This window comes from Camelus bactrianus, chromosome 3 (genome assembly GCF_048773025.1).
Source record: "Camelus bactrianus isolate YW-2024 breed Bactrian camel chromosome 3, ASM4877302v1, whole genome shotgun sequence".
Taxonomy (NCBI): domain Eukaryota; kingdom Metazoa; phylum Chordata; class Mammalia; order Artiodactyla; family Camelidae; genus Camelus; species Camelus bactrianus.
This window is the reverse complement of record NC_133541.1, coordinates 9,356,495-10,509,927: the sequence shown is the minus strand read 5'-3', so window position 1 is coordinate 10,509,927 and position 1,153,433 is coordinate 9,356,495. Positions and strand designations below refer to the sequence as shown.

General features: G+C 40.7%; 1 protein-coding gene, 5 non-coding genes and 1 pseudogene across 7 annotated transcripts; 5 read left to right on the top strand and 2 right to left on the bottom strand.

Moving 5' to 3' along the window:
- The first annotated feature begins 187,337 nt into the window (after positions 1–187,337).
- Positions 187,338–1,073,608, top strand: CTNND2 (catenin delta 2). Of its 2 annotated transcripts, XM_074356299.1 has the most exons (23): positions 187,338–187,515; positions 331,684–331,820; positions 499,521–499,633; positions 644,992–645,026; positions 645,403–645,519; positions 661,205–661,380; positions 675,978–676,548; positions 698,617–698,811; positions 709,458–709,713; positions 820,105–820,237; positions 854,318–854,531; positions 903,171–903,354; positions 935,422–935,539; positions 940,693–940,878; positions 954,938–955,111; positions 967,286–967,360; positions 968,387–968,537; positions 1,018,083–1,018,293; positions 1,032,239–1,032,323; positions 1,055,041–1,055,167; positions 1,059,258–1,059,389; positions 1,064,865–1,064,938; positions 1,072,212–1,073,608. In XM_074356299.1, the coding sequence occupies exons 1-23, from the start codon at positions 187,479–187,481 to the stop codon at positions 1,072,470–1,072,472; spliced, it is 3,762 nt and encodes a 1,253-aa protein (XP_074212400.1). In that variant the 5' UTR covers positions 187,338–187,478; the 3' UTR covers positions 1,072,473–1,073,608. The 2 variants fall into 2 exon arrangements, with proteins under 2 accessions (XP_074212400.1, XP_074212409.1); XM_074356308.1 differs by lacking the exon at positions 967,286–967,360.
- Positions 236,214–236,286, bottom strand: TRNAD-AUC (transfer RNA aspartic acid (anticodon AUC)). The gene has a single exon. It is a non-coding gene; the product is annotated as a tRNA-Asp (tRNA).
- Positions 410,886–411,333, bottom strand: LOC123617464 (large ribosomal subunit protein eL21-like; annotated as a pseudogene).
- On the top strand, positions 769,026–769,132 carry LOC123617473 (U6 spliceosomal RNA). Its single transcript, XR_006725627.1, has one exon. It is a non-coding gene; the product is annotated as a U6 spliceosomal RNA (small nuclear RNA).
- Positions 911,304–911,377, top strand: TRNAA-GGC (transfer RNA alanine (anticodon GGC)). Its single transcript has one exon. It is a non-coding gene; the product is annotated as a tRNA-Ala (tRNA).
- Positions 1,023,908–1,024,033, top strand: LOC123617476 (small nucleolar RNA SNORA77). Its single transcript, XR_006725630.1, has one exon. It is a non-coding gene; the product is annotated as a small nucleolar RNA SNORA77 (small nucleolar RNA).
- Positions 1,073,609–1,114,494: 40,886 nt separating the features above from the next.
- LOC123617472 (U6 spliceosomal RNA) lies at positions 1,114,495–1,114,597 on the top strand. The gene has a single exon (XR_006725626.1). It is a non-coding gene; the product is annotated as a U6 spliceosomal RNA (small nuclear RNA).
- The last annotated feature ends 38,836 nt before the right edge of the window (positions 1,114,598–1,153,433 follow it).

Genomic DNA, 1,153,433 nt, shown 5'->3' with positions numbered 1-1,153,433 from the left:
AGAAGAGGAGCTCTTAGCAAACAGAGATCAAAGTCAGCACTGTTCCAAGGTCCCAGCTTGCTTAGTATGTTTTCTTGCTCACCACACTAAGATTATCTTAAGAACCCACTCTTCGATGTGAAGTGAATCCTTAATGTTGACTAGGAGTAGGCAAAAGAAAATTTACGACTATAATCAGTTCTGTATAGATAAATAATATGAAAGAAAACAAAGGTTCTAATCATACTGCCCATTATTTCACTTCCAAAAATTTACTATGTGGTTATGATGTGCTATTATTTCATCAATATTTCTATCAATTGGTTTAAACAATAGAACACTTCATGGGTTCAGCATAGTGCTGCAATTTGAAAGCTGTGTTGAGATATTTAAAAGAGTACTCTGACTATGCTTTCATTCTAAGAAAACTTTCACATGATGAGCCTAGTCAGATTTTCAGAGGTTGCAATCAATTTAGACGTCAATTTTCCCTCCCTTATCCTATCCCTAGTTGTAATACGTCTTCCTATTGAAAATCAATGCAACTGTATTTCTATCACGAAGAAACCCTTCATTAAATCTAGTTATTATAGATTTGACAGAAATATTATAATACTGATTCTTTCAAATGGCAGTGTGAGTCTTCAAGAATTTCCGATTCATTTGGAGATAGAAATATCGAAAGAAAGACAAGTCACTCCTTTTCTTAAAAGAAATATCTTTATCAACTGTTTGAACTTGATTAAAAAAAAATAGCAGAATAACAGCAAAAACTATTCTACTTGGCTGATTTGAGCAAATAGCAAGCTAAAATGCATCTAAAAGGGGGGGAAAAAAAACCCCAATACTTTGTTTAAAATAAAGCCCAAAAGAGAAGTAGACAAGTGAAGACATTTTTATCAGGAATAAGTATGCATCTGATGGCTCAAAAAGGTGAAAATGAAAACGCAATCAGTTCTCTAATGAATTAATAGTTACAGCAGGGACTCTCATGTTACTTTATGTGAAGTTGCTAATGAGCAGAAGAGAAGTTGGCAAAAATGGTAGTCAGCACATTCCAGGAACTCACTTGCCTTTTAAAAGGCATTATAAATAGAAGATGGCTGTTTATTCAAAATCAACATATTTTCCTTTCCTTCTGCATTTAGAAGAAATCATTAGATTTTTTTTCCTGTCCAGAAAAATAACACAGAAAAGCTTAAAGCTACATGTTTTATACATCATATTTGCACTTTTTTAAAAACTTTTTAAAATTTGCATTGCTCTTGAAATTTACAGCTAGTTTCTCTTAGAGAGCTCCTTTGTCCACCGCACACTCAGATGCTGGCAGGATCGGGTAGGTAACTTAAGAGACTGGAGTTCATTCTCTATAGGGAGTAGGTGCCCCAACTAAAGGGCAATTCCTCTCCAGCTTTAGCCTTTTGTGAACATGTGGAAATAGACTCAACGTTGCTTGCTTATTGCCTTTACAAAGTGGTAACCAGCTGTTTACCTGGAACCTTCTGATTTTTAAATATTGACACCCAAGTCAATTTAAAACATTGGGAAGGGTTAGTAAAATATGTCTAGTTGCAGGCGACCTAGATCAGTTATAAGGCAATAAACACTATAATACTTCTCCAGTGGCCCATCTGAGGTATCCCATTGCCCGGCTCCTGAGCTGGAAGATTCCTGAGTGAGAGACTCATAACCTGAACTGCACCAATCACACTCTGCTAGGGGTTTGAAATATGATAAGAAATACTCAGGTACCCAGTTTGTTGGGGACTTATAAGGTAGCAACAAAATTATCAGAAATACTACTTAAGTCACTTAAAAATGAAGGAGGGTTATGAATCAATCTTCCCCTAGAGTTTTTAGATCTTCTTACTAATTTTTTGTTACCTTATAAGATGTAATTGCAAGTGATCTCCAGTCAAGAGAGAGACTGGGATTCTAGAGATGTTTTAATGTGGGGCGGGTAATATTTTGGCTGTCAAGGTAATTATGGGATGTAGATGCCTTCAATATTTAGTGTTTCAGGGATGGAGTTTGCAGAAGTCCCAGGAAAAATCATCTTCCTGCAATGAGAAGTGCAGTTCTATACAAAAAGTTTGTGCCATTCAAACACCAAAAGAAATTTTGCTTTAATTGTTTCTAAAACCTGGAGGGGTGCCATTATATCCCTAAAGTCAATAATCTATTACTCCAAATCCAAGATGTCAACTTGAGTCTTTTCATCTGTCTTCACAAACTTCATCTTTGTTCTTGAATGTTTACGATAATCAAGAAGACATGCTAAGTAACCTGGAATACTTTTCTTAAAAAAAGAAGAAAAAAAGAAAACATACATAGCCTCAAAAATCTTATACCCAGAGCTTATACTTTATTTCTCACTTATTTGTCTGCCAGCTCGTACAGAACAGCATCCTTCATATCACATGTCTTTCTCTCATATGTTATCACTAGAGAGAAATGTGAAATTTTCTCCACTTATCACCACCATTTATTTTTGGAATCTCCCCTAAAAGAAAATCAGTGTTCCCCCAAATGGCTTCCATTTGTTACTTAAATAGGAAATTAACCATTGTATAGTTACAGTTGCGCAAGTACATTTAACAAAGTGTTGAACACATGTACCTGGAGAAGTTAATACATACGCGTTTTTTGGTTCAGTCTCTTTAGAAGCCTCGGTAAGTGGACAGTGGTTATGAGAGCCATGTCAGAGGTGCTTGGCAGGTTGCATTGCGGGAACTCACTAGAAAGCTGAGAGCAAGAATTATCTGTATTTCCGTTAACTTCATTTGCTTCTTCTTTCTTATTCAAATTAAATTACTTTCGATGTGAGGGCGGGCGGTCTGGCTGCGACATCTGTCACCCCACTGATCACCTGGGTGGATTCAGCTGATCTGGCTGGCTAGGCGGGTGTCCCCTTCCTCCCTCACGGCTCCACGTGCATCCCTCCCGAAGCTGCGCGCTCCTTCGAAGAGGACGACCATCCCCGATAGAGGAGGACTGTTCTTCTCGGTCAAGGGTGTATGAGCAGCTGCGCTCCCCTGCTGGACCCTCCAAACAAGCTCTCAGATTAAATTACTTTCGCCAAATCTAAAAATCCCCTCAAAGCCAATCTGTCAATAGCAGGCCTGGTGCTCATATGTTTATTGAATACCTGCCACATTCCAGAAAACACCTCTGAATTGTAAGAGCTATTGGTCATCAATCGAAGCATAGTGAAATGACAGTCGCAGAAGCACTGATGCGGGAGTATTTTTAGTGTGGTGGGGGATGCGGTGATTATTATAGGCAAGGAAAGCTTGATGTTGTTAGATATTCTGTAATCATTCTGTTCTTCTTTGTTACCATTAAATGGTAAACACTTGTTTATTTCCACAGTTGTAACTTTACTAGGTTGTGAATGCAGTCAGTATCTCTCAGTATGTATCTCTATGTCTAAGCAGTAGGTACTTAATAAGTGCTTATGAATGAACATATGGAACACAATTCTAAACTATTTTAATCAAGTCTCCCTCTAATTCACTGACTTCTCAAGATTTCCTGTTCCATTTGGAGTAATAGGTGACTGACTCTGGCTAGCAGTTGTATCTTTCATAGATAGAGAGGAAAAGAAAAAAGGAGAGAGAGGAAGGAAGGAAGAAGGAAGGACAGTAGAGGAGGAGAGAGGAGGGGAGGAAAGAAGGGATAGAGAAAGAAAGAATTTAGCTTTCCATTGTTATTTAGTGAATTAGCCAGTTGGAGTCATTCGCTAAGGTTGTGCCAAGGGCACTCACAGCATCTCATTCTTTAGCCCAGCAAAATTGAGAGCCAGAACTGGGTTGTGGTGAATACATGAAAGGAAATTCATTTCTTAAAGACAGGATGATTTGTTGCTTAACTTAGTGTGAAATTCTAAAAACAATTCTCAAAATCCTAAATAGCAACCCAAGTCAAGACCAGAATTGCCTGAACATGGTTTACATGAGATTCCTATGCTTCTAGCCCGAGTCACAAACATGGTGCTCCCACTTGGAATACGGATTCCCATTTGTTGCCGAAGGATGTCGCTAACGGAAGGCTCTAGGAGGGAGAGGAAGGCAGCAGGTACTTGGAGACAGATAAGCCTGGACTCTTTCCTGACTGTGTCACTTATAATCGACAGAAAACCTTAATGCTGCAGAGCCTCAGTTTACTCATCTTTGAATGTACTAATGATTATAATAACTATTTTATGTGACTTCTGTCCTAAGAAGTTGAAAAGCAGTTTGCCAAGTGCCTGACACACAATGTGTGTTTAAATACATTATTTCCCTTCCCCCATTGAAATCAGGGCAGACCCTGCCTATCCACCTTCTATATATATTCTTTTTTAGTTTTTTTTAAATTATTATTGACATATAGTCAGTTTACAATGTTGTGTCAATTTCTGGTGTACAGCACAATGCTTCAGTCACACGGGGGTATACATATATTCCTTTTCAGATTCTTTTTCACCGTGAGCTACTACAAGATATTGAATATATTTTCCTGTGCTATACAGTATAAACTTGTTAGCAGACACTGACTGGTATATATATTTTTAATTCAACACACAAACTTGTTGACGACCACTCTGATAGGTATGGGGTGATACAGGGAAGAAATAGATAATGTCTTGACCTTCTGGAACCTTAATAATTTGAGTTCAGAACCAATCACAGCATATGTAACTTAGAGAAGAGGTGCGCCGTGATGAATGTAATATCAAAGTTCAAATAATATGCTGCAGCAGGAGGGTGGAGGGTGAGATTAATCTGAGTTAGATGAAGTCCAAAGTTCTCTTTGAGAATATGTAAGGTATACACAGCCTGAAGCTTTGAATCTTACATTAAGGCTTCTCTGATCAGTGCAATTACTAAGGAGATTGCTCCTTTTTATTTTGTTTCATGTGTTGTAGACTCAACTCACTTATTGGATTAAAAAAAATTTTAAGTTAGTGACTTTTGCCACAGTGGGAAGACTAGTGACAAGTTACACCATGGAGTAATATGTAGGGGGGAATCGCAGGTGGTTTGGAATGAAAAGATCGGAGAGATGTCACCGTGTTCATTCTCAGGCTGTTTTTAGGTACTCAGCTCACCCTGTGAAAGCAGACATCTCACTAATTCCAAGAGTTGATATGATGACTTAACAAGGAAGTGTCTATAGGAAATCACCTTAACTGCCAAATATTATAGAAATGGAGGCTATGTTTAGTGTAAGTGGAGCTCAACTAGTAACTCCTGATTGATTATAACTGGTAGTTACATGGCTTAGGATAAGATATTTCCATTCGCTAAGTGAATCACTGAGATGTTTCACTGAAAACAGCTAGATGAATTTTTTGGTTTCCTGTTTAAAGTCAGTCAACTGTGCAAGCGATACCTCCAGACAGGTCACTGAGTGTATAAGAAACATTAACATTTTCATTATGTTAGTGTTGATAATATCCCAACTTTTGCTGTAGTAAAATTATGCAAAGCTTTGGTAGAAGAAGAAGGACAATCATATCTTAAATTCCATAGGAAAAACTAAAATGAAAATTTTGAGAATGCAAATTTTTATACTGTGTAGGTAAACAGTGATCCTGGTTTTAGTGCTATGACCTTGTAATTCCATATTAATGGAATTACAGTTTTCTCCATTGTTCCATCATTTCCCTTAAAAGGTATCAACCATTTAGTTCTTTCAGCTGAAAAATTTAGACTGCACGCATTTGGAAACCAGTCTAGTTTATCCAATGATTTGACATTTGTACTTTATTTAGAAGAAGACAAGCTGAACTTCAATATTGATCTACAGAAGCAAAAGATAAGATTTAATTTCACAATGTGAGGAGAGGAAATATTAATGAGGACATACTCACCTGAGATCCACAACAGGTGGATTTAGAATCCAGTTCTGTCATTACTGGACTATTTTATCTTCATAATTTACATGATTACTCTGGCTTCAATTGCTTTATCTTGAAGATGAAGCTTAATAATGCCTTTCTGTAGGAAAATTTCAAGGTCAAAGAGACTCTATTTTAAAAGTACATTTTAAGCATTTATTGAAAGATATTATTTGAAAGATGCCAAACTTTCCAGCTTTTTACAAAAACTTCCATTCAATAAAACTTATATTAATAGTGGCCGAGAAGATTACTTAGGCTTGGGCTGCATTTTGCCAATAACAAAATACTGCCTGGTCAAAATCAGACCTACCAGAAAGACACATTTAAAAGCAGTAAAATTAGGCTTCAAAGTCTATTTTTGAATGCCAGCCTTCTGCCAAATACGAACTCTGCTAACTCACAGCTATTAGTTTAAAAATAATTCATGGTTTTTGCACTGTTCAGACTTCTTTCACAGTTACGTTCAGTTTTTAAAATCTGAGAGGAATTACCAAGCATCTGTCTAAACGGATGACTGGGCGAGAAGGAAGGAAGAGGGCCCTAAGAATTCACAGCCGTGGTCGTCCGCTATCCTCAGCTCTTACTCAATAAACTGGGTATTTCAGGCTGAGCCACCACACTCTTCTAGAAATTTCCTTTCCTCTGTAAACCTGAGTGGGATGAGCAAGATGATCTCTACGTTTTGACAGACCTCAAAAACTTATTTCTTTAATTCATGGAGAAGGAATGATAATAAAAAGATGAGCCTTTATACATAAAATACAGTACAGTAACAACAGGTCTCAAGCATTTAAAATAAATTAATATAAAAATAAGCACTTAATTTTTTGGTGCCCAACGTTACGCAGATAATGAAAAATTCTAGATCAGTAATAGCCCCTTGGAAATGGGATCCTTACTAGCATTTTAATTTAACATGAATCTTCCTCTTTTTGGAATACCTTATGCACATTCTGAACTAAAGGACTGAAATACACTTGATCTTAACCCTGCCAAATTTTTCACACCTTTCAAGACACAATGTAACTGCCTCACTCCCATAAATCCAATGGGATCCCACTTAAAATTCTACTATACTTTTCATCATTTGACAATTCATAGCATACTTTCTTGCATTTGTCTCTAATTGCATTCTTTAAAGATTTTGATGATAGTGGAAACCACTGAGATGATGAGAAACTTGAAGTCTAAATTAGGTACATTGTTCATAATCAAAGGAAAATAAGAGAATTTGTCTGGTGGAGAGTGACAACATGCTAACTCTTGTAAGGATGGTTTTAAAATGTAAATATATGAAGCTGCATATGCGATTTCTTTATTTCTTCTCATTAAACACAGGAGGTGGGAAATAACACTGTACAGATGCTAGGGGAGAAAAATCATGTCACACAGTCTGTACCCCTGAGTATTTTTTCTCACATATTGTAAATTTTGTTTTTTGCACATCTGAATGCAAGAAGTTCTATTTGTTTGTTTTTTTTAGTTAAAAGAGCTTCTTTTATATGTTGTTTCTGCACCTTTTAAACTATACAAATAAAAAGTCTAACACATTTGGTTTCAATATTAGGAAATTCAAAAATATTAAAAAAAACAAGAAAATATTAACAGAAAAAAAAAAAACGTTATCTTAGACCAGACTCCAGTAATAGAGAAGATGGAAGTCATAAAGTAAACTCTCTATTACTTCATATTCTATTAATCTCTAGAATTGTGAAATAATTTTTTGTAGCCAATAACATTGATCCCTTGTTAGTGCAAGATCTTCAAAGATTTTGAAATAAAATCAGAACAGTAAATGTTATTTGGGTTATTTTTTCTAACTGCAAATTAAGTACTGTATTTATCAAAGGCCTACTTTGAGTTCAGTGTTCAATTCACACGTCATTGCCCACAGATCTCCACTGTTCTTGATGGCACCAACCTATCTGCCTCCTTTCCTCTACTACACACGTGGAGAACAGTCATCTTTACAAAAGCTAAAATTAATCAGATCTCCTGCTGACCACAATTTATAATTTCCCAATGCCGTCAAGATGAAATAAAATGTTCTCTACACACCCTTTTTCACTTCTCTAACCTCCTTTCCTCACATTCACATCTTAAGCTCCAGCTATATTAGCTACAGACTATTTCCTGGCACAAATTCATTCTCACCCATCGGCCTCTATACGTGAACTTGGTATTAAGCGTCTATGATTTTATGTATTATTAAGCTGTGTTCGTTGTTGTTGTTTTTAAATCTGAAAGCCTGTTGGATTTTGTCTCACACTTTTTCTCATCTGTGGAGAGGACCCTTTATTCTTTTCTCCTCAGATCAATCAATATAGGGGATCAGACTTTTGAATTTCCTAATATTGAAACCATCCTTGCATCCTCGGAATAAATCCCACTTCGTCATGATGTCTTCTATTTTAAACCGACTGTCTGTTAGTATTTTACACAAGATTTCTACATGAATATTCATAATTAAGACCAGCCTGTAGCTTTTCTGTTTAGTACGATCTTTGTTGGGTTTAAAATTCCAAGCTTTTCTAGCTTCATAAATCAACTTTATGTATGTTTCTTTTTAGTCTCTGGGACAACTTATACTGCATTATGATTCTTTGGTCTTTGCTAGATTTCTTCATGAACTGTTTGGGTCTGGAATTTTTGGGGGCAAGCTCTGTAGCTACTTCCTCTCTTTATGTGTTAACTTATTTCTCTATTTCTTCTATGGAAGTAGTCTGTTTCTTTTTGAGATTTAGTTTTTAAATTTTCTTTACTTAACTGCTGTTTTGCCTAGTTGTTGATTTTCTTCAAACAACTTGCTTATGGGTTTATTAGTTTCTTTTTTTTTTTTTTTCTTTTTTCCAATTTGTTAAATGATTGAAATTTTTTTTAAATTAAAGCACAGGTTTTTGGCTTGTAATGTTTTTGGGGTTTTTTTGTTTGTTTGTTTGTTTTGTTTTTTTGTTTTTTTTTTTTTTTGAGAGGGAGGTAATTAGGTTTCTTCATTGATTTCTGCTTGGAGGAGGTACTGGGATTTGAACCCCTGACCTCTTGGGTGCTGAGCATGCGCTCTGCCACTTGAGCTCTACCCTTCCCCCAAATGATTGAAATTCGCTGAGATTACAACTTAAATGTTCCTTTCTTACCCTAAAAAAAGGTAAATACGTGAGGTGATGAGTATTTTAATTAACTCAGTGGAGGAAACCTTTCACAATGTTAAAATATCTTAAATCATCACTTTGTACTCTTTAAATATCTTAAAATTTTGTCAATTATACCTCAGTAAAGCCAGAAAAAACTATTTTGTTTTTATTAATTTCTTTTATCTGCTCTCTTTTTGTTTACTTCAGTATTTCAGCATTTTGAGTTGAGCATGTTAATTCAGTAGTTTTCATGCTTAAAATTTGTATTAATATAGACATCTCTTGCTGTAACTTTTCTCTGGGAAGTGTTTTAACTGTGCACCACACTTGTAGGGGTGTCATTCCACCACTTATTTTGGAAAAAAAAATTGATTTTTGTGTTTTGTTTCCTCTTCAATCCAAGCTTGTTTTTACATTACTTTTATTTCTTAAAAGATTTTGCATGAATGTGTGTGCATGCACTCACGTACATGAGTTCTATGGTAAATTATTATAAATGTTCCATGTACAATTTTTTAAAATATATTCTATTTTACTGGGATTCAAATTATATATGGATGGAAGTATATATACATATAAAACACAATATGTATATAATATACAATATCATATATATTATACATATATATAGTATATATATTTCTTTTCCCATTTCCAATGGTACCACTGTGGTTCATGCCACATCAGTCAACATCTGGATTATTGTAATTGTCTCTTTAAAGTTCTTACTCCTCTCTCCATATCTCCATACCTCTTGGTCTCTTCTTAATATATCAGCTGGAATAATGCCTTTAAGTCATTAGTGAGACGTGACCTTGGGTTTCCCTCAAGGTAAGATCTTGCCCTCTGGGGATGTCTCTGACTTCCTCCCTGAGTGACCTTCCTCTGATTCACGCTACGCCATCCACGCTGGTCACCTGGCTGTTCATTAAAAACTCCTACCATGTTCTTATCCTAAGACTATTTCTTTCGCCTGAATTATTCTGCACCCAAATAGCCACATGATTAAGTAACATACCAGACTGTTTGCATATTTATTATGATTATTATTCTTTGTTGCTTCTGTTTACTCCAAATTGTGAAAGTTCAAGATCCTTAAGAGCTGGGATCTGTCTGCTTGATTCACTGATATATCATGACCCTCAGAACAGTGCTGGTACCTAATTAACACTCAGGAAAAATGTGTTGCACAATCGCTATGCAATGAATTTTATACACATGTGCACTGTATAAAAAGGCAAATATTTATTTAAAAGGAAGTCAATGATATTCACTGTCAGCTATAAATATAATGATATCACTTGACCTTCTTGAATGAAGAGGAGAAGCAGTGTTTCCTTTGAATTTCCTACTTGATAAAACAGGAAATTTTATCTCCACCTCCTCCATTGAATAGCAGATTATTGGAATATAATCAGTGTCCAATTTGCCTTTTCTAAGCTTCTACCAAGCATAAAATTAAAGTCATAAATGATCATCCTTTCATAAGCACAGGAGTTTTGCAGGTTTGAAAGTTGTCCTAGGTTTGAAAATTCTATTGTCTGTCTGAGACGTTAGCCAGTTTCCACTGTCTGGTGAATGATAGTACATTATATGTTTTTAAAGAAAAAAATTGTAGACAACTTTTGAGCACTGAGTGAAAGTTTTCCAGTGAAAGGAAATCATGTGCAAGGGAGTCTAACTTTCAAAACAACTGGCTACCTGAATAAAGGCTGAGAGGAGTATTTATAGCTTAAATTATTGGATAGTCAACAATAATTCCATGTGAATAAACTTGAGTCAAATTTAACGAAAAAGAGGTTTTTGTCTTAAAAGGCCAATCTCAAAATTCAGAGCTTTGGAAATGCTCTAATTTTCATGGCCTTAAAGAATTTCCTACAGTTGATCATTCGTCTTAGATTCTGAGGAATGTGAGCTTTTTAGGGCCTATTTTTTGTTCTCCTGCAACCCAATTGTGCAGCGAGGCTAAGAAGACAGAACTGCCTTCCCAGGACCTTGTTGTGGCCCTTTACTAAGACATAAAGTTGACTGGTGGTTTTTCTTATTCAGAGCTATTGATTTCTCCTGTTTTTGACTATTTTATTTATACAGAGACAACCAACGATGTTAATTAACATCTAAGAATATCCTTGTGGTATGGTTAACAAAACTAAAACTATAAATACTAAACCTGGAGGCTTTTTAAAGCACATAGAGCTATTTACAAACCATGTTTCTCATGTGAAACATAACTTCATTGTCCTTTTCTAGTCATGCATTCCAAGCTTGGAAACCAGAATCTCCAAGTTCACCAAGGTACCTTCCAAGAAATAGCGTTCTATATTTACCTGTAAGCCCTGGTTCAGTAAGCCCTAGAAAAGAACCAGAGCTTTCATAGGAGGAATTTGGATCATAATCTCCATGTATGAAACACAGCCTTTATTTCCTTAATTGCATGATGTAATGGAACGGGTTTTTGAAATGCCTTTTTCCTTTAAATATTACATCTCTGACACGTCTGTGATTGAAAATTTGGGGTTTGGTTTTATTTTGTTTTGGTTTTTTTATCTATCCAAATAACCATTTACCATAAAATTAAAGGACTCAAAAAGATCACTTGGATCAATGGTTAACCACTTCTCAGATAAGAATTATAAATATACATCATATTTTCAAAAAAAGCATCTTGTTAGGTATACTTAATTATTCATTTATAATGCGTATACAATTTCCCATAAGGTATTTTTTATGAATTCTGAGAGATCAGTTAGAAGAAGCCACCATTCAAAAGTTGTATTATTCCATTTTTCCCAAGTAAGTCCTTTTAAATTGGTAGCTAGATTAAAAAAGAAAGGTTTTCACACAGTCCCACCAGAAAATAAAACAATAAAATAATAGCAACAATATTTTAAGTCAAATAATTGAAGTTAAACTTTCCTCTTCAGCGCCAATCAGACGTACACAACTAATTCTTACTCTTCTGATCTTGAGTCAGCAGCTCACCCCATGGAATTACCTGCTTCCGCAGTAAACCTGGAAATCCTGACTCGGGTCCGCGCTGTGAGACATCCACTCTGGAATCAGGGTCATGAGGTGCTGGGAGCCTGTGAGCGGGGTCCTACTTCTTATATCAACCATCATGAGTACTTGCTACAACCCCTTCTCCCAACGTTCTGAGAAATTGGTCTCATTTGTTCTCCCAAGACATTTAACTTCTTCTTTGTAACTTGTAGCAGAAGCCTTTAAGCAATAACAAAGGAGTAACGCCAACCACCTATTGAAATAAGACAAGGTCAGAATGGAGGAAAACGGAATTCCTGATCAGGGTATGAAATACAACTATACACGTGCAGTCAGTTCATGGTTACCGGGAGAGTTAGAAGACCTTAAGACCAGTGAGGGCATTTGCAAATTTCCCAGACTTTATAATCTATCTTACAAGGCATATATTAAGATTTTCAACATTAGCAAGTGTGTTTTATTCCTAGAAACAATATTTTCTTAACAATCAGTTTGCTAACAAATAAGGTGCTAGAGTTTCTATGTGAATTATGATTAGAATAGATTTATATCAGTTGTAAAATATAATATAGCTGAAACTTATTTATGTTACAAGTATGCTCTTGATAAAAAGACCTTTCATTGCCTTGTTGAGCTAATTAAAAATAGACAACATACATTTTTTTATACCAACTTACTTTAGCCTTCTTCCTTACTCATGACTTTCTAGAGTAAGCTTTGGTGCTATGCAGCAGCCACCTTTAACTCAGGGCCTGATTTTAGGAAGATAATATCAAAAACAGTTATCAGAAGAGACAATGTTACAGCAATAAATGAATATGTCTTCCTTGGGTACCTCAGGACAAGAAATAGTTGCCATCTTGTTACATAATTAATCTGTTACACAATATTTCTTCAAATGAAGAAAATCAACAGTTACTCCAATTTTTCCCTTTTGAAGAAGTTGGGAAATTTTATTAAAAACAATTCTAGAACCTGACAAAATTCATATCAAAATCTCAGAAGTTAACAGGTTCTCAGGAAATGAACGTGTTCTGCTGAGAACATCTGTTTTGTAGGCAGGACACACTGATATGTTCTGTTTCTGTTTGAGAACAATTTTCTTCCAAGTTAATTTCATTTCTCTTTATTATTTACAAGTTACTTTGATGAATAATGACAGTATGCACATATGCATGTTCTTAAAATACATAAACAAACATGTAATAAAATATACTGAATGGCACAGGGAACTATATTCAATATCTTGTAATAACCTATAACGAAAATGAAAAAAAAGAAAAAAAATATATATATACTAATTTTAAGCATATTATAAGTAACTCATATCACTCTTATTTATAATTTGCAATGTTTTTATACAGAAAAAGAAAAGAAAAGAAAACCACTGCTTTGGGACCAAGTACTTTGGCTTTTTCTTTTTATGGATTTGAATCGCTCTAAATCTCTCTTAGAAAGTGTCCAAATACTCAAAAAGCTTATTTATTAATCAATTTAAAATAGTCCAAAGTGTTGGAAGTTATATTTCGGTTTGTTATCACAGAATAACACAATCACTGTTGATAAAACAATTGTAACAAAAATGACATTTATCAATTTTGCATTGCGACTGAATTACTCCAAAGGCAGATGCCCTGACAAAGCTGGAAGGTCAAGCAGTTTATCGGGGATGGAAAAGAAACATGAGCAGGGGGTTGAAAAGTGATACAGATTGGAAGAGATCATAAGAGGACCTGCTAGCAACCAAAGGCTCCCCATCCAAGCCTTCCCTGTCCTTGGAATGTAACTTCTGCCCACAGTTCCCATAGCCTGAGCCCTTTTCAAGGACGCAGCCTTGAGAGGGCAGCATGTTGTTGAGACCACCTGAATGTGTCTGCGACTGAACCCACTTAAGGCCTCTCTATAAACTGTGCAGATGCTGGTGGGCAAGTGTGGTCTACTAATCTTGTGATGCCCAAGCCTGGCAGGTAAATTCCCATGCTTGTTAATATTGTTGTCAAGCAATCTGGAGTGATCTGCCTTTTTCTCCACTCTCTCTTTGCCCTCCATGTGTGAAAGCCAGTTTCAGATTCCACCTGGGGGACTCCCAAAGTTTGGAACCAACATTACAGGGAAGAAAAGGCAATTAATAAACTTTGCTTTGTCAAGCCTGTCGAGCCAGGCACCACTCTGGATCAGTGCAGCTTAGTTCTGCACACTAATTTCTTGTACTCAGTGAAAAGCACACACCTCTTTGTTATCACATCCAAAGAGTACTTTAGTCAGATTTGGTGGGTGAATTCCATGTGAGTGATTCTGTTGGGATCTCCACGTATTCTATTAAGAGAAACACATAATTTAATAACGATAAGTGAAATTTTTCCTTGGAATAATAAGGCATATGCAAGGAAGCCCAAATTAAAGAGCTGCCAGCTTCCATAATAGAAAAAGAAGACATTTTCTAAGAGCCAGATTTTTCTATGACAAGTGAAATTTTTGATTGGATAATGTTAGTTTTGTTAAAAAGCCAGTTCTTGCCATACCTAATAGATTATGGCGTATTTCAAAATGTACATCTTTCCGGGTGCTCCTGTGATTCAGACTTTCAGAAAGCTCTTGACATTTGTGACATTTCTGAATGCAAGGCTTTTTATGTGTTTTCTGGATCACACGTTATGCTAATACAGCCCAAATGCGTGCATCAAAGGAAAAGACACTAATTTTACTTTATCATTTTCTTAATGAGGACACTATTTTCAAATGAAGAAGTATACAAACCGACAGGTGATATGAATATTTACATGCTCTAATCCCATGTCACGGTATAGCACTTTAAAATATTTCAAGTAAGAAGAAAGATTAACATTTAGGTCACTATTTAATGCTGAATTAAATCTATCCCTGAAAATAACTCATTTGAGTGATTATAGGATAAACAAATAATCCTAATAAAAGATCTTGTTTGCTTATGACTAAATTAGCTTATACACGAACACTGAGAAGTATTGGTAAATAACTGTTCTTCTGTCTGTTGGATACTACACTTGTTTTGCAACTACAATAGTACTGGATACAAGATAAGTTAAACTGTTAAAGAAACAGAAAAATAAAACAAAACTGTACTTACTAAGAAAAAAATCTAGAAAACAAGCATCCTAAAGCACTGAGAAGATTTCAATTCTGGGATTCCTGAGGTCTTGTATCATATGCCAAGCCTTCATATGGTCTCAAGAATTTGTCGACATTTAGGTTTCTTAACAATAATCAGTGAAAAAGAGATTAACTTCAATGTCAGGGATTGGCACACTAAGACCGGGGCTTGTTTTGCTAAATTGAATTCTTGGGGGGAGGGGACATAATTAGGTTTATTTATTCACTTATTTACTTAAGCTTTTTAAATGGAGGTACTGGGGATTGAACCCAGGACCTTCTGCATGCTAAGCACACGCTCTACCACTGAGCTATACCCTCCCTCTGATAAACTGATTTTCACTGAAACACATCCATACCCATTCAGTTATGTTTTCCAGGACTGCTTTTGAACTACAAGGACAGACTCAAGTAGTGGACACAGAAGATGTATGGCTGAAGAGTCTAGAATATTTACCATGTGACCTGTTATAGAAAAGCTTTCTGTTCCCTTTTCTACATTCCTGATCATTTTTAAAACTGGTTATAAACATAGTAGGGCTATGGAAAATTGGAGAATTTTTAATCTACTACAGATGTCACAAATTACAGCCAAATAATTTTTACATCATTTTATTTTGGAGTAAGAAAATTTTTACTTTTCTTCATGAATTTTTTTGCTTGAAATATTATGGTATTTTAGGAAATCTTATAACAAAATGTTCAGATTATTTGATAATAGTTTTGATTTGTGGATTTTTTTTCTTCTGTGATTTGAAAGGTGAGGTTTTATGCCACAGGTGAAATCTTTTTAGAAATTTAAGATGTATATCTGATTTGTCAAGAGCAGAGTTGTCTAGACCTTCCAGCAGAATCCGTCTCTTCAGTGTGCTCAGGAGGCCGGAGGACTTCTGAAATGTGCAGATTGTTGGGTTCCAGCCTTAGGGATATTGATTTATTAGGTCTGAAATACAATCCTGCTTTTGCTTAAGAACCAGGACTACAGAAGTCTGATGTGTTCGGGTAACTCACTTAGTTTAAAGTGAAACAGTACACAGTATACAGGAAACATAACATTCGTATTGATGGCGAACTTGTCTGCTATACTCTGCTTCATATAAAATATTTAAAATCAGGGTCAATAGAGTCAACCAAAATACATCTACCATAAAAAACATGGGAGTATGTAGAAAAACTATCGCCATTTATTTTTGAGCCCTACATCTTTAATAAATAAAGTACTGATGACACATGTCAAGCAATCAGGCATTGCTAGGTGCAGTGCAGAAAGCAGTATTTTCTATTCATGAAAGCTAACGCAGAAGGCCAGAGCTCAGTGGGCACTGGGTGAGCAAAAATGGCATTTTGCCTAAATAGTATGATAATGGAATGTGATGACATTAGCAACTCAAGTTTGCATAGCACTTGATAACTGATACACCATTACGTTCTCATTTGATCCCCAAAGCAACACAAATGACAGGGTTGACACTGTATCCCCGCAACGTAGATAAGGACTTTCAGGCTCAGAGGGGCTCAGCTAACTGCCTTTCCAAGGTTAACACGGAAGTGAGGATATGCTCCACATGGCACTCATCCTCAGATCTGATTAAATGAATGCTATGCCTGTAGTAAAACATGAAATGACTACATGAACCAAGTCAGGCTTATTGACTCGTACAGCAAGGGTGAACACAGGCCAGAGCAGCTGCGGGGCATCTCAGTAAGGGGGACTTGGAAAGGGATTCACAGGATATTTGAATAATTCTAAGGCCAGTGTTTAAGGAAGCAGGGGGCCAGTCCTGCATTCAGGCTGTCAAGCAAGAGGGGCAATTTTATGATAATAACACAAATAATGATAATGTTCTTAATTATTTTATATTTAATTATAAGAATAGATAGAAGTATAATTATGTCATATAAATATATCGTATAAATATGTAAGTAATTATATAAATAAACTTATGCATTTATTATATGATATATTATTTTATATAATGTATATGATATACAAAAGTTTATATAATTATATATTATGTATATTACAATATACAATATAAAATTAGTAGTATATGATTATTATTAACATAATAGTAATATTAACATACATACATTTCAATAATATTTCTCTAAGATACTGAAGGAAGGAAGAGTCAAGGCTAGAAAACAAACACTGTGCATGTCAGACAGAAGAGGGAGATGTCTGGGGTTTCTGTGGCCATGGGATCGCCTTGTTCCTGTCTCATTCCACACACACTCAATGTGTCCTCTTTGTCTGGTTGATATTCTTTTAAACTCACTTGGAAATATAAAGGTTTAGCTGCCACATAATGCAAGCTGAGTTCTTCCAGATTCTTGATGGGCAGACACTATTTAAAGACCTTTGTAATAATAAATGAATGCGAGAATAAAACCACGTTTAGATGGTAACAAAATATATTGTTGGCAGAACTTACCCAGATAAAAATCATTTGGGGGGAAAAAAACTGTGTACTACCTATCTTTAATTAAAGTGTAGTATTGTGTATATTCAGATCAAAACTTAATTTATTCTAGTTGTAACAAAGAGTTTTATTTTTTTTTAATTGAAACATATAGTCAAAGGAGAAGCAAAGAAGATAGAGACTGGTTACAAGAAGTAAGTAAATAAATCATTCATTCATTAGTTAGCCCATGACTCTGTGGGGCAGCAATGCATCGTGAAATCAAGAGTTATGGAAGAAGTTGTGAATGCCTATTTGATCCTCAATGACATAGCAATATGAAAGATAAAATTCAGAAAATCAGGGGCTTAAAATGGTTGGATATTAACCTAAGGCAAACAACATATGAGGAGATGTTTTTAAACACTCTAAAATCAAACAGATACATTTCTTAACATAAGGCTTCATGCAGAGAAACAATATCTCAGCGAATATGATCAAAAAATACTATTGTGTATATTACTGAATCATTATATTGTACACCAAAAGTTAACACAACATTAAAAACTGACTATACTTCAATTTTAAAAAAAATGTTATTTACAAGGCTGAACAAGAAAGATGACAGACTTACAAAAAAATTCAGTTTATAAAGAATAACTTAATTTAATTAAAAATACCCATAAACACAGTCCTCATTCTTTATTTTATGCAGTTCAACGTACTAGAAAGTTTGGGAAATTATAATGTTAATTTCAACATTTTTCATGTTAATATCCAGACGTAAGACAGTCTACATTTCCGTGGCCCTAAAGCTACGCCTTACTTTTGATATCCTCGTCTTGTTACGGTTTCACCCCAACTTTTTGATTTCTCCAAATAAAAACATTAGAATGCATCAAATTAATCAAATCAAATAATTGAATCACTCAGCGTTCTAATTACCTTGATTAAACCCTTAAATTATAAAGTAGCTTTTTCGTTTTCTAATCAATTAATGTCACCTGTCTACAAAAACAAATAAATACGAACGGACATTTGAGTAAGTTTATTTCACTAAATATATTGTCATATGTTCATTAAATGAAAATTAGAAGTTTTTCTAAGACAACATAATCATAATTGTAGTGCAAATTTTTGAGGAAAATAACTCCTTCCTTTTGGCTTAAGACCATTTTTGTTGACATTTGGAGAATCCACATTTAAAAACAGTAACATTTTAAGATGAAAACAAATTCTCAGAAGGACAGTATTTGCACAATATTTCTTTCCTTTAAGGAAAGGAATATTGAAACACACTGAAACAAGGTTTTGAGATTTATGTTGCAGGATATTTGATTTACATACAAGAGTAAAATTCAGTAATTTTTTATTTTGTAAGATGTGCTCTGTAGTGAATAGAATAACCCAATGTTATAGACCATTACAATGGGAAATGCTTTTCAATTAAAAAAATTCGGTCTCTACACTTTGTACCAAAGAAAATATGAAAGATGCAGCAAATAAGAGTGACTCACAGCCCTGGCTTCACATAGGATCCACCTGTATCAATACCAGCCCTCTTTCCTCTCGCCCAAAATTATTCCAGATGAGGTGGGGTTTGCATCACTGGACCTGCTATTCATCCTCCCCACCTTGCCTACCTTCTATATGAACTAAGTGTTGTCATTCAAACATTATTTTTTCTCCTCTTCTTGTTGGGGTGTTATATATTCTTTCTGCTTCTTTATACTGACTTCACCTATTTAATTAATAGATTTAAATCTATTATGCACAATTTTTTTTAATTTAACTAACATCAGATTATGGCTTTATCCATCATTTGCTTCTATGCCATCTGTATTTACTAAATTTTGCTCTCTTTTTTACAAATATCTTTATGCACCCTTCCTTCTTCTGTTGGAAACTATCCATTTTCCCCTGTCGGAGGAAGGTAGTTAGTAGTAAACCGTTTTTGTATCTAAAGATGTCCTTATTCACCTTCTTTCCTAAAAGATCATTTGTCGGGTTAGCATCCTAGGTTAACAGACGTTTTCCTCGAATTCAGCGCAGCCGTAACTCCATCAAGCTCTGCCTTCTTTGTTGCAATAGAGAGGCTGCTAGTCTACCCACTTTAAAGAGGCTCACCCATCCAAACTTATCCACCACTTTTTAAGATCTTCTCTTTTGCCTTGGGGTCCTACAACTTCTCTGGAATGTGTCTAGGCTGGGATACGCTTCACATTCGAATTGTTCTGAAGTCTCAGCTACTTCATTATCTCGATCATCCATCTGGTTCTGGATTTGGAAGGATCCAGATCACCCTGCTGGGTGGCAAGTCTCATTCTTATTCATCCTATCAGCTTCCTCACATTAAGGAAACCCTAAATGTTTTCAGCTGTCATATCTGGTATAACTGGCTATTAAAATCAAAATTCGAGGTTTCCAGAAACACTCTGAGTGAAAGTTAATTCCAGCCCTCACTTTTCTCCCAGAGATTCTGCTTTCACTATATTTGGGGGATCCAAAGATTCCTTATTTTATGTCCGTTCATAAATATATTCTTCTTCTTAAATGTATCTTATGTAGCATTTTACTTGTTTGAATTTGCAGGATCACTCAAAATATCTAACACAATGCACAGGAAGTTGAGAAACAGATGTCCCAACTCTTTGATGAAGAGGGTTGTGAAGGCAGGCGGGAGGTAGGGACTCACTTATTTTGAGAATCAGAGTCTGCAGTGTACTTAGCCTCCCTTCCCCTTTTCTCCTGTTCCACTGCGTGGTTGGTGTAAGGTAGGGTAGGGAGCTGAGTTAGATAAGTTCACTTTTATTTCAAAGTCCTGACTTGAGATTTCATATGTAGGATAACAATGATTCAGAACACGAACAGCAAGAGCGGACTATTCAATTCACACCATGAGTAGAGCTCACTGTTTTCCATTCTTTTTTTAAAAACTACAACCCTAGGGAAACCCTAGAAAGAGGAAAGCATTTGTGTGAGACAGATGTTCACACCCCCATCTCTACTCCAATCCCAACCCAGCCAGTAAAGTCACAACCGCCTTGAAGCCATAAGCCACAGAGGCACCTCTCAATTAAAAATGAGATTGAAGGCAAATGCATTAAAATTGCATCAGAAATGAAGTAAAGTCTCCAAATAATTGACAGTGAATAAAACACTGTGGGGCCACTGAGCTGCTGCTTTCTGCCATTTTGTTTCTCAAAGTTCATTTCAAATTCCTGTTTGCAAATCATTAGCCTGGCTTGGGTTAGATGCCTACCCATTGGTCACAGGGCAGTGAGCATCTGTGTTGATTCTCCCACCAGGAGTACATGACGTTGGGAAGACGTGTTTCTGTAAGGGCATCGCCAGATAGCCAAAAAAGTCAAAGAGAAAGATGTAGTGGGCAGACAAGAGCAGCACATGACTGCCATGTCTCACATTGACATTAAGATGTTATTGGAACAAGAAAAAGTATAGTCAAGCTTGTAAGAAATACATGCCTAGAAAGATATTATGGGGGAATAGCATTTCTATACACAAGAAGGAAACCCAGAATATAAGGGATTCATATTTAAAACTGAATGAAACCTGGACAAAATTGTGAATAGACTAGTTTGAAAAGAAAAGTCAATCAAAGAAGCAGGTTTTACATGAGATGTTAAACTTGTGATGAGCGTCTTAAGCCGAAGAAACAAATACACTTTTTGAAAAATGTGAGAATGAATTATTCACCATGATCATGTGCTTTTCCTTAAAGTCATACTAAACAATACTCATAGTTTAAAGAACTCTTTTATATTATACACAAGCTTGTATACAGGCATGTGTTTGGTATTTCCAGGTTAGGTGTATATATTTCCTATAATAAAATATATTTCTTAAAAGCAAAGAAATTAAGTTATCTTGAAGAAATAAAGAAATATTTCAATGTTATATATTCCTCTTCATAAGTAAGTGAATACATTGATTAATGAAAGAAAGTGTGTAGGAGCTCAGATTTTGCTTTTTCAAGTAACTTTGATCAGTGTTTTAGAAAACCAGTCACTGGCAAACAACAGACAGTAGAATTTTGAAGTCCATTGTACTCCGGTTTTCTTTATTTGATTTTCTCCTTCCCTTTCTTCCAAGACAGAATTGAAAAGCTCTTTTCCACTGTCAGCCAATATCAGGCGCTTTGCCAGAGAGGCAAAGAAGTGGAGGTAATATCATAAAGGGTAATGACTAAATTTATTTTAGAGCCTCTGCTTCTATAGCTTTGGAAAGAAAATGGTTCAGAGCTGAGAAATCAGGATAATGCAATCAGAAATCCCTGTGGTACCATTCTTGACCTTTAAAGCCAACATGCATTTGCAGAATAGAAAACTGAGCAAGAATCCTGCTTTCAAATACTCTCCTAGTGATGCATGGGGGGTTTACTGGCTAGACACTGCTTCTTATCAATATTTCAAAGTCTGATGGAACAGGTGCCCTTTGGAACCAACGATCATAGTAAGAACTGGAAAACACAGTGGCTTGAAGAAAGTCATCTCCAGTGGTACTAATCTCAGCTACAAAAGAGAATAGAAGAAAGTTAGAAGAAAATATTTTTGGAACACATTTCAGAAAAGGTATCTCTAATAGTGGACTTGAAGCTTCAAAAGTTATAATGCGTTTGTTATTATTTAATTGCAGTAACAGAAAGACATTCATGCTGATATAGGTATAGGAGTTTATTTTGTTAAGGCACATAGATGACCTTCTAAATATTTGTGGAAATAGAAAAAATGCACACCCAAGGTACCTGGATCTGGTGTTTGAAAGTTAGAAACTGAAACTCTTTCTCTCTTCGTCTCTGCCTCTTGCTGTGCCGTCTAATGCACTCCCCTACGTCTCCGTAAACACAAATTTCCTAATGAGTTACGTCTTTTCTGTCCCCCAGTGGCTTAGTATACCCTATCGTTCACGCTGGCTTTTCATCCAAACGATCACTCAAGTTCAACACCAAGCATAAATTAATTAGCCTAGACTGTAAGCTTTCTAGTTCAAATTCTTAGAAAGTTAGACTCAGCATAGCATATAAATTAGGTTTCTTAAGGCCAAACTTCAGTCCTGTTAACAGCATTAAAGGAGTAACATGTTACCAAAAAATAATGATAACAAATCAATAAAGGCAGAAGCAGACGGTTGGAACTTCAAGGGGCTACAGATTATCTACAAAAAGAATACAGGAAGGGGAGTGATTACTAGCTTCGCTACAAAAATTAGTAGAGTCAGGGTAGGAAAGGGATCATTGGTCCACCAACTCAGACCAATTGAGCTGATTTATTTTACTTAATGAGGGACTGTATTGTGATCTCCAAAATAAACAGCCTAATTCTGAGAATATCTATGAATAAACTGTGCTATATCACCTTATGTATTAAGGATTACCAAAAGCTTTGGAAAATCGTGAGACATAAATGATACCACTGACCAGCATTAGAACATCAGACTATTTGTGATAGTAGAGGACAGAGGTATAAAGTCACAAGTAAACTTGGGAAAAAATATCTGGGAAAAAAACATAGTAATTAATCCTCAACAGATGACATTATGGGAAAACAGTGACCTTTACATTAAGTGACGTTTCCCTTTTGACAACATAGGAGAGTTGAACTATATTCATGTGATAGTCATTTTTTGAGCACTAACTGTGGACTGGACAATAAACCAAGAACTAAAATAATAATTCCAGTAACAACAACAATAATAAACAAGACTCCACCCCTGCTACCAAGGAGCTGACAATCTAGAAATTTTATCTCTTCTCGCTCTAAAATTCTGCTGACTCACGTGTGTTTGGGGCAATGGTGGTGTGGAAGGAGAGAGTAGATGTAATATCTCAGAAGCAAGTGGGCTCAGATCTGCCCTAGTGCCAGTATGCTTCCATCAAAAGACTCTGAAAGCTATTTGCACTAAAGAAATTTCAAATTGGAAGCAAATTAACACTATCTATTAATGGAACTAACACTGAATTATGGACTGTGGACTACATTTATAGGCCCAAAATGGCCTCTGATTAATTTCTGAAACCCAAATTCAGATAGGCTCTTAACTGCCTTCTGGCCAGCAGCATGACACAAGAGACTGAAGCAGTGGAGGTCACAGGTCATGAGTGAGTTCACTGACCTATCTTGCACAGCTTGACTGGTGGTTGTGGCAGATGGGAGAGAGGAGCCACAGGTTATTAGCCAAAATTGTACTATTACTCAAAAGACAAAGGAAGGAAAGGGGGAAAAATGAAAAAAAAGAAAAAATGACTCAATCCCCTTCTTAGAGTTCAAAGTCAAATTAGCAAACACTTGGGAGAATAAAAGCTTGGTGGAGGTATGTTGGGGTAGGAAAATATACGCTTTCTGGGTATAAATAGGAACCTGGGACTCCACAAAACATTAAAAAAAATCAGAGTTTGAATGTCTTGTGGATTCACAGATTTTACAGATTCTCATAAAATATGCTCATATTTGTGACGAGAGCCTACAAAGCCCTTCACCTTTCTGACTTCAGCCTCAGCTCCCTCCTCCTGACTGCTGGGTGTACCGACTTATCTTCTGTATGTCACATGCCTGTCCCACCTTCACCTTCTAGGTAATGAACTCCTGTTCATCTCTTCAGCTGGAGATCAACCCTTTCCATCTAAAGAAAACATCCCCAGACTCCCACAGAAAGGCTTAGCTGTTCCTTCTCTGTAATTTCCATAGTGAATGTTTCAGTTTTCAGGAAACCATGATGTTTTATTTTCTTGTATCTTTACTGTCTCCCTCATAAAGCGAACTCACTGAATGTAACGCAGATGGTACTTCCTCTTTGTGCTGTAAAATATGTTACTTCACAGGTGCTCAAAAAAAATAGAATATCAACATATAAAAATAAAAATTAATAAAAAATAGTTAAAAGACATTGTAGAGTTTGCAACCAGCCACAGGAATCAACAATAAAGAAAATACTAAAACAATGGCTTATTGTCTTCTTTAATACCAATGGCAACTGTCTTAAAAAAATCTCGTCTCAATTCCTGAATGATCTGTAATCAAATAAATAAAGCATATGATATGTGTCAGGACTGATGTCAAAAAATGGCCCCTATTCTCCAGCTTTTTTGTACCCTCTCATTCTTTGAAACATGACTTTGCAATATTTCTTACCGAATCTAGACTGACCCTGTGACTTGTCTTAGCTTTTAGATGTTCACTTCTGCTGTCCCTTCTGGAGACCTGTCCACAATGAGAAACCTGTCCTGGGATGAACTTCCGGACTACTGGGGACCATGTAAAGCTGAGCAGAGTCAAGTAGGTCCAACCCAGGTCTCCCCAGATCAGCCAGCTCCCAGAAATCTGACCACGATGCCTGACAAGTCCAGCCCAGTCAGTGGAACCATCAAATCAATGTAGACATATGTGAAAGAGTAACTTTTTATGGTTTGATGCCACTATATTTGGGGGTGATTTATTATTCAGTGATAGTTAACTTACACAAAACGTTACAGAATTTTGGAAGGAGAAGAAATGTATCTCCTTACCATAGAATAAGGACCAGACAAATGCAGCTAAGATCAAAATTATAAGTATTTAAACACTTTACACAGACTGGCAGATAAAAGAATCAGTAAAAACCAGGACATAAACGAGGTTGAAAATCATATAATAAGATTATTCTTTTTCATGGGAACGTTTTTGTCAGATTATTTCATGAAAAATAGTTATCACTACCTCAGGGTTTTATATTCACATAAAAATAATTAAGTGTCGTAATAAAAGAACTTTATTCATAAGAACATAAACACTTATATCAATATCTTTTTTATATTCTTTTCTGGCATCTAATTTTATTGTAAAGTTATATTTAGACTCACAAATGTGTTTGAAAATGTATCTCTTTGTTTGATTGCCTGGCTTTTCCATCACTAAAAATGAAAAACTGAATCATTAGTTTTGTTCTACGATTCATTCAATTTTTTCTTTTTAATCTCTTGGAAGAGTGACTTATTCAGATCAATATCCATGATTTATAAAGCTATTTCATTGTCTGTAGTATTAAGCTATTTGAAAATTAATAATCCTTCTATTAAAATATGACTGCCTATAGTCTATAAATAAGTGTGGAAAATTCTGTTTATCTTATACATAAAGGTTACCATGCATATAACTGAAAACATAGTACTATTCGGATTATGCTTTTTATCTTACAGACTGAAAAACATCACGTTTACCTGGTATGATGCCACGACTTTAACATTAATTTAATTAATTTCCTGCATGAGACTTTTTGTTTTTAAAATGAACCATGACGCACCTTTTCTTTGTTCTCCTAAAGATTCAGGACAGAGATTCAAGGGCCATTAGCAAAATTTTTAAGATTGAAAGTTTTAAAATATAAGGATTTCACACTTGATATTTCTGTTTAACGATATAAGCAGTAGCTGGAATTTGGAAAATTCAGAACCACGTGTGAAAGAAAAAAAATGTATAACTGTAGAAAATTTTACTCTGAATTTAAGATATTCTCAAGGCTTCATCTCCTGGATCATAGAGCACAAAGCTAGAGTCTGCAGTGATATCACTTGTACATGGAAACTAAACAAGCCAAACTGGTGGAAACTGAGGAATGGAATGGGGTTACCAGGGCCTGGGAGGTGCGGAACTGGGGAGATGTTGCTTACCGTGCAAACTTTCAACTGTAGTTAAATGAGTTCTGGAGATCTAATGCTCGCATGGTGATTATGATGAACAATTCTATTTTGGACAACTTCAAAGTTGCTAAGAGACGGGATCTCAATTGTTGGCACCATCGAAAAAAAAAAAAAGATAATTATGGGCTATGAGAGAGGTGTTAGCTCACACTATGGTGGTAATCACATTGCCACTTATGAATGTATCAAATCAACACATTGTACCCCTTAAACCTACACAATGTTGAATGTCAATTATATCTCAATAAAAAGAAAGACTGAAATCATCAATCCAGCTTTATGAGCTTTAAACCCAAGCATCTAATATTCCCTAGACCTGTCAACTCAAATACACAACGGATCAAACAAACTAAACCCTCACCTTCCCCAACAAGCCTTAATTCTATTAGTAACATCATGATCTAGCCCTTGGATAAACCAGAAACCTGAGCAGTGGCTTTGGTTTTCATTCTTCACCAGAGCCTTCCCTCTTCTTCAGTCTCCTCTGTTTTAAGTCCTACTATACTGAGCTCATAAATAACTTCTTGAATTTGTTTGCTTCACAATTTCATTCATCTAATTTAAGTTAATATCATATTACACATAGAGTCAAGCCACAAGTCTCAAAATGATCACTGGGATTTTATTACAACCAAAGCTTCATCTTGTCTTTTCCAGATGAAGTGTTTTAAGATGAACTACCAGGGGCAGTGTGTTCCAAATTCTGGTCAACGCTTAACTCCCTGGTCCTGATGTGCTGAGTTACATGTGAGTTTCATAGTCTGTTTCTCCTTGGGGATCTTGTAAATTCAGTCCCCTCTTCTCTGAACACGCACACATATGCCTCCTTTCAGTGGATAGATCCCACTTGTTTTCAGACATCATTTCCTCTAGGAAGCCTCCCACAAAATTGGGAAAAGACCCTCGTGTTATTCTGAAAGCGCATCTATTACATCATATCTCCCAGTCTATTGCTTCAATCTTCAGTTAAACTATGTTGCCAACTAAACTATATATCCTGTATCTCCAATTAAATTATAAGGTCAGAGAGACTACAGCCTATTCTCATTCCATTTAGTAATATTCTGATGTCGAGCAGGGCTCCTGGCTCATAATGAAAGAAATATTTGTTGAGTAAATCAAATAATGAATAGATAATTATGTAATAACTTTAAATGGATAACCCTGACTTGTCTATGGATTATATACATTCCCAATGCAGATTTGTTAAATTGAATATTTTTCTTAATAAACTTTATATGATTGTTTACTGAGTGAACCAAGGAGGCAGACAGTTACAGTAGAAAGAAGACTAAATCAGATCAGACTAGAAGAGATCCAGTTTTGAACAACAGTTACACCTGTAAAATCATCACCACCATCCAGAGTCAACATACCTCAAACTTATCAAATTGTAAGCTTAAAACAGTAGTTTATTGTATGTCATTTACACTTCGATAAAGCTGTTTTTTAAGAAAGGCTAAATTGGTCAAAGGAAAACACTGAAAATACGATCGTTTTAAACATATAATATTAATATGTAATATGTGCACTCATTCCTAGGTGGTAGCTTTTGCTGGAAGGCGAAGGAGAGATAATCAGATGCAGCAACATAGCAGGAGAGTTGAATTATTACAAATACCACTCACATGGACTGGTTATACGGTACACTTCTTTCTACCCCATACTCTTCTATCCAGCCTCTCCTTTAAAACGTCACATGAACAGAGAGAGAAAACACTCCACGTTTTCTCTGCTGTCGAAGAATATGGTGTAAGCCATGCCATGTGGTCAATGACGCATTCCGTTAAAACGGATTAAAAATAAGAAAAAAATGAAATGGCATCTTAGACTTTTGGAAATAGAGAGAACATTGTAGACAATTTGGTCCACACTCTTGTTAATTTCACAGGTGAGCCACCTGAGGTGTGGAAAATGGTCTGAGCTCTAAAGGGCCACACAGCTGGCAGCTGGGATTGGCATTCACATCATCCAGATAGAAACTGACCAGTAAAGACTGGACTTCAATTTAAGTAATTAATTAAAAATACACAGGACTGAAAAAATTATTGTTATCAATTTAGGGTGTTTTTACACATATAAACAAATTGATGTTTTTATGTGATTAAATTCTTATACAAAAAAAATTGACAAGTAGAATACACTGCCTGAATTCTTTTTATTTAAGTAGCTTTTTTGATATAATTTATTATTTAATCAAATTCTGTATCAGCCATTTTCCCTCAAAAAAGAATATAAATGATATCACATGAGGAATTTATTCTATCCATTTGGGTAAAAATTAAGGGTACTCTCAGCTATATACATCCATTTTTTACCACTGCCTTACAGTTTCTCTCAACAAATATTATTATTACTCTCTCAAATTTCACTAATAAAATTAACCGGCTGAACTTCTATTCTCTAAATGCCTAAATCATTACATTCACATGCTAGGCAACTGGCCAATAGAAATCTAAGTAATGAAATTTTGGATTAGGAAAAGTCTTTCTGAGAAATTTATTTTTATTTAAAGTTTTAGAGAAAAGCAGTCACTGAGGGTAATCTCACTGTTATATTTTCTGTCGGCACTCTGAAAGCTTATTTATGGCCAACTACTTACTTTAGGCTTGGGGGTTGAGATTAAGGTCCATTGAAAGATAAAAAAATTTACAGTGGTTCCCTATAAAGTTGCAATATATATGTTTTCAATCATTAGGCAATATTCTTCTATGGTAACAGAATAACTGCCTGGAAAAAATTTTTGTATTAGTCATTGCTTTGAATCTTTCATTTTCATGAGCACTAAGCCACATTTTCTAAAACTGAAAGGCGTTTCAAGGAACAGAAGTGTTGTTGGGTGCTATGCTGACTGATTTTTGTATAAAATCATAAAAGTAAAGTTTTTTTAAGAGACATTTTCCTTTTGTCTTTCTCTCTCTCTCTCTTTTTTTTTTTTTTTTTGCGGTTACCACTTTTGACAGGTAGGGAGAAAAGACATAAAGAAAGAGGAATAATTGTTTTTCTTTTTCCCAATAATCCAAAGAGACACATGAGGCATTCTATAAATAGTATTTATGCCATGATTCTAATGTAATTACAGCTCTAGGTAGGTAATTAAGTGTCAAAGTTGTTTTTTACACAAAGCAGCTACTCTATGTGTGGCCTTTAATTATAACATTATGGTTATTATCTTTCAATTAAGTTATGGGGAAAAATATGGCACAGCAAGGTAAGCAGTGTTTGAGAAACACAAATGTGGTTTCTGTTAACCTCAAATGACTGCTTGTGACACTATTCCAATCCCCGGCCTCCCACTCAAAACAAGAAGACATTTATGACTATCACAAGGTTGTTTGTATTCGCTGAAGATAATTCACTCAGCTTCGACAATGATTCATGAATTCAGACAAATCTGCTTGCTTCCAATAAGCACAAAACCAGCCTGTTTTGGTTCTAATAGAGCTTAAAACAGTAACTCACATAAACCCTAATTATTTGGTATACCCTTATCAAAACACACACTTCCCATTAATCAGGATTCAGCTTGAAAACCATAAGCAAAATGAGCTAGACATCTAGTAGGACATCTGTGTATAAGTTACATGAGCTTAATAAACTTTCACAAAATAAGTGCACCAAGGAAACCTGCAACCAGATCAAGGAACAGAATATTACCATAATTCCAGGCATTACTCTCCCCCCATAGGGCAACCACTATCCTAACCTCTAGGACCCTGGGTACGTTTTGTGTGCGTTTGACCTTCTCATTAGTGGAATAGCACAGTATGTTCACTTTTGAGTTCAGCTTCTTTTGTTCAACATTAAGTTGACAATATTTATCTACCTTAGTGTGTGCAGTTCCAGTACATTCTCATTGCTCATTAGTGCTTGTAATTATGCAAACTTTTTAAGAGTTAAAAATCAATATACTATATATATATAAAATAAATACATTTTGTTCTATAAGAGTATGTTCTGTAACAATGTAAATGTATCTGCCAATTGGCAAGTTGTTAAATAAAAAATACAAATTGATTGCATTTTCTACTAGGTACCACTATTTTTCTACAAAGTTTTCCCCTTGTCTTTTGATTAACTAGTGAGAATTACAGATTAAAATGAAGCATAAAGGAAAAACCAGAAAATATTGGTTAATCATCCTCCATAGTAAATATTAAAATTGCTATATCCAAAATAATTACATTTCATGTTTGTTACATTCCTTGGTTTGTATTACATCTGTGTGGTTCAGCATAGGAAGGTTTTATATTTTACATTTGCCTGGTGCTTGAGAGATAATAAAGCATGTTTATGTTTTTTTCATTTATATGCCATAGAACTCAGTTAGAAAGGGCAGTTACTTCTCAAGTGCCTCTTATGTGTCTTGTGCAATACTAACTATGGTGTGATATTTTAAAAAGCAAAGATCAGCAACCAGAAAATAATACTATCACAGTTACTGTGCTTAAGGAAAATAGTTTTGGGAGCTGAATATGACTAAGGCACTCCTGGAAGTAAAAGAGTAAGAGAAGGCAGTTAATGGAATCAGGAGAATACAATTGTCCTTTTTCAAACAATTGCTTTAATTGTCTTTCTCCATTTGAAAGTGTTACTTTCACATACCGGATTTTCTCATGCCCAGCTCCTCCCTCGCAATCCCCAAAATAGAAATTTGAGATTGAATTTGACCGGGATGGTCAGAAGGGGACCTGTTAAGCTAGACAGGATAGAAAACACCTTTTAGATAGATATCTAAACCCAAGGATAGATTTCTCAAAGATTAGTGTCCCCAGACTGTAAGATATTCGTGGAATTCCCTTAGCTACATCCCCATCCAAGAGGGCAGTCCCGGCCCCATACAGGTCCACAGAGGTGGAAAGACTTTCTGGGAAGAAGCTCTCAGAGTAGTTAGGTTGTCAACACCCAGGAGTCCGGGGACAAGCAGTATGTTTCATCCAAAGGAGATGAGAATTATGGGTCCTTCACAGGCCATAGGGAGTTCGTGAGAAGAGCAAGACCAAAAGTGAGAAAGACAGGACCAAAATCTGAAGGACCTCATAGAGGGAAACAAAGGAAAGATTCCGGTAGCAGGGGAGAAAGTCACCAGGTCACTAACTATTGCAATGCACAAAGCAGGGACCTGGCAATAGGGTAAAACCCCAACACTCAGTGGCTGGTAGACGGATACACAAAACTTCAGCATTAGAAATTCTAATTTGAATTTGAATTTGAATTGTTCAGCGCTTGTTCTAGGATCTCTGATACTTCCACCCATTTGGGGATATCGATGACCTTGGGTCTGCAGTTCTGCTGAAGCAAGGCGTAGAGGATTTGACAGCCAACACTGGAGGGATACAAGCCCAACATAATATCATTCATCTGTTCTTTCACCAGCTTCCCCTTTGTAAAGTTAGAAAGTTGAGTAAAGCCATCCATAAGGTATTTTCTTGGTCTGTAAGTCTCTTTTTTTTTTTTTTTACCATTTTTTCACATAATCTTTTTGGAGGTTAGCACTTTTTAAGGTCATCCCCACCATATGATTCTGCACATTCAGACTCATTGAAACAGCAGAATTAATCCAGCCATAAAAATAGACAGAGGTCAACAGAGTGTCTAAGGCCAAAACGAAAAAGCGAAGGGAGGCTGTGATGAGAAAATTATACTCGACCTCACCTTTCTCTCTCCTTTGGCTTTGGTTTTTATTGGAGGCTATATTTCTGGGGGAACCATTCACATTTGCTGCAGGTAAATGCTGGTGTTCTGAATTTATTGAGACAGGCAGCAGAAGGTCAAGGTATATAGGCCAAGGGTAACTAAAACAGGGAAAGGTAGCATTTGAGAAAGATGACGAATGTCAACGTTGTGGATGAGACATGTGTTGGGGTGGAGAGGCATAAGCACTTACAGAGAAAGGTAACAGACGTGCTTTAATACAGACAAAATGAAAGAAAGCACTGGGCCAGTTAATTTTTTTCATTTCCTTCACTTCTAAAGTTGTCCTGTGTTGTGACAAATAATTCTGAAGAAAGAAGGTCTTTAAAATTATAATGCATTGCATGTAGAACTGTTGTTGAGTTATACACTTAACTTGCTTTTAAGGATCAAGAGAGCATCATTTTTACATAGTATAAATTCAGTCCCTGAACTGGGCTCGTAAGAGACAGGTAGGTGACTAACACATCCTTAGGATATAATTTTTTTTCCCAAATGTAGACAGTCAATCATATTTTCCATTTGAAAACCACTCTAGTGAGTTTAACTGAGCACAGACGTTCTTATGAAAAATATACAAATAAAAGAAAATTAAAAGCTAGAAACTAAACATATCTGATACAACTTCCTTTATAGACGGTAAAACTTGTTAGCACTGATCAAACAGCTTAGCAATGCTTTCCTTCTTAATAAATATTAAAAGCACTAAATGAGAATGCCCTTTCAATTTAATTTAATCCTATATATAAAATACGTAACTATTCCTATTAGATTCTAGGTTGTTCAAAGCACAGAAGTTAACAGATGGCTTTTAATTAAAAGCTGAATAGGCTTTTGAATATGACTTCATTATTTAAATGAGATACTCTTACAAATGTATATATAAGTATTTAACCTGGTTATTAACCTGCTAAAAGAATGCAGTTCATAGGGGTGTGTAAATTGAGTGGCTATAGTTAAAGAAAAGCAAGATTTTTTTTTCTTTAATTAAGTGTTTATTGAGATAATTGTAGGTTCACATGAAGTTGTAAGTAACTATACAGGGAAATCCCCTGTGTCTTTTACCAGTTTACTCCAAAGGTAACATCTTGCAGAGCTATAAAATAAAATCACAACCATTATATTGACACTGAAGCAATCCACAGATCTTATTTGGATTTTACTTGCATTGATATTTGTGTGCATTTAGTTCTGCTCAATTTTATAAACTGTATCTGCATATTCACCACCACAGTCAAGATATGGAACATTTCCATCATCATAAGTTTCTCTTGTGATGCCCCCTTATAAATGCAAATTATTTTTATCTCCCAAAAGATAGGATGTCAAATGAAAATGAAAGAAAAACATTTTAAGAAGATTGGAGAAATTGAGAAAATATGAAAAAAATTCATATGACACAAAAGAAAACAGCAGGAAAGAAACATACAATGACAGTCTCAGCTTGGTTTTCTCCCAGAAAGAAGGGCTTGGGCTTGTAGATGAGTAATTTATTTGGGGACTTGATACCAAGGAATCGAAGCAGGAAATTGGGAAGACTAAGACATGGAAAGTTGGAAAACCAATTCAATGGTTTGTCTTTCAAGCTGATCACTACTGAGAGCAAGTGGGGCTTGACCCTACTGGGATGATGCCACGAGGAGCCATGGAGAATACATCACAGAATCCACTAGCGATGAGACAGAGAGGTGAGTATTTATTCACTGGTACCCACTACAGTTTCCCAGTGGTCGAGGGCTGGCTCATGGGCTCACAGACATCTCTGGATACCTGTGTGGGTCAGTGAAGAGCTGGATCCCAGTGACCCCAGGCCCCAGCAGCAGAGAAGATCCCGGACTGGCAGCCTTAGACACGTGATGCGGCTGAGACAAGGTGCTGCTGGGTTATCTCTGTGAAGTTAGTTGATACAGCAGAGTGAGGACATGGGAGACTGATCGGAAGTGAGGTGTCGCACAGGAAGTGTCTGATAGCCTGAGTTTCATAGATGAGACAAGAGAAACACTGCTTATATTCTCAGATGAAGTGACTGATCAAACTTCTATTACTTAGATAAAATAATTCCAGAAGCATCCCATAAATCATAAGTTCTTTAAACTGTCTTCCTTAAACAATTCTTCCTTAAAGAATTGTTCAAGTTGACTTTACTATAGATTCTCCTTTCCGGAAGCAAATAAAAATGAAACAGAAGTAAGTAGACATGAAGCTCTGGTGTTGTTGTTGTTCTTGTTGTTGTTGTTGTTGTTGTTGTTGTTGTTGTTGTTGTTGTTGTTGTTGTTGTTTGAACATTGTAGTTTGTAAAATGCTTCTTGAAAGGACCAGTGGATTTGTTTTAAGAGGAAGAAGGCAATAGATTTTATTCCAAAATCCTCACTGAAGTTAAATCAAACTACTGGGGAGTCCAGTCACTGAATAATTTAAATTATTTGGTGTTATGGTTTATCTAACAAATAATTATTGTAAGACCAAGATATACCATTAGCAAACCAAATCAAATTTTAAATTATCAACAGGTTGGTTGGAAATGAATTTTAAGGCTTTCTAGATAAGTACCATACGGTCTAAATTTAAATCATGCTCAATTAATTACTTTGATAGGTTGGGTGGAGGTGTTTGTGCAAAGGTCAAAACAGAAGGAACTGATTGAGGATTTAGCTTGAAATATTGGTTGATAGAAAATTTAGTCAGTTCTAGGCTTTGAAGGCAGTTAAAGAATAAGATCATTCTTAAACATAATAATATAAAGAATTTCAAAGACTGAAGAGTGAAAATGCATGTTCATGTATAACTGAAAAATTGTGCTCTACACTGGAATCTGACACAGCATTGTAAACTGACTATAACTCAATAAAAAATGTTAAAACAATAAAAATACATAAAAAATAAAAATAAATAAATAAAATAATTAAAAAAAAAAAGACCCAACCAATCTCAGATGAAACATTTCCCCCGTGAAACTTAGCAGGAATTTCAGGGTACACAGTACATTGTTCTAAGTACACTTTTTGTAGGTGTGCAATTCTCCATGTAAGCCTTCTAAAACTGTACAAGTTGTACGGGTACACTTAATCTGAAAAAATGAAGTAATGTTTTTTGCCACCAAAAGAGGCCTGTAAATAACGGTATAATTATTTAATATTCTCTTACATTTGCATACTGTGACAATAATTTTTACTGGCAATAGAAACCTCTCACATTCCAGAGTTTGAGAAATAATTATAATAACTGCAATCAAATGTTAGCGTTATACCTTGACATTTACAAAGCACTCCTTAGTGTATTGCTGCATTCAGGTTTTATGGGAGAAATTGACTGGGAATTACAAGTGAACCAATTTTAAAGCAATAAATCATCTTACTTTTTTCCTAAAACAAAGGATATACATGGGATTACCATCGATTGCCCCAGCGCTCACTGCAGTAGTGACTTTATAGCAACTAAACTGTTATGGTAATTTCCAAAACTAAAGGAAATTACCCTTCGCCTTGCAAGGCATATTTGATATACTAGTCTCAAATCCTGTCTCAATTCTACCCCAGCAGTGGCTATATTACAACCTGAGGACTGTCTTAGCAGTCCCTAGTGGACTACACACATGATCTGGAGGGTTGTTGATTGCATATAAAATATTCATTTTTTAGCAGTTTCCATTATGATTGGTTTCCCTAGTAATTATTTCATATCTTTCTCTATATCCGTTTTGTAATAGCAGCATCACTTACTTTATATTCAAGAAGACATTCCATTTTCCCAAGGCTTTCTACCTTTCCTCCTACTTACATTGCAACCATATTCACATTTAAACAATTCATCAAAACTCGGACACCTTGTCAATCTAAGTCAGGAAAGGCAGCCATGTTTTACTCAACCAATTTTAATGAGAAAGAGAGAGAGAAGGAAAGATAGAGAGAAAGAGGGGATTTTTTTAAGATTTGTTGGATACCTACTTTTTTAAACATACCTTCCTTCAGACACTCTAGCACTACAGGTTATATAAGAAATGGATCAGTCCAATAACTACAATGAATGTATTTTTAAAAATGGAGTTGCAATTTGTACACTAAATGTCTTCAGTGCTAATATCAATGAAAGGAATTAATTTTGTGTCCCTGAACGTGAAATATGACTTTGCAAAATGTGTATTTATGGCATAATTGTTTCTCTAACATTGAAAAGTTATCTAGCTCATTAAATCTAATGAATTGGTATAATGGATATTCACATGTATGTTGTAATTATAATGGAGAGGACAAAAAGAGATTAGAAGAAAGAAAGATAGTATTTCACTTTCTTCCACATCTATCTTTCTTTCCTTTCCCTAGATTATTTTACTATTTTGTATTATTTCCTTTTTTATAGTGTTCACTGTAATGCTAGATTTACTTAATTAAAGTTTCTTGTGATTCTCTCTCTCTCTCTGTATGCATATGTCTGTCCGTGTTTATGTGTTCCTGGGTTAGAGGTGGTAGTAAGAGAGAAACAGAAAGACAGACAAACACAGAGAGACAGAGAGAAACAGAGAGATTTGACCTAGATATTGAATGGTCGTTCTAAAATAATGAAGCCAGTGCAGTGAAGGAATGCTCTCCTGTCTCATGATTTGAGAGCAGATTTGAAAGTGACAGGGTTGCCAGGAAGTTTCATGGTACACAAATTGACTATTTTTATTAATCGCCTGAAAATTCCAAGTTATATAACTTTATTCAAATTTATAACCATACTATATATTATATGGACATCATATGCAGTGGTATGGGTCCCATTAGAGTCTCAAAAAAAACATAATTTGGTGAGGGCAGCACGTGCACAAAATAATTGTGGTCCCGAGAACAACTTGACATCGGCCATGAGAATGGAGGATAATACAATCCCCGCAGTGTGAGTGAGGAGGAAGCAGCAATGCTGATCCGCCTAAGAGATCACTTGGCATGGAACTGGGCTGGGTATTGATGAGAATATTAATTTGATGCTAAGCTTGTTCAGTTTATTCACATTTTGCTGAATGACCGAGTAGAATTATCAGACCGACAAGTGCATGCATGTGCATGGGAATCAGATAAAAGCTTCCCCTGGGACTCCACCTACTCACAGTCTTAGAAGTAACAAAAGTGGATGATCTCTCAGGGGGACAGCTTTCCATGGAATTTCTTTTTCTCATTTTGACATCTTCAAAATTATGCCATAAGATTTTCACATATACGCCTACATGCATTTATGCGTATATGCACACCGTATATCTTACTTTCCCTGTCACTATAAAATCAAAGAGATATAGTTATTTATTTTATATTTCATGTTGATGTAAGTTGAAATCCTCATTAAAAGGATCACATTTCCCCATATGTTGGGAGATAAGGTTTTAACTTGACAAAGGCATTCCCGCTATGCATATTTTTGCGTGCAGATTTCAAATACTGCAAGTAAATGGGTGGGAACGTTCTAGGAAGTGAACAGGTTGAGACTCATATCCCTTTTCTTCAGAGCCTCACTCAAAGCTATTATGACAGCTCCCTGATTGAGATAACTCCAAGTGAGATCAGTAGGCTGAAGAGTCGTTAGAAATGGTTTTGAGGGAGTGACGAGGCTGGAGGTAAAAAGAAGTATTTGTTGTTGCACTCAAGTTTCTAGCTTTGGGTACTGGGTGAATGACGCTGTTAAATGATACAGAGAATGTGATAGGAGCCAGATGAGAAATTGGGAGGGGAGAATAATTCAGCCTGAAAATATTGAATTCAAATGGAAGATGAAAGTTGATATTTCTCGTAAACTGCTGTAGATTTAGATCTAGAATGTTACATGTAATTGTTCATACTCTGTACTTTTGGAGAAAGTGTACAGTGGAAGTTCACCTAATGCTTTTTGGGCAAATTTTAGAAATATGTGGGTCCATGTCCTTTAGTTAGTGCTCTGAGGAGATTTATGTCAGTGCAATCCTGTTAATGTCTCGATCTGTGCTGTTTGGTATTTTCAAATGTCTTACTCTCTACATTCTAGATGCACGCCTCCAAGCTGATAAGATTGTCCTTTAGGACAATTAGGGCATCTGGTCCATTTGTATTTAACTAACTTCTTATTTGGAAATAAATTCACCTCCCTTTCTCTTAGTCCTGCGTTCCTTATTCGGTTCTCTGTTCTTTGACTTCTCTTGGTTTGATTGTTTTTCGTCATTCTATTTTACTCTCCTGTTGGCTTGGTGGATTTATAAAGTGTATGAGGTTACAAGACTCATTTACTATGCTTTTAAGTGACTACTCAGAAATTATAACAGACATCCTTGCCTTGTCAGTTTAGTACTTTGACTACTTCCCACCGCAGGCCATTGCCTGATCACTATCGTCAACCAGTTTAATTTCATTTGTCCTCTTGACTCACAACTGACTTTTGTCATGCAATTTAATTCTCTTTACTTTAACTCCACAAGTCATTATCAACATCGTTTCTAACAGAAAATATTCACTTGTTATTGATACCTTTGCCATCTCCCATGCTCTTCTTTCAAATATGCATCTTCAACTTCCCATCCAGTATTATTACCTTTCTCCATTAAAAACATATTTATTTAATAAAGCTCTGCTAATAACAAATTCTCTTCAATTTTATCTTCCTGAAAATGTCTTTTTTTATCTTTCCTATTTGAATGATATTTTGATGCCTTTGGAATTTGAAGTTGACAGATGCCTGGTTTTCACCCTTTGTAGATGGCATTCTGCATTCTTTAGCTTCCCGGACTTCTGTACGGGCATCAGTTGTCTCCTTCCTGTTGTTTCTTCGAAGATACCATGTCTTTCTCTCTGCAGCTTCTTTTCAGATTTCTTACAGCAAACATGTTGACTAATCTAGCATATGTGCTTTCTAGTTAATATTACTTTGGGGTAGAGTAAAACAAAGCCTTTTACTTATAATTCATAACAAGAATCTATCCTGTTTTCAATAAATTAGCGAGATCAACCTACATCACCATAAACTGCAGGTTTAAAAGATGCCCTTGACCCACCAGGCTGACTTCTAGCAGCCCTTTGGTTCACTGTTCTTCCTTGGCCACTAGATCGTGTTTGTTTTCTACTCTTCTTTATCTTATTTATGAAAGAAATTTAAGCAGAACCTTGTATTATTTATGTCAACACTTTTATCCCTATTCAAGTCTTCTTCCAAATGAAAGGTACTGACATTTCTTCAAATAAAATGAAATAAATTAAAATGTATGCTTTTTTAGCTTGTTTATTACAAATTCTAGTCATTTTTGATAATTTAATTATTTTAATTAAATATGAGTCATCCACCTGTGCCTTCCAGCTAATTATAACCGAAGTCCCCAGTGACAGAACAATTAACCTAGGAAAATATCCAAGTTATTGAAGGGTGTCTGACAAGGAAGGAATGGGGTTTGAGCATGTTGATGATCTGACTTTCCTCTGGCTCCTCAGTGTGCCTGTGCTGTGTAGCGAGCACGCACATGCGTGTGGTTGTGTGTTAGTTTCATCTAAACATTTTAAAGTTTTATCTGAGAATTTCACTGTCAGCTGTAGCTTCCCTGGTATAAAGGACATGTAACAACCAAACTGTCAATGCATAGGATAGTCACTTCAGCATGTATTTGACTTAAATGGAGAGAGATATTAAATATAATTTATTGACATTTATATAACATGTATGTTGTCCAAATATAAAGAAAATGATTAGATGTACAGAGCACAGGACTGCAGAGTTAGCTCAAATGTAAATTTTAAAGATCCATTACTTACTCCACCTAAATTTAATGGTAGACTTTCTTCTATAATGAATAACAGGTCCAATAAGCAAATATTGAGCTAATGTATAATAACAGTATTACCATATACTTAATACCTACATCTAAATATTTTTTGCTTCTAAATTCTCAGCAACTACTGTCTGGTAGTCTCAGACTCTTGAGGTCCGCCATTATCAGCTTTATGATAGATTCCAGAATTTCCCCAAGCATGACTTTTCTAACCATTGATCTCATTACAGTAACCAGAATGATCATATCTGACACATCAACCTCCAGCTGAGTGGTCCACACTAACTTTTTTATACCTTTCCTTTTTTAAATGACAATCTCTCTTACTACTTCTGCCACGTTGGGGTTGTATTCAAAACTGATGTAACTGAAATGGTTTTTCTGATCTATTCTAGTTTACCATATACACTGCAGGCTTTTTCCTAGATAATCAACTTATCATTTGGGTTAAAATAAAGTTTTACCAAAATTTTGGGGGTGCAATGCTTGGCAGAGTAAGGATTCAGGCCCAAGAGACTAGGAGAACTCTTTCTAGATCTAGAGATCGTTCCCCTTACGCCATAAATATTCCTTGAAAATGACCTTAACCTTCATTCCCAAAATTGTTCCCCTGACAAGAGACATTCTTAATCCAAAATAAATGTAAACTTTTAGAGTACAATTTATTCATTATTTTAAAATAACCTAATTTGTTTTTCTATCTATGCTCAGTTTTAGATCTGTGTGCCTGGCTCAACTAATTAATTAAATTGTATTAATCACAATAACTTTTGGGGGCTTTGGCATCAGTTTAGAAGCATAAACTACCTGGTGGACTTGAGTTTAGTCACCAGGAATTGGCAGCAATATTACAGAGAGGCAAAGAGATCACTGGCATGCACATTTTTCAAAGCCCAGAGGTGTATTATTGGTTAACACTGAAATCAGAGGAATGTTTGTACTTCAATTATATATAAAAAAAAAATCGATCAGGAGATGATGAATCAGAGTCAAAAACAGAAGTATGTGTGTAGTCACCATTAAGCAGTTACTGAATATCTTATCTAAATGTTAAGGGCTTTTTGCATAATGATTACAAATTCAGGAAAGTTACAAGTAATCTCTAGGAGCTGAAGAACAGTTCCTTTAAAAGAATAAGACATCACAGAACTCATGGAAACATCTCACCAGGATTTTGCTAAATTAAGGAAACAGGATCATCCTCAGCCTCTACCCAGTAGATGCCAAGAGTGTCCCTTCTCCAGTTGTGACAAACAACATGTCTCCAGTCATTTGCAAATGTCTCCTGGAGGGTAATGTCACACAGGGTTGAGAAGAATTGCTTTTAGATAGAAGTCAAGAAAACTTTCCTAAATTCCTACCATGTGCTTGAGTTTCATTTAGCTTATCTGCTATTAAGAAATCTGACTTATTGTGTGCTTAACTAGTGCCTACCTTTGCATTTTAAAAGAGGGAATTTATCTACTATAATGAATGTCTAACTGTAAAATTTACCCAGTCCCTGCCTAGAGCCGATCTTGCTCCAACAATTACCACCTACCAGGAGCACCAATCAGTCTTTCTCCAGTGGACATCAGCCCTCTGCTTACCCAGACCCAGGTTTGACTCTTTCTGCACATTTCAAAAGACCTCTCCCTTAATGCTGTATCTTATATCTCTCAACACTCCTGTTCCATGTGCCGCCTTCTGGTATTTCTGCAGCTTTCAGAGGGTTTTCTTCCTGCTGTGTACTCCCCAAGCCCTGAGTTTATACCTTCACAGGCAACATTCACTGAAACTGAAAAAAATAATCTGCTATCTTAGCTGGACTGTCATTTATTTGAGGAGAGAGACCATTCAGTATTCAATAATATGTCCCTCAATGCATATCATATATTTTAGGACATTGTTTCTTTAATAAACAAATTAAAGGGAAGTATTTTAGAGAGTATAATAAAAAAACCTTCTGATGCCTCCCATTACTCCTTAAATTATAGTAATAAACTCACTTCCTGCTCTAATTCATCATCAATCACCCATTGATGGGCTAGCTAATACTCACCCTTGGTGCCACTTCTACAATTTCCAGGCTGATGCAACCTTGAACTAAGCTCCCTGGTCTGCTCTGCAGATTGTGCCACGACTTTTAGCCCCACTGACCACCTGGGCTTAGTCTGAGACCTTCTACACCCTGTGTAGTAGCCAAGGAAACCGTATCTTGTAATTATCATCATTATCATCACTTTGTGGAAACTGTGCTAATTGAATGTGGCCACATATCATTTACATTCTTCTAAATATCCCACTTTAGTGAGAGAAAGCCCCAGTTATAAGCATTACATAGTCATAATGACTTATATTTTAACTTTGCATTAATTATTACATTTTTTTTCATTATTCTAAGAATTACATGCAAGAGTTTATCAAAACATCTTTATATTCAGGTTATGGATGCCTGTGAGCTCGAGCTCTGATCTGCAAGGAGATTCAAAACAACACGAAGCTCATTTTTACTGTTGCCTTATTTGTTTTGCAATAAGTCAAAAGATGTCACAGTCTTCCAGAAATTCAATCAGATTAGAAAGAACAAAATGCATAATGTGTAATATCCATGAAGACTTAACACCTAGGTTTTAAAACAGTTTTGAAAATCCAAATGACAGAAATTTTGAATAAATATGACATCACCGTCTAGTTTTAGAAGTTCCCAGTTAGTAATTCAAAGGAATATGCTGAATTTTATGATGCTCAACACACAACAATCTTACAGGTGTTAAGGTGTTTCTCCTGATATATTTTGTTAGCTAATTGGAATTGTCAGCTCTACCGATAATCACTATTTTAGTTGTGATAAACTATGCTCCAACAGGAGGCCCACTGTGACTGCCTGTTTCTGTGTTGGTTTATATTTACTTCATCTGTGTAATAGCTGCTGAAATCTGGGACTTCCGAATGACTCCTGTGAACACGTACAAGTCTGGATGAGTATCTGCTAAAGATAACACTGTGTGACTCTAGGAAGTAATGGCCCTTTAATGCAGAAATGTTCCTCTTAGCAGAAAAAAATATTTGGATCGGTTGGTAATTTAAGAACTTATAATTTCCCACACTTGAATAATTTAATGATTTGAAAGTTCACGTCTAATTGCCATGACTTGTCAGGTGACTGGCACGTCACACGAATGATTCAAAGCTTCAGGGCCGCTCCTCTGAGTCAGTGGCTCTGACCAAGAATTCTTAGTCTTGCTCAGGTCACGAGGCTGTTGGTAAAAAAAAAAACACCTCCAGGAAGGGAGAGTTTTATTAGCAAGCAGCCTAGGCATCTCGTTAATCAATAGCCTGGACCATGTGTGAGCATCAAATGCCTTCTCTTCGTTTTAATTTAAGAGCTAAGCAGGCTGTCTTTGCCTCCTTTTGGGACAGACTACTCTCCCAATCCCCATGCCATCATGCGTTCAGGGCTTCCGAAGAATAGGAAAGCCTCATCAAGCCCCGCTTCCATACCAGCAAAGTGACAGCACGTGAGCAAAAGGAGAGTCACGAGGGGACGTCAGTGCCCTTCTCCAAGTGAATCTATACAAACCCTCCCCTGCTTTCAAGGAAAGGTCTACCCTCGACACAACAATCCCTTAAGATTCTTAAGACGTTTATGTTGTCCGTGAACTTCATCAGTTTTTGATTTTTCAGGGTGAAATGAATGCGGGTACAGCACAAGCTCTTAGATTTCTTGGACATGTTCAAGAAAGGGACTGTCTAAAATGCGTGTAAAACAACGCTGCTTCTGTCTAGCACCGGGAACCATATTCAGTATCTTGTAATAATCTGCAAGTAATGAAAAAGAATATGAAAATGAATACGTGTATGTATGTGTATGACTGAAACATTATGCTGTACACCTGAAACTGACACAACAGTATACACTGACTATAGTTCAATAAAAAAATAAAATAAAATAAAATAAAATAAAACACGTGTATACTTTGCATATAGAAGCCTATTAATGGGCTGCTAATATGAGCCTCCGATCCAGAAAATAGGGCTTTTGATTAGTGAATTACCAAAAAGACCACTGAAATAATACCTGTGAATGAAAAACGTTGCCTGCCATTTCAGTAAACAAAGGATACTAGGGCCATGAAGTCATCAGCCACTACATTTGCCCCCGGGAGGACGGGAGGGAATTCAGCATGGAGATAAGCAGGAAGCCTGGCCTCTGCAGCCACCCCCAGCGGTGTCCCCTGAGGGGACTCGGCACCAGAAAGAACAGGACACTGGCCCCAGACACCCAGGTGCACGTGAAAGGAATGATTCCAACGAGCATAGACTTTTGCTCCTTCCCATACAGAGGAGAGCACTAAATTCCTTAACTTGAGATGTCTGGTATTACTTAATTAACAGGAATCTTTTGATATTCTGACTACCTGGTCTTTGTTGCAAAACTCCTATACATCCTGGCTCCTCCCCTACGTCTTCAGAGCAGCCCCTCAGAATCATCTGAGAGGCTGTCTCCCAGGCTCAAGTAAGTCCCCAGGAAGTCCACCAAATAAAACATAAACCTCAACTTTTAGGCTGTGTCTTTTTTTCATGTGACATATCCATATAGACACATATATAAACTTATACCTTGATTTATCTCTGTGTGTAGGAGTAGGTGGATGGGCATCTTGAAGTTAACATTATTAGACTTACTGCGGCAGGAAGAACATCACAGAGACAGATAGCAGTAGTGTCCAAGAAGGACAGTGTGGATGGAGAGCTATTTGTACATTCAGGGGGTTGGGTTTCAAGAAGTTTAAGGCAGCATTATCTATTTGAAATCCATTCTTCCTTTTCTTTTTTTTTTTTTTTTTTTTTTTTTTGCTACTAATATCCTCCTTTTATTTTAGAGGGCAGCAAATTATTCAACTAAAACCCTACTCCAGAAAACCCCAAAATGTACCTTCCCAATCAATACCCACTTCCTGCTCCCAGAGGTGACAAATGTCCTGACTTCTGACAGTATAAATTAGTATTCTATGGTTTTGAAATTTATATAACAAAATCACACAATTCATTCTTTTGTATCCAGGTTCTTTTGTTCAACATTATATTTGTGAGCTTCATTCATATTGTGGCATTATTACTGCTGTACGATGTCCCACTGCATGAACGTAAAACACAATATCTATTTATTATATTGTTTGTTTAATGTCTTTCTTCAGTTTAGGAAAATTCTCAGCCTTAATTTTATCAAAGAATTCTGCTTCCTCATTCTCTCTCCCTGTTCTTCTGAGATTTCAAGTTTATAAACATCAGATCTTTGACTAGTTCCCCCTCCCACGTCTCTGAAGCTCTGCTGTGTTCTGTCTATTATCTATCACGTTTTTCTTTCTGTCTCTTCGCCTGTCTAGTAAATTATTATTTTATGCTGAACATTGTTATGAAATAAAAATGAAACTCTAGATACACTTCTCCAGAGAGTTCCTCTCTCCTCTCAGGTAGAAAACGTAAAGAGAGGATCACTTCAACTCAACCAAGTACTGGGGCCAAAGAGAACTGAACTTCTCTTAGGATTCAGCCCACATCTGTATCAGCTCACCCTTGATCTTCATGCACGGCTCTCTCGGGCTTTTGATGAATTTCTCAAGAATCTCTGTTCCTTAAGTTCTGACATTTAGAAGCTTCGCACTTCAGTCTTTAGCCCCTTGCCTGATGAAGGTTCAAACTCTAGTAAGTGGCTTAAGAAGGGATGGGCTGTGGGTCTACGGCCGCCCTTCCTACAGCACATCTTTGATTTGTAAGCAATGCAAGTATGAGTAAGGAACAGAATTTCTTATTAAATTTCAGTTAAAAATGAATAGACACTATGACCAATGGCCATAGAGATTACAAAGTGAACTCCTGATGTGTCGATGTCTAATATTTATATTCCTCTTCTTTACTACTTCCTGAACAAAGGGAGAATTTAACTCATCCACTGCCATCTCACATCATAACATTGAGGCATATTTTAATTCCATAAATATTTTAACCAAACTGGACATTCTGGGTTTTGCTTTCTGCAGTTATATTCAGTTAGAATCCCATATATTTACCTATTGCCACTGTATTTTCTACACTGTATGTGTCAAGATTATCTTTTTCTATTTTGCTTTTGTAGTGACCAATTGTATCAGAGTTTGCTTTTGTGAAGAATCTTCATTAGACCTTCATATTTAAAATACATTTTTGGCTAGGTATAGAAGGTTGGCACTTGTATTTCTTCAGTGGTTTTTTTTCCAAGTGTAGAACATGATTTTTTTTATTGAAATATAGTTAATCTACAGTATTACATTAGTTTCAGGTGTACAGCAGAGTGATTCAATATTTTATAGATTATACTCCATTAAAAGTTGTTATAAAATATTGGCTATATTTCCCACGTTGTGCAAAATATTTTATAGCCTATTTACCTTATGTAATAGTTTGTACCACTTAGTCCCTTACCCCTGTCTTGCCGCTCCCCTCTTCCCTCTCTCCACTGGTAACGACTAGTTCGTTCTCTTTATCTGTGAGTCTGTTTCTGTTCTGTTATATTCATTTATTTATCTTTTAGATTCCACATATAACGGCAGTATCTGTCTTTCTCTCTCTGACTTAAGTCACTAAGCTTAATACCTTCCAGGTCCATCCATGTTACTGCAAATGGCAAAATTTCACTCTTTGATGGCTGATCAACATCCCATTGTGTGTGTGTGTGTGTGTGTGTGTGTGTGTGTGTGTGTGTGTGTGTTTGTGTATGTGTATACAGCTAAAACATCTTTATCCAGTCATCTGCTGTTGGACACTTTTAGGTTGCCTCCACATCTTGGCTATTGTAAATAATGCCACTATGAACACTGGGGTGTATATGTCTTTTCAAATTTGTGTTTTTAAGATACCATTCCACTGTCTTTGGATTTCTTTGTTTCAGTTAAGATGTCAGTGTTCAATTTTATTATTGCTCATTTAAGGAGCCTTTTTTTCTCTTTATATTCTGGCTGCTTTAAGTTTACATCCCATATGGCAGTTTCTGACAGTTACATTTTGATGTGCCCCAGAGTGGCTTTAAAGCATCATTTACATTTGGGTTCTAACTGGCTTGATTTTGTGACTTTTGTCTCTTGTTTTCAAAAAAATGTTACTAATCATTTCATCAAGTATTCCCTCTCTCTTCTATTTTTTGTCACTTCAACTACATATAGGTTAGCACTTTCCCTGTATTCCATGTGTCTCTTACAGTCTTTTCCACGTTTTGCAATTATTTTTCCTCTCTGCACTTCCATCTCAAACTTTTTTTGAAACTAACTTTCAGGCACTAATTCTGTCTTAATAGGTCTAAACTGTTGTGAAACTCACCCAATGAATTCTTAATTTCAGAAACTGTAGGTATTAGTTATGTATTTTAAATTTTATGTTTTGTATGACTTCCAGTTCTCTGCTGATTTTTTTCAATTTCTTGAACAAATTAATTATACTGTTTAAAAGTCTATGTCTGGGAAAAGATGAATGAATAAGCAGAGCACAGAAGATTTTTTGAACAGCAAAAATACTCTGTATAAATACTACAGTGGTAGATACGTGTCATTTATACATTTGTCCCAACCCATAGAACATACAACACCAAGAGTGAATTCGAACATAAGCAATGGAGGTGAGTAGGATGTGCTATTAACGGTCATCAGTTGCAACAAATGTACCACCTTGATGGGGGACGTAGACTATACATCAGAGAAAGAGAAGAGTTAGCTCAGTAGAAAAAACCAGTGACGTGTTTAACCAGGAAATTCAGAGAAGAAGCAATGCAATGACTAAAGTAGAAAGTGATTCCTAACTTCATTAGAGTAATTTAAAATAAAAATAATATGGCAGTACATCCTGACATAAAATTGTCAAATATTAAAATGTTGAGAATATGAAGCATCTCTGAGAATATTTGGAAATGAATATTAGCAGGCACCGCAAAGACATCAGACCATAAAGATAAATAACTATTTTAGAGGCAATTTAACAGAGTCTGCAAAATTAAAAGCCGTATAATTTGTAACCCAGAAAAATTTGCTTCTAGACATTTACCACAGTAAAAATGTGTACCTGTGCCTGAAGAGACACACACAGAGATTCTTACAGCAGATTTATGTGTAAGAGTGGAAGCCACCCATATACCTGTCAGTAAGAGAATGCCAAATACAATGTTAATTCCATGTTGTGGACTCTAATTTCCAAAATTTTAGAATGTAAAGTCATGGAAAGTTTTCCAATTTCAATAATAAATGAATAAAGGTATTACTGCATTCATTAAACTATGCTGTATATTTACAAAAGATACGGAACAGACAGGATGCAAAAACCTGGAAGCTCTCCAAGCTAACATCCATCCCAACTGGGGCAGCCGGAATGGCACTGGCTGAAAGGCATGTAAGTTGGAGCTAAATTGTTCTAGGTCTCCTTTTATGAATAATTAATTATGCTTTATTCCTCTAAAAGGTAGTAATTATTTCATATATTAAATAAGGATTGGATGTTTCAACAATAACCACAATAGAAAATATTTATTAAGAAATTTCTTATTTGTCAGACTCTTTTTTACATAATTTAGAAGATGGGCCTTATTTTAAAACAATCTTATCAAGGAGCTATCCTTCTTGTACAGTTAAAGACAAGGAGGGAGAGAGATGATAGACAAATGGCCCAAGGTCGTATTCCTGGTAAGTGGCAGAGCCCGGATTCCAGATTATTCAGTCTGTCTCCAGAGTTCTGTTTTTGCCCTCGAGAGTATTCCATAAGGCACATGAAAATAATGCTGTGATACAGATAGTCATTGAGTTTATTTCATTTTAACAAATTAAGGAACACAAAAACAACACATTAGTAAAGAATAAAAGTTAACTGACCATTGGGCGATGATAATTTTATAGGTGAATTTTCCTGAGTTGATGAATACGATGGAGCAGTTTTACCTGCAAACTGTGCAGAGCACACCGTTATCCAGTTACCCTGAGCACACACTTTCACACGTTATGAATTTCTAGTTTACAAAAATAAACAATTTATTTCCACTCTTGTGAAACTTGCATGGTAACAGAAGCTCCATCCGCATATACCCAGCAGTTAGCAATCATTATTTAATATTTTTAGATAGTCATTAATTATCGCTTATTTATGTCCCCTCCCCCAAAGGATATCTTAAAATTCTAACCCCAAGTACCTCAGAATGAAACCTTGTTTGAGGAAGGGGTCCTAGCAGATATAATCAGCTAAATTAACATGGGTTCATACTGGTTAGAGTGGGCCCTTTATCCAATATGGTGCCCTTACAAGAGGGAAATTTAGAGAATGCTTTGTGAGGGCACACACACACACAGGAGAGGAGCCTGTGAAGACGGAAGCAGTGATTTGAGTCATGCTGCCGAGATCAAGGAATGCAGATTACCGAAAGCTGGAAGATGCAAGAAACAATCTTCCCCTAAAAGCTACGGATGCAGCCTGGACCAGCCAACACCTTGAGTAGAACTTGCATCCTCCGGAGCTTTGAAAGAATAAATTTGTGTTGTTTTTAAGCCACCCAGTTTGTGACACTTTTGGACAGCCCTAGGAAAGTAATATTCGATATGAAATAATTCATCACTGAATTATTATAACTAGAACATTCTTTCTTTAAAAATCAGATTTCCAGAATCATATTGGAAAGTGTCATTTCTTGACTGAATCAACAGATTATAACTTGTTAAAGGAATTTTCTTTGCAGGATGGAATCAACACATACACCACAACCCTCTTAATTGTAGAGACATTATATCAGGCAGTTTATAGTCTGATGTCTGAACCACTGGCAAGCAAGTTCATAAAGCTTCGTGCAAAGTGGTCAAAGATGATACACAGTGTATTTCTCTCCATCAGAAATAGTAAGTGGCTGACCATGTACTGGTCCTCCTGTTTCCTCCAAGCATTAAGGTGGTTTTCTAGTGAACCTGTGAACCTGTAAAGACACAAACAAGGAATAGCAGAAAACTGATGGCTTGTTGCCTCTCCATAGAAAGGACGAATAGAGTTATTCGGTGTACTTTGAAGAACTAATCAAAAAAAATGAAATAATTTGGTGTATATTTGGGCTGCCACCATGGTGATAATTATAAGAACAATTATTCTCTTTGTCCAATTATTGCAATTAAAATATCAGAGCCTTCAACATCTTCTCCCTTGGAAATATGTAGTAGAGATATGAAAAACAGTAACAAGTTGTTTCTAAGGGCAGTAACCACATGAAAAATTCAAAACTTCCTTTATATAGACCATTCCTAAGCCTAAACCAAAACATTTCACTTAGATTTCAAGCTAGTGGCTTGGCATCCCCAGTCCACAGCATCTCTTAAATAATGCACTGGTATAGATAAAACTCTTCAACAGATGACTCAGTATATTTAAAAGCCCAACAATAATTTGTTATCTGTGATATATATGAAAGCTTTACATTCTTGTATTACTGTCTGCACAAAAGCAGTGTCACCTTGCAATACATTAACTTGGACATAGGAAATGACATTCTAGCCTTTTTTTAGAAGATTTTAAAAAAAACACTCTAAATATACACAAAAAGATTTTTAAAAGGTTTAAAAAAAACACTCTAAATATACACAAAAAGAATTAAATTGTCTAACATATAACCCTTGTAATAAGCAACTATCCAAATAGCTCTGACCGAAATTGATTGAAATGCACTATCTAGCCTTGCATTTTTATGAGAATACATGTAATGGGCTCATGATCAGAGATTTATAAGTAAGAAAATACTGTCTGACCAAAGATCTGACTTACCACTGTCCCGTGAAAAGATGAACTGTACTCTGTAATTTTAGATAATGATGATCTGAGAAAAAATACTAAGATAAATGGAATACTTTAAATGGATGATCATTACAATATCATTTTACAACCTTCAATTGTGAGGACATGTTTGATGTTTAGATTCCTGGTTAGCTCATCTTGGACTTTAATTTATTGGCAGTCAAATGGCTGGTAGATAATAAGTAAGGACTAGAGAAAGATCTCCAGGCTTTTAAGTGACTGTGTTTAATTTTACAGAAAAAAATCTCATTTTAGATAAAGAAATATTATAGCAAAAAGCACCAAGCCTTATGTTAATAATTTATTGATGTGTAGAAATATTGCTAGATTTTGAACAAGAGGATTAATTAAACTGAGGCTTAGAAAACCAAATTATTTCTTTAGGTCTGCTGGCAAATATCTGTGTGTGCGTGTGTGACAGACAGAATTCCATTGTCTGCTCATTTTAACTACTCAACTAAAAAATTAATGTAGGTTTACAATTTCCTCTAAAAGTGATTACCCTAGTTGATGTGGGGCTGGATAACGAAATCTAACAACTGGGTGCTGGGAGACTAATTAGGAGCTAGCTATCATTATATATTGACCAAGAGCGATGGGTTGGACCAGGATGCTGGTGGTGATATCAGTAAGTGAGAAGAAGTGAAACACACTGGGAGGAAGAATCAAAAGAGACTGATGGTCAATGGGGGAGACAGAAGAGCCAAGAAGGACGTCTAGGTTTCTGGCTAGTGCAAGCAGATGGACAGTGATGTCATTCTCTGAAATGAAGGGCACTGCAAGTGCGAATCACAACTATTACATGTACAGTTCTTGACCTTCGCTTATAACAAGAGAAATGCAAATTAACAGGAAAATGAGTTACCCCATCAATACCAGTATCCGACACTTAACCACGCAGTGAGGGCGAGGAAGAGGAAACGCTAATCTACAGACAGTGAAAATATTAACTGATAAAACTTTCCCAAGGAGCAATCTGATGACATCCAGTAAAGTTGAAGATGCAAGTAAATACACCCCTCTAGACGAAGCGACCCAACAGTGCGTCCCAGAGAAACACATCTGCCCGAGCAGACACATCCAAGCATCTTCACTACCGCTCTGCTTGTTATGGCAAAGCAGGGAACGTGCATAATTCCTTCTCAGGAATTACAGTCACTACAATTTTTTGGAACAGTGGAATATTCTATAGTAGCAAATAGGAATAAACTTGACCTATATGTACTAGCAAGGAAAAATAACTAAAATGTGATGGTACATTTAAAAATTGCAAAAGGATATATACCTTAACTTCCTGTACATGTAAGCTTTAAAAGAAAAAACAGTACTATAAAGCATAAATAGTAATACACTGACAGGCATATGTAGAATAGAGAAAGAAGATTATACTGTGTAGCACAGGGAAATATATACAAGATCTTGTGGTAGCTCATAGCGAAAAAAAAGTGACAATGAATAATATGTATGTTCATGTACAACTGAAAAATTGTGCTGTACACTGGAATTTGACACAACATTGTAAAATCGCTGTAACTCAATAAAAAATGTTTAAAAAACAAAAAAAATAGTAATACAAATTACAAAATGGTAGCTAGGAAAAAATAGCACCATTTTATGGCAGTAATCACCATTAGGGAAGAAAGACACGGGGAGCTTATATATACAAAACACATTAATGCAAAGCATAGCAAAGAGTTGAAAATAATAACTTCTGGATGGCGAAATTATAAGTGAATTTCATTTCTTTGATTATATTTTCTATATTTTTTATGTTTTAATGAGAAATAATTTTAATAACTAGTTAATACATTCACTAAAAAATTAAAACTATTTTTATTAGACCATGACTATTGCTGTCCCTTACTACACTTAAATTATTTAAATATGGTGTTTTCAAAAATGAGGTAGAGTTTCAAGAAATACACTTACTTCAGCATCAGTGTAAACAATGCCACGAATGCTCGTACTCCCCACTAAGCATCCAGAAGCCCTGCAGTGACGCGGAGATCGGTGATGTATTGCTGACATATTGTTGTCACAGCCTCACTTGTTTCTGTCCGCCTCCCACCAGCTCTACACAAATAAACATGAACAATAGTTACTCAGCTTTGGTCAATTCCAAAATTGAATTCCAAACCTACAATGTATCATTATAACACAGTTTAGAAAATCTAAGGCAGGAAACTGTGACTTATCTAAAGTCAGAATAAAAGGTCAAGTTTTGTAATGCCTTATGTTTTTAGGAAAGTGTTGCCATGGGTAAGACAAACCTGGTTTTTCACTCCGACTCTGATCCTCCTCCAAGGTGCAACTCTGCAAAAGCCACTTAAGTTTAACAAGGTGCAATTTTCTCAGCTTGGATACTGGCTGCATCTCTGCACTGTCTGTATGTTCCATGTACCTTTTTGGTCTCATTTAATTCCTAAGCAACTCTTAGAGGAGATATTTTTGCCACCATGTGGTACACAGGGAAACGTACATTTACCAGCCAATACTTCAACCCAGGTTTTCTGACCACCTGCTTCCCTTTCTTATGATCAAGACAAAGCACTTAGTCTGTTGAATGCATTAGCATTGGCATATGTAAGCTCTGCGTAAAGAAAATAAAAGGCATTTTCAAAAACGAGAACTTGAAAGCATACTAAAGTTATTAGCTTGTCAATATTAACAAGCTATTAAATCAGACATAATCTACTGAAAGCCAGAGAAAGTCAGCCAAATCATAGCCAAAACATTCTGCAATGAGCCAGGAGTCTTCACTAGCCTTTCATGGGAGCTCTGGAAATAAAAACAGTGTTTTGGGGTCATAATTATTCCTTTAGTACCATCCAATTTGGCTCAATTCTTCATCGTTTTCCCTTCTTTAATCTTTTTCCTCTATAAATGTTTGGACATGTGGCTGGTAGAAGAATTACACTTAGGAAATAAAAGACTCAATAACTGTAAATCCTTTTGCCCTAGAATAAGCCTAGAATCATAAGACTTGCTCTGGGTCACACTTACAAATAAGATCAAAGTGTACATGTGCGTAAGTGCTGAGGTGTGAGTACTGAAGTTGAATCAAGGACGCGATGTGTAATTATGCTGAACAGCAAACACTAAGGGAAAACCCAAATGACTCGGTGTGTTCTATTCTCACTGATTATGTTATTGTAAGGTTGTCTTTGTAAGCATATGCCCTTAGCACCTGTAAAATTACATACCTTCCAAAATCACCATAGCTTAATTCATATTTGTATTTTGATTACCTTTTTACCTTACATTTTCCCTCCAAGAATCTTTGAATTTTTGAAAATAAGATCAATATTGGTCTCTGTGAAATGGATCTTCATAATTTATGGGTTGTTTTGATAATTCCTAAGCAAACAAATTCTGCTCTAGGGTAGCCATAGTGATAAATTTCATTGTCTCAGAAAATATTGGTAATTTAAGTTCTCTGCACTCTGAAGTTCCTTATTGATTTTACTTAACCCTCAGGATCCAATTTCAAATAAAACTTTCTTTGCTTATAACTGCGACACAGAATTTGGAAGTAGAGGAATCATGGTAGCAGGTACCCAAATATTATTTCATTTTCTATTTGTCATTTCTTTCTTAATTCTCTTATCTAGTCTTTCCTTGGGGCAAGAATGGGGCTCCAGGTGCTGTTTTAAGGATCTTTGGGAAATTAGAACTAAACTAGGTCATCCATCCTGACCCTGAGTTGCAATTCTGATTTCTCTGGGCTTCGGTAGCTCTCAAGAAGATTGAAAGTCTAAGAAAAGTGAGCACATATGGGGGCTCTCGGGACTGAAGTTATTACTAGGTGAGGGGAGTCCTTAGAGGTTCCTCTTTATACTGAAATTTATTCTTTGAATTAAGAATCGCGCTTTTCCCGTGGTGCATTTTATTCCTGTTTATTTAAGAAACACTATGTAGGCACTGTTCTAAGTGCTTTATGTATAAGAACAAACTTGGTTATCACACTATTAGGGTAAATACTATTCTATCCCCATTATACAGATTAAAACGGTAAGGCGCAGAGAGCTTGGGTAATTGCCTCCCCATTTGTACAATGAGTTAGAACAAAGTCCAGGCAGTTCACCTTTAGAACTGGTGCCCATGACTGTTTTTGATGCTAAAATAAGGTAGGAACTTCCTTGAGCTTTTGGTGCACAATATTGTCTACTGTATTGGAATGACCTAAACGAAAATTACTTTCCATGTTTTAAGAATTTTAAAACTTCAGTTAATGCTGTCCCATTTACAAAAGGCATCCCTTCTTGTCCACTGAAATGATGGTCATCCACCGCCCCATCTTTCGGTACCATAACACTGGCAGCCTAGGCTGCGATCAGGACATGGGAAACAATGATGCGACGAGAATGAATCACTTTCTATTTATGTCTGCTGCCCAGGATTAGTTCTGTCCTACCCATCACAGCTCACTCTTGTTTAAAGACAATTTTAAATGCCAGTGCTGTGTTCCTTCTCAATTCAGAAAAGTGGTTGATTTTTCCTAACAAGAGCCAGTAGCACATCTAGCCTTGCCTTTCATTGCTATTCTTAGCCCTGGTCCTGGCGAAGACCATGAGCTGTACAGAGGAGGCTCTTCTTTGAAACCCTTTCACCCTGACCCACAACCCCTCAGGAAATGCAATACTCTAAACATGGTCCTCTTTTTCCTCGCCATCCCATCTGACCTTTCTGCCAAGACCTCTCTTTTACGAGCATGATCTCAAACTAATCCAAGAAACTAATGTCACGAATGTGTCAACAGTCATGAAACGTACACCCCTTCCGATCCAAACAGCGCCTTCCTTCTGACCTTCTCGTGTCTCATAAGGTTATTACCACCCAAAGGCAGAGCATCCTGAACCCCTTTGAGGAACTGGTCCTTCCTCTTGACATATACTAAGTTGCTAATTCATGAAGAATGTTCGTTTAAAATCTCTCTCAACCGTATTTCCAGATTTTACTAGGTCTCTCCTGCACTATTAATTTTCACTGACTTGTTTCAAGGCCTTCTATCCTTATCCAGTTATTTAATTTTTTAACAAATATTTTTGAGGCCTACTCTGTGCTTACAGCTCAACAAAGTTCTGGTAAAACAGTCATACAATACATTGTGTCTCTCAATAGTTTGATTGCTTAATTGTGTGTGTGTGTGTGTGTGTGTGTGTGCCCATCCTTCACACTGCTGCCACACTAACCTGCCTGAAACATAGGTTTGATTATTATATCCCCCTGCTTGAAATGTTAACCCACACATACACAGTCAAATAATCTTTGACAATAGGTGCCAGGAATACACAATGGGGGAAGGATGTTGGGAAAACTGGACACCCTCAGACAAAAGAACGGAAGTGGACCCCTAGCTAACACCGCACACAATAATCAACTCAAAACGGATTAAAGACGTCAACTTGAAAGCATAAAACTCCTCAAAGAAACCAAAGGGGGAAAATTCCTTGACATTGGAGTTAGCAAAAGCACCAGCAAGGAAAACCAAAATAGACAAAGTTGACTGTATTAAACTTGAAACTTCCTGCACAACAAAGGAAATAATGAACAGAGTGACAAGCAATCTACAAAACTGGAGAAAACATTAACCAGCACTGCACCCCGATCAGGGGTGATTACTAAAATACACAAGGAACTCACATTACAGCTCAATCGCAAAAACAACCTGATGTAAAAATGGACAAAATGATACGAATAGACATTTTTTTTCCAAAAAAAAACGTACAAATGGTCAACAGGTACATGAAAAAATGCTCAAAACCACTAACCAACAGGGAAATGCAAATCAAAACAAAGTCATATCACCTCATCCCTGTTAGAACAGCCATTATCAGAAAGTCAGAAGGTGAAATTGTGGGTGAGGGTGTGGAGAAAAGGTAATGCTTGTGCGCTGCTGGTGGGAAGGTAAACTGATGCAGCCAGTATGGAAAACAGCATGGAGGTTCCTCAAAAGACTAAAGGTAGAAGCCCTGTGTGATTCAGCAGCCCCACTTCTGGGCATATATTCAAAGAACATAAAACCATTAGGTCAGAGAGGTAACTGCGCCCCATGTCCACCGCCGCGTTAGTCACGGTAGCCAACATATGGAAACAACCTGAGCTTGAATGATTGCATTAAATGAATGGATTAAAATGAATGATTAAGTGAATCACTCAATGAATGTATTAAAAATTCGATACATATCAGTTATATATATATATATATGTATATATATATAATGTAATATTATTAAGCCATAAAGAAGAATGAAGTCCTGCCGTTTACAGCGACATGGATGGGGACATTGTGTTGTGTGAAATAAGCAAGACACAGAAAGATAAACACCGCATGCTCACTTACATGTAGAATATAAAAAAAAAAGTCTAACTCATCGTAATGGAGAGTAGAATGTTGATTACCAGAGGCTGGGGAGTGGGGAAAATGAGCGGGTGGTGGTGAGAGTGTACAGACTCTCAACTGTAAGATGACTAAGTTCTGGAGACCTAACGTACAGAATGGTGACTGTGGTTAATCTGACTCTATTGTATACTTGAAATTTGCTGAGTGAATAGGTTTCAAGTGTCCTCGCCACCCCCCCCACACACACACACAAAGGGTAGCTGTGTGAGGTAATAGATTTGTTAATTAGCTTGACTGTGGTCATCATTTCATAACATATACATATATTAAAACATCACGCAGTACAACCTAAATATACACAATTTTTGTTTATCAATCATACTTCAATAAAGCTGGTAGGAAAAGGCATCATGACAAATGGTCCTCACACCCAAGGCTTTTCTTGTTCCACGATGCCCCTCAGCTTCCCTGCTTCCTTGCATGTGAGTCTATAATTGTTCCCCCCTTTTTTTAAGGCTAAACATTCTCCTCCTTCCTGCCCCCACCGACTTCTCCGTCCCCATGCCGGGCTCCTGCGTCTGCATCCTTCAGACACCATCTCGCTACAACAAAGACTGCCCAGCCTTCATCCTTCCGACTGAAGTGAGCTCCGTTCTCTTCACTGTGCTCATAGTACTTGATCTCTTTCTTAAGCTCGTCCCTGACTACAGCTTGCATTTTCCACATTTAAGGAAAATGGAAAACTGAACACTCAGCAGAAAAGTGTTGGTTAAAACCTTAGGAGTTTCCCAGGTGAAACCTGCAACCAGCCTTGGTACACAGAGGACAAGGAGAGACTAAAGAAGGGGGCAGATGGCTCCAGATAGGTAAGCGGCGGGTTTAAGAAGCAAGGGAACGTCCACACCAAGCTTGTCTTGGGCTCTGCAAGCTGTGCGGGTCTTCACAGCCCACCACCAGAATCTCAAGACATTATAAAGAGGCCTTAACTGAGTTAAGTCACTTATGCTGCCCAGATGGTCTCAACAACACCTTACTCTCTCAAGGTTGTGTCCTTGGAACAGCCCCACTACAGGACAGAGGAGGGGTGAGGAGCCCCCACAATTGCCTGGGTCCAGCTTGTGGTCCAACTGCTGGTCATCCTCCCAATGGGCTCCTCCAACAAAAGGGAAGGGGGTGTGGGGCAGGCTCAGAAAGGCTCAAGAAACCTGGCTCTGCCTCTTCTGCCCCTGTAATCTGGGCAATTATTCAACCTCTTGATATTTTCCTCATCTGTACAATGAGCACAATAAAGAAAACCCCACCTGCAATTGTTGTACAGAAAGTGGCGGCGACTGGGTTCTCAGTGAAAGGTCCCTTTCTCTCTGTGCAGCTGCCTGATTTTGTCACCTGAATTATATGCTTCTTAAAACTCAGCCACCGCTTCACTGAAGTTGGAATGCCCTGGAGTTCTTCACAAGGTCCTTTGAATATATTGATAATTCGATACCATGTTATTGATTTGAACTGAACTTAATATTAACCTGAAGAATACGTGCATGAAACCAGGGTCATTTCTTTAGTAGCACAGATTTCACACATCTTAACACAGCAAGGTGAGAGACATTTTAGGGGGAAGGAATCCAGTTTTTAAAGTTTTCACATTATACCTAAAGGATTCCCAGCCTGTAAAGTCACTGCAACGTGAAGTCGTGACAACTGGCTCAGACCTCTGCGTTTATGTCCTTGCCTTTGTAGCCCCTCTCCTCCTGCTTCCAGAAGGGGTAGGTCTCTTTGGGATCGCTCAGAGTAAAGCTTGGATTGGTACTTCCTGCACTTGGGAAATGCAGGGGACCTGTAGACTGCTACGCGAAGTGGCAAGAGAAAGCGAAAATCGTCTGAGAAGCAGGTGTGATGCTGTGGAAGAGACAGCTGGCTTGGCTTCTGTTCCACAGGATACAAGAAGCTGGAGGTGAATGTTGAGTCCTAGAGACTTGGAATAACTGGCAAGCCGACATCCAGAACAAGGAAGCATCTCTCCAGGTAAAATGAGCGGCAGCCGAGAGGCAGAGACATGGAAAACAGCACAGAGTTCACTAAGGGGCCAGAAGACAGTGAATTCCTAAATCTGCCTGTTCAAGAAGGACCTGCCACTCTGCTCATCCCTGCCTGGTTCCTGGGAAAAGTCAGAAATGGACCTGCAGTCTTGCGGGGTGCGGGGTAAAGGACACTGGCAGGCAAAAGGGCAAAGACCCACAGTGCTGGAGCCCACTCTCAGGGGGCTGGAGCTGGCAAAGCTGTAACAAAATGTGGGGTCAAGTTCCTGATCGTTAACACCTTGGAGTGAACATTCTAAGTGTGACATGTGACTGTATTTGTGATGTAAAGTGACCGTTGAACTTTTTCTTACCAAAGAGAAAGCGCATAGGCGAGGGGCTCTCCAAGAGTTTCCATTCTCTGATGGGGGAAGGTTTCACCACTAAATAAAAAAGCAATTGATTGTATCTCTGATCACAATTGTTCAGGTTGCTTCTTACATTCATATCAAGGGGCTCAGCGTACCTGAGAGCTGCTATTAGTCATCACTTATGCCATGCCCAGATTGTCCCATTGAATGGACCACATACTCAAATGATAGGCGCTGGAGGAGGTGACCTACATCAACTCTTCCAGACTGGAAGGGCACATTTGTCTTAGGCCACTTTGTGTCTCTTCTCGGCCCCCCAAGAGCTCCATGCAGTATCAAAGGTGGTTGAATTGGAACGATTTACCTTGTCCCTCCCCCCCATTTCAGTAAAAGGCTTTTTATGTTGGAACAACTCAAAAGGGAAAACGCAGGGACCCACAATTTAATGACACCATTTTAAGCATCCTGATGTAAAATGATGCCAAGGTCATTGCTATGTGGTCTGGGGTCTGAGGGAGGAAATGTTCAGTTTAGAGAGGAAGGAAATGGAGGGGAGGGTCCGGGAGACCCTTTTAACTTTCCAGAGGACCCAATTCCACCAGGGACGAGGAACCTGCAGGGACAGAGCCACTAGCTGCCGTGGTGAAGGACCCACTTAAACCGCCCCCTGTCTAGTGTTCCTGCAGGACATTTCCTAAAAAAGTCAGCAGCAGCTTATCTTTTGGGGTCTCCTTAATCACTGAAATCCAGTTCCCTGCAAAGGCTCCATTCTCTTTTCTTCCAGACTCTTTGGCCCTCTGCCCAAACCACCTCTTAAAATTCTGTGAGAGTGTGGACTTGCATTAGGTGTATAAAATCCCACGAAAAAATCATGCTTTAATTTGAAATGCCCATGTAATCAGAAATAAAATCCAATGCATAATTCTAAGAGAAAATAGGTCAGAGTTCCTGGCGTAGATTTGTGGATATGAGATCAGTTTCCTATCCCCACGTCTACCTCCCACATCCTGCAGGTACTCACACTCCCACAAACGCACACGCACACACGCACACACAGGACATTTGCTTGGCTTCTCCCTGGGGGATGAAAGCATTAAGGATTACATGACACATGCCAGGTAACTTACCATTGATCTTCCATTTCTGGAGTGGACGTGGGGAAGTCACAGGGGTCTCCGTGACCCCGTGAGGACACGCATGGGTCATTAAAAGGTGTGTGCATTTTTCTTAACAATCGTAATTGCAAGTCATTTACATAGGCATGTCTACTTAGAAGGATTTGCTTCTAGTTTCTGTGTAATTTTTAAAAATATATGTTAACCCTCTTTGAAAATAACCAACTAAATGTCTCATTAAAAGGAAAGACACTATTAGCCATGTGTCTGAGAATAACAGGCCAGCTGTATTTTTGGTTATAGAACCCAGATGAGTAGTTCCTTGCTGGTATAAACCATCCTTCCGTGACCAGCACCAGGATTTGGAGCTAATAGTCACAAGAAGAGGTTTTAGCATTTTTTTTAATTAATTTGACCATAAATCTCCAGAATCCTTACAGCCAAGAGGAGAAATATAGCTCAATCTCCCCACTTATGGGGAAAAGCTGAGACTCAGAAACTGAGGTGACTTAGTTCAACTGAAATTAATTCCAGGCTCTCCGACCCTCTTCTCCGTGACTAGTTGGTAATGTTCATAAAACAAGATTAGGCACACATTTAGACTGATTCACACACGTTGCTACGCTCGGCATAATTGTTAAATTGCTTTATGAATGTTTCTGATATGCATACATTTTAGTCTGTGAATCTGGGGAGTAGATTGTTAAAACAATAGTTTTCTACAAGTGTGATCAGAGATTTCTTGTGCAATCTGCTACCAAGATGGTACTCTGCATTTTATAAGGCTCGTATCTTTTTTTTTTCAACTTACTGAAATTCACCCAATCGAATATGGATAGTGAAATGTCAAGCTGATTTTAAAATGGAGACATCCCTTCTCTGAATTTTTAAACATTCCAACTGCAAAGCAGAAGAGATTTTATTGTTATAGAGCCAAATGTCTTAGTTACAAACACATTTCTAAAAGAATTTTAACTTGTGTATAGTGTCGCGTAGAAAATGAATTATGTTTAAGAACCAGGTGAGCTGTTTGCATTGCAGGTAAATAGAAAAGTGTCGGTGATTGCTTTGTGAAAACTGCAAAAAAGAAAAAAAACCCAAGTGAAAAAATATATAAGCATATTAAAGGAACACTAAAACAAAAATTGTCACTATATCTAAAGAATAGCCATGTGAACAGAGACACGTGTTCCATACCTGTTTGATCAATTATGCACTGGCTTAGAGTGACTTGCAGAAACTTCGAACAGCAAAGGGTTTTAAACGATATTGTGCTAGTTTCCTTACAGATGCTGTAACAGAACCACGACCTGTGGCTTAAAACCACACAAATTTGCTCTTGTACAGTTCTTGGGGCCGGAAGTCTGCAATCAGTTTCACTGGGATAAAGTTAAGGTTTCAGGAAGGCCGGTTCTGTCTAGAAGCTCCAGCGGAGAATCTATTTTGAACTGCTTCTTCTGTTTCCAAAGGCCACCCCCATGCCCTGGCTCCTGTCTGCATCACTGTAATTTGTCTCCGTAATCACATCGCCTCCTTCTCCACTGTAGTCAAGTCTCCCTCTGGTTCTCTCTTTTTAGGACACTTGGGATGGCAGTTGCCCACTCAAATAAATCCCCATCTCAGAGCACTTAATTGCACCTACAAAGCCCCCTTTATTATAGGAGGCTGTTTACAGGTTCCAGGGATTAGCATGTGGGTCTTGGGGGGTTATTATTTATCCACCACAGAAATGTTAGAATTATTCCTACTGTGCAGGCTGGGACGTGCAGTTAGAATTCCCTAAAGTCTCTAAACTAGAAGGAAGTCGAACCCTCTATGTCCCCATCAGTCCTCAATAGCATTGGTGATGCTAGAAAATTTGTCCTTAGGTTTATGCCAATAATTTATTGAACCTGTAACATCACTTGAAACAGTGATTTTATCCAGGAAAGAGCAGATTATTTATCTGTGAATCTTTTCCTAGACAAGCCCTTGAGAGGGATTTTTAAACTGCACCAAGAGAAGGCTAACATTGATCTTTGAAGCTATTCATCAGTGAACTCATTATTGGCAGGTAACGATCCCCTGATTGAAACAATAAGCCCTAAATGCTGGGCCAGAGTAGCCAAATGATGACAAAGACTGAGAGAGAAACTCGGCTTTTGGATAACTTGATCAGTGGCAGAAAAGCATAATTATTCTATTTTTTTAAATTAAAGCACCAACTAATTAAAAGATTTGACTGTGTAGATGGGTGTGAGATCCAAGACGTTTATTTTGTAGACCTGTATACTTTATAGTGAAGTATTTGAACAGTTGGTAAATTATGCACCAGATTAAGATTTATGATAACTATAACTGATTTTTCCAAGAGAAAGATAACTTTTTTCAATGATAGTTATTTTGCCTAAATTTCCTTTACCTCTTTACTCTCTCCTGCAGGCAGAGCTTTAGCAAGACACATGGAATTTTTCCCCAGTAAGAAAGAAGTTTCATATCTACAGCTGCAGATTCTGTATAAAATACTTTCCAAAGGTATCTGTGCGGAGTCCTATTAGAGCACCTGCAAAACAGCTGCGTTGGTGGAAATGGGGACTGATCAAGCCAACACTCACAACTGTTTTTGAAAAGGGGCAGAGGAAAAGAGAAAGGAGCAGAAGGAAGAGGGGAGGTGGGAAGGATGGAAGGAAAGGAGGGAGGGACAGAGGGAGGGAAGGAGGGGAGAGAAAAAGAGGCTCCTTATGACATTAACTAAATTGGAACCTTCGTCTGACTCTTTCTAGAAATGATGGCAACTTTATTGACTTTAGGCAGCCAAATCCCCAAAGAAGAAAGGCTTTTTACTCTAAAAATGGTAGACAACTCTCTCTACTGATTAAGGAGAGAGGTATGTTTCTCATATTCTCATATTATCCATATGCCAAGTTATTTTTGGAGGTGAATCCAATTAAAATGCTCAGGTGAATCATTTCTGTGCATTTACTGTATGAAATGTGGCTCTATTATTACTGATAAAGCAGAAATATAAAATCAAAGTTAAAAATGAGGACTCTTTCAGATTACTTAAAAGTTAAAAAAATAATAGATAGTTTTTCATAATTAAATTTCCCCCAAGCACACCAACTTATTCAAATTTTGTAGGCATGACATTAATTTGGAGAGAAAGTTTGCAGAGTCATTTTTTGCCCACATCTGTATTATTAAATGTTTAGTTTTAATTGACTGCAAATAACCAGAAAGTTCTAGGTTACAATAAAATAATGTGATATTAACATCATAGCAAAAGTACCACAGTGGCCTCAGTGCTCAAAACAACCATTACCCAAAAAATGGTCATAATATAAAAGTTGTACTTTAAAAGAAATAAAGTATGGAATAGTCTTGAAATAAAATGTATGTAACAGCTCAACAAATAAAATATGGAAAACGCTTGAAATAAAATGTACATATCAGAAATAATTATGAACTCCTACAGTGATGTAAGTTGACTTATAGCCTACTTACAGCTTTCCTTCAATGAATCACAACAAGCAATTAAATTCCACACTTAATTAAAGTTGAATTTGTTGCATTTTAATTTAGGAAATGAAAAGTAGGGCATATTTTTTTCTAGAAATCAACAACTTCACAATGAAGATAAGCTGAATTATATGTGTTTTTCCCTTTTATTTCCCCTAATTATGTTGATGAATATTGCAAATGTATGTGAAGACATATACTGATCGAATTTCTTCCCAAAGAGCCTAATGTAACCATCCTTGTATCCTACAGAAATTAGGGTCCCCATGGTTCTTGAGAGCACTAAATTAATTGTTGGTAAAGCACTTAGAAGATAGAAAGCCTGTAAGTGCTAACTATCAATTAGTATTTCTATTATAAGCATGACCTTGAAAGACGAAAATTGTAGCTCACACAATTAAACATTGGCTATGCTTAGGAGCTATAACCACGTCAGCGCAGCATCAGATTGTAGACTGAACAAGGAGAAAGTGTTTTCTACATACATTCCATCTTCAGAATGAGAAGACGCAAACTGTCCTACGTGCATGATTTACCTATGATATCCTACCTGTATAAATACACACATACAATTTCAGTTATGGTCATTAATATTCTGATTGTCTAAGGATGAGATAAATTAACCAAGCTGTAGCTACCCAACTAGTAATAAAAGTTGGCAAGAAAAGGATATATGTTGCATTTGAAATAAGTAACAGTTTAAACACCTCCACAAAAATGTTATTTCATGATTTTCTGAAATGGAAGTAAGTTCTGTTTTGACCTTTATAGGGTGGAAGAGACAATTTTAGTCAATTTGGATTCTTCCCATTCTACCAAAATCCTGGAAAACCGAACGAACAACTTGAGAAGCAGCATGCTACGTGTGTGGCAGGTGCATTTTTCTGTTTCTAATCCATCAGTTTTGGCACTGTTTGTATCTGATCTATGAGGGTTTCTTTGAGCATGCTTGTTGCTGCTGAAAATGTCTTATTCTTGAGAAGAGGGCACAGAGCTTTCCTGCCCTAGGAATCACAACACTTCTTTTATTCAACCGTTGTTTCTAGCAATCGTATGAGGTTTTGTTTTGAGAAAACAGAGAAAAATACTACAAAACACAAAAACAGTATAAACATTCCACTTGCCAACGATCCCCGATTTCTGTTTGTTCACATTTTTTACTTTATCTTCCTTTAAGTGTTTAATATGAAGCATCATAGATGAAGTCATTTAATCCCCACTCACCAGTTTCATTTTGCTTCCCACTTTGCAGACGCAAACTTCCCAGTCCAAGTTCCTATTCTCACATCTAGAAATTTAAAGGTCAACAATTTTATCATTGTTTTTGTTTGTACACAGTATAAATGCTACCTGTCTATTCACATCATTCTGCAACTTATCTGTTTTTACTAAATATATTTCTGCAGTTTACTCCAGATTAGAGTTGACCCTTGAGCAGCACAGGTTTGAATCGTGTAGGTCCACTTACATGTAGTTTTTTTTCAATAGGAAATACCATAATACTACAGACTTTGTGGTTGGCTGAATCCATGGATGCCAAATAATGGATTCAGAGGGCAGACTATAAATTATGTGAAGATTTTGAGCTACACAAAGGGTTGTCACCCATAAACCCCCTGCCATGTTGTTCAAGTGTCAACTACACATATTCATTTATGGTGACTACTGTGCAGTCTTTCCCCGTATTAACAAGGTAGCATTTGAATATCTGTAGCCTTCTGCATATTAATGGTCATTTTTTGGTATTGTCATTACAAATAATCTTTATAATCAGTGGCACACACCGAAGTTCTATTTGGTTTAACTCAAATATAGCAAACTTTTCCTTTAAAGTTTACACTTTGTATTCTGCCTTTAGGAAGTCTTTTTCAACCTTGAGATAAAACACATATCTTCCTATATTTTCTTGTATTTTAATAATATTTTAAACGTTAGCTATTGTTTCAGTTTGGACTTTTTTTGTGGGTACATGGGTAAAGTAGAAATCTAGTTCACTTTTTCCCATGTACAAAGCAATTTGTTCCAATACCAGTTGTTGAATAGGGGATTTTTTTTAACCACTGTTTTGTAAAACTAACGTCTGTCATATGTGAAGTTCACATATATCCATGGATTGCTTTCTCATTTATATTTGACTGATATATTTGTCTATGTCTTTTTTGAATCCACTGTATTTCAGTCATTACAGCTTCCAATGAGCCTTGAAATTTGAATTAACAACTGCACATCCCCCACATACCTACATCCTTGATGATTTCTAACTAATTTTAGAATAAATTTTTTTCTCCTTTTCCAGTTTTATTAGGTAGAATTATTACAGTTAGACTGCACAAACACAAACATCACACATACAGAGAACAAACTGGTGGTTGCCAGAGGGGAGGGGGGTTGGGAGTGGGCAAAATGGTTGAACGGGATCGAGAGGTAAAACTTGCAGTTGTAAGTACAGCATGGAGACAGTAGTCAACGACACTGTTGGCAGATTTGGAAGTTGCTAAGAAAGTAAATCTTAAAAGTCCCCATCACAAGAAAAAAAAAGTGTAACTTTGCGTGCTGACAAGTGGTAATTAGACTCGTCGTGGTGATCAATCGCAATGTAAGCACATGTCAAATCATTAGGCGGCCTGCCTGAAACTAATAAAATGCTGTACGTCAATTATGCCTAAATAAGAAATAGGAAAAATTACATTAAATTAAATGTTAACGCTACTCAAATTGCATGTCAGTGTCCATTTAATACATTTCACTCATTTAGTTCAAATGCATGTATTCCCAGAAGTGTTGTGCCTTAGGCTTTGTTCCAGATCATGTAAGATTTAAAGTACAAATAAATAGACTGCCTGTCTAAAATTTGGGGCTAAAATGACACACTTTTTTAGATGGCCTAGTTTTAGGACTACAGTGATAACAAATAGATAAAAAGAGACTTTCGAGTCAAAACCTTAGGCTATCAAGCCTCTCCATTTAGCGCTTGAAGAATGGAAATGTGACACCTTTTGAATTCTGATTTCTCTTCCCATCAGTATGCAAGCAATTTATTAAAATATGCTCACATAGGATTGCATTTTTAAAACACAATGTAAGAAATTACTAAAAGTGATGCATTTCAATGTTGAATACTCCGCCACTATCCAAGCCGCATGTTATTCCATGTTGTGAAACATCAGTGTCTTCACTCTCCTAAATTGCTTTTGAGATGTTTACATGATCTCGAGACTATCATCTTCCATGCTAAACCAATCGATCTCTCGGGAAAAAGAATTCTTAACTCTCCTTTGAGTATAAACATGATGATATTGGTCCAAATGAGATTTCTATGCAAGTGAATTTAGATTATTATTCACTTCCAAGACTTTTAAATAGTGGTATTGACATGGAAATGAATACCGTGCTAAAAGGGTTTTTCTGCTCCTACATGCGAGGCGATGGTTAAATTAATTACCATGACAAGTTTTACAATTTTCTGAAAATATAATATATAGCAAAAAATATTGTTCAATTAGTGTCTAAATAGCATAGGTTCAAATTCCATTGGTTTGTCCAAAAGTGTTTTTCCATCTTTATCTTCCTTTCCTTTTTATGTTTTCTAGCAAACCTCCAATCAATCAAAATACGAATTATGCTAGGACAACTCCCTGTAACTTCATGCCTGTATTGATTTATTGCCACTTTTCCCTCCACCAGAAACAATTTTCTCTTTCCCAGTGTTTCCCAGACAGACTCTGCCCAAATGTCATATCATCCTCTGAAAATTCATTACATTTGTTAATATGTATAAAGCAAATCTTTCCTAAACTACATGAGGGCAGATTTTAATGAATAGGACATTTTGTTTAATTTTACTTTAGCAAATAATAATATCAAATAAGATCTTTTTCCCTCCAAGATATTCAGGCTTCCTTCAGTTCCATCATTAGAGCCGTCTGTTTTCCTGCTGCAGGCTCCCTGGATTTTAACTGAACCCCTGATTCTCCATCTCCAAGTCACCCCTGACGTTTCCCAAGATCCCCAGGTCCACATCCGTGCCTGGTTGTTGCCGAGTTCCATGTTAATGTTCCACGAGCAACACAAAGTTTTTACTTTTTAATTGAAGTTGATTTACAGTGTTTCGGGTGCATAGCAAAGTGATTCAGCTTTATACATATATTCTTTTTCAGATTCTCTTTCATTGTAGGTTATTACAAGCTACCGAATATATATCCCTGTGCTATATAGTAGGTCCTTGTTGTTTATCTATTTTATATACAGTAGTGTGTATCTGTTAATCCCAAATCCTTAATTTATTCCTCCCCTCTTTCCCCTTTGGTAATCATAAATTTGTTTTCTATGTCTGTGAGTCTCTGTTTTGTAAATAAGTTCCTTTGTATCATTTTTTTATTCCACATGTAAATGATATCATATGATATTTGTTTTTATCTGACTTACTTCGCTTAGCATGATAACCGCTAGGTCCATCCATGTTGCTATAAATGTCATTATTTCATTCTTTTTTATGGCTGATTCCATTATATACATTCCAGTAGTATTCCATTATATATATTCTTTATCCATTCATCTGTCAATGGACATTTAGATTCCTTCCATGTCTCAACTATTGTAAAAAGTGCTGCTATGAACATTGGGGTGCAGGTATCTTTTTGGTTTAGAGTTTTCATCTTTTCTGGATGGATGCCCATGAGTGGGGTTGCTGCATCCTATGGTAACTCTAGTGTTAGTTTTTTAAGGACTCTTCATACTCTTCACTACAGTGGCTGCACCAGTTTATAGACACACAGATCAATGGAACAGGATAGAAAGCCCAGAAATAAACCCACACACTTATGGTCAGTTAATCTACAACAAAGGAGACAAGAACATACACTGGAGAAAAGATAGTCTCTTCAATAAGTGGTGCTGGGAAAACTGGACAGCTACCTGTAAAAGACTGAAATTAGAACACTCTCCAACACCATATACAAAAATAAACTCAAAATGGCTTAAAGACCTAAACATAAGACCTGATATGATAAAACTCCCAGAGGAAAACATAGGCAGAACACTCGGACATAAATTGTAGCAATATTTTTTTTGATCTGTCTCCTAGGCTAATAGAAACAAAAGCAAAAACAAATGGAACCTAATTAAGCTTATAAACTATTGTACAGCAAAGAAACCATAAACAAAACAAAAAGACAACCTACAGACTGGGAGAAAATATTTGCAAACTATGCAGCTGACAATGGATTAATTTCTAAAATATACAAACAGCTTATACAGCTCAATATAAAAAAAAAAAAATCAAAAAATGGGCAGAAGACCTAAATAGACATCTCTCTAAAGAAGACATTGAGATGGCCAACAGGCACATGAAAAGATGCTCAATATTGTTTATTATTAGAGAAATGCAAATCAAAAACTACAATGAGGTGTCACCTCACATTAGTCAGAATGGCCATATCAAAAAGTCTACAGATAATAAATGCTGGAGAGGGTATGGAGAAAAGGGGACCCTCCTACCTTGTCAGTGGGAAAGCAACACAAACGTAACCAGCTTAAATCTGAGTCCACTATCCTTTACCCATAAAATTACTACTGTTGGTGGTACTGCCATGGTTTCAGTAACCAAAGCCCAAAACTTGTAAGTCATTCTAAAGTCTTCACCTTCCCAACCTCCCCTATTCACCACCAAAATCTCTGGATTTTCCTTCATACCTAATCACCTTGTATCTATTCTCTTTGTCATCATTATTGCCCCTCCTTAGCTCAGGACCACCGTGTGGTTTTATTAAAGTGACTGCAGTAACTCTTTCCTTCATTTTCACCATCACTTCACTCTACTCCAGTCCATCCTGCAAACTGTTTTCACCCCAAACCATTTCTAAGACGCCCATCTGTTATTGAAGAGACCTGCTTTAAACTCTCCATTAACTTTCTGTTGCCCTCAGAAAATATTTAACCTCCAACTATTATGAATAACTCTCCAAAATCAGGCTTTTTGTTTTTGCTGAACATTTTCTCAAAAATACTCCCATAAAAACAGTGATTTCTCAAAAATGTTTAATATGCTTTGACAGAATTTAGAATATAGTATAAAAATCATGTTCTCTTTCAAAGGTGTGGCATGAAGATCATCAGTGTGGTTGATTAGGGACAATCCCTCATTTATTAAATGTCACAAAGTAGAGTTAATAAGGTTGACATTATTTCTCCAATATTTAACAACAGTAACCATGATTTTTAGATAATTGGATGGTCCTCTACCTTCCTCAAGTCAGCTCATACCAACGGAACAAATGACTGAAATCTCTAAGGCTTCACACCTGACACCACTACTCAGCGCATTGGGCATAGAAAACTTTCAAGCAAGTGTTACCTATCAAGAGACCTGGCACCAGAAAAATCTCATTAATGATCTCACTTAAGTTTTTATTTTGTTCACTGTAGCTCCAGGAGGAAGTCACCAGTGTAATTTACTTGACAGCTATACAGATGTACTTAGACGAGACGTAAGGTAAGAAATTGTGGGGCAGTATTTACAATATTGTTTGTTGGGGGTTAATTTTAATTTATTCTTGCAGAAAATATTTAGATAAAGTCATTTATTTAATGAAGACACTCCTCTTTCCTCAGTTTATACGATAACATTTATCTTTCTAATCCCAGTAAAACTGGGGTGTACAACCATGTGACCTCAAGCCATTTCAGATGACAAAGATGCATGCCAACAACAATGTAGAGGAGAGGAGGCATTATAACTCTGAGATGATAAAGGCATATATCTTTGCACCTTCTCCTGTCTGCAGACAATGAAAACTTTGAGGGAATGAGAAAGAGGGACATTTATAACCAAATTTACAGTATCTATGTAGAAGGACTGACAAGGTCACTAAAGTTATGGGTGAGAGATAGAGGACCGAAGGGAGGACCTCTGGCTTGAGGAATCCTATAGAATCTCAAAGAAAAGAGCTCTCCAATAGGTGGCCCCATCTGAATGACAAAAGTAAAGACCTTTTGTTTGAAACAAGTTGCAGATACAGAGAATGCCAGGGGAGCTACCCAGAACCCAGTTGGATGGTATGGCATGTTTAGGGAGGTAGCTAAGAGGACAGAAATCTCTAGGCAACCCACTATGCTAGACACAGAGCAAGAAGGCCCCCTGGTGGTGGTGCATAGCATTGCACTTCTAATCTTGGTCAGCTGAGATTTATCAAAGATAACTCATCTCCCTTTTGCACTCAGTACATGCTTATTCAACTGTGTCTTATGTGCCAAGCATTAGTCTTTGGGGTAACATGAATAAGCTCCACAGACAACTCTGCCTCTCTGATCTCCCTCCCTTACACATAAACACATATACACATACACACATATACACACATAGAGTCACAATGGGTTTTAATGAAAGGCTTGGAATCTTCCTGAAGGCATTTCTGTACATTATTATTATTTACATGTATGTCCCACAGAACAGAGAACCCATAAATAAACCTGCACACCTACAGTCAACTAACCTCCAACAAAGGAGGCAAGAATATGCAATGGAGAAAAGACAGTATCTTCAGAAAGCTCTGTTCAGAAAGTTGGGACAGCCACATGTAAAGTGAGAACACTCCCTCACACCTTACACAAAAATAAACTCACAATGGCTTAAAGACTTAAACATAAGTCACTATAAACCTCTGAGAAGAAAACATAGGCAAAATATTTTCTGACATAAATCTTAGCAATGTTCTCCTCAGGCAGTCTACCCAGGCAATAGAAATAAAAGCAAAAATAAACAAATTGGACCTAATTAAACTTATAAGCTTCTGCACAGCAAATGAAACCATATACAAAACAAAAAGACAACCTATGGAATGGGAGAAAATAATTGCAAATGATGTGACTGACAAGGACTTAATTGCCTTTGTCAGGATATACAAACAGCTCATGTAGCTTAATAACAAAAAAGCAAAAAACCCAGTCCAAAAATGGGCAGAAGACGTAAACAAGCAGTTCTCCAACGAAGACATACAAATGGCCAAGAGGCACATGAAAAAATGGTCAACATCACTAATTATCAGAGAAATGCAAATCAAAACTACAGTGAGGTGCCACCTCACACCAGTCAGAATGTCCATCATTCAAAAGTCCACAAACGATAAATGCTGAAGAGGCTGTGGAGAAAAGGGGGCCCTCCTACGCTGTGGGTGAGGATGTAGTTTGGTGCAGCCACCGGGGAAAACAGTATGAAGGTTCCTCAAAAATTAAAAGTAGACGTACCCTATAATCCAGCAATCCCACTCTTGGGCGTGTGCCTGGAGGGAGCCCTAATTCAAAAAAGATGCCTGCACCCCACTGTTCACAGCAGCACCATTTACAATAGTCAAAACATGTAAACACCCTAAGTGTCCATCCACAGATGACTGGATAAAGAAGTTGTGGTGTATTTATTCAATGGAATACTACTCTGCCATAGAAAGTGAAATAACGCCATTTGCAGCAACATGGATGGACCTAGAGATCATCATACTAAGTGAAGTAAGCCAGACAAAGACAAATCTCATATGATATCACTTCTATGTGGAATCTAAAAAATGATAATGAACTTATTTACAAAACAAAAGGAGACTCAGACATAGAAAACAAACTTATGTTTACCAGAGGGATAGGAAGGGGGAGGGATAAATTAGGAGTTTGGGATTAACAGATACAAACTATCACATATAAAATAGATAAACAACAAGGTCCTAATGTATAGCATAGGGAACTACATTCAATATCTTGTAATAAACTATAATGAAAAAGGATATGAAAAAGAGTATATATATATGTATAACTGAATCTCTATGCTGTACAGCAGAAACTAACACAACATTGTAAATCAACTGAACTTCAGTTTAAAAAAAAATCTGTTCCAGTAAGGACTCCTCTCATTCAGATACAAATCATGAAACAGGAAACAGAACTAGATCTCTAGAAGTATGCTGTAAGGAAAAAAATGATAATGAACAGAAAAAATAAAAATCAAGCACAATTAGGGAAAAAAACAAAACGCACTTTGTCATGGAGCAAAAAAGAGTGATTAATCAATTCCTCTTGGAGTCAAAAAATGTAATAAAAATGGCCTCTGTAAGTGGAGCTCAACACAAATGCTTAAGGAGGAAATTATAAAACAACACAAAGGGATTTAAAAATAAGCAGACAGAGCTCAGGAAAGAAGTCTAACCAAAACGTGAAACCATCAGAAAGCTCCTGGCCACTTTGGAAGCCCTGACAAGGAGGACGGATGCACCACTTGTAAACAGACCTGTCAGAGGAGCTAGGAAGGTGAGCGTGGTGCAAAGGAGCTCACAGCTTAAGGAAGATGAGGTATCTGCTCAACTGATATCCTAATGAATACAAAATAAATGAGACCAAAGAAGATACATTTCAGAGAAATTTTTCTTTTAATTAAAGAAGTCACCTCTACAGATCGAAAGGTGCTACAACATCCCTCATGGAACTGACGCACAGTTATCTTGTCTTATGATACTTAACAGATTTTTCAAAAGTAAAATAAAAGTCATTATGAATCTCAAGGCAGTAAAACAAAAAACAAATAAAATTTTAAAACCTGCAAAAGATAAAGATCAGACTGACTTCAGTACAAAACAGTGGAATATTTACAATGACTATAGTGGGGGGGGGAGTGTGTTTTATTAATTTTCTATATTGCTAAATTAGGGCTAGAAATCTTAAAGTGTTTGGCAAAAGAAAAATATTTCCAGGCAGAAATTAACTCAGAAACTATGGTTACCAGGAGTAATTTTGTAAAAAAAAACAATTAAGGACAGTATTCCCCAAGCAAGGAGTCAGTAGGAATATGTTTTCAAGAACTGACAGTAAATTCAGATTTACTTGAATATAGTAATTAGGCATCACTGGGGAATTATGAATGTAAGACAGAAAGTAGATGTCAAACACAACAATGTAAATGTAATAATGTAACTAAAAGAGTTTTAGGAGGAGGGAGAAAAAGGTGTGGGAGAGGAAGCATTCAAGATTGCGACTTTCCAGCGTGAAAACAAAACAACCCAATTAAGAGGAATCTGCACTGAGTTCACGCAGCCCTCCGAATGGAATCATTTTAAACCCTGAGCCTGTATTCTAGAAATGTCCAGATACTTTTTGTCATTAATAAGAGGAGGACAAGCTTTGCTCTTTAATGTTTCTGTAATTTTACAACTATAGGAAACCCCATTGACTGGAATATCGAATCCACAATTATTTGGCTCACGTCTGCTTCATTATTCCTTTGAAATCTTGCTCTGCATTGTCTGTCGTGTGAGACTTTTCCTTACTCTCGTTAAAGATAGCGGTGGTCACGTTTTCCACTCTAAATGTACGTATAATTCTATTGTTTTACTTATTGTACTATATTTTAAAATACACTTGGACATTTTCCCTTATTAAAGGTATTAATTGTATTCCATACCAGACACTCAGATGCTGCAGATAGAGCAGTGAACAGCCCCCCCCCCAACATGCTGAAACTCACATGCCACTGAGCATGAGAACCTCTCAGTGGCATCCTGTGATGCTCCTCTCGGCGTCTGCAACACCAGCTCATGCACGTGAAAAAGGCAGGATGAACAAAGCAGATCTTATCACTTGGTGACATAAATGTCAATTCCTGTTCATCATACTGTGTTTATGAAACAGAAGGTGTCTGTTTATTTAGTGCTTTATCTGTTAATATAATTATCTCTTATTTAGTATCTATTTAGTGTTTATTATTCACCTTATTATATCATATATTAAATTCCGTTAGCAAATATATCCTATAGCAAAGTAGACAGGAGGAGATATATATGTATATACGTATTCCCTGTCTTTTTATATTTTTTATATTCTTTTTCCAAAGAACTTATAATCTGAGCAGAAAATAAACAATGAGTATGAAAACATTAAATGGTAAGAGAAGCTAAGTTCTGCAGCAAACAGCTGGAAATACAATGCAGTTGAAAACACAGTCTTTGACAACAATACTTTTCACTCAAAATTGCAGATGTAATTATTTAGGGATTTTCTGTGGATCAGCAATGCCCTCATTACACCTCCTTCTCCTGCTCGCCATTTAGACGTTTCGTACTTTCTCGGCTCCTGGAGGAGAGAGGTGCTTGGAGAGGTGGGGACACTTCTTTGCCTGCCAGCAGCTCTAGTTAAAGGTTGGGAGGTAGAGACATTTAATATACTGACCAAAATGCGACTAGGGAATTACTTGTGAGTTTCAGTTCATTCCACTCTCGTATCTCATTATCTTGGATAATTAGAGTTAGCTGTGTTTTTGTGGTCAAGGAGAGCTGGTTTGGTTGTGTTGTTGATAAAGCTATGACAGTGCACAAGACAGATATTAATAGAATTTGAAATGTATTATGTAATACTACATTTATTAATTTCTGGAAACATTGCGTTGACATTAACATGTATTTTTAAAATATACCAATAGCGTTTAACTATCCATATTATGTAGAAAATCATGTTTCACAAAATGAAGGTTGGAAATAACATATTGTTCATTGAGATGAAAGGTAAAGAAAAGTGAGCTACTGTTTATTCAACATCCACTTAGATTGTATTCAGCTCTTCCTGGAAAACAAGCACTCACTCCTGCCGGAGATACGGACACAGCCATGGACAAGAAACAAGGGCTCTTCAGTTATCAAGCTGACATCCTGGTGGAAACACTACATATATATTTGACACATATAGTGAAGCGTCTTCCAGAAGGAAGCAATTGATTGGAGAAGCAATTCTGGGTGAGATGAGGAAAAACACAGTGTTACTGTTATCTGCATCATAACCCCAACTGCAGTAGTTAAAAAATTACAGACATCTAAAATATTAACAAATATTAAAGGAACATGTGGTGGTGGTAACTGACCAGATATTTAATAAGTCATAATGTACAGAATTGGCTCTCTACACCATGAAATGTTTCCGACAGCTATATAAAAATAATACACAAAGCCAGAAAACACCTGTTAGTGAGAGACGTCCTTTTAGAAAATGTTAATTAGGGAACAGAATGTAGAAGTGATCAAATTATGTAGGTTTTATTCAGTTCTTATAGGGATGATAAAAAAAACAAACATTTTAAAGAAGGACAAATGAATGTGTATCAGTTATGCCTATAGCACAGGTTCATGTGTGTCAGGGCAAAACAAAAAAACAAAAAAACAAAACTATTGCTTGTGAGTAAAACTATGATTTATACGTATAGCTAACAATCATGGAATGCTTAACGTATCCATCCTATGTATGGTTCCGTGTTACATACACCGTCTCCTTCGATCTTCACAAAATGTAAGACTGTATCAGCTTAATCCCATTTTATATACAAAACTGAGGGTTAGTTAGCATTTATAGCTCTGATGGGAAAACAGCTACCAAGGAGTGGACCAGAGAAAGTAACCAAGGCAGTCCGATCCAAGACTCACTCACCCATCATGAAATACTGCCCACAGGTGACGCAGCTTTATATCCCACTGAACACCAGCTACCCTGTTATTAATAGCGCCTCACTCAACGCTCAGAATGGCACCAGTCTGGACAATATACAATATGTTTACTATAACAGAGGTCTGTCTCCAAGCACCTGGATTAATAAAGAGCAGGTGCCCAATGCCACTGGGACTTGGTCTTGATCACTGAGGAACACCACGTGCTCAGAACCGTGCCTCCCGTACAGTAAGGGCAGCAACAAAATGGATTTAATTAGCAAGCGCTGTCCTTAAACAGATTCTCAAACCAGAGTCAATTATAAAGTGCACCAAAATGTAACATAAACGTATGGCTTTACACTCAACATTAACTCAGTAAAAATATTTCAGGGTAAGTGCACTTGTGTGTGTGGGTGTGTGTTTATACAGGACAGAAGAAATTCAATATGAAATTGCTCCATTAGTCTTTTTTTTAAATCTGGTTTAATAGACAATTATACTTTAAATCATCTGGAGGATTAGATGTATTTCAGCCCAATCATCTCAATTATTTTTCTCTCAACTGATTGGCAGTGACTAATACTGATTGGCAGTGACTTTGAGAATCAAGAGTACTGCCCTTCTGTGTGACAGACTGAGTTTAAATGTCTTAACATGTGATGAATTTTGAATAATAATGAAATAAGCACTAAACACTCTTCATAAGATTTATTTTAGACAATAGAGGAATTCTTTACATTCAGGATCAATACTCTGTGTCCACTTTATAAAACTAAAAGGATTGGCGATTATTTGTTTCTTTGTTCATTTATGTACGTCACAGTGATGAAAGAATTTGGAAGACTGGTGTAATTAGAAAAAGTAGCAGAATGCTAAATGCAAAAATGATTAATCAAAATTCAGAGTCAAACTGAATTTTAAGAATTACGTTTTCTTAAAACTGGTAGTGTTGCTTATATCCAACAAGTCTGTTCTTCATTGAATAGCATACTCTGAAATTGTCACACATAGAAATACTAATATGTATATACGTATACGTAATATGTATATACATTTATGATAGTATTGACAATTGACAGTCACAATAGTATTGTGATCCATCCATCTTTCCATTTGGCTGTTTACATTTACTTGCCACCTTCTAGGTACCAGGCACTGTGTTTGTTGCTGAAATTTAAAAAAATGAATTAAGTTAAATTAAATTAAATTAAATTAAGATCAGTCTTTCTCTTAAATAATTCACAATGTAGTTGTGGAGGAAAACAGCCAAACCGATCATCAAAATTTGGTAGAAAAAGGTTCTTTATTTTAAATTACATATCATGTAATACGAGAGCACAAAGGAAAATGCTCCTTACAGGGGAGCCGACACTTGAACAATCTGAGTTTCTTCCAGGTATGTGTGAGCGGTAGCTCTTTTCTGGACATTTCAGTGTGTCGCTATGCATGATAAAGACAGCTACATTAGTGTGCAGTAGAGCTGTTTTATCCCTGCTATAATCCGATTTTCTGACATTATGAAGATTGATGGATTGCCTTAAATTCTTGTTCAGACACAAACACACTTATCCAATTACATCATTCTTTAAAAAACGTCTTAATGTGCCTATAACCGCATAGCATAGCTAATTAGCATGATGTGAAGTAATTCCAAATGTAGTTTCTCTCTTTAGGCTAGGATCCTCTGACTAAATTGATACCCATCAGAGGTACCACTCAGGCAGAACAGAACTCTGATTTAGTTACTGGAGAACTGTAATCTTGTAAATTTGCCAATGTAATGACCACCTCCAGAACTTGCATTTCCAAAGGGTAGTATAGATGTTCTCACCAAGTAGCAGAAAGCTTCTAGATACCACTGTATGTTATCAAATAAATGAAATAATGAGTGAAAAAGTCTCTCCTGCAATTAATAAAAGACAATACAACCTGATTTCCATATTGAGAATTCAAGAGAGACTGTGTCCACCTTCTCATGTGGGTTTAGATTCACGTTTAAGCAACTGCAGAGGTATATTGCAAGTTTCATAGCTTGAAAAAAAAATCTGATGGCTATCATGTTGAGAATTTGTGCCTGTCTACAGGTAGTTATAAACTAGACAGTAATATAATGAGACTGTCGCCCAAAATGCATCCATCACCTGTCTCATCATTAAGATAGCATAATTTCCATAATCGCTAAATTGCATAATCACTACTCAATGCAGAAATATTAAGTGGAGTTAAGCATTGCATAGGCAGTGTCTGGAACACCAGTTCCAGGCAGTTCAATGCCTTAAAAATGAGGTCGATGGCTTGTGTCACACAGGCCGCAGTACGTTTCTGGAAAGAATTAGCAAATTGAATGGAAAACATGCTATGTACTATAGATTGCATGGGCTTTTGTAAGCTCCAAATTGCTACATTTTGGTTATCTTACACATCACTTCCTCCTGAGCTAATCATTCTGCAAATCTCTGGAAATCCGTAGCTCTCATCTGGATGAAAATTTATGTAAACTCATCTTTCAGAAGTTAAAGGTAGTAATGAAATATGAAACCTATGCATCTTTGAAATTTTAGGGAGTATATGAATATGATTATTTCAATAGATTCATGACATTACTATGCCCAAGATATCTCCGGCATCATAAAATAAGTGATTTACCTAAAAGTAATATGGCCCATTTCCTTTTATCATGGGATCACAGAAGTTCCTAAGACTTTAAAAATACGACGTTAAAACATGGCAGTTTACAGCCATTACTTTGCAGGACATCGCTAGGTTCTTACATTTCTAATCAACACTGTCATTTCCCACTGACTTTTGAGGCTTTCTGAGGAAGAAAAAATTATTTTTCCTCTTGATTTATTCTGCCTGTCTAATATGCAACCCTAACTCTGAATTTTTATGAGGCTTCTTTCAAATACACATTGGTGCAGTGGATGGTAAGCTGATGTTTAAACTAATAATTTTTTTTCCTCTGGGTTTATACAAAATTATTGGGTTCTAGAGATTTCTGTTTGGTAAAATAGTGAAACATAAAGTTCCGTATAACAATTTGAGGGCAGGGGGAGATATCACGGGAGGTGGTTTAAATTAAATGCATCAGCTAAGGGATGCTGGAAAATTCATGTTCTTGTTCAGTGACCTGTGAAACTTCTTACTACACCCATAGATAACATCTGGATGGACCACCCTAATTAAGCAAACACAGCAGGAAAACATCTCCTTATTCCTAACCCATCTGACACCTGCAAATTCCTCATTAAACCATACATACCAATGAGAAGAAGGTTTTAGACATTAGCAAAGCTTACCCCCACCCTTCACTGCCACACCTAACAAAACTCAGTGACATGAGAAATCTACTCTGTGTTAAAATGTAGTCTCTCATCTGCCTGGCTTTAGTTTTAAAAGTTAGTGGTAACTTAAGTTTCTAGTCTTTTAATATACAAAAATACACCACATTTAGCATACTAATTTGATCATGTAGCTGTTCAATCTGTGTGTAACTTTTTATTTGAATGTACACTATTTTAAGTTTTGAGTTCTAATAAAATCAGAGATAAGGCCAATTATTTTTTCTCTTTAGGAATGTGTTACCTCTTCCTCAAGAAAAATAGTCTAAAAAGAGCCCCACATAAGTCTATACTTGAGAATATTCTGTAGGAAAAAAAAGTTGTTTGATGGACAAATAAGGTTTGGTAAATACTACATTCTTGATCTATCTTGAATGGTCACGTTTCATACAAGCATATTAATGTCTCTTAGAATTCCTGCAGGAAAGATTCTCACTTTCGTTGATGATAGAACATTTTTCCCACTGAAATACCCGTTAAAAGAATAAACTCTGGTACAACCTGTCCTAGGATATTCACCTATCTTAATTTCATTTAGTGTTTGCAAAGAAGCATTTCATATAATAAAGCTAGATAGCCCCGTATGGGACACCGAGGTCCTGTCCACTTGAAGGATTGGCATGGCCAGGACAGTATCCTGAGAAATCATGAAATGCCCACCATTTGGCAGCTGGAAAACTGGTATGAAAGGTATTGATCAATTCAGGCCATATCTTTCAACTTCTAACCCCTCTTATCTCCAACCTTAAAAAAAGAAAAGAAAAGAAAAGAAATTGAAAATGCCCTTTATTCAAACATAATACAAAGTAGGTGCCTTTTTGAATAACAATCCAGCCAAATGGAACAGTCTATCAGGACTACTAAGATGCTATCATTTCCATGACTTTGTGGGGTTGAAAACCTGCAGAGGTCTTTTCCAGAGCTGCTAACTTGATTCAACAGATGATGCCATAATCGGTCTTTGTGATTCTCGCACTGCCGTTTTTTCCTGCCTTCACAGCACTTCCTCTGACGGAGCGTCATGGAATTAAAGATGAACATCTAACTTAATATTTTTTAATTTTTACTGATTATTCTCTCTTTTACACAGGTTTTACACATAATATATAAACTTATGTATACTATATATAAATATATGTATATAGAGAGAGTATAGGAAATATATACAGAGTATATTACAGATTACAGTATATATTGCAGGGTATAATATACAGATTTTAAGTCTACCATTCAGTTTTGACAAATTAATATACTCATCTGAACCACACTCATCAAAAGTTCTTTTTTGCCTTGCCAGGGGTCCCCAAGACTGCCCCCCAAGTTTAGTGATTTGCTAGGATCCCAGGACTCAGCCTATGGTCATACTCACAGCGGTGATTTATTCCAGCAAAGGACACAAAGCAAAATCAGCAAGGGGAAGAGGTGCACACGGCGATGGCTAGAGGAGGGCAGGTGCAAGCTCTCAAGAGCCCTCAGTCGGTGGAGTCACACGGGACGGGCTTCATCCCCCAGCAGCACGCTGTGACGACGCATGTGTAACGCTACCAACCAAGGAGGCTCACTGGAGACCCAGTGTCCAGGGTTTTTACTGGGGCTGAGCACTTAGACACACGTGCAAAGTATGAGCATTTCAGAAAGAAAGCAGATATTCAAGCATAAACCAATTATTTGCAAAACCAGTTTAGGCCCGTGAACCATTCTTATCAGAGAGTGGCAGGAACCCTCCTGAAACACAGATTCCTAGATGTCAGTCGAGGGCCAACCTTGCAAGCAGGCCTGGTGAAGACCGGAGGCTGGGGCCTGCCACGCTAACTCTTGTTTGCCCGTGTGTCCATTGGCCATCAACCCTTCACAAAATCACAGATCCACTTTCCATCAAAATAAATTAGTTTGACCTAGTCTAGAAATTCACATCGGCAGAATCATGTGGAATAACAAAATGTCATTTAACCATTTAATTTTGAAATATTGCATGCATAATTCACAGTCCTAAAAGTTTTGGGGGCTTGACTTAGTCTGCATTTTAAATTACAACATTTTTATATCTCAGGAAACGGGGCTTTTAGAAGCTTCCAGCTCACCTTTGCACAGCTTGGCCACTAGAAAGGAAACTGAAGTCTCCTGCCACATGCCCATTTGGAAATCTCAGGTCTCTTAGTCCACTTGAGCTACTACAACAAAATATCATAGACCAGGTGGCTTATAAACAACAGAACTTTATTTCTTACAGTTCTGGAGGCTGGAAACCCAAGACCCAGGCCTCGGTATGGTCACATGCTGGTGAAAACCCTCTTCAGGGTTGTGACTTCCCCATGTGTCCTCACGTGGTGGGAGGGGCTACAGAGCTCTGTCAGGTCTCTTTTATAAGACCACTAATCTCATTCATGAGCTCTACTCTCATGACCTAATTATATCCCAAAGCCCCTTTCTCACCTCTAATTCCATCATCATCAAGATTATGATTTCAACATATTAATTTCACCAAGTATTCAGATGATAGCACCAGTGAAGAATCCTGATTGGCTGGGTTGAGTGATGGCTCACTTCTGACCAATGCCTGGAGCAAAGAAGGCTGGTTCAACTAGCAGTTAGAGCCAGTGGAGAGGTTACCAGAGGAGAGTGGTTTTCAGGAACAGCAGAATCCAGTGGCTGGAAGAAAGGACATATTAAGGGAGACCACCATCCCAATGTGATGATACGATATTAACTTTTTAAGATGCCTGTAAATTTTCAATTCCAAACCAAAGAGTTTTAATTTATTCAACAAGGTTATCACACTGGTAGGCACCTGGGACAACACAAAAATGAATTAGAAGGAAGATTCTGCTCTCACATTGTTCTAGACAATGGCAGTTACAACCAGCCATGTGAACATTCAGTAGAGCTTGTAAAGGGGGCAAAAGGCATTCCACTGGAAACCACTACATCTTCCACCTTAGGATCAAAAATGTTTTCTCCATTGCATTTGCACCTTCTTTGACTTCTTGATAAAGAAACTTATCTGCCAGTTATTTAGCCAGAAATCTAAATGCCAAGATTCAAACCCAGATCCACCATCACTTTGCCTTTCCAGGCAGCCAAGGGACTGAATGGATGGTACTTAGTAATCAAAACAGAAAGTAGACTTCAAAAGTTATTTGTTATCATTTTAAAAATAATGTTCATAATAGTAATATTTATTCTAATTGAACTGCACCCTGGATTAGAAGATGACATATTAAGATGTGAATATTTTCCCAGACTGACCTGTATATTTATTTCAATTCCTATAAATATTCCAGCAACATCTATATATATATATTTTTTAAATAATTACAAGCTTGTTCTGAATTTTATTTTGAAAGTCACATGAACCAGAGGCGCCCTGCCAAGTTTGAAAAAAATAAGATAAAACTATCCCTGATTTCAAAACTAACAAAAAAGATACAGTAATAAATAAGAGTATGCTAATGAGGAAAAGATACACATGTTGATCAATATAACAAAATAATGTGTCCAAAAATAGACCTGCACATTGATTTTTGGCCAGGGCCAAAACCAATTTAACAGAGAAAGAATAGTGTTCAAGAAATGGTGCTCACACAATTAAATATCCATGTGACAAAAACATGAGCATTGATTCTTACCTCATCTCTTAACAAAAATCAACACACGCTGCTCTGTAGACCTATATGTAAAATCTAAAACTATAAAACTTCTCACATAAACTATGAAAAACATCTACTGTAAGTAGGTGGAGATTTCTTAGCTTTATAAAAACCACAATCCATAAGAATGAAATTGATAAATTTATTTTAAAATGATGACACTATAAAGAATCTGTACAGAGAAGCCAGCCACAAATTAGAGAAAATATTGGCAAATCACAAATCTGGAGAGGGACTTATAAAGAGCTCTCAAAATTCAATAATCAGAAAACAAGCTATCCAATTTTTTAAAAAAGGGTAAAAGCACATGAAAATTTGTTCAACATCATCAGTTACTAAAGAAATGCAAATTAAAACCACAAGGCAGAACCAAATACATCCAGTAGAACGACTGAAAAAAATCACCAGAGAAATTTTGGGTGTAATGGAAATATTCCATATCTTGATTATGGTATGGTTTTTTGACTGTCAAAATTCTGTCAAAACACAAAAATGAAACTAAAAAATCTGAATTTTACTTTATCTCAATTATACCTTGATTTTTTTTAAAAAAGAAAGCCCATGACTGACAAACAGTATTCATACACAGATGGAAATTGTAAAGTGAACATTTTATTTGGCTTTTGGAGGTATGTTCTCCAATTATAGGCCAGAAATTATAACTGTTAAGTAAACTCAGAAAACACAGTAAAGCTATCACATGTGAGTAAAAATTACCTTATTCATGTCTATGGATGGAGAGATGATTGATGGATAGATACAAGATAGACATGGAGAGGTATATTCATCTTCAATATGTTTTTTTGCACAAAATCTTCTTTTAAAATGGTGATTGTTAAGCCAAGATCATTGCTGGCAAGTTAGTCATCTAAACTAGGCCAAGTAACAGAAACTATAATAAAAGACGCAACATCTCTAATTTGAAACAAAACAAAATGAGTATAATCCAATCCTCTTTCCCTGAGACGTCTAAGGAAATGAGTGATTTCCCAGTACTCTGGACTTAAAGAAAATGCTTTCGCATGTCATGAAAAATATATGTATTAAACGCAGGAGTTCCTATCGGTAACTCCTGATCTGACCTCCGTTTACCACCCTTGTAAAGTTCCTCTTTACAGTTCAGGTTGTGTAAGTTTTTCTGCTTCTACTTTTAAGAGAATCGTTGATTTTGTGTTTAACATCTGATCTTTACCTTTTACAAAAGAGCACAATGGATTAGAGAGAGTTTTCCAAGACTGAACAGTAATCATGAGGAATGGAGCCAGACAGTCTGAATCTTGAGTCTTCCCTCTCAAAGACTGTTGAGTATCCCTAAGGAACATGCACTGTGAATTTTGATGTAGATGTATTTATACATCAATGTGTGGATGCTGTTTGAAATTTGACCTGCTGGGGCTAGAGCCAGATCACACTATCAAATCACACTCATTAAGGATACATTGGGGATAGGTAATGAAAAAGCACCCCAGCCCAAGGAAGGTTAATTTACCAAGTGGTCCAAGAATGTGGAGGAGACAATTCAAACATCAGCAGACATCTCCATGTGGGGAAAGAGTCAGTCTCGGAGTCTGACCCAAAACACAAAGAAAGCCAGCTGTATGGGTCAAGCAAGACTCTGCAAAGGGAGAAATGAGACTGAGCCAGGTCTCTCTGAGGTGTCCTCCTTCTAATTGGTTCGGGGATGCATCATAGAATGACATATATATGAAGTGTCTTTATAAATATATATGAAGAATCACTTTATCACATCTACTGTTACAACTATTTCACACTGAGCAAAATAATGCAGATATTCTTACCACAAATCAGTGATGAAGAAACTGAGGTCCCCTTGCTTGCCAGGGTCACGCATCCCAGAAAAAGAGGTCAGACTCAGTTCTTTGAACTTCAAATGAAGTGTCCTTTCCCCTTTACCAAATTGCTTCTTGTTTGATAAATTCTGGAAACGTAGACAGCTAATCCTTAATGTAGAATTAATTCATTATTGAGGTGTCTGGGCTGCCTCATTTAATTAACTTTGTGTATGAGAAGGAAGGAGTAGTAAAATCTTAGAGTGCTGATGCTTTTAAATCTTAACTTGGCTGGTGCTTTTTAGGGTCCTAGACTGATGGCCTGCAGGAGGCAATATCTTGGAGTCAAGGGTTAACACTGAGATTGCGACGAAACCAAAACAGTTTATATAATCCAAAATCCAGGATATTTGCTTTTATTTTTTATTTGCTAGGACATCCAGTATAACCTCTGTAGTTCATCCCTCAATTATGCATATGTATGTATTTATAATTAATCAAAAGTATTAAATTAAAAATGCATATTTTATATATGAGTTTATGTGTACGGGGACACACACTGTGTTCCCAGCCATGTCCACCAAACCTGCTCCCCAGCCTTCAGCCTCTTGTCAAGTGGAACCAATTAGGTTATTGCCATAACTTGACTTTTTCATTCCTCATCTCCAACATCCAAAACATCAGAATGCTCTGCCTTCAAAATATATCTTCATCTAATCACTTGTCACTTTACCAAGCTGGTCCACACTGGGCCAAGGCCATCGTCTCTCATGCGGTCTCCTCTAGAAGCCCCCTTCCTTTTCCTCGTCTCTCCACTCTTTGCTCACTATAGTCCAACTCTATACAGTCACTAAAGGGAACATTCTAAATTGTAAATTATCTTGTATATGCAATCCTCTTGCTTGAAATTCTTTAATGGCTTTCCATTATATGCAACATTACATTTGGAAAAAAACCCAAACACACATCCATGACCAACAAAGGCCCACATCATCGACCCTGTGAACCCCTCAGTTCTTCTAGCACTGTTGAGCCCTCTCAGGATAAATCAGTAGGCATGCCCATCTCCACCTCAAGGCCTTTACATTTGCTGAAGGTCTGTAACTCATCCTCTCCCCAACATGTCCCCAGAACTGGAGTCATTCTCATCCTTCCGGTCTTTGCTCAAATGTTCCATTTAGAGATAGATTATCCAGAAACAACTTCTGTGGGAAAAAAAATGCTCTGCCAACTTCCATGTGATCACTGCTATCCTATTGCTCTCCTTCATTTTCTTACAGCAATTATCATTGCCCAAAAGTACACAATTTCTGCATTTATTTACCGTCTTAGCCCAAGAGAGCAGGCTCCGGGATGGCAGTGACTCGTTTGTCTGGCTTCTTATGAAATACCCAGTGCCTTGACTAACAGCTGGTTTCTCCGAGGGGTTCACAGTGGATGCTGGTGTCAGCGGCCCCATCCTCTCCACCGGCAAGTGCACCCATCTCCCAGCTGAAAGGAAAGCTTGCTGATCTCTGGGGAGTCCCGTCACTCTCACCTGAGAGGCTCCACGCTCCCTAGCAAATGTGGGGCTTGGCCAATGTTGACTGGCACAGTACAGAAGTCTGCCCAGCTTGCACCAGCCAACCAGGATGAAGAAAATTCTGTCCAATTTGTGCTCCAGTGTTTCTCTGAAGGGTTAGCATCAAACCGGTATCCAGCTGACTCCCTACATCAGTTCTTGCCTTGCTTCTTCTCTGCCATGCTACACGCTACTCCTCTCCCCTTTTCCCCCTCAAAGATCCCGCCCTCAGTAAATCACTTAAAGTAGAATCAGCATCTCAAGCTCTGCTTCTGGGGAAACTGGAGGAAAACAGCATTCAATAAATATCTTATGCATGAATGACTATTGCCCAGCAAGCCCAGTTAATGAAAGCAGCAGACTTCGAGCCTCAAGATGTAATTCCTTTGAACCAGAAGAAAGACTTGAACGTGGAATGCTTTTTATATTAGTTTAACTCAACTTTTCTGAAAGTCTCACCTAATTTTTTTAAAAAAGAAAATAAGAAAGAAAGAAATCATTAGCTTTTGTATTAAGATATTCTTAAGAAACATTACATAATTTAATCCTCCCACAAAAAAATGCTTTGAGATTGATATCAGCATATTAAAAGACCTAAACGAATGTAAACCCCTATAAAATATTCACACACTAATCCTGGAACCTGTGAATCTGCTGTTTCAGACAGCAAGGGTGCAGATGGAATTAAGGTTGCTAATCCGATGATCATAAAATAAAGAGAGTATCCTGGGTTATCCAGGTGGGACCAGCATAATCATAAGGGCTCTTTAAATTCAAAGAGGAAGGCAGAAGAGGAGGTCAAAGTCAGAAAATGATTCTGTGTCTTTTATCCTACTGGATTTGAAGTTGGAGGAAGAGGCCAAGAGTCCTGGAAAGAAGGTGGCCTCTAGCAGCTTGAAAAGGCAACAAGTAGACCCTCCCCTAGAGCATCCAGAAGGAACATAGACCTGCGGACACCTAGATTTCAGCCCAGAGAGATCCACTCTGGACTTCTGACCTCCAGAAATGTAAGATAATAAATGTGTGTAGTTTAAAACCACTTTTGCAGTAACTTGTTGCAGCAACAATATGAAACTAATAGATGCAGTAAATAAGCTGGTTTGCTGTTGTTGAATTCAAGTTCATCAAATATATTGGAGGAAGGACCACATTTTCTTTAAATGCCTGTTAACATTTTTTTGTTACATTTAGCCATCTTCATTATTAAATAACTCTAACCACCATTATTATTATACCTAAATTAACCTGATTTTCTGAAATGTAGAAAAGTCTTTTTTTTTTTTTACAATGTACTGCTTCTGTTTCTGTAAACTGTCTACAAATTGTAGCAGAGGGAGAAAAAATAACATGATTAAATATTTAAAGGTACAAGGCACAAACCATGGCTTGGTGTAAATAATGGAAAAATGTTGTTTGTATAATTTTTGTAGCATGTGGAACCGGATTCACTCTTTTAAAATAAATATTTATTCAAAATGATAGAAGATAATCTTGCTCCCGTATATAAAATACAGAGAAGATCTTTAAATGAGCAGCAGCAGTGCTATTAGCTTTCGAAGCCTTAAACGTGAAAAAAAAATCTAAGTAGCATCTTTCAAAGTACCCAATACTTTGCCACACACACAAATTCAACAAATGATGAATAAAGTCAATTTATCTTCTGTGTCCTGTGGGTTTACCATTCCAGAGATTCATTATTCTCATCCTCTAGCCTGGGAAATACATTGAAATACATCGTCCTTGATCTTCAAACTACCCCCCTTTCTCTACCACCACTGACATTCTTGACAAAGTGTTTTATGTTCATTAACCACCTTCCATGCACTGCGATCTGATTTTTTTAAAGTATAGTCAGTTTACAATGTGTCAATTTCTGGTGCACAGCGTAATGTTTGTCATACATGTACATACATATATTCATTTTCATATACTTTTTCATTGTAGATTACTACAAGATACTGAATATAGTTCCTTGTGCTATACAGAAAATTGGTGTTTATCTACTTTAGATATACCAGTTAATATTTGCAAATCTCCAACTCCCAATTTATCCCTTACCACCCACCTTTCCCCCCATAAAAATAAAATTGTTTACTATGTCTATGAGTTTGTTTCTGTTTTGTAGATAAGTTCATTATTGTCTTCTTTTTTCTTTTCTAAAGACTTAAATATAAAACAAGACACTATAAACCTCCTAGAAGAAAACATAGACAAAACATTTTCTGACATAAAATCTTACCAATGTTCCCCTAGGGCAGTCTACCCAGGCAACAGAAATAAAAGCAAAAACAGACAAATGGGGCCTAATTAAACTTATAAGCTTTTGCACAGCAAAGGAAACCATAAGCAAAACAAAATGACAACTTATGAAATGAGAGAAGATATTTTCAAATGACGCTACTGACAAAGGTTTAATTTCCAGAATGTATAGACTGCTCATACAACTTAATGACAAAAGCAAACAACCCAATCCAAAGATGGGCAGAGGAACTAAACAGGCAATTCTCCAGTGTTTTCTGATTTTTATTGACCCTCCCCACTTCCTACCAGCATCACCAGTGCTTGAGATTTCAGATTAATAGATATCCATGTAGCACCTGCATCAGCATAGCTTCAGGGGGACTTAGAAACGTGTTAGGTATAGCCCGTTCTGTGTATCTAGAGGTCCTGAGTGGCATGAAGCCATGCAAAGATTAAAATGTTCAAGACAACAGAGCCACTGTGGTGGAGCTGCCTTGGAACTGGAAACCACTTCAACTGACTCTGTATCTAGAGGTTCACAGAATGTTTGTGGACAGGTTTCTAATCTTGGAATGTTTTCAGGCAAACATCTATACATAGGGAATTCTCTCCCTTATATAATTAAATGTTTAAAAATTACTCTATTTTTTAAATGACAGGATTCTCTTTTAAGTAATTGCTTTGTTTTGAATATGAGCTTAATTAACTTTGTGGCTCTCAGTTTGTGCTGGACATTTGTACAGTAAAATGTATAATTCATCATCAAATTCTTTACAAAGTTTAGCAACATATATCATTGTGTAAGTTATTCCTTAAGACTAAACCAAGTACTTGGGTTCTCACTAAGATTATTCAATGTATTAACTAATACATTAAGTAGGAAGGTGTGTTAATTCAAAAACAGTACTACGATGGTATAAAATCCGCTGATATCTGGATTTTGTAATTCTATGTCCTCTAAATAAATGTGAATTTGCAGAATGCCCTAAATTAGAACACATGCATACTTGTCTGATTCCAAAAAAAATTTAAGTGAAACTGTCTTTATTCCATATATTGTTCTTTTCATCAATGTTTCTTTATGAAATAACCAAACACTAACTTGCATGAAATTCATACTTTAGAAAACTTTAAATATACTTCCAATTTCATGAGAAAAGCTAAATGTTCAAAGGTGTTAAAATTATTGATGTCATATAAAGGATGATCTTCCAAAAGACTAAGGCACAACCACTCATGTAATTTGTCACATCCTTACTCAAAATTAAAAGCCACATCTTTGGCACGTTGTACCTTTTCCACACTGACATTTACAAAACAAGCTGCAAAGTTAGGTGCCTTCTTATTTTTTTTTATCTGAGTTCTTATTTTTCAGATAAAGGAGACTGTTCAGTGTAAAATATTTAATACTAGTTAATAACATTACTGAGTGCATTTTATTATCAGGGAAAAAAGAACAGATCCCATTTTTGCATATAGAAGTTTTAACTTTTATGGGCACGCTAATTTTATACATGGACATGCAAAATTCTCTATCTTTCAAACATCCTGAAATATATTTCCTTCTTTTTGTGTGAAAATATGATAAACTGGAATAATGACTTCATTTTCTATGGTTTGAATGATAAAATACATTTTGAGAAGTAGCTGACTGAATATGTGAGACATCTAAATGAATAAAAGGGATTTAATAATAATGAAGTTGTAAATATTGGTATTTTTCCTACTTTACATTTGTGTTTTCTTATTACTTTTGTAAGAAGCAGCTACTTGATTAGACATCCTTAGAACTGGTAGTATTATTTACAAAAATGTGTATAACTTTCATTTCCAAAAAAATATTTGAGAAAGGATATAGTACGCCAGACAAAATATTTCAACCATACCAAAAAACATTGAGATTCTGACCACAAATTAGAAAATGTAGAGTTTATAACCTAGAGACTCCTAAAGGAAATGTGAGGGTGTTTTTGTTCTGCCTGTTACTGAACTCCGCAGTTGTATTCCTGCTGAGCACAAGGAAAATTGACCTACATTTTATAGGCTCTCCATTTTCTGTGTAGTAGAGAATGGCTTGGAAAAATAGAGTCAGAAAATTGTCATTCAATTGCTTGGGGAGCATGGCTTCAACTGGTAGATTTGATTTATTAATATTGATTTTTGTACCAACTTCGCAAAGCCGCATGTTTATTTTCCAGTCAAAATCAAGTATCCTTTTATTTTGCCAATCAGGGACACATACTTTTACTTTAAGTTTTGCTGATGGACTGGTATGAAGAGAATATTGAGCTAATATTTTATGAAATCTACAATGTTAGGCCCTGAAGTGAAGAAAATGGAAGAAAAGTCTAATTTCCTATCAACAAGCATGAACTCTCATGAGGCAGGCAGACACAATGACTAGTATGATGGCTCTAAGTAGAAGTGAGTGTCAGGAAACTTGCTGGGCAGCACAAAGGACAGTTTTAGTTGTGACAGTTGGGATCAGAAATGACTTAACCGTGAAAGGAGAGCTTCCCTTGCTGTCAAGATGGAGATGGAGTGGCAGAACATTCTGAGATGACAAAATAGCAGGAAAAAAATGGCAAAGTGGCTGGGCATGGTAGGGCCAGAGTTAGTAAATAGTCCAGTGTGGCTGGAATTGTTGGAAAAGATACAGAAAGAGAAGAGTAGAAAGACCGTGCAGGTGATTAGAGAAAAGAATGTAAAGTAAGACAGTGTGACTGGTGAGAACAGGAAACAGTCTCGACACCACTATCCAGAGCTAGAACCTGCTAGACTTTTCCAACTAGATGTAGATACTAGCGTAGGGGCATGTTGGGGAATTACACCCACCAGCCCGCATCTTTATGTCTCCTCCAGCTGCTCACAAGTTCTTTGGTCTCTTTTTTATCATGTCCCATATATCAAATCTACTTTCCTCCAAAAGTCCCATGTGTGGGGTCTAGAACCCAAACACACCTGCAATATCTATTCTTCAGAACAGTGTATAAAAGTAAACCATGTAAAGATCAAAAGGAGGAAAAATAAATTCTTTATTCCTTGACATATGAATTCACAATGAGATTGTGAGGTAGGCAGTATGAGGATCCCTGTTTTTCAGATGAGAAATTGTGCCTACACTATTTCTATTCCAAAAAATAAAACCAAAGCAGAATGACCTCTGCTATCCTTTCTTTTATAACAAATTAGAATACAAATTAAGATTTTGGGAGAGATTATTTTGATGGTAATTCTCAACAATAATGATATTTTCCTTTTGAGAAGAATTGATATGATTAATTTTAACAGTTTTGGATAATAATTATTCACATAAATATAATTCAAATTTAGAGAGCTAAATCTCATAGATTAAAAGTTTATTCATGAGATTTCTTGTTAATGCTGAATCCATATTTCATTTTCTCATCTAAATCAGCACATTATAATGGCATACTCAAGAGTATTACTGAATATTTCTTTTGTACTAAGATAATTTCTAGGAATATCCAGCCTGATATGAACAATGGATATTTAAATATAGATGGAGAGTAAAGAACTTACTAAAAACTTAAGGGAAATGTAACCTTTAATGAAAAAGAATATGAAAACGAATATATGCATGTATATGCAGGACTGGGACACTGTGCTGTACACCAGAAATTGACACATTGTAACTGACTGTACTTCACTTAAAAAATAGTTAAAAAATTAGGGGAAAATATAAGTACATCAATACATTGCAATTCATGTATTGCTTGCCATAAACTTTACAAAAATATATTTGAGCTTGGAGTCACTTTCATTTCTCAGTGACAACAGAAAGCCATAGGGTGAGAATTCAAAATGTAGGAGTTTAAAGCAGCATCTCGTTGTCCCCACTGAGTGATAATTCTTTCATGTCTTATTATAAGACAATATAACTGTAATTGTTTAAAAAGATGCTCCTGAGGGAGTGACATCACCAAGAGGGTGACATAGGTCAAACCTGCCTTCCCTCCCCTTCACAAGAACTGAGAACAGGACACCACTGAGAGAATTCTAGAACAAAAGAGTGAGGTTGAAGCACCCCCTGCACCTCAGACACCGGGACAGATTGCATTAGAAAGTAACAGAAGTGCTACATGTGGATGGCGATGTCCTCCCCCAGATCCACACAGCACCACAGGGAGACACCTCCCCAGAGCCTCCTGTTCCTTCAGTGAGAAAAGAGAACCTGGAGGGAAAAAGAGCACCCTGCTTGTGGGTCACTTTGTGGGAGCCCTCATTCTGATCTTGCACCATCGAGGTTGCAAGGAAATCTGCGAGGTGCAATCACTGGGACATTTGAAGAGAGAGTGCAGCCTGTGGCTTCCCCACCAGAGGATCCAGGCAATCAGGGAGCCCATCCTACAGCCTCACTTGGGTAGGGAACCCGGCCAGCAGTCCTATCCAACTGTTCTCAGCCAGTGGCACACACCCGATCCCTGTCCTCAGATCGCTAATAGTTGTCTCACCAAAAAATGGACCATAATATCAGATCCCACCTGCCCAAGAAAGTTACCAGCAGATGCAGAAACCCAAACTGAGCTGACTGCTGAAGTCTAGAAGAAGAGTCCCATTATACAAATGCACAGATACCAACATAAGAAATCAAGGATCACAAAAAGAAAGGTACATATGACACCACCAAGGGAAACTAATAAAGATCCAACAACTGACCCTAAAGAACTGGAAATCTGTGAACTGTCAGAAATAGAATTCAGAATAATTCTCTTAAGCAAGTTTAGTGAACTACAAAAAAACACAGACAGATAACTAAAAAAAATTAGCAAAATAATGCACAAACAAAATGAGTAGTTTTACAAAGAAATAGTTTTTCTGCATAAAAAATGCAGAAAGCATAGAGTCAAAACAAAGAATTCAGTAGTTTTAAAAGTGGATTCCACCATATGGAAGAAAGAATCATTGATGTGGAGGTTAGGACACTGGGAGTTACCCAGTCAGAGCTGCAAAAAGGAAAAAGAAGAATGAAAAAGGAGTGAAGAGAGCCTTCAGGAATTATAAGGTATGACGAAAATAAACAATGCTTGCTTCATGGGAATTCCAGAAGGAGAAGACAAAGAGAAAGGGACAGAAAGTATATTTAAAGCAATAATGGCTGAAAACTTCCCAAACCTGGAGAGAGAAATGGACATCCAGATCCGTGAGGCCCAAAGGACCCCAAATAGGTTAACCTGAAAGGGCCACAATGAAACACATTATAATTAAATTGTCAAAAGTCAGAGACAAAAAAAAAATTTAAGAAACAAGAGAAAAGAGAGAAGTAATGCACCAGGGAGGCCCCATAAGACTAGGACAGATGTCTCAACAAAAGCAGAAGGGAATAGAATGACATATTCAAAGTATGGAAAGAAAACAACTGTCAACCAAGAATTCTACAGCCAGCAAACTGTCCTTCAGAAATAAATGAGGGGTAAAGACTTTCCCAAGCAAACAAAAGCTGAGGGAGTTCATTACTAGCAGGACTGCCTTCCAAGAAATGCTAAAGGGAGAACTTTGAGTGGGAGTAAAAGAACACTAATTAATATCATAAAAACACAAAAAGACAGCATCACTCTCACTAGCAACGGTAAACACATATTGATCGATTCTGCAATATGGTCATGAGAGTGGAGAAGTTACTTACAACCCTAGCTTAAAAGTTTGAAAATGGAATGGGAACATTTTCCATATTCATGGATTGGAACTATTAATGTGAAAATGTCAATACCACCAAAAGTCATCCATAGATTGAATACAATCTTCATCAGGATTCCAATGGCGTTTTTAACAGAAGTAGAAAAGCACTTTTAAATTTATATGGAACCACAAAAGGACCCCAGATAGCCAAAGTTATCTTGAAAAAGCAGAACAAACAGGAGTCATCACATTTTCTGATTTCAAGCTATGCTACAAAGCTACAGTCATCAAAACCTTATGGGTACTGGCATGAAAACAGACAAATACACCAAGGGAACAGAACTGAGAGCCCAGAAATAAACCTATGCATATACAGTCAACTAATTTTCAACAAGAGAGCCAAGAATATTCAGTGGAGAAAAGACAGTCTTCAGTAAGTGGTGCTGGGATAACTGAATATTCATATGTAAAAGAATGAAACTGGAGGGGTACCTTACACTACTCACAAAATTAACTCAAAATGCATGAAAGATCTAAATGTAAGACCTAAAGCCATAAAACTCCTAGAAAACAATATAAGAATAAAGCTCCTTGACGTGGATCTTGATGATAATTTTTTTTAGACATGACACCTAAATCACAAGTAACAAAATCAAAAATAAACAATTGAGACTACATCAACTAAACAGCTTCTGCACAGCAAAAGAAACAATCAACAAAGTGAAAAGACAACCTACAAAATGGGTGGGGAAAATATTTGCAAATTATCTATCTGATCAAGGGTTAATATTCAAAATATATACAAGATTCATACAATTCAATAGCAAAAAGCAAATAACTCAATTTTAAAATGGACAAAGGAACTGAATTTCTCCAAAGAAGATACTTAAAAGGCCAACAGGTACATGAAAAGTTAGTCAACATCACTAGTCATTAGGGAAATGCAAATTAAAACCACAGGGAGATATCACCTCACCCCTGTTACAATGGCCATCATCAAAAGGAAAAGAGATAACAAATGCTGGTGTGGATGTGAAGAAAAGGGAACCCACTTTTGGTGGGATGGTAAACTGGTGCAGCCACTATGGAAAACTGTATGGAGGACCCTCAAAAATATTAAAAATGGAACCACCAAATGACCCAGTAATTCCTCTTCTGGAAACACCCAAAGGAAAAGAAAATGCTAATCAAAACGATAATCTGCACTCTCATATTCATAGCAGCATTATTTATAACAGCCAAAGCATGAAAGCAACCTAATTATCCATTGAAGGATGAATGGATAAAAAATTTGTGAGATAGATAGATTAGATAGATAGATAGATAGATAGATAGATAGATAGATAGATAGATATACATACAATGGAATATTACTCAGCCATAATAAATGAAGAGATCCTACCATCTGGACAACACAGATGGACCTTGAAGGCATTATATTAAGTGAAATAAGTTAGAGAAATACAAATACTGTATGACTCACTTGTATGTTAGATCCAGAAAAAAAATGAGAACAAACACCAAACTCATAGAAAGAGATCAGACTACTTGTGGTTATCACAGGCAGAGAGTAGGGGAGGGAGAAATGGAGGAAACTGGTCAAAAGATTCATAATTCCACTTATAAGTACTAGGGATGTAATATGGTTAACACTGCTGTACAATACATAGGAAAATTAAGAGAGTAAATCCTAAGAGTTCTCATGACAAGGACAATATTCTTTTCTTCTTTCTTTTCTTTTTATTGTATCTTTATGAGAAGATGGATGTTAGCTGAACCTTCTGTGGTTATCATTTTGCATTATATGTAGCAACAAACAGTCACGCTGTACACCTTAAACTTAAACAGTGATGTATATCAATTATGTTTCAATAAAACTGGGAAAACAAAGATGCACCTCAGTCTGTTTATAACATGTACATTGTACAATTCAGAAATTCTTTCAATAATTGAAAGATGAATATTTTCATCAAATAGTTATTGTAAAGCATATAAATCTCTAACATAAAGTAACTATATTCTGTGATTTCCCTCGTGGCATTTTCTTTACTTGTTTATTAGTTGGTTATTTTTCTTACTACTACTATAATTCATTCCAACAAGAATTTGAACTAAACAACAGACAAAAAAGAAAAAGGAAGTTACAACGTGTGGCTTAAGTAACTTCTACAGTTAACTCTGTGTTAAAAATAAATAATATTTGTTTTAATCTTCTGTGCTTGTGATTTTTCATCATGTGCCCAACTATGAAAATCAGGCAGCATGGACTACAGGAATTGCTCTTAAACTGGAACAAAATAACTTTTGTCCTGGTTATATGTCCAAGTCCTTTCTCTTGAATAATTTACTTTTCTTCTAAATTAAGCATAACATATCAATATTTCTTCCTCTTCCTTTTTTTCTTGAGTACACCCATTCCTAGAGTTACTACCAATATTTGTGAAAACAAAAAGTAGGAAAATAAATCACTGGAGAAATACTGTGAAAAACTATAAAACGTATCAGTGATTTGACAATGTTAATATACAAGGCGAATCTCTCAATGAGACTTCTCATATTCGTGAGCTTATTTTATAGGGAGTCAGAAAAAAGCAGTAAAATGATCACCCAAATGAATAAAAAATTGCATGTTGTAGCTACCAGGAAGGAAGCATGCCTGGAGTCATAAATGTTCGTAAAAGCGGCCACGCCTTTTCTGGGATGTTCAGGGACTCCCCTCTGAAAGAGATATCAGTTCGGAGAGGGGGGAAATGAGACTCCTGTTTTCTCACCCTGTCACTAACAGTGATTCTGTGAACGTGTTGCACACATTTCCCTGCGGGTGTCATAGCACCGCTGCAGGTAATGCACCTGGGGGTGTAATTTCAGGGTTGCATATTTCCACACTTGTTAGGTTTTGCCAAAGGGTGTATTTCAATTTATATTTACATTTCTACAATCATTCCCATGGTTCCACATCCTCACTGATACTTGACATTATCTAACTAAAATTTTTACCAGTCTGATAAATATGAAATGGTATTTCATTGTGTCGTATCTCCCTGACTACCTATGCACTGGAAAATTCCTTGCAGGTTCATTGGCCGCTCTTATATTCGCTCCTTTAAATTGCCTATTTTCCTCTGAGTTACTTATATATTTTTATTCAGATTTAGATTTTTTCTATCTTATGAATATCACACATTGCATTGATGTTTTGCAAATATTTTCCTAACTCTGGCCTATCATCTCACTTTTTACACTTTTCCTTTTTTTGATGAATAGCAAATTTCCTTCATTTTTTGGTTTTAGAGTTTTTCTTCATTTTAATGTGGTTGACAATAGTAATCATTTCTTTTGTTGTTTTGCTTTGTGTTACTGGCTCAAGAAATTTTCCCATAAAGTCAAGTCATGAATGGATTCTCCTATTTTATCTAAAATTGTGTATGTTTTGTTTTTTATATTTGAATTACCCAAAATGTATTTTTTTGCATACATAAAGAAGGCATTCAATTTTATTCTTTACATGTGGACAACTAATTGCCCCAGAACTCTTTATTAAATAATCCATTCTTTCCCATCCGATCTATATGGACAAAGCTGTCATGTATCAGATTTGTGTGCACCTGTGCCACTTCCAGTCTATTATATTTCTTTGATCAGTTTGCTCATTGCTGGGTCGGCAATAAGGTGTCTTAATTATGGCACTTTACATCCTTGTATCTAGATGAAAACTCCCTTCAACCTGTTCTTCTTCCCTTGAAGGGGTGTAAAAAAGAGGTGCAGATTTAATATGTCACTGTGACTCCCTAGGAAAAGCCAAGAGTGAATTGAAGGACACCATTGGGGAAATTGGCCGCTAGACGGGTGAAGGTGATAACCACTAAGGAGGTGGTGATGAAGACTGAGAGAAATGAATGAACACCATCAAGATTTAGGCGGTGAGACAGACACAGTGGTTTGTGGATGTGCTGGTGAGGGAAAGAAATGGATGGTGGATGACTTCAATGCTCTTGCTTGAAGAAATACAGGAATGATGGTGCCGAGCTTGGTGACAGAGAACACAAAGGAGGGTAAAGATGATCGGTTACTTATTCAGGAACTAGCAAATCTGTGACTCAGCCAGCATTAGATCAGAGTTTAACCTACCAAAACAGAACGAAACAGAGCAAAACAAAACATGGCTTTTTTAGATCCATGATCCATTTAGATTTTCTATTTGTCCCTGGACTTGATGTGTCTGCTGTTGAAAAGGAGAGAATGTCGGCAGATGACTATTACTTGAATACGTGAGATTGAGGGATAAACTGTGGGACTGTAGATGCTGGTACTATTTCTCAATGAATAAATCAGTTTTTATTTTGAACAATGTACTGTCTCCACAAGATAATCATTTCAGACTGGCCCCAGATAGGTTTCCTGCTTTTTAAGAAGTTTATCTCCCAGAGATTTCACTTTCCATCCATTTTTCTACCTATTGGCACTCAAGGAAATGAAGAATTATTGCCATGTTAGAACAGGAAGGAGCTAAAGACTGTGTGGGTCTGTCACCCACCCTACACTTCAAGGGAAGCAGCTGTGACATAAAGGCTAAGAGTTTAGACCCTAAGCTAGACCGCCTGGGTTCAATTCTCCCTGAAAGCTTGTATGATTTAGGAAGTTACTTAACTCTCTCTGTCTCAGGTTTCTCTTATGGTAGCGACAATATTACTACTACAGTCATGTAACTGTAATCGCAGGGCTTACACAGTGACGGTCTGAGTGGTGGCTGGCGCACAGTAAATGGTCAATAACACCATCTACTTTGTTATCAAATTTTACTTCCATGGAGGAGGTACTTGAAATCCCGAATTACCGCCAATTGCCCTTCATCATGCAGTCAGCCTCTCGGGTGTAGGATAAGGGCCAGAATCTATTTCTTTTCATTCTGATTTAATATTCTTTCCAGAAGTCTGATTTATAGTTTCCCTCCACCAAACATATATATAAAAGTAAAATGCATATCCTACACTACAGTATCTTCATTCACTTATGAATTATATCTTGATGTTCATCTTCGTGCCAGGAGGAAAAGGCAAATGACACACTGATACACTGTGTATGTGTGTCATATACACACATGTCATCAGTATAATGATAAACTACACAAGTGATGCTTTATCACCTAATGGATGAAGTGATGTTAGAGAGCCATTCTTCTCACGGGTGCTCCCTTCTGAGGAGTAGAAAGGCCAACTACAACTGTTCCAGAATGAGCCAGGGGCGAGGAGCACACCCAGACAGAACGAGAGAGCTCCTGAGCGTGCCAGTGAGGGTGGAGACGATGGATCTGAGACCCCAAAGGGAAAAAAATGTGAAAGAAAAAATGGAGAAATAGGGGAAAAGTTTTAAAACATTTTGAGGTTCCCTTCTTTCTTTAAAAAAAATTTTATTGACGTGTAGTTGATTTATGTTAGTTTCAGGTGTACGGCAAAGTGATTCAATTATATATATTCATACATACATACATTTTCTTTTCAGATTCTTTTCCATTATATGTTACTGCAAGATATTGAACATAGTTCTCTGTGCTCTACAGCAGGTCCTTGGTTTTTCATCTATTTTATACACAGTAATGTGTGACTATTAACCCCCAACCCCTAATTTATCCCTTCCCGCCCCTTCCCCTGTGGTAACCATAGTTTGTTTTCTATGTCTGTGGGTCTGTTTTTGGTTTGTAAATCGAATTTGAATCTTTTTTTAAGATTCCATAAAAGTGATATGATATAGTATTTGTCTTTCTCTGTCTGACTTACTTCACTCAGTATGATAATCTTGAGGTTCCCTTTTATCCAACTTTGAATGGATTCATATCTGTCTGGAGATGAAAGAACACAAAAGTTTTGAATGATTATGACCATCTATGAGTAAGCTAAGGGAAATTTTGGCAATGCATACTACCTGAATGCTTTCCCAGATTCTGCAAGGCATAAAAATAACTACGAATCTATTACACTATTGCATCATAAGTAGGGGCATATATTTTCAATAAGGTTAACATACTTTAAAAAAATAACCATCTTCTGTACATAAGAGTTTAAAGTCCAATCCATGAGGGTGGATTTAAGAGTATGCATAAATTGTTAATCAGAAGGACATAGCAGAATTTCAAAGGCTTGGCTGCAAAATGCATGATAGGTGCAAAGGGACGGTTTGTCGCAAAGACTACAATTTGGGTTAGTATTAAACCCAAAATGTTAAAACAAAATTTTTTTAATACCCACTATTTTTTTTCAATGGCATAGAAAGAAGAGTGGATAAAACCAAGAGGCAAAAACATTAATCTTCTACCAGCTTTAATGTGGTAAAGCAAGACGCTTTCTCTTCCATAAGGAAAATTTTATTGGAGATTTATTTTTAAGAGGATTTCTGTTATTAGGAAAGTAAGATTAAAAAGCATAACTCCATTACCACCCCATTATAAAAGTTCTGGCTGTTCTCTGAACCCAGTTGTAGTTCAAGAGAAGTCACATGGCACACGTGCACTCTCACACCCAGAAAACTCCCGCTAACCTCACAGAAAGCAGTCACGGCACAGATGCTGTGAAAGGTGCGATTCTTGAATCTCTTTAAAGGAGCATCCTGTGGCTGTAGACCTCGGAATTTAGCAAGACACCTACTTGGGATTTAATACTGACTCTTCTACTCTCTGCTACCTTTGACAATTAAATTTTTTTTTGTTCATAAGACAAGAAAAATAGATAGCCACATCACAACATTGTTTCAAGGATTGAATGATAATAATGTCTGTAAAGCCCCTTACAAAATTCTTGCACTTATATCAATGAGTAAATATTAAGTATTACTAGTAGTATTATTATATTCTATTGCCTCTATTAAAATAAAAATATAATTCTACCATGTTCAAGTCAAATACTTGGAGAAGGCCGTGTAATATTTTTTTCTTGTCCACTATCCAAATCTGATACTTTAAAGACTAGTCTACCCCCAGTTCTCCCAGGAAACCTGTCATCAGTGCTCTGGCAGTCCCTCAGCTCGCTCTCTGAGAACGCTAATATATAACATATTGTCATTTCTTTGTAGATAACCTGGCTTTTCTGCTTAACAATTTTTTTCATTTGTAAAATCTTTTCATTGAAGCATAACACAGACATGAAAAGTGCACAAATCTAACGTGTACAGCTCAGTGAATTTTCTTATTACAAGAAATTGAATATAGTCCCCTGTGCTATACAATAGGTCCTTGTTGTTTATTTATTTTGTGTATAGTAGTGTGTATCTGTTAATCCCAAACTCTTAATTTACCCCTCCCCCCTTCCCCCTTCGTAACCATAGTTTGTTTTCTATGTCAATGAGTCTATTTCTGGTTTGTAAATAAAATTTGTATCATTTTTTTAGATTCCATGTATAAGTGATATCATATGGTATTTGTCTTTCTCTGTCTGACTTACTTCACTTAATATGATAATCTCTAGGTCCATCCATGTTGCTGCAAATGACATTTTTTCATTCTTTTTATGGCTGAGTAATATTCCAGTGTGTGTGTGTGTGTGTGTATATATAAATGTGTGTGTGTGTGTGTGTATATATATAACACATCTTTTTTATCCACTCAGCTGTCGATGGACATTTATGTTGTTTCCATGTCTTGGCTATTGTAAATAATGCTGCAATGAATGCCTAATAAATTTTTTAATGTCTCACATTGTCTGTGATATGTTACAGTTTTACCACAATGTGTCTCTGTATGAATTTTTAATTTATCTCACTTAACGTTCAGAGCACACCTTGGATGAGGAGAATCAAGTTCTTTTTCCCACCTGAAGAAAACCAGAGCTTTAGTTTTTGAGTACTGTCTCTACTGAAGTTTTCACATTTTCTCTTTCTGAAATTCCCGATTGATGTAAGGGAATACCGCTCCCTTGTCTCCCCTCAATTCCTCTTTAATATTTTAGGTTTCATAGTTTCCAACTCTTTATATGCTTACGCTACACACACTTTGCTAGCTCTCTCTTCTCCTGTTGTTTTCCAAAGTCCAAAGACAACCCTGTAGGAATCTCCCCACCATGTACCTGATGACCATGGAGGAGCCTGCAAGATGAGACACAGTACCATGAAGGGAGAGGCTGTGCGGGAAGTGGGTCTGAGATAAATATTGTCCATCTTAACTTCATCCCAAATGTCCAACCCTTAAAATGTGAACAGAACAAAATGGTTGTCTTGAGACATTAATTTAGAAGAGGGCACTATTTTTACTTAGCAATGAATATAAGTGAAATAGCTATTCCTCCTTTTACCCCTTCCCCCACCTTCGTACTACTTTAGGACTTCCTTTGAAGGCGTCTATGATTCCCAATTCTTGTTTGACTGATGCCCCTCCTTCACGTTAATCTGTTTCTTTCTGTGGTGTTTTTGGCTTTGAGTTCATTTTCAACGGAGGATGATTTGATTGACTGATTGGCATATACGTGTCCCTGTAGAGCGGCTTTTCCAGCTTTGAAAGCCACATGGTTTCTTTGGTCTCTTCAGTTATTTTTATGTTGATCTGACATGCAGAAACTCACACCTAGAGTTTTCCATTTCTTGCAGTTGCCTTTTCCCTCTATTCCAACCAAGGATTTGTTTGGTGGCAGCCATCCCAGCCCCTCCCTATGCCAGTGTATAGAGTGTCTCCTGTCTCTTTTGTGAACAGGGCAGCACCTAGAGAGCTCTAGCTTTAGGTGAGGGTCTTATTTTAAGCTCCCTCCCTGTGAAGGACCAAGCATTTTCCCTTCCCTCTTACTTGAATAATAACCTAACAGTCACCGGCACCAGGACTTTATTTAGGTAACAAAGCAATATGGTGGCCATGGTGTCATTTTCCCACTTCCTGTTCTGCTTCTCTCTGCATTTCTGCCTATAATGACTTTTTCTTCACACTTGACAACAACATCTTTAAAATAAGCCCTTTGGGAAACTTCTTCCATGTAAGATGCACAAATCTAGGATGAGTGTCACTGCATCTTAACAATCAGAAAAACCAGTTAAACAACTAAACCTCAAACGTATATATGAATGTATCTAATTCCAATACAGGGCAACACATACAGTCAGTCCATGTACATGAACTCCTTCCCCTCCACCCCACTGAGAACTCTGGTTCTCAAACATTTGTATAGTTACCCATGTATTTAATTCTACTCCACAGTTATGTTGTTTAAGAATTTCTACTTCTATCTCATTAATAATAAAAATTTACTGAATAAGTTCCAAAGTTTTCTATTTTTTTCTCTTTCTTTAGAATACATTTCCCCCAGAGTATATATGACTGAAGGCAGAGACTATTCAAAAGTAATGTGGATTAGTTCTGTATTTCTTTTTTGAGATGTTATTGTCAAATGTGACATGCTGTTAGATTTGGGGTTTTTTCCCATATCCTTGTTGATAACAATATATACATAATTTTTTTGTTCATGTGTTTTTAGACCCCTAAGCTCATCTCTTTTGTAAACAGCTTTATTGAGGGGTAATTTACATACCACAAAATTCCCTCATTGTATATGTACAACTCAATAATTTTTATCAAATTACAGAATTGTACAACCATCACCGCAATCTAACATGAAACATTTCCATCATTCCAAAAAGAAATCTCATGCTATGTGTGGCCATCTTGTTCCCACCATCAACTTCAGGCAGCCATAAATCTTTTCTCTATCTCATCTCTTATTCTGGACTGGAATAAAGGCCAACTCAATTTTTAAAGAATTAAAATATTAATTAAATTAATTAAATACTAACATTTTTAATGCATGACATAAAAAATTTGACAGCAAATAAAATCTGTCATAAATCCAATTGTCAAATAATTTAAAGACTATGATATGGTGAAGTATGTGCTTTATTACTAACACTTTAAACAGCAAGATCAAGTATTGGCTTTAACAACAACTGTAATTTTAAAGTAATGATGAGTATTAGTGATGACTTGAGTATCTGCAGCAAGCATGATAAGAAAAAAAAATGATTCCTATTGCTGATAAATTCTCATTATTCATGTGGTTTTCCACTTAGATTTATAAATAAATAAAATGTTAAATTTCAGAAAATAAGATATACATATGTTCTATCATGTATGTATACATATGTTCTATCATCTTAAGTTCTCTTCACGGCCCCCATGAAGAATTCCTGCTCTAGAGAAATAGAAAACAGTTTGATATGGTTCAATCATTGGATGTGAGTGACTGTGTGTGTGTAATGTCATGATGGATTCTTTATTTTTAGAAAGGTCTCTGAAGATACAATAAATGATCAATAGTCCCAGGAAAGCACAGTAGATGGGATTTTCTCCAAATAAAAATTTAAAACATTTCCACTACACCCCTACCAGTCATATGACTTTAAAAAAAAACTGATACAATTAGTAGTCCAATCTCTTTGGAAGTTTTATGAACATAGCTCCTCTTATGATACAATTTTACTGGATTGACATTATTTGAAATTTTTTTTCAGTAAAATATTCTTGCAGCAAAAAATTCCTCACTGAAAGCTATCTGTGAGGCTTTCCAGCTTCAGGTTAGAACATTTATTTAGTCAAAGAGAAAGTCAACAAAAACTATTTTCAGAAAAGAATCTTGGCCCTGATTTCAGATCCCCCTTTGTTCCTAGGTGGCAAATACTTTTGTTACAGCCTCAGTTTCCATAGAGGGGTGTCAATTCCACCTTAGTTCAACTAATTTTTAAAAATTTGTTCAGTGCTTAACAATTACCATGAAATATTATTATAAGTAACTGTAAGGGAATATGGGATGATACTGGTAGCCAGTTCTGTATCCAATAAAAACATATTAATATTAATATGATATGTGAGATTAATAAAGACATGAACTTTATAAGATTTTAGATCATGTACATAGAAAAATATTTTTCTTATGATACTGGACATTTGTCTGTTGGGTTAAGGGATAATTAACATAATCTTGCATGGTGTTAATTTCTAAAACCCCTTCCCTACATTGTAACAGGGTGAGGAGAGAAAGAAAAAATGTACTTCACATTTCCTCCTTGATATCGTACAGAAAAGATACCTAAAAGCAAACAATATTGTGTCACCATCCAAATATAAACTGAACATAAATATAGCTAAAGTTATCAACAAAATAAAGTTATAAATACAATAGAAGATAATATCACTATCTTCCTCAAGTACCAGCTCATATTAAAAAAATCCTTGAAATCAATGCCATTCTGACTCTAATTTCCTCATCACTTAGCTTGTCTATATTACGATATACCAGTTATCTCTCATATATGTAAGCCCCCAGAGGATCTAAGTTCACATCAAAAGCTTCTTATATTCAAGTCAAAGAATGTATATTCAAATCAAAGAATACATTTATTCAAAACAAGAACATAGAGAAGTAAAAATGTCTACATGGAGAAGTCAAAGATTTTTATATTCCACGATCATATTCCTCAGCCCCTTCAGTTTAAAAAAATACCAAGGTAGTTAGATTTGAATTAGCTTTTCATATAGTCTCTGGTCTTAAGTAATTAGAAATCCATTAATAATATCAGATTTTTCTTTACCCAGTAGAGGGCAGTGCTACAATTGGAAACCAATACATTGCTAGGTTCTTCTGGAGTTTGTGAATGAATGACCCCATTAACTCCCACGCCTGGAATTACTTAATTGTGTTTCTCAAAACAGAGAATCAAATCTAAAGGAAATAAGTGGCAAGAGACAGAGAAGTAAAAGGTACACATAGCTAAGCAGTAACTGCAGAGCTGGGAAGCATTGCTAACACTGGTTTTATTGTTTAAAGTGAATTATAGAGGTGTTTTCTCATAATGGGTCAAATAGATACTAACATGAGAGTCAGAAATTAGACAGTGTTCAGAATTAACTTTCAAGGGTATTAGAAATATATAAATTATCTTCCATATTCCTCTTGCTTAGTAGAACTAAACTCACAAAAGTCATTGAAGACTAACGTTCTGGATGATGTCATAATTTGGCATGATGTAAATTCTGGCTATTGAAGTTTTTTGCTCTATTTGGACCCCCACAGTGAGTGATTCATTCTTTTGAATCAAAAATCCCAAATTCATAATCCAGTTTTACTTCACTACGTATCTTACGATGACATCAACATCCTAGCACCAAAAATTGAAGTAATATTTCCTAATATACCTTCTTTTCAAAGATACTGAAATAATACAAAATGATTTTTTTTTCAGCATTTGAGCACCTTGCTTTAAAAAACCAGGAGGTGTTATGCGTGTTTGATCCTTAGGGGAAAACAACACCTACTCCTTCCTACTGTATATAGTTTAGTTTATTTTTACTCACTGTACGTATCAAACCAGCTCCTAAAAATTGCTATGCTAGTTCTTCAGTTTACAGCGTTGTACATATCACCCTGGGTAGAATTTTTGCCTTCAAACATTTCCACATTTTTTCATTTGAATCATTCCTTTAAAACTGATGTGATTTTTTTAAATGTAGATGTTATTAATTATTGAAAACGACTTCACTCTGGATGTTTATCCTTAGATTGCCTTCATTTCAGGTTTTAGTTTTAGGAAGAAAGAACTGTGTCTTCTTTATTTTGTAAAGTGCTTAGAAATAAATGTTTGATGAGGATGAGGATGATGATGGTGGGAGGGGCAGGGGGGTGATGCAGCTTCCATGGGATTTCTCCGCTAGTCCATTATTTAAATCTTGAGTAAGAGGAATGTCTGAAAAGAGATTTAAATAAGCAGGAGTATGACTTAGACATTTCCAGCTAGCTTGTGTGGCAGCGTCTAAATCAACAGTGCCATGTGCTGACTCTACTATTAAAGCACTCTGCACGGAGGAGAAGAAATTGGTAATTTGACAGAAAATTACTATTCAAAATAGTTACTTAAAAAAAAAAAAGACACTGGCTACAGAAACTTCCAAGAAACAACTATAAATTATTCTATAGTTAATCATTTGACCTGAAAAGTGTGGACCCAAATTATTCTGCTATCGTAAAAAATTCATTGATAGGAGCTATTAAAAGAAGCTAATATAAATGAGGGAAAACCATTTTATGACTCACAGTGAAATGCTCTTAGTTTAGTTCCAGACTCTGCCACTTCCTTCGCTGGGTTAACCTCAGTTTTCCTATCAGTTAATTGGTAGCAACGTTGCCTCCTTGGAAGGTTGATGCTGGCACTACAGGAAGATGCATATAGGGCACGTATCTTCATGACCAGGCTCTTTGGTGCTTAGTAAATGCTGATGACTCTTATTAGCTCCGCAAATCACGTTTTATCTGATGGTGGGCAAATGATTAACTTCTTTGAATCTCTTCTTCATCCCTCAAATTGAAATTATAATGCCCACCTAGCTTGCCAAGGAGTGTTGTTAATTTGAAATGAGGTAATAATTGTGCAAGTGTGAAAACACTTTGCAAGTGATGAAGGGCTGTGTAAATATTAGGATATGTAATTAATTGGGAATATATACAGGAATTAAGGCTGGCATAAGAAAAGCTCTTTTGCTTACACCATCTTCTGGAAAAATTGTTAGAAAGATCATTTTGAAGGAACGTTATTTACAGCACCATTATAATTTGTGTTTGTTTTGTGGAAATTATGTTTACATGTTTCAGAGTTTTGCCTGAACACGGATGGATTGGTTTAGTGGGTTGGAACTAACAGTGCTGACAATATACGTATAAAGTAGAAGACTCCCAAAAGACATTTGCGTCTACCCTTCTAAGATAAATTTTATTTTGTAAATAAGTGAGTTTCGCATTGTCACTCAAGGGAAATTTTGTTTCTTCAAATCTACTGATAAGAAAAATCTGTCCAATATTACGAGGATTTATATTCAGAATTACTGCCTACATCTCTTACTGGGGAGTTCCTTAAGAAGCTGAGGACATGGATGCCTTAAATCTAGAGTCTCTGAGCAAAGCAGCGCAAACGTGGAGCACCAGTCTTACATCCCTCTCTTCCAGGACAAGCGTCATCAAGAACTAAGTCCATCCTGAGGACCGCTGTAGAAAAGCAGAGTTGAATAGCCTTTAACTCATTTCAGTACCTCTTGCCCCAGACGACCATAGCTCCCCTGTGACCTCTGAGCACCTACCTCAGAGATAGGAAAAGACTGTTTCTGTGCTTAAACAAACACTATTAGTAGTTGTGAGGATATTGGCAAGACCTAATATATCTACTTATTTAATCCAGGATTCCTTAACCTCCTACACACACACATCACATCACACTAAAATTTAGATAGATAGATAGATAGATAGATAGATAGATAGATAGATAGATAGAGAGACAGACAGACAGACAATAGATAGATATTTGAAACTTGTGGAATTGCCAAGCCAAAGGCTTTATCTCAGTAAGTGGTGGCGGCTTACTCCTCTAATGGTCCATATTCATAAGAACGAATGAGGAACCAGAGAGATTCGTTGTCTAACCTGATGAGGAAGTGCCCCAGCTAAGGGTAACGTTAGAGACATGCTTGAATTGTTGTCTCAATAGACACACAACTAGACATCAGATCCCACAGTACCTCCAGCTGCCTAATGAATCACTCAGAGCATCATACTTTCATACACACATATCTTGTAGTTCCTCCTTTTCCATACCTACAAATTCTCTTTTTTTTTCCAGTTCCTAGAATGCACTGTGCTACTTTCAGCCACAGGACTGCTTGCTCAGCCTGGAATGAAACCTCCCTGAGTCAAAATCAAGCTCTTTTTGGATGGGCAGTCATAGAACTGAGACACTTCCCTTAGGTTACCTATCTGTAAACACACATCGTATGACAATGTCTATCAGTGTGCCTTTCCCACTCAACTAGAAGCCACATAAAAAGCAGGGCTGGTGTCTACTTTCTCATTATTGCACCTAGAGACTCTTGCACAGTGTACGCCTGTCGTAGATGCCCAGTAAATATTGCTGGATAATGTTGGGAGGAATGTGCATTTTAAGGAGAGAAGCAGAAATTCACTTTGGCAAGCGTTTCAGGTTATAGTGTCTCATTTTAAAAAGGAAAAGGTAGTGTGGGGCTGTTTTAGGGCTAGTAAGTAGAAAAGAGGGGAAGAGCTGAGAAATAGTGAGATTCTCAACAGCAGCTAGTGGACGCTGCATGGAACAGCATCCGATCCACGCAGACGTAGGAGAGTCTGGCAACGGTGGGGAAATGATATGGAAAAAACTACATTCTGCCGAGAATTTTTAAAACAGTGTTGGGAAGCGTAAGGACATTGAAAGTTGCTCACTGGAAAAGGAGACGTGACTTGGGAGTTTCAAATGGTCTGTATACATGAGAGGAGGTGGTAACAGAGGATGATTATAAAAAAAAAAGATGCAGAAATAATACTGCCTGGAAGATTCTTCCCACTGTGAAATCATACACATTTTCTCATACAGCTAATTAGGTGCTCATTTAGTTATCTTAATGTTTATTTAACCAACTGAAAATAATGTCACGATGACACCTGAAAAAGATAGAATAAAAATATCTTAGGATATAATCCATGGAAAGTCAGCTCATTCAACTCTACTTATTGCAATAAGAAAACTCAGAGCCCGAGGGCTCAGTGCTTTGTTTCAGGTGACCAAGCAATTTAAGGATCCGAGTGGGACTGGTCAACTTCTTTTTCACCAAATTTCATGCCAAATATTACAAAGGCTTATTAGCATCTGTTATGTATTTTTTTCAGGATATTTTAAACGAGGTGAAGTAGAAATCCTTGTTCTACAAAAACTGCTTCTGCTAATTAAATCATAAGTCTTTAAAACAATGTAATTCTATTTAATGTTGATGCCATGAATTTATTCTTCAGAAGCAGAAAGTGTTTCTATAGTCATGCTTACATTTTTGGTTTGGTAGCTATCCAAGTACAGCTCTTTGCAAGTTATGTAGCATAAAAGCTAAAAATAATGTCTGGGTATTTGTTTCAGAATAGAAGGAATTCTAGACTAATGTGATAAATGGCATTCCCCCAACTGCGCCCATAACGATTCCATTTTGGTCATAGAGTTAGCTCCAGGACGAGCTAGAGTCTAAAATGTCTATCTGTCTTGATGTACTTTAAATCGGCAGCATTCAGAATTTCTGGGATGGGAATACCTTCGCTTTTGTGAGCTTTAATCCATAGGTATAATGGTGAATTCTATCTCAATTATTTTATTTTATTTTATTTTATTTTAGTAATATTTGATTGGCCAACATTCAGGTGAAAAGCATTAAAATAGAAGCATTAGGAGGAAGAAAAACAACTATATATATATATATATATATAAAACACAGTCCTGATGCTTAAGTCATCCTACAATCTAGTAAGGAGAACGCCATGGTATATATATTTTTCTTATTTTTAAAAATTCATTTATACCCCCTTGAAGCCCATATGGTTGCTATGCCAAGTAAGAGCAGAAAATCATTATTACTTAGACAGCTAAGAATTCAATAACATTACGATTGCATTATAATGGTCAGAATTAAATTATTTTCTTTCAATACGTTCCCTCTAGTACAACCATGTCTTCAGTTGGAACCACAGAAATAATTTCTAAATGGTGAGGATTAGATTCTAAAGAATATCAAAAAGAGAAACAAAAAAAATTCCAGAATTCCATTCTCTGATCTATCCTTTAAAGCATTCGTTTTCAAACATGTATTTCCCATAATTTCAAATGAATCCTTCCGACCAGCCGAGAAATAATTCATTGTCTGCAGAGGGATGGGCATCATGGCTTCCTGAAATATACATAGCATCCTGTGTGTCAAATCTATGACCAAGAAATGGTTACTGTACGTCTTTGCACCTATTCCACGGGATAACAGTGGGGAACAGTGGGACGGTGTTGAGTAATCACTGGCAATGGGGAAAAGCTCTATAATCATTTGCTGGTATGACAGACACTTTGTCCAAAGGAAGAAAATTTTACTTTTGGTTAGAGATGGGTTGGCAAGAACTCAACTCTGAACTAGCAGCTTCATAGATACTCATTAATTTTAATTGGATGAATTGAATGTCCAGTCTAGATACAGTTTTTCAAACCCAATTAATAAGGTACTTAAGATATTGACAAAAGTCACTGCAAGGCTTCAAGTTATAATTTTAAGAATTGGAAAGGTGGGCAAGGTACCTAGAAATTGTAGAAGAGTCAATACAGTAATTCTAGTTGAAAGGAGGGAGGGGGGTTGATGCTGTATGCACTAGAAAGCTCAACTAATTTATATACTTGTACACAAGAAATCTGAATTTAAAACGTCAGTTTTAAAACACCTGGCTGAGAGCAGAGTCCTAGGGAACAAACAGCACTGCCTAAGAAAGAAAAAGATATGTCAGATTCATTTTATTTCTCACTGTGCACAGGAACCAAAATTAACATCTTGTGCTGGGAATACCTTTTATCTTTTCAAATATTATCTGACTTGTTAAGAATATTCATATTTTTTCTCCCTTTGGCAAAATTCTTAATATTTTCTCGTCTAAACTGGCCCATTACTTATGCTTCGCCATCACTCTCCAGGCTAAATTTTACTGAAGGATTGATTTGTACACCCTAGCCTATATTTTTAAAACTTGCATCACAATATATGCCAACATTACATGTTATGTTTTCTAAAATAAATACATTCACATCCAATTACTTGTTCAGTTTGATCTTCACAAATGTCTTGCATGCAGAGTACTGTTGCTTTTGCTAAGACAGTTCTACATAAGAACTTATTTTGAGAAATGGTCCGATCTGTGACTTCAATTTTGGATCTTGAAAAACCAGCCCTTTCAAACCCACTATGAAGAATGACAACACGGGGACAAGTAGCAGGGATACATCAGCTGACCATGATGTGGGGAGGAGTTCCTAAGAGCTTTAGAAATGTGAGTGTACTGCATCTCTCACAGAGTTTGGGGTGAATTGTAAAAATGAAGAACTATAATTTATGTAGTAAAACACCCCAATAGAAGACGATTTGGGGGGGGACTTCAATATGAAGACAACCAAGAATGTTGTGTTGGGCTGTGTTGAGCATCCTTTTGTAAGCAAATGTTGCAGAAAGGAGGACTTGGTTGACCCCACATGGACTTTCTTCGTCACTGAAGCATCTCTCTGACTACCCATGTGATGATGTAACAAATGAGATTTTCTCATTTAATAACAAAAAAGTGTGTAAAGTTAAAAAAAAAAAAAAAAAAAAAGGAAGGTAAGTTTCTCTGGGCCTTAACGGTGGGGCTGAGATAAAGCTGGCAGTAATCTAGGGGGAGGAGGAGGGGCAGGGGCTCCGGCTGTGTTCTGGAAGATTCAGAGCTAAGTCCTGCAGTGTGAGGTGTCGACCCAGAGCTGGTGATGGGGCTCTGGCCAGAGAGAAGCCTGAGTGACAGGGAGAGCCGATGCGGGAGGAGGGGCAGATGCCCTGCGTCTGGTACAGTAGCAGTAGGAAGGGCAGAACCGGCCCAGCTGCAGAGACCGGCGGCAGGTCGGGGTGTTACCTGTGGAACAGGTCCACGTGGGACTCAGGTGGAGAGGCGGTGTGGGACCAAGGCTGCAGACAACGTGAGGATGGAGAACCATTTCACGTGGCCGGGCTCCAGGAGTTAGGGGACAGTTAATGATTTATGAGACCCTTGGGATGTGGACAGAAACCAAGGCCACAAGAATGAATACGTTAATTCTTAATTTATGGAATTATATATATTATGTTAAGAGAGAGAGAACCCACTGTGTACATAGTAATGTGCAAGATTCTGATCATTTTAAAATAAAAACCTACATTCTGGGTGTGTATGTCTGAGATTGAATCTAATTATAATCCAATTAAAATCAAAGCAAGGCAACAAGTATGCAGTGATCCCAGGCCCCCCTGGACCACAGGAAGGGGGTGGGGAGCAGACCAAGGGGAGACTGGGGGCTCCTGGACCAGCAGGAGGGAGGCAGGCCCGGCTTCCGGAAGGGACAGGAGGCGGGCATTGGGTGCCCTTCTGATTTTCTTCCTCCTCACCCAGCTCATCTCACTTCTGTTTACCGAATCTCCTCCCTCATCAGGCCAGCGTCCTTTTTTTCCGTGCCGTATGTATGAAAGAGAGAAACCAATGTTCTCTCCATTGCCACACTCACTGATGTCGACAAGCCGACTGCCTGAGGGAAATGCTTGGTGGATCCGGGCTCAGTCCCCTCTGTGAAGGGCTGGGCTCAGGGCAGAGAATGGCCCCCTGTGGCCCCAGCGGTCCTGGACAGGAGAGGTTTAGCACAGACGGGAAGCGTCAAGTTTATTTAATGATGTTGTTTTTTTTATAAAAGTCTCACATGTGGTAAATTTCACTCAGATGTCTGATGTGTCTGGATTCTGAAGTCACATATGTGAAGGAAGAGCTAGATGTGGCTTAGACACTTGTGGTAACAGCATGGGCTTTATCACACGTGAACTGACCGGGAGACAGGTGCAAAGTCGCAGGGTCACTGCACCTCAGGGTGTCTCTGCCTGGAGGTGCTCTTTCTCTTTCTTTCTTTCTTTTTCTTTCTTTTTCTTTTTTTTTTAATTTTTAAAAAACTTTTTTCCTTTTCTTCTTTTTACCTTTTTCTTTTCTTCTTTTCCTTTTTTTTTTTTTTCTTTTTTTTTCTTCTGAGGGGAGGCACCTGATGTCCAGTGTGTATGATAGGGCTGGGCTGGAGGAAGGAGAACCTGAGAAAAGTCCAGATTTTGGTTGGGAGTTTCCTGACTGCACTTCCTTCTTTGATTAACAGAGCTGCAGATGGTTACCCATTTAATTCTCATTGTCACGGAAGAAAAAATATCATCTTCAAGCAGCAGAACTCCCCCCGGATATTAACTGTAGTAACTGCTCTCAGTGGGTCTCACAGAGGACATCTGGGCGGGAGGGGTGGGGAGCACAGGACACACTGATATGCTTCCCTGCGGGTCATTCAGTCTTCCTGCTGTTTCCTGCCGCAGCCTTTCTTGGGTGTCAGCGGGAAACCGCCCCAATGCAACTGCAATTCTGCACGTTTTCAGAACCAGGTGGTCCCCGGATGCAATGCTCAGGTGATCTGCCTTAATTAACGATGGAATCTGACGGCTAGAGACTCAGCTTGGTCTTCCACAGCCATCCATAACTACAAGGTCTCTCAAATCATCCGAGGATTATGCTGGACAGAGACACTTCGGGGCTGTGTTCTTTGGTGACAAATGGGACAGTTAAATTCCACAATGTGGAAACCCAGCTTCATAATTTGCTCCCCTTCTACCCCTTATTGGCGAGTGGGAGGAAGCAAAACACTAATGATGGAAGAAGCCAGGAAGTGGGGCCACAGACCTCATAAAGTGAACGGGGATTTGGCGAGTGGGGGGAAAGGGTTGAAAAATAGATTTTCAGGGTGGCGATTTTGGCTCTCCAGTGCTGCCTTTTCTAAAAGGAAATAAGAGGAGATAATAAACAAGAGAAGGAAATGGAACCTTACGCCTGTGTTTATGCCTTTCCAGCACTGTTCTCTGTTTTATCTATGATCTATGCTTCTGCTTCAGTGGTCCCGTTAGAGGGAGACTTTCTTTAAAGACCAGAACTATTTTAGGCCGGCTCACTTAATCACATATTCCTAATGAAAAGAATTGCTCCACGATTTAGGGATTCACAGTTATTTCTTCTATGTGCCAAAATAAACACAAAACCTCTTGGCAGTGGCTCAAAAAAAATTTTTTTTGCCCACTGATAGTTAACTCTATTTTACATCATTTCAAAAGATTTTCATGTTTTAATATTTTTGAAGAATTTATCCAAGGTAGTGTGATGACTTTCCTTGGAAATTAGGATCCACACTTTCTTCTACCTGGCGTACCAGTCACTCCTTACCCTTCTCACGTCTTCCTCTAGGTGTATCCCTTGCTTGCTCTGGGACTCTGCCCACAGAATGGCCGGTGCAGTACTCTGTGAACCACCGAGGCTCAGTGAATCAGCTGGGCCAAGAACTGCCCATCAGCAATGGATGCTTTCACAGAGTTAAGCTGACATCTTTCCTTATAGTCTCTCTCTCTCAGGAATCTGCATCCACGGAGAAGACAATCTGAGGATGAAGTCTTGGGAAGACAGGTCATGGGGCTCTGAGACTGGACCAAGCTCCATGGAGCAAAGGACCCAGGGAAGTGGGTAGAACTGTAAATATCCAGATACAGTCGGTAAGAGACAGACAAAAAGCAGCAGACACACAGAGAAAAGAAGTCATGAGTAAAAGACACGCAGAGAAAAACTGCAAATGTCTCAGCTGCCTGGAGCCCTGTCTTCATAGGTACTTCTTCATTCACCTTTTCCCAGAGTCAGAGAGGTGCCTCTGTACTCTTTGAGCATCAGAGAAATCTGGGCCTACCAACAACAACAACACAATGAGCATCACACACAAGAAAAATTAAAAGAGATCATCATCGGTGTGTTCATGGTCAGAGAAAGCTGCCTTAAGCCCAGGATCCCAGGTCTTCTCAGGCCCGGCAACATTCTCCTTCCTTTCTTGACATCTATGACCCAGGTTGCTATGGAATCCTTGGAGTAAGCCTCCTCCTCATTTTTCTTGATTTAGCTCAAGAGGGTCTCTCTTCCTGTGGAAAAAGAAATTCAACATTAATTAGCATCTGTTCTTTCTTCTGAAGATAAATAACTTAATGCACAACTATATATTGTTTCCTTGTGAAAATATATTCTGTAAATAATCCTAGCTGTTATTTATCTGTTGTTTTCTATATCAAATGCTATGTCACAATTAAACCTCACAAAGTGTCTTTTTTTGCAATGAGGAAATTGAGACATTGGTTGTTATTATTACTATAATAAAAATTCAGACCCTCTTGAGGAGTTCAACGAGATGGCAGGAAGTTTAAGGTAAAATACCTAGAGGAGTAAAGTGGGAAACTATTTATAATTTAATCCCCAGTATAAATTGAATTAGTTTAAATTAAAGCTTAATAAAAGGTGATTGATTGAGTTCAGCTTTATGTTGTGAAATTTAAAGATAGAAAGTGAAATCAAAACATATTTCATGTTATGACTTGCTTATGTATAAAGTTCAAAGCACAAATCTTTATTTTTTCCCCGATGAAAGCATATTTAACTGGTTAGTTCTTTGATTGTAACATGTACCCATATTAAAGTACTTGGAAATGCACAAAATAAATTAGAGCAACAGATGAAGTCGCTTAGGCATGTTAACCTACAGTAAGCATGTTAGTTTTAGTCATTCAGAAATATCTGTTTATTCCTTGTTGTGTACCAGGCTTTTGTGCAATGTAATATCACGGGTTTTGTGAGTCCATTTTATTTGCGTGAGTTGTAACAACAGCAACAACAACAACAATAACAACAAAATCAGAAAGAGGAGAATTTGTGACTAGATAAGGGTTAGGAAATTTATAAACCAGTTTGCAAAGTCCCAACAGGGCATGTATTTTTGAAATTGCAATTTTTCTACTCAGTGGGTTGTTCTCATGTAGACAGCGAAATGGGAAAAACATAGAGCGTCTATGGGATAGAAAGATGTTGCCATTACCCATAGAAACAGAAATGTTAGGAGAGGAGATTAGAAGGGAAGGGCACTCTACAAAAATGGGAAACTAAAATCCAAGGACTGTTGGAGGCCAAGGAGGAGACTGACCAGTATTTACCCTACATGAGATGTATCTTGCATGCCTGGGCTGTGTCAGATTCCATCTTGCATTGGCTCACAGGCTTGGTTCATATCTTTGCTCTTTCTCTAGTCTTTTCAGAATTTCTCTATTTAATCACAAAAGGGTCTGATGGTATTCTCAGCTGCTAACCCAAAGAGAATTTTTCCAGGGTGGTTTCTAAATGTCTAACATGTTAACTAGATCTAGAAGATCTAAGGGAACTTTGGGAGCCAGGAAAGAACCAGAGGGTTATTTTTCTTCCTTTTTTTCCCACTGAAAATTTAAAGCATTAATATGAAATCAGAGATAATAAAAACCCAGAGATACTCATGAGGTCTCATTTAAGCCAGTATTTTAAATTTCTTTCATTTTGAAAGTGAGGCCAGCTCTAAAACGGAGCACTGAAATTAGTGGTTTGACCTCCATGGTCTCTCTTGCCACTTGTCACTGCCTGGTATGACACTCAAGATTATTGAAAGGGCACAGTTTGTGGGCAAGGGAGGAGAGTGAAAGGAAGCAGCAGTTCTTTTAAATTCTTTAAGCTTTTAAATTAGATCAAAAATATAATGACTGTGCTCAAGAATGTTTAATTAGCAAAGTAAATTTGGCAGCTAAATATGTATCATTCAAATATGCTTTTCACAAATAAAATTTTGTAAATTCGTATATAACGCGTTCAACTGGTCACTGGGAACATATTAAATTACAAATAGTTCAATATGATTAGGACATGTCAAAAATTAAAGAGGAATTAAAATACACCCCATCTCTTCTCTTCTGGAACGATATTTGAATGTTGATCAAATCAAGTAGTCTGGTATCATAAAGGAATTTGCAGCAATTTCTGCCACAGAGAAGGGGGTAGAAAAGAAGCTAAAAAATAAAAAGACTTAAAGTTTTCTGAGTGCCTACTATGGACCAGAAACCCCAGGAGGAACCTTTCCACATGTGGTCTAACTTAATTTTTATAAATATTTTATCGAGTAAAATTATTCCTATTTAAAGGTGAGTAAAGTGAGGCTCAGAAGAAATCAAGACTTGCTCTAGACCACCCAGGTAGAAAGTGGCTACAGTATTCTGAAATCAATGTTTGGGTATGTCTTGGACAACAGATTATTTTAATTAAGGCAAAGGGCAGTTGTTCTTTAAACTCTGCGTTATCAGAGAAACAAGTTTGACATCTGTGATTCTTTGAGGTCAATTTCTGTTATAAAAAAAATTGTTGGAAAAGTGGAAATCAAGAGCTGCAAGATCCTATCTACAACTTCAACTAATAAAAAATTGGGCTCTTTAGGTACAGATGCATTTAATATGTTTAAATCCATGAGTTTGTAATGATAGGGGAGAAATGCATTGCATATCTTTAAAGTGTATTAAGAAACCAAGTAATTAATTTCAAAACTGGTAGATAAAGGGATGGAATTAATTTAGTTTTCTGTATTTTTTTCCCTAAATGAACTGTACCTTAAGGTAACAATATAGTTGATGTAGGAAAGTTCCTTATTATAGAAGTATTGCAGATTGTAAGAAAGCACTGATAGAATTAGAATATCACCATTTCATAATCTGGAATTAATTAAAAGATTGTATCAGTTATCCATTAATCTGTAATAAATCTTCCCAAAAATAGTCATTTAAAAGAACAGTCATGTGTTAGCTTACAATTCTTTGGAGGAGCAATTCTGGGAATGTAAGGACTTAACCAGACAGGTCTCCTGCTTATCTCTCCCGAATCGTGTACATGGAACTAGTCAGACATGCCAACAGAGAGAGTTTCACTCACACATCTGTCAGTTGGAACTACCAGCTCGGCCTCTATCTCTACCCACTATTTTTCATATTTAAGAGGCTATCTTAAATTTCTTCAACTAATAGTTATGGGGCAGCAAGAAGGCAAAAAGGTCTCTCTTGGGTCCTAGGCTTCAAACCCTCAAATTTACATCCACTAAATTATGTCAATCACAGTAAGTCACAATGTCAGCCCAGAGTCAAGAGAGTGGGAAGTGAATCCTTTATCTTAATGGTAAGAGTGGGAAAGTCCGTTGCAGAGAGAGCAGGGATAATGGAGTGAGAAGAATTTGTGACCATATTTTGAAATCTATCAGTTAGTTCTAAGCAATGATCATGAAGTACGGCTAACAGCTTAAAAAATGAAACAAATACACATTTACAGGTCTCCTGTTGGAAGTACACAAAACCACCTAATAAATATGCAAAAGGAAGGAAGGAAGGAAGAGGGAGAGAGAGAGAGAGAGAGAGAGAGAGAAAGAAAGAAAGAAAGAAAGAAAGAAAGAAAGAAAGAAAGAAAGAAAGAAAGAAAGAAAGGAAGGAAGGAAGGAAGGAAGGAAGGAAGGAAGGAAGGAAGGAAGGAAGGAAGGAAGGAAGAAAGAAAGAAAGAAAGAAAGAAAGAAAGAAAGAAAGAAAGAAAGAAAGGAAGGAAGGAAGGAAGGAAGGAAGAAAGAAAGAAAGAAAGGAAGAAAGAAAGAAAGAAAGAAAGAAAGAAAGAAAGAAAGAAAGAAAGAAAGAAAGAAAGAAAGAAAGGAAGAAAGAAAGAAAGAAAGAAAGAAAGAGAAGAAGAAAGAAAGAGAAGAAGAAAGAAAGAGAAGAAGAAAGAAAGAAGAAAGGTAGGTCTGATCAAGTCTCTAGATTTAACTAGTAATCTAGAGATAGGAAATTCAGGAGACAGAAGAGCAAGCTATACAAAATCACAGGCAAATCCCGATTATGGTAGTTCATCGTACAAACAACCTGACTTCTTCCAACTAATAAACTGCAGGAAAAATAAAAATGAAAGTAAAAAGGAAAAGCCTGGAAAAACAAAACTGTTTTATATGCAGATAAAAATGACTCCTTACATAGAAAATCCAAGAGAATCTGCCCATAAAGTATTATAAATAAGGGTGGCTGAATAGACTATCAATAGAAAAATGGTATTAACAAAGTAATAAACAGAGAATCTAATTAAGAAGGCCCTTTTACTCTAGCAACAAACAAACAGTATTCTTAAGAGAAATCAGATGGAAGTCGGCCAAGAATTCCATACAATGAATTTTAAAAGACTGAAAAAAAAAAGGGGGTCTTTAAGATCAGAGGTTAGATTGAGATCTTTAAAATAAGGCTCAAAATGTGTTAACCATTATGATCTGCGGATTGAAAGCAATTTCAACTCAAGTCTGAACTGAAACATGAATAGAAAGTTCTAAAAATGAGTATAAATATTTAAAAGCCCCTCAAATGGTCTAGTTACTCTTAAGGAAAGCAAGATAGCTGGATGTGTCTGCCAGCCACTAAGACAGGCCGTAGATTTGTAGCACAGGGATAAACACATAATAACATAGAGGACAGAAAGAAAACATGAACTGGGGCAACTTGATGTAAGAGAGATCCAGTCTTGCAAATACATGAGACAGTGAAGGAATATGCAGTGAACAGTGCTAGGACCATTTCCACAAATAAAAATAAAGCTCCATTGGATTAGACTTAAACGCTCAAAGGTGAAATGAGATTTTATAGAAAAGACTGTAGGAAGGTATTTATGTTCATAGGTTAGGCTAAGATTTTTTTAAATAATACTGAAAATCATTAACCATAAAGTAAAATGATAATATATTTTGACTACATTATTTTAAAAAATGTTTTTTCCACTTGGAACACTGTAAAAAAGAAAGGAAAAAGATAAGCTTCACTGTAGGAGATGATATTTTCAACACAGATAACTGATTAAGATTAGCATCCAGAATATATTAAAAATCATATAAATTATTAAGAAAAATACAAATAATGGGAAAAAATGAGTGAAAGACATAAACATGCTACGATCAGAAGCAAAAAAAAATTCCCAATTAGCAATTAGAAAAATAGAGATAAGACATCAATTATATAGCATTTTATTTGAGCCAGATTGAAAAAAAAAGAGGGAGGAATGTTACTAGTATATTACAGGTTGAAATGTAAATTGTTCAACTACTTGGAAAACAGTTTGGCATTCTCTTTTAAAGATAAAGGAATGTATATAAAAACTTATAACTCAAAGATTTTATTCCTAACTCTATATTAGTAAAAAGGGAGGAACAGAGGAAGGAAGGAAGGAAGAGAGGGAGGGAGGGAGGAACCAACAGTTATAGAATGAAAGACCTATACAAAAATGTCCAATGTAGCATTTTTGTCATGTTAAAAGTGTTGAAAAACCCACATTCCATCAACAAGGAAAACTAAATAGCTGTATTTTCAATACAACAGTGAAAATAAATTCCACTACATATATTAATATGGATGAATTGCAAAAATCCATGCAGAATTCTAAAAAAAGTTACCAAAAACTCTTCAAAAATTCGTGAAGGATGACACGTATATTTTAAGAAAAAAGCAAAATACACACATATATACATAGAGAGAGACAGACAGACAGACACAGAGGAGATACCTGTGGAATCCATACACACACACACGCACGCACACACACACACGCACATACATGTTATTAGGACCAATAATCAAGTTCAGTAAGGCTGCAGGAAACAAGACCAATACATGAAAGCCAGTTGTGCTTCGATGCACTCCCAATGAACAATTCAAAAATAAATTTTTTTAAAAATCCATTTAAAAAATTAAAAAGCATTAAAAAGAATAAACTATTAGGGCTAAATTTAACCAAAAAACTGCAAAACTTCTACACTAAAAATCTATAAAATACTATTGAAAGAAATAAACGAACAATGCCTAAATAAGTGGGAAAATGCCTGCAGTGTTAACCCTGACTGCTTTTTTCTTTCTGTAACGCCAGCGCCTGACTTAAGCTTTAATTGCTGAAGCATCCACTTCAAAGAGGCACCTGCTTTCAGAACAAACACAGGACCAACCACAGGACTGGATAAAGGGCCAGGCCGCAGACAGTGTTCTTTGTCTTAGAGATCTTGTTGGATTTCAATAACTGACAATTTGGGACCTTCTGTTTTTTCTTCCCATGCTTTAAATTCCAGCTCTAGTGTTTTAAATTCACCAACACAGAGTGTGCCTGTGAAGCTCTAGGCCCCCATCCTCTACCCAAATAAAAGCAGAACCCCAGGCCTGCCTGTCCTCTCTCTCTACTGGCACCCTCGCAGTATAGCCCGAGGTGTGCTGTGTAATTTCCAGGTCCTGTACGTAATAAGCCTTTATTGTTTTCAAAGTTTCTGGACGGTTATTGCTGAAGGGCATCTCGCAATTACAGTAAGGACCACAAGGGCTGGTCCGACCACAACATTGGTTGTCGATAGGCTGAGGCCAGCACGAAACTATATACCATATTCATGGATTGGGAAATAGAATATTAAGATGGCAATACTTATCAAACTGACCTACAGTTTAAAACAGACCTACAGTTTAAAACAATATGTATCAAAAACCTGGCTTTCTTTTTTATGTAAATGGACAAGGTGATCATAAAATTCATACAGAAATGCAAGGGACCAGAATAACCAACACAATCTTGAAAACGAAGAACAAAGTTGAAAAACTCACAACTCCCAATTTGAAAACCTACCACAAAGCTACAGTAAATCAAGAGATTATGATACCAGCATAAGTCTAGACTTAAGAATAGAATTGAGAACCCAAAAATAAAACCTTTTGTATTTGACCAAGTGATTTTTGACAAGGATGCCAAGACCTTCCAATTGGGAAGGAATAGTTGTTCAACAAATAGTCTTGGGCAACTGAATACTCACATGAGAAAGAATGAAGCTGAACCCCTTTTTATGTCATACACAAATTAACACAAATGGATCATCAAATAAAAGAGCTAAAATGACAAAATTGTTAAAAGAAATCATAAAAACATTTGGTTCTCCAAAGCATGTTATCCAGAACGAAAAGCAACCACTTAATGGCAAGATATACTTGCAAGTCATATATCGTATTAGGAACTTAGATCCAGAATATATGAAGGGCTCCTACAATTCAACAATAAAAAACCAAATAAGCCATTTATAATTGGGCAGAAGATTTGAATAGACTTTTTTCCATATAAGATCTAGAAACACTAATAACCACAGAAAATTTGCTCAATATCTTTAGTCACTAGAGAAATGCCAATCAAAACAACAATGAGAAATCAGTTAACACCCTCTAGGGTGGCTAAAATAAAAAGATAGAAAATAATAAGTGTTGCCAAGTTGAGGAGAAATTATAATGCTTGTATATTACTGATGTGAATGTAAGCTGGTGAAGGCGCTTGGGGAAACATTTGGTAGTTTCTCAAAGTGCTAAACATAGAGTTACCACATGACCCAGCAATCCTACTCCCAGATATGTATATACCCAAGAGAATTTAATAAATATGTCCATGCAAAAAATATATGTATAATTATTCACAGCAACATTCATAATAACCAAAAATTATGAAATGGTCCAAATGTCCATCAGCTGATAAATTGTTAAACAAAACGTACTATATCCATACATTGGATTATTATTTGGCAATGAAAAAAAATAAAGTACTGTTACATGCTACAACAAAGGAGCCTGAAGAACACCGTGCTATGCGAATGAAGCCAATCACAGAAGACCACACACTGTATGACTCCTTTTGGATGAAATGTCCAGAGAAAGCAAATCTTTAGAGAGAGTATAGTTAGTGGTTCTCCCAGACTGGGTATAGTGGGAAATGAAGTGACTGTTATTTAATGAATATGAATTTCCTTTTTCGGTGTTGAAAATGTTCTGAAATCAGAGACTAGTAATCATTACATATCTGTGATTATACTAAAAAAATTTTAAAAACTCACCAGGTTGTACATTTTATAGGCTGAAATTTATAATACATGTAGCTAACATTTTAAAAAATAGTAAAATATACTTGTGGCATCAGGGTTACTGTCAATTTAAAATCTTTTTTAGGAATAAATAAAAAATTCCAAGATGTAGCATAAATTTTTCAGGGGCAATTTGAAGACATACCAATTTCTTATAAAGTAGAATAAAAAGTGTATTATCACTGCTGAAATTTTAGACCCAGAGTGGGGCTTCCTTATCTTTTCATTTCTTAAATTGTCCATTTTAGAATTAGCATTCATTGAACTGAGATAAATTGTCTATTTTTGCAGATGAATGAACCAAAGTCAAGTGAAAGAAATTTGAACTTTTAAATGATGTCCAAACTTTAAATTATAAAATGATGATATTACCCATTTTAAAGAAATATCATTTCATTTTCCTCTCATGTTATTTCACATCCAGACTACTGATAAGCCTAACACATTGATGAAAAATAATTACAGTATACATTTCAACAGAAAGAAAAAGGAGAGGATTTTTCAATGGTGACTGTAAAATGCTAATTGTAGCCCAGTCATCCTTTATAATCATGCACACTTCTAGTTTTTGTTTATTATTTTGGGCAGATTCTGTTCACTTTGATTTATTAAGCTGTTTTACACAAGGATGATTTGTTCATTGCCTATTTTTTTAGCTACCGTAAGATGTAGGTTTAAAACAGATTTTCACTTTGTCCTTTTAAGTTCTAAATAAAACTCAACCCAGGCTAGCAGTATAGTTGGAGCTAAACAAATAGAGGATTAAATACATTGGAATTGTCTTTGGAATGACTTATCAATATGCCTAGAAATAATTAAGTTGTTTTAAACATGTGTGTGCATTGTGTAAAAATCATGAGACACACAGCTGTATACAATGATATCACTGTCAAAGTTTACTACATTTAAATTCTCTCCTGAAGCCATAATTTTCATAGTTGTTTAATTTGCGTATTTAAATAAATTTAGTGCTCTCCCACCATGTTTTATTGACTCTAAATTTTTTAAAAAATAACTTCTAACTGGTGGATGTTACAATCAATAGAATTTTTTGTTATTGTGGTTAACATTGCTTTGTGGGGGGGCTCTTTGTGGTGCCATGGAGAGCCCATTGATAGTCTGTCTCATGTTTCAAAACATCTGCTTAATGCATACATTATGTCTGACTAACACCTTGCCTTGAAAAAGATAAAAATTTCCATCTTTACTTTGTCTTGGCTGGATAGAATACTTTGGTAGTCATACTTTCTTCTGTTCAGAATTTTAAATCCTCCTCCATTATTTTTTCACACCCGAAGTTGCTGAGCAGAAATTCTTTTATAATGACAAACAAAACAAAATGAAACATTTTTTAAAAATCTTCCAGAAAAATAGAAACAAAGAAATTTCCCTACTGATTAAAAAGAAGCTACGGTATTTACTTAATAATAACAAAGAAAGGACACTAGGGGTAAACTTAATAAAAGGTGCCGAAGAACTTTGTCGAGAAGATAAAATTTTATTGAATGACATTAAAGAAAGCCCAAATAAGTAGAAAGCTAATTTCTCAGCTCGCTCCATTCTTTGCATAAGACGAGGAGTGATTTGGGATCCCAAATGCTCAGGTTGATTCTTATGCTAAGACATTTTGCTCAGCTGGTGCTGAAGAGCTGTTTATTCTGAGGATGAAGAAGATTAACACAAGGAGTTTGAAAGATGGTACAGACCCAGTGAAGCCTGCATAGAACGATTTTCTTAAATTAACTATAAAGTTAATTCCCAAAACTCAAGCCCGCCCCTGTTCTGGATGATTTAGAGCCACTGTGTCTGATCCCCCCACCTGCTCCAGCAGGCTGGCTGAGGGCCCGGCACCTAGTAAATACATCAACACGTGCAGTAACGATCCCGTCTCTGTCTCTGCTCCACCAGGACGGGGTCCACTAAGACCACGAGCCCTTTTGCATGTGTTTGTCTTTTTTTGCTGGGGCTAGCAAGGAATAGTTGCTAATTAGATGTATAAAAATGTCCTGGATTTGAACCCTGACTTCACAACTACACATGTGAATTAATTATCAAATATGCAAATTTGAATTTTCTCATTTGTGAGGTGAGAGCCGTGATCCTGCCCTTTCTCCTCCCCAGTGCGGTTTAGAAAATCAAATGAGATCATGTGTGAAGGTGAGCTATAGATTGGCAGTCAATTTTATTAGTATCGATTTTACTGTGATTAGTCATAGACCTTCCAGCAATTAAAACTTATGAAAACAGATGGCTAGTGTTTTATAAGTAGTTCTTTTTAGCATGACTCTCCTCTAAACATTTTTAAATGCCACATGTGTTCTAATGCCTTCATATCCCACGTGTGACACTTACATTTAAAAAGTCATAGTCATGTATTCAATAAAAATTTACAGAAATGAATTATGAAAAGATAGAACAGCAGGAGTGAAGAGCCGTTGATGAGACGGTAAGTAGGTTGAGCTTTGCCTTCTGTATTTAGTAATTTGTAAATTATTATATAAAGAGAATCAGATGTTTGTGTTGGTTACAAGTCGTGAAATTTCACTGCAGGGAAGGAACTTGGATCGCCTGCTTAGAAGAAATTAACATATTAATTTTCACTAAGCACTAAGTAAAATATGCCTTTTCCTTCAATTATGTAAGTGGGCAATAAACCTCAGTGGCCTCAGCAGTACTCATGATTGTCACAAATAGCAATCACAAATACTGCCTAACCCTGCTATGGACTTCAAACGTTTCAAAATATTTCGAATTTATAGAAGTTATCAGATCCAATGTCAGGCCTTGGTATTTAATGTGTTAATAACGAGGCACATATATTACTGTATAGCAAGCTGTTTTAAAATAGCTTGAAACTAGTGTTTATAATTGCTCCTTTTCTAACTTTATTTACTTTATGAATTTTATTACATTATTTTGAGAAAGGTCCATAGGCTTCATTAACCTGTCAGAGGAGCCCATGATTCATTTTTTTAATAACCAAGAACCCCTCTCTTAGAGGATACCTGGTCCCACTCCCCATTTTCTGTGGCCTTGCTCCTCAAAGCACCTGCGTCATCTGGGGACTTAGTGGAAATGCAGACCCGCCAGCCCTACTCCAAAATCACTAAATCAGACTCTTCCTTTCAACAGTATCTTTTGGGGATCTGGACATTCTTCAGTGTAGTATTCCACAATTGTCACGTACTTCCTACAGCGAAACCCTCTTCTCACCTGTATACTTTGCACAACATTCCCCAAACATTAGTCAACTTGCCAAGATCAAAACAAAATAGAGAGAGAGAGGAAGGAAGGAAAAAAACCAAAAGAATAGTGATACCCTCTCTATTGCCAGTAAACAGTGCATCTTTTGGGTCTAATTAGACCCAGACTACTACCTACTTATCATAAGTCATTATTTATTATATTAAACCCATGAAGGAAGTCTCTCTAGGTTCCAAGAGATGTGATTCTGGAATTGCCAAAACAAAACAAAACACGTCTTGTTTCTTTTTAGTTCCATTTTGTAATTTAAATATCCATGAAAATATGTGTTTATCTTGGGGGCAGGGAAGAAAGTAGAAGCAGCAGGTCACGAGGGAACACGGACTGCATGTTATTAATTAGCAATAGCATCTCGGTTAGACTCCTGAAATGAGAAACGAGAGAGGAAGAGATGGCAAGAGGAAAACTGATGTTGGCAAAGTACTTCAGTTCATCACCCAATTTTGCAACTTAAATGGATATTGTAATATATTTATTAACTTAAAAGGTACTTAGAAATAGTAGAAGTGTTTGTATGATCTTCAAAGAAATCCAAAATGATCCTGAACTTTGGAATGCAAAGTTCGTAAAGTAAATGATGCAATACCGTTCTACGAAAATTTTGACTCCGTGATTTCCTGCCAAAAACGTTTTTAGCAGTACTGCTTTCCAGGAATATGAATAAAATGATTAAATATAGAATACCTTCGGATACGAGATAAGGCAACATGCTTATATGGTGACACTTTCTGAAACAAAATTAGATGTACATTTGTATTATTCCTTTGTAGCAATATTTATTGACTATGATGTCAAAGTTCTGAGCAGCTCATGAAGAAATGAGTGGATAAGCAAACCCTGAAGCAGTAACTTCCACTTTTTTAATTCCATTGATTAAAGTTTAAAAGCCATACTCAGCAAGTTATTAAAAAATAAGATGTATGCACATGCGCACATACACACAGACACACACCCCTATTATTTAACCAGGAAACCTAAAATGAGGATTTTTTTCCTCTAGATGCAAATGTAGCACTAGGAAAAAGTATATTTTTTAAAAGAATATTTTTCTTGAAGGAACAATGATTCATCAGATCAGAAACAAACACTAGCTTTTTCATCGTAAGAAAAAAACTGAAAAATGCAGGTGAAAATGGTGAAAGACATGTATTTGAAAACAGAATTGAATCTGTATTGTCCACTGTAACTGCTGTCAGAACAGATGCACGTAAACAGTGAGTGGATTTAACTGTGCTTCTTCCTGGGGAACAGGATTCAAGATTCAGGGTCAAAGGAAATAGACTCTTATTGAACATGAGCCACTTGGAAACTGGACGATAACACAAAATCCACTAATGTTTGAGAAGAAATAGCCCAGTTGCACAGAATAACTACATTCGTGGCCTCCTTCCCGTCTCACAGTGAGGTGTTACCGTTGTGCCTTCCGGGCGTGGAAAGTTCCCAGTGTAGCTGGCCACCTTGGATTTCTCTCTGGATCCCTGACCCAGTCTTCCAAGAACATTCATTTATACCTCATTTCCTTCAGCAATCAACCATTTTGCCATACTTTTTTTTCCCCTTAACAGAGGTACTTGAACCCAGGACCTCGTGCATGGCAAGCACACGCTCCACCACTGAGCGATCCCCCCGACCCCTGCAATAATTTTTGAATATTTACTGTGTTTTCAAGATTTTGAAACTTATCAGGACACAAGGAAAGTAACTTCTGTGCTTGTGGTAGGACATGCTGAGGTGCCATCCAGACTTCCCAACAAGGAAGGACACTGATTTGGCAAAGCTGAGAGACGCCCCAAGGACTGCCTCAGCAGCAGGGCTGCCCATCCCAAGGTTTTGGCCTTTGTGGGCGGATCTGTATCCAGAGACTTATGAGGTGGGGCTATAAAGGCTCGATCATTTCATCCAGGGTGGACAACTCCTCAGGCCGCTGCAGCCCCAAAGGGGCCTGTGCCGGGGGTAAAGCTTCTGCCAGTCTCCTTTGCACCTGTACGTCTCCCTCTGCCCAGCCCTGCTTCCTTTCCCTGCCACCGGGGATGCTGAAGCTGAAGTCACTCCCTAACAAGCCCCTTGCTCTCTTGCCAGCTAGTACTTTATCTCAGAACCTGCTTTCCCGGGAAAGCCACCGGACACACTGCTACTTCAGAAAACCGAAGCAAGCAAGGATGCTCTTTGTTCTTTCTTTTTTTTTTTTTTTTTTTCATCTTGTTCCTTCCTCTTAATAGACTTTTCTCTGCCTAGCAGTCTATTTTTTTAAGTATTCCAGTTAGCTAACTGCCAATTTAGTTGACAGTTAAGCACCTCCCAAGAGTGTATTTTAATGAGGAGATTTTTGAAGATGGTTTAGCCTTGACAACCCAAAGGAATGAAGCAACAATAATAGAAAAAGAGGTAAGGGTTAGTCTTTTGACAAGGCAACTTCTTAGCATCAACTCAGTTATACCATGAAGGAGCATGTTAATGCCAGGAAAACCAATGCTCGGCAGATGTCTGACCTCAAAATTAACCCCTACAGAACCAATCAAGAGCAACATAATGGAGCACATAGCAACCCAGCAAATGAATCTCTACATTCAAGGACCCACATGTCTTACTCCTTAAGTATTTGGGGGGGAATTATACCTAAAACCGGTCATTCTCTGAAGACTTCACCCTTACCTCTCCCAAAAACACACTTACAAGGATGTTCTATTGTTTGTTTGGAAATTTTAATGAATCACAGATGCTAGAATGCTTACTGATGTCAATCATTCCCATCCACAGCCTTCCCAGAATTATCCTTGTCAAAGATCAGGAATCCAGACCAAGGGGACAAGTGACAACAGTATCACAATTTGGCCTGGACCAAATGCCATTTATATACTTTACATAAAAATTATTTATGGAAATGATTTTGGATTCATTTAGGAGCTTTGTAAATATTTCCAATATGTCTAAATTCTCCTTAAATTCATGAGCATATGAACAGATCTGTTTAACATCCAATACTGGGTAACCTTGAATCAACCATAAAAAGCAAACTAACCCAAAACTACTATTTTGTTTGCTTTTTAATTTATGACTTCAAGGCAGTAGGTGTGGAGAGAAATCTAAATTACTTCTGGCAAATTTTGCTCCTCCCCTGAACAAGAACAGTCTTCTCTTGAACATGTTCCTTTTTTTTCATCTGTTTTCTTTTCCTTCTGGTCTCTGCTCCTTGTTCTCTTTGCCTCCATCTTATGAGGCCACAGATGCTGGGGAGTTTGTGGTGGAGCAAAGCCAGCCGTTCAAAAATATTTTCATAGCTCAAGATTTACTTACACAGGTTGCAGACAAAAAGACATGCCTCTCTTTCCATGCCCCAATTAACTACATACATTTCTAAGTTCCTGATTCAATTAAGCAGAGCGCAGCTGGGTCCTAAGCCCAGCAAGACTCCCCCAGGATTTGCGTCTCTGACAATGACTTCACAAACAAGGTCTACTGCGTATTGCTTCAAAAAGACGATGGAAGAATAGAAAGCACTGTAACCGGCAAATATATTTGAAGTTACTTGTAAGCAATGGTGTCACAACAGTAGAAAAGAAAAAATCACTCTTTACTGAGGTTCACTTACAGTCAGTGAAGTGGGTGGTGGTTGCAGCCTTGCATAACCTATTATAAAATTCTCCCAGGACCTCCACTAAAAATAAATAAACTTAATTACCTACCTCCAAAATAAAAATAAAATTCAATTATGGCAAGTTCATAGAAGCTTTTCTACCATCTGACACCAAACCTGTGTATATTTATTTTTCCAGTGGTGTGATTGGTTTTATGTCTTGCTAATATAAAGAGAAAAAAAATAAAATTTTATTTTTTATTATTTGAAAATGTATAAATAGTATTTATTAATAAAGCTAAATAGTTGTTGGTATTTTAATAATGGATGTAAAAGCAGTAGTGAAATATTTTATCACACATGTGTTTACACACTTATGTCCACTTTATGTATTTTTAAAGTAGCATAGCTTGAATATTATAGATATGTAGACCTTGTTCTGTTATTTCAGATTGGTATCTAGCCAAGTACTTTCACTAAGAGTAGATCATATACTTTCATGGAGAGTCAGCCCCAGTGTGTTATAAACTGACAATGGAACACATACCCTTTAAAAAATATATACTATTGGGAATAATTAGTACGTTAGGAATGACTGAAGAGTGTGATGAAAAGAGACAAAGGCTAGAAGGCCACGTATTTTACACATATAAACTCTCGACACGACTTTAAACATCTCTTCCATTTCATCTCCTTTTTTCTTGCAGGCTCAGATACCCTCATTAGTACAGTTTACAATTTTTAAGTAAACTAAACGAGCCCTAAGTTTCTTTGGCCACTTTTTTAAAATATCATGATTCTAGTGCATCACTTTAATCTATTTTACAACATCTTAAATATCTATCGTTTCTCAGATCTATAAATGAAGTGTGTAAAATTGGACAGTTTGTATTCAATGTGCTAAATGATATGTGTGCCTACATACAACTCTTCAGCAAAAAGCACTCTAGTTATATGGAATAAAATGTTTTTTCTTATTACAAAATTAGTTATGCATCTTTTATTCTTATATTGAAAAGAGCATGTGACCAAGCAATAGAAATTCATAAGCACTCATTACATTTAACCACATAACTTTCTATTCAGTATTTGTTAAAGCGCTGAGCTTTTTATACCCGGCTCACATGTGAGTCAGTAGATTTTCTTCTGAGTCATCTAATATCCTTGAAAAGAATAAAGTAAGTGGCATATATATAACTGACTGAAGCCACTTAACTTTCAAAAATATATCCAACAGATGTTTTTAAAGAAAGCACACTATGAGTATTTTTCAATGTAAAAATAAAAAAAGAGGTCTGCTTTGGTGTAGCTAAAGAAATGAACTAATTTATTGAGTTATTCCAACATGATATGATTTTTACTTGAAATGTGAAATCTCCCCTTGCTCTGTCACAGACATAAGATAGATTTTTCCACAGTGATTTTGTTTGGGAATGATAGACTAAAAATAATCAGTTGGACATACAGAATTGCATAGGAAAATCTGTTATATCCTTGCTTAAAATTTTTTAATTTATTTTCTTAAAGTACAGTCAGTTACAATGTGTCAATTGCTGGTGTACAGCACAACGTCCCAGTCCTGCATATACACACATATACCCGTTTTCACATTTTTTCCATTTGTTATATGCTTTTAAACTATTATTCATAGTGAATTTAAAGATAGAATTATCTTAATTTTGCTTGGTTACTAAAGTAATTTTCACTACTAATAGAATATTTGATGTAGGAAAAAAGTGACATATATTAAAACCATCACAATAATGAATAAATATTTTGTGGAAGCTCCTCTGAGTCTATACAAACATTCTGTTTCTCACTAAAATTTAGCCTAGTAATCTTTGCATTCATCAGGAGGTCCTCCCTGCCACAACTATCGTGATATTCTCATGATATTCTGTTTCCCTTATTCTTTCTACATTTATTGAATGGATTCTCTGGTGATGGAAGAGCTATTCCTTTTCTACTATTTATTTCCTTATTTATTCATTCAATCATTAATTTATATCATAATACACTCAGGAATATTTATTTTATTTTGAGGGCTAAAATCCAAATACTATCATTATTTTGCTTCCAGGCTTAGCCCTTGGTTTTTCCTTCCAGGCATTTTCTTACATTCTTTGGACATGCCCATCTTTATTGTCTCCTTTCTCACTCCCCTCCCCCCCTTTTTTGAAAGCACATTCTTACTTTCTGGTACCACAAGACACTCTAAATTATATTTTCCTTCCCTCATCCCTGTCTCTCCAAGAAGCTCTTCCCTCTTGTATTAGAAAAGGGTCTTTAGAAACCAAGATCTGGACACTAGGTGCACACATCGCTGAACATGATTAATTTCACACAAGCCGATCCTTTTCATAAAGTCATTGTGTTTTACTAGCTTTATAGTCTTTTTATTCATTTCTTTCTCCTTTCTTTCTGTGCTACTCATTCTTCAATTTTTTCCCTTATTGTGTGATACCAGAACACACTAATATACCTTGTTAAAATAAAACAAAATATAGACCAGGTTTGAAGATCCCCAAGCAGACAAAACCATTTAAGCCACGTGAGCGAAACTATATCTAACTTATTTCATGAACACAAGCAAAACTTAACATAGGTTGTTTATTGTACATGCCTCTGATAACCACAACAGAACTTACGTCATCTTCCTAAAATGGTATAATTACTTTTAACTAATCCCCTGCTATCTGGAAGTTCCTGTCATCAGATCATAATAAAGTTTCAGCAACTTCCTTACTTTCACTTTATAAGCCATCCTGCAATGTCATGCCCTGAGCTTCATCTCAGTTTTGAATCTGAAAACTCCCAGTTCTTGAGCTGTTCTTTCATGCACAATAAACTCTTACTAAATACTATTTTACTGGCCTCGTTTTAATTTTTACTGAATTTTTGACAACCTCTTACTTCTGGATTTACTTTTCTTTTTTCTTCTGTCTAAAAATTCAGCACAGTCTGAAGGTCTCACTCCTCCATGTGCTCTTCTCTCCTTGGTATCTGCTTAGAAAGCTCAGCCCATCCCAGGGATTTGCAGTCCACCTACAATGTGGACCTCCTACTTCCTGTATGCCTATCCACTGAGCCCTCCTTTCATGTTCATGTTGGCTCAGATTTACATTTGCCACATCCATCTTCAAGTGTCTTCAATAATATTCCATTTATTTTCACTGGAATTTCCATGGTGATACAAAACAGGGCTACCAAAGAGTAGCTGGATGAGGGAGTTGAATTTTTGAAGGATTTTGGTCTTTCCCTGGCCTTTTTTTTTTAACCTTCTTGCATGATGTCAGCTAGCGATAAGAGAACAATAAAGCTGCCAACAGCTGGATAAAAGCCTTCTCTCTATAACCTGGGTCCTCAGGAAAGCTATAAATTTAGAAAAAGACAGAATCTTGGAATTGTTTAAGAGATAAATGCCACATTAGTTAAGACATAAGTTCAGATGCTACTATAACAAGAACCGAAATTAGCAATTGTTTAAACTAGGTAGAACCATATGTACCTGTCTCAGACTTTAATCTTGAGGTCCAGTGTGACACAGCAGTTCTGCTTTATCAGGCCATCAAAGGATCCTGGTCTCTTCTGACCCAGAAGAGTGTTTGGCAGTCTTTAGAGTCATCCCCATGATTCAAGGTTGACCAATGCCATGTCACTTCAGCACACAGGAGGGGACAAAGGAGGAAAGGAGCGGGCAATTTCTTCTTCCCTTTAAATGCACAGCCATGTCTCTTCCTCCTCACATGCACCGTTCAGAAATACCAACACCTGTATTTCCCTTAGATACATTTCATCTCTATTCTCACACAGGTTCCTGTCTTCTTAACTCTCAAAACCTCACTGGTGCATAATTTTAATATGCTATTATTCCCACTCCCCGAATGTAGGAATTTGTAAACTTGTTCACTTAGCTTCTGTAGGACACATGACATGCAATGTCAACCTATACTACACACTTCCATGGATACAAACCTTGCAAAATTACACACAAACTCCACATTTGTGTTGCCCCTTCCACAAATATCACCAAAACTCTGGAACTCTCTTGATTCCACTGATTTATTAAAATATTACTTGTTAAAATTATGGCTTCATATATTATTAATAACAAATTACTTGTGACATGATATCAGGTCATTGTTATCATTTTGAGAACCCCCCTCTTGTGAATTAATATTCTGAAACATATTAAAAATAAATAATTTCTCTGTAGAAAAAAACATCAGTTGTTTCTCATTGTCTGGAGCCTGGACTAAACTCTTTTTTCTCTGATTTTCATACTTTATGGATTTAGAAATTGGCTATTTGCTCAAATTCTATAGAGGTATTCCCTCAACTGCTCCTTCCATCCTGCAGCTGTGACTTTCCATGTCTGAGCTTCTCCTGGGGCTGCTTGTTGCTCACTGCACAGGGACATGCAGAATTGGCCCCATGGAACATCATACTTGTTTTTAGCAGCCACCTTACTTCTGATTCCCCAAGTCAGCCCACCAAGTACAAGAAAACGCATGTTTTCCTACAGAGGCAAGAATACATCATCCTTTGATAAATCTGATCTGAGAAATTGTCTTATTTTATTTTTCCTGTGTCCTGAATTGCCCGTGGCCTTACCTTCCTCTCCTGAGGAAGTCCTGCTACTTAAAGCAGCAGATGAAATACATAGATAATGATCATTTTTCTTCCAATGATTCATTGGTCACCATCCTCTTCATATTAATAATGAGAAGGATTTTCCCCTTAAAATACTTTCTACTTTTCCATACTTTGATGTACATTATGAGTCAAGGTATCCCATGATGATTAGAGTTTATAATGTAGTGGAAATCATGCTTTATTTCTAAATTATTACCCACAGTGGAACTTTAATCACACAGCATCCATCAGCTCCTAATTTCACTAAACTGGGAATCCTCTTCAGTTTGTCCCAAAACAGAACCATTTATTTATATCTTTACTGTAGAGTTTTCTTTTTAAGTCTTAACTTTTCATATTATTTTTTCCATAAGAATCACTGTGTTCTAAAAAACTGACATACACATCACTTTGATTTTCCTTTCTTGTGTAAATAAAAGGTCTGCACCACAAGGTATGTATACACGTAGATGGCTCTCTCTGCCTGTCACCTCTCTGCTCCTTCCCAAAGCTGATCAGGAGCTGCTCCGCTACAGCTGCACTAGGAAGCTTGTCATGTGTCATTTTTCAGTTGCCTTTCATAATATGGCCTTGTATTAACACTTAACTGTCAAGATAATATGCAATATGAGCAGGTTCCTTCAGGGCAAAGCTCTCACTTCTCGCTCCAGTTTAAATCAGCAGTGTGGTCAGGTGTGGGTCCCGCTGCTTGGTCTGTAGAAAAAGAAGGAATGAGGGAAATAAACATGAAAATCAATCATTCTGCATTAAGCCATAGCTTCAATCAATCATAAGAATTAAAATAGTTACATTCCAAAGAACACCTGGCAAAACATAATTACCTGTTAGTCTTTCCAGGATCCCTCTTTCCAAAGTTACAGTCGGGAGAGTTCTGAATTATCTGCAAAATGGAAGACTTCAGATCAATGGCCTGACAGTAACTTAAAGATGTTATTTTGCTCATTTGGAGGCCCCAAACTTATCTAATCAGTGCATGTAATTAAATACATCTACAATCATCATCAACTTATCCTCCTTTTCAAGCCATAAACACCTAGAAATCATTATTCTTGGGTGAGAGATGCAGTGTCATTTGGAACAGAGTTATGAGAGAGAGAATCAATCTGCTTGCCTCCACAATATCTGTCTGTCGTGATGGAAATTTCTCTCCAAACTTCTTGTCATCTCCTAGCATTTAATGACCTTCACTACAAGAATCAAGGTCTTTCCAGATATGTTGCACCAAATAGTTTGGATCATCCCTATAGCTAAAACTTTCAGACCCAATGAGTATTAAGGTTGCATAGATCCCATATGAAACCCTGGGGCGAGTACCAACATTATAAGAAAATAAGACGACAGGGAAAGCAGTCATCGCACAGACATTAGAGAAGGAAATACAAAATGGTGCCCAACTCTAACGGTGTACTTCTAAGTCTAAACTTCTGAAGCTAACAAAGGGTCTCATGAGATAGCCACAATCTAATTAAACCATCAAATACTGAGTGTTATCAGAAAAAGCATGTCAGGGATCTCACTGTCCAGGTGACAATGAGTGGATGGTTTTCAGAGATTAGTAAAGTGAATTGGCAACACTTTAAAATATACATTAAAGTTCCATCTTCCTCCTGATGGGTAAAAAGACAGAATGTGCTTTTTTTTTTTTTTTCCCCAAAATAAAAACTCAGTGCAAGATATAAGAAAGAGAGAAAGTATCCTCTGGAGAAAAAAGTATAAAAAATATAAAAAGGGGCAGGTTTGGCAGGAGCTTGTGAAAATGAACAGAGCAATGAAGCTAAGCAGTAACACAGAAAGACGGTAAGTTTTGATGGATCATATTTTGGCCAGCAATGGAAGTTGGCTTACTGGGGAAGAGAAAAAGATCACCCTGGGGAGTAATAGAAGCAAAGAAGCGGAGAAAGAAAATTTGCTGTGTATAGTTTCGTAGTCTGGAATCTGAGTTTAATTTTTAAAAAGTCAGGTTTCATAAGATACAGCTATACACAAGCGAATAAAATAAAAAATTTTAACACACATTTGAGTCTATCTGAAACACTGCTACTCTTTTTTTTTATTAAATCCAATCTCAAGTTAGACATTTAATTCTACATTTCACTACACAATACAAATTTTTAAAGAAAAAAGAAAAAAAGAAAAAAAACTCCCCTCAGCATTTTCAGGAAGAAAGACGTAGGGAATATATACAAGGCACCGTGTAGCCATGCTTATTAATTTTGTGCTGATGAATCTGAAGAGAAATTTATGACTGTATTATCCAATTATGTGAGTTCAGCATGTCAGGAAATAAAACTTGTATGTATTCATAATAGAGAATACCATCCCTAATGTTCAGGTTGCCAATTGTCAGCAACTAAAGCATAAGTACACTTACCTTTGCTTTTACAATTCCTCCATGCCTACACATTCCTCATCCCCACCTCCACACTAAGTATATTTTCTCATCTTTTCTTCCATGCTGACAGTGACATTTCCACTCCAGGTGCATTGCCTGTTTCAGATTTGGGGCAACCTGTCCTTTCCTGATGCTCTGCATTGACAATAGTGGTCACCCATTGTGTAGGTGAGTACATGATAAATATTTGGTCCAGTTTAGACAGTGGAACACAAACCAGTATTCCTATACCTTCTGTCATCATATAACCGGAATTTCTTTACAAAATTATGGAGTTTTTTGTGTTGTTTTAATTGTTTTTTTTTCAGTTGTAATATATTCTTATTGAAGTATAGTTGATATATGATATTATATAGGTTACCAAGGTATAAGATACTGATTCACAATTTTAAAGATTATACTCCATTTATAGTTATTACAAAATATAGGCTTTATTCCCTGTGTTATGCAATATATTCTCATTGCTTATTTTATACCCAACACAATTATGTATTATAAATGTTCATTGTCCAGGTGAACTTTGAGTCATTGCACAAATTTGTATTCATTGTTCCACAATATTGTCAGTTACATGGCATAATCTACATTCATACTTAATTATACACCATGATTATTGTTCCATTTTACAGTAATTTTGTGTTCTTATCACCTGTGATAGTTAGCTATTGCTGCATAACAAATTATCATAAAAACTTAGCAGCCTAAAGCAATGAATACTTCTTGTATCACTGCTTCTGTGGCTCAGGAATCTGCACAAGCCATCTGGGTACCACTGACTTAGGTTCTGAGACAAGACTGCCGTGGAGCTGTTAGCCAGGGCTGCAGTCCCATCTGAAAGTTCAGCTGGGGGAGGATCCACTTTTAAACTCAGTCACATAACTGAAGGAGATAATGTTTTGGATTTTCTTTTGAGTTTTAGACTAAGTGTCTTAGTTTGTCACTAGCTGCTGACTGAAGGTCTCCTCATCTGTGGAACACCACATCAGTAAACTCACAAGATGGGAACTGACTCCATCAGAGTAAGTAAGCAAGAGATTATTGATGTACATATAAATATACACATGAACACATGTATACATATATATGGCAATGCACTCTATAAATTATATAAATAAATATATGTATTTAATTGATTTTAAATGTATCTCTAAGAATCATTTCCTCATTTTTTGCAGCCTGGTCATTCCCCCATGTTCATAGCTAATACTCTAAGTCCTTAGTTCTCTAAGTTTTGTGAGTAATTGACAGCAAGGTCAAAAATATTTTCATCCTAACACTGAGGCTTTAGTTGCTTTTTATACTCTCATTCTCTCACAAGTACACAGTGCAGTTTTCCTGAAGCTATGTAAGTTTTGCTATCACAACAGACTGAATATAGAGGCCGCTAAGGCAACCCAGGCATCTTCTATTAAGGCAGGCATGAAAAAGATGTTCAAAATGAAACCAATACCACTCTTCTTGCTATTATTTTTCATTTTAGAAGACATAGTTGTTTTCAGTGAAAATATGATTTATCTTAATGTAATGAATTAACTATCATCATTTTAAAATAAATTAAAACATACTGATTTTGATGTATCTTCAATATTGATTGCTTCCATGGTAAACATTGATAGGTAGAATCCATTTAAATAAAAGCTCTTGGGGTTCTCCATACTTTCTAAAACTATAAGGCAATCATGGGACAAAACATTTGAGAACTCCTAACCTAAATCTTTGCTTTTCGTAGGAGCTTTAATTGTTCACTAAGTGAATGAATCACATTTTGTACAAGGGTGTTTGTTTGTGTGACTGTGAATCCCTGTACCTTTTGTTTCAAAGCATCCTAGCAAAATGTCGGACCTAAAATATACAGCAGCCCTATTTTTGGCTGTCTAGTCTAGGGAAAGCAAGTCATGATAGCAGAGAGGAGAAAAAATGTAGTAGCTGTGTTAATTAGGAAAGTCTAAGCTGAGCCTCTTGTAACAAAGAAACCCAAAATAGTCCATTAACACATGAAAGGCTTAAGTCTCATTCGTGCTGCATTTCTGTAATGAGGCAAGTGGACTTGGCTCCACAGGGACCAAGAAAAAATTAAGAACTATTCCAAATACTAGATTATTTATAGAGGTGTCAGGTCAATTGTGCAAAAAATAAAACACTAACACACTTCTTATTTTAATAGAATACTCAAATATGCCACATTAAAGTTGTGATTAAAAGCTAGATTACTTTATGTGGAAGGATTGGAAAGAAGTCATAGAAAATTATTTAAGGTTTTTTTTCTAAGACAATTTAAGGTCTATATGATTGTTAATTGCTTATTCTTTTATTTCATCAGTCTAAATATCTCATTTTCTTTCTCTTTGCATAATATTCTACAAAATGTACCCATACTTGTCTTTTATATCAGTTAAATTTTAAGAGAAATGTATTCTAGACAGAAGATTTTGGATGCTGTTCAAAAAATAACATTTTTGCAAAGTTGCTTTGACAGATAATTAGATTTGAAATGTGTATTTAAGTTTCAGACTGGCAACTGCTGCCTACCAGATTTTTTTAAGCCAATAAAGCACAAGTAAATTGTACAGATGACAGATATAAAAGTTCATAACTTTTTTCATCTGCCTATTGTAGATACAGGGAAGAGTGGTTGGCATATTTTTGAACAGTGGTAAGTTTTTCAGAACATGAGATTCTCAATTATTTTTCAATCTAAAAACCACTTCTAAGGTGGAAGAAAGAGATCACCAAGGTTCTACCTGAAAATTTGAATATAGGAATTAGATGCTGAAATGTGAGAGCAATGCACTAGCCACGTGTACATAAATGGAAAAAGATATTTAACTCCCAAATAATTCCAGATTTCCAAATCAGTTTTTATATCAAACTACTCTTATCAAGGGTGATTTATTGCCAAAAAAATAAAATGGTCTTTTGAAGATGTCATTGACATAATCCTACAAGCCTATTGAGATTTTTTATATATATTATTCATGCAATCTGAAATCCAACTGCTTCTGGCATAGATTTGCCAGCAAACAAAATTGCAGCACAAACAATATTCCCAGATTCTGTTCTTTTCTTCATCACTGTTGTTGTATGAGAAGATCAAAATATAAAAAGACAACGATGCACACTGAGAACATCTCTGCATTGTGTCACTCAGTGATCTAAACCTGTGCAAACTGACTGAGCTGCACATGATAAGAGGCATAATCAAAGAGCTCAGGGTTTAACATCCAAAAATATAAGGAACTCATAAAACTCAAAAGCAAAAAACAAAAAAACAAAAACCCAAAAAACAAAAAAACCAAATAACCCAATTAAACCATGGACAAAGAGCTTGAATATTTTTCCATTGCCAACAAGTATATGAAAAAGTCCTCAACATCATGAATCATCAGGGAATGTGTGTCAAAACGACAATGAGATATCATCTCCTACCTGTTAGGATGCCATTATCAAAAAAGAAGACAAGTGCTGTCAATGATATGGAGAAATCGGAATCCCTGTGCACTGTTGGTGGGTATAAAATAATTAGAAATGGTGCAACTACTATGGAAAACGATATGGAGTTCCCCCAAGTAATAAATATGAAACTACCATATGATCCAACAATCCCACATTTGAGTATTTATCCAAAAGAATTTAAATCAGAATCCCAAAGAGGTATCTGTACTCTGTGTCCATTGCAGCATTATTCACGTAGCCGAGATGTGGAAACAAGCTAAATGTCTGTGGATGGATAAATGGATAAAGATAATGTGACATATACATACAATGGAATATTATTCAGTCACAAGAAAGAAGGAAATCCTGTCTTATGAGACAACAGGGATGTACTCTGAGGCCATTGTGCTAAGTGAAATAGGTCAGTTACAGAAGGACAAATACTGCACAACTGCACTTACATGAGGTATGTAAAATAGCCCTTGACAGGACTCTGGACCAGGGAAGCTACACAAGTGGGACAATGTCAGAACTTAAAGTATACAGATTAGTTAGAAGGATTGTGTCAATGTCGGTTTCCTGGCTTTATTAATTGTACTATGGTTAGATTAAGATTTTAACATTTGAGAAAGCTAGGTGAAGAGTATAAGGAAGGCTTTGTATTATTTTTGTAATTTTCTTGTGAGTCTGGAATTAAGATAAAGAAACTTGAAAACAACTAATTTTGAAAACAATGTTGGGAGAAAAAAAATATGCATACAAATACTATGAGGCTACAATGTATTTACATTTTGAACTAGGTAAGAAGCAGCAGAGAGAACAATGAAATGGAAACAAACTCAAACACAAATGGAAACTGAGACTAAGATGAAAATTCCTATTCAGATCGGTGAGAGAAATGATTATTTCATGGTGTTTAGAAGATGCACTTGCTATTTATTAAGGGAAAAAAGGATTAATTACCACAGGATTTAAACTTATAAAAATAACTGTAATTATAAGAAGTATTTATAAGCATGAAATGGAGAAGGCCTTTCTGAGCAGGACAGAAATTAAAAACAGAAAATGTGGAAAATAAATAAGTCTAATGACAGACTATTAGGGAAAAAAAAAGAAGAAGAATAGCCCAATAAAATATAAATATAAGGCCAGAGGCTATGAGTAGGACCATCACAGAACTACATGGCAAATAAGTTCATGAAATAGTGTCTAAATTCACTCATAATTAAGTGCAAATTAAAATAATGTTAGTTTTAGGAATGAAATTGGCCAGATTTTAAAAAGGTGTTAAATTGGCACTCCATACCCTCAGGTTTCACATACACGAATTCAACCAACTATAGATCAAAAGAATTCAAAAAGAAGACATTCCAGAAAGTTCCAAAAAAGCAAAACTTGAACTTGATGTGCTCTGGCAACTGCTTACAGAGCATTTACATTGTCCTAGGTACTATAAGTAGTTTAGAGATGATTTAAAGTATATGGGAGGATGTGTGCAGGTTATATGCAAATTTTATCCATTTTATATGAGACTTGAACTTCAAAGATTTTGGTATCAGAGCGGATCCTGGAACCAATGCCTCATGGCTACTGAGGGACGATTGTGTAAATCACAGCGTGAATGAGGTGCTGGGAACAGGCAATCCCTTGCATGACTGATGGGTTTTTCAACAGAAATGACCATTTGGGAGATTTGTTTAATGGTATTTGGCTGCATTTTTAAGGCAGGCACTCGGTCTTTCAACAATTTCCTTGCTAGGAATTTACAATATTTTCTACTTTAAGCAGTGCTCTTTGGATGTTTATTTCCTGACAGCATAAATTCCATGAGCAAAAGGATTATCTGTCTATTCTCTGTTGAGATTCTAGAAGAATCTGGCACATATTCAGTGTTCAGTGTTTTTATGGAATCAATTTATCAATGAACAAAGCGATTAATCATTTTTTGAATAGCAGTGTTCATGTAGCAAAAGTTAACAACAAATGTCCATTAAATAATCGGTGGTACCTTATATAGTAGAACGCAGAAGTTTTGTTTTGTTTTACTATTTTAATGAAAAAGATCTGTACGTCTGATCGCCTAGACCTACAAGGCAAATGTAGAGCAGTCTATTAACCATTTATTGAAAAAGCTTAACTCAGTAGTGTGCCTCAATAGCATTTTTTGTTTTCTTTGTATTGTCCCTTCAACCTGTAATGGGGGCTATTTCATCCTCAATATTTGAATAAAAACTTGAACAGGTCTTCATAACTTTCCTGGCCACTCACAGTTAATAAAAAGGCTTCAGGTCATGTTCAGACCAGTGACACTGTTGTTTCTGAATTAAAATCCCCAGACCAAAGTCATACTGAGCTGATTCCACACCCTTCACCCATTTGCAACTCCCTCTCTCTCCCAGCCTCGGGAGTCTGCAGCGGGGAGTGCCTGGAGGGGCCAGGGCGGCCAGCCTTCCTCTGTCCAAGCCCTACTCATGTCCTTTCCTGGTCACTTCCCTAAAGTGTCTGTGACTACCTTGTGGGGAGGATGGAGGGAGGGAGTGAGGACGGGTGAGGGTCAGACGCAGGTGCAAATCAAGCTGTGCCTCATGAATGTAGCAGATGCCACTGCTGATTTCCTTCTCCCTTGTCTTCTTGGAGGCCCGCCTGTGGTTGGACTGGATGTGGTCCAGGACCAGCTCTTCCTCAGAAGCATCCATGGCGGCCGCTCCACCAGTCAGTGGTCCAGTCCTGGGAAGACATGCCTCCCACTCCCAGCCCCCACCCTGAAACATCTCATTCCATTCCCCACCTCCACCCACCTGCATGTTCAGAAGACCCAACTGCTCGATTCTTTTTGTCAAAGAAAAAAACACTAAAGCACATCTCATAGAAGTGAATCTTCATATCTACAGTAAAATGCAAGAATGAAGTTTATTTGGGGACATTTTAAATGATCTGACATTAAAAGTGACGGAAGACTTGATGTGCGCTGCTGAAATACAGGGAGTCTCATTCAGATAAATTTCTTTTAAACTACTCTTTTATTATTCCAGACTCAGTCAAGTCAAGTTAAAACAATAATTAAATATAACATATTTAGCCAATGCTGGCAGTTGTAATCCAGGCATTCGGGGTAATAATCCATATAATAATAATTTAAAAAAACTGAATAAACACTCTACTTTTAACTGTCAATTTACATTAATTCTAAAGTACAGATTTTGCTTTTTAAGCTAATAATAAGTACCATGTTCTATATAACTTTAGATTTCTATATATGGTATTTTTGATGAGGATTTTATAAAAATAAACACACCCACATTTTAGAATGCCAAACACTGAAATCTGGCATCATATCTACAGGATACAGTTACAGAAGGAAGTGTAGGATGGTATATGTTTTAAAAAATCTGTTTTCAGCAGCACTACAATAACAAACAAACAAATAAAAAAAATAAAAAACTGTGTCTGAAACTCTTCTTGTGGACAGTCCCAGCCTGGACATCAGTTCTCTGCTCGATTGTGTGGGTTCACCCGGCTACAGCACATACTATTAAGTAGAGGTTTTTAGTTACATTTAAAATTGTTTCATTTATAGAATATTCTTAGTGACTAAGGGATACAGATTCAATTAATTAATAAGGGGACTGACTGAACTTAACAGTATAAAAATGCACATACTTAAGGTAATATACACACCTAAGGTAAAATATTTAGCTAGAGTCAAAATAGAAAGCCACATAAAGTTAAGCAATTTACAGATACTTCTAAAATTTACACAATTTTTCTGTAATTCCCAAAATGTATGCCGTAATCATCTTACTTTCTTCTACAGATAACATTTTCAAAGATTTATTTGGTAGCTAAAATATAATGAAAAATGGGGTAGGCATAAAACCAACACTCCTGATTTTAAGAAAAAATATTACTAGATGAAAACAGGGAAGCCCTTTGAAAGTATTTTCCTCATATTACATTGACATTAATTTAAAATGAACTTTAATTGCAAGAAGCTCTAGGGTTCCTACAGATGAAACCCCACTGAACCTACAATCACACACACAAAATTACAAAAGCAAAATAAAATAAGCTGTTAAGGAAAATCAGGAGAAACAATAAAGAATAGAATCAGACATCCCTCCACCAACACTATAGATGATGAAATTTGTGGATATTCAAGGTCAAGTAAATATGGAAAGTATTTTTGGAATAAAAAGCAGAAATGAAAGAAGGTAAAAAGAAAAGCATCTTGTTGGATTTGTGAAAAATTGAGCAAATATTTGCTATGGTGTTTAACTCATTCTAGCATCAGCTAGAAAGTCCAAAGTCCAAAACTGCATCTCAATAGCATCTAAATCAGGTAGGGGTGGGACTTGAGGTAGGATACACCCTGAGGCAAAATTTCTCTCCAGCTGTGAACCTGTGGGAAAAAAGCAAGTCATGTGCTTCCAATGTGCAACAATGGGTCAGACATCAGACAGATAATCCCATTCCAAAAGGGAGATGTATGAAAGGAAGAGGGTGATGGGTTCCAAGCAAGTTCAAAACCTAGCAAGGCAAATTCTATTAGAACTTAATGTTCAAGGATAAGCCTCTTCGGTTCAATGCCCTGTCCTCCAGGCCCACTGGAGGAGCAGCATGTCTGCCACAGCTCTGCAGGACTGCCCAGCCCCTTCAGCTCACCAAGATGCAACTCCTGGGTCTTTCTGTGGTGACCTTGCTCCTGACGCAGCACTAGGCAAGGAGGGCCTCACCCAAGTCCCAGAACCAGAGGAGAAGCCCCACCCTTTGAAATCAACAAAGAGCCAGCCCTGCCCTGGGCCTGCGCTGGGAATGTCAGACCTAATGGTCTGGGAATCACCTTAGCATCTTTCTTCCCTTTTCTTGAGGAGCGGAGATCATAGCCCAACGGATCAATGACCCCATCTTGTAGAATCCGAGATGTTCAACAATTTTCCTTCATTTTGTTCCACTTCCTCTGTCCCTTAAATTTCCAACTGGCAGTGTCTCTGCATGTATAACCACATCTCTATTCTTGGCTTCTGCTGAGAATAACATAAAAGTTGAGTGGTAAAAGCTATTCTATGTTTGCTTCAACAAGTAATTATTTCTCAAATTTTGAAAGTGCCCATTATCACAACTCAATTCAGCTCTGTTTTTAAGTTCTTAGAAGTGTAAATTAAAAGGTAAAAGAAATGAAATTAAAGTTAGAAAAATAAAACTAAAGCAGCATAAACTGACTCGACATCAATTTAAAGAAAAACTAAAGCAACGAATTACCATTATTTGCACGTTTGACAATAAGACTGTCTCCACAGAAAATAAAATCATTTCCCAAAATAATTAAAATCAACAAGATAATTGAGCAAGGTTGTTGGTTATAAGACAAATATGCTAAAAGTAGTGGCAGATCCATAACCTGGAATAAAAATTAGAAAAACATAAAAATAATATAACTGTTTAGAAGAAATGCAAAACCAAGTGTTAGAACACCACTTACAACAGCAATGAAAAAATATCCAGAAATAAACATAACAAAAGATTTACATGAATTTCACAGAGAAAAGTCACATATTTTTAAAGTACTAAGTAAACTGAAAGATCTCTGGGTACACAGATTGGAACATTAGCGTTTGTTAAGATGTCAGTCAAGAAAAAATTGACTCATAATTATAGCCAAATTTCTGATAAACTTACATAGATACAGATAATATTTTTAGTTAGGAAATGATTTTTTTAAAGAAGACACAGGCAAAACATGAACAATACCAATAAAATTAAAGCAGCTTTGGCTAAAAAAAAATAATTTTTTTAATGTGAAAAAGGAGCTTCTTGAAAAATGTGGAAAAGGTACTTTCAGATTAAGATATTTATGTTTGCGTCAACAAATAATTATTTCTGAAAAGAGTAAAGAACTCCAACACAAAAAATGAAACAGTAGAGACAGTCCAGTAGAAGAAGAAATAGACAAAATATATAATCGGGTAATTTGCAGAAGAGGCAATCCAGATGGCCAATAAACATTTGAAAAATCATTGTTCCACCTCTTAGTAACCAAAGACAAGCAAATTAAAACTGGAGAGCGTTACAAATTAATGCTTTGTATCTGCTGTTGGAAGGGGTAATTGGTACATGATCATTGAGGACCATTTGATAATAGTAGAAATTTGGGGGAAAAAATACATGATAACTCTGAAATTCCAGACATTGTTAGGTCCTAAAGAATCTCTCAGCAACCAATCTCTCAGGTTGTCTTAGGAAAATATCAGAAGCAATGTTAAAGCTCATCAGCGGGGAAATAGGTAATAAATAGTGGTGTAATCTTGCAAAATAATAGCATACACAGAAAATTAATATTTACAGCTATATGCATTCACACAAATGTAATTTGGGAGGAAGAAAAGGTAGAGCACAGAAAAAAAAACTTTAAAGTTTAAAATGTGCAAAAAAACAAACATTTTGTATACATGTAAAATAAATACCAAATATAGGAACTGGTTCTCTGTAGGCGAGAAGGGCTTTGACTGTGCTTTAGTGTTTACTTCTCAAGTTGAGCCTGAATTATTTCAAACATAAGTAAATATGATAAAATCTATATAAAATTAAAGTTGAACAGACTTCCCCCTTCCTCCCAAATGTTTAGAATATATGCAAGAATTACAATTATTTGAAATAGATAACCCTGAATTGTCACTTTATCTTCAAATACAAAAATGTTTCAGAAGTCATCATAAATTTATTATCATTATTGTTTTCTTCTAATAAAAAGAAATGATCTCCTGTCCTTTTTCCATGAATATTCAGATATTAAAATAGTACAATGGGTTCACTGTGCTTTAGTATCAAACTTTACTAAATTCAAGCTCTATTCCAGCTACCTGGAAAATAAATAAAAGATACTGTGATTTCAACAATTGTCAATTAAGAAGTTACGCATTCCTGGAAACAAATAAGTGATTATAAATTAGTGCCATTTTTGTGTGCAAAATGATATAAGTGGGTATAATTTTTATTAAATTGATATTAACATCTATAAAGTGTATAAATATTGATTACTTACACATTGGCTAAATTTGAAGTTTAACGTAAATTACAAAAGAAAAATCTGAAAGATATTATTGAAATGATGTAATATTCAGCTGAAAGTGCATTTGTGGTTTTTCAGTCAAACGTGGTAAATATAAGACTGTGTCTGTGAAATCAATACAATACGAATAAAAATGTAAGACATATTCCTAATTAGTAATTCGGTAATATATTTCATCAGTATGCAAATTAGTAAATCATTGACTTCATTTATAAATATGTATGTGACATTTTCTTAGATTGATAGAGAAAGAGAGATGAGAATCAATTTACAGTATAGATTATAAACTGTTATGGATTTACTATTACAGTCTATTGTATTACATTTTATTCTCAATTTCAAACAATTGTGAAAATACCTAAGTATGTTGGCAATATATGTTCAGTTTTATCTTTCATAATAAAATATTTATTATTCTAAATTTATTCTTGTGATATTTACAATCCCCTATTTTAAGACATTTTATTAATTCAAAATTTTGAATTGTCTTTAAATCATGGAGCACATAATATTCAACAGAATATTCCCTCATCACTGAATATTTAGTAAGCACGTTACTTAATTTTTGTATGAGGAAAGAATTTTGTGCTAATGACTCTGTAGACTGTTCATTTTTAGACCCATTTATATCCATCATTGTGACCTCTTCATAAAATGTTGGAAATTCCTCTCTGAAACAAAGGAAAGCAACAAAGAGCTTGCTGAGTAGAGAAGGAGAAACTAGAGGTAACTAGGAAACACTGTTAATTTTTAATTTTGAAGTCTTCCCAGCATCCAATCATAATAAGGTGAGTATATGAATAAACCACGCTAGGCTCTTAGTCTCTTAATTTCTATGTCACTTAAAACTATGGAACTAAGCCCTTGGACAAGTATTCTCTGCAGTTGCTCACAGACTCTAACCATGAATTGTGGACGTGGATGTGAATGAGAAACAGGCAAATATTGCACTTAAAAATTTTTTTTTGATGTAGCCACGTGGAGAGGGAGGCTGGGTTCTTGTGGCTGATACGTTGGGTTAGCTTAAGAGGGCTCCATTGCCACACACACACACACACACACAGAAGGAGGATTAACATATTCCACAGTGAGCCAAGAAGACCTCTCCTTTTTCTGGACTACACTGATATACTTGGAAGTGAAGTGTTGATTAAAGTAACTGTAGAGAATGAAGACTGTCATATTCTTGGGATAACTTCTTCTTTTCCTAAGAAAGTGGGGAGTGGGGGCATATTAATATTAGCTGAGCTTATATACAGCACAAAGGTGCTGAACAGCATGGAAATAAATCTTACACTGATAAATATGAAGCTGTATAATGAAAATCTAACAGAAATGACTATTATTTATTAAGTTGGATATTATTTTCCATTATTTTTCATGAAGTAGAAATTTTAGGAATTATAAAGAGATAAGAAACTTTGTATCATTTCTTTTTTCTTTTTTCTTTTTTATTACAGTATAGTTGATTTACAATGTTAGGCTATATTATTTTTATTAGCACAGATTCAATGGGAAAAATCAAATAAGCCATGTGAAAAAATTAGGCAAATCTAATTGCTGTATTTATATTAACTACTCTATTTGTATTTATCTGTGCAACTTCTTAGCAATTACCCATGAAACATTTGAAATCAATTCCATTTCAAGATTGAAAATAGGAGTAGTATTCTCAGGGTAACAAATTAGATAACATAGGTGTAAAATGTATTTAATGTATAGATTTAAATATGAAATGTGTTACTTAATTGACAGGTGGCATGGCTCAAAGACTCCGCAAACTGTCTTTTTCACTAACAGGCAACCCTCCCCTCCCGGCCCCCGGCACTAATTTCACTTGCCTTTCAGGCTCGAACTCCTGAATTTTCTGGACCAGACTGGTCATGCTGACATCTCTTATGATGTTGGGTTTAATTCCAGCATATAATTGGAGTGTCCACAATTCTGTCCTTCTTCTTTTAAAATATTTTTTCTTTGTGTTGCTTTTCTTTTTTCTTTCTTTTTTTGTTTAAAACAAAACTCAAGAACTATAGATTTGCCCAGGGTGTGGCGGTTGGCAGATTGGCTACTGCTCTGTGGGACTTCACAACCTTCTCTCTGAAGGACTACTATCTCCAAACTGAATTTCACATTTAATGAGCAAAATCTCACCAGTCCTAAGTATTTAGGCTTTAGAGACAATTTGCAAGGAAAACGTACCCAAAGAGGTTTTAACTGTTGGATTAAAAGCACAAGTTCAGAGGAGGCCACTTTAAAAAGGACAATACTTTGGATAAGTAATGTCACTTCAGATCAACAAATATTTTTGGAGTGCTTCCTGCTGAAAGCAAGAAAGAAATTCTCCACTTCTGCTGAGCATAACTTTTAAAATACATTATTTTAGAGTTATCATTGATTTTTAAATTTAATAATTTGCTTAAATCTTTGTTTGTATTTCATTGAAACCAAGGTTTATTTGTAAAATGATACTTTGCTGCAGGAAGAACTCAGGCATCCATACAGAACTGCCATATTGTTAGGTCAGAAGTCAACTTGAACTAAAATAGTTTATTGAAGAATTAAAATATCTAAAGTGAAGTCCATCCCAAGATTGACACCCATATTCATTTTCTCCCCCTTCTGGACGATTGAAATATTCAGAGCACCGGCTTCAGCTACAGGAAGTTTTGGAGGAGATGAAGGACAGATAACACCCCTTGAGGCACGTTCACTACCAGGACTTGCTGAGGTCTGCAACCATTTATCTAGGGGAAGTCTCCCAAGAAAACAGTTCCTCAGCCTCTGTTTCTGCTCCCTTGCAACATTCCTCATTCAAATTAACTAAAGAGAAACGGATACCCTATTTGACTGGCTAATCATAAACAGTACGGAACAATAGAAACGGACACAAAAGAACTCTAAAGAAAAAAATAATATATGTGCATTTTTAGACCACTGACGTCCCCAGTTTTCAACAGTTCATTCAACACTTTAATAAAAATCCAGGAACTCTTTCATTGGAATGGGGGTTTTCACAGATTTACATACTCGTAATTCTATCAAATGCAAAGGTAATGAATGCAGACTAAAATATAATGTAAAATAGAAAACAAGGATTGGGTTTAGATACATTTATTCACTCACGTGAACATTAACGCAGCCCTTGGCACTAAGGGAGCATGAAAATTTAACGAGGTGAGGCAGGACACTTTGAAATTGTTTCAAACCAGTTCTGAATGTCTTTGAAAAGAACAGGCATTTATAGTGAGAGTGATTTTCTTGTTGTTTCTAGAGGAGAACAAACTCACTCTTTATCATTACTACATCCAAATTTTTTGAAGAAAGAAGTCTCTCAAAAAATGAGGTCTCAAAAAAAAAAGTGTTCATGGTGGTGAATGTTCAAGAAAGAGTTCTGATGATGTACTTTTATGTTTACATAAATTTCTTTTTAAGACTCTTTGATTATCTTCCTCTGGTGGAGGAATAAATGATGCTAAATAACATATTTGATGCTAATTTGAACCAGAGTTCATTAGTCTCAAATGCCCTCGCTCAAAACTTTACAAATGATATAATGGCATGACTAATTATTTTTATGTTCAGTCTTCTTAATGTTGTGAATATTATTTTTGAAGCCATGGAAACAAATAATTTCTTCTTAAATGATTTATTTTTTCCTCCAAAGAAAACCTGAAATAATAGAACAAAATGTACGTAAAAGATTCATACTTTACAATTTTAGTCAGTTTATATTTACTTTATTGGTTTTATCATCCTCTGATATTTTTAGTTTCTTAAAACTTAAAAAAGGAAATAATTCTTAAAAAAGGAAATAAATGAAAATATTCTTTTGAGATAAGATGATACTTATGTTATATTCTATTCTGTTTGTTACATGTGACTTTTTTATGACAGTGAAAAGAAAATATTCTAAGATATTTTTATGAACCATAAATCTTAAAATTCAGAACATTCATATCTCAGAAATCTCAAAATGGTAACACACACCCCCGCTCCCCATTGTGTAATGCAATCCACTGGAGTTGGCCATGGTGTGCAAACATCGAAACGACATGGAACTCATTCAAAGGGAAGCATGCAGGTTTCTAGAATATTCATTCAAAACAATTACAATGAGGTGAAAGATATATTAAAAGGTGGTGGAGTATTATATACATAGGTGATTTCGAAGAAAATAAATCTTGTGAAGTTTTTTCAGTCTTCGATCTCCAAGAATCTTGTGAAGAATCTTTCATGAATCTTCATATGAGGAATATGAAGAAAAATCTTTATTTGCCTGTCTTAAAAAATGGTGGTTTGTCTCAGTGATCTAATTATTTTATGGACCGTTCATTAATCTTCTCATGTCTGTGCAGAATTATGTTCAAATAGCTCTGGAAATTTTCAAAAATAAAATATTCAATCCATAACGTTATTTACACAGACATGAACAATTTTGATTGTAAAACACAATATTCTATTCCTTGGTCCCACTAAATGGTACAATAAAGCTAAGGATGGGTATTATTTTCTTAATGACAGTATTTTTGCATAACAACAGTATAGAAATAAATACATATAGGATTCTCATAAATGAGCTGAGAGATTATAAAATAAAGAGAAAGACGAGCTCTGGGGAGAGAAGCTGACTCACATTTTTTAAATCATGGAGTATGTTATGTTTTGATGATATTACAGAACTTAACAAATTACCATCTCTAGAATACCACGGTAAAAAGTTATCAAGCAGAATACCTATAAATCATGCTAAAATGAGAACTACAATTTTACTTGGGTTAGCTTTCCGGAACAAAGTGACATGGCGCCCCCAGGTCTTAATACATGATGCTGTGTTCAGATTCAGATTCAAATTCACCGTCTGTACTGGCTGATTGTTTGGGATGGGCAATCTCTTCGTGACCTGCGGGCATCTCTGAAAGTCAAGAGTTCCTTTGTTACAACTCAAAAAGAGGAATCAATTTTTTGACACACAGAAAGGAGTGCCTCCTTTTGCTTTCCAAAACTTATGCTGCTTCAGTGATTATGAGTTAATTGATCTATTCTCCTCTGTGAAAAAGCAGTCTAAATTCTTGGATTTCTTGAAGGATGCTATCACGAGAAATGTTCTGGTCTCTTTGGAAGTGATGTATTTGAAGCCAGTCTGAGCAAGAATTTGAGTGTAAAAGCCTCCCTCATTTCAAGTATACAGTTAATTTTCTCAATAATTGTATTCAAATCCAATCTTAGAAAATCTTCTTCTCACGAGGTATTTTTAATGTGAAGCATCAAAAAAAAAAAAGGCATTGGAGGGGGGAAAAAAGGACAACGTGTAAGAGTATGAGGCTCAGATTTTTAGTGTTTTCCCTCCTGCTTTTTTTGTGAAATGAAATGAAATGGAGGTGGTGAAGCATCTTTCTATTGAGAGCTTGGGTGTGAGATTTATATATTTGTTTCCTTCCTGTGAGCAGCGGCAATAGAAGGAAGCTATCAAAAAAACTTCTTGTACAGGCTTTCCTGTGAGAGAATTTAATCTGAGAACCAAATAGCGTTAGGCTTGCAAGTGTATGACATTTCTGTCCCAAGGCAGTTTTTCAGCAATTTTCCCCTTTCCCTTCAATGAAATTTGGCCTACGCTCTACACTCTTCTTTATTAAGAAAGGAAGAAGCATAAGTAAAGGCCGTTTTGTCACCGAATTAGATGCCAAAGGTGAAATCACTAAAATAAAGCAAACTCTGACTCCCGTGTGGAAAAGCATGACATATTTCACATGTAAATTTTGTATTATTTGGACTCCGTTCTTCATAAAATTAACACTATTCACACAAATAATGGATTATGATTAGTGAATTATCTAAGTACTGATCTTTTCCTTTGTAAGAAAGTGTGAATTTTAGCAGTATTAAAATTTCATCTTTAATAATATTTGCAGGGAAATTTTTTTTTTAATTCTGTTAAGAGGAAATAACATAATGGGAAAAGTTCCAGAACCATATGCAAAATACATGAATTACTTTTCAGAAATTACTTTTCTAACATTTTTCATTATAATCCCTAAACAGAAAATGCTCTTCACTTCTAAAGACAAAAATTCTCTGATAGTTGTTTAGGGTATTTTTTACTTGTTTATTTTAATTGCAGGATGACTTTTTTTTTTAAAGAAATGTCCTTTCAGCAAATGACATAACCAAGCAAATTATTTGCTATCAGCTTTGATTTTTTTTATTAAACATACACGTTTGCATACAAACGCCATACTTAAAGTTTCATGGATCTAAGTTTTGCCCTCAAAATAATCTAAAACCATTATTTTAGTGATAAGACAACTAAAGCACAGAGATACTAAATGACTTGAACTTGCACCCAGAGAGCTACTTACGGAGACTAAAATGTAATAAATTTCTAATACAAGGTTTGCTTTATTGTTCAATGATCAAATGTATCCTACCAGTGAAACATTTGCTATTTTGTTATTGGTTTATATGTATGAGTGAGAATAGTCTTAATAATTTGTTTGATTCTATTTCCCTTTTGTATTGGTTTTGCTTCAAGGCACTTCACAATCATCTTTGAAATGAAATGTAGATTATCTAATGTCAGAGATGGAGAAAAAAAAATAAGACGGGGAGAAACTGAAGGAAAGATTCAAGCCAGAATTACAACTTATCTCTCTTGAAAAGAAATTCAGTTCTAAGCTACCTGTAAGACAGTGTTACTGTCTGTAAAATTATTTCTTTGTTTAACATCTCCACTGTGCAAGAAGCTCATTTCCCAAATTTGCTGTCCATGGGTTGCATGGTTGTTTTATTAAGGTTGAGTATAATAGTAGATGCAAAGACCGTTAGAGTAAACTTCTGTCTCAATTTATTTGAGAACTCCTTTTTATGCTTTCCAAACTGTGTAACCTTTCTTTAAAATAAAAATTTTAAGTGCACCAAACACACTGACCCCTTTCTCGAACACTGGCACAACATTAATAGAATTAATGGGATTGTTTCACGGCATTATCAGAGTATTCATAGAGTAGCACATTAAGACTGGAGGTTACAGAGATCTAAAAATAATAATCAGCAATCAGCCCAAAGCTGTATTTAGATTCCCAGGTGTAACACTGCACTATCTTCTGAATCCAGTTCCCGAAGGGATAGGACACATTTACAGCAATTAAACAACACTCTCTTTTATCTCAGGAAATGGTGAAAATCTATTTTCGCAATCAGCAGCAATTATCGGTGCATTATCCCATTTTCCCCCTGAGGACTGTTCATGATCTTGGACCTCCTTAAACACATGTGCTCCCAACACTTCAACTGCAAGGGAATAGCCATCACATAGTAAAGACAGCTTAGTTACAGCCAATCATGAAATAGGAAGCACACATGGCAGGTTGCCTCAGAATGTTCAAGTAAATATGTAAAATTAATAACATTCTGTATATGTAAAATTTCCATTCTGAAAATACACACCATGAAATATAACCAAAGATGTACTGATGATGTCAGTATAAATGGTATTCTCTAGAGCTGCGAGAGAAATGGCAAGAACTAAGATTTGGTGATCCAGGCATAAAAACCACAACGACTGCTTACCGTATGCAAAGCTCTCCTGGGGGCTGGCGCTGCAGAAGAACCCTACCTACCATGAGATTTAGTGAGAAGGTCTGACAGGTAAAGGCTTCAAGGTGAAATGTGATTAACATCCTATAAGCAGGGCAAACCATGCTGGACAGTTATAGACACTTAAATCACTCCTGGATGGAGTAGCCAGGGAACATTTAATTTAAAAAAGGAGCACTTCATCTGACATTTATCCTTTCTGGGGTAATCTCAAAGATATCTGGACGAGTTAAGCTCACGCCACTGCATTTTCTGATCCAGGGCAAGGTGGAAAGGCATCCCTAAGACCAGTACACCCCCCCATCCCAGGCTATTTGGGAAGAGTATGGGGACATTAATCCTAAGAGGGATGTACCCCAAGCCAGAATGTGAACGGTGGTAAATAGCATGGTATCCTTCAGTTGGCAAAGGCAAAAAGATCATGCTGTTAGTTGATCCTCCTTGAGACAAAGGTGAGAATGATTTGATGATTTGAAGTTCCCTGGCTTAGAATCACTTCTGACCTCTAGGAAAAGAGAAAACATTCTCATAAAACAAATGGAGTCACCTGGGTCAATGCTGTCTGGATTCACGTGAGTCTTAGCCATTTCCACATTTCCTGGAATGTGATTCCACTGGTTAAAAATTCCCAAGATGGAAAAGCAATCCGAGATCTCACAGCTATGCATTTTGTTTTTACCCAAGAGCTTCCTCTCCAGATTATTGATCCAATGGGCTCTCATCCCTCCCCAGGCTACCCGTGCGCAAAATCTTTACAGGGGGAGGTAATGATGGTTCCCAGCATTCGAGAGAAAGCGAGCTTTGTTAAGAAGGCTGAAAATTCTCTCATCTTCATAGTGATAGCAAGCTTTCCCATTTGCTTTACAAAGGAATATTCTGGTTAATCAAGGTTTAGTTCAAGAACCCTTTGGAAGATTTCCTTCTTAACTAAATTAAAGAAGAAAAAAGAAGGAACCAATCTTGCACATGTATTTTGTTTATGCTGAGGTAAAACACAGATCTCATCAGAAAGTCTCTAACGTGATAACTTCAAAGCTCTTCCTTACGATACTTTCCACCATAAACCAGTGTTTCTTCTTGAAATCAGGTCGAGAAGAAATGTGTGTCTTAGATCCTGTTTTGTTCTCTTTCTGCCACGGCAGAGTTAAAGCTATTTTTTACAACTTTAATTACTAATGTTTATCATAGTGCAAAATATTTCAATTTAAATCACGTGTTCAACTTATTGTGCCACTTAATTTATAATTTATTATCCACACCATTTTTTTCCCATACCCATTTCAATATTTTAGAAGGAAACAAATGCAGGGGTGGGGGTGGAGGAATAGATATTTATACAATGATACTCAAGGTTCCCTATTTTCAAACTAGATTAAGATGCTCACTGTAACTGATGTCAAAACCTTTCCTGAAGATATTCCCAGTTGTTAGCATGGTGTTTGCTCTTATCCCTGTGGAGAAAATCCTATAATTCATTCCAGATTCATCTCAAATCCAAACTGTTCACTGTAAAAATTAACTACTATGACACTAGAGCATCTAATTTTGCCACAATCATAGCATTTATCAAAGTTTACATTTGGCCACTATCATTGCATTTTTTGTGATTTCAACATATATATTTGTTTGTTGACTCAATTATTCAATTTGTTATTTAATAAATGCTGTCATTATTCTAAACTCTGTAAAAAAAAAAAAAAAAAGAAAGAAAAATGTGTCAGACTTGAATATGCTATCTCCAAACTTTCTGTTAAAGTGAAATTTTAGACACGTATATAGATTTGTTTTTTGGTTTTTATTTTTTCTATTTTGCAGTTTTGTTAGGTATAATTGTTACAATTTGACTGCACATATGCAATATATTGCATGTAAATACATCTATATAACATACTGCATGTATTTTTAAAAATTTCCATCTATGTACTGTTCATTGTTTCTAAGAACTGTTTAGAGCTTTAGCTTTTTAAACTTACATAGTTATCAAAGGAATAAGGCCAACTACAAAATAAGAATCAACAGAATGCAGTAATCCTGTCATAAAGGACAGTCACCTGTGCTCACACATATTCAAGAAATCAATCGTGTACATAGATGTTTTTGATGCAAAGCTGAGAATATGAAGTAATTAACATGAGAGGCTCCGATTAAGTTATAGGAACTCATAAACAGGGAAAAGGGTAGTATCAGAGGATGGTGATGGAGAGCGCAGAGAACCCCATGGCTAAGCTGTTTGGGATCTGAAGTTTTTCAACAGCAGAATTCAATGGTCCGGTACAACTTTCAGGAAAATTAAGCTGGCAGCAATGGTTATGTTGAATCAGACTGAGAATGGCTAGAATGTGACAGAGCACTACGCTACATGAAATTTAATGAGAACCTAAATTAGGGAGGTGTCAGTGAAAGAAAAGAGAGAGAGAAATAGAGCCAAGATCAATTTTAAAGGTAGATTTAGCTCCATGCAGACACAGGGGATGAGATATCGGAGGCAGGGGTAGGAATCAACGTTTTGGGGAACTGCAGAACTGGAAGGTTTGTGAGAAAAGGAATCAAACATACATGAAGTGAAACCTAGCCTGGAAAAGAAGGCAATTTCAGATGGGACACTCAAGAATGAAGGTTAGTAAGATACGCATCCACATTTTAGGAGACATGCACACAATTCTGTTACAAAACATGAGCAGGAATTTTAAAATCCCCCTAGAAGTATGTGAAATCATGGTCTAATGAAACTTCTGGGAAGATATATAGAAAGACAGACAAACTGGCCTGAAGACACCCTTCCCTTAGGAGGGTGAGTCTTACAAGGAAATTGATAGTAGGTTATGATTACCCCTGGGCTGCCCTGATGGATGGCAGGGACATACTGTATTGACTTTCAAGAAAATTTAAAGGCAGACTTTCACAATATGTTTGTGATATTTAACCATTCCAGAATCTCTGCCAAGGATTTTATGTACATTTTTATAAGGCAAATTAAGAGGAGTAGATTAAGTGCTTAAGTAGATTAAGTAGATTAATTTTCTGCTCTAATATTTGCTTGTTTCTTTGCAACAACATTTCTTTCTTTGCAATATAATATCTTATTGATAATATTACTCCTAATGATGAACTGAGAGGCTAAATATACAAATAAGCTTTGATCAGGCTGTGGGTGACAAGAGAATTCTGACTCACAACCTCTCAGCAAGCAGCTCAGGAAGCCACTCACCAGCCTCTGCAGGTTTGAGACCCAGAGAGATCAGGACATGGCCAAGGACTGCCAGCTTTTTTCATTTTTGCCCCTGCTAAGAAGCAGGACCAACTAAAGAAAGTCGCATACGTTCTTCAAACCAATCACAGGAGATGCCCCACTTCCAGTTCCCTGCCTCCAGCTTCCCCATGTCAACCGTCTCCACTACAAGCACATCTGAAGCCTTCTCCTTTCGCATGACAAACCTCCCCCACTCCTGTTTGAGTCTCCACAGTTCAGAGCGCACATCCTTACTGACAGCAGGTGTACTTTTGAAGGAGTGCATGACTTTGGGGTGCTTGGGAAACAAAACATTTTCTCATTAACTGGAACACCCACCGAAAAGAAAATAAGACCACAAGTTAAGAAACCTTTAGGTGTACCCTTGCTTCTAGAGAGATGGCTATTATGAAGCTTTAAGCCCATGTGAAAAGATAGTATGGAAACTAAAAGAAATTCTCCAGCCAAACAGGTAGTCTTCCTGACCAGTTACAAGTCTATCTAAAGCCTCAAAGGATAAATCTCCAGAGGGATTCAAAAAGGCCATTATAAAACACAGTGTTTAGTTTCTGATTATGAAAAAAGAGTGAAACCATTTGGTTATGCCCTGCATTCAGATCATCTCTGGCTCTCCCAAGATAGACCCTTGGTGGTACCAGATGATTTTAACTGGAGGCTAGCTAAATACTCCATGAAAATACTCACGATGACACAGACAGACTGACTGCTTATCTTAAATCAACCTTCATGGAGAAAATTTAAAAAGACAGCTGACGTATTTTCATGGCATATGTCAACAACATAACTGTATAGGTCACCCACAGCCGAAGATTCTAAAGTCCCTTTGAACACAGTGAGATGGATTTTTATTCAGGGTCCATTCTTCATGGGATTTGAATATGTTTAGTAATTATGTATCTATTTTCAGGATGGGGCTGAAAGTTTTCGTTTCTGAAGATCTACAGCAATTACAGTTGCTAAAAAGCTGCTTGATTTTGCTTCCAACTTTTTTATGAAGGGACCGAGACACGCACTTTACAGGACCTGTTATTTTTTAAAACTCTTAACGTTTTTAATGAACACTTACTCAAATACTACAGTGCTGTTATTACCTACAATCTTATGGGAAGGTTGAAGGAACCAAGGACATCCTTACATTAGAATTAGCAAAGCTTTCAGAAACCCTTGAGCTCCCTCTTCCGGGAATGCCCCCTGGCCTTCACAGCCATGTGGTTCACTCCCTTAGCGCCGCATCTGTTATCTTCTTGTGAACCAGTAGCTGGAAGACTGATGCCTTTAGGAATCTCACCTTCTTACTTCCCTGCTGCATGAAGACTTCTTAAAATGATCCAAGGGACTCACATGCTCTATCCAGCCCTATCACCAACAGGTTAGGGTCACCTTCCCATGACATCTTCCTGAACAGTCTCTCCATAATATTCAACCAGAAGATTCTGTGTATCAGAAGGCACAACTTGAACTACATTGAAAGGGACCTTTAAACACCATCAGGCGGATTTTATTCACCTTCTACTCTCCAGGGGATTTGAATGTGTTTTTCTGACTGTATCTTATCGGGTACTGTCCACAACATATACAGCAGTGAAATTCTAAAGAGTCGATCCTTAGGTTCACATTTCACAGTGAAAGAATCAATTCAGATTTCCACACAATTTGAAGACGATTCCAAGGGGGATCCCATGCCAAGGATTCTCAGAGACCCACTGCCTTCAGTCTCACAGACTGCTGGGGAGCCACCCGTCACCAGACTCCCACGGTACCTCCCCTCTGGGCAGTTCTGGTCTCATCAAACGAAACCTTACAAAACTACAGCTGATGGTATTTCCACCTGCAGCTCCAGGGGCAAATGACCTTACTTAAACAAATCCACCCATAACCAGAAAAAGAGCCAATTATTACAATCTGTTTGTTAGACCTTAGGTAATTCTAAATTTGAATTCAGCAACCTTTGTAGGACAATAAGCTAACTCCTTGCTACCGAGAAGATACTGCTAGGGATCCAAATATGTAACCCAGATTATTTAAAGTCATGGTTTGAACCTGCTGTAATAAACATCTGTTCTCCCAGATCACCATGTGCTGCTACCAGATATGACTTCCTTTGTGGTCAAGATACCTGGACCTGCTTGTCTCACACCGAAGCCTCCCTCACTTTAAGGTGGTATTTCAAAACTTCTCTGTACACAGAGACACTAATCCCATAAATAATCAAGGCAGGCGATTCCAAACCAGACATGAGCTTCAAAACAAGGGCATTCTTGATTACGCAGGCAATCTACCGGGGAGAAATACTGACTCATTGTTTACGTGAACAATCAGGGCGGTGTTCCCAGTGGAGGGGAATTATACAAACAGAAAAGACTGTAATAAACTCTTCACTACCTTTGACAAATATTATTAATGATAACCCTTTTGTCATAAATGGAATCTAGATCAGTCTCAACTTGGCAAAAGTCATGATAGATAATTGCTCTAGATTTCTTGTTGGCGAGTCAGGGTGGTGTCTGTGCCATCGCTAAGACTTTGTGTTGTATTTGGATCAGTGAAATGGATGAGGTATGATGGGCTACACAATGCCTTAAGGGAAAAAAAATTACCTGGCTCTCTGAGGCTGATCCTCATGCTGTATGGGATTTGCTCTCTTGGCCTGAATTGGGCGACTGGGGTTGATGGTTCCAAAGCATCTCACAGGGAATGTTGTTTATTCTCCTGCTTTTGTCATGATGGTCCTGATGGTGGTCTGATGCATTCTATTCCAGAATCTTTGATTCTTTTATGAAGTTGCTCTCTTGCCAGACGATCTCCATGACGACACAACAACAAAAAGGTCAAGAAGATCTCAAAGTACAGTTGACTAAGGAGAATTATCACAACCCCCAAGCAGTACAGAGCTAGATCTTGTGGCTCCCTGACCTAGTCAACTTCCCACAGACAAGAGGGCAACCAAAATGGGGATTAGATTTGAATATACAAATGGGTGTATGCATATACAAAGAGACAACGACTAGGCCATATGTAACAGTGGAGCTCTGACCCACAGGTTCTGTAGCTGCCAGCCCAGGAAGCCAAACCACAGCATCTGAAGCAGTCAGCCCAGAGCAGTAAGGACTTGTTCAGCCCCTGCCAGCTTCCCTGTGTTCTCTCAGCACCTTCAAGTCAGGCCAGGTCCTTCTAGCCGGCTCACCTCCAGCCTCTCCGTGCCTATGTCTCCAATCAGAGCTCACCCAAAGACTTCCATTCCCTCTCCCCACCACTGACTTTGAGTCTCTCCAACATGCAGAGTGTGTACCACAGGCCTGGCATTATTTTATGCCCTGAGTTGATCCAGGTCCTCTGAGAAGCAAAATGGATTCAGACATGAAAGAGATTTACTAGAGGTGGAATCCATACAGGAACATGGGAAGGGAGCTGGGGAGGGTTGGGAGAGCTCTCAGTGATGCTGGGCTGGCCCCTGGGAAGAAAGGAAGGAAGGGATGGAGGAGGAGACAGAGAACTGAGAATGCGGCCGGGAGTGCAGTTCTAAGAAAATTTCTATAAAGCCAAGGGGAGTGCTCAAGTCTTGAAGCCACAGCCTTCGGTATTTCTTTCAGGCTTGGCCAATGGCCAGGAGAAGCTGCTGGTGAGGGGTGTGGCCTCAGAGTAAGGGCATTGTGGATCTCAGAGAGCAGCTGATGGGCCTTTGGCCAGTTACATTCCACAAGGTAGAAGGTTCCAGAGGCTGGTTATGGGCTGAATTGTGTCTACCCTCAATTCCTGTTGAAGTCGCAACCCCCAGGACCTTAGAATGTAATATTTGGAGATAGGGCCATTAAAGGGGTGACTGAGTCAGGGTGAGGCCATTAGGATAGAGCCCTCTTCCCATGCAACCAGTGTCTTTATAAAAAGAAGACACACCATGGATGCACGTGCCCAGAGGAAAAGTCATGTGAGGACTCAGCAAGAAGGTGGGAGAAACCAAAGTTGAGGACACTTTTGTTGCAGCCAAGTGTGTTACAGCTCAGTGTTATAGCTCAGTGTTACAGCAACCTGGATTCGGGCGAGAGACCTAGCAGCACTTGGAGGGTTGGAGAACTCAGGTTTATTACATCAGCAGGCCCAGAGGAGTTAACATTCCAAGCTCTGGACCCCGTCTGTAGGTTTACACAGGCTTTTATAGGCTACCAGTCTAGACTTTGCAACATTTTGCAACATCATTTGCAAATAAGGTATAACAAAGGTGACTAATTAGGAATAAGCTTTGTAGAAATGGACCAATCAGGAGTGAGCTCCATGCAAATGAAGCATTATAAATGGACCAATGAAGAGTTAGCTCAGGGAACCAATAGAATCTTAGGGGTAAGTTTTGCTTTCCTAGAAGTAAGCAGTTCCAGAGTTTAAAAAGTGAGATAATGCCACTGGGCCAGGGAACTGGATGGTGCTGGCAGGAAAGTAGTGGCCCTGCCTGGGCTTCCCACCTCACCTTGATGGTGGAATTCCAGGTATCAAAACTGTGAGAAATAAATTTCTGTTGTTTAAGTCACCCAGTCTGTGGTGTTTCTTGTTGGGGCAGTGAGAGCAATGGTTTCAGGATTGCCACAGCACTATAGAGTGTGTGTGTGTGTGTGTGTGTGTGTGTGTGTGTGTGTGTGTGTGTGTGTCTGTGTGTGTGTGTGTCTGTGTGTGTGTAAACTGATTCATCTTCACAAAACCCTGAGAGACAGGTAAAATTATAATCCTCCTTTTCTGAGACAAAGAGAGCTTAACTATATCCAAGTTCATGCTACTAGTAACCAATGAGGTCAAGATTTGCACCTACATGGTCTGGCTCTAGAATCCACTTAAGTATATGGCATCATGTTTAGTGTCATTGCTGTGGAACTCGAGTCACAGCCTTCTCCATTTTTACATTTTGTGCTTCTGTATAGCTAACTGCAGGTGTCTCTCATTTCATCACCATTTTTTTTTGAGGAATTTAAGATATAAAAAATGAATGATAATTTTTTTTAATATTGTTAACTTTTCAGGAAAGTGAAAAACTTGCCATTTAAAAAAATAAAAACTCTTTGATTTAGCAGTCTCATTTGGTTTAATTACATGCTGATCGCTATAGCCAGGAAGAGGTAATGTCTTGCATGATCAATGTATATTGGTTCTCTGTATCATGGTGCATGCCACACAAGAAGTCTTTATTCCATAAAATAGATTCAACAACAAGGTTCTACTGTTCAGCACAAGGAACTATATTCAATACCTTGTAATAACCTATAAGGAAAAATAATATGAACAGCTATATATATATATGTACAAATGAATCACTATGCTGTACACTAGAAATTAACACAATGTTGTAAATCGACTATACTTCAATTAAAAAAGTCTTTATTCTGCTTGAGTTCCTCACAATATACAAATAAGATAAAAATTATAATTATATAATAGAACGTTTAGACATAATATATAAATATATTTATATGCAGTTAAATTTATTAGATTTAGAGAATATATAATACATCAATTGTATATTCTATGTAATTTACAATACACATTATAGTACATATATAATATAAAATTTAATGTCACATTAATTTTCTATACTTCAATAATGTTTCTCCTTTTAGGAGACAAAACAGCTGGTGGCTTGACCTCTGTGCTCTTCTCCACAGCGTTTCCTATCTAGACTGTGGGCTTTCATAAGATGGAGGGCAGAAAGGCAATTCACTTGAGTCCAGGACCTCAGAGTTGTCCCACTAACTACCTCCTTGTCTTTAAGACAGTTCCTTCCCTCCCTGGCCTCTGTGCTTTTTTTTTTTTTTTTTAATGTAAAATCAAGAACTCTCAAAAAATTGCCTAAGACAACACAGATGCACCTAAATGGCACATGTTCTTAGGAACTTTCTGTCCCGATAATTCTTACTGCTGATACATCAGTCAGGCCTTTGCAGTTCACACAAACTTCTTGGTTTAAACAGGAAAAAGCGAAGCTCTACACTGAGGATTTCAAAAGAGCCAGGGCTTCAATCAGCACAGGAAGTTCGAATAAAGGAAAATGACTCTCTGGTGAATATTTCCTAGTGAGATGTAAAAGATAAGCTGGAATCAGACACATTTTTGCCAAAAAAAAAAAAAAACAAACCCAAAACCCTAGCATTACAATATTTAAAAACTATTATCTTTATACTAACAAAAGAACTTTAAATATGGGTTTATAACATAAGTATCCTGTTGACCTTGGCAGCTTATTTAGTAAAAAGCCTGTGGCTTGGTAGTTATCCAGTGGACATTATGTAAGTGTGAATTTTTATCATTTACTGTTCACTGTAGTAAAGATTGCACAAATCTCTTATGGAAGGTACTGCATCACCAAGCACTTTATTGCGACTACTTTTATCAATGTATATTAGAACCATAAAACTGAAAAGAATTTTACGTGAAAAAAAAATCCATTTAAAAACTGTTGGAGAATGGAAGGTGATTAGATCACAGAGGAGGAATTAGTAGGATGAGTTAATAAGTCAGTAAATTTACTATATCAGATAGCACATCAAAAAATAAACTATATAACAGCACCATCCAATGTGAATTTCCAGCATCAAAGGCAGGTTTTTCAACGATAAGCTCCTCTTTTCTCTCCCTTCACTACCTGTTAGTTGAAAATGCGACTCCAAGTCTCTGACGATTTTAACCAAACTTCTTCTCTCCTACACTGTGCTGCAAAACCCTATTTCTGTTCACCATTGACTTTTTATCTTCCTGTTTCAACCACCCATATTTTCCAGTTATTGTTACATAATATATGAATGGGATTCATAAACTCTAAGCATGAAAAATTGTACTTAAAGAAGACTGATATTTCCCTCATAATTGAGAAATTATTGGTGCGATAACACATTTATTCTGACTGATGAGAGAGCCGTGTTAGTTTCCTTGGGCTGACATAACACAATACCACACGCTGGGTGCCTTAAAAAACAGAAATTCATTTTGTCACAGTTCAGGTGGCTGGAAGTCCCAGGTCACGGTTCAGAGGAGTCGGTTTCCAGTGAGAACTCTCTTCCTGGCTTACAGATGGACACTTTCTTGCTATGTGTTCTCATGACTTTTTTGGGTTCAGATGCAGGTGTGCATAGACACAAGAGAAGCAAGAAGGGGAGAGAGAGAGAGAGAAAGAGAGAGCTCTCTGATATCTCCTCCATTTACACCAGTCTCATCAGATCAAGGCCCCACCCTTATGACCTCATTTAACCATAACCTCCCTAAAACTCTACCATCCAAATACATCACAAGGGGCTTAGGGCTTCAATATATGAATTGAAGTGGTGGGGGGCACAGTCCACAACAAAACCCAGGAAGTTCTAGGTAATTAGACATGAACATAGTGTGAGTTTTCAACTTTATTGGTTATATAATATCAGGGCTAAACACTGTAGTTATGCTAACGACACATTCTACACTTTCTAACTATGTGCTGGCTATCTAACTGAGACGTCCGTTTATGCTGCTACATTAATATTCATAAGCCAATATCAGCATTCCCTGGTAATCCATTCTAATTTTTAAAACCAGGATTTTATTCATAGTTCAATTAAAATAATATAAACTGATTTTTAACAAATCATGAGATAGAATTGAAAAAAATCTTTTACATCTTTTGTGTTCCACATCAGATATGGTTGAATAGGTTTACGAGAGAGAGTTCCGGGACATTATCAAACTAAAATTTCTGCACAGCAAAGGAAACAATCAACAGAATTAAAAGGCAACCTATGAAATAGGAAAAAAATGTTTGCAAGCCATACATCTGAGAAGAGATTAATAGCCAGAATATACAAGAAACTCATACAACTCAACGGCCAAAAGAAAAGGTATCCTGATTGAAAAATGAGTAAAGGACATGAATAGATATTTTCCAAAAACAGTCAGATGAAAAGGTGCTCAGCATTAATAACCATAAAGAAAAAGCAAATCAAACACACCTTGAGACGTCACTTCATACCCGTTAAGATGTCTGTTACCAAAAAGATAAGGGATGACAAGTGGAGGTAGGCGTGTAGAGAAAAGGGAAATGTCATGCACTGTTGCAGGAATGTAAACTGGTGCAGTCACCATGGAACACAACACAGAGATTCCTCAAAAAACTAAGAATAGGAAGCATTATGAAGTTTCCTCAAGAAATGGAAAATAGATCTACCATATGATGTAGCAATCCCACTGCTGTGTATACATCCAAAGGAAATGAAATCAGTATCTCAAAGAGGTATTTGCACTCCCATGTTCATTGTAACATTATTCACTATAGCCAAGATATGGAAACAACCTAAGTGTCCATCAGCAGATGAATGGATAAACAAAATGTGATACATACACACAAAATGGAATCAGTGGAATATTATTCAGCCACAAAAAGGAAATCCTGTCATGTTTGAAAAACACAGATGAGCCTGAAGAACATTATGCTCAGTGAAATCAGCCAGACACAGAAAGACAAATACTGAATAATATCACTTATACATGAAATCTAGGAAAACCAAACTCAGAACCACAGAGTAGAACAGTGGTTGGCAGGGGCTGAGGCATTGAGGAAATGGGGAAATATGGGTTAAAGGGCACGAATTTTCATTTGTCAGATGAATAGGTCCTGTGGATCTAATGTACAACATGGCGAATATAGTTAATGTTATAGGATTGTGTACTTGGAATGTGCTGGGGCAGTAGACGTCAAGTCTGTTCACCACACACAGAAAAAGGTACCTGTGTGAGGTGATGGATATGTTAATTAACTTGAGTGTGGTAATCATTTTACAACATGTGCATATATTGAATCATCACATTAAATATACAGAATTTTTATTTGTCAATTATACAAAATAAATAAATAAGACAAATAAAGAGTATTTCCATCACTAGTATTAATTTTGAATTTTTTAAATAACATGCCAGTCTTGCAAGGCTGTTCTTTCATGCAGTTGTGTGTCCCAATAAAATCCCCTGGTGTCTGATATTTTTTTCTTGTGTGTGAAGTGTATACATATTTGACTGTTTTTATACTGCTTGTTGTTCAGAACTTCAATCAATGTGTAGTTATTTTACTTTTTTTTTTGCTATGGGTAATAAAAATGACCACTAGAAGCTTCCTTGCCTTGTGGAAAAAAATTATGTTTGCAAAGATAAATCGTGTCTGATATGCAGAAAATGTCCATTCAACTGTGGCTTAATAATCAAAGATGAAAAGAAGAACTAGCTCTGGAAAGCTGCCACCAATATTTAGAATCTGTGTACGTATGTACTTCCCTTTTTCCAGCAAAATTGGATGACTTGGTAGATACAGAACTTCCAGTGGCATCCTGGTTTTAAGTACAATGTTGATACATCAAATTTCAGGCTGAAATTTATAGTATTAAAGCAAATACTATTTTCATAGTAACCTGCTGCCATTATCACATTTTAAAATTTTGCATAATCATTTCTACTGGTGTGGGATAATGTTATTCAACAAGTGTCCTCCATCATTCAATGATGAATCCAGAAAGTGATAGGAGGCATGTCAATATCCACATTCTATTTTTAAAGCACACTTCCAGTCATCGAACATTTTTAAATTAAAAATAAGTTATAATTAAAACATAACCTTGGGTCTGATGTTTCATCCTCACACTTGTGACCTTGGACAAATAACTTATCTTCTTCAGGCTTCAGATGTGAGATGAGGGAGTTTACTCAAATGATTAATAATATCCTCTTAAGATGAGACATTCTAGGATAATCGTGTGAAAGAAAAAAACTAATTTCCTTCAGGCAACAAACATTTTAATCAGACTCAGATTAAAAAGACTTCCATCTAGTAGCATCCCTGAAATAAATGTGATTTTTAATTCAACCCCTGTATTCTTTACCCCCCAAAAATCGTGAACACAATCACTTAACATGTACACAAATATTGAAGTTAATAAAATTGGCACTGTCACACAGAAAAGTAACGGTTGGTCAGGAACACACTTGCACTGTGTCTTCCTCCTTGTGATGTGAACGGGGATTGGGGCAGGATGAGGCTCTTAGCGGCCCCCTTATTACCAGCCTTAGGTAAAAGACTTAGAGGGTAAAATATTCAGCGATATTAGATATTTTTATGCAACTATACCCTTACATGTGATTTTGCCTAAATACAGGGGGGGAAAGTGACTTAGTGTTTGTCTCATGGAGAGGCTGGCAGGATTCCATGACAAATGTGGGTAAAATACTCATACAGTATCAGGCAGACCAAGTGCACACTGATGTGGGTTCCTTCATCCTGGTGACAGTTTATTTTCCAAAATGGCCACACACATCCTTCATCCTATCCCACAGTTCTTCTTAAACTGGGACAGGCACTCTTCCCACAGACAGTGAAACTGGAAGGGGGGAGGGGAGGACCGATGCTGGTTCACACTGACCAATGGAGTCAGTTGAAGTGATGCCATCAACCTTCCGTGGCAAGGTCATTCAAAGAACACAGACCTTCCTGGCTCTCTGACTCTTCCCCGCTCACTGGCTCGGGTTCCCACTCTCACGTTCACAGGGAAGCAGCTGCTATCTTGTGAGGAAGCTCAGTCCACCCGGGGAGACCACATGGAGGTGTCCCCACTGAAGGTGCCAGCTAGGGTTTCAGCCAACAGCCAGCATCAAACCCAGATTCACAGGCAGGCTGGACTCAAATGGTCCGAGCTCACGGCCTTCACACCTTCCAGCAGAGGCTCCGTGCATGGAGCACAGGATGGCTGTCCTCACCGTGTCCCCTTCAATTCCTCACCTGCAGAAACCAGCAGGTCAATAAAGAATTACCATTGTGGCAATTTGTTAAACAGAAAAAAGATAACTAACTCAACTTTTAAAATTCTTCAGTGATAGAATATTTTAGAAGGACACCCCCTCGATACCATTGTTACTTAATAACTGTTGACTGATTTGCGGTACAACAAATTGCGTGTCACAAGCACAGACTAGGGAACCCCCCACATACCATAATCAGATAAAAGTGTTGAATAATGATCATGACAATAAAGATGATATTTCTAATATTGGGCCCTTATTAAGGGGGGAGAGTAAACATAGACGCAACATAATGACAGCTAAAGTCATAACATACACGCTTTGTACCTGCTGTTCAATGTTAGTGAGCACATACGTTTTATAAAAATAGTATTGTTTCATTTAAATTATTAGTAATTAAAAATAATATTTCCATAGAAATGCTTCACTTCTTCGATCGCACTGCATTGCTAGTGCTGTGATGGCAGCCTGCGATCCCACACGACGTAGCTTCCCACTAGGGGTCCGCTTTACAGCAGAAAGAGGTGTAGGAAGAGGTCCATTTCCATGGGATCAACTAGTCTCCTCACATTCATCACCACCCGGAGGTGGCTGGTCAGAGATAGTCCTGGAATGGTCTGCTAGGGACATAGCCGGGGTGCCAGCTCAGGGGTGACAGGCCCGGAGAACGGGTGCTGCTCTCTCTGCACAAAGCATGCACCTTGATTCAGAGGCCTTTGTATATTGTTGTGTCTCTGAGAAGAAGAATATATGGGTCAGGAATCAAGGGGTAAAAACAGGATAGTCTCATTTTAGGACTTGTGCTTTCTGTCCCTGTGATGCTGGGCTCTGGGGCCTTAGAGGTCCTGGTCCTCAAAGAAGGGACACTTCCACCAAGGACACAGGCATGGGTCACCAGGTCACAGCGTGTCCTCCAGGTCCTTTGGGCAAGAAAAGAGAAATGTATTCATCTCCTGGGTTTGCCATGACAGATGACCACACATTGGGTGGGGGCAGGGGCTTAAACACATCAGAAACATATCCTCTCACTGTTCTGGAGTCCAGAAGTCTGAAAACAAGGTGTCAGCAGGGCTCTGCTCCTTTAGAAGGTTCCAGGGAAGAATCTCACTTCGCCCGCTCCTAGCTTCCTGTGCCTCCGTGCCATCCTGAGATCGTGGCTGCATCTCTAATCTCTTCCTCTGTCTCCCCAAGGTCTTATTCCTTGCGTCTGTGTCTGTGTGTCCTTTGCTCTTATAAAGACCCCAGGATTGGGTTTAGTGGCCACTCTAACCCAATCTGACTTCATCTTAAGAGCATTGTTTACCTCTGCCAAGACACCGTTTCCAAATAAAGTCACGTTCTGAACGTCCAGGGGGACATGACAATCTGGGAAAACTATTCACCACCCACTACAAGGAGTCACATCCTAGCAGAGGCCGCTGACTCTGATCATTAGAAGAGTAAGAAAGTATTTCACACAAGAGGGATAGAGAGGAAGGCAACAAATATGAGGAAATCTCTAAATACATAATGTATGGTTTTATTAATATGTTGTTAATATTGACATTTTCTCAGATATATTTGACTGTATTTTTTCTATTAAGGTATAGTTTACATTCAGTAAACTTAATTTTGGGGAGACTGATCTACAGGTTGTCACAAGTTCATTGGAAAAATCTGTTAGCTCAAAGGAAAAGCCAACACCCAGGATCATATAAGGGAAACACAACTCTGTCCTAAATCATCTCTGTAACCCATGTGCTGTTTACTATAGCAGCACACAGCATTTCAAGGCAGGAGCCTCAGATTTCATACTGGTGAAACCTGCAAAAGTGATTCTCCAAATTACAGAGAATTGGTGTTAAAAACACATCCGCACGTGAGGTCAGTCCTCTGGATCGTATTTCTTACCAAGATAAGGGATAACGTTAGACGCGCATCCTCGTACATCGGCACAGCTACGTGTCTGGATGTCACAGACACACTCCCCTTTGCTCGCAAACAGAAGCGCTGTCAACGAGTTGCCTGACCCCAATGTCTTCAAAAAAGTGGGAGTCTACTCCGGCACTGGTCATGTTAGTGATGTGACGGTCTTCAATGTCTGCTTGAGACAAAACCCCTCCCAGTGCCGAGCCCTGGAACCAGTTTCCCTACAAGTCATAAGCAGTCACTCTTATGGGCTGTCCAAGCAGTATCACCCCCCTCTGTGTCACTCACCAGGACCCGGTAGGACCAAGGTTTGAAGAGCGAAGTTTCTTTAAAACAATTTTGTAGAAAAAGTGTAAGAGAGTTAGTGGTTAGCAGAGAATGCACAGGCTTTTTTTTTCCTCTTTCAACTCTGAAAATCCATAGTTCTTTTTTTCACATACAAAAGAGAAATGCAAATAAACAAAAACCAAATAAGACCCCCAAACCAAGGTCATATCTCAAAATCCTGTTCACTTTGAAGTGGAAAATCCAGCAACTACGTGAAATAATTGCCCTGAGTATCGTAACCCTCACTGCCAAGACTCAATGCTGTGTGCAAGTTCCTCATTACCTGCGCTCAACAGGGAAAGGCAGGCTGTTTATTGATTGCTGGGACATGCTGAGATGTCATGGACACAAATATAAGTACGTGGAGCATATTGCTAAAAATCCTAAATGATTATATGAAAAATTAATTAAAATTTCTGATTTGTTAAATGTAGGATTTTTTCCAAAGAGTCAAGAAACACATTGATGAAAGAAAAAAATAAAAATAAAATATAACTTTGGCTTGGATCCTAAAGAATCAGAGGTGTTGGTCCAGGCAACGAAACTGGATGAAAGAGAGAATGAGTTGAGAAGAGGCATTCTACACTAAGAGAAATTATGGGGAAAAGACTCAGAAAATGTGGACCCCATAATGCAGAATCTAATAGGAAAATATTTTTGTGTAAATGTTTATTGTTTTATTTATTATTATAAAAATGTCCAATGCATTCAGTCCAACTTGTCCATTTTGATAGGAAAATCTTATATGGAACATCGTACTTCATCATAAAAATTTAGACTGATTAAAACTTAGTGTAATGAAATAAAGAAAAAATGCATAAAATTTCAAAAAGCAAGACACCACATTGTGATGATTTGTTAGCAATGCAACTATCTACTTAGAAAATCAAAAGTAGTGCTATTTAAAATTGGGAGTTTGAGATTTGCAGATACTAACTAATATATATATAAAATAGATAAACAAGAAGTTTATACTGTATAGCACGGGGAACTATATTCAATATCTTGTGGTAACTTATGGTGAAAAAGAATATGAAAACAAATATATGTATGTTCATGTATGACTGAAGCATTGTGCTGTACACCAGAAATTGACACAACATTGTAAACTGACTATGCTTCAATAAAATATATATATATATATATATATATATATATTTATATATAAGAAACAGTGGCATAATTGACAGATACAGTCCCCTTTGCTGTTGTTACAAACAAATAAATCTCCAGGGAAGAGGAAAAAAAAAAAAAGCAGTGCTCTTTAAATCCCTAACACCATTTCGTTCTCTATTTTTCCTCAGAGAAAGACCACTTACAATCTGATGAAATAATATGGAAAAATAAATTTCTGTGTTTGCTGTCTTTCTCCCACCCCAAAATAGCAGTCCTACAAGAGAAGAAATATTGTTGTTTCCTTGGTACCCAGAACGTGGACTGTCACTGAATTGGCATTTAGTAAGTATTTGATGAACTGATGAATGAATGAATGAATGGTCGGTCCCAGAGAGTGAAGCTAAAGGGGTGACTGAGTAAGAGAGAACTAAACCCTCAACTACCATTACAAGCAGTCAATAAATGGTAGCTAAATTGGATGAGCCAGAATCAGTAGTGGAGAAACTTATTTAGAAACACAGAGGTGAACACAGTAAAAATAGAGGAAGGAAAATGAAGATTGTATATTAAGCCAATGGATTCAAAATGTTAAGTCTAGCCTGAAAAACTTTTTAACAAGTTAGGAAAATCAACCTTCTGACAAAATTTTTATCAAGAAATACGTGTAAAATAAGTTTCTAAGTAAAAGGCATATGGATTACCTATTGTTGAATTTTGCTGGGAACAAGAACAGATTTTAGCTTTAAATAAAGTAAACTGAGGTAAGTAAGCACAATTTGGTTGATTATTCCTGATTTAGAGCAACAGCTGCTGTAAATTTATCTATTAAAGGTGAAATTTAGTTCTTCCTAAGACTTTGGTATATTGATAGTTAATGCAAATAAGTGAGAGTGATTTATGCTTAATGAAAGACAATGTCAAATCACATGGAAAGATTGAGAATTATGACACTTGAACTTAATGGATACAGGTCATTCTGAAAAGAGGTCTCTTACAAATTGGTACAAATTACCGAATTTTAATAATAAATTTAAAACTAATGAATTGTGTTAAGCCAAACATTCCAAAGGAGTACACAGAATTGTGAGCAGGTGACAATTAATGAGAAGCAAAGTGACAAGAGGGGTTGAATTTATGTGGCAGCTGGCGATGGCAATGCTGACAGTCACAACTAAGTGACCCTAGGATCCAGGTGGTGTCAGAGGGCTGATAGGTACAGTGGACTGTAACCGGTGCTCAATTTTCACGTCCATACTAGGATGAAGACTGCTTTCCGGGCACGTGGGGAATTGGGTTAGCTGGCGTCATTGACGCTCACCTCTGAATGGAATTAGCAGCAGTTTGTAATAGTTAGGAAATTCAATCCCTTGAAGGCACTGGAAAGAGATTTCCCTGAACAGATCAAATGGAGTCGGTGTCAGTTGGTTCTGTGAACACTCATGTTTCCAAGAACTGGGAGCAGCCAGTGCAAGTCCGGCACTGGAGGTGACTGTCCAGAATCTATGACCTCCCAAGCTGGATTTGTTCATACTACTGTTTTAACCTAAGGGAAAAAGACTTTATGTTTCTCTGCAGTGAGTTTCATTTTGTTAATTTCAGACAGCTATGTTCATCTCCTGAAATATGTTCTGAAACTTTAGGCTGTCTTTCAATCCTTTGACTTTCTTTTCTGCATGGCCAACCTGATACTATGCTTTCTGTGCCTTCATTTACATTTATCAGCTGACACTACGAAACAAGGCGAGGTCACTTGCAAATCACTAAGAGATTGCTTTTCAGATTGACATCTGCCCACTGAACAACCCTAGAAATCCATTTCACGGTGAAATCACCCTGCTAGGTACTTTTCCATTCTTTTTTGTCTGGAAGGGTTTTGCACAATGTTTTATTCTATGTCCTGTAAAAGAAAGAAAAGTCTTAAGGAAGACTCCTGATCTCTACTAGTGTAGGGACTCTGTGGCAATAGGAGGTAGGTATCTTGATTTTGCATGCTTGCGTGAGTGTGTCTGTGTGTGTGTGTGTAGCATGAAAGATGAACTCAAGTAACCTATATAGATAAGTTCTTGCTTGGTTATGGCTAACTGTTCAGGATCATTTAGCTGGGGCAGGAGGCACAATGACACTTGAGACTATCATGGTATCTTACTGCATTAACATTTAAATGATTGCTCTCAGGAGTCACAGAGAGGTTTCACTGTTTACCGTACTCTGCTTTATAAAAAGAAAATATGTTATTCTAAAACATTTCACATGACACAGACTAAGCCTGAAATGTTTTTCAGAATCTTGTCACATATTGCAAAATAACCACTAAAACCGTTACGGCAGTGTGCATTTTATTAGCCTTTCTCCATTCTAACCAACACTGAATATTATCAGTGAAGAACACTTGGCAAATTTCATAGGGGTATGTTGGCACTGTAAAGCTGGTTTAATTGTTATCTCTATTATTACTAAATTCATTTCAATGATTACATTTTCATATTTTTATGTATTTTACATAGCTATATGTGGGTATTAGAAATATTCCATAACCACGTGCACAATCAATAGTGCTAAGATTACATCCAGGTACTTTTACTTCTAGTGGTACACACTGATTTTCCTAGGGCACCATTCAGTTTAAGGAAGTCAATCAATTTCTATCTGTTCTTTAACCATGTTTATAACCCCACAGTGTGATTGTTGTATAAAGGAAAACTTTCTTTCCTACTCCCTTTTCCAAATTTCCCTCTTTGCCAATCATACAAAAGAAAGGCGTATCACTCACTTAATCCTAATCTTTTTTATCTTTATGAATGTTTCTCTTTATCTCAGTAAATCTTCTTTGCCTTAAAGTTTATTTTATCTGATATAAATATAGACACTCTAGCATTCTTTTGCTTCCTACTATGTGGTAGATGTTTTTTTTTCATCCTTTACTTTCAATATATTGCTGCCTTTGTATTTAGCCTCTAGTGGGCATCAGACAGTAGGAGCTTCCTTGTTACTCACTGTCAATCTCTGCCTTTTAAATGGAGTGTTTGAACCATTAACATTTAACATAATTATTAATATGGCTGAATTTAGATATACCATTTTTTTTTCTTTTTCTACTTGTTTCTTCTTTTTTGGTTCCATTGTTTCCCTTTGCCTATCTTGCTTTGCTTACTTGAATATTTTTAATATTGTATTTTAATATGTCTACTATTTTCCTAGATATATCTCCTTATATCATTTTTATTATTGGTTGCAAGAGGAAATAAAGCATCACTTTCATACACTCATAGAAGCCTTGCAACTGTAAAAGTAAATCTTTTTACCTTACTGCCACCTGACATTAATGTTATAGTTGCTAAATGTGTTCCATTTATGTAAAATCAAAAGACACATCAGAAAACGTTAAAATTTTTGTTTTGAATAGTCATATGTATCTAACCAAACTTAAGAGAATAGTCTTTTATATTTACCGAGACATTACCATTTCTTCCACTATTTCTGCTGCTTTTCCTTACTGCCTAAAGTGCAAGATTTTCCTCTGGGATCATTTCCTAACAGCCTGAAGAATTTTCTTTAGCCTTTCTATTACAGCAAGACTGCTAGCAATAAATTTTATTTGTTTCCTTTTATTTGAGGATGCCTTTATTTTGCCATCAAGCCTGAAGAATATTTGCAATGAATTTCAAATTCTGGGTTGATATTCTTTTCTTCCTGTTTTTAAAAAGATTTTGTTCCATTATTTTCTGTTTCCAAACCTCTTCTGAGAAATCTATGGTTTTCCCCAATGGTTAGTTTCCTATATGAATGCATTGTTTTTTTTTTTCTAACTGCAGTTAGTGTTTTTACATTTTATTCGTTTTCAACAGATTTATTATAATGAGTTCTTTCCCTTCTTTATTTTCCCTTTTTCTTTCCATATCTAATATATTTTCATTATAGTCTGAAAATTTCAAAGACTATCTTGAAGAGGCACTGGTTTACATTATTTTTCCTCAGAAAGTACTGCGTTTATGTTGGCAGGCAGTAAACACCAAAGGAATATTTTAGTGTTAGGCACTGGTTTTAGGCTTTCTTCAAGGAGGTCTCTTACAGTTCTTTTTTCCCCATACTGCTAGATTGTAGCCCTCAATCCTGAGGTGTAGACAGCCTTACTTTTTATACTAGTTTGCTAGTGTGGCCAAAACAAAATCTCACAGATTGGGTGACTTAGACAACAGAAATTAATTTTCTCGCAGTTCTGAAAGCTGGAAGTCCAAGATCGAGGTGTCCGCAGGATGGGTTTCTCTGAGATCCCTCTCCTTGGCTTGCAGATGGCCACCTTCTCGTTACATCCTCACGTGGCCTCTTCTCTGTGTGGACACACCTCTAGTCTCTCTTTCTCTGCTTATAAGGACACCAGACCTATTGGATTACAGCCCAATCCCTATAAACTCATTTAACGTTAATTACTTCTTTAAAGGTCACATCTTTGCATACAGCCACAGCAGGGGTTAGAGTTTCAACATATGAATTTTGGAGGAACAGAATTCAGTCCACACACTCTTATCAGATGGCCTTTCTAATACCTCAGCTCAATCTTTGACTTGCTCATAAAGATTTTCCACTCTCGCTGGGCCTGACTGTCCGAGTCTCCAGAATACAGAACAACTGCCAGCCTCCTTGCTTGGCTTGCTGCCCCCAGTGGTTGCTCCCTGCCTGGCCTCTAGGAGTCTTGTTCTACTGTTATGAGTCCAAGATTTGATCAAGACACCCAAGAGGGATCCCTATGGAAACTTCTGGATTTTCCTCTCCATGGTTCCCCCTTTTGCAGTACATTCTCTCCTAAATCACAGCCTCTGCAGTGACCCCCCTGCCCCACTCTAATCTCTCCATTCTCTGTCTAGTGAAACCACTGTTCTGGCTCGCATTCTATATAAATGCATCACACTCCAGAAAATTTTTCCAGGAAGACAACGTGCATAAAAGCCGGGCATCCTTCGCCTGCCTCCTCTGTTTCAAGGATATCAGCCTCACGTTGGCTGCTGTCAAACACCTACAACTTGCTGCAGTGCATACATTTTGTACATGACATAATAGGTTTTAGAGATGCTATAAAGATGTTCTGGTTGCATCTCACAGGTTATGACACACATATGCTGTTTATCGTTTATGTGAATATAACTTTCTTAAGCAAATTGATTTTGAAGGAGTATAAAGTTCCTACCAGGGAGAAAGGTCTCCCTTCTATTTCTTTTTTAAGTAGAATTATAATTAACGTACAATGTTATATTAGTTTCACCTGTACAATATAGTGATTTGATATTTGTATACATTATGAAATGATCACCACAACAGTTACTGATTTCTGACTTAATGTCTCTCTTGTCTGAGAATATACTCTGGATGGTTCCAAATATTTCAAACTTGTGACTTGCATATGGTTGATTTTGTCAAATGTTACATGTGCATTTGATAATAATATTTTGTATATAATGGGTTAAATAAAATTTATTATTAAAATGAATGTCAGTTATTTTATTTTTAAGTTTTAGAATTCCCATTGGATTCTTTCTCATGGATTCCAATTCTCAGTGAATTTATCCATCTTTCCATTTTTTTCTCCATTTTTTCCTACATTCCTATATTTTCTTGAACATATTGATCATTATTCTTTTAAATATTTTGCCTGCTAATGCCAATATCTGAGTCACCTATGGTTATATTTCTATTATATATTTGTTAATTTGTTAGTGATCATTTACTCCTGTCTTGTATAATAAATTTTAGGAATGCTGGACATTGTATAATAAAAATTGTGAAATTTTGCTTGAAAGTTCATTCTTTTCTCTGTTAGTCAGATAGATGAACTGGCCACCTCTAATCTAATCAGGGACTTTGCTGAATTGAGTGGGGTCAGAATATTGGTAAGTGTCCACCTACCTCTGTTATTCTCAGATCTCAGAAAGCAAACCTCTAGGGATTTTAACTGAGAACTTGAGTTTCCCAAGGCCGCTGTCTCAGGAAGGCCTTGAATGTAAATCTTTTCTTTTCTACACAGCAAGACTGTGAAATTTACATTCCAATTTTCAGAGGCTTTTTTTTTTTTTTGCTTTTTGGCCCTATGTAGTTTCAGAAATTAGCAAAAGTTTTGAAGGGAAAATCAGTCATGTTTCAGCCTCAGTACTTTGTTCCCCCTTCTCACTGGAATCTTTATTAATTTTAATTTGAAGCCCTATGAGACCAGCAAAACCTCTGTTTGCATCTGTGTCTCAAACAGAGGCCCTCTGCCCTGGAAAAGACTCAAAGCTCAGCCTCTTTCACTGCATCCAGAATTGGCAAAAGTTTCAGGCAAGAAGCAAACACAGCATCCATTCCACCCTCCACATCCTCTCCTGCCTGAAATCTTGGATCATCTGGTCATTTTGCTTCAGCAGATTTCTGATGCTTTAGAGAAATAGTTTTTGGTTTTTATTCAAGAATTATAATTATTTTCAGTAGAAGCACGGTACTACCACAAATGATTCTACCTTATCCAGAAATTGAAGTTTGGTCTCTTTCTCAGTTGGGATGTTTATCATTTCCAACAGTTTAAGAAAACAGTCTTAGGTGAAACTTTATTATCATGGGAGAAATCATGTAATAACAGCCAAAATGTATAAACCAGACAATTGGCTATATAAAGAATGATCAAACCTTATAACAGGAAAGTGCAGCCATACAAAATGAAATGGGAAAAGTACAGGAATTTAATTTTGACTGAATAAGAAGATATAACTTTGTGGACAATAATTAAACCGAACTGCCTTAGTTCTGGGTCATGAGATAATGATTTTTTCCTTTTTCATAATTTAAAAAATTTTCTAATTTATTTATGATGAGAATTTGTTACCTTCAGAATAAGCTAAATTTTACACAAACTTCATGTTCAATTATTTGGCAAAATCATCCCCAGCAATTCTGCAAGGATGGTGGTTAAGACTACAAAAAATACAACATATAACCAGCCATGTACTTCCATGTACACAGATAAAATCTTAGAGAATACGGGAACTATTTGATAACATTATTATTAACAGATACACTAAAGTGATAAATTGTATGGAAGAGCCAATTAGAGCATATGATATATATACTATCATGAAATATAATAAATGGGAAAGATACTTGACTCTGGTCTGAGCATTATGCATTTGTGGATTCCTGAAAATTCTGTGAAAGCAGTAAACCAGCCAGTTTACAAAATGAAGATCACTGTAAGCTCTCATCATTAATCTGCAGGATGTAATTCTCTGCATGTGGAAGAAATGCAGTTAATGCTTATTAGGTAAAATGAATTTATGAAAAGCATTCATTGACAAGGTGGTATCGCCTCTGTGTCTTCATGAGTGAATAAGATGTGCAATCAGATAATAAGTGTGCTCTGGTACAGCAGCTAAAACAGCGCGAGTAAAAGGGCATTTTAATGTCATCACTAATATTAGCCATAATTTACTAGTTGCTTACTATGTACCAGGCATAGTGCCATTTGTTTACCATGGACTGGTTCATTCATGTAATTCTCACCATATTCTAAGAAGCAAGATTCTGCTTATTTTATAGGTAGTAAAATGGGACCGTCAAAGATTTTAGTGAGTACGTTGATTTCAGAATGTGCACTCTACACAACCTGGAGAGTAACACTGGAATGGTGACAACCATTAAGGAGACCCAGGAATGAAAAATGAGTTACTTCTTTTGGGAGATAGTGTAAAAATCACTGGGTTATTTAGAGTGGACTCATTGTGCAAAACTTTGAATATGGCTTCATTCATTGGTCAGTGACAAAAAATCTCATGTCATTCATTGACTTAGCTTCTAAACATACAATTTCAGACCATATTCATGTACTCATTTCATCAAAAAATTTTTTAATTTCATAGAAAATATATTGCAAGGGAAATACTTAGAGTGATAACAGCTGTAGTGAGCAGAGGGCAGAGATTACAGAACATATACATAGGAGACTGCATTTGGCTATGCATGACAGAAACCAATCACCATGGCTTAAGGAAAGAAAGGTTAATTTCTCTCCCATAATTGGAAGCCCAGGGGCACAAGCGCATGCTGGTACAGCAGCTTCAGGAAACTTTCAGTATCCTTCCATCTTAGGCTCTACCACCTTTGGTCTCTGACTCTCACTGTCAAGGACAATTCCTAGATGCAGTGTGGCAGGTCCAAATCCAGCCTGCAGTCTGCATGACAAACTTTAGGAAGAAGGAAGAAGAGGCAGAATCGGGGAGGTTCCCTTTCCACAGAAGCACACTGCTCTCTGAACGCTCCCTCAGACTCTCCTGCTCGTCTCCCTGCCAGATTACACGCAGCAGCAATCGAAACTGAGAAGCGTTATTTTATAGGTGGTCACGTGTCGCTCCAAACAAAATCTGGGTCCTATGCAAAAGGAAGATGGGGAGGGTAGACACTGGGAAAGCCACCAGCAGTGATTTGGACTGAATTAGACTATTTTCGTTTAATTAGAGGAGTGAATTGAGAAAGTAGAGGATAGATAAATCTGAAAGGCCAAATCAAAGTTCTAAAACAAGACAACACAGTAAATGGGGATGTGGACAAATATTCAGGATCAAGGAAAAAAGCTGAATCTGAGGCTGTAAGACTAAAGAGAGATCAGGATTAATTTGTAGATTCTTCCTATGCATGCAGGCCACTTTTGAGACCTGTGTATGTGATTAATCAGTAATTATTATTAGTTTATATGATAAAAATCATATAATAATAATTAACACGTTGATGGGGTCCAAACTTGCTAACAAACCCAGCTTCCCTTCCTGGGGCTGCAGTATACATGATCCTAATACATGCTGTTGGTTTTCTTAAGTGAATCATTTTGATATTTCATTCTCAAACCTATGAAATCCAATGCCCTATTTTTAACAAATGTTTACAAATTTTAACATATTGTTAATAAATATTGTGTAATGGTTACGTTGCTATTTTGAAAAGAAATTCACAGATATTAATTGATTTTTAAGGACATACACAGTAGTCTCATATAAAGAAGAAACAAAAGGAAAGTTATTCAAAATAAAATATTACTGTTTCCTTTATGTAGATGCTTGGTTACAACTAGGCTAGAAGAGCTAATCGGACACTCAGGTACCTGTCCGTGTAGCATCACTGTAATGATGATGGCTATAAAAATAGACTGGTCCAGGAGCCTTCTTTTGATGAGATATATACTACCGGTGATGCTGTTCTTAATCTTATGAACAGACGTTGGTCAATTTCTGAACAAAACAATGTTAACTATTTTCATCATTTATATCTTAGTAGCATTCTTGCAAAATTCAATGCATCTTAAAACCATGCAAAAGTGCTTCTTGCTTCTGTATAATATGGAGAAATGTGGTAGGCTTAGAAAGGTGTGAACAGGTTCTTAACAATCACAGATGAAAAGTCGTGAAGGATACAGGCTACTCTTCCTCCTGTGGGATTGTCACATATATCACATAATGTTTAAAATGTGTGGCTTGTGACCACTAAAAACTAGTAACAATAAGAAAATACCCTCTTACACATTTCTAAAATACCTCCTGGGGAGGCGGTAATTCTTCCAGTAAGAACCATTGACCTAGATTCTTGGTATAAAACCTGCAATTTTGTTGATGAAATTTTTATACTCAATCAACTCTGCCTTAAAATTTATCAAGAAAGCCTGGATGAAACTTGATGAGAGCTTCCCTGTTCCACCCTTTGGATCTTATTTTATAGGTTGCTCCTTCTCATTCTTGTCCGTAGGTGTCAAGCCAGCCAGTCTGGGGAGTCAATTCCTTCATCCTCTAGAAGCCCATCAAATCTATAAGCATTGCTGATAAATCATAGCGTAACACTTATTTCTCCTTGCTGCCAATATCTGTTATTAAGATTCTGTACCCAGCTTCATATTCCATAACTTGATGTCTTCTTTCTGTATATGCAATTCACCCATGCCTGTTGACCTAGGCTTTTGACCCACTGTCCACTTCTGACCAATAATGCCTGACATCCTCGATGCCTTGACTAGCCTACATTGGATTTAGACATTCAAGCCTAAAAGGTTGTGACTTCTGACACATGTAGGAGCCTTCACTAGACACCTCACTGCTCTGATTCCTTCCTTGAGTCCACTCCTGGGTCCACTGTGCCTTGGAGAACCGCAGCCATTTTATTGAGCACACTCTCTGTACCCCTTTCCTTGCTTTGCTTCAGTACTTTCGATACTGTTTCCTCTCCATGTTACCCATGTTCGGGCATGAAAAACAAAACCCCCGGAAGAGGCAAAAACAATGAGAAAATGTGGAAGGAAAGGCGTTGAATAAAAGAATCAACACCACAAGCATAGTGACAATTAGAAAGAAATAAGGATATTAGAGTGTGGTTACTTCCTCAGCATGTTTTTCTTTCTTCTATTGCCTAATAGCCCCAATTTAGGATTAAATTCCATGAGGACAGGGATTTTGTTTTCTTGTCTATTGTGTGCTATTGATTCACCAAATTTTGTCCAGTGTCTGAACCACAGCAGATACCCAATAACATTCGCTGGTGAATGAATGAATGAATGAATGATACCATCATGAGTCATGGCAGTAGTAAAAGGTGGTTTGTGTGAAAGTGTGAAGTTTCAAATCAAATAGTGAAATGACCCGCACACTGATCTTAATTATAATGGTTAATTCAAATTAGGTAAATTACTTTAAACATCTTTAAAAACAGAGTAGTATTTTCCAGCGTATTTTTATGACTGGTAACAGTGTTTAAATATATATCTATCTATTAAATATATAAATATAAATATATACATAATTATATTCCTATTCTAGAGAATTTGACTTAAAATTTAAATTGTACATTTTAAAGAACTGTCATTACTTTCCCTGATTAAGTGCCAGACAGCAACAACAATCACTCAATTGTTTAATTTTCCAATTTGAGAAATTTCCATTTGTTTATGCATGGGTAATTCACTTTAAAAATTACAGTAATATTATCTTCTACTTGAACCTGAATGGTAAGATACAATGCTATATTTAAATTGCTTCAAATCAAACAAGGGTGTCACTCTTCTAAAACTGGCATATTTTGAACTATAAAATATGATGCATTAATTGATAAAAATATTTTAACTATTAGGTCTTATTCCTAGAAAAAAATTAGTAAAATTCCCATAAAAATACATTTTCTTCAACTTTGGAAAAGTGATCTGAAAAGTCAAGAGGTAGAACACATAGTATTTAGGTGTGATTTCTGTATCACATGACTCTTTGGGTATACAAACAGAAGAAAATAATGATTTCTCTTTTAGCATTGAGTAGTATAATTTGAAAATAATAAGTCATCAATTTTCTGGTCTTCTAGTGACCTAGGGAATTCACAATATGCCTTTTTATAGGAACTATCAGAAGCAGGAGGCAAAAGATGGCAGCAGTGAGTCGTTCCAAGATCTAACACCACCCATGATCATTTTATTTTATTCTTCAACATTATCAAATTTTGCTTTTAATAATATCCTAAGTTATAAGTTATTTTACAAGAACAGAAATCATCTTCCCTCTAAAGACGTCTATAGGGGACTGCCTGCGGGGGGTCTTTCCAAGGCATATAGTTAATCAGTAGGGTTTGCTATGGCTTTTCTCAAAAATAACCCTAAAAAACTTTGAAAATTATTTTCTTAACTTACATTTATATAGGCATAAAAGACACATCTATTTGCTGTGGATATTATTTTAACCTGCTTTAAAGTTAATCCAAAGTGTAGCCGACCTACCCTCAAAGTCTGCATTCCCACCTCCCCAACCCCCCAATGAGCGGCCCATGACTTCCTGAGTTAAAGGCTGCAAACAGGAGTACATGTTAAACATCGTTTTTCAAAAATCTAACCAAAGCTACAGTGAAAACAGAGAACATCCTTTAAAATATAATGTGGCCTAATGGATACAGCACTGCTAATTCGTCTTGTACCAAATACTCCACAGTAATTGAACTGTCTTTCTGAGAATTAAAAAAAAAGAAAAAATACAGTTCACAGCTGCTGAAAAATGGCCCTGAAGTGTCTTCCTTCAGAGGAATCTGAAGTATTTTAAGAAGAAGCCAGCTTCAAAACTGGGAGCCAGGCTGGCAAACTACTCTTCGAGGTGCGACCAAGCCTATCACGGCAGGAGCAGCCCCAACGGAGGAGGATGAATAATGAACATTTGCACCGTTGTGAAAAGTCCTTGCTTAATCTGCTGCTTTTTGCATTTATTTCTACGTGTTTAACCTGTCTAAACTTTCCTCCTTTGCTCTTCCTTCAAATTATATTTTAACTTCCTCCGAAGTATAATAGAGGATAGCCCCGGATAAATATTCAAGGCATTTAACTTTGCTGGATAATCTCTTCTGACATAAAAGAGAAGCACTTGGTTACTGAGAATCACCAGCCCCTCGAATCCCTCTGATTACAATTTCCTCACGCTGTCATGCTTATTGTGTCTCAGACACCAGCTCTGGGGAGGGGAGAAGTGGGGAAAATACCACCTTAGTCTGGGATCTGCAGGGTCAGGGATGGTGAGCCGTGGCATCATTAGGAAGGGCATTGCCCTGGTCCCCGGGCACGCCCCGCTCTGCCCGCCCAAGGCTTGTAATTGCGGTAGGGTCGAGACCCGTCACGACTTCCCAAACAGAGGGACACGGGTGAAGGCCCAGAGGACTTCTCTGGCACAAGACAAGGGTCTTGTTTTCTAACAAGACTTTTCACTGTTCCCTGCTGTATTTCACAGCAAGGGAGGCATAGAGAGGTCCCCATGGAGTCAGTGAGCTGTCAAACCAGGAGGTGACACAGAAAACTCATCTGAAAATGACGAGAACAATGCAGGGGGTATAGGAAGACTATGGGGGAAGGAACAAGTGAGGGTTTTCATCTTAGCCTGGGAGAGGAGGAAGGGGAGGAGGAAGGGGAGGAGGAAGAGAAGGTGACAGAGGTGCAGCAGTTGGAAAAGAGAAGAGGGGGCGCTGGAGGAGGAGGGGAACTTAGCGTTGTGCTCAAGTTCCAGACTAGACAAGGGTCTTTCTTGCAGGAAGTTTACATACATTTCAGATACAAAACCAGGGGCATTCCGTTTAAGGAGAAAGTCTCTCCACCCGCGAAAAGCACGTTAAATCTAAGCACTGGGAGTGACGGTGAGAATGGACAGACGCTGTTTGGGAAGACCAGAGATGGATGTCCTGCCTTCTTTGCTCTAGAACCACAGGATTTGAGAGGCCCCACCTGTACCCAGCAGCAGGTACATTTAGCCTGCCGCCTGCCCCAAAGCGCACACACGCTAGCTTAGAAGCCCCTCCACCCCTGCCCTTTGTTTGCAGGCTGACATCTGCCCGACCACAATAAACTGCCAGCATCTTGCAAGTAAATGAAGGAACCAGCCCTTTGAGGGCCGGTCCAGCCCAGGGTTCCAGGCTTTCCTCCGGTCCTTTCCAGCTTTCTCCTGGTTCGCGAGCATCCACCCATCTGAGGGCCGGGGTGTGCGTTCCCCAGGATGCTCGGCCCTCTCCCAGCCCGCGGCCTCCTCCCCTCTCTCCTGCTGCTGCCGCTGCTGCCGCGAAAACCAGGAGAAGTGGAATGCGCACGGCGAAGCGCGGCGCTCTGGCGGCGGCACTGGGCATGCTCGGCACCCAGGGCAGGTTTGGGCGGCGGGGCGGACGCTCCCTCACTAGCCGGGCGCCCGAGCCGGCCGCCGAGGCATAGGTGGAGGCTGAGGCAGCCGCGCGCCGCGGGAGGAGCCTCGCCCTCGGCGGCGGCGGCGGCGGCGGCACAGGTGGCGCGGGCCGCGCGCGGGGCGCAGCACGGGAGCGCTCGGCGCCGGGAGCCGCGGCGGCCCCAGGCTCGCGCCCGCGGCGGCACCCGGCCGAGCGGAGCGGCGGGCGCGGCGGCGGCGGCGGCCCCCGGAGCCCGCAGGAGCCCGCAAGAGCCCCGAGCCCGCGGAGCCCGCGGAGCCCGCGGAAGCCGGGCAGGGGGCGCTGCGCTCGCTGCGCTCGGCGGGGCCGCCGGGCCGGGCGCCGCGCACTCGCGTCGGGAGCCGCCTCTCCCCCGCGGCGCTCGCCCCTGCTCCCCGCCGGCATCACTTGTCCCGCGGCCGCGCTCAGACAACAAAAGCGGAAGATGCTGCAGTTGGGCAAGGTCAGGACCTTGCCCTGAAGCAGGGCGGCGGCGCGCACGCCTTTCGCTGGACTGAGGAGCTGTCGCTGGTGGCGGGTGCATGTTCACGAGGAGGCAATCGGGCGCCGCGCCGTTCGGTGAGTTGCCTGCGCCGGGCTGCTGGGGCCAGGCGCATCCTCCTCAGCGTCGTCCTCCTCCTCGCCCTCCTCCTCGCCGCCAGTGGGGGTTGGTCCTCGGCTCCCGGCCGGCGGGCGGCGGTGGCGGTGGCGGTGGCGGCGGCGGCTGCTGCGCGGTCCTGCCAGTCCGGGGGAGGACCGCGGACGCGCCGGGTCCCCTCTCGGAAGACGGCTCTGCCTGGAACGTGGGCCGGGGTTAGTGCCTTTCTTGGAGAGGTTACCAAGTGTCTTCTCTGCGTTCTCCCCCTCCCTGCCACCCATCTCCCCCGGAGGAGGCGTATATAGGGCAACACCAACAATACTGCTCCCCGCCACCCTCCAGAACATACCCGTTGCATTCATGACGTCCCTAATGTACGGGAGAAGGCGGATGGGGGTGGGGAGGACTTCCCTCCAGTCTTTTGCCCTTATGTTCAATGTCATTACGATGTTTGGCTAGAACAAAATGGAAATACTTAGTCATATGCGTCCATGGCTGTTTCTTCACTCTCCCGCGGCTCGCCAGACCCGGGGCCCCTTTGGTCTATATTTAGCTGTTTCAGAGGAAGCGTTTTCAGCTTGATTCACAGGTTTCGGGGGCTTCTGAGTCCTGACAATAGATAGCGAGGCTCCGGAAAGCGCCGCCTGAAACCCAGGTTTGGAACCCGGTGCATGTGCGTGGGAGGTTGCGATGCGATTATTTGGGTGATCCGTAATTAATGGCCGAAAGCAAAGCTGCTTTTCTTTTTTGCCGACCTTCCTCTTATTCTGGTGTGTAATGTGTTTGCATCGATTGCTGCTCAGCTGGCTCCAGCCACCACGTTCAGAATTAAGTCACTAGAGAGATGGTGCAGCTTCCCTTGTCTGTGTGGTAGGAAAACAGTCTGAGAGATTTTGGGATGTGTGTGTGGTTCCCACAATGAGCAGTTAGTTCTAAAAATGCCTAAAGTTGTGCTTCGCTGTAAATGTTGGGGTGGTGCAGAGTGTGGAAAAAGAAAAAGGAGGGCAGGTTGTGGTTCCAAGGTGTTTTTTTCCCTCTTGCGTGCGTCAGTTGAACCGATCTGATTTGCTTTGGCTCTGAAAGGTGTTTTTAACATGCTTGCCTAACGTTTCCAAGCAAATATGTTGGTTTAGAAAATGGATATGTTATAACCACAGTATCAGGCTTGATACACATCTATTTTCACTTTTAGGAACTATGTGGCAGGTATTTAAGATGCTTGGAATTTTCTGCAGCGACTTGCGTGAAAAGAGGGAGGTGCTGAAACTACCTAAGAGTTATCTCATTGTGCATCCTTCCATCAGCAGCTTTAAAGTCTCATCAGCTACTGACGGTGGTTCAGTTCATCTCTTTGCTGTTAGTAGTTCACCTACAGGATTAAAAGGCTTTGGAGCTGCACCACTTTTAAATTCCCTTGGGAAAGTGCTGTGACTCATAAAATTACAGGGCTGAACCTGTGCATGGTTCTGGGGGCTCTCTCAAGGGGAAGTATGACAGATCGGGGGACGGGCGTCCTCAGATACGGACTCGGTGCTTTAGTCTGCCGTAAAATCTCTTTGCCACACGCAGAATCCATTTTTAATGTTTTGGGGAAAGTGTTAAGCGGCATCGTCACCGGTCTGTGCGGGCCACAGGGCTTGGATGAAGATGATTGCGTTTGGAGTTAGATGCAGAAATTTGGGAGGCCTGTGATTATGCAGCTAACAAGTCGGCGTCACGGAGAGACTAGCGAGGGCTGTGTGGCTCGAGTTAACTGAAGAGTGTGGTCAGTTTTACCAATATTGCTATGCTTTCCCCTTATTCACATTCAGAGAACTTTCTAACAGCACTTGGAATATACTCTTGTGCTTGTTGCATTGTTCTAATGTCAGATTTCTTGCAAAAAGAGGCAATAGGAGAAGTAGACATTCATTTGCTTCTTTTGACTTTTTCTTTTGAATCTACTCTTTCCATTATAAACAGAATTCTTAAAGGACTTGTAGATGCTACTTGGTGCCTGTGTGTGTACGTCAGGGCAGACGGTGGGTGTGGGCAAAGCTACGTGTATTGGATGTGTGAGTTTTATGTTATATTATGGCTTGAAAGTGATAGCACTTGATTGAATGGCAATTGCAGTGAGCACCGGAGGTTGCTGCTCTAATAAAATTGTCATCGTCTTGTGGAAAGGAGTTACTTCATTTGGTGTCTGTTTGTGTAGTTCTATGACCTAATCATTATAGATGTCACTAATGTTTTCATTGTTCGTAATAAAAGTCACGCACTGTCACATTACAGTATTTCCATCAACTTCGCATCTTTCGAGATAGAACACGAGCCAATTCTTTCTCCACTGAAATAGTTCATCAAAGAGAAGCATGGAATTCAAATGATAGTAGCTGGAAAGTGCAATTTAGAATTTTGTTAAATAACTTAAAAGGATAATATCACATTCATAGTGACCCCTAAAATTACAAATGAAGTTATGGTATTCTGTACTTTTGACAGATAAGTGAATATGCAGTCCTCTCCCTGACAGTGCTATGGAACTTGCTAGTTTCTGCTGTGCTTTTCCACGGTTCTCTTTTATATGGTATGCTTTTATGTGGAATTGTTGAAGAGTTCTCCTGAGTAATTTCATCACGGTGTCCTTATGTAAGAAATTAAAGTTACATTTAAAATAACTTACTGTAATTTGTTCATAAAGTCAGATATAGTTTATATAGGCCAGTGTATCTGGTTGTAACAAGGCAATTGAACTAAAATAGGAATTACTGGCATTTTGAGCTGCCAAGAGTATTCTTTTTTTTTTCTTTCTTGCTTTTCCTGATGATTATCCTCAGAAGATATGAATACTCATTATGGTTGTTTCTCTGTGTGAACTTTAATTTAGCTAGTGGAGAATTGGTTATGCTGGGATTACTATTCCTAAAAGCTTTTATTTTTCATAAAGGTTTTTATTTTTAAAAGATGCTACATTCTTGAGAGTGCTTAAACTTGAACACCATAATTCAGAAGTTGACCAAATACCGAGAGAAGATGAGCAGGTATTTTTAAATCCAGTACTTCCATTGAAGCTGTGGTACAGTGGCTCTTTGCTTGCGGAAATACACCTGTAGGTCAAATTCTTCAGTTGGCTTCCATGATGGTTTACATCAACCATATTCTAAAGGTGTTCTCAGAGCTTTGGTACCTTGATGACTTTGTGATAAATGTTACGTGGCTGTGGATGAAAAGTTTTTTGGGGCTAAAACAGTTCATGATACTTGTTGCTGACTTTAAGTTTATCTGATTATATGCCAAAGCAACAGCTTTTTATATTAATGGAAAATATTAAACATGTCATAGATAAATAATTTCTTTCACATTCTCTGCCAATCTAGCCTACTGATTAATAAACTGCCTGGTTGGCTTTAATGAATGCAATTATATTCACAAACAGTTCTTCAACACAGGAGACTCATGGAAATATTTTATCATACTGTTCTTCTAGGCCATTAAAAATGTTAAAACTCATAACAAACGTGTGTAGTTATGACACCCCCAGTTGTTTATCTTTTGATCACATAGCAGCTGAGCGTAATTTCAAGCTCAGGATCATGGTTAATTGATTTGTAGGAAATGTCTTAGCTGTATTAGGATATTGAAGTTAGACTCTGTATCAATTAGTTTTTGACAAATTGCAAATAATGACTGAATAAGTGAAATAGTGCTTCCTAGAATGCCTCTCCTGTGTCCCTTGGTAAGATTCCTGAAAAGTTATCTGTGAAATGAATGACATATATTGAAACCTATTATTCCATTAACTGTCATTTCAGGGCAGAAATATATCTGTAGAGGAAAAACTTGGGTTTTGCCCAAGAATGAATATATATGCATATTTCATATTTTTAAATATTTAATACATTTATATGTAATGTTAGGATATATATCCCAGTGTAATGCTGTTTTGGATTCTGCTTTGGATGGATGCAGAGATGAGAGAAGCACCGGCTTTGAATGGATCCCAGCTTTGTCTCTGTTAAGCCTGTGTGTCCTTGGCCATTTATATGAGCCTGTTTTGACCTCAGTTTTTTCAGCTGTAAAATGGGTATGACAAATAAAGATGTACTCTAAAATAAATTTAAAAAATAAGCTGAATGAGTCACAAGGATGAAATGTATATAGTCAATAATAATGAAGTATCTTTGCATGGTTTATCTTATTTTATTTTATTTTTTGTGTGTGGGGGAGGTAATTAACTTTATTTATTTATTTATTTATTTATTGGAGGAGGTACGGGGGATTGAACCCAGGACCTTGTGCATGCTAACCCATGCACTCTACCACTTGAGCTGTACCCAACCCCCAGCTTGGTTTACTTTAAAAGAATGAGTACAGTAAGAAAGTCTGAAAAGATTGGTTTCAGGAAAAAGGAAGGAAGTGCATAAGTGCCTTGTAATGATAAATATTTGTACAAACACGAGAGATTTATATCTACATATTAAGAGGAGTACTTCGGCTTCACTTATGTCTTACTAAATATGTTATAAAAGCCACCACTATCTCTAACAAAGGCTATTAAATAGATACATTCTCCCCCACTCCTACTGTATTATTACTTTATTATGTAGATTTCCATATAAAATGTTTTCTACTCTGCAACATGCCACTCATTTACATATTAAAATATATAATGGTTGAGATAAAAGAGAAGCCCTTTGTATCTCCCAGCAGCATTATTAAAAAAACAGATTCGAATCTAACAGTCAGAAATTGCAAACCTTTGATACTCCCTATTAGTGTTACATTATTCACCTAAGATCACGTTTTCTACGAAGCTGAATAATGTAGAAAGAATATTATAGACAGTTTTATAAGCATCACTCTCTGTGAAGTCAAATATTAAACAGCTGCTCTTTTTAGAACCACAGAGCCCTGAACCACAATATTGTTGTGCCAAAGAAAACAGAAACTGAAACAGCTAAATTTATTACTTAAAGAGAAGACCCACCCCACCCCCAATTAAATTCAAGTTCTTGGGAAAAAAACATGTGCGTTCATTGGTACCTTTTCAAAAATAAACGGTCATCTTCACTTGCCCTTTCACTCTTAGTTGCTTCAGTGAAGTGCCCAGCCCCTACAAGGTAACACTCAGATCTTCAACATAATTATAACAATAATAACGCTTGGATGCATCTTAGAAATTGTTACAGATTGTGACCTATAGAACAGGAGACTAACTTATCTTCAGTCAGGAAAACATTTTGGCAATAAATGTGGGCATTTATATTTAAATTTATATGTTATTGTGGGAACTTCTAATTATAAGTTACCAGAGTAAAACACATGTTATAATAAAAGAACTTTCTGGTTTGGGGACCAAAGTAAGCAGGTGAGCCCATTATGTTTGGTTAAATAACTGTCAGTGTCAAAATTTCTCTAAGTTTGAAATAATATAAAATGTATTTGTAAATAGGGTATTTAGTTTATAGCATTCGATGATGGGGAACAGTTAATTCTATCATTGACATTTGTTATTATATTTATCCTGCATAGGTGAAGACTGGAGTTTTTTCATTAGTGACCTTTTTTTGTGTGATGTCATTATCACAACTGTCATTAAATGATTGATTTGATGTACATGTATTAAGGAAAATGCATTTTGTACACGTTTTAAATAATTTATTCTTTTGGTTTAGAAGCATCTTCATAATCGTATAGTGCTTATTGTAATCTTTTCTTATTTAAATATGCCACGACATAAATCACAGGCAGGTATATGTTTACCTTCAGTCAAAAAATGTGCAGAAATTTGGATTGATGGTGCCTTTAAGGAACTGGATAGATATCAATCCTCCTTTCCAACCCTCCCTGACAAAAGGTGGGATGTCGGAAGGAAAAAAAGATAAAGAAGTGGCCACCATGGGGGGAAATGTCCATTTTGATTAGCTGCTGTGATGTCAGAGGACGTCCCAGGACCTCAGCCTCCCTCCCTTCCTATCCCCCCTCCCCTCACCCCCCCCCCCCAAGGGACAGAGCTGCCTCTGAGCCCCAGAGCCCAAGCCTTGCCCTCTGCAGGCAGCAGGGTCTCCAGAGGAAGGAAGGAGCTGGCCACGCTGCCGCCTTTATTCTTCAAAGGCAGAGGAAGCAAAGGGCAGGGAGAGGCCAGAGTGTTACATTAATTAGGTTCCCTTCACCTGGAAGGAAATAGTGCAAGTAGGGAAGAAGCGTTCCTCATTGACAGAATTATAAAGAATTCTGGTTGTAGAATTCCGGATATAGTAGCTTTAAAGGAGTTTGCTTTGCTGAGCTCTTCAAATATTTTATGGTATTTTGACACGATATCAGGAATTACCAGGGGAGTATCTAAAGCCCTGTCTGATTTATAGAGAATATGGTCCATGAGATTCAGCTGATTTATATATTGCCAACTTAAAAATAACTCATTTCTTCCCAACTCCCCACGTTAGACTTTGACTGCCAGTAATTAAATGGCCCCGTAAGCGGTGACAACTGAGCATAAAAAAGACAGTGTCAAAATCTGACTTCCCTAACTACATAAAAATGATGATCTATGCTGGCTATTATCCATGGAACTTTCTACCTCAGTGTGGATAATTAGAGTTTGGCTGTTGTTAATGTTTTAACTTTGAGTAAGAGCAGTAGTGGACACCATCAAAACAAAACTGAATTACCAAATAGATGTGATGTTTGCTTTGACTCCGAGCATGACTACTCAACCTAAAAAAAAAAAAAAAAAAAAAAGGCTCACTTCTTAAAATCTATTTTATTCTTCTCTCTCAAATATTTTATTTGGACTTTCAAACATCAGAGTAACATAGCGGTCATTACCTTCAGTAACACAGAATAATTTAATTTCCAGGAAGAGCAGTTTCTTTGGCAGCAAACCAAGTCTTCCAAATATAAAAGAGCCACAATCCAGTCTCTTGTCTCTAGTACTTTCTTCACTGAACATGGCATTTTTGGAATCTCCAGTTGAGGAGGTGGAGGAGTTCTCCAGAAAGGCAGACACGTGAAATGGGCATCGTGTAGATGGTCTCAGAGACAGTAGGGTTCATGTCACATTTACCCAGGACGTGAAGGGTGGTCCAGGAAGCCTGGGGCTTGTAGTGTTCAGATCAAACTGTTTGGCTTGAGTCAGGTTGGAACAGGTAACACTGAAAAGGTCCTCAGGTAGCACATTTTCTTTACTAAACACCTACGGATTCATCCAGAGAGAGCCTCTTTCAAGCTAAATCGCTTTCCATATTGATTGTAATACCCAGTTCTTGTTCATCAGGATTCATACTACATGAAAAATCTTAGAATAAAACTAGTATATAGTTAAATGCGTGTACTTGTATAGACATACAATGGCACCTCTGTCCAAGAGAATATTGTGTAGCTGTGAGTTATCTTTTTAAAGAATAGTTGATTATATAGGAAGTATTCATGGCACTGAAGTTAAGAAGAAAATAAAGCAAAAAACTGTACTGAATATGACACCCAGCATACACACCCACTCACGTTGCCATGCAAACACAAGAACATAGTATTTATGGCAGAGTTTCAAGTGTTTTGTTCTTTGTATATTATCTTTCCACTAAATAGATCATAGTTTGATATAGAATATATCACCACACAGGGAAAAAAATCATGCCTTTACATTTTTGAAAAGGGTATGATCTATTTGCTTTGGAATACGTTTCATTCATTAGCTGAACACCTCACTGAAAGTTAACAGGCTTCGTTCTTCGTGGAGTGTATCTTGTGTATATTCTGATCATTGCCACACCTATATTTTCTCTGCTTTTAAATTTGAGAGATGTATTGAGTAGTTTTATCAAGTTGCTGTCTTCTTGAGAACTCTGTAGCACAGTAGTGAAATATTTTTCTCTTTTTCAAATAAACCTTTGTAATTTTTTCTGGTTTCAAAAATAACGCACTATCATTAAAAATTTGGACAGTGGAGAATTGACTCAAAGAAGCTAAGGTTCATGCATGATCGGAAGCCCCTGAAATGAGTGAGTATGTTTGCAGCAGAAATGCGAATCTGTACCCATCTTCAAGTTTAGAAGAGTCCTCTGTTTTGTTACCTTTTAGCATGTAAGACAGCTTTTCTCATAGAGTTAGTTTTCATTTTTAGTGTCTGTTTTCCATAACTTTCTATAACATCAGTCACTTAAACAACTTGCTGTTTTGGGAGCTGGGTGGCATTTTCATTTGGGGGTGGTATAATATGATGCTGTGATTAAAGCTAAATCGTTTTCTTCAGGTTATTTTCTCTGGATTACTTCCTAGAACTGGATGTTTTCAAGGCTGTAGATACATGCTGTCAAATTGTCCTCCAGAAAGTTTCTATAATTTATATTTCTTCAGGGAAGGCAGGAGTGTGCCGGTTTCCCCATGATCTTGGTAACACTGGGTGTTATAGTTAAAAACAAAACAAAACAACAAATTCCAATTAAATAGGAGAAATACTGTGTTTTCCTTCATTTAATTCGCTTCTCACTGAATATGGCTGAGGTTGAATACCATGTAAGTTTTCGACGAACTCCTAATTCTTTGGTGAATGATGTTTTTGTATCTCCTGCACGTTTCTCAGTTGGTCCGTTTGCCGTGCTCTTGATTGGTATTATTTGTCTGTGGCAGTTACCTTACCCTTTGCCATGTTTTACCAGTTTATCCCTCATTTGATCAATTCTTATTTGTAAAGCAGAATTCTAAAGCTTGTAGTTCAGTATGTCCCCATTTCTCGGTGGGATTTCTTCTTTAAGGAGACACTCTGTTGCTCCCTGATTCCGTGTGTCCCGGTAGTAAAGGCGCCGGTGGACCACACAGAGGGATGGCTTCGTGGTTGTATCTCAACAGGACGGCGTTCACAGCTCAGCGTTTTCTTTTTTTTTTTTTTTTTTTCAGCATGTGGATAAGCTACTTCTGAGTGTCATAGTTGATGGAGGGGAGGTAATGATCCTTGTGTCTTCAGGTGGTTATATGGACAAACTCAGAGAGTACAGACCTAAAATACATAGCAGAGAACCTGGTCTACCGGTGCCCCTCTTTAATAGCTTTAGCTATTTCAACTGTTAAATGCTAACCAGGACACATCTTCTTGAATTCTGACCTCTGCTGCCCCCACGTGCAGCTTAATTACTGACGTGCCTGCACAGGCTCGGGGACGTCTGTGCGAGAGGCAGGGTGTTTGCGACAATCTGGGGCTCACGGGTGGGAGCTCTGCTGGGTGTGCAGCCTTCACTTCTCTGTGTGGTTCAGGTGCGTTGGGAAGAGTAAGTCAGGATGCCCCTCTCAGGAAATCATGGCTTTCTACGTCACACATACGGGTGCGTAGATATCTACGTGCATCATCTTCACGGTCATAGAGGACCATGCTTCTCCTCGCCCCTGCCCCATACTGGTAGTCTGTCCCTTTTTATCATTGATCCTAAAATCCTCAGACAGTAGTTGGCACATGGTGAACACTCAGTTAATCATTGTGAGCTATACGTACACTTTTATTTTCATTGTCAGAAGTGATTCGTGAACTCAGAATTGTTTGCTTTGGTTGGTGTTGGCTACTGGGCACTGCGGCTCTGGAAGGAGGACTGGATGCAAGTTCTGAGTCCCGGCATCCAGATGATGCTTGGTGCCAGCTTTCTCTTGTGACCTTGTGGCTGGGCCTATTTTGATTTTTTCCCTCATAGTGATCAAAACTCACGGAGATTTTGTGAATGTGATATGATAATTCGTATGAAAATGCTTTAGAAGGCCTAACCATAACAAGCATTTACGTATAAAATATACTTCCTAGAACTTTTGACATGCTTCAAAAAAATAGGGCAATTTTTTTTTTTTTTTTTTTTTTTTTTGCGTGAGTTGGAATCAAAAGATTTTCCTGTCTGTAAGACTAAGTCTCCAACCTCCATCACTCATAGGGTTAAAAATGCCATTTCTCTAATGGTCTTAGTTTCCATGCCATTCATTGGATGTTGCCTAAAGGAAGCGTTCTCCTTCATCCATCAGTGGAAGTAATTTCTGTTATTTCTTTATACGACTTCAAAAATTGTATGTTAGACCAAATTGGCTCCAAAAAAAAAAGTTCCCTCTGTTTTTTTTCTGTTTTGCACAGATATTTGCTGCTCAAAAGGGAAGCTGGAAGAAGCCCTATGTTCCGCAGAGATTGAAGTCTGTAGACATGTCCCCAGAATATTATTTTCTCTCCTGGTGGGCTGCCGAGTCTGGCGCCTGGAAGGCTTCATCAGAACAGTTTTAGAAGTGTGAACCGTAGCTGGCTTCCATTTTTTGAGCATGTTTCCTTAAATACTTGGAACACAATTTCAGAGAATTCTTATCACTGTAACTGTAGGCTGCCAATAGGAAGACATCATGTGTAAGTTACAGGGGGGAATAAACCTTTCGTATGTTCCCTGTTCTAATAACTTTTGAAGGAAGAGGAGTTAATATGCCTCACTGAGAATGTGTATTAGTGAGTATCAAAGTTTTAGGCACTCAGGAGGAGATGCTAATTACGGTTTTACTCGCTGTTTATAGCAGTTTCACATATGGCTCTTTTTTCTTATAAATCTAAAACCTTCTTTCTGCAACTGAGGGCAAGTGGCATGACAAATTGTATAGGGATTTCATATTTCCTGTGTCAGCAATTGAGAGGATTCTTGGAATCCTTTTAGCTTGTACATAGGAAGCCTAGAAAGACGTAAAGTGTCCGGGGGAGGGGCCAGAGGATGGTAGGGGGAAATTGACCCTTGGTGACATCCCATCTTCCTCCACAAATACAGCTTGTGGACCCTTAGGATTGAGTATGTTCTGGAGAGCTTCAATAGATGGGATGCGAGTTTGGTCAACACCTGGGAAGAAGTGTGGACATTTTAAGCAAGAAGGAGCAGGCAGCTAAATTAGTTTTAACGGGCTGGTCAATGGTCATTGATTAATCCATTCAGTCAGCAGACTGGGCTGAATATGAGTTTTGAAGAAGCAGTAAGTTATAAAATACTGGCAAACAGCATGTTATTCCAGAGCCAGAGAATCTGCCCCTCTTTGAGTAGTTTAGCCATTTTCTCTAGTTGAAGAGTGGCTACTACTGTCCTTTTCAAACTTGGATTTCAGATTCAGGTGGCCATGCTGCCCGGTTTCCCATCACATCTCTGAAATCCCTCCCTTGCTCGTGTGTGCCTGTTCTGTTTAAAATGCATCCATTGCTACTCGGCCTCAAGATCTTTCAGTGCTCAACAGAAATACTTTCCATTTACACAGTGTAATAATATGAGTTAATGTGGCTTCCCGGCGGCCCAGACAATTATGCAGTTTATAATAGCGGTGATACCTGCAGACTGGCAGGGGATACAGACCTGCCAGTGGGACAGCTGGGGGACAGCCTGATCAAGTGCTCTCTTGGGTTGAACAGGGTGTGGGAGGAAATGTAAGCAATTATTCCTTTGAGTTTTACAGCATGTTAGTCTTTACAAGTGCTTTCCCATATTTTATCTTTTGAAAGTGAGGATAAGAATTTCGAAAGCAACGTAACAGATTTTGGAACCAAGAGTAGATTTTTCTCATTTTCGCTTAGTCTCAGAAGATCCTTAGGTGACTTGTATCTGAGTTTAAATACACATGCTGTTCTTGCAGCTGTGCGTCATTTTAGCTCTTCGGGATGTGGCGGGTTCAAGGTTCAGTGGCTTGAAGAAATTTTTAGCTCTGACTCAGAGAAGATGCTCTTAAACTCAGAGTTGGTGTCACAGTTTCTCTCAGTGTCTTAACGTTATGCTTACCCAGCTCTGTTTGGTGCCTATTGTTTTTTCTTCTTAACTTTTTAGAACAAATTGCTTTGTGGGCTGTCAGGGAAAATTATATTTCTTATTTGTCGTACCTTATTAGTTTTCAATATATATGCCCGTGATTTACTTAAAAAAGCTACTCGTGTGCTACAGGAGTAATTTCAGTCTTTCTGCTGTGTGTTTTTCATGTAAGTAGATCATTGTTACCTACACATTTGCTGCTAATGTATCTTTGAAGATAGGTCTCACTGGGCATCTGGCAAAAGGTAAGGCTGCTTCTACATTCATTTTGAGGCATTGAGCAGGACGGTCAAGGCAGGCAGTTCAGCCCAGTATATCCACGTGGTACTCAACCCTTCACAGTGATATCCTTGGCACGTGGGAAAGTTTGCCGTGATCATAGCAAGAAGCTAAGCTGCACATACATATTAAGCTAAAAATATAGATGCAAAGTAAGATTTCAAGTACTGGGATGTGCGGATGTGCAGTGTTATAGAGGATATCATGACGTCAGAGGAGTCTGTGAAGTTGTTTGCAGATCACCAGGAGAAGACGGTAGAACATTGTGACAGCTGATCAATAGACTCTCCTGTAATGTTAAGTGGGTAATTGAGTACCTTTTGCTAAGTGGCAAAAATTCTGCCTCATCCAAAAGTGAGAACACGCCTGTCCCCACAGCCATGGAAGTTGGGGACCACATGTCTGGGGGCATGCTTGTTGTGATGGTGCAGCCTGGCTCTGGGAGGACTTCACTAAATGAAAACATTGTAAGAGACCGTCTTAGTCTGCTTTGGCTGCCACTGGGTGGCTTAAACAACAGACATTTATTTCACAGTTCTGATGACTGTGAAGTCCAAGGTCAAGGTGCAGCCAACTCAGTTCCTGGTGAGGGCTGTCTTCCTGCCTTGAAGACAGCTGCCCTCTTTCCGTGTCTTCACGTGGCCTTTCCTTGGTGCAAGCATCTCTCTCTCTCTCTCTCTTTCTTATAAAGCCACTAATCCCTTTGTGAGAACCTCATCCTCATGACCTCACCTGACCCCAGTTACCTTCCAAAGGCCCCACCTCTGTTTAGCATCATGTTAGCAGTTAGGGCAGCAATGTGTGCATTTTGGGGAGACACAAACATTCATCCCTAATAGAAGCTGCAAGGCAAAATCAGCAACGTCCCAGTGCTGAGGAAGGCAGATTTGGGGTGTTCGGTATTGAATTAATCCCTAAATGAGTAAGAATTACTGATGGATAATATGGGTCACTCTTTAAGGTATTTTAAATTATTCTTTGGTAAACATACAATGTTTTGCCTTGATTTAGAAAATGTATAGAATGTGACATGCAGAATGATGCTCTAGGTGGAAGGCCTGGAGACACGTTTCTGTATAACCAACTTCGGGTATTCCAGATTCTTTTTATAGACGTTTTTTCAAAATTGCATGGCTGCTTCTCACCTTGGTTGAACTCTCGCTTCTTATCACGCTGATCCCAGGCCACCATCCTCTCTCACCAGGAATTCGGCAGTTGGCCGCTGGGCAGCCACCCTCCCTTCGCTCTGCTTCCCTGCAGCTGGTGACCCCCTCACTGCCTGAGGGGGTCCCTATACATCCACTCGCATCTTGTCTTTGCATAGAACCCAGGCAGTGACAAACAGGAAGAAATCCAGCCTCTTCCTGTCTTGTCCCAGCTCCCTCTCTCTCCCTACTCCTGGTTGTTTAGGCTGTAGTCTCTCTGGCCATCTTTCTGCCTCTCCTGATCTTCTTGCTAAAGCTGATCCCCTCTCAGTTTCCCTCCTCACAATTAACCTGTCTGATCTTCTTTACAACATGTATGAGAACCAGAAATCATCTCACTTATTTATTGGTTTGCAAGTTTATTTTCATGTCTGGTCCCATTTGAATGCAACCTTCTTGAAGGTTGGTCGTTAAAATGACTTTGAAATTCATCCTGGAGGGAGGGTATAGTTCAGTGGTAGAGTGTGTGCTTAGCATGCCTGAGGTCCTGGCTTCAATTCCCAGCACCTCCATTATAAAAAAAAGTTCATCCTGTACTGATGTAGTGCAAATAGGAACTCACAATTATTAATGCACACCTGGCTTCAATGCAGATGTCTTATGGAGGATAAATTTTTAATGCATAATAATCATTGAATCCTATCACAGATATGTGTTGAAAGAGGAAGATGAGATAGAAGACAGATAGTCTATCCCTGAAAGGATGTCAGTGATCAATATGACAATTAGTAAGAGCTTCTGTGTTTCCACGTGCAAGTCTAATGTAATGCTTTCGCCTGTCAAGTCAGCTGTTGTGTGATTTCCTGGCATCTTCATGCATACCAGGGTGTTTTTTAAAGGCAGGTTATCTCATAGTAAATGGAACACCAATATGTCAGGAATTTTACAGCAGGAGGATGTTAAACTTACTTTCAGAACAAAAAACAATAGTTGTCATCTCAAAGACAAGTAGTGAACTATGAAACAGGGAAATGTTGATTTAGATGAGAACTTTCAGGATATTCTTTTATCAAGACATTGTTAAGTACAGCTGCATCATGGCAGAGTTGGGAATAATTATCATGTGCAGTGATCAGGAGAAGATTTATCTTTTTAAGGTGAACTTATTACATTTCCTATTATAATTAAATTGAAGATATACCATCTATGATTTGAAATATTGTCAACTGAAAGGAAAATCAAGTATTTTAAATGACAATAAAATTATCCAAATGCTAATCTTGGCATAAGACCTTGAATGATGTATGTTGGAAATTTTGTGATTTGTTTTATTATAGAGAATAAATGTTAATGTGTCAGGGATGTGGAGTTTTTTTTTTAATGCTAAATAATAAAATATCAGAAGCCAGTTTATGTGACTTCAAGAGTGGTATTTTAGTGGCTTCCTGTTGGCTTTTATTTCATCTCATACAAGAAGTGCCTATATCTCAATGTTACTATTAACAGAAAAAGAAATATTTGCTTTTATAAACTTTCATATCTCATGTTCGGACTCTGCCATCAAAAAATCCCCTTTTTATTTAAATTAGCTATGCCTTTTGTCAAATTATGACTTTAAAATGTAACACCTGCAAATAGAAAATGCTTTAAGTTATAAAACCAGTATCCCTGGGTTGAGGAGGGTCCTCGTATGTGACGAGAGTGTTTTAAGGTGGTTTCCTTTGATGTTTAAATTGTTGCTAATTCACTCAAATAATAATGTGAATTAAGTTGTTTCTTTCTTAGAGCATTGTATTGGCTTTACATTTCTTGAGTCTTTAGCTTTTGAATATGTCTGTAAATCCTGTGTTAAAAGCACTGACACAGTCGAGTCTTGGAGAGCATTTTGAGGGTTTGTAACTGGAGGTGCGTCATCAGTGTGCATGCCCAGATGCCAGGCACCTCGTGAGCCTGGCGGAGGGCTGTCCTGGCCCTTCTCACAGTATTAATTGCACCGTTGACGTTTGAATGCTGTCTCTTAATTTCAGTACTTGGCGTCCAGTTTTACACAAAGAGGGAAGTGGGACCTTCAGCTGGTTGTTTACCAAGGGTAGTATGTGGTTTGAAAAGGTGTTTATTTAAGAGTCATTCTGAGATTTTGAAAAATACAGATCGTGGCCTACATCACTATATTGTTGCAGGTATAAAGTAGGACTACGTGAAATCACTGACAGGCAACTCAATTTGACCTGTGAAAATGGCAGTTGAAACGTAATCGTTAATTTCATTAATTGAGGAGCTAATTAGTAACTGCAAAATAACGTTTATGCATTTTTCCCCTTGAAATTCACCATTTGGTGAATTAATAACAAAGAAGAGATTCAAATTCTCTTGTGTTTTAAAGTACTGAGGGAGATATGCCAAGTCTTGGGTCATGGGGGAACCATTGATTGGATTAAGGTTGGCAGGGCTGGAAAGAATTAAGTCCCTGAGAAACTTCCAGAGCTGTCAGCTGGTATGTTTGGCCCTGGGGAGGTGGGCTGTAGCTGTCACTCTGCTACAGCTACTCTTATCCCCATCGCCATTCTGGTTTTTTTTTTTTTAGCCTAGCTATATAAGTTTGTGCCTTTGGTCTTTAAGCTATATAGGATTTATTTGATGGATAAATAAATGTAATGTTCTAATAGTTTCATGAGACCTTTCTAAGTTTCAGAGATTTCTTGCTTTTGCTCTTTAAAATGTCATGTGATCATTTCATATGATGTTAAAATCCGTATTAAAATACCATTCATGTATATAATTGAAGCGTCTGAGTCTTGTCCAAACGTTCAGGCTGGATATGTTGATAATGCTAAGCTGGGGATATAGATTGGCCGATACAAACTGCTATGTACAGAATAGATAAACAACAAGGTCCTGCTGTATATAGTACAGGGAGCTAGATTCAATGGCTTGTAACCTGTAAGGAAAAAGAACATGAATCACTACTCTGTATACCAGAAATGAATACAGTGTGAATCAAAAAATATGTATATGTATTTTGTAGTAACCTATACTGAAAAAGAATATGAAAAGGAATATATGTATGTATATGTGTGGCTAAAACATTATGCTGTATGTCAGAAATTGATGCAACATTGTAAACTGACTATACTTCAATACAACAATAAAATAAAATAACAGCCAAAAAAAAAAAGCCTTCTCAAAGTTTTTAAAGATCTCGGTAAAGGAAAGAACATTTAAGGACATTTTGTTTGATTTCAATAGGCTTGGACTGTGTCCTGATATTTTAGAACTGTTATTCAAATGGATTTATTAATTATTAAATAGTATATCAGCATAAACTATGTTTTTATCATCCACCTCCTGGATTTATGGTTAATATGATGGAAGGGAATATAATTTCTTTTTTTATAAACATTTTTTATTGAGTTATAGTCATTTTACAATGTTGTGTCAAATTCCAGTGTAGAGCACAATTTTTCAGTTATACATGAACATACATATATGTCCCTTTTTTTTTTTTTTTGCTGTGAGTTACCACAAGATCTTGTAACTATTTCCCTGTGCTATATAGTATAATCTTGTTTATCTATTCTATACATGCCTGTCAGTATCTACAGATTTTGAACTCCCAGTCTATTCCTTCCTACCCTCCTCCCCCTTGGCAACCAGAAGTTTGTATTCTATGTCTATGAGTCTGTTTCTGTTTTGTATTTATGTTCTTTTTTTTTTTTTTTTTTTTTAGATTCCACATACGAGTGATCTCATATGGTATTTTTCTTTCTCTTTCTGGCTTACTTCACTTAATTCTCCAGGGACATCCATGTTGCTGCAAATGGCATTATGTTGTTGGTTTTTATGGCTGAATAGTATTCCATTGTATAAATATACCACATCTTCTTTATCCAGTCATCTGTTGATGGATATTTAGGCTGTTTCCATGTCTTGGCTATTGTAAATAGTGCTGCTATGAACATTGGGGTGCAGGTGTCTTTTTGAAGTAGGGTTCCTTCTGGATATATGCCCAGGAGCGGGATTCCTGGGTCACATGGTAAGTCTATTCCTAGTCTTTTGAGGAATCTCCATATTGTTTTCCACAGTGGCTGCACCAAACTGCATTCCCACCAACAGTGTAGGAGGGTTCCCTTTTCTCCACAGCATCTCCAGCATTTGTCATTTGTGGACTTTTGAATGATGGCCATTCTGACTCGTGTGAGGTGATACCTCATCGTAGTTTTGATTTGCATTTCTCTGATAATTAGTGATATTGAGCATTTTTTCATGTGCCTATTGATCATTTGTATTTCTTCCTCGGAGAATTGCTTGTTTAGGTCTTCTGCCCATTTTTGGATTGGATTGTTTGTTTTTTTCTTATTAAGTCGTATGAGCTGCTTATATATTCTGGAGATCAAGCCTTTGTTGGTTTCATTTGCAAAAATTTTCTCCCATTCCTTAGGTTGTCATTTTGTTTTGCTTATGGTTTCCTTTGGTGTGCAGAAGCTTGTAAGTTTAAGGGAATATAATTTCTTAAAATTACCAAAAAATAAAAAGAAAACCCTCCTTTTTTAAATGATGGCTTACAATCATAAGATGTGGATAACTCAAAATTTATAAAATTTTGTCTCACTTAATATATTTTGTTTGATGTGTACCTTTTATAGAAGCCAAGGGCATTGCCATTATTTGTTTTGAAAACATTTTAGCAAATAAGAGTGGGAATCTTCACTTCCTTCCATTTACAAAACAAAATAATCTAATTAGTCTTTATGAATTTCTTTACTGGTAACTTTTAATGTCTTACTGGCCCTCTTAGGCAATCTGTGAAATTCCTAGGATGTACTAATAGTGAGGTTTCTAGATTTAGCAAGTGGAAACACAGGACTCCTAGTTAAATTTGAATTACAGATAAACAGTAGGTTTTTTTTTTTCCCCTCAGCATATTATGTCCCAGATATTGCATGGGGCACATTTATACTAAAAAAAAAAAAATTGTTGTTTTTCTGTAATTGAAATTCAGCTGGACCTACCACGCATAGTCTTTTCAACACAAGAAGGACCTGCAGTTCTCTGGCTTTAATAATAATAATGATGATGATGATGATGATGATGATGATGATGATGATGATGATGATGATGATGATGATGGTTGTTGAGCCATTATTGTGTGTCACAGACAGCCATGTCTCACTTGTGGTAAAAGGCCTTCTCAGGTTTATTCGTTGTTCAACATCATTACCTTAAATGCCACTTTCTTGTGCTAAGGCTTTTAGTCTTTTTTTTTACAAAGTTACTCATTACTTTTATTAATTTTTTATAGATATTTTTATTGAACTTAGTCAGTTTACAAGGCTTTTTAGTCTTAACTTCAGCCCAAAGTGAACTGCTATAGAAATTTTATTTTCTGTTTACTATAGAGTACTTCATATATTGTCTTTTGTATCAGTCACCTGCTAACTTGCCAGACCTTGATGTCTGAGAAAGAATCTAGTATAATTCTCTGGGCATCTCATACAAATGAACATAATGTCTTAATTACAATATTTTCCAGTTGAACAAAGAGGTTGTGTACCCACTAGGATAAGCTAGATTATGCTGCTTTAACAAACAGCCCCCCAAATTCAGCAGCTTAAAAGGGTAAAAGTTGGTGCATTTTCAGCCTCGGTCAGTAAAAAGTGGAAATGGAGACTTGGATAATCTTCTTTGTCACGCTGGGACTCCCGCCAGCGGCTCCTACATCTTTGTGGCTTCTTCCACAGTCATTGAGGTAGGGAAAGGGAGCTGGAGGACTGAGTCATGTATCAGAAGGAAGCCCAGTCCTACCATACGCTTGGAGGATGAGGAGAACTGGGATACTGGTGAACAGTCTTAAACGTATCACAGGAAGAAAAAAATGTTGGTGGAATCCTTGAATGAGAGTTGGACAGCTTCCATATGCTTTATTAGGAGTTAGCCTTTGTAAGCCTACAGTTTTTATTAGGGAAGCAAATTTTGCTTCTGAATTCTTGTACATAAAATAAAAACTGAGGATTTTAGAAAAGTAGGAGAAGATAAATGTCAAAGTCTCATTAATGGCACAGACTAGGGCGTGAATCAAGATCGGAAATAAATATTATGAACACGTGCTCACATAAAATGATAGCGTACTCCAAAGCCCTCTGGCTGCTTCTTGATGTTTCCATGAAAATGAACTTTCAGGCGTGCTGCTCCCAGATGTTGAGAAAAGGCAGATCAGACTTCTCCTATATATATACACACATGCATATGCATGCATATATAGCTTTTTTAAAATAAACTCGAAGACCTGATTTTTGCGTTTTATTTTGGTAGAAGCAGTGTATCATGTCCAGAGACGCTGGCCAATTCTAAACGTCTCTCTTTCTCATCTGGGTTTGTCTCCTGCCTTGTCATCTCTCCCCGACCTCCCTGTCCCTGTTGCTAACGTGTCTGTCCCGAGGACCTCGGGAGTCGTCGGGGCGGCGGTCCGGTTCTGCTGCTCCAATTGGCATCTGCCTCGCGGTCCCGCTCCGTGCGGGCACCGTCTCCATGGCAACCGCAGGCTGCTCGGCGGGCCGCTCTGCGGCGCGGGGCGGCTGGAGCTGGCAGAGGCAATCAGAGAGCGGGGAGGCCTTGAGGAGCCCTGGAAAAAGCTTCCAGTGTAATTGTGGAGACAGGAACGAAAAACGTTATTAATTTGAGACAGCCAGACGAAGCTCCCAGGAGGCTCCGGCTCTCCTCGCACCTTGTGGATGTGAGGCTGCCATGTCCATGCGCTTCCCGCTCCCCTGAGCCAGTGGTCTCTCAGGAAGTCTGGGGAGGGCAGAGTCCAGGCTGAGCAGCTGCTCACAGGCACGGCTCTTACGAAATGATAAACCGAACAAGATGTAGACACAGGTCTTTTGTGGTCTGTGGATCTGAAGTTACTTCGGCTCAGGGTTCTGCAAATAAATAACTTCTAGCTACTTTCGCAGCTCTTCAAGCTTTAGAGGAGTTTCCTGATGTAGTTGTACCCAGTTCGAGTTCTAGCTGATAGGACACTGCCCGACATGTGCTTCCCTTGTTTTCTCTGTTATGTATCATGAAGATGGAAGTGAAGAGCAGTAAAAACACCATTTGTTTTTTGGGTTCCCTTGAACCCTGCCTCACTTGGCCTTGACTTTTACTCTGGGGAGCTCATCCTGGCGACAAGCGAGCAGACTTTGACAAGACATGACACAGAATGGTGAGCAGAGAGAGCGAAGAAAACAGAGAAGAAATTCTTCAGGGAACAGACTGAAGAAAATGTGCAGCCTCTATAATAGAGGTTTTAAAATATATATATAACTTGGTTACGTGTTACACCATGTTTGTTATTACACACTAGGTAGTTTTTCAGTGATCTATGAAGTGAGAAACAATTCAGAAAAAAGATAATCGCACTTTTGACGAGGTCTCTTGATTGCTTGCAAATCTTCCCTTCCTTTGTGTGTGCCTCTGTGTGTACGCCATCGTTAAGCCATTCTGTAAAGCACTTTCAAAAAAGGCAATCTTGAATAGAAGGTAATTGTCTTCTGCATTTCTTTTCTCATATGCAAGTTTCATTTATTTGATTCTGTCGCACAGAAAGTTCCAAAATTTTGCATGCTGCTCTCTGGTGCTTACGTGTTATTACTTACTAGGTGGATTTATAAATAGTTTTATAGAATTCGATGTTTATAACTTGAAATCGTCTTTTTGCTTCTATTTGTACTGTAGCACTTCTTCCTCTGTGCAATAAAGCATTTGTCTTTCGCGTTTGCTTCCCTTATGTCTTTGTACTAAAGATCAGTGGTACCTCAAACAGAAGAGGATGATGACGATGGGGATGATATTGAAATTGTGAGAACTTTTTCCCCCAAACCTCTTATTTTCCAGCTGTGGATTGGGCAATAATATGAAATAAAAACTTCTCAAGAATAGATACCTTAAACCTTGGGGATTATCTCCAGACATACTCAAATATTGGTGATGCACTTTAAAAAGTATTTCCTTTTGAAAAATGCCTCTTTTATAAATTAAATATGGTCTGTTTCTTATATGCTTGATTTATAATGATACTTCAGAATTATTTTTGAAAGTTAACTTTGAGACATCATGATGAATTTTAGGAAATGTAACCAAATGCCAGTTATAACAGCAAATAGCAAAATTCAAAGAATGTACCTAGTGTAGCACAAACAGACTGACTTTTAGCATTCACTACATATATCAGAAGAGGAATCGATAATGAGCTGAGTGTTTGTCTCAAAAAATAAATAAATAAATCAAAGGCAACAGAGTAAAATGAAAGAAAGCAAGTAAAAGTCAACTATTACAAAATATATAAGCCTACAGTTTTCCCTGAATTTCCAGGTATGCTTTAGTAAGTGAAATTTGTTTTCTCAGTCACAGACCACTTCAGTATTTACAGCAGAGGGAATTTAATGCAGGAGATTGGTTACATTAGTTAAGAGAAAAGCTGAGAAGTCAAACAAGGAGGCAGAGAAGTAGCTCAGAGACTGGCCTCAGGAGGCATGATGCCCATTAGCCAGGAGCAGGGTTTCCCAACCAGGGACTGTGGCTTCCTCTCCCCACCAAGAGCAACTTTGGACACATTTTGATTGTCATGACCGGGAGGGTATGCTACTGGTATCTAGTGTATAGAGGCCAAGGAAGGATGCCGCTGAACATTCTATAATGCACAGGACTGCCCTGACAATGGAGAATTATCTGGCCCCAAAATGTCGTTAGTGCTCAGATTGATAAACCATCGCCTTGAGAGATAGGCAGAGGTAGTGCCGCCAGAATGTTAAGGCTTGGATTTCTCAGAGGGGCAGGCTTCTCTAGCAGGACCTAGAGCCATAGTGGGGATGCAGCCACTGTCAGAGAGGCCGTGGGAAGCTAGAGGAAGGGAGAGTGATGTTCTGCCTCCTCCCTACTCCCATCCAGGCTCCTGCCAGGACCTCCTGTTGGCTGAACTCAGCTGGAAGCCTGCTGTTACAGAAGCACAGAAAACTGCAGGGTGGCGCTAGGAGGCAGGGCACAGCCAGCAAGGTGGAGGGGTGGATCTGAGGACACAAGCAGGGGACGGCCAACAATGAGTAATTCACTGCACTAACAGATGGAGAGAAATCAATGAGCATTCCAATCAGTGTCTTAAAAATGATACATTTCACACGAGGTCATAGTTAACAAACCTTAGTAAACTAGGAAATAAAGAGAGTATTCTTAACCTAAGTCATCTAAATAATACTGAAATTGTTAGTTTATAGGACCATTTTAATCACAGAAACAAAGTATCTGCTCTCACCACTTCTTTGACCTCAGACATCACAATAAGACAAGAAAAGACAAGAGGCAAAGGACTAGAAAAGAAGAAACACATTTAAAACTGATTTGCAGATAATATGAATGTTTATATACAAATCCCAAAGGAATCTTCGAAGGATTAACTTGCAAAACTGCAAAGAGAATTCAGCAAGTTTAAAATGTCAACATGTTAAATTTAGCTTATTTCTTCCACGCTTGATTAATAGTGATAATTCAGATAATTTTACTTTTAAAAGTTAACTTTGAGACATAATAAACTTTAGAAAATATTTACAGCTCAGTGCCAATTAAAATGGCAAAAGTACAGAGCAAAACAGTACTAGCTTTGAACACTTATTTCAATTCATAGCATTATTAAATGCTCAGGAATAGGGGGTATGTTTTTAAGATAATTCAGATTAGGCTCTTGGACTGTTTCTCTCAGCTTCACTTTCCATGAGAAGTTATCTTTCTATTTTGTTTAAATACTTATATGCATTTTCATAAGTATGTGTGTGTATACACACATGCAAACAGTTTGTTGGAAGAATATGATTATATTGATTTTAGCTCTGCGATTAAGTGTTGCCCAAGTCACCTTGTTGAAAGATTTTCTATCTATAAATAGGTATAAATGTATAATCATACACATGACATAGTATTTTCCTTCTTTCAAGGGAGTAGGGATAGGAGTGGACCTTGTCTTCTGCTTCTTCATGGGAGTAGCACCAGGTTAAATGTCTTATATAATCTGATTCCATCATGATACAGTTGGTGTAAAAATGGAGAATTTGTATACTTTCTTCATGATTTAGTCTATTTAATTCCTTATCAAGGATGCTCCGTTAAGCCTGTTGTGGAAACAGTAACATTCCTGATGGAGAGCCAGCATTTGGCTTTCATTACTTTCTTTCCGCTGTTCATGGATTGGGAACTCCCTGTACTAGTAGCAGATCTTTCTAGTAAAACCCAGATTCTAGTCCCAAGTGCTAAGGTGCTTTGGGCAGCATTTTGTCTTTGCCAGGGTGTGAAGATTTTTGGTTGAGTTATGTATCTGAGAGTAACAACCATAGAAGCCGTGTACTTGCGTCAGCGCAATGGTGGATTTAGGGTGCTAGGAGGCAAAAAGTGAGGCTGTGGGAAGTGACTACATGCAGCTGGCGAACAGGATAGCCCAGTAGGCTAATAACTAGTGTTTGAAACTCAGTAGAACACGGGTTTCTACCAGAATGATGTAATAGTTTAGAAACAAACCTTTGTTCCTAAATGAATAAAGACTTGGCAGTTCTATAAGAAAGTTATTTCTGAATTACTCCCCAAAATGGAGGATGTGGCCGTGAATCATCTAAGAGGTTAAAGGTTTATTTGTTTTCCATTTGTACACACCAATTTGGGATTAGATAATTTAATTTTTTCAAAATGGAAAATAACAACTTAATCACCAGGACATACGCGTTCCTTGATATCTGTCATGAAGGGTGTCTGGGTTGTGTTCCCCTCTGAAGATCAGTGATGAGGTTTACATTGACTGAGTACAAGTTGTCTGGGTGAGGGCTGGGTAACTCTTGTTTGTGCTCGTTTCCCGACGTAAATGTTGTTACACATCAGTGATTCAATGACATTTGATTTTAATACCATGTTTTGTGCAGTGTGGAGGTTATGATAAGTTTTTCACAAGAATGAATTCATAAGAATGAGAGAATTTTATCATTAAAGTTGCTGTTTTAATATAGAACCAGGATAGGGCTTAAGAGCTTGCTTTCCCCTCTTTTCCTTTAAAGCAAGCCTGCAACAAGAGTGATCAACATTTCTGTCCCCCATAGACTAGTAGGGCTTGAAAGTCTCTAATAGTCATGACACGGCCGTTAAGAAAATGGAAAATTTATTCATTTATGCATCAACATGGCAGTGTAACCAAACTTACAATACATGTCCCACAGTTGTTCTCTTTGAGTCACAGATGTCATCAGCAGAAATGAAAATGTAGGTAGCCTATTTGTTGTACGAACTGACCACTCCATAGTTGTAATTCTAGGTGTATTGGTGGGGGAGGACGAGCTATGTGTCCTTCTACTCCGCCATGTTGGCAATCTCCCCCCATCTTTCACAGTTAGAAGAAAATTGCAATGCCAAATGAAATGAGAAACGTGGAATCTTTTCTGTGTCCTTACACATGAGCTATGAAAATGCTTCCTGTAAAGGGACAAGTCTTGTTGCATGGTCACAAAATGATGGGGTGTGCAGACGGAAGGTGAGATGGGAGGTAATTAACCTGAGTAACAAACAGTATGCACCTTGGGTGTTAGCAGACGTGAAGCTGTGAAGTTATGAACACATGTGTGAAATATAGATAATAAAAGTGATTTCATATACATCTTAATTTAAAATACTGCCATCAAATCTCTAATGTAAGATTTTAACCCAAATCTCCAATTTTAGAGTCCAGACATGTTACCATGGTGCTTCCCCACATGTCACACACACTCCGTAAAAAATAATTTAAAACCCTTCATATTCTTGAAACTAAATCAGTGAGGTATTTCTCTAGAAATCTTCCAAATAAGCTTTAATAAAGCAAGAATATCTTATGCTAGTTTTCCTATCCCCTGCACTCCCTGGGGATGGTAACATTAGGTGATCTCTTCTGGGCTCTTTCTTGCTTGTCGTCTTTGTTACCCCAATTGGTCCTTCTGTTGGTGGAATGAGTGTGTTGAAGGTCAGCGCAAGGCTGCTCTCCAAGTGCACATACTCTCCTTCTCGGGCCGGTGGCTTGGGCGTAGCCTCAGTTGCAACTCCTTGCCCAGCTGGGAAGATTCCACTCAGAAAGGGACATTGTGGAGTGGCTGCTTTGGGCTCCAGTCCAAGCTGACAATTCAGCTCTGCTAGCAAAAAAGTAGATGCTATGTTTAAAATTCCATGCACTCCTTTCTAGTTGGTTCAGGATGGAGAGGCAACTTACAGGCAACATGTTAATATTGATTTTAACTTTATGATAAAGCGGTAAACTCACAGACAGTCAATAAAATCTCCTTGTGACCCGATTTCCCTTGAAAGATAAATATATAGGGGTTAGTGGGATAAATCCTCATCTGTGTCCATACCCTGGTCGTGGAAACAGACGCACCGTCATTCACCTGCCACTGGCTGCCTTGCATGGTTTGGAAAAGTAACTTTTGGAGTGACTGTTTCCATGTTAGGTGTCAATTCAGGTCATTTCAGGTGGCATCATGACAGTGGTTAACTTTTAAATACTTGTCCATGAGTGTGCTCTACCTTAAGCACTGTAAACATCTTGAAACTACCTTTTGCATTTTTTTGTTAAGGTGTAGGAGTTTTGGACAGATGTGCAAGAGACTATTAAATAACTATTCAGGAGTGAATAGGTTTTCTGCAGGAAATATCCAGAGGTCATCACAACAGATCATATTACTTCTTTACACACCCTCCCTCTAAATGGTTAATCATTTCTTCTTCCCAATAACAAAATAGTAAATTGGCCAGCGGAAACTCTTACTGCCTCAGTTGTCTCTTATTTTCCTCCAGACTCAGGTCTCAAAATGAATTGTGCAGAGTTGCTTCACTTTAAATTACTGAAGTGTTACCAACAACACAAGGAGGAACTACATACTCAGTGGAGGTCATTTAGAGACACAAGTAAAGCCTCTAGAGGGTGCCAGAAAGTCTGTCTTCGGTACAGCTTCTGAGAACTTGGTAAACTGAAAGTCTGGCTTCAGAAGATTTCACCATGTTTTTCTTTTTAAAAAGATTTTGGATTATTATAAATCTGATAGCTCTGAAGGAAATGAAACAGTAAAGAGAAAGGAGGGAGTCTATGAGATAAGCCAGCATTCTGTAGGTTTGCTTCAAAGCAATTTAGGAAACGAGCTGTTTCGATGTTTTGAATGAAAATGTCACCAGTCATGAAGCCAACAGCACAACTGAATGACTGACCTGGCCCTATTACTTTATAATGCCACACCCACTCTTCTTGTGAATTTGAGAATAAAAACTATTATTTGGCCATAAACTTGAGAGAGATTTGCCTGACACTGTTTAGTTAATTATTTCAGATTACCGTGGGCTTACCTCTGCTTGTATATTACATGCAACATTAATATTTTTGATGCAAAGTGAAGAACATTTTTAATGTTAAAATATTTCCTACCCCCAGATATCCAAATATTATCTTTCTTCTTGGCAAGAGCACTTTGAAAGTGGTATCAAGTATTCAGTTTCTAACTACCAACATTTCCGTTTTAATATCGGCTGTGAATGATCTGTGGGAATTTAGGCATCACATTTGAAGTCCCTGGGCCTCCAATTCCTTCTCTCAAAAAATGGTGCAGTTGGCCTCTAACATTACGTGGTATTTGCAGTTTTTATTTTATCAATATAGGTGTAGCACTTTTGATGTACCAGGTATTATTCTGACACATAATTAACTCCCTGAATCCCTGTAACAACCTATGAAGTAGGTAGTAATTTTGTCCATTTTACAGATGAGGAAACTGAGGCACGGAGAGGTTAAGCAGTGTGTCTGCCTCTGTGTGATGTCTGCTACAGACCAAGCTATATACACACGGGAGGTGGTGGCTCAGTGTTCAGGCTGCTGTAGCAAATTACCATCAACAGGGTGGCTTAAGGAACAGACATTTGTTCCTCACAGTTCTGGAGGTTGGCAAGTTTAAGATCAAGGTGCTAGCAGATCCTGTGTCTGATGATAGCTAGTTTCCTGATTCACAGACGGCCACCTTTTTGCTCTGTTCTCACATGGCCAAAGCGGTGAGGGGGCTCTCTGGGGTGTCTTTTATAAGCCCCGTTCATGACATCTCCACCCTCAGTTGCCCTAATTATCTCCTAAAGGTCCCACCTCCAAATACCATCACATTAGAAGTCAGGATTTCAACATGTGCATTTTGGGGGGACGCAAACTTTCCGTCCATTGTAGGTGGCTTAGATGGAAACCTCATTCCTGCGTCTAGACCAAAGGTTGGTTTTCCACAAGTCGATGGCTTGATATGGCAGTTGTAAATGTGACCTCTGTCCCTGATATGGAATTTTTGCGAGTTCCCCCCCTGGCCCCAGCTTCCATTTTCCTGCCTGGTCTTTCCCCAGCATGTCCTGGGCCCGGCTCTCCATGACCAAATGGAATCAGGGGAGGGGTAGGGGCGCACAGGCAGGGAAGCGTCCCCTGCTCCTCAGAGAGGCAGGGATGGCCGGGTTTCTTGGTCTGTCCTGCCAGAGCCAGCCTCGCACTTGAGGTGGTTTCAGCACCTCCTTTTTTACAAGGAATTGAGCTCAGGCAGCTTTCTTTGTCATGAGTTTACGGAAGTCAGGGAACTTTGCAAAAGCATGTTTGCGCTTAGCAGACCTGGGTCTGCAGTGCCTCTGCCTCCACATCTCCAGTGTCACTGTCTTTCCACTGTAACGGCTGGACTGGTCACTGAGCGGGGCCAGCTTTCTCACGGAGCAGCATGTCCGCGCTCAGCCCCAGTGGCGTTCCGGGCCGGATAGCTCTCGGGTGCCAAGAGCCGTCCTGTGCGCGGTGGGATGTTTAGCGCCGTCCCTGGCCTCTGCGCACCAGATGCCAGTAGTGCCCACCCCCCGGTGGTCACAGCCGTGCCCCTCGAGTTTGCCAAGTGTCCCCCCGGGGGTCGGGCTGAGGGGTCACCCGTGGATGAGAACCGCGATGTGGATCAAAGGAGGCTTTTACTGGACCCCCCCCACACCCCCACCCCAGCAGCTCCACATTTTCCTCTCTGACTTTCTCACCGGGGCCGTCATGATAGTTGTGGTGAACTCGACCGTGACCTCTTTTCCACTCACAGTCATTCTGCCTGTGAGCACCTGCCAGGTGGTCTCAGGCCCCGGCAAGGTCTCCCCAGCGATCCCCAAGTCCTGGCATCCTGAGATACTTAATGCCGATTAAGGGCTGTGTCAAAGGAATTCGACTATGTAGCCTATTTCCTTATTTTTTTCCTCGTTTTGTTTCTAATACCTCTGTATCTCTATTTCAGCACTAGAAAAAGGTATATGCTTGCAGCTGGCCCAGATTGCTTTGTCTCGTCACCCTGTGGCGCACCTCTTGAGCAAAAGCCTTTTAAAAAATACTTTTCTATTGTGGCCACACATACATAATATAAAAATCTACCTTTTAAACTATTTTAAAATCTGCAGTTAAAATGGCATTCTGTCCATTCGCAGTGCTGTAGGACTATGAGTGCTATCTGTTTTCAGAACTTTTTCTTCCTTCCGAAGAGAAGTTCAGTACCAGTGAAACAATGACCCTCATCCCCTGCCTCCCCGCCGGCCCCGCCACCAGCAGCCATCCTACTTCCTGTCTCTGTGAACTTGGCTATTCTAGGCACAGTCAGTCTGCAAGTGGAATCATACAGTGTCCGTCCGTTTGTGTCTGCCTTGTCTCATGTAGCATGATGTGCATTGCTGAATATTCCTTTACATGTGTAGACTGTATTTTGTTTATTCATTTGTCTGTTGGTGGACACTTGGGCTGTTGGCACCTTTTGGCTGTTGTGAATAATGTTGCGGTGACACAGGGGTAAATCTCTACGAGGAAGTCCTTTCATTCGGGCCCTTTGGGTCTGTACTAGGTGTGGAATTGCTGGATCATTTGGCAGTTCTGTTTCTTTTGGAGGAACTGCTCTGTGTTTTCCATGGTAGTCACACCGTTTTACGTTCCCACCAGTGTTGCATGAGGAGTAACATTTCTTGACGTTCTCTCCAACACTTACTTTCCATTAAAAAAAAAATTGTAGCCATCCTAATGGGCGTGAAGCTGTGTCTCTCTGTGGCTTTAATTTGCATTTCCCTGATGACTTACGGTGTTTGAGCATTTTTTTCTTGTGCTTATTGGCCATTTGCATGTCTTCTTTGGAGAAATGCCTATTCATATCTTTTCCCCATTTTTGTAGTTGTCATTCTTGAATTGGATGCTTTCAAAGAACAGATGGATTCCATGGACTTCTTGACTCTGACTATCCAGTTATTTAACATCAAAGGCCCTATTAGTTTGATTTTTTCAGTTTATATGGGTTTCATCCCTCACTTGAACTGGTCCTCTGTCCTAATGTTAACGGTTCCCGTGTGTGACTACCCTGAGGTGGGAATTCACACCAAAATCAGATCACACAGGAACACACGAAGGCTGTCCTGATGCGGAGTCCAGCCCCACATCTTAGTTGTGGTCAGTGTGGTAGAACAGCAGCCCCGCAGGGAGAGTGGCTGTGAGGGGGCCCAGGAGCACCTGCCACGCAGGCATCCCATCTCACTGTGGCTGTGCCTGCACTTGGCGTCGAGCCTTTGTTTATTTGTTAGGGTTTATACCAGCATCGTCTCTCTGCCTGGAACCCAGTTCTCTGTGATGGTGCACGGAACAGCATGGCAGGTCTTGACATGAATCATAGGATACACTTTCCATTTTACGGTGAAAACTGACTAAAATGGAGGTTCATCCTAGTCATTGCTCATAAATGTGAAGCTATCAGAGTTTGAAACTATAAAAACCCAGTGAAACTATCCAGGGACCCTGTGAGCATGGAGAATCTATCTATAATGTCAGCGAGAAGGATGAGGATAAGAATGGGGGAGCGACTTGCCAGAGGTCACACGTGGTCATCCGTGTCACAGCCAGTCCGCACACTGGGACTCTGTGCCTGCTGTCCCTCCTTCTGCACGGCTAGTTTCTCTTGGATGATCAAAAGTGACACTGAGGCCCTGCCTGTGGCATGAAAAAAGAAGAAAGTTTGTATCTCCAGCTCTGTGTAGATTCTACTTCTGTTTTTAATATATTCTTACAGGTTGTGAATAGCAGAGTATTTTCCTTGGTTACAGTGTAAGCTGGCATTTTAATAGGCATATTGATTGTTCCGGCTTAGGGTCATGACTCTGCCACTGACTTGCTGAGCGATGCAGGGGTCCGAGTTTGACCATCCGAGACCTGTACAGGCCTTCTAGAGCATAGATATTATTGTTAAATGAGTGAGTAAATGAGGACTCTCCCCGTCTGACCGAGGGCAAAAGTGATCGGTCTTTCAAGTTACTCTCAGCTCTGATACACGATAATTCTAAAAGTGATGACTGTTCATCTCTCTAACAGTAACCTCTAAGTTTCCTGCTGGCGCGACAGAGCATCCCGTTGCTGGAACAGAACTGCCACCTCTATGGAGGAGGAGAGAGAAAATCTTAAACAATCATTAAAGTTCCGATTGGCTGATTATAGTAATCTGAGATGTTCCTCTTCGTCTGTAATGTCTTCTGTGATTCTGTATTTTCTCCTCCCAAATAAAAACAGAAACAGCAATTATTTCTTGCCTCAAATAATTAGTGGACGTTTCTTTCTGAGATCAGTACAGAGTCTGAGCGAAGGGGCAGTTCTCCTGGCTAGAATCAGCATGACGTAAAATTATCACTGCAGCCTCTCACAAGTGCTTGCTTCTCTGGGGTAACTTCATTTGCTGAAACGATCCCTGGCTTCACCGGATATTTGGCATCAGTTAACCAGCTGGGCATTCTCGGCAAGGTCATTATGCCTTGACAGTCTAGAAGGCGTTCAGATGCGAGCTTGAATCTCAATGACGTGCAAGCTTGTGATATTAAAGCGAGGCTGGGCAGGGAAAATAGAATGCCACGTCAAGCGTCTGTCACAATGATAGAGGTGCTCGCAGATAGCCAGGAAAATGGTTACTGCTTATCTGCTGCTCCTGATAAGGTGTCAGGGAGGCAACGACTTGGAGTGAGTTCATGATGACTGGAATCGTGTATGGATCGGGACTGCACAGAGCAGCACGCAGTTATTGATCATTCTGAGGAATCGGAGAGAGGCCTAATGGCACGTGGTCTCTCTCTCTCCCTGCGCATTTCGCATGAGCAGAAGTGTAGCTTAGTACCAGGCTGGCCCAGGAAATATGATCCCTTTGTGGCCAAAGCATTTCCATCTGTCCACAGGGCAAGTGCAGTCGAATATCCATGGTAAACATTTACTTAGCACTTGAGCGTGCCAGGCACTGTACAGCACACCTTATGTACAAAATGTCCCTAAATCCTCCCCATGCATCTCTGAGACGGGCTTTTTTTTTCTCGTTTCCCGTATCCCAGACATCAGCTCGGGCCTCCTGGTTGTCACAGGTGATCAACTGTGGCCCATGCTGTTGAGATGTGGTCACCTTCCACCGAACATTCCTGCTGGTTGACTTGCTAAGGCTTCCCCGGAGCCAAGGGCTGCGTCCCCGCAGGCTCAGTGGGTTAGGGCTGACTGTAGCAGCTTGCTGTCTATGCTGTAACAGGTTGCCGGAACTTGAGTGGCTTAAAGCAACACATCTCTTCTCTGGCAGTTCTTGGCTTAGAAGTGTGGTCTGGATCTCCTGGGCTAAACTAAGATCAAGGTGTCAGTAGGGCTGTGTTCCTCTTGGAGGCTCTAGGGGAGACCGTTTCTTGCCCCTCTGGCTTCTGGGGGCCGCCTGCATTCTCTGGCTTGTAGCCCCTTCCTCCAGCTTCAAATCCAGCAATGGGAGGGGGAGTCCTTCTCATGTGACATCCCCTCAGCCTCCTCTTCTGCCTCCTTGGTTCACTTTTTAGGACCCTTATGAGTTCACTGGGATAGTCCAGGATACTCTCCCTATTTTAAGGTCAGCTGATTAGCAACCGCAGTCCTACCTGCAACCTTAACTGCATTTTGCATGAGACAGAAAACACACCGGTGGCGGGGATCAGGGCACAGACATCTCCGAGCGCTGGCGCCTTGCCTCCCGTGGTGCTTGCATCTGGAAGTGGACATCTGCCTCGACTCTTGTCCCTGTTAGTAGCCGTTTATCTCAATCATAGCAGGAGTTTGTTCACTTTATCAGAGGCTGAAGAAGTGGATGAGTATAATACCCCTCTGTCTCCCTTTCTCTCTGAAGTTATTGGTAAATTTCCCTTGTCATCTGGGGATGATTTTGCCCCCAGTTGACACTTGGCACTGACTGGAGATGTTTGTCACAACTAGGGCAGGTGGGGTGGAGCCACTGGCATCTAGTTTATAAAGTCAAGGGATGCTGTTAACATTCTTCAGTGCACAGGAGGGCCCCCAACCCCACAGCAAGGCGTTATCTGACCAAGAGGTTAGTAGTCCCGTAGTTGAGAAACTGCTGAAGACTGTGTGGGTGCATGGCGGATCTAGGAGAGGGCCCGAGTGCCAGTGCCAGGTCTGCCAGACGGCCAAGAAGGGGCTGAGTCCCGTAAGCTGAGCTCTCATTGCAGGGAAGAAAAAATGCACTTTTAGATAAACTTTCAACTTTTCCTGGTTATAAGATTGACATATTTGTTTCCCATGAATCATATTTAGAGGATTTGTAATATCCAAAAGTGCAGTGCTCTGCCTGTGTTCGCCATGGCTGCACTCCATTTCTTGGTAGCGCAGTGATGGTTTCTACCATATGACTACGGTAGACATTGTGAAGAAGGGCAGCATCACTTGTCTGACTTTAAAATTAAATGACTGTTTGCTTCTGTGGACTAAATCTTTTTTTCCTGAGCTGAATGTCATCAAAGGCCCTTGGTGGTGGTGTCAGCTCTTGGGGCCATACCCTTCATTTGGGAGGAATGTCTTCCTGTGATTCATGAAGGCAAATCAAGTCAAGGAATAACTAAGAGGTGGAAATGCTGACCTAAGCAGTGCAATAAAAAATAGCCAGCATTTATGATCCAGTTATGGTGAACCAATGCAGAAGACGCAAACTATGGAAAAAAATCAGAGTTCTGATCTATGTGGACCACACGTTAGACGTTAGATAAGTGGATGTTAGCCCTCGGTGTACTTCTGTGATCTCAGATAATCATCATTCCTGTTTCTTAGAGAATGTTGGAGGCAATTCTAGAATTTGGAAATGTAAAACCATCTTTTGTCCCAGACAACTGTAAATAAGACTATCATTCATTGTGTGTTATCGTCTATGTAATATGTTGCCGTCAGAGATGTGATTATAATATTCTCAGATTTAGTTTGGACGGAAGTGGTGCTTTGATGGAAGAAGCGAAGTATGGATGGTGATTACAATTTTATGCTGACAATGTACTTCTAGCTCTTTGATGTTCAATTTAGTATCAGCCTTGTTTGTATCACCTTCTAAGTTTTAAAAAATGGACTGACGGTATTTATAAAGGAGTTTCAGAACCATTAAGGAGGCTAAAAATCGGAGCAGTTGTTAAGTTGAGCTTCCAGTGCTCAGATTTTATTATTTTCATAAAAAATCAGCGCTAGAAAGAAAGAGCTTCCCTCCCTCCTGCTTCGCCCTGTGACACATTCACAAGCGCCTATTGTCCTTATAATTGAATTTACTGCTGGAAGTTTTTAATAATTCCATTGTCCATGGTAGTATCCTTCCATGTAATGCTTTTACCGGTGAAAAATAATTGGTTTGGAAGCTAGGAAGGCCATTGTGCTTGGGATCCTGCTGTGATAGGTCTGGCTCCATAATTTGATTTATTCCCATTGAGTAAAATCCTTTGAGATCGACAGCTCTCAGTCTCTGAAAGAGAATATTTTCCAGGATATACCATTTAGGCTAAGAAACATCAAGTGTTTGGCAATCAACAGTTTTATTATTGAATATTTATTTGCCTAACAGTGTGCTGGGTACCATGAAGAATGTGCCTGGACATCAATATATAATCTATTCTTTTTAAGATAAACTGTTCAACTTCATTAGAAAGATACATTTTAAACATGTGAACTTTTTTTTTTGTCAGTTTCAGGGTTAAAGAAGAAATGTGAAAATAGATAGAATTAGGTTGCATTGCTAAAATCGGGAGTGATGGACAATACAGAGCTTCCGTATCATGTCTGAGTTGCACAACTGAGCCTTGACGTCTAACTAGTCTTCATATTTTAGCCCGAATTTTTCTTTTGAATGGGATAGAGAAGACTTTTTTTTTTTTTTTGGCCTGTGTCTTCAAATGATATTCGCTCTACTTCATTTGTATTCAATTTTGATATTCAATTTAACATCAGCCTTGTTTGTATCACCTTCTGTGTATTAGAAAATGGACTGATAATAAATATAAAGGAGTTTCAGAACCATTAAGGAGACTAAAAATTGGAGAGTTGGCCTTGTCAAAGGGAATGGATTGAAGTGTAACCAAGGAACACTGTTCCGATAATTATGATAAAATGAAGTCTCCTTTTGGGCAGAAGGGTGGGGAGTGAGAAAGAACAGGAAGTAGCAGGAATATGATTCTTATATTTTTAGTAACTCTTCAGAATGTCGCCTTTTAGGATTAGAAGGTAATTCATTAAAACTTTTTTTTAAACACCTTTATTGTGGTGTGATACCTGTAAACTACACAGATTTCAGATGCACACTTTGATGAATTTTGATTCATGTAGACACCAGTGAAACCACTACCACGATCAAGATAGCTAACGTTTCCATCCCTTCCCAAGAGGTACAAATTTCGAACTCCCAGTTTATCCTTTTCCACCCCCTTTACCCCCTGGTAACTATAAATTTGTTCTCTATATCTGTGAGTCTGTTTCTGTTTTGTAGATAAGTTCATTTGTGTCCTTTTTTTTTTTTAAAGATTCTACTTATAATTGATATGATATGATAATATGGTATTTTTCTTTCTCTTTCTGGCTTACTTCACTTAGAATGACAATCTCCAGGTCCATCTATGTTGCTGCAAATGGCCTTATTAGATTATTTTTTATGGCTGAGTAGTATTTCAAACAATGCTATTTAGATTGTGATTTGCAGTGGAGAGATTTCTGAAGACACTGTCTTTAAACTTTATCAGTAAAAAAAAAACTTACGTTTTGTTGAGAGAGAAATTCTACTCTTACAGGAAAATTTAGGCAGACTTTGTGCTGTGCTCCATATTTACAATACTTACGGGGATGTAATGTTTTACATGAGATCTTGGATTAATGGGATTTGCCAGTCTTCTTCAAGAACTATTATATTTAAATGTCACGTCACCGTAGGTGAGGTTACTGCTTGAACTAAACCAAATTAAAAATTTAATTGATACCTAAATTACCTGGTTAGCTTCTTTATAAATGTGTTATAAGGTAAACCATAGCACTTGTTAAAAAAAATAAAAAACAACCTACTGACCTCTGGCTTCCATAGGATGTAATTGTTACAAGCAGTAAAGTTATGTATGTTTTCTACTTTTTCGTATTGTGTAAACGGAGCGCACCTTATATGCATCATAGAATTTTATATATAGTTACCAGAAATCCAATTTAAATTCTAAAACAGTAAAATTTACAGATGACCTTAAAAGTACTTAGTTCTGAAAAAGAATTGGTTATACACCTCTTGTTAAACTGATTACTGATCATGTGTCTTTTGAAATGCTGCGGAATGTTATTTTTAAAACAATAGCATTCACAGCCGTTCTCTAAAATTCGCTGAGAATGGAATTGCCCAGTAAAGGTAATTACATGATTGATGAGTGGTTGAAACATTAGTAAATCTGCAGAAAGCAGTTGCAGAGAAGGAAGTGTGAGTGCTGTTTTGTTTAGAATATATAATGCTTCTCAACAGAAGAATCGAACATTAGATGAAAACATTTTTATAGCCAGTAAATCTTGGTTACAAAACATCCCTGTGTAAAAAAAAATTGTGTATTATTACGAATACACCATCTATGCATTCATATTCTGTAAGGATTCAGAAGAACCCCAGTACTGTAGAATACTTAATGAAATCACTTGCTGGTTAATGCCAGTGTGAGTGAGCAAATACAGTAGAGGAAGAACACTGCTTAAAAAGTAAGCTTTACAGCCAGAATTGGTTGCAAGAAGTAGCAATTTTTTTCATTCTCAGTACTTCTGCAGTTTCTATTTTCGTGGGAAATTGAAGTGGAGGTGCTGAAATACTGAGAGAACCACTGTTCCTCGGGCATTTCCTAGCAGATTAGAAACCCAGGATGTATAAAGCGGAGTCCAGCTTCTGAATGAAGCTGCACCTCAAATTTACTGTCCAACAAAGTTGTTGAGTTTTTACATTTTTTATCATAGCATAAACCAGTTGAGTTAGAAAAAGTTTCGAGATTTAACCTGATTGATTTTGATTCATAAGATGAACCAATGCATGATTGACTTCTGCATAAATATAGAGGTACAATTTAAACTACACTAATTTTTTTTTTCTTATTGTGATAATTCCTTGCATAGATGGCAAATAAAAGACTTGGGGAGAATCTGCCTGTCTGTTTCTGGTAGTAACTACATTGTGCTTATACTGTGGTAAGGGAAGATATTGAGGACAGAGTATTTAATACAAAATAGTTATACCATCTGCCCTCATGGTGCTTGGTCTTAAGGGGAGGCAGGTTTGCTGCTGAGATAAAGGCAAAGTGGGGAAAAAAGCAGGATGCTGGGAAAGAGAATATTGGACAAAGGCTGGTGTTGTATGAGGCGCACTTAAGGAACAGACATATAGGTGCGTCTACAGAATGAGCAGTAGTTATCAAGGGTAAGAGTGGGAGATAGAGACTTCTGGGAGGAGAGCATGTGCAAAGACCCTGGGGCAAGAAAATGCATGGACCTTTCTGTGAATTGAAAGAAGGCCAGTGATGGGAACCAGTGGACACCTTCCAGGTCTATGTAGAGATGTGGAGGGGGCCAGGTCGTGTGAGAACTTGATTTCTTCTGGGAACTGGTAATTTATTCTTCCTGTAATAATTCCATGAATGGTCACTGGATCTGATGACTGATAGGAAGACGTATTGATTATTATTGTCATTGTTGTTTGGTACATCTTTTTCTCTTTTGTTTTTCCGGACTTGTAGCTGTAGGAAGATATACATGTGGGACTTAACTCATGCAGAGATAGCATGAACTACAGTACCCCGCCCCGTGGGTCAAGTATAATACCTATGGCACAGAAATGAACTGCTTCAGTTACTTGTCGGGAGGAGACTTCCGTGCTAAAGGAATGTGAAGATTCCATACCGGCGTGGAGCTTGGGCTGCGTCTGAGCAGACAGTCCTAAGGGAGATACTCTTGCAGGGGTCCAGAGTGTGGGTCTGGGGTCAGGCTGGATTCCAACACCGATTAGCTTTGTAACCTTGGAGACACTCAAGTCTTAACTGTGAAACGGAGACCATCACTGAGTCTGCTTCATTAAGTGTTTCAAATAAACAAGGCAGGGCTTGTAAAGCATTTAACCCAGAGGGCAGCGTATGCAACTAAGCTTGCTGGAGTATCAGCCATTGTTACTGTTGCTGCTCTGCTGTTTTTCTTTTATTGTTATTTGATCAAGCTGGCAGCAAGAAGGGTGGACAGGCACAGCGAAATTAATGCTTTGAAGCTAAGAACAGGCATCCATGCTAAATAGATCAAGAAACTGGATACAGAATTCCTGTAGAGGCCTGCTAGTAGGTAAGATGAGAAAAATAGGACACATTTTGATATTTTATTTTTTGTATTGAAACCTTACACTTGCAACTCTGGGTTTATTCTCTCTACAAACACTTCAGGTTTTCACTGTCACACAAGTGTCAGTCCCCTCACTCCATTCTGTCAACTGTGTATTTAACTACCTGTAGGATTGTGGGGATTGCTTTGTGGGCATCTGCGTTGACGTCACCGTGTTACTGAGTCCAAGATAGTACTGCTCACTGCACGACAGTCCAATAAATTGAGAAACAAGCTGTTGGGGCAAGGAATAGTGACTTTATTCAGAAAGCCAGCAAATCAAGAAGATGGTGGACTAGTGTCTCAAAGAATCACCTTGCCTGGGTTGGGATGCTAGTGTGTTTTATAGAGCAAAGAGCAGGAGGTGAGGAGGTAAAGTGAAAAAAGTGTGAAGTTGTTGCAAATATGTCCTGGTTCTGGCCAGACTCCAGAGGGGATGTGTTAATTTTTTCTTTCCTGCAGTCATTTACAGGTGTCCCTGGTCAAGATGTGTCCTGTGAACTGAAGTAAAGATATTTTGGCTTAACACTCAGGCTTGGGAGACAGGGTTCCTGGAGATGGGCGATTACATACACTTCAAGCTATAGGCAACCCAACCCCCCTTTAGTGATTAACTTGTAGCAAAAGCCATAGAATGCAAAGGTTAAAGTAAAAGAAACAGATCCAGTACAGAGTCAGATTTGTTCTTCCCTGTTACAATTGTAGGGAAGTATTCAGTAAAACCAACCATGTCACCTGTTTATGTCATTATTATATAGTATCCAGGCTTGTTCTAGAAAATGTTTAAGAAGGCTTTTATGGATAAATTAGTAATAAGGAAGATCTAATTAAAATTGAAGGGAGACAAATGAACTTATTTGCAAAACAGAGACAGATACACAGACATAGAAAAGAAACTTATGGTTACCAGGGAGCAAAGGGTGGATGGGGAGAGATAAATTGGGAGTTCGGGATTTGTAGATACACACTACTACGTATGAAATAGGTAAACAACAAGGTCCTTCTGTGTAGCACAGGGAACTGTATTCAATACCTTGTAATGGCCTATAATGAAAAGGAATATGAAAAAAAAATTGAGGGAGACATGAGTGGGCAACAAGCAGGAGCACATCTTGTATAAAGTTGCTTTAGACAAGGGTGCATAGCTGGGTTTGAGCCACAGTGTCTGTAATTTCATTGTCACATTGTTTTGAGGCTGTAAGTCCAGCCACCCAGAGCAAGCCACAGGGAGTCCCAGACTTGGTGTGGGCCCCAAGCAAACACGTGTTCCTCAGGAATCCACGTGTGTCCCATCAGAAAGTTCTGTGCCCTCCAGCCTTGTGCTGGCCATGAGTAGAAGGGCCTTGGCAGCCTTCTATGGAGCCCACGTGGAAGGTTTATGTTGAAGCTGTAATCCGTTACAGTGTGTCTTCTTCCTTTTCCTACGCGCTTATGTACTATGTCAAAACACGTAAGAGAGCTGACTGGCGTCATTTCCCTTGAATGGAGATGATGTTCTTTCTTGAACAGCATAGGTAGTCAGTGATTAAATACGCACATATGTGGCTTAGCTCGGATTTACTGAATATGACACTAAGTGTGTTAACCTATACTTACGTGTATATTAGTTCTTATGTTTATTGACTCTAAAGATACTCTTATGAGTCAAGAGCTTTTATTATATGTTATTCTGGGTCCGGTTGACAAGATTTGCATTACTCATTAGAACATAAGTATAAACTCACTGGCAAAGGGTAATCGGATCATAGGATTCTTCTTTGCACCATCCTCCCCGGCAATTCCACGCACCAGGAAGAGTCCCTTTTCTGTGGCAGGCAAGGACATGCTTCCCTGACTGCTGCCCCCCATGTACACATGCATCTCCGTTTCCCTCACAGATCAAGTATGTTGCTGCCCCTGTGCCTTTGCATCTGCTGCACGTGCCTTCACAAACGTCTTGACGGAACGTCACACCTTGATATGGCTGGCTTGTCCTTATCTTGGGCTCTTCAGAAATCTCCTCCATAGGGGAGCTCATTTCTGTATCTGTTTTCTTATAGACAATTTAAATGAATCATACGAGAGTAGAGAACATTGAAATACGAACACATATGTTTTTAATGTTTAGAGTGAACTTTAGAATTTAGGAGTCCAACCCTGCTGTTGGTAGGGCTTAGACATCATGGGGGTGATGTTTAAGTACAGATATCTAAAAAAGGATGTGGACATTTTAAAACGCACATTCTCAAATCAACTAACTGGACGTGGCTTTATCACTGTAATTTCAACTGTATAAATGGATTGTTTGGGAATTTGATAAATTTGAGAATAAACCATCTTACATAATATTAAAGGGGTTCCCATAATCGTGTTTCCACTTTGGTTTGACTCTAAAGAGCAGAGATTTTGGTTTTGTTTCTTGTGCAAGTAACTCATATAGAGCTCAGGTTTATTCCAGTCTGAGTGTACATTTTAGATGCTTTATACATAGCTCAGTTTCAGCTACATTGTCAGTAAACCTGGGACCATATTTGACTCACACAGTAATTCACCCTGTGGATCCAGTCACTGACGCCCTCATATCCTCTGTCCTAACTGTGCTTTGTGGTTTTTACTTCCATTTCATCCTCATCTCTTCCCTTTTTCTTCACAGTAGTCTATTCGTCAAATCTCTGTCCAGCCCCTTTCCTCTCTGCACCTCAGATTGCTCCTAAACTATCATCCTGAGCTGAGTTTGATGGATATAGAGAAACACAGCCTTTCCTGAAAGCCTTCAACAACTTGGTACTGAAAAAACTAAAGACCAGACCCCTCAGGATGACACTCAAGTCCCATGTCCAGCGGCATGCCCAGCCTCCTCTCCAAGAACATCCTTGCTCCCTCTGCCCTCCTGCCACGCCTGACCAACTGTGCTTGTCATCATTCCTTGCATGTTTAATCTTCCAGAACCTTCTTCAGCCCCTTCTTAGTTGAGACAGCAGGAGCTTCTTTGGCTTTTGTATTTTTGTTAGTCTTTTTGCATCTGTAGCTCATAATGTTATAACCCCCCAGGGGACAGGCCCACATTTTATTCTTCTCGTCTTTCCTGGTTTACAGGGTGACACGTAGCTTTGGCCTGGTGGATATCGGTGAGTTGAAGAGTTTGTGTGCTGCCAAGCCACATGCAATTTTCCCATGAATACTACTTACACGCAGTGTTTTCTAAAGACATTTGCTTGCAACCAAGCACTATAAACTAGTCACCTAGATAAAGCAGTGGAAAGTCAAGTTCGATCCTCCATCAGTATCTTTTCTTCTCTTTTGGGAGTTGCTGGCTTAGGGCAGTGGCTGTCAGACTTTGGCGCATGTCCCTATCATCTGGGGGCTCATTATAACTCAGATTGCTGAGTCCCAGACCCACAGTTTCTGATTCATTAGATCTGGGCTGAGGCCCAAGAATGTGCACGTCCTCCAGGCTGCCAGCTGATGTGAATGCTGCTGTCCCAGAACCTCCCTGAGAGGACCTCAGGGTCGGGGTGACCAGGAACCGCTGTCACTCTGTCCTGAAGTTACTGAGTCAGAGAATGCTCACTCTGTGGATAATCTTAACAGCAGAGTGTCAAGTCATGTATATTGCATGCATATTTCAACATACCCCCTGGCTTTAGATTTTCTTTGTTTCTCCTCCTGATGAGAAGCTGCTTCCCCACCTCCTCTCCTCTGGCCTTTACTTAATTGGCAGGAAAATGCTTTCCCTCGTTGGATGCATACATTGAACTTTGTTCTGTTTGTTTCCCCACGCATGGTTGCCCAGGAGAATTCCTTGGTCGAGCACAGGTCTTCTCAGAGCTCCATGGGTGGTGGCTCATTTAATCCTCACGATAAACCAAGGGATTGTCTCCATTTTTCAGATGAGGGCAGGTCAGGCAATTGGTCCAAGGCCGTGTACACAGTGAAGGTAGGTGAACCAGGGGTTGAACCCAGGATGTCTCGCTCCGGAGCCTGGGCACCTCTGGCCTCTTTCCAGGTGAAACACGATGCCGTTGTCCTTGTCTCAGCCTGGGGCTTGATGCCTTCTCCTCAGATCCTTTTGGCATCTCTAGTTAATCCCTCGTTTAAGGCTGCCTTCTGGGCACCATAGGATTTCTATGCTCGAATGGGAAAACCCAAGTAACCATCACTCTTTAAGGAACTGTGTCTTAATCAGATTCATTTGGTTTGTGAGTGCAGCTGCACATTACAATCACAGTGCATTTTTATCACGTGGTTTATGAAAAATGACCGCACACGGCAAACGGCCCAGTGCAGAGGGAATAGTGGGTCTTCTTATCGTGTGATCTTGCACTTTTGAATTTATTGTGTTTTACATGCATCATTGTATTTGGTCTTAAACATTAAAACAAACAAACAAACAAACTGTGAAACATTATCCTGATTTGACAAAGAAGGAACTGAGTCTCTGGGAAGTTGAAGACATTCTTCAAGGGATCCAGGCTGGAGATGGTGATAACCGACATGTACATGATATTTCAAGCCACCAGACTGGATAAGATTCCCCCCAGAAGTGGGTGTAAATGGAGAAGAGGACGTAGGACCGGCGAGCCCGGGGGCAGGTGCTATTGGGAGGTCAGGGAGAGGAGGGAACAGCAGAAGGGTGACAGGCAGTGGCCAGTGAGGTGGGAGGAGAGCCAGTGGAGTCTGATGTCCCTGAACAAGATCAGTCAAGACCTTAGTTGTGATGAAAGCTGAAGACACTGTTGGCAGATGAAAGAAAGCAGGCATGAGCATTGACTGTGAGCTTAGCAAAGGGATGGTCACTGGGGCCCCTGGCCAAGGTGGTTTTGATGGAGTGATGCGAGCAAAGCTGAATGTGGTGTTTCCCATAGAACGGGAGACGGAGCGGAGGTGCGGGCGCAGGTGGATGCTCCTCAGAAGCTTGTTTTCTCAGTTTCCAATTTGGAGATGCCTTGAATCGGGTTCCCAGATTGGAGTGTGATTTGATTATCTGGGGGGAGATTCACAAAGAACACAAAAGACATTGAAAGATAGATATAGAGAAACAGACAAGAAACAGAGAAAGAAAAGAAGAAAGTAACAGAAAGATCACGGGAGCAGGGTGGGATTTTCAGCTGTGAAAGTGCACAAGGGCAGACACATTATCAAATCAGTTTCCTCTTGTTCATCTCCAGCCCCCCTGTTTCTTCCTGATGAATAGCAGTTGGGGCTTCTGTGAACAGGTAATTCAGATACAGGTTTGTAGCCTTCCATTACTTTTGTCACCTGCTTCAGCTTCAGATGTATACCAGAAGCCATTTCCAAAGGGTCAGTGGAATTCCAAGATCTAGGAAAGACTGTTGGCAAACCCCATTTAAATACAAGTTTTGAGGTTTAAAAATTTAAGTGTCGTATCTTCTCACTAGATATGTATGTTTAACTTGGAACTATCTGGGTCACCTCGGTGGTGCGTGGAGCATCTAATGTTAGTTTCTCTGACTCGTGAAATTGCCACGGTCTCTGTTCAGAAAAGGGGGCCGTCAGCGGTTTCCTTGGTGTGATGCGCTACACACGGAGGTGCCCCATGTTTACTCAAGCGAGTTTCCTAACAATATCTCCCTCAGTTTTCTATTGATTCTTGTTATTATCTGTTTAGCTACTGTCGAGGGAAGAAAATAATGGTTTAGAGTTGTACAGATCAACTTTTATCTGTCACTATTGAACAGGGACACCATTATTATTTTTTTTCTAATTTGAAGAAATGTCCTTTTCTCTTTAACTGCTTTTAGGCTTTTAAATACCACCTTTGATTATAACAAATGGCTTTGCAGGGAGCATTTTGAGGTTAGTTGCTGGGCGATGTTCTTGGGGCTGGGCACAGGACCGTTCGTTGCCCACGGTGGGCACTGAAAAATGTGAAGTTAATAACTGAAAGCTAATGAAGGAAAAGGGCAGAGGAAAGGAAGAACAGACAATGAATAACCCTGGACACAGTGAGGGAGGGAGCAAGGCAAAGATCTGTAAGCTAATTCTCAATGTGTGGAGGGGGAAAAGATGGAGATGGAGAGGGAAAAGTTTGTGGCTGACTTGAGGTAGAAGGAGAAAATGTACCATGACTGTCTGACTAGAAAATCATACTCAGAAGCTTTTACTTACCTTTTCTGGAAAGCAAACACTGCATTCAACTGCCCTCCGACCTAACCAATTTATCTACCACTGACAAAAAGTATAAATAGCTTGTTCTGGCTAGGTTTTTGGATATTGAGACTTCGATTTTTTTCTTTTTTTTTTTGAGATTACTTTTACCATCAGCACCGTCTGAAACATACTGTGTTTACCAAAATCACAAATGGAATTGTTCATTGCCAAAATGGAGAGCTGGCAGCAACACAGAGGCCAAGCGAACTCCCAGAAATACACACACTCTGGCAGGTTGATTCAGAACTGCAGGAGGAATTCAGTCATGTGAAGATGTCCTGGTTAGACTCTGTTGAATGACTTTAACAGTAGGATCACACAACAGGCTCTGTGTTGATGAACAAGGCGGCAGAGAGCCAGCTGCTCCTGCTGACTGTGGACGGATGGGACCAGCTACCATCAGGCTCCAGAGCAGACTCAGGAAATTCCCTTGAGGAAGAACTACAGCTGAGAAAACAGAGGACCAGCTCTTTCAAATATGCAGAGTAAAGACTTTTCTTCTCCAGAAAGGTAGAGTTTAGGCCAAGATCTTTTTGATGACATTTAAGTGTCATTCTAATAAAAGGAATCAACTCCATGATGAGCCATGTGTACAGATAATCTGTTACAGTTTATCCTTGAAGATTTCATTTTCATTGGGAACTGTATTCATGAGGATTCTGTTTATACACATCTATCTATAGAAACATATATATTTACACATCTCTAGAGAGCTTTATCTGTCTATCTATCTCTAGAGATACATGTCTATCTGTCTCTATGGAGAAATTTAATTTAAGGCATTGGCTCATGTGAGCAAGTTTGCAGCTTGAAAATTTAGGTGAGACTTGATGTCGCTGTCTTAGACCACTTGGTCTGCTCTGACAGAACACCACCAACTGGGTAAACAAATTGATTTCTCTCAGTTCTGGAGGCTGGAAGTCCAAGGTAAGAGTGCCAGCCGGGTCAGGCTGGACCCTCTTCCCCATCTGTCTTCAGACTGTTTACTTCATGTAAACAGGGAAGCTTGAGGTATTTATTTACTTTATAAATAAGCAGTATCTTTCAACTATATTTAAGAAAATCTATCTCGGATAGTACAAAGGATTATACCTTTCAAAGAGAAACTTTTATTCTTCTGAAATGCGAGGCAAATGTATGAGTGAAATACTGTAATCTTAGATTTGTACCCACGTGCTGTTCTTCATCAGTGCTCAGTAGCAGAACAGATTTGAACAAAAGAACTACCATTATTTTTAGAAAAAAATTACATTTTTACATTAATAATGTTGGCCTCCTTTCTCATTCCCCAGCCCCGTTTCTTCTGTCAATTTAATTACTTAAAATGTACAGCGGGATAACACTAGTATTCATAAAGTTCATAGAGTTGGATATTTGGTAGAAATAATGCAGGTGAAACTGTGCTTTCTGCATGAATGAGAAGCTGATTGTCAGTAGCTGTCTTACTGCCAATCTACTACCTTAGAATTTCATATCTAGGAAATATGTTTGTCTTTACAAAACAAAATATGTTCATCATTTTTAATTTGACATAAAATTGAAGCCTACATTTTCCACTTTATGTTTCTCATTTCCTTGGAGTTTTCGGCAAAGTGAAGTGAAACATTCTCCGTGTTAATGATCTCTTGTCTTTGAATGTAGAATGTGAGTGAAAATTCTTAGCTAATCTTTGTACCTATATCCTCCCCCTGAGCAGCTCGGTGTATTTTATAGCTTATATCTTATCACCAGACTTCTGGAGAGAGAGACGTGACAGTCTGTTCCAACCCCGCAGGGTCTTGGTTTTCTGCCTTGGCCATCCTGGGTTGCTGGCCATGGATGGAAAGTGGTCCTGGGGTCATAGTTTATTTTCTTCTCTATTTCCTGATGCACCAGTCTGGACATATTATTGCCTCTTCCTTGAAGGACTTTACTAAAGGCTACAAGAAGCATCTGGCACCCCCTGCCCCGCTGCCCTACCTGACCAAGTCATCTGAACCGCCAGCCCGAGGTCTGAAGCACACAGACAGGAGTTTGATAGCTGTCTTGCTACAAAGAGTGAGTACCTTCCTTTCTAGTCAAAGGCAAAGCATCCTCAATACATACACTGTCCCCGCAGATCACCCAGGTCTGTTTCTAGGCATCCCTGACGACTGGAAGCAGGTTTCTGATTAGTTGGGACTCCCTTTGCAAATCACAGCAAGCCGACTTAAATTGGCTTAATGGGGGAATTGATGGGGTTTATTGACTCTCACAAGTAAGAATGCTACGGTTTTGACTCATCCAGGCACTCTGCTGCTCATGACACGTCTCTCTCTGTCCACCGCTTAATTCTGCTCTCTCCTTTATTGTCTCCAGCAGGCTCTTCACACGTAGGGTCAGTATGCCAGTGGGGGGTCCCAACTTCACACTCTGGCAGGTGAGCACTCCAGGAAGAGTGTGCGCTTCTTCCTAGTGGTTGCTGAAGACTCTGTAAGAATCGAGCTGCTCGGTTCAGCTCAGGTCTCCTGGGAGCAATCCTGGCCAAGAGGATGAAATATTCTGAGCGAGCAGACTTGGTTCAGGATTCAGTCACACGACAGGCCCACTGCGTGTACCAGAGGTCCCTCACAGCGCCCGGAACCTCTACAGTAGAGACACAGATGTGGAAGCTGTTCACAGTAGCAGCTTTGGGTGTAGAAGAGATGGCTGAGCAGAGAGCATGGAGCATGCAGGCAATAGGACTGAGGTGGTTCAGTGCTCAAGGATCAGGTGGGGAAGGATAAGCTCACAAAGAATAAGACAGTAAGACCAGACAGGAAGGGGAGGGAAACCAGTAGGATGGGGTGGGGTGTGCCCTTGAAGCTGAGAGTTTCAAATTGAGCATTTTAGGGGCATCTTTTGCTGCCGGTGGGACATGGAGCGGGTTAACGTGTGCACAGTGGGTTTAGCGGCATGGTGCTGACCCGTGTCATCAGCAGAAGCCGTGCTGGTGGAGTGGGGGGGGGGGGCCCAGGTAGAAGGGGGCCAAGCAGGAATTCACGCCCTCTGTCTGTATCAGGGTTTGTAATCACTGCTGCAGTTACATTCATTCTAGGAAGGAATGAGGATGAGCTTAGCAAGTCCTCAGAGAGTTTCTGCCGGGTGAAGGCTGTCCTGTCTGTAGGAGGTCAGTTTGGCCATCGGTAAACAAAGTTGGAGGGAGATGGAGTCATCCTGTGGCACAGAAAACTCAGAAAGTGTCACACCCCACCAGTCACTTCCAAGTTCATTTGTTTTTCTAACCAAGATCATCACACAGTCTATATTAATGCTGTTAATTTGAATTTTATTTATTTTATAATTTTTATTTATTTTATCACTTTAAAATGTCTGTGTGTAATTGCTGTCAATTTAAGAACCTCGTTGCATATTGATTGGTATGTCTGTTCTTAGGTGACTTTTCAAAAATGTACTAGAAAACTGGATGCTCTTTTTTTTTTTTCTTGGAAGACATACCATTTCAGACCAGGTTAGGTTTTTTTCTCTCCTGCAGAACCTAACAGTGTTTGAACATTAGGAAGCAATTTGGTAAATAGTTTACTGTTCAAGTAGAAGGAACAGAAGGCAAAATTTTGCCTTGCACAGGGTGAAATCTGTGGAAGTTCTGTGTAGAAGCAAGGAAAAGTTTTCATCACTGTGATAATCTTGATTCTCATTGATATCTTAAAATACAGTAAACATAAGCACTGACTCACTTTTTTTTGCCATGTTTTTGTTTTTATTTACTTTTCAGTCAGCAGGGTGGCCTGGAGTAAGTGAGGAATAATTACAGCAGTTTTTTTTTTTTTAATTGTTGTTGGCCTTAACTCACTTTTTAAAAAAAATATTTTTTATTGAAGTGTAGATGATTTTCAATGTTAGTTTCAGGCGCATAGCAAAGTGATTCAGTTAGACAAATATGTACTTTGGTTTTTAGATTCTTTTCCATTATATGTTATTACAAGAAATTGAATATAGTTCCCTGTGCTATACAGTAGGTCCTTGTTGTTTATCTGTTTTATATATAGTAATGTGTATCTGTTAGCATTAACTCACTTTTTTTTTTTACAGAATTCTAAACAATGGCCAGCTTTTTGCATAATCACTACTGTGGTGGAAAGATTTTTTTAATCTACTACTTGACAGTGTAATCCACAAGTAATTCATTAAGGGACGTGTCTGTGTATACATTGCCACATACATATACACTATTCATTAAAATTTTCAGAATCTATTTCCAGATTGTTTATTTCTAATCACCCTTTCAAACCACAGCGACTTTGCCATCTGCACAGCAAGAGGCAAACATTTGATAAATAGTTCTTTGAAATGTGGAAAATGTCACTGTACTTGTGTTTTCTTCAGGCTGACGACATATGGCATATTTCTAATTTTTCCACTGGGATTTCTTTCTCAATGACTGACAGACACTTGATTTTAAAACACAGCAAAATTCTTCTGGTAGAAATGATAAACACTTTTTATATAGCCTATTCCTGTTTTGAATTTTTAGTTTTTAATGTTTGATTAAGCATGTTCACCAGTTTGCTCTTGCATTTTGTTAAGTTAGCCTTATTTAAGCATTTGCTTTTTAAAAAAATTTTTTTGGGGGGAATAGTAATTAGGTTATTTATTTATTTACCTTTTAATGGAGGTACTGGGGATTGAAACCAGGACCTTGTGCATGATAGGCACACACTCTACCACTGAGCTATACCCTCCCCCATGCTCCTGCATTTTGAATTACACATCTCTCTGTTGGCCATTCATTCATTCTTTCAACAAACCATGGTGGTTTATGGCCATACTGTGCTACACTGTATTTTAGGTACTAGGGGTGAATCAGTGTATAAAATCAAAGTCTCTTTTTTCAAAGGGCTTATTTTTAAGATGCTCTGATTGCATTTAGTTTTTCTGTTTATGCTTTTGTAGACCAGGTGCAATTTTAAGGGATCTAAACATTAAACATAGTGATAAACACCCCCTTGAAAATCTTTTTTTCTTAGCTTTTATATACTATTGATTTTACTCAGATTTAAACTTTCCACTTTTGTTTATAAATATCAAGTCATAGTTTGTCTTACTTACCATATTAGTTTTCTAGGGCTGTTGTAAGAAACTACTGCACACCAGGTAGCTTAAATAATAGAAATTTATTATCCCAGACTTTTGGAAACAGAAGTCCATGATCGAGGGTATCCTGCTCAGGGCTTCACGGGAGAATCTGTCCTGCATCTCTCCTATTTACCAGTGGTTCCTGGCAACCTTGGCATTCCTTGGCTTCTACTGTGTCACCCCAATCTCTGTCTTCATCTTCACTTGGTGTTCTCCCTGTGTGTTTGCCACCTCTTCAAATGGTGCTCCTTTGCAAAGGACACCAGTCACATTGGATTAGAGGCTCACCCTACTCCAGGGTGATCTCATCTTGATTAATTACATCTTGCAACAACTGTATTTTCAAATAAGGTCACATTTTGAGGCACTAAGGGTTAGGACTCAACAAGTGGATTTCATTTGAGATTTACAGATGTTAGCCACTATATATAAAAATAGACTAAAAAAACAAGTTTCTGCTGTATAGCACTGGGAACTATGGTCAATATCTTGTAATAACGTTTAATGAAAAAAACATGAGGAGGAATATGTGTATGCATGTGCATGACTGGGACGTTGTGCTGTACACAAGAAATTGACACATTGTAACTGATGGTACTTCAGTAAAAAACACACAGAAAAAACAAACAAAAAGAAGTGATTTTCTGGGGAGACAATTCAATCTCTAACAGGTACCATATAGTGGATGAGATTGATTTATTCACTGAACACATGTTTATTATGTTCTTACTAAATGGTGGCACTGTGCTAGGGAAAAGTAGTTCAGAATTATTAAGCAAAAATTAACATGTTAAGGTCCTGATTTTGTGAAACCGACGAATCAGTCGTGCTCATGATATCCCTGGCTATTCCACGCCCTTAAAGTTAAGAACAAAAAAAAAAAAAGCTGCTTTCCACTTTGGAACTAGCTGTGGCTCCCTGCTTAGTCCTTGGTCATCAAGCCACTGGACAGTCAGGTCCTGTGCTGTGTCACATTAGGTGACCCTGTTCTGGCCACACTTCAGCCCCTGTACGTGAGGACAGTGGCACCCAGGCAGTTACAGGATAATTCCCTGACCTTCACCTTCCCGCTTCACTTACAGCAAGTCTGTGACGTGCAGATTCATCTTAGTCACTTCCCATGAAGCTTGATAAAGACACTAGCCAGACTTACAGCATTCATGAGGTTTAGTAGTAAAAGAGCGATCTTCCAGCTGAATATAGTGATTACAAGGACTCAGGTATTGAGATTTTTGAAAAACCATCAATGCATCAAAAAGCTGGCGACAGGGTAAACCTGGCATCTCTAAAATTAGAGTGGAGGTTAAAGTAAACAACAGGTGCTCCATGAATCCAGCAGCTCGGCAATTAAGAACAGAGTGACATAGACGTTCTGGGCTACGCTGCTTTACGCTGTTAACAGCTTTCTCCATTTGCAGAATCTGTGGAATAATTATAGCTGGGAGATGGCTTTCATTTTACGGGAATCTGCGAACACATATCCTAATTTGCTTCAGGAGTTGCAACGTTAGACTTCAGAATCTGGCAAGGAATGTTTTTGTGTCTCTGTGTGTGTGTGTATTTTAGTCTCTCCATCCCTTACTTAGGAGTATTCATAATGCATTCGAGAGAGTTGGCTTTATAAATTTTAAAAAGTCTTTGGGGAGCTATTATACATCCTTCTTAGAAATATGTATTAAATTATTTCTGTAAGGTTATTCATTCTTAAAGATCACATAAGCTTTATTTGGATAAATATGGGTTTTCTGGGGTTATAAAGGAAGCCGTGTTTTCCTTCCGTTACACAGAAATATGGACTGTGGAGAGTGGAGCTGGGAGAAACGGTAGGGCAGCCGCCAATGCTGTCATCAAGCGCCAAGCGAATGAAACTCTCGTAATTTCACCAGGATAAGAACTAGGACTCGTACCAAATTCCCTTGAATCTAAATCCGAATCAGACAGCAGTGTTTGAACTACTTTGGGCTACTGATACTTGATAATTCAAAAATAGGTCCAACTAATCTTCAGATTCTCTGGACCAGATCAAATAATATAATACTTTATATTCTTTTTAAAAGCATGGTCCGTTAAAACCAAACACGTGGCCCTTGAAAACATTTACTTCTTGAGATTTCATTGATCCAGACAGGGTCAGAGTCAGTCTCGTGGGACCAGAAATAGTCACTTAGCATTTTGAATAGGCAGCCAGAAGATGAATTACTTAAATCTGAAATATGAGCCAGAATTGTGTAGCTTTGTCTCGGGCTCAAGCTCAGAGAGTTATTTTTTTATTTTTTTGACATTATCTTGAGCATCATAGCAGTGAGGTAGATACTTCTTGCTAAACTGTTGTCAGTCTTCATCACATATTGTTGATCAGGTTTATGGAAACAGGGAGGCTGTGTTCCTTTATTTATTTTCTCCTCCTGCAGTAGTGACGCAGGCTGGCTGGGACGCTTGACGCTCTCAGCACAGCAATATTTGTTCTAATAGATGAAGTGTAATTTATCCACCAAGACATTTAGCGAGGGTCCGTGGCATCTTCAGGAAAATGTCGGCCTGCAAGCGTGGATGTCAGTTCCTCTGATAATGCTCCAGCCTGCCTCTGTCTCCAGTGGTCCTTCGCTAAGGAGAAAATAAAACGAGTTTCTGTAAGTCTTCTCTGGAGGAAAAGAGAGTGTGTATTAGCAATTGCTCAAGAGGCAGTGTTTGTTGATAGGTAGTTAGGTTTTCTTGTTTCTTTTTCATTGCTGTCTTTTCAGGTTATTTTGTAAGACAAGAAATGCAACCTTTTCCTGACTCTCAGATTCAGTAATCAGTCTCTGGGAATGATGACATTACCTCCCGGGCATTTTTGGAAAATAAGGGAAGGTTCTTTACCTGCTCCGGATCGTATCACAACATGAAGTCCTGGTTCTAATCCTTGGTTCAGACTGAGCCAGGTTAACCTTTCTTACATACAGTGGTGCTCCACGTGTTTGAGAAGAACTCCCATGCCTGGTCCTGGTTGTCTGTAAAGCAGCACTGTCCAGCAGAAATCAAATGGGAACCACACAGGGAGTTTAAAATTTCTAGGAAGCCATTTTAAAAAATGCAAATAGAAATAGCTGAAATTAATTTTAGTGATACATTTGCATTAACCCAACACATCCAACGTATTATTTTAACATATTCAATATAGAAATTATTACAGAGATATTTCACATTCTTTTCTCACCAAGTCTTTGTAGTTAGGTTGTATTTTATGCTTACAGAACATCTTAATTTGGACTAGCTTCATTTTAAGTGCTAACTACTCACATGCCATTAGCTAGTCGATACTGTGTATTGTACTGTGTATTGTGCACATTCAGAATTGAATATCCCCGGTGCCTTTGAATAATCCTGGTAGTTATAGAGGTTTGAGCTTGTCCTCTGTCGTGGTCTAACTGATTTATAGCTCATTAATATGTGGTTACAGGTGCTTTTGTATTGCAGGTGTGTTTTCTTGAGGCTAGACTGGAGTTGCATCTTGTCTGACCTGGTTAAGAGCCTGGGGTGGTGCCTCCCAAAGTTTGATGTGCATACAAAATCACCTGGGGATCTTTCCAATCTGCGAAGTCTGATTATGTATGTCTGGAGCGGATCCCAAGATTCTGCATTTCTAATTAGCTCCCAGGTAATAGTGACATAGCTGGTCCAGAGACCACACTTTAGGTAGCAAGAGCCTAGGGCGTCTGTTTGCCAGAACCTCTTATTATAGGTCGTTCCAACTTACACTTACTACTGCTACAACCCCTAAGGAGATTTTCTTCATATATGTTTCTACCTCGCTTTTCCATGCTGTTCTTGTTCATGTGGTCTTCTAATCCCTAGTGTAGAGGTTTGCATTTGTTACTGGTACAGCTTATGGAATTCAGCCTGTCAAACTGGACTTAAGAGGTCATTGTGGATCCAAATTTTTCAGTGTATTCACAGTTGCCTCCTCCCTTTGTGTAAGCCCTACTTCTGATACCATGTACTAAGCATCATCTTTCATATCATGAAAAAAAGTCAGGATTTCTGCACTGAAGTTGATTTCATTAATTAGTATTTTTCAGGTGATAGGAATTTGGGCAGTAAATACGTGAACAAGTTAGATGCCTGGTGAACAAGATAGACAATGTGGAGTCCTGAAAATTCTTTGCTAATGTTCAGAGATACTATGCCTGTTGTGTCTCTTCAATAAATGATGTCGGGAAGCTAGACAGCCACATGCAAAAGAATGAAACTGGACCACTATCTTACATCATACACAGAACTTAACTGATTTGATTAAAGACTTGAATGCAAGACCTGAAACCATAAACTTCCTAGAAGAAAACTTTGGCAGTAAGCTCCTTGACATTGGCGTTGGTGAGAATTTTTTGGATCTGACTCCAAAAGCAAAGGCAACAAAGCAAGAAATAAACAAGTGGGACTACATGAAGCTAAAAAGCTTTGCAAAGCAGAGGAAATCACTAACAAAAATAAAAAGGCAGCCTATGGACTGGGGGAAAATATTTGCAAATTGTATATTCAATAAGGGGTTAATATCTAAAATATATAAATAACTCATACTACTCAATTGCAAAAAAAAAAAAAAAAACAAAAGAACTATCTGATTATAGAATGGGCAGAAGATCTTAATAGGTATTTTCCAGAGAAGACATAAAGATGGCCAATAAGTACACAAAAAGATGCTCAACGTCACTAATTATCAGGAAATGCAAATCAAAACAGCAATGAGATATCAGCTCACACCTGTTAGAATGGGCACCACCAAAAAGACAAGAGATAAATGCTGGTGTGGATATGGAGAAAAGGGAACCCTTGTGCACTGTTGGTGGGATGGTAAATTGGTGTACCCACCGTGGAAAACAGTATGGAGTTTCTTCAAAAAATTTAAAATAGAACTATCATATAATTCACCAATTTCATTTCTGGGTATTTACTTGAAGAAAATAAAAACACTAATTCAAAAAGATATCTGTACTCCCATGTTCATTGCAGCATTATTTACAGTTGCCAAGATATAGAAGCAGCCTAAGTGTCCATCAGTGGATGAATGAATAAAGAAAAATGTGGGATATATATATATATATATGACATATATAACCTTGCCTCTTGTCAGGAAGGGTTCATAAGGAAATGCAGTTTGGCGGTAGATTGATGAAGTTGGTTCCATTGGAATCAGAGGGTCTTTAGATAAATTCACAGAGCAAACTCTTCATTGTAAGGCTTTCTTTTGAATGAAAGGTCTCAGAGTCACAGAACTTCAGAGCCTGGAAGTCCATTAAGTGCCATTCTAGTCTAATCCCTAATTTTACAGATCAGGAAGCTTGGACATAAAAAGATTATGTGTGTATATACAATGAAGTACTACTCAGCCATAAAAAAGAATAAAATAATGTCATTTGCAGCAACATGGATGGGCCTAGAGATCATCATTCTAAGTGAAGTAAGCCAGAAAGAGAAAGAAAAGTACCAGATGATATGATTTACATGTGGAATCTTAAAAAAAAAAAAGACACAAATGAACTTATTTACAAAACAGAGACAGACTCACAGACATAGAAAACAGACTTGTGGTTACCAGGTTATGTGATTTGTCCAGGAAAAGCTGGCCAGTTTCTAGACGAGCTGTGATCTATAATGTCCCCTCTGCTGAAATGTCCACACCCCAGAGAGGCTATCCCAGCCAGGGTCACTCTGTATGCCTTGCCCTGCTTCATGTTTGTTTCTTACCTCCACGTCTTTACTGTGCTGTTTCTTTTTTGTCTGCCTCACCTTCTAGAATGGAAACTTCAGGGGAACAGCCATTTGTTGTTTTAACTGTTTTATTCTGATGCCCGGCACAGAGTGTGTGGTGAGTAAAGATTTTTACTGACTTAATCAATTTAAGGCTTAAATTCAGTGATCATGTTCCAAGTTTAATTAATCCTTTAACTGCAGTGACTTAGGGCTCCTGGGGACCCAGTGTCTCATTTGTTTTTTGTTGCTGTTATTTTGTCTGGGATTAATCGATTGCTGATCTGGGAGTTAGAGGTCCTGTAAGGCTGATGGTAGTGGTTCTGTAACAGACTAGCATACAAAAAAAAGGGATTTCTAAAATGGACTGGCAAGAAAAGAGAGGGTGAGGATTGCCTGTTGGAGGGTTACTTTGCTTCCACTTTCATTACTGTTCTTTGTGAAGAGCTGAAAGGATTCCTTGAGCATTTGCAGAAAATTGGCTGATTTGTACCATAGATTTCTCAGATCTAAAACTGAGAGGATATCATAGGCCTTGTAGGTTTGTGGTGAGAATTCAATGAAATAACGTATTTTGGCCACTCAGGGTGATGTTGAAAATAAAATTTGTTTCATTAATACCATTATCACGAAAATATCTTAATTTAAATAATTTGTGTCATCGATTTCTCTGTTACACTGAAACGTAATTTTTAAACTTTGTCAATAGCTGCTTTTTAGGATAAGTATGTACATGAAAAAGTGGAGTTTCTCAGTCACTTTAATCCATAGCACACGAACAAATAGATTTGGGGTGTTTACGGTTTTAAAGTTGAAAACCTTAGTTACCAACATTACCTCCTAGTAATTACAGCTATGATTTCCCCTTGAACCTACTTCTCATTGAAAATAAACCTCAGAATGGTAACTCTAGAGACTTTTTATCCTGAACAGTGGGGATTCCTATTCACCCATACTTGTGATCTTATTATATAACACAAAATAACCCAGAATTATTTGGGGTGGGGGCTCAGTTTGCTGCATTTGAATCCTATTGTGCAGGTTTTAAAAGTTGCGTCTACATCGTGGAGAGTGGCCATTGCCCACTTCATGTTTATTACATTGAAACATATAAAGCGTGTGAAGCATTTTTATTGTTTTGAATATTCATGTCACTGGGCCTCACATTTCTCTGGATGCCATAGATAAGAAATAAAATCTTCCCCTAACCTGAGATGATTAATTCTGAGGGGCACAGATCCCCTTATAGTACATTTTGAAATGATCTTCAACACATGGTAGTAAACAATGAATATTTCATAAAGGAACATTATTTATGGTATTTTAAGCAACTTTGTTGAGAGATTTTTATATCGATCCAGTTTGTATTTAGGAAGGGCATGCTTGTCAATCTGTGAATTTTTTTTAGGTTGTTTAGAGTTCTGTTTGCCTCAGAATACTTACGTGAATTCTTTTTCTCTCTCTGGAGACACTCACCTTTGGAGCCCTGAGACTAAATGTAAAAAATGTGATAGCCAGAAGGCAGCATCCTGGAGATAGAGACCAAGAGGGATGCCCAAGGAGCCCAGATGTCCCAGCCCCAGCTGTTTGTGTCTTTCCATCCCAGGCATCTGGTCTATGAGATGCCTCCAGCCATTAGTCACTCACGTTCTGACTGCAGCCACACGCAGGACCCCAGTGAACCCCACTTAGCTGACACCAAGTAACCTTTGGAGCCGTCCACGATAGATGGCAATACTTTTTAAAGTTGTCATTGTTCTATACCACCGAGCCTGAGGTAGCTGGTTATGCATAAATTGGTGACTCTGGAACACTATTATCTGGAAGGGTCTCAGGACAAACCTGAGTTTGTTGATCCACAAGTCAAGAGATTCAGAATGAAATCCACACCCCGCCCTTTCGTGGCTCCTGACAGAACAACTCAACTCTTGGAAGGGAAGACTTCAGTTTTCTTGATAATTTGATACTGGAACACCATTATCAATTTCTCTTTTATACTTTTATATTTAAATGTCCTAGATGGAACTAAATTAGTCATTTCAATATTGCATCGTTCTGCCGTCTTTATTTCCATAATAGTATTTGAATTGTTTGGTTACAGATTCTCTCTTAACTTCCAGTTAGTGGAGGACTTTCTTTAAATGTTGATTGTGAGTTGCACCATTGTGTTAGGGGCTAATGTGACAGGAAAGATGCTGACAGACATTTTTAAGATGCGGATTTTAAAACCTCCAACATGAGAGACATTAAAATGTGAAAAAAGTGTATCTCATAAATGGATGCAAGGTGTTTAATATTGATACTCTCATATTCTAGCAAAGAATATTAAAAATTAAAACATACATTTCAAGATAGGCTTCGCGGAGTATTGCTTGAGTTGGATGAGTCTGTTTTCATGGGCCTGGCTTTCATTCTAAAATATAGAATGTAGGTAGTCAGTTACTCAGAACGGAACCTGTTCTGGGGCAGCTGAGTCACATTACCCTGAATCCACAGCAGTCTGTTTCAGACTTCCATGTGTAGTAGAATCCTTACTGAGAGAGCTAATGAACTTCAAAAAGGCTGACCTTCACTTAAGGAGAGGCTTCGGCTTCTGTAGTTTTACATCTCCGCCCGACTCTGACACACTCTGAAGTTTGAGAACCGTTACTCTGGAATATACATATATTCACATCTGGCAGAGAAAATGCAAAATAAATGTGCCTGATGATTTTGAGATCCTTAAAGGACAGCGAGGGGAATCTAAAACTGCAGGGCTGGGAGGGAAAGAACCCCAAGGAGCACAAGTGAACCCCAGGAATCGTGACGTTTGGTGGAAGCAAAAGGAGTGATTTGTGGAGAGCCTGGAACCTCCTTTCTGGGCAGAGGAAAATCCGAGATGTGAGGCTCGGTGTGGGATGCCGGGGAGGGCAGGTATCTCAAGAGGGAATGTGAGGGTAAAAAGGAAAGAAAGCACGAAGAACACAAGTGGGGTTTTCAGAACAGAAGCTGTGTGTAAACACATCCCAGCACGGTGAGGACTGGAGCCAGGAGAACCCAGGGCAGGTGCCTGGTCTGTGCAGAAGGCAGTGCCAGCTGGTCATAGGCTGTTGGCTATGGTCACGGGGAAGTGTGGAGGGCCTGCAAGTATTAATCAGAGCAAAAGTGTGTGCATTTAACTCTTTCCAGTATTGGTTTGTTTCCAGAATACCACCCCAAGTTTCAGTGACCAACCGGTTTGTGCATATTCATGACCAGAAATCGTGTACATGTTTTTCTCACTCTAGAACATGTTCTCAAGTCTTTGAGCTGAAGAAACAGATTCAGGAGAAAATTAAAAGGCTTTGGGTCAGGACAATCAAAAACAAAAACTTCACACTTCTTGTCCAAAGGATCTGTTTGCGCCCCAGAGATACTCCAACTATAGAATAAGCTGGAAAACACGGGCAGGTCCAGTGCAGTGACTTCAAACCCAGCCGCTGGGGCAGTGGCCTAACTCCCCAGCTATGGATTGTGATTCCAGCTTGCCACGTCTTACAGGGACTAGGCCCTCCTGCCCTCGACTAGTCGTCCCTTCCTTATCATGTGCTGGTTAAAACAGCACATATAGGAAGCACTGCAGAAATTCTAGCAGCCGGTTTTGATTTTACTTCTACAAATACACAAGCTATTCATCACGGGTTTCTATCTTACATATTAAGTTAACTTAACTTAATTAAATGGGCCCCTGTTAGACACTCTTGTCAGAACAGTTGGTTGGAAAGGAATTGTCTTAAACAGGTAAATCAATTTATCTTCTGGTGGTGGTGGTATCTTTTTATTATCATCATCCATTTCCATTATTAAATGGCCACTTATTAAATTTAGCACATACCATGTCTTGAGTAGACTCCTTCAGTATTACAGCTGCTTTGGAGAACATAGTCATGGGTAAGCCGACAGCCTCGTTCAGAGCAGGCACGCAGTACTCTTCTGTTATCTTTCTTTTTTTTATTTTTTATTTAAAAATTTTTTTTAACATTTTTATTGATTTATAATCATTTTACAATGTTGTGTTAAAGTCCAGTGTAGAGCACCATTTTTCAGTTCTTCTGTTCTCTTTCTTTCCTCATCCACTCATTTAAGTTTTGTCATCCTGTTTCCTATGAGGCATCTTACTGTCAAAGGAGGCAAGTTGAGAGGCCTGTGAAATGAGATTTGGAAGTCTTGCTACTTGTGTTTGTAGTTGTGGCTTCTCTGGCGTGGGAGTCAGAATTTATTACTGTATCCGTGATGTAATGAAAGGCCACTTGTCGTGGCATCCGACCCAAGGCCTTGCAGGGTACTGGTGTTCTGTGTTCCAGTTTAACTGAGTGCTCTCAGATCGCCTTTTATCTCCTGTTCAAAAGTCCACACCATACAAGTACTTGTTTTGGCTTCTGACGCTATCTACGGAAGCAAAGTTAGAAGGCAGAGGAAAAGTCTGCAGCTGCCATTGGTGCGGGTGTTGCAGATGAAGGTAACCACGGGAGGAGCGGGAGAGAGAAGCAGAGGAAGCGATCATGATTCGTCTGTAAAGCATTTATTTTCAAATGACGAGGTTTACGCAGCACTTCCGGAAGCATTTTGATGGTGCATGTGCTGAGAGGGTTAGCTCTTTGTCACTGGGTGTGCGCTTGCATTTTATGCCGCAAAGTCTCCTTTTTCTTTGATTTTTACCTCTAGCCATTGCCTAGCTGCTCCCAGAGCACGCCGCTCCCTCCCTCCCCCAGCGCCACCTGCCTCGCCCACACGTGTTGAATTTGTCCTGGCGTTGGTCCTTCAGAGCTCTGTCATGTGATTCATATTTTTAAAACTTCAAGTATGCTTCAGGATGTACATATAATAAAACTCAAAGTTTTAGATTTAAATCCAATGACTTCTGACAGGTGTGTACAGTTTTATAACCACCACCCAGAGTAAAATACGGAACAGTTCCCTCATTCCACCAAGCCCTGTCTTGCCCCGCTGGGGTCATCCCCTCTTTCTGTCTTCAACGCTTGGCAACCCCATCTGATTTCTGTCCTTGGAGTTTAGCCTTTTTCAGGACATCACATACAAGATTCATGCCGTGTGTAGCCTTTTGGGTCTGGCTTCTTCTCTCATCGCCATGTATTTGACTTGTACGATGTTGTAACTTACATCAACACTGCAATAAAAAATTACGTAGTATTCTGTATGGCTGTGTCTCTGTTTGTTTATCCATTCACCAGTAATGGGCATTTCCACTGTTTCCAGTTATCAGTTACTATGAATAAAGTTGCTGTAACCATTTGCTGACAGATGTCAAACATAGGTTTTTATTTCTCAAGTAGAATGCCCAGGAGTGGGATTGCTGGGTCACATTCTTCCACTTATGTTTTCACTTTTTAAAACCCATCAGACTCACCCCGAATTGCTGTGCGCTTTTCCATTCCCACCACCAATGCAGAAGCGTCCGTGTTCCTGCTCAGCACTCTGTGGTTTCAATATATTTCTATTTTGTCCATTTTAGTAGATGGGTAGTGGGATTTCATTCTGGGTTTACTTTGCATTTCCTTAATAGCCACTAATGTTGAGCATTTTAAATGTCCTTTTTTGCCCTCTGTGTTGCTTCTGCGGTCAAGTGTAAATACTATAGTACCACAGTCCATGGTGGGTTCAATCCACGGATGCAGAAGAACTGTGGCTGTGGAGGAACCATCGATATGGAGGGCCCTTTATAAACTGTACATGTGTGTATGCATGACTGGGACAGTGTGCTGTACACCAGAAACTGACACATTGTAACTGACTGTGCTTCAATTAAAAAAAATTGTATGTGGATTCACCCCTACATTGTTCGGGGGTCTACTTTATTTCAAAGAGCAGAAGTTTTAGATCTTAATGAAGTTCTGTTTTGTAATTTTTCTCTTTGATGATTCCTAACTTTTGTATCATACACATAAAGTCTTTGTCTAACTCTAAATGCTTTCTCTGAGGATTTTTACACATTAAGTTTTACATTAGGTCTATGATCTTTTTATGTTGATTTTTTAATCTGTGGTATTAGGTCCTTTTTATGTATATATCCAAAAATATGTCCGATTACAAGATCAGTTGTTGAGAAGACTTTCCCATCTCTGGTGAAATTATGTTGGTACATTTGTCAAAAACCAATTGACTCCCCTGTGAGGGGGCATATTTCTGAAATCTCTTCTATTCCTTCATTCTGTATGTCTGTTTTTCTGTCAACAAGACACTGCCTGGACACTCTGGCTTCATGTTACATCTTGAATGAGGTGATATAAGTCTTCTAAATTTATTCTTCTTTTTCAATTTTTTTTTCTTGGTTTTTCTCTAAATGCAAAATTTTCTATCAACCTGTCAATGTTTACAGAAATGACTGCTGAAATTTTGATTAGGATTTCATCAAATTTAAATATAATTTGGAGACATCTTAGTAATAATATTGAGTGTCCCAACCCATGAAGTAAATTCCTTTCCTTATTTTTACTGCATAAATCTTGTTATTTTATGACATTTATCTCTACATATCTTGATACTCTAAATAGAATTGTTTTATTTCAGTTTCCAATTGTTCCTTGCAAGTACATACATAAAAAAATTAATTTTCCATGCTGATCTGTGTCCTGCAGTCTTGTTAAGGGAGCTTGTTAGTTTTAGTAACCTTTATGTAGATTCTTTGGGAATCAGTACATAACCAATTATGTAGTCTGTGAATAGTTACTGTTTCATTTCTATCTTAACAGACGATGTATCTTTTATTCACTTACTTTCATTTTACTGGCTGGAATCTCTGGTACAATGTTAAATAAAGGTGACAAGAGTATACATTCTTACTGCACATTCATTCTTAGGGGAAATCGTTAAGTTTTTTGTTATTTTTTAGGTGTTAGTTTTTTCCTAGCTCTTTTCCAGGTTGGGATTGTTCCCTTGTACTCTTACTTAGGTTGCAGAGAGTTTTTATTAGGATGTTGAATTTGGTCAAGCGCTTTTTCTTCCTGTGGAGGTAGGATGGAGGCTACCTCCTCGCCCCTGGCGATGGACGCTTGCGCTTCTGCTCCCCCCTTCGTGCCTCCTCCGTCAGGACTGGAGTGAATGCATTTGCTGACCTTCCTTCAATGCTTTTCTTCCTACATGAGAAGTGTCTGGGGATGAGGGCTGTGTTTTATGCCTGTTAGTTGAATTTTTAACTGTGTACTACGGACGTTTATGAAATGACTTCTCATTGGCAGAAACGATATTTAACTCACTTCTTTTCAAGTATGGATAGATTATGAGGGACCTGGTAATAAAGTCTAATATCTTTTTAATCTAAAAAATTTAATCAGTATTTACAAATATTTTCTAAAATTCCTATATATATATATATATATATACACACACACATATACATACATATATAAATTGTGACATTATACATATTTTGAAAGGTAGTAAAAACTTCCAGTGAAATGGCATTGATCACCACAGCATCCCTACTTCCCTGTCTGTCAGAGCAGTGTAATCTCTTCCTTGAAGTGATGCACCTTTGTTCTCTTCCATACCTATTCTAAACCCTCCACCAAGCTAACCTGGCGCATTTTGTACTTCTCTAATGCAGTAGCTTTAAATACTTTCATGTATTTCCCTATCAACATAATCAACCTTTAGAAAATTTCCATCATTTTAAGAATTATTGAAATCGATTTATTCAGTCCTATTTCTTATACTCAGCAATCACAGTTACAAATCATCAATTAACTAAACAAGCAAATAATCAAACAGTACAGACACAAAACTCACTAATGCCTCTGTAAATGTGTCAAGTAGAGGACTCGATACATTTAGCTTGTTTCTGTCAGGTACACAGGTTGAAACAGGAATGCTTGATGGCTGCTTTCTTTTTGACGATTTCCAAATTTATTTAAATTACCAGTAATGCTTTGTTATTTTGCTGTTGGTGGTTTTTTGCGGAGTGCTTGAGAGAGAGAGAGAGAAATTATCTTTGCTCTTCTTAGATTGTTGAACTTTATGCTCACGTGTGTATCCGTACAAATAAAGGATCTGTGGTAAAGGATCTGTGGTAAGGAAGCTGGTGACAGAGCATTGCAATCTAGTCTTTGGAGTTTGGTGATTAAAAGTGCCTCGTATTGTGTATTATACTTGTCACACAAACATTTCCCTGGATGCCATTCACAATTCCTAATGAAGATTTAATTTTTAAAGTAAAACTGTATAATAGGCACTAATGTGGTACTTAATAGCCTAGAAACCTTTTACATCATCATGAATAACACCTTTCTCCCAATTAATCACTAATATGAGAGCATTGTTTTACCTTACAAAATTTTTATCATGTAAAGAAGATACTTAACATCAAGGTGGTTAATGAAAATGAGCTGCATAACGGCTAAAAAACTCAGTGGTTTTATGATGACTCGTATTTACACCTTCATCGTCATTATCTTCAGATATGAAAATGTCCTCTGTGATTAATGATTTGGGCAGGCCGCTGGTGTGCTTCTGTAACTGTGACAGCAATGCTTTTCGCATCAAGCTAAAAAATATTGAGATATTTTCTTTGAAAATATTTGAGAACGAAATCGAGTCAGTAACATTCCTGATAGACTATAATAACCAACTCAGTGCAGCCAGCCCAAACTCAAAAACACAGTAATTGAGAAAAACTGCGTACATCATTAGTGGTTTTCCTTAACTTGATCTTTTCTTCATCTTCTTAGAGGGCAGTAACGTCAAACTTTGAAATCTTCACCATGTGTATCTCTTTAATTCCTCTCATTTTAATCAGTGTTTTACTTCTGAACATACTTCCTATTCATTCAGTTCAGTATATATTTAAATTGTTGACACAGGCATTAAAATTAGGCTCAGAATATGGATTCAAGGAAAGTAGAACCAAATATAAATGATCAGTGGTTAGAATAATTGAATCACTTTAAAACAGCCATATTAAATGTATCATTATCTATTGTTTTCTAACAAAAAAAAAACCCTGCAAACAAAACAGCTTAAGACAATATACGTTCATCGTTGTATGGCTTCTGTGGTTAAGAAATGCCCTCAAATGGGTCCTGTTTCATAGTCTCTCACAAGCCCTGAAACAAGATGTACAGTCTCATCTGAAGGTTTGCTTGGAAAAGGGTCCAATTCCAGGCTCCCTTAGTAGTTAGTAGCCTTGAGTTCCTTGCGGGTTGTCAGAGTGAGGTCTTCATATCCTCAGTGGCTTTTCACCAGAGACTTCCCTCGGTTCCTTGCCATATTGATGTCTCCAGTGTGGCATCTGGCTTCATTGCAGCATGAGAGCCAAGAAGCAAAAAAGACTCTACTGGCAATATGAAGTCACACTCTTTACCTAATCTATTTAACCTAATGACATCCCATCACCATTGCCTTTTATTGGTTAGAGGGAAGTTATTCATGGGGAAGGAATCACACAAGGCCATTAATACCAGATGTGGGGTTCACTGAGGTCCCTCTTACAGACTTCCTACCATACTGAAATAATCACTTGTTACACAAACCAGGTATTTGAATCTTTGGTTAGAGTAACTGAAATTCTTTATCCTAGTATTCAGTTGCTTTGGAGAGTTTGAAACTCATAAACACTGTTCCTTTTTTGTTTACCATGTACCAAAATTTCTTCTCAACCAATTTTTTTCTGAATTCAAATTGTACCATCATTTATGACAACACTCCAAAACATAATGCTGGAAATACAAACCAAGACAGTAGTTAGGAACTTAATGGAAGAGGTGTAACATAAAGTCAAGATATTATTTTATTCAAATTCTTTTTTTGCCATTTTCTACGTATCTCTAAGACTCATTTCTTCTTTTTCAAATGGAGATAATAATGCCATCCTATTTGATAGTTTTTACAGTTTAACATAAGATAATAAAAATAAGGCACTTACTATAGTACTGGTACACATTGATGGCTACATAAGTGGGCTTTGTCAGTATTATGCATGCCATTACTTAAAGAATGTGGAATACTATTAGTGAAAACCTGTTAACTCACCTTTAGTAAACTGAAGCTGTTTGTTTATTTTGGGACACTTCTGCTGGTGTGATTATTTAAAGTTGTATTTAAGTGAAATAGAATTAAAATAATAAAGTATTAATTAGTTACTGAACTATAGACTACAGAGGAGCCACGTCTTACTGAGAAGTTTCCACAGATCAATTACTGTGTTCATATATCCAAATTTAATATTGTTAAGATGTCCATGCTCGCTGACATGATTGGCAGATTTGATTCAATCCCTATCAAAATACCAATGGCATTTTTCACAGGCAAAAAAAACCCCTGAAATGTGTATAAAACCACAAAAGACTTCAAACAGCCAAAGCAATATGGAGGAAAAAGAAAAAAGAAGGAAGCACCACACTGCCTGATTTTCAAACTATATTGTAAAGCTTTAGTAATCAAACCGGTATGGTACAGACATTAAAAGAGAACCGACAGATAACTGGAACAGAGTAGAGGGCCCAGAAATAAATTAATGCACATAAAGTCAACTAATCTTTGACTAAGACACCAAGAATACACAGTGGGGAAAGGGAAGTCTCTTCAATAAATAGTGTTGGAAAAACTGGACAGCCAAATGCAAAAGAATGAAATTAGACCCTATCTTACACCATTCACAAAGATCAACTCAGAATGGGTTATAACCTTCAATTTAAGACCTGAAACCATAAAACTCCTAAAAGAAAACAGGGAAAATGCTCTTTGACATTGGTCTTGGTAATAACTTTTTAAGTGTGGCACAAAAAGCTCAGGCCACAAAAGCAAAAATAAACAAGTGGGACCATATCAAACTGAAAAGCTTCTGCACTGCAAAGGGAACACCAGAATGAAAAGGCAATCCATAGAATGGAAGAAAATATTTGCAAACCATGTATCAAACCATATTGCAAACCATGATAGGGGGCTAATAGCCAAAATATATAAGGAACTTAGACAATCCAATATTAAAAAAAAAAAGACCTGATTTTAAAAATGGGCAAAGGGCTTGAATAGACAGTTTTGCATAGAGGATATAAAAATGGCCAACAGATACATGGAAAGATGCTCATGTCACTCATTATCCGAAGAAGTATATCAACCTACAAGGAGATATAGCCTCATGTCTGTTAAGATGGCTCTTTTTAAAAAGTCAAAAAATAGCGAGTGTTGATGTGGAGAAAAGGGAACCATTGCATACTGTTGGTGTAACTGTGAATTGGTGCAGCCACTGTGGAAAACAATATGGAGTTTCCTCAAAACACCGAAGACAGCACTGCTGTATGATCCAGAAATGCCGCTTCTCTGGGTATTATGGGTAAAGGAAATAAATGAAATCCATACCTTGAAGAGATAGCTTCAGTCCCATGTTCACTGAAACATTTTTCATGACAGCCAAGATATGGAAACAACCTAAATGTCCATCAACAAATGGATGGATAAAGAAAGTGTGATACACACACACACACACACACACACACACACAAAGATATGCAAACACAGAGGAAATAAGGAAATCCTGCCATTTGTGACAACTAGAGGACACTATGCTGAGTGAAAGGAGCTAGACACAAATAGGGCGTGATCTCACATCTCACTTGTATAGGGAATCCAAAAAAATTGAACTCGTAGACGAGAGTAGAATGGTGGTTTCTAGAAGCTGGAGGGAGGAAGCAATCAATCAGTGGCTTCTGGTCAGAGAGAACTGACTTTCAGTAAGAAGGTGAGCTTCGGGAGAGACAACGTATAGCACAGTGTGGTGACTGTAGTTAATAGTAATGTGTTGTATACTTGAAATCTACGAAGTGAGCAGAGTTAAAGTGTTCTTACCACAAAAAGAGGCATATATAGAACAAGAGAAACTTTACCTTAGACATAATCATCTTCCCTAAAATTCGTTACCCTGAATGGAGACAAAGGAAAGTAATAAATCAATTTGCAATACAAAAGTAAGTTGTGGACCTTAAGTGCACTATATTCACTATATAGTTAAATCCTTGCCAACTAGGGTTTGATGCTGCAGACCATGAATCAGAGCTCAGTATTTCTTTATGATTCTTTCTTAGGTAAACCTTACATAAAATGGCTTGAGTAAACTCAAGTGTTCCATTCCCTAAGTTCTGACAGATGAATTTTCAACCTTAGATTGTATGTGATATATGTTAAAAAACAATCAGTGTGAAAAAACAGAGAAAGTAGTTTGAACACTGGTCAAAGTTATATTATCTACAAAAAAAATCATATGAATTAAAGTTATAAATGGAGATTTTATTTTTATAGTATGTGGGGAGACATTGTTAGTGAATACTGTGGACATTAGTAGTTTGACTAATAAATGGTGGTTAATTTATAAATTCTAAATCCCTCAGCAAGCTTAATTTACCTTTGAGGATAATTCCTGTTACTGTGAGAATCCTGGGGCTGTCAGACTACTGCCAATTAGCCTGTGGCATGAACCAAACCTGGCATTTACTGCAAATGTAGAGACAGAGAGCGTCCTTTAAAACCCACTTCATGGAATGCCTGAAGTTTCGAGGAAATTTGCTCAACTATGTAATAGAAATAGAGCAACTATCTTAGTGAGTGCCCCGTTGACAGAAGACCTTATTTCAAAGTAACACATTAATTTCCAGACCATCTAGAAAAAGTCTGAGTTGGAGGAATTCTGTAAATTGCGAGAAATTAAATCTTGTATGTAGGATAAATGGCCAAAAGAATTTCACTTGAATATGTAAAACTTTTTATGAGCATATCTTAGTTTGAGAATTGGTACTGTTGTCATTATATTAATTTACCATAGAGTTATGTGAATACAGGCTGTGTGATTAGATTTGGAGTAGAAACTAATGTAGTATGGATAATATTTTGCAAATATTGAAGTAATGCATTTAAATTTTTACATGCAGACTTGTTTATTGCACTGTTTCCATTCTGCATTTGGGCCTTAAGATTTATCGTCTGGGGAAGGAGACAGATGTTGCCTAGTGTGGAGAGGCAACTTTAATCACAGTTTGACTCTAACTTTTTTGAGGGGTGGGGTTGTGGAGGAGGTAATTAGGTTTATTTATTGATTGACTGATGGAAGTACTGCGGATTGAACTCAGGGACCTTGTGTATGCTAAGACTTGATCTACCACTAAGCTTTTACCCCCCCTCCCCCGCCCCACATTAACTTTTTAACATGACTGTCATGAATGCCTTGTGATGTATGCACACAGAAGGATTGTCCATATTTCCTTAATCCCATTTACCATATCAATAACCAGAATTGACAAGTTAGACTATACGGTTCACTTCTGAGTCCTGATCAGATGTGAGTGTTAGGAAGGAACGAGGCAAAAGCAGGGGAAGCAGGTAGTCAGACATGTGGTCCTGTCACCCCTCTTCCAAACAGAAGTTCTAAAAAAAAAGGAGGCATGCTAGATAAATGTAGAAGAAAGCCAAAAGCTACGGGCTGTTGAGGGCTCTTCATTTAGCAATCAGAGAAGAGTTCACTTTGCATGCTACCGAGTAAAAGCAGACTCATCAAAGTAAATTTCAGGGCTTTTTCAGAGTGCAGGTTTGTCTAGCTCTCCTGTGTCCCCCTGAAGTCCTCTTATCAGGGACAAGGTCACCAGCTGCCAGGACAGGGCCCAGGAGTCTGCTGAGGCTCCTCCTGGAGAGTTGGCTAGGGATGTTGCCATGGTCAGAAAGAGGGACCATGCAGTCAAGGATGCTGCAAAGATTGCTTTGGCCTGGATTCATCCAAACCTCAAGAGGACTGAGAGCACCTGTTTGCCCACCTGAGTCAGGGGACGCACACTTGACCCTGCCCAGCCCAGAGCATGAGAGCAGACGGGCATTTTCCCAGCCCCAGCACTTGTAGCAGAGGCCGGCAGAGAACCCCTCCACTCCCGGGTGGCCAACAGCCCAGAACAGAGGGCATCCAGAGTTCTCAGAGGCCATCCCCCAGCCATGCGCTCACATTCCCATTGGGCACCATTGAAGAAAAGAAAGGGGAAGGCCAGACTCTGAAATCATGGGTGTTGATCCCAGACGTACAGGTAAAGCCCGCATTAGATAGTTTAAATTATTTAGTCTTGCCTGAATCACCTCACTGCGGTGAAATTTAATTTTCCACCAACTGGTGGATTAGGCTCAGAAAAATCAAAATTGTTACGGAGAAATGGGAGATTTTTTTTTTTTTATTTATGTTGGCATGTGTGAGTGGTCATCTGAGACTCCACTCTAGTATTTGTCTTACTTTGTCATTTTTTTCAATTGAAGTGTAGTTGATTTACAATGTTGTGTTAATTTTTTGCGTACAGCACAGTGATTCATTTATACATATATGTATGTTCCTTTTCGTATTCTTTTTCATCATAGGCCATTACAAGGCATTGAGTATAGTTCCTTGTGCTGTACAGTAGGACCTTGTTGATCTGTTTTTTTATGTAGCAGTTAGTATCTGCAAATCCCAAACTCCATGTTTACCCCTTCCCACCCCCATTCCCCACTGGTAACCATGTTTATTTTTGTTTTTTTTTTTAAGGTTTGGGTTTTTTTTGGTGGGGAGGAGGTAAATAGTTTATTTATTTGTTATTAGAGGAGGACCAGGGATTGAACCCAGGACCCCACACGTACTAAGCATGCGTTCTACCACTTGAGCTATACTCTCCCCCCTCATGTTTGTTTTCTGTCTGTGAGTCTGTGTTTTGTAAAGAAGTTCATTTGTGTCCTTTCTTTTGTTACTTTGTCATTTTTGTAGTAAAATTGTTCTAAAGTGTATTTATTGCTTTGCAATAAAAACTGTAGCCGGTATAACAAAAGTCCACAAGAAACAAGGAAAACCTTTTTGAATTCCTCGCGTCATTTTCTCCCCATTCCTCCGTATGTCTTCAGGAAGACCCAAGTGGAGAGGAAAACTTAATAGTTGGAAACTTAATAGTTGCTGCTGCCTGACAGCTACAGAACCCTGAATCCACCGGAATGAGGGGAAGCCGTCTCCTCTCCTCACAGGCATTCTGTTACATCTCACTGGGTATCTTGGAGACTCCACCAGTGGCATGAGGGGCGGAGGTAGAGCCTTCCTCTCTGTTTTCCTGAAGTTAGGACCAGACTCCCCACCTCTTAGCAAGAAAGAGATTGACTGCAGTTCATCTCAGCTGTTCTCAGAGTGAGAACCTGCTTTGGGCTTCTGCTGAAATGCCCGGGCACCAGGAAGGGTTCCACTCCTTATCCTGTTAGACTAAGAAATGGCTGGCACAAGCCCTATTACTGGAATGATCGAATTGATCGCAAATGACCACTGGCTTACATGTAAGGTATTTACCATTTAAACATAATTAGATTTAAAAAATTGGGCATTGTAATCCAGGCAATGTTTGTTACACAGCACAAAGTGCAACTAACTGCTCTGTAATCAGGATAACTCAGAGTCTCATAAGGGTTTTATAAAAGTGATCAGTAGCTGTCAGTCGCTTGAAACAATTTGTCAAGTGACATCTCTCATTTAAGCCTTTACTATTGTTTAACTATGAAGGGAGGCATCTTGGTGGTACTCCTTCTTCCAAGTTCAGTATGAAAGTAAAATAATACAGGTAAAAGTTCTACTTGAATGTTGGTTTTAATTAACATTTAATGTTAACTTTAATTTTAATTCATTGGTACAGAAACTTCACAGTTTTCTATGGTTTTGAAATAATTTCAATTTCTTTGTTTTCATTTTCATTTCATTCATGGCTGTCTTCGTGCTATTTCTATATTTGGCTGTACATCACTCCCTAGTGGTATCTGTCCTCTTTTAATGAACCTGCATTTTGTAGGGATTTGGGTTTTAGATATAATTTGTAGATAAAATTCCTTTAGCAGGTAAGATCCTAGTATCCATAAAACTCTCATTAATGAGACTCCTGCAGAATGAGAGAAGAGCTTAAAGATAAATTCTTTGAAAAGTGTTTACCTTTTATAATATAAATCTATTAAATCTGCTCTGGTCAGTTGTAGCTTAGCTCCATTTCATCATCATAATGGACACACCAGCTCACTTACCTCATTAAGAAATCTTAACCATAAATCTGTATTGTAACCTCCACTGTGTTGTAACACTGTAAGTATTGTAACACTAAGTCTGTTATTTCTGCTATGCTTTTATTCGATGTTTCATTTTATTTTGATCAAGGGGGGAAGTGGTCTACATTTGAGTGACATTGCAGAGTCCTTTTCAGACTGAGACCTGGGAATTGCTGGCAAGATCCTTGACATTTGCCCATTAAAACGGCAGCTTGGATACAATTCAGGGTAACTTAGCCCTCACCGACAGGAGCTCATCATTTGCTGTATGGCTTTCTTTTTTCCCCTGGCCACATGCCATCCACTTGGTTTTTCACATGCCTTGTGCAGCCCTCCGTCCCATCAGCCCATGTGCTGTCACTGTTGCTTTCACACTTTGAGGTTCCTTTTAGACAGATCTGCCTTTCTGTCACAGAGCTGTTTAAATTAGCCGCCCACTACAGTGTTAATACATCCGTCAGTGATATCCCACCCACGTGGACGTGAACTACCCTCGTCTACCAAGTCTTTTAATTAAATGGGTACCCACTGGGAACTCAGTGTTTTGCAACATCAAGATGTTTTCCCTCTTATGTATGAGATTCCGGATTGCTCTCCACAGGTACACAAAACTGTGTTCTGTTTCAAAGTATAGACACATTTAAAACTCATTTTAAAGTCTGCATTGGCATGATTTGACACTAATGAACTCATCTACAAAACAGAAACAGACTTGCAGACATAGTAAACAATCTTACTGTTACCAGGGGGAAGGGGGGTGGGAAGGGATAAATTTGGGAGTTTGAGATTTGCAAATGTTAGCCACTATATATAAAAATAGATTAAAAAAAACAAATTTCTTCCATATAGCACGGGGAACTTTGTTCAATATCTTGTATAACCTTTAATGAAAATAACAAATAAAATAAAATGAAGCTAGTCCAAATTAAGATGTTCTGTAAGCATAAAATACAACCTAACTACAAAGACTTAGTGAGGAAAGAATGTGAAATATCTTTCTTCTGTAAAACACAGGGAACTATATTCAATATCTTGTAATCTTTAATGAAAAAGAATATGAAAACGAATATATGTGTGTATATGCATGACTGGGACATTGTGCTGTACACTGGAAATTGACACATTGTAACTGACTGTACCTCAATTAAAAAAAATATTTTGGGTACCACCTAACTGAACTTTGAAATATTTGAATTTCATCAATGTTAAAATTACATATGCTGGAAATCATCAAGCTATACAGTAAATAAAATACACAGATTATGAAAATATTATTAGGTACACAAGCAGGCATAAATTAAAAACTCCAAAAGTTATTACAACAATAGCATAATTCTTTTAGCAATTTTATGGTGGCTGTAATAGATTATACTTCTCAAATAATTAATCAAATTCTTACAGGATTTGCCTGGGGCAGTAAGTGTGCTCACCAATGACTTTTAGTAAAGCATGGAAATCACAGCTTCATTTTAAAGCCTGGTTAACATTTCAGTTAAAATGCTTATTAAAATATTTGTTCTAAAACAGTTATGAGCTGTTTTAGAAAGTGGATGCTGACATAAAATGAGCTATATGTATCACTAAAACTATTGGCTGCTTGGGAAATATTTGGATGTGCATCTCAGTTCGTACAAGACCCAATTAAGAGCAGAAATAGTGAATATACGTTTATAACAAGTGATGGAGGGTGGGAGTTATTCAAGCTATTAAAATTATAAATTAGCAGAGAACACTTTAGATTGTGAAGACATTCCAGGGTTCGGCTGGCTGAGGCAAAACAATGCTGTTTCACTTTATTCTGGAAGAATGTGATACAAATAAGATTCTGAAAAAGCCCAATTATGTGGCTTCATGAAGGTATATATTTGAGAATGTGTTTACATTTTTGTGTATGTAGAAGGGTGGTAGTTCACGTTGCTTTGGTCCCATAAAGATCAAAAAAAAAATTGAATAAGCATAGGGATTTATTGCTTGACATATCTGAAAAGTCTGCTGGTATGTGAACTTCAGGCATGGTTTGATCAGGGCTCCATAATGTGTCTACATTATTGCCTTCACTTAGTCCTCTCCAAAGAAGCAGCTTGATTCCAGGGTGTATTTCATTTTCACACAACAAAGGCTACAACACTTCTTTGTGTCACATTTCCAAATACATCAGCCAGAGAAAGGAACCTTCTTCTTTATCACCAAAAGAAGCTTTTTCTGTTCTTATTTTCCATCTTAGATTTTGCGTACATCTGAGTTAGTCTCTCAGGTCAGTGGAATGACGTGCCTGGGTTAGCTTCAACCTGGGATACTGACCTCCCACTGCCCTACATTTTGTCACAGTGTGCTGATCAAGTCAATTCAAAGCAGAAACCATGACCACTGAAAAATGGTCTAGGAAAGAAAGAAATGCCAGGAAGACTCTGTAGTGTCTGCTCTTGGGAAGAATGTGAAATAAGAAGCTGGAAGGATAAGATAGGGGCCATGTCATGTCAGCCTCAGGATCGTTTCGAGGCTTGTAGTTATAAAAGGCCCGAAGGGATCTGAACCTGCTTCTAAAATGACCTCTTAACCAGAGTATGGTTTTCACAGAATTTAAAAAACAAAAACAAAAACAAAAACAAAAACTAATATAACCCAGGAATAAACATAGGACTAGAATAGCAAGGACTGCAGACGCAGAATGATGGTAATGATGTTGTAATTAATGTCCTTAGCTTGGTTCCTGCCCCTCAGGTGCCTTCTTGTTTTTATTCGGATATTGTGTTCTCCGCGAGCACCTTGATCTGCTCCATTTAAAAAGCAGCATCTCACCCCACAGTCCCCACTTAGGTTCTCTGCTTGGTTTGTCCTGCACACTGGCCGTCTGTAGTGCACTGAGTCACCTGTGTGTGGTGTGTAGTTCTCACCTCTAGAAGGTAAGTTCCACGAGAACAGGGATTTTGGACTCTTCAACATTGAGTGGACTAGTGCTCCTCTTAGGAGGTGTTTAATAAGTACTTGATGAATCCATTTCATGTGTCCTTTTACTGCATCACAGCAACACTCGACGTTTATGAGGTTGGCCATTTTCATAACGATTTTTAAAGAAGATAATTGAAAAGCACTCACGTATCTTTCTCAGGATGCCCTGTCTGATGCTGTTCCTAACCTAAGACATTGCCAACTTCCCTCTGTTCAGCCAAGGAGAGTGTATTAGCTTCAGCTGCCATAACAAAATAACCAGAGACTGGGTAGCTCATAGAGCAGAGATTTATTTAGTTACGTTTCTGGAGGCAAGAAGTCCAAGATGGAGGTTTTGGTCAGTTCACTTACTGATGAGGAGCTTTCTTCCCAGTGTGTAGGGAGAGAGAACGAGGGGGATGAATGGGGGAGGAGGGGGAAAGGGGGTGCATGAGCATCACTTCTTACAAGGGCACCCATCCCATCAAGTCAGGGTCCCATTCTTATGACCTCATTTAACCTTAATTACTTCTTTTCTCCAAATACAACCACACTGGGGCTGGGGTTTCAAGCTGTGAATTTGCAGGGAGGGGAAGAGGGTAGAGCAGAGACATTTAATCCGTAGCAGACAGTTTATCTGTAGACCTGGTGTCTAGAAAGGGGCTGGGCTACCAAGCCTTAAATTATAGCCTGACAGTGAAGCCAGTATCATGTGACTTTCCTAATCAGATCCTCCCATTATTGAAGTGGGCAAATCCTCAGTAGCTGCTCCCCTTTATCTTTAAATGCCAAAGTGAAAACAGATCCGAAGCTTAATTCACTTTTTAACAATGCAGAATATAAAACCAGGACATCAATTGGACCCTGCTGAAATTGGCTGGCTCTAGCTTTTCAATGCACAGAATGGAAACTTTTGCCACCCTCCATCTTGACTTATCCAAAGAGAACTACTGAAAGCCTGTTGGATTTATTTGTGTTAATACTTCATCTTATTTCCTGTTGTCTTTTACAGAAATCTGATCTAGGGTCTGTCAGTTGTGTTACATGTGTGCACTCATCAGGGCAGTTAAGACGGCAGTACCAGCCCAAGCCTGTCGGCAGTTTTACCAGCCCATTAAGCTGAGAGCTGGAGCTGGTGTTGTACGTTCCCAAGGCGGTGCTCAACCACCTTCTCGGTAGTTACCACTCTCTACCCAGTTCTCAATTAAGTAGCAGTGTTGTGCTCTGGATAGAGCAGGGCATTTGGAATTGGAAGGCCAGGGTCGGATTTTGGCTCAGCTGCAAGCGGCGTGAGGCGGTGTGATGCCCTCAGTTCCATCGGACTCAGCATCCCCGTTACAGCCCCCCAGAGTGCCTGGCTCCTAGGAACTCCGCCAAGTATTTGTTGGCCGAATGAAAAATCCTTATATATTTCTAGTAATGTGTTTTGAATACAAAACTTACAAGATGGTTTCTTATGGCTTAAAGTATAACGAGCATTTCTAATTCATGACACAAACTGTAGTAAAGTTCAGATGATCCATATAAAGTGTAGCCTTACGGATACCGATACGCGAAGCGTTTTCACCAGCGTGTCATCACGAGTATGTCTTTCTTTAAAACTAAGTCCTTAAGTACTGACTCCAGGTGTTGATTAATTTACCCTGAGGTTTTAAACTCGCATCTAAAATGGTATGACAATACTTAATTAGCTGACTGAAGAGGTTCATTGCTTTTCATTTTAATCAGTAGCATACGTGTATACACACATACACCCACGTACACACCCTAGTAATTTGCTCTTTAAATTACAATCATGCCTTATAATAAGCCTGAGAAACAAGGTTGTTTTTCACGTTAATGATTTTTCTAGCACAACACAATTGATGTAATTGCAACTTATATTTTATAGTAAGTAGAAAATGTGCTCATTTTTAATTTACAAATCAGCATTTGTTAAAAGTAGTAATCCACATTTAAACATTCAATGCAATGCACATTTAATTTTCAAAACGTTGCTTCAGGCAGTGGTTTGGCATTTCTTATAATTTATCAGATTCGCTTTTCAAAATTACACTAAAAAATTAATTTGCTGTAGTAAACCCTTTAAAAAATTATGATTATCATCCCAAACTCTACAACCATCCTTAATGGAGGCCTTTCTTCTTTTTCATCATCAGTGTCATGGTTATTGTTAATTGCTTTTTTAGCTTGTGTCATAATCTTAGCAGTTTAACTGAAATTACCATAATAGCTCAGATGGCAACTTTCACAAATGCCTGGGAAATGTACTTAACACCATTTAAAATCACTGTGCTGGATGCCAGATACGGATTTTCTATGTAATGCATAGCATGTTATATGCAAAATATTTCGTATATTCAAGAATATGGATTTCAAGTTGGGTCCATGTGGCCTTAAATTCAGTTCTTATATTTAGGGCACCAAGTTTTTCTGGGCACATGATTTTCTCGGTGTTTGAAAGGTAGAGTTCTGTCAGGTTCCATGCTTTTGAGACTGACATTTTATTTGCTGCATTTACTGGGTCGTAATGCCAGCAATTATTGCTGATACAGTTTCTTAAGTTCTGCTCTTCCACTGAGAATTGGTACAAGTCCTCCCTCTTCAGACGATGACTCTTCACGGTAGGGTACCAGCGACTCCCCTCATACCATGCATCATTTAACTGTTATTGATTGCACCATGCGTTTGACGGAAGACACCATTAATTGTTCTTCACAGTTTTTTTGTTTTTGTTTTCTTTTGGTTTCCCCCAGCTAAATTGAGACCCTTCTGCGAGCTGTGGCCCAGTCCTGTATCTTGGTGTACCTTGTTTCTGCGTACAGCTGGTGATAATCAGCATTTGATGGTGCTGAGGAAGTACCACTTGACTTGGGAGACCTGTGAGTCTGCTCTGACTCAGTTATTCCTTTCCCGGCCACACACATGACTTTCTTCCAGGACTCCCTCTTTCTTTACCATTTGCTCGATTCCTGCTTTAAAGGTATCCAGTCGAGGCAAATAAATTCAGAGTTAGGTAATACATGCATATTCCTTGGTTTTTTAAATAACCTTCTCAGTATATGGTCTAAGAAAAGGTGAGTAACTTCAAATCCTGCCAATTTATTGTGACACAATATACTTTGTGAATTTGAAGCGTGAAAACTCTCAGAATTCATCTTTTGTGTTCTCTTGGGTTATGCACGGCTTTATATCACTTTGAAAGTGGTGTCATTACATGGAATGCTGGAATAAACGGATAGCCCATTTAGAATTCAGTTGTACTGAGAGGCTTAAAGTAAGGCTGCCATAGTCGAAAACCTGATTAGGAAAACATCCAGATTCTCCATTCTTATCACAGAAAGGTTTGTGCTTTCATGTTTTGTGTCAATGTTTAGAATTTAGCTCAGTGCTCTGCCTGCATCATTCCCAGGGAGGTCAGTTCTGGGAACTCCCCCTTCTATTGTACCTGCAGATTCAAGTAGCCCCCAGCAGCCTCACGGTTGATAATTCTAGCAGTCTTTCCCTCTTATTGGATTTGTACCATTAGTGGCCTAAGTTAATTTCATTAGTATCGCCTTGGATGTGTTGTTGGTCATTGTCAATACTCTCATTTCCACTTCCAGAATCTCTTGTAATAATGCATACAGTGAAATTTATGTGTAACCACTGAGCTTCTGGTCACATGAATCTTGAGACTGAAATGTGCTCTGTATTTCAGTGCAGATCCTTTCTGCTGCAATAGTTTTAAACCTTGTTCTGATGGATTAGAATGAATAACTAAAGGAAGATAAAATTATTTTAAAGAAATCTTGGTGTCAGGTTTGACACATGTGGATGATTGTTCAAGGGCCAGCTAGTGTGGCCAGTGCAAGTGTTCAATGCCTTACCTGCGATTTAGAGACACAAAAGGCTCAGAAAACCAAGAAGTCTTTCCTGTGTTCGTGGAAAAGCTACTGGGGCAACGTGTAACCCGGACAGTGCACAGTTACATGCAGTCATGGTTTATCCCACTTGATGCGGATACTCATATTTTTGTCTCAGAAATAGCAACATATTTGGTTGCATTGTCCCAGACCCTGCTGGGAATGTTACCTAAAAACAGTAGATGCATCTTTCTAAATCCAAAAAAATTTGAGTATGGAAACACTTGTGATTCCAAAGATTCAGATAAGCAACTGAGGAGCCTGAAAAAGATGAAGATTAATAATTGTGTTTTCTAAGAAGTGAATGGAGTCATGATCCGGGTGGAGAAGGGTGGCTGAGTCCAGGAAGATGCAGGAACCTTGGTGCACATGGCTCACTCTGTGGTGAATGACAGTGATGTGTACATTTCCGTAGCATCACTGCCTGTAGTAGATGAAAGAACTGGGTGCCAGTGAATCTAAGGTGGTGAACAGACCAATTAGAAGGAAAAAAAAATATTAAAATATAAACTGTCTAGTTGTAACAGAAGTCAACTTCTGGCAGCTATGAAAAGCACCACAAAACAGTTGGCATGAAACTGCTCGAAGGCCCAGAGCTACAGAAAAGCCCCAGGAGGATCTGAGTCTAAATTAAAGAATTCCCTGTGAAAGGCAGGGTTAGTTTAAGTAATGATTGAGCTTAGCACTTATTGCACTGCATCGTTATTGCTTGTTTAGATCCCTGTACCCCTCTCTGGACTGTAAGCTCTGATGGTCGTGGGCTCTGTGTTGTTGGGGGAGGGGTTCTCAGCTCCCCGCACGTGGCCTGCCAGGTGGTGGGTGTTCATGAAATATTTGGCAATCAGTGAATGAAGTGCGTTTAGTTAAGCTCCAATGACTGTGAGTCTGCACAATATGTTTTAAATCTGTGATGTTTAATGTGGTGTAGTGGAGCAGAGGAGAGGGAAGAGAGTGGCCATATGCTTCTAGAACCTTTTTGGACAGAAAAGTGGTACTTATTTTCAAACTACAGTGCTCATGCCATCCCATCCAAATTCTGATACATCCTGGTATCCTGCATCTTATGAGAATTTCCATTGTAAGGAGGCACTATTACTGGTAGAACAGCTCCTGTTTTCCCTTTGTACCAAAATAAGAAATAAAGGTGAGGACCACCATAGAAAACAGCACATAACTTTCTCAAACACAGTCATGAATAATACCGGTTAATGTATAGGCTTAGCAGTTCTAATAATAATGGCTGCTTTTATATATTTGGTAGAAAAACCGTGGCATGCATTTCCTTTTGTTTAAGTAAGCCTATGGAACATGCAGATGCCTCCATTCATAGGTCTCTGGGTGTGCAAATTGCAGACAAAGTACAGAGAGGAAATATACAAATGTGTTATATTGTTGGCTTTGCACATTCAAATCTATAACAATCACACAGTGAACAGTTTGAAATTAATATTAGAAATTAAGTCTGTTTTCCTGAATTTCTCATAAATTCTGCCATGTAGATCACAGCTCTGTACTGTATGTCATATGCCCTCATTCCTCTGGCTTTGGTGACCTTGGTACCTAATTGCTGAAGTAATACTGGGGAACATTGATGGAAGCAGAAATAGAGGCTTATGAATATTCTGTACATTAAAAAAAACCTAACCAATACAGGGTCATAAAGTTCTAAGCACCAAAAATTGGGACGCAGACAATAATAGGGATCGTTTCAATGAGCTAAATTCTCATTTGTTAAAGTAGGAAGTCAAAGCCAATGCCTAATTCAATATGACAGGCATTCTTTTTTTTTTTTAAACATTTTTTTTTGATTTATAATCATTTTACAATGTTGTGTCAAATTCCAGTGTAGAGCACAATTTTTCAGTTATACATGAACATATATATATTCATTGTCACATTTTTTTCTCTGTGCGCTACCATAAGATCTTGTGTATATTACACTGTGCTTTACAGTATAATCTCATTTATCTGTTCTACAACTTTGAAATCCCGTCTGTCCCTTCCCACCCTCTGTGCCCTTGGCAACCACAAGTTTGTATTCTATGTCTATGAGTCTATTTCTGTTTTGTATTTATGCTTTTTTGTTTGTTTGTTTTTGTTTTTGTTTTTTAGATTCCACATATGAGCGATCTCATATGGTATTTTTCTTTCTCTTTCTGGCTTACTTCACTTAGAATGACATTCTCCAGGAGCATTCATGTTGCTGCAAATGGCGTTATGTTGTTGGTTTTTATGGCTAAGTAGTATTCCATTGTATAAATATACCACATCTTCTTTATCTAGTCATCCGTTGATGGACATATAGGCTGTTTCCACGTCTTGGCTATTGTAAATAGTGCTGCTATGAACATTGGGGTGCAGGTGTCATCCTGAAGTAGGGTTCCTTCTGAATATAAGCCCAGGAGTGGGATTCCTGGGTCATATGGTAAGTCTTTTCCTAGTCTTTTGAGGAATCTCCATACTGTTTTCCACAGTGGCTGCACCAAACTGCATTCCCACCAGTGGGGTTCCCCTTTCTCCACAGCCTCTCCAGCTCTTGTCATTTGTGGATTTTTGAATGATGGCTATTCTGACTGGTGTGAGGTGATACCTCATCGTAGTTTTGATTTGCATTTCTCTGATAATTAGTGATATTGAGCATTTTTTCCTGTGCCTTTTGATCATTTGTATGTCTTCCTTGGAGAATTGCTTGTTTAGAATATGACAGGCATTCTTGATATGTCATTTAGAGATGTGGGAGTGACCAGGAGGAGAAGCACAAATAGGAAAATGCCAAAGCCACCAGCACTAACTAAGGAAATGAATGTGGCGGAAGATGAGGAAGGAGAGTCGCTTTTCAGTATCAACCTCCCTGAACTACTTAAGTATGTGCATGTATTATTTTAATAATACAACATTTAAAAAGAGGCTATAGGAGCATGGGCCTAATGTATCAAATTGATTCAGAATTTTAAATATTTTCATTACAAGTTTATGCATATTCACGAGCAGTTGGAGAAATATGGAAGAGCATAAAAAAAACTAAAGTCACCTGTGATCCGTCCACTCAAAGGTGATTGCTACTAGCAGTGTGGGGTGTATCCTAGCAATGCCCCCCACCCCCCCATGTACAGATGACTTAATAAAAATGGAATTATAGAGTAATTACTGATCATTTATAATGATAACTTCTTCACGATAATAAACATCGTCGTGATAACTAATACTTGTTGGTTATGGTAAGTATCCTCTTAAGCGGTTTGCATACATTATTTCCCCAGCACCACATGAAGGTTAAGTGCTTTTACACTCTCCGTGTTAGAGATGAGGTAAGCCAAACCCAGAGTGTGAAGAACTTACCCAAGACATGTCACTAGTAGATGGGAGACTGAGGAAGTGAACCCTGGCAGTGAGTAAACAGGAGTGATAAAACACTGTCAACCAAATTTGGACTGAATAATGTTCTACCTTGTGAAATACAGATTAGATATTAAGATATCTTTACTCCTTTAAAATTCCTTTTGGTGTTCGTTCTGTATTGAGTCTAATGTAGACTCTGGTTATCAATTCCTGTTGCTTTTATTTGCTGTAAATTGTTAGAAATGTAATGCATTTTTTGAAATACACTAAAAAATTTTGAACAGTTTCATTTCTATAGATAATACAAAGAGTTGCAGTGTGTCCAACAACCAGCTCCCCCACTACACATTTCTTACTTTAATATGGCATATTTAGTACAACGGAAGAGTCACTGTTGATATATTATTAATAACTGAAGTCTGTGCTTTATTCACATTTTCTTAGGTTTTACCTAGTGCCTTTCTTCTACTCCAAGGCCCCATCCAGGGTACCATTTAGACTCCTCTTGCCTGTGGATGTTTCTCAGACTTGTCTTTTTTTTTTTGGTTTCCTCCTATAAGTTATTTTTTTTTTTAATTGAAGTATAGTCAGTTACAATGTATCAGTTTCTGGTATACAGCACATTGTCCCAGTCATGCATATACATACATGTATTTGTTTTCATATTCTTTTTCATTAAAGATTATTATAAGATATTGAATATAGTTCCCTGTGTTATACAGAAGAAACTTGTTTCTTTTTTTTAAATCTATTTTTCTGTATAGTGGCTAACATTTGTAAATCTCAAACTCCCAAATTTCTCCCTTCCCGCCTCCTTTCCCTGGTAACCATAAGATTGTTTACTATGTCTGCGAGTCTGTTTCTGTTTTGTCGATGAATTCATAGTGTCCTTTTTTGCTTTCTTTCTTTTAGATTCCACATATGAATGATATCACAAAAATAAACTCTAAGTGGCTTAAAGACTTGTCTTGTTTTTGTCGATGTTGACAGTTTTGAAGAGTGCTGGTCAGGTATACCATAGGGTGACCCCTACTGAAATTGTCTGATATTTATCTCATCCGTAGACTAGCCTTCGTGTACATGTTAATGCAGTTTCCCCTTGGTGGTGTTGACCTGATGGCCTGGCTGAGGTAGTGTCTGTCAGATTTCTCCAGTGTAAAGTAACCCTTTTCCCCTGTCTGTCCCCTGCCAGTCACTGGGCAGCCCACACTCAAGGAAGGGGAGTTATGCTCAACCTTTTTTGAAGCTGGTGTGTCTGTGAATTATTTGGAATTCTTTTGAATGGGAGATTTCCCTTTTATCCCTCGTTTACTTATTTATTCATTCAATCCTTATTTATATTAGTATGGACACGTAGATGTTTATTTTATACTTTGGGTTATAATCCCGTATTGCTTTATTTTGTTGCTCAGATTGTTCCAGCTTTGATCAAAGGTGTTCCTGCATCCCTTTGACATATTCCCTTTTTTTAAGCAATTCCTTACTTTCTGGCACCACAGGATGCTCCAAGCTCATCTTGTATTTTCCCTGTTGTAATTCTAGAATGAGCTGTGTCTCCAAGGATCCCTGGTTCCTTTTATTGGAGAGCTGTGTTAGAAACCAGGAGCAGTTGGTGTGCTCATTGTTCCTGGAGGGGGGGTCCTTGTTTTTGGACCCTCTCAGCTGACACACCAATGAAATACGTACTGAGTGTAGTCACACATCAGCGTCCCTGTGTGAAACAGTCTGTATCTGTAGGAAGCTATCCATGAGTTCACTTCATGTCTCCGACTCTGTTCCCTTACCACGAGAATCATTCTAACCTTCTCTGCGTGCTTATATGGAACTTCCCACTCTAAATATGAGGAACCTGGTTCAAACCTTCTGCCATACAGTTTATACATATAGCAGCAGAATTGCTAACCGGTACCCTCATGGGAAACAGCACCGACTAGAGGACAGTGCTTAAGAACAGTTCACTTCCCCTTCAGTCCTGCAGACTCCTCCTTTCTAAAGTTCCTGAGGTCACATCTCTTTACCCACCCCGCTCAGTGAGGTCATTTCATGTGCTGGTAATGCAATTAGATTGTTCTGTCACATTCTGCATTCCACCCTCAGATTCCGTGATCTCCTATGTGATTTTTAAGATTTACATACATTAATAAGCTTCACACTTGTCCTGTAAAGTTCAGTGGATTTTGGAAAATGCATAGTGTCGTGTATCCACCATTACAGTTTCGTACAGAATAGTTTCACTGCCCTAAAATATCCCCTGTGCCTCACTCTTCAGCCCTTTCTTCCCTCCCTCTGAGTCCCTGGCAACCACTGGTCTTTTTACCACCCCTGTAGTTTTGCTTTTCCTGAATATCCTATATTTAGAATCATACAGTGTGTAGCCTTTTCAGACTCCCTTCTTTCACTTAACAATTGGCATTGAAGATTCACCCAAGTCTTTTCATGGCATGATAGCTCATTTCTTTTCATTGCTGAATAATATTTTATTCTGTGGGTTTACTGCAGCTTATCCATTCACCTGCTGAAGGAAATCTTGGTTGCTTCCAGTTTTGATAATGAATAAAGCTACTGCAAACATTCACATTCCCTCCAGATTTATTGAGATTTAATCAATATATAATACTGTGATACGCATATCTATTTATGTATATATCTAATGTATATAAAGTGGTGAAAGCTGGGTAAATACCGGGGAGTGTTAATTGCTCGATAGTATAGGAAGACTCTATTTAGCTGCCAGATTGTCCTCCCAGGTGCCTGTCCTGTAGTACGTTCCCATCAGCAATGAATGAGAGTTGAGTTGTTCTGAATCCTTTGCAGTAATTAGTAGTCGGGTTTATTATAGTTCTTTTTAGCCATTCTAATATATGTATAGTGGCACCTTATTGTTTTAATGCATAATGTATTTTCTAAAAGAAACCATGGCTTCTGCATAAAATTGCATCAAGAAGTCCCTGGAAATCCCTGAATTAGAGTCTTTGCAAATCTTACTCGACACTGGAGAACTCATATGATCCTCAGAATAAAGGCCAGCAGTTAAAACAGTGAGATCTCTTTTTCTTTTCTCTTTTCTTCTTTCTTCCTTCCTTCCTTCCTTTCTTCCTTTCTTTCTTTCTTCCTTCCTTCCTTTCTTTCTTTCTTTCTTTCTTTCTTTCTTTCTTTCTTTCTTTCTTTCTTTCTTTCTTTCTCTTTCCTTTTCTTTTTTCTTTTTCTTTCTTTTTCTTTTCTTTTCCTTCCTTCCTTCTTTCCTTTCTTCCTTCGTTCCTTCCTTTCTTTCTTTCTTTCAGTTAGAGCAGAAAAAGAAATGAGTGAAAAAAGTAAAAATCATATCAGTACAGCAGGACTAGATATAGGGGCGTGTGGACGCTGGCAATAAAGCACTGAATTCTAGGAGGAATGATATAAAATTTTGTGAGTCCTGGGATGTCCTCCTAATTTATATCATCCAGTCATAATTGGATGATGGTGGCAGCCCATTCTCCTCAGTTTTGTCCACTTTAGTCCCATTTTCCCCATTGGAGCCAAAATAATCTTTCAAAACACAAAGTTAATTTCTCCATGGTTCCTCTTCCTTTGAATGTTGAAATTTCTTAATTTGGTTAAAAGCCTTACATGAACTCACTCTTTCTTAATAAACCTTTTATACATGTAGATACTCTCTTCCTTTTTTTAAGGTCAGGGTCCCTGTTATTTGGTGTTTCAGGAAAAATCTAGATCACTAGACTATAAGTTTTTGAGAGCAAAGACTGATTTTATTATGTAACTGTTTGTACAAAGGGCTTAAAGAGTGTTAGTTGAATGAATACATATTTGATAAAATAATGTTCATTATAATGCAATTAATAATAAAAAGTAAAACTTTTCAAATAGCTAATAGTAGGGAATTATTAAATAAATTAGGTAGAGCCATATAGTGGACTACTATGTACTATTAAAATTGTATTTGGCCTGTATCCAACCTTGTAAAGTACAAGCAGTTCAGCAAACAAATAAAGCTCTTTATATAATATGATTCCAATATCAGACACATGTGGGCTTAGAGATGAGTCTGGAAAAAGCATATCGAAACATTAACACATTAACATCTCTTCAGTGTCAAGATTATTTTCTTTTTTGTGCCATTCTTATGTTTTCCAAATATTCTGTGATTAATCATGGAATTGTTTAGTGTTTCAGAATTGGCTATAAAATGTATTTTGTCATTTTGATCACTGTGCTCAACTGATAGTTTAGTGGTTTGATATCATCGGATTACTTTTAGCTTTGACAAATGAAAAGTGCTAGCTTTATGCTTAGGCACTTCGAATAAAAGTTCCAATTTTAAATAACACAGTATTGCCAAGGGTATATAAGCAGATACAAAACCCAAAAAAGTGAAAAAAAAAAAAAAAGCCACACACACAAAAAAACAATTGCTGCCTATGGAGATTTCCCAATTATATACCTGGAATGTTCTAGCCGTTCTCATTTTAAATGCTGTTAGATACCGTGTTCCCCTAGCAGCATTGCAAAAGATGGAAACGATAATTGCTGAATTATCATAGGTAAGAGAAAGCCAGTGCTGACTTCACACATCTCTGTGCCTACTCAAATTAGGTCATTCACAACTGAGCGAAATCGTAGATTTTGTTATTAAACACGGGGCCAAAAGCAGATGTGAGAGTTGAAAGAGAACCAAAAGCAACTGTATCATCAGCTTGATGCTTTGTGCTTAGTACATGCAGCTATCACTGTTACTCACCCTACGTGAGTAAGATTTTGCTTTTGCTTATTATCCCGTTTGTTCAGTGTTGGCTCAGAATCGAAACCACTGCATAAACTAACACAAAAGCGCCATGCTTACTGGTACCTACCAGCCAGCAAGACGTTTTGCCAGTGTGCTGTTTAACTCAGGGAGCAACGTCAACAGAAGAAGGTGTTCGTTTTGGAAGATAACATTGTAAAAGGCAATTATGGAAGAACACCCCCGAAAGTGTCCAAACCATATATTATTCCTGTAGGAAATTAGCTTCTCAAATACCTTCTTTCTTTGAGGACTGGCAGTTGCGGAGGACACCCTCAGGAGGAACAGTCAGGAAACACGGTCTGCACCTCCCCGTTAGGTAATTAGTGTTACTACGAGCCAACAGCAGTCTTTTCTGGAAGCTGTGAAAGTATGAGAAGAGAATGACAAAATGTATGTTATGAGTTATAAATATTGTAAAGTGTCTACTGCTTGATTTTCAGGCTGTAAATATTATATCCAGTTTTAAATGAGAATGACCAGGCTTTCTCTTGGCCGAAGCTATTGTGTCAAAATGCTGTTATTATGCTAAATGATACTGTTGCTGCCTGATTATCTCAATTGAGTCCATTTTTATCAATCACTGTTTCACATATTGAAGAGTCAAATGGAAATATTGTTATAAAAGCTTTTTTAGCGGACTGAAGGATTGGCCATTTTTCCACTGTAACGCAGGTACCCAGCAGAATGTCTGGCACACAGTAGGACCACCAGTGTCTGATGCATGGATGAATAAATTAAGGAATGTTTGCTGGTCACTTCTGTTAATAAGCTCTGCTCATTAGATCATGAGGATCAGTATCATTCTTAATATGTGTAATGGGATTTCTTGACTACAGTACTGAATTGAAATTTGAAGTGTATGTCTCCAGGTGTTTCATTAAGCATTTTCAATCACACGGACAGTATTCAGTGTTGAGGGCCCAGATATCTTTATGCCTTACCATACTGAGTATCCTTGTCTTCAGCTCTTTCCAAGTGTTCTTTATATCTGCTGATAGATGGTTACATAGGGAGTGTTGTGCGTAATTATTTGAATTAAATTCCAGTCAACAACATTTACTCAACTTCTATAATGTATCAGGCCTTTTCACATATTTCATTTCATTTAGCTGCTTCAGTGCCCCCTGAAGTTGATATTATCACTCAGATGTTGGGGAAAGTCTCACTGAGGTTAACAGCAATAATTCAGTTCCCATAGTAAGGAGCTGGGTGGGCAGCCAGTTCGAGATCCTGTACCATCCACCTCTGCCCCCTAGGCTGTTCCTCCCTGAGATAATTTTAGAGGGAGTTTGGTGTAATAAAAAAAATCCGTGCAGTGTTCTGACAGGAATCTGAATCCCTGCTTTGCTGTTTGTTCATTCTCTGACTTCGAGTAAATTACATTAACTTTTTATTTTTGATTGAAGTATAATTAGTTACAATGTGTCAATTTCTGGTGCACAGCATAATGTTTCAGTCATACATATACCTAGATGTATTCCTTTTCATATTCTTTTTCATTATAGACTACTACAAGATACTGAATATAGTTCCCTGTGCTATACAGAAAAACATTGTTTTTTATCTAGTTTATACATAGTAGTTAGCATTTGCAAATTTCAAATGCCCAATTTATTCCTTCTCACCCCCATCCCCCCATAACCGTAAGTTTATTATGTCTGTGAGTCTGTTTCTGTTTTGTAGATAAGTTCATTAATGTCTTCTTTTTTCTTTTTTTAGATTCCACACGAGTGATATCATATGGTATTTTTCTTTCTCTTTCTGGCTTATTTCACTTAGAATGACAATCTCCAGGTCCATCCATGTTACTGCAAATGGCATTAATTTATTCTTTTTTATGGCTGAGTAGCATTCCATTGTATAAATATACCACAACTTCTTTATCCAGTCATGTGTCAGTGGACATTTAGGTCATTTCCATGTCTTGGCTATTGTACATATTGCTGCTATGAACACTTGGGTGCATGTATCTTTTCAAGTTAGTGTACCCTCTGGATATATGCCTAGGCGTGGGATTGCTGGATCATAGGGTAAGTCTAGTTTTAGTTTTTTAAGGAATCTCCATTCTGTTTTCCATAATGACTTCACCAAACTACATTCCCACCAATGGTGTAGGAGGGTTCCCTTTTCTCTACACCTTAGCAGTTAATCATTTGTGGAGTTTTTAATGATGGCCATTCTGACTGGTTGAGGTGATACTTCATTGTGGTTTTGATTTGCAGTACATTACATAAACTTTTCTGCCTCATTTTCTTCATCTGCAAACCTTGCATCCAGTACCAACTGTCCTGTTGGAACGCTGTTTCTTTATGAAGTATTGCTAACGCATATACATCATCAAACAGCCCCTTCTTCTTTATCCAAGTTGAGATTTGGGCAGAGAAAGGGAAGGTTTTTCAAGTAGTAGTACAGTAACATCTCATGCCTTTTTCCGTTAAATTCTACATAAATGTCTGTAAATTGCCTGAAAGAAAATAAGTGCATTGAAAATAAAGTAACTTAAAAGGAGGGGTAGAAGTTCATACAAAGCAATGTTGGATGAGCCAATGTTTTGAAAACACACAGACGTCTCAAAAGAGGGAGGAGTAGTAAATGTGAAGAAATTAAGCCATGAAATTCTGCCTCAAAGCAAAGACATTGAAACCAGCAAAGAAGCCAGATCTTCACTCCAAGAGGTAACAAGAACAAAGCATATAGTAAAGAAGAATGATACGGGATTAAAAAAACATCACCAGTGAAATAAAACTACACTAGAAATTAAAGTGACAGAATGAGAAGGTAAATCAGTGAAGTAGAAAACAAAGTCATGACACAACTGGAGAATGTGGGGACACTTGTTAAAAAGATGAAGTTGTATGTGACAGATAATGTAGAATCCAAAGGAAAAAGTACAGAAGCCCAAACTGGGTGTACTGGTTTCCAAAGTGACAGAACACGTGTCACATACTAAAAGCTGAATATTCATTCCCAAGTGGAAAGAGGAATTGAGATTTCAATTTGAGAGCCATGTTAGACTCCCAAGCAAAGGATAAGAAACACAAACTAATACAAAGAGAATTGTTTATGAAGTTTATGAACTTTAGAGGAACATTAGTATATGATGTAAATTGAAAAATGTGCATTGTGCATACATCAGCTCTTATTTAGATGTTTTCCCTATTAACTGAAGGTCATGATATATATATATATGACTATAAATATGTATGTATTTCGATAAGTGATATATACGTGAATAAATAAGTTACATATATACACATATACACATTTATATATTTCCAATGTCATTTTACTGAAATAAATTGATGGTATAGAAATGAAAAAGTCATCTAAGTGTTTCTCCACGGATTCGGGGTCACTTTTATTTTCGAATGGAAGGCTGTGGGTTGTCGTGGAAACGTATGAATTATGGCAATTCGTGATCTGGACAACTTTTATAAAGATACCATTTATTACATAAGCACTGGAGGGGACAAATGAAATACTGTTAAAGAAGATGAAAATGTAATTTAGCAGTTATCTTAAATGTTAATGCTCAACAGTAGGTCAGTCTCATTATAATTAAAAAAAAAAAGTGAAAATTCAACATGTTACGGTTATGTCTGAATGCGTCCTCCCCAAATCCATATGTTGAACTCCCCCCACCTCCCTACCCCTACTAAGGTGATGGTATTAGGAGGTGATCCCTTTGGGCAGTGATTAGAACTAGATGAGGTTGTAGGTCTCTTGCAAGGACTAGAGTGGCTGGAGACCTGGGACTTTCTGCTCTCTGCCTTGTTTGAGAAGACGCCATCTATACCCCAGGAAGTGCCCTCCTACCAGGCAGCAGATCTCCTGGGACCTTGATCTTAGACTTCCAGCCTCCCGAACTGTATCCAGTAAATGTTTGTTGTTTAAGTCACTCGGTCTTTGGTGTTTTGTTGCAGTAGCCTTAACTGACTAAGTCACCGAAAGGGATATGATGATGGCATAAAACAAACCAACTTCTTCTCCATAATCAACTATAAAGTCATATGGTAAATTACAAGGGCTGTGATCTAAAAAAGAAGGGAAGGCAACTCGTTCCTAAGTGACCAAAGTATGAAGGAAGTGGTAGAAACTTTAACCCAGTGGGATATGTGATCTACACAAAGAAAACTGAGGAGTTTTATTTGGAAATAAGTGTAATCTTTTTTTGTCCAGTAATGTTTTCCTGGTGACCTGTACCATTAGAGTTAGTACCCAACCTGTTTTGCACCTTGAAGAAAAAGTAGAATATAGTGTTCAGGAAATATTTCTTGACTGTATGAATGGAGGCTCTGAATCAAGACCCATCTCTCCTCTGGAGACCATTTCTGGAGACCATTCTGGGTTCATCCATCTTTGAGTTCCTCAGAACACGTTTGCTGGCAGCACACACTTAGTTAATTCAAGAACTAGTTCTTGTAGTTGCTAGTGAATTATCCTTCTTGATAATAATGATAGAAATTATAAGTATCTCTCTCTAGGAAAGTGATACGAAATGGAGAGCTCACATATTTAAATTTTAAAACATGAGTTGTGTTGACCCCAAAGCTTGTTTCTTAGGGAAGAATTGCATCTTCACCCTTAGTGTAACCAACTTGAAATGTGCAGTGATAGATTCAGTGTGTATAGTGCTGGGTTCCTCAGGGAACAAGGATAAAAATAAAATGCATGAGGGGAAACTAACAAACTTAGATTTGAATGCTGCTATTAATATTTTAATGGTTTCTCAATGATTTAACAGTATATCAGTTTTAAAAATAACTTTTTTGAGGATAAGATTTTTTTCTGTAGCATTTCTAAAATATAAGCAAGTTTGAAAATATATTGTCTGATTACTCAGGAATATCTGTCGTAAATTTAAGACAACTTCTACTGGACTTTATGGAAGAAAAGTATTTTGTTAATTTGATCTCTTCTGAGTTACTCTCTAAAATCCTATATTTAAAAATAAATATCTTCTTCAGATTCTTCTGGGTAGATAATTTATTTTATAGCCTACTCACTTGCCATTTGAATTTGCATACAAAGTTTGGTAGCTTGTATTCGTTAGTGATATTCTAATTAGCGTGCATATTTAAGATGTATTGTTTCATGAAAATATTGAATTACAAACATAAGTTTCCATTTAATTGAATATATTAGGATAATGTATTTTATAATTCATATTACTCAGAAAAGCTCCCTTGGAATGGTTTTACATTATTATAATTTACAAACAAATGCTAGTACATTGATGATTTTACAAATGCATAAATTAAGGTTTATAAAAGTTAACTTACTCAAGGAATATTCAACAAGGAAAAAATATTGAAAAAGCAAGATTCATCTCAGGTATTTCAGAATTCTGAGATAGCATTCTTAATTATGAACAAAACTGACTGCAACCTCCCTTAAATTCTGAAATAAAGATTATTTATGCCATGAGAGGTATGAACACTTTCTAACCATGATTTATACTATGTTATATATGCTGCATAGAATGTATTCAGTATGTTTTAATGCAAAAGCTTTTAAAACGAAACTTTTCCTACTGAATACTTGTTGCAGAAAGATGTCTGCTACCGTATCAATTATCTACATTTTAGAAAATGTTGTTAAAGCATATGATATTATTTCAAACACACACACACTCATACACACTCACAAACCAGTGGTTATCAGAAGAGAAAGATTCTAATATACAAGCAAATAGTTCCTAGTAAAAGGAAGATATATTAAAATATGTAAAGAAGTAAATTAATGTCTTGGTTTGAAGAAACATAAGCCATTAAAAACACATTCTATTTTCACTTTTGCTCTGTGGTACATTTAAAATATATCCATGCCTTTAATAAAAGTTACTGAAAAACATACAAAAAACATAAAATATTGCATTATTGCATGGTTACAGATGGGGAAAGGCAACTCATGAGACTATCTTTTTATGAGTAAAGTCTAGCAACTGTACTATAAGTTAAACTATTAAAATGAATAGATGCAGGAAAATAATTAAAATTTAAATTAAAAAATGACATAATCTTAAATTTCTAAGGTACTGGCAAATATTTATTGCCAAGCATATTTTGAAGCAGTCTGTTTTCATGAATTGTTTTAGAAAACTTCACATGCAGAAATATAACTGTGGACATTTATATTTAATCAGGTAAATAATGTGGAGACGTAAGTTTAGAGACGAGTTACTTGAGAATAGCTTATTTAATGCTGAACATTTTAATTTGGGATGGTATGCTTACAAGTGATTATTAAATAAAATATTTATGCATTTTATATTTGATCGTAAATTTGTCCTGTGATAAGTGATACCACTGAACCCTAAATCATGAAATACTTTCAAAATGAAGGAAAAATTAATCCTCCTTCTCCTTGTCCCATTCTGTTAGCGCTGGCTGGGGACCAGGACCTTCTCCAGACCGAGTGAGACACAGTCCAGGTGCAGGGCTGTGAGGGTGACAGGAATGAATGCAAAGTGTCCCTTGTGTCAGGCTACTGGCACCAAAGTGATCAACAGTAATTTACTCAATTGCAGGAGTGAACTGAGGGGACTTTTGAGTCTTTTCACAGTGGTTTCATCAGGAGAGCTCATTTCAGAAAAATATTTGCAGCATCAATCTATATTAAAAGTTTCTTCTCAGTTAATTTGGCCTTTTTTTTTAAAAAGGATCTTTAATGACTTCTTCTTCTGGTTTATTTGCTTTTTGACTACAATTAGTAATGAGATAAATGCAGACACAATCCAGTGTATGTGGGCGTGGGTTCTGTAAAGGACCTTAGTCCAGTGCTAAGTCGAAGACAAAAATTGGTAATAATTACATACTTGTCTTTTATAGTTTGCTTTTTAACTTTTACCAGCTGCAGTATCACATAATCTATTCTTCTTGCTAGGAGTTTTTGGTGATTTCTGTAGCTATTTTAGCAATCATTTGTTTTACTAATGAACTATTTTGTTACAAAAATGTAAGTAAATGCACTGTATAAATCAGTGTTTAGTTTTCACATGGATTTTTATTTCTCTTGACTATTCATAGAATTAAGCCATCCTCCTGACGATCCTAATACATATGATTTTAAGTACTTATTTTAAATCAATTTTTAAAAGTAAATTAAAAAAATAAAAGGTTGGTCTCATCACCTTGAAAACTGGCCAATGTTTATGCTTAAAAATGCTGTTGAAGGAAAGCTGTCAGAAGTAAATTAAGTGGTTCACGGTTTGAGACGGGTTTTCGTGCTGTCTTGGTTATGGAGGAACAAACTGTTACCTGGGAATTCTTTTTGGGAGGGATTATGCTGAAATACTACCGCAAACGCAAGCCCTCTGCGTCAGGCTGGAGGGGAGGAACATGGCCCACGGTGTGCTCTGTCCAGAACAAAATAGTGTAAAAATAATTTCAAAGAAAGTAATTGGACTGGGCTGGAACTGGGATGAGCAGGCAGAAGAGTGACCCCCAGAGAGGCCCACGTCCTGAACCTCGGAAACTCTCAGTATGTGATGTCACACGTGGCAAAGGGGGTTAAGGGTTACGATCAGTGTTGTTGACCAGCCATTCGTGATCACGGGAGGAAAGAACTGCCCTTGAGAGGGGACAGTAAACCTGGATTGCCTGGCGGGTCTGAGGATGAGAACTGGTCCTGGCTGTGGTCAGGGGGGAAGGTGACAGTGAAAGAAACTTCAGAGAAGGACTCCACCTGCCCTTGTAGGCTTTGAAGATGAAGGAAGGGGCCATGAACCAAGGAATGTGGGCAGCCTCTAGGACCTGGGGAGGGCAGGGAACCAGATTCTCCCGAGCTTCCAGAAAATGACGCAGCCCTGTTGGCACTTCGGTTTAGCCTGCCAAGACCTGTAATGAGCTTCTGCCCTAAAGAACTGTAAAGTGATAACCATGTGGTGTTTGAAGCCACGGAGTCTGGGGTAAAGATTCCCATTGGTAATCAAACACTGAACGGTAAGCTAGGCATGTCAGACCTTTCACGTGGAATGGTTCCTTCTCGTAAAGGAATAACCTTTTGAATTTTAAGAAATCATATTTTTCTTCTTGATACCTCTTGGTCTCCTTCCTCTTCAGCCATCAGCCCCTATTTTCTGGCCATCCACCTTCCGAGTCTGTCTCAGATCAGTCTAGTCCTTCCCCATGTCCCTTTGCTCTCCTTCTATCCCTACCCTTCCACTCAGAACCCAGATCTGGAAGGCACCTCCTCGCTGGTCCCCATGATCCCGTTTCACTCTTGCCTTCTCTCACCCATTAAATCTGGAGTCACAAGCCCTAAATCAGACTTGACCTTGTCAGTTCTCTTCAGTGAAAACTTCTCAGTGAGTTCGAATTCCTCGTAGATAAAATTGCATCTTTCACAACGCAGTAAATCTTGCTCTCAGCCTTTCATTTCCTCTCTGTGGTTTGTAGCCTCACCCACTGGTTTGGTGACTCCTCTTATTTCTTTGGTCCTGCACTTCAATGTCACTTCCTCCAGTGACCTTCTCTGATCTTCTTAACTAGGGTGAACTTGGCACCTGTTACCTCTGGCTAAGTCCGCACGGGGGTGGGTATTAAGGTTTACCTGGGCATCTGTGGATTCACGGGCATCGGTGAATTGTCCCGCACGATAAGGTCGCTCTGTATTTGTTTCCACATTGAATGAGTGAACAAATGGATATTTATTATCCTTGATGCATATTTTAATTTACTGACTTTTCACCCAATTGCATGAGGTTGCTGAAAGAGTGAAGGCAAAGACACATCAGAAAGTGTGAGGCTGGTAAGTACAAGTATGCAGCAATTTGGGGAAAGAATGACAGCAAGTCTGCTTTCTGTGGGGCTAATGAGTTATCCTGTATTGTACCTTCTAATAATGAGTACAGAAGTTTAAACCATTACAGATGCAAAAAGGCATCCAAATAAATATTCCTTACCCAGAAAGACATGGAGGCACACGGCAGCGGGGGAACCCGTCTGCCTGGGTCCTAAGCGTTTATTTCATTTCCTGTCACTCATTCACCGGAGAAAAGATGGTATAACATCTAATTTTGTAAATGACTGAAGTTTATGATTCTCGCTCTCCCTCCTGGTTTACAAGTTACCATCTTTTCCATTCTGTTGAAAAATCAGCACTTCTTGTGGGTGAAGATGTTTAAGTATGCTTTCATATTGCAAATTAATTCTAAATACTTAAAAAATAGCCGAAACAGAGATCAGCGTACAGATGACAGAGCAAACCGAAGTGAGAAAGAAAGACACATTCTCACAGCAAGACTCCAGTCCTCTCATTGATCTGAGGCTCCTCTGATCCCTTCCAGCGCAGACATCTCTGTGCACAATTTAGCCCTGATTACACAGCGCCTTGTATCAGTAGCTGTTGCATTTCAGGCTCACAAACTGTTTTTTTTTCTCAGTTTAGCTCACTTACTAACTATGTTTTCAGAAAACTGATTGAAAAACTAGAAACCCAATGGATGTATTAAAATGCAGTGAGAAATGATGTTGCTTAGTAATTTTGAGGACCTCAGTTGGCTTTTTTACTAATCCTTTCTCCAGAAGAAAAATGCTTTGGGAAACAGAATTAATTTTGAAAGCTTGACTGTGAATAAAAGTGAGAGGAATCTTGAATAGGACAGATGAAGGCTCAGCCCCCCGCAGGTGGGCGTCACCCGGCAGGTTGACCTGCAGCAGGCAGGCAGGCTTGCCTGTGCTGAGCCAGCGAGCGTGGAGGAAACCACAAAACAGTAAGCCTCACACCTTTCGCTGTATTTCTTATCAATCAATTTAAAATAATGTCACGCTATGAGTATTGGAGTCAAGATGGAACTAATGCTATTTCAGCGAAAGCTTTCTTGGGGGAAGTGAAATCTAGGAATAGCCCTAGTGTTGGAAGGAAAATGCTGGCGAGATGATACAGGTGTGGAGAAACAGTAGGACTGGCTGATGGACTGGATACTCTGTATTAGTTTGCTAGGCTGCCGTAACAAAGTACCGCACACTAGGTGGCTTCGAACAACAGAAATTTAGTTTTTCACGGTTTTGGCAGCCAGAAGTGTGAAATCAAGCCGTGCCCTCTCCGAAGGCAGAAGGAAAGGATCTGTTCCATGCCCCTCTCCCACCCCCTGGTAGTTCCTGGGCTGGTGGCAGCATAACCCCAGTGTTCACCTGGCATTCTTGCTGTGTGTGTCTGTGTCCAATTTCTCCTTTTCATGAGGACGCCCATCATATCGGAATGGGCAGGGCGGGGGCGGGGCTCACCCTACTTCAGTACGACCTTCTTTTGATTAATTACATCTGCCGTGACCCTATTTCCAAATAAGGTCACTTTCTGAGATATTGGGTTAGGACTGAACATGTGAATTTGGGGGAGGACACCGTTTAACCCATAACCAATACGGTGTGTGAAAATAAAGAGTCAATAATGAGGTGACTGGAAGAATGGAATTGCCCTTTGATGGGAAACAGAAGACTGGAAGGAGGTGGAAGGGGAAAATCAGATGTGGGGCCCCAGAGATTGATATTGATGGGTCCATGTAAAGAGTTTATGTTTAGAGTGAAGGTCAGGGGTCCCATAAACCAATAAAACAGTAAAGGATGAAGTATTTATTTAATTCTCTGTCTCTGGAAATGAATGTCAGTAACGTGTGGGGGAAATTATATTGATTGCAGAAGATAATTTTTAAGTATCCCAAGCATTCATGATTTTTCTTAATGTGCATCAAGGGTTAATCATGGTATGTATTAAAGAGTTTTGCAAATGTGGACTGTTGGTTTTTTTTTCCTAAATAAATGTAGCTTATGCATTTTCTCCCTTTCTTAGTTTATCATTTCAAGTCTTTGTTGGCAAGAGTTTATTGGCTGTGAGTGGGCTCTGGCAAGGAAGCTTTCCTTGGGGAATGAGGAAGTGGAAACAGAATAGAGGCATTGTGCACTGCTAGGGTATTTTTCTTTTAAGAGGACATTGTTGTTTTATTGGTGGAAGTAACCATGGAATTTGACAATTAAAAGAAAGAATAAGCAAAATTCCAGGCGACACGAAGTGAGGATTTTATAAAAAGCCATGTCGAGCATGAATAGCATCGTGAACACTCAATTCATTGGCCTTGATACGCTTCCTCTTAGACCCCTGCTGTAATCATTTTTAAATTCCGGAAAGCTTTCACGCTCATACAGAAAGAGAGAGGGAAGAAGGGTTTCAGGACTTTCTCTCTCTCTCTCACAGTAGCAGACCATGTAAGAGTAAAATATTCATGTATTCTTTGAGTTAACCAATATTTTTGAATTCTATGAAAATAGAAAGCAAAACATAAGCATCAGAGCTAATTTGTTAGTAACACATTTTTGTGCTGATAATCATTAATGATGGATTTTAATATAGCCACATTTAGACAATTGAAAAATATGTGGATATATGTTTTAAAGAAAATTGGATCTTGGTATCTATAGCCATCAGCATTGCTCAACAATTTTTGAGGGTGGAACGTTGCAATAACTATTATCTGTCCTTCCTAACTCTGTAATTAGATCCCCGAGTTTGGCAGGAGGGCTCTCATTTAAATTGATTATCAGAGGAGAATAAAACCTTTGAGACTGCATGGTCTGGAGAAGAGAAAAGAGAATTGATGGTGAGGAATTCTGGTTTCATTCCCAGATTTAGAATAGTTCCATCATATGACTTGGAGAGCAAGTCAATTAATTCTATTTGTAGAATGTTAAATGCAGTCACCCACTTTCTTGGTGTGGTATCTTTGATCCTGTTTGACCAGAGTGAAACCAGCATGACTACATTTTGCTTGCCTAGTCTGTCAGATCAGATCTGTGTTATATAGTGATGAACTTAGCTGTACTCTTCAGTCAGAAAATAGGGAGTGATGAGGCAGATGCAATTCTGAAGGTTGAGATTGGCATTAGCCAAGAAAGGTGCAGATCCCAAGTTTTAGCAGGAATGAACTGATAGCATAAATGTGAGATACAAGGCAGGAAGGAATCTCAGTACCCAAGGTGCTTTTCCATGAACTGCTTTCTTGGCAGAATTACTTTGGAGATTATGACTTGCCGAGTGTTACTGTGCCCCCAAGAAATTGTGCTTCTATGGCAACATTTGCTAAAAACATTATCAGATAGATTCTAGCAGATAACATTACACCCATTACCCAATGACTGAATGAGCATCTGATACAATTTTAGTAACGCTGTACCACCATTCACCATTATGCCATACGTGACCACATTTCTCTGTCCCCTTCCAGCCATTTCCCCATGTGTTGTGCTTGGTGCTCAGTTCAGAACAGGTTTCTATTTTCAGACTCGCTCAAATTACATTTGACTTAACATCAGTATTTTCTTGTTGTTGGCACTGCGCTATCTTCCTCTTGGTTTATTCCGTTGACAACCTGAATCTCCACACCATTCCTTGGTTCTGGTCCACAAGACACCCTAGGGCTGCCGTAACAAGGTAACTCCAACTAGGTGGCTTAAAACAACCGAAATGTGTTACCTTAGAGTTCTGGAGGCAGGAAGTCTGAAATCAAGGTGTTGGCAGAGCCATGCTCCCTCCTGAGCCTCTAAAGGAGGCTCCTTCCTTGCCTCTTCTGGTGTCTGGTGGCCCCAGGTGTCCTTGGCTTGTAGATGCATCACACCAGTCTCTGCCTCTGTCATCACCTGGTGTCTCCCTGTGTGCCATTGTCTTCACTTCATTTTCCTTCTTTTATAAGGACGCCTGTCCTATTGAATTAAGAGCCCACATTACTCCAGTGTGAACTCACTCTAACTAATCACATCTGCAAAGGTTCTATTTCCAAATAAGTCACATTCACAATCATTGCAGGGGGGGTGGCCCTCAACATATCATCTTGGGGGACACAATTTAACCCAAATATCACTTTTGTGAGTGGTATTTGTACATCTCCTTTGTAAACCGTATGCATCACTTGACATGCAGAGGTCTAGGCCACCATATCCAAAGAGACAAATGCTATGTCCACGTTCATCAGAAAGAATCATCACATCACGATTTATGGAGAATCTTGTATATACCAGGTGCTCTGGGAGGATTACCTTGCTCAGTCCTTTCAGCAGCACACAGAGGATGTATGTTCATTTTCCAGAGTGGGGTAAGTCTCATTCACACAGTAACGGGCCACTTCAGATCTGATTCAAAAGCCGGTGTTCGTTCTGCAGTTGAATGACACAGCCACTCAACCCCGAGGGGCTCCAGGACTGCATATTAAAATGTCCTTTAAAAAAGCAGTGGTGAGCATCTGGTGGGCACTATGTGAGTGAAACATAATGTGAGGGTGGGGGTGCAGAGGGCATCAAGCTGGTGACACTGTGTGATTCGAGTTGGCTAACCTAGTGAAGGTTATAAGGTTATTTTAGAGAAATTGAATTTTATGGGAAGCTGTACAGGACCCCAGTGCCCAAGCCAGGAATGGAAAACAGTGAGTGAAATGGTAACTCAACTTCACTTTTAAGCATTGGAGCGAAAAAAACCCTAAGTAAGATTCAGTCATATAAATGTAAAATGATCACAGTGAAGTGAGTTTTCTTTCAGGTGCAAGGATGGCTCAGTATTAGAAAACAAATGAGATCTAGTGTATATGAATATTAATCAGAAGAAAAGCCTGTGGCCATCTCCACAGATGCCTTTACATTTGATAAAGTATGATACCCAGTCATAATTAAAAAATAATTTTTGAGCAGAATAACCTGGAAGGAAAGTTCTTTAACTTCCTGAGCAGTTAACAGTCAGGAATTTCATATTTAGGAGTGCCATATTAGAAGCACTTCCATGCAAATCTGGACTACTATGCCTAATACCCCTGTAATAGTCAACATTATCCTTCAGGTATTAGGCAATCCTAAACGTAGAAGGTCAGAGGGTGGGGAAGCAAGAGACATGCCATTGTTTATAGACTTCATCATCATATACCCAGAAAACACAAGGAAATAACTAACAAGCTGCTACAACTAACAAAGTGAGTCCAGTAAGATTTCCAGATCCAATCTCAAAACACAGAAATCAATAGCTTTCTTGTACACCAGCCATAAATAACTAGAAACTGTAAAACGAAGTCTCTTCTACAAAAACAATAAAAGCATAGGATGCACATATCTTAGGTGACACAACCCTAACCAAAAAAGTTCTGCAAAATTTTTGGGGAGGTAAATATTGAATTTCATAGACATTCATAACAAAGACCAGAGGAAAAGGAGATATGTGTCAGGTTCGTGAATGACAAGGTTCACTTTAAAATCCTTGCATATAAAAGAGAATTCTTTCTAATATACAGATTTTATGCTCTTCCATTCAAAAGCTCTAAGGTTTTTTGGGAATAGCAAAAATATTGATTCAAAAAAAAAATCACATGTAAATATAAATGAACAAAACAATCCAAGACAAAAAGAATCAGAATAAGAAGAAAACATGAGCAGGTACTGTGCTAGTTTTTTCCATTAATTACCTTATTATGTCCTTAAAAGAATAATATAAAGATGAGAAATAGACTTCTACATGTATGAGAATTTCATTTATGGGAGGGACAGAAAGAAGAGACTTTTTCAGTCAGTGCTTCTGTCTGAATGTTGTGTCGTTGGCTGTCTGTATGGATAAATGAAGTAAAAGTAGACTTCTACCTGCACATAAATTCTGGGTTGATTAAAGGCCTAAATGATTTAAGTGGTTAAAATATTAGGTAAAGTTACGGAAATGTTTATTAACTTTGCATGTTCAATATCCTTATGGGCATTAAACATGAAATGAACAACACATTTAAGTATTGAGAAATCTAGCCATATCCATCCTTAGATCTTCTAGAGAGAGAGAGAGAAAGAAACATCTTCATAACTAAGGTTAAAAGTCAAGGGACATGCAAATTAAAACAACAGTGAGATACTGCTGCTCATCTAGTAGAATGGCCCAAATCCAGAATACTGGTGACACCAAATCCTGGTGAGGATGTGGAGCAACAGGGACGCTTCTTTGTTGCTGGTGCAGATGCAAAAGGGCACGGCCACTTTGGAAGACAGTTTGTCCGTTTGTTACAAAGCCAAGCATACTCTTACCATGCGACCGAGCAGCTGTGCTCCATGGTGTTTACCCAAAGGAGTTGAAAACACGTCCACACAAAAACCTGCATGTGGATGTGTGCAGCTGTATTCATAATTGCCCAAACCTGGAAACTGCCAAGACGTCCTTCAGTAGGTGAATGGATAAATTAAGTGTAGTGCATCCAGACAATGGAATATTATTCAGCGCTAAAAAGAAATGACCTGTCAAGCCATAAAAAGACATGGGGAGGATATAAATGTGTATTACTTAGTGAAAGAAGGCAGCCTGAAAAGGCTGTATTTTATGATTCCAACTATGTGACATTCTAGAAAAGGCAACACTATGGAGGCAGTAAAAAGATCAGTGGTTGCTAGGGGGTCCGGGAGGGAGGAATGAATAGATGGAGCACAGAGGATTCTCAGGGCAGTGGAAATACTTTGTGTGATCCCATGATAGTGGATACATATAATGACATATTTGTGCAAATCCAGAGAATGTGTAACACCAAGAGTAAACCGTAAGGTGAGCTATGGACATTGGGTGATTCTGATGTGCCAGTGTCGATCCAGCCATTGTAACAAATGTACCACTTTGGGGGAGGATGCTATAATGTGGAGACTGCGTGTGTTCGTACAGGGGGTGTATCGCAGATCTTTGTTCTTTCTCCTCACATTTGCTATGAACCTTAAACTTCTCTAAAAACATTGATTCTTAATTTAAAAAAAAGGGACTGATGGGAATATATACTTATAAAAGCAAAGAATGAATACCACGAGTATGTAAAGGACTCCCTTGAATGAATTTTCAAAAGTCACACATACTAATAAAAAGGAAACAGAGATGAACGGCACACGTAAGAAGAGATGCTCAACCTTGCTTGCGTTCTGAAAGTGCAGATTAGAAGGAAATACAGTTTTCAGCCATCGAGTTGACAGTAGTTAGTGTTGGAAAATACAAAGATCAGCTGCAGGTGTGGGAACTCCAGGGACTCTAGGTGCAGAACAGCCATGTGGGAGGACACTTTGGCAAGAGGATTCTAAATTTGACATCTGCATCACTCATCCTCCAGAAATTCGACGCCTTTATCTCTTCCCTAGATCGGTCATTCTAAGTGTAGCCCCATTCTGGCAGCATCAGGACCCCTTGGGATAATGTTAGGAATGCAGTGTCCAGCTCCACCCCGGGTATACCCAGTCAGTAATTAATGGTTCAGCAGACCCTCTGCCAAAATTTGATGAACACTATTAGGGCCATTATTCGGGGCATAATGAGGGCTGACAGAGCCCACTAGATGCTACAATTAAGAAAATATGGCGTAGATCTTCATGCCTTGCTGTGCCAAGATATATTGTTTCCCACAAAGCAGGCTATAGACCAGGGCATGAGGAATAGCCATTTGTGTAAGTGGTTCTGGTAAGACTTGAATCTTAACCTGAAATGATTCCATTTGTTATAAAGGAGAAAGTATTACGTATCATGTACGTAATTAAAATGAACAACAGAAGGCCTGACTGAGAGTGACTAGCCCAGTGTAGACCAAATAGAACCACTGTTTTTCCAGCTGGACCATGTCTGGCATGGTCTCCAAGTTGGGGTGTGCCCATTCCAAAGAGTACTTGTTGGGCTCTTGGAGACAATATTAGATGTTCTGCTTAAATGTACAGTTTTTGTGCGCTCAGACAAGAAAAAACAATGAACTTTGTAAGTTTTAACTGTGCGCTGACAAAGGGGCCTTTGCTGGTTCTATACATCAGATGGTTGCAGGCTTTTTGGAGCAGGCACAATGGACGAGGGAAGAGTTGGAATTCCACAGTGAAGTGATGCGCCTCAGTGACTGTTCACTGCCTTGGGCTTATTCAGTTTAAAAGGTTTAATAGAACATGTTCTTTTGATATCTCAGAAACTTGATGATACTTTGTAATTGCTAGTGAGGGTAAAAAAAAATTGTATATTGTAATTGTATATTGTATGATCACAGGTTAAACTATCACTGATGGACAAAGTTCCAAACTTCACAATTCCCGAAGAAAAGGCTTCAAGTTGCCCTGAATTTTTCTATGATGACAGGTGGCTGTAAGCAATATGCTAACTATTTGAGAAGAAAACCCGTTTAAAACACTGGATATTTACAAGTGGCCTTTAAAAGTGAAGAGGAAGTTAGCTGCTTTTATAAATGCATTATTCCTCTAGAAAGAGTATTTTGATTGTTTGAAAGAATTTGGAATGTTTGATCATTACATGATTTCATTGCTAATAAAATAGCATCATATATATTTTTTCATGTTTGTAACCAAACCTGAAAAATAAATGTTCTAAACATTTGTGATTATTCAAACACAATTTTATTTGTAATTTGGACCCACTGGTTCAAAATTTTTAATGTGAGACAGCTGAACAATTGGACGACAGGAGTGGGAATGAAAACACCACTACCTCAAGTTCAACAAAATGTACCTTAATAATAATAAATAATAGTTAACCTTAGTCAGTTGCAAATGTAATTGATCAAGCATATGCAGAAAGGAGCGCCCCGTCTCGGAGTTTACCTCTCTCTGCTACTGTCTTCAATGCTGATGTCTAATAATTCTACATCAAGTCTTCCAAAAGCACCCTTTTCCTTTCCTGTCTGTCCTCCTCATGTTCTCTCACTTGGGCTGACGTTGTGGTAGTTGTTGACAGGGCATGGGTTTTGTGCGTAAGCCTTGGTTCACAGCCACTGTGGTCCCCTGCCAGGGCTTCAGTCATGTGCATGTACTGTTGGATGCTATGATCATTTTTTATGAAGTTTATTCCATTCATTCAGATTTTCAGCAAACACAGACATCTACTGGGGACTGGCATACCTAGGATGGACAAAATATAATTCCTTCCCACAAAGAACTGGCGATCTTGGGAGTGGACAGTTAATGCAATGGCAGTAAACTTAGTTGTTGGGAGAATCTGGGACCATATGGCTTATGTGACCCGCTGGGAGGAGGCATCAAGGAAAGCTTCCAGGAGAAGTAGAATTGGCTAGTTGGAAACGGAGGATGTTCTAGGAACATACAAAGGCAAGAGGGAAAAACAGTGAAGCTTCCAGCGAAGATGGCTGCCGTTTTCCCTGCTCTGGTAGAAAGCGACCAGCACCTGATGAAACCTCCTGGTGTTAGGCAGTTTTTAGGACTACCTTCTAACCCTGTGGTTCTCAGCTCTGGCTGGGACCCAACCCCAACACCACTGAATCCGAAACTTCAGTTGGGGGGCCCAGGCACTGGATTTTTACAAGATTAGTTAACTCCGAGGGCCTGAGAAATTTGTCTATAGGGTGTCTGCATTTAATGCTCTTTTGGTGTTGCATGGCCTCCTTACATTAACGTTTATTTATTTCAGCAGGTATCCACTGCACTCTGGTTTTTTAATTTTATTTTTTATTGAAGTGTTGTTGACTTACAGTGTTCGTTTCAGGTGTATGGCAAAGCATTTCGGACATATATATATATACACACACACACACACACACATTTTCAAATTCTTCTCCATTATAGTTTATTATAAGAAATTGAATATATTTCCCTGTGCTATACAGTAGGTCCTTGTTGTTTATCTATTTTATATATAGTAGTGTGTATATGTTAATCCCAAACTCTTAATTTATCCCTCCCCCCTGATTTCCCCTTTGGTAACCATAGTTTGTTTCCATGTCCATGAGTCTGTTTCTGATTTGTAAACAAAATCTGTATCTTTTTTTAAAGATTCCACATATAAGTGGTATCATATGATATTTGTCTTTGTCTGACTTACTTCACTTAATATGATCATTTCTAGGTCCACCCATGTTGCTGCAAATGGCATTATTTCATTCTTTTTTATGGCTGAGTAATATGCTATTGTATGTATATACCACATCTTCTTTTTCCACTGCATTGTTGAGTTAGTTGTTTTCAGACCTTGGTTTTTGCTGGACTTGAAGGCAGTACTCGTACGATTTCAGCAGAGTATTGAAGATCTTTAGCACTGTCTTGAGCATAAAGTTATTAGTCTGATTGAATGTGCAGGAATTAATAGCCAGACCATGAAAGTCCTGAATTCCATGCTAAGATATTTAAAATGTAAATTGATGAAAAAGGTGGATAATCAAACTGAGCAAAACCACCTGGAGTCAAAAATTGGATGTGGCCATCAGATAATTGACTTCAGCTTAAAATCTCCTGAAAATACTTTTAAATTGGGTTTGAACAAGAGAAATGTAGTTGGATTTTCAGCATATTTTCTCCAAACACAGTAAACTCAAAGGAGGCAGTGTTCTACAGATGAATATCTGCTGTGTATTTGTTGGGAATTCGGTCATTAATTCATAGAGCCCTGTCAATACATACTAATTTCTTTACACTTCCCTGTAAAAGTGCATTAGAAATGGGACATGTTCTCAATAGGAAGTAGAGATATTCTCCCAACAAAATGCAACTGTATTTTATGATTTAGTTTCACCTTCCTTACTGAAACTCCAAAAAGAGCCGTATGAAATAATCTTCATAGAAATAATCCTTCCTGACTCATCTTGAAACCAGAGTCTGTGTTCTTCAGGCATGCACACTCACAGATATGTGTACACACATACTAAGAATGCTGGGAATTTGTGCAAATCCAATGCTTTCTGATAGAAACAGCCAAAATTTTCCAATGGAGTTTCAATACTCCTTTCTGTTAATTAAAATTTTTGAAATTCACCAAATCCAGCCTACCGAGAAATAAAAAATAAACTTCATAAATGCTGTACATAATTAGATCGATTGCAGAGGAGATTAGAATAGTCATAACTGGAGAACCTATTTCGCAGTGTAGCTGTGGTGGCCAAATGGCATACACGTGAGTCCCTAGAAAAGTGGCAGAAATACAGTGTTTAATAAATCATGAATTATGACTGTTGGTATTGTTACATTTATTTGGCCTGTGATTTATGTTCACTCTCAGATCTGTTTCTGAGTTGCTAATGCAGTTGGAAACATTTTGTATGTCTTATGAGCAGACTTTTCAATCTAGGTGTTTGCATGCATAACAATTTTGCTTAGTTTTATTTAACCAGAAAAGTGTGTAAAGATAGCATTAAGTTAAGAAAAGTTATTAGTAATAATAAAGACTCCCATTAAAAATTATTTTCAACATCTCTAATAAGTTGCCCACTATTGCATAGCCCAGAGCCCTACATCAAGATCATAGGATCATTCTGTCCATAACATCTCACAAATGGGTAGCTGATTTCAGCTCTGGAGGACGTCTAAGTTGTTGCTATGATGTGACTTTATTGTTTAACTGATTTTGCATCTTTGTGGTGGCCAAGTGTTAGGAAGGTAAAGATTTCCTTCCTCTGGCATTTTCATGATCTGACTTCTGGCCCTTGATTCTATTCTAATACTTAGAAAAAAAATGAAACTATTGGACAATAATAAAATTAAAAAATGTGGATAAACCCTAAAATATCCCTGGAATTACAAACTCAGTATATTAGCTATCATAACGTGAAAACTTTGGACAATTGAAGCGTTTATTCATGAGAGTTATTAAGGAAAAAAATGCCAAACTTCAGAGGAGAGAGATTTTGAAGAAAGGTTCTTCAGTTTTTGCTTCAGTTTCTTTAATCCAAAATAAACTGATTCGCTTAAATCGTCCTAGGATAGTTACACATTGCCTTTGCCATTTCATTTTGGTTCTGTCTAGCATCTGAAAATATTTAATCTGTATCTTGCTTCAACCTTTCCTCATTTAAGAAAAGAAGTGAATTTTCAACATCAATTAATTTTCATAACATCTCTCTGGAAAATGAGCAGCATTTGCGTTTCTGGGCCGGGTACCGAGGGACTTCAGATGTAATGCTTTATTTATAACCACTTCAGTGATTTATCGAACTGAGAGCGCCCTGGGAAGCCACATCACTTTAAAAAGTGTTAATAAATTAATAGAGTAACAGAAAGAAGTCTCCTGGAAATATGCAAATTGAAGAATTCCCTTCTGAGAGGGCTGTCTTACACTTTTCTAAAATAGAATTAGGACAGCTGTGGGGGTGGTTCATGATGATTGGGAAAGGAAAAGCACCCCTGTGGTCTAGGCGCTGTCCTGATGCCCAGGGCTCCACCTGGTGCTTGCCTGATGCTCTCAGTACTTCTGGGCCATCCTGGTTAAGCAAGGTGAGGCGGGCCAGGCGTGCAGCCCCCGAGCTGGGTACGCGGGAGATGCTCCTCCAGGGAGCACAGTTGTTAAGGGTGACATTAGCAGGACAGCCACCCATGACTGCCCAGAGCACCTCACTGTCCAACTTGAGAGGCGGTTCACGCTCCGCTCCATGTCTGGGAGCTGAGAGCCAGGAAGGGGCTCAAGTCCAAACACGCTGTCCTGGTCTTCCCAGCATGTCGCTCCTTCTGCTGTCGGTGGGGGGGAGGGTGGGAAGGAGGTCTCGTCCCCTCTTGAGAAAGTTAGCACATCCCCCCAATTCAACCAAGGCACTTTCTTCTGCAAGATAAATTCTGATCCTAGCTACTAAGGTGGTTATTTTTTGTTTGTTTTTTCACTATGTTACCTGCAAGTTTGGGACCTTATTATACGTTCTATTTTGCAGTTTCCTTTTTTCTGTTAACAATATGTGATTGGCATATTTTCATGTCACTTCTTTTGACTATGTTAAAGAGTATAGATTTATTTTGATAGAACATGCATTAAGCAACCAATTCACACCTTATTCATTGAAAACTGGAACTTAAATAAATACAAAATAGCTTTTAATATTTGATGTTCAAGTTACTGAGAAGTATTTTAAAGTCTTGTTAAAAAAAACGCATTGATTAACCTTTCTTTACTTCAGCCATCATTATTTATGGTTTCTTTAAAAAATCTCTACTTCATCCTACTTCTGACCAGATGGCTTGCAAAATTATTAGTGATTATTTTCAACCCACAGACTATCATAATGTGGTACAAGTTATGCCTGATTAGTTATCTATTACTGCATAGCAAATTACCACAAAGTTAGTGGCTTAGAACAGCACCATCCCTTGTCTCACGTTAACATCTGTAGGTCAGAGGTCCAGGTGTGGCTTAGCTGGTGCTCAGCTCAGCATGATGTCACCAGGCTGAAATCAAGGCTCTAGCTGGGCTGCCATCTCATCTGCAGGCTCGACTAGGGAATGAGCCATTTCCAAGTCTTTCGTATTGCTGGCAGAAGTCATTTCTTTTTGGTTGTAGAGTTCACGAGGCTTGCTTCTCCATAGCCAGGAACAGAGAAAGGTGGTCTACTGCCTCAAGTTTCTCATCTCTAGGCCTGCTTTTAAAGAGCTCGCCTGATGAGGTCAGGCCCACCAGGATACTTTCTCTTTTGATTGTCTGGAGGTCAGTTGATTAGCAACCTTAATTCTACATGAAAAAAAAAAAAAGATCCCTTGGCTTTTGTCATGTAATGTAGCCTAACCACTGGAGTGACATTCATACCATATTTACAAGTCTTGCCCACATTGAAAAGGAGGGCGTAACACAAGGTCAGGGGTATTAGGGGTCGTTTTAGAGTTCTGCCTACCACATCCCCCTTCCCAAGAAAAACCTCCCCAATTCAGTTACCAGTGACATTCTGGGAGTTACTGGTTAATGGCAGAATCTGTATTATTATCATTTATTAAGCATTTAAAATCAAGTTGGTTTCACAAGAATTTCTAATGTGACACATTTAAAACTTCTCTTTTATTTCCCACTGTCCATTAGACTTCCAGGAACATTTGTTTCATGCCCTGTACATTTTCCAGTGTGTCAGCTATTGTTGTCACTTTGCCATAGGTTGTGTCATTTTCAACAAGGCACTGATGAATTTTACTGTATCAGCTCCGTGTTCGTCCCCTGATCCCAGCAGAAAGTCTGCTTACTCTTTAGTGATTTTTGAAAACTGTTGTTGTTTTCGTTCCGCTCTGTTTTGCAGCCTCAACTTTGTGGGTGTAGTGTGTAGTCCGTCTGCTGAACGCGGCTGTGACGCCCTGCTGTGTAGGTGGGTTCACGGTCTCCTCCCTGACTCTCCTAGCTTCTCTGCTGAGGGTTCTTACCCCGGGGCAACACGGAGAGCTGTCACCCAGGAAATTCTGGGGAGTGGGACTATGGAGCAGGTGGCCATAGCCTTCGTTCCCCCTTGTGGCCCTGGGAAGGAAGCTAGGACTCCCCTGAGCAGTAGGGCAGCGTAGTGTGTTTTCTAGAACTAGAGCAGGTGATGTAATTGTAGGTGGCAAATGGGAAGTCCTGCCAAGATGAAAGGGTACGCCTATTTGACAGTTGTAGACGTCATGACTGGGTCTAAGTGTCCACTAGTAATTCCATATAATGCAAGAGGGGAGAAACTTCTGTTGCCTAGATTTCTCTTGGAGGCACAGCAACTAGAGAAATCATCCTGCCTTCTCTCAGCAATCCCCGTGGGTGACCGGGGAGCCTGGGAGCCGGGCATGTGTGACCCCACCCTGCCCTCTCTCTTCTCTTGGGGATCTGCCCCTCCATTGCTCTGCTTCATAAGTGAGCAGGTTGGCCATAGGCAGCCTCGTCGGTCTGACTCTGCAGATGCTTTAGTGTTAGGATTCCCAATGACCCGCAGCTATAGGCCACAGTCACCAAAGTCCACCGGCACTGCAGGTGAATTTTCTCTGTCCATTTGCCTGAATCTTGCAGTAGTCTCTTCCTTGGTTCTAAACCTGAGGACTAAACATGAGTGCAATTTACTCAGCTGCCTAAAATGGTAACATCATAGGTGTTGGGAAACTGGTTTATAATCACATGAATGATCAACATGGAGAAGAGAAATAAAATCCCAATATCATAAAGAAATACTAAATATGTGAAAAATATTGTGCATTTCATGGTGAACCTAGACGGTTCAAAAATGAAAAGGTTAAAAAAAAAGAAGGAAAAAGGTTAAGTTAGGCGCAAGCAAATGATTCTTTTTGGCATGCTTCTTGAAATATATTTTTGGTAATGTTATGCAACCATGATTAAACTATTCCAGCAGTAGATAACAAAGGCTGAAATATATGGAAAACTTACATCTACATAGGCTTGTTTTTATGCCTCCATGTGGCCCCCGGATATGATTGAGTAAAGAGTCTAGATGATGGGTCTACTTTAGTCATCCTGTTGCCTTGTCAGTGGGTGACTTGGGGTTAGTCTTCAATCTGATTCCTTAAAAAGGAAATTTTAAATATGGTAAGTTCACAAAAGACATTTTTTTTCACATTTAACAATTAGTAGCACAGTAGTTTTCAAACACTGCTACACATTAAAGTGTCCTCCTCAAATCCAGTCCACATCCCAGCCCAATCCCATCAGAATCTCTTGGACACAGGGACCCAGGTATCAGTATATATATATATATATTTAAATCCAGATGATCCCAAAGTACAGACAAGTCTAAGAACCATTGTAGCAGTGATTTAAAAGTGGTACATCTGAACAATCGGTGTTTAGAAATCAGAGAGACAGTGGCTATCAAATACACGGCCATGTGATCAGATGTGATCTTTGGGGTGCACTGTGAGTGTCACTCCCCATGGAGAAACTCAGAGGAAAAGAGACTGTGAATAAATTTTTTTTTTTTGGCACAGATGATAAATCAGCCCATGTAAATGATCTATTGTGGAAAGTGTTAAGTATGTTTCAGAGAAAAGCAGATGCTTGCTATTGTCCATTACCTGTCATTTCAAAACCTGTCTTAACGTAGGTTATGTTCAGAAAGCACCCTGCAGCTTTATCGAATATTCTCTGCATTATAAAACTTACTGCAAAAAGACTGTTGAGGTGCAATCAAAAGCAAAAAAAGAAAAAAAATTAAAAAAAGCAAGACCTTTAAGGAAAGAGACCCTCAACCTTTGATTAGAATCTGCTCCCAGAGGGCAGGGCCGGGTAGCGTTTATTTCTCTGCTTTCCTCAGAATCCTTAACGCTTGGTTGTGGCTCCGTTAAACACTCAGTCCTTGGCAGGTGATCACAGTAGGGAACTTATGAATTAGAATGACGCAGTGGGAACAGGCAGCTTGGAGTTGGAAAGGCAAGGGCTTTTTTTTACTCAGCTGGGTGGACCTCAAGCTAGGTTGTACTTAATTCCCTCCTCTGGAAATGGAATTTGTGTTCTGTACCTTATCAGCTTGCCAGGAAGGTGCAGAGAGACAGTATTTGTAGAACACTCAGGGACTGCCATGGTAATTGTATGTTAACATAGTTCCTTTCCATAACTATCTTGAAAACAGTTTATTATCAGTGTATTTAGATAAAGCAGTGCCTATAAAAAGGGAATAAAGTCATCTGCTTGGAACAAAGGTTAAGGAGGTTATCACTTTTAAATCTGAGAGAAATAGAGAGCCCTTAATTGTTTAAAGAAATGCTTGTAGAAATCCATGGCCTCAGGGATTTTCCATTCCTTGTCCTCCACTCAGTGTGGAAATGACTGGCCAACAGGGGGTGGGCTCCTTGGATCCCCAGTGATGTCACTGCCCTGTCTTCTCGCAGGGCTGGCCTTGGGGAAGTGGTAGGGAAGAAAAGTACTGCTTGTTTCAAGCATCTCCAGCTTTCCGTTCTATTTTCTTCCCTTTGTTTAAATAGAGATACTGGGGGTTGAACCCAGGACCCTGTGAATGCTACGCACACGCTCTACCGCCAAGATATGCCTCACTCCCAGCTTCAGCTTTCCGTGACCGCTTCATTGCACCATTGAAAAGCCCCTGCCAGCCCCTGGCCACCTCCTGGTCCCTCTCCTTGTAGGACGCAGTGAGAGATCATCTATCTGTGCAGCCACTGGCCACCTCCTGGTCCCTCTCCCTGTAGGATGCAGTGAGGGATCATCTATCTGTGCAGCCCCTGGCCACCTCCTGGTCCCTCTCCCTGTAGGATGCAGTGAGGGATCATCTATCTGTGTAACTGGGGTGGACATGCTAGGTGGGATCTTCTCTGAACTTGGGATGGGAGTCCAGGGATTTGGGCACTTTTTGCCTTCAGAGATTTGCCAGCCATGGGCTCTCATGCAGGGGTGACGAGAGGTGCCATGTCACAGGGTATTCCCCAAAGCCTCGGCTCTCCCCCGTTGGGAGGACAGAGAGAGGGCTCGTGGTGGCCTTGGGGGGCCATGCAGGGTGAGCAGAGAGATTCCCACCCTGTCTTCTCCAGGTGGAGAGGAGGCAGAGGGGAGACTGGAGGGTGGTCCCTTCCTGGGGTAATGACAGCCACCGGCAGAGCAGGGGGATGCCAACACGAGTGGAGAATGACATCGCCATGGCAGCTCCTTCCCCGGGCTTGCTGAAGTTGACGGTGGAGAAGTGTTGTGGTGGGTGACTGGCATTGCATTGAATTTTGATTTCTGAGAGGTGTGAAGGGTGAGCCCAACCCGTGCCTGGGGGCTCAGAATTGGGCTGCAGAAGGCAGATGAGACGGGAGCTCTCGGCTTCCCAGGGGACACAGTGGTGTGGTGCTCCCAGGCATGTGACTTGATAGGAGAGCTTCGTGTTTCCAGGAGCTAGACGAGTGGGTCCCCTTCCAGAAAGATGTCACACTCAACAGGGACAGTCGCAGGAAGGTCCCCTTTTTTAATCCTCCTCTTGTCCTTTCCCAAATCATAGACAAGGAAGAGAGAAGAGATAGATTGCCAGGGGTCGCCTCTCCCCTCTGTCCACTAGAAAACAGATGATTGACTTGAGAATGATGTTAGAGTCTTAGAATCGACAAGCATTAAGTCCTATGAACCGAAACAAGACTGTTTTAATAACCAAGTCAATGAAAATCTGATAAATTGGACTGAGCTATCTTGAAGGAAAGCAGCCACCCCACAGGAAAGGGCAGATTGACAAATCACAGCAGGTAGAAATGACTGGAACAAATAAAACCATTTGATGTTTATACGTCAACAACTGGCAAATTCTCATATAACTGAGGTAGATGTTTTAAGTCCAGAAAAAGCTGTGATAACAGTTGATCTCCATCTAAGTGATTTACTGGGTCCACCGACTCATTACCAATGTTACAAGCCATATCATAACTGTGTTACAACCCATGGTATATACAGACTGGTGTCAGCAGCTTTTTGGGGCCTTTCTGTACAAGGCAGCCTACAATTCCCCCCCTTCCCCCCAGGCCTTGTTTGTGTCCTTTGTGTCCATAAATTGGTAATTTAGCTAAATAGCATGTAAACCAATGGAGTGGAAGGGTGGAGTGAACGCTGCTGCTTCAATGGAAGCAAGATGAATGCTGGAAGGTGAGAATGAAAGGATGACTGTTGTTTTAAGGAATGTGAGAAACCAGTAAAAGATATGGTTAAAAAAAATCGTAAAAATTCAAAGTTGGTCTGCACTCAATATGTTTCACAGTTTTGTTTTTTAATCCCCCCCCCATTTGCAATTAACTGAAATTTACACTCGTAGAGGACGCACCATGCATCATGTATCATGGCTGAGGATAACGTGGCCTTTGGATCTGAGACCCAGACCCCAAAATGGCCTGTTCTTCCATACAAAGATGAGAGATAAAAGTGTATATTACATTCTAGGCTAAAAAAATTAAGAGATGCATCTATTTCTGTATTTTTTTATAGTAACTGATTTTTGGGCATTTTTTAAAGTAAACGTTCTTATTTGAGAACACTTTTAGATTTATAGAACTCTTGTGAAGATATAGAGAGAGTTTCTATATGCCTCACACCCCATTTTTCCTGTTATTAACGTTGTACATTCTTATATTACGTTTGTCACTATGAGTGAGCCAATATTAATACGTTATTACTGACTTAAGTCCTTAGTTTATTCAGATTTCTTCTGAGTTTTCCTAATGTCTTCCTGTTCCAGGGTCCTATCCAGGATTCCACGTTAACATTTCATAGTCACGTCCCCTTAGGCTCTTAGCTGGGCCGTTTTTACGACTTTCCTTATTTTTGATGATCTGGACAGTTTTGAGGAGTCTTGGTCAGGTGTTTTTTAGAACATCCCTCCGCTGGGATTTATCTGATGTTTTTCTCATGATAGACCAGGGTCATGGGGTTTGGAAGGAAGACCTCAGGGATAAAGTACTCATTCCCATCACGTCCTGTTGAGGTTACCTCCTGTCAACATGACATCTCCATTGATGCTGACCTTGATCCCCAGGCTCAGAGTCCCCTGGAGGACTCACTGACCGTTCACGTCCTTTGGCCTGCAGATTTGGGTTCAAAAATTTAAAGTATCAGTGACAGGTGGTTGATACCAATAGTGCAAGGACTGGCAGGCAGTAACTGCATTATCTTTGGGCTCTGAAATTGTTTTATTCTGGGACTGACTTAGAGCCAAATACCTGCTGCTGAAACTTGCAAGCTTATGCCTTAGCTCAGTGCTTCTCAAATACTCAGGTGTGTCAGAACCCCCACCTGGAGAGCTAATAAAGGAACCACGGTGGCCTAGGGTTACTGAAAGAGTTGGGGCCTGGGCTTCTGTATTTTTTACTAAGTTTTTCAGGTGAATGACTGATGGCTGAGAACTAAAAATAAAAATGTTGGCTGTAGGATAACTTTGGAAGATTCCTGTTTTTTTTTTTTTTTTTTCAATCAAACATCCAGTTCCCTACTTTGGGCACAGTCCCTAATACTTACTGGAGAAGCTCACTCTTCCTAGTTTTTATGGTGGCCTCTGTCTGAGATTCACAAGTGAGGCTCTGACCCGTGCCTGGCCAATCAGCCAACTCCATGTTCCTGGGCTCAGAACTTGATCTAGGGCTGGAAGCAAGAACCAAGGCAACCTCATTCACTGGAGTTAAGCATACTGAATGGGAAAAAACGAATATAAACTTTGCATCTAACACATTCAGTGTATTGAACGTTGACATATGAAATGTCAAGGTAAACCTGACTCAAGGAGTGTTTTGTAATCAACAGTCAATGAACTGATTGTCTAGTTACGGGCAGAATGCCATCTTTGGACTAATGATGGATGGCTATTGTTAAAGCAATTGTGTACAAAGACCCTGCTTATTGAAGAGAAAGGTGATCCATTTGTAGCTGAGAGGCAAACTCATGTGCCAAGAGGTGTTTCTTGACATTTTGCTCAAGTGAAGGTCAATTATGATAACTTATTTAAACAATTCATTGAGTATATTAAAACAAGGTAATTGAAAGTGAGCTTATACAATGAATACAACTGAAATGTGTTTATACAATTTTTTTTGAAATAGCAAAAATTTTACCCCACCCATATATGTCATGAATGTTACATATTTGTTGAGACTCACTTAATGAAGGTGAATGCTTTTTTAACAAATAATTATCCCCTAGATTGTCCTTTTTAAAAATCTGGATTTAAAATACTGTTTTTATTGCAAGCACCAATAGCCAGTAGTATATAACTTACCTAATTTTTAATTATAGGATGCTTCCTAGTTCTCAGGTATTCAGTTATTTTGATCATTATTATTAAGGACCTGTAACCACAAAATGTTTAAAAATAAAATATTTCTATCCTTTAGTATTCAAGAATGTATCTTTTTTTTTTTTAAGGAACTTGCAATTTTTACTTGCTGCCTGATTACTTTGGGAATAGGCTAGGATAAAGCATCATGTAACAGCTACAATCAGATGTATTTTGGAAATCCCAGATCAGTCACTCATCCACTGTTGGTGAGGTGGAATATGTTAATTAATCTTTCTAAATCTCAGTTTTCCCATCTATGCAATACTTGAGATTTTCAGTATTGCATTTCTGATTCTGTGGATAAAAAGAACATACGTATTAATCCTATCATATAGTATATATTTAAATAATGGTGGTTCTTTTAGAGTCTCATGCATTGCATCTATTGCTTTTCCCCATCCCTGTCCATACAGACAGGTTTGCATGCTCAGCAGAGGCTTATGATTAGGAGTTAAATTATATCAATACATTCTTTAGAAAGCATTGTTGGTGGAATGGGAGCTGACAATTTCCAGTCCCAGTGTTTTCAGCATCCTTCATCTTGCTCGCTGGCTGATGAGGTGGACGTTTTGCCCTGCATTCTCATGACCACAGCTAAACCAGGATTCGGGCACCTTTGCCCTCCCCAGGTGGACTTGTTTCCTAAGGCCGCCATAACAAATTACCAAATTATATACCAGTTTATAACTGAGTGGCATAAAGCAATCAACATTTATTCTATCACAATTCTGGAGGCTTGAAGTCTTAAATCAGTGTGTCAGAAGGGCCAGCCATGCTCCCCTTTTAAGGCTCTAGGGGAGGTTTCTTCCTTGACTCTTCTCACTTCGGTTGGTTGCTGGCAGTCCTTGGTGTTCCTTGGCTGGTGGCAGCATCCCCTAGTCTCTACCTTCATCATCGTGTGGCTGTTTTCCCTCTCTGTGTCTGTGTCTGTGTCCAAATTTTCCTCTTAGAAGGACTCTAATCATTGGGCTAACTCCCAACCCAATCCAGTAAGACCTCATCTTAGCTTGAGGACATCTGCAAAGACCCTGTTTGCAAATAAGATCACATTCACAGGTTCTGGTTGACATAAATTATGGGGGAGAGTATTCAAGCTGGTTCACCAAGGCATCAGACACGTGCTCCATCCCTAGTCCTTTCTGGAAACCAGGGTGTCTCATGTGGTTTGCCCCTTGGACTCCTCTGCAAACAGCAGAACCATAAGAACATTCCATAGCCCTCCATGAAATCCTGTAGGAAGGAAAGAGGCCACATTCTCCTTGTGACATGATCCACGTCAGCTCATTAGGTAAAATAGCGCAAGCTATAAGTCCCCCATGGGGAGGTATTCTCTGTGAGAAAGTGATGTCAAATATCAAGAGAGTTGGGGGAAAATGAGGTGGAGGAACACTTGTAGTTACTGATGTTGCCTGGCAGGATGACCTAAACCTTCCTGTGCTCGGCTCTGCTCGTCTCAGGCTAGCACTTCTTGTTCTCAATTCTACAATGAGGAAACTGATATGTAAGTTACATGATTTATACCTGTAAGTTACATGACTAATGCAAGGTCCTACAGCAGATACATGGCAGATGAAATTTTATGTCCAATTTCCTCCAACTCAAGTATCCAAGTTCTTGCCTGCTGTCCAAGACTTTAGGCTATGTCTTTTTCTCTTTTAACTGCCCATTGAATTCCTGTCATCTTTTCTTGTGTGAAATCAGAATGGTAGAATAATTCCTGAAAAGACAACGTGGTAAAAACTGCCCTTTTCCCACCTTTTAACGGAGGGATTTAATATCCACACGTGGAATCTTCATCCTCTTTGTTTTGCTGTCTGATAAAAACCCTTTCTGACTGCTCCTTTAAAGTCAGACAAGATGGGCATTTTGTGGGACAGAAGGAAAAGTAGGCTGGATTTGGATGTAAGAAGTGAGGCGCTGCTGGCCGCATTTCCAGTTGAACAGTGTTGTAGTTGGAAAACTGCCAGCATTTGAAGTTAGTTGTTAAGGACTGTCTCTCCTGTATGCAGAAAAGGCTGTAAGGTAACACAAAAAGAGTAGTATTTTACAGTTGAAAAAATACACTCCTTAGGTCAAGATGGAGATAGATAGATATATATTATTTCCATTTTGCAAATGAGAATTTAAGTGACTGTAATAATATAATCAACACAGCTAGCCTAGAAATCAGTTTCAGACAAAAGCTAGCACTGTTTTGTTCTCCATCAAAAAATAAGCAAATTGATTTCGGCTTGAAATGTATTCCAGTGAACTATTCTGTATATTTATTGAAAAATTAATGACACAGTAACATTAAAATTTATTCAGTTCTTTTTTAAGTTGTACTTGAGTTTCCTTCTGTTCAGTATTATCTGATAACCAGTTTCAATCCTACAGATTAACGTACTGTCTCTTCTTGCCTGACACGCTCAGTATTTTATCTTCTTTAACAAATTGTTCAGAACAGAAAAGTACAGGACGTAAAAGATAATGTCTATGGATCAACCCTATTGTTCCTTCTCTTAGTATTAAAAAACGAATTTAATGGCTTCTACATGATGATTTCCTTTGAAAATTGATTGGGTATAAATTTGCATGTTTTTCATTTGCTTTTTTATTAGGTCCTGATATATGGAATCTGGTTGTAAAGCAAATCAAAATTATGAGAGTTCTCTCCTTAAACATCGTCTAGGGCGAAGGCTAAGTTTGACATGACTCATCCTGTATCACAATAGTTTCCAAATCGACTGGAAATATTATTCATCAAATAAAAATAAACTGTTTTTAGTAATATTATCAATATTGCACCAAATAGAAAAGCTTAAAAAACCTGAATTTTACTGCTTGAAAAAATGATTACATTTGCGTGGGCTTACTGACATATTTAAATTTACATGTGGTTACATTTTTGCCTGTTACTTTCTCACAAAGGAGTAAGTGAACCCTAGCAGATTACTGACAGGAAGTTGGGGGTTTTCAGTAGCCTCTGCTGGTGTTTGAGGCTGATCTCATGGTAGGCAATCACTGCTCAGCACAAAAACCTCCCTCTGTGGTAACTGTCAGTCTAGTTTTGCATTAATGCCAGACGGTCTGATACAGGATGGTGACTTGGGGCATCTTGCATGCAGCTCTTTGAGGTAGGGGTACGTCTCTTTTAACTAGTCCGCTACATAATTTATTTCAGATGTTATAACTGTCACAAATTTGAGCTAAGGTGTGTCATTTAGAGAACTTCCACTTGAAGAGGTAGAAGATGAATTCATATAACACGTATTTGGCCCCTTGAACCATATTCCAATACAGTATTTTCAAATTCTGCTCCAGATTTCCAGGCTCTCTGACTCCTGCTTTTAGCAGTAGGACTTTGCTGTATCTGTTGGGCTCTGTGTGGCATTTCATTGGAGCAAAGGATTTAGTGGCCAAAAGATCAGACCATGGCTATGTCTGCTCTTCTGAAATTAAAGCAAGTTTTACCACCTTTCTAAAGAAAAAGACCACTGTGTGTTTAATCTATACTGTACTCTTTAATGCCAAGTTCTTCACCATTTAGGGTTCATAGATGTCTTTGAGAATTCTATATAAGCTTAGAGACTGCTTAGTAAAATTCACAAGTGCACAGGCATCCAGCTTTTCAGAGACAATTTAAAATATTCCAAGTCTCCTGTAAGCCCTGGGAGTCTTGGCCCCAGGTTAAGGACTCCTAATCTAAGTTTTATATTATCATTATTCATGCTACCACCGGAACACCTGAGACGAAAGACCCTACCACTTATCAAAATGAATTCAATAGAAATGTAATTTGAAGTCTAAAAATAAACTTGCAGAAATAGTCGAGAAGATGTGTTTATAGAATATCAGAAAATCAAAGGCAGAAATAATAGAGTCAAATATTGAATCAAGATTGAAACTTCAGATTTCTAAGTAACAAAAATCAGTACATACATATGCAAGTTAGAGGGTTCACCTCTTTCCTATATTAGGAACAATCTGTAAGAAAATCAGTGTCACCATGGTAGAAAAATGGATAAAGACAATGAATGTGCAAATTGTAAAATGAGAATAAAAATGGTCAAGCGGGGGAAATAGTCATTTTCCCTAGTAATTAAAACTATGAGATAATTGTCCTTTAGATCAGCAAGCTTGACAAAAAAAATCCCTGCACCCAGCATAGCATTCTGATGTACCCACTGAGCCCATAAGTCAAACAAGCTGTCTGGAGTGAAACTTTTCCTTGTTTCCAAAGCCCTAAAATGGGCTAAGGCTTGAGTCAATAATCCTATCCTAAAGAATTTAAGAAAATGGACAGGCAAGCAAAGGGTTATGTTGCAACCTCTTTTACTAGTGGAAACCTGGAGACAACTTAAATATTCAAAACAGCAGATGGAGTAGATGCATTGTAATGCATCAGTTAATTAGATATGATGGAGTCATTAAGATCCTGCATAAAGTGATTACTGATAAAGAAGGGGGTCAGGAGAAGATATTAATTGAAGACTGCATATCACAAAGTAACTATAGAATTCTGTGTGTATCTATGAAAAATATCAGGTATGTATGTCTGTATATATTAATAGTTGTTTTCTCTAAATGGTGGTATTTAAGTATTTTAACTCTATTTTTAAAATTCTGTTGCTTACCTGTATTCTCTGTTTTCTATTGTAATCCTGCACTAATGGGATAATTTTTAAATTTAAGAAAGTTCATATCAAATTCTAAAAAGTAATGCTGAAAGATGTGGCTCTATGAAAAATGTAGTTATTTCCAAGACAGTAAGAAATTCAGACTCTTTTCTTTTTTATATTGTAAAGCTTTTAATTCCACAGATATACGTATATATGTGATTTCATATATATAGTCCTATTCACATGCATATATTTGTTTATATATATATATAGTAATTTTATGAGTATATTGGTAGGGACATTTGATTCTGACAGAATTCTGGTCACACATGTTTAAGAAAAGAAGTGGTTTTTGTTTTGTTTTATAAGCATACAGTTTTGTCTCACGTTACCCAAGAAGAGGAATGTGGCCGTTTCAGGAAACAAATGAAACTCATCAACTCTCTCTTCTCCTTCCTGGGCACTTGCCGTGCCTCCACTGCCTTCTCCTTCTCTTTCCCTCTCTTTCACACACACAAGCACTCACTTTCTCCCCCTCTCTCTCTCTCTCTCTCTCTCTCTTCCCCTCTGCATCTCTCTTTGCCTTTCTGGTCTACGTGGTGTGAAATGCAAACACTCACCGCTTTGAAACTTTACAGTCTTAGTGCTGTGGTCATTGGAGAAAAATGGGGTAACTATGCCACCCCCACCCCAGGGCCCAAAGCCAGAGATCCCAGGTCTGGCTCTGTGTGTGGCAGCCTGAGTCTGATGCCCATGGCAGGCAGTTGGCTCTAGGGGGTGGGACGCAGCGTGGTCTCAGAACATGTCAGCTCCCTCCTGCTCCCTGTGGATTGCAGTGCATGCATGAGTGGTCCCTTGAGTATCGGGAAAAATTCAACCAAATTAAAAATGTATCCATCATACTGAACAGTCTTTTTTTCCCTTTTGCATAATGCCTGACAAGCTCAGTCTGAATCTTCACTAGTCCTTCATGATTCTGATATATTCTCATTATGTTTCCTTGATGAAATACTGAACATTCAGGTTAAGATTAGAATAATAAATTGCTGTCATTTTCCATGAACACTAGTTCCATGTTTTGAGAAATACAGAGACCAGATTTCAGTGCTTCTCCTGTCTCTCCCCAGTTCTGTGATGCTGATGAGGTCTCCTAAGCTGCAGGGAGTCTCTGTTCCTCTGTAACACATAACTACAGCTTCTCTCCAAAGGCTTTCCCGACCCCAAAACAGTAGGCTGTTCTTAACGATTTAACCCATGGTGGTAATTTACTTGACTAGTTCTCACAGGCTGATTGCATTCTTTGAAATTTAGCTATTTTGAATTTCATAATTTTCCCTGGAGTTCTAGCGGAATGTAGTCCTAAAAATACACAGGAAGTTATTAAACCTGGAATTAGACTGCCAACATATTTTCAGATCAAATGTTTAATTTCATAATTGGAAAATGATACATCTGCTTGGAGAAAATCAGTGGGGTTGGAAAACAAATTATGTGTCGATGGTGTTGGTACAGGAAAATTATACATATTTATGAATGGCCAAATCATCTTATTACTGGAATTTGAAAATATAATTATCAGTCATTTATAAGGCAGTGATTTCAACCGAATGCCTTACTCTGGGGCGTGCATTTTACATGTGTGTGAATTTACACGTATATGCTGTATACTGTGTGGTGTCTCTAGGTAGTATCTCGTTTGGTTTTTCAACTAGAATTCAGATTTTAGAGAATTAAGTGTTGGCTTCAGCACTACAGCAAATAGATATTATGCAAAATGATTAGTAAAATAAATTGCCACTTTTAAGCTCTAGAAGAATGCTATGCTTTACAGTGTTTTAATATTAATGTGTAATGTACACTTTAAGTACATTGTGTGAATTGTTCAAACCAAGACGAAACTAAGTTCCTTTAAGGATTTCGTTTTACAGTCGTGAATGTGAAAGGATTGTCTCCTAATGATGTGTTTTTATTGTAGTTCATTATAAATGTGCGTTTTCCATGTAATTTTCTCCTAGTACCATTGGGTCGGGGTGATATCAGCCTTCAGAGAGGTACTCTGGAGGCCCCAGTATGCCTCCCCTACAAAGTTGCCACAGAAACCACCTCACTGCAGTTTCTATGTCTGGATTTTCAAGGTGAGGTTCAGGGCAGGTGGCCTCTGCAGTAACCCAGGCCTGGATCTCTGAAGTAATTTGGAACTTATAAATCTGATTTTCTGGTATGCTGTCTAGAATTCTACATTTTTACCAAGGTCCCCCGTTGATTCTGTTACCTACTGAAATTTGAGACCACTGATTTGATTCAGATGGGAAATACATCCATTATATAATATATGGAAATCCAAGCATAGGAAAAACACTCTTCTTTCCCCTTTAAGAGAAACTGACTTTATTATGTGAGCAGAGTGAGCGCTTTCCTGCAGAAACATAAATCTGGGCAGAATACATCCATGCAACTTTCCATCACTGAATTCTCCAAACATCTGAAAGACAGAGAAAGAGCCTAGGATCCTGAAGACACAGGGGCTCGGAGCCTTTTGGATCTGCTTCTCTTGGGAGCATCTCAGCGATTCATCTGTGGTACTCACTGGTTTGTCCTCAGAAACGACTACAGGTAGTTTTTGTCAGTCAGCTGCAGGAGGTGTGTGTTTGCACGATGCAGAGTGGCGTGCTGCTGAGAACACGAAATGCCCAGTCAGGGTCTGACTTAGTCACTCAGTGGTTATATGAACTTGGGAAATCCTTAGGGCCCCAGATTCTTTGGTCCTTCATTAGCGTCCTGATTGGAAGGAGGCTCTTTGGGCTTTGGGTGGCCCTCACTGCCCGTGATTTAGTACAACATGTCCGTAATAGAGGTGGTTGTCAGAGAGGCAGTAGGCTGACCGAGGGACCACAGAAAACCGGGTTCATTTAGTTTTGTGAAGTTCTGTGCCAGTGCTTGTTCATGCTTAATTCTGTAATTAGAAAAAAAAAATGTGGTGTGACGAGACGTGTCCATCCCCATTTGGGGTTATTAGTAGAAAAGAAGTGTGTAATGCCAACCTAGATTTTTTGTATTTTAAGTTAAGAATTTAGTCTGACATTATTGGAATATTCTCTTAATTGACCAGTAAAACTGTGGGCAGTTTCTTAGGCATAATATCTGTATCTGTCATATGTTTCTCTTTTGACTTAATTGGCAAATGTTATCCAAAGCATGTACAGTGAAGGAGCCGGGGTTGGTAGCAACGAGGATTCTGGCAACAGAACTCACAGTGCTGTTTGTCAGATGCTCGCCAGATGACCAGCTTGCTTCACGTGCCTTTGAACGTGGTCATCAGTGCCTGGTCAGCGGGGAACCAGCACAGACTCGGGGAGAACTGAGCCTTGTGGCAGCCTGCCGTGGTGGGCACCCCTGACGAGCCCATTTTCAGTATATTGAAAAAGAGGCTGAAAGCACGCTGGAGGTTTACCAGAAGACAGTAAGATAAAAATGGGCGTTCATCTGACTCACTGTGGAAGGGACGTTGTTCTTGTTAGAGGCTCACTTCTAAGTCATCTCTTGAGCGTTGCGTATACTCAGCGGTCTTTTGTCTTAGAGACAGAGGTGCTCAAGCAGGAGCTCTGAATTCCTGGAAATGGAATTGTAGAAATTCATTGGGTGCCTGTGAACAGACAAGGGTAGGGACACAGCACACACACCCCCACACCTGTAGTTGCCCGGCACCTGAGCAATTAACTGACGTTGTGTAGTCAGTGGCTTTCCTGCCATCAGAGAAGTATTGCAGCAGTGCTGGTCTCGGGGCTGCCACGTACAGCTGCACGGGTCGTCCACTGCGGGACTATAGGGGATGTTACTCGTCTACATTGTCTGTGCTCCTCACGTGTGCTTATGATCTTGTTACAGTGCTCATTCCTTCCAGCTCCCAGGTGATAGCCCATGCTGCTGGTGGACTGGCCACACTGAGTAGCGAACACCCAGGTAGCAGTGTGGATGGTCCCCCACCTCCCAGATCTGTGTGGTTGGGCAGCCCTGGGGCTGAGTTAGACTTGCAGTAAAACACCGCGCTCCTGGCCACAGCTGCCTGTTCCGGAGATTGGCCAGTTTCTTGGTTCTTCTTACCTTGGGGGCATATTACTGTGAATCTTCCTGATGCACACATGTTGCCCGGTAGTTTTGAGATTTTACGTTTACTGAGCTTTCAAGGAGAGATGAAGAGAAAGAGGTTATTGCACGTCTGTTCATGGGAGACAAGACTAAAGGGCTTCCCTCCATGGCTAGTGTGGGGCTGCCAGCGACACCCTGGACCAAACCGAGGGTCAACTCAGTGTCCCCCAGGCTACAACCTCAACATCCTCTAAGCCACTGGCACTAATACCTTGGTAACTGGCATTATCCCGATGTAATGTTTTCGACATTCTCCCTGTGGGATGTGCTTTCACTCAACCAGCCAGTGACGTGTTGAGTACACAAGTATATGTAAATAATTTATCAGTGGAATATGATTTAATTATTTAATGGAAATTTAATGGAAAAATAAAAATGCGTAACTTGAGTTCTCATTACAGGAGAGAAGTAGCTGAAATGCCTGCTGTAACTGCCACAAGATTTCCCAAAATTGGATAGGATAGTGCTAGCTTCATGGTACATCTTTTAGAAAACCCAAGTCTTTCACTTTCTTTATTTTTATTTTTTATTGAAGTATAGTCGACTTACAGTGTTGTTTCTGGTGTGCAGTATATTGATTCAGTTATGCATATGCACATATTCTTGTTCATATTCCTTATCGTTATATGTTATTATAAGACGTTGAATACATTTCCCTGTGCTGAGCAGTGGGACCTTGTTGTTTATCTATTTTTGTATACAGTAGTTAGTATCTGCAAATCCCAAACTCCTAATTTATCCCTACTCTTCCCCTTCGGTAACCGTAAGTTTGCTAGAAAACCCAAGTCTTTGTTTTCTATCTCTAATATGATTCTAGTTTTCAAGAAACCATGGAGAATCCACAATGTATAGTGGATCTATTCTGATGCAATGGACAAATCACATTTTACTGTCTCAGGAATTGTTTTTAGTTGAAATATTTAATAACTTATTATTAATAAAAGTCATGATCTAACCCTTTTGAGCCATTTTGAAAACCCATGTCCATCAAATGGGCTTCAAGAGATGTCCTGACATCTCTTGTCTCTGCCCTTCTTTCTACCTCATTATTTGAGCCTGCGGTACACACAGATGGCCCCAGGGCCCTTATAACTGGGCTCTCCCTCAAGTCCTACACCTTCTTTCAAAATAATTTTAAGGCTGCATTTAGGAGAGAAAGTTTCAAAATATTAAAATCTTATCTCGAAGGTCCTTAACCCATGGATGAAATCTCTTTATTTCGTGGCCAGGTTCTTCCAAATCTCTAAAGAATGCAAATTCTCTGGCCTGGACCTTCCTTTCTTTCCTGCTACATCTTAAGATTCTTTTCTTCGGGCCTTCACTCTGCTTTCCTGATTCATTTGCAGCCTGGAGACTTGCCGTACGTATTACTGCCTCAGACCAGCACGCATGCTCCCTGTGACCGGAACTCTCTCCTCCCTGTGCCCCCTGCTGACTGACTTCGCCTGTCCTGCAGGACTCAGCTCAGTGTCCTGTTCCCCAGGAGTGCTACTGACCTTGCCGTCCCTGCCGGCCCTCTCAGAACATTTGTCTCACTGAGCAACTGTCTCCTTATTCATCTGCCACCCACTCAGGACCACCGAACTGCAAGATTCTTTGCTTTGCTTCTTTGCCTGGGGTTCCCTGAGCTCAGCGCATTAAATAGGGGTTTCATGAACTCCTGAAAATTGAAGGCAGGAAGAAAGAGGAAAGGGAAGGAGGAAGGAAGGGAGGAAGGAAGGAAGGCAGGCAGGAAGGAAGGGAGGAAGGAAGGAAAAGCCCTACCTGAAGAGAGATTTATTAACTCCCTTCTTGAGGACTGATCTTATAATATCCACAGCTCCCTGTGGCCAACAGAATCCTGACAGATTTGCAGTCTGGGTTTGTGCCACTTAGATGACGTTCTTTGCTTTTCATCGAGACTTGTTTTTCTTGGTATAACAGTTATTCCTGTGAATTGGATCTGCAGTACTGGCTACTAAATTGGAAATGCTTTGTAGTAGAAACTGCTTTTCCTGTTAATGTCTTGACTCTTCGGTGTCTAGCACAGTGTCTGGCCCTTAGAAAATACAATTTTAATGGCACAATTGACCAGTGGGTATCACTGCAACCAGGTTAGTAGTTGGACTAAATTAACTGTAACAGGTTGGGTCTTTGGTTACAAGTCAGAGAACCACTGATTCTCTTAAGGGGGGAAGGTTATCTGTTGGAACAATCTGAAATGCTCATGAAAGAAAAAGAAATGTCCAAAAGCCGGGGATTAGGAGGGGCAGGACCCAGAAGATACAGGCAGTAGGGATGAGTAGATGTGACTTTGGGGTGTCTCCATCGGCAGAATCAGATTCAACTTTTTTTTTTAATCATTGTGTTGCTTTCCTTAAGGTCCAGAGCCTATGTGGAGCCCAGTGGATAAGAGCCATGCTCACAACTGGCCAGGAAAGCATGGTGCGTTAGTTTCCTGTGGCTGCTGTAACAAAGTGCCACAAATTCAGTGGCCTAAAACTACACAGATTTATTGTGTTCTAATTGTGGAAGTCAGGAGCCTGAAGTGGTCCTCACTAGTCTAAAGTCAAGGCGTTGAGGGCTGCATTGCTTCTGAAGGCTTTAGAGGAGAATTTGGCTCCTTGCCCTTTCCAACTTTGAGAGGCTGCCTGCATTCCTTGGCTCGTGGCCCGCTTCCCATCTTCAAAGCCAGTGTCACATCTCCTCCATCTTGTTCCACTGTCACGTCTCCTCTGATGCCAACCCTCCTGCCTCCCTTTTCCGCTACTAAGGATCCTTGTGATGACATTGGGTCCACCCAGATAATCCAGGAGGATCGTCTCAATTGAGAGCAGCTAATTAGCAATGTTACATCATCTGTGCTAATTCTCTCTTGCCATGTAACATAACATAGTCACACGTTCTGGGGATTGGGGACATGAACATCTCTGGGGACCATTATTCTGCCTACCAGGGATGGAAATGCTTGATTGTGAACATAGGCAGCTTCATGCCAGCCTCAATGGATAATTCCCTCCAGGAAAAATCGAGATTCAACCAACCAAAGCAGGGAGAAGGGCTACGTATCACACAACACCAACAGATTTCCAGTGTACACACTGAAGTTTGTATTGTCCAATTTTAGCGTGAAAAGTGCCTACTAAAGATGTTTCTCCTTGCCGTGAGGATATCTGGAAGTAGGTGATGAAATCTGAAGCTAGGTGAGGAAATTTGACATGAAATGTCTCAAATAGCATTTATGTAAGTCATTTCCCTCTTGTTTCCCTGCATCGGAAGCTCTTGTAATGTCTGTTGGCCGTTGGGCAGACAATTAAAGCCAAGTCAGCACTTCTTCTACAGAAGACTTGCCTTGGTCCGCCGATCCATCGTCGGGTGAGACAGTGCTAAGCCAAATGACTGCTACAGCAAGGGTCCCCGTCCTACAATGACACAGCCTCAAGGAGTTTTAATCAGTGTTCGTGTTTTCATAGGACAGTGTTGCCTTGGGTACTTGGGCAGAATGTACTAGTTCTGAGTAAAAGTGTGTTTCTACCATTTCTGTTGCCTTTTGTGAGCCTTGACAGCAGGTGGAAAGGGACTCTGTACCCTAGGTTAAGAGCAGTCGTACAGGCAGGATTCCATGGGTGAGTTCTCTTTCTTTTGCAAAGTCAAATGTGTGGTTTCAGAATCAAACTCGCAGGTAAGCAGGAGAAAACAGGACCCAGGCCAGTGTTTGGGGTTGGCTGGCCCCTGTGGAAAATGTCTTTCCTGTATGGAGCTGCTCTTGGCCGTTATAAACTCCTAACTTGTGATGCCCTAGATTAAATTTACAAGGTAATTGCAAAGCATATGGCTCAAAACTAGCACAGGAGAGAGATGTTTGAACGCGGTCACTCATCTTAAGGTAAGGTCTCATTTGGAAATTGTAATGCCCCTTTATTTCATCTTTCATTTACTTTTTGAAATCATTCTTTTTCGGATCATTTCTGTTGTTGGATAAGCACGTGTTTCATGGCACACATAAGCCAGTAGTCCAGTGCCAGGCTCTTCCTTTTGGTTCATTGTGCAGGAGTGCAGGATTGGAAGCTTGCTCGCGACACCACAGTATGTATCTAATAGACAAAACTTACGGTTTTATTCTCTGCTCTATTAAAGACTCAGGGAATGACCTTGAAAATATTACTTAATTCCTTTATGCCTCATTACCCTCCCATTTATAAAACAGATCGGCACAGAGTCCTTGCTCACCCAGGCTGGTTGCTCCAGGGCTGCTCATGTGCTTCTGAAATTTTTGCTTCGTGCCAAGAAGAAATAGAATAGATGGCAGCATTGCAGGGGACTCCAGGTGAAAGCTTCCCCTGGTTGTACCAACAAAAAATATAAATATATTTTTCCTATTGAAAGGTGCAATTTATCTTTCACATAACTAACTGAGCACATTAGAAATCATATATGTATGCGGATTAACAGTTTTTCCTCATACTAATTCGGCCAGTAACACTTACTTTACACATGACTCAGTCCCTTGGTTTTTCAAGTCCCACGTTCTTCTAATTATGAGAGAGTCCAGTTTTCAAATTTGCCTAATATGTTAACTGATGTGGTCAATTAAAATTTTAAATTGGAAGTTTTTTTGGTGACCAGTATAAGCCACACTTTTTTTTGTTGTTGTTGTTTTGCATGAAATCCTGTGTGTTGAAGACATTGGTTTTAAATCTTGTTGAGGCTTAATGGCAAGAGGTGAGGTCTTAGGTGGCGAAGGCGGGTTTCTTGCACCCAGATTAGACTCATCATCTATTCTGAGCTTGTTTATTCCTAAATCGTTCTGTAGTAACTCTAACAACTTTAATTTAATGATGTATCTGTGCAGCGTGATACAGATTTAAATATATAAAATCAGAATTCAAGACATTATTCAGTTTTCTCTAGGTACTTACACAGTGATTAAATCATGACCAGGTATATGCACTCTTGAAAATAAAACCTATAAATTAATTTCTGATTAATATTCTTCATCCTATTTGTTCAATGAAACTTTAATCCAATGTTCAAAGTTCAGAGAGATTTAAAAAAAAAAGAGAACAGTTAATTAAGAGACTTCTTTTTTCTTAATTGTGCAAATTATATATGTGGTACACAGAAATTAGATAATGATTTTCCAATAAGATGATGTGTAGATTTGTTATTCTAAATTGAAATTCAGTCACTTGTACAATTTAAATTTAGCATCATTCTGAGAGTAATTACTGTTTCATAAAAGCAGTCTATCAGGCGGCATTTCCTCATGCAGAAGCCATGCACAGACAGAAAGTCACAGGGGAACAGGGGCTGAATCCATGCAAACAAAAGATTCTTTCAAACCCCGGCATCGTTGTCTTCGGTGGAATTATTGACATCAACAAGTACCAGTAGCCACTTGTTTCTTAATTAACTTAATAAATGACTAATTGATCTGGTAAGTCAATGATTCCGGCAAAACAAACGCTCACACAATGACAAGACCAACTCAATAACCACATAACAGACAGAATAGGTTAAACATTATCAATTCACTTGCTACTTCATTCATTCATTCTTTCAACAAAGAAGTATTGAGACACTGGTTAGTAAGAAAAACTCTTAACCAAGGCATCAGGGCCAGTCAGTAAGAGAAATCATTAAAAATTAGAGAGTCATTTTGAAAATAAATGATTCTGATGTATTTGTACTGTGTTCACTAATCTTTTAGGACTTAGTTATTTATTTAAATATGGGTCTGCTTGAAGGAGTGTTAGATGAGCATTCTTGCAGACCCCTCCCTCACCCCAGTCTCCCCACATTGCATCCTTTACGATTTCCAATTGCCGGTTATTTAAAGTAAATAAAAAAAATCTAAGATACTTGTGGAGCGTTTTGAAAGAAGAATCCTTCTAGATGTTTATCATTTATCCCTAGCCCTTTATAGTCATCGCATCTAAAATTAATTCCACAGCATCTGTAGATGAGTTATCTTAAAGGGGTTTCACCAAAGCAGTCATTAAAAAAAGCCTTTTATTCTTGATGCAGTTATACTCATCAGTTTATATATGTTTGATTAAAGAACATAATCACAAGATAAAATGGAATGAATGGGTTTGGAAAACAGCACAGCTACCTGCTGGTGAGTTCCTCCCCAACGGGTGAAGGCAGGAGGGCCCAGGGGGCTTTGGAGTGGACAACTGACCGCAAGTGCAGAAGGGACCAGTCAGCAAGGGTTGCAGAATAGAGCCAGTTAAAAGAGCATCTAGAATATGTCCTGGCCATTGTGCTAGGCACTGGGACACTAAAATAATAAGCACTTTGACGGCATTCTGACTTGTAAACCTTCCCTCTTTACGGCAAAGATCCACACTTTGTAAATCCAATCTCTACATTCATCATTTTCCCCTGAGGCTTCTCCAAAGTGGCAAGAGACCATTTCCTATTTGTCTTTTGTGTCCAATACTCAATACCTAGTACTAGACGTGGCACACTTTTTGATCAGTTAATTATTTTTAAATTAATGAACTAGTTTTTAAATTGTTATCAGCATCGAGGCATCCTACAGATTTGTAGGACAGTATTGTGGTTGGGAACCATAGGCTGTAAGGCTTTACACAATAGCTCTTCCCTTGATCCCTTAGGGAGGTTAATCTCTCAGGACCTCAGTTTCATCATCTGGGAAATGGGGTTAATAATGGAAGTGCTGAAAAGGGTTGTTGTGTTAATTGAGTCAGTCGGTACTGGTGAAGAGCTTAGAAGAGTGTCTGGTACACAGTATGCTTTAATATCATAATGATACTGTCTTATAAAAATATTTGTTTAATTGTAACTCACAGTTTTAACTATAACTTCATAGCTATTTCCTCATTTTCATAACCATCCGTTTATAGATAATATTCTTTTGTGTACCTGGTAGGATAATTATGACACTGATATACATTTTTAACTGCTTTTTCATCTAAGAAACACAGAAATTAATTGATAGGAAACTTTATTGTAGGAAAGATAAATATAAAAGAAAATTTTTGTAGTTGAATATTTATGGTTTTTCTAACCAAAATTCATGTACCTACAGTGTTTACATAATTGAAATTTTTAATAACTATCATGTTGGTTTATCTTTGGGTAGTGTTTTTTTTTTAATCTTTTGGACATTTGTATATAAAAAATTAAATTTCGAGTGCTTGTTACTATGCTTTTAATAACCCCTGCAGGTTAATAAGGTTTTGACATTAGCTAGAACTTAAAGCCCTTCTTTTCCCTTTTTAAAATAATGTCCTTGATTGAAAATTCATCTATCAATCATCGTTTGGAGATAGTGAAAGTTTGTCAATAATATAGAGACATAAAAACGCAGATTATAATCAAGTTTACTCTTAGACCTCTCCCTCCAGAAAGACCAATAAAAACACCAAAATATTGCCACATAAAAAATACAAAATTCCTACCTAAGTGATAGAAATTTTATTTTTCTTTCTGGACGTAAAAACCACAATTTCTTTTTATGTTATGTTCATTTTCCTTAAATTTGTTTATATATTTGAACTCTTATAATTGACTAATTTTGTAACAAGTATTAACACATTTGGCATTTTTCAGGAATAATTTGTGTATTAGAGTGTGGTAACTACTGGTCATGGGAGATACTGTAAATATTTAGGAAAAGAAGAAAGAAAAAAGTAGAAAGTGGGACGCCTAATGCTAGAAAGAGACCTTCTCATACATAGAAGGAATTAACTGCGAAAGAAATTAGTTTTAAAAATAAGTTAGAAAAGTGGTACAAATGAATTTTAAAATGTTAAATATTATCATTTTTAGATCGGCAGTGTGTCAGAGCTGTACCAAACCTATTTATTTACTCATATCTGAGATTTAAAATATACTGTGATCACATGCAATAACAAACACATAGACAAATTTCTTTTCAAACAGCTTTGCTAAAATTTGCCCTTGGAGATTTGAACCAAGCTTATTAGTCTCTTAGAACATGATAGACTTTATAACATTAAAAAATGTTGGCATAATGGTGACTTAAAAAAAATGACATCCTATTTTCAAGATCTCAAGAGTAACTAGACCCTTAGTGACAAAAGCTGAGGATTTATTTAAAATTCCAAAAAAAAAAGAAATAAACTTCCCTGAAACTGATGAGTGTTGTTTTGTAATCAGATCTGTAAGAACTATTACGTTCAAACATTGAGAATCCTGAGGTCTCATCAAAAGAATAAACGACAAGATGCCAGACATTTGGGTTAAAATCCTCGGCCGCTGTTGACTTCTGGCCTCTGAGACTGGACTTGCAGTTTATTGTTTCTGAGGCTCCTTGTTCTCCACTTATGAAGTGAAATTATTAGTAGTTACTGTATGCACTTGCTGTGAGGGTTGGGGTTTCTATCTGTAATCTTGGTACAATGGATGAAGTACTGTAAGAGAAATAGTAACACCATGCAGAAAGCTACAGAGTGAAAGATGACTCATGTTCCTCTGTGGTTGGAACCTCTTTTTGTCTGATGGATTTATTCCACAGTTTAAAGTATAATTTTATGGGCACAGACACCGAATAGGTAATTTTTCCCAAAGAAGACATATAAATAGCCAACAAGTACATGAAAAGGTGCAAAACACCCCCAGTCACCTGGGAAACATAAACCAAAACCCCAGGGTGGCACCTCCCCACCGAAAGAATGGCCTTCATCAAAGAGACAAGAGATAAGTACAGGCGAGGATGTGGGGGAAAGGGAACCCTTGTGCACTGCTGGTGGGAGTAGAATGTGGTGCAGCCACTGTGGAAAGCAGTATGGACAGTCCTCAGAAAGTTAAAAATAGAACTACCTTATGGTCCGGCAATCCCAGTTCTGGGTATTTATCAGGAAATGAAAATGAGATTGAAGAGATACCTGCTCTCCCATGTTCACTGAAACGTTATTCACAGTAGCCAAGAAGAGAAGACAACCTAAGTGCCCATCAACAGATGAATGGATAAAGATGTGGTTCATACATGCAATGGAATATTACTCAGCCACGAAAAAGAAGAGAATCTTACCATTGCAACAACATAGATGAACCTTGAGGATATTACTCTAAGTGACAAAAACAAATGCTGTGTGATATCACTTACATGTGGAATCTAAAAAAAAAGAAACCCAAATCATAGAAACAGAGCCTGGAAAACAGAAGAATTGACAGAAGTAGGGTTAGGGATTGATAATCACTTTTTCATTCATCTGTTTAAAATATTCTTTGATCACATACCAGGATATTTAAACCAGCAAGGTGTAATATTTAATGAATATATAAATAAAAAAATAAGAAAGGTTCTTAGCTGTTTAACCTCCACGAGTAAAAGAAAACCTCTTGCACATGTATAATTTAAATTTAATTCTCTAAGCAAAGTTTTACTTTTCTCTTGAGATTGTGTATTGTCTAACTATGTCACTTACAAATTAGAAATTTCTTGTCTGTGGCTATAAAAATGACAACATATCTTGGCAACTTTCCAAATTATCATGGCTCTCTTCAGTTTTTGTTTTATTTTTATTCTTTTAAGGGCCAGGAAAGAGATTTATTCTTGAAATTTCCAAGTTCATGCTAACAATTAAAGTTGTATAAGGATAGTTGAAACTCTGTGTTCTCTACTTAAATTTAGAACACTGATGACAGTTTCCATGCTGTGATGGGTTAAACATACTGGCAAAGGAATATAGATATCTATTTACAGGGTGAAATTCTGTCCTTGACTGCTCATTGATAGTAATTCTGGAAAACAAAGTGTGTGGTTGAGCTCCAGTATCTTGAGAAGTTGTGAAGAAGTGGCAGATGCGTATTTGGAATCAATATGGAGGCAAATTGCCATTATTTGAGTGGACACTTTCACGTGCTATGAAGTGAGGTCTTGTTGCAGGCCAGCATGTGGCTGGTGTTTGGGGACTTTCTCTTTAGCAGACTGTGACAGTTGGAGTTGGGACTTGACAAGTTGTAAGTTGGTGTGGACCGGCTTGGGAGCATGATTTTTTTTTTTTTTTTGGTATCAGATTTTATCGTGTCAATCTGTGATTAAATAGAGAAATACAAAATGGAAATTTGTTTTAGATGTTATTAGGGAGACTCTTTTGGAAGACAGGTTGTTTTTGTTTACAAGCTTAGACACCGCTGTTTAGACTCTTGCACAGATACAGTGTAGGAGGTGGATGGATGGTTAAGTCTTTAGAAACTGCTGCGGGGAACTCCAGTGCCTGGGACGTTGGCAGTGACCTCGTGTTCTGGGAAGCCAGTGTGTGTGACGAGCACTGAATTACGAGCTGTGCTAGGCATATTTCTTTGAAATTTCAGCCAAAATGATTATATTATTTTATAGATATATTATATTACATAGCTACATAATAATACAATTATTATTTAATGAATATATATTATATTATGTACATTCTCTTTATTATGGAATGCATTAGAACTTCCCCTCCTACTGGGGGAGTCAAATGTAAGACACTGTGTCTGTTCCAGTTTCTGTTGAGCTTACCGTGATGGATCTGTAAATTGCAGAATCTGAGTATTTCTCCGGCATTAAGAGGAATGTCTGTGTAGCCCAGTAAACCCATGACAACTGTTAGCATGTATTTTTGGTGTGTCTAGGAGAGCTAGGATGGTTACTGATTCCAGAAGTGGGTCACTATCTGTTTTTTTGGTAAAGATGAGCCCTAAAGTTTTATATTGTTTTTATTATAATCATTAATTTCATCCAGGTGTATTTCCACTTAAATGTAGACACAGGTGTGATTAGTAGAAATATACATGGTTTGGTGACTTTAATATTGTATATTGCCCAAACTCATTAATTTTAATATTTCTGTTTTATAAACCCGTGAAGATTTATAGGACATTTGTGTACCCAGTTGCTGTTGTAAGTGTAAGATTCCTTGGCAATTTTAAATAGAGCTGATGATGCATTATAAATTGCTGCGTACTAAATGGTTTTCACTATAACTTATACAATAAGCATTTAATGATGCCAGCTCTTCACTTGGCACTGTTCTAGGCACTGAGGTTATAAATATGAATAAAACACTTTCTGTGCTCAAAGAATTCATGGTCTAATTAGGAGAAATATACTGTGAAATATATGGTGTTTCCAGAAATCTAGGATGTTGAGCAGTATGTCCTTGATTTAATGACACTTTCACTTGCAAGTGACGCAAAACCCATCCTCAGTGACATAAAGGAAAAGGGTGCCAGCAGTCGTGTAAAGAAGCATCCCAATTTTAAAAACATTCAAAGCTTTTAAAAATCCCAGAAGAGGTAAGATCCTGACAGCTCATTGTGATAAATGCACTGCTTGAGAAAGTGATTCAGGTGGTGGAGTGTTTCCGAACGGCTGCAGAGGAAGAAAGGCAGGTGGGGGGCTAGGAAAGAGGAAAAGAGGTTGAGATGATGAGAGCACACAGGAAGCGAAATCTGCGTGTGCCGTTTGGTGAGATCAGATGTCTTTGGAACTGTAAGAAGCTTGGTGCATCGTAGTGTAAGGTGTGAGGGGGGAAGCCACAGGGCTTGAGCACGGATGTGTGTGCCCTGGCCAGAGCAGGGACACTCTCAGACATCATGCAGGGGAGGTTCCACTCCTGCCTCCGGGTCATTGGTCTCCAAACTGTTTTGTCTCCATCAGTTTAGTGGGTAACCACTCAGAATTTTTCTTTTAATGAAATTGAGTGAAATAGAAGAGAAAAAAAGTGCATCATGTGTTTTAAGGCTTTATAGTTCCTGAAGCTGTGTTTCCGTTAAGATGTGTGAATCATGATATAAAATACATTTCCTGTCTCAAAAGACTTTTGGAAACCTCTGTTCCAGGTATTGGGACCCACTCAAATAAATTCAGAAAGAAGGGCATGTCATAATCAGACTGCTGGTGAGAAAACTGACTCCCCCAACAAACAGAGCAGAGAGTTCATTGCAGGAGGCACGATTTATTGGGGGCCAGAGAGGCAGTTTGCACAGTTTCTGCGACTGTCCAGGCAAGAGATGAGAGGTCACGCTGAATTCAGTGCATTTGTGGGGTTTTCAGGGAGACATTTGTAATAGGTAGTGGGATATTTTGATACTAGGTGTGGAATCCCAGCAGGAGGTAAACGTCTGAGTCATTATTTGCACACTCAGTCTCAGGTGTGCCTGGCTCTGCCAAGGAGAGATGCGGATGGTGTTGCGTGAGACAGAAGCAGCAGAGGGGGAACGCTTAGAAACTCACATGTAAAACAGAGGCTTTCAATCTTGGTATCCTGGCCCCCTGGGGTTCCACGAACAGTTGTAGGGAATGTCTCAGGTCATTTGTTATTAATGTAATAAATGCTGCAAACCATTTATTTGATTAAATCACCAAGTTTAAGATCAAGATTGTTAACAAATTCCAGATCATCGCCAAATTTCTTACCATTTTCTTCCAGCATAGCAGCTACCCCCAGTTTCCTGCCCTCTCCGAGTTTCCAGGCTCAGCCCAGATGCTGCCTGACTCCCAGCCCAGTTCCCCCTTCCTCCTTCACTTTATAGATTTATTCTGACCCTTTCCTCTGCTTTCAGTAGTCAAATCCCCACCTCCCTTCAGCTTTCCTTCTCACTGGGTAGGTTCTATGGGGACCCTGCTTCCCGCTGAGGGATCTGTCAGATCTCACCTTCACTCTCTTACCTGCCGGGAGACACCCCTCCAGGTGGCTGAGGCCCCTGTCCCTGGCTGCACTGCTGTGTGGGCTCTGGCATCTCAGGTCACAAGCTCGGCTGGGGCAGGGCTGAGGAGGGACAGCCTCTCACTCTCGTCTGCTGACTTGTGGTTCACAGGTACCACCTTCTCCACACTTTTTTAAGACATATGTTCATTAAGACTAGATGAAGATGCTTGAGGTGATGCTTGAGAAGTCAGGACAGTGAGTTACCAAAAGAAAACAGCCAGGAGAAGACCCCCGTCTGTCCTCAGTGACTTCACTCTACTGGAACTTGTCTGCACATGTGCTTCTCCCACGTGTGAGCGCCGCTCTTCCCCCTTGCTCTGTCGTCTCCACAGAAGCTTTTTTACCTTCCGACGTAATTTGTCGTTAAGAATAATAGTTCAGGTGGGCGTTACATCTGTGGTGATATTTAGCTTGGTCCCAACCTCCTCAACAATTATTAGCAACAGATTTCCTGACCCCCCCGTGTAAGTTTCCACCTCCTACCATTCCCACTTCTCTGAGCGCAGGTGGAACAGCCCCCTTGTGCTTGGCAGGTGGACTCAGCGCTCAGATCCCAGCAGCTCTGCCCCTGCCATCATGTCTCCCCCCCCCCCCCCCGGCAACAGGGACTGTGTCCCTGACTTCCTGGGCGTCTGACACACTACCCCCACCTTAGCAGGTGGAATTGGACTTTCCTCCACCTCCTGGCTTTGCCGGCTGGTGCCCCAGTAGTCGCATGGTCTGAGTATGGCTTAGTGCTTCTTCCCGTCCTTGCGTCATGCTCTCCCTAAGTTTTGCCAGATTCTGTTTCCAAGTTGCGAGTTAAAAGTATCAAGTCTCAGAAGCCCCTGAGCCTGCTCAATCACTGATTCTACCTTAGAAGCCAGCAACCCAGAGGGTACATTCTTGGGCAGTGGACTGAGGCAAAAGCCTTGCACTAGTCCTAGGATTTTGGAAAAGCAGCTTTCTTGAGTCAAAATAAAAAGATGTCATTGCAGATGTCGTTTAGAGAAATTCTCCTAACGTAAAGCCCATTTTACTTACATTGCTCTGGTAAGCAACCACTACTGACTTTATGTGCATAGTTCATGCATTAACTCAACAAGTATTTATTAACTGGCTGCTGTGTATTAGATACTGAGCTAAATGTTGGAAATTGAACAAGACAGATTGAGTTTCTGCCCTAATTGTATTGAGTTTTGACAAATATTAATGATGATATTATCTATATCATTAGGACAAGCTGTGGTTTTTCATTTCTCTTTAAAGGGAAGAAGCAAGGATAGGTATATTTTTATGTGTGCAAAGTGCATCTGAGAGACAATGATGCTATGCCTGTTTCTCTTGGTAGTGACACGTCAGTTACAAATAAAGAACTGCAATTTTGATGACGAGATTGATTACACAGATGAGATGTTCAGTATTGTTCAGGTCACTAGTTTATACTGATACACACATTCTCTGCATGATAATATTAATAAGATGTTTATGGCTATTCTTCAATTTTGCAGAATCACAATCTTTTAAACGTTGCCTGTGGAGTGGAAGGTTATAAAAATCCAGTATGTTAAGTTGTATTTCATTTGAAAACAGTAAGTTGCATATGCATTATATATATGTATATATGATAATATTTGGAGTATTCTGATAGCAAATTTCATTATTTACTTGGGGCATAAGGTGATGGCGAATTATGAAAGCGATGCCTAGTGATGAGGGTAAAGCTGAAAGTGTAAAACAGAGGCTTTGAATCCTGGTGTCCTGGCTCCCTTGCTTGATCATTTGGTGTGAACTTTAAGAAGTCAAGAAAGTTAACATCAGAGTGTCTGGAATTGAAGTCATCAGCTCAAGGAAAGAAGAGTTAAGTTCTAGAAGTTTCTAGCAACTGCAAAGTAAAAAATGAAAAGAGACCACGACCAGAAGGGGGGAAAAAGACTTGACAAGCAGTATTTAGAAATCATCAGTCTTTACATTCCCTAATTCACACCAGGGTGTGGCTTCTGGCTAGAGCTGCTGTCCCCTGCCCACATGTCAGTAGCAAGGAAGAGTCACCGGTCAATGTATTTCGGATTATACATTTTCAGACCACGTCACCTTCCCCTGCCCCAAATCTGTCCCACCTCCAGTGTCAACATCTTGGCTGATGGCCACTCAGACCAAATCCTGGAATCATCTGGACTCCTCTGTCTTATGTACCATCTATGCAATCTATCAGAAATCCTGGTGGTTCTCACTTCAAAATATAATTATAACCTGACCTCTTCTCCCATCCTGTTACCCAGGATTAAACTTGAAGATGAAAGATTACATGAAATCATTGACTACTGGGTATAGAGCAAGACCATTAATAGAACATTCTGCAATCATTGAAATCGTCTGTGTTTTCCATGTCCAGTACAGTAACCACTTGGCCACATGTGGCTGTTGAGCACTTGAAATGTGAATGGTGCAACTACTGAACTGGCTTTTTAAATCCTATTAAAATTTAAATAGCCACATGTTGCCGGGAGCTCCAACATTGATCAGTGCAAGTCCAGCTGATGAAATATTTGTTGAGACTCACAGTATGCAAGGACTTTGGAGAGTCTGGAATTTGAAGCAGGTGGGACTTGCTATCTTGGGAGGAAGAAGAAGCGGATCTCCGTGACAGCAGAGCGTGAGGGCCTTTGGAGTCACAGAACGGGAGGAAAGATGAAAGGATGAGAAGTCGTGGACCACAGATTGAGGGTAGGCATCTCAGGAGGAGCAGAGACCATTCACAGCCAAACGAACTTCCTGCTGAATCAGAGAGAAGGAGTTCAAGTAATGGTGGCACCAGAATTCCGGGCGGGTCACCGAACTGGATGATTGTGTCACACAGGAGCTCATCAGTTATTTTTTGAAGATGGCCTTATTTTGATGTCAGAGTCATCACTTGTTGGGCAGAAGTGGCTAAGGAAGGAACACATTCGAATTACAAAATAAAGTAAGAATTTATTTTCCTTCTGCGTGACGGAGGTGAATAAAATATAACATTGAATGTGGTCCTTGAATTGAGAACAAGAGAACTCAGCCTTCCTAAATGCCAAGCTGATTTTAACGTGTTACCGAGTATACCGTAGATTCATAGGGACTCACGTTTGGGAAATAAAAGTTTAGAATATTCATTGGGACCTCATCAAATCGTACTACCTATGGATAGAAGAGTTCACGTTGAAAAAGAGTCTCTGTGTGTGGGTGTCATCTGGGCCAGTTTTTCCTGAGTTCCTTATTACACTGTCTGTGAAAATCATGCTGCTGTGGATGCTCTTCAGTTAGTGCTTTGTTCTCCGGGCTTATTGCTGAGCGGCGGGGCACGTCTCTGTCGGCGCTGGTTTACCCAGGTGTGCCGACGTGAAGCAGCACGCGTCTCGCCCTGATACCTGTGGCCCATCTGGGATGACTGCGTTGGCAGAGAGCGCCACTAAACAGCACCGTCCCACTGCGTTCGGTCCGCGAGCCTCCCGTGCACCCCGTGGGGATTAAAGGGAAGGAGGGGGAGAACAGTCTGAGCTTGTTTGTCTCGGTCTGTTCGGGCTGCCAGGACAAGACATCACAGACTGGGTGGCTTAAACAACGGACATTTGTTTCTTCACAGTTCTGGAGCCCAGAAGTCCACGGTCAAGGTGCTGGCAGTGGTTTTTGGTGAGAACCCTCTTCTTGGTGGCCGGCCTTTTCTCTGTGTCCTCACAGGGTAGAGGGAAGAAGCTCTGATGTGTCTTCCTCTTCTTGGAAAGACACCAGTCCTGCCGGATTGGGACTCCTCCCCTGTGACCTCGTGTAACATTAATTACCTCCCCAAAGGCCCCATCTCCAAACGCAGTCATGTTGGGAGTTCGGGCCTGTGGATTTGGCGGCTGGGGGGCAGTGAGGGAGCGGGGTACAGTCCCCCATCTCTCTGCTCCTGGGTGTGAGTGTGTAGGCGGCGTGACACAGGCCCAGGAAAGGCTGACTCGGTTGCTCTGTATTTTCTGGACCTAGAACCTGTTAGTAGCCGGTTCTGCTAAGGAATGAACCACCTAAAATTTGACCCTAATCTTCCCTCGTGTTGTCTCTTTTCCTCATGTTGAAGTTGCGTCTGCGAACCATGCTGTTCGGGTGTTTGTAGCTTATTTACGTATGTAAGGAAAGACTTCTTACACAGTAATTGTGTGCAGGGTCTGAAGAGGTGCTGTACGTAGGGTGAACACACATTTTCTACAGCAAAATATTCCTGGTACTTGTTGTAAAATAAAAACAAATTCAAAGAGATGAGGTTTCCTACGTCAAGTTGGTGACAGCAGGAGAGGGTATGAAGGACCAGTATTATTGTCCTTGTGGGAGGGGACATTCCTGTGACACTGCTAATGGGCAGATAGGTTGGGCCAGCCTGGCAGCAAGTTTGGCGTTGGCTCTCAACAGTCAGAAACATGGGTTGGTTTCTCATTCTATCAAATAACACTTCTGTGAATTTATCTGTTAAAAATGTCAAAAACGGGGTAAAATTACAAACAAAAGATAGGTGAATTCTGATGCGTACAATTATTGAATACTAACTTTATATTATGTTTAAAATTTTATATTAATATGTTATATTATGTTTAATAATATAGATATAATAATGTTTAATAAAATTTTATTATTTAACATTATACTGTTGAAAACATGAAACACTTTTTGTTGCCTAAGAAATAGTTCACAGTATGTTTCTAAGCAAAAAAAATTTTTTAAATCAAAAGCATGACATTAATACTCCATTATGCAAAGTTCATCATGCAAAATGAGTTAAATCAGGAGAAAAAAAATTTCAGCAGAAAACCCCAAGTGCCAAAGTTAATGTACTTACCTGGGAGAGTGGAATTTGTAACGTTGCTTTTCCTTTTTTTTTTTCTTTTTTTCCTTTTTGAGTCTCTCCATTTTCCAGATTTCCTGGATTTAGCACAGATTAACTAGTAATTTTTAATAGATTAGCTCTATTTAAGACTAAAGTACTTAACCACAGACTGCAGAGTCAGAAGGCTGAAGGCTTTGTATGCATGCCTTTATGCATGCCATCCATCCGTTCAGCAGCCCAGAGCTTGGTTCTGGCAGTGTCTATGCAGTTCTCCCTCTGCTCTGGAAGCTCTGAGCTAATATGGTTAGGAGTGGAAGCTGACAGTCTTTAGCATCCATACATGGTGAAGTTAAATCTGGACGTTAAAAATTATGAACCACGGAAATTATTCCAAGTCATTTTCACTAGGGCAGAGGGGTTGCCGTGGGTGGCAATTGCTCTGTGTGGTGGGGTGAGCCTTGAAGATTTCACTTCTCTTATTACTGCTGTAAGAAGAAAGGGGGGTAAACAGACCGAATTATTCCTTATACTCTGTGGGTCAGAGTTGTCAAGTGCCTAAGGATAGATCTTGTTTCATTGCCTATTCGATCCCATATTTTATTATGACAGGTTACTGTCATATTTTTTAAGACTTACATTTGATAAACATTGATGTGTGGACAGCGTTTAGAAGGCAATACTTACGGGAAAGAGGCTGACACAGCAAAGCACACTGAAATAGGAATAAAAGGAAGAAAACTTGAGTTCCAGGCTCATTTCTGGTGCTTAATACCTTTGTGGCCTTACACAGTTTCTCTGTCAAAAAATTATGTTGATAATAACGCGGACCCAGAGCTTGAATTCCAGTCGGCCCAATAAAATTTAGAAAACACGGAAGTGAAAAGAATAATTTGAGAGATGTAAGCATCCTTTCTCAGTTTAAGGCTATTCTTATGTAGCGTTCCCTTTGGAAGCCACTGCGGTGGAGATGGGTGGGGATGCAAGATCAAGGGGGTCTCCCTCTGACCAGAGATGACCTTGCACCCGAGAGCTGCCATTTTCCTTTCTTCTTTCTTTCTGCCCCATCCACTTCTCCCATCTCCCAAACCTCCTCTCAGTAGAAAGGTGCGGCTTTCAGGCTAGTTACCTGGCACAGCATTTGTTGATCTGTGGACCTACATCCTTGTAATTACAGGCTTTGATCAAATAAGAAAACCACATATGAAAGTACATCGAATACACAAATGCACTTTATTTTTAACTTCCCAACCCCAACTCCATAATTACCTAGACCTCCTTCTTTGGTCCTGTTGGTATCCATCACCTAATATACTTTCAGCTTGTTAGCCATGGTCGCATTTTGCCCAATTATATTCAATTTGATCCTTATTCTTTGCCCACATTCTGCTTGCTAAGGTAATTCCCCCAAACCCTCTGATATATTCTGTTTGTAACAGATTTATTTTTTTCAGTGCTATTCTCATCCCCATCTTATGAGGAACTTACTTCAAAAAATAAAAACAAATCAAAACTCAGTTGTAAAGTCCAATGAGAGCATTAGGTAGCCACTTTCTGTCACGCATTTTAAGGGAAATTCTGTACTAGAACCCTTTGGGTTTGCATATCCCTAAACAATTAACTAAATGTAGCTAATAACATAATAAAAGGGCTGCTAAAAAAATTATGTTTCTTTGGGTGAAACCCAGGATGCACAGATCCAGTATAATAGGAAATACCTTTTAACGTTCACACAGCACTGGTTCCTGAAAGGATGTGTACAATAATAGCTTGAGGCAAGAAAATAACCTTTATTTACTTCCAGCCTTTTATTTGAATAGTGGTTTTCTGGTGCCCTGGAAAAACTGTCCTCAGTTAATTATTACTTCTGCTGATGACCACTGCTGAGTAATATATGTAACAACGACTCCAGTCTTCCTTATTTGTGTGAGAAAGACAAGCACAATGGAGCCAAAGATACTTTCGAGAGCCCTGCTTTTAACCCGTGCGTGTGTGTCCATTGATGAATGAGGCTGGTGTTATTTGAGTTTCTCCTTTCTTTCCTAAATGAACTCGGACAGAATAAACTGTGACAAGTGAGTCTTGTCAGCTGTAAGGACCTTTCCTCTGCTGTTGGTCACAGAGTAAGAACCTGGCAAATATTTGTGGAGTAGGCTCGCCAGTTACTACATTTTACATCCCAGCTGAGCTTCTTAGGTCAATTATGGGATTTTTAAATTACTTGTAATTTATTGATCACTTACTTTGTGTGATTTCCAAATAAAGGGGGTTGTCAGTAGGTTTTTTGTTTGTTTGTTTGTTTGAGGTGAAAATGGATCAATGCACAAGTAATACGTTTATCTAAAAGATACAGAGTGTCGTTTGACTGGCCTGTTTTTAGACCCATGTGTCTTTATCTTTTTACGCTCTTATAGTCTAACTGGCCTTTTCCATCTCATCGTTTCTTCCTCCACTTGGTTGGGGTGGATAGAGGAGAAACCGTCTATTTGCTTGTTTCCCCTTCCTCAGTGATGTCATGTCCTCTCTTTGTAGGTGGTACTTATCCCTTTGCTGAAGTGTCTTGCTTAGAGTTGCCTGGTGCTTAGGAGTGTTTTCGGTGACAACACCCAACTGCATTGAGTGTGTCCTCTCGCTTTGCAGGAGCTATGCCTGTCCCAGACCAGCCTTCGTCAGCCTCCGACAAGACCAGCTCCGTCAGCCCTGGCCTCCCCACCTCCAATGGAGACGGCTCAGAAACAGAAACCACCTCCGCCATCCTCGCCTCGGTCAAAGAACAGGTAGAAACAGTCCACTTTCATGACATACGTGTGAGGACATTTCAATACCTCTTCTTTCTGGATGAAAGATGGTGATTTAATACTGTTGGAAGGAAAATCATGATTTTCTAGCAAAGTGTTGGTATTCGTTATAAAATTACTATTAAAATAGGATTACAATAGCTTTTGACTCCAGGTTTTATTCAAGATTTAGGCAGTTTTCCTTGAAAAAATATTCTAAAGGAACAAAACCAAAAATTGCAATCAAAATTCCTATAGGTGAGGTTTTGGCCAATTCATTGATGGACCTGACACTTAATACTGTTCAATGTGTAATCCAAATAATTGGTCTTCAGAAAATCTAGAGTCTAATAAAATTTCAAAATGTATCCATGATGCTAAAAAATTAGTGTGAGTGGGGGCAGATGAGTATTGTATTGGGACAAAGCAAATTGGTTTCCCCAGTGTTTCTGAGATGGTCCTGGAAGAATGCATGTCAGAACTTTTCCTGTAAAACTAATTAATGTCTGAATGATTCTTCCGCCACCCCCTCTTTTTTTTTTTTTTTTTTTTTTTTTTGCTGTAAAAATGGAGAAGTAAATAAAATCTGAAGTCTTAGATTTAAAAGTATTTTTTTTTATGTAATTCATGTTTCTTGTAAATAAAAGGTGGTAAATAATTTTAAAAAGCTGGAAAATCAAGATTTTTAAATTTGTTTCTTTTTCTTATCATGTGCTGGAATATAAAATTAGTATTCATTTTTTTGTGGTGCAGAAGCATCTTGTGTTTGAGTTATACGATCCAGGATGCTGAATCAGCAACAGTGGTGGGGGTGGGGGTGGGGGTGACATAACTTCCTTGACTCCAGGAACATCTCAACAGAGCAATAGATGAAATGGGGCAATTAAGTTCTCAAACAGGAGAAATGCTCCAGGCTTCCTAGAGGACACTGGTTCTGTTTAGTAGATGGAGGCTGATTTAGGTAAAGGTGGGCGGTCAAGCAATGAAGAGTAGCTAAGGGAGGATCCATCAACAGAAAGGATCAAGGGAGGTATCAGTCTGAACTGTGCCACCGGGTCTGAAGGGGTGGAGCCAAGTAGGTGCGCGAAGGAGAGTTGGGTAGATTGGCTGGATAACCTAGTTTGTGAAAATGGTAAGGAAGCAGGCAATTGGGTTGAGGCCTAGGCTGTATTGCTTGATTCGTTTGCTTCCCAAAGCCTACCCATGAGTTTTCTGACTATTTCTAAGGGGAAATGGAAAAGAGGAGCAGAAGTTCCAGCCACTCTCCCCACTCCAGATACTGCTTTGTTATATGGCTGGGTTGGGTCATGGTTTTTTATCCTGGCATGGTCTGAAAATCTTCCCAGGCTACTGGCTTTAGAGCAGTGGAAAAATAAGTCAGGAGGAGTAAATTTACTGAGACAACCAGACTTGTCTGATGAAAACTATAATATTTTATTAAAGTACATTAAAGAATTCGGAATAAAGGACGGGATGCCATGGTCCTGTGTAGGAAAGCTTGATATCATAACAATATCACTCTCCCCCAATTTAATATAAAATGTAGGCCATTGTAATCAGAATTCCCGGGCTGATTATTTCTTTGGCGAACTGGATCAAACTACTTTCAAGATCAATCATTTGGAAGCATTATTAAATATATGAGAGTTGCAGTGAAAATTTTGATAGAAATAGTTGACCTTACCAAACACGCTAATTATAGTGGTGCCGAGTGGGCCCTAAATAGAAAGAATGATCTCTCTAGGACATAACTGAAGATTCAGAACAGACCCAGATATATATAGGAGTCCAATTCATTTTAAGTACTTCAGTTCAGCACAAAGTGGTGGTTGGAATGGTGTCAGCATAGCTGCCTAACGATCTGGAAGAAAATTAAGGCCCTTAACTCACAATATATTCAGAAATAAACCTCAGAGGGAGAGCAGGTAACTGTAAAAATAAAACTATAGACACATTAGGAAAAACACTGGGAAAATACTCAGATGAACTCGAGGTGGAGAAGGCTTTTGAGAACCTTCTCAAAAGGCTTTTGGGAAATGCAGAAGCCGTACACAAATGGTCGGCGCCGTTGGCGGTGTGAACACCAGCAATAATAGCAAGAACTAATTCAGCATAAAAAAGTATGAAAGTAGGCCAAGAGAAAGATATGTGCCACAAGTGTGACAAAATGTTGGTATAATTAATATATTAAGACTTCCTAATGTTGATGAGAAAAAGAGGAATAAAAGAAACGAAAACTAGGCAAAAAAATATCAACGGGCAACTCAAAGAAGAAAAAATGCAAACAACCAGTAAGTGTATGCAAATACTTTTTGCCCTAACGTACTCATCAAGGACATAAAGTTCAAAATGAGGCATGATTTTCTTTAATCTACAAAATAGACAAGCATTAAAAAATAACACCAATTGTAAGCTTGCTATAGCTAAATTTTGAGGAAATTCACATTCTTTTTCATTCCAAATAGGAATGTGCATTCCTATAATCTTTTTGTAAAATGATGTGTTGCTGTGAATGTTTGAAAGTTCCATAGCCTTTGGTTAGTCATTCTTAGGCGTCATGTTCTGTAGAAATGAATGGCCTAGAATATGAGATTTCATGTATATAAGTATTTAGTGCAGGATTATTTGAAATAGAAAAAAAAAAGGAACAATACTGATTGAAGAAGACTTGTAAAACTGGTATATCCTTTCTATAAAATCCTTCATGTAAAAGCTATATCCTTTCTAAGCAGGTATTAATAAAAATGAGTTGGAGCTATATAGCTAAACTTTAAAAAAAAATCCATGAAGATTTTAGAAAGGAAATGACATAGTATTGTATTATCCTGTTTTTAAAAAACAAAGTAGTAAATCTGTTTTTTCTTTGCACATTTTTCTGAGCCTCTAGAAAAGTGTAGAAGGAAATAAGTCAAACTTTTAGATTGGGTACCATATGTGTCTACAATTAGACAGAGGTGAGAGTGAACAGAGGGCATAGAGGATGAAGGAAAGTAGCAAAAATGGGAAAAATAATTGGGAGACTGGAATACATGTTAGTTGGGTTTGGATCGTAGGAAATAGTCCTTCAGCTGAAACAGTGGTGTCTGGAGTTGAGAGAGTTGATAAGCTACTTAAAGGAAAAATGCATTACTGTGAATAAAATGACCCCACAGAATCTTTGATGAGAATTTGATAGAAACTTATTGTGAAGAGTTTTTTTTTTTCAATTATTAAAATAAATTCATTGATCATCCTTTGGATAGCAAAGGTGAGATTCTTTGTGGCAGATAGGGAATGTGAGGAGGAATGAAAATCTGTCTTAGGAAGCTGAGATTGGGCAGGTGCGAGGCTCAAAGCAGAGATGCGGGTGTCGGGGCCCACGTGTGTTGTCGCCAGTTTGAAGGCAGAAATCAACAAGCAGCAGAGTCCTTGCACTTCCTCGGTGTAGCCTCGTCCCAGCTACCGATCTCTTCCTTCACTGGGAAATTTGTGTTCTAAATTAGTCTTAAAACTTTATTCTCCACTTTTTCTCGGGTATAGATTCTCCTTTATGGAGTTAAAACTAAGTTAAATATGTATTTTTTTAAATTAGCTGAGATTAAGAAAAAGTGACTTTAAAAATTAATACTGTCTATGATTCTTAATAATTATCTGCATGATACATTTATAAATCTTTCACCTAAAGAATATAGTTTGCCCCTGATCCTCTTTAGGTGCTAATGAGAACTACTTTTCTTGAGTAAAAATCCTATTTATTAATTTAGATTCAAGCAAAAATTTTTACAGCATCACACTTACGTGCACTCTAGTCCTGGCTCCTTGGAGGTCAGTTCTGCAGGAAAGAAGTGATTCTTTTATCATAGCAGGCATACCTTCTGAGCTGACTGCCGTGTAATAGGTTATATCATTTAATTTCTCAGTCATTAAACATACGGGGCACCTTCTATAGGCAAATCACAATAAAGGGTGATAATGGACATGCATCTCTAAAGAAAACGCAGTCTGATAGGAGTTCCTTGGAGTAAGTTGTTGATGAGACTAAGAACACAAGTTCTTAGGCTGATAGTTGACATTGCATAGAAATAAATTCTATGTTTACAGCCAGCTGTGGCAAATCCTGAACCATGAAACACGTCCCACATAGTGTCTGGTGTGCCTGAGACGTTTGTAAGCTGAGCCCCAAAGCGCTTGAACACGGCAGCCATGGATTGCTCAGTGGAAAGGTGTCCGTTGACTTTTTTTCCTTAGTTCTAATTTCCCGTCTTGAATGCTTTTAAACTGGGGTATTTTATACTTTAACAAGAACATAAATAGAACCATGCTTTATGCTTTCCCTTTGGGTAATTTTCTGTATTTCAGACTCATGTCTCTTTTCCAACAGTTACAAAGTCTCCCGTCCTGTGGAACCCTTAAGAGGGAGGCATCCAGTCCCCACTTTCTCTCCTGGACGTGACTGTCCTTCACCAGAAGAGGAAGAGGGCGCAGAGATTGGGCCTGTGGTTATTCTGGTCATGTCATTTGAACAAATGATGGAGAGAGGAGACTGATAACCATCCATCACAAAGACGAGCCAAAATGATGTGTTAGCTCAAGGGAAGAGAAGGGTTGAGGGAGCGATTCATTTTTAAGGACGGGGGAATCTTGCTGTGATGATAGCAATGACCCATTTGAGGACAAGTGACTGATGCTTGAGAGATCAGGTGTCATTTCAGGTTGTGAGAGTGAGGGGATCCAGTGCTCCAGCGGAGGAGATGGCTTTTGAAACAGAGATAGTTCATCCAGGAGAACAGGAGGGAGGCAGAGTGCATGGTTGCAGGTAGGCTGCCGGCATGGTTCTGGAAATGTGTGTGTTTCTCTTTGGCTGTCCTCAGGTGGGCACAGGCAGCTTGTTTTGAGTTGGAGCCTGGTTGGGGGTCTGTGTAGAGTTGGGCTGAGCCAAGGGGGAAGGGGAGGCACTGGATATGATGGATGCAAGAAAGTGATAATACTGATGGATCTTGGAATAGATGCTGAGTGAAAAGGGGTAGAACCCAGAAACATGGGTAGGGACCATGGAGTCACAGAATGAATAACTACCGATGGTGACGGCATGAGAATCATCTGCTTAAACTGAGAATCTGAAAGTAGTTATTGCTAATGTCGAGACCTAGGTGATGACTCTGGAAATAAGATAAAATCAAGAAAGGAGAGAGTGGGCTGGCAGTTGACTACGAAAGTTGCCCTGAGGATGAGAACAGGGCAGCAGCAAGAGAGTGGGCAGTGGCTCAAATCCCCCATTACCAGAGAGGAGAGACCCAAGGCGGCCTCCTGACCGCAGGAAATTCAAGCACATTGCTTATGATTCGCCTGAGAGTAACCATCCTGATCTTTTTTTCGTGCTGTCATTTTTTTTTGAAGTGTTAAACCATGTTGGTCTGTACTATTAGACAAGAATTTACATTCACTCACATTGTGTAATGCTGATCTTTGTATTTTATCTGAAATCACTATATGTACTGCTTTGCTCTTAAGAAAACCACGACTTTCCTAAAAATATACTTGTTTTGAAATGTATTTCTTTTCCTTTAGTTGATCAATGTTTTTTCATTTGATCATCACGTACTTCCGAATTTGGCATCTAAAGGATCTTCTTACATGAGCTAGAAAGTTACGGCGACCTTTTAAAACCTTTAGAGTTCATAGAGTTCATTGATGTTTCTAAAATATTATAGCTCAGATAAATGTGGTTTTTTGTAATGATTCTACCAGCCAAGTACATTTAATATTGAACAGATTAAATAGAAATCTCTGGGTGTATAACTGTATATGCAAATGTGTCATTTTGTTTCATTTATTCAATAGTAATTGTCATATATCTAAAATGTGTCTAAACTGGGCTTCCCCTGGGAGATACACAGATTTGGAGTTTGCTTGCAAGTAGTTAGGAATGAAGTTAAAAATATAGCACAAACCTGTATGAAAAGTTATAAATTATTCAGAAGTTGTAGGTGAAATTTTAAGGAAACTCTCCTGTCAATTTATTATAAAACTCCAGATGATTTATACTAATAAAAACATTCCTGAAAACTGATAGTGTTTATAACCTTAGATACTCTATTACTAGAGTAATTTCTCTTGTTCTATAAATTCTGCAAGGATTGGAAATTATAATCTTGATTTTAGAGGGAATTTTTAGTACTATTATTCAGGATATCAATGATGTAGTAAAACAGAATTCTCTTCCATTAATCATTCTTGTTATTATACTTAATATAGGAAAATAGGAGTAAAGGAATTTTTGAGCTCCCATTATGGGCAAAACTATAGTACAGTGTTTGAATCATATGAAGACAATAAGAAAACATTTAAAAAGAATTTTAAAAGATTCATCTTACATAAAATCTAAAAAAATTGGGATCATTTACATTGACTCGTGTGAAGACAGCATGCCTTTATTTTTATAAACCATCTACGGTTATAATTTTAAAATTGCATAGTGCTGTATAACAAGAATGTTATTAGGAAGGAGGACATTATAAAATGCTCCTTTAATTGGTATTTTCCCAGTGCCACATGTCACTGTGGAAGCTTTCAGTATTATTAGTGTTACACAATGTGCAACAATAGTTTCTGGTAACACAACGTGGAAAATGACCTATGTAACTAATCGGTTTCCAAACTGTATTTTGGGAAAGCATTTTAGGAAAGTAATGACAAAATTATCATCCATGAGAAAGAGGAAATTTAAACACCTTTAGGGAAGGTCAAGAAGATAGAGAAGGATTCTCTGCCAAGACTAGGGAGCCTTGCGTTCGTTTAGTTAGGGGAGAAGAGAATTAGATGATAGTGCCTCACGTTGAACTTTCTCTATGTATCAAAATTAAAATGAGAATTGATTGATGATTTGAAAATGTATTTCTTGTTTGAAACCAGATAGAGATTGAAAGTGGAAAAAAAAAAGCATAATTTCCCCCCCCATTTTCATTGCTAGAACGTGGACTGTGTTAGGAGCAGTGAAATGTTTCAGCATGTGGATGAAGATAGGAAAGCACAAAGCAGGAATCTGTAGACCTGGGTCCTGGTGGATGGTATTTAACAGGGTGAGAGCAGAGCCTTAGTCAGCAAGAAGCAAAAAGCCGCGTAAATATCATGCACACAGGCTGGGAGGTGGAGATAGATGATGACCAGACTGGGTGTTAGACTTCTGCGGGGCAAGGGAAGCAAACGTGGGGTGGATATGTAAAGTAACGAAGTTCCCAGGAGGATGGAAAGGGATGGTCCTGTGGCAGCGGGCTGGTGGGACCCACTGGGTTTGAAGTGAGTTTGTTTCTTTGTGGATCATGGATCGTTTGCATCACAAAAATGATGGTTGAAACTAGAGATCAAGGAAGAGCAAGGGTCATAAGCTGTCTGTGTAAGACTTGGGGAATCAGTGCTAGGAGTTCTGGTCAGGGCTGAATAATTCTGGAAGTGAGGACAGAGCACCCCCTTCTCTTCCTCCACTCCACCCCCTGCCATGCTGCCTCTTGTGTATTCTGCTCTTGCCTGTAAGTTATTTTGACGCTTTCCCCAAACTTAATTTTTCCCTTCACATTTTACTTTGTAACTCATCACAAGACACATCTTTTTTAATAACGCCTCAGACTCTATTCTAAGAATTAATTCGCTTACTTGCTGTCTGCTCTATCCCTTTGAAGGTTTTAGTTGTTCACTTTTGGGGACACTGACGGCTATCATGGGAAAAATAAAAATGGAGGAACCTTTTCTATGCAAAATTAGAAGGCAGGCTTGTGGGGTTTGTAATATGACATTATAGTGCATTTTTAGTGTCTCCTGTTTATCAGTAGGATTCATGACTAAATATTAATATGTGAAATCACATTGAATGTTTTACATGCGATGTTTTAATATTTTTTAATGAATTTTCCCTTGTAAAATGATTCATGCACATTGTGCAAAGTTTAAAAAAAACTCAGAAAGGAATAAAGATGCAGATTTTATTTGAGAATAACACTGCAGCTGGAGATCGTTGCAAGTATTTGGTAAGATTTCCTATGACTACTTAATTATTTGTACAAATTTTTATTTACCTTTATATTTTATTTTAACATTTAACATTATATCAAGAGTATCTTTTATGTCACTAAATACTATTTTAAGACATTTTTCGAATGGCTGTATAAATATATATATAGTGAATTATTTAATATTATACTTTCATTGAACGTTTCCATCTTAGTTGAGCTCTTAGGGTGATTCAGTTTTCTCAGATTAAAAAAAAAAAGTACAGGTCGTACTTCCTCGTGCATAAATCACTGGGTCTACTTTGACAGAGGCTGCCTGGAGCAAAATTTTGAGACAGCGTTTGAAGACCCTTACAAACTCACTGAGCAACAATGTCATAATTAATTACTGATAAGAACCACAGGCAGGACACATGAAGCAGGAGCTCCTGGGGTCTAATGGGCAGTGCCCTGTGCAGTGGTTTGGACACAACAGGAAATAAACACATGGAATGTTCTAGAGGGAGTAAATGGGAAAAGCATGTTTAGCATTCAGAGCAACTGAAGCAAATATGGTAGAAGTGGGCAAGATAAACACAGGACTTACCACAGGACAGGGAAACAACGTTAAATAATATCTCAAAATAACAGAAACAGTTTTTAAAAGGACAGCTGTTAAATTTCTTTCTATTTTACATATTTTAGTACAATACATATGATGTATTTCTTTCCAAATCGCTATAGAAAACTTATTTCATCAGACATATAATTAAATAATGACTTTTTTTCCTGTAGTGATTATTTTGTTCCATATTTTCAATTTATGACCAGAGAAACTCAAACTTTAAAAAATATTCAGTTTACCTACCGTATCAGAAACTGCTAGAGAATTGAAATGAGACATTAGCTTGTTTTTCTCTGTGACCAAGGTTTTGCTGGTGTCCCTGCCTGTCTTGCTCTTATTTAAGTTGGAAAAGGGAGGTGGGTCATTTCACATCAATTTGATCGGCAGCATGATTTTGGAATCGGAAGGGATCGTTAATAAGATTCCAAACAATTCAATGAATGTACACAGCCCCGTGTTAGTTAATGTCTGTAGAGAAGATGTGGGTTAAGTACCACAAAATTGCTTTCCTGGAACATTCCTGCTTCTGAGAGCCAGTGGTTTGGACGCACTTATCTCTGTCTTGCATCAGCGACACAGGTAAACATGCCTCAGGCAACCCATTGATCTTGTTCAGGTTGCTGTCATTCAGCTGCAGTCACTAGAGGAGGGGGCAGGTTCATGCCCTGGGCTCTAAAGGAGCCGGCCAGAGTAATGCTGCCTAGAAAAGTGAGAGCCAGCACCTCCTTTTTCACTAATGACAGGTTCTGACTTTCACATTCTACTCCCTGCCTCTGGAAGCAGCTGATCTACTTGCCTAATAAACAGGGGAAAGGACATAATATCAACCAGACCGAAACAGACACACCGAAATCACGTTTGACAAGGGGTCTTCAGCATTTAGGTAACGAATACCAAATAGCTCTGGTCACCTGGTCAGTAGATTTAGTTATCTGGGATGCCTGTTGCGGATTACACATCCTGGAAGATCTGCTGGGTGAAGACGTTATGTTCAAGATGAAAAACTAAGTTACATAAAAGTCCATCTAAGATCGTTCCCATGGTTGTTGGCAAGTGCAAGCAAGTCCGTGCCCCGTTTGACATGGCCATCTCTTGCGTTCTGGGAGGTAGAACTCTGAGGTATGAACCAAGGGTGTTTAAGTTTGAGTTGATTTGCAGCTGATTTTCAGTTGATTTGAAGGACAACTGTATCTCTGCAGGCCAGCACTCACGCCCACCACCCCCACAACAGAGAAGCCCTCCACCCAAACGAAAGATCAGCTTCTGTAGCCAGCCCACCTGCCAGCTAATGCAGACCCTTTCGTTAAATAATACCCTTCACTCCAGCCACTTGTCAGGGACCTGAAGTTGCCTGCTATAAACCTGCCAAAAGTCAGAGGCAGCTTATTCTTAAAATTAACAATCTAGAGTATAAATTTCACCATTTTTGGAGCTCTGCTCCTATCAGGAGGAGCTAGTTCTCCACAGTAATGCCTTCCAAGAACGTGATTTTAATAATGCTGCAGTAATGAGATGACCCCACCTTTCTGGAGAGTATAGATAAGAAGTTACCATACTGGGAGCTTCTCTGGATTGTATGGACGCCTGATACTGAAAACCTTTCCTACACTGTTGTCACTTGATTTAATATAAATGAAACATTTTATCTTTTAAGACATTTTTTATTACTGAGGTTAGTCATTTTACAGTGTTGTGTTAGTTTCTGGTGTACGGCACAGTGATTCAATTTTACATGTTATATGTATTCTTTTTCATTATAGGCTATGACAAGGTATTGAATATAGTTCCCTGTGCTGTATGTACAGTAGGACCTTGTTGTTTATCATCTCTTTTATATGTAGTAGTTAGTATTTGCAAATCCCGAGCTCCCAATAAATGAACATTTTAGTACTAGATATACACTATTATTTCTAGTAGTGATAATTAATAATAGTGCTTATTTTCTGAAAAACATCTAGGTTTATTGATCAATGTGTGGAATCAGGTTGTGACCAGGTCACTGTTGTGTCACTGGCCCCCAGGTGAGTGCCAGGCACAGAGGACAGGTTCAGTATATTTTGTGGAGGGTGTGAGTTTACGAAGGAGCGTTGTGTTTTCCTATTTGACTGTAGTGCAAAAGGAAATGCTGTGTCTGATTGTGATGAAAGGCCTTAGTTTAGTCGTGTGGCACAAGGGTCTCATCTCCGTTACAACAATCATATCCTTTTCCCCTTATGTTAATGGCTGTACTGTATCTGTCGCTTCCTCTGTGGGCTACCTGGGTATTGTTTCAGAATAGCCCATTCACTTTGATGAATCCCAGGCCCCCAAATTGCAATTTCCTCTGTAAACACCCCAATCGAAAGTCACTTAATCAGGTGGAATGAGATAGTTTCAGCTTAAAATGAGGCCTATTAACTGAAACATATCCTTCACTAATAAAATATATAGACAAGTATCTTTTGTTCTTGAACTAGACTGATGTGCCTTATTTCAGCTAAAAGTAAAGAAAAAAATGAACTCCCGTGTTAGTATATGAACCAGCACTTCACACGTAAAAGAGATACAAATACCCAGTTCCTCTTGTTTCTATACAGTTACACCAAATTTATATTTGTTGACTATGTCTTTCAATAATTTCAAACTATTCTTTGAAAACATACTCTTCCCTAGAGCTCAGAGCAATCCAACTATTATTATTATTATTATTATTATCATCTTTCATTTCCTTTGTGTTTGGGAGGTTTCTCACCTATTTGCACTTGATGAAACAACATATTGTCATATTAAAATCTTCTAATTATTACAGATGCTGAAACATGTCTTTTTCTGTAGTTGCTGTTTATTTGTATGTTTGTTTAATGGTGGCACACTGTAGGTATTGCATATGTATATGGGTTTTTTGGTTATTGTTGGCTTTTTTAAATGTATTAGTGCAAGATATATCATGAGCATCTTTGTGTGAAAGCTTCTGGACACTTGGAAATCTTAACTTCTCCACAACTGCATACAAGGATAATTTCAGTCTTATCCACAGGTTATGGGAAGTAGAGTCTTCATATAAAATTGTTACAAGGATTTCTGTTGAATAATTATAATTGCTGTTGTAGCAAATCCTGTGTCAGCTCATTGGAGGGTTTATCTTGCAGCGTTTTCTCAGGAGAAAACTCTACAAAATGAAGATGGTTTTAAAAGCTGTTCACTAAAAGCCACTCCACTAAAACCTAAAATCTGAACACTGGAAGGGAACAGGTAGTTTTCGTTAGAATCGTGGACTCTATGTAAATGTTGCCACATGGTGAGCAGCAGTCACCCTAATACTCACTATGCCAGCTGATGTTGTTGAAAAGCGGCCAGAATGTTATTCTGCATCTCTTGTGACCTTCTCCTGATGTGAGTCTGACACTCTTCCATTGATGGACGGACTCACTGTTCCCTCTCCTTCACTTAACGTGGGCTTTTGAGACTACGGCGGAAGTGACACTGTCTGACTTTTAAGACTAGAGCAGGAAAAGAGTATGCCTCCTCTCTGGTTCCCTTAGGGTGCTCATTCTTAGAAACCAGCCTCCATGAAGTGGAGGGGGCTATGTGGAAAGATGCTCAGTTTGCACCATCTCAACTCTCAGCCGACACCAGCCCCAAATTGACAACCTTTCCAAAGAGCCATCTACAGTCGAGTCCCCAGTCAAGTAGCCCCAGCTGATCCCATTAACACTTGGAGATTGATGACCAAGATGAACGATTGTAATTTTAAGCCAGTAAGTATTGAGGTGGTTTGCTTTATAGCAGTAGGTAACTGATCCATTTGTTTTTCCATGCTTATAAAAACCCTCCCTATACTTAGACCATCCCTATACTTTTCTCTACTTGTAAGTCTTACATTTCTATACATCCTGAGATAATTTTAAAAGGTAAGCTTATTGAAACATAACTCACATACTATCCAGTTCACCCATTTCAGTGGTTTTCAGTATATTTACAGGATTGTGCAACCATCAGCACAATCTAAGTTTGAAATGCTTTTGTCCCCTCAATGAGAAATCTCGTTCCTATTAATAGTCACTCATTCTCCCAAACCTCACAGCCCAAGGAAAACAACTTTCAGTCTTTACAGATTTTCTTATTCTGGCCATTTCGTATAAATGAAATAATAAATAGATGGTCTTTTGTGACTGGCTTCTCTTACCTTTCATAATGTTTTAAGGTTCATCGAGGTTGTGGTATGCATCGCTATTTCATTCCTTTTTATTTCCAAATAATGTTCCATTGTATGGATAAATCTTACTTCACTTACCCATTCATCTGTTGTTGGACTTTTGGGTTGTTTCTACTTTTTGGTCACAGGGGATAATGTTGCTATGAGTTGGTGTGTATAAGGTCTTGTGTGGACATATGTTTTTATTTCTCTTGAGAAAATACCTAGAAATGGAAATGCTGGCCATCTGATGACTCTAAGCTCAACATTTTGAGAAACTGCCAAACTGTTCTGCAAAGAGGCTGTACCTTTTAGGGCTCCAGTTGCTTCACATCCTTGCCCATACCTCTCCGTGTCTGTCTAATTTATCATAGCTGTCCTCATGGGCTGAGGCATCTTTTTGAAGTGAACTGCTAGACCAGAGGCTGAGGACGTACACCAAACAATCCTATGGCAGATCGATAATACATTTAAAATATTTATATATTATATTAAAAGATATATTTATCAGTATATTTACGCTGTAGACAAAGTAAGTTCCCAAACATGAGTTGTTGTAAGCCTCAGTATTCCTGCCAGAAGGCAAGTTATGTGAGTCTCAGATGGAGGAGCCAATGATGTTTGTCTTGCAGACTACAGCGGTAAGGTGGGAGGGATGGGGTAAGATGGGGAGAAGATCTGTAAGAGCTGCTGCCAAATATTTGTGGTGGAAAAGAAGGAGTCAATGTCTGTTGGACAAATGTTGTACCACTAAGAGAATTAGGACAAAGGATCCACATCTGGAGTAGGTAGGTCTCAGTTTTGTATTGGACATGATTCTTACTTGCAGACTTAGGCGATGTTAAGCTGAAAAGGAATAACTCAGAGACATAGGTAACTCATGAAATATTTGGAAGGTCCCAGTAGTCAGGCTTGGGGTTCATGTTGCTAAGGATGATGGACAGTTTAATTGCAAGTCTACCTTGGGGAGGGGTTCAAAAGGTGATAATTTTCAAAAATGGGAGGAATGTCCTCAAGGATGCTGGCAAATGACAAATTTAGGAAATCACCAAAACATACAACTGGTTCCTGCTGTCTCTTCAGGAAGTTCACTAACAAGCAAGGATTAACGGCAGACCTTCTGGCCAGCGGGTGGCAGCCAGAAATGCAGCATAGGTGCCTATAAACATGCTGGTAAGTGATCCCTGCAGCCCTGGGTGGGGCCTTTTGCTGCCAGCTTCATCCATTGCTTTTCCACGAGATGCTCAAAAAGCATTGTTCTTTTTCTGACTAGGATATGGAACTTCTAGGATACTAGGATATGAAGAAAGTTGAGAAGGATGTGTGCTGTAGCATTACCTAACCCCTCCCCCCAAAAAAATTAGACTTCCCATAATTTCAAAGAAAGAAATACTGAATTCCTGATTATTAGCATTAAGCAAAGATAATCTGAATGAGTGGTCTAAGATATTCATAATTTCTAAATATTTGGTATCTGTCAGCAGACCAATTACTATCATGTAGCATTAGAAACTGTTGCCTCCATAGCAAGTCCAGTTAAAGACTTAAGCTAAGACATTTGATTTTCTTTGATAATTAGGGGGAAAGGCATAATTACTGGGCTGAAAACATTTCTTCCAGTTTCAAGGACAAGCTAAATTTTCAGGGCTTCTGCCATGGCAGAAATTAAGCTCGTAGTGGCTCCTGAAGATAAAGTGTGTTATCCTGTTTTAAGGACTTATTTCCAAATAGATACGGGGTATGAGCTAAAATTTAGAACAGTGGGAAAAATAATATATTTGGCATCAGTAGATTTGAGTCAAATTCTTCCTAGTGTTTTCTTATTGAATAGCTTTGGTTAAGGTATGTAACATCTCTTCAAAACTAAATTTGATTATCTAGTTGATTATCATAGGATGAAATGTATGCAAATTATAACATAACTTATACAAACACATGTTAATTAATTTATTATGATCTCATGGAAATCTATGTTCCTTAATTAGTATATATCAGCTTAGTGAATTGCTCTTCTACGGTCTTTCTTAGGCAATTAAACATATACGCAATCTCAAACTTCGGATGAGTTTATGAAACCCAAAAGTTTCATGGAGTTTCTTTAGTTACTTAGGGAATTCGGAGAGAAGAGGATGTTTGGATGAGAAAAAAAAATCATAATAAATTAGCTTTTAAAGTATTACTTATTGTCAGATTATTACATGAGATTGTCTATAAATATAATGTTGAAGGGAGAGTGTGGGAGGTGTTTTGAAGCTCTTTGGTTACACTTAACTATGTTAAATTTCAGCTTTCTGGGAGAATGTTCCTTCTCTCACTTTTCTTAATTAAAGTCTTCGTAAAGAAATAGAGAAGCATGTGTCCACATCCCTTGATAACCAGGTCATGTGCGTTGCTGTGATTTAAAATCCCCTGAAACCACAGGCATGTAGAAGTCCCAGCACAGGCCAGTCTCTGATAGCAAGGGGTCTGGGGAAAATCAAAGAAAGTAAGTTGTGTTCCTCATCTTGCTCAGCACATGGGACAGTTGTTGTATATGAGAGAAGACAGAGATCATTCCTGTAGAAGTAGGAGCTCAGAGCCAAAGAAGACAAGAAGGAGGTTAGGCCCTAAGGTTTGCGTAAATCTTGGGCCAGAGGGGATGCTCACAAAATGAGATCTGGAACCCCAGGTGGTTCTACTTAAATCTCAAGGATATGAGCACGATTTGAATTATGCCCAGAAAAGTGCATTTGTCTTCTTTGATTTGTTCTCGAGGAGGGTCTTTGATCATGCCTGGTTTATGGAAACTGCTCTTTGCACAGTGGTTACAGTTAAGAAAATTGACATTATTTCATTAATTATATGACTAATAAGAGTAATACATTTCTTTCATAACCACGAAGGTTGAATTGATTGTGTAAAATTCATTCCAGGAATTCTGATGTTTTATTGCTGTCAGGCTGTTTTATAGAAGTGAAGTGAGTCCACTTAGTTCATTCAAATTGTTGGGAAAATTAAGAAAGTGTTAACAAGCGAATTTGGTGAAATGCATTTTATGCCTTTTCCAAAAATTTTTATTTGATAACAAAATTCCTAGCATCAACACTAGTACATTATAACTTCATAACTTGTGATGCTTCAGTTTTTGGTGGAGTGAATTAATTGATAGTTAAATAAATAACAACTGTTAAGAATTATATGTAGAAAGAGAATAAGTGGATGAAATTTAATAGTTTTAGATAGAGTTAGGAGCTGCATGATCATGATGTGACTATTTCAATAGCAATAATACCTCACATTGAATTTTAAAATAACTTCACCAAGTGAAGTGTCTTATTTATTCACAGTAATGTGATGTATCTGGGTATTTGCTTAAATTTTACCTTTTTGATAATGTGCACATAAAGAATGAATGAGAAATCACATTTTCACCTTGTTAACTTCCCTCATTTATGATTTCATTTTTTAAACTATTTAGCTGTGTGAAAAGCTAAGCTGCTATTCTTTTTGTTGCTAGGATTTACTTTTTTTTTGAAAGCATTTATGACTTTATAATGACACAGTATCACTTTACGCCTGGTAGGAAGGAATCCAGAAGTTTACTACTGGAGACGAGATGGCTTAGAGGTGACTACTAGGGTCACCCTAAGCCCCTACTTGGGGTCCAGTCCCAGTTACCCAGTATTTGTGCTGACACAGTGTATTGCTGGCCTCTGAGTAGTGACTCGAACAGATGTGGACACATTAGCACACCTCTCTGAGTCTTTTTGTCCCAGCAGTGTGCACTGAGTAGAGTCTGATGGTCTAACATATCAGGATAATTGGAGGCCTTGGTTTTGACCTGTGAAGAAAGACAGAATGCCTGGTTATTCAGCTTTTTGAAAGATTTGATGAGATATCCCAGTATCTTTCAAAAAAATATTTTTTGCTTGTTTTTTGTCACTGTTTCTTACTTAAACTATTTCAAATTGAGCTTCTGTTACTTACAACTAAATGAGTCCTGGCTAAATCATGTATTTGAAAATTGATGGGTAAGCTTTTTAAAGGCAGACCCATCACTTTTTCTCCTCTGTTTTAAGACACATGAAAGATGCTTTAAAAAAGCTATTAATGAGTCAAAGCATTCCAGAATATTGACTACTGGCAAGACCTCTAAAAACTGAATCCCCAGTAAAGAGCAAGATAAGAAATCTGCTGTCCACATGCAGCTATGACTTGGATAATATTTTGTAGTTGGTTAAAGGATCTTCTCCTTGGGTAAAAAGACTCAATTGACTAACAGGAGAGTTCTAGAATTAACTATTAGGCCAGTTATTTGTGAGTATTTGTAAAAAAGTCATCACAAGGAGCCAATCAGGGTTCATTAAGAGGAGGCTTTAGAAACTGCCTTGTTGGTTTTATTTTCATTTTTCTTTTTATAAAAAAAAAATGGATTACCTTAGAGATAAGAGCAGTGACAATCTGAAGATGCAATGCTTCCTGATTGCAATAAAGCCTCTGACTGTCTCTTGTGATGTTCTTGGGTAAAATGAGGAAATGAAGTGTTTGTGCATGAAGGTACAGTTCACATCTGCACTGGCTGTGGAAATAAACTCTTGCCCAGAGAATATTGGATATTAAACTAGGGCGCTTTTTTTTTTTTTTTTTAAATCCTGTCTCCTCGGACCTAGAGCAACAGAGGGAAATTCAACCTAAGACAGAAATCTTGTCTCCCAAAAGCTTCAGATATTTTATTTTGCACAGCTATCATATTGCTTTTAATAATGATAATCATAAAAATATTTTATTTTTGCATGGCTATTATTGTTGCTTTTAATAAGGATTAAGTGCTATAATGCAAATAAGTTTTCATTCATTGTCTTTCTGAATCCTTACAGCTTACCTAGGAGGAAGGTTGCATTGTCCCCATGTTGAAATGAAGGTGAGAAAGGCAGATTTAGCAACTTGCTACTAACTAATAGCTAACGTTGCTAACATTATCTGTTCAATTTCAGAATGGATTCAAATCTAAATTTCCTTTACCTTGGAAGTGAGTTTGCTTCCACACTGCTCTATAATGTATTTAAATCAAGTAAGTTGTCCAGGCAACAAGTGTTAGGCTCTGTAACTTTACCTGAATGAGATGTTAGAGGGGAGAGAGAAATTCAGGCAGTGGTCTTTAAAAATACAGTTTTTCATAAAAAAAAAAACAAACAAAAAAAACGAACTGTCATTATTGCTAGGAAGTTAAAAACATTTAAAGATTTGTTGAGGCATTTGTTTCTCTACCTGGGAGGTCAACTCCAGTCCATTTTGCTGGGGTTTCTGTTTTTTCATTTTCTACCAGTTTTAGCTCTGCGGGAGCACTCTTTCCATCAGGTTCCTTCACTTTGTTTTCACATATAATCGTATGAAAAATCTTTCAAGTTCTCTTTAAAAATAAATTAAGCCATCACTCACAGCAAGCATATACTCTCTATGTAACGAAATGAAATACAGAGGGTAATTTACAACTAAGGTAATATTTAACTTGCTGTCAGACCTACAGTCTTGTCACAGACTTGATCTGTTTGGATGGGTGTCACTTGGGATCCTTGGGGTGCCCCTGGGTCTCCTCTCCAGGAGAATAGTAGGTCAAGATGGCAAGTTTAATTTTATTGATTGAGTTTTTCAGACGACTCATTTTAGTCTTCAAATCCATCACACATTTTCTTCTAATTTATACCCTAAGAAAGATGCACAATTGTAGCTCTGCTTTATTTCTTTATTTCTTCCTATTAAATTGGAGCTGATTTTTAAATATTCTGATCATAACTGAAGTTTTGGTATAGAAGCCTTATCTTCCTGATGAAAGCACTAGGAAAAGAACTGTTCTTGGTAGGTGAGTATTTGCATTTCTTACGTATCTAGGTGCTAAATACCTCTACAAAGAGTAAATAATTTTAAACTCAGCCTTCATCATAATAGCAGAAACAGCAAATGGTGTTACTGAAATATCCCATTCATGTTCATTTTCTTCATCCTAAAATAAGAAAATAAAACACTAACTTTATTTACCATTTCTGTCTGGTCATATTCAATATTTATTTTTCACAGGAAGATATAAGATCTGAAGTTCTCATTTCTTCCTTCTTTTAATCTAATTTGCCACAGGGTATACATACCACTTTTGCATTGACTAAAATTATAACTTTGTTTTTACTCATCTTTAGCATTACCTCAGGCTCATATAGAAGATTTTATTATCAAGAAATCATCCTACTTTCATATGCTGCTTCAGTACCATTTCTCCATTTTTACTATCCATATAATTAATCAAAAGTTAACCTTATATAATCTTTTCTTCTCAAGCCAGTATATCTGTTTTGTTTTATTTTTAGCCTACTTTTAGCCACTGAGGATGGCAACTGTGGGAGGTTACTAAACTCTAATTTCTAGAAGGAATGACTGCTCAGTGGTTTTTTTACTCTCTGTTTACTATATGCAAAAGCATTGTTTATATCTCCAATTTATAAAAAGATTATTTAAATTATACCCATTTAGTCAACATCATTGGAAAATGAGTTTAAAATAAATAGAATTTACATTTAATTAGAATCTGATCTTTGTCAGCACTATAATATTTTTATTTAAATTATCTTATAAAATTATTTCTGTATTAACATTGCTCTATTTCCTTTAGTGAATTAAGAGCAAATACTGAAAACATTCCAGCATTTTTTTGATGCCTTGATGTTGTTTGTGGGAATTCTAAGTCCACTAGATTTCACCCATAGCTGTAGAAGCAAGGGCTGTGAAACTTTGCAGCAACAGACTTATGTCCCAAGACAATCTCAGACAGTTGCTTTGTTGAATATATTCCTGAAAGCTGTTTTTCTTTTTTTTTTCTTTTCTTTTTTTAAATCATCTACAACTTTGCCATAAAAAAAAAAATTAATGAAAACATTTAGCTGTGTGAGCTCAGGAACCCTGAGACTTTCTGAAGTGGTAATTGTGGAATAAAAGGTCAAAGCAATTTTCTCCCAGTTGATGTCATAAAAGTGATAGTTTGTATGTGTATAGTTCCTTACAGCTGACCGGCCGCTTCTGCAAACATTGCTATGATCTTGCTACACATTGCGCTCATCTCCCTCCATAGGTAAAGAAATTCGGGAAACTTGGGGCTTAAGTGTCTTCTCCAACATTACACAAAATACTAGCTCCAGATCCAAGACTAGAAGTCAATGTTTGAATTGCTAGTAATAATAATATTAACTAAAAATCAGTGAGGACTTCTCTGGGGCATTGTGCCTCACACATGATCTTATTAATCCTCTCCATCTGCAAGCATAGACAATTATAATGCCCATCCGACAGGTGAGGTTTAATGAGATAAGGTATCTTGCCTAATGCCATGTGGCTAGCATGGATACTTAAGATGTAAAAGTTATCCATAACTGAAAATGTTATAAACTGTTATTTTATTACATTATTTAACCTCTCTATGTTTTAGTTCCCTCATCTGTTAATATAAGGTTAATAATACTATCTACCTCATAGGGTTGTGAGACTCTCAAAGTTAATATATGTAAAGAGCTTAAAACAGTGTGCAATGTGCAGTAAACACAATAAATATGTTATTATTTTTATGGGATATTAGCCTAAGAATATCTGCTTTTTTTTTTTAATTTAAAAGGCAATAGTAAACCCTGAACACTTAATGTAATATAGCTTGGTGTTAAATCAATTAAAATTGACAGAAATACATTTCCATATGTACATGGCAAGTAATAAAAATGCCCTAATAAAATTAGGACTAAGCCAATTAAATTATAAACAATGTCATCAAATAGGACCAGTCATGGATTAAAAGAATGTGAATGTCAGTGATACCCCTTTGATAACTAAGTCAGTAAGAAAGACATTTGAAAGTAAAGAGTAGTTATCTGGATGGATTCTGTGGAGTGACAGGCGATTAAAACTTGTTTTCCTTCATATGTTTAAAGTTCATAGGCAGGGGATCAGATTGCATTGTGTTTTGTTTCGCCATGACAAAGAATAAGAGAGTCATTTAGCAAAAACCTTGCTGCTAACAGTCAGCTCAGCCCTACCCTTCTGTCCACTGACTCTGCTGTGGCCCCTGTCCTGAGCTGCAGTTGCAGATGCTGGAGGAGGGAGCAGGGTAAGGGATTTCGTGAAAAGAGTTCAAGTTTATGAACAGTCTTCTTCATCTCCTTTTCCCCAGATCCACCCTAAAGGATTTCCATGTACAAGCCAACGAAGGAGAAAGTTTAGACATCCTTCAAGTTGCTTTTGCTCTATCTGAGATCAGTTTACGGGAAAACTATTTTAGGCTTCTTTGTAACTATTTAGCCATCGACTCCATTTTTTTTTTAACTGCCAAGAAGTATTGAGCTTATCACATAAACACAGCCTTGGAGTCACATCTCAAAGCTGGGAAATAAATTCCTTCGAACTGTTGAAGGCTTCACGCGGTTAAAATTAGACTTAACTCCTACAGCTCTTTAGGCTTTACTGGGCTGGGATTTGGGGACCATCAGTGGAGGAGCTTTGTGACGGACGTCTGAGAGGAAAAGAAGCAGCAAGTGAGGTGTACGGTAGGGTCTTGAGAGGATTCATTCATTTGTTCACTCAGCTATATATGGATTCAACCAGTCAGCAAGCATTTATTGAGCTCTTAGGTGGCAGACTGGAAAGGTTAATGACAGTATGTGCCTCCTTCCAGAAGTCTGTAATAGTAGAGGAGGAAAGTATGTAACGGCTGACAACACTGTAGGATAAAAACGATGACAGATGTGCTCTGTGACATTGTGGAAAGGGAACTGGTTAAAAGTAGCCTGGATAGATGAGAAGAGAGTGACATCACAGAATCCGGGCCTTGAGGGCTTAGGAGAAGCAAAAAGTAAGAGAAGACAAGGAACACGGTTGCCACGTTACCTTCCTAATTTGTTTCCCCTCTACTCGCCATCCAGATCGTATAGACTGGGTTTCCTTCTGTATGGGTTTGCTGAAATCAAAGAAGTATTCCTAACAATACAATTCCAAGAGGAGGTGTTATTACTTTTACTTATAAGTGAACTAACAATAAAGCCACATGTGTCGCTGGTGGATAATGTCCCCCTTGAAGCAGAATCGGTTGACTATGAAAGTTTCTCCAAGTACCATCTTCTTGTTGCTGTCCAGGCATTAAGGCTTCAGTGCAGGCACAATAGGGGGCTCTGCTCTTGGCATCAGAGGAATTCTGGGGCCAGATGATGTCACGAAGTGCTGCATGATGTCACAGGCAGACTCGGGGCCCAGGGAGATGAGATTACCGAGGAACAGAGGGCTCAGGACCGCTGCCCAACCCTTGTTTGTGTCTTTCTGTGTCATCCTTTCTATCAGTCCAGCCTGAGAATCAGGCCATTTCCCTGGTGATAGTGTAAGATTGTTCTGACTGAGGGATTTTAACCTTTTGTTCTGTAGACAGTGAAAAAAATCACAATTGGAGGTGGAGGTGGTGGTTAGGGTGGCAGGGGTTGTGTTTGAAAGCAGGGCGGTACTATAACCAGATTTTCCTTTGGGGAAAAAGTGACCCCCAGGGACCTTGTTGAGAATCAGATCGAAAGGCTAGAAGTTTGGCAAGACTCCAGGAGAGTGAAAACCATACCCTGTCCCCAGGAGGTAGCCTGGGGCTGGAGTGGGATATGAGAGAGCTCAAGGCGAAGGGGTTTGGTCCCTGGTTGGATGTCGACAGTCGCCGGGAAGACTTATTGCATCCTTTTAGCCTAAACCTTCAGATGATTCAGGACATGGAGACAGAGAGAAGCAGGTAGAGATCCAAATTAATTGTTCTTTGCTCCCTAAAGCCTCCCCAAGGGACAATCATCTCTCCTTCGCCTGCACCTCTCTTGGGACCCATCGTATTTCCTGACTGGTATTAGAGTTATCTGTGTATTTCTCTTCTCCCTCCCTGGATTGAAAGATCCCCGTGCGTTTAGGTTAATCTCTACAGTGAAAATGCTTGTTATGACCTGTGTTTCACAGAATACATAGCATCCATGGATTTTAAGGGAAAAACTACAGGTTATTTTCCTAAATAAGCATCTCTTGGTAATAATCTACCATTATGATTTTTATAGTATCTCCATTTAATTTTATTTAAATGAGCATATTGTGTTTTTTTTTTTTTTTTAAATACTTAAATGACTCTTTTACTAAGGGATGTTTTAGCTAACAAAACATGAATTCAATATTAAAATATTGTTCTTTACAAAATCTCTGCATTAATAGGAGCCCGTTCATATCAATGGACAACTGTGTCCTTTTACATCATCTGAATACTTTGCCATTTCAGAAATGATGGAGACGGTTCTCTCTGCTGCTCTTTCTGCTTTCTGCTGAAGTTTTAACTTTCTACATGGTTTTTTGCTGTTCACTTTATGATCTTAGTAAGCAGGAAAAAAATGAAAATAACTCAAAGTGTTTGGCGTTGTGTACAATTCTAGAGTACAGTATTTGTTCATCATCTTATTTTATCTGCTGTTTTGACAAGTGTCTTAACAGATCAGAGAAAAGAGAAGATTTTACATGATTAAATTATACTAAGAAACACAGACCTACCACGGCACAGTGTAGTGGAGAATTTTCTCAGTCAGTGGTCACTGGATGCGAGATGCTTCGTGCCTGTATGTAACTCAGCCTGGGAGTTAGCTCTAGCTGGGGATGTCTTTAAAAATGTAACACTGTAAAAGCTCTTTGAACTTTTAAAGTCTCTGCCAGACTCTGCAGATTGGCCAGGTTCAATCACCTTCTCCCTTTCCAACTCTGCTATGAAAATGGAAAAGCTGAAATGTATCTTCCAGCCTCTTCTGTAGTGAGGTGTACCCTGAGGCACAGATCTGATGAATAAAAGCATAAAGCTACTGAGTGTTTTGAGACAGTTCTTGCTTTCCTGATAATGGAACTGCACTGTCCTTCCCCGCTATCCCGGCCTCAAATGTGGACCAGTGCTTGGTACTGCAGCAGCCACTCATGGCCCTAAGTTGGCCAGCAACATGCCAGGAGGGAGAGGCATCGAGAAAGATGGAGCTTGCGTCTTCAGCATCCTTGAACCACGGCATAGAAGTAAATACCTCCAGACTCATCATGTAAGAAAAATAAACCTCTAGCGTTTAGACGTTGTTACTCAGACTGAACAGATGGGCACATCCCAGCAGATACAACAGTATGTAAATAAAAGTCATTGTTCGTGTTATTATAATTATTAGAAATACTTGAATCTCTCTAGTATCTGGGGAGAACCACAATTAAACTCTTGCAGAAGGATGTAATCTTTTCTTAAGCTTTTCACTGTAGGAGATTTTTCAGCTTCTGTTGGTAATGCTTCATGGCTTTCCTTCCTTAATAAGCTGAGGCGTATTATTCCAGAAATGAAATACAGCTGATTACTCTCCCCTGAATGTTTTCACATTTTATCACTGGTGAATCTACTCAACTTCCCTTAGGTTAAAAAAAAAAAATCACCTGTTAAAACATATTTTTAATCATGTTAATCTATTTTCTCTGCATATAGAAGAGTTATCATGTAGTGTCATAACTAATGTTCTAGAATGAGTGAAATACAGAAATTTAGAGTTGGAAAGTCCTTAGAAATATTTAACTCTGTCTCTTTACTTTTAAGGTGTAGAAGTGGAGACTCCAAGAGGTTCATGAGAGTCAGACAGAGTTACTTACAGTGAAGGCATTTGAAGACCTTCAAAGCTTTTATGAAGCTATTGTTCTTTTTCTTTTTTTTTTTTTTTTTTTTAGGGAGAGTCCCTTTTTAATTTATAGACTTTGTTATCATAAGTTGCTGCTAGTCTAAAAATAGTGGCTTATAAAATGTGATTTCCGTAACAGAGAGCGTGGAAAGAGAGCATTAAAACTTCTATTTATATATAAGTTTGATCTAACAAATTTTTGACCTTTTAACATTTATCATGTACTGTGTCAGTCACAGAACCTTTGCTCCCAGTTTGGGGCCCTGGTCCGTATTTGAGACAAAGATAAAAAGAGAAGGGATGTCTTCCTGGACTACAGAGGCTGGAAGGATAAAAGTACATTTTCCAGACTGCTTTTCGTTTAGAATTCTGGATTTTTTGGAGGTGTTTACCAGTTGGGTCAGTTACGTGACACTGGGAAGGCAGAGGTGAGATGGGAGTCGTCATTCCGCCTCTGTGTGGAGCTGGGGGATTTTCCGCAGGACTTTGCAGGGTATGTGCGAATCAAGAGCAGGAGGGGTCTAGTGAACCTGCTCTGTTTCTGATGTCACACGTTGTCAAAGGTCACAGTGACGGGACGCCTGCTTCTCACGCTCTTATCATAGTAGCTGTCCTGATGAATAAGTTCAGAAATAAAAAGAAATGAGTTAGTAAATCTATACAACAACGGAATCTCAAAAGCATTATGTTAACTGAAAGAAGACTGACATATGAATCTACGTAATATATGATTCCACTTACTACGCATTCACAAAAAGACAAAATGTAGACAGAAGTCATGTAGTGGATATCTCGGCGTTGGGGACAGGGGGCTGGTGACAAAGAGGCAGGAGAATTCCCTCTGGGAGGATAAAAGTATTTGATATCTTGATCATGGTGGTGCTTACACAACTCTATACATTTGTTAAAATTTCTTAAGCTTTGTACCAAAAATGGTGAATTTTACTGAATGTAAATTTTATATCAGTACACTTGACCTTTAAAAAGTGTTTGGAGAACACAGGTCTTGAGAATGCACCCTCCTCATCTCTAGCCCCGGCCTGCCCATGTTTTGTCACCATGATTCGGATCATACCAATGGAAATAGTTTCAGTTTCAGAATTTTGCTCTTTATTTTGCTTTTGGCCTAAAACCGCATGCACGTATGATCTCACAGTTTCTGTGGGTCAGAAGTCTGTGCACAATTTGACTGGGCCCTCTGCTCACACTTCCACACGGCTGTTACAAAGCTGTCCGCTGGGCTGGGTTCTCAGCTGAGGGCTCCACTGAGGAAGAACCTGCCTCCATGTTCATTTCCTCGTGCCTGTGGGTCTGAGGGTCCAGGCTGCTTACCAGCCAGTGAGAGGCTGGAGGCTGCCCTCAGCTCTTAAAGGCTGCCCCTGGTTCCTTGAAACTGCCCACAGTTCTGAGCCATGTGGGCTTTCCCAGTGTGCCTGCTTATCTCATCAAGCCAGCCAGGAGGGTCCCTTGACCAAGTCTGTTAGCAAAAGAGAGTCTTAGTAATGTCATGTGATCACAGATACGACATCCCTTCCCTCTGCCCTGTTCTGTTGGCTGGAAGCAAGTCACATGTGCTGTCCATGAGCAAGAGGGGAGTACGAGATGGATGGGGTAAAGGTCAAGTGTGACACAGCACTGCCGCACTTCCCTGGAGAGACGTCTACTCTTTCCAGAGACAAAGCTCAACTCACATCTTTTTAAAACGGTATTTCAAGAGAATCAAAATGTACCTGTATGAATAAAGAGTAGAAGCTCCTTGTTCATTCCTCTAGCTCGCTACTCAGACATGTGTTTACATTTTCAGCTGTTTCATGTGGATAGTTTCTTTATATGATACATTTATATAAATGGAGTAAGGCTACGTAAGCGGTTTTGCAGCGTATTGAATTATCCCTCTGATCTGCCTTTTTCTTTTTCTGTTTTATGCTGTTTCATCTTTTCTTTTTCTAATAATATTCTTAATATTCTTTGAGTAGAGATCTTGCCCACAGTTTGCTCAAGAGTAAAATTGGGTGGGGGAAGTAATTTTGGCTGATGTGCTGCTCAGATACCTTCTCTTTCTCTGTACAGCATCCTCTGGACTGGAGACGCAGCTCCAGGTGAGGGAGGGGACCATCCTGGCAGAGGGCCGGTGTGGGATTTTCCCCTTACCGGCATTTGGTTGGCTATTTGGATACGGTTAATTTCTGTACCATTGACAAATGTCAGATCTTCAAATGCTTTTGTAATTTATTCTTTTTCTTTCCCCTCTGGCTTCATCTCCAGTGTCTCTAGTTTCATTGTCAGAAAGGAGATCGTTGGTTGAGACACTGGGGATTCTCTTATTTAATTCCAGAGAAGTCTGCCTTCTGCTCTAGCTCCGGAGAGAAACCCATTGGCTTTGTGTGTCTTCAGTTGAGTTTCACTGGTTTGCACTGCTGGTTTAGGTATTTTCCATTTTCAGTCTGTGTGATTCTGTCAGTTATTTTCCTTCATTCCAGCAGGTTCCAGTGAAGGGGGTCAAGGAGATATACTTTACATAGGCAGCCTTTCCGCCTTTCCTAACTCTGAGCCGCAACTAAACTGCAAAAACTGTATCGTAATTAGGCTGGACAGGAGGTCTCAAAGGAATAAGCTGAATGTATATTCATTCAGAAGTGAGCTTGAGTGCATTTGTCTTATTATAGGTTAAAGTCTAGGATGCATCCATTAGAGCTGATCTAAATGGACTTCTCTAACACCAGCACATTCCGTTCTAAACCTCAGTGGCCTCCGCTAATGTGTGCTGTTCTCTGGAAGCCAGAACTTGAGCTGCATCCCTGATGCTGAGGGCTGGGGTCCAGGATCCCTCTGCATCTCTGCGTGACCGTGTGCCTTCCACACGCTACCGCGTGAGAACTGAGGGGCACTCATTCATATTTTCATCAGACCCGTCTTCAAGTTAACCATCTGCTACTCTGTCATCTGTTTCTTGACCTAAGTGAAAAATGGTATGTGTCACTTCAGTTCTCATTAGGTAGCATCTGTATTCTGAGAAACCTTCTTAATTAATCTTCATGTAGTAAGTGTCGGCCAAGGCCATGCATGGAATCGTTCTGAAGTGTGAGCTTTCTTCACACTTTGTAGGTGGCCCTTTGAGGTCAAGCCCGAACAAGATTGATAGGATGGACACTCCTGAGACTTCTTAGATAATTAATTTCAAAGACGTTTGACGACATCTAGTCTTCGAGTCATTGCTATTAAAACAGCATGTTCAAATTTTTGATTCAGAAATCATTTTCTTTCTTCTTTTCTTTCCTCCTCATGAAAAATGCAAAAACTGTAGGATTGTGGGCTAATGATGCTTTGAGATGAAGATTCCAGTACAAGTACTAAGATACTATATATTGTCTTTTAAGATTCTACAAGAATCCCTCAGACAAGAGATGATTCTTTTAATTTTCTCTCTCCAGGAAAATATTCCTTTACTGCTTCTTAACTATTTCAGTTACTAATTGGTTCTGATCAAAGACAACTTGGTTTTAATCAAAGTGTACTTTATAGCTTTATTCCAAAGTCTAATTCTTTGGCAAATAGACAAGATATTCAGATACATAATTCAAAGCCAGCTTTTTTTCTAAAAATTACCTTTTTCAGACACAAAACACTGGAAGTCATGTTTATTTATTTGCTAAATATTTCTGTGCATTTTTCAATCTACAGAAAACAGAGGATAGAAACAATGTTTTATTCTACTCTAAATACTTGAACCAACAAAAATGAACCTTGAGCATAGCAACTGCTCAATAAACATTAGAACAAGGGGGAAGATTTTGTTTCAATATATGCTCGATGTTGGCAGGAGCTGTCACTTGACAGTGCCACACGGAATTGCCTGTGTGGCCTCCGTGTGAAACACTGACTCTACAAAACTCAGGCAAGGTGGGAGGGTGTTGCTTCCATTAAACAGTGTGGTCCACGTACCTCTCAGGTTTTCTGATTGCAAAGACACTATTTTCCTGCTGGAGAAATCTACCCAACAGATCAAACCCCTTTGGTTACTTGCCATCCCCTGATTCAAAGGTAGCAAAATGATAGCACAAATTATCTATTTTGTTTGGAGCAGGTTAAGATTTTCTTTAAAAATTAGTTGCCAACTACTACTTTTTACAGATTTTTTTTTTCTTTCTTTTAAGCGTATGGAAGATTGAAACATTTTTTTAGGAGTGATTGACTATAGCTTGAATAGCTCTTATCCCCTTTGGATGGAGCTAGCAGATTTTAGCCACCTCTGGCTCCAGCCAGCCTACCGCAGTCATATGTATTACCTGCCCACTCCCATAGCAATTTGCCTTTATTGTCCTTGAATGCTTCACCCTAAATTTGTGGCACGTTTCTCCTGTTGCCACGTTTTGGAGGTAACATTGTGACTGAAGTTGACATGATCAGGTACCCAGCCTCTCCTCTGAGGTAAGTAGGGAGCTTGGTTGTCTGGCTCATGTGGGTCATCGGTCAGGTCTCCTTTGCATCTGCAGAGAGCAGAGCAAGAAGAAATGGAAGAAAGTAAACCCAGGCAAGAGGGAATCAGTACCTCTGAGTCAGAGAGAGAGAAACTCAGTTAACCACCTGGTGTTTTTGAAGAGTGCCCAGAGGAAGCCCTCCCTGTATGAAGGGATTATAGTCACATCTAAGCAGAACAGTCTGACGAGGCCTTCCCCTTGAATCTTCACCTCCAGGATCCAATACAGCAGTCCCTGACCTTAGGAGAGTGGCTTGGGGATGGTGACATGAAGTTATCTTTGCAGGTGTGTGTGGAAGGAGGACGAGAAGAGAAGTGACAGAGGTGGTGGGTAGGAGCATCGAGTGATGTGGAAACAGTAGAGCTCAGCTGGTCACAGAGAATGGCTCATGTTAACACCTAGCGTCTTGGCAAGAAATACAGTAAAACAAGTACTGTCTGATGCCTCCTTGTATTTTATGTAACTCTTGCTTTGTGGATTGGGGAAGCCAATGTATAGATGTGAGCTTGAAACTGATTTTAAATAGTGTCTATCAAAACAAGAAAATAAACTGGGAGCTACATTCAGATCCCAGGAGACTGAGAGCTATGTCAGTTATCCATTACCAAAATAATGCTGTGTAACAAGCAACCACAAAACTCCAGAGGCATGCCAAGCCCAGGGAAGAGTGGAAGGGCACTGCAAAATTTATTCTCCTTAAACTTCTGTTAATTTAAGCTGCTAAGTTTTTTAGGATGTCCTTACTGTAGCATAACCCCCCCATCTACCTTGACTGATGAAATTATTAGATATTTTCCTGCCATTAGTTTTATGTGATGGATGAAAAATATACAAATGACAGATACGTATGTTTATACGTTTTACCAGACTTTCTGATGGAAATTCTATACTGGTACTGTAGGGGACTTATATAAAGGAGTATGCCATAACACTCCTTCCTCTCTTGTGCTTTCTAATTCTTTCATCTTTATATTCATGTACAGGTTTTTTTAAAATGAATTTTAATATGCAGATTATGTTGTAGTAAGTGAAGTGGGTAAAATTATGTCCTTAAACTTTGTCATCACAGATATAGTCACATATAAAACTTACCAGTAGCAATTCAGTGTCTCATAATTCCAGCAGTTTAGTTTAAAGTAAAATAAATATAAATATTGACTGTATAGAAATCCTTTGAGACATTTAAGTAATTACTTTTGTGCATGATGCCTGTTGGCTGACTTTGATATTATCATTAAGCTGTCAATTAAGTTCAGTTTGGATTTATTTATACTTCACACAGTTTTATCTTGAGCATTTAGCTACCAGTTCCCTGTGTCTATCCAGCATACTGGTTGAAATGCTGCCATCATCTCTGACCTCTGATAATGGAAATCCTCACATAGAAAATTCCTAGCTAATAGTATACAGCTAGGGGGAAAACCTTAGAAGATTTTTTCATGGTGAGGAAGCTCTTTATTAAAGAAGAAATAGACACTCAGAAAGCCTGTTGTACCTTCAAATAAAGAGGAGAAATATCTACTTGTGGCTCAAGGTTATCTTAGAAGCCCCCTTTCAGAATTTTGACAACTCAGCTAGACACCATAGATGCTTGTTCTATGCAGAATGGTCTTGGGTGATCATGGAATATTTAACCAAAATGAACATCTCTTGAATAAAACAACTGCTACTTGATTAGGTATGATATTAAGGAAACAAAGATAATTTTTGAGAGTAATCCAGAATTCACACAGATTCTGCCTTCTTAAGTATTCCTTCAACAGAGTAAGCTTATATTGCAGCCTCAGTCCTCTAAGTAGATCAACTTTTTTTTAACAACAGGTAAACCACTTGTTTTAAAAAGGCCTTTCTTTCTCTTTAGCTCATTGTTCATTAAGACTACTATTTCAGGATCTATCTCCTTTTTTTTTAAGCTTTCCGTTGAATATTTTAGAAATTCATAATATCTGAGAGTATTCTCTCTAGTGTAATTTTCTGTTCAGCTGGCGTCTGCATTGACTGTTGGCCTCAGTGAGTGGACAGGTAACAGGAAAAGGATGCCAGTGCAAGAGGAGGACACAAAATACAACTGTGTCGTGCAACCTAGAAGCTCACAATTGTGCATCACTATGTGACAAATTTTTATCATAGGTTATTTCCCAAGTCACACTTAACAGAAACCAAATGAGGGTTTAATTCATAAGTCATTCATCTCACAATAAACTGTAAGCTCCTTAATGTCAGGGGCCATCACCTTCAGTAATTAAATCTTTGATCAAAAATTAATTTTCAATAAATATTGAAATGATTGTAAACACAGATACATGTACACATACTCAAACATTTTTAAACCCAGCGTATAAGTGATTTGAACAGAGCGTCTAAGATCGGTAAAATGGGGTTTCTACAGAAGCACCTAACTCTCTGGGCCATAACAGAATGAAGCTAGACCAAAGAGGGAAACCTTTCTCTAGGAATTTGATTAAATTCACAGTCTGGTGCATTTTACTCATTTCATGCTCACTCTTATAATTTTTAACTTCACAAAGAACTAATTAAATTTTTATTTAAGAAGGTATTTTTATTTTGGAAAGAAGCTTGTGGACTATATGTTAAGTTCATGTGGCACGAATTTATAGAGATGCCAACAAGAGAAAGGAGAAGAGGGTGAATATATTTTTTGGGAGGCTCTTCCTTCTCCTCTTGTCTTTTTAATATTTTATTTTTCTCTTGGCCCTTTTCTGTCTCTTGCACTGTATCTTTGAAGAATATTTTCCTTCCCCTTGTTTTTGCTTACATTGCTGAAAATTTGCAGTTTTGGGGGGGGGGGGCAGGGGAGGTAATTAGGTTTATTTGTTTATTTTTAGAGGAGGGACTGGAGTTTGAACCCAGGACCTCATGCATGCTAAGCATGTGCTCTACCACTTGAGCTATACCCTCCTCCAATTTGCAAATGTTTTGCCAGGTACTTTCCTTCTGTGATTTAGACTATTTTGTTCAACTGCTCATGCCCCAGGGACATCTTGAGATTGACAGGCCTGTAACTAATCTCATTTTCCCCTCAACCTAATCTTCTCTTGTCATCCTCAATCTAAATCCTCAAATAACTCAGTCATCCTGCCTGTTCTCTAGCAAAAGCCCCAGGGCCATGCCATGTGCCTTCCTTCTTTGCACACAGCCAATTAATTACCAAGCCCTCATTCTTCTCTCTTACCTCTAATATCTGCTCCCCTCCATCCCTGTCTCTACATAGTTCATGCTTTTGTGGCACCCTGCTTTCTACTTTGTTTCCTGATGGGCTTTGGCCTCTACTCTGATTTATTCCAACCTATCCATGCAGTGACAGAGCCATGTTTCTGAAATGCAAACCTGACAGTATCATCCTGGTTCTTGATATTATGATTGAGTGTGACAAACCTATTCAGAGATATTCATTGATAAGTATTGACATGATCAGTGGCAGTTTTTTAAAGTTTGTTCTCTTTTTAAAATAATAACTACACACTTCTAAATGATACATGGATCAAAGAAGAAATCTCAACAAAATTTTTAAAGTATTTTTAACTAAATGAAAATGAAAACCCAACTTACGAAAATTTATGAGATGCAGCAAAAGTAGTGCTTTGAGGGAAATTTATAGCATTGAATGCGTACATTAGAAATGAAGAAAGAACTAAAATCAGTAATCTAAGTTTCTACCTAAGGAAACTATAAAAGGAACAAATTAGATCAAAGTCAGCAAAATAAAGGAAATAATAAGAATCAGAACTAAAATCAATAAAATTAAAAACAGGAAATCAGTAGAAAAAAATCAACAAAACCAAAACTGGGGTTCTTTGTAAAGTTCAATAAAACCAATATGCCTCTAGCCAGAATAACTAAGAAAAACAGAGAAAGGATACAAACTACTAATACCAGAAATGAAAGAGGGGACACCTCTACAAATCCGACAGAAGTAAAAATGATAATAAAAGAATACTGTGGACAACTCTGTGCCCCCAAACTTGATAACCTGGATGAAATGGACCAATTCCTTGAAAGACTCAATGTACCAAATCTCACAAGAAGATAAAGAAGAACCAGACAGGCTTACGTCTATTAAAGAAGTGAACTGATAATAAATAACCTTTCAAAACAGAAAGTGCCAGACCCAGATGGGTTCATTGGTGAATTCTACCAGTATTTAAGGAAGAAATTGTAGTAATGATCTCTGATCTCTTTCAAAGGGTAGAAGCAGAAAGAATACTTTCTAACTCACTCTGTGAAGCCAGCATTATTCAAATACCATAAGCAGACAAAGACATTACAGGAAAAGAAAACTGCCAAATTTGGCAGAAAAGACCATTATCTCTCACGAACAGATGTAAAAATACTTAGCAAAATATTAGCGATATTCCATAAAAGTATGTAAAGGATTATACACCATGGCCAAGTGGAATTCATCCCAGTTATGCAAGCTGGTTCAGCATTAGAAAATCAATTAATGTAGTCTATTACATTAACAGACTGAAAAAGGAAAATTATATCAATAGATATAGACAAAGCATTTGCAAAATCCAACACCCATTCATGAGAAACTATCAATAACTTAGGAATAGAAGAGAACTTTCTCAAATTGATAAAGCCTATCCACAAAAACCCTACAACTTACATCATAGTTAATAGTGAGAAACTTGAAGCTTCCCCACTAAGATTAGATACAAGACAAGGATGCCTCCTCTCACCAGTCCTTTTGAACATTGTACTCGAAGCCCTTGCTAATTCAATAAGGCAAGAAAAGAAAGTAAAAGATAGACAGATTGGTAAAAATGTCTTTGTTCACAAGTGACATGATCATTCATGTAGAAAATCTGGAAGAATCCACAAAAAAATCTCCTGGAACTCAAAAGTGATTATAGTAAGGTTTCAGGATACAGGTTCACATACAAGAGTCAGCTGCTTTCCTGAATAGTAACAACAAAAAAGTGGAATTAGAAATTTAAAACACAGCACCATTTCCATTAGCACTCAGACAGAAAAAAATACTTAGGTATAAGTCTAACAAAATGTGTGCATCATCTAGATGAAGAAAACCACAAAACCTGATGAGCAAAATCAAAGAAGTAAATAAGTGGAGAGGTAGTCCCTGTTCATGGATGGGAAGACTCAATATTGTCAAGATGTCAGCTGTTCCCAACTTGACAGGTAGATTTGATTCAATCTCAGTCTAAACCGGAATAAGTTATTTTGTGGTTATTGACAAACTGATTCTACACTTTATAAGGAGAGACAAAAGACCGGAAGAACCAACACAATATTGCAGGAGAACAAAGTTGGAAGACTGACACTATCTGAATTCAAGACTTACCATAAAGCTATTGTAATCAAGACAGTGTCGTATTAGTGGAAGAACAGACAAACAAATCAGTGGATCAGAATAGAGAGCCCAGAAATAGACCCTCATAGATATAGTCAACTGATCTTTAAGAGTAGCAGAGGCAACACGATGAAGCAAAAATAGTTTCTTCAGCAAATGCTGCTGGAACAACTAGATACCCACATGCAAAAAAAAAAAAAAAAAAAAAAAAGAAGAATCAAGATACACACCTTACACTCTTCACAAAAATTTACTCAAAATGGCTCAGAGACCTAAATGTAAAATGCCAATTATAAAACTCCTCAAGATAACATAGGAGAAAACCAGGATAACTTTGCTTTTTAGATACAACACCAAAGACACGATCCATGAAAGAAGGATTGATAAGCTAGACTTCATTAAAATTTAAAACTTTTGTTCTGCGATAAACATTATCAAGAGAATTTAAAGACAAGCTACAGACTGGAAGAACCTATTTGCAAGAGATGTGTCTGGTAAAGGATTGTTCTCCAAAATATTCAAAGAACGCTGACAAACTCAACAGTAAGAAGCCAAATAGTTCAATTTAAGAAATGGGCCAAAAACAACAGACCCCTCACCTAAGAAGATGTACAAATGGGGAACAGCATATGAAAAGGTGCCCCACAACATGTGTCATTTGTGCCAATTAAAGTGACAGTGAGCTACTGCTACACACCTATCGGAATGGCCAAAGCCTGGGACACTGATGACACCAAATGCTGGCAAGGATGGGGAGCAACAGGACCTCTTATACATTGCTAGCAGGGTCACAAAATGGGACAGCTTCTTTGGAAGGCATTTTGATAATTTCTTACAAAACTGAACACACTCTTACCATAGAATCCAGCAGTCGCACTTCTTGGCATTTACCCAGAAGTGCTGAAAACTTAAGTCCACACAAAAAAGCTAAACATGCATGTTTATTGTACCTTTATTCATAATTGCCAAAACCTGGATGCACCAAACTGTCCTTCACAGGTGAGTGGATAGATAAGCTGTGGTACATCCAGACAGTGGAGTATTATTATTCAGCACTAAAAAGAATTTAGCTGTCAAGCCATGAGAAGACAAGGAGGAACCTTAAATGCCTATTTCCAAGTGAAAGAAGCCAATCTGAAAAGGCTGTCCTGTATGATTCAAACTATATGACATCCTAGAAAAAGCAAAACTATAGAGAAAATATAAAGCTCAGTGGTTGCTTGGGACAAGGGTTGGAGAGAGAAGAATAAGGAGACCACAGGGAGTTTTTAGGGTAGTGAAAATACTCTGAATGATTTTATAGTGATAAAAATATGTCATTACACTTTTGTCTAAACGCATGGAATGGATACCACCAATGGTGAGTAGTAATGTGAACTGTGGAGTTTGGGTGATTGTGGCTTGTCAACATAGGTTCATCCTTGGTGAAAAATGGACTATTCTAGTGAGTGATTTGATAATGAAGGATGTGTAGTGGTAGGGGGTATATGGAAACATCTATGACCCTTCCTCTCAATTTTGTTGTAAATCTAAAACTGCTCTTTGAACGTAAAGTCTTAAAAAATAAAAAATAAAAGGATGATTAGATAGGTAGCTAGATATAATTATATATGTGTGTATGTATCTGTATGAAATTATATATGTAGTTAACGAAAGCATAAATTATAGTATATTTAATCACTTTTTCCAATTTTATTTTGTGATTTTTTTCTTTCAGTTTTATTGAGCTGTAACTAACGTGCAGCGCTGTGTAAGTTTAAGGGCTGCAGCATAATGACTCAAACTTACATATATCATGAAATGATGACCACAGTACGGTTAGTGAACATCCATCATCTCCTATAGATACAAAATTAAAGAAATAGAAAAAAAATTTCCTTGTGATGAGAATGCTTAGGATTTATCCTCCTAATAACTTTTATGTATAACATACAGCAATGCTTATTGTGTTTATAATGTATATTACATCCATAGTCCTTATTTATCTTATAACTGGAAATTTGTGACTTTTGACTACCTTCATCCAGTTCCCCCTCTCTCTACTCCCAGCCTTTGGCAGTCATAAATCTGGTCTCTTTTTCTATGAGTTTGTATGTTTATTTTTGAAGTATAGTTGAAATATAATTGACCTGCAACACTGTGTTAGTTCCTGGTGCACAACATAGTGACTTGGTATTTCTGTACACTTCAAAGTGATCACCACAATAAATCTAGTTGAATTACTTTTAATAACAGCCTACTAATATTGTGGCAATAGGTAAAAGATAGGAATATGTCTATTGATGTGAATTATGCTTGAATAATTGTCATATTTATAGTTTAGAATACATGACAGACTATACTTATAAATTCACTAAAACTTTAATTTTCCAAAAATAATCTCCATAATGGGTTGCATTTGACTGTTCTTACTTTAAACTTTGTTGTGATAACTAGGTCCATTTGTCAGCTTGTGAAATGTTTTAAATGTATTTATGTAGGATTCAGCTGGATGAGAAAGAAAAATGTCTTCCTATTTAAATTCAGCCCCTTATTTCCAGTGCTCCGTGGAGAGGGAAATGCAAGCCCAACACAAAATGAAGTGTGTAATTTAGTTTAGAATAATGTATTCTTTTAATATAAGAGGTACGATGATTAATCCTCGGCATCAAGTTAATTTCATAGAGAGTTAGGCTGGGGGTCACTGGGAGCTTTTGAACAGCTTCCTAAACGGGATCTGACAGTCTCTCTTTCTCTACAGCATTTATCCTGATTTAAACCACTCGTGTTTCTGATCTTCAACAACCACTAGCTTGTCTTACCTTTTATATTCTTGTCCCTAATCTCCATTACCCAGTTTCTGCACAGCCACCAGAGTGAGTTTTAAAGTTAAATCTGGTCTGTGACTCTCCTGCTTTCAACCCTGCATTGACTTTAAAAAGCCAAGCTCCCAGCCAGGGCTTCCAGTGTTCCAGGCTTGTCAGCTTCCTTTCTGTTCCAGGAACAGAGAAATCTTCTTCTAGACTCAGGATGTCAGACCTGCTGTTTGGATTGCTTGCCTCTTTTCATGGATGATTCCTTCCCATCCTTTAGACTTCAGTTTAAATTATCCCCTGAAGGCCCAGTAAGCAGCTCCCCCACAGTTCAGAGCTGCCCCACCACACCTGGAAGTGCAGAGGTGAAGAGTACAGACTTGGCCTCCAGCAGCCCATGTTAGAATCTATAACCACCATTTTAAATTTTTATTACGTCAAGAGATTCCTTAAGTCTTGAAGGTGTCCTTCAGCTTCCTCTTCTGAAAGATGGGGATAATGATGTCAGGGATAACTTACCTGATAAGACGGAAGTTTTGAAGATGTTGCCGGGGAGTAGGTTCTTGTCTCAGAATTCAGAGACCAGACACAGACGTCAACAAAGCAAAGTGAGGATTTATTAAGGGTAGATAGTACGCGCTCAAGGGGAGAGCGGGCAGGCGCAGGTGAGCAGCGGCGCTGAGTTTCTTTGGCAAGTTGTTCACACAGAGTGTAAAAATGAATGGGTGGGATATTCATTGGAGAGGGAGGGGTTTGGGGTCGTATTCCCTGATTTCCATCCTAGCTCCACCTTCCCGAGGGAAGGAGGGAGATTTGTCCTCATTTAGTCTGGATCGGAAGCATCATGGCATCAGTGCATGATGGGTACTTCTCATCTGCAAGGCTAATTTTATTGTGATGAGCTAAAGGTTACATTTGGACACTGGAGATTCCTGCCCTTTCCCACCTTTCTTTGTCAGCCTCCAGCACACTTGTCAGCCCAAATGTGTGATGTCTTATCAATCTGGATGTCTTATCAATCCTGCTTAGTGTGACCAAGGACCCCCATTTTTCACATGATGTACAGTTTCCTGCCATTTGGTCCGTGCTCATATTCAGCTATCTGCTTGCTCTAAAAGGTATATATAATGGGGTTGATATATGTCACACTGAGGCCAGTGCTTGGCACAGAGAAATCTGTCCTGTGATTTCCATTATAATGGAAATTATGGGACTACAGTGATTATTTTAGTACGCTGTTACTATCTTATAACATAGAAAAGAATGTTTAATACATTTTAATTGCTTGTTTGTTATTCCCTCTTCTATAATAACAATGTCATGGCAGGGACCAGACCTGCCTTTTTCTCCCACTGTGTCCCCAGTCATTCCTGCACATAGGGGAACCTCAGCAAATATTTTATTGAAGAACTGTGGGTTTAGATCACGCTTTTGTAAATGACGTGAAACCGTACTACTCAGACACAACTTGTTTTTTTAACAGCAAAAAGTGGAAGCAGTTCTCAAAAACCAATTCTGCCAAGCCTGCAGACATTAGCAAGACAGACATTGATCCTCACGGGGGCGCAAAAAGAGGCGTCCCCTAGTCTGTGAGATCAGAGAGTCCTTTTCGGCAGGGCTGTGCGTTGGCACAGCCTTATCGGTTGTTGAATACTAGTAGTTCATGCTGGTTAGTATATGATTCCTGTCTGGTTCTCAGAGTTCCTCTGACCTCCTTTAAAATATGCAGGAGCTCCTTCAGTTCCTCTGGTCTGGACACTCCATTCCACGTCACTGGGGGTGAAACTGACCTCTTTGGAGGTCTAGGCAATGCCTTTGGGGATCGGAGAAGGAAATTACCTGAGCTGTTCTTTTTTTTTTTTTTTAACGTAAAATAAAATGGACAGATCCTTAAGTGCTTCAGTGCCTTTTGACAGTTGTCTACACCCTTGTTACTGATGCAGGAAAAACCGATGTGGGGCATGAGAAGGGCCATTTCCCAGGCTTCGGCTGAGCCCCTGGGACGTGCCCCGCCAAGTGTGGGTCCTTGGCTTCGCACAGGAAAGAATTCAAGAGCGAGCCACAGTTGAGTAAAGTTAGATTTATTCAGAGAGATACATTGAAAGGCAAGAGAAAGGCCATGAGTTGTGAGGGTTGGGTGCTCAGATTAGAGTAAAAGTAGGTACCCACTCCACAGACAGAGTGTAGGCCGTCTCCAAAGGGAGAGAGGCGAGAGAGAGAGAGAGAGAGACAGAGACAGAGACAGAGACAGGCAGAGAGAGAGAGGCGGCCAACAGGCACCGTGTTGCCCAGTTTTTATGGACTCAGTGGCTTCATATGAGAATTAGTGGAAGGACCAGTCTAACTAGCCTGGGGCTGGGATTCCTAGGAAGTTGGCCACTTCCCACTCTGTGACCTTTTGCGGCTAGCCTTGGGACTGCCACGGTGCCTGTGGACATGTTATTCACCATGCTAATGTATTACAATAGGCATACAGTGAAGCTCAAGGTCTACTAGAAGTCAAATCTCCCACCACCTTGAGCCTCAAGGCCAACTAGGGGTTGAATCTCCATTTTGATGTTAATTGCTGTATCATTCCTTGAATGGCGGTGCCCTGCCCCCATCCTGTCTCATCATCACTACCTCAGTCAAGATGTAGAGAATTTACATCCCTCTGGAAAGTGCCCTCTTACTCTTTTTTGCCAATGCCCACCCCTGCCCCAACTCAGATGACCACTGTTGTGATTTCCATCAACCTGGATTAATCTTGCCTCTTCCCCAAATTCACCTGCATAGAGTCATTCAATCAGCCTTTTGCATCCGGCTTCTTTCACTTCCAATCTTTTGAGATTCTTCAGGGTGTCACATCTGTGAGCGCTTTGTTCTTTTTCACTGCATGATATGGATTTGTTTATTTATCTTGTCTCCTCTTGAGGTTTGTTGTTTGCAGTTACTGGCTACTACAAGTAAAGCTACCGTGGACCATTCTTTAAAAAAAAAAAAAATCTGCAGGAGCTCATGCTGAAATGCCCCCCAAAACAGTTAAAAGCTGGAACTGAATACCACTGATTTCAACAATGGGAGCTTATTTCTAACATCTGTTACACTAACGAGCTACCGGTTTCGCCCATGGAAACTCATTCTGATGCAAATTATTAAAAATAGTTGCTATTGATCAGATATTAAAGATAGGTAACACCCTGGAAGTAGCCACCTTCTGCAGGAAGGGGCTTCTGATTAGGAAGGGAGTGGGCCAGTCCTGGGAGCTTGAAATTTCCTTCGGGCAACTGACTAAAAGTGCAATGTGGCTTAATCTAGGCACCTGCAGACTGTGGCCTAGGGGCCAAATCCAGCCTGCTGCCGGTTTTTCTATGGCCTGTGAGTGAAGAATGATTTTTTATATTTTTAAACAGTTGGGAGAAAATCAAAAGAAAAATAATATTCTGTGACATGTGAACATTATGTAAAAATTCAGATTTTAGCATCTATAGGTAACGTTTTACCAGAACGCCTTTGTTTATGCGCACTGGGTACCACAGCTTTGGATTGCTGTAACTTAGGTGAGTAGTTGGGACAGATACCTTGTGACCCAGAAATCCAAAAATATTCACTGTTTGTACCTTTGTTACCTGATCCAAACTTGGTTCCTCTTGCCCTCGTGCAATAAAGCCAATCCACTGACACCAGGTTGCAGTGAAGGAAAGTGCAGCATTTATTGTAAGGCGCCAGACAAGGAGTCCCAGGCAGCTAGTGCTCAGAAAACCCAAACTCCCCGGCAGGTTTCAGGAAAGCACTTTTAAAGGCAAAGTGAGGGAGGGAAGTCACAGGGTGTGTGACCAACTTGTGCACAGTTCTCTGGTTGATGGTGAGGTCACAGGGTGGGGTCACAGGGGTTAACGTTGTCTCTCCTCAGGCCCCAGTAGATCTGTGGGCTACTTGCTCATGGTCATCAAATAGTTAACAATTCTCCCATCGGGTGGGGGTTTTAGCATCTGTAAAACAACTCAGGAAATGAGCATCAGATACCATTATACAGGTACTTCAGGGAGCAACTAAATGGCCATATGGCTGACTTACTATTTAAATTCTTACCAGTTCTCTTGACTCAGATGCTGTTTTTGTCACTACATGTTCACATCTTTTCAATCATTAATTCTTGAGCCAGTTTTTTGTGACTCAGGGGAGGCCTGGGAGACTGGCTTTTCCACAAATAGGAGGCAGGCAGAGCGCATGGTGGGAAGGATCTGTCCCAGGAAGGCCCTCTAGAGTCCTGCTGGGTTACAGCTTTATAGAAGGAGGTTGTTGATCCTGGCTTACACTAACACGCAGGGGCAGAATCACACTATCCATGCTCAGTATGTTACAGCATTATAGGTATCTGTAAAGAGTGTACAAATACTTATAATAAGTGTGGCAGATATTTAAATAATTCAGACATTACAGGTAATGTGAAATGAGTTGGAAGACTGTTTAATGACACTGGACAATGCTCATTATGTATTAAATATTCAAAATTATGCAAGACTACATATATAATGATAACGATTTTAATATTAATATATGTATGTTAAATATGTATACATTTATAATGAAAAAGAAAGGGAGCAGATTAAGGGATTATGGATAGCAGTATTTTACTTTTCTGTATTTATGGCCTAAATAAACCTCTGTTTATTGTAAATAAGCCTGCATCCGTTTTAAAATAACAAGACTACATAGTGCAGAAAAACATCAAACTCACACCCAAGCAAAGAAAAAGTAAGTCCTGCATAGTCTTCTCTGTGAATGAAGTAAACGTGTCTGTCGCATTTTTAGGGAATAAAAATACTTCATTTACTCTCCAGAGATGGGAAAGCATTCTTAAAGATATAAACAGGAAAACATCTCTGAGTCGCCTGTTATTTTTCCTTTTCCTTAGAAGAGAGGAAAGAGACTTGATGGGTCCTCTCTCTCTAGTTCCTAAATCATTAAGAATCATCTCTGGTCATAATTCTGCTCCCGAGCTCCCGTGGCATGAGAAGCCCTAAACCAGCACACGACACAGAGCCGTCAGGACAGAACATCTTTTCCGCTCATCGCTTGCCGTGAACAATAGCTTGGATAGATTATAATAGGGGTTAATTTCCTCTAAAGCCGGTTGCTAGCCTTTGTCCTGAACAGTAAGCGATGCACCAGGATGTGACAGAATCATTTTTAATAACATATTATTTAAAACAACTTCCTCCTTCGTGTGAGCCCTCTTCTTCCAGGCTGCCTCTTCCCGATCTGACCTTACACGATGGTTACTCCCTGTAGTCCCTGAAGCTAGTGATTTTGTATCAACTTTCTCAACCTCAGCTAACGCACTGCGGTTTCTTCGAACTGTTCCACAACCCAGGAACGTTCACTTGAGGCCACACTTCTGTCGGTAACATCTTTCAAAATGACTTGCTGTGTATAATGTTTCTGGATGACAACTCTACCTATTTACGAAGAGAAGCCACGTTGAGAGCTTCTTAGTCCTGTTGTGTATTTAATTTCCATTCAACTTAAAATTTCCTAGACATGTGTTCATTTTTCTATTTAGCAAGCACCTATTTCCTATTAGTATTGGCTGTTTACTGCTTGAAAAGCAGTGTTCAAGGTACTGTGGAACAGAGAGAAGGGGAGAAGGGGGAGATACATAAAATCAGCAAATGTAATCCCTATAGGGGTCTCTTATATTCCCTTTTAGATATACTCTCAGTCCTCGTTACTTGCAAATTGCATGTTTGTGAAATTTGCCTGCTTGCTAAAGTTTGTCTGTAACCCCAAAATCAGTATCAGTGTTTCTTTTGTCGTCAGTTGTCCCCAAGACTTGCACAGGGTGGGGAAACATTTCAGCCACCTGGCATGCATGTTCCCAGCTGAGGTCATACAAGGTCACACTCTACCTTTTTCTTCAGCTCTCATACCATGAACAAGTGTTCTTTCTGCAGTCTACTTAGTGCCCTTTTTTTCAACTTTTGTGCTTTTTTTGGTATTTGTTTTGCTGTTTCAAATGCCCCCAGGCATGGTGCTTAAGTGCTGTCTCGTGATCCTAAGTGCAAGAAGGCTGTGATGGGCCTTATGGAGAAAATTCGTTTATTAGGTGAGCTTCACTCAGGCATGAGACACGGGGCCGTTGGCCATGAGTTCAATGTTAGTGAATCAACAAGATGTATTAAATAAGGTGTCTTTAAACAGAAACTCACATAAAACATGGTTACTTATTGCTAGGTTGTTGAAAACATTGTGGCCAGAGCCTTGCAGGAACTGACCCCTTAATGTCCCCTGGGAAGAGTGGTTCATTTGTCACTAATTCAATGTTTGCATTGACTTCGTAGAATATAAGAGAATCTGCTATATTATGCTTAGGCTGGTACCTAAGTTTAGGGAATACCCTTAAGATAATTACTGATAATAACAATAGTTATTTAGTCGTTCAACAGATAGTTATTGAGCACGTCTGTGCGCTGGGTGAACAGCAGAGATCAAAAGCCAGATGCTCCTGCCCCCATTATCCTTCCATCACAGTTAAGACGGATCGATTTCTTAGGGTCTGTGTCAAGCACGTCATGTGTGTCATATCATCCCTTCAACAATTCTATGATGCAGGTATTTTTTACCTCATCTTAAAGAAAGGAAGGTGCAATTCAAATAAGTAAGCTGCCTAAGGTAAAAAGGAGTGCCTTCCAAAGCTGAGTTTCAATCCCAAGTTGACTTGATCTGAAATCTGTGCTCTTAAATACTGTGCCACCATTTACTTATTTATTTTACTATTTTTAAAACTATTTCTTTTTCTTTACACTTTCTAGGTGACCTTTTGTTTATTAACTTATTTAGGTTTTTTGTTGTTGTTTGGTGAGGGTAATTAGGTTTTTGTATTTGTTTGTTTGTTTATTTTTGGAGGAGGTCCTGGGGATTGAACCCAGGACTCTGTGCATATTAAGCATGCACTCTACCACTTGAGCTATACCCTCCCCTCCCCATTTGTTTTTAAATGACCTAAAACAACATACTAAGAATATAGTCATAGAAAATCCACATGACTTCTGAATATTTAAGTTTCATATGTTAAATGCTACAGAATAGCATATCTTCAGATTCAGTAATTTAAGTGAGTATGACTTCATGGTACTAAATTTGTTTTGTCTTTGGTGTAGATCCTTTTCATCTTGTTCTTCTTTAGAAACTGGAGTTACCTCTTTTACATGTCCTTGGTTCAGCTGAGTTTACGTGTAGCAATATGTGAAGATGGACAGCCCAGGTGCTTTTTAGGATTAAGCTTTGAAGAGGGATGGAGATTTTTTTTCTATAGCTTTCGGGCCATAAGAAGAAGAGATTTTATCAAACATCTCACCGTTAAACTCCCAAAGATCTTTTATCAATGCCTGCCTAGTTTTGTAAATTTCATACTGTATTTATCATCTCAGCATCATCGTCCCTTCTCTCTCACTCTCCATCCTCAGGACCCTCCTCAGGCCTTATGTCCTCTCACCAGCATTTGTTCGTTGCTACCCAATAAGACAAAGTCTTGACCACGAGATTTCAACAAAACTGAATCTGTCTCACTGTGCCTCTGGCTAGTTTCATTTTAACACCTTATTCTTTTTCAATATTTTTCCAGGTCAAGTTTTATATTTTTAAGATGGCTTAGAAATCATACACCCTAATTTTAAAAATAGTTCTTTTCTTTCCTTTTTTTTTTTTTTGGCTGGAGAGTTTAGGAAAAAGGCAGAGTAAAAGGGAGAAAATTAAAATCTCCCCAGTAATTATATACTCAATCGTAACCAAGATTAAAACAAAAAAATATATTGTAGTCATGTTTCAAAATTATTAAATATTCATCTGCTAAAACACTGTGTCTTAATTATAGCATAATCATTCAAAAATACATTTATGATGTTTTTGAGATACTGTGTAGAGTGAACTTTTGTAACTACAGCTTCAACTGTAGACTTTAAAAGAAAATGTTAGCATTTTGCATGGAAAAAGGCATTGAGCACATTTAAAAGATACAGTTGAATAATTGGGAACCACAATATTTCTTAATTTTCTTTATTGTGTAATTAAATTTTCGTTTAGAAACAGTAAAAATTGTTTCTGAATTTTGTCTTTCAGTCATTTTTCAAAACATTGATGCATCTGTTGAGTGCTCATGTGTTTGGGGAAAGTATAATTTTCAAAACTCACCCTAAATACCACATTCTGTGACCTATTAACCAAACATATCATTTCTGTCAAGATATTTACTTCAGTCACATTCCTTTGTCTCTACCTTGTGGAGACTCCCTGTCTGATGGATCTTTTTTTTTTTTTTTTTTTTAAATCAAAACAATGAGGCTGTTGACATGGTTAGAATCATTATATTAACCAAAGGTGTACCTTTCCTTTTCAGTGTGTCTTCAGGTTGGTTAGCGTGCTACGATTTATTCTTCTACGTGGAATTGTTAATTTCATTTAACTTATAGTGTGTACAGCAGGGTTTTGTATGGTGATTGTAAACAGTCAAGCGTATTGTTTAGGAAAGAGAGCGTATTGTTGAAAACACAGATTTCTTAAGCCATAGCTTCCGGCCCCCCCCCCACCTCCTTGCCTTGAGTTAGAAGTTCTGTGGAGTCTTTGCACTTTTTCATTTTGCTTCAGTTCTTGGTTGTTATTGTAAAAATGAAGCAGCGTTTGAGGACCATATGGCTTTCAATAAATACACTTCCTTATTCGTTTGTAACATTGTTTGACAGATTTTTTTTTTTTTTTGATGTTTAGTTGTATATTCAAGCTGCTGTGTTGTGGAGTAAGGATTTGTCATCAGTTCCACAATTGTGAAGTGATGTGCCTGTGAGCTGATTCATTGGGTTCCACTCTCTTCTAGCTCACTCCTGGCGCTGATTTTATTTCCCCATCCAAGAGCAGTTTTCTTTGACTTTGTCACTTTCATTTAAGTCATTTTACAATCCTGGCAATTTGAAAATTGCCAAACTTGGAATGATTATCTTTTAAAACTTACACATTTTATATTTAAAAGAACAAGATAGATTTCTCCCTGATGGTTGAATAGTGCTAAATATTCTCCACAGTTTTGTGCAGGAAGAGAGAAGAATGGTGATTCATTCGTACTTTACCTTCGCTGTCCTTCTGGCTAGGGATCATAGTACTGCCGTGACAAAATGACTTCTACTGTATTACAGTGTACGCTATTGAAAAGAGATGATAGATCCTTCTATTAAGTTGGAGGAAATTAATTTCCTTACTTTAGCTTTTCAAGTATTTTGATGTAACTCATTCCTTAATTCTTTATGATCAGAAACGTTTATTCTATTTTTTTTTAAATTGAAGTATACTCAGTTTACAATGTTGTGTCAATTTCTGGTGTACAGCATAGTGATTCAGTTTTATATATATGTACACACACATATATATGTATATATAAATATATTTCTTTTTTATATTCTTTTTCATTATAGGCTTTTACAAGGTATTGAATATAGCTCCTGTGTTTTACAGTAGGGCCTTGCTGTTGATCTGTTTTATATATAATAGTATCCGCAGATCCCAAACTCCCAATTTATCTTTCCACCACCCCCCTCCTTTCTCCTCTGGCAACCACGATTTTGTTTTCTATGTCTACAAGTCTGTTTCTGTTTTGTAAATAAGTCCATTTGTCTCATTTTTTAGATTCTCCATATAAGTGATTGTCATATGGTATTTTTCTTTCTCTTTCTGTCTTACTTCACTTAGTATGACCAGATGTATCCATGTTGCTGCAAATGACATTTCATTCTTTTTATAGCTGAATAGTATTCCATTGTATAAATACACCACAACTTTTTTTATCCAATCATCTGTCAGTGGACATTTAGGTTACTTCCATGTCTTGGCTATCGTAAATAGTGCTGCTTTGAACATTGGGGTGCAGGTATCTTTTCAAATTCGAGTTTCCTCCTGTTATATGCCCAGGAGTGGGATTGCTGTATCATATGGCTACTCTGTTTTTAGTTTTTAAAGGAATCTCATACTGTTTTTCATATTGGCTGCACCAAACTACATTCCCACCAACAGTATAGGAGATTGCCCTTTTTTCCACACCCTCTCCAGCATTTATCATTTGCGTATTTTTTAATGATGGTCATTCTGACTGGTGTGAAGTGATACCTTGTAGTTTTGATTTGCATTTCTCTGATAGTTAGCGATATTAAGCATTTTTGTCATGTGCCTATTGGCCATTTGTATGTCTTCACTGGAAAATTGCTTGTTTAGGTCTTCTGTCCATTTTAGGATTGGGTTTTTTTTTTTTTTTTTATTGAGTTGTATGGGTTGTTTGTGTATTCTGGAAATTAAGCCCTTGTCAGTCGCATGTGCAAATATTTTCTGCCTTTCTGTAGGTTGTCTTTTTGTTTTGCTTATAGTTTGCTGTGCAAAAGCTTCTAAGTTTAATTAGGTCCCATTTGTTTATTTTTGCTTCTATTTCTATTGCCTGGGTAGACTGCCCTAGGAGAACATTGCTAAGATTCATGTCAGAGAATGTTTTGCCTGTGTTTTCTTCTAGGAGGTTTAAGTCTTTAAGCCATTTTGAGTTTATTTTTGTGTAAGGTGTGAGGGAGTGTTCCAGCTTCATTGATTTACATGCGGCTGTCTAACTTTCCCAACACCACTTGCTGAAGAGACTGACTTTTCTCCATTGTATAATCTTGACTCCTTTGTCAAAGATTAATTGACTATAAATCTGTGGGTTCATTTCTGGGCAGTCTATTCTGTTCCATTGATCCGTATGTCTGGTTTTATGCCATATCATGCTGTTTTGATGACTGTAGCTCTGTAGCATTGTCTGAAGTCTGAGAGAGTTATTCTTCCTGCTTTGTTCTTTTTCTTCAGTATTGCTTTGGCAATTCTGGTTCTTTTGTGATTCCATATAAATTTTAGGGTTATTTGTTATAGTTCTGTGAAAAATGTCCTGGGTATGGATCGCATTAAGTCTGTAGATTGCTTTGGGTAGTATGGCCATTTTAACAATATTAATTCTTCCAGTCCAGAGCATGGGACATCTTTTCATTTCTTTAAATCATCTTTCATTTCCTTTAATCAGTGTTTTATAGGTCTCTGCTTATAAGTCTTTATGATCACAAACTTTTGTAAGTATTCCTTGTCAAATGTCACAATATTACCATTATAAAATACTGAAGTCGTATTGCTGAATTACCCTCCTATTAGACAATTTCTGCAATTCAGTGATTATTAACTTCATGAAAATGTGGCACATTATATGTGAAAAAAGTGTGTCTCTATTTTCTACAAGGGCATTCACAAATTGATTTATCTACTCAAAAGATATGAATGGGAGTGGAGTGTGATGCTGGTTTTAGATTGTGCTAGTTACCTTCATAGTAGAAAATTTCTTTCATATATATTTTATAATTATAAACAATAAATTCTTAGTAAAATGTCATGTAATTTTAAGGCAACACAATCAATCCATAAATATACATGGAGAGAGAGATTTTTATTATCACTTACCTTCATAGAACATGTAACCTTTTTAATATTTCACCGTATTACTTGTCCTGTAACAAACCTTTAAGTAGATATTATCACCCCCACTTTACAGATGAAAAAACGGAGTCCCAGAATTAAAATAAATAGGCATGTCACAAATCTCATAGGTGGTAAATGCAGAGTCTCTCCTGAGTCCAAGCACAGTGCTTACTGGTCTTTGATTGGTGCTACGGTTGCTCTCCATTGTATGTTTCTCATGGTGCTGCTACGTAAGTTTTAATCTGACAAAAATGCATTATAATAGAGCAGCAGTAGACACCATCGGTAGTAACTGGTGTAAATACTGTTGGGTCAAGTCACCTTGACAGCTCTCGGTAGCACCTCTGATTTTGTGGTCTCCGCCGTCTCATTCACAGAAAGAGTGACTGCATCTATGATGAGTGAGTGCAGAAGGGAATTACTTCCTGCTCACATTCGGCCCCTCGCGGCCAAGTCTTGCTTCATTGTCTCAGACTGTTGTTACGGTTTTTCTGCTCCCTCTGCTGCAGCTGCTCTGATAAGGATGCTCTCCTACAAGCGCTATTCAATACAAGCATCAGGGCCCTTCTCACAGGACGCGGGTTCCTGAGTTTGAGCACTGAGTCTGCCTCTATTCCCTTGTTATTTCTGGCCTCAAATTCATTTTTTGAAAAATGGAGATACCTAAATCTGAAAAGCACAGGGTTATTTTTGAGACAGATTTAGAGAACATGAGCAAGAATTTTGAAAATTATAAAACAGAATAATTTTAACAAAGTAGTCTAGTGTCTCTGAACCTCATTGCGGAAATTGCTACAAATTTAAACGTGGTATCAGTGGAAGATACGTGCCTGTTCTCCATCACTATTTTCGGAATGTTCTGTAGTTCACTCAGCTCACTGTGGCAGGGACACTTTTGTTGACCTCCTGAAAATGTGTTGCTTACTATTCATTTGTTTCTTCAACGTGTGTTCATTCTTTCTTTATTGAACCGTCCTTGCAAGCTGAGCACCCCGAAAATCCCTGGGGGCCTTGAGATGAGTAGCTGAGCCTTGTTTAGTTGGGGATTTGGGAGGGCTGCTGTTTAAATGTCCCCCACGGTGAAGTTGCCTCTGGTGGCAGAGACGAAGGGCTTCTGACCCAGCCTGGAAGATCTGGGCAAAATTTCCCCCAAAGATGAGTAAGTGGTAATAACCAGCAGTTGGGTCAAAACCCACATCCTTAAAATGGCCCCAAACCACAGCGCCGTCTGCTTCACCGGGACGTTTCTGATTTTCCTCTCAGTCACCCAGGCCCATTTGGCTGAAGCTTTTCTGGTCTCCAGCCATCCCCAAACTCGCCGGCACATTCCGGCCGCAGGGGCTTTGCCCTGCGCTTTCCTCTGCCTGGGTGTTCTTCCCCAGATGTCCACATGGCCCACCTCCTCACCCCCTTCACAACTGTGATCAGATGCCACTTTCTGGATAAGGTCGCCCCTGCCTGCCCTGCTTAAAATGACACTTGTTGGGGGAGGGTGTAGCTCAAATGGTAGAGCGCGTGCTTAGCATGCAAGAGGTCCTGGGTTCATCCTCAGTACTTCCTCTAAAAATAAATAAACCTTAAGCCCCCCAATAAAATAATTAAATAATACAATAATACATAAATAAAATATTAAGAAGTTAAAAAAAATAAAATGACACTTCTCATCCGCTTTAGTTTTCTTCATAAGAGGTTTTCCTTCCAGCATGCTGCAGAAAATATCCTTCAGTTTTTTAAATTGTCTGTCTCCACTGGAATACGTGTTCTGTGAGGCCAGGGTCTCCCCTGCCTTGTTCTGTGAAGTTAATGCGTTCTCAGCTCTCAGAATCGGGCCCTGTAAGTATTACCAGTGCATGAGCCAAGCACTGCATGGAAAGCTTTACATGCATTGTCTCCTTTGATCCTTAAAGCTAAGCTCAGAGTTAGGTCCGGTTAGCTCCTCCGTGTTACAGCAGAAACCACAGCTTCGAGAGGAAGGCAGCTGCCCCAGGCCTCACCAGCGAGCAGCAGAAGTAGGTTTTGAATGTTGGTGGAGCCCACATGCTGAATCTGGACCCCAGGGTCTAGACAGGAAAGAGAGCCCTGTGTACTGGGGGCACTGGTGGGATGGCTGTGGGTGGGGAGCGCCAGGAATTGAGACGGTGAAGCTGGCAGGAGGCCATGGTAAAGGCCCTGTGTTGGCTCCATGATGCAGTTCGTTTTTCACAGGTGACCGTTACTGAAGGAGGCTCAGCGGGGGATGATGTGATCAGACTTGTGTTTCAGGACGATCACTCCAGCTAAGCTAGGAATAAATGGAAGGAATCAGTGTTTAGGAAGCTAGGTAGGAGGTTATCAGAGTAGCCCAGACAAAAAATGGACGAAGACTGTAAGCAGGTGAATGGCAGTGGACGTGGAGACAGAGGGTGAATTCAGAAGATGTTTTGAGGGCAAAATAGACTGAATTGTAGTAAAAGTAGATACAGAGCGCCTATGAGAGAGAGTCTTGGGTGACATATTCCTGGAAGGGATGGAAGATGAAGGTTCCATTTTCTTACCTTCTTGACCAAATTTTCTACTTTTCTTTATATTAAAAAGTATATTACTATAGTTTATATAATGATTATAGGTAATATATTATTATACAACATTGAATATTATATCTGTTACTTCCTATATAACTGTATATAATTTATATAGTTTATAACTTATAGTTTTTGTAGTTTATAAATAAATAAATATACTTTATTCATTAGTAGTAGTGTTATCATCATCATTATTATTATGTAATTTAATAACATATCCACCCCCTACACCCCCCCCAACTAAGCTTACTCCAAAGGGTGCTTCCCTACCTCTGCCTGGAAAAGAAAGATGACAGGCTATGGATGGAGGCTGTTGGTGATACCCAGTGTGGTGGCTTCTGTTGGTGGTTCTTCCTCTGTACCTGGCAAAGTTATCCACAGTCTCTTTATTACTATATCTTTTGTACTGCAGAAGGATTTTCCAAAGTGCAATGCTTCATACGATGTTTTTAAAATTTACTTTAATGAAAAAGAGTATGAAAACGAATATGTGTGTGTGTGTGTGTATACATATATATATATATATATATGACTGGGACATTTTGATGTGCACCAGGAATTGACACATTGTAACTGACTGTACTTCAGTAAAAATAAATAAATAAATAAGTAAAATTTATTATGCTTGTTTACATAACAGAGATGAATCTTAAGGGAACTTCTTTTAAGAGAGTGTGAGGATTGAAGGATAAATGCCTCTGATCTTCATTGTCTCATCTCTAAAACTTAGGAAAAATAACTCCCATGTAGATCTGATGTGTGGAAATTACATGAGATAATGTTTGTAGAGTTTCTCGGAACAGAGATCAATAATATTGCAAGTGTTCATCAAATGGCCATGAGTAGCAGTAGGATTGGTTTTATCATTAAAATGATTATTGTATTGTTTATTGATGTAATTTAACCTAGAAAAACCTTTCTGTGTCTACATGCAAAGACTTGCTGTCTTGAGTGTTTCTGTATTACGAAGTAAAAGGTTGAATTTAAGAAAATAATTTTGTTTCATAAAGTAAGTCATGGTTCAAAGAAATTGCTTTACATAAATTAATTCTTACATCTAACACCGAGAATCTATCTTGCAGTAACCAGTGGGTCATATGATCCTAGTCTGATTGTTCACCTACAATTGAATATTATCTTGCACTCAAATAACCAGAAAACTCAGATTTGTTGGGAGAAAGTCATGAAAGGCAAGACTGTGAATTGTCCATGTGTTTATTACGATGGCTGCCATTTTCGTTTCATTTTTTAAAAAATTGAACTCATTTTCCAGAACATAGTTTCCTCAGTCACTTTGGTCCTTATGTCTCCCTTAGTTCTCATTCTCGTCAGCTTCACACAAACACTTCACCTGCTGCCCTCGTTTGAACGTGTGGCCCCAGGTCTAGTGAAGAAGAGCGTCCCGGTGGTCAGTGTGGCACGGATACTCCTGTATGCTGTCATCTGGTTTTTGTAATCATCTACTTTTCTAAAATTTAGTAACAATCCACTTATGCTGAACCATATGGGATTGCTGATCCTAGACTGTTTTAGACCCACAAAATGGCACTTTTATCAGGTTTTATCACTGAGAAGATGAAGTTATTAAGCTGCAAAACATCAGTCTAATGATAGTTTCAGAGGGTGATCAGTAGGTCGACATTTAACAGGGAAGAGGAAGGATGGAGTGGATCACACTTTGTCCCTGCTTGTTTGACTATAGGCGATAGAAAATGTTCTAAGGAGTTTCAGAAATGGGGAAAATCTTGTCTTTAAAACAGTTAAAGAAGGAGATGATTCACATACAGATCTTGAGAAAGATGAGTGAGATGCCTTACCAGCGTGTTTGTCCAAGCACACAGTCATTAAAAGAGCACCCAGGGGATCATCTAAGAGCACGACAGTAACAAAGTACCACAGTAACAAAGCACCACAGCAACAAAGCACCACAGCAACAAAGCACCTCAGTAACAAAGTACCACTGTAACAATGTACTACAGTAACAAAGCACCACAGCAACAAAGTACCGCAGTAACAAAAAGTTCCACAATAACAAAACACCACAGCGCTGTTATACTCTGTCCACAACCTCAGGCCTTTTTACAGCCCACTTTGTCGTGCTTTTACTGGATGTTTATAATCAGCCTGATGCGTCCTTCCTTCCTTTTAGTCTTTAAGAAGTTTTTGGTTCTTTCCTGGGGGTTCTCTTCCAATCTTCCTTCCATCCTCCTGCAGCAACATCAAAACTGGCAACCTATAAAAAAGTTGTCAGTGTAGCAGCCGTAGCTGTGGTCTGGAAAGCCATCTCGATGTTTCTAATTAGAGAAGACCTTTCGTGGAGGGAACATACTCCTAAGAATTAAAGTTCTGTTGGCATCAGGCACAGACTCTGAGATCACAACTTCTCTGTGGAAAAAAAAAACAAAAAACTGCCACGAAAAGCCTGTCATCCCTGGGGACACACTTGTGACCCTGCTGAATGCAGGTCGATGTGAAACCATCAAACAAACACAGGCAGTCTTTTTCCAGATGTGGCACAGCTGCAGAAACCTTTCAAAAATGTATCACTCTCTTCCCCGAAATCATGCAATCCTGGTGTTCTTACTGTCGAAACGCTTTAGAACTGCTGAGAGCTCAGGGTTTACTTCCCTCAAGCCCTTCGTGTTACACATGAGGAAGTGGAGACGCAGGCCGGATACAGCGACTTGGAGCTTTTGACCTAGAGTCTATCGCTCAGTCATCATGATGGAAATACGCCGTCATCTTGCCTGGAGCTCTGTATGTTGTTTCTCCGTGGGGTTTCAACAGAGATTTCTAGTTTTCTTTATGTGATTTCAAGGGGTGTTTTAAAGGAGCAAGATTGGAAACTCATTGCAGCTGATTGGGGTGATCTGTCCCCTTGGACCATTTTAGCCACGATAATTCTACGTCCCAGAATAGATTCACCTTCACTTAGAAGTTTAAGAAGATATGCATTCCTTTTCTCTTTGAGCACTTTATAAAGAGCAGTCCTGTAGAAAAGAAATGAAGAATACTAATTATTGGCAAAGTACCATTTAAATGGAAAGGCAGTCTTCCATAATTACAGGCTCATAAAGTTAGGTCATCTATGAACCATTGAAAAAAGCTAAATACAGGTTTTGGAAAAAAAAATCACTGTCTTTATACTGGGTTATGAGTATTCTGCTGATGAGTTTATCATCGATTAGAAGTCAAAGTTTAAATATGTGACTTAGGAGAAAGGAAGTGTTAGCAAATGAAGCATGTTCATTTTCTGCAGCTGTTTGACACACCGCTTGTGCAGTGCTGCAAATGCTTAAAGTTGTTTTGCTGAAATTTTTAGCACCTCACTGGAGTTTACATTCAGACATGGAAGCTTAATATTCTGGTTAATGCACTGCATTTAAAAGAATAATTGAATGTCTGGAGTCTCCACTGTGTGTCTGTGGATTTCCAAGTGAGATACACAGAAGGGTGAGTGAGACATGTTAGAAACCAGTTAGAGAGCGAGCCGTAAGCACGTGGTGAGTTAGCAGTGCAAACTGAACCTCAAGACAATACAGGTGATATTATAAATTGATGCATGATTGATGGGCAAAAAAATGATGTGGAAAATGGGATTTAAATTGCGTTGTGGGGCCACATATTCTATTCTAAGAAAGTGAATAATTATCTTTATTTAATTATTATGTTTTCCACATGTTTAGTTTGTAAATTCTAATTCCCACTCCCTTTCTTTTCCTCCTCATTCATAGGCATTTATGTTGTGATATTTCAAGTGGCAGAGTTGTTTTTGTTATTGTCGTTTTTTAATCCCATTCTGAACAGCAGAATACGTGCCTTCGTATTTAGCTTTTTGGTCTGATTATTTGCTGCATTTCCATCTAAGACTTAGGACCCTTAGTATTACCTGCACTTAATCGCTGAACACGCACAGTGCACCGGGAGCTGGGGCAGGGGCCGTGAGGGTCTCCACCTACTGTTCACCTTCTGTTTGTCGTGCAGTGTATTTGGATTTACATAGGGCTGTTTGTTGACCATTGTAAATATAGCAAGAGAATTGTTAAGAAAGACATGAAAGGAGCATCCTTATTCTTTTCCTCCGGATTTCCTCAAAGAGGTGTCCTTCTGGTATACATGCAGTGGAATCCTTTGGTTTTGAACACCTTGACCTTCTAGACATGCTCACATTTTATAAGTGTATCCAGATGTCACCAGTATAACGTGCCAATGGTGCTGAGTAAATTGTGTTTGGATCATCGATGGAATATTGTGTGTCAGGGCTCAAGAGTGGTCCTCAGCACCTGGGCCCATCTCTGTCATCCTGTTTCCATCTGTTGGTTTCTAATACATATCGTTACCAGCCCAGTCGAAGTGCCGTGGGCTTCAGGCACAGAGAGTAACTTTAGTATAAAGATCTGCTTGTCTAATAAGAGGCCGTGAGACTGCTATGCGTGAAAGCAGAGTGCCACCTCTGTGGCAGGAAGGTACAGACAGGCCAGCGTGCTGCTCCCAGGTGCCTGGGGAGGAACGAGTGGCGTATTTACCTGCACAGAAGGACAGCAAGCTGTTCCAGTCAGTTCACCTGTAGACGGCTTGTCTGTTTCCTGCTACCTTGTGATAATTACTCCGAGAGCTGGCCAGGGAACGCTGCTGAGAAAAATTAACCCCTTCCTGACAGGTCAGGAGGTTTTCCTAACAGGTAATTAGTAAACTCGCAGGTAGCTGGCAAGATCTGCCTTTCTGATGGGTGTAAGCCGACTTTTTTTTTTTTTTTTGAAGAATTACGCATAAAATTGTAACGTGTCTCATGGAATGGTCAGCAATAATTACCTTGTGATAAATGACTCTATAATTAAGATTACTGTATAGTAATGAAAAGTGCTGGCTTATACACATAGATTAGCCTTTATACTTTCTGTTGTATGTATTCTCCCTTCATTAACTTGTCCTGTTGGAAATGGAAAAAGAATGCTTTGTTTACTCAAGACCCAGGATTGCTTAGAGAACCCTTTAGCAGGTGCCCAGTAGAGGCCCCGTGGAACAGGTAGCGTGATCAGGTTTGCTAGTGAAACCAAATTGATGATATCACTTGTATGAAGAATCTAAAGAAAGACCCATACGTAGAAACAGAGACTAGAATGGCGGCCACCGGAGGCTGGGGGAGGGGCCAAGGAATAATGGGAGATGTCGGTCAAAGAGTCCAAACTTACAACTAGAAGATGAATAAATCCTGGGGATCTCATGGAGAAGCATAGTGATTACAGTTAATAATGCTGTACTAGAAAGACATTAAGAGAGTAGACCTTAAATGTTCTCACTATAAAAAATAAATGGTATAGATCTTCCTTGATGTATGGTGGGGTTATGCCCCAATAAACCCATTGTAAGTTGAAAATACCTTCAATTGAAAATGCTTTTAATACACGTAACTCATTGAACATCATAGCTCAGCCCAGCCCACCGTAAACATGCTCCTAACACTTATACTCACCTACAGTGGGGCAAAAATTATCCAACACAAAGCCCATTTTGTAATAAAGAATTGGATATTCCATGTAATGTATTGTATACTGTACTGAAAGTGAAAAACAAGAGTGGCTGTCTGGGTACAGAATGGCTGTAAGTGTGTTGGGTTTTGACCCTGGTGATCATGTGGCTGAATGGGAGCTGAGACTCACTGCCACTGCCCTAACCTAGGAAAAATGAAAATTAAAAATCTGAAGTATTCTTTTTACTGTCGCACCATCGTAAGGTCAAAAAATCGTTAAGTCAGACCACCGTAAGTCAAGGACCGTCTTTAATTATCTGATGATGTAGACAGCTAACACTAGGACGGTAGTTATTTTGCAGTACATAGTATCAAATAAACACATTATACACCTTAAACTTACACATTTTTGAAAGTCGATTATATCTCAGCAAAGCTGGAAGAGGGGAAAAGAAAGAAAAAGATAATCTCAAAAGGCGAGACTATGTTGGCACAGTTGCAAGCTTTTGCTTTTACAAAAAGTAAAGTTTTCATTAAGTTGCAAGGTCTTGAATTTGCAGTCAGATTCATTAATTTGAATATTTCTTGAGTGTCAGCTGTAGACATGGTCTGTTCTTGTCGTACGTACTTCATCTCCAGATTGTGCTGTCCTGTTGAACACTTCATTGTTCTTTAAATGCTGTTTTTGTTGTTGTTGAGTACAAAATACTCTTCTCTGGGTTTCCTCTTTACCGTCTGGCTACTCCTTCCATTTCTTTTGCCAACTTATCCTTCCCCCAACCTTTGAAATGTGGACCACAAGGCTCAGCGGGACCTTTTCTGTGCATCTCCTCCTTGTCTTCCTAGACGAGCTCATTCGTGTCTGTCACTGACGTCTGTGATTAACAACAGCCCAGCCTTCCCCGCTTCCTCTCAATGTCCACTTGAAGGCTTCAGAGGCACCTCAAACGTCCAAACTGAATGTGTTTTTCTTTTTTCTGCAACCCCCCTCCCCCTTGTTGATGAATAGATTCTATATCTGCCCAGTTGCAAAAGCTAAAACCGTGGGAATCATTCTTGGAACTTTCTCTTTCCGTGTTCCCCATGGCTGATTAGGAACAAGCCCGCTGTGTTTTGCTCCATGACATTTCTTGAATTCGCTCACGCTGTTCACCTCCAGAGGTATGTGTCATCCTTTCTGTCCTGTCCTCCTGGAGTGGTTCCCCGTTTTTCCTCCCTACGTCTACTCTTGCTTTCCTATATATTTTCCTAGTAGAAGTTTCATTGTTTCTTTTCTTTTTTTTTTTTAAGTACGTATCGTGCATATTTTAACAAGGCACTTCTCTGCCTAAAGCCTTTCTAGGTCTTCTCATTGTTTTAAGGAAGGCAGGGTTTCTCAACCTCAGCAGTACTGACATTCAAGCCAGACAGCTGTTTGCTGTGGGGCCGTCCTGTGCACTGTAGGACGTTTAGCATCATCCCTGGTCTCTACCTATGAGATGTCAGTAGCACCCCTACCCTTACACAGCCATGAATATTACCTTATATGGCAAAAAAGACTTTACAGACGCGATTCAGTTAAGGATCTTGAGAGATTGTCCTGGATTATCTGCATTATCACCAAGTGTCCTTAAAGAAGGAGGCAGAGGGAGACCTGACTGCAGAAGAAGGCAGTAGGATGATGGAAGAAGGAAGTTAGACTGCTGTCTGTAAAGACAGAGGAAGGGGCCATGAGCCAAGGAGTGCAGGCAGCCTTTAGAAACAAGAAAAAGCAGTGAAATAAAGTCTCCCCTGACATTAGCTGAGTGAAGCTGATTTTGGAATTAAGATCTCCAGAGCTAGTAGTACATTAAGCCCCTGAGTCACTGCTGATTTATTAGAGCAGCAGCAACAACTAGCGCATCAAGGCCAAATTCTAGTGGTGACAGAATCTTACAGAGAGAAGATAGTTTTTGGCATCAAAGACTTCATCATCTAAGTTTAAAAATACACATAATTATAGGACAAGATAAATGGACATAATTGAGCTACAAAGAGTATGCTGTTCTGGGGCAAAGGAAGGATTGGCAGTATCCTGCTAGAAAGATCGAGAAAGGCTTATTAGAGCGTTTGCAGTTTGAGAGGGTTCAAAGGCCACATGGTGTTCGGATGAACAGGGACAATGTGAGGAAAGTTCAGGCAACAGAAACAGCTTGCAGGAGGGAAGGATGGAACATATGAAGTGCATTTGGGAAAAGGTCAATTCACCTGGAGTGTTGAAAGCATTGAAATTAACTGAAGTTCACTCAGTGACGTGCATTTGGTAAGGTGGGCTGGGACAGATGACAAAGGATCTTGACTGAAGCTGTCCCGTTAGTCTCATTGTTCAGCAGCCCCTGAGAAGTGACTGAAGTTTTTGACCAGGGCATGAGATGGTAGAGTTCTGCTTTAGAAAGGAAGCTTTGGTGCACTGTGTAACATGTGCTTGGTTAGAAAGAGGCTAAGGGCAGAAAAACAAAGTAGGTATCTTACCAGCTAGGTTAGAGATAACTAGGCCACGACTAAGGGTGGCAGCAGAGGGAATAAAAACCAAAGGAACATCTTGAGAGACATTCTGGAAGCGGGAACCACAGCAATGCAATGGAAGGTCAGGAGAACAACAACTACAAAAATGGGGATTTCCATATGAGAAATGAGGGTGTCCGAGAAAGGAGCTCGTTTGGGGTTACACTGGTGAGTACTGAATGAATTTGGGGCTTATGGTGGGACGTGTGGGTGCAGAGGTCCACGTGTAAGTATGAAAGGGCAACTCCTGTTCAGAGAGCCACAGCCCGGAGACCTGCATCCATTTAATAGGTGAAACCCTGGAGCCAGGGTGACATTGCCAAGAGGGCAGGGCTGTGAAAAGGAGCAAAAATAGCAACCCTATGGGTTTAGGGCAAGTTATAAGATGCGTTAGGCTCCAAGAAACAGAAGAATCTCACTTCAAACTGGCTTAAACCCCACGATAAAATGTTATTTCCCAAGCACGACAGGTGAGGCAGGTTGGATCCTACGTCTCGCCTGTCTGCTGTTCCTATAGCCCTGCTCTCCTCTGCTCGAGCACTCAGAATTCGAGCAGGTGGGAAGCAGGCTGCAGGGCATCTTAGAAATGATAATTTCCAGACAGAGAAGAGGCTAGCTCTTCAAAAGTCTCTTCCTTAGCAACAAGATGTCATATCACAGAAGCGTCCCCCACCCCTCACGTTGTCTGCTCTCTGGTTTCAAACTGGTGCGTCCCTGCACCAGGCACTGTCAAGAGTAACCAGAAAGGCCATGATTTGCTTGGTAGACCCTTGGTGATCTCCCTCCTTCGCCTTTCTGACTGCTCCCTTCAACGCACACGGACCGCGTGGATGAAAAGTAGACTCCTGACCAAATCCTGGTCCTGGGGAGGAAGGGGCATCTGGAAGGTATACCAGTATGGTCTGCTCAGGGCGTGGTGAGATTTAGGAAGGGCGTGGATGGAGGAAGAGGAACAAGTCAAGCAAGTATGGAAAGAAAAGTCAATTCAGAATAACACAAAGACACCGCTTCATCCAATGAGACGGGAAAGGAGAGTTTCAAAAAGCTGTTCAGCAACACCGGATGCCACGGGAACGGTGCAAGGTAAAATGCTAAGGAGGTTACTGGTTCCAGTAGCCGGGAAATTTCAGTGAACAGGTAGGGACAATGCATCAGGTTAAAGAGGCAAGATCTTGGGAACAGTGAAGATTCACTCTTGGTTCAAAATGTTTGACAGTGAAGGCAAGATTGAAAGACATACGACAACAGCTTAGAAAGGTGTATTTCATGACGCTGGTTTGCCTGTTTGTTGACCTGTTTAAGGAGGTGGTATGCAAGAGTCTTGAGCATATCTAGGTCCAGAAAATAAGGAAGCTGATGAGAGTGGTGGAAAAAAGGGACCACTGAATGAGCCCACCGGAGCGCAGCCAGTGAAGCAATTGTTTCAAAGTCTAGCCCTGAAGCTCTGGGCTGTGGTTAACGTAACTGGCATCTGAGAAAATGAGACCCAGCCTGGATGAAAATTCCCTGACTTTATTGCAGACTGTGTTTTGGACTTCGTTTGTAGAGATACGTGCTAATAATATGATCCAGCCTAATGGACGTAAAGATGGTATAAAAATGAGACTTCAATTTATGACAGTGTTTTATGATAGAAATGGAAGGCAGCGTTGGTTTTAATCCCCATGTTTCTGGCTTTATAGAGCTTACATAGCACAAGGCTTGGCCCATACTAGATACTCAATAAATAGTATCCATATGGACTGAAAAAAAAAAAAAAAAAAGAAAACCTCTGTACTAGACTCATTCCATGTGGTTCTGTTAGACGGGTTGATTCCAGTTGTCATGAAAGGGGTGTGACTCATGACTGGCCAGTCGAGGAATTCAGCTGCTGTGAATCACAGTGATTAGCTTCTGGGTGGACATCGTCCCACGAAGGGCCAGTGTCCCTCCATGGAATATGGGTATTAGGACGCTGAGAAACTAAATGTATCCCCCTCAAACTTGTTATGTTGAAACCTAATCCTCTGTGAGATAGCATTTGGAGATGGGACCTTTGGAAACTAGTTAGCCCATGAGGGTGGAGCTCCCATGAATGGGATCAGTGCCCTTATATATAAAGACCCTAGCGACCTTCCTCGTTCCTTCTGCCGTGTGGGGACCAGTGAGAAGACGGCCATCTCTGGCCCAGGAAACAGGTCTCCCCAGACCCTGCATCTGCCAAACCTTGGTCTTAGATTTCCCAGCCTCCAGAACTATGAGGAGTAAATTTCTTTTCCTTAGAAGCCACCCATTCCGTGGTGTTTTGTCACAGCATCCCTCTTGGTCTCTGCTATCACCAACTCTCAGAGTGATGTAAGCCCAGAACCACTGGTGTCCATCTTGACACCATGTGGAACGTGTGCATCTGTCAGCGTGAGCAGGCAAGGGCCAGTGTAGAAGAGAAACGGCAGTGAGGGACCAGGGGCGATAAGGATCGCGGAGTCGTCTCTGCTTGATTGCTGGAACCAGCTGTGCCAGAAACTCTTTTTTATTTTTTAAATATAAGCTCTAACTTACCACAGTCTTAACCTGGTACATTAGGATTGTGTTGGTAACTTTTTACTGAAGGAAGACCAGCCTTAAGTCTTCTTGTGGCCTGCATGGCTTACATTATTTTAGCAGATTAATTTTTTGCTGGACCAAAGCCTGCAGAACCTCACGTCAGACTTAATCCACGGCTCATATCAGTGTTCAGCAGGGCTAGAGGGCTGTGCCTTAGCGATACTGAACTTCCTAACTGAGGCTGATGGTTGGTATAGCATTAACTAATCCTTCTTACTTCATTTGAAACGTTTGGTAGACTCTGCCATGTGCATTGTGGCCTCCTGAGCTGTCCAGATGATGGAGTGCTGGCTGGGGTTTTATTTTGACTCGTGACTCAGTAGCGGTCCATAGCTCTAGCCAAGTCGCTTAATGTAAAATACAGCCCCGGAATTCTGAAGTCACTGCTCTGAAAGCCTCGTCTCCCCTGTTAGACTTTGGGTTTTTCATTAAGCTGCAGCTATTTGAATCGTACATGAAAGCACGTTTCTACCAGAGTTAGGAGCTGACTTCAGGTTGGCACACAGAGGATTGATCTGATACGTTAGTTTTCTGAAATACCTCTGCAGACTGTCTTCCTAGCAGTGAGAGAAATTCTGACATGACCTGCTGTAACGTTTCCTTGCTTGTTGTCCAAGTTCTGGTCCAGTATTTTATTACTCATCAGTAATTTATGATGGAGCGGATAGTTTTCCTGCTCTGATGAAGGAATCTTTTCTCTCTCTTAGCGATTTGTGGAATGTTGGACCAGAGTAACATTTTGCGAGGGTAGAAAATGAGGGAAAAGAAACATTTCCAACATAAATAGGACCCCTGCCGTGTTCTGCTTGACACCTCCTGGATCGGATTAACCTGACCTTTGCCACAAATCTGGACTTCTTGTTAGCAATGTCTCGGACAAGCACTGACAAAATCTAGGTATTTTGTGAGGAAATGATACCTACCTATGATGAAAATAGAATTTACTCATAATATCCACGTTTACATTTTGAACAGCAGTGATTGGAGGGGAAAAAAAATTAATGCAGGGTTTGCCTAAGACCGTATGAACATTTTTCAGTTGCCCACGTTTCTTAAATACATGATTATACACCAGAGTTTTAAATATTTCTTCTGGAAACAAGTTCCTTTTCTTTCTCTTAATTTGTCTCCATATTAACCTCTGATTCTATAGAAGGTCGATCACTATAATAGTCTTTTTGGTGTCACTTTACTGGAAAACCACTTAGAACCAAAAAGTCAGCAGAGAATCGATTAAGCAAGTCAGTAGAAAATGATTGGTTTACAATCGAAGCAACCAACTGAGAACGAAGTTTTAGATTTTCTTTTAGAGAGGGTGAGATAATTTTGAAAAAATGAAATGTTTGATAAATAATGTCATTTACTGATAATACACTAATTTACCCGAAGAGGGAACAGATTCAGTATTAATTGGAGTAGTGCCTTCCATAAGAAATGTCCTGAGATTAAGAATTAGAAGTCAAAAAGAATAGCAGGAAATCTTAATAAACACAGAATGCAGTTTATCTGCACCAATTAGGAATGGCTCAATGACTTTCTTCCCTGGAGATAAAAAATCTCTGTGAAAGAATGATAAAATATGGCACAGATTTGGGGTTAAGAGACTTCTTCAGGTATTGAAAAAAATAGCTGTGAGAAATTTGGAAGATGTGCATCTTGTTTTCTTTAACTGCTGTGAACATCCAAAGACCATTTGGACTAAGTTTAGTATTCTAATTGCTACTCTAAAACTTTGGAGATTTGCATCACTCATAAATACTCATTCGCTTCCAGTTCACGAGCTTCTCCCTACTGTATTTAATCACTGAATTTCACCGGACGCCCCTCCCTAACTTTTCTCCCCATAAATTGAGCTCCAACACCGGGTTGACAGGACTGCAGATGTGTGAAACTTTTATTTCACCACCACGTTTTATGGCTCTCCAAGAATTTCCCACCTCTTTTCTCCATAATTGCCACCCCGTTGAGAGGAGCACAGCCATCGTGACTGTGAAGCTCTGATGCAGACTTTCTTACCACATCGAATAGGGCCTCCCTCTTTAGAAAGCAAGCCGCTGTCTAGAGCTGTCTTTGTCCCTGAAAGGCAATAGCGGAAAAAAGGGAAATTATATGTAAGCGATTGCAAAATGTTATGTAGAGGCAGGACTTCCATTCTTTTACAAAAGTCATATTTAGTGAATATACGGGTATTTCATTCAAGGGAAAATTTTTGACTGTTCCTACATCACGATTTGAAGGACTGACAAAGTCAAATGCAGGAGAGAAAGGAAGAATTAAAAAGAGATAAAGAGAGGTGAGGGTAGGGTTACACAGAGGTAGTGAGGGAAGGTGGGGTTCTGAGAGGGGCAAGAACTGGTCCTGTCCAGCTTCTCCAGGTCCTCTCCGACCCCTCGTGGTCCCCTGTCTCCCACTCCAGTGCGGTTCCTGACCAGAGGACACCATCCATCCCCACTTGGATTCAGAATGTCTGTACTTGCCTGGAGGAACACGCATTCTCTTTAGATAAATCTCTGTTGGCCGTGCCAGTGGGTGTTTCAAAAATGAGATTACAGAATTAAAACAGGAGTTGGGGTAGGTGGTATAGAAGACAAGTTTCTACACTGATTGGTTCATTTCCCATTTTAAGTATATGTATGGCATGTCAGGTGTTCTTCTGTTGTGACTGGGTTTTTTTTTTTTTTTCTTTTTTTGGCAACTGCTATACTTTCTTTAGTTTTGCGCCTTTCCGAGTAGTTCCTTCTGCCATCTTACTGTGAATATTTGAATCAACTCATTAATTCTGCTTTCCCTAAGTAGGTTATAAATTGTTGAATGAAACTTGGCACATGTTGTATCAAATAGACTCCTTAAAACTCTCATTTTGAAAGCCAGGGGATAATTTCATGAAGAAAAAAAAACTCTAGATATTATTTTACTTTAAGATCTGCGAGTGTGCCTTGTATTTGGCATTCAAAAGCCACTCAAACGGTCAGTACCTACACTAACCCCACTATATACTTGTTTGGGATCCAAAACATCATCACATTTACTGATTTGAATTTATGGATGAGTTTTTCTGATAATTAGATACTGAGATCTATTTCCCAGACCTCTGTGTGTATATATGGCTTCCTTTTTGTAAGGAGATGAATGTGCCCAGGTCTGGTCAATATGGTTTAAGCGGAATTGACTTCCCTAGATCTTGAATGCATTCAGTCATAATTACGGTCTGGGGGAGATGCTCAAATCAAAAACCTGCTCCAGGGCCAAAACCCGAGTCCCTTTCCTCTTTCTGCGGTTCTGATTTAGGACTTGTTGATCAATGACTGAGCCTCCAACTAACATCAATGTATATATTTTTTCTTCAATTTTGTATCCCATTCTCTCTCCTATCTGAAGTTATGAATCAAGTCCTGCCTAAAATGTTACGAATCAAATCCTGCCTAAAATGTCACATCACTGTTAATGTAAAAATCAGTTGCGTCTGGTCCTGAATAACTAACATCAACTCGAATCCTTAATGCTTTTGGCTGGAGGCCATCGCAAAACTTCCTGAACGATAAAACACAGCCTTCAGAATAGGATTTTCAAATATGAGAAAAAAAAAAGATTAGACTGAATTCACAAATAAAGCAACAGCATCCCAAGTTAATTTTAACTCATACAGACCAAAGCATCTGCATAATTATTTACTGCAATTTGAAATGTCTTTGCTCAATGTTTGAAGCAGCTTAAAAAAGAATTGCAAAACCACAAACATGCATTTGTACAGTGGCATTTGTATCTGTATCCATCTCTCTCTCTCTATATATATATCTATGTCTGTCTGTCTATCTATCTATCTATCTATCTATCTATCTATCTATATCTGTATCTCCTGCTCAGTGAGAGCTGTATCTCTAAACAGATGGAAAGGTAAATATAACGAGAGGACTACAGGCAGTGAAATCCGCAGCAAGCAGTTACTGCCCTCCTGCTGTTCACTGCTTGGGTGGGAAAATCAGATTGATCTCCCCTAAGCATGGCATTAGTTCCAGACTTTCTGGAAAACTTAGGAGTGATGTGTATCCAAAGTGGAGGTCTTGGACTTCCTGACTTTGTAACCTGTAAACATTACTTAAAACATTAGAAGAGATTTGCCTGATTTGTATCCCAACTGCGTGGACGTTTTCAGTTTCATAGAAGTTAGATTCTCTCCATTTGAAACACAGAATCATTCCTTCGCTTCACATCACACAGGAGTGGTTAGGACTCTCCAGTACTTACCTTTTGTCGTACAGTGCCGAAACGGGCCAGGCAACCGGCTCTGTGTCTCCTGCTCAGATGCAGAAAGAGAACAATTCGTGATGAGGCACAATTAGTTCCATTTTATGATCACGTAACAGTTGCACTTTTATTTTTTACCCAAATGTATTCCTCCAACTTAACGTGGGGAAACTTTTTTTATTTTGTCATTTCTGACTACTGAGATCATCTCATCTACGAAAACTCTTTTTTAAAACTTCCTCTCTGAAGGGTGCAAAGATCTTTCTAGGCAAAAGCAATTCTTTGTTTAGTCTTTGTCCTTTTCTTAAAGTTCAGTTCTGGGTCTCTAAGATTTCGTTTCCCCTCTGAGCTGCTGCTATAAGCCTGTTGACTCTGGGTGTTCCTTCTAGGAAGACCTAGGCCTGGACAAGGGTGCATAGTTTAGCCACGGTAGTAAGGGTCAGATTTCAGCCTCTAGTTTCCTCTCCCTCCAGGGACTATTTTGGGCAGTGCACAAACTGTGCAACTGAACCTGTAGGCCATGATTTTATCTCAGGTTGCAATTTGTGTATGTGCCTTTATCCCCCTTAGACTAAGGTGTCGGAATTGTCTCATCCTTCTTCTCCATCCTTCCATAGTACAAATCCAGTTTGTGTGAAGTACATTTAATAATCGTTTGCTCACCGCATCCAGGTCTGGCAAAGAGCTCAGGTCTTTGGAAATTGTTTGTATTTCTTTGCCCACAATACATATGATTCCTGAGTGATGTTTATCTAAAAAAATATGCTGCATTTTGGTTTCTTCTGACATATTTCTGCAGCACATCTTAAGCATGATACTATCTGTGAAGCAGGAGGCTTAACGGCCCATTTGGATAAAGTGAAGGAATTCAGGCAGGGTGAGGCGGGTGCGACTGAGGGCAGGGACTGCCAAGAGTCCCTTCTTGTCACTTAGCTGGTCCCCGAAGACACATCTTACTCAGTTCTCAAGTCCACATCAATATTTTAAGATAGAAGAAGCTGATATATTTTATTTAATTTATGTGCAATTATGTGAATCTGCCATTGTGGAATGTTAAAACTCTCCAGTAAATAGCCATGCTTGATGCACTATCCCTTAAAGCACTGAGATATAAAACCAGTGATAGCACCTGGAAAGAGAGAACGCCCTTATGTCACTTAGGCCATTTTCCCTCAGGGAGCTCCCTAACGATGGGAACCTTGTGTCTTTGGAAATGTGATGATAATTACATGCAGATCTCACAAGTTCCGTTTGTATTAAGTAGCCTGCTGTATGCTAAAACTGAATACTGTGCAGAGCAATTTGTATCAACCTGTACAACAACTCTTTTTTTTAACCTTTTTTTATTGAGTTATAGTCATTTTACTATAAAAGTTATACTCATTTTATTGAGTTATAGTCAGATTCCAGTGTAGAGCACAATTTTTCAGTTATACATGAACATACATATATTCATTGTCACATTTTTTTCACTGCAAGCTATCACAAGATCTTGTATATATTTCCCCGTGCTACACAGTACAATCTTGTTTATCTATTCTATATATGCCTGTCAGTCTCCACAAATTTCAAACTCCCAGTCTGTCCCTTCCCACCACCAGCCCCCTTGGCAACCACAAATTTGTATTCTATGTCTATGGGTCTGTTTCTGTTTTGTATTTATGTTCTTTCTTTCTTTTTTTTTTTTTTTTTTTTAGATTCCACATATGAGCTATCTCATATGGTATTTTTCTTTCTCTTTCTGGCTTACTTCACTTAGAATGACATTCTCCAGGGACATCCATGTTGCTGCAAATGGTGTTATGTTGTTGGTTTTTTATGGTTGAATTGTATTCCATTGTATGAATATACCACATCTTCTTTATCCAGTCACCTGTTGATGGACATTTAGGCTGTTTCCAACAACAACTCTTAAATGTAAGTGTCATTATCCCAATTCCAGCCATGACGCGACTCACATGATCTTGCTCACTATCTCATAGCTACTGAGGAGCGGAGCTGAGATTCACAGGCTCAGCTCCCAGCCAGACCTTTGTAGTCATCACCACATCTGTGAACTACGTAATTTCACTACTGAGACACACTATGTATCAATCACAGATTACCTATAAACTCAGGCGTGACTTTAGTTATCCAGTGGAAATCTGGTTGGGAAATTAATTTCCAGTTCAGGGTCATGCTTATTATTTAAAGAGGGCCAGCACCTTGAGTAGCAGAAAACTAGGTGACACCAAAGACAGACGTTTCAGTGATTTCCCACTCATAGGAGCCACTCCTTTAACTGGGGTTCTTCCTTCAAAGCAGTGACTTCACAACACAATTAATTTGCCTTCTTCCTACAATTGCATGCTTAATCCTGCAATGAAGAACAACTTCATACTTCATTCCCTGAAATAGATGTATTGGAGCAGTTCATTCTGTGGCGGGTGGAAAACCACTAAGTCGTCAATTCCAGGTTTCCTTGGTAAGTATCCATGGGGGGAAACAGCATGGCAGATGAATTAGAGCTGATCATTTGGATGGAAATGATTTCAGCCATCTGAGACTCAGGAAATGAGCACATGTTTTTCTGTGATATTTTAATTTGTTCATGAGTTTATGTTAGGAAGCTAAGGTAGCTATTTTAATTTTTAAAAGTCTCCTTAATACAATCAGTCCTGGAAATTCTTTTTAAAATTGTTCCCCCAAATTTTTTTCACCCAGCAGTGATCTTTCTTTCAAATGCTGTTTTGACAGTGATATGGTTTGATCGACGTGTGACATTTTGAATAAAGATATCAATGTTAGCAACCAATTTCTTTTTAGCATGGAACAGCATTTTCATTAGCAGCCTTAGCTGAGGCATTCAGATCTGAATGAATTTTAAAATGAAATCTTTTTAATTAACTCCTCTGTAGCTTTGAGATCTGTTGGCAGCTAGTGGAATTTGAAGATGGAATAGCATCTGGTCTTGAGATGGTTTCTACCTTCTTGGCCCACTAGGAAATGCTGCTTTGAAATGTTGCCAGTCAAATGCCTTCCACCATCATTAAAATTAATTCCACAAACTAACATAATTCAAGGACATAGCTTAGAGTTATTTAATGCTATTAGCTATGAATACAGTGGTAAAATAAAGAATATCTTTTAATATTTTAATTTTACCTATCTAATATCTTATAATTATTTTCTTAGTCTTCCTAGGTCAAATTCTGACTCCTTTCTGAATTATTTGATTAGAAATAATCCTTTATTTATTCTGTCTTTGAATTGAATTCACATGTTTTAAGAATGTCTGAGAGTTTAAAATTTGGTTTCATTGATTTCCCAATTATAAATACTACACTAGAAAATAGTATTTTAGAATGGTAATTAATTGAGGAGAATTTTTATCCTGTGTTAATTGAAAACACATACATTCTCTACATACACACATATAATACTAATTCATGGTTTTAGGAGCACATCATACTTCAATGTTTTTTCTGCCTGTTAGTGTAAAGAAAAAAACCATTTTATTTTCCAGAAACAGATATCTTTTCTTCCAGGAATATCTCCATCCTAATCACTAAGCATCTTAATAGTTAACTTGACTATTTTCCATTGAATACATGGACAGGCTATATATATTAAAATATCAGTTGCAGGTAGGAGTGGAAACTCAAGTTCATGGTTGAATATTTCATCTTTAGTGGGAAACTTTGGCTGTCTTTTCATTGCACATCAATCTATGGACAGAGAACATGAGGATAGTGGAGAACATTAAAATAATCTGATTTTCATTTAAAGTTTATATTTCACATCAGTTATGCAGACATATTTTTCTACAATGCCATGGTCACTTTTTCTCCAGAAAGTCCAAATGCAAGGAAGGCCATCTGCAGTGACTCAGTGAGAGCTGTGTTTGAGTCTTACCTTCATTAAGACCTAGATGAGAAGCATTTCTTTAAAATGAAAATCTTGAAAATAGCTAGGAACCATTCGGTCCCTTCAACACTCCGAAAACCCCCTTTAGCTAGTGACTTAATGCAGCCCTGCTCCTGACGTAACGCTCTAGTCCTTTCTTTCTCAGGTGAGTGCGACTGGAAGTGTTTTGGCCACTTTATCTGTTCCCTGGTGGCTTTTGTCTGAGCAACTGCCTAGTAATCGTGTTTAGGTTCATAGAATGAATTAAAGCAGAAGCCTTCATTTGTTTTTCTTACTTTTTACATCAAATTAGAAGGACCTACTCTTTACTCTAAACTTGTTTCTGTCTCCAAAAGGTAGTAAGGAAAGACAGACTACACATTTGCATCTCTAAACTAGAAATCTAAAATCCTTTCTTATTTGGTCTTTCCAATCAGAAAGAAGTAATTTCTTTCTAAAGAGGGAGGAAATGGCCCTCTTTCCAGTTTTAGTATCCACATGAGTGACTTTCTCAATGTCCTAGCAAAGATAAAATTTGCCAGCAACTTTAGATACATACCTTTTTATAAAATTCTCTGGTCTATGTATTTTAACAATGTATTAAAATAATTTTGAGATGATTTAGTCATGTTTTGGGAAATTTAATTTTGAGAAATATCATCCTCTGAAGAGAGCACATTAAAGAAAGTCACAAGACTTGAAGAAGTTGGCATTTCAGGAGGAATACTCTGGTGATGGATTCCATAAGAACCAGTGCCTTTATTTCACAAATCAGGAACTCAGTTTCTAACGGGTCTTAAGAGGCAGTAAAAAGTTAGAATTGTAGTTTCAGTTTTCCTTTTTTTTCATGCATACTTTTGTAAAATCTCCTCACCTTTCTGAACCTCACATTTTCTTCTCTAGAAAGAGCGATCTCTAAGATGTCTTCTGAGTGACATCTCAGGGTTTATGTGCCAAAGTAGAAAGTATCTTTGCCTTTATCCAGTACTCTTTTCAAGTCTAGAGACTTCTGCTCATTCTAACTCATTATAATTATAGTATCTTTTTTAAATTATGGATTTCCTAGTAACTTGTTATACCTGCTTTCTTTGGGTTCAATAGGAAAAACCAAACAAACACGACCAATCATCATACACTTGTATTTCTATCCCTAAGAGTTTATCTTTCAGATATAATAGACTCACTTTTATGTTTTCTTCTTATTTTGTATGTGTCATGGTCAAAGTTTTCATGGTTAGTGACTAACTGTTACTTGAATAATTCTTTAATCCAGGAGTTGATTACACATGTTTCTGAAATTCAGCCACAATTAACAATTTTCTATTTATTATTTCTTCTCCAGATTTTAAAATTCAATTTTGCTTTTAGTGATATCCATCCTGCATAGATTTGTGTGCTTTAACTGTGTTTTACTTTCTTATCACCTGGATAATTTTGTGTCATTACAACACTAAAACAGTTGTAAGGTTTATATGTCAACTTGGGACACACACACACAAGCTAGATTAATACTCTAAATGCAAAGATTCTGAAGTTCTCAAAGTAAGAATAATTGAAACAATGTAAGTATTGCCATGTTCTCTTTCCCAGTTTGGAGTTTTTCCCCAGATTCTATCTTATGCTAATGATTCATTTTCTCTCCTGTGTAAACTCAGTCATCTCCCAATACATACAAATATTCTCAAATTAATACTGGAATTCAGCCCTGTCTGGAGGCTCTAGACCAGTATTTTCAGTTGTCTGCTAGTCATTTCTACCTGGGTATCTTCTTTTTCAATGTGTGCTATGTTACCAGCCTTCAAACTCAAAATGGTGGAATTCTTAAAATTAGCTACTTTCCCCAAATTCCTTATTTCTAGTGACTGTGCTTTCCTGCACCCTCAACTCAGGCAGGCTCGAAAGCTTTGGCTTATACTTTTCTTGCAGCACAATAATCCAGGAGTAGCCATGGGGAACGGCACTTCCTAGTCCCCTTGCGTTCAGTTCATCCCTGCCTCCATCCTCCTCACGGCCTCACCACCTCAGGTAGCACCGTCTTCCCTGGTCTCCCCGTGCAGATCTCACCCCATTTCCTGTTCCTGCTAAAACTGAGCTGGATGCATGATCTCAGCCCACCGGCTGAGAATTCTTCAAAGCTTCCCCTCTGCCAATCTAATGGAGTAAGTACCCTTTATTCCAGCTGAAGAAGTCCAAAATCCGATTCCAACTATCTTTTTGTTACTGCAGTATGAGTACCCACTGTTCTAACCCGTTTAGTGTCTACTCTTGACCGGAAAGTGTTCATTATGGCCCTTAAATACTATTACTACAACAGTAGCGATATTCTTAACAAGTACTTGACTGAGATTCTGCTTTGGTCATAAAGATTAGTCGAAGATGGGCACGTGGCATAAGCAGCTGTAACACGGAACAGGTGTAGGAGGCAGTTGTCTTCAGGCTTTGGACAACAGGTTGTGCAGGACTTGATTCTTGAGGGAAAAGAAGCATGTGAGGTGTCTCACCTCTGTCCCAGCTTTTAGCCGCGGGGTGGCTTCCCATCACTGACACAAGGAGAGAAAGTGGAGCTTCGTGAGCAAAGGAGCAGGCACCAGAGTTTGATGCTGCTGAAAACACTGGGATTTGAACAGCAGGGTAGCAGAGAAGAGGAAAGTGTGAGAGTTGCATAGGATGGTCGCTCGTGTCGGCTGAAATAAATGCACATCCTAAAAGTTGAGAGTTATGTTTTATTCGGTGGACAATTCTGAGGACTCAGCCCGGGATGACAGCCTCTCAGATGGCTCTGAGGGACTGCTCCAAAGAGGTTGGGGAGGAGCTAGGATATACAGGAGCTTTACAACAAAGACCAGGTAGCTGGAACATTAAAAGCTTACTTGTTAACTAAAGAAAACCAGGCATCTCAAGTTAAAGAATTTAGTGCCTGTCTATGTATGGGAGGGAGCCAATATTTGGGCTCATTGAATTCATTCCTTTGACAAGCACCTAGCCATCTAGGGCCAGTGTCCTGTCCTTTCTTATTCTGAGTCCCCTCGGGGTGCACCATTGTGAGTGGCTGCAGAGGCCGGCCTGCAGGCTTGTCTTCACTGGGGGGTGGCGGCAGCCGCTGATGACTTGATGGCTTCAGCATTCTTTGTTTACTGAGATGGTTTGCAGTAGTTTTCGTTCATACTCGGTCTCTGGCCGAGGGCAGAGTACCCATGTCCGGGGTGAGACTCCCAGAGGCTTCGGGTAGAACGGCTGCTGTGGAAGGAAGAGTTGAACGGAGGTGCCAGAGGCCATGTGGTGCTGAGTGGTGCTGGAGTTCTGGTCCATTCAGAATGAAATAGCCTTGCTGAGCACAGTGGACGTTCAACTGAGCCCCCAGAAAAGCCACATTTTGCAAGAACCATCACTGAGGGTCAAAGTGATGTCCTGGTACTAAGGAGAAAAACAGAATATACTGACTCCATTAAGGCAAAAAACCAGTTCCGATGCTGTGATGTTTTCTAACCCCAGCAAACTAGTTTTCTGATTCTCGGGGTACCAACTGGGTGTTCAACAACTCAATTCTAATGTGAGGTCCCCAGAGTTAGCATGGATCTCACAGTTAAGGCCCCAGTCCTGCAAGACTGTCCTCGGTTCAGATGCCCGTTACAAGTCCCAGGGGCCACCTGGGCTTCTGGCCAACCAGCTATAAACTGAGGGTTTCTATAACCCTTTCCTCGGGTCTAATAATTTGCTAGAACAAATCACAGAAATCAGGGAAACACTTCATGTACTGTTACTCATTTATTGTGGAGGATACAGCTCCGGAACAGCCAAAGGGAAAAGATGCACAGGACAAGGTACATCTTGCGGGGAGAGGTACAGAGTTTCCCTGCCCTCTCTGGGTGCCCCATCCTCCCACCACCAGTGAGTTCACCAACCCGGGAGCTCTCTGAACCCCGATATTTAGGGGTTTGAGGGTGTTTATGGAGGTTTCATTACAGAGGCATGATTGAGTCAATCAATGGCTACTGTTGCTTATGAACTCAATCTCCAGCACCTCTCCATACCTGGCCCCCTCCCCCCACCCCAAGGTTGGGGGCTGGGGCTAAAATTCCAAGCTTCTAATCAAGTCTTTGTCTCTCTGACAACCAGTCCCCATCCTGAAGTTATCTAGGAGCTGGCCAAGGATTGCCTCATTAGAAAAAAAGGCACACCTATCACCTTATTACTCAGGAAGCTCCAAGGGTTTTATTTAGGAGCTCTGTGCCAAGAACCTGAGATGAAAAACAAGTTTATATTTCCTGTTACACCATACTGAGAGGCTCAAGATGGTCCACTTGTAATTCAACTATCTGTTAGAGAAAAAGTTAACATACTTTACAGGGAACAACATAACCCACAATGAACCATTAACAAATAGAAAAGTACAGTAGATTAAATCCAACCTTTATTAAAAATTACATTAAATATAAATGGACTAAACATTCCTTTTTAAGGGTAGAAATTGTAACAGTGCATAGAAACAGACTCAAATATGATGTCTACAAGAGTTGCACTTGAAATATAATAAAGTCACAGATATTTTGAAAATATTTTGAAAAAGTTTACAGACACAACTGGTTTTATTGCACTTCTTTTTACTGTGCTTCGCAGAGACTGCGTTTTTTACAAATTGAAGTTTGTGGCGCCCCTGCCTGAAGCAAGTCTGTTGGTGCTACTTTTCCAACAGCATCTATGCCCTTCCTGTCTTTGTGTCACATTTTGGTAATTTTTGTGCTATTTCAAACTTTTTCATCATTATATTTTTTATGGTGATCTGTTGCCCTTGCAAGAAGATTGTGACTCGCTAAGATTCAGATGATGGTTAGCATTTTTATTGATGAAGTGTTTTTAATTATGAAATGTACAGTTTTTAGACATAATGCTATTCACACTCAACGCACTACAGTATAGTGTAAACGTAAGTTTTATAAGCACTTGGGAAATCAAATTTATATGACTCACTTTGTTGTGATGTTTGCTTTACTGCAGTGGTCTGGACAGAACTCACAGTGTCTTCAAGGTTTCCTGCATGCAGATTTTTAAAATTTAATGAAATGTAAATTGAGTTTCAAAAAATTTATATTTAGAGCTTTCCTATTCTCTCTAAAATATTCTTCCCTATGTCTAGATTGCAAAAATATTCCCTTATAACATGGTTAATGCAGCAACTGGACTTTTCATGTATTACTAGTGGGAGTATAAAGGGGTATTACCATTTTAGAGAAAATTGTGGTAGTTCGTTATACACTTAACCATATATCTACCACATGACCCAGCAATTCTACTTCTAGAAATTTATCCAAAAGAAACAGGAACATATATCTAAAAAGAGATTTGTACCAGACTGTCATAGTAGCTTTATAATAGTAGCCCCAAGCTGAAGACAACAAAATGACTGTAATGATAAGCACATAGTGCTAGAACCATAGAATGGAATATCACTCATCAATAAAAATATCTGTATGTGCTGCTGAAACATACAACATGGGTGAATCTCCAAAAATCATTTTGCTTGGTAAAAGAGCCAGAATACAATTTATTTATGATTCCATTTATATAAAGTTCAAGAACAAGCAAAACTAGTGGGGAGGGTGTAGCTCAGTGGTAAAGCACATGCTTAGCATGCATGAGGTCTTGGTTCAGTCCCCAGTACCTCCATTTAAAAAAAAAAATTAATTAATTAAAAACCTTGAGGAAATAAACTGATCATTAAAAAAAAAAAAAAAAAGAAGAACAAGCAAAACTTGTCTGTGGTGACAGATACCAGACAGTGATTGAGGCATGAGTAAAAGGGGCCTGAGGCTACTTTTAGATGTGATGGAAATGTCCTGTCTCTTGACTCAAGTGTGAATTACCTGGTTGTGTGTATTTAGTAACTTAAGATCTGTGCATTTCACTTTAGGCAAATTTATCTCCATTTTCAAAAAGATGAATAACTACTTTAAGAAATCCAGTCTGACCTGGAAAAAACAAAGGAATGAGAAAAAATGCCTCTGAACTCCCTCTTTTCTGACTTTTAACATTCATTCCAATTTATTTTCTTCCATTTAAATACTACCAGTGTTCCAAGCCCATTTCAGATGTTTTTTTCTGGGAATTATGCTGGATATAGGTGTGTGCATTCCTGTAGCAGCTCCCAGAGATTATTGTTGCTCACAGTTATTTGTGTCAGTGATATCTCAGCAAACAGAAATGTAACTGCCAAAGGCAGATAATACAGCTGTTCATTCAAGAAGAAATGATTGAACTAGACTTCGGGGGCTGAGTGTTTTTGAATCTAAGAAGATACTGGCTTGATCTTCAAGGCTATTTTTACTTTGAATGATCTTGTTCACTGAATGAAGCTCTTAATAGCATTTAATCCTCAACATTTATTTTACAAAAACGAAAGTATTACCTACTGCACTCAATAAAACATTCCTAGGCATTAAGGATAACAATGATGTCCAATAAAATATGGCTTATGACTTCAAGAATCACACAGTTAATGCTCCAGCCAAACAACTGAATAAAGAATTACAAAAATTTAGACATGTACATAATGCTCTATAAGGTTAAAAGAAGAAGACTAGGGAAATGCCCTGGAGGGAAGGATGATTAAATTGAGACTTGAAGGAAGAATATTAGAGTGAACCTTACAACCTTACAGTATTGCTGAGATTCCACTATTTTTGACCTACAGAAATGGCAATTACATATGACTCAAGCTAATATCTGCAAGAGCAGTGTTTCTGGCAAGAGAGGGACATGTGAAAAAGCCCCCAAAGAAAACAGAATATGATGCACTTACGGAGCTGAACAATTTAGTTCGATTCTAGTGAGACTGAACCCTAGGATGAGAGAGGAAACGGCAGCGCAGAGTCAAACTGATGGGTCAGGCAGCCGCTATTTCAGAGTGACAGTGAGAAGAAACAAACATCCGAGAGAGAGAGAGAGAGAGAGAGAGAGAGAGAGAGAGAGAGAGAGAGAGAGAGAGAGAAGGATGAAAAAGCACGAAAACATCACGCTCAATTCAGGAAGTGATGGCCTCGATCACAGCTGTGTTTGGGCGTCACATGTCCTAAGCTTGATATTTTAGAGGGTCCGTTGCACCTGCGCAGAGAGAGTCCGCCGCCAGGCATCCCGAGGCCTCATTCCCACGTTCCCTGTTCCGGCTGTAGCTGTAGGGCCGCTTGCGGGCTGGTGCTCTTGCCTTAGTGGACCTACTAAGACTGGGATGCTGTAATGTGCTAGCTTCATGCACGAATTCCGCCCGGATCTCTAGGTTCCACTTCTAAGCGTATTCTTCTGCAGGAATTAATGATCCATTCTAAGAGCGTGTACTATATTAAGAATGTTTGCAAAGAAATGGCCTACCAATTGTGCACAATCTACCAAGATGAGTTTTTTAAACTTTTATGAAAATGTGAAATGATACTTCGATGCTGTCTAGTTAGGCTCAACACTTAATGATAATATTTACTCTCTAAATTCTTTTCACTTATTTTCTGTAAATTAAATGAAACCGTGACTTGGTTTTATTATGCAGAACTTACACAATTTAGAAAATTTTAAGTTCCGTACCTCTTGCCAAAACACACTTTAACAGCCAATAATGCTAATTGCCAGGAAACGTATTCATACAGCGCCGTGTAAATTTTTAATGCACTCATTTGTCACTTGCTCCCATCAGCAAGCAGCCGCCATTTGCGGAGAGCCGAGTGCGCAGAGCCAGAGGGCTTGAGTGGCTTCAAGACGTTGACTGTAATGTTTTTAGGGCCTTGACAAAGATGAGGGATGTCAGGTTTTTTTCGGTTTAGTGAGTTTCCCCCTGAACACAGCAGTTCAGAAGAGCATCGGGAGACAGGAAGCAAGAGCTTTGCAGTAATGGGTGCTGTTTATTTGTTGGTTGTGGGTAATTTGACTTGACTCCCTCTGATCCACGCTAGGACAGCAGACCGACCCGAGTGCACCGCCATCATCGAGCTGCTGCGAAGCGCCTGATGTTCCGCCAGTCTCTGCTTAAAGCCTGTTTCTTTCTTTCTGCTTTTTGCTCTTGCTCTTGACCTCTGCTTGCAGTGATTATATTCTTTGTTATCTGGAAGGTTTGTTGAGCGAAGCTCATGCAGTGAAGACGTGTGTCACTATGAACACTCACACATACACATACAGGATGTTTTCAGGAAATATGTGTTTTTCTCATTTGGTGAAAAAGACGTAACACCAGTTTCACCTTCTTCATAAAACTTGAAGAGAATGTTTACTCTAACTTGTGGATGTAGACATTTAGAATACGTTTGTCATGTTAACTAGCAAATAAAAAGCTGAATGCAGTAATTCTGTGAAAAAGAAAAATTGGACTTAAAAATAAAATTAAACCACATTCTCTGGGATGATGATTTTGAGAAGATTTTCATCTACTTTAAATGTTGTAAACATCTGTGTGGCAAAAGTCGCAGAGCTGATAAAAAGCAACCTAGGTATGCATGGCATTTAAAATGTAAAGCATCACGTTCATGAATGCTTGAATTTTATGTTCAATAGGGTTATCAAAAATACTTTTAAATACATTTTGGTGAGTGTGCCATTTAAAATGTACTTGTAAAAACACGTATTAATCAGAAAATTGCTTTTTGTATTATCAGTCCTTAAATTCATTGTCACTAATTGCGTGACTAATTGTCAGATCTCTAGCATTATTAAAGTATTGCCAAATTTCCTAACATCTGAGACACTTTAAAGTTAAGATGCACCATTATTTTATATACTACTAAGAGAGCAAGGAAAAGGGGATGAAAGGAAGAAAAAGAAGGAAGGAAAAAGAAACAGCAGAGTAAAAGAAGGGAAAGGGGGAGGCAGAGAGGGAGGGAGGGGTGGGGGGGGAAGGAAGGAAGAGAGACAGAGAAAGAGAAAGAAAATTAGGGTGCAAAAACTGGGACATAAAGCTTTTTTGTAACTTAACATTTTGTTTATTCCTATTGGAAAAGCTCTTGGATTCATCCAGGGGTAGATTTTTTTGTTATTAATTATCGTACATTCTTAAAAACAAGAATACAAGTTCAATAAGTTGGTTGAGTAGTCCCAAAAGTTTTCCGTAGTCTTTCTCTTGTAATTCATTTTTTTTCTTAAGGACACAATTAAAATTTGCTTTAAATGTTTCTTTGAGGGAGGGGACATCACATTTCCAGTCAATCAGGAGAAACATTTGTACAGTCCAGGTCCTTTATTTTCTTTGTGCCTATCACGCCATGAATTTGTAGGGAATGGCTTCCACCAGCTCAGGCTCCTCCCGTTGGTTCTCACGAAGTGGGCTTCTCTGGGTGGAGCAGACTCGTGCTTCAGTTGAACCCAAGTCCCTTTGTCTTACTTCTTTTTCTGGTCACATGTTTCAGGAAGCTGTCTCAGCTCTTAGAGTGCTTAATGTGCTCAGTACTCACATTAATTCTCTCGGCAAGAATCTTACCTTTGTTTGTTTACAACAGTGCCAACAGCATACTGGGTACCAATGTAGACTCCTCCAGTGTTGCCATGGTAACATTGGGGGGCAATACCTTCTGAACAATGCCCATTCTCTTGATGTCTACAGTATCAGCTTTCTTGCAGATCGCCAAAGGAACAATTCCATGTTTTCTCAAAGGCCTAGGGAACATATAGTGGGTACCTCTCCTTTTTCCCTTTGTGTTGGACATTTTGGAGACTTTCTGGAAGATGGCAGTTCCAGCCAAAAGGTTTTGATTCACTTTTGATGCTCTGTCATCAGCATCTTAGTTTTCCATGCAGTGCCATCCTCAGTGACATTAAAAGGGGCAAGAGTACAGAACGTTTTTAAGGAGTCTTTCACAGTTGCCCCTGTGATTGTCTTTCCAGATGTTGTGACACATTCTTCAAGTTTTGTTTTTCTTGATCTCACCGGAATATGTCAGTCGCAGGTTTTCAGTAACAGAACAGATAATTGTTGCTCAAAGTCCTTCAAGAGTTTTTTGAATGAAACACAAGGCCGAGTTCCCACATGTGCAGGACTGGAGAACTGTGCCATGGCCACCATCTGGCTGAAAGTGATGGTTAGCAGCTACTGGCTATGAGGTGTATTCTGATTCAGAGACATTAAAATGTGAAAAGCGTGCATCTCAGGATTGTTTGAATGTGCAATTTTATCGTTCACTTTTTTTTTGTCACTCTTACTGAGCTTCTGCAGCTAAAGTCAAAGACATCAACTGTTGATCTTATGGGGGAGGTTTCTGCTTTAAAGCTTATCTGTGTAGGAGCAGAGAGGCTGAAGGCTCTCCTATCTCTAGGTTTCTATTGTTCATGGGTCAGTGGGAGCCAACGTTATGTGTTGAGTTGGAGAGCTGGTGGGTTCATTGGCGGTGACAGCATTTTTTAGGTTTGGAATAACCTCTGCGGTGATTGGGACAGAAAATCCAGGACGCAGAGAACCTTCAGCCCATACTCTGAGGACCAAAATGGGGTGAGCAGTGGCTCTAGCCCACGTTAGTACGTCATTCCTCTCTGGCAGTGCCCAGCAGAAAGCACAGAGGCAGAGACGTAGGGATGGTCCGAGGCAAAGGTTTTATAGAGCAAGCTTCAGCGGAAGATCTCTCGAGACCCTCACTGCTCTGACCTAATTGAGAGTTTTGTAAGCCCACTGCAAAGGGTGACATTGCAAACAGAATTATGGGACGAGCAGACCTAAAGCCACTTATTGGCTATATTTCTGCATAAGGTGTGCATGAATTAAAACTGAAAAAAGCATACGTAAATATAGATTTAAAAGGTCCAGATTCGTCTCGCTTGATGTGTCTGTCTTCTTTGACTTCCGTTCATAGTGTTGTGCCGATTTACAGGTGTTCACAGTGTGTGTAACTGTATCTAAATTCCAAAATCCTGAAAAAGGCTTGGAATGAAATTATTCAGAGCTACTTTAAGGCTAAAATGCTTAATTTTTAACCAAAGAATCAAAGAGTCGAAGAGTAACCTGCTGCAGTACAACCTTTACAATTTTGTTACATGAGTCAGTCAAAGATCGTCAACTTGGTACCTTCCAAATTAAAAATGAAATGAATGTGTCATCATTGAAAGAAAAAAAAAAGCCACGAGAAACTTGGCAACCCTGGAGCCCCATTAGCAGCCTTTTCAGTTACTGAAACCAGAAGTGTGTGTGGTGTGTACTTCCTGGGTAACCACACACGAAATAGGCGAGAGGTACTTAGGCTGCTGCTCACGCGTGTGGATCGATCCTGTGTGATTCCTACGCCCTGAATGAAAACTATCATTCGATGCAAGCAAAGCTTTCTGCCATTTGGGTTGTGATTTCTCTCAACCCAAAATACATAACCTTGAGCTGAATAATCAATGTTTTCCTTTAAAGTTACCTATTAATATGATCTATTATAGAATGATTTTAAGTAGACTTGAAAGGATTAATCATGACATGAATTGGAGTACTAAATTTCTCCTCTCGCCTCCCCTCTTTATTTGCAAATACCAATTGCTACCTATCGATATTATGGAAAGCAGAGCTCTCCTGGGTGATATGTAGCTTTCTTCTCAGTTGAATGTACAGCCCTGTTCTGCAGGATGTACAGCCCTATTCTGCCTTGGTACCCTTTAATAATGAAAGATACAGGAAATGATAGTCACTAACTGACTGAATGTAGGACTCTCAGTGTCCATCGTTTTTAATAGGTTAGACAGCACCCATCTTAAAAAAAAAGTAGAAGTTCTTTTACAAGTAAAAAACTAGAGGCATTACTGCTAAAGTGGAATATAAGAAAAAGATGTCTAATGCAAAATCTATTTAAAATTTTGGGGGAAGCGCTAAGCAAAACAATTTTTAAAAGGAATATAAAATGATACAAGCTGGATGTTGAGAAACAAAACCCAGCTTTATTTTAATGACCTCCCTAAATAAACCAAGGTAGGCAAATATTAAATGACTGAAATGTAACTTTCCAACAAGTTAGCAAGATAATATACACAAACCAGTGCTTTCCTGGAGACTAGTAGTAACAAGATAAAAGTAAAATAACAGTTTTCACTCGTAAGCATCAACAGTATATCAACAGGTAGAAATATACTTTATCCATGATCTGAGAGGTAAATTTGAGAGCTTGGTAACCAGAATTATGAGTTCTGGAGCCAAGACAGCATGATAAAAATACCAGCTTTGTCACTCATTGGCTATGTGATATGAAGTCGTTTAATATGAAAAACCATCGAACTGCCTTGGATCCCTATCTGCAAAATGGAAATAATGATAATGCCAATGCCATAGGGTCATGGTGAGAATGCAATTAGTTAGTATTTGTAAAGCATTTAAACAGTGCCTACAAGGTGGTCCATACTCTGTAAAGATTACTTATATTAACAATATAAAACTTTAATGAAGAATATAAATAAACAATTGAATAAAGAATAATCATAACACTGGATAGGAAGACTTAGCGTTCAGTACTGTCAGTCTTCCCCAAATTAATCTGTAGATTTCATCCAAATCTGAGCCCAATCTCAAGAGGTTTTATAATGAAAGAGGAGCATGGTGGTTATATAGGGTATGAGTTCTAGAATCAGGGGCTCCTTCTTTAATGGTTCTAATCTTTATTCTCCTAATCTGTAAAGTAGAAATAACAACGAAGTGTTCCTCATGTGATTAAGCTTGATTATCCATGTCAGTAAAGCCTCTGACCCAGTGCCTGATCCAGGGAAAGCAATTCACAAGTAATAGTTGGCTGTTATTAATGTCTTTGGGGGAAAAGTGTTTTACTAAATAAATAATTGTGCCAGAGTGGAAAAGTAATTTTTTTTAACTAAAGGAAAGGAGGGAGAGGGGTGATGACTCAGGGGGATTGTTCTAGACGAGAGAATGTGTTCTTCTTCAGCAGGGAGAATGTGGTGGCACCGGCTCAACCATGAGAAGGTGATCAGAGCTGAAGATAAAGCGTCTAAACAGATGACAGTGATAATGTGCAGTACCCCAGTAAGATCTGCCCTGTACCAGTACTCCCTGGAGCATTTTACATGTAAATTAACCACAACACTGAAAGAGAGTGACTGTTGTTACCCCCGAATTACAGAGGCTCAGGGAGGGTAAGTGAGCTGCCCCAAGTCTAGTGAGGGTGCTGGATCTGGGCAGCTGGCGGTGGAGTCCGCAGCCTTCTCCACCACACCAGGAGATTTTACTATGTGGTAGAGTTGAAACTTTAGATCGTGGGAGAATATTGAAAGAATTCGATACATAGTGCCAGGGTAACTAACCCCCTGGGAATATATATATATATGTTTACTTTCTAGGGAAAGAAATTCCAGGTTCATTAAAGATTTCAATATGCTAAATAAATCTAAATAAACTTGGGAGAAATAATCATTCCAAAGTGTAGCAAGGTGTAAAGCTGAACCCAGGTGGGTCTGCAGATCCCTCTTCTCAAAAATGAATGGGTCAGTGGCTTCATTGGCATCAATTAGCAAGAACCGATAAGCTTGGAGAAAGGCACTTTTGAGAAAGATGTTTGTGCAGCCATCCCTACAAGGTGACAGCTGAGGCATGGTGATTCCCAGGGCAGGACAAAACTGCCAGCCTTGGTGGCCTGTGTATGGAGAGAAAAACCCAGGCAGAGTCTGATTCCACCCAGTTCAGTGCATCTCAGTGATAGCACCTGCTGCGTGCACTGTGTAGTGTTGCAAATACCGTGTGGAAAGCAGTCAGTGCTTTCTCTGCCCTCCTGGAGCCAGTTTACAGTTAACTGCGAGAGACAAACAAATCGTAAGAAATGATAATGCAGGGTGCTACGTGCTATGATAGAAGTTCAGGGTGCTGGAGGATGATCAATTCAGATTTAGCGCTTACAGAAGATTTCCCAGAGAAAACAGTATCTGAGCTAAGATCTGAAGGTTAAGGAAGATGCAGCCAAGCATGCCAGCTCCTCTTCCTGGGTCTGTTTGTGAACACAGCTATATTTTATCCAGGTAGTGAAGACAGAAACCTGGACTTTTAAGGAAGTAGGCAAATAACAGCGTATAGGCCCAGAATCAGGAGCAAGAGTGCCTGGATGTGGACAACTGAGATATCAAGCAAGCAGCTAGTGATGGAAAACACGTGAGGAGAGACTGTCAAGGGACAGAAGGAAGAGTTGGCACAGCCCTCGTGCAGCTCCCTGGGGCTCCCCAGCAGTTCTGGACCAGACAGAGAAACCCAGAAAGTCTAGTTAGAAAGGGAAGAAAAGCATACAGAAGAGTGAGGTGTCCTGGAAACCAGAGGAAGATGGTTTCGGTCGTACAGGGGAGGTGAAGTCAGAGCATCACTGCTGAGCAGAAAGCTGGTGTGGCGTGCAGAGGGCTCACGTGGAGGCCAGGCTGCAGTGGGGGGAGCGGGCCGGCGACCAGGGACTCAGAAGTGCTGGGGGGAGAGGTGAGGTTGGGTTGCCCGCGGCGTGGCTTCTCAGGACCGGCAGTCTGTGCAGTTGGGCTATTTTTTCCAGCAGGAATCATTGAGTTGGAACTCAGACATGGAGAAGGCAGACAGCCTCATTGGATGTTTTGCCAGACTAGTAATAAAAGGAAAATGGACAAAGGAGTTAGAGGTCCTTGAGGAAAGCTGGCGGAGGTTTTTAGTGCAGCCTGGAGTTCATCTGAGGAGCGACGGGAGTGAGGAGCCCTAGAGATCACTGGACGGGCAGAAGCGGTGACGGGAGCGGGGAGGCCACCACGGGTCGAGTGGCCCACGAGTATAGGAGTGATTTTACTAGACATAATGGACTGGAAGTGCCGGAAGAATAGAAGGCTGAAGTGGAATAGAAGACAGGACAGGAGAAGGCTGATTTTACGAGGATGCCCTTGGCTGTGATTTGGGCACACACTGCGCTGCTCTGGCGTCCAGGAGATACCGGGAGGCAGATCAGAGAGATGGTCAGTTCTAAGGAGGAGAGCACCCCAGGTGCGTGGGGGCCGAAGAGAGCCCAAGTGTCACCAGCTTTGTGAGCACCGAAGGACAGCACCCGGGACCAGGGTGCACCTTCTGCACCCGAGGTTTGGCTGCAGTAGGAGGTCAGCCAGGTTAGGGACGCTCACTCTGCTCAGACATCCCCGGGAAGGCGGCTCAGCGGCTTGTCCTGCTGGTGCTCAGGAAGCCTGAGGTGGGGGAGAATATTCTCACCTTAGCATATCGGAACACCCCCAAAGATAAACTGAACCAAAAAAAATGTTACTAAATATTGAATAAACAAAATTGGGTCCCAGGAAGTAGAATGCCAAAAATTTTCATGCATCTTTTGTGCAATATGAACTGAAGATCGTCTGAAAATATGTGTCACAAGTTTTAAATACGCACATAAATAGTTTCACTGCTAGACATTTATTCTAAGAAAAATGTGCAGGCAAGCGAATGAGCCTCATACTTAAGAATATGTGTTTCAGGGTCTGTTTCAGGGAAATGGTTAAGGGAGGGCCGTAGAAACTGATGCCCGTGGATTTGGGTCTCAGCTTTGCCCTCTTCTGTTCTGATGACCTTGGGCAATTCCTCTAGCTCTCCCATTCTCAATTATCATTATCTGTAAAATGGATGCATTAGTAGTGATGACTCAGAAAGTTTTGAGGAGAACTTTGATTATAGACGTAAAATTCTGAACACAGAAGCTGGGACATCACTTAGTAAGTGCTCAGTTGATTGTAATCGTGCTTGAAAAAAAAAAAAAGCAGAGTGGGAGGAGGGGAGAGAACTGAGAAAAGGGAGGGAAGGGAAAGAAAGGGACAACAAGAAATCCTTCAGGGCTAACTGGTGAAATAAAATATAGTGTATTGATAAATACTGTATTATGCATTTATGCATATGGACAAGAAGAGTTGTGGAAAATAGGGCTTTTTCATTTTCCAAAAGCAGATTATGAAACTAAACAAATAGTATTATATCCTATTTTTTAAAAATTCGAACACTGTTAATTTTTATAAAATGATAAGTACAGGTACATATGAAGTTTTACTGTGTTATTTTCATAGGATATGGTAAGTATTTTCTTCCTAATATTATTTTTCTGAATATTTTATAGTAAGGAGGTAATACTTAGATGATCAGTAAGCACAGTAAATTTTTATTTTTCTATTTCTGAAAAGAAAAGAAAAACTACAATTGAACATGTAATACAGAAGACGTGTCTGGAAGGGCTGTTGACCGTTTCTTAATCATTGCACTGAGCGAGTCCCTGTACAATGATTATTGACATCTTCAGGTATCTCAAGAAAGAATGGTTAAGAGTTGGTTTAATTTCACAGAAATAACTACAGAAAATGATTTTAGTGTCTCTTTTCAAAAGTGCTGTGAAGGTGAGCAAAATTCCAGGGGTATCGTTTTGCGTTATGGACACCTGTGCCCTACTCCAGGGGGCCATGATGTGATAAATATGTGGAAGGAGTCATTATAGTTTGCAGTTTGTATATCAGAGAAGATTAATAATTTGCTTCTTGATGGTTTTACAACAAGAAGGTTTCTTGCCATCGAACTAAATCACTTCTCTCATACCTCTACTTGAAAGAAGTATCCATTAAAATGAGTTTGGCGAATCTCTTAATATTTATCCTCAGTTTGATTTAAAGGTGACAGGTATCAGTTGTCTAACTTTACTCATGAAGGGGCAGTGCAGTGGTGGGCAATCATGACTGATTTCCTCTGTTATTATGTATTTATAAAACCAGCAGAATTTAAAAAAAAAGGCGAGGGCATTTCTGGATACCACTCACACAATTTAATTGTCTCCGTAGTTAGAAGTATCGATTACTGTTGTTTACATGTTCTAGATAGTTAACGCAAGAAAATAAGTTACTTTATTGCCGTACAGATTACACAAAGTGACTCACTGGTATCCACGTCCCATATCTGGCGTCACGTGTTCGCGTCCGCTTTTAGCATCCTGTTACCTGGGTTGTTCTCACTTATTACTGATCCATTTATTGATTGAACTATTAACGACCCTTTCCCACTGTGGAGAAGACAGCCGGAAGTAATACAGTTGGCCTCTAGACTAAGGAATTCTCTTGTACTTTGTGCACTGAATATTTAAGTAACAAAACCAAGGGCTGCTTCCAATCACTGGCTTCCTTGTGTATTTGACACCTGGAGGGGCTCATTTTTTAACTTTCTCTTCTCTAGACAAAAAGTTATTTTTCAATGACAATTATGAAGTCAAATGAGTAATAATGATCAGAGGAAAGGTGAAACTGAAATTTTCTTTGATTGTACTTAGTATATATATTCAGGCTAGGAAAAACAAAGAAATGTAACATAAAAATGAAGTTAGTAATTGCTTCGTATTTCCTAGTTACATGAGTGCATTTTTGAGGAGAAAATTAGAAAAGAAACATGTTACTTTTTGGTGTTTCATAGTAATAAATAACATTACACTTTAATAAGAAGTTATAATAACACAAGCAGAAGAAGAATTTACAAGCAATTTTCTCAAGTTACTATTGTAAACTAGTAAAATAGTCCATGTGTGAACTGAAATTTGCACAGACACACACAAAATTATACTTATGGTTTGCAATCTGTTTTGTTGTTTTAAATTTGAAACACAAGTCAGATGCCAGAGCCTTACATAGACTGTAACTCAGAGATCGGTTTGTTTGCTTTTATCATCACTGTACTCGCCTGACTTTGACTGTGAAGGCAGGACCCTGTAGGACCACAAGGATTGGAGACACAAACTGCATCCAAAACAAGTTCAAACAATCCTAGGTCATTGCAAACTTACCCCTGCGATGAATCCATGCAGCTGAGTCCCCAGCTTGTAGGGGCTGACTAATAGCAGGAAATTACATTATATGTAATACACACAGTTAACCACAGCCATTATTTAGAACTTAGACCAAAAGATAATTTAGGGGATGAGGAGTATTTTATCTGTGACATTACTCCAAGTTGCTGGCACGTGATGTAAAAGAAAAGCACAGTGAATTCCAGATGGTTTATTATTATCATTAAATTCTCCACAGATGAAGTGCACCCTTATTGCCTGCACCTGGGCACTCTGTCCCCAAGGTCCCACCCATGGGAACCCTGCTTCCTCTTCCATTAGGACCTGACGGTGATGGCCAGCCTCCTATCACTTCTTAGCTGCCCCAGCTCCGCCCACCTTGCTGAGCTCCACTGCAGGCCTGGGCACACCAGTTTTGCTTAACCTCAGGGCCTTTGCACTGCTCTTTCCTCTGCCTGGAAAGCTCATCCCTCAGAAGTCCACATGACTGGCTTCCTTACCTCCAACTCTTAGGCCAGTGTCACTGTCCCTAGGACACCACTTTGAGTATCCTGTTTTCACTTGCAGCCTCCCTATCTCCTATCCCCTCTTCTACCATTCTTTTTTTTTTTTTAAATACACGAGTAGTGTCTTCCAACAGAATATATAATTTGTTATAATAATTATTATTTACTTTCTGCCTCCCTCTGCTAGAATCTGAATTCCATGAGCTCAGGGGTTTTTGTGGTTTCATCACTGATGTCCAAACACCTGGACAGCATCTGACACACGATGATGCTCCAGCAGTCTCTGGTGAATAGCTACACCTTGACTTCACTATGTGTAATTGGGGTACACAGTTGTTTTCAAGTCTTTGTGTCTTTTTTTCACTTTTGAGACAAATTTTCCCTGATCTTCCATGTCAAGTACAATTTAATATCCACTGAGAAGAACCAACAGCAATTACCTTCAGCCTTATGAGAGAAAGATGTGACTATGTCGTGCCCCATAAAGAAAAGGGAGTGTAATGGAATCAATGAACAGCTTTATCATTTTAAACATGCGAATTATTTTATATTACCTAAATGAATTATTTCAAGAACCTTGTGAGTGGAGCAAAACAACAAAACAAAACATTTCTTTTTACTCTTGTTCTGAGAAGGAAACAGATGCCAAACGAGACTAAATGACTTTTCTAATAGGACCTGGACAGGCACAGTAGAACTGAGGTTGGAGGTGGTCTCGCCTTGTTCCTGAACCAGTGATGTTTGCAGCGTCTCCACCGACCTCTCACGTTGTGCGCGTTAGAGCAGAATGTCGGAGAGCATGCAGACGTACCTCTCTGCTGACTGTTCTGTGAGAGAATCACACTGTTCAGTCATTTCACATGGAATCTGGAAAGGGAAGAATGGCTCACCTTCTCCAGAATCCAGCACCTGTGCTCAGAATGACCTCGAAGACACGCATGGAGCCCTTGAGAAAAACCCCTGCACAACGCCTTGAACTCCCCGTGCGTCTCACAGTAAACACTTGATTTTTTTTTCTATCCCGCGTGAATGCGACGCTCAGTAAAAGGGAGGTACTGTTCAGGGTTGCACGTAGAGCTTGTGGCTCCGGCGTGTCTCGCTCCACTGACCAGCAGGATGGAGTTGCCTCATTAACCCTTTATCTCACCACTGTTTGTCAGAGGTGATCGGGCTCTTTTTTCCTTCAGAAGTTCTGTTCAACAGAATGACTTTGATAAATGGAAACAATTGTTTTTCACCCAATGATGTCTGGGTAGATAAGAAGCCTTAAAAATGCATTTTTTTTTAAATGTAATGATAGTAATTGCTGGCAGAGTGATCCCTTATTATGTACAAGACTCTATGCTCTCAAGGCCTGTATCTCTCCTGCCACATTCATGCAGGAGTTTAATGAGGAAGGTGTAGCCCTGTCCTTTTATGCGGCCAGGGATGCCAGGCATGGGGAATTCAGACCTTAATATGGGGGGTTGTTGAGGTTTGAACCCAGATATGTGACTCCAAATTCTATCTTTTCACCATTATTTACAGTTATAAAGGTACGCTTTTTTTCCCCTTGTAGTGTGACACTGTTTATTTATAGATAACTGCATATCAATATTAAATGCCAGGGATTCAAACTTAGTCTGTTGCATACATAAGGGATTGTTAATTGCTAAGGAAATGTCCATGGTTTTTGCAAAGGTATAGTGATTCTATTCATTAAGTGAGTCTTAAATAAACCTTGATATCACTAATGATGAAAAGAGACAGTCTGTGACTCCACATAATTTATGTGCATAATAAAGTCACCATTGGCATGCAATTACTTAGGTTTTTTTACCTTCTAGTTTGCAATTTGTGCCCAAGAATTGCTTGTGAAATGATTTTTTTTTCTGTTACATACTGAAGAAATTATATCACTAGAGCAGTCAGATAATTTGAGAGAAGCATGCATCTTGTAATACGTTTTCTGAACAAGGAGATTTCGCCTTCAGGTTTGTTTGTCCTTTCAACCTGCAACAGGACCTGAGAGATTCTCCACTGTCAAGGCAGCCCTTGAGTTTTGTCTTTTGTTGAAGCAACGTGTAGTATCTTAGGTAATAACTAATTCAAGACTCTATTGAGAGAGATCTGAACTTTAATCAGTTTCTCTTCAGTTCCCATGCTGAGAAAAAGAAAATGTGTTCTGCGAAACCTTAGGTCTATTAAATGCTCCGAGGGAAAACAGATCCCATGGTTAAGTGATTTGGGGAAATGGTACCTATGGCAGCTCTTTCTTGGAGGTGATTAAGGAGCATTAGCCTATTAGAGATTCCAGTACATTTAAGTTTGCTCTCTTAGAACTTTTCATACTATTGAGCAATGGATTTTTGGTGTGTGTAACAATTACTAATATCCAGTGGAACTAGAGATAATTATGGTAATACTGTGTTAAAGCCAGGATGCTGTCACAGCGAGCCTATTATTTAAGTTCAGGGTATTCTTTTGGGCTACAAGACAGATGATGTTTTAAAGCACTTAAGGACTGACTAAGTATTGTATAATCCGTGCTTCTCAAGCTTGACAATCTGCCTGAATCACCTTGTGAACTTGCTAATGTAGACTGATTGAGTAGCCTGTGGTGGGACTCGAGTTCCTAAGAAGCTCCTAGAAAAGCGCAGAGCTGCTGGTATAAGGACAACACTCTGAGCGGCGAGAACTCAGATCAGGGCTCTCACCCCTGGCTTCTGATGTTTCGGACGTCCTTGCCGTGTGTGCTGTCCTGTGCTTTGCAGGATGTTCAGTGGCGTTGCTGGCCTCTCCCCCTAGATGACTATGTGTGGCACCGGGCAGCACCTCCTCGCCCCAGTTTGAACTATCAAAGACATCCCTCGACATCATCAGATACTCCTTGGAGGCAGAACTGCTCCCTTTGGAAAGCCACTGATGAAGACGGTTTGTACTGAGATGTCCTGTCTCTTTGAGTTCTCAAGTTAGTTCTTTTCAGTTCCAATGGAAATGATTGGCCAAAACCAGGAGGATAGTTGAACTGTGCTCAATTATGGAATGCTTTTTTATGAAGCAGTAAGAATCTAGCTAGCCTTGTTCCGAAATTGGGGTTACTAGAAAGAGAGTAGTGGGCACCCATGTTCTGTTCAGTTATAGACACAGCTGGTGTGCACGTAATGACTTTTTTCCGGGGAACATATTTGTAATTCAAAGGGACACTCTAGAATTGGAGAATTAAATGGGATTCAGAAAAATTCAGGGCTTGTGCTGAGCTAACAATGAGAATTAAGGCATCCAGTCTGTTGCTGGAGTAGCAGTTGTGCCTTAGACTAGTGCTGGTGCTGCTTGCTAATTTTTTTTGAATTGACAGTAGAATTAAGGCATAAATAAAGATTAGGAAACATAATATAAAATACCAAAGATAAGCGTTGCTAGCTTTCTGAGGGACTGGATTGTCTAGCGACAGAACCCTTGGCAGAACTTTTAGGAATGGATTACTTAGTCTGGAGGCATATTCTTTTTTAAAAAATTTTTTACTATCATTTTTTAAATTGAAGTATAGTTGGCTTCCAATATTGTGTTAGTTTCAGGTATATGTATATATATATTCTTTCTTTGATTCTTTTCCATTATAGTTTATTACAAGCTATTGACTGTAGTTCCCTGTGCTGTACAGTAGGACTTTGTTGTTTATCTATTTTATATACAGTAGTTTCTATTTGCTAATCCTGAACTCGTAATTTAGCCCTCACCTCTCCCCCTTTTCCACTTTGGTAAGCATAAGTTTGCTTTCTATGTCTGTGAGTCTCTTCCTATTCTGTAAATAAGTTCATTTGTACTATTTTTTAGATTTCACATATAAGTGGTATCACATGTTATTTGTCTTTCTCTGTCTGACTTCACTTGATACGATGATCTTTAGGTCCATCCATGTTGCTGCAGTGGCATTCTTTGATTCTTTTTAATGGCTGAGTAGTATTCTATCATTTATATATACCACAGCTACTTTCTCCAGTCATCTGTTGATAGACATGTAGATTGCTTCCACATTTTGGTGGAATAAATAGTGCCACTATGAACAATGGGGTACATGTATCTTTTCGAATTAGAACTTTCATCTTTCCTGGATATGTGTCTGGGAGGAGTATTGCTGGATCACATGGTAACTAGTTTTTTAAGGAACGGGAGGCATATTCTTTATAGGTCCATAGAGAAGAGATATGCCATAGCCAAGCCTGGACGTGAGCCATTAATCTCCAGGAGGGGCAAAACAGCATCCCCTCATCTAATCTAAAGTTCTCAGAATATATTAACAAAACTTTTAAAAGTCTGGAACTAATTCATTTTAATTAAAAAAAAAGAGAGAGAGAGAATGGGAGAGGCTATTATCTTTTTCCATTAAAATCAAAGACTTTGGAGACCAGTTCTTTACATTAGGTTTTACTGAAAACTTGTTATAAGGTATTACTTTTCTTAAGCAGATTAACCTATATCCTTCTATATGTTGCTTCTCTGGGCCCCAATGTCTTTGCCTAAAAGGTGAGGCTTTCGATTAGATAATCTCTAATGTCTCCTCCAGTTTCAGGATAATATGTTTTGGTAACTTTTGAATGGAGAGAGGAGAAACCAAAGTAGGTTTGGAAAATGAATCATAGATAATAATTAGAAAAAAAAAAAACCCAAAACGTGTGTATTTTATTAACAGTTATTATTTGGTGAATAGATGGTTGGGCTGGTCTTTAACATACATCGTTTTTTATATCGTTAGCAGAATATAAAGGTCATTATTGTAATTTTCAAAATAAGGGCTGAGACATTCGTGTGAGTTAGAAATGGATACTGTGGAATATTGGTGTGTGCCAATTTGGAGTAGGTCGTTCTGATGCTAAAGAGCTGGAATTCTATACTAAGAGATTTTCATATACAACTAAGAAGCATTTCAAATAAGAGCAACTTGTCTCAAAAATTTGAAGGAAAGGTAGTTGGGGGAAAATTAAGAGCTAGGTATTGATATGCATATTCTCAAGATGAAAATATTTCTGACGCACATTATGTTTGAGCCAAAGCCAACTTTTCAACTGCTTTGGGCATCTGCATTCATTTTTTCAAGGGAGCTGTTAGCAAGACAGTCTTTTAATATATCTCTATACCCCTGAGTTGTGTGTTCTATTAGAATGGTTCATTGGCAAGAACTCAGTCTACTCGGGGACATACACTTTTCCTCTATTAGTTATTTAAACATTCAGAGGGCACTTAGAAATATTTAAAAAAGAAAATAAGTGTGTATTTTCCAAGGTCATGATTGTATTTTGAAGGTGTTGTTTTTCTTTTAAAATTTTACAGTTCCGAAATGAAATGGCTGTCTTGTTATTCTGAAATTGCCATCTATTTGAGGTAGTGACTACTTTTTCTCCCAGTAGCCCTTTCTTCCCGCATGGTTTTCTGGATCATGATATTATTTATTCCTTGTGCAATCTGCCTGCACCTTGGAACCCAGAGAAATAAATTCTAAATGCATAAAAGTCCATGTGAGGAATTGCCTCCAACTTCCAAACGGAAGGTCATTGCTTAATATTTATGTGGTCTCCCCTGTGCTTTCTTCATGCTCCGTTCAGCACCAATGTGCAAGTCTTAAGCTTGCTCTCTGCGTGTATTGATAAATAGATCTGCTCCAAATGGTTGCACTCCAGCAGGTTGCCAAGATAACACAGTTGATCATGTTTCAGAAGTGTCTTCCAAACTCGAACATTGGACCTGATTTTCTTTGATTAAGATAGTTCCACTTTTTCAAGTGGTAGAGATTGCTTGCCAGGTTGTACCGGAGGGTGGGAAATAAGCAGGAGGAAAGTAGAAATAACTCACTGAAGGTTGCCTGCATGATCACAACTGCCTCTTATTGGTGTATATGAGTCATTTGCACAACTTCTCCCACCCCAGGTCTATATTCTCTTTCTGGTAAAAATTTTATTTCCATAGTTACTGAGGACAGGAAATCTCTGCTATAACCTCTATCTGGGTGGATATGGCAAAGCGGCATACTCCTTCACAAAAATTACTTCCTGCTTTAATAGATATTTCATCCCAGAACAGGAGGAAGGGGAAGACAAAGCTGATTATTTCCTTTAGAATGATCCTGGGGCAAAAATAGGTTTGAAACTGGCAGTAGTTACAGCTACAGAATATTCCATAGCTAACTTTATAAAACAGTTTGTGTGCACGTATGTGTGTGTGTTTCATTTCCACTGGAAGCGTAATATACAGGCCAAATGGGTTATATATCAATGGATCATTTGTAGTGTTGATTTAGGGGGCAGGTTTTTCTCAGTTTTTCTTTCATCCCCTCTAAAACTCCATTCAAGTGATAGTAGAATCATGAATGCATTGGGATTAAACTGTTGATGCTGAAAGGGCTTTAAAACATGAAGAATTTTAACACATTTCTAGAAGACCTCAAGTTAATGGAGGAGCTTTGATTTATGATGTAAAGTAAAGGAAAGAGGAATTCAGAGCCCAGGCAGGAAAAGCTGGTTAGTGTAGAGGACTAGGGAGGGCTGGGAGCTGATCTGCTGACAGAACCCAGAGATGCTCCCGGTCCCAGGCAGCAGGTCTGCAAGGCAAGACTGAAAAGGACTCCGGAAACAAGGGGTTAAAAAAAATAGCCTATCTACCACGTAAGAAGAGAAAGTACGCGCTCTCCTATGAGGAGTGTAACGGGCTGATTTACTAAAGTACAGCCATAAAACCAAACAAACAAAAATGAATGTTAGAAATAAGATGTGCGTATTAGAGTTCTGAGATGTGGCTGAGGAGATGCGGTGATTTTGGAAAAGAATTTGGAGCAATTTGGAGAACTGTAGACATTAATAATAGAAATGTCCCTAACGTCCCTTCAGAAATGATGAAAGATCCATCCTGCCAATCTCAACTCTTAAAAAGCCTGTGGAGTTAGTTCAGTATTCAATAAACAAGCTTGTGGCGAGCCCCGTGTCTGCCCCTCCGTGCCCTGCCTCCCTCAGGCTTCCTCCCCGCTTTCGTTTCCCTCATGCTCAGGAGGTGACTTGAAGACTCCAGTTTCGCCCCTTCTGTCCAGTCATTACCCCTTTCTCAGGGGTGATGCCTTCTTTCTAAACGTAATGTTTAACCACACCTCCACTCTTTTCTGTCCATGTTCTTCTGAATCTTCGTAACCTATTACTTTTCAAATTGTTAATAACACTCGTCCCACTGCTCCATATTCTTTGCCTAAAAGCATGCCCAAATCATTGCTTCCATCCTAGATTTATGGGGAAGAAATCTGACCCTTTTCCCCCCTCTTTCCAAGCTGTCCTTCCCTTGCTGTCACCATCAGATGCCTTGAAAGGGTACTGTATGCTCTTTGCCTCTTGTTCCTCATTTCCTATTGATCTTTCAACCAACTGGCTAAGTCTTCTGCCCACAATATGGCATTAAAATTGCCCTAAAGGTCGTGAGCTTCAGGTTGCCAAGATAGTAGCCTCTTTTGGTTTCTTAACCTATTGACATCTTCATAGCATGTGATGCTCTGGGCCGCGCACGTAGGAAACTGTTTTCATCCTGAATTTTCTAGCACCGGTTTTCTTGTTCCCTTTTCTAAAATTCTTCTTATTTCAATCACTGGCTCATTTTCTCCCATTTTTCCCTTAAATATTGCAATGCCCTGGACATTGTTTTTAATAACTTAATACAACTACAAAGTTATGGAATCAGACTGGAATGTGTTAAGAAAGTCCGTATCCAACAGAAAAGGGGGCTATGAAGAATTTCAGTGCTAACCGGATACATGCAAGTTTATTTCTAGGCTTTCAATTCTATCCCACTGATCTATGTTTCTGTCAAGTTTTTCTATTCATTACTGTAAATGGAACATTTAAATCTCCAACTAAAACTGCAGACTTTTCCATATCTTCCTTTAATTCTGTCCGTTTTTGCCTTGTGTATTTTGGGGTTCAGTAGTCTCATTGTATGTATGACATCTTCTGGTTGGATTGACCCTTTTATTATTAAAAAAAATCCCTCTTTATCTTTAGTAAAATTTTTTTGTTTGAAGTTTATTTTGTCTAATATTGAAATAGCCATTCAGGTCCTCTCTTATTTTTTTTTTTTCCTGTTTGCACAGTATACCTTTTCCCATCCATTTATTTTCAATCTGTTTATTTCTTTGAATCTAAAGGGTGTCTTCTCTAGATAGCATACAGTTAGACGTTGTGTTTTTTGTGGGATTTTTTTCTTGTTGTCCAGTATGACAGTCTGTGCTTTTGATTGGATGATTTAATTCATATGCGTCAATGTTTGCAGTAGTTGAATTTATGTCTGCCATTCTTTTTGTTGTCTGTATGTCTCATATCTTTTTTGGTTCCTCTATTCACCTTCTTGTTTTCTCTTGAATTGAGTGAATATTTTCTAGTGTAGTATTTTAACCCTTTTAATGCTTTTTAACTACATTTGTTCATTGTTTTCTTAGTGCAGTTGTCCCACAAGGAATTGGTTCCAAGATATCAAACCCACAAATGCTCAAGTCCCTTGTGTAAAACGGGGCTTGCATATAACCTATGCGTATTCTGCTGTACGCTTTAAGCCATCTCTAGATTACTTACATTGCCTTGTACAATGTAAGTACAATGTAAATGTTGTAAATACAATGTAAGTGCCATGTAAATATTTGCTAGTGCACAGCCAGTATAAGTTTTGCTTTTGGGAAAACTTTTCTGGAATTTTTCCCCCAAATATTTTCAATCCGGTTGGTTGAATCTACTGATGTGGAATCCGTGGATATGGAGGGCTGACTATGGCTGCCTAAGGGCCTCAATATACAAACTAATTTATCAGATTTATAGTAACTTAACTCCAGGGCGCTATAGAAAAGTTATCCTATGATGGCTTATTTCCTTCTTCCTATTTTTTGTGCTTTTATTGTTATAGTGTTACTTCTATCCGTGTTCCATTACAAAACCAAATACGTATCGTTACAATTGTACTTTGTATACCTTTGTGTCTTTAAAAGAAACTGAGAGGAGAAAGGAGATCAGGAATATATTTACAGAATTTTTTTAAACCATTTTTGGTTCTTTCCATTTCATTTGTTTCTGAGTATTCTGTTTATGGTCTGGTGTATTTTCTTAACCTAATCATGCTTTCCTCCCATCTACTTCCTTTGTGGCATTTTTGTTGAATGTATTTATATGGGCTACAGGAGGAATATTACAATGATATACACATATTGTTTTATTCAGTTGCTTTTAAAATTAGGTAAGAGATGAAAGGGGAAGAAATAAACATGTACCCTGTCTTTTGTAAGTCCAAACTACCTTGAAAGGTGCTCTTGGTTTTTTCATGCTGATTTCAGTTAATGTCTGGTGTCATATACTTGCAGCCTGAAGACGTTTCCTTAGTGCTTCCTGTAAGATGGGTGTGCTAGCAACAAATCCCTTGGTTTTTGTTTATTTAAGAATATATTTATTTCACCTTTCCTTAGAAAGATGGTTTTGCTGAATATAAGATTCTTGGCTGACAGTTTATTTTTCTGTCAGTACTTTGACTATTTCATCCCACCGATTTGTTGTCTTCACTGTTCCAGGGGAGAAATCAACTGTTCATTTTACTTGTGTTCCCTTGTGAATAAGGAGTCATTTTTCTTTATCTGCTTTCAAGATTTCTTACTGTCTTTTCAGCATTTTAACTATGGTGTGTCTGGGTGTGAATCTCTCTGTGTTTATCCTACTTGAAGCTTATCGAGCTTCCTGGATGTGTAGGTGAATGTTTCCTACTGAATTGGAGAAGTTTACCATCATTATTTATTTGATTTTTTTCTTCTATCTCTTTCTCTCTTATCCTGCTGGTACTCCTTTTACACTTTTATATGTATAGTGGAGTCATAATGTGTGCCACCTTCCCTTAGGCTCTGTTCAGTTTTCTTCCTTTCTTCTCAGATTTTCAGGCTGCATAATTTCTATTGTTCCATCTTCAAGTTTACTGCATTTTTCGGTGGCCAACTAAGACCTACCGTGGATCCTCTCTAGTGAATTTTTCATTTTAGTTACTGTACTTTTCGACTCCAGAACTTCTACTTGGTTCACTCTGATAATTTCTATCTATTGATATTCTGTGTTTGATTAGTCATTGTTCACACATTCCTTTTATTCTTTAAACATGGTTTTCTTTAGTTCTCTGGACATATTTATAATAACTGCTTTGAAATCTTTGTCTGCTAAGCCTACTGTCTGGGCCCCTTCAACAGCACTTTCTAATGTCTGAGTTTTTTTTTTTTTTTTTTTTTTGTCCTTTTTATGGGTCATGCTTTCCCATTTCTTTGTATGTCTCTTAACTTTTTGGTTGAAACCATGACATTTTAGAAAGTATAGATAATATATAGCAGAAATTCTAAATACTGATCCCTTCTCCAGCACACATGCCTGGGCTTGTTGTTCTGTTTGCTCATTTATTTTTCAGTAACCTGGCTGGACTGGTTCCGTGGGGTCTGTTTTCCCTGGTCAGCACCTGATGATGTTCCCCAAAGGGTCCATCCTTGGGCATATCCACAGGCTCACTCCATGCCCTCCCCCACTGCATGGTTGGCTTCGGTTTAGCCAGGCTCTCTTTCACTGTCTCATTCTTTGATCTCCTGGACCTTTGAGATTTACTGCAATCCCTGGACCTGTCTTCATAGCTGTCTCTTTCCTGGATTCTCTCTTGGTAAACTTCTAGCTGCTCTGCCATGTCATTAATTGCTAGCATGCATGCAGCTGCTAGCCTTCTCTTACTTGCTTGCCACTAAGATCTTCATTGTTTTCAATAAATCCTTAGTCTTGAAATTCCCTCTGCTCCATTTCAAATTCATTCGGTCACATTAGGGAGAGAACTGGAGCTCTCTGTCCTTATACCTTGCTGCCCCCTTTGTGCAGAGCATCTGCACCACTGCTCTGGAGGTGGGGGCCAGGACATGGCTCACTTTTTGGGGGGCAACACTCCTGCTCTGTGAGCAGGGTACTGAGCTGGGATGGTAGTTCCTGGTCTTCTCAGCTTGCCTCTCTGGGCATGGAACCATCTCCTTATAAGCAAGCTAGGGGAAGACCAGTTAGAGCCAAGGATTGTCAGCTTGCTGCAGCTGAGACAGAGCTTCCACTGTATAAATTGGGCTGGGGGAGAGATGACTGCTCTAGACCTCACAGCCACGTGGCCTGAAATAGAGCTTCTGCAAGATGGAGCTGCAGGGGAGACGTAGTGCTGGGAGATTGCCCTTCTTGAGAAGAAACTACAGCCCTAGACCTGGGGGTGCTGAGAGAGGGAACCCTGCCTACTTGTTCCAGCCACTCAGAGTGGAGCTCTCATCCCATTTCCCAGCAAGGAGGGGAGTGCGCTATGGTTCAAATGCCACAGACTCTCTTCTTTCCAAGATTTAGTTGATTATCTTGAGTAAAAAGTTCTCCATTTGTTGTACGCCTTTAAAATAATTTCCAGAGACTTTAAATGGTTGTTGCTTTCTTTAAAAGTCAATATGAGCAGTTATGTTTGTTTCATTAGGGAAAGGGTCCCTGATGCTTGTCACACCTTTATTCTTGGAAGTGCTTCCCTGCTGAAATGGAGCAGGACCCTGTGGGGCCTTCCTCATCTTCAGCCTATATTTTGTCTGGAAGAAAACTTTTGTCAAAGAATAAATTTAATCAGAGAAGTGAGGAGGTGCAGAAGCAAAAGGAAAGCAGTCAAACAGGACAAAATAATAGTAGTCTAGTCATTAGACAAAGTCAAGGACCTTTAGTTCTCCTGCCAGGGCTATAGATGATATTATGAGACATGTCCTTTGAGCTATTTTGTAGATACTGAAACCCCCACTAGGTGGAAAAAGTTATCTACATGATGACCAGACTGTAGATGTGACATAAGCTGCCACAGTTCCGAGAATGGGTCTCAAAGATATGGGGAAAAAATGACCCTAACTGTACTTAAAACAATCAAGATGATGCTGATCAGATCACCATATTACTAATTTCAAGATGATTCTTAAAGCTGTCTGTGCTGTTCTGCATCTATTCCTTTCCCTCCTCCTATACACCCCTGAAACTCCCCTTTAAAAGCTCTTTCCCCCTGACTGGCGTTGGAGAGTTGGCCTTTGTACATGAGTCCACCTTCTCCCCTGGTTGTCATTCTCTGGAATAAAGCAACCTTTCCTTTTTACTAACACTTATCTCTCAAGTATTGGCTTTTGAGCAATGAGCATCCAAGCTGGAGTCTAGTAACACTAACACAATCCAGTTTTCAAATCTCCATACCCTAAAATATTCCCTCATTTCTGTTTTTCAGTTAATCACCATTCTCATCCTCAGCTTCAGGCAACTATTAACTTACTTTCTGACTGCATAGCTTTGCCTTTTCTAAATATTTCATTAAAATGACAGCATAAGTATGTAATCTTTTGCTTCTGGCTTCTTTCATTTTTCATAATGGTTTTGAGAGTCATGCATATTTTAGCATGTATCAGTAGTTCGTTCTTTTTACTTGCTGAATAGTATTCCATTGTATAGACATTCCACCTTTTGTTTACCCATTTCTCAGTTGACAAACATTGGTATTGTTTTCAGTGTGGGTAGGTTATGAATAATGCTTCTATAAACATTTGCGAGCATTTCTTCATATGGACATAAGTTTTCATTTTTCATGAATATCTTCTTAGGAGTATAATTTCTGAGTATGATGAGTTTATGTTTAACTTTAAAGAAACTGCCAAATTGTTTTCAAAGTTACTATCCCACCAGCAGTATATGAACATTATGGTTTTTCCACATCCTAGACAACATTTGTTATTATCTGTCTTTACTGCACCAATTCTGGAGCATGTGAAATGTTGCCTCATTTTGACATTGTGATAATGAAATAGTTATTTTAATGCCCCTAAATAAAATTTTTATATTTTTTGAAAATTACTATAAATTTCCTCTAAAATATCTGAAGAAACTCAGTTTTGTCTGAAGGGAAAACTGGCATAATTATAAGTTACCACTATTATCATAAGTTATTTTACCTGTAATATTTTTGAAATAATATAAAATAATATGCACTAAAAGTCATGTACTGTTTTCTTCCTGAGATCTCAGAAGGAAATATTTCAATAAAATGCTCTATTGTGTTTAGACTAACAGGAGGGTATCTTTTTGTCCCTACATAAATTTGATTCCTAAGAATATATTTAGACAGTACCATTTTAGAAATACATATTTGATTTGATAAGGTATGCCTAAGTCTTTTAGCTCTTATTTTATTAAATTGCTTGTCCTCGGTCTAGCAGCATGTAACGTTAGTTGATATTAATTTAACAGAAAATTTCATTGTTCTGTGTTGTTTTAGCAATTTCATTTTTCATCAACCAACTTTGGAGCGAAGGGTGTTTTATACCCTCAGCTAGTCTGCATATGATCTTCGGCTTGAGACGAAGCATGAAGGTGAATGCCTGAAAAAAGCCTACCTTCTAGGAAACCTGTCCAGAAATAGAGACATGGGAATTGTCTTTCTTCACTGAAATTTCTCTTTGGGTGATTTTTATAGGCTCATAAAATTTTAAGAGCTTAAACAGACCTTCAGCATTATCTTGTCCATTCGTTTTCTTTTAGAAATGTGAAAACCGTGCCTTGGCATCAGATTTCAGTTGTAAAAAACGTCAAACCTTATAAAACATCCCCTTATATTAAAAATAAACATTTATGCTTCAGAGGAAATATGGTGAACAGAGTCCTTATCGATAAAAATATGTGGATGTCTTTGTAATAACTTAACAATGTGTCCCTTAATTAGTTTGAATATTATCAAGGACGGAAATGTTTTTATTTGATGTTGTAAAATAGAGAATGGAATGTTTTAAAATTAAGTATCTTCAACATATTAAAATATTAAGGCTTTTTTTTTTAACCATATAATGAGAACAATTTCATAGTAATAAAATCCATGTCTGCATGTTTAGGAAGAGAAAAAACAGATCACTGCTGCAGAAGGGTCCAGAAAGGATCCCCTTAATATATGCGATTTTGATATATGATAAAAGTAATATAACTTCAGGGAAACTTCTCTGACAATGGGAAGGGAGTATAAAAGCTCTGACGTTTTAAGACCTAAATGTGACAGATAATCCTGTAACGTGCAGAATAAAATGTGGAGAGTATCTTAATGACATCAGGATAGGAAAAGCTTTCTTGGACAAGTTTTTTTTTTTTTTTTTCTGAAAAGCAAAAATCTTAAGGGAAAAGACTTGACATCATACGACTGTATCAGAATTAGTATTTCTATTCAGTGAAGAAGAATGTGGAGAAATAATTTAAGAGATGTATGAAATCTCTTATATCTGAGAGACTGAGAGAAGGCACGTAGCTTTGCTAGAAGAGAATTAATGCCTACTATATATAGGGAAACAATGTAAATACATTTTTAAAAGGAGCTTATCCTTGTGGAAAAATGGGCAAAGCATTTAACTGAACAAGTTGCTGAAGTAGAAACGAGAAACTCTTCTTAGTAATTTGTGCATGCGATTTAAAAATTTTAAAACATTATCTCTTTATACCAGTCAGTTTGGAAAAACGCAGATGATATCAACTGCTGTCAAGAATAGGGAAAACAGAATCCCACCTGCAGTCCTGGATGGGATGTGCTGCTCAGCCCCTCCAGAAGCCAGTGGGACTGAATGGGATGAAATTCGTTCTGTGTGTTACCCTGTGTTCTGCTGTCCCCTCGGGCGGATATTACCAGGAACACTATCCTAGCGCACAAGGAGCCACGCATAGCCGGCGTCACAGCATCGCTGGATAGCAAAGAGCAAGAGAGGTGCCTCAGGGAACGGGAAAGCACTGCATGGAGAGCTCTGCATGGACCCCAAGAAATGAGTTAAGTCTCTTTGGACGTAGAAGCGTAATGTTAGGTAAAAAAAAGGAAACAGAATTAAAAGACATAATATATCTTTTTCAAAGATACACATAGAAGTAGATAACCATATGGAGAATGAATTAGAAGAATGTAGGTTAATTACACTTGGGTGAGTCACTGTGAGGGAAGGGGGGTTGAATCAAGCAGAGAAGATGAAGAGGAGGATGACTAAAGCACACACACACAGACACACACACACACACAAACACACACACACACAAAAGAGTGACCTTTCATAGACCAACAATAAGAGTTTAACGGAGGGGAAAATATGCAGATACATTCTACATTTTCTTCTATAAAAACTAAAATATTTTAACTTTCAATTAATTTAGTCTCTTTTTAAACAGTTAAATGATAGTATGACATATCATAGCCTGTTTGATTTGGGGACTGACTCTACATTAAAAAAATAAATTAAACAGGTGTTCAGGTGTAAACAGCTTGTGCCTTCAAATAAAACATAAAATAGATAACACTGTGAACGAGCAAAACCAGCCAGTGCTATTACTCAGTTCTTGTCATGATCTCCTTTAAAGGCTACTTGTTTTTTGGGGTTTGTTTTTTGCTTTTTGATAAATTCAAACTGTTCTGTTTTAGAGGTGGAAATACTTCTGTTACTTCCACACAGATACCATTATCACTCTGAGGGAGCTGAGCAGCCTGGAGAATTTTAAAGACATGCCGGGAGTTCTTGTACCACCCGTGGAGAACAGCTGTCCCACTGTGCACCAGAGAGATCTGTCCCATCTTCTCTATCTTTTTTGACTTCAGGCTTATTGACTTGTGTTTAGGGTTTTTTTTTTTTTCTTTCTTTCTAACTTTTCTAGGTTAGGCAATGAGAGTATAGCTGCTGTTCAGTAATTCAAAGAAATGCTTGATAGGCATTTTTCAAAAATACTGCCATGGAAACTAGTGTTTGAATCCTAGCTTTCACATTTCCATTTGTTCTGCTAACTGAGTCATCGATGCACATAGAATGACAGACACTTAGTGTGGCGGGGGACTCTGGGGTCACGTGGTCAGATCTGCTGGGCAGGTGCAGCCCTCTGAACCTGCACCATCTACCTTCCAAAGGAATACTCTTCCTTTGGATAGTATTTTCCTATTTAGAGGTAGAGGAGTTTCCTATTTCACAAATCAGGCTGTTCTGTTTTGGGGCACTTGTGATTGCTAAGTAGTTTTTCCTATTGGTTCGTGTCCCACCTTCTGGAGTCGTACTGAAACTAAAAAGTCCCATTGCAAAGGCCAGAGCTCCAGCTCTTTCAAGATGGCGGTCATGTCCTTCCAAGTTTTCTCTAAAGTTGTAACCATTTTTTTTTAGATACTTTACCATCACAGAGACACTGTAACTTGGATAACCATAATTCTATAATGAACAAAAAGTAGTGAAGAACAATCACTCTTCTTAGTCTGTCTATTAGTGTAGCATAAAGTTATAATATTTTTAGGGGTCATGTCACACCTAGACTTCTTTGAGAATCAGTAAGGCATATTGATCTAGATCGTGGGCTTTGGACCTGGAGAGCCAAGGATCCCACTCCACGTTGTGTCTCACATTGTGTGACGATGGGTGGCTTCCTTAAGCCCTCCAGTTTCACTGCCTCAACATTTACTTTCAGATTCTAATATTACTACTTTAGTGTTATGAAGATCGAGCTAAGTGATACTTGTAAAATGCTTAGCTCTTAAACTAATGTATAAAAAGTGCTCAATGACTATTTCCCACTAATTTGTAGAATTCTATGCATGTTATGATATTAAGCTTCAGTATCTTGATCCTGGACCATAAAATATTTTACCCTGAAATTAGGACTTTTTCATTTATCGTGATTAAATTTCATCTTTTAGAATTTAATTGCTATCCTGAGCCAAGTCACAAGTTAATAAGAAAGTCAGTTGGATGCTGTAAGGTAACTCCCTGTCATTTGAAATAGTAGATATCATTTCCATGTAGGTGTTAAGTATCAGCCTGTATCTACTGTGACCATAGTAAACTAAAAAAAATTTTGTATAGAGAATTCAGCTACAGCTGTCTACAAATATCTTTTGATACCTTAATGTGGGCCAAACCTTCTATTCTGGATCACGTTCTAGTTGGGGAGGCTGGTGTTAAAACAAATTATGAAAAGCACTCAGGTGCACACCTGATAAAACGACACAGTGGAGAACACCTGTTCTCAGGAACTACTGAACCGCTGCGGGGGACTCCACCTGGATTAGCGAGGGTCTGCTTTGCAGAGTTGGCGGCATCTGGACAGGTCTTGAAGAATGATCAGAAATGATGAGAGTGAGAAGGGCACTCCAGGAGACAATGAACAGACTTCTCAGCTGCCTAAGTCCAGAAGCACTGTTTTCCCAAAATTCCCTAGTTCTTCCAATGCTAATACATCCATCAAAAAGACAAAAGAGCTGCATTATGGCACTTGCTCTTTGTGACCCAATTCTGGAGCCTGGTGATCACCAGTAATTTTTCAAATGCTTTCCAAACACCTCTGCAAATTAATGCACATTTTATTCACCACCTATCCTCTATCTGGCAGCTAAAAACGGATAAAACAGGTTCCTGGCTTAACAGAAATAGTGAAAGATCTTCCAGCACACCAAATAAGGAGAAGAACAATTTTGCATGACTTTTAGATAAAAACACCAATGGGTATTTTGTGTGTGTATGTAAGAGAGAGAGAGAGAGAGAGAGAAACTTAACCATGCTTTTACTTTTCTATTTGCATGTAAAGCTTAATGCATAGTCCAGAGCAAATATTTCATTTTATAAACAGCGCAAGCCAGTGTATTTTTGTGGGTGGGACATGCAGTGTCAGCGCTTCCTGTATCTGAGGTCGTGCTCATCTGGCTGCCTTGCTACCCTAAAGAGACAACAGTAACTCTAAAGTGGCAGCCACCAGAGACAAAGTCAGAGTGTCTAGCAAAACCGCAACCATGTTCCAAGACCCAACCACTTAACAACATGTTAAGTGTCTTAAATACCCTGACTCTTCAATTTCTGATGGTTGATGGAATGTAATTTTGTAATTAGCAATGTGTACATTCCTAATATGATAGTGTTTTATGTAATCTCAATGAATTATGCAAATGGCTTACCTGTAAGCTGATATTTTAGTTTTTACCTAATTACTAAATATCACACATGCTATAGTGTTCACTTTTAAAGACAATGCAATTAAAACCTTTAGATGCGATAATCAGGAGGCTGCAACAAGCAGTCAGCCTGAAATACGCAATCATGTGGAATAAGAGATAAACAGTACTGAATGTTTGGGGGAAGGTAGGCAAGTTGGTATCAACATGTAACAAAAGACTTGGATGGAAGAAAAGTGTCCTTTTGCTGCATTGGCAGTAGAACAGCCCCATAACCAATGTGTTTTAGATTGTAGTTGGGTTTCATTTGCATTATGGCGTCAAGGTTTATTTCATGTTAGGTTTCTGATATCACTTTGTATTCAGTCTTTTAAAGAGGCTGATAATACCATTCTATATTGGTCAGTAGAATATTAAAGTTAAAATATATATATATGTGTATATATATATATATAATATTTGTCTGGATGTTATTTGCCTTCACCTTGTTCTATACTACTAGATTTTGGCTTTACACTCGTATTTGTTCTCACTTCTTGATATGTGCCAATGACCATAAGCCCCTGGTTGTTTGTAGCACTGGTCTGAGGTGTAGGTGGCCAGAGGGGGCGTCCCATGGACTGGTCTAAGGTCTACTTATGATTCATGATTAGACATTTGTGAGATCCATTCCGAATCCTCGGTACTTTTGTATCATATCTAGGATTTTGAATCTGATTCCAATAACGTTCGCAGTGCAGTGGGCTGGTCGCAAACATCCTCCGATAGGATCAGTTTATCTTACTTCACAAGTTTCTTGGGCTGGTTGGTTGCTTGCTGCAGTGGAAGCTTCCTCAAGTGAAGAGAGTTGGAGAAAGGCAGACTGACCCTCCCCAGCAGAGATGAAGACAGTTCTTCCTTCATGATGTCGTGGGCAAGACCTTGAACTCTAACGGTAGAAAACTGGAGATGCCAAGTCTTTGAGCAGACCCGCCAAGAGATGGACATCTAAATGCTGGAGAGGGTGTGGAGAAAAGGAACCCTCCTACACAGTTGATGGGAATGTTGTTTGGTGCAGCCATTATGGAAAACAGTATGGAAAAAACTAAAAACAGACTAACCATATGATCCAGCAATCCCACTCCTGGACATACACCTGGAGGGAACTCTAATTCAAAAAGACACGTGCACGCCAATGTTCATAGCAGCACTATTTACAATAGCCAAGACATAGAAATAACCTAAATGTCCATCGACAGATAACTAGATAAAGAAGTTGGGGTACATTTATACAATGGAACCCTAGTCAGCCATAAAAAAGAATAAAATAATGCCATTTGCAGCAATATGGATGGGTCTGGAGATCATCATTCTAAGTGAAGTAAGTCAGGAAGAGAGAGAAAAATACCATATGATATCATTCATCAATCTAAAAAAAGAAAAAAGAAGACAGTGATGAACTTATCTACAAAACAGAAAAAGACTCACAATTGTAGGAAACAAACTTATGTTTATCAGCAGGGAGAGGGGGTGGGAGGGATAAATTGGGAGCTCAAGATTGCAGATAACAGCTACTATATATAAAATAGATAAACAGCAAGTTTATACTGTATAGCACAGGCAACTATGTTCAATATCCTGTAGTAACCTGTAGTGAAAAGGAATATGAAAATGAATATATGTATTCAAGTATATGTGTGACTGAAACATTATGTTGTACACCAGAAATTGACACAGCATTGTAAACTGTAAACTTCAGTTTTAAAAAATTGCAAAAATTAAAGAGAGATGGACACCAATGCAATTAGTTGATGTTAATTGAAGAGACTAGTAAGTTTTTGTTGTAGAGGTTTTTTTTTAAATCTCATCCCTGAGGTTATCTCATCAGTCTTCTCACCATCCTCATTGTCGATCCTCCTCCCACATCATCACAGAAACCACCTTTCATGCCCTGGCCTGGGACCTTGCTGCTGACCTTCACCCTGTGTTGGGGTGAGTCTAACTGATTTTCAGGTGGTCAGTGTACTCATACGCATCTCTCCTGTGCTACAGCTGGACCATAAACCTGAGCCTCATTACCTTAAGGAACCTGATTCCTCGTCTTCCTAATATTTTCCCCTTGTGTTTTGTATTACTGAAAGAAGCTGCATTAACTTCCACGTTGCCTTCCTCTCTTTGGCAGTAGCTGACTGGCCAGAGGATAGTCACAGGGGAAACATACATTCTGGAAGAGGATGGATGATCATGCTTATGTTCACACAGATGATAGCATTTTACTTAGAATTGTATTCAGCTGCGTTCCTCTGGAATATATATTTGGGGTAAAAATAATATTCTTGTAATTTTAAGGTGGAAAAAATTAATTCTGTGTCTGAATTAGTGTCCAAAAAATTAAACCTGTATCTAGACTCTAAACTCTGTTGCAAACATCTATGCTGTTAAATGTTTTTGTTGGATTTATTGAAGTATAATTTACAAATCATAAAAGCGAACTATCTTAAGGATCTAATTTGAGGAGCTTTGGCAGCTGTATTCAGTCATGTAACCACCACCACAGTCATGATAGGAAACCTTCCCATCACCCTGAAAAGTTCCCTGTGCCCCTTCCCACCACCCCCTTACCCCTGGCACCCTTTGATCTGTCTTCTGTCACTGTAGTTGTGTCTTTTCGTGAAAATAGACCCAGAATATTTATTCTTTCGTGTATGATTTCTTTTAGTTAGCATGATACTTTTGAGATTCATCCATACAATTGAGTGTATCAATGATATGTTCCCTTTTTTCCCACCAGTTTTCCTTTTGTATTTGTTTATCCAATCACCAGTTATTTCCATTTTTTTGTGATTGTGAATAAAGCGGTATGAACATCCAAGAACAGGGCTTAGTGTGGACATGTTTCCGCTGTCTTGGGCAGATACCTAGAGTTTGAACTGCTGGGTCATACGTTAAGTATGTTTGTTTGCTTGTTTGTTTATTTGTCTGTTTTAGGGAACCACCAAACTGTTTCCAAGTGGCTGTCCACTTTTGCTCCCCCCCTGGTAGCTTGGGAGCATCCACTGCTCTCCTTCCACACTTAATATATCAGTCTTTTACAGTTTAGCAAATCTAGAGGATTGTTGTAGTATCTCAATGTGATTTTAATTTGCATTTCTCCAGAGATGAAATATGTTGGGCATCTTTTTGTAAATACATTTATCATCCATATATCTTATTTTTTTTGGAATGCTCAGCCAAATCATTTGCTCATCTTTTAAATTGAGTTGTTTGTGTTATCATTACGATTGCATAAGAGTTCTTCATATATTCTGGAGACAAGTCCTATATCAGATCCGTGTCTTGCAAATATGTTTTTTCAATCTGTGATTCCCCTTTACATTTTTTAACAATGTCTTTTGAAGAGCAAAAGCTTATACTTTTGATGAATTCCAATATATGCATATTTTATTGTGTAGTTCATTATAAAGAAATCTTTGTCTAACCCTTGGTCACAAAATTTTTCTCATATTTTCCTGTACAAGTTTTATAGTTTTAGGTTCCATATTTAACTCTATGGTTCATTTAATTAATTTTTAATGGTGTGATACAATGGTAGGACTGAGATTTATTATTTTTCCTTTTTTATTTTTGCATGTGGTTTCCCAGTTGTTCCAGCACCATTTGTTGAAAACATTATCCTTTTCCCATTGAATTGAAGTGACCCTCTGTTGAATATCAATTGACCATTTACAAATATGTGGCCTTCCAATAAAAGCTTTAGACAAATATTTTCCCCGAATCATCCTAATAAAAAAGTTGGTGGAATTTTTGAGGACAAAATCCCTTTCCTATGAATATTAGAAGTAAGAAACAAAGGACATACTGATTCATAGCCATTTTGTAAGTGTCATTGATTAAATATTTTTATCTCCTTTTATGTTGTAATGATTTCAGCCATGTGCTCGTTTATCTGTATGCTATTTTCAATGCATTTTGCTAAAGTTAATTGTAGTTTGTTTTTTGTTGTTGCTGTTATTATGGCTGGATTTTTTGTTTGATTTTGCTTCTAAAAATAGAAAATTAGTAGACTACATGCACCTTTAAGTGCAGCACCTGGCATGAATGTAGACTCTAAATAGATGTCTGTTGAATGAATATTCAATTGACAGTTACAGATTTAGCCATGGTAATTAGATCTCTGAGTTTTATTTTGGAATTTTTTTTTTTTTTGTAAAAATTTGAAACACCTGCAATATTGGGGGAGAGAAGTCAGCTATCATTGCAAATTTCCTCCTGTTAATTTTCCTTAACTGGAGAAGAATCATTTTATTTTCCTTTTCTATTGTCATCTAAACCAAAATCATGAAAACACTTTTAAAAATTACTCTTTTTTAACATTTTTTATTGATTTATAATCATTTTACAATGTTGTGTCAAATTCCAGTGTAGAGCACAATTTTTCAGTTATACATGAACATATATATATTCATTGTCACATTTTTTTCTCTGTGAGCTACCATAAGATTTTGTGTATATTTCCCTGTGCTATACAGTATAATCTTGCTTATCTATTCTATAATTTTGAAATCCCAGTCTATCCCTTCCCACCCCCCTAAAAATTAGTCTTAATAAATATAAATTTTTCTGAGCATTATTACTCCATTTCTTATGTCTCTTTTTAATTTTATATTTGAAATTACATTCAACAAAGTTGCATCTGAAATTAAATCTCCTTAACAAAATACAACCTACACAATATATTTTGTCAGTGAATAAAATGACAGGATTGTCAGTATTACAAGGAGTTCCATGTTGTCTTATGTAATGTTGTTCAGTATTTTTACTCATCTGTAGAGATAGATTTCGTGTTTGTACCTCTTTCCTGCCAACAAGCCATTCCATGTGAGCTACTTCTTTAGAATTAAGGAGTTGGCCTGAGAGTTCTTGTATTTCTGAGTGTTCAGTCTTGGTCAAGGCATAATCTCTTTTCTTCTCCTAAGAATTGCTAACATAGTATGCTCCAACCATTCTTACCTAATTTTCATAAGATTTTATTCCAAATGTATATATACACTTAAAAAAAAATTGAAGTGTAGTCAGTGACAATGTGTCAATTTCTGGTGTACAGCGCAATGTCCCAGTCATGCATATACATACATGTATTCATTTTCATTAAAGGTTATTACAAGATATTGAATATAGTTCCCTGTACTATAGAGAAGAAATTTGTCTTTTTTTAAATCTATTTTTATGTATAGTAGCTAACATTTGCAAATCTCAAACTCCCAAATTTATCCCTACCCACCACCTTTCCTTGGTAACTGTAAGATTGTTTACTATGTCTGCAAATCTGTTTCTGTTTTGTAGATGAGTTCATAGTATCCTTTTATTCTCTTTTTTTTAGATTCCACATATAAGTGATATATGGTATTTTTCTTTCTCTTTCTGGCCTATTTCATTTAGAATGACAATCTCTAGGTCCATCCATGTTGCTGCAAATGGCATTATTTTATTCTTTTTTATGGCTGAGTAGTATTCCATTGTATAAGTGTACCACAACTTATTTATCCAGTTATCTGTCGATGGACATTTAGATTGCTTCCATGTCTTGGCTATTGTATACCAAATATATACACTTTTTATTACTGCTTAATATATTTTCTTTCACTCTCCTGACTGTCAAGATTTTCTGTTTGTTATGTTTGTTTGAATTCATACCTGAATCTGATTCATATTATATTCTCCTCTTGATTATCCCTGTACACACACAGACACAGACACACAGAAACACACATGCAAGAGTAAACACAATTTTGCACCATGAGAACTCATCCAGTTCTAGGCTAGTGATTTCCCCCTTCTCTTTTAAATCCAAGTTCAAATGCAAACTCTTTAAAAGATCCTTGTGACTTAATGAATTCCTCCATGCAGTGACTCAAATGTGTAATTCTAAATCTGTATTTAACTCTTATTCTCTGTCTCTTCCAGTGAAAGAGAAGGCAGGGAGGGACCATTTCTGTCTTTCTTGGTCTGTATCACCACAGAGGTGTGCCAGATACCTTGTAGAGGTTTATTAGATATTAATTAATGGATTAGAAATGAAGACATGTACAGTTGCTGAACTGCACCATCTTTGTGTGTAAAAAAGAAGAACTGTAGACCTTCTCTGAGGCTCCATGAAATCTTACCTTAAAGCCTCTGGCTCTGAATCTAACACACAGTAAACACTCAATGCACAAAGGGTTGGGTGTCCTTACTTTTCACTTCTTTACCAGCTTATCAAGAAACAAAAATAATCCATTGCAAGTTCCCAAATGCATCCTTCTCCTGATTTGGCATTTTTTCCTGTAAAAGAAAGAGCAGTCTGCCTGGAGGTTAAAAGTCCCACACACTGCCTGGAGGAAGGAATATTTACACTGGAAAATTTTCAGGGACCAACAGGGTAATTTAAGTTTCTCATTCTCATTCAGTGGGAGCAGTTTGCCAGGAAATATTCTCCTTATGGTGCCAAAAATCAGCCTGTCATTTCGTTAATGTTACTTTGAAGGACATAGTCACAGTAGATGGAAAATATCAACAATGAAAAAACAGATTTTAAGAAGTGAAAATCTTACATATTTTGGAGTAGAATGGCCATTTCAATCATTCTGAAGTAAATGCGAAAGATACAAATATTATTTGCTAGTGTGTTCTTTTTTTTTTTTTTTTTTTCCCCTAGATCTTTTTCTCCTTGATCTCAGCTCCTTAACTGTCTCAATTCCTTTTTGGAGTAGACGGGATATAAAGGAATGCTTAAGAAGATACGGTTGTCTGAGTGTGGGAAAGCTTTCAGGGCTCTGCTTTTGTGGTGATAGTATTGCCACTGTCAAGGCCACGTTTTTCTAGAAAGCGCTGGACAGAACCGCAGTCAGTGTTACCATCTTAGCCATTTTAACTGCATGATCAATCCAATCAATTGTACCATTTCGGATGGTTGGACTAAACCAAAATCGACTAAAACTGTTCATTTCAGGAGCCAGTATGAATATAACTGAGATCTCTGTTTATTGACAAGGTCTCTTTTCAAGAAAACAGTTGGAATCATCTTATATTATTATTATTGTGTTTACTGCGAAATTCTTTAGATGTATTTGCTTTCTGTTGGTGTTTGATATTAAGCTGGCTAGTCTTTTATCCCCAGTGCGTAGTATATTCATTGTGTTTTATGTTGGTAAGAAAGTAGGTTCATCTAATTTTTGATCATTTAAAGTAAATCTTCACTTGGAAAGTAGAATGTATTCTGTATAAATTTCTATATGAAATCATCATTTTAAAGTATATTGAGAGTTAGAGGGGCAAGTTCATGATCCGTTAACCAGAGTTTTATGGTAGATAATTATCAGTAAATCTGCAAGAAGGCACAAGGATTTTATTTTTTTCTCTAAGTGAGTGTTATAATTTAAACCCAGTATACGGGACCCAGTTACTCATATTTAGATGCTATTGGATTTTAAAGGATCCATTTGAGGACTTTGAATTTAGTTTTATTTTGAAATAATGATGACTATTTCACTTTTAAAATAGTCTATTTTTGTCTGTAGATTACATATACAAGGCACAGAGGCTTTGGGATAAGAGAAGGAAAGGTGATTAAAGGCAGCTTACAGAACAAGCCAACTACAGCAGGCAAACTTTCATATATTTAATGAAGCAATCTTTAATATAGGGAATAGCCTGGGTCCCTGGGGGTTGGGAAACAGCACAGAACAATTTTAGTAGAGTCTTTCCCTAACATTAATGCTAAAGCTGCTTCCTGTTCTGAGTCGGACTTTTTACCATGTTCTCCCTACACATCTGAATAAAATAAGCCATACCACGTTGTGTTTGAAAGATATGTGTCATGCTTGTGCATTATGTAAGCATGTTCATATAAACTATACATGGATGCTGTTTGCACAGATTTTTTTTTCTCAAAAAAAAATAACATAAATTCTTGGTTCAAGAAAATCTGCTATTATCTAGTGATAATCTCTAAAAATATAAATGAAAATCTGGAACAAGCGCCACATTAATTCTCAGTTGTGAAATCTGCAAGCAGGCTATTGGAAGATAAAATATTTACATTTGAATTATAATTCAAACCTTATAGTACAAACAAAACGTAATGATTAATATAATCAATGGGAAATTTATTTTTAACAGATTTTTTCCATTGCCAAAATATAATTATCAGTAACTACCTGCCAATGCGTGTCTATACATATACATACACACGTAGTACGTTATTTTCTAAGAAATGCAAATATGGTATTCCAAAATCTGATACTTACTTTTCATAGTTTCCTTAACATTAATTTTTCATTGTTTATATACAGTAGAATTATTTTAGAAAGATACATGCAAGTCTACACAGGTGTACATGAACGTGTGTACATCTACCCACAGGCAGGCACTCATCCCAGAACTCCTGGGGTGGCTGGATGAATAGCACTGAACCACGACTTAGAGCTGGCCTTCATCTCTGGCACGAGACGGTGTCAAGCAGACCGAATGTTGGTTAATAGGTTCTGTTTTCTGTAGCCATAAGCAGCTCATCCGGGCCCTCCTGGGCTTGGTGTGCCCTGAGCACCAGATGGACCATGCAGGCATTTGGCATTAGGAGGTGCTGGAGTGCATATCAAAGCCACTGGGCTGAGTGTCGTCTGGAACCTGGAAGAATTCCAGGCTCCAGATATAGGGGGGCGGGGATTCACAGGTGACAGAGACACAGAGAGTAAGACCTGGGCCCAGTGATGTATCGTTTTAAAATGGAAGTTTTCTAATTATTCAGGTTATCAACAGATTAGGAGATGGCTGTCATTGAAAAGTCACAGTTCCAGAGAGGCAGGGATGTGTCACACGGTGAGGGGCCTTCCAGGGAATGGCCAGGGTCTCTGAGGAGGCAGAGGGAGGACGGGGGTAAATGTGGGCAAGGGCCTCACCAGGTGGGGCAGGGCCAGCGGGCGGAGGAGTGGCTGGCTTCTACAGTAATATCAGGGGTTCTGGGTGATGGGGCTGCCCCTATTGTCTGGTTCCTGGCCCTGGGGTGACTGAGGCAAGGGAACTTTGGCTCTGAGGGCAAGAGCCTGAGGGAGGAGGTGGTGAGGGGCTGGGCTCTGCATTGGTCTGTTTGCTTGTGAAAGGCGTGGTCCTGGAGGGTCATTTTCTGTCTCTGGGACTGGCTATCCCTGGGAGGGCAGTCTCTCCAGGGTCAGCAAGTCCCGGGGTGTCAAAGCACCAGAATTACCAGAAAATAAAACATATCCCTATGATACCTACCACTCTTGGGAAGAATCACAACAGTTATGATAGAAGCTACTATTTTCAAAATTTTAATTTAAGGTGTAGGAAATTTTTTACATCTAGAAATGCAAAAAAACCTTGATTAACATTTTCTTTTTGCCGATATTACAATGCATCTAATTCATTTTCTTTAATATTTTTGAAAGCATATTTGAAGCATAGTGTTTGGCCTCAAATTCTTCGTATAAACTAGAAATGAGCTGTCTCACCAAATAGAGGCACTAACAGGAAATGAGTCATGCCTTGTAAGACAGTATAGAAATGTGAAAAACGCAGACACAGAGTACGATGATAGCTTCAGAATTCAAATAATAAGACAACTTGTGGATTTTCTTTGGGGAAATATCCAGATACCTTCCAACTGGATGCCCGTTCCTTGAGTACCAACAGATGGCACCAGTAGTTAATGGTGAGGGGTTAAGACTCTGAGATAAGTAAGTGAATCAGAGATTCTCAGTTCCTTATGTAACAGTAAGAAACTGGGATATTTTAATGTATCGTGTTTATATATTCATCTAAACCCAAATGCTTACACCTTCTGTTTGGAATGTTTATCTTAACTCTATTGTCATGGAAACAAGTTCAGAAATTTAAAATAAATCATGACCTCCGTTGAAAGTGCATACAGGTTCTGATCAGCAGAGACTCTTGGACATAGGATTGAAAGAATATTTTATTATTTATAAATAATAAATAACCCACCAGGACCACAAATTGGCTTACTTTCAGACCACTCACAGGCAAGGGAAAGGAAGGGAAAAATATGGAGAATATATTCTGAATTGTTTCCATTTTTAAGTTTAAGTTTATGGTGCATGTAAGTAAAAGTCATGACATAAACCCTAGCAATGTTCTCCTAGGTCAGTCTCCCAAGGCAATACAAATAACAGCAAGAATAAACAAGTGGGACCTAATGAAACCTACAAGCTTCTGCACAGCGAAGGAAACCAGAAATAAAACAAGAAGAAAACCTACGGAATGGGAGAAAATTTTTGCAAATGATAAAACCGACAAAGGCTTGATCTCCAGAATATATAAGCAGCTTATACGACTTAATAAAAAAACAAACAACCCAATCCAAAAATGGGCAGAAGACCTAAACAAGCAATTCTCCAAGGAAGACATACAAATGATCAATAGGCACATGAAAAAATGCTCAATATCACTAATTATCAGAGAAATGCAAATCAAAACTACAATGACATATCACCTCACACCAGCCAGAAAGGCCATCATTCAAAAGTCCACAAATGACAAATGCTGAAGTCTTGTTTCTTTAGACTTATCAGAATACATACCTCAGGCACAATTTTTAACCTTTCTGAACATTATTATGAACGTTTTATAAATGAAAGATATTTAATCTGTTAAACACAGTTGCATAATAGGCATAATAGGCATTCAGTATAAATTAGCTAAAAATATGAATGGCATGCAAATAATCAGAAGAATAATTGTACCTTCAAAGTAATTGAAAACAACAGTATAGGAAAAAGATACATTATCAAGCAAGAAATTAAATTTTGGATTGAAATAATAAAACTTTTTTAAACTGGCACTCCTATTGTTTTTCTATACATAAATTCATCTGTATTTTATGGACAGTCTGACTTGTCACTGTAGATGCAAAGATGAATTAGATTTAGAGATTTAAAGGCAATGATACATCTAATAAAGTGGAAATGGGGATTTTGTCGGCAAGCCGGAGGAAGAGATGGGGTTGCAAAAGTTATAGTACACAGATGAGTTGTGATTAAGCTACAGATGCGCACTAACTATTAAAGAAACACAGATTCAGGTCTAATCTGAATCCAAGCCCTGTCCCGACTGTGAAAAATAGGGGAACAGAGACATCCACGGGCAACAGAGTCTAATTCTTTGCACTGTTCACGTACGGTTATCTCTGGAAGTGTGTGCATGTAGTATTTAATTCAACCTGGAAGCAATAAGTTGCCTGAAGCAGAGAGATGAAAGTAATGTATATAAATTAAATTCTGCTCATGTCAGTGATGCTGTCTCTGGATGCCCTGATTGGAACTCAGGCTGGGCTAGCTGTTCCACTCCTCACGGTGGTTTATCTTCTGGATTCTGGATTCCATGGTGGTCTTGGTGATATTTTCTTATCATTTTGAAGGAAGCATCAGGGCTTGCTTATGTCTTTCATAAATGACAGAGGAAATTTGAATAAGAAGGACTTTAAAAAAGATTATTTTTTAGTTTAAGCTTCAATAAATGACATAGACACACAGACGTGCCTATGTCTACACAGTTGTGGGAAAGAAGCAAGCCAGTCTGTAATTTCATTACTTCTACAGGCGACTTTAAACAGGATAATTGCTATATGAATGCCATCTTGACATTAAACCAAAAACAACTCCAAAGCAAAATGGATTTTGATGAAGAGATCTTGACATTGGCAAACATTTAGTAGAAAATGTCACCAAGAAGCAGACTGGTACCACACTCCACGTGTATCTCACTGACAGCATCATTCAGTTCAAAAGGGAAAAGGCGGGCTCAAGAAACATGCCATACTCACGACAGGAAATCTGTGACTCTATTAAACATGGAAAGTATTGCTAAGTGATTGGTAACTGGCCCTTAGGGAACACTGAAAGTTTTTTATATTTGTTTTTGTTTTCAGAAATAGGAAGCAGTTAGTCTTAATAAGCAATATAACCTTAAAGCCATGCTTTCTATGAAGAGTTTTTCTTTATATACAAAATTTACCATATATCGTGTACCATGAAAAAATAGGAAAATACATAGCTGGGATTTATTGTATCTTGGCGTAAATCTCCTAATTTAGGTCATTAATAATTTAGATAGATTTTAGAAATGCTGAATTGTTCAATACTATTTTTTAAAGATGATTGGCTGTTCCCACTAAAAAAAAAAACAAAAAAACAAAAAAAAAAAACTTCCAACTCAGAAAGCATGAGTAATAATACATTGAAAGATAGGGATTATAATCAAACAAAAAAAATTCACTTTCAAATGTTCCTTTTGTAAAATCACATCTCTTCGTGTCCAAAGTCAACACCATTTACGTGCTGGAACAGAGCGCCCACTCTGGTATTTGGGGTTTTCTATCAGGAATGCTCATATACACAGGATTAAGTTTACAGCTCTGTGTCTCTATCTTTGGTGACGTTCCTTTACAGTCTAGGCTTGGTGAATACCTAGAAGTGGCACGTACGTCAGTAGAAATGAAAGGGGTATGAGGACATGAGGTTTTACTTTTAATATCAAATATGCCTTGATCACTTACGTGTATTAGGATCACAACAGGAGTTAGGTACAGTCTTGCCTTCAAAGAGCGCAGAGTCTGGAGAGGACTGATGGTCAGAGACACGTGTTGGTCAGACATTGGAGTGACAGTTGGGAGAGCACATCTGCCTGGCACATGTGAGCAGGTGGTGGTCGCTCTCCTTGGGAGGAGAAGCAGAGCTTTGTATGCCAGTTGACCTCTGAACTAGACATGAGCTAAGGTCTGCCAGACTGGAGTGGTGATTGGTAGAGGATTCTGGTTGAAGGAACGGAACCTGCGAGGGCCTGTGAAGCGGGCCTGAGTATTCACGCGAGTAATGCTGTCTGTCGTCGTGGAGACACCTGGACACGGAAGACCTGTGCACAGAGCAGAGCACAGGAAGAGGAGATCTGGTCGAGGCATCCACCTCATCTGTACTGGGTTCAAGAAGACTTTCTCATTGCGTCCTAATCAACATGGTCTCAAGTGAAAAGCTGTAGACTTCATGATGAAATGTAGGTTAACAAGGATCTAAATTTTGCTTAAAATCAAAGTTTGAACGTTTTAGAATTGATAGGTTTTGCTGTTGAGAGAATTTTTCTACTGACTTAGACCCTAAGTTTGCATCCGAACTCTTGGCCCCAAATTAGAGTCCGTCTCTAATCCATTTGTCTTAGGTACAGTGTCTTTCAGCAGACAAGAACTTCCTTTGACAGCCTGCAATAGAGGTTTTTTCTTCCCCCTAAACATACATGCAGCTAAAGTTCAATAAGGCTACAGTGTAAGCCAAATCTATAATATGTAATTCATATTAGAAATATGAATTCATCACATTTCTTTGACATAAGCAGAACTCTGGATGATAATTTAGGATCAATATATTTTTGCTACGATTGATTCAGACAACATACATGGTAATAATAGTCTATTGCTTAAGAAGTTACAGACCATCGGCTAGAAACCAAAGGATTTGCTTTCATAAGTAGAGGAAGGAAAGTGATTTATTGGAAGGTGGGGCGCCCGGGGCTGAGAGTAAAGCTCAAGACAGCCCTCTGGCATGAAAATGTCATGTCGTTTATAAACCTGGAAAACGCACTTCACTTCTCACCTCTCAGAAATACTACCACTCTTTCTTATGGTTTACAGGGTTGTAGTGCACATCACATCAGATTACCGCAGGCTTATCTTTTAAAGTGTTTTGGAATATTCAACTAGTCTCATAAATACACTCTTCAACATCTTTTCAACTAAGTAGTTTAAAACCTTGAGTGTTTTGAACTACAATGTACAAAACACTGTACAAAGTTTTTGAATGTCATTTCCTTGATGGTAGAAACCAAGTATTTGTCCTTCCCACCCTACACAAGGCATTGGGTTTTTGGTTTTGCTTCATCAATGTTTTTCCACTGATGAAGGTCATTACTCAGCTGCACTCCCGTGGAATGGCCCAGGACTTTAGTCTGTGCATTTAGAGGGAACTTGGTGTATGGGGAACTAAAGTCCTACATTGTGTCTGGAACCAGTCATAAAACTCTTTGTCATTGGCGACTTATATTGTTATCATAAATCAACGTAACAAATACTAGGACTCAAACCAAATTGCTGTCAAATAAATCAGTTCTAAATTTCTCCTCATGTTTAAAGGAGGTCATTGTGTAGGTTAAAAGATTCTCAATGTGATTTTGTTAGGAAGAAACTATAATGACGAAAGGTTAATGGAGTCTGGCCAAGGGGAAGAACTTTATCATCGCCGAGTTGTGAGATTGTGAGATCAAGATCCCAGGCCTGCAGGCAGAGGTGGGGCGAGGGGGGCTTTCAGGGCCAAGCCTTCCCTTGGCACGTGGCTTCAAACCTAAGGGCTCCTAGATCTAGACCAGGCTTTGTCTAGACACATCCTCCCAGGACTAGAACACAGTCAGACCTTCAGACAAGGACATTCCTTCCTGTTATCTTACTGGTCACTGTTGGCCATTACCCATCTCTACTGGACCAAAAAATAAGTTTCAAAATTGTGTCCATCATCAGTATTATAAAATAGACCATTGTTCACCCAGTGGTTTAAGACATGTCATTCTCCCATTAGGGTGTCAGTGATTAACAATTCTCCCTCAGTTAAGACTGACTACCACAGTGACAGAGGGTCACCTGAGATCCACTGATTTGGAAGGAAAATGTATACACTTAAAGAGCACACATTTTCTGTGTTCAGTAGGAAAAATTGTAACTATAACCTTAGGTCAACTATTCATAAGTCATCGAAAAGAAAAGAACCTCATGTTTTGTGAAAAGTAAACAGAGAAGCTAAGCCATGTACAAACAGTAAGTTTATAAGTAAAACAACAACCAAAGGTAAAAAATAAATAAGTAATGCATGCATTTTCAGGTTGTGGTCAGTGGTATGAGGACAATGGCACACACACAGGACAATGAAGCTGTGGGTGAGTGGGGGAAACTGGGCAGAATTAGGTGTGGGGACACTTCTCTGGTAAGTGCTAAGGCTCAGGAAGAGCAGGAGCAGCCAGGTGAGGGTCTAGGGAAGAAAGGTCCAGGCTAAAGAAATTGCTCTAGGGGTCTAAGGAAGAAAAATGCCGTATGCTTGCAGCTTGGTGAAAAGAGGGAAGTGTGGAAGCAGGTGAAGTCGGAGAGGTAGGCAGTGGTCAAATCCAGGTGCTCTGTGAATGAGAGGATGCTGCCGCTGATGTTGGTGATGAGGGTGAGGATGAGGATGCTGCCGCTGCTGCTGATCGAGGAAATGGTCATTGTAACGTTTTAAGCAAAGGAGTGAAATGATGCGATTAAAAATTAGAACAATCCTCTGGCTGCTCTGTAAAAAGAAATAAGATTCTAGAGGCAGAGGGGGTTCGGACAAGAAGGGGAAAAGGGAAATCAAGTAAGATGCAGTTGCAGAAACGCAGGCTAGAGATGGTGGACTAGCTGGCATCAGTAGGGATGATATGAAATGGAGGAATTCAGATATAGTTTACAAGCGAGCAGAAAAAACAGAAATGTGCCCCTGTATTTTTTGTGAGGTATCAGGAAAAGAGTCTGGTCCAGAATCTCTTCGATGTTTTTGTCCCCAAGGACAAGGTTGATGATGGTCCCATTTACAAAGATGAGGAAAGGTTGGGAGTAATGGTAGTAATGGGACGGGGATAATGGGAGAAATAAAAAAATATTCTACTCTGGATGTGTGAACTTAAGAGAAGCCAGATCAACAAATACACAGTGGAAATGGGAGGTACGCAGATTTGCCTAGAGCTCAGTGAGGGCAGAGATGGAGATTGAGAAGCATCAGCATATAGGTGATGCCTAATGCCTTGGGCCTGGACCAGGTAAAACTGTATGAATTTTCTCCTTCCAGTCATTTGTTTTCTGGGTTTCTATGACCCATAGTGTTCCAGAATTTACCAGCTTCCATTGCTCTGAGTAAGTTCACATTGTATTTAGCATAATATATGAAGTTGGCAGCTCTATTACTAGTTCTTGCAAATTGTTGATAGAATTCACAGTGTTATATTTTATAAAGTACCCGAGTTCTTTTCTTATGCTTGTTAATGAACTTGAGAATTTTTTATAATGGATAGTGTCAACCTTAAGCGCATTGCTTGCAGAGGACCTAATTATGTATAAATTTCTGCTTATAGCAGAAGGTATGTTCCTTTTAAAATTGGAAGAGATTTGATGACTGCTGTGTTCATAGACATTCAGCCCAAGTTTTGAGTTTCTTCCACTTGGGATGTTGACAGTTTGACACTTTTAACAGGTCTAAGTGAAATAAAACAGGATTTGAATAAACACGAGGATTATCGTGGAGAAGTGGGTTCATAATGAAGGCTGTCGAGCACCACCTTTCCGTAATTTTTCATGGGATTAATAGTTAAATAATAGTAATTTATATCAATTGAATTGCAGTTGATTTTAATATCATCTAATGAAAGAAACTTTAACTTCTAAGTGAATTTATGCTTGATAATTAATATGTGTTTGCTGTTTCTTAAAAAATGGAATACTTAAAATCGTATGATTGCTGTTGCAATTGTTTTAATAGATCATTTTTCCTTGCCATATTTTCAGTGATTTTATTTATTTTAAAATGGGTAATAATTTTATATTTGCCAAATATGGAGACCGTACTGCACAAAATATATCTGTACAGCTACCTCAGGGGTCAAATTCATAATATTCTCTCTGTGAATTAGTTAGTTAGGGTTCCTATAACGAAGTGTCACCAACGCAGTGGCTTAAAGAGCAGACATTTATTGTCTCTTTGTTCTGTAGACTAAAGACCCAAGATCAAGGTGTGGGTTCCTGAGGCTGTGGGGGTGGGGGGATCTGCCCATGCTCGCCCGGGTTCCTGGCAGTTTGCTGGCCCTGTTTGGTTTTCCTTGGCTTGAGGAAGCATCACGCTTATGTCTGCCTCTATCTTTGATGATGTTTCCTTTCTGTTCACGTCTCTGTCCAAATTTCCCTTTTTCATAAGGACGCCAGTCATTCTGGATTAGGGACCACCCTAATGACTTCATTTTAACTTGATTACATTTTTAAAGACACCAAATCCAGTTACAGTCAATGTCACTTGTTCTGGGGATCAGGAGGTCAGTATGTCTTTACAATTCAACACAAAAGAGTGTGTCGTCTCCTTTCCTTCCTAACATTCCTGATTTTCCTTAGACTTTGGTAATAAACAAATCGTGGGGATTTTCTAACTTTATCTGTGTAACTCCCTAGGAACACACATGTAGCCCCATTTATATGTGTATGACACATTTATGAAGCCAGCGTACATCTCTGGCCCTGGCCACTTCTCCGAGCTCCAAATATGTATTTCTGCCTGTCTTCTTGTCACTGCTAATGGGCTGAATGATAAACATCTCAAGCTTAACATATTCAAAACAAAATTTTTGTTTTCTGTCCCCATTCTCAAATGTTCTTCCATCATTCCTTTCCACCTCCATCCATGCCCCCTCCATCCCCCTAAACTCTGTCCAAGGAGCTGAGTCATCCTGACATGTCTCTTTGCCTTATTCCATTGTAGTATCTATTCCTTTGCTGTAGTGGTTCCCTGTTGATGCTACGACAAACTACCACAACTGAGTGGCTTGAAAGGACATCACCTTATTTATCTCACAGGCTCAGAAGTCCAACGTGGGTCTTGTTGGGCCAAAATCAAGGTGTCAGCAGGTACTGGGGATGAATCTGCTTCCAAGTTGATTCAAGTTGTTGGCCAAATTCACGTCCATGCAGTCCTGGCATTGAGGTTTCCATTTCTTTGTGGGCTGGTGGCCACGTGTCATTCTCAGCCTCTCGAGTGCACCTGTATTCCTTGGCTCAGGACTCCTTTCCTTCCTCTTCAAAGCCAGCAACATGGCTTTGAATCTCCCTGACCTTCTTTTCTGCCTCATCTCTTGCCTCTTCTGCTTTATTTCTCTGGTTCTCACTGGAGAAAATTCTGGCCTTTTAATGGCTCAGGTGATTGATTTGGGCCCACCTGAATCCAGGGTGAGCTCCATATTTTTAGGTCAACTCTTGTGTAACTTTATCTTCAAAGTCCCTCCACAGTAGACTTCAGTGACTGATTGCATAACCAGAGGACAGGAATCTTGCAGGGAGGGAGACACCTTTAGAATTTTTCCTGTCACAGCTGCCATGTCCTATTGGCTCCATTTTAGGGCACTTTTGCTTTTCTGCCTTCATCATTGTAACCATATTCTCAACCCCCATCCCTGTTTCTGGGTTATCACCATAACCTCCTCACTGGTCACCCTACATGATTTCTATGAATCATGGTTTATCAGATCCGAGCGGGACTGTTTCTTCATAACTTGAACTGTTCCATGTTGTTTCACAGCAACTTAATTCCTTGTTTCACATTAACATATAGTAAGTCGATCTTTTTTCAAAAACTGCCAGTCACCTCATGTCACTGAAGTCCCTCCAATGGCTCCTTTAGAATAAAATCCAAGCCTTAAAATGGCCTACAAGGCCTCGGCTCCTCCTCTGAAGGCCTGATCCCTTTACCAGATTTTCTTCACGTAATTATCACTGGAAGAAGCCATCTTCGTCATCTCTTGTAGGTGTTAATTTTCTGTGATTCTCCCGTTAGAACGTGAGGCCCTTGTCTGTTTCCTCAGCATCGGACCTTCAGCCCCTACAGTACGTTGATATCGGGCTCATTCCACACGTTTGTGTCCCTGTAGGACTTAAGTCACTTTCTTATATATTCATTATTCCATAGCACGTGCCCGTCTGCTGTGAGGGTGTCCCTGTGCTGGGCGCCCTCCTCGGAATGGTCAAAGCGACTCTTTCTGGCTGAGGAGTTCCCCTAGATGCTGTGTTTGTCTGTATGAGACAAAACCCTGACCCCCCAAAACTTGCAGCTTCAATCTCACTTCATTTCTGTAACCTTTATTGAACCAGGCTGTACAGGTCTTATTCTGATAGTATAAATAAAGGGGCTTCATTGAAGAGAAGCCAAGTGACTTCTCCAAGGAAACCTGGCACTGTGACTAGAATTCTGAGCAGGTGCTCCTGCTCTGGGTTCCTTTCTGAATCATACCAACAATGTAATTTATCCCAACTTCCCTGATGTGCAGGTAAATGAATTAATTATTCATTTTTTTCCAAAAGTGAATATATATCTTCATGTTAATGTTTAATGTCTTCTCTCTTGGCATTTTTCTTACTCAAACGTGAAGTTCTATGGAGGATGCCTCAAAATAACTGGCAAGTAAGCCATACAAAATAACATTTTTCCAGAGCCAGAAAGAAGGAAGGTGAGAAAGGGGAGATGGTCTGCTCAGGGAGTTGGGGTCGACAGCTAAGACCGGTCATTCCTTTACTGCTTGGAACCCAAGCCTGGCTGTGTCATTCAGATTTCCTGTTATCCATTTCCTACTCCCTGGGGTAACAAATGTGTACAAGTAGGTCTCCAAACTCTAAAACCAAAAACTGACCAAAAAACTCATGAAAATCTCCTTCTCATTCCTCCACTGATATACTTGGGATTATGAATGTGTCATTTAATTTCCCAATCACTATGATAAGACCAAAGAAACTGTTAGTGAGGGACTTCCTGGGAGTGTTGAGTTGGGGTCTGGGTCATATGACAGCCCTGGACATATCTGGAGAAGGTGAGTCCTGGGCTTTCTAGGGGAGAGAGGAAGAACTGAGACTGAGGAAGCCCAGACAACAGGGAACTGGAGAACAAGACTGCGTACGGGGAGGAGGGGGAACTTGCGAAACTTGGGGCTACAAATTGAAACTCAAGGCTTGCTCTGAGACTCATGCTCCACCACATGCCAGCTTGGGGGCTGACACCAATCACCTTCATTCTTGAATCTCTCTCATCTTTAAAAGGGGAAAAGAGCACTTTATTTGCAGCGGTAGAAGCTGTTATTGATATAAGTAAAGAACTTTGCACCATTTCTAGATCATGGTTACTGTCCAGTTCACGGTAATGAGTAGAGATTTTCTAGGTCTCCCAGGGCCAGACGGCTGTGGAGACACTGGGGCACAAGTTGCCTCAGCCAAGTGCTACTTACATGAAATATATCCTTTATTCTAAACTCTGACCGCACCTAGACCACGTTCCAGCAATTCTGATTTCAGTGATAAAAGCAGAACCAACCTATGAATACGGATGCTCACCAAACACGCACTAGTAAGTTTCTGTTCTTATTTCCACCCTCTAGGTGTGATAGTAAAGCAACTTACAACTTTGAAGGTTTGGAATAGGCCTTAGTGTTATCCATTTATCAATTACAAAGAAAAGTACTGCTCAATCTGTCAGGCCATGATGAAATGGTTACTGTGTGCAAGGCACTGTAGGAATAAGTGAACTGGTATGCTTAAAAGAGAGAAAATTGAGTTTCTAGAAGAAGCAGGTGCAGATTGCCAGATATTGAGTATTTCCAAAATGAAGGTGGACTGTAAGCTGTGTGAGGGTGAGGCCACACCTGTGTATTTCACTGCTCTTTGGAACATTGCCTGGAACAAAATAGGTGTTTAATAACTGTGTGTTAAGGGAATGATTGAATGAATGAATGAATGATTGAATGAGTGAAAATCAAAACAAGAGGCTTCTCAAACTAAAAGACTTCTCAACTTTCTTGAGCTATGTAATAGAATTTTCTGCAATATTTGTCATCTGTCATAAACTCAGCCTCTATCTATGGTGGCTTTTATTTGTAAGGAAAATAAGCTTCCTGAGTTTTACATTTTACATGAAGATCATATAATTATAAAGCAGAATATAGGACCTCTGTAATTAGCCATTAACGATGGATTCCTTGGGGACCTCCAGTCTATTTCAATTTCAGTCCCGTTTCAAAGCAGTTACTTGGCAAGTAATCTTGGTTGCTTAAGGTCAGGTGAGGTTTTTCAGAAGTCCTAGTGCAGCGCATGAATTCCTAATAATAACATCAACAAGGGATAACAAAGTTGAAAACCAATGGCTGCTGCCACTATGACATTTAAAATTATAACGTGGATAAACTAACTATGTTTGTTTCACGGTATGGTTCATATTAAATGCATATTCTTAAAATCTGTCTTAAAACTTGACTACTTTCATATTGCAAGAGTAGGTGGCTACTTTTTAAATATACTAAATGCAGTTGAAAGTTGGCTTAATAGATTTATGAATCTAGGGCATTTCTGCTTATATGCTGCTGATGGGTACATGCTGCTGCTGATGGGTACATGCTGCATTTTGGAGGGAAAGGGATAAAGAATCAACAGTTTGTTCCATTGTTAAGATGCCCGTTGTGAAGAACTCTCTTCTGAATGCCTCTTTACTCTGTCATGGGATAGAGCATAACCCAAGAAGCATCTATACTTTTAAATGAATAAACAATTAGTTTATACTTGTCAAAATATTTTAATAAATCATCTCACAGTTTTGTAGTGGATTTCTCCCCTCATTGATTTTAGGCTGCCACTGGCATGGGAGAATTCCAGAACAGGGATTGCTTCACTGTACCATTATATATTAATATTATTGGCTTAGAAAATGAAAAGCAGTATTTAAGATCGTTGATTTTTTTGTGTGTTAATATTTAAAGAGGACATGAAACTGTCTCTTGCTTTCTGTCTTTTCCAAACCTGACTTTTGTAAGGTTATTCCATTAGTGCCCCCACTGGCTCACTGTGTCAGTCTTCCATCTGGGCAGACACTGGATGAGATGCTCTGGTCTCCATGGCCAAAGGGCAGTGCCCTTGTTTCTTGCTGCAACTGCCAAGAAAGTGTTTGAATAGTGCTATCTAATGTCATCGTATTTGTTATGCATACTGACACATGTCCATGGGGAACTTGCCTGAAAAGAAATATTCATTTGTGTTGCTTCTGAAATCTTCCCAGATGACAAAAAAATCATGGAGTTATTCTTGGTGCCAACAATGAAAAAAGAATACTCTGCTATATCTCTACCTAAAATTTCCTAATTGAGATAAAATTAATATTGAAGTGAAGCTAAGATATTGGTCTGAGCCATTTACCATGTTAAAAATTAAATTATTCTGATAGTGTATTTTACGATGATAAAGTAGATTTTAAAAAAAATTCTGTCATTAATTTACATAAAATGAGAAATTGACTCTCATTCTGCTTTATACTCCTTAATTATTGAGGGAGTTAGTTACCACACCCTTGGAGAACTGTTCCTGTCTGCCTGAGCCTTGGGAACGAAAGGCAGTAGGGAGGGAGTCGTCTTTTTGTTAGTTGACAGAAACTTTTAGTGAGTGAGGGGTCAGGAGAGATGGGGCTTGAAAGGATTCTGGTTAATAGTTTGAAACTTAGCACTACCTAAGTACCTTCTTTAATATGTGGTACCTAAGTGTATTTTAATATGTGCCTGAGTATTTTTTTTTTATAATTAGCTTGGTAATTTAACTTCCCAAATAAGAATTTTTTGTCTTTTTTTTTAGGGGGAGGTAATTAAGTTCATTTACTCGTTTTATTTTTAGAGGAGGTGCTGGGGATTGAACCTAGGACCTTGTGCATGCTAAGCGTGCCCTCTACCGCTTGAACTATACCCCTCCCCAAGAATTTTGATATAAATTAGCTCTCTAATTCATAATTAAATTCATTATACCTTTCTGGTTTTAAATATTAATATATAATTCAAAGTATTATTAAGAAGATCAAAAGTTATAATTTATGTAAATCCACTTTGTAAACAATAAGGTATATTTACGTACTTATCATAATATAATTCTCATTTAGAAAAGAATGAGTTATTAAAATCTTAATGAGTTGTGAGCAGTGAACAATTATCGGCAAATCTAATAAAATAATTTCAATAAATTCACAGTGACTAAGGATTTTCAAACAGGCTACATTGGAATCTAAGATCTAAATTTTGTTTGAAGTGACCTGAATTAAATCTGTACCAATTATTTATGGCTTATTACGTTGCCTCGTCCTTTCAGGGCAGTTTTCTGCAGAAGAAAATAAAATTCATGTATAACAATGTACCATTTTCCACAGTATTGGGAAAAAAGGTCTGTGCAGAAAGGGGAGGAGAAGGATCTGATCTTTTCAATTAAGTCCCAATCAGAATAAAGGTGAAAATTATACCATGGAACGAAAAAAATGTGCGCAATCCTAGCTTTTCTATGGTTCTCAAAACGTGTGGCCCCCATCACGTATATGTGAAATGTACGTCTGCGTGTTCTTGTTTGTACGTATGTCACTACAAATATTCACATATTCCTCATTCTTTCATGTCAGAGGTAAGATATTCTAAAATACATCTGCATCCATGTATGGCATCACTAAAAGAGCATATCCTTCATTAAGAAATGCCCTTACTGCTTTACACTAGCTTAATTACAGTATTTGTTGGATTTAGAATTCCTTACATTCTATTCATTTAATTCACTCATTTATCTGTGAGCCTTCAATCTCACCAGGAGACATGGATGCCTGCACAATGTTGTTCCTGCTGCATTTTAGTTACCAAAATGCTCATTACCTTCGACTTCAGTGCTGCTACTGCTGAGTTAATTGTTGACATTTCTTTCCAGATCAGACCATTCATTACCGACATTATTGTCTGGAAATGTGCTGTCTAATAATTCTGCGATATACTTTCCTGTGCTAGTCTTCATTTTAGAAGATATGCACATCTATTGGTTTAATTGTTGACATATTTTCTCAACTTAGAAATGTAAAACACAATGTACTTACTATACCTGTAGAAAATACTGGGTACATATTATATATAGATAGGGTTTTTTTTTTTATAGCTTTTTTAGAGTGTCCTAAATATTGCTTCGAATTTAGGTGTCAGCAAATGGTTTTCACACACTGATACAAAAATCAGTGTGCCCTTGTATTGATATTTGACTGTCACTGTGTAATCCTCTAAATAGATAAATACCTCAGTGATTGCCGTGAACATCCAACAGTGTCTGATGAGGAAAACATAGATGACCCAGTGGAGAAGTGGGAGTTTGAGTCACACGTTTTAATCATGAGTCACTTACCCTCAGATTCATATTCATATCTGTGTGTCAGTATTAGATAATGAACATTTATGGTCCCCATATTTGGGATTTCCTGAAAGTAGGTATATTGATGCATTTTTTGAGCTACTTAACTTCAGAATTCCTCAGCATGTAACTCAAGTACCCATTCGATTGCAAAAGAATGCCATCAGTGTATCGGAAGAAACCTGTACCTTTGGGAGTCCCATGTATACGTACATTAAGACTCCAAGAGACTGGGTAGTCATGTCTGCGTGCTATTTCTCATCAGAACAGTAAGCTTTATGGCCTGTGAACCCCAGTAGAAAGTCTAAATTGTGTTCATTAGTCCCCTTTCCCTGATTCGTCACAGAACTGCACTCTCAGGGGGTAATTCTCCTATTTGATCCATGTTAGCCTCATAAAGAAGTAGAGCTTCCAGACTTTTTTGATTTTCAGAACCAGCCAAAATAAAACGAAGTGCAAAAAATCCTTTGCCAGCCGTGGATGTCACATTTGGGGGAAAATACTATCTTTGGGTAAAAACTACTGTTGACAAGTTCAAGATTTCATACACAATTGGGGAGAATGAAAAAAATTCCAAAAATTTCATTAAAGAAGTACCTATGTGTCAATACCTACAAAAAAGTTCTGGAAGCCACAAGCTTCTAAAAAGTTCTATTAGAAATAAAACACCTGTTTGAGATAACCCGTGCTATGATCGGTACCTTTTCTCCTTTACCACGGTTTCTTTCTTTCGGTTTTCCAGGAAACGTCGCTGTGGTATCATGACCTAACAAGGCAGATTGCCCCATTCATTTCCACTCTTATTATAGGCACAGTACTTCCGTTTGATGTTTCTAAGCCAATCCTTAATGAGCATGAACTTTGATGAATATTAATGTTTTACACTTGCCTTAATTGATAATATGTTTTGCTTAAGTCCTGCACTTTCCATACATTTTTTTTGGTGAAGATATGTTTTTTTCAGCTCTTCGTCTTTAAACCATATGTTAAAAGGCTGTAAGTAATAGACACTTCCTCTCTCGCCTCAACTTGTAAACCTCCCGCTAGGAGGCTAATAAAGGGGAGAGTGAAATGTGTTTCCTTCTGTTTAAGGAGGTGCAACTAAATCATTCCAGTATAAGTGAATAAAGGATTTTTGAATTTCTGAATATGACATCGACCTTAATGGCCTTTAAAGGGGTAGACAAAACCATAGTTGGTGAAGGATTCCTTAGTAAGTAGACTGGTTGGGGGACAGCCCTGGGGTGCTGACTCCCTTAGGAACCTGGCTGGTTCATATGGGGCTGGAATTTCTCCTCCTCAGAATTTTTTTCCTTGGTGGGGCGTAGAGGAATGGGTAATCTGATTCTTCATTGCTGTGCAAAAACCCCATAAGAAATGGTGCTGTCATGGTTTTTAGGCATGACTCCAGGAGACACATGTAAAGCCTGGTAAATGACGGCAGGGATATCTGGTGGTGAAGAACTCCAGTTCTGAAGTCCAGCTGCTCAAGTTCATGTAACAAGTGTCACTACTAACGATCTGTGTGATTTGGGGCAAAATATTTAATCTTTCTGAGTCTCTTTTCTCATCTCTAAAATGAGAGAATGACTTGTTCCATTTGAACGTGTGCAGAAACAATGCTAAAATTCCACTCTGTGCTTAAGTGGCTTGTTTAGTACAACAAAAAAGGTGGCTATTCTTCATGGCAGGAGGGTTTGAACAGAGGCAGTTTCAGGGGAGTGGGAGGTGAGTTCCCCTTGTTATCCAGTGGGGAGTCACCTCCTCAATAAAATGCCAGCTCTTCTCATCTTCATTATGTTTTCTTAATATCCCGCAGTCCAGAGTGCTCAAGTGCGAATTAAGGGAAGCACAGCATTGGTGGAGACAAAATTGTGAATTTAGAGCAAGAAACAGGAAACATAGCACAAATCTACAGAGTTAAGTGAGCATTAATTTCCATCCAGTCCATTGGATGACCTGAGAAGTCTTGAAAATGCCGAGGAATCACATCATTCTAGATGGGCTGCAGTTAACGAAGCACAAATTCAGTTTTTAGGAGCTCTAAAGAGCTGTAAGCCAGGCTGTAGGCATCCTCACACTTATTTCAGATGTGCAGTGTGAATTCTAGAACCAGCTGAAGCTGTGTCATACAGTCAGACGCCTCCGTTTTTTCCTACTTGGGTAACGTTCAGAAATAGAGGTGTGTTCAAAACATCTTGTAGAAAATCCTTCAAAATTCTCAAAAGAGAGTGTAACATTTCCACAAATGCTAAGTCACTGATCCTGTAGTGACTGACATCTTTTTAATATACAGTGTTACAATACCCACCGAGTCCTTTGATTCCAGATCAGTTTGGACTTGTTTGGGTTAGCTCCCTAACCCTGCTCCACACACCACCAACCCCGCTGCAGGACAGAGGACACACTTAGAGATTGTTCTCAGGCATTCAAGAAGACGTGGAACAAATATTCTACAATTCGTGAAAGACTGCTGACCAGATATTTAAATACTGCTCTCAGTTTAAAAAAAAAAACGCTGAGAAGCAAATAAAAAGCACAAAAACAATGCTCAAGTACTAGAATCACAGTGATGCTGGCCATATTGAGCCCGTTCACCCATGTGTGATTCTCACCTCCAGGACAGAGCATCAGTAGCCACGGTCCTCTGCGTTATAACTTCCCAAGACGCAGTTAAATCTTAAAAGTGAGAGGTCAGACCATTCCCGGCTAAGTGTAAAAAATTGTGCTAATATCCAAGGAGCATGTGTTACACAAAGAGTCATGATACCAGAATATTTGCAGAGGTAGCGTTTGATGTATTGAAATGTACGTTTTCCAGAATTTACTCATGTTTGTTTTAAACGCACCCCTCTGATTTCTTGGAACTTTAGTCTTTTTTTTTTTTTTTCCAAAGAAATATTTTTAAAGTATTCTCTCTGGCTTGTGTCTTAGCCAAACACAGTTCTTGCGGGAAGAACTTAAAATGCTTAGTCATGTGCGCTTTCTGCTTGGTGTTCCTTCTGTGCCTCCGCCTAGAGCAATGACATAATACCTAAGTCCGGCCGCAGAGACAGGGCCCACTCTGTTTTGACAGAGTATTATTCATGATCACCCCTTTTACATAAATGTTAAAGAATATCAAATAAAGACATGAGCTAATTATGCAAAAAATCGAAACAAATGCTGCTTTTAATACTGGGAGACTAAGATGCAGTAATCTTAGCTGTCAGATACATTGAGTTATCTCTTAGGAGATACTGCCTCAAATACATGCTTGAGATGTGAAAAAAGGGTAAAATAAGATAGACACTTTCCATCTGCGTTCTACCAGAAGGAAACTCTCTTTGTAATTTAAAATGTTGCATTCTGCCAAGGGGTGTGTGTGTGTGTGTGTGTGTGTGTGAGAGAGAGAGAGAGAGAGAGAGAGAACTTTAAAGATGAGGAATTCTGCATTCGTTGTCACTAGCCCTTGGAAAGAGCATACATTCATTGTAAAACCATTGCACTGCGTGGCATTTTAGGAGTAGTTTATAGAGCAGATGTGTTTCTGCCTGTCATTAATTAATGCATTTAAAAATGTGTTTTAAATTCACTCTCTTGCAGTCTTCGCAATCGTGTGTTCACTAACTGGAGATTCCTGCCTTCAAGCTTTGTTTGTGCTCAAAATATACATTTGTATGAATTTCATGGATGGACAGTTTACAACATCAGGGATGCCGGGGGTTTGTGGAACTGTAACCGGATGGTCAGCTACCCATCCTGTTTGAGAAACCAAGGGTGCTTTGAATACAGTGAACTGAATTTCATGCCACAGCAGAGCAATGAAATCCTTTCATCTTAATTTGTCATTGCATGAGCATTCATTAAGGCATAGAGAAAGGAAGGTGTGTGTCTTGCCCCAATAGGTCCCAAATAAGAGCTTTTTACCCCAATAGGGCAAATGAGAACCAAAGTATGTTTTATTCATGGGATTTAGTATATAAAGCCTATACTCCTAGTTGGAAGGGTCAGATTTACACTGATTCACAAATACGAGCTGGTGTGTGAAGTCATGTATTTCCAGCCTCCAAGTACCGAATGTCCCGTTTCTGACTGTGTCCCACACCAGGTCACCAGCGTTTAGCAGCAGCAGGCAGCATGAGGGTTTTAGTTTTATATGAGTCCTTGTCACCACCAGGCCCTGGGCAAAAGGCCAGCGTTGTTGGTTTGACTTCCTTCCTCTTCCTTTTCTCCCTTTCTTTCCTCTCCCACATCCTGCGATCCATTCTGGCCGTAGACAGCAGAGATAAGTGCAGACTGCAAATGAAGAGCTGAGCTGGCCCTGGAAATATTACCCCTTGCAACTGTTTAATTGCGGAGAAGTCTTTGTGCTGGCGTTTTGCCGTGCCCCTCAGAAAGCACATTCAGTAATTTGACTGTCAATCATTTGTAATTTTATACCTTAGAGTCTGGAGGGGTAATAAATAGAATTAGAGCTTTCCACTGGAATGCTGATACTCAGAAAATGAAAAGCCAGAATTTCCGGAAGAGTCCTTAATACGTTCCTTTGAAAGATCAGGTTTTATTAAAATTAAGAAAAAGCAAACTATTCACATTAAACTTATTTCAAGCCACTACAAAATCTGTCACTTATTTATAACATTCAAACTTTCCTGTATTAGTGCTACTTAGTCTTCTACCCAGCTGTCAGTGTTAGGAGACAAAAATGACCAGGACATTAAAAATGTCATTTCTTTCTTTATATTTGGTCAGAGAAATTGGATTATTTGTCCAGAAGGACAACGTAGTGAATTATTTTTAAATTGATGATACCATGTTAAATAGAGATTCCTTCATCCTTTGGTTCTACTTTTATTTTGTAAGACTTAAAAATCTTTTATTTTCTTTTAAAACAAAATTGGTAAGGCTATTGCTGGAAGCCTCTGAAGTTAAAATGATGTGTAAAAGAAAATCAAGAACATTAGAAGGTAAATAATGCTCCTGTTTTCATGCATGCCTGTTATGATGTCCAAAATCTAGGATTGAAAACAATTTAGGGCTTTATCTTTTAAGTGTAACATACATACAAACAAATGCAAATGCCATCAGGTACAGCTTGCTCAAGGTGATGTGTAAGAGGCAGCCACAGTATTGCGTTTTACTTATCAGTTTATTTTCTTTGTTGAATAGCGTTTCATCGAGCACATACACCATATATGTCCATTCTCATAACTGGGCATTTCAGGGGTGGCCAGTGGGGGATGATGTGAACACTGCTGATGTGAGCATCACAGGTGATGTCTTCTGATGCACTTAAGCACGTTTCTAGTGAGTGTACACCTGGGAGCAGAATTTCTGGGACATAGAGTTTGCATATAAAGGGCTTTAAAAGAGATTAACACACATCAAGTTTCTTGTACCATTTTATATCCCCACTCAGTGTTTGAAAGTTCTAATAAAACCCAATACTTGCCAATGTTTGGCCTTTTCTCTCCTCTGTCTTTTCTATATTAACCCTTCTGATGGGTAAGTAGTGACATCCCATGGAAGTTGAAATGTGCATATCCTTTGTGAGTGATGAAGTTGTACATCTTTTCATTTGTTTATTGGCTGTGTGGATATCCTGTTTTATAAAGTGCTTGTTCAAGTATTTTGAAATGTATATATGTGTATACACACACACACATATACACACACACACACATATATATACACACACTCAGAGAAAAATTTCTCCCACTACTGCTCCTTCACTTTCTCAGTGGAGTCTTTGATAAACAGAATTTTCCAATTAGTATGAACCAGTTTACACCTTTTGTATTCCTTTCATGGTTAGCACTTTTTGTGTCCTGCTCACGGAAGCCTTGGCTACTCTAAGGTCATGCGTGTGTTCCATATTTTACTTTCAAAGCTTTTCTGTTTAATCTTCCGCCTATAGACCAGCACTTTATATGGAATTGATTTTTGTGTATTTTTGAGACGGGAGTCAGGGTACATTTCTTCACCATACAGATAACCAGATGGAAGCACCGTCTTTCCCATGCAGGGCAGTTTTAGGAGCCTCATGAGTTAGGTCTGTGTGTGGCTTGGTGTCCAGGTTCTCTCTCATCCCACCCTTCTGTCTCTCCTTCCATGGACACCACATGGTCTTACTTGCTGCAGCTTTGTAATGTGCCTTCTCATCTGTTAGGTTCTGCCTTCCAGGTTTGTTTCTGTCCTTCAAGGCTGCTTGCTCGTCTTGGCACTGTGCGTTTTCATGCACATTTTAGAATCTATTACCTATTACTTCAGCCTCTCCCACCCCTGAAAAAAAACAGCACGTTGAGATTTGGATTGGAATTGTGTTAAATCTATCAGTTAACCCAAGGAGATTGCAACCTTTGTAATATTAAACCTGTCCATCCATAAACGTGGTATTTCCCTCCAATCGCTGTGTCTGCTTTAATGTCAATAGGATTGTGTAGTGTTTGGTGTGGAGGTCTTATACCACGTTCACAGATTTGTTCCTAAGCATTGGATGTTTTTCTATGATATTTATAAATACTACTATTGTTTTAATTTCTTTGCTGTTAATATACATAAAGAAAATTGATCTTTGTCCATGTTTCTTTTTGTTTTTACTTTCTTGCCTAAGACCTCCGGTACAATGTTAAGAAGAGTGAGTGATGATAGCAGTGGATGATACCTTCTTACTCATATTTAAGGAGAAGTTTTCAGTATTGAACTCTGAAATTTTTTTCATTATCCAATTGAGGGGATTTCTCTCCAGGCCTTATTTGCAAAGATAGTCTTTTAAATTATAAGTGACTGTTGGATCGTTTGAAAAACAAATACTTATGCTTTTTTTTAGGATCGAGTTTAAACCATTATTATGGATATTCCGCAAGGTCCAGCTCTTTCTACTTCTTTCCTGGAAACACTAAAATCAACCAAACATACAAAAGAATTAGGATTACAGTTCCACTTACAGTAATACTAGGAAAAGAATGAGCCACAAACTCATATAAAGAGGGTAGGCAGTAAGGGAGGGTATAGCTCAGTGGTAGAGCAGATACTTGGCATGCGTGAGGTCCTGGGTTCCATCCCTGGTATCTCCACTTAATAAATAAATAAATAAACTTGACCACCCCCACCCCCCAAAAAGAGGGTATGCAGAGTTTAAACACTGCTTTCTAGATATTCAGTATGTACGTTTCATTTAAAAAAAGAAGGGAGAAGGGAAAGATTGATGGAAGGAAGGAAGGGTCATGACTCAGCATCCTTCATTGGAACACTGAGCTCTGAAGTCATGGGGGACACAGGAGAGACAAAAAGCCCCATGGAGGACACGCTCCAACAAGAGAGAATAATCTTGAGGGAAGTGTTACAAGAACTACGTTATTAGTTTTCACTTCTCTCATGCTCAGCACCCTTCTCCTTCCCAATGTTACTAAGCAAAAGTCAGGCCAAGATATAGTTGCCATCATTCAAAAATAAGTAATAAACTGGAAGGTTTAAATATAAAACAGAGGGTTAACACTATCCAAAAAAGTAACAAATAAATCGGAAAGAGAAAAAAGTAACACAATAATACACAAAAGGCAGGGAAAGTATGACTCCAGAAAATAAAATTACCCTCAGAAAACATAAGAGACAGTTGGCCGTATTCTTTAATAGCCTGAAGACATTTAAAATGATGGAGGAGAAATGAAATTAAAGAGATAACGATAAGTCAAAAAAAGACGTGAAAGGAATAACAATGAATTGGCAACGCTCATGGAAAAATAGGAAAAAAAATAAAGCCACTTTCTGAAATGAAACCACATTAGAAATTAGAAGGCTCAAGAAGAATAGCGCAGAAATAAAGAGAGGGGACTGGTAGAGGGAAATAAAGCGGAAGATGGGAAAAAACCTCATAAAGCAACCAAAACAGAAGGCAATAGGTATGGAAGGGAGAGAGCTGGGAACTGATGCGGATGTGTGAGTGGTGGTGGTTCTCACCTGGGAAAGTAATTTTCTTACAGGTGAGACTATCACCCTGGCTCTTAATTCTCTTCTTCAGTTTTCAATGTCAGAAGAGACCTGAACGATTTATTCACAGAGAATTTCGAAGTAAGGCCATGAGTTGCCCAGTTTCAGGGGCATCTTCACAGAAATGAGGGTGAGCTGTGCTCTGCAGGCATCACAAACACCACCTGGGGCTACACCCTAGGGAGAGTGACCCATCTTGCCAGCAACAGAGGATCTTATCAAATCTGCACCAGCAGGAGACACAGGAACCAATGAACCATCGTTGCAAAACTGTCTTAGAGACAACACTGTCGGTCAAGACCTAGACCCAGGTGCATGACTTAGGGCCGGACATACAGCTGTCTGAAGGGAGGGTGCGGTGGCTGTTGGGGTGTGTGGAATAAGAACTACCCTTTACTTTATAAAAGTACGTACTGTTTGAATTTTTAATAATCCGCTTGTATTGTTTGAAAAATAATCAAAACCTAATTTTAAATCACCCTGTTTAGTTCTTATTGGAGCTAATACTAAATACTAGTAGTCTTTCCTTTCAATGTCATTAAATATTATCCTAACAATTTTAGTTGTATAAACTTTTAGAATTGAAGAAAGTATTTCCTTAATAAGTTATCAACCTGTTAATACTCACAGTTACCTACTTACACCGCAGGTGTTATCTCTGTTTTAAATAACGCGCCCTAGGTCATCTAGTTTTTACGTGACCTGAGTCCATTTTGGCACACAGTTCAATAAAGTGTTTAAAATACATTGTTCAATCCATGTTTCTGGAAGTCGTAGCTAAAAGAGGGAAAATCAGGTAAAAAGACTCAAAGGAGTGTTTGAGCTACTGTAATAGCTGGAGGAGGGTGGATGGGAATGGATATCAGGAAATAAAATTTAGCTTTAAAGTCAGCATCTAGACAAGTTCTCTCTTCTGTGAGCCCTTTGGGTTGGTTAAACTTTGCCCCATTTTATACTTCTTTTAAATTACAATTGCATTTCAAAAAATGAAAAAAAAATTCGAATAAACTTGTGTTGGTGGCTCTGCCCATCTTTGAAATAAAACTAGACTGGCTTTGAAAACGAACTCTAAACCGTCTTGAATGTGTCTCCTGCCTTTGAATTCACCAAGGAAACAAAGTCTAGATTCAGTATGAGATAATTTTATGGTTCTGTGGGGACTATTTTTTTTTTTTTATGTGAGAGACAGTTGGGGATCCAGATACAAATTCGGGGCAGAGGAATGGAAGATTAGAAAACTAGAATTTGCTAGGCAGGCCAGTGGGAGGGTCCTTTTGTGATGAAATGTTGCATAAATAATGCCGATGGGGGTCTAAATTCACTGTTGCCATGGAGACCTTTGTGCCTGGCTGAACTCAATTCTTTTCTCTTTTAAGACGGCAACCACTAGGCTTGCGGTGTCTTGATGCTTCTTGTTTTGCTTTCTCTTAAACTGTTTGCAAGTGAAAGCAGGAATAAAACTATGATAATTCGGCGTCCTGACTTTTTTGAGGCTGTTTTTCCACGCCGTTCGTGATTTCTGAGCTCCTCGGGGGTTCCTGGTGCGGGGAGGGAGGAGCGGATGGGAGATCGCCAGGAACCGCCCGCACCGCTGCCCGGGAAGGAGGGAAAAGTAACCCCTCATCTTTGTGACTAGTCGACTTGTTTGCCTCGACTACAGTTTTGAAGTATTTAAGGACCGTTTGTTTCCAAAGGTAATAGAGAAAAAGTGAAAACTGAACGTATTTGATTTTTAAATGCTTTCATTATGAATGTTGTTTTTTTTTGTGATGGTTTTAACTGAAGTTTGAAAACTGCAGGTTGAGCGGTATGTGTAGAAAACATGGATAGAATTGCTTGCCGGCCTCACGGTGATCAGTCAGTTTGTTCAGCGCGTTAATGTTGAAATTGTAAGAGCCAGATAACCGAATTTGTGCTGTTTCCCCGTCAACTAACCATTATAACTGCTTAATAATAGTTTTTAGTAGAACTTGGTGTGTCATAGCTACATACTTCAGATTTTATGAAAGTTATGATTATCCACGTAAATAGCCATTTATAATTAAGTGAGAATTATCTAGTAATTAAAACTTGATTTGGAAATTGTGGGTCTTTTTTGTTCCTCTTCAGTATGATTAAATGAATAACCTCACCCAGGAAAAAAAATTATACATAAGAGTATAAAGGCATAAAAATCGCCCAACCAGTGTCACTATACAAAGTAACTGTAAAAATTCAATATATTGGACACCTAACTTGTTGCATTACATCTGTCTTTCTTATAGAGATAATTTAGTTCTCAGTGGCGGGCTTTATGTTAAAATTAGAATGCGATAATTGCATGTTTTGCTCATTCTAAATTGCGCAGGTGTAAATGGGACACAGACATTCCATAATTATAGAAAACCTTTACCAGATAACTGTTTGCAGATTGCTTTTGTTCAGATAACTCATTGAGAGAATCACTAGCCAAAATTTACAATGACTTCATAGATTTCACCTGTCACTGCTAGACTTAAAATATTTTGATACTCAAGAGATTAAAGAAACAAATTGATTTTAGAATGCTGGTAATTTAACAAGATGACAGTCTATGGGAGTTGTATATTAGATTTCTGTATATCTGTAAGGTGTGCATTGTAGAATTGTGAGTATAGTAAAATGGAATGCCTTAGAAAGCCTTTAGGTTTTTATCTTTAAAGTTGAGTGTTTTCAAATGGATAATAATAGCAACAGAGGATGACTTTCCACTATGAAAATCACAAATTAACATTTTACGTGATTAGTATTATTTGAAATTTGAATGATTTTGTAACTCAGATACTAAGTACAAATAATGACCATGTTGACATGAATTGACTTATTTTTATCAGAAACATATTGTCACATGTTGTAGTATGTTAATTGCCTAGCATGGATAAATTTTATTTTAAAGAAGCTAACAAAGGATGGCTTGCATATACTCTGAGGGGGTACCTCTTAAGAAATGTTTTATTTCCATTAATTAAAGTTTTAAAAGTTTATGTAAATAATATTATGGTGAAGAAATCTTTTCATTTTTAAGGAATGGAAGTAAACCTCAGTGGTGTAGATTGAGGATGGTAATTTAAGAAAACTTTGACCTTTGAAAGTATTTTCCCGCAGATTGACTGTTATTTAATAATACTGCCTAAATATAAAAGTAAACAAGTGTTAAGCTTCACTTTAGGAATATAATGTCTAGGCACCCACTTTGTGTAACATCAAGGTAATGGGTCCAAGTGACAGTGAACCTTTAAACTATAGGGCATCGTGTATGCATACTATTCAAAAAGTTTTTTAAAAAATAAAAAGTTAACTGACATGCATAGATGCTCTTTACCCATGTTGCCAAGTATAAATATTTTTTATGGGAAGGGTATTTAAACTGTTTTTAAGTTTAAATTATTTTTAAGTAACTTCTTTTTTAAATCCAGAATTTATATCATGTAGCTGTATCTGTAAACATACTAAATAGGTCCTTGAGGTGACATTCTAAAACATAAGCAGAGAGTCAAACCAGATATGATTTAAAAGAAATAGACACTCTGAGGATTTCTAAGGCGAAGTGGCAAAATCCTTTCTGGGCTATTTTACTCTTTAAGTTTTATGCGCACAATTAAGAAAACTAGTCTCAGTTGTTTTAAAAACCATATTTACCCAGGCAATTCCAGATTTGGTCCAGCTCAGCTGATTATATTGTCAAGTTGCAGAACTGCAATGAATAAACCAACAGTTCCGACTGGAATGGTTTTGGAACAAAGATTTGTGTTTGTGTTTCTACAAGTAGCTTATTAACATGTGAATTCTGATTTAGAGCTCTGCTTTATAGCTTGTTTATAATTCTTGTATTTTGCAATACCTTATATTCACCAAATCTTTGTTGAGTCCCTCCAATGTGGTATCATTGCATGAGGTGCCAGGTACAAAAATGGAAAGAGATATTTTCAAGGTTTCAAGAACTAAAAAATCTGGTGAGGATGCCAACATGAGCACTAGTAACTGTAATGCAGTCAAATAATTGCTCTAAAGGAGGCGTGGCCAAGGAGAGCAGGAAACAGCAATGAAGTTTATGCAGTATATTCAAATATGTTTATTTGACCCTCCCAACCCGGGATGGAAAAAAGTTAAGTTATTGTATGAAATTCCTGTTACTGAGTGACTTATAAAGATTATTTCCGTGTAGTTGCCAGAGAAATCCTATGAAAGTGTAAATCCTCTCATGTTACTACTGTATGTAGAGTAGAAGTCAAAGGGCCGAGAAGCCCCTGCGCGATCTGCTGCCTGCCACCCCAGTCTCTCCCACATCTCCTGAGTCTTCCTCTTGCTTACTTGGCTCCAGCATAGAAAACTTCTTGCTTCTCCAGGAACGCACTCCCAGCACAAGGCTTTTGCATTTGCCATTGACTTCTGCTTAACACAGTGAGACAGCCCCCTCCACCCCAAATCCAGCCCAGACAGACACATGCCCCGTTCCTTCGGCTCTTTAGATCTTTGCTCCAGTGTCACCTTGTCAATGAGTACGTTTCCGATAACTCTACTTAAATGGCCCCCCCATCTTTTCCTGCCCTGTTATCCTCCATTGCCTTTACAAAAGATGGTGCCCTGTGTCGTCCACTTGTCCATTTTGTTCAATGTTCATTTTCTCCACTAGAACATCACCTCCACAAGGGCAGGGCTTTTGGTCTGATTTTTGTCTTGATGCCTTCTCAGCACCTGGACCCAGTAAGCCTGCCTTCCTTACTGAATGAACAAATGAAGATCTGAATACAGTTGGCTTTTTTATATTGATGAGTCCTGTATCCATAGTTCAACCAATTGCAGATCGAAATACTTGGGGGGGAAGAATTCCAGAAAGTTCCAACAAGCAAAATGAATTTGGTGTGCCCTGGCAACTATTTACTAAGTATTTACATTGTTTGTTTTTTACAGCTATTTACATAGCATTTGCATTATATGAAGTATTACAAGTAATCTAGAGATGACTGAATGTATATGGGAGGATATGCATAGGTTATATGTGAGCACTACACCATTAAATACAAGGGACTTGAGCATCTGTGGATTTTGGTATTCCCTGAGTATCCTAGAACGAATTCCTCAAGGATACTGAGGGATGACACCAAATACACAGTATTCTACTTTGTGGTTGTTGTTTCAGATTTTTAAAAATAGAGAACATTGAAAGTTACCACTTGAAACCCATTATTCTAGCCTGAATGCAGAGAAAGTGGTCAAATACAAGCAGAAGATTCCTCATCGCTTATGCACCAGCACTTCTAGCCCAGACTCCGGTGTTGTCACAGAGTAGGAGGGGGAGTGTCCCTTCTGTGGCGTGGTCTGTGACATCAGATGGACTCTTGGTGAGGACACCCAGCTTCTTCTCCCCTCTTCCCACCCTCTGGCTGTGGAAACTTGACCAGTGCCTTCAGCTTCCATAGTCATCAGCTGCTTCTGCCGTAAAAGGTGTGGCCGTCACTAACACTCCAGCTTTCCCTAAGGGTCTGTGATTTATCTGCATGGTCTCCACAGTATTCTTTATAAGAAACACACAAAGAAGCATATACAGTCTCTAAAATGTTAAATCATATATTTCTTCATGTTTCTAATGTCCATTAACCTGAGAAAGAGATTCAATGGGCTGGATTATTCATGTGATCATATTCAGTTAGCAGCTCTGTTAAACAAAATGCTACTCAAAAAACAAAATACTTTCTTAGGGTCCTAAGAATTACTAGTCAATATTCATCATATGCATAGCGGTATCTTGTATAGTGTGGCTGTATCTAATGCTGGCTTACCTGGAAAGCATAATGACATTGGATGTATTTTATTTGTGGATCAAATCACCTGCCTTTGTTTCATCAAGTTCATCATACATTTGACAAGTTTAAGCTCCGCACTTGTGTTTTTAAAAATAAACTCTGCAAACTCTAGGAATTTAACAGACACTACAGAGTGGCTAACTTTATAGTGATCTTCTCTAATGTATTTTTCAGAGCTGTGAGGATCACTTCCTCTAGAAGTAAAACTGTTGAGTTAGACTGTGGCTTCCAAAGGTACCAGCTCACTTTTGAAGAAGAAAAGCCAATTTTAAGTGTTGGTCAAGTGTCTGATGGTTTCAGTATAAGACAAACAGGTTATTAGAACCTTTCTGTATCCCATAAGCCTCAGCTGCTGTTTGCATGTCGAGTGTAGTATCTGAATAGGTTTTCCTCCAATGAGAACACAGAATGAGATAATTGCATAGCCTCCACATTGTTCACATGGCCCCTCTTCAGTTCATTTCAAGCCCTCCTGCTCCTCTGAACCAATTTCTGATTGTTTTCATTGGCGTTAAGCAAGTTTCTGCAGGAGATACTATATTCAGTGTTGAAATGTTTAAAGTAATTAAATTTAGGTGCCAGGGTTGGGGATTAGTTGCACCTACATGATCACAGAGCTCTTCTGCCAAAAAATAGAAACCATCAATACAGAGGGGAGGATGAAAAGACTTAAAGAGGGGAACTTGGAGTGGGCTGGGGGCTGTGTCTGTGCCATCCCCGGCCCCGGGTGGTTGGGCCATTTGGCCGTGATGCTCCCCTGCGGTTTCCAGCACAGGTAGCTGCGTTGTGGCCCAGACCTGCCTTGGACCTGATGCTGTTTGCAGGCCGTCATATATTTGGCAAATGTACACGGATATTTGTCAAATAGCGTTCATTTCCCATGCAGGGACTTATTCTCTCAGTATGTTTGCGTTTGTTCACGTAAAAACTGATGAACTTGACCCTTTTATTTTGTTATTGCTCTGAAAGGATCATTGATACACTTAATGAGCTCATCCAGGGCTCTTGATTCCGTGTTTACTTCCAGGATCTCACTGAGTCCCCGCGAAGGCCTTATGAGTTAGATCATATCCCTGAGCTGTGGATCAGAAACATTAACCGGAGACGTGACTTTGTTACGTGGCGTGTCACAGAGATGAATTAGTGCGAAGTTTAGAATCCATGTCTGCTGAGATCTGCAGCTCACGCTCAGCCTTCTAGCCAACAGCGCTGCTCAGTTTAATCATCTCACTTAGATTTTGGAAAATCTTCATTGATTTTTGCCTCTTCAGAGATATCCAGCCCCCGCCTCCCCACCCCACTGCATAATTCTCCCTTTGTTTTTCGTTACTAGTTCCCTCCCGCCTGCCTGCTCTCCCTTTTACTGTGAACTGTTTCACCCGCCAGTCAGCATGTTCCTGTTTGGGATCCTGCTGGGCCTGGAGCTCTGGGGCTGGTGATGAGGTGCTGCCGGACACCCTCCCACATCAGAATCGGCTGGAGCAACTATCATAAAGGCCGCTTCCTGACTCAGCATCTCAGAGGCTGGCCTTGGACATCTGCGTTTTTCATAGATTCCCTAGAAAACTGCTAGACCCAGGAGCTTTTGAGAACTGCCTGTCTGATTTCACAGATAGGCAGAAGCTGGCTGTATGGGAGGTGGAGGGACAAGTTCAAGGGCGATCTGAGAGTTCTCTGCAGAGATTTGGGGGCAGGATAGAGATTGGAACAGTCCTAGCTGCCACCTTGGAGATGCATGCAAGTGACAGATTCAAGGTGATATGAGATTGGCGGGGTCATCAGCATGTGATTAATCCAAATCTTGTCTCTTTCCAGGCCCACTGTCTGCCAGGCTGTATTGGTGCATGCATGTGTGAAATAAAGAGGGAGACAGACAGACAGAAGGGAAAGTTCTGTTCACGTGGATACCAGCTGGGCTGCTCAGAGCTAAGAAGGTGGATGCTAGACACATGGTCAAGGCCTGAGCTTAGAATGTTGTCCCCATTTCTCAGTCTGTTTCATGATAATTGTGTTGTTTGTTTTATTGTGCAGCCATGTGTATCATTTTCATTCTTTTCAATAAGTCTACAGAAGCCAAAGCATCTCATAAGGATGACTTAAGCTAAATGGCATAGCACAGTTGTTATTACAACCCTATTTACTGAGTTCTGGTACTTGCCAGTCCCTCTTCTAAAAGTTTGGAATAAAGAGAGGCGAAGCCACTGCCTTCATGGAGCTGTCATGCTAGTGGGGGCCAGAAGATGAGTCAGTGGCTATTATTATTATCACCCCTCCGCTTCCTTTCCAAAGCACCACAATCAAGGAAGAGAGTATGTTACAGTGACACAGAGGCTACATCCATCCTAATGAGTTTATCACTATCAGTGTTCTGTAAGACCTTACTCTTAACTTCCACTTTTAAAAGGAAGCCAGGCCAAGTTTTTTTTTTTAAATCATCTTTGTTTGCAGGGATCATTGATGTATTGGGAAAACTTTGAGACTATGCTTTCATTGGAGACAAAATTCATGGTGAATTTAATCAGGTGTGAAGTAGGCTGCTTGGCTGTGATGTGTTAGGAAAACCATGGGGCTGGAGGAAAACCAGAGTCTTTGTTTTCTCTGTAGGCCCCAGTGCACTCCAGTTGTTGGATTTTAAGAAAACACGGACATACTTAGGGCTTAACTTTCTTTCCTTGAGAGCAGTGACATTCTTCTCATTGTGGTCAGGAGCCAGGTGATGGCGTTTATAAAGTACATGATAATTTCCTCTTCCAGCTGCACAGGAACATTTTACTGGACCAAGGTTACGAGTGGATATTCCCCTGCTGTAACCTTGATTTAGTTTTTGGCAACGTGTTACTCATCTTAGAACAATGTGGATGTTCATAACTTTTGAAGGCACAATTCAAAAGGGTTTTAAAGTTAGAAGATGACTCTGCTCACTGAGGAGTGAGCAGGTGTTCAGAAAGTTCACAGCTGGTGTCATCTGCTGGGCCTAATGCTGTCCCCTCACATCAGTCAGTGGAAGGGTGGGGCCAAAAGATGTAGTTAAGTGGCTGTCTCCTCCAATTCCTTTTGTTTCTTTTCTTTCTTTTTTTATTGTTTTTGGCTTTTGGTTGGTTTGTTTATTTCCTCATTGGGGTAATATATTTGGAGAAAGAGCAATGGAGCGAAATCAGGTCTAGCTCTGGTACTAACCTTATTTCGTTTCATTTTCTTCTCCCAGTATGTCCCCAAAGGGCTCTGAGGCTCTCAGTCTAGTCACTTAATTCCTCTGCACCACAGATTCTGTACCTGCAAAATTAAAGGCTTCCATTCTGTGATCCCTTCCAAATGAATAGGGTTTTCTTGTCTCCCGGGCAGGGCCTTCCCAGTGTTGAGTCCCCATCACCATTTAGCTGTGGAGCAGAACAGATTGGCTAAGGTTGTTACCAAACTCAGGTTTGGCTGCTCGCCGCTCAAAAGCCAATACTCCTGAGAGGCAAGGGTTGGGAGGAAAGGAAAGATTGCTTTACTTAGGAGTCTGGCAACCTGGGGAGATGGCAGGCTCGTGTCTGAAAACCAGCTCTGAAGATTCTGCTCGATTGTAAAAGTTTTTAAAGGGAAAAGGGGAAGCTGGTCACAGTTAATCATTTGGGGAAGAGGTCAAAGTCTTCGTCATCTTTCACTGTGTGCAGACTTGCTGACTCCTGGTGATCTTTCTTTAGATGCTGTTTTGTTCACATGGTTTGCTCATGGGATTATTGAAGGGGAAGCTGCAGAAAAGATCTGGTTATCTGTTAATTACTTATTCTTAATTTCTCCTTTAACCTAAGAATCAACACATTAGGCAAGGCATTGTGTGATCAAAAGATTTGAAAGGTGTGCTTGGGCCTGAGGTTAGTTAAACACGCGGGCACCTGGTGTAAAGGTTAGTTAAAATATAGCTTTGCTAAATTAACAAGACAAAGGGCCTCCTGCAAAGCGCTGCTTCCTGCAAAGAGCTGCTCACAGGGTCAGGTCTTACCTGGGTCCCCGGCCCAGCCTGTGTGTGTCTGTCACCCAAAGGTCTGCAGCCTTTGTCAGTTTCACTCCTCGAACAGTAAACGTTTTTTGAGCAAGAACATCCATTAGGTGCTTTTTTATTTGTGCATGATGCAAATGTTCAACTGTCAAAACTCATATGTCAGAAAATACAAAAATGTCATTTTAAAAATCACAGTAATTTAAAATGTAGTTCAAACCTTTGCTTCCCCTACCCCAGTGGATTATCTTGTGCACCCCGCTTTAGACACAGTTGCTGCCACATCTGAGCTACACAGCTCAGCAGTGTTTGGAAGTTAATGACCAAATTTGAATTCAAAGCCTGAGATATGAGAAATAAGTATATTTATAAAGCTCAGCCATCTCTCTTGCTAAGACCCTCTGCCGTGATTATAACCAGATTTGGGGGTGACTGATGAAGACCGTCATACAGTTGTGAATGATTATTCATCATTTGCAAACAAGTGCATGATAAGCAGCAGACGTTCTGCAGATGGGGAGGTGGACAGTAAGACAGCGTGCAGATCGTGGTCCCCTCCATCTAGGGACTAGAGAGCAACCCAAGGCCTTTGCTGAGCTTTGTGTACTGATGACATGTATTAGACATGTGTTTATATATCCCTTTGGACACACTGTTGAGTAGAAACTTCATAAAAAGCCTGCAGTGGAGAAACTGAGCTTTCTATTCAAAACTCTAATCACAGAATTAAGCCAATGTCTTCAAAGCAAGCTTATAGAATTTGCAGATTATAAAGGCTAAGAAAATGTATATACATTTGATACAGAATTAGATTTCAAGAAGAACCTAAAATGCTGGGGGAAAAAAAAAGGAGATTAAAAACAAAAAGTTGAAAACTTGGATATATGTCCAGCCCTGTCTGTAGGTACAAAGGTATCAAACGCAGAGGCACTTCGTGTATGGAAACCGAACTCGGCAGCAATTTTGGATAAAGAACTAGAGGTTTAGTTGAATTCAAATTTCATAGGAGGCAACTGTTTCACAAGATTAAGAAAGCTAACGTACTGCTAGGTTACATTGATGGAAGTTCAGTTTCAGTGCTGCAAGGCAGCGACACTTAAGTGCTTCACACTTTCCAGAGTGTATTTGGAATACTACGTGCAATGCTGGATATTACGAATTAAGGGTAGGGGGGATCTACTACTAACAAGAGAAACAATATACAGCGCTGTGGCCAGAATGATGAAACTTGTAAGAACAATGATGAGAATTCTGAACGGCCCCTTTATTTAAATCACAGAAGAGAAGGTGTGGTTTTCAAACACTGGCTGGTCTATCGCGTCAATGAAAAAGTCAGTGTCGTGCTTTGGTGAATCAGCGGACAGAACGAGAACAGGAGTCAGGGTCAGAATCAATTATTAGATTTTTACAGGAAGGTTTAGTGTGGTTTTGACACCCAGAGCTGTCCTTCAGTGGAGCGGTGTGCATCTGAGTTTGAGCTCTCGTCCCCGGTATCTAGCTTTCAGGCAGTGACTGTCTGAGAGGCTGAGTCTTTAAGAAGGGTGGGTGATGAACTGAATGACCTTCTAGACCCCCTCCATCTAAGACGTTTTAAGACGTTATATCTAGGTCGATTACAACTAGATGCAGTTTGGGTGTGGAAAGAGCTAGAAAGCCCACACTGATATTTGCAATACCCACTTTTCAACATGCTAAGGTTTCTGGAGGCAGAAGGAAGGACATAAATGTTGAAAACATTGCCCAAGTGATTCATGTACACCCACTGTTTAAGACAGACTAAGAATAGGGAAGTTCTATTATTTATGTAAGTATTTATTCATCCTATACGTAAAACTCTTTAAAGATACCTTGAACTGTATATAAAATGTCTGTTCCCTTAACTTAGCCACTAGTTAACCATGGGTAACCTATTCCTCTGTTTCCTCAGCTGTAAAACAGAAGCAATAATTATTATAATAGTGATGGTATTAATATTATTATCATTTCCTGAAACCCTAAAGGGTGTTTCCTCATCTATAAAATAGAAAGAATAATTATTATAATAGTGATAGTATTATATTATTATTCCCTAAATCTCTAAAGGGCATTCACTCCACTATACGAAGAGACGGACATTGCTTTTACAGGGAAAACAATGACCTAAATTAATTAAAATAGCTAGGATCTCCATGCTGAGTTGAGTAGGATATGATTTAAGTCGTTTTGCTTAACTGAATATGCGTTTTACAGGATTTATAGCTTCACGTGTCTTGTCTTGCCTACTCAGTTTACGTCTAGACGATGACTTTCCCCACTTGTCTGGCAAGGGGAAATGGCTGGGGAGGAGACCAGCCCATCGTGTGCGAGACGGCGGCGGCGGCATCACGAGCTGCCTGCTGCCCGGCTCCGGGGCCGGGGCGGCCGACGTGGATCAGCTCTGCCCTCGATCCCGTAAAAACTGCAGTTGCTGGAAATTACAGCTCCTCGTTTCAGGGGACACGGGGATCATTTGGCTGTTCCTAAAAAGGCATAAACAAAATATTGGCTAAGCACAGACAGATGTTAAGGTTATACTCTGTACATGAATTCATGTACTTGAATTCACTTTAATGGAGAGGAGCTTATGGTGTAAGATCTTGCAGCTCATTATAACTAAGTTGTTATGGGCTGCTAATTTGCTGGAAGCTGCTGTATCATGAGCTAGCCCAACTGCCTTGATGGGTCTCCCGGTAGTTAATATGGATTAAATGTGAATCTTTTACTTTTTCCCCTGTGGTCTCACATAATGATATTAGCCTGTCTACAGTGTGACAAATTCAGTGTACCACGAGCATCTGGCACACTCTTCTTTATGACTGAAAATAAGCCTGCAAACTTGCTAATGCGCATCCATTAAGACGCTTCCCCGTATTGGGGAGATGTGGAAGGATGACGACTATGGAAAAAATGCATCGGTCACAGCTAGTCTTGCTTCAGCGGTGGTGTATAAACTATCCCAACAGTGGTACATCCATCAACACTACATTCCTACAAGTTCTTGTCTGAGGCTCAGGGTGCGAATATGGACATATTCCTTGTTAGAGTGTACTTGATTCATTCGCAGTGGAGAAATTTCCAAAAGGAAAATTAAATGAAAGGAAAAGAATCTTAGATTTTCACAGCCTGAAGACAGGGTTAAGTTTAGGCTTTTGAAGTTGAGTTAAGAAAGGATCACAGTGAAATGTTCAAGTCATAAAGCTGCTCTAGTAAAGAGGGTTTTTTTGTTAATCAGCTGTGTAGTGTGTGGTAAAGAGTGAAAAATTGGATCAGATCTGATTGTTGCATTTGTATTTAAACAACTTACTATAAGAATGTTCATGTTTTGAGTATATCACTACCTGAGCAGTGGGGAAGTAATATTTCACAGGTGAAGCAAAAGACCTGATAGGTATTTGCGTATTACATACCTTGTCAAGAATCAGAAAAGCCATTGGGCTGGCTGTCACTGTGTCAGTATCTCTGCTGTTCCACTGACTGGGTAATGTTGAATTATTCACTTAGCGATTCTGATGGCCAGGCCCCTCCTTTTTACACAAATGGATTATATTTCATATCCTTAATCATTCACTGGGTCATTTCAAGATAAAATAATTAGAGTAACAGTACAACTGTTATTATACAAATAGTACAACCATTTTACTACTCTATCAGGGTACAATTATAATAATAACTCCCTCTTACCTGATGTCAGCCCTGTGGTCACCTTGGGCTCCTTAATCAGCAGGCGATGTGACAGTAGCAATTAAAAACCACTCTGGAGGCAACGAGGAACAGGCGCTCTGAAAGATACACACACACAAAATCACTGGAAAGAAATGTCAACAGTATAAATGAAGCGAAGAGAAATGAGACTATTTCTCTGGGTGGAGGAGCCAATAGCCGTCTGTGTCCACAACCCCAGAGGACCTTCCTGTGTCCACCTAATTATGAAAAAGCTCTGCAGCTGACAGGGACATTGAGGGGCAGGCCAACGAACATCCTTGCAGTGCAGTATCCTTATAATGCAGTACAGGGTCTATCTTAACACTGTTTACCTTCAGATGTAAAACAAACAGACAAACAAAAGCAAAAAAACAAAGTTAAGTTTCGTTAATTATTTTCTTATCGATGAAACAGATGAGCTCAGGAAAATTTCAAAGGGTTTTTTACATGGAGCTTGGAGATAAATGAGATGGTGCTTCACATTTAATAAATAGTAAACATCAGGATCGTTGCTGAATATAAACTTTTGCCTAAGTCAAAACTTTCAAGCTAATTTGCGTGATACTCAGTGTAGCCCTACACGCCAGTCGAATTGAATTCATCACTCCCTGAAACACACAGGCACACGTTTAACATTTGCCTGTCTCTGTGCCTGACTCATGCCGTACCATCTGTAAGGCTTTTCCTCTAGCCCTTCACATGGTCAGGTAGTCTCCTCCACTGTCCATCTCAGATGCCACCTTCTAAGCCTGGGCTGTCGCCCTCGGTTTCTTCATTCTTCCTGCCCCTTCCATCTCCCTAAGTGGAGGTTGTCTCTGAAATTCATTTGCATCTCTCTCGCTGCAACCTGGTTTTTTATTTTGTACTCTAGTTAGTGCTGTAGTTTCAGAGAGTTGGAAAGGATGTCACTCTTCCTAGATAAACCAGCAGGATCTGTATTAGAAAGGAGCACAATGAAATGTTCAAGTCATGAAGCTACTTATAGTATAAGGAGGAATTTTTTTGATCAACTGCACAGTATGAAAAGAAATGAAAAATAGTACCAGACTCGCTTGTTCCATTTGTATTTAAACAAGTTAATAGGAGAGTGTTCTTGGTTTTAATATTGTAGTTAGCACCATCTTGAATGATGCCTACCTGCACTGGTGAGAGTGGTCCTCTATACTTCGTCTTCTGTTTCAAATGCCAAACTCTTCCAGAAACATCCTCAGAGACACACGAAGAAATCATGTTTTGCCAGCTGTCTGGGCATCCTTTAGCCAGGTCAAGTTGACACACGAAATTAACCGTCACATGATCTGTACATGAACTAACTTTGTACCTGCGTCTTTCCTGTTTGTGTCACTCAGCACCTTGCAGAAGGCTTTACACATACGTATCTGTTGCCGTACTGCTTTTTTAAATTCATTCATTCCATAAGTGTTTACTTAGCACCTACTATTTGGTAGGTATTAGAGATTTGAATCAAAAAGGTAGCATTGTTCTTGCCTTGAAGTCAGTCCTAAGAATAATAGCTGTAAAATAACTGGAACTTGTGGTTTGCTCCCAGGTAAGTGGGTAGGCGGTGATGGCTCAGTCCCCATGGTGGCTGGTACTGAGAAGACAGTGTTACTTTTGCATTTCATTTATGTACTGGAGACATCTGACATTGCAGTAGTGAAGAGAAATTAAACAGCAGCATCACCAGATTATTGGAGACAAGTTTTGATTTCCAGGGAGCTAATGAGAGAACTTCCTGGGGACTTTGGAGCCACTGAAGAGACCTGACATATCTCCTCATCGTGAAATAATGGCAGGAACTCAGTAAACTTCAAAGAGCCACCAGTAAACTTCACTAGTGGATTTTATGTCAGGAAGATAGCAAATCATGGGAAAATTGATTATTCTGCCTCACAAATGATACAGCGTCAAAGTAAATGATAATGTCAGTTTCACAGTTGAGGGTTTTTTTTAATATGGATTTCACAATCTTGCAAGAGATCTTTCCAGGCTCATCGGTAGAAAACAAGTATCTCCTAATGCTTTTCTCAGAATCAAGAAGTGTCCTTTCTCGCTCTGAAAATTAGTACATTTCTTGGTGGCCAAAGGGAGAATATCTTTGAACATGTAACTGTAAATGAGTTATAATTACCTCACAAATTAATTGTTTGATTATAATTAAACTGTGGTAAAGTTTGGGAGAAAATGTGATGAGAAGATTAAGTTTTGGTTAATTTTTTAGGTTATGTCTATATTTTCAAATTAGTAATAATATTGTTAACTTGCAAAAATCTGTTTTTGTGTAAACCAGAGAAAAATGTGAATAGGGACAACCAGTCAAATTTGTTCAATACCTTCAATGCATCAAATTAATATCTAGACTTAAGAGAGACGTCATGATGCTTGCGGTAAAGAGTATTTCCTTTACTGTTATAAAGTGTTCAGCCATTGGAGGGTTAAATCTTAAGAAGTATCCATTTTTATCCTTAGGAAATGAGGAGTCATTGAAAGGTTCAAAGTAGATGAATAAGAGAATCATATTTGTTAAATTTTTAAAGATAATTTTTAGCTGTAATGTGGAGAACAGATTGAAAGCAGGTATGAACAAGAGACAGACACACTAATTAGGATAATGAGTTTAGGTGTCTGGGCAAGAGATACCGGTGGCCAGGGTTAGAGTGGTGTCAGTGGGGATAGTCGGCAGATTAGAGAGATGGAATTGGTGCTGATGACTCTGCTGTCAGTTTCAGCATGGGTTTTGTCCCCTACCGAGCAATTCTTGGGTACCTGCTGGGTACCCTACAATTCAACTCAGTTCTGACACTATGTACTTGAAAATAGGCATCAGATTCCACAGGTTAAGGGTTCAATCCTGTGAGATTCACACTCCCTCCCCCCCCCCGCCCTGTACCCAGCACACTTTAGATGCCACTGGAAAGTCCAAGCTGTCACTTGTTCTTCTGATCAACTCACCATCTGTAGAGTGGATGTTCCAACAACCTTCTTCATGGATTCAATTAGTTGGCTAGAGGGGCTCATAGAACTCAGAGAGTTTATTGTAAAAGGGTATAATTCAGAAACAGCCAAATGGAAGACAGGCATAGAGCAAAGTATGAGGAAAGGGCCCAGGGCTCTCCAGAGTGGGCTGCTCTCCCCAAATCTCCACATGTTCTCCAACCCAGGAAATCTCTGAACCACATCCTTGTGGGTTTTTATGACGGCTTTATTACATAGGCATGGTTGATTGAATCATTGGCCATTGGCAATTGAACTCAATCACCAGCCCCCTTCCCTTCCCAGAGGTCAAGGGCCTGGAACTGAAAATAGCAACCTTTTAATTACATTGTTGGTTCCCTTGACAACCAGCCCCCATCCTTAGATGTGGTCTAAAAGTCACCTCATTAACATAACAAGACTCCTTTGTCACACTCATCCCTTGGAAAATTCTAAGGTTTTAGGAACTCTGTGACAGAAATAGGGATGAAGTCCAAAGTTATATTTTTTATTATAAATCACAGGTCACACTGGTACTTAATGATTTGTTATGTATATTTGAAGAGGACAAAGTCCAGAATGATACCCAAGTGTGGAGGTTAGGCAGCTTGGGTAAAGGATGGTGCCATTTACTGAAATAGGAAAACAAAAGAGTAACAGCAGGTTTGCAGACTGGCTGTGGTTTCAGTTTTGGACATGAGCCTCTGGGTTTTCCAGAATGAATGTCAATAGACAGTCGGAGATACACCATTATTTGGTTATTGAAGCTGTGAGAATGGATGAGATGATTCAGAGAAAGTGTAAGAGAATAGAAATTTAAATGCATTCCAGGGAGAATGCTTGCTGAAGGGAGTAAGAGATAACCTGAGAATCAGGGCAGTCAGAGAGGTGGGAAGAAAGCAGCTGAGGGGCGTATTGAAAACCATAAGAAGAGTGTGTTTAGGGAAGGACGGAAAGGCAACAAAGTGAAGTGCTAACAGTAGGTCAAGTAAAATACTGATGTTCTTTAGAAATGAGAACATATATAATTATTCCACTGGTATCAATATTTAGCTGTTTAAATTTCAGCAAAGAGCATTGAGTGAGAAAGGATAAATATTGGCCTTTTGTCCCTCAAGCATTTCTGTTCTGAATAGAATTATTCTTACAATTCTTATCCTATAATTCAAGTTATACAAAAGACATACAATGAGAGAGAGAGAGAGAAATTCACAAAAAAGATGATAGAAATCTTGGATTGGAAGTGCCACGAAAGTAACGTAATCTCATGTTCTGCATTTTATCAGATACGTTAGTAAGTTTGCTCTGTGCGTATGCACTGTGGCATATTTTCTTATATTGACCCAAACATTATTGGGGGTGTACGTTAAGTCAGCCATCCATCCATTTATCGTGCACTGAGTACACTCTAGGCTAGATGAGAAGATGATAACGCAAAGGAATGGTCCCTGCCAACAAGACATGTATGTTCTAAGGAGACAAGCATGTAGTTAAGTGAATCCAGTAAAGCACTGTTGGCGCTGTGAAAGTCGTGGTCATTTTTTTTCTCTTGTGTAAGGAGTGAGGGTGAGGGCAGGAATGTACTCTTACAGAACAGGTAGTAATTAAATAAGTTGATGCTGCAATTCAGTACCATAAAATTGAAAAGCAAAGACATTGTCCCTAGACTTATAAAGAGGAGAAGATGGGGGCAGAGGAAGTGGATATTCGGAGCAGTGGGCACAGAGTGAGCACGTTCAACATTCATTTGAGGGACTGCAAGTCATTGCCCTTGGCTAAGCCTGGGGTTCTGGTACTTCCTCTTTCATCCTTTAAACATTGGAAGGCTGGTTTCTCCATTATGGTGTGATACAGACAAGGAAACTGGTGCAAAACTCCTCAACATTCTCTTTGCCTCCTCTGGGTATATCTGAACTTGGCAGTGGCCCCCTTAAAAGTTAAAGGCCTTTATTTAGAAGGTAATATGTCAGTTGTGGTGTAAACTTCAACAGTACAATAAGTACAGTTCTTCCTGTGGTTGGACATAATAATTCCAATATTTTATATCTAGGAAGGCAAGAAAAACTAAAATAAGTCAACTGTAGTCATTCCTCATTAAGGGAATTTGTGTTATTGTTTTGCTGGTCCTGGTTCTGCAGCCTCTATTAAAACAATGTGAATAAATACTCAAGAGTTTTGAGGTGGGGTTCTGAGCAGTTAGTCTGAGATAAACTTCTAGTCCCAGCTAATCTTTGAGGCAGTTAGTTAACATTTTTAAATTTGAGATGTCTTCGAAAATAAAACGCCTTCCTTATTGGGTCAATGTGAAAACAAAAAAAGTTAATGCATGTAAAGCATTTAGTGGAGTATGATACAGGGTAAGTAAATATTTAAAATATTGACTGCCATTATTATGGGCTATGTCATAAGGAAAATTTATTCCAAAGTAGGTATGGGCATAAAAATCACTAGTAGAAAATTTTCAAAATACACATCAGGGCCCCATTACCTATACATTTTTATTCAGTCCCTCTGGGTTATGTACCAGGCATTAAAAAAACTTCTAGAGATTATAGGTAAGAGTCACCAATATAGTAGTATCACTAAATTTTGCATCAAACCTAATGGATTCTAACATCATCTTAAACTACCAAGAAACATGGCCTTCTTTATTTCGTGGAGTCCTGCCATTTAGTTGAATTAAGTAAACTCTGATCAACATGTTTTATTTGGATATCAAGGGATTTGGCTAGAACAAAGCACATGGAATCCTACAGATTGAAGGAGTTGGTCAGAAAGAGGTGTTTTGTTTTATTTCACTGCAGTTATTCTGGAAAGGTGCCTATGATTCCGCTTCGGGGCGCTGATTCCTATCATCTGCTGTCTTGCTAGGTGACCAGGCTGACATCGTGGTTGTTTAAAACATTAATCTGTCAGTTTTGTAAACTTTCGCAGACAGCTCTTTGCCATAGTTTTTGACTTGTCGATGAGGTTTACATAGCTTTACAGTTGACATTGATTTGTTCCATTCCGTCTCCACATCATGGCTTGTTCTTCCCAGATTTGTCGGACGCTTTGCTATAGGCGTCCTATTATTACCCTGTCACCCGTGCCACCTTCCCTTCAGATTTGGCTTCGCACCTGTCTCAGTGGGATGAAATTAACATCGCCAAGAGTGTGTGGCTATGAAGTCAACTCATTCATGTGAAATGGGAATTAAAAGTGATGCGAGAAGAAAGGTCACCCAGGTTCCCTTGATAGTACAAATCCTTGATGGATGCAGAGATAAAAGAATCAGGTAGCAAAAACTCATCTCCACGGTGCAAAACTAGTCTCTCATCTTTCCTGCAGAGATTCAAACCAGAGGACAGAGAACAAGTCCTGGACTCTGATCCTCTCCCAGGTAGAGGAACATCTGAGGACAACATTTATACAACGGCAATGACAATAAATCACTTTCTAAAATGGTATTTCAAAACACTTGAACATTCATTTTGCTCCACTGTTGCAAGCAGAGCCACTAAGTCAGATTCCCTAAAATCATTGACTCTTAGAGCCTGAAGAGAAATAGCAGTGATCTTCCATTGTCTCCTTTTACATAGAACGAATGTGATTGTGTTGACATTGGTGCTTTTTTTTTTTTACATTTTTTATTGAGTTATAGTCGTTTTAAAATGTTGTGTCAAATTCCAGTGCAGAGCACAATTTTTCAGTTATACATGAACATACATATATTCATTGTCACATTTGTTTTTCGCTGTGAGCTACCACAAGATCTTGTAGATACTTCCCTGTGCTATACAGTATAATCTTGTTTATCTATTCTACAGTTTTGAAATCCCAGTCTATCCCTTCCCACCCCATGCCCCCTTGGCAACCACAAGTTTGTATTCTATGTCTACGAGTCTGTTTCTGTTTTGTATTTATGTTCTTTTGTTTGTTTGTTTTAGATTCCACATATGAGCGATCTCATATGGTAGTTTTCTTTCTCTTTTTGGCTTACTTCACTTAGAATCCATTCTCCAGGAACATCCATGTTGCTACAAATGGCGTTATGTTGTTGGTTTTCATGGCTGAATAGTATTCCATTGTATAAATATACCACTTCTTCTTTATCCAGTCATCTGCTGATGGACATAGACTATTTTCATGTCTTGGCTATTGTAAATAGTGCTTCTATGAACCTTTGGGTGCAAGTGTCTTTTTGAAGTAAGGTTCCTTCTGGATATATGCCCACAAGCGGGATTCCTGGGTCATATGGTAAGTCTGTTCCTAGCCTTTTGAGGAATCTCCATACTGTTTTCCACAGTGGCTGCACCAAACTACATTCCCACCAGCAGTGTAAGAGGGTTCCCTTTTCTCCACAGCCTCTCCAGCATTTGTCATTTGTGGACTTTTGAATGATGACCATTCTGACTGGTGTGAGGTGATGCCTCATTGTAGTTTTGATTTGCATTTCTTTGATAGTGGTTGAACATTTTTTCATGTGCTATTGATCATTTGTATTTCTTCCTTGGAGAATTGCTTGTTTAGGTCTTCTGCCCATTTTTGGATTGGGTTGTTTATTTTTTTTCTTATGTCGTATGAGCTGCTTATATATTCTGGAGATCAAGCCTTTGTTGGTTTCATCGTTTGCAAAAATTTTCTCCCATTCTGTAGGTTGTCGTTTTGTTTTACTTATGGTTTCCTTTGCTGTCCAGAAGCTTGTAAGTTTCATTAGGTTCCATTTGTTTATTCTTGCTTTTATTTCTATTGCTTGGGTAGACTGCCCTAGGAGAACATTTTTGAGATGTATGTGAGATAAAGTTTTGCCTATATTTTCTTCTAGGAGATTTATTGTATCTTGTCTTATGTTTAAGTCTTTGATCCATTTTGAGTTTATTTTTGTGTATGGTGTAAGGGAGTGCTCTAGCTTCACTGATTTACATGCTGCTGTCCAGTTTTCCCAACACAGTTTGGTTAAGAGACTGTCTTTATTCCATTGTAAGTTCTCGCTTCCTTTGTTGAAGATTAGTTGACTGAAAGTTTGTGGGTTCATTTCTGGGCTCTCTATTTTGTTCCATTGGTCTATATGTCTGTTTTTGTACCAATACCATATCTTATTTTGTACCAATACCAGCTCTATAGTATTGTCTGAAGTCCAGGAGAGTTATTCTCCAGCCTCTTTCTTTTTCTTCAGTAATGCTTTGGCAATTCTAGGCCTTTTGTGGTTCCATATAAATTTTATTATGATTTGTTCTATTTCTGTGACATTGTTGCTTCTAAAAACTAGATCTCATCTGCGGACAAGATGGGCAGGATATAGGGGAAGTGAAATATGGAGGCTGTAGTGAGCCTCTGGATGAAATGGGCAATGTGCTGAGACTCCAGCAGGAGACAGGGAGATATTAGGCCATGGACAGTCTTAGACGGGGAGGATGGAAGAGGTCAGGGGAAAGCAGAGGTATCTGCTGAGTGAGGGGCTCATTAGACAGGCCAAGGGACCATCAGACGAAGCCCACAGCAGGCAGAGAAATAGCACACACACAGGCAGAGCATCGGTCCCCAAGGAGGCTGAGTCGTTAACAAAATGGCCCCATACCGTCCCCGCGCCTGGAGAATGGTTGCTGTCTTTATTACTGACCCAGGAATTTGCTCAAAATAAAACTAGGTATGGACCCAAATTGAAGAAATAGAGGCTGCAGCAGGAATGTTGACTGAATCTTGAACTGTCAGATTTCAGCCTTTCAGTGCTCTCACAGGACTAGCACCTTGAACAGGACCAGCACCCTCTGTTGCTCATTAATAGGTTTTCCTTTCTCACCTAACTTGACTCAACAGGCGGAGCAAGTTTTCCTCAAGGGCTCATTGAAGGGAACCCTGGAGCCGCCACTGCGGTGATTCCTCCTATCCGATCCCACGCCCCTTTCTGCGCCTCACCCTCGTGCTCACCAGCGTTCCATTATCAAACGCGAGGGCTTAGCACAGGCCCGCGGTTTTGTGCCTGGGTGGGTGCTGACATGCTCAGTGTTCTTTTCTCCCACCGGAGGGGAGCAACCTCGATGTCCGAGCACGTACTGTCCACACAGCCCGTCTCGGGATATGTTTCGGGTCCCCCTTCCCAATTTGGCCGGCTGGCTTGTGCACTTTGAATCTTAAGTCCTGGGGTTCCTGTGATCAGATCTACGTGGTAGGAAACGTCTTTATCTCACACCGTCCAGCATCTCATCCATCCTCTCCATTCTCCACTTCAGTCTCTTTTCCACCTTCTCATATGAGTAAAATCATGGCAAATCTAGTTTTACTTAATTCTCTGTTCAATCTAAATTTTCCCACTTTCTCAAACCTAGCATGTATGCTGTGCCACAAGGTTAAATAAAATATTTATTGAAGGAATTAATGAAGCTATGAGTACATGTTTTTTTGATTTCAGTTTTCATACTGAGTGAGCTAAGCCCCCTCGAGGGACTTTAGATGTTTTTAATCTACTTAAAAACGTTTAATAAATTCCACTTAATTAAGCCAAATTAATTATTAATTTAGACTCTTTAAGAAAATGTTATCAAACTATATGATAATTTTTCTTATAATAATCCTAATATATTATGTGACTCAACAATGTGCTATTCTAGGGGTGAAAATCATTTACATCTGACTCTTAGTAACGTTTAATGAATTTTGGTATCATCCATCCACTACTTCTATACATTTCTATGATCTCTAAACAAGGTAATTGCCACCAAGTATGGAGGGTTAGGTTCTCTGACACTACTTGCTTTTTCTTAAAACTTTACCATAGGATGCCCTCTCTAAACCACCCGCTATTCTTATGGAATCCCAATTTCTCTGGACAGTTTCTAAATCATATTTTTGTGTTCTTTTTGGTTTTTTTGAACAATTTTATTTAGTATAATTGTTGTACAAAAAAAAAAACCCCAACCCTGCCTATATTTAATGTATACAATTTGATGAGTCTGGACACATACATACACTCAGGATTCTATCACCACAATCAAAGTAATATACATACAAGCATATCCATCTGCTCCAAAAGTTTCCTTGTGTCCCTTTGCCTCTTTTTTTTTCCCTTTGGTGATAGGAAAACTTAATATGAAATATACCCTCCTAAGAAAAATTCACATGTACAGCACTATTGGTAAATACAGGCACTGTGTTACATAGCAGATCTCAAGACTTGTTCATCAAGTAATTAAATGAAATTTTATACCCTTGAACTACAACTCCCTAGCCCCTGGCAACCGCCGTTCTATTTTCTGCTTCTAGAGGTTTGACAATTTTAGATACCCTTAAATAAGCAGAATTGCAATTTTTGTCTTACGGTGACTGACTTATTTCACTTAGCATAGCGTCTTCCAGGTCCATCCGTGTTGTCGCAAATAGTTCAGTTTTTTCCTTTTCTAAGGCTGAGTCATATTTCATGGTGTATGCCATAGGTTCTTTATCCAGTTGTTTAATTTTGTACATATCTTGGCTATTGTGAATTATGCTGCAGTGAACATGGGAGTGTAGATACCTCCTCTAGATCCTGACTTCAGTTCTTCTGGATGCATACCCAGGCGTGGGATTACCAGGTCATATGGTAGTTCTATTTTTAACTTTTTGAGGAACCTCCATACTGGTTTACATAGTGGCTGCACCATTTTACATTTCCGTCAGCAGTGTACAATTTCTCCACATCCTCGCTAATACTTGCTATCTTTTGCTCTTTTAATAATAACCACCCTAAGAGGTATTTAGGTGAGACCAGGTTGCAGTTTGGTTTTGCATTTTCTTGATAATTAGTGGTATTGAGCACCTTTTTTATATACTTGCTGGCCATTTATATGCCTTCTTTGGAGAAATGTCTATTCAAGTACTTTACCACTTTTAATTGATTTCTTTTTGTTTTTTCACTTTTGAGTTATACGAGTTCCATATCTGTTTTAGAAATTAACCCCTTTAAATATTTTCTTCCACTCCATAGGTTCCTTTTCACTCTGTTCGCTGTTTCCTTTGCTGAAAGGAAAGGAAGCTTTTTAGTCTGATGTAGTCCTACTTGTCTGTCTTTCCTTGTGTTTCCTGTATTTTTGGTGTTATATCACTTTTTATATCATCAGTAATTTGTATAATCACTTCACTGAAACTGTCCAGGGGAAGCTATAGTAGTGGTCTTCTGCCTCATGATCATTCTTGTATTTATCTTGCTGGCTTCTCTTGTTCTTTCTATCCTCCAATCCAGATAACCTTCAAAGATATTTCTTCACTCTTCTTCTCATCTCTCTTTATAGTCTCACCTTCACTGAATTAATTTAATAGCACATATTCACCTACAACCAGTACTACAAATTTCACTAAATGCATCTACATTGTTTTATTTTTCTGACTGATTTCTTGGGTACCCAGCTGGCCTTATTAGCAACATCCCTTCCTTGAATGCCCTTTCATCCCAAAGTCTCTAAGATGCCCAGGAATTATTCAGTCCTGAGAGGTCTGTTCTCCCTGCAAACATCAAAGTGAGAAATGGGCAAGGTTATCTCTCTACTCAAACCACAGTTTAAGTGTCTCCCTTTGGAATACTCTCAGCTGCAGCTTCTCTAGTTCCCAATTCTAAGGTCAGTTTCAATTCCAAGCATAAGACCAGCTTAGGTCCTTTGAGTTCCCGACCCCAGTGATGAGCTGCGGCAAAAACAGCCCTCCCTGTGAGTCCTAGGCCCTTGGGTTGGAGTAAGGTAAAAATGACTGTAATAAGAGTGACAGTGCACTAAGGCATTTCAGAACCTCATCTTTAGAGTTCGTACAAGTAAAAATTATTTAAATGATGAGTCTTAATATGAATGTTAATGAACTTCATAGTTTGCACTGACATCAGATGTCTCTACATTAATGGATTGCAGTGGGCTCTGGAGCAAAAAAATTGACAGTACTGGGAATATTTAGTCTATCCAATATTAGTTCCTTCAGCATTTCCATCCTTATGTCCAGATCGCCTAAAACATCATCCTTGATCTCATTCTCTCTTCTACTTTGAAGGAAGAGTTTCTTCCCTGGCCAAGGCCAATCCTTTCAATGTAATTACCTTAACATTTTTGTGAAGTAAGGGAAAAAAAAAACAGAACCGAAGAAATAGCAGTTTTATGGTGTTTATGCAAGGCAACATGTGTAAAGCACTTAGTGTGGATGCTTTTATTTAATAGATATTTATTGAGCACCTACTGTGTGCCAGGAGTGTTCTAGAAACCAATGACAACCCAGCAGGATTGTTTCCTCCTTACATGCTGTCCTAGTAATTACACACTCAGTAGTATGTGCTCAATAAATATTTCTGCCTCCAACTTTATTCTTGTGTTTTGTGTTATTTTATTAATAAACTACAGGTTATTAGATGCAAAGGACAAACATTCTTGCTCCTTGAAGGCCTTGACATTTACTGTGTACTCCTTAGCAAAGCTCAGAGGGAAAATTCACTTCATTAATTGCTTGTGTCATATATGTGATGACTAAGTAAACATTTATTGAATGGACATTTTAAAAAACACATTGATTCAGCTTCCTTTATAAAGAAATGCTGATTCAATTAAAAACTCATTGTGCAAACAAAAGAAACAAGTAACCCAAATTAGCTTCTATTTTTGATACTATAATAGTGAACAAAATTAAAGGAAACAGATGAAAACTTAAGTACTTCGCTCTTTAGTAGTACATTTAGTATGAATTTTTAAATACAGTGGAAAATAAGTATTTACAAATCTAGCGTGGGGGAGAAATAGCTAATTCTTGCAAACCTTTCAGCTTTCAGCTAAGAGAGGAACGGTGCCCAGAAATACCTTCCCACCTGAAACAATAACAGTGACAAAAAATAAATATAAAAATAGGAAATAGCAGTTTTGTAGACATGCGAGGTGGCAGCAAAAAACACCTGAATTCCGGAAGATCAAGTCCTCTTCTTGATGCGGTTGCTGATGATGGTGCAGGTTGGCGGAAGCAGTCCCACACATGGAACCTTCTCAGACCAGTTACAGAAAATGTAACCGAGCAGGACCCTGTGGGGCTTTCCCAGGACAGACCCTTCCCCGTATCCTCTGCTGTAGCTCCTCTCTGAAGTACCCAGATCATAGGATCTGGTGCACACTTCCCGAGCTGTTTTACAGATGCTAAAACCACTGCTGAATGGAAGAAATTAACTCCTTGATGATCATGAGCCCCCAGACCTACTGGCGCCTAAGGATTGGTCGTGTTAACTGCCCTGTGACCTCACCATCAACCAGTCAGAGAACTGTGCACAAGCTGATCACATACCCAGCGACACGCTGCCCTCCCTCTCCTGGTCTTCAAAAATGCCTTGCTGAAACCCCCTGGGAGTTGGGGGTTTCAGAGCACAAGCCACCCGTCCCCCTTGGACTGGTGCCTTTACAATAAATGCTGCACTTTCCTCCACCACAAAACAAACAAAAAACAGCAAGAACGACGACAACAAAAGAACTTCAGGCGATGAAGGACAGTGATTCTAACGAGATACAAAGCAGGTGCGGTGAGCCCTACAGCTGCCCCAGCTTACTGCCCTGAGAGAGTCTCCCCAGCACAGTGGAGAAGGGAGGACCCAGGCAGAGCCCAGAGCACTCCCCGAGATGGAGACAGCGCTGAGAGTCTGGGAGGTAAAGGAGGCTGGAATCTGCAGGGCAAAAAAGAAGAAAGGTGATTGCTGCTCAGAAGGAGAACCCTTGAGAGCTGCAGAGGGTCCCCTTCGACTGTTCAGCAGAGAACTGAGCAGCCCGTGTATATAAGGAGACTGCCAGGGAGCAGTGAAAGATCTCTCTGGAAGGATGGGAGGAAACAGTATCTGGTGCTCACACCAGGGCCAAGAATATGTGTTTGCACCCCTCAGCCAAGCTGGGAAATGCCATAATTCCAGAGACCTGGCGTAGAGCATTCAGAAGGCTCTGTAAAACTGATGTGAAGAAAATGTGAAGCCAGAGCCTTCAGCAAGCGCACCCCAGGGCAGCGTCTGTCCTAGCAGGAGCCCAAGAAGGTTCTTGTGTCCTGACTCTGATGGCTTCACCGTCTCTCCATACTGGACTGCTGGTAACATATGCAAACATGCAGCAAATTAAACTAATTCGGATAATACAAACAATGAATTTCTACTTACCTATGAGGAGTTCTGTATAATCTGTAACTATTAATGTTTTTAAGGCATTATCAACTCAAAGGTATGAGCTGGTTTCCTGTTACTCAGACATATTTGAGATAAAATATACCGACATACCTTGTTTTATGGTGCTTCACAGATACTGCATTTTTTACAAATTGAAGGTCTGGGGTAACTGTGCATTGAGCAAGTCTATTGGCGCCATTTTTCCAACATCACTTACTCACTTCATGTCTCTGTGTCATATTTTGGTAATTCTAACAATATTTCAGACTTTTTCCTATTATTATATTTGTTAAGGTGATCTGTAATCAGTGATCTTTGACGTTAACTATTGCAAAAAGATTATGACTTGGTGAAGGCTCAGATGATGGTTAATATTTTAGCAATGAAGATTTATAAATTAAGATATGTACTTTTTTTAGACATAAGGTTATTGAACACTTAACAGACTACAGTCTAGTGTAAACATAACTTTTGTATGAACTGGGAAAACAAAACCTTGTGGATCTCACTTCTCTGTGATGATGCCCGTGTTATGGTGGTCTGGAACCAAGCCTGCAGTGTCTCTGAGGCATGCCTGTGTATTATAAAGGCTGGAAAAGAACATCTTCTAGAACTTGCATGTGTTTATGGAAAGGAACTCCCGCAGCAAAGCAGCAGAACTTTCAGGGAGAAGAAGAGGAGGTTAGATACACAAGATGCAGTCAGCAGAGGTCTTAGTATTCATTGCTTCCAAATAATCTTTGCTGCCCTTCATAGAGAAGAAGAAAAACTTAAGCTTCAACAATATGTTTCACCATAAAGGGAAAAGCTGAGCTCTCATTTGTACAGTGTCCCTTACTGAGATCCCTGAAATAACGTCAACATAAAAATCTGCCCTTTGGAAAAGAGCAAGGGTGTTTTTCACAAATGCAGAGGCTGCCACTACTTTTTAAAGGTCTCACCCTAGAACATCACAGGGTAGCAAATAAAATAAACTCATCTTTTCTGGGAAGACATATCCCTGTGATGTAATAATTATTTTGTGATGTACGTACGTCAAATCATTCTGCTGTGCACCTTAAACTTTATACAGTGCTGTGTATCAACTATGTCTCCCAAATTACCCCCTACCCTATTTTTTACAGCATTCTTAGAGGTCTTCCCATCTCCAAAACACAACTGTGCAAATCATTCATTTTTAAAAGAAGTTAGCTGTGATATTGTAAAAAACTTTTTCTTAATTTTTTAGTTAAAATACATGATTTACTATAATTATGTCTGTTTAAAAAAACTTAAGTGTATAGAAAAATAAAATGTAAAGATTAAAAAATAATACAGAAGTCCCTGTAGTTGGAACAGCTAAGGTCCTCGACATACTAATTGAATCTTATTTTTTATTAAAGTTAATCCTTTAACAGTGGATTTTCAGTAGCTTTGTAGAAGAATTCTTCGTTGGTCCAGTTGGCTGTTTTTTAAGTGACAAATGAAATATCGTGGTTATTCTCTTTGTAATTAGACTGTATGGAATCAGTGTCCTTGTTCTGCTGGAATTTAAAGTATGAAAAATGTGGGTTTAAAGTATTATTTGCTTCAAGCTACAATATATAAATAATTTAAATACCAATTTAGTGTATAAAAGCAGCTAGATGGCCAGTAGCGACTAAACACATGCTCCAAGTCACATAAACATAGTTTACTAAGCCTTTCCCTTTTGGTGACAGGAATACTGATCTCTGTTGAGTGCTGGCCATTTGCCAAACATAACACAGGCTTATTCTTCTTGGTGTCTCATTTAATCCTCACCTCAACCTAATGAGTATTGTAAACCCATTTTGCAGATACTGAAACTGATCCTTAGAAAGACTGAATAACTTATCAGGTCCCAGGACTATGATGAGAACTCAGGTCTGTCTGAACGTCTCAGCCGTCTTTGAGTTCACATCAGTAAACTCTGCTTCTCAAATCTGAAGTCTTGAGAAATCCTGTTTTTCCCCTGGACCATCCTGTCTTTTTGGTCTGAATTCCGCTTTCCGTATAGCTGGGAGAATTAATCTTGTTGGTGTTTTTGTTTCAGGAATTACAGTTTGAAAGGCTGACCCGAGAGCTGGAGGCAGAACGCCAGATCGTCGCCAGCCAGCTGGAGCGATGCAAGCTCGGATCGGAGACCGGCAGCATGAGCAGCGTCAGGTACTGGGCACACTGCTCCTCGGGGCTGGGCTTTCTCGGGCTGGGGTTCCTCGTGCAGTGGAAGTAAATGGTGCTGTTTATCTTCTCCTGACAAACCTGGCAGTGGAGCTGGAACATTCAGTCAGATGTTGGGAAGGAACTGTAACCGACCTGATTTAAGATGTTCAGAAGGTGTCTAAAATGGCCTGATTTGTACTGGAGACGCCTTTCACAAAATGTATGCCTGCCCTGAATACAAATTATGCATAATTTTACACAAAATGGAAGCGTTGCATTTAGTCAGCTTCCTGGAGATGAGGAGATGCCATGTCACAGTCTCTCAGTTTGGTTCTTTTTTCTAAATGATCCAGAGTTGCAGGTTCTGGAAATGAAAGAGTTTGACGTTTTGACATTTACTTGCATTGTTTGCTAATATCTGATGCTACATTATAAAATTGCTCCCTCCTCAAATATCAGCCACACGTGCAGTTTCTGTGTGTGAAGACATTTCAAATCCATTCGTAGAATGATTATTCAGTTAAGGCTTGATTTGAGATTATGAAGTATTTAAAAACAAAACTTAGTCACTTGACCAAACAATAAGTTATCTGCCTGAAGACCATGTTTTCATTTGTAAAAATATAAGTGTGTGTGAGTATGAGTGTGAGTGTGAAAGAAACCTAAAGCTCTATGAGACAATTTTTATTTCTCAAAGATGCATTGGAATTTCCTGTCATTTTGTTCTGTAATGTGTTTGACATTGTGCATTTTCAAGGAACAATGATTGCTGTGGCAAATAAACTCCCATGTTATAGTGGCTTGACACTAGAGCGGTTTGTTTCTCATTCATGCAACAGGTAGAAGAGGTGGATGCTGGTCAGGGGGCTGCTTCCCTGCTGCCCTTCCATGCAGTAATTAATGACCCAGCTTCTCTCTTGAGAGCCCTGCCATCCCCTATGGCCTCATCATCAATTGCATCATCAATTGCAGCATCAATTACATCACTGCAGCCATAGTCCATTGGTGAACTGTAGTCATATGTCCTCCCATAGATGGAAGTGGGGCAGGGATTCCTAGTCTTGAGGTCTGTAGTCACTCTGCCCAGGAAGTGGGGACATGAGTTTGGTACTCTGTTAACCAGCTGCTGCCACAAAATAATTAAAAAATCCTTGTATCCATTGCTGTAAGATATTTTATCACTGTAGGATTAATTTGTAGTTGGAATGTTTCTAGTGGAGCCACCTGCCATTCATCTTTTAACATGGTTCTTTTCATCGTCCAATGGTGATAATCTTTAAATGGGAATCATGCGCCTCTTGTGAGTCTAAATTTCTTGGATGGAATAGCATTTTCAATTGTAAAGCCTTATTTTAGGTATGCAAAAGCGTATCTGCTTCTGCATCCAAGTACCCAGGCTATACATAGTTGCAAATAGGTACGTTGTGATCTCTTAAATGCATCATAGGCTTGTGTGAACACCCAAATTAACCAGAGCAGGATGGACAAGAAAAAGGCAAAATGAATTACGTCTACTTGAAATTGTTATCAGAAGGTTCTGGTTGAAGGTGATGAGACTAATGTATAGAGAAAATAATATTTATAAGTGTGTATTCGATTTTGTACATGTGGTTGTTCATATTTGAAGAGCTTTTTTTAATGGTGAACATCACCTAAGAAGCTAAGTCTGTAAGGTTTTTTAGGTCCATAAACACTGTTGAATTTACAACTACAGTATTTCGCTTTGAAACCCATTGTTTCCCTGTTGGTCAGATTACGTTTTCAATTCATAGTCCTAATCTTTCTGGGTGATACTTTTGCATACTCTACATCTTTTGTTTTGTTTCACCCACCTCCGGCTCTTGGTAACAGCACGTCTAGGGGACCATTCTGTATCCTGTGCCTCAGTTCCCAACTTCTGATTGGATCAGAGATGGATATCTAACCCAAGGCTGATTCATCCAGTGACTGGCCTGCAAGAAATTAGTTTTGTACTCTTGGGAATGTGAAATAAATGCCCCAAATCTGTGACATCCAATGGTGGGTGCTAGGAGATGGTGGCCATGTGGATTGGGTGCTGATGGAGGACTCTGTGGTGACAGAGGGCAGTCCAATGGAGAGAGACTCTGTGATTCCTGAAAGTCAGAGACCAGTATAGTTGTCACTAGGTCTGGCTGCATTTAGATGTTGCATCTATGAGATTACCTTTGGAATTCTTAAAATTTGAGTTGATTTCTTTTCTTAGGTTCAATGTTTCATGAATAGAACACATCTGTGAACTACCAAATTAGACAGAAAAATTATCCCATGGCAACTTCTGATTATTTACACTATATCTTGTATTCCTAGCTCACAGCCCATGATACATAATCCATAATTCTGTATTAAATATATATTAAATATAGTGCTGAGTGATGATGACTGTCTATTTCCCTTTGCCATGTGGCTGTGTAATATGTCTTGCATCAGGCTTCATTACTTTGTATTTCAAAAGTATTGAATGTATGAATCTGCATTTGAATAATACAAGCAATTTACTGATATTTCACCGGAGAAAGTCCTGATACATAACTTCCACTGTTCTTTTTTTGTCATAACCTAGTTGTTTGCTCAGCTTCAGAAATGCACGTTTGGAAATTCAAGTCTGTATCAAGGGTGATAGACTAACCTAGTTAGCACATGAAAAGGGGGTATTTAAAAATTAAAAGAAAAAATAGAAATGTAAACAATTTTCGAAAAAGGAGAACAGATAAAGAGTGATGATTTAGATGTCGTTTCGTACTTCTTAAGGAGAGGTGAGAGAGTTTCTTAGAGGACATGAAACAAAATAAAATATTTTTCAGTTTTTTTTATATAAATGATAAAAATGACTAATAGATGTAATTTGGTTTTCCTCTGCCTTTATTGGCATTAGGAAATTGCTCCTGTTTCCTGGAGTTACATTGACAGTTTAAAGTTAATAAAAAGATATTACTAGTATGCATTTGTAACAGCCAGATTTATCATAGTCAATCAAATCATAAGAGAGGATGCTGAGAATTTGGAGAAGGGAGAATCTGGAGATATCTATTATTGTAGCATATCAGCTTCTGCGTCCATGTGTCTAGGGGAAAAGTAGCTGCAAATAGCAACATTGTGATCTCTTAAACCCTCCATAGACTTTTCTAAGCATCCAAATTCATTATCGTAGCTTGCAGAATTCAGATCAATTAGTGGCTGTCTAAATGTTAATGTCAGTCCTCTAGGATAGAATTATTGGTGCTTCTTACTGCAGCTACACTTTCACTGTGTGCCTTCTCACCTTCCTGTCTTGACTGTCCGCACTGATTTCAGGTCAAACCTTTCCAAGCTCTTGGGTCCTTCTCCCTCCTACAACTAGAGAGTTTGGTCCCATACCTTCCCCCTGATTCCTCAGAACCAACCAGGCCTGAGTCAGGAAGATTATTTGTGTAGAAGAGGCCCCTTATTTAGGTCATGGCCACACCCCTCTTGCTGATAGCCCACGTCCACCCTCTGGCCAGGTGCTACTAATTGGGTCACATCCGTTCCTCAGGCGAAGACCTGTCAAGGAGGTCTCGGTCTGGCAGCCCTGTGAGTTACCCGGTCCTCTCCCAGACCAGGCTCTTGTAAGTCCCACAGGACCTGCCTGTGCCCATGCCCTTGTCATATTCTCCACAGACCCCTCAAACAGCATCCTGACTCATCTATTTGCCTACATTCTGCCCAAACCCATCCTCCACCTGTGTGGGCTTCAGCTGCATATCACGTAAATCAGAACCGTGTCTGTGAAGGACCCATTCCCTCTTCTGCAATTCCATCAGTACGCTACTCTTTCCTGTCTCACGTGGTCATGGGCATGTGACCCCTTCCGTCTAGACTATCCTACCCCTTTCTTCTGGTCACCTCCCCTTATGGATCCAGCTGCCCCGCTCAGGGCTCACATTCTTCTGAATGTCTTCTTGATCTGTTCAAATTGGTCCAGGTGTCCTGCCTTCCTAGGGAGTCCTTAGAACTTAACAGAGTTTTGGGGATGGGGCTCTACTGACCCTTCTAGAAGTTCCTTGCCACAGGATGTTTTAACCTTCAGTCAAAGGACATTGGGGATTTTCTCAGGTGCTACTGAAAGTTAAAGACAACAAAATAGATGTCTACTTACATCCTTTGATCTTCATGGGCAACAGGAATATAATGAGAGAGAAATTGGATTCAAATAACTGCTGGACCTATCTTATGAACTCTTCCTAAAGGAGACCTGACTCTTGGAAGACTGATGATGATGATGATGATGACGATGATGATGATGATGATGATGACGATGATGATGATGATGATGATGATGATGACGATGATGATGATGATGACGATGATGACGATGATGATGATGACGATGATGACGATGATGATGATGATGATGATGATGATGACGATGATGATTTATGACAATGGTCTAAAGCTCAGAGACAAAGGAAGTCAAAGATTCAAAGCTAGAGAGATTCGATACATGATAAATTCTTCTTTGGTGGCTTAAAGATGAAGCTAAAGATGTGGCTAGCAATGCATATAGCTTCTAGATACTGAGAGCAATCCCCAGCTGACAGCCAGCAAGGACCTCTGTCTTAGGACCAAAGGGAGTTTAATTCAGCTCACAAATAGTTCGAGTGAACTTGGGAGCACTTTATTCCCCGGAACCTCCGGAAAGGAGAGTAGCCCAGCAGAAACAATGACAGTAACCTTGTAGGACCCTGAACAGAGAACCCAAGTGTGCCACGCCTGAACTTGACAAAACTTAGAAAACTGTTAGCTAAAAAAAAACTATGTTGTTCTAAACTACTCGGTTGGTGGTAATTAGTTCTGCAGTAATGGAAAGTGAATGCAGTGCTTTTCAACTGGTTGTATTTGATATATATTATAACAAGCTGAAAAGTTTTTAGAGGAAATAAATTTTACTCTGTGACCATCTGTATTCCATTCAAGAGTTTAATGTCTGTAGCCAATTTTATTTTTCATACATCTTAAATGCATTCATTTGGATTCACATATTAAAATAATCTGTAACTTTGATTCTAAGAAATAGAGGGATCTGGATTTGGAGCGGGGTCGATACTTACTATAGAGTAAGGACAATGAAAGGGGTCATCTTTAGCTTTGCCTTTTTTATGATATAGATACCCAAGTCTCTGATTGGACTTATCTACATATTTAAAAAGACAAAATGCAATATATATGTAGAATTGCTTGCTCCACAGAAAAAGATGCTCTTTTCTTTCCACCAGATGAACTATTGAATTTCTTCCAAACAAGTTTCCTCAAAAGCCTGCCATATTTTAGAGAGTGGAATACAAAAGGAATTAATGTTATAAATGTTATCAAAGGTCATTCTCTTTATTAACTAACTTCTGTGAGCCCAGATGCCAACAGTTCTATAAAAAGGGTTTGAAAATCTTTTCCATACCTATGAAGAAGTCCGGCTTATTTTTGAGAAAATGCTGACCTGGTTAAATTAGTAGTGAAGAAACGTAAGTGGTTAGGTACTTTTTGTCAGAATGAAATGTATTTATTTAAATACAGTGTAAGTCAGCATAATCAGTGAATTTTCTTAAGGAAATAAGTCATACACGAATATAATTGTTTCCCAAAGTAAGACATAGTGTGCATTTTTCATTATCCTTCAAGATATGATACTGAAATAAGTAGACAGTTACATTTATTCTTTTTAAATAAAGAAGGAAGAATTTTGCCAAAATATTTTAATTTGGAAACCAGGCATATTAAATACTTACTTAAATTTTTTAAAATAAAGTTTTAAAAATTATGTGGATAGATATTTCTACACATACGCACATTCCTAAACAGTCGTTTGGCCAAAGGTAAAAATCACTCAAAGTCATAAGATTCTAGATCCTTACCACCAGTGAATATGCATTTGTCATTAAAAGGCAAAAAAGATAGCTTTAGAATAACTTTTAATTTTTAAGAACCTAATTTTTTCATTAGTGTAGTTTTTATTTTAAAAACCTGGACTAAAGCTGCTGCCTCTTCCTCCCCTACACTGAGGCTTCATGAGTTTCTCAGCCAGTAGACAATACCTACTGTGTCTCCTCGGTTTTGTCCCCTGGTCTCTAAGCCATTCCCCAAGGGCAGAGCCTCGGAGTATATGACACAGCAGCGGCCAGCCCACGGTAACTGTTCAGTCAGTGCTGACTGGATAAATGATGAATAAGTATACAGCATCGCTCTTCTTTTCTCATTGCTATTTTTTAGCAAAATCATCAGTCTTACTAATCTATACATATTTTCATCTCTATACATTCCAGAATCTATTATTTATATATATAATATATATTACATAGCAAATGTTACATATTAGTCTGATCTTGCCCGATCAGAATATTACATTTCAGTGTTCATTCTAGTTAGTTTCCGTGTTAAAATCGTACCCTGGAATCCAGGGCCTGTTGGTTTGATGTACTCTGTGGTGTGGAACTGTGGCTGATCTAGTCTCATACTTTCACTCTGATCTTAAGATGGTGATAATAGTGGTAATAGTAGTAATAACAGCGATAGTTTTCACAGTAATAATGGTAGTGTTTATGGAGCAGTTTTCATAGGCTGAGCACAGTATTAATTGGTTTATACAGATCATGCCATTCACCCCCAGTTAACCCAGTGAGTTAGTAAATCTTACTGGTATTTCATTTTGTAGATGAGAACACTGAGATTCAGAACGAGAAATTCACTTTCCCAGTATCCAGCATTGATTTTTTTTTGATTGAATTTTTAAAATTTTTTTTAATTTTTAAAATTTCCATTCACAGTTATTAAAAAAATATTGGTTGTATTTGCTGTGTTATATAACATATCCTTGAATCTGTCTTACACCCAACACTTACACCCACTGTCCCACCTCTATATTGCCCCCACCACTAGTAACCACTAGTTTGTTCTCTGTATCTTTGAGTCTGCTTCTTTAATGTTATATTCACTAATTTGTCATATTTTTTAGATTCCACATTTAACGATATCATACCAGACATTGACTTTTGAACCCAGGTATCTTTACTCCCCAAGTACATATTTAAAATACCTTGCTATAATGCTGTTATTCAGTCTTAAATGGTGTCTTGAATTAGGTTGTAAATTACCATCTGAATGTCTCCGGTCCTTTTTCACCCTAAGGATACAAACATTTTTGGACTGATTTTCTATTTCTTCCCTCTCCCTCCCCACCCCCCAATGATTATAGCTATTTTGAAATTCTTCATCTATGTTTCTGATTTTATTCTTACACAAATGAGGTAAAGAGTGTTAATAGTATATGATATCCTTGCTTTTAAATGCGTCCAGAGTAACTGTTTAGTATTCTCTTGCAAACTGCCGATGGACAAATTATAATTACTAATACTTACATCTAAAATACTATTTATCACATCTCAGTTTGTTTGGGCTGCTATAAAAGAATGCCATAGACTGGGTGGCTTATAGACAACATAAAGTTTTCTCACATTTCTGGAGGCTGGGATGTCCATGGTCGAGGCCCAAACAAATTCAGTGGTTGGTGAGAACCTGCTTCTTGGCTCCTGGTCTTTGTGCCGTGTCCTCACATAGTGGAAGGGACCAGGGAAGTCTTCAGAGTCTCCTTTATGAGGGCGCTAATCCCCCCTCATGACGTCACCTCCCAAAGGCCTCCCCTCTCAATCCCATCATGTTAAGAATTAGGTTTCACTGTATAATGTGAATCTGGGGGGGCACAAACATTCATTCTAAGCACAATTAAACACATTGTTCCAGATTTCTGTGGGATAACAAATCATCAACTGTCCTGAGGATTTTATGTAGATCCTAAAAAAAGTTGAATATTTAACTTACAATTATCTGATATATGTCTTAGGTCAACTACTATATCAACACTTTTGTATCAGATTTGAAGCCTAACTTCTTTCCAAAGTGGTATATCAAAAAACTAATACTGGTTTTACGTTTAAAAATAATTAATATGCCAAATTTTATTTAGAGGTTTTACATTATAAAATAGATTTTTAAGGAGAACTAACTCTAATATGTTTTGAAATTTAATACCCCGATTGGTAGAAAACTGAAACTCTTCATAAGTTTAATTGGTCTGGAAGATTCTGCATGTTTTCTTTCATCCTGACAACATTTTTTTTTAACTCATAGCTCTGAAAGGTGAAGTTTGTAGCTCCGTAAACTGGAGCTAAATTTCGTCATTATGTTTTTATGGTATTGCCTAGCTTTGCTAATTTCTCTGAATTTCATTTTTCTCATCTGCACAAATGGTGATAATGCTCTTCAGTAATTTTGTAAAGGAATAGATGAGAAATGTAAGTAAAACATCTCACACACCATCTTGCGTACTGTGATGAGTGAATCGTATATATTTTTTGCTCTTGATGAATATACAGATAATCTTTTTGTTGAAATCTCCTTCCTAATTTTCCTACAAAAGATTATAAAATGGTTTCTCTCACCAGGGGCTAAAACGGCATACCAGGATGGCACCATATTTGCCTCTTTCATAACACAGACTAAACAATGGCACAGAAATCGACACGATGAAGTGGAAGAAAGCTTGAGTCAGTTTCCCCTTCACAGGGCACAGCTGAATGTGTCTCTGGATCCAGGGCTGGAGCTGGAGGTGGAACTTTTGATACTGTATAGTTGTCAAAAGAATAGCAATAAATCATGCAGGGATAAGATATGAACGACAGGAAATACTCAGTAAATTAAGGTGTAGCAGCCAGTGACTCTGAATAGATGTTTTTCAGTCAGGGAGCTCAAGAGATGAATGCATTGACCAAAATGCTTGTTCACTAGTCTCCCTGGATGTCTAAATGTGTACCTGGGGTGAGAAGTAGGAGTGCCTGTTGATGAAGGCATTTGTGCGTCCTTCATGTCCATTCTGCCGTCGCTCAGATGCCAAGGGGCCAAAAGCTTTTACTAAGTTATTTAAATTTATGTTTATTTATGCTCATGACAGACGATTGGAAACCAGTGATATTTCAACTGACAAAAAACACAATGAGCGTTTGACCCAGTTAAGAAGAAAGAACTTCAGTGTCAACGCTGGATGACAGTGGCTCGCTGAACACTGTGAACCATGTGTGTTCAAATTATTAAGATGGAAAGACAATTGGGGCAGAGCAGGAAGATCCTAGTCTTGGCATCAAATACTCAAGCTGTGACTTGGGACAAATCATTTGGGTTTTCTGGGCCTCCGGTTCCTCACCTGCAAAATAGGAGACAGTGAGCACCTGGGTCTGTCCCAGCTCTCACTCTCCCACTGTGTGCTCTTCCTCTTATTCAGACCTTTCACAGGCCATGAGCCTGTGGGAACATTTTAATAAGGAGACGTTACTTGAACTTGAATAACAGATCCAAGTAGTTAAATAATAAGACTAGCAAGATGTTACCACATAGATTTGGTGCTGCAGAGGAGGGCAGACAGATGTGTGCATGTGCATAGCTTTTTCTCAATATAGGAATCTCCAGTTAGGTCATGGCATGGACTTTATATTTTGGGAAAACGCAGTCAGAAAGAAATTTGTAAGTATATTATATACCACCTCAAATGGTCTGGGTGTTTTCTTGATTGGATAAAAATTGGGGAGAAGATAGGGAGCTGGAACAGAGATTTTCACACTGAGAGACAAGGTGGGCTGGAACTTCTAAGAAATTATCATGGGTTCCATTAAAAAAAAATGCTTGTGGACGTCTTGGAGGGCCCAGCATGTTAGTGGTGCCCCTTGTGCGTCACAGGTGACTACGATGCAGCTCGGGGTCTCCGGGGATTTACCACCAAATGCAGACAGAGGCCCTTAAGCAGGCCAAACGTGGTAAAATGTGTCGGTGCCGTGAGAGAATGGGACGCAGTACCAGGGACGGTTTCACAGAGGGACGTTTGTGTGTCAGGGATGTCGAACATTCGCAGGGAAATAATTGGGATCAAGGCACTGCTCAGAAAGTACAAAGGCAGAAAGACAAGGGTGAATTTGACACCAGTGTGGTTGGCATAGTGAGCCCACAGGTGGACTGGCGTTGGGTAAGGGGGCAGACAGGCGTGACCATTCTGTGAGCGGCCATATTGGTCAGGCTAGAGGTTCTGGGTTTCACTGAGTGGGCAACAGAGCATGGAAGACAGTTTTACCCAAGGAAGTGATGTCCTGGAAGGAAGCACTGGTCCTGCCAGCGGCATGGAGAATGGACTGAAGCACGTGGGGGCCGGTGACAGCCACACAAGTTAGAGATGGCAGCCTCAGTGCGGGAGATGGGTCATAACGCTTAAACCAAGGTCGTGAGCACCTGGAGCATTTCAGAGTTAGTGTTGGGAAGGTCTGGGGACTCACTTGTGTCAAAGGAGACACAGTAGGATTGCAAAATTACTAATTTTTTTTTAAACTTCAAATGTGGTAGGCTAAGCCAACACTGTGAGCTTAGCTTTACCACGAGCATTGCCTATTTTCAACAAGAAACTCTTGCTGTTTTTATTTCACAGTATGTGAATGTATGCTAATTCCCTTTTACCAAGGAGAAACTATCATAGAATTTTAAATTTAAGAGTTTGCTGTGTTAGCAGCAGGCAGCAAAGATGTTGCCTAATTTGTTGACAGTAAAGTGGAATTCATAAGCCCCAGTCTTCTGAAACATCTGTTTGTTTAGTACCTCCAGAGCTGAAGGAAGTTTAAAAATTGTCACACATTGTTGCTTAGTCTCAGGCACTTACTTGAGAATGTAACTCTCAGCGAGATTTTATTGAAAAGATCTGTCCAAGGAACTGACTGCATGCTTTACTCAAAATTTAGCAATTAACCTCTCTCTAATGTGATGGTCTCCACCTGTTGAGACTCGGCATTTCGACATTCCTCATTTAAGGTAAAGAGTTTCATGCTGTCTTTTGGGACTCAGGTATCGCCTGTCATGTCATAAATACCCAACAGATATTGATGCTCTAATATTAAGAGGTGGCACGCTGGTGTTTAAGGCAATGGAGTTTGGAACCGGTAAGTTTTGGACTTGAATCTCAGCTTTGCACATTCCTGACCGCATGGTGTTGGGAAATAGCCTAGTCCTTTAAAAACTCCATTTAGCTATCTGTAGACTGGGGAGAATCATACTTATCTGAGACGTTTGCTATAAGGATCAAATGTGAAAAAATGTTTAAAACAAACGGCAGTGTTTGTCACTGAGAAAATATTCGATATATGTGGGCTGGTCCTCTTAGTTAATTTTGATAAATTATACTTATGACTCACTTGTCACATGCATGAGTAGGTAGGAAATACCCTCCTCTTTGTAGAGCAATATTATTTATTTATACTTTTCCTTCTTTTTGTTTTATTTACTGAATGCTTGCAATGTTACAAAAATTAACTGAAGACTGAGTATTCTGTCACCATCCTCTGCTAGGGACACCACAGTGTGGTGATGTTCTTAAATTAATGCGTGAGTAATATGTATGCAATAATATAGCCACGATGCACTGAAACATCACACTGTTTGAGACAGTCTCATCACCATAAAATTGTATCTGCCTCAGATGGATGGTTGTTCAAGGTCACTGTAATTTTGAGTGTCTGTGTTCTACTATTATTACTAAGCTTCATTAAATGCCTTTGTAACCTGGTAGTAGAAAAGAATTTTACCAAAGAGATGAAGACCGGAATAGAGAAATTCTTCAATGTTACCGAAACACTGGATTTGTTAGCATCCTTTTAAAGCCTTTTGGGATCTTTGAGGGATTATGGAACTCAATAACATCCCTCTGGGACTTGTGTCTAAAAGCTGAGTCTTCCTAACTGGTTCCTAATTCAGAGAAGCATTGCTCACAGTCGTGTGAGTAGGTTGCAAGGGTCAGTAAAACAAGGACAAATCTCAAAGAACGTGGGTTTGTGAAGTCCTCTGTTATGACAGGAAGGCGTACAAGATCTCATCCATCCATTCATTCATTTCTTCGTTCAGCACATATAAATCATGGCCCTACTATGTGTCACACAGCGTAATAGACACTGGGAGCCCAGCTCTGGATGAGGAAGGCAAATTGCCTGCCCTCAAGGGACCTACTCTGCATGCTGTCTTGGGGATCTTATTTCACTTAGTAAAGATAATAACAAGTTCTTTTCTGGTGAAACCTGCTCTCCTTCGAGTCTATAACAAAATGCCTATCAAGCCACCCTTCATGTGTGTGGTCAGCCACATAACACTAAGATAACACAGTGAGATCCAAGAATTAAATTAGCTCGATTCTATTTAAGCTGCCCTTTGGGATGGTACAGGGGTGTATTTTAAGCTTCAACCTGACCGTTTCAAACACTTATGATATTTAGCTAATGAATAGCATTCCAGAGGGGCTAAACTAATCAGAACTTAGTTTCTTGTGCAACTCATGGAATCAGAACAAAGGAAAAATAAACTAATGAAGAAATAAAGCTTCTGTATAATATCTGAAAATGTTTAAAGAAATATTAAAAACTTAAAAATAAGTAAATTTTCAGAAGTAAGACATAAAGGAACTGGCAGTATTTCTGCCAGGGGATTGGATTCATCATTTTTCAAAAAAGATTTAACTTGCATCATTATTCCCAGGGAGAATTCTTTCACTTTAAGTCAGAAAAGTACACAATCAAATAGAATTCTGAGATGCTAGTTGAATACAATGATAATATACGATACCCAAATAAAAAATTCTATTAAAATGGTTCATGGCAGCACTGTTGACAATAGCCAAGACATGGAAACAGCCTAAATGTCCATCGACAGATGACTGGATAAAGAAGCTGTGGCATATTTATACAATGGAATACTATTCAGCCATCAAACCCGACAACATAACTCCATTTGCAGCAACATGGATGTTCCTGGAGAATGTCATTCTAAGTGAAGTAAGCGAAAAAGAGAAAGAAAAATACCATATGAGATCGCTCATATGTGGAATCTAAAAAAAAATTTTTTTAAATAAATAAATACAAAACAGAAACAGACTCATAGACATAGAATACAAATTTGTGGCTGCCAAGGGGACGGGGGGTGGGAAGGGACAGACTGGGATTTCAAAATATAGAATAGATAAACAAGATTGTACTGAGTAGCACAGGGAAATATATACAGGATCTTGTGGTGGCTCACAGTGAAAGAGGATGTGACAATGAATGTATATATGTTTATGTATAACTGAAAAATTGTGCTCTACACTGGAATTTAACACAATGTAAAATGACTGTAACTCAATAAAAAATGTTTAAAAAATTCTATTAAAAAGGAGTGATAGCTTTATTTTTAAATATTATCATTATTCATAGGGCTTTAGTTATGAAGAGAATTTTTTGAGATTATGTTATACAAACAATTTTCAAAAATAAATCTTATATTTTAAGACAGTGGTGTACAGAGTATAGTGAAATATGTGATTTGTACAGTGGAGAGTATGTGATATGTTTATATGCATGGTTTCAAAAATGCCACAGCTCTGCTGAAGAAATAGAGTTTGACCAATGGTTGTTGGAGACACTTCTCTGCCTTTCTTTTATTCTTTGATTTGGGGGGGAGGTAATTAGGTTTATTTATTTGTTTATTTTAATGGAGGTGCTGCGAATTGAACCCAGGACCTCATGCATGCTGAGCACGTGCTCTACCACTGAGCTCTACCCTCCCCTCCTCTGCCTTTTTTTAATTGCCTCTCTCACTGTCTCAGAGATGAACACTTGACTGAATTTTGTGTTAATTCATTCCTTGGATTTCTTTATATTTTCCTATATGTAAACTTCCAAATATGCAGAATATCATTTGGTTGGTCTGTTTTTGACTCTTACGTAATTATGTTACATATTCTTTGCAACGTGCTTTTTTTCACTCAGCTGTATGTTTTTCAGATCTATTCATGCTGATGCAGGTGCTTGCATTTTTTTCACTGATGCCTCCTAGTTCATCGTGTGAAAATTGCCAAAATGCATTTATCCTTTCTCCTGAGAAGAACATTTGCAGAGTTTGCAGGTTTTGCTTTTGGAAACATATGGCTTGGAACATAGTTATGTGGGGCTCCTGGTGCGGATGCACACGCGTTTCTCTTGGGCACGCACAGAGGAGTGCTGGCAGCCTTGAGGATTTGAACATCTTCAACTTCCTTTATCATGCCAAAGAGTTTTCAGACCTCGTTGTGCAAATTTAAATTCCCGTTGGCAACGAATACTCCACTGCACCATATACTCAGCAAAACTTGCTATTTTCCAGGTACTCTTTGGTGCTATTGTTGCAGATCTAGTGGCTTTGAAGCTTGCATCTCCCTGACTTCTGCACTAATAGAACTTTTTACACATTTACTAGATATTCGTGTTTATTTTTCCATTAAATGTCTATTCATGCCTTTCACACATTTTTCTATCAGTGGTTTTCCTTTTTTCTTAGTTATTTTAAATCTCAATATATCCAGACACTAATCTTAGTTGAATGTGTTGACCACCATGTTCTTCCAGTTTGGGTTTTTTCACTTTCTTATGGTATCCTCTGATGAACAGAGAGGTTTATATTTTTCTTAAGTTGGTCAGTCTGTTTTCTTTCTTTCTTTCTTTCTTTTTTTTTTTTTTTTTTGAGGAGGTAACTATGTTTATTTGTTTAATTTTTTTTTTGTTATTTTAATGGTGGTACTGGGGATTGAACCCAGGACCTTGTGCGTGCTAAGCATGCACTCTTACCACTGAGCTATATCCTCCACCAGTCAGTCTGTATTCTTTAGGATTCATGCTTTTTGGAATCTTGTTTAAGAAATCTTACCTAGTAAAACAACATTAAAACAATCTCCTATATTTTCTTTAAATAATTGTGAAATTATACCTTTTTACATTAAAGTCTTTAATTCCTTTGTAGTTGATTTCTTTTTTCTTTTTTGGCATGGAAAAGGTAGAGATTCAATTTATTTTTCATGTAAATAACTGATTGTCGTTTGTTCCATCAGCTTACAATGCCACCTCTATCATGTGTCAATTTTTCACAAATGTGTGGTCTACTTCTGGGAAGTCGGAGAATCACAGCTGTATTATTTTGAGTCTTCCTACTAATGAACTTGCTGTCTATTTTGTCTACTGTTTATACAGTTCTTCTTGTTTTTCATCATTTTTCAAAATTTTTGGATGAAGGTAATTAGGTTTATTTATTTATTTGTTAGCGGGGATACTGGGAATTGAACCCAAGACATCAAGCATGCTAAGCAGGAACTCTACCACTGAGCTATACCCTCCCTCCCATGCATTTCTTCTTAAAGGCTTTGCCCTGTTCTGTGTTTCATTTGTGCTTCCTTAGAGTGTTCATTGCTCTTGGAAATGTTATCTCTTTTATAAGGTGCATCTGCTAAGAGTTTCTTTTTTATATAGAAATGCAATTGATTTTTATGTCTTGATCTGACACCAAGCAAACTTGCTAAAAACTCTTTAAGTACTTCTGTAATTTGTTTGCAGATTCCTTCAGGGTTTTTACGTGAGTAATCTCTGAGGATTATTATGTTTTTTTATTAAAATCTTTTAACTCTCATTTTGTTTTGTTTTCTTTTTGTGCTGTAAGAAGTGGGGGAAAACTAGGTAACCTTTTTTATTTAATGGAATTCCTTTCTCATTATAAGAACTGCTGCAGGTTTTTAAAATTACAACTTTATTGACATATAATTCATATACCACTTAATTAACTCATTTAAAGTGTGAAAGTTAATAGTTTTTAGTATATTCATAAGGTTTTACAACCATTACCAAAATTTTCTAACATTTTCATCACCCCCAAAAGAAGCTTCATACCCTTTCATATAGATTTGCTTTTTCTAGACGTTTCATATAAATGGAATAAATGGAATCATACAAGATCGGGTTTTTGTGATTGGCCCTTTGATGTAGTGTGATGTTTTCAGAGTTCATCCATGTTGTACCACATTTCTGTATTTCACTTCTTTTTATTACCCAATATTTTTTTGCACGGACATAACAGACTTTATCCATTATTCAGTTGTTGGACCTTTAGGTTGTTTCCTCTTTGTGGACATTACTAACAGTGCTGCTCTGAACATTCACATACAAGATTTTGTATGCTCATGTTTTCATTTCTCTTGGGTGTCCAGCTAAAAGTGGAATTGCTGAGTGGTGCTGTGTTCAATGTAGTTTTTAAAAAAAATAGACTCATTTTATCTAGTTAGCATCATTCCTTTTAATTCCTAATTTGCCAAGTGTTTTGTTATACAGAATTATAATTTTTAATTGCTCCGGTATTAATAGCTCATTCATTGTTGTTGCTGAGCAGTATTCCGTTGTGTGAATGTCCCACAACTGGTGTGTTCATTCATCTGTTGGGGGCATCTGGGTTGTTTATAGTTTTTGCTATTTACAAGTGAAGCTGCTATGAACAAAGACTTGTGGAAGTATATGTTTTTTTCATTTGAATAAATAGCTACATGCAGAATGGCTGGGTAATATGGCAGATGTGTGTTTAACTTTTCAAGAGAATGCCAAACTGTTTCCCAAAGTGGCTGTACCATTTCTAATCCTATCAGCAGCATACGAGGGTTCTATTAAGCTATTTCTAATATGTTAATTTGTGTTTTTTCATTTCTCTAAGTTCAATTTGTTCTTATTCACATTTGCTTTGGAATATTGGATGATTTCTTCTAAATTTTAATTTCCAAGTCCCCTTTGTATCTTTAACATATTACGTAGATTTTTTTTTCATATTCTGAACCCAATAATTCCACTATCTTCAAATATTTGTGGATTTTATTCTTCTTTTTATTGCTTCTAGTTAGTCTTGCTCATAAAGACTTACTCTCTCTTGTGTTTGAGACTTCTGATTGTGGGTTATGTGTGGGAATTATTTGAGATCTGAGTTTAAAGTGTGGTCTTCCAAGGCAGATGTGTCATTTCTTCGCCAAGTATGGGACAGCCCTGGTGACTTAAATGACTTTAAATTATTCACCTCAGTTTGGAGACAGCATCACCAGCAGTATGCACATGGCATTAAACACAGCTGAGTAATGGCTTTTCTATTTTGTAATGCCTGTGATTCTCCTCTGGGTTTAGGCTGAGCTGATACAGGATATGTATCAAACTTGTCTCAATTGCCCCAGCACATACTGGTGGCTTTAAGCAAAAGTTGTTGGCATCATTATCTTTTTATCAATGAATGAATAAAACACTGCAAAATAAAACAAAGCAATACAAGACAATACTAAACTCTCATACTATTTTGTTGTTGCATGAATTGTACAAATAACATTGTCAGCGCCAAGTTTGTGTGCCAAATAAACCGAAATATCAGCGTTTAGAGCAGAGAAAGGTTTATTGCAAGGGTCAAGCAAGGAGTATGGGCAGCTCATCCTCAAAAGACCTGCACTCCCCAGTGGGTTTCAGGGAAGAGTTTTTAAAGGCAAGTTTAGGGGGAGGGCTGCAGGGTGTGTGACCTTCTTCTGATTGGTTGGAGGTGAGGTAACAAGGTAGCATTCCAGGAATCTCAGTTATCAACTGGTTCCAACCAGTCTGGGGTCTATATGCTTGTGCTCAGTCTGAAGTTAATCCTCCCCCTGGGTGGGAGCCTCAGTTCCTGTAGAAGAGCTCAGATGTGTATCAGATTGTCGTGTGTATCCCTTGAGGAGGAAGGAGCCAGGACTCTGCTACACTCTCGACTGCTTTTCCTTTGTTTCTGCGTTCCCTCACTCCTCTACTTAGTGGTTGTTTGAATCTGCCCTTTGGAATTCAGGGAGAAATGGGGGACACAGAAAGGCCTTTGTACCCAGGAGGGCCCTGCAGGTTTCAGTAGTACAGGACAGTTCTAATTGTAAGTAACCCCATTGTACAGGCGCATCTTCCTTACGTCACACAACACCTGTACGCAGGGCGAGTGTACCTTGAGTGAAAAGCACACCTCTTCCCCATTCTGATCAATCCCTGTTATATTTCAACATGAAGAAGCATTTTTATGAGCCTGGAATATTTGCAGACTTAATCTACACAGAAAATAATAGGAGGACCCTGCCGTGCTGGCTGCCCCTGAATAGTTTTCAGAGTGAGACCTGGGAAAAACTCAGTGACCTGACTGCACTTGACTGAGCGGTCGCACAGGCAAAAGCGCATTGCACTGACTTGCAATACCTGTTTGCAGCCCCAGAGCACAGTTAGAGGGGGATACACGTGTTTAGTCGAGTTCCACAGATGCCAGACAGTTCCACATCTTGCCTCTCCTGAGATTTTGATGTGAAAAGCCAGTATCAATGAATGAGAATACTAGAATTCAGAAATGAAGGACAGGGAGGGCCTGAGCCCCACCCCAAACCTTTAGCCTCTGTTCCTCATCGTTTGGGGTTTTGCAGGACTCACATGAATCGGAGGTAGGGTGATGCCTTATTAAGGCTTTGGCATTTTCAGGAAAAGGCATGGGTTTTGAGCTGCACACGGGTAAAGAGTGAAAATGGAAGCCATCATTTTTCATAAGTTTTTTGAGAAATTGCCTAAGAGTTACAAGGTGACTTTTTCATTTCTTTTAAAAGTGCAATTCTAATAACTTGACTGGATTATATGCCTTCTTAAGTTTATTCTTCAGTACATAATCATTTCACCACTTTTCCAGGGTTTAAATAAGAATATATAGCAAAAGCATTTTTAAATGGTAAAATACGATGCAAATGGAAGTTGTTACAGACAGTGATGACACATTCTGCTTTCCTGGCTGCTGGAGGTCAGCCCTGTATGTTGGCAGCTATAACCATCATGTTGTTTATTCTAAAACTAAACAAAGTTAATATTCGGCATTCTCATTCTGAGAGGTTACTCTGAAAATGAGCAGAAAAATCTGGACTATTAAAAAGGACGTTGAAGACCGTGGATAAGTACAGTCATTCTTTATGTTACGATGACCCATTGCTTTACCATCCCCCCCAGAAGTGGGCTGCCTTCATCAGACGGTGGGTCTGTGCAGCGTGGTACGGGCCAGGGTTAGAACCTGACATAACTCATTGCTGACTGTATTCACGATTCCGAGATTCCGAGATTCCAGAGGATCCCCTTGGGTGCCCTCTAGAGCAGCCCCTCCCAGCGCAGGCTCGGGGCTGAGACAGCCATTTCAGTTGTAGAAAGCATTCTCAACAGGGTGGCGATGAGGTCCCCAAGGGGGCAAAAATTGTTTTTCGTGGGAGAGGGCAAAACCTCTTAGATATTACAGTGGTTTGTGGTCCTCCGAAGGCCACAGTGCATAAACAGACACATGGTGTATCTGTGGTGTTAAAATTGCATGGGTGGGGGTGATTTGGGAATAAAGTCCAAAAAAGACTCCTTAAGGCCCCCCTAATTTTTTTAACAAAGGGAGAAAAATATAGCATATGAAGATCTGGTGATTTTTCTTATATAAAATTCAAGTATTGGGGCCTGATATGTATTTGGGTTCATATGCCCTGGGAAAAAATTTATTGTAGTCAAACAGTAAAATCAATTTGGTTTAGGTGTCATATCCAAACGTCCCCTTACCAAAGATAAGGAAACTATTTCCTGTTCCTTATCTGTAGCCTTTTATAGAAAAATGTGGGCATGTTTGTAACTCTCTAAGGCTCGAAGCTTAGTTACGCTTTTTCCATGATCCCTAAACTCTTGTCACATTTGGGAAATGTCTTCTGTTCTTTGATGTCCTTTTATTGTGGCGGCCGTGGTTGTAGGAAATAAAAGAAACAGAAATGGCAATTCTTTCCTAATTGGGGCGTGACAACCTTGGAAAAGGACTTCGACTTTGAATGACTTTTTTTATGGTTATTTACAATTATCCAGGAACTAGTACCAAAGTGCGCAAAGTAATGGTGAAGTGTGGCCCCGGAGTGTTTTATATTAGCATTCTCAAGGCTGGCTGTGCTGTAAGAGTCACCTGGGAGGCTTTTAAAAACACAGATACTGGGGCCCCAGCTGATTTCACTAGCCTGTGGAAGAGCCTGGAAGTCCATAGCTTTTAAGGTGCCCCAGGTGAACCCCATGAGCAGACGGGCATTGTCATCTGAGCTGTGTTCTAAAGCAGCCTCTGGCCTTCACTGATGATGTCCAGCGCTGGACTCGCTGGGCTTTGAATCAGACCAACAGCTTCATACTTTGCAATCTAGTCTTTGGTATCCCTGAGTCTACAGGAAACGAGTTGGCAGAACTTGTCATTTTGAAATAATAATAATAATAATTAATAATAATAATAATAAACTGATATCCATTGAGCCCTTGCCTAGTCTAAGCATTTTTTCAGAATTTAACTTATTTAGTTCTCCAATTTGTTTAATTCTCATAGGTATGAGATTTAATTTATTTAATTCTCATAGACTATGATTATTTCCATTTGCGGTAGGAGTCAACCAGCAGGAAAGAATTATGTTGGGCTTTAAACATGGACATTATAACCGCAGGCCCGGGTCATAACCATCTTCTCTGCTTTCTCTGAGATTTCCATTGACTTCTTGCAGAGCATTTTTAAGCACTTACTTCCAGGGAGCAAGGGGGTCTGTAGGAGGCAGAGGTGAAGAGAGCCTGCACAGACCTCTGGAAGACCCCCTGCTCCACAGCCTAACAGCGAGGTATGCGCCATAAAGGGTGATGCTGACAAGTTAAAAGTGCCCTAAAGAGGAACTTCAGAGCAGGGAGAGATTTCCTGTAGCTGATGTGGGCAGCAAGTCCGTAGACTTCGAAGGCAGTTCATTCTAAACTGGAGCCATGTTATACAGGGTGCTGTGTATCTGTAGAAGTGTTAGGTCAAATGTAGGAAATTACTAAAATCTAACCCTTTGCTCCACATGGTTCAACCTTTGGGGGTGGGGGGGTGATCCTGGTAGAGAGACTGGCAGGTGACCGTGCCATGAGACTCCCTGTGGACAATGACTGGATAGCCTCAGCTGGAGAAGGGCTGAGACCTCCACTGGCCATGGTGTCATCCATGGCTTGCTAATTGCAGCAGTGTTATATCAGGGCAATTCTTGCACTTAAATAACTTAAAAGCCTCTAGACCATGGACCTGTACTGATGGCCCCCAAACAGCAACAGTACAGAGTGACTCAGAAGTCACTAAGCCCTTTGTAATTGGCAAGTTAAACTAGGTGATCAGAAGAGAGGTGGAGTCAGTGCTTCATTAGGGCTGAGAGCTCTCAAGACTTAACAGAACTGAGCCAATAAGGCAGGTCGTTGACTGGGCCCTGGGCCTCAGAGATGGGTGAGCTCTTTTCCAAGGTACGAGACACCAGGAAGGGAAGTTCTCTACAATGTGGATACACTCTGCAGTCAAACAGAATAACTTCCAAGTCAGAGAACAGTCTCCATGTGTACACAGTGTTGGGCAAATCTTGCATCTCACGTCTGCCATGGGGCACCCCTGGAGAGCAGTGACCCTGATACTTCCACCTCGGACTCCCCCCAGTTAGAATCTAGGACATCAAAGAACATTGTACGCTTACCAGTTGAAGTGACTTGAAGTATACCCTATGCATCTAGGAAGCAACAATTAATGTTATAAGCAATAATTTTAATTAATATTAATAACAACAGGGATTTTTTTAACTGAGTATACAGGCTGTACATTATTTTATAAGAAATAATTATGGGTTTGTCTTTTATTCCGTTTAACTCTTATTATAGGCAGCCAGGTGAAAAATCTGACTAGTCTGCTGGAAACCTGTTGAGAATTGTGTATGAGAGCTTCATCATTAAAAATGGCATCCTGTGCATTGTTGGAGAGCTCCACAAAGCAGAGTGCGTCGGCCTAAGTGCTCCCAGCCAGTCTGATTAGGAAAGAGCTCTTCACAAAAAATAGCTAACAAGACACCAAGAAACAGATTGCGTAGGATTCTCTTCGTTAAGCATCTATATCTCAAGCAGAGTGCCACTGAGTAATGACAGGATATACGAAACAAAATTGCTCAGTTGCCAAGTTACTGGATTTCTTAGCTTCCAGAAAGTGTTATGAAAATGGTAGAAGCAGCAGCATTAAAGGCAGCAATTAATCTTTGAAATTAAGATCAGGAAAAAATTATTATAATAAATCTCTTTGCCCTATTTACACAGCATCCTTTACTTTGATCTGCTAAGAATGCTATTAAAGACAGTGGCCACTGATTAAATGAGCAGAACTTTTAGGCTGATTAAAGTGAGTTTAGGATATAGCTGTGCTTGCTTTGAATGAGCATTGTAGGTGACTTTGCTGTTTGGAGTAAACCAGCCTGAGCAGAGCAGGGATCCTCTGCTCCAACATGGTGCTCATGCAGGGAGAGTTTCTTCTGATTCACTTCACGGTGAATCCAAAAAATGATGTGTAGGCTCTGAGGATGGCTTCAGAATATTCTACGAACATTGTGGGTGAAAATAGAGTCTTAAGTTGGTGAGTAATGAGCTCAAAAGTAGCACCTCTGACTCCACCCTCTACAATATTATTTTCCAGGAGAATATAATGAAGAAACATTTAGAAAAGTTTATGAATATGTATTTTAAACAGCTTGCTTTTACTCTATTTTTATATAGGGTGTTAAGATACGTTTTTCATAATGTTATTTATTAAAGGTAGTACCACTCTTTCAATATATATCCCACCTTTCTTCTTGCTTTTGGGAAGAGCACCTTCCTGCATCCCACATCACAAGGGTCCGCATTCCCCCGGTACCCTTGATCATTTGGTCATTGCCTTTCTTCTTCATGTCAACGCAGAATGAAAAAAAGCATTTTTAAGGTAACTATTTACTCTGGGTCTATAGGATACTAATGCCCAACTCAAAAGAATCATTTAATATCTAAGAATGAATGGATTTTCAAAACCATGAGCTGTACATATATATAAATTCTATTCAACCCTATAATTTTTGGATTAAAGTTTTTAGTACCAGTATTTGCTCTTAATTTTGTGCAGTATTATATTACAACAAAAGGACAATTTAGCATTTTATTTTAGATATTTAGTTTATTAATCTGAGGGTGAACTTTGTTTCAGAATGCCTAAGATTCATAGAGGTCATGCATTAATGTCGATACCTGGGCTGTCTCTAAGTAGGACTTCATAGCTGTTAACCCACCTTTCCCTTGCCACCTCAAATTCATTAAGACATAAAACTGGAAAACCGTTGAGAATTCATATCTATAAATAGGGTCAGTGGTATAGTCTGCCTTTGTCCCAAGGGTTTGCAAACTTGCGAGCACATCAGAATGACCAGGAGCTTATTAAAGACTGATTGCTGTCCCCTTCTTTTCTGATTGAGTTGGACTTACGTCAGGCCCAGGCATTTGTATTTCCAAGTTCCCAGGTGGTGATAACACAGGTCTGAGGACCATACTTTGGGAACCACTGCTCCCACCTATTAAATGCATTTTGAAATAATAAGCACTGTATTTATTGAGTCCTTACTAGGGATCAATGGCTGTTGTAAGCCCTTTGCATATAGAATTGCATTTAATTCTTACAAGCCTATGAAGGAGATTCTGGGCTAGCCCTGTTTTATAGATGGGGAAATGGAGGGTCATAGAGTTCAAGATACTTTCCTAAGTCACCAAACCAGTAAATGGCAGATCTGGGATTTGAACCCGGTAATGAAGGTCCAGAGTTCATGCTTTAACACCAAGGGGAAATGATCCTTGTAAGGCAACCCTTTCATATAGCTTACTAATTGTATAATTTTCCCGCTACACACAGTTCCATATTCTACCAATTCCATTTTTTCCTGAGATGTGTCAAGAATGGAAGTACCATGTTTTTTGATAAAATTCTGTGAGATTACAGATGTAGTAATTCTTTTCATTTCCCTTCAGTCTGTAACTACTCATGGAATAAATAAGGAAAAAAGCTGCCTCTAACAAGTTTACACTTGTAAAAAATGCTCATGTTATAATGGAGAGTAATGAAAGCAGGGCAAGAAATTTTGTGCTCAGCATGATCCTACCTATGGGGAAAAATTATGTACCAGAAACAAACAAATTTGAGAAGAAAGTACACTATGAGGCTAACACACACTCAGGAGAGTGTTGATGTGCGTTAGCTGGGGGTATTTTGAAGCACATTTTAGACCATGTTGCAGGTTGTTTCTTTGACAAGGCAGTAGAATTAAGTAGAGTGAGAAAGTGAATCGTTTTATTGGAATTCCTTTTGGATTTTAAATCGGTGCAGATTAATGTACCGTAAGAAGTAGACAGAGTTGTTTTTACTTCATTTTAAGTGTTTTAAGAACAAAAGTTAGATTAGAGAGAATGGGTTGTCAGAAAAGTCTTGGAGGGAAAGAGAGTTTATTCGTCTCTTAGAGTATTTAGCCCACAAGCAGATCCCCATGCTTCAATTAATTTTACTCTGATAACAACCTAGTGAAGAGGGAGGCATCACTCCCCTTTCCAGACAAGGAGCCCGTGACTCATTTTAAATGCGTCTTGCCCTAACCTGTCAGAGAATCAGCCCTAGGGTCTCGGCCTCCTGCCCCTGTGTGAGCTACTGACTGTCCCCAACTCCTGCCAAGAACACGAGACTCTTGTGCCTCCCAAGCCTGGGGAAGTGTGGGAGTTGCAGTTATTTGCAACAACCTTGGGGTTTTCAATTCTTCCACAAGATGTTCCTACTCAGAGTAATTAAGGGAGGTGAAATGGTTTGCAAAATAGAAATAGTATAAAATTTGAGGAGATAAGGCTGTTTTTATATTCCTGCCATTGGAGAAGAAAAGGATGGATGTTGATGTGGGGAGGGCCCTAACGGGAGGAACTGTTTGCATTAAATGATCCTGTAAAATTCACTGCTGTGCAGAGCAGGGGTGCTGTGAATGCCTTCAGTCTTGCCAGCATCGCGAATGCAGGCAGCTCTTCGTGAGGATGGGCAAGCTTCGCCTCCCTCACAGTCTGCATCACTAAGCCCTGACTTTCAATGTGAGGTGCCAGGAAGGCCCAGGAATGTCATCCCTTGGGAGCTTGTTAGACACACAGAATCTCCAGACTCCGGGGTGATTTCAGTATACATCAGGGTTTGAAAGAAGCTGCGCTGAGTGGCCCCCTGATTGTAGCACTGGTGTCTCTATGAAGCCAGAGACAGAGCTGCCTTAGGTGAGGATGTTGATGTTGAAGTGGGGGTGGGTACCATTGCTGGAAAGGAAGCTTCCTGGGCCACCGGAAGAGGCGGAGTTGTTCTGGAAGTCAGGACTCAGCTGGGGCTCTGTGTGGCCAGGGCTGAAGGATGCTGGCTGCCTGAGGTCCCAGCTGCTCATGATCCCCAGGGGATCTGCTAGAAACACATATTCTCCCCAGGGCATCTGTGGACCACAAAGTCCCTTCCCGGGTGGAAGGAATCCTAAGGTCACACCTCTTTAGGATTTCAGAGACTGTCCCCGAGTATGATTTTTGCAGGGCTGCTGAGAGCCGTTAACTGATGACTCAAAAATAAAAGCACAGACTATCCTGTTATTTCCTATTAAAAATACTTATCCATTTAGGCATTAAAAGTCTTGCGTTTTGATGCAAGAATAAATATAAGTTCAATATTTTTAGCAAAGATGGCGACCTCTTATGCACGTGAGCGTGAGCTCTCCTTGACTGCTCTTGGCTCCAGGAGTCTTTGTGAACCTCCATTTCCACTTCTCCCCTCCTCAGCCCCCTGGGGCTACACTTCACGGGAATACTAGCACTGGTGTTAAAGTTTCCACTAATTGCCTTATCATTTCATAAAGAGGCATTAATTGCTTACATAATTTCCCCTTTTCTCTGAATTGCATGCTCCTTTTATGCAAAATGACTCCTTCAAATGCTTTTCCATCCCCTTCCCCACTTTTTTTTCCGTCGCTAGAAAATAAGCAAACGTTGGGTGGCTGTGAGAAGTCAGCATCCAACTCTTCGTGATAACGTCAACATTTATTCTCTGAAATAGTGCTTGAAGTCTATTTCCTGAGCTAGCAGGATTTTTTTTTTTTTTTTACTATTTTGAGACTGTAGAAATAATTTGAAATGATAGAACAAAATAGTTTTAGACACAGTGGATTTCTCATTTCCTGGTAATTTCATCAATTTCATACCGTATTTTCAATAGTTCTGTTCTCTGTAGAGTGTTCACCCCAGCTCACACATGTACATACAATACACACAACACACCACACTCAACACACTGTACTCAGCACACACACAGTCATGCAAACACACATGTCAGTTATCTCCATAGAATCTCCACATCAAAGATTATGTTTGTTTTATTATTTTCAGCCCCTGGCAAGGTAGGTGCCCTACAGTAGGTGCTCAATAGCTCAGTAAAATTTGCTTTATAGTTCCAAGGTCTTAAATCGCCTTCTGACTAGGTGAGTGAATATTTTAAAATTCTGAAATTGAAATTGCCTTGTAGAATGCTGTCTCAAAAACAAAGATTAAATATCTTATGTTTCTAATAAAAGCTCATCTTTCAGGCCAGGTTCCCCGGGAAGCAGACTGATATGAAGAGTAGCATCCAGGAGGTTTGCGGGGGTCTCTTGAGATGAACACTGCGCAAGGGAAGGGACCAGGACACTGGAAGGGGCAGAGGGAGACATTGGGCCGGTGCCGTCACAGCAAAGGCCCCGCCCACCTACGGAAGGGGAAAGGGGGCGAGGCCTGCATGTGCTCACATTCTACCTTCCCGGGTTGTAGGCTCCGGGAGAAGAGCGGGGAGCTTATTCTTGGGCTGAGCTGCTTCCTGGGGAGCTGACAGCTGAGGATTGTCTGGCAGCTGGAGGAATAGATCCTTCCTTCTTGGGAGAGATCTGGTCAGAGCGTCACAGCCTCCATCACAGTTACTATCTCCTGTAATAATGCCACTGGACTTTATTTAGCAGACAAGCAAATCAGTGATCAAAATCATTGTTAAATGACAGTGTCATCTTCGGTGAAGGCAGCAGACTATAAATTCCTATGTGCGGTGTTTCAACTGTGTGAAGTATTTACAGAAAAGAAGCCTGGAAAATCATAAAACAAAAGAACGAGTGTTGTCTTTGGGTGGTTTTAATTTTGTTTCTTACTCTTTTCTGAGATGTTCCCCTTTAATAATTAATATTTACTACCTTATGGTAAAAATCCTCCATGTCGGTAACTCACCTTAATTTTTTATTGTTGTCATTACTCTTTTTTTTTTAATTTTATTTGTTTTTTCTAGTTTACAGTGTTTCAGTCATACATATACATAAAATTCATTTTCATATTCTTTTTTATTGTAGGTTACTGTAAGATACTGAATGTAGCTTCCTGTGCTATGCAGTAGTACCTTGCTGTTTACCTGTTTTATATATAGCAGTTAGTATCCGCAAATCTTTGAACTCCCAGTTTGCCCCCTCCCCCCCGCTTCCCCACTGGTAACCATAAGCTTGTTCTCTATGTTTGTGAGACTCTTTCGCCCTAACATTTTTAGTTTACCCCCATGAGCCAAGGTGTCCTGTCTGCCCTCCACCTCCTCATCCCTCACCTACATAGACTTGATTCCTTGATTAGTCCCCTCTTGTTTGCTTTTGTTTCTGTATTTGACATGTTGCCATGGCCCTAATATTCCTAGTTTCATTGGCCAACCCTACTTTTTTGGGGAAGAGTTGTAACATCTGCTTTAGCATGCTCACACTGGATTTGGCCTTCTTTTGTAAATTCAGAATAGATAATTCTAACAAGGTATCAACATTTTCCATCACTTCCTGTCCCACCAGTGGAGTAAGCCTATAATGATAGTTATGTCTGCAAGACGTGTTAGATTGTGCATAGAGGAATTTATTTTAAAGCTACTTTAGTGTAAATGGTATAAAATGTGTGTGTTTGCAAGGTAAGATTTTTCATCCTAGGCATGGGTGATTGGCAGTTAAGAATCCCAATCGGGAGTTCATAATCGAGCCATGGTCACTGGGCCCTTCAAAAATGAGTACCAAAATCTACACCACTGGGTTCTGCCAATGCAGAAGGGATGCCGGAGACATGCAGTCATGGGTGAGATGAGTTTTGTGAAGGTATATATGTGGTTAGAGATGGCAGGGTCCTACCACCGTTGTGTGACAGGTGTCAGATTCTGGAAAGTTCTGCACTCTGGAACTCTGGGTACAAGGCTCAGGGCTTGAGGACTGAAGTCCTGTGGATCTCACTACTTTCCAGGTCCAGAAGATTCAGTCTCCTGGACTGAGTGGAGACTGGCCATTCCTGCCAGGGAAATGCTGCTTTATTATTCTTGGAGTGAACTTCAGCTTTCTTCTGGGAAGTTGCTGGCCCCAGGACCTAAAAGCAGAGAGGGGGCTCCCCTGTGCCACAGACACAGGCTGGGCGACCTTTGTGTCTGCTGGGCAATGATGCCAAAATGGTTTAACGCTGGATTCTCTCAAACCACATGGTTGGGACAGAATTATTCCTCTCCCATCCATTTCTAGTGATACTTACCAAAATAATCCTTCAATTGGTATTTTCATTATGTATTTAGATATTAGAAGCCATTCTGGAATCCTCACTTCACACTTGCTTCCCAGCTGGAATTGTTACAACTTCCTTGATACTGAAAAGTTTGAGGTGGGCACACAGGGAGTTAAAACCAATGGAGATACTGTACTCAAGGAGAATCTAGGCTGCGCATTTGATAGAAGCATTTCGGTATCTGAAACTAAGCTAACTTCAGGGCACAGTATAGCTTAAAGCTCTGGAAAGAATACAGCTTAAAAAGCAATCTTATGGCCTATAGTGTGTAATTTCAAGATAAATTATTGTTTCTAAATAATGTAGGGATGATGGAGTTATCAATACAAAAGGATTTTGATAATTCCGTTCTAGGTACCTAAGAGCATATTGTTCTGAGTAATTTTTAAAGACAATAAACTAAAGCAAGATCTTTCAAAGCCATGATTTTAGATTGTTTGAGATACGATTAATCCCTTTACAGCCCTTTTTTATGAAATATTTCTACATCTATTTGAAATTTTACTCTAACTAAAGCTTAAGTGATCTGCATAATCCTGGGTTACTTGGAAGTTCCCATTCATATTCATGGTTTGGTTAAAGATCGAGTAAATCCGTAGCATGCATTGTATTTAGGAGACTACAAAACCCATTTCCAAACTAAGCTTTATTTGATTATGCTCCCTTGAGGGTATTGCTTTTCATTGAATCATTTTTTTTTCTGTGAGTTTCTCTTGAGCACTAAAGCAGAGTTAAAAATAGCTCAGAGATGGCTCAAGGTATGTAGAACCATAGTGTGTATTTCTTGTTTATGAACTATAGAAGAGTTTCTATTCGTTATTGTCAGCTTTTCTGAATATCTACAAAGAAAATGTACCTCCTCGAAAGAAGGCTTTACGGAGCATTTGCTTTTTTTTTTTTTTAACAGAAATTGGATAATCAATTTATTAGCATTCCCAAACGTAACAATAGCTCGTTTAAAAGGAAAAAAAAAACCAAAAAAAAAAACCCCTGTTTTTAGGGGAGGGTGCATCTCAGTGGTAGAGTGCATGCCTAGCATGCACAAGGTCCTGGGTTCAATCCCCAGTACCTCCATTAAAAAAACAAGAAGTAAACCTAACTACCTCTTCCCCCCACCCCACCCCCCAAAACACAAAACAATAAAAATGCTTTATAAAAATTTTAAAAATCCTATAAAAAACTGTTTTTATGCATCTGATAGAACATTCAAGCTAGCATTGTTCCCTCATTTGGCAGTGTGTACATAATTTAGCATTCCCACTTTGATTTGGGAAGACCCCCTCTGTAGGATAAAAAAAGTCCTGCCTTGGGTGAGTCCTTGATTTTCATCACCTTTTGGCCAGGAATAAGCAGCTTTTACTTCTCTAGATCTCACAGCAAGTGACGGCAGGTATGCTCAAGCATCCTTGGTCTGTTCTCTGCCATCTACTGCAAGCATTTACTTGCCAAGGTTAGTGCAGTGTGCGCCTGGGGCTTGTCTTCCCAAGTGTTTTCATCACCCAGTGATGTCAGAACAGGTCTGCATCCTCCTGTTAGAGGATCAGAAACTCAGGTGTGCCCCCCGAAGCCAGTGACATAAACTGTCCACCCCAGGGCAACTCTGCTTGGCCCCAGCAGCCACGGGGACCACCTCCATGCTGAGGATAAGAAGCAGCTTGATGCCCCCACTACAATCAGGGCTGATAGAGATTAATTCAGAGAAATGCCTGCCACACCCAGGTGCTTTTTTCTATTCAGCAAGTATATCGATGCTCCTGTCCTTTGAGCCTGGTCCAAACTCTGCCCCAGACGTCCAGCTGGGAATGGCCATCGTCCCTGAGGCAAGGTCAGGCTGAGTTGGGCCGGGTTTGGCATCAGTATGTATCTGGACATTTGGGACAGAGTTTTGGGAAACCTTGACTCCACTCAGAAGTCTGGTACCAGCCCCAGATCCCACAACTCCCTTTTGGTGGTTTCCAAGGAAGCTTGATTCCTGTTCTAGTCAGGGCTGTCCCAGCCCCTCTGATACCTTCCAGTTACTTTGACTGTATAAAACCGCCAATGGAGGACTAACTCCGGAATATGTTTAATGAGAAACTTCATGTTAAAGTGGATCGTGGGGAATGCATTTTCATCCCCGTGGGTTGCTGTGCTTTACTTGATGAACCTGAAGTAAGCGTACAAATGAAAAGCTGCCCTTTCGTTCCTTCAGAGCATGGTTTTGAAGCTCTAAGAATAATCGGTGTTCCCAAAAGCCTCTGTGCATACAGCCCAAGGCAGACTTCGCTTGAATTTACCGCGATGCCTCCTTGATGGATGGCGGTGTCATTTGACACCAAGTACAATTGCAGGAGTAACAGTATGTTCATTCTTCCTGAGCCGTGTATGAGACCGATTGTGAAAATGACATTGATGGATAAGCCCCCTGGGAGCTTTTAAACATGCCTCTCTTTACATGGATGCTAGTACCGCGTGGTTTCTTTTTCAACTGAACCTGTTAATACTATTATGTGACTATGATATTATTCTAGTTTACTTGCTTTTCTAGAGAAATCTGTTTAATTCTAGTTAGAAAATGCTCTAGACCTCCAATACATCTCAGTAGCCAAGTCACAAACTGCCCTTATTTAGAAGACATCCTAGGGTATCCGTTTAGGGAGACATTCGTTATACAAATGTTGATCATGTGTCTCTCTGTCTGCTGTTCTCTGTCAAGTGCTGTGGGGAAAATAAAGCTTAAGATCACCCTCTCTTCTTTAAGAGGACACAGTAAAATTTAGAAGACAGGTATATATGAAATGTTAAATATAGTGACATCATCGCTTAAAAGAGTGTTATCTGATAACTGAATTCCTGGTGAGAAACTCTAACTGGAATAATGAATTAAAAAAAAAAAAAAAAGTCCCAGAGATGCCTAGTGGATTGTTGTGGAAGGAGGTGACAGCACTGCTCTTCCTCCAGATTTTGGTGTTTCTGGTGTCTCACAGCAGGTGATGGAAAATTGGAGATCTTTACCTGCAAAGCCAGAGAACTTAAATCAAAATGTTTACATTGAAACTCTTCCTAAATTCTTTGGGAAAATCAAATATGATTATATGCTTTTAGTTTGAACATTTTATTCATAATATAAAAGACAGCGTTTCTATTTGTGCACAGTCTGTAAGTTTAACTCTGAAGTATCATGTGTGTTGGCAAGAGCCTCCTGGCCAAAGAGGGTACCCAGAGAGGAGGTTTCCCGTTGCCACTTCAGCAATTGTTGATGACTAATAATTCTGTAACCGTTTCTTGTTGATAACTGTGCTCTAAGTTCTGTGAGTTGGGTTGAGGGTAAAAAAATCTCCATTGGTAATTCCAGTGTGGACGTTTGACTGTGTTTAAAAGCATTGAAGCGCTCACTGGTGCGTTTCCTCTCCCTCTCGGGAAGGCCCATCTGTGATGGACACAAAACCCACCTTCAGCTTCTTTAGACAAGCTGCTTCTCCAAGTTAGGTAATGTTAGTTACATATTCTGCTTAAATTCCTGTGTCAGATCATATCGTGCAAAGAATTATGAATAAGCTGTGGATCAGTGAACACAGCAGATAAGGGATGCTAGTTGAAGGACTCAAGTAAAAGGACACCATTATAGTCTTTTTGTGAGTGTTTGCTTGCTTCGCATGACGGGAAACAAAGATAAGCTTTGCATAGTGAGTGAACTCTTCGTACGTAATTTGATGTATGATGCAAGTCCCAGTGTATATTGCCACCAGAGAACGTTCATACTACATTTATTTTGTTCTGAGCAATAATTGTGTTGAAGTGTCTAGATGCTTTGTTAAAAATAGAAAAGGTAGACTCTTTTAGAGAGAGGAATTTCTTAAGGAACAACTAGAAGCTATACTCCCGCCCCCGCCCCTTTGTCTCTAGTACCAATCTTCCAATTACCTAAAATCCTCATGGAGAGAGGGCTTTGTTGGGGAAAGAAACTGTGTGAACACTGGGTTCTCTGTTCATGCCATGTCACTGTCACTGCCTCCCCTACCATTAAAGCACCAAGGGCCGGAGTGTCCCTTCCCTGGTCCTTCTAGACTCAAAGCAACAATAAAAGCACTCTGTTTGCTGATGCTTGAAATCCTGTTAGCCAAAGGACAAAAGCCTTTCATTCCGAAAATTATAGCCAGACTACTTTGGGTTTAATGCTTGAGAGGGGTTGTGTTGAAGTCGGGGTGTCATAAGTCAAGGAGACCGTTCAGATCGCTCTGTTTTGTCAGGAGGTGGAAGTGCGCAGTTGTGCCTGGTGCGGGCGGGGGCGGCGCGGGGGCGGGGCTGGGGGAGCCCGAGACGCAGCGCGGGGCGCATCGGGGTGGGGAGCCGGGGCGCTGGCGGGGTTAGGGTTCCTCCCGTCCGTCATCTTACCTCCAACAGAGACAATTCCAGAAGGAGCTGGCCCTTAAGGGATTTTTTTTTTTTCTTCTGAACAAGCATTTCTGCCCATCATGATTTATGAGGATCTCTTTTTGAACATGGCTGAACTTGTATAACCAGGGGATTAATTAACTGAAGAATCGCTGTGACAATAACAGATAAAGCGCCAGAACCCAGGGCCTTAGGGGGAGGCCTGGAGACCAGACAGTGCCTGGTGAAAAGGAAGATGGGAGGTGTGGGCAGTCTGAACTCCACCCCACCCCACCCCACCGCCAGCCCCTGATTCACAGCAAGGAGAGGTCAGTGTGTGCTGACCGGGGCCAAGGAGGGCTCATCAAGAGAAGAGTTAGTGGACTTAGTGGAGAAGGGTGGGCGGGACTTGGATATGCAACCAGGAGGCATTCCAGCTGGGGGTGGGGGGAGAGGGAGGGGCAGGAGAGAGAGAGAGAGCAGATGCCGGGGAGCCCTCCTGCGTTAGCTCTTTCAGACACCAGTGAATAAACCAGTGCGTTCTTCTCATTGTGTTCCTCTTGGCGGGGCCCTGCCATTCTCACGATCATGTGCTCTATATCCACCCAAAGTTTCTCTCTCAAGAGGTGTGGACTCCAGCCTAGGTACTTTGCACCTTAACCACCAAACCGATGGACACCTGAGAAATGCCCCTTTGTAGGACTGAGATTATCCTGGTATAGAGTGATAACATGAAAAGAGGATTGACAGTTTCCGCTCTGGGTGCTGAAGTTTAAGGTCATTAACGGTTGAGGGACTGCTGGTTATGCACCTGTGCCTCAGTACATGTACTCTGTGCATTTATGTCTACTGGGAAGTTATTTTTCAAAGGCATAAAAACACCTCCAAAAGAGAAACCATATCGAAAGTAATCTTACGTGATTTGAAAATAGCCCTGTTACACATCTGCATGATCACCCTGGATATTATAAAATGATGTGCTTTAGAGCTGGAACAAGCCTTGAAGAAAACCTAATTGTTATCCTTCATAATTTTTTTCTGTATTAAGCTTTGAACATGACCAGTATTTGTGGATTATGTGTGAAATTAGTACCAGTTATGGAATTTAAAAAATCTACATGTTCAATGGCAAATGACATGGGAAGCCTGCCTGTTGCATATAATCATGTCAGATAGCGCCACTGCAGGTTCTTGATATCAGAAATATTAGGCAAGGTATGTTGAAAATGTCCTTGTTTCCCACAGAAACTTGATTTTTAAAAGTGAAGGGGAGAGTATAGCTCAGTGGTAGAGCGTGTGCTTAGCGTGCACAAGATCTTGTATATTTCCCTGTGCTATACAGTATAATCTTGTTTATCTATTCTACATTTTGAAATCCCAGTCCGTCCCTTCCTACTCCCCGCCCCCTTGAACCACAAGTTTGTATTCTATGTCTATGAGTCTGTTTCTGTTTGGTATTTATGTTTTGTTTTGTTTTGTTTTTTTTAGATTCCACATGTGAATTCCCATATGGTATTTTTCTTTCTCTTTCTGGCTTACTTCATTTAGAATGACATTCTCCAGGAACATCCACGTTGCTGCAAATGGCATTATGTTGTCGTTTTTATGGCTGAATAGTATTCCATTGTAGAAATATACCATATCTTCTTTATCCAGTCATCTGTTGATGGGCACTTAGGCTGTTTTCATGTCTTGGCTGTTGTAAATAGTGCTGCTATGAACATTGGGGTGCAGGTGTCATTTTGAAGTAGGGTTCCTTCTGAATATATGCCCAGAAGCGGGATTCCTGGGTCATACGGTAAGTCTATTCCTAGTCTTTTGAGGAATCTCCATATTGTTTTCCACAGTGGCTGCACCAAACTGCATTCCCACCAGCAGTGTACGAGGATTCCCTTTTCTCCACAGCCTCTCCAGCATTTGTCATTTGTGGACTTTTGAATGATGGCCATTCTGGCTGGTGTGAGGTGATACCTCATTGTAGTTTTGATTTGCATTTCTCTGATAATTAGTGATATTGAGCATTTTTTCATGTGCCTATTGATCATTTGTATTTCTTCCTTGGAGAATTGCTTGTTTAGGTCTTCTGCCCATTTTTGGATTGGGTTGTTTGTTTTTTTTTTTTTTACTAAGTCGTATGAGCTGCTTATATATTCTGGAGATCAAGCCTCTGTCGGTTTCATTTGCAAAAATTTTCTCCCATTCTGTAGGTTGTCTTTTTGTTTTACTTATGGTTTCCTTTGCATGCAGAAGCTTGTAAGTTTGATTAGGTCCCATTTGTTTATTCTTGCTTTTATTTCTATTGCTTGGGTAGACTGCCCTAGGAGAACATTTTTGAGATGTGTGTCAGATAATGTTTTGCCTATATTTTCTTCTAGGAGGTTCATTTATTATCCAAGAACAGTGCCTGTGTACGATGAATGGTGTATTCCTATACGGAATAATGGGATTTAACGAGTCTTGAATAATGCGGTCTGATACCTGCTGTGGCCCTGTCTACCATCTTGTCCTGAGTAGGCTGGGACCAGAATGAATGGGAAGTACTGGTCTGTGATATTCCTGGACTGTGTGAGACCCTCGTTCACCTGGGGAAACAGCTGGCCACTGCAGCACGTCCTCACTGTGACCACTGATTTGATACTATCTCCCTGCAGATAGAGCCAGGATAGGATGTTGAATTCTAACGTGGAGAAGAGAGTTGATTGTCATCTGTGGCAATGCTTCTAGAGGCACATGCTAACCAAAAGCCAGATTGTGGTGATGGGGTTATTACTTGAAACTTGGAGTTTTACAACTGGAAGGGAAGGGACAGGCTTCAGATGAAAACTAAGTCCCGCATGAAAGGTGATTTGTCCGAAATCAGGAAGTTGAGACTCTGCAGCTGGATCTCTATGACTTCCTGTCCAAGGCTGCTTCCACTAAACCACCCCATCCAGAGGCTGAATAATGAATTGTACCTTCATCATGTCTTTTGTGCAAAATTTACGGTCTTTATTCTGATGCACTCAAAACTCTGTTTAAGTGACAGTATTAAATAGATTACTCTCTATTTATCATTTCCCTACCTATTTAATATTTTAAATTCTCCCACTCTTTGATGCCAGAATGAATAGCCAGTAGCCACACAGTGTGTCTGATTGATTTGAGACGGGTCTCTTTCTTCCCTGGGCTTTAACGTCACCATGTGAGGCTGGTCTCATACTGCTGCATAGGTTACAGCAGTGTTCTTTCTACATGTAATCAGTTATCCGTAAAGGGCGAGAGAGGAGCGTTTATAAATTATTCCTGTTGGGAGGGGATCTGGTATCGCTCGTCATTGTAATGGGATACCAAGCTCTCTGCATGATTTCCTAATGGATGTTTAACACTGGCCATGCGCTCTTCAGTCAGTGAGCATCTACTGGGTTTGCTACATCCGTAACACTATATCCAGCCTCAGAAGGGACGCAACATGATCTTTGTATAAGTAGAACTAACAAGAGGCTAAGACTTGACCAACACTCAATACACATTTACTAAATGCTTAATTTCTGCCGGATACTGTGTTAGGATCAGAATACTAGTAACATGTGGCAGATGACTTTGAAGAGTGCTAAGGAAATTCAAAGTAGATGATGATTAAGTATGTGTTGAGTGGTGATGGTGGGGAGGATGATGATGCCGGAGTGCACTGAGCATGTACCGTGAACTGAACATATGATACATATTTGACCTGGATTATTTAATTCAATTTTCAGAATAACCGTTTAAGGTCAGAGCTGTCATTATTCCTTTGTAAGAGTGATGGTGAAGAAATAGAGACTTAGATAGATGACAAAAATTGCTTGAGAATGATCAAGGAAGGCTCAACTAGACAGAAGGGTCCTCTGATACATTTCTTGGTGTTAAAATAGGATTTATCTGACATGTGATTGTGGGGGAAGGAGGCAAAATTAAAAGTGCTATTGGAAGGTAAATAGCCTTAAAAAATATGGCCATCTTAATTTTGAAAAAAGCATCTTTGATGTGTCATTTTCCCTTTGATATGGATATTTGTTATATTTTTAACTCATAATAAGTACACCACCTGTGTGAGCATTCAAATCACTCCTCTGCTTCTCCATGAATTAAAATAGGAAGTACAGAAATGAGGAAAACAATGACAATTACATCAAGTATGAACTATAAACCAAATAGTGCAAAGTCGTCATTTCTTTTCACTTGTTTCTTTCGGTTCATAGAATCACACTGTTCTGTTGTGAAATGCAAGTAGTTACCATCATTAGCATTTCTCATAAACAGAAATCCTGACTGTATTAAGTCTATTTGTTGCAGACTGCTAGGTGCTGAGCTATGGGAGATGGCAGATGAAGTAGCACAGTTTCCCCAGAAAAGCTCTCAAGATCAGCGGGAGAGCAGGGCTGCCCATCTGATGGGGAAAGCGGGAGGCATGATGGTGGGTGAGGAGGCACTGGCTGAAGGCAGTCAAAGCTGGAAGGGCTATCCTTTGAGGTCAGTCTAGACAGCATCAGGCAGGACTCTAAGGAAACTAAATAAAGCCTGGGAGAGTCCTACAAGTGACAAGTTGCTATGACTGAAATCAAGGCCTGAAGCTATACTGTAGGTTTCTCAGAAACTACAGTAGAAGGAATTCTGCTACTAGAGTTTACTCACTTTAGACCTAGCACAAGCTTCACTCTGCCACGGTGATTTTTGGCATTCCTACTTGGTGGGAGGGTGGTGAAATCCAGCATGACAGTTCCCTTCTGGAGAACTTACACTCATACCATGTATTACAGATGGACCTGATCCTTCTGTTTAATACTTGGAATCAACAATTCTGATGCAGATTGGCCAAGGGAATGGAATGCAGACAAAGCCAATCCAAGTTTTACTAGAAAAGAGGGTCCTAATATTGAGATAATCTATAGTCACTCTTTACCAGGTCAAGTCATGGTTTTTCCAGGAAGAATAAAGTTTACACACACACACCACACTCTCTTCCTTCCCTCCTTCCTTCCCTCCATCCATCCATTCATCCATCCATCCATTCATTCATCTATGCATCCTTTGATCCAGAAAACATTTAACTAAATTCTTCCTATGTCTCATGACTCATGGGGCTTAAGTACTAGTCGGGGAGGACAATAAACCAGTAAACTAGAAAATAAAATCCAGGTAATTTCAACGAGTATGTTGTGTCCACCGCTGGAAGTGCAGATGCAGAAGCCAAGGTGCCAATGGTTTAGAACTGAACCACCCTAATATAACAGCTGAGCAGAAGGAAAGAGCCCACAAAAGAGAATGAAAAGCAAAGCATAAGAGCCTTTAAGTCAGAGATGCCAAGAAGAGAGGATTTCTGTGCTGCTAGGAGATGTGGAAGATGAATCAAGGTTAGGAACTATTGGGTAGGCTAACATGGAAGCCATTGGTGACCTTGGCAAGACCAATTTCAGTGAAATGGTAGGCATGAAAGTTTTTAGTCAGTGAATAGTACATGAAGAAGTGGAAGCTTTTCAAAGTTTTGCTGTAAAAAGAAGCAGTAAATGATTGCTGTTAAGAATGTAATGTTCAAAAAATAAAAAGCTAAAAAAAAAGAATGTAATAATCAAGTGTATGGCCTGTCAAATTAGGCTGAACGGAGTTCTGGCTCCATTGTGAGCCGTGTGCAGTGGACTAGTTGTTTAGCTTTCATGAGCCTCCGCTACTTCATCTGTATAATGATTTTAATAATGCCTATTAAGGAAGAACACATGGGGCTACATTGTTTTTTTCTTCAGTGTTCTTACATTTGTATGTGTGTTTGGAGGTAGGGGGAGGGTATCAAAAAAAGAACAAACAGTAGCAGTTTGCAGGGTAAAATTATATTATCTTAAAATTGCTTAAGTAATATAATTACTTAAATTCATGTTCTCCTATCTTTAAAGATTTATATATTTTTTTAATTGAAGTATAGTTAAGATTTTAGACATTGAGTTTACTGTAACTTGACTTTTTTATGCAAGTAATTTAGTTTTGGTGGGGATAGATATAAAGGTTTGACTGTTTTATATTCTTCTTAGATTTATTAGTAAGTATATATTTTAGAGTAGTTAAAATCGATGTGAAATTGTGGAAGATCAGCTTAAGCTTGTGATTCCAGGGATAGGAAGGTAAACACGTGATTTGAGTGTATCTGTGCATTTGTGCTGGGTACTTAGCAGTGTATACTCCACGGTTCTCATATGGAACTTAACAATGGTCAGGTGTTACCTATTCAGAAACTAGAACTTCCTGATCTCTGGAATATTGGAATTCCTTTTGATATTGGAAAGTAATTGTTATAATATACATGCCCAAGAAATCGATATTTCACATGCAAGATTCATTGTAGATGGTAGTTAACGAGATAAGCACCAACACCTGCCATAGTTATTACCATTAATAACTATAGTTACTGTATTTATGAGTCCAATGCCTCTGAGTATATCTTGTTTTCAATTTATAACATCCATTTGAGAAAGGAATGGTAAAAGAAAATCTCCACTTTCCTAACAGAAAGGCTTAAGTCACTTGGTATGAGCATCTGGCAGCAGACAGATAGTTCAAAGCAAGGCCTGATGGTCAGCATGGTGCTTTCTTACTGAGTGAAGCACCAGCCTAATTAGATTGATGCAACCCAATCAAGAAAATGTGAAACACAGCTCACACCATTGTGGGAGTCATTGGGCTTCATTCTAAATACTTTTTAATGGCAGCCAAAACACCTCTGGCTAAATTAATACCATTCTTCAATGCACAGAAAGTATTTTAACTATAGTTTCACATTCTCCATGCCAAAGAAGTGGTTCTGTTGCTGTAAAGATTTTTAAATAAGTTTTGTTGAGATTCAGTTCACATGCCATGAAGTCCACATGCCATGAAGTCCACACTGTAAAATGTACACTTCAGTGAGTTTTAGTTTATTCACAGAGTTGTACAATTATTACCACTGTCTGATATTAGAACATTTTCATTAACCCCCAAAGAAATTCTGTACTCATTATCTATCACACCTCATTCTTCTCTCCTCCTGTTAGGAGGAATAGGAGGAAAATCGACTTTTAATCATGAATCTACTTTTTGTGTCTCTGTATTTGCCTCTTCTAGATCTTTCATATAAATTGACTCATACAATTTATTACCTTTTGTAACTAACTTTATCTTAGTATAGCATTTTCAAGATTCATTCATTTTGTAACATGTATTGATACTTCATTCCTTTTTATGGCAGAATAATATTCCATTGTATGGATATACCACAGATTGTTTATCCATTGGTCAGCTGATGGACATTTGGTTTGTTTTCACTTTTTGGCTCTTACCGATAATACTACAAGAACATTAATATACAAGTTTTGTGTGGACATATGCTTTCATATATCATAAGTATGTCTCTAAGAGTGGAATTTCTAGGTCATATGGTAACTCTATCTTTAATAATTTGAGGAACTGCCAGACTGGTTTCCAAAGTGATAGCACCATTTTACATTCCCAACACCAAATGAATGATGGTTCAGATTTCTCAGTATTCTGGCCAACAGTTGTTAGCATCTATCTTTTTGTTTTATTTTAGAATCCTAGTAGTTGTGAAGTGGTATCTCATTGTGGTTTTGATTTGTATTTCCCCAAATGACTAACAATATTGAAGAACTTTTCATTTGCTTATTGGCCATTTTTATATGTTCTCTGTATCAGATCCTGTGCCCATTTTTAAATTGGTTTATCTTCATATTGTTGAGTTGCAAATGTTGCCTATGATTCAGTGGTTTGTCATTTCACATTCTTAATGGTATCCTTTGAAGCACAAATATTTTTAATTTTGGTGAAGTCCAATTTATCTAGTTTTGTTTTTTGATACTTACGTTTTTTGTGTCATATCTAAGAAACCATTGCCTTCACCAAGGTTATGAATATTTTTTCCTGCATTTTCTTCTAAGAGTGTTATAGTTTTCGCTTTTACATATAGGTCTATGATCTGTTTTGAGTTAATTTTTGAATAAAGTATGAAGCTAGAGGTCCAATTTCATTCTTTTGCAAGTGGCTAAGTATTTGTTGAAAACACTGTCATTTTTCCATTAAATTGTCTTGTCACCATTGAAGAAATCAGTTAACTGTAAATCTAAGGATTTATTTCTGGATTCTCAATTCTATCCCATTGACTTACATATCTACCACTATGTCAGTATATCACTGTCATGATTACTGCAGCCTTTCAGTAAATTTTGAAATTGGGAAAAATGAGTTCTCTGTATTTGTTCTTTCTTTTTAAGTTTGTTTGACTATTCAGTGTCCTTGCATTTTCATATGACTTTTAGGACCAGCTTATTAGTTTCTCCAAGAAAAACAGCTGAGATTTTGATAGAATTTTTTTTTAAATCTGTAGACTTAATTTGGAGACTGCTGCCATCTTAACAATATTAATGTTTCCAATCTGTGAACATGGAATGTCTTTACATTATTTAGGACTTTTTTGATTTCTCTCAGCATTAAAAAAAAAGAAAAAACAAAACTTTTCACAGTGTAAGTTTTACACTTGTTTTGCTAAATTTATTTCTAAATATTTTATTTTTTGATGCTGTTGTAAGTGGAATGTTGTTCTTAATTTGTTCCGATCATCCATTGCTAGTATGTAGAAGTGCAGATGATTCTTTCATATTGATCTTGTGTCCTGCAACCTTACTGAACTTGATTATCAGCTCTAAAAGTTGTTGTCTGGATTCTCAGGATTTTCTTTAGGCAAGATCATATCACCTACGAAGAGAGATAGTCTTATTTCTTCCTTTCCAATCTATATGCCTCTTATTTCTTTTTCATGCCTTATTACCTTGGCCAGGACTTCCATTAGCATATTGAATAGAAGTGGCAATAGTGAGCATCCTTGTCTTTTTCCTGATTATAGGGGTTATAATTTGTTTTAAGATGTAACTTGTAATGAAATATATTGGTAGTGACTCTGAAACTTCAAATACTCTTCTTTACTTTCTTGTTTAATAATAATGAAATTATTGTACTTAATAAATTATTTTTTACCTAAATCAAACTACCAATAAGTTTTTTTCTTTTTTTAATTGAGGTATAATTTGTTACAATGTGTCAATTTCTAGTGTGCAGCATAATGTCCCAGTCATACATATATACATATATTCATTTTCATATTCTTTTCCATTAAAAGTTATTACAAGATATTGAATTTAGTTCCCTGTGCTATAGAGAAGAAATTTGTTTCCTATTTTTATATATAGTGGTTATCATTTGCAAATCTCAAATTCCCAGATTTATCCATTCCCTCCCCCTTTCCCCTGGTAGCCATAAGATTGTTTATTATGTCTGCAAGTTTGTTTCTGTTTTGTAAATGAGTTCACTAGTGTCCTCTTTTTTCTAACAAGTTTTCTATTAACTATACTAAAATAATTTATTATAGACTTTGTAACTATTTTAGAGCTTTTTAACAGAAAATTTTATCTTTGAATATGTCATTTTCCATGTAATTAACACATGCACTTGTGCTGAAATTCAAACATGAGAGTTATTTTAAAGCCCAATGTGGTGCTTGCTGTATACATAAAAAGACATACTTTGCAGTTTGGAAATTGTATAATCACGTATTTGTGTTTCACTTTTATGTCTAGGATTACCAGATACAAAGGAATTCAAAGATACATTGTGTACAGAATATGGTGTAACTCAATCTAGTCTGTCCCTTGATTATAACATCTTGAATCCTCTTAACCATCAATTAAATAACTGCATGTATGTCTACATGCTGCTGCCTAGTAAAGTGGAGCCCCTGCTGGTGAAAATGCATCATCAACTGAATTTCCATCTGAGACTCTTCCTCTCTTTTCAGATTTTTCACATTGCATTACTGTGGTCTTGTCAGCAGAAAGAGGATAGTAGCTTCATTTCTTCTGCAGAGTTTCACATCATTAACCTTCCAGTGTCACTTTTATTATACGAGGAAAATAAATGGACTCATATTTGAGGGCAAGGCACTGCAGTATTCCCCATGCTGAGGAAATACACTTTCAGAGTGTGAGGACCACAGTGCTCCAGCAAAGGAAAGCATCTTCTTTCCATTCCATCGATTTTGTTGGTGTGAATTAACGGAATGCATGTTTTTTGTTTGTTTATTTGTGTGTTTGCGCTGTTTTAAGGAAATTTGCTTGATTTATTTTCACATTCTCAGTATGTGACACAAACATTAGAGTGCATTTTTTTTCATTAGCGCAATGCAGTAAGTATTTGAATGTTTTCTGTAGAATTATCACTGCAGATGATTTTTGAGGCATCTGCATGTGTGCGCGTGTTTGCGTTTATGCAGAAGTGAGGTCAGAGTCTAAGCAAGTGGGTACTTTAGGGGTTTGTTTTAATATTTCCTGTGCATATGCCTAAAATGCCAGCTCCTGTGCGTAACTGTCACTGCACATTCATGCAGCGTTGCTTTTTGAGGTCACACTGTGACATTTAAAGACGAGAAAGTTTTTATATTGTAGAGAGTTTAAAGGACACAGTAAAATAAGCTTGAAGCTGATCATCCTTGAAATGTTGCGTGATTATATAGAGAAAACAATTTTTAAATATTTGTATTATATTCATATTCTTAAACATATTAGTACTTCGACATGGATCATGTGAATACAGCCAGCTGGCAGGGAAAGAATGTAACTAACTTTCCAGAACAAGACGCATTTATACAACATCATTTTTAATGTGTAGTCAGGTAGGAGGTTTTATCTTAAATCTTTTAATATATGTCAATCAAAACCATTATAGCTGAATAGTGGTTCACTTCTTAAATTATTTCATCATAAATACATGGAAATGGAGTTGCTGGGTCACAGGCATGCTTGTCTTTGGGTATTTGATTCTTATACATGCTTTCTATTATCTTACAATGTTTTTGCTAATATCTCTCTCTCCCTTCTTAGGTTACTGAGTTGTATGTTTCTGGGCTAAGCACAGTTAGTAGCATGGGCTTAATAAATAAATGTCTGTTAAATGATTCAACTTACAGTTAGACGTATTTGGAAATCGATATACTTGAGGAGATTTAAAAAACTATAGAACTGAGTTGCAAAAAGATATTTAAATCACTTATATGTGTTTAGTGATCTTCAGTTACATGTTTTCATCTACCTTCTATTTTTTTTCTCTGATAGAGATGGTTTTTAATGTTACAGTGAAAATCGTAATTTTTAAAGTGAAACGGTGAGATGCAGAGAAGTTGGGTGAAGTTAAGTGAGGATGAAAACGTAGGAATATAAGTGAATGCTGATCTTTTCTCCAACCCACTGGCCAAACATTTTGCATCCTCTCTTATGAAATCGATGTGAAAAGATTCGGAAATAATCAGAGATGGCCCTTGCTGTTAGGGATTTCACTGTTTGTTATTAGATGGGACAAGTTTATAGAACAAGCATGGTGTTAGATTATGAATTTGGGGACTTGTGTTCTAGTCCCTTATTCCTTTACAGAGAGAAATGGAAAAGAAGGAGAGGGAATTTGGGACTGTTGACAGTCTCCCAGCCCATGGATGGGATGGGATGAGTCAAGTCATGCACAGAGCGAGAAGATATCCTTGAAGATAAAGCAGCCCATCATTTGAAGTGGATGGATGTTCAGAAAGATCTGGAAAGAAGTACGGGAGAGTTTTGGACTGCAGAGAAGGAATGAGGTCAAGAAAGGAAGGATTTGGGGTTTGTAGGAAAAGACCAGCTTAAACCGGAGAGCACTGGAGAGAAGATGTGGTTTGGGGAGATACGTGTTTTTCTCCCTCTGACTTTGGTCAAAACCAGTGTCGTTAGTTACATGCTCAAGTTTTCTCACCTGTTCTTGCCCAAAGAAACCAGGGACTGAAAGAGAACCATTCCTCGTTCCCCCAGACCCCTGTGTAAATTAGCTGGTAATCACTTCCCGTGCAACACTCCGGGGTGGGGGGCCCACCCAGAGAGGGTGATGGAAACCAATGAAGAGCCATGCGCTACGTGAGTAAGACGGACTCTTGAAAGATGGGTAGAGTTGTCAAATACAGGTGGTAGCGACTTCAATTCCTTTTGATATGCACACACACGAAAGGCAGGGCTGGAGCCGCCCTGTGGGAATTTATGCTGGTGAATTAATTGCAGTCAAGGCCCAAAGACACTTATTTTAACTTTACGCTTTGGGAAATTGATAGCAGAATTTTAGTCTTTAAAAAAAAAAAAGGTAATGGAGGTGCTCACTGCCTAGATTTGATTTAGGAAAATAATTCCAACAGCAATGTGTAGGGACAGATTATAGAAAGACAGGACTAAAGATGGAATTTATAGGATTCAGGGACCTGGACAGTCATACAATTCACAGAACCCAATTCAAAATGAAAACGTGATGCCTATTGTTTAAAAGTGGTTAAGAATTTTAAGATAGCAAAGGCAGAGCATTATACGAAGCACAGGGTTCTTTTGAGCACAGGACCCTATGTGACTGCCCAGCTTGCATGCCCACAAAGCCGCCCCTGGCTGGGGACTAACTCAGCATCTGAGAGGTGAGATAAATCCAAGAATAAATCCAGGACACTTTTGTGTTTTTCTTTGAATGGGTGAACGTGGTGCCGTTATCCCATTAAATGAGAATCGAATTCAGAAAGAAAATCTGCTTCACGAGAATGCAAAGTAGATTTGTCCTGATGATTTTGAGCTAATTTCAAAAAATTTCCATGGTAACATCCAAGGGCATCAGAAGTATGAATCCAGAGCTCAGAAGAGAGGTGGAATCCTGAGTAAAGAGCGTAGTATTAGGAGGTGGGGAGACTGTCAGGAAACTAGAATAAGGGTACAGGTGACCCAGGGCAGAAGCCTGTGGAACACCGAGATTCAGAATGGGGGAGGAGTTCTTAGGATGTCTTTTCATCTCAGCATCCCAGCCTCAATCTCGGTGCTTGGCCTATAAAGAGAAAATGAATGGGCAGGAGAAAAATGGGAGATGAAATAATTATTTGAGATAAGATGGAAGGTTTCACTACATTTCTCCAAATCAGATGATCTATCTACTGAGTGCCCCCCGAAGGGCTTATTCATCACCCTCTAAATTTGGGGAAAACTGGATGGAATGGGAAATCCTGGAAGTTAGTGCTCCTGGCTTTCTGTCTTGGCTTCCCACTTGCTACCCTTGGCTCCATCATTGACCTTCCTCCTTGAAACCATCTCAGCTCTGATGTAGGATTCCTGCCATGTCCGATCTCCCCTGCAACTGTGGTTCGGGATCAGTTATTCCAATTCCCCAACACAGCCTGGGTTAAAACTTTGGTTTTGATCTTTGCCTACTACAGACAGAAACCAAATAGAATGATATGTCTCTGATTCATTAAATGTTAGCTATTTTTTTCTTAGGAAAGTGAAATGACCTTTAACATTTTCTGAGAAAACATGATAGAAATGCTGAAAATAATGATTCCTTTAAAGAATAATTCCAATCAGCTCTCAGCAAGACAAAGTGAAATGCCATGGAGTTTTTACTGTGCAAGGCCTTATTATCATGAAGTTCAGATTCTTGGGCATAGTACCGTATTAACAAAGTTTCCTGTTTAATCATGTAGAAACTCTGCAACGTGTTCCCCTTTCATGGAGTGATGATGAAAGCCAGAGACAGAATTTCTATTCAAATACATTTTAATGTGAGTCTATTTACTTTTTCATGACTTTGAATTCTGTTTCTTACATAATTTTTTTAATAGATGTATAGTTGATCTACAATGCTGTGTTAATTTCTGGTGTATTAGATAATTTTTAATGCCGTTCACAAGTATGTACAATTAGAGAGAGTCAGTAATAATTAATAAGGAGAAAGTACAAATTAAGGACATTTGATTACACAAACATAATCACAAGGTAAAGTTGTCATAAATGATACCTCAACAAACTCAATTTATCTCTTACAACATTTATTTATCTAGTGCAGCTTTAATGATCATAGGAATCAAGCATCTTGCTAAACGCAGATTCAGACTGAGTCATCTGAGGATGGAGCCTGAGATTTAGCATTTGTAACGAGCTCTTAGATGTCTCCCATGTTGTAAGGAACAAAGACCACACTTAAGTAGCAAGGGGTTTTGGTCTTGGTGAAAATGCAGGGCTTTTTTTTTTTTTTAAATTATCTTGTTTGTATCTTGTGAAGACTGGATTCTGTTCCTAAAAGTTACAACAAGCATTTTTGCCTTAGTAAGGTGGGGTGGAGGAGCCCTCTCTTGAAAAGTTGAGAAATTTAAACCCGCTCCCCAGTAAAGCCTGTTTGGAAGAGCTGTGTCTGCTCTCATTTAAATGCATTTCTCGCTAAAGAAAGGGAAGGAGAAAGAGAAAGAGACTACTGCATCGACCTGCAGTCTGTTTCCTACCTCAGAGATTTTTTATGAGTTGTACCTTTTTAAAAAATAAGCAAACCAAGCACTCATTTCTTACTCATTTACCTTTTATTTTACTTTGAAACTCTCTGTGGCTCCTTTCTCTACTGCTCAATTGCTCTCCCCTATAATTATAAATATTCTCCTGATTTCAAGCTCCTCCCTTTTCCATGAGCCACTCTTTAACCCTCATACTTTTCTTACGTTTTTTCATTATTTACTTTCTTTTCTTCCCCTACCCCACAAAGTCTACTGTTAGATGGGAGAATCAGGGGAAATACAAAGCTGGTTCCAACTAGATAAATGTTATAGAACCTCCTACAGGGTGGCTTTTTTAACAGTATTTTTTATAGTCCACAGTGTGTATAATTTCTGGCATCCTCTATCCGTTTTATAAGTGCCTTTTATAAGTCTAAATGCCTGTATTTACAGAGAATCGTTCCCTCTAGCCAATAAAACCCAAATCTGTTCACTGATGCAGTGCCTTAGGGAAACCAACAGAATGTCAGGCTTTATAGAGTTCCTAGAAATGTGGTCTTTTTGCCTTAACGCTTAGTTACCTGATCTTCATGGCACTCTTTTGTATTTTAAAGCCCTTGATTGGTTTTTGTCTTTTAAAAAGAATTCAGAGCTCTCAGTAAGTTGCCTACGCCAAAGGCAAACGGTGTTAGTATCTGGTGTTAGTATCGTGTTGATGTCAGCCCAACTTAGTATTTCTAGTGATTCTCTTCAGTTCTAACCTCAGTAGCACCTGTTTTGTCATTTTCATGATGACTGGGAAACGGTGTTGCATCCTGGAGACATTTTTTATGTTACATTTATTTTTTTCTGCCTCTAAGCGTTTTTTATTTCACATGAATATTAAAATTTTTTTCGAGTACAGCATAAAAGAGATAATTTCATTTGATAATGTGTTGATATATGGTGTTTGGGGCTACATTAAAGAAAACCAGTTTTCTCCTTTGCATTGTCATTATCAGAGACAGAAGGGAAACACCTTCCTCTCCAGCAGGACATCTGTTGATTCAGCCCGAAGTCTGAAGAACGCAGTAATTGTTTGCTTAGCCAACCATCAACAGAAATGCAAGGAAAAAAGTCTGGATCCACGTTAGCCTAACACTGTGCATTTAAACGCTTATGTGGATGAAGAGAACTTGGGCTACAGAACAGGCTCCTGGTTTTGTGCCTAAAAAAAAGGAAATGTTTGTAAGCAAAAATTTTCTGGCCTGAGGAGAGACCAGCAATTTCTAGTAGCTGAATTATTTCCTTAGAATAACTCATTGGAGATTAGAGTATTATTTCATATACTTAAAGTAATTCTAAATCCTAGCAGCCGTAACATAGAGGGACTGAAGACAGAGATGAAGACTGCCACCTTCATAGGTAGCTAATGCTGACAAAATAAAATTCTTCTGCTTTCTCTGTCCAGTACATCTTGTCAGAAGACTTCTCTCTCCTTATTTGCTGGAGGTCAGCCCACACAGAGTTATTCTCAGTATTCTGAGCATTTCATATGGACAGGACTTCCCCCACCCCACCACTCTGGTTCCCATAGCTCTGATTACTGTAAAAATTTGGGAAAGCCCATGAGGAAAGGATGTCCACCTGCTCTCAGATCCAGGTGCTGGCCGTGCATGAGCCCATGACAGGCTTCAGCAGCCTTGTGGGGGGCACCTTGTACCTCATTGCCGCATCCTCCAAGACCATGTGGCACCCCCTGGAGCCACGGAGGAATAGGAACCCCCTCCCCATTCTGAAGGCCAGCTCTTTTTCTGCCTCTGGATGATGGAGAAGGGACAGTCCTTTTTCTGAGCAGAACCCCCTGCCCTCCTCTACAGGACACACCCTGGCCCCTGTATAAGACCATCCTAGTCTGTTTGGGCTGCTCTAACAAAATTTCACTGACAAATAAGAAGAAGTAACTTATTTCTCGCAGTTCTGGAGGCCGAAGTCCAAGATTAGGGTGCAGCATGGTCAGGTTCTGGGGAGGCCTCTCTTCCTGGTTTGCTGATGGCTGCCTTCTTGCTACGCCCTCACACAGCAGAGAGAGGGCGAGAGAGCTCCCTGGGATCCCTAAGAGGGACTAATCCCATTGCAGGGCTTCACCCTCATGACCTGGCCACCTTCCGAAGGCCCCGCCTCCTAATACCATCACACTGGAGGGCTAGGATTTCAACGGATGAATTTAGGTGGGGGTGGGGGTGGGGGTTGGGGTGAGGCTGGGGACACACACACATTCAGTCCTCTGCAGAGACCGTCACAATACACAGTGATATTTTCCATTTGGACCATCCTCATCTTAACTACGTCAGACTCCAACAATACAGGTATAGGGGACCAAACCCAGTCTGATTTCTAGTCACAGGTTCTTCTTTAAGGAGAGTTTAAGAGAGATTAGACCACCCCAATACCCACTCCCCAGCCCCCACCCCAGGTTTTCTGAGAACTGTGTGGAGTCATTATGGGCATGTCTCAAGCACAGGCATAGGACACCTTCTTCCTCTTCATAGGAGTAGCCTAGCTAAAAATATACTCAATTCATATTACTATACCACACTTAAAGTCCTGGGCTGAAGCCCATGCTGGGGTCACACTTGCCTACCATCTGCATGACTGAAAGGGCTCCCTAAAGTGATGTCCCCCAGAAGGGACGTGTACCGCAAAGTTAAATTCCATCTGTCATTATCAAATGCAGGACCCGCACTACTTGAAACAGCACCTTTTCGGCTTCAAAAATTCCAAGATCCTTTACCCAGCAGCACCTCCATCATCCTGGAACCAGAACGTCATAACTGGCTCAGGATATCAGAGAGCCTTGCAGGAGAATGACTGCATCTTCCAAAGGCATCTAACGTGTTCCCCAAATACGAGTCAGCCACTTGGGGGTTCCGGGACAATTGTCAGGGTGAAGAATAAGCACTTGTTTTCCAACTTGAAGTGTTGTCATTTAGGTGGAATCAACCCTTTCATTCTTTCAGGCTTGTTCATTCCACAAACATTTAAGTGCTGATGACTCTCTGTTGGGGATGTGAATAGCAGTAGAAGAAACACAGTTAAAATTAAAATAACATCTCTCCTCTAAGCACTCAAACATCCTAGTGGTGGCGGGAGTCGGATGTTTAATGTGTGACGAGGTGATGAATGCTAGAATGAAGGTGTGAAGGCAAGCACAGTGAGAGGGGCGTCAGGGCAGGCTGGGGCTGGCCTTGGGAAGACTGATGTCTGAGCTGAGTGTTAGAGGCAGAAGTCCTCCAGGTGGCACCATGCTGACGTCGTGACACAGTGGTATGCATAAAGAGAATGGGTAGAGGTGGAGAATCTAAACATTGTACCTCCTTATATTCTACTAAGGCATTGAGTGTTTACTGAACCAGGGACACAAATTATAGTCACATCTTTCTGCAGGGATCTCTTTTCAGTGAGACTTTTGACACTTCTCTTCTTCATGGCTTTTGGTAAGAAAATAATCTAAACATTGCTTAGCTTTAATTTTCTTCTCAGAGTGACTTTCTATCCAATTGCTCCTTATTGTGCACAAATGGGAGATCATTCCCCAGCATCAGGGCATTCAGTCTCTCACCAGAGGTTTATATCAGGTTGGCAGGCTCCATGCAGCTGTTAAGGAGAGAATACCAAGTTCCAGGAGAGAGTCTGGCCTCTTTGGAAGTGTGGGTTGGCACAATTTGCTTGTCCCAGGAGTGCGGCACGTGGAGGTGAGGGGACAGATAGATCTAAAGGAAAAGCCAGTAATGCCCAGCGGGCCGTCTCCAGACTGTGTATCCGAAGGGCTTACCCAGAGTGGAAGCAACTGCCAGAAACCCAATAGCACCGGAAGTCATAAGACAGCGGATGCTCAAAGTAGAGAGATGGAGGGACATAGAGTCATTCTCTGGTAGGCGCCAGGGTCGGTTATAGGATTTCAGCCCCTGTCACAGGAATATGTAAGTAATGCAGTGCTAAGTGAGCCTGGGCCAAACTGATCTGAAGTCTGGTCCTGATTGTTCAACCAAAAGTTTTTTAGATTGTACTAAATTTATAACAGGTAATAAATAAGCCAGAGTTGACTAACAACTTTGGGGAATTATTTTATATAATTTAGAAAAAAATGTGTGTTTCCTGCCACATATTTTATAACACATTTCAAAATGCCAGTGATCACAGTTAGATTTATGTGGAGTAGGATATGTTTATACATTTATTCATTCATGTTTTGAACCCTTCCACCGCTGTGTTAAGTCAAGTCAAGATAAATAAAATCCTCCACAGGCATACAGCCTGTTAGTCTATAACACATAGATGTCCAAATACATTTGTATATAATGGCTGCATGTGTATAAATTATTATTGAACACAGACAGAATACATGGCTTATAAAAGTTTTGAGGAAACATCACAGAAAAATGGAGAAAGACGGTCTTAATTCCACCCCCCCCAAAAAAAAACTGTTATACAGAAGAGCATCCGGAAAGTGAAGGGCTTTGAAGTACAAGTAAGGTTTTGATGCTCAGAAATGGAAGCAGAATCTTTTCTACAGCAAGGGAATGCACTGGAAATCTGAGAAAGTGCCCCAGGCAGGGAATCACAGGTACCCGCCTACATGCACCTGGGAGAGGAGATTGGAAAGGTGGGTTGGGGTCAGATCGTTTCATGCTTAGAAGCATGAATTGATTCTTCAAGTAGTAAGGAGCCGTTGAAAGTTTCCGAGCCATTTAAAAACATTATCGTGTAGGCATATAACTGGCATCCGTCTCAGAGTGTTTCAGAAGCAGAGGGGGACTATTACGGGCTGGTGCTGTATAAGGCATCCACGTACAATAGCCCAGGAAGGGGCCTACTGCACGGTCCAGATGAAAGATGACGAGGGCCCAAAGTAGGTCAGTGACTGTGGGAACAGAAAGAGGAACACAGTTCAGCTTTAATATTTTTAGCTTTGTAGATTTTTTTTTGGAGGCGAGGTTGGGGAAATGGGCAGAATTTGGTAATTTATTGGAGGTAAGGGTTGAGAAGGGAGTAGAAACTGATTCAGAAATAGATGACTAAAGCTGTGGTAATCGAGTCACTGAAGCAAGGCACAGAGGACGAGAACCACTTTTTAGGTTTAAGGTAATGGATTAAGTTTTAGACAAATACGAGATGACATCGGAAAGGCGATATCTAATACGTCATGAAACAAAGCTACTGTTTACGGAGGGCTTGGTATGTTCCTAGCACTTTGTAAGTCCTTGGCATGCGTCATTGTTTATAATACAATGTTTATCATTTTATCATCATCACTGATATTTTATTATCACTTCTGGGTGCTAGATAAAGGAAAAGAGTCTCAATTAAGTAACTGTCCCTGTTGGGCACTGCCCAGTGATGACCCTGGGAATGTAGATTTGGAACCTGGGAAGACGTCAAGGCTAACAAGGTAGATTTGGAAGTTGCCCATTCATTCACCACTTTTGTTGAGCCCCTGCCAGTGGTCAAGAGCAGTGCTCAGAGCTGTTGGCATCGAGACACCACTGGTGCCACCCTAGATGTGTGAGTTGAAATAACGGGCTTGAATCAAGGAGTTGTGAATGCGGGGAAGACAAACCTCGGGTTGTGCCAATGAGGGTAGCACTGAAGAAGGGAAAAAACAAGTAGTCAGAGAAATAGGAGGAAAACGCAACCCAACAGCACAGGAAGCAGGTGGATGCCTGTGTCAGTGCTCCAGAGAATAACTCAACGGAGGAAGACGGTGAGGAGCTGTTGAGTTTTAATTCGCAGGATAAGGAATTCCCTTCACGGAAACCTGCCTGTGGTGCCTTTTTGAGGGATTACGCAGTGCAGATGTGGAGACATAAGAGGACTAATATACTTAGAATTGGGGGCATGAATGAAAAAACAGATATGGGAGGGGGGCTCAAAACCTGAAAAGCTTTTGTTTTTGTTTTCTGCCTCAGATTTGTGGGGGTTTCCCTTTTGTTTTCTGACTCCACAGCCTGAGGAGAGGAGACAATATGGCAGGATGGAAACTCTCTCTTCTTACCAAGTCAGTGATGGTGGGAGAGGGTCAGGCAGTTGAAAAACCTGGTTCAAAGAGAAAGTCAAAAATATGATGCATGCATCCGTTAGGCATTTGTTTTAACATAAACTGTGCAAATGTTGAGTCCTTTGCTAACTTTCTGCTGAGGAGCTGGGCCTTTTCTTGTGTTGCCTCCCATCCATTGGGTACAAACGTCACCCCTCATGCAGCCCTGCCCCTTCCGGGTCCTAGTGTTTTCAAAAAGGAGGGCACTTAGAGTTACTTGTGATGTAGTTGGAATACAGAGATCTTCTTGACTAATGTTTTAAATTGTATTTTATGATTCTTTTCATCTTTTGCCTTTTTTTCTCATCAGTTTTTCAGTAACTTGGGGTAATGCCTTTCCAGAGCATTCCACCTAGTTTTCTTAGACACATCAACTCTCTTTTATAGAAATATTTCACCAGTTTATAACTCAAGCCTACCCAGCCCCCAGGCAGAAGCTGGCTGGAGTGGCCCATGGCAGCAAAGCGGGGAGCCACAGGAGAGAAAATGGCCCTTTGGACTATGGGGCGAAGAGGGGACAAGATGTGGACCCTGGTACAGGAGCCTTGCTGGGTCATTGGGGAAAGAACCCCACTCTGGAAGCTTACCAGGAGCGGGAAACTTTAGAAAAGAAGGCTACAAGGACACTGTCAGGTGTAGCACTGGGCTTGGGGTGGATGTTAGTGGAAGAACAGTGGAGAGGTATTGCCCACGTCCCAGGCAGTGACCTTCAGATGTCCCTCCTGAACATCTTTTCCACAGGGGTAAGGAGTCAGCTCCCAACAGATGTCCACACCACCGAGCATCAAAGCTGGTCCATGAACTTTCTCCTCAAGTCAGACTCTCCCATTCTCAGTACTCACCCCACCCGTGCTGACTCTTGAACAAGTGGGAAGCCCCAGCCAGCAAGCTCGGGTGTGAAGCCAGAGAAATTCAAGGTCAGGGACTCAGTGAGGGGTCAGACACTTCTCTGCTTTACTACTGGAGGCTTCCCCACTGAAGCAGGTTCAAAGTGGGAAGGCTCTTGAACTTTTATATGTATTTTGGAATTTTGACTCTTACAAGCAACCGGACAGTTTAATTACTGAAATTATCTTGCTTTTATGACACACAGCGTTGCAGGAGGAGGAAATATCATGTCCCAGGTGGGTGTGCGTGAGCCCCTGGAATGGACCACCAAGTGAACGTCCTTGGCTTCGTGTAGGAAAGAACTCGAGACCGAGCAAAAGTAAAACGAAAGCAGTTTTATTGAGAGAGATACACATTCCATAGGCAAAACGCAGATCATGTCAGAAAGTGAGAGCAGCCCCGGGGGTGTGGAGGGGGTTGGTATTTATGGGCTGGGTAATTTCATATGCTAACAAGTGGGAGGATTATTCCAAATATTTTGGGGAAGGGGCTGGGATTCCCAGGAATTGGGCTGCCGCTCACTTTCTGGCCTTTAATGGTCAGCCTTGGCCCTCTCAGAGCACCTGTGGGTGTGTCATTTAACATGCTGGTGTATTACAATGAGCGTGTAATGAGGCTCAAGGTTACAGAAAGTCAGATCTTCCACCATCTTGGTCCTCGTTGGTTCTGATCAGTCTTTATTCTATCCTGTTTTTCCTCAATGGCCATGTCATTCTTTCCATGGTTATGCCCTGCCCCCTTCCTTCCTGTCTCAAAAGGACTTCTAAAATTATCATCTGAGTAATCAACATAAGGATAAGAAAAAGGATAGACCTAGGAATGAGAATGAGTAGGAAGAGGAGGAGGAGGAGGAGATGACGGGGACCACCCACCTGTGATTTTATCCAAGGAGTAGAAATGATCCCACAGAGAGGGTGGGAGTTGCTGTGGGAGAAGCACATACTCTGTCTGCATTCTCTGTAGTTAATCCTGTTCACACGTAAAAGTTACAAATGGCGACCAAACATTTACCTTCCAGGGAATGTCAGTTATAAATGTAATGATTCTCTTGCACTCTCATTCATATCTTTTGTGCTTTGATAATTATCTTTCAGGATGAAATAATAGTAAAGGCATTTAAATGGAAATACTGATTTGATGTAATTGAGGCAGAATTTTTTCTCTGTGAGTGATTTCCACATTGTGTTACTCTCTCAATGGCTCCCACTCCCAGGATCAGAGTTTGGAAAAGGAGGTAGAGAAGAGTGTACTTAGGTTCTATTCATGATAGCATCCGTACTTGTTCCATAAGTAATTGTCACAAGACATGGACAGGCATTGTGGCGGTACAAGCACCTATAAAGTCAGTTTACGGAAAGAAAAATAATGCCGAAACTGTTTGCAAAATATGTTGAGATCTTCAACTCTCTCTGGCTTGTCTGGAGTTTGGGAGAAAGCTTTTTGTGTCTTGACTCTCATGACTAAAGCTGTCTTTGTGTGAGGTTAATAAACCAGCTGGGATCTGTTGCTTTTGAATACGAACAACATCGTCAGATACCTCCTTGTGCCATTTGAATTTCTAACAAAGGTGCATATATTACTTGCTTATTTTTGGAATCATATTACCACGTGGTTGACAGCTTTTAAATTCACCCAAAAGCAAAGTCAGAAAACAGAAATTTAGAGTAATAATATAAAAATCTTAAAGAAGTCACCTATGGCAGTTTGGGGTCACTTCGGCAATTGATCTCTCAATTGAAGGCAGTATTCCCCAGGGAAATGTAACAGCCCAGCTGTAAAGAGCTGAGAGCCACAGCGTGTTCTTGGCAAGTAGGATCTGGCAAGAAACTAAGACTGACAGCTCTCATGAAGCATGAACACCTCCCCTTACCTTGTGCAGGTACTCACAGTCTAGGAGAGGTGATAAGGCGGTGAGCTGTGCCCTCCCCGCGTGGCGCGTGAATTTGCAGGCTGCCTTTGTGTGATTGCTGCAGGGACAGATGGCAGTCTGAAAATGCCGAGGGCCCAGATGCAAGCTGACCCCTCTGAAGTCATAAATACTCCCCCACTGCAATCTTTAGGCTTGTTTCTGTGGCTGTATACCATTTCGTTCATTGATACCGTTTCTAATGTGAATATAATAATCTAGATGACAATTAAATTTTCATACGCTTAACTACCGACATTACTGAAACTTCTATTAGGGCTCGTGTTTGATGTTAAAATACACATCAGGCACTTCTGCCCTCGATTTGTTGAATTTCCTTTGTGTGAGAAGCATGCTGCCTCAATTTCTTTTTTTTTCGTTTAGCAGTTTTATAAGGCAGAATTGTTACAATTTGACTGCACACATACAATATATTGCATGTAAATACATACACACAATATACTGCACGCATTTTTTAATTTGCGTCTGTGTATTGTTCATTGTTTCCAAGAATGTTTAGGGCTTTGGCTTTTTAAACTTACATAGTTATCAAAGGAATAAAGCCAACCACAAAAGAAGAATTAACTCAAAAAAGATATATACACCTGCTATTAACAGCAACATTTTTTATAATTGCCAACATGCTGCCTCAATTTCTGATGGTAAAATTTCTGTCACTATTTCAAGGTCTCCTCTTTCATGATTTTTAAAATATGCTCCTTTGGGACTGAGAGCTTCCTTCTTTGTCCCTCCACGAAGACAAGACATAGTGGCAGAGAACACAGTGGAAAGGTTCCAGGGGTTGATGAGGGTGGAAGATGGACTTAGACAAAAAGTTGTGCAAAGCCTCCTGAGGATGATGGTCTAGGAGCTGACGGGGACCCGGGGTTCCTGGGCTTCCCATGGTGACTGGTATGAGCAGGGATGGAAGCACACAGAGGTTACCCCACATGGTCATGAAGGTGGATGGTGGTAGTGAGGCTGGGAGTGCTGGCGTGAAGGATGTGGAAGGCAAGGATGGAATATATTTTTTTTTTTGAAGAGTCTCATTGTACATACATATAATTTATTTGTATCTCATCCGTGTTTGGTTTATAAGTCATCCACAGTCACGAATGGTCTGTACCGCTTCCTGCAGTAGCTAAGTAGCTAGTCCAGCCGCTGCTCGGGTCCCACAACCAGCACAGCTGTTACTACATCCCTTGACCAGTCTTCCATCCCCCAGTTCAAACCAGCTGTCCGCCAGCACTACTGGTTTATTATGGCTTGTGTAAGACTCGGCTTCCCCCGCAAGACTCCTTGAGTTCACTTTCTTTGAAGAAAGGTGTAAGTTTGTTCAGCCCTGGCTGGCTAGCACCTAAGGACTGCCCAGCACCTGGCAGTGTGTAACAAGTATTTGTTGAATTATGGAACCCATGAGTGTAATGGTGACTTTCAAATTGGGTTCTAAGGCCCTTTCTGTGTTCAGAGACAGGGCTTCCGTGGTTTCTGCTTTTGCTGTTCTTGAATGGTCCTTGGTCAGGTGAGAGGCCTGGCGGTCACTCTTTACTGGCAAGGAGTGGGAGCATTTGCCAGAAGCACAGATGGGAAAGCTCATTCTTCTTCTGGGGCAGTAGGGGGTCTTCTCAGGGAAGAGTCCATCATGGAGGACCCTGCTTTGTACAGGAAGCTCTGGGGCTTCTCCCCGGTTCCCAGGAATGGGTTGAAGAGGGCTTCAAAGAAGTCAGTCTGTTGAGGACAAGAACTATGATTTTTGTTTCATTCTTTCCTGTCACATTGGCTGAGTGTGTAACCATGGTGTTTTAACAAGTTGTCTAATGAAAGAATGAATGATCGGATAAACTTGTTTCCTTCAGTGGCTTTGCTGGAGTAGCCTCTGCTTTTCAGGAGTTTTGAAATATGCTTGGGATGCGCAAAAAGGTGAACAACAAGAAAATTCAGTGGAAGAGATATTAGAAGGCAGTGGTTGATTAATTGCAAATTAAGAGGTGCTGACGGCTGACCTGCTTATGTTCTGCTAAATGCCATCCTCACATCAGGGTTCATTAGGTTTTGTTTATCTAAGTTATAATAATAACCCTTAGTTTTCTCTGAGTAGCAGATTTTAAGTCTACCTGGGAGAATACCAAAAAAAAAAAAAATCAATTCTGTTTATGTTCTTCAGATAAGAACATAGTCTACTTTGAGATGCGTTTCACACCGCATACTTCACCGCCTGGTGTTCAATATTTATGTTCGAATATGCAGCTCTTGGAGGAGTAAGCCAGGTGATATTTGCAGTGACTGGTGATAAGTATGTGGAGTTTTCACTTTTCCTGCAATGGTGAGATCTGAACTGACTTAGGATACTTTTTTGTCTACCTAAGTTTATTGAGTATTCAGACATTTCAGGGTATTTTTTACATTGTTGATTTGGTTTGAGCATCAGTTTTTGGTACCAGATAAGCACAGGATTCCCTAGAAGTTGACACCCTAACAATGAATGGGAAGGGGTATTTTTATTCCATTGTCAATACAGAGAATATCTTGGTTTATATATGATGCGTTGTTTTCCTCAATCCAGAAACTGATGATTTATTTTAATAACTGATGTATAGTTATTGGGACTGATCGATGAGATTAATTTCAGTTTAGCTTCAACCAACATTTAAGATCTGGCCATTTGTTGGGAACTGTACCAGACACTTCCATGCGCATTGTCTCAGTGCGAGATTTGGAATACACTTGATTACAACCTACCTGCTCTTCAAACAGAACACATGCAGGAAAAAGAGAGCTGCTTTATCAGGAAAGGTCTGTTTCTTAGAAGAGTAATGACTCAGAAAAATAGTGAAAGCACTTATATTAGAAAAGAGAGGAGGGAAGTTCAGATTGAACGATGAAAACACGTCTTCCATAATTCCCACTCTCCACAGACTAACGGGATTCTCACAGACTATTGCTCCCTTTGGGGTTAAACAGAATAAAGCAAAAAATAAAGATCACCGCTTTCTAATTTTAGGGCATCCACTGTAGGATGATAGAACAAATTCAGTGGGAGTATAAGGGAGTTAGTGGCCAAATCCAGAATGTGGGAGATTCTTCAAGAAAAAAAAAATTCTTTTTTTAAAAGAAATCAATAAAAAGAGAACTCAGGAAGGGGCTATTAAAATACAAGACATTTAAGAAATAGAACAAGCAAATTAAATATGCAAATATTTTGGACCCTGGTTTGAACAAACCAACTGTTTAAAAAATCTTCAGGATGAGAAATTTTAGTATGAATTTGGAATCATGATAGGAGGGGTTGCTGTTGGATCTGGGAATTTCTACGAATCAGGGTAATGGCATATCCTTGTTGTCTGGACGTGCACATTACAGATTTCATGGATGAAACAGTAAGATGCCATGCGTTTGTTTTAGAACACTTCAGCCGAAAAAGTGAAGGAGGGGGAACAGATGAAACAGGGTGACCAGATGTTGACAGTTTTTGAAAGGTGGGTGACGGCTACACCACAGCATAATCCTTTTCTCTCCAATTACTTCCGAAAGTTTTAAGCAGATCAGAAGCAAGTTGGTGAACAGTAATCCTGCAGTGATCCGACCTCTCTCCAGGCTTTGGGCCGTCACTGCAGGGCAGCGGAGAACTAGATGGAGAGGACAGGAAAAATGATTCTCATCTAGAATATAGACAAGATCAGAGCTCTTATTCTGGAGACCATGAAGTCACGAGGTGTCTGTCCATAGATGGGTTTTAGAATAGTCTGAACTCCCTGTAAGTATGTATCAAATTTTGATTTGAAATTTTTTCTGGGGAGGCATTTCATTGGTTTCACTAGATCCTCAAAGGATGACCCACAAAATTTGCACTAGGTTAGAGGAGTTCTGAAGCCTATTTCAACTCTAACGTTCTGAAAACCCGTGTATCTGAGAACAAGAAATTTACCTGTCCTGTTTGAAGAACTCCCAGCACAGTAGAAAGGACTCCAGATTTCATGAATTCTGTATTTTAATGTATTTACATTCTTAGGATATGAGAATGTTTAAGAGCCATCAGATAATTTAAAAAAATCACATCTAGAACTTAGATTGGTGCAGCAATTAATGCAATGACCAAATATATCAATGCAGTTTTCTCTCTTTTAGGTGCCTTTCAGTGTCATCCTGGAGTCTATGCAGTACAACTTCATGGTTAAAAGATTTGCTCCAAAAAACCCTTAAGAAGCGGGAAGCATTATAGCAACATAAAAATCCCCCAACTATACTCAAGGGAGCAGTGTAATAGCTTTAAGTGCCAGCATCTTATTGGCTGTAAAGACACGTGCTAGAAAAGACGGAGGTTTCCCTAAGCTGGAAACTGAGATCCTGTATGTGCAGCTGCTCAGTGCGGTCCTCCTTTGCCATTGCATTTCACTGATACCCTTCCTTTCTTGAGGGAAAAGAAAAAAATTGCTGAAAAGCTGAAATACTCTATACAGTAGGTTTATAACGAAGCCCAGAGCACAGCCAGTAGTAGCAGCCAGGTTTAACTCAGTCACGGCCTCACCAGCCATCATTTAGTGGTAGAGTCAAGAGTGATGGCTCACATCTGCTTAGCCTCCTAGACGTCATTTCTCTGTTGCTTCTTCTGTAGTCAAGTCTGGTGCCTAGCAAATCTGTGTGTGTGTGTGTGTGTGTGTTTCTGTGTGTTTGCAAGTGCAAGTGTGCATGTATATTGGGGGAGATGATAAGAGCAATTTTTAACGTTAAGGCTCTTTTTAATGTTACCTTTTGCTGCCACAAAACTGCATAATGAACCACCGCAGAGCCCAGTGTCCGATAATGCCAAGCATTTATTTGCACACTTACTGTTGTGCACATAACTCGTGAAGTAGGGTGTGTGCAGTTTGCTGGCAGATCAGAGTGGTGTCTGGTCATTCTGAGCCCAGGATGAAGGGGCGTGACCTTCTCTCATGGGATCCCCCCACCCTCTGATGCTCACATCCCATACCGTTCTGTTCCATCCCATCAACTGAATCGAGTCCCTTAGCCACGCTCGAAGTCAACGGGGCACAAAGCCTGTTCCACTGCAGGACGGTGGGGAGGGACTCCGATTTGCTGGAAGATAAGCTAATTTATCATAAAACCATTTTCTTGCAATATTACACAAGTATGTCATTAATTTTTCTTGCTCGATTTATGGGTGGTTTCAGACATAAAAGTAGATTTATGGGTAATTCACACATACAAATCAATGTCTAAAATATACCACCCATAGATCTAGCTTGGGTCACCTATCTTATTTCCTAATAAAAATTTCTTCTGCTCTTTCAAGATACTCCTTATCTTACCCCTGCCTGCTTTTACAGACTTTCCTCTTGCCCTTCCTCCCCCACTCTCTGCCTCTAGCAGATCTTTCCGTCTTCTAAAATGCACCAAGTTCTTCTGTGCCTCACGGCCTTTGCACACACCGTACCCTCTACTCTACCCATAATTCCCTGTCTCCTGGGCATCTACTTACCCTTCCTGTCTCAGCTTAAATGTTACTCCCACAGTGGCCTTAACTGACCACCTAATCTAACATAGCCCTCCTTAAGCTCGGGGCACCCAACCACTTCCTTCATATCCCATCATAATTTCTATCCACATAGTTCTTTATGTGATCTGACCTTTCACATTAGATAAAAAGTGTCATTGAAGCAGAAGTGACATCTTTGTTCTCCTTTGCATTGGAAGCACTCAGCCTGTGACTGAAAAAAGATAGTTTTCTAATGAGTGAGTGAAAACAATTCAAACCTGGAGGGGGACGTCCCTCTTTTCAAAGGTACTGGGTTCACATGTTTGGAGACATAGGCAGACAAGCACGAGTGAGCCCCAGCTCTCCATCCTTCCCCCTTGGCTCCTCCGGGCATGTGTTTACCACGTCTGTGCTCCCTCACTCTGACCGCGTTGGAGGAGTGGATGCAAAGGATTGGGCGCAGTGCTCGAGGCGGTCCAGCTCAGGCGTCCAGCACAGGGCGGTGGTCTGTCCTCTCCCCTGCCCGCTCTCCAGCCCTGGCCAGCATCCTAGAGCCCGTGTCACTCCTTCTGCTTAGGGCAGTCCAGACAGTGCCCTTAGACAGGAGGACAGTGATGCTGTGGGTGGGGCACGGAGCTCATGGTCAGGTATGGCACCGTCTCTGCGGGAAAATGAATTTGGAATTCAGAACAACTGGCTGAGCAGAGGACTCTAGTACCTAAACAGAGGCTTCTCTCTGTGGTGAGTTCCCTTTACTGACAGTAGTCAGAGAATTCCATGTCCTCCCAGTCTGCATAGACCTCTCCCACGTGTATCATGCAGATCTGAAGCTCAGCTAAGTTCCTGACTTAGGGTTTGGGGGTGGCAGACTCTGAAAACCCTGAATGCATTTTCTGATGGAATGCAGCATAGCCAGCGGCTGCTTCCACAGGACAACCCTGTTTTACGCATCACGGGGCTAAAGAACAGCTCTGATGGTACTGGCCCCATGAAGAAATCCTACAGTAAAACACTGATGACCTGAGTCAGGGCTAGCATGAAAATCAAACATACGCTCAGCAGTTCTCACCGGACCTATTTGATAACCGGGAGTGGGCAGTACCTGCCGGCTAGGGAAATAAGACAGCTGAACCGGACCTGGGTGTCGGAAACCTATTCGTTCCTCGTGGTCCTGAGGTTAACACACACACTTCCACGGTCCCTGCTATTTTTTCATGCCTTACAACAGCAACAATAGATACATAAACTTTAAAAACTAGCCTTGGTAGATTAGTCATGGAGCTGTTGTCATCTCGGAAGGGAGAGACAGACAAGGAGGCATTGTGAGGATGTTTCATATAATGCTCTCAATTCGGAATAATCCTGATAATGGGTGCTGAGTAAGGAGGGGCCATGAAGCAGGATGGGGAGTGAGGAGAGGAGAGGAATTGTAATAACGTCATAGGAAAGGATATGAGATACTGTTGGCCTCATGGCTCCTCTTGAGGGAGAAGCATTTTGGGGCCATTGGGTGGAGGGGCAGCCGAATAGATGTGTGGAGGAGGAGGGGCGGAGGAGGAGCTAGGAGTGGGCTCTGTGTGTCTCCGCCCTCTTCAGGCCTCAGTAAGGGAGGCTGAAGTTAGAACTTGAATGAGATTCTATTGCAGAAGTCACTTAAGGGCTGAGCTTCCTGACTTGGTCTATGTGAGTCAGAAGAGAGGCGGCAGTAAGAACTCAGAGAAGTCCAGAAACCAGGGGTGTAAGCTCTGCCTGGACTCCTGGCATCTGCAGTAGCCAGTGAGGGGCTGGGACATCCTGGGGCATCCACCCATCACTGTGCTGTGAGAGGATCTGAAGCACTGTGTTGCAGACCACAAGGGGCAGTGATGGTCTCAGCTTGCTTCGGGGCTATACACTGAAGGGCAGTTCAAGGTCAATGGTGGTATTGTAAAACTGGACTAAATCCCAGTTTCCTTGAGTCCTTTGGAATTAGCCCACGGCTTACATGGTTGGGTACTGTTCCTTTAGGTTGCAGGTGCATTTGGAAACCCTTCAGATCTTTGGCATGTAAAGTCAGTGATTTGAATAATTACTTCAAAGGAATCAAAGAAAGAGAGTAAATACCAACAGTGCTATTGAATACTGCTTAAGACAACGGTTCAGTTTTTAAAGTGACAGAATGAACACTCAGTATACCATGATTAATATTTCAACTTGTTAAAATATTTTTATAAATAATAAATATAACCATCAGACTCAAAGAAGTTTTCTGATTTCAAGTCAGAGTCAGTTAAATGAAGTCATTAAAAAACCATGGGGCCTATTCTTGTAATTATTGATTAGACTCCAGGAGGTAAACTCTTTCCTTAGGAGTAGGTGCTGCTTCAGCCTGAAAGCAAATTAACTCCTGAGGAATGAAAGAAATTGTGAAGAACTTGTAAGAAAAGACAGATTGGATCCCTACTCTGTTTGGAGAGTGGGATTAGTAAAAAAGATCTTCACAAGTATGAGAACTAACCACTGACGAAATGAGACGTGGAGCCTCGATGGAATGCTAGCGCAGAAAGCATTAAGTGATCTTTCCTGGTCTTTCCTTCAGTAGAATAAAAATTCCTTTATTATCGCCTCGATGGGTATTATGACACAGCATTAATATGTCTGACCTCAATAAAACAAGGAGCATTTCTCCATTTCTCAAGTGGATCTTTTCTACTGCTGTATTAACATTTGGAAAGATGACTTCCTGTCAATGAGTCTTTCTGAAACTTTCCAAAATAGTGGGAGCCATTCTAAATAAGAAATACGGCCACCACGGAATTGCTTATGATTCTGAAACGTTCGCCATCGTTTCAGTGAGACTTTCTTCTGACTTCGCAAGCTTTCAGGAGTGAGTGTCAGCTTCATGGAAGTGCAACCAAAAGGTGGCAGCATCTCTTTGAAAATTCTTTGTATTTGTTTCACGTCCACGTTTCTTTTGCCGATACCACTCCCACATGGTTGAGACAAGGTAGAATAGGCATTTACAGATCAGAAAGCTCCCTTCTTCTGCAAATGAGATGAATGCACTCATAGCTGTTGGTAAAATGGATTTTCAAAAATGTTCGCTTCTAATGAAGACTTGTTCTTCTCTTTAGCCAGATGGCCCATGATGATTGATGACGTAGCAACAAACCCACATCTTCTTCAGAGTCAGAAAATATTCATGAAGTCACCTAATCATTAACAATGACTATTGATTACCAACTGGAAGGTTCAGAATCTTCCTTGTCAGGATGTTATGAAAACGAATATATTCTTAAAAATCACAAATAGATCTTTTATTCCTGAAGGGTGGACATTGAATTAACAACCCTTTAATTCTAAATATTTTTCTTTAAGCACAAATTGCATCAAATTTTGTTAGAAAAAATTTGAATCACTGTGATATTTTACACTCTTTATATGTTATGTATTTTTAATTGTTCTTTAAAAAATAATTCAGACATTTATAAATTTAAGTTATCTCAACTACAAATCTGCATTTATCCTAGGTTAATGTTTTTCAGATCTTTAATATTTTTCATATACTGAAGACTTACAGAGAAAATTAGCCAAGCCAAATTCGAAATTGTTCTTAAGATAGTAGTTTGCTCTTCTGAAGTAAGATGTTATGTAAAACCTCATTGATTCAGATGAATAAGTCGGAAGATTAGTATTTTGTTAAATGAAATTTCATTGCTGTGGAGCACTTATTGTTAACCTAAAGTAAGCTAAGTAGGGCAAACAGCTATGTCAGAGTCTTGCTTGTACATATATATACATTATGGTTAGATAACAATGACTTCTAGGCAATTAGATGGTCAGCTCCATTAAAGCTGTGACACACTACTTTTCTGTATTTCATACGGATGCGTAGAGAGTGAAGATGTCATTCTATGTAAGATCACAGTAAATGTGAATATCAATGTGTCTCTTTAAGGCATTAAATGGCAACAAAATACTACAAGTACTGTAAGTGGCCTTAAGGATCAGAGATTTTCACATGTGTTTTGATCTTGAATTTCTAGTGAAATCTTCCTCAGAAGTCCTGTCTATATCTCAGCCTGGAGAGGTGGCATTTTAAGTTGCTTGATGCCTAGAATCTCACCTCCTCCCCCTGCACCCCAGTCACCCCGAGACTTGAAGCTCGAGGACTCTGCAGACCTTAGGTTGAAAGGCACTGATGTCACCCAACGCCTTAACCAAATCCCTCTGTTTTCCAAACAGCAAATCAGGCTTCAGTCCCCTAAGCAGGTGGTTCAAAGCCATGGAGGTCCGTAATTCAAACCCAGTAACTGTGAAAATAATTGTCTGAGTAAAAATATATATTTCTCTTTATTTGGCTATATTTCATATTAGTCCATTTTTTCACATACAAAAAAAGGCTGGTGGGAGAGAGAAAAAATCTAGATCTAGATGTAAGTATAGCTATGTAGACGTAGATACAGATATCAGAACATCAATTCGCATCAATTCACATCATACGTCGTATGTATAGACTACTGTATACATGTATATACAGTTTCTGATATTTACACATCCTTATAAATACATGTCAGACACATCTACACCATTGCGTAAAGTCTTCCTACCACTGAGACATCAAGAAATGAAGAATGGACAGGATTCTCTAGAGGGAACTAGTCTAGGAGCTAGTTTGCTACCTGGTAGTGATACAAGATTCTTGTTTAAACCTGTTCAAGCCTTGAAGAAGTTTTCTGAGAAACAGCGAGTGAAAATACCTACTTAGCTACCCTCCATTCGTGATCACGCGAAATAACACAGGCAGTGCGTTTTTTGCTGACATTATACAGCAGCGTGTGGGTGTGTGCAAGACAGTATTTTGTGTTATGAGATGTGCTCTAAGTATCCGAGGGCTGTACCCGGCTTCCGTTTCGCACGTAAAGATACCCAACAGCTTATTTCAGGATTCTTCACATCGCAAAGGTTATGATCATTTTTGACAGCTGTCCTGGTTCTTTTTGAAAATATTTTTGCTAAGCAAGTTCTCATGCATGAAATAGCAGTATTTTGGTGACAGCAAAGTGTCTACAGAGAACCAAATGTTCGATGGTAATTAGAAAGAATGCGTCACAAGTGGTTGCTGAGTTGCTGGATTCTTTCTAAAATATGTTATTTAAAACACTGACTGGGTATCTACTTGGAAATCAGGCTTGTCACTGTAGCAGCTTTCCATTTTGGCACCGGCAACTGTTTCAAGAGTCCCCGCTCTGAAAGGGAACCGGTGCCCTAGAAAAGAGGAGGACGTTATCGTGGTCACAGTGGGGGAGAACATCCCGCTTAGAAGTGACATCTGTAATTCCCAGGAGGATGTTCTGCATTTCTGTCTCCCTAGGAAGCAGGGAGGATTAAGATTGTGGATTCCCAAGCCAGACTGCCTGGGTTGGAATTCCAGCTCTGTTTCTTCCTAGTGCTGGGAACCTGAGAAACCATTTTTTGGGAGGAGGTGGGTTAATTAAGTTTATGTATTTTTTTATGTAGTTGGGTTCAATCCCCAGGACCTCGTGCATGCTAAGCATACACTCTACCACTGAGCTATACCTTCCCCTACAAGAGCCTAGATCTTTTTTTTTTTTTTCCAAAGCTTTTATTTTGAGGGAGTGAGGGGAGTGATTTAGGTTTATTTATGAATTGTTTGTTTGTTTTTTAACGGAGGTACTGGGGATTGAACCCAGGACTTCAGGCATCTGCACTCTACTTCTGAGCTATACCCTCCCCCACTTTGAAAAAACTTTTAACTTTTCTGTGCCTTAGTTTGCTCCTGCATATACTGGAGATGGTATTAATAATGTCCAAATCTCCGAGTGTGGTTGAGAAGGTGATTGAGATATTATATGGAAAGCCCTTTAAATAGTGCCTGGGGTCCACTCAATCAGTGCTATTTAACTGTTTGCAATGTCATAATAAATGGTTTGTCCCATTACACATTCCAAATCCTGTCATTAAGGTGAAAATGGAGGCCTCCCCAAGGGCTTGGAGAGGGCCCTGCATCACCAGGGAAGCTGTGTACCATCAGGACAGGTGGATCCTAGGCAGTAATCATTGTCATAATTGTGTAGTAGCATAAGATTTAAAAAGCTGGAGGCCTTTTAAAAATTCACTCTTTCTACCTTTTCAGAAATCTGGAAATTAATAATCACATTCATCTTCCTTTTTGATTTCCTTTTAAAAATTCACTCTTTCTACCTTTTCAAAAATTTGGAAATCAATAATCACATTCATCTTCCTTTTTGATTTCCTAATAATGGTTACAGTTTCCATCATAAGCCATCCCTCTTGTGTTTTGATTTTGAAGTGTGTTCTTCGGAGTATTTCGTTTCAAGGAGGGAGTTTACTCCGAATTACTCAAGACCTGTGATGAACTGCGATCGTGCATCCTGATATATTTATTAACATTGAAGAGCATGAGGTTGCGGATTATCTAAGCAATGAAAAAAACAAAATTAAAACATAGAGTGTGTGTGTGTGGCTAGACACACATATGTTCTATTTTGTTTCTTAAAGCCAACATTTGTTGTCAGGCATAAAAATTGGAATGTAAAATATAAATGGAATATAAAGTTTTAAATGAAAAGGCTTGGGATATTTAAACAGTCCTCATTCAATTTGTCTGGCATTTTGTGGATCTTTTAAATCTTTTGGTTAGTGCCTCCCTCCTTTTTGCCCAAGAGTACGCGTGTGATAAATATGCATTGAATTTCAAAAGCTATAAGTAAAAACTGAGAGCTATGGCAACTCGGTCTGTATTTTGTTTTAATGATTATGTCTTATAAATAGAACATAAGGAATAAAACTCTGCATACTTCTGGAAAGGTCTTACCATTTTTAACAGGTAAAACACAATTGTGAGCCATTTTCTTGTTCTTTGACTTTTAACATCTGGCTGCAAAAATGTGCGCATCATTCATTTTTTTCATGTGAAAATTTTGAAAATCTCAGAGACTGGAGTTTTAAAACATGCTGTTGCAGGTTCTGGGTAGCAAAAAAGTCAAATGTGAACACGATGAATGTAGAAAGCGAGACTCTAGGTAGAGGGTTAGGTGCTGCTTTGAGGTTTGCCTCTTCCACCACCAGCATGAATTCACATCAGGAGCCTTGTGCACCTTTAGTGTGGGACTGGGGTTGATACTGGGCTGTCTGGGAAGCGCTTTCTAGACTGTGAATCTGAGCCATCACAGGGCAGTGGAGCCAGGATGCATTGGGATCAACACAGTAAACCTAGAGCAAACTTTGTAGAGACTGCCTCGTATGCGCTCGCTAAGTTGTCATTTCAGACACAGGTATGCCTGCAGATGAGAAAAATGCTTTCCTAACAGCAAATCTAGTTTAAAAAAAAACCCATAAATAAAGTGAATAACAATTGAACGTGTGTTAGAACACCTCAATGAGCGAGCACAGAGAATACGTTTATGCGAATGTAAAACTTACATGGGCAGCTGTGTGCCACTCGCTGCATTATTACTCATTAACTTTGCTCTTCTTTGCATATTTGGTTACATTATCCAGAACGCATCTCCCAGCTCATTCTGTTCTCATTTCACTCGAAGGAAGTAAAACTGTGTGTTGAAAAGCTCCTCTTTTCACATGTTTATTTCCATTCAGTGATTTTGAGAGCACATTGTATGGAACTTATAAAAGGAAAGTGAGTTGACAGCATATGAAATTCAAAAGGATTGCCTAATCTAGCCATATTTTTAATAACCTATAGATTTTATCTAGAAAAATGACGAAGAAGAATTATCTCTGTAGCTTAAAATGAAGGGTAAGCAGAGGACGTGAACAGATACTTCATCAAGAAGTTATAAGGAGAGCAAGTAAGCACTGGGGAGGATATTTCCCATCATTAACCACTGGGAGAATGCAGATGTGAACCACAATGAGATATCCCTGCACACTGATCAGAATGGCTAAAATTTAATAACAAACACATCAAAAAAAACAAAAAAAACAACTTGACAATACCAGTAACACAGAGGAACTGGAACTCTTAACACGTTGCTGGAAGGAATGCAAAATGCTATAGATGCTGGAAAACTGGTATTTTCTTATAAAGTTAAATATATAGTCACCATATGACCCAGGATCAAATATCTAGGTATTTACCCTAGAGAAATGAAAACTTATGTTTGTGCCAAGACTGTATATGAGTGTTCATATTAACTTTATTTGTAATACTCAAAGCTCGAAACAACCTAAATCTCTTTCAACAGATGAATGCTGAAACTGAATGTGGTACATCCACAAACAGAATACCACTCAGCAGTATAAAAGAGCAAACGATTGACACTTGCAACAACTTTAATGAATCCAAAGACATTTGCTAAGTGAGAAAAGTCATGACATTCTCCAAAGACAAAGTCATAAAGATGGAAGACATATCAGTGATTATCTATAGGTGGAGGAAGGAGTGTATAAAGGGATTGATTCCATGAGGGAAGTTTCTAGGGCAACAGGACTGTTCTGTATTCTGATTATGCTGCTAGTCACAAGAATCTATCAATGTGTTGAAATTCACAAAACTATGGACCACAAGAAAAAATACCAATTTTATTGAATAATAATTCAAAATATTTTAAATTGCAGGTTAGCGTATTTTTAATAAAAATGCGTAAGAAGCTAAAGTCACATATGGGAAAGGCCAAATCAATGGCAATTTCAAAACTTTAAGATAACTAATGAAATTATACTTTGTGTTCACATGTTCTTTATTAACTTCATGAAATAGAAATACATTCATCTAGGTAGCACACTCTCAGTCGGAGGAGTGAGGTGGTGCCCTGTGGGGTGGCTGCAGGCGGCTCAGGGCTGAACATTTTCATTTTAACAGTTATATATTTCTTTCCATGGGTACTTAAAAACACAAATAACATGTGAGACCCCATGACTTCAGGGATAATGTTGTTTAAAAGTAGCTCAAAGATAGCCAAGGAAACTGAAATTTAGGAAATTCTGAGCAGGTTAGTATTCTTAGAGATAATGAGATTTTTAGATTTTATTCAATAAGGAAGAAAAGGTTATAAGAAAATGACCATGTAGACAGATTTTAAGTGACAGTAAACATAGTAGTTTGTTTCTGAAAAAAAAAGATAATATTATTTAGTAAATAACAAGCTATTTGAGTTATTGTCATTTGAGAATACATTTTGATAATGATAGATCTTTTTCAAAACTGAGTTTACTGGTTTTCTATAGGTAGTCTTTCATATGAATCGACTTTGACATTTTAAGTAAAGATAGGATACAAATTGATTTTGGGGGGATTGCACTGAATGTGTATATATATATATATATATATATATATTCTGGTGAGCAGTGACACTTTAAAAATATCTCCACCTAGGAATATGACTTTTTTTCTAATTACATGAAAGGGTTTCATTTTGTTTTCACTCCTTCAATGAAATTTTATGATTTTATTTTTATATTTCTTTCACTTTTTCTGTTAAATTTATTTTTGGACATTTTATAATTTGATTCTATGGTGAATTTTTTTTCCCCCAAAGAATTGTACCTTGTGCTTTTGCCAACATCTCAAGAAGCTATTGAGTTTTCAGTATATAACCTGCCATTGAACTGATTTCCTTTTTGGAGGAGTGGTAATTCAGGATATTTTTCAGTTGGTTTTTTTGACCCTTCTAGCTGTATGATAAAATCAAATGTCAGTGGAGAGGATTTTGCAGTCAAATGCCCTACCACTGAGTTTGCCTCCAGTCGAGAGGGGCTGGTATCTTTCCTATTGCAATTCTTTTAGAAGGTGTTGGCAGGCAGTCCAGGGCAGGGTTGGGTGCCCTGGTGAAGGTCAGGGTGGCCGACTGTGAGCGTACCTCCAGTAGACATTGTGCTCCTCACTTAGATCACTGCTCTGTTTGGCTTGCTACCGTTTTAACTAGAATCTTTGCTTTTCTTTTCATAAATAAGATAGTATTTATTTTCTGATTTTTCCGAGTTCATGCTTGCCCCATAGAAATACATACAGATACTCCATCATTCTCTGTGCTCTGGAATAGTTAACATACCAGAATGTAACAAGTAGAATTATCCTGGAAAACTAAAGTGCCCAGAATGTGGAATTTCCTCGGTAAACTACAAGGTCATGGTTAAGAGCATGTGGTTCGGAAGCAGATCTTGGCTCCAGTTTCAGGTCAGCCGCCGACTCCCAGTTTGACCTGGTGCGGTCTACTGGGTCTCTTCAGGTGGCCATTTCATGGTCCCTAAAGTGCAGATGACAATAATACCCGATTTCTGAGCTACTCTCACGTGTCTCTTTGGTAATACCCTTCCTCAGCACGTGATTAGTCTGACCTGCTGTTTCATATCCATCAGTTTTAATGTTCTGAATTAGATTATAAGACTCTTGAGTGTCTTATATTAATTGAATTTCAGAACTTTCCTATTCTCTTTTTCCTCACTTTTTTTTCTTACACGTTATGAGTCTTAATTTTGCTGGTACAACACATTTTATTTATTCACCAAATGTCGGTAGACTCTGGCGAACTCTACATCCTAACCCAAACCAGGAAGCTAACGTTAAACCATCGCTGAAAATGTCTTAAATGCCTTTTAGAAATGAGGAGTGTACTTATCACCAAATATTCATCCTCACTCAAAGTTCATTACTTTGCAGTGTCAGGTATGAAAAGTTAAATTAAGCATCAAAGGAGTGCTTTGTGATCATGAAATTCAAAAATAAAGCCGCATCAAACACGGAGGTGGGAAAGAGCTGGTCTGGGGTGACGTATCTCAGCGTGTTTGAGATCCAGGGACTACTCTCCATGGACGTGGATGCTGCCTGGACTACTGAGTAAATGTTGGTCACCTTTGATGTCACACATTCCCGCGAAAGACTGTCCCCTTCTTATTTGTCCACTGCCTCTAGATTTGGTGCCCCATCAGCTGCTGCACATGCCTCCTGGCCCTTCCATGGGCCTGTGCTGCTGCCTCGACTGTGCCGTGTGCACCCTGCACACGTGAGCAGATGCCCGATTCAGCCCGAAGTCAACTCTGCACAACACCGTGTGACAGACTCTAAAGTTTATAGGAAGCAGTGATGGGAGATGTTGCCTCAAAAGCAAAACTCCTGGTGAGAGCTCTGAATATTGCGTGAGAGCCCACAGACTGAACAGTAGCAAGGGCCTGGAGAAGATCGTGGTCGAGGAGACGTGAATCCGCTGGGTGCGTCTGTAGAGCATGGAGGGACCCTCCGCTGAGGTACTAGAACATCAGGAGTGTGGCTAAGATGCAGCTGGCAGAAGGCTGGGGAGGGCCAGTGTGTGGTGCTGACAGACAAGGACCACACTGTTGACCCAGGCTGATTCTGATCTCCAGTTCTGTGCCCGTCTTTAACCGCTATTCTGAGTTCCTCCCTCTCGATTCACTTGTACGAACAGTCCCCTTTTCCATCGCCTGGGTCTGCCTGCTGGTGAAAGGTCCATTTTTTTCCCTCTGAGTCTGTTTCCTACCTCACTTTCTAAACCTCCAATATACTCCTAGGCATTGACTTCCCTTTATACTTAGTTGAGTGCTTTCAATATTCTGTACCAGAAATCATTCACTTGTTTGCCAGACATTTACTGAGAATCAGCTCCGTGCCAAGAACGTGCATCAGTGAGCTGTAAAGCTCAAGATCCCTGCTCGTTCGTGAGGAGCTTACAGGGGACCCCAGGCATCATACGTGAGTGGAGGGGGACGGGCATAAAGCAGAAGAGAGTGATGGCCAGAGAGAGTGATGCAAGCACAGAAAATCCGGGGGTACAGGCTCCGTCTAACGGCACACCAATTCTCCTTTAAGACAACGAACAGCACAATGAAGCAGGTCTGCCAGTTGGGTCCTCTCCAGCTTTAAATGCCATCTGTTCTCTGCCAACTGCCAACTCTCTACTGCCAGCCCAGAATTCTCTCTTGAACTACAAATTCCATGAACTTCAAGCTCTCAACTCTCACGGCCCCTTGGGTGTATAATGGGCAGCTCACACCCACCGTGGTGGAAAGTGGACTTCTGCTCTCATCCCAAACCTGCACTTTCTGCACCGTCTTCTCCAGGTCAGCAAACAGCAGTTCCGTCACTTCCAGTTGCTCAGATATGAAAACTCAGCTGTCATCTCTGACTCTCACCTTCTACCAGCTCAAGTATTCAACTCATTAGACCCACTGACTAACTTTAAAAATTATCCAGAATTCAGACAACTCTTTCTGCTCCTCTGCTGTCACTTTTGTCCCAGCCACCATTGTCCTCCACCTAATCTCCATCTTTGTCCCCAGGCAAACTCATTTCAGTAGCAGCCAGAGGGAGGCTGTAAACATAATTCAAGCCATTTCCCCCGACCTATACCCCTCTAAGCTTTCCCATCTCAGAGAGAAGTCTAGGTCCTTACGGTGGCCTGAAAGACCGCACATACTGTCTGCTTTCCCCCTCTTCCCACAACCCCTGTCTCCCACGCCACCCCCACTCCTGCCCCCACCCACTCACCCCTTTCTGTTCCAACACTGGTCTCCTCGCTGATAATGAGGCTTCCAGCCAAGCTCTTGCGTCAAGGATGTAGCATTTGCTAGAACTTCTCCCCAACCCACTAGTTCTCCACTCGCCACCTCACCTGATTCAAGTCTTTGTTCAAATGTCACCTTCTCAGTGAGTTCTCAGTGGGACTTTTTGTTACGACCAACCTATGTAAAATGACATCCACTGACCCTGGGTGGTCTCTATGCCATCCCTGCTTCGTTTTCCTCCCTGGCACGTCTCTCTCTCTCTCTGACTTACCATCTGTTCTACTCGTGTATCTGTTTATGGGCAACCTGTCCCCACCTGAATGTCAGCACCTTGAGGGCAGATTTCTTTTTTTTTTTTATTGAAGTATAGTTGATTTACAATGTTGTGTTAGTTTCTGGCGTACAGCATAGTGATTCAATCATTATGTATATATATATTTTTATATATATATATATTCTTTTTCATTATAGGTTATTATAAGGTATTGAATATAGTTCCTTGTGCTATACCATAGGACCTTATTCTTTATGTGCTTTATATTTAATAGTCTGTATCTGCCAATCCCAAACTCCTAATTTATCCCTCCCCCCTTTCCCTCCTGGTAACCATGTTTGTTTTCGATGTCTGTGAGTCTGTTTCTGTTTTGTAAATAAGTTCATTTCTTTCATTTTTTTAGATTCCACATATAAGTGATCTCATATGATACTTCTCTTTCTCTGTCTGACTTACTTTACTTAATATGAGAATTAATCTCTAGGTCCATCCGTGTTGCTGCAAATGACATTATTCCATTGTTTTTTTATTGCTGATTATATATACACATATACACACAGATACACACACACACACACATACCACATTTTCTTTATCCAGTCATTTGTCAATGGACATTTAGGTTGCTTCCATGTCTTGGCTGCTGTAAATAGTGCTATGAACATTGGGGTTCATGTATCTTTTTGAGTTAGAGTTTTGTCCAGATAAATGCCCAGGAGTGGGATTGCTGGATCCCATGGTCACTCTATTTTGAGTTTTTTAAGGAGCCTCCATACTGTTCTTCATAGTGGCTGCACCAAACTACATTCCCACCAGCAGGGTAGGAGGGTTGAAGGCAGGAGTGGGTTGAGGGCAGGGATTTTTGGTCCTTTTGTTCAGTGCTTCATTCACAGCATCTAGAAAGGTGTCAGGCACATAAAAGGCACTCACTATTTCTTTGTTTAAAGAATGAATAGATGAATGCATTCAGGAAGATCTCTATTATCTGAATCTTGAATATTGTTGAGAGTCAGCGCTCAGGATACTTTATCATTTAAATGGTGTGTAGGGAGTAACCTGGGAGTATTTGGCAAAAGGGCCTTGCTCTCCAGACTCCTAGCCATAAAAACATGATGTCCTGGGGTTACAAACTCCAGACTGAGGAGCTGCCAGAAAGATGTGAAGTATAGGATGGTGCAGAGGAAGGGCCCCAGGAAACCACAAAACTCTGATTCTTACAGTATTGAGGTCAGTGCCAGAGAGGCCAGAGCAAAATCAAGTTCATGTGTGAGGCGGGGCTTCAGTGGTGGGAACGAGCTAGGCTTTTGAACTATGATTTTTGAACTGGTACAGAGAGGTGTTCCTCAGACCCAGGGAAGCAATAGCGGGGGGTCAGGCACTCCCTCCAGCCCCCAGGCTGTTTGCTGTTCTTTGGCCCTCAGTCAAAAGGCCATGCAAAGGAATTCAGAAGGAAACAGCATAACTTAAAACCCAAACAGTGAGGCTTGTGCAGGCTGCTGGTGTCGGAGATTCTGGGAGACTCCAGGGAGATTCCCGGGAGGGTTTGACCTCCCTCGGCCGGTGGCTTTCCAACCTGCTTGGCAGTGACTGCAAAAAGTTGCACATTTTGTGGCCCAAACCTGTCCACACAAATATGACTTTTAAAAATAAAAAATAACAAAAGCTTGCTATGGATGAGGCACCCAGATAATTCCTCTTTTTGTCCCTTTCATTTTATTATTACTTTTTTTCTTTATGCTGGCTGATGGAGCAGGGTGAGGGTAAGGCAGGGGAGGAACTCCCCAAAGGCAGGGAACTTAAGGGGGAACCAAAAACCAAGTGAATAAAGACAAACAGCATTTTAAGGCAGTATTTTTGAAAACCCAGATTAAGGCAGGCAATCCATCAAAATGGCATGGAGATTTTAAATATAAGCGGGCAGTTTTGTTTTATGACCCTGCACTGGTGGGCTTCCTTACATTATTTTATTCTTTATGATGGACCATGTTTAGTGTAACAGAATGTCATCCAGTGTTTTTTTTAATGTTATTGTTAAACTTGTTTTGACAACGAGATTTCAAGCAAGGGCGTCAGAAAGGATACAGTTTCCATCTAATGTCTCCTAACCTTGATCTAATCCTACCTGCATTTCTTGATGTTCAGGTTTGAGCTTAGTAGATCCACTGTGTTAATAAACAGTTCCAAGTTCTTAACTGCAGTGGAGATGACTGTCATTGTTTTCAGGGAGCCAGAGGACTCAAGGACCAGTGCAGATTTCTTAGGACTGTGGAATAAAATGCATAATTATATAGGCCAATGAGAAGTTCAGCCTGTCAAGGGGAACAGTGATGTACCTCTGGGAAGTAGTCAAGCAGCAGCAATATGCCTGATTTAAGATGATCTTAGAAGAAAAGCTGTTTTCTCTGGTTCACATAAATGAACACATGTGGCTGGTACGATGTGTTTTGACAAAGTGCTCTAAAGATGCTGTGCTTAAAAGGCTGAAAAGCCACCACTCCAGCAATTCCCAGCTTCTAAGAGCCACACCACCAGGTTTCCCAGGTTCACGCAGGATATGAAAGCAGTTTATGACAGTGCAAGGGACGTGGGCAATTGCAGAGCCGTGGGTAAAATGCAGGATTTTACATTCAATCAGCTATGTTATAAAGACTGCTTTGGTAAAATAGACGTAAGTTCAGAGGGCAGCCAAGCACAGCAAAGGCAATGGGCTCACGAGACGATGGATACAAATTGATAAAATGGTGGGGGAGGAATTTAAGAGAAAATGCGATCTTCTGTGTAATAGGAGAAAAACAAAACAAAACAAAACAAAACCCCATGTGCACACACATTCCTCTATCTCACCATCCATACATATGAGAGAGAAAGTCCAGTGTGAAATGTAATGTCAGTGGGTAATAAAGAATCATTATGATAGACTTGTTGACAACAGGCAGGTTAATTTTTACCAAAGTCATATTGGCTCTTTGACTGAGTTAATTTGAGATAAAACTCTTTTACCCAAGGTCGGATGATTTAAGGTAACGCCTCACTATTTGACATCAGGCAAATTTATTTGCTTCATCAGAAATCCCTGAAACCCAGACAGCCCAAGAATACAAAGAATTAATTGCCAGAGGTTCACCATTTATACCAGTGTTTTCTTAGCCTCTGCCCAGCTCTTATAAGGAAAAGTGAAAATCATTACCCAATAAAAAGAAATTCTTCATAGACATTGTAACCACAGTAGAAGGAGAAACTTGGAGGCAGTGGTTTTGTGATAGTGACAAGATAGGAAATGTGTACCAACTCATAAACGTTTGTTGTTGGGTTAAGTCTTCTTCCCTAATAGGTATGCATTTACTCTGTCTAAGATTGCCCTCATATAGTTGTTAAAAAAACAAAAATAACTTGCTTTTCAAAGAGCAGTTCCTTTAGAGGGGAGAGTTGGTTGCCAGAGCAATTGTGGTGTTAAGTCATGACCTGCTACTGAAACAGTGAGACATAAAAGATCTACCTGTAAAGCTGTGGGACTGGCTCCACGTAAGTCTTTCAACCCACTTCTCATTCTTCTTGACATTCAAATGAGTCTAGTCAAGGCATAAAAAAACATGACTAAGGGCCAATTCTCTCCTTAGTCAAATATTCTTAAATGTGAATCTGCCAATTTTCTGTGTCAAAATGAGACCCTTACATGGAAAGGGGAATGTTTCCCAGTGTCCATGGAAGCAACCTAAATGTCCCTTGACAGATGATTGGATAAAGAAGTTGTGATACGTGCGTGCACACACACACACACACACACACACACACACAGGAATACTACTTAGCCATAAAAAAGAGTGAAATAATGCCATGTGCAGGAACATAGATGGACCTAGAGGTGATCATACTAAGTGAGTACAGTCAGACAGAGACAAATATCATATGATATCTCTTATATGTTGAATCTAAAAACAATGATACTAATGAATTTATTTATAAACCAGAAACAGACTCACAGACATAGAAAACAAACTTATGGTAACCAAAGGGGGAAGGGGAGAGGGATAAATTACAAATCTGGGATTTGCAAATACAAACTACTATATCTAAAATAGATAAACAACAAGGTCTTGCTGTATATCACAGGGAACTATATTCAATATCTTGTAATAAAACATATTGAAAAAGAATATGGAAAGAGCATATATATATATATATATATATATATATATATATATATATATATGTAAAACTGAATTGTTGTGCTGTACACCAGAAACTAACACAACATTGTAAATCAACTATACTTCAGTTTTAAAAAGTTGAGGGGAATGTTTCATTTCAGGTCATTCAAAGTTATCTAAGACCCATTCCATTCCGTACAATGTTATAATTTAGATGGAAGGAAGACAAAACACAGAAATATCTCTAGTAACACAACTGTCGCTTCAGTATTACACAACTCCTTTCTATTTTTAATGATAAAGAGTACTAAAATCTTACATTTATATAACAGTTTGCAGTTTTTAAGTGTTTGGGGCAATCCTCTAATTTAATTCTAACAGTAATCATGTAAATTTAGTGTATTATCTCGTGCTTTACCCAGAACTAATGCCCCCTGGACATGTCCCCATACTGGACGGGGAATGGATGTTACTATTTACAGAAAAAGAAGCTTGTGCGAAGCTGTTGCGGGGAAGACCATTGGCTGTGTGGGTGTGTGGAGTTTTAAATATGCGAAGGTGGTGCGGAATCAGCTGGGGTTATGTTCAGTTTTGCCTTCATATGGCAACAGGATCACTGGAAAATTTCCCTATCCATCTGGTCCCCACATTGCCTCACCTGAAAAGCATGAGCAATAATACTTATTCTCATTATTATTGAGAAGTTTGAGTGAAGCTGTGCATGTAACTCACGTAGCACTTTGCCACCTAGTAGATCATCCAAGTAATAACTTTTATTGGCAATTATAGCTGAGCACAGAATAGTCCGGTGGGAATTTAAAGACATCCTGAAATTCTGAAAAGTCATTAATAATGTAAAACTATTGATAGAGTTACAAGTCCTTAAGTGGATAATCCAAGTTAATTAGTTTCCCAAATTCTCTGGTTTGAGTCCATCTAGGTTTAGCAACAGGAAGTTATCTATTTCTTTCCTTTGTGTGGATATAGGACATAAGATGCTCAAAGCAACCTTGCATTTAAATATGGAAAGTAGGTTTCATTGTTTCAGCCTCTGCCTTCCTGGATCAGTCGACTGTCTGCATGTATTACAATACTCAGGTTCTCAGTTTACTGTGCTAGCACTGGGGAATCTTAACACATCAAGTTTGGACATTCCTTGTGTCCTGATTAGAATTCACTCTATATGTGACTGTCTTCCCTAAATTCCTTGAGAGCAAGAGCTAACCAAGTGTTCTGCGCACTCAAATTGGGCATGATAATACGTGCTCTTGGACCCAAACTGATTCAAAACGGTGTACTGGGAATTTTTATGCCATTAGTTGTTCACTTTTAGGTTCTAGGGTAGAGAGAAGGCACTGCTGCTTGAGTATCTGGAATCCTAAATTTAATTTCTGGCAACATGGCTTCTTGAGTAAACTTTGGTAAGTCATTTAACCCTGGGTCTTACTGGACAAAAAAAACCAAAAAACAAACAACTGTCATCGAGTCTACATTCTCTCACTTTCTGCCAATATCCAGGATGGCTCACACAGCCTGTATTTGTGAAATAAACTTCATGGGTCAAATTGTCTTGTTTGCAGTGTGAAGAGAGAATGAGGGTAATATGTGAGACTTGCTTGATTTATAACCTCTACCTCAGACTTTCCATAGACGTCTGATGCTGGTTCAAAAAATTATCCCTGCGGACGCAGCCCAGCTTTGATGCTCACATCTCAGCTTTGCTGGGCAAATGCAAACAGGGGACAAGGAGATGCCCCAGGAGCATGGGGCTAGCACACAGAGCCAGTGGGGGGCACGTACAAGGGCTGCAGACACTTTGAGGGGACCATGGAAGGTACTTTGTAATATAATGAGAGCAAGAGCTGGGAAACAACCGTAGGTAACTTGCTCAACGAATGGGACTCTTCTAAGGGGCTCAGTTTGAACACATATGACATCAGGACTGAGAATTTACGTTATCCTGGTCTTCAGAGGTACTTTCATGAGAAAAAAAAAAAAAAATTCCCATCCAGATTCGCAGTGGTACTTTTCAAGCCAAGCCATGATCTTTGAGTAGACACATGCAGGGCCTCTTCTGTCTTGGTGCCGTCTTTCTGACTTTCCCTCCAAGAAGCTCTCGTCTCCACCTGTCTTTTGAAAGCTACCGCACGTCCAAGGCCAAGATCAAAAACTACTTTCTCTAAGGTAGATTGTTGATTCTCACTTCTTGATTAACTTCTGTCTTGGTCTGTTAAGGCTGCTCTCGTAAAAGTGCCACAGCCTGGGGGGCTTAAAAACAGCATAAACTTACCGCTCACAGTTCTAGGAGCTGAAATCCGAGATCAAGGTACCAGCATGGTCTGAGTCTGCTGAGAGTACTCTTTCGGGTTGCAAACTGCCAACACGTGGCAGAGAGCAGAGAGAGAAAGTGAATGGTCTTGTGACTCTTATAAGGGCACTAATCCCATTCATGGGGGCACCACCCTCATGACTTCATCAAATCCTAATGACCTCCTCTGGGTAAGCCGACCGCCTGATACCACTGGGAAGGGAGGGAAAGGGGAACAAATCTTGTTCTCCCTTCCTTCTGGGCTCTCCTAGTATCATTTCTGAAACTTGATTTTCACTGTTATAAACCCTTTTTTTTTTTTTGTATTGCAATGTTTAAGTGTTCCCTCTGGATAGACTGGAAGATCTTTAATAAGTCTTGCTTATTTTGAGGGGAGGGGAGGAGAACTCACTATCTTGCCCAATGCATAGAGTAGGGGCTAATAGTGAATTTAATTATTACATATCTGAATAATAATTATCTAAATAATTAATCAAAGTCTTAACCATACAAATCATGTTGGGTGTTTTTTTTTTTCCCCCAATTTCACATGGCCAGAATGCAAAAATCTGCAGTTACAAAGATTCAGGTTTTCTGTAGACAAATTGTAATGGAAACCAAATGGTCATATACAGATAGCTCCCTCATTTGTTTGCCCTCGGCTCCAGACAGTGTGGATGCTTTTCTTAAGGCTCTTGTGTTTTCTGCTTCCCAAAGAAGAAAGGGACCTTTAATTCTATCCAGACTTGGTCACATGCTCATGCAGACTTAACATTATAAGACAGATGAGGGATACAGCCAAACTTGTGACTCCATTGCATCCTGAGGGTCATGCCCAGCACCCTTGTTGGAACAGCTGTGGATCTTACAGAGACTCTCCTTAGATACCCTGACCTCAGACCTTGTCCTGCTATTCATGACTGTCCTTGCTGAGTCCTGAGTTCCTGACTCAGCAGGTGGTGTTCTGGTGGCATTTTGACTGTGCACATACCTGCTGTGTCCTTTCTTTGTGCATCAGGAGAGGTTTTTAACTGTCCCCTGATACGAACATCTTCCCTGGGAGAGATGATGGAGCCATTCCCGTTCCCGCTGCTGAGTGTACCAGTGAATTCTCCCCAGTGACAGTGAGAATAAACCTGCTCGGGCTCCCTCCCTTGCTCTGGAAAGCCACGGTCAGTGCTGCCCCATCCACAACCCAGTATTCCCATCTCAAATGAGTGGATGCCCGTGGGGTGCCAGGTGTTGATTATATCCTTATTGCTTGGTCTAGAGAAAGCTTATTACTTACAATAAACTATGTGAACAGTCAATGCCAGGAGTGGGCTAGAAGATGCTACGAGTCACAGTTGCTTCTTATTGATTTTGCATTTTCTCTCCTCCCTGTCTCCTGCTATTGGCATGTGTCTGTTGTGTGCCATAAAATCTTCGAGAATGTGATTGTCACCTATTCTCAATTCCTGTACTCCGACGTTTTGGCTATAAAATGTATTCTGTTACTCTAGCTCTTGAGATCTGGCAATCTATTTTGTATTTTCTGCTGAAGATGTTTGACCCGACACTGAATTTTGTTAACAGGTGACACTGCTAAAATTTAATCAGTAAAGGGTGCTCATCTTAGTCTAGGAAACGTTTCTGTTTTAGCCATTTTGCTCTCCATACTGAACTTGATGTCAGATAATTGCTGGTCAATCTAACACTTTCACACTGTACATCTATACAAATTAGAAAATATACTGTAATATAAAAATCAATAGCAGTTCTTTCTGTAAAAGCCTGTTCGAAAATTTAACAGTACAAGATCTCAAATTCAGCAGCTGCAAAACCGTAGCATTCTTGAAAGTTATTTTAACCAAAACTACTTGAAATCTAAATGTAGAAACTTATAGAAGTGATAAAAGTGTAATCTAGTGACTTTATGTAAATACTGCACATTTAAAAGGTGTTCTTCCCCAGTACACTTATAGATTGAATACAATCCCAGTTAAAAAATAATTCATTAGGGATGAGGCAAAATATAGGAAATAAAAATTAATATAAAGTTTACCTGGAAAAAAGCAATGAATGAAGCTAAAAAACTTAGGGAAAGCACAAGAAGAGGCAAAATTTATTTTTAATTATGAAAAAAAAAGGCTAGAATAATTAGAGCTCTATGATACTGGTACCAAGCATTTTATACAAAGCTGTGGGAAATCGTGAGAGAATTCTGCTCGAAGATATTACTGGTTATCTCACCAGCTGTACAGTGAGGATCCACACGTTAGGTAAGAGTTCTGTTAAGTTCAATGGTTTCCAACAGTTGTCAAGACTAAATGGCAACAATCTACCCTAAAAAAGCCCAGGATGAGTAAATGCTCATGGAAGGGGAGAGCCTCACACAGTGATACGTTTTGTTCTTTGGTCCTGAATTTTAAAGACAAAAAATTAAATAGGATTTTGGGATAGCTTTGGGTATTAAAATATTTTGCTCCTGAAAACGAAGGCTGAATCATTCCACGTATGGTCGCAGGAAGGACCAATGGTTTTACCAGCCCGTACTGTGGACAAAATGGAACCAAACATAGATTGATTCACCTTAACGATTTTAATATTTAAGTAGTACCAGATTTGAATGCCTTGTGGCTTTACTGTGGGAACTAATGTTATATTAAATCTAATTCCTATTTCTTCCTGACAGTTAGGTTTATTCTCTTTGTCATTGGTAACTCCTACTTGGAAATGAAGTCTTTATCATGACAGCAAGTTCCCGTATCAGTTTTTCTCAGCATGATTTTGGCACAATATTTAATGGACTCGTTTTTGGTCTTTATAGAATCAACTGTCTGGGCTTTTAAAAATCATGGTCAATATGTGTCTGTCAGACTGAGAGGGACACAGTAATTAGTAGTCTGTGCTCCTGATTTCTTTAGCACTTACTGTCAGTAAATACCTTTATCAAAAGCAATGTTCTCTTCCTGGAATTTATTTACAGACATTGACAATATCGTTAACTGTGCTTTAAGACAGCAGGAAACAATAAACTCTGAGTGTAATCAGTCCTTGTTTCTCTTTGTTAAAAGAAAAAAAATGGAAGAAACTTTATTTCAGTAGAGAAACATTCAAATGTGTTTAATTTTATTTCTTATACTACAAAATATGTATTAAAATGGTATAAAAAGAAAACAAAACTAAATTAACAGCTAGAAAATGCATTAAAATTAGAGACTTTATAGCAAATAGTTAAAATTAAAGGATTTGGAGACTGGGAACTCTGGGTTGAAGCCCAGATCTGCCCATACTAGTGGTGTAATTTGAGGAAGCTTTTTGGCTCAGCCAAACCTCTCTTATTGGGGTTACAAGTATCTACCACATCAGAACAGGATGAGCATTAAATGAGCTAAAGAATCCAAGTGCTTAGACCAGGACCTTGCATAAGGTGTCCGCCCTCAGTACCTGGGAGCCATTATAATTTTTATGCCTTTGTTCAGATAAAGACAATGAATTTTCAGTTTCCCATAGGAGCGTTCCTTCTGTGTTAACTGTCGTAAAGCCATGGGGGCAAGCTGAGGTTCTGAGAGGTTCTGCTCTAGCCCAGAGTTCAGGAGTTGGGAAAACAGTAATTACTGGTCATTGAAGTTGACACCTCAGAGACGTAACCTTGTCTCTGGCGCAAATAAGGGAACAGAGTGTAAAATTAGGAGCACTTTTTTTTGTCTTTAGGCATCCTGGGTCCAAACCCCTTCTCCACCAGTTACTTATTAGCTGTGCACGTTCGGACACACTTCAAATTTTTGTCCATAAAATGATGGCAATCTTTGCTACTTCCTAGGGCTATGCAGTAGGGCATGCGATAAATGTTCATTAGTCCCATTGTTTATTTTGCCCCATAAGAAGAGGAAACCGTGGCTCTAATAGCCTGCGTGACTGGCCAGTGGTCATGCAGCTAGTAAGGGACAAAGAAGTAGCCCAGGTGTCTGAGATCAGAGTCCTTACCCTTTTCTCTCTGTTTTGGGCTCTTTTGGGGTTCAGTGTTAACAAGGGAGGTAGGGGATTTGAACATTCAGTGAATTAAACAACTAAATGAAACGGCTGTTTAAGAAGAATCCACAGGTTGGATTTTGAAAGACAAATAAAGTATAGATCTAAGGATAAGAGAAAAACATAAGCTCATTTAACTATAACTTATATAATTATATGTTTTATTAGGGGCATTGAGAATGATGAATATTTATGGGTTAACAGAAACATGGATTAACAGCAAACAAACTGGAATCCAATATCATATCTGGGTACTTAAGGGAATTTTGTATTTGGTGATCTTGGCGTCGTAAGTCACAGGCTAAAAGGTGATGGTTAGTGCACGATGTTGAAAACTGGCTCACTATTTGGAGAAAAATTAGTTTTATCTCAGTATCAAATTCTGTCAATTCATAATCTAGAATAGTATATTGAATAACATGAGGAAGATAAATCTTTCTTAAACGAGATCCACAAAGACCAAACTGTAAGTTGAGAATTGGATGTATTTGACTACAACAAAATAAAAGATCGCTACTTTGAGTAAGGACACCATGAACAAAGGCGAGATCTGGCACAGGGTAATTGCAGCATGTAAAACTGATGCAAGACTCACGTCCAGAGTACGCAAGGGAGTTTTGTACATCCACTAGGAGGGCAGAAAACACGAAATGCAAAATAAAAATGGACAAAGGAGGTGACTAGGCAAATCGTAGGGGGAAAACAGATGCTAAGACTTGTAAAAGTAAGTTACACCTTACTAGCATTTTGTGTGTCAACTTGACTGGCCATGGGTTGAGAGAACCCTGATCAATACACTAATAGTCAAAAATACTAATGAGAGCAGTAAGGATATGCTGCTTTATACCCGTCTACATGGGGGATACTTGAAAGTCAAATAATATTAAATCCTGGCGAGGATGTGGGCAAAGAGGCACTCACATGCCTTTTAAACAGGTGCAGACCCTTTGGAGCCAGAGGGCAGACAGTGCCAGGACCCAGCGTTTCCACCCCCGGGGTATAGGCAAGGGAGGCCTTCTTCCACAGGACCGTGAAGAGGCTCATCCCAGGAGTTAAGTCAAGCATTTGGTGTGGACACGGGAGCTGGAAGTATTCTGGTCTCCATCATTTGAGTCACGGATAAAGGAAAATGTGGTTGATGTATCCAGAGAACCATTAGGAAGTGGCTGGAAGTAGTGAACTGGATGGTTCCCCAAAACATAATGTTATTTGAAGAAAGTTTCTTTAAAGATGTATTATAATGTGTCTGTGTTTTTAAGATTATACACGCAGAAATTCCACCTTTTATCTAATAGAGAAGATAAATAGGATGGGTATATATTTAATATGTTAGAGAGGATAGATTGAGGCAAGTGTGGCCAGGATGGGTGTGGGGGTAGAAGATGAACGGGAAAAAATAATAAAGTGAAATTGAACAAAAGAAGGACCTTGCAAAAGGCCACGTGTATGCCATGAACTAACGTGTGACCAAGACGCCAGTGACAAATGGACACACCAGGAGTCCTGAAAAGAAGGGGAGAAACCCGAACAAACACTACCTTAGCCGAGTGGTGAAGATCAGCACCGCAGTCCTAGGTCAGCCTCATGGTGTGGACCCTCGTTCTGATGTGATGAAATGGTCCCTTCCCTTCTGGGGACTTTCTCCCCCAAACCTACAATCTTAGCCTTATTTTGAAAAAACAGTAAGATAAATCCTGATAATGGACATTCTACAAAGCACCAGGCCAGCGCTCATCAAAACTGCCAGGGTCATCCAAAAAAAGAGAAGTCTGAGAAACTGTCCCAGCCAAGAGGAGCCCAGGGGACACGACAGCTAAGTGCGGTGTGGATCCTGGTGGATGGGTTCCTGGGACGGAAAAAAGACATTAGAGGAAAACCAAGGAAACTTGGATAAACTTTGGACTTTAGTTACTGCTAATGTATCAATATTGGTTTAATGATTGTGAGAAATGGGCTATACTAATATTAGATGTTAATAATAAGGGAAAAAACTGGATGCAGGGTATGTGGGGACTCTCTGTACTATTTTCTCAATTTTTCTGTAAAGCAAAAACTATTCTCAAAAGTCTAGTGTAATAAATAAGCGGGGGCAAGCACAGAGTTGGGTAACATGAAATTATTATATGCTGCACTAAGCAATTTGGAGGATACTTGGATGGTCTTTGGGAGCCTCTGAAGGATGGAGTTGAAAAATATAAATCTTAGGAGTCCTGTGAAGGCTCATGTGCAGAAGGAGCAGGGAGGGCATTGAAGAAGCCAGAGGAGACACAGCTGAGTGCCTGGGCCGGGGAGTAGCGGTGAGAGTGAATAGGAGGCGGAAAGAAAGACTCTAGAGCAGGGGAATGAATAGTGCTTAATCCCTGGTTAAATGGGGTGAGGTAGTGAAAGCAGGGGATGGTCCACTGCGGGGCTTTTCAAGTTCAAAATGGGATGTTGGGAAAGTTTACAAAAGAAAGGAAAACGGTTTAATTAAGTATATGAGACTAATTAAGGAAAAAAAAAAAAGGAAAAAAAAGAATCTGATGAGAAAGTCACGAGTGGAAAGGAACAGAGGCAGAGCACTTTCCAAGCAGCTGGCCCTGAACGTGTGGCTGTGGGTTTTCTGGTCTTAACCACACAATCCTTAGGAGGCTGTCTTGTGTCAGCCGCACGATCGTTTCTGTTTGTAGCGGGCAGTGTCAGTGGACGGACTGACTTCTCTGAAGACACATCCAGGTTTCAGTGCCCTGTTGTTCCAGTACATGCGGCAGCTCCATCCCTGTCTGTTCTGAAAGTGAGTGAAGAGGGTCCTGGTTCCGTGTGCTTACTTCAGTCCATTTGTCCGACTTCCAGTGACGTGGCTGACCCAGCTGATGCTGGCCGGCCTTCTTCCTGGGTTCCGGAAACTCTTAGAAATCATCAGTAAATATGACCAGAAGATACAACACACAGCTTGTCTCCGAGGAAAGAAACGGACATCGGGTACCAGAAAAGGAGAACTTGAAGCGGATGCAGCTTAAACTCAACGCTTTGAGTTTAAGATCCAGATATAACCCAAGAGGAAAGGGGACAGATGCCAAAGGCCCACTACCGTAGACTGAATGTTTTTGTCCCCCCAGCGCCTCCACCCAGGAAATTCATATGTTGAAACCTATTCCCCAAGGCGATGGTATTTACAAGTGAGGCCTCTGGGGACTAAAGGCCCCTTGAGGGTGAGGGTGGAGCCCTCATGAATAGGATTAGTGCCCTTATGAAAGAGGCCCCAGAGAGACCCCTCTCCCCTTCTCCTGCACGGGGACATGGCAGAAAGGTGGCCATCTGCCAGGAAGCGGGCCCTCACCAGCCTCCAGCCGTGCTGGCGCCCTGATCTCAGGCTTCTAGCCTCCAGAACTATGAGAAAGAAGTTTCTGTTGTTTATAAGCCATCTAGTACGTGACACTTTGTTGTAGCAGCCCGAACAGACTTGGAAATCCACCCAAAGAGAAGGACACGGTTTTAGGCTGGATGAGAAGGAGCTGGAATAGAGGCTTTGTGCAACGCCTGGAGACCAAAAGAACTCAGCTGTGGGAAGAGGTGGAAAGTCCTAACCTCTGGCCTGGGATCCACAGAGAGGCTTGCCCTCTCTGGGTTTGGGGTGGGGAACATCGTCTCCTTTGAGAAAGCAGACTTTGAGGGCAAGGTCAGAATTCACAGCGTGTGTGTCATACAGAAACCAGTGCTGAAAAAACTGCAGAAGTCCTCGTCTGGAAACCCTGAGGACCCCAGCTTAGGCCCACGCAACGCTTCTCTGCGCGGACTTTCCCCAAAGCTGCTCGTGCGGGAATCCCTTAGGAGAGAAGTGAAAACTCCACCAACAGTGAGCCCAGAGTTAAAAAATGTCAGTGACGAGACCCGTGAGTCACCGTGAAGGAGTCAGTGGTTTCAACAAACAAAACGATGAGCAGTCCAGGAATCTGAGTGACTAGAGCAAGCCGGAAGAAACAATAAAATAAGAGAGAATAAAATTTTTGAAAGGGCCAAATCGAATTTCTAGAAATGAACTAGTCACTAAAATTAAAGCCTCGTGGAAACGTTTGGCTGACTCAGGTGCTGTCTGTGTGCCCCTTGGATGTTTCAGGACAGCAGGTCAACCTGACAGACAGCGTGGATCCTGTGTCTGGACAGTGATCTGCAATCTTGCTGTTCTTTTGATGGGTCATCTCTTCTGTGGTTTACACCATGGAACCATGGAAATGGCTTCATTCTCCCCCAATTTTTATCCTGAGTGAGTTAATTTTGATTGAAAAGTCCCCCATAATCCCCTTTTAACACCAAGAGTGTCATCAGTGGATTTAATATTCATCTGAACGACTTTCTATTTTATGACCCACAATGATGAAATTACATTTTTCCTTTTGCCTTGACCTCCACTGGCCAGAAGACCTGGTTGATCCTCAACAAACTCCGATTTCAAAGGATCGTATTGCCCGTTAGGTTGCTCTGACTTCCTCCTCTGCAGGCGGGGGACCACCCTGACTGCAGGATGCCTGGCACCCGGGGAGTACCAGAGCAGTGCGGTTTTCTCCTGTTGGGCGCTGAGCCTTGCGTTTCATTTTCTGTGTGTTGCCTTTGCCATTTCTTGGTGTAGATAAATGATTCCACCTTGGCGTTTTACACTGAGACATTTTCAACTCTAAATTGGAATTAATAAAAAAGTAAATTTATAAACATTTTAGTTAAAATAAGAAGAGTGGCATGGTATCACGAAGAGCTAACGTGTACTTTTAATCCTATTCTTTTTATGAACTAAATTTAAAGGTAGGAAGTTCATCTTATTCATCTTTATGCCCCATGAAAGCACCATGTATGTGTTAGATGCTTAAAGATACTTATTAAAAGTTTTAAATGCTTCTGCATATCTAAAAAAAAATGGAATGTTGGTTGGACAAGACAACACATTGGTCAGAATTCAGTGGAACTAAATTCCCAAAAACTACGGCTTAAATACCTTTAACATCTCTGTAAGTAAAGATTCTCCCAGGAACCCAATCACCTTATTAAAAAAAATCTAGTAAAAATGTACTTATTTATTTTTTCTACTTACTCATTTTTGTACATACATACACACACAGAGAAAACGAACTGAATTCTATTGCAAAGGCCAGAACGTATTACAAGTCATGTACCGTCAGCAGTATCAGACACTGGCCCAACTCTGAGAATAGGAACTGAAACAATAGCCATTTCCCCCAGAGACCCTCACACATGTCAGGACTGTCCTCAGCCCTGGACGTGTCCTAAGACTGGCCCCAGTGAGGCAGACAGAGAGAGAGGCTTCTCAAGGCTGGCCCATCCCAAAGCCAGGAGAACTAGAAGCCATGCAGGAAGGGGAAGGTGCGAGGTAAAGGAGGAGGCGATCTCATGATCTCAGTGACCTTCTGTCTGGAGTGGGAGCAGGTAAGCCTGGAGAGCCTCTCCTCACCCTTTGATGGAGTCCATACTTGCTGGATCTGCAGACACTTCCTGCACATCGGGGCCATGGTTCAGACCTCCTACAGGCGATGGCGGGGCACCAGCCCTGTGGATTAGCTTATGCCCGCGCTCTTTGGATGGCTTCAGTCAGTGCCCTTGTGAATAATACCACCGTTGAGCCTGGACAGCAGGGTCTTTTTGTCAGCTTTGTACTCTTGCTATGTCCAGCCCCTACTTCATGACCACGCTCAGGATTCCTAGACCCCAGAAAGATTGTTGTAGCACCGTTTTCTCTCATTGTTCATTCTATCTGTGCACCATTTCTGCTGCAGTGTGTGGAAACCTGACTATCACATGGAATATAATTTGCTGGGGGACAAAAAAGAGGCTGTCACAAGGAATTGGTTGGTTGATGGGGGAAAGCAAGTGGATGAGAAGGCATCGGTCACTGTCATACTGCTGGTCTCACAGAACCAGCAAGGGCCTTGGCGATGTCATCTTGTCAGTAGCTTGGGGAGCTACGGGTAGGTACCCTCTTTAGCAAGTAATTGTTTAACCGTCGTTGTCAGAGGCATGATTTTTTTAAGTGCTTCAAATTAGAATGAAAGACGGTAGCTGATAATTTCAACATTTTGAAAAAGGAAGAGAAAGGAGATGAAATTTTCTGATTGTTCTTAGTGATTTTTGCACTTGGGTCTGTAGAACTTCCTCTAAATGTGTTGCGTCATAATCTGGTGTTGATTGGATTATAGATTTTGGAAAATATTAACTAGTCTGTCTGTTTTGCCAAGTTTTCTTCAATTTATTTTTCGAAGACAGTGGACCTAAAGGAACTCCTGAGTGAACTGACGGCGAGCATCAGGATACAGGATCCTGATAAAAGGTCCAGAGCTCAGTGATAGTCTCTCTTCCAATGAGCTACCTTCCAGGTGAATGGCTGTAGGAAAGGACAGTCTCTTTTTAAAAATTGTTTTATCTTTTGAAATTAGAGAATAGATGTTCCATAAGTTCATTTTTAGTGGTGCTCTTAAACTGTTTCCATAAAGTCTGCCATTAGGGAAAGGGTACTCAAACATGGCCATCTGCACTTGTGCATTGAAGTTGACTGCTATCTTCGACCACATTCTGTGTGAGGAAGCCACCATATGCCACCACAGCACCCACATTTTAATAATGAAATTCCAAGAAACATGAACAAATGCCAGATGGGTTTGGTCATCTTCTCTCCAATATTTTTGAAGAGGCTCAACTGGACCAGCCTGCTAAATTTTATTTAATCACTTTAATCGGTTTTAATATTTTCAGAGTGTGAATGATTCTGGAAGGAGAAACAGATGTTGTGTGATAGCTCTGAGTTTTTTGGGAGCCGCTACTGAAATAATTACAGATCAGGAACCGCATAGTCAAAAGTGATCTTCGTTTGAGTCAGTTTGGCAAAAATAAAGGTGACAGGAAAGCTGTCTCATTTCTGTGTGCTTAATCCTTACATTTGAAAATTGGGACACAGATAATGTGAGAATGTCCAGGTGCACAGTTGCTACATTGATTATGTTTCGAATTTTTACCATTTGCTAAAATATGCATATCCATCCATACAATTGAGAACAGCCCATTAACTGTATTTACTTTGTGAAAGTAACAACGCAGACGGGAAAAGAATGCAAAAAAAAGAACAATCTGGGATTTGGGGTATTTTCTACTATTTCAAGAAAAACTCTGAGTGAGCACACATAGTGAAAGAGTTTTTTTTTTTTAGAATATTTTACAGCTTAATGGGAAGATTAAATTTAGTTCATAGAAAGAATAGGATTAAAAGTATGCATTATGCAGACTAACAACATTGTTAACAGTAATTATGTGAAAATGTAAAATGTATTTAGTAATTTTTAACATAATTATTTAAGAAAAATATATCCTCTGAAAGACAAAAAAGATCTGTTGAGATGATTATGAAGTCTAAGGGAAATATTTTGGGAGGAAAAAGAGAGAAATATCTTTTTAATGAGGGGAAGCAAAGCATACAAGGAGAAATCATCTTGGGATCCCCACCTGTAGTCAAGGTAATTAAAGAAAGACTTCCTTCTTTCATGTTATTAGGAATTCATAGTAAATATAGTCACAATGAGTGAATACCTACATCAAACCCATGATTGAATATTCCTATAATTTTAGTTAATAAAGCATATGAGTCAATCTTGACTCTTTTTCTCTCTTAAACCTCATATTCTAGCCGATTACCAATCCTGCCATCTTACTTACATAATCTAGCCAGGAATAGTCATCTCTCACCACCTCCTTACCTGCCTGGTCCATGACCCCACTGCACATAAATTGTTACCTTTGCCCCATTCCCAGCCTCCCAGCTTCAGTTCCCCAGCAGTCTCTTCTCAACGCCAAAGTCATCCTGATCCTTAAAAGCATAAGTTAGATCACTTCACTACCTGGTTTGAATACGGCTAATGACCTTCAGGATACTCAGAGTAAACATCAAAGTTCCTGCAGTGCTGGACCACGCTCCACCTGGCTGGAACACGGTTGCTCCACTGAGCTCAGCTTCTGATGCTCAGCCCCTCCCTGAGCTGTAGGCACGCGGCCCTCAGGGTGCTCTCTACCCTCAGGGACACTGAAGATGTTCTTCTGTCTGCCTGGGGATCTCCTCGTGTCTCATCACCTGCTCCCTCTCACCATGTGCTCAGTGAAGACCCAACAGTACTTTATTTAGAACTGAATCGATGCTACATACTCCTGTTTCCTTGTCATCATCTTCTAGCACATTGTATATTTATTTACTTAGTTATTATCTTTTTCTCTCAACTACACAGGAAGGAATTTCTGTCTGTTTGGTTCACTACTGAATTTCCCAATACCTTGAAAGAGGCCTGGGCACGTTGTTGGGAATCAATAAATATCTGATGAATGAATGAAAAATCCACCATATTTTACAGTTTAGTTTTTCAATCATTTACTGAGATACAGTCTCAGAAGTGAATTTTAGTTCTGAGTCACCTCTACTTAACAAAAATTGACTCAAAATAATTAATTAAAATTGGTTCTAATTAATTTTGGCCATCTCTGTAAAGCTTGCCTCACCCATCAATTTAGGATGGAAAAGAAAACCGGAAATCGGTCTCTCTCATTTACAAATATTATTTTAATAAGGGAACTTTTCTGGCTGCTGAAGCTTAGCTTGACCTCATAAACATCTACCTCCTTTGCTCAGTGCTTTCCAATTCGTTCAAAAAACAAAGAGAAAAGAAATTGAGTCAATGTTGGCTATTTGCATGACAAAGAAAAAAAAGGATCCTTAAAATTAATTTTTTTAATATTGTAAACACATCTGTATATGCTTTCTTGAGTATCTAGTACAGCTATGCAAAGGGTTTGTATTCTGACTTAATGCTGGAAAAGGATACGTCAGAAAGTGGAAGATGAGAACGATGCCAAGAATTGCTTCTCTCTCTAACTTGCTAGGATGGAGTGAGCACCAGTGATTTCTTGAAACACATAACTGGGAACTTGTTTATAAGCCTGAGCAAACGAATGAGATTTCTGGTGTAAATTTCTTCTAAAAATACAGGTGAAAGATACAAAAAGTGGTTGTACCAAAAGCCAAAACATCTAAAAAGTAAATAATAAGCCTTTCTTAATAGATTTAAGGATATTTACATAACCACACGGTTTAAGGGATGGATGGATGGATAGTCTCTTACTTCTTCAGACACTTATAAGTACATTTTCAAGTTTTGTGCATAATTAACATGAGAAATCACCCTAGGAGTGTGCCATCTACCAAAAATAGGGTTATTATTTGAATAAATTTTCTAACTTGGCCAGAAGCAATATAACATAATTACAGTACACTTGAAATGAAACGGCGAAGTGGGAGCATTTAAATTGGCAAAGCTATTATGTTGGACTTGTACGATTAATCTTTGTGAGGAATGGCAAACAGATTTTTAATGAGATTTAAATGTAGGACTAAGATTGATGGATAGTCCACACTTGGTATCAAGACTGAAGAGCAGGCAAACACCGAGAGGGGGAGATCCATGCAGAGTCCACATGGGACCCGGGCAGTTTCTAGGTAGTTAATTTTGTTGTCCTTTGGCTTGTTTCCTTACACTGTGGTCGTTTATTTGCTGTAGACCAAAGTTAAGAAACACATAGATTGGAATTGTAGCAGCTCAGTTCTTTGATGACATCTGTAATTATTTAAAAAAAATGCTTCATGATATAAAAGTCAGTTATGTTTCCAAGACCCAGTAATGGAATCTGTTTCCCATTTATATTTCTAACTTCATTTTTTTCATTTGATTTTTTTTTTTTTGCTTCAGTTTTCATGTTGACATGTTTTTCCCTCATTGTAGCCTATTTCAATATCCAGCTTATTATTCTGAAGGAAAAGAATTAAATAGTACGTTTCCTCCATAAATGCATCTCTACTATCCTAAGACCGCAGATGGTGAAGATTGCCCACTGCCATGCCAGAAAATGGGCAGTGAGGAACAGGGAAGCCAGGAGAGGCCGAGGCCAAGGATCATGCTGAGAGAAGTTTGGCAGATATCAGTGCTTTGTAATAGATCAAATCCAAACTGAGTGCCAGGAAGCCACGCCTGCCTGGAGGAGGGAAGGCAGAGCACCGTCGCCCTCTGCCCAAGACGTCGTTGAAAGCGAGGTTTGAGTAGCCTGGACTTTACAGTGAGGACTATGCTCTCTCTAGCCCTCACGTCTCTGCTCTTGGCCTAGAATCATGCTTTCTGTTTGGTATGAGTGGGCACAACTTGCAGAAGTGGGTTTAGATGTCCCTGGGTTACAGTGAGGAGCAGGGTGTTTGTCAGCAAGGTCAAATTTCAGTGACCCTCTGTGGAGGTCTTGAAACCACTTGCTATGGTCTGAATGTTGGTGTCTCCCCCCAAATTCATAAGTTGAAATTGTAACCCCCAATATGATAGTATGAGGAGATTTGGAGGTGGGGCCTTTGGGATCCACTGAGGTCATGCGGATGGAGCCCACAGGAGTGGGATTAGTGCCCTCATAAAGAGACTGCAGGGAGCTCCCGCATCCCTTCTGCTTTATGACACATGAGAAGTCCGACCCGACCATGCTGGCAGCCTGACCTCAGACTTCTACCCTCCAGCACTGTGGGAAATAGACCTCTGTTGTTTATAAGCCACACTGTCTGTGGTATTTTTGTTCCAGCAGCCCCAATGGACTAAGACACCACCATGATCTAGTCACCCTCCTGGGGTGTCAGTTACCTCCTGCCCTTGTCTTCCTCTGTTAGCATTTGTTAGTTCGGCCCAGACCTCAGGACTCGGTATAACCAGGGTAGCAAATAACAATGAAACACTGATACTAATATCCCTTTACTCTTCTGCAAATTTTAAAGCTTTTCCATGAATTCGTGTAGATGCTACACAGCATCTCTCAGAAGCAACGACACAGTCCTTATTTCTTTCTCATCTAAAATTATTTCTTGGAGAATAATTCTTGAGTGCAAGTATTTGAATGCTTTAGCGCATCACTCTCTTGTTTCCTTACTAGCTGTTGGCTCAATGGGAAAAAGTCCATTCCAGTTTTGAAGTTCAGTGATTTTATTATACAAGTTCATGGGGGCTAGAGCATGCTCGAGATGAGTTAGGTCAGCCACGTTGAAAGGGCAGGGGAACAGACTCCACAGCAACCTTGACCCCTTGTCTCCAGGCTTAGTCCACCCCTGGGAAAAGTCAATCACAGAGTTCTTGAAGCCGGACTAGCAGAGACACTCCTAGATCTAGTAGCTAAGAGGTTGACGAATCGCCTCTGACTCTTAAGTCCTGGTGGATCTCCTCCTGCCGGTCCTGTTTCCCACTCTTTGGATTTATTTTTACATTTAGTCTCAAGTTCTTGTGAAAGGGCTGGGTTTGGCCTGAGGTTGGGACTGTTGTGCCTTATGCACAACATGCACTTTGCATGCATATTCGACCTCGTGCAGATGAAATTTGAAAATCCTTCACTTTATTGATTCACGCATGTCGATCCAACACATATTTATTTAGTGGCACTTTTGTGCCACAAACTTCTAGAGCCTGAGATTCAGCAGTAAACAAAACAAGCAAAGTTCCTGACTTCATGAAGTTCACACCCGCGGGGGGAGAAAGAAAATTGAAGAGCCGGTAAAGAACAATGAAGCAGAACAGGGGGAAAGAGTAAAGGAAGGGGTGCTATTTTATATAGAAGAGTCAGCTAAGGTGAAATGATATTTGAGCAGAGCCCTACAGGGCTAAGAGAGCGAGTGAGCTGTGTCTGAGGGAAAAGTACTAGCAAGTGCAAAGGCCCTGAGGCACTTACTGGAGACCAGCTTGGCTGGAATGAGGGCCAGATTTAGGGACAGCTAGAGAAACGCATCAAGGCCACTTCTGGGGATAGAACATTAGTCAATTAATGGGGGCAGCATAGTAGAAAAAAGTAGAAAATGTATATTTTGGGTTCTCATACATACACTTCTCAGCATTAAAATATGAATAAAATCCATGTCTCAACATTTAGGTTATTCTGATGTAAATCAAGCTCAGACATTGGCTGGGCAATTAAGAAAACACGTGACAAATATTAGCCATAAATTCCAAGCTTTCTTCTTTGCTTTATTCCACTGACTTCCTTCCCCAGGTCATCTATTTCCTGCTCCTTCTTAGAGTATTGTTTCCTGAGATAGCGCTGTGCTCTGAGTGAGATGAAGAGCTTTTATCAGGCTGTGAGTGAGGAACGTGTCTCACCCATGTTGGAGGCGCCCTCCGACTGTATTTATAGAGTGGACTTTTGAGGGCAAGAGGTACTGGAAGCAAGACCGTTAAATCTGTTGTCAGAGGGGCCTAAGAGCCTTGTCCATTCCAGTTGGGTGATCTTGTCAAAATGATGGGTGATTCTTGTCAAAATGATGGGTAAATATTATTGTTTGAGAAAGCTTCAGCTGCATCAAAATTCAGAGCATAAACTTTGCAATATTGCAATATCTTCTGAGATTGCTTGAGGTATTAACCATCAGACCCTTTGTCTGTACGCAGGCCACGAGGTTTGTGCAAGGTGAGGAATAGAATGCAGAATCTGAATTCATTTGAGGGGACTTGCAACACGATATTCACCTAAATGTATATGTAAAGCCATAAATATTAAACAGAAACACAGTATTGACCACCTACACTCTGGCAAGTGTGCACACAACTCCTGTGTGGCTTAGAAATTATATTAGAATGATTTTACTGTCATTGTCATTTGTTTCGAAGTTTTAAATGAAGTCTCTTCTCATGTCTGTCTGCAAGTATGGGGACTCATGGTATGTGCAGAAGAGGTGCTTTCCTTGCCTGGTGGAGGAAGAAAAGAACTATCTGGAAACATTTTCCATTCTGAGAGAGAGGTTATCTCACAGTATATGCCCACGAAGGACAGGAAGGTTGGGCAGCTTTGAGTCTATCACCTTATCTGTTGTTTTTCTTCTTGGCTTTGAAAAAGTACAAAAAAGATGAATATCATTATTTTGCAATATATTGTAGTTAATTAGACAAAGCGATAACTTTCCATTGACTGCTGCCAAGTAGAACTTAAGACATTGCTTATTTTTTTCTAAAGTGGCAAATTTACGACTGTCTCCAGAGATAAGATTTAAATGAACATCTTAGGACTCTGGTCGTCATGTTTGGAAGACAAAGTTTTTTTTCTCACTGGCAGCATTCCTGTCCTCTAAATAGTTGACGCTTTTTAACTCTGTAAACCAAGTAGGAAGGTAACAATAATAAAAACAAAACTTACAATATCTACTTCATCCGTGTCAAGCCCTCTGCTAAGCACTTCCCATGTATTGTCTCATTTAACTTTTACCTTCTTTCTTTTTTATAACAAATGTTTGAGTCAGACCAGTAATCTCTACCACATAAACGAACAAAGTTGAACAAAGTGACATGGCTCAGTTAAGGACACAGTGTTTGCATGAAGAGCTAGTTTTTGGAATCAAGAAACCCAATGCTTTGCTGTTATGCATATGAATCACTAAATTCAAATGATCTCTGTGAAACTGAAGTTTCTAGAATTGTGCACTCTGGTAGTTTTTTTTTTTTTTTTTAAACATGGTCTTTTATCACATCCTTTGTTCTTTCCACAGTGAAGATCCACATCTGATCTCCTGGACTGGGGTGGAGATGAAAATAAGATAAAAGTTAGGAGCAGAACTGGTCTGCAACTCAGTTAAGCCCACTGGTTTGCAGCAGGAATGCTAAGTGTGCCTTCTGAGTCCCCAAGATCCATGGCCATGTCACAGAGCAGCTATTCATGTCTTGCAGAACACTGCTCCCCGGTCCCAGTCAGGGAAATGATGAACTAAGACGTAGGATTCGCTGGCTCTCTGATTCACTTCCCCGTCTTTTCACCTGTGTCTGCTCAGTTGCTGAAGTTTGCATTAAGGGAGTTTCACATTCACACATGCACCTGGAAGCCGCCCAGCCATCAGGGCCGCGTGGAAATGCACGTTAGACAACTCATCCCCGCGCATACTTTCCGGGGTCACAGTGTTCCCATTTTTCTCATGTTACTCAGAACCCCCCAGCTAGTTTGGACTTCGCTGCCATCCCTGTGTCTGTAAACTCGACCGTCCATGCTTCCTTCCATGCGTCTGTGTTGGGCTAGGAACCACTCTCTCGTGGGACTTAGCTGATAGGTTTCCATTCCTTTGCAGATCCACCGTCATATTTTTGAACTTTGAAGTAAGAAAAGTCTCAGGGATTTCCCCAAGTGTACACATTGCTGCAGATGGGAGAAAACGATGGGGTCAAAGGTTGAAGGGCATAACAAGATGCTGTTTATTCAGCACCAACTAAATACCAGATTGTTTGCCTCTTTATGTGTGTTATTAGCTTGTTTAATTTTACCAGCTCTTTGAGGACTATGACATTAAAACTTGCCCATCTAGTAAACTACAGAATTCGAACAGGGTTGCAGCCTGGGGATCAGATTCCAGAGCAAGTAACACGGTGCTGTTTTGCCTCTTCTCAGCTACTATGATTACATTTCTAAGGGGCTTCAGTCAGAGAGATGACCGTGGACTCCAGGGGGCAGATGAAATGGGTTGGAAGCAGATGTCTTAGCAGTGGAGACAGATAAGGAGATGAAGGGTCATGTTTTCGGATCTTGGAGTCACCAAAAATGTTGGCAAGGGTCTTTTCTAAGGGAGGCTGTGAATGTGCCTAAATTCCTGTGACAGAATTGAAAGGTGGCCAAAAGAGCCTGCATTTGGAGAATAATCAATTATGGCCCTTAGGAGCTAAAGCGTCTCTTAAGGGTAAATCATCTCTTCTTTATCAACGAAGAATCAATGAGTATTCTAATTTCTTAAGAAGAGAATGTGGAAAGAGTGCCAACTGTGGAGTCAAGAGCCCTGGTACCACCACTGACCAGCTCTGTGACCTTGAACAAATGATGTCATTTCTTTTGATCTTAAAAATGTGCATAATACTATGAAGGATGTCATATGAATTAATGGCATGCCCACTGTCATGCAAATATAATGTGAGTTAATCTTGCTTCTCCATCGGGGAGCTAATATATACATAACAATGCCACTTCTGGAAAATTTTAAGTTTTGGCATTATCTGTACTTAAGTTCTCCTAGACCTTTATTCTGGATAATACCCTTGGGAAAAAGTAGCCTGTGATAAAATTTTTAAATAACAGAGACTAATGAAGGCTACCTTCCCTTCCCAGGTATTAGGGTTCAAATGTAGAAATGTGCAACTAAATGCTCGAGAAGAATTTTCTCTACTCACATGTGACTCGGCTCTCTGCTGGCTCATGGCACCTGTGTCTAGTAACCCCAGATGTGAGACCATAAATCTGTGCATCATTTCCTGTTGCTATAAAGAGAATATTGGGAAAAACTGGAGGCTTTCCCTAAAACGGGTCTCTGATACATGCTTGCCACGCCCTATTTTGTGCAGCAAACGTGCAGAGCGAGCCTATTTTTACACGTGGGTCAAACCAACAATGCTGTCTCCTTGATGCACGGAAGAACACCAAACACAATCCTTCTTCCCGTGGGGCATATCAAGCAGAACAGAACCCATTAAAATCTATTGCCCAGATGATTGAATTAGATTCCAAATGAGTGATGGTAATAAGTGCGCATTTGGCCAAGTGGTTAAAGACAGAAATAGAATTTGCAGTCTTGTGGATGCTGTACTGTGCAAAGACCAATTCATAACAGTGGGTAAAAGTTCCGTTGCCTTTCACTGTATTAATTTAGTGGCATTCATTTTCCTGGCATACAAAAAGTTTCATTTTTTCCCCTAAATAAATAAAGTCCCATTGCCAATGGGGAAGGTTTATGCTGACAGAATCTGGTAGCATTTAAGTAATCTTGTGTTGTTTCGCAAAGGCGCTTGAGCAAGCAGTCTTGGTTTGGATGGAAAGCAAAATGCTAAACTCCTATCATATGTGATCACTTTAATTCTGAGCGGAACAAACCTTCCTTGATAAGCATTAGTTACCATTATTTAAAGTGAAAAGCCGTTTTTTCTCACGCCCTTATTTTTCTCTCCTGTTCGAAATGGAGGATCACTTCTTGAATGACAAGATGATTGATTCTTAAACTAACGCATCAAAAACTGAAAGGCACAAAGGAGGAAGGAAGGAGGAGGGAAGGATTCCCACAGAACTCTCTAAGCTGTCTCTGAAAGAGACTTCAAATGTCACCTCTTGCCATTTAATTTGAAATTTTTGGTGGATACTTAGAAATCTAAACCCAGATCAGTCTCATCATAAGACCGTACGGGTGTGCCACCTCTGTGTCAGACAGTGTGCGTCACACAAACATACGTGGTTTGGACACATTAATTGCACCAACAGTGGGATGTTCATGGTCATAACTTGTGATAAAGTGACCTGGAAAAAAATTAGAAGGCGGTCCAGAAAACAGTGTTATTATTACTCTTACCTGGTGAAACAGAGTTCTTTGTACCATGCTTCACCTTGGAAGCAAACGGAAAATAATACTTATTTTCTTTTCCTTCTCTGCATCTCAGTAAAGCAGCCTTTAAAGTCTATGTCAGTTCCACATTTCAGTCCTACCCTTGGCCTTTTTTTGTAATTCTTATTTTTCATTGAAGTGTAGTCGATTTACAATGTTGGTTTCTTGTGTACAGCAAAGTGATTCAGTTATGCATTTACACACATATATATTTTTTTAGATTCTTTTCCTTTACAGCTCATTACAAGAAGTTGAATATAGTTCCCTGTGCTATACAGTAGGTCCTTGTTGTTTATCTATTTTATGTATAGTAATGTGTGTCTGTTAATCCCAAATCCTAATCTATCCCTCCCCATCCCTTCCCACCTGGTAACCAGTTTATTTTCTATGTCCATAAGTCTATTTCTGGTTTGTAAATAAAATATGTATTTTTTTTTTAGATTCCACATATAAATGACATCATATGATATTTGTCTTTGTCTGACTTACTTCACTTAATCTCTAGGGCCATCCGTGTTACTGAAAATGGCATTATTTCATTCTTTTCTATGGCTGAGTAATATTCCATTCCATACACACAGACACACACACACACACACATACCACAACTTCTTTATCTAGTCATCTGTGGATGGACATTTATGTTGTTTCCATGTTGTGGCTCTTGTAGATAGCACTGCTGCGAACATTAGGTACATGCGCCTTTTCAAATTAGTTTTCTCCAGATATATGCCCAGGAGTGGGATTGCTGGATCATATAGTAAGTCTATTTTTAGTTTTTTAAGGAACTTCCATACTGTTCTCCACGGTGGCTGCACCAATTTACATTTTCACCAACAGTGTAGGAGGATTCATTTTTCTCCACATCCTCTCCAACATTTACTATTTGTAGACTTTTTAATGATGGCCATTCTGATTGGGTGAGGTTATATCTCATTGTAGTTTTGATTTGCATTTCTCTAATAATTAATGATATTGAACATCTTTTCATGCGCCTGTTGGCCATCTGGATGTCTTCTTTGGAGAAATGTCTGTTTAGGTTTTCTGCCCATTTTTTGATAAGTTTGCTTGTTTTTTTTGGTATTAAGCTGTATGAGCTCTTTGTGTATTTTGGAAATTAGTCCCTTGTCAGTCACGTCATTTGCAAGTATTTTCTCCCATTCCGTAGATTGTCTTTTTGTTTTGTTGATGGTATCCTTAGCTGTGCAAAAGCTTTCAAGTTTAATTAGGTCCCATTTGTTTCTTTTTGCTTTTATTTCCATTACTCTCAGAGCTGGTTCAGAAAAAATATTGCTGTGATGTATGTCAAAGAATGTTCTGCCTATGTTTTCCTCTAGGAGTTTTATAGTATCTGGTCTTATATTTAGCTGTTTAATCCATTTTGAGTTTATTTTTGTATATAGTGTTAGAGACTGTTCTAATTTCATTATTTCACACGTAGCTGTCCAGTTTTCCCAGCACCACTTATTGAAGAGATTGTCTTTTTCCATTGTGTATTCTTGCTTCCTTTGTTGTAGATTAATTGACCATGAGTGAGTGGATTAATTTCTGAACTTTGTATCCTGTTCCTTTGATCCATGTGTCTGTTTTTGTGCCAGTGCCACACTGTTTTGATTATTATAACTTTGTAGCATAGTCTGAAGTCAGAGCACGTGATTCTTCCAGCTCCATTCTTCTTTCTCAAGATTGTTTAGGCTATTTGTGGTCTTTTGTGTTTCCATACAAATTTTAACATTTTTTGTTCCAGTTCAGTGAAAAATGTCATTGGTAATTTGACAGGGATTGCATTGAATCCATATATTGCCCTGGATAGTAAAGCCATTTTAGCAATATTTATTCTTCCAAACCAATAATGTGGTATATCTTTCCATATGTTTTTGTCATCTTCAATTTCTTTCATCAATGTCATAGTTTTTGGAGACAAGTCCTTTGCCTCCTTAGGTAGGTTTATTCCTAAGTGTTTTATTCTTTTTGATGTGATGGTAAATGGAATTGTTTCCTTAATTTCTTTTTCTGATATTTGTTGTTAGTATATAGAAGTGCAACTGATTTTTGTACATTCATTTCTTACTACAAATGTTTGAGTAGTGTACAGAAACTGGCACTATGCGTTCTTCTTAAATATACTGAGAAAAACCAACAAAAAACAGATGTTCCATCTCTATCTTGTCCAGCTTAGACCTGGAAAGCATTAAGTACTTCCAACTTCAATGTCATGATGCAAAGGGAGAGTTAAATCATTTGCCAGCATTCTGTTTCCTGGTACTCAGAAAATTTCTCTTATTTGTAAGAGAGAATCCAAAAGATTACCTTTCTCAAAAAAAAAAAATTTGTTACTTTTCTCAAAAAAGAAACTTTCTGTTATTGATATTCTATTATATTATATCTTAAGAGTGCATAGCATGGAGAAATCAGCAGAATTCTCTAAACAAAAATTACATTTGATTTGACTATAACTAAAATTGATTTAGAACATAGAAAACAAAATGGTGGAATGCTAATCTTATTTTTTTCTCCCAATTTTATTGAGATAATTGATATACAACCCTGTACAAGTTTAAGGTATACAGAAAATTGATTTGACTTACATACATCATGAAATGATTATCACAGGAAATTCAGTGACCATCCATCATCCCATATAAAAATGAAATGAAATAAATAGAGAAAAAAATGTTGTGTGTATGATGAGAACTCTTAGGATTCACTCTCTTAACTTTCATGTACAACATACAGCAGTGTTAATTATGTTTATCGTGTTGTATACTACATCCCCAGCACTCATTCATCTTATAACTGGAAGTTTGCATCTTTTGATTGGCTTCATCCAGTTCCTCCTTCCCCCACCCCGTCTCTGGTAACCACAGATCTGATCCCTTTTTCTGTGAGTTTGTTTGTATGGTTGTTTATTTTTGAGGTATAATCGACCTACAACACTACGTTAGTTCCTGTTACACAACATAGCGATTTTTTTCTATGCGTTTCAAAATGATCACCCAGATCAGCCTACTTATCTTGACGAGTCATCACAAAGATATTACTTAGTTATTGATTATATTCCCGACATTGTACATTTCATACCAGTGACTCATTTATTTTGCAACTGGAAGTTTGTATCTCTTAATTACCCTCATCTATTTCTTTCTTTATTCCTTTCTTTATATATTTATTTCTTTATTATATTTTAATAAGTAGAATCCTAATATCATCACAGAAGTGTCACAGAGAATATAGGACAACCCGTATGGAGGGGATCAAAGTAAATAATTTGCTACTTAACAATTACTTCAGCCTGTGGCTCCTTTTAAATATGTTAAAGCTTATAAAGTGTTAATGTTGATAAGGCAAATTTTTATAGTTAACAGTACTCCATAAGAGAATGAGTCTCAGTTCTCAATAAATCAATCCTATTTGTTATTTTTAAAACATTACTTGCCATCAAATATGAAACGACTTTCAAGCAGAGTGATATAAATCTAGCAAAAACAAATAGAATGATCTTCCAAAGGAAGAATACAAGTAGGTATGGAAGGGAAAAGAGAGAGAATCACGCTATATCTTTACCTGATGAAAAACAAAATGCTTCAATTACATGAATGCGATTTTGAATTTGTTTTTAAGAGGGTTTTTTTTGAGGGGAGGGCTACATCATGGCTGGCGTTACTGGGTTATATACTTTTTCAGTGTACTAGAACTAGAATAGAGCCTTGCCTAGATGGCAGACTCTCCCCGTCTGTCATAAATAATTCTGAGTCCAGTCATTTTGGTTCCGACTCCGTATGACTTACAATAAGCAATGACAAGTTTTCCAGTGATTAGAGCATTGCAGGACAATGGGAGAGAGATTATGATTTAGGTCTCTAGAAACGTGACATAGTTTCATGTTCTTAAGGGGCCTCTCTCCAAAGAGAGCTAAAACGTTTTGCAAAACATTGGGGCAGCTCATAGTGGCTGCTGATTTCACTCTTTTTTTTTTTTTTTTTTATTGAAGTATATTTGGTTTACAACGTTGTGTTAATTTCTGGTGTGCAGCATAATGATTCAGTTATACATATATAGATTCTTTTTCATTGTAGGCTATTACAAGCTATTGAATATCGTTCCCTGTGCTGGACAGTAGGACCTTGTTGCTTATCTATTTTATACGTAGTCATTTGTACTTGCAAATCCCTGACATCACTCTTGATTACACGATTTTAGATCTTAGAAATCAGCCTCTTATATTAGCTCTCACCGACATTGACCCGCTAACTTACGACGGTGTTGAAGACTTACGGGTACAGTAGTTGTGTCCGTGATAAGTAAGAAGCACTGTTTTAGGAGAGGGGCGTTGTGGAGATGGCACAGGTTTTGAAGTTGCTGAGATCTGGGATTAAACTCCAGCTTCCTCTGTCACTTTCTAGCTCTGTGGCCTTTGGCAGGTCACTTCAGTTCCCAAGCCTGAAAAATGGAGATGGTGCTACTTGCTTTTCAGGACAGCGACACAGTCGCAGTTGCATGTGTAAAGCACCTGAAACAGGCAGGGACTCATCAAACTCATCACTGGTAGCTGCTGATGAGATAGATTTTTCTCCAGGAATTTCCTCCTTCAACCTAATGTTGATCAATGTAATATACATATATTATGATGGGTTTCAAACACTTGCACTTCAAACAAGTGTGTGCACATGGTCTGCAAAGCACAAAATTCTTCAGATTTTCATTTAAATGAAGTATTTCCAGAGAAGTTTTAGTTTTCGCGTCTGAGCTTCTTTTCTTCCTGAAAACAACCAATCTCGTATAAATGATTTGACACAGGTCTGAAGGCTTGTTGGCTTGTAGCAGGCCACAGAGGATAGACGGAACTAATAGAACCTTCAGTAATCTCGTCACTCAGCACCTCACTGTATTTTGCTTCTTAAAAAAATGTCCTACTGGACAGCACAGGGAACTGTATTCAATAGCTTGTTATAGCCTATAATGAAAAAGAATATACAAAGGAACATATACGTGTAACTGAATCACTGTGCATACACCAGAAATTAACACATGGTAAACGGACGATCCCTCAATAAAATAAAAATAAAAATCAACAAAGTTTTAGATACTGTTCAATGAAAGCATCCATCATTGGGCCCCAAAACAAAATCTTTAAAATTTCAGCAGAGTGAGTTGTAGAAAGTGAGTTTCCTGTGAGAAGGAGCGGTTTGACAGCAATCTCCCAACTCCTCCCTAAACACCAGTGCTTTCAGTCACATATATATACACGTATGTTTGGAATTCTGTATTAGCATTTGTGAAATTGTATGATGTAAAATATTTGCATTTCTAAAAACCTTGAGACTTCCTGGAATTTTAAAAAGGTTTAAATTAAATTGGGTTTTTGATTTTGATTTTTTTTTTTTAGAAAAACCATAAAATTTTGTTATTATTTTCGGGTGTATCTTTCCACAGAAATCCAGTGTCCCGTTGTAGAGCATGAAATGCATTTCTATTTACCAGTATAGTCTCTTCATTAATTCAGAGACTTGCCAAAAAACTGTATCAGCCATAATAGTTGGAAGACTAGGTTAGAAAAAAGGCAAATATTGAATTCCGTTTGCTCTTTTTATTGATGTTCTGTAGCCTGGTTTTGCATCCCGTCTGGGCCAGCATTGGGTGCTTAGCCCTGAGGGACGTAATAGCTCTTATCCACGCAAACATGTAGCATCATTAAAATAAGCTAATCCGTTGTTTTTAAAGTTTCTTCCTGAAGCATGCTTAGCCTTAGAACTTACAATTATGCCTGGGATTATCCTTGTAATCACCATGGCAAGTATCACTCTAGGGGCAAACAACAGAGAGAAGCAATTTGGGGAATGCTATGCTTTGCCCGTTGTACTTATTTGGGTATAAATAACTAAAAGATAATGCGAAGGAGAAGGAGATGCCATTGCATTTATTTCTTTTAAATGAAAGAATGTATTATTCACATGTATTGTTTAATTTGAGTAAGTCCTAGTTTTCTGTTACAAATTTAAAATAGGCATATCATAGAATTTAGGCAAACATATTACACCTTTAATGTGTGAATGTTATAAGGATATAAGTTAAAAATGTGTGAATGTTATAAGTAAAAGTTGAAAATCTTTCATAATAAATAATGTGCCATTAGAATTTAGCATTTCAGCCTGATGGTATTGTAATATTGCCATTCCTAAGAGAATTCTGATGGAGTATTTTCAAAGAATACAAGGCTTGTGTGTGTCGCTGGCACACACAACTAGGGGGAGAAGTTTACGCTGCTTGGTATGTTTCTAAAGCCCCTGGTTCTAACTCTGACTCTGCAACAAAAGTAGGGTGAGCTTAGGGAAATATGGTGCCTCCAGCGTTCGACTCATATAAAATATGGTTTCTCTATTAGCTGATCTACAAAGCCTTTTTTTGTCCAGATTAAAAGCTTATATAGTACTTCAATATTCTGATTATTACACTTAAGATATATTTCTAAATCAGAAATGGATACGTATCGTATATGTAAGCCTAACATGCATTATAAGAGACTCTGGTCCTAAAGTTAATATTTGTGTCCTTTTTTTAAAGTCTCTCTAAACCACAGAAATGTTGCCACAGTAAAGTACTCCTGTGTATTGAAGACTGCTCCCCTATTCCCTTCTTAGATCTACCCTCTATGATAGCTTGTAGCAAGGAGAAGAGTGTATTAAGAGACACTAGACATTTGAAATGAGAATAATGAATTGTTAGTATTATGAATAAAGAAAGAGTACTTTCAAATAACAACAGAAAAATTAAAAAAATTCTAATGGAAAAGTGTGCAAACGGCAAGAACAGAAAATTACCCAGAAAAGAGGACATATTTACAAAATAAATAAAAATGGGGTCAAACTTAAAAAAAAAAAATCGAAGAAACCAAAGTCAAAAGAAGTGTTATGGACTGATGTTTGTGTCCCCCTAAATTCATAGATTGAAATTCTAATCCCCAATGTGCTGGGTGGGGCGAGGGGGTGGTGGAACCTTTATGAATGAGATTACTGCTCTAATAAAAGAGACCCAGAGAGCTCTCCAGCCCCCTGTCTGCCATGGAAGGGTGTAAGAAAACAACTCTGCAGCCGGAGGAGGGTCCTCACTAGAGCAGATCATGCTGCACCCCTGGTCTCTGGTTTCTAGTCTCTAGAACTGCAGAAAGTGAGTGTCTGTTACTTAGAAGGCACCTAGTCTCTGATATTGTTTTAGCAGCCCAAGCAGAGTAAAACCAGAAGATGCACCACTTTTACCTACAAAACTGAGAAATACACATTTTGTAATCCCCAGTGCTAGCTTGATTGTGGTGACCCCTATGACACTTACAAACTACAGACAGGGACAGAAGATAGTCTCACAATTTTTTAAGTGGCACTGTGTCTGCCATCCTTAAAAACGGTTACAAACACTGACCCTTTAATTCAGTGTGCAGAAATCAATCCTAAGGAAATAGAAAAAAAAGATATGCATAAAAATTTAGTTATAATTTAATAAGAAAAACACAAAGTAATCCTCAATAAAAGATGCATAGTTTTAAAAAATCACAATGCATTCATTGATTAGATCAATATTCAGTCATTAATTATATATACATCTTTTCTTGACGCATAGTCAGTTTTCAGTGTTGTGGTGTACAGCACAATGCTGCAGTCATACGTGAACATACATATATTCATTTTCATATTCTTTTATACCATAAGTTACTACAAGAAATCAAATATAGTTCCCTGTGCTATACAGTGCAAACTTGTTGTTTATTTATTTTATATATACCAGTCAGTATCTGCAAATCTTGAACTCTCAATTTATCTCTTCCCACTCCTTTACCCCCTGGTAACCATAAGTTTGTTTCTTATGTCTGTGAGTCTGTTTCTGTTTTGTAAATAAGTTCATTTGTCTTTTTTTTAAGATTCCACATATAAGTGATATTGTATGGTATTTTTCTTTATCTTTCTGGCTTACTTCACTTAGACTGACAATCTCCAGGTCCATGTATGTTGCTGAAGACATACAAATGGCCAATAGGCACATGAAAAAATGCTCAATATTGCTAATCATCAGAGAAATGTAAATCAAAACTATAGTGAGGTATCAGCCGTTAATTTTTAATGAGATAATATAGGAAAAATGTTAACAATAGGGACAATGTCACATATGCCAATTATAATACACTCCTGAAAAACAGGATACCTTTGGTTATGTTGCATATTAGTATAATTTTATGTTTCTATCTCTTAGCTGTGGAACATGGTTCATTTTTATCTTAAATATAAATCTACTGTTTCAAGAATTTCAACGGTAACATATATTGACCTGATAATCTGTAGAAGGGAGACAGCCAGGACACAGTTCACTCTCTATTAGTGGTTAATGATTGAACTCATTTTTTTGTTCAGAAATATGAGAGAACTTGCATAGAGGCCTACTCTGGAACGTATTTTTAAATTTGAAATTGGTATCTTTCCAGAAACTCATGCATTGTCTTGAAGCTTTGATAATACGAGACTTCTAGCAGAAGCCCGCTGTGAGCTGGGCGTTAGTGGAGCAAACCCGGGGAGCTGTTGGCTTCGCTTCCCAGTACTAACATATTGAACAAATGGATGTGATCATTGACAATACAACTTTCTCCAGTGGTGTTAGTCATTTTTAAGAGCTTTAAGTTTTACCCACTGACACCATCACTGGAGGCATGACTATTCCATTGCACAGTGTGACATGCAGCCCAACACTCTAGTCCTAGAAATTTTTAGGATGACATGACATGTGGAATAATGTGCTCTGTAGTTTTTATGATAGAATTTACCAGTAGCACCTTTGACTGATCCAGATTTTGACATATATGGCGGCCCAAGGAAAGAATCTTCCAAGTGAAATTTACTATATGTATTATAGAAATGTAAGCAGTAACTCATTTTATAAAAACGATGTTAGGTTGAGAGCCTGTTGAAGCCAAGATCTTCAGAAGGCAAGGAGTGTGGGATAAAGAGATGTGTAGTTCAGTGTAGACAGACCAGCTCTTTGCTAAGTCTGAGAAGGATTTTTCCAGCACTTGGCTTATGCTAATTCTATGAAAAGAAGGGATCTTTCCAAATCTCTTGGAATAAAACTGCATTAGATCATGCTATCTGGCAACTGTAAAGATGGTGAATTCCTTGGACTGATGTTATATTCATTGGATCCAACAAAAGCTGCCTTATGTTAAGTCAACATTTATTCAGTGTCTGTGTGCCAGACATTGTGGATATTGGGGATACAGCAGAGAATGAGATGGAAACTATCTTTTCTTTACAAAGAAAGTGTATTCCAGTGAAGGAGACAGATGATAGATAACTGAGCAATGGATAATATAATTTCATATTGCACTAAGGGCCATCTAAAAAATAGTAATATTGTATCAGTTAGGATGCTATTAGCTGCCTGTAACAGAGAAACCAACCAATCTAACAAATTAATTTAGCATCTCACTTCTCACGAAGTGACAATTAGGGTTGTTTGTGACTCAGTGGAGTCAGTGGGGACCAGATGATTTCAGAGTCTGCTTTTCTGAGCTCCGTGTGTCTTTATCCTCTGGATGCACAGCCTCCACCTCCACTTCACAGTCCTCAGTGGGTTCCCGGGCTCTATAATGCCACCTGCTATTTGTCGCTGTTAGTTGGCAGAGACTAGCTTCTTGGTGGAGAGCTGATCCAAATCTGGTTGGCATCACAACAGTGTAGGTTTTGGCTGGGATATTGTAGCTGCATGTGCTCACTGACAAAGCCCGAAAAGGCTGAGTTTTCCACCAGTTCACTATGCATTTGGAACAGTTGATCAGTTAATTTGCCTTCAAATACAGGGGCAATGAAATCCTCGTGAGACAAAAGCTTAGCTTTGCCTTATAAACAATCATATTATATCTATAAACAACCTTAAAATAAACAAATGGTATTTTTCTAACAGCATTAAAAGCATTTATTTGACCTCATGATAAGCAAGAACAATGAATTGTTTGCATTTTGTTTAGAATTAACATTAAGTGAAGAGTTTAGACACCTAGACAATTGTTTTTCTTTTTCATTCTTTGGGCTTATTAGCATCAGAGCTCAAATTCTAGGATTAAAAAATATATTTCAGTCAAGATAAGAATGGTGGATAAGCATTTTCTACCTTATAAAGGCACTTTAGAATGTGAAATAAAAACTTAAACATTTTAAATTAGATCCTTTTCCCTGCATTCTTATAGTAGCACCTGTAGAACCAGAACTTGGTTCTTTTTGTTTGTTTGTTAAGAAACAAAACAAAACAAAATTAAACACATTCATAAGACATTAATAAGGCAAGCAAATCTAACATCTCTGAAGTTTTTGAAATATCGGGGTAATATTCTGTTTTGTTTGGTTTTGTTTTCTTGGCTACTGGGTAAGGAGGGATGTAGCCCACCTGTTGCCTACTGATTTTTTTTTTTTAATTATTATTAACTAAATTTTTTTTTATAATTTTAACAAATTATTCAATAAGCCTAGCACCAAAATCCATAAACTCAGTGTTCAAACTGATGCTTTTCTAGATCACATATCAGTTGTTACTAGAGTTATGTGTTACCGTTGGGGCTGTTATAAATCATTTGGTACAAATGATGTTAACAGCAATAACAACTAAGTGGCATAGCTAATCCTTGAATGTGCACAGTTGGGATAAAATGACAATTTTGTAATTCCACACAGGGGCTAAAACATCACCTTATTTTTAAAACCACGATTCAGAAGGTTCTTCCTCTCTCTTCCATCTCTTGCTTCCCAGAACAATTTTTCATGACCTGATTTAGGGGTCGGTTTTACCTCCCAATTTCTATAATCTCGCCCTTAGGAAAATTGAGTGTGACATGGTTGTGTATATCAGACCATCCCTAAGCAGCTTGCTTAGTTAGTGTAAATAACTGGTATTTCAAACAATCAAGATTCATGAGATGCAATTACAAGCAACTTTATTTAGGTCCCACTATCCCTTTAAAATACATTCAGTAGGAAACTCCTTCCTTGGCCCGTGGTTTTCAGGCAGCCCTTGTCAGCCAAGTGGGCTGTTAAAATACCACCCAACTTGTGTGTGGGTTGGTAGCAGCCAACTGCCTTGAGTATACCTCACCCATCCACTGCCAGCCGCCACAGGCCGTGCTGACTTCCCCCCTGTAACCACCCCCCACCCAATTCTCCATGTCTCAGCAGCTAAAAAGCACAACAAATGGCCCCCAAGACTCTGCCCCAACATCGTTGGTGCCCATTCTCAGGGATGGGTGCCCATGCCATACTGGTTGTTAAATATTTTGAATATTTGGTTAATAAATATGTTTAAAAGTTACTTTAATTTTTAAAATGTAGTCTCAATTTGATATTTGTAATACCTATGATATGATAGTCAAATCTTCCAGTTTCAAAAACAAAAAGAAAGCTTTCTCTTCCATTCAAAGTTATGGCTCTTCAGTCGCCCTCCAGGGGAGGTGTCCTGCAGGAGGAAGGGTTTCCTTTGGGTCACCGGGGAAGGGAATGACGGGCCCCTCCAGAGGGGCATGTGTGCGTGTGTGCATGTATGTATGTGTGTGATCATGGTGGGGAAATAGAGAGGAGAGGGCCCCAGAGAGCTGAGAGGTGCAGGAAGTCCTTTCACAGCTGGCATTGGTGTGAGTTCCAGCTTCCTGACATCAGCACCATCCCTCCCCACCACCTTCTCTGAAGAACCCACACCTGCGGTTCCCTTGCTGCAGATATGTGCTCTCCGGCAGCCTCTGGCCTCTCCCTGTGGAGTCTGCCTGTCAAGATGCCCCTTATCCCTGACCCACTCTCTTGTAACCCACATCCGGTCCAAGGAATCCACACCCCTTTCCCCACCTGCTCTCTTGGGCAGCTGCCTCCTCTGCAGTCACCTCTCCTTCAGACCATTGCTCAGCAGCCAGACAGCCCCTCTCTTGCCCTTTTTAGCTTTTCCAGTTCAGAGTCAGGGTATGAATCTCTTGTTTCCCCTCTAATAGTCACCACAGGCTTAAAGGCACTCAGAAGCATCTTCCTGATGGACTGTGAGCGTGGCAGGTAGCGTACCAGCTCTAAAGCTTCCTCCGGTGGCGGTCGGCAGCCCTAGCCCCGTGTCCTTGGCCAGAGGAAGTCACATGACTGCTTTGAACCCTGTTGGGCTGGGTTAAATGCCAGTCCTCGCTGGTGTCTGGGAGGCAGACTGGAATACTTGTCAGCATCATGGGTGATTAGCACAAGTCACGGAGCTGGGTTCGCTGAAAACCTGCATGGAAGTCTGCACCTCATTTTGCTATCTGATCCGTGCTGTTTTATGTCTGTGTCCAAACTTCCATTTAAATACTCTGTTATGTTTACACTTACATTTAATTGTTGAGAAAGAATGCATTGCAAACTGACATTTTATTTTAGAAAATTGGTTTTCATGTTATTATTTATAGAATTTGCTGCCTAACAACAACAACAAAAATCTGCGTGCATTGCAGAATGCGTCCTTTCTAGTTTTCAGTTCTGCCTCCCAGCATTTCCACCTCACCAGCTCTATGTTTGTTTTGCCAAAATTCCCTCCCTTTGACCTCAAGGCTTCTATAAATGGACCTTAATTAATATTAGGGATTTTTTTCATTGGTTCACTCGGGAGTTGTCTTATGGTTTGAGTATCATCTGCATGGGGACCCTAGGCATTGGTGGAGAAAGGCACACAGCCTGTGTGGCAAAGCCAGACCACCAGTCCCTGCTGAGGCACCTACGAGAAGCCTCTTTGCTCTTGGGACCACCCCACCCCCAACCCTCACAGACGTAAGGGAAAGGGAGGCACAGCTGGCCACTGAGTCCTTGTTACGACATGTTGAAAACTGTATGTTGACTTTATTTGGAAATAGGGTCTTTGTAGATGAAATCAGGGTAGGATGAAGTCACCCTGGATGAAGACAGGCCATACTCCAATATGATTGGAATATATATATATATATATATATATATACACACACACACACACACACACACAGGCAGTCTGGACACGGGGACACACGCAGGGGAATGCCGTATGATAACAGGAGGCAAAAGTCGAAGTGATGCCTCTAGAAACCAAAGACTGCCAAGCATTGCCAGCAACAACCAGAAACTGGAAGAGGAAAGAAAGGATCCCTTCTAGAATATTCTGAGAGAATGTGTCCTTCTGACACCTTGACCTAACACTGCTAGCCTCCAGAGCCCTCAGAAAGTAAATTTCTGTCATCATAAGCCCCCCACTTTGGGACACTGTTTTACGTGAGCCCTAGGAAGCCAAGACGGCTCCTTTTGGCTTTCTTTGGCAAGTAGACCCCTCATGCTCACTTGGGGTTGAATGGGCCTCCCCTACCCCGAGTAGATCCCTGCTTGGCAGTTCTCCCCACATTCAGACGCCCCATCCACGCTCCTGGGTACCAGCGCCGTCCACAGGACCTCAGTGCAGCTCAAGTCTCTACCCACACGTGGCTGTCCGCAGGTCCCAGTGGCCACCTTGAACAGGAGAGGATGATAGCAAGGCCCTACAGGCCGCCAGGTTCCCAGAACTGGTCAGTTACTGACAATTACTGTTGCAGATACGTGGACCGGCACCATCTAATACTTCCATAATTTTCCCATTGCTCTTAGCACAGCCACTGGTGCCTTAGAGGAACTGAACTGAATACTTTTGGGACATTTCAGTGAACCGTGTTTGAGAGAATTGCTTTGTCTATATAAGGGTACACAATTTTCTCCTGTTTTTGACTAGAGTCATTTAAGGCAATTGTAGGCAAATTCATATTTTTGTGAATACTTTTCAGCATATGTGGTTCTAAAGGATAGAAAATGCTTTGTGTATTTTCTACGGAACCCCAAAAGTTATTAGGTGGTACTAGCGTTCCAGTGCCCAGTCATTCATTTAGGACCCATATCACTTCCACAGTGTGTTAGGTCAGTTGTTGAGTTGTCCCTTCCTGACTTCTAAGTGTCTTAATTCTCCTGAATTCTGGCATGAAGTCAATGTCAGGGTACATGAGTTAGCTTTTTCTAGTTACCGTTTCTGAACGGAGTGAAACAAAGCCAATATTCTGCACCACTGATGGAACGTAATTAATCACTTTACTTATCCACATGTGTAAATGAAAACTTGCAGTGGCTAAGCACCCAGTAAACAGCTGGTGTCAGTGTGGAATAAATGGATTAAGTGGATGGAAACTAACATTTATCCAATGCATACTTTTTGCTAAGCCCACCAACTAAGTTGATATTATGATGCTATCTTGGAAAAGAAGCCTGAAACTCAGAGTGTTTAAAAATCTTGCTCAAGTTTATGCTGTTGAGAAATAACAGATGGAATTCAAATCTGATTTTCTGTGATTTCCAAATGAAAAATGTTTCCTCTGTTTTGCCGTTTTCTCATTCTCATTATTTAGAGTGTTAGTAGATGTCATATTTGGTTTAATTTTTCGTAGAGGTAATGGCATATAACTTAAAAGAATGCAAGGACGAGTAAAAGAATAGATCATCAAAACAGAGGAAAATAAAGATAAAAACTTAGAAAAGAATTTTTAATTAGAGAATTTAATCCATTGCTATCAGCTTGTGTTTGAATATATATTATATATTGGATACTATAGAATAATAGTATATATTTGGAGACTGAAGTCAAAATCTGGATTTGTTGTTGCAAAGCAAGAGTGGCCTGTGTTGGATGCCAGCGCCACAGTGCCAGTGTATTTTCACTGGGTCACATCAGTGGCTTTTCTTCACGTGCAGGTATAAATCAGTACAGACTTGGACTACATGCTTCATGGCACGCATCACGACTGCAATCCCATAACACAGTTCCCCCTTCCTATTGTGCCGATTCAAGTCCTTTTCTTTCCATAAACCTCGGAAGTAGTTTAGGTTCAAAGCCAGAACACAACACATCTGAATCTACCCTGTGTTCGCCCCTTGAGCACTAAGTCTTCAGCAAAGAGAAACACATTTCCCAGAACTGTTTGGGACACACGATAAGGAAATTGTGACGTTTCTTCAAACTAACGATTCTTTCCTCTACCAAGGGTGAACGGATAATTGCTTGAATGTTACGTCATATGTTTCTAATCAGCTAATACAGTTGATTTTCTGTGCTTACTTGTTCTGTGTCAATGTTAGTTTTATTTTGATAATAAAGAGTCACTAAGCCAAATCTTTTAACAGACTAATTAGCTATCTCTTTGGTATTTGCATAAGAAACTTTAATCTGTCAATCTATCTAATATATATCTATCTTTAGTTTTATACGTTTATACAAAACAAGAGAAAAATATCAATACACAAACCACTTTAATAACATGCACATGTTTTGTTTCCACATCCTATGTAGCAGAAGTCCTGGTGCCCAGATAGAACGTCTCTGTTGGGTGGGTGTGTAGTACCTTTTTCATGGCTATTTCCTGGAAGCTCCAGTGGAGTACTGCATGAATGTCTCTTCAGTAGAATAAAGAAATATTGAGCTATTGTTAAATAAAGGAAGAGACTGATGGGAGTCTTACATTCTCATAAACTCTAGATTCCAATTTGAGATACTGTCATTATAAAAATATGAAAGGATGAACAATTATTGGCACTGTGTCAGGTGTTTACCTGTGAGCAGTGTGATGAAAGAAACCATAACCCAGCGAAAATCCCGCTTGTTCTCTCTTGCTAAATTAAGTTGAATATGATCAGAACAAAACAAGTTAAGCCAATTACATATAAGCGTGTTGAGTTTTACTATTGGAGAGAGTTGCAGTTACAGTTCTTTTAAGGAAAGTAGGGATGACATGTAAGTAGATGTCCTGTGCGCTTTATAAAGGGCAGAGTGGTCTTTTTTCCAACATTCTAATCTACTTGGGCTTAGCATGTGTATAATTTATTGATCTTACATATTCCTGTATTCTATGAAACTAGGAAGTTGACTTACTGAGAATTTCCAGTTTGTATTTGACTCTGCAGTTAAATCTTAATATTAAATTTAGATTTTTTAAAAAGGCTTATATGGCTTCAAGTCTTGAACTTTTGTCAAACTAACTGTAAGTATTTTTTGGAAAAGAATTTGTAAAATTAATTAAGAACACAAATAGTTTTATTATTTGTCCTCACAATGCCACCTCTAAAAATCTGATTAAGGAAAACAATCAGAATTTTACAATTTATTATAGCCATATATATTTTACATTTATTTATGCATATACAATGATATAGCCAAAGTATTTACTAAAATAAAATATATAATCAACATAAATTGGAAATAAACTAAATGATCAAAAATAAGGCAACTTTATTTTTTATTTTATTATTTTATTTTATTTTTAATTGAGGTACAGTCAATTACAATGTGTCAATTTCTGGTGTACAGAACAACGTTCCAGTCCCACATATACCCGTTTTCACATTAAAAATAAAGTAACTTTAAAATGGTTTAGTATGTCCGTCATGGCTGGGTACATTGCCATTATGATTTATTTCTCTAAGGAGTGAAGACTGGGAGAAATACTAATAAAACAGGGACAAGTAAAAAAAGTAGTACGATTTTAATTTTGTAGAGTATAAAATAAAAAACTAAATAGACATTAATGGATAATAGGGGAAGAAAATGCAATGAAATGTTCACAATGATTGTCTTTGATTTATGGGCATAGAAGTGATTCTAATTTTTTTTTAACTTTACTGAATTTCTAACTTTTAAACCATACATGTGTATTACTTTTAATCTTTTAAAGTCTTAAGAAGTAATCCAAAGAAACTGGACTCAAAGGCACATAAAAGAACGTCATCCCTGACAAGTTTGGAAAAAGACTAGATTAGAAAGCCACATGGGCCTGTTTGCTGCTGCAATTTTTAATGTCAGATATTTAAAGATGAAAAAAAGCATAAGGTAATTAGGGCCCAGAATTATGCTAATGGAAGCACATATTGGAGAAAATATATTGTTAATAGTCACATTAACTGATGATTAAGGGAGAAGACAGTTTGACTGATAGACTTTGTCCCAGACATGGCCATGGAGCTGAGCAGTCGCCCTGCCACTTCCCCGAGTTCAGTTCGAGACGGCTCCCATCCCTTGTTGGAGAGCTGAACAACTTTCTTTGGTTTTAATTGTGAATATAATGAGCTCAATAATAAAATGGCCTGATGAGCAGTTTTTACACTTATATCAACTCTACTCTGTGCAACTGAAATTATACAAGATTATACACAGTTGCAAGAAGATTCTAAAATACCGCTAGTTTCTTTGTTATTAATGCTATGACACATTTCAGTAACAAACACAATTAAATACCAACCGTGATTTAGATGTAGTATTTTTTAAAACTTTGCCTCACAGAAAAACTATTATCCTTTTAAAAAAAAATCAATATAATTGTAATACATTATGTTTTCAGCTGTTTAGACGAACAAAAATATATTCTTCTAAATCCAAAAATCCTGTCTTTCTGGCCACTGTGTTTTCTGTACAGGTTATATCATTTCATGAGGGACAGTCAGGCACTGACAAATATATACATGATTATATTCAGATTATATTTGTTTGCAAACTAGTGTACTCAGCATATAAAAGCTAAAAGATGGTTGACAAGTTTATAGATAATAGACCTTCAGGAATAACTTTATCTGCGCTACCTGGAAGTTAAATTTTTTGAGGGGAAGGGGATATATCTGTTTTGCGTAATGTTTTTCCAACATGTACTTACTTTATCACAAATATGTAAAAACATACATCTAACATCATGTTAGCATTGAATACTGGTACATATATTTTATAATGCTATAATTATGAGCATTTCCGTGTAGTACTTACTTTTCAAAACAGACTTTAGCCTTCTCGATTTCTGAATATAAGGCTAGATTATTTCCCAGTATTTCTCATTTGGGGATTTTCCACAGTCAACATGGTCTTATCCAATAGTAGGACCTAGGAATTTGGAAATACATTTTATTTGCTCAGAGCTTTCCATAGGAATTCCAATATTCTCCAGGTAAATTGCAGGTCTTATTAAATAGTTTTGAGGACACTGCACCCTAGGATTATAACGTATCACAGCCCTGTACTGCCAGTTGACTGGAAAGTAGAAATGGAGCTGGAAGAGAATAAAAACCTACATAATTTCTTTCTAAGTTTGACATAAGATCAAGCACTGATTGCCGAGAATTTTGATGCAAGGGGTGAACTGAGTTTCTCCATGAACTGGAATCGTTGCAGAGTGGCTGTTTAGTGTACATTAAAGCTAATGAAAGAGTATGCAGTGATGAAAGGGAGTATGTTAGATTGAGCAGATCATCTTCTAAATAATATTTTTACTTGAATACTAACAATGAAATCTTAAAATTTCTGGTTAATTATGGGGAGATGCCCCTATTTCTGATTTGTCTAGAACAGGCTGGTTTATGCCAGTGTCTTGGCGTAAGTATTAATAAACCTGCCCTCTAGTCTTTTCTTCTGGAAAAACTGTCCCAGTTTGGTCCTACTGTTAGTAATAGTTTCTACTATTCACTTTCATTGGTCTCATCTTTTTCCCTGGAGCATATTAACAAGAAATTTAAGGAATAAAAGGGAAAGAGTGTTTGACTTCCCCTTTTTGGCTAATGAGGGTGCCACAGAGCTTCTGGCTAACTCACGGATGGAAGACCCACTCTTTGTGGGGACCCTAGCTCCCGAATCATCCCCAGGGAATCCCGTGTGCAGTCTAGGCATCGTCTGCCTAAGGAATGATTGGATGCCAAGTTAAGCATACTGAATGGTGTCTGAGAAAAGCACCACATGGCTTGAATTTGAAGTTCAATAGTGTGAAAAATGTGCGGCTGATCGCAGAACGCTGACAAGGCCATCCTTTGAGTCCCAAGCTTGGCTCACTTAAGAATTGAGACCTCATTATCGAGCTGACTGCCCTCTCTGCCAGGTACCTTCCCTCTGTGGGAGAAGGCGTGTCTACTGCGAGTTGAAGGTACATGCCAATCATGGTGGTGTAATTTACATCTCAAAATCAACATCAGATATTACCCTAAAAGCTATTTCAAGCTATTGAACTTGTGTAACTTTTAAGTGTAACCACTTTTTAGCAGCTATGTTCGCTTGCTCTGGGAAAAGGAATAAAGAAGAAAGAGAAGAATTATGTGTAGATTAGATTTTCCATAAAAGAAGCAAGTCCCTTAAGCAGGGCAATGTACTGTATTTCTCATAAAGTTAAAATTGAAGCATGTCTTTTGGAAAGAAGTCAATCATGTTTCTGCAGAGACTGATTAAACCATCTGATCTCAACTGGGCTGTGTAATAAGGAAAATGCAAAGAAATCATTTATCTTGTATGTGAAACCGTCCAAATGCTCTCCTTTTCTAAACCATAGGTCACTAAGGTTGACTAGTATCGTGTTTATTCTTAGCAGTTTGCTTCTTCTTACGTTCTCTAAACCTTATAACTCAGAACCTTTTATCCAGTGTGATTGTGAAATTAGGTGCACATTTTTAATACGGGACCGTATGTTTTTCTCAACACCATGGGTAGTTCGTATATTAGAAGTTGGAAACTCCCTGCCTACTCCCAGAACCTTCCCCAGAATCAACAGTCCGTGTTGATTATTCACAGTGGCACCTCCTTGTCTGTTCGTCGTTGAATCCTTGGCCTCCAAAAGCACCTGGTGCATTATGGACCACGTTTGTTGACTGAATGAATGAATGAAGTGAAAAAAGAACACATGAGTGCATGTACTCTGGTAATTGTGTATTCGCTACGGGATGCCTTTACTGTCCTGGTACTGCAGGCCCTTTGAAGGTGAGGGTCTCCCAGTTTTGTACACCCAGCCCGGCATTAAGCAGCCGGCCACTTTTGTGTATCTTTGAGATCCACTTAACCTTCCTCCCCAACCAAAACTCATCACCATCACTACGGTCAGACTACGGAGTCTCCCCCTGTGTTGCCGCACATACCGCACACACACCCTGAGATTGCTAAGTTGAGACACCGTGGAACAACCTATCCTGAATCTGCCGTGAGCCACACAGGTACTGATTTTGAGGTCCAGTACCTCAGACGAAGCCCAGCCACCCCTAAGCTGGTGATGCCTGTGTGAAGGTGCTTGTGGGAAATTCTTCCCACCATCTTCTTTAAGCAGTCCATTCTATTGCTCAGAACTTTCCATGGCAGAATAAATGCCAAATATTGGCATTTGGGGTGTCTCACAAACTGGCTCCAATGTCTTATCTGGGGCCATCTCCTATTACACCCTTCTTTTCCTTCTCGAAATCACCTCCTTTGCTCCAGGGACACCGGGATGTTGTCTGTGCCCCACACTTACCCTTCAGGTTGACACACAGGTCTTTGTTTATCCCAACGTGCTCTGTCCCTCACTGCCCCCAGTCGCAGCTGTAATCACACTCCCACTCTCTGTTCATCAAAAATCTCCCTCATTGCTTTCCGGCTCCCACGCCATCTCTCCTTTGACGTTTCTGCTGTTTCCTCCTTCACACGCAATCCTTCCCGACACTGGCTTCTGGTGCTGGCATAACCTAGACGTGGGGCCACCAAGCTGGTTCTTGCTGCTGAATCGCAAGCACCGTGAGGGAAGGAGTGCTGTTTGTTGTCTTTCCCTCCGGGGCCTGGTACAGGGACGGGCCCCGAGGAGGCTTGTTAAAATGATGCCAGCAGGTCTGAACTCTTACGTGTTCCCTCTTCGGTAAATACTCTCTCGGGAGAAAGTCACACATCTCTACATCCAACTTGATTTCTTGTCCAAGGAGTCAAGAACTGCTGTCCTGAACTTCAGAGTTCTATGAAAGAAACGTAAGGGAGCAGTTTAATTGGCTCAGTCTTAAAAGGGCTAAAATGCCTAATAATAATTCAGTAAATTTTGCACTTGCAAATATCGACAAGTGCATTATTGAGTTTTTAGAGCGCTTCAGTATTTCCAGTTGGTACTCCAGAATATTTTTTTCAAATGGCGAGTTTATTTCAAATTATTAGGAGAATGAATGGCTTCAAACATGGGTAGGTTTTAGGTACCCATGATTTTTCACTTGTAAATTAACAGTTTAAGGCATGACAAATGAACTAACAAAGAAAAGACAATGTCAGTTAATTGAGGTGTTATAGTTATTGAATTTCCATTACTTTTTTTTAGTGAAATATAGTCTGTTTACAATGTTGTGTTAATTTCTGTTGTACAGCATGGTGATTCAGTTATACATATATATATATATATTATATATATATATATATAATATATATATTCCTTTTCACGTTCTTTTTCATTATAGGTTACTACAAAGTATTGAGTATAGTTTCCAGTAGGACCTTGTTGTTTATCTATTTTATATATTTCCATTACTTTTACTTTTTGATTCATAAGGGAATCAAAATCAGGAAACTAAAAGAGATTAAGAGCAACTGGTCTCATTTGTGTCATTTTGAAAATGTTAGCAAAAGCTGAAAGGATGAAATTTGTTATATTTTCTAAATAAAATATCCTGCTTTAACCCCTAATTTGAGATAGAGGGGGAGACGGCTTACAAATGTTTCACTCTTTTTTATAAATCAGTCAAACCTAAGGAAAATTTAATGAACATCTTTGGAAATAGACTGATCATTTCAGCCTGCTGAATTTTAGGTAGAGAAAAAGTTGACACAGATAAAAATGTTTTAAAATATTGTGCACAACGAGTAACAAGGCTCTGTTCAGTCTAATAGTTTCTCTCTTCTGGTAACAAATTATATTTGTAAATAGTGACCTTCTGTGTCAGGTTCTGGACTTAGTCCTTCTAACTGAGGCGTTGTTCTAATCGGCAGCCTGACTGGGGATCATTTGCTTCCCCTTAATTACTTCCAGGGATGGTGCGCTTCCTCTGTCTCCAAGTATTACACTCAACTCAGATATATCTCATTATAGGAAGGTCTTTATAATGGATGAATTTTTCGTCTGTTCACCTGTGGGCCATTGTCCTATTCCCACAGGTTAACCCATAGTGTAAGTTCCCAAAGGGCAGGAACTGTGTTGAGAGAAGCTAGTTGTCCCTGCTCACTCGCCAGCACCGGCTAGGGGCCCAGTAAGGAGGGAGAGTCAGCCCTCGCCTGCAGGGACGAGTCCTTGAAGGCACTTAACTCTATCCAGACAGATCTTCTTTCCCCCACTCCAAGTCTCTCAACACTCCTCATTATATTCAAAACTGTTATTTCATTATGCATAAATAATAAAACTAGTGTGCACTCAGGGAACCGGGAGATGTGAACATTTGGCACCCTGTGAACTGGAAAGCAAGCCCTGGTCCTCCAAAGCACACCCAACCAGAAAAATGTCCTGTGAAAGCCTTGTCAGATAATAGAACCGTGTCCCTAAAGTTATTTGAATTAGAAGACTGGAAAAAATAAAAATAAATAAATAAAGTTGACATACTAGTTACTTATTAAATAAATAAGGTGACATACTAGTTGAATGTATTATAAATACTATAAAATCTGTGCAGAGAGGTTGCAGAGTAATTCAGTTATGAATGCTCTTCAGATAGAACAAGAGTTGGCAAACTGCAGCCCGAAGGCCAAATCCGGCCTGCTGCCTGTTTTGTAAATAAAGTTTTCGGGACCACAGCCACGCCCATCTGTTTAGGTGCTGTCTGTGGTGGCGTCTGCACTGCAACACTTGAGTCTGGTCACTGCCATGCAGACCTTTGGCCCAGAGAGCCTAAAACATCAGCCCTTTATCCCTGAATAGACTACCAACCAAAACAGACATCCTTCTCCTAACCCTCAGTAGCTCCGATATTTCTGCAGTAAATTAGAATATTTTAATTGGAGTAGGACTGGGGAGAAACCATTTCAAGCATGTTGTCGATGATTGTGGGTGTGCGTATCACTGGTGCGTGCTGTTTTTCTACAGAGTTGTCCAGTTAGATTAATTAGATATGCTCTTTTTTTAAATTTTATTTTTTATTGAAGTGTAGTTGATTTACAATGTTAGTTTCAGGTATACAGCAAAGCGATTCAGTTATACATATACATACATATGTATATTTTCTCTTCAGATTCTTTTTCATTATATGTTATTATAAGAAACTGAATACAGTTCCCTATACTCTACAGCTGGTCCTTGTTTATACATTTTATATATAGTAATTTGTAGATATGTTCTTTACTTGGAGAATTTGCTTTTTTCTTCCAGATGTACCACACATATTTGAGCCAGGACTATTTGATGCATTTTTTCCCAATTGTTTTCCAACATTTAATTAGGAAAAAAAATTAAGCATACAGAATAGTTGAATGACTTTTACAGTGATCATCCATAAACCCACCACTTACATCCTACCACTAACAGTTTGATATGTTTGATTTATTACCCATGTATTCATCTACCCTTCTCTCTATTCAAATGCTGTTTGTTATATAACAAATGCTATTGTAGATTCATTTCAAAAAAAAATCACAGACCTAAGTATATTTCCCCCAAAATAGTTCAGCATGGATATCAACAACTAGAATTTAATATTCATTTCCAGCTTCTATTTTTTTCCTTTGAAGTACCATTTATGTGCAAGGAAATGCACAAATTTTAAGTGTACCATTCATCAAGTTTTTATAAATAACACAGATGTGCGACCCAAGCCTCCATCAGGATGTAGACATCGTCCGTCACCCCAGGAAGTTGATTCATACCCCTCCCCAGTAAACCCCTACTCCACTCTTTCAAAGGCATCCACTGCTCTGTTTTTTTGGTTTCCTGCCATCAGTTAGTTTTGCCTGTTGGAACCAAGGGTATGTGTTATTTTGCCTAAATCTTCTTTTATTAAGCTTGAAGCTTTTGGAGTCATCCATGCTGCTATTGGTGTCAGTATTTCTTTCCCTTTCATTACTTATCAGCCTTCCACTGTATAAATGGACCACAAATCATTTATCCATTCTTCTGTTGTTGAGCATCTGGGCTCTTTCCAATTTGGGGCCCTTATAAATAAAGTTGCCAAGAACACTCTCATACAAATCTTTTTGTATATATATGTTTTCTGTTTCTCAGGGGAAAAAACTCTAGGATTGGAATCTCTGGGTCATTGGGTAGGTGTATATTTAGTTCTATGAGAAACTACCCACAAAAATGTATCAGAGTTTCAGTTGCTTCACAGCCTTGCCAACATTTGGCAGTGTCAGTATTTTAAAAGTAGCCATACAAGTGGTAAGAAGCAGTATCTCATTTGGGTTTTATTTTGCACTTCCCTTGTGACCAATTGTATTGAGCATTTTAAAATTTTATTGTAGATAATTTTACTGTACATATTTACTGCTAGTATAGCAGTCTTAAATCTTAAAACTATGAAAAATTTGATGCAGGGAAAATACACCCACACTTTCTTCTTTTTTTTTTTTACAGCAGTTTTTCCTATAAAATTTCATTACATAACTAACTTTAACCCCCTTCTTTCTGAGACTCCTAAAATATTAAAAAGTTTGCTGTTGCAAAATATATACAAACACACACAGAATAACAGTAATTAGCCTAAAGGTGCCCGTCTAGTAATTCCTTAGTCCTTTGTGTGTTTGTTTGTATTTGTTGGTTGGTTGGTTGGTTGGGGTTTTTGTTTGTTTCTGCTTGTCATTTTATTTGGTTCATGTTCCCACACTCTTTCTCCTTCTCATAGACCCCAAACATCAGCGCTCAGTTGAAATGGCCAATCTCCTCCCACGCTTCCCTTTCACAACTGCAATAGCTTTAGAAGAAATATTTCCCAGGTTGAATTACATTCTGCAGAGCTGAGCTAGGGTGTTGTCAAGAAACATTAAACGGACTTAAATAAGTTATTGATTTTTATTTTTCTTTCATCTTTAGCTCATATTGGAAATCTGCCACGTCAATACTCCCTTGAAATTCCCCTCTACTCTCCCGTCTAATTTTAGCCTATCCTTTTTTTTCCCCCCCAAGATCTGGTTTAAACCACATTTCTGCCCAGATAGCTTCCCTGGTGAATTTCACTTTTTTTTCCCCCTAGTCTGTGTGGTCATGTGCCCCATGTCAGCCAAGTTACAACACTTTGTATGTTATTCACTATTAATTTCTAATTTTAGACATCATTTCCATTTCACGCTGTAGTTTTCCTCATGGTAACAGGCCTTGAGTGTTTTACATTTTTTTAAAATCTCAAGCCCAGATACTTATCGTATGGGTACATCTAGTGTGTATTCACTTTAATTCATTGTGAAATTGAGTAATGTAGGAGACGGATTTACTCAGGATACAATGAAGCAGATAGTTAAATGCTGAACTCTATATTTCTGCAAGTATTTTTCTCTTCAAAACAAAATGCAGAAATCCATTATCCCTTGTAAATTATAAAATCACTCATGAGAGCAGTATTCTTTACTACTGTTGGCTACCAAGGATTGTTCTGTGCTAGGCACATTGTTTTGGTTACCTGTTGCCTTTAATAAACTAACCCAAATCCTGGTGGCTTTAACATCAAATCCCATTTTACCTGTGGGTAGGGAATCTGGGCGGGGCTCATCTGACTAGGTCTTCTCTTGCGTGTGGCGGGAACTGAGGTCATCTGCTGTCCTGTCTGGGCTCAGAAGGAAAGTCCAAGGAGTACCTCCCTTTCACCATGCGTCTGGCACCCCCGTGCTCCTTCTTGTGCCCCCTCTGTTTCCACGTGGCTACCCTGGGCTTCTTCGCATCATGGTTGCTACCAGACAGTCAAACCTCTTATGTAGAGGCTGGCTTCCAAAAGGAATATTCTGTCATGAGGGGATCTCAGCTGTTTATCTCTGAGAAGTCAGAAGGCTACAGAGCGTCACTTCTGCTGCGTTTTGGTGGTCTAAGCAAGTCAGGACCAGCTCAGAATCAAGGGGCAGTGGGCGGGGAATAGATGTCACTCCTCAGTGGATTCAGTGGAGGCAGTGGAAAGAATCTGCAGCTGACTTTAATTCACCACTCGCATTCCCAACTCAGGTGTGTCCAGCTTAACTGGACTTGTTTAGCCAGGATCAGCTGCTTCATTGGAGCTGGAAAGTGTTAGTCTGAAAGCTGTGGGTTGATTTTCTGACCTCTCTGTGGACTTACTATGGTTTTAGCTGAACCCCTCAAGATTGTCATCTTCCACCTCATCGTGGAGAACACAGGCTTGGGGCATGGCAGCAACGTGACTCCTCCACCAGCAGAGGGCTCGGGAAGAAGATGAAGAAACTTCATGAAAGTCCTCTACTGAATGACACAACCTCAGTAAAGAAGAGCTACCTGATACTACCTTATTTTGTGTAAAGATATCTCTACTGACAGATTCTCAGGAGGGAGTATATGCTTTTATTTTTTCCCTCAGTGATGATACCTTCTGAGGACCCAGGCATGTTGAACTGGTCCACCCCTTAGAAATACACAGCTTAAATTTTTGACACAACAGGCTAGATCTTTATTGGATCTCTGAAAAGCAGGAGAAAGGGGAGCTATGAAGTATGACCCCTAAGCTTAGTTTATTTTATATAAACTGGACATTTTCCTTATGTTGACTTTAAGGTTAAATGCTGGCACTTCTGTTCTCTATTCCCTGACACAAAGTACCATTCGAGCTTCCAAATTTGGACAAAAAGAATCTTGTTGCTGTTGGCGATGACGGTAGTGGGAGGTGTGTCTGTGTGTGTGCACAGGAGGTTGTAAGTCGACAGTCAGGGGAAAGGAAGTCTAGGTATATGACGGCAGAATAAAGAAACACCTCCTTTCATCAGTTTACTAAATTGACACTCTGAGTCTAGCTCGTCTAGTCACCATGGGGAAAACTGAATCACTTCCCAGGGTAGTGTATAAAATTCCAAGTTCAGGGGAGTTTTTTGGTCTTCACCTCTATCTTGAAGGTCAAAAAGGACAAAGGAAAGGAATTCTTATTTTTATTTTTGTTTTGACCTTAAGACTTTAAAAAAATCAAATTGTTCTTACCTACGTAATTATTTATTTTTCTTCCAATTTTATTGATGGTTGATAAACAGCACTGCACAAGGACTACAGCGTCAAGATTTGACTTACATACATCATGAAATAATGACCACAATAAATTTAGTGAACATCTATCATCTCATATAGATACAAAATCAAAGAAATAGTAAAAAAATAAATTTGTCCTCATGGTAAGAACCCTTAGGATTTGCTCTCTTGAGTTTTCATATGTATTGTATAGTAGTTTTAATTATATTTATCATGTTTGTACCTTTTAACTGCCTTCGTCCAGTTTCCCTACATCATACCCCCACCTGTGGTAGCTGCAAATCTGATCACTTTTTCTATGAGTTTGTTTGTTCATTTGTTTTTGAAATGTAATTGACCTACAATGCTATGTTAGTTCCTGGTACACAGCATAGTGATTCAACATTTCTATACATTTCAAAATGATCACCATGGTAAGTCTAGTTGCCAACTGCCGCTACACAGATATTGCACAGTTATTGACTACATTCCCCACACTGTACATGGCACGCCCCTGACTCATTTGTCTTGTAACCAAAAGCTTGTTCCTCTCAGTATTCCTCACCAGTTTCTCTCCTTACCACCCCCGCCCCTCAGGCAACAACCTGTTTGTTCTCTGTACCTATAACTCTGTTTCTGTTTAGTTCTTTGTTCATTTGTTCTGTTTTTTAGATTCCACATATAAATGAAATCATATGGCATTTTTCTTTCTCTGTCTTTCACTTACCATAATACCCTTGAGGTATCATTTTTAAACTATTAACATTTATACGATAAAACAAAAGAAGTATGTCTTCCCTGACTTTGGAAGAATCGGTTTATTCTATATGCTCCATTCCAACATTTTACTCCATTTCATATATATATTTCATATTAACTCGTAAGAGTAAAAAAATTGTCACTTTACTTTTCAGTAGTAGAAATGCAGTTCAGTCTCACCAATAACTAGTAAATCAAAACAAAAATTATATTCGTGTTCTTAGTTATCGCATTCTGAACAGGAAAAGAAAATGCAGAAAATCTCCCCTCCAGCCTGGGGTGTCATTATCTCCTAGGCTGGCAGTGACCTGCGCTTTGAGGGGCACGATAACCCACTTCCTGCAGACTCTTTCATTTCACTTTTTTGATGCTTTTAGAAGATTATGTACAAGCCGCCAAGGTCTAGTTTCCATGGTACGTTTTCTGTGAGGCGGGTTCATTAGAGTCATTCATCTGGGGCTTGCATGACTTAGAAATGGGTCCAGTAGGAACTAAACCAACTCATTTCCTTTAGACCATTAAGCACATTAGGTGATGATTTTGTCAGCTCCTCTCCAGCCAGATTAAACCAACAAATTAAAAATGAAGGATGCCCTCATTGCCTGCGAATTTCCTGAGCTGCTTCATCACGGCTCCCTCTGGGGTCCCGATTTGCCCTATTGCCTTAAACCAACATATCGGCATCAGAAGCAGAACAGAGACGTGCTAATGACAACTGCCACTGATGAGTTCTGATTTATCTTCATGTAATTGTCCCCAATTAGCAACCACTAGGAACACATCATGGAACATTTATAAGTGAAAATAATGTTTCATTTAACAGGAAGCTTGAATGACTGAAATACGGCAGTGGTCTTAATTAAGGAGAGGAAAATTAGTTTGTTCAAGTCTATAGGAGGAGCAGAATTTAACAGTTAAAAAAAGGAAAGATTACCATACAGTGGCATAAAAAACAGTGCTGTTGGAAAAGGATGGGTTTTGTTTATGTGTGTGGACATCACCCTCACCCCTCCCCCACAGAGGAAAAATTTTCCCCGCTGTGGCCTTCTCTTGAATCAAGATATACACCGAGTTTAAGAAAAAAAGTGGTTACTTGTCTGTTTAGATGTGTAAAAATTTAATTACAGTTTCATTGTTTTTATAAAAGGATTTGTCATGGTGCAATGTTAAATAATATGCGCTTTTTGTTGTTGTTGTTCTGGTTTTTGTTTTTTTTTGTTTGTTTGTTTTTTTGGAGCAGAGAAAGGTTTATTGCAGGGCTGAGCAAAGAAGACAGGTGGCTCATGTTCAGAAACCCCAAACTCTAATATGTGCTCTTGAAGTATTTTATAAATGGGATGACTTATAGCTTAGCAGCTGATTAGTGAATGTTTTTATTCCAATTGAGGTTGCACAAATCAAAGCATTGACTCCGTAGGTTGCTTACTTATCCCAGTGATGCTTAGTGACAGACATAGAATCAAAGGGTTAGAGTTCCTTTTCGTCATAGTGCAGTTTTAAGGAAGACAAAATTCAGGCAAATAAGGGGCACACTTAGAACTTGAAGCGAAAGTCCAGCCTTTTACTCACTGTGCTTCAGTCCATCTGTGAACACATCAGTATGAGTACCAGGCACGGAGCTTCATACTGTGAAATGCGGAGATGAGAACGCTATTCAGTCTCTGTCCTCTGGGGGCTGACAGTCTGGCAAAGACCAATATGAAAATGCAAATCGTCATGGCATGTTCTGAAAAACGATAGACCTGCTCTGGGGTCTCAGGGGAGGCGGGGCCTCGGCCAGCCTAGACGTCTAAGGCTGGAGGCTGACACTGGCCCCTCCAGGTGGGCCAGGCTGGTCCTCACAGACCAAGCATGCTCTGCCAAGGAGCTTGGGTTTGGTCTCACACACAATGAGGGACCACGGAAGGCTTTTGAACTAGAGATGGCCGTGATTAGATTTCTACTTTAGGATGCTGATTTCAGGGACATGGCGGGTAATTGACAGGAGCAAGAAAAAGCTGCAGGCATGAAGAGGAAGAGAGAGGCAGTTGGGTGGAGTGAATGGGGGAGAAGTCGGGGGATTGATTGGTCGATATTCTGTGTGTGCCGGGACCTTCAAAGGCGTTATCACTGACTCCCACGACAGCAAGCTGGGATAGCTCATGTTTAGAGCTGGTATGTAATCTGCAACGCCCGCTTCAAAAGGAGTATTTCAAGCTTGTCGTTCACAAAGCAGGAAGGGAAATGACGTTAAGAGTACTAAAAAAATACTAAAGCTTTTTTCTTTCTTCCATGGTCTGTCTCTCAACTTATCTTGATGGGTTTTATTTACTATTTAGTCTTATTTTAAGTGAGGAAAAACTAAAATTTCAAATCATTTGCATGAAATTTACCATTTGTCTTTCTATTACCGTAGTGCCAGATTTAAAGGCAAATAGAAGAGCATTTAACTTGTCTGCAGAATTTCAGAAATTATGCAATTCATGTTTTATAGTCTGTACATACCTAAGTATTTTGTTCTTACCCAAATAGTGGAAACACTGCACGAATCTACCTCAAATATTTTTGTTTTGCTTCTCAATATGCACATAGTCGACTAGAATTCTCTTCCTGGAGAGGCAGGGAGGACTGAAAGGAAACAGGACCATGGGTTGACATAACTTCCCTTTCCATCTGGGTCATTATTCTTAGCATAAATAGTTGGCTGACCTAGGTGAAGGATATGAGGAAGAAAGGCTATGATTGGGTACCTTATTCATTTACATTGCCTTCTTCCTTCAAAGCAAGTGAAGGGTATTCACATATTCCAAGCGCTACATGAGCATGAGGCAGTGAGGAAGAGAGGACTCCACTCAGGCACCCATTTCAATGCTGTGTTGGATTTCACTGCAAAACAAGTTTGGGTTCAGAGGTAGAATTATTTATTACGCATTCCATGATGGCAGTGGTACAGCACTAAACCAAGCTTAGGACTCTCTGAGCTTGGGGCCCTGGACAACGGCACAGGTCTCACCACCATGAAGCTGGGTCTAATAACGTTATCTCTGTCCAGATGAGGAGACTGATGTTAGAGAGGGCATGTGACTTTGTCCATGTTCCTGTCAGGCAGAAAGGAGTTTGTGATGGTGTTAAAGAAAAAAATTATTCAATAATGCTTGTTAAAGAACAGTAAGGCAGACTTTATTCAAGGCGGCTACCCCAGTGGGGTTTTGTAGGAGGGAGGAGAGACGGGGTTCAACTCCAAATACGAGGAAACAATGGGAATTTATAGCCAAGCAGCAGGGGGCGGGCAGTGGATGGAAAATGACTAAACTGAAATAGCAGGAGTAAGAGAGACCCAACAGGATTCTTGCTGAATGCAGGCCAGGTGATCAGATGTCACCTGGGGGAATGGCGGAGTATGAGAAACCAGAGCAGATATCAAAGGTAATTAGATCTTGAGTATGGCTGATTCTGGCTAACCTGGTTTAGCAGGTTTCTTGTTAGAAGGAGACTACAGAGAGGAGCATGAGAGCCCAAGATTGGGGCAAGTCGGAAAGAGAGCCCAGAAGATCCTAACCAAGGAGAGTACGTTGTCCAGGGGAAGAGTGACTCCTTTACTCCAGGCATGGAGAACTCACTTTATATTATCCCTTTATTGCATCAGGCAAGAGATAACAGACAGTGAGTTTCAAGGGATGTTTACAGTGTAGAATGGATAGAGGCTAAGGATCTTAAAAATGATTTGGAGGAAGAAAAATTTTAAATATTTCAAGAGTGTCAGTTGATATTTCCACCCCTTAGCTTTGAAATGATTCCCTCCATTTGGCAGGCAGTACAGTGGTTTAGTGAGGCCTCCCATTCAAATCCGCGTTTTTCCCTGAGGAAGAGAATTCAGGACAGACACAGCGGCCAGGTGATGGATGGTAAGATGCGAGAAGGGAGGGGGCTGACCCAGCTTTTCAGTTCCTAAATTCTGATGTTAAATGTTGGAAAGAAAGTGATTTTGTTAATGTATGATTTGTTTCCCACTGCGATAAATATGGAAAGGAAGGGACAGACGTCATGAAGTAGACCAGTTTCCAGGAGCTGGGATGGTGCGGCGGGTAGGGGATATGTTTTGGAAGTTGACTGGCACCGCGATAGCTCCCCTGCGAATCAGCAGGAGGGGAGGAGCACATCCACCAGGTGAAAGTCTGACTGTACTGAATATGCTTCCAGTGACCCAGTGGGTGCTGTCGCATGAGGTCTCTCAGACTCACGTAGAACCCGTGAAGACATTTGTGTTGCCCTAGGAGTCTAAGCCAAAATACTATTTTAAATTTTCCTAGAAGACATATGGAGATGGAGGTGAATACGGGAGCCTGCCGAGCAGGAAGCTGGGGTAGAACGAATGAGCTTTCATCCAGAAACAGCACAGTACATTGCATGTGATTGGCAGTGGGCAGGATGATTGGTATGTTATGCTCCAGGAATAATGCCTTCATTTATGGAACAAAGCAGAAATGAGCCCAGGGCAGGGTCACCTGAGCTCTGCCTGCTAAGGGTGAAGAACAGAAAAGGTGATCACAAGGTGATCTTTTGTCCGTTCCTCCTTTCCTCTTTACTCCACTATTTCCAATCTTCTTTTAATTCTAGTTTAATTATTGCATGAGAATCACTGAGTAGCTTATTGCACATAGAAAAATAAGTTTAGAGTGAGGAAACAAAGTGGCACCAAGCCATACCCCCACTGAATTGATTTTTACCTTTTTATTTTGAAATGATCGTAGATTCATAGGAAGTTGCAAAATAAAAGACACAGAGAAGTGCCCTGTAACTTTTCCCAGTTCCCGCCAGTGGCCACACTGGGCACATATAGACTGGGAAATTGGCATCGGTCCAGTCCACAGATTTCCCCAGTTTTACATGCCCTCGTGTGTGTGTACATGTGTATGTATGTGTGTGTGTTTAGTTCAGTGCCATTTTATTACGTAAGTAGCTCTTGTAACCACAACAAAGATTCAGAACCGTTCCATCGCTACAAGGCCCCTTCCTGCTACCCCATTATAGCCACACCCACCTTCATCCCCCATCCCAGAGCCCTGACAACCGCTAATCTGTTCTCCACTTCCATAATTTTGTTATTTCAGGAAAGTTATTTATCCTTTTCACTGAACATCATGACCTTGAGTTCTCTCCAAGTTGCTGCTTGTTGCATGTATCAATAATAGGTTCCTTTTTATTGCTACATATGTCTCCTCAGTATATTGCTACATATGTCTCCTCAGTATAGATGTATCAGCTTGTTTAACCGCTCACATGTTGCAGGACATTTGGTTGTTTCTAGATTTTGAAAATTATTAATAGACTGGGAACATGTGTGCACCCATTAAACATTTGAACTGAGCCTCCAAATGGTTTAAAGACTACTCACTACTGCTCGTAAGGAAGTAAAGATCCGTAAGACCGTGAGAGTCTTTCATGAATATTACGTGGTTTCTGCCCCACGAGGGTACTAAAATGGAGATTTGTTTTCACAGATCATCTGTTGGTACTCGAAATCCCAAACAGAAGATCCAGTTTTGTCTTTACTGCAAAACAGGCAATGGTGATTTGCATAAATTTCCCTTAAACTATCGAAGAGGTGTTAGCTTCACTTACATTGATAAAAGCCTTATCAATTCCAGTCAAACTTCATGTCCAGGGTTTGAAATATCTGGTAGTGGACCCCACATTTCTGAAGCAAGAGCAGGTAAAGAAAAGATGTAAGCAAATCAGTGTGTTTTAGCAGAACGGAAGGGTGAGGTGCACCCACACCCCACACGCAAGTTCACACACGATCACACATGTAAACACAGTTCTCACCCACTCACAGGCACACACAATCACAGGAAAGCGGGAAAACGTAAACCTGACCCCTTCTTTTGCCCAGCAACGTCCCCAGGTTTAAGGCGCTCCCTTCACTGAAAGGACCCTAACGATGGGTGTAATTCCAGGGTATTGAATGCAAAAGGCCAAACCTTGGACACCTGAGGACCTTGATATGGGCTCCACCTCCTCCAGCAAACACACCGACTAACCTCTTGTCTAAGGAATCCGTTATTAATCATCAAACTGCAAAATACAGCAAGCTCTCTGTTCACCCTCAGGATCAGTGGATAAAGCGTTCAAGTTAATCAGAGATCTAACCGTGAGCTACTGAGAGCTACAACGAACACCCAGGGAGCTTATGAATATGGCAGTGTATAATGCAGTGGTCAACACTTAGCACATAAACCACACAAACTAGTCAATTTTTGATGGTTTGGAAAGCATTTCAGAATACTGTAAGCTCTCAGAATCATTTGATTAACAGTCTGTCTGGTCATCTGCAATAGCAATGTATGCATTCCAATTTATGGAATCCACAGTATTATGGTAGTTTATTACCTAGTGTGGCTGGCGGTCAGAAATTTTGCTTCGAATGCTGTAAAACTCTCGTGTACTAGTGGAAGCATTTTAAAAAATGACCTCGCCCATGTGTGCAAAGTCTCCCGAAAAAGCTTGGGTGGGAAATACAGTGTGGGGATTTGGTGGTTTATAATACACCATTTTTTTCCTTCTTCTGGTGTGGAATTTTTACACATAATATGTCTGTTGTAATATAACTGCAACCAACTCCAAAACTATAAAAGCATTTCAGAAACTTGACTGTGTGTCTTTCCCACGGTAAGAGCTTGGCTTTGGGTAGATTGTACATTTAGGGTGATTGAGCCTAGGGCGAATTCTTTACGGCTGCTAGAAACTGGAGTTTGTATTTTGAAGGAATTAAGACAAAGGAGAATTGCTATTTATGCCTTCCTGTCTCGCTTTAGCTGGCCAGCTCGCAGACCTGACTGTGCTGTGGTCCTCTGAGATACGATGGAGCCACGTATATCCAGGCCTGAGAGCCTTATCGCTTTGCGATATCAATTGCCTGGATAATTTGTCAGTCACCAACTCCAACAAAATTAGCTTAGGAATATGAATTTCCCCTGCCTCAGACTAAAAGAAACCAATACTAGCAATTTGGGTCTGATTTATTTCCTTTCTTCTTTAAGGTTTCTGCTACGGCAAGAACAGTAGTGTTGTCCGGGGAGGCATCCGGTGTAGGACTGATTGGAAAACTTATGGTTTAAAAAGTAAATCATTTCTCTTTGCAAATTACAGACTGCCTTTTTTCCCTTCCCCAGTTAAGCATGGGAGAAAAAAAAGACAATTTAAATTCTGCAAAACCTGTAACGTATTTGTGTGATAGTATTAATTGGTCCTCAGCAAGGATGAGTGGAATTCTGGATGGTTGACCTGTTAGACTGTCTCTCAGGTCTCCACTCTTCTGCATGTGATGATGAGAGCTCACTTTGTTTTATTGGGGTTTTTTTCCTTTTTTAATTGAAGTATACTTGATTTACAATGTTGTGTTATTTTCTGTGTACAGCATAGTGATTCAGTTATACATATATGTATTCTTTCTCATATCCTTTTAAATTACAGATTATTATAAGATATTGAATATAGTTCCCTTTGCTGTATAGTAGGACCTCGTTGTTTATCTATTTTATATGTAGTGGTTTGTATCTGCTAATTCCAAACTCCTAATTTATCCCTCCCGCCTCCTTTCCCCTTTGGTAACCATAATTTTGTTTTCTTTGTGAGTTTCTTTCTAGTTTGTAAATAAGTTCATTTGTATCAATCTTTTTTAGATTTTACGTTAAGTGATCATGTGATATTTGTCTTTCTGTTTCTGATTTACTTCACTTTGTGTGATCATCTCTAGGTCCATCCATGTTGCTGCAAATGGCATTATTTCATTCTTTTTTATGGCTGAGCAGTATCTCATTGTATATATACACCACATCTTCTCTATACTGTCAAAACAATAAATGCTGGAGAGGGTGGGGAGAAAAGGGAACCCTCCTACACTGTTGGTGGGAATGTGGTTTGGTGCAGCCACTATGGAAAACTGTATGGAGACTCCTTAAAACACTAAAACTGGAGTTACCATATGATCCAGCAGTCCCACTCCTGGGCATATATCTGGAGAAAATTCTGATTAGCTTGCTTTGTTTGTAATGCCTCCTACATTCCCAGCACTGTTTTGTGGGTCTTACATACGTTACACACTTAACTTCCACAAGATCCCTATGGGAACATTGCTAGTAACAGCCCCATTTTACACATGGGAAGACTGAAGCTTAGAATAAGTGTCGTGCTCAAGGTCCCATGGTCCTGTGTGCAGTGGTGCTTTGAGCACACCTCTCTATGCAACGGTCTTTCGAGTTCTGTGTGTTTCCTTTCCCAGGTCCCGTGACTGTACCAAGTCGTGGGAAGCTGGCTTTGCATCTCTGTTCTGCACGCCCAGAGCCATGGGGACCACTCACCAAGAGTCTGTGGTGATGCTGTTTTACCATTTTCTCCAGGACTGGTTGTGACTGAGAGCCTAGACAGGGTCACACTATTCCTGGCTATTTTCTAAGTCCCCTGTCCCTATTTCTCCATGTCTGCCCCCATTTTGACCCTCCCACGGTGGACTGCAGTGCACTCTAAGGGATGGGCCATACTCATATAAGCCATTTTAGCAACGTATCATAAAATAGGAAACACTGCATGGTTACTCCGCATGTGCCAGGCAATGATCACTTGATACTTAAATCGCTTGATATAAACTGATTTATTTAACCCTAAAATTGTCTCCACTTGAGTCCAGAGAGTTTAAGTAATTTGCCTGAAGTGTCCTATATTGATAGAACTGAGCTCCAGTCTCAGGGAATGTGGCCTTCACGTGCCTGGACACCACGCACATGGTCTCCTAGCTTAGGAGCTTTGTGGTCAGATAGCTGTCCACTGTAGTCCCGTAAACATTATTATCATAGCCATAAAATTACATTGAAAATGGTTAAAGCAGATAGAAGATGTGTGATCTAAGAAAGAAATAAACATTCTAACTGCCCAGGGGAGATACTACAACATGCATTTGGGGATATACCACAGATACTTACAGAGACCACAAGACAACAGACTGAAAGGAGATCAGTTGTGCAGAAAGTTCTGGGGGAAGCAGGGTGGCTTGCCAACCACGCTAATAGGGCCTGGATACCGAGCACTAACGTGCCAGGGCAACAACAGCCTAAATGATGCTCCATGAGTACCACTTCTCACCATTTTTTTCTAACTGTGTTTTATTTCCATGATATTCAAGACTGTTGACCAAGGTCCTTTTATTCTGCAGCCAGTACCTGTTATGGTGTGGCTGCATGCAAAGCTATATACTAAAAAAGACTTTATGTCAGAATGCAGTTTTAGGTCACGTGGACTTCGTACATATAAGGCCCTTTGTCCCCGTAGGCTGGACTCAAATGTCATTTCTGAAGCAATTTACTTCACCATAGTTTCTCTGGCTTATGTTTTAGGTACAATTGCTTAACTTGAAAGCAAAATAACCAAAAACTCATCATTCCTTTCCTTTATTTCCTTTTGAACGATATTGTGAGCAGTAATACGCCACACGATGCAGTGCAGGGATGATGCTTGGGGCATTGAAAAGTTGAAAAAGAAAATAAGAAAATGTATTTGAGCAGGTCCACAACAGACAGAGTAGCTGTAGTGATGGTTTGCTTTGTGTCTTTCCTGACATTAAGAAAACTCTCTGAACTTTCATATTTTTTTAAAATTAGAAATGGCCCAGAGGTTGATAAAGAAACTATCATGCTAGAAATGATAAGGGTGGAAACACTTGTTAAGGAACCCAAAGGTTATTCTTTGGTTTCAACTAGTTTCCCACCCCACTCCCACCTCACGCCCTCAGAACTTGAACGTTAATGTTTGCTCACTCAGAATGTTCCAGCTATGTCAAACCTGAACCACAGTAAAAGTGGCGCTGTCATTTTTCTCATGTGCAGCATGGAGAAAAATGTAATTATATTCTAAACCGTTATTTCCCTCTATTCTGTATACTCATATGTTTCAGAATAGTTTTGCATCATTTGAATTTCCACTATGAGAGATTCCAGCAATGATGAGAATATGACATAGAATTGGATTATGAGGATTTATGAAAACATTTAACTAAACGTGTTTCTAAATGTAAGAATCATGATTTCCCTATTTCAAGTATCAAAGACATTCTTAAAATAATGTTAACATTTTTTCCTCATTTTTCATAATGTAAAACATTTGAGATAAAATTGAAATTCCCTTTTTACTCCTTCTCAGAGTTATTTCTCATTGTTCTCCCCCAGAGGCCACCACCATTGTGAATTTCAGTGTATCAGTTTAATCCACATACATAATATCTTTCTCTGTGTATGTGAATATATATACATATATATAAGTTTAAGCCAAAGAATAACCCTTGTGTGTATATATATATATATGTATATGTATGTGTGTATGTATGTATTTGTATACAATACTGACTAATGGATGTTTTAAAATTTTACTTAATTGGGGTCGTGCAATACACGTCTTATGTGCAATTTGCATTTTTCACTCTGTATTTTGCTTTTGAGACCTTCCCATGTTGATGCATTGTGTATCTGGCTAATTTGTTTTAGCCGCCAAATAGTATTTATTCCAAATACATGTCATATATGATATGGAATCATATTATCATATTTTTTCGCTCCTCTAATGGTGACCTCTTAAGTTGTTTCTTTGTTTTGCTACTGCCAGCATGTAGGCATGAACAGTCCTGTACAAGTCCCCTGAGCACAGGTGAACGGGTTTCCCTGGGGGCTCTACCCAGAGGCGGAATCACTGCATGATTTATTATTGGCCCAAAAAACCATATCAGGTGTTGACTCATAGCTCACCCAAGTGTTTCACTGGTTTACTCTCCCACGTACGGTGTATGGCAGCTCACATTTCCTCATCTCCTCTCCAACACTTGGTACAGTCAGACTTTCTAATTGTTTTACAACCTGTGAAGTTAGAAAGAGGTATTCTTTCAATTTCTATTTTTTTCAGTTCCTAATAGGGTTGAGTATCTTTTAGTGTGTTCAGTGGCCACAGTTTCTTGATTTCTCTGCTCTGCATAAGCTATACATGTATCTGTTGACCTCTCTTCTATTTGATCTTTGAATCTCTACCTCATTGATCTGTATTAGTTATTTATATGTTCTGGAAACTAACCCTTCATAAGCTATATGCATTGCAAATATTTTCTCCCTGGATGTGGCTTGTTTTTTCAGCTTTGTTTATGATGTTTATATTTTTGTTTTGTTTTAATCGCGTAGGAGTTCAATTGCATTGTGCAGAATGTGACCTCTGGAACCAAATGGCCAGGGTCAAAATCTTGGCTTCATTACTTGCTGACAGAGGGACCTCCAGCAAGCTCCTTAGGAACTTCCTCAATTTCTTATCTATAAAATGGGAAAATATCACCTCTCTCAAAATTTTGTCGTGAAGATTAACTATAAATCAGTTAGAATTATTGCCTGGTATAAAGTGAGAGCTATCTATGCTTTAGCTACTAGGATTTGTGGTTTTGATAATACTTTCCTAACATTAACAATTTATGTACATATTATGTATATGTTTAAAAGCTTGTTACTAATGTTATTAATAATATTCTTTGTTATAAATATATATATTCACAATAATTGGGTTCTGGAGCTTATACAAAGTTACATTTAAATGTATAGACTGATCTAAATTACATCTAAATTTTTATTAAATTTAATTCTTTAGAAATTATTTCTATTTTAAGAAGTAACATTTCGATGATGGAAGCAAACTTTATATTCTGAAACTGAACATGCATGGAAGTTATAACAGCTTCAAAAATTGCTTGTTTATTATATTAAATTTAATGATATAATTGGGAGAAAGTGCACCATGAGTAATTCCTAAAAACCTGAAAAAAGAGTGTCTGAGACATGAGCATAATTTGTGTTTATTGAATGAATAAATAGCTTGCTTTCTTAAAAAGCATCCACCTTAGAGCAATTTTTAAGAGAAGGAATCAAGTACATAAAAAATGCCATTGCATAGAATCCCCTAACAGTGAAGTGCGCACTTAAAGGAAATAAAATCCAAAGCCAGTTTCTCTTGGGACTTCTATTTTCCGTGATCAGTCATACTTTTAATGCATTTTAACTGTGCTAAAGGAATCAGGGAACCATTTTAGTGATTAATGCTCTTTGTCTGCCCGAAGGAGGGTGTCTTTGCTTTGAGAAGATAGTTTTATATTCACTGCCAATGGTATTTTTCCCAATTGTAATAAAAAATGTTTCTTCTCGTTTCTGTTGCACCATAAAATTGAGACTCTTTTGAAGGAGATAAACAGAAAGTAAATATTATGTAATAGTGTGATGTGTAGTCCTACGCATAGCATCACCCATTATTGTAGATGAGCGGATAAATCTCAAAGGATGAGTAAGAGTGGGGCACCATCTTATTTGTGCTGGGGTGACCCGAGACACTTTCTTCCAGATCCATACTATGGAAATGACAGATGGAGAAGCAAGAAATGCCTTATGAACTCAAATAATGGCATGTTTCTCAGTTAGTCAGTGTAACATTCATTCTACTGAAACAAACAACTCTCCAACTTCAGAGTTTTAACAGAACAGTGGTTTATTTCTCACTAGTGCTGTGCCTTCTCTGGGTTGGCAGAAATCCCCCCTTCGCATGGCTACTTGGAGACCCACCTCAACACAGGGCTTCGCAAGGAGAGTGGATGAAATCTTGTGCCTGCCCTTCTGTGCTCGGGGCAGGTGGTGGCATCTGTCCCTTCCTCTCAGGGACTTTCACGTAACCTATCTACGTGGAAGGGGGCAGGGACGTGTGGTCCTCAGTGTGCCTGCAAGGAGAGGAGAGCGGGACTCTGATGAGCAGTGGGAGAAGCTCCCAGTGACCTCCTCCCTCTTCCTGCTTCAGGTGGGAAGCAACACGTGTGTCTCCCTCCATGAATTTTTTTATTGAATGAAGGATATTTATTTTAAAATTTTTTAATTTTTTTATTGAAGTGTATTCAGTTACAATGTGTCAATCTCTGATGTACAGCATAATGACCCAGTCCATACATATGCATACCTGTATTCATTTTCATATTCTTTTTAATTGGAGGTTATTACAAGATATTGAATAGTTTCCTGTTCTATACAGAAGAAATTCAGTTTTTATCTATTTTTATACATAGTGGTTAATATTTACAAATCTTGAAGTCCCGAATTTATCCCTTCCCACCCTTTAAATTCTGTAGTGCTTTACAATTTTCAAAAGTTTCACACACGTGGCTTCATATAATTCCATAATAACCCTTTTTTTCCTCCCTACTCCTATCTTTCCCTTCCCTCCTCCCCTCTCCCTACTAGTAACAATAGTTTGTTCTCTATCTGTATCTGTGAGTCTGCTTCTTTTTTGTTTTATTCACTAGTTTGTTGTATTTGTTTAGATTCCACATACAAGTGGCATTGTACAGTATTTGTCTTTGTCTGTCTGACCTATTTCACTTAGCATAATGTTCTCCAAGTTCATCCATGTTGCTGCAAATGGCAAAATTTTATTCTTTTTTTAAGCTGAGTAATGTTCTGTTGTGTACATATGCCACAACTTCTCTATCCAGTCATCTGTCCATGGCCATTTACATTGCTTCCACACCTAGGCAGTTGTAAATAATGCTCTATGAACATCAAGGTGCATGTATCTTTTTGAGTTAGTGTTTTTGGTTTTTTTTTTTTCGTATATATACCCAGGAGTGAAATTGCTGGGTCACATGGTAGTTCTATTTTTACTTTTTTGGGAAACCCCCATCCTGTTGTCCACAGTGACTGCACTAATTTACATTCCCACCAGCAGTGTACAAGGGTTTCCTTTTCTCCACATCCTTGCCAACATTTGTGTGTTTTTTGATGATAGCCATTCTGACAGTGTTATGTGGTATCTTGTGGTTTTGATTTGCATTTCCCTGATGATTAGTGATGTTCAGCATCTTGTCTTGTGCCCAGTGGCCATCTGCATTTTCTCTTTGGAAAAATGTCTATTTAGTTCTTCTGCACATTCTTCAATCAGATTTTTAAAATTTATTATTATTGAGTTGTATGAGATGATTGTATATGTTGGATACTAACCCCTTATCAGTCATATCTTTTCCCATTCAGTAGATTGTCTTTTCATTTTTTTGACTGTTTCCTCTGTTGTGCAAAAGCTTTTAAGTTTAATTAATTCCTATTTGTTTATTTTTGCTGTTGTTTCCTTTGGTTTGGGAGACAGATCCAAAAAAAAAACTACTACTGCAATTTCTGTCAAAGAGTGTTCCGCCTGCAGAAGGAGTAGGAGTTTTCCACCAGGAGCTTTACAGTGTCCAGTCTTACATTAAGGTCTTTTGTCTATTTTGAGTCTATTTATGTATATGGTGTTGGAGAGTGTTCTAATTTCATCCTTCTACACGGAGCTGTCCAGTTTTCCCATGAGATTCATTTATCGAAGAGATTGTCTTTTCCTCACTGTGTATTCCTGCCTCTTAGGTTAATTGACCACAGTGTGTGGGTTTATTTCTGGGCTCTCTGTTCTCTTCCTTTGATCTGTGTGTCTGTTTTTTGTACCAGTACCATACATACTGTTTTGATTTCTGTAGCCTTGTAGTATAGTCTGAAGTCAGGGAGCATGACTCCTCCAGCTCTGTTCCATGAGTTTTGGAGTTGGACAGACTAGTTTAAATCTCTGCTGAGTTCCTTATGATGCATTTGGTCAAGTTATTTAACATCAATAAGCCAGCTATTTCCCATCTACCAAAGAGATTTGTGACAGTTGTGAATTACTGATGTACCATAAGTACTTCGCAAAGGGCTGAACTGGTAAAAGGAGTGTAAAGCAGAGACAGTAGTCAATCCTGAAGGATAGAACATTGAGAGCATTTTCACTGAATCTGAAAAATACTGTATTGGTTTCCTGGGGCTGCAATTACAGATTACCACAACTGAGTGGCTTAAAAAAACTATTACCTCACAGTTTGGGAGGCCAAAAGTTCAAAATCAAGGTTGGTCGACAGGGCTGTTCCCTAGGAAGGCTAAAAGGGAGGATCTTTTCTTGGCTCCAGGTTCTGATGGCCTCAGGCATTCCTTGGTTTACAGATGCATAACTCCAATCTCTGCCTTCATCTTCACATGGCAGTCCTTCTCCTCTACTGTCTTTTATAAGGACATTTGTCACTGGATTTAGAATGATCTCATCTGAAGATCTTTAACTTAATTACATCTGTAAAAACTCTTTTCCAATAAATAAGCATTCACAATTTCTAGGGATTTGGTGTGGATATATTTCTGGGGGGAAAAGGGCACCATTCAACCACCACAAATATGAAAGCATTTTCTATCCCTATGTTAAATGCCACTTACTAAGTGAACATGCTTTGTACTTTCTAAAATATTAATTATAGGGTTAAATTTCTGTTTTAAGTGTTAAATTTTACTGTTAGATGTTACTAGTATATAATGCTACACCTAACTGGTGCTAGGAAAAGTTGCATTGGACTGAATTTGTAATGTTACCATTTCATGTATCATCAACTGTCTGTAGCTCTCATCATTGTAAAACCATTTCCACTTGGCTAAAATGGATTAGCTGAGGCGCAAGATACCCTAAAAAAAGCCATATGGCTCTTAAGGGACTACTCTCATCTTCCTATATATCAATCATGGCTATTCTGAACACTGATTTATACCAGAATTCCCTCCCCCTACCCCTACAAATGTATTCAGAAGCCATCTCTAAGGTACAGATTAAAGTTCTAAAACCTACTTGCTCTTGTGAGACTGATGAGCTATTCATAGGAGCTGCTTGATCAGAGTAAAAGATTTAGTGAAATCAGTATAGAAAATCATTCTCAAAATGATCCATGTCAGTAATTGGCATCTAGATTTCTCACCAATTATTGGCGTGTAAAAAAGAGTATGTTGGAAGTATTTGCATATATAATGAAAGTTGTTTATATTTAGAAAATTTAAATTTATTTATGTATTTTAATAACTTATTCAAAATAAATTTCTGTGCCTGCAAAGATAAAATCTGTGCAGTATCTTTGGCATATCATTTATATGAGTAACCCTTTCTGCTTGGGTCATTTTATGAGATGTATCTGTAAAGTGAGAATTTGGGAACTGTATATTCAATTGGTGATAAAGTGTTACAATTTTAAAATTCCTTAATTTAAAGCATAATAAATGAAAGGAAGTGCTTATATGTCTTGAATAAGTTATAGATTTATTTTATCTCTTTATGATGAAGATGGAGAAAGTTATTTCTTTATTAGAATATCACGAAATCTACGTGAATCTATTCAGACTTGTATTTTAAAATAACTAAAATTGGATAGAACTGCATGGAAGTAGAAACAATGGTTAAGGACTGAGTATAATAGGCTGGGATTTGTAAAACATGAGCTGTTCTTCTGAAAATTACTAAACGATGTCCATTGATAACACGCTAATATCTGTGAATCAAAAGAGGTGCATATCAAATGGGATTGAAGTTGAGATGGCATCAAAATGGGATCCCTTTTCTCAGTAGAAAATTGAAGGGAGTGCCATGGAGCCACCATCACTGCCCGAATGTGCCTTTGCGTCTCATAGTCTAGGTTCTTCTGTGTCTAACCAGTGTGTTATACCTTTGTATTCTCTTTTTTACAGTTCAACAGAAGAGCAGTTTCACTGGCAATCACAAGGTAAAGTATAGCTTCTTGATGAACATTTATACTTGCTTCTACATATATCTCATGTGAATTTTAAAAAGACACTTATGAAAGTGTGTATGACAACATCATGACATGACAATTAAGTGAAGCTGTTGTAATAGCTCAAGAGTTCATGGCAGTTAAGTTCTTCCAATTCCCTAGTAATTTTTTGTTCTGTATGGATACATAGAATTGGCTGGCCTTGGTGTTTAATAGTGGTTGACCAAGGACTACAATGTGATGTCTAATGAGAACTTCATAAAAGTAATGTCTTTGGTTAGGTTACTCTTGATTATTAAATGATACTTGAGCTTTAATATTGACATTACCAGGTGTTTGCTCATCACTTTAAAATACTGCATTTCAGATGGTCAAAAAGATATCGAAGATGAGCTCACAACAGGTCTTGAACTGGTGGACTCCTGTATTAGATCCCTGCAGGAATCAGGAATACTTGACCCACAAGACTATTCAACAAGCGAAAGTAAGTCAAATGACCGTTAAGCTTGAAGACAATTGAAGTTTAAGTGTATTATGCCATTAATGTTAATTTTATAATATTAATGCAACTAATTATAATATTAATATAACTAATATCATGAGCCATATCTTGTAGGACTTCCAGAGGTGTTTCTACGTGTTTTAGCCATTTCACTCCACTCTCATTTACTCCCTTCTTGCATTACCTGACATTGACTCACATTTGATTATAAACTCTCTCTCTCTCTCTCTCTCTCTCTCTCTCTCTCTCTCTCTCTCTCTCTATATATATATATATATATATATATATATATATATATATTACTGAAGTATAGTCAAACTCTCTTAAGTAAGTAATTGGCTTCTGGAGTTCTCACCAATTATTGACATGCTGGTGATTCTCACCAGTTCTCTGATACCCTTTTTGGCACCTAAACTAGCACATTGTGTGAACTCATCATACAGTTGTTTAATCAACAGTGTCTCCTTTAAAATTAACACTCAATGCTTTACTCCTACAGATTATTGTTGGTAGGGATCTTAAACAGTAGAGCAATTATATAACAAAATAGAAAAAATCATGCAGTCTGCACAGTACTATTTAGTACTATGCTATAGTACCATGCAGGAACTCCTTACATTTCTGTATTTAGCTATCTTGCATGGCTGTCTTACTCTCAAGAGGATATTTAAAGATGTCTTTCTTTCTACATAATTATATATTTTTCAACCAGAGTGGTTGAGGCTTAGAAATAAAAGTTCTATGGGTTGAAACAAACCTCACTTTAATAAATCATAAAATTCTCTTGACCTATTTAACTAAAATCCCACAAAAAGCTAAAAATTAAATCACTAAAAAATACATTACCCTGATAATTCCTACATCAGAAATCAGTGGAGCATTTTATTCCTTAATTTAAAAAAATAGAATTTCCTTAAATACCCATGTATTTTTGCTATGTAAAAGGAAGATATAAGAATAAGATAGCATAGTGATCTTAAAACCATTTAATTTACATGTGAGTTCATTTTCTCTGTGATCTTTATGACACCCACTAATCTTAGGATAACACCATCATGAATATCCAGATTTGTTTTAACCCATACGCATCCCCTCAATAAAACTCCTAAAGTGAGCTGCATGATTTGTATTATACTTGTTCTCTGTATTTCATATGTTAAAATGTAAAATTATTACCTCTTCTTTCTCAAAGTCTATAGATACATTTCTTTTGTAGGAGCAACTGTAGTTAGAACTATGTTTACTTAATACTGAGGCACATGTACTCATTTTTTAGAAAGTAAGAAAAGCAGAGATAAAATAGTGTATCTGGGGGATGATTTTGGCTATCTTATTTTTATATAATAATGGAGAAATATATTTTATTATGATTTTAGCAGAGGGATAACCTTTAATTCATAGGAAGTACAAAAAAAAAAAAAAAGAAGGAAGAAAAGAGTAAATTAAGAAGCAAACAAATTAAAATAGAAGTGATAAGTCAAGTATATCAATCTAGCACTACCTGTAAGTGCACTGAATTTTTTGAAAGAGAATAAAAATTCAAGTTTGTAGTAAATGAAGATAAAATAGTGATGTTATGTTTAATATACACACTTATGTTAATGAGCTAAATGTTGAAATTAAAGGAATAGACAAAGTAGTGACAGCAATACAATGAACACAAAGGGTGGAATTGGGAAGAATAATGTGAGATGGGGTGGAATTTAATGCAGGAGCATTAAGCAGGGTCAAAAAGGAATTACACAGTGAAATAACTTACCATTGTGTGGTAAAATATGGTGAACATGTGTGCACCAAACAATGTAACATCTGAATATTAAAAATTATTAAAAATGAAAGAAGTTGATGAAGTACATTGTGGACATTTCTCAGAATCAGGCTAAATACTAGAAGGAAAGGCCATAGAAAGTTGGAATAAATAACAAATTAATGCCTTAAGTAAATTGTAAAAGTTATCTTTTTCGAATAATAATAAACATTTGTTATATATATATCTGGAAGATTCACAAGTACTGATCAGCTACGAGACTGTAAAGATAATTCTAATAATTAAAAGTATAAAAAGGCAAAATTCTTTGATAATAATGCAGTAAAAATTAAAAGTAAATAATAAAGTGATAAGTAAAATGTAATCACATTAAAATCAAGAAACACTTTTGGAGCTACTGAATCAAATGGAAGTAAAAAAGAAAATCATGTACTGTTTACAAAACAAATAAAATAGCTATATTTTATATGAAAACATAGGGCATGGTAAAAAAAAAACTACACTGAGAGGAAATCATAATCTTATTATTAAAGATAAAAGACAAAATAAAAGGATATTATACTCATTATTGGAACACCTTAAAAGCAGCTAAAAAAACAGGAAGCAGCCAAGAAAATGGAAATAATAAAAGCAATGCAGAAATAAAGTAACATGAAACGAAAGAGTAGAAGAAAGAAATGAATACTAGAAGAGATAAATAAAATAACAGAAAGAATAAACACATGAACTTTTTAACATCTTTAAATCAACTAATAATCCAGAACTTTCTAAATTGAGGCATTCTACACACAGGAGATACAGAAATAACTTTTAGTGATCACTTTTGTATTTCTGCAAATGTTTTCAAAGATTACCTACAAAAGATGTATCTTTATTACAGGAAAATAAAATACTCCAGTTAAAGTTTTTTTGAGATATATTTGCTAATTGCTGAATTTTTGGTTTTCAGAAGGATTCGTTAATGTTGTCATGTATTGAATTACTTTTTTGAAGACTCCTAGAGTTTTAGTTAATTGTTCTTTTGGAAGAAAAGTTTCCTTGTTTGAAGACAGGAAAGGAACTAAAGCAAAAAACAACAAAACAAAAAATCAAAAAAACCAAACAAGAACCACAGGTGACGAAAGTGCCACTGGAAAGTTTTGTGCCAAAGGATCTGAACCACAGTGAAATATGGAATATTGTTGTTCTTAAGAAACGTTTATTTGTTTTTAGTATTTTCAGAGTCAGTTTTAGACTGAACCAATTGAGTAAAATTTAGGGAATTAATATTAAAATATTGACGAGATAACTATCATTTGGGGGATCAATTATTGCTAATTTTAAGTACTTAGAATATCGTAACATAAAAGTCTCAATTGCTGTTTGTATTTTCGTAACAAGGTCCAGATGGGAAACATATTCTACTCAAAAAGAGTTTAAGTGAAAAGAATTTAATTAAGGGACTATTTACAAAGGAGTGAGCAAGATTAAGGGAGCAGTCAATGCCTGCAGAGGTACTCAGGGAGCAGCAACAGATGGAAACCCTTGCCACCCTTAGTCCCAGAGGAAACATCGGTGAACTGGTGCCAGCAGAGTCAAGAGGCATGGCTGGTGGGAGCAGAGGAATAAATAGCCCAGCCTCTCTCTCCTCCTGCCTTCCGATGTCCTTGTCATGCCTCCCACTGGCCAAGTCCAGTCATAAAACCAAATGCCAGGGGACCCTTGGGATACAGCCTCTGAGACAGAGAATGAATGGGGTAGCAAAGAAAATGATCCGCACAACATTCTGCGAAATACTAGAACAATACGCCTTGTTTTATAGTCATGATATATGAACGTAACACATCGGTATCCAGGGGCTCTTTGACACCTTTCATGTAATTAGCACACACCCATCAGATTCTGCTCGCCCCTTGTTTTCGTGATTGTTCAATCAGTGGACTCATTAGCTAGAGCAGACGCGAAATGGCTAAGGCTAAGCTGGGCCTGGCAGGCTGCCCTTGAGAGCCAGCGTCTTAGTCCTGACTCAGAAGAGACTAAAACAACACTAAACACAGTCTAAAATCAGCTTGAAAAGTTACGGCAGTGGCGACCAATCTCAACCCCTAAGCACATCGGACTTCATTTGTTGTGTTTCCAAGCTTTTGTTATTTTCTTTTCCAAGGTCTGATTAAAATAAAATTTGGATCTTAGTAAATAAACCCTTACTCTTGACGAGTAAGGCGAGCAATAACTGCTTCAGTGTACTGACTGACTCTAGCCTCACACAGTGACCAGTTTTCCAACACTTTGCATTGTTTAAGACGTGCCGTCCTAAACAGTGTGTAAACCGTCACCCCGCCACTATTGTGTGGCTGCCGGCTGTGTCATTTCAATTCTAACAAGTATGTGTCACGGAGTCACTAGGGGAATTGCTGTTGCTTTACTGGGGAAAAAAAAAATTGTTGACTGAGGCTCAGGGTCATTAGCTTCTCACATAACGTACAGCTCGACCCAAACCGCCATAGACCGAGTAGCTTATTTAATCCTCGCATCCTTGGAGACACAAACTCATTACGTCTTAGCCAAAACTTGATAAAAATATTTGTCAGTCAAAATCAGAAAGACAATAGACAGCTTGGGGGAAAACGGTTCATGTGTTTATAAAGATCGTTAATTTGCTTAAATATTATATTTTGAAATAGCAATTATTTCCTTTTGTTGCACATTGAGAAACTGAAATTCCACCATATTTTAGAAAATCCCAATGTTCCATAGGGAGAAAATTTTAGGAGCTTAATATATTCTGCTTATTATGGCAAAGGAAGGTTATCTTATTGAGTTCTCAAATCAGAACATATTCAAAAAATCAAGAATCAATCATATAAGTTACTATAAAATCCGAATAGAATGATCATGTGCAGTTTGACAGAAATGAATTACTTGCTCTTGATTTACAGTCTGTCATTTTCATCTAATTACTGTGAATATACTTAATTCTATATAAGCAAGAGAATTGTTGAGAGATCAGGTTATTAAAATGCTATAAAATATAATCCCATATATTCTTATGTAATCGTAGTAAAGGTAAGAGACATCGTTGTCAAGTGAGTATTTTCATAACTCCTGGCAAGCATGGCAACAGCGGATTCTAAAGTGGTTTAAGAGTGTAAGATTTTTCATAGTAATTAGAATAATCAAAGTGAGAAATATATTAATACTGTGGCTCACAGTATTGATGTGATGCTCAGGGAAAGAGGACTGGTTTGTTTTAGTCTCTATTATGGTGGAAACCAGGTCTTCAGTCAGACCTGACAGGATGGAGAGTCTCTGGATGTGGGTTCAAGGTCACCCATCCTGCCCTTGAAGCCCTAAGACCTGGATCCAAGTCCTGCTGTTCCTCTCACTCCACCAGGGGTTGGGGACTGTCACCTGGACTCTGGAGACCCCAAGTCCTTTCCTGGACATGAATTTATTCACATTAGTTGGTGACATCCTTGAATTGTTCATTCCTTGTGAAATTACTTCATCATACACTCTCTGGGCCAAGTTTTTGAAACATAAACAAGACAGTCTCTTCTTTAGAAGTTTGTCATGGTTCCAGACGTGATGTTGTCTGATTCTGCGTACATCCTTTTGTTTCTTTTCCAGATTCACTCACACTTAACTTCCCCAGCTCCTTGTGGTGTTACAGAGCCAAAAGGAAGTTAGCCATGAAAGGTGTGGGCGGAAGTTGAGGGTAAACACCCAGGTAGCACGCAGGGTGAAGTCATCTCCTCCAGGAAGCTGTCCTTATCTTTCCCTCCAGACTGTATTGCTACCTGGTAGTTTTCAGCTAACGTTCAGTTTCCTTTTCTTAGATTTCCTTTTATCACATAGACATTTAAGAAGCATGTTATACCTTCTCCAAAGAGGTCACTGGCTCAGCGGCAGACCTAGGAATTAAAGGGACAAGCAAAGACATAAAATACCAAGTGCTCCTTATCCGTTCCCTAAGTAAGAGAAAGCAGTGCAAATTTCTCAGTAAAAGCATCATTCTCATCTGTGTTATCAGGGTCTCCTGGAATCAAGCACAAAGTTTAAAGCCTGGCTGAAATTTTTAATGAAAGTATAATTGGGTTTTGAAACTGTCAGGGCACCATAGGTACCCAGCACACAAACACGAGTGTCAGATGAAAGCTGCTGGAAGTGAGCAAAAGTAAAGAGGCAGAAAGCGCCCAAGACAAAGTCAGAATAAGCAGACTTTTGCCCGGGGCACAGTGGAAGGAGGGGTCTCCTGGTGGTACCTTATGGAGATGTCTTACGGGATTCCCCCAGACGTTAAAACATAAAAACTGCCACTGATCAAACAATAAGTCACTTCAGCAGCAACTGATGAAGTCAGATCTTAATATACTGAGTTTTTACTATGTCACCACAGGCGCAGGTAGCTGATACATTCTTTCTTTAAATGTCTGTGTTAAGCACTTACTAGCAGCCGCACAGAGGGTCTTTGTCCTTGTGGCATTCACATTCCAGGCAGGAAAGGCTGAAATCAAGCACTCTATGAAGCGCGTAAGTTCAGGTAGGTGATTGCTACCAGCAGTGACAAAGCTGGTGGGGCACAGAGGAGGGCAGCGTCTCCCAGAGTGCACCGTGTACTTGGGATTCCTGGGGGTCCTTGAGACCCTTTCAGGGGGCCTGCAAAGGCACCCGTTTTCATAGTCCTCCCACCACGCTATTTGCCCTTCCATGCACGCTCTCACGCAGGGAGGGTCGGAGTTTGAGAATGGGAGTCTCGCGGGATGAGAGTTCAGTGGCCCTTCCCAGAGGTTGGATCCTCGCTCTGACGGCTCACGGAAAATGTGCAACGCATCCTTCGCTTGTAAACACTTCCCAGTGTTAATATCAAAAATAGCATTCTCTACCACTTAGTAAATAAAAGCTCTTTGGGGTCCTCAGTAATTTTTAAGCATGAAAGGGTTATGAGACTGGCAAGTTTGAGAGCCACTCTGGTTTTGAGAGAATGATCAGAGGACCAGAAGGCATCCTTTGCAAGAAGATGCTCGATCAGGTCCCTGAATGAATACAGGAGCAAACCATGCAGATATCTAGGGAAAGTCTATGATTCATGGCAAATTAAAGACTGGTTCTTTAAGCTAGTGTAATGCCAATTATGGAACATTGTAATGTTCTCAGGATTTAGCTTTTAAATCTTGTTTTTTTCTAAACTGATTTGTATTAGTTTTCTATTTCTTTTCACAATTATTGACAATGAGAGATACGAATCTGTTATCTTTAGACTGTTAATTTATAAGGAGATATATGTAATGCTTTTCTTCATTTTGTGCCACATTAATTTTTTTTTTTTTGAACAGTAAATAGGAGACAAAACTTTACAAGGAAATAGTTGGGGGCTAGAGTGAGTTATAAAAATACCATTCTATGATGATAACATCATGCAGAATCTCATGCACAATCAAATTCTTGAGCTGTGCATTTTAAACTGAAGTTACGTATATGAAATTTATTTTTTGTGATAAACGTCATTTTGCTCATTTCCCTCCACTGTATACAGATGTAAAGAAACTGAGTTATTGTGTAGTGTGAAAAGCTTTACCAGCCTTCTCTTTATTCATATACGATTCATATACGATAGTCAAACATCAAAAGGCATACTAACTAATGATATTGGTTGAATCTAAATCAGTTTAAAAACCAAATGAGTACTTTTCCTTCCTTGGGACCATGAAAGTTTTAATTTTCATGTAAAACCGTTATACGTCGCAAGCAGTTGACCAGGTGAAATCGATATTCTGGGCAGAGAGACTTAGAAATGAAGCTTAGAAATATATCTGCCCAGAGAACAGCCACATGGACCCTAAGCTTCCTTGCATAACGGCCGCCCCCCCAAGCTTTTTCTCTCAGTTAATTTTAGGAACAGTAGATGGGCTGATTTACTATTTTCAGGGAAATGCCTCAGTGAAACTCTGACATCTGAGCTTTTCAAGTTACTAGCAAAGATCAGGAGAACACAACCAGTTTATCTCTACGAGCTACCTCTTATTCCAAGCAAGTTTGTAAACTGGCAAGTGTATCCAGAGCCCGTAAAGAAGAACTGCTACTTTCAATGAAACGGATTGATAATGCAGTTTAAGCCAGAGTCAGTGTTTTTACTCTGTACAGTTAACTTGTGGTTAGATATGACTGCAGTGCTTTGAGCTGAATTTAAATCAATTTAATAATCTTACAAATAATTGATATTTTTATCATTGATTTTGTAATTGATAATAGCCCTTTTATATGCATATAATTTCCACTATTTTTCCCCTTTATTCTTACACAATATTTTCTGTTAAACAGTTTCCCCTTTCTCTTTATTTGATGTTGCTCTAAGAATTAACTCTCATTTAAAATAAAATAATACTTAACCTTCAAATTATTCTTAACCTTCTGCAAAGATTGGATAACAAGAGGGTGGGAATGAATGCAAATTTTCTGACAGTTAAAGATATGTGTGAATCTAGTTGGCTTTATTTTTCATGATCTACGTAAAGGTAAGATTTTATATCATTTAGGAAGAATTAGTTTAACCTAAGAATAAGTAAAGAATGTTTATAAACTTTCTGGCAAAAGGATATCTAAACAAAGCTGCCACGGTCAAGTGTTCAGCCCTGAACTTGTCTGTCACAGTTTGTGTGTGTATTATTCCTGATTGTCCTGAATTAAAAGCCTAACAAAACATTCATTGAGCACCTGTTTGAGACAGTGGCTCGATCTCACAGCTGTTTATTTTAGTGCATTCTTGTTAATAACTCTTTCCTTCGATGGTAAAATAATCCTTTGGAATTAAATTGATATCTTTATTACCCCTTAGAGACCTTGTCTTGCTCTTGTGGCTTCAGCTTCTACCATTCATGACCTGAATAGCTACATCTCTGTCCTAAAATCACATTTATATATAACCAAACTTTGATCTTGGAAATTATTTAAGATCTAGAAAGATAGTCAGGTCTGTTAGAGCCAGTGTTAAAATCAAGCCCAGATTCTTTTTCTAACTCCCGTCAATTTTCACCATCTCCATCAATGCTATAATTTAAAAATTAAGACTGTCCTTCCCCAAGACATCGACTTCCCAACACACATCTCCTGCCAATCCTTCCCTGAGGAACGACACACGAGGGGAGTTTCTTCTTTTTCACACTCATTTGTTGAGTATTAGTTGTGTTCTGGGACAGGTGGTCAACTGAAGTAGACCAGAATTAGCAACTGCCAATAAATCACCTTAAAACTTGGAGAAACAGAAGGTGTGTGCTTGGTTGTTAGAGTGCCGTACTGTCTGCTCAGTTTTCTTAGATGGACTTACTCTGCGCTGCAGAAAACCCCCAAGCACCGAGTCAGCGATGTCCTTCCAGTGATCAGCTCAAGAGCGTCCAGTCACATTGGCTCTCCTTCCCTTTCTGTCTGCATAGTCCCAAAGTACCAGGGAGCTTTTGCAAAAAAAAGTTCTCTTAAATACACACTTTTTTCTTCTTCCCTAATGTGGGCACTACTTTAGTTTGGGTTGCTCTGTTATTAAGATTTCCTTTCTCTGCACTCCAGGAAATTCCTGGTCTCTCGTGTCCCCAAGTAGTTAAACACAGAGTCCTGCTACCTTCACATAAAGGTTCAGACTCTGCTTTTATCCTGTTACTCTCCTCCCAGAAAACCCGTTGCTGTGTAATACTGTACACATTTCTCTGCTGAAATTGCTCAGAGTCTGGTCTTCGAGTGTGTTAAGGTAGCATAATGGGGGTAGGATTAATTTTCCAGGGCAATCAGGCATCAGGGCAGGCTGCATGGAGGAGGTGACATTTCAACCACACTTTAAGTTTGCGAATGAGCTTTGAGGTTGCCAGAGAAAGGAATTTCAGGCTAAGAAAGAACTTTCTCTTTCTCATTTCTTGGCTCTGACACTAGGTTTGGTTTAGTTTGGTTTGGTTTGGGTTTTAATTTCAAGCCATTTTAATGATCTAAGCCTCATATGTCTCCTTTGAAAAATGAAAGAAAGCAGGAAGTGACACGTGTGACAGTGCTGTGACAGGGTTTTCAGGGCACATTCCAATCAGGGTTTTATTCTCAGACCATGTGGCTAAGTAATTAGATAATTAGATAATAATACTAATAGCTGACATTTGTATAATAGTTTATATTTCTCCAAGCACTTTCACATCCATTATCTCATTAGGTGCTCAAATTTGCAGAGATTAAAATCCATAGAGAATGTATAACGAAGCGTGGGAAGAGCTCTGCTCCAAAGCCGGACTGTCTTGGTGGCACCAGGCTCATCAGGACCGCTGTGTGGTCTCAGTCAGCGGGACCCTCCATTTCGTCAACACAAATGGAGATGATGGCATCTTCCCTGGATCTTGTTAAGACTCGATGGGTTAGCAGATAGAAACTGCTCAGAGCAGTCCCTGGAACTTCGTAAGTGTTCCGTGGAGGCTGGCTGGCAGTGCTGTCCCCTCCAGCAGGACCACCTATGCCTCCATATATGTGAGGACGGGCCAGTGTCCGCCAGGTCAGCTGGTTCCAGCCCTGGATTTTTTTCCGGCACATGCCCACTCCATTGGCATGACTGTAACTTAAATAATAATGCGAGAGTACCCCTTTGTAGACCTCTGGCCTTTTCTTTGCAGTTGCAAACTGTGTAGTTTAATTAAGGGTTTACTGTTTCCTGGGACCAATATTTAGCTAAAGCAGACAAAAATTAGCAATTTCAGATGAAGTCTTTATTTTGTTTTAATGTTTTAACTTTATTTATTCATTTATTTATTATTGAAGTTTAATGGTTTGCAATATTGTGTTAATTTCTGGTGTGCAGCATAGTGATTCAGTTACACACACATATATATTCTTTTTCATATTCTTTTTTCATTTTTCGGTTATTACAAGCTATTGAATATAGTTCCCTGTGCTATATATTAGGACTCTGTTGTTTATCTATTGTATATATAGTATTGTGTGTCTGTTAATCGCAAATTTCTAATTTATCCCACCTCCCACTTTCCCCTTTGGTAACCATAAGTGTATTTTCTATGTCTGTGAGTCCACTTCTGTTTTGTAAATAAGTTGATTTGCATCATTTTTTTAGATTCCACATGTAAGTGATCTCATATATTTGTCTTTCTCTGTCTGACTTACTTTAATTAGTGTGATCATCTCTAGGACCCAGATGAAGTCATTTTAAATCTGTGCAAAGACAATGAATGCACGTGATCATGAAAATTCTCAAATATCTAGTTAATTTAAGAAGAAACTGACTCTATAGATTTTAGTGTTTATGTTAATACAACCTATAAGTGAATCTGAATTTTTATGCAAGAAATGAGCATTTCAACCTTCCCACCTGCTGAGGCTGACTTCCGTCCCATTCCTGGTGGACAGCAGGCTTCCCCCAGCCAAACCTGGACCCTCTAAGGAGGGGATTGCTGGGGAATCAGTACCACAATCTGAGGCAGGAAGATTTCTCCTGCAAATAAGTTGATTTCTATTTCCAAAAGAATTTTTTAACCTTAAAATGTTGATGTGTGTAATGTGATTTAAATGGTGCTTTTATGTTAAGCAACCACAACTCCTGGAGTTGGAGAACAGAAGACGAGAAGGGTGTCTCACCTTCATTTTACTAAGTGTACGACTCTGCCTGACTTCTTAACCTCTCCACACTCCTGCTTGCACTTTTCAGAATAATGACAAAGAGGCAAAGGCATCTTTTTCCCACAGGTTGCTATGTGGTCTCTAGTCAGTTCATACAATTGAAGACACACTGAGATGTTGGCATTACACTCAGGATGCTCTGCTTTCCTAGGATCAGTGGCAGGTTCCGTGTCCCTCAGCTCCCTTGGAATTTCTCCCCTCTGTCTAGTTGAATCTAGTGTGTCTTGATCAGATCAAGGATACATACTGTCTTGCATTTATTTTTTAATTGAAGTGTAGTCGATTTACAATGTTGTGTCAATTTCTGGTATACTGCATAGTGATTCGAGTCTACATATATATACATATATATTCCTTTTCGTGTTCTTTTTCATTCTAGGCTATTACAAAGTATTGAATATAGTTCCCTGTGCTATATATTAGGACCTTATTGTTTATCTATTTTATATATAGTAGTTAGTATCTGCAAGTCCCAAATTTCTAATTTATCCCTCCCCACCCCCTTTTCCCCCTGGTAATCATAAGTTTGTTTTCTATGTCTGTGAGCCTGTTTCTGTTTTGTAAATAAGTTCATTTGTATCTTCTTTTTTCTGAGATTCTACATATGAGTGATATCATATGGTATTTTTCTTTCTCTTTCTGGCTTATTTCACTTAGAATGACAGTCTCCAGATCCATTCATGTTGCTGCAAATAGCATTATTTTATTCTTTTTTATGGCTGAGTAGTATTCCATTGTATAAATATACCACAGCTTCTTTATTGTTTTATCAGTTTATCAGAAATGGTTTCACCTCCTCATCCTAGCCCCCAGGGCTGAGATTTGGAACAGACCCCTAGCCTGAGCTTTGAAGATTGTCCATGATGGAAAGGATCCAGAATGATCAGAGATGTCACTGTGACCCCTTTGATCAATGTCTTGGAAGCAAACATACCAGAGGGTGGCTTCTGCTTTTGGGGAACTGCTAGGACATTGTCATCTGCTGTCGCTTATAGTTCCAGTTTCTTCTGGAGCAATGCAACATTCTATTCCCCTAGGTGGAAATTTAAAGCCCAGTCTCTTCCTCTCCCCCCAACACCCCAAGAAATCCTCTTCTGTTGTCCCCATCCCCCAGTGGAAACCCTTCATTTCCTCAGGGATGCAGCCCAATCTGACCTCTTGCTCAAGCAAGATTTGATGGAAAGTCAAAAGTTCTTGAGAGAGAAAAATCATAATTTAAAGCCCAAAACTATAAACACTTTTGAAATCTCTGGAAAATTTGTGTTTTCTTCCTCAGTGCACAGTAATGGTAATAAAGCTACTCAGGGGTTAATTATACGTAAATTTTACTTTTATTAGAAAGTAATTAAGAATTGTCCTATCATTTTAACCTTTTCCATATTCTAATATATCTGTGTTCTCTAAAACTGGAGGGAATAAAAGCCATTCATTTGAAACCTACTGAGCAATGGAAAAATCATTCTAAAATGCATGTGGTGTTTTGGCTATTGTCCCGACTGCTTTGTCCTTGCCAGGTGACATGACAGGGCTGTGAGATTATGATATATTGCTCATTGTTGCAATTACCTTTGTCAGGGCATATCTAGGTTTCATGCTTCAGATGTGTGAACAAAGTAACGAGACAGAGAATCTTGGTTTGTTTTCCTTGAGTATTGATCAAATACACAACTGATTCGATAAAAGATGAGCAGATTTGATTATTTCATATGGATATTTCAGGAGTACATAAATCATACATTTAATTGAAATTGCTATGAAAAGGGACCTTAAATTGTCATGGTTAGATCCTGCATGGAGAGCATTTGGAGGTTTCTGGAGCTAATTTTTATGAGTCTATTCAGAATTGACAAGTTTGTTTGACTTCCTAACTACATATGCAAGTAAGTTCATCAGAGCAAAGTGACAGTCCCTTAAAAAAGTCAAATAACCGGGACCCACAACCCTTTTGTTTTATGGATTTTTAAATAATTTACATGAAATTAAAGATTCTTTTTTTTTTATTGACATTTCCAAAATTCTGTGCTGTATTTTGTCTGTTTCAACTTTCATTGCCCTGGAAATACGTTATTGTGTAGAAAGGAATATATATGCACAGTGCAAGTCATTATGTCAGAGTAGACTGTCCTGAAAGAAATAACCAAAGGAAGTCTCTGTGGAAAGCAGCCCATTGTTAGGTAGAATGGTGACCACTAATCTTAAAGGGCCTCTGTTCTTCCACAATAACTCACTCTCCTCCATGGAGCAGTGACCTTCAGGAGGGTAGGAACCTGGGGGAAAGCCTTGGCTACAGGTCATCACTGTCCTCGCAGGACCCACCTCTTCCTCCTGTTTTTTAGAATTAGTTCCCATCTGCCTCTGCACTGTCACCAGTCCCTCTGCCCTCCCAGAGGCTCCCCCATATCTCAGAGACCACCCCTTGAATCTGTTTCTGTGCCTGACAGTTTCGACAGCCACCGTGGGGGCAATATGTTCCTGGCATCCAGAATGAAACTCGGAATGCACTCCCCATAGATGCATTGTACTTCTGGTGACTAGCCCTGTAATACCATTGGTATGGATCAAATGATTCTTCTTGCAAGCTATTGCAAACTTCACCATCTGGTATACACGGCTTTCTTGGGACTCTTATTTTCTAAATTACAAGGAAAAAGGATTACAATCGTACTTTTGTTATGCCCTTCACGATGAAATTGGGACTGGATGGACATGGTTTTATTTTCTTGCTTGAATTTTTCTCAGAAACTGTATACATTCCAAAATGCCAAGTCTTACCTGTATTAGCTAATCAGCTTAGTATTCAGTGTCCAGTGATGAAGAAGTATTGTTGCATCGTTTAGAAGTTCCATCAGGGAATCAGAGGGGAGGGGATGGTCTTAAATGCAAATATTATGTGAACCGATACTTTTTAAGAGAAGACATTATGTTCATACAAAAGAAGACCCCTGTCATAGCAAATCTGTGGTCTTATTTGAAATAAAAAGTCATGTTCTAGTCTTAAAAACAAAGAAGTAAGGAACTTAAAATTTGCTTACGGTTATTAGAAATGATACTATTGCCTTAAACAGCCAAAGAGGGAGATGAAGGATGACACAATGATTATACCGTAATCCATGTGTGTCAAATTCTCGTCCATCAAAAAAGAAATCACTTTATAATACAGTTAACATGAGAAAACTTGTCTTGCCAAGTTCCTACCCCCCCAACTCACTCTACTTACCTTGATTCCCTCTCAAACACACACAGTAGAAAATAGTACATTTCCACTCTTCTGTATTTCTTTTTAAATTCTTTTCTTTTTAAGCTTTTTTTTTTTTTTGGTGGGGTTTTGGAGAGGTAATTACGTTTACTTATTTATTTATTTGTTTAATGGCAGTGCTGGGGATTGAACCCAGGACCTCGTGCATGCTAAGCACGTGCTCTACCCTCCCTCCCTCCCATACTTCTTTTAATTCCCAAAGTGAAATTTGATTAAAGAAAAAATCTACTTAACAAAGGAAATAAGCAAACTGTTGCAAAGCTCCCATCAAAAAGGAAAGTAAGAAAATAAACCACATTTCCTTAACCCAGAGGATAATTAAATAATAAGGCCAGGAACTGATCCTCTTCCTCCCTCACTTGTAGTATCAGCCACATTGGCCGCACTGATTTAAACAGTGTATTTTCTCTTTGTCTTCTGAATGTGCATCGCTGTGATGGCGAAGATAAGTAACTGTCGGAGACCATGTGAGGATCAGGGAGAACTCTACGTTGTATGAGAGCTGTTAATATTTTAAACACTGTCTACCCTTCAGGCACTGAGATATTACATGACTATTTATACAATAGAGTTTGTCACTGATTGGAAGGTTTCAAATGTTTTAGAATCTTGATGATTAAGTAGGAGAAATGATTATATTAACGCGATTAACATGTACGAAAAAGTAGCCTTTCAGATTATTTCAAATGTTTCTGATATTATCTAATCTAAAATTAACTACACGATTAACTAATTTGTCTCCTAAGGAATGTCTCTATGTAGGTCAGGATGAGATCATCTGAAAAAATCTACTCTTTGGAGAACTTTGAAACCACCGAAAAAAAAAAAAGAAAAAAACTCATTTAAGAGCTAGAGTCGAATTATATGGTCATTTTAGTGCTCAGAATTCAAAGCATAGATGGCTGGAATCATGTGCGTGTGATAATTCTAGGCTACTCTCAATAAATAATACATGTCATTTCTGCTTCACTGAGGCTGTCACTTACTGCTCTAAATGACTTTCAATGCAGGGCCCAGCCTGCTCTCCCAGAGTGCACTCCAGCTCAATTCCAAACCTGAAGGGTCCTTCCAGTATCCAGCAGGCTACCATAGCAACCAGACCCTGGCCCTGGGGGAGACCGCCCCGACGTCGCAGCTCCCCGCCCGCAGCACACAAGTCCGAGGTGCGGGCCAGAGTTTCAGCCAGGTATGTGGGGGAACGGGCCCTCTGCTCTGTTGGTCCGTGGGCTCCAAGGGACCAGGTGGGAAGCAGGACTGTGAAATGGCCATGATGTCCCCTCCTGCCTTTTTTGGGGGTGCCCTCCAACTTTGGAAAGACGCCCTGAGTGCTGTGATTGAAGGAAGTGAATAATACAATACACTTACAGAGTAATTTGAATTACGAGCATATTTTCTGCAGGAATGTCTGCGAATCACTTGTGCTGTATCTAATTTATATATACTTATCTATGTGAATATGCAAGCATGTGTCTAGGTACTATTTCTGTGTCCATATGGGATCTAAATGTGACATACATACATTCTTAGTTTGTGAGTATACCTGAAACACATTTTTTCATCTTAAAAAAACATGAAATTATTCCTTGGGGTTAATTGTATAAAGGAATATAGTGTAAATGCACCATCAAGTATACAGAAGTATTATGAAGACAATTGTGATTAGTGTAGGAATAGTTATACTTTGTCAAGTGTGATTTTGAAATGTGCCCTTAATTGTTTCTTTAAGATGTGTCCGTGTCCTCACAGCTCCACTGTACATATTTATTAGCTGCAGTTAAAACCAGCTTTTGGTAAGAAGAAGTAGTTACCAACTGGAGTTCTTTTTCAAGAAAGATATTAATGTTGTTGTTTTGTGTGTCTGTGTGTGTGTGTGTAATGGATGATGTATGTATATATATATTAAAAAAAGCACCAAATATTTTGGTTTTGATAATTTTGGGGCACAGACTATATTCAATCAAGTCTCCAGAATTAATATATTAGAGGGCTATCTTGTTTTAAGCTATATGCTTATTTTCAGTAGCATGAGAACTTTTCAATCTCTGTGCTTTTGCTCCTGGAATGAAGAGCCCAGAACCCCCAAAAGCACCCCTTAGGCTGGCGAGCTTAATTTCAGCCTTTCTGCATTTACTGGGTGGTACCTCTGCCAGAAGTCCGTCCCTAGGCACGCCACGTACCCCAGGCTCCTGTAACAACCAAACCCATCTCTGTCCCCAGTTTACTGTTATTATTCATCCATGAGTGTTTGCAACTAAACTGAGAGCTCCTTGAGGGCAGAGCCATTTTCAGTTTTTATCAGCAGCCCCTCACCCTCCACCTGGCTCCTAAGAAGTGTCTGCAGACAGAGAGGAAGCAGAACAAGTTAGAATGACATCATATGGTCACCGTACGATGCTTATTTTAGGTGATCTGGGCATAAATGAAGTGTAAGCTGAAAAGTCTCAGTGCATTTCAGTGATTAAAGGTAAATGCTGTCCCAGATATCTATTAAAAATATGATTGTCTTCTTCAGGCAATATCCTTGTGCATCAGTGGCTTTGTAACCTTCACATCGTTGTGATGCCAGGGTTGTGTGGATAAAAGGGAGAGAAAAATAAAACATTCCACTGAGATGGGCTGGTCCCCCTGCAGTGGTCCAGTGTGACCCCAGTTCAGGCAGCATCCCATGTGGATGGAGAACTGGAGGTATGTGGTGCTGGAGAGCAGAAGGACCTCGTGGTCACTGAGTCCAGGTCCACGCACACAGAGGCTGACCCGGGCAGTGTGCTATTTCCCAGCTCCAGGATCTCTGCTTTTTAAAGGCACTGGTCTGTTCCACCTCCCTTACAGAAATGTGATGGGATGCAGGAGCGAATCTCTGAAAAAAGGTTTTTAATTTATTAGAAAAAATTATTTTATATATCCAAATATACATGCACTTATCATATGTACAAAATAGTCCCTATTGTTTACTTACATAAGCACATTAAATAATATTGACAATATTGAGTGATGTTATTTGCATAGTAAATACTTTTAGATTTTTTAATCTAATTTTATTTTATTAAAAGATTATATGGAAGCTATATGATTTCCTTCTCTAGGTTTAGATTTTTTTTTTCCCTCTCAAAAGCATCCCATCCTGAAAAAGAATTATTTTTCTTCTTCCCATCTATACTGACCCTCTTTGACCGCGATACACTGATCATGGTAGAATATATGTAATTTTGAATTCTCTGGAAGCAAACAAGTGGATTACAGCCCCCTTTTTTTTTACCTTCTGTCTGTTCACACTTCTAAGTCCAAGGGGCCAGAAATATTCAGAAATGAATAATATTTTATATTCAGATTAACCTATGAAAGCTATGAATTTAGCTTTTACCAGATTCCTAGAACTTCTAAGACATGCAGCTCATAAAACAAAACAGTTCTGCCTTTTTAAAAATTTTTATCTTGAACTCATTTAATACTCATGCTTGACTTTTTCTCATAAATATCTAAGACTCCTGCAATTTGAGTTGAAAACATTACGTCAGATTTTTAAAAAAATCAGCAGTCCCATAGCCGACCATCATGGAAAACAGACATATCTGTGCCAAACGAAGAATCAGTCAACTTTTCAGCTTAACACGTGAGCCGCTCGTAAGCTCAGTTCACACCTAGCTATGTAAGGACTAGCTGTTAAATCAAAGCTTTCTTGATTCTAAAATTCATAATTACCGTTTATTGAGCACGGAATTAATCTATTTTACATTCATCCTCTTATTTACTCCCCCTACAGGGCTGTATTAGTGTTTACATTTTAAAGAAGAAAAACCTCAAACAATACATCGAGAGAAGTTGTCAGGCACCGTTTTAAGGCAGCAGCAATAAGCATGGGAACAGAATCTTGACTGAGTTGAAGTCTGATCCCTTCGAGAGTGTTTTGTAGGTTTCCTGTTCTAGATTGACTTTCAATTAAAGACATCTACAGCTGGAACCTACTGAGAGCTCTACACAGGTGGACAAGCAATGCAGTGATGTATCTACTCCCATGTTGTCAGAGTTCCCCTTGCTGGGCTTAATTCCAGCATCCACCAATCGCCATGGGAGTAAAACAGTAGAAGCTCAAACGCCATGGGAGTAAAACAGTAGAAGCTCAAAGATTGAGCATCACATCAAAAATCCGCTTTCAAGTTTAATCAGAAAGTGTAATAAGTTGCAGAGATAGCAAAGCTGTCTATTCGAAGGCGTCTATAAATGTGCCTGTTCACGGCGGTAACTTAAGTTTGAACCCGAGGTTACTGGTGTGCACTCGTTTACCTGACAGGTGGGTGGATGAAGTCTGAGTATTCAAACCGGGAGGGGAGAGGCTTGTTCCGATCCACCCGATTAACAGGATGGAGGCTGTTGGTGGATGTCGGAGTGTTACTTATCGCAGTGAAATGGCGGATCTGGGTCCCGTGATCTACTTTCAGCCTCGGTGTGCTGCAGCATGAAAGGCATGTTTTACTGTGACTTTAAAATCTTGTTCGAGGAATGCTGAACAGTAAGCCAGCATTTTACTCAGTGTTTAGTGTTACGTCCTTGAAGGCAGGGAGACCACATCGTATTCTCATGACATCTCTGTTCACATTCTCCTGGGAATCCCTCTCTGCCAGTGGTTTTGCAGGGCCCTGTGACACGTTCTTTTCACTATTTTGAAAGGCGTTAAAGTTCATTCCTTCAAGCCTGGATTCATTTTTGGAATATTTTGTAGTCACAGAGCACCAAAAGGGCTAGTCAAGCTCAAATAATGCTTGACAGATGCGAGACCGAGTTAATAAGGTCAACAATCCAGGAACACAAAAACACTCCATTTTTTTTTTTGGTCTAAAAAATGTATGATTTTAAAGTAAAGCACATGGTTTTCTATCTGGCTCATAAATCATGTCAGACAATTTCAAAGGCGTATCACAAATGTTCAAAGATGCTAATTTCAATTTTTGACAAACTCTAGTTTATTCAACATAATCAGTATTTGTTGGGTGGCCTCCCCCAGGTTCTCACCAGGCCCCGGGCCACAGCCTGCCTTGCCCCACCCTGTCAGTCTGAAAGAACCCTGAGTCACAAAAATCGCCATAGAATATTAGTTCTCTGGCATTACCCTCATTAAAATCCTTGAAAGGCATTCTGTCCAGATGCTAAGATCATGGGACCGAGCTGGAGCAGAGAGAGCGTGAGACGCTTCGCCTCAGACCCAAGGCCTTCGCAGAAAGGCACGTGAGCCGATCGTGGTTGGTCCTTTCTTCACGCCAGCGCTCTGCTCAGCTGCCCTGCACGCTCCCAGCCCCAGCCTCCAAACAGGCTGTGTAGACTACCCACCCCCCGTGCCTCTCTCCCTCCTCCGAGTCAGCCTCGGCCTTGGTGTCGCTCTGGTGAGGCGCCTCGGTCAAAACAAAGCTGCTCCTCATTTACATGCGTATAGCTCTAGGTTAGTCTTTGACACCGTCAAGATGTTATTCCGTGCTCCTTGTCTGCCATGAGCTGTTACACGTGCTTGGGCTGGAGAAGGAAAGAGAACAGACATGAATGATCCCTGTCCTCAAAGAATGTATATTCTAGCTGCAGTGATGGGGACTCAGAAAATCAGCACGAGGGGGAGGCTCAACGGGCAGGGCGCGTGCTCAGCACGCACAAGGTCCTGGGTTCACCCCCCAGCACCTCCATTAAAATAAATAAATCAATAAACCTAATTATCTCCCCTCCACCCCAAAAAACAAAAATTAAAAATCAGGAAAAAAAAAAAAGAAAATGAAAATCAACAGAGTGAATAGGTAAATTGTATAATTTGTTAGAAGGTGGTGAATTCCGGGAAGGGGAAATGAGTGCACAGGAAAAGCAGGATCCAGAGTTCTTGGGGGCGGGGGCTGGTGGCACATGGGGCTTGTGGAGCAGGTGCCATGATGCTTAGGCAAAGGCATGGAGGAGAAGAGGGGCTGTCTAGGGGACAGCAGAGGCAGTGGCTCCTCGATGAGGTGGCCGGGCATGTTGGCAGGACGTCAAGGAGGCTCAGGTAGGCAGAGTGGGGAGCAGGAGTTTGCAAGTGGACGGGAGACCCGGTGGACTGCTGTGAGGATCTTGTCTTTGGCTTGGAGTGGATTGAGGATCTGGCAGAGAATTTTGAGCAGAGGCACAACCCGGCCATGACTTACTGTTGAAAGCATCACTCTCTCACACCACATACAACCCCCTGTCGTAAGTGGCTGACGAGTCTGTTTCTTCCTATGAGATGGCCTTGTCACAGGAGTGGAAACCATATGAAATTCATCTCCATCTTTCGAGTGACTGGCCCAGGGTTCAGCAAGTGTTCCTCACGTTCCTCACGCCCCAGCCTCTCCTTTATAATCACACCGCAGAGACTGTGGGTGGTGAGGATGGAGAAGCTGGGTCTTCTCCAGGTTTCGTCAGCTTCCACTCGCATCCAATTTCCTATGGATTATATGAAATGCTGAATATAAAACTTCTGGCACAGAAGAGTCACTCTAAAAATGTTGGTTTCTCCCCATGTCCAAACACAAACTCGTCTCATCAAGTCTTCCATTCCTCAAGGAGACAAAATTTGCAAGAAATATGAGCGTCTACATCTGTACACAGAACCCTGGCAAAGGAGTGCAGGAACCTAAAGATTTTAAAACCCCTTTTATGTTCTCCTGCTGAACTGAAGTAAGCCTGGGCGTATTCATAATCCTGGGGAAGTGCCTGCTTACTGCAGGAAATTAAGAATTGCATGATAGTTCTGGAAAATAAAACTTGAACAATAGTGGACACTCTAAAAAAGCAATGAGCTTTTCAAGAAGCAAATCGCCACGTCTTTTTGAGCTGGCCTGTCTAATGTTGCACTGATGTTTATGTCTTAAAAGTCCTCATTTGTGCCATATAATAATGATAAATACACCATCTGCTCCCTTCTGCCAGAGGCCGATGTGTGTTTTGAGTTTGGAATGTGGCTTATTGCTGCACTTTCTCATCAGGTAGATGTCAAGGTCAAAGGGATGGGGAACTCTGTGTTTGGTGGTGGGAAGGACACCAAGACATACAGGGTTCAGAGGAAGAGCTAATCCCCCAGTAAACATACCTGCTTATTGATTATCGAATGGAAACGTGATGGAGACAACTCGTGTGACCTCACTCCAGTTTGCTGAATTATGAAAGAAACCGTTGCTTGGTAGCACCTGTAAAGAGAAAAATCACTTAAAAGCTTGCAAAACCCCAAATTGCTGAGACGTGTTTAGTGTAGAATGTCTTCATTATGCTGCATGTAGAGGAGAAGTCATGTCATTCTGTGTACCCTCTCTGACATGTCTGTGGGAAGCCGGCAGTCTACTTGTTTTTAAGATCGCTTTCAGATGATTACCTGTTGGAAATCCCTTCTTGTTGCTCTGCTTTAAAATCTTCTCCCTCCATTTTCTTTTTCCAGTATAAATATATTTAATCTGGCTTCAATAACTGAAACTTTTCTCATCGCAGAGAGGGTGTGTACGTGTTTTACAGTAACATTTCTTCTTTTAAGCAGATGTTTGGCTTATTAAAATTATACTAAATGAGCCTCTTCCTGAAATAAAAGTTTTATGTGGCCTATTTTGGCCAACGCTCGTGTCGTTTTAGAAAGAGTTGCCATCAAGAAATCCCTTTGTGGGATAAATTTAAATCAGACACTTCAGTTATTGTTTTTTTCTTCTCTATTTCCTTTCCTCTGATATGCCATAGAAATGGTCACATGAAATTCTTTTGAGAACAGTTACTGATAATGACCTTAAACATGCTTTAATCATAGGGAGGTCAGAGGGAAGGAACAGCCAGTACCCAGGGTGCAGAAGTTTGCAGTGTCTTGTTTATACTGGTGGCTTAGAGGCCCTGGGAAGTGGACCGCCACCACCTCCTTCTGGCTGCCTGCAGTGACAGGGACAGCGTGGTTTGCAAGATCTCTCTCTCCATCGCCTTCTCTCTCTGTCTCTCTGTCTGTCCCCTTCCTCCTTCCCTCTCCCCTTAGTTTTGAGACCCTTAGGCAAAGAGAAAGCAGTGAGGATGGTCTCCGTGATTATCTCAAAAATTATAGCTCATCTGGTCCTTTTAATTGAGGTGTTCTCATCTGGGGCAGGAATTTTTTTTTTTTTTCTTCAAGTGCCTTAGTTTTTCAATTACTTGAGTTTAATTGGGTCTAGGTACCACTTTCCCATGTTAGTCTGACATCACCACTGGGTAAACCCAGCCTTCCTTTCGTTACCTGATCTCTGTGGTGATGACTTCAGGGATCCCAGGGGGAGCTGGGCCCAGATGCTGTCTCTTCATTTTATGTTCCATATCTGTTTTCACCCAAACCAGCACTCCTCCAAGGAATGGCTCGACAAGGCATTTGATGATTTTATTTGGCTATCCCTGAAATTAAGCCTTTCTCATAGCACTAGGATTTTCTATCTGGAGAATTATTTTAGAGAGTGGCCTTTCTTCTGAAGACGGTGTCAAAGAGCAATGATCCAGATTTGGGAAGCCATGGTAGTTGTGTTCAAGCAAATTAATTTCACCCCAGGGAGTACAGGGGCACCAGACTGACTTTGGAGGGCGCAGCTTCATCGTAATTGCATCGTATGACGGGGACACGTCATATAATACCAAAATAAGACTTTTGCATTTTGGAACTGCTGCTTCCCTCTTGCTTCCAAGTTGTGAGAATACATGGCTTTGTCCATCTCCCTGTTCAAGCCTAGAGCCCTGTGCACACTGCCCCTGGGAAATTCAGCACATTCTCAGACATTTTCATCAGCTGCACGTAGGCGATGTTACTAAATCACGTGACCAGATCGCTCGGGTTCAGAAATGGATTTCTTCAAAGATGTCATCTTTAAGCCATGTCCTGTTTTTGTTTTTCGATTTTTTTTTCCCCCAAAAGTTATTCAGGCTTAACTCATCCAAAGAATGTTCTTCAACCGTTGCTTGTGTTTTCTCACCACTTAATTTTCTCTGCAATTGCAAACACCAGCCAACTGCTTCCCACCAAATCCAACGCCGCGTTCGGGTGTTTGGCTCTTCTGTGACCCCGGCTCTGATGCCTCTGCCTTCCTTTCATGTGTACTTCCCAGCTCTGCCTCTTGTGACACTGCTCTTGCCCAAGAGCATGACTCCCAGCAGTGCCCTTAGTCACCACAACCAGGCTTACGGGCCAAGGGGAGAAACCACGAGGTTCACAGGTCCAAAGGCAAGCCCAGTGAAACGCGAGTGCTGAATGCAGCTGCGGGGGGAGTAGAATGCTGATCCCAGGTCATCGGGCTCCTGTCTGGGAAGCCACAAAACAGAGGCTCCAGTTCCCCATTCCTGACATCGTCGGCCCAGCTGCCCAGCATTCTGGACAAATATCCCTCCTGACCCAGCACTGGGGGCCTTGCTGACAATTCCAGGAAACTTGGCAGGTCTAAATGCATCCTCACAAGGACTGCCTGTAAATCATGGACCTGTTTTAAAAAATTTGGTTTTGCTCAGTGACACTCCTTACTCGTGATTTGAAGTCAAGATTCTTCAGAGAGTTCAGGCTGTCAAGTCCCTTGTTAACCGGCTGTAAGCGTTGGGGTTTTGTCCTGGTTTTTTTGTTTTTTGTTTTTTGGTTTTTTTTTTTTTGCAAACTGCCAAATCCCCAAGGAATGAGGCTTAAGAAAGTTTCCAAGTTTGGGAATTTTTTTCCCCCTTATCAAACTTATGCCATCTCTCCCTCCTTTGCAGAAGATACAACCTGAAATGAGCAAGAAACAGCGATGCTCAGTATTAAGGCCTATGCCGTGTCCTGGTCCAAGAGCGCCGTATTTTCAGGGACTGGAACTTCCCAATAAAAAAACAATGCCATGGTTGTGAGCCAGATAGTATTCTGTGAACAACAAAAACACAGCAACTTTAGATTTCCAAAGTAATGTCAAGATAAAACACTTCACGTGAGAGGATTGCAGACAGACTTTCAGAACAAACTCCCGCAATACAGTAGGCTCTTGTTAGTGGTTTATTGAGTTAATGAGCGAATTAAAGCCTAAAGCTTGACTACTCTAAGTTAATGGACACGATGTCTATATTGCCTAAATTCCCATCTCAATGTTCTTTCTACTACAGCTTGAAAATATATTCTCCCCTTAAACACTTCTATAAAATAGGTGTAAATTCACTCCGTAGTTACACAGAAGGCGTCAGTGTACCAAGTATACACATGCAACAAATACACGTGGACATATAATATGAAAATCACAACCATAGTATATCCCAAATTGGGCCCACGTGAAACTTGTATGTAAATTATAATGCAGATGAAATATTTAATTTATAAGATCTTTGGTAAATTACATGTATTATTCATGTCTCATTAACAAAACCCCACATTTTCTTTTTTCGCATGAGACATAATCTCCATAAAGTGTCCGTAGGAATTAGAAGTAATGTTTTATTTGTCTCTTGATGGCTTTCCCATAGTTGGAAGCAAGAAGGGATGACATGTAATGTGCACCGAACTCTGCCTATTGGAAACTATTTAATCAGACCGTCTACTTAACAATGTCCTGCTTCCTTGGCGATTTCACATAGACAGGTGCCGCGTTTTGGCAGGATGGGAAAGAAAGTAATCCTTTGGGTTGAGACCGATTCAAAGAGCAGGGAATGAAGATACCAACAAGAATTATCCTGGTCATTAGCCACGTGTGATCCAGGACAGTATTGGGGCTCAATTATCTCCAAATATTTCTACAAAATTTTATATCACCATTTTTGAGGGTCTCAGTATCAATAAAGTGATTTCAATTCCCATTGCTTGTGCACACACATTTCCAAATATCCCTAGGGAAGAAGGACGTAGTAATTATGAGTTAAAAACGTGAAGTTTTGGAACTTCAACTTTAAAATTGGATTTACAGTTTTATTTATAGTGCCACCATACTTTTACGGCGGAATTGAGCTTCCATGACAGTAAAGTGGATGAAATTCTCTGTGTGTTCAATTTTGCTTATATTGTTTTTAATCCGATGACCTAGGTAGTCATAAACCACCTCATGAGTTGTGCAGCAGGCTTGACTTGTATTCCTCACCAGTTGCTGCTAAATGAAGTTACATAATGGAACAAAATATACACCCAAGAGAGGAAACAAGCTCCCAAAAGATGACTGCTTTTGTCTAACTGATGCAAAAAACACAGATTTTTCTATTTAGCCAGAGAACCGTTCTTAGGCACTTCTTATCGTGGAGGCTATTGGAATGGAGTATAATACCCCTGGATTATTTATTAAAAACTGCAGAAAGGCTTATATAACTGCACAGTCCAGCAAGGTAGCCACGAGACACGTTTGGCTATTTAAATTCAAATTAAACGTGTTAAAATCCAGTGCATATATCTAGGGCCCATGTGTCTAGTGGCTACCGTATTGGACAGTGTAGATATAGAACATTTCCAGCATAGACAATACCCATCTTAAAAAGCCTATAAAATTTTATCGTTTATGTTTTTCTCTTTTTCGTGTAAAAAAGTTACTGGCAAAATTTCACCAAGATCCTATAATATTTTTAAAAAGTTTTTGAACTGGCAGCTGTAGCCTGTCAGAATACCTGGAATTAGTGTGGCAGTTCTCAAAACTTTTACAGATTTGGGAGGACCCTTTAAGAAACCTTATGAATAATACTCAACAGAGTTAGCACTTCTGCAGCTGGAAGTTTCAACGTATTAAAAGGAAAATAAAGTGTTTGCAAGGTTTATTTAAGGTTTCCCTAGAATCCACTTTATTCTAATACTTCAATACTAGAATGCTATGTAGCATTTTAATTTCTAGTGGTATACTGTAGTATTTATTTTATTAAAAACTATGCTACTTGCTAATAGGATCTGTAATGTCATGTTATATATCCAAGACATAACAAAAAGTATTTGTTCTTTGTAAGCAAGGGACTCTCAGTCGACCCTCTGGGGTTCTTTTTCCTTCTCATGACCCTGTGGGAATCGCTCACAGAAATTCCTGTTGGAGGCTTTTCTGTTACTAGCCAGCTGGGTTCTGCATAGCTGAGTGCCGAGAGTGTCGCTGCTCAGGCCCCAGGAGAGCTTCCAGAGAAAAGTAAGGAAAGACAGTCACTCTCTGCAGCTTAGTGGTAGTTCTCAGGCCAGCGGCATCTCCCTCCCCTGGAAGGTTGCTAGAAATGCAGGCTCTCAGGTCCACTCCAGAGCCCCGAATCAGAATCTCCTCTACATCAGAGGCTTGCAAACTTAATGAGAACTTGTTGAAGCTGATCCCGGGGGCCCCTCCCCCAGAGTTTCCCACTTAGGGAAGGTGGGGTGATGCCAATACTGATTGTGATGCTGGCTGCTGGCGTGGGGACCACGCTTGGAAAACAACCCTTGCTCTGGGAATGACTTGTTCTCATCTTTGGTTGTACATTGGGACTACTTTGTGAACTTCCCAAAAGCCTGATGTTTGAGTCCCACCTCTGGAGATTCTGAAATAAACAGCTGGTGGATACTGCCTGGGTACTGAGTTGTTTTCCAAAAGCTCCCCTGGCAATTATAATACGTGGTTAGGTCTTGAGAAGCTCAGTCTGTATATCTGAAGCTCAGAACTTCTACTAGGAGAGAAGCAAAGCTGGACCCAGGCAGCGCCCCCATGACTCTGGATGATGCTGGACTGTGTCTCTGGGGTCCAGAGTGAGCACGCCAGCTCTGCAGAGCTTCTCCACCAGCCTCCCTACGTGGAGGCCCTCATGCCACAGCCTTGGGCATCAGCTGTACTAACCATTCCTTCATTCATTCTGTTGTCAGCAAGAAGGTTCTTGTCTTGTCGCAGAAACAATTCAGAAACAAGACACGGAGGTCAAGAAAGTGAAGCAAGGATTTATTAAGGAATAGATAGTACCCTGTCAAGGGAAGGCAGGCAGACCCAGGTGGTTTGCTGCCCTGAGCTTCTTTGGCAAGCTAGTTATATGGATGTAAAAATGAATGGGCAGAATATTCATTGGCAGGGAGGGGTTTGGGGTCCTCTTCCCTGATCTTCATCCCAGCTCCACCTTCCCAGCTGGGGAAGAGGGATTCCTTGTCCTTGTTTAGTCTTTTTAAAAATATATTTTTGTTTTTCTTTATGTGCTTTTGCTTTGGAGGGAGGTAATTAGGTTTATGTATTTTTTTTTTTTTGATGGAGGTACTGGGGATTGAACTCAGGACCTCATGCATGCTAAGCACGCACTCTTCCACTGAGTTATATCCTCCCTCTTTTTTTTTCAGACTTTTAAAAATACTAAAAAAAATTCTTTTTGTTTCTTTCCGGGGGTGGTCATTAGATCTATTTATTACTAGTTTTTGTTTTGTTTTGTTTTTTAATAGAGGTACTGGAGATTGAACCCAGGACCTTGTGTATGCTAGGCATCTGCTCTACCTCTTGAGCTATACCCTCCCCCCTCCTCATTTAGTCTTGACCAGGGAGTTAGATGAGGTCATGATGAACAAAAGGTTACATTCAGGTGAGGGGCATCATAAGTGAAAGTTACATTCAGATGAGGTCATAATGATCGAAAGGTTACATTCAGATGGTGGGGATTCCTGTCTTGTCCCACCTGTTTTGCCTCCAGGACACTTGTCAACCCAGAGTGTTTGGTTTCTTATCAGTCCCAAGGATCCTGTTCTTCTTGGTCTGTCCAAGGACCCCTGCTGTTCACAAGATGTATGGTTTTCTGCCGTTTGGCCCATGTCCCTCTTTCTCTGCTCATGTCTAGCTACCTGCCTGCTCTAACAATCCCACAAACGATCGTGGTAGCTCTGCTGTGAACACTCCTTCCTCTAGGTGCTGGAGACATACCACTGAATAGAATCGTGGAGCTTACATTTTACTTTCACTCCTACTGTTGAACTCAAAATAATTGCTTTGTGATGCTAAAGAAAAACCAGAACTGGACAGCAGTTAAAGCAACGAATACAGATTTTATTTAGAAAAAAAAAAAAAAGAACTATTGCAATAGGGGAGGAGAAATGTCGGTATAGAATGGTATAGAATACAGTGAGGAAAAGTGGGAATATACGGCCAAGGAATAGGTTGGGGGTCGGCGGTTGAAAGATTACTAAGAGGAAACATCATGGAAAGAGGATTCTAACGGGATTCTTGCTGAAGACAGGCTGGAGTGATGACATGTCACCTGGGGGCTGGTGAAGGGTGAGGAACTAGAACAGACATGGAGGGCGATCAGACATTGAGAGTGGGGGGGGGGTGCTGGCTAAACGGACTTAGCAGGATTCTTGCTAAAACTGGACAATGCACAGCCTTGTTGAGAAGAGAGTTCAGAGGAGCCCGACTAGAGCTTGGTGAAAGAGAATCTTTGTCAGTGGATGGATAAAAATACATATATATGTATGTGTATTATATATATATATATACACACACATACACCCACATTTACAAAAATATGAAATATATACATCATACATAAACACACACCTCATACAGAACGTCTTTCAGCAGACAATGTATCTCCCTCTCCATCCAGACTGCTCTTCACAGAGGATTTTGATGTTGTTCAATTAACTCCCTCAGGTGGTCACACGAACCTAACATTCCAGATAAACTTTGGAATGCTGCGTGCACGTTGCTGAAAGTGCCCAGTCTGTCATTTGCCAATTGCCGTTCCAGAACGGGTGGAGAGGCATAAGTGAAACTTTTAATAGAGAACATCTGTTTCGGTCTCTCTCTCTCCCCCTTCCCTCTGGCTCACCCGTTTCCTCCACCCTACCCAGTTCCCACCCCTCATTTCAAAACCTGTCTTCCCCAGCTTCTCCCTTTTTCTGTGTACAATCTTACCCCCTTTTCACACCAGCCTGTTCTCAAAAACTTTTCTGCTCCTCCGGGAAAGCCTGGAAGATCCCAGACCTCCTGCACAGAAGTGGTTGACAATGCAGTGTTTTCATTCGAATGCAGATTTGTCTCTGGACCAGATTCAAGGAGAGTGCTTTCCCCTCCAACTGTCTCTCTGGCTCCACCCCAGCCCTTGTTGTCTTTTGTGTTCTTGTAAATAAATGAGAGGCAACTGGCTTTCAGTTTGAAGACACAGCTGCAGGGGGCTCTTAAAAGCGAGCTAGAGAGAGAGAGGCTGAAAGACTTGGAGGCCAGCGGTAAATCTAGAAAAGGGAAGCCTTTCATTTACAGTTGCTCTGCCTCCTCTGGAAATGCTTTTTCTAAATACTGAAAGACCCAGCGTATTTCTTCCGACTTGATATTTTTTCCCTCCTTTTAACTTTTCTCATCCACAAAGAAGAATCAACGGGGCAATAGCTACAGAATAAACTCCACGAAGTATGTTTCTTTCTTATGTTCTCCAGATAAGTATGCATCTTAGCCAATGTCAGAGGCAGAAACTGTATCCAATGAAATGCCCGTGCGGGTGGGGGCCGGGGTGGGGGGAGAAAAGACTGTCTGAATTTCTCATGAAAACTACCAGATCGTGATTGCGATCACGATGGCCCTGCCAGGGGGCCGGCGGGGGGGGGGGGCTTTTAAACTCTTTCGGGGACTAATCCGGTGCCTCGGCTCTTCCAGATTTGCTCTTACCCCCCTCTGAGGTGTGTGAGCAGAATCCGTGTCCCGTTCGCCGGACGGGATCCCCTCCCCGGGTCAGCCTGGGCGACCCGGGTTTTCCTGGGGTGGGAGAGAGCCCCTCCCGAGGAGCTCGAGGGGCGCGTGCGTCCTGGTGCCCCGCGCGCCCGAGCTTCCCGGGGTCCCGGGCGGCGCGCGGGGGGCTGTAGGGTGGGTCCGCTGCCGGCTGGCTAAGAGCGCGTGTTGTCTGCTCTCCCGCGCACAGGGCACCACGAGCCGCGCGGGCCACCTGGCGGGGCCCGAGCCCGCGCCGCCGCCGCCGCCGCGGGAGCCGTTCGTGCCCAGCCTGGGCAGCGCCTTCCACCTGCCCGACGCGCCGCCCGCCGGCGCCGCCGCCGCCGCCGCCGCCGCGCTCTACTACTCGAGCTCCACGCTGCCCGCGCCGCCGCGCGGGGGCTCCCCGCTGACCGCACCCCAGGGCGGCTCGCCCACCAAGCTGCAGCGCGGAGGCTCGGCCCCCGAGGGCGCCGCCTACGCCGCGCCGCGCGGCTCCTCGCCCAAGCAGTCGCCCAGCCGCCTGGCCAAGTCCTACAGCACCAGCTCGCCCATCAACATCGTCGTGTCCTCGGCCGGCCTGTCCCCGATCCGCGTGACCTCGCCCCCCACCGTGCAGTCCACCATCTCCTCCTCGCCCATCCACCAGCTGAGCTCCACCATCGGCACGTACGCCACCCTGTCGCCCACCAAGCGCCTGGTCCACGCGTCCGAGCCCTACAGCAAGCACTCGCAGGAGCTGTATGCCACGGCCACCCTCCAGAGGCCGGGCAGCCTGGCAGGTAAACGGCTCTGCCCCGGGGGCGCCTGGGCGCGTGGTGGGGTACCGCGCAGGATGGAGGCCCGCGGCTGGGCTGGAGGGAGTTCCAGCGGGGCGTGTCTGCGGGCCCGTGTTTAGCATCTGCCCAAGGTAGGGGATGCGAGGGCGTCCCCAGGTAGGCTGGGTTAGCCTCTGAATTCGAACCTGCCGGTTCTTTACGGAAGTACTGCAATCTCTCAAACTCTAGTGTTTCTTTCTCCCTCTCTCTCTCTCCCTCCCCTCCATCTGAAAACTAAGACATCCATCCTTTAAGTCCAACTGAATAAAGAATCACACAGACCTGTTGATTGTATCCAGAAAAAAGAGCGAAGAGAATAAATAGCACAGTATTTCTATGATCACGGATAGTTATCTACATTTAGGTGTAGAAAAAAATACGGCGTGTTCCCAAAGCAGGCGTTCAATTTACATAAGTTTTAATAGGAATGGAAAAGTAACCAATGATGAAAAATTGCCTTGAATTTTTACTTCATTGTGGCTTGAATTTATGATATTTTGTCTAAGTCTGAGAAGTAAAGGACGCTCCCCTACCTGTCATTGAATTTACGTAGATTCCAACAATGGGGGAAAAGGAACCAATGAGAAAGCCTCTTGAGTTTGTTGCCTGCTTATTATGGGGACCCAGGGGTTGGAATGGGGCTGTAAGAAGCCTGCTTTTCTCTGCCAATTCAGAGAAGATGACATTTCTGTGGTCATTATGCCCGTCAAAGACCGAGCTGAGCTGGTGATTCTCTGCTGGTGGCACCATATGTTCAGCTTAAACGAGACACTGTGATTGAAAGACTGATGTTTTGTCTCCTAAAACACCTGACAGCGAATCTGGACTTACTGTTGATTATTTTTTTCCCTCTTATGAAAGTATTTGGTAATTGTGTCAGTCTAGTAACAGATGCTGCACTCATATGGTTCCCTTCGTGACACAGATAGATGACTGTGGAGATAAATAGGGTGAAAAAAGGAACTTGTTGCATACGGGAGGCAGGTGTCCAAGGGCTTTTTAAATTCAGCACAGTAATTGCCCGTGTGGACTGGCCTGGTGTGACAGGATGCAGGCTGGAATTCTGCTGCCCCCAAATTATGCTGGTGTGTTTACTCTCACTCACTCCTCCCCTCTCTTTAATAGAATTGTGGAACGGACAGCCATTGGTGCTAACCCAAGGACAGTATTAATATAGCTATTACGTAGGGACTCAGGAGTAACAATCTGGTTGGAAGAAGGGGCCGGGACACATACTTGGCAACTTTGTTTCTGTAGCTTTGTTATAGAAGTTTGTAAACTAAGTTACTAGATCCTGGCAACTCAGCTAGTGGCAGGCTCAAGCCTGACACCTTCCCAGCCACCTGAGAGAAAAGGAAACTGAGTCACAGAGAGTCTGGGTGACTTGCCAAAGGCCGTTCCGTTTCCTGCACAGACCTGGGGAAAGAAACCAGGAGTCCTAGCTCCTAGCTCTTTCTCCCAGGGGTCACACGTGATACACTTGTATACGTGCCACAGCATCACTTTAGTGAAAATAGGGAGTGTGGGTCTGGTGGGGAGGTTGGGGGAGTATGAGTGAGGCAGGGAAAGAGCCTGGCAGCTCCTTATATCATTGGATTAGGAAGAGCTTTACAAGTGAAAATGTTGTGAAAATCGCTTTTACTCTAATATCTGGAATAATGTTTCTGAGGATATGATGTGGCGTGTGTGTGTGTGTGTGTGTGTGTGTTTAGGAGGAGGGAAGCTTTGGCCAGAAACGAGAGAACTTCAGTTGATCAGCACAATCCCACGTGTTTTCTTGTCTCTCCTCATTTCCATCTGTTCCTCAAATTCTCTGACCAGTATTTCATTTTGGCTACCTGGTGGGGGAAAAAAAAAATCAACGTGCCATTGAAGGGTCTTAATTTTTGAGCTACAGTGAGCACTTTTGGTGTTGGAATTACTTTGTTTGAAATGCATACTTTTAAATATTCAAAGTTTTTTTTTTCATGCAAATTGCTGCTGGCAGTTTTTGAGTTTAAAATTATTCTGTCACTCTGCATAAATACTTGGGTTGCATCAGATCGTTGGCCCTATTTAGAAATTAGCAAACTTTGGCCCAGGAGAAGTGTGGGGACAGATTCTAACGTTTGTGAGAGATCGGGAATTTTGGAGCTTCTGGATTCCATACCTAAGTCTGTGTGCTTGATACCGTTCCAGGCGTCGTCAAGTTCGGAGCCACCTGGTTTGTTAATTGAAAGCACAGTTAAAGTCAAGACTGAAAAATAGCTTTTGCGTTTTCAGGGTTGTGATTTTGGAGATTTGTCATTGATAACTAAGAAGTGTGAAGACGGGATAGGCGGTGACTTTCACTATTGAATTAATTAATTCCTTTAATTATATATTAAGCAAGCACCTTTTATGTACTGGCACTGACTTAGACCCTGAGGATACATAATTGATCAATATGATCCAAAGTCCCTGGCCTCATTTCAGCTGGAGAAGACAGAAAAATCATAAGAGTTTTTGGCCAAGAGGCCAGGGAAAGCTTTAATTAGAAGGTGACTTTTGAGTCAATCATGATGGAAGTGAGGTGGCTGGCCATTTGAATATGTAGGGGAAGGCCGTTCTGAACACAAGGAACAGCAAGTTCAAAGGCTGGTAAATGGAGGGTGTCTAATACGTTTGCAGAGCAGCAAGAAGACTAGCAGGGCTGGATCAGAGAGCAAGAGAGCAGAGAAATGAAACGAGGTCAATGACCAGCAAAGTAGGGGCAGAAGGCGAGACCAGAGAGGGCCTCAAAAGTCTTGATTAAGACTTGAGGGTGCTGGCTCTACCCTATCCACAGGAGCTACTGAGGATTTGAGCAGAGGAGTGGCACAATCTGAGTTTATTACAGGGTCACTGGCTGCTGTGTCCAGTATACACTGTAGGGGATCAAGGGCGAAAGCGAGAGGACAGGTTGGGAGGTAATTACGGTAATGTAAGCAAGAGGTAAGGACGGCTTGGGCCAGGATGGTAGCACTGGAGGTTATGAAAAGTAGTGTAATTCTGATTCTGTATGTGTGGTAGAGCTGACCTGGCTTTCTCATAAGTGATGATTGTAAGAGAAAGAGGACTCAATAATGCCACCAACTCAACAACCAGAAGAATGGAGTTGCCATCGATTGAGATGGGGCAGGATGCAGAAGGATCTGGTTGGGTTTGGGGACATTGCTGGTAAATATTAAGATCTTGGTTTTAACATGTGATATCTGTCGGAATGCACAGGTGCAGTAGACAGTTGGATACACAAGTTGGAGTTCAAGGGAGAAGCCCAGGCTGGAGGTAAAAATTAGGGAGTCATCGGCAAGTAGATGGTATTTGAAACCGTGAGTCTAGAAATGTTCCCTAGGAAGTAGGCCTAGAGAGGCGAGGTCCAGGGACTGACCCCACATGCCCCCCACAAATGTAAAGGCCTAAGAAGTTGAGCAGGAACCAGCAAAGGAAAGAGATAAGTCAGAAGTGTAGGTCAGTGTCATTTCTTAGAAGCCAAGAGAAGAGCGTATCTCAAGGCAGGAGATCAATCAACTATGTCCAATGCGATTAACAAGTCAAGACAGAGGAAGACTGTTCTGTGACCTTGGGTTAGCAGTGTGTGCTCACTGATGGCCTTGAAGGAGCAGTTTCAGTGAAGGGTGGTGGTAAAATCCTACTGAAAAGAGGGAATGGCATCCAAGAGAGAGCAGAGGAGAAAAACTAGAGACTGAAAACACGTGTATTGTTTTCCAGAAGTTTTTCTTCTTTAGCTATAAAACATTTACAGGAATTTAGAAGTTCCGTCTGAGGATTTCAGGTCATCAGTCTTTGTGGGCACTTGTTAAGGAGCACACATCCATATTCTGCTCCAGATCTTCTAAGTGGCCAAACTTTATAAAGTCTGGCCAGAGCTTTCTGAGTTCCACCTATCTGGGGAAACATAATTCAGATTAAACCTAGAACAGTGTCATTTCTCAGATATTATGGCAACAGAGCCTGGAGATCTCTTAGAACTTTTTCTTTCTTCTTCTTCTTCTTTTTTAAAACCATTTCTTTTCTCAGCATACGGTGGTGGCTGAGCAGAAACCCAGCTCTGCCTTGTCGGAGGTCCCTGAGGTGATGGGCATGGCTCACCTGTTAGAAATTGTTCCCTCATCGAGGGGTTTTCAGTAGTGTCTGTCTGCTCTCATTACTTCAGGTGTGAGTAAGATAATGTGTTTAAAGTACGAGCACATTTTCTGTGCAATAAAAGTTCACTCACATGATACCAACTGTACTAATCTGGATGTACAAGAAAGAAGTCGTTCGTTCTAACTTCAGACACAAAGCAGCAATTTTGCGTCCCCAAACACACCAGTTTTCAGTGTTGGGCATACAGAAATGTGTGAGGGGTGATCTTTGCCCTCAGGAGAGCTAGTTTGGGAGCAGATACAAGAGTGGACAGTTTGAAACCCAGCATTAGAGCGAAACAGAAGTTGGTTACCGAGGAAATACACTAGAGGAGCGTCCCGCAGCAGGGGTCAGATGTGTGCCACGCTTGCTTCCTTGGTGCAGGGACTCCAAACCTAAGCAGTATAGACGGAACTAACGAGAAATGCGGTGTAGACAGAACTGGTGAGAAAGCACAGCTGGGGCGAAGCATAGAGAAGGGGTGTGGTGAGGAGTGGGGATGGGAAGGGGTGGAGACTGCCAGCAGATCAGCATTTCCTGGCGAGAACGGGGTGGTGCCGGACAGTGGAAGATGCAGGGGAGGAGAGGCGAGGGCTGGGAATTTCATCCTCCAACAGGAGGGATGACATGATCATGTAGGGATGTTAAAAACTCCATTCTGGGACTTGTGTGGAGGATGGATTTATAAAGAAAAAGTTGACAGGGAAACATTTCGGAAGGTAATGGAGGAGTCCTTCCCCGCTCCCAGATCCAGGTGTCAAAACTTTCCCCCACTTGTTTTGAAATGGGGCAGTCTAAAAATGGTCACTTATAAAAGGTAGAGGAAGAGAAAAAAAAAAAAAAAGGTAGAGGAAGAAGAAATTTAAATAAATGGCATAACTTGTTTTTACGTTTTTCTCCCGACAGGTTGCTTAATTTTTTATTTTCTGATTTAAAAGTGAAATATACTCACTTTATGCATGATGACTAAAATTATGTAAAAAAAAAGATTGCAATATAAAACATTTGCTACATGCCAGGCAATTTTCTAGATAGTTGGCAACCTATGTCTCTTGTCATTTCCAACAACTTAATTGGGAGATTTTTACCCCCATTCTACAGATTTGGAAACTGAGGCTTATCAGTGATAAGTTCCTTACTGAAGGTTTCTTTGGCTGGAAATGACAGGGAAGTGATTTGAACCTAGATCACCTTGAATCCAGCATCTCTTTACTTTTAAATATACATGATATGTGGATAGAGGTGATATATTTTGTGTATTGAAGAAAAACACCAAGGATGCAGGAATACAATGTAAGTTTTCAACTTATTTAAATGACCAGTGATTTTGAAGAAGCAAAAATATCTCAGAAATGTGTCAACATCCAACCGAATACGACCACCAGTACCAATTTTTGTTCAATTTTGTAAAGACGATAACATAATCCTTTCATTTTCTGGTTTAGAGCAAAATGAATCCTGTTAAAAATAGAAATCTGAGTTGTAAATATGTATTAAAGTTAAGTCAAACACCAGAAGCTTACTTTTAGGTAAAAATGAAATGAATTAAGTGAAGATTCTTAATCAATGATTGTAATCAACATTGATCGAACACAGAGAGGAATTTGGTCCAGTCGCGTGCATCCTGTTCCCCTGCCAGACAGATATCAGACTCATTATTTGGAGGGGATCACACACTATCAACCCCACATTCCGCATATTTGGAGATCTCAGGTCCCTTCCCTGGTTTGTTAATACTTCCAGGTGGACCTGTTGTAAGAAAGAAAAGGGGAAAAAAAGCCTAATCCTAGATAAAAGCTTTGCAAGTCTCTGCTGTCAGGTTCTCAAAGGAAACGTGAAGTCTGCCCAGGTAATGAGCGAGGGAGTTTGTTTATCACGGAGCCCTTGGGATGTGGTCGGAATGCAACGCGGTATCTGGCTGCTTCTGCACCTTTACACTGCATTTCCTGAAGGTGATTCTTCCCTGCCTGGGGACGAACACTTGAACAAGTCACATGAACCTTCTGGCTCGCCCTTAACTTAAAAAAAAAACAAAAACAAAACCTAGTTTAGATTTACTAATTAGAATGTGATCAGCCTGTGATACCAATCAACACTTTAATCTTCTTTCAAAAATGGCTACAGCTGACTGTCAACCGGAACGTCCGGGGGTTCTTTGGAATGAGGCCTCGCTGGAGAGCCCTCCAGCGTTTCACCCATTGCGTCCCCGCTGGCCGTGCCCGCAGCCCCAGCCCCTCCTGTGAAGCTCTTGCTCTCTGAGCCCAGGCATCTCCTGCTCAGAATGTGAAGTAGCTCTCTCTCCTGCACCGTGCACTCTGCCATCCTGCACCCCAGCACACTTGCGGAGGGTGGGCTGAAACCCACACATTGACTCTCTCCGGCTTCCATCCACAAAGTGCCCGCACCTGAGTGGTCTCATGGAAACCCACCCTCTCCATGCTTTCTCTCCAGGGAGGGCAGGGTCTAAAATCTCTTTAGTAAACCTTGTCTGTCCTTGGTCCCATTTGACAGCCTCCATCTGCCTAAGGACCCAGGACTCACAGAATGGCGATCAGACCTCCCTTTTAAAATCTCTTCATGCAGCTTCTGATCACTCTTATGTTGGTATCTGATTTCTGTCCAATTGATGTCCATCCATGTCAGACAGCAGGGAGAGTGTTGGTTTAAAATTCAGTTTCTGTAAGTTAGAAGCTGGATCTGGAACTAAATGTTTGGGATGGTAGGGGCCTAAAAGGCTTTCCTGATGTCTTTCTTTTTTATTGATTCACAGAAATTAATATCTTCCCTTCTGTCCCTGCTACATGGTGACCTTGCTAGTTAAAATGGGGTAAACAGGTCTTTTTTATTCTTTTTGTAGGAAAGTGGCATCTTTATGTGCAAGCCTTTCCCATATTATTGATACTTATATGATTTTGGTCATGCTATAATTTAACTGGGAACATGTAAATTTGAAAAATAACAGTGTATCCTGGACAACAGTTAAAAATTACATACTCTCTTTACTCATTTGTCTCCCCTATGTCTCAGGCCCTCCAAAACTTAACTTTCTGAAAAAGATAGTTGAGAATTAAAATGGGAAATAAATCCACAGATGAGACAAGAAAACAGAGGCCAGTGGGTGGGTGTCACCAATAAGCAAGCCATATTAACATTTTTCTAGAAAGCAAAGTAGGTAGGAGTGATAAGCAATGGAAATGCAGACGTTTCTCCCAAGAATTTGCTCCACCAGCCTGGCGGAGGTGGACTGGCTGTCTTCAGTGAGTGCTTGGACAGGCTCAGCCATCAGAGTTGAGCTGGGAGTGGGAAGAGAAGTGAGAGGTTCATTGAAAGTCAGCACTCGAGACAATCCTAAGTTGGCTCCCCCCTCCTACTGCCTCCTCTCCCTCCCTCCAAGACGGCGACCCGGTGGCCAGTGCTCACTCCAAGGTGAAGACCAGGAGTGCGCTTTGAAGAAACTGAACACACTACCTGGGCAAGTTAGACTTCAGTTATGGCTGCTCGAGGCCCAGGTGAAGTTCATTTCATACAGGCATGTTGGGTGGTGGGCTGGCAGGGGGGCTCAGAGCTGCCCCCCAGCCTCTCCTGAAGGAAGACCACCGGCCCATGTGCCCCACCCTCCTCATCAGAAGTTCTAACGCAGGGACACGCAGTGGGAGACACTTCTATTTATATTGTAGCAGAAGAAGCTGCCCCTGAGTTTCTTTCTCAAATTAGCCAGAATTACTGAGGCATTTGTGTGAATTAGTGGCAAGAAAAAAAAAACCAGAAAACATGAGCTGTCAGTAGAAACCGATGATTTACAGGGGAAAAAAAGGAGATTAAAAGAAACAAGCCAAAATTTTAGGTTCAGTACTGAGAAGGAGTTAAGATCTTCTATTTATTAAGTAAGAGCTGGATTGATGGGTGAAAGGATCAAAGAACAAGAAAATCTTTTTAGGCTGTAGAAATATAACTACCCACATTAAAAATGTGGTAGCATGAGTGGGAAATAGGCACAGAGATGACTGGGAAGGCAGAACATAAAGGGAAGGAGACAGAAAATGAGAATAAAGCAGCAAGCACCATAAAGGGCAAATCCAGGAGATCTGACATATGACTGCAGTCCCAGGATGAAAATGGGGGGAAGCAAATTATCCAGGAAGCAGTACAGAATGATTTCTCAGAGCCGGGGGACCTGTGTCTTCCTAGGAAGCACCCTGTGCTTGGAATAGAAAATATTTTATATTCTGCATCGTGAAATTTCATAGCACCAATGTAAAAAGACCCTAAAACCTCTGGGAGGAATAAAACAGATGCCACCCGACTTGCAGTAGTAATAGTAGAGGATGAGGAGCAATTAGGTGATGCCCTCAAAGTTCTGAGGGAAAATAAGTTTCCGCCTGAAATCCACACGGAGCCAGATTATCCACCATCTACAAGAAGGTATCAGGTATTTTCAGACTTGTAGGTACTCATAAAAATCTATCTCCTACGCACTCTTTCCTGGAAAGTTACTACAATTGAAGGATGTACTCTAGCTGAATAAAGGCATCAAACAAGAGGGAAACATGGTACCCAGGAAACAATGGATACTGACTGAGGGGCAGTGAAGTCCCTGTGGGCGGGAGGGCAGGAGGGCGCAACTGGGCAGCAGGCCAGCGAGAAGGGAAGGTGGGGCTCCACACAAGAATGCTGACCGTCATCAACGGAACGTTGGGGAAGTTCCAAAGGAGCCTGAGTAATTCTAATATTTAAGGACAGAACGAGTAGAAACATGAGTAAGAGGATTGGACTTAATTGCAGACGGAGAAGAAATCATTGTTCATGCAGTTGAGTTTGACAGATACAGGAGACGGTGGTTAACAGCATGGATGGGGGGCCGGACAGACGTGGTGCGTGTCTTGGTTTCATTACTTACGAGCGGTGTGACCTTGGGTAGTGGGGTGCAGTTCAGCAGGTGTTTTCCTGGGCACCTCTTTTGTGCTGGGCCCTCTTCTAGGTGCTGGGCGCCCACCTGTGAACAGTGGACGCCACAGCCCCTGTCCGCTTGGAGGTAATGGTCTGCTACTGATCGGTTTCTCGATGGTGAGAAGAGCCGTGAGAAGAGTGAGGCAAGGAGGGCTGTCATCGGGCAGCGTGGCCGAGCTCTCCACGATGAGGTCTCCACTGAGCAGACACCCGAAGCAGGGAGCCACTGTGGATGGATATCTGGGGAAGAATGTATCAGGCAGAGGGAACAGCCAGTGCAAGGGTCCTGAGGTGAAATCATGCTTCTCTGAGATCGTTCGCACATCCTCTAGTGGGGACAGCACTCCCGCAGCCATCATACAGAGTCATCATGAGGACCATAGGAGCTGCGATCGTGCCTATCAATTACTTATTAGCAAGCCTGCTTGTTAAAAGGGCCCAGTAAATTGTAACTGCTGTGACTAGGGAGAATCTTGTCAGCCCAGCTCTGCCGGGCATTCTCATATAAATAAGATGGGAGTCATGACTCCAGGGGTCTGCCTTGCCTGGAAGAGGGTAGAAGTGACATCGGTTCAGAAGTAGCTAGTCATGCCCAGAGCAGAGAGAGGGCCAGGCTGGGGGCATCCCTGGAGGGAGAGGCACGTCCAGGTAGGAGGATCAGAAAAGGGTTCCTGAAGGAGACAGCATCTGAGGTTGGATTTAGAAAGTGCACCTGGACAGGTGCACAGAGGAGAAGAGGCATCTGGCTAGGGAGGGGAGCGTAACACGTCAGTTATTTACAAGTGTCCAGTGATGCCGTGAGTCCTGGGGTGGATAAGGTGCAGCTTAGGGCAGGCACCGGGGATGCACGTGAGATCATGGCTGCTCATGGTCTGAGGTCTGCTCTCCTAAACTGACTCTCAGGAGGTGTGACCACATTCGGGAGGCACTGGGGACCTGGTGATGGTTCCCTGAGGAAGGATTTTTACCCCACTTTTTTTTTTTTTTTAATAAGGGTCCATGAGATTTTTTTTTTTCAAGAATAAATTAACTAGAACACCTTACAAGCTTCTTTTCACTTGGGATTAGAACCCCAGGAAGTATGTAAATGAATACCTGAGACAAGATGTTAGAGGTTGGAGGTAAAGTGAATGTTCGAGAGATCTGAAGAGGAACAGATTAAAATGGGACTCGTTCAGGGGCCCCAGCGTTGAGCCAACTCCCAGGACAATTCCCCTTTCCCTCGAGAACCGGGGCAGGTAATTGCAGCCAAATGTTCCTCTGGCCCTGAATCCTGGGAATCTGTCTTCTTTCTTCCATGCTACGGATCACATAGATGGCTGTTAGAAAGAGGCGTCTCCTGGCAAAATGCTCTTAGGTACGATGTTGAATCAGAGAAGGAAAGGACAGGGTGGGAAGAGAGAGGGAGACACACGCAGCCCTGCATTTGCTGGTCTCCTGGACCGTGGCTTGCCTAGCTCCTGTCTGCCCCGTGCTGTGAGCTCCCCTCCCCAGCCTCGGTGCCTCTGAACTTAGTGTCAGCGGCGCATCGATGGTAAAGTATTCCTGGGTCTCTTTGCAGGGCTTACGCAGTTTAGGTCATGGGTGTGGGTTAATTTGGGCAAACAGGCGTCTGTGCTGGCCCCTCACTTTAAGTGTCAGCCTCAGTTCAATGATTCTAGTTCACCAGCATCTCTGCCTTAATAAATATGATGCTGCTTTGAAACATTTTTCTTTTTACCCAAGCAGGAGAGATTATGGGAAGACCAACCGTTTTAGTAGATGTGCAAATAACCTGAAATAATTAATAACTTAAAATCTTTCATAATGGAGTTAATTCACAACCATGCCCACATCAGAATCCCTCCTACCACTGTATTTAACTATCCTGCATTTTGAAATTTTTAAAAATTTGTCATATATTTAGTCTATGTTACACAGAAAATATATATAATAATATAGTTTCTACTTATATGTATTCTAAATATATGGCAGAAATCACTGCACACACCTATGTATATGTACATGTCATACACATATCCATGTATGTGCATATATGTATTTTTATATTTGTGCAATACTTTGCATTTTCTGTAGAATAACTAAAGTGAAATACCTGAAGTCTCTAAAAGCTACTCCCAAACGGACCTGTGTGTATTTTTTGTGCTGTGTATTACGAAACCACTGACGTTGATACAAAGAAGAAAGTGTTCTGAACTTTCCTGCAATCAATCAGAAGAGGCAGAGCATTTAAATACGTGGACAGAAGGGCTCCCGGAGGGCAGCTGCGCCCCCTGCGTATTTCTGAACTCCTCACCCCACTTCATCTAGTAGATATTCAGCAGGTATTTTCAACGAACTGTCAGAAAGGTCGCCAGCCGGTGGAAGTGTTCCGTCCCGTGGGTAACTGCAAACCATCCTTAGCACAGAGCGAAGCATGAACACCAAGATGCCAGGTTCTCCTCCAAGTGAGTGAAACCTTAAAAAATCACTGACAGCTGACAGAAAAACTTGGCTCAATGGGTATGGAAAATCTGTAGATCAGATGCCTGTTCCCTAACCTCGGAGTTCCCCGACGCTTTGGGAAGAGGCTTCCTCGGTTCTGTGGGAGTAGGTGTCAGTCGCAGGACTCACAGAGGCCCGGGACAGCAGCCCGTGGCATGTCAGGCTCCCCTGGAGAGCCAGCAGCTCCCTGTGTGTGAGCCTGCAGACGGAGATCAGAAGGGCAGACAAGGCCTCTTCTGTGGTGTCTGCGTGCAGTGAGGGCCTGTTCAGGGACCCGCGGGCAGAGGCTGGGCAGCAAAACGAACCCGAGGAAAACCGTTCATGGTGTTGACCGAGCGGACTTGAGCAGCCCCTCCAATTTCTGTTTGCTTATAAATGTCTTCACCCAGACTTGGTAGCACTGATTTTTCCTGTTCAGCTTCCCCGACGGTGCGTGGGCCCACAGGTGCTGTGCCTTCTTAAAGAGGGCGAGCCCATCCTGACCTCAGATGATACGTGCGCTTCCTGGTGTTTCTGGCTTCAACCTTAGCTCTCCTTGGATGGACTGCAACCTGTTAAAGGAGTCAAAACCTCCCGTAGGACACAAGCTGCGTTTCAATAATTGACGTAGGAAAGGGAAGTCTGTATACATTTCTCTAGAATGAATAAGACACACACACACGCACAGACGCACACAGGTGTTCATTTAGGTCTTGAGCTCAGCCAGTTGGAGGCAGATCAGGCCACAGTCCTCTTCATGGCTCAGTCAGTAGCTGGTTGTTGGGGCTGACACTTCCACAAACAGACCCCTTCCCCTTGACAGCCTTCTAGCAAATACATTGTATTTGTTTTGCACTGGAAGAGTCAATACAGATTTCTGTGCTAGAGAAGCACCGCTAACATCACTACCGTCCCACGCCAACTGGTGGTTTAGTAGCAACTTCTTTGGATAAGACAACAGACAAAAACTGGGCGGGAGAATTGTAACTGAACATAGATCTCATCAATCGTGCATTTATTAGGGAATGACTGCTTTAATATACTGGTATTCCTCTAATAATTCTGCACACATAATTCAGCGACTAACTGGATTCCAAAACACACACGTACAAATATGAAAGCTTTTAATCAGAAAAGAATCAAGGAAAAATTTTAGTCTGCAGAACTGTGTATTACACAGCATATTTCCTCTCTTTTCAAACTCTTTTTTCATGTGCCAAGGATTATGGTGAGTAAAATAATAAAGCTTTTAACAAGTGTTGCTATAAAGACGTTATAAATGGTAAATATAGAGAGTGACTAATCTGTGAAGCAGTTTATTTGCCATCTTTGTCCTATAAATTATGCTGAGAAGTTTATGGTGCCTTTTTCTTCTGGAATTATCAGTAAGCCCGTCCTGTGGGTACTGGTGAAGCGTGGACAGCATTAGAAAACAGATACAAGAATACATTTTAAGGCTGAGTTTTTGCAGCTAAAGATTGAATTTTTGAAAAGAAGTTTGCACAGCTATCTATGATATGTGAAGCACAATCTGAGTAAAAGACCTGTTCAAGATGCTGAGATGCAAAAGCATCCTGGTTCAGATGTTTTTTTTCAAAATATTTAAAGCGATTTATGAAGAAAATTGCTTGCTTTTATCTGATACAGCCCTTCTCCTTGTGTATACGTTGAGAATTTCATCTGTGCCCTTTGATGGGCAAAAACCACATGCACAAAAATGAAAACTGAGCTTTTGTCCCTCAGCAGCCAGCACTTTGGAAAGCACAGTGAAGACTTCCCGCCCCTTGCAAAGTTCATCTTTTTGATATAACAGAAAATGTGGGTCAGGAGCATGTTGTTCTGGATTCCCTTCCTGGAAAGACTCATAATTATCCATAGCAACTAGATCTGGAAGCCAGCCTCCAGATGTTCTGTTCAAGGGTTGCACGGATGGGGTACTGAGAAACAGCTGTGGAGAACTAAAATGACACTCACTCAATTTTATCTAACTTATTGGTAAAGAAGAGTACCTGTGTGGATATGGGGCTGGCCATTAAAAACCCTGGTGACTGACGCATTCATAAAGCCCCAGCTGTTAGACGCCGCGACATCAGTAGTTAACCAGGACAGTTGAAGGTGACAGTGAACCCAGCTCCTGGTCCAACCACCCAGGAGGCTGCTGCCAAAAGCGGCTCCCGGATAGGAGCCTGGGTTGGAAGCAGACATTAAATAGAATGCCCATCCTGGGTGGAAACGCAGGAAATGCATGCAATCTGTGAACTTGGGGGAATGTCCCAAAAAGAGACTAATTGCAGCGTGGTGGCCGGCACGCCTGGGGCAGCGACCACCTTCCCCAAGGCAAAAACCATCTTCGACTTTGCCTAGTCTCAGAGGTATCGCTGCCTTCCTGCAAAGTTCAGAAATTACACCCACGCCAAGAGGAGGTTACCCCCCTCCCCCCACACCTGAGAATGGATGCTTCTGTGGGTGTTCTGACTATCCAGCCCAAGGGGGCCTGCAGAGCACCAAACCCTGACCTGCGTGCCTCAGGGCCTCACACTGGCCCTGGGTCTACTAGGCCTGACCCTAACCATCCAGAGATAGGTCCCTCCTTAGAGACACATGGGGAGTGGTTTGGACTCGTGTGTTCCCTGGCCCATCCCCTGAGGTCCTGACTCAGTGGTCTGGAGTGGGCCCTAGCATCGGCAGTGTATACAACAGTCCAGGTGTTTTAAAGTCCACTCGTCCAGGTGAGCACCATGTACATTCTCCCGGGGTTGAGAAGCACCGTGCTGAATCCTTACATGGGGGTGCCCTGTCGTAACGCAGGTAACCCAGATACTTGTTTTCCCAGAATCAGCCGAGAAGCTCAGTGATGGCAGCAGATGCATGCCTGTCCACCTGTACCTGAGAAGTTGGTCCTATAGCTGGAAGGATGCTCTGGTGGTTGTCCCCAGCAGGGACTCTTGCCCCAGCTTGCCTGCTCACAGACGCCTTTGCGTGCCCCTGGGTGTCTGGTGGGGCCTGACCACCTAGAGCTAAGGTCGGTCACTCCTGCAGCAGCCTGCAGGCTGACACCTGACCCCTAGGCTGGGGAAGCCCGTGGCAGCCCAGACGACGCTCACACGTGGTGGCCAGCACTGCCGCGTGCTGGACCAGGGTTAGCGGCACCTGCTGAGGTGCCGTCAGCGCGGCCACTGTCTCACTATGACCTTGACCTGTGCCTTTATTGAGGCGCTTGTGTCTGTTTAATAAGGCAGAGGGGACAAAAGGCATCGCTGTGCCTGCCTCCAGGGCCCCACAAAGATGCCACAGTTGAAGTCAGCTAGCAACCAAGTTGCAGCCGTAGCTAAATCAGTGTGTCCCGGCTTCTCCAAGGGTGGTCTGTGGACCAGCGACACCTGCATTGCCGAGAACTTGAGAAAAATTTAGAACCTCAGGCGCTCCCCCAAACCTGTTGAGTCAGAACCCAAATGTTAGTCAGGGGACTCATACGCACATGGCGTTTTGAGAAATACTGAAATACACAACTAGCCTGCTCAGCTCCTCTCCACCTACCCCGAGGTAAGAAACCACAAGCAGACAGGTGCTGGCCCACCGCTGTTCGTCTTGTGTGTTTCACTAGAACTAGGACCTTCTTAGACAAGTAGACTTGGAGCCAGATTGGAGTTGTGATGACACAGGACACCGTCCACCTCACTGAGGACGCAGAGCCCCGAGACCCTGGACTGAAAATAAAAACGGAAATGGTCCGTCCTAAGATTGCAAAGATATCAGATGCCACGTTCCTCATACTTCACGAGCCATGTCTTGTCACTTTCCAGGTGCCTGCCTGTCACAAAAGGAACTGAACAAAAGACGCCTGTGTTTCTAACTGCCTGAGAAGAAGTGCTGGTGGTTAGGGAGGAAAGGCCAGACCCAGGGTCATCTGCTGCCACAGGGATGAGGTCTCAGGGGCACACTTGCTGCTGGAGCCTGGCCTTGACTTTGCTCAACACGCTGGTCACCCGCTGCGGATCGTGTGTGTTTCCCACAGGGCCCCAGTTCACACCTGACCGCAGTAGGACGCACTAACTGTATGTGCTCGTCATTCATCTGTTTGTTTTTCCAAGTTGGAACTGTTTTAAAAAGAAAATCCCTTTTTCTTCTTTGCAGTTTTCAGCCTCTTTACAATTTTACTTCTTCTTGTTACTCTTCTGCATGGAATAAATTCAGAATAAATTCTGCAAAATTGGAGGAAGGAAAGCCTCACCCATATCTGGGTGATGCGGCCTCTGAGGAAACACAACTGTCACCCAGATTTGGTGATGTGGCAATCAACATGTTAAATTATTCTCACGGGGAAATCTTTGAGTCCTGATAGATCACAGTGTTCATTTGGTGAAAGGTGAGGTGAGGCCTCATAATTACAGTAAGTTGTATTGGAAACTTTATCGAGAATGCTTCAGCATTTTGTACCTTGTCAGGGACCTGTGAGCATTCAAGTTCTTTGTGATAGCAGCAAAGTTGTATGACGTTAGCATAATGTGTGAAAATCTAGGGTTTATGGAGATGATGAAACAGGAGGGCATTTTCCAAAGCAGACTTACCATTTATATCATTAGATGGCCTGTTACATTAAAATTATGAGGCTTCAGTGCAGTTTTATCATTGAATGCATTTGAATTCATAATCTCCCTTCCAGATAACAGTCTGAAATATGGCTCTTAGCCTATAGTACAAGAAATGTGTTTGTATATTTTAACATTTATAATAACATCAGATACAATGTCAAGCTAAGTCAATGAGTGAATGATCATTCACAGGTAGAATTTAGTGCATGGACTTGACTCAAGATACACAGGAAATCGTTTGGGGTCCTATAAAATGCTAAATTATTTTGTGAATTGGCATAGGAGTAGGGAGTTAGATTTTGGAATTTTGATTTGAGTCAAAAACAAAAATCAAGAATAGAACAAGTAAATCCTTATTATCACAAGTATTTCCCAGATCTGCAGTGGGATATTTGCCTCCCTCAGCAATTTACTTAGCATACAGTTATGATATGATGAAATTAACCAAAATTATGTGATTTTTTTTTGTATTTCTGAAAGTGCTTTTTTGCTGAGGTCGTTTTTCACCCTGGAGTTTAATGATAACAGATATCAAGCCAGACTTTTTAGGAAGTTCAAAGTCCACAAAAGAACTGGTTCAAAGCCATCAGCCATCACCAAGGGAAGGCTCCCTGCCCACACAGCCATGCTGCTTGGACACGTTGCTTAGTGATACCAACGTGTCGGCTGGGGACATACTCCTGAAATCAGAGCATTCAGCAAGGAAAGAGGTGCAGTGAGGATGTGCAAGGGGAAATCTGCTTCTATAGATTACTGAGTTTTAAAAAAATCTGTTCAGTTTTTATAGTCAATTGTAGTATGAACTCATAAAGAGTTCTTACGCGAACTGGCATTTCTTTTAAAAGACAATATGGATTAAATAGATATTAATAAAATCACTTCTATAAAGATTCTGAAATGAGTCTCCTGCAGAGGGCCTTTGCTCTCACTGCTGGTCCCCTGTCTGAGAAACACCTGGCTCTTCCTCCAGCACGGCTCCTTCTCTGCCCTGGTGAAAGTGTCTGCTGAAATGTCAGATGCTCAAAAAGAACTTTCCTGATCATCCTATCAAACAGTGTACCCTCTGACGGTGTCTTCTTGCCCCACTGTACTTTATCTCCTTCAGTACCTTTATCTCTGTACCGACTTGAATGTGATGACTTACTTATTTTCAAGGCAGGAACCTTGTCTGCCTTAAGCACCGTGGTGTCCGCAACTCCTCAGAGTCACTCACTCAGCAAATATGTGTTGAGTGAATGAATACATCAATCAGTACGGATTAACTGGTACATGTAAACACTGTGTGTAAACTCTAGGCCCTGGAAATTTATTTGCAAATCAGTTTAAAAGTGATAACTGTTTCGTATCACTGGTCAGATGGAACTGAGCCTGTGGGACACTCTGACCCAAGGGAAATGTGGGTGGAGGAGAGAGACAAGCCAGGCAGCAAGCATACTTTACCCTTTTTGCTCCATACTTATTTTCCACGTCAAGAACTCCCTACGCGTCCACTCCTGCCTCCTCCTGGACTAGTGGGTGTCCGTCATCTTCGCTTTGCAGGTTTCATTTTTGCCGTATCCCTTCCTAAAAAGGATTCCACCTTCCCTCGGTCATGTCCATATTTCTTTCCCTTTTGAACATCATTCATTCCCTCATTCTTTGCAGCTATCCATTAAAAAGCATCACTAATGCTTTTTTAAGAAAAAAAAATCAAACTATAAGATTTACATCTTGCAGTGGTACTTCACAAAATTATCCATTTTTTACATTTATAATATATCAGAATTAAATCTCTTAAGTTGTTTTTGATATTTTGCTAGTGTAAGTAGTGTTTGATTGCTTAAATCCAAAGAGGTATTTTCACGAGATCGCATCATTTCTTGACTCTAAGATCAAGTGGTGTGAGAGTCCTTTTTTCAATGTCGCTTTATCAGTTGCAGAGCCCGTCACACCCGATTTCTCTCTCCTTGATCCTCCCACAATCGTGTGCCACACAGACGCATGTATTATTATCTGTATTTTTATGCTTGAAGAAACCAGGGCTCAGAGGGGTCCAGTGACTAGCCTTGATTTGCCCTGCTGGTTAAACACAGATCTGGGGCCCAAATCGTATCTTCCCATTTCAGGTTGTTTGGGCAAAATTGACACAAGGAAGAGCAGTAGATTTAGATGCTGCTTCTGTTTACTTCACACCTTTGGATATTATGTATCTTCCCTCCCGAGGCCCCCTATCATGTGTAGAGTTGGAAGGTGAGCCGTGCGTTCAAGCTTCTGCATAGGAGTTGCTCATGTAAGTGGTGGTGCTGGAGTGAAGGCGTAGGGCCCCTCCACTCTCCAGGGGTCCAGGGTGCCCACCCCTCTGAGCCCCGATTGCCCTTACCTCCGTCTCTGCGCAGAACTGAACCTCTCCTCTCTCCTCCCACCAGCAGTGCCAGAGCCGAGTGGCCAGGAGGGACCAGGTTCTGGGCCATCTGAGCATCCCTTCGAGTCAGCAGTGAGCTGGTGACTGAGGTCCTGGGGCAGATGTGAACTCTTGTGCAGCAACTGTCCCAGGTGCAGTCCTACATCAGTTTGCAGGTTCCCAGTCCTCCGGGACCTGCAGGAGGCCCGGCCCGCCCAGAGCACCCGTGGGACTATTACAGTGCCCTTCACCCTTCAGCCCTCCTGCATCACAAACTGTCTTAGCCTGTAAGCTGAGCATTCATGTTTCAGATGGGCATCTTCAAACCCATTGATTTCAGAAACATCAGATAGGAAAATTATCAGGGCCTGAGCTCTCTAGACCCAAACTTTGTCTTGTGAAGAGGGAGGGAAGAGTAAAGCATGTGATAGCTTTGAAATCTTAGTGTAGGGTGAGGTAAGCATCGTTGCAGAACTTGGTCATAAAGTGCTGTCTGGACACGGGTATTACACTCGTTACATTCACACAACCGATGTCTGCGCTGGCGGGGGAAGGTGATGCACTTGGTCTGGTCCATGGAGTCTGCTTTGCCTTTTCTCTTTGGCTCATCCGTATTTCCATGGCCCTTTGTCACCCTGCAGTTCTGAACCGTCCGCTTGGTCAAGGTGAAGTTCTCAGAATTGTTCTCCACCAACATAATCGGCCTTGACATCTGTGACATTCCGACAAAGTCTGTTTCTCCAGCATTTTTTTCTTGTTATGTTCACATTGTTCTGGTTCCTGGCAAAGATACAAATGTTTGCCAGTGGTGTTTTGAGTCCAGTGTAATACTGAGGACTCACTGTCAAATAGACCATAATGGTGAAAGGAAATTATTACTAAAGAAAAGTGCATCTTCTTTGAATTGGCAAGTATGTTCACCATCTCATGAAATTTTGGAGCATACTCCCAGAAGAGGCTGTGGGAGAATTTTTTTCTCAAAATTGCCCCAAATAAAATAGGCCTTGTTAATATGGATCTGATACGTTCTTTCTTAAACAAGAGTGGTAGAAGGCATGAATTCCAGAAGCTGCACTTTTAACCTTTAATTCCTTGCATCTCTGTTTCCTCTGACTTCTCTCTGTCTCTCTTGCCAGTAACTGTGCCCACCCATGAGCAACTGGAACCTGATCACAATGGATGAAAAGGAGTGTCAACAACGCTCCTTTTAAAATGCCTTATCTCATTGCTATGCATAATGCTGAAATATGCAGGTGTCTTTTGCACAGATGTTTCTACAGGGAAACACTGTGAACTTAAAGGTTGTATCAAAAGCATGCTAATTAAAAAAGGATGGTATATTATTCAAATATTTAATAATTTTACTTTGTCTTTGTCTTAATACCAGCACATGGAAATTCTGATAATCTACCTCATCTTAAGATTCTTGCTTCTTGCCTAGGACCCTTGGTCATTAACTTCTGATTTATATAGTGATAACAATTTCCTAATGCCCAGTAAATGCTTACAAAAAGAGGCTTTTCACACCTGCCCTCAGATCACGCCACCACTTCAAAGGCCAGCGAATCCTTGCTCATCGTTGGATGTTTCCAGCTGCTTACCATCAAGGAATGATGATATGGGTTACAACTATAAATCTGCCAGTGATGGAGAACTTTTATTTAACTCTGTGGCGTTTGGATCTGATGACTGTTCCCTTGTTTTCACGCTTGTAAGTCCTTGGCAATTTTATCAAAAGCTTCAGAAGTAGGAAGAATTGACAGCAGGAACTCAAAGCATATCATAACTTAAATATATTCCTGGAAAATTTGAGCATGAGATAATATTCAGTGTGATGTTGGCATTTGATAAATCAGATGCAATGAACTGAATTGTGCAAAACAGTAATTTTGAATCTATCCCTCAACGGAATGCTATCTAAATCAGAATTTATTTAATTACTAGCAAAGGGAAAGGTAAGGAACCTGCCTACTTTATTCCTTTCCCTTTCCTCCAATCATTCAGTGATTTTTTTATTAACACTGAATTCAAAGAAGTCTCAGCACTGCCCCAGTCATTTAGAACTGCTCTGCTTTGCGCTTAATTAAAAGTAAAGCAGCCCGTGTGAAAATACACCAGGAAAACATCGATCTGCTGGCAATTTCAAAGCTTTTGAATGGCTTGGTCTCCAAATATACTAGACAAGAATATTAAAATCTTTAGGGTTAGATGATCCTGAGGAAGTAGCCCTTGAGCACTGAAGATGTTGTCTGTAAAGTGGCCACCGGCGGAGACCTTGGACAGAGGTAGAGCTGTGCGCAAACATCACCAATCAGGGAGTTCCAACTCCCTCTTGCTTTAAGCTGGAATGCAGGGCTTCCAGCTGGGACTGTTCAAAGGAAGTTGACACTTAAATGCTAGCATTCCATGCGGGTATTAGCCTTGGAGATTTAGCTGAAGGGTCATTGCTAAAATCATCCATAGTCTCATTTGGTTCTTGTTTGAGTTCCGTACTCACTGATGCCCCGCGTCCTTCTCTGTCCCTAGAGGTCCTCCACTGCATCTGTCCCTGGGGTCGTGGCTCCCCTGGCATGTCTTCTCCTGTGATTCTCGCTGTACCTTGGATGAAATCTTCGCTCTCAGTCAGCATCTTCTTTTTCACATGTCCACTCAAGCTCTTAGCCCTCATTAAACTCTGTTTCCTTTGGTGTAGAGGTTCCCTGGTTCACAGCACTGCTTTAAAGCCACGTCTCTTCCCATGCAATGTAGAAAACCCAACAAGCAAGAGACACCAGTAAGGATTTACGTCTCCTACCAGGCGAAGGATGTGCAGCCTCAATTTGTAAATTAAACCAGTTAGTGGCACCATGTGTATGTATCTGGCCGTTTCAGAGCAAGATAGACTAAATGCACATGCTTTAGTTTGGAGGGTAAGGGTAAAGGAAAATGTAGCTTGGAAACCTTTTTCTTTAAAATCTGCTACTCTCAGGGACTTAGGCTGTTGTTACGTCTGAACATTTGGTTCATTCATTGTCCAGGGAAGCACTGCTGATGAGAACAGATTCTGGTCCACTTTTCAGGGGCAGCGCCAGGATGGCTTGCCATCACGGCTTATTCATTTGCTCATCATTTTAAATAATAATTTCCCATTGTAAAACTTCAGGGGCAAGGACTGTGGTATAATAAGAGGTTTTTGGGTTTGACTGTCTGCCTGGTTTCTTCGAAGAAGCCTGCTCCACTGGTTAGGCTGAGAAAAACGCTGTTTCACTGGCCAGTTCACTGTGGATTTTTCTCAGGATCTTTAGCATCCTTCTAGGAGATGTGGTCTGGGGGCAGAGCACGGTAGCTGGCTGATGCCGAGAAGCTGACTAGCTTGACCTGTTGCTGTCATCCCATGCTATCCATTAGCTTTTCTGCAGATTGCAGTGTTTCTGTCGTGCCCCCAAATTCGAACATGTCTTTGATCAAACAAGATCTGTCTGCATGTCGGTCGGATCTTAACGTCCCCTTGTTCTTTTATTTCAGCTGGGTCCCGGGCCTCATACAGCAGCCAGCACGGCCACCTGGGCCCAGAGCTGCGGGCCCTGCAGTCCCCAGAGCACCACATAGACCCCATCTATGAAGACCGCGTCTATCAGAAGCCTCCCATGAGGAGTCTCAGCCAGAGCCAGGGGGACCCTCTGCCGCCAGCACACACCGGCACGTACCGCACGAGCACAGGTGTGTACTCAGGGCCCCGGGTGGACTGTCCCCAGAGGGGTGGGTCTACTTGGGGACTTAAATAACACTCCCTCGTGAAAGGAGTGTTTATGTGTGTGCGTGCGCGCGTGCACCGTCTGCTCAGAAGCACTGTGATGCCCCCTTCTTCTCACATTCATGCCTGTGATCATGATGATGGGAACCCAGTGAGACTCCAGTTTAGCTCCCTGAGGCTATGGCAAATGAAAGAAGTCCCATGGGGGTTGTAAGCTTCTCAAACAGGGAAATGGAAGGAAGCACTACTAAGTTTTGGTGCATCATCAGTAATATATTTAATGAATATAACCACTTTGAGAAAGCAGAGTCTTTATTGTCCAGGACATGTAAAGGCACATGCCTAAAGCTGGTGAGTGTTTCTTAATGGTACAGTCCACTTATTTGGCAAGCTTGCGGTGGAAACACATATTTACTAAAAATGTGACGTATTTTTGTAAGACACTGAGAATTTATTTCATACACACTATCAAGTAGAATCATAGGAAGTTATTATTTAAAGGTCGGGTATTGGTGATTGCATATGGTTCAACTCTTTGGCTCTCCTGGATTAAATACATATTTTGAGTTGAACACAGCCACAAGTCGCACGAAGAAAGACAAGTGTTTTCCAGAAAAGGAAGCTGTTTGTGAAACAGCTGGTCAAATGGCATGATTAAGTGTGTTAAAGAACACTTCTCTGAACTAGCAAATCAGTGTAATTGAGAAGATAGAATCTCACTTACTCCAAAGCCTCACGTGGCTAAATAAACTTAGAAAAATATTATGCCTCTGGTTTGCAGTCAGTAGAGCTTTGTCCTTCATTTCTGATGAGACACGTGACCCTGCACGCGGGCTGAGACATGGGGACTTGGCACCCAGGGCTCTGCGTCTTCAGACTCTTGGAACTTCCAGTTGCCATGAAGGAGAGAGTAGCAATTTCGTTAAACTGCATTATGATCCTAAATTATACGTTTTGGAAGCCAGGCAAGCCGTGTCGCTTTTAGAGTTGATTATTGATATTTACATTTGAATATTTCAGTGCATCGTAGGAAGAAAGGCACAAAGTGCTCTTTATTTTACTTTTGACATTGTAAATGCCATCCAGGGTTCATGATGCACATCTCAGTTCAGACAGAAAGCATCCCCATTTATTTTTCTGTCAGAATTTCCCTCACCTTCATCCTGCTAAATCCACTCCAGTCTGTCTGGGGTTGGGCTATTGTAGCATTTCTTTTGTTGCATATTATTAATTAAGGTAATTTTATTTCCATGCACCTCTTCTAAAAGATAAAGATCATCTCAGTGACATTCAATGTCTAATTTGAAGAGAACCTGACAACAAAAAGGATTATATTGAGTCTCTGTTCCATATTCATATGTTCTTAGAATTATCTCTTGTTGATAAACTTCTGGGAGGTTAATGAAAAATTAGCTACAATAGGAAAAAAATACTCTATTCATCGATTGCTAATTAAAAACAGGGAAAGATGTTCACACTTAAAAAAAAAAAAAGGACAAGGACAGCAGCAAAGCTAGTGTCTTCTCTGGGCCAGGGGTTGGCAAACTACGGCTCACAGGCTGAGCCCAGCTGGCCAGCTGCTTAATAGCGCTCGTGAGTTTAGAATGATGATTACATTTTTAATGGTTTGCAATCCAAAGATGGATAATATTTTGTGGCATGTAAAAATTGTCTGAAATCTGGATTTCAGAGTCCATAAATGGTCATTGGAATCCAGCCCCGCCTACTTGTTGCCCTATCAGCTGTGGTTACTGTCACCCTGCAGCGGCCGAGCTGAGTAGCTGTGACAGAGGCCATGTGGTTGCTAAAGCTGAGCATACTCACTCTCTGGCCCTTCCCAGAAGTGTGCCGACCTCTGCGCCACGCCATCAGTGGAGAACTAGGCTGAGTAGGAACAGGTGTTTTCTCCGGTCTCTCCTGTGGGGGAAGGCAGCAGCATCCTCCGAGGGCTTCATGTGGGAAACTGTTTGCCTGGCCTTCTCCCAGTGACAGTGATCTCTGTCCTGGCCGAGATCGCTGAGCTGCGACAACCAGGTGCCCGAGACCCCATTCCAGCCTGCAGCTTTAAACTTGCACTTTCAAGGAAATACGCTGATTACACAACACTACAGAGATTTCCAGAAGTATGTGGATGGTCTCTTGGGGACAGGCGGGGAGAAGCCACCCCTCTCCAGCTCCTAAGCTTCAGGCCACAACCCTCTCTCCCTCAGACCTGCTCAGCCTCCTGTCTCTCTCTACACTGAATTCATTTTACTTCAAGTCCTTACCTTGACCAGCTCACCCGACAACTCCAGGAACTGCCTCTGTGAGAATCCACGTTTGAGAAAAAGCATTTATTCCGGGTGTATATCTCACGTACAGATCACACACCTATTATTGCAGTATTATTAAAGTATATCTGGTAAAGATCAAGGATGAACTTTAATAAAGAAACAGTTTAAGGTGCTTTCCCATACCCAGGGGCTCATTTTTCACATCCCCTGTACTTTACACACCCCATCCTGGAGGCCACTGGAGCAGACTTTTAAGTGGCTTCCAGAGTCAGAGCAAACACCCTGATTCCTTGAGAGAAGAGGAGACGTTCTTCTGAGGCCTGTTGGACCTGAAGCGTCCAGGGGCCACTAGCTTTTGGCTCCAGTTGGTCGCTGAGATGACTTCCCAGCCTTATGTCTCTGCTGCTAAGTAAGGCCACTGGCTGGGGGTCCTTCAGTGCCCCCGCCAGAGCATTTCCAGATGATCCTTCAGGGAGAGAGGGGCAGGGGAACTGAAGGCCAGCTGCCCCTCTTCAAGGAGTCAACATTTGGGAACGAAGACAAGTGCACTTGTGTAACCAACTAGGGAATTACTAGAGGTTCCAGAGCATCAGGCAGGTGAGACAGATGACAAAGCAGATAGCACGTTGCCACTGTCGGGGGCCGTTCTAAGTGCGTGGAGCATACCTACGAATCCCCAGAACCACCCTGTGAAGGAGGTGCTATTACAATGTTCATTTTACAGATTAGAATACTGAGGCACAGAGATGTTCAGTGATCCGCCCAAGGTCACACAGGTTGTACAGAGCCAGTCTGTAAACCTTCATACCCAGGCAGTCTTGCCCTGCAACCTGGGCTCTTAAGAGTCATCTTGGTTGATCCTGCATCTGTAAAACTCATCATTTAAAACCAAAATAAACATACCACCATTTTCACCTAGAGAGCTTCACGGTCGTCTATCTCCTGTTCGTCAGACAGTATCTGTTGAAGACGAACCACAAGCTAGATGGACTTGCAGATCCAAAGAAGCTTAATTCTACGTGTCCTCATGCACGGTCAATTTTAGTTTCAGAGAAGGATTTAAAATATGAAATAAATAACTGGTAACTGAAGGAAATACATTAAAGGCGACATGAATATTTCAGACAACGTTGAAGACAAAGAATCAATGACGGCACTAAACACACAGTCTTCTCTTTCCTAGATAACATGCAGCTCACAATTGCCCTGCGCACAAGCTCACCCTTTCCCAAGACATCCCTCCGCTAGTTTCTCGGCAGGGGTGGGGGTGAGGGAAGGTGTCCACCCTTGGTCACTTGGGTTCCCGGACACCATCTGCTGACCCCATCCCTGGGCCTCCCTTACTCCAAATACCACTCGGGCCATCCTGAGTTACAGGCTGTGCTAGATCTGAGAGGTACAGAGGAGAACGGGAAACAGCTGTAGTCACTGAAGATGAAACAGGGTCAAGTTCCCTGAACGACCCACCAAAGGGGATTTCTCAGTTAGCTTTTCCCGCTACGCCCAGACTACCACCATCTTTGCCCGTCCCTCCTCTCCACCTTCCTTCTCCATCTCTCTTTCTCAGCTGCCAGAGTTAGCCTCTCACCCCTGTTACTTTATTATGAAGACCGGTGTAGATCCCAGACCCCAACTCCGACAAGGACCACAGTCTACCTTTGGGGGTTCAAAAAGGTTCTCTAGGCTTTCCTAAACCAAAAAGCTGGAGACTTACATACACGCAAGTGTAAACATTTGTGTGCATTAGAGGATCAGGCTTTGCAAACCCTACTTCTCACCTCTCTTCTGCTCCAGGCTGGCAGATGGTGAAGCGTACGACAGGAGTCACGCCTCACACCAAAAAGTCAGTGTGATTTTATTTAGCTGAGCTGGCAGACACTCCGTAGGCCATGGCTATGCCAGAGAAGGCGGTCTGAAGAGGGTCTTCTGCCCCCGACCCCAGACCTAACTCTGACCCTTCACGCTGAGGGTATGCCAGCCAGTGCTGGGCAGGGACCGCAGACCTCACCCCAGCTCAGTCCCAGCAGAAGGGAGTGCACTTGGCGGATGGCCCGCCGGCCTCCCTGCGCCCAGATAATGCTCTTTGTAGGGAGGTGGAGACAGAACAGAGCAGCTGCCCGCCCGCCCGCCCTCCCGCCCCAGGACAGGACTGAGACAGAAGCCAGCAGGGTGGCCCCAGAGGTCTGGCAGCATAAGAGAGCAAGACGGTCACTTTCTGAATCAGCAGTGGTCCCCCCGTGCAGCGGGGCTCCCTGGAGAGGAGGACCCTCTCACCAGGCACACATCATGCTTTCTCCCTGGGCAGGAATCCTGTGACCTGCAGCAGAAAAGCCAGGCTAGTGAGCCGTGAGTGGGACAGACGTGATGTGACTGTCGCCGCCTGCTCTCAAAGGACTGCCCCCCCCCCCAGTGTCTGAGGCTTCATTTTTTGCACAATGAAAATTTAAAGAGGCACACTTTTAACTAGGGAGTCTGTTTAAATAAAACATACCTTTGTCTGGGATAAGACTTGTACAAAGCACAGCTTATGCAATAAGGCAGAGCCAGACAAGGAATATGTGATCTCATGGATTTGCTTATGAGAAAGTCTGTTGAGCTAAAACAGAATAACACACATTTTTTATTTCAAACTCAAGCCTATCAATGACTATCAACTTCAGAGTCATTTGATTAACACGAACACTTAACTCGGACACCTGCCCCAAACACATCTTTCTGAACTAGTGACAATGACCAACGTCTGCTGGGATGAGCGTCACGTGAATTTCCTTTTGGGTAAATGGGGTCCGGAGTGGAGAAAACAAGCTTTCTGTGCTGTGTATCAACTTGTTGTAAAGAATGAATTATCGCAGGTCCATTGCCAGGAGAAAACCTGCTAAATATCCTTATGAAGTTGAAAATATTGGAACATAAAAAGGAATAAGAACGTGATGAAAATATTTGCCAATATGGAGAAAGCAGTTTTTAAAAACTCAATTCTCTGAAATAGGAGCCACTACCAATAAAGCCATAGAGGGAGTACATAGAACTTCATGTTCATAAAACTTTTTTACTCTTCTTCAATAAAATATAAATAACATTTCAATTAAAATCACCATTTCAGTCCACAAGAGGTGGAATATTAACAGTTTATTACTTATTAAGTGCTGTGACTTCAAATTATGAAAGTGATCACTTCTCGTTAAAGCAAGTCAAATTAGATCCGCCATAATCTCTTAGTTAAAATTTTTACTTCTTTGAAGTCAAAAAAAAAAAATCAGGGGCCCATTATTACCCAACTGGAAATTTTTAATAAGCCTAATGATAAATATAATCTTAAAACCAGGAAGAGCTTCCAGATGCTTGCCTGTATCAACTCCCCTTAAATGGTATAAATACAAAGGCTGGTTACAGCTGGAGGAAAACAGTGTTTGCTGGTAGAATAGTTGGTAAAATTCAGAAACGCCAACACACCGATAATCAATGCCAACGCTAATGGTTCTCCTGCTACTAAAACCCCTGCACTGAATGCCTCTCCCCCAGAAAAATAATGATGTATGAAGTTAAAAGATTTTGTTACGTTTACATTTGAATGTTTTTCCATCAAGCTTAGCTTGGATTAACCTGTGTAGAGTGCAGAAAATTGGGAGTTCAGCTCAGGTGACAGTACTTTTAGGAATATGATGGCTTGGGTGGTAAAAGTTCCTCATCTTGAAATAATAGTTATTGTTAGCTAAAGAATAGCTTTAAAAGTTTATAGACCACATTCTTGGACCCATTGTCACCTAAGCCATCTTTATTTTGTGAGCTTGCAGAAGGAATATCATTTAATTAGCTTATTGTTTGTTTGCTTTGTATTATATAACATGTGTAAGTGTATTTTATGTTTTCATATTTCTCTATATACGAATATACATAAAAGCAAAGATAAATAATACAAAAACAAAAATTAATGTTTTTTTCTTCCTTTTGCTGAGCCCTACTTTGTATTCTACTGCTCTGAATTTCTCCATGTCCCAGATTCTTGTATTTTATTCCATTCTCCCTTTCTTCCATTGTCAGTAAATAATGCATGTAACTGTCTATCATCATAAGAACAGAATGATTTATTTAAAAGGATCTCCCTTTCCTTCTTTTAAAGAAATACAACACATAGAACATCTCTTTCATTTTTTTTTTTAACAAGACCTTTATTTTTGTAGCTCTCTGGAAAACAGGTAATTTCATGAACAGCGTAGATGTTGGGTGAAGTCTCAAGTCAACTGCTGAAGAGGCTACTTTAAAAATCTCCCCAAAGAGACCAGGAGTGTGGTTCACTGAGTTGTAAGAGCTTACTGAGAGGAGAAGGGGGTGTTTGCAGAGCAGGTGAGAAGGGAGAGGAGTGTTTACAGAGCTGAGAAAGCACCGTCCACTTCAAATGTTTGCTGTAAGAAGGTTCAGTTGAACAGAGTAATTCTGCAAGGTGGTGATTTGGTTAGCTGAGCTCTAAAACTCAAATGAGAGAAGATGTATAACAGGACAGAAGTTAAAGGGAAAATGGTATTAGAGAAAACTCTTCATAGTGTGTGATCAGTATCTGCTTATCTGTATTAATGGAGAGCCACAGTCTGCGTAAGCCACTCCATGGTCTGAACAGGCAGGGCGAAAAGGGAGAATTCAATTTTAAAAATGCTTAAAAAATTCTAAGGCATTACATTATTACGTCACTGATGGTCGGTTTGAGATCGATTCAATTCTCATGCATTTCCTTCTATGTGATCACATAACCTCCCCTTTAATGTAGTGTGTTTTTCTCCCATTTCTGTTGCTGCTTTGCGTTATTTCCCTTGCACTGATCAGTCTCTAATTGATTCGTGCATGGCGGTTCCAATTTGAATTCTGATCTTATATTTGAAATTCTCATCAGTACCCTATTTATTGTGACCTAAAAGAAGTTTAAACTGATTCAGGAATGAGACTTCCAAAAGGCCATTTGTCAAGTACCATGAATGTGACCATGATTTTTTAAAACATGATCGTTCTGCAGGTTATTTACCCATCTTAGATTTCCAGTCCTCCCTCTTTTTTCTTCATATGCTAACATTCCTGATTAAACTAAGACTGGAAAGCTCTTTACAATAAAAGATAACTATATGTATCCTATTTTTGATTTTCCTAGAAATGAACAAAGTTGGATTTTTCTGCATATCTCGATCAATTCAATTAAATGAGAAATATTGTAAATGAGTTAACACACCAAGGTGAAATAATTTTTTTCAATATAATATTCATGTTGTTGATTCCTATTACAAACTTGGCTCTTCTCTGTACTTTTGGTAGACGTTCCCCTTAATTTTAGGCCTTTCATAACGTTTTCCCAAGTTTTCTCACCATGTTAGACATTCAGTAATATACATATTTGAGGTTATAAACCCAATCCAGTTTATAAACCTGGTGGTAGTAGGCATAAACTCCGGAAGCAGGGTGCAAGGGCTCGAATTCCTTCTCTACTAAATACAAGGCCGACTCAGGCAAATTCTGTCCTCTCTCTGTGCCTCGGTTTCCCAACCTGTGAAGTGAAGAATGCCGCATTAATTCTCGGGTGGAGTTGTTGGAGAAAATGCGAGTCGACAAAAGAAACACTTAACAGGAGCTATAAAGTCCGATGCCCAGCGGTGAGGGCCGTTCACTCTGTGCCTTCTGTGCAAACTCGTTTTCTAATGGGAGCTGATTTCAGCTTTGTTAAGTAATAATAAGAGCTTATTTGTTTAACATTCTGTGCATATGAGGCAGTTAACACTTTTCATGCACTTAAAGCAAGTAATGATCCCATGAGGCCATTTTCCTTTCTTCGCTTTACAACCAGGGAACTAGAACTTAGAGAACCCAGGACCTTGCCCCAAACCAAGAATGGGCCTGATGCCCGGGATGTGGACCTGATTGTCCCACTTCAGAAGCCAAGCCCCAAATGAGTTCCCTGACATCTCCCCTCAAGAAGGCCACAGCAAAATAGAAATCTGAGCCTAGTAATATTCGTAAACTTTCCGTCACCTTTTCTTCCTCCTCGTATGCTGAGACGCTGCCTTCTTGTTTCTGCTAAGTTAATTGCATTTCACACTCTGTTTTCACATTTTGGCCCGATCTTCCTTAAAGTCTGCATAATTTTCTTTTCTTTCTTTCTTTTTTTTTTTTTTTTACTGCTGCTGGGAGGATTTTTCTTAAAGTCCTCTTATATTCTTTTAAAATTTGAGGTCCTTGGAGAGTTTTTTTGGTGTGACTGGTCAGATTGTTCCCCTTACCTATATTATTATCATTTTTTTTTTAAGCAAGAATGTTTCTTTGCGTTTCAGTATTAAATCTTGGTTGCTCCCATTTTGCTCTCCCTTCCTGTTAATCACGGTATTTAATGTAATAATAACAAATAGTTCTATATACCGAACGATTTTTGCTGATGTTAGTAACCATACTCAGCAAGCTTAAGTGCCGACATTTAGTTCCTGAATGGAAAAAAAATGCATTTAGCTGAAAAATGTCAGGTGTGGTTAGTTTTCCCTTTCGCCCTTCATCTACTGGCTGGCTCTTCACAACTCTTCTAGAAAATGAAATTTTGTTTACCTCTGTGCATTTGTTCTTCCATGAGCGTGGTTATGCCTGGCCTAAATTTTTAAACCCCTGCCCACATAACATAAAGCACATTATTCATAAATTTTAAAATGTGAATTTCAAGTAGACATGTTTATAAAATTTTGGAGAAAATATAAATGCTTCAGGAATTGCATGAAGACAGAAAACAGATTTTTCTGGTTGTGAACTTCATGTTTATCAGTTTAATCTAATGACTTTGAAACTCAGTCCTTCAGGGCAGCCCTCCTCATTTCAAAATACTGCTCCTCTGGGAATATGCATACTCTTTGCTTAGAAAGTTTTTCTTATCTATTTTTCTAGTCTTCACCATGTCATGGGTGCCTCTTCTAATTTTGGTTCTTATAAGAATAAGTATTAAAAGTTCATTGGAAATGAGAAGCTCTTAATTAAAATCAGTTCTCCTATTAGAATACATTCATTTCCTCCAAGTCACTCTGCAACTTTTTTGTCATTTTGACGTGATATCCTTACGTTCTTTTAATATTAACACTATTTTCTCATTGACATAATTTCTTTTGTGTTTGATTTTGCATATGTCCCGGAATGTGAGAAGGGATAACATAAGTCCTATCACCAGCCACTGAGAAATGCTCAGAAAGTCCGAGTTTGGGTGTGAGTCAGAGTTGTAAGGTAATTCCGTATAGAGCTCCCCTGGTATAAATGGCCGTATCTAGACCCTGGCTATATTTTGGATATAGTGTGATCTACAATGCTGGAAAGTAAATGTGCTGTCTAGCATTGAGCATGGCTAACGATCGCAGCAGTTAATAACAGGTCGTGTTCTATTAATACGAAAGATGCTGTTTTCATTGTGTGTATGTCAGCTCAACCTTAGACGTCAAGTATTCTTGAGCACCAGGTAAAAATAATGACCTGAAGCAAGCTCAGAAGAGCCAAGGAAGGAAACAAAACACAAATTGAGTTTGGAACCAGTCAAACCGATGTTAGTAACTGGTGTGAAATCTTCCCAAAACAGTGTAAGCGTATTGAAAAGATGCAAATAATTCTAGAAAAGCCAAGTCGGCTCATTATTTTGTCTTTGCTGCAGCTGGGCGGGGCTCCGTCTTCCCTGGCGTGCCTGCCCCTCATCAAATGTGTGTGTTACCGTGCCCTGCATTGAAAAAGAGGCGTATAAAAATCTTGTGGGTGTTACTTTACAAAAACTAGACCAGTCCTGCATTTCATGCTCTAGTACTAATTATGGGAACAGGAGCCCCGCCTGTGTCCTCCACCACCCCCACGCCTACAAACCTCACTTTTTTGTGTTTTCATTTATTCAGGAAAATGAACCACATTCGTAAATTTGTTTCACGCCTCTAATAAACTTAACATAACATCACCTGAATGAACGCTTTCTGAATTATCTCAACCTGAGCAATAAAGAACTAACGGCCTATGATTCTTTAGAAAATGTTCCTTCTTTCTCCTGGGTTTTAGCTCCGCGCAGAGGTTAGATTAACAAACCTTCTCTGGGTTGCGGGTGAGCGGGAAGCACACCTCGCACGCGTTTGCCTGCCTAGGCTGACGGGTGCATTTCTGAAACAGCATGCTCGTGATCGCGTTGCTGGGTAACATTGAATGTCCTAGTTCAGCTATGACAGATTATTTTTTTTTTATTCTTTCAAACCCTTGTTTTTTGTTTTCTGTGTGTAATTTCCCCCCCTGCCTAGACCTGGTTAACCGTTTCTGTGAGCAGGTCCTCAATTTTTTACTTTGTCCCCACTTTCCTGTCCTAGCCCCATCTTCCCCCGGTGTCGACTCCGTCCCCTTGCAGCGCACAGGCAGCCAGCATGGCCCGCAGAGCGCCACCGCGGCCACCTTCCAGAGGGCCAGCTACGCCGCCGGCCCGGCCTCCAACTACGCCGACCCCTACCGACAGCTGCAGTATTGTCCTTCTGTGGAGTCGCCCTACAGCAAGTCCGGCCCTGCCCTCCCGCCCGAAGGCACCCTGGCCAGATCGCCGTCCATCGACAGCATCCAGAAAGATCCCAGGTGAGTACCAGCCTTTCTCTCTTCGCTCTCGCTGCTGAAGAGGTCTTCTAACCAGGCCTCGTTCCTTTATTATTATTATTATTATTATTATTATTATTATTATTATTATTATTATTATTATTATTATTATTATTATTATTATTATTATTATTACTACTACTACTACTACTACTACTACTATTATTATTATTATTCTGTTCGATTTGGAATATGGGTATTGATCCAGGATCCCTGGCATCTTCTGTGGTTCAGCAGCAAAGATGATCTTTTGATCAGAACGTTTGTCGTCGCGTGAGGTTTCAGCTCTTTGATAAGATTTCGGGCAGCTCTCTTGATTGCAGTAGGAACTGAGGATGGGGGATTAGGGCACTTGACTTCAAATACCGTGGTCTCGGTGTTTTCTTGCCTCGGCAGAAGCATGCTTTGTCGCCCTGATGTTTCCGTTCATCCGAGAGTAAAGTGCCCACCTACCAGGCTATGGTGAAAGTTGAAAATTTAGAAAATCCTTATTACCTTCATTTTTTTCTGTGTCTGAAAATGAACATTAGGCTGAAGTTGTTTGGACATTGATTAAAAGCTTGAATGTAATGTTAGAAATTGTTATTATTGAGAAGTGTTTCTTTTTGGCTTTGCTTTTCTCACCAGTGGCAAGGGATTTGGTGATGCGCTACTTCTGAAATGGGAATTGAATTCCTGTAGAGTTAAATGATGTTTTATTTGTAGGCATTTGATTTCTGCTGATAGAGTCCCATAAATATACGTCTGCATCTGTGAATACTGTAGATACGTCAGATTCCTGGTCTGTCTTTATAGCGGGGCACGTGACTTAACTCTGGCTGTGTGCTTAAAATTCGTCTCAAGGAATTCTCGAAATTTTCTCTGATAGAGGACACAAGTACATATGTCTTGTATTGAGGGGGGGTGCATAGATTCTTTTCTAAAAAGAAATCACTTGTACAGAGATAAAGGGCGGAATGGGTCCATTTTACGGTATTCTTTGAGATAGCTCCTTTAGCACAATTCAAGCCTGCTTGGAGGGTTCATGTTAAATATTATATTTGGTAGACCCTCCACCGCAAAGGTGAATTGTCATAAGTGCTAACTGTTAACTGCTGGACATAAGAACAATTCTTCCATTTACGTTGTTCAACATCTTGCTCCCGTAGGTTTTCATTCACAGGGATCTCTATTGTCTTGGTCCTGAAATCTGCCAAATCCTTCAGTATTCTTGGCATGTGTGTGTAGAGTGTTCTTCAGATAACCCCTCAACGCTCTCTGTTGTTAAATGATTTTTCTTGACATGCTATTGAAAACACGAGGAAACAACAAGAGTAAACTCTTAGGAGATCCTAAATAGGAAAATACGTAACTGAATCAGCATTGCTTCCCTAAACATTGTGTAGTTAAACTGCGGATAAACATTTAACCTCCAGGGGAAAGGTTTTAAATGTTCATATTGGGGGAATTTGACTTACTAGGAAACCAAATTTGTATTTCCCTAGCTACAGCTTGGAGTCTTTATTTTATGCTGTGTATTAGATGCATTTTGTTTTATTAAATGGCATATCCTTTCCATTTTATATTGCTGTCACTTTTATAGCCTTTTTTCTTCTTTCAGCATATTGCCGTGGCCGTTATCTTTTCAAGTTATGGATTATGTCCCGTGTATTTATTAGGTGCCCACTATAAGCCAAAAAAAGAGAAACACCAATAAGAAATGTTAGAATGAGTAAGAGTGTATTGGGCACTAATCTTTTGTATGTGTAAAGGAACATGCAAACCAGTGTTAGGTGAATTATAAGCGCACCATGTTATTTTCAAGAATGCTAAGCATTGGCTTTAAATGTATGTTAATTCTGAAGAAAAAAAATCATATACCACCATCCTAAGGTGAGAGACACAAGCAAAATAAAGAGAACCAGATCTAGAACCAGAGCTGAGTTGTTATGGCTGAATGTAAAAGGAACTAATAACCTGGCATCATGAAAAACAGGTGGAGTATAAAATATAATAATGCCTTTCTTGTAGAGTTGTGTTTTATTTTTTAAATAAATTTAAAAAAAATGTTAGAGTGTTCAGATTTGAGACATCCCAAATCTAAAATTCAAGTCCAAAATCAAATGCTTCTTTTTTTTTATTGACGTCTAGTTGATTTACAATGTTGTGTTGGTTTCTGGTGTACAGCATAGTGATTCAGTTATATGTCTCATTGCATAATCTTTTTCATTATAGGTTATTACAAACTATTGACTACAATTCCCTGTGCTGTACAGTAGGACCTTGTTGCTTGTCTATTTTGTACACAGTAGTTTGTATCTGCTAATCCCGAACTCCTAATTTATCTCCCTCATGCTTCTTTTATGAGAATATTTTTGCATCTTCCTGTGAATAATAAATTTTGATTCTTCCTAAGTGAATATTACTAAAAACCAATATCTTTAACTTCTAGGGTTCACAGTTTGTTTCCGCATTAAAACTTATGATTTAAACTTTTCCAGCTTCTGGACTTCCTTTAAGCTTTTATACATATATTCTTAAGAGAATTCGTTGAAGTTTTCTTTATCGTTTAGTACCAGACTAGGTAAACCTCTTTGCCATTGCAAACATGTATTTCTAGCGCATTACAGTTCTCAAAGCATCTTTGTTTACATCTTTGATGTAATTCTCCTTTGTGTGCGGAAACTGATACCCCCACATTTCGTGCCTTAAATCAATGGAGAAATGACTCACGGAGGATCACATTGCTGGCCAGTAGGTACGCGGGCTAGAATCCGCACTTCTAGGACACGTGGCACATATTGGCATGGACTTTCTTATTTCTTTATAAGAAATAAAAAGGAAAAGGAAAGAATATACTCTCATATTTTATGGTTTTTTTGGAGGATGAGAGAATGGTAGTTTTCTGTGTGTGGGAATGAATGAAGGAATGAAGGATGTAATACAAACTGAAGTGTTCTAGTCTCTCTGATAATTGCCTATGGGGTGTGTGGTCTTAGTTTTGTTTTTTATTTCTTTTCCTTTTTTTTCTTTTCTAATCTCTGCCTTATTTGTTTTACTGTAGACCAGTGCCTTTTCTCTATTAAAGAGTTTTAGTATTATTCAGTGAGTTTTCAGGCAAATTGTCCATTTAAAAATAAAGATTTGAAATCCATAGCCCCTACTCAGTTGTTAGACTTGAAACCAGAGACTCCTTATCTTTTAATTTTCCTAAGTCATAGGATATGAAAGGATTGGTTCTAAAGGATTGCGTTTTTCTAGATTGCTTGGCTGAATCATATAGATCAGGGCAAAACTTTGGAATTTTCTCTTTTACCTGTCCTCATTGTGTACTCCAGTGAAGAAGGCACAGAGACCTTTTATATAAAGAGATAGTAGCATCTAATTTCTTTTTGAAGTCTCACTGCATATATATAAAGCTTACTTTACAGCCACATTTGCTTAGAACTTTGCGTTTGTTAATTTCATGTTATCGTCCATAAAATGTGAATTTCTAAGAAATTGTTGTCGTAGCTAATATATTACTGGCACTAAACCAAATAATTGACTTCTATACACTGTTGTTTTTAAGCACGTAGGTCAAATATAAATCTTAAAATTAAATTATATGAAAGGATTCAGTGATGTTGGGAGTGACAAGCCATAGCTTTCTTATTTAGAAAACGTGACTAATGAAATAACCAGGAGAAAAAGCAAGACTGGTGCTATAAATGTTCTTGTCTATAAAAGAAGAAAACGTATGGCTAAGAAATTTACTGACGTAACTTAATGTGTAGGTTGCAGCCTGAATGGCAGCTTTTAATCAAGTTTGATTAATCCGTTTCCTAGACATTGCAATCTTTGATGTACACTGTCTCAGAAACAGTTTTGCAAGCATGCTAAAGGATCTAACTTATTCTAAACATGATTTACAGGAAAACTCTTCTTTTGTTATTCAGTGCAGTAGAGAAATAAATACAAGGATACATCTTCAGTGCTGAATCTGAGCCCCAGTTAGCAACTGCATTTTCTGTTGGTTCTATCAAACTTATACCCCTTGTTTTATTTTAAGCTGCAATATTTGACCAATAATATAAAAATATGCACTTGTAAGGAATTACTTACTATATTACTAAAATTATTTTATTGGGTATTATATCAGTAGGTATTATCAAATAATATTGCCTATAAATCTCATTAGGTAACCTAGGTGAAGAATGGTTTCCAAATGCTGTTTTTTCATGACTGGCCTGCCCACTACAAACCACACATAGCATATGGTGGAAGGAATGCTCGGGAAACAAAATATAGACCATGGTGCTTTTTTAAAAGGTGCAGATTTAAAAAATATTTTAAAAATCTTTAGTAAAATTTAAAGCACCATTATTATATAACTTAAGTAACATGGCTGATGTGTTTGCAATGAAATGGTCATAGCATGTTCTTCCTCATGCAGTTCTCAGGTAGTGAAGCTCTGGGGAGTTGGCTTTTCGTTTCAAATGCTCAATAATCATTTATTTAACTGGGGAAATGGCAGAGGGGAAAGATACCGCATCTGCAGTTTAAAGACCCTCAGAGTGTGGAGAGCACTTGAAAGCCCTTTATTCAGTTAGACCAAAAGCAAGCCCGACAATGGGCCGTTCAGTCCCCACTTGAATGCCTCCAGCAACGGGCTACTCACCATCTCTAGAAGCATTTTATTGATCCCTTGAATAATTCAAGCCTTGTAAACTAATTTGTATTGAAATCAGCACCCCTTCTAAGTTCATTCCCTGATCTTGTTTCTGACCTTTTTAATCACATGAGAATACGCCCTTCATGAGAATGTCCCTTCTTCAAAGACAGCCCTGATGACAACTGCCACTCCTCCCCTGAGCGCCGGGCCTCCTGCTCCTGTGCCAGCCGCTCTCCTTCCCTGCTCTCCTCTGGGAGTCCTGCTGTGGCCAGTTTCCCTCCCAGTCCTGTCTCTCCGAATCATCAGAAGTGCAGGGAGGGAACAAGGCTACCTTGGGGCAACCTGGGGTCAGAGTAGGTTTGCCTGACAGCAAGATGAGAAGACGTTTGTAACAGCAATGATGATAACAGTGCTCATTAAAATGAATTGAGTAATGCATTCCACGCTCAGTGTTAATCCTTTCATATACGTTATTTAATTCAATCCTGCCTAGATTCCTCTGCCAGGACTGTTTATGGTCCCAATTTTACACACGGGGAAGCTGAGGGTGAGAGAACTAAAAGCTGACTTCTAATCCTGTGTTTCTAACTATTGTGAATATTAAAACCACTATTAACTGGACAATCAGAATGCCATGGCTTTTCATGTGACCTCTGCAAAGCTATGAATTACCTCCCCTTGCCTTGAATTTTTAGTTTCCTTTTAATTTCAGTGAGAGGCTGTGCATTCACTTCTTGTTAGGTGATTCCATTATATGACAGTTCAGAAGGCTTCTCTGCACCCCAGTTTTATTACCCAGGACGACTTCTGTAACTCACTGCTCCTGCCACGTGGGACCAGGAAAGGCCTCCATGTGTGTCCTCGGCCAGGTTTTATCAAGATGTGGCCAGAGCCGACCCAGGTCGGAGCCCGGTAGCTTTCGTTCCTTTAAACTCCTCCCTCTGGGTCTGTCTGAGGGCACCTGTGTTCTAGGTGACGTTTCTGTGGACTGTTCTATGGTGAGCGCTGCAGGTGTGATGATGGCGTGATGGCGTGAAGTCAGCCTCATCCTGAAGGAGCTTTAAAGTTATAGGAGAGAGAAAGGTCTACCCACCCAGACGGCAGTGCAGTGAGTAAACCAGATGGATGTGATAGCGTACGGAGGAGGAACTGGGTGGTTGGCACGAACCTTGAGCAATAGCTGATATTGATGTAAGGAAAAATGGGAGAGAAAGCTTTCTAGGCAGAGAAAACAGTGAAAAATAAAAGAAGGCTAGAAATGAGGGGGGCAGGGCCTCTTTGAAGCACCCAAGCCTGGCTGGGCTGGGATGTGAGCAAGGCTGTCTCTGCACAATCCTGTCACCCCCCCACCCCAACCAGAAGAAGATGTCAGCTTGCACCCCCACATGCGGGTGTTTTACTTACAGATTATACAGGTAGTATATTAATACCCTGAGGCTGCCCTGCCATGCAGATTGCCACAAACTGGGTGACTTAAGCCGACACAAATGTATTCTCTTACAGTGGTGAAGGCCAGAAGTCTGAACATGACGGTGTGCGCAGGGCCGGCTCCCTCTGGGGTCTGGGGGAGGAGGGCCCGTCCTTGCCCACTCCACCTGCGCTGGTCCAGCCGCTCCTTGGCTGCGGCTGCACCGCTTCAGTCTCTTTCTCCATCTTCGCGTGGCCTTCCTCTCTGTCTCTGTGTCTCCCGCCCTCTTATGAAGACACCTGTCATTGTATTTCGGGTCCACTCTATTCCAGAAGGACCTCATCTTCCCATAATTACATCTACAAAGACACTATTTCCACATATGGCCACATTCTGAGCTTCTTAATAGATGGGAATTTGAGGGGGGACACACTGCTCAACTAACTGCATGTTTGCTATTAAGACTGTTTACACTAATAAAATCTGTATACTGAAGACAGAACTTGAAACAGGCTATGTTAAAGATGAAACACCACAATTAAAAGTTTTTATTTCAGCTTACATTTTTTTCTAAGCAGTATAATTTTTTTTTCATTTTAGTCCAATTTTTTCCAGTTTTATTAAAATATAATTGACATACAACTCTCTATGAGTTCAAGATATGCAGTATAATTATTTGGCTTACATATATTGTGAAATGATTACCACAGTAAGTTTAGTTAACATCCATCATCTCAGACACACACACAGAAAAGAAAAAAAAAGTTTAAACTTGTGATGAGAACTCTTAGGATCTACTCTCTTAACCAATTTTCACACATCACACACAACAGTGTTAACTACAGTCATCATGTGTGTTGCTTCCATAGTTCTCATTTCTCTTATAACTGGAAGTTTGGACCTTTTGACCACCTTCATCCAATTCCTACTCCCCCCACCCCAGCCTCCTACTTACGGTAACCACAAATCTGGTCTCTTTTCCTGTGGGGTTTGTTTTTGTTTTTATTTTTCAGATTTCACATGCAAGTGAAATCGTACCGTCTTAGTCTTTCTCTGTCTGACTTACTTCATTTAGCTTAATGTGGTCAGGGTCCATCCGTGCTGTTGCAGATGGCAAGATTTCCTTCTTCTTCATGGCTGAATAACATTTATTGTATGTGTGTGTATATACATATACATATATATATATAAAATCATATTTTGTTTCTCCATGCATCCATTGATGGACACTTAGGTTGTCTCCATGTTCGGCTTCCATCGGTAATCATCAAAGCCTTCGTTCAGAAAGAGCAGCACGGTGGAATCTGTTAGGTCTGAGTACATCATCACTGGTTTGCTGGGTAACACGGTGGGTGGATGGGCGAGCACAGCTGTTTCCTCAGCTTTTCAACATGTTTGCATTAGTAGCGCTGTCTTGTTCCTGCTGCGAGGGTTAGTTTAAAGCTAGATAATATAATCCAAAACTTCGCAAGGACCGCCACACATCAGCAGCAGTGAGGAGCCCTAGGTGAAGTACTCGAACAAGCAAGGATGTCACTGTCACTCGTGCCACGTTGTAGCTTTCAATAAAAAACGTACACCGTCATCTGAAATGTGGGCCAGTGAGAGGGCCAGTGCCAGTTCACCGAGCAAATATGATAGTTCTTCACTGCTTTATTTTGCTTGGTTAAACAAATGAATAGAAATTCAGACATCCTCCGCTCTCAGCCCAGTGGATGGTGATCTAGTGCAGCCCCGCGGTGTGTGCCCTCGCCCTGCACGGGGAGAGGAGAGGAGGTCTGGGTTGTAAAGAACACCTAATCCAAGGAGAAAAGGATTTTTAGCAAATCAGGATTCCCGGCATGATGCTCATCTGCCCTGCCCTCGGTGTCCCTGTGTGTAGAACGGAAATCATAAAAAACCTTCCTCGTAAGGTTGTTGTGAGATGAAATATGTTAAGCCCTTAAGGTCTTTGGACCATTTCCCATTACAGGGAGGGGCCGGCTGTTAGCCGTAGTTATCACCACCACCTCCCTGCTGCCAGCCCTGCTCCTGCCATCAGCAGCACCTGTGGATGGAGGCGTGGGCTGAGAATGGCACTTGGGAGTCAGAGACGTGGGGGAAATGGGTGAAGGCAGAGAGGTCATGAGCTGTCTGGTAGGAAAGACAAAAGAGCAGATCCTGGGGGGATGCCCTGCTGGGAGGCCAGAGGTGGGAGGAGATCCAGCGAGGCCGGAGCCCAGGCCAGTGGGGGCAGGAAGGAAGGATGCTTGAGACCCTCACGGCCAGGAAGCAGAATTGGAAGATGGAAGGGAAGACCTCACTGCAGACGGATTTTGTTTATTTGTTTGCCAAAAGCCTCCTTTTCAGGGTTCCTTTTATCAGTGGAAAGGAAAGCAGTGTTTACAACACATAATACTTGTCTGTGCCAATATTGATTTTCCCGTAGCCCAGAATATTCATTTTGCCTTCTGTCTTCAGAATCACGTGTAGGAGGAATGATCGCGTTCCTAAAACAGTGACTCGTTTCTCATCCTACACCCCTGCTTCATTTCTGCCGGAGCGGGTCTGTCACAGGGACCTCGCAGCATCCCGTCGTGAAGAGTGACGGCACACAGGCAGTCGTAACTGATGAGCAACTATACCCAGAGGACTAATTAGTTAATTAGTCGTTAGCAGGTACGCCATCAGTTGTGACGGTAGAAATCTCTGTCCTGCGTTTTTCTGGTGGCTCTACAGACTCTCCTCTTGAGAACCAGTCCTCTCCTTCCCCTCAATGCACGTGCTTTTGGTAAAACAGACTCTACTCCAAGTTTAGAAGGTGAGCATAGAGTTCACACCTGGTCCAAGAGCCAACCACTCCTTGGGGCCCCCACCCACTAGCCAGGCCTCCAGGTGTGCGGGGAAGTCGGAGAAACTCAAGTCTCTGCTCTCTAACATGGGCTTCATGCATTCTGGACTTTTCCTGCCTCATTTCGGGCCAAACGCCAAATCCAAGCTGGCTAGAGCCAACCACAGAAGCAAAAGCAAGTGTCCACCCTCCCCTCCTTCCCAGTAGAGTTCCTCCTCCCCTGCCCCTCCTCTCTGGAGTTGACCCTGCTGGTCCTAGATTTGGTCTCTATTATGAAGCCAGGAATATTTGTCTTTGGTCACTAACTTGTATCTCTGATGATTTACCAGATCACATGTATCACACTTGCCTTTAACCCCTCTACCTAAAGCTAACTACACGCCCTGTTCAGAAACAGAAGGATTATTTTTCCCCTGATTCAAAGTAGCTGAGAAGTCCCATTCAGTAATTAAATTATCATGGAATCTTTACCAAATAGGTTTAGAGGGCAGATTAACTCTGATGACACCATCCAGCACCAGGGGACCTTGGGTCCCTAGAAGTCAGAACTCTGAGAAACATCAAGCATCCGTAGTCTTAATTTTTAAGCCCCCTCCCCCCACAGTGATTGAGTACAGTGATAGCATTAAGATAATTGATGGTTTCAAGGCATTGGTTATTGAAATCCTAAGTAAAACTGTTCATTTGCAGTGTTATTGTGATGCTTTCAGTTTATTACTTTAGCTAGTAATTCATAGTACTTCCTGCTTTAAAGTTAATCTCTGTTGTCTCACTGATAACCGGGTCTCTGTCTTTGTGTACATGTGTTATCTACTAGATTTAGATTCTCACACTGAAAAGTAGAATCTTGGCAGGTGAAGTTATTCCTTTACCGGTTCTTTACGATGAAGCAGAACTCCCAACACAGGAAGCTACGGGTGAGAGGGAGGAAGTATCTCTATCTTCATCGTGAAAGAAACGATCAGACATTTAGGAGCCCAAAGGAGTGTGAATATTAAAAACAGTGAATATTAGAAACAAGCTGAGAACCAAAAATTAGGGCGCCTCTTTCCCTGGAACCTCAGGGGGACTTCGAGGGGTCTGCAGACCCGGGATGGAAGCTCCAGAGTCCCAAGGCTCCCTCTTGGTGCCGCTGCCTTCATTTCACATCTGACTGCTCCCTACTCACTCCCCTCCTGATACTTTTTAGAATTCTGGGAGGTGGTGCGAAGGAATCAAAAGAATGGTTTGTGCTTGAAAAAGACTCAGAGAAGAGTTTTGTGGGTCCAGTATTGAATAAGATTATAAACGTGAATGACAGTATCCATCTTCCCCAAGGTGGGTTCTGATGAGTGGAAACCCCCTCCAGGAAAAGAGATACCAGGATAACTCAGGGTGATGGAACTGGCTGACTTGGTCAGTCATTCCTCAAGGCCTGTCTTCTTCGAGGGGGAACGTGGACAGCCCTAGGTTTGATTTTATTAAGTGGCATCTACGGATATGCCACATAGATTATGTGTATACATATATGTAGACAGGGTGTATATATACACACATATATTACGTGTGCACATGTAGATATACATAAATTATCTATTTGTTTACTGGCTCTGCACACACTTATCCAGAGATGAGACCTGCAAAACTTACATAAACGCATGATTATTAATGCGACCAAAGACTCACAGGAACGAGGTATTGATTTTGCTTCTTGTCCGTTTATCCATCCATCAGTCTGCTTCCCCAGCCCTTGTGCTTTGCTTTTATTTTGTTTTACCACTTAAAAAAAAAATCATTCTAAACATGTCCCATTCTTTAAGTCAATGTTGATAGAATGTTGAAAACTAAAAATACAAACTCACCCAACTGGAGACCCGCAAGGTTTGTTTTCCTTCCTGAAACGTGCATTCATCTCAGTAGCTGTGAGAATATCGGAAAGTACATCGTGGCTGTTTGTTTACGTAGTTAATCCCACATAACTGCTCAACCTTTTGAAATCATGTGCTATTTTAAAGGGCTCCGTGCTTCTCAGAGAACTTGACCATTGTAATTAAAAGAATTTCCATTCTTTATGAGTTGGCTTATGCCTATGCCTCAATTTATCCATCCCAAAGCCCTCCCGGTTTTTCCCACCACAGATGAAAATCTGAAATCCTCTTGGGTCATTTCACATGCAGACCAGTTTTAATATTTTTCTGGATGTCGTAAGTCCCTTTTCTTCCACCATCTGACTTTGAACATTTAATTGAGGACAAAAATGGAGCCTTCAAAACTTTACTGTCTTACAAGGCCAGTGGTAGCTGATTGTTAGTCTGTAACTAATGGAAATTAATTTCCGTTGCTTCTTGAGATGTTTTGCAGCTAGTAGTGCTCATTAATTCAGAGGTACTGACATCTGGAGAGAGAAGACGAGCATTTTATAGTAAGACAAGTACATTCTGAACTGGTATTTCCATTGTTCACGATACGTTACAAATCTCGTAACTTAAATTCTTTCATCTACTGAAATCACGTTCAACTACCTTAACGTGGCCCTTACCTGGAACGTGGCCCTTGGGCCACCAGTTTTGGAGGCTTCTTTAGAGCTGAAGCCACCACACCAAGAAAACTCTGATTGTGTTTGATAATTGGGCCGTTTGCAATAGAGGGCCCCAAAGTGAGGGTCTGAGTCTGCCCTCAGCTGCTCTGTACTGGCATGCAACGGTGAGCCCCGGGGTGGTTCCCCATGACTGTGACGTGCAGTGCAGTGATTCCCAACATTTCTGGACTCCGTACACTGCGTACATTCCAAAAGACACGTGGGTGCCAGCCTACGGTGGCCCGGCTTTCACTTTGCAAACAGCCTCCTCCAGTCACTTTTTGACACTCAGGAAAGGCAGACAGGAAATAATCTTGGAAGACAGGACAGTCTTTTCAATTGTATAACAGGGCCCCTATGAAAAAATATCAAAGCTGGTTTCAGACAAATGTTTGGAAACCACTGGCTTAGAACCACAGTATAGCAGAAATCATATCTCTGAACAAACAGGTAATGTAAAATTAGCTTGTGATGCTCACTATTATCCCAGTGAATGTAAAAAAAAAAAAAAAATCCTGGCCTTTTGCCTCATTATCTTTGCCTGTATATACTTTTTTGAATGTATTTTCTGAATGACTAGAATTATATATTTCTTCTGAATATTTTCAAGGTTTTCAAAGGAGCAGTATTCTAAAATATTAATCATTTCTGAAAAAATCTCCAAATAATTAGCATACTTTATATAATTAACAGATACTGGTTTGCAGTAGCCAGTTTCCAAGATGGCCCCAAGCACCCTCTCTCCTGCCGCTCACCCCTTTGTGTGGCCTCTCCCACACTGAGTCAGAGCTGGCCTCTGTGACCAGTGGTGTACTGCAGGGGTGGCACTGTGTGACTCCTGCAGGTAGGGAGGCCAGTTCAGCTTCCTAGGGCCCTCAAGCATCCCAGTGGCGAGGCCAACATGGGAGGAACCAGCTTGCCACCCATGTGAGCCACTTGCAGAGCAAATCCCCCAGTGCCAGTCATGCCTTTGGGTCTTCCAGCTTAGATCCCAGACATCGTGGAGTAGATGTTCCTGTTCCCTGTCTTGAATTACTGTAAAAGAAACCATGAGATAATTAATGATGATGATTGTTCTCAGCCATTGAGTTGTAGGATGATTTGTGATGCCTAATCTGACTGGTCATCTCACCAAGGTTGTCAAACGTCCTTCCAATACCTTCTGAGAAAACCCTTTCACCTTTTCTTGTTTAAACCCAAGCATCCATCTAAGAATGAATGGATTAACAGAATGTGATCTATATACATGATGGAATATTATTCAGCCTTAAAAAGGGAGGAAATCCTGACACGTGTTACAACACGGATGAATCATAGAGACATCACGCTAAGTGAAGTAAGCCAGACATGAAAAGACTGACCCTGTATGATTCCACTTGTGTGAGGTCCCCAGAGTAGTCAGAAACATAGAGACAGAAGTTAGAGTTCTGGTGACCAGGGGTGAGGAGGAGGAGTTGGCAAACTGATGTTTAAGGGATAGAGTTTCTGTTTGGGATGATGCAAAAGTTCCTCCCAGGGATGGTGCTGATGGCTGCACGGCAGCATACACTGAACTGTAGACATAAGAACGGTGCAAATGGTAAATTTTATATTATGTTTATTTTACTGCAATAAAAAAGGAAAGAAAATGAAACAGCCAGCTAAATGTTGCCCAGGCCCTAGTGATGGAAACCAAGGGAGGAGCCGCAGATGGGACCACAGGGAGGAAGAGTGAATAGAAGTCACTGATCTGCGTTGACCTTGAGCCTGACCCCTTTGCAAACAGTGCCTTCTGCCACTTTGTGGGAAGCTCGAAAGCCCATTTTTAAGGAGAACTTACAGTGTCTCATGCCATTTATTACTTCCCAAATGCTTACTTACCTAAGTAAGCTCTTTAATCTCTTGCCCACATTTTCTTATGATAAAATAAAAATAATAATATATTACAATCATATATTACCTAGTATATGAGCTGTAAGACTCAGTTAAACTCATAAATGGAGGTAGCTTTTTCAATTAGATGGCACAGTATTATTCCACAGAATAAAAATAGCTATTATTATTATTTGAAATATATTGCCAAATGGTGATAAGTTTAAAATATTCTCTTTCAGAAATCCATTCAGTCATTTAACAAATATTTATTGAGTCCCAACAGCCAGCCAGCACCATTCTGGACACTAGAAACTTTGGGATAGGAGAGAGGAGGTAGAAATATTAACTAAGAAATAAATAAAAAATAATATTTAAAAATCATATGAGCTTAAAAATAAATCAAAAGTAAACAAAAACTATCTGCTACATTTTTATTTAAAAATTGCCCTTAGGAACTGGTTCTGCCAGCTACCACATAATTCTGTTTTCAGAACCTCAGGAGCTCCTATTGTGGCTTTTGCTTTCAGAGCCAAAGTTCTGTTCTGTGACTTCTGCTGGGGTTAATTTTCCCTCACACTGAAGATGAAGGCAGCTCATACCTCAAAGGCCCTAAACCAGAACGCTTTCAACCAACACACACAAAAAAATAGATCGAAAAGAAAAAGCATCCCATTTCTCCCAGGAACCAGCAGAACTCCTGTCCCTATCTCTTCCTGACAAAGAAGTCTGCTGTATTTCAAGCCAGGCTATTTTATATTAGAAAAGAACTCATTAAGATAAGTGGCAGTTAATGCCTATACTGCAGTAAAAATGCTTCTGACTTTAAAGAAGAAAATATAAAACATGGACTCTCTTAGATGAACTGAAATGTTTCTGCGGGGGGCCTCACCAGATTTGTGCTGGGCTTTGTTTTGAAGATTATTGAAACATTAACAGGCTTAAATTTACCATAAATCAGTGTGAAAGTAACAGGCAGTATTGCTAATATTGTGAAAGCAGCCGTAACTCGGAATCTGGGCGTGTCTGCTAAGCAGTGTGTATGCACACACAGGCTAGTCCTGCTCTGTTTAAGTAGCTGCGGACCCTTGATGAGTATAGATTTTCATTTGTATCCATTAAAAAGGAAAGGAGTTTCCGTTTGATTACCTACGCTATTGCTTTAATAAATTTTTTTTTGAAAATGAAGGCAAAGCAGTGACATATAGAAAGACCCTTAGATACATCCCCATAGAAGGTGCATCTCGTTCAAGCCACACCATCTCCTGAAGCGCTGGTAGGTACCATCCAGCATTAGCTCACTCGCTGCAGTAAGCACTTTCAAATTGCAAGGAATGAAAATGCGCTGTGGTTATCTCCGTCAATAGGAGCTTGTTGTAAGTTTCCAGAGGGGCATGAAAGAGACAGGAAGCCGTTGCAGCAGCCCCAGCCAGGCAGGTCTCATTGAAACCCAGGTCACGGTTCTGGATACAAAAGCTGCTTTGGGGCCATGGCAGGAGCCCTGAGTGTGGATGGCGCTGCAAAGTCGGCGTTTGCTGGGCCCTGGCACAGAGCTCTGGGGTGCGGGGCCTCAGCCACGCTGCCCCTGCCCCTGCTTCCCTCTGACCCCTTTCCCGTCCTGTCTCTTAGCACTGACTGTCAGGGCTGCCCCTGTCCTCTTCTCTGCATCTCTCTTCAGCTGTGGGTCACTCTATGGTGCCTTGAATGCAGACTTGCTCAAGAGAGCTGTTGTGGGCTGAAATGTGTCTCCCCAGATTCCTGTGTTGAAGTCCCAGCCCCCAGGAGCTCAGAACGTGACGGTAGTATGGAGAGGTGGTCTTTAAAGAGGTGACTGAGTTAAAATGAAGCCATCGGGGTAGGACCCTCATCCACTAAGGACTGGTGTCCTTACAAGAGAAAAGATCACGTGAGGACACAGGGAGAAAGCTATCTGGAAGCCAAGGAGAGAGGCCTTGGGGGAAACCAAACCTGCCTGTGCCTTGATCTTGGATTTCTAGCCTCCAGAACTGTGAGAAAATCAGTTCCCAGCCTGTGGTTTTTGTTACGGTGGCCCCAGGAGACTAATCCAAGAGGCTGTGTTTGGAGCCACCAGTGAGTGGGTGAGTGTCCAAGATGAAACACACTAGGCAGAGCTCGCAGGCAGGGCTGCCCTCAGGTCAGCAGGAACCCCAAAGGCATTCAGCTGTGGTGAGATTCTGTGTCATCTACGCACGTGTGTCCCCAAAGGAGGGCCTTTGGGGGTACAATCGTCACTCTCAGAAGGCCCAAGAGATAAGTTTATCTGGGCAGTCATTTTGCCCATATGGTTGTACCTTTTCTAAGTGGGAGAGAGGTAGGGCGTGGCTCAGTGGTAGAGCGCGTGCTTAGCATGCACAATGCCCCGGGTTCAATCCCCAGCACCTCCATTAAAATGAATAAACAAACAAACCGACCTAATTACCTCCCCCCTCCAAAAGCAAAAAGATGTACTTTTTCTGAAGATGAATTTTGTATAACATTTAAAATAGAACATGCAAGTCAACATCTGTTTATCTTCTCTAAATTTGTAAAGGTTTGTATAGGTTTATGGAAAGTGAGATTTGAAATAAAAGAGTCGTTGTACTGGTTTTACACATAAATCACTGGACATACGACTGAATCAACCCAACACAGTGAATCAGTAGTGCTTTGAAAAATTGGACATAACCCACTTGTGGAGATGCATGATTTCTACAAAATAAGAATCACTGACTTTTTCCCCTTTCATTTCTCTAGTTTTAAAATCACTGAAATAAAGTATCCAATCCACCACATCTTGAATTTTATATTAGAATATATCTTTATACTTAAAAAAATTACAAACGCTAAAATGACCTGAACGTAAACTTTTCAGCTCCTTCTCTAGAGCCTTGTTATCCAAACGGCGGTCCAGGACCTGCGTGCCAGTTAGAAATGCATTTACTGTGTAAGGATCTGCATTTTAACAAGACACCAAGTGATTTCTACGCACATTAAAGTCTGAGTCACTGATCTGTAGTGAGAAACTTCTCTCAAATACCACATCTGGTTTATTGCAGAAGTTAGAAATCAAGTTATGACATTAAGACATTAATCGTATTTGACCTTGCAAGTGTGCTTTTCTTTGTATTGTAGTGGTGGCATAGTCAGGCACGAGGATCTTTTGAGTTTTGCTGCCTTAGAGTTTTCTTTCATTTGATGAAAAGTCTGGCTTGAGGAATCCAGGTGTTCAATATCATTGATGATAGGATCAACAGAATTTAAATTCACTTTTCAAAATGTTACAGCGTGGATTTGTGAAGATGTAATTTACTTTTTAAAAGTTTTCTCACACTAATTTCTTTCTTAAATTTCTGCAATAATTGTACCATATCTTTATTATTCACGACTTTCTTTTATTCACATAATATGTCTTGGTCATCTTTTCTGTCAGAATATATAGACTGCTTTTATTCAGTTAATTGCTGCGTCCATAGTCTCTGTTGGACCCGTTTACTTAACCATCCCCTCATGGATTGTTTTCAACTGTTCTTTCCAGGGAACCCTTTTCTCTGATGATTTATTCTCCAAATATTGGAGTTTACGAGATGATGTTATCCCCTTTAAAACTGTCAACATTTTCAGCTTGCCTTTCAGAGATACCCAGCTGTTCCTCCCTCTTCCCTAATCCCAGCCAGATCCTCCTAATGTCTCTTTTTTCTCCCCCCAAGCCTTCCTCAGCGAGCTCAGGTCATCTGAGTGAATCGTGCCAGACTCGCTTGGATTTGCTCAGATCCTTATTATTTCCCCTCTCTTTTCCCTTCCCTGACTGCCCTTGACCTCCACCAGCCCCGGGGTCATACTCAGCCACATCCAGTCTCTCGGATTAGTTTCAGCCCGTAGCATCCCCCTCTTGCCTGAGCCCTCTCATCACGGAGGAAGGCATTTCCTGCTCTTTTGTGATTCAGTCACGCCTTGTGCACTGCTCCTGGTAAATCAGGTGGCCCTCCTCAATACATCTGCCACGCACCCCTGGTCCAAGATGAGCTGGATGTAAGACCATTCTCTCCACCAGATTGCCTCCCAAGGGGAAGTCCTTTAGAAACGCAGAGTCCCAGCCCCCACCCCAGACCTACTGACCACAGTCTGCATTTTAACAAGATCCCTGGTGATGGATTTTGCACTAAAGTTAAGAAGGTCAGTGACCTGAAGGTCCGTGTTGCTCAGCCATCCTCGTTTCTGGCTCATTAAGAAAAGGCCTTGCTATGTCTCATATGTTTTTGTGGAGTTTGCACCCCTGATGGAGAGTCTGGGGCTAAGCTGTCAGGGAGCACGGGGTATCTGGGGTGTGGGGCCACACAGCTAATTGGAGCCTTTGGGAGGCAGGAGCAAGAAACTAAGACACACCCTGAAGGCAGCAGCAATACCGTCTCTGCTGGCCTTGTGCTGTCTGAGGTTTGGAATAATAGGAGTTGCAGCCCCTACATCCTGGGCCGGCTGCTCTCAGGCAAAGGTGCTGTGTCCCCGGGTGAGGACCTCAGGGCGTTCCAGGACAGTCAGTTTCAAGATAATCGCCTTCGCCAGCATCTCGCTGCCCTCCACGCATTCTCTGTCCCACCTCTCTTTCAGCTCTCCCTGCCTTCTTTACAAAGAAGGGCCAACCTTGCATGCGTCCTGAGCCTCACTGCATACTTGCGTGAACAGTTTCCCAAAAGTCGCATCTGTAAAAGCCAAAAATAGAAAGATTGGTAGTGATCTGTCGCATTCTAGCAAAAAATAACATTCATTCACAGAGTCATAAACTAATGTTTTAAACCCCACATCCATCTCATTAAAGAATGTGTTTTAAATAAAATTATGTTTTATGTTTAGTAGTGGCACATCAAATAGTGTATTCTGTATTAATCCTGTGTTTTGATCGTTGAGTACTATTACCCATGATGATAGCTCAAACCTAAAGAAAAAATTTATATTTGGATCTTTAAGGTCATAGGAAATAAAGGATATAAAGATGTATGTGTGTTTGTGTGTGTGTGTGTGTGTGTATATATACATGGATGTGTTGATCCATTGTTGTAATGAAATATCAAGGCACTGCCTTTTGATCTCCTGCAGACAGATGATTATTTTAAAGGGAAAAACCATGGCGGTTCCCTCAACAACTGAGATTACATCATAATCTAGATTTTATTGGGTCAAGCTCTGAGCCTTTCATTAAGCCTGCAAAGGAAAATAAAACTTCTGAAGATTTCCATTAGGCTTGACCTTTGAACCAGTTTCTCAGAAGAAAGGAAGCGCGTGGTGTGGGCTCTTGCTAAGCACCAGCGAGGCAAAGGGGCTCGTTCTTCTGCTTCAGACTTTGATTTCCATTTAAGGCTTTTGCTCTTTAGAAAAAAAAAAAATAAAGAAGAAGAAGGATAATGTGTCCTGAGGTTGAAAGCTGGAAAAATTACACTTGGCTTTCAGTTTTCCGAGAAATCATCCCCCATTTCTGAGCAAATTTCAGAAGCAAACTACCTTAACCACAAAACAAACGGTTTCTTTCAATTAACACCCAGCCAATGAGGATGTCTGGAGTCCCTTTTAAACAATGGACCAACTATACTTTTTCCCATTCTGTTACCCTCTCCACGGTCAATGGCACACTGTGGCAGCCAATGGCAGGCTGCCCTCAGGCTGAGAAGCCCTGGGGATTTCATCTTTTCAAAAAAGCCAGAACTCTCCGCTGCCAGTAACCTGATGTGCCCCCGACTGTGTTAGGATAGACACCATTTAGTTTTTTCATCATGATCAGGAAAAGAGAAGCAAAAGGAGATATTCTCAAACGCTGGTGATGGTGAGTGGTGAGTGCAGAGAGCGTATTTTCTTCCCATGGTCATCGCAATCGATTGGAAAAGTCTCCTTAGTAAATCTCAACAACCAGAAGAGCACGTGATCGCCTTCTGCTACACGCCCTTTCAGGGGTTCCTGGCTGGGTTTCAAGTGGTTACACATGGTGAGAGTTAGGTAGGCTTTAAGCTGGGAAACACTGCATGCAGGGAGGAGTGTTGTGTAGGTGCTGTGTGGCAGGATTTCGACCCGATGGGGAACAGACCTGTAGAGAGGTTGAGCATTGTTCTTCATTGCTGTTTTGGATCATGTTGGTATTCGGCACAGAATCATAAAAAACGGGTTCCCTGGGCTTGTCCAGAATGCCTCCTGCCCCCACCGGCAGGCTTCGCCCCGCCAGGCACTGGGATCAACCCAGACTGTAGTCAGAAACCATGACGACGGCGGCCATCAAACGCATAAGATACAACATCAAGTTGAATCAAGGGCTTGAGCTCACCTTGAAAACGCAGCACCTTATCTCAACACCCTGAAGGCAAGGTGTTTGCTCTGCTCTGGTGACTCCTGTCGCTTCGTGGAGGCTGCACTCCCGTCCTGGGTGAGGACCTTGCTCCTTGCTGGTCAGAATTCCCTGCTGCCATCTGCTTACCTGCCCACTGCCCACCTGCCCAGCTTATGTCCCCTTCTCTCCCGGGCGCCATGTTTGCGTGTATTGGATAATTGTTCCTGACCCCTCAAAAGCCTTATGTCTTATCTCCACAGACCCTAAATCTGTTCTGGTTCCTCGAGTCTGTGCCCTGTGCAGATTTCTACTTCTAAGCTAAAAACCTCAGCAGGGACCTCAAGTCCCCCTCCTCACAAATGACAGAATTGGCCGTCGGCTTCATCCCTGACACACCCTCCCCATCTGGCCTCCTGCTGCAACCCCACTGCCTTCCTGCTAATGCAGACCCTTGTCATCACTACCTGGAAAGATGCAAAGCCTTTCACCCGGTCCCACTGACCCCAGCTCTCTGGTTCAATGCATCCTCCTCCCTGCCACCAAAATCACCATCGTCGAAACTACCTTGAGCCCATCTCTCCCCTTCTTAGTAGCTTTCACTCCTGCTCTGTTGCCTGCAGACTAGATACAAATGCATACTCTGAAATAAAAGACCTTGCAACTTCTTACCACCTGAAGTCTCAGAGCCTGTCTCTGCCCTTCTCTTGTGTTCCGCTGTCCGTGTGATCAGAACGCTGCCTTTATGGGAAATTTCATGACCTTCGAGGCTGCTTTTACACATGCCCTTTTCTCAACCTGAAGACCCTTTCCCCTTTTTACTGCTGGAAAATTCCAAACCTTCTTCCAGTTTCTGGTATGATCTCTTTTGCCTCTCTCTGTGCTCCCCCTGGAGGGTCTACAGAAACCTGCAGATTTGTCTAAAGAAGGGAAGGGAAGGGAAGGGAAAAGGGGATAGAAAAGAGGGCAGAAAAAAAAACAACTCAGAGCCTACATAATTTGAGAAATCTTGAAGTCAAAAAGATGTTCCAGAGGAGTTGAACCTTGGCAAATACCCAATTTTCACACACACACACACACACACACACAGAGTTTAATTCTGGACACTAGTGATCAGTATGCCTGAGAGTTATCTTTTAGGAAAAAAAAAATCAGGAAAACATTAATTAAAATATATGTCAGCACATTGAAAAGAAAGTAAGGACCGTGAAAGACCACTATATTTTAATGGAGATTGAGTAATGGCAAGCTAATGTCAATTTAGGTTTTTAATAAAGTTATTAGATTTAAACATTAGGGGCTTTTGTAGATATGACATATATTTATTTCAAAAAAGCCCTTGCAAAACTTTCTTCTGTTATGTAAAGAAGCTCATACCCTAGCTGATTACCCGGTGAGGTCATTCGAGAGTCTCTGTGGTATATTTTAAACCCCCTGGAGGTGGTAGGTCTCCTGCAGGAACTTATTTCATGCCACTGTCTGAGTCCATTTACTAATAGTACAATTCACTTTATAGCGTCTTTCTTCTTTCACTTTTACTTATATTTCATTTGACAACATTCATAATTTTTAGCACTGGAATAATACAGAGAAAGTGTGAGTCTCTCCCCCAAACTGACCATGGTTACTGGGTATGGAGTGTTGGAAAGACGTGGCAGAATCTTATCTTCTAAGTCAAAGTTGCCAAAGAGACCTCTGTGAAGCAGGTATTTCTAGTGGAGAAGAGAAACGAGGGCTGATTTTACAGCCTTTGAATCCGAAGAGCATTGCCTTTGTTGTCTACCATCTTTTAAAACTACGCTAGAGATTAGGAGAAAGTAAACATAAAGTGTGAAGTATTTGGAAGAAACGTGAAATGAGGGTAGCAACCCCGAGCCTTGTCAGTTGCCCTCAGGAAGTTGTCAGGATGTGATGCTCCTTGGCAGGAGGGATGAGGGTGGGGGGTGCAAAGTCAAAAACAAGGAGGGAAGAGGGCAGACTGATTCCTCACTGATGACAGACTGATCAGTTACCTTTCTCCACGAGTTTGTCTTCGTAGATGTGTGACTCCCTGACTTTCAAGATGCTTTGAATATGAGTCAGAGTGTGTGGATAGAAATCAGAACTATATCACATGTGCTAAAGTAGTATCTCATGTATTCATAAAATTAACCACGCCGTGGACACGAACTGTTGAAAAATGATCGTATCTGCCCACAGAACGGAAGACTGTGTTACTTTTGCCCTCTGACCTCTAACTTTACACATATCTTTCAGTGAAATGCCCAGTAGCATTCCCTGGAGGGCAGGTCTCTCCGTACAGAGGAGGTACACATAGAAGCCTTTCGAAAGTATTAAATTCATTAAAAAAAAAAAAATAACCTGTGCTTTTGTTACCTGCCGAAGGAGAACAGCCACACTTTGACAGAAATTTATTTTGACTTTGAATGTAAGTTTCATTCTATACCATACACGTTATTTAAGTCTCTTGCTTGTAATAAAATAACTTTTTATCCTGTAGCTGTCCAAATGAAAAGAGGTTGCCCAGTAAATGCATTCAAGGGGCCACTCAGAATATATATTACTGTGCAATTCCACAAAATACTGAAAACATGAATTACCCCAATGTAACTTTGCTTCTATTTTATGTACAGAAATGACACTTTCAGTGAAACTTTTATGTGGGATAGCACATTTATGTTGCTAATCTTTTTGGAGGCAATTCACAAATGCTTATTACATATTCTTAGGCAATTATGCCTTCCTTATGTCATCCGAGATTCTCTGCAGCAGATACTGTGATCTCATTAAAATTACAGAGATGACTAAGATGTCCCTATGTTTTCAAGAAGCTTTGGGATGTCTGTGGAAAATGGCAGAGCTTCCGTTCCTATTCTGTAACACGTGCTGTGAAAACGCTTAGCTACGGAAGTCGGAGCAGGGATATTTAAAGGTGGGGAAAGCTTTCCAGGGCAAACTGCAGGAGGTGTTTGGAGAAGAGGCCATTCCTAAGTCAGGCTGATGATGAGATTCACATGAAAGGGAAAGGATGGCGCATGCAGGGAGCAGAAGTTGTCCAGCTTGGCAGACAGATGTATGGAGGGGCGGAGGGACGGGACACGACTAGCGGACACAGTGCTGTGAGCCTTCGCGTTGTTCTGAAGGACTTCGAGCCGGGAGATGGTGTCATCAGATTTCCGTGTGTCTCAAATCAAAGCCGTACGGGGTGGAGAAGTGGGGCCGGACTTCGAAGCTGGCCTCTGCGTCAGGATCAGACGTGAGGGACAGCGCTCTGAGCCAGTCTTCCGTGTTCAAAGTCTCTCCACCCAGGACCACACCCTGACCCAGCACTTGTTCACTGCGTTCGCGTGCGTGGGCGTGGCTGGTCCTGTACTTCTCCAGTCTCTCCAGCACCAGCAGTCTGTTCCCTCATGCGACTTCCATCTTTTTCTTTCAACTGTTACTTTCTCTCTTTTATGAACTTCTCAGAATCCCAACTTTAGACTTTTATTACGTCATTATCAAAGTATCTTATAATGATAGGACCATAATTTGGGAAGAGTTTTACAGTGATTACACTGCGTCTTCAATGCAGTATGTGCAGGCGTGTTGAAAAATACTGTAATGTTAGCAGTAAATCACAGCCACTTGTCTCTGGCTTGATGAGTGTCCTCTGGAGCTTTTAAACCTGTCTCTAGTTACTGCTGTCACCTGGGCAGAGTGGGGAGATGCCCCCAGAACGGTGGGCCAGCAGTCATACTGCAGAACACAGCGGGTGACCTCTGGACTGTAATATTGATTTGACCTGATCATTTTTATTAGCATACACGTCTGCAAGTGACAAAAATGGAAAAGTAAATCTTTTTGGTGCAGCAATGTGCATGTATAGAAGATCATTATTTCACAAAATATTATCTATCTTTATGTCAATTTTTCTGATAGCCCAAACTGTTTGAATTGCTTGGTGGTGGATTTGATCCCACTTTTGTTTTATGTTACATGTTGCAGAAAGGTGATAAGCTGATTTTTACGGTGCATTGTGAAGCTTTGCATTTATTTGAGAAAGGATAATGTGTGTGAATTTGTAACATAGTAGATATAATTTATTGCATAATATTTTGAGGACAACATATTTATCAAGCTGGATAATAGGTTACATAAAGCTACGTTAAATTCTGTTTCCTGAATCTTAAGAATTGGTGTTACTTTCCAGAGTTTTTGAAGATGAAAGAGTATTTTTTTTCAGTTCTGCTTTAAGGTACTTATCGTTTTCATTTTGTGGGCTGATTAAATATTTAATATTCAGAACTATTTCTTCACCCACAGAAGTTTTTTTTTTTTTTAAACCATAATTTAGTCAGTGGTTTGTCTGAGGACACCAATATTTAGATAAACAGAAAACCTAGTAGGAAAAAAAAAAAACTAAAGCAACTTTACTTATATGAGTGAAAGCAAACTGTATTAATATTCCTAAAGAACTCTTTCCTGCCAAAACCTGTCAACTGAATTGACAAAACCTAAAGAAAAAGGAGAGCTGCGCAAAATGTATTTGAGCATCAACTTAATTTCCTTCTGATGGTTTCTTCTCCCGTAAGTAGACTGTGCCAGTTGAATGCGAGTTAGCAGTGCCTGTGACCAGTGAGCTCACAGGTGAACTCCGCGTAGGATGGCACAGACCGCTGGGCATTATTTCCTTTTCAGGTGTGATCAGTGTTCTCAAATACCTGGTCAGTGCATGGGCTTCTTCAGCTGCTTTGGTGAGGCTGCGGGCATGATGGCTTCATGGCAATAGGAAATACAAGATCCATTTTGGAGTAGAGTAGGATGTACTAAAATATTCTGACCGTCGTTTATAGAAACTCCAAATATGAAACACTGACTAGAACTGTGGACATGCCCTATGATTTGCCATGCAAAAAATTTTGCAAATGATTTGACAGGATTACTTTAACTAGGATGTTCGTTGAACATACATTTTTAAATTTAGAAATATTTCTTTTGTGTAATCCTAAAGATATCTATATTGCAAAAAAATCATGGTGTAGGCACTTAACGTTCTTTATTTGACAAATGCTTACATGAGCATCAGAGCATCATCCGTGGATGTTCCTGGTGTTGGGAAACAGACACTGTTTCTACTCTGTTGGAGCTTACGTAGTAGTCAGAGGAAAGGGACATTAAACAAAGAACCACAATCACAAGTAGATAAAGTGTTCTGAAGAAAATAGAACAAGATAAGGTGCTGGAGAATTAAGCGGGGTGCTGCTCTACACAAGGCAGTAGGGAAAGGTTTTCTATGGAAGTGACATTTGAATAGAGACAAGTAAGAGACGACATCTGGGAGAAGAGCATTTGAGCTGCTGGCAGCAGGCAGTGCAAGGGCCCTGAGGCACAGACCTGGTTGGTGCTTGTGAATTAAAGTATGTTGAAGTTGGGGCCCCAAGGACAGACTGGAGAATTGAATTTAGAGTTTTAGAAACAAGGAGGAGGTAAGGACAACTGCTGTGGTTCTGTCCTGAGTGGCAGAAAGAATGGGGATTCTGCTTCCTAAGATGGGCGATTCCAGGAGATACCCAGGTTGGGAGGCCGGAGGAAGGGGGAGGTGGAAACAGGTTGAGGCTTGTCCATTTTTTTTTTTTTTTTGAGATACTATTTTATATCCAAGTGGAGCCTGGCCGTTGGAGCTTGAGGGGGTAGGTGAGAAAAAACTTTGGGAATTAGCGGCATGTAAATCCCAAACCGAGAAACAAGAGAAGATACGCAGGGGCCCTCACAGCTGTAAAGGCTTGGAAGAGCGGAGGCTCTCACAGGGAAAACGGAGTGAGCTAGGAGACCAAGGGCAATGCCATGTTCTGGCATCTAGAAGACAGCAGCCAGAGAAAGAGGAAGTAATCCGGGTTGCCACTGCTGCTGACAGGACCAGGACGATGAGGACTGAGAATTAGTCATTGGATTTCACAGCATGAGGTTTTAGGGGGCAGGGTGCTCAGCCCTGAATTTACTGGATCCAGCAGAGTACGGGTAAGGAAATGTAGGCATCAAATGTGGATAATATTCAGAGAGACAGTAGAGTCTGCAGTTGAAAGTGTGAGCTACCTTGGTTTGCATCTTAGCTCATCTGGGTCCTGGCTGATGTGACCTTGGACTAGTCGTTTAACCTCTTTGTGACTCAGTCTGGTTTCACATGTAGAACAAGGATGGTAACAGCCCTCGCCTCATTGTTAACAGCAATAGGATTGTTGGGTGGAGTAACCAGATAAGATGTGCAAAATACTTAATTAAAACAGGGTTTGGCATTACGTAGGTGTTTGCTATCATTACGAATATTTTCTTTTTGGTACTATTATCAATTTAGACATTTGTAGGAATTTTTTTTTCCTAAAGAGAGCAGAGAAAGGAAAATAGTGCAGTACCTAGAGGTATGTGTAGGGTCAAGAGTGCGCACGCGCACATGCTTGCTTGGTTTTATTTCAGACAAGAGACTTTACAGCATGTTTTAATGCTGGTGGGAATGGCCCAGAAGAAGGATTACAGATTAGTGATGCAGGAGAGAGGAAGAATTGTAGGTAAGGACCTTGCATCTGGGAGAGTGGATTTAGTGGCACCAAAGGGTACGGGGACGGTTTATTAACTTGAAGAAAAGGAAAGGCAGAGGAGATTGGTGCAGACATAGTTGGATTGCAAGGTCTGGTGAAGAGAGGGGGCCTGCTTTTGTTTTCTAGCGAAGATAAGAGCCAGGTTCTCAGTGGAGCTTGGTGGGGGCCTTGGGAGCTGGGGGGTCGGGCAGCAGGTGTGAGCTCACATCGCAGGGAGCTGGAGGGTGCACGGACTGCAGAACAGATGCAGATTTTGGAGCAGGACTGAAAGCCCACTTGAGGTGAGTGGTCAAAGGCTAAAGAGAGGCCCCGTGGCTTGGCTTAGGGGTCATCTTCAGTGATATTCATGACCCAAGGCAGAGTAGACAGCCAGCCAGATGTCACCAGGCTATGCATTCTGCCAGGTGACAGTGGAGGGACTGAGGAATATGAGGTGGATGCAGCTAGGCTCTGTGTTGGCTGCCGGGGACAGCGCCACGTAGGTGATGGATAGTGGAAAGTGAGAGGGTCTGCATGTTGAAGGCCTCCTTGTGTTTTCAAAGAAATAATAAGGTTACCTGAGTCTGTCGAAGTCAGGAGTCTGAAACTCAAATCCGGAAGATCCACCCGGGGGACAAAAGGTTCCTGGGCACCTCTGAGCACCTCTGGGACACCACACTTGCCCCTGGCAGGGGTCCAAGGGCTGAGGCTAACTCTTAACCCGAGGACTCTGCTCAGCTTTGGCAGGAGCTCCAGTACGAAGTAGAGTCAAAATCCAGGTATTATTTTAGTACCTTAATCCTTCGGTACTACACCTGAAGTCGTGGACTCCAAAAAAAAAAAAAAAATCTAGTGAAAGCTGTGGACGTCTTCACAGTACCAACTTTGTCTTTATTCACATATATTGGCAACATTCCATCTAGAATTCCGCTGTTAACTTGAGGGCTAGGGAATTCCATCCAGAGATCTGGGAACTCCAGGTTGAGAAGCGCTGCTTTAAAATTCTATGTTATATATTACGTAAAATAATAATCATCACTTGAATGTAAAGGAATGGTGATATTCAGAATTTGAAAGCACCTTGTGTAGAAGATATGCTCTTGGCTGAAAGGAATTAGTTCAACTGAAAAGATAATTACAAATGACTAATGATTAGCTCGAGAACTGTACTTGAAAAGGACAGAGTACAATATAGGAAGGCATAAAGATTTGTGAGGTGTTCAAAATTCAATCCAGGGTGTCATTTGGAATCTATTATATATTGTAGGCAAAAAACGAGACAAGAAGTAATAAGATTTAGAAATTATGCAAGAATGTTCCTAAGTGTGCTTTCTGGGAATTAAAGTCTTATTTTTCTAGCTGACGATGCTGCCAGAGGCACAGAAGCTGTTATCAGGGAAGAGAGGATATAGTAAATGGCATACAGCAGATGAAACTGCAGAATCTACGGTAAATGGGTGCAAGTCCCCATTTGCTAACTGGCTGTGTGACCCTAAGCTAGGTGATAAACCTTAATAAACTCAGTTTCTTGGTCTGTCACATGGGGATAAAGCAATACTGCCTCCCTCATGGAGCTCTTTTAAGGATTAAAAAAGATAATTGGATCTTAAGTGCTTAGGATATATCTGGCTGCTAATGAGAGTTCAATAAATGGTCGTGTTGATCCTGATTTTCAACTTAAAAAAAATATGGCCAATTAGATATTCCGGAGATAGTACTTTTTTCTTGGCTATAACCTTTTAGTTGAGGTCTGGAATCAGTTTTAACCTTTAGAAGTCTTCATAATAAAAAGAACTGTAAAAAGAAATCCTAATGAATGGTATCAAATGTCTCTTACCCTTGGTCTCTGGAAGCACGTTAGTCCAGGGGAATAATAGCCAAAAGTGGCCTTTTTTATTAACTGCTAGAGAATTATCTGAAATTAATTTCTGTCCACTGGCTAGAAGACATCTGAGTGTTCCAGCCCAATGTCATTTACAGATTCACTCAAGTCAAACTCTGCCGTCAGGCTTACTGTGTAGAACCAACCAGAGACTAGGAATTTTAACCATCCATTTCCATGGCCAAGGCAAAGCCTGCCCAGTCTGGACCAATGAGTATGTCATTGAACTAGAACACTGAAAATAGAAGTTTTTAATAACAACTCCAGCATGTTCTACAGAATCAATTAGCTCTCAGAATTACTGAGGGGAAAAGTTGAAATGCTGTGTATTTCTGTTAACCAGTCACAAAAATCAATTGATCCCTGAATTTCCTGTGTTTAACATAAATATATATCCTCATTTATATATGTATTGATAATACATATTAAATAGAAATATTATTCATTGTAATTTTCCAGTGATTCTTTCAAGTTGTGCTAACAATGACAATTCTAAAATAAAAACTGCCCTGATATTTTACTATAAAAGCTGGTGAAATGCAAAAAAAAGTCAACAGTATAGAATTATTTATAAATTAGTGTAATATTTTAGAAACATGGAGTATAAGATAATTTAAGGTCTCCACTAATCCCTAAATTGTAGCATCTTTAATAAAATGATAACAAAAAGCTGTACTCCTCTATTAAAGAGATCACCCTATGGGGTTATTGTTTTATCTGCTCCACTTTTTATAGTTCAATGTAGTATAAAGACCGTAATTTTGAAAATATTAAACTAATGTCTTTTGTTCCTGGTGAATCGTCAGCTACTAGCCACACCTGTTTCTATTTAGAATTCTTGTGACCATAATCGAATAGAGAAACTGGGAAATTAGATTTAATAATTATTTTTGGAGCAAAATTAAAATACGTGACGCCCAGTTAAATTCAAATTTCAGATAAACAGTCATTTATATTTAGTACCATATGATCTACACAATATTTTGGACATACTTATGCTAAAAATCTATCAATTGTTTGCCAGAAAGTCACATTTCACTGAGCATCCTGTATTGTATCTGGCAATGCCACCAGCCACACCTGGTTGCCCCCTTCCCCACTGCAGCCAAGATACTCACTTCTTCACCAAGAGAGAGATCCAGGAACCAGAAGATGGCTGATCAACTTTAAGCTGCAAACAAATATTTAAAAGTGGTTAACTAAATTTTAGTTTGCCAGTAAGATTCTTTGATTTTAAGAAGGCAGGCTGTGATGCAGATAGGGAGAGAAGACTTACGGGGTCCCCAAACCACAGCTGGAGGCTGACCGGAGAGCAGGCAGGAATCCAGAGAGAACACCAGAGTAGACTTCCTGAATTCTGGAAAGAAGTTGAAAGATCAGGTAGGAGTCAGAGGGTCCGGAAATTCAGAGGCGGTGAGTCTGGAGTTTGCCGCTGCCTGGGACCCTCAGGAAGGCACCCAGCAGGCCCCATCCCCTGCCTGGGGTTCAGCCAGGTTGGGTAGGGGTGACATGTCAGAAACCCCAGAGAGGAGCTGGTGGTTGTCCCAGGTGGAATTCTGGGAGGGCCCAAGTAGAGTGGGACAGCAGCCTGGCGCGGTAGGACCTCCCCTCTCCTGCAGGGATTCCAGACACTTCCACAGGATCCCTGCAGAAGGGTCCGGAGTATCGGGGCTTGAAGGAGAAAGTGGGACCAGGAAGGCCAAGAGGGGTGCCGTCCTTGAGGCTGGAGTCCCTGCTACCCTTTGGACCTCGGCACCGTGGAGCCCGCAGCCCTGCTCCCTGCCGATGACCCATGTCCTGCTCAGGGAGGAGAGGGGGGAGGGGAAAGCGCTCTGAACAAGAGGTTTTTCCTCTGGGTGACAGGGTTGAAAATCAGACATGTCTCTTGGAGTTGACTGGAACTGAAAAAGCACCAGATTCTGAACAGGATGGAAGACAGTGTCAGACTCAAGCAAATAGAGACGCTCTGGAACCAACTGGTGTTTATTGAGAGGAAAAGGAGGCAGTCGCTTTTCTGCACCAAAGATTAGTGATGTTCAGATTTCCACCTGCTCCAGCAGGATGCAGTCAGGACGAAGGGCGCTGTGGAGCACAGGCAATGCCAGCGTCCTGTAATTCTCCACAAGGAGGAGGGTGGAGGGGGGTGGAAATTGATTTTAATAGTGTTTTGAAGTGGAGATAAAGTTATCCTGGAAGGATAAAACGCCAAGCTGTCCAGGGTGCTGCGGTGGGAGGCGGGGAGTGGTGCCAGTGTCTCACAGGGTAGGAGGGTCATGAGAGGGGGACCCACTGGGGCGAGTCACCAGGAAAGTCAGAGGGAGAGCACAGGGGAACCTGGGCCCCGGGGACGCTGTCCACATCAGAGAGCCATGGGCCTTTGTCTTTGAAAGTAAAGGACGACTCCCCAGGTGTTATGAATGAGGACTGACAGAATCAGGGCTGAGTTGTAGGAAGACTACCGTGATTACAGCGTGTGGGATGGAGGGGAGGGGTTGGATCCGGGCGCCATCACCAGAGATGACTTCGGGGTTTTAAACCTTAGAAAACAAAGTTATAAATAGAAGCCATGAAGGCAGGAGGAGGAATTAAGTCTGAGGGGAAGATAAGGACTCACTTCAGCTGTGTCAGACAGGCTGCAGCAGTTCAGTCAGTCAACAGAGGTGTTTTGAACGCCTACTAGGCGCCAGGCGGCCTCAGCGCTCGAGTTGCAATGAACAAGGCACTGAAAGCTTTCAGACCCCGCGGGAGCAGGAGCCCTGCTAGTGGGTAGTTGGGTTTATTTCTCTTTACCCACCACCAAGCACAGGGCCCAGCCCACTGGAAGAGCTCAAATATTTGTTAATAAATGAAGCAGATAGACTGTGGTACATCCAAACGGAAGATCTAAGCCATTACAAACATTGCCTGGATTTGCATCATTATTAATTGCTTCTGATTGTTTTTGCCTTGAATGCAGCTAAATTCATCTTACAAAATAAAAAAGAATTTAAACATTAACAGAAACTTTACATTGCTTGCAGTTCATCACTAATTTTGAGTTTTGGGTTAATGGATCCTGGGCGGGACGTGAACCCACGTTCCCTAAATCCAGATTGACAGATCCGGCTGACAGCCGGAGTTTTAAATAAAGTTTTATCGTAGCACAGCCATGCTCACTTTTTAGTGTGTTGTCTGGCTGTTTTTGCACTACAAGGAGGAGCTGAGTAAGTGTGAGACTGTCCCGCAAAACCTCAAATCTTTACGCTCTGAATCTTTCCAGAAAAAGATTGCTTACCCCCTGCTTCTAAACCAATATGTGGTAAGTTACAAGCAGGTTTGCAAATGCAATAGATTGACAGCTTGATTTAAAAAAAATGTAATTATAATCTAAGTAAAGGGTCATGTTTCTCAGGCATGCAATTTAAAACACTAATTACACAACATTTTCACATGCAGTGATTAAAGCAGGGCTTTTAATAGGCAGCACTGTGAGTCCAATGTAATGAATGTACTTAAAAGTGATGAATTTTCTTTATTCTGCAAAATCTTCTCTAATCCACATTTTTTATGTAGTTAAACCAAACTACGTACTGATGCTTTCTTATGGAACTGATTTTTTCCCGTAGAAAATTGTTTATTGAGCACCATTTAATAGGAGCATGAAAGGATTCCATTTCAAAAGCTTCGGCAACACTCACACTTACCCTAAAACTAACACTCACCTTAACCCTAATCCTAACCCTAACCCTAACCTAACCCTGACCCTGACCCTGACCCTGACCCTAGGGAGTTTCCATTAGCCCCTTGGCCCATTACTCTCTTTACCACATGTTCATCACAAAGAGGGCCTCATGTGGCCTAATGGGAGAATAAGAAGATATTCCTTTCAACGTTGCCTCCACCAGTTGGCCCCTTTGCTTTGTGCTCTGCATCCGTGAACACATGCGCACACACACATGCACACACATAACCATATGCTCACACACACGCACTTCTCTGTGGTTTGGGTATTATCTCAGGGACATGGACTCTGATCTAGTCTCACTTCGTTACTGACTCAAAAGCAGAGAAAGAGGGGATAAAACCACTTCTGAGTGTGGCGTGTGGAAAGAGTCAAGATAAACCATGGAGACTAATTTGACCCCGGGGACTGATAAGTGACTCGAGGCAGTTCAGGAAAAGAGCCTTGACGTCTCACTTTGAGCAAAGTAGCTTCGTCTCACTGGCACGTGGCGTCCTCAGGGGCCCACCACGTCAGGGACAGCAGTCAGGTCGGCGGGCACCTCCCGGAACTCCGGGACACTGTGTTGTCCCGGAGAGGGCTGCAGACGGGAAGCACAGTCCCCGGGAAGGTGGTAATCCTCAGTTGTGAAGCAGAATGTGGAGCTGTCACTATGAAGACTGGATTATATGAATTTGAGATCAAACTTGGTTCTCTCTGCCTTTTCATTGGGCACAATGCAAGCCCAACCTTTCAGGCATTTTGACTCAGCAACACAGTGAAAGATCAAAGCATCAGACAGTCCTGTGCATACGTGTGGATATAAAAGCACACCCCTACATTTTAAAGATAGCTGTGCCTTGCATAACAGGGCCCAAGTTGAACCCGTACGTTCTTTAAAGATAGCAGATCAAGAAAGCTAAATTCTTCCTGTTTCCAAGGCAACTGAATGATGAATAGCTTGATTCTTCATCCAATGGATGATATGATGATTCTGGTACCTTTTCAATTAAAAAATGGCTATAGAAAAACAGACACCCCTGGCTTCACCCCACACAGCCCAGGGAGCCTATTTTCCTAACAACGTTGATGGAAGCATCTGGCTTCTGATCTATTGCCAAATAACTCAAGGCAGAAAAAAGCTATGGAGATAATCTGGTAACTATGTATAATGCATTGTCATACCAATGGCATGGGACGGGTTCCAGTGCCTGCCTTCCTCGGTTTATATATGCTTGAGAAAATATGCTGATGGAGAAAAGAGGAGAAAGAGGGGTTAACTCCCACTGGGGAATTAGAAAGACTACAGACCAGACATTTCCACCAAGCTTTGAAGGATGAGTCGGGTTTGGAGGTGGAGGGAGGGGAATGCAACCCTGGCAGACAGAGTGGGGAAGATGCTCAGTGATGGCAGCCAGGGGTCTGTTGGCAGGGCTGGGTCCTGTGATGGGAAGGATGGGCACCTTGGAGGAGAACACTGAGGTTTTAGAAACTACCATCTTCAGAAATGTGGGTATTATTGTTGCAGGCAGAGTGACATCAGACTTAACTTTAGAAATAGAAATCTAGGAGCAGGATGAATAAAAGAAGGAAGAGATGAAGCAGAGAGTCCATTCTTTTTTTTTTTTTTTCCTTTAAAAACTTTTTTATTGACGTATAGTTGGTTTATAAAGTTGTGTTGATTTTTGGTATACAGCATAGTGATTCAGTTATATATATATATATATATACACTTTTTCATATTCTTTTTCATTATAGGCTATTACAAGATATTGAAGATAGTTCCCTGTGCTATATAGTAGGACCTTGTTGTCTACCTATTTTATATATAGTAGTTAGTATCTGCTAATCCCAAAATCCTCTTTTATCCCCCCACCCTTCCCCCTTTGATAACCATAAATTTGTTTTTTATGTCTGTAAGTCGGTTTATGTTTTGTAAATTCATTTGTATCATTTTTTAGATTCCATATATAAATGATATCATGTGGTATTTCTCTCCCTCTTTCTGGCTTACTTCACTTGGTATAATCATCTCTAGGTCCATCCATGTTGCTGCAAATGGCATCATTTCATTCCTTTTTATGGCTGAGTTGTATTCCATTATATATATATACCACAGCTTTTTTATCCAGTCATCTGTCGGTGGACATTTAGGTTGTTTCCATGTCTTGGCTGTTGTAAATAGTGCTGCTATGAACATTGGGGTTCATGTATCTTTTCAAATTAGAGTTTTCTCCAGATACATGCCCAGGAGAGGGATTGGTGGAGTCATATGGTGAGTCTATTTTTACTTTTCAAAGGAATCTCCACACTATTCTTCATAGTGACTGCAACAAATTACATTCCCACCAGCAGTGTAGGAGGGTTCCCTTTTCAGAGAGCCCATTCTTTTTAATTCACCCACATGTTTACTGAGAACAACCATTTGCCCATATCTACCCTCCAGCTTCGGTGCAAATCTGTTCAGTCATGTTCAACTGCACCTGCACGTCCCTGCGCCGAGCTCGCACCTGCTCCCTTTTAGTGCCTTCTTCTCACAGCACACAGAATATTTATTTTTAATTATGGAAATTGGCTTGCTCTTCCCCAGTGCAAATCCTTTCTTCATTGTCTTCCCATTACCTTTAAGATCAAGTCTGAAGTCATACAAAAAATGCCCTCTAAGAGTGTGCCTGATCCTGTCTGCCTGGACCTCATCTCATCCACCTGTCACATCCGCCTTCATCCTGAGCATCCTGAGCCAGCCTGGGAGGCCTTTGTTCAGTGCCGTGCGCGGGCCTGCCTCGTTTCCATCTGAGGCCTTCCTGGGGGCGCATCCCTCGGCCTTGGACACGCCCCACCGTTCTCCCTGGGCCGACCCTACTCAGCTCTCAGGTGTGCACAAGAGAAGCACGTTCTTATCCGTCACCACCACGTGCCCGTCTAAATCGCGTTCTTTATTAAAAGCCTTCCTGGCATCCTTAACCTTCCCCCTGGACGGCGCACCGTGTCCGCAGCTGTGCTTCAGGTGTGAGTGCGCCTTGCTGGCGTGGGACGGCCACGGCGTCACTGTCCGAACCCTGTACCCTGCTCCTGGCAGAACTGAGAAACACTTATGAAAGAGAAGGAGTGGGAGGGAGGCTGCTGAGTGTGGGAAGGATGCATAAATAATAAAGAATTCAATAAGTTGTGATCAGTGAGCCACCAGCACCAGCCTGGCCAAGTGGCTGCAGGGATGTCATCAAGAAGAGGGGAGGGTGGGAGGCACACTTGAGAAGCCTGAAAGCTCCTGGGGCCCTGGAAGTGGGGAGGGACCGAGGGAGGGAGACGGGGGCAGAGCACAGGTGTGAAAAGCCAGGACTGGAGGTTGGATGCTGTGTTTGCCTCCTTCCTCTGCTCCTTCCTCGCTGTGAGGTCCTGGGGCATCCACTTACATGCTGTGCGCACCAGTCTCCTCATCTGTCAAACGGAGATGATAGTGATGCTGCCTGCCCCATCAGGGAGCTATGAAGCTGAAAAGAGTCAGTGTTTGAAAGATGCTCAGAATAAGGCTGTGTCTGTGGTAAGGGCTACATCAGCGTGTGTTAATTCACCAGCTCTGGAAGGGAGCAAAGAAGGGAGGGAGGTGGCCTGGGAAAGCAATCAGAGAACCAGAGGTGCTCTTTAAACTGCCAGCAGGGAGTGGACAGGATGCTGAGACACATTTATTCATTCATTCATTCATTTTCATTTGGCAAACACACAGCTCCGGCAGGCTGCAAGGAACTGGGGATACAGAGGTTCCCAAACTCACTTCTCCTCCTCGTTGGACGTGGGCTGGTGGGGCGTGCATGGAGACATCTGGCCAGTGGAGGGAATGGATGGATGGAGGAAACTGGTCAAAAAAGAGGGAAAGGAAGGTGACTGATCCCTGACCTCAGGGGACCAGAGGAGATGAACTCACAAGCCAAGAGCAGAGTTGAGTCAGGACAAGCAGGGTTGGCAGAAAAGGGGAGACTTAACCACAGGATGCGTGGACTGCCTGTTGAGGAAGGGGAGTAATTTGGGGGTGAATTTAGAGCTGAATTCCTGGCCCCTCTCTTGGAAGGACCTTCCCTCCCACCACTGTTCCTTGTCACTGTTCTCATTTAAAATAAATACTCCTTTAAAAAAAAACCTACGTTTGTATTTGTACTTTTAAACTTTTTATACAAAGAGACACAAAATTATTGTATCAGTTTCCAGCCCACAAAATCCTGGGTTCTCTGGGGATGAGAAGTGCACCTGTAAGCAGCGTTGAGGTAGTCAAGAAGGAGGATGCTACGCCATGGCAAGGAGGTGTGCACGGGCGCCCGTGTGTGCACACGCACACATGCGCCTGTGAGAAAGGCAATGAAGAAACTCATAAAATTGCTCATTGTGCAACAAATTGCCTTAATAAAGTACTAATCCTTAACAACCGGTAGATTGGGCACCGTTATCCGCATTTTAGAAAAAGCACCAAGATTCAGGATATCCCGAAGAACTAACCTGAGATGATGACTAAGCGTGGTGGAAGTGGATGGTGAAGACAGGTTGATTTCCCATTGCCTCACCCTTTCTGCTGATGGGAATTAGCAGCACCAGGAGAAAAGCTGTGACCAGGAGTATATTCTTGAACAAAGAAGGAGGGGTAATCACTGTACTGTGGCCAGCAGATAACTACGGGTGGTCCCTGCCTTAGGACTGACTTAGAAATTCAGCTTTGTGATGGAGCAGAAGAGCTATGCATTCAGTAGATGCTGTACTGGAGGTTTTGAATTTTGATCTTTCCTGGGCAGCAATGTGCAGTGTGATCCTCTCTCGTGATGCTGGACAGTGGCCAGAGCCGCAGCAACCAATCAGTCACGACATCACCAGGGTCAACCACCCTTACTTACAGCCCTTCGGAACCCAGACAACCATTCTCTTTCTCATTTTCAGTCCCGTTGTCGATCAATTACATGAGATATTAACACTTTATTATAAAATAGGCTTTGTGTTAGGGGATGTTGCTCAGTTGTAGGCGAATTATGTGTCCTGTGCACGTTGAACATAGGCTGGGCTAAGCCGGGATGTTCAGTAAATTAGGTGCATTAAATGCATTTTATTTTGATGAAGTGTAGTTGATTTACCATGTTATGTTAGTTTCAGGTGTACAGCGTGGTGGTTCAGTTATACACACGTAATATGTACGTATTTTTCCATATTGTTTGTCATTATAGGTTATTACAAGGTATTGAATAGAGTCGCCTGTGCTTAGCAGTAGGACCTTGTTTCGACTTAGATACTTGCAACTTCCGGTGCTTTTACTGGGCTGTAACCCCACAGTAAGTCGAGGAAGATCTGTACCAATGGCTGAAGTTCACCGAACACTCTCCCCGGTGCCAGACGTCCCTTTCAATAATTAGCATCATTACATTATTAAGTTCTCTCAACAGCCCAGCAAAAAGCGTAATCTTATCACCCATGTTTTAGAAAAGGAGGAAACTGAGGCTTCAGCTGAGGGGTGACTTGCGCAGAGCCACAGACCTCATGGGAAGAGTTCTGGAATTCAGGGAGGCCGTCTGCTTCCCAAGCCCACTCTGGAAACTTGTAACCCCCATACCGGACTGTGCCTGCTGGATTCCAGGAGCAAATTGTAACAAGACTGAGTAAGTAGGAATTAGCTTTATCCTGATGTCTGGAATAATAGTCTTTCTGCCCACCGGAGTCTCAATTTATATCTCTAGGAGCAAACTCAGTTCAGTTCGGCTATGTTTATAAGAACCTGCTATATGCCAGGGAATAGTCTAAGCATTGCATAGAAAAGGAGAGAAGTTTCGGGGGCAGCCCATGACCTGGGGATGTTCAGTCTTGAAGGGAAAGACACACAGAAAACACAGTGACGTAGCAACGTGAGGCACCGCGTGCTGAAGATTGGGTGAGGAAGCCAGCAAGTCCAACTAGGGTTCAAGGTCTAGCCACCCACCGCCCACCCCGGGGTGAGCACTCGAGGATGACTCTGTGGGGCACGTAGGTCAAGAGGAGGGACGGGGTCTCCGGAGGAGAGAGGGCATCTGAAATGGCCCCCCTGGCTTCTCTCTGCATTTGGGGAACCCGCCAGGGGCCGCCCCAGGATGCAGGGGGGCATAATGCTGGGCATTTTCACCTCCTCGCCTTGCCAGGAGGTGGTTTCCCCCTGATGCCCTCAGCCGCCCAGGCAGCTCGCAGAGCTGGGGAGCAGGGGCTGCCTTTGGAGTTGCACGTGGCTCTTCAGCATGGTCTCCTCTCCAGGAACGGTCAGTAGAGGGCTGGTGAGCTTAGCAAAGCTTTTCTTCCTGCCTTTCTCTAAGTCACCCAGAGGCAGGTAAGCCCAGTTCTTCTCACATTCAGTATTGATGGGATTTGCTGCCAGCCCCCAGCCTCGCACCTGATTCTCTCTCCCACGACCCCAGACAAATAGTTAGCTTAGGAGTGGACTGTGGGGTATAAGGGAACAACTTCCTTTGTTGAAACCAGAGCACATACCTCCAAGATTTCAGCCCAGAGGGTGAGAAGGACCATCTCCAGGTCAGGGAACCCTCTCCATCTCCCTTGACCTTTCCCTCTGCCTACAGCCTTCCCTCTGATTAGGGGTGATGGTCACACCCACCAACTAGGAGAGCACGACCTACCCGGAGAAACACAGCCCCCCTTCCCAACCTCCCTCTCGGAACAGATAAGACAGGCCAACCTCTGGGGGGAGAATTTTATCCACAAATCACAGAGAGCAGAGACCAATGAATGAGAAAGCAAAAGCCGGACCACTAGCCTAGGGAAGCGACTTTAGTGTAGACTTCTGACTGGACTGTGATCTAATTCCCGCACCCGTCCTGAATGCACGCGCTCCAAGGATCTGGCTCCCAGATGCCCTGTTCCTTCTAAGACTCTTCCCTGCCCTCCTCTGATTTACTCATTTTCCTGAGGACACCCTCAGTCATTCAAATTGAAACCTACCTGGACTAGAACATAACGGAGCAGTAAAGATCAGCGTGCTCCTGGAGAAAGTCATCTCCGTGGGAAGGATGAGAGGAAAATCCAGAGCAGCTGAGTCTGCAAAGAGCCATCTTTTCTTCTTCCCGGGGGACAGGAGGGACAGGAACGGGGTGCTCTTCCAGTGTTTGTAATGAATATATCGTATGTGATTTTAATACAAAAATGCACATTTTAGCGTTGAAACAAAAGTGTTTTACCTCACTCCCTGTCCTTGCAAATTGCCCTTGACTGCAGTGCTGAGTGAAGGATCATTTCTAAGGATCTAGAATGTTGTGCTTTTTTTCTCTCCTAAGAATGAATCTTCAGGAAACAAAAATGCATTGTTTTATATTTTTTAGAGTCTTGGAGAGGGGCAAAAAGAGGGAAAAATCATCAAGTTTGAGGGAATCCTTTAAGAACAAGCCGTTCATGGCTGTTTGCATTAAATTTTTTAAATGATAATGCAGACCTTTCATGGTCCACACCTCAACCCATAGTCCTGGAAGCTCAGGCTTTGGAATCTAATTGATCTCCTAGCTCATTTCAGCTACCTCAGTTGAGAGGATCAAACCTGCTTCCTGTTTGCTGGACCCTGGGTGAGGAAGCAGATGTGGACGGATCATATACGAAGATGCTTATTCCTGTTTAGTTCTGTTTTATTCCCCGCCCCCTACCATCTGTAATCCCAGGGGAAGACTGTGCTGCAGACCCATCTTGTCTGAGAACAGCATCCCTCACAAAAGCCTGCTCCCTGGAGAGGATGGGAGGGGGGTGGGGGGCTGCTCGGAGGAGGAGAGGCTGCGCAAATAGTGGGGCAGGGCTGGGGCTGCTGGAGAAAATACAGGACGTCCAGTTAAAATTCAATTTCAGATAAACGAACACATTTTAGTATAACTGTTTCAAATATGGCATGGGGCATACACTAGAAACTTGCTGTTTGGCTGAACTTCCAGTTGAATTGGGCATCCTGTAGTTTTATTTGCTAAATCTGGAAATGTCTGGGCTGGGGGGTGCAGTGTGGGTGACTAGGGGTTCTGTAGTCGGTGAAGCCCCAAGCCTGGTCGTCACACTGGAAACCTTCAGGGGAGAAGGAGCAGGTGGGGAGGCTGACTGGACCCGAGGAACCAGGAAAGCATGACAGTGGGCATCTCTGAGGCTGCCGGTGATGACCAAGGACCGGTGGGTCACCAGGCAGAATAGTTTCCTCTGCTTAAGCCTTCTCAGCCTTTATATACTCTTGTGCTCCATCCACCTTCCCTGCCTTTCAGTGGAGGCGGGGCTAGTTCCCACCCACATTTGCTTCTCCAGGACCACAATCCCACTCTCATCTGCTCGAGACCAAACCTACACCCTACTCACAAGAGCAGGGAACCTTCTCTGTTTTCCCCATTCAGGAAATCTTGAGTGTTATCCACCTGATTCATGATGCCATGGGCAGGGGCAGCTAAGATCATCCATCCTGCAAAGGGGTCTGTGCTCCCCCAGAGGCCGCAGACTCTACAGCATCAAACTCAGAAGTGAACAAATGGATGACAACAACCAGGAAATGGGATTATTTCTTTTGAGAGCATCATGTCTAATGTTTTCATGTGTATGTTTCATACCCATCAACCAGCCGCCGCTTTTACCTGCTGCGTCAGAGTAATGAGACGCACTGGTGCTGGAAGTGATTGTGTAAAGATCCGTGACTGTGTAAGGATCCAAGCTGGCTGCAGGTGCCAAGGTGTCTGCATGGCTGGCCAAGCCCCCCAGCATTCTGCTTGTCGAGACTGGGGAGTCGTCCTCCTCGGTGGTCTCAGTCTGGACGTGCCCTCAGCAAGGGATCAGACCCGTCTCAGCAGAGGAACCCAAGATTTTCTGGACACTTGTCATGGAAACATGACCCAAGTCAATAGCTTTGCCAACTGTACTACAGTAAGGGGCCACCACACACCAGGCACTGTTCTCAAGTGTTCACCAAATGCAACTCACTTTAATTCTCACAAAACCCTGTGGAGGACTGTTCCTGGCCCCGTTTCGCAGCTGAAGAAGCTGAGACGCAGACACACGTTGTCACTTGCAGCATCATTCAGACTGTACAGCATGGAGTTTGGGTTCATGGGGGCAGCCCGTGCCCTGAGGCTCACTTCCATACTGCCTGTGCAAAAAAGCCTGGCGTGAGCAATTTGAAAATCCTCCTTTAGGAATGTGTTTGTGGATAAAATCGGCAGAAACAAGATCATGGGATTAACAGAACTAGCTTGTTGAGAGACACAACTAAATGAGAGATAATCCAATTATTTAGACATTTTCAAAGCGAAGTATACAGAGTTTCGGAGAAAGGAATTTTACTCTTCAGATTTCCATGTTGCTTTCTAAGCTTTAGCATCTAGTCAGGGAACAAGAGACAACCATTTACTTTGTAAGGATTTTGTATCGTTTAAAAATTGCCATGCTTTTGGTAAGGCATGAAGCTTTGATGACTGGATGCCATTACAGTGACATAGTTTACCAGTTTACCAACTTAGAAATGTGATGTCATTCGGCAGAAGTAGAGAAAGGTGACTTTGTGAGGCTGTGCTCAGCACCAAGGCCCTTTATCAGCCAGCTTGTCCAGAGTGTAAGGTGCTAACTGACATTCAAACATCAGGACACATGGCGTTTGCCTCCTGCCTCAACTATCACTGTAAGTTTTGAGGTGAAAGTAATTAAAAATATTGTCTCTTGGAAATCTGTCAGATGATGATAAGTGGAATAAATTTCTGCATCTTGGAATGAAATCCGTACTCAGGCATCCTTTGGCCTATTATTTCATTGTCTCCAGCTCTTCCATTCAAATCCTTGGGGACAGTGGTTCTCAAAATACGGGACTCCCACTCGTTCGTATAGACTTAAAAATTTCAGAAGAACTCAAAGAGCTTTTGTCTGTGTGAGTTACATCTATTAATATGTACTGTGTCAGGTTTCAAAATTGAGGCATGTTTAAATATGGGATTTAATGTATTCATTGAGAATTCATTTTAAAGTCATGATACTAAACCCCTTATGTATTGATGTACGTATTTCATTTAAAATAACAGTATTTTTCCAAATACGGCATTCTTGCATATTTTGAAAACCTCTCTGCTGGCTGGCTATGTTCTCATATCTGCTTCTTTGGTTAGTCTGTTGTAATACATTTTGTTTGAAATATGTGAGGAAAATCTGGCCTCACACAGATATGTAGTTGGAAAAGGAAGGAATGTTCTCATAAATTTTTAGATGATTTTATTCTTTAATATTGCATCAAAACTCTGTAAGTTGTAGTTTCTTAAAAGTTAGTAGAAACAAGGAATTTTAAAATGCAGCAATGAACTTTTTGTACTGTGTTACGTAAATCCACTGCTCGGTCTTGAATGGATTGTGACTAGCTGAGTGGGTCTCTCTCTATTTTTTTTTTAACATTTTTTATTGATTTGTAATCATTTTACAATATTGTGTCAAATTCCAGTGTAGAGCACAATTTTTCAGTTATACATGAACATATATATTCATTGTCGCATTTTTTTCTCTGTGAGCTACCATAAGATCTTGTATATATTTCCCTGTGCTATACAGTATAATCTTGTTTATCTATTCTACAATTTTGAAATCCCGTCTATCCCGTCCCACCCTCCACCCCCTTGGCAACCACAAGTTTGTATTCTATGTCTGTGAGTCTGTTTCTGTTTTGTATTTATGCTTTGTTTGTTTTTGTCTTTTTTTTTTTTTTTTTTAGATTCCACATATTAGCGACCTCATATGGTATTTTTCTTTCTCTTTCTGGCTTACTTCACTTAGAATGACGTTCTCCAGGAGCATCCATGTTGCTGCAAATGGCGTTATGTTGTCGGTTTTTGTGGCTGAGTAGTATTCCACTATATAAATAGACCACGTCTTCTTTATCCAGTCATCCGTTGATGGACACTTAGGCTGTCTCCATGTCTTGGCTATTGTAAATAGTGCTGCTATGAACACTGGGGTGCAGGTGTCATCAGTGGGTCTCTTACCCACGTATGACGTTGCTGTGTACTGCTGATGGCGCCGACATTCTGAAGGTTGATATATTTCATTAAATGACATATTTTTAAAAGTCATGTTTGTTAGTATTACCAATAATATCATGAGAAAGTATTTGTATACTAGGAAATGTTTAAATTCAAGGTGGCTGGTCCAAGTTTTCCCACATTCTTTTTTCTTTTTTTTTTTTAATTTAAGTATAGTCAGTTACAATGTATCAGTTTCTGGTGTACAGCATAATGTCCCAGTCATGCATGTACATACATATATTTGTTTTCATATTCTTTTTTATTAAAGGTTATTACAGGATATTGAATATAGTTCCCTGTGCTATACAGAAGAAATTTGTTTTTTCATCTATTTTTATATATAGTGGTTATCATTTGCAAATCTCAAACTCCCAGATTTATCCCTTCTCCCTTTTCCCCCAGTAACCATAAGATTACTTACTATGTCTGCAACTCTGTTTCTGTTTTGTAGATGAGTTCATTAGTGTCCTCTTTGTCTTTTTTTTTTTTTTTTTTTTTTTTTAGATTCATATGAGTGATATATGGTATTTTTCTTTCTCTTTCTGGCTTACTTCACTTAGAATGATAATCTCTAGGTCCATCCATGTTGCTGCAAATGGCATTATTTTATTCTTTTTTAATGGCTGAGTAGTATTCCATTACATAAATATACCACAACTTCTTTACCCAGTCATCTGTCCATGGACATTTAGGTGGCTTCCATGTCTTGGCTATTGTATACAGTGCTGCTGTAAACACTGGGGTTCATGTATCTTTTCGAATTAGTCCCACTGGATATATGCCCAGGAGTGGGATTGCTGGGTCATAGGGGAGGTCTATTTTTAGTTTTTTCAGGAATCTCCGTACTGTTTTCTGTAAAGGCTGCACCAAACTACATTCCCACCAGCAGTGTAGGAGGGTTCCCTTTTCTCCACACTCTCTCCAGCATTTATTGTTTGTGTGATGGCCATTCTGACTGGTATGAGGTGATACCTCATTGTAGTTTTGGTTTGCATTTTTCTGATAATTAGTGATATTGAGGATTTTTTCATGTACCTGTTGGCCACTTGTATGTCTTCATTGGAGAATTGCTTGGTTAATATTGTCGTGGAAGTTTGAATACTGTCAGTTACTTTCCTTGAAGGCAGGGGCTCACTTTGTCCATCGTGGTTCATAAGAAAATGCCTGCAAATACTCAAGACTGAGTAACCACAGATAGTCTGTCAGTCTTTCTTTGGAGTAAAACTAGTGTCCTATGAAGAGAGCGGCTGGCTCATTTCACATCTCGGCACACGAGCAAGTGCTTCTCCAGGAGAGAACCGTAGTAAAGCAGAAGAGCTTTATGCCTCGTTTCCATTTTATCACCTCGAATATTAAAAAGAAGTGCAATCAAGGGTCAAGATTTGATAAAATTAATCAATTTTTACTGCTGTGTCAAGGACATTCTTAATTGGAATTGGCACTTTTTTTTTTTAACTGCCAGTATGTGACAATGACGAATATAATGGCTGCAGGGATCAGTTTGATGTCGCTGGCTTGATTTCTGCAAACGTACCAGCAGTTTTACCCACCGTTGCCTCTGCAGCTTCGGGGGGAATGTCAACAACGTCAGAAGTGCAAATAAGACCTTGGTATTGATCTGACAATAGTCTTATCCTTAGAGGTTCCGGGAAAGGAGTCCAGGGGTTCCTGGACCAGACTTTGAGAACTGCTGCTCTACATGTAGCCCTGGTCCGTGCTGGTATGAGGACAGCTTTCCCACAAAGAGAGTTTTCCAGAACAACTCCCAACTCTACCCTAGGATATCTTTTTAAAAAAGACAGTACACATTTCTTCGAGGAGTTTACCTATGGTTAATTCTTAAAGAAAAGGCAGTTATGTTTCGTATTCAGTACTTTCCATAATTCTCTCTCTGAAATAGCGAGGAAATGTTTGGGTTGTTAGTTGCTTTGTCATGCAGTCACACACTGTGTGTGAAGATGAAGTATAAACTTTGAAATGTTTTCAGAATTCAGTTTTTTCATTATTTGTGTACAGTGTGATGCTACCATTTTAATGGTATGTTTGCGTTATAAAAGAAACAGTAAAAAATGTGCAGCCAAGCATGTTCGATTCGTTTATGACTCATTTCGTTTTAAATAACACAGCTGATAAATGAGATAAAAATAAGGTTGCCTTTGGGACCTTCTCTGTGAACAGGGGCTTGGCTGAAATCAAATGCATTGTTTTATTCAAGTTTCTGTTTCCATGGTTCACTTTAAGGAGTATCTTAAGTGCAAACTCTGCAATATCGTGCACCAGAGCTGGTGTGAGGGCCGTGAGGGCCGCCTGCACGCGACCTTGTCCCAGCCTGCGAAGGCGTCTGGAGAGGTCCTCCAGAGGCCAGGAGTTGAGTGGCTATGAACTTGAGTTTTGGAATCGCAGATGTTTTGGTTTGCTCTGCTGTTTATAAGCGGGATGATGGCTTCAGTACATCATTTTTCTAAGCTTTTGTTTCCAGCTGTAAAATGTGCACCCCTAACTGTCAGTGACCCCATGGTTACTGTGAGCGTTACTGTGAACTCTACACCTGAAAAGCCTTCTTGCACGTTGGTTGGGACTCAGTGTGTTAGTTTACGGGGGCTGCCAAAGCAAAGTGCCACACAATGATGGGCTTAAACAATAGAAATTCACTGTCTCAGGTTCTCGAAGCTGGAAGTCTGAGATCAGGCTGTTGGCAGAGTCGCGCTCCTTCTGAACACGCTAAGGGAGGATCTGTTCCAGGGGTCTCGAGTAGCTTCAGGAAGCTCCGCACTGAACACCGTGCTCTCCCTGGGTGCACGTCAGTGCCCAAAAGATCGCTTCTTATAGGGATGCCAGCCAGTCGTACTGGATAAGCCCACCCTTCTCCAGGGTGACTTCATCTTAGCGGTGTGTACAGTGACCTGAATAAAGACACATTCTGAAGTATAGGGGGATCGGGACTTTAACATGTCACTTTGGGGGAGATACAGCTCAACACGTGACAGTAAACTGTTGCCAACTGGAAGGCTTTGTGATTGCTGTTCTGTTGTCATATTGCAATGCGGGTAACTCTTCAATGTGAGTAGAGGTTGGAACTGAGGAAAGCTCTGAGGTTCTAGTTTTGACGACTGGATCGAGACATCCTGGCCATGAACGGAGTTGGAGACTCAAAAGGGAGGAGTGGATGGATCAAGGGTGTGCATTGTGTGTATGTGTGTATGTGTGTGTGTGTGTGTGTGTGTGTGATTTAGGAAAATTCTGTATACCTGGTTGATGTAGCAAGTAAAAATTGTAACTGCAGTCCTGTAGAGAACATGGGATTAAGACACACTTTCGCCAGCCATCGGAAAATAGTTGTGTCTGTATGTTACATACGTATGCCTTCATTCATTCCACAGACGGAATTCCCAACTGCCTATTTTGTACTTGGTACCAGGCGTTCTGGTAACTTTTGTTCCAGGTTATCAGGTATTTGAAAGATTGGGGAAACAGAGAAGTCATAAAACTAGAGACATGTTCGAAGAAAACTGCATAGACTAATGCAACAGCAGCCACAGGGAAATCCTGGCGATTTATCTGGAGAGAGGTTGGAGCCTCTAGGGAGAGGAGGACCTGACTTTTTTTTTCCTTTAAGTTAAATTATTTTTTATCCCCTAAAGGCAATGGGAAAGCGTTGAGGGCTTTGAGCAGGAAACTGGCATGTGCAAGGCTGTATTTTAGAAAGACTGATCAGGAAATAATTGTGGACTGGACTGGGAGTGGTGGACACTGGCCCCGTGAACTCAGAGGATGATTCAGTTCATCCACAGGAAAGGGCTAACACTTGGGACCAATGAATAGGAGGAAACTCACAGAGGAAATCACGTTGGCATTTGGAGACTGAACGTAAACGGTGAGCAGGCGATCAGAATTCACTCTAAACTTTCTTGCCAAGGGTAATGAGAAGCCCTGGCATTGCTGAAAAATAACTGAAGGAGGGAAATTCAGAGAGGACTGGGTCTGTGGGAAGAAGTCGCTCTCAGGATGGGACGGCTTGCCTTCAGTGGAGGCGTCCCGCTCGGAGGTGAGCCTGGGCCAGAAGCGTGACCTAGTGATGTCAGGAAGGCCCCTGACCAGCAGCCAGTGAACACGCCCTTCCCTGAGGATGGTTAATACTTGACGCCTTTATCTTAGCATCTCTGCGTGTCTCCCGTTTCTGTCTCCCCAGTAGCTTAACTTCGTCTGTCAAGACCCTAATGCAGACAAAATGCTAATTCCCTGGGACTCTGCTAACATCAACAGTGCAATTAAAGCTCACAGAACTGGTTGCCATCAAGTGTCCCTTATCAGGGGCCCAGCACATCCTACTTGACTCTATTAAGTTAAAGAAACAGCTGAGGTTACTTTTGCTTAAACCCATAAAGCTCTTTGACTTGGGTGTTGATTTCCGTCTTGTGATGTACGAGAGGGATCTGAGCACGAGAGTCGACTTCGGAGATCCCATGGCAGGACCGATAACGGGTAAGACAGATGTTCTCAGGGAAGCTTTTCCTTTTATTTGGTCCTTTTATAGTCTTTAAAAAGCCCTCTCTGAAGGTCAGTTATGGTTTCATTCAGGATCCTGTGTTCATCTGACGCCATGAAATTGGGGGTGTTTATTTGTATGAGGTCATTCATATATGGATAAAATGTAACTCTCAATATAAAAGTGGTCGTTATTTGAAGGAATAAAGACGTAGTGGAAATAGAAATGGTCAAAGATAAGCAGTCACCTTTGCTGTTGAAACCGAAGGTGTGTGCGAAACGCCCTTTTGTTGATGATGTGAGCAGCAAATCCAAAGTGCTGAGAAGGAGGACTCGGTCACGTGTGTTAGTGGCGCTCTTTTTTGGGGGCAAGAGCAGCCTGTTAGATCCCTCACAGGTGGTTCTAAACAACATTAAAAGCCTGCTGTGTTCTCATAGAGCTTCAAGCCTATTTTGAGACAGGATGCTGGTTTAAATGGCTTAGACTTCTGTAGTAAGAGAGTGGATCTTTGCCCATGAGTAGGGGAAAGTTGGTACAAATGAATACCGTAAGACTATGTAAAAATGGAGATGCTCTCCAGTAGTGTGCAGTAGACATCTATCAGTATCTGTGTCCAGAAAAGCAGCTGCTTCTTTTCTGGAAAATGTGTTTGTCTGTGTTCTATCCGCGTAGTTACCAGGGGAGCAGCCGTTATCCGAGGCTGCAGGAGGATGGTGGTTTTTCCAGCAGTGACCAGTGACAGTGTCCCTCCTTCTGCTGACAGTGACTGACTGCTCTGGGATTCAGCTCCTTGCCCAGGCAGAGCTTGTAAGAGCCCTTTCCTAGAAGTTTTAGACTTGGGACCAAAAAGGGCGATGTGCATTTATAGTTATCTCTGGTGGTGAAGTGCGAGGAGCCGGGGCCAAGGCAGTCCTTGGAAGAGATCAGGGCCAGCACGTGGACAGAAGCGGTGATGGGGACCCAGGAGAGAGGGCCCCGAGGCTCCTTCGGAGCCGGCCCTCCCGGAGCTTACTGAAGCCAGCAGACAAGCTCCCTGGCCTGGGGAGCCGCTCTCCTTTGCTCGCTTGTTGGTTCCTCCTCTTGGCGTTGTTGTCACTTGCAACCAAAGGATTCTGCTCGATGCAAAAGAATGCAGAGTGCGGAACTTGACCTGCAGGAGAGTGTCTGTACTCGTCATGCTGAGCGCTGTTTGCAGAGTGAGAAGGTGCTCTGCTGTGAGTAGGTAACGTTCCCCATGCTCAACTGGTGTTCTTTTGACTAAATTCAACTTGGTAAGAGAAGATGCCACATGCAGTCTAATCGGAAAGTGCGGCACGTTTTCATCGTGCTGCCAAATAGTTGCTCTTTCTCTGGGAAATGGCATCAGAGCCTGAGGTCAGGATATGGGCACCAAGGAGCATCTGAGTGGAAGCTTAAGAGACAAGGCACATTTCATTCCTGTCATGGACCCCTGGTGACCCCTGGCATCGTGTCGAGAGGAAGGATGTTTTCTTCAACTTTCTAGGAAGGCTGGTCTAGACGAGTGATTTTTAAACTGCAGGTTGCAACCTGTTAGTAGGGATTATGAAATCAATTTTGTAAAAGGAGAAACGGAGAGAGAGAAAGAAGCCATGACAGAGTGAAAGAGGTCAGATCGCATCACCTGTACTAAGAGTAAAGCTTTATGGCCTTTGTGCTTGTTTGCACGCCCAATACATATGTAACAAGCATGAATATGCATGTATACGTGTGTGAACATGTGCGTGAGCTCTAGCTGCCAAGTACGGTATGTTTCTTGGCATGGAGTGCAAGGAGAAAAGTGGAAAACAAATGGTGGGCTGGGCCTGCGTCCCAGGGGAGTGAGGTCAGCCGACCGCTCAGCTGCTTGGGAACCAGTGGGGGTCTCAGGATTGCAGGCTGATGCTCAGGCCATGGTGGATCTTGACCACCTTCATGCGGGCATCTCAGCCTCTCGGCCTCTCGTCACCGCCCAGGCCGGCTGCTCACCTCCCCACCGCCAGCCTCCCCTCAGGCTGCTTCCTCGGCTGGGCTTGTCCTGCCTTTTCTCCTCTGACCACCCTGCTTTCCCCATGCAACCCGGTGATTCCCACTGGCCCTAGCGATCTCTCGTCTCTAGCTCTGGACTAAGTTGGGACCCCTGAAAGCCGCACCTGAGACAAAGGCGTGGGTGCAGGCTGTGTGTTTAGGAAGTGATTCCAAAAAGTGGGAAAGTTGAGGCAGGAAGGAGGGAAAAATGTTAAGGGTCAACATCAGGGTCCCTTCCATTGAGGGCGCTGAGTGAGGAGCTGAATTCTAGGGAACAAGCAGAATGCTTTGCCTAGTGGTCCAGGGAGGCGGACTGTGCACCCTCAGCTTCCAGTGGTTTCAGGTTGCCTGGGGGCGTTAACTGCCCTGCACTTCTGGGCTGTGCTTACTTACAGCCAAGTGGGCTGGCATGGTTTGGGGAAGGTTCCAAGCAGGAAGCTACAAGACCATGGCAGATACACCTGTGTCACCTGAGCTCCCAGGGGAACGTCCCCTGCAGCGGTGGCTGCAGTTAGAGGTGGGCCAGGAGGCGCCAAGAAGCTTCCTCTCTTCCCCGTGTGCACTCCACTTGGACGTGGGCACTGTCCATCTCGAGAAATAACAAAGGCAGGAATGGGCTCCAGGATCCTGAGTCCTGATGCCGCCTGCTCCTCCCACGGTCCCACCCCGCCACCAGCACAGATTTTATTTGGCAACCTTTCTGACCTGTTCTTTGATTGGACGAATTTATCTGATACTCTGTTGAGTGTCCACATTTTGTAGCATTAAGAAAACCTCTGAATTTACAAGTGAAAGTTACTGGTTTTCTACCCCAAAGAAGCATTCTTGCTATCTCACGTGAATTATTTACGTCTCTTGGAAGAATGTTGAACATGCAGCTTCATTTCCATCCCCAGCCTCTCATCGCTTCAGGAATCCAGTAGTAGAGGCAGCCTGGGGATTACGGATGCTGACAACAGGAAGGATAAATCACCGAGAACTCTGGTCCCTCATGGAGAAGAGGCTCATGTTCAGATGAACTTTCCTGGAGCACACGTACATCGGGCTGGTCTGCTTATGAAATGAGGATCCAAACACAAGGTTTTCCATAAAACGTAGAGAAGATTTAGTGCCTTGGAGTCTGCCTCTGCTTTGATTCGATTTCAACATTTTCCTCAAACCTCAGTGGGATTTAGAAGTGACAGAATCCTAGTTATAGACCTTTCAGATTTGTAAGCAAATCTGCACTAGGTGTGGTTTTGCAGAACACACTTTTTTAGGCATAGATTGATTGACTTAACTGCACATGCGTAATGGAGACGCAGGGGGGTTTCATTGCCCTAATTAGCCTTCGTGTCTCCTGGGCCTCATGACAAGAAGATATCTTGAGCTGATTTCAGTTATGGATGTAAAAATAAGCACTCCTGCCATCCACCGGAACTCCTGGTCGTCAAAAGAAGGGTTTGCTTTTTGGAAGCGCCAGGCCCTCTTCCTACACCATGAGGGTGACAACTTAAGAACCTTGAAACCGAGTGTTACTTTTCTGCCACCCAAGAGCCATTGCTGTGTTGCAAATTCACTTGCAAATAAAAAAGGGGAATTTGCAATATAAATCCCTTCTTGGTGTTCATCAAGCTTGGTCATGATCTTATTCCTGTTTCTCTTTCTAGCCTTCTGTTTTATTAATGCCCCTTTACCACCATGCTAAGTTCCTCCCACAGACAGTGGATGTCACTCCCCCCACCCCCGTAAACCTGCTTTCTCTCACATAGGAGCATTTAGACAGTGCTGCTCCCTATGTTAAATGTCTTCTTGCCCCCTGTTTAGAACTGTGCTCAAATGCCATCTCTTCCAGGAAGCCCTCCTTGGTTCGCAGCCTGGATGAGGTGCCCCTTATAGCCCAACACACTCTGCGGTACTCTTTCTGGCTCACTGCTCCTGTCCCTGACAGGCAGGCATCCTGCTTTAAAGCAGAGTCTCTGCTTTGTTCAATGGTGTCCCCAGAACCTAGCGCAGGGCCAGGCCAGCAGTAGGAACTGAAATGGACATACTTGCTTTGCTGGAGTTTCTGCATTTAGCAGTGTCTGAAGCTACACTATCTTAGACACCCCCCAAGAAGCCCTTATATCTTACAGAATAGAAGTTGCTGTAGTTTTATGTTTTATACATTTTTCATTGTACTGTCGCATGTAGTCAACCTGAAATGTGATAATGTCCAGATTGCCCTATCCACTGTTGCTTATTCTTTTAACAAAGCTAGTTCTTGGCCCTCAGTTCCTCTCTGCCTTCGGGGATGTTTCATTTCCATAAAGTGCATCTATGACTTTACCTCCATGGTATCTTAAATATTAGGCTATCACCGCTAATTTGCCCAATGCTTATGGCAGACAGAACTAGGTATGTCAAAAGATCTGTATACAGCCAAGACCACCGTATAGGTTATCTTAAAGTTAATACGTGTCTGATGGCTGACAGCCCATATAATAACACACATACACACATACCACACGCAAAGAAAGACTGATTTACATCACAAGGGTTTTAATTAGAATTTTATTAGCATAATTGACATGGTGTTAAAATTAATTAGCAGTTTTTTTTTCTTGAAGGCACACAGAAAACATTTTATGAGCTGTTTATACACAAAAGCAAGAACATGAATGTAGATGATTTTCAGTATATCAGTGTCATTTAGTATGTGTGTTTCTTTTGGAAATCTCATCTTGTAGGACTTTAAATATACAGCAGGTGGTTCCCATGTCACATCACCTTAAAATATTGGCATAATATTTCATGCAAAAGAGAAATAACCTGCAGCCATGAATCTGCCTCCAGTAACATAATAACTTAGAATGTGCTGAATTATTTAAGTGTCATACCTGAGTGATATCTGACATGGTCCAGAAACCAATACAGCATATTTTCCTCTAATTCATAATAAAAAACACATTGTAAATTATAATGTGCATCAGGATATAAATTATTTTCTGTTACAAAATAAAAATAAAAACGACAGCCTAGGAAAATGGGTAATTTGCATTGACTGTATCAACTGATTGATGTGGAGTTTTTATTCTGATACCACACTTCAGTGGAGTTTTTAGAGCTGGTCCAGTGATTTAAATGATAATTGAGGAAAATCAAGTCGTCTTCTTCTCATGCTAGAAAATGAGGCTTGTTCACTTTCCTGAAAAATGAAACTCAGTTGAAATGCAACTCTCAGAATTGTCTGTCTGTCCCCCAGCACTTCTTGCATGTTAAAGTGAATTTTAAACCATCTTCTGCAGTGACAGGAAGGTTGTGTATGGCCCACTCTTCACTACACTGAAAAGTAAGTAGGACGCCACCTTGGACAGCTCCGGGGATGTTATTCACATATTATGTGTCCATAAACTGCCTTGTGTGTTAGCAATATTTACATTATCAGCATATCTGTGAGTCAGGCCTCTCCGAAGAAACAGAACCAACAGGGTGTATAGATAAAGGGAGAGATATATTTCAGGAATTGGTTCATACTATTGTGAAGTGTGAGCAAGGCCAAAGTCTGCAGGGTACGTCATCAGGCTAGAGACCCAGGGAAGAGTTGTGGTTTGAATCCGAAGGGAGTCTGCTGGCAGAATTCCCTCTCCTTCCTGGAAAGTCAGTCTTTTTCTATTCATGCCTTCGACTGATTTGGTGAGGCCCACCCACATTACAGAGAGCAGTCTGCTTTGCTCCAAGTCTTCTGATTTAAATGTTAATCTCATCTCAAAAATACTTTCACAGAAACATCTGGGATAGTGTTCAACCAAATATCTGAGTACCTCTTTGACATATAACATTAATTATAATAACCTCATACTGCAGAGATATAGATATGGGTATAGATGCAGATCCACCTAAAACTTGCTTTTTTGACTCAACTTTGTTGAGATTTGTCCACATGGATGTATATATGCATATTTCATGCATTTTTCTGCTTTGTAAAGTGTTCCTTACATGCATAGACCACAATGTATTTATCTGTTCTCTGAAAGTAGTTACATGGTTTCCACACTCTTCTTGGTGAACGTTTAGCAAGTAAATAGCATTCTTGTATGTGTGTCCTTGGACAGATGTGGGGCATTGAAATTGTTGGACCAGAAGGATGTGCATCTTCAGATATAAGAGCTTCCTTTATTTGTTGTCTGAAATGGTTGTGGCAGTTGATATTCTTACTATCAGTTAAGGACAGTTCCTGTTTCATCCCATAGGTGCCAACTCTTGCTGTTATCATTCTTTTAAATCGGGGACAGTTTGATGGGTTTGTTGTTTCAGTTTGCATTTCCCCGGTTATCCCTGAAGTTTAGCATGTTCAGAATTGTTAGTTGTCTGAGAATTGCCTATTCATACCCTTTACTGCTTTACTATTGGACTGGGAGTGATGGTGCTGCAACCAGGCTACCTGGGTGCAGATCCCACTTCTCTAGTTGTGCAATCTTCTACAAATTTGACCTTGATTATCTATAGTTTGTTTTAACCTTTAAAATGAGACTAATACAGTTATCGACCTTGTTAGAGTTGTTGGGAGTTCTTAGCAAATTATTACACGCACAGTACCTAAATGTGCTTGGTTCAGTAAATGAAAGCCATTATTAATACAAGTAGGAGATATTTATACATTCGTGATGTTCTCTAGATTCTAATGTATTCTCCCAATCTGTGACATGTGTCTTATCTTAATGGGGTTTTTTGGCTTTAAAATTTTAATCTATTCAAATTTTGTTCTTCATATGTCTGTTTAAGAAATCCTCCCTTTTGCTAAGTTCATAATAAATTCTCCTTTATTTTCTTATTAAAATATTCAAGATTTAACCCTTCAGATTTGTTGTCCAATGTGTCTTGAACTTGTGTATGGTGTGAAGTAGGGATCTAATTTTATTTCATTTTTATATCAATATCAATTTTTAGAAAAGCCCTTATTTTTCAGCATCTTTGCCCCTCTGATTTGTAATATTACCTCTACCTTTATGGTGTGGCATCATTATTTATCTATTTCCACCTGTGCTACCATATTAACAATTATATCATGGTGTGTATTCTTAAAGATTTTAAAAATCATGTTGTGTTTAACACATTTGTGCAGGTACCCCCCACCTCACCCCACTCCCAGAAATGTACCCTGGCTTTCAGTTCCCAGCTGCCTTCTTCATTCCTGTGGCCAGTAGGAAAGACCCCAGGGCTGGGAGGAGCTACTGAGGACTCAGGCTGGGAAGGGAGGGGAGGAGAAGGATGGAGCAGGAGGACGGGGCTTTATCTCAGGCCCTCTCTGCACAGAGGTACCAGTTCTGCTGCTGTCACGCCTGGTCCTTGCAGAATGGCCACCTGTCTACTACTCTCTAGAGAGCAGAGGGGAAAATTCCTCTCCTTTTGGGTCCCTAAATGTAAGGGGCAGAAAATGTGGACTAACATCTCACACTTGCATCCATATCCTCTTGTATCCTCCTCTAGTCTTTTCTAGAACTCTTCTGCCTGGTCCAGAAAGAGTTCTGGTCTCCTCCTGGCCTGTTGTTAACCTGTATTCCTCCAAGTTCTGTGGCTTTTGGTACCTTCTCTAAATCAGGCTTGTGTTTGATTTGCAAAGCCAAGGTTTTGTTTAGAATTCTGAGAGCCTTTTTCTGTGTCAGAGCCCTTCTTACAGTGAATGGACTCTGGCCATCAGACCAGTGACTCCACTTCAAAAACTGTCTTTCGAAACCCAAAGTGGTTGTGAGCTTACAGTGCACAGAGGGTGTAAGCTGTGTTCTTCCCTAATGCTCTCAATCCCTACCTTTCAATATTTCCTGAAGTTCTTAATTGTACTAATATTTCCAATGTTTTCCAAAATTTGTGGATGGCCAGTGCGAGTCACCCCAAAATTAAATAATAATGGCACTCATAAGAATACATTGCAAAGGAAAAAACATATGAGAGGAACATTAGAAACAATATAGGTTTTATTTGATAACAGAATCATAGACTAAAAAAATTATTACGTATTATGTGGCTTTCTAATTCTAATCATTACAAACTAATTCTAAAATAATATCTTCTGGTTTAATCCATACGTACCAACTGTCACTTTATACCTCAGTGTTTTTAGGCCCAATTTAATTTTTTTTCTTCTGTCACATGCATTAAACGCAAAAGGAAATACTAGTGAGAATAGTTAAGTCCTTTTTCAAAGGAATGTTGTGAAGTTCAGAGGATACAGATATGTGAAGCCTGTAACTGCAGAACTGCTCACCAAATAGAAGGCATTCCTGCCTAATTCAGTGGGTGGGCACAGGAAGGATGGACATATGGTGGGGGGCGAGGGAGGATGTGTTAATTAGCACATGGTAACAATGTAGTAAGAATCAGATGTCAGGTATACCTGTAAGCTTTGGTCTTCCTTTGTTCTTGTTCAGGAAAGCTTTTAGACTGGGGCCTGTCAAAGAGAACCAGAGATGGACGGCAGTTAAAGTGGCAAAAACAGATCTTACTCAGGAATTATTGCAGTAGGGGAAAGGAGACCCCAGTACAGAACTGAGCACCATTCTGATTACAAGGAATAGAGGTATTTGTAGCCAAGGAGCAGAGCGAGGGGGTCAGTGGGTGGGAAATTACCAAGAGGGGTCCTCTAGGGGTGGGAGGAGTCTTCTCACTAAATCGGCTTGACGGGATTCTTGCTGAAGGCGGCCAGCGTGATCAGGTGTCACCTGCGCGGTGGTTGGGGATGAGGATCAGATATCAAGAGTGATCCGTTTTCAAGGTTAGGGGTTCTCTCCACACTGACTTAGCAGGATTCTTGCCCAAGCTAGACTCACTAAGAGCAGGGGCCAAATTCAAGGCCTGGTTGAGAAGAGGGCTCGGAGGAGGCTGAATAAAGTTTAATCAAGGACAGGGTCTTCATCAGGCCGTAGACGTTTGTGACACAGAAGAAGCAAGCTTCTAGTTTGTGCTGTCACCCACCTCAATTCGCAGTTGAGTCGGGGAGAGAGGCAGAGTTCCAGCTGAGAGCAGTGCCTGCTGGCTGAAGGTTAATAGTGAGATCTCCCCAGTGTAACCTCTGCAGCCACCAGCCCACTGCCCTGCAGTTGGAACCCCAGTGCTAACAGCTCTGCGCTGGCCCTATACACCATCAGATTATACAAAGGGTAAGCCATGTGCTGCAGGATTCCCAGCGTGTACCAGAAGGATGTTACGCACAGGAAGGAGAGTGGGGCTCAGGCCCAGCATGCCCTGCTCTGCAGCGGGGGAACCTGCCAGCACACTGACCACCTCCATGTTAGAAGAATAGTTTTATGGTGAAGGTTCCTAATAGCCTCCATTCTGAAAACTTTATTACAAGCATATTGAACAAGAAAAACAATTCCATATAATCAGAGGAGGTGAATGGATGCCTGGAGCCAGCATTGCATGGCCGCCACAGTTTCTTCTGAGGAGTTAATTTCCCTTCATTTTATTAAAAAAAAAAAAAAAAGACTCAATCCTGAATGTATTACGTATGATTTAATTTATTTTCTATTTTCTAGAAAATCCGAAGGTTTAGGGTATTGCTGTGTTCTTTTAGTTTTTGCTTGTATGAGAAATTCTTTCTACCTCTATTCTAAATGATAGTCTTACTGGATAGAGTGTCCTAGGTTGCAACTTTTCTCTTTCAGGACTTCTGAATATATCTTGTCACTCCCTTCTGGCTAGCAGTGTTTCTGCAGAGCAATGAGCTGATAGCCTTATGAGAGTTCTCTTGTAACTAGCTCTTTGTTTTTCTCTAGTTGCCTTTACAATCTTCTCTTTATCTTTAACTTTGGCCATTTTAATTATAATATGTCTTGGGGTAGATCTATTTGGATTCATCTTGTTTGGGACCTTCTGTGCTTCCTGTACCTGGATATCTGTTTCCTTCTTTAGGTTTGGGAAGTTTCTGATTTCTTCAAATACACATTTGATCCCCTTTTCTCTTTCTTCTCCTTCTGGGACCCCTATTATACGTAGATTGGCACAGTTTATATTATCCCATAGGTCCATCTCAGGTTTAAGACATACGTCTTTCAGATGACCTCTTTATTTTGAATTTCAAATTTATTGAGTCCCTTCTTTCTTTCTTTCTTCTCCTGTGTTTCCAGTGGCTGGGAAATTGATATGCCACTTCAGGTTAATAACACTCCTTATACCATAGACAAAACCAAAGGTTTCTTTATTTGTACACTATGCATGGGCAAGCTATGTCCATTCCAATACAGGAGAGGAACAAAACCCATATCTGTGTCATACTGAAATCACAGGATTTTTCTAAAAGTTCAATAATGGATTAAGCAATTTGGTTAAAAATTACTCAGAATTCCTCACATAAATATGGTAAAGTATAAGGGCTGCAGGAAAAAAAATTAACAATTGTTAAGGTAGCAGCATTTTGGAGGATTTTAAGACCAGCAGTTGAAGATTAAGTCAGGCGAGCTTGTTAGGTTGGCTCCAGGGCCTTGATTTATTACTTTCATCTTAAAAAGATCTGAGGAGAAAGAAGTGCTGGATTGCAGTGAGTTTTAACCTGGGTCTCCTGAGCTGTGAGTAAACGTTCTCCGGCTAAGATATATTATAACGTGAGTGGCACAGTAGCAGAGAGATTAACTGTTGTTAGTTAAGGTCGTAGTTCAATCCATATAGCAATTAAACATTTTGAAAAGTAATAGTTTGTAAGGATTGCATTTTCTCATGATTTCTTATTCTATAAGTGTTAAATTTACTCATGAAAGCCTACTTTTTATCACAATAAACGGATTCAAAAAAGAGATGAAATCACACCCACCTGGGTGACCTAAACCATCGTTCATTCTTAGCACCTACAGGGGACGCAACAGTCATACCATCAAAGCGGGCAGGCACCTGTGAATGCTGATTGCAGGTGGTCGCTGTTGGTCCTCCATGAACCAAAGCCGCAGCGTTCATCCTATTGAGGGCTTGAAGCTTATTAGAACTGCCTTTTAAAAGGTGCTCTTAAAAGAGTGCTCTTTGAAAGCACACATGATTCTTTGGCTCATAACATCCCTAAAATCAGAGAATTCTTTCTAGAGGGGACAGTAGTACATCAGTACCCAACCCTTTTGAGTCTCCCTAGTAAGTGTACCTTCTTTGCTCATTTAAAAAATCAGTATTTTTAGGGCAGTGAAACTACACAGTAGGGTACTGTGATGGTGAGTACACATCACTGTATGTTTGTCCAAACCCACAGATTGTACATCACCAAGAGTGAACCCTGATGTAAACTGTGGACGTTGGGTGATCATGGTGTGTCAGCATAGGCCCATTATTTGTATCAAATGTACCACTCTGGTGGGGATGTTGATAACAGAGGATGCCATGCAGATGTAGGGGCAGGGGGCCTAGAGGAAATCTCTGTACCTTCCACTCAGTTCTGCTAGTGAACCTAAAACTACTCTAAAAAATAAAGCCTATTAAGAAGCAAAAATGTAAGAATCAGTATTTGTTTAGCATCTGCTTCATGCCAGTCACCCTCCTGGGTGTTGGGGTAGAAAGGTTAGAAACACGAGGCAAGAGGCTTGACCCCCAAGAACGCTGACTTCTGATGCTGATGGGCCTGAGATCGCTAGCCCCTAATTCCCACACACACATGCCAGCTCGCCAGCCGTGGGAATGGACCGTCTGGAGAGAGGGCTCTCCAGCCCCAGCTGAGGCTCCCCACATGACACAGCCTGGAGCAGAGATGTGCTGTCCCTGCTGAGCCCTGCTCAAATCAGTGAGCAAAATAAAGGACTGGTGTCTTAAGCTACTAAGTTTTGGAGTAGTAAGTTAGGCGCTTGTCATGGCCTGAATTGTGTCCCCCAAAATTCATGTTTTGAAGACTTTGCCCCCAGGACTTCAGAGTGTGACTACATATAGACATAGGGTCATTGAGAAGTGGCTGAATAAGGACTTCAGGGCGGGTTCTAATCCAGTAGGACTCGTGTCCTTGGAAGAAGAGGCAATTTGAACACAAGACTCATGCTGGGAAGAAAGACCATGCAAGGATGCAGGGAGAAGAGACATCCATCTACAAGCCAAGGAGAGAGGCCTCAGAAGAGACCAGCCCTGTGCTCGCTTCAGCAGCATGTGCGCTAAAATTGGACGGATACAGAGACGGTTAGCCTGGCCCCTGGGCACGGATGACCTGCAAATTCGTGAAATGGCCCCTATTGTTTTGGTGATGAGCACACTGGAGTGTATTTAGAAGTCAAATTATAATGTAATAAACCAATGCTACCTCAAATTTAGACAAAGAAATAAGAAGAAACCAGATCTGCTGACAACTTGGTGTTGGCTGGACTTCCAGCGCCCAGAACTGTGAGAAGACAGATACATCTTGTTTAAGCTGCCCAGTCTGGGCTCTTTTGTTATGCTGGCCCTTGCAGACTCATACACACAACAAGAGACCAGATTCGGTCTCCAAGCATTGACTTTATTCCGTACAATCCTTCAAGGTTTTGCTATTGGGCCATTAGTTTCCTGTTGCTTCATGGAATACTGTTTCCTAGGACTGTCTGATTTCAGTAGCACTAACACTGTTTACGGGGTGATGTCAGTCAGTCAAAGGAGCATTTTACAAAAGCTGATGGATTTCGTGAACTTCTCCTAAAACGTGGTTTACCGGAACGTCTTTCAGTCAGCAGTGTAAACATACATGACCTTCCCTTTCACTCACCGAACTTAGGTCCTCGGGAATTCACTGGCCTCGTGTTATCGTTTCTGAAAGGTGAAGGAAATGCTTGCTGCAAGGAGCACAGAGCTGCTGTTGAAAGGCTAAAAAGATAAAGTGCTCGATACAGTGTTTTTTGCAGTCAACTAGCTACATGTTTATTAATTCTGATTTATCTTGAGGAATTCACACGTGGTAAACATGTTATGTACTATTTCATTGGAGGTAAGTCCTGATTTTGGCAGCGGGGGTCCGTCTTTTTCTCGCTGCTTCTTTGCCACCACTCCTCGGCAGTGCCGAGCTGTTGCAGCTGCTCCCACCTGGGTCAGGAGTGAGCCTTTCCCCAGCCACTGACGTCTGCATCCCTTCCCTGCTTGCTTGCTGTTGTGTCCTGGGAGGTGAAGACACACAGGGAAGGGGGCTGAGGGGCTCCAGAAGGGGGGTAATAGACTCTTCTAGGTCTGGGGCAGAATGAGACCTTCAGAGGAAAACTGGAGGAAGGAAGAGGCCCAGGGGCACAGCTGAAAGCATTTAATAATTATAGCGGCGTGTGGGAGAGAACCGTGCAAGTGGACACCTCACCTTGTTGCTGGGGATGAATTGTGTCTCCCCAAAAAGCAGATGTTGAAGCCCTGACCCCCATGTGACTGCATCTGGAGACAGAGCTTTTGAAGAGGTGATTCAGTTAAATAAGTTCATAAGGGTAGGTCCCTGGTGGGTTGGAAAAGAGGAAGAGATACCAGAGCTCTCTCTCTCTCTCTCTGTGCCTCACTCTGTGAGGATACAGGGAGCAGGAAGGCAGCCATCTGCCAGCCAGGAAGAGAGCTCTTGCTAGAACCCAGTCACGCTGGAACCCCGACCTTGAACTTTCCAGCCTGCAGAACTGTGACCAATTATGTCTGCTGTCTAAGTCACGGAGTCTGTGGTCCTTTGTGATGGCAGCCCGAGAGCACTATGGGACGTCCGTTTTCCCACCCACGATATGGGTCAGCTTTTGGTAGATTGATATGAACACTGCTGGCCTGTGTCCCTTTCCATTTGCAGTAAGGCAATGCTGGACTGTAAGTGTCTGCAATCTGCAATGAAGGCTGCTTACAGGGAAGAGGGGGAGGAGAAAGCAGAAACAGGTTACATAATCGAAGACACCAGACTTTAAAGTGACTGTGTTGGGCTCTTCCTCGAGTGAGGAGGCACCAGAGGCAGTGAGCACCAGAGCGGCAGGACTGACTTAGCTCCGGGGAGCTCACTCTGGCTGCCTTCTTGCAAGTAGACTCAAGGGGGAAGATTCAAAGCAGGGAGGCCTGCTGTTAGGGAGGCCGGTGCAGAAATCTGGGGTAGAGAGGATGGTGGCGTGGGCCAGTGTGGTGCAGGGATGGCGGTGGGGCGTGGTCAGGATACAGGTGTATTTTGAAGGCATCCTTTGTTGGCATCTCAGCGTAGGCTTTGGGTCCAGGCTGCTGTCAGATTGGAGATGTCACTCACTGAGATGCTGAAGATGGTGAGGGGCACGGTTCTGGAGGCAATTTCTCAGTCACAGTTTGGTCATTAAGTGTGAAATGTCCCATAGACGTCTGAAGGGAGAATCAACAAGGCCCAGGTAGCCAATTCTGGAAGACAGGGAGTTCTGGATTGGCAGTACAAAGTCAGGAGGCCTTTGTATATGGAATCAAGCAATCATCCTTCCTCATATGCCCCGGACAACGCAATGCCTGTTTTCCCCAATGCGATTGTTTACATCACCCCATATCTGTCTCAGAGGTGTCCCAGTTTTGACAACAAATTATATCATCACCCTCGTCCACCTGTAGTCCCAGAAGGCAGTGTATCAAGAAGTTAGTATGACCCCCAAGAGTGTAGGGGCGCCCCAGGCCCAGCCCTTGGACCGCTTCTCTGTCCAGCTTCATGCATTTCCCGGTGAGCTCATCCAGGCTCAAGGCGTTCATTACCGTCTGCGTTGCAGTGACTCACCCGTGACACCCTGAGCGCCCTAACTGGCCTCCGTCAGTCCGTCCCCGCCCCTGCCCCAGCCTCCTCTCCTCGTGCCAGCCAGGATAGGTCTTCCTCAGATGTCACCTCCTCGTCAGAGGCTCCCCAGGAACAGTCTCTGCTTGTTCTCTTTAGCACTTGGGACGGCCAGATGTACTTTGATGTCTTCCCTCCGGCTTGCCTTCCCCACAGGGTGTGAGCTTCATGGGGAAAGGAGTCTTTCTTCCTCGTCTCCATGCCCGGCACATAATAGGTGTTCCGTGAGTACGTGCAGGATATATGAACGACAGAAAAAGAAACAGACCCCATGGAGGAAGCCCAGTGAGCAGTCAGAGGCGGGAGGGAGGCAAAGGTAGTTCAAAGGCAGACACTGACGGCAGGAAGGCTCATGGGTGCTGGAAAGAGGTTGCGGGGAATGAGGAGTGGAGAGAAGCGCTGGGTTTTCATGTCCCTCCAAGCCGCTGATGGAGACTTGGGGCGGCGTGGCGCCAAGAGAGCTGAGCTGGTGAGGCGTTAAGAGCACCTCGTGGTTGCAGGGACAGGTGGAGGACGTGGGGCCTTTTCAAAAAGAGGCCAGGGCAGAAGAGAAGATGGAGGGGAAGCTGGTAAGACAAGAGGTGAAAGGGGAGGCGAGGACGGGAGGCTTCACAGCACAGGTGCAGGGGTGGGAGTTCGCAGAGAGGGAGAGGAGCGTGGGGGAGGCTGGGTGCCTGGGGGGAGCACGGGGAGGGGGAGGGAGCACTGTGGGGCTGTCACCTCCCACGTCCCGCAGCATCGAAGCCCAGAGCGGCCACACCGCATCCAAAGCAGCACTTGGAAGCTGCCCTTGTGATTTCTAGGACTAAAGCTCTTCTCAGGGTCTTTTTCCTCCATTAACAAATGAGTTCAAAATGTTTTCTTTTCTAAGTCAGTTATTTACTCTTCCCTAAAGAAGGAAACTAGAAAATCGGGGGGGGGGGGGGAGTAATGTCTGTTATTCTTAATAAAAATGATAGGTTTAAATACATTTTCTTAAATAATTTTATAGAATCAACATATGTGTTGAATTGTATGTTTAGATTATGTTCTTAGAAATATTCTGTAAATCTTCCTCCCACTGCTTCAGGAAGGTGAAAAGGCAGGGTCACTTTCAAGTAAAGAGTATTTTCACTCCGTGTGATTCTTTTTCTGTGCAAAAATATAGTGTATTCATTTCGTAGGGCTTTATTCTCTCACAATTCTGGAACCCCTAAACTGAAACCAGGGTGCCAGCTGGGCCTGACTCCCTACGAAGGCTCTGGGGGAGGACCCTTCCTCGCCCCTCCCAGCTCCCGGTGGCTCCAGGTGTTCTGTGGCTTGTGGCCGCGTCCCTCCGATCTCTGCCGCCATCTTCACGTCACCTTCTCCCCTGTGTGTCTGTGTCTCAAATTCCTCTCTCCTTTCCCGTGTAAGGACACAAGTCATTGGATTGAGGACCCACACTAAGTCAAGGATGATTTGGGGTTGAGACCCTTAACTTAATTACATCTGCAGTGACCCTATTTCAAATAAAGTCCCATCCTCAGGTCCTGGAGGCTAGGACTTGAACACATCTTTTTAGGAGCCACTTTGTAAATCACGGCATGTAGTTTTGTAATTTGAGGTGTGGTGTATTTCTTGTGTTCATTGTTATTTTGTGTCCTGTTAAGTTGTGTCACTTAAAACAATTATATAAATAAATTAAACTGTTTTGAGTTTCAAAGAAACAACAAAGTCCAGTGTTTAACTGTATTTTCTCGATCATGTGCAAGTCATGGATGACTTGGGAATTAAAATCAGATATTCAGCTATCTACAAATTGTACGTTTCTCTTGCTGACAGTAAATCGACCAGAAAACACAATTAGTAAAATGTCTTTTGAAGAAATGCATTTTGCTCGGTGCATTTTCCATGGATTGGCACAAAACAGAACCCTGATTAATTTGAAGTCGTGTCAAACTTCAATTCCAGTTGTTTCCCAGGATTATTTCCCTTGAACATAATAAGCCGGAAACAGAGAAGGGACTAGGATGCACGGTATAAGGGGAGGGGAGCATGTTTGTTGAGCATCTGCTTGATTAAAAGTGCTCTCGTCACGGTGCTTTCATTCGTCATCAGAGCAACTCAGAAAGGTGGACTGTCTCATTGTCAAAGTGACTTAGAACCAGGATGTGTCCATGAAACAGCCCAGCGCACAGCTAGGAAGCCACAGAGGCAGGATCCGAGCCCGGTGCCGCTGCCCATCCCTGTCTCGGTGCGCTCATCTCACGGTCTTGAGTGCGAAGACAGAGCAGAAATTGGAAGCTGGGTTCCTGGTCTGACTTCGCCACTAACCAGCTGTTGAACCTGAGTGCTGATCCAGAGACGGGGCTGTGAAATCGTGAAGAGCCAGGGTTTGAATCCCGCCCCTGCCGCTTGCTAGCTGTGTGACCTTGGATCACTTCCTCTGTGCCTCAGTTTCCCCATCTGTAAAGTGGGGGTGATATTAGCATCAGAGGATCGTGTGAGGATTAAACAGACAGATTTATATACAAAGCTATTGTGACAGTGCCTGGCCCTTAGAAGCCCTGTTGAGGACAGTTACCCACCCCCTCCTCTTACCAGGCTGCATTTGTTCATGCAAAGAGTGTGAGAGTCAGCCATTTCAGTCTCCCCAACCCTGCGCCATGAGATCGCTAAAATTTATGGAACGCCCTACGGGAACCAAATGCCAGTTGAGTCCAACATGTACTGTTTGTTGTTGTTGTTGTTGTTGTTGTTCCAGTACAAAGATTTTTTTTTTTTATTGGTTACAAGTTTATTACCTTCTCAGAAAACAACGAGATGTGTATTAATCTTCAAGGATTGTAACTGACAAACTTAGTGGTTGGAGGAGATTTATTTCCAAGGATGAACCCAAAGCATAAGTAATTTTTAAGAGACTGTGTTTATTTGCCTACTTAAGAACTGTTGTAGAATCCGGTATTATGAGAATGGACCTGCTCAGTTAGCCTATTTAAGTGTTGATCCTTGACCTAACTTGAAAAGGAATACTGTGAATTTAAAATAAGAGTTTATTTTTTTATCCTTGTGTTAAAAATTGTAAATAATTTCATTTTGGTTGTTTTTTACCTTGATTATTAAGAAATGAAATGTGCATCAGCTGTTGACAAAGATATATTTAATGTATTTTTTTAGAACTTTCTCAGACATCTATACTTCTAAATCTTTCTAATTCTTTGTCATTGAAAAACAATTCTTTGTTCAACAACAAAAAACCTTTACTTGGAACGAATGCCATTATTTTCATCAGAGGCTTAAGAGCAAAAATGAACTATAACATTTTATGCAGTGAGAAAAAAAATCATTGTATTACACTTGATTATTTGAGTTTATGATCCATTTCCAGATAGATCATATTTAGTGTAATGTACGTGGCAAGACCACGTTAATTAAACCTTGAACAAATCTTGTTCCAGGGAAATTTTTAATGTTTTGTGGACATCTTTTTATATCAGTTAGCTTTTGTGGAAATTGTTTTATTTGTTTTCACATGTGTGTTTTCTTTTTTTTTAAAACAATATAACATCTTTTATTGATTTATAATCATTTTACAATGTTGTGTCAAATTCCAGTGTAGGGCACAATTTTTCAGTTTTACATGAACATATATATATATTCATTGTCACATTTTTTTCTCTGTGAGCTACCATAAGATCTTGTGTATATTTCCCAGTGCTATAGAATACAATCTTGTTTATCTATTCTACATTTTGAAATCCCAGTCTGTCCCTTCCCACCCTCTGCCCCCTTGGCAACCACAAGTTTGTATTCTATGTCTGTGAGTCTATTTCTGTTTTGTATTTATGCTTTGTTTGTGTGTGTTTTTTTTTTTTTTTAGATTCCACATATGAGCAATCTCATATGGTATTTTTCTTTCTCTTTCTAGCTTGCTTCACTTAGAATGACATTCTTCAGGAGCATCCATGTTGCTGCAAATGGCATTATGTTGTCGGTTTTTATGGCTGAGTAGTATTCCATTGTATACATATACCACATCTTCTTTATCCAGTCATCCATTGATGGACATTTAGGCTGTTTCCATGTCTTGGCTACTGTAAATAGTGCTGCTATGAACATTGGGGTGCAGGTGTCGTCCTGAAGTAGGGTTCCTTCACATGTGTGTTTTCTAATTACTCTCCAAAAGATGTTTGTAATTGACATTGGAGATTTTTTTTCATACATAGGTTTCTCTAACATTTTTACCAATGAACTTCACTGGGTGTTCACATGAAATGGGAATTTAATAAGATGGTAGCTTCACTTAAAAAGCCATTATTTATTGCTAAATCAGACATACAACCAACAAAAATTTAATAAAGACCCAAAGCAGTCATACAAATACTGCACATACATAAACTCAAAGACCTTAACAACAAGGCTCTGATTAATATATGTCATATGAAAATTAAGTAAGATTCTTATAAAGTTGTAAAATATTGCCTGTAAGTAAAACCATCAGTGATTCCACCAGTAAGGTTGGCTTCTCCCCTAGTTAAGACGAGAACAAAGGATGAATATTGGTGGAGATCATTAAGGTTTCCCTTTCAGCATCTTCTAAAGAGAAGCACTTATGCTAGGAGAGGAAAGAGAGAGGAACAGGAACAGTCGAGGAAAAACACAGTAAAAATTAAAAGCAGAAAACATAAATATTCCCCAGAAAAATCTATGGCTTCATTCAAGTTGGGTTTTTCCAGTGCTAAATGTTAAAATCTCAGTGCCCAAAACAGCAGAACATCATTTCAGGGAAACTTAACTGTGTATCAGGATAGAGTAAAACTTTATTTTTCCAGTGGAATATACACACAGAGGGAGCTCATCCGTGCTGCTTCGTGTCAACTAAAAACAAATGAGAATTTCCTAAATGTAATAAACATGAGATAGCTCAATAACACCATTTATCCCGGCCCGTAAGTGGCCGTGATTCAGAGCGCAGTTGCTGTTGCGAGGAAGACAGGAAGTACTCATTTCACTGAGATGCTTATTAAGTGGAATGTCTCCGGCTGCTGCTCCGTGTTCCTTCTTTGACATCGTGGGAATCAGGTGGAAAAACAATTTCATTGAAAGAAAAGCCCAATTTTCCTTTGAGCTTACGGCTATTAAAACAAAAGCGAAGTTATGTTTAACAAAGGTATCTGAGTTTCCCTGCCTGCAGAGAGAGTCTCCTCTTTAGAGGAATGGTTTTCCCAAGAATCAAGGGGACAATTTCACATCCGGAGCACCAGAGGGGAGCCCCTGTGCTTAGTCAGGCACCTTGTGCATCACTTGTGTGCTCACCTGGGCACCAGAGTGTGGTTAAGCTTGCAGCCAGATCACTGTCTGAGTTGACAGGTGTCTAGATTAATAATTATAACAATTTTAAAATGACACTGTAATATATGGGTCAACGAACTTTCTGTAAAGGGGTCAAATAGTAAATACTGTAGCCTTTGTGAGCAAATCAGGATTATTATATAGATACTTATATAAGAAGAGAGGAAACAAGTGTCTATAAAATTATTATTAATGAAATCCAAATATAATAATCAGATGTTAATAATAACATTTTGTACTACATGTGTATCAATAAGAATGGGGTTCTTTGCAGGAGATAACATTTTGTGTGACTGAGGTTCAGAGTCTAATGTTCCCAACCATCAGATTTATTGTAAACGTTCACCCGTTAAATCCATTTCTAGCACAGGAGATGGCCTGGATGCGGCCCAGGAGCTGACCCTGCTCTGCCATCTCATTGATTTTATGTGCTCGTGGGTCTAATTCTAGTATTCTTTCTCGGAAATAGAAAGCCAGTACTTTGCCCAAACATGTTTTAGGAAGGTGGCCATTTAAGTCTTAAGTGATTAAAATGAATATCTGTGATGTTTTTATGAGACAGATGCATTCTATCTATAAAATGTCCTTTATCTATCTATCTCCTATAAAATTCAGGAGCCTATGGCCTGATTGAATTAGTACAATTTTATTTTCCAGCTGGGGACCACCTACAAGTGAGTAGTAAAATCATCTTAGAAGGTTTTGACCCGCATTTAAAAGATTGAATAGGAAAAACTAGAACAGAATAATTACAATGCCCCTACGAAGGAAAGTTTGGTTTGGTGTCTTGGAAAAAGAGTATCAGACTTGAGTGTGTGTGTGTGTGTGTGTGTGTGTCTGTGAGTCTAAGATATATTTTTGTTGTGAGTCTTAATGTAAAATATATGCAAATATTGAGAATATTTACTTTCTGAAAATAATACAGTAAAAAGAAATCTCCCAAATGCTGACAGCAATAACATTATCAAATACCTCCAGCTACACGATGCTAATAAATCATGTCATAACTGGTGATAAATTAATATGAGTGCCTATGGAGTAGTGTTTTCCACAGTAGATGGTGAGTGATTGGAGGAAGAAATGACATAATTGTATCAGGAAAATAATCTCACATTGCTGTGTTTTCAGAATCAACTCACAAATTTGAGTGCAAAAATAATCTGAACTCTCACTCTGTCAGGAACTGGCATTTTAAAAATTATAATTGTGTGTCCTTTTAGAAAGTAGAAGTTATACTTGTTAGGAAAATGTTTTTAAATGTTTTCGTTTGCATTCTGAAAACAGCTGTGCCATCGTATTTTACACAATTTGTCTCCTTCCTGGTAAAAGCTTTCTCCTTATATTGAGTGGGATGGTTCGTATCTCAAGATCATGAAGTCTCGTCTCATTATTTCATTCTCCCATTCACTTGTCATTCAGCCAGCCCTTGGTGGCAACTTACCTGGTACTTGAAGCCAGATTTGCAGATGACATGAGATACTCAGGGACAACATGGTCCTTCCCCATGGATCGTGGGAGCCCGGTGTTCCCTCGTCACTTGAATAGAAAGTATCTGAGAAGGGCAGCGAGGCCCATCTGAGAAGCAGGACTAAGTGCTCTGGTGGAGGTGGGCTGTGTTATTTTGTCACCATCATTGTCATTCTCATCACCCTCATGTGTCTCTGAAAAGTGTTTCATATGTGTGGAGGAAGGGAAGGGGGAAGATGCCGAATAAACCAGAAATTTAAATAAAGTTAAAATCATCTTTTCCTCTGGTCTAATTTTAGCCTTTGAAGTTAATTATTACCCAAATTATTAAACAATTACTGTTTTATGTGCAGGACTTTATATGTGATGTGTATGCTTGTTTATCTAGCTCTCATATATGAATGTATACATATGCATAATACATATATTGTATATACATATGTGCATAGTGTGTGTGTATGTGTGTTTATAAAGATACATACATACATGTGTTTACATATGTGTGTTTGTATACACATTTTTAAACTGCAGATTATGACCCTTATTGGGCAGTAAAATAGTTTTCTTGATCATGAACTGTGTTTTGGAAAGAATTTAACAGAGCAGAGTAGAACAGAACAGAACAGAACCTAATTAATGTGTGTATCTTAGGATACCTTTTCCCCGCTTCATCATGCCTGCATTTACCTGTGCTTGCGTGTGGATGGACTGAGTTGCAGTGCAGACATTTCGCATGTGGCACGTTGCTGAAACGCTGAGAAGCAGTGCTAACGTCTCAGTGACAGCAGTGATTAACGTGCTTCTTTTATTCTCCCAGATACCTTGTCTTTTATGGCCCAGTGCCAAAGCATAAAAATTAGCAGATTACTTCCTGGAAATGCATCTTATAATTTAATTTAGATAAATAATTTTATGTTTGGTTCCACATGGCATTTACGCGAACTATTATTTCGTTAGCTTTTTCTATCTGCTGGTTATTGTAGGCTTCTTATCTGCTGTTTTAAGCTTTCTTGTGATATTAAGGCTAAGGATTGGGTTGCAGTAATCCAATAACACCAATCAAAGGAAGTATTAAGAGACATAGCCTGGAAGTATAATGTTGAACACTGATTTGGGGAGAAAAGAGCTTGATCCTCGCTAATACTTCTTCTAATGACACCATGTGTTGAAACAGGGATCCTGTATTTTTTATGAGTGTTACATAATCTGTTGTCTCCCTGTTGAATAAAAATCAGTCCATCCAGAAGTCTGACTCTGCAAAAGTGTGAGAATTCTCACAATCCAAATATTACAGTGGCTGTTGTTTTTTTTTTTCTTAACCATATTAACATATTGTTTTCCTTTGAGTGCCTATGAAGTGTAGGCTTACAGAGACGCAGTGGTGTACCTGGTAAGTTGCATAATTGTCGCTCACCAGTTGGTGTTAACCAGTGTGTATTAACTGCATTACTTAATGAGTGGGTCTCCAGGTAAATACATTAGTAGTTGCTTGTTAGGACTTTAAAAATATCATGGAGCAAAAACCTTACCAGGCTGCACTTTTTGTTTGTGAACAAAATAAAAATAAAAATAGCCCCACTTTGGAGAAGTTCTTCTAGGTGGAAGAAATTCTAGTAAATTCCAGCCTTTTGGAAAGTGAACCTGAAATTGAAGTTTAAATACAAATTGTATTCAAGCTCATCATGAAGATTTTGTTTGCGACTTAGAATTCAGAGGTGGTGAAATACAGTGTTTGTGAATGTCAGTGTGTTATGAACATGAAAGCTTTTGGAAAAGAATTGTCATAGAATTAATATTCCCAAGGTTAACATAATCATGCAATTCAGGGTTCCATGTTTTATAATTTTCCATTACTACTGCATTAAACATCTAACTTTCTGAACACTTCTGCCTTTGGGTTTATGCTATGTGAATGTAAAAATTGATGATGTCCTGCACATTCTGAGTTTGGGGGGCGGGTGTGGCTTACTCCTGTAAAAATCATTCTGCAGGGCTCCAAAGTGTGAGTCTAGAGAGGAACTCTGGCAGCAATTTCAAAAAGAGGCACCCTTTTTGTTTCTGCCAGACATATATTGTGAACCTCACATGCATATACTCTTCATGGAGACCAGAGCGCTTGTTTCTTTAATTACACATGTAAATGTGTGCCAGTTCGTTCGGCCCTCTGACAATACTACAAGTTCAGTACATGCTCTGGTCCAGTTGGATGCAATGTAAATTTAGCTTGAAATTTTTAAGTGAAGAAACAGTGTGCTCTTTTTAAAATTGAAGACGATGTCTGTTTTGGCCAGGATCAATAAACCAGAGAAACCTTTTTTTCTTTTTCTAGCATTTAATTATAGCCCAGAATAGATTTCAGATCATTCAGATATAGGGCCCCAAGTGTTATAAAGGTGTTCTCTTCTATTTCTCAAGGCCAGGGAAGGATGAAAGGTGAGTGAGTCAGTGTCGCTTGCTGGGATGGGCACTGCTCTGAGCTCTTTCCCTGCTGTACCTCCTTCAGAGGAAGCGTTAATGCCGTGGTCAAAACCAAGACAGCTTAGCTTTAAGGAACATCCTACACCTCTTCAGACACCTTTAAGAACACTATTGGGAAAAGGGCCAGCATACATATTATTCGCTGTTTGGGAAATAAATAAATAAACAAACAAACAAACAAACATAACCATAACTTGGAAGAAATAGTACAAATTTAAGTAACTCTTCATCGGACATATGAGCTCTAACTGGTTGAAAAGTGATACTGTAAAAAAATACAGATTGCAATGTGTATATAAGTATATAAACCTTCATTATATAATTTTTTTCATTTAGTGTAAATAGCATGATAATACCTTACGTGCTTTTGTTATTTTTAAGTTGTACTTTGGTAACTGAGAAAGTATATAGGTACCTTACTGAGGTGACTCTTAAGTTCATTCAGAATTTTTTAAAATATGCTTTCAGTTTCTAATACACATCTGGAAAAGGAAATATGGAAGGATCTGAGATACAGGAGGCACGTCCTGTGTCTCATGGAACTACCTGGATTTTCCAGAAATTACACTGATATCAGGCATCTTTGAAAACCCCACTTCATACAAGATCCCCGAGTCACATTTCTGCCCTTGGCACTTTCACGTTAGAGGTAGAGTTCCTTGGGTTTCACGGTTAATGGTTTGATCCATCTTCTTCCTCGATAGTTTTCTTTTGGAAAGTTTTTTTCTGCACAGCAGCAACAATGTCTCATTCCCCTCCAGGCACATCCTTTTATCCCTCCTCTGATACCTTCGCTGCCCTTTCAGTGTTGCAAACTCAGAGGATGCAAATGCATCACTCTTTCCTCGGAGTAACAAATAGAAACAATGAAAGGCTTGATTAAAATGTTAACACCAAAAGCACTGCACACCCTCTGTGTGAAGTCATTTTAATAGTTAAATATCCATGCAGAATATACTGGGCTACTAGAACTGAAGATGTTCCTTTCAATCAGACGATTTTGCTTCTTAGTAAGACAAGTTTGTAGTATTTGCAGAATAGATGTGATCCAATTAAATCACATAGTTAAGTATTTGCCATTTCAGTGCCAGGCTAGCAGGCTGGCCCCTCTCATGGTTATTTGGTCTCCGACAAGGGAGCCTTGGAGGAGGGACCAAGCTGCTTAGGCTCTTTTAAGTTAATGAAAGTCTTTTAAAGCCCCTGCGTATCTGCATCCCAGTTAATAACTGATGACACCTAGTGGTGGGTGAATCTGTGGCCCATGGATACAGATCCGAAATAAACCATAGAGGTGTTTTCACACCTCAGACTAGACATTTACAGACTGTGGATGAACCCCAGCATCACGGGGCACAGTTGACAATTGGTAACTAGGGAAGGGGAGCCCTCTGCTGCTTCTGCCCTTAGTGGGCAATGACAGTGCGAGAGATTCCATCAGGTCCCCTCTTGGGAACCTGGGAAGGGATGCCCTTCCCAGCATTTGTCACCCATCCAAAGTAGGATTCAGAGCATCTCAGTGCATGTGCGCCAGGCAATTCTTGAGCAAGAGGCATTTGTTTCTCCTCGTGATGTTCACTGGAAGAGTTTCCACATGAGGGGCCAACCCATAATGGCAGCTTCTCTATTAAAATATGTGCAGTGCAAATTATGCTAATTAAGCTGGAGTGTAATTATAGACTAGAAAGATTCTTCGCAGTCTGAATTGAATTGTTGTAGATAAATGTGCATTAACTTAATAGTGTGCAGCTAATTATGAAAGGTAAAGGAGAGGAGGAGGGGTAATCAGTTACACCATGTTTCAGAGACGCCACCGTCCCAGGCGAACTCTCCCATTAAAAGCCCAGGTAACCCCGATGATGAGAATTCTTCCGGTGTTTGTCTCTGATTTTCAATAGTGCAATTAAAATAGCCACTGGTGACTAATTAACCCATTTAACTCTATTTGTCTGTGGCATTTATTACAGCAGGGAGTTAAATGCGGTGACACTCGGCTACTTTATGTCCTATCCCAAGTATCTGCTTGGAGTTAATTCTTTATTCTTTATTTATGCTTCTGTATGCATTTATGATAATTATGAAAATGAAGCGAGGATCCATCGTCCCAGTGTGGTTTTGCCAAGCTCAACTAAAGCTGTATTCTGGGAAATAAATTCTTTCTACTCAGAATTAAAACAAGCTCAAATGGCAGTCATATGCCTTTTGCTCCAAAGCTGTCAATTCAAAGGATCTGAGAGATGCTGTCATCACGCAGTGGGTACCAGAAGAAAAAGGCAGTCATTTAATCCCTCAGCTAGATAAAGAAAGCATTCTGAAGTCTTATCAGTCAGGTGGGTTTCCCGTGTTCCTTGATCAGAGCCACCTGAACCAGCTAAAGGAAAGGTACTTTTTTCTTTTTGAACATAGAGACTACATATAGTGATGCTGAGTGAGTTTTCCACTAATTTTGGAAAATTTAATGTTGTCATGTCTTCTAAGGAGAATGGCTTGACACCCGGTTGAACACTGCTAGAGAGTCTGGGAGAATAAAGACCTGCCAGGCACTGAGTGTTCAGAGGACTTGCTGTACCGAGGTCCTTTACAGAGGGAGCAGCTGTCCAGTCAAAGGACGGGGCATCACACCTCACTGTTCCTTCTTCTTCTTTGTCTTCTTGAACTTTAAAAAATCCCTTGAATTGCTTTTTTTTTTTTTCCACCTGGAAAACCAACAGAAATGTTGAGATGTGCATCACGCTTTTACAGATTCCCTTAAATTTCTTTTTTCTCTCCTTTTTCATTTACATTATTGCTCTGTGGTCTTATGTATAGACTGTTTGAGACACTAACGATCAATAACCCAGAACCTTAATAGAAATTGTCTAAATCTTCTCTGACATATCTATATGTTCTTTAGAACGCTTACAGCAGTTTCTTTTTTGATTTGATAATATTTAGCTTGTCTTTATTTTGCTTCTAACATATTGTTACATTTCTTTCTGCCAAGATAATATTGTCATCAGAAAGTTCCTTTAAGACTGTTATTTAATTAATATATTTTTGAGGGAAGTATGGAATTGTTCTTGACTGTGAGATGAGGCAGTGTCGCTGAGTAATTACAACAGGAGTTTCTGAAGATCTGATGTCTGGTTGGGACTCCAGAGCGCCCCCTGTTGTAACTGTGTGACTCTGCATAAAGTTTTTAACTTTTAGCCTCAGTTCTCTCACCTGTGAACCAATAAAAACATTATTATCTTCTTCAAAGTGGTCAGCAAACTAGAGCCCAAGAACGAATTCCAGCCGCCACCTGTTTTTATAAATAAAATTTCATTGGGACACAGCCACGCCCACTTTGTACATTTTTTCTGTGGCTGCTTCTGAGCTTGAGTTGCAAAGTTGAGTCATTGCAATGGGAACTGTGCGGCCAGCAAAGCCTAAAACATTTATCTGCCTCTTAATCAAAGAGATTTGCTGGTTCCCTAGATAGAATATTAAATGTGTGTGTTTGTGTAAAAGACATATTAAAAACGTGTGTGTAAGACCTGCATATGTGTGTGCATATGCATTTGCAGGACGTATATACAAGTTTCAGCATAATGCCTGGCACACCATGAGCATTCAGTATATGTGGACAGTTTTAAGTATTATTATTACTTGGTTAAATCCAGTTTTACTTCATTGTTAGAAAATCAGGAAGAGGACATTAGATGAGATACCTAAATTAAATCCTCAAAGTAATCACAATTTAAATATTTTTCTTTAAAAAATATTTTCTAAAGTAAAGACATTGTTTATCATTTAAGAAGATGTTGATTATAAAAATTTATATCATGATATTTTCCCAAATGTAGTTGTTTCCTCACAATGGCCATAAAAAGTTACCACCAACTTGGGTGGCTTGAAACAGAAATTTATTGTCTCGCAGTTCAGAGGCTGGAAGTCTGAGATCAAGGTGTCAGCAGAGCCATACTTTCTCCGAAGGCTCTAGGGGAGGATCCCAGCTTCTGGTGCTTGCACTCCTTGGTGTCCCTTGGCTTGTAGACACACCACTACAAACCCTGCCTCTGTAGTCACATAGTGTCCCCTGTGTCCATCCTCACATGGTCTTCTCTCTGTGAGTGTCTCTGGGTCCAGATTTCTCTCTTATAATAATACTAGTCATTGAATGAGAGCCCACCCTAATCAGGATGACCTCACAACAGTATTCCGTCTGCAAAAACCCTATTTCCAAATGAGGTCACACTCACAGGTTCTGGGGGGTAAGACTTCAACGTATTAACAAAACAAAAAATACAGAACTCAACCTATGCCATCAATTAACTACCCTTTAGAAAATGGGTAATTCCCCTTGTGTTTTAGAACAAATGATTGAAGGGACTATTTCAGTCAGCCATTTCGGTGATGGGGAACTAAGAATAGGGACTGACCAAAAATTCTGTTAGCAACCCATTTTTCAAAAAGAACATCATCTCCGTTTAGTTGATTGAAAGGTAAACATGAGATTTCAGAAGCCCGAGGGAACATGATATCAGATGCCTGGAAAGACCCCGCCCAGGGCAAGGGGGACCATATCCACTCCACCTGCACCAGTGCACCAGTAACATCGCACCTGGGACACTGTGTCCAGCTTTGGCAGCTCCTGAAAGAGGCAGATTAGAGTGTGTTCAGAGGAGAGGAGAGAGTACTCAGAATCACGCCAGATGAGGAAGACTTGGTTTTGTTTTTTCGTTTGTTTTTTAATTGAAGTCTAGTCAGTTTATAATGTTGGGTTAATTTCTGGTGTACAGCATAATGTTTCAGTCATCCATATACGTACATGTATTTGTTTTCATCTTCTTTCTCACTATAGGTCACTACAAGATAGTAAATATAGTTCCCTGTGCTATACAGAAGGAACTTGTTGTTTATCTGTGTTATAGATAGTAGTTAGTATCTGCGAATCTCGAACTCCCAATTTGTTGTAAGTAGATACGAAGGGTATGGAGTGGGTGTGAGAACAGAGAGGCATGCAACAATTACAAAGTTCTGAATTCAAGGCTCATATTAGAAAATGCTAAGAAGTATTTTAAAAGTGACTCATCATGCCACCATCAGTAGCAGTGTTCATTCATCCTCCCAGTGTTCTTAAATTTCTCTTAGTTTTCTTTTCTTTTTTTATTGACGTATAGTCGATTTAGAATGTTGTGTCAATTTCTGGTGTACAGCAGAGTGATTCAGTTTTACATATATATAAACATATTCCTTTTCATATTCTTCTTTATCATAGGTATTGAATAAAATGCCCTGTGCTATTCAGTAGGACTTCATTGTTTATCTATGTTATATATAGTAGTTAGTATCCACAATTCTCAACTCTTAGTTTTCTTATTCATTCTTTCTCTCTTCTCTTTCACCCCCCCCCATACATCTACACACACACAATGCAATACACCTACACTCACATTTGTGATTCTATCTGCTGTATAGGTTTAGACCTTGTTTTGTTTTGTTTTGTTTTCCATTGAATATCATTTCATGAACATTTTTACATGTTATTACATGTATTATTTAAACATAACTTTTAATGACTTTAAATAGTCTACTCTGTGGCTGTAACAGCATTCTTTAACCATCCTCCTGGATTGCTGTATTTTAAATACTAAATGGGCCAGCATGAGAGAGAGATTTTAGACATCTTGAAAGGCATCTGGAAGTTGGAGATAGAACCAGATGAGTTAGACCCAGAGGTGGGGTCAATATAAAAAGAAAATTTAGAGCAGAATTACCCTCAGATGGAAACGGGCCAACTGGAAGAGGTGTTCTCTGTCAAACACACACACTGAAAATTATTCTGCAGTCTGAGTTCACGTATCAGGTGGAAGCTGGACTACATGGGTGTCAGGATTTCCTTCACCTCGGAAATGTTGTTTTTGGAAAAGCCATCAGAAGCTCCTGCTGGAACATCACAGGCCATATGTAAATAAAACGACTCATATGGGAAAGTCTTTTTTTCAAGGAATAGTTTTGTTTTGTTTTGTTTTGTTTTTAAACCTCTGTTGCTGAAAAGAGTTGGAGGGATCAGGAAAATCAGCCTGTGAATGTAAGAAAGTGCCCTTGAAACTTGCCATCTTTCATAGATGAACTGACATAAATAATCAGCACTTGGGGTACGTTCTAACACACCTGGATTTCTTGGTTAACTTTGACCTTTGACATAGATTTTTTTACTTTTAAATAGTTGTCCACCATTGCTGGTCTGGGTAGTCACTGCATTGTTTTATGTTGTATCATTCTAGTATTTTACCTCTAGTTTGGCTTTCAGGGAGGAAAAGTGTGAGCCAATTCATTTGCAGATGTAGCTGCAAAATCCATTAGATCCCACACTTCTTCTTTCTTCCCCATTTACCAACACTAGTTGTAGGTTGGAAAGACCGAAGCCCGCTGGAGGTCCCCACACATTCTGTATCTGGCTTGGGGGCGGGGAGAGCCTAGAGGTAGAGTCTGTTTGTCCTTAGGGTGTCCCACCCCAAAGCTGGAGAAACAAATGGGCCTTGGTCTGTCCAGCAGGATCCCAAGAGGCTGCTTCAGTGTCTGAGACAGAGGCCAAATGAAAATGCTAAGTAACTCTGTCCTTGAGAGAGTTAACTGACTTTTCAGCTGGTGGCTTTTACCAGTGGGTGTTTGTCAGTCTCCCTTGCCAGCCACCCGGGAGGACACTGGGTAGCCTGCCAGATCCCAAGCACGGTGTCAGCGCACAACAAATAACAAATGAAGCATTCTATCAGCAGGCTCTCGGGGAAGGAACTCCCAGAATATAGAGGCTCGGCCTCACCCCCGCCTTTCTCTCTGGGGCAGAGCCTAGAGACGTCCTGGGTTGTGAAAGTCCAGGACGGACACATGGCCGTGGCTGTGGCCTTGCTTCTAGTGCTTCCTGGGTCGTTTGCCTCCATATTTAGAGCCATAATTTTAATTTTTAAATTTTTGTTAAATGAAACCACCCTAAAATCCTCTCTGGGCCAAGGTAAAGTATAAGACCATGGCTGTGTACCACACTGAAAATGACACACCTCCACCCGCATCAACCTGCTCTCGGAGCCAGGCCCGTCCCTCCAAGATGTATGTGCCAAGGACAGTTCAAATCTTCAGCACCCTGGTCTTAGGCTACTTGTAATTAGGGGTGTGTCAGAATTAATTTAATAGCCTTTATGTGGCTTAATTCTTCACCCACTGACTCATTTATTCCACTTCCCAGTAACACTAAATTTACTGTTACTTCCTTCCTGGTTGTCGGTAACATCATACTCCTTGTCACCTTGCTGGTTTATTATTTTTTTTCAGATTATTGCTTATCCTTTTTTTATACATTAAAAATCCAAATTACATGATATTTTAAATATTTTATATTAAAAAATTAGTTATCTTGCTTTCTCATTGGGTTTTCACTTGAGTCCTTGGGGTTTTTTCAAGCCCCCCTTTTTAGGTTGTAAGTTAGAGCCATTAGAAGAAGTAACACTTTTAAAATGTGTCATATTTTATGTAGTTACAGTGGTCATTTGTTACTTGAATGGCTCTCTGGGCCAGACCTTCCAGAGAGGTCTGACCACCAGGAGATATCATTTTGTCCTTGTCACCGCTCTGCACGAGTGAGTCGTTGTCTGCGTAAAACCCGTTTGTACACCTGCTGTGCTCTTGCTTCTCATTCTTGTCTTCTGTCCCTCACTCCTGGTGACACACTTCAAGCAGTAAATATTAGACATGCACACGTCACTCAAGAAAGGGCCATCTCTTCTTGAAATGAAGCAGCTCAGTGTAACCAGGTACCAGGGAGAGAGACACAGATGAGGTGGAGAAGTCCGGTAGAATTTGCAGTGTCTCCATTTTAAGACAGTTTCTAAGTGGGTTAAAAGAGTGTGTGTTTTTCATTCTTTTGTGAGGTGATCAGCCACATGAGGAGACAGAGGAGAGGCTCTGTCCTACTCTCAGGTCCGAGGGACAAAAGGCCCAGCCCAGCACACAGGGCTGTGCGGAGACACCAGAGTGGTCAGGAGGTAGAGGACAGAAGGGTGGCACCCTGGCCACAGCCTCTGTTGGGGTCTCTGTGGGAAAGCAGGGCAGGGTGGAGTGAGCAGCTCAGGACTGGCCAGGGGGAGTAATTGCAGTGGGCTTTCAAGTAGAGGGGTGGTCCCTAGTGGCCTGGCACCTGGCCCTGGGATGGTTAAGGCAGGGGGCTATTGCCTTAATATCAGCATCCTGGCATGCACAGGCCGTACAGAAGAGGTATGACCCTGGGTTGGTTTGCTGGATCCTTTGCTGCTCTAAGAACCGGGAGCCCCAAGAAGGGACATTCTCTCCCCACCAGGAAGCTTTCTTAAGATGTCAAAGCATCATAACATACAGAAAGGTTAAAATTTATGCAATAGTGTGTGTTTAAAGTATTAGTAAAAAATACATATATTTATTAATTTATTTTATATTTATTATTTTATAATATATTTTATTTATATCTTATATAATAACTATATAACATACTTTATATTATAAAATATAAAATATTTTTAATATATTCAAAGCATAGTATATTTAATAGAAATATTAATACACAGTAAAATATTTATATAATTTAATTAATGTATTAATTACTGTAAGTATAAATATCAAAGTATAAATGGTTTAATATATTTAAAATATATGTGTATATATTAATATAAATATATTAAAAATATACACAGTATAGTGTGTTTAAAAATATTAATGAAAAAGCCTAAGCGATGAACTCCCCTCCAGGCCCAAGTCTCAGTGCAGAGGAGCCAGGTCCATTAACACTGTCTTCTGGGTTCTCAACAACAGACTGATGATCTCAGAATGGTTCTTTCTAGACATTTTATTTCTGTCCATTGGGAAAGAATTTGACAAAATCAAGGTGCTGTTTGGATATATTTCATTCTCCTCTTGATAGTTTCAAAATTTTTGTTGTCTGGGTGTTTCATTAAGTCCTTTGAAGAGTGTCCTTGGTTGGTACAAATGCAAAGTGTCTTAAGAACAGAATGACAAAAGCTCTTCTTACAGGCTGTAGCTACCTGTTGCCTTATAAGAAACTACCACAAAATTTAGTGGCTTAAAACAATGTATCATACCCTCTTGGTTCTCTGGGTAGACTGGGCTTAGGTGGAATTTCTCTTGGATGTCTTCATGAGGATTTAGTGAGAGGCTGGTGGGACTGCCATTATGTATTGGCTTTACAGGACTGGATGTTGTAGAGGAGGAAAAATAATTTAACCTCTACAGTTATTGGCTGAAACTGCCCCCACCCCTGGCAATAAAAGACAGATTAACAAAAGAAAAAAAAAAGTTTATTAGCATGTATACTTCATGTCTACGTGGAAGATCCCCAGGAAAAATGAGTAACTCAGTAAGAAGGCCCAAGCCACCACTTAAATACTATATTCAGTGAAAGACAAAAAATGGTGTGGGGGGGGTGGGGATGGTCAGCTGTGGGAGGGTACCAGGAAAAGTATGGCAAATAAGAATAATAAGGTTATGTAGATTTGAAGTCTTTGCCTTCTCCATTGATCAGTTTATTGTAATTTAGTCATCTTTCTCTTCCTGGTACAGAGAGGGAGACACCCTTACAAATACAGATTTCCTTTATAAATGTAAATGTCTATTACAAAAGGGTAACTTCTACTCCATTTTCAGAGCTTCTCCTGTATCTATCATTTTTCAAAAATAATCGACTCAAAATAATCCTTATACCAAGGCAACCTGTTCTGGGGGAGCACACTCTGCTACCCTTCAGCCTCTGAGATGCTGCACTCTCGTGCTGGCAACTGATGCAGGTTGCCGACTAGAAGCTCAGCCTGGATAGTTGGCTGGAACACCTATGCCATGTGGCTTGGGCTCTCTCAGCAAAGTGGCTGGGACCCAAGAGGACTTGCCGAAGAGTAAACATCCCCAGAGACAGAGGTGGAAGCTGCAGGGCTTATTATGACCTGACCTCAGAGCCATATTCTTATAAATGCAGGCAAATCACTTAGCCTGACCCATGGGGAAGGACTCCACCTCATGATGTAAGGAATAAGTGTAAGGACAGGACAGGGAGGGAGCCTGGGAGCTTTTTTGACTTCCTGCATCATGAAATATATTTACCATCCAAGATCTGAGATAGAGAATTCCTATTTTTTCTTTTAATCTTTATATGTATATATTGCATATATATATTATATGTGCAATATTACATATATATATAACATACACACATATATATACACACATACATACATATATATTATATGCATATGTATAGATACAAGTATACATTATATATACAAACACACATACATTGAGAGAGAGAAAGTGATTTTTAAGAAACAGTCTCCTGTGATCGTGGTAGTCAGCAGGTCTGAAATTTGTAGGACAGGCCAGTAGGCTGGAAATCAGGCAGGGATTAATACTGTAGTTCTGAGACAGAATGACTTCTGAGAGCCTCAGTTTTTACTCTTATTGGACTTGGAATTGACTGAATGAGGTCCATCCACATTACTGAATAGGGTGCCGGAAAGGAGAAAAATTTCTTCTATCCTTCTTCAGTTCTTTTGGCTAATCTAGTAATTAAATTGACACAAGACAGATTAACAGGAGGAAAAAAAATAATAATTTGGACTATGGAAGTCTCATAGATAAGGAACTCAAGAAGTGGCCAAAGCAGGCAATTTTTATATTTTTTAGACAAAGAAACAATAAATCTGTGAAGAATGACAAGTTTGGGCTTGGGGTCGTAAATTAGTGAAGAAGTAACAAGATTTGTTTATACAGGCTTCTCAGCCCTCAGTTCCCTTTCTCTCTACCCGCTGATGCAGAGAGAGGGGTTTATTTCCTACTTTCAGGGAGACAGAGGGGAAGGGCAGAGTGTCCTTCTGGCACTGTTTCTTAAGTAATTCTAGTTCAAAATAATCAATATGCCACTTTAGCATATTAGGGGGCAGCTTGCCCTGAGCCCCAATAGTTCCCTCCTCTGAACTGTTGTTGGAAGTCCCACATATTGAAAGCTGAGCTGGTTCAGTGCTCTATTATTTCATTGTATCCCTTTCCTAGTCTAGAGAGTAGGTCAGTTCAGGTCATTTCAGGAGGCGATGATGCAGGTCGAATATATTACACAAGCATCAGTTATTTAATAGAGACATATCTGTGGAAACAGAAGAAAACAAAGGTTAATGATTGGAGCTCCAATCAGACTCTGCTCCAGTTTCTGAGCCTAAGAGGCAGCTAGACAAGAGATTTCTAGATGTCAAGATCAAAGCATCTTTTGCAGAGTGAAATGTCTCTGATGATGTCATCAGGTGTTCAGGCAAACTTCTGAGTGGCTCACATAGCAACCGGCACAAAGAAGAGAGTTTGCACATACGCTATTGTGGCAACTTCTCTGAGGATTTAAATGAAGTCATCTAGCTTCACGTTTATAGGACATCAGGAAAAAGTGCAGTCTTAGTTCTCAGTGATTCCAGGTTAAAAGGATGGGAGAAAAAACTGGAAATGTTAATTAGAGAGTTGTAGCCAAATACGGGAGGAAACTAGAATTCATGATCCAGTCCAGTTTACAGGTGGAAAACAAAATTTCAAAGATGTTTAATAGAACTAGAATCTAATATCCACAAGTGTATATTATTGTTTCTATTGAAACATAATTTTTTTCTTTAAAGTCACATCCATTTTTACCAAAGATAGCCAAATGTAAGACAATTTGTTTGCAAAATAAGTCGAGATCCAATACACTTGGCCTGAGTATTTACATAAGTGCAGTACGAATAACAATTGATCATACAGACTCTTTTACATTTGTTTTGCTAAAACTTTCCATAAAAAATCTCCAGGTTGAACTTTTAATAACCTCTTAAAGGTAAGAAATCAAGCCAAACATTTGCCATCTGACTTTGCCTGCAATGCCTACAGATTTGAGTGAATTCCTTTCTTCTTGAGGTTTCTAAAATAGCCTGAGTTTCCTGAGCCTGCCAGGAAGTGACCTTCCCTAGTGACCTAGTAAGGCTGCTGGGAACCCTGTAAGCAAGATACCGGGCCAATTTTGCAAGGGGCTTTATTGGTTTCATAAACCCAGACTTAATTTCTTGAAGCTGTCTGATCATATCTCAATCTATGTATATCTCTCTCAAATATGACATTCTAGTCAAAACTTTGGTAATATAACCAGTCTCCAACTGTGTTCTAAGGAGAATGGATTTTTATAGAATTTATGTAAATAACAGTATTGCCAAGAAAATAAGAACACTCCCTGAGACTTTCCAAATTTTAGAGGGATCAGATAGGGGGAAAAAGATAACTGTGCCTATTCCTTTTACAACGGTATAATTTACCAAATTGCTCTAAGTCATAGTTTCAGAGAAAAGAGAAGAAAATTTATTTAAATCTGGGAAAACAAAGCAAAATAAAACAAAATCAGCAGTTTCAAATTAAAAAAACATAAAAAGTTATAATCATCCTCATCAGTTCATTCAGTCCCATGTAATTATTCTTCTTTTGCTTGTTATTTTGTTAGAAGTTTTATGAAGCCATAAGGTTTTTTTTTTTAAATTAAGGTTTTGTGAATTTTTACCCAGTTCAGTAGTATTATTTGAAAGTTATCAAAAATGTGTATTCTAGAGTACTTCTTAGATCCATTCTTGTGAATTTCTCTGAAGATGAAATACATTTGCAAGAAGCTTTTGCAAAAGCATCTCAGCAAAACGGTAACTATACGTAATAAAAGACTTTAAACTATCCATTATTAAAGATCTGATTCCTTATGAGGGAACTGACAAGGAAATTTGGTTATTTCTATGACATACAATATCTAAGATAATGACTAGAATTATAAATGATAACATTATACCAGAACATATACAAATTTTAGGAGTTTTATACAATTTATAGAACATTCACATTAATAACATCTACCCATACAATATAATCTAAGAAGGTTTATTATATGACAATGTTTCCCATGTAATTTAACATGCCAAGTAAACCTAATTAATTTATAATACATCTAACTTTTTTATATTATAAGGAAAGAAAACAAAATTTTATAAATGTTCCAGGGGCCCTCTGGAAAACCCAAAGTTATTTTCAAGTTAGTAAGAGTTAAATTAGAATTTGATTTGGGGAAGTTTGTCAAAATATCAAAAGGCTTTAAAGCAGTTGGTCAAATAGGATCAAAAATGACTGTGAAACAATGCTTAGTTATCTATTAACTAAAGTGACAAAGACATCCTAGGAAAATTCAGAAAGTTAAATAGTTGCAAAAAGCCTTAGCTCTTTTAGTATTGAAAAGGCTTGGTACTAATGTAATCAAAGGCCTGACTAAGACAGCAAACACAGAAAATCATTTTGATAAAACATAGAATCTTTGTTTTTGTTTTGTTTTGTTTATAGGCAGATTACATTAAAAGGTAAAGAAAACCTTTATAATTGCTTGTCAGGAGCAGACCAATAGTCCGAACAAACTTTGTCCCTTCTGCAGATAAAAAAATTAAATTCCACTTTTACATAACAACCTACTGATAGTAACTTATTTTTAAAACCCTTATAACAAATTCATTTAATCTTATCCAGCTTGATCACATATAAAATTCCTTCCCCAAGATTCCTTTTCCATAAACCTTCTTTAACTTTCTATGTCTTTTTAGTTTGTCCCTTGTTCTTTTTCCCATTCTTCTTTTTTTTTAATATTTATCTTTATTGATGCATTGTCAGTTTACAACATTGTGGTAATTTCTGGTGTATAGCATAGTGATTCAGTTATACATATATACATATGTACTCCTTTCTGTATTCTTTTTTATTATAGGCTTTTACAAGGTATTGAATATAGTTCCCTGTGCTATACAGCAGGACCTTGTTATTTATGTATTTTATATATAGTAGTTAATATCAGACACAGACTCACAAATGTAGAAAACAAACTTGTGGTTACCAGGGCTGAAAGGGGGAGGTGTGGAGCGATAAATTGGGAGTTTGGGATTTGCAGATTCTCATTCTTAAAATAACCAGCTTTATTACTTTCTTTTTGCTCAGCAAAATGTATCTGCTTACCTCATACCTTTTCTTATCCCAAAATATATTTTATTTTCCTTGCATACAGAATTGTCTCCCTTATTATTTCTAGGAGCTTTAATGACATATATTAGAATTTTTTAACCCTTAAAAACCTTTAATTTCTAGTGAAAATTAAAAAGCAAACAATTATGAAGTATCTTTTACCCTAACATTCTGTGGATTAGCAAACATAAATACTCTTTATAATTTGTAGAAACATGTCCTTTCTTATGGAAAAATTTTTAGTGTCATAAAACATGTTTACTAACAGATCCAAACATGTTTATTTCTTCTGTGAGAGGGAGCCAAAAGTAGATAAATCTATGTTGAGGAATTAATGTTACAGTATTTTATCTTTTTTAAAAATGATCTAGATAGTCAATGGAATTCTGTCATTTAATTTAACTTATCAAAATTTCTAATAGTGTAAGTTGTCAAAGAGATTTGGGTGACTACTTTTAAGTAGTTTTGAATCTTAAGTAGTCTTAAAACTAATCACCCAAATAAAACATGAAACAGTCATTTTTAAAAGTTCACCTAAAAATCTTTATCCTACTTACATCTATTTAATTTGTCCTCAACAGTTAGCTTTAGATTACTTATGAACGTTTCATCATACCAAGTTACTGTTTGTGCTGACCAATTTTGTAACGTGAACTTATATGATTAATAAACTCAAGTATCATAAAAGGTGCCTGTTTGCATTATATTCATTGCTGATAATTTTAAAAGTATACCTGTTTTAATTAAACCAACATCCTTAAACTAGCTTCAATTTACTAAAGATTGACCTTAGAACATGTGAACTTGAAAAGCATTTGGGTTAGTTTCTCTTTCATTTAGTGCCTCTTTGCTTTTAAGCCAATTAAATAAAGCTCTTTTACAAAATAATTTTGGCAATACCATCTGAAGGTAGAAAAAACACCATACCTCAAATGTATGTAAGTAGACACACGGACAGACACAACCTGAGATCTCTTAACTTTCATTTAAAAATTTTAGCCATGAATCAGGTACAAAATAAAATTCATTTATTTGTAAGGAACACTTGGAATAAACTAAATTTACTCATTGAGATGGCTAAACTCTTTTACTATTTGTGGAGAAGACTTAAGATTTGTATTTGCCCTTGACGCGCAGTCTCGAGGAGGCTGTGGTTTAGAGTTTGAGCACGAGAGCACTTCAGCAGTTCAGTTTGTGTTTAAAAAGGCTTTTTTCCCCTTTTTTCTTTCCTTCTCAGGTGATTGTAAGCTGTTTTTACATTTTTAAACACAGGGTAAGATTTACACCATCAAGGGACAGAGGAAGAAAATATGTTTTCTCCTGTGAGTGTTGGAACATATTTATCTACTTCCAGAATTCTTAGGGGAATTACTATTTCTTTTTTCTGGTGAAGTACAATTTTGTTCTCAATATCTTGAACTTTTACAATATCCACAAGCATGTTGAGGCACAGGCAGGGTTTGGGGATTGGTAACGATAGATGTGCTTTAAACTTGCATTTCTGGTTTTGCAGAGATTTGCAAGACAAAGACAGGTGCTTCTATTAGCCCTGGAATATTGGCTTCCAGCTGATGCATTTCCTGATTATTTGTAGCAGGGCCTGGGGGAATTGCTGAGGAGATGGGGCAGTTTTTTAGAAGGGGAATTCACACTGGATTTTTTTGTTTTAAACATAATTTCTGTTCTTTCTTCTTGTTAGGGGACCCCTATGGCCAGCCATTTTACATGTGTGTGTGTATATAATCCACATTTTAATTTGGTTTTAGGGTAACAGCTCTCGAATAAATGTTTTCTTTTTAATATATCCAATTCAAAGGATCCATCATCTGGCCATTGACAAGTAGGATCTTAAATTAACCTCATATAGCAACTCAACCAATCAGCGTTTTTATGGCTTAGCTAGAGACACAAGCAGTGTCTCGCTAAAGAGGGTGCTGTCCTCACAAGACCCAGGAAGTTTACTCTCAGAGTTAATCTACGAAAGTAAAAGCCCTTCATTGTCACGGATGGTAAGAACGGGATAGTGAAAATGGTGTCACCGGTTTCTCCTGAGAACTGAGACACCTCCAGACACAAACCCTGGCAGGAGCTACTGGAATGGGATTTTTCCAGCATTCACAAAGCAATGCCGGTTAAGACAACAAAGGCCCCTTATGGTCTGGGACCCCTTATGACAAATGCCCTTGAGAACTGGCACAGCTAGACAAAGAGAGTGCTTTTTCTGACGTCATGTCTCAAAACCTTGTCTATCTGCCTGGCCGCAAAGTGCGTCCTGGTGAACGCACCCTCCAGATGGAAGAGACCAGGGAGAATATTTTCACTGGTCATAACGCCAATCTCCCAGGACATTTTGAACAAGATGAGAGGAAAAAGCTCACCTGGTTTTTTTACATAGGGAACCCACAGCAAAGTTTGTCTAAGTCGATGCTGGTCTAGTGAGAATCATAAATGCACCAGTCTGTAAGGCCAGCTTGAACAGCAGACTTTTAGGGCTGTTGCCTGCTGTTCTGACCTGTGGTTCTTCCTTCTTATGACACATGACACCAAAGACGAAGAAAGCAGTGACCATCTCTAGGAGGGAAACGTTCAATGCCAGACTGGCTACGTCTAGGGAACTAATCCCACAAATGTTTTCTCTTGCTAATCTGAGTTTAGAAAGAGAGAAGAAAGATCCTTACCACCTTCACTGGACCTGCAGGCAGGGATCTGGGAGGCCAACATGGTAAGAAGTCTTATCTTCTGCAGGTCGTTGTCAGATGTCCCAGGATCTCTCAGCTGGGGCGGAGTCAGGGGGTCCAGCCGGTCTCCTGCTGACCATGCAGTGGTCAGAGAGGGGAAATTCTTGAGTTCTTTTGGCTGGTCAGATAATTAAATTGACTCAAGACAGAGTAACAAAAGAAAAAAATCAAAATCAAATCAAAAATTAATTTGTACATATCATGGAACACAAGACGTGGCCAAAGCAGACAGTGTTTGTATTTCCTAGACAAAGAAACAATCAATTTGTGAAGAGCTGACAAGACAAAGAAGTCTGGGCTTGGGTTAGTAAATTAGTGAAGAAGTAACAAGACTTGTTTATTCAGGCTTCTTGACTGTGAACTCTCTATCTCTGGTGATAAGGACATCTCTCTACCTCTAGTACAGAGAGGGAACCTTTACATGGGGAGATTTATTTCCTATTTTCAGGGAGACAGAGGGCAGAGTCAAGGTGTCTTTCCTGCACTGACTGTTTCTTAAGTAATTTTAATTCGAAATAATAAATATGCCACTTTGGCATATTTTGGGGTGGCCTGCCATGAGTCCCAAAAAGGGTAATCTCCTTTACTTAGAGTCAACTGGTTGTAAGTGTTAACCTCGTCTATAAACTGTCTTCAGGGTGACACCTAAATTCGTGTTTAAATAAGTAACTGGGTACTGGAGCCAGGTTGACTTATAAAACTCACCTTCACAATGTCTATGAAAAGGATACAGTGGTTCAGATAGTGGAGATAAACGAAAAACAGAAGAAAGACACAGGAGTCTTCTAATTGGCTGGCCTTTTGTGTTCAGAATAATATCAGAAGTAAAAAACAGTAAATAAAATAGAGAGCATACAGACCTTTCCTGATTAAAAGCACCTCGGTCAAAACCTTATGAAATCTAAAAATAGGACTGCTGTTTAAAAGAACCAAAATTCTTGGGGTTTTTTATTATGTTTTGAATTTCCACAACTTCAGAAGCATGACTGCTTTTTCCCTTGATCATGGTGAAGATTATTTTCTTTCTTTTTATATTCCTTACCTCAGATACAATGACCTTCAACTCCAAAGATGAAAAAAACCACTTAGTGTTTCATGTACCCTCTTCAATTAAAATTAAAAAGAAAATTTTGTGTGTGTGAAAAATGAAGAGTGGATAAAAAGTGAACCTTACCAAGATTGGGTGATTTTATTTTAATAAGGATGAGATGATTACCAGATTCTCTTGCCTTGGAGGACGAATTAGAACATGGAAGTCTTTTTCAACTTCTTTAAGATTTTTCTGTGTGTCCTTGAATAATTCACCTGCTCAGTCAGTGTGTGAGCAGACACTTCTTGTACAGTGCTGACAAGTTAATGTTTTAAAGGGCTTTGGGTGACCAGATGGAAGCCACTGTGTTTCCAGGGAGAGAAAGTTAAGGAGAGCAGGGTCTGAGCCAACCTTCCAATTGCTTTCGGCTTTCCCCGCCCTGCAGCCCCTCTGGAGCATGTGTGTCTGTCGCCTGCCGTGCCTGTGGCCCTGGTTACACGCAGCATATGCCGGGATCCCTGATGGGAAGGGCTTTGCGCTGCTCTGATGTCTGGGGCTTATTATAGGAAATCCATTAAGCCTGAGGTTCCAGGCTGGCTTCCTGCCATCATGGTGCCCGTGGACGCGGTGCTGAAAGGATCTGACTTTCAATGAAATCTAAGCGTGAGTGAGACACCAGATCAGTTGAAGAGCATTATTCCCCCAGGAATATAACGATTGAAAATGCTACCCAGCTCTATTCCTTGATGGAGGACGGTCTGGCAGGGTAACAAGAGTATGACGATGATAAGATGCGTGAGAAGAGTGATTTAGGACAGGGACTCCTCGACAACTTTTCTTGCAAGTATGTGTGCAGATTACAGAGGTACCTGTAAGGAACCAGTGTACAGTAGCCGTCCCTTCACCCCACAGTTTTATTGAGCATATAAGAAGGCACAATGTGCTCCAGACGGCCTGTCAGCCATCAGGCTGCTGCTCGGGTGGCTGATGACCTCCTGGAACGTCCTGTCCGCTGAAAAAGCATGCACAACCTAAAAAGTGAGAGTTCTGTTTCCTTCGGCAAACTTCCCGAGGGCTCAGCCCGGTAGGCGGCCTCTCAGATGGCTCTAAGGGACTTCTCCGAAGAGGTAGTGGAGGAGCCAGAATACACAGGGGTTTTTGCAACAAAGACCAAGTAGTCGGAACATTGGAAGATTACTCTTAATTAAAGAAAGCCAGACATCTCAAGTTAAGGATGCTTTTCTGTGTATGGGAAGATGCAAGAGTCTGGACTCACTGAAACCATTCCTTTGATGTGCACATTAGCTACGTAGGTCCAGTGTCATGTTCTTTCTCATCCTGAGTTCCCCTAGAGGGGCACTGTTGCCAGGTGGCGGTAGTGGCTGACGACTTGATGGCCTCAGCATCCTTTGTTTACTGATGTGACTGGCAGTATTTTTCATTCACAGCCTCTTCTCCACCTGCCACCTGTCACACGCGTTTCTCTGCGCCTCCTGCAGGGCTGATGGCTATTCCTTTACTTAGGCGCCTGAACCAAAGTTAAAAGAGGTAATTATTATAGACCCTCTGCCACTCTTTCCTCCAAATTCTAGACCAGAACTCACTGAGACCCAATACAGGAAACCTACCCTGTCTTTTGGTGACATTATCAGGAGGAAAGGAGTTGGCAGACACCTTTGCCATATGACCAGAGCCGATGAGTTTCCTGTGGCCTTTCTCTGGTGGCATCAAAAACAGCCCTTACACCAGGGGTTCTCAACAGGGGGCGATTTTGCACCCCCACCCCCAGGATATTTCGCGATCTCTGGAGACACTTTGGGTTGTCACAACTGGAGGGAGATACTACATGTTTCTCCCAATAGCACAACATAAAGTATTCCTATGAAACCTTTCAGAAGCCAAAATGGCGTAAATTAGGAAAGAAGCAATTTTCAATTTTTGCCTTTTTTTGTAGAAGGGGAAATCCACTTCAAATTTCTTTCAGTTAGTGAAAACAGATACTAATAGAGGTCTCTCCTGCAAGCAAAGTGGCGTAAAGCAAACTTTGAAGAAGTGGGAGATAGTGTTCCCGAACTCGGGTTCAACTGCTCACGCTCAAAGAGCAGTACTCGACAGACAGTGCTGATAGCGTGGAAAGTTGCTTTTCATCAGAATGCCAGCAATCCGGGGAGGCGGTGGACTCAGTGTTCCCCAAAGACCATCTCTGCAGATTCTGCTCAGCCATGAAGGCTTTAAAGGGAAAATGGGGACGTGATCTCAGTTAATCACGGGGATAGGAAGTCAGAGTCCGTGTCATCCCCCACTGCTGGGCAGGCTTGTCAGTTCCTCGTGAATTTTCCTTAGATGCTGTCTGTTCACACGGTTTGTTTGCAGGATTACTGAGGGGGAGGCTAGGGAAGAGACCCGGTCATCTGTTACTTATTCTCCATTTCTGCTTCTTTGATCTACAGAAAACACCAACAGGTTAGGCAAGGTAGTGTGTGATCAAAAGATCTGCAAGGTGCGCTTGGGCCAGAGCTGAGTAGGGCCTGGGGGCGCCTGGTTTAAGGTTAGTGACGAGACAAAAGGGGTCTCCTGCGGAGACCTCCTTCCAGCCAACAGCTGCTTGCTGAAGTACCTGTAGCGGCATCTAGTCGGTAGAGGCCAAGGATGTTGCAGAACATCTTACAATACGAGGAAGCCCCTCCCGTCTCCAACCCAGAATTATCCAACCCCCGAAAAGTCCATGGGGCCAAGGTGGAGTGATCCGGCCTTACCCTGGTGCCTTTTCCCTCCTACCTCCACCCTCAGCCCCGCAGACAGAAGCTTGGGGCCAGCGATCTTACAGGATTCACTGTGCCTCGCTGACACTCGGTAAATATTCAGTGAGGAAGGAAGGAACGGGGTCAGGGAGGTATGGTAATAAGCCAGGGGCAACTTGTAAGCCAGCACTTAGGTGATGTTTGCATGCATGCTTTCCTTCATGGTCCCTGCTTGTCTTTGAGTTGCATCTAGCTTGGAATAGTTTCATTTGTTCACTGAGTGCCTACTACTGATCAGCCAGTGTGCCAGGCCCTGGAAGAGTGTACTGAGTTAGAAATACCACGACCCCTGCTTACTGGAGTTTACGTCTCTGGTGAAGAAAACCGTCATTAACCCGTTGCACAGAGGAGTGTAAAATTTCAGTGCGACACGTGCTGCACATTCTGCTCGTTTGCCTCAAGAGAAGCCAGGGGAATGTCCGTGGTGGCAAGAACTGGAGACTGTCCTCCCCATAGAGATGTGACCCACAGGTGACATTTCCAGTACCTGTACTAACACTCCGATATCACTTAGAGACGCTGTCAACTTGTGTGTCTTCAGACAAGGGCTTTACAGGCGCTATTGCTTATGCAGAGTTGTGTTTGCCAGGCAGGTGGGAAATGGGCCAGGTTAGCAATGGAAAAAGTGACACTGCCAGGCCTGAGCAGGGAACTGCAAAGTGTAGGAAGGGGAGGCGACAGGGGCCCGGGTAAGGGGCCCTTTCTGGAGCAAAGTCCTGTGAGTGGTGGAATGCAATGGGAGAGTTTCTAGAAATTCAGTGAGATGTCCAGGTTTGCCTTTAGAAACACTGGACTTCTACCATTTCTACAGCACACAGTGGTGGTGTGCTGGGTAGACTGGGGCTCCAGCCTGGCGCGGGGGAGCCCATTAAGAAACAGCACAGTTTTCAAAGCAAGAGGTAATGAGGCTGTGGACCACGGCTCCAGCAATGGGACTGTTACGGAAGTCGGATTTACAGTTCCCATGTCTGATTGGATACTGCGTGTTGGGAGAGAGGGAAGAACTTAATAACTTCTCTCTTATTTGAGGTAATACTCTCCTCAACAGTTAATCAAGAAACAGTCCCTTATAAATATTTGTGTTCTTCTGGGATCACGGTGCCTGCCCGTCCTTTCATCCGCATCCTACTTACTAGACTGGGGAACCGTCGTGTTCATGGTAATTTTATGGATTTTACATTTCAGACAAGTTGAGACAAGACTGAATTTTTCTTTATAAAATTGCAGTGATCTTAGTTCTTAGAGTCTTTTTCCAAGAATACCTGATATCTCCCCAGCTGCTAAACAAACAGAAAAACAGCTAGAATCCAAAGATGCTTTTTGTCACATACTTGCCCCACTGAAGTTCTGGCTGGGTGTGCAAAGCCTGCAAATGCAGAGTCTGCTCTCTGGGGATGATGTTCTGAAAGAGCTGGAGGCTGGGCTGTAGCAGGAAGAAGCCGGACCTGGGAGTCCTTCCTGCAGTTGGAAGGGCCCACATTTTAGTTTTGTTCCATCCTCGACCCCACCCCACCCCGACCGTTGCTAATTCAAGCCTCTTTCTCTTCTTCTATTTAACCACAAAGGAAGTATTAAATCACACAATAGGCAGTCAACTTAAAGTCGTCAATATTGCAGAGACTCAGAACATAAATAGGCCAAGGCATATTTAGAAAAACCCGTAGCTGACACACAATAGGGGATGAAGGGAGGGTATTCAAAACTTATACCTAAACTTTGAGCTCTGGCATCACTCAGAAGACAAATTTCAAATTGTAACAACAGCCCCAGCCACTTGGCACTACTCTGAGAAATGGAAATACTCAGCTGAACTGTCAGTGTTTCCCACCTGAAGTAGCGCCTTCTGCAGGTTGTCTGGGCTGTCAAAATCAGCGTAGTATTGTAATCAATCGTAAGTATTTTCAAATCTGCAAAGGAGGATGACACCTGCTTCTACTAACTCAGAGGAAGTGTGAGGTTTACAAACAGAAAACTCTAGACCAAGTCTTCTGCTTTTTCATCGTCACACCCACTGTAGTATGAGTCTGAATGCTCTCACAACTGGAGGAAGTGTGTGTCCCCTGTGACCTAGTGGAAGAAAGCCTTCTTTGAGATTTTGCCTCTGAGCACAGCCAGCACCTCTAATACTTGTTCAGATGGAAGTCGAACACTCCCTGAAGAGCACCAGAAAATGAGTGTGCTCCGTTCTATTTTGCAAAATGAGAACAACGTTCTTTACACCATCTATGAATAAATTACTCCTTTGTGGCCAGACAAATTACGGTTTCCTTAATCATCCCTGAAAGCCACAACCAGGGGTGGGTTAGGCTCTGCTTCATGCGGTGAGCACAGGGTATGGACTCTTTAAAACCCAGGGAGACTCTTTGGGCTTCCTTCTATCAACTTTGGGCATCCTGGTTAAGAGTGTGGGCTCTGAACAGACTCTACCTGAATTTTATTCCAGCCCCATCACTTGACTGTCTGTGGGACTTCAGGCAAATTGCTCAAATCCTCTGTAAAATGAGGCTATTAATGGCACCGCCCTGGTACGAATGCAGTGAGCATAGAGAGGGTGAGGTGTCCCGAGCAGATCCGAGCATGCGAGAGGTGCTCAGTAAACGTCAGCTCTTACTCCCTTGACTTCTATTTGTGCGAAGGGAAGTCATGCCAGTGCTTATTATAAAGTCATGTTGTGTAAGGAGATAGTCTCTGTGGTTATTAAATCTATCATTGTCTCTGGAGGTGGTGGATAAAGCATTATCTTCATGCAATTTCTGATCAGTGCAGCGCAGTCAGATTGGGAGAGAGTGCCTGTTCCATTCACCCGAGAGCAGTTTTCACATCACTGACCCCATTTGCTTCCCGTGGCTCTCATGTCCCTTACGTGATTCCTTATTGTGCACAGCGTCCAACAAAGACCCTGGAGAAAAGGCAGGAAGTGGGTATGAAGGAGGTCCCTGAAAATCAAGTGCAGGGATGAAAACAGTGAAGAGCACGCCAGATATAATGAATGTTTTCAGTAAAGCCACTGCCACTACAGTGGAATGTTTTTGTGAGCGTTGTGAGTCCATTTACTGCATATAGTCTTGCTAGGTTTGAAAAAAACAAGAGAGAAAAAGAGGAGAAAAAGAGAAAAGGCAATTCTGAATGTTGGTATCTCCCGCAAATTCTGTTGCAAGCACCTTTTAAATACATGAAGAATCAGTAAGGAATGCTATGATTCAGGTCTTTAAAGGCTATAAAATAATAACTTTGTAAATACTCACAAAAGGAAGAATTGTTACAAATGAGTACCAGTATTTTCCCAAATGATAAGTGTTTATGTTCATTGAACTTACCTACCGCGTCTCTTAATTGAAATTCTAAATTTAAACTTGCAATATAAACTTCCTATTCTTATGTTCATGATCACCCCTTCCCCTCAGTATTTGTTCATTATGCTAAAATTCTTTAATTAGGTTTACGTTACAGCTCACGGAAGGGCCATGCATTTACTGCTGTTCCCAAACTGTTCCAAGGAGCCCCAGGGCCACAGAGCAAACTCAGAGGGACTCCTCAGAATCAAAGAGTTTTGTACTGTTGTTAGTTTTTTGTTACTTGCTTTTATTGAGGTATAATTGACTTACAATGTTGTATTAGTTTCTGGTGTACAGCAGAGTGATTTAGTTATACATACATATTCTTTTTCATATTCTTTCTCATTATAGATTATTACAAGATATTGGACATAGTTCCCTGTGCTGTACAGTAGGTCCTTGTTGTTTATCTATTTTATATACAGTAGTGTGTATTTGCTAATCTCAAACTCCTAATTTATCCCTCTTCCACCTTCCCCTTTGGTAACCATGTTTGTTTTCTAGGTAAGTCTCTTTCTGTTTTGTAAATAAGTTGATTTGTATTACTTTTTTTAGATTCCACATATAAGTGATCTCATATGATAGTTGTCTTTGTGTGACTTACTTCACTTAGTATGATCATCTCCAAGTCCATCCAAGTTGCTACAAATGGCATTATTTCATTCTTTTTTATGACTGAGTAAAATTCTATTGTGTGTGTGTATATATGTGTGTGTGTGTGTGTGTGTGTGTGTGTGTGTGTGTGTGTGTGTGTGTGTGTGTGTATACATATATATACATGTATATATACACAATGGAAATAATGCTATTATGAACATTGGGGTGCATGTATCTTTTCGAATTAGAGTTTTCATCTTTTCTGTATGAAACTATGAAAATCCCAGGAGTGGGATTGCTGGATCATACGGTAACTCTATTTTTAGGTTTTTAAAGAACCTCCATACTGTCCTCCACAGTGGCTGTACCAGTTTACATTCCCACCAACAGTGTAGGAGGGTTCCCTTTTCTCCACAGCCTCTCCAGCATGTATTATTTGTAGACTTTTGATGATGGTCATTCTGACTGTTGTGAGATGATGATACCTCATTGTAGTTTTGATTTGCATTTCTCTAATAATTAGCAATATTGAGCATCTTTTCATATGCCTGTTGGCCATCTGTATGTCTTCTTTGAAGAAATGACTGTTTAGGTCTTCTGCCTATTTTTTGATTGGACTGTTTGTTTTTGTTTTTTTTTTTTTTTTTACTTTTTGTTATTGAGTTGTATGCGCTGTTGGTGTATTTTGGAAATTAAGTCCTTGTTGTTCACATCATGTGCAAATGTTTTCTCCCGGTCTGTAGGTTGTCTTTTCTTTTTGTTTATGGTTTCCTTTGCTGTGCAAAAGCTTTTACGTTTGATTAGGTCCCATTTGTTTATTTTTGCTTTTATTTCTTTTGCCTTGGGAGACCCACCTAAGAAAACATTATTACAGTTTATGTCAGAGACTGGTTTGCCTATGTTCTCTTCTAAGAGTTTTATGGTGTCATGTCTTATATTTTAGTCTTTAAGCCATTTGGAGTTTATTTTTGTGTATGGTGTGAGAGAGTGTTCTAACTTCATTGATTTACATGTGGCTGTCTAGCTTTCCAACACGACTTGCTGAAGAGACTGTCTTTTCTCCATTGTATATTTTTGCCTCCTTTGTCGAAGATTAATTGACTGTAGGTGAGTGGATTTATTTCTGGGCTCTCTGTTCTGTTCCATTGATTTATATGTCTGTTTTTGGGCCAATACCACACTGTTTGATTACTGTAACTTTGTGGTGGTGTCTGAAGTCTGGGAGGATTATGCCTCCAGCTTCCTTCTTTTTCCTCAAGATTGCTTTAGCAATTCTGGGTCTTTTATCATTCAATATAAATTTTATAATTATTTGTTCTAGTTTTGTGAAAAATGTCCTGGATAATTTGAGGGAAATTTAAGTTTTTGAGGGAAACACAATGTCTGTCGGGCACCAAGTAAAGCATGAGCTTGAGTTAGTTCAGTTTCAAAATTCAGTTGTGCCACACCAGATGATGTCATAACTTGGCAGACCTGGATTTTCAGAGGTTTCTCTCAAAAACAAGTTTCATGTGAACATTGACATAAGAGGAACTGGAGAGGGCAACGTCTGATGCCAAGGTTTGAGAAGTTGTATGTGGTGCAGAAGGAGCTAGCTTGTCAGGACAGAGACAACTCTTAAGTTGTTTGGACCTGACTTCTTAACAAATGGAACAGTCGGGCATCTTTTGGCCCAGGGGCACCGTGTGAATAACTTATAGACACAAAGGGCCCTGTGACCCAGGAAGTCTGAACCTCTGAAATTATATAAAGTCAAGCTCTGCCCATTTATTGTGTTCAGTCACTTCTCACAAAGAAAAAAATACTCGTTTTAAAAAAATAAGTTTATACAATTAAATATGAAATTATTTTTTTCAAGATCCAAATTATTTATTTCCTTGTGACTTTAGTTCACTGCTAAATTTAAAATAATGCTTTTCTAGTAAATAAAGAAATAGTTAATTAAGAAAACATAATAGTTAATGAATGAAAAGGGTAAAAGAAATATCGTATGTCTTTATTTGTTGCATAAAGAAAACTCCATCTGCCACTTTCTCATTTTTCCTGTATTCAAAACTAGTCCATCAGTCCTGTCCACACATCTACCTCGTTTTAAATTATAAAGTCTATAGCAGCGGTAAGAGACAGTATCTTTAAACTCACTGCAAACTTTTCAATTAATTTTCAAATTGATCACAGCCATTCTACTGAGAGTTAGGTGGACGCAGAGGTAATAAAGCCTAGTCTAAGATTCATCAATGTGTAGCAGCTAAAGGAATTAAAGGTAATGAACACTTGTATCTTGAAAGAGATACCTTCTTTTTTTTTTTTTTCACTATGGCAGTTTAAAAAAGAAGGTTTAATGAATTCTGTTACACACATACGGAAGCTTCCAGTATGATGGTGTACAGCTGGCCAGTCCCTACCCCTCTCACCCATCATCCACAGGAACTACTAGTAAATAACCAGTGTTGGTTATTTTATTCAAAGTGAAAGGTGGATATATCCTCCATATTTTATATTTAGGAACATCCAGAAATGGAGGTAAATTAACAGTTTTGTTGCAAAAATATTGGGAAATATGATCAAAGAAAGTATCTCTGGATGGGATTCCTAGGCACCTCATGTCTAGTTATGAGAAATAATTGTGAACGACCCCTTGGACATTATAGTTCTTTTTTTCCCTCGTATTAGGAATTTGCCCAGAATATCCACAGCCTCTTTAGAATTCCTTTAAGGGAAAAGTGAAACAATAGGCCCAGATAGGTGTGTTTTTGACATTGGCGCTGGTAACCACAGACCTAAATAAATGGTGATTTGGAGGGCTTTTTTTCCGTATCGTAGAGATAAACAACAACACCCAAAAGCTTTCCTCCCGTTTCTAATGCATTTGAGGTAACAATACCAACTACTGCAAAATGCTAAGAGATGTGTTACCTGAAGTCATTCATCAGCAGTTACAGTCAGGTGTCAGACTTGCTGTCTATAAGATTTCAAAATAACCAGTCAACGATACGAAAAAAGAGTTGGAGTGTAGCTTCATGGAGACGGAGCAACTAATTTTTCCTCTTTTCTTTCCTTGTGTTTTCTCTTGTAGTTTTGGTATCATGTTGACAGGGCTTAAGAACAGCATTTTAACCCCCAGAATGACACCTCTGCAGAGCCAGCCAGTGTCAAAGGGAACGTTTGTCATTGACACCTTCCCTTCCCTTTCTGTGACCCCCTTGGATCTGGGGAGCCCATGCCTTGTGGCCAAGAAAAGGAAGAGCTGGCCAGGCATCCACAGAGAAGTCTTGGTGTTCTTCTGTGTATAAACAATTTCACAGAATATCAGCATCACATGAGGCCACTCTGACAGTGATGGTTCAAGACAAAATCAAGAATGCCCCCCCGTAGTCCTGTCTGAACACAGACAAAACATGAGCAGTGCCATGTTGAAACTGATGAAAACAGCCCTCTATCCTAATTTGAATGACTGCTGTTTCTTCACCAGTCATGGCTTGAGCCTTGCTCTGCTCTTTCCTCCTTCTGGATAAGAATCTTTAAGATACTCAGTCACAGAACTTCCCCCTCATCCTGACAGCAGCCAATCCAGGGCAAAGTTCTGCTCCCTTGAATCTGCCCAAAGCACCAAGCCCAAACCCTGTAAGTGCCCCACAGTCTCGTGGTGTAGGTTGTTTCTTGGGAACAATACGCTCAGTCTTGTTCAGCCACAGGTGTGTGTGCTCCTGGTGGTCTCGGCTGGATGGCATCAGCCTGCTAACAACTTGCTTTTTGAAGTTTACTCTTCCTGTATACCACCACCTTTTACCACATGAGCCCAGGTGCATCAGGAAGTTATCCACAGAGCCATGAGAATGAGTGTTCTCTTCCTTCTTAGAAGGAAGTATGCTTTTTCTACTAGATAATTCTGCTCCCATGTTATTGACCACTACAGTCCAGAGGCAGAAACCAGTGTTTGGAACTGGAGGCCGAGTGCACTGCAGAGCAGACTGATGGATGGGTTATCTTGGCTGTGAGTAAGCTTCAAACCTTGACAGCTGGCCACCAGGTTCTACGCATGGACTTACTTGTGACTTGGGTCCAGTCACTGAACTGTCTGACCTGAATTTCCCACTGTCCACCATGAGCACACAAAATGCTGGCTAAGGCCCCTTCCCATTCTGAAATGGAAAGAAATTCAAATAGAATGCATATGTAGTTCTGAAAATTATAAGCCATTATTATGAGTTTTCATGGTGGTATAGTGATTTATTGATGTTAGTAATGACTATTTCTGCCATTGTTTAGATTGATTTGAATCCAGCACCATCCAGAAGAAAAGAGGGCACCTGGAGGGGCTTTAACTGCAGCTTTTGCATTGATGAATAATGTCTCTTACTCAGTGTATGATCATTACTTATTCATAGTCTGTCTTCCCTACTGAACTCTAAGTGATGTGTAGTCAGGATTCAATATTCATATCCCCAGGACCTAGAACTTTTCCTGATTCGTTAAAAGCCCTATCAAATACTTCTAGAAGGAGACAAGGCATAGATGCCATTTTCAAATAATTTGTTACCTGATTTTAAAGAATATCTTGGAACAACTTTCTCACTTCGTACCTCTTCTAGACCAAATCTTGTTAGAATCCTATTAAAGTTTTATTTAAAGGAAGTATCTCTGTTCAATGTTATCTGCAATAAACTGAGTTGTCATCCTTTGAAGAACTAAAATAAGGTGACAGAGGTGAAATTGTATGTGTGAAGCATGCTTCAGATATTTGCAGGACTAAAATCAATGTGGTAAAGTCATTGCTATGGCCAAGACTGGACTCTGGTTAGCAGTCAGCCCTCAAACATGTGCTCACAGCTTGCGTTGTAAAGGCACCACAGCAGGTGCCATGGGATAGGTTCTTACTTTCAGAAACATGGAGCCTCCCATGGAATCTTAAAAGATGGTGTGCTTGCATTTAGAACACATCTCTCAATATAATTATAACTTCTGTCAGAAGTCGAGACGTTTTCATGAACAGAATCATTAAAAGCACTATTTTAACAGAGAATTGTCAGATGATACGGTTACCTAATTTATGTGTGCTTCATTTATGATTTATATACAGTATATTTCTAGTCCATTATTTAATATTATTTAGTATTAAGCTACCTTTAGTCCACACACACGTGTACATAGTATAATAAAACCCTTTAAAGATGGTCAAGGCCTTTGTGGCTTTTTCCTCAAATTCTTGGTCTAATCCTGAGGCAAAATTGTGATTGTCTTCTGACACTGACAAGGTAAAAACTTGCCTAAACACACTTGAATCATGTGCTCCTACCCCAGATCTCGGTCATCACATCCCTTTCCTCTTGTTGCCACTGAAGGTTCAGAGGTCCAGGTGATTTTCCCAAGCATCATGGATTGTTAATTTGAAAACGGGTATACAGTCATACAATATAAACATTTTCCATAAAGTCATTATGGCTCACAAGGATAAGTTTATGGATACTAATTTGTCATTTTTTCCCATGCTATCATCACTAAGCACATCCTATTAGAATTTCCAAGGCAACTAAATGCTTCTATATGAAATTAATTTTTCCTCGGGGAGCATATTTTTATTGAAAAAGTCTAGTTGCATTCATGAATAAATAAATAGTATTTTAAACTTAATTGTTACTGAATAGGTATTGCAGTAAAATGGATAGTATTCTTGGTAATCGAGTGGACTTCTAGAAGTCTTCAACAGAAGCAGAAAATCACTAGTACTTAAAATGCATGTGATGAAAACTGATAAATAATAGCATAAATTTTGGTTGATCATTTTACATTATTTTCAGCTCTCAACTCGTAATAAATTGATTTCTGAGAAAAAGCCCATCGCCCCGCTAAGATTTATTTAAGGCACCAGTACCCACAAGAGTTCAGAAATCATTTTCTCATTATTTTACTCTTTGTCTCTCTCCATTTAAGCAGCCAGTAGAAAACTTGCTAGTTGAAATTGCCCCTTCTTAGTCTGAAGTAATAGATGCCAGTCCCCAAAAGGGGTCCTAGCCTGACCAGTCCACCCCACTGGCTGCGGGCTGGGGCTGAGAGGTGGAGTCGGGCGTCGCCAGTTAACGGGGAGCAGCGAGTGGGAGTCCGGGGGGCTTGCGGGAGGGGTTCCCTGGGCGTCTGTTTCCCTCACACACTCCACATGCAGCCCATCGGGAACCGCTAAGGCTCTGCCTTCGCAGAGCACCCAGACTCCCTCCACTTCTCCGCACCTTCTGCCGAGCCACCATCCCCCTCACCAGGATCCCTGCAGGAGCCACCTGATCCATCCTCCGCCTCCATTCTGCCCCCTAGAGTCTGTTTTCAACACTGCAGCCAGAGGGCTGCCCTGGGTAAACCCGGCTTCACCGAGGTGTAATTATTATACAGTGAGTGCACCGTTTTGGCCTGCAGTTTGAGTGTTGACAGATGGGTACATCCATGTAACCACTGACAAAGTGGTCCTTTAGAAATGTGAACCAGATCATGACACTCAGGTGGCTCCTGTGTCTATCAGAGCAGAAGCCAGTGGCCTGCCAAGGCTGACAAAGGCCATGTGATCTGGGCCTGTTGCCTCTCTCGGCAACTCCCCAGGGCTCACTCCTTCACTGGCCCTCTCCCCTCTGTTCTGACTCTCCAGGCACACTCCTGCCTTGGAGTCCTGTCCGTCTTCTCCCTTCCTGGGGCACTCGTTCCACCCGGCACCACCTGTAGGTCTCTGCCCCAGGTCGCCTTCTCAGGGAGGTCGTCCACAGCCACTGTCTTTGCAAGAACAAACCCCACCCACACCGCACACACACATACACACGTTTCCCACGTCTACTCTGCTTTATTTTTCCCACCACATTTGTATCACTTTTCAGTGGCTCCCTTTACAGAGTACCACCAACTGGGTGGCTTAAAACAACAGAAATACTCTTAAGAGTTCAGGAGATCAGAAGTCCCAACTCACAGTGTTGGCAGGGTCAGTCCCTTCTAGGGACTCTGAAGGAGAAACCGTGCCACGCCTTCGTCCTCCTCTCACAGTTGCAGGCAATCCTGGGCATCCCTTGGCTTGTGGCCACTTCACTCCAATCTCTGCCTCCACCTTTACATCACCTTTCTCTCTCTGTCTGTGTGTGTCCTTCTGTGTCTCTTATGAAGACACTGTCATCAGATGTAGGTCCCATCCTAATCCAATGAGATCCCATCTTGATCATTCATTACATCTGCAAGGAACCTATTTCACATAAGGTTATATTCTCAAGTTTCATTTGTGGGGGACACTGTTCAACCCTATACACACTTACCACTCTCTGGCAAATAATATATTTTGCTCTTTCAATAATTAATTGCCAGTTATGTAGAATAGATAAAGAAGATTATACTGTGTAGCACAGGGAAGTGTGTGCAAGATCTTGTGGTCGCTCACAGCGAAACAAAACGTGACAATGAATATATGTATGTTCATGTGTAACTGAAAAATTGTGCTCTACACTGGAAATTGACACAACATTGTAAAATGACTATAACTCAATAAAAAAAAGTTCAAAAAATTTAATTGCCAATCATCACTAGATGGTTCCCCAAGGACAGGGACTGTCGCTGGATTCAACACTGCATCTCCAGTGGCTTGACACGCAGTGGCCACTCGGTGAACATTGACTGGCGGAGTGAGTAGCTCATGGCTGAATATGGTGAGAAGTGATGGCCGCTGGCTCTGCTGAAGCTGAGGGGAAGCTGCAGTTCCAAACAGATAAACAGGAGGTGATTTGGAAGTCAGAATAAATTAGCAGAGGCATCCACCGGATAATCAGAAGTCAGGGAGGGCTCCCAGAGACATGAATTGGAGGTGGTCACTCTTAAGATGCTCCAAACAGCTCCTCTAAGGATATAGAATGTCCTTAAATCACCCCAATGGGGTAGTCTCTTCTGGACTTAAAAGGACCGTATCCTGAAGTCAGATGGGCACCTGCATTCATTTCCTGTGGCTGATGGACAAATTCACACAAAGTTGATGACTTAAACAATGCATGTTTATTCTGTTACAGTTCTGAAGGCCAGAAGTCTGAAGTCAGGTGTCCTGGGCCATAATCAAGGTGTCAGTGGTGTCACTGAAACTTGAGTCTGGCTGCTTGCCGCTCGAAAGCCAGTGCAAGGAGAGGCATGTGTTGGTAGAAAGGAAAGTTTGCTTTACTGTGGGGTCCAGGGGGCGGACTTGTGCCCAGAGGCCAGGCCCCCACTGACAGTCAGTGAGCAAGAGCTTCTGACAGGGAGTTTCAGGGTCGTGCACGTGGAGGGAGGGGCTACGAGCAGAACAGCACAGTCGGCCCTGACGGTCGTCTTGGAATTGATCATGCGTCATCTTGCTGTTCTAAGTACAGTTCTTCTTCAGCTCCAGGGTCAGTTTCCTCCCAGATCCTTGAGGCCAGTTCCCTGAATTGTGGCAGCTTTGGTCATGGCCTTGGTCTGGTCATCATGTTGTTTAACTTCTTCCACCTGGTGGGGGTTGCAGTGTCTACAAAACAGCTCGAAGGACATGGCTCAGAATATTGTAACTAGCCCTGGAGGAGGAACTAAAGGTCCTCGACTTTGTTTAAAGAAAAAGCTATTATTATTTTGCTTGACTACTTCCCTTTGTGTCTGTACTTTCTTGTTTCTCGGATTAAACGTATTCTTTGACTACGGGTTTTCCACTGACAAGAGGCAGGTGGAGGACACGAGGGGGCGTGTCTGTCCTGGGAAGGCCCCACAGGGTCCTGCTCCGTTTCAGTAGGACCGTGCTGCTTCTAGAGGTTCTGGGGGAAAGCCCTTTTCTTGCCCTTTCCAGCTTCTGCTGCTGCAGGCCTGCATTCCTTGGCTCACGGCCCCTCCTCCGTCCTCAGAAGCAGCAGCACAGCATCTTACATCAGTGGTCTGTTACCTTTTTATTCTCTGTGAAGTTCGTTTTGCCACATAAGGTAACGTTCATGGGTTCCAGGCATGAGGACCTGGACATCTTCGGGGCGTTATTTAGTTCACCACCATATCCTAACCAGAGACCAGCCACAAATACTGAGACAGATGTAGAGAGTCAGATTCTTCCCTCCTGTTGTCCCCACGCACGAATTGGGGGACTCGGTCCTTCCACTTGTCAGGAGCGGCTCCTTCTCTCCTCTAGTAATTCCTCTCCGATAGCGGGCTGTTTGTAGAGAAAACGTCACATTGGAAACAAATGAAGTAATTATGTTGACCTTGCGCTCATAACATTTGAATTTTCCTTTTCTGTGCTGGGTTTTTCATTTCTGCTCCGTCATGTCATCCTACATGATGTGTCTGTGTGAGTTGCTTCAATATTTCATGCAAAGAGAGGGTGTAATTACTCGTACAGATTTTATATCATATGATATCACTCAAATGTGGGGGGACAAAGGAAAAGAAAAGGACACTAATGAACTCATCTACAAAACAGAAACAGATTCTCAGACTTAGTAAACAATTTTATGGTTACCAGGGGAATAGGGGTGAGAAGGGATAAATTTGGGAGTTTGAGATTTGCAAATGTTAACCACTACATATAAAAATAGATAAAAGCCAGATTTCTTCTGTACAGCACAGGGAACTATATTCAATAGCTTGTAATAACCTTTAATGAAAAAGAATATGAAAATTAATATGTGTATGTATGTATGTGTGTGTGTATATGTGTATATATGTATATGCATGATTGGGACAATGCGCTGTGCACCAGAAACTGACACATTGTAACCGACTATACTTCAATTTAAAAATATAGATTTACATGTATATACACACAGATTTTAGATAAGAAGCAGATCACTGATAATAGGGAAGAACTGGGTGGTCCCAGTGTCCAGCTGCCCTTGAACTGAGTGTGTCCACAGGGAGCCGTGCAGCTGTTCCATTCCGAGACAGGTCAAGAAACGGTGGCTGAGTGAGTTAATGCTCTGTTGCATTACCTTTCTCAAACGTGAAGCCTGGAGAGAGCCATTTCTTTCTAAAAACCATAACATGCAAGCTTGCTTTCTAGGCGGTCATCATTCCAGTGCTACTGTTTATATGAAAGCAAAGATATGTTTTTTAAACATGATTAACCCTATAGGGCAGCTTTTTGTTTTGGCGACAGACTATTCAGGGATGAGACTTAAGACATTACTACTTCCATATGTTTATCATTGGATAAGTTTTCACTGTTCAACAAGAATAAAAATATCTCCATTTTGTAAAATAAAAAAAAAATTCCATCTAACTTGTTCTTGTGATCAGTGTCTGTCACCGTCTAACCCTGTCATCCCAACAAGGCCAAATAGAAACCAAAACAGCTCACCTTATGGCTCTGGATGGAAAAGTTCAAGCCACTATGGTCTTTAAAACTTCTAGTCAGAGTTCAGAAGACGATAAATGACTGAGATGTCCATACAGCCACGAATGGGGTTTATTGTGTTCGCAATCAAAGTGAGCTCTGTCCCCCTGACACGAAGCTTTGCTGAAAAATCACAGTTTGAATTCCTGAAGCCCCTGGTTGTCCTGGGGCTCTTCTCAGTGCCGGAGTAAACTTGATGAAAATGTTGTGACGGTACATCCACTCTCTGGTTTTCAGTGCCAGCATAACATAGTAACAAATTTCAAACTGTTCGCTATTTAGCTCCGTGCTAAGTGCCTTGTAATTTTAACAACTCAGATAGTCCTTAGGAGAGTGAGGATTTAGTCACAATATTGTTGGTCTGTGTGACAAGTTTTAATGGAGAAAAGGTTACATTTGCATATTCTCCAGTTCCATTAACATTTCTAAAGTGAAGCCCAGTAAGAAATGAGAGTTATGAGCTGGGCTTCTGTAGAAAATTGTAGATGGATCTTCTTTCTCACCTTCTCTCCTTCTTCCAGCATATAATACCTGGCATTCCTTGAGGGCCTGCACCGGGTGCCCGACATTGCTCGAAGGGGCTCGTATGTATTATGTCTCATCACCCCAACAGTCCTTCCAGGCAGGAATCGTTATCTCAGTGTAACAGATGGGCTCCGTGGACACTGACTCAGAGAACACTTCGCGTGCCAGTGATGGAGATGCAGCAGCGAACAAGACACAGGCAGGAGCCCACGGCAGCAGGGAGAGTTTGTGGTCGAGCAGGATTTGAACCAACTCTGACTGCTTCCAAAGAACTTGCCCATCCTAGCCTCCTGCCTGGGAAGGGGAAGGGGAAAAATCACTTCAAAATGGCACACGGTAATGCCCAGTTTAGACTCCAAATGAAAACAATGTCTCTCCTTACGCTTGTTTTCCTTCACATACGTATAGTGTCCAATTGAATACACGTCAGTAGAAGGTTATTTTTAAAAAATTAAATAGTGTTATATAAATTTAAAATATATATATTCCTTATAGCAGTCTTAGAGTAACAGTTTGTAGTATGTATCTAAGTGTGTGCGTATATATAGTTCTTAATAGTTTGCCAAGCACTTTCATATATGTTATTTTATGGTGTCATTTAAAAATATAATACCATGAAATAGATGGTATTGTATTTGATCCATGGAAACCAAGACCGGCAAGCACTCAGAAACCGTCCTGTATTTATTTATTCTCTGGAAGGGAGAAAGCCAGATGTTCACGTTCCGAACTCTTTCTTAATTATTCTGATGCCAAATCCTGTGCCCACTTTACTACAGTCATCAGGGAGTGAAAGATTTATAACAGGCCTGCTTAACAAAAGTGATCAAAGACAGTACATGGGTAGATCAGGGTGCCTTAACCCTGTCTCCAGTTATATCTGAGAACAGATAATTCTCTGTTGTGGTGGTGGTCCCTGCTTTGTAGGGTGTTGAACAGTATCCTTGGCCTCTGATCACTGGATGCCAATAGCATCTTTCAGTTGTGACAACCAGAAATGTCTTCAGGCATTGTCAAATATCTCCCAGGGACAGTTTTAAACATAGTTATTTTTTAGACATTGTCTAAAAAAATCACTGTTTTAAACATTGCTTCAAGGCAATGATTGCAGCAAGCATCATTGTTGTGTGGTTAAATCTGTCTATGCGAAAGCAGATAGCTGGAGTTTTATTTCTTCTGTACCACTTAAGTTCCTGAACATCTCTAGGTCTACATCACTGGAGACTGTGACGTGAAGAGAAACTCCATAAGGCTAGTTAAAGATCAAAGCATTGAAGCATGTGACCCGGGAAGCTTGGCCGCTGACTCCCAGTTCTTATTCATGCTATTGCTTAAGGTTGTTTTTCTGCAGGCTCTAGAAGCCTGAATCTGTCTAAAGTCCCTGAGATTCTTTGTCATTATACTGATCACAGCCCAGGCCCAGACTTTCTGTGTGTCAGTGAAAGGCCCTTCAGGAGCTCACCCCAACCTTGCTTTCCAGCTTCATCTCCCTGGCCCCTCCCTCCTCCCAGGCAGCCCCTCCCCTTTCCCAGGCAGCACCCGCTTCCCAGACCTTGATCCCAAGGACAGTGGAAACTGGCGAAGGGGTTTAAGCAGGAAAGTGGCTCTATTCGGTTTGCACGTTTGCTTATTTGGATGACTTGCGTAGGAAGAAAGGTGAGGTGAGAGGTGGCCGGCGTGGTCTTCTGGGTAAAAGCAGGAACTAGGTCTGGGAGGAGAGTAGTGGCAGGGAGGGGACTTTTGGCTTCCCAGAGTTCTCATGGGGAAGCTGACAACCAGTGAGGGACGAACTTAGGTTCCTCCCTGACTCATGACTCTTTGGAATGTCCATCATTCTATTGAATTTAGGCTGTGTGTGTGTGTGCCTGGGCACGCATGCTCTCACGTGCACATGTGTGCGTGCATGCATCCGCATGAGCATCCCTGTGTGCAGAGAGTCCCTAAGACTGTTTCTCCAGGGCTCTTGTTCAAAAGATGTTCTTGATATATACCGTATAAGCCTAATAGAACAATTACCATCTGGTTAATAAAATAAGCTAAATGAATTCTTTACTAATCACCTTCCCGTAGCATGGGCTTACCTGTATTCATCTCAGCCATCCAGTGTCTTTAGGTGACACTTCTGATTTTAATTTATAGGTATTCTATAGATTTTGATTTAACTTGAACAAAGAATATAATTTTAGGAGGCTGCTATTATAAGAAAAAGGACTGTGATATCTGAATGTTGCACATTGAGGCGGTTTACAATCATGCAATGAAAGGAAATTAAATTAAAGAGAAAAACGGGCTCCCTATGTTTTCATCCAGAAGTGTTTTCTACTATGATCATCTAGCCAAAAAATATTCAATAGTTTGTCCATTATCAGCAATCACTTAAGTATGTTTTGTAGCAAATGTGTTACTGTACCATATGCCCTTCTGAAAATGTGTGCCTGCCTAAGATTTTATGTAAATTTATTAGATACTTAACATACATTCAAGCGAATGCATTATCTTTCCAATAAAAACTAAGCCAGTGCAGAAGGAATCCTATTCCATATTGCCTTCAGTAGCTGTAAGGAAGCACCAGCATGCTTCAAGGTTTGCTTGACAACCTCTACCAGTTGTGATAAAGAAGAGATAAAGAGAACAGGTTAGAATCTACGGTGAAACTTTTAACCTTTGTCTGCTCCGTCTCTGTCCCATTTTTCATGGCTCCTCTTCTCAGGTGGCAGCACTGGCCTGGCATCAATAGGATGTATGCTTCTGAGTTGTTTTTGCTGGAGTGGAGTGGTTGTTGCTAAGCTGTCTCGTTTCTCTTCCACCCTGTCCTTCGGATAAATAGTGACTTATGTGACTCACGGGGTCAGGTTTTTATCTGTGGTCTCAGAGGTTGCTTTTTTACTTCTTTGTTAAAAATTGGCTCCCTGCTGCAGGAATGGAGTCCATACATCTGACCCTGATAGCTCCGTGCTCTGACAGGTTGAGCTGATTGATTTCATAGAAGAATGCTCATTTGCATAATGGTACAATTGACTTGGTGCTTTAGAGTGGATTTAAGTACCCTATGGCATATTTCTTAAAGTTAAATAAACAACCAGCTTCGTGGAGTAGCTCGGATGTAAACAGGAGGGTACAGGAGAAGAATGTACAATGCATTAAATTTATTAACACTGTTTAAATAAACCTAACTCTTTAAATGTATAATTTTCTTTTATAAAGGCTTCTTGTTACTCTGCTTTCATCCCCAGAGAGTCATTTGGGGAACCTATTTTTAAAGAAGAGACTATGACAATAATAATCATAGTCATAAAAATAATGAAGATGGCATTAACTGCTTTCATGACATTTTAGATTGGACCCATCACGCTAAATTTTCTCTTGTCTGATAATTTAACTAAATGCTATACCTGAATAAGATTGTAGAAATAATACATTGGAAAATAAATGTGAACTTATAAATAATCCACTGAAGCCCCATGAAAAATGTCTGTATTAATAAAAGCTTGCGCCATTTTAAGTTGTTTTTTTCACAATCTTCATAAATATGTAACTTCAGTTGATATATTTAAGATTATGTATGTATACGTGGACATACCTATATTCGTATGTATACACATATGTATGTTTACAAACCATTTACTCAAGGGAATCTTTTCAAATCCTTTTGTAAGTTGGTATGCCTGTCGGAAAACCACAGTAATCACTTGTGAAACATCCCCACTTACATTCTCAAGGGCTCCTAAATGAGGTAACCACACATCAAGAGTGTTACAGGATTTCTCTCTCATGTTCTCCCGCCTTCCTTTTGTTCAGAGAATTTGGATGGAGAGACCCGGAACTGCCAGAAGTGATCCAAATGTTGCAACATCAGTTTCCTTCGGTCCAGTCTAATGCGGCGGCCTATTTACAGCACCTCTGCTTTGGAGACAATAAAATTAAAGCCGAGGTAAGTACCACTTGGACTCTCAAATGACTGGTGTCAGAGTCATCATCGCTTAGGTGTCTACAGTGATGTCAAAAGGGGAAAGAAAGGTGAAAATTAAAGTTACAGTATCAAAATTTAGATCCATACTTAGGACTGGAGCAGAGCACTTCTCATCTAATTATTTGGCATGCTTATGCATACATTCTTCTTTTTCATTATTATTTGAATACTGAGAGAATAGAGGATCAAGGATGTATGTTAGTATCAACAGAGACAAGATTATCAGCAGCTCTACTTTTGGTGTGATTTGTCTTTTTCTTCCTAATTCCATCTCTGGAGTCTTCTCTGCTCCTAAATCCCAAAGAAGAACAAAGCATCTTTTGTTGTCTCCTCAGATTGCAGTAAGATTACTACATCAGTATATGGCATCATCTTCCTGGAAAACTCATTGGTCAAATGGGAACTTTAGGCAGTAAACCAGCTTTGTGTTGTAACCAAGCATTCTGAGCCATTTACAAAGGTACCAATGGATATAATACAGATATATGTGTTCCATTAAGGAGGTTATTGTCTGTGTCCATCATGTAAACAATGGTTAACGTGCTCTGTGTTTTTGGAATAGTTTAAAGTGCATAAGTTGTGGTGTGTGATATTTCTGGAAAATCACAGTGGTCAGCATAGCTAACTCTGATTTTCTTAGACAAGGGACAAGCATTTGCATGTGAGCAGCTGAGTAATCAAATTTTTAAAAAAGATTTTATAAGCTATAAAGAGTCATCTCCATAGCATGTAAGCAATTTTGAGGATGAGTCTAAATTAGTTTAAGAGTGGAAAGAAGAGATCTGAAGATATAATTGCAATTTATTATAGATTTTGCTTGCTTGCAGGGGTATGTATACGGCCTAGCAGCTTTTCATCTTTTTCTTTTTTTTCTGTCACTCTTCCACTGGAACTACAAAGGACTTGACCCATGCTTGTTCTTACCAGAAAAGTCTTTGTGGAATGAACACAGGGCACTGATTCTCAACCAGACGTGATTTTGCTTCCCAAGGGACAGTTGACAACATCTGGAGACATCTTTGGTTGTCAGAACTGGAGAAGGCTGTGGTGATGCCATTAGCATCTGGTCGGCAGCAGTCAAGGTGTTACCAATCTCAGATTTGGCTGCTCGCCACTCAAAAAACAATACTCGAGAGGCAGGTGTTGGTAGGAAAGGGAAGTTTGCTTTATTCAGGAGGATGGCAGCCTGGGGAGAAGGCAGACTCATGTTCCAGAACCAACTCGCAACTGCCCATCAGGGGCCAAGAGCCTTTAAAGGGGAGTTTCAGCAGGGTACAGGCAGAGGAGGGTCTCCTGCAGAACAGCACAGCCAGTTGCAACAAGAATCTTGAAATTATCGGTCACGTGTCATCTTGATTGTCTTAAGTACAGTTCATCTTCAGTTCTGAGGTCAGATTATTCCCGTTTCCTTGAGGTCAGGGCTCAGAATTGTACAAGATGGAGCAGCTTATGTCATGGCTACAGTCTGGTCACCGTGAAGTTAACTTCTTCCACCCAGTGGGGGTTTCAGAGTCTGTAAAACAGCTCAAAGGATATGGCTCAGAATATTATCTCTAGCCCTTGAAGAAGAACTAAAGGCCCTTGACTTTTATTTAATCGTTAAATTATTATTATTTTGTCTTACTTGACTGTTTCCCTTTCTTTCTACAGCTTCTCATTTCTCTGATCAAATTTATAAATTGATCAAATTTATATGTTTTTCTATAGAGAAGAGGTAGGCGGAGAACATGGAGTGTCTGTCCTGGGAAGGCCCCATAGGGTCGGGCTCGGTTACAAGGGACACTGAAAAACGTTCTGTAATGTGCAGGGCAGCCTCCACAACAAAGAATTATCTGGTCTCAAATGTCAGTAATGCCAAGGCTGAGATCAAAGAAGTAATTGTCTATCTAAGATAAATTTAAAATGTCAAAAAGTACTATTAAAATGATCTAAGATTAAATTAAATTTACGTGGCTCCTGTCCCAAATGGCAGTTATCTTAATCATTCTCTGCCTTTAGTCGAAAACAAAACAGCCACTCAAAATGAAGGACAGATTCCTGATTAAGGGAACACATGCCATCACTTTTTGAAGATGACAACTTTGAGGGTTTCTCTAAAGGCCATGAGAGCTTTTCATTCCATTACTGGCTTCAAGTCCATTCAGAGGTGTTATGGTGCCCCGGCAACAGCAGGACGGACCCCAGCCCAAAATTTGGTCCTGATGTCAAGACTGAGGACACTCCCCACGCCCCAGGAGGGTATGGATGGAGAGGCAGGTGAGTCTGCTCTGGGAGTGAGCAGAGTGGCTCCCTCGCAGGACTGCACGTGGCAGAGAGCACAGGACAGAACGGCTCGGGATTTTGCAGTGGTTACGTGCTGCGCCGGGGTCAGCTTCTTCTGTGAGGACAGGGACTCGCGTGGTTTGAACCTCCTCTCCTACTGGTGCCAAAGGAGGAGGCATCTGAGCTCTGTTGTCCACTTGCTCAGATGTGGACAGAGGGGAGAGCTGGAGGGTGAGGCTTAAAAGCTGTCCAAAACCAAACATCAAACAGTGCCGTCGTGTAGTCAGGTGGTGCAGACGTCATGGCCGGGGCAGGTTCAAAGTCACTGGTCTAACTGCCTCTGTCTACGTGATCCGGGACTGGCCTTGAAGCCTCTTCATAGCACATGGCTATGGACTCGTGTGGTCGCATTTGGAGTGTCCCCTGTGGGAGACAAGAGATGGTGTGAGGGAGGGGGACCAGCACACACATCAGGGTCATTGGAGGGGTGCCTCCCATGTGGCTCCCCTGTTCACGCTCTGTGTCTCCTGGAACAAGCTGATTGTGCTTCAGGCCTCTTTTCTAATCTTTAAAACGAGATGCTGATCCGTCCACTGTAGTCTCTGTAGGAACCGGATGGCTTAACGTCTGCACACTGCTAAGTGGTGGTACATTCATTTGTTCGTGTTTTCATTTGATCGGGAACACAGTTAAGACACTTATGTTACTATTTTATCTATGTATATATGTTTATGTCTGTGTGTGTACGTGGAGTCATTTTTAAATTCTGCTGTGGGTGCCCCCAAGGTTGCCTGTATCACCTCTCACTGCTTGGAGATTCTCCCAACAGCTGGTCCTTAGAGCTGAGGCTCGGATGGAAGTTGTCCTTCTGCTCCAGACACTGGCAGGCCCTCATGAGAACGTTTCCCCGGTCCCTGGGAGGCTAGGATGGCGGACGTGGACGGAAAGGGCGCTGTAGGTCACAGCCTGATATCCAGTTGATGGAATGGGATCAGAGTTCGTGAAAGTTAGCCAAAGGAACAGGGCAATGCGAAAGGCCTAAATAAATACAGAGGGAGCCTGGAGGCTCCCTTCCTCTCTCCTGCAGGCACACAGGGAGCGCACACACACACACACCCCGGCGTGTAACCTCCAACAGGCATTTTGCACGGACCCATTCTCTTCTCTCATCCTAGCCCAAGCCCAAGCCATCGGTAACGGCCCTCCCATTGCGACGGATGGCTGTCTGTTGTGTTCTCATATATAGGCATTGATTTCTGTAATTACCTGTTGTCCAAATACTAATCTTGCAGGCTCCAGCCTTTCCAAATTTACTCAGCCTTCTCGTCTTTCTCTTGGGTTTTATTGAATTGATTTAGCCCTTCAGTCCACGATTCATTATTGGTATTGACTTTGCCCACACAATGGATAGGCCATTGAGCAAAAGGCAGAATTAAATCTTCTATATGTGGAGAGTCAGAAATCACGCCTTTCTCATTCCTTATTACAGTGCCTTGTAGTTTTCATATAATGAAGCCAAGAAATTCAGTTTTGTTCAAAATGATGCCGGACCTTATAAGTACAGAGTTGAGAAGGCGCTTCCGTAAGTCAGCAGACGGAAGCCAGGTCCCTAACTTTTGCTCCTGGTCTAGTGAACTTGGATTTGAGCTGGTTCCCTGGTTCCCGCCCAGTAGGGAGGTGGAGCTGAGGGGAGAGGGATGGACGTGGCCAATTCAGCAACCGCCAGGGACTGAGAAGTCTTCAGTCCCCTGGGGGCAGGACATTCAGTTATGAATGCTTTGAGGACCAGCAAGTGTCCAGAGACTGGGATGGGAGGGTATCACGCAAACAAGAGTTCAGAGCCAGACTGAGACGAGATCCGAAGAAAAGCAGCTGAGGGCAAATCAGAGAGGATGGGGGAAGGAAAAAGCATTAGGAGGGGTCTGGGTGTTGCAGCAAACATACCAACTGCAGCTTATTTTCCTGGGCTGACGAGTAGCTGATATGTGGGGGGGGGGGGTCCCCCTGATTTAAAGGGCAGACGTGTGATTGCCGTGGATGGATGTCAGTAATATTGGAACCACGTCTGCCATCCACGCTGTCTCCTAAATTATCTGGAATGTCACAATGCAGTGAGCTTTAGATAATCTAGGTCGTTTTTAGGCATGAAAACCTGCTCGTGTGTGTGTACTGTAGGTGAGGAGGTGCCGCAGTGTTGCTGACTTTTAAATATTTTTTCAAAAATCCTTTTTTCGTTCTTTCCAGGAACTCCTCCTCAGTTAGGAATATTATGAGCCTCTCATTGATTTGAGGATAATACTAAGAGTCTTTCACGAGTTGTTATGATTTGGGGTTATTTATGCTCCTCCCTCCTGTGTTTCCCCCCGTTTCTTCTCATGCACAGAATAGGCATGAGGTGGGCACCCCACATTCACCCCTGGACAGTCAGACCCAAACAGGGACATGTGTGTGCACGGGGGCACTACAAGGTGGTGCTCAAAGCAATATGTTGTCTAGAGATTAAAAAAAGTACTTACATGTTTTCAGTTGACAAGAAGTGAATATTTTAACATTTTAAACTGTTTAAGTACTTTATTTCATTATAAATTAGTAAATTAAATTTAATAAACATTTACATTAATGTAATAAAATTAAATTTTAAAAATTTAAATAATTTTTAAAATGTTATTTTTTAAATATAAGACTATTCACTTAAATAGTGTGCCTTTTTCAAAACTCAAACTTTATTTTTACACGTGAGAATGACTTACAGTCACATTCCTGTGATGAGTGAGTGGCTGGGGGCCACCACTAATTTATTTTAGGTTTTGGCCTGAAGGCCTCTGTGTATATGAAAAATTGTCCTCAGCTATCAGATACGTAACCAGAGCATTTGAAGATCCGATACAGTAAATGGGTACAGTTTGAAGATAAGAACAATTTCTCTAGGAAATCAGCACTGATTTTATTTTGCTAACTCCCAACAAAAATCTTCCCAATTGCCATCACCCTGTCTCCAATAAAACACTTCTTGGTTTTAAAGAAATGAAATTTCCAGTTCTAGGGGAAAGAAGAGTTTATTGACAGCCTGAGGAGAATCAAATATTAATAACATACAGCTCCTACCTCTAAGGAATCCACAACCCCCTGGACAGGCAGTATGTAAACAGGGCAGTTTAACACCATGTGCTAAGCTCCGTGGAAAAGCAGAGCCCCAGCCTGTGAGAGTGTTTACAAAATGCGTTAAACTCAGCCTTGTGGAGTCAGAGAAACCTTCCTGCTTCCTGCAGTGAAGAGAACACTGAATTTTAAATTAGCAGTTGCCAGAAAAATGTAGCCTGAGTCATACTCCCTTAGACTTGATGGAATAGGGCTTAGGCTTATGGACATCAGTCCTTTGAAGTTTGTGTGTGTTTGGGGAGGGGGCGTGTATGTGATCATGTCCACATGGCTTCAGTAAATGTGTACCATTTACACTAGTTTTCTTCCCCAATAGCATTACCTTTCCTTAGTGACATTAACTAGAACATAGAAATTGACTTCTGTGTATAAAAATATGCATACTGTCCCCCTCCCCCATGATTTTTATTTTATTCAGACTGATTTATAGCATTTCATAGGTTATAAAAAAAAATTCAGACTTGTTCCTGTCTACTACACTTAAAGTGCTTCATAATTTCTGTTTTATTCTTGGCTCTTTCTACCTCATAGAGTTCAAGAGAAGGTGTTATCCATCTTTTCAGCTGATTACTTTTGAATCATTTCTTCTCTTCCCTTCGTCATAAATTGTTCCACAGTTTTTTGAAAAAGAGCCCTTACTAGTTTCTGGATGTCAGCAAATGGTACACCCCTGAGCCAGCATCACGGCTTTGGGGCCAGGCTGCCTGCCTTTGAGCCCCAGCTCTCTCCTGCTTTCTAGCTGTGTGATCTTGGGCAAGTTTCTCTACCTCTCTGAGCCTCAGTCTCCCAGGCTGTCAAATGAATCCAGACCACCGCAGAGAGAATGCACATAGACAGCCAGCCGGGGTAAGTGGGTTAAGAAATGTGGATTATTGTTAGTGTATGTGGAAAATATAAATTAAGGAACTCTCTCCCTAACAGTTAATTGAAAAGCCGATCTCATAGTGTTATAGGCAGGATGTGTATCTGTATTCTGCTTTCCTGGTATTGTTCGTGATTCACATGTTGAAATCTATTATCAGCACGAGTGCACATTGAAAGCCTGCGGTGTGTGGCTTCATGCTGAGCCACTGTTGAAACAGGTAGATTCAACCACTGCCTGGGGGAGGTTAGACTCAAAGAACTTTTATGTGGGCACGTGCCCACATAAAAGAGCACACAGACAGGTTCCCATGCTTAATACATTGACGTCAGGGACTAATGAGTATTTTCATTCCACAGAAATTCATTGATCAGCTCTAAGGTCCAGGCTCTGTTCTTGGCCCAGTGATACAGCAGTGAACAAACTCGACCCAGATGAGTGGTGGGGAGGCGACAGTAAACAGATAAGGCCTAGATCTGTCGTATGTCAGATGGTGATACTGGCCACAAGGAAAACTTAGCACCCTGATGAGGGTAGACAGTGGTGGGCGTGGGGACAGGAATCGACTGCTAGTTCACATCCGACAGTCAGGAAAGTCATCTCTGAGCAACAGCGTTTGAGCGGGCCCCGAAGGCAGTGGGCGAGAGAAGTGTGGAGTTAGTGTCCGAGGCTCAGCTCCCGTGCACAGGACACACGAGGCAGGGCTGTGCTCGTTTGTGTCCAGGACTGCGGAAACAAAGCACCACACATGGGACGTGGCTTACAACAACTGCAATTGATTCTCCTCAGTTCTAGAGGCCAAGAGTCCCAGATCAAGGTGTCAGCAGGGCCAGGCTCCCTCCGAGACTCTGGTAGGATGACTCCTGGCCTCTTCCTGGCTTCCAGTGTGGACCTCAACCCTTGGTGTCCCTTGGCTAATCGATGCCTCCCTCCGATTTCTCCCTCTGACACCACATACCTTTCTCCCGACATGTCTCTGTCGCTGTCTCTTCCCCTCTTGTAGGACGCCCGCTGTATTGGATGAGGGCCCACCCGAGTGGGCCTGATGATAATTAGATTATATCGGTGAAGATCCTGTTTGCAAGTAAGCTGACTTTCAGAGATACCTGCGGTTAGGATTTCAATGTATCTTTGGGGGGCACAATTCAACCCACAGTAATGACTAACAAGGAGTGTGGCCAGAACCAAGTAGGGAGAGAGGGCTAGAAGGTGAGACCAGAGAGGTGAATGACAGGGATGGGCCGCGTCTGCTGTGCAGGCCAGGGTCCTTGCCTTCAGGGAAGAGAAGTCTGGGGCCTGCTTTTTGGCAGGGTGGTTTGGAAAGGAGCCTGTTTCAAGAAGGAGTACTCAGGGAGATTTTGGAATCTCTTATGTGGCCAAAGGAGAGGGTAGCTGGTGATATGAAGAAACAGGAGAGGCACGAAAGAGACCATCAGTGGATAAATGAAGTGGGCGGGGTTGTCCCAGAAAATGCAGCAACGCGCCCCTCTAAGAAGCAGCCAGAAAAGGAAGGGAGGTCAGCTCAGGCCACCGCTGGTGGTGAGCTGAGTGATGGAGGAAGTGGGATGAAAATGGTGGCTGCTGGATCTGAGGGAAGCGCGGGTAGGTTGTAAGAGGACACAGACGATCTGGAAGGACTCTGATGTAAAGGAGAAGACTGAGAAACAAGAGACTCTCGGGACGTGGGAGAGGGGAGGGGATCTGACTGGAACCCTCCAGGACAACCCCATGGAGAAGCGGCCAGGAGCCCAGAGGCAGATGAGGGAGCGCGAGGAGTCAGAACAGCTGACGTCAGGTGCCAGTTAGGTCCCCGTAAAGAAACGGAAGGAAGGCGGGGACCTGAACCAGCAGAGCTGTTAGACCTTGTTTTATTCTGGAGGGTCAGCACATCATACTCAGAGACTGAAATCGTCTTTGCCAGCTGTTTATTTAACGCAGGTGCACCGCGGGAGCTGTAGTAATTTCACAAGCTAATAGCATAGAGAGTGATGCCTCTTAATGAACCAACAGAGAAGTAACATTGTCCAAGCAAGTGACAGAGCGACCACACTATTGTTCCAGGCAAGGAGAGGTGACAGAAATAAAGTCCAGATGAAGCTGAGGTGGACCTTTTACATGAGTTTGGTTTCTCAGGAAAGCCAGCTTCACCAAAGGGGGTTCTTGCTTCCAGCTGCCAACACAAAACCCAAGTCCCTTGTTGCTAAGGCCTGTTGCTAGGGAACAAAGGCCCCGGCGTGGGCGGCAGGCCAGGCTGCTCCCAGGGTTATCACTCCAGGGGGCGCTGCACGGCTGGGACCCCTGCCTCCGGGGAGGGCATTGCCAGGAGAGGAGCAGTGTCCCTTCTCCTCCGGAGGCTGCTGCATGTGTCAACACCACTGCCGGCCCAGGGCAGCCCAGCCATGGCGGGAGCAGGTGTCTCCAGACCTTCAGAGAGCTAGATCCGCAAAGGGTGGGTCTGCCCAGACCGAAACCCTCGGGATATTCGTCACCGACTCTCGGTGTTTATAGCCCAAATGTCCACTTGCTGTATTTGCTTCTTCACATGGTCTTGTCAGTAAGCACCCAGCGTGGCCCCTCGGCACCGGCGCCTCTAAGTGCTTATCAAGGACAACAGACGAGATGATGGCATCTTGACATTAAAATAGCTTCACCTAAGTCATCAACAGATGGGTTTGAGATTGTATCACGCCGGTACACAACAGACCCGGTTCCAAAACGGTCTGTGGTCTTGTCGCTTTTAAATTCCATTGGGGCAGCGGGAGGAAGAGTAGCCAGTGTGACCAGGGCCGGGAGTCCTGGTTGGAGGAGGGAGGTGGGTTCTGGGTCTTGGGGAGGAGTTGGCTCTAAGGCTTCTCAGGGAGCACAACCTTTATGGACACGGGAGGAATGTGATATGCGATTCACACAGAGCTCCATCGAAGCCAGAAGCTAAAACTGAATGAATGAAGAAAATGGCCTGATATATTTATATACATTTTTTGCTTCTGTGAAGGCTTGGTCCTCCACACATGAAAGGGGGTGGAAGAGGCAGACTGGAGAGTTATTAGGCCGGTGCTTCCAGCCGACAGGGCCATGAGTCATCCTCGGCGGAGGAGATAATGAGTAGGCTGTATTGCTAACAGGCTGGGACAGAATTACAGCTAAGGACGGCGGGTCTGACTCCCCTGGGGTATCCATCAGCCCGGCGGCTGCACTCCTGGAGGGGAAGTCAGAGTCTTGGCTTTTTGGAATTTGGAGAAAGGAGCAGAGAAAAAAAAGGATCTAGAGACACCAGACAGTGGTGACTTGGTGGCCTTTTTCACATAAAGGTTACACTGGTGACACTGTCCCTCCCTGCCCCCTACGTCTCTTTCTTTTACGTTCTGCTCTGCCCCTCTCTGCCCCGCTGCCCCCATCTCCTGCTCCCTTTAGCCCTTCCCTCTCCTTTCCTTCATCACCCTGGCCTGTCGTGGTGCCCATGAAGCTTCCAGAGGCCTGTCCTGGCCTTGGTGACTTTCCCCAGGTGCCAAAGAGACCGAGGGCTCCTCTGGCAGAGGCCTCTCCTCCCCAGCGTCAGTGGGGATCAGACATCAGTGTGACCACCTGTGTGACATTAACAAGTAGGTGCTTCCCCCGTCCCCAGAGGTCACTGAACAGAGACTCCAGCAGATACGGCTCCCCACGAGGAAGTGGGTTGGTCCTTACCAGAACCGAGGTCAAACAGGGCCCAGTTCTTGATGGAAGACTTGTCTGGAAACCTTGGTGGCTGGGTGGCCTTTTCTGTTGAGAAGCTTAACAGGAGAACTGGAAGAGAGAAGGAAGCCATGTGGGGGAAAGAATGGTCCTATGGACCAGAACAGCCCATAGTTTGTAGGTGGCAGTGAAAATGGAGGACTGGCATCACCATCAGCCCAGTTTCCGAGCTGGTGACTTGCCTTGTGCCATCAGAGCACAGGGGAGCGGTAGCAGAGAGGTCAGACCTAATGGCAAGGACCGTGTTCCCTCACGGTTCCTTCCCTTCAGGAAAGATGGACCACGGCAGGAGAGACAAGGCCAGCGGTGTCGGGACGTAGGTATGTTCCTGCAGGACTGTGGGCGTTTCTGGATGAGCAGGATGGGATCTGAAGATGCAGAGTGAGGCCGTCTACGTGGGACAGCAGAGAGCTACAGCCACCTGGCTGCACCGCCTCCCCAGCCACGGCCACCCTGGCGGAGACCAACATCAGAGACAGCCTCAGGACTGCCTCTGTGCGAGGAAACACGTCTTCCCCCTGCCACTGACAGCAGAAGAGAAGGAGCAAGGAGGGAGGAGTAGGGGGGAAGAGCACCGGGGGCTGGAGGTCATGGTCCAGCCTGACCCTGGAGGGTGGGATGTTGGAGGACGGGCAGGGCACTGGGACTGAAGTTATAGAACCGTCAGGAATCCCCCTTTGCAGCTGGAATGAGGCCATCTTAATAACCAAAATTGGCATTGTTAAGCAGTCAGACTGATGTTGTGTTGAAGTGCAGACAGCCTGCAGCGAGAGTCCTGATTAGAACCACCAAGTACAGAAGGTTCTCTTTGCAAGACACCAGTGAGTCAGAGAGCAGTCTGCGAAGCTGGGTCAGGGCTCGGGGACAATGATGTAGCAGGTGTTCTTCTAGTCTTTGAAGTTTCCTTGCCGGGTTACTTTCACTTTATTTCTTCTTTGGACCACGCTCTCCTTCTATTTTAATGAGTTACCTTTTTTATCAGCCCGCTCCCTGAATTGGTGTGTGTTCTTTCTGATAATTAACAAAAGAAACAGATGACCTGTGTAAATGTCAGTCTGTTACATTTGCATCACAGGTAGAGGACCCCAGTCTATCTTACTGATTTCTCACCAGGCTTTTTTTTTTTTTTTCTTGGCACATTTCCTATGTCGTATTTTAGAAAAGAAGACCTCTACCTGAAGAGCGAACCCCTTATTCAGGGACACAGTCCAACTTCACATCCACCCTGAATTTCCTCAGCTGGCATTAAAGATATTTTTTGCCTTTGACTTTTAAGAGAGATGGCAGAAAAAAAACCTGGCTTCTGTCCTTCTGCAAACACTTTGCTTCTTATTGCTGCCGATTCACCACCAGTAGACTTTGTTTGAGTGAGAGACCTCTAAATCATTGAACCAAGAAAGAGGCATCTTGTTTATCTGTCATCCTTTTGATTTTTCCCTTTCCAAACAGTCTCTAGGTTTTCCTGGCACAGAGAACTGGGGACAACATTTTGTCAAATTATGGGTTGAAACAGCACAAGGAGCGTCCACATCACATTAGGCTCACACATGCCTTAGGACGCTCACTTCTCCCTTTTGTGATTTCATTGCAGTTCTGTGCTCTCCTGTATTTCCGTGACCTGTTTCATTAATCCACTCTTAAGTAAATGATCTTGCTCTCATCTCTTTTGAGCCTCTGATCACTTCACCAAGATTGTTGTTCCATTTCACTCTACATCCAGTGTCAGACCTCCTCACTCTGATGGAACTCGCAAATTCATTAATGGCCCTGCGTTCTGCGTGCTGGTGTGTGCCATCCTGGAAGTGCGGAGCACCACCGGAGCCAGATACCATGGAGGGCAAGAGCCTGTCTGACTTATTTTCGGTGTATGTGGGTTTCTAGCTCGCATTTCAGTTACTCAGAATCAGATTCTTATTGGAAGAAATGTATCTTTATACCCAGACTCTCCTGGAGGTGTTTTTTCACACGTCTTCCTTATTAGGTGCACTTCATTATTACAAGTGTTTTTTAAGTGTTTTGAGGAAAGCTATAGGTGATCATTACATGATGGCTGTTCATGCTCGGTAGCCCCAGTGCACTTTTTAACCAAACCCGTAATGTAAGTGAAAGAAAAAAAATCTCTTTTGTCAAGGGCTCTTCAAAATTCAAATTTCTCTTCTGCATTTACAATCCTTCATTAATTTGCCTCTTGAATAAAAGTAAGACACCGAGTAGGCATTAACTCTTTTGTTATTAGCATTTACTTTTACATATGGAACGATTTCTGCATTTCCTTTGGCTGTCTTCAGTTTCCAAAGATTGTTTGAAGGAAAGAATCTTACAGCTGAGATGTATTTTCCCTGCGAACGGTGGTATATAAGGAGAGCAGGCTCCCCAGGACAGCTCACAAGAGCCTCATTAACCCCAAATGTCCCTGAGCTATAGCAGTGTGTGAAACTGCAGCTGTGGGTGAGTAAGACTGTAATATCCGGTCTCTTTGCGTTTCCGGGAAGAGGCCAAAAGTATTCCAGGAATGGACCTCCAACACTCTGCTTAGATTGCAGGTTCCCCATGCCTTCCCTGTGGGTTTTGGGGCAGGAGTGGAGCCCATCCCTGCTACAAACCACAGGTGATGGGATCTGCTGTCGGGGGCAAGGGCTCCCGGAAAAGAGAGACACTTGAAAGGGAGTGAGAAAACAGTCACCGTGTCATTTTGGGAAGGGTGTGTAAGTTTTGAGACTCCACTGTGTGGACTGAATGAAGGGAGATTGGGAATGAGGGTTAGAAACTAGATTCTAGGAGGCTGGAAAATAAAAAGATGTGTGAAGTGGGAGGCCCTCTCTGCGTTACCCTTAGATCCCAGTGAATCTCCCCAGACCTCCCCGATTCCCTGACACCTCCTCCATTTCATTCTGCTTTAACTACTGTCTCTTCTGTTGCCACCACCTCTATGTATAGCATTTAAGCCAGTTTCTCCCCTTCCTGCTCCACTAGTGAAGAAAAGGGTTCTCTTTCTGGGCATCCCCTATTCTTTTACATATAATGCAAATACTCTCAATTTTGATGTTTTATATAGATTTTACCGCCTTCACAGGCGATGGGGAAGCATACCAGGGATAAAATGTTTCCCTCATAAATATCCCCCTTCTATTTTTCTCTTGCACCTCGGTGACACAAATAACGTCACATATGAATGGTAAACTGGTGGCTTGCACATTTGGCAGAACGCTTCCCTCAGATTGTCTCCTAGAGTTCTCCTTTCAAGATGGAGCTGGTCTGGGGACTCCTGGTGAGAAGCAGGGTGGAGCTGAGGAGGTGGGGTGAGAACCGGGTCCCCTGTTTGCGGGCTAAAATTACTCTACCCTGTTCTAAGAGATACTGAAATCAGATCACAAGAGAAAGAACTCTCTATCAACAGAGATGCTGAAATGTCATCAGAGTTCTTTCAGTAAAAGATGTACCTGAATACATGTTTCACGGGATATTTCCTCTTTCTGCTGATAAAAATCCTACAGAGTCACCCCTTTCCCCACCAGAGACACGTCCGGTGATTTCTGTTGGTCGCCTAGAAGGTATCTTTGTTCAGAAACATGCCTGTCAGCTATGGGATGAGAGGCACCATTTCCTTCCTCCCTTGCTGCTGTTGGCTGCACAGAGAGGGTACCTGATGCCCACAGGAGGCAATGATGGTGATTACAAGCAAGCTATCCTTGACTGGTATCATTATACCAATAGCTCGTTCCTGGTTTGGCCTGCCAAGCACTTCTGACACCCTCCATCAGTGTACTTTGCCAACCTGCTGCCATTGCCAGGCAGTGTTGCCCCTTCTAGTGGGAACCACCATGTCCTTGTGTCAACCATCACCCCTGCCATGCATCTGATAGATCTTTCAAAGCCTAGAAATGTCAAAGTGGTGAGAATGCCTCTGTACCACTCCTGATTTAGTGTTTCTGTTTCTTTTATGGATTGGGAAAGCAGCAAGATAAAGCAGATGTCACCTGTTTTACTTATAGCCTCCGCATTTTGTACAGTCCATATCAGACTCCAAAAGAGGCTGATTGATCCAAGAGGTAAAAACCAGGCTCTACCCAGAATTACCCTTCTTCCTAAATATTAAGGCTCTGCTACTGAATCCAACTGCCCAGCTCTCCCTTCTCGCAATTCCTTCTGCAAATGAACTTCTGGAATCTTGCCCCCCGAGCTTGTTTGGCATGTCCAGATAGGTCTAACAAACAGTAACTGCACCATTTAGGTTCAGACTCCTTGTCATGCTCTCTAACTTGCAGAGAAACTTGGCTGTACAAAGCAGGCAACCGTGCCTCGTCTCTAGTGGCTGGTGACTGTTCCCAAGCGCCCCCAGTCTGTCAGTTTCTCACGGGAACACGCAGCACTGTTAACATCAGTCATGTAAACTGGTGTGCAAAGTGGGATGGATACCCAGACTGTAGACTTTGTTAAGATGGTTTGAGGTGGACCTATGAAAACTGAAAGAGATGGAAATGATTCTGTAATACCATCTTGGTGTCCAGAGCATTCTTAGTATGAATCCATACGACTTAGCATCTGTAAAAGAAAGAAACTATCTCAGTGGAATATGACCATCATCCCCTTGATCACCCCAAGGTGATTTGCAACCTTATATTTTATAGAAAATATAATCCAAACAAAGGGTTGCTTCCATTGGGTCTTACCAAGCAAGCAGAAATATCTGAGGCATTTAACAGGGATATAAAGTCTGACACACGAAAAATGTAAAAATTGAACTTGGCACGCCAATATCTGTGTTGTAGGTGGGTGGGGCAGATGTGATGGGTGAACTTGCTCTGAGTAGAATGTTCTCTTCAAAGAGTAATGTCTCCCTTTAGTCTCATCTGTCATTATTAGGCATGTCCAGAGAGCCGTGGACATGGGACTGTAGAGGTTTGGGGGCAAAAGAACTGGGAAATGTTCACAATGAATATAGGCAAGGATTCAGGTAAAAATTATTACCAGGGTTACTGAGACATCATGAACCAAGGACTAGTAGCTTCCAATGGGTATTAGTGATATCAGAGTTTAAGTAGAACGAGAATTAATCAGAGGTGGTAGTTAGGCAGCCTAATGCTTTTGCCTCTAATCCAAGGCCATGTCCCTCTGAACTGAGTAAAACACATAGTAGATGAGGCTTACCCCAAAGGGCACAATAATCTTTATTACCTCCAACCCCATCATTACCCCTGAAGAGCGGCAGTATGAACAGATGAAGCCAACTTGGATTGATCTGTGACCATGCCCCAAATCGAATAAGACCAAATATCTTTTCAGCTCAAACAATGGATGGTATAGTGATTTGGGGAGCCCTTTCTGAGAGGAACCTTGTATTTCTTAATTTTAGAATTAGTTGAAGATGTCCAAGAGGAAGGTAGGGCACTCTTGCCTGACTTATCATGAAAGGGGATGGTGGATTCTGTGTTTAAGCTGGTGCAAACAGCCATGAAAGGCTAGACAAAAATGGGGCAGCACTGCCTAGGACAGACTAGATTTGGGAGGTGTTTGTATGGTCACTAAAGGAAGAAATGGAAAACCAGTTGTCCAAGGACACTGAATATAGGTTATATATTAGTTTCCTTTGGCTGCTAGAGCAAATTGCTGCATGGAGTGGGGTGGGGTTATTCTTGTGATGTTCCCAGCAGGAGAGTTGAGGCCACATACTGGGGCTTGTTTGATTAGCAGGAGACTGGGAAACCATATTTTCTGGGCTTAATCAATGTAATTTTAGCTGGCCATGATATTGAAGAATTAAAGGTTGTTTGGAAAGAGAATGGAAAGGTAGCTGTTCAAAAACAAAGAGTAATTTTTTATACCCACTGGCCCAGACATGTGCAGACCACAGTGAGTTTAAGCTCCCATAACACACGAGGGAAACGAGTATGGTAAAAATGGTGCCGTAAGCCGGTTGTGATTATATAAACTGAGAGCCCCTTGGGCAACCAAGGTCCAGCATTCTCAAAACTAAAACAAAATAGATTTCCTAGGGAGGTGCTGGCAATATCTGTATTAACAAAGGAGGTGGTAGAGACTGGTCCCCTGGCTCCCAGCACCTCCTCATACAAAAGACTTGTTGGACCAAAGCAGTCAGCTTTTCTAGGTTGACTTTATAGATTAACAGGATCTAAATAGAGTGTTCTCCTCAGGGCTCTGACAGTATCCAATATGATTCAAGTTAATGAGGAAACTCAATGGGCACCAGGGGTTTCAGTGCTACCATTGATCTGGAAAATTCTCCCCCCATCCAATTCCAATTTCAGAGAAAAAGCCAATCTTGATTTGCCTTTACCCAAGAGACGAAGCAGTCTGTTGTAACAGGTCTCACACAAAGAAACATTAATTCCCTTACCCGTGGCCCAGGTTCCTGTGAAGGAACTCACTCTCACTGATGCTAAAAGATACTCTGATATATGACTTTGATGATGTAATGATTATCAGGCCGATAAAAGAGCAGGCGGACAGACTTGAAACACGGGTGGACTCATGACAAGGTGAGACTGGCTTGAAAATTCTGCAGAATTAGAAGGGGTGACTCAACAGGGAATATTTGAAGAATCAGGGATATTTCTCAATTGATGAAGGAGGTTCCCCTGATGCCACCCTGAAATGAAATAGAAACATGATCCTGCATAGAACTCCCTGGGTCCTGGAGAAACCATATTGCATTTCAGGATATTGTCAAGTCCCATTAGAAAAAAGGGGGAAAAAGAAAAAGAAAAAGAAAACGAAAAAGAGGAGAGTAGCTTTTGAAGATGGTCCCAACAGGAGGAATTCCCAAGGTCTTCGGTGGGTAAGAGTGTCAAGCATAACTTTGGATGCCTGAGATCCAAGCTGCTTTACTCAAACAGGGACAAATACCCACAAATACCAATGAAGTTGGAATTTATGGCAAAATCCAGTGGGGCAGCAGAAAGGCAACCTTAAGGTTTTGAACATACTGACTGCCACATTTTGCCATTAGACATTTACTTTGTGAAAGATGATCAGTGGCTGAGTGCTGGACACCAGTAGAGATGTCTTACATCTCCAAAGGACATTTGAGGCCTGAAATTTCCTGTTAAGCCTTGGAGAATGTCAGAAAAAAATGACATAAGAAGGGGTCTGTCCAAAAGCTCTCTGATTAAGTGCGAGGATTTGCACAAGAACCTCAACGTTTGGTTATACCAGAGGAATCCACTAGATACATGAACAGGTTGTCTCAGAACCCGGGTTCCCTGCTTCATTCTTTTGATGCTTCATCCCCTTCTGTAGAGAAATCAAAGGCCCAAACCAGGCCTCCTTACCAGAATAAGTCCAGCAAGCACAGGACTTGCCGACGAGAGCACTTAAACGATGGAGGATGGGGGGTGGGGGGCACTCTTTGGGAAGGCTGCCTCCTTCCAAACTAGCTTTTCAAAAATGTGATATTCAGGACAACAACCAAAATCAAAACTCCAGGTCTTGTCTTCCAGTTGGCCGGGTTGTATTCTTCTGAGTGACCATCTGAAAAGATACTAGTTATAGTGAGTCATTCATCACTCGTGTGGACAGGGTCTACCATCCAGTGTGCAGTCTGCCCCATTAGGAAGATTTTTTTCTGTCTCCCCTCCTTGAAGTTATCTGAGAAAAGAATCATGTAACACAGACAGGTGGGCAGTGGCCAGTGGGTTAGCCATTGAGTCAAGAAATTGGGCAAAGAGCAATGCCCTGTCCTTGGTACTTCTGTATACAGAGCAGATACACAGAGAGCTAGGAGGTTGCCTTGGTCCTACCAGACTTCAATTTGTCCAGGCGATCTAGGCCAGCAGCCAAAGAACAAGCCCTGGAGGTTAGGCAGGAAGGGATCTCTGGGTCCTGACTATGGAGACAGTGACTTGGGCGTTGGAAACGAATGGACAGGCAGCCCTGTGCTTCCCACACGTGGGCTCATGGAAGCAGTGAGGCCTGGAGGGAGAGCACCTGGTGACCAAGCCATAGGTGGACACTAGATTGAGTCTCCCTGTGTATGGGCTTCCTATGGCTGCTGTAATAAATTACCTCAAACTCTGTGCCTTAATACAACATAAATATATTGTCTCACAGCTCTGGAGCTCAGAAGGCCACCGTTGGTCTCCCTGGGCTTAAAGCCAGGGCTGTGCTTCTCTCTGGAGGCTCTAGGGGACAATCTTTTTTCTTACCTTTTCGAGTTTCTAGGGGCTTCCCACATGCCTTGGTTCATGGCCCCTTCAATCTTCAAAACCAGTGGTGGCTGAGTGAGTCTTTCTCATGCTGCCATCTTTGGGATTCTGCCCTTCTGTCTCCCTCCTCCACATGGAAAAGGGCTTCATGAAGACATCGGACCCACCCAGAAAACCCAGGATAGACTCTTTATTGTAAAGTCAGCCAATCAGCAGCCTTAACTGCATCTGCATCGTGAATTCCCCTTTGCCCTGTAATGTACATGCTTACAGGTGTCAGGGGTTAGGAGACAGGTGTCTCTGGGGTGGGCTGGGGGCATGATTCTGTCCACACAACCTGATAGAGCAAGGAAGCCCTGGGAAGCCACACCTCTGACTGAAGGAGGCCACGTGACCTCCTGCTCCTGGAGCTCTCCGCCTGCAGATAAGGTTCTGGATTCTTCCCGCTGACAAAGCATTCTCCCTGGGCTCGTTTGGCCTTACCATGTCAGTCTGTTCCATCTTGACGGCCCAAGGTCTTGAAAGCAAGAGCGTTGATCAGATGTCGGGCCAGTTCCCATTCTTGTCATGAAAATTCCCTTTGGAAAACTTTAAAGTAAATTATTATTTCTTTAATTTTGTCATTCACATTTGCCAGTTCTCCTACCCTGTAAACATGGGTATCCGTATTAATAAGTATCTCACAGTTTTTCATATTATCTCTCAGAGTTTCCAAAGCTAACATTTCCCCCTTCTTGCTAGCCTTCCAGGCTCTAGATTTAATTTTTCTGCAATAACCACCCTAAGAAATGAATCAATAGATGATAATTTGCTTTGCAATGTAGATTTTTCCATTTTAGTGTCTTAAACCCTGAAGAGTGACAGCAGAATGAGAAAATTTTGAATTATGAATAATCTTCCTTATTGTTTTGACTTTTCTTGGTCTCTTTACCATTTAGCCCAAGTTCATCTAATGGAAATTGGATATTTAACCATGGGCCTGAGTACTACACTATTTCGCATGCTTTTATATATTTTTTGCATTAAAGAAAACAAGATGTCTGCATATCTATAATTAGCTAATATATTCAGCATCGGCTCCTATAAACAAGATGCAGGTGTATGTAGGGCAGAAGTGTTTTATACATAATGTCGGCTTTTAACTTGTGGGTAAAAGTACTCTCACTTCATGAAATGAAAAGATAAAGTTATAAGAGAAACAATTTTTTAATGTGCATAGCCTTTGCTGGACCAGTGTTGTTGTGTTCACGGTGGTATCACGTTCTGAAGTTCTGAGATCTCTTCTTAGGCACCAGAAGTCTTTGTCTGTAAGTACCAACTTGCTTGGCATCTGACATTTCTCCTGAAGGATGGATTATGAAAATTGGCTTTATTTCAAAGTTTCAAAGTTCATCCTCAAAACTATGTATGTGTATGTAAGACTGAAACAGTATGCTGCACACCAGAAATTGACACAGTATTGTAAGCTGACTATACTTCAATTAAAAAAAGGGTGCAAAAAATATAATAATATGGATTTCCTGCTGTGTGCCAGGTAGTCCTCTCAGCCCTGGGGATTCAGTATTCAGTAAACCAGGTAAGACCTCTGCTCTCATGGCCTGAAATCCCTCTGGGTGGGAGTGGGGCAGAAAATCAAACATACATATGAAATATATCAGGTGGTAAATGGGAGCGAAGGAGAAATCCAGAGAAGGGTTGTGGTCTGGAAGAAGAAGGGACGGGATGTGGGGTGAATGTGCTATTTTGGGTGGTTTATCAGGTCAAGTGGATTCTGACTACTGTACATGCAGAATTTTAAAACAAAACAAAATTCTTGCCTAAGCCCCTGCTTCATTATTAGTGCTCCAAATCTACCAGCCTGTTAAAAATCGAGGACAACCATCTCTTTCCTTCTAGTCTGGGGGAAAATGATATATGCAATAACACACACGTTTGTAAATTCTTAAAGAATTTAAAACGCAAACCAAGGCTTTTATGTATCCAGTAACTTTTAAATGTAGAATTAGATAAGGAAACTTTTTTTCACCTGGCATTTTATATGTTGAAGGTTTTTAAAAACAGTATTGATAAACTATGCAGAGAGCTAAAGTCTGAAAAAAGAGCAAAATCAGAGCATTTTGTTATTTATAATTAGGGTTCCAGTCGTTTAATCTGACACACTCCAGGGCTAAAGATCTTTAAACTGAAATTATTCATGTAAAGAAATAACCATCTTTTCAATCTCTGTGGCTATTTATTGGAAGGTAAAATATCTATTTCGGCAGGTCCTTGGAACCCACAAGCAGTGGGGTGTAAAAGCAAGAAAAAATGGATGCTACAAAATTTAAATTGGAATAAAATAATGGAAGGAGCTGAATGAATCCCACTGTGGCAAAGAAAAGGAAAGGAGATATTTCTGAATTGCCGCCCCTTTTAGATACATCCCTACAGGCAGACCTCAGAGATACTGCAGGTTCAGTTCCAGACCGCCGCAGTAAATCGTGCCTCGAAGTAAAGCAAGTCACACAATCGTTTTTGGTTTCCCAGTGTGTATAAAAGTTATGTTTACACTATACTATAGTCTATTAAGTGTGCCATAGCATTATACCTAAAAAAAATGTACATACCTTAATTAAAAAAAGACTTTATTGCTAAAAAATGCTAACCATCATGTGAGCCTTCAGCTAGTCATAATCTTGTTTTAACAGTAACATCAGAGATCGCTGATCACAAGTCGCCATTACAAATATAGTAATAATAAAAAAGTTTGAAATATTGTGAGAATTACCGAAATGTGGTGCAGACATAGAATGGGCAAATGCTGTTGGAAAAATGGCACTGAGAAACTTGCTTGACACAGGGTTGCCGTAAACCTTCAATTTGTAAAAAAAAAAAAAAAAAAAAGAGCAAGGTCTGTAAATCGCAGTAAAGCAAAGTACAATAAGGGAGGTATGTTTATACATACATGCTTATTTGCACTTATATTTACTGTATATTATTATATGTGTGTAAAATGATAGTACGTATGCATATAAAATTATAGACGTGGGTGTGATTTAGCACTACTAACTTACTAAAAGTACTAGGACAATTGTGGTGCTATCAGAATTTTTGCAATAACCATCCACAGGATGCCTAGAATAATGTCTCTTTCTTCATTAAGGCTAACACACGGGTTTAGGATGCACCGCATTGCACTTGATGGGATTTCTTAGTACATAATTTTTTAAATTTCAGAGGTCACAGATGCAGCGAACAAGTGTGTTTTCTTATTATGCCAAGATCCAAGTGTCATATAAATGTTCTGCTTGGGCTGATGGACCAAATGAAGAGTGTATAACATTTCATCAGCTGAGCAGTATCATGGAATAACTCATATTTCCAGTTGCCATGTTGCAAACGGATTTCCCTGGTAACAGCTTTCTTTGTGTTCAAGAGAAACATGTGAGGAGGTGAAGCTGACATGTTCCAGTTTGTGGATTCTCAAAAGAGCTGGTCACAGTGGCTGAACCCGACAGACGTCAGTGGGGAGCCCCAGGAGCTCTGAGTGATAGAACTTAGGGCTTTGCCTTTTGCTCAGCTTCTGGGATCCCCTGCAGCCTCCACTTTGACTTGGGGGGCAGAGCTAAGTGGAGAAATACCAAATGGGTGTCTCCAGTTACCTTGCTGGGCTCAGAGCACAGAGTTATCAAAACAAGAAAATCAAAGTTAATTTAAATAAATGACTGAGAGGTATGGGAAACCCCACCTGCATGTGATACTCTTTATAAATTCCAAGAAGCCAGAAAAATGATTGGAAAATGTTTCCAGTCTAGGATATACTTCTGCATGACATACACTGCACGACACACACTACACACAGGTGCTGTCTGTCTGGTTAATTCTCTTGCCTGATTGTCACAACTTCCTATATCATTCCTCTGCTCAAAAAAGCAGGGGTGGGTCTCCACATGCTAGCACCTCAGATCTTCCTTGTTCATGTGGTTTTCTGTTCCATCCCCAGCCTGGTCTCTTGCTGGCATCCACAGCTGTCCCTGTGTCCCACCTGTGGAAGGTGCTCTGTGCCAGCAGGTGCCCCTCTCCATGCGCCTCCCATCGTCTCCAGCTTCCCACTGCTGATCCCTCTTGAGAGCCATCCTCCACATGAGCTGCAGGAATTGGGCACTGTTGGCCAAAGAAGCTTTCTGAAAGCACCATTCCCTTACATTCTGTGCCTTGTCTTTAAAATCCCACAAATCTTATATAGTACTCCATAAAGTGTCCAAGTCTGATTATATTATAATAATAATAATAATAATAATAATAATAATAATAATAATAATAATTCCCCCAGTCTTCAGGTAAATATAAGGGCCAAGAAGATGAACCGCCATGATACCTCCTTTTTCCCCCAACTCACCATCCATGTCCCCTACTTTAAAAAGCACAGACTTCCCCAAACATTTTAGAATTTAACCATGTTCTACACTGTATGGTTCACCAGTTTTAAACATCTTAAAGTCAATTCTGCTGTCGTTTCTTCCAGAAGTAGTTCCCTCACTCCCCAAGGAGGCTGGTTTCATGCCTATCCTGTGGGCTTCAGAAAACCTTGTTTGTTCCTCTATATTTTTCTTTTATTAATCCATGGGATCCTTAAGAATCACAGAACAGTGCCTAGGAAACGTCAGTTGAACTGAGCAAAACTAAAATTCTTTTCTCAGCAAATGTTTAGTGCAGTAAATATTGCCTATTACTCTCACAAAGGAGCGTGTGAGCAGATATATCTTCAGAACATGTTGGTAACTTCATCGCCTAAAATAGAAAAAGAAAAAAGACGTATGCATGTCGACTGAAATAAAATGTACAACGTAAAAGTTGAGAGTTATGTTTTATTCGGCAGGCTTTCTGAGGACTCAGCCTGGGATGGCAGCCTCTCAGATCACTCTGAGGGGCTGCTCTGAAGAGGTAGGGGAGGAGCCAGGATGTACAGGAGTTTTTACAACAAAGACCAGGTAGTCAGAACATTAAAAGGTTACTGTTAATTAAAGAAAACCAGACATCTCAACTTAAAGGATTTAGCGCTTTTCTAAGTATGGGAAGGTGCAAAGGTCTGGGCTCGTGAAATGACTCCTTCGATCTGCGCCTAGCTGACTAGGGCCAGTGTCCCGTTCTTTCGCATCCTGAGCTCCCCCAGGCGGCACCGCTGAGGGTGACAACAGAGGCCAGCTGCCTCCTTGTCTGCATCCTGAGTTCCCTCCGTTCACTGTTGGGGGCGGCGGTAGCAGCTGATGACTTGATGGCCTCAGCATCCTTTGCTTACTGATACGGCTGGCAGTATTTTTCATTCACATGCATAATAAGAAAACAATTAAGCAAATTTTACATTCCATCCAATTTTTATGGGTATTAACAGAAGTCTTACCTGACATAGTTTAAATGTTTTAAAATTTAGACATTTAACTTAAATAAAATGAATGCATAGAAAAGTTTTCTCTCCACATCTGTCAACTCCTTTGGGTGGAATATATTAGGTTTTCTTTAATATTCATTATTTGTTATAACCATAGGCTACCTAAGATACAAAACAATTTCTCTATTATTGCTATGTCTGTATTTAGCATAATTTTATATTTTAGAAGGATGTTATTTTCCATTTGGCAGTAATAAAAGAATTGCAATTTTTAAAATGTGTGTTTTCACACTGCCAATGAAACAGAAATTTAAATGAGAGGCTGTGTCTTTCATAAACACTGTGCCATCTGTCAGTCAACCAAAAACTACTACGGTGATGATTATCAACACGCTTGTTTCTTAAAAATAAAAGGCCAAAACCCTTAGTCACTAGTGATTCCTTTCTTTCCATCAGACCCCATATTTTCCATCCTGCCTGCAAAACAGATGTGGAATTTGACTATTTCTTAGCACTTGCGTTCCCATCAGTCCGATCAAAAGCTACCAGGTTGCTCACACCGGGACAATCTGGGCAGCCCCTAACTGGCATCCGTCATCTACCTTTGGGCCCCTACATTCTGTTCCCCATGGGACATGTACAGCCATCTTTAAAACAGCGTGTTAGGTCAACTCTCATTCCCATCTTCGGAGTAAACCCAATGCCCTCATCGAAGCCAAAAGCCCCTAGGAGCAGGACTGCACCATCCTGTCGTCACCCCATCTCATCTCCCCTTCACTGTGCCCCAGCCACGCTGGCCTCCTTGCCCCTCTTCGGGCCCCTCCATCACTCCCTCATGTGCCTGGTCTCTGCTCAGATGTTCCCTGATCATGGTTTCCTGACCAGCCCCATGCAGCACCTTCCTGAATGTTCTATCCTCTTTTCCTAACTTCTCATTTCTTCTCTGTGGTTCTTATCACCAGGGAAGATCTGGATATTGAGGGGCTTAACACTGGTACAATTTGATGAATCCTCTTTAAGGATCAAAATTGTAGCTAGAAAATTGCTCGGTCCTCCTTCAGGTAAAGCTGCCTCTCTTCTTCTCTGTTGAAATGATTGTATTAGCTTCTTTGCTGATTTCTTTACCTAATTTCTGTAAGGGAAGGGCTTGGTCCATCTCCCCCACCTCTGAGCCCAGCACCTGAACAGACTGGGCACCATAACCATCAGCCACGTTGGGGACTGTCTAATCTGTGCAACAGTGAAAGCTTCGGGGGTGAAATTTGTGGATTTCCTACATGCACGTTCTGAGATGTTTTAATACTTTTCAAATAGTTATACATCTGCCTTACACAGGTTTGTGTTTGCAAAATTTGTGTGTGTTCCTCTAAAGCTGTCTTATGAGATGCTGAACAATACATGAATTTTGCTTTGCCACCCACACTATGTTGGGTTGGGCTCAGTTTGGAACACAGTGAGGGAGGCTTTTATTGGAGGGGTTCTTTGCAATGGTCACTACTTAGTGAGTTTGCATTTTGTATCTGCAAGGACAGTTCAAAACTTATGCCATGTGATGGAAGCCATTAGGCTTATTGGGAACACGTTGAGTATGTCTGAGTGATATCTTTAGGAAAGGAATTTTGGAAACACTTGTAATTCTTCCTTTTTAAAAAAAAAGGAGACAAGGGGGCTTTCCCTGCGTGCTCTGGCAGAGAAATGTTGAAACTCGCAGCAGTTCTGAGCGCCAAGGAGGGCTTGTGGAGGGTGTGAGCGCCCAGCCCCCAGGTGGGCAGCTCTGAGGCCCCTTTCCACCTCCTGCCCGCTTCACTGGTGGCAGCAAGGTTTTCAGTAGAGAATCCGCTGCCTGCATTTTGTCTACTTAGATTGACTGTATTTCGTTCTGAGAAGGGGGAACGTTGAGAAAACTTCTCTGCTCTTGGATCGCACTTAACATGCGGGGAATCGAAAGGGCCGAGGACTGTGGTGGGTGTAATTTGTTTGCAGTGGTTCAGGTATGTTTTTCCTTGTAAGGTGTCTTGTGAAATGCATCGCCGAGTGGAACAACAATTCACATTCAGACCAAAATAAAGGGCTTTTCCCCTCGTACTTTTATCTTTTTAAATGATCAGATCATGAGGGTGATGAGAATGTGGAAGTTCAAACTACTGTAAAATAGATCATTTCAGAGATTTACACGAGAACTGGTTTTCTTTAACCAGAGTCATGGACAGGAACCTGCTACTAATACAGAACTAGAACATACCAGCTACCTCTCTTAAATCGAGGATAGTTAAAAAAAAGAGAAAATGTTCAGATTCTCCCCTTTCAAGATGTTCATTTTGCTCTATGTTTATGTGGTTACCTCTGCCATGGCTTCAGTACCAGCTGAGGACATGTTCAGTGGGCAGTGGGGTGGGAGCTGGATTTGGAAATCTGTCCAGGGTGACAAAGATTCTAGGAATCCGAGACCTTTGGATTAGAAAAATAAGGGAAATCAAAGAGGAAGAATAATGTGTTTATAGACTTTTGAAATTCTTTCCATGTCAGTTTCAAAAGCCAGCGAGCATTCTACTGGACACAGAGACAAAGCCAAACCCTTACACATCCTGTCACAGCGAATGAGTAGCACCTGGGAAATCTCCATGTAACTAGAACCTTCTGAGACCTTTTAGTGTGTTCCTGGTTGTATCTTTTGCTACCAGTTGCAGTTTTTCATCTGTTTATTAGAAGTTAATTTGTGAACAAAATCAAAACATGGTCCTTCTCCCTCTTTTTGCTTACAAATTCTGTTTCAGGGGGGGAAAAATCCTTTTTCTAAGAACTAGAATCACCTCAAAATTAATTTGAATGCCTTTTTTCTGGTCAGTTAAGTTACTATAACAAGAAAAATCATTGCATTTCTGTTCTTTTTAAAATATAGCTTAATTAATTCACTGTACTTGCCTTGGAAATGTATCCAGCAAAACATCTCATGGGTGCAATATTGATGCGGCACATTTAGATATTATTTTTTAAATGATCGATACAATTCATACAGTTCATTCTAGAATAAATATATCCCTTATATCATCTCATTAGTTAGATGCCAGATTGGATTGATGAAATATTCAGTAATACACAGTTTACACACTAAATGAAATTTATGAAGTTGTAACTCTGAATTGTATGCCTTTCACTGGTCATGGTGCTCAAAACACCTAAACTCCCCGGTAGGTTTCAGGGAAGCATTTTTAAAGGCGAGGTGGGGGAGGGGGAGTCCCAGGGTATGTGATCAGCTCGTGCACAATTCTCTGGATGATGGGGAGGTGGTAAAGGCTAACAGCATCAATCCTTAGGAACCAGTAGGTCTGGGGGCTACGTGCTCATGGTCATCAAGTAGTTAATTTCTTCCATTTGGTGGTAGGTTTTGCATCTGTAAAACAACTCAGGAAATGTGCCTCAGATACTATTATCTGGGTACCTCGGAGAGGAGCTCCAGCAGAGGATGGGGTGGGGGGGTTCTGTCCGGGGAAGGCCCTATAGGGTCTTGCTCTGTTAAACAGTTCTATTTTACTCAGAGGCAACTACATGTACATACATCAGTGCAGATGATACTGGAAGCCCTGATTGTTTAACTGGCTTGACTATAAGGACGAGGGATGGAGTTCAGTGAGGTAAGATATGTATTTGGCAAAATGATAACTTTGCAATTTCCACATTAAAGTTGACAGTGAGATTCAGTCAGCTCTGCTTAAGCCTCTGGTTTCAGATCCACAGACTCTGTATCTTCCAGTGGCTTTTTAAGCAGAGAAATTTACTTAATTTTTAAACATTAATAAGGAACAGAAAGCAACTAAATCTATTTTTTTTTTTACCAACACCATTGAAAAGTAGCAGTTAATCGGAAATTTACTGAAATCCTTGAGTCCGTAGTTCCTCTTGTTAGTCAGCCTCCCTTCTATAAACGGGATCTCAGACGCGGCGACTTGATTGTTCTTAAGTGCCTAGAGCAAGAGGAGGAAGCACTGTATGTTTTCAGTCCTGCAGACTCTTATTTAAATTTACTTTGCATCTCAGGTCCAGCCTAGTTTCTTTTCTCACACGAAACCAGAAGCACAGAGAGGTATCCGTTTTGCTTTGAATGGAACAGACCCCAGAGAGGTGGGGACACTACACCCAGGGAGCTCTCTGAGGTCCTTGTCTCACCCTCGAGAGGTCAACAAACAGCTGCTGCAGCCTCTTCTCTCTTTCAAGCCGGGCTCCAAATTCTTCTCTCTTTCAAATGCAGAGTGGGCGAGCGTAGCCGGCGCTCTCAGGGTCTGCTAGCCTCAAAGCAACTTTTCAGAGTATTTTCCTAAATGAAGGCAGGTGCCTCCCAAGAGGAATTCTGGTCCCTGTTAAAGTAATTTTTTAACACAACATGCGTCATCCTCATCTTTATAATTTTATGAAGACTTTCATGAACATACAAACATTGCTGTAATTGGATAGGTCCTAAATTATTCATTGATGTTGATGTCAATTTAATGATAATAGCTAGTTCATTTGGCAAATATATTTTATTCTCAATAAACACAGATAATGCTGAGAGTACCACATCCATTAAGTGGTGAGGCCCCATTTTTTGCAATGGGTAATATTGTGAAGGAAAAGCCGGGCTGGGCTAACAAGATAACTCACAAATCTAAGTATCGGAATACTGATCTGACTTCTGCTGGACTAACTTGTAAATCTAGGTTAATTAGTGTTGGTTTGCTGTTTATGTTTTTTTGCTAGCCAGCTGGGTTTTCAAAGATACATATCTGGCTTTGGAATATTGGTTTGCTGCCTCCCTGCCTCCACTTTTGTGATAATGATGCTGCTAAAGCTGTTCCATGCCTATTGGCCAAATACCCCAAGCTTGTACTTTACCCTATAAAACCTCACACGCACGTCTTGGAGGTGCTCAGAGCTTCGGAGCAGAAGCCCCTCTGAGCCCGCCGGTGTAATACATCTGAGTACTCCAACCCTCTGAGTGGTGCTTGTTTCTTGGCTGGCCTGTCATTTCCGTAACAATATTGCATTACTTGCATTTTTCTTGTATTTAATTTAATTGCCCAACCATCTGTTTTCTGATGTAAAAGGGATAGATAGATAGATAGATAGATAGATAGATATAGATATATATCTATCTATCTATATATATTCTGCCTTGTCATGAAAGGGCAAGGAGGAAAACCATTGCATCCTACTCCAGAATGATTTTTAGATAATTTTAGTTCTAGAGTTTAAATTGTAAAAATTCTGTAAACATTCTTTTAAACAGTGGATTGTAATGGCTGAAATATATAAGCCGTTTTCATTCTTCCCTGGTGAAAACTGGGTAAGTTTTAGTGATTCTTCACACATACATCCCAGCTTTCATCCCCAAGAGACTGTCTACATCAGGTTTAAGGATGTCCTCTTTGTAAACCACCTAAAAGGACAGGCAGCAGGGGGAGTTTTGCTTTGTTTGATTGGTTGGTATATTTTTATTTCTGCTGGGTATAGGGTTCATCAGCTTCCATCCTCCTTACTTTTTGTAGACTGCTCTCTCCTAAATTCCTGAAGTTCAGAGCTAAGCAGAAAAATAAACGTGAGCTGTTGACGTAGGAACTACACTGGATCGTATATCAAAGAGTCGTTTAATAAGTGAATTTAAGACTGTCTATTCAGGTTATGTGTGAAATGCCCTCTCCAGTCATTCCCTAGCAAGTTCAGGAAACTAGCAGATAGAAGATTTGTTCAGTCCAGACCGAATTCAAGCTATCGCTTCCCTCTATGTAGTTCAGTGTCGACAGTTTTTATTCAGTCATCTGTATTAATGTAAATAAATTGGGTTCACGCAATCAGTCTTAAGAAAGAAGCAGACCCAACAATAAGTTACCACTGCAATCTATCAGAAAGGCCAAAATCCAGAACACAGGCGCCACGAAATGATGGTGAGGATGTGGACTGCCGGTGGGAGTGCAAAAAGGTACCACTACTTTGGAAGACAGGTTGGCGGTTTCTTGCAAAACTAAACATACTCTCACTGCACAATCCAGCAATAGCTGTCCTTGGTATTTCCCCAAAGAAGTTGGAAACTTATGTCCACACAAAAACCTGCACAAGGATGCTTCCAGTAGCTTTCTTCCTAACTGCCAAAACTTGGAAGCAACCAAGATGTGTTTTAGTAGGTGAATGGATAAATACACTATGTTACCTCTAGACAATGGAAAATTATCCGGCACTAAAAAGAAACAAGCTTCCAAGCCACGAAAAGACATGGAGGAATCTTAAATGCACATTACTAGGTGAAAGAAGCCAATCTGAAAACGCTACTTACTGGATGATTCCAACTATGTGACATTCAGGAAAAGGCAAAACCGTGGAGATTGTGAAAAGATGAGTGGTTTCCAGGAGTTAGGGACTGGGGGAGGGAGGTGAACAGGCAGAGCATAGAGGGTTTTTAGGGCAGTGAAATTCTTCTGTGTGATGCTGTAATGGTGGATACACTTCATCACGCATTTATCAAGACTCACAGAATGTACAACACCCAAGGGTGAACCCTAATGTAAACTCTACTTCTGGTGATAATGGCGTCGGTGTAGATTCACGGATTGTAACACAGGTACAGCCCTGGGGGGAATGTTGATAATGGAGGAGGCTGTGCATGTGTGAGGACAGTGGCATTTGGGAACCCTCTGTACTTTCTGCTCCATTTTGCTGTGAATGTAAAACTGCTCTAAAAAAATAATATCCATGTGAAATATTTTTTAAAAGAGAGAGCAAAGGAAACTAACACATGATCAGCACTGCACCATCCTTCCCTTCCTCTGATGAATATGCATGAACTTACTGCCCTGTGACAGCCATGCTTCTAGTGGGTTTTATTTTGTGGTATTATATATATTGGCTATAACATTATATAGTATTTTATTGACTTTGTTTCAATAATATTAAACCTAGAATCTTTTAAGACTTGACTTTTGAAGAATTCTGCATGAACTGGTAAAGGGGGTAAGGGAAGAGGGTTCATTGGCCTGAAATGATAGTGTAGGGGCTAAAACAGGGGTCCCGCCTGTTGGATGTGGAGCAATTGATGGGGAGGATAAATGGAAAATAGGACGCTTGCCATTTAGCAGGAGAGGAAGTATAGGTACCATGTCAAAGAAGAGAGTTTCCCCTGATTGTCTTTCAAAGAGAGTTGTGCTTTATGAGTGTTTAAAATGAGTTTGCTTGGAGCCTTACAAGAGTCTAAAGTTGGATACAAGAAGAAATCAGAAGAATTGGGTGCAAGAAGAAGTTGAAGGGAGGAGGGTCCGGGAGAAAAGCAGACGGGAAGTGAAGAGGGCAGTGTGGGGACCCATCCATTGCCACCCAGAGCCCTGCAAGGAATAACAACCCAGCAAGAGAACTGAAAGTCTACTCTATAACTTTCTCTCTGATCCCATTGGGAGTGGGGAGGCTGTGGGAGGAAGAACCAAGGACCTGAACATCACATTTCACATCTGTGAATGTCAGCTCGGATGATGTTTGCCTTCAGGAAATGTGTAGGATTCTCATATTCTTAGATAAAATTCAACCTCAAGAAAACAAAAGGTTATTTTTTGTATTGGCGATCTAGTGACGCCCAAAATAAGAGCAAATGAAAAAGTTTATCATCTTGTTTGAGTTACTCTAGATTAAAATAGAATTTAAGATTTCATTATAAATTTGGATATATGGCATTAATTAGGGTCACACTGAAAACATCATTTTCTCATTATATCATTAACTGATACTGCCTTCATTTTGAATTCATTTTCCCTTTTAAAGCTTTGGAATAATATTTTAATAGCTTAAGTCACTAAGTTGTGTGAATGGGAAATATATTATCATAGATTAGGAATATTAACTATACTATACAGAGCAGCTAAAGTGGAAAGAGAGAGGTAGATTTACTATACCATTTACTTTTAATACATAGCCAGTCGGTTAACTATAAGAATAGCTTTATTACCTCTTTTATAGTAGTTTCATCATTACTAAAATAATTAAACCTAGATAATTTTTAAAGTAAAGCACATATGTGTGATTATACACACACAGAGAAAATGGCATTCATAGTTTAACCTTTTTGTGCAGGGAAATAAAGCGAATGTGTTATAGCTCAGATGTACGTACGGGACTGTGTCTAGCAAGAGACTTCATCTCTCTTGGGTGGGTGCCAATCAGGCCCTTGGTAAAACTGTAAGTTGGGAAGAAGTTGTTTTCTGATCCTTTCTTAGCTTTTTCTGATTGACCCAACAATGCCTTAAGCCACCTTCCACTGGTGCTGTTGGCACCGCAGGCGGTGTGGGCACCTCAGGGACTTGCTTCCCAACCCTGTCCCCCTTTTGTAGTGGGGGGAGGCTCCTCTCCTCTGTCCCTGGTCCTGATCTCACCGCAGGTGCAATACCACATTTGTGTTTTCTAAATGAGGGACGTAGAGCCCATGAGTTCTGTGAGGATTCCAACTTCTCCTGCTTTCATTTGGTTGACAGATGGAAATAATTCCTCCAGGCATACTCTGAGTCATGAGATGGTCCACCTTGAGTGAGTGGTGCATGTGCCCCTTTTTTTTTCTTGTCAGCTGGTGCCAGAAGATCCGTCGTAGCCCCTTGGAGATGGTAGATGTTCACAGAAGGCGTTTTTCCCCCTTTGAAGAGGGGTAGTACTCAGTCTTGAAAAGGTGATGTTAGCTAACCTGAGGAAGAAATACTGCTGTAACGAGTAACGCACTCCCCCACCATTTACTCACCAAATATCTATTGAGCATCTACTGTGTACCTGGCATTGCTCTTGGAACAGGAATGGGGATCTATTAGGGAACAAACCAGGAGACTTGCCCTCAAAGAACATACGTTCTAGCAGAAGACAGACAATAACAAGAAACATAATAAAGAAGTCAGGACAGAATAATTGCTCTGAAGGATGCTATAACAGATAAAGGCAATGCCAGAATGCTGGGTTGGGGAGTGGGTGGGGTTCAGATGGCAATTTTAAACAGTGTGGTCAGAGTAGCCACATAGAGAACGCGGCATCTGAGCACCTTTGAAAGAATCCGGGGATTTAGCCATATGCCCCTGCATATCTGTGAGATGAATGAGTTTTCTGTAATAAAAAAACTAAGCAGGGAAGGTGCCATATTATACTCATTCATGCCAAATTACAATTCTTCAATCCCTGAGGGACACTGAAGTTAAAGAAAGGAATATTACTGCGTGAATTCTATTATTTTTCCAAATAAATGCAGAAATATTCAAATACAACTCTGCTAATGAAAACTCCCATGAAATGGCCTGTATGTAACTAGACAGTTTGTTTGCAGTTTAAATTTTCGAAATAATCTAAAAATTAAAGGACAGCAAGAAGAACACACATCTAGAAACATACTGCAAGTTTTTTTTTCTTCACTTACTTATTTGTAAAACACCCACGTTCTCTTTGGGTAAAAAGAATACCAGAATTTCTGGGTCTTGAAGTGAAAAGAAAAAAAGTGAATGAAGGGCTGCAAATGGCAAAATGTCATTTCTTAAGGGTGAGTTGAATCCCATCACATATATATGCTGCATCTTCTTTATCCATTCATCTATTGATGTGCACTTAGGATGCTTCCATATCTTGGCAATTATAAAGAACGTTGCTGTTAATAGCGGGGTGTATGTATCTTTTTGAACTAATTCTTATTTGGGGTTGGCTTTATTCCTTTGATAACTATGTAAGTTTAAAAAGCTAAAGCTCTAAACGTCCTTAGAAACAATGAACAGTATATACATGTAAATTTTAAAAATATGTTCAGGATATTGTGTATATGTATTTACATGTAATATATTATATATGTGCTGTCAAATTGTGACAATTCTACCTAATAAAACTGAAAAATGAAAAAAAGAACACCAGAATTTAATATTATTGTGTTATTATTAATCAAATACCCCTGTTAAGTGCAGCATACCTCGGTCTCAGGGTTCTGACCAGCTGTCATGGTGAATGATGTTCTTATTTTCCAGATCTTCTCAGATGAAAAGCCTCTGTCACTTCTGGTTTCTCGTGTAGCTTCTGGTTCCTTTGAAAGGTTGGGAGCATTTCCCTAGTAAGCATAATTTTCACATTTTGTACATCCATCCTGCAGCCTTTTAAGACGGTGGTTACATTTAATAAGTCTTAGGAGCGAGCAGCATTTTTGCCTCTCCGTTGCCTTCATGCCATGAGTATGTGGCGTATTTTTATAGAGAGAAGTGGCTGAGACACCAGATGGGAGGTGGAAATCACCTTTCCAGAATTCTGCAGCTTTAAACGAAAGGCATTTGAATTGTTATCGGTAGGCTGTTAAAACAAGTAAAAGCACTAAAATCTGAAGAGAACCACAGTTTGTTTTCTTTGCCCTTTGTCAAAGGTCTTCGTTCAATTCAGTGCAATTAATTGTAGCAACTCCTTCACGTGGAAAACCTGTCTGGGTTTAAGTAGCGCGCGCTTCGTCTCGAAGGCAAAAGGTGTGTCCTTTGCTCTTTCAGATAAGGCGACAAGGGGGCATCCAGCTCCTGGTGGACCTGCTGGATCACCGGATGACGGAAGTCCACCGCAGTGCCTGTGGCGCCCTGAGAAACCTGGTGTACGGGAAGGCCAACGATGACAACAAGATCGCCCTGAAGAACTGCGGCGGCATCCCGGCGCTGGTGAGGCTGCTCCGCAAGACCACCGACCTGGAGATCCGGGAGCTGGTCACAGGTTAGAGGCCTTTTTCCTTAACGGCAGGACTGACTCTAGATAAATTTTCCATCATCACTGCAGCAAGGTGCTAACCGGGTATCACGGTGCTGGGCATCTCCGAGGGCGGAGAGCACAAGCAGTCCCAAGGCGTGTTGGCCGATGACAAAAGTGGGTCAGAGGGTACCAGGTGTCACACTGGTAGGCTGGTCATTTAAATAGTTAGAATGCAATTAACAGAACCGTCCTAAAATTCTATGACCCTATTTCAGTCTTCGTCGTCTGATTTAGAAGTAGTTGACATCTTACAATACCCGCGGCTCATCATCAGAATGACGTTAGTAATAACTGAAGAAAGGAAAAGGCATGTGAGTTACGGGTCATAAGGTATGTGTTCTGGTTTCTAGTGCGGTTAACAGCAGAGAGCTTATTGTATGTGACAGTTAATTTCTTGAATAAAATATGTATGCCTAGTAGAAGCCCCCAGGTTATGTAATATTACATATTAAGGAATTTTTCAAAAGTGGTTGTGAGAGAAAGCCTTTCCATGAGCACGGAACCTTCGAGTTTTGTGAAACTGACATAATTATAGTAACAACCTCCCAGAGCCATGAGTGAATGGGAACATGTGAGGCCTTTCGCGCGGACCTTTCTTGGAATATGGATGGACGTAGGAAACATCAGTCATCGGCTATGTCCCTCACTTTTTATTTTACTTTATTTTTTTTCTAATATTCTTAGTGCTGTTCTTCTTTGTGTTGCTGAAGTGCCGTCAGTTACAATGTGTCAGTTTCTGGTGTAGAGCATCATGTGTCCGTCATGCATATACATACATATATATTTGTCTTCATATTCTTTTTCATTATAGGTTAGTACAAGATATTGAATACAGTTCCCTGTGCTGTACAGAAGAGATCTGTTTTTAATCTATTTTCATATATAATAGTTAGTATTTACAAATCTTGGACTCCCAGTTTGTCCCTTCCCCTCCCCATCCCTCACTTTTTAAATGTGCAGTTTTACTTGTTGGAGGCCGAAGGGTGTCAGGGCCTCAACGTGGCATTTCAAATGGCTCTTCTTGATTGTGTACAAATCACTGGTCTACGTGATATTTGCCTTTTGGCGCATCAAAGTACCCCTTCCAGCAAGTATTTGGCAAGTGGATTGCAAAGTTGACTGTCGAAAAAGGATCTTTTAATTATCCATGATTCCACCAACCTTCTGTCTTGACTCTAATATTTCCTTGTGGCTGTGCTGTTGAACATATGTGAGCTTGTTCATTTAAGAAAATACATGGCAGAAGCTAGAGTCGTAAATATTTGTTCATTCTTGGGTCAAGACTCCCAGGATAGTTTCTGTGATTTAAACCCTTCAAGATGATTATCACATCTCTTCGTACTCTTAGCTAAATTAGAACTAGACCCCCATTTTCTCTTGTTTTGTCTTTAAGTGGAGGACTGGCTTTATGCGTGAGAATTAAGTTGTTAAGGGTTGCAGTGTTATAATAATGTTTCACACTGAACTAACGTGGGGTGACATGGTCAGGGAAGATAAAGCTATTACTATGCACATATGATGTGTAGGATAGTTTGGAGGGGAGTTAAATAGCTGAAAACATACTCTGCCATGACAGTTTAAGAACACTTGTCCTTATTTTCATGGATTGCGTTTAAATCGGATGTGCCTGGAAGAGAAAGGACTCAATGTGTGTGATGGAAAACAAACACCATGGTGCTTTTGTGCATTAAGACCTTGCCGATGGATATGTGAGGCCAGCACAAGTCAAAGAACATCCTGCTGTATACCTATTACACTTCATAATGTGAAAGAACTAGATTTTACTAAAATTTGGATTTTCTCCAACACAAAACCCTTGTCTACAAGCATTCTCTGCGGTGGCTTATCTCATTGCCAAAGAAACTCAGCCACATGCAAAAGGTTGAGGTGATGGACGGCTTCAGTTAGAAAGGAGCTGGCAGCAATGCCTTTGTCCCACGACATCGCCCTCACGGCACGCCCTGTGCTTCGTGTGACATCGGAAGCCGAAATGAAGGAACTGACGGCCGGCTACCCCGTTGCCCTCAGCGCTGCTCCGACAGGTGCTGGGCGCCACCCATCACCTGCACCTGCGTAACATCCGGAGCTTCTCTGTGAGCCCCATTAGGAAACAGCCAGAGGCAGATGAACTCTTCCGAATGTCAGCAAGCTTCCCTTCCCGGCGAAGCTTTGGCTGTAGGAACGACGCTCGTACTTACTACAGGGAGCGCGCAGGTGCCTCTTACTCTCCCCCTTTTGAGAAGAACCAAGGTTTGCACCCACCGTTTCTTCATCCGCATGAGCGGGTGGCCCAGACGCTCTCTGCCGCCCCTCCTAGAAGAAACGCCGTCTTCTGCTCCGACGCCATCCGAGCCGTCGGAGCGGGAAGGATGCAGAGTGACAGTGGCTGTTGCTGCTTCAGCGGGTGTGTCGTTCTGCCTCGCCAGAGGTAGGCTCTTACCGTGCATGGCTGAACTTCGGACATGAATTTCACCTTTTTCAAAGAAAAACAAGTGGTCAAAGCATTTAGGCTGGCTGAAGCTCACGGTCACTGGGGTCGCCATGCTGATAACTATGGATGGAATAACTAGATGATGGGTGCAGTGTGAGGGAAAAACAGCAAGCACCTTGGCCAAGTACCACTCTAGAAGAGGAGACTGGAAGGGAGCACGTAGGAGAGCGTTCCGACGGGAAGGGGGCGCCGCTGCAGGCCAGGCTGCAGTAACAGAACCTTCCAAATGCCCACACTGGCGGGACTCGGGCGTGCCGACTTCCTTTTCAACAGAGCATCAAGATGCAGATCTAGCCAAAGCTGACTCCACTGCCTGCTGCAGAGGTAAAATGAGGCAAATGGATTCACCTCCAAGAGCCTGAAAGTCGTTTTCATCTTCAGCAGCAGCCGCGCTCATCTGCCAGAGCGAGCTATGAAAGCTGGGATCCTGTTGGCACCTGCAGGCTTTAGGAATCCAGCACACTGAACTCGATTTAACCTCAAGGTCATCCAATCCTCCATTTCTCTTATGTGCTAGTCTCTTTCCTCTCCTCTGAGACTCTTGTCTCTACCTAAGTAGGATGAAATTTTTACTCCAGTGAGTCCAGGCCCTTCATTCATTCCTTAGTCGCTGGTTTCTCAAATGCTTTTGAACATCTATGGTGTCAGGTGTGTGCTGAGCCTTGACCATATATCTGCACGTGGGGGGCTGGCGGTCAGCTGACCCAGCCCGGCACAGCCGCCTTGATGTTTACGCCAGCGCCCACTTATGGTTGGGGGCCCCGCTGTGAACTGTCACACCCTTGCATTACTGGCTGCAAATCATTAAGAGCGTTGTCCCTGGCAAACGTGTCCATGTTTTAGAAACTTAACCAGACAGACGAGCAGAAAAAGAGTCCATGGCTCTGGAGGGTGGAGTAGAGGGTAAGAGGACAAAGGATCCGTTCACTTCGTTGTCACCAGGACCCTCCTCAGAACCTTCTCTGGAATTAGGTTAGACATGCTTGCATGAATTAAATAAAACAAGGAACTGTGCCCTTGACTTCCTTTGTCACTTTTCAGCAGACCTAAAACGGAGTTCAGCAAGGAGTAGGGATGTTCCGGTCCCCTCTCATGCTCAGAGTTTTTTGTGTCATGTTCTTCCTGCACGTTAGTGAACTCTTGAAAACAGGTGTGTGTTGAAAAAGCATTATAATATAAGGGAGAGTTATGTAGGCTTTGAATTCCTCCCTAGATGTTTACAAACTAGGATGTTTTGTAAACAAATACTCAGAAGAACAATTTTAGTAATTAAAAAAAAAAAAAAGCTTGTTGATAAACCAGACTTTAGATTACACTTAGGCCATATATCCAGAAGGATCTGGAGCAAAAAATTATAAACAATGAAAGACTAAAAGAAATAAATGATCTTGCAGAGCTTTAAATTATGTACTGAGGATTCCTTGGCAAACTGTTTGAACAATAGAATGTTAGAAATTGAGGTATTTACATTCATTTACATTCAACACATAACCACGCATGCTTAAAAAAACAGCTGCCTGTTTGCACTGCAGTATCTATTCATAGTGGAATATATTTTGCCACTGCCTGTTAGGCCTTGCAATAAATAATTTTCTTCCTATGCAATAATTGCCATGAGATGATGATCAGAATTTTATTTAAATCCAGTTGAAGCTATTATCTGCTAGCCATTACTTGAAATGTTCCTAAGCAAATAAACTTTGATTAGAGATGCCGCATGTCCTTTGGGCTTGACTAATACAATTCTTCTCTCTCTAAACACGGAAATAATCAACCTAAATTTTGAATGCCCAACTAAAGATTTCAGAATGCCTTCCAAATCATAATAAAGCCATTTTTATCAAACCATAAGACCTAATAAATAAGTTGTATTTCAGTCGAAAGCAAGCATCTTAAGACTTCCACTTCTCCGAGAGCAAGATTTCTTTCATCTTATGCTTCGTATACCCAGATAGTCTTTCCTTTTAATTAAGCAGACAAGCCTCAGTTTAACTACTTTACGCACTAGCATTAGGACCGTTGATTTAATGCTTTAGTCTCCAAAGAGCTCCAAAGTTATGTGACCCCAAAATTTATATGTTGAGGTCCTAACCGATAGACCCTCAAAATGTGACTCGGATGTAATTAGTTAAGTTAGGGCACTAAGATAGGATGGGGCCCGTAACTGATAGAGCTGATGTCTTTATGGAAAAAAGAAATTTAGACTGAGACACATCCAGGGGAATGCCATGAGAAGATGAAGGCGGAAGTAGAGGTAATGCTGCAAGCCAAGGACACCAAAGATGGCCAGCAGACCACCAGGAGAAAGGCATGGAACGGAGTCTTCCTCACAGCCTCAAAAGGAACCAGCCCACGGGCTTCTAGCCTCCAGAACCACACGTCAATGAGTTTCTGTTACTGAAGCCACTCGGTCCATGGGACGTTGTCACCACAATCCCAGGAATCTGATACAGACCTGCATCCGGCTGCCCTTCGCCTACTCTCAGATGTGAGCAGATATCTTTTTGGTCAGGAAAGTAAAGAAATGCCAATACATGCAGAACCGTGAGGGCTTAATTAATCATGTTGCCGCGTTTAAAATAAGTAAGACCCTGTTGGCCTGATTTCTTAATGCGTCTTCTTAAAACAACTTCTCGTGAAGGATTGGACGTGGCGAGGATGGTAATCAAGTGCTTCGTCTTCTTTTAATCGAAGCAATAGCTATGGTCAAAAAATAAAATAGGATAAAAATGCTTATAATGGAAACAACAGTCCCCTGCCTCATCTGCCCGCCGCCAGTTCCCTCGGAGACATTCAGCCTTCATTTTTGCTTTGTTTTGCTTTGTGCTTCAGTTTGCTCGTGATTACGCCACGTCTTTAAACCACATGCTTGTCTCCCCATCTAAACCAATTATTACAGGCTTGTTGTACTAACTTTCCATCGTGATGGAAGAGGATTTTTTGCATTTTCACCACTCATGCCTTCTTCTTTCCAAAGTGGAGGGGTCGTTACCCTCGGTTCCTCTGCAGATTCACTCGGTAACTTCAGTTACACTTCCATTTCTTCCGTCGAACACAGAGCCTCTCTCTTATCACCCGTTTTGTTAAGATGAGGATATCAGTGCTGTGTCTTCACCTTTCTCCTTCACAACCGCCGGCATCATACTTGACTTTAATGGCCAGGGTTGAATATAATTGCACTTTCTTCCATAACCGTAGTCAGTCTTCCAGAGTTTTCTGTAGCCTGATTTAAAAACCTGAAAGCCGGAGATCAGCCTTTGCCTTATGATGGAAAAGCTGACCCATGTGGTACCTGTTTCCCTGTGGGTCCGAGTGACGATGCCTGTCAACAGAGTACATTTCTAGCATCATATCTGGATGGATCCTCCATCAGCTATGATGCCCGCGAACTCAACTGTCCATTATTTCAATAAGCATTAATTCCTTGGTTTTCCAAAGATCTCAGCACCTGAATCTTCTATCCTTGGGGCAGATTTAAATGATTGCCCTCTAGACCTGCTGCATAGCTTTCCTGGGTTGGAAGCTCTGTCTCCTAGATCCCATGACCTCCTCTTCTTTGGTTTCCTCTCTAATAAGTTCCTAAAAAATGGTGCTGAACTTCTGAAAATGTCACTGCTGAATCCTTATACATGATTGTTATTTACTAGATATGGATGGGTAGAAAGTTATTTTTCTCAGGAATTATTTTCTGGAATTTAGTTTTATCCTTGATACTATAAAAGTCTGTGATGATGTACCTAGGTGATGCCTTTTAAAAATTTTATTGGTATTGGTCACCTTTAATTGAGTCATGACCTTCAGTGCCTGAAAATTATCTTGTTATCTTTTTTAATTTGTTCATTTCTTTTCTTCTCTTTCTGGAGTTATTATTGGTCAGATTAGTTTGATTTTTCCTCCCTCTTGTATTTTCTTGTATAATCTGAAGCCCTTTGCCTTTTTGTCATACGTGCTAAGCAATTTCTCTAATATCCAGCGTTTCCCTCAGCCTGTCTATGAGGGGTTTTGTTTTTGTTTTTGCCTTTTGCAGGGATCTAGGGAGGTAGTAGTAGCAGTATCTGAGTTCTACAAACTGTCTTTTGTGGTTTTTAATAATTTCTAGTCTAGTTTTATGAATGTAAACTATTCTTGAATTTCTCGAAGGATATTATTTAGAACTGAGGCTTTTTTGTCTCTTTGCCATGAATCATCTCACTTTGCTGTGGTTTCGGTTTTTTTGTTTGTTTTTATAGGAGCCTTTCTCATTGATTTTGCCAAATAAGCTTTTTTAAGTTGAACTATAGTCAGTTTACAATGTTGTGTCAATTCCTGGTGTACAGCATAATGCTTCAGTCATCCACATACATACATATATTCCTTTTTGTATTCTTTTTCATTAGAGGTTACTACAAGATATTGAATATAGTTCCTGTGTTAGACAGTAGAAACTTGTTTATCTATTTTATGTATATTAGTTAGTATCTGCAAATCTTGAACTCCTGGTTTATCCCTTCCCATCCCCTTTTCCCTTTGGTAACCATAAGTTATTTTAAATGTGGTCCTAAATTCTCTGCTCATTTTTAAGATGAAAGGAGTGCAGAGTTAATCTGAGCTCTGTGTACATTAGTGAAACTTGATAACTGTGAGCTTGACTTTAGGTGAGCAGGTAGGAGTGAGCTGTTGTGATGGGGGTGTCCTTTAAGTTTCTTGATGAAGGGGGCTTTTCTCTGAGGCTCAGATATCCACATTAGCTTTTTAGCTCTCCCCCGATGCAACCAATCTCTTAGGAGAATATTCTTCTGAGTTGTTTGTTTGTCTTATTTATTTTTCTGGCCAGGAGAGAGGGGTCTAGGATTCCCCCAGGGCCATCAGCCACCTCATTGGGTCATCAGGACGGGGTCTCCTCTGTGCTATCCTGCCTTCCCCTTCTAAGGCCCCAGCCAGCTCACATCTATCTGTATCTCAAAGAAACGTGATGAAATTTCTCCCCTGCTGAGTTACGCCTTCCGTTCTCTTCTTTTCTCCGTTATGTCCCTAATAAATAACGTCCTCCCTGTATCTACCGAAGTTTTGAATAGTTTGGTAGATAAGACAAAGTTTAAATATTACTAAATATTATCTCTATTGCCAATAGAAGCCAGGTTGGAGGCATTACTTTGCTGGCCAATGAGCTTACGATTTCAAAAGAACTCTGGGTTGGGGGAGGCAGGGAGTGCATAACATTAATCAATTCTGGGCATAAACACCTTTATGGAAGGAGACATTAGAACAGAGGGAAAACATTTTCCCCACTAACGTCCTCCAGCCTGTTTTTTTACCTCTTATTTTATTTGTATGATCACCCAGAGGCGTGGCTTGTCTCTCCAAAGCAGGGGCCAAGCATTTTGTCAAGGTAGCCTTTTCTCCGTCTTCATGGAGCTTTTCGGTGATCACCGGGACTCCTGGTGGGCATTTTATGTATCACACCAAGAGGTACTGAAATGGGTCAGAACAGCACATGATTTAAATCAAATCCAGGGTCACTGTCTTCCCAAGATTCAAAATTAAATCCAAGGCTTATATATTATCCCAAATAATGTCCAGCCATGTTATCCAACATAGCATTTCAGAGGTTCTGCAAGAATATTCAACAGCATTGTGAAGATAAAAAAAGAACAGAGACATTCCAGTAATGAAATGCCAGTGATGTAGGGATGCTTCGAATTTTAATGTAATCCCCACCAAATACCAAATTCCCAAGGAGAAATTAAAAATCAAAGTTTAAATCCACTTCCATGTTGAAGTCCAAAGACATTAAAGTTCAAAAGAATTAAAGGCTAAAAATCCATATCTCTTGCCATTGTGTGTTGAAGTTCAAAGTCCACAGTTCTTAAGTTAGCTAACGTATAAAAACCATCCTCCCCAGCTTTTTTACTCTGCATCATCTCTACCAGAAGGGTCCTCTGGGGTCTGGTCTCTTCAGCATCCAGGGCTGCCTCTCACTGGAATTGGTGACCTACTCCTGGGGGCCTCAGGAGATGCACTGATTCAGTGGCAGCTCCCACTCGTCTCACTGTTCAAAGGTGTGACCCCTGGTGCATCCCCATCACCTTTAGAAAAGAGGCCAAGCCATCAAGAGCCGTTGTCCCAGACACAGGTGCATCCCCAGGACCAGCTCGAGCCAAGACCGCAGCAGCCACTCAGTGAAGTCTGTACTGGTTGCCTACGGCTGCTACGACAAATTTCCACAAATTTAGCCATCTGAAACAATGTAAATTTAGTATCTTCCAGTTCTGGAGGTGAAAAGTCCGAAACAATGCTCACTGGGCCAAAATGGCTAAAATCAAGATGCCATCAGGGCTGTGTTTCTTTCTGGAGACCTTAGGGGACAAACCTTGCCTTTTCTAGCCTTTCTAGCTTTAAAAAAAAAAATTGCATTCATGCACATTTTAATTAAATCATCCTAATACCCCCAATAAATGCCTGTCTTGAAAGAAGCTGCCCACATTCCTTGACTGGTGACCCATTTCCACTGTTTTCAAAGCCAGCAACATGACATCTCGGATGAGTCTTTCAAAGTCACATCTCCCATGACTGCTGCCAGGAATGGTCCTCTGCTCTTAAGGACCCATGTGATTAGATGGGGCCCACCTGGGTAATCCAGGTGGCTCTGTAGGAGAATCTCCTCATCTCAAGATCCTTAAATTAGTCACAGCTTCAACATCCTTTTTGCCATACAAGACAACATATCCACAGGCTCTGGAGATTAGGACATGGACATTTTTTGAGAACTGTTATTCTGCCCACCACAGTATTGGAGGGAAGAAGAGTAAATGGAGATCTTGGAGCTAGTGAGTCAGGTGAGGCCAGTCTGGTGGTGCCTGGCTTCCAGAGTCCACAGTGGGTGAACTTAAGCTGAATCTGGAGAAAAAAGTCCCAGCACAAGGTTAATTAAGCCATTAAGCGTCCAGGCAGGCATAGTGTCTCCTCTTCGGGAGAGTGGAATTGTAAACATTGCTGCTGTCTTGCCACATTGAGACACTGTCCCCAGGCATGTAGCTTGTGGGTTGATCACAGAAGCATGTGTGGTATGAGTGATATGGACAAAGGGACTTAAGACTGGGATGAAACCTGATCCACTCCAGGGGCAGCTGGTGAGGAAATCTGAGGGAGGCTTTGCCTCTTTGTCTGGTGCGGGGCCTGAAGTTGACGCTGGTCCAGGCAGAGATGAGGAAGACAACCTGGATAGGAAGGAGGGGCAGCGAGACCAGCAGGCACCTATGAGGACAGACTGGCACCCTCTCCTCCCTCTCATTGGCTGCGTATTGGCCACATGGGAGACACACAGAAGCTGGCACCCTGTGCCACAGCCCTCCACATGTGCCTGGCCCAGGACTCTGGGAAGCTGAAACAGGAGACGTGGTGGGGACTGGCGGGGCTCTGACCCAGGAGGTGGAGCAGCCCACCAGCAACACAAGTGGCAGCAGCGTCCGGTGCCCCCGGCCCTCGGAGCTCACTGCCTGCTGCTTCCCTGGCCCTGCCAGCTTGCCTGCAGGTTTCTCCAGGGACATCCCCAACCTGGAACGGAGCAGCGAAGGGAATTCTGGGAGGCATCAATGCAGCTCAGCTGGGGTGATGCAGCACACACCCACCACTCTGGGTCTTTTCAGAGGAGACTTGTTTCCTTTTCTCCATATTTAAAACCTCTGTTAATTTCCTCTTTGGGAGTCAGGTGTCTTGGCTTCGCAGTGCCGCACAGAGGATGTGTGCTATCTCATGACACACTCCCTGTTTACAGATGTCCCTCCATCCTGTGCTGCATCATCTGTTCCTCCACTTTGTACCATGGAGTCACAAAATCACCTGTCACCGTGTAGGCTGCAGAATCGCCCTCTGCAGGTTCCCAAACTGAAGCTGCTCTTGTTCTTGCTGAAACTCATGCTTCTGTGACCCAGTCCAAGCTCGTACTGCTCACCGCACAACAGGCCAATAAATCAAGGGACAAACTGTTAGAGCAAAGAATAGCAACTTTATTCAGAAAGCCAGCAGACAGAGAAGATGGTGGACTAGTGTCCCAAAGAACCATCTCACCTGAGTTAGAATTCCTGTTCCTTTTATACTAAAAGGGGAGGGAGTAAGGTCAAACATTTCCTGGTTCTGATCAGCCTTCAGAGGGGTAGTATTAATGTCTTTCTGCCCGCAGCCATTCATAGGTGGGCCTGGTAGGGGTATTTCCTGTGAGCTAAACAAAGGTGTTTCAGCTTAATGCTCATCACCTGGGAGACAGGGTCCCTAGAAGATGGGCTATGATATATAATTGAAGCTTATAGGCAGTATCTCTTTAGTGGTTAACTTGTAGCAAAAGCAATAGAATACAAAGTTGAAAGTAAAAGAAATGGATCCAACGTGGAGTCGGAGTCGGATTTTTCCTCCCTGTTTCACTCCCAGGAGCCTCTCTGCTCTGTGATCCTCCAGTCACCATCTCTGCTCGTTTGTGTTCTGGGCCCTGAGATCCACATCTTCCTCTCATTGCCTTCTTCTGCTGTGATGGGACGTGCTTCTGTGATGTGTCTCCCTCTGCGCGTCCCCCACATTCGCAGGGAGGCTCAGTGGAGCTTCCACCTACTGCACAGGCTCCTTCACTTGGACACGCTGCTTTCTTGTGTGTGCAGGGATAGCTATTTGCTGGAACTGAGTCCTACCTTCCTTTACTTTGCCTTTGCTCCCAAACCTGCAAGCATTGCTTTAGTGGCAGCGTGCTTTTCTGACATTCCTCTAGATTCCAGAACAGGAGATGGCAAACTTTTTCTGTAAGGGACCAGAAGGTAACTGCCTTAGCTTGAGGGCACAGAGTCTCTGTGACAATAGGACAATAGGACGATACTAAACCAGTGGTTGTGGCTGTGTTTCAGTTTAATAGTATGTATATAAGCAAGTGGCTGGCCCCCGGGTTGTAGTTCATAGAAGCCTCTATTGCCCCCTCTCATCATCAACCAAGTTCTGAACAAAATTAAGAGGGAAGCCACATCATCAACTCTTCACTCAAGTTGGTGGCCAGGCTCTAGGTCTGTTTGCCAAGCAGGTTTGTTGACACAGAAGCTCAGAATTAGGCAGGGGTACCACCAAGTCACAGGCAGCAGATGGAGGCAGCCTTCCCCCCGCCTCCACCCAACCCTGCCTCCCCAGGACACATCCCACGGAGACCAGGCAAACCGGATTCCCTGGGGCCACTTATTCCCAAAAGGAGGAAGGGCAGAGCTGAGCCAAGCCATCCGTGATCCACTGATGACTTGAGAAAGCTCCCCACTCCCCGGATTGGGACCAGTGAGGGGGTGGGAGAGGCCTGTGTTGCATTAATTGTGCTCCATTCACAGGAAGGAAACAGCAGTCCCGGGCAAGGATCACTCCCTGCCCACTGATTGCTATTAGTGCTAATGGGTCCCCGAGGGGAAGAAGAGATGAGTGTGCGCTCGGTCTGCCTCTTGACCCCAGCTCATCTCCTAACCACCTTTGTGTCACACACATTCTGTTCTTATCTCCCGTCATCTGAACCATTTTTAGGGTTATCTCTATAGCATTACCCCAGTTATGTCCAAACGCAAAGGGGGAAAACTTACAACCCTCAGCACTGGCTCTGATGTCTAATTTCCTCTCCAAACAGGTGGAGTCTAATCAAATTAGGAAATTTACAGCATTAACCCCCTGCCCACCTCCACTCTTGGTTTCCAGAGACGGAAGCAGCTTTGTAGGCTGTGGATCTAACTCGTTCATTCATTAAACAGATGCTTGTTGAGTGTCTACTGTGTGGCAGTGAGGTTTCAGTGCTCGGGATACAGGAGTAAATACCCAGGTACCGACCAGCCGTAGACCATCTCTAGGGGATGGCGCTCTTCCTAACGGCCCAGATGGTGGTGCCTGGGTACCAGGGAGCCAGATGGAGGAGGGGAGGAAGAAAGGGCACAGCTGGGAGGGGCCTTGGATTTCAGTTGATTTCCATGTGAAGAAGTGAACTACATCATGACTTTGCGTAATTTCAACATCCATCAAAAGAGCCGCTGTGGAATGTGGAATGCTTCAAGCTCAAATCTCAGAGACCTGCCCCCTGAGAGCTTACATTTCAGTGGACGAGACGGATAATAAACCTGTAATTTGAGGGAGCAGCAGGGGCTGTGATGAAAAATGAAGCCAGCTGAGATTAGAATGTGATGGGAATTTATTACCTGGAATGAAGCTCAGCTTAAAGGAATAAAATGCCCCAAATAATGGTGTGCTAACTAAGATGGAAGTCTGGAGGGTGCATCCCAGGATGAGAACACAGCCCTGTCCCGTGGTCCTCAGATCCCACCTCCTTCCAGGATGGACCATTCCTCTTGTTAATGACCATGATGGCAGCACCTGTGTTCTACATCAAGCCATTCTGATATAAAGTGTTTTTAAATGAGTTCATGATAGCTTATGTCATCATAAGATAAAACTTGTTGATGGTAGATCAGTCTTTAACCTTTCTTTGCTACAAATGCCACAGAGAAGGACACAGTGGATGTACCTAAAGCTGATACATGACATTATTTCCTTGTTTTAAATTCTTACTGCTCCCTAATATGCCTGACCTGAGAATCAAGGTATTCTCTGCATTCCTGTATCCCAGAAAGGTCTTAAAAAAATTCCTGAACACCCACCACTTACCAGTCATCCTTTTGGGTCCCCTGAATACGCCCAGCAGTCCCCTGAGCCTGGATTTAAAGGAGTTGCTCCGTGTCACTGCTGACCCATGGTCCGTGCTTGGCCCTCTGTTCCTAAAGTCTGTCTGCTTTACCCCGGTGATTTTGCAATTCCCCCAGTCAAACACAGATTTCTGGGCCCCAAATCTCTTTGGTAACAGCCTAGGACTCCACATTTTTAACAAGACCCTACGGCAGTTCTCATGACCCTGTGTGTTTCAGCAACATCGCTTGCTAATCTCTGCAGGCCACCAGTCCCCACTGTGGTTTAAGAGGCCTGGATGTGTTTTGAGAGATGCCAGAATAATTTGTTGCTAATAGTAACTAAATTATAAAAAGATGTGGCTCATTTAGCTTTTCTTTTCTTTTTTTTTTTTTGCAAATTAGAAAGAGTTTGAGGTTACCACTTACTCTAATGTGCTTTCTTATGTAAGAGAGACACAGTGGAGCGACTTTTAACAAATGTTGCCGAGATTGCCCACAACAGTTCCCTAACTTACAGACAGCGGTAAGCCATTGCTATCGATGGCTCTGTAAACTGGGAGGAGACTTGTTACTATCATCGTCCTCTGCTTCCCTGCAAAACATCTGGGGGTTTCATCAGGACCTCTGTGCAGCCATCTGAGCTTAATGCTTGAGTGACATCCATCTCCCACGCTGCCGAGGTAGCATATTGGATGTTCCCAGAATGTCTGAGGTTGTCTTCATTTTTCATCGCCATGATCATTGGTGCTGATGATGAGGGACATACCTGTGCTTACCTGCAATTGAGTTTCAGAGCATGCCAGAACATCGTAAAGGTTCAAAGGAAAGTGTTGCCAGGGGCGTTTTGTCTTGCTTTGTTTATTTGCCCAGATGGAAATGTACAGTGTGTTTTACTTGTTAGGTCTGACAACGCATAACTGATTTGTGGCTCTACTCTGCAACCCACGAGTTACAAGTTAATTAGAAGCACTTTTCCCTAATTATATTTGAGAGTTTGCTCTATTTGCTCTACAATTATCACAAAAATTACATTAACGGGTGTTAACGAACACAACATGGAAATCCCCACTGGATCCTGGAGGAGACGAGAGAATTAGAGAATGTCTACGTCCTCTGCCCAACACCTGTTTTCCTTCCCAGCAGATGTTTTTATTTGTTATTCTCCATGAAATGTTCAAAACAAACTTCCTTCCTGGTCGTCCCTTTGAGGATGGAACTCAGCCGGGCAGGGAGAAGCTTCAGTTTGGGTTTGCATGTGCCAAACTATCTTAACTTCACGACTCACTCTTCCAGTGGGCTGCCCATCGTGACTGCTGGTGTATTTGCCATCACAGCAGCTGTGTGCCGTCCACGCGGTGCCCTCCCATGGGAAAACCCAGAGGAAGAATCTCTGTGATTTCTTAACACAGGGACCTGGATCATAGAGATCTGTAATCCCAGAGACGTAAGGAAAGTGTCCTGAGCAGCTGGCTTTCCTGTCCACATTCTTTCCTGTTTCCTCCTGTATATATATATATCTGAGCAACACTATGTGCAAGGCAGAGTGGATGAGATAAAATATGAAAATGATGGAGCTTTGAGCTCTGTCCCCAAGGAGCTGTCAGTCAAGTATGAGAGAGGGGCCACATGGACAAAGTAAGCACTGAAAAGGGGCCAGAAGAGCCTCGAAGAGCAAAGAGAATTCTCAGTCGAGGAGATCAGGAAAGACTTACTGAAGAAAGTAACGTTTGTACAGTAGTCCCTCTTATCTGAGATTTCCGTTTCTGCGGTGTCCATTACTTGCAGCCAACTACAGTCCGAAAATATTTACCAATTCCAGAAATAGGCAATCGGTAAGTTTTAAATAGTGTGCCTTTCTGAGTAACATGGTGAAATCATCACACCCGGAAGCAAATCACCCCTTTGTCCAGCGTGTCCTGCCCATTAGCCACTGAGTAGCCGGCCCAGTTGTCAGCTGGACTGTCTCAGTGTCACAGTGCTTGTGTTCGAATCACCCTTATTTTCCTTAAGGACAGCCCCAAAGTGCAAGAGTAGTGATGCTGGCAATTCAGATATTCTCTTATGGTACTGAATTTATAAATTAAATTTTATCATTGGTACATACGTATAGGGAAAAGCATGCTGTATATAGAGTTCAGTGCCATCTGCGGCTTCAGGCATCCACTGGGCGTCTTGGAACGAGTGTAATGGGTTTTAGAGCAGGGCTTGAGTTTGGCTTTCAGATAACGGCAGCAAGAGACTCAAACACATGTCACAAGCCAGCGGGGTGAAGCCTCCCATACGTGCTCGCGGAATCACCCTTCCTCTAGTGAGAACGAACTGAGTGTGTCGTCCGCACACATGCGTGAGGCGCATGTGCAGTCCTCCCGCACACAGGCTCCCGCAAAGTCGGTCCCCGCTGTGTGCCTGCTATCGCCACCCTCCTTGCAACGCCACCTGCTTCTTACGGTTCTGCTCTTCTCTCTCCATCCATCTCTGCCTTTCAACCTAATACTTTTCTTAGGAGCCTTTTGGAGGGAGAGCATCATGAGGCTGGTCCTTTGTAATTCTCTGCATAACTTGATTTGCTTCATGCAGATGTTGCTCGAGGCACCCCCAAGCTCCGCACTGTTCTCTTCAACGAGGGACAACGTGCGTCAGTACTCTTACTACTATCAATTCCCAGTAGCCAGCCAGAATTAACTTACTGTGCAGATGACGGTTGTCCAACAGAAAAGTTTGGAAATTTTTTTCACATCACAATTTTAAAAACATGGGCACTTGAGCATAAACGTATTCAGTACGTCACTTTCCCTGCATGTCATTTGGCTTTCATGCATGTTGGATTTTTTTTTTTTTTTGATAAAATAGATTTTAATTCATAAACTCAATTCCATCTTCAAGTGGCGTACCTGCTCTGTTCACAAATAGAGCTTCAAAGCTTATCTCGGCAGTTACTAATTAAAAGCAAACCTGAGCAGGGACTCTAATCTCATTTCCGGATCTATTTAACAGCTAGGACCGTCTTTTACATTCGTTAAGTATCAGTAGTAATACGAAGCTACTTCCATTCACATTTTATGTCGAGATTTTTTTTTTTTTTTAGATTAAAAAACATTGTCCTCCAGTTTTTATTCTTCACTCAAAAAATTATTTTCCTCTAAAGTTAGTGAGAGATTGCAACATGCTTGGAATATAAGGCCGGGAAACATGAATTCCAAAGCAGCCAGAAAATATTTTTTATTAATGAAAAGAGATCTCAGACATTAACTGGAGCAGTTTTGTTTTGTTTCAATTCTTTGTTTGCTTTTTAAGTGATGTTATAGTCTGGATGAAGCAGATGCTCAATTTTCTATTGGTTCCAAGCATGCTCAGGGCAATGAAAGAAAAGAGTTTTTTAAAAAAGAAGAAAACTGAATACATTTGTTTTCCTTTGGCTGTGGTGCCTCAGCTTTGGGGTATCTTTCCCAGATACTTTCCTCCCTCCTTTGACCCTGGAGGTATTTTCTGATAAGTTTAATCATTTCTACACCCCCCATTACGCGTATCCTTCATTTAGGACATTTATAGGCAGGATGGTTTATTAATTTCCTTTACCTTCCACCCCATCTCCAGCAGACATCCCAATGCTTAGTTAAATTAACAGGAAATAGAAATTTGTATTTAACATACAGTCGTGGCTATGAGATGCATGGATCATTTAGGATTTTCAAGCAATTTATCAATTTAATAATTTTCTGCCAAACTGCCCTGGCTATTAACTTAGTTATTGGAGTGTGTAAACACAGATGCGAAATTTTATTGTCATGGATAAACTTCACATTAAGCACAGCTAGGTATTTATAACTTGAACCTAATCAAAATGGGATTGAAAAGAAAGAAATGACCATGTGGTCCCAGGATGGGAACTCCCCCAAAAGCAAATGCAAAGTCTGATTAATTAAGCCCCACAATCGGAAAGGAAAGGAACACCTCGCCACAGTTTACTGACGAACCTCCAAATATCAAGGTCTTATTAAAAGTCCTTTTTCCCTGCAGGGAGTCCGTTGCCATCTCTAGGTAGCTTTGCTAAAGCTTCCATGAGGGCCTTGATGTAAATTAACACTCTGAGTTTCTATGGAAACAGCTATATCTATGCAAATTACTTTTTTAAAAAATCATTAGGCCGCAGAAAGTCTGTCTGACATGTGAAATTTGCAAGAATCCTAGCCCATAGCTCCTCTTGGCATGGTGTCCCCCATCTAACTATCTCCAATTTCTTCTGCTGTATTTGTTTTATACAAATACTGTGGGGTCCTTGGGAGAGATCACCAGCTGAAGGCAGTAAGGTGAAGGAATCACCTGCTGTCAGTTTTGAGAGCTCTGTTGGTGGGGAGAGGGTGTGGAAGAATAAAGTTACTTAGACGTGGATGGGGAAGAGAGAGGCTGAAGTTAAGGCAAATCAGCTTGAAATGCCAACTGTCTCCCATTCATCACTCTTCTCCCCCAAAAAAAAGGTGCTGGTATGCACAGGCTTACACAGGCATGCACCCACACAGACACACACGTGCTGGCATGCACACACCGACGGGGACACTCTGACACGCACATGTGCGAGGAACCCCGGGTTTACATCCTCCACTGTGCCAGGTGTGGTTCTGCCTTAGAAACACTACTGTCCCCAGCTTCCTCTGTGCACTGGCCTTAGCAGGACACTCATAGTTTTCCGACAGGGCTTTGTGGTTCCCCACCCTTTCACCACAGCTTCACTGGGCACGGCGTGCACTGTTCAGCTGCTGGGCACGGTCTCACGTCTGCTCCCTGGGTGAAGTGCCCCCATGGAGGTCTGCCCGGAGCCCCCAGGAGGTAGTAGGTGACCCAGAAAGGAGGAATGGCCTCCTGCCCTTTGCATTATAATTTGTTGTGGAATCCCTCAACAGTGTTCCTTATGCTCCAGACATGACAAATACAGCTTTCTCCCACCTTTACCTCCATGCCTTTCTGGTTGTTGGGCTGGGGACAGATCCAAGTCATGGTTTCCACGCTGGTTACCGAGTCCACATTCCCCATTACTGCATCCTGCTCGTGGGACCTGGTGGCTGGTTCTCACTCCAGTCAGTTCTCTCCTAGGAGGCACTCCCACCTCTCTTGTCAGTTGCTGCCTAGCCTGACTGAGCTCCCCAGATGCGTCCGGGTCCCCTCCGTGCCCAGGGCTTAAGTTTTTCCCCTGAGCCTCCTGGGCCTGGATACTAACAGACTCTGCCAGCCCCAGGTCTTCAGGCTGCCAGGAGTGCCCAGTCCTTTCTGAACTCAGCAGTGGACGGAAGTTCTCCGCTCGGATACGAGCCATCATCCCTGCTGCACGTGAGTCCTTCATGGCCGGCTTACATCATGACAGATGTGCATATTTCAGTTTGGTTCTCTGAGGAGCCAGCTTACATTTCCATGTTTGCTGTGGAGTAGCAGGACCAAAAAGTCTTGCCCAGCCGAGCCCTTGGACAAAGATGGAGACAGGACGGGTGTTACCTGCCTTGGGGGTCAGGGGCATCAACAGATCAGCCCACCTCCCTGCCGGCACCACGACACCTAAGTGATGCTCCGGGAGGCACAGGAGCATCACTTAGGATTCAGTGTCTGAAATTTTAAAGCGCGTTCTCAACTAATCACAGTGATTTTCTTTTTAATGCTGTAAATATCAACTTAGAATTCTACCTTCAAAATAAATTGTTACAATTTAAGCCCACATTATCCTACTTTCTCTGCTAGTTATGAATTAGTGCCCAGTGAATTCCTGCCATGAAGGTCAGTGTTGTAAGTTATTTTCTCAAAGAGCAGAGTCCTTAATTCATCATGCCCCACAAGTGAAAAGTGTGTCGTTGTCATTATCCCTGTGTTGGGATGAGAAGAAAACATTGAAAGGCTAACATCATATGTCCCAAACTGAAAATTCTTTCTTATTTAAACAGAATCAATTTAGAATACAAATACATGCTTTCTCCAAGCCACACGCGTGCGCACACACACACACACACACATACACACACACACATATATATACAGTTAAATATTATCTAGGCTTAGCTATTTTGAGAATAATTTAAACCTTTAATTGGAGGGTATGAATAAGATGAAATGTCCTCAGACCTCAAACATTAACTTTTAGGAGTGGAGGTCAGAATATGATTTTTTAAAACCACTAACAAAACATCCCTTTGTGAAAAGAACTGGAGGAATTATAGAGCATCAGTATGTATGTACCTGTAAACACATATATTTAAAGGCATAGCCCATATTTTACATTGTAGTCTTATTTTAGAAAACACAGTACAGTGCTCTGCTTTTATCTTTACAATGAAATATCCATGTGATTTATCTCGAGATGTCTCCATCAAGGAAAACATGGACATCCGAAATTGAGAAAAATTAATCAAGCTATAAGAAATTGCTTATTACTGAACATATCAATCAATTCATTATTCAATAAATAATTGTAAAATATATGAATTATCTCTATGGGGTAGTTTTAAATAAGAATGTTTGAGCTGTGAAATACAGTCGTCATGTAATCTCAAAAAGAACACTAAGACATAGGTCTTTCTTTTTTTTTAAGGCATGTCTTTCTAACAGCTAAATTTAAATAGAAGATCCATGATATATTTGTCTTCCTCCTACACTAAATTGATATCGATAATTATATTCTTTGCCAGGTTGAAGTGATTAGATATTGTGATTCCTCTGAGTCTAATTAATTTTAATGGCAAAAATTTATATACTATAAATGTCTAATTTTACATGCACTTTTAAAAATAGTGAAATTCTACAAGGCTTTACTGAATTCTCTCATCTCAAATATAGCAGGCTTCCTCACTGGCCTTCCTCCTCATTTTGCTGGGGCATCTCCCATCGTGAGGTTGTGTCAATCATCCTCCCACCACCAGTGTGGCTATGACGTGCTTTCCGGATTTTCCGTTCACATTGTATGGCGGATATTTGAAATCACCTCCCTCTGTTGTGAGCGTTAACCCGTAAGTTCCTGGAGGGCAGGGACAGTGTCGCTGTCATCTGTGTAGCTGTGATGCTCAACCCAGCACACGGTTGAGTTCATTAATCCTTCCTGGATTAATGTGTTTGGAAACTCTACCACACTTTGACCCTTATTAAGCTGCACATCTGCTCTCAGACATACTCCCCAGCTAAAAGCCACTGTTCTGTTCTCCTTTTAGTTACTGAGAGAGAGGATTAGGGTAGTGGCAGACTTGCTCCTGTTCACTGACTGCTCATCTGTCTCTGATTTCAGGGTCAGAGCTGGCTGGATGAAAGCACGTTAATGCTTTTGTAGAGAATACCAGGGCACTGTTGCAAGAGTCAGAATGGGCGATGTCTTTTTCACCTCAAATAATATAAACCCAGCTTGAATTCTAGGTTAACTTTTTGTCTTTTTGAATTCTTCCTTTTCTTTTTTTTTTTAACATTTTTTATTGATTTATAATCATTTTACAATGTTGTGTCAAATTCCAGTGTTCAGCACAATTTTTCAGTTATTCATGGACATATACACACTCATTGTCACATTTTTTTCTCTGTGAGTTATCATAACATTTTGTGTATATTTCCCTGTGCTATACAGTGTAGTCTATTCTACAATTTTGAAATCCCAGTCTATCCCTTCCCACCCTCCACCCCCCTGGTAACCACAAGTCTGTATTCTCTGTCTGTGAGTCTATTTCTGTCCTTTATTTACGCTTTGTTTTTGTTTGTTTGTTTTTGTTTTTTAGATTCCACATATGAGCGATCTCATATGGTATTTTTCTCTCTTTCTGGCTTACTTCACTTAGAATGACATTCTCCAGGAGCATCCATGTTGCTGCAAATGGCATTATGTTGTCTGTTTTTATGGCTGAGTAGTATTCCATTGTATAAATATACCACATCTTCTTTATCCAGTCACCTGTAGATGGACATTTAGGCTGTTTCCATGTTTTGGCTATTGTAAATAGTGCTGCTATGAACATTGGGGTGCAGGTGTCATCCTGAAGTAGATTTCCTTCTGGATACAAGCCCAGGAGTGGGATTCCTGGGTCATATGGTAAGTCTATTCCTAGTCTTTTGAGGAATCTCCACACTGTTTTCCATAGTGGCTGCACCAAACTGCATTCCCACCAGCAGTGTAGGAGGGTTCCCCTTTCTCCACAGCCTCTCCAGCATTTGTCATTTGTGGATTTTTGAATGACGGCCATTCTGACTGGTGTGAGGTGATACCTCAGTGTAGTTTTGATTTGCATTTCTCTGATAATTAGTGATATTGAGCATTTTTTCATGTGCTTTTTGATCATTTGTATGTCTTCCTTGGAGAATTGCTTGTTTAGGTCTTCTGCCCGTTTTTGGATTGGGTTGTTTATTTTTTTTCTTATTGAGTCGTATGAGCTGCTTATATATTCTGGAGATCAAGCCTTTGTCGGTTTCACTTGCAAAAATTTTCTCCCATTCCGTAGGTTTTCTTCTTGTTTTATTTCTGGTTTCCTTTGCTGTGCAGAAGCTTGTAAGTTTCATTAGGTCCCATTTCTTTATTCTTGCTTTTATTTCTTCTAGGAGAAAATTTTTGAGATGTATGTCAGATAATGTTTTGCCTATGTTTTCCTCTAGGAGGTTCATTGTATCTTGTCTTATGTTTAAGTCTTTAATCCATTTTGAGTTGATTTTTGTATATGGTGTAAGGGAGTGTTCTAGCTTCATTGTTTTACATGCTGCTGTCCAGTTTTCCCAACACCATTTGCTGAAGAGACTGTCTTTATTCCAATGTATATTCTTGCCTCCTTTGTCAAAGATCAGTTGACCAAAAGTTTGTGGGTTCATTTCTGGGCTCTCTATTCTGTTCCATTGGTCTATATGTCTGTTTTGGTACCAATACCATGCTGTCTTGATGACTGTAGCTCTGTAGTATTGTCTGAAGTCTGGGAGAGTTATTCCTCCAGCCTCTTTCTTTCTCTTCAGTAATGCTTTGGCAATTCTAGGTCTTTGATGGTTCCATATGAATTTTATTATGATTTGTTCTAGTTCTGTGAAATATGTCCTGGGTAATTGGATAGGGATTGCATTAAATCTGTAGATTGCCTTGGGCAGTGTGACCATTTTAACAATATTGATTCTTCCAATCCAAGAGCATGGAATATCTTTCCATTTTTTAAAGTCTTCTTTAATTTCCTTCATCAATGGTTTATAGTTTTCTGTGTATAATTCTTTCACCTCCTTGGTTAGATTTATTCCCAGATATTTTATTACTTTGGGTGCTATTTTAAAGGGGATTGTTTCTTTACTTTCTTCTTCTGTTGATTTATCGTTAGTGTAAAGAAATGCAACTGATTTTTGAACGTTAATTTTGTAACCTGCTACCTTGCTGAATTCTTCAATCAGCTCTAGTAGCTTTTGTGTGGACCTTTTAGGGTTTTCTATATATAGTAGCATGTCATCAGCATATAATGACACTTTTACCTCTTCTTTTCCAATTTGGATCCCTTTTATTTCTTTCTCTTGCCTGACTGCTGTGGCTAGGACTTCCAGGACTATGTTGAATAGGAGTGGTGATAGTGGGCATCCTTGTCTTGTCCCAGATTTTAGTGGGAAGCTTTTGAGTTTTTCACCGTTGAGTACTATGCTGGCTGTAGGTTTGTCATAAATAGCTTTTATTATGTTGAGATATGTTCCCTCTATACCCACTTTGGCGAGAGTTTTTATCATAAATGGGTGTTGAATTTTATCAAATGTTTTTTCTGCATCGACTGAGATGATCATGTGGTTTTGTCCTTTCTCTTGTTGATGTGATGTATTACACTGATTGATTTGTGTATGTTGAACCAGCCTTGTGTCCCTGGGATGAACCCCACTTGGTCATGATGTATAATCTTTTTTACGTGTTGTTGGATTCTATTTGCTAAAATTTTGGTGAGGATTTTGGCGTCTATGTTCATCAGTGATATTGGCCTATAATTCTCTTTTTTTTGTAGTGTCTTTGCCTGGTTTTGGTATCAGGGTGATGGTGGCTTCATAGAATGAGTTTGGGGGTATTCCCTCCTTTTCAATCATCTGGAAGAGTTTGAGAAGGACTGGTATGAGTTCTTCTTTGTATGTTTGGTAGAATTCCCCGGTGAAGCCGTCCGGTCCTGGACTTTTATTTGTAGGGAGGTTTCTAATTGCTATTTCTATTTCCTTTCTAGTGATCGGATTGTTCAAGTGTTCCGATTCTTCTTGATTTAGTTTTGGTGGACAGTGTGTTTCCAGAAACTTGTCCATCTCCTCTGGGTTATCCAGTTTGGTTCCATATAGTTTTTCATAATATTCTCGTATGATATTCTGTATTTCTATTTTGTTTGTTGTAATTTCTCCATTTTCCTTTCTTATTTTGCTAATTTGTGCTCTCTCTTTTTTCTTCTTTGTGAGTTTGGCCAGAGGTTTGTCGATTTTATTTATTTTTTCAAAAAACCAGCTTTTGGTTTGGTTGATTTTTTCTATGGTCTTGTTAATCTCTATGGTATTTAATTCCTCTCTGATCTTTATTATTTCCTTCCTTCTGCTGCTTTTGGGGGCTTTTTGTTCTTCTTTTTCTAATTCATTCAGGTGGTGGGTTAAATTGTTTATTTGAGATTGTTCTTCTTTTTTGAGGAAGGCCTGTATCGCTGTAAACTTCCCTCTTAGCACTGCCTTTGCTGTGTCCCATAGGTTTTGAGTGGTTGTGCTTTCATTATCATTTGTCTCAAGGTATTTTTTAATTTCAGCTTTGATTTCCTCATTGATCCATTGTTTTTTCAATAACATATTGTTTAATCTCCATGCTTTCCTTTTTTTCTCTTTTGTTTCTCTGTTGTTGATTTCCAGTTTATGGCATTGTGGTCAGTAAAGATGCTTGAGATAATTTCTATCTTCTTAAAATTGTTGAGGTTTCTTTTGTGCCCAAGTACATGATCGATCCTGGAAAATGTTCCATGTGCACTTGAAAAGAATGTATATCCTATTTTTGGGGGGGTGTAATGTTCTGAAAATATCCACCAAATCTAGTTTTTCTATTGTAGTATTTAATTTCTCTGTTGCCTTGTTTATTTTCTGTCTGGAAGATCTGTCTAGTGATGTTAATGCAGTGTTAAAATCTCCAACTATGATTGTATTCCCATCAATATCCCCCTTTATCTCTGTTAGTAATTCTTGTATGTACTTAGGTGCTCCTATATTGGGTGCATATATATTAACGAGTGTAATATCCTCATCTTGTATCACTCCTTTAATCATTATAAAATGTCCTTCTTTATCTTTCTTTATGGCCTTTGTTTTAAAGTCTATTTTGCCTGAAATCAGTACTGCAACACCTGCTTTTTTGGCTTTTCCATTTGCATGGAATATCCTTTTCCATCCTTTCATTCTCAATCTATATGTGTCCTTCTCCCTAAAGTGGGTCTCTTGTATGCAGCATATTGAAGGTTCTTGCTTTATTATCCAGTCTGCCACTCTGTGTCTTTTGACTGGAGCATTTAGTCCATTAACATTTACAGTAATTAATGATAGATGTGTGTTTATTGCCATTTTGAACTTATCTTTGCAGTTGAATTGGTATATCCTCTTTGTTCCTTTCTTCTTCCTTTTGTGGTTTGGTAATTTTCCTTTGTATTATCATGGATTTTATTTAATTTTTGTGACTCCTTTGTAAATTTTTGGCTTGTGGTTACCCTTTTTTGTAAATCTATCAACCCATTACTATAACTGTTTTTATTAAACTGATAGTAACATAATCTCAAACCCATCCTACTGTTAAAAAAATTTAAAAAAGAAAGAAAAAAATATTCTATATTTCCCTGCCTCCCTCTCCCACTCTCAGTAATTTGTATGTCTTCTTTTATAATTTCATGTTTACTTTATTTGTAATTCATGAGTTATCACCTTTCCAGTTGTGTGTTTCTCATTTCTGTAGCATCCTGCTGCTTTTCTATTTAGAATAGCCCTTTCAATATTTCTTTTAGCATGGGTTTAGTGTTGCTAAACTCCTGCAGCTTTTTTTTTTTTTTGTCTGTGAAACTCTTTATTTCTCCTTCTATCCTCAAGGATAGCCTTGCTGGATAAAGGATCCTAGGCTGCATCTTTTTTTCATTCAGGGCTTTGAATATATCTTGCCACTCCCTTCTGGCCTGTAGTGTTTGTGTAGAGAAATCAGCTGAGAGCCTTATGGGGGTTCCCTTGTAACTTACTCTTTGCTTTTCTCTTGCTGCCTTTAGAATCATTTCTTTATCCTTGACTCTGGCCATCTTGATTATGATATGTCTTGGTGTGGGTCTATTTGGGTTCTTCCTGTTTGGGACCCTCTGAGCTTCCTGTACTTGGATATCTGATTCCTTCTTTAAGTTTGGGAAGTTTTCAGTCATGATTTCTTCAAAAACCTTTTCAATCCCCTTTGATCTTTCTTCTCCTTCTGGGACCCCTATTATGCGAAGATTGGGACGCTTTATATTATCCCATAGGTCCCTTATGCTATTTTCATTATTTTTTATTTGCTTCTCTTGTAGTTCTTCTGAATGGGTGCTTTCTGTTGCCCTGTCTTCTAGATCACTAATTCGTTCCTCTGCATTATCTAGTCGGCTTTGCACAGCTATTAGATCATTCCTCATCTCTGCCAATGAGTTTATCCATTCTACTTGGCTCTTCTTTATAGCTTCAATTTCATTTTTGACATATTTTATATCTCTAAACACTATCTCTTTTAATTCCTTCAGCAATTCGATCACTCCTTTTTTGAAATCTTGATCTAGTAGGCTATCGATGTCTATTTCATTGATCTTTCTTTCAGGGGATTTCTCTTGTTCTTTTAATTGGGAAAGGTTTTTCTGCTTCTTCATTTTGCTCATACCTCTTTGGCACTGTGGTTTATGGAGTATCAGTTGTTTATTTTGGTCCTTAAGGATTTTATCTATCTAATGCCTATTTAGGAATAGAACTTAGGAAAGAAAGAAAAAAAAATAAGAGAGAGAGAAAGAATTTTAAAAGAAGGGAGAAAGAGGGTTTGAAAACAGTGTATAATGAATAATAGAAGAGTGAGTTGAAGCAGAGTATTAATCGGGTTGAGACGTCCTTTTAAAACCTTTACAAAAAAAGGGGGGGGGAAATGAATAGATGTATTTGAAACCTGTGTCTAATCAATAGCAGGACACCAAAACCCAAGAGAAATAGAAATGAATTAAGAAGTAAAAATTAAGAGAGTAATAGAAAATAGAACAGGTAAAAACAGACTTAAAAAAAGGGGGGGGGGGATTTGTCGGTGTTCTCCTGGAGTCTGTCTGCTTTTAATGTGAAGTCTTTCTGTCTTCGTCCTGTTTTGGAAGCTCAGCTTGCTGTTTTCAGAGGCCCTCCGTTGGCGCCCTCTTCTGTGCTGCTCCCAGCACCTGTCGGCAAGCAGATCGCGCCTCCTCCTAACACTGGGTCAGGTGCAGCTCTCTGCTGTGGGCGGGCGGGTCGCTGCCCCTCCGGATGCCGCAGTCAGATGTTGCAGACTGGCCGGGTAGGAGGGCGGGTCGTGCCCCCTCCCAGCACCTCGGTCAGGGGCTGTGTTCCTGCCCGAAAGGCGGGGGGCCGCTCTCGCTCTACCTGCGCCGCCGGTAGCTCCGCTGCTCTGTGCGGCTGCGCGCTCCGCCCTGGTTGGCGCTCCGCGGGTGGGCTCGGGGAAGACCGAGGGACAGCCCTGTCCCTGCTCCGAGCCAAAACCCAGCTCCTTGTTTGTCTTTGTGGAGCAAGTTCTCTGAGGGACCAGGATGGAAGGATCCTGTCTGCCCCGGGCTGCAGGCCAGTCTCACTCTGGCCTTTGAGGCTGCTAAGCCCTTCCGTGCGGATGCAGGTTTCGCCCCCGCCCCCGCCCCCGCCCCCGCCCCCGCCTGGGTGCTAAGCGCGGAGGATATGGCGGCTATGCCTGAGCCCCGCCTCTCTTCCCCCCAAAACTTTCCGCGGGTTTTCAGAGATGGGGGTGTGCACCTTTCCCCAGAGAGCACATCAACCTTGCTGTTTTATGGAGGTCCCAGGTTGTTCTGCCCTGTGCACCCACAGCCACGGCGCGCAGCCCCTTGCGTTCCCCTGGGGCTGCCTCCGTGCAGCCGCCCCCGTCCTCCGCCCGGCTTGTGCAGCCTGGCCCTGCCCACCGCTGCCAGCCTGCGTCTCAGGCTGGGTGTCGGGGGGACGCTCTGTGCCCGTTTAACTTAGTTCTGTTAGTCAAGGGCTGCTCTGTACAGATCCTAGCCTCGGAGGCTCCCCCTCCGTCCCGCTGGCCTCTCAGTTGGAGAGGGGAGACCCAGCGAGCGAGCGCCAGTTCTCCATTGCCGCTCTTTCCCTGCGGGACCTGTCCCGCGCTGCTTTGCCTTTTGTTCTTTCTTTTTTCCTTTTCTCCTACCAGATTTTTGGCGTCTTTATCTTTTGAAGAGGGCGATGTTCTGTCGGAGTTCCACAGGTGCTCTGGTTGGCTGAGTGGGTCTGTAGATGTGGGTCTTGGTGTATTTGTGGGAGAGAGTGACCTGCGAGCGCCCTTCTACTCCGCCATCTTCTCCGTCTCTCTGAATTCTTCCTTTTCTATTTCATTATTATCTCCATTGCCACTTCCACCACCATCTCCTCACCACCTCCATCACCATCATCACCACCTCCACCTCCATCACTGTTATCACTACCTCCACTACCATCACCACCTCCACTATTGTCACCACCTTCACCACCATCGCCATTATCACCTCCACCACAATCACCACCTCCACCACCATCACCACCTCCACCACCATCACCACTTCCACCATCATCACCGTCATCACCATTACCACCTGCACCACCATCATCATCACCACCACTACCACAACCTTCACCACCACCATACCAGTAACTATCAGGAATCAATGTGTTACTTTATATACACTTCTCTGATATAAACAACTTGACATAGTTTTAAATTAATTGATGCATGTTTTTATGTAATAAAATTGAGGATACTTTCCATCTAAGGATATTTTATTATCATGAAACATAATGCACTTGGAAATATAATAGACAATGCTATCTAAATATTGCCATAAAAACAACTCAATATCAAAAGTCACAAAAGTTGTTTTTGCAAGATACTTTTCAGAATTTAAATGGATGTTATAAACATTTCTATCTAAGGGTTAACTCCACATAGTTTAATGAGGGCGTATTATAGATCTAATGATGCCCCTCAGAATCTCACTTCTCCTATTTTTTTAGCCTGTAGGAGTTGACAAGTGAAAGTTGTTCTTAATCATTTGTGGTGCATATCTGTTTTACATATATTTTGATTATTTTTTTCTCTTAAAAACTCTAGAGTCTCAAATAAATAGTGCCTTCCATCCTTGAGTAGACAAGAATTTGTTTGCTGTTTTTCATTTTTCAGTAACGATGTAGGTCCTGACCAGAGATAGTCTGTTAGATGTCGCCATTCTGTAGCTGTAGAGTTGGCAGGAAACTGAAAGCCATAAGCCTTGAGTTTTGTATCTGAACTTTGCTTTTCCTATCTGGACACCTAGAAGCAAAAGCACAAGAATTTCTCTTGAGTCTAAGACACAGACTAGCTACAACCCACTCTTCTTAGAACTCTAAAGTCTTATTTACTCCATGCTGAAAATCTAAGTGTTTGGGGATTTGTTAAGTTTAGCTAAGAGATGTAATACTCACCCAACTTTACAGGTGTTATAAAGTCCATCTGTCTGTAACAATCAGTCGGAGGACTGTGTATCTGGACTTCATTAGCTCAGACTCCAGAAGAGAAGCTTTTTTTTTTAATGCTATTATCCTTAACTCTCTTTAAGAATTTATTTTAAAAACTTGTATGAATAACGCATCAGCAAATCCTACTGCCTTGCTCTTACAGTATGTCATTTGCTCTCTTATTAAGTCATTTTTTTCTTAAATCTGTTGGTGGTGGGGACAAACAGATGGTTGTTGAGTGGGGCAGTGACACGAATCCCTACTGCCGGGTAGGAACATTAGTCTGACAGCAGTGACATGATGGATTGGAATAAATAGCCGGGTTTGGGATAAACAGGGGTGGTGAAAGCAGTTAGATTATTGTGGTATTTCTAGATAAAAATGATGTGGTATTTTAAGCTAGAAATAATGAATCAGAATTGTGCCAACAGAGTCCAATTAGGATGATGCTGGATCCTGAGTTCCCATTATTACAGGTTGGGGGAAGGAAGCTGCACATCTGAGTAGCATGCTATGGAGAGAGGGGGAGGAATTACTAGTTAGGTAAGTTGGAGCTCATTCCACGGGTTGAGTTCGTCCTGCTCTTCAGCCACATCAATGCTACCACCCTCAACCTACAAACACAATGCAGTGCGTCTGCTTCCTAATGAGGATGGCTCGGGCCTTACGGCCTTAGACTCTGGCAACAGGGAAGAGAGTTTGCCATTGAAACAGTGTTAACATCCGTTGTCAACAACATACATGTCTATTGGCTGCAGGTTCCCCAAAGTCTTTTTGCACATTCTGTTTGTCATCGTTTAAGCTTGCTCCTAGCAGGACACAAGGATACAAGACAAATCATGTCAGTGGGAAACAGCAAAGACAGATGCCACCTGGATTTTAAAAAGAAGGAATAGTCATAGAAAACAAATGAATTCGAAAGTACCATTACAAGTGAAATGTGGTATCAGTACTAAAAAAAAAACAAAAGAGGAAGATCAGAGATAGGAAAAAGAAATAATGATTGTGGGCATCAGTACTAGTTCTGATACCCTCTAAATTCTTCTGGGTCTTCACAAGCTTTGCAACTTTCAGTAGCTTTATGTATATGTTTATTCCCAAGCATGACCCAATTGGGAAATAAAATCAAAATTACGATCTGGCATTTCAGAAAACAACATGCAAGCAGCTAACATACTCATAAGGAGAGGTTTAATTGAAAGGAATGCCAGTGGGAAGAGACACTGTGTTTGGTGTTAGCTCTCCAAAGATCAGAATGATGGCTGGCTTGCAGCGTTGGCTGGAGCCAGCAGACTGGGCATCACTGCTGAAAGTGCCACGAGTGCCATGCTTCTGGGGAGCATTTTGGCAATGTGCCTCAGCACTTAAAATGTAAAGACTCTTTACCTAGCTGTTCAAGTTATAGGAATTTATACTGAGAAGCTACTAAGAAAAATCTTAAGGCCCAGTGAGTTAATAGACAGAAAGCATGTAAAATATTTCCTGGCACACAGTAGGAGCCAATGTCAGCACAAAAAAAAAAAAAAAATCAGAAACTACCTGAATGTCCATCAGTCCACAACTGGATGAAAACAGTCCGTCAGATAAAACCCTACCATGCGTTAAAAATTAAGATATTTTTATTTAGATATAGGCATTTGTTGATAACTAGATATTTGTTGATATCAATATATATCCATGACACACGTTGAATACAAGGAACATATTAAACAGCGTGTATACTGCGGTTCTGTTTCTGTAAAGTGACCCACAAGGACGTACACCAAGCGTGTTCCCTCAAACATGATTATCTCTCGTGGGTTTCTTGTCTTCCCCTCCTTCTCCTTCATCTTTTTTCAATAGACTGATGATTTTATGGTTATTCTGCGTTAATTTTATAATCAGAAAAATAACATTATTATTATCTTAGAAAACCTTATATACCAAAAGTATATACAAAAGCGTGCACTTTGGGGGAAATTAAAATCTGATAGAAATTAACTATCCTGTAAGAGGGAGTTCATTCTTTTACTCTCTATCCATGCAGAGATACTGCTAATGTCAAACAAAAATAGACGTATTCTAAAATTTGGTTCGAAACAAAGTGTAGAAAATCCCAAGTTTTGGCTTAATGACTCAGTAAAAGTCGCCTTCAATTCTCAGGAAACGGTGTCGTTTTTGTACTAACCTGAGGCTTAGTCAACAGATAAATGCATTACATTTGTGCGGCATATTCAACAATAGCTCTAAAAGTCATTTTATCAATTTTGTAATTTTACCTGAAGGAGTAATGCTGAATGTCACATAGCATTTCAGTAAGCAAGATTGTCACTTTGCCTAAATTGTTTTCTGAAAATCCTATTATGTTTTACATTCCAATCATAATAGAGGCCTTGCCGTTATGCACGCTTTGCCGCGCTCTGGTTCTGTGGCTGCTGCTTTGATTCGGGAAATACCTAAAATAAGTGATTTTATCCCCTCATGTCATTTGTTCTGCTTATAGTCACTGAATACATGCTGTAAGGATCAGCTGGATAACTCATTTTCATTTGTCCTCAGTCAACCCACTGATGGGCCTAAAACAGATGCTTTTAAATGAGAACGGCAGCTCGGTTTTTCATGAATGCGGATAATAAAAGAACTTGAACTTTCAGAGTCCCTATGATTTAAAAAAAAAAGCTCGGGGCGGGGCAGTGGGTGTAGCTCAGTGGCAGAGCGCATGCTTAGCGTGCACGAGGTCCTGGTTCAATCCCCAGTGCCTCCTTTAAAACAAACAAACAAAGAAACAACTCAGCAACTAACAAAAAAAGGTATCTGCTCAGACTCAGGAGAAGCGTTTCCCACGGTTAACAGTCTGTGCCGCTGCGTTTTTCGTAGTGCTTTTCTTCTTCCTGCCAAAAAGCCTTCGCCACCAGACTCTAAATGCAGGCGTGCTTAGGACCCGCGCTGGGCTTTTGGTTCTTTATTCTGAACTCTATTTCTGTAACTCCATCCAGTCCCACAGTTTTAAATACCATCTAACCGCAGACGGCGCTAAATTTATCTCTGGAGGGCTGAGCTCCAGACTCATGCATCCAGCTGCCTCTTGACATCTCTGTTGGGTGTCTATTTGGCATCTCACAGTTAACACATCCGAGACTGCAATCCGCAGTTTCTCTCCAGACCTCTTTTTCCTCCAGTCCTCCTCACCTCTGTTGCACAAGGCCAGGACCTTTCCATTTCATCGGCCCCTACGCCCAGTCCATCTGCCAGGCCAGACATTGTAAGTCAGACCTGACTGCTTCCATCTCTGCTGGCCTGATCATTTCGCCCCTGGAAATCGAAGTAGCCTTCTAACCGGCCTGCTCACTCCTTACCTCATTTCAGCCCATTCTCTGCTGAAAACTTCCAGAATGGTCTTGAAAAACCAGCTGTCCTTTTAGGGTGATGGAAGTGTTTTGGACTAGATCAAGGTGATGGTCACACATCATTGTGAATGCACTAAATGCCACTGATCTGTATACTTTAAACTGGTTACTTTGATGTTATGTCAATTTCATCTTAATAATTTAAAAAAAAGTTTTTTAAAAAGGTACAGTAGCTGAGTGACTGGGAATTAATGTTGTACTTTGTTTTTTAGTGCTGTAGGTGCACCAGAAGGAGGGAAACATTGTAAAAACAAAGATCTAGTTGCGACAGTTACCTGCTAAATGATGTCCCTCTGCACTCATTGATAAAACAGAAACTTCTGACCACGGCCTCCAAGGCCCTTTTTAGTATATGCCCCCTCCCCGCATGCTCTCGTCAGGGTGCCAGTAGGACACATGAGGTCTATTCAGCTAGGATGCTGGAGAGACTTGCCTGAAGGGACCCTTTTCCAAGGTGTGGGCAGGGCAAGGGGCTGAGCCTGGGATGGCCAGGCAGCCATCATCTACAGCCATCATCTGTAGGAACAGTGGGAGGGAATGGTGTTTCTAGATCCCAGAAGATCAGGAGCCTTGGGGTGGGGGTGCTGTAGCCACTAAGGGTCCCAGCCCTGTGGGCAGAACCAAGGAGGGGGTGCAGGGGAAGCAGAAACACCCCAGCTCTCTCTCCTCGTGCCTTCTGGCCTCCCACAGATTCCTCCATTGGCTGAACCTGGCTGTGTGTTCCAGGGCAGGAGTGTTTGGGAGCTTCGACACAAGGGCACACTTGATTTTTTTTTTTAATTCAAGTTTACTTGATTTACAATGTTGTGTTAGTTTCTGGTGTACAGCATTGTGATTCAGTTATACATGTATAGTTTCTTTTTCATTGTAGGTTATTACAAGGTATTGAGTATTGTTCCCAGTGCTATACAGTAGGACCTTGTTTATCTGTTATGTATATAGTAGTTTGTATCTGCTAATCCCAAACTCCTGATGTATCCCTGGTTTTATTACACAGCAGTGTGAGTCCTGACTAGACAGCGTTAGACGTCATAGTGCTGTAGATACGGAGCTGATAGGAAAGTGACTTTATAATTGAACATCACTGTTCCTATCTAGACGCTTAAAAAACAAAAGTGCAAGGATTTTCCTTGGATCCTAAACACAGAGCACCTACATCCCACTCTCCTCTCAGAGTCTTGACATCAACAATGCCATCCTTTCTGAAAATCACTCATTGCGGAGGGAGGAAATGGAACGCCTCTCACACGCCCCGCACAATTCTCCAGGCACGCAGACCTTCCTTGTCTTCCCTGAACGTGATGTCCTCTCGGTCTGATCTGACTTTTATGAGGCCTTTTGACGTCCTAGTCTCGGTAGGTCCACCAAAGCTCCCGGACACGTGAGACGTCTGCTGTCCCGTTTTCATCGCAGTGTCCCCAGCTCTGCAGGGGAACTGCCCCCAAGCTGCTGAATGCTTGTAGAACTGAATTCTTAGGTGCCTTGCTCGTTCTAAGGCTTGAAACAGTTCTTGCTGGACAAAGAATATTTTTTGTGTATTGAGTAAATGAATAATCAGATGAATGAGCAAATGAAGACGCGAATCACTCTGCTGGGTCACGGAGGTGTAAAGTACAAACACCTCGCGAAGCGCATTCTTCACTTTCCTTTACTCAGAGCTGCTGGTTTTCCTGTGTTCATCAGAGAGAAGTTGTAATGGGAGAGACTGACTCAGTTAGACCCACCAAGACAACGATACAGTAACTTCCAGGGGTTCTTCACTCTGGCTACTTTAAAAAAAATGCCGGTGCAGGGCCCACGTGAGACCACTTATATCAGAATTTCCAAAGATGGAGACTGTGCATGCATGTTCTTCTTAATTTCCCCGTGGGATAGCATGGCGGCTATTATTCTGATGTAAGCCTATGATTATCTAAATATTAAGTATCCATCTGATTGCTGAGTAATGTGTTTCTTTACTTGGCTGACATTTTAGTGGGTGTCTACCATGGACATTGACATCATCATCTGTTACCCATTCATGTCTGTAAGGATTTTCTCTTTCTTTCTGGACACCTGGCTGCCTGTTCTCATCCCTCAAGGGCCACCTCCACTATAGTCTCTGGGATTCCTTCCCCTGGTGATTTTTTGTTACCTGAATTTTCATGGCACACCGTCTCTGACAGTTCATAGTCATCATACAGAACGCTGTATAGTGTAAATTTCATTTTTCATTGGGCAAGTATACATTTTATCTCCCCAAGTAGACTCTGATTAATTTACTAGATAGTGTCCATAGTGCCTAGCAATACCTTGTTTGTAGGCACTCAGAATGCCTGCTGAAAAATTAAAACCATAGAAATGACACAAAGAAATGCATACTTTCCCCAGTCTCTGGTTTGGGTAGTAGATTATCTTGAGGAATATGAGAGAGAAGAAAATATGTTGCAAGGAAAAAATACAATAATAAATGTTCAAACTTGGAGTTATGGAAATGAAACACAGAAATACAAATTTGAGGGTGATCATCAGAGATTATAAGTGAGTCTTAATGTTCTAATTCACTGTCATCATATTTTCTATGAAGAATAACGTCTGAACGGAATGTCTCTAAAAGGCAAGATAATTTGGAGTGTGAGAGCATGTATTTATATTCCAGCTCTGTCTCTCTTGTTTGTTACCTGTCCTGGGGGATTTTTGTAACCTCTTAAATCTTTCGTTATGAATCTGTTAAATGAAATCAATTGCAGTACCTCTGTCCCAGGCTTGGGGTAAGGATTTAATAAAACAGTTCATGTGACCTGGTAATGGCTCAGTAAATGAGGGCTTGTGATGACCAGTAGTATTATGACAATGGAGCGACCATGTCAGACGATTTTGACTTGACTGAAAATAAGACCTAGTTTTAAAATTAATGATGTGGACAGAGGAAGGATTGAGTTTTAAGTTAGCCTTCATCTCAATCTGATTTTTTTTTTTTGTTCAGTATTTTCCGTGGAAGATTGTAGCTGTGTATATTTTTAGTAGAGGTCAGCAGAATTAAGTGTTTGCAAGAAAAATTATTTGTAAAAGTTGTTTCAAAACTGAATGTTCTTCATTCTGTGAACTCAAATGACTTCTTGAAATTTCTCAAGTTCTATGACCTGAGGCTAAAAAGAAACTGGCAAAAGATGAAAAGGAAAACATTCTCTTGTGTTCATGTATTCTGCTTCAAAGGACTGCAAGCCGCATCGCCGTTCTCCGATTTCAAGGAGCAGATTTATGTGCCTGACGTTTGTCTGATTGTTCGTATGCATAACGGTCACACTCTTGCCTGACCTTCACTTTCACCTTCAAGGGCAGTGCCATTAGAAGAGGGACTCACCTTCTCTGTATCTGTTTCCTCATCTGTAAAATGCAATTGGTTGAGGGTTTCCCCGAGTTAATAACACACAGGGTGACTAGCAAAGACCCTACCATATAAGAAGAACTCAACAGTGGCAGATATTTTTGGCTGTTATTCTCATTGCTTTTTCAGTGTGATCTTATTTGGGATGCCTGGCTCAGCCGTGCTCTGTAAAATTTGAGATCCTTGTACTTAAGCCACAACCCAGTAACTTCATTAATGTACTTGTTCATTCTTTCGACTATTCATCCATTCAGTAACGCCCCTCTTGAGGGCCTCCTAAAAGCTGAATTCTGTTTAATCCTAGTTGTGTGAGAGCTGAGTTAAAACTCCAGTCTCTGATTCCCAGCACTCTCTGTTTTCACTCTGCCATCCATGTCTTCATCAAGACTGCTTTTCTTTGAGAGTCATAGGAACTAAGGGTGTACTTCTTAAAAATTTTTATTATAGTTGATGTACAGTGTTATATAAGTTACAGTGTACAGCATAGTGATTCACAATTTTTAAAGGTTATACTCCATTTATAGTTATTATGAGATATTGGCTGTATTCCCTGTGTTGTACAGTGTATCCTTGTAGCTTATTTTATACCTAATAGTTTGTACCTCATACTCCGCTACGCCTACACTCCCCTCTCCACTTCCGTATCCCTACTGGTAACCACTAGTTTGTTCTCCACATCAAGGGTCTGCTTTAAATCGGCTCCGTGTAGATGACTGTCCCCAGCTGTCCCCTTTCCAGAGATTCTTAGCTAAGGATGTTCCCACAACTCAGTCTGAGTCCTTATGTTGCCTCCCATAGGAGAATGAGGCACTACCTGTAGTGTAAAAACATCGCCAAGGTGATGTCATCCCTATCTGTGTACAAGCCTGTATAATTTCAAATTTGCCTCCTCACTCTTGGCCCAGAATATTTGGGATGGCAGCCTGGGGCCACCAAGAAGAGCGTGGGCTGTGTAACCTCTGGGTTATAGTAAGTACTTAATAGAGCTGCAAGCAGTGTAACACCCGTTGTCGTCCACTCCCATCAAGTCGTGACTTTATGGCCCATGGATGCCCTGCAGACTCAGGCATTTGCCAGCCTCCATGTTTATTGAAGATGAAATTAACTATCTACTCATTTTTTTTTAGTAATGTACATGGGCGTGGCTTGTCACCTGTCAGCTTCCTCAAAGGCCACTGGAAAAACCTGTTGATTAAGCAAAGAAAGCTAAGTGTCTTAGACATACTGCAGTAAAGGAGAGCGCTACCTGGCAAGTGTCCAAAGGAATAACTGGGCAGAGCATCGATGGGGCCTCAGGTCCTTGGCTGGGTGATTCGAAGGTGTGCACTGCAAGGTGGAGCCAGTGGGGTTGGGCAGAATTTATAACACAACAGCTCTGGGCTGGTGGCACGGCGGGGCCGGGGTCTTGGGGTAAGTTTTGATGAGCAAGCTATTACTTTTGGTAAATAGCTGATGAGTTCAGAGTCTGAACTCCCAGAGGCAAGTACTTCCTGGAGCAGGCAGTTAGATGAGTCTGTCCCAGTGTCATTTAAGCCAGGACCAGACGTTATGGTGGTTTAACCACCACACTTTTGTTTTTAGTCATTATATAATGAGAATGTTTGTCTTTAAATTGCTCTCCCTACGTGCACACACACACAATCAAGCACACACACACACAGACACACGGATACATACTGTCTATCTTTTGCTCCCTCCCTCCTTCTCGCTCCCCTCAATCATTTATGAAGCACAAATTTAAGCTACTTTATTTGACACATGTAATCTGGTGGCACAAAACTGCTGAGAAACACAACCAAAGTATAAGAACTCATTTTTATTGGCACATATAGGAATATGACAATTGTCAGGAAAAAGGACTTAATCTTTAACTGCAGCCTCTTTTAGAAAAAGAGGCCCGGGGCCAGTTTCCAGAGATTACAAAACTCAGCGTGGGTACCTTGGTGACACTTTTTTCAAGGTTCTGGCCTATCCAAGGTTATTGCAGAAGGCTATAGTTTCAAGCAAGCACAATTTTATATTCCTAACTTGAGCTCTGGGAATTGAAAAATACAGAATTCTATGGTTCATTTACAAAATGCTGCGATCAGACGTGAACCCATGACTTTCACAGATGGTTACTATGAGATGTTGACATCTGTAAAGGAGAAAAAAAATTTTTTTTCCTCTGCGCATCTTAGATTCTCCAGCTGAGGTCCCGTAATTTAGGCAGACAAAAGACAGATTAGTAAGAGCAAAACAGAAATTTATTAATATATACATGACACATACACGTGGGGGATGCCCAGTGATGCATAACCCAAAGAGATGGGTAGACCTTGGGCTTAGATACTATCTTAGGCTAACAAAGGAAAAGGGGTGTGGCTTCCAGGAGGCGGAGACAAGTTACGAGAAAGAGACCAGGAAACGTGGTAAACAAAGGTTGCATGTTAAGATTTGTTACAGTGGTTGTATGTTAAGGATTGTTGTGCAGAGTTAAGTCAGTGCCTTCTCCATTGATGAGTTGTTAAGAATTTCCTCCTCCTGGTACCAGAGAGGGAGACTTCTTGACCAATGGAAATTTCCTTTGTAAAGATAAATTCCTTTACAATAGGAAAACTTGTGCTGCATTGAGAGCTTGTCCTGTCTCTGCTGGTGCTCAAAATTATGCATGCACCAAAGAGGTATGCTTTGGGGTGGCATATTCTAGTACGCTTTACATCAAAACTATTTTCAACTACGATTTAATTTACAAAAAATTGCCATGGAAAAGCTTCCCTATTCTTGGACAGGAGCTACATTGCCTTGTTCCAGTTGGAGAGAAGCCTCACTTCCCATGCCTGGAATCTGGCCTGATCTTTCATTATTGTGAACATTTCATAGAAGAATTCTAAAGAAACTTGGATCTGCAGACTCCACTTAGAATGGAAAGAGAGATCATAGACACACCTGAGTCTTGAGCCTGCTTCAAAAAAATGTCATTATCTTTTGTCTGTAAAATTAGTTAATTTTAAATTAAATTAGCTCAGACTCTGAAACAACAGTCAAGATCATTTTTTTCAGCTACTCATCAAAAATTTAAGTGAATGTGGAGCTCTTGCTTACACTCAGTCTATACCATGGATCTAAACTTTTTATGTATGCTGCCCGTGCTAAAATTTAAACATCAGAGTGTTATTGGGATCAGTTTTGGCTTTGGACCAAACCAACGCCTTAGCGTTGATGGCCGTACCTTGTAACAAAGTTGTTTGCGAACTTCATGGGGGCCCAGGTGGACGAATCAGCTTAGACCAGAATTTAGTGTGTAGTAGCACAGATCTGATTTACTTCCTAGTGTAAAGAATAGCCCGCTCTTTGTTGGTTCTGGAGTTAACCAAAGTCTGTACATATTTTGAAAATGAGCAAGAATAATTCTGCTTGAATCTCAGCATTTGTATTTATGTGATTATTTTAAAAAGAATTCTGTTTGTGGAGCAGAAGTGATGATGGTAGGCGACAGTCTGCAGTAATTGATTCTGACGGTTCAGTTCTCCCATCCGCTCCTCGCACGCGTGCACCAGCCCCTGCGGCCCTTTCATTTCATCTCTGTGAGCCTCTCAACTTCGAAGGATTCGGTGGGTCAGATCCTAAAAGGATTAACCTTTACCTCAGCCCCAAGGTCACTGCAGTTTCCTGCCCTGGAATGTTAAAGAGAACTCAGAGGCCATTCCTTCTGGTCGGCCAACTCCCGGGACCTCAGAAAGAAAGCTGGAGGAGGTTTGGCCTAAGGAACTACCCATTTTTAATTTTTTATATTATTTTTAATGGTCTCAATGTAGGTTTCTTATAAATTGAGTGTTGCAATCACTTATTGTCAAAGAACGAATTGCTCTTGAGAGAAAGTTTACAAAGTAGGACAGAAGTTCAAATAGAGTTTTCTTCACCCCATATATCCTGGAAATACTTACATTTTATTGATAAAATCCAGTAAGTCTCTGTCACGGTATCCCTCATTCAATTCTAATTTCCTGGAACAATATCATATACAATACTCTTAATGTATGTAATTACTCTTTAAAATTTCCTATGCTGCAGGGCACTAAGTGTTAAAATAATGTTTTCTTTTTTTATGCACTCATAGCCATCTTTATTACGTGTGTCTTCAAACACTTTTCTGCATGGATTACAAAATGGCTTTCACATCCATTTCCTGAAATAACACTCTTCTCAAAATGGTGTTTACATAACACATTTTTAAAAAATAATTTTTATTTTTATAGAGGATAATTGGCCTGTAACATTGTGTAAGTTTAAGGTGTGCAGTGTGTAGATTTGTTACATTTATATATTGCACTGATTACTGTCTTTGTGCTAGCGAATACCTCTACCACATGCCATAATTATTGTCTTTTTTGTGGTGAGAACAATTAAAATCTAGTCTCTTAGCAACTTTGAAATTCAGAATACAGCAGTGTTGGCTGTAATCACTGTGCTGTGCATCAGATCTCCAGAACTTGTTTAACCACTGCTTGGAAGTTTGTACCCTTAAACAACATCCCCCCAGGTCCCCCAGCCCCAGCCCCAGATAGCCACCATTCCACTCTCTGTTTTTATGAGTTTGGTATTTTTAGATTCCACATGAGTGACAGCACACAGTATTTGTCTTTCTGTGTCTGACTTACCTCACTTAGCACGATGCCCTCAAAAGTCCATTCGTGTCGTCCAAATGGCAGGATCTCCTTCTTTCTCATGACTGAATAATATTCTATCTTATATATGCACCACATCTTTCTTATCAGTTGATCTGTTGATGGAAATTTAGGTTGTTTCTGTATTTTGGCTGCTGTGAGGAGCACTGCAGCGAACATGCAAGTGCAGGTATCCTTCCTGTCTCTTGCTTTCATTTCCTTTGGCAGTGAACCCAGAGGTGGGACTGCTGAATTAGACGGTAGTTCTGCTTTTAATTTTTGAGGAACCTCCATACTGTTCATGATAGTGGCTGTACCAACTTCCATTCCTGCCAACAGTGCACGAGAGTTTCCTTTTCTCCAACACTTGTTGTCTCTTGTCTTCTTGATGATGGCCATTCTAATGGGCATGAGGCAATTCACTGTGATTTTCTTTGCATTTCCCTGATGATTAGTGATGCTGAGCATCTTTTTATGTACCTGTTGTCTATTTGGGTGGTCTTCTTTGGAAAAATGTCTACTCAGTTTGACTCTGTTTATTTTTTTAATCGGATTGTTTATTCATTTTTTGTTATTGACTTGTATAATTTCCTTGTATACTGTGGATGTTATTCCCTTATCCAGTCTATGGTTTACAACTATCTTCTCCCATTTCATAGGTTGCCGTTTTGTTTTGTTGTTTTTGTTGTTCAGAAGCTTTTTAGATCGATGTAGTCCCACTTGTTGATTCTTGCTTTGAACTATGTGTTATTATAGCAACAACTAAACTAGTTGGTAAAATCATCAAATCAGATCAATGCTTTTATTTTTAAAAGCATTAAGTGAGTGTGATGCTTGAATCTATTTGAGGCTCTCCCATATACTGTCCGGAAGGATTCTCAAAACAATCCTAATTCTACAGTCACACCTTGAGGGTCATGACTTCTCAGGGACAGGTTGAGAGTGTTTATGTGATGCATCTAAATACTCATATGTACAGTGTGCACACACACCCAGACATGCTTGTGCATGTATGTGCACACTTTCTGACTTGTACACGCATGCATATAGGCACACATGCACACACTCGCATGTGTGCATATCCACACACACATAAATGCACACGGTACAAGCTCAGGGTGTCTTGGGCCCCCAGACTTTGATCAGTCACTCTTTACCCACCCATGACTCAAGGTGGGACTGGGTGGGGATGGAGAAGGTAGTGATGGCAGCCCCCCAGGCGCATCCCATTCCCACCCCCTACCAGGCCTGGACCTTGACATTTTTGTAAGATAAACTTGTTTACCCCATTCTTCTTCTTCTGTACTTTCTGCAGGTGCACAAATTTTCATTCTAAGAAAAAGATAAGTGATAGAATAGTTTAAAATAAATATTTATATTTACAGTAAGGTAATTTTTAATTAGTTGATTAATTGAAGATGAAAATTTAAAGCACTCATTTAAAATGAATTCAGCCCGATTTTTCTTTGGTTTTGAGCCATGTTCAGGGATTGTGTTTTAGGTCTAAAAACTAAAAACATTAAATGAGGGGGTCATAGGAAATTCTTGCATATCCACCAGGCAGTGTTTGATTTTATCATGATTTAACACTAGAAATTATTAAAATACTTTTTTTTTGAACAATCTGAGTTCTTTTTTTAAGATAGTCTTTATCTCTTTTAGGAAGAAAACCCCATAATTACCCTCTATTAAAACAAACTAAAGGATCCAATGAAAGTGATTAAGATTTTATTAAAGAAATTTTAATAAACCAATTACTGCTCATGAATATGGATAATCCCAAGGAAAAAAGCCATCCTGTGCCTGAAATAAAAATAAACTATATTTTAAATATATTTAGTATACATAATTAGTTATTTAAATGTCTTCTCAACTAAACCTACTGTCAAAATTATGTTTGGAACAGCAATAATTTTATCCTGATAAAGGAAAGCTATTAGATACATATAATTAGGGGAAAGATGCTATAAAATAATTTTATTACAGATTATATTCGGGAAGAAATTAGAATATTTTTCTCAGATAAATTAAAATTTGCTATTGACCATCAACCAAAACACTAAAACATTTTTATGTTATTTTCAGGTAAGAATAAATGGGCTACTTTGTTATGGCTGCTGAAGACCACTGTGAATTCAGTTTATTCCAGTTTTTTTTTTTTTTGATTAAAATTTTAGTATTACCTTGGCTAATGTAGAATTATCAGGGAATTAATGTAAGAAAATTACCTGAATGACACATTAAAAATAAACCTTCTAACTAGATTAATTAATGCCTTTTGGTGATAAAATTTTTTCTCTACTCACTGAAAGTAGAATTTCTGTAGCGTCAAAGGTCATACTCCCGTGTAAATAACATTTTTGTATTCTCCTTTGGATTTGTTATTTTTAACATTACATCTTGCATCTGCTGTTGTATTCTGTCAGATCATTACTTCATTTTGCTAGCAGTATAATACTTTAAAAATGGTCACTGCTTGGAGCACACATCATCCTTAAGGGTTACATCATCCAGTTAATTCCTGTATTCATTTAGCACCCATTTGGTGAGCACTGAATGCACATCAGAGCATATTCTGTGTGCTGTATATGTTCCATACGCTGTGACCACTCACACAGGGTCTTTGCTTTCATTTCTTCACTGGGACCTTGTTTGGGGGGAGAGCAGTGAGCAAATGACAGAAAACCAAGTAATGAAAAAGCATGGGAGGGGAATGAGGGGAGGAAAGAAATAGGTGAGGGAGATTAAGAGATACAAACTTTTGGTTACAATAAAGTCATAGGTATGAAATGAACAGTGTGGGGAACACAGTCAGTAATTATGCACTGTCTTTGTATGGTGACAGGTGGGTGGTAGCTAGACTTAAGGTGATCATTTTGAAATGTACAGAAATATCAAATTGCTCTGTTGTGTAAAAGGAACTAGCATTGTGTTGTAGGTCAATTATACTTCAAAAAGATGGGGATTTCAAAATTACAGAACAGATAAACAAGGTTATACTGTATAGCACAGGGAAATATATACAAGATCTTATGGCAGCTCACAGAGAAAGAATGTGGCAATGAATATATATGTTCATGTATAATTGAAAAATTGTGCTCTACACTGGAATTTGACATAGCATTGTAAAATGATTATAAATCAATAAAAAATGTTAAAAAAAAAAACAAACAAACTCATAGGGAAAGAGATCAGATTAGTGCTTACTGGAAGTGGGGGACAGGAGAAGGAGGAACTGGATGAAGGCAGTCAAAAGGTACAGAAGTCCAAGTATATGATAAATAAGTACCAGGAGTTTATGTACAACGTGATGAGGTTAACACTGCTGAACATTATATCTGAAAGTGGTTAAGAGACTAAATCCTCAAAGTTTTCATCACAAGGAAAAAAATGTTTTTCTCTTTTGTTAATGTTGTATCTGTATGAGATGATGGAGGTTCACTAAACCCATCGTGATAATCATGTCTTGAGGTGCGTAAGTCAAATCGTTATGCCATACACCTTAAAATTCGTAGAGGGCTATATGTCAATTATATCTCAGTATAACTGGAGGGAAAAAGAAAAAGTATGGGAGATACGAGTTAGTGATGAGTTATCTGCTGAAAATTAAAGTAGGAGATCGGGTAGTAAGAGTCTGGGAAGGTTGTTTAGACTGATCCAAGAAAGCTTCTCCGAGTTCAGCACATTTAAGCAACATGTGAGCAGAAAGACGGATCAGCCTTGGAAAGGTCTGGAGAAGAATGTTCCAGACTGAGAGAGCAGTAAGTCCAAGAGATGTGAGTTACAAACAATCTTGCTGTTCAAGGAAAAGAAATAAGGCAATGATGGTGAGAGTGTAATGAGTTGCAGAGATGGGAGAACCACCAGGGCAGGGACTTTTTGTTTTGTTCACTAAGTATCGACTGGATCAAACAGAGCCTGGCGCACAGGAGGTCCTTAATATGCACGGACTGAGTAAATGAATGAACCAAAGGATCTGATTCAAGATGGATTTAGAGAATCAGGGAAAGGCCTGATCTTGAAACTACAATCAGAAATGTAGTCTTGTTTCAAGTGTAACAGAATATTTTAAGGGATGTGTGGTAGACTGAACAAAGGTCCCCCTGAAGATGTCCACAGTCCTAGTTCTCAGAGCCTGTGAATGTTATCTTACGTAATAAAAGAGACTTTGCAGATAGGATTAGGTTAAGGATCTTGAAATTGGGGAGATTATCCTGGATTATCCAGCAGGCTCCATGTGTCAAGTGTCCTTATAACAAAGAGGGGGGAAGATCAATCAGAGAAGAGTTTGTGATCATGGATGCTGAGGTCGGAGTAGTGCCGGCTTCAAGCCATGGGATGTGGGCAGCTTTTAGAAGCTTAAAAAGACAAGGAAATTCTCCACGAGGGTCTCCAGAAGGAGCACTGCCTGCTGACCCATTTCAGTCTTCAGACCTGGAGAACTGAAATGATAAATGTGTGTTGTTTTAAACATTACATTTGCAGCAACTTGTTACAGCAGCAGTCAGGAACTAATACAAGATTATTCCACATTAAAGACAGTGGCCATTTAATAAGTTGCAAATATGGAGAAGGATACATTTTTCAAGATGAAATATCGTTTGTTATCCAAATTAAGATGCATTTTAAATTTAGTTACAAAATGTAGCTGGATTCCGCTTCCTATATCTTCTGTAATCTCACAATAGACTTTAGAAAAGGATGGAGGAATTGAAGAGAGTGATAAAACAAGTGAATCTCAGAATGAGAGATGTAACTAGAAAAAAAGTGTTATACAGGGGAAAAAGTGAGTCCAGTAGACAGAGGGAAAGGAGCTGGAAGGAAAAGGAATGGGTGTTAATTCCTGCTGCTGTGTAACAAATCAACCCTCAGTTTTGCAGTTTAAAACAATAAACATTTATCCCAACCATATCTGAGTGGCAGGAGCCCAGAAGTGCAGGTGTGCGTGGTTCTGGCTCAGGGTACCATGCTGATGAGGCGGCATTATCTGAAGGCTTGACTGGGGCTGGAGCATCCACTGCCAGGACCGTTCGCTCCCGTGGCTGTTGGCTGGAGGCCTTGGTTCTTTTCCACGTGGACTTCCTCATGGTACTGCATGAGAATCCTCACAGCTTGATGGCAGGCTCCCTGTCAAACAAACAATCCAAGACAGAGCTGGGAGGGAGCCCCAGTGCCTTTTCTGTGGCCTCGTCTCAGGAGCCACTCTGTCATCTCCTCAGTATTCTGTTGATCGGAGTCGAGGCACTGTGTCCAAGCCGCACTCATGGGAGAAGGACTGGACTGCTGCATGGGCAGGGAATGTCAGAACACCACCGCGGAAGAAAGAGGAGTGAAGAGAAATGTGCGCGAAACAAGTATTTCTCATTTGTTCACAAAGAAACCTTGGATACGTCCATTTTTCTCCACTCATCTCTCTCCCTCCATCAGGGACCACTGGGTGTGTGTTTGTGTGTGTGAGTGTGTATGTGTGTGAGTATATGTGTGTGACTGTGAATGGATGTGAATGTGCATGTGTATGTATGCGTGAGTGCATGTGTGTGTGTGTCTCTAGCAAGACAGATGCAGAGTTCTCAGCTGCTTCCCACTTTTGACTCCTGCCAGACACATCAGCCTTTAGCCCAGTGTCCCCGGAGGCTGCTCATTCTACACTCAAGCATGCCTCTGTGTCCAGATCATCTAACCAAAGCTCACAGTTTTGAGGGCCGCCTTCAACACACTGGTTTGCTGAATTCCCCCCAAAGAAATCCTGCCTTGTTGCATGCACTTTGCCAAGTCATCATCCAAGCAGAGGTGGTTAAGCTGTCTCTGACCGGAGATCCACTGTGGTTCTCTGAAGTCCGGGAAGCATGTGTAGGTTGCAGAGATAATCTTGGGCAGAAAGTTCAGAGATTTGGGTCAAGCGCTGTGATAAGTTTGTTGGCATGTGAGGCGCAGATGGAGCCAGTCTGGAAAGGTGGAGGGGATGTGGATAGGGAACCTCTGTCCACGCCTGACTTGGAATTAGGTTACACTGATTAATGGATTCGTGAGAAAGGTGATGGAGCGAACAGCCCGGTGACAAGTCATCTGAAATGCCATCTTCTTTTCATCCATTCTCTTTTCCTCTGATATTAGATTAGTCCTTTACCTTTTCTTTGACTTTACCCCTTTCCTTTCCTATCTCTTTTCTAGTTGTTAAAAAACAGGAAAAATTGGTCTAATAGAATGCCTTTAGATTGTCTTAAATTTGTTTCATGGAAATGTATTTTATAGCAAACCATACCATCCATATTGTAAAACATTTAAAAGCCTCAGTTTTCATGTATTTGTATTTTCAAATCAGGATGTAAGAATGAAAAATACTCATGTTTTATGTCTGTATATGTGCATATACACTTAGAAAAACAAAATAGCCTATAATGGAAAATAATCTGAAAAAATATATAAATGCAACTGAATCACTTTGCTGTACACCATAAACTAATCCAATGTTGTAAATCAACTATATTTCAATTTAAAAAACAGACACAAACCCTTTAATGTGATATTTTAAAAAGTTATCCTCAAATACAAGGGTAGATAGTAATTTCATTTTAATGTGCTTTTTTTTAAAACTGAAACTAATGATTTTACTAGAAAAAAAGAATATCGTTGTGAGACTACAAATGAATCAAAATATTCATTTTGATTATTTTGATTATGCAGAATTCAGTAAGACATTTCTTAATGGGTTGAATAAACAGCTTCATATATTATTTAAATCAAAATAAATGCATGTGAAGGTCTTCCTACCATTTCACATCTGTCCGAGTCAGTACATATTTTGAGCAGATGAACATTTCTGTGTTCCAATGAGCATTTTTGGTATGCTCAATTTAGGACACTAATGACAATGCAAACATGCACACAGAAATGCATAGGAAATGGTCCACTTGCTAAGGCAGAGGTAGGCAAAATTTTTCTGTAAAAGGCCAGATAGTACATTGTTTAGGCTGTCTCTGCTACAAAATCTCAGCTTTTGTCTCATAGGACGAAAGCAGAGTTAGACAGTGTAAACGAACAGGCAGGGCTGTGTTCCAATAAAACTTTATTTACAAAAACAGGCTAGCAGGATTTGCCCTCAAGGCAACCCCCTACACTGAAGGATTGATTATACATTCTGGGTACCAAAAGCATTTTGTTTCCTTTGCATTTACCTAAATAAGATTCCCAGCAAATGTTATTTTGAAAGGCATTCTGAAGAGTTTGTCTCTATAGTCACATTTTTATAGAACTGATTTTAAGCTGTCATTTTAGTTAGTAACAATCAATATTATTGACTTTCAGACTATTGTTAATGCTCTTGGATAGTTCAACAGGTGCATTGCAAGAAACTAATAAATTTCAGAAATAAGTGAGTTCTGTTTACTCATACCATGATGGAGGAAACACAATCTCATTTTAAAATTTATTGAAAGCGTATTAAATAAGTAAGCTGAAAGTTGTGTTGTGTTTCTAAAGACAACTATGATTTTTTATTCCCAGTATCTGCATGATGAGGTCTCTTTAGGTTAGTCTTAGGGGGAAATATAGTCTTTCTTTCATAAGAAAAGAGAATATTATTCTTTGTTTTTTCTTAAATTTATGTGTACTATTTTGAACAACAAAAAGAATAATTATTTTAGAAGCATATTCAAATGATACTATAACATGTGTGTAATATTTAAGGCTTTTCTAAAGTTTTTTAAAGTCTCTTTGTCATTTGTTGACATGCCCTCCACTTTCTACTGCTCTGTGTGTTGTTGTATGAGGAGGAACAAATGATAGGTCATCCATGAGCATTGTTTTCAGAGAAAAGCAAACAGAATTGTCACAAGGGACAGTAAATTTAAGTTTCTTGTAGAGCTCACTATCATCGGAGCTGATCCTGGGTTCTTGTAAGGTCCTGCTCAATGGTGGCTGGTTCTACATGGAAGCTAAGCGAATAAATAGACCACAGGTGCATACTGAGGACTTGGATAAAACAAAGATGTCTTACTAGTCCATTTCAGATAGCTTTCACAACTCTTTGGTCTTGGTTAGAATTTGGGTACTTGGGTGTATCGTGCCAATTGTGGGTGGAAGCCTGGTTGGTATCCTCAGTTCAATCAGCGCTGTCAACCTTGGTTACTCTCCTCAGTGGAACAGAGATAATCGTGTCACGGTTCTTCTGCCTCCTTGTCGGAGTTTCACAGCACTTCTGTAATGGGTTCACACAGATGTTCTGAAATGGAAAGCACGCTCTCAGACGTGTGCAGAGGCTCTCTTAGTCCTTCCTGCCTGTGCTGTTAACTTGACCAGGGGAGACGGTGTTGAGAGGCGAGAAAACAGTGGGCGTCAGACAGCTCTGTTTGTGCGCCTCTTGCAGGAGTCCTTTGGAACCTCTCATCTTGCGACGCACTCAAAATGCCCATCATCCAGGACACGCTGGCAGTGCTGACCAACGCGGTGATCATCCCCCACTCAGGCTGGGAAAATTCACCCCTCCAGGACGATCGGAAGATCCAGCTGCACTCCTCACAGGTGCTGCGAAATGCCACTGGATGCCTAAGGTGAGTCCCGCGTCGTTGCCACCTCCTTCTGACGTCACACGCTTTCTGCTTCTGTGACTTTAATGGCTGTTTTGCTAATCACCAGAGTGTTCTGGAAAGATGAATACTGATATGGCAATGGATTGCAGGAAGCTAGCAAAAATCATTTCTAATGAGGTGCTGAAAAGGTATATGCATCTTCCAGTGTCCTGACTTATTTAACACGTCCGCTTAGGTCTTGGGCCAAAAATAAACATTTTTATTCCAACCAAAAATAATGAGTTTTCTTTGATGGAAAATAATAGTTCACAGTAATTTCCCTTGTTATGATATATTATGCATATAGAATAACCAGGCAGACCCACAGATGGGAAGAGAGTCTATGACAAACACCTAGAGATCAAATTAACTGTCACCAGTAGCTATTTTTATATTTCGGTTTTTCTTATTTTTCTATGTGACTGCAAGAGCCTGTAATTCTCAAAAACAGCTCTTTAATAAGGCCCATGGTGTGAAATGTCTTTTTTAAATAATAAAAGTAGCGAATGTGTTGTAATTATCTCCCAGTGCATTTTTACAAAACTCATCACCCAGAAGTCTCTTGAGATGTTTTGGATGTTTTCTTTAATTTTTCCTCTTAGAAAAGAATGTAATAATCAAGGTATACTTCTGTCTCCAAACTCTGGAAACTGTGCTCCCAAGAATGTTGCATATTCCAACAGAGGTGGAAATCTCTGCCGGTTAACTTAATGATGGAATGGGGGTGATTTAAAATACCTATTCAAATAACCTATGTATCAAAAGGAAAACGTACGAGATTGCTTTATCTGGGCTGCCTCAAAGCTGCCGTTCCTCTTACAGTTGATCAGTTTCTAGGTGGAGGAACCAGTCTCCACTGAGAAGGAACAGAATCACCTCGGTGACATTAATAATAATTATCTCATGAATATTTATAACAGCGCTCTCAGCCTCCCGTCTTGAGAGGGGCATGTGTGTTTGTGTGCATGTGAATGCACAAAGGGAGACAGAGCAAGTTGGCCTCCGTAAATATCGACGTGCATTCGTGGGCAGGAATGAGAAACCCTCTGACAATTTTGCTTTTCCTCAAGGTCATGAAATAATGATCTTTAGGCACGATTTCTCTGGATAGGCTCCGCCATAAGCCAGATTTACGGTTCTCCAAAAGCCCTATTGAGACGTCCATTTTATAACCTCTTAAATTCTATTATCCTTCAGAAACCGCCTGCCCCTCCAGAAGAAATATCACTCTTCCAAAGCTAAAACTACAGACACTTCTGACCCTTTTTACCTGGTTTTTCTATTTCATTTACTTGCAACTATTACATATGGTTCCTTTCTTGGCATCCTTGGCTGGTAAAGAATCATTCCTAATGGAGATCATGGAAGGAGGTGCCCATTGTAGGCGTATAGTCAGTAAAGATCTGTTTAGTCCCATCAACTGAAATTCTCTCTGAGTAATATAGGAACATAGTTGTATATTCATGATGTTTGACTTAAGGATGTAGGGCACTGATGTCACGAGCATTCAGCTTCATCTGATGAAAAGTCAGGTGAAGAAACTAGACCGCTGTAGGTTCCCAGGTTCCCTTTGTGGGTCGTCTGGCTAAGTTCACACACACGGAGACTGGACCCGAGCTGCTTCGGCTGCTGGCCAGGATGGACCACATCATAGGAAGGAGAAAGGGGCATCTGATTTAGAGTTTCATGTAGCCTCATCAGCTTTTCTTAGTCCAGATGAAATCAGGTTTAGGGTTTTCCCGCTTTTCTGAGTTTGTTATGTCACAAAGCAAGATTCATCAATATATGGTGAATATTTCACTTCCCTCTTAATCCATTAAACTCTTGCCCTTCTTATGGAAAAAATAAAGTTTTTTCTCACTTATTTGAATGTGTTCGTGAATCACTCCACATTAATGAACAGTTGGACTAACAGAGGAAGAAAACAACCCTGGGAAGGGGCTTAAATTAATTTCTCATATAAAGACTCAGCAGGTGAACGGTTTCAGAAAATTTCTCCTGTTACCATTTACTTAGGCCCAATGTTGGAAACTCCCCCAAAGAGTCGTACATGTTTATACAATGATGGAAAATTTAGATTTCAGTGTGTAAGTTTATTTACATTCTCAATTTTTTCCAGCAAAGCCTAGATCTTTATTTACATTAAAGAACTTACTTTGCCTGCTGTCCCTGCCTTTCAGCAGTTTCGTCCGTGAGCATTTGTTAATTGCCTGCTGTGTGCCAGGGAAGGATCAGGGCGGCGGGAATAAACATGCAGCCTCTCCTGCCCTTCAGAAACTCCTAAACCAGTGCAGGACAATGGCCCTAGCATTGTATTTCAGTATAATACAAAGCTACGACTGGGATAGCATAGAAGGAAGGACTGGGAAGAGCTAGTGGCTAACTCAGCCAGTGTGGTCACAAAAGGCTTCAAGAGCCAGGTGGGACTGGGGCTCAGCAAAGAAAGGGCTTCACCATTCAATGCGTTGGATGGGCGTTAAGGCCGGAAGGAGTGGTGGGCAGGCTCTGACGCACATGAGAGAACTCCAGGATCTGTAGTCAGTCAACAAACCTAGGAGACTTTAGGAGATACCGCTTGCTTAGTTGTGCCATTTCAGGTGATGAAGGGCCTCCAAAGCAGAACTAAGAACAATAGACTGGAGTCTGTCTGTATGGAGTAGGGAGCGATGGAGAAGCTTTGACCAAGAGAACACAGTGATCAGCTCTGTCGGGGAGCAAGTGTACAGGACAGAGTGGAGGCAGGTGGGAAGGGGTCGGTGACAATAAGGGTGGAGCTGTGAATTTCTGGGCTGCCCCGCAGGCTTCATTCGTAAGGTGCCTCCTGTAGACAACAGTAAAATATCAGCACTTAGTTCCATTCGATTAAATGTAACCATCACTGATTGGTGGCTCTGGGAACGATTTCCTTAACTATTGACGTGTTCATTCTGCTTTTCATCTTGAAACTTTTTCGTCTTTCCAGTCATCCAATTCTTATTAAAATGATAGTTTCAGTATCTTACCAAATTGTTTGGAGAAGTTTTATGGCACCAATCATTATTCGTATGTAACTGAGGTTTAATAAATCAAATTCAGAAAACCAAGAGGATATCGGACACACATAACCATGCTAAGTTGTGGATAATGCAGTAGAGCCAGCCAAAGTCCCCTGGAACTGCAGAAATGATTTGAATATAATCCTTAAAATGTAGCTTAATAGGCAGATCATCTCAATGTAGAAAACAGAACTGGGCTTCTATCTTTGCAAAGAACTTTTTTTTTCTATCACAATATTTACAAAGAATTCGGTTCTTTGGCGCTTCTTAAAGCAGAAAATAAAATCACAGCAATTATTCCTCTAGTCATTTTTATGTACTAAATTTATGTTTTATATAAAAAATGAGACAATGAATTTGTACAAGAAGATTATATAGTGAGTTTATATAACATTTACATACCTTGATCTGGTCTATTCATTTATAGCTTTAATCTCTTTTTTCACTGTTAAAGAAATTTATTGTTTTCTTACTAATTTTACAAGCAACACGTGTTCATTGCTGACTACTCCAAATAACCGAAAACATAACATAATGATTAACAGTCACCCACAGTCCCCGCCCCCCCGAGATAAACCACCGTTAGACATTTCCTCCCAGTGTCTGCCTATCTTTTTACTCTTGAAAGTCACCTAATTTATATAAAAATGCCACCGTTGCGTGTTATAAATCTTTTCCAATGTGTCGTAACCACCGCTACCATATTCCATAAAATCAGGCTAAAACATAAGCGTGTGACTTAGGACCTTCCTTGTTTATCTGGTAAAAGAAAACAGTAAGTTACACTTGATCTACAAAGTGTGCCCTGTGTGTGTGTGTGTGTGCCGTGTGTGTGTCTATGTGTGTGTGTGCTTAAGGAATTCAACACAAAACTCTGGAGAGAATTATGACTCGTTAGATATACGCCAGGTTCAGTGTCAAAACGGGCAAGCAGTTCAGTTCCCTTGGTGTGATTTCTGGATATTCTGCTGTGTCAAGGCAAAGAAAATTAGTATTTTTTAAAAAATAATAAAATATTTACAAAATATTTCTTACTACTCAACTTCCCTTCCTTTTTCAGATCTTTATTAGGGAAACATTTTGAAAAGCAAGGTGTTATTGTTGAGGACCATCCTGTTGTATTCACGTTCTTTTTAATTATTTCCCTTTACATACTTCGACTTATAGAAATTCTCCACAGCCTTTGTTAGGAGCTGAATGTAATTCAGTCCTTGCCATAATTATACATGTTCTAAATTTGTTTTGAGATTATTTTTTCTTGTGACCATTCATTATCAAACAATACTTTGAAGTTTAAAAAAAATACAAGTACCAAGGTAGCGTGAGGTCACTATTCAATACATTTCACATGTGATGTGCGTTACTTTGGATTGAGGATCTGTCCTCAGGTGATGTTATTCCTGATACTGAGTTGGAATACGAAGTCTCCTTTCTCAAGAATTGCAGAGAAATGGAAGAAGGAAGCTGTGTGTGTGGGTGTGTGGGGGTGTGTGTGTGAGTGTGGAGGTGTGTGTGTGTGTGTTTATGTAGGGTGGGAGGGACAGTTTATTTGTTCAATCATTCCAAGTTATGACCCAGCAACATAGTAGATATTTATTAAATTATTTTATACATTGTCAACAGAGACATGACTTTTTCTGTAGGATTAAAGTGAGTATTTTTATTCATAAAATCCCTGACTTCCAAGGCAAGGAAGTTCTGCTCCAAATACATCATTTATTCTCGTATTTATTATAAGTTCAATCGCTCATGCGTAGTAAGTCGTGAAGCCAGGATTTTCACCCCCATCCTGACTCCGGCTCCAGACCATCCCCACTGCACCACACGCAGGGGAAATACAACGTTGTGTGAGATGAGACTGACAGATCTGTACGTAGAACAACACAGACAACCACCCGACCAGCAAATGCACAGCATGTTCTTTGTGTTGGTTCTTTTAATTTGCTTCTCGACATGTGCTGAGTAGCAGCTACTTAGCCAACATCCCTTTTGCCCTTAATTGCCAGCTGTGTTCTCCCTCCCTCTTATTTCTTACTTTCTCTTCTCCTCTTTCCAAAACAAAAAGTGTGGATGGCAGGGGACCTGGACAGTTAGCCACGTAACCCCATGTGAATCCTTTCTCTCTACTTCCCTGTTGAATTTAAACAGAACGATGAGTGGCTGTTTTTTAAAGAGTAAGACTACATTTTAAGACATGTCCTAGATAGTTGAGTTGACATTATTTTTCCAGTCTTTAGATTCCTCCATTCTTTTACTGATGATTTTAAATGAGTTAATATTTTTGGCTTGTTTCTATAGCTACAGTTTCAAGAGTATATGAGGAAAATGAAATGAAAAAGAAAATAAAACTCTTTTCCTGGGATAGTATTTCCTAGCCTAGGGTAGCTTATAACTCCAGTAGGAGCTTATAATAGATAAAAGTAAATTATCAGATCATTATCGGAGATCATTATTCTTAATTTTTGTTCTTCACAGAATTCAAACTTGTTTATGTCATTTCAGGGAAGGAGGCCGAGATTAAGAATTTAAGCAATTACTATTCTGAAAAAGTACACCTTTTATTTTTCAGAAAGAAAAAATGATTATAAATGCAAATTGTACTGCTCTTAAATATTCAAAAGCTTGTTAGAGAGAAATTTAAGTTAGGAAAAAAAGGCCTATGCCTTAGTAAGCTAAAACCTACAACACTCACACTGTTCAAACTTCTGACAATTTCAGCAGTCTTAAAAGACTCTGTCCAGTTTCTTGAGCCTTCCCTTTGGCCGTATACAGTATACCAATATCGATGGTGGTGTTTGTGCCACCATCCTGAAGCTCACGGGGCATGAGCTAAAGAGAAGAGCCTCTTGGCTTCACCTTCTTTGAAAAGGGATGGTGAATCTCCATAGGAAGTTGGCATGTCCTGTTGACGTAGCAAAAACTTAAGCACACGTAAAATATAAAATGAAAAGTTAATACCCTTAGTCCTTCTATTTCTTTCTTTCTTTTCAACTAGAAAGAAACTTTATTTTCATTTTTTATTGAAGTATAGTTAATTTATGATGTTGTGTTAGTTTCTGATGTACAGCAAAGTGATTCAGTTTCATATATGTATATACTTGTTCAGATTTTTTTTTAATTGAAGTACAGTCAGTTCCTTAGTCCTTTTCCATTTAAAATTCATTTTGGGGATAGGAAATGAAATTTTTCAAGAGTTGACCTATTCCTGAAATATCTGTCCATCACTGAGAAAAGAGAATAGAAATGAAAAAAAAAAAAGATCTCAAATTTTGTTGGAGGAATGAGCGGATGAGAACCATGACAGCTGGACTGCGGAACTCCAGGAGGCCGTGGCCGGCGGGGACGGTGGGAGTTGCCAGTGGGGGTGATTAGCAGGGGTGGGCTTTGTCTCTGCACCCGTCCTCCCCTGCCCCCTCCATTCCCACCCTCAACACACACTGATGTTCACCTTCCTCCTCCTTTCTCCCCCTTTTCTAATTTTGTCTTTTGTTCCAATTCAGCTCAATTAAAGCTTTAATTTTTAATTAAAAAATTTACACATACGGCCTAAAATAAAAATTGGAAACTGTTAGAATGGCTTAGGATGCAATTATGCATGAAGTGATTGTGCTGGTCATTTCTCCTCTACAATGAAGGATCCCTCCAGGGAGACCACTTTCCTCTGGCCTCAGTGAAGCGATTTAGCCCTTGAAATGGACCCCGTTGTGTACCTGCGATCGTTTCATTGCACCACGTGTAATCAGATACCTTCCTGGAACCTGTGGCTGGAATAATCATCACCTTCAGTCAAAACGTGGGTTGACCAGCCCCAGCCTGGAGGCTCCCTAGGGAAGGTGGGACGGACTCAGCCTGTGGACAAGCTCATTGTGGCTGAGGGCCCTGCAGGAGGCTGAATAAGGGCCCCCCCTCCAAAGTCTGTGTCAACCAGGAACCTCAGAATGTGACCCTGTTTGGAAACAGGGTCTTCACAGGTGTAATTAGTTAAGTTGCGATGAGGTCACACTGAATTAGGGTAACCCCTGAATCTAATGAGTGCATCTTTATGAGAAGAGGAGGTACACAGAGAGACACATGGGGAGGAAGGTCCTGTGAAGACAGGCGGAGGCTGGAGTGATGCCGCCGTGAGCCCAGGAGTGACTAGGGCTGCCGGCATCCACCGGAAGTTAGGGAGAGGCAGAGGGGGGTTCCTCCCCAGAGCCTGCAGAGGGAACATGGCCCTGCTGACACTTTGATTTGGGGCTCCTGACCTCCAGAGCTATGAAAGAATAGTATCATGTTGTTTTCTGGCCTCCCTGGGAACCTGGGACAGCCACCGTAGTCAGGAGCCCAGAGAGCCCTGCCAAACGGAGGAGCCACCAGGGGACACAGCCCAGGGAGAAGAAAGGGCTGAATAACTCAGAGAAGCAGCCTGTCCCCACACAGTGGCCACACACCGAACAGAAGACCCAGACAGAAAGCCGTTTTTCTCTAAGCACGAGGCCGGGCCCCTCCGTAGGTACAAGGCAGCCCGTCCCCTGGAGCGAGAGTGACTGCCAGCCCAGGTGAGGCTGCCTAGCCAAGGAAGTTCAAATCCAACCGCTCTGACTGGGTGGCTGTCAAATAAACATCTCCCCACGTTGGATTCCACGCTCGTGTTTTCTGCCCGTTTATGAGCTGACCTCCCTTCCCTCCTGACTCTGAACTAGCTTCTGAAAGTTGTGAGGATTTGTGGGATATGAATTTGCTGGATACCATGGACAGCCAGAAGTCATCCTAGGGTCTCGAGCAGAGCACATGACATGATTTAAGTCTCACTGAAAGGAGTTGGCCCCCGCCACTGTGTACAGAATGAATGCTTTCTGGATTTCGTGTGAGACATGACTGTGTTTTCCCATTTAAAGTATCACAGATCAAGAGGGAAGGGTGTAGCTCAGTGGCAGAGCACGTGCTTGGCATGCACGAGGTCCTGGGTTCAATCCCCAGTACCTCCAGTAAAATAAATAAATGAATCTAACTGCCCCCCCCCCAAAAAAAAGTATCACAAATCAATGTCCTCAAGATCCCTTTGTGGCCATTATCAGCATTTCAATGTGAACTGTAGATAAAACCTTGATGGGTAGGTACCCTTTTTTGCTTTTTAATCTGCCAGCTCAGTACAACTCCAGTCGGCCTCACTGCATGGCTGTGTTTCATTTAGTCATGAGTACGTTGGAGTTGATTTCCGACTGAAGTATTTGCATAAGGCTGGCTTTGGTAACATCCACTGCTCATTTCCTGGTGCTGCGGAGTCATTTATTTATTTTTATTATTCTGTTCCCTCTTCAGCATCTTGTCCTGAAGGACAACAATGTACAACCCTAATTTTATCCATCTATTTTGTGTACGTGAGAATATTGTTAAGGCTGTCCAAGGAGCTGCTGTGTGCCTTTGCTTATGAGCATAATTAAACTCAGACGCTCAATTAGTCATTTTAACCCATTTAATGGATGAGCGCTTGGTCCCGTGGTGCCACTAATTCTGGAGTGACCTTGAGAAAACCCCATCAAAAAGGAGTACTAGTGATAATCACAGTCTGGCCAGAGGGCTCCTAGGATATCTGTTTTATCTGGTTTACTCTTGCACTGGACACAGGAAAGAAGAGGAGTTACTATTTTTATGTTAGGTTCAGTTGGGTGCCAATATTATGCATCTAATAAACAGGATATGTTTTGAAAAATATTTTAAGACTTATTTAATGAGCTTTCGATTTATCCCAGGCTTGCGTTGCAGCTGAGTTGAGTACTCTTACCCAGGTACCGAAAAGGGAAGGACCTAGTCTAGGTGGATGCTGTGAACAGACACGACACCACTCACCCCGCTCACGCACCATCTTCCCACACCTGCTCCCAAAGCAGGGGGATGCTCCCCACCTGAACCATTCTCCAGTCCTGGTCAGTGTATTTATTATGGATGAAAAGTGAATGGTTTTCTTGAGTATGACTCAGCAGTGATGGTCCTCTTTGAAGGAAGGGAACAGAATCCAGGGGGGGCAGAAGGAGTAGGGGGTCTCAGAGCCCCATCAGAGAGAATGGTTGGGCTGCCCACCAGCAGCTCCATTGGTGACGAGGGCTCCAGCCTCCCTAAGTGCATCCCAAGCTTCTAGCTCACTTTCTCGTGCCGAATCAGAAGGAGATAGTGATTTATATGATTCGTTTACTTAGGCTGTTGTAACAAAACACCACAGACTGGATGGCTAAAACAGACGCTTACTGTCTAACAGTTCTGGAAGGTGGAAGTCTGAGGTCAAGATGTCAGCAGTGCTGGTTCTCAGAGGCCTCTGTCCTTGACCTGCAGATGGCCATGTTCTCGCCATTTCCCCACTTGGTCTCCTCTCTGTGCATCCGAGTCCTAATCTCCTCTCCTTTAAAGACACCAGTCATGTTAGATGAGGGCTCATGCTAAAGACCTCATTTTATCTTAATTACTCTTTAAAGACTATTTCTAAGCACAGTGGCGTTCTGAGGCACTGGGGGTCAGGACCTAACAGAGGAGTTTGGGAGGGACATAATTCAGCCCATAATAGTACGATCATAGTTGGCTTTCACGGTCTGTTCTCACTTTGGAAAATAATTTTTAATAAATTAAAACATTCTTCTAGCAAGGTTATGTTGACCAGTATGAATCATATTTTGATTTATTGTACAATAAAACCAAAATCACACTTATTCCCTAGCCCCACCCCCACCAAAATAGCTAATGTTAGCTTTTTGCCTCAGTTTTGAAGTGGAAGTAATCATAAAAATATGCCACACGCTGACCTTTTCTTACCTCCGAGGAAAGGTAGTCACCAATGGAACTTCAAAAATTTTTTTATTATAGCAACATAAGAATTATAAAACCCAATTAATGAATCTGTTCTTGAATTAGGGTTTACATAGTTAACTGTATCAAATTCTTGTACTTTCATGCAGTCGATAACTTGATTTAACAATCAAAGAGGGTTCTTAGAAAATCTCTGTACCTGTTCATCTTAAATACTAATTATTTAGTATCTGTGAGATGGTCTTTGATTTGGAATCAGAAGGTCTGCATCTGAGCCTTAACACTGATACATCCTGTTGTCCGTTCTCCTGAGGGGAACTAGGCTACATTATCTTGGCCTCAAGTTCCATGGCTGTAAAGGAGAGGTTTGGCCTAGATGTCCTTGATGAAATGTTGGGGGGAAAAAATTAAGCATGGTCCAGATATTTGCTAGCTGGCCCCAAGTTGGAATCTCCAAATAAGGCCTCCTCAAAGGAGGCATCCACAAGTAAGGCTCACCTTTGAATCCCTTAGGCTCTAGGGCCTGGCCCTGGGCCTTACTGGTAAGAGACTTGACCTTAGGGCTACAAGCCCATCAGGAGGAAGGTAGCTCTTGTTTCAGCACCTACTGAAAGCCCCTCGCTATGCTGTGCTTTTTTCATGGTCATGCCGTTTAATGCATTGTCCCAATCACCTATTAGGGTGGGAGTCCCCATCCCTTTTTACAGATCGAGGAGCTGCTACTCATAAAAGCAAGAGTAACTTGCCCCAAGTGATACAACTAGTAAGAGGAGGGAGTCCCAGGTGGCAGGATGCCACAGCTGGGTTCCTCCAACTTCACCAGATTCTATAAGCCAGAGATGAGAAGCTGCTTAAGAATACAAGTGTTTATTTACACTGAGGAATCCTTGAGAAGCATTCAACAAGATGGAATTAGAATCCATGCACAATAATTCATTAGGAGCAACACCTAAGAGGAAAAATGGGAGGGAACCAGAAGAGCTGGGAGCCATGAAACCATGAAGTAGGTCTGCCCTCAAGTGGAAGGAAGGAAGGAAGGTTGGTTGGTTGAACATGTCTTAGACTCTAAAGAAGTTCAGTGAGACCGCTGGAGAGTTCTTGAGCCAAGTCATCCATCAGAGGAACCCCACATTTCCCTGGAACATCTTGCCTTCTCACTGCTGCTGAGCTCAGTCGCTGGCTGGGAGCCTCTGTGGGAGGGGAGGCCTCTGCAGGAAGGCAAACACAGGGACAGATTTCAGGGCACAGCAGCTGACAATTGATGTCGATCAATGATTCTCCTGCTGTCAGAGATTTGAGCGGGAGCATTTTCATGGATATCCCCTAAGTCTAATCTTATACCAACGCTTTAGTTCTCTACAGGTTAGCCACTAAAAAGCCACAGTTCAATTAGAAAGTCACTTGGTGGTAGGGAATCCAAATGAGAGGAGTTAGTTATATTGACTGAAAGTTTCATTCTGTAAACATCTGTTCTTTGGAGTCCTTACTATGTGCTGGGCCCCCTGGTACCCCTGAGGGCTATAATGAAGAACAAACACTACACACAGTCTGTGGAGTTGGCCATCAAAGCAATGGAAAATGTCATTAAATGGACTGGTACATTTAAGTCCACTTAGGCTACCCCAAAACTGGACAAAATGAAGTGTGTTTTTCCTAAATAATGCCTCAGAAAGCCATTTTTTTCCAGTATTTTCATTTTTTCCTTCCTCTTACTGATACGTTATTTCTTTACATAAAAAGGCTTTTTACCTTTCATTGGTTTGTTGTGACATCTTATAGCCTGGAAGCTTTCCATGTCTTTAGGATTTTGCATTTCTCTTTTCCTTTCTGTTAGGAAATGTCTGGAAAAAAATTTATTTTTCAATTCTTTCAGAAGACCTTTCTATGCCCCCCAAGAGGACTAAGTATAATTTCACAAAGTTCTTCCTGGCATTTATGTTCCATGAAACAGTAATAGAGATCATTTCTCCCCAAACATTATTTTATTTCCCTAAGCTAGAAAACGTGAGAGTATAATGATTTCACCTTAAATATAAATGATTAATATAAAATACCCCATCATGTTATTACTTCTTAAAGTTTCCATCACTTATTTCTGCAAAATATGATCTACTTAATTATGAAAATTTGCAGGATCTAGCTAAAACTTGTGTTTAATTATTTATCCTATAATTTGGTTGCAAATATGGGCTTCTTTTAAAAAGACAAGCAGATATTAAATTTTATCTTTTCAGTGTGAGTAGCCATTCTTCCTATTAGAATATGAATATTCAAATGTTCCATGAGTTAATTCCCAATTGGTAGACAATAATGTTTAATATCTTCCCCTATAAACCACTGGGTTATAAAATGTTAGCCCCCAATAAATAAAAAGCAAATTGTAAGAGCTGGTTCTTTCTTAAAAATCTTTCATAACTTCTTGATATTAAAAATATAATTTTTCCTCCTCTGCCTCCCAAATTATATTGCATTGCATCAGAAGTAGCTTCCCTGGAGGAAAAGCAGAGAAACAAGTCTATTAACCATAAATTGAAGAAGAAAGAGCTTGCCAAACAGTTTAACTTATTGCCTACACACTAAACCTCTCGAATATTTTAACATCTATTTTCATACCATTTTTTCTTTCCCTTTTCAAAGTGATATTTCTTTTAAAATAAAGCCAGCATTTACCAAATTTGGGACAAAATAATCAAGGAGATGAGTACAACTCATAGAAGAACATCACAGCCTTTGTGCAGGGTAGCCCATGTTCAGTGACATTTATGAAGATCTCCAACTTTCAGTTATGATTGCTCTTGGAGGAAAGAGAGACATAACTAATGAGAGCCATGCATTTCCAAAGGCACTAATGCAGAGATCATGCCTCCTGTCCACTGTCTTGTGGATTCAGAGTGAAGAGTAGATGTACAACCCTGCTGCACCCAGCTAGTGTGAGGCAGTGGCAAGGGGAGTTGTGAGGCTGGGCGAGAGGTCCAGTTCCCTGAGCTCCTCTCCATCACCCTCTGGAGCTGTGATAGGGAGGGGTGAGAAATGGGGTCTCTGAACTCAGAGAGCCTTGGTGGCTTCGGGATCATAGAAAGCAGAGCTGCAGTGGGGGTGAATATAGGGACCCACCACTTGGGTCCCTGCATCCTGGGGCTCCAGGTTGCCTCTCTGTGACAGGTCCTTCATCATCTCATAGAAGGTTGCGTATTCTGGACACAGAGAACTGGGGAAGCTGCTGAAAGTAAAAATCATTATTCTGTAGCTCTTCTCAGAAAGTTCTTGTTCTGAGCTGGCAGATGCTTCCAGAATTGCCAACTAAAATATTTTCCTTCAGCTGAGGAAATTGCAGAGAGGGCAGCCCTGTCCAGATTTCACCCCTGGTCTACATTTTCTTGCCTCCAAAAGGATTAAGCAAAAGAAGCAATAGTTAGGAGTAGCATGCCAACGAGTTGGCAACCTTCCACACTAGATTTTCAGGACACTGCTTTTCTGTCTGCATCATAAATTCATTTTTAGTTTTTCAGTCTGCTTAGTAAAAGGACAAACATGCCAGGACTTCAGATTAATCCTACGTCCTTCGTTATTATCTCAAAGAGGTACGAATACACAATTACTCCCCAATAACAGGCACTCAGCTAGCAAGGAGATGCTGCACTGTGGACACAAAGACTGGGACTAATGAATCCCAAAAACTAATTACATTTCTTTTAAGGTAACTTATTACCAGAAAGTAGCTGTGTTAGCACAAGGATTTTGTGTGAGAATGGCAATACCCAGGAAGATGCCAGCTAATTAATCATCCCCCATAACTCTCCATAATAGCCCTGTCTGGACTTCCGTGTCCAGACCATTGTTCTTCCTGGGCTTACGTGTGGCCTGACCTTTTTTGGACCAGCAGTGTAATTGGTAATTGCAGGCTAATTTATATAAACAGACGAAGGCACTGCCAAACGGAAGCGTCGTCATCACAGTCGGTGCTTACTGCTGAGAGCTCTCTGTTTTGCACAAGTTTGGGTCAAGTGGTTGGAGCCAGTGAGGCGTACTGCCAGAAACAATTAACTCAAAGAAGGAAAAGCTCTATGTCCTTGTAAAGTCTGTGGTCTGTTGCATGGAGTGAGTCCTCCCTCGCATTTTTGGAGGAAACTGGTTTCGGGCCTTTCCTTGGAATCTGCACGGGACCGGAAGGGCTATTACTCCTTAGCGGGCTTGCAGGCTGTCCTGATAAGTTCCTTCCTAGAACACAGAGGAACTTGACCTATTTCTCCTCTGCAGGCAGCGCCGTCAGCCCAACTAGCAAATGTGATTAATGTCATTTGTCCTTGACCCTTGTCACTGACAAGGAACGGAAACAGATTAAGAGGCCAGTGCTTCCCAAATCAGGTGGAGCCAAGTGTCCTCTGCCAGAACCCATAGTAATAGACTCACAAAGAACTGATGCTGGGGTGTATTATGATTTTCCAGGGCTCATTCCTGTCTGAGGGGAGATGATTGAGATGATTATCCTCCTGTGTCCCCTCAAGTGCCCAGCCAGGACCCCCTGCTAGCTGAGACAGAGGCCTTCAGAAGACACGTGTCTGAGCATCCTCGCCCGGAGGCTGGCAGGGGACGATCTCGCAGAAAGGCAAAGCTGTGGGCCCAGAGCACCCAAGTGGCCACTGAGACAGGAAGGCTGTTAGAGAGACGCAGCCCTCACCTGTCACCTCTCAGGGCCTGTAAGCTTCCTATTCTTTCTTTAGAAATTTCTTACACTCCAAAGGCTTTAATCTACGTGAAGCCAAAGGCCAAGAAGCACGATGAGCCACAAAGATCAGATTAGCCTGGCCTGTGGGTCGATCAGACCAGCAGCAAAAATGCATCTCTTTTCCCAAGGGGCCCCTTCAGTTTTGACTCTAGCATGAAGTCCCCCCACCACCTCCCCAGCATTTCCTTCCCTACCCTTATTTTTCTTTCATTTAGCATAAAATTAACCTTTTAGAAGTGAACAATTCAGTGGCATTTCACAATGTAGTGCAATCACCTCTATCTAGTGCCAAAATACATTCATGATGCCCCAAAGAAACTCTGGACCCATTGTTACACAGCGACTCCCCATTCTCTCTCCTGCAGGCCCTGGAAGTCACCAGCCTGTGTTCTGCCTTTATGGATTTACCTATTCTGGGTATTTTATTTAAATGGAATCACAATACATATGGCCTTTTGTGTCTGGTTTCTTTCCCTTAGCGTGATGTTTTCAAGGGTCATCCATGTGGCACCGTGCATGAGTGCTTCATTCCTTTTCATGGTGGGCTCATATTTGTTTGTACAGCCCACGGGGAGCCCTGGAAGCAGAAAGTGGTTAGAGACACAGTGTTCCCTGTGCAGCTGAGATTCAGCTGTGCCCACAGGAGGAGGATGGACTAGGGGCAGAGGTGAGGCAGAGGGGAGGGGATTGCAGAGCTGGCAGAGGGACCCGTGGAACTGCAATGGCCCTGGCTCTGTTTGCTGAGCCCCGACTGTGTCCAGGCTGTGCGCTGGAAGCTTCAGATGCACGGCCTTTGAGATAGGTGTGATGTTCTTATGGGATGTCATTCTAAGTTTAGGGTCCAAACCGAGAGGAGCTGGCATTCGAGTCCAGATCTGACTGGAAACCCACTAGCTGTGTGATCTTGGGCAACCGAGGCAGCCTCTCTGAGCCTCAGTCTCTCCGTCTGTAAATGGCCATGGTGGTGGTGGTGCCGATCAGGGCTAAGATGAGGCAGGGGAGGGTAAGACTGAGCTGTGCAGGATTGGACCCCATCTTCATTTAAAGTTGTGATATTTCTTTCATCATGGATTGTTTTCATTAATTTTGATGAAAAAATATTGCATTAAAATAGTGTCTAGTAGACAGTGTGAAGGCACTTAATGCTTCTGAACTGTACCCCCCAAACTGGTTACAATGATAAATTTTATTATTTCTATTTTACCACAATTTAAAAATATGTAATATTTCTGATGATTAGTGAATTTTTTTTGATATCCGCTTAAATTTTGCACTGAATGAAGACCTCACTCACTTTGCCTTTGTGTGGGCCCTGCCGTCATATACATCAATAGCTTGGCACTAGGGCCTGGCCCACAGGAAACTCACTTTAACAGATGGCTGCTGACTGTGGACTGCAGCCATCATGCAATTGTAATGAAAGTCTTGGAAGTTACTGGGAATGATCAAGGGAGAGTTGGGGGCTAAGCATTGGGTCCCCTCTGGCTCCAGGTACTTCACAGACTTTGCCTCATCTAATCCTCTCAAAACACAAGCCCACTTTGCAGGTGGAGAAACCGAAGGTTTGAATGTGTTACCCAAGGCAGGGCAGATCATATCCAAGTTGAAATTTGACACCAAAGCTTTTCTGTTCCTCCAGGCTGACTTTCGGAGCATAAAACACTTGCTATCTTTACAAAGCAATGCCAATATTCACCAACATTATATCACACAAACCAGGACCTGCTAACAGATGGGTGTGGCAGTATTCCTGGTGTGTTCTCCCCCTGTGAGCATCCTTTTCCCTGGCTCCCCAAGAATCTCCACTCCCTTCAGCTGCAGTCTCTTGCCTGAAATTCCTTTCACGTACTTGAGATAAGAACGTCGCCTGGTCTGTCTCTGAACTCTCTATGGACTAGGGCTGGAGAAGGAACTGGCGGAGGAAGCTGTCTTAGTGCTGGCTTCCAAATTTATGTCTTTTCTGTGGCTACAGTGCATTAGTATTACTGTCGCTTAGTCCTCTGTTTCCTTCCCATGCTAGAAAGTTCTTGTCTGTTTGTCAAGCAAGGAAATGAATCACAAGCCGTCAAGCAGTCGTGCATATTTAGCCACAGAGCACATTCCGCCCTGGGTGGAGATGTGGGACCGTCGAGGGCAGCCTGCTGACAGCCTCTGCTTCTCAGTACAGATACAGGGGGCCGGGGGCGGCTGTCTGGTTTCTCCTGACCCTCATCAGAGCTGGTCTTGACTTCGTCAGCTTGCACGGCTAACCCATCCTTCCCGCGGCTTGCCTTCCTGAGGGCCGGCTGCCCAGGCTCTACCTCTTCTTCCCCAGTAGCGTGATGCTCTGTGATCAGAGTGTCGGAGGACTGGATGCGGGGGTTAGTAAGCAAGTGATAGAAGTGGGGTGAGGATCATGAAAGGGTATGAGGAATGAGCGTAGAGCAAAGGGGTCTCACCTGGTCAGGGGAACAGGGAAGCCTTCCTGCGAAAAAGGCAAGAAAGATGAGTAGGAGTCAGCCAAGTGACAAAGGAAGAAGGGCGTCCCGGCACGTGCCACGGGCAGGACTTTGAGTTTGACTCTGAGTACAAAGGAGAGCCTTGGGGTACAGGACTCGTGCTCCCATGTACATCTTAGAAGACTCACTGAAGCTTCCATGAGGGGTGGGAGAATGAGGGCAGAGGCAGAGAGACCAGTTAAGAGACACGAGTTGCTGGTGTTATGCACCTGGCAGTGAAATTGGAGGAGGATTCTAAAGATGCTTGAACATGGAGGTGACAGATGTGCCATTGCAGATGTGTGTGTGGTTAAGACAGGATTCAAGAGTGAGTGGTGCCATATTTATCCAGCAAATTAAACTGATTGATGCACAACAAAATAACCTTCAAGGAAGCCCCCAAACAGGTTCCAGTTAGCGCTGCTTTTCTTTTTGTCCATTGCATTTTTATCTCTGCTTTTTAGATTTCCTCCTCATTCACGTCTCTCGATCTCTGTGACCACAAAGATACTTTGTAAAGGCTCCTTGTCAGCCTCATTCTCCTTGTTCTGTCCATCCCAATATAATTCAGGGGCTCCACAGTGAGGGAAATTCAGAATTAAAACCAAACAAAAAAGATACTCAACACTAACTTAGAGATAAATGTCTCCGCCCACACACTGGGATGCAGACCAGAGGGAGAGCAGGAGTGAGGCTCTGGCTGGCTGGCTGGTAACTGCTTGTAACCCACAGCCCACCACCAGTGGCCAGTGCCGACGGGACGGTGTCAGTCTTGAGCACCTATCTTTGAGGTGCGTCCATGTGGGTAAAAAACAAGTAGGAACTATTGCTTTACACTTGAAGCAATTTTAAATTTCTTTGGCACTGGAATAAACTATATACTTGATTTTTGGCATGTTCTATAAAAATATTCAATGGTGAATATTTGTGATTAAAAGTAAAGTAGTACATTGTGTTTCTAGGGGAATTTTTTAGGGAAATATTGGATTCAGCCACTGGGTCTACTGGTCCAATAGCCGGTCAATTTGTGTAATATGTGAGGATCCTCTCCCTGCTTCTCTTTTGCACAAAAATGCAATCATTCTACTCTGTCATTTCTGTAACTTTTTTCCTTGATTGATTAACAGATCAAAAGCTTCCCATGTTAGCACGTATAAAAGGATGAATAACAAGGGGAATTGTAATAAAATGAGTGTTAGAAAAACCTTGAGTCTCCAAATTACCTTTCCTAGATTATTTCTGTGGTGCCTTTTTGCCTGGACATTTTCCGCGTGAAGTCGCTTTGTGTGTCTTGTGCCGCAATTCTGAGAACCAGTTATCGTTTACAGAGAGCAGAAAAGCTAGACACGTGTGCCCTGGGCTGGCGGCGGAGGGCACAAGTCTTGCCTTTTGTTTCTTAGTTATTCTCAGGGTAGTTAAGAATACACTGAGCTGGTTAAGTGTGCGATTTTTAAATAAAACCTTAACACTTCTCTATATTGGAAGAATGACACAAGTACCCTAACAGGTGAGCAGCTGTCTGCTTATTTGGTGTGACGAGGAAAGACAGTGAAACCAGCCTATTCATGGCCAGCTTGTGAGCTGTTTTTAATGAGACTCTGTGGCTCCTCAAACTGTCTTTGCTGTGTGACCTTTCTCTGCAGCATTATAATTCTTGGATTTTTGAAGCATCTCTCCCTTTGCCACTAAAGCAGTAAAAGGAAATTGTGCACCCAGTGGTGCCATTATCCTGTTCTCATGTTGAGGGCAAGCCATCTGGTGGCAGTAAACCGAGAAAAGTCACATTTAGGTTACCTGGGGCTGGTGAGAGATGCAGTCAGCTTACCACTTCTGCGACAAGAGGCATCTGAAATCCTGACGATGACATCTTGTTATTCAGAGCATCTAAAATGGCTCCATTGGAAGATGCAAAATGTTTGTCTCAAAGTATTAAAACACTTTAGCAGAAATATTAAAATGAACGTTTATGAATAATATCATGATGAGATTTTTTTCTTCCGTGGATATGGAAATGGAGTGTTTCATCCATCACTGCCATCACAAATTATCACAAACCTCATGGGTTAGAACAACACAAACTTACTGTCTCAGAGTGGTGTCCATCAGCAGTGCAGGGCGTTTGGCTGGTTCCTCAAGCGTCTGCCAGTGGGCTTTTCTCAGGAAGCTCTGGGGAGAGCTTGCTTCCTGGGTCTTTCTTGGTGGCCAAATTCAGTTCCTTGTATTTATAGACTGAGGGCCTTGTTTCGTTGCTGGCTGTGGGCTGGGAGGTGTTCTCAGCTTCCAGAGGCCACCGCCTGCCCTGGTTGGTGGTCCCCTTCCTCCATCTGCAGAGCCAGCAATGTCAGGCCCTCTTTCCTCATCTTTCCTCATCTCTGCTACCCTCTCTTCAGCTGCATCTCTTGGACTGACTCGTCTGCCTCCCTCTTCTGCTTTTAAGGGCTCATGTGATGACACTGAGCCCAGGAGGATAATTCAGGATCATGTCCTGGTCTTATAGTCAGCTGATTAGTGACCTTAATTTCATCTGCAAAGCTCCTTCACAGGAGTACATAGATTAGTGTTTGATTGAACAACCAGGGGGCAGCAATCTTGAAGACACATCTTTAGAATATGCCCTACCGCAACCATAAAGAAAAAGTCCACTCAAAACAAGAATGGAGGCAAACAATTAAACTATACAGGTACTATAGCAGCCTTGAATTTAAAATGTAAATTTCTTTGGCCTGTTCTGATACTGATTTTTCCAACATTATTACTAAACTGCAATCAAGACTAATGCATAAACTTGAAAGATCACAGTGGCTTTCCTCTTTAAGAAGCTGGTTCCTACTTTTTTTAGTAAGTATTTCAGAAATTTCTTCCAGAGATGAAAGATATTTTCAGAAAAAAATTGAAAGGCCCAATGATCTTAGTTTTACTGAGTTCTCTATGTTTTTCTTATACAAAGGATATATATATATTCTTAGAATTTCTCCTCCTTCCTGGCATCTGCCACCCCTACAGATGGAACACAAATAGATATTTCCATTCTAAAACAGGAAGAAAAGACAGCGGTCCAGAGACACCTTCTGTAGTTTTAATTCATTTTTTTTGGCCAAGATTGGCTTTGTTTGTTTCACTTAGCTAAAACTGTAGAATCATCTCTGGCCAAATTAACTGGAGTCTGGATTTTTCCATCATTTTTTTTAACTGAAGTATAGTTGATTTATAATGTTGTGTTAGTTTCTAGTGTACAGCATAGTAATTCAATTATACATATGTGTGTTCTTTTTCATATTCTTTTCTATTGTAGGTTATTACAAATTATTGAATATAGTCCCTGTGCTACAGTAGGACCTTGTTGTTTATTCTGTTTATGGTTGTTTGTATCTGCTAGTCTCAAACTCCTAACTTATCCCTCCCCGCACCCCATTTTCCCTGCATTTTCCATCATTTATCATGTTCTTTGGTCCAAATAAAAGATTACTAAGTGAGTCTTCAAGATGCCTAAATTCATGAAATAGCAATTAGGAGAGATGGGTACATTTTAAGAGATTAAAGGAAAAAAAGTTAATCACCTCCTTCCCTTTTGATACTTTAGTTATTTTGATCCAGGGACTATTTTTATTAGTGATTTGGCCACAAATTTAAGGAGATGTTTTCCCAGGAGGTAATGTAAGAAAACCAAGAAGACTTTTAAAAAGCAGAAAGGGATAGTTACCACCAGGCATCTGGCCTGGAGCAGCAGAGTTACAGGGGATTTCTTTCTCCTCCTGTATCTGGTGGCTCCCTCTTATAATCACTTGCCCTCCCATGCTGGGCGAGGACCACGAGCAGTCAGCTTGGGGAGGTGCTGATGGCAGCAGGCTGACAGTAAATCACAGAACAAAACCATATTTGGGAGGCGCTGGGGAACTGTGCAGAGGACAGTAGGGGAGGAGTAGAGGGAAGGGATAAAGACACAAGAGTAAACGCACTTCTTTGCCTTTGATGAGACTTGCAGTTGTTTTTTTTTTTTTATTGTTGTTATTGGTCCTCAATATGGTATCAGTGAGTGATCAAAGCCATTATGAAAGTAAGAAATGGACCTCAAGGAAAATGTTTCATCTAGATGAGTGAGCTTTTAAAAATCATGTGGATTCCCCAGCTTTAATAACTCTTTGAAGTACAATTTGTTAAAATTTCCTGCGAGTAAATAAATTGAAAGATGACATGACTGCGTATGGGGAATCAGGTGATGAATTGAAATGAAAGTTAGGAAGGTTGTTTTCATAATAGCTATTAGTAATCCAGAACATAATGCCAAATCTTGAAAGTTTTTTCAAACCCACAGTCTGACATTTAAAAGGCAAGTAGCCAATTACCTATAATCCTTTATTAGTCAGCTTTGTTCTCCGCCTTCTTAGAAGACAGAGGACCCAAAATACACGGAACTGGATGGCCTCGGCCTTGCTCGTTGTTCATTTAGCCACCATGCTCTCTTTCCGGGAAGCTGCCTGCTTGGTGAAGTGAATATGCATTTCTCTTTCTCTGTTTCCTAGCATATCAATTTATTATATGTATTTCAAAGCCCAGGTTTTGTGATTGACGTTAAATCATGTCTGGTAGATGAGAAATCATTCAGTTTAGCAGGAAAGGAAGAAAACACTGGGTTTTATTCCTATTTGAACCTAATTGGCTTTTGGCCCAAGGCATTTTGTTTTTGTTGTTGTATTTGTGATGGGGACACGGCTAGCAGATAGCTCTGTTCTGTGGAAGTGCTCGCTTCAGAGGTGGTGGCACATAGACTTGATGGGAAACTGAGGTGCCAGGACCAGGGTCGGATGTGGGGGCTTCCAAGGTGAGATGCACCCTGATACTGTTGGCACAGTAGAAGTAAGAGCCCACCACAAACGTGCCAGGGAAATATGTCACGAGTTAGTGGAATTCAGGGGAGGTGGGCATCGATGGGCCAGGGGAGTGGGCCACGTGGCACTGCTCCAAGCGCACGATGTGGTCAGGTAACTGAAGTCTCAAGTCACAGTGAGCAGAGCCCGTGTCTCCAGTGCTCCAAGCCAGGAAACAATTGTGGGTGTTTTCAGAGCACAAAGAACCACAGGCACAATTAGGTTCACAGTTAACGGTTTTAGCCATGCGGCGTTCACGCTTTTTTCCCTGTGACTTCCTTGCAATTTAGCCCAATGGGAAACTTACAGCAGACATTTCATAGAGCACTTAACTCTGTGGCGTCCATCAATTTTAATTGGAATCGTGCAGCTGAGACCCTAGGTAGTACTTGACAGCGATAGGATGTCTTTTAACTCAGGTGTTTCTGGTTCTGCTCTGGGCATCTCTGGAACAGCGTGCGTGATGCATGACTAACTCCAGAAGGCACACGTCTGGGCGGTCCTAGAAAGGTGCAGAGTTGAATAGTCAACCTCAGAGGAGCTCCTCCATTTCTCTCTCCTGGTTTCCATTTATGAGTAGGGGTGGAGGTGTCAACGGAGGGAATTCCACTCTGAGGACAGCAGTGTTCACAGCCTCCCCGACGGGCAGTTGGTCTTTAAGTCACTGAAGCGTGCTGTCTCTGCAGCTCCGCAAAGCAATTACCAAGCCATCACTGTCCTGATTTATAAAGAAATTGCCTCCCTTGGGAGAAGACAGTAAGGTACATAGCAGGAATCCGAACTGCAAGACTGTGCTAATCCAAAAAAAGAAAAAGAGAGAGAGAGGGAGGGAGGGAGAGACAGAGAGAGAGAGAGAAAGACAGGAAGGAAGGAGGGATGGGAGGGAGGGAAAGGGAAATTTATGACTCTCGAATTTTTTTTGACTCGGCTATGATGAAGTACCAGCTTTAAAAACACACATGTAGAGAGAAAAATCAAGAGCATTTGGAGTAAACTCAACCTTCCAGTAAAAGTTTATGGAGGCAGGGCTGGTCCTAATGCTGTTCCGTACCCGTTTGGTACTCATGGTTGGCGTTTCAGATGATATTCTGAGAATTCACTTAAAGTAATGAGGTTGCACTGTAGACTTCACTCAAGCAGAGCTCAGAGGCTGCCTCATTTCTCTCCCTTACAACCCAGTCCACTTATTTCCCGCACAGTGTAGGGTACTAACCACTGGACTTTCTGCACTTCCAGAAAGAGGACTTGGCAGAAGTGAAGGCTGTCAATCAATCAGGAGAGCATCCTGGGCCAAGCTGATGCCCGCTTACCTGGTGGCACTCTTGTGGTCAGTCAGATCAGAGATGAGTAGAAGTAAATTAAAGCAGCATATTTTTGCCTTCAAATGTGCATCACCACGTCACATCAGTGTTTCTTGTGCAGGAGGCCTTCGTGTGCTCTGAGTTACATAGAACATCGTCTGGCCTTGCATAGTTGAGGATGCCACCTCACCCCAACCCCCAACATACACACCCCTAGGAAGAATTTTTATTTTCTTATATATGGGGTATTTTGGTCTTGATCAAATCAATACAGTTATTTGATCATCTGGAAATATCTTCTGAAAACTTGCATGAGCCCACTGCACACGAACAGTTTTCCAGGGAAAAAGTGGGATGTGAAACATTGAGGGATGGTGTTGAGAAGAATTCCATTTACCCTTCAGTAAAACAAGCTAAAACGTGGGTATTAGTTTCCTATGGCTGCTATAACAAATGACTGCAAACTTAGTGACTTAGAACAACACACATTTATTCTACAGTTTCTGTGGGTTAGAATTCTGACGTGAGTCTCACCAAATTAAAATCAAAGTGTTACTAATGGCTCTTGGTAGAATCTGCTTCCAGTCTCCTTCAGATTGTGACCCAAATCCAGTTCCTTGTGGTGGTGGGACTGAGGTCTCTGTTTCCTTGCTGACTGTCAGCTGAGAGCCATCAGCCTCTCTCTCATCTTTGCATGTCATCCTCTGTGGGTCAGAACCAGCAATGGGAACTTGAATCTTCATGTTGGAATCTCTCTGACTTCCCTTCTGCTGCTTCTCTCTGACTGCAGCCAAAGCATGTTCTCTGCTATTAAGGATCATGTAATTAAATTGAGACCACAGGGATCATCCAGGACAGTCTCCTTATTTTAAAGCCCATTACCTTAATTCCATCTGCAAAGTCCCTTTTATGTTAGACAACCTATTTACAGTTTCCTGGGATTAGCACATGGACATCTGTGGGGGCCATTATTTGGCCTACCGCAGTCTGCCCTCTGGTCCCCGCTAAGGTCTCCATGTACTCCTATTTTCATCCCATCCCTAGGTTTCAAGTCAAAGTCCTAAATCTCTTCGGCTCAAAATTCCAAAACTGCAAAAGTAAGAGTGAGATAGAGATGCAGAAAGGAGACAAGGCAGAGGGGGGGGAGGGGGGGGAGACTGGCCTGTCAAATGCAAGGGAGGGGAGAGGCCAAGTCCTTACCAAGTCCTCCTGGCTGACTCACCAAAGATGTTGGCAGAGAGTAAGTTCTTGTCTCACGCAGGAAAGAATTTAAGAGTGAGGCACAGTAAAGTGAAAGTAAGTTTATTCAGGGAGATGCACACTCCACAGACAGAGTGTGATTCATCTCACTCAGAAGAGAAAACAGCTTAGGAGATACACACTCCATATGCAGAATTCGGATCATCTCAGAATGCAAGAGGGAGAGAGGCTGAGAGGTGTGGGGGGTTATGTTTAAAGTAAAAGTAGATACAAACTCCATAGACAGAGTACAGGCCATCTCAGAAGGCAAGAGAGAGAGTGACCTTGAGACATGGGGTTGTTAGTTTTTATGGGCTCTGCAATTTCATATGCTAATGAGTAGGAAGATTATTGCAACTATTTTGAGGAAGGGGCAAGAATTTCCAGGAATTGGGCCTTGCCCCCCTTTTGACCTTTTATGGTCAGCTAGGAACTGTCATGGGACCTAAAACTGCCCGTAAGCCAATGTGCACCTTTCAAATTTGAAGGTGCTTTCTGTTAAATTTCCACAAATTGCCTTCTTGCTAAGAACATATATATTGTACTCTGTGGTCTTACTTCTTAAGTCACACCTGTGACTTGCTGCTGCAAATGTTAAGGAAAACAATCGATGTCCAAGTTTACTGAATCATAATTTAAGCAAAGATTTTAATCTTTAATTTTAATCTATAATTAAGCAAAGGTTTTAATTACAGCGTCAGTGAAGGTGAGCAGTAAAACGTCCATCCATTTCATCCTGTATTTGCTTCTAGGAACACCCAGATATGACTGGAAGTGCCTGGACCTCACTTCCAAGGGAGATTGTTTCCCTGATTCTTCCTGCTGCTAGTTTTGTGATGATATCAGATTCAGGCACATTAAATGTGTGCCTGCTTACCTTCTTGGACTCTGAGCTCCCTGGGTCAAGGGCCAGGTGTTTTTCTCTTTATCCCAAGTCTTGGCATAGAGTGTGGAGCACAGCAGGTGCCCAGTCAAGGTGGGTTGTTTTGTTGGTTTGAATTGACTTACCTCTGTTACCTTTTCTTCCTACAATGGTTCCACACAGAAATATACTCAACTTTGAGCAAAATATCAAGGGTTTAGAGACCCCTCCTGAACCCTCTAACTGGACTTTAGATGAGAATCTAGGTCAGGGGTTGGCAAACTGTGGCCCATGGGCCAAATCCCACCAGTGAGCTGTTTTTCTCTGACTGCAGATAAGAATGAATTTTACATTTTTAAAAGGTTGTAAAAAGAAGAAGGAAAAGAAACAACAAAGACCCCATGTGGCCCCCAGACCTAAAATATTTACTCTCTGACTTCTGATTTAGTTGTTCATGGACAGAAAGATCTCTTTAAAATGTGGTGCTTCCAGCTAAAGCAAAAGCAAGTCTGCTTCATGGGAGAAAGGCCTGAGCATGATTGGTAGGATTTCCCATCCCCATGTTAAAGATCAGATTAATTTCACTGGTTTCTGGGTAGGTGGCCACAGGGTCAAGAAATTAAGGGAATTCACATTTGTATTTTACTTAGATTTCCCCTCACAATTTAGTGTTGTTTCCAGATTTTCAAAGGGTGCCAAGTAAAAGCCTGTGGTGATTGGTTTAAATGTATCACTTTTAGTGTGGGGGCCACGATGCCCCCTGCCCTGTTGTTACCGAAGTCAGGTCTGGCTGCTTGCTACTCAAAAGCTAATACTTGAGAGACAAGTGTTGGTAGGAAGGGAAAGGTTGCTTTATTTCAGAGACCAGCAACCAGGGGAGAAGGTAGACTCATGTCCAAAGGCCAACTCCCCTCTGTGGATCAGGGCACAAAGCTTTTAAAGGGGAGTTTCAGGGGTATACAGGTGGAGGGAGGGGGCTACTGCAGAACAGCACAGCCAGCTCCCATAGTCATCTTGAAATTGCTCACGCAGTGGTCTGATCAGCGTCATCATGATTGTTTTAAGAACAATTAATTTTCAATTCCAGGGTGATTTGTTCCCATTTCTTTGAGGCCAGTTCTTGGAATTGTGGCAGCTTATGTCATGGCTACAGTCTGGTCATTCTGTAGTTAACTTCTTCCGCTGGTTCGAGTTTCAGTATCTACAAAACAGTCCAAAGGATGTGGCTCAGAATATTATCTATAGTCCTTGAAGAGGAACGTAAGGTCCTTGACTTTGCTTAATGAGTGAACTATTACTTGGTCTTGTTTGACTGATCTCCTTTGCTTCTATATTTCTCACTTCTCTGATTAAAAATATTCTTTGGCCAAAGTTTTTCTACAGATAAAAGGCAGGTGGAGGGATGTGGTAGGGGTGGGGAGGGGGTTATCCCAGGAAGGCTGCATGGAGTCCTGCTTGGTTTTACTGTTGGGAAGAGATGACCAAGTATTAAGAATCCATGTATCATGTGGCTCCAGTGGATGATTACAGGATCATTCAATAAATATCCCAATTCCCTGCTGTGGGCTAGGACAGTGATTCTCAAACCCTGGTGTGGATTGGCATCAATCTAACAGAACACACTCAGGCCCAGTGTTATTGGACTAGGGTGAGGACCTGAGCCTTTGAATTTTTATCAAGTTCCAAAGACAATTCGTATGCAGCAGAGGTTTGAGAACCACTGGGCTGAGCAATGTTCAGTACTGAAGTCCTGCAGATCAGACCCTCAGGGAGCCTAGCTACCCAGCGCAGGGTCCTCAGCCTCCACATGGCATTCTTCCCTGGGGGGCTGGTCCTGGGCATCGCAGGATGTTTAGCAGCAGCCCTGACCACATGCAGATACTAGATGCTGGGAACACCCCTCCCTCTGCAGTTATGACAACCAAAATGTTCCGAGGCGCCCAGACATTAGTAAATGTTCCCCGGGGGCAAAACCGCCATGGTTGAGAACTACTGGCTAGAAGGAGACAGCCCTGAAAACATGTTATTCAGCAATCATTCACTGAGTTCCTGCTCAGTCCTATGCAGTGGGGAGCAAGGAATAGACAACCAAGAAGAGGATGCTTCCCACCCCTCCCCTACAAAGACAGACCTGCTTGAACATCAGATCTGCCCTGTGCTGTCACCTGTGATGGATTCTGTCTCTCCCCTGCCTGTCCTGATGTGTTGGCATCAAGGCCTGCGGAGTGGGTGGCTTCATATTTCAGCTTTGCCTCCAGACTACCTGTGTTTCTTGAAACGACCTCAGCTCTGCTCTCTAAAACCCTCTGGCCGCCCCGTCCCACCGCTCACACATGTTTACAGTCTCAGGAACCCAGCCCAGATCCTACAGAGACCCAGTGTCTGGGCTCTATTGATTGTAAGTTGGGAGATGAGGCCAAGGATCCCAGAGATATGCAGGGCTGGGCCAACAGGAAGGACGGTAAGGAGTTTTAGCAGGGCTGGAACCCAGGACTCAAGGGGCTGGGGGTGGGCCAGGTATGAGATGACCCCACTGGAGGCCAGATTATAAAAGCCAAGAATCAGGTGAGGTGGAGAGGAAAGGAGGTAACAGAGACCACAGGGAGACAAAGTAATCTTGAACCAGAAAACTCTTCCTACAGGCCTGTGGGCGAGGTGGGTGTGACACTGGGGAGAGCCTGATTGGCTCCCAGCAGCAAACGTGCAGTTCGCTCCAGCACTCAGTGTGTATGATCAATATTATCAACAATCATAAGAAACTTCAGATCTCAAGCTGAACAAGTTTACAAGGATGGCGGTTGTAGTGGCAGAACAGAAATCGCAGTAGAAGCCTGCATGGATGGTGTCACAGACATCTGATACTTATCCAATAAGCACAGAGCACAGAGGTGATTCGGTTCCGGACTCCATGTGAATTCCAGTCCATTGCAAGAGCTGAGCACACATGTGATAGCCAGCTTGCATTGAGCACCTCGGATGTACCGGGCACTCAGCTGCACGCTGGGCATACAAATAACCATGACATGCCTTCTGCCCCCCTGAAAGTCCCAGTGCAGCAATAAGGTCACAGCCTAAATAATGCCAATGCAAAATCAATGGTGATCAATAAGCAATCAATAAGATTCAAAGAGCTAAGGGAGTATGGAGAAGGGAGAGGCTGATTTCAAACAGATTGATTACTCAAACTCTCATCCCTTGCTTTTCTATGTGATTTGATCCCCCATATCCGGACCATCTGAAATGGAGATGTGCAACTAGAGCCTTTCGTGTAAATTCCACTTTGGACCCTATGAGCACAGTATATTAAATTTTTTTTTAATGAACATAGTGAGTGATGGAAGCTCAGAGAAATGAGATGCCAAACAGCACTGAAGATAGGGAAAATAAAGCAGTTTAGCTAGTTACATTTGAGTAAGAACGATGGCAAGAGATGTCATATCTCTTAATTGTAAGATATAGAAATAAATTGTTTCATTTTTCATCTATTAGATAAAAAGATTATAGAATCCACTTTAGGCAGAAATTTCCAAATGACATATCAACTGACAATTCCATCAAGATTATAAAAATTACTTCTAAGGAATAGATATTATAGCATCATTGTGCTTTTTAAAAAAATAGCTACAAGTATTTGTTTTAATGCTACATTTGTGCATAGAATTTTGCTGTACCAGTTTCTAGCCAGACATGAAAATCACTCCCCTAATGTGAGCAGAAGATGGTTCAAGTACAACAGCAGGAAAGAACTTTGTAGGTGGGGCATTGACTCTTTGTGAAAACACTTACGTAGGACCATAATTACGATTAACTTGTTCAGTGACCAATACACAAGGTCACTGGGATTTTTCTTTTTAAACAGTGAAACATACAAGTGTAATAAATTTTGTGCTAGGGAGTAAAGGAAACCTTCCTCTCCTCCAGAGGGAGAAACCAAAGATAATCTTGTGATATAATTCACTTGTTCAGGGATAGTTGATTAAAAGTGGAAACCCAACCCAACCCAACCAAACCAAAGGCTTGTAGGACACCATTACCCACTGAAAAAGAGACATGTCCACACCTCAGTTCACTTAAAAATATATATGACTTGTTAGTCTTTTTCATTTCTCAGTGTCTTACACATTTTTATATAGTAGCCAGTTAGTAACTTTTTTTTAATTTTAGAGATTAGACTAGAATCGAACAGGAACTAGAATAAAGAAAAATGCTCAAATTAATATCGAAAATTTACGATGTTGACAGAGTTGTTAATTCCTGATCGTTCCCCTTGGCTGGCCCTGCCCGTTCATTGATTACCGATGAAAATAGGGCTGATCATTATGATGTTTATTTGTGAATCAGGAGGCAGCCTGCCCCCATCGTGAAGCTGCACAGGGAAGACAGCATTCATCAGCGAAGGAAAAGTGTAGAGGATATTTGAGACTAAGGTGCACAAGAGCTATCCCTCAGTTCTTCTTTCAAGTCTGAATTCCATCTTTCTGTCTGGAAACATGACCTCATCACAGCATGAAGAGGCAGGATTTAAGACACATAATCATACATTGCACCCAGCATTCTTCTGACCAAAGAGGTCTGATTAGAACTTGTCAAACCTATTACTCTCTCAGTGTCCAAGTTCAACCTGCTGAAAATCATTTCAAGGATGAGTGGTCTGAAAATACTCTCTTAAAATGGCCATCCTTCTAGTTTGGATAATGCAGTGTGCCTCTCACCACTGTTTCTCTCCCAGGAGGAGTCCTTCCTCCCTCCCAAGGATTCTGTCAGAAACGAGGGGTGGCCCCCCCAAGGCAGAATCTGTAACACTTCATGTAAAAATGCTTCTCGTATTTGCTCAGTTATGTTATCTAAGGAACTGAGGAGTTTTGTTTATATTCAAGATCAGCAAATGCCAAAAATACTAATTTGAACTGAATAACCTTTCCCAGTGTTACATGAAAATGCTGATAGACCCTATGTAAACATGTCTACAGAATTTTTTAGACGTTAAAGAAAACATTTATGTTCAGTAGTACTTTAGCATTGAGCCTATTTTATTTTGATTTAATTCCTAAAAAAATATAGTCCATACTGTATATCATGCCTGAAGCCCTTGCTTTCCTCTGCTTCACCGACCTGGGTTTTGTTCCAGTTTCTCTATTTTCTATGTATGTGGCCTTGAACAACCTCTTGGAGCCTCCATTTTCTCATCTGTTGAACAGAATGAAGTATAGTGGGGAAGGTTGTTGGGAAAACAGAATGAGAATACCTCTGTCAGTTACAGCGTGTTTTTGGAGATCCGTTCTATCCATCTACTCCTGTGGGCTCTGCCCAAGGTGACAGATTCTTGGAATCTGCCACGTGGTGGGCCTCAGCAGTCAGCAGAGAACACTACCCTCCCCAACCAAACCCTCCCCACCAGAACTAGAGCCAGAGCAGTGGTTTTCAATGTCAGCATCACCAAATATGCCAATTATCCGACTCCACCTGTGCTCCCTAGGTGGGTCCCAGCAATTTACAGGAACACACCCTCCATGTGATTCTTTTGCTAGCCATAGTTTGAGAACCACTGCCCTACCTAGATCATTCTCTCTTTCCATCACCCTTCCCCAAGTTTCTAAATTCTTTCTGTCCCTTGGTACCTTCTGTTAACTCACCTCCTCCAGCACCCCTCCAAAAGGCTGTGCTGTCCCTGAGTCAGTCACTGCAGAAGTCTCTACTGGAAATGCATCCTAGCCGTGGTTAGCAGACAAAGAACGTGATGACAAGCACCCCGACGATTCTCCTTCGACTGGATTGTCTCGTGTCTTGTAGGTCGAGACGTGCTCTCTGCCTCCCAGCTGTGTGTCCGTTACAAGAGGCCCCTTCGGTTGGCTTTAGCTTCCTTTGCCGCTACAGGAAGGAGCTTGGCTTCTCTGACCCATAAAAGGTGCCATGGGCACCCCGATGACTCAGTTTTCACCTAAACCTCTATCTATGTTCTTGGGATAAATTTCTAGAAGTTTACCTCCGGTGGGGCCAAGGTAGGTATATTTTTGAGGCAGGTGAACTTAGGGCTGTAAGATATTTCACTAAGTTGGAAGCTTTGTCTTTGGAAGGAATTTCAGACTTCTCAAAGAAGAGGAATCCTTTGAATCAAAGAGCTTCTGATTCCCTTGTCGATTGTAAGTGAAGCAGACCTGGAAGACTTTTCCAAAGTCTCCGTCCTTAGTGGTCGCAGGACTGTCAGGGATGGCGTGTTTGGAATTCTGCATTCTCCCTCTCTAGTGTTCCGTTACAGACATCTGTGACTCAGCCGGTTCTAGGAGGCATTTGTGGAAGCCATTCCTACTCATTAAAACTATATTCTTGGTAAATGCTCTGAAAAGGCAGTGTTTTCATTAAAGCTATCACAAGAGGTGGGCAGAAGAACATTCTTTTGATGACCACCATGAAGGATGCTGACACATCTATTTTTTTTAATTGAAATATGGTCGATTTACAATGGTGTGTTAATTTCTGGTGTATGGCATAGTGACTCAGTTACATACATATATTCATTTTCATATTCTTTTTATTATAGGCTATTACAAGATATGGAATTCAGTCCCCTGTGCTATAGACTCAGACCTTGTCATTCATCTATTTTATACGTAGTAGTGTGTATCTGCAAATCCCAAACTCCCGATTTACCCCTCCTCCCCCCTCCCCACCGCCCCGGGTAACCTTAAGTTTGCTTTCTATGCCTGTGTGTCTCTTTCTGTTTTGGAGATCCGTTCATTTGCTGACACACCCTTTTTGCTTTGCAGGAACGTTAGTTCAGCCGGAGAGGAAGCCCGCAGGAGGATGCGGGAGTGCGACGGGCTCACGGACGCGCTGCTCTACGTGATTCAGTCTGCGCTGGGGAGCAGTGAGATTGACAGCAAGGTCTGTTGTGTTTGCACAGGTGAAGCGTCTTACAGAATAAAGATGTCCGGGGACTAAACAACGGCTAACAAGGATGGGGAGTTAGCGCGGAGTTTAATACTTTCAGTCTGAAATCTGTATCGACAGGACTTCCAATCCTAGCCTAGAACTAGACACTTAATTCTTGATTAGTAACACGTAAGAATTAAAGTAACTCAAACTACAGGTGTTCCAGATGAGTATATAAGCCTTCACACACCAGGGTACCCACTGTCTTCTAGCTTTATTTTCTAAAATCCACTTTCCAAAGAAAAAGGAAATTTTAAAACTACCTGAGATTTGAATAAGCCTGTATTCTTACAAGATAGCTTTTTCACAACTTAATTCTATCAAATGCCATTTAAAGAATGCCTGATGAAGTCTAAATAAATGCCATCAAAATGCTAAATTAACGAGGCTGTCAAAACGTTAATCATTAGTGTCTGCTCAGTGTTTTACTTCACAAACCAAAATAGAATTGGGTGAGCTTCTCCAGTGTTTGAGCTGTTTTGTTTTATCTTAATTTGTCTTTTGATTAGTGTTGATTCACTTTAAATAAGAATCTGTAATTTCATAATATCCTATAAATGCAGACTTTACTGATGCTCTAAAGTAATAGGTGTGGTGAGCATGACACCTTAGTAAGCTCTTCTCAAGAACCACACTGTTGACATTTTGGGCTGATTATTGCTTTATTGGGGGTGATCCTGTGCCCTGTCGGATACTGAGCAGCGTTCCTGGCCTCCACCCATAAGATGCCAGTACCATGCCCCCCACCCCCATTGTAACAAACAAAAATGTCTCCAAACATTGCCAAATGTGCCATGAAGAATTAAAAAATGGCCCTGGTTGTGAACCAAAGCCTTAATCCCATGGTTTTAATGCCAACTCTTCATCAGAATTGCCTTTGGAGCATTTAATAAATGTGCATGCCTGGACCCACCCCCACCACAGCCCCCTGAATCCGAATGTCCAACTCTCGTCTCCAATGTCTGTTCCTCTGAAATTTCCTCTGGTCATTCCATGTGCATCTTGGATTGTGAACCCACCTTAGTAGATCCAGCTTTACAGTGGACTCCAATCAAGAATAAAGAATAATGTAATTGAGTTGGCAAGTCAGATAAAGAACAAATAAGAATGATTTTATTCATTTAGTTGCTAGTGGCATGGGGATGATTTCGCATGGCACTTCTCAACCTTCACTACACATTAGAGTGACTGAAAACTTTAGGAAGTTACTGATTCCTGAGCCCTACTCCCTAAAGATTGGAATCCATGATCTCTGCTGGGACGCCAACCCTTTTAAGATGAGGTCAGTCCAGTTACGAACACTGTCATCTTGTCACTGCCACTCAGTTTCATTCGCATCCATTCATTTACTGTGTACATGTTATCAATTGCAAAAGTGAAATATTATATAAAAGATTGAATCAACCTCTCTTGTAAAAGCCTTAACAGCCATTGTAGACCTTTTCATATCATTGACAGGAAAATTAAGTCCCTAAAGAGGCAACCAGTGAAGAAGCTGTCTTGAGTGTATACAGATACCTGTTAACACAACAGACATGGGATTTAGTTTTTAAAAAGCTGCTGAAAGTAATTTGTATTTCACAGAAGCTGCCAAGGATCTTAATATTGCGAGTGGTAAAGACTAAGGCAGGGGACCTGAAGCCTCTTACTGTAATGGAGACCAGGCAAGCAAGATTACTGCCTGGGCCTTGCAGTTGAAAACAAAAGAAGAGTCAACTTCCTCTTGCCTTGGCCAAGTGCCCGCACCACCAGTGTGGTGGGGTAGGCAGCCTCCAAGAGTGTGGTCCAAAATCAAAGTGCTGTGAGGCACACATGCTGTTTTCTGATGTCTTGGACAACCAGACTCCTCAGACTCTGGGCGGAGCTTGGAGACCCTCTGTCTTAATGTCCACATTTTCCACCAAAGGGTCAACTGGAAAAATTAGGACCATTTAGGGCTGGAGTCAGAAGACTCAGATATTCCTGTCGAGGTGGCTGGAGCACCACGTTAGGCACCAGGACCATGCTGACAGATGTGCTTTCTCCCGCTCCCGACTCCCAGAGGCAGGACCCGAGCGACCTCCCCTTGGAGACAAGGAGGATCCTCGTAGCTGGTGATTAACCGCCCGGCGGTGCTCTGCGGGCCAGAATGTGCTGTTCAGTTTTAAACGTATTATTATTGTCCTGTTATTTTCCACTCAGCCCTGTGCTCGGCCACTTCTGAGCTTTCACGATGACAAGTTAGAGGCGGGAAGAATGTGAGTGCACGCTGTCTCCAGGGCCAGTGAAGTTAATGAGTAAAAGAGCCTGGATGCCGTGCACGCTCTCAGCTCAGCTCCCATAATTGGGACAGTTTGTTGAATGGGTAACATATGGTGGCACATTCTACAGACAGCTTCCAAATTAGCCCTTTCTAATAGAAAATAAGGAATCAAAATGACCCTGGTGACCAAGAGGAGCTGCTGAAAGCTCTGGTGACAGCAATGGATATGGAAACCAAAACCAACGGCTGCCATGCGCCTTCTGCTGGTGTCCCCAAGAAAGACGGGGGCTGGTCTTTTTTTTTTTTTTTTTTTTTGTCCCGTACCCTTCGGAGAAAAGCACTTGACTTGGTAATTCTCCCGAAACAAGCTTAAAGAGAGAGATGAGTTCAGTTTCTGGGAACACCCCCCCATACATCCTTCCCTCTAAACCACCTCTTGTCCTCCCCCCCGACCCCCCACCGCCGCTTTCTCCCTCCCCATCCGTCTTCTCCGCAGATCATCCCCCAGCCACAGGTAGATGATAGAGCATTTCTCGAACCTGCAGATTTACTCCCCAGTAGTCATTTGTTAAACTAGAGGCATGGATGTGCCCCCAGGGAGGACGAACAGCAGGATGACAAAGAAGTTTATTCTCCCAAGTCTTTGATGTAAGAAAAATCAGTTTGAGCTGATTTAAAAATCGTTCTGACTTATGCCATAACATTTTCCTTCCAGTGAGAGACTTTTCTCTCATGCATCGTCCTGTGCTTACCTGCTTTCATGTCGGTTCTTTTTTGATGCCGAGAGGACGCTTGAAATAGAAAATCAAGTTGACTCAAAGCCTGTGGGATTAGCAGCCCATGAAACCTTGAAAAGCTGACAAGGTCTGGAACGGCAAAGGCTCCAGAAATATACCTTGAAAACTGGTTTTTCTGGTTGATTTTCATGCCCCCAGGAGTCAAGTCAAAGACATCTGCTGCCTTTTACCAGATTCCAGTTGTAGGGGGGAGCAGTGCAGGATCTGTACCCTGGCAGCCCCCACCCCCTTCCAGTCCCAACCCAGGACAAGAGAGAAATGGTACATTCTGCTATGAGTCTCTGATGGCTTCCGGTCTTGTTTCCTTCATCTGTAAAATGGAACAATGTCCCCTGCCTTGAATGGTGGCTGTTTGCACAGTTGGTCACGGAAAAATGATAGCCAAGTTGGTGTGCTTTTAAAAATAAAACTTAGTTCAGTTCAGTTTTTTTTTTTTCCACCATTATGTTATCCTTTTTAAAAGTTAGGTATTTTTTTTCTTCTTCCTTCAGTTCCTCAAATCCAGAGCAAAAATCAAAAGGTTGATGCATTGGACTGAATGTTTTGTTTCCCCCAAAATTCATATGTTGAGAGCTAATCTCCAATTTGGCAGTGGGGTCTTTGGGAGGAAATAGAAGCACAGAGATTTAGTACTTTGGCCAAGGTCACACAGCTCATTAAATGGCGGAGCCAGGACTCCATCACAGAGGGATTAGCTCCAGGTCACAAGCTCTGGCCCTCCCAGTGGTACTGCCTCCCCCACTGTTAACGATGTGTCCTCGTAAAGCACTTACTGTGTGCCGGGCACTCTGCTTTGTATGTACACAGTGGGTTAGTTTCCTCTTGCTGCTTTAACCAATAGCCACAGACATGGTGACTTAAAAGCACAGATTTATTATCTTACCGTTTTGGGGATTGGGAGTCCAAAATGGGTCTTGCTGGGCTAAAATCTGTGTGTGGACAGAGCTGCATTCCTTCTGCAGGCTCTCAGGAAGCATCTGTTTCCTTGTCTTTTACAAATTCTAGAAGGCCGCCCACATTCCGTGGCTCATGGCCCCTTCTTCCATCTCTAAAGCCAGCAATGGCAGGTCGTGTCCTTCCCACACTGTTTCACCCTAACTCTTCTGCCTCCCTCTTTTGCTTATAGGACCCTCATGATTACATGGGCCCATCTGGATCTCCGTCCAGTCCGCTGGGCCCGACTGCATGGTCCCATCCTAGCCTTCCCATCTGAAGGTCAACTCTCCCCCACCACATAACCTAACACATTCACAGGTTCCGGAGATTAAGATGTGAACGTCTTTGGGGTGGGGAGCTTTATTCTGCCCACCGCACGTGAACACTTTAAATCCCCTAAACCACACAGCATCGTAAGACGTGAGCACTGTTAGGGTCACCTTATAGAGGGCGTTACTGAGGCACAGAGATAGCGGGAGCGCCGTCCAAGTCACACAGCAGCAGTCAGAGGCCTGAGGCTCCACAGGCGTCCAGCTGTATGACGTGTGTCCTTAACCACCGTTCAGCCCCCACGCGAAGGAAACGGGAGTGCCAGCCATGGCAAGGAGGATCCGTAGCGTCCCCGGTGGCCACGGACGCTGGCTCGCCTGGGACGGCCCAGTTTGCAGCCCTTGCCCCGTTTTACTCCCAGAAAGCGCCCTGGCAGACGGTCAGCGTTAGTGTCACCCTCCCAGAGCTGACAGAAGTCCCGTTATCTGTGCTTTTGGTGATGTTGAGCCCTCATCCCCAGGCGGCAGTGGTCCGGGAGTGGGCCGCCTCCAGGGCCTCCTGTGGTTGTGGGTTCTCCCTCACTCACAAGTGAACTTCAGTCAACAGTGACAGCTGTTCATAAAAGTAACTATTGTTCATAAGTAGTTTCTTTGAGGGGAAGATAAGGTCTCAGGACTTTTCCAAGTGTCTCTAAACTCTTTCCACCGCCGCTGTCAAGGGAGACTTCTTTAGGAGCCCCGGCTAAATACATCCAAAGGAAAATGTGCGCGTGAAGATTGATTGCTTTTCCGGGCGGAGGGGTGCTGGCTAGTTTTCATTCATTCCTCTTCCCTTTTTTTTTTTTTTTTTGGCCTTTCCAGACCGTGGAAAACTGTGTGTGCATATTAAGGAACCTGTCGTACCGGCTGGCAGCGGAAACGTCTCAGGGACAGCACGTGGGCACGGATGAGCTGGACGGGCTGCTCTGTGGGGAGGCCAACGGCAAAGACGCAGAGAGCTCCGGGTGCTGGGGCAAGAAGAAGAAGAAGAAGAAATCCCAAGACCAGGTGATGTGGGTGACTCTCAGCCGCATGCACTTACCCCTTCCCTCGCGGCCGCGCAAACGCTTCGTCTGCAAACACGGGTGCAGGGCTCTGGCTTTCCAACACGCCGTAAAGGCAGGGATGCGCCTGCACAGCTTCTCCGTGGGGATTTCACAGCTGAGGCAGTGGAACACTCAGTGAGTCCCCTCTGGTTCTACAGCCAAACCAAGATAGGAAATTTCAGAAGGAAAGAGGCACTTGAGTCGCCGGCAGGCTCTCGGGTACCAGCTCACAGCGTCAAGTCAGACGCAGGTGCTGATCCTTTGTGTTGACTCTCACATTTATTGAGGTTCTGGTGGGGAGCAAGCGGGTGCCTTGCAGGTGGTACAAAGGCACAGAACAGGTGTGGCCTGAGAAGGGAAACGGAGGAGAGAGGCACAGAAACCCAACACGTATATTTTTTTTCCTGTCGAGTCAGTTTACAATGTTGTGTCAGTTTCTGGTGTACAGCGTAGTGTTTCAGCCGTACGTGGATGCACATGTATTCCTTGTCACTGTAGGTTACTGCAAGATACTGAGTGAAGTTCCCTGGGCTCCACAGTAGGGTCTTGATTGTTCATCTGCTTTGTATGAAGTAGTCAGTACCTGCAAATCCCAAACTCCCAGTTTACCCCTTCCCACCCCTTCCCCCCGGTAACCATGCGTCTGTTTTCCATGTCTGTGAGCGTTTCTGTTTTGTAAATAACACGTATTTTATAGCTCGTTTTGGAAGTTGTGGATATGCGACCTTGCACTTCTTGTTGGAAAACGGGGGTAGCAGTCTGAGAATTCCCAGCCCTTCCAACATAATGACATTAGATGCTTGGCTCTGGGGGACAGTTCGATGAATTCAGAAAGCTGTCCCGCCGGAGAGGCCTGTTCACGATGCAGCGGCCTTTACCTCGAGCAGCTGTAAGTAGGTGGCCCTGCAGTGAAGGCCCCGAAGCTGCAGCTCAGCCTTGGCAGAATCAGAGCAGCCTCCACCCCTCTCCCTGGGAGGCTCTGGGAGGCGGAACCGCTCACCCATCAGGCCCCCAGGTAAGGGAGTAAAGCGAAAAAGTGCCCTCCCTGCCGCTGCCAGGAACCCCCGCTCCTGAGGCCTCCCCATCTCCTCTGGGCGCGGTGGTTCTCCCGCCAGCCTTGCCCTGGTCACTGTGGCCGTATGTCCAGCTTTCCTCTGGCCGCTGTGGTCTTATGTCCAACTGCTGAGGGCCGCACAGACCCCAGACCCGACTGTCGTCAGGAGCGGATGACTGAGAAAGCGGGACGGAGTTCCCAGCGCTCTGTCTTGCCAGGTTTTTAAGTCAAAATTCAATCTGTTTAGGTTACAGAGCACTTGTTTTCTAAACTATTTTAGAAATAGCTTTACTTTGAGAGGGGGTTAAAGGAACTATTTTATTTAGGGTAAGGATTTATGGGAATGTGTCTTTAAGTATAATTCCTGCATTATACATTATAATTAAGTATAATTCCTGCGTTTGACCTAAACGCACCACGGGTAGCATATTTGTGGGTTCCGGTTCTTGAGCTGTAGGTGGTCCCTGAGGGCTGCTCCAGGTCTCTCTCCAGCCTCTGGATCCATGTGTTCCAGCTTAAATACACCCAGAATTTAGGAGATACCTTCTTGGTGTCTCTTGGACGGTGACCTTCCACTCTGAGAAGTGAATCCCCAGCCCTGCTCTGTCTCTTGGTCAAGGCGCAGTGCTCCATGTTTTCCGTCTCTCCTTGCATCGCAGGAACCTTTTAGGAGGACTGAGCCATGGTGCTTAATTCAGCCACTTAGAAGCCTCCCACCGGGGAAGGCCTCGGTCAGCCAGCAGCTCCTCTGTGCCAGGCGTTGGACCACCTCAGGGCTCCCACCCTAAGTTCAGGACCTTAGGGGCGCCAGACTATTGTGGGTTCTGAACATTCTCAGTATCAAACAAATGAAAGATGCCTAACAGAAGTACATGGGTTCTTCTCATGGTCTCCTTTGGCAGTGCTTATACCATGGGGCCCAGTCCCTGCACCGCTTCATCCTGGAAGGCCAGCCAGTGCAGTGAGGTGGGAAGGAAGACGAGCCTGAGGGTGGGAACGTGGTGCCTAGTGATCATCGTCCGAGTCTCCCCTGCCACCTGAGGACTCAGAGCCTCCGTGATGGGCCCAGGCAGCTTCGGAAGGCAGATTCGTTAAATTCCATTCATACAAATTAGCCTTGGCAAAAAAAGAGAGAGAGGAGGAGGGAGAGGGGGAGAGAAAGAGAGAGGCAGGGAGGGAGGAAGGAAGGAAGGGAGAAGGAAGGAGAAAGAAAAGAAAAGAAAGGCAGCTTGAAACCTAGATGGAATACATTCTGATTTCAAGAGTTTCTCTCCAGTCCGTTGCTTGGATCCTGAAACACATCCTTCTAATGGCTCCTGTGCCTCACTGGTGTCTCATTTTGTGAGATCTGCCCAGACACCAAACCCTTTCTCCAACTCTGCCGCAGTGTGCCCTGGCTTGAAATCTTTTAAATGACAGGTGAGATTAGGATTTGACTGGGTTCAGAGAAGTCACAGATCAGAAGACAGCATTCATGATATAGCCCTTCTTTCGAGGTGTTAGCTGCCTCCATGAAACGTCATGGTGAGCGATTTCTCACCGTAGAACGCTGTACTTCAAATCAAATTTAATGACATCAATGAACTCTTTTCTAAGTCGAGTAAGGTAAAGTGATAAATACAATTTTATGATTTTTCACCAGAAGCCTCAATGAAACTTTATGTGATTTGTTTGCCCCATTTTTTTCTTACAATATTCTTTTATGAGAGAAAAAGAAGAATTTCTTTAAGAAAGGTTTGCTGAAACTACCCTCAGTTAAAATACAATGGAACTTTGTTGTTTATAAAGAAGCTTCAAAGTTATTTCAGCCAAATGATAGTTTTTTAAAAAGGTTTTCAAGCTGTGCTCTAACATAGTACAAAACTATTTTGAAGTGCCGGGGAATTCAGTGTCAAGCTTAATGAGGATGCAAACAGAGGGAGTTCTGGGTTTACAGCCATGAAAATGGTCAGGTACCATCCATCTCCTGCTTATCTTTACTGCTTGTAAAGTCAGGTTTTTAAAGAATGGGTGGTGATGAGGGAAGGTGTATGATACTGAGCGTGGTGAAGAAAGAAATATAGAAACAGGTCTGTATGTAGACGTAGGCATGATCAAAGACAGAAGACAGTAATTGATTCTTCGTGTACTTGTCAATTTACACACTTTCTACAATGCACATTGCATTTGTAATCTTTTCAAGTCTTATTCAAAAAAATAATATTCAAAAAGCTACTAACTGATCAAGTGAGTGTTTGTTTAGACACGTGGATACATTTTCTTCTCTTAAATTTGAGATGCCTCAGAGAAAGGCATGAGACGCTATGTAACATGAAAAGTTACCTAATCCTCAATGGATGCTTCCCAGGACAGAGGAGCCAGAGATTTTACCAGGAATCAAAAGTCATAAAAATCATAATTGGTTTAATGATTGCACTTGCTGCAATCCAGAAATTTATGTTGACTTCCACCTTCGGCATTGGTATTCCGTGCCTGAGGAAAATACCGTAACAATCTGCAAGTCCGGTTTAGTTATAATAAAAATCTTAAAACATTTTTCTTTTAAATCCTTCATAGGGATAATTCAAGAAAATATATGATACAAAGATATACTGCATTCGTGCTCTTATTTCACAAAATGATTGCTGTTGAAAGGTACTGGAACCATCAGGCTGTAAACGCCTGTGTGTGGATGGATCGGGCGCTGCTATGCATCATACTCTGGTCTAAAAGGACTTTGCAGGTTCATTAATTGCTGATTTTGTGCTCAGTGCCTACTGCTGAATTATAAGAAATTACTGGTTTCTCTGGCTCTTTCAAGCAGAACCTCCCCCAGAACAGTCTGCATGTCTTGCCAAGAGGCTCATCTCACCCAGCAGGTCCTCACTGCATCCCCATCCCGCCCCCCACGGGGCTTTGGGCCAGCAGCCTGGCGCAGCACGGCAGGGGCAGCAATCTGAAGGGCGAGGTCCAGGGAAACAGAAGTAGATAAATTTGACTGATTTACTTTTCCACCTTCTGTAGAAATACACATCTTTGCTGGTTTGTTTTTCAATTTGGGATACGGCCACGGTTCCTGCAAGGGTGTCCTGGGATCCGTGGTGCTTAAACGTGGATGTGAAGTGGCAGGATACCACTGGCTGCTGGCCAAAGCAGACCTGGGCCTTCAGTACCTACTCGGTGGGAACCTGACTGTGTACAGAGAAACCCACGGAGAAAAACAGAGCTAAAACCAGCAGGATCCCCTAGAACGCAGAATCTCTCTTCTGCTTGAATATCCCCTGTGAATGTTTTCATTCAAGCATGGATGGACACGTATCCACGTGGGGGAGGACGTAAACCTATCCGAATTCAAAGATGATTCTGATCCGCGTTTTTATATGGTAGGCTTTCTCTCTCCTGATAATCTTTGTTTCGTGTGCTGGGCTCAATTTAAGAGCAAGTATTACTACTCTTTTCTAGATTGTTGATGTCAAATGCATAGGTTAGTGGGAAGTCTCACTTAGGGAAACAGCGTGACATTTTATCCACAAAAGCAACAGTAATGGGCTTTCAGGCCCCTGTTTCTTGCATGATGATGACATGTCTTAGTGGACGCGCCAGGCCCTCTCCCTGGCCCATCCCAGCGTCCCGCAGGCCAGCCCCGGACTTTGCCTCGGGCTGGTCCTCCGCCCGGCCTTCTCCTCCTCTCCTTCCACTACTAGGAGAATCCCCTTCAGAGCCAAGTAAAACATCACCTCTGCCCTTCCGAGATTTCCCCCGAGCAGAAAGTTAGTCAGTCTCTAATCTACGTCCGCATGATTTTATTTAAACTTCTCCTCTAGTGTCTGTCACATCAGGAGTTTTCCACATCACCTGATCTCCCGTGAGAGAGAATTTACTAAGAAGGACTATGTGGGTCTTCTTTCTGTCTTTGATGTCTAGCCCAGCGCCCAGCACCAGCTGTGCTGAGTGGTGGCCCGTCTGTGGTCCACAGGGGCCTCTAGCTCTTGCTGGGGGATAGTTTCCAGTAGGTGTTCAGAGCTGTGACTGGTCCCAGCCTCAGCCATTTTCTTCTTGGTGACGCTTTGCCTCCAAGGGCCACCCTGAGCCAAGAATCCTCCATGGTCCTTCTCTTCCCATTTATGGTTCAAGCTGCTCTCCGGCTTCTCAACGGCAGTGCTGCATTTTATTACATCCTGAGTCTGCCATCGCCGCCAAACCTGGTGCACATTCTGTATCACGATAATCATCTGAGAGCTTGCGATTCATGTGAACAAGGGTGTATGTGTGTATCTCAAAGTATCCCTGGAGAAGCAGTGCTTTGATAGCGCCAGACTGAAAAATGCTTTGTTCTGAAGAGGTTAGCATGCAACATACAGAAATGGGATTAGATGCTATGAAATCCCATCCCCCAAAAGTTCCCTTGGGTTTTCAGGGTTTCATATTGGGTGTCACCTCCAGAGGAGCCTCATACGTTGCCCACTGTGTCACGTGGTTGCTGTTGGCACGGGCGTGAGACTCTGAGACTAAATAACAATCAAAATCCCAGAGCACAAAAATGAATTTGATTGCTAGTTTAAATCAGTACGCTGGAGATTTGAATTTTAAACTTACTTAAATTTTAAATGTTTCTCCTAATTTGAGACAAAAGAGATGTTAATTATAAATATAAATGTATATTTTATATATACATGTATATACATGCACACGTGACGTGTAAATAATGTGAGTGAAATAGCAGTAAGCTACAGGAAGACAGTAACACCCTCCCCTCCGCCACCTTCCCTGTAGACGGACTGTGTAACCATTTACAGCTGGGCCTGTATCCTTCCAGCGCCCTTTCTCTGTATTCAAGCAGAGCTTTGTTTAACTTTTCAAAATACACTTGCACTGCATGGGTTGGAGCATGAGTTAGGGCCCATATCAAATAGCCAAGTTGGTAGCGAGTAGATAAGTGTATTTTCCATTAATCTGAAAGTCGGGGCCACTGGCGGCCCTGGTCTGAAGTGTCCCCCAAGGATCCTTAGATCCACGCTCTCATCTTTAAGATGCTGCCGTCCTCCTCAAGGGACAATGCTCTTCACATCCGCAGCCCAGGAGCAGAAATGGAGCAGAGAGTGGAGGGGAGTCCCCTTTCCTGTAGGACGCCCTTGAACGCTGCACCCATCACTGTCGCCCACACCCCCCCAGTGTGTACGGGACACGTTGGCAGCTGAGCCGCATGGGGCACTGGGAAATGCAGTACCTTTGTTGAACAACCGTGACCCTCGGTGAACTTTGGGCATTCTCTTCGCCAAAGGGGAAAGGGGTACAGCGGCTTACGAAGGGGGTGCAGTAGGAGCTCTCCACCCCTGTGAGGAGGGATATTTTATCATTGAAATTGTTTAGAACTGTCTATCCGTAGTAATAAAAAAAGACCAACTTTTATTCACTTCACTGTTTGCAAATTCTTTGCAGACTGGGCAGCCCCTGAGGACCTGCAGCCGGGTGACTGTGCAGCACTGAAGGGAAGCCCAGGTGTGGGCGCAGACACCCCTCGGCCTCACTCTGCATGCTGCTGTAGACCATGCATCACTTGGCTCTGCATGACCACTTTCCTTCCCAGTAAATAGTCACTGACACCAGGATGCAGAAGGGCCACCAAGAATTCCATCTTAGGGGTCCTCTGTGCTGTGTGAACCAGTCCCCGATTATGAGAAAATTAGGTTGCTTCCAAAGCTTAACTAAATCGCAGTAAACATCCGTATGGCTAAATCTCGCCTATGTCCTTAATCACTTCCCAAGGATAAATTCTTTAAAGTAAAATATCAAGACCAACGAATGCTTTTAAGGCTTTGGCGACAGAAGCCAACATTTGTCTTAATCAGTCTGGGCGCCGGCGACAGTGAGAGCACATGTTGATTTGGTTTATTATCACTTGATGGATCTGCCCTTTGGGACATTCTTGCTGCTTTTAAATCCTCATCTCCTAATATCACAGGTTGTTTTTCCTTCTTCCAGGCAGTTTTCATTTTCTCATTAGTAACCGTACTTTCTCTCTGGCTGCTCAGTACCGTCTCCTTTCTAACCATCTGCTTATTTCAGCTGTGGCTCATCCCTCACGGCAGGCGCAGTATTGTCTCGCTCTGATCTCACCTCACCATATGCCAGGAACCTGGTGACTTAAGACATGATATTTCACGTCCTCAAAGCCGCAGATCGCACGTGCCCGCGAAGATCGCAGCTGCACATTTTTGTGCGGTGGCTCTCCTTTGCCACGCCCCGTGAAAAAGCATCTTCTGCCTCTTCCCCACCCCCCACCTAAAACACATACCAGCACCTAGAAATGCTGTATTTCTACGTTCAGTGAGTTTACAGGCTTCAAAACTCTTATTTTTGGTGTCCCATTTAGTTGGTGTTTACATTTTAGCATTCAGTCCTTCACGCCACCTGTCAGTGATACACTGTGTCTTACAAGACTAGACCAGGATTTCTCGACCTTGGCGCTGTTGACATTTTGAGCTGGATAACTTCCTGTTGTGGGGGGCTGTCCTGTGCACTGTGGGATGTTTATCACCATCCCTGGCCTCTACCCAGTAGACGCCAATCAGTGGCACCCCCCTCCCCTGGTTGTGACAACCAAAAGTGTGTCCAGACATTGCCAGTTGTCCCCTTGGGGGTTAAAATCGCCCCAGTTGAAAACCACTGTATTAGACTGCCGTTGAGGGATATATCACCAAAGATATAAACGAGCTATACTATAGGACTACCTGAAGGAGGCTGGCGAGTCAGGGACAGAGCCCCTTTAAAAGGCAGGTAACAGGGCAGGTCAAAACCTAGGTTTCCCCAGACGTAGATGAGAAGTTAGGAGCAGAAAGGATCCTACATGAGCGTTAGAGGCTTTCAGGTTGGTTCCATCAGGATGACTTGGGGAAGGAGCAGGCGAGCCCGGTGATGTGGACCAGCCCCGGGAGCACTGCTCGGAGGGGCACCGCACAGCAGCCTCCTTGTGCCAGTCTCTGGAGCGGGCAACGTCCCCAGCCTCCCTCTGGCCTCCTCCTGAGGGACACGTGCCCGCGCAGCCAAGGGGTGAGTCTGCAAGGCTACCCCTGAATCGCTTTTGTCCTGATGCCTTGTTCAGAAAACACCACAGCCAGCTTCTCCTTTAATACAGCTTTCTAATCTCGCAAGTGCAGAATTCCCCGTGTCTTCTACGAGGAGAGCCTGGAGACGTGAGTCACGTGAATGCAGCTCATTGTCCGTCACCTCTGCCTGCTCTCCCCGTGGGCTCAGCCACCCTGTAGTCAGTCTTCTGAACAGCTCCCTGGGGAATTTAGACACCCAAGCTACCCTTTTCTTCAAAATTCCCAAGAATCAACACAAAAATAATTTCTCTTTCATCTTTTTACAGTTGCTTGTTTTTTTTTTTTTAATAGCCATTATTTCTGTTTCCTGCCTCGCCTCCCCTCCTCTCCGCCTCCTCCCCCAGTTAGCTGGAAGTGATAATGAAACACTGAAAGGGGAAAATCAGTTCGTAACTGCTGTTCAAACTAAGTCACGCAAAAGTGGCCGACGGTGGATGGACTGTGTTTAGGTTGTTGCTTTTTAAAGTACTTAGTGCCCACTGCGGCCGAGTTAAGCCCAGCCCTGCAGGAAGGACCGACTCCTGTTCGCCCCTTCAGGGCTGTCTTCTCTTCTTGCGTTTTGTGATGCGCAGCTTCAGTTGGGAGGCAAGGGTGGGATGCGAAAATCGGAACGTTTCCCTGTCGCTGCAGATCCACTCCCTTCCTCTTGCAATGTCTCTGGCCTGTTGTCGATTTCACTGAAATCCCTTAAAAGGCAAAGTTGGCCTGCACTCACGTCATGACGCTCCTGCTCTCTCATCGGTAGAGAAATCTGGGTGGTAGAGATGCATGGCGCTGGTGAAGAGGCCTCTTCTGTTTGTGTTGCAAAGATGCAGCAGTGAAAGCTCTTTTCTGTATGGAGACTGGAACGGGTGTGACACGTGTGAGACGGAGCTGGGTATTTTAGCACGCCTCCGGAAGTGTAAATCCTTCTTCCGCGTAGGTGAGAACGTCTTGTTAGCATCTCCATGGTACCCAGCCCAGTGCCTTGGAAACAGAGACTGGGGCAGTTGTAAGCTCCATCAGAGGGAGGGACTGACATTCCCCCCTTAACTCTCCTTGTTCAGGAGGGGCTTTAAGGATGTAGTAATTGGAGTCGTTTTGGGAGCTGCCGCCCTCGAAGACCCTCACGTGTACACGGTCTCTTTGTCAAGTGTCCGAACATCTTTACTCTCTGGTTTTTGATCTTTCTGATTTTGATCCCGAAGTCACACTCTTCTTGTCTAAGGAACAAGTGGCTTCTACTATTCCATTCTCAAACCAAGATAGGCATCTTTTAAATAGAATTCAAGCCATAAGGAGAAGCAAAAGTACTAAAAGCAAGTCTAAAGAAAGGCTTTTTTTTTTTTTTTTTTTGCTTTTTTTAAAAACCCGTACATTGAGTCCATTCCCACGGCCATGCGATTTCCTTCCTAAGCAGACATTTCTTAGCATGGCCTGTGTGTGTCCTTCCCTGACCATGACCACATCAAACAGCATCGCCTCCAAATTTCAGCATCCCCTTGGCTTCCAACACGGGAGCACGTTACTCTCTTCCTTTATAAAAAGACTTGAGTGTTACCTTCTCAGAGAGAGAATGCAAACTTTCAATTCTAACAATTTTAGGAAGTAAATGATACAAACGGTTCCCTAATTTGATTTATTGATATGAGTCGCACAGTCATGCATTTGAAGCCAGTAAGGAAAAGTGCTGGTAACGTGTTGTTGAGTGTGTCACTGCTCGGGATGACAAATCAGTCTACTGCTACGTAACTGCGCCGCAGACACTCCGCCAGCCTGTCCTCAGGAGAGTGCCGTAGCAGGAAAGCCATGGCGCAGCCAGAGGGTCTTCCTAACCCCGGATGTGCTTAGCGTTCACTGTGATTACCGCCTTGCTCAGCTCGGGCCGCTAAAACAAAATGCCCGAGACCAGGTGCTTATGCAACAGATGTTTATTTCTCACAATTCTGGAGGCTGGAAGTCCAAGGGACCAGCAGATTTGGTGTCCCTTCAGAGCCTCTTTTCTGATTTCCAGATGGCCATCTTTTTGCTGTGTCTCTACGTGGCAAAAAGAGAAAGCTCTGGTCCCTTCATCCCTTTATAAGGGCACTAATCCCATCAAAAGGGCTCCACCCTCATGACCTCATCTAAAACCAGTTCCCTCCCAAAGGCTTCACCTTTGAATACCATCACAGTAGGGGTTAAGCTCTCACAGGGCAGGCACAAACATTCAATCCAAATTATTTATTCAATAAAAAAAAAATCTAAAAAAACCTCTGGTGTAACCCACTCAATCCTTAATCTCATGAACTCTAAATATATGTGTAAATTCTAAATTCCTATAAATACGACAATGAGTAAGAGGAGTTTTAATGCTAGAAATAAATCACCAGCTGTTTTTCTCCTGTTTAAAGCCATGAATGACTGGCACAAAGTATAATTTGAACATTTAACTAATAATATTAAGTATCAAGAGCTGCTGGAACTTTTGCAAGTTTTATTTGTTAAAATTTAACAGACAAAAATTAAAATATGCACAAAATTAAGGAACATGTATTTAACTCTCAAGCATGAGGAGTAAAACCGTGAGGAGAAAGGGATATTTTCACAAAAATTTCCCCCAAGCTGGAATAAAACTTTTTTAAACCACAAATGCCTTTCTCCTTTTTCTTTTGCTTTCCTTTTTCTGCCTGATTTTTGTGTGTCTGTATATCACAACTTGGCAATAATGCAGACACTATAACCAAAAAATACTCTGCTAGTGTTGCCCCTGTTGGTTTCCTGAAAATACTTTGTCTCCAGGGTTATACCTTGTCTTTACTACATAGACAATTCTCTCTCCAGACATAACACTTAGATATTATTTCTTTACATGTTATTTTCATATTTCAAGTTCTTAGAGAATTTTTAGTAATATGCCCTCAAGATTTATTCAGAACAAGCACAGTTTGCATAAAGCTTATTTATAAATTTAGTTCTGTGTTCTTAGGACCAAATAGTTGGGTGATCAGTGTTGTGACTGTGTTAAAGATTTAGCTGTCGCTTCCCTTCAATCCACGTGCCAGTTTTGAAGAAATTTTAGGATAAATGAATCTTATATTTAAACGTATAAATGATGTATTTCCATTTGGTAAAAGAGTTGCATATCTCATGAGTTCTCGTGGATCCTCACTCTAGAAGGAGGTTAGCAGCAAAAGTTGCACGTGCAGAACTGTTTCATGATGTCAGTCTGATCCTGGTGTCACCTTTGCCCTTTATTCCTATTGACCTTGATTCATTGGGCAACGTGACATCAAGTGTGTTGGCACAACTCTTAAAGAAGATTTCTGGTCTTTCATAGGTGATAAAAATCTATTTTTTAATGGATAGTTGCTGCTTCTTTCCCTATTAATAGAAGTTTGAATAAAGTACTCGGATAAAAGCGAAGACAGTGACTGGCTTTGAAACAGTTCTTTTTCTTCTGGATTGACGTGTCAGGGCGCCATCAACGTTCTGAAATAGCAGAGAATCCCCTTTGAACTTCTTCTCTTGTTGTCATCAAAGATCATCCATAGTCACACCAGTTTTCCTTTTATTTCCTTCAGATTCTCTCTGTAGCCACTAAGAAATGATTGTAATAAAAGATATTTAAGAGCTATGTAGATCACATGTCAAACTGAAGAAAATTGTCTACTGCTTTAGCCATTTATCTTGCTTTACTGCGCAGAGGTTAAGGAAAAAAAGAACAAGATGAAACCCAGCAGATGATAATATAGCTTTTTTTCTTTTTGCTCTTTTTGTAGTTTGTCTGTCACATGTAATGGGCACGCCACTACTACTACGCTGTACCTCCAACTGCTGTGTGGGCTCTTACACGAGAGGGGAATTTCATCCATGTTAAGTTCTAATCTTTATATGAAAATGATAGCTTAAAAATTTTAAGGAGTTGACAAAATAAAAAATTGGAAAAAAGAAGTAACTTTTCACTTCCCTTTGCACTAGCAGATAGAGTCTGTACCCCAAGCTAGTTTCCTCTGAGTAACCAGTATTACTCCTGCTTCAGCATCAAAGTCAACAAACCCACGAAATGACTGTTCTCTTTTCCTGGTGCTGTTTTTCTATCCAGTGCAGTGAGCCAGTCTCAAATAACGAACCAGGAGCAACGTGACGGGTCTGGTTCACTTTAAACCGTCGGGTTTTTTTTTTTTTTTTTTTTTTAAGAGATGTACTGGTTTCATTGATAGGCCACGCACAGGTGCAAAGTCATCTTTGAACAGTTTAGAAGTAGCTTCGGTTGAAAGAACAGGAAGATTCCTACACTGAGTGTCCTTGTTATAAAGTTAAGATTGAGTGACACTCTCATTGAAAATGACCTTTTGTGGGACGTGCATCACCCATCCATGGGATGTCATCCATCCCTGAGCTTCAGCCTCGACTTGAGCTAAGCTGTGTTCTAATTGAGAGAAAGAAGACATGAGATTTTTAAAATTTTTCTCTTGGAAAATAAATGACAAAATTCTTGAAATTACTTGTGACCATTAAATAACTTTACATTATTTTCTATCAACACTTTTATTTTTGTTACAAGGATACGACATAAGCCTATATTTTCTTCCAGGTAAATTTTCAGAACTAAGAAACTTACACAGATTCTGAAATATAATTTTGTTTTCATATGTATACAGACATATATACATACACACATGTACATATATGCATGTAAAGTATCTGTGAGAAAGCTTAGTATATATGACATTTAGACAGTACTTTACATAATCATTAATAGATAAAAATAAGCAGTTAAATAACTTAATGTCCCCATCCTAATATTATAAAGTAATTTTTTTGTTTTACTATGATTTTTGTCAAAAATGAATATGGGAATATTTTTTCTAAACATATTACTTTACTTCTACCCTCAGTATACTCATTGCCTTTATTTTTAATGAAAGAAAAAGGCTGTGTGTGATCAAAGATCAGGATCATTATTGAAACTTTCAATATTCTTTAAATTATAAGAATAATAGAACAAAAAATAAGAAATTTAGAAAAAGTAAAAGCCATAAACAATTTTATTAATAAATTTTTACTATTATGACTTTTTTTATGGTGCATTTTACTTGGTATAAAACACAAACCCCAGACTCCTTTGCATCTTGCTTTGTTTATTTAACTTTCATCTTAAATATTTTTCCAAATTGCTATGTGATCTTTATAACTATCATTTTTAAAGGTCTACTGATATGCCTTTGTGAATAGAAGCCATAATTTAAAATGTGTGTGTAATTAATTTTTAGTTACATAGTCTCCTATTATTCATTAGATTCAATTCAAACCAAACATCAGAATTTCTGTAGGATCAAAATTTGCCTATGGCTCATGTCAATGTATGTAATAAACCATAACAATTTTCTCTTTTTTGTCCATTCAGTCATTTGTTTGATGTCCATAGATGCAATGGCAAAACACGTACTTTACAAGTGATACAGGAATTTATCACAGTTCACACTTACGCATGAGAAGTGAAGGCATTTGATCATTACTATTTGATCATGATAGTTACTACCGTAACTACTATGCTCTGCCTATAGAATGTATTTAACTGTAAAATACGCTGCCTTGATCTTCAGCTAATCAGAATTAATCAGTCCTTCTTCCTTCCTATAGCAGTGTGCTAGAATCGTTCTCCATTCTACTGCCAGTTACACTCACTTATGTACATGCCCCAACCCTCTCCACCCTCCATCATAAGCTCCTGGTGGGCAGGGATGGCTCTCCCATTTTCGGTGGTCCCTGGACTGCTGAGGCAGTACCCTACCTGCGGTAGACATTCGCCAAATGTTACGACACCCTGCTTTTGTTTTCGTCTTTGATGTTTGCAGAAGGCAATAGTGGGGAGTGTAAAGTTGTTAAAGATGTTTACTCTCTCATTTCTCTTCCACCAGTGGGATGGAGTAGGACCTCTTCCAGACTGTGCAGAACCACCAAAAGGGATCCAGATGCTGTGGCACCCATCCATAGTCAAACCCTACCTCACACTGCTCTCTGAGTGCTCAAATGCAGACACGCTGGAAGGCGCAGCAGGCGCCCTGCAGAACTTGGCTGCAGGGAGCTGGAAGGTATGACTAGTTTGTTACAATAAAAAAGAAATATGGAATTATGAGAACGTCCTTAGAAAATAAGAGAAGTCCAATTTTGAGAAGTACAATTCTAATACAGTTGCTGAGGATGCTAGAGAAAGACCAGTTATAGTGAACTGTTGCACTTAGAAATGCATTTCTTTTAAAAATTCTAGCTAAGGGCTCAGGGGTCCTCAAAGATCACTACGAATCACATGAGAATAGATGTACGTATAGTCATTGAAGATGCCGTGATAGGTTTTCCATGCTGTTTGTGTAACTGAGCTGCTTCATTTCTAGGGGACCCTGGGACATGCTGAGGCTTTTCAAAGCACTGTCATTGACAGCTAAGTGAGCTAATACCCGAACATCTCGTATGAAAACCCATGTGAATCCTGTAATGCTGTAGCCGGTCCTGTCCCCAAAGGAAAAGAACCTCCTGCATTTTATAATCACGGGTTTACACAGAAGAACAGTATTATTAGTTCTTTTGGGAAAAATGCTAAAGTAAAGCAAATGTATGACTGGAAAGGCAATTAGGAAGGTCTTTTTCTGGGGGGAGTGGGGGATCTTTATAAACACACACTGTTCCTGATTGGTTCTCATCGAAAATTTCCATAGCCATGTTTCTGGATGGAAAGGGATTCATGATAGCAAAGAAGTCTTGAGTTTGATCACTAAGAGTTACATAAACTAATATCCCTTATCGCATAAGAGAGTGCAACCTCTTAGAAGAATGCAGGCATGTGGGGGAAATATTGAGAGGGAGTTTGGACCTCTGCTTGCCATTTCTCATTCATATCATATCAATGCTTGAGGTTTGAGATATTCATAAATCACTCTATAACATTCATTTTCTTCAGAATGATAGCAGTATAGACACAAAGCTACAGATAATTCTCAGAAGCTCAGTACCATGGGTACCACACATACTGGGGGCAGTACTGCCGTGTAACAATACCCTCCCTTCCTTTATACCTTTCAGTATCTGCCCCTTGTCACTTCTCTCTCCCTCTGCCATCTTCCTTCCATTGCTACAGTCTTCACTTCTTTGGTGAGTGTGACATCCCAGCCCTTGGGGCCCAGCCCCTGACATTACTTCCCAGGAGCTGGCTACTTACTCACGCATGGCAGGCCCATCCCTTCTCTTGAGAGTCTTAGGAATGAACGTAATTATCCCTTTCCCTCACTACCCATGAGACATCACTAATGTTGTGCCTTAAGAATTCACATTGGGCTGGGCCTGAAGTGAGTTTGTCTCATGCTTTTGACCAGAGAAGAGCTTCAAAAGTAGAATCTTCCCAGGCAGAATCCTAGATTATAGCCTGACAGAACTAGGAAAGAGATAGTAACAGAAATCACTTTCTTGAACTAGCCCTTAGAATTAACCTCCTTCTAAAGTTAGGAGGCTTTGACTCAGATCACAATTCAAACCTTGACTCTAACTTTTCTAAGCTTTGTGGGAAAATTATAGCCCTTCAGTGTGTCTCAGATGTGTCATCTTTAAACAGAGAAGATCATGACTGCTTCACCCCACATCATACAGATCAGAGACAACACTGGATGCAAAGATGGGAGCAGGATGTCATGGGCCAAGGGGTTGTCACGGTATATACCCAACAGTATTAAGATGCTGCAAGTCCCCACCCAGCTCCCTGGCCTTGGAGGACCAAGTAGAAGGGGATGGGAAGGTAGGCTCTGGGTTTCAGTCCTGAGTCTGACTTGAGGTGCAAAGCCATCTAGATGGTGGCAAAACAAGTTTGCCATCTTTTTATTGTTTTTAACAAATTATTATTTTCCTTGAGAAATATTTAAGTTCCTATTAGAACAATTTAAAAATAGAAAAATGTCTTTGAGGTATAGAAGATTTTGAATGTAAGACTTCAACTTTTGCTTTAAAAGTTAAACTCTATATTCCATATCTTCAAAAAGATAATTAGAAACATGGAAAATTTATAAAGACACAAATAAAAATTCTAGAGTTTAAAATACAATGTCTGAAATGAAAAATACCCCCAAGGAATGGGATTAACAGATTAGACATCACGAAAGAAAAGATTAGTGAACTGAAAGACAGCAGCTGGAAACTATACAAAATGAAACACAGAGAAAAAAAGAAAAAAAAAGTAACAGTGCATCATTGAGCTTCAGGTGGCCTGTTGTGTGTGTAAATGGAGTCCCCAAACAAGACGAGAGAAAAAGGAGGAAGAGATGAGAAAAACCTATTTCAAGAAATAATGGTTGAAAACTTTCCAAATGTGATGAAAACCACAAACTCACACATCTAAGCAACTCAAGAAACTCTGTACCAGAAACATGAAAAAAATTATACCAAGGTACATTATAATCAAATTCCTCAACATCAGTAGTAAAGAGAAAAATCTCAAAAGCAACCAAAGAAAGAAGACATGTATGTATCAAGTGTGCATCACATCTCAATACCACATTCAAGGATCAGTGTCACAATTATTCACTTATTCATGTGAATTCTTGTTGAGTCACTAGGAATGTAAAAAGAATCTGCACTGTAAGGCCTCTGAGGGCAGAAACCAAGTTCCATTTATTTCTTTGTACGCCACCGCTCAGCACTATGCTTGGCTGAGCAATAGTGCTCAAATAAGAGCATTTAACTATGAACCATGAACACTGAACTGGTAGTGTCTATGTCCAGGGGCCTCTCTTGCAGATAACAGTCTTTTATATCTATATGATCTATCTGTCATTAAGCAATTTATAGTGCTTGTTATGACCAGGCCATATTCCAATGGTCATGTTTTATGATTCTTTATTTGGCTCTGACTCAGATTGGAATATGTAGTCAACAGAAGATAAAATTGATAGAAAGGGGTTGTGGGAGATCTGTTTCCTTTTCAGTTTCCAGACTCATCAATGCTTTGCACACTGCAGATTTTGATGACCTTGCCCAGTTCTACAGTTCTGCAAAGTCGAACTTTCTCTTCATATTAGTCATTAAAGACACAGGCTTTGTGTCAAGGTAACCAGGTCAGCTGGGAGAGCTGCTGAGATATGTCTGGGTCCTTAGGGGTTTGGAGTAATTCAACAATGAATTTATAATTTATACTATTTTATACTGATTTATACTATTTTGATATTCAAAAATTCTCTCTTGTTTTGGGTTATTATGGAAGAAGTCTGATTAAAAATTCTCAGTATTTTCTAGCAGTAACATCTTGCTGACTGTTTTCAGTGCAGAAAACTGAACATTAGTTCAGCACAGTTATCCTCAGTGTATAATCACCCCCATATATCTAGAAACATTGATTTGGTAAATTTTTCTACTACTAATAGAGTAGAGACTACTGTGAAAGAGGTAGAAGGTCTGCAGCGGCTGACATCAACATCACAAAAGCTCTTCTGTATTCTAGACAAAGCGTAACCATCAGATTTCCCAGTCCACGTCGAATTTCGGGCAACAAATTACAGAATGCAAGGAGTTACTCTTGTAGGCAGGCCCACAGATCTGCCGTAAGAAGGGAGAATAGATGGCAAAGTGAAAAGATAGAAGAGTCGGAGAAAGGAGATACAGGGATGCGAGAAAGAAAAGATATCGGAGGCCATTCAGTGTTTCGGCTATTTCGTATGTTCTAATAACTGACGCTCATAATGCTAACCTTCTGTCATCAAGAAAATACTAAATTATTACTAGTAATTTCAGAAGACAGAAAGCATTTTAGAAAGACTTTTGTCCCAATAGTTACAGTAGAATTTTGACTCGCAGGATGTCAACCTTATTTACAAGAAGCACTGGCTTTCCTGATAACTCTAGACAAAAGGAATTGCCCTCAGGCAGGGCAGAGAGCTGTTACGGCATATTTGTGCATAGTTATAAATATATATACTTATGTAAGAGTTTTCTTATGAAAACACAAATGCACAAGCATGCATAAAGGCCAATCACATTATCATCATCTTTTGTAAAATTTATTAACTACCATATTAAAAGGTAACAGAACATGTGGGAAGGGAAGATAGATAATCTATAGGAGTGAGTTTTGAAAGGAATGTCATTAAGCCAAACACTGATAAATAGTTATAATTTTTTTAAACATTGCAAATAACTTGTACCAAAACCAAGCAAAGAAATCCTTACTCTAAAAAACCATGATTTAAGGAGAAAAAAGTAATCAAAAGATTTACTTAGGACACACAGCGGCATCGAATTTCATGAGAACAGTGTCATCATCTGAAAGCTAGAGTCCAAAGAATGTGTTTTTATAGCAACTGTTGAAATTTAGTGGCATTTTTAAGTGTCCTTAACTTTTATGACCCAAACAAAAGCAGAAATGTGAAGGTAAAACACCAGAATTTTGCATGGAGAGAGCTTTTTATAGACCTCATCATTTCAAACAATAACTTCTCTTTATGAGAAGATCATGCACACTCTTATTCTGTGACAAATTGCCTAGCAAACTAGATCATCATAATGGCCCTAAACACTTTTTAAACTTTAAAACACTCATTACTTGGTTTATGAGCATCAGAAAACATAATGGGAGAAGCAAAGTGAAATGTTTTTCATAGCTAACATGGACTTCAGTTACCTTTTTCTCATTAACAGTACAATGATTTTGTTAGTCACAGAATATTAAAACAGTTGGATATAGCAGTTTGAAAATTTCCAAAATGGAAATGAATGCCCTTTCAACTCCCATTTATGGGTTATTTTTATTGTAATTGAACGTGTGAAAACCCAGGATTTGAACTATCTTAGAAATAAATCTATACTTGCTATTAAGCCATCATTTTAAATATCTTTGTATAGTCAGTTTTCTCCCTAAAATGTGACTATTCTCAGAGAGTCTATTATTTACCCATTTATGTTAGAGTGAGATAGAGTAAAGAGATACTTGGATATTAATCTGTTAATATTTAATGAAGCAACATGATAGCAATATAAATTTAGTGAAGACAGAAACAGAATCTCTGGCCATGTGGCCCCAATGAATAAAAAATAAGAGAACTGGGAAATCTGAGACTTGCCCCCAGGGACAGGGACAACAGCCTTGAGAAGAGAAGGGCATTGAATTTAGTGTAGGTTAGCAATTAGTGTAGCGTGTAAAAATGGACCAGGGCAGATTAGTGGAATGAAGCAAATAAAAGTAAAAATCATGTTTTAACATCTGAGACAAAGATCTCTGTCCTAGTTAACAGTGTGATATAAAGTATAAGTTTTAAAGGCAAAGAAACAAAGTTTTGAAAGATGATGATGAAAATAGGACATGAAGCAGCACGCCTAATGGGGTAGAAATTGGGCCAGAATAAACGCAGAGGTTATCTGAGGACTCTGCCCGATCAGCAGGCTCCTGGAGTCAGTACACTCTGTCGGACATGATGACCAGCTTGAGACCAGGCGAGGATGGGCCTGGCCTCAGGAGGAGGTGGAGAGGAGCAGGTCACAACCAGGTCACTGGTTCTAATCACACAATACTCAGTGGTTCCTGTAAGACCCTAATAAGCAGGACTGATAGCTAGGGCTGCCCCTGCCTTACAACTGTCATGTGCACCCAAACTGACATGAGAGTAAGCCCATTTTTGGATAGTTTGGCATTATTTCCATCATTGTCATTGAATAACAGAGCCCTAAGTTACAGAATTATATTCTGAAATTGTAGAAACAGCTAAACCTGAGGGATGTCCACTTCCAGCCAAGACGGAGTACCAGGACCCTTTAAGTAGCAATGACAACAGCAGCAACACACCCGAGAAATACACGAAACAATGGTTTTTAAAACACTAAGCATTATTCAAAGAAGAACAGTGATTTCTGAGAAACAGGAAATAAGCATGGTGAGCTCTATGACTGTCCCAGCTCACTGCCTTGAGAGTTTCCAGACCACGGCACAAGGATTAGGAACCCAGCAGGTTCCTAAAAACCCAGGATTAGGAACCAAGGAGGTTCTTTTAAAAAAAAAAAAAAAAAACAACTCTCTGAGCTAAGGAGATGGACCTGGGAATCTGGGGAGACCAAGGTGATTAAAGCTCACAGGACAGAGCTTCAGAGAACAGAAAGCCACACACAGAACCTTAGAAATCTGCAGTAGATCCCCCTCAAATACTCAGCAGAGAACTCTCACTGCTTGCATGTGAAGGAAATACTCAAGGCCAAAAAAAAAACCTCCCAAAATTATTAGACTAAATGAAACTTGGCACTCACACAGGGATGGGCATAGTGTACATTCCCAAGAGCCAGATAAGAAAACTTCATCATTCATGGATCACTGGGTAGAGTACTCAGCAGGGTCTTGCCTCAGCACTGAGGTGTAATTAGCCCTGGAATAAATATGCACTAATCTTTCCTATCCAGTCTTAAAAGTAAGACCCAGAAGGATCAACAGTTTCCAAGTAAATTAACTGCATCCTCGAACAAAATTTAAAAATACCTATAGGGATATGAAAATACCCATCACTCTACGCATTAAAATGAAGAATGTCTGGCATCCAATTGAAATAATCCTACAAGCAAATGCACAGGAAAATGTGATTCATGAGAAAAATCAATCATTCAAAACCAATTCAGAATCAACAAAGAGGGAAGACAAGCAGTTATTGTAACTGTATTCCATGTGTTCAAAAAGTTCATTAGAAACGTGGAAAATATACTTAAAAACAAATAAAATTTCTAGATTTGAAAATAAAATGTCAAATGAAAAACATATGGAATGGGATTAACAGCAGGGTAGACATTGCTGAAGAAAAGATTAATGAATTTAAAGGTGGCAATGGAAACTATACAAAATGAAACTCAGAGAGATTTTTTTAAAAAAAGGAAGGAAAAAACTGCAGATCATCAGTGACCCCCAAGTGGCCTGATACATGTACAATTAGAATCCCCAAAGGAGAGGAGAGAGAAAAGAGAAAGATAACAAGAAAAAAAAAAAAACATATTTGAAGAAATAATGGTTGAAAATTTTCCAAATGGTTTCAGATTTTTCAAGTTTAATGAAAACTGCAAACTCACAGATCCAAGCAGCTCAAGGAACCCCAAGCAAAAGAAATATGAAGAAACTACACATAAGTGCTGCACAATCAAATAGCTCAAAATTAGTAATAAAGAGAAAATCTTAAAAACAACCAGAGAAGAAAGACAAGTTCCATATAAAGTTAAGGATGACAGCTGATTTTTCAGCAGCAACAATGCCAGTGAGAAGACAATGAGGCAGCATCTTTAAACCTGTTGGACCCAATCATGTATAAAGTTGACTTTGCTGTGGTGTCTAGCAGTACAACCTGTTTTACAGGATTCTCTCCAGGATACCTAGAACAGCTGTAAAACTATCTGTAGAAAAAAAGTCCTTTCTGAGCCCAGTTTAAGACGTGGGCTAGCCTGGAAACTAGCACGGTTAATTGCCTGAGCAGTAGGTCACAGAGAAATTCTGACATCGAAACTTCAGTTTAATTGTCCCAACATGATCAGAGCTGTGGTGGCCCAGGACATGCCACTCAGTATTCTGTTCTTCCAGCCCTGAAGACGAGCAAATACTCATAAGCCCTGCACAAAGGTTCTGTCCCAACACACAGGGACCACAGAATTAAGGGATGAGTTTGGCTATGGAAAAATGACCAAAGAAATGTGTGGCCACTTCAGACCCTGACTGCACTTTTGTGGAAGTGGTTAGAATTTGCTGGTCCTATCTTTCATTGCAGTGGCTTTGATCCTTTATATATCGTTTCTTTCAGTGGCGAACGTTGTTCTTAAATAATATGCACTTGGTACTAGAAACCAACCTGACATTTTCTTTCACCAGTTAAGCGTTTTTAATCTCCAGCTGTGAGCCAGAAATTAGAAGACAGTTGACATAGAGATGAATATGAGTTGGTAACTGCCCTCAGGTACCTTCCAGTATAATAAACATGTAAATAAAAAATTAAAAAAAACACAATAAATGCTATACTAGGAGTATATACATGAGAATATATATATATATATATATATATACACACAAGGCACAAAGGTGTCCTAGGGGGCACTTTTACAAGGAAGAGATTAGGGATAAGGAAGCCTACTTCCAAGATCACTAGTTAAAACCTTACTTCTGGGAGTCAGTGATCAGAGTTCACTTTAACGCACTAACATATCTCATTATTTAGAGGAATGCTAGCTGCTACAACAAAAAGACCCCCAAATACGCAAGGGCTCAGAGGAGATGGGAGGTAGAAGCTATTTTCTCTGATACAGCAGATAACTATATCAGGTGTGTGAGGAAGGAAGCTCCCCTCCATGACTTAATTCACCCAGGCTAACAACTGTTCTGCCATCTTCAAGATGTGACTTCCAAAGCTAGTCATCACTCACCAGCAGGAAGCAGAAAACAGAGCAGATCCATAACCAGAAATATCCTCTGTTGCAAGTCATCTTGGAGCCCTTGTTTTGCCTGATGCAAAAAAGAAAAAGAAGAAAAAAAAATCATATAAACACTTCCCAGCGAACTCAGACAAATTCAGCTATTTCCCAGTCCCTCAAGGCTTAAAAGTTGGCCACATTTATATTGGTCAGCCATCATCTTCTCCTGCCCCCGGTGGTTGGTGCTAAATTTGGCCGTCTTACAGGCACATCCCTCCAGGGGATGGAGACTGGGAGTTCATTTCTGTCTGGAATCATTTCTCTCCTCTGCTGCCTCTTGCCCAGGACAAGCCTCCTCATCCCGCTGGGTTCCCATCTGGAATAGGGCAATTGGTGATTGGACCATTTCTGGTCCAAGGTGCTCTCCTGATCTACACTTGCCTTCCTCACTGTTGAGCTCTGGTGAGATACAGCCACATCCTCTCCTTAACCTGGGCAGGCATGGTCCACACTCGCCATTCTGATGGGTCCCAACTACCTGGCCAATGAACCCTCCTGCCACTCTGGGTCCTTAGCCTTTTTCCTGGCTAACTCACACAGCCCACACACTCAAGACCACAGAAACACTCAGGGGCTACCCCGTGCCACACTGGGGCCACAGGAATCCTCTTCTGCCCAGCAAGTCGTGTTGCCATGACTTCCCACCGTGTGGCCCCCACTCCATGACGGTGCAGGGCACTTCTGAGTCTTGCGCAGCCAGTGCTGGTGTCCAGGGAGGGCAGTGGAGCTTCTGTCAACTCTCTGCTCTTCTATCTTCCAGGGGGATTTCTATCATCATCCCTTCACACACAGAGGAGGACGTGTGCAGGGGCACTTCGGGTGGCAGCCCCCCACATGCTCACACATCTCCTGCTTCTTCTCCAGCCTGGATCGCTTCTCTCCCCTGCTTGGAGGCTGTGTGTGGACTCAGAGGAGGAGGCATATTGTCTTCTGTCTGTTTTCATCCCCTTTCCAGTATCTCCCATCTTTCACCTGCGTCTGTACCTTCCAGCCCTAAACACTGAACGTCTGCTGCTTTCTTATCTGTCCCATCCTGACATCCCTTCCTTGGAAGTGGTGGAGCCTCTCTCCAGGAAGAGCCATGGACAAGGAGGAAAAGGAATAGCATTTATTGTTTTGAATTGTTGTCTCGTCACATGCAAATAGAAGCCATCCTTTCCAGACTTCTTACCTCAGGTCTACTACGTCCTGACAAATTATTCCCAAGACCAAATTGAAATGTCCAGAACTAGAAAGGTCTTTAACTCAGGAGGCTAGAGGAGTGCCCCAGGGCTTACTGGAAGACTAAACGCATGAATTGTTACACCCAGATGAACTGGTGAATTTGTAAGGGCTTAGATCCACTGTGAGTGGAGATTGTCATAGCTTACACTGCCTTTCTGAGAGGCATATGAGAATAATGGCCGACCACACCAACTCTGAGACACTGCTCCCTGGGTTCAAGGCCTGGTTAAGTGTCTGCAGGCTGTGCAACCTTAGTGCACCTCCCTTTTCTCATCTGTAAAATGGGAGTAACAGTAGTACCCCTCAATAGGACTGAGACATGGACTAAATGAGTTAGAACAGATAGTGAAATTAGAGCAGCACCTGACATTTGCTTGAAGTGTTAGGTGTATTTTAGCTGAGGTTATTTTGAGGTCTCTTAACTCTCCTGAGGTCCTCACTGGGAAAACATCTCACCAGGAACAATTTGAGTTATGTTTCTGTACTGTTTCCTCCTGGACCAGATCCTCCTCCTCCCCTTCCTCCTCCTCCTCTTCCGTCTCTTCTTTGTCATCCTCCTCCCCCACTTCTATTCCTCTTCCTTCTCTTCCTTCTCCTCCTTCTGAATTATGAAGCATCCTATCTTCAGCTCATGGACCTTTCTTCTTAAAGCCATCCTGGTCCACACCCGCTTGTCCCTTCCCTCCTCACTGGTGGGCTCAGTACACAGTGCTCTCATTCCATTTGCACAAAGTCAAGTTGTGTCCAAAGATTTCCACCTCAAGCACGATGAGTTCAGGTACGCTTTTCTCTCTTCTTCATCTACTTTTATGCCAGAAGTACTTCTACTTTTGTTTCAGTTACAGAACTCTTGGCGACTCATAGACTTTGCTGATCTCCCCAGGGGGTGCGGTGGTCTCCACGGCAACTCACGTCTCAGTGGGAACAGCTCCACGTGAGCCTCGCACTCCTGTGTTGAGTGCACCTGGACACAGTCCCCATTTCCCAGACACCTTTGTCTGGGTCATGCTTTTCTCTCTTTCAGCCTCTGTGCTGCTTTTTACTCTTTGTTGCTGGGTTACGCACAGGTTCACGTGTAAGTCACACGAAACCGACTCCAAGACTGCTCGGCTGCCACTTGAGAAGCATCACTATTGTATATCCTTGCGTGTCAAGGAAACGTTGGAAACTTGCCACGTCTTCTGAATGAAATGTAAATAATTTATTCTGAATTGTCATATACTGAGCTCATATTGGGGATTTCCATACGCACACAAACACCCACAGCTAGAAGTTTCAGAATAAAGGTTATTCTGGATGCATCAGTAACAAGATCAAACCCATCATCTGGTATTCGCTTTCCGCTCAGGCAGAACGCATCACTGTTGGCCATTCACTCATACCAGAAAGGTGTGTCTTCAACTCCTACGTGTTTTTGGCCGTGCATAGCCATTTTTTGTTCCTCTCAAATCAGTTCTCAGCAAAGCAGGATTCTCCTCATTTTCCAAACCTCAAATCATCTTTCCATCCAACATGGAGGGGTAAAAATAGCTAGGCTTGTAAGGAGGAAAACCTACACGAAAGCCTACTCTTCTTGCTTCATTTCAGACATGGGCAGGTTCTCCTCAGTCCATGTGTGGAAGGATGCAGGGGAGGGCAAGGCAGTTTCTGGGAGACAGAGCACAGAGGTTGAGACAAGAGAGAAGGAGATGACGGCAGAGGAGGAGATCTTGTCAGCATCACAGAAAGCAGGCAGGGTCAGAGGACTGGGGGCCGGGGCACAGGTGACACCTCATCTATACGGTAGGATAATAATGTTGCTCTCCCAGGAATTTGGTAATTAGAAGAGATCACTGCTGTACAAGCCAGCACCTGGGGTCTGGGATGAGGCGGTTCCAGGAAGGAGGTCATCTCTGGGCCCACGCTTCAGCCTGTCCGAGTTCCCAAGAACATCCCCTCTGGTCTCTCAAAAGGTCCAGAATGTTCCCCAGTGTGAGAATGTATCACTGATGTTCCTCTTACAGTATGTGAACGTTGACCCCACACTCCAATTTCCACTTTCTTCTTTTTCTAGCTTCCCTCTTTAGATTTAGGGAAGAACCCCGACAATGAATGGGCTGCAGGAGCGCAAGTGTCTAGTCTCTTCTGGGCACTGGAGACCAGAGGTTCACAAGTAGTGGAGGAGGTAGATGAAAATCCTGTCTCAGCACGTCAGGTTGCCAGTGAAATTTCCAGTGGACGTGACAGAGGTTTAGAACTGTCTTCCTGAAGCCCCTACCTCCCTCAGAAAATGGTGTCCCATTGAGACAGCCGAATTTCAATAAGCAGCTTCCAAACCTCGAGGTCTTTCCACGTCTCAGACTTTCTGACCATCCCTTTCTTTGCTCCCTGAGATTGGGGCAGTGAAATAGTTCATTGCCATCAAGAGATGCTCTCATGAGTTCCCTCTGCTTCCCCTCCCCCTCAGGCTTCGTAGAGCTTAAGGCACCGAGTGGGGGGCAGAAGAAAAGGCATATGGTGCGAGCTGATGGTGTGAAACTATGTGAATGTGACTTCGTACGTAGGACGGGATGAAGTTGTGTGTTTTCTTAATCTCATATTTCGTGCAGGGCTGGGCTGAGGATGTGGCAGGCATGGCGTATGCCCTACGTTCACTGCCAGAGGGGGCTCCCTGCCTGCCACAGGTGAGAGCCAGCTCTGGGGTGCCTGTCCCAATGGGGGAAGGGGGGAGGGAACCTGGGGGGAGGGCTGGGGACTCGCTCCACCTTTGCTGGTCCCCAGGAGGACTCTGCCACAGAATCCAGAACCTCGTGTTATGAATTTAATTTTCTTAGATCATACATGAAATTGCAACAGCTCAGACCCTCGTACTGGTTGACTGTTATGGTGCACACTCTTCCCTGGAGCACTGTACCAGAGAGTAAAGCGTGTGTGCAAGTGCCTGGAAAATCTGAGCCTGCCTGCATCCCGGTAAATGAGCCCGGATGCGCTCTCAGCCTGGTACTGCAGGTCCATTTCCGCAGGAAGCGTGAGGTGTGTTCTCCCAAGGCCAGCAACCGCCAGCCCCAAACCAAACTGCTTGCTTTCTAAAGCAGACATCGAGTGATGGCCCTGCGTATAATACATTTCAAATTTTAAAAACTTTTCACTCTTGATTTCCAAAGTCATATTTATCTCCTCGCCCCGCCCACATTATGACTCATTTCCTCTGAACTCCTCAGCCAACAACTTACCGACAGTACTTTTGGCAACTCATCACTGTCCCCGCCCCCCGAAATATAAGTCTCTTTTTAAAAAAAATCACCAAGATTCTACCTTTTATCGTTTTCTACTTTTTCCAGGATTTTTAAAAAAAATTCCTTTTAATGTAAGTAACCAGTTCTTCCCGTCCCAAACCTCCGTATCTTAAAGTATCAACTATAATCATCACACAAATGGCTTTCCAATGCGTGGACCAAGAATGCTGGCATCGGAGAAGTGAAATGCGCTTAACCGATCAACCCTGAAACCTTTATCCTGTGTTGAAGGCAGAAATAAAGTTAAAATGTTTAAATACACGTCTAACCCACTGAACCCATCCGACAACGAGGTCTTGATAACTCAAGCGTCTTGGCTCCCGCGGACAGACGTCTGACAGCCCGCCCGTGCGGTTCGCTCGTTGCGTGTTCCCGCATCAGCTGCTAAGGTGTTGGCCTTCCCTCTCTTTGCAGTGGTCAGTATATATCCGAGCTGCTGTCCGGAAAGAGAAAGGCCTGCCCATCCTTGTGGAGCTGCTCCGTATAGATAATGACCGCGTGGTGTGTGCCGTGGCCACGGCTCTCCGGAACATGGCCTTGGACGTCAGGAATAAGGAGCTCATCGGTACGTTCTCCCCCCGCTCCCCGCGTCTCCACGTTTAAATGAAAGTATTTCCTGTGGTTGAATCCGCCTGCAGAGCAGGGAGGCACCTGCAGAATCAGTGCACGTGTGAGAGCCTTGTTTTCCTAGTTCGTCTAGCGTGAATCCAAGGCGCTGACTCATCTGTTAGAATTTAGAGGGAAATGCGATGTTTGTTGACATTTCTAATCCTTGCAAATTAAAAACGAGCACGGTGCTCAGCACTGGGCACCGTTGTCCTGATCCTCTAGGTCCCCGTCAGGCAGCTTGTTTGTTTTCCACGTTGCGAACGGGATATGTGCCACTTTCCTTCCCCTCTCTGTTTTAAAATTTACTTTGGATTAGACAATCCTGGATCCTTAATCCTATTTCTTAAAGAATCATCTCCCTTTGGTTTGATACTCAAGAAACAGGGAAGATCTTTTATGGATAAAGTATTAAAGAGATCGTGCATTGTCTGTTTATGGAACAGATGTTTGTCTATGACCTACTTCGTTCCAGGCCTGTTCTGGGCCCAGAGATGACACCAGTGAGCAGAGCAGACAGGGAGCCTTGCCCTCGTGGAGTTTACACTCTGGAGAGGGGAGATGTACAACCAGCAAAATACACACGTGGATCCCCTGGTGTGTTGGAAACGTTCTGTGGGGGAAATGAGCTGGTTAGGCAGCCTGTATTTGGGGAGGCTGTGATTTTTTTCCCATTGAGGTGAAATTCACATAACATAAAATTAACCATTTTTAAATACACTGTTTTGGTGGCATTTAGTATTTTTGTAATGTTGCACAGCCATCACCCATGTCAAGTTCCAGAACATTTCCGTCACCCTAAGGAAAGCCCTGTAGTCACCCACATTGCCCCCTCCCCCAGCGCCCAGCAGCCACCAGTCTGCTTTTGGTTCCATGGACTTTCCTATTCTGGACATTTCATACAAGTGGAATCATATACTGTGTGAACCGTTTTGTCTGGCTTCCTTCACTTAGCATAAGGTGTTACGATTTTAAGTCAGAAGTGAAGGTCGCGATGGGAATTGTTGGGAGGGTAGCATTTGAGCAAACACTTGGAGGAGGTGCGAATGGGCCATGTGGCTGTTTGGGGGGGAAGAACGTCTAAGCGGAAGGAGCACCTTTTGCAGGTAGCACCCCCACCCCCCACCTCCAAAGGGGACCTGGGAACAAGCCAGTGGCATCACATGCCCGGTGCAGAGTGAATGGTGGGAGCCCGGGTCAGAGAAGCCTTCTGGTTCCTTCCTCTGTAGCGGGGAAGATGCCCACCCAAGCCAAGGTTGATTGATGCCTGGAGAACTGATGAACCACAGGGACCTGCCCTGCCCCGGGAGAGGCACAGGCCTCGCCACAGACCAGTGTCCTACTGGGACGGAAGAGACGCTTCCAGTAGGGTGGCTGGTCAGTGCGCACGGAGGCTGGCAAGCTTGACTGCAGGTAACGGACGTCAGTGAGGTCAGGCAGCAGGAGCTGGACCCCGCTTCAGTGGTTCAGGCTCTGCAGCCTCTGGGGGGTCTGCAGAAGGCAGGGACGAGTGGGCAAAGAGGCAGGTTCCGTTCCTGGGGCAGTCGGAATCTCAGGCGTGGGGCCAGATTTCACGCGTCGATAGCGGTCAATTCCTGAGCGTGGCTACGAAGCCGTGAGGTCTGGGGCGCAGCCGCTCTTCCTCCTGCCATCTCACAGCGCCCATCCTGTCCTTCTGTAAAAACCAAAGCATTTGCAGGTCTCCAAGCCATTTATTTATTCACAGGGACCAGATTTCAAACCTGTGTCTAATAAATGCAGTTATTTGTGTGCATTTAATGATCCTCGCAGTACGTCAGGAGGCATGAAATAAACTCACAGTTTTACATTTATACTTAGTTTGAATTTAATTTAAATGTTGTTAGTGGATTTTTGTATATTTAAACTAGGCCATTAGCCCTCTCCCTGTCCGCTTTCCTTTTCCTTGCAGAGTTGACTCAGACAGCAGGGCGCTGGGGCTTCCCATAAAATCCTATGGCTTCACGATAAATGGAGGAAAAATCAATAGCTAATCAGGCTGCTGCCTGGGCACAAGCTGCTAGGTGTTGTGCGTGTGTGTGTTTTATTTCTCTTGGTGGATTAAAATATAACAAAATAGGGAACTATTGATTGCTTTTCTGGCTTCCAGGCATCTCTTCTTTCTGGGAAGCCTGTTATCTTGTGCTCCCTCCAGGACAGGAGCATTTGGAGCCCATGCCAGATGAAGCCTTTACTGTCAGATGTCACCAGGCAGGAAACGGAGCCAGCCGTTTAAAAATAGGAGTGAAAATATCCACGTCATGGGCTTTACAGAATCAATAACTTTTTTCTTGAATGAGAAAAGCAGAATTGAACAAAACCACACTCGCCTATTCTATCCAGGAGGAAGGAAATGTGACCTTTGCTCACTCTTTTGCTTTAAATATTGTATCAAAGTAGTGATGTTTATAGGAAGATGCTCTCCAGAACTTTGTATATTGAAAAGAAGGCTGCAATGACTTTGAATTAAGAAAAAAAAAATTAAACTTGGACTTTTCTCTTTGGTTAACTCTCAGTCAAAGCTTTGGTGACCTCATATGGTTTCCTGGTGTTAATGATCGTCTGTATTCTGGAAACTCTTCTGTAGATATCTCTTGTGATTCCCACATCTCTGCATCTGACCGTCTGTCCAGCATCCCCACTGGACGTCCAGCAGGCATCTCCGGACCTGAGTTCCTTATCTTCTCCTCCAAACCCTGTCCTTCCGCAGTCTTCCCCACGGCGACTTGTGTTTGCGGTGGTCCGGGGTAAGCACCTCGTCGTTCCCGCAGTTCTTCACCCTCCTATCCAAACCGTCAACGAATCTGGTCTTCCTTCTACATTTTCCCAGAACCTGACACTTCTCATCTTCGTTGCCTTGTCCCCCAAAACCCCATCATCTCTCACGTGGGTTATGACCATAGCCCTTTCCTAGACTCCCTGCTTCTAACCTCACCCCGTGTCGTCTCCTCTCAATGCAGCAGCCAGAGTTGTCCTGTTGAAACCTTAGTCACAGCACATCTCTTCTCACTCCTCAGTGTAAAATTAAGTCTTTGCATAGCAGACACGGTGCTATACGATCCAGCTCTCCATTCCCTCTCCAACCTTACCTCCTTTCTCACCAGCATTAAGTTTTCTGTGGCCACTGGTTCACTGCGGTTCCTTTATGACGTGAGCCGCAATCCTGCCCCAGGGCCTTTGAATGTGCCACTCCCTCTGCCTGGAATCCTCTTCCTCCAGATGCCCAGATGGTCAGTTCTCCCCTACCTTCCGGTCTTTACTCAAGTGTTACTTTCTCAGTTCAACCTTTTCTGGTGACATTCTTAAAATTCTACCTCCTTTCCTGCTTCATTGTTCTCCATAGCACTAATCACCCTCTGATACATAACGTATCACTTATTTATCTCGTTTCTGGTCCATCTCCACGCACTGGAATGCCAACCCATTAAGGGCAGGAAGTTCCGTCTCGTGTGTTTATTGATGTAGGTCACGTACCTGGAACGACCTCTGATCCCCACCGGGGACTCAATGCTGAATGAATAGCTGAATTAATTTTTTTCTAGCCTGGCCCTCATCTTATAATGAACTCCAAATCAGCAAAACAGTAAGTAAGCCAATTAAACACTAAAGAGGAGGACTTTGTTTTAAAAAAGAAAATCGTGAGAAAAACCCAGTTCACTTTCCTACTACAGTTTGCTAGCTGCATGCAGACACGCAGAATTTCAGAAGAAATCCAGTTGTTTCCCTTGCTGGTCCGGGGTCCAGTTTATAATACAGCTCTTCTTAGATCATTCTTTTAGTTAGGGGTGGTGGGAGGGGCAGCTGCCCCAACTGTGATTAAGGGATGGTTCATCCTTGGACAACATTGTAAAGGAAAAGTCCAAGTAAGCTGTTGAACAGCAATTACTTGACCCCATCTGCTCTAATGAAGATCAGACAGTAGCACTGAGAGAAACGCCATGGACTCTGCCTCTCTTTGTCCTCCCACCTGGGCTGCTCTGTGTTTGTCTCTGCGTTCAGGTGGTAAGTGCCCCACAGGTGGATCTCCGTGTCCTTCTAGGCGACCTGGTGCAGTGGTCCAGATTCACGCGCATCCATACATTTCTTTGCAACCTTCCCAAAATGTTAATTATCCTTCTGAGTAAAGTGTTATTTCATCATTCAGAAAGGTTTTCTTTTTTTTTTTTTAATGGTAGTAATTAGCTTCAGAGAAAAGAACAAACAATATTGTATTGCTCTAATAAGTTTACCAAAATGCCATCCATTTCAGCCCTTGACAGCTCCTGATGAAGATGGCAGGTATTTATTTTGCCAAATTCCCATCCTCTCTGCCAACAAACAAACAAAAGTCTAAGAAAATAAACAACTTAAAGCACATAGACACACTGGGCAGGAGGGACCCTGGGTGGTGTCACCAAACTGTCTCTTATCTCTCGCCACTCTTCTTGATGAATTCTTCAGCCAGACCGGGTTTTGCACCAAGGTCCCCACTCACAAACCTTTGCCCAGGCTGTCTCCCTCTCTGGCAGGCTCTTCCATCTCTGCACCCACTGACCTCCCACCCATCATTCAGAGCCCAGCTCAGAGTGGTCCTCCTGATGAAGGCTGCTCCTTGAACTCAGGAGGAGGGTAGTATCTACTTGATAAGAAATCTTTTCATGCATCTTAGATTCCCATTGTGTGATGTTATTCTTGCGTTGTCTTTCACTTTTATGTGTGCATGTATTGCATCTTCCCTCAGTGAGATAACAGGCAGGAATCAGGTACCCTGTTTACTTTTATGTCCTGCAGTGCCTAGCAGTACATATGTGCTGAACTGTTCTCTGATGGGTGAGTAACACGGGTTATTTATGCTGGAGAACAGATCTAGGAGAGGTCTGGGGAGTCCTGCACAGGGAGAAGGGAGTAGAGGGGGTGTCTGTTTCAGCCTCTTTCCATAGCATCCAGGGAAGACAGGAAGAAAAGATAGCTTAGATGCTGCCAGAAATCCAGGACTCCAGTTAATCTCATTCTGCTGCTACTTTGGAAGAGGTTTGGGATTGGGTTGGAAATGGTTATGTGTTCTGTATGTGCCCCGATATTTGCCAAGGGTGGGCAGAGCCACTGTACTCCTGCAGGAGGTTTTTGGCAGAGCTCACAGAGCACCCTCCCTTCGCTTTCCCGGGTGGCGGCTGCTCACCACACTTTCTGGCAGGAGAGCCAGGTCTGGGATGCTGGAAGCACCCTCCCAGCTGCCCTACTCCCCAACCTAAACTGAAATGAAGGACCTTCCACTGCTCCATGAACCTGGCCCTTCCCCTGCTCATCTCAGTCCTTTAGCCACATCCTCTCTACCACGCGTGAACCTCTTCCGGCGCTCTGTGATCTTCTGGAGGTGGGGTCACCGTATTTGGAATGATCTGCAAGGATCGTTGACTGGTGCCTTGTACATTCGTAGGATATGACCCATTCTTGGCATCGGGCTGGCCTTCTTTACAGCTGAGCTTCTTTTCTACCCAAGCAACACCCTCTCAACCCGCTCCAGCCTCAAAAGGAGCACCAGACAGAACCCGACTCTTTCTGGCACCCGAAAGTGCTGTGTCCCAGGGAAGTCTGCTGGCTCCCAAGCACAGCTGTCCCCCAGGAGAGACGGAAGAGGAGGGAGCCCCAGATCTCCAGGTGCACCTGGCAGTGCACGTCTCGTACCTTCCCACACTCATGAAGTCACGAACAAAAGAAGGGTAGTTTTTTTTTGCCCAGGAGTTAATTATTATTTAAGCAGGAAATCCGATGCTATTTCTCTCCCCTCTCACAGTTTTCAGATCATCACTTTCATTCATTCTTGGGAGAAGGGGTGGACAGGGAGGGCATTCCCTTCCTAGCTTTTTCTCTTGCCACGATCTGTTTTAAATATTCAGATGAAAGACTTTATCTGGCCTTTCGTCTTTAAATGACTCTTTATAGACAGTGGTTGCCAGTTGTATTTAAAGAATGACATAAAAATGTTCTGTCTTTAAGTGAAAATAAGGGCAGAATAAAGAAAAAGGTGATGTTGTTGGAATGACAGGCACCCCTCCCCCCCCCAACCCTGTGCCAGAACTTTACTTGGTGAGAAATGTGTTTTCCTTTGGAGAACTGGAGGGGGAAAGGCTACTCTCCTGACTGTTCTCTTTTATTTAGTGACCTCACAGCTGAATTTCTGAGCTGTGTATCCATGGACTTCTAGATTTGGCAACACCAATCATACAAACTTTGGGATACGTTCTACCCAATTCTCTGTGAGACTGTGTTCTCTGGGGGAACATACAGATACCTAAGCCTGTGTCTCCATTTCCAGGAAGCCGTATTCCAAATGTTCAGCAGGAGAGCAATCCTCAAAGTTTGCCTAAATTCTTTGGTGTAGGAATGAAGTGCATCCTGGCCATCATCCCCTCTGTCTTCGGAATCACTTTGCACTCGGTGTCTCCTAGCAAAACTGGAGACCAGAGGGTTCTAAAAACATATGATGCCTCCATCAGGCTGTGTTATTTTCTCATCTCTTGCCGGTGGCTTACATGTGGCAAAATCCCCTGGGATGTGGGTACCCCATTCTGAAGGGCAGACATCTCATAAGCCACTCATCACACAGCACCGTGGGCATCTTCTGTATCTATGTTCTTGACCCTGGGGAATCCCAGCTGTGCCCAGACTGGAGGTCCTGGAAACCTCAGTGCAACCTGGGGAGGCCACCTTGGTATTTTTATTTCTGGGAATGTGTAAGGCTCACTTTTTAAAGTAAGTTTGAGAACACTTTAGAGACATACCTTCTTGGCGTTTCAAAATATGTTTCTTCAAGACCTTGGCAGCTGTTGTTTTAATTAAAACACATGCAATTTCAATTAGTATTTTTAAAAGAAGCCTGGTTTCCCAGACAAGGTGATTTATTGGCGCAGTCTTTGCTGGCTTGCTTTAATAACTTGATTTCACAAGCCGAATTCTAGGCAGCCGGAAAGCTGGGTGCTTTGGCCAGAACTCGGTGTCTTCGGATTAGGTCCCTGCTTTAGAGCCCTCGTCTCCCAGACCCGAGAGCCTCCCTTCCCAGCGGAGACGTGGGTTCTTCGTTAATTAACTTCAGACACCTGTGGAGGAATGTTGGCAGCTGGGTCTGGCAGATAAGAATTCCTTGGAAGGGGAAGTTGTAAATAAGTTGAAGAGCCGATAATTATTTTCTTAAACGAGACTTAACGATTTGCCCCTTGGAAATCCTCCATGTGCGGAAAAGGCAAAACTGACTAGGAAATTTCCAGTTGACTCGGATTTGAGGACCTCTGCTTAAAGACCTCAGAGAAAAGAGAGGAAGAGAAAACACCTAACTTTACTTGGTCTATTCAGGTATGTCTTTGATGCCTGCTCCAACAGTTTCAGAAGAAGAGCTTTAGAGAAGAGAAGACATAAGAAATGAAAGGGCTCTCTCAGATACCCCAGATCTTGAGAATCTAAAATAGAAAAGAGGTAATGGAAAAGGAACTGAAAATAATATGTATGTACACACACACACACACACACACACACACACACACACACGTATGTATATGTATAACTGAATTGCTTTGCTGTATACCTGAAACTAACACTGTAGGTCAACTACACTTCAATAAAAAATCAGAATTAAAAAAAGAAAGACTTGGAGTATCAAAAAAAAAATAGAGAAGAGGATTTTAGCAGGATAATGCTTTTTAAATTGTATTCATTTTACATGTTAACTGTAATGTTCTCCGCTTGCCAAAGGTGGGGTGGGGGGTAGTTTTAATCATGTGGGAATAAATTGTTATCTTTGCTTTCTAAAAGTACAAATAATGGATTAGAAAATAGCTTAAAAGTTTAAAAATGAATACTCTTTTAGCCACTCTGCCTCTTGTTTGATTGCATTTATTTATTTATTTTCTTTTTTTATTGAGGGGTAGTCAGTTTACAATGTTGTGTGAATTTCTGATGTACAGCACAATGCTTCAGTCATACATGAACATACATACATTCATTTTCATATTCTTTTTCACCATAAGCTACTACAAGATATTGAATATCTTTCCCTGTGCTATACAGTATGAACTTGTGTATCTATTTTATATATACCTGTCAGTATCTGCAAATCTCAAACTGTCTGTTTCTCCTTTCCCACCCCCCTATCCCTGGCAGCCACAAGTCTGTATTCTATGTCTGTGAGTCTGTTTCTGTTTTATATATAAGTTCATTTGTCCTTTTATTTTTTAGATTCTACATATGAGTGATCTCCTACGGTGTTTTTCTTTCTCCTTCTGGCTTAACTTCACTTAGAATGATGTTCTCCAGGGCCATCCATGTTGCTGCAAATGGCATTATTTTATTCTTTTTTATGGCTGAGTAGTATTCCATTGTATAAATATACCACAACTTCTTTATCCAGTCATCTGTCCATGGATATTTAGGTTGTTTCCATGTCTTGGCTGTGGTAAATAGTGCTGCTATAAACATTGGGGTGCAGGTGTCTTTTTGAATTAGAGTTCCCTCTGGACATATGCCCAGGAGTGGGATTGCTGGGTCATAGGGGAGGTCTATTTCTAGTCTTTTGAGGAATCCCCGTACTGTTTTCCACAATGGCTGCACCAAACTACATTCCCACCAACAGTTAGGAGGGTTCCCTTTTCTCCACAGCCTCTCCAGCATTTGTCATTTGTGCAGTTTTGAATGACGGCCATTCTGACTGGTGTGAGGTGATACCTCATTGTAGTTTTGACTTGCATTTCTCTGATAGTTAGTGATATTGAGCATTTTTTCATATGCCTATTGGTCACTCATATGTCTTCATTGGAGAATTGCTTGATTGCATTTATTATGCTGGATTTTGAGGGAATGCAGAGCAGGGAAGAACTGGGGGTTCACAGCAAGCCCCAGAAGAGCTGGGGACCTGGAGGTACAGCCCCACTAGCAGGCGCCTTGCCTGCAGCCAGGAGCTTGGGTGCCAGTCTGTGAGATGACACAAGTAAGATCCCTTGAGAAGCAGCAAGCTGCTTCTTGAGATGCTCTGAGAAGAAAAAAGCTCATCTGTCCATCCTTCCAGACTGGGATCAAAGAGGAGAGGTGAAGCAAAGAACCAAGCAGTTCCCAGCAGCCTCTCATCAAAATGTCCTACAAGTTCTTTGGAGACGCTTAGCTGAAATTCAGAGATTTCTTCTCTTAATAATGAAGAAAATTCTTGAAAATGTACTGCCTGTGAGAAAAACCTGTTTTTTCCAAATTTAAAATGAAATTTCCCTATTCAGTTTTGTGTATTATATCTTTGAATGATGTCAGGTCAAATAATGGCCTTGGAGTAGAATGATAAAAAGACGAGTGACTTGTTTCTTAAGGTGCCTCATCCTGCTTGTTTAATGTAGACCACTGGACTGGAGCTCCTACAGACCAGGCTGGTGCGGGCATATGGTAATGTGCAACGTGTTGCTTTTAATTAAGTCACTCATATTCCAGCATCAATAGTAGAGGGTATTCAGTGTGCAAGACAGATCAAACGATAAGAAATTCCCATGGTCCTCACTTGCAGACCTGAATCGTTTAATTTACTCATCAGAAAGGAAAGTCACAGCTATGAAATGGAAAATAGTGTTAAACTTTTGAAGTGACTATTAACTCCACAGACTAATAATGCCCAGTGTCTGTGTGAGAGGCAGATCTATTTCAAGTGACCTCATTACTTTTTTTGTGGGGGTGGGGGGCTTGCTAATCTACTTTTTTCATTGAAGTATAACTGGTTTACAATATTGTGTTCGTTTCAGGTGTATAGCAAAGTGATTCCGTTATATATATTTTTTCAGATTCTTTTCCATTATAGGTTATTACAAGATAATGAATATAGTCCTCTGTGCTATACAGTAGGACCTGTTTTTTTAATCTACTTTATATACAGTCGTGTGTGTCTGATAATCCCATATTCCTAATTTATCCCTCCCCCATCTTCCCCTTTGCTAAATGTAAGTTTGTTTTCTATGTCTTGTGAGTCTGTTTCTGTTTTGTAAATAAGTCTATTGGTATCATTTTTTAGATTCCACACACAAGTGATATCATATAATCGTTGTCTTTCTCTGATTGACTTCACTTAGTTTGATAATCTGTAGGTGCATCCATGTTGCTGCAAATGACATTATTTCATTCTTTCTTATGGCTGAGTAGTGGTGTGTGTACATATGTTCCGTGTCTTGGCTATTTTAAGTAGTGCTGCTGTGAACATTGGGGTGCATGTGTCTTTTCAAATTAGAGTTTTCATCTTTTCTGGATATATGCCCAGGAGTGGGATTGCTGGATCATAAGTCTTTTTTTAGTTTTTTAAGGAACCTCCATACTGTTCTCCATGGTGGCTGCACCAAATTACATTCCCACCAACAGTGTAGAAGGGTCCCCTTTTCTCCATATCCTCTCCAGCATTAATTATTTATAGACTTTGTGATGGTGGCCATTCTGACCAGTGTGAGGGGACACCTCATTGTAGTTTTGCTTTGCATTTCTCTAATAATTAGTGATGTGGAACATCTTTTCATGTGTTTGGCCATCTGTATAGCTTCTTTGGAGAAATGTCTATTTAGTGACCTTATTTCTCTTAAAATGTTAGAATAGAGGGTGTGAGAGACGACCCACAGGCTTCTCTCACAAGTAAATAGTTATGGAGTGCCACCGTGTCCCAGGTCCACAGGGGACACCGCAGAGAACAGGCCTCAGTTCACTTCCTTAGACCAGTGTTCCCCACACAGTGTACCACAAATGGGTCACACGTGTGCTGAAACTCTGATGCCCTCAGCCCTCGGGAAGGCTTGGGGAGCAAACACCTGGATCTGTAGCCCCCAGGACACATTACAGGTACTAGGATTTCCTATATATGCCATGAAACAATTTAGAACTTCTGCCCAAGACAGGCCTCCCACCTGCACAGCCCAGTAAGGGTCATCTGCACTCTGTCATTTTATCTGAAACTCAAAAGGTTGAACTTTCAAGTTACCCTCTCTTTCACTCCTCAAATATTAACCCAAACCCTGAGTTTTCACTTGCCCCCATTTTTCCAGTGATAGAAATGGATAGACACTTTGTTTTTTTTTTTCTTTCCTTCTTTCTTTTCTTCATCCTTAGACGGCCAATCCATCACGAAGTCTTGCTGATACTTCTTCAGGGAGTTTCTTAACTTCCTTACTCTTCATGTGTGTTTCACTTTTCAGTTTCAGCCTGAAGCGTGGTGGGTCCAGGTCCTGCTCATGGCTTCCTACCTGGTTGCTTTGTCCTTCTCACCCTTCCTGAGCTTCCACCCCAAAATCTGCCACCCTGGTCTTCGTGAAGTCCTCCAGTTGAGGAGTATGCAGTGTTTTTCATAATGTGAATGACACAAAATGAACTCTACTGCCTGATTTTTTTCTTCAATAAAACAGTTTGTATTAAGGCCCCTTCCAGAGTCTCCATGCTTCCTAGTAGGGGCAGGTGTCTCTTCTAATCTTACTGGAACTGTCCAGAAGCATCTGAAATAGTCATGTGTCTTGGTTTCTAAGATAAAACTTCCCTAGTTTTCTTTCTTCTCTTTCTTTCCCTTTGCTCTTTCTCTTCCACTCCACCTCAAGGCTCTGCCCTGGGTCAGTCTTCTGTAAAGCCCATCATATAAAGCCTGTATTTCTGACATTGTATTTTCCAGTTCTACAGTTCCATTTGGTTCTTCTTATAGTGTCCCTTTCTCTGCTGAATTTGTTCATTTTTTGTCATGCATGTTGTCCATTTCTCCACTAGATATTTAACATACATATTCACAGATAAAATCTTTGTCTGCTTATTCTAATGTCTGGATAACTTGTGAAATCTGCCTGTATTGACTATCATTTCTTCTAATTTTTGGCCACATTTTCCTACTTCTTTGCGTGTCTTGTGATTTGTTATTTATGCTAGACATTGTGTGTTAAAATATTAGAATTGACTGAAGTAGATAAGACATACCTCCAAAAAAAGACACCCCATTTCTTCTATTGGGTGGCTAAGGTGGAGGGCTGAGTCCATCTAGGACATATTTTAGCTGTCTGGGCTTCACTTAAATTCAGTTTGTACCCCTGAATTCAAATTCAAGCATGATCAGTATTCAACCTACAGTTGGGCTTGGAAGCTGAGCACCTACAGATTCCAGAGATTTCTCTGTGCATCACAGCCCAGTGATCAGTTTCTGAGTCAAAGGAGATGTTAAGATCCCTGCACAACGTACATTTTCCAGACCTTAAATCATTTTACTTTCGCTGTTTCTGTCCAGCCTCAATACTTACCAATACTCACTGTTTCTGAGTTCACAGCCGTCCTTCCTGTTGGGCTCTCTTCCCAAGTGTCCCTGCCCTTACCTTCTCCCCCCACTGCAGCCGTTCTGTCCCGCACCACCCACAGCTGCTCTCTCACCTCCTTTCCTACCCACTCCTTACCCATCCTCCAAGACAAATTCAGGTTCCACCCTTTTACAAAGCTCTTTAACTTTGTGCTCTGTTCGAACGCTTTCATATTTATCAACGTATCCCCCCAAATTTAGCACATAAGAAATACTGTATGCAAGACCCATGTGAGTGCATGATGCTTCAGATGTAATAGCGTCATCTCCTCGGCCGAGCTGACAGCTCTTTAGGAACAAGAAAAGTATCTTTCTCTGTTTTCTCTTTTTGTGCTTCTTTTGAGAGTCCTGAGAATGCCTGGCAGCGTGTGAATGTGATGACAGCCCCGGGGAGGTGTTGCACCATTCTGCTAGGTGTTCTGAGCTCCAGAGGAGCAAGGGAAGTGTCTTCATCATTTGCCACTGGAACCCCCAGAACGGGGCTGTTCTGGCATCTGGCATACTTACTAGCTTTTATTCGAATGCACAATAGGTTGAAGTCATAATATTGTGGTTTCAGCAACCAGATTCTCATTGTCATTTGTAGATTTTCCTAATCATTCAAAATTGGTTTGCAGCAATAACTTATAGCATAGCATGTTGGACAAATGAGATATACGGACCTACCCTCAACCTCCTTCCTCACCTTGAACACCACCTCCACTACGCCCCTAAAAATAGAGCTCCACACCTTATTTTTCATATGTAAACCAAAGCAGATGAGAAACATTTTTTTAGAACACGATTCTTGATTCAGTTGTATATTGGAATCGCCCAAACCCATCCCCTGAGATGCTCAATTATTAGCACTTATTTTTAAGCTCCCTGGGGGGCTGTAATATCTAGCCAAGGTTGAGAACTGCTGCCTTAGAGCTCTGTATGGCCCATCATAAACAAAAACAGCCTCCTAGTCTCCTGGAAAACTTCTGCCAATTTTGAAATTTTTTATGACTACAGTCTAAATGTGAAGTCATTATTTTCTGCGAGTATTTTTCTCTGAAATATTCCATTTCTTTGATTGCGACAGACACAGAAATTTTCTCCAGCACTCTGATTCAGACTTCCTCCTTACATTATTGTATGTGATGGGTAATGGCTTTGAAATAGCTGATTTCCATTAACACTGCCATTAATGGCATTGGTATCTACAGTCAAAACAAAGCAGGAATTCTTGCAAATATATTTATACATAGTACGAATATCAAGTGGGCATTAGCTGCCTGTTTCAGAATCATCTTTCATAACACACACTTTCATGAAGCTGTCTTGAGTCTCTTCAGTCTGGCAAAGGGTTCTGACTTTACCCTTCTGCTTAATAAAGCTCTTTATGTTTAAAGACTAATTTAATCAAGAGGATGAGTGTAAATGTTGCCAGAAAATAAATTCTTGCCTCGTGCAGAAAGGAATTCAAGAGTGAGGCACAGTAAAGTGAAAGTAAGTTTATTCCGGGAGACACACACCCCATAGACAGAGTGCGTGCGGGCTGCCTCGGGAGGCAGGAGAGAGCGCGACCATGAGACGCAGGGTTGTTAGCTTCTGTGGGCCTAGTAATTTCATATGCTGACCAGTAAGAGGATTATTCCAGCTACTTTGGGGAAGGGGTGGGGATTTCCAGGAATTGGGCCCCACCTACTTTTTGACCTTTTATGGTCAGCTAGGAACTGTCATGGCACCTGTGGGTGTGCCCTGAGGCTCTAGGTCTACTGGAAGTTGAATCTTCTGCCCTCTTGGTTCTAACCAGTTTGTCCTGTCCTCGATGGCTGTGTCATTCCTTCAGTGGTTGTGCCCTGCTGCCTTCCCTCCTGTCTCATAAAAAGCTTGTTGAAAGCATCAAATGCAAATCTAAGACTGACAGTAGAGTTCAGTGCTGGGAAGGCTACTGAGACCGTCTGAATTGTTCTGATGGAGGCAGCGTTTCCCGTTGACACGTCCTTCCCCACTCAGGGTGTCTGAGTTCCCCCGCACCTGGGAAGCCTGCCAGTGTCCAGCAGGCTTAGATGGGAGCCCTGGAGGCTCTGCTCTTCCCCCGGTACACCTTCCCACGGCTCCAGACTCAGCTGATCTTTGGAACCTGAAACTGATTCTTCAAGCAGCATCCAGATGTTCCCTCTACTACTCAGGCCCGTGGATCCTCTGAGATTGTGTCTCTGCCTGGGTGTGGGTTAAGGAAGGAAAAAAAATCCCCTCAGGGTACCAATGAGCAAGCGAAGCAGAAGAAAAATAAACAAAATATACAAGTTAATACTTCGAGACATAACCCTGCCTCACAGCCATCCTTCAACAACACCGGGCGGTACTAGCCTTACCTTTCTGAGAGCTGCTGCTCTTGAACTAAAGCCACTTATCACTTCCCAGATACACTGTTCTCGCTGCTACCGTGTACCTAGGCCTGAATGGTTTCAAAAGTGTGTTTTTGGTGTGCAGAGGTGATGCTAGGCGGGGTGTGCTTTAAGGTGCTTCTGAATCTGGAGTCCTGGACGTTTGGTGTGGAGGCTTCACCGGCTACAGCGAGATTGCCTTGAGGATCGAACGTATGACCTTTTTTTTGGCAGGATGCTAATCTACTGACCTAAGCACTGTCAGACAGTGAGAATACCCAAGGAGTAATTTTGTTGGCCTCATTGAACATTCCTCACTTGCCCTGATACTGTATATCCTAGCGTTAAGCATCACCTTAGCTGTGACACTCACCCAGAGGAGCAGTACTGGAATTGTACCCCGTTCTCACCAGTTCTCACTATTGGTCCAGACTGGGGGAGAAGAGGTAGTGAATAAAAAGAGGCAGGGTAGGTGATGAATATTGACAGAGGTATTTGTTGAGTGAAGAAGAGGGTATTGTTTCTGAAGCATCATTACAGGAGGGAATAGAGCAGCTGTTCAGCTACCTACTTCCCATTAGGCAAAGGACTAGAACTAGCTAAGCACATTTGAATTGCAAAGTACAGGGCCTCCCTGGATCAACATTTTAAACGGTAAGCATGTGCCTGTGCTGCTCAGTTGGATAGTAACGATCTATGAGCAGCAAACAATGAATGGTGAGTATTCAGTAATTAAGTACAACTTGCAACAAAGCCCATCGTAAACGGGTCAGTGACCTCAGACGCGTGAACATGATTGCATCCACGGTGATTAGGTGCAGATGGGAAAGGACGGACTGAGTCAGGTTTTGTCTTCTTCCCACGTTGACTGAAGACAGCACGTCCAGCCACGCTGCTTTTCAGTTTCCCAGCTGGCTCCCAGTGACGCAGGAAAAATGGATGTGGGGCATGAGGATGGCGTGTCCCAGATCTCGGTTGAGACCCTGGGATGTGCCCCGCCAGGTGTGGGTCCTTGGCTTCACACAGGAGCGAATTCAAGAGCGAGCCACAGTTGAGTAAAGGCAGATTTATTTAGAGATACATACTGCATAGAGTGTGGGCTGCTTCAAAAGGCAAGAGAAAGGCCATGAGGTGTGGGGGTTGGGTGCTCAGGTTGAAGTAAAAGTAGGTACACACTCCATAGACAGACTGTGGCTGTCTTCGAAGAGGAGGAAACGAGAAAGGTGGCCACGAGGCATGGTGTTGCCAGTTTTTAATGGGCTCGGTAGCTCCATGCTTACAAGTGGGAGGATTATTGCAGCTACCCTGGGGCAGGGGCTGGGATTCCCAGGAATCGGTCCACCGCCCACTCTTTGACCTTTTGTGGTTAGCCTTGGAGCTGTCATGGCACCTGTGGGCATGTTATTCACCATGTTAATATATTATAATGGGCGTATAATGAAGCTCAAGTTCTACTAGAAGTCAAATCTCCTGCTGTCTTAATCCTCAAGGCCTAGTGAGGGTTGAATCTTCTGCCATTTTGGTGTTAATTGCTGTCATTCCTTGAATGGCTGTGCCCTGCCCACTTCCCTCCTGTCTCACCGTGATCACCCCAACTGAGCTGGCTGACTGTAGGCTGGGATGGAGCGGAGGATATGGGGGTTTGAAATGAGAGTGATGCTTGGAGAGCAGTGTTGGGGAAGTGGAGGAAAACTGCCGACAGGAGACAGTACTAATGACAGTAACACCCACGGTGTGGCCCCCACTGCTTCGTCTGCAAGCCACCTGCTCCCAGGGGCTCTGGAAGGCAGCTGAGTGCTCCAGTTCAACTGGATGCGGAGTAAACAAGCAGCAACTACCTAGAATGCCGGTTAGTCTAACTAGACAAACAAATCTGCTAGTCCAGCGAGTGGATTTGAAATGGATCCAGACTCGACTCTTGACTTGATGAATTCATTACCTGCCTCTCTAAGTATTCTGCAGAACTTTTAAGAAGAATACTGCACTTCTGGTTTGCTTTGATAAGAGAAGTTTGATTTTAGATCATTGTGTTACCGCAGAAAGGGAAAAAAGGCCTCGGTTCTTATCTTGCCCAAAAAAGAAGAATTCAGACAGGAGACGAAAGAGTTGTGTAATTAAGGATTTTATTAGCAAAGCAAAAGTACAGCTTCAGGAACTGAAGGCGGGCTGATCCAAGAGAGGAAAACAGCGACCCCCACCCCCTCCCAGTCCCCGTTTCTTTTGTGTGGTTGCCTAGGGGCTGCCTGAAGCTAACTTGATAGCTGACATCATTTGAGTGGCGCGTGTAGGTCATATAACCTTTTCCTTCTTGTGCATGTCCTTGCCCACGGTGCGTATAGAAAATCGCACTGTGGTCTAAACCACGGGGCTAGTTACATTATAATAAGCGGTGGGTCAGGTCAGCTCAGGCCCGTCTCTCTACTGCCCGATAAAATAAATAAGCTACAAGGATATATTGCACAACACAGGGACGACAGCCAATATTTTATAATAACTGTGAATGGAGTATGACCTTTAAAAATTGTGACTCACTGTGTTGTGCACCTGTAGCTTATATAATATTGTACATCAACTATATCTCAATAAAAAAAGAGCAGTAATACAAGATTAGCCCCATAACTGGGCTGAATCAAGCCAGGGTCATTACTTGGAGGGGCAACAGGACATGAGAATGGTCTATTCTCTTCTCCTTGAAGTTCTGAAGTCAATTTATTCTGTTTTCCTGCTGCTCCTGGCGTTTCCTGGGTCTGATCTCCCCTCGTGCCTGGTAATCGCCTTGACAGGTTTGACCACGCAGGCTGGAGGAGGGGTCTGTTAGTTTATTGATAAATCAGTGATTGCGGATTATTAATGGAACTACTGATGCAGGGCTCTGCCACATATTTTTCCTTTTTAGAGAACTATTTAATCCCTCTCATGTTTTTTTATATCTCCAGGACTTACTCATCTTATAACTACAAGTGTGTACCTTGTGACCACCTTCATCCATTTCCCTGATGCCCCCACCTCTGGCAACCACCAATCTGTTCTCTGTATCTGAGTTTGGGTGTTGTGTGTGTGTGTGTGTGTGTGTGTGTGTGGTTTGTTGGGTTTTTTTTTTTTTTTTTTTTTTTTTTTTAGATTTCACATGTAAGTGAGATCATACAGTAATTGTCTTTCTCTGACTGATTTTACTTTTTGTAATGCCCTCAAAGTCCATCCGTATGACAGAATTTGCTTCTTTTTATGGCTGAATAATATTCTATTGTGTGTATCACATTTTCTTGATCCATTCAACCACCAACACTTAGGTTGCTCCTGTGTACTGGCTGTCATAAATAATGCTGCAGTGACCATGGAGGTGCAGGTATCTTTCTGAGACAGTGATTTTCTTCCCCTTAAATAGCCAGAAGTGGAATTGCTGGATCGTATGATAATTATCTTTTTAATTTTTAAGGAACCTCCATACTGTTTTCCATGTGGCTGTACCAGTTTACATCCCCACCGGCAGTGCACAAGGACCCCTTTTCCTCCACATCCTCCCCAACACTTGTCTTTCTGTTACTAGCCATTCTAACAGATGGGAGGGAATGTCTCATTATGGTTTTAATTTGCATTTTCCCAATGATTAGTGAAGTTGAGCATCTTTTCTTGCACTCATTGGCCATTTGGGTGTCTTCTTTGGAAAAATGTCTGTTCAGATCATTTTTAATCTGATTGTATGGATTTTTTTTTTTTTTTTAGTTGTTGTGTGAGTTCTTTATATATTTTAGATAACAACTCCTTATCAGATACATAATTTGCAAGTATTTTCCTCCATTCTGTAGGCTGCCTTTTCATTTCATTGATGGTCTCTTTTAATGCAGAGAATCACACTTTTAAATATAAACTGTTGCCAAGAATGTAGTTCCCTGTAAACTGTTACCAAGGATGTAGTTCCCTGTGGGGCATTTCAAAAATAAAACTGACACATCCTTCTTTTAAATATACCTAAAAAAATCTGAATACCATAATGTTTAATGTCCACCATCATCCTTTTAAATAATATGTAAGTGACTTCTTCATTAATGTTAAAAATGATATACAATTTCTGTTGCTTCTCGAACATGTGGCCATTCCACATTCCCCAAGAATTTCACCCTGACTGAGATGTTCTATGCTTAAACGTCTCTTATTGAATATTCTTTCTGCAAACAAAATATATACAAATTAAAGTTTATTGTTAAAATATTCCTTATATTAGGCTTTAAGTTAAAATTGTCTTACGCATTGTTGTTACTGTAGTTATTAGTAGGTATAATTGATCGAAACGTCTGTATCATACATCTTGATTAAAATTTTTAAATATAAAAAGTAAAATTATATTTGAAATGAATCCCTTAGGTGATGGGCCCTTTTATCCCAATAAATTCAAATATTCAAAAATTAAAATTACTTATAGCTTGAATGAGCAGGATTCAGTATCATTCTATTGTCATCTTTTTGTGTGTTTATAGATTTAAATACCAAGGAACATCACTTACATAGATAAGGTGAAGGGAATAAAAGATCTTTCTTCATAGCAATGCCACCTGATTATTTCAACTTCTTACATGTTTTATTTCAAATTCTCACTAGGATCCACCATCAGAAGTTATTTTTAGTTATCTGTCGGTGATGATCTGAGCAGGTTCTCCTTCAATGTTGGAGAAGGTAAAGAAGGGGAAACTTCTTTGGGAATATAAACTGCTGCCAAGGATGTGGAAAGAATGTTCAGTAAGAGGCTTTTAAGTATAGAATACATCAGTCAAGGTGCATTTCTTGGGGAATGTGGAATGGCCAAATGTTCAAGAAGCAACAGTAATTATATATCATTTCTAACATTAATGAAGAACTTACATATTATTGAAAAGGATGATGGTGGATATTAAACTATGGTGTTCAGATTTCTTAGGTATATTTGTAAGAGGGATGTGTCAGTTTTATTTTTGAATAAAATATTATTTTTGCCTCTTTGGGGAAAAAAAAAAAGATGAACTGCCCATCATTAGAGTTGTTTCCTTTTCAACCCAGACACCAACCCTGTGCAAGACCCTTGGTTTGGTCTCAGAGGACGCCTGCCACTTGGGAGCAGGGAGGGAGTGGACTAGGTTCTGTACAGCGAGACGGGGAAGCTGCGAACGTGCACACAACAGGTTTCCAGGCAGATCAGGTTTGTTGTAAGAGGACACGGGGAAGCTGAGACTCTGGAAATGGATTCCTTGAAAACCCCAAGCTCAGCATTCCCTCGGCGAATGTTCATGAAGTCCCAGGGCGCGCAGGGCCTGGTTTGGAGGCCACTGCCCCCAGAACTCCGGGGATGACCTTCCCGTTGCTCCCACGTGGCCAGGGGTTGACGTTCGTTGAATGTGCGTCTCTGATGCATTAGCTGGGTTTGCACAAGTTGTTTCCGCACGTACCATTTTCGAGCTGCAGTGCCCGGGGGAGCTTTACCAAGTAAAGAAAAGCAGCCAACTGTGTGGTAAGAAACACCAGGCAAGATTTAGGGATTACATTTGAAGCTAATTAAGACTACAGTGCGAATTTTATGCTAGATCATAATTTCTTATCTATGTGGAAAGTATCATTATGGAGACAATGAGCAGAGTATTTCAAACTTCCTGGGGACTAATTAAACATAAGGAAGTCCTGCTTTCAGAGTGGAAGTGCCACAATTCAGCTCTCATACCATAAATGTCTAATGTGATTGTTTAATACAGTTGCCAAGATCTTGTACGAAGAAATAGCTGGATATTTCAAGAGGTTAGCATAATTTTCTCCTTGTCTGTTGACTTTGAAAATGTGGAATTAATTACCTCCTCATTCATTCATTCCTTTTTTTTTTTTAATTGAAGTCTACTCAGTTACAATGTGTCAGTTTCTGGTGTACAACATACATTTATTCTTTCTTTCATGAATTTGATGAGTATTGAGTGTCCAGTGTGTGCTAATCCCAGCAGAGCATCAAAGTGTCTGCGTCTTGGAGCATATGATATAATGATGGAAACAGTTTCAACAGGAAGCAAACAATAGTCACTTTCTGATTTGGGTGTGAATAGAATCACTTAATGGATGAGAGTGTAACAACGTGGGGAGGATGTTGGGCGGGTGGTCAGAAAAGGCTTCTCCGAGGGGTTGACACCCAGTGGAATCCTGAATGGTGGACGAGAGCCAGGTGGAGAGAGAGCTTTCTGGGCAAAGGGAGCAGCAAAGCAAAACCCCTGCAGCAGGAGGCAGCTTGGCACGTGCCTGAAATGGTGAGGTCAGTGTTTTGCTGCTGGTTAATGAGGCAGGATCGGTCGGGGATGGTGATGGTGAGTGAGGGAAGACTTTAAGCCTAGACAAGGAGTCTGAAGATTCGGGCTGGGCAGAGCGTGATGGGATGCACAGTTCTTGAAGTCCCCTCTGGCTGCTAGTTGGAGATGAGACTGCAGGAAAGCAAGAAGGTCAGTGAGTGAGTGATTTCAGGAGTCTGGGAAGGAGATCCTGCTGTGCTGGCCCAGAGCTGTAGCAGAAGGGGTGGGAAAGGTATTTCTGAAGGACTTGCTGATGGATGGAGTGCAAAATGTTACAAATGGTAAAAGGACAGAGGACACAGGCTGATAGAATCAGGAGTTTGGATTTGGATTGAAAGTTTGAAATGTCTGTTACAGACAAAAGAGATCTCCTCTTTTGTAACAGAAAATGGGAGAAATGGATTTGATGCTCAGGACTAATGTATGAATTGGTGCATCATCAGTGGGAGAAAAAAAAAGATATTTAAAGTCATGGTCCAATTATTTTAACTCTCTAAATACAGAGACAGCGACAGGAAGCCTAATCTTAAAATCAGATGCCTAGCCACAGGTAGACAAGCATGTCTTGGCTCATTAACCAAAGATAGGTTTCTTACATAATCTTATTCTTTTTTTTTCTCCTTTGAATAAAGCAAACAAGAAAGACATCATGGTGTTTCTTTCGTGAGTGCTACTAAAAAGTATAAGACCACAGATGTTCCAGTAATTTTAGAATTATCTGTAGGGCTTACCGTGGAGCACTTTTAAGTTTGTTTTCTTGGTTTAAGGAAAGTGAGCAACAGCTTATTCACGCACTACGTCATTCCTGTTGATCCCGCCCAGGAGACAGTATGGCGTTGGGGTGGGGAGAGGGTCAATGAGGTGAGGTTGATGAGCAGTCTGGGTTTCCATCTTCCGGTCCAGACTCTCTTGTTGGCTATTATTTGTTTTCCTTTTAGTTCCTGAAGGCTCATTATGCTGCATAGTCACATTTTACTACTGAAAGTCTCATCTGTCAGGTAACTTGTGTGTGTGTGTAGTCATCCCTCATTATAGTGCTTCTGGGAACTGATGGATCCTGACGAACAGAACAGCATCCCTTAGTCACTCTGTCTTGTTCAGTTTTCCATGTGGCAGAAATTGTTTTTAAGGGTCTATATGTGAGATGCCAAGTTGTTTATCTGTGGGGTATAGTATAATGAAAATGTATGGAAACGCTCCTTTGCCGGTGCATTTATAAACACAGCAGGGGTAGCTACCTTCCCTTGGCACCGCTCAGACAAATGCTCTGGTAGTGAACCTGTCTCCCATTTTTCAGCAATGTGCAGGTCTTGGCAGCAGACTTTGTCAAACGTTTAGAAGTGAGGATAGCCTGCAGTGAGGGAGACGCTTCCAGGAGATATAAATCTAATTGATAGAGAACCCTTAGAGACACCTTGTATAAGCTTGCCTTATTTTGCAGGAAAAAAATATTTTATTTCCTCCTTCTTTTGCAGTCCTAAGTAAGGCTCAACAAAATTACTAGTCTGTTGGTAGATAGATATAGATAGATAGATAGATAGACAGACAGATAGATAGGGATGTAGATGTAGATATTGGAAGCAGAGACTTGCTGTGATTTTTTTTTTCTTATAAATTGAATACTTTTTCCCATTCATTTGAATTTTAGTTGGCTATGGCTGAATGATTTTCTTAATCTTATGTGTCACTGGATCTTTCTGTGCCACCAGAGTTTTCATAAGCAATGTGATTTTTGTCCCAAGCCATTTTTAGAGATTGATGTGACTCATGGGAAATGGAAAATCATGGTAGTTCTGCTTTCAAATTCCCAGCAGAACGTGTGCATTTGTTTGCTCATAACTGAGAGCCGGCTGTGTGGTACTGAGGATCCACACAACCCACCCCATGAAACCATCACTATTCTTCCTGTCGGCTTCCAGTTTCCTCTGGTTTCCTAGCTGCTCCATCAGTGAGGCTGTTTTCTGGTTTTGCTGGCATCCTGGGAAGGCTGCCCCAAACTTAGGGACATGAGTTGGAGGATGTTGGTGAAGGCATATGATCTTCCATAACGCAGGTTAAAGGATGGTCATGGTTATATAGATACACATATGTCACAACAACACAGCACAAGGCGGGGATTCCACGCACAGCGATTAAATGGAAAAGGCTCAAAGTGGAATCACCTTTGGAAATATTCACAACAGCACATGTCCTGACTTGACCCCAGGCCTCGTAAGTCTGAGTCTCTGGACTGGAGCCTGAGCATCTCTATGTCTCCAAAGCTTCATGGGAAATTCTGATACTGATCAAGGTGGAGCATCAAATACATTGTACTGTGTTAGCTCTCACTAGGCCAGCGTTTCCTCCTATGAACGCATCCTGCCCTTCTCACTCTCACTCGGCTACTTCTTACAGAACTCTAAATTATTATTTACAGAAAGTATTAGCACCTTCAGAAGACTCAAGGGCCATGAAGATTGCGCGAAGAACCCACAAATTTAAGACACATAAGCGACTTGGAGGAGAAACGTCATTATTTGGAAATAAGTCGTCTGAACTCTTTCAGGTTCTGTAACACTAAACCTGGGAATAAAACTACATTTTTCCCAGATTCATTGAAATATATTTATTCTACATCTGATCTGTCAATATTTCTTTAGCAATGAAGTTAACTCAGTCAGTGAACATTCACTGAGTAATTGCCATTTTCAAGGCATCATGCTAGGGACTGTGATTCCACGATGTCCTTTATTTAGGTTCTCAAAAGAAGATTCACTAATAGTATTGAGAAGGGGGAGACTTACTCTCAGAAAGGAAACTTGTTGCTGAAACATCGAATTTTGATTCCAGCATGTACCTAGCAAAGGCCCAATGATGGAAGACAGCCCGGCCCCAGCTCTGTGGCCCGGGGTCCCAGCTTAGGTCTCAATCCACAGGAGCTGGTGTATCTAAGAACCTGTGTGGGCTGTGACCAGGGAAGCCGACTCTTTCTGCAGCCAGGAAACCAGCTCAAAGCCAACTTGCTACTGCAGGTCGGCCTCCTCTGGCTTCAGCATCCACAGACATCCCACACTAGCCGACCGTGTCTGGCCAGGTGGCTGTGACATTCCCACTGTGGTCCCCGTCACACATCACCATTCACAATGCTCTCAAGTGTAGGCCAACAGCAGCTCAATCTCCCTAACCTCTGCCCCCCCTTAAATGTGTTTTCTTTCTCTAAAGCCAAAGGCCACTTAGTACAATACCACCAAGCCCAGCGAACCTCTGGAACAACCCAGCACTGGCTACCAGGAGCCGTGCATGTGCCGTACGTAGGAGCAACACCCAGGTCCTGGCTTCGGCTCAGACTGTTGAGGGGAAAACTTTTGCTACTAACTTAGCCTTAGTGGGCAGGGGTGGGGGGCGGGGGTGCAGGTTATTTGTTACAATAGGGTCGCAGGAGAAAAGACAGAGTTTATTCACATGCATGCGGGATACTCAGCAATCTGAGTGATTCACCGAACAGCCAAGAGTAATGGTTTGTGTACCAGCTTAATAGTGGGAAGGAGCGGGGACATGGGGCTTCTAGGGGAAACAGCTGGAAGGTAGAGCAGCTTCTGTAAAGTCTGGTTATGCAGTTGCTCCTCACAGTGCTGACGGTCCATCTCCTTGGCTGGAAGCTCCCCGGGCCAGAGGATTTATGGCATCTTCCTTCTCAGAAAGCTCTGACTTTAGTCAGATAAGAGGAGCTCAGAAAAGGCTTTTTCCGGCATCTTCTGTATCTCAGACATCTCCAGTTTAAAATACTCTTCATGCCATTCTGTTGGGTCCTTTTAAGATCCCGAGAGTATTTGTTTAGAAAGCCTTACTTTATGGCTAGAGTTCCGAGGTCCTTGACCTTCTTTTCCCAGACTTTTTGCTTTGTTCATTCCTTAATCAAGCCTATAATGTGAAAGAAATGATTTAGGTCTTGCCGGACCTCAAGCAAGCATTCACGTGGCAGGTGGAAAATCTGACTGTTCACGTTTGTTAAAGCTTCAGCCAGGCGAAGGGCTGTCAGGAAGCCACGCGTTGTCCTCAGAAGCCATGACGAAGCTCTCAGTCTGCTGTTTGCCATCAGAGAGTACGTGAAAAGTACTAAACAGAAATAAGCAGGCAATACTATAGAAGGGAAATATAAATACTCTTTGGATGCATGTAAACACAGAGCTTATCTGGAACCTCTTAGTGCGGGGCAAGCAGCTCTTCGTGAGGACATTATTATAATAAAGAAAAAAAAGTGGTCCTCCTGCAAAGACCCTGAGTCGTTGTGAAGACCCTGAAATGTGTCCACTGTGTCGCAAGCCTTCAGATTTTACCAACTTCACTCACAGCAGCGCCAGGCCAAAGGCAAGTGCTCTTTTCAAGGGGAAGAGGGAGGGAGGTGTGCTGCCTGGGGTTGGGGGTGAGGACTGGGAAGAGCGGTGAGGTTGAGGGCTGAGAGCTGAAGCACGTGGGCTGGAACCACGAGGTGCGGTTTGCCGGGAACCCCTGATGAAAGTAGTGGGAAATGTCTCTCGTGCTCCCTCCCTTGGCATCTCTGATGTTCCTTTTGGTATCTTTTCCCCTTGCTGGCCTTTTGCCTCTGGCTCAGTGACGGGTGCTGTGCACTTGGGCAGGTTACTTACCTTCTCTGTGCCTTTGATACTTCTTGTTCGACAGAATAGCGCTGACCTCATACAACAGCCTTGAAATGGAAGTGAAACCTACAGAGTACTCAGAGCCACGCTTGGAGCTCGGCGGGCCCTGAATTAATGTTCACTGATGATCATCAGTCTTATGCCTCATGGCAATAGCAGGAGTGCTAGTCCTAGCTAGTAGTAACCGTCCTTCCTGCTTCTGCTCCGGCGTGGGTCTCCCTTGGTTCCGTGGAGGCTCCCAGGCAACGGTTATTATTCAGTGTCTCTGTTCTGTGAGGGATTAAAAACTCTCAGTATATTTAAGGTGATCTCAGGCCTGTTGAGATGAGGCCTTTCCTCCAAACCCCATTTTTCGTTTTATTACCGGCACAAGTCTTCTTTATGCAGATGCTTAAAATTGTTTTTCCCAATAAGAAACGTACTCCTTTCACTAAAACTCTGTTTGGCCATCATGTCTCTATTCTTCTGCGAAGCCCTCTGGTAACTAAGGGAACAGTCAGGGAAAGCGTTGGCAATAAAGAACTATCTGCGAACAGCACAAGTAGCTGGAATCCCAAGTACCCATAATTATGTCGCCGTGCACATGTGTGGAGTTTGATAAAGAAAAAGAGCCTGCTTTGTTATTCCCTAAGTTCGAGAGGAAAAAACTGCCAAGAATGCCATGCTTTAATTACCAAAACAAGCTTGCCTCAGATTCAGACACGTGAAGACAGAGTGGCAGATCCAATATACTTGTGACTTGGCACAAGTACCCTCTCCAAGGGGTTCCGTCCGAGCCTCTCTTTGATGTGCCACTGTCTCTGAATTGTCTACGTCGTGTACCAAAAGGGGCCATTGTGTGGTGTCTCCAGTGAAGCCAGAAAAAATCTCAGCAAGTGTCTGCAAATTCTAAACTCCCAGTTTAACTACTATATGTAACATAGATAAACAACAAGGTCCTACTGTGGAGCGCAGGGAACTATATTTAATACCTTGTAATAACCTATAATGAAAAATAATATGAAAAGGGATATATATATATATATATAAAACTGAGTCACTATGCTGTAACCCAGAAACTAACACAACATTGTAAATTGACTATACTTCAATAAAATGTTAAAAAAAAAAAAACAAAAAAACCTCAGGTAAAAAGTACATTTTTAGGCAAATCCTTTGAGATGAGGATTCTCAGGAAGGATCTGAGTGCGTCATCCAGGGTGGCTGAATTCCTTCTTTGGTACCGAGTATGCTGCGTTTTGTACCAAAGAGCTCAGCCTCTTCCTACAGACACTGAAATTCACGTCTTTCACTCCTGGCACCATTTAAAGTTTCTTTTTTTCCCCTCTGAAACTTCTCTGATAAGCTTGCCTCCACTTACAAAAACATCAAAGCCTCGAAAGAAATTACTAGAAAAGGAAAAAAAAAGGAAAGCACCTTTACTTTAAGCTTCAAATGAGACCAGATCGATTAGTCATCTGAGATTAAGTTGGCCTGGCAGCTAGCCTACAGCAAAGCATGCTGAGCATCCTTTTCCTAGTCTAATTTCTCTTTGAAACTTCCAGAAAACTGCCTGCATTCAGTCATATCGTTAAAAGAGGCTGATTAAATCTAAAACTAAACTAGCTGTTGCCCTGCTTGGGGCTGGTTTATCCTAAATAAGAAGAAATAAATCAACTCATGGTGGGAAAACAAAGCGTTACAAGCACAGACCAAAAATACCACCTTCTTAATGAAAACGTACAAACCTTAAGTGTCACCCAACAGTTCTTTACAGCATATCTAGTAAGGAGAAGAACACAAGGCTTGTTACTTCAAATGCTCTTTCTCACTTGAGTTTCTCTTGAGAAGAAAATGGTCCTCAGTGGCGTCAGTGCTGGATCCTCCAAATCTCACAGTCAGGCACAACCTGCTGCTAAAACAAAGTTGAGTTCATTGCTCATCGTGGGAAGGGACAGCACCGCTCAGTGGAGCCTTGTCAGTGCCTCAGGGTGGGGAGGTGATGTCAGATGTAGTTGAAGCTCTTAATGAGGCGGTCTTTTGATGCTAAGACTTGCCGCAGCTAGGGATTCAGGGCTTGCTTCACAGGCACAGACTGTTGATGCTTCCCATGGAAGACCTCATGGGTGTTTCCCAGAATTTCCGTGTTGAACAGCCAAGTTGTTTACCTGGGCAAAAGTCTCCAGGAATAGTAGGTGCTCTTATGAGAACAGTGAGATAATTAAGTGACGTTCATGAGACAGTCAGCCACACATGAATTCTCCCTGTCCATGCTGTGTGCGCGCAGGAAGGGATGGCAAGGAGTTGAGAGTCGGGAGCAGAGGGTTCTCTGTGGCCCAAAAGGGTACCTGCATCTCGAGAAGTGCTCTGTTTCGTTGTGGACAGTTAGCCAGATGACCTGGAGATGAAATAGAAGTTCAGGTAACACAAAGCTATCAACGATCCAAAATTCATTTTTATTTAACTTTAACAGCCTTTGGGCTCCAGTGTCCTCATCTCTCCCGCCACACTCAATTACTCCCTCCCAAGTAGGCATGAAAAGTGTGATGGGGGTCTCTGCTCTCAGGGAGTGGGACCTCTTCAGCTCGAAACCAAACCCTAGCTCAAGAAAGCACACTTCACACAGATATCCAGGTACAGTGCACACTTTATGTGCTGCGGGAGTTCACAGAAAATAAACGTAATGGGGTGACAAGATTTATTAAATGCACAGCTTTAAGTTGGGAAGAAACAATGAGCAAAAGTTGAGTGTTTTTTAAGTAAAATTTATTATGAAGTTTATTGTCAGTTGCTTTGGGACACAGGTCTGATCATGACACGTCTGTTTGCCTTCTAAATAAATCCAAGGCCAAGAAAATCTCACACTGTCAATAAATATTTGTTGAATGAACCAACAATCGGTATTCATGCTTTAAGTTCATAGAGAGCAGACATTACCGAAGCTGTAGCTAAAAACACCTTGAATTCTATAAAAGCAGAGGGCAATGTCTCAGTTCTCATAAAAAGTCTTTCACAATTCTGATCTCCTAGTGTCAGAGCATCGTCATATATCCTACAGACTTGTAAGTGTCAAAGGCCTGCATTTTTCTGTTTCTCATGTTCTTTCCACTAGAGGTGGACATGCAAGAGAAATTCCAAACGCAGGAGACTGAACCAGTGGCTCACTGGGCGGCTGAAGCTCCCGTCCGTCAGGGCCACGGTTCTTGTCAGTTCGGCTCCACTCCCCACCGTGATGAGTGAAGTTAACCAGGGAGTACGGGTCCACTGCTCACACGCTCGTTGTCCTGGCCGAATTGCAGTGTAGCTGATGGCTTTTGTCCCATCCAGAATTCCCTTCCATTTCCGTTCGCTCCTGTATCTCTCTGCACATTCTGCTCTTCAGGGATGCCCCCCCGCCCCCCGGCGCTCATAGCCATTGGGCAGATGTTGTTAGAGTTGGCAGCATTTTTAAAATGAAGAGCCTCCTTGAGACCTTTGGGAGGGAAGGCCACCAGCCAGTCTGGGCAGTCTGCTCAAGAATGCACACCTGCTCATGCCGGTGGGGTGGGTGGTGCAGAAATGAACAAAGACCAACCCAATGGAAAAAGCAGAGGCTGTCTGTTCTGAGCTCCCTCTAGCCAGGGAGTCAACCACCATCACTTGTGTTTAGCAGAGACTCATAGGCAGGCAAGGGAGAGGGAGAGCTTCATAGTGGAGAAAAGGGGAGGCTTCCAGTGTGCCCTGATGGGAGGCTGTGGGCCTGGGGAAATTGGAGGAGGGCTAAGAGAAGTGGGGCATCCGGTATGATTGGTTAGGGGTTCATTAACCAGCTGGCTTTCTCTGGTTAGTTTTATGTTGGCCCCTAAATTAGGGAAGCTGCCAGTTACTCATCAAGTACTAGCTATTTGGGGACAGTTGTTACAGAAGTTATTATTTAGCTTCCTGGATTGTCACTGGAGACAATGTGACTTTCCTGTAAGTCTGACTTAGAGCAGGCTGGCTTCCTGGGTTTACTGTAGATAAGGGGCTGGTGTCCTGGGCAGGTGGCTGCAGGTTGTGGATCAAAGTTCCATTTTTATACATGGCCTGGCCACTGTCCATTTGTATATTTGGTCTCTCAGTGGGGACATATGTGAAAGTTACAAGGTAACAGGGCTCTGATTTTTAAAATTACACTATTTTTTTAAAACATTTTTTATTGAGTTATGGTCATTTTACAATGTTGTGTCAAATTCCAGTGTAGAGCACAATTTTTCAGTTATACATGAACATATATATAGATATATATAGATATATAGATATATCTATATATCTATATATATTCATTGTCACATTTTTTTTTTCGCTGTGAGCTACCACAAGATCTTGTATATATTTCCCTGTGCTATACAGTATAATCTTGTTTATCTATTCTACATTTTAAAATCCCAGTCTGTCCCTTCCCACCCCCTGCCCCCTTGGCAACCACAAGTTTGTATTCTATATCTATGAGTCTATTTCTGTTTTGTAAAAATACTTTACTTTAAAATAAATTTTAGTTACAGTTAGAATAAAGCTACATATAACCAGAGAACATGGAGTAAATTATCTACCATAGGTTTTTTCTCCCTTCAGTGTCAAACACTTAGGCCAGTCTGTAGCAGTGGGCACTAATTGTAAAAAATATCTAAGAGCCAGAGAGTTAGCTAGGGGGAAAGATTTAACATATCTTGTCTCCTTGGATCTATTTTCCACTGGGCCCTGAGTCGGTGGACACCCCTAAGTATGTTTCTTGCAAAGAAGTGTTCATGGATTTTTGGTCAACAGATCTAGGGACCAACAGATCTGCGTGGAGAAGGAAGAAAGAAATAGATCAGAGATTAGTAGGGAAGGAAGAAAAAAAGGCATTCGGTTAAAACTCCACGGGCTAATAAGACATACAGAATTCTATTGTCCAAGCTATTTACAAAACACATCTCTAAGAAGAGATTACTGAGGAGATGCTTTCTTAAACACGTTAGATTTTTTCGTTGAACTTTTGTTGGGCCCTACTATGAGCCCGGCACTGGAAATGCTTCCATTATTATTTGTTAACTGTAGTCTGCAATCACACAGGGAAAAACAGTGTGTATTTTCACTAAAACATAGAATAAATAGCTTGTGGCTTACAAACTTAATATTTAAGAGAAGTAACTAAGTACCAGGAGAGATAAATGGTAAGGTAATTCCTGCTTAAGGAAAAAGCACTCTTCGCGTAACTTTTGCACGTGTGGTTTTGAAACCAGTTATTTATTGAACACAGGCCGTTTACTGGTTGGGTGTCTGGAAAATGGAAAGTATTTGCAGACTTGCAGGAATTTCAGGCAGTCTTGTAGATAAAGGATGAGTACATGCTTCCGCAATGCACAGGTAGATGGTAAATACGCCTGGTGAGTGGTGTAAACTCAAGGGATCCTGGAGGTCTCCTTGGGGAGGGTGCGATTTCCTTGCCGCTGGTGAGCAAGGGAGTTCTTCCAACACGCTTGACAAGTCTTACATTTTCATTCATCAGGTAGAAAGTTAGTACACCGTCCATGCCGATGCATGTTTAGACATTTATTTTTCTTATATTGCACTCTGCAGACCAGGGAGAGAGGAAAGTTGACAAGCAATTTGTATTATGTCAGTTACACCAAATCATATCCTCGTCTGCCCTTCTAATCACACAAAGTCCGTGAGGTGTGATGTTCCGGAGGCTTCCGAGGTGACTGCGGCAAAGTGAGGAGTACAGAATAGACTTGGGGAGACTTCAATGAAAAGAAGAGCAACTTGATACAACTGTCTCATGACTTTCAGAGAGTGACTTACATTCACCCATTTCTAGTAGTTACCTGATGTGATGAGGTGAATGTTTATGCACTGCACCCCCAGTCCATATGGTGAAGTCCATACCTCAATGTGGTGGTATTTGGAGGCGGGACCTCTGGGAGGTGATGTGTAGGATGAGGTCAGGAGGGTGAGCCCCTCCAGGTGGGATTAGTGCCCTTATGAGAAGAAGGCACACGTGCACCTAGGAAAGGCCGTGTGAGCACACAGGGAAAGTGCTATCGACAAGCCTGGAACACCAGGAACCCAGTCTCCCAGCACCTTGATCTTGAACTTTCCATCCTCAGGTTCTGTGAGAAACAAATGCCTATTGTTTAAGTCACCAAATCTGTGGCATTTTGTTACAGCAGCCAAGAGGAGAGAGACCCCCTCACTGTGACTCTAGAGCAACGGTTCTCAACCAGGAACAGCTTCCCCCTCCCACCTGGGCAATATTTGGAAAAGTCTGGAGACAATTTTGTTTTTGGTGTAGGGGATTTGCTGCTGGCATCTAGTGTGTGGAGGTCAGGGATGCCACTGGCCAACCCGCAGCACACAGGACAGCCCCCCACAACAAAGCATGGTCCAGCCCAAGTAGTAATAGTGCCCACGCTGAAGATGCTGGCTCTGGATTCAGCGAAGACATCTCCTACGAAGCCCTGAGAACCTGAGACATCCCATCCCTCCCCAGCAGCACTATTAGCTCCTGTCTTATAATTCTGAAAACCACCAAGGCTAGGAAACCCACCAAAGCACTGCTTTTGGTACCGGACGACATTAGCTGGAAATAGCACAGGTTCGACCCCTATTAATGATTGCACTGTGTCGTCTCATCCATGCTTGAGTCAGCACACCCTCCTCTGCCTGCGGGCTCACCCCAGAAGCTGTGCAGGGCGGGGAGGTCCGTGGCTCAAGAGGGTATGATGAGCACTCGTGGGCAGGTGACTGCACCATGAGAGAACAGTCCAGAAGCATTTCTGTGGCCAGTTCCCTCCGAACCATTTCTCTCAATCTGCATAGACCCGTTTAGTTTCCCTGGCAACTAAATGCATCACCCCCCCCTCCAAAATATGCATGTAAGATTTTTATGGTAAAAATAAAACAACATAACGCTAAATTTAGTACTAACATTTGAGATCATTCAAATGTCTGATAGCAACTACCTTCACTTGGGGAATAGCTTAGGCTTCAGTTTTAAGGACTGTCTCGCGACGTGGGGCTGGTGTTTGCGTTGGTTGAGGGTGGGTGGGTTCTGCTGTTTGTTCATGGCTGCTGTTTAGATGGAGAGATTGGATGGTGCATTGTTTAGTGCAGTGTTTTCTGTTTTTACAGACCCCCCAACGCACGAAGTCACAGTATTGATGTATGCTTCCCAAATTCTCCATATACCCAAATCTACGCATGTTACCAGGTAGACAATAAACCCCTTGGTGGATAATGGCCTTGTTGCAGTCACTCACTTCCCTAGGAGAAGCACAGCCTTCGCCACAGAGGTCTTAGCTGTAATGCAGTCTGTCTGACTAACACTCCTGAAATTCCTGAGGAGACTCCGTTGAGAGGAGTAGATTAGGACAGAATTGCAACTTGATTCTCTGTTCCCAGTAACGTTGGAGATTATCCACACGCAAACACCCAGGCTTTCTGTTGCTGTTCAGGACTTTCTAGAGAAATTGGTCTTGAGTTTGTCTTTGCACCATGAGCTGGGTCTGTGCACAGCTGGCTCTGGGGGACACAGAGAGAGTTTTCCTTCTAACAAAGTCGGACGAAGCAGAGTCCAATGGTAATGACAGCGACGATCGCAGCCAATGACACGGGCTGAAACATCGTCATTTTCATTTAAGGAATGCGTGTTTCCTTTTGCTTACTTTGTCTTAAACACTAATCTTAGAGACCTAGAAGCTGGGGAGGTCCTTCAAGGGGGTTTCCGACCGTGCTGAAAGTAAAGTGGCAGATTACATGGGATCACATATGACGAAGGATACATGAATTTTGTCAAATAAAGTGAAAGACAGGTAACTGTTATTTGTGGTCTCCTCTTCAAAGGAGCCGCTCCAAATATGGACCTAAACCCAAATGTTGCCCAGTGGGTTCATTTCTGCGGCTGCTGTAACAAAGTGCTGCTAACTGGGAGATTAAAGAACACATATTTATTGCCTCGTGGTTCTGGAGGCCAGAAGGTGTCAGCGGGGCTGGTTCCTTCTGAGACCAGGAGGGAGAATGTGGTCCAGTCTCTCCCCTAGCTCCTGGTGTTTGCTGGCCATCAGAGGCATCTCTTGGCTTGTAGAACCATCACCTTGATCTCTGTCTTCATCTTTATTTTTTTAACTATTTGTAACAGAAATATTTGTTTTCATATTCTTTTCCATTATAAGTTGCTGTGAGATATTCAGTGTAGTTCCCTGTGCTATACAGTAGAAACTTGTTGTTTATCTATTTTATATATAGTAGTTAGTATTTGCAAATCTTGAACTCCCAATTTATCCCTTCCCACCCCCTTTCCCTACAGTCACCATAGGTTTGTTTACTATTTCTGAGTCTGTTTCTGTTTTGCAGGTAAGTTCCTTAGTGTCTTTCTTTCTTTCTTTCTTTCTTTCTTTTCTTTCTTTCTTTCTTTCTTTCTTTCTTTCTTTCTTTCTTTCTTTCTTTCTTTCTTCTTTCTTTCTTTCTTCTTTCTTTCTTTCTTTCTTTCTTTCTTTCTTTCTTTCTTTCTTTCTTTCTTTCTTTCTTTCTTTCTTTCTTTCTTTCTTTCTTTCTTTCTTAAGATTCCACATATAAGTGATATCATGTGGTATTTTTCTTTCTCTTTCTGGCTTACTTCGCTTAGTATGACCATCTCAAGGTCCATCCAGGTTGCTGCAAATGGCATTGTTTTATTATTTTTTATGGCTGAGTAGTATTCCATTGTATAAATATACCACAGCTTCTTTATCCTGTCCTCTGTCAATGGTCTGCCTTCATCTTTACATGGTGTTCTCCCTGTGTGTGTGTCTGTCTCCAAATTTCTCCTTTTTCTAAGGACTCCAGTCACACCAGATTAGAGACCTACCCTGTTCCAGTATGACCTCATCTTGAATAATGACATCTACAATGACTCCATCTCCAAAGAAGGCCACATTCTGGAGTAAAGGAGGGTTAGGACCTCAACTTATGAATGGGCAGGGGGTGGGGGGAGATAGATACACAGTTCCACTCGTAACCAGCACCATTCCCATTTTCACCCCATTCCACCCAAAATGGCCACACCAGCTGCTAAGCAAGCAGCCAATCTGCCCTTCACCACAGGATGGGGATGGGGTCAGCCACTTAATTTTCTTGGTTAGAACCCACAAGGGTGACAGTCCCGAGTCTCCAACTAAAGAAGGAAGGAACGAAGAGATGACAGAGAAGGGAAGGATAATTCTGTAAGAAAAATAAAGGGCAAGGAGAAGCAAAGCAGAGAGCAGTGAGTTGAATGGTGGCTCCTCAAAATACAGATCTACATTCAAATCCTCACAATGTCTGAATGTGACCTTATTTGGAAAAATAACCTCTGCAGATGTAATTAAGTTAAGGATCTTGGGATAAGATGATCACAACTACTCAGGCGGGCCCTAAATCAGTGACAAGTGTCACTTGGCAGAGTTGGAGATGACACAGACACACAGAGGAGATGGCCCTGGGAAGATGGAGGCGGAGACTGGGGTGACGCAGCCATGAGTCGGTAAATGCCAGGAGCCACCAGAAGCTGGAAGAGGCTCTCCTGGAGCCTTGAGGGAGCTGGGCCCTGCCGACACCTTGATTTCAGACTTCTGGCCTCAAGAACTGTGAGAAAATAAATTTCTGATAGAAATAGATTTCTGACACCTGAGCATCACCCACAGTGGCTAAGGGGACACCTCCCTGAAGTCCCGAATTCCTCTCCAGCTGGGCTCTGGCCTGACTTCCTTGAGGAAGAGCAGGAGCGCCAGGTGGCTCTCTGCCCTCTCCCAGGTCATGGTTTCCCTTCCTTGAATAAGGCTGTTAATTCCAGGCCCTGCCCACCTCGCAGCTCCTGTACTTGGCCTTTGCCATTTGTCCCTGGAAGGAAAGAAGCTGCTGTGAGATCTCCGGGTAGCTAGTGGCACTAAGTTAGGCCAGACTAGCACCACCGGATCGTCACCCTTTCAGAAGAGCTGATGGCCCGCACATTCCTGGAAGCATACTCTGCGTTCCTATTGACTTTGAAAATAAGGTAGCAGAGATGCCACCCTGGACTACACGCAGCACGCAGAAAGCATTTCGATCACGTGAAGACTCCCAGTTGTTTTTGCTGAATGCTTGGTTTGGATTTGCGTAGATTTGGGGTTTGTTTTGATGTTGCTGACCACCATCATTGCATTATAATCATTAACTGTTTGTAGACCAGAGTGTAGGCTCCTGGGTGATTCTTTTCTATCATGCTGCATCAGCTTGACAGAGCGCCAGGGCTAAGCCTGCAGTGTCCGTTCTAGAAGTTGACACTGGGAAGAAGTCATTCCTACTGAGGAGGTGGCCCTCCCATCAGCAGACCACACCGCGGTGAGAGCAGCCAGCCAGGATAGTCAGATCCCCGCAGGGCGGAGGCTGCCATCACTAGAGTGTGCAGGTCATTCTCAGACAGACCCCCTCTCTCTTCTGCCTGAGACAAGTGCATGCTTCCCATTTTCAAAAACTGCAACTGTTTAGGTAAGAAAACTCAACCACCAGCTGTTCTGCTGGGCTTGGGGGCAACTGATCTACCGAAACTCTGTCTAATATTTTCCTACCTTTTTTTAATCTTCCTTACAATCTCTTCTGTTCAGTGTATCTTCCTCCTTTGCTCCAAGTGAAATCCCTTTACAATAAAGAAACTGCCAAAGGACTGTCCAGTTTTTTTTCTTTTCCTACAATTTTGCAATATTAAATGTTGCTCGTAATGAATGTGTCGTCAGCTGGGCTCAGAGCTAATATTTAGTCATTTTGATCAAGTAGGACTGGTGGAAATCAACTTTGGTCCATTTCTGGTTCTCTGGGCTCATTTTTTGCTTCTGCCTTTGTATCTACTTGGTCTCTTTTTACTCATTATCATCATACCTTATCTTTTTTCTATCTATCATCTTGTGGATTGTCCACATAATTATGAGTTGTTGATTTTATTTTAGTATAGTACAAACACACTTACCAGAGTTTTAAATTCATCAAAGTGTAAATCCCTTAAGTTTTAGTTGTACACACACAGAAACCTACAATATATAAACAGTAGAATTCTAGATACATTAATAATGCCAACAATTTCATATGAAAGGTCCACTGTGGTTACTTAATAAAGAAACAAGCAATGTTCTATAGCCCAATATATTTTTTAGTTCACAGGAGGAGTGTTTTTCACTAGCTAGGGAATTTGGAGAAATATCTAAAACACAACCCATTTTTATTAAAATGATTTGTCATTATCTTTGGGTTCCAATAAGGAACCCCAAACCAAAATTGGCATTCTTCCTACTATCAAAAATATAAAAGATACCAAATTTCTTTATTCTAAAAAAAAAATTACATATGGACAGAAACTAAAAATTAATCTTTGACCTAGACATTGAGTTATATAAATAAAGACTTAAAAATCAATCTCAAAGTAGGACAAATGAAGAGAAGATTTTTTTTCTTAAAGAAAAGGAATGATCACTTTTGTTAGTGAGAACTGCTCTACACCATCTTGTGTCTAGAGAAGGAGATTATCTCCTCAGCATAAGGGAGACGGGGGGTTTATAAGATATGGAATAAGTTCAGGCCCCTGGCATATAATTTAGTGTCCATGATGTGTGTTAGAAGGTTAGATGGATTGATGGCTCCAGTCGACCCCACACTGCCTCCAGTTACCTGCTCTCTGACATTTATTTCAACTGTGAAGGTGGGTCTTTCATGCCCAGGGTTTATATAAACAAAATCAGACCTTGGGGAGCCAGTCCCCCAAATCCAGATAAGACCCACTGGTATCCAAAGCTCAGTTCAGTAATATAAATCAGAATTGCCTAGTGGAAACCAGCACTTGACTTGGCTGGCAGGTCCTAGGAAGAAAATCAACTTGGGACATAACATTAAGTGAATTTCCGTCTATGAACTTCCTCTATTTGAGAACCTGCCCTGGGAATTCTTCCATAAGCAACTCACTGATTGATGAGGAAGGTGGAATTATAGGCGGATAACCATATATCCTTCTTCTGTGACATTTATCTCTCTGGTTTACGAAGTCCTCTGTGAACAAAGAATGGGGGTAAGGGGTGAATGTATAGAAGTCAGAAAAAGACTGATGCATTTAGGAACAGGGTGTGTTTACAGTGAGCAACTCCTAACAGCCGATCTTAAAATGCACTAACTACCATGCATTCTCTCCAGCTGTCCTTGGCATGGGCAGAGCAATTCTGAGTTTCATCCACAGTAAGTCAGGTTGCTGTGAAGCTAGGATGTCTTTGGTGGGACGGATGTGTGGGTATTCGGTGACATGGAAGAATAATAGTAACACGAGCAGAAATGCAGCTGCCCTAATCCAGCAGGACCACCCGGAGTGAGGCCCCCAGACCCCGGTCCTCTGGGAGGGGAACGGGTGTCATGCCCAAAAAGGTTCCTCTTTTCGGATAAATTTGGGAAACTCGAGGTTAAACTCAGTTCACCAAGTGGTTGCATTTTGTGTAACTGTCGGTCTGGGAATGGCCTTCGCTTTGCTGCCATACATTGTAAGTCTCCGAGTGCCAAGCGCGGCATCTCCCACACACGTGCTGCAGTGAAACCCTTCTTAGAATACAGCATCCTGTCAAACTGGTGTTCCAGGGACCTGTCACAGAAGTAGGTGACGCCCGCAGCAGGATAATAAATGTGAATGCATTCTCATCACAGCGCTGTGGTTGCATCTCACATTGTGTAGTCAGAGAGCTCAGTAAATTGTTTATTCATTTATCAGGAAGTGTAAGGTTATTAGATGCCATCCTGTCCTGTTTATATTATTGTTGGAAAGATCGGTTACACACGCAAGCTAACTAGGTGCAACTTCAGTGAACGTATCGTTCGAATCAGTGAGCTTTGGGGTAGGTGTCTTACAGGCAGGACAGATTATACCTGTGAAAAGAGCTCAGAGGTGGGAGTGAGGAGGGCTGGTGGGAGAGAGAAGTTTCTGGCCAAGAGACTCACAGAAAGATACCAAAGCCAAGAGATAGTCCTGCAACCTCACACACACCATTTAATCTCTTTAGCCTGCATCTGTCTGTATGTAAATTGGAAATGGTACCTGCCTTTTCTGTACCCCTGGGGAGATGCAAAGCAGAAACTGAAACAGAAGTGACTTTTCTTGAAAAAGGTAAAGCACTCCGTAACATAAACTATGAGTAGTAATATATGAAGAAGACCTCTAGCTGATTCCCTCTATTTGTGCTCTTTGTGGAGACTACTTTTTATTTTGGCAGGGGGGTAGATCAGTTTGAGAAAGCGAGAACACAGGATACAATGTTGCACTTCATCAGACTCTTCGCATTAATCAGTGCACGACCATTATCCAAACGTGCTGATATCTGGCCAGAGGACTAATTTCCGATTCTACCCCTGAAAACAAACTTTTCTTACAGAAATACCGACCTCATCTGTCTCAGACACACCATTGAAATGCTCATCCCAGGGGAGTTTTGGATCTTTGTTAGATAGCAATCTGGACCTAAAAATAATAAGCCTTTGTAGGTTTCTCCCCTGAAGCTGGAATCGGTGTTTAAATTTTCACCTTTACTTCCTTTCTGCTAAAATTAAGGAGTGAATTGAGATAATATTTTTTTGCTATCATGCTTAGTATTTAATCAAGTGATTTAAATCCCGTTAAAATGTATTATACCAGTTACTTGCCTCATTTTCATTATTTCTCAAAAATTCATTCATTTCCAGTTCAAAAAGGAGCTTCAGCAAGCCTCCTGTTAATTAACTGTGGCTTTTATTTTTAGAGTGATTCTTAGGCAAGTTAAATGTGCGCATCTTAGCCACCTTCTCCTCCGTGTTTCTACTCACTCCCTTACTTCTTGACACTTCAACAATGTGAGAATTTCTCAGAGTCTAAGTCAGTGAAATCTTCTGCATAAGATCTCAAGGTGCTCAAAAATACAATCCCTTTTGTCTTCCAAACAGATGGAATAGGTTATATATTTGGACGTGGTAATTCTTGGAAGGACTGCGTAGCATATACCGCGAACCTGTAAGATTTGCTTTCCTCAATATGATTTCTATTCAGAGGGTTGAATTACTGTTTGAATCATTTTCTCAGACCGACTGCTTACCAATTCAGGCATGTGAGAGAGGTTCTGATACGTGTCATAAGGTCGTGCTTGCTTTTTCAAGTCACAGTCATTAGAAAGGAGCATAAGGAACTTGAGTGTTTCTCCCAGCATTTGTGTCAGCCTCTGCCTGCAGCAACCGCTGATTCCCAGCCTCCCTTCTTACCCTGACTGTCCCTCTCTCTCCCCTTCTCTCTTTCTATTTAGATAAATCATTAATCAATTAAAGCAACTACAAGGAACATAAAAGAAGGTTCATTTTTTAAAAAATTAATGCAGCTCATTAAATATTTATTTGAATCCAGCAGAAGCAAAGGGGCAGGTGTGGAGATGAACGGGTACCATTCTGGGAAGAAGGGGCTGACATGATCAAACCACAGCCATTTTCCAGTCTGTGAAAGGGAGGTAGACAGACAGAAGCATCAAGAGAAAGAGATTTTTACTACAAATTGTTGCAAGGGATCCAGACTTAAGAAGAGGCAGCCTTCCCCATTTAAAATAAAAAAGCACAAATTCACCATGGTTAGTCAGTTCATGGGGGACAAACGGCAGTTTTCTCACAAGATAATCTGCTGGCTGTCACGTATCAGGGTTGCAAACATCAGAGATAAAGTTGGTTTGGGAGTCAGTAGCTGCTAGAAGATTACTCGAAGATTCATTATTTGGGGCTAGGGCTGGAAGGGCGAGCCTGTGTTTTGTCTTTTTCTTTCCTTGATTTGTTTCCCTGGGCTGCTGTCTTGTTTTGTTCTGTTTTCCTGACCCTGGGCTGTGATGAGCACATGATGTGCAGGCAGTCAGGAAGGAGGCAAAACAAGGTACCAGTTTTCCTTCACGGCCCTCCTAATGCTGACGTTCTGCCCCTCAGATGCAGATTTAACCGCTGGTGTTTGCTTAGCAGTTTTCTTGTTTGTGACCATTAATCTGATGGTTTCCAAATTTGACCAGTTATACAAACATAGGTAAACTCATTCATAAAGTCCTCTGGACACGGTTACCAAAACCAGACCGATGTGATAATAAAGCTCGAGAGTTAACTTTTGTTTTGCTTGTAGATCCTAGGTTGGTTATTTTGGTTTCTTTGTGTCATAGAAATATTTTATTCCCTTTCGCCTCGTCTGCTGGGCTCAGTGACCCAGCACTGGCAGCCTCACCTCCGTTACCTGGGACGCAGGGGTTGTTCCGTCTCTCTGAGCCCCAACTTTCAATACTCCTGTCCGTGATGCCTGGAGGGCGAGGCTACTGTAGGCCACACAAGACGAGTCAGGCCAGTGTCCTGGGAGGGTGCTGTGGGCACTAGTCCCACACATAAGGTCTCCTTGCTTTTTAATGGGCTTATCATATGTAATTAAATTATATTTGCCTTTAAATGTGGCCTCTGTGGCATGGTCATGGATACGGATTTAATTTTTTCAGTGATGTCCCAGTAGAAGGGAAGACAGACTGTAGTTCAATCTATAAAAATCTATGGTTAAAGAAGGTAAACAGGTTAGCCAGGGCTTCTTTTTTTTTTTTTTTTTTTAGTATTATTTAAGTACTGTTTTAAGTTGTGTAGGGAGGACCAAGCAACATACATTGTTAAACAGGATAATGATGATGATGATGATGATTAATTTTTCCTGATAGCTTATTATCTTATCTATTTGAAGAATTTTCCTTTTTTCCTGAGTTCTGAAGGCTTGACTAGAACAAGATCCCACTTAAAGAATGTTTCACCTCGTTATTATAAGCATAACCTGTTACATCAAGCATTAAAGACAGGAAATAGAAAGAAGGACTTTGTAACATGCCCAATTCAAAATAGAACATTAACCTCAAGTAAATTTGTTTCATTTAGTCTAAGTAATTAATCCTTGCTCTCTTGATCTTGGGTTAGTTAGCAGTGCAGATTCCCAGAGTGAATGAGTTCTGGAACCCTGACGCCATCCCTCGGTCGTCTGAGAGATGCGCCTTTGCTGTAAGGATATCACCTTGCAGGGAGATCTGTAACCAAGAGCCTGTTTTCCATTGTACCAAGCGTTAAGGGTTCCTATTAGAGTTCTTTAATCAGGCTCTTTTGATGTTTCTTCCAGCAGACCCAATTACTGATCTGTGGCCCTGGCGGGGTCTTTGGGAGAGTGTGAGAGAAAATCAGACACCACTTGTTAATGATAAGGCAGAATTGCTCTGATTATTTACTCATCACAACCAATCATATCCAAATGGAGACAAGTTTAGTTTTATGAGAAGGTAGTCAGTCACTACCATTATAGTAAGTATATATTACAGACAGTGAGGGCACTGAAAACTCACCAGGATCTTTTAATTTATCCCATCAAGAGTATGTTAGGATTCCCACCAACTGAAAAGGCTCTTTTAAGCCTAGAAATGGAATCTTTCTTTTAAAAACTTGCTGGCCGTTATTGCGCCAGCCTCTAACATGAAAGGGAGCCTGCTTCCAACCAAACTGAAAGGTCCGTAACTTCTGGAGCATCATCACAAGACTTGTCATCATTAAGTGGAGGTTGAGTTTCTCTTTTTTTCATTTGCCAGGTCTTTTTTTTTGTTGTTGGAGGCTTGATAAATAGGAAAGCTCTTACAATAGTAATAAACCAAATAAAAATCTGTAGAATACCAAACATAACCTAATTATTCCTAACATCCCTTATTTCATAAGATGATAAAGAAAACTCTTTGATGTTACCCAGCAGCAGTCTGGGAAACACGAAAGACGGTTTAGATGTAAAATATTTTTTAAAGTTTTATTAGTTTGACTATGGGGTATAGATTTGGAGAAGGCAATTTCAAAAAGGGCTGTCAGGGGACACAAAATATAAGTTCTTATTGCCTAAAGACAGAAAATAACTGCAGCTTAGTTCCAAATTTTCCCATGTAAACAGACATTCAAACCTTCTCAATAACCAAGCAATGCCATAGTGAATGTGTCACCTCTTTGGTCTAAAAGCCACATATACCAGTTTTAAAATATAGATTTTTTTTTTTTTGGCATATGCTTTCTCCCCTTTCATGATAAGCTGTTTGTATTAGATGTCCTCAAAGTGGTAGATTTTATGAAACATTAAACTCCAAGCTTTTCCAAAAAGACAAAGGAATGAGGAAAAGGAGCTAACAGCATTGCAGAAAGAGCTGTGCCTCCGCACAGAGCGTTGCACTGCTGATCGTTAGTAAGGACTAAAGATTTTCCTTGGGCAAAGGAGCTAAAGGCTCTTTTCACATTTTCCTATAGATACACAATCACAAGAAAATCAGTGCCTCGCTTTTACATCTTCAACCACTGATCAGTGTAAATTCAGAGTGGGGAGAGAATTCAGGAATCTGACCCCCCGCACAGACTGCAGTCTCACTGGCCCAATCTGTGTCTCACTGGCCCAATCTGTCCAATGTAACTATTTTGAAACTTGAGTCGAATGAAGGCTTGCGACTGTCAAGGGACAGCTTGGATGGTAAATTATGGTTAATTTTGGTCATTTTCAGCTCTCAGCACAGTAGCAGCTACCCATTTCTCACTCCAAGCCCCTTGGCAGGCAGCTAAACATGTGCTTACCAAGCAGCTTGTATGCAGCTGGTGGGAACCAGGGTGGGCAGTAAGGACTCTGTCTTCCAAATGTTGGGGCTCTGTGTTCAGATTGTTGCTACTGATCGTGGAGGCAGTCACTGTTCACACACTCCTACTTGAAAACCCCTCACCCTTCGGCTGAAGTGACTTCCAGGGAAGTTAAAGGATTGATGTCCTTCCCTCCCCTTTCATTGTTCTCTTTTCCCCCTTTTGGGAGCCAGACCTTAAAGACTAGGACATTCAAAAGTAAATGCATGTATGGGGAAATTTAGAAAATGACCATGCATGCTCAGGGAAAGGCATGGGGTTCAGAAAAGACCTGAGGAGACCTTAAGTTTACACCTTAGCGCACAGACATCCTCCGACAATTAAAAACAAAAACTAGCAAACCCAGGCAAGGAGAGGGGGAAGAATCTGATTTCCAGGGTTACTCCATTGTTAGATGTCAATGTTCAGTTTTCAACAACAGCAAAATCACTGTGTATACAAAGAAATAGGGAAGTGTTGCCCATCCACAGGAGAAAAATGAACTAGCAGGAACTGTCCCTGAGAAAGACCAAAGGGCAGAACTGATGCCATTTGGAAAGATGCTCCAAGAACTCAAAGAAGACATGGAGAAAGTTAAGCAAATAAACGTGTGAATAAAATGGAAATATCATTAAAGAGATAGGAAACTTAAAAGAAAACAAAAAAGAAATTCTAGAGCTGAAAATTTTGATAATTGAAATGAAAAAGCCACTAATGGATTCCAGGGCACATTTTAGCATGAAGAAGAATCAGTGAAGTTGAAAATAGGGCAATTAAAATGATCAAGTGCAAGGAATAGAAAGGAAACAAATTAAAGAAAAATGAACAGAGCCTAAGGAATCTGTCAGTCACTATCAGGCAAACAGCATACTTGAAGCCCCCGAAGAAGACAGAAAGGGACAGAGATTATTTGGAGACATAATGCCTGAAAACTTCCCAAATTTAATGAAAAACATGAATATAAACATTCAAGAAGCTCAACAGACTCTGAGTAGGATAAATCAGAGACCCACACTGAGACAGACTGTCCAAAGACAGATAGAGGGAATTTTGAAAGCAGCAAAAGAGAAGTGACTCATCAAATACAAGGGATCCTCAATAAGATAGAAACAGATTTCTCATCAGAAACTTTGGAAGCCAGAAAGCAATGGGCTATCTTTTCAAAGCGCTAAAAGAGAAAAACTGTCAACCAAGAATCCTGTATTTGGCCAAACTGTCTTTCAAAAACAAAGGAGAAATCAAGACATCCCCAGGTAAACGAACGCTGGGGGAGTTTATCATCACTAGACCTGCCCCGCAAGTAAAGGTAATCTTGCAATTTGAAATAAAGGACAGTAATCAGAAGTCATATTAAAGAAATAGAGATCTCAGTGAAGGTAAATGTATGGTAATTATAAAAGCTAGTATTACTGTAACCACAGTTCGTGACTACTTTGTTTTAAAACATGATTCAAGAGAATAATGCCTTTGTAAAAAATTATTAGTCTAAAAGCTAGTATTATTGTACCTTTGGCTTAAAACTCCACATTTTCTGTTCTATATACTTTAAGAGACCAATGCATTAAAAAATTATTATTTTATCTTTTTTGAACACAACATACAAAGATGTAATTTTGTGACATCCATAATTTAAAAGGGTAGGGGTAGAGCTATGAATGAACAGAGTTCTTTGTATGTTATTGAAGTTAAGCTGGTGTAAATTTAAATTGGAGTGTCATAACTTTAGGATATTAAATGTAATCCACATGGCAACCACAAAGAAAATAGGTACAAAATATACACAAAAGGAGATGAGAAGGGAGTTGAAACATTTCACTTAAAAAAAAAAATCAAACACTAAAGAGACAATAATGTAGGAAATGAGGGGCAAAAAATGTTACAAGGCATTTAGAAAACAAATAACAAAACAACAGAAGTAACTCCTCCTTAAAATAATTATTTTCAATATAAAGGGTTTAAGCTCTCCAATCAAAAGTCAGAGGTTAACAGAATGGGAAAAAAAACATAATCCAACTCTATGCTGTCTACAAGAGACTCGCTTTAGATCCAAAGACACATAGATTGAAAAAGAAAGGATATTGTGCCCCTCAGTTCATAGAATAACTAAATATTCACAATGACTAAAGTGAAGAAGCAACCCAAGTGCCCACCAGCAGATGAATGGATGTGCATACAATGGGATGTCATTCAGACTTAAAAAGCAAGGAAATTCTGGTATTTTCTACAGTATGGATGAAGCGTGAAGACATTATGCTAAGCAAAATAAAGACATACACTATATGATTCCACTTGTGTGGAGTTGGGTAGAGTAGTCAAAATCATAGAGATAGAAAGTAGAATGTTGGTTGTAGGGGGCTGGAGGGACCAGGAGTTATTTAATGGTTTAAAAGAGTTTCAGTTTTGCAAGAGGAAAAGAGTTCTGGAGCTACACGGTGGTGATGGTGGCACAACAGTATGAGTTTACTTAATATCCCTGAACTGCCCACTTCAAATGGGCAATGGTGAATTTCTACTATGCGTTTTTTTAAGACCATTAAAAAAACTGAAAAAAAAATTAATTTAGAGCATCTTAGCACAAACTCAGAGGTCAGTTTTAACAGCTCCAGAAACAGGGAAGCCAAGGAGGTACCAAGACCTCACAGATGAAGGAGGCACAATGTTCCTCATCCAGGGCTGTTCTCCGTTCCAGCTGACATTTTTTTTTAAATATCTCTTCTCTAAAGCTGGATTGAGAGATTTGAGTTTACCATGTTGCATCACAAAGCCCAGCTATACAGAGGACGGTATCAGTGATTCAGAGTGATGTACCATTAGCATGGGAAGGGACTCGGGAGTGCACAGGTGGTTAGACCAGAAAACCACCACTCAATATTGCTGCCACCAATGGGGGAACCAAGTGACAGCACACAAATCAATACCAGAAATAGGCTTAGTCCTGAAATAGAAATAGGAACAGATATAAACAAACAACACAGAAACAGGCGTAGTCTGCAAGAGTCAAGCTGTTACCCGAGCGCAGACATCCCACAAGAACTCTACAAGGAGCCCCCTTCTGGGGCAACACAGTTTGTTAGCTCTCCTGAGTCTGTCCACACACCTTCCTGTGCCCAACTCTAAATGTAAAGACTCCCAAAAAGAACCATAAAGAGAAAATCGTTTTTACGTGCAGTTTACAAACACACAGGGGAGGAATGGTAGCAAAGTCACAAAGTTACAGTTGGTCTGTATTGATAGAAACAGCAGGGTTTTTTAATGCAATATCTCCAGTAGTTATATCAGAATTGCAAAAGTCAGAGGTAAAATTGTTTTGCTTATAGACTAAGTAACTTCGAAGAAGTGGTCCAAGGATTCATTCCCGTTGAGAATTTGAGCGAGACAGGGTGACCTTTTTGTTGGTAGTGGCGGCGGAGCTGTTGTTTGTTTTGTTTTCATCTCAGGGAGCATTGTGCTTTTCTGTTGTAGCATAGGATGCAATGAGAATGGATAATGAAAAATACCTATTCCAGATGGAGGCAGGGCAAGGCAGTCACTTTGTTTTCACAAATCAAAGTGTCTTTTGAACCCGATGACCTGCTTGTCTCCCATGAGATTTTTGCAGCATGATTCTCCCATCTAATTTTTACTAATTATGCATATTTTTCTTTGTGTGGAAAAGGAAAATAGAAATCCAACATGTCCATTATTATTAAACCTTTAGGATTCACTCGGTTTTCACTACTCACCTCATTGTCCCAGCTAGAAATTTCGGAATCCTCTTTCCAGCGTTTCACTGGACTCCAAGCCTTGTCTGAGGATTCCCCATCATGGCTGCTCTCCTGTCTCCGGTCCCCTCATGGCCAACTCTTTGTAGTCGTGAGTCCTTGTTTTTTGTCCTGAAATATTAGTCACCCCGCCAGGTGGTATCACCAGCAGGAGTCACTCTATGGCTTTTGGTCTGTGTCAGATCAGTTACTTTGTTTTTAAACTGAGTTAAATCCAGAGGAAGAGGGAGTGGTCCCCAGTCTGCAGTGGTTGGTGGTGCCACTGCCCCTTTCTCAGGCCTCAGCAGTTCGTTCTGTGATGGGAAGCTCTTCTGTCTCATGCCAGGCTCAACCATTGGGTGAGACCTGTGCTCTTATGATGTCCTCTGCATCCACACAGCATCCCAACCCACGCCATCACCTCCCAAAGCACCGCCGAGCCCTAGGCGCCCTTCATGTCCCTGTGCCCATGTATACAGCAGTGACTCCTGCTCTTTTCCAGGCTGTGGTTCATGTGGAAAACGATGGTATTGGTACCACGCCCTGGGGCAAGTCGAAAAGGCTGCTCTGGGGAAGTGGTAGTTCCTGCCACCTGGACCCTATGGGGACACCTTGTCTCTCATTCAGGGCTCACGAGTTGGGAAGCTATGAAACTGTGTCTGTCATAATTTTTTTTAAGGAAGATAACAAAATCTTAAAAAAAAAAAAAATGCTGCAGCCGAATCCTCTCCCTCTCCTTGTTTTTGTTCTCAATCTTGACAACATCCAAGGTTGCAAAACCAGTCTTCCGTGCTCATTAAGGAGTGGGAGTGCTCCCGTGTGCACGATGATTGAAAGGATTTACTGTTTCCTTCCTCCGTCACTTCCCTGCTAAAGAAGGACCCACCGTCTTCTCGCATCAATGAATTCAAGTTTGTCTGACAGTGGTTTGTGGGATTTAATGATAAAGTCGCCAGTGTGCTGAGCTCAACAAAACGAAACTCTTAGCCAGAGTTGAGTGTGATTTAATGATAAATAGATAAAGCAAGTTGCTCAGAAGACTACTCTTGTACAAAGGATCTCCAGTCTGTTTTAAACGCTGTCATTGGAAAATAAATATGCTACATTTGGGGGTTTTCAGGCAAAGCATTTTTGTCAGACATTTTTCAGCTGTCATCAAGTGAATGATGACACTCTTATTGTAGTAATTTAGACATCAGCATTCTTTTTCTGTCCAAGCTAAAATAAGCCTCTTAAACATGGGATAAGAGCAGGTACCAAAATTACAAAGGTTATGTTTTATTTCTTCCTCCCTGGAATCAAGATGGCATTGCCTCCTCCCATGGGGTTCCATTTCCGGCCCTCAAGTGTCACGTGCCAGAGAATTAAACAGCAAAAGAAGTTATCCTTTAGAGACGTGTGTGGAAGAAAAATATTTCAAATGGCTTTCAGGAGCTACCTAAATATGTCTACTTGGGGGATGGGAGACAAGGAAGGAATTTAACTTTGGACATGTGCCAATTCCACCTGAAACATTTAAGAACAGCCAACTTTGCTACAGGCACTCATTTACTTAGTTCCAGAAGTAAATTAATGGAACAGCATTGGAATCTGCAGGTGGGATGGATTAATTGTCTTGCAGGGTTATTGGTAACGCTTATGTTGCTTTGCGAAGTAAAGCACTCCCTTACTCCATAAAGATGTCATTGGAAGCACCTCTGTCATTGGGAGGAGCATGATGAATAAGGATAAAGCAAATTAAGGAGACAAAGTTGTATTTTATTTAATTTTTTCCCGCAGGAAGTAAAATGTCAAATTAGTAAATGTGATACGATAGAATCATTCAATAGCATCCCCATCAGAGAGACAAGCAGATCATCCTGTTACCCCATGTCAAAGGGCCCCTAGTTTTATCTATTATTTGTCAAGCTTTTCTCCCCTCCTTTAACAGTTTCTCTTTGCTTTGTAGGGACCAGAATGCAGATGTCATATATGCATACATTTTTGTGTTTTGACTTTTATTTGTTAAATAATACACGTCCCAGCATACCTCCATTCAGGGCATTTTTGAGGTTATGTTAGAACTACCATATGTTTTCTTGACTTTGGTGAAGAACAAGCAGGAGCCTACTTCTAGCTAACTTCTACTGGGTCTTGAGTCCATTGACATCACCATGTGTTAAATGCTTCACACACATTTACTCATTTAATCCTCACAATAACCTTGTAAGGTGGGTACCATTATCATTCTTGTTTTACAATTTAAAAAGCTGAGGCTTAGAGGCATGAAATAACTTGCCCAGAGAGTCAATCCCACATCCTTCCAGCACCAACAGTCCATGCATCCCCCAGGAGGAAATACTGTCTTCTCTGTGTGTGTGTCCACATCGAGAACATTCAGCGATGGGGAACAGACTACGCTGCACTAACGTGGCTTCTTGTGTTCTCTTTTTGCCTCCCGTCCCCACCTCTCCCTCTGCCCTCTTTCTCCGTTTTGGCTGCATTTCAACTCTTCCCTTCATTTTCTTTGCCAAAGGCAAGTACGCCATGCGAGACCTGGTCCACAGGCTCCCGGGTGGGAACAACAGCAACAACGTGGCGAGCAAGGCCATGTCGGACGACACAGTGACAGCGGTCTGCTGCACCCTGCACGAAGTGATCACCAAGAACATGGAGAACGCCAAGGCCTTACGGGATGCCGGCGGCATTGAGAAGTTGGTCGGCATATCCAAAAGCAAAGGAGACAAGTAAGTCAGCCGGTGACAGCGTGTCACATAGAATTGGTTTTGGTAGAATTGGTCCTAAGTGTGCCCCTGATGTCCCCTGGTTACGGATAACACTATTGAACACCGCTGGAAAGCCCTTGCATAATCGAGAGGAGGAGAACAGCAGATGCTTTCCAGTCATCCCACTGCACAAGGAAAGCTGATTTTACTGATAATTTTGATTTGAGAAATAACTCATGACTTGGTGGCTCCTGTGATGTTGGTAAGATAGACTTGCCAATCCAGCGTCCAGTCTAGTGACTAGTGTGTTCCTCCAGTGTGGGAGAGGCAACCTGGATACATGAAGGTATTTTGTGACGGTTGTTCCTCAGTGGTTACAAGCCCAAGTGTTGACGGTGTATCTACATCCTTTTGTTCTGCCCAGCGAGTCATCACACAGGGGGTGTGTGGAGTCAGAGGGAACTCGGTGCTAACCCAGCACCCTCCCTCACCACCTGTGCGTATGGGACGGATCATTTAACAAGTCACTATGCCCATGCTTTCCAATCCAAAACTGAGGGAGGGGCTGTCTTAAAATACTTCCTGGAACAAGTAATAATCAAACCCTGAAGGCTGAATAGAAATTTTGCAGGCAGAGGGAATGATGGGCAGAGAGGAAGGAGGGCTTTTATGCCAACGGAATAAAGAGAGATGAGGGTCCTGTCAAAGTAACCACACCACCACGAAGAGGAATGTCCCAGGTTTGATTGAAGAATCAGTGCTATCTTAACTGTACGCAACCAAAACATATCTTCACAAGCCAGAGTGTCAGTGTATCAGCGAGCTGTCAATTTCACATTCACTAACCTTAATTAAACTTCGTCTCCTGGAAGTCCCTCAATGTAATCAAATAAGGTTAAAAGGGTAAACCTTTTGTTATCAAGGGTCTACTTCTTGACTTTTCATTCTCTGCCCCCCTTATTCCTTTACATCTAAATGCTAAATAATTTTTTTTTCGTTATTAAAGGCTGTGAGCGATGCACTTTGAGACTTTTTGGAAATACTCACATTTCATTTAATTCAGGGTATTAGCATTGCATTACAAAAGGAATCTCAGGGCTTCTTTTTAAGCGCCATGAGACCTCCAAATAGGCTCAATCAACAATTCAGTATTGGGATCCAAATACTTTTCTATATCAAGTAGGGAAGCCCCACTGGACCCATGTAATAATTGTGCAGTGTAGACTGTTGGCTAGAATTATACCTTATAAAACTGTACTTACAATAACATGCTCTTCTACATAGGCAGGAAACCACATAGTTTTCTTATTTATATAGCTTGAGAAGACCTGTGGAATCTCTAACTGAAATGCTTCCCTGTTTTGAGCATTAAGAGTTAGTATGTTGATGCTTTTCTTAAGCAAACACACATGCACACACAATAAAACTATAATCCACAAAAACACTCTGGTATATTTATCTACAGTCATGAGACGTTCAAAGAATAAAGTATATTCTCTGAATTGTAAGACTATAGAGCTTTGGGAGGTGGCTTGGCACATATTAATTCCTTCCAACTGTGTGACCGTCCCTATTACAATAAGCATCACAAAATGAGCCTTAAAGAGAAAAGATGTTCTTTTTCAGTCTCATGGTCAAAGAAAATTATTTGGTTAAACAACTTAAAAACTCACTTGAGGAAACCATCTATGAAATAGTATATATCCACGTTGCCAATCCAAAAAATGGTCCTGTTAAGTCTGTTCCCATTTGGATTACTGTTAATGGGAAGTTCCTTTCACTGCAGATAATCTCATAAAAGTCCTTTAAATTGACTGAAAATTTCTTTATGGAATAGTTACTTCTTTCATACCTTTTTTTTCTTTATCTTTTTTCCCCCATTGTTAACAATCTGGATTTATGGATTTATTAATAAGAAGTCTTGAACTGGTTTGAGTCAAGCATCTTCCCAGATACAGTTCTCCTGCTTCATCAGTCTCATCCATTCTTTTATGTGGTTTATCTCTTTTCTATATAATGACTAATTTGGGGATCAAAACAAAGATTTTATGACTGGGGATATCTTCATCTCCCACCTACACTTCAGTGTGATTATTGCTTTTCTTAAAGCACTGCTCTTAAAACAGAATGAATCCAGAAGAATTTCTCTGGATCTTAGTGCCAAACTCACCATTTGTCACTCAAATCTGTCATGCTGGTAGCACTGAGAGTCCCATGGCCTTCCAGACATATTTTAATAAAACAGGAATGTTTTATGGAAGATAGAGTTTTCAGAATTGGAGTTGATTTAATCATTGAAAAGGGAGGAGTATCAGTTTGCTCTAGTTACTTTATAAAATGCTTGCAAACTTGCCTTCCCCCCTCCAAAATTATTCAAACTTTTAATTTGCAATAGCATGAGAAAACACAGATGAAAAAACATGTGTAGCTATGATTCTCCATTTTAGGTATTTATATGTTTTATTTCTATATACACACAAGCTTAAAGAAGCCATGATAGTGAGTCAGTCTGGCAAGTTGCCAATCACAGTGTGTTTGAACCATGTAATTCACCATGTCTTGCCAATACAACCATTGGAACTGTTGTTCTGAATCCTGATGCTGGAATAGCCCTGCTGAACACCCACAGTGAATTGCACCAACTGAAATTCTCAGCCACCCCTAGTTTGACAACTCTGGTGAAGATCAGACATTGTGTAATCGTTCATGACTCATAGAAGTATTATACCTACTAGTTTGAAGTCTTGATAACTTATTCTTTTCACATGATTTTAAACACCCATTATGAACATTTTGTCATGTCCATCTATTTCAAAAGTACATTTGAGTTTTTTCAAATTTTAATAGTTATATAGGAAACAGGGTTGAATGTGTCACCGTATTTTGTCTTAAAACAGAAAAGCCATTAACAATCTCAACTGTTACTTGTCAGTAAGGAATTGTGTTTTGTGGCTGAGGTTATAAACACTTGTCACGTTAGAAGCACTCAATTGTTCAAGTCCTTCAATCAAAAGTTATAGTTTTTCAAGTAGACGTTGCATGGGACCGGTCTAGTGGATGAATCAAAATGAAAGTCTAAGAACAAAGTAATGTTTCTTTGACCTTCATAAGTTTTTATAACACTGTGATGTATTGGCATTTTAACTGAGAGGTTAAAAGCTGCTATTCATTACACATTCACAGTCTCTCTCTATTTTGTAACTAAGCAAGAAGTACAAAAAAAATTACACTGTGTCAGAGGAATTTTTGCATACTGAATATGTTTCAACTCTATTATCGCTGCTGAATATTAATATATGTTCCTCTAGAGTTGCTTGACTTTTGTCATAGACGTATATCTAGCTAGCAGTGATAAACACAGCAAAACATAGCATTTAATCCTTGTTCAGCGTTGATTATATAAGAACAGCATGTGAGGATAATCACGGCTGCAAAGGTTCTCCCCAAGGAGCCTCGGGCTCTCCAGCACCAGGAAGACAAGCCCCCGGATGGGAGAGCCGGAGGCTGTAGGAAACAGACTCTGCTCTTAAAAGGCTCACGCAAAATCTCACGCACTCTGAAACTGAGCACAGAGGCAGTCATTTGAGAATAGCCTCGGTCAGACCCGCTTACTGATCTTGGAGAGCCTCTCAGGGAGGCAAGAGGCAACAGAGAATCCCCTTGAGGGCAGAGATGCTAGCAGCAGCCATTTTGGGGAGCTAGTTCTCCCACAAGGACACTGGAGCTAGCAAACATGATTTTGGAGTCCTCCCTCAGTCTATTAGTGCCAGAGGCTGACTTGCCTACCATCCAGCCTGCCCCAGTCCTGGGAGGACCAGCCAGCTGTGCCAGGACATAGCCCCACCCCCAGCAGGCCAGCAGCCTCCACACCAGGCAGTGCCTGGCAGCCAGCCAGGCCAGGGACCAGCCCCACCTACCAACACACCACAGTAGTCAGCCCCACTACAAAAGAAGGGCCCACACAGCTCACAAAGTGTGTGCCCCTAGAGCATATATGTCTGGTGTTCAGAGGAAGAGCGTGTTGCTGGGCCCCACAGGACAACTCTTACATAAGGCAACTCCTCCAAGATCAAGAAATGTAACAGACCTACATGATACATGGAAATGAAAACAGAGAAGTAAGCAAAATGAGACGACAGAGGAATATGTTCCAAATAAAAGAACAAAATAAAACCCCGGAAGAAGAACTAAGTGGAGATAAACAATCTACCCAACAAAGAGTTCAAGATAATGATTATAAGGATGCTCAGGAGAAGAATGGATGAACACAGTGAGACCTTTAACAAACATTAGAAAATATAAAGAAGAACCAAATACACCTGAAGAATACAGTAACTGAAATAAAAATACACTAGAAAGAATCAACAGTAAATTCGATGATACAGAAGAGTGGATCAGCAAACTTGAAGACAGGGTAATGGAAATCATCTGAGCTGAAGAGATCAAAGAAATTTTTAAAATGAGGATAGTTTAAGATACCTTTGGAACAACATCAAGCATAGTAACATTCGCATTGTAGGGGTCCAGAAGGAAAAGAGAGGAGAGAGAAAGGGGTGAGGAACTTATTTGAAGGAATAATAGCTGAAACTTCCCTAGCCTGGGAAAGAAAACAGACATCCTGATCCAGGAAGTCAACAGAGTCCCAAACAAGATGAACCCCAAGATGTCCACACTTAGATACACTGTAATTAAGATGGCAAAAATTAAGGATAAAGAGAGAATCTTAAAAGCAGCAGGGGAAAGCAACTAATTAAATGCAAAAGAATTCCCATTAGACTCTCAGATGACTTTTCAGCAGAAATTTTGCAGGCCAGAAGGGAGTGGCATGATATATTCAAAGCAACGAAAGGAAAAAAAACTTCAACAAACCAAGAATACTCTTCCCACCAAGGCTGTCATTCAGATTTGATGGAAAGAGAAAGAGTTTTAAAGCCAAAAGCCAAAAGCCAAAAGCCAAAAGAATTCAGCACTACTAAACTGGCTTTATAAGAAATGTCAACAGGACATCTCTAAGTGGAAAAGAAAAGACCACAGCTAGAAATATGAACATTACCGAAGGAAAAATCTCACTGATAAAGGCAAATATACAGTAACTGTAGAGATAAACTACTTATAAAGCTAGTAAGAAGGTTAAAAAACAAAGATAGTAAAATCATAATAAGTAGTTAAGGGATACACAAAACAAAAAAGATATAAAATGCGAAGTCAAAAATACTAAATGTGAAGGAGGGAGATAAGGATAGTGGAGTAGGAAGACACTGAACTCACCTCCACCCATAAACACATTAAAACATCTACATGTGGAACAGCTCTCACTGAAAACAACCTGGAGACAGGCAGAAAGGCTTTTACAACCAACTCTGTAGAGAAAGATACACACAGAGTCTGATAGGAAGGGAGGAGATGTGATCGGGTCAGGAACTGTCCCCTTAGCGAGGGACATAGAAGAGGAGAGAGATATCACAGCCTCAGGGATCCTCTCTGGGGAATGATGGGTTTGAGCCACATATGGGGCACTCCAGGCCTGGGATCTGACACTGGGAAGACAAGTCCCCTTCCCTGGTTCGAACACTAGTGGGACTTACAGGAGGGCTGTAAGAAATTGAGACTTTGCTTGTTAAGAGCATGTGTACTCGCAGACTCACTCTGCACCTGGCCACAGTCCTGGGCAGGTAATTTTTCTGTCTACCGCAAGAATGTTCCAGGGCACTGTGACTACTTTGACCTTTCAAGGGCAATGCAACAACCCTGATACATGGGGTAAAAAAAAATTGTTTGAATTTAAAAGTGGGAAAAAAAGAAAAACAGCACATGCACAAACTTGCTTACTCCTGGGAACAGCTAGTGGAAACAGCTTGAAAACTGGGGCTCTTACTGGTTTCCCAAGGCCACCACAGCCCACACTGGGAACCTGTGCCAGCCCCTCTTGCTCCAGTGCTGCTCTCCACTAGAGTGAAGGTGCCGTTGCCAAGAAGAGTACACACACTTAGAATGGAGCCAGCTCAGACCTGACCCTGCCTGTGAACAGAGCAAAGGCAGCCATTAACAGCATAAACACAGAGGCAACAGATTGAAGACTATCTGGGGCTCTGACCAGCTCACTGGAACTGTCACAGATTGTACCCCAGCCCATACTGGCCACCTGCTCCAGTCCCTCTTGCTCCAGCACTGCTCTCCACTAGGGTAGAGGCCACCATTGCCAAAGAGAGTGGGCACACTCAGAGGGAATGGAACTTTTGGGCCTGGGCCCAGCCCCTGATAGGGTGGAAACCACCACTGAGCACAGGAGAAGCCCTGGTTCACACATGGCTCTGGCTCTGATTCTTCCATCTCCAGCCATACCTCCCAACAAGGTGGTAGCTGCCAGCACACCCCAGGGGAAGAAGTGATCCATGCTCACTTCAGATACAGCTCTCCCACCAAATCCACTGAATACATGCAGATTACATAGGGATGCTCCCATCCAAGACCAGGAAAGGTAACTGTTTAATCTAATCTCATAGAGACAGAGAAAGCTAAACAAAATGAAGACAGAAGAATATGTTTCAAGTGAAAGCACAAGAAAAGACCCTTAAAATACCCTAATGAAAAAGAGATAAATAATTTACCACATAAAGAGTTCAAAGCAATAGTAATAAGAATGCTAACTGAAAATGGGAAGAGAATAGATGAACACAGCAAGAAATTTAACAAGGAACTAGAAAATATAAAAAATAACCAGTCAGATGTGAGGAAAATAATAACTGAAATGAAAAATATACTGGAAGGAAATAACAGTAGACTAGATGATACAGAAGAATGCTTAAGTGATCTGGAAGATAGAAAAATGGAAATCACCCAATCAGAACAGCAAAAAGAAAAACAAAATTTTTAAATGAGGATAGTTTTAAGTGACCTGTGAGACAACATCAAGCATACTAACATTTGCATTGCAGGGGTCCCAGAAGGAGGAGAGAGATAAAGGGGTAGAAAATGTATTTGAAGAAACTATGGCTGAAAACTCCCCAAAACTGATGAAGGAAACAAATCCAAATACAGGAATCACAGAGAGTCCCAAACAAGATAAACCCAAAGGGACCCACACCAAGGCATATCATAGTCAAAGTGGTTAAAGTTAAAGAGAGAATTCTAAAAGCAGCAATAGAAAAAGAGTCACATACAAGGGAACTCCCATAAGGCTATCAACTGATTTTTCTGCAGAAACCTTGCAGGCCAGAAGGAAGGTAGCATGATGTATTTAAAGTACTGAAAGGAAAAAACCTACAACAGAGGATACTCTGCACAGCACAGTTATCATTTAGACAGAAGGAGAGATAAAGAACTTCTCAGACAAGCAAAAGCTAAAAGAGTTCATCAGTACTAAACCTATAATAAAAGAAATGATAAAGGGTCTTCTCTAAGTGGAAAAGAAGTTGGAATCTATAGGAAAAGGAAAATCTGACTAGGAAAGGCAAATACATAGAAAGGACTGAGGATCAACTACTTAAATAAGCCAGTACAAAGATTAAAAGACAAAAATTTTGAAATCAACTGTAACTACAATGAACATTTAAGGAACAGTCATGAAAATGTAAAATATAACATCAAAAACATCAAACATGGGTGAAGGGAGTAAAAAATGTAAATCATTTAGAATGTGTTTGAGCTTAAGTGAATATCAATTTAAAACAAGTAGATATAGTTATAGGTCAACATATATGAACCACATGGTAACCACTCACCAAAAACCCACAATAAATACACAAAAACTAGACAGAAAGGAATACAAACATAGTACTGAAGAATATCATTAAACCACAAGAGAAGTGACTACAAGAAGAGTAAAAGAACACAGAAGACCTATGAAAACAACCAGTAAACAAGTAACAATTGGCAATAAGTACATACCTAACAATAATCACTTTACATGTCAATAGACTAATTGTTCCAATCAAAAGATACAGAGTGGCTGATAGGAGTAAAGAAAAAAAATCTTCTATATGCTGCCTACAAAAACCTCACATTAGAGGTAACAGCACACAGAGACAAAGTGAGAGGATAGAAAAGATATTCCTTGCAAATGGAAATGAAAGGAAAGCTGGGATAGCAATACTTATATCAGACAAAGTAGACTTTAAAACAATGTCTGTAACAAAAGACAAAGGAGGGCATTATATAATGATAAAGGGATCAATACAAGAAGAGGATATAACATTCATTAACATATATGCACCCAATAAAGGAGCACCTAATTATATAAAGTAAGTATTACTAGACTTAAAGGGAGAAATAGACAATAATACAATAATAGTAGGGGACTTGAACACCTCATTTACATCAATGGACAGATCATCCAGACAGAAAATCAGTAAGAAAAGAGTGGCCTTAAGTGACACATTAGACCAGTTGGACTTAATAGATATCTACAGGACATTCAATCCCAAAAAAGCAGAATAAATGTTCTTTTCAAGTGCACATAGATTACATGCTAGGCTACAAAATACATCTCAACATATTTAAAAGGATAGAAATTGTATCAAGTATCTTTTCCAACCACAAAACTATGAAACTAGAAATTAATTGCAGAAAGAAAAATGGGGAAAACAAACACGTGGAGACTAAATAACATGCTGCTAAAAAGCCAAACAGTCAAGAAAGAAATCAAAAAAGGAACCAGAAAATATCCCAAGACAAATGAACTTAAAAACTTAAAAGCACAACTTCCAAAATCTATGGGATGCAGCAGAAGCAGTTCTAAGAGGGAGGTTTATAGTGATACAAGCTTACCTCAAGAAATAAAAATAATATCAAATAAATAATCTAACCTACCATGTAAAGGAATTAGGAAAAGAATAATGAACAAAGCCCAAAGTCAGCAGAAGGAGGGAAATAATAAAGATCAGAGCAGAAATAAATAAAATAAAAACAAGAAAAGATTAATGAAACCAAGAGCTGTTTTTTTGAAAAGATAAGTAAAATGACAAGCCTTTAACTAGGCCCATTAAGAAAGAGAAAGTGGCCAAATAAATGAAATAAGAAATGAAAGAGGGAAAAGTACCAACAATGACATCAGGATACAGAAAATCATAAGAGAATACTAACAAACAGTATACGCCAACAAATTGGAAAACCTAGATGAAATGCATAAATTCCTGGAAACATACAGTCTTCTGAAACTGAATCAGTATGAAATAGATCATCTGAACAGGCCAATCACTAGTAGTGAAACTGAATCAATAATCAGAAAATTCCCAGCAAACAACAGTCCAGGACTGTTTCACAGTGGAATTCTACCAAATATATGAAGAAGAGCTGATACTTATCCTTCTCAAATTATTCCAAAACATGAAAAAGATGGAACACTCCCAGATTCATTCTGTGAGCTACTCTTACCCTGATACCAAAACCAGAAAAGATACCAAAAAAAAAAAAAAAAAAAAAAAGAGAGAAAGAGAGAGAGAGAAAGAAAGAAAGAAAATTACTGGCCAGTATATCTAATGAATTTAGATGCAGAAATCCTCAACAAAATATAAGCAAACCAAATTCAACAATATATAAAAAGAATCATACACCACAGTCAGGTGGGATTTATCGCAGGAATGCAAGAATGGTTCAACAAATTAATCAACGTGATACACCATGTTAACAAAATGAAGGATAAAAAGCATACAATCGCCTCAATAGACACAGAAAAAGCATTCGAAAAAATTCAACATCCATTTATGATAAAACCGTTCATCAAAGTGGGTATATACCCACAGGTAATATGATACTCAATGGTGAAAAGCTGAAAATTTTTCCTCTAAAATCAGGAACAAAACAAAGATGCCCACTCTTACCACTTCTATCCAACATAGTATTGGAAGCCTTAGCCACAGCACTCAACAAGAAAAAGAAATAGAAAGCATTCAGATTGGAAGGGAAGATGTAAATGGTCACTACTTGCAGATGACATAATACTATATATAGAAAACCCTAAAAGCCCCACCCCAAAACTGTTAGAAGTAATAAAGATTAATATACCAGGTCTGCTGCTTTTCTATACACTAATAATGAAATATCAGAAATCAAGAAAATAATCCCATTTAAAGTCACATCAACACGTATAAAACACCTAGGAATAAACTTAACCAAGGAGGTGAAAGACCTGTGCTCTGAAATTTATAAAACTGATGGAGGAAACTGAAGATAATACAAGGAAATGGAAAGATATCTTGTGTTCATGGATTGGAAGAATTCATACAAAGCAATCTACAGATTTAATGCAATCCCTAAGAAAATACCCACAATATTTTTAACAGAACTAGAACAAATAATACTTAAATTTATGTGGAGCTACAAAAAGATCCCCAAAGCCCAAGCTATCTTGAGAATAAAGGACAAAGCTGGAGGTATTACACACCCTGTCATCAGGCTATACTACAAAGTTACAGTAATCAAAACAGTATGGTACTGACGCAAAAAGACACATAGATCAATGGAACAGAATAGAGAGACTAAAAATAAACCCACGCACGTATGGGCAATTGATCTACGACAAGAGAGGCAAGAATATATAATGGGGGAAAGACAGCCTCTTCCATAAATGGTGTTAGGAAAACTAACTGGACAGCTATGTGCTAAAGACTCAAACTGGACTACTTTTTCATGCCATATACAAAACTAAGCTCAAAATTCATTAAAGATCTAAATACAAGACCAGAAACCTAAAACTACTAGCAGAAAACACAGGCAGAACACTCTTTGTTTGTAAGTTGTAGCAATATTTAGGGGTTGTATCTTCTCAAGCAAAGGAAACTAAAGCAAAAATAAACAAATGGGACCTAATTAAACCTAAAAGCCTTTACACAGCAAAGGAAACTACAGACAAAATGAAAAGGCAACCTACTGAATGGAAGAAAATATTTGTAAATGATATGACCAATAAGGGATTTATATCCAAAATATATAAACAGCTCATACAACTCAATATCAAAAAAAAAAACCAAAAAAAACTCAACCCAATTAAAAACTAGGCATAGGACCTGAATAGGCATTTTTCCAAAGAAGCCATACAGATGGCCAACAGACACGTGAAAAGATGCTCAACATCATTAATCATCAGGAAAATGCAAATCAAAACCACAGTGAGATATCACCTCACACCTGTCAGAATGGCTATTATCAAGAGGACAAGAAATAACAAGTGTCATCAAGGATATGGGGAAAAAAGGAGCCTTCATGCACTGTTGGTGCAGTCACTATGGAAAACAGTATGGAGGTTCCTCAAAAAATTAAAAGTAGAACTACCATACAACCCAGTAATTCCAGTTCTGGATATTTTTCAAAGAAAGCAAAAACACTAATTAGAAAAGATGTATGCACTTCAGTGTTCATTGCAGCATTATTTACAGTAGGAAATATATGGAAACACCCTAAGTTCTCATCAATAGATGAATGGATAATGAGGATGTGGTATATATATATAACAGAATATTATTTGCCCATAAAAAATAATAAAAAACCCTGCCATTTGCAACAGTATGGATGGATGTAGAAGATATGCTAAGTGAAATGTCAGAGATAGACAGATACCATATGATTTCACTTAGATGCAGAATCTAAAAAACAAAACAGAAGAACAAACATAAAAAACCAGAAAGAGACTCATAGATACAGGGAACAAAAAGGATGTTGCCAGAGGAGAGATGGATGTGGGGATGAGCTAAATAGGTGAGGGAGGTTAAGAGATAGAAAAGTCCAGTTGCAAAATAAACTAATCATAGGGTTGAAATGTACAGCATGTGCAATAGAGTCAATAATATTGTAATAATTGTATAGTGACAGACGGAACTAGAGTTATTGTTGTGATCATGTTATAATATATACAAATATCAGATCAGCAGGAACTCACGTAGTGCTGTAGCTCAATTATAATTCAATTTTTAAAAAGGATAAAGTTTGCCTCTATCTGTATCCATGAAATGACCTAAAATTCTCTGTCTCTAAGTCAAAAGAATTTAATATTACATTTCGACCATGATACCAGCATAAATGTGAAATCATGTAGCAACCGACATTTTAGTAAAAGAGAATTTGTATGTTACTTGAATATAGCTTGTCTCTCATAGAGAAAAAAGTTTTTGAAATTTACAAGAATGCTTAATTTTTTTCTTGTAAAAGTATGTGATACAACTAACAGGTTTTCAAACACAGCCCAAATTGAATTCCAAGTCAGCAATAATAATACTGACTGTTACTGTTTCCAGTAAGTAAATGGATGAAGAAACCTTAAATGTAGTTGATCTACATTGCAAATGTGAAGACCCAGGAAATTAGCAGTCATTTCATTGACTATGTAGTAGCATCCCATAATTTCATTACAAAATTCATGTTCTCACATATCCATTTACTCTGGATCTCAAATCCAATGTCAGCCTGATCCCAGCTAACCATCTGCTCACTTTCCATTTCAAAGACCATTTTATGTCAAAAGCATTTTTGACCTCAGTTCCGATATTTTGTTCAAGGAATCTATGAGTCACTGCACCGTGGGTCAGTTTCAGAGGTGGACTTCACATTGGAGTCCTCATGAATGGTTATGTCCTGCCCCGAGTCACCACACAGACCAGGAGTCAGCAAACTGCAACCCACAGGCCAGATTCCACCCATTCTTGGAAATAACGTTGGAATGGAAAACACAGCCACCCATCCATTTATGTATTATTTATGACTCCTCCAGTCCTGCAATGGCAGAGTTGAGTAGCTGTGACCAAGGCCATATGGCCCACAAACCCAAGAGTATTTATTATCTGACCCTTTATAGAAAAAGTGTGCCAGCCCTTGAGATAGGCCGAAGTCACCAGCAGGCCCTGGAGTTGTGCAGTTGGAACCAGCCCATTGAAACAAAGGCTTTGTAGATAGTTAATATTTCCCCTCACCACGAGTCAAAATGACTTCCAAAAATTTGATCGAATTAAACTGGCACAGATTTATTGACCTGGTGTCTGTTTTGTGATGCAGCTTGGCACTAACCAACTAAAAGATACTTACTTATAGTTTCATGGGGATTTCAAAGCCATGCCTAGGAAAAAAAAAAAAAGATAAACACTAGTCCAAAGGTTTATGTGACTCTTTAGTTTGTCACTATGTCCCAGAGTACAGAACTTTAATTGTTTGAAGGGTTTTATTTATAGATGCTCGTCAATGAGCATTCCTCTGTGTGAATGTGAGAGGCATGTGTGCGGTGTGTGTGCACATCAGCCTTCCCCGCCATCTCTTGTGCTTAGGCATGGAGAGCAGCTCCCTGCAATGCCTCAGGCCCCTGGAGCCAACACTGCACACACTCCCGTGCTTCATTTGAGGATGTGAACAGCTTAAATAAACAACACTGCCATCAAAACCCCCAAATCTGGCCCTTCCTGGTCATTGGTTGTTTTTCTCTTCTTTCTGTTCTGTTTTGTAGTCAAACACTAAATCTGCATTCTGACTCAGTGCCATGCTCTTGGGTTTGCACTTTGAAAATTCTTTGCCAAATTGTAATGCATTCCTGTCTCTCACCCTCGTGGGGCTGGGGGTGGGGAGTGTGAGAATGAGGCTGGAGACTGGTTACAACCATCCCCTGCTCTGTCCAGGCTGGACAAAGGAAAAGAGCCAGAAAAGCCAAGAGGCTTTTATTTGTTTTATACTGGCTGTTTCCTGACAAGTCAGGGTCAATTTGAAGCCCAGCTGTCCCACTCACCATCTTGCGTGTCCTGTCTTTTTTTTAATTTTATTTTGTTTTATTTTACTAATTTTTTTTTTTGAAGTGTAGTCTATTTACCATGTTAGTTTCAGGTGTACAGCAAAGCAATTCAAGTTACGCACATACATATGTGTGTGTGTGTGTGTGTATGTATATATATATATATATATATATATATACACACACATGTTTTCAGATTATTTTCCATTATAGCTCATTACAGGAAATTGAATACAGTTCCCTGTCCTGTCTTGTCTTTATCAGACACTCTCCAAAGGTGGTCAAGGCCGCATCTCAGGTCCTAAACAGCATGTGGCAGTACCGAGATCTGAGGAGTCTCTACAAAAAGGTAAGGTTTGCTCTACCTTCTTGGTTTGTGAGTGACATACAGGCTCTGAGCCCAAAGATCCAGCATTTGGTCCCAACAAGTTGTGTCATAGATATGAAAGGCACTCACCCAATAGTCTGAGTAATTGAAACCCAACTGAAATAAAAGAACAAATGAAGAAGCAGAAGAAAAGGGTCACTAAGCACCCCGTGTATATAAGCTCAGATCCATGAACTTTCCAGATTGGACAGACCTGTAATCACAGTCTCACCCCACAGAAAATCAGCCTGTCCTTCTGAGCTCTGTTGTATAACAGACTGGAAATTAATGAGCAGAGGGATTTTGCACACACGAGAAAAGCATCAACAAGAGTCAATAAATAATTGAAGTAATTGTGGACATGAGACGCAAAATAAATATAAAAAGCAGCTCAGGAGGTCGAGAGATATTACAGCCCAGAAGCACTGGGAGATACCCGACGGCCTGACCTGTGTCCCCAGCCCGAGACCCTGACTTAGTTACCGCCCAGGGTGAAGGGCCGATGCCCCTAATGACGCCGTGGATCACAGCAAGAGGCCAGGCATTGGTCCAGTAGACTCTCCCGAGGCAGGGAGGAATTTACATCATATGTTTCAAAGGAGACTTCATCCCCAAAATGATTTAAAAGTAAAACCTTAAGAGAAAAAGGTCACATCTAGAAATTTTAATTTTACACTTCATTTCTAAATGCTGCTAAAAAGGATGTGTAACTTTTCTTTCTTGGATGGGAGGGGAGAGTTCTTTAATATTGTCTCTCAGAGGTTGTCCTTTTGTTGTTCCCAGATCAGCAACTGTGAGTCGTTTACACAACGGGTGATCCCAGGAGAGATCTAAGATAACATCTAGGGGCAGAGAACATCACTGGTGGGCAGAGAGAACAGCTTAGGCACCACTCTCCGTAGGGATTCAGAAGGCCCCTCAGAAAGGGCTTCCATCAACAACCGCCCAGAGCACCTCCTTGCAGCCCCTGGCTGCCTGCTCGGAGGAGCGGGAGCTAAAGTCATTCCGCCTTCATCTCCAGCCAACCAGTCTTGGGATGGGGGGGTGGGGCCACAGCAGGAGGCTCACATCCGAGGGGGTGAGATCCACCTTGCCAGAGGGAAAAATTGTCTTTTTCTAAGCCAGTGGGAAACAGTAAATATTCCACTACCTTATAGTCTGTTTCTCAATTTCCCCAAGCCTCCCTGTTTCCCTTAAGCATTCATTACTTTGCACTTTAGCTTATAAAGTTCAGCCCACGTATTTCCCTTTTGAGATTTTCCTATTCCTAGGGGGAAGTATGTGTAAGCTGAAAAACTGCAAAACTAAGGGTTAGAGGAGTACTGTGGATGGGTGAGATCCTTTCCTAAGTATATCTTGCAGGTTAAAATAAGCCCTTGATCTAAGACGGTTTGAATTCCAATCTGTTTTGCTTGAAGTGCCTATCTCAGCATCCCTACTTAGTCCCTCCTTGGACTCCTCCAGGAGCCAAATGAATTCTCTCCCAGGACGGGCTCCTTCAGCTAAACAGGCAGCCAGACATGACGAACATGCTATAAATTAGAAAGGAGCTGTTCGTTCTGAATCAGCGGCTCCAGAAGCCCGATGAAATATTACGGCCTCAAATAAATGCCACTTTCCCTCGGACGCGGAGCATTCCTTTGCTGAAATACGCCTTCTCGTACGTCTGTGCTTTGAAGGGAAACTGCTTTGAGAGACTTTACGAGTTATTTGTTGAATAGTAGTTTTCCATCTTCATTTTTTTTTCTGTGTTGATAGTGGTGTACAGAAAGTGTAATTGTCTATTTCCATGAAAAAAAAAGAATGTGTTGACAGAAATTTAACGGAGCTAAAAACTCAAGAGCTAACAAGGATTTAAAATGTGTTTCATGTGAGGAGATTCAAGAAAGACGGGCTGGAGAAACTAAGGGCGATGTTTTTAGTTGACCCCTGATTTTAAAAAATTGAGGAAGAGCTGTTCTGAGTAATTTCCAAATTATGCAGTTATGAAATGAAATGAGGACCTTTATGCTCAGTATAAGTGCTGCTAATAGCAAAGCTCAAAATTCACAAAAGCCTTTCTTTTTGAAAAGTCTTCTGGTGGGAAAACCAAATTCATTCATCCTTTTGAATTGCTTCCCATCAGTGGGGCAATAGATTTCTATCTTTTAATTATCCATGCTTCAAATCTGTGTATTGAACATCTAGAAAAAGAAGGGTTTCAAAGAAAACATGAGACATGGAGCAGCTACTGTGGATAAAAATGAAATATGGACCAGTTATTAGCAACTACCTGAGGTTCAGAGTCAAATACGACAGATTTACTGGATAAATTAAGAGAAGGAAAATTATAGAGCAAAATCTTGAAGAATCTACAGAGTTTGCATGAATTAGGAGGTGAGAGGAAAGGGCATTATAAATAAGAGGAAAAACAAAAGCTAGAGAGATGGAAATTGAAATAAAAATGTCGTCTCTATCTATGGGACAGAATTAGAGGTCCATCTGTCACTGGCTTATTTCCTCCTAGGACCCAAGCGCAGAGGCAAGAATCACATTTCATCAATTCGACTACTTTATTATACTTAGAGAGAGATGCACTTAATACACCAGAATATTCTTCTGGCTGGGTGTGTGGACCAAATAACAAAATTATGTTGGATTCCTGATGCATTTTGAGCCAAAACACGTTTGTGTTATCCAAACCTTCAACTTCAGTAAGGCCTGGCTTCTGATTTTTCTCCCCTAAGGGAAAATAAACAATTGCAGAAGAATGTTATCACACGCAGGCTAAATAATGCATCACTTTTTTTTTTTAACCAATCTTTAAGTTTAAATAACCACAAAGAGAACTTTAAAGTTTCTTTATCATCTGTATTTTTGCAGAGGATGTTTTCTTTAAAGGAAAAGAAGATGAGCCTTGGGAACAAACTTGATAAAGGGATAAAAGAAAGTGGGAGACAACAATTCTTGACTTTTTTGAACCTTGGTACTTTATAAAAATGAGGTCACGGACACAATGGAGTGATGATGTTTGACTATGGTAGGGACTGTCGGGACAACTGGTTTTGGAAGACAGGAGACAAGTTTGTTGGGGGGATGCAGAATTATAAGATTACAGAAATCATTGCTCACAAACACTTATATAATACCTGAGTCATACGTTCATCTCCAAGAGAGAGTTATTTTGGTTGGGACACCGGCTAAACCACTCTAACAGGGAGACTCAAAACTACGGAGGCTCAAGCTAAACCAGTATCTCTTTCCCTCGTGGAACCGTACCTGGTTAGGCTTGTGGTCCAGGGTCAGCAGGTGACCCTGGGGCACGTCTTGTTGCTCTGCCTTGTGCTACAGTGTTGTCCTTGCCTGTGTGGACAAAGCTCCCTGGCTCTTCCTCTGTCACACCAGCCCAGAAGAAGAGAGAGAGGAAAAGTGAGGGCAAGGGATGTTTTTTGAAGCGAGTGATGCAAAAGTTACCAAAGTCCTGTTCCCCTTCCCAGGACCAAGAACTCAGGCATATGCCACACTCAGCTACCCAGCTGCGAGGGAGGATAGGAAAAGTGGGTAGCCACGATCCCTGCTAAAACGTGTGACAAGAGGAAGGAAGTTGTCTTACTGAAAGAAGAAAGGTGATACCAGCTCCGGTAGTCATTTCCTTCGGTTCAAATATCTTAACTGTCATTGCAGTCACTCCCTCATGGGGCACATCATTGCACTGTAGGGTGGCTGTGACTTGTCAGACCTTCTTACTTACATTAAACAAAGAGCTCCTTATCTGCAACTTCGGCCCTCCAGCCCCATTCTGAGATGTCTAATTTCTCTTCTCTGTGACAGCCTTGCTGTTTTCGAAGTCAGCTAGTATGTCTCCACAAGGTCATCCCTCCTCAGCTGTGGGCATAGCAACATTTATTATTATTATAACTCAAGCTCAGTTGTAATATTAACATTTCCACCACCTTCACCATTGCTGTCATATTTTTCCACATGCGTGCAAATTTGTCAACCTCTCTCCAGTAATATAGCACCCCAAAATGAATATAGTCTTCCAAGTTTATTTGAAGGAGAAGAAGGAGGGTGAGGCTGAACGTCCCTGGGCCTGGGCACTCAACTTAAATCATGGAGCATGGGAGCAGATGAGTGCCTGCGTCGCTCATCATCCTATTTGGTGACGCACAAAGAGCATCTGACTTAGACTCAAGCGGCCAGAGGGTGAAGGCACAGCCCTGCCACTTACCAGCAGCATGACCTTGGACAAGTCACTTGAGCCTCTCTGCCGCTGGGTGTAGCAGTTGACTTTGGCAGCCCTGGGGCCCAGTCCTTGGAGGGACAGGGGCAGATCTTTGATTCCCCAGGCCTCACAGGCAGAGCTCAGAGATCCGCCGGGGTCGTTTTGTGTCCAGATGTCTGAACCAGATGAGCAGGTTCCTGACATAGAGTCTCCAGAAAAGCGAGTCACCTCCTCAGTGGTCTGCAGTGGGTCTTCATGATGCCTTCCTTCTGCTCTGTGTAGCAGAGTCTGCAACTTTCCTCAGCCCTTGCATCAGAGAACTTCCACATCTTCTCATGGAGACTGCGGGCATCTCTCCATCAGTCCCACCCCACCCCTTGGTTTCCTCACCAGTGAGGTCAACGCCGTACACCTGCCTCACTGGGTTGCTCTTGATCTCGAATGGGTCATCAGTCATCCAAGAGCTTTGTCAACCGGAGACTCATATACCAATGGGAGTTACTGCTGTTAATTCTAGAGCAGTTTTCATGCTGTTTGGCTACAAGTGCTCCTTGCCACCCTGTCCACAGGCAGCGGGACATCTGGATCCTAAGTTTCCACTTTGTTATCATTATCATCGTTGTCCACCTCCACCTACATTTTCACAGTTCCCTTTCTTCTTGGTTTCTCCACCCTGTCATCTTCCAGCTGCTTGATACCTAATCTAGTGCCCCCTTCCCCCAGTCTTTCTGCTAAGCATCTGTGCCTGTCAGCACCATCAGCAATGTGTACAGAGCCCTGGAGAGAACACTTTTGCAGGGCAGGTTTTGGGTAAACCAAACTACGAACATAGGGTTTTGTAGGAAGGCCGTTAGTGACAATGAAAGCCGTCATGGTTTTAGAAGTGGTCTGAATGCTTTTATTCCATTTTGGTGCAGAATTTGTGTATGTGATAGGTCGAGGATGCAGAAGACATGCTCACTGGGTTGAGGATCATGGAGAAGTCTAGCGATGGAATAAGAAGATGTAGGCTATGGCTTAGTAAATACGTCATGTTCCTCCAATAAGAAGCCTGTTGTGTATCATGTATGTTTATAATCTGAAAATGTTGTGGTAAGACAGCATCTCTCACAAAATTAGTCTTCTCCTGGTTCCCATGACATCACCATCCCCTGGGTCACCTCAGGGTCTCTGGTTGCTCCTTCTCTATCCTTTGTGGGCTGGTCTTCCTGTTCGCTCCCTAAATGTTGCTGTCCCACAAGGTCCCGTGTCCAGATCTTTCTCATCTCACACACCGCCTCTTCCGGGGTGTCTGTAACTCTTCCCTGGGTGCAGTTACCAGCCACACGTGGTGGTCGCCCGAATCTCTCTCTCTAGCCCCAACCTCTCTTCATTATCTAGCCACTAGTTAGGTAACCAACTCAGATGCCCATAGCACCTCACGTGGGCCCACTTTTCCTGGATTTGGCTCCTCCTCCTGCACTCTCTGATCAGTGACCAGCACAGCCCTCTGCCTGTCACCCAAGCCAGTCCCCAGGGACCACCCCTGGCTCTTTCCTCTCCTTCATATTATCGGCATCCAACTCACCAGAAAACCCCAGACTCCTGCCTCCCTCCACTTCTTTCCATGGTCACGGCCTTGAGCAGCTGCCTCCATCTTCTGGATTTTGCCACAGACCCTAACTGGGCCCTGTACCTGCGGGCTTCCTCCTCTCCTGTCCTTTTGCCAAAGGGCAGCCAGGGTGAGCTTTCTAAAAAGCAAATCTGATTAAATGATTCCTTGGAGCTACACCTCTCAATGACTCGTGTTGCCCTCCAGAAGGAACCCAAACGTCTTAGCACAGCCCATGAGACCTTTCAGAAGCAGCCTCAGCCTTGCTGTTTCATCCGTCTCTGCCTGCACTCAGCCACCATCTGTACCTAACTTCTGTATTCCCTGCTTGCCTTTCTTCCCTCCCTCCCTCCCTTCCACCCCTTGAAGCCTTTCCACACATCCGTACTCCACCACCACCCCACCCTCCACCCACCTGCCTCCCTGAACATTTTATTAATATCACCTCCCCTGAAATTCTCCTTTCTGACCTCCTTCCCAGGTCTGAATCAAGGTCATTCCTTATGAATTAGAAATAATTGTAGGGCAGTTTGGTTTAGATGAGTAAAAATTTCAAATTCGAATTTTCAAAGAATGGCTTTTAAGTATCATAAATAGCTTGAACCAACAGCTAAACTTTTTGCAGCATAGTGGTGCTGTAATATTTAATAACTAGATAAGATTATTTTTACTCATATAGAAAACTTTTTCTTTTTTGGTTCAGATATTAACTGGGAGAAGATTTGTATAACAGACTTACATTCCATGTCACTTCTCCCTAGAGATTGCAATGAGACTTGCCTCCAACTCTAGCACAATGAATAAGGACTTCTAATGAACAGGATTCTGAGTGAGGGGAAACCGTAAGTGTATATTGTGCAAAATGAACAAATGCTCCCCGAAAGAGACTGGGTGATGACGTGCAAGAAAGAGAAATGAAGTCAATGAAATCAGTTAAATAAAGCATATCTGTATCTCTGGCAAAAATAATGGAGATGGTTTAACATTTTTAAAAATTACAGTTCGTAGTTCCTTTGATTTCTCTGCTTGGCAAACTTCTAAATTCCCCTCGTGGCTACCAGTTTCTATGAGGGCTTTCAATGCAGCTTAATGGCAAGGCAAATTGAAGTGGATCTCAGTCCCAGCCAGCGCAGATCACTGCTGGTCTTCATGAGACCTTAGTTCCAAGATCACTTCAAGTGGAGCTTCCTAAACACAAATTCCGTAACGGGCTTTGGTGTTAAAATTTGCGTGGCTGTTTGGCTTTCATGTTATTTGCAGAGCAGTGACTTACAGCGTGAGCGTGTTTATCACTCCGGCTTGTTGGAACAAGATTTAGCACATGATTCTTAGGCTTTGAATCAAAATCTTCCTTCAATTCTAGTTAAATAATTCTACGTTAATGTTTAATTATTAGAAACGCAAATAAGATCTTCATGTTTGCTCTCACATTGGGGAAAAATAACTTCTTACTAAAGAATGACAACCAGTGTGTCTGAACGTTGCTCTGGCTGGTGATTAATTCCTACATGGCCATGGTTGGCCCCTCGATCAAGGTGCCAGCTGGGAGGTCCCCTGCCAACTCCCATGACATCTGCCTTACATAGGACACATTCCGAGGCTCCCAGGGAACATGCCAGCTCAGGACAGCAGCTTTTGGTCCTTCCCCAGCTCCCACCTACACCTTTGGACAAGTGCTAGTCTCTGGGTCTCAATGGCTTAGCAGGTGAGGCCCCTCTGCCCTGGCCCTTAGGAACTCCAGGCCACTCTTGAAGGTTCTGAGAAAAGCCACAAAAGCAACCTGGAGTCATCCCAGGCCATCCTGTGTGACACTGAGGAAACCCTTCTCAGGGTGATGGCTCTACAGGACATGGTGGAGCATCAGGCACAAGGAATCTGCTCCGTCCTCCGAGGCACAGACACATCCTGAGATGGAGTGGGAGAAGTAGCAGAAAGCCTCAGGGTGTCACAGTGGGTGCCTCTGAGCACTGGGTACTGGGAGAAGGTGATGGTAACTGAGGGGACGCCACCTCCGTCCTTCTGCTCCTTGGCTTCTCCACGGGCTGGAGAAGAGACCCCTGTCAGGTTACCCTGGAAAGGGACAGGCAGTTCCGACATTGTTTCAGGAGGAGACAATGTTTCCAGTGTTTAGCTTATAAAACTGAGGCGCCTCGCTTTGCTTTAAGTATTTCAAAGGGCTTCAGAGACAACACATCTACTCAGCCACTGTGTGTGTGAATGAAAAGCCTCCGTTCATAAATGCAGCGATTAAACCAAAGACACATCAAATGTCAGAATCAAGCCGTTGACAATCACCAGGGTTAGAAACTGGACTCATTCTCCCCGACTAACGTTCATGGCCCCGTGTCTGCAGTTGTGCTCCCGCAGTGCCACCCTCTGCGTGAAACACCCAGATCTGCCACAGTGAGCTTGTGCCTCAAAGAATGTCAAAGCCCGTGGGCTTGAACCTGGGGAAGGTCATGTTTCTCTGGATAGAGCTGTTGTATTCACTATTGCCATGTGGATTCGAGAAGCAAAACATAAAACTAATCTTTAAACGTCCTTCCTTTTACTGTCGGGAAGACAGACTCTCAGGCTGCGGGACCATTCAGCCAGTGAGTAATGAGCGTTGCTGGGGGCGGAGCCCTGCCCTTCATGGCCTGAATCCCGCAGGACTCTCTTCTCTGATGGCCATTGTAGTCATTGCATCGTCTCTGGCCAGCATCACACTCACGAAACAAGAAATCAATAAGTAATTATGGATAGGTAAGAGATGCCTGCAGATTTCCTCAAATGTCCAATCCACAGTGGGTAAGAGGATGGACACAGCCCTCGTGCTGTCTTTTACTGTGTCCGGGAGACTGGCTCTGTCCTGGAGGAGAGGAGCCAGTAGTCCTGACCCCTTGACCTGAAGTCCTGCTCACTCACCTGCTGGACACTTGAAAAATCAACACTGGACCACAGTGAGAACTAGAACAGTATTCTGAAATATTGTTGAGGAAACAAACATATAACAGGGTCAAAGTTCAAAATCTTGATCTTTAAGCTTTGCAGCAAGAAGGGCAAGAAGTATTTTAATACTTGCTTTAGCATGTTGCCATTTTGAGAATTAATAGATTACTTTACTTGGCAAGTATCTAAGAGGGTGATGGAAAAGCAGTAAATCCTCTGTAGAAATAAATTAAGTGACTGAATGGAGAGCTGTCGTTTTATCAAGGAGATTGCTTACCAGGAATGAATTCATTGTTCTGCTGTGCCAGAAAATTCTTCGCCAAGAGATGACTGGAAGGATGTGCAGACTTTGGGCCAAACTCTTAAAAAACCCAAGTCCAGTGCCCTCGAGACTTAGAATTGTAGCAACTTGAGTTCTTTCTTTTCTAAATCAGTGGATGTCAAGCTGGGGTAGGAAACAAAAAGGCTGAGGTTAAACTCAGCTATGATACTGTCTCCTCCATAAATCTGGGTGTTTGCACGTTGATTTTAGTATCGACAAATCAGCTCTTCCTTTATGAGGTCTCGACCTCTCCAAGACGACTCTCAGGCACTCATCATGTGATATCTGTCCAAAAACAAAGGCACAAATGAGAACAGAAGCAAAAATCAATTGTACAAAAGTGGAAATCAATGCACATGGCAGTTGCTAAACAAGAAGTGACTAAGTTATAGCTGTTGTTGAGCTGGATCTCCAAGTTGGGGGAAAATCCTGCTGAGCAGCATGCAGCTGAAGCGTTACTCTCCCACGAGGCTTCACCCATAGCATTTTAAATCAAAACCTCCAAAAATACCCCAGAGACAAACGGCAGGGAAAAAGGATTGAATCAGGAACTAAGAAAACTTTTTTGTTTTAAGTATAATTGATTTACAATGTTGTGTTAGTTTCAAGTGTACAGCAAAGTGATTCAGTTATATATATGTATGTGTATATATATATATATATTCTTTTTCAGATTCTTTTCTATTATAGGTTATTACATGATATTAAATATAGTTCCCTGTGCTGTACAGTAGGTCCTTGTTTATCTATTTTATATATAATAGTGTGTATCTGTTAATCCCATACCTTTAACTTATCCCTCCTCTGCCCCTTTCCCCTTTGGTAACCAACTTTGTTTTCTATGTCTGTGAGTCTATTTCTATTTTGTCAATAAGTTGATTTATCTTCTTTTTTAGATTCCACATATAAGTGATAATCATGATATTTGTCTTTCTCTGTCTGACTTACTTAGTATAGTCATCTCCAGGTCCATCCATGGTGCTGCAAATGGCATTATCTTTTAATTTTTTTATGGCTGAGTAGTATTCCATTGTATAAATATACCACATCTTTATCCAGTCATCTGTCAATAGACATTTAGGTTGTTTCCATGTCTTGGCTGTTGTAAATAGTGCTGCTATGAACATTGGGGTGCAGGTGTCTTTTTGAATTAAGGTTCCCTCTGGACATATGCCCAGGAGTGGGATTGCTGGATCATATGGTAAGTCTGTTCTTACTTTTGAGGAATCTCCATACTGTTTTCCACAGTGGCTGCACCAAACTACATTCCCACCAGCAGTGTAGGAGGGTTCCCTTTTCTCCACACCCTCTCTAGCACTTATCATTTGTGGACCATTGAATGATGGCCATTCTGACTGGTGTGAAGTGATACCTCATTGTAGTTTTGATTTGCATTTCTCTGATCATTACCAATATTGAGCATGTTTTCATGTGCTTATTGGCCAAGTATATGTCTTCACTGGAGAATGTCTTGTTTAGGTCCTTCTGCTCATTTTTGGATTGGGTTGTTTGCTTAACAGTTATTTCTTGATTATTTTATTTTATGCTTATATTTGGTTCTATTCTAAAATACACATTTTTTTTCTATTTATAATCCAGGTTTCTTGTTAAGTCATTTTCTTTGAGTGAGAACCTAACTGTGTCAGTTTTCCTCTTGTTTCAGCCTCTCCCACTGGTCGTTCGTTCTTTTCCGATAGATACACATTCTCTTTGTGCTTCTAGCTTACAGAAAAAAAAAAGCAATGTCCCCCGCCAGTCATCCTCTTCCATCTTCCGCCTCACCACTTTCTGCCCTCACATGCTCTGCCTTTCACAGTTAAGTTTCTAGAAAGTTCAAGTTTCATGCACTACTTTCCATTTCATGCTGCAGTCAGATGTGGCGTCTGTCCTGACACTTCCTTTGAAATTGCTCCTAATTGCAGGGTTCAGCCATTCCCATCCTCTGTGTTAGTCAGGGAGGGCTCCCCGCTGTAACAGGGAGACCTAAACATCAAATGATCCAACTCAGTAGAAGGTTACTTTCCTGCAACCATCATGGTCAGGTGTTCATGTGGGCAGGTCAGCTCTTCTCCACGGAGACACCAGGGAACCCAGACTCCTTCCTCTGCTGTGATTCCACCTGCCACATACTCGGCAACAGCACAAGTGCATTACCTCCCGGTCCATTGGCTGGATCTCTATCACATGGCCGTACAAAACTGCGAGGGAAGTTGGGACATTTAGTCTAGGTGTGTGTCCAGGAAGAAAAGGAAATGAACTTGGGAGACCAGTTAGCAGTCCTGGCCACATCCTCCTCCCTTACATGATCTCCTCCAGGCTTCTCAGCTACCGCTCTCCCCCGGGTTTTCTCTGACCTTGCAAGACTCCATCTCAGTCTTCTTTGCAGACTCCTGGTCTTCCCTGACGCAACTTTGCTTTTCTCCCTATATCCTCTAGTGGAGATGATCTCATCTGCCCTATGGCTTTTAAGTACATTTGAAGGCCACTGGCATCTGCATTTACTTCTCTGTGTGGTCCTCACTCCTGAACTCTAAGCTTATACATACACAACTACCAATGCGACATCTCCACTGAAATAGCTCACAGGCTCTGACAGCCCACGCATCTAACATGTAGCTCTCAGTATCTTCCTCAAATCCATCCTCCCTCCATTGTTGCCCATCTCAGTAAACAGCACCTAGTCCGCCCAGTGGTTCTTTCCAGAAATCCAGGAGTTACCCAATTCATACCTCCCTCTTCCTGATCTCACTACATTTAGCACCAAGCCCTGTGGATTCTATTGTCTGAATATCTCTCAAATCCAGTTTCCTCCCCCATCTTCATTGTCACCATCACCTGCCCCTAGTCCTAGAGCAATTGCTGCCTGATTGGTTTTACGGAACCTCCTTCACCAGCCTCAGTCTCTTTTCCCTTAAGCATTCAGAACACACTCTTAAAAAATCCAGATCTAACCATGTCAGTCTCCTGATTAAAATTCCTCAGTAGCTTCCAATTCCTCTCAAGGTAGAGCCCGACACACCTCTCTAAGCTCACCTCCCTCAATCACATTGTTTCAGCCACATTGGCCTCCTAGTTCCCCCTGCTCTTCCTTGCAGGCACGAGAGTGTCAACCTCAGTGCCTTTGCATGGCACGGGCAAAGGTTCATTCCTCAGCCAAGAATGCCGTCCCTTCTCTCCCACCAAGCCTGGTTATTTCCATCTCAGTTTAACTGTCACTTCCTCAAAGGAACCAGCCTCTCCATCTCTCTAAGGCTAGTAAAAATCCTTCATAATAACCTGTACATTTGCTTCATGGCTCTTACCAGAAATGTGATGTGATGTAATGTAATCCTATTTTAAATACCCACCTCCCCTTTACCTTCCCCTCAGGAGCCATTCCTACCTGACTCTCTGTTCTCATTGCCCTGTGCTCAGCACAGTGCTAGGTACTTTTTAACGTTTATTAAACAAATCCAACAACATAGCCACCCCAGAGTTTAAGCTTAACAGAGGGCACATTCAGTGGTTCTGCTTCCATTTCCATGGTCTGAGACATTCAGAAGCAGCGTAGGGTGTGCAGATTTTGCGACTGGGACCCAGGGTGAGCTTTGAACTTGTTGGCCACTGATGGATATAGATCTAAAATACCTGGCTTTTCATATGTCGGAATGTCTTCAGTACTAGAAGCCAGACTTGGATTTGTAAACCTGAAGACTGGACTTGGTTCAGTTTCACCCCAAATTTAACTTTGCAGCACTGATTAGAGCACAGAGGCCATTGTTAAACGTCATCCACTGCAGAGCTTGGTTTTAAGGCCACCAGAGTGACACCAGGGAAACAGAAGGCCTGAGCTGGTCTCAGGTCCATTTCCCCAGTGGCTTTCTGCATTCTGTTTGGTACCAGTAGTTCACAATGGTATACGTTCTTCGACCAAATTGTATCAGTTTCCTCCAATTTGTCAAATCTTCTCAGTGACATCAGTTTTTTAGAATTAGTCCAATGGCAGTAAATTGAATTCCTGAAATGGATTTACTCAATATTTGCTTTTAAAAGACGGTACCACAGAAGACTCTCACCCTTACGTGTACTGTACCTTTAAGTACCCAAATCAATTCAATTAAATTTCATTAGACGCACCGGAGCTGAAACGAGCTAATGAACGTCACCGGCCTGCCAGGTGGTATTTATTTCTGCATTAAATGGTAAATACTCCCCTTTGGCCCTTAAGATTTGGTTTAAATATTTAACTCTAATAGCTTTTGGAATTGTTGATGGAATTAATTCTAATGAATCTTTAACAAACAGTTTACCTTAAAAAGAGATGCAAGCTTGTTTTATGGTAGCAAAGAGGACTTGCGGTTTCAGTGACACGCAAAATCGGGCTTTGTCCTCCATCACTCAGGCTGAATACTCTACTCCCGTTTTTTTCTCTCTATAATACCTTTTATTGAAGGAAGGAGGATGTTTGTATAATTACCACTAATGTGGAATCTTTTCTGTCTGTCTCTGCTTCGTGTGATTACATCGATAGGTTTATTCCACTAAAAAATGACTGGAAGACTGGCACAATTTTGAGCGATCAGGTTTTCCACAAGTGAGCAATGTCTTCGCTGGTTCAGGGGATGGCAACAATTCAGGTTTTAACTTTTATTTGAAAAACAGGTTCCTGACACGGTCCCGTTGGTGACGGCAGGTACAAGCTGTAAGTGTTCTAGGTTGAATAAGTGGATGAACTTGAGTTGCTCAAAGCCCCAAGGATTTTCAGCACACTTCCTCTGCATCTCAAGTCACTCAAAGCAAATGAGAATTGACAAGCTTTATGGGCCGAGAGCCTTCAAGGACAGCTTACGCAAAAAACTTGCATTTGTTACTTCAGAACTAAATAGTCTTTTTATGCCTACTGAGAAATTCTTGTTTAGATGCCAACTTAGTCTTACCCGATGGAGGAAGTTCCAGAGCTGTTTTCAAAGGGAGGAAAAACATACTGGCGGACGGTCTCCTTGTATATATGTTGGGTTCCAACTAATATCCTCAGTGGAAGGAACAACTATTCTCCATTTTCAAGGTTAATTATTTATTGAAGCTTTTGTCCAAGTCAGAGATGTCACTTATCATTAGAAGAGATTTGTTACATCTAAATTTGAAGTATAGAAGGTAAAACTTCCACAACTCACTTTGGAAGCAGAACTGCAAGTGGAAGCCTCACCATTTAGCTCATCATCACAGCTGTAAATATTCACGGGCGTTGTCACTTTCCACCCGTTCGTCGTCTAGTCACTAAAGGGAGCCTCTTTCCGAGCTCAGGATCACAGCGTCAGTAACCTGAAATCCCACGCCCTGTTAGTATCACCTCCTGAAGCAGCTTGACGAGGGTTCGGTATTCAACCCCTTTTCTCTAGCCTCTCTAGTCACCAGATCCTCCAGACAGCCCTTAAGATATTTACTCTTCCTCTCCACTTCTGCTCTAAGCTCTTTATTACACAGACTGAACAAGTTCTCTCCCTAATCTCTTCTCCCTCCTCTTCCAGCTGGCAACGTCCTTTCCCATCACTCCTCTGATCCAGCCCTGGGGGGCGGGGCTCCCTCCTGGCTCTGCGGGCAGTGACAGGATGCTCTCTGGCCATCGGGGGAGGAGGAATTCTGGGAACACTCCCACGTGGCTCCGTTTCATTCCCTCACACCCACAGGCTCTGCACACCTCCTGCTGGCACACACGGCACCCTGCTCCCTCTCCGGAGCAGTGACTCTGTTCATCGGTGTTCCCTGCCCAGTGATGTTCCCACGAGATGACCCCTCCAGAAACTGGTGCATTCAGTCTCGTGGGCACAGTCCACACCAAGCGGCAGGTGTGGGCCCCTGAACCCCACCTAAAGGAGATGGGAGCATATCTAATGACAAATGTGCCTGTCTCCCCTTCTCCTCCTTTTCTCCTGGCTCTGCTAACGATCATGTCTGGGGAGAAGTGAGTGTATCTGCTGTGGACAGGTGCTTATGTTTCCTGAGCTGCAGGATGCAGGAAGCGGTAGAGATTGGTGAAAGGGCTGGGGTGTGCGAGGTATGCGCTCCGAGAGCTGTGGGTGGAATCAGCGCTGATCCAGGGCCAGATGTGGCAGGTGGAATGATGCTCCGAGATTATTTACAAGATTGGTTAAAGAGGAGGCAGCTTTGTATACCTCACATTGAAACATGGGGAGCTGAGAGGATTTACCATTTAAAATGGAGCAGGCAAGCCGTAGGCTACTTTTATCTTTTTCTTTTCTTTTTCTTTTTTGTAGGTGCCATTTTAGCTAAACTAACCCTGCCTGCAGCCCAGCAGTGAGTATGTCGTAAAGGGCTGATACACCAGTTGCAGCAGGTGGTGCTGGGGAGGCTGCTCTAAGCTAGACTGAAAAAAAAATTGTAAGGCTCTGATAACCTTCGTTCATTAACTGTAGATTTAGCAGTAGAGACAATGGCATCGCTTATCATTGCATTTACAATAATGAATGCAGTCATCTTAAATCATTGAATCTGACCGGCGTGTATCAGGCACCTCCATGTTGCAGGTACGGTGCTAGAGACCAGGCCTTTGGAAGTAAACAAGCCCAGCCCTGCCTCACAGCTGGGCAGACAGATAAGCTTGCAACAGACCGAAGTGTGATGTCATAGCATTTTGTTCATAGCTGACAAAGAAAACTGTAGCAGCGTTGCTGAAAGCTTTCCCAAACCTCAGAGGTAGAATTCATTTAGCAATAGTGACTTAATGAACACGTGCGGCCTGCCTCCTGTTTACCTAGCACAAAACTGAGCAGGAGGAGGAAGATGTGACAGGCAGAAACAGAGAAGTTGCTGTGTCTGGTCATGGAGCTGCCTGGTCAAAGGTGTAGACTGTGAAATCGAATCACGTGGTGCTGGCTGGGTAATCAGGCATGACTGGGGCTCAGTGGGGGGCAGGGGTTAGGGTTAGGGTCCCTCTGCTCTGAGGTTACACCAGTTTTTGTTCCTGTAGATGTCAGCCTTGAGAATGCCTTATTTGACTTTCCCAAATAGAGTCAGAGACCGTCGGGTCTCCTAGGATTTAGCCCTTTAAAATGTATTCTGTATCCCTGTTAGTCTCCACCAGCCACTGTTGCAGAGAACCTCCAAGTGCCCAGCCAGGCTGTTCACTAGCATCACCTGGGGGCTTTTGAAAATACCAAGGCCCAGACCCTACTCAGAGCAATTTAAACAGAAGCTCAGAGCCTGAGGCACAGGCAGGACTCTGTTGTAAATTCCCCAAGGTGACTGAGTCTTTTTGCCCTTATTTTATGGGACAGAAACTGAGATAGAGCTTACCAGTCATTGGGAGAGACTGGGTTCTCACTGGGAGCGAAGGGCTGACTCGGACACCTGTCTAATTTGACCTCTCCATCAACAGAGACCCAGAGTGAAAGCAGTTTTGAGCCTTGACAAACAGCTTTAGCTTATCCTTTGCACACAGACCTAACAAATGCACGTGCTGATCTGAATGGACTGTCCTGCGGAGTTTCCAGAATAAGAGGCTATGGGGCGAGTGTGTGTTGTACTAACCTTGTGTAGACTGGTCTGAAAGACCTTCATCTGAGCTCTGTTAGTGGAAATCTCTCTAGTAACAGTCTTCTTGGAGATGTTTATGGGATGGTAGAATAGAAATACGTATCTCTATGATGATAAATAAATATATACATATATGATGGAGATGATTATAAATTCAGGGACCTCAAAGTACTTCAGGGGAAGGTCTGTAGGAAATAGAGCAACCGCCAAGTAGACAAACCATGAGGACCATAATGGTCGTGAGGCTGTGAAGAACATGACCTTGATTCTCACATTCTCTGGACCATTGAAAATACTGATGTGGCTAAGAGTAGCTTTAGGGAATAAAACAATTTCATAAAGAAACACGCCGGAAACTTTCACACAGAAGCTGAAACTGGTAGAAGGACAGTAAGAGGGTAAGATAAAGAAAATCAGATTATTTCTGGTGGCAATTTAAAGTTCAATGACTTTGAACTCCTCTTCTCTTTTGGATGTCTATCTCCCTATACTTGGAACAATTTAACAGCCTCCAGTTTTAAGTTTAATGTGTTTAAAATAAAAAGCAATTTGAGGTGCAGATCTCATATCACATTTTTGACAGCTTGGCTGGGTCTGGAGCTGAAGGGCACAGCTTTGCGGTCATTCTGCTGGAGGTGAAAGATGGACGTTAAAGGAGTTCTTTATCATCTAAGGGCTAACAGCCCTACCCTAGTTCCTGTGACTATTCGTCACTCTGTTTCCTTCCCTGAGCTTTCTTCTCTAACCCCTAGAAGACAAAGGTATGATGTGAAGGGGCACTGCGGTTAAGCACTCAATAGCATAGATAGAATTCAGGGAAGAGCCTCTGGCCTATAATGAGTTAAAATGTCAAGAAGAAAAAATAGTGATCAAAGAGGCAAATAATGATTTAACAACTCTGTACCCAAATTGTGTGTGTTTGTGTAAACCACTTTCAAGTCTTTCTGAGTGACAGTGGTAATAAATGAATAATTAAATTGATTGTACGTTGCTCCTAGATGACAAGTATGTCCATGGCTAGTTGGATGAAAGAAATGAGTGTTGCAGTAACTATCCTGGAGAAAATATACCTTCATGTCTCTTCTTCTTTAGAAAGAAAAATTTTTATTTTTCCATTAAATGACTAAAAATTTCAGTTCAGTGAAAGATGGAGAGGGTCGGTCATGAGATCCATCCTCGAGTAATTATTCAGCATAACTGAAAAAAGGTTATACTGTTCCCGGTTATGTGTGGAGGTAGGTGCTATCAAAATTAAATCTGAGGTCCCTTGTAGGCACAGGTGAATGTAGCAGTTTTGGAGTTCTTTGTTTTGATCATCACACCTTTCACTGTGCATCAGTCAATAAAGGGAGGAAGAGAGATGGAGATAACCAGCTACCTCTCCTTGCTCCTCCAGGATCTCCCAAGCTGTGGCTGAGGAAACTGCTCTAATCCAGACCCTTAACTGGGTTTCCACGCTGCTTTGTTCCCTAAGCCCCGCCCTCATCCCCTAGTCAGAGTTCCTGTGCGCATGCGTGTAATCACTGGCCGGAAGCGAGGGGTCGGGCTCCGGGCAGCCCCCTCGGTGCCTCTGACACACTCCTTATCATCCCCAGGTGTCCGCGAATCCCCCGATCCACAGGCAAGTCACCTGCACAGACTCATTCTGTCACACGTCTGCATTCTCAGAAACGGGTCTCATGAAGGATTTGAAAGCTTTTTTTGGTGCTTTTTATGAGTTCATTCCTTCATAAGCAGTTTTATTATTACATCCACTCTCCTGACACTTCCAGGGATGTAAATATTTGCGTGGTCCCAACGGAATCTAAGCGTCTTGAATCCTGAACTGCCGAGCAAACATCTCCGGTCACCTGGGTAAGAGTGAGATGCTGGCTAACCCAGCGCTACTCGCCAAGTAAAACCGGACTGAGAGTCGTGCCTTGTTCACGTCTGGTGTCTCCTGGGTCTCAGAACACATCAGGCATTAGCCGATATTCCTACTGTGAAATACCTTGCCTACCTTTAATGACATACGGATTATCATTACTCATTCACGACCAGAGAAGTCACCACTTCCTGAGCCACTACCTGGAACCCCACCCACCCAAAGTAAACCTAAATTGCAAGTGAGACAAACATAAAATGACTTGCCTCTGTTTGGTGATATTTAAGGATTTTTGCTGTCAACAAAGCATTCCCTTCAAAAGAAAGGAATATCTTTTTCAAACACTTTTTTAAATTGTTCCCATACCTGCGTCACGGGTCCTTGCACTTCTGATATGCTTGACGTGCTTTTAGAAGATTGCCCCTCCCCTGTCCTTGCCGCCGGCCTCGCCTCGGGAGGACTGAAGGGAAATGCTCAGAGCTCCTGCAGAGACTGTCCGTTCTGTCCTCCCGCCCTGACCCCTGCCTCTTCCCACGACTCGCACCTTCCCCTCAGGAGGTGGTGGCTCTTTGCTCTTAGTCCCTCCTCACCTCCGTCACCACTGACTGCCCAAGACGCCTGGGTCGGCCTTTGTTTCTGGACTCTTCTCACTCAAAGACTCTAAATGACCAGTAATCTACCCCAGTAGTCCACCTCTCCCTACTCCCTCCCGTCCTCTCCCCCTTTAAAGTCCCCCATCTCTACCACCCACACCTTCGTTTTCAGTCTTGTTGCTCTGACATCTGAGGACAGCCCCCCGACCCCCTGCAGCCCTCTCAAGTGGTGGCCGTTTTGCTTCCCACCCCCTCCCCCACCTCACTAGGCTGGGAGGTGGAGTAGGTGTCCTCCTTGCTCCTCTGCTCTTTCCAGAAAGTTCTCTCCTCTCCTCCCTCGAGGAAACCCCTAGCATCTGTGAAGTGCCCCCACTCCCACAGTCTGTGACGCTTTGTGGATCCTCCATCCACTGACTAGTTTTCTCCCTCCATCCCCTCCCCACATCTTCACCTTCCTCTCTGCCCACCTTAGACTCTGTGGGTTTCCCCCACCTGCCCTTTGCACTCCCTTGTCCTTGTCTCCTTCCAAGTTATTTTCCTGACCAACCCCAACCACTTCCATCTACCCAATTCCTGCCCCAGAGCAGCTGAATGTGGCTGGGGGAATACAAGCCACCCCGGTGATCAGTCTTCTCATTTTGAATTCATTGCCACAAACCTCCAGTCTCCTCTCAGCACCTGGCCTCTGGACCACCTGGCCAAGATCAACTTGCTCCCCACTTACCTCAAGAATCGTTTCACACTTTCTCTTCTTCCTCTCTCCTTTCCCCTTCCCTCCCTTCCTCTCTCCTCTTCCAGCCTCTAAACTCCAACTCTGTCTCATCCTCAGCAGATGACCTCACTTCTCACCACCACCCCCCTCCCAAAAATGTAAGAAAACAGAACAGGATGTTCTCATCATCCCGTCACCAGATCAACCCATCTCCTCGCTGCGTCTGTGGCTGTTCAGCCTGTCTGCCTTCCCTCCTGTTTCCATGGCCAATGACCCCACTGTTCACTGAATCCTATCAACCTCTCCTTTCTTAAGAAATTTTTCTCTTTCTCTCCTGCATCACCAGTTTTTCCTCCTCTATGTTGAGTCATTCCCATCAGCATCCGAAATGCCCAATCTCTTCCCAGTGATATATTAAAACACCTCCCAGTTGTTCTATCTCTTCAAGCCCCATTTCTCTGCTCCGCTTAATAAATAAGCCTTTGCCAAAGGCTGTCTGTGCTCACCATTCCCCCTTCATCAATTCTTACTATCTTTGGAGCCTACCTGAGTCAGAGATTTACCAACCTGACCAAAGAAAGGACTCTTGTCCCCTTCACATTGATTTCCATCTTCCCAAGACCAGTGGTCTGTTCTTGGTCCTCCTTATCATTCAGCCTTCTGCTCCCTAATGCATCTCCTTTTCTGGTCTCGCCCGACATCACACCCTTCTGGTTCTGCTCCCAGCTCACTCTGTTCCTTCTCCATCTCATTTGAATTTTCTCTAAATATTGGAGTGACCCAGGGCTTAGCCCTGTGTCCTCCGCTTTCCTCTATTTGCGTTCACGTGCAAAGCTTCCATCCCTTCTTTTAGCTTTAAATGATGTCTATGTACCAAACTCCCAAAATTTTACCTCTAGCTCTGACATGACTCCTGAAATTCCAATTTCCAGATTCTCCTTTATCCTCTGTCTTTGCCAACAGGCATCTCTAACCCTACATGTCCCACATGGCAGTATTGATCTCACTTCCTAGAAACATTTATCTTCCAGTGTCCTCAGTCTCGGTCAATGGCACCCCCAGTCCTCATGGTCACACCAGCAGCATGAGGGTCAGGCCTGGCTCCTCTCTCCCGCATCCAACAGCAGAGACATCAGCAAGTCCTTGCAACAGAGATGCCAAATCTGCCCCATGACTCACCACCAGCTGCCACCCAAGCCAGGGTCATCCCCCCCCCCCCCGTCTCTCATGGAATAGCTTCTTAACCAGTCACCCTGTTTCTATTCTACTGTCCCCAAACTGTCCTAGACACCCAGAAGGCTCCTTGTCTTCCTGGTCCCCCCTCATCTTCAGTCACAGGAACTTTCTGTTGCTCCCACGTGAGCCAAGCCCCATCCCACCCCACAGCCTCACATCTGCTCTCCTCTTGACTTGGGAGCCCTAGCCTGTGTCTTCAGTGTCTGGCTTCTTGTCATCTGCCGGGTCCCTGCCGCAACATTAACTGTTCCCAGGGCACTTTCCCAACCACATGCCATCAACTAGTGAGGCCAACAGTCTCCCCTCCCCCCACACCCCTCAGTCCCCCCGTTTTGCTTTATGCTTCAAGTATTCATCAACCTGCCACATGTTAGTATTAACATGATTCTTTGCTTGTTTACTGTTGGACTTTGAGTGATCCATTTACTCTCTAAAGCTCAGATGCTTCCTCTGTAAAAATGGGGCTCATAATAGTATCCAGCCCATGGGATTGTGAAGCAAATCTTGCCACATAGTAAGTATACAGTAAGCACTAGCTTTTAAAATCGCCTTCTGCTAATCTTGGCTTTATCCTACCAGTCAACTAGAATAGGAACAATGAGAATTAGACAAAGAAAGACACAAATATTGAAATGAGTATAAATTTTGTTCATTAACTTTCATCTATTTATATTTGCAGTGATTCTTTGTAGAGCCTTGGGTCCCTTAGAAGCCTAGGTATTATCAGAAAAAGAAAAAGCCTGTGGAGTTGGAAATGGCTGCCCCTGTGAGGCAGGAATTAGGGCTGGGGCGGTGTCTGCTTTCCCTTGTTATAATGTCAGTACTATTTCGCACTTTGCTTTGATAAAAAATAAACTTGAGTTAAAAAAGAAAAACGACTGGAAGGAAATTCTGCGATGTCTTAACCTGAGTTCTCTAAGCCAAGGAGAAGGGTGGATTCATTGGCTATTTTTATTTTCTTTTTTATGCTTTCTAAATTCACAAAATGATCCATAATGTATTTTGGTGATTTTCACAATGAAAAATAGCATATATGCTTTTCATATATTAAGCAGATATGGGAAGTGAATGGAGGATTAGTTAACAGGATGTATTCTGAATATGCTCTAAATGGAAAATATAATTCCAGGGGAAATTAAGGGACATGGCAACCCAGGTGCGTATCCTCAGGGACAGTCATGCTGAAGGCCTTGGACCAGCGGGGATGGGGCATTAGAGGCAGAGGAGGAGGCTTAGGACAGCATAAGGGCAACAAAGTGGAAGGGAGGTTGCTTCTCGGTGTTCTGATCACTCACAGATCAGTCCCAGGAACAAAAGAGTGAGTAAGCCCTTTGGAAGGCTTCTAGGTGGTTGAAAAGAGGGCCGGACGGCTGGAGCCAGGCAGGCAAAAATAGACAATTTCAGGGTCATTCTGAGTATCAGATTTTCATTTAAATGAAGTCTTCAGGCCAAAGCAGATTTTCAGAGAGACCATTTATTCCTCACCCGGGGAGGCAGGCAGGTCTACCCCATGTCAGGCTGTCTGGAGGGAGCAGGAGCTGGGTCTCCATTCGCGCTCCTCGCTGTTAACCTGGATGACGGAACAGAGATCCGAGATCTCTCTTGACAGACTGGAGAAATGTTTTGCAAATTCAAATGCTCGGAACTTCGATGTCAGGAGGCGAGGAATCGGTCTGCCTTCCCCACTAAACAGGAGCACGCTGTCTGTTGCAGGATGGATGGTCCCAGTATCACTTCGTAGCCTCGTCTTCAACCATTGAGAGGGATCGGCAAAGACCCTACTCCTCCTCCCGCACGCCCTCCATCTCCCCTGTGCGCGTGTCTCCCAACAACCGCTCAGGTAAGAGGCGCCGCCTCCCTTCGGTCCGAGCCCCCCTCCCCAGCCCCTTAGCTGACCCCACGGAGAAGAGGACATTTGCTAGAAGTATCAGATGGCCGTCTTTTCCTTCTGTAGTGGTGGCGACTTTGTGTTATGTTTACACAGACTCAGAGCGAGCTTCTTTCTAACAGATTTCTAAACGTGTCTAGCAGGTGTCTTACGCGTCAAATGCACATCCTGGACCTGCGTTCAGGGAGACACAAGAGTACATAAAACCACCAAGTGACTGCAAGTCAGGCTTTCCGTGGACGTTTTTTCCAACTTAAGATAGTCTGGGCTGTGTTGTATTGTTTATAACTGGGGTAACACAGCAGGGGAGAGAAGGCGTGCCCTTTCCTCCCTGTGAATGACGCACATTTGAAGCCTGTCACTGAGACTTCCATTTCTGTTCCACACCTGATTCGCATTTTATTATTACCTGTACACCAGCAGAGAAATCATTCATGCATTCATATTACAACCAGCTGTAACTTTTAAATCATTTAATTCGTTTTTTTTAAATTTTTTCTCATTCTTTAAAAAAATTTGAATTGAAGTATAGTTGATGTAAAATATTGTATGTTACAAGTGCACAATATAGTGATTCACAGTTTTTAAAGATCATACTCCGTTAATAGTTGTTAGAGAATATTAACTATATTCCATGTTGTGCAATATATTCTTGTGGCTTATTTTATACATAATAGTTTATACCTCCTAACCCCCTGCCCTTATGTTGCCCCTCTTCCCTTGTCTCATTGCTTAAAATTTTTTTTGAGGGGGTGGTAATTAGGTCTGTTTATTTATTTATTTTTAAATGGAGGGACTGGGGGTTGAACCCAGGACCTTGTGCATGCTACATGCACACTCTACACTTGAGCTACACCCTCCCCCATCATTGCTTAAATTTTGAACTAACTTTTGTTATCTACTTGTAAAGATACCTTATTTTTACGCCCTTTTCCAGTCACATTATGTAATAGCAAAGATTAAACAAATAATGAAAGGCAAAATATGAGCATGTCATTGAGCACACAAGTGGCATGGATTTTATTGTTATTTTATTTAATGTGTAAGTTTTTAAAACTCTTCTTTTGATGTCTGCATTTTGGTTTTTACTATGAGAAGGAAGGATGGATAAATATATGTATGCAAACACACACACACACACACACACACACACACACACTGACAGAGGCTTTGATTTCAGGAAGGTTTCTCCTTGCTCCCCGCTGTCCTCCTCCTGCAGAGGAAACAGTATTTTCTGGAACTGCATCTTAGAGGACATGGTACAGAAGACGCCCCGCAGTCTGGCCTGTCTGCCTTGGAGGACGTTTGTCATAAACCTTGACACCATGCTTTACTGTCGGAACGATGGGGGAATGAAATGTGAATGATGATATTTGACTGAAATAAGTGGCACTCTCCCGGCCCCATGAAAGCTTTTATCTGTAGTGTGGTGTTATCATTGCTTGAAACATTTGGCCCCACACTGAACGAGAACTAGGACCGCCCCCCCCCAAGTACTTGGAGAAACCTCCACCTGCCTCAGCGGCGTGGAGGGGCCTTTACACACCTTATCTCCGTAATTCTTCAAAAGATAAAGAGCAGTGAGTCTGGGAAACACAAGGATGGTGTCTTTTTCAAAGCTCCAGTTATGAAGAACCAGTCAGTGTTAGGAAGACGGAATGATGGAAAGCTGGAGGACACCCAGAAGGAGAAGCAGCCCCGTTTCAGGCTGTCAGCACCCCCGCCACGCGGCTGGGGCGCTGCCTGCTGGTTCCTGGGCGAGGCGCATCACAGACACCTGAGGCTCTTGCGTGGCTTGATTTTTCCAGGAGTAGCATCCTGGTTTACCGGAGACTCGGACCCCCGCGCGTGAGGTCTCAGGAGATAATTCCACACGCGACACAGCTTAGTGAGCCCCACCATCTGTGCCAGATCAGGTTCCAACTTTAACAGCTTTGGTCAACAGGCTCCAAAATGTTGTACCTTCGTGACTGCCTGGCAGCGACTCCTAAAGGGCCAGCCCTACACAGAAGACCTAGGAGCAGAGGAGCGGGGGCAGGAGGGGACCTTCCCTGGAGAGGAGGATGGAGAGACAAGAGAGGAGACGGGGCAGAGGGTGGAGGGAGCGAGGCGCAGCCCATGTTCTGAGACACACGGAACCGAAGCCAGGCCCAGCTGAGTCACGTGGAGCAACTGCAGGCTTCTTCCCTGTCTTCCCATTGGATTTACACCCAGAGTTTCTGGTCCAACTGGTTAGAACAGGAAGGGGGCGTGGTTCAAGCGTCAGTATATTTTTTAAGTATTCCAGGTGATTAATTCTGAAGGGCAGCCAGGATTGGAAGCCTCCAAGGGTTTCAAGAGCTGAGCAGTGGGCCTCGATTTCACTGGACAGGTCTGAGAGGTGGGCAGGGGTCCTTTCAGGAAAGGATGGGCAAAGGCCCCTCTGTTACCGTCCCAGCACTTGGCTGTGACATCCACTGAGCCGCCCGCCTTTTATTCTGGCTTCATTTCCTCACCCGATTAAGAGCTTCTCAAGTTCAGCAAGTGTGCTGTGACCCGTGTTTCCGTCCCCGCTGCCTGGCACGGGGCTCTGCACGTAGAAGATGCTAAGTTTGATGACATGGATCCAGTGGCTCAGGCAGGGAGTGAGCAGGCCGAGGGGCTGGAGCCGGGGACCCCGCCCAGGGGGTGAGCGATGAGCTGAAAGGTAAACCGAGGCGTGATCGGAGGGGCTTGGGTACTAACAAAGGGAAGAGAGCTTTATCCTAAAAATTAGAGTTCCCCAGAGATTGCCCAGCCTTAATAATCACCAAGGATGCTTGGACTACGAGGCCCATCCACTGAAAATTCAGATTCAGACGGTCTGGGATGGGATTTTGAAATCCCCAGGTTCTCAGGTGAGTCTAAAGGTTACATGAGTTCATGAAGCACGGAAGCTGGGGAGGGCTTGGGGCAGAAGGGAACCACGCCCAAGCTCAGACTGAGAGAGGTGCAGTTGGCCAAGCTCGGGATGTGGAGGCATCCCTGAGGAGCCCGGCGGGGAGTGTAAGGACAGCAGCGGGAGGGCCGCATGGCTCGCCGCCCCACTGCGCGCACACGCTTCCCCTCGCTTCCCCCGACACCTGCGTTGGCAGGGCTGTTGACTTGCTCCCGACCCACCCACTCTTTTAAGAAAACCAGACCTCTTTTCGTTTGCTTCCTTACCTCCAAGTTCAGATTTTTCTCTGTTCTGGGGCCAGTTTATTAAAGAATCATGGAACTCCCAGGGGAATCCTCTAATTACGACCCATCATTTTAGAAATGAAAACACAGAGGGTTGAATGGGCTCATTCCCCAGGTCCGACAGGCAGCGAGTGGCCAGGGTGCGAGGCGTGTGTGAGAGATGGCTGGGGCATTTGAGTTGGGGCGAGGATATGCCTCAGGAGAAGGGCATGCCCCCGGCCCAGCCCCTGTAGGCTAAGGGAGACCTTGGCAGACAGGGTGATTTTGGCCCCACAAATCCTTCTCTGGGGGAGACTTGCTTCCTCTGCCTTCCTTTAGGGCAGTTTCAGCGAGAATCAATATTTAAGTAAAGCTGCATCTCTTTTAATCAGAGGTTCTTCGATATCCATAATAGCACCTCTGAAACATATCGAAAGTTTAAAGAAGGAAAGAAGAAGGAAAGAAGGAAAAAAAAGGGAGGGAGGGGAAAGGAAAGAAAAGAGAGAAAGAGAAACACAGAAACCAAGATGAATCTCATTCTTAAAACTGTCCCGTACACCTTGAGTGGGTCACATGCCCGCAAGGATGTCTGTCTAAGGCAGATGGTCCCAGGATACAGCCCGTACTTATTCCCTGCCTCCAAGTGTGTGTCCCCTTAACTATAAAGCTCCAGGTGACATGGAGGAAGGGCAGGATGGGAAAGACCAGGGGCAAAGGAACAAAGGTGAAACCTGGCAGGTGCGTGTACGCATGGTGATATTTGCCAAGCCAGGTGCCCTTCTGACTTTACCTGTTTGTTTGAAAAGCTCCGCGTGCCATGGCATGAGATGCTGAGAGTCACCCTTTCGATTTCTTTATGTAGCAAGTGCCCCAGCTTCACCTCGGGAAATGATCAGCCTCAAAGAAAGGAAAACGGACTATGAGTCCACTGGCAGCAACGCCACTTACCACGGACCTAAAGGAGAACACACTTCCAGGAAAGACACCATGACAGGTGAGCTCAGCCGTGTGCGGGTCGGTCCTCCTCCGAGCTGGTGACCTGACCTGGGACAGGGCGGAGGGCTGGCACCTGGGGCTTCAGCCGTGCTTGGCAGCTCTTAGGGCTGACGGCCAAGATGCCCAGGGACTGGAGATGAGGGGATGAAGCCAGCGGTGTCACAGTGGAGCGTCTGATTCCTGAAATTGCCAAGAGGAAATGTTCTCTACGTGCACTTTCTCCCCAGTCTTTCTTTCCCTGCCCCTTTCCTTCTCCTTTGCCCGGCTCATGACAGTCTCTCAAGTTAGAGGAAGAGGTCACCAGAGATTTCGTCTTCATTGGCGTAACCCAGGGCAGCAGGTGCTGTGGAACCATGCTTTGCCCATTAGGAAGGGGGAAGAGAAAGAGGATGAGAAAAAGAGGGGAGAGGAGCCAGGCAAGAGGGTTTCAGGAAATTCGTAGACCTGCTATTGAGATGTTTTCTCCTCTTGACATGAAACCAACCTTTTGCCTTGACAGACTAACTCCCTGGAAGATTCATTAGAAACGCAGACCTCAGTTTCCCCGAGGAGCCATTGACCTTTCATGCCCTTCATCCTCCCCTCCTCACACACACCCATTGCCTCTCCTTTCTTATCAGCTGGGATTCTATGGAGGCCAAAACTGGTACCCTTGCCACTGAGCGTGCCCAGCCCAGCATGCCTGATAGCCAGCCTTGCCCTCGGCTCTCCTCACACTCTCCGCAGCTCTCCTTGGGGTGGGGCTCGATGTCCACACTCATCATCCCCTCCAGGCTCCCCACACTCCTCCCTCCCATCCTGGCTTGCCCCTCCTCCGAGAAGCAGGGCCTGGCGGTGTTGATGTAGGGGGAATTACACCTTGAAAGCAGCCGCCAGAACTGTCAGGACCTCTGATGGGGGACGCCACACCCTCCTTTGCCACAGGGATGTGGAGATGGGCCCTGCCTGAAAAATAGGCCATGAGGACTTTAACAGAACAGGACCAGATTAGGGCATTCATAAAACTGGGGTGCATAAGGGGTACAAACCTTAACGACACCGAGACCCTCTTATCAGGAGAATCTTAAAGGCAGAAAGTGCATTTCTCTGATATTGTTTAGACGTAGACCTGCAGGGAAGCAAAACGGACAAACTGGGTGATACATTAAGACGCCTTCCAGTCCCAGGATGTCTAGGATACATTTCTCTAATGGTAACTGTGTTGACCTCGGAGGCAGTGTTTTCCGTGGTGCCTCTACCTGGCTGCATAAAGAGAAACATTGCAAACAGGTGCTTGTGGTCCCCACCCCCAGCTCAGTGCACACTCCCTCCACCAGGCAACGCCTCACCCCATGCCTGTGGGAAAGCTGAGCTCATCGTGTGGGACACACCTTAGGGCTCTCATGCTCGGGTTCTAGTTCCCCCGTAAATGTTGCCCCCGTTGCAGACGAACACGAACAAAGAAGGTTATGAATCTGAATGACGAGTCCCTAGTGTTGAGCCGTTTAGAATCCAATTTGTACTGATTATTCCGGAGCCATGGTGACACCAAATTCACCTGACCCGTTCATTTCTCGATTATTAACGCCCTAGGTGGCCACATCACCGGCAGGCTGGGAAGAGAAATTGAAAATATAATTACAAGAGTAATTGTGAAATAGACTGTATTGTTATTATTTAAGTTTATCTTTTCTCTGTAACTCTCTTACCAAGTAGAATTATTCAGGAGGCTTTTCAGTGTGGGTGTGTTTATGCTGAAATAGTTCCGATGCTACATGATCAGGCCCTACACGCATCACAAAATAAAAAGTAAAATCTAGCATGTTTCCAGATGTTTAATCTTCCTAGTAAATGGAAGGGACCTTGACAGCCCCCATATTGAGATCTGTGTAATTTTTTCAAACTTACTTAGAGGTTTAAATGCTTTTCTCTAACTTACTTCAACATGCAATTCAAAACTCCACTATCAGTCACGTGGCAAGCTTAGAAGAACACTGAGATTGTTACTGAATAATATTTTTATACAGGAAGATTCCCTGTAAGCTGACGAGTTCCGTGTAAAAGTTAGTTGTCATTCTCACAGTGATGGTGCTGGTGGTGCTGGTGATGGGGCTGGTGCTGGTGATGGAGGAGATGATGGTGGTGGATTGATGGTGGTGCTGATGGAGGTGATGGTGGTGGAGGTGATGGTGGTGGTGATTGTGATAGTGGTGGTGATGGAGGATGGAGGTGGTGCTGATGGAGGTGATGGTGGTGGAGGTGATGGTGGTGGTGATTGTGATAGTGGTGGTGATGGAGGAGATGGTGGTGGTGATGGAGGTGATGGTGGTGGTGATGGAGGTGATGGTGGTGGTGATGGAGGAGGTGATGGTGGAGGTGATGGAGGAGGTGATGGTGGTGGTGATGGAGGTGGTGATGGAGGAGGTGTTGATGGGAGGGGTATTGGGAGTGCGGGTGGCAGAGATAAGGGTATTGGCGGTGAGACCGGTGGGTGTGTTTGCCCCCTTCTGCGGCAGTATGAGTAAGTCCGCAGCCAAGCCGAGTGGAAGCCGACATTCCACATGGGAGTGAAAATGATGGATTGCAGCCCCTACTCTGCAGCACTTCAGCAAACGCCCATGATTCAAGCGTTTACTCTCAGCTCAAATTTCTTCTGACTTCCGCATCAAAAGCAGTACTTTTCCTCACTCACCAATAACAGGGGACACTTAAAGCTCAGCACATTGAAAAATAGCTGAAAAATTGCCATCTTCCTTGCTTCTCAGGCATCAGAGGATGGCCTACCGTTTCCCCCAAAGGAAGCACTCCCTCTGCTGTGGGAAAACCATGAGAAACTTTCGCCCTCAGAATGCAACTTGCAGAAGCTTTGAAGTAAAAAGCAGGTCCTTGCTTGGGTCATAATCTCCTTCTTGAGCTCTTAGAAATGCAGATCTTTTGAGATTTTTATTCCAGGCTTCCCCCCCCCCCGCCCCCACCAGTCTTTTCTGTATTCACTTTCTAGCTTAGATGGAGTCTCTTAAAATGTCTTCTCTCCTTAGCGTTTCTCTGCAGCCGAGGAGTCCTCAGAAAGCCCGCATCAGCTGTTCATTCAGGCATGCAGAGCTGTTACAGTGCTTCTGGAGGTCGTGATTCCCCAGGAACACGATGTGTTCAGAAGCACGTGTGACAGGAGGGCGTGTGAGCCCGGGAGCTCCACAGCCTGACTTGAAAATTCACCCGGGGATTTTGCCCTCCCAGCCGAGCTTCCCAAATGCCTTTCCACCCAGTGGTCTATTCTGTTTTTGTCAGTGTCTCTCTTAGGCCTTTTAAAGCCATTTTAATCTTCAGTATGTTGATTCAGTCGGAAATTGGGGCCTATACGAAAACAGAAAGGCATTTCTCTATGAGTCTACTCTTAGGGCAGACATACAGGGGGCAGAGCATCCGTGAAGACATCAGCTTCCTGTGTCTGCAAAGGCCACAGGTTCAATCTCAGCTCCACAGTCTCCTTTAAATAGGCGAAGTGCACCAAAGAGCAGGAGGAGAGAACTTCCAGCAGAAACATTTTTACCTCAGAAGCCACAAGCACGACGGGGAGGGAGGCCAAGGCTATGATCACATTCTATCAAAAAAAAAATGCATGTTATTCTGAGTAACGTGGAAAACACTTCACCTTGTCCTTGAAGTGACATCTTCCATCAGCATTAGAATTCTAGTTCTGAAGGCAGATTTTTCTAAGGCTGACTCATTCATTCATTCACTCAGCAAGTAAAGCACTCACTCTGAGCACCCCCCGGGCGCTGTCCCAGGTGCTGGGGAAGCCTGCAGAGGCGGCAGGACACGCCAGTCTCCATCCTCATGGAGCTGCTTGTCTCGTAGGTGAAGTGGGGTAACACACACGGTAAACAATAGAACAAACTCGCTGAAGGTAACAGTACCAGGCATTGAATGTGATGGAGGAAATAAACAGGGCAACGAGGTAAAGGGCGCCAGGTGGGCGGGGTTACCCTAACTAACATGGTCAAAGGGGAGACATTTGAGCTGAAACTCGAATACCAGCAAGGAGAGGCAGTCCAGAGTCCGAGGAAGCAAGTTCCAGGCAGAAGAATCAGCCAAGTCCACTGTCCCTGCGGTGAAGCGAACTTGGACGCTCAAGCCAGGAAGGAGGGCCAGCACAGCCAGAGCTCCCTGCACGAGGGAAGAAGAACCCGAGATGCCGCAGGAAGTTAGGCAGAGGCCCGATCCCACAGAGCCTCAGGGACCGTAACGGGAGCTTGACTTTTACCATAATCACAGTGGGCAGGGCACTGGAGGGGCATAATCCAGTCTGTCTAAAGAGATGATCACTCAACTGTTGGGAATGAGATCGACGGAGGGTCGGGGTTGGGCAGCGTGGAAGCCAGGCTGTTGAGGAGGACTGTACGGTGGTGGCCCAGGCAAGGGATGGGAGTTTCCACAGTAATGCGGAGACAGAAATGATGTGCTTACAGCCAGAGTCTGCAAGAGGGGTCTTTTAAGTGGAAAATGGGCTCTCAGTTCTCTGTTCTAAGCAAAATTTCCCAAAAGGAGTTTTATTGCCCAGCTATGATGTGCTTTTAATAACAATCATGGGTGGAATGAGAGATTATACTGACTTGGTGTCTAGAGTGGCCTGTATCTGTGTGAGAATAGATGGTGTGTTCTCCTATTTCATGATCCCATAGATACTGGAAGCAAACAAGAAGCTTTTCTTGATATTTAGAGTGTTTTAGACCCGATGACACTCGACAGTATTTTCCAGGGCTTTCTTAAACCATGACCTTTAAGCAGCTATGCGGGAGTCTTGCCCTGGCCCTCCCTCTGGGCCTACTGCAGGAGGCTTGAGGGCTACAGGCGAGAACGCTGGCAGGCGGGCACCTTTCCCAGGACTTTGGAAGCTGCTGGCAACTAGAGGAGACCTTCCTTCCTTTCCTCCAGACCCCGGGATGGTCACGGGACAGAGTGGGGGGCTTCCGTCTCTGTGCTGAACAGGATTCCAAAGTTGCAGCCACCCAGACACGCAGGGCAAAGGCAGGCGCTGCTTCCTGCCCATCCTTCAGGCCTTTGAGAAATGAACTGTCTCAGAGATAATCAAGCACTTCTGTGTGCCCAAATTAGAAATTTCATCCTTGTCCTTCTCCAGCTAAAAACTAAGCGGCTAGTCCGGATGCCTGCATGCTTCAATGCAGGGGACAAGCTTTTATCATCCCTCAGTTTTCACCAGCAAAGAAGGTAGTGGAGCCGGCAGGATGACCATCTGTCCGCTGCACCTGCCCTGACCCTGTCTATGGGCTGAACATTACTGCAAGAGGCAGACACGTTCAGGGAATTTTATAGAATAACTGTTCTCCTTCCTTAATCTCTGTATGTACAATGACGTGTTCGGGGCCAGGGCATTGCTTCCACGTGGCATGGTCCACGAGGCTCCGAGAACCATCCTTCCTCCCTTGACATCTTGCTTCCGTTGCTAATACTTTTGTTTCCCTTTGGCTTTCAGCTCAGAATACTGGAATTTCCACTTTGTACAGGAATTCATATGGTGCGCCCGCTGAAGACATCAAACACAACCAGGTAAAGGAGAGGCAGCACGTCTGCACCCGTGCTCCCCTTTGACTCATGTGAAATATCTCGGGGCTTCTATTTAACATGTGAAAACCTGAAAAAATAGCATTGCCTGCTGCTCTTGGCTCACATGTGACACAGCGTACGCGTGGTCAGTGGCAGTCATCAGAACAGCCTCAAATTTGACAACAGTCTTTGATTTCACCACAACCATGTGCTGTATCTGTTGGTAGAGAGCAAGTTTTCTACTGGGATGCAAAACCTGAAAGAAAGCCCCAGATTTACAAATGTAAGATGCTGGTTACTAGACAGGTTGTGTAATAACTAGACATGGATCAAGTAGCTCCTGCAACCCAGCTAGTCCTCATTCGGAAGAGAGCATGCATTATCCACGGCAATTACCAATAAAGCAGACACACCGAGCTCAGCGTGAACTACAGAACAGAAGGCATCGCGCTGTGCCTCGCTGCCCAGGCTAGTGGCGGAACCAGCAGCGACAAAATCACCTGGGGGCTTGTTAGAAACGCAGAAGAGATGCTTCACTGACCCCTAACCCTAACCCTAACCCTTTCAGGGTCTTCTCCATCAGAGAGGCATTTTATCAAGATGTCTGGGTGATTTGTGTGCACATTCACACGTGAGGGGCCCCGGCCAGTAGATACTTAAAGGATCGATCTGTGTTTGTGTGTATGTTATATTCAGCAAATATTCGTAGAAGGCTCATTTTCCTTGTGGTTCTACAGGAACCATAAAAGCAAAAGGGCACAGCCTCTGCGCCTTTATTGATCGACCACTTCATGCTTTTCCTTCCCCATGGCGGTCATCCCAGAAAGACTGACGTTCTTTATAACCGTTGACTCCTGATCACTGTTACCAGGACTGGCTTCTGCAGGTGCTGTAGATTTCCGCCGTACGTCAGGAAAGTTGTACTGAAAAGATAAACCTGGAAGCTGTTTGTTTGATCGCAGTGAAAAGATGAAAGTAAACACGGAAGGGAAATGTGCTGTTCCTGAACAGTTCTTGCCACCCAGCAGGGCAGCATCTTTGAAAAGGAAAGAAACTCCCTTGTAGCAGGTGGAATGACTGGTACAGGACTATTTCTAAGGGAGGAAGGGGGAGGACACAGTTCTGGTGTTTTGCTAAAAGCAGAGAAGCCAGTGAATACATAAACAGGGGCATGAGCTCTAGACAGGAGGTCCCTGGGGGTGGCCCCCAGCTATTCAGAGGTCCACGTGCCTGCCCAGACATAAAGGAAAATGGAAATGCCGACCCTAATCATGGAAACCAATGCTTTTTCTTTTAGCAAATGTCAGGTACAGGGAGCCAATCATCTCAAGCTCTTACAGACATTGCCAGGATGTCACAGGACCCTGGTTTTGCATCCAAGAGTGTAAGATGGGTCTTTAGTTTCCATAGATTAAGAGAAGCTCATCACCAGAACCCTCCTGTTCTACATCAGTCTCTCTCTCCAGGGGATCCCACTACTGCTGGCAGTGAAGAAGCACCCTGGTGTGGCCCAGGGTCCTGGCATCCCACAGTGTGGCTGCAGTAGATTCCAAAGGACTGCTTGCAATCTAGACTTCAAGGACAGTCCATAATGGTTCCAAGAGGCACATCCTTTTTACCCCAGCCTATTCTGAGCATTTAAGAACATTGGCATCAATGCACTAAGACGGCCTCCCTGCCGTGAGGGTGAGCACCGCCTTCTTCCCAGGATGCCCCAGAATGTTCTCAGCTCCACCTCAGTGTGAAACATCAAGGCCATAGTGTCCCAGGCGAATGTGCTGAGACCAAGTCTGGATGGAGGACAAGCTCTGAGCCACTTGTCAGCACAGGGGACACCTTACAGGCAGGCTCCTGACAGAGCTGAGCCCCGTGGCCAGAGCTCAGCACCGTCATCATTCCCTGAGCTGGTCCAGCAAAGGGAAGGGGGCAACTGGGCAGGCAACTCCATCCTAATACCAAGAAACATTTTTTAAATGTCCATGAAAGAGAAAATTTTTTAACCTAAAAAAATCTCCCAGGAATCATTATAATACTCCAGTGACTCGGGGAGAAGAGATAAAGCATTTGACTTATTTTGGACTCTGATTGGAGTAAGCTTTGACTCTACCTGCAGCTTTCCCTCTTGGGAATTCAGTGACGTAAGACCATCCTAACCATTCAAAAGAGTTGGCAGTTTGGTCCCCTTCTAGTTGGGTGGGTCTGGAGACGACCTTGTAAACAGTATCTGTGATCTGGATCCTCTGCCCATGGGAGCACGTTCGGCTGTCCCTGGTGGCTTTTGTTTTTAGAACTTTCCTGGGTCAAAAGTCACCTCACAGCCTCTCAGTATCAGGCCAGCTTGAAAATTTTAACCAAGAGGGATGTCCTGGGGTCCATTTAGTTTCGGTGTCAAAGCTGGACCTCAGGCTTTGCAGAGGAGGATGGATAGAGATTCATTCTAGAGAAGAAGTGATTCCCCAAGGGAAACCAGTTTCAGAGGGATCTCTGGGCCAAGGCGAAAGACAAGAGATCTGAAAATAAAGCAACAGCCCTGGAGGCACGGCCGAGCAAGAGGGTGGCCAGGGCAAGAGCTGTGAGCCAGGCTTTCCCTGTCTCAGCAGAAAGGCAGTCCAGGGGCCACTCAGCTGTGACACTCCCCGCATGACTACCTGCCACCCAAGTCTCAATTTCAATGAATTCTCAAGCTTAAGGACTCCTAGAAGAAACAACCAATAGTGGGAAATTAGGGTTCAAAAGAGTTGGCAATTTGGTCCCCTTCTAGTTGGGCAATACTTGGTTTTTATGTTTGGGGTTGGCAGGTCACAGACATCATTTTAAGAGTTAAGTGCTTAAACGCTCCAAAAAGCCTACTGAACGGCCACCAGTACATCCTGTACTGATAAAGAAAAATAGCATATTTAATGGTGTCCTGCTGGCAATAGGATTTTTGTTCATAATCTTGAAACAGAGGGATTGGTGTTTCGTTGACCAGTATTCAAATTATTACTGATGACGACAAAAACAGCACCTCAAGTTCCTCGTTGGTGTCCTCAGCCCTGCTGTCGGGGGCAGGGTGGGTAAAGTTAGCCCCAGCGCTGGGGAAATCGGGGTTCAAGGAGGGTAAGGGTTTGTCCTCAGTCACCTTAAGAAGCTAGAGAGACAGACTCCAGCCTGGTTCTTCTGCCCTCCCGTTCTACGTGCCCTCCTCTGTATCAGGGTCCTCAGATCTATCCAAGCGTGAGTCAGAATCCCCAGGAAGGATGTTAAACACAGAATACTGGACCCCAAGCCCAGAATTTGTGATTCAGTAAGTCTGGGGTGAGACCCAATAACTTGCACCTCTAACTCTGAGGTGCTGCGGGTGCTCCTGCCGGGGACCACACTTTGAGAACCACTGAGCCTGACCACACGGCCTCCTTCATTGTACAGTGATGCCCTGAGTCTTCGGTGAGGAATCACAAAGAAGTCTTCTGTCATTGTGCTACAGAGTAGGGATGTGGAGAAGGGGCACGGTCATTCCTAACTTAAACTAAACATTCTACTACTGAGGAAAACGTTCAGCAAGGATGACTTTTACATGAGCGAGTGCCACAGGACAAATCACCAAAAGCGTGGACCCCAGCGATGGTGCTGCGAGCCGGCTGGTCATACCCATCCTTCCCAGAGAGGTCCCTGCCTTAAGCCAAAGCAGGCAGCAGCCTCAGGCTCCTCGGATGGTCCAGGGCTTCTCCGGACCACAGCGGACACTCAGATTCAGAATCACCACTGCTGTATAGGAGCATTGTTCCACTTCCTTCACAGAGGTCTGGTTTTCTGTGCCATGTTAAGAAAAAATGCATTTATTTTAGTTCCTTGTATTTGGGAACATTTCATTTGCCTAATTTTGAACACTGTCAGATATTCTCTTAGGGCAAATTATGAAACCTGGCCAACATGTCTCCACTGTGAATGCATCTTACCAGCCAATGTCCATACTGCCAGGCCAGTGAGCAAATCTATTCTCCTTCAAGCACAGTTGTGCCACCATCAGCCCATCCTGGGTAGTTTGTTTCCACAAACTCCCAAAACAGCAGAACTCAGCCTTGGAAGGGGTTGATATGGGACTTCATGAACAATACAGATGAACTGAAGAAGGCAATTCCCCAAGATAAGAGACTAAAATAAGCTTGTGCCCAACCCCAAAACGTTCACCAACCAGAGAGAACAGTAAGAAATTTGAAACAGGTTGTGCAAAAAGAAAAAAAAGAGAGAGAGAGAAAGAAGGAAGGAAGGGGGAGAGAGAGAGAGAGAGAAAGGGAGGAAGGAAGGAAGGGAGGAAGGAAGGAAGGAAGGAAGGAAGGAAGGAAGGAAGGAAGGAAGGAAGGAAAAGGAAAGGAGAGGAGAGGGGAGGGGAGGAGAGGAGAGGAGAGGAGAGGAGAGGAGAGGAGAGGAAAGGAAAGGAAAGGAAAGGAAAGGAAAGGAAAGGAAAGGAAAGGAAAGGAAAGGAAAGGAGGGCCACCAGCCACCATGGAGGAGACCACAAGTCTTGTAAGTACCTTCCCCAGCAGACCGTCCAAGCTCCGGCACTGCCTCCTCTGGCCACCGAGAGCAGCACAGAGAAGTGCTCAAGATCTCTTCTTGGTCTGCTTTGTCCACCGGCCTCCCTTCTTATCACAGAGTCTGGAGTCAACTCAACTGAATCTGTGCTCGTGTCTCAGAAAGAAGGTGGACTTTGGAGTCAGCCAGATTTGCATTTACATCCCAGCCTCACACCACCACTAGCCGTGGCATCCTACAGAAGTGTCTTAACTTCTCTGACCTTCAGTTTCTTCATCTCTAAAGTGGGAACTAGGTGGATAATTGATGGGAAGAAAGAAAGAGAGAAAGGGAGGGAGGGAGAGAAGGAGATAGATAAATAGGTAGATGATGGATGGATGGATAGCTATAGATAGACAGAAACACACATACATATATGTAGAGATACATACCTATATAGACATATACAGATTAGACAAAAAAAGAATTTGTTAAATGTTAAATATAACGCCCACTGAAATAGAAACAGTAAATTCTAGTTCCCTCCCTGTGTAATTTTTCCAGACCTCCCAGCTCTCACCCCCTGTGTGCTTTTCATGTGGGTAGCAGCACCCGGTTGGAGTGGAGAGGTTCAACAGAGCACTCTGTTCTCCAAAGAATGGCAAAGGGCCCTCTAGCCTATCCCAGCACTCGGGGAGCCCTGGGCTCAGCAACGCTGAAGTGCAGCCCTCAGTGACCCCTCACGCCTGGGCTCATGGTTAACGCACGTTTGTGCTCTGTGGGCTTTGACAGGTAGACTGAAACCTCATGCATTCAGCCACCACTAACTGGAGGTGTGGGACGTCCTGGACAGCAGCTGTGATGAAGTTCACACCTCTTTGAAGAGCAGGTCGATGATGAGGGTGAATCAATGACATAATAAAGAGGGAGTTTCACTCCCTTGAGAGAAGAATTATGGGCAGGCTGTTAGATGCGTCCATTTACACACAGCATGCTAATTACAAATCATTATCGGTTAACTCAGACCAATCACTAGAAGATGTTTCCACGCTGAACCTTAGTTACATTAACACAGAATTACCGGATCTGCTGGAAAGCGATCAAACTGCGCTTATGTAGGAGTGTTCCATCAGTCCCAGCAGACCTCCCCGCCCTGAGGCATTGCACGTGAGGAGCTCTGTGGATGTCACCACGCACTGTCTAGAGGGATGGCCCTCACCCCATGCCTTGGCGGGTGTCCTCACTGTCGGGGCATGGTGTGTAGGAAGGGACCCCGGAGGCAGTGGGGAGAGGGGGATAGCCAGGCTCCCACAAACAAATGCTAATGATCAGCTGTGAACATTCTTTGTGTTCCTGTCCTTCAGGCCAGGTAGAGGGAACTAATTCTACACTTCACGTATCCTGAAGGCTCCTGTGACCCCTTGAGCCCCTCAAGGCCCCCTCCATCAGACAGTAACCTGCAGAGGACAGGAGTGAGAACAGGGAGCACTGAAGTGCGCTGGGGACATCGGACAATTCTGAAGACCCCTCTCCCCTAACGAAAGGCTTCAAAATTCCACATTATTCTTAATTGAACCCAGTTAGGAAACGTTTTGGTCCTCCAGAGGGTAGACTATTTGGAGAGGGTTCCCTCTTATTATGTGATTCTCTGTGTATCCTTCTAAGACTGTGGTACCTGGTCATTTAGGCAGGTGTGATGGGATGGCCCTCACTACTCAGAAGCCTCCATCCTGCAGACGTACTGCTCTCAGCCCTCCCTCTGTGCTGGCGGGAAGATACCCAAAGGGCCCTTGGACCGTGCACGGCTTCACTTTATCTTTGCCTGGCTTCCAGCACCTAGACATGATGGGGAGACGCAGGAAGGGTGAATATAAACCCCTCGTGTTCTGTAGCGTCTGGTGAGCGCCTCTTTGATTTAAAAGAGGTTATCTAGTCAGATGGTTTAGCTGTTACAACTGCTTTGGCAATTTCTCAAAAAGTTAAATGTAGAATTCCCATCAGATCCAGCAATTCCACTTCTTGGAACATAACCCCCCAAAATTGAAAGCAGGGACTAAAACAGATACTGGTGCGCCAGGTTCATAGCAGCGTTATTCACAACAGTCAAAAGGTGGGAACAACCCAGTGTCATCAGCGGACGAGTGCGTAAACACACGTGGTCTCTCCATACAATGGAATATTACTCGGCCTTAAAAAGGGAGGAAAATCGGTCACATGCTACAACATGGATGAACCTTGATTTAAGGACATTATACGAAATGAAAGAAGCCAGACACAAAAGGATGAATACTGTATTATTCCACTTATATAAGGTACCTAGACTAGTCAAATTTGTAGAGACAGAGAGCAGAGTGATGGTTGCCACAATCTGAGAAAAGAGGGGGATGGGGAGTTATGCTTCATGGAGACAGTTTTTATTTTGGATGATGAAAAGTTCTGAAAGTGTGGATAGTGGTGACAGTTGCATGTGCAATGAAGGTATTTAATCCCACTGAATTATACACTTAAAATTATCAAAATGGTAAATTTTATGTTATGTTTACGTTACCATAATAATTGAAAAAAATCAGATCGTCTAGAATGATAGCACATGGACTCAGGAATCACCTTTAAAAAGGGAAGTCATTGAGCAGCTGGCAGTCTCTGGAGAAGTGTGGTGCCGGTGAATGCCTGGGGGACCGCCTGCACCTTGACTTCAAGGGAGGGTTGGGAGCATCCAGTAGTGTGAGGGAGGATCAAGGGAAAAGACACTAACTCCTGGTGGATCTTCCTTCCCTGGCAGGTTTCAGCACAGCCAGTCCCCCAGGAGCCCAGCAGAAAAGATTACGAGACCTACCAGCCGTTTCCAAATTCCACGAGAAACTATGACGAGTCCTTCTTCGAGGACCAGGTCCACCACCGCCCTCCTGCCAGCGAGTACACCATGCACCTGGGACTCAAGTCCACCGGCAACTACGTCGACTTCTACTCCGCTGCCCGTCCCTACAGTGAACTGAACTATGAAACGAGCCACTACCCGGCCTCCCCCGACTCCTGGGTGTGAGCAGGGAGGCACGCGGCGCCGGGAACAGTGCATGTGCATGCAGACCACAGACATTGCTTTTTTTTTTTTTTTTTCCCCTGCAAATTTAGTTTGTTAAAGCCTGTTCCATAGGAAGGCTATGATAACCAGTAAGGAAATACTCAGAGCTATTTTAGAACGCTAAATGAGTTGAAAGCTAACTTGAAAGGCAGTAGAAAGCTAAAGTGAGCCTAAATCTGACATCACGCGACACTTTTGTAGGGCAGGCTGTAGGGTCTAAAAAGTGCTTTGCACCGAATGTGGCCGAAGGCAGCACAGGGGGCGGTCGGGGTGACGGGCGCGAGGGTTATAAGCACAGAGGCAGCGTAGCTCACACACTTCAGAGGGACGGCTTCTCACGCTTTGTTTACTCCCTTCGTCCGTTGTGATTCTAGGCTTCAAGTTGCATTGGGGTTCCTCTGTACAGCAAGACGTTTCTTGCCTTTTGTTAATGCGTTGTTGTAAAGTATTTGATGTACATTACAGATTAAAGAAGAAAAGCGCGTTGTGTATATTACACCGATGCCGCGGCATTTCCTCATCTATGGTTCTAAATATTGCTTCAATTTCAAACTTTTGAAAGATGTATGGATTTCCAGGGTTTTTTTTTTTTTCCTTTCTTTTCTTTCTCCCAGTATGTTTTAACAGAAAAAAAAATGGGGAAAAAAAGGAATATTTAGCAGTATTGTTCGTTCTGATATGTGACTTTGTTTGTGGCAACTAAGCAAGGTATTCAGCAGTTTCTGACAATTAACATACATCATTCCACACTCCTTGTCAACAAAGTGCTTTTTCACTGCCTAAAATTTTAGATGTAGATATTTGAAATAGATTTTTTCATTTATACCAGTTTTCTTTATGATGATACAGTGTTAAAAGAAAATAAATTACAATTGATCTGTCATCCATATTTGCTAAGAATGTCTGTTTCCAAGGACCTATCTTACAAAACACACATTCTTGCTCGTGTGTCTGTGCGTGTGTGGGTGTGTGTCCCTGTATGTGTAAAAATGACCTGTGTGAGATCTTATTTTGATAGAAACGACTTCATTTGCTGTTCATCTTGTACAAACTTTGTTTTTGGTTTTTAGTATAAATGTACATCAGTTTGTTCCTTTTGTACTCAATCTATTCTTCTGACCATCTAGTGACTCAGGATATTAGGCCAGCTGAAGTAAAGTTATAGGACTTCACCCATTCACACATTCTTGGATACCAACTCCTTCTACAGGCCCATTTCCTTCCATGTTTTATGCCCTCAGAACATGAGAAACCATGGCCAACTGAATAATTTCACATTGGGGCCAATTACTTGAACTATCCACAGAAAATGTAAACTGCTCGCCTTACTCCCCCCAGACTTTTTTGTTCCTGTGGCAGGGAGCAGTAGACAATAATGGATTAGATGACTAAAATTGAACTTGAAGCTAATGTTAGAATAGTGGTTAACAGAACTAAGAAGTAAGGCTAACCATTCAAAAGAACACGGGCTGTGGGTAAATTAGCTTTGCTCTTTAGATGCAAGAGACTGAGGCCAGTGGGTGCCTAGTAAATGTTAACTGTTCTTGAAAAAATAAAAAATTCAATAACAAAAGAAACTGGCTGCCATCTTCCTTTAAAACTTTCTCCCCTTCACTCTGCATAGTTTAATTCAGCTCAAAGTCTAGAATTAATGGTTCTTTCTCCAAATTTAACAACAATCGGAAGATTTCTTGTTCATGCACATTTGTGCAAATGAAAAGCTAATTTCCAGAACAGAGCAATAGACAGAAATTTTCATATGAGCTGTCCTACAGTTACTTACAAGTTGGATCTTGTTGCACTATTTTCTATCAGAATACGCCTTTCTGGTTTCCTCGGACTGGAGGAACACTCCAGCCCCTGTACAGAGACATAAATATGTATCACCGATGGACAATGTTTCCACTTCATTCCTGTCATAGAATGAAATGGTAAAGTTCATCAAGGCAGCGATGTGGTATCAACACGACTTGTCTATAGCTGAATAGCTGATTTAAATTTTTCCAAAAGTCAACAGTAAGGTTCATTCCCCAGCTTGGCTTGTACAGGGGGAAATTAATGGTTGTGTCAAAAAGTCCTTCTCCTAGCAGTCATGTTATATCTCGTCTATGACTTTGAGTCTATGCATGCCTTACATTTGCAATCCCTGAAGACCAAGGATGTCTCTGCTGCCTGTGATTCTTTGAGAGTAGGTTATGCAGTGAACTAATTCAGCCAGGAGCTACTGGAGTCAGAGGTAGAGCTAGAAGAAAGTAAATTAAAAGTGTTCATAGTTATTCAAGCCAATCCTTTTATCCTTTTCATACACACACACACACACACACACACACACACACACACACACACACACGTAAGTAGGGAGAGAAAAATGACAGATGATAGATGTAGATAGACAGATAACAGATATGCTGTTGGAGGGCAGGTTCTTGTATCATTGAAGAAATAGTTCAGAAAGAAGACACAGAAGTCAAGAAAGCAAAGCAAGGGTTTATTAAGGGATAGATGGTACACTCTCAAGGGAAGAGCGGGCAGACCCAGGTGGGTCACTGCCCCGAGTTTCTTTGGCAAGCTGGTTATATGGTTATAAAAATGAATGGGCAGAATATTCCTTGGTGGGGAAGGGTTTGGGGTCATCTTTCCTGATTTTCATCCCAGCTCCACCTTCCCGGGGGGAAGCGGTGGGGGAGATTTTTTGTCCTTATTTAGTCTTGATCAGGAAGTCAGATGAGGTCATCATAATGAGCAAAAAAGATTACATTCAGATGGTGGAGATTCCTGTCTTGTCCCACCTTTCTTTGTCTGCCTCCAGGATGCTTGTTAACCCAGAATGTCTGATTTTGTATCAGTCTGGAGGTTTCTGCTTTTCTTGATCTGTCCAAGGACCCCTCATTGTTCACAAGATGTGTAGTTTTCTGCCATTTGGCCCCTGTCCCCCTTTCTCTGCTCGTATCTAGCTACCTGCCTGCTCTAACAGATGGTTCAATAGAGAGATGACAGATGAAGTTTTATCTGCACTGTGGAATGCCTTAAAGTCCCCCACCCCCAACACATCCTTGGCAATAAAGTTTGATCAGCAGGTGATGATTTATTCACAACATGAGTGTATTGGATAGAAGCCCAAAGAGGCAAGAAACATTGCTTTTGCTTTCATTGTGCTAAGGTTACCAAGTGTGACCCCTGAGTGGCTGCCTCTTGGGTCTACAAGAGCCTCCAGATCTTGGATTGTCTACTGAGAAGGGAATGGTGTTTTTCAGAGGAAACGAGAGAAAAAGGGGAGAAAATTTCTTTCTCCTCTCAGTCTTTATGGTGGACACACATACACCCAATGCATTTAATAGGGTGTGAAATTCAAACACTAGGTATGAAAAAAAGATCCTTTTTTTTTTTCACTTGAGAGCTGCCATCACCAGGACCTATTTAAGGAACACAAACTATATCACTATGAATAACATTAATTAAGATTTTTAATACTGATTCAATTTTAATACCACACATTACTACTGTAATCCTCATTGTCAATCATGAGTTAGACAATAAGCTATCAGACAATTTTATAAGAATTAGGGTGACACAAGACGTCACGTCATACTTGGTGCTAACTAGGTGAAAGTGAAGGAGTGATGAGCCATTTCTTGTTAATAAGACTCCAGCATTACGGAAAGCTACTATGAAAAAAAAAAAAAAGCAGTGTTTATATTCAGTATATTTATATACATTTATTTGGTCAGCTTTGTTCCTCTGACTGTGGCTCTTCTGTACTGACTGATACTGTCCCCCTGTATCTGAGAGCTGTGTCCCTGACAAGTAGGGTTTGGCTGTTTGAAGACACGGTATTTTCACTAAGGAGTCAAGGAAGTTGACTCTGGTCTGAGAAACTGCTGTTTACAAGTGGTTCCTCCAGGCTGCCCTGTGTCTCACCAACCAAACCCAGAAATGACTCAGCTCACCACCACCTTCTACAGCCCAGGGGAAAGAAAGGCCATGGCCAGGTGGTCGATGGAAACCTCACCTCACCAGCCTAGTCTTTATCTTAAGACCACAGGTCCACTCTGGAACCTCCATATAACAAGGAAAATTGTAAATGAAGCAAAGGAGGAGGCCCAGGAGGGATGACACCCAACAGGGATTTCCCCTAGAGGTTCTCTTGGGCCCTGCTGCCCTCCTTAGCACCCGAACATTGAGTTTCAGGCTGTGTTCAGGACATTATGACCCAAAGTCATGCTGAGCAACCATCTAATCAAGACTATGTATGTAAAATAGATAAACAACAAGGGCCTACTGTACAGCACAGGGAATTATATTCAGTATCTTGTAGTAACCTATAATGGAAAAGAATCTGAAAAAGAATATATATATATATACACACATACATATATATATAACTGAATCACTTTGCTGTACACCCGAATCTAACACAACATTGTAAATCAACTATACTTCAAATAAAAAAACAAAGAAGCTTTTTTCCAGAAATAAATCAAGACTTATTTATTAATAAATAAATAAATCAGGCTAAGAATTAGTAGTTAACACTCCATGAAGCTACCTAACTCTGTATTTTTAAGTTTCTCATGTTAAATTCCTGAAATGGCCTAGATTTTTTTTCTTCAAAATTTCAAAACATAAAAATACATATACCTACCAGCATGGCTAAAATGTAAAAGGGAAGACAATACCAAGTGTTGACAAGGATGTGGAGCAAATGAAACTCATAATTTGCTGGTGGAATACAAAGTGACTTCACCACTTCGGAAAACTATTTGGCAGTATCTACTAAAACTAAATACACAGTGATGCAGCAGTTTGACTCCTAGCTACATACCCAAGCAAAATAGTGTTTATGTTAATAAAATAAAATGCACATTCACACAAAAAAAGACCTAACTGACCTCCACCCTATCATCAACTCTGGGTCCCTATAAAACCCCCAAATCTCTAAACCAAAAGATGTGGCTCACGTGATGGCAAAACCTGAGCTGATGTGACGCCCTCAGGCATCTTTATTTTTCACACCTGGTGTGACTACACAGCTGTGTCTCATACGTACTGCATGGGCCACCAGGGGCTGCTGAGATGCAGCTCAGGGAAAATGTAACTTACTGTGCACACCTGAATAACCTTCTAAAATTTGAAAATTTCAGAGTTTGGTTTGCCCCAGGGATATTGTACAAGTGAACTGGTGTGTGAGTTTAGAACTCAGAATCCAATGATTCTGTCTTTTCAAAGGGAAAGTGGCGTGGTCCCAGGTCAGGATGTTCATACGCTGGTCTCCCTCCCTCAGTGAGGGCTCTTCAGGTGAGAGGACCTTATGCACCTCACCTCATCTCAGTGAAACATACCACTTTATAATCTGAAGAATTAAACAGTAAGGAGAATCTGGGACATGCTGGGCAGTCCTTGGCCATAAGAAGTCAAGAAACCGAGATCTCTAGTCACTTACAAACGACAGCTAGAACAATCCCAAGAAACAAACACGTTATTTTCCAAACCAAAGAATTAAGACAAACACTCAGGTCATGACTGGCAAGGCAGGAACTTGACCTCCAGTCTCTTCATCAGTTTGATAATAAGGAACTGGGCTGCACCTAATGTCTCATCAGCCACTGAGGATGAAGTAGAAAACAAACGCGCAAACAATGACGGAAACTCTCCATTCCCAACTCCCTGAGCACGTTCGGAAAGGGCAAAAGTGGAGTTCTAAGTCAAGGGTTTGAGTCTCAGTCAAGACAATGGAATTCTTGACCTAAGTTTCCACCGTGACCACATTAGCTTCACAGATTTTTAAACTGTACAATATCTGGTTGCTCAGTTCCTCAATAAACTGAAGACAAAAGCTTTATCAAGTGCCTGCTAATCCATACGAACGTGCATTCACAAGGAAGATCTGATCCAGGGTGCTGCTGACAACAACCACTGGAGAAGATAGAAGACTCATATTGCCCTAGTGCACTATTGACTTTGGGGCTGGATAATTCTGTAATTCTTTGTTTGGGGGCAAGGATGGCATGCTGTCTTGTGCTTTACAGGATTCTGAGCTGCATCCCTGGTCTCTACGCTCTGGAGCCCTATAGCACTACCACCTGATTTGGGACAATCAATCAAAACCACCTCCAGATATTGCCAAAGGTCCCCAGGGTGTGGGGGGCAAAACTGGACCCAGCTGAGAATCATTGTTCTAATAGTGCACAATGTGCTGGCCACAACAAAGGATGAGGAAGAAAAGATATGCACTCCCAGCTGATGGCCTACGAGCACACTTTCTCAGAGGAGAAAGTGTTTGACTAGACCTCAAAGAACAGACAGGCTTTCAATGAGCAATAAGGAAGGTGCTGGAAGAAAAAGAAGAAAAAGAAAAATGTTGATGTTAAATTATAGGGAATGAAGAGGGAAGAGCATGCAACAAATATACCTCTAAAATTAGGAACAGGGGGAGGGTAGAGAGAAAGAGGAGTCAGGCTAGGGGGAAAGTCTGAGGCCCTTGACAGCCATATTGGGAAACACTGAAGATTATTCACAGCATCTTTACAAAGATTCTGGGGTGCATATGGTGGTTGTAAAGGTAAGGGCTAGCTCTGTGGTTCTCAAACTTTACAACCAGAATCACCTGGAGCACATCACCTGGACAACTGGTTCAAGCATGGAGTTTCAGATTAGGCAGGGCTGGCCCTCAACAAGAGTTTGCATTTCTAGCAAGTTCCCAAGTGATGATGGTGTTGCTTGTCTGGGGACCACACTTGGAGAACCACTGGCCTAGAGAAAGATTACTCCTGAGATTATTTCAATAATCTAGAACCTTGTTGTTCAAAATAGAATCTGGAGGCCAGAAACATCAACATCACCTAGAAATGTATTGAAAATACAGAATCTGCATTTTCACATAATTCCTAAGTGATTTGTAGGAACGTCAAAGTTTGAGAACAATGACCCAGAGAACGCATAATAATCTGAGCCAGGAGAATTGTGGCTAAAACTAATCTAATGTGAAGTGGTACAGATGTAAAATTCACAGCAATTGGCAGCTACACGAGGAATGATGAAGGGGCCTAAACATCCCTCTGAGATGTGAGTGTGGGTGGTTGGAAGCCCAGCAATGAGACAAAGCAAGAAAAATCTTACTGGCAAAGAAAGCCCCCTCCATTGTGGACACGTTAAGTCACACATGCTGAGGGTAGATCCAGGGAGAAGGTTGCAAGAGGCAGACGTGTGGTGAGGAGGCTCCTCTGGGGATCAGCAGACACCCCTCCTCGCTGAGCTTGAAGTTCCACCGGGTCCAGAGTGAAAGGTGGATACTAGGGAATCCGGCTGTCCTCTCCCCAAGACCCCCTTTCTTTGCAGACTCCTAATCCTCTCTGAAGCCACAGCTCAAACCACCTTTCCTGCAGGAAGTATCCCATATTATGGTCTAGAGTTGAAAAGCCTCAATTTTTCAACATTTGCTAGCAGTGTGACGTCGCTGCACCTTACTCCCCTCATCTTAAAAATAAGTGAAGGTTATAATATGAGCCTCCCTGGTGGCAAGTGGACAAGGAGGACAATAAAACACTAGGAAATTAATGAGATGTTGTACACGTAAAAGGGGTTATTTTTAACCCATGTGCATAAGCACGGGCCACATCCCCTTGGCTTACAGGGGTACTCTGCTGCCCTAAAATAATTCTCTTCTGAAAGCACTTGAGAAGCACTTAATTCCCCCAGAATATTCCAAAATGAGCAATTATTAAGCACTCATACTCACATTCTAGAGACTCTCCTTTGCCTTTTTCTAGGAAGTAACAGAGGGCTGGATTGATGAAAGAAATCTCAAGGTAAAGAATTATGTATTCATGTCATCGTGTCCTCCGAATAGGAACATGCTTTTCTGAAGATTTAGGAAAATAGATTATAAAGAACATAGCCTCAACACTAATTCTGATAAGCAGCAAGGCATTCTGTAAATACTTTCCCTAGTCACCATTCTACCTGATTCTTTTTACTATCTGTAATGTATACTGTGGATTCATAACTGAATGGGTCTGAAGCCATATTATTGCCTCAATATACTATTAATATTGGAGTAATTTTAGGTTCTTAAGCAATTACCTTCTCCATATGCTCATGATCTATATCCAAGTACAAATGAAAGATGATTAAAAGGTTGAAAACCTGAGTAACGCAGGTCTGATGTATTGAGTATTGATTGATACATCTTCTTCTAAGCCAGGTTGTGTTTGGGAATGTGTAGCTTCAGAATGGGAACGCCTCCAAGTCAAAAAGTAGCTGTTGGCAGTAACAGAACTGACGCCGGATGTGCTATGGCACTGGGAGGGTGCTGTGAGGACCTAGGAGGAAAGATTAGTAAACAGTGTTAAGAAATGGACATGAAAGGACAGGGAAACCTATGCTTTTTTATGGTTCACTTGTTTTATTCCAAAGATGTCTAAAAAGTCAGAGAGGAGATTGGCAGTCCCTTCTTAGTGGAAGTTCACTGGGAGTGCAGTCACTAGTCCAGTTACCGGGTCATGATAAGCATTTTTATGTAATTAATTTTGACCCTAGTAAGTTTGAAAGACAGAGCTATGTTTTTTAATAATTCACAAAGACTATGGCAAGGCATCATCCCATTTTGATAACATGTAAAGAAAGAATATCTAATTAAGATCACCAGATTCAGCAAATAAAAATACAGATCATCCAGTTAAAATTAAATTTCAGTGAAACAGTCAATTTTTTTTTAAATATAAGTATGAGCCATGCAATGCTTGGAACATATTCACAGTAATAATTTTTTTCTTTGTTATCTGAAAATATAACTGGGCTTCTTGTATTTTATCTGGCAACCCCAATTTAACCTGCTTTTCTGCCATTATTTTTCTAAAGAATGCTTTACAGAAAAGTAAAAAGAATCAAGAATTTATTACTTGATTAATCTTAATTATAATATATGTGGTTATATATAGTGGTATACATAATGGTAAAATTATCTTAATCTTAATTATTATAGGTGTGGTTTTATATTTTTATATGTAGAAAGAAAAGAAAAAACCCTTGATTTATAACGTTTGCCAGTTTCTGTGCTGTAAGTGCACACACCGTGACCGACTTCCAGCTGCCAATATGATGTGACTAGACGCAGAGTTCAAAGTGGTGCTCGGTAACACACCCCTGTATCATTTCCAGGATACAAATAAAATAGACATAAATAGTTTTTAAAACCTCAAGAGCTTAAGTCGCAGTGAAATGTAGTAAAATAATTAGGTTGTGATGGGTTCTGAGCACTTATTACTGTTATTTTCAAAATAATTCATTTAATTGTTAAGTATCTGTATAATTTGATACTCAGTAGTAGGTATGTTTAACAATCACCTTGCAAATTCCTGAAGGCTCAGTCCTCTGGCCTCTGAGCTGATGCAGGCCCGCTCCGCACACCGCTTATGGCTGCTTCTGTTACTGTGCTCTGCCGTCCAAATGTAGGTTATTAGTGTTCGCTCATTCACCAACATTGATGGAGGTTACCATGTAAGAGGCACAAAATTCTTGGAGAACAGACACAGCAAGGAAAGCAGTGCTGTGTATGAGCACGGATCGCTTTCCAAGGCGGCAGTCCTGAGTGGAGGAGACTCTTTCCCCAGGGCTGGAGGGCAGTGCTGGCCGTCATCCCTGCAGGTGTCCGGCGGGGGTAGTAGGAGCAGATGCCCCGCCCCGGAAGGAGAGATGGACGGGAGGGGTGCCGGGTGGGAGCAGTTGAGTCGGGAGAAGAGCAGTCAGCAGGGTTGCAGGTTCTGTGGAGGACAGCGGAAGGGAAGGGCTCCAAGCTGAAGCCCGGAGGGCACAGAGCTGTGCAGAAGAGAGATTCATAGATTGGAGAGCACCTCCCTGCCCTCTCCCAGACCAGGGCCAGCAGCAGCGGGAACAGGGATAGACTGAGAACCTGGGCCGCCCATTTTGTTGGACATCTTATGTCTCAGATTCTGCCACAGCCCAGAGGAGAGAAAGCAGCCATAAAAGTGACAGCTGTGGCATGTCTTATTTTAGAAAAATGAAGAAGTAGAACACGGTCCCCAACCTGGGGCGTGTTGAGGCACATGTCCCCGCTACCCAGCGGTAATGTTACGTCGTTACTTCTGGCTGCTTCAGTACGTGGAGTTCCGTGATGCATTAGGTTCTGACAGCTGTTACAACAAATCACACATTAAGTAGTTTAAAAAACACAGAAAATTATTATTTCTGGAGGTCAGACATCTAGGATGGGTCAACAAATCCTTTTAGGGATTTTAGGGGAAACCCTGTTTCTTTGCTCTTTGTAGCTTCTATAGGTCACCTGTATTCCTTGGCACCATCTTTAACTCAGAAGGACAGCATCTTCGTTCAGATCTGTGTCTGTCTCCCTCTCTTAATCTCAGTCTCCTGCCTCCTTCTTTCCCTTGTAAGAATGCTTGTGATTACATTGAAAATCTCCCCATCACCCGCTCTTTAACTTAATCACATCAATGAAGTCCATTGTGCCATGGAAGGTAACAGATGCACCTGTTCTGGGGATTAGGATTCAGACATCTTTGGGAGGCTTGTATTCTGTCTACAACATCTGGCTTTCACTACAGGACCATCAGAGTTCATGCAGAAAACAAAAAACAAACAAGCAAAAAGTTTTAAAATATCTTCTTGCTGTATTGATATCTAAATTCCTAGAATAAGACCCTAAAATAATCTAGATTATATTAAATTCTTTGTGGGGTGAATTGGGGAATTAAACTCATGTATTTCCTATTGTTATGCCCTTCCAGAATCCCTGAACAGTGGCAATTCTCATATCTATTTCTGATTTAAAATAAACAGATTTCTTTTGCTAAATTTATTTACATTAATTAATAATATTCATGCATCTTGAGGTAGGAGGGGTAGGAACAGATTAAATCCAAATAAAACAAAAGGAACAGGAAATGGGAGGAAAGGAAAGCCCTCAAGTAACAAAAGGTCAATCAACGTCTGAATTTTTTACCAGCTTTTCTGGGATATAATTGACAAAACTGTAAGATATTTGAAGTGTACGGTGTGAAGACTTAATATACGTATACATTGTGAAAGGATTCCTCCTGAGTTAATTAATGTAGTTTATAGTAAATTCTGCTCAGTAACTGGAATGACAATTATAATGAAGCCTCTTATATTTTTGTCTCATACAAAGAGACAGGCTTATTTGCAACCTGGTCTGCTGATCATAGAGATGGATGAACATTCCAGCGTAAGTGGAAGTCAAGGCATAAATGTCTAGAAATCCCTACAAACTGGGATCCTCTAAGGGAGGATGGCAAGAGGCTTTTGCCTCAACACCCCACGAATCCCCCCTCACCATTCATGCAGGTCCACACTTTCTGAACTGAATCATGATTCTGAGGTCTCCTTCTGGCTTTGCCTCATGGCCCTGCCATCTCATGTCTAAACATCCCTTGAAAGATAACCGAAGCTTTCAGAGAAAGAAATAAGTCAACGAAGAAGGGCACATCATTTGCTCACTCAGCACCAAAATGTGAAACGGGTTGTTTGGGGCTGAAATACGCCCCCGCCATTCACATATTGAAGCCCCAAACCCCAGTACTTCAAATGCAATCTTATTTTGAGACTGGAGTGTTTAAAGGTGATTATATTAAAACAAGGTCACTAGGGTGGACCCTAATCAGGTATGACCAGTGTCCTTAAAACAGGAGAAAATTCAGACACAGACTTTTTAGTTCAACATAACACATGCTTGAATATAATGTAGATGTAAGTGGATGTCACAGATGTATAATCACTGTAAAGACAGCACCCATTTGATACTTCAAATTCATTTGGTGGTGGTGGTGGGATTAGGTTTTATTTATATATTTATTTTAATGGAGGTACTGGGAATTGAACCCAGGACCTCATGCATGCTTCGCTACCTCCAACACCAAAAGAGGGAAGAGGCTTCTCCTCTGGGAGAGATACCGGTGTTGGATGACTGACATCTACAGAAACCGATAAGACCCTAACGCTCTTCTCCAGCACCTGGGACAGCAGCCTTCAGATTCAAGTTCATCGGCAGATCCACCTCTTTTCTCTGAGTTCATGAGAATTCCGGAGGCCAATAAGATAAGCTGACATCAGAAAGAGCCAGTGTCTCCCACAACCTTGTCCATGCTGGCACCATGGATTTGGTGTCATGACATTTCAGCTTTAACCCAGTTTCTAGCAAGTGTTAACAAAGTTAACTTAATTAGCAAGCAGATTTTGGCAGCAACGCAACGTGAAAGAAAAGAAAGAAAGAAAGAAAGAAAGAAAGAAAGAAAGAAAGAAAGAAAGAAAGAAAGAAAGAAAGAAAGAAAGAAAGAAAGAAAGAAAGAAAGAAAGAAAGAAAGAAAGAAAGAAAGAAAGAAAGAAAGAAAGAAAGAAAGAAAGAGAAGAAAGAAAGAAAGAAAGAAAGAAAGAAAGAAAGAAAGAAAGAAAGAAAGAGAGAAAGAAAGAGAGAAAGAAAGGAAGGAAGGAAGGAAGGAAGGAAGGAAGGAAAGAAAGAAAGAAAGAAAGAAAGAAAGAAAGAAAGAAAGAAAGAAAGGAAGGAAGGAAGGAAGGAAGAAAGAAGAAAGAAAGAAAGAAAGAAAGAAAGAAAGAAAGAAAGAAAGAAAGAAAGAAAGAAAGAAAGAAAGAAAGAAAGAAGCAAGCAAGCAGGAAAGAAAGAAAGAAAGAAAGAAAGAAAGAAAGAAAGAAAGAAAGAAAGAAAGAAAGAAAGAAAGAAAGAAAGAAAGAAAGAAAGAAAGAAAGAAAGAAAGAAAGGAAGGAAGGAAGGAAGGAAGAAAGGAAGGAAGGAAGAAAGGAAGACAAAGAAAGAGAAAGAAAGCAAGCTCCCGTGGATCTACAGAGTGACTACGCATTCCTCTGAATTTCTTTTTGGGTTCCAACTTTTGCTTGCTGTGAGACCCAGACTTGGCATTCACCTCCTCAGGCCAGATGCTAAATTAAGTTTGAAGACATTCTAGGTATTCTTTATTGATCAGGCTTTTGGCAGCGAGACGGGGAACTAAAGAAGCAGCAGCTGTGGTTTTAAAGGTACTAACTCTAAGTTAAGAGTTGCTAAAAATAACAAGCAAACTTTTCAGGTCAATGTGTCTTTGATATATCAAAGTCAGCTGCACTGGGCTCTTAGCAGAGATGATCAAGGAAGGCAGTGCTTTCAGTGGCTCCATAGCTCCCTGCATGGAAGAAAGTAGTAGCTGCCAGGTTGCATGTTCACATTAAGCAGTAATAATAAACCTATAAAAATGTGAGGATGTCTCTTTCGAGGACCACATCTGTCACAATTTTTTGGTTGCATGTGGCAGAAACTTGACCCAGACTGCAGTAAACAAAGTGGAATTAATCTACTCATGTCATTGAAAAGTCCAGAAGTCAGCAGGCTTCAGGCATGGCTGGATTCAGGGGTCAGATAAAGTCACCATGGATCTGTTCCTCTCTCTCTCAGCTCTGACTCCAGCTGTCCTGGCTGTAATAACCAGGTGTAGATGTCATAAAATCTCCAGAAAGTTTACCTTCTCAGCTTTAAATCCATTAAGCAAGAATAACTCCAAGAAGCCTCAGCAACGGTCTCAAGGTATCTCATTAGTCGTTATGGGGTCACATGCTCATCCCTGAATGAGTTATTATATATAAAAGATGGAAAGCTCTGAAGACACAAACTGCTTAAAAATTATCATGTACCAAGCACCACACTAAGATCTTCAGCGTGCATTTCTTAAACTCTTTTTTTTTGATTCTAATATTAAAATGCCCTTTAAAATATTAAAAAAACATTTGATCTTACAGCCAAGGAAAGAGAGGCTCAGAGAGGTTAAATGACTTCTCCAAGGTCACACAGTAAGTGATGGGATTTGGAGAGCTATGCTGGCCTTTGGACACATATAGTGGGACTTGAGGGCCATCTAGTCCAAAGCAGTACCTTGTTTACAGCATCCCCAACAAACATTCACCCAGATGTTCACACCCTTCCAGGGAAGCACACCAAGTTAAGACAGCCCTACCTAATCCAATAAGTAGCAAGAAAGTTCCCTCCTAAACTCACCTTAGGTCTATTCCCCCTGTAAGCTCCTTCCTCTAGGTCTCTTGGACACTAAGCCTTAAATTTTCTTTTAGTTTATTCAACAGTCAAATCACACTCTGGGTGCATCCTAAGCTTGAATCCATTAAAATTCTAGGTCATCTTTGGTTTTTGTTGTTTTTGTTCTTGCAAATGTGAGTCACCTTCATCAGGACTTCTCTCTTTGCATCTTTTTAACCGCACTCGGATTTCACCTTGTTTGTTTCAGTCCTGCCTTGTTGCATCTTGATTCAGCACTGAAGGAACTGAGTGCCTCTCAGGGACATAAACCAGACCTTGCTGGGCTTCATTCAGGTCCCACGTTCAGTAGGTGAGATCCCCTTCGGGGATGTGGAAACCTGGAAACCCAGACGGCTTTTCAGAGTCCAACAATTGTATCCGTGGCAAATACTGCTCAGCGTGCTGTTTGCAGCTTGGGGGAGCCAGGATCCTTAGCTTGCAAATGTCTCCCAGATGTTTTACTCATCACCATGGACACATTATCAAGGTATCAGCATCCTAATCTTAATCTTGCCCCGTGCTCTGTCCTTATGATGCAGCCTTCTAAACTTTCACTGTCTTACTACCTAACGAGTGACCTTGGGCAGGACCCTTTCTTGTCAGAGCCTCAGTTTCTTCCAATGGCAAAATAGGAGAATTGCACTAAATGGAACTCTAGGGTCCCTTCCAGCGAAGTGACTCTCTGATATCCACAGTTTTGCTTCCCATACAACCAAAAGCTCAACAAAGCCTTCATTGCTTATAATGACTTGGTTTTGAATTTAGACACTAGTTTTAAAACACCCTCAATTTCCTGCAAAGTTAAACAACAGCCAGTCAGTGTCTTACCTGTTCCATCCACAGCCCATCCATTTACTTGCTTGTAGATTTTTTTTTAATTCTCTCTCATACCCTTTAAAAGGTTTGCACAGCAAAGTAGTTTCTTGCCTGTCCACACAAATCTCTCTGAGTCACTCCTGGAGATGAGTGAAGGTTACCATTCAGACATTTGAACGTACAGCTCTGCTCTAAGCAATTCCCACCAGAAACTCCAAGTGATGTGTTTTCAATTTCAGGCCAGCAATAGGTTATTTTCTGTTAAAAAGACAAAGAGTCATTGGTACTTTATTAAAACAGCATCTCCTGTCTTCCGTGACCACATCTTGTCTAGCTGACTCCTGGGAGCTGCGTTCTCTGCTAGCATCCTGGTTCAGTTGACACACTTAAAAGCCTATCAGGATTTCCACTATCAGCTACCACTACCCACGCAGCTTTAAAAGCATCGGCATTTATCTATAAAAATGGCCCTCATCTCTGCCCCACGCCACGTGCACTCATTTTTCAAAAGAATGAATTACAAGTGTAGTGGGTACATGTTTAGCTTATGAATGTAAAGGAAAGTGAAGTTATAAAACTAATGAATCCAGATGCTGTTTCTAAATCTCCTGTTAGAGAAAGCCATTTGTCAACTGAATACATCCTATACCTTGGTTACAAATGTCCATCTACAGAAATGTTGCTGAAGCCTGGACACTTGCTCAGAAAATGCATGATTTGTGTTGGGCTGACACAGGGTGTTAAAATATCCCGTAACAATCACTGGCCTACCAGGAGATTTGACTTCAAACAGGAACGTTAATACAGTTGACAAGAGCAAGAGATAAGACCCGAAGTAAGCAATGCCTTCACTTTTTTCTGGTCTTGGAGATTGGTCCATGACACACACAGAGGGCTTGTAAGAAAGGACTCTGAACTACTTGGAAGAAGGTGTTTGAATTTAGCTTTTCCTTTTTATGGATAAAGTGATATCTGATTTTTTGTGAGCATCTTTGGTTATAATCCTCCACTCAATCAAACAATAATACAACCAAGACAATGAGTTGTCCAAACAAGGGCAGTTGATTCTGGTTGATGGAGGAGAAAAAAGAGATTGTTACGGGATTGTTGGGAGGGCTGGTGAAACAGAATTGAGGGTAAGACTCCAGACACAGTGCAGAAAATCCAGCCATGGAGCTGCCCGATGAGGAACCTGTGATTTTGCCGCTACCCCTGGGCACAGAGGGACCAGCCCTGATGTCACCTACCTCTGCTGCTTCTGTATCAGGCAGGGATATTGCTGACAGCTGTGAAGCCACCCGCACTGGGAGAATGGGTTCTGCCCAGAGCCTACCTCCTTGAGCCACTTACTTCTTAATAAAAATACCCAACGGTGCGGCTGGTGGGTTGAACTCAGGTCACATTTTGCAGTGATGCCTCAAAGACAGCTCAGAATCTGAAAGCTCCGGTCTCTGCCTGGGGAAGGCTGGACTCAGTCCAAGGGAAGATGTCCGAACAGTGCTGCAGTTCCAGAAAACATGGCAAACGCCACTAGGACATCCTCGGGGATTAAAATTACAACTACTTTTAAAAAACTAAAAATAGAGTTACTGTATGATCCAGAAATCCCACTCCTGGGCATGTAACCAGAGAAAACTCTAATTTGAAGGAATACATGCGCTCCAGTGTTCACGGCAGCACTATATACGACAGCCAAGACAGGGAAGCAACCTAAGTGTCCATTGACAGCTGACTGGATAAAGAAGATACATACATACACACAACATGGGTGGACCTAGAGATGCTCATACTAAGTGAAATAAGTCAGGCAGAGAAAAACAAATATTATATGATATCACTTATATGTGGAATGTAAAAAAAGACATAAATGAACTTATTTACAAAACAGACATAGAAAACAAACTTATGGTTACCAAACAGAAAGGTGGCAGAGATGTGGAATAAAGCAGAAGTATGATCTTAACAGAAACAGCCACTATATAAAAACAAATAAACAATAAGGACGTACCATACAGCACAGAGATATATTCGGTATCTTATAATAACCTATAATGGAAAAGAATCTGAAGCTGTACACCTGAATATAACACAGAGCTGTAAATCAACTATAGTTAAATTTTTTTAAAAAATTATGTCTACCCATTGTCCTTCATCAGCGAGCCAGGAGGAGAGGTGAGGAGGACATCCAGCCAGAACTCTGTAGCCAATCAGCTCCTCCGCTTCTCCTGTCCATTCCATGTGTCCTCCTTAGACCTGACCTCCTTCCCAGCCAGACACAAAGTATTCAAATGCACAGGCTGAGATGGGGCAACAGGAGCCAGGTTCGCCCTCCCGTCTTAAGCAACTAGAAGACTGGGCAAAATATACGCAACAAGGGTTGGGAAAAAGAGCTGCACAAGATTCTGGTCCATGAGGGGAAGGAAACACAGTGAGCCCAGAATCTCAGCAGCACACTGCCCAGAGCAGGGAGGGGAACAGACCCTGGCTGAGTTGAAGGGCTGAAGATTGGGAAGGCCAAGGATACATGAATTTGTGGGCTGGATACAGGAGAGAAGGAAGATGCACAAAGTTAAATTGAACAGGGCTTGTCTCCCATGGATCCTGAAAGTTCTTGCCTGGTCCTCCCTTCCTAGACTCCTCCAAGACCAACACGCTTATTTTCACACAGTCTTCAGACATGTTAAGGAATAGCTTTTAGGCTACAGATTTTCTCAATTTGTACCATGTGGTCCAACAACTGTGCACCTTTTAACTGGACATGAGCATCCCAAGCATCCTAGGACATACTTTTTAAAATGATCATCCCTTGAGTTCCTTCTACAAATCTATTAATTAACTCAGTCGGAAATGGTCTTCTACCCAGCCGTTCTGCACCAAGCATTATGCTAAGTGGTGGAGAGATTGAAATAATGTCCTTAACCCTGAAGGAAGTCAGCCTGGTAAGGAACACATCTCTGACTCACTCTATAAGGTGCGTTTTGGACGGTCATGTTTTCAGAAGGTAAACTTTGCTCCACATCCTAGGAACATCTTTCTCCTGCATTGTCTGATAACTGCAGGCACCTTGACTATCTCCTGAGCCCTAAGACTCTACTCATCTGTGAAATGGAATTGCTTTAAATACATAGAGACCAAGATACATGCTGGCTGATGTTTTCTGTTCCGTTGCAGGGGATGTTTGTTGGGTTCTGGCCACTAAGTACCCACTCATTCTGCTTTGGGTAATAATGACACAATTTTCCCCTGGGCACCACTATCTTCCACGCCCTCTGACCTATGCACTGGGAAGGGAGCTGGCCCTTCCCCCGGACCGGGACTCAGATCTGACCAATCAGAGTAGGGTATCTCCTGAGTCACTATGATTGGTTCTGAATGATCATGTCACCAAATCAGAATCAGTGATGTGCAAAAAGACTTCCTGCTACTCCCTAGCAGTAATGAGAGTAAGAGTCAGCTGTGGTCAGGGGCCACCGCATGGAGCCCCGAGAATGAAGCCAAAGAGGCACAGCCAGGAGATGGAGACACACCAGGCTCCAACGGCCACGTTAGAATGCCTTGGCCAAGTCACCTTGAGGATTTTAGTAGGCGAACCAAAAACTCCCCTTTTTCTGCTTCAGTTTGAGATGATTTTCTTGTAACTTGCTATTGAAAGGCCAAACCCTACCTGAAGCAAGTCTGATCTTTTTTTTTCTTTATTATATAAGTTACAGGTGAACAATACAGCGATTCACAATTTTTAAAGGTTATACTTCATTCACAGTTATTATAAAATATTGGCTAGGTTCCCGGTGTTGTACAATATAGCCTTGTAGCTTATTTCATACCTAATAGTTTGTACCTCTTAGTCCCCTACCCATGTATGCCCCTCCCCCATCCTTCTCCCCACTGGTAACCACTAGTTTGTTCTCTAGATCTATGAGTCTGCTTCTTTTGTGTTATATTCACCAGTTTGTTGTATTTTTTTTATTCCACATATAAGTGCTATCATACAGTATTTGTCTCTCACTGTCTGACTTATTTCACTTAACATAATGCCCTCCAAGTCCATCAATGTTGCTGCAAATAGAAATGTTATTCATTTTTTATGGCTGAGTAGTATTCCATCATATGTATATAATACATCTTTACCCATTCATCTGTTGATAGACAATTAGGTGAAACTAATCTTAAGTTTTTAAATAAATGAACCTATAATTTCCCTCCTTCTGCCAAAGCCACAGTTGCATTTTCCAGGACTTGCTGTTAAAATTCTCCTGATACCCAGCTGAGTAACTTTTCTGCTTCATTTTGTGCTGATTCTCCCCAAATTGCTTTACTGCCTGTTCATCCCTGAGGAAGACAGATCATTTTAAAATATCTTTTATTTTAAATGATGGGAAGGACTGAACAACATTAGCCAAGATATTTGGGGCATTTTGTTTTCATACATGCCAACCTGCATTATAAATTTCCAAGGTTTACTTGGCAACTGAACATGTCTTTCATGTGACAACTATTACATGCTAGGAAACTTGTGTTCTAAAGGAGTCTAGGGAAACTACTGCGTTTCCAGCCAGCCCAGAGAGAATTCCAGAACAAGATACTGTCACAAGAACCAGTGTGACAACTGGAAGGAAACTGATGACATTGCTCTCAAGAAAAGATCTCCCAAGCTTCATGGAAGATACTGGAAGGGAGTGGAGCAGTAAGGGTGGAAAGCCAGGTGAGGCTCTGCATCAGGGGCTTTGAAGGTCAGGGAACTTCACAGCAACACTGAGCACCAAATGAAGTGGGAATAGGGGTGAGCAGAGTCAGAAAGAGCAGGAAAGGGGAGATGGGGGAACCTCTCACATTGCGCTTGGAACAATCTTTGGGAATAACAGATGAATAGAGATTTACTGGTTCTAGAAATATTTATCAGTCATGGGACAAGCATCTTTCAATCTGGATTTAAATGACTTTTAAAAAACATATTCATGGAGGTCTTTCTCATTTCCATAGGAACTTTTGCAAATGAATGAACACTTCCAAATCATCACTGTGGGAAGAAATTTTCCAGCCTCAAGTTTCTGTGGGATTTGAAGAGTGATTGTCCTGAAAGTGGACCAGAGCACTTACATCACTTACTACAGGAGAGAAACAGGATAACTGAGAAGTCAACTAATTTATAAATAAACTTGCAAAGTTACCCAATTTAATACTACTTTGAAAATATATTGTGGGACTCATTTTGCCTGTGGGAGTTTTAACTGATCTCAGTTGTACTTGTAACATTAAATATGCTACTTGAACAGATGAGGCTTTTAAGCATAAAAATCAATAAAATGCATTTGCTCTGGGACCTCAAGGGAGACGCAGCATAATGCTACTTACCTCGCCCGCTGCCCATGCACGGTGGGGCATTTTTCAGGCTGTCACGATCCCTTGTATCCTCTCCTATCTCGTCTCATAACTCATCCAGAATTGAGAGCTCATGTTATCAGGTACAGGCTGTATATTCCCCTGATATATTAAAGGCATATAATCATCACTCCTGCTTTGGTTCTTTTAAAACGACTGAGTCAGAATAAGGCACGTGCAAAAGGGCAAGGCATGAGAGGAGAGACATGGAGAATCCACTCGGCCTCCAGAAGCTAGAAAAGAGAAGGGAATGGACTCCACCCTAAAGCCTCCAGAAGGAACGCACTCCTACCGACACATTCCATCCCTGTGGGACTTGCTGCAGGCATCTCATCTCCAGAACTGGAAGATGATCAACTCGCACCATTTTCACCCACTCCACTTGTGCTCATTTGTTACAATAGCAACAGGAATCTAATACACACTCTATCCTGTCTGGGCCCACTAGATCTCCTTCTCTCTTACAGGCCTATTTCAACTAAAAATTTACCTAGAAGATATTAAAATACAATAATTATTAATGGGAGATTTTTTATATCTCTATTTTAAATTTTATTCAATTCATTCTGTTCAGGTCAAAGGTGTTTGAAGGGTAAGTTTCCTTCTGCGTATCCAAAAACAGTGGGTTTCAAAGATGATGGTTAACATTACATGACTTTTTAAAATAGCCAGTGAGAGAAAAAAAAAAATAACAATTAGAAAAATTTATGTCAAGCTCCTTTTTTATTAGAAAGAGACCTTTTCTTGAGATGTTCCTATAAACCAACATATCTTAGTATCTGTTTTTGTTATTTCATTACTGCTGGGTCTAAAAATGAACCAGTTAGCAAAGGAAGAGCTGGACTCTAAGGAGAGCCAACTGACCATTTCTCTGATAAGTTATAAGCAATCAAATCATCATGTTATATATTTATTGGTCATTTCCAATGGAAAGAATTGGGTAAGTACAAAAGAGAATGACCTCAAAAAGTTTGCAATACAGTGTAATCAGAGCTCCCCTGATACAGTAAAAATGGAAGCAAATGAAAGCAAAAGAAAAGTTATAGGGGCATTGAGACCTGGAAAAACTGATTTAGGGTCTTTCAATAAAGGACAAGTGCTGAGGAATAAAATCATACCAGAGTGAATTAGTTCTTCATAAACTTGTGTGAAAACATGTAATAGGCTGAGTAGTGACTGACAAAAATTATATGTTAATGAAAGATATCTTAACTGTAGCCAAGTGTTTTTATTTATTCAAATTTTCTCTAAACTGTGCACCATTCTTTTAAAGTATCTGTGATCTGAAATTGGTAGGCTTAGTTTGTTTCTGTAGAAGGGAATTTTAATAATATCCCAAGTCTAAAAAGAAGTACCTTTCTTTAGGACATAGAACCAAAAGTAGTAGTGAAGCACAAAGCCCAGTAATTCATTAGGTCCCTGAGAGACGGGCCCGTCATTGTATGAATTTAGCCAAATCTGGGGACTTGCATGGTGAAAGGAAATATTTCTACTCTTCTTGAGGAATTCACAAGAGGAAAGAAAATGGAGCTGGCAGTGGTGGAGAGAGGCGTGTCAGCTCCACGGCAATTCATTTGGGATGAGAAGTGAAGATTCTGGAAAATTCCAGCCCTCCCTCCATCTCCCTGACAGCTCCTTTCCTGGTGTTGCCTTGGATTCTTCCTCCTCCATTCACTCCCTAATGCTGATCATCCTCAACGTCTCCTCTTCTTGCTCTGTGCCCTCCCTTTATGTAAATCAGTGATCTGAACCATCAGCTGTTTGCTGAGTACCTACAAGTTCAGATCTCTGGTCAAGACCAGCGCCCCAAGGTCCAGACTGAAATGTGAGACTACCTTCCTAACTTCTCCCGTGGACCTCGAACAGGTACACATGGGTTCATTCTCCACCAACCCTCCATTAGCCTCCCCGTGTCTACATCCCCCTGTGCAAAGGATGGCCCCACTGCCCAGGCAGCAGTGACGGTCATTGTAAACAAATCCTTCTGCCTCACTCCTCTGCTCGTATCAGTAACCAGTTCAGTTGCCTTGATATTCCTCAGTCCCACACTTTCCTTTCCTCCCCAGTTTCTGCTTTTATCAGGCCCTTATTTCTTCTCACTTGGGCTCCTGAAACTGCAGCCTCATTGGCTCCCTTTCTCTAGAATGTGCCCCCTCTAACCTACATTCCACACTTGGGCCAGATCTATTCCTCTGCAATGTTAATCATCTCATAGTGCTGCTCTGCCTTTCAATTCCCTTCTGAGAACTTTCAGCATCAAGTTTGAATATCAAAACGCTTCCCAATCAGAAACTGCCTCCGCAGTAGGTCCTGAAACGTTCTAGCATACTTGTCCTTACAGCCACCCGAAACAGAGGCCACGACACAAAGTCTTCACGACCTGCTGTCCTTCATATCCGGAACGCACATCGCCACTCTTCAACTCCCATGAGTCCCTCAAGGCTCAGACTCAACACCATTGCCCTGGGGAAGGGTTCCACGATGCTGTGGTCTGATGTGGACCCCTGTCCCTTCTCATAGCACCTGCTGCTAACTCTATTATGTCTTCCTCACTGTGTATCATAATCATGGGTTTGCTTTACTGTTTCCAAAACAAAAGGCAACTTGAGGTCCACCCTGGGCATCTTGATGTCTTGAGCTTCTGACCCACTGCCTGGCACGGAATTGAGGGTGCCCAATAAATGCGGTGACACAAAAGTGTGCTACGTAATTGTCAGGAGGAGGGAAGTTATTGCAATAATGGACAGGTTACACAAAAATAATGAGGTGGGTCTCTGCAGAGAAATTATCTAACTCTTGGAAAAGACTTGGACATGTCCAAGGAACTAACCAGCAAGGAATTGTACTACTATTTAATTGAAAGGGAAGCTTATGAGATTTGGGGAACAGGAGCAGCATTTGACAGAGAAGTTGGCCAGGTGATGGTTCTTGGGCCCCTGATGTAGGAGAGATGTTAAGCAAGGTAACAGTCTGAAAAAATGATGATTTAACACTTTAGTTAACTTCTTTTGACTCATTCTCCATTTTACTCAAACCATTGATCAGAAATCATACTTAGAGGTAATACCAATAAAAATGACCTCTATTCTGTGAACAGGGTGTTTTATAAGGCTCTGTAAAATAATAAATACATCTTATGTGAGGTCTTTTCAAATAGTCCCAGAATACTACTAAGCCTCTCTTTGGGGGATGCAAACCTTTCCTTTGAAGACACATCTCTCCTATTATAAACTATGAACAGCTTTTTAAACCTGTTTCTTAATTTTTGAGGTATGGCTATCCAGAAGATCTTTATTTCTTCTACCATAACCATTCACTCAACAATATATCAATGTATTTATGAAGAGACTGAAAAAAAACAAAGCCCTAATGCATTGTGGATATCAATGAAGGTTTGGTGGTTTAACTGTTTCTCATTTGGTACAGAAAACCTCACAAACCTTCCACCCTTCAGGGGCACTTTCCAAACTCCAGTAACCAGCAGAATGTCAAAGCCATTTCTTTTATCCAGTTGGTAACCTCACACATAAGAACAGAGGAGTTCAGACATTAAAACACCATTACGATCACTTTGGTTGTGAGAGTCCCACAGGCTCAGCAAATCTTTGCCGAATGACTGACGCCCTAAACGTGAAAAGAGGCTATTCTGACGTTGCTTACAGGAAGGTCTGGCACGACTTTTTAAAAGAGAAAATCAACGGTGAGACAGCGGACAACTTTAACTTAATTAAAAAATAGCTTCTGGTGAGAAAAGCGACACGTACTCAGAATTGCTGATGCAGGAACATTGAAATACCTGACGTGGCCTGATAATTAAACCAAGCTCTTCCGCAGCCCTGTCTCCTCCCTCTTCCATTGCCGGAGAGTGACATGCTTCTCTTCTTTTTTAAGAAGGAAGGAAGGAAGGAATATGGCCCCATGAAAATGAGTTTTAGATTGGAGAGGTGGCCAGGAAAAGCACCTATGAAGAAAACATGTGACCCTTTCCGAGACTGACCCGAAGAGACCACAATTCAGTTTCTCTTAAACCAGCAGCCTTTATCTTCACTCTTCCTCAATCCCAGAAAGACCCATCTTCTCTTTCATTCCAGCCTCTTTATTTTTCTTTTTTAAAAATTTGTGTATATATGTTTTTTATTGAAGTATAGTCAGTTTACAATGTTGTATCAATTTCTGGCGTACAGCACAACGCTTCAGTCACACATACATGTATTCATTTTCATATTCCTTTTCACCATAAGTTACTACAAAATATTGAATATAGCTCCCTGTGCTATGCAGTATGAACTTGTTGTTTATCTATTTTATGTATGTTAGTTAGTATCTGCAAATCTCAAACTCCTGATTTACCCCTTCCCACCCCTTTTCCCCCCCGGTAACCATAAATTTGTTTTCTACGTGTGTGAGAGTCTGTTTGTTTTGTGAAGGGCTGTCTACACAGGCATTCCAGCCTCTTTCCAATCTTGACTTTTGTACTCACCGGTCCCTCAGTTCGCTCTTCACTGCCTTCCTTCCTCCATCACTGTTGGTGATACCAAGTGGATGGCTGAGAGATGGAGGGCAGAGGTAAATTGTGGATTTTTCGATATTAATGTTGGCTTTAGAGGGATAGTAACAGTTTGAGCCAACATTCTCGTACAAGCAGTTCTATCTCTGTGTACTTGAAGTACATTGAGCTTTGAATGGGAATTAAGTTGGATGTAGAAAAACAATCCAAAAGACATTGGAGTATTGTGCCAAATCCTATTGGATCCCCACTTACAAAACACCTCTGTGTGTCTTTCTTTACCTAGGCACTAAGTAAGCTTACAGGTCTGAGAGAATTCACAAGCCCTGTGCAGCCTGGGGGTTGCTAAAGAAGTCTTGATCTTCTCTCCCCAGACCTTGAACCTCCTCCCGATCTCCCATGTCTCCCCTTGATGTGGGGCACAGAGCTCTGGAAATAGCCACACAAGTCTATGCTGCAACCCATCCAAGGAGCCAGGGCCCTCCTGTCTCACTTTCTCCTCCAGAACTAGAAGGACAGTGCACTGTAGAAGGCCCATCCTTCCACAGTCCACCCAAATCCCCAGTGCCAGCACACCAGGCCATAGAGGGATGAATTACCTCGGTCCATAATCTCCAGTGTGCAAGAACTGTAAGTGTTTCCACATCCAAACTCATTTCAATTCAAATCACCCTCAGTTCCTCATGGGTGTGGGGGAGGCCCCAGCCCTCATGCTGCAGGACATTTCTGCTGTCCCCTACCCCAGCTTGGGGGCAGGTAGCATCAGAGGCAGGGGCTGGAGTGGGGTTGGGGGTGGGGAGCGGAGAACACGCCAGATCTAGTCCCGCCTCCCCAAGGGGAGGAGCTGCCCACTGGCTCATGATCTTGCCGGTGAAGGTCAGAGTCAGTCTTTTGGGAAAATCAGGGCGGTTTTCTTAAGGATATCTTCAAACTATGGCCTCTGTTTAGGTTTGTTTGTCTTTTTTAACACACGTACATGTACTTCATTCCTTTTTGTTCTGAGTGGTGTTCTATTGTACGGACATACCACAATTTATTTATCCATCCAGTTCTTGAAGGCCATTTTGGGACCATTATGAAGAAGACATTTTTGCACATTGCATACTTGGGATTTTGGTGGGTGGTGGTAAATACATATCTTCTTTCTTTTTGGGTAAATACCTAGGAATGGAATTTTAAGATTAAAAAATAAGTACATATAGAACTTTATAAGAAACTGCCAAACTATTTTCTTAAGAGGTTGCTGGTGTACTTACCTACCAGAAATTTCTGAGAGTTCCAACTGTACCACATCCTCACCAACACTTGAGACTATCAGTTTTCAAACTTTAGTCTTTTAATGTGTGAGTAGTAATATCTCACTGTGGTTTTAATTTGTTTCACCCTGATGAATAATGATGTTGAGCAAATTTTCATGTCCTTCTTCCCTCCTACAATATCTTTTTTTTTTTCCTTTAAAGAGACTGATAAAATATTTTACCCTTATTTTAATAGATTGTTTGCCTCAGTCATAAGAGTGCTTTACAAATTCTGGAAATCTCTGCCTGCTCCAAGGATATGTAGATTTTTCTCCTGTGTTTCTTCTCAGTGTTTTATAGTTTTAACTATTATATTTGGGGGTTTGATCCACATCAAGTTGAGTTTGTTTGTTATTTTGTTTGTTTGGGTTTTTTTTTTTATCTTGGAAGGTAGGAGTCAAAGCCCAGCTTTTCCCATGGGGACAGTCCATTGTTCCAGCACCTTCTGTTGAAAGACTATGCTTTCTTCACTAATTGCTGACATGAAGGACTTCTGCTTCTAATCATGATGGAGTACTAGGGAATGGATTTACTCTTAAATAAGTAGGAAACTGGACAACATAAATGAAACAAGGACAATAGGTAGTTCAGGACCGTGGTCACGGGAGCAGGGAAACAAAGAGGTAATCCCCGCAGCTGTGCCAGCTGACTGCCTGGAGGGTGTCCAGGCTGCCGTCCAGGAAGGGGGAACCCAAATAAGCAGTCTCCCTGAGCTGAGAAGACCAAGGATGGAGCCCAAGGAAGCCAAAGCAGCTAGAACTTACAGAGCAAAATACTTACATGGCCAAGAAACTGGGGTATTCATCCTCTACTCCCACCCATCTTCAGCTGCGGGATGCCCCTGCGGTGCCTATGCCCAGGATTTCTGACCTGTGCAGGTAAGCCAAGAGAAAGCCCTCAAGCTGTGCCCGATGGGGCTCCACCAGTGTGTCCTGGAATGGCAAATATAGAGGCCATCTGGGAAGGGAGCTAACAGTTTCTGTATCAGGGGTCTTGAGCCACCTCTTCAGGGAAACCAGCCCTGTTGGCATGCCCCGATGAATGGAAACTTCAGGAGCAATCATAGCCCCCGACTGCCACCTTCCCGGCTCCTCCCCCATCTTGGCAAAGACTGAGGCGATGCCAGGGTACAGCTTTTCCTAGGAACAGCGTGGGCCACGGTGTGGGCAGCTGCGAGCCATAACTGGAAAGGAAGAACAGGGTGAAGATGGCATGGCGAGGGCTGTTGAAAACCCGTGCAGACACACGAGAGGCACGTCAAGAGTCTTGCTCCCAGCAGCAACTGGGCATATTTGGAGGACTGAGATTCTGCTATCACAAAAGCCAGAGCCATGGTGCCATTTAATAGGGGGATTACCTGCCAGCTCCAGCTCTGCAGACTAGGGCCCCAGCTCCTTGGCCCAGCGTGTCATGGCTTTCTTCCTTTGGACCCATAACACCTCCCACCTGTCCAGTGTCAGCTGTGTGATACTGATTAACATTTTGGAGCCATTGTAGAGATCACTTTATTTGTTTCCGTTCTCCCGAGATCACTGTCCTAACATTTTGGACCTCCAGGAAAGTGGGAACTTGTCCATTTAATTTGCTGCTGTGCCCAGAGCTTAGAAGAGTATCTGGCATATGACAGACCACAATAAACCTTTGGTGAAGAAATAAATATCAAACAGCCTCACATTGTACGCTCTTTCCCCTCTCGCTTCCTCTGTTACAGATGTTCTTTCCCCCACCCTCAGCCCCGTCTGTAATTCTCCAAAGCCCACATCCAAAGTTGTCTCCGTGATAAAATGTCTTTCTCCAGGGAAGAATTAGCATATCTCCCAAAAGCCAAATGAGAGTTGACTCATTCCTGTACTTAGCACTTACCTCTTGATCCAGAGACGATTTTAAACCCCATGACTGGTTATGAGTTTCACTTAAAGATGGCACATTTCATTGTTGAGGCAAAGAAACTAAGCCTTGGTTTAATCCACCTCCAAGATGTACCCCTTTCTTTAAACTGTGACTGAAGTACTGATTATGCCAAAAGCCAAAAAGCATGAGCAATACATGCCAGGAGAAAAATGTAAATGACAAGTCTCCATTTGCACCCTCTAATTAGTTCAGAATTACAACCGCCTTCAAGTTACTGTAAGAGTAACAATTGTCGTAGTGCCGCGACTTCACCTGGAAGTAATATGCTGCTGAGTGTTTCATTCCTGGCTCTTGAAATAAAACATCTCGTTATTCAAAGAGCTTCTAGCAATATCTCAACATATTAATTTCAAAAGCTCATTCTCAAAAACCTTATTCTATTGGATGCGGAATAAAAGGCTCATGAAAAAAACGGAATAATAGGGCTGGAAAATATCTAAGTCATGAAGCCCATCCTCTTCTCAAGTAAGTCCCATTTTAGCCTCTGTGCACAGAGGAATTGACCCAATGTGATTCTCAAAGACCCCATGTGATTCTCAAAGAGAACACACCAACACTCCCTTCAAGCACTATTATAGTTGAGACAGTACTTACATCAAAGTCAAGCCCAACTGTCTCTTCTTGGGCAGCCCTCTTTGGGTACGATGATTGGGCATGAAAATTCCAAATACTACCAAACTAAGGACATTTGCTTTCTTGTATTTGAGACATTCATTAGGACTCAGCAAAATTCTCCTACAGCAAGGTTCAGAATGAGATATACTGTGACCCAAGCCTTACCTTTTGGAACATAAACGTTCCAGAAGAGTCTTCACGTAACGCCTTTACACACGTCTGCACGTTGGCAGTGTACTGGGTCTCAGTGGGGATGCGTGAACTTCAGTCTGTCACATTGGAATCATTGGTTTCCAAAGACTGAAGGGAAATAGTAGGAGACCGGTGGCTGAGGCACAAATCCCCAGGTATGAGATTAACCATCACACTTTAGGAATTAAGGCAGAAACAGTGAGGTCACCTCTTCCTTTCTCCTAGTTTTATTGTCAAACCACCTCCGACAATGTCTATATAAGAAATTTCTAAATAGATTCAGAGATGCATCCTCCTTTGAGCCAATTCCACCCTATTAAAAACAACAATAACAACACAGAAGGTTTCTTTAAATTTGGCTGTAATTCTCATAACTTCATGTCATGATTTCTTTATGGCCTAAAATTAAAGAATCAATAATAATACATTCATTTGCCCTAATTGGTAGTTACAGATCTTCAATTCAAAGAGGCAATCTCCTCCAGCGTGTTTTAAAGTCAGCTTTTACAGTTCACTGTGCAATTTGCAAAAGATTCTGTAACTAACAATCGTTTTGCCTTGGTTGGGGCCTGTATCACATCTCCCCTGGATCTTCACAAACCCTCCCAAGATGCTCGCTCAGCTCACATGCTGGCCCGTTCCCATCCTCCACGTCCTCCCTGTAGCAGACCAGATGGAGTCATGCCCCTGCTTATGATCTTTCAAGGGCTCTGCCCGGACTTTGGGAGGGAGATGAAGCACCTTACAAAGCTCTTCGTGCCTCTGCCCTCACCTCTCCCATCCTCCTTGCTTCCCCCCCCCTTCTCTCCAGCTGTACCAAACACTAACTGTTGCCCTGATGTCACAATACAGCTGGTATCCATACTTTCTCATATACTCTAGCTTCGCCTAAAATTTTCTTTCTCGAACTTGAAGACTTGTATTCGCCATCCTCTCCTCCAGGGGTCCATCCTCCACCACGGTGCTTTCCAACACTCATACCATGACACCCAGAGAAATGATGACACTTGAATGCACCAAGCAATGCATGGAAAAAAGAGAGACCACCAGAGGTTTCTCTGGCCAGAAAGAGCAGCCCCTGCCCACTGGTCACTCCATGCCCCACTTGGCTGCGCCAAAAGCAGAGGAGACCTTGGTACCTAGATGATCATTAAACTCATCACACAAAATGAAGCTGTTTAATTATCCATTACAGGCAGGACAAGGGTTGTCACTCTGCAGACTCCATGAAGGCAGAGGCTCTGGCATTTGTGGGCAGCACGGTGGCCCCAGCATGGTGTCCAGTGCATCCTCAGTGCTCAGTGACTGTGTGTCAGCTGCTTTGCAGACATAAACAAATGCTAACAAGGAATCTGGCACTGTCCCTTTGCACTGATGTGCGACTGCATGGATATGGGACAGGAGGGACAGCTTAGCAAAACAAACCTCGTGGCTGATTGCTTTTATTGTTCTCCCCGCTGGTTTAGTGGAGCTGGAAGAATTCTAAAGGGCCGACACAGAATGCATAACCGACATTTCCTTTACATTGTAAATAGGAGCATGATCGCCTCTACAGAGGAGTAAATTTTGTTCTTCCTTTTTTATGTTCAACAGATTCAGTTTCTCTGAATTTGAAAAATCTTCTGTGAATTGCCAGAGCTGGTTGTGATGAAGATTTTTTGTGGACTTCCAGGCAGCCGAGCAATTCCAAAGCCCTCCCTGGGATGTCTGCTTCCCCTGGGTTCTGTCTGAGAACCTATGACCGGCATCTCGGGCAAATTCCAAAACCGAAATACAGCATTCTCACAATTAAACAGAAAATTGCCATGGAATGTTCTGTCTCATTTGTGCTGCCAAAAAAAAAAAAAAAAAAAAAAAAAATCTTTGTATCCTAAGTACCACTGAATAGATGCCTTTACCAGACTGCCTTCATTTCATCATGAACTTCCAGAGCGGTTTAATGTAAGAATTCATATTAAGGACTTTTATGTAGCCGTCTGCAAACCTAGCGCATCTGAACAACAAAATTGTGAAGAAACGTTTGTCAAAAGCGGAACGTATTCAGAAGAGACAGATGCTCATATCTTTTTTTTTTTTTCACTTACCTTGAACTGAACACTATTTCCAGAGCAAAAATTACAGACTTGCTTTGCCGCAGGCCACGGCAGCAAATCCAAACAGAAGCGTCCGTGGCAGCCCCAGAGCAGACCCGTGACCCCAAGCGCCCGTCACTCCTGTGGATTGCCCACCACCCTCCTCTCCATAAAGAAGTAAGTTTTAAAAAGGACAAAAATAAGCAAGCAAAGCTGCCAGTCATTTTGATTCTTCATTTTTCTGAATAGACTATTTGTCTCAGTCTATTAAAAAATACATGGCCATTCATTCGGAATCCCTTCATTATTGTCAGGCATTAGGAATACTAATCCATTCCGCCATTTTGCACAGCTGTCCCCTGTTGGTTTAAAAGCCTGCTCTCTGGCAAGGTTCATACCTACACCCCTTGACACTGTTTCATTTTGCTCAAACTCCTGAATTCAGGTACCCAAGGTATTTTTCTTACGTCGCCATAATTTATTTGAGGACAGAGCCCATTTTGTATCCGAGAAATCAATATATGCGACTTCATTTTTAAGCTCTAAAGAAAAACACAGACATTAGTCACCTTTCTCTTTGTCATCCCTTCAGTGTCGAACGCACAGCAAGGACTCAGGAAATGTCCATCGAATGAACTTAAATGTGAGCAAATAGCAGAGAAACAAAGGGAAATATTTCATGAGAATAATAATAAATTCAAAGTACAGAGTCTCCCATGGTGCCAGCACTGTTGACCCTGGAACGGTCGTGGGTTGGAGTGGGCTAGTGGTCCTGGACATGTACCCACAGGACCAGATGTGGCTGTTGTCCCTTGGGGTCACCTGGTGCCGACCTAGAGTTGTAGTCAGTGGTCACATTTCTCAAAAAGAAAAGTGACTGTACTTAGTGAGCAATGAGATTTTACTGATGATTCCACGGGAAGCCTGAGAATCTCGCATCGCACACTGCAAGTGAGGGCTCGCCCCCTCCACCCACCCCAGCGGACACTGGCCCCTGCCCCACTGCCCCGGACAGGCATCCTCTTGGTCTCGATCCAGAGCAGTCATCAGAGAGGTAAGTGGGGGTTTTTCCAAATATGGGAGGGAAAAAGAGGTATGGAGTGAAAAGAGGAAGAGAAAGAACATATTCCATCACAGAGCCGTCGCACCAGAGACAGAAAACACACTAAAACTTTCCACCATAGTATGTTGTAAACAGACACAGCATTTTGTAAAGGGAGATGACAACACACGGAGAGAGCTCCCAGGAACACCCAGGCCCCTGCGTCAGTCCAGGGAACACAGACCACGAAGGCAATTCCCCGGCGGTGGGGTGGGGGCCACGTCAGTGGGAAGTGGCTCTGTGGAGCAGTATCAACCCTGGAAGCAAGAGACAGATGGCTTGGGGTGAAAAGCATGGCAAATGTTCATTCTAGTAAATGATGGTGCGTCTGCACAGAGAAATGTGCAGATTCTTCCCTGATTACAAAATGTTATTAAGATGCCTACCTTGAAATACAGAAAAATGTTTGTTTTTCACTTAACCATATTAAGTGAAATTTTAATCATATTAAGTAAAAAAGTGAAAAATTAAAAAGAAATAAATAGACCATCATTACAGGCTATAGTTGTGTTAACAGGCATGTGTATGGACGAAGGTCTGGAAGAACTTTTAGAATTTTTAAAATGGTGACCATGAAAAGGCTGGAAGATGATTGGTTTGGTTTTTGTCTTAGAAACCCCATCTAAAAGTTACTTCATCAACTTTTGAGTTAAAAAGAACAAAAATATTTTACCACCCTTAAAAAGGGATTTTTTCTTATTTTTAAAAATTACTTTCATCTTTGTATTTGGGGGGAGGAGACAATTAGGTTTATGTATTTATTTAATTTTTTGGACGGAGGTACTGAGGATTGAACCTAAGACCTCGTCCATGCTAAGCACGCGCTCTACCACTGAGCTGTACCCTCTCCCTAAAAGGGGATTTTTCAGTTTAGTTCTGAATTCCAAATAATTTTTGATACAGCAGTTTAAACTGTTACTTAAATAGAGAATATTTTTGACATGTAGGAGTTACTGCAGGCTTAGTACGGGGGGCCGCTCCGCCTGCGGGCACAAAAATTAGCATAGAACAGGATGTTTGCATTGTTCTAATGATGGGCTTTCAGATGGAGCCCTGAAGTTGTAAACACAAATCCTCTGTTTTAACTTTCCTGAAGATCAGTGAACCCACAGGTGTAAAAGGATGGTTAACAGCAAGGATGCTTTCAGGCTTAGGTTCCATTTGGCCTCTCAAGACATTTCTTTCTAGAACAATATCATTTGTCAGGATCTGCAGCCTAGCCTAACTAGCAGCATGAGAGGAAACTGAACAAGCAAAATGCACTTTAGCCTAAGGCAAGATGAGAAACAAAGCCTATCTTTGGCTAAAAGGTGTGATTAAGGACTGGCGAGGAATTGTTAGCCACTGGCCCAGCATCACCAGGTACAACATAGGAAAACATGTAATGATTGAAATTATGTTAAAATGCTTATAGCAAATCATTATCTAGATGGAGATGGAATGGGTGAGTGACACAGAGGGACAGTTTTATATTGTTCTGGGTTCTCTGTGCTTGAGTTTAAAGATGTGTCCACCACAGAGGGAAGCACCCCTCCTTCAGAAAAAGCCTGGGAGAGAGGCAGGGCAGGGTCTCTGAACCGACCCTCTCGAGGGAGTGTCCCTGTTGCCTGAGGTAGCGCTGTGCGAACACGTCCGGTCCCCTCAGATCTCAGAAACTGGCTTGTTTCTCATCAAGTCTGTACGGCACCAATAATTTCACCAGGCTTTTTTTGGTCATTATTTGAAAGTGGGCTCTGGAACCCCCAACAGGCACAATCCAACACCCTAACTCCTGAATTCTCAAAGTGATCTTATGGTCCTTTTGTTGTCCACTTAAGAAAAAATTAAGTTCCTCCCTCTCCACCCCCAAAAATAAAATAAAATAGAGGAAATGAAATAGTGAGAGGAAAGTTTCACCTGATTCCTAGTCTTCCTGATCCTCAATTTCCGATTTTTCCTTGGTCATGGCTGTCCATACGCCAAACAGATGTTAGAACTGATGTAATCATTGAAGGTAACAGAGACACATCAGGTCCTGAAATCTAGGTGCAGATAAAAGACTCCCTGAAAGGTCTTTGCAGCTTTTTATTGTATATGAAGGAACTGATCATGTGCAGTGATGTACACTTCTAACTCCACCACGGTGTCACAAGTAGATCTCCAGTTCTGTGCCTCCTTCTTTTGAATCTCCATGTCAGCTCTTTCACAGCTATAGTTTATTAACTTTCAGGGATGACAGATAGTGCATTCACTTTGTCATTTATTCTGGAAGCAACTATAACCCACTGCAAGCCTTGCCTGAATCCGATTTTCAATAAATAACATATCAAGATTTGGATTGTTTTAATTATTTACCTCTCTACTGGCAAACCTATCTTTGGCAGTATGAGATTGCCTTGGAGTGTTTTGGTAATTTAATTTATGACCTGAACTGTGCAAAATTCCCTCATTTCAAACCTGGTAGAATTTCTTAACCTCCAGAATTACAAATGCACCATGAAGCACTTCCTTCCTTCCTTGTTGGGGAGATGTGAGAACCACATGTTTGGGTGACAGTCAGTAGAATAATAGCACCTGGCAAGTCCCTAGCATCTTGTCAACAATGATAACATGTTGCCATATCAGAAAAATAAACCTGAATGACTGAAAGATGTACAGAGGGGGAAATACAGCTCTTCCTATACATTTCTGAACATTTATTACTTTGCCGTATCATTCATTCTGATGAGAAAAAAAATGGATTACTCTTAGAAATAGAAAAAGGTAAATGTAAGTATGATTCTTTCCCAGAACTGCCATCGTGAAGTACAGTTGACCCTTGAACAACATGAGTGAGAACTGCTGTGACTCCACTTATACGTGGATTTTTTTCAGTAAATACATATTGCAGTACTACACGACCTGCATCTGGTTGAATCCACAGATGTGCAACTATCCATGTGGAAAACCAATTCTAAAGTTATATGTGGATTTTTGACTATGTGGAGGGTCAGTACCCTTAACCCTCGCATTATTCAAAGGTCAACTGTACTACAAACTGGGTAGTTCAAACAACATAAACTTATTGGCTTACAGCTCTGAAGGCCAAAAGTTCAAGATCAAGATGTCATCGGTGTTGGTTTCTTATGAGGACTCTGAGGAAGAATCCATTCCATACCTCCCCCCAGCTTCTGGTGGTTTGCTAGCAATCCTTCATGGTCTTTGACTTGTAGAAGCATCACCTCCACCTCTGCCTTCATCTTTGCTCACTGTTTATTCTCCCTGTGTGTGTGTCTGTTTCCAAATGTCCCCTTTTTATGAGGACACCAGTCATATTGGATTACGGCCCACCCTAATGACTCATTTTAACTTGGTTACCTCTGTAAACATCCTGTCTCTGAATAAAGTTACCTTCTCAGGTATTGGTGGTTAGGATTTCAACATAAGAATTTTGGAAAGACACAGATTAACCCATAGCAGAAGGTGTTCATAAGAGATAAAGCGGGAGGTTGGCTTTTGCTGTTCAGCCAGGCCTGGGGCTTGCCTGTGCATTTCCCTCTTGGATGAAATCACTGCTCTGTGCAGCAGGTGGGGGAACACATCCAGCTCTGTGAGGAACCACCTATCTTCAGCAGATGAGGCTGAGGACGTTCTTCCAGCTGATGTGAGAGCAGCCTCATAGTTAAACTAATCTTGCTAGGAAGTGAACTATTACCCAGCACATTTCCTATCAGAAACTTTCAAGTTGCTGTAGACAATCTGAGGAGGGTGGAATTCTTAGGCACACACCATGCTCTTCCAACACAGCACAGGATGGCGTATTTGTTGACATAGTTGTCTTGTCATTTGCTAAACTTTTGTGTGAGGGCAGTGGATTGAAGAGTATCCCCCCAAAAGATATGTCTAATTTCTAACCCCACAAATTTGTGAATGTGACCTTATTTGGAAATAAATTCTTTGCAGATGTAATTAAGAATATCAGGATGAGATCATCCTAGATTTACAGGGGACCCTACATTCAGTGACTGTCATCTTTACATGAGGAAGGAGAAGGAGGTCTGATACACAGGGCTACTGAAGAAGCCAGTACTTGAGAGACTAAGATCCTGGAGTGAAGGAAAGTAAAGGAAACTAAACACAATAGTCTGAGCCACTTTTCCCTCAAAACATTCTCTCACTGTGAGATGTGCAGCCAAAAAGTGTGCAGAACTAAGGCGACAAAAAAACAAAACAAACATTCTCTGATTGTGAGATGTGCAGCCAAAAAATGTGCAGAACTAAGATGACAAAAAACAAAACAAAACAAAACAAAACAAAAACCTCTTACAAAAGGTAAGAAACTGAATAAAGCTATTGATATACTGTTGGGGAGATAAAAATTAGAACTGAATCCTTGACAAAGTGGTGAGGTCCTAGAAAATATTAGAAGTATTCAGTTGGGATCCCTGATGGACTATACCCAGAAATACACCAGACTTTACAAAGACTGATCAATTAGACTAGTCAATTCAATCCTCAGTTGGCTAAAAGTGGTGTGTTCCTACCCTCATTGCCTATCAGAAGTGAAAGGAAAACCTCTCCAGAGGAAAGTAACATTATCCAGAGCCTCTACAATTTCTCATAATGTGTATAAATATATGTGAATTTCCATCACTCAATAAAAATTTAGAAGGTATATCATGAGATAGGGTATATCGAAAGGCAAGACAAAGAGAACAAAATACAATAGAAATATATCCACAGGTGATCCAAGTTAAGGGGAGTTAAGAAGCCTGGACTTTGTTATTAACAGGTTTCAAGAAAATAGATGATCATTTGGAGAACTTCATCAGAGAAATGAAATCTATGCAAATAAAAATCAAATAGAAATTCTAGATCTGAAAAATACATTAACTGAATCTATGATCAAAACAGATGAAGTTCAACAGCAGATGACACAGAGCTAGAAAGAGAATTAGTGATTTAGAAGACATGTCATTTAAAAAATGTCCAGACAGAAGTGCAGAGATGAAAAAAGAGAAAATAATAGAAAAGGGGATAATAACATTAGAAATATGTGACCAGATGAAAAGGCCTATCATATGTATAACAAATCTCAGAAGCGGAGGAGAGAGAGAATAGGACAGAAGTAATGTTTGAAGAAGTAATAGCTGAGAATTCTCTGAAGCTGATAAAGAAATCAAACCACAGATTTAAAAAATATATACAAAAGCAATAAAAAGACATAGAAAAGTACACTTAAGCACATCACAGCTGAAAACCAAAGCCAATGAAAAAATCTTAAAAGCAGCTAGAGAATGGAAAAAACATATTATCTTCCCAAAATAAGAAGATGGACAATTGACTTCTCAATGTAATTGACTGAAGCCAAAACACAATGTAGTGACATATTTAAAGTAATGAAAGAAAGTAATTACCACCATAGAATTCAACACCCAATGAAAATATCCTTCAAAATTGAGGATAAAATAAATGGTTTTCACCAAAAGACTTGTATTAACCTAAAAGGAATTTTTTTTCAGGTAGAGGAAATATAATCTTGGCCTAAAGCATGGAAATGTAGGAAAAAATAAAAGGTAAAAAGTATAAAATGTGAATAAATACAAATGAAAACTAACTGAATAAAGCAATAACAATAAGGTCTTATAAAGTTTAAAATACAAGTAAAATTAAATATACAATAACAATAATACAAAAGATAATTATGTCACAAATGTTAAAAGTTAAAGTTTTCTGATGTGCTTTCATTGTCCAGGAAGTAGACTAATACAGTACTACTAATTTATTACTACTAAGTTATTTTAGACTTTAATAAATTAAGGATGCACCTTGTAATCATTAGAGTGAGAATAAAACAATAGTAGAAAATATATAACTAGAAAACTGATAGAGAATATAACAGAATAATAAAAATACATGAAAATTTCAAAATATTCAAGAAAGGACAGAAAAAGAAACATAAACAGCTGGGACAAATAGAAAACAAATAGAAGGTGGTAGTCATAAATTAAAATATATCAGTAATTATATTAAATGCAAAATGATCCAATACTTCCATGAAAAAAATATTATGACTGCATTAAGAAAACAAAACCTAACTAATATTGTTTACGAGATTAACTTGAGACATAGGAACATACAACAGTTGAAAGGAAAGGACAGAAAAAAACAGACCATATAAATATTGACCCCCACTCCAAAAGCTGTTGTTGGTATATTAGTACTAAAGTAGTTTTTTAAAATAAGATGCTACTAGAGATAAAAAGAGGCATTTTTATGAAAAAAGAGATCGATTCACCAGGAAGATAAAACAAATAGTATGCACCTGATAACATAGCTTCAAAATATATAAAGCAAAAATTGACAAAACTAAAAGGAAAAATGAACAAATGTGCAATCATAGAGATTTTTAACAACTTCTCTTAGGTACTGATAATACACATGAGGGGACAAAAGGATACAGAGATAGGAACACCATGATTAACAAATACGAAGTAATTGTCATATAAACAACACTACACTACACTATCTTACATTACTCGTAACTTTGTGGTAAACACATGAGAAATATTTACCAAAAATGCCCATATGCTGTATTATAAAGAACATCTCAACAAAATTCAAAACATCAAACTTACAAGATATATATGGTCAATTTTAGCTAAAAATCACTAAACAAAAAATAAATAGAAAACCCCACAGTTTAAAAAATTAAGCACATGTATAAATGATCCATAGGCATCCCTCTTTATTGTGTATTTACCTAAGCCTATGGACCTGTAGTCTTTGTCAAGCTAGGAAAAGTCATAAAGTCTTTTATTTACATCTTACAAATTTCAGATAGTTCAAAATCATGTGAAAGCACTATAATAACTTTTACTAAGCTATAGTTTAGGCATCTCTTTTTTTTCCTTTATCAAAGTTAAAGGATAAAGGTTGTGGTACGAGCTTTATGAGACTGCAGTAGAATTCTTCACGAAATAGATCTTTAATTTTTTTTTTTAACAAAAAGTTCTACATTTTCAAGGACATTGTGAAAGGAATATCAATAAACTGGCCTCAGACGACCTCGCTTCTAAGATTCTGATTATTCCCAAATCCTAATTTGAACTGTTTCCATTTTCTTGATTAGTGACCGAAGTGTCAAATAGCTCAAAGCCCTGTGTGACAGCATTAGGTTAAATTTCTTGAAAAGACTTGAAGAGACAAGAGTCTCCTCATCATATTTTAATGTAGAAAATGGATTGACTTGTTCTAATCCTAATTTCATAAAGCAAACCTAGAATTAAAATGTGGCAAATAATGGGAAGACTATTTCAAGTCAAAATAAGAGGTCTCTTTAATTTTAATCTAATAGTAAATATAGTCACATTAATTTAATGAAATACTAATATGTTAACATGATATAGTAATATAATTACATAATAATTATATTGATAATATTAACATAATATTAAAGTACACAGAGCCTGCAGTTGGTAAGCCCCATACCAGACCCCAGTGTTTCTGAACCTTTGACAATCTGAACTGGGAACAAATTGGTATTTGGTTACAATGCCAGAAATGTGCTTCCTCTGCTTGTAAAGGTAAAGATAGAATTTGTTCTTGGGAAAAGCTTCCTTCTTGACTTCTTTGAATAATTTTAAGGCAAGTACCTATTTGTCATCCTTGTGCTAGCCTTGAACTTTGGGATGCAATCCTTCAAACAAAGATGATAACCTTTTCTGCTTATTTACGTGAAACGCTAACTTCATTGTAAACATCTTTGAGATACTTTTATGATGAAAGTAGGGGGAAGAAGGGAGTGGGGGTAGCTGTGGCCCTGGGGACTCAGGGAGAAGAGGAAATGATGAACAGGACTTTAAGCAGGAGAACTGGGCCTTGCAAAATGGCAGCCCATGGAGAGAAAGAGGGAGACAGCCTGTAGGGGCCTGATGGACTATAGGAGTAACAAGGCTTGGCATCCAATTTTAAGTTGTCCTTCCTGAATGCTAATCCCTTTATATCACCCGTAAAGCTTCAGTGAGGTTTTTTAAACACCACTGCCCCAGTGGTGCCCTGCCGGGGGGATTAGGGAAGGATCAGTGTTCAAATGTGAGATGGAGTGAATCTGAGAGAGCTACACCAGCCTGGAGAGGGGCACCAAGACAGCACATGGAAAATAAGGGATGCGGTTAGAAGCATGTGGACTAGGAAGTAAGAAGTGAAACAAAAAGGAAGCGAGCTCTCCCAGGGTTCCTCCACAATATTTAAGGGAGGGACAGGACTCCCACAGTCATGCAGCATGAAATCCTGAATTCTGGGCATTTGATAATTGCAAGGAAGATGGCCCCCAGGAAGCCGATAACCTTGGGAACACATAGACTCCTTTTAAGCTAAATAATATGTATGCTTTCTTGGGGAGAACTTGCTATCTATCAAATAATGGGCAGACTGTCTTAACAAGAGAAATGGTCCCATCATAGTGACCAAACAGAAGCTGATGGCCACAGAGGGAAATTTCCTAGGAAAGCCTTTTATATCTTGTGTCCTCAACATTAACAGAATTCTTAACTTTTAAACTGAGGCAGAGTAAAGTGTTTCTGAAACATAAAAAGGAGGTCAGCTGCATTCTTTGAAGAGCACTTCCATGAGAGTCACCTGGTCTCTCCCTGCCATGACCTGGGGACATCTTCAGTCCAGGGCTACTCTTCACGCACGTGCCGTGAAGACCAAGGGATGGCAGGTGTATCAAGGCAAAGGTCAAGAGCACAGGACCCAGGGCAGCTGTTATCCTCTGAAGAATCAGGGTCCAGCATCCTTGCGTCCAAGAAATGCTACCACCAGAAGTCAATGAAAAGGATGTGTCACAGCATTTGGAAATAATGGGTCCTGCACATGGAGCAAAGGGGAGATTGGTAAAGCCCAGCAGGGCAACCCTATTTCTTCTAATATAAGACCCTGTTTATTTTAAGACATATCCTGATTTCAGAGATGCTAATTTTTAAAAGATGCACTTTTAAATCACTACTTTCAATGACCTACTCTATATTTTGGAGAAATATAAACAGATGAAACCTAGAACTCGTTGAGTTGACATTATAAAAAATTTATCTGCAATCAAGCACATTATTGAAATACACAGTCCTAATTTTCTGAAATTCCTCATCAGGAGAACAGGACTCTTTATATTTTAGCTTTTGGCTCCATGCTGCTTATGACTGCACTTCGTGATTTTTAGCTGTTAGCAGGGTCCACAGAACCCTTCATTTCAACTTGGCATTACAATTGAGCGCTGTTGTATTTTGTGAAATAAATTGCCAACCTGCACTGAATGACTCCTAGAATGGTTTAGCTACACAGAACTGTAAAATTGAGGACCATACTCCAAAAAGCATTTTTTAAAAAGAGCCTTACTTTAAGCAAAAAGAAAATTTCTTTTTTACTACTGGACTATAGTACACTAATGATGACTGCTCATTCCCTTGAAAATAAAAAAAGATCCTGGGTGGTTTTCTCTAGGTGGTATAACCACAGGCAAACAAATTTTGAGACTAATTGCCCATGGCTTTTTCAGCCTCCGCAATGAACTGCATCATCTGACCTCTGAACCAGGAAGTACTAGATTAATCTTCCTTTCTTCATCCCCCAACCCCATTTCCTGTTCCAGTAATTAGCTGGCCCTGGCAAAAGTGTGCAATAAATGAATTATGTCTCCATGGGCCTTCTCTCCCTCTCATTTCAAATCTGCTTCATCGTCAGCTCTGATCTTCACCTTGATGTTCTAGCCCCTCTGACATCCCAGAATCACTGGCATCTTCCTCTGCTCACTTTCCTGTTCACTTTTCATCAACCTCAACCTCCTGTCCCAGCCCCAGGCTCATCTCCTGCTGGAAGCTTCCAGCAAAGGTGCAAATGATTTTGATGACTTAGTGTGACATCGTGTGTTTCCTCTGCCAGACGATGGTTCTGTTTAACAAAAGAGATTAAGCAAATAACCTAATAGTTCTCAGACCTGTCTGCACATTAGAATCACCTAAAGTACTCTAAAAAAAGTATCAAATGTCATGCTTGCTTTCGCAGTACACGTACTAAAATTGGAACGACACAGAGAAGATGAGCATGGCCCCTGAGCGAGGATGACACGCAAATTCGTGAAACGTTCCATATTTTTGTTCAAGATTTGCAGATATTAACTACTATATATAAAAATAGATTTTAAAAAATTTCTTCTTTATAGCACAGGGAGCTGTATTCAGTATCTTGTAATAACCTTTAGTGAAAAAGAATATGAAAATGAATATGTATATATATATGTATATGTATGACTGGGGCATTATGCTGTACCCCAGAAATTGACACATTGTAACTGACTATACTTCAATTAAAAATTTAAATTAAAAAAATGTCTATACCCTCTCCTATAGAGGTCTGATTGAATAAGTCCAGGGTGGAACCGAGATAACAGTATTTTCAAAATTTCTCTCCACATGACTCCAATGTAGAAGCAGGATTGCTAATCACTACTTATGCCAAGAGAGGGAGAACGAAGATGATTGCAAGCTCTGTGGTGAGTCAGACAGGAGACCTGGGATCCGAAAAATGCCTCCAATCTCATCATGTTGGCAACTGGCTACTTCAGCTAAAGATTTATTTGAATCCTTGTTGTTTATTCCCTACAGGTCTCATCTAACAAGAAAAAAACAAAACCTGTGCAGAAATTCTCTTTCTCTGAACGGTTTCCCCAAACAAGATCTTTGAATTGGCAAAAATACAGTCAATCCCATGACATGGTGCCTCCTAAGTTCAGTCTCTTCCAAGATTCTGGCTGTTCCTTCATTCATGCTCAGAGGGGCACAGACCTCTCTATCTCCTGAGCTCCCAGAACAAACCACAGATGTTTTGCTTGTGTATCCCTCTTATTCCACAAAAGGGTATAAAGACAGACACTGTTCAGAGTAAGAGAGACCAGTAAGTCTCAACTGGTACCCTAGAAAGCAGTGCATTAGCAACATGATAAGAAATACAGTAGAGGAGAAGGAAGTTCAGCCTTTCCAGCATCTCCGAATCCATCAGACATCTACAAACATAGGAAAGTAGACTCACTTTACTCTCAGCGACCTGTCACCTTTGTTAATAATCAGATTATTTCTTCAATAGGAGACACGTATTAAATTTTCTTTCTACTGCCTGTGTCAGCTCTACTGTCACGATACCTGAAAGCAGAACATGGTAAAGCTGAATTCTTTTTCATATGATCTGAAGAAATTTTATGCTCTGGATTCCCCTCCTAATGATATTATTCATGTCCCATTCTGAATCCCTTTTTAAATTAGAATTGCACACCATCAGGCTCAGCATGAACAGACAATGTTGGTGACAAGGCACTCTAGTCTTGTTTCACGGCAGTTGAACACGCTTAGTGGCCCCAGTTGGGAAAACACGGTGGGTGTTAAGTGATCGTGTATTAAGTCCACGTATCCAAAAAGCATCCATGTGTAAACATTAAGAAGATGAGAAAGAACTCCCAGAAAAAAACAAGCAAAAGCATGAAGAAGGAGATTTCCACTTGAAAATGAGCTCGAAAAACTGTCTCCATAGTCTGAAACCTTTCGGCTCATTTTCAAATGTTTTATGAATTTATGAATGAGCCATTTTATAAAGAACCTTTTATATGATATTGCTCTACGCTATCTTATTATGGCCACTCTGATGACTTGGTGCTTGAAACTGTCACAAAAATATGTGCTTGTATCTTCTCTCAAAATGTGTGAAGTTGAGCTGGGTGAGTTCGGAGGAACTTAACTGTTAAGAATAGCGGCTTTAAAAAATAATACCGTTAATAGCAATAAATTGTCAAACTTGTGAGCCTAATTAAAGTCAACAGAATGACAAATGAGACCTTTACGCCATTCCGTAGCTCGGAGCCTGTAAAACTTGTCAAAATATGATATGTGTTGTGATGAAGGCGTTTGCTTTGTGAGTGTATTTATTACTCATCCTGTCCCACTTTTCTTCCATCCTCCCTGAAGTTAGAGAAAGGGGAGAGACACACTTAAATTACAGCTTTCACCGTTTGAATTGAATATATGCTTTTCCTGTGGTCTCCTCCCAGACTCTCGGGGTCTCTCTAGTGGGAGAGTACAGGCCTGGGGACAGATAATCATTTCATGCAGAGCAATGGGTGCCAGAGGCCCATGGGCAAATGGCTCGTATGGCCCTGATCCTTCTCTACGTGTCAGCTTCATCTCTTTGTTTACGTGCACCCTGTGCCTTGTCCCCTTTTATCCGGAACCTTTTCTTTGCAGGCACTTCAGCTGTTAAAGTTTCGTGTAGGTGTTTCAGGGATAAGTAATGAGTAAGCAATTTAAATTAGTGAGCTTTGGGGAGAATAAACCAACCAAGTTCAAGGGGAACAGAAAGCAGCAGTTTATTTGAACATCAGGAAGAGAAACATCAAGTCTGGCCATTGTCCCTACTACCAACGCTCTTCCTCTTTGTCTCAGCGAAACACCTTCAAAGAGACTTTCCAGCGTTCAGATCCCTGACACATAAGATGGTGAAGCCAAGAGCTTCTGATTGTTCATTCTTGTCACTTTTTCTTTCCCATTGCCAATCACTTCTTTGTCTCCAATTGGAATTTTCTTCTTTTCTTCTTCTCTGTTACCTGAGCTGAACATGCCACCCATTTAAGACGCTCTTTTGTAACCCCAGGTGTCAATTAAGGGTGAGGGAGTGGGGACTCTGAATAAGTTAGGTGTTCCTCGAGTTTCTAAATAACCCTTGACATTTGAATGGCTGGTTGCAGTTTGTAAAGTACTTTTACATCCAATATGTTATTTAATTCTTACCACAACCCTATGAAATAGACAAAGGAGCCACTGGAGAAACTGAGGCCCAGGGAGGCTTGTCCAGGATCACGTGGCTGCTTGATATCACATGTTCCCCATGCCCTCTCTGCTGTGCCAGTCTCCCACATAATAAGGCAGAATCGTCTGATGGCTTGTTGGTTGCTATTTACTAACATCCTGCTAAAGGTCAGAGATAGAGCAGACCTATGAGTTAATAACCAATACAGGAAAAAATGCAGGCGAGAGGATAGCCATGTCCCCAGGACATGTTCTGCCAAGTGTGGGTCCTTGGCTTCATGTAGGAAAGAATTTAAGAACGAGCCACAGTTGAGTAAAGGTAGATTTATTCAGAGAGATCCATACTCCATACACAGAGTGCAGGCTGCTCCAGAAGGCAAGAGAAAGGCCAGGAGGTGCGGGGGTTGGGTGTTCAGTTCAAAGTAAAAGTGGACACACTCTCCATAGCGTGCGGTCCGTCTCACTCGGAAGGGACAGTGGCCACGGGCGCGGTGTTGCTAGGTTTTATGGGCTTGGTAACTTCTTGTGCTAGTAAGTGGGAAGATGACTCCAACCACTTTGGGGAAGGCGGTGGGATTCCCAGAAAATGGGCCATGCCCACCCTTTGACCTTTAATGGTCAGCCTTAAAACTGCCCAGGTACCTGTGGGAGGAGCATTTAGCAGCTATTGTATTTCAATGAGTGAATATTGAAGCTCAAGGTCCATTGGGAGTTGGGTCTTTCGCCATCTCGGTGCTCATTGCCGTGTCATTCTTTTAGTGGCTGTGCCCTGCCTGCTTTCCTCCTGTCTTATAACTACATCAAAGGTCTTTATTTAGCTTTTCCTGAACGTAAGGGAACTTTTTCCTCTTTGGCAATGGATTAGAATTTTTAATTCAGATATTAAAAAATTGAACTTTTAAAATATGAAAACGAACATATGTATGTAAATGCATGACTGGGACATTATGCTGTAACCAGAAATTGACACATTGTTAACTGGCTATAATTCAATTTAAAAAATTTTTAAATTTGTATTGAATTTTTTGAGGGGAAGATAATTAGATAGATAGATTTATTGATTTATTGGTTTGTTTGTTTGTTTGTTTATTTATTTATTTATTTATTTATTTATTTATTTTATTTAGTGGAGGTATTGGGGACTGAACCCATGATCTTGTGAAACTTGTATTGAATTTAAAAAAACACACAAGCATGGCCAGACTCAGTCATCTGTGAAAGAACACATTTCTCCAGTGTTTCATCTGCAGCCTTCTAAAAACGTCATTGTCTTCATAAAAATTCACAGCGAGCTCACCCAACACTTCTTGCCAGCAGGACGTCTAACCATTCCCACTGCCGCTGGCGCAATGAACAGAAAAACAAGTTTCCTATAGAAAAATCAAAATTAAGAGATAGACTCTACTGTGCTTCCCGCTCAGTTTACCAGCCGCTTTTCACTAGGCCTGCCCAGGGATGCAGAAGTACAAAGCCTGCTCATCAACCCGTGGGTGTGAGCCAGTAGCTTAATATCCAAGTCAGGACCAAGGGGACCGCATCCAGATAAGACCACAGGCTGGGCTAACCTACGGGCTGTCCTGTGAATAAATATGAGCCCCATCTTTCCAAAAGAGCAATTGCTCAAATGCAGGATAAGAAGACATGAATCCGCAGGAGTAAGTGGGAAAGAAAAAACCCAAGATTTCAAGTCAACAGTGAAATCACAGTAAGAGGCAGCCCCCTGTGAGCACACACAGCGTTACTATGCCCGAAGGGAAGTCATCCGTCCTGAACAAGGAGGGTGAGCGTTCTTTCCTGACACGACCTGCCTGACTGTACTTGAGGACTGGGTTCGCTTTTAGGTGGACCTTTTAGGAGCAATGGAGTCGAGACAGGTGGCATTCAGGGAAAAACCAAGCTAATCCAGCCATGCCTGGTACGTTGGCGATTATGTATTTGTTGAATGACTGATATGTGAGGAGTTAATATGAGGAGTTGTAGAAGGAATTGGACCTGCTCATTCTGGCTAAGACAAGACTTTGGGGAATTCAATAAAGGAAATGTACACTCAGTTCCTCTGAGCAGCTGATGCCAGGGCAGGCGTAACATGCGAGGACTTTATTAGGGAGAGTTTTTTTGGACCCACTCCAGTGTTTTTTCCAACCCCACCAAACAATGAACTCAATTCTGACACTATCTACCTAGAGACAGCATCAAATCCCAGAGGTGGAGAGCTCAGGTCTACAAGACTGTCCCCTCCCCCACGTGAGATGCCAATCTCAAGTCCAGGTTGTCGCCTGCACTTCTGATCAACTAGCCATAGTTCAGAGTTTCCTACCTCCCCTCCTTGGGTTTGAGTAATTTGCTAGAGTAGCTCATAGAACTCAGAGAATATCTGATTTACTAGATCACTGGTTGGGTGTAAAAGGAACTTAGGGACAGCCAGATGGAATGGATGTCTGAGATGGGGGCTGGTGCAGCGTTTTCAAGCTCTCTCCAGGCACCGATCTCCCAGCACCTCCACTCGTTCACCTACCTGAAAGCTCTCTAAATCCTGTCCTTTTGGGGATTATGGTGGTTTCATTACACAGGCGTGAGGGCTTAAATCATGGGCCATTGGTAATTGAGCTTAATCTCTACCTCCTCTTCTCCCCCCAGAGGTCAAAAGTGGACTGAAAGTTCCAACCCTCCAGCCACAGGACTGGTTGTCTACTGGCAACCAGCCATCATTAGGTTACCCAGGGGCTTCTCCATTGTCGCCTCATTAACATAACAGAAGACACCTTGATAGCTCTCACAGCTTAGGAAATTCCAAGAGTTTTAGGAGCTCTGTGCCAGGGACCGGGACAAAGACTAAATATATGTTTATTTATCAAAATAACACACCTTTCTTGGAAAAGGGCCTCCACTGGCCTTTTCCTGCTTCCCCATTTCCCCTGTGCTCTGGGCATCTCCCCCTGGATGTCTCAGCCTTGACTCAAGGTCAGTGTGGCATCTTCAAATGCTGCCCCCCCCAACACCCTCACTGCAGAAAACAGTGAACTTGTAATCCCTGGTGTCTGAGTTTGGAACATAAAATGGCCCAACTCTGAATTTTTTCTAATCTAGTATTCTTTTTTTGTAGCCTAGCATTTTATATTAACATTTCATGCTCCTAAGGTATGTATGACTTTAATAGAATAAAAATGTATTTTTCCTAAACTTTGCTCAAAATAAACTCCCCAGAAAAATGTGTCACATGTCTCCACACAACACCAAGGGTTAGCGGTGTAGTTTGTAAAGCATGGAAATTGGGAAATTCTCCATCTCCCTCTTTTCTTCATCCCAATTTCCTATACTCTGACTTTAAGTCGTCATCACCTCTTCTCTCTTCTTTCCAACCCGCTGCTGGGTCTCAGCCTCCTGCCTTGAAGGCAGTCCCCTTGCCCAGTCCTCCTTGTCACTTTCTCTAAACCGTATATATTCTAAATACTTTCCAATACAATGATTCTTCTCTAATCCCATTGCTCAACTCCATGTAGGCAATAGAATTTTTTTTTTTAATTCACCTTGTGCACCACTGTCAGAATAATTACGTCACTGACAGTTGCATTTATTACCTTTGATTAAAAAGCAACAGTAACTCCCAGTAACTGGGAGTTTGCCTAAGTCCAAAGATGGGGGGGTCTACCCCTTCATTTTATGTCTGAGATTTCCTTTCAGACTTACTTTCCTTTACTCAGAAATACTTAGACCAGTCATCGCTGTGAACGTGCAGTGTGTGTGAGGGCTAACGTTCTATGAGTGAAACAAAGAGGAACAAGACAGGAGCTCACAACAGAGTAAGTGCCTTAAAACGTGCACTGCCGGCAATTGGGTTGTTTCATCACAGAAGGAATTCAGAGACAGGACACAGAGGTGAAGCGTGTGAAGTGGGGATTTTTTAAGGGCTGGATAGCACGCCCTTAATGGGGGCGCAGGCCGACTCAGGCGAGCGGCTGCCCTGAGTCTCTTTTGACAAGCTGGTTACAGAGGGTTTGAAAATGAATGGGTGGGATAGTCATTGGGGAGGGAAGAGCTTGGGGTCATATTCCCTGATTTTCATCCCAACTCCACCTTCCCAAGGGGAGAAGGGAGTTTTGTCTTTTTCAGTCTGGATTGGAAGTGTTCTGGCCTCGGTGCATGATGGTACTTCGAACCTGCCAGGCAAACTTTATGGTGATGAGGGCACAACGAGCAAGAGGTCACATTCAGACCCTGGCGAGTCCTGCCCTTTCCCACCTTCGTCTGCCTCCAGGGCACTTGTCTCCCCAAAATGTGTGACTTCTTATCAGCCCAGAGGTTCCTGGCTTCTCTTTTTCTCCCCAAAGACCTCTGTTGTTTACAAGATGTGTGGTTTCCTGCCATTTAGCCCGTGCCCATCCTTTGTCTGCTCATATCTAGCTATCTAGCCTGCTCCAACACATGGACACAGATAACTGTCATTTAAGATCAAAATGATCAGTGCTTTAGGAGAGGGACAAACTTCAGACCAAAAGGGCATCAAGAGGAAGAGCCTGGTCCAGGCTCTGAGGATGCTCTGAGCGCTGTGCAGGGTACCGTGTTTTGAATATGCTTTGAAAGGTGACTAAAAGGTAGGCAGACAAACATTTACAAAAAGGGCCAGTGTGGCCAACAATAGTAAGTGTTGCCAACTAAAAACTGGCGCTTGCCATTTCCCTCCTCAGGGATTCAATCACGTTGGTACTTGCCATCTACCTCTATAAGGATTAAATCACGAGCCACTGACCTGCAACCCCGCCTGAAAGGCGTTCAGGGTGGAGGTCAGGAAGGAGGTGCTCTGTGCTCTGGGAAAAACTGGCAGAACAGGCCTTCAGATAGATGTTTTCAGGAGAAGATTTTATGAGCCCAAATTCTTGCGTCTCCTCATACGTAGAAAAGCACTAAAATCCTTCATGGGGACACCTGCTCCTTGTGACTAGCAGCAAGCCTCTGCTTAAATGTGTGCTTGACTGCATGTAACCCCCATTCGCTAAAATCATGTGTATACTGACCTTCCCCCCTACCTCTTTGGAGCAGTTCCTCAGAGCAATCTGAGATGCTGTCTCCTGGTCCATAGTCCTCATTTTGCCCCAAATAAAACCTAACTCACAACTTTCACATTATGTGATTTTATTTCAGTCGACAGTTTAAAGCGTGTATGTGGAGCAGTGGATGCTACAGTCCAGTGGGGCTGAGTACAGTGGTGAGAAATAGGTTCAGGGAAGCAGGTTTGGACCAGAGTCCCAAAGTCCTCCACACTTGTCTTCTCAGAGAAGGAAACCAGCTAGACAGCACTTTCTCGTTCTCAGCACAGAGGCTTGGTCTAGTCCCTGCCCGAGATGTCCTCCCTGTCCCCTGGCTTATTGTCAGAATTTAAACTTGTTCTCCAAGTCAATTTTCCCTGTGCAGTTTTTCTAACTACTAAACACATCCTCTGCTGTACCGACCAATGGCATGTGGTCAACCAGCCTGGGCTGCCCCGTGGCTTACTTGGGCAAGTGACTCAATCTCTGAGCCTCAGTTTCCTTATCTGTAAAATGAAGGTGATAACAGTGCCTTCCATCTGGAGTTTATTAGCCTCAAATGAGACCACTGTGCTCAATTAAAATAAATGGAAGATATATTTTCAGGGGTGATATTACAAATATTTTACAACCAGATTAGCACAGACACTGAGCAGTCAGAATGAACACCGCCATGAATAACTGAACGGCCACAGCAGTGCGTCCCAGATGTAGGTCAGGGTCAGTGTTAGCACCATCCTCATCGTCACTGTCAGTACGGGCCACGCCATCATTTTTCTTTATTTCTCTAAACTCCAATTGAGAGTTCTGGTAGTTTAACAGTTAAGTTTCTTTTAGTCAAGGAAATTTTGGAGTGTGTCGGGGGCAAAAGGTCATTGTTGTAGCGTTGTCTGAAATGGCAAACTGCCAACAAATCCTTCAAAACCCGAATGACTCAATGCACCGTGGAACCTCCCTGCCAGGGGCTACTGTTCATCTTTTAAGAATGAGATCAACTAAATATATTACACTCAAAGGATGCTGTCGTGGTTCTGACTGCTACAGCACATTACCATAGACTGAGTGGCTTAGACATTTATTGCCTGGAGTTGTAGAGGCTGGAAGTCCGAGATCGGGGGCCAGCATGGTCAGGTCCATGGTGAGGGCCCTCCTCCGGGTGCACACACGGCTGCCTTCTGTGACCTCACGTGCTGGTAAGAGAAAGCTCTTGTCCCTTCATCTCCCTGTAAGTGCACTGGTCCCATTGCTGGGGCCCCACCCTCAAGAACTTATCTAAACCCAATTACCTCTAATGGGCCTCATCTCCAAATACCATCCCAGTGGTGATTAGGGCTTCAACATATGGTTTTTGGGAGACAAACATTCAGTTCACAGGCGATGCCTGTGATGTGGTCAGATGAAAAAGCAAATGAATAAATACTGCATTTAGTATGATAAGGTAAACATAAAATGAATACTCATATATATGCTTGCAGAAGCAAAGAAAAGATATGGGAGAAAAAACACCTCATTGTTCATGAGGATTGCATCATGGGCAGTTAGAAGGAAGGGTGGGAAAAGTTTTAATTTGACTTTGGACTCTTCTGCAGCAGTTGAATTTTTACTAAGAGCATGTATTTCTTTTGAAGTTTCAGTAACTGACTTTAAAAAAAAAAAACACAAACAAACATGAACTTGTAATCTACAAAACGTGGGTTGCTTATGCCTGACTAGTACGAAGCTCCAAAATCTCCAGACTGGAGCCTGGCCCCTTGGGGATGCCTTTCTTAAAGAGCTGCGGCTGAATTCTGTCTACACTCCGGGTACCATGACGAGGAGCCTTATCCTCATGTTGTGGTGGGAAGGTCCATCATGCTTCTGGTCCTGATGGGTCCACCCATGACGGAGTCAGGCTGACTGTGGAGCCTGGAGGTACGGCTGCACATCTCAAAGAGAAGTTTCCTCTGAAACTTGAAAGGGAGCCAGTGATGAGGCCTGTCCAAGTAATTACAACCTTTGCAATAAGAGGAACTTACATAATTGCAGTGGGTGAACTCCTCTATTTAGACTCACAGCTGACTCATGATTGGAAATGATTGGCCACATAATTACAAAGTTTGGGTTCCCGAATGATAAATTAGATGCAGTGGCTTCATCTTGTGTAAGTCCTTCTTAAAGCCCCATTGCCTGAAATAGAGCCCCTTTGAAATGAATCACACTGTACACCAGAGACTGGAAAAACAGATTACATTGAAAATGAATCCAAAAACCCATTTTTCCTTCTCACTGAACTTGCCAAAATCTGAAAACTTGTATGTATTCATATGAGGTTCTTGAAGTACCCTTGGTTTAAACTCAAAATACAAGTTACGAATCATGTTATGAAAATCCTTTTAATTCACTGAATTCTTTTTGAGGGTGAGGAAAGAATTCTAACATTTTACAGATTCACAAAGGTAAAGGTGACCTTCAGAGGACATCTGCAGGATCCCCACGTCCCAGGGTCAGCTCGACCTTCAGGCAGTCACTTCCCAGAGACACAGCTAGCTAGCATTCCCCTTTTTACTTTCTTTTTTAGATTTTTAATTGTGATAGAGTGCACATAACATAAAATTTACCATCTAGACCATTTTTAAGTGCACAGTTCCACAGTGTGGTGCATTCATGTTGTGCTGCACTCTCCAGCACTTCTTATCTTGCTGAGCTGAAACTCTGTGCCCATTAGACGCGGCTTCCTCACTCCTCCTGCCATCAGCCCCAGGCAAACACCATCCCACTTTCTGTTTCTGTGAGTTTGACTGCTCTAGGTAACTCACGTAACTCAACTCATTCCGTATTTTGTCCTGTCTTATTTCACTGAGTGTAAGGTTCTCGAGGTTTATCCACATGGTAGCATGTGTCTGAACTTTTTTTTTAAGTTGAATAATACTCCATTGCGTACAGTGACCACATTTTATTTATCCTTCCGTTGATGGACCTTTGGGAGGCTTCCTCCTTTTGACCATATGAATCGTGCTGCTGTGCACGTGGGGGGACAAATATCTCTTTAAGACCCTACTTTCAATTCTTTTGAATATATACCCACAAGTGGAATTGATGGATCGTATGGTAATTCTACTTTTAATTTTTTGAGGAACCACTGTACTATTTTTCCATATCCTCTTTTTTTTTTTTAAACAAAAACAGATCCATTTGGGTTTTATTCTGGCAGTGAAAGTTATATATGCTCATGGCAAAAGCTGTTAAAAGCAGAAAGAAAATATGACCAGCTATTCCTTTTCCCAGCAAAAACTAATATTAATGTACTACATTGCCTTCCAGATTTTACATATATATATGTGTGTGTGTATATACATATATGTGTGTGTGTGTGTATATATATATATATATATATATATATATTTCTTAAGTTTATTACCTGATTCCTTCTAATCAAAATATTTTGAAAGAAAGTAAATGCCATAACTAACAATACCCATAAAAATCAGCTAATGAAATGGCCACTAATGACACTGACACTCACTTAGCCTCCCTCCCCAGTATCATCAGCCGTCAAATGGGAAACTTTGTTGGGCAGTCTCTCTCACTGACTGTGGGATGTTCAAATGCAAAGTGATTCTAAAGTGGAACTGGAAATATGGCAAAAGATGCCTAATTCCATTAGATCGATGCATTGATATAAATGGTCTGAGATGTGCCTGGGCACTGTTGTTTTTCAAAGTCCTGGGGGTAATTCTCAAGTGCATGCAGACTTGAGAAAAAACGCAATAGGTGAAGTGTGCGTGTAAACTGTGAAGTGGAGATCCATTTGTTGATTTCTAGTTTGTTAGCCAAAAATGCCTAGCAACATTTATAAAATAGATCTTTTCTCCAATAACTGAGATGGTATTTTTTCATACATACTTGAGTCTTTTTCTGCAATCACTGTACTGTTTTAAATGTGTAAGAAAATAATTTAAAATCTGGCAGGACTAGTTTCACCTCCTTACACATTTCTTTTCTAAGACAAATCATGGCTACTTTCTCATATATATTATTTTTAAATACCTAGGGAGAAGTGACCTTAGGTTTTGAACTTATAGAATAATTTAGATAAAAATTTCATCTCTCCACTTTAAGGTCTTTGCAGCTAAAGAAGATGTATCCATCACTCTTTATTTACTCAAGACTTTGCCTTCTTGTTTACAAGTGTTTTAGTTTTCTTCACATAATTCCTTCCCCGTATGTTCATTTTATTCCTAACAATTTTATCACTGTTATTGTTAATGGATATTTTATATCCACTATATTTTCTACTTATCATTGATATAGTGAAAAAAATTTATTGATTAAAAGAAATGTTTGGAAGGGTATACAAAACAGTGAAAACTTGTATATGCTTCTGGTTCAAAAAGGAATTGAGTGCAACTGGGTTCTGTCTAAAAAAGATGAAGACATTGATTTACCCAGTTCCTGGTATGCGCTCTAGAAATCCCCTGGGTCTGGAAAAACACTCACGTTTGTGAAAAGGATCATGTACGTGAATGTTCATGACAGCAAAAGATGAGATAAGGAGAGCTCTGTACATGCGCTAGAACACAAAACAGTGAGACGCGTGTGTGGGAGTCCCACACACCCACTCAGGTGAGCCCCGCAAACGTGAGACCGACCAGACTGGGGAGCCGAGGAAGAACTCTTTCAGTAGGATGCCATTATTTTGTTTATATACATTTTTTGAGCTATAGTCCGTTTACAATGTTGTGTCAATTTTGGGTCTATAGCACAATGCTTCAGTCATACATGAGCATACATATATTCATTTTCACATTCTTTTTCACCATAAGTTACTACAAGATATTGAATATAGTTCCCTGTGCTATACAGTATGAACTTGTTGTTTATCTATTTTATATACAGTAGTTAGTATCTGCAAATCTCAAACTCTCAATTTATCACTTTCCACTTTCTTCCTCTCCTGGTAACCATAAGTTTGTTTTCTATGTCTGTGAGGCTGTTTCTGTTTTATAAATAAGTTTGTTAGACTTTTTTTTTTTTAGAGTCCACATATAAGTGATGTCATGTTTCTTTCTCTTTCTGGCTTACTTCACTTAGAATGACAATCTCCAGGTCCACCCACACTGCTGCAAATGACATTATTTTATTCCATTGTATAAATATACCACAGCTTCTTTATCCAGTCATTTGTCAATGGACAGTAAAATGCCATTTTGATGGGCATCAGTGATGGAATTTACAAGTACATATATATTTAATAAAAGCATAGGCTTACCTCAGAGATATTGTGGATATGATTCCAGACCACCACAATCAAATGAGTCATACAAATATTATGGTTTCCCAGTGCATATAAAAGTTATGCTTATACTATACTGTAGTCTATTAAGCATGTGATAGCATTATGTCTAAAAAACAACACCTATATCTTAATTAATAAATATTGTTTAAAAATGCTAACCATCATCTGAGGACACAGGGTTGCCACAAACCTTTTGTAAAAAACAGTGTCTGCAAAGCGCAGTAGAAGACGTTATGCTGCTATTAAGAACTGCATGAAAATGACACACATCCAATTCACAATGCAGATTACCTCTGAGGCAAAGATGTGCTCGGGGGGGAATACAAAGGACTTCAACCGTATCAGCAGCTTTTCATTTGTGAAGCCAGATGGTGGGTATACAGGTGCTTCTGCAGTTTTCTCATACTCTTCTGTGTCTGCAGTATTTTATACTAATTTCTGAGTAGAAGTCCCATTGCTTTTTGTGTGCTCATTTTGTAACCAGACAGCTTATTCAGTTATCTTGTTGTTTGCAAGAGTTTTTCCACTGGGTTTTATTGGGTTTTCCAGGTAGATAATCGTAGCACCTGAAAACAATAACTGCCTTTGTCTGACCAGGGTATAGACCCTGGCTTAAAATTTGTCTCTACACAACACTGTAAACCAAATATACTTCAATAAAATAAAATAAATAAAAAATAAATAAAATAAAATTTCTATCTAATTTCATTAAGTAGCACTTCCAGAACAATGTTGAATGACGGTGATCAAAGTGGTCCGTTCTAATGGTTCACCATCAAACATGATACTGGTGATTGCTCTGATGCAGTGATAAGGCTTGTGTGACTTGAAAGTGAGAAACAGGAGGTACACATACACGTGAGTGTGTGTGTGTGTAATGCAGGGTACAGATACATGTGATCGGCATGTGTATATGATGTGAACATCATTATGGCTGATGTGTATAACTGATTGCCCATATATGTGACTGTCGTGTGCATAATATGATGCGCACATGCATGTGACTGTGTTATGTGCACATACATGTGATTAGCACGTGTGTATAAAATGTGTGTGTTGTGTTTTATATCTCACATCTTACCACAAAGTGTCTTATCATCTATTTTATTGACAATTTGAGGCCTGGTATAAACATTATTTTTGACCTATGAAGATAATCATACAATTTTTCTCATTTAATGTATTCAAAGGATGTACTATATTAATAGTTTTTCTCACATTAGACCACGCTTACATTCCTGGAGTCCGATCTTTGACATTTTTTAAAAAATACACTGCTGTGTTTTACCTGCTGACAGTGCGTGGAGGGTGTTTGCCTCCACGTCTTGAAATGAGGCAGGTTGTCCAATTTTCTCACGCGTGCTCTCCCCATTGGTAATAACAAGGCTGAACAAACATCAGGAAAGAAGACAGAAGCTTCATTCTAGAACAATTTATAAAGCCGACAAATTATGTTTCTTGATAACAGGAAAGAACTCTCCAAGAAAAGCATGGATTTTGAGGTTGGGGGTGTTGGGTTTGTCTTTGACAGTTTCCTTAATTTTCCCTTTTCTGTGATATTCTTTCCGTCTTGAGGACTAAGATCCAAGGACGACACTGTCTTAGAACCGCTGCAGTTACGGTGTCCCACAGCCAGACGGTTCTCCTGCTGCAGCTAAAATCATTCTTGCATAAACTGAAGACATACTCAGCCATCAGCTACACGATGTGTGTTTTATTTGTGGAAATCAGAATTTTTTTTCAGACCCTTTCCCAATAAAATAAAACCACTTCCCAGCCATCCTCTTATGATTATTCAAGTTAAAGAAAGCAGAATGAGGAGAAATTGCCAGTCTTCTGAGTTATGACAAACTCGATAAGGTTAACAGTATATTTTCAGCCGGTCACAGAGCCTGAGAGTGACTAGCTACGTTCTTGCTAAGGAAGGAAAACTAACAAAGAGATTTCAGGGGGAAGAAAAGATAAAATAAAAACAGTCTTCCTTACAGCAGAATTTTAAGAAGGCGACCAGAACAAAGCTCATATTTCTGTCTTAATACTGATGAGTTCCTGCCTTGAGGTAGACAGTAGAGGTCAATTGAGATTATTCATTGGAAAAGGTTTAGGCAGAGGAGTAAAATATCCAATTTCTCAGTCATAGCAGCAAAGTCAACCTGTGGGAAATTCTGAACAGCGGCTTTTGAGGCCCTAGTGGAGCCAGACGGATGTAAGTCAACCTTAACTTTTTAAAGCAGCCTCATATTGTTTTTAACACAGCTTTGATCTGCAGTAATACAATGGCTGTTATCACTTTGTAAATGTTCCCAGCCCGTAGTCACAAAAAGCCTTTGTCTTATTGTTTTAGGAATTCTGAGAAATGATGCTATGATCCCAGCTTCCTGTAACTGGAGGTTCATTATCACTTTTCAGCATGTATTTCTGGAACACTGACTGTGAACCTCTTTGAGCCTGAATTAGTATCAGATGCACTCATAACAGCATTAAGATAATCACCTTCTCCCTTTTTTTTAAAAAGTTTTTTTATTAAGTATCATCAGTTACAATGTGTCAGTTTCTGGTGTACAGCAAAATATCCCAGGCATGCACATACATACATATATTCATTTTCATATTCTTTTTTACTAAAGATTATTACAAGACATTGAATATAGTTCCCTTTGCTGTATGGATGAAATTTGTTTTTTATCTATTTTTATGCATAGTGATTATCAGTTTGGTGAAGACAGATGGTAACTCAACTGACGGTGGTGATCATTTTGTAATATACAGAAATATCAAATCACCACGTTGTATAACAGGGACTGACATAATGCTGTAGGTCAATTATACTTCAAAAAACAGACAAACTCATAGAAAAAGAGGTCTGATTTGGGATTACCAGAGGAGGGGATTGAGGGGGGAGGAAGGAGGAAGGATTGGATGAAAGGTGTTTTTAAAAAATTGGAGAGTTTGCTTTCTTCTGCCCAGTGCTGTGGGGTAACATGGTGCCTCACCTGCCGGCAGGCCAAGGCCAAGAACAGCAGAGGCAACAGGTTTGCTTTGTTCTTTAAAACTAAGATTGGGGGGAGGGTATGCTCAGTGTTAAAGCACATGTTTAGCAGGCATAAGGTCCTGGGTTCAATCCCTAGTACCTCAGTTAAAAAATAAATAAACAAATAAACCTGATTACCACTCCCCCAAAAAAGCTTAAAAGGTAAATTATTTTTAAATAAAAACCCAAGATCATCTCTGTTCCCAACCAAGTGTTCCTTCTTCCACATCCTTCCCAGGGAAGACATGATGGGTGAGAGTAGGGACACTGCAGGCTACGACCTGGAGAATATGGTTCTTTCATTTCCTTCAGTGGCACTTGGCAAATTAATCTCTAAACCTCAATTTCCCACCGTAAAGATATCCCCACAGTAGGCACATTATGAGGATTAAAAAATACCATTCATCAAGGGCTCAGCTTGCTCCCAGGCACTGGGATGGCTCTTGGAAGCTAATTCAACGGCCTTGACTATTTTCTCCAAACAACATTGTCTGTTCTTTTCCTGAATTCTTAAGACAATGCATTGCAAACAGGGTCTAAGTTCTATAGAATTTTATGTTCTTAAGATATGTATCATCTTTTAAAAAGCACTGTTATCACTATCTGGATGATGACGACATAGGACCACATGCTACCAGGCCATGCAGCTGTTTTTGTGTTTACGTCTGTGCAAGGTGAAGGTCAAAGGCCCCAGCAGCAGACTGTGTGTAGATTTTACAGGAGTTTAAACAGAGACACATGGGGAGAGAAGTGAGTCAGGTTCACCGTCTGGGACAATTCAGGGCAATGAGCACAGAGGCAAAAGTGTAATGAAGACTTTTATTACTCAATGATATGTTTAATTTTCATCATTATGTTTAGGGGGGCTGTTTTTGTTCACTGGTTTATCAACATAATGCATCATTGATTTAAAATGAGATCATATAAATGCTGGAGAGGGTCTGGAGAAAAGGGAACCCTCCTACTCTGTTGGTAAGAATGTAGTTTGGTGCAGCCATTTATGGAAACAGTATGGAGATTCCTCAAAAAACTAAAAATAAACTTACCCTATGATCCAGCAATCCCACTCCTGGACATATATCCGGAAGGAACTCAAATTTGAAAAGATACATGCACCCCAGTGTTCATAGCAGCACTATTTACAATAGCCAAGACATGGAAGCAACCTAAATGTCCATCAACAGATGACTGGATAAAGAAGTTGTGGTATATTTATGCAATGGAATACTACTCAGCCACAAAAAAGAATAAAATAACCACATTTGCAGTAACATGGATGGACCTGGAGATTGTCATTCTAAGTGAAGTAAGCCAGAAAGAGAAAGAAAAACACCATATGACATCTAAAAAGAGACACAAATGAACTTAATTTACAAAACAGAAACAGACTCACAGACATAGAGAATAAACTTATGGTTACCAAGGGGGAAAGGGGATGGGAAGGTACAAATTGGAAGTTTGAGATTTGCAGATACTGACTACTGTATATAAAAGAGATAAACAACAAGTTTCTTCTGTATAGAACAGGGAACAATATTCAGTATCTTGTAGTAACTTATGGTGAAAAAGAATATGAGAAGGAATATATGTATGTACATGTATGACTGAAACACTATGCTGTACACCAGAAATTGACAAAACATTGTAAACTGACTATACTTCAATTAAAAAATTGAAAAAAATTTAAAAATAAAGTGAGCTCATATAATCATGTTTTTTTTTAAAATACTCAATGCCTACTGAGAAATTGCCATAGACAAGAGGAGTCTGAATGGAATGTGGAATCTTGGAAACAAAAAGGACATTAATGTAAAAACTGGTGCCATACAGACAAAGCCTGGAGTTCAGTTATTAGTAGAGTACCAATGTTGGTTTCTTAGTTCCAACACATGGCAGTGTAAGAAGTTGACGCTAAGAGAAACTAGGTAATGGGTACATGGGAAAGTCTGTCTTGTCTTTCCAACTTTTCTAAAATCATTCCAAATTAAAAATTTGATTTTTAAAAATTAAAATAAATAAAATGAGATCATAATTAAAAAGGAATATTTAGAAATCATAATTGGCACTAACAGTACACTTACTTAATACTCTGTACCAGACACTATTCTAAGTGCTTTATGTACATCGTTTATTGATATGTTACATACATCACATCCTTTCATTCTTAAAAGTCTAATAGGTAAGCAGTATCATTTCATCCTTATTTTTACAGATGAGGACAAGGGCCACTACTCAGGCTTTAACATCCCTGATTTTAACGACCATGCAGCAGACCGTTCACAATGACAGTCACTCAAATGCAGGCCTATCCTGGAGAAAGTCCTAAGACAAATTGACAAGGAGGAACCAAACATCTATTCTTAAATCCATTGTAAGTAATTTCATTTCAGGAAAACTTCACCCATCAAAGAAAATTAAATTAGATGTGAGTGTTATTGGTTTCATAGTTTAGTTCATATATAATTTATAAATATGCTGTTATAAGCCTAAAAAATGTATGCTGTGTTTCATGTTTATATTTAAATAGCTTTATAATAAAAATAGTTTAAGTCTAAGGAGGGTCAAAATTTTTTCTAGGGCCCATATATCTTGAATTTGAGGACACAGTGTGATAGCACTTCCTGTCTAGTGCCCTCACTTGAGCACTTGCCACGTCCCCCCTGTCCCAAGGCTCAGGAGAATTATTTTTCTTCTCACAAACCCTAAAATAATGTGGGAGAACACAGCAGCCAGGCTCCAGGATGGAAGCCCAGAGTTTAGGATTCCAGGTGCCCCCACTCATCCCCTCACTACTTTTCTTTCTCTTTTGATTCACTGCCTCGCATGAGGGATGCGTCCTCAACAAAGAGTCCACCTCAGTGAGGACAGGGACGGTGCCCTCCTCACCTGTCCACCCTTCTGAGAAGAACACACGGGGCTCTGCAGGTAGCAGGTGCCCAACCCAAACCCAGGACCCCTCTGCATTGTTATTTTGTCTGTTGGGTTTTTTTTTTTTTTTAATAGCATTTGGGGGGATGAGGGTGACTTCCATGATGTCACTGAAGCAGCTCCACCAAGACCCACTGGACTGAGCTCCCATGACTGCAGGGCCGTGGGCTCCCTGGAGGTCAAGACAGCACGCTTGTGATGGCCACCTCGGGTGGTTAAGAAGTCCGTCCTGAGACCGCCCTGGAGAACCTACCATGTTGCCCTCTTTTGTCCAATTCTGCTCTTGATATTGACTGATCTGAACCTGCTCAGCCCAGTAATTCACAGACACACACATCACAGGTGTTTTCAATCTCCATTTACTGAGGAAGCTGAGGCCCAGAGGCTTTCAAAGATTTGCCCAAGGTCACACAGCTAGTGAGGGTGGAGGCACATCCATTGTGAACTTGGCCATCTGGGTCACAAACTACTAGAAGACAGAAACCATGTCTCAAACTTACTTGCACCCACTTTACCTCTTGACCTAGTGCACAGATTTACGATAAGGGCTCCTTCAGGGGAAAGTACATAAGTGACTCCAGGACTGTAAGGGCAGGCCAGATACCGATACCGTACCCCACGCTTCTCGCAGAATGCAGCAGTTAGCTTGTACTGCTCTGTGGACCAAAGCCACAAGGTGATTCATGAGGCTGTTTGGAGATGACACAAGACTCGGGCAAGAATCTTGCCAAAAACAGAACATGACCATGTGCTTTGAAAGAGGGAGCAATTGATATGTTGGCTGATGAGGATACAACATGGGAATAACTTGAACCACTGTGTGGCTCTGTGCTGGCGTTTTCCCTTATTCTCTAAATAAATGTATCAAGAATTCCAAAGGGACAGGGCTGAGATCTGTCTCATCCGGGCTCAGAGCAGACCCCACCACTCTCCCCAGCCCCAGGTCCTCGGGGGTCAAGTGGGCAAACACTAAAACTGTGGGGAGGGCAACTTTCTGTAACTTGCTCTGGTGGAGGGAAGGGAGCGCTCAGAAGAGCGGGGACGTCTTGGCCAAGGGGGCAGCCCTGCCTACTCCAACACAGGTGGATACAGTGGCACAGTGGCAAGAGGGAAAGAGGGGCTGATGCCAACAACAGCAAAGGTCAATTGCCCAGGCAAGGTCAGCGCTTGGCCAAGGGTGATGGCAATGGGTAAGCAACCAAGGCTTGGCCATGACCATAAGGGCTATTATTTTGATGGCTCCCAAAGCAGAACAGAAAGAGAGTCAAGGAGGAGGATTTGGCAACATTTGCTGGAGGATGGGAGGCTAATGCTCTAGTGGGCATCACTGGATGGCCCACTCCCTGCGACTCCACCCCCTTGACCCAGAACCCCTGAGGGCAGCACCTATGACTTAGTCACCCAGATCGGGGTTCACACCAGATATGTGGGTAGGCGAAGCAGGCTGGGAGTGGTCAAACACGAACCCACTGGATCCCCTGCCTGGGCTGGTCTCAGAGGCTGACATGAGAAGACTAAGAAATTCTCTGTTTTGAAAGAGATCCCAACATGAATCTACTTTTGAGACATTGCAGTCCTTTGTCCCAGGGCAACCTTCCCAAAGCATCTCCTGGTTATACAAACACAAAGCTTGTCCCCTATCACTGTGAAGTCCTGGATGACAACTGCTTTATAAGGAGATGTCCAACCGCTCTCTTTGGAGATGAGTTTGTTGGTGATTTTAGTTGAACTCAATCTCAGCAGATGTTACTGCTCCTTTGGAAGAGTTCCTTCTTCTGCATGGATTCAGACTTCCTTGAGCTGACCCTCAGTGGTCCTGCAGAGGGGCTCATATGAGTATGTGCTGGTGTTCCAGCTCAAGTATGCTGTTCCTGGCCATCGGGAGCTACAAGCCTGAGGATACCTGAATGGATGAACAGGATCAGGCCTCACCTGAAGCTAAAAGAAAGGCTATAAAAAGGAGCCACGCTGGACTTGGCTGAGAACCATCCAGGCTGACGTCCTACTCGTGGTGTCATTTTAGGTTAAATAACTCAGGCTTGGGGAAATGTTCATAATGATTATAAAGTTTCAGTGAAATTTCTTTTAGGGGACGATCAGGTAAAATCACTCAAAGAAGGGCTGGGGTTGAGGATTTCCTTTGAAGGGAGTAGAAGTAGCCATTGTCAACCAAGCTGGGATGACAGAGATCCTGGGGGCATGGAAGGAAACTTGAGTGGTGGCCTCAAAAGAGGATATGTGTGGGTGGTGGCCTGGCACCTGCAGCTTCAGAAAAGGCTGATTGAAAGTCACAATGTGTGGGAGACTGAGGAAGAGGGAAAGGCGGCGGCAGCCAGAGAGAAGCTCTCGGGACATGTGGAGGTAACTTGCGGAAGAACCAGTGTAGACCGTGGACGGGGCAGATTGCACGATGGGCATGAGATACATGATGGCTAGCCTGGTGGCTAGTCAAGAGAGACTGGGGGAAAGCTAAGAAATTCCTGGGCTTCCCAGATGTTCCTGGGGAGAAGAATGGACTTTCCTGTAACTGAGCAGAATCAGAAGCAGTTCAAATGAGTATAATTTAGAAAATTCGCGTGGTCTAGTGAAACGGGTACATGGAGGAAAATCTGAACCTGCAGCATCCAACAGATTGCTTGCCAGACAGAAGACACCCAGGAAGTGTCTGCAGCAATGAATGGACCTGCGCTTGCCCAGGCTGGTGCCCCAGGAATCGGTCATCGCAGAAGACCTGGACCTTGAGGCTTCCAGAGCTGGCAATACCCTGAGCAAGATTTTGTGGATTCAGGATCACACAAGGTGGCACTAATATGGGATCATAAGAAATGGGGAATTAATGCTTTACACATTCAATTGACCTTACCCAATGCAACCTACTCGCCTCTTAGGAGTGAGGGCACAACGCTTGACTCTTGTGTGCAATCATAAAATAAAGAAAATCTAAGTTTTCTCCCTGTCTGATCTTCTAAATTTACCTCCTTCAATTTCTAAGCAGCTCACTTCATTTGAAATAGCTTCAGAAGTGTCTGAAAGTTATTTTGGGTGAATGCATCTCTTTATTAGATGAAGGAAAGAACATTTCCTTTGATTTATTTTCCTTTTCTCCCTCAGTTTTCCAGTGCGGTGCCACACAGACGGTAGAGACGTTTGTAACTTATTCATGCACATCAAGGATGACAAATCGAATGGGTAAGGCACAGATGCACAAAAAAATCAGTCAACCAACTGCCTGGATTTCTCCTGCCTCACTTGCTTCATCAGTGCTCCCCCCACTACTACCCCACAAGTCCGGTGGTTGTGCCGGATACCGCAGGATGATAGAACAAGCAGATGTCTCAAAGAGACAAGCCAGCTCTCATTGGATCCAATTCCTTTCTCTTACCCTGATCTTCTTTTAAAGTGCCTTCTTTGGTTTTTCCTTTTTTTTTTTTTTTTTTAAGAACAAAACGCACAATTGAACTAAAACAGAGGATCATCACCAGTCACATCTGAGAACTCTGGATTCCAGCTGAATGCAGGCTGACCGCCACCTGCTGCTCTCACCTCTTTTATTCAATGGTGAACCCAACTCTTGAGTTCCTTTCTGCAAAAACGCCTTTTATCTCGCTTTTTGAAAGAATCTCGTTAGCACATCTTGTCTTTCTCTAAGAATGTTACTGAGTGTTAACCATAGCAGAAGGACTCTGTAATCAGCCACAATCTCGTCATATTCTCCCTTAATTTGTAGAAGGAATGAAAGAATCAAAACAATCCTTGACCCCAGGCAGAAAACAATCACCAACCTAAGCAGAGCCAGAGAGATGAGTCTGGCAGGTAAGTTTCCTTGAGTCGTAAACATCATCCTGCGTTAAAGAAGAGACCTAGCTGTTCCCCAGATTTCATTAGGGAAAAAACCATGACATACACAGGCATGGGCCCTTTTCTTGTTTCTCAGTGGGCCACTTACACACAGAGACACAGCAGGGAAATGTTATTGGCAAATGCACCATCAGTGTGCAGCAGACATGCACAGGTCCAAGACGAGCCGGCATCCCAGCAGTGGTAGCTGTCTGCAAGACTTCCCACTGGTCCCCTCTACTTCCACTCAACCCACTGTCACCCAAAGAATTCCGTAATCTGTGGCTTCAGAGTATGGATGAAAGATGTCTCCCGCTTTATCAGTAAACAAAGAATGCTGCTGCCATCAAGCCCTCAGCCACTGCAGTCACACTCCAAGCCCCCCCTGCACCCGGAGGGCATTCAGGGGGGGAAAGAACAGGACACTGGCCCTGGATGGCGAGGTGCATATGGAAGGGAAAAATTCAAGGAGCCCCGACTCTCGCATCTTCCTGCGCATAGAAAAGCTTTTGTTGCAAAATCTCCCATCTCTCCTGGCTCCTCCCTTACCAGTTCAGAGCAGTCCCTCAGAGTGCTCTCAGAGGCTGTCTTCTGGGCTTAAGTCCTCAGCAAGTCTGCCAAATAAAACATGATTCGCAACTTCTCGGCTGTGCATTTGTCAACAAGAGAAACCCCTCTGCATATTAAGAAGATGTTCCAGTGCATTTCTGGGATGACCCCAAACAAGCCCTGGGCTGTGGGCAGGGACCCTGGAGGGCTGCTATTCAATGTCTGAGTGTCCTGGTCTCCACCTGTCTGTCACCTCCAATGTACCTGTAGTGGCCGATCCAGGAACTGAACCTCCCATGTGGGGGGGGAAGCAATTTCTTTTCTTCTGTATGAATTTATTCATATGAAAATTCTAATAGCAGCATACACTTTTAAGTTTTGTGGCACATACGTTTTGTTTAACATATGAGGGGAAGCCCAGTCTTACTGTAATCAAGTATTTTTAAGTCCTCTAATTACCCCTTGTTTATATAAGAAATAAACAATATTTGGTCCCTGCAAAACAACATTTTTTAAAAACAAAGAATTTTATAGCATTAGAAGGAAAAAATTTCCCCTCAACCATCCCTCCCCAGTCTCATTCCCCAGAGATAACCATGGCTGACTGGGTAACGGGTCTTCAACGAAAAAAATAAATTGTGCTAAATTGAGACTGTCCCCTAAACCTGAGTCACTTGGGGAGTAAAGAAAGAAAACAAGATGCAGTTTTTAATTTGTCACCATTCTTGCCTTGCTCTTGTCTTCATGTTTGATGAGAGGGTGGCACTCAGCACCACAGGACTGGTTCCTATTTCAATTGCCTGGGTCCGCAGTGGTTTTGCCCAAACCCTGCACACATTCTGGCTGAACTCATCGACACTCCTACTTTCGTTTTTATATGCGCTACAATTCCGAGCCCAAGCCTTATATGCAAACATACCTCTCTGCATGTGCCATGGGCATTTCAGACACATCTTAGCATCAACTGGAAAAAATACTCCACCGAAAAGTTGAGAATTATGTTTTATTCTGTGGACTTTCTGAGGACTTAGCCCAGGAGAAGGCCTCTCAGATCGCTCTAAGGGACTGCTTTGAAGAGGGAGGGGAGGAGCCAAGATAAATAGGAGGTTTTGCAACAAAGATCAGGTAGTCGGAACATCAAAAGATTACTGTTAATTAAAGAAAACCAGACGTCTCAAGTTAAGGAATGTAGCGCTTTCCTCTATATAAGGGGATGCAGGAGTCTGGTCTCCTTGACATCATTCCGTTGCTGTGCACCTTAGCTGTCGAGGGCCAGTAGCCTCTGTTCTGAGTCCCTTCAGGTTGTACCCTTGGGCGGCTGCAATGTGATGGCTTGAAGGCTGCAATATCCTTTGTTTACTGATATGGCAGCAGTATTTTTCATTCACATTAGGGCTGAAGCAATCGTCAGCCCCACTCCCATTTACGCTTCCTCGTGCTTCTGTCCATCCAAGTTACTGAGCCAGAAACCAGAAATCAGCCCAGGTGCTACTCTTCCTGACCCCCCTCCACACCATCCATCATGAAGCCCTGTGGATGCCTTTCTCCTTCAAACCCGCGCCACCTCCCGCTGAACTGATCCACAGTCTTTTCTCTTCTCACCCAGGCTGCAGCAGTCCTGCCGGCTTTACCTCCAAAACACATCTCAAATCAGCTCTCTTCCCCACGTTTCCCGTGCCACCAGCTCTTCCCTGCCAGGGACGACTGACTTGGCTTTCCAACAGGTTTTCCTGCTCCCAGTCTTGCTTTGCAGAGTAGCCAGATGAATCCTATTCATCTACTTGGCCTCAGAACAAATGCCTCTTCTTGAAGAAGGACTTCCCTTGATCACCCGTTGAAACCAAGCCCCTCCCCCAAGTTTGTACATGGCATCGTGACATTCCATTCACAGCGCTTACTGCAGTTTGTAAATACATGCCCGTTCTGGTGTCTGTTTATTTAAACCCACTTCTCCTATTCAATAGTGACCTGTTTGGGTCACTACTCTCTCCCCAGCTTCTGGCTTGTCCCCTCGCCACATAGTAGGCATTCAAAACTATTTGTCGAATGAATGCATGAGTGAGTGGTGTGTTCTAACTGGTCTCCCTCTCTTGGCCCTTCTGGTACTTTATTCTCAAGCTACTGAGGGCTTTCTGAGTTAAGAATATGATCTTGTCACACTGCTGCTTAAAAATGTTAGCAAAGGAATTGTGAGAATCAGTTCCAACTCTCAGGCTACACGCCATGTCTCCAGGCACTTCTCAAGGGGCTCCGCTCCTCCCCCACGTACCCACACCAGATGCTGCCGTGTCCCAAATGGACCACACTTTCTGGTGATTCGGGGTCTCCTCTTACCCTCAAATTCCCACTCACCCTGTCCTGCTCTAGAAAGCCTCCCTCAGTTCTTCAAACACTGCATCCTGGTGCTTCTTCTACTTACATCAAATTTAGGGGTCTTTTTTGCCTTTAAGCAGCTATGTTCCCCCACTCATTTGTATATTCCTTGAGGACAAGCACCAGGACATTCACTTTATATTTCCAGGGCTTTCCATCGTGCTCAGAGAATAGCAGGTGCTCAGACAAATTGGATTAATGGGGCGATGTTCACAGTAGTGAACATCTGGTTCAGCCCAGGCAGTGGGCACAGACCCATCAGACGGAGGCCGGCGATGAACACTGGTCACCCACAGCAGCTGGGCTGTCCGAGTGTCAGCGTGGGTCTGACAGATCAGTGAGTGAAGGAAGGAGTGAAAACTGGAAACCCTCCTTCCTGGGCTTATTCCCTTTATATCTCCCATGGACAAACAGAGCGGAGCAAGGGACAAACACCCCCCTCTGCCCAGCAACCTCACAGTGGCTGTCCTGGAAAGCTCCCGCCAGCCCGGCAGTCAGCACCAGGCTGGAAACAGCCCCGCTGGCCTGTCCGTTTCAGCTGTAATCACAGCCCTGCTGCCATTTGTCTTGAGAGGGTTTCCCCTGAAACGCACTCACGCCCCACGTGGACTTAACACAGTTCAGCCGCAGAGTAATTTATTGTTCAGGGAGTAATTATCAGAACTTCTTGTCAACTCCACTCTAGTTTGCTGAGGAGGGAAAAAGATGTATTTTGAACAAAACAAGACAGGGACAGAGCACCTGAGGGAATTAGCTGATGCAGGAGAGAGAGAAGGCACTATGCTGGCCCTAGTGGGGGACGTAATCCTCACCAGATGAGCTCAAACCAACCTGACTCTGAGCAAATACGGCTCCCCACGGTTGGCGCAGTGCACTCTGGGCTGTATCAGCAGTTTTGGATGCTTCCCTTCCCCTGTGTGGGCATAATGTAAGCTGGGGTCTGCATAGCATGCCACTTTTTCCTCTTTCTTCATTTTGCTCGGCTCAGCCAATGGTCCTGCTGCAAACATGGATATCCACCACCGTCTCCAGAAAAAGACAGCTCTGATCTCCAGCTCTGACTCCATTCTCCACCTCAGCCCCTCAAATCCCTAAAATAAATAGTTTCCACTCCAGAGCAGGGAGGAGAGGTGTATTACCACCCACCAATAAATAGCAAGTAACCGCACATTGTGTCAGAGGATGACAAGTAACGTATTTGATGTTTGATAATATGTCACATCAGAGACACCACGTGGAACCACGTCAGCTTAGAATGAGATTCTGTAATAAACTCGCGAGATTTCTAATAACCCAGAAGATGCTAGGCCCAGTGAGCTGGATGGAAGTGCAGTTCAATGAGTAAACATCTCAGGGTTCGACCTTCTGCAGTCCAGCTTGATGCTGGAATTGGATTTGATCCACTTGGCAGGAAGAAAAGAAAGATGACTCAGAGACTGAGAGTAGAAAAATTATAACACGTTGGAGCTGCTAAGAACCACGGACATTTTGCATCTAATGTTATCTTCACAGAAATCCACACATAAGCCAGGCATCATCACCCCCAGCTTACGGATCAACATGGGACCCAGAAGGCTGGGGGACGTGCCTCCACTTTAACAGAATATAACAGAATATCTGGGTGGAGTGGATGCTGGGCTGCAGATCCCCAGGGTCTTGCCCCACTGAATCATGTCGCTTCTCAATAAAATGGGGTGCAGGGTCTCTAAAATGGTCAATATAACATTAGCAACTGATCGTTATGACATCTCTGTGCTCAGCTCAGAGTCTCATCTCAGACTTTCTGTGCATTAACTCCCTTAAGCCTCCCAATGAATGCATACGGTGGATTCTACCTGACCCCCATTCTACAGGTGAGCAAACTGAGGTGTTAGGTAGTTAGATAAGTGGAAGCACCGGGCAGACAAGCTGGAGAAGAGGCAGGATGGTCCAGAAGATGGCGATGTGTCCACCGTCAGCATAAAGGGGTTTTACTTCCTTTAAATGAGTGCCAACAAGAAACATGTTAGAACCTGTCAGCCACAGCTGCGCGGTAGCGACAAGGATCTAACTGGACGTGACCCCATGCTCATTGTACTATAGTTAGTATTGTGGTTTAGGCGCCCCTTCACCGTGGGTTTTTTCTGTGTGCATCACAGGTGAGGACGTGCACAAAAGGGGACAAGCATGACTAAGCCCTCCAGGGGCAAGAGCCGTCAACCAAAAGACCACCTCTACGCAAGGGTGTGAGAGAAAGCGGCAAGCAAAGAGCGCTGCTCCCTGCCCTGGGATCAGCCCGCCTCCACTCTTGGAGCCGTACTTTCCCTTTGCCGAATAAAACCTTTAACATCTTTCGCTGCACAGCGCTCTGTCTCCTGTCTGAATTCTTTTATTTCGGGTATGACAAGAACTGGGGTCTTTTCCCCTCCGCTTTTGGAGTAGCAGAGGTACCAAGAGGTTGTAAGCGTCAGTAAGTGGCAGGGCTGGACCTTGAAACTAGGCAGGGCCAGGCTCTACCTGTGACGTCCTAGGACCCCAAGCGCAAATCGCGCTCGACCTCCCCTCTGGACGTGCAATTACCCGAGCTTGCTCAATAACTCCCCAGCACCACCCCCCAAAAAGCCCTAGAACCGACCCTCCTGACTGAGCCCTGACGGCCTGAGGACAAATACCCGGGCTGCTGTACTTGTCCACCAGGGCCCGAGGGACAGGACCTCAGACCCACCCCACCTCGGCTCCGAACACATGAGAGCGGGACCTTTGGGGAGGACTCTGCAATCAGGTGGACGGAGAGAGGCCATTCTTTGGAGACAGATCATTCGAGCTTAAAGCTAATATGTTCCATTTACTTGGCTTCTGCCTAGCTGGGGAATCACAGGAGATCCAGCCTAATTTTATTTTTAATGTCTGTGTGATGGGTTAGCTGAGCTGCCCCACCTCGAACCTGCCCAGCATGGTATTTTGGCTTCCACCCCTCTATTTTCCCGAGGGAGCCCCGGGTTGAGCTGTGTGCTTGTTATCCAGAATGTATTAACAGCCACCTCTGTCCTCGAGCGTGCCGCCGTTCCTCCGGCGTGGCTGTGAGGAGAGCCGGGAACACAGTATTCCTTCGAGTTAAAAAATAAAAATAAGAAGACAGTGTGTGGGGGTGTGTGGAGAATCAGTTAAGGAAGGGAGAGTGTCACGTGTGTCGTATGAAACAAAACACACTGGCCTCCTGCAAGAGTAAATAAGATGCCTGCAGCGCACAGATCCCACACTGCCTGGCCAAGACGCGGCCATGGAAACCTTCTTCAGCCGCTCACTTTGTGAAAGGAGGTGACGTCTAGGAATACAGATTCTGTTTTGTATCATTTTGTGGTTATCACAGACTCCAAAATAGAATCAAGACCTGCGGTTTCGGGCTATTTCCAGGTGCCGGGGTAGTCTGAGCGCTGGAGCTGGAATTTCACGTACTAGGATGCCTGGACGTTCCTGCCGCTTATGGAGATGAGGAAACCGGTTTGCAGGAGCCAGTTCACCAGCATGGGGGTCCTGCTGCCCTAAATCACACAAGGGGTTTATTTAAGTGGATAAAGAGACACTGTCAATGACAGTAGAGTATTTAGTATTGGGATTTCTAGGATGATACCAGGCTAGGTGGAGAGCTATTTGGGAGCTGGGGAGGCTGCCAGGATCATCAAAATCATGCTCCACTGTCTCCTTATTGCCTTTTACTGCTCAGTACAGAAAGTAAAGTAGAAAACACTAAGCTGTTGTTTTTTATTATTATTATTATTATTATTATTATTATTATTATTATTATTATTATTATTAATTATTGTTGTTATTATGAATGAGAATTTCCCAGCTTACTCTTAAAGGAATTTCTCTTAACTCTCATTTCCATCCAAAATGAATGGATGGAGGGTTACCAGTCCTTCATCCTTCATCTTATCCCTACATTTTCCTGGGTTTCTACTTCCTAGTGCCCTGGGCCACTGGGAGTAGGGGGTGGGGTGGATGCACAAACACAGAATGACACCCAAGAATGATCATGCATGTCCCTGTGACGTGACCATCTCTACCCCACAGATTAACCCCTTAATCCACAGAGCTTAAGAAAGAGCCACGTTTTTCTGGCTTGTCTATGAATCCCTCCCACACTGCCCAGAACACAGTGGCCGAGACCTCCAGCTTAACCTACTCCCAATCCTTGAACTGTTTTCATTGGTGCAAGATTGTGTTTTCTAGGAAGGTTGATGATCACCCACTGGGTCTTTGGAAACAGGCCCTCTTGGGGTAGAGCTCAGGTAGGGACACTTTAAATGAGTCCTCCAAGCAACTTGTGTCTTTGGGATTGGGGACCATTGACAAGAGGGGAGCATTGCACCAAGGGATTAAGACAAGGAAAAGAGAGTAAGACAGTGCCACTGGCAGGAATTGGACCCTATATAGGTTCCAATAAGTGACAGGACAAGCATTAAAGGAATTTGGGGACACCAAGGAGGACATTTAGGCTCTTGCCCACCAAAGTGAGGAATAAAGAAGATTCAAAACCAGAAAATACTGCTTTGTCATCTGGCCACAACCAACAGTCTTGCCTTGTTGGCCAACATGAACAGGAATGTTCTTCCCCCAGCACCCCTGTCCCTGCTGTGGGCCATCATAAACCAGTGCCAGTCCACGAGCCAGGCACCCTAACCCGTCCTCCCCTGGGCCCACTTCAGAAGGGCCCCGTCCCAACCATCCTGTCTTCATTTCTTGAGCTGATGAAGTCAGAGCGGAGCCAAAGCCATCGGCAATGACCACAGGCTCAAGGCAAGAGCTGCCTTAGCGCACAGCTGTGTGCGAGCTCGCCTCCATGTCAACCCTGCTTTCACTTAGTTGTAGGAGCAGCTGAGGGTTCCTGGCCTCTGGTTTCCCCCACAAACCAACTTATAGCACAAGTAATAGCCCCGACCAGCAGCACCAAGACAAGCCCAGAGTCACCAGAGGCGGCTTCAGCCAAGCTCCGTTCTGCTTCTCTGGCTGCGCGACAAAGCCCGCAGGGAAAGCGGCCCAGGCCTGGGACTGCCCAGCCCGGGCAGCTCCCCTGCATCCCAGGTCTTGCAAAATCTTCCTTTTCATCCTGTCTCAAGGCAACGGCAGTAGCCAGCTACACCACAGCTCCCCTGAGCTCTTTGCCAACATTTTACACACATTATTGTTCACCTCAGTCACAACCCTGCAATATACCTATTATTTGATAGCTCAGAAAAGTGGGTTTCAGAGAAATTCAGAATGCTTGATCCCAATTCATACAGCCAATAAGTGTGTTTTTGGTGTTCCAGTCTTTCAACTGGCCATGGTGTTTTTAAAAACAGAGATGTGAATGCATTTATTGTTGAAAAAAACAAAAAACAAACACCAGCTCTGAAGCTTGTATGTTTTTTGCTCAAGATCAATGGTTCAATTATTCAATTAAAAAATTATATCCAAGGTCTAAACAGGTGTCTGCCTGAGTAAGCCAGTGTAAACACCCAGACTGTGGTATTGCAAAGTTTCTACTTGGGGAATATATCTTACTCTACTTTAAAATTTTTCCGGACAAGTGGGATATGAGAATGATAGTGTGAAAACTGATACAGTAACTCTGCCTTCGGTTCACCATCTGTACCTGGTGAAAGCAAAGAGGACAGAGATCAAACAACAGACTCTTAGAAACATCAGTAAAAATACACAGGGCTCCTGTGTTAGTCGGCTCAGACTGCCAGGACAAAATCCACAGACCGGGGGCCTTGCACCACAGAAATTTATTTCGCACAGGCCGGAGGCGGGAAGCCCAGGATGAAAGTGTCGGCAGGTTTGGTTCCCCCTGAGGGCTCCCTCCTTGGCTTGCGGACGGCCACCTTCTGTCTGTCCTCACGTGGCCTGTCCTCTGTGCAGGCGGACCCCTGCTGCCCCTTGCTCTTCTTGTGAGGACACCAGTCCTAGTGAATGAGGGCCCCACACTTACAACCTCATTTAACCTTGGTTAACTCTTCAAAGGCCTTATTGCAAATACAGTCACATTGGGGGCTAGGGTTTCAACATATGGATGTTGAAGGGGACACCATCCAGTCCATAATAGCTCTTTATCAATTAGAGTGCAGCTCATGGCGGGGGGGAGTTCCAATATGTCTCTCATAGCACTTTCCTGTATAATCCAAGACCCCGTCTCCCGGGCTCAACCCCTTCTTCCCCGATCTTTTGGGTACTGCATGATCACGCCACCTGGAGGAATCTAACTCCCCTGGGCTCCAGGCCCTGGACAGCTGTGCCCTTGTCCTTCAACTGTTTCTCTCTGGTCCGTTCAAATTCTCTGAACCAAGTTCTCGAGCACCTTCTCCCTGGGTTGAAGGTCCCTCGGCATCTGTGCGCTGCCAGCTCCGGAGTTTGGACCCCAGTGGACCCTCGGACATCAGTGAGTGGGGTATTTCTCTATGCTTTTCAGAGTCCCTTTACATCCTCCAGCAGATGCCAGCCTGTCTCTTCCGGTTTCTGGTTAGGTGGGATACTGAGTTCCTGTTCCTGAACTGAATGACCCATCCTTAACACAGCTATTTCTGGAGTAAAGATGTTGATGAACTGGGGGCCCCATGGATGCTCAGTGCTTACTGGCTCAGAGGACCAGCCCACCTCTTCCTTGGATTTCTGCCACTTTCCAAGATCTTCTTGGTACATGGTCATGAACGGCCCATATGTGCTCAGAGAATAGGTTTTCCTAACTTTACATTAAAACACAGAGTGAGATGGAACGAGAGCACGAGTGGGACTTCTGGGGTCCTGACAATGACCCATTTCTCCATCTGGGTGTTTGCTGCACCAGGGTACTCAGTTTGTGAAAACTCACCATGCACTTGTGGTTGATACAGTGTTAGTATGTGGCATGTCGATAGCAAATTCCCTCCCTCCCTCCAAAAACACACAACACTAAAGACAATTTCAAAAATGGAAAAGAAAATCACCCATGATGCCACTGTCCTCACTCTCTTCATGTCTGTGTGCTTCCCCCCAATTCTGTGCATATGCATTTTTATTTTTATGCAGAACTTTTTTCATCCTGCTTTCCCCACTTAACACTATGGAATAAACATTTTCACAATGTAGTTGCTGTAGGTTTAGTTTCAATGGTTTTGTATTTTAGCCATGACGTGGTACATTTAACGTGGGAACTCTGCCACACAGTTCTCTGCGAGGAGAGGCTGCTGGAGAGGGTCTGAGGAGAAAGTCAGGCACCTGGGCAGCCCCCTCCTTGAGTCCAGCTCATAGGAACAAAATGCAGAACTGAGGGGAACACTGGGGAAGCGTGGGTCTTCCAGGGAGAAATGGATTCTTGTACGAAGCAGTATTTAGCATCAGACACACTTGGATATTAAACTTCTCATCACTTAATAGCAGACAAGCCTGGTGAATAACTTCTTCACTCTGAGATGTGATTCCTACTCTGTGAAAGGAGAAGAATGCTAGCTCCCAGGGTTCAGGATTAAACAGGAGAGCACATAGAGAGTCTAGCACATAGTAGGTGCTCAAAAGACCTCAGAGGAATTGTTGAGGAGGTTGGGGATCATCAGAATACCCTTCAAACACACTTAACACATGCACTTTGGATCAGACAGACCCAAATTCCAGTGTCCACTCTCCCCTACTGACTGAGGATTCAACCCGGCTCCCCCAGTTACTAGTTAAGGGAATTTAGGCAAGTTATTCCACCTCTCTGCACCTCAGTTTGGCATGATACTTAATAACAGGTGGTTGTGAGAATTGATGTAATTTATCTAAAGTTCTAGGAAGTAGTATCTCTTGCTAACTGGAAAATATTAAATGGTGTTTTGTATATTTAATATGCCCAGACAGGATATTGGAAACCAGATTTCAGCTTTGTTCTGGCTGTGTGACTTTGCAAAAGTTACTTACCATCTCTGAGCCTCAGTTTTCTCACAAGTGAAGTGACAATAATAAGAATTATGGAGCATATTATAGAGTATGTAATAATAATAATCTTAGGTAATTGATGTTTTAAAAATGGACTAAATAGAATATCTCAAATTCTGATACAGTGTTTGGCACATGTTAAGTTTCAATAAATCTTTGTGAATAAAAAAGAAAGAAAGAGACTTGAGAAAATATACCATCACACTGGTGACCAACAAGGAAGCAACTGTATATACAGGGAATGTGTGACTTTTAGGAATTAACAATTCGAGGCTCCCTTCACTGAAGCAGACCATTTAGATTCTCTTTCCTGAGTGTTTATCACCAGCTCTTGAAAGCTCTCAACATGATAAGGGCTCTCTGAGTCTGGCCTTTTGACTCTCCAAGTTGTTTTTCATCATTCAAGGTGGAAGTCCTTTCCTCAGGAAACCAGGTGAGGCAGAAACGTGATTACCCCACTCCAAGCAGAAATCCTTTCATGTGGACAAAAGAGAAGCCAGCTCAGGTACAACACCTCAATTTCGTTTTCAACCCCTCCACCACAAACTGCTTCCAGATCCATCTTCCTACAGCCCAGCTTAAAAATAGCCAATACTTTCTTATTGTGGAGCAAATTATATACAAATAGGTCAAACGCAGTTTTCAGAATCCTCCAGAAACTCTGCTCTGGTCTTATCTCCTGTGAATCTCCAAAGTGACCTTCATGTACTGACCCAGCTCTGCTGCTTACTGAGCCTGGACCGCTTTCCTGTGGTTCTCATCTCTGTGACTTTGACTATACTGTCTTCTCTACCTCATCCAACTCCCTCTGTTAAAATGCTACTCATTCTTCTAGAGCTGTCTACCCTGGGAGACCTCACCCGCCCCTATCTGTTTTGCTTTCCTGTTCATAATTGTTTCCTTCACTTAATACTCAACTATAATGGTTATTTTTCTGTTAGTCCTTTTCGCATGTCCACACTCCTATTGAATTACAGTGTCCTTCAGGACCAGGAAGACCCTGCCTCTCCTGATACAGTCCTCCCTCAGTGTCTGGGGGACACTGGTTCCAGGACACCAGCCCTCACTTTGAGAATGCTCAAGTCTCGTATAAAATCGAGTGGGATTTGCATATAACCTACTTGTATCCTCCTGTGTACTTTAAATCATTTCTGGATTACTTATGATACCTATTAAAATGTAAATGCTCTGTCAATAGCTGTAAATAACAATGTAAATGCTATGCAAATTGTTGGCTGGCATGTGGCAAATTCAAGTTTTGCTTTTTGGAGTTTTCTGGAACTTTTTTCCCCAAATATTGTCAGTCCAAGGCTGGTTAAATCTGAGGATGCAGAACCCACGGACACGGAGAGCCAGGTGCACTTTCAGCAAATACCTTCAAATATTTGTTAAATTCAGCTATATCTATCTGAATCCAGAGGCCAGTCCAAAGGGTTTTGTTAAATGGTTTGGATTTTTAAAAGTCCAGTTCAAATATTCATTCAGCAATCATTTTCTGCACACTTATCAGATGGCAAGAGCTATTTTTTTTTTAATTGCTCTTGGAAAGTTGCAAGATGACATTAATGAGACAAATGTGGAGACTTGACTGAGTCTAAAGAAGTCAACTGCACAAATGCAGGCTGTAGAGAGCCCACAGTTAATAGGAGTTCACAGAAGGAGGTCTCGGCTAGCCAGTGGGACATGTGTTCCGTTTGGCTGCATCTCATACCACCCAGGGCGATGCTCACTAAATGGTGACCAGATCCAAAGACACGATCACACAAAGACATCAGATGACTGTGTGTGTGTGTGAGAGAGATAGTTTGTCCCCAGTGGACCTGACTCCTTTTTCTTTTACTGATATTAAGAATATTAATGGTGATTAGATTTCTCTTTGGTAGGACTCACATTCATCCAGGAAATCTCAGAATTCTAGGAACTTTTATGGGAATCTTCAGGAAAGGGAGAAGGTAATGGGGTTACTTTCTATTAAGACCTGGATCTGAAAGCTGAATGCTTCTTGATAAAACTAGACCCCCACAAAATCCACAAACCAGAACAAGCCACACAGGGAAAGACTTCCTAACTTAGCTACAGAAAGAAGTACACTTGGATGAGAGCAGCGGTTTATGATGGCTACGAATTTGCCAAAATTACAACTCATTGTGACAACACTTTATAACCAGAGAAACTAAGGAAACACTAACCTTCACAAAAGATGGCCTTTCACACAGGTTGGTAGATTCCATCATCCCAAAGCAATGTGCGTGGAATGGGAGTGTGTGTATATTTCTGGGTTGAATAAATATTTTTTAGAATTTCATTTTAATATAGCTACTGGTTTTTCTTTTTTAGCTATTGCACTTTGTATTTTTAAGTGGGTGTTATGGGGTTTAGATTGTGCATCTTTATCCTTTCACAGCCGACTTACTGTTAATGTTATACCACTTCACGTGAAATAAAAGAATCTTGCAAACTTAGAGGTTGATTGATCTCTGTCCCCCATCCTATATGCTACAGTTGTCATAATTTTGCATTTATGTACATTGTGAATCCCATAATACCATGATATAATTTTTGCTTTCAATTAGTCAAGTGTATTTTTAGATTGAAGATATGTAGTTTGGAGCATATACATTTATGGTTGTTTGGAGGCATATACATTCCTGATTAATTAACCCCTTATCATTATGAAACGTCCCCCTTTAACTCTGGTAATATTTTTGGTTGTTATGTCTGTTATCTGAGATGAATGTAGCTACTCCAGTCTGCTTATGCCATTTACTCAGTACATCTTTTAACATCCAATCACTTTCAATCTATCTATGTCTTTAAGTTTAAAGAATATCTTGCATCCGGGGTGGGGTTTTGCTTTTTTCTCTGTTCTGACAACCTCTCCCTCTTAATTGGAGTGTTTAATCCATTTCCACTTAGCATAATTTTAGATCTGATGGGATTCAGAACTTCCACTTTACTATTTGTTTGTCCCAACTATTTTCGGTTCTTCTGTTTCTTCTTACCCATTTTTTTGGGGGGGGGGTTAATTGAATACTCATTAGAACTCTTTGTATTTTTACAATCATTGATGTCATTCTTGGCTCCCTGTCCCTCTCGTTGTCTATTGCTTTCTGAATCTTGCAGTCCTCTTGCTCTAACAACAAGGTGTATCAGGTGCCAGACTTTGGGGATTTACACTTTATATGACGTAGTCGTCTAACATATTCAGCTTCTCAGCCTGAGAAACAGCTGAGCACTTGCTGGGTTCTGTGCAGAGACCATAACACAGGATGTTTTCCACCCGTCTCTCTTCTTTAGCAAGTTTAAAGTCTGCTGAGCATCCCTTCCAGGAGATTCCAGTTGTCCCCTACCTCCGGGGGTAACACCCTCCCTCCTGAAGTCAAGTATTTGTTCACCAGCCACCCTTACTCCGTCTTCTAGGTCCAGTCACGTCTTGCCTCTGCCTCCTAGGGACCTCTGGAAGAGGTGACCTTTCCCCTTCCTGACTCAGGATCCCTCCCTCTGCTTCTGGCCCCAGCTGAGTCAGCTCCACGGCTTTCTCCTTCACAGGAACTGGGTGTCTCCTCATCCCTGCCCAGAAGCCCTGGTTTATGTCTCTTTACTTTCTTCTTTGGGGGAAATGCCCCCATGGAATTGCACTTTCAAGCCACCATCTTGGATCCTGCCTTCTCTACCCCTTGTCCATTCAGCCCATTCTTTAATTTGTGACTTTCTTTTTTCTTTCCCTGAATTTTTCTCAGTAAGTATCATTTAGTTTTGGGCATTACCAGTTTTGTGTGGGCCACTTAGGGGCCCCTTTCAATTAAGCATAAAAAAAAGGCTCAATCAGTGAAAACAGCAGACCCGCGTGCTGTCCCAAGTGGGCTTCTTCTGCGTTACCCAGAGGGTCTCCTTCACGTTCTTTGCAAGCAGATGAGCGTGTGTGTTTGTCTGAGCAAAAGGGAGACCCCTAGGCAGGGAAGGAGGAGTGAGGGGCAGGTGGGGCACACGAGCCACTTGTGATGCTCGGTCTCCCGCTTGGTGACGGCGGCACATGTATCGGGAAGGCAAAGCGGACGTCTCAACAGCACAGCCACAGAGCGGCCACGCGCTGGGGGCTGCAAAATGTAAAGCCAGCTGCGCAGGGCAGAGCCCGCCTCGCCCCTTGGTTCTCGGCCTCGGCATCACGCTAGTCGCCCGAAGAACTTGAGTAGAAGACACAGATGCTGCGCATAACCTCACACCAACTGATTCAGGACAGGAGCTGCGCTCAGACAGACGGTGTTTTTTAAAGCTCTCTGGGTGATTTTAACATGCAGCCAGGGTTGGCGACCAGTAAAGTCGTTAGTCTGGGTTCTCAGCTGAGACGGCAGTGCTCCGGAGCCCATCTGCTTTCACATTCCTCCCCTTCTCCTCTTCCTTTTCTCTTGTTTATCCCAACGCTCTCTGGGAACTTCCACTCAAGGAGCACAAGGTAGGGTATCCATAGTCATGGTTCTCAGAACAATCTGCTCCCCCCACAGGGGACATCTGGCAATGTCTGAAGGCATCTTTGGTTGTCACCTCTGGGGAAGCAGTGGATAAAAGTCAGGAATGCTGCTAAACATCCTACAATGAACAGGATAGCATCCACGCCTCCACCCCCACCCCCGCCATAACAAAGAATTATTTCAGGACAAAATGTCAGGAAAGCCGAGGCTGAGAAGCCATGATCTACAGGGAGGGACAATGGGCTGCAGAGGCTTTAGGTCAGTGGCTTCCTCCTGCGGACACAGCTAGGGGGCAGAGGAGATCGTGCTCCAACCGTGGCTCCAGGCCAATGCACTAGTCACTTACTGGGACCACTGGACCTCGTCTGCCAAGAGCTTTCTCTTACTCCAGGCTGGCTAGTTGATCTGCTCTTATCAGAATAAACCAGATATGAGAAAGGGCTAAAAGCATGAAAAACTAAAACTCTAGAGAGACCAGGGAAGGAAGAATTAAAAAAGGGGGAGAGAGAGAGTAAATGTTATTTGCAAAGTCCATAAACTTGGCAGTTACACTGTAGCTGTGCAAAACCATTAGCCCATGAAAAATTAATTCTAGTTTTCATTCAGTAAAAACTGACAAAAAAAAAAAAAAAAAAAAAGACTCAAGTAATTGTGAACGGTGCCATCCCAGCCAGTGCCAACTGGTTGACTATCTGGGAGAAGGTAATGTCAATCACTGAGCCTGCGAAGCAGAAAAACAGT

Coding starts and splice junctions, on each gene's coding strand:
- CTNND2 (XM_074356299.1), top strand. CDS start 187,479: ATGTTCACGAGGAGGCAATCGGGCGCCGCGCCGTTCG. Junction 676,549..698,616: donor GAGGCCGGGCAGCCTGGCAG/GTAAACGGCTCT, acceptor CTTTTATTTCAG/CTGGGTCCCGGGCCTCATAC. Junction 968,538..1,018,082: donor CAGGAATAAGGAGCTCATCG/GTACGTTCTCCC, acceptor TCTTTGCCAAAG/GCAAGTACGCCATGCGAGAC.